At 37.9% G+C, this 1,128,249-nt stretch overlaps 43 protein-coding genes, 5 long non-coding RNA genes and 4 other non-coding genes across 80 annotated transcripts; 24 read left to right on the plus strand and 28 right to left on the minus strand.

The window, feature by feature from the left end:
• Positions 1–658: 658 nt before the first annotated feature.
• On the plus strand, positions 659–23,657 carry LOC121736943 (hemocyte protein-glutamine gamma-glutamyltransferase-like). The gene is made up of 15 exons (XM_042128418.1): positions 659–757; positions 3,760–3,834; positions 4,148–4,278; positions 6,392–6,513; positions 12,103–12,235; positions 12,784–12,967; positions 14,516–14,733; positions 15,977–16,186; positions 17,072–17,291; positions 17,822–17,980; positions 19,632–19,752; positions 20,474–20,582; positions 21,733–21,893; positions 22,260–22,451; positions 23,236–23,657. Exons 2-15 carry the CDS (start codon positions 3,764–3,766, stop codon positions 23,326–23,328), a joined length of 2,124 nt encoding a protein of 707 aa, XP_041984352.1. The 5' UTR covers positions 659–757; positions 3,760–3,763; the 3' UTR covers positions 23,329–23,657.
• Positions 23,658–23,962: 305 nt separating this feature from the next.
• On the minus strand, positions 23,963–46,913 carry LOC121736944 (nicalin-1). 2 transcript variants are annotated; one of them, XR_006037082.1, is made up of 11 exons: positions 46,635–46,913; positions 45,691–45,878; positions 43,050–43,236; positions 41,804–41,934; positions 40,208–40,420; positions 37,014–37,235; positions 36,437–36,604; positions 33,874–33,967; positions 27,098–27,227; positions 25,363–26,212; positions 23,963–25,329 (listed from the first exon to the last, which is right to left on the minus strand). XR_006037082.1 is itself a non-coding variant. In XM_042128419.1 (10 exons), the coding sequence occupies exons 1-10, from the start codon at positions 46,807–46,809 to the stop codon at positions 26,071–26,073; spliced, it is 1,650 nt and encodes a 549-aa protein (XP_041984353.1). In that variant the 5' UTR covers positions 46,810–46,913; the 3' UTR covers positions 23,963–26,070. The 2 variants fall into 2 exon arrangements, 1 of the variants encoding a protein (XP_041984353.1); XM_042128419.1 differs by having other exon boundaries at positions 23,963–26,212.
• Positions 46,914–57,715: 10,802 nt separating this feature from the next.
• On the plus strand, positions 57,716–160,802 carry LOC121736936 (sodium/potassium/calcium exchanger Nckx30C). 4 transcript variants are annotated; one of them, XM_042128405.1, is made up of 7 exons: positions 57,716–58,422; positions 77,770–77,793; positions 121,053–121,209; positions 138,464–138,651; positions 148,576–148,714; positions 149,589–149,841; positions 160,394–160,802. In XM_042128405.1, exons 1-7 carry the CDS (start codon positions 57,724–57,726, stop codon positions 160,635–160,637), a joined length of 1,704 nt encoding a protein of 567 aa, XP_041984339.1. In that variant the 5' UTR covers positions 57,716–57,723; the 3' UTR covers positions 160,638–160,802. The 4 variants fall into 4 exon arrangements, with proteins under 4 accessions (XP_041984339.1, XP_041984340.1, XP_041984341.1 ...); XM_042128406.1 differs by having other exon boundaries at positions 121,053–121,200; XM_042128407.1 differs by lacking the exon at positions 77,770–77,793.
• On the minus strand, positions 84,206–86,895 carry LOC121736938. Its single transcript, XM_042128410.1, has 2 exons — positions 86,800–86,895; positions 84,206–85,604 (listed from the first exon to the last, which is right to left on the minus strand). The coding sequence occupies exons 1-2, from the start codon at positions 86,807–86,809 to the stop codon at positions 84,442–84,444; spliced, it is 1,173 nt and encodes a 390-aa protein (XP_041984344.1). The 5' UTR covers positions 86,810–86,895; the 3' UTR covers positions 84,206–84,441.
• Positions 160,803–171,353: 10,551 nt separating the features above from the next.
• Positions 171,354–175,367, minus strand: LOC121736939. 2 transcript variants are annotated; one of them, XM_042128412.1, is made up of 5 exons: positions 175,285–175,367; positions 174,050–174,287; positions 172,872–173,034; positions 172,295–172,456; positions 171,354–171,959 (listed from the first exon to the last, which is right to left on the minus strand). In XM_042128412.1, exons 1-5 carry the CDS (start codon positions 175,313–175,315, stop codon positions 171,834–171,836), a joined length of 720 nt encoding a protein of 239 aa, XP_041984346.1. In that variant the 5' UTR covers positions 175,316–175,367; the 3' UTR covers positions 171,354–171,833. The 2 variants fall into 2 exon arrangements, with proteins under 2 accessions (XP_041984346.1, XP_041984345.1); XM_042128411.1 differs by having other exon boundaries at positions 172,872–173,049.
• Positions 175,368–178,187: 2,820 nt separating this feature from the next.
• On the plus strand, positions 178,188–194,616 carry LOC121736935. The gene is made up of 17 exons (XM_042128404.1): positions 178,188–178,622; positions 179,653–179,829; positions 180,426–180,603; positions 181,152–181,331; positions 181,782–181,958; positions 182,608–182,726; positions 183,291–183,432; positions 185,248–185,318; positions 185,994–186,213; positions 186,639–186,827; positions 187,226–187,323; positions 187,599–187,718; positions 188,685–188,843; positions 189,827–189,904; positions 192,707–192,778; positions 193,211–193,387; positions 194,455–194,616. The coding sequence occupies exons 1-17, from the start codon at positions 178,374–178,376 to the stop codon at positions 194,524–194,526; spliced, it is 2,478 nt and encodes an 825-aa protein (XP_041984338.1). The 5' UTR covers positions 178,188–178,373; the 3' UTR covers positions 194,527–194,616.
• Positions 194,617–204,400: 9,784 nt separating this feature from the next.
• Positions 204,401–288,948, plus strand: LOC121737345 (zinc finger SWIM domain-containing protein 4-like). Of its 3 annotated transcripts, none has more exons than XM_042129008.1 (24): positions 204,401–204,712; positions 262,091–262,184; positions 262,526–262,653; positions 263,040–263,251; positions 263,606–263,686; positions 264,069–264,356; positions 264,561–264,688; positions 265,026–265,103; positions 266,069–266,161; positions 266,895–267,058; positions 267,574–267,683; positions 267,998–268,178; positions 268,643–268,790; positions 269,457–269,598; positions 270,057–270,280; positions 271,062–271,186; positions 271,261–271,335; positions 283,399–283,577; positions 284,140–284,255; positions 284,919–285,069; positions 285,855–286,076; positions 287,312–287,434; positions 288,255–288,441; positions 288,594–288,948. In XM_042129008.1, the coding sequence occupies exons 1-24, from the start codon at positions 204,415–204,417 to the stop codon at positions 288,722–288,724; spliced, it is 3,678 nt and encodes a 1,225-aa protein (XP_041984942.1). In that variant the 5' UTR covers positions 204,401–204,414; the 3' UTR covers positions 288,725–288,948. The 3 variants fall into 3 exon arrangements, with proteins under 3 accessions (XP_041984942.1, XP_041984944.1, XP_041984943.1); XM_042129010.1 differs by having other exon boundaries at positions 271,062–271,088; positions 271,238–271,335; XM_042129009.1 differs by lacking the exon at positions 271,261–271,335.
• On the minus strand, positions 269,796–276,365 carry LOC121737349. Its single transcript, XR_006037132.1, has 3 exons — positions 276,354–276,365; positions 274,717–274,718; positions 269,796–269,893 (listed from the first exon to the last, which is right to left on the minus strand). It is a non-coding gene; the product is annotated as an uncharacterized LOC121737349 (long non-coding RNA).
• LOC121737347 lies at positions 278,079–280,693 on the minus strand. Of its 2 annotated transcripts, XR_006037130.1 has the most exons (4): positions 280,334–280,693; positions 279,867–280,081; positions 278,968–279,089; positions 278,079–278,451 (listed from the first exon to the last, which is right to left on the minus strand). XR_006037130.1 is itself a non-coding variant. In XM_042129012.1 (3 exons), the coding sequence occupies exons 1-3, from the start codon at positions 280,471–280,473 to the stop codon at positions 278,273–278,275; spliced, it is 441 nt and encodes a 146-aa protein (XP_041984946.1). In that variant the 5' UTR covers positions 280,474–280,693; the 3' UTR covers positions 278,079–278,272. The 2 variants fall into 2 exon arrangements, 1 of the variants encoding a protein (XP_041984946.1); XM_042129012.1 differs by lacking the exon at positions 279,867–280,081.
• Positions 288,949–290,813: 1,865 nt separating the features above from the next.
• LOC121737348 lies at positions 290,814–292,052 on the plus strand. Its single transcript, XR_006037131.1, has 2 exons — positions 290,814–291,542; positions 291,704–292,052. It is a non-coding gene; the product is annotated as an uncharacterized LOC121737348 (long non-coding RNA).
• Positions 292,053–296,108: 4,056 nt separating this feature from the next.
• Positions 296,109–314,546, minus strand: LOC121737457 (Bardet-Biedl syndrome 4 protein homolog). The gene is made up of 9 exons (XM_042129134.1): positions 314,537–314,546; positions 314,190–314,323; positions 313,667–313,779; positions 313,037–313,131; positions 312,512–312,674; positions 311,732–312,008; positions 310,785–310,940; positions 309,339–309,542; positions 296,109–296,294 (listed from the first exon to the last, which is right to left on the minus strand). Exons 1-9 carry the CDS (start codon positions 314,544–314,546, stop codon positions 296,157–296,159), a joined length of 1,290 nt encoding a protein of 429 aa, XP_041985068.1. The 3' UTR covers positions 296,109–296,156.
• Positions 314,547–315,215: 669 nt separating this feature from the next.
• On the plus strand, positions 315,216–322,171 carry LOC121737346 (peptide-N(4)-(N-acetyl-beta-glucosaminyl)asparagine amidase). The gene is made up of 11 exons (XM_042129011.1): positions 315,216–315,580; positions 315,903–316,067; positions 316,381–316,558; positions 317,087–317,265; positions 318,343–318,525; positions 319,053–319,223; positions 319,568–319,719; positions 320,073–320,230; positions 320,446–320,547; positions 320,784–320,945; positions 321,363–322,171. The coding sequence occupies exons 1-11, from the start codon at positions 315,368–315,370 to the stop codon at positions 321,515–321,517; spliced, it is 1,818 nt and encodes a 605-aa protein (XP_041984945.1). The 5' UTR covers positions 315,216–315,367; the 3' UTR covers positions 321,518–322,171.
• Positions 322,172–323,003: 832 nt separating this feature from the next.
• Positions 323,004–325,440, plus strand: LOC121737088 (putative deoxyribonuclease TATDN1). Its single transcript, XM_042128633.1, is given in 6 exon segments — positions 323,004–323,075; positions 323,145–323,324; positions 323,562–323,745; positions 324,005–324,208; positions 324,475–324,684; positions 325,257–325,440. Coding segments are annotated over 6 exon segments (921 nt in total). The 5' UTR covers positions 323,004–323,047; the 3' UTR covers positions 325,372–325,440.
• A 3,253-nt stretch (positions 325,441–328,693) lies between these two features.
• Positions 328,694–339,570, minus strand: LOC121736918 (transmembrane protein 214). Of its 2 annotated transcripts, XM_042128386.1 has the most exons (11): positions 339,554–339,570; positions 335,687–335,847; positions 335,452–335,606; positions 335,095–335,377; positions 334,645–334,833; positions 333,863–334,077; positions 333,327–333,552; positions 332,614–332,756; positions 330,756–330,879; positions 329,443–329,839; positions 328,694–329,237 (listed from the first exon to the last, which is right to left on the minus strand). In XM_042128386.1, the coding sequence occupies exons 2-11, from the start codon at positions 335,805–335,807 to the stop codon at positions 329,111–329,113; spliced, it is 1,980 nt and encodes a 659-aa protein (XP_041984320.1). In that variant the 5' UTR covers positions 335,808–335,847; positions 339,554–339,570; the 3' UTR covers positions 328,694–329,110. The 2 variants fall into 2 exon arrangements, with proteins under 2 accessions (XP_041984320.1, XP_041984319.1); XM_042128385.1 differs by lacking the exon at positions 339,554–339,570 and having other exon boundaries at positions 335,687–335,898.
• LOC121736919 (protein fem-1 homolog B) lies at positions 336,893–351,603 on the plus strand. Its single transcript, XM_042128387.1, has 14 exons — positions 336,893–337,213; positions 338,499–338,652; positions 340,727–340,971; positions 344,741–344,888; positions 345,198–345,352; positions 345,599–345,724; positions 346,028–346,225; positions 347,115–347,198; positions 347,693–347,788; positions 348,550–348,633; positions 348,937–349,070; positions 349,662–349,780; positions 350,144–350,263; positions 350,652–351,603. The coding sequence occupies exons 1-14, from the start codon at positions 337,064–337,066 to the stop codon at positions 350,804–350,806; spliced, it is 1,968 nt and encodes a 655-aa protein (XP_041984321.1). The 5' UTR covers positions 336,893–337,063; the 3' UTR covers positions 350,807–351,603.
• A 7,110-nt stretch (positions 351,604–358,713) lies between these two features.
• LOC121736920 (WASP homolog-associated protein with actin, membranes and microtubules-like) lies at positions 358,714–397,064 on the plus strand. The gene is made up of 6 exons (XM_042128388.1): positions 358,714–358,878; positions 373,032–373,156; positions 374,085–374,203; positions 375,161–375,308; positions 375,694–375,928; positions 396,748–397,064. Exons 2-6 carry the CDS (start codon positions 373,053–373,055, stop codon positions 396,943–396,945), a joined length of 804 nt encoding a protein of 267 aa, XP_041984322.1. The 5' UTR covers positions 358,714–358,878; positions 373,032–373,052; the 3' UTR covers positions 396,946–397,064.
• A 2,951-nt stretch (positions 397,065–400,015) lies between these two features.
• Positions 400,016–402,598, minus strand: LOC121737109 (5-formyltetrahydrofolate cyclo-ligase). The gene is made up of 5 exons (XM_042128664.1): positions 402,485–402,598; positions 402,141–402,267; positions 400,950–401,202; positions 400,534–400,658; positions 400,016–400,182 (listed from the first exon to the last, which is right to left on the minus strand). Exons 1-5 carry the CDS (start codon positions 402,517–402,519, stop codon positions 400,087–400,089), a joined length of 636 nt encoding a protein of 211 aa, XP_041984598.1. The 5' UTR covers positions 402,520–402,598; the 3' UTR covers positions 400,016–400,086.
• A 3,252-nt stretch (positions 402,599–405,850) lies between these two features.
• On the plus strand, positions 405,851–688,563 carry LOC121737102 (transient receptor potential cation channel trpm). 10 transcript variants are annotated; one of them, XM_042128652.1, is made up of 33 exons: positions 405,851–406,124; positions 551,108–551,190; positions 572,640–572,796; positions 573,229–573,442; positions 575,095–575,254; positions 599,396–599,532; positions 620,050–620,206; positions 621,909–622,056; positions 625,452–625,641; positions 630,928–631,084; positions 631,492–631,593; positions 633,968–634,151; positions 634,576–634,765; positions 635,040–635,251; positions 635,958–636,107; positions 647,996–648,172; positions 652,145–652,302; positions 652,637–652,827; positions 653,326–653,471; positions 659,594–659,815; positions 666,995–667,228; positions 668,468–668,590; positions 669,922–670,113; positions 673,241–673,327; positions 674,264–674,456; positions 674,630–674,753; positions 676,623–676,762; positions 677,227–677,389; positions 678,699–678,869; positions 681,456–681,602; positions 684,151–684,266; positions 686,613–686,776; positions 688,474–688,563. In XM_042128652.1, exons 1-32 carry the CDS (start codon positions 406,038–406,040, stop codon positions 686,774–686,776), a joined length of 5,076 nt encoding a protein of 1,691 aa, XP_041984586.1. In that variant the 5' UTR covers positions 405,851–406,037; the 3' UTR covers positions 688,474–688,563. The 10 variants fall into 10 exon arrangements, with proteins under 10 accessions (XP_041984586.1, XP_041984584.1, XP_041984585.1 ...); XM_042128650.1 differs by lacking the exons at positions 405,851–406,124; positions 659,594–659,815 and adding exons at positions 445,576–445,788; positions 657,790–658,008; XM_042128651.1 differs by lacking the exons at positions 405,851–406,124; positions 659,594–659,815 and adding exons at positions 445,576–445,788; positions 657,790–658,008 and having other exon boundaries at positions 647,999–648,172.
• On the minus strand, positions 460,943–466,604 carry LOC121737106 (venom carboxylesterase-6-like). The gene is made up of 3 exons (XM_042128661.1): positions 466,404–466,604; positions 461,688–462,934; positions 460,943–461,501 (listed from the first exon to the last, which is right to left on the minus strand). Exons 1-3 carry the CDS (start codon positions 466,575–466,577, stop codon positions 461,225–461,227), a joined length of 1,698 nt encoding a protein of 565 aa, XP_041984595.1. The 5' UTR covers positions 466,578–466,604; the 3' UTR covers positions 460,943–461,224.
• LOC121737105 (venom carboxylesterase-6-like) lies at positions 471,101–477,138 on the minus strand. Its single transcript, XM_042128659.1, has 3 exons — positions 476,947–477,138; positions 471,730–473,012; positions 471,101–471,507 (listed from the first exon to the last, which is right to left on the minus strand). The coding sequence occupies exons 1-3, from the start codon at positions 477,118–477,120 to the stop codon at positions 471,237–471,239; spliced, it is 1,728 nt and encodes a 575-aa protein (XP_041984593.1). The 5' UTR covers positions 477,121–477,138; the 3' UTR covers positions 471,101–471,236.
• Positions 558,717–562,718, minus strand: LOC121737111. The gene is made up of 3 exons (XR_006037100.1): positions 562,633–562,718; positions 561,204–561,293; positions 558,717–558,764 (listed from the first exon to the last, which is right to left on the minus strand). It is a non-coding gene; the product is annotated as an uncharacterized LOC121737111 (long non-coding RNA).
• Positions 575,595–577,083, plus strand: LOC121737107 (putative nuclease HARBI1). The gene is made up of 2 exons (XM_042128662.1): positions 575,595–576,228; positions 576,511–577,083. The coding sequence occupies exons 1-2, from the start codon at positions 575,751–575,753 to the stop codon at positions 577,080–577,082; spliced, it is 1,050 nt and encodes a 349-aa protein (XP_041984596.1). The 5' UTR covers positions 575,595–575,750; the 3' UTR covers position 577,083.
• On the minus strand, positions 577,052–578,391 carry LOC121737110. Its single transcript, XR_006037099.1, has 4 exons — positions 578,188–578,391; positions 577,739–577,819; positions 577,556–577,627; positions 577,052–577,476 (listed from the first exon to the last, which is right to left on the minus strand). It is a non-coding gene; the product is annotated as an uncharacterized LOC121737110 (long non-coding RNA).
• LOC121737108 lies at positions 582,315–602,891 on the minus strand. The gene is made up of 4 exons (XM_042128663.1): positions 602,584–602,891; positions 600,175–600,378; positions 587,431–587,602; positions 582,315–582,751 (listed from the first exon to the last, which is right to left on the minus strand). Exons 1-4 carry the CDS (start codon positions 602,731–602,733, stop codon positions 582,606–582,608), a joined length of 672 nt encoding a protein of 223 aa, XP_041984597.1. The 5' UTR covers positions 602,734–602,891; the 3' UTR covers positions 582,315–582,605.
• A 12,300-nt stretch (positions 688,564–700,863) lies between the features above and the next one.
• On the minus strand, positions 700,864–728,560 carry LOC121737104 (cartilage oligomeric matrix protein). Its single transcript, XM_042128658.1, has 22 exons — positions 728,340–728,560; positions 727,450–727,536; positions 716,332–716,490; positions 715,616–715,806; positions 713,809–714,121; positions 713,303–713,449; positions 711,235–711,351; positions 710,417–710,533; positions 709,939–710,058; positions 709,479–709,667; positions 708,826–709,052; positions 708,346–708,498; positions 707,682–707,888; positions 707,330–707,498; positions 706,837–707,014; positions 705,956–706,131; positions 705,478–705,583; positions 704,981–705,190; positions 704,301–704,484; positions 702,275–702,379; positions 701,590–701,722; positions 700,864–701,029 (listed from the first exon to the last, which is right to left on the minus strand). Exons 2-22 carry the CDS (start codon positions 727,529–727,531, stop codon positions 700,944–700,946), a joined length of 3,369 nt encoding a protein of 1,122 aa, XP_041984592.1. The 5' UTR covers positions 727,532–727,536; positions 728,340–728,560; the 3' UTR covers positions 700,864–700,943.
• Positions 728,561–728,875: 315 nt separating this feature from the next.
• On the plus strand, positions 728,876–747,042 carry LOC121737148 (FAS-associated factor 1). Its single transcript, XM_042128717.1, has 16 exons — positions 728,876–729,033; positions 729,411–729,479; positions 730,599–730,722; positions 731,142–731,267; positions 734,464–734,635; positions 735,003–735,147; positions 735,831–735,956; positions 736,553–736,670; positions 736,851–736,996; positions 738,871–739,025; positions 739,511–739,647; positions 740,385–740,547; positions 741,226–741,322; positions 741,554–741,691; positions 745,455–745,532; positions 746,177–747,042. The coding sequence occupies exons 1-16, from the start codon at positions 728,995–728,997 to the stop codon at positions 746,255–746,257; spliced, it is 1,914 nt and encodes a 637-aa protein (XP_041984651.1). The 5' UTR covers positions 728,876–728,994; the 3' UTR covers positions 746,258–747,042.
• Positions 747,043–749,746: 2,704 nt separating this feature from the next.
• Positions 749,747–765,330, minus strand: LOC121737241 (ionotropic receptor 75a-like). The gene is made up of 5 exons (XM_042128849.1): positions 765,124–765,330; positions 763,722–763,930; positions 763,049–763,260; positions 758,566–758,837; positions 749,747–750,113 (listed from the first exon to the last, which is right to left on the minus strand). The coding sequence occupies exons 1-5, from the start codon at positions 765,231–765,233 to the stop codon at positions 749,900–749,902; spliced, it is 1,017 nt and encodes a 338-aa protein (XP_041984783.1). The 5' UTR covers positions 765,234–765,330; the 3' UTR covers positions 749,747–749,899.
• Positions 765,331–766,410: 1,080 nt separating this feature from the next.
• On the minus strand, positions 766,411–767,863 carry LOC121737301 (lanC-like protein 3). Its single transcript, XM_042128933.1, has one exon. The coding sequence runs from the start codon at positions 767,783–767,785 to the stop codon at positions 766,484–766,486; it is 1,302 nt and encodes a 433-aa protein (XP_041984867.1). The 5' UTR covers positions 767,786–767,863; the 3' UTR covers positions 766,411–766,483.
• Positions 767,864–770,138: 2,275 nt separating this feature from the next.
• LOC121737363 (leucine-rich repeat-containing protein 49) lies at positions 770,139–775,035 on the plus strand. The gene is made up of 11 exons (XM_042129029.1): positions 770,139–770,301; positions 770,376–770,548; positions 770,816–770,935; positions 771,259–771,468; positions 771,553–771,831; positions 771,982–772,135; positions 772,216–772,355; positions 772,424–773,548; positions 773,629–773,827; positions 773,909–774,133; positions 774,281–775,035. The coding sequence occupies exons 1-11, from the start codon at positions 770,275–770,277 to the stop codon at positions 774,482–774,484; spliced, it is 2,856 nt and encodes a 951-aa protein (XP_041984963.1). The 5' UTR covers positions 770,139–770,274; the 3' UTR covers positions 774,485–775,035.
• Positions 775,036–777,220: 2,185 nt separating this feature from the next.
• On the plus strand, positions 777,221–778,419 carry LOC121737181 (SNAPIN protein homolog). Its single transcript, XM_042128777.1, has 3 exons — positions 777,221–777,486; positions 777,756–777,921; positions 778,279–778,419. The coding sequence occupies exons 1-3, from the start codon at positions 777,338–777,340 to the stop codon at positions 778,405–778,407; spliced, it is 444 nt and encodes a 147-aa protein (XP_041984711.1). The 5' UTR covers positions 777,221–777,337; the 3' UTR covers positions 778,408–778,419.
• On the plus strand, positions 778,409–779,059 carry LOC121737180 (methyltransferase N6AMT1). Its single transcript, XM_042128775.1, has one exon. It carries the CDS (start codon positions 778,409–778,411, stop codon positions 779,042–779,044), a length of 636 nt encoding a protein of 211 aa, XP_041984709.1. The 3' UTR covers positions 779,045–779,059.
• Positions 779,060–779,082: 23 nt separating this feature from the next.
• LOC121737179 (glutathione S-transferase 1-like) lies at positions 779,083–780,339 on the minus strand. The gene is made up of 3 exons (XM_042128774.1): positions 779,909–780,339; positions 779,371–779,538; positions 779,083–779,248 (listed from the first exon to the last, which is right to left on the minus strand). The coding sequence occupies exons 1-3, from the start codon at positions 780,248–780,250 to the stop codon at positions 779,111–779,113; spliced, it is 648 nt and encodes a 215-aa protein (XP_041984708.1). The 5' UTR covers positions 780,251–780,339; the 3' UTR covers positions 779,083–779,110.
• Positions 780,340–782,127: 1,788 nt separating this feature from the next.
• Positions 782,128–783,765, plus strand: LOC121736926 (ATP-dependent (S)-NAD(P)H-hydrate dehydratase-like). The gene is made up of 2 exons (XM_042128394.1): positions 782,128–782,449; positions 782,977–783,765. The coding sequence occupies exons 1-2, from the start codon at positions 782,192–782,194 to the stop codon at positions 783,688–783,690; spliced, it is 972 nt and encodes a 323-aa protein (XP_041984328.1). The 5' UTR covers positions 782,128–782,191; the 3' UTR covers positions 783,691–783,765.
• A 165-nt stretch (positions 783,766–783,930) lies between these two features.
• LOC121736925 (protein FAM91A1) lies at positions 783,931–799,961 on the plus strand. Its single transcript, XM_042128393.1, has 19 exons — positions 783,931–784,201; positions 784,446–784,530; positions 785,261–785,368; positions 787,133–787,234; positions 787,639–787,820; positions 788,041–788,141; positions 788,481–788,658; positions 789,158–789,297; positions 790,147–790,372; positions 790,734–790,820; positions 791,615–791,787; positions 792,323–792,489; positions 792,796–793,005; positions 793,259–793,405; positions 793,752–794,178; positions 795,660–795,840; positions 796,370–796,473; positions 797,978–798,047; positions 799,268–799,961. Exons 1-19 carry the CDS (start codon positions 784,130–784,132, stop codon positions 799,376–799,378), a joined length of 2,871 nt encoding a protein of 956 aa, XP_041984327.1. The 5' UTR covers positions 783,931–784,129; the 3' UTR covers positions 799,379–799,961.
• A 5,636-nt stretch (positions 799,962–805,597) lies between these two features.
• On the plus strand, positions 805,598–812,816 carry LOC121736928 (BAG family molecular chaperone regulator 2). The gene is made up of 4 exons (XM_042128398.1): positions 805,598–805,814; positions 806,591–806,733; positions 807,758–807,870; positions 811,767–812,816. The coding sequence occupies exons 1-4, from the start codon at positions 805,708–805,710 to the stop codon at positions 812,004–812,006; spliced, it is 603 nt and encodes a 200-aa protein (XP_041984332.1). The 5' UTR covers positions 805,598–805,707; the 3' UTR covers positions 812,007–812,816.
• Positions 812,817–816,156: 3,340 nt separating this feature from the next.
• LOC121736927 (ras-related protein Rab-23) lies at positions 816,157–872,050 on the minus strand. Of its 2 annotated transcripts, XM_042128395.1 has the most exons (6): positions 871,849–872,050; positions 822,320–822,500; positions 821,454–821,616; positions 818,097–818,176; positions 817,573–817,736; positions 816,157–816,528 (listed from the first exon to the last, which is right to left on the minus strand). In XM_042128395.1, the coding sequence occupies exons 2-6, from the start codon at positions 822,472–822,474 to the stop codon at positions 816,419–816,421; spliced, it is 672 nt and encodes a 223-aa protein (XP_041984329.1). In that variant the 5' UTR covers positions 822,475–822,500; positions 871,849–872,050; the 3' UTR covers positions 816,157–816,418. The 2 variants fall into 2 exon arrangements, with proteins under 2 accessions (XP_041984329.1, XP_041984331.1); XM_042128397.1 differs by lacking the exons at positions 822,320–822,500; positions 871,849–872,050 and adding an exon at positions 822,102–822,231.
• Positions 819,573–820,244, minus strand: LOC121736929. Its single transcript, XM_042128399.1, has one exon. The coding sequence runs from the start codon at positions 820,149–820,151 to the stop codon at positions 819,591–819,593; it is 561 nt and encodes a 186-aa protein (XP_041984333.1). The 5' UTR covers positions 820,152–820,244; the 3' UTR covers positions 819,573–819,590.
• Positions 872,051–874,462: 2,412 nt separating the features above from the next.
• On the plus strand, positions 874,463–883,086 carry LOC121737163 (ubiquitin carboxyl-terminal hydrolase 14). Its single transcript, XM_042128751.1, has 11 exons — positions 874,463–874,578; positions 874,861–875,039; positions 875,487–875,594; positions 875,898–876,012; positions 876,705–876,951; positions 877,797–877,953; positions 878,988–879,053; positions 879,683–879,865; positions 880,814–880,916; positions 881,608–881,787; positions 882,485–883,086. The coding sequence occupies exons 1-11, from the start codon at positions 874,563–874,565 to the stop codon at positions 882,610–882,612; spliced, it is 1,482 nt and encodes a 493-aa protein (XP_041984685.1). The 5' UTR covers positions 874,463–874,562; the 3' UTR covers positions 882,613–883,086.
• A 5,618-nt stretch (positions 883,087–888,704) lies between these two features.
• On the minus strand, positions 888,705–902,043 carry LOC121737164. The gene is made up of 5 exons (XM_042128752.1): positions 901,895–902,043; positions 901,523–901,632; positions 889,962–890,107; positions 889,329–889,443; positions 888,705–888,889 (listed from the first exon to the last, which is right to left on the minus strand). The coding sequence occupies exons 1-5, from the start codon at positions 902,001–902,003 to the stop codon at positions 888,755–888,757; spliced, it is 615 nt and encodes a 204-aa protein (XP_041984686.1). The 5' UTR covers positions 902,004–902,043; the 3' UTR covers positions 888,705–888,754.
• A 1,273-nt stretch (positions 902,044–903,316) lies between these two features.
• LOC121737145 (protein wech) lies at positions 903,317–920,959 on the minus strand. Of its 3 annotated transcripts, none has more exons than XM_042128712.1 (3): positions 920,664–920,959; positions 919,394–919,425; positions 903,317–907,690 (listed from the first exon to the last, which is right to left on the minus strand). In XM_042128712.1, exon 3 carries the CDS (start codon positions 907,668–907,670, stop codon positions 905,406–905,408), a length of 2,265 nt encoding a protein of 754 aa, XP_041984646.1. In that variant the 5' UTR covers positions 907,671–907,690; positions 919,394–919,425; positions 920,664–920,959; the 3' UTR covers positions 903,317–905,405. The 3 variants fall into 3 exon arrangements, with proteins under 3 accessions (XP_041984646.1, XP_041984647.1, XP_041984645.1); XM_042128713.1 differs by lacking the exon at positions 920,664–920,959 and adding an exon at positions 920,446–920,464; XM_042128711.1 differs by lacking the exon at positions 920,664–920,959 and having other exon boundaries at positions 919,394–919,477.
• A 393-nt stretch (positions 920,960–921,352) lies between these two features.
• On the plus strand, positions 921,353–939,263 carry LOC121736964 (DNA replication licensing factor MCM4). Of its 2 annotated transcripts, XM_042128446.1 has the most exons (17): positions 921,353–921,600; positions 921,868–921,951; positions 926,375–926,538; positions 926,761–926,922; positions 927,429–927,527; positions 927,801–927,933; positions 929,235–929,477; positions 929,884–930,112; positions 930,321–930,515; positions 933,549–933,725; positions 934,170–934,257; positions 934,618–934,778; positions 935,813–935,936; positions 936,991–937,097; positions 937,658–937,792; positions 938,162–938,372; positions 938,750–939,263. In XM_042128446.1, exons 1-17 carry the CDS (start codon positions 921,462–921,464, stop codon positions 938,843–938,845), a joined length of 2,547 nt encoding a protein of 848 aa, XP_041984380.1. In that variant the 5' UTR covers positions 921,353–921,461; the 3' UTR covers positions 938,846–939,263. The 2 variants fall into 2 exon arrangements, with proteins under 2 accessions (XP_041984380.1, XP_041984381.1); XM_042128447.1 differs by lacking the exons at positions 921,353–921,600; positions 921,868–921,951 and adding an exon at positions 925,958–926,023.
• Positions 923,179–942,635, minus strand: LOC121736966. Its single transcript, XR_006037088.1, has 3 exons — positions 942,478–942,635; positions 938,220–938,228; positions 923,179–923,188 (listed from the first exon to the last, which is right to left on the minus strand). It is a non-coding gene; the product is annotated as an uncharacterized LOC121736966 (long non-coding RNA).
• A 238-nt stretch (positions 942,636–942,873) lies between these two features.
• LOC121736965 ((Lyso)-N-acylphosphatidylethanolamine lipase) lies at positions 942,874–959,387 on the minus strand. 6 transcript variants are annotated; one of them, XM_042128451.1, is made up of 10 exons: positions 959,170–959,387; positions 958,417–958,452; positions 958,056–958,103; positions 956,534–956,610; positions 948,570–948,776; positions 947,140–947,314; positions 946,573–946,648; positions 944,962–945,161; positions 944,243–944,432; positions 942,874–943,287 (listed from the first exon to the last, which is right to left on the minus strand). In XM_042128451.1, the coding sequence occupies exons 2-10, from the start codon at positions 958,428–958,430 to the stop codon at positions 943,015–943,017; spliced, it is 1,260 nt and encodes a 419-aa protein (XP_041984385.1). In that variant the 5' UTR covers positions 958,431–958,452; positions 959,170–959,387; the 3' UTR covers positions 942,874–943,014. The 6 variants fall into 6 exon arrangements, with proteins under 6 accessions (XP_041984385.1, XP_041984382.1, XP_041984384.1 ...); XM_042128448.1 differs by lacking the exon at positions 958,417–958,452 and adding an exon at positions 958,997–959,096; XM_042128450.1 differs by lacking the exon at positions 958,417–958,452.
• A 587-nt stretch (positions 959,388–959,974) lies between these two features.
• Positions 959,975–967,937, plus strand: LOC121737257 (Bardet-Biedl syndrome 2 protein-like). The gene is made up of 11 exons (XM_042128878.1): positions 959,975–960,103; positions 960,200–960,377; positions 960,458–960,684; positions 961,605–961,787; positions 962,558–962,759; positions 963,027–963,265; positions 964,064–964,249; positions 964,557–964,931; positions 966,675–966,838; positions 966,926–967,074; positions 967,827–967,937. Exons 1-11 carry the CDS (start codon positions 959,975–959,977, stop codon positions 967,925–967,927), a joined length of 2,133 nt encoding a protein of 710 aa, XP_041984812.1. The 3' UTR covers positions 967,928–967,937.
• LOC121737258 (SUMO-activating enzyme subunit 1) lies at positions 965,250–966,400 on the minus strand. Its single transcript, XM_042128879.1, has one exon. The coding sequence runs from the start codon at positions 966,321–966,323 to the stop codon at positions 965,304–965,306; it is 1,020 nt and encodes a 339-aa protein (XP_041984813.1). The 5' UTR covers positions 966,324–966,400; the 3' UTR covers positions 965,250–965,303.
• Positions 967,938–968,096: 159 nt separating the features above from the next.
• On the minus strand, positions 968,097–979,477 carry LOC121737242 (origin recognition complex subunit 1). 2 transcript variants are annotated; one of them, XM_042128851.1, is made up of 10 exons: positions 979,256–979,477; positions 978,917–979,157; positions 977,660–978,572; positions 977,243–977,339; positions 974,837–975,009; positions 974,434–974,531; positions 973,977–974,230; positions 973,384–973,582; positions 968,815–969,066; positions 968,097–968,681 (listed from the first exon to the last, which is right to left on the minus strand). In XM_042128851.1, exons 1-9 carry the CDS (start codon positions 979,357–979,359, stop codon positions 968,815–968,817), a joined length of 2,331 nt encoding a protein of 776 aa, XP_041984785.1. In that variant the 5' UTR covers positions 979,360–979,477; the 3' UTR covers positions 968,097–968,681. The 2 variants fall into 2 exon arrangements, with proteins under 2 accessions (XP_041984785.1, XP_041984784.1); XM_042128850.1 differs by having other exon boundaries at positions 968,097–969,066.
• Trnam-cau lies at positions 969,706–969,778 on the plus strand. The gene has a single exon. It is a non-coding gene; the product is annotated as a tRNA-Met (tRNA).
• A 6,882-nt stretch (positions 979,478–986,359) lies between the features above and the next one.
• Positions 986,360–986,431, plus strand: Trnaw-cca. The gene has a single exon. It is a non-coding gene; the product is annotated as a tRNA-Trp (tRNA).
• Positions 986,432–986,602: 171 nt separating this feature from the next.
• Positions 986,603–986,674, minus strand: Trnaa-ugc. The gene has a single exon. It is a non-coding gene; the product is annotated as a tRNA-Ala (tRNA).
• Positions 986,675–987,810: 1,136 nt separating this feature from the next.
• Positions 987,811–990,568, minus strand: LOC121737268 (general odorant-binding protein 1-like). Its single transcript, XM_042128893.1, has 3 exons — positions 990,227–990,568; positions 988,814–988,994; positions 987,811–988,115 (listed from the first exon to the last, which is right to left on the minus strand). The coding sequence occupies exons 1-3, from the start codon at positions 990,353–990,355 to the stop codon at positions 987,931–987,933; spliced, it is 495 nt and encodes a 164-aa protein (XP_041984827.1). The 5' UTR covers positions 990,356–990,568; the 3' UTR covers positions 987,811–987,930.
• A 48,960-nt stretch (positions 990,569–1,039,528) lies between these two features.
• Positions 1,039,529–1,051,846, minus strand: LOC121737247 (solute carrier family 22 member 1-like). Its single transcript, XM_042128861.1, has 8 exons — positions 1,051,711–1,051,846; positions 1,048,156–1,048,323; positions 1,046,589–1,046,787; positions 1,043,160–1,043,260; positions 1,042,225–1,042,376; positions 1,041,274–1,041,891; positions 1,040,738–1,040,919; positions 1,039,529–1,040,148 (listed from the first exon to the last, which is right to left on the minus strand). The coding sequence occupies exons 2-8, from the start codon at positions 1,048,320–1,048,322 to the stop codon at positions 1,039,945–1,039,947; spliced, it is 1,623 nt and encodes a 540-aa protein (XP_041984795.1). The 5' UTR covers position 1,048,323; positions 1,051,711–1,051,846; the 3' UTR covers positions 1,039,529–1,039,944.
• A 24,660-nt stretch (positions 1,051,847–1,076,506) lies between these two features.
• On the plus strand, positions 1,076,507–1,076,578 carry Trnaw-cca. The gene has a single exon. It is a non-coding gene; the product is annotated as a tRNA-Trp (tRNA).
• Positions 1,076,579–1,128,249: the final 51,671 nt, after the last annotated feature.

Raw genomic sequence — 1,128,249 nt, forward strand, 5'->3', positions numbered from 1 at the left:
GACATTTAATTGTTTATTCCACACGATTTGGAAGCGTGGAACAATTTTGTAGAAATTTATTCAATTTGGTACAAGGAAAAGCACGGAACTTTCAAGAATTTTTCATTTTTTCTTTATTCAGCTCTATTAAATGTTCATAGAAGCAACTGAGCCGATTTAAATGTTTTCTTTGCGTTCAAATTGACTCGAGAATTATTTATGATTACAACTTTGCTCAAGTTGTAAACTGATGGGAATGATGGACTGAATAATAGTTATGGTCCATCCTTAAGAATAGACAATAGTTGCTGAGTTAGCTAACAATTATGTAGTTTATTTCCTAATTCTAAAATAAAAATAAAGCCAGAGTGCAGCACTCAGTTCTGGACATTTGCTATGATTTATTAATATGGACACATATTGAGACAGATGCTATGATTTACAACGCGCAATCGACTCGGATTCGAAAAATTTATCGCGCGACATCCAATAAACGCTCGCCGCGCCAGACATTGACCAATGGCTACACGGTAAAGTTTTCGAATCCGTGTCGAACGGGAATCGTGAATCCCCCTGCTGGACTATGTCCCGCAAGAACCACCTCACGTAGTCACCCTATACGTAGATCTGCGCACGCGCATCCCATATACCGGCGGCGCGCGCGCCGCAGCATCAGTGGCCGCGACAACGTCCACCGAGCAACTCGGACAAGTGTGTGTTTGTTTGACGTGAATTTGAGTTTTTTTTTGGAAAAAAATCAGAAAGGGAACTTGAAAAAAGTGAGTATTTTTTTTTATTTTGTTCTGTAATTGATTTTTTTCTATTTAAAAAATTAAGAAAGGAAACCTAAGCGAAAAATGAGTTATTATTTTTTTAATTGAAAAATGCTTTCTTTTTAAAATAGTTTCTGGAATTATGGTCACAAATATAACGCTCTACCTTTTACCAAATATTAGACTTGCAAGAATCGGAAAATCGGAATCTCTATAAAGGCTAGCTAAATTCGAACCGCAATATGTAAAAATATTATATTTCTGTAAGCAATACGTTTAAAGTATTTATTAATATTAATAATTATTGATAAAAATATATTTTTACTCAGAATAAATATATTATATGCAAAATTAAATATCAAGGCAATAAAATAAATTGTAGATAACTTGTAAACTTATTAATGCCACTAAAGACTAAACTGCACCCACGCATTAGCAAATATGCATATTACGAGTATGTAAAACTGCTCAATTTACATATCTAATTTACAATATAACATTAAGATGTCAAGAAAGAAAAAAAAGTGGGTAGAAAAAAAAGCTGAGTTCGATTTCGAGCTGCGCCGCGCCGAGCTGGCTCTTGCTCTTGGTTTAAAAAGTTTTCTCCTTGTGTAGTTAATAAAGCTAAATTCTATTTTAAAATAGACACCGCGTTGCGTTATCAAGTTATCTCTATATTATCCATACTAATATTGTAAATTGGACTAGACTTGGGGCCGAGAGTCTCATATATGGCCCAGAACCGGTCTGTGGTATAATATATCCCAGTACCACAAAGCAAATGCTCAAGGAATGGAGTCACAGACTAAGCAGAAAGCAATGGGCTGAGACCCCTGGCCTTGAACACTCCAAGGCACTAAAACCTGACTTCAACAAGAAACTATCAGAATTAATGCTCACCTTGGGTAGGAACCAATTAAGAATCCTTACCAGAAGCCTAACTGGGAGCTCAACAAACACCTAAACAGAATGGGTATTTGTATCATAACGACTTGCAGATTCTGTGAGGAGGAGGATGAAATACCTATTCGCCTTCTCCTCGACTGCCCTGCTCTACTACAGAGCAGGAACAGGCACCTTGGTCGCCACGAAAACTCGTCCACAGAGGAAATTCGTGCCACCAACACCAACCATATCATTCAATTTATGAGCAGTATTGGGTTGGGGATGATACTCTAGTGCGAAGGAGTCACAATAGATCCTCATGGGTCGCAGTGACGTCAGGTCTACAGCGAACTGCCTTCTAAAAAAAATTTATACATGGGAAGTCTATCTGTTTGTCTGTTACCTTCACGCATAAAATGTTGAACCGATCTTAATGAAATTAGGTATGGGAATACTTTGAGTGCCGGGAAAGACATAAGATCTTCGATCACTAATATACCATAAGATACTCTTTTGAAAAATAAGGCCTACTAAATACTGTTGTTCTAGGGATATGTCGTTTATAATTTAAAATCCTGTCCCGCGCTAGACTCTTATTCAAATCAAATCTTCAATGGTCCATTATCCATGAAGTAACAATGCCTAGTCATATTCTAGCAGCATCCTTTAGAAATTCAGCATTCAATAACTGCTAACATTATATATTCGAAAGTGTGTCTGTCTGTCTGACTGTTACCTCTTCACGCCCAAACCGCTGAACTGATTTTGCTGAAATTTTGTATGGGGATACTTTGAGTCCCGGGAAAGACATAGGATATTTTTTTATCTGAAAAATGCAGGGTTGTCGCACAATAAATGAATTTTGGTGCAACGGAGTTGCGGGCGTCATCTAGCTAGATAATAAAAAAATAATAATAAATCGACCACTCTGGCTAGCCAAAAGGCAAAGTTTTCAATGATCCGTGGTCAAACTAAGGACATTGATCTTAGATTTAATTGACTATCTTAAAGGCACAATAACAACCATTGTATAATATTTTTATGTAAATTTAAATAATTTTAATTGAGTAGTAATTGAGGCGTTCTCAAGTCAAGAGCAGGTAGTTAAAAAAAATGTGTTTTCGAATAAGGATGATAAGATCGGTACTAACTTACTGGAATCTTTTAGAAATCTTTCATGCAAAAAAAATCTATAAGTCATAAAATATAATAACAGAAATTAACATGATAATAGCTCATTCATGTCCAAATGTAAAGTTTATCCTATTCGAAACTTAATGAATGTAAATGCCTAATTTATTCTTAATGACTGGCGCCTTCAACAAACTGTTGGGACAAACAAAAGTACTTATTCATATCTGTAGGTAGGCGTCTGGATTTTTAATGAACTGGCTGATCACATAATCAGCTATTTCAATGCAGCGCGCTAAATAAAGATATGATATAATTTCGATTCTGTAGTTGCGGGAATGCAAATAATTATTAGTCTTTGCTTAATTATTCTATTGTGTTGGTTTCACAAAGAACAATTACAGATTTTGTAAATAAAGCTTTTTTTTTAATTAGGGGAAACTCTTTTCTTAATATTAAGCATTTAAAATAAATACTTTTCGAAAAAAAGTGTAAAAACCTTTAATGCGATTGGAATTTATTTGTTATAAATTATTCAATTAAATTATTCGTAATCAATTATAATATCAAAGCATAACATCTATCTACCAATTTTTATATTTGTTTTTTTTTTTATTGACCAAAAGTTAACTAGTTATTATTCTAAAAACTGCTAATTAGTTTAGTCGCTCAACATACATTACAACATACGCTCTACTTAAGTCTTAACACTGCAGGTCATTTAACCAAAACTTTTTCGTTACCACTTCGTTGTAGAATCGCCAACAAAAATGTATGGAATTGGCATAAGCGCGTTCGTTAATATGACGTTGACGTTCGACTCGTCTTAACTTTTATTTCAATTCCATACATTTTGATCAGCGATTCTATAAAGAAGCGATAAAGAAAAGATCTTGGCTCACCTCCCTGTTCACTTAATATTTTATAGGTGAGGTTTTATAAGCACAGCCCTAATAAGCTCTATATATTAATTATGTCCTATTTTTTACAGCAACATGGAGCCCCTACAAGTAGACGTGGTGCACTTCTACCCCAAAGAAAACGCGCAACCTCACAACACACTCAAGTAGGTTTATTTTTAACAGACTTCCAAATAGGAGGAGGTTCTATGTTCGGCTGTTTATATTTTTATGCTAAAGTCACACTTTTTCACTTCTTCACGCAAAACTACTGAATGGGTTTTGATCAAAGCGATGGTTGTTTTATACGCTCTGGATTAACTCATACGCTAATTTTCATCCCAAAAAAGTATGATGTTTTGTGCTATACTGTAACAACTAAAAAACTATAAACTTATCAAGTGCCTATTTGAAATGTAAAAAATTATCTCGCCGTGTTACTGTTTTCTATCTGTATTATAATTTAATCATCATCACCAGATTCGAGGTGGTGAACGAAGAGTATCCCACGGTAGCGGTAGTGCGGCGCGGGCAGCCCTTCAGCGCCGTGGTGCGCTTCACCAGGCCCTACGACGAGGAGGTAGATCTGGTGCAGCTGGTCTTCACGCTGGGTAAGTCACCATCACCAGAAAATTGACATTGTGATCGATTTGTACAAGTGTACAACGGCAATAAAACATTGATTTAGTCCGCATCATAAGAAACAAAAGGTGGTAGCAAGTCTATTGAAAAGTTTCAATTTAAGGGTCTTTCATTGCATTTTTAGAATCTTAAGCTTCTCAATAGAAGCTAAAACTACAGAATATATATTAGTAGTACCAACTAAACCCTAAGTTTGTAGGGTTGCCGCCCTTGGCCCCCGGTTCCAGGGTGCCAATTAACTACCTTTTTTGCTATATCTCGGAATCTGTGCGTCCTTCAAAAAATTAGCAAGGACACAACTTGTAGCAAAACGCTTTACATCTATACTAATATTATAAATGCGAAAGTATCTCTGTCTGTCTGTCTGTCTGTCTCGCTTTCACGCCAAAGCTACTGAACCGATTGCAATGAAATTTTGTACACAGTTATTCTAGAGTCTGAGAAAGGACATAGGCTACATTTTGATGTGGGAAAATATCTTATTTCCATGAAAATATCGATGAAAATTAATTCGCATTGCGCGTGGCCAGCGCTCATCCCGGGGGTCCTGGGTTCGAGTCCCGCAGGCGGAACAAAAAGTTTTCAATGTTCCTGGGTCTTGGATGTGTATTAAAATAATATTTCAAAAATCTTAAATATATTTTATGTATAATATTATAATAAAAATCCAGAAATATATCGATGCAATGAACATTTTAGTTCTAATACGATTCAACAGATGGCGTTTTATTTTTTACTTTATTGTAACATAGAACTAATCATACTTATTAGTTATTATGTTTTTGTTTATAATTTTTAATACGTTAGAATATTATGTTTAATAATATTATCACTTGGTATAATAATAATCAATCTATCTTATCTTATAGAACTCCTACTGCATTTCTAAGGAGTTCGAGTGTACCGTGTTGGCCTATATTCCATCCAGAAAATAAATCAATGCAATCAACATTTTAATTCTAATATATGAAAACAGATGGCGTTTTATTTTTTACTTCATTATTGTAACAGAACTAATCATACCTACTTTATTATATATTATTGTTTTTATTCATAACTAGCTGTTGCCCGCGACTTCGTCCGTGTGGACTTTAGTTTATAGCGCGCGGTGTCAACAAAATTTGTGTCAAATTTAAAAACTTTTTAAAACCTCGCCTCGCCGCTGCCATTCCGGTGTAGCGCAGCCCTTAATTAATCAAAATAATGTCTGTCTGTCTGTCAGTCTCGCTTTCACGCCAAACGCCAAAACTACCGAACCGATTGTAATGAAATTGGAGAAAGGACATAGGCTACTTTTTTACTGGAAAAAGGGTTGTAAGGATCGTAAATTTGTTCAAAAAATTCATAATAGATGGCGCCGTGCGTCTTCTACATCGCTTGCTCAAAAGTCTTTCTATAAGAGGTGGTATCATCTTATATTTAAGTCTCGATTTTTTTCGATTGTTATATCTATTCTACGGTATTAAATAACTCAATACTTTATCTGTGCAGGCAGTGACGTAACCTTAAGACCAAATTTCACCAACGACTGTTAAAGTTAATGCTCGAATTAGTATCGTTAGCTGTTTCGTTTTTCATATGAATGAAAGAGAAGACAGGACATTTTAACAAGCTGTTAACAGCTGTTTTCACCAACGTCTTAGTGTTAACACTAAGACGTTGGTGAAATTGGGGCTAAACCTATCAATGATAAATAGTTTATGGGTAAAGTTGTGTAATTGGGGGGCTAAATAAGCTTTAAAATTTGGCATAAAATATAAAGTTTAATATAAAAAAATGAAGTACTTATTGTGTGCTCACTGCACAGCTGTATTGATTTAAGGGGTACCAGGGTTTTTTTATAAAAGCTTTTGACACCAATTTTGTTGACATCGCGCGCTATAAACTGAAGTCGCGGGCAACAGCTAGTACAAAATAATAATAATTATGTTCATAATATAACTTTTTGCCCTGAACTTAAAACTAAAAAAAATTATAAGCAAATTAAATGTTCTCAATCCCAAACTCCTGATAAGTCCAAACTCCAAACGTGTCTTCCAATGACTCTTTACAACCCTGGAGCTAAGTGATGGTTAATTTTAGGTGACAAACCGTCGTTCGACACTCAGGGCTCCGTGTACCTGCGGCGCGACGTGGTGCCCGACAAGCACGCCTGGAGCGCCAAGATTCTGGATGTGCAGGAGGACAACACTGTCTCCTTCGAGGTACAGTAGTGGCCACAGAACATAATACTCTTACTGGAGTATAAAGCTGATTGCACATATTTTGTCAGCACCGTACGCGCCGTACGCGTCGAACGCACTGCATACTGCATAATACACGAAATGCGGCGCGTACGGTGCGGGAATGTGCGAGGTTTCACATCATTTCATACAACAAATTCTAAATTGCGCGTTGGGCGCATGTGTGCTGATAAACGACATTTTTTACCGCCCTAAAGAGTTAAACCCCCAGTACCTACCTACTGACATAACCGAAGAGCAAGGTGCGTGGTGGCCACAAAGGAAGATCTTCCGAGTTCCGAGTCAGCCCGAAACCCCTATCAGTCATGAAGTCATTAGACGTTATATTTGTTGATTCTGAAATTTCGATAGCGCGATGCAGGATTGTGCCCCATTTGGTCCCCAAGGAGCTACGACACACAGAGATTCGTAACTCCACTAAGTTCTTCAGTTATCTCTGTTTTTAAAGCTATCATATTATTATCTTGTTTTTGCAGAGGAGCCTAAAAGTGCTATGGTAGGAAGTTTTCTGTTAGCACTTAGCTGTAGATGTTCTGTATATTTTTAGTAACTCGTTTTTGGGAAACCTCTAGTACAGTCTTACCGTTTGCCAATTCCGCGCGATAGTATCTACTAGATATTGATAATTTTATGAAATCAACATCGAGACATAAATCTTTATATTAATACGCAAGCGAAAAACTTTGTAACCCTTTTTACGAAAAATGGGGAAACGTAGGTGAATGAAATTTTGCACAGTTATAGTTTATATGGTGAAGGAGTGCATCGAACTAATATTATTTTAAAATTATGCTTGTATCATACATTTTTTTAACAAATAAAACATTACACACACTACAACACACACACATAAGAAATGACAGATTTTTGAGTGACAAGCCTATACGTACGAATTATACTCTTTTATTTATGGTTGAAGTCTGTTGACAACAAGTTGACAAATTGAAAATGGATTATAGTTTTTTTATTGAATCTTAGATACTATTAGACAATGCTTACACGGCCAGTCTGAGATCAGCAGAGTCCCAGAGACGAGAGTTGAAAAAAAATATGATAAAGTCATTTTTTTTTTTGCAAATTAAACGTAGTAGTCCTAATGTCGTTGAAACTAAGGTCGAATTTCGACCATTGGGCGATCTCTAGTCCTTATAAAACAGCACTCTTGGTGTTGCATTACTCACTTGCAATATGCATATTGCAATCAATTGTGTTACTAACTAAAGTCTAGTGCTAGACAAACAAATTCATTGAAGCAATGAGTTCATCTTCGCGGAATCGAAGCTAAAAATACTTATTGGCAAGCGGAGAATGTATCATCAAAAATTAAAAGACTAAAATACATCATAAGTAGACAAAAATAGGAGTATTTGAAATAGTTTAAAAGTATGCGGCTGAAATAAATCATATCTGGGTAAAAATAGCATTTAAAAGTCGCAGAGCTTTGAGGTTATTTAATAGTTTTTTGTAGGATTCCGTACCCAAAAAGTAAAAACGGGACCCTTTTACTGAGACTTCGATGTCTGTCCGTCTGTCTGTCATCAGGCTGTATCTCAAAAACCGATATAGCTAGACTTCTTAAATTTTCACAGAGATTGTGTATTTCTGTTGCCACAAATACTAAAAATAAAACATAATTAATATTTAAGGGGGGCTCCCATATAACAAACGTGATTTTGGCCTTTTTTTGCTCGTAATCAATAAAGCACTTGAAATTTTCACAAAGCCCTTAGTTATATTATGTGTAATTTAATAATTAATAATAATCTTAAAATAAAATAAAGTTTTGAAGGCGGCTCCCATACAAAAAAAAAACACAATTTTTGGCCTATTTTTGCTCTATGTACGGAACCCTTCGCGCGCGAGTACGACTCGCACTTCAAGCAAGCGCCTCAGCGTCATGACTTTTCCCATACAAAAGTAAAAAAATATAATTTATACATATATGTATAGGTACGCGAGTAAATTTTACGCACTGTTGCCACACAAAAATAAAGTATAAACAAGGAAAATTTTATTTTCTTATTTATACTATATTACCTAATAGTTTTATTTAGGCAAACCAAATACTTCTATTCAGTTTAAACAGAAGTCTTTGAGGCAAACGGTCTATTCAGAATCCACGGTCTACATACAATGTACCTACATGATTAAATATATCTTTTTTATTAGTTTATTATGAAATCATGAAAACTACTTAAATATTTTATTTATAATATTCATAATAGAATCGAACTAAAAAACTATGGTGTTTTATAACTTTGACCACAGAATTTGACAGATGACAGCTGGTCCCACAAGGCTTTAAATGAACGCGGGAGGGGGCGCTGCTGGTAGCGAACTGTCAAAAATGGCGGTTTTGTATGATGACAGCGTTAGCTCCTTTTTTCGCCTCGTTCATTTAAAGCCTTGTCGAGCTTAAGGTTATCGTCAACCGTCCGTTATTGACTTTAACCAAAGATTTGACATTTTGCATTGTAGTTAAAATTAGTAATATAGTTAAAGTTGGTGCAACCCACCCTTAAGGAGTGAGCACACTGAGACGGGCCGTGCCGGGGCTCAGCGTGCCGGGGCTAAAATCCGCCTCCATACAATTTGTATCGCACACTGTGTCGGGGCGCAGCGGATTTCCGCTTCCATACAAATTGTATGGAGGCGGATTTTTTCGATGAGCCCCAGCACGCTGAGCCCCGGCACGGCCCGTCTCAGTGTGTTCACCACTCCTTTGGAGTATCGGAGTTTTTATCGTTTTACTGAGTTTATCAGGTATTCGCTATACTGTCTCAGATGTTTTGTAACACAATGTGGATCTCTAAAAAAACGTGCTTATTTCTGCGCGGTTTACTTATAATAATATCCATGGATTGTCATGCATCTTCCCCGTTCATATTTAAAATAAAAAGAAGATAAACCAGACTAACATAAGTCCGCCTAGTAAAATTTGCAAAGTATAGGAAGAGCAGCAAGCAGTGGTCTAGATCTTGCTCTTGATAAAAAGCACTAAATGACGCCTCCAACTCCGAACCCGATATTTTTGCGGGCTAAATAGGATCTTATGTCCTTTCCAGGGATTCAAAGTAGACCGTAGGTACTTATTATTGAGTAATTTTACAGGGATCTCTATACCAATTACCATAAGTCATCGAAATCGGTTATGCACTGTGCAGTTTAAACGTGAAGAGGTAACAGACAGACAGACGCACTTTCTAATATTATAATAATAATTATGAGTATGGATAAGTATGGATAGACTACCGTGTTTTATAAAGTAGATGAGGTAAAGTTATAATCTAGGTAGAGTAGGTTGAGACTTGAAAAAAAAAAGTTTTTTTTGTTAATAGCACGTCGTAATATATTTTAATTAAGTAATAATGGAAAAAACGTATTAATATTTGCGGATGTGAATTGTTATTATCAGTTTACCTAATTGATGACTCGGTAAGTTGCGACCTTTGCCACACTACGGTAACTGCTAAAAAAATGTAAACACATTCCAAACATAAGTAGGTAAGATTTTTAACATATTTCGGTAGGCGGATGTAAAAAACAATAAATTAATGTAAGTCTTAAAGTTTTTTTTTCGATCTGAGTTAAGTATAGCAAAATTGTAAGCTTTTTAAAACTAGTCAAAATGAGCTTTTACACTTAATTGGAAATAACCTTAAACGAATATTCTTACGCAAGAAGCAATCGTCCAATTTTTTTTGCTTGAAAAGTAACAAACATACAAACTTTCGCCGCTATATTTTTCGTGTGATTGTAGAGTTGTCAAGTCACTCAAAACTGCCTCTAGAAGCTTAGAGTATACATTAGCAAGCTATAGAGCGCGCGCATCGCTCGTTCCCCGTTGTGCCGATCGTAAGCAGAAGTTCTATAGATACTTGTCAAACGTATAACGCAAGTCTAGTGATGTTCCATTCGCCATCGTTTGACGCTTATAGGAAAATATGTTCACACTCGTGCTTACAGTTCATACCTTGTTAGAAGCACTCTATAGCTTGCTATAATGTATACTCTATGTCTAGAAGCTTAATTTTCAAATTTTTTATGGCGTCTACACACGCTAAGCAAGTAGCTTTTATAAGCTGCTAACGGACACGCACTTAAGAATTATCTAACTGGTAGGTTTTTATAATGAAAAAAGAATTTGCATACTTCCAAATACAAATAATTTTATTTCCAGAAAAATACAATATACAACTTCAGATTAAGACAACTTGGTTAAAGACCCTTATAGTTATTTTATAGTAATAACTAGGAGACCGAGTTTTAGTACACAACACAGACATTGGAAACTAAAAAAAATTAAATACCACCTAAAATCAAATTTAATTTTTTTTTACTGTATGCCTCCGTTGCTGCTCCGCCGAGTTTATAATATTATAGCCGGTTTACATTATTCCAATCCAGTAATCCAATCCAGCTCTAGAATAGATAATTCGCGGAAGACCAGGGACAGCGGCGACTGTCGCTGTCAAAACCTGAGCGTTCCCCTTTTCCTTATTTTTTGGCATTGCACTGCCATAAATATTATGTTGTTTAAATATGCAAATTTTGTTACTTTTATTTTAGGATAGTGCTTTCTTTGTTTTCACAATCTCTCATGTACACTTTTTTTTCTCTTTTGTATTTTTTGTTTATTGTGGTTGTGTAATGTTAAAAATTGGAATAAAGATTTTTTTATTTTTATTTTATTTTTATAATGTAAGCCGGCCATAACATTTTAGATTTCCAAATTCTTTACTCTGCAGTAATCCAATATTACTAGATTGGAATAATGTAAGGCTCGACATACAAAATTGTTTCGTTTAAAGTTCAAAATAATATTATATTTCTCTATTTTCTGACAGAAGGTAAACCATTTTGCGTCAATTTAAATTTGCAGACGACGATTATTATACAAAAACTCAAGTGTAGACAGAACAGGTTAGTGGGAAGGTCGAAGCATATAATTACATTAATATGTTAATAAATAATATTATGATTTTGCATATTGTTCGACAGATAAAATATATTACGGAAAAATTACTTAAATTAAGTACATAGTTAATTACAATTTATCTTCGTCGATTTGGTAGCTGAGAGCAAATATTTTTTCTAGCGTGTAATGGCGGGCTTATAGTCAAGGAGCCCTAGAACAATTTTTTTTTATTACTAACAAGCAAATTTTTGTGAGTTGCTTCATTTTGATAAGACAAACAACTTTTTTATCTGCGAAAAATCTTGAAAGTGGTAGCTAACAGAGATAGAAAGGATTTCATATTTTGATTTGATGATAATAATATAAAAATACTTTTAAATTGTCGCTTGATCTGTTTGCAAAAGCGGGACAATTTGGGCCTCGTGGGGGGACACCGGGATAGACTGTCTGAAAGCGGGACTGTCCCGCCCAAAGCAGGACGTATGGTCACGTGCACTGCAACCGCAAAGTGCCAACTGTAATACCGTGTCGTAACTGTAGTTTAATTAAATGTAAACTTGAATTATCCGGACGTACCCTGTATCCGAACTAACCCTGATAACTATTTACTTATCAATATTATTTTATTCCAGGTATCCACACCAGTAACCCTACCTGTCGGCAACTGGGCTCTCCGAGTAGTGACCAGACTGAAAGGCTCCGACGCCCGCGTGATCTTCGACTATGATAATGACCTCTACATACTTTTCAACCCGTGGAATCCTGGTACGATATTCAGATAAAGATAGATCGGACAAATGGCGACTAACTTATTTGTTTTAATTTTTTTTTAATGAAATAAGGGGGCAAAGGAGCAAACGGGTCACCTGATGGAAAGCAACTTCCGTCGCCCATAGACACTCGCAGCATCAGAAGAGCTGCAGGTGCGTTGCCGGCCTTTTAAGAGGGAATAGGGTAATAGGGGAAGGTAGGGATGGAAAGGGAACGGAATAAGGGAGGGTAGGGAAGGGAATAGGGTAGGGGATTGGGCCTCCGGTAAACTCACTCACTCGGCGAAACACAGCGCAAGCGCTGTTTCACGCCGGTTTTCTGTGAGGACGTGGTATTGCTCCGGTCAAGCCGGCCCATTCGTGCCGAAGCATGGCTCTCCCACGTCTGAATTTGACGGGCAGCATCAAGTGTAGACAGATCATAAAGTTAATATACCTAGCGGTGGTATATTCCCCGCTAGGTATAATATCTTTATGAGACAGATAGAGTCAAAAGGGCGATACCAAGCAGAAATGCCAATAAAATCCCCGTCTCTTCCACAGACGACCAAACCTACATGGAAGACACCAACCTCCTGCAAGAATACATCCAGAACGACATCGGCAAAGTATGGGTGGGACCAATCAGGACCACGCGCGGGAAACCCTGGCTGTATGGCCAGTTCGATGCTGTGGTGCTCCCAGCTTGCATGTTCATGCTGGACCGTGCGGAAATACCTTTTAGCCAGTGAGTATTAATGCTGGACCAATTAAGACCACCAAGAAAACCTGGCTGTATGGGCAGTTCGATGCTGTGGCGCTCCCAGCTTGCATGTTCATGGTGGACCGTGCGGAAATTCTAGTGTCCGACCGAAGCTTCGGCTTCGGCTTCGGCTTCGGCCGCCTTCGTCCAAAAAAACCACCTTCGGCGAAACCTTTGGCTTCGGCCGAAGGTCCGAGCAACCGTCGAAATTGAACAAAAGACTGAGTGAGTCGTGAGAGAGCGATGGACCGGTTGTGTATGCAGAGGCCGCATGGAGTCACTGTCAAATACTTAATACAAACATAAAAACATACGTATACATACTTACACTTGTAATTTGGCACATTTGTTCAGACGCTGATACAGATTACAGACTAACATACGAATATCTGTATATACACGTCAGTTCTGGAATATTACATACATACGCGTCGAATTGATAACCTCCTTTTTTGAAGTCAGTTAAAAATTAATTACTGCAAGTCGAGAGATTAAGAATATTATAAACCTTCGGCTTCGGCTTCGGCCGAAGGTTGTGGCGATTGCCGATTAATCGGCTTCGGCTTCGGCTTCGGCCAAAAATAGACCTTCGGTCGGACACTAGGAAATTCTTTCAGCCAGTGAGTATTAATGCTGGGCTAATAAAGTCCGCCAAGAAACCCTGACTGTAGTTCGATGCTGTGGTGCTCCCAGCTTGAATGTTTTATCTTTGATTATTCATGAGTAATTATTGCTCATATAGTAAGTTATTATTGACTATTGATTGTGTGGATTCAAAATAAATATTTGTACTTCATGTTAACAAGTACCTACTTAATGGTTTCTTACATAATACCTTAATGTCCAGTCATAAGCCGGTTATTATAGTAACGAGTTGCTCCTAACTTTGTTGCGTTTTAAACTCGTTTAACGCAAAAGTTAAAATCCCTATTTTGTATCCCTTCCTGGGGCTCAAAGTATCTAAAATCTGCATAACAAATACCACAATAATCAGATTAGCATTTTAGTAAAACCACAAAGGACAGCGACATTTTACGTGTCTATATTAGTGGTAGAAGTTAGTGGTAAGGTGGCTGATGCAATGTACTGTCACCATCTCGTCAAGCGTTGACGCGCATCACTACCAAATGTGATACGCGTAATTTCACTCCAACGACAACGCGACGCAACGCACCTGAGCACCGCTGCGTAGCTCTAACAGCTGCAATACGAACAAATTGTAGAGATCTAGAGGGGTGTACTACTTGGTATTGCTCATTGCGTGTAGAATAGTCATATCTACACAACCGTGCCGGCAATTCTGGTTATTATCGCCTCTAGTCCACCGAAACAGCGGCGAACCGAGTTTCTGTCTCATCCTGTCACTTATCCGATGAGACTATAATTCGTTCGTTCGTTATTTTGCATCTCGCTCTATTGATGTTTCGCAGAGTTTTCGCAGTTTGCAGCGTCGGCGGACTGAAGGGCGTATACCTCTCCAATACCCCGTATCTTATAGAACTACGCTCAAAACTAACCTTACTAAATTTCCAGCCGCGGCGACCCAGTGAAAGTGGCTCGCGTCATCTCCCGAATCGTAAACTCCAACGACGACGGCGGAGTGTTGATAGGCAGATGGGACGGACAGTATGACGATGGAACTGCTCCGGCAGAATGGACAGGTTCCGTGGACATCCTGGCGCAATACCTGGAGACGCAGGCGGAGGTGCCATATGGACAGTGCTGGGTATTCGCGGGGGTGGTTACTACAGGTGAGTGGCCATGATGATGATGATGTGATGATAGTGATGGTGGTGGTGGTGATGGTGATGATAATGATGCAGATGATGATGGTGATGCAGATGATGGTAATGTTGATGATGATGATGACGTGTAGTTGTAACCAACAATAGCTAAGATATTCACTTGTCGGTAGCGATATTTAAGTATGTAGTAGGTAAGTAGTTTTTGCTTAAAGTCTTTATGAACTTGCATTTATATGCATGACTTCACTGTAATTTTCAAGCAATAAATACGATCGTAAATGCTCAGGTTAAGGCCATTAACTTGTACGACGTCAATCAATTTATGACTTTATAAGAAACCTGTGGTACTAAGTATCATAGAAAACACTGCTGCTTAAACTGTAGCATTTGAAGACGAGTACAGTGATAACACTTAAGGAGTTATACTTCTCAATAATATAATAATTATCCCAGTAGATTAAACAAGCGAGGGTTCTGTCTTTGTTTAACAACTTTTTATTTCTTCCAATGTTAAACAGGCATAGGTATTTTCAATCAGATAATGTCACATTATAAGTATAACATAATATTATTACTGCATAACTTATAGGACTGGCTTTTTGTCTTGCAGATAAATAATTCTTATTATTGTTAAATTTTATCCGTTTTACAAGACAAATAAATATGCAAATGTTCTCTCATCACTATCAGATGTCACTCACGACCTTAAAATGCAATATTTATTCTCAAATCAAGATTAAAATACAAAATACACGATGAATATTAAATACTTAGCTAGCTACTTGTTATTCAAGGATTATGCATTTCTTAGTTTAACGATTTTGTGGTACATAGGTAAATCAGTGCTAAATAAATGTGAGTATATTATGTAAGTTGCTTCAATATGACGTGTAGTTCCAACTAGATTTAAGCTTAAACTAGCGTCTAGCTGATAAGCCCCTGCACCAGTGAGTGAGCTGACGATGATGAACTATTAACAGGCACATCAAACTTTGAACCCCTCTCTGTTTTTATTGTGGTTTAAAAAGGAGTATTTAAATGGCTTCCTAGCCCTTCTCCCGACCACAAAACTTAAAAGCTTGACGTGAGAGGTATGTAGATATTATATTGGTCTAATTAGATACCAAGGACGTCAACCGATTTTCATGAGCGCTTCCGACCGGTCCGTCCGTTCTTTCCGGTCCATTGATACTGGGTGATAATTTGTGTACTGACAAACGACACTAATTTTCGTTCAATCCATTCCCAGTGTGCCGAGCTCTGGGCATACCCTCGCGCGTCGTCTCCAACCTGGTGTCAGCTCATGACGCGAACAACTCGCTGACAGTGGACAAGTACTACAGCGAGACTATGGAGGAGCTGGACTTCGACCCCAACAACCCCGCCGGAGGAGCAGACTCCATATGGAACTACCACGTGTGGAATGATGTGTGGATGGCACGACCGGATTTGCCACCAGGTGAGAGAGAGAGTAGCCGCTTTGTGTGGTGTAAATATTATAGTCATTAAACGGTTTTGAGTCTAGACAAGACCACAAGTTTAGACCATTGTGACAAAGGCGTCGACAAGACTCTAGACTCTAGAGTGTAGGGATTAGAACTTAGAGCAATAAAAGATACAGAAACAGCCAAAACCTTACGTTACACTATTGTCTAAACGCCTCCCTAGCCACTACTCCCTAGGCTATTTGTTCAGAGCTTGGTTCTTGAGCAGGTTATGGGTTCGATTCCCATGTCGAAGCCACTAAAATATTTTAAGTTTGATTAAGACAATACTTGAAGCTGAATATTTGATTGTCTCAATGGAATGGAACGTAAATTTAGCCTTGCGCCCTATTGCGCCCTTTACGCCTGATTTTTTACACGTCGTGCATAAAATTTAGGAAGAGTATAGGTACACACTTTGAAAATGCCAAACTATAATAATAGCTCCCTCACCGGTTTCGGTGACGGTGGTCGGTTTCATTGAAACCAGGCCACGCAGGAGTAATTTTATAGTGCCCAAGTGTGTGCGCAGGACACAAGAGCACTCTCTATTCCTTTACTCTCATAACCCAGTGGGACTGAAGACCGACACGACCGGCGAGAGATCAGCCGCAGGGCCGACTTTTGACATGCCCATCCGACGCATGGATCATCTTACTTGTCAGACAATCAGGTGACCAGCCTGCATTGTCCTAACCAAACTTGGAAATAACATTTCTCCAACGCGGGAATCGAACCCACGACCTCCGAGTCAAGAGCCGCGCTCTATACCACTAGACCACGGAGGCGTTATGCCAAACTAGCTTGGTTATAAAAAAAACATCTTCGGAAATCCAGTGATATACGTTACATTTCTTTAGGCTATGGTGGCTGGCAGGCCATTGATGCGACGCCTCAAGAGACATCAGATGGCACCTTCCAATGCGGTCCAGCGCCGCTGGAAGCCATCAAGCAGGGTGTGCTTGGTGTCAACTACGATGTAGAGTTTATGCTGGCGTCAGTCAACGCCGACCTGATGCGGTGGAGGAGAGACCCTGAGGCTGAGAGCGGCTTCTCTATGGTGGATACAAATAACTATCAGTAAGTTTTGGTTATGCGGTGTTTGTTATGGATATAATGACGGTAGCGGTAGAGTAAGGGCCTATTTCACCACTTCCTGATAAGTGCCGGATAGGCTATCCACCACTTAACTTGACAGGTAGAGTATAGAGAATTTGTCAAATCAAATAAGTTGTATATAGCCTATCCGGCACTTTATCAGGAAGTGGTGAAACAGGCTCTCAGTGTAATTAGTATTCGGTGGTATGTAGTCGTAATAAAGCCGTGTTGGGACTTGGGACCCAAAACGAATGAAAAGTGTGAGGAATAATAGTATTCCAATTTACTCTCCCTAAAACAAAGCGAATTTCAGTACGAAGCGTTAAAGAGATGTTTACATACCTACTTAGGAACATGGTATACTTCGTCGCGTCATTAGGAATTGTGTCTACTTTAACTTGCTTAACTAGCTAAAGATATTTTTTTGCCGAAATTGACTAAAGAACACCTACTACTACTACTGCATACAACCTAATGTGTGTAATAAATAATAATACAACCCTTACTTCCAGCATCGGGCGCATGATCCTCACAAAGAAACCCTTCGTGTTCGACCCCCTGGGCGACAAAGACAGGATGGACATCATCAGCGAGTACAAGTATAAGGAGGGCTCCGCGTCAGAGCGACTGGCTCTTATGAACGGTGTGCGGCACTCTGAGAGGGCTAAAAGGTGAGGATAGTTGTAGCTGTAGAAGACAAATTAGGCTTTTGGAAGCTTTATCTATGTCATGCTATCTGTTTGTGCACTTAATTTTGTTATAATTTAATATATTATATTTCCTTAATAATTAAATAATAAGTTCTCAAATTACACTCTGGATTTGTGTTGTGTTTGATTTCCACTGTTAGGATGTAGCTCAGTTTGGAAGTTTCTGTTCATCAACCGTTGGATGAACCTTTAACATAATATGGCAATTCACCACTGTCGGAAGTAGACGAAGAATACATATCTTTGACACTTGACAGATGACAAGTGTTTGCTGGCGCTTTTTGCCGCGGACCGGGCTTGACGGCATACGAGAAAATGTGTGTATCCCGCAGGCAATTTAGGTATTTACACGCTATTGCCTTTCCACTATCTATACTGACACGTTTGGAATGATATATTAACTTTTAGATGTTCCGCCATGTCATGTTTTTGGGATGAACTCTCACGTTTGAAATGAATAAACCATGTACCCAGCCCCGGATCTTCAATTTTTTTCAGGCGGGGCAAAAACTGAAAAATGACACCCCCCACGGGCGTATACATAGCTTTGATAAGCGGGGGGGGGTATAAATTTTTTTATTATATTGTAAATAGAAAAAAAATACAATATGTAGCTCGCCGATGACAATCGATGACAATTATATTATATTGTCGATTGGACAAGTAAGATGGATAGTAAAGTGGGGGGTCCGGACCCTCAGGACCCCCCCCCCTTATATACGCCCATGCCCCCCCCCCCCCCCCCTACCTACTTATGTTTATTTTCACCTTTATCATCCATATAATTTCAGCTATCAATATTATGTAGGATAAATTATGTATAATATAATTAACAGAGTATGCCTACGCGCCTCGCGAATAATAAATGTTCGTGCAGCACGTCTCACTCCGCAGTCCGCGCTCAGGGTATCGGTCAAGTTGATATGACCATGAAATTGCTGTACTTGTGCTATTATATATTTTATTACGTGGTCAATGATGAGTTGTCCATTGGTCCGTGAAGTATGAATTTGGCCGCCCCCTGAATTTGCCGCCCGGGGCACAGACCCCGGCTTGCCCCCCCTAGATCCAGAGCTGCATGTACCATCAGTTAAATTGATTAACAGGCAAATAGCGGACCTAGCTTACTTGGTCGGTACTCGGGATATGTCAATGTTATACGGCATGTAGAACTGTCAAAAATGACGTTTTTGTATGATGGCAGCGTTAGTTCCTTTTTTCGCCACGTTCATTTAAAGCCTTGTCGGGCTGTACGGATATTATTTATGATTGTAGTGAGTTGAAAACATTTTTTTTGTTTAGTTAGGTATCTTATAGGTCAGAGCCAGGGTGGGGCAAGCGCCCCAGCTTGTCCCAGTGTGGCTACGCCTATGACTCAACCAAATGAGTAGTTTGATCAATTCCATAAAAAGTACATTTTTCGAAGTTTAGTATGAACTTAAAATGTAGAGTCCGTTGCAATGATACGTTTTTATTTACTAAAACTTAGAAGTTAGAACCTACCTAGCTGTACTACCGGTTTAGAAACTAACTTAGCGAGTACAACAATCTTATAAAAAAACTCCTACGAGTCCAGGAATTTATAGCTATAAATATTATTCTATAATTCCAGGTACTACGCCGTCGCAGCGAACCTGACCAACGACATCCAGTTCAAACTACGAGACATCGACGCGGTGCAGATCGGAGAGGACTTCCGAGTCACTGTGGACATCGAGAACAATGCTACTGAGGTAAATAACTATTTTTTATTTATTTATTTAACTCAGGCATCTTGGCCCATATTATAAATACCTTATAGACTAACATACATACAATCATACTAAAAACTAACACTAAAACTAAAACACTAAACACCTATTGTCTGCGACGTGAGGCGCGACGTCAGACGAATAATCAGAGGGCAAACGATCAAAATGGGTCACCTGATGGAAAGAAACTACCGTCGCCCATGGTCGATCCCAACATCAATCCCTTTAGCATGACCACAGTAGAACTAACAGCATGAACACAGTAGAAGACTAATTTTTTTTTTCACTTTTGTATGAGGAAATTCGTGACGCTCGGGCCCTTGCCCATACAAAAGTGAAAAAAAATTTTCGTCTTTCAGCGCTGCTACTTTCACAGTGAACTCTCTACAAGGAACACGTACACACCCTAAAGTATTATCACTTATTTTTGTTACATACTGTATATTACCCTTTGCCCCGCCGTCCCATACCTAGGTATTTTAATAATTATATTTTTATCGTGTCACGAAATCGCATAAAAAGGAAACACGAGCCGTCTATTTGGAAAAGCTCCAGCCAGCACTCCAAGTAAAACATCCTATATTATACGGACGGCGTTTAAACAATTCGCTAAAATATTTTAGACTGTGAACAATGAACATGGTATTGGTTATTCCACGATCGATGGGTTAATTGTATGATTTAAAGAACCTCTTGTTTCCAGCCCCGGCACATAAAAGCGGCTCTGTCGGCGACGAGCGTGTTCTACAACGGCGTCAGATCTGAGGTCATCAAGAAACAGGAGGGGAAGATATTCGTCGGGCCTGGGAAACGTGAGTTTTTTTCTATGGACTTTATAGGGCAAACGAGCTAACAGGTCACCCATAGATAATACATATACATACTGAGGGGTCACCTGATGAAAAGCAACTACCGTAGCCCGGACATTCGCAACATTAGAAGAGCTACCGATACGTTGTAATAATTTAGTTATTGGTCCGGAAATACTGCTGGCGACAGTTCGTTCCAGAGTTTTACCATAGGTTTTACAGTGCGCGGCAGAAAGTTACGCGAAAAACGCACGGTAGAAGACTGCCACTCATCAAGTAATGAGGAAGGATGGATTTGTTCATGGAATAAAAGAAAATTCTTTTAAAGATTGCCTCCAATAAAATTGATTCTCCCGTAATTTTAGAAAAAATTAATTTAAATGTACCCTCTAGAATTTTTAGATTTAACCCCCCTATATTTGTACCAGTAGTTTCGACTAACTACCGTAAGAATTCATTTATCTTGCGCGCAGGTAATAACTTTAATAATATTTCTAAATCTTTAGACTTAGACCTGTTTTCTACTAGCATTGTGAAAGCCAAGCGACTGCTTTATGAATACTTGCTCCAGTAATGTTTGGTCATACAACTGTCACTTTTATTGGCCTTATTCGGTGTTTGTTACTTACGTTAGAATATGTTTACGTATAGGCTTAAATTTTAGTATTTGTGACTCTTTAGTAATAAGTCTCACTTTACACATTGTAATATACCTAGTAGTATGTGGCGCCTGTTATGTTTGAACTTGTTACTCATCCTGTATATCTATTTGTGAGGACCTGTAATTGGCTTCCTATTTTCTAGTATAAGTTATTTACTATTTTTATTGATAGCTGTTGGTCTTCCTAACACAAATAAATAAATAAATAAATAAATATTTATATCCGTACCTAATAACGTAGTAAGCTGTTTAAATAGGATAGCTGTGGCCTATTATAAGTCTGCTAAGGCTATCATGTGTATCTTGTGTAGCCTAGTAAATAAAGTTTGGTTTTGAATTGCTCATTTTGTCACGTCTTTATAATTTATACTGGTCCTCAGTATCTAGTGCTAAGTGCTTCATGGCTAAGTATATACCAACATAATAAAAATAAAGACTCAATTGCCAAATTTAAAATAAATGTATGATTTGTCCTTATTTTGCCTGTTCCAGACGAGGAGGTGAGCATCCTGATCACCTCTGCGGAGTACCTGCCCAAGCTGGTGGAGTACTGCAACATCAAGATCTCCGCCATGGCCATCGTCGACGAGACCAAACAGTCGTGGGCCGATGACGACGACTTCCAGATACTCAAGCCCAACATCATTGTTAAGGTAAGCAGATGGCACCAGGATTATAACGCCTTTGGTTAAAATGTCAGCACTCCAAGTGTTAGTAGCAGATAACTGTAAAAACGAAAGCTCAGAATTCGAAATAAAAACAAATATGCGTTATCTTTATCTATATCATCGCCTTTTGTCTACAAAACCCCTTTTTCGGGTGGAAATCCTTGGTGGATTCCCGACGTTAGGTACGACTGGAAATGTCTGCTTAGATATGTGGGACTCTTCCAGTGCAGGATAAGAAACTGGACTGGTGTTCCTAAATTCTAACACACGTAAGGCTAATGAGCTAAAATTTCGGGCGGCCTTCTGCGTTTAGTTTACATATTTGTTTTCAACAAGTTTTTTTAACCCCAGTTCGCAGACGACCTTATCATCAACCAGCCCACGACCGCTGAGCTGGCCTTCATCAACCCCCTGGACACCCCCCTCAGCGGGGGGGAATTCCGCGTGACGTCATCCGCCATCGCCGGCCGCACGTTGCGGTTCGGCGCACCCGACGTCGGCCCCAGAGAGAGAGTGGCGGTGGAAGTACCTATTGTGCCTAATGTGAGTATTAACTTTAGCTTATGTCTAGTCCAGGTCTGGATTTACGTTCCCGGGTAGGCCACGATGCGCTAGGTGTTCCAGCGCATCGTCGCGGAGTACGGAATGTGGTGTTTCCACGAGTGGAGCCCAAAGAGGCAGGTGGGGCTGCGGTCGTGTATCACGCGTTTCCCGTATTCCCACCTTCAGGAGCAGGAACACCGTTGGGGTTTTAGTGGGTAGTCCCGGGTGCGGATATTGCGTCCGCCCCGGGGAGTCCCACATACCTCGGTGGTCCTCCCCATGCCCCGGGGATGCGTAAATGCATTCCCCCAACGATAAAAAAAAGAAAACGTACGTGGGAGAGCCATGCTTTGGCACGAATGGGCTGGCTCGACCGGAGAAATACCACGTTCTCGCAGAAAACCGGCGTGAAACAGCGCTTGCGCTGTGTTTCTCCGAGTGAGTGAGTTTGCCGGAGGCCCAATACCCTTAACTATTCCCTACCCTCCCCTTCCCTTCCCTCCCCTATTACCCTATTCCCTCTTAAAAGGCCGGCAACGCACTTGCAGCTCTTCTGATGCTGCGAATATCCATGGGCGACGGAAGTTGCTTTCCATCAGGTGACCCGTTTGCTCGTTTGCCCCCTTATTTCATAAAAAAAGTCTGGATTTACGTATGGGCAGTATAGGCCATGGGCAGCAGCGTTCTATGGCGTCATAGAGGGGGCGGCAGCGTCCTAGGATGGCGGCAGAGTTCGTACATAGGGGCGGCAAAAATTAATTTGTTTATTTAATTCACATTTCAGAAACTGGGAGTGATCAACATAGTGACAACATATAAATCAAACGAACTGAAGGACATCAGCGGTGCCGCCTCCACAGAGGTTATGGAAGGATAAACAAAGATTAAAAATATAATAGAGGAGGGTAAGGCAAGATGAAAGAAGTTTTGTAATTTTTAATCGCTAATAACTGCCAAATCAGTTTTACCCGCACATTATTAAGTCAATTTATAAGTATGTCGTAGGTTATCGAGCAAATGTTAATATTTATCGAAATCAATGCTAATGTCAATTAATTTCTAAGAATCTTTTTTTTTGGTGATCGTATTATAGCACCCATAAAAATTTTGAACAAAATATTTCTAAACTTGCACCATACGCCATAGCCATAAGATTACATTATAATATTTTACACAAAAAGTCATAAAATACATTGTTACCCTTAGAATATAATAGAGTATTTTTACAGTATTTATAAGAGAATTTATTTTATGTTATGTCTAAGACTTATACAGGTAGCTTTTAATTATATTTTTATTATATTTTTGTGAATTAGTCTGCATTTAAATTATGTAAACGGAAAATTAAACTTTTATACAATTTTAAATCTTAGTTTTTATACCTATTTACTTTATATAAATTATATAACTGATATCGATTTACTAAATTATCCTTAGAGAATAAGTTACTACCCTCACAGGACAAAGTCATTAGAAAAGAATATTGATTGACCACCAACTAAAACAACATGTTAAAAACAAAAGGTTTATTCCCAAATCGCAATATCATTTTCGCTTATACACAAGACAAACTACTGTCTAACACACACCAGTACCTTCTAATAAATATATCGAATATGGGACCATGGGGTGAAATTGGGTACCTACCCTACCCCTCTGTCCTCTAAAATTCGATCTTAGCCCAATAGCGCACTAGCGGCTAGGCCGCAGCGGCCTAGCCCTTTGATAGATACCTTAGTATGAAACCACCATAGACCACGCGCACCTGGCCGCCACACCATACTCTCGACGGCCGCTGCGGTGACGCCGCTAGTGCGCTATTGGGCTTACACCTAATTTGGTAAACATAACCTCAAAACATTCCGTACAGATTTTGATAAGACATTCTATAAAACACCATTTGGCAGTATTACAAAATTATGTAAAAGTACATTATTATAATAATTTTAAAATATGCTCCGTTTTTCTTAATATTGACGTCATATAGCGGCGGTACCGGACGAATTAAGAATATGCTAAGGCCTTCTACAAGACATGCCATGCGAATTAAACATATATAAGTTATTTTATGTTGCCGTTATTGTTAGTTGCCGTTATTTTACGGCTGCTAAAAGACGCCTTGTTAGAAAACCAGAGCCGTTTATGAGTGAAACTAGTTACATTATTGCTGTAGTTTTTCCTAATTCTAGCTTTACTTGAAATGAGATGGTGTACCCCAAGGGCGTATTCTGGAACCACCTTTCTTTATATTTTATAATGAAAATGATTTTAGGATTGTATTACAGTGGAATATAAAAGTAGATTTTTTATGTTAAGACATTTCTTATGCAATGAGGAACTATGGGACGGTAAATAAACTATTGATAAAATATATTAAATATTTATCCGATGATCACAGTACTCTGTTATCATACGAATAAACATACATTGGAAAAACGTGTTTAGAGTCACAGAAATTATGACGTGCTATGTAAACTCTGGAAAAATACTTTCAGTATTGTTTAAGAAACGAAAATAAGATAGCCAGGTCACACCGACACGAAGCGGCACTGCATTTTTAAGACATGTAGACTCATCTTTTCCGCAAGGCAATGTTTATCATATTAAGTAGCAAATAAAGTTCAATTTTGAATCACTTTGTAAAAAATGCAGCGACGCGTCTTAGTATTTCCTGACACTAAAACAATAAAACTATTAAAACATCTATGTGAGGGTAACAACTATTTTGTAACAACTTCACAAGTTTTACAGCCATGTGTTAGCGCCTGCATAAAGATCGGATTGCGCATGAAACTGTGTTTCATCTGCTTACGAATATGTACGGTTTGGATCGAACAGTGTAATGAAAAGAAAAAGCAAGTTGACTTGCTTGAATAAACTAATAACTAATAAGCCAACTTGCATTTGTCACTTAGCGATGCGTTGATTGAAATCTCAAGCATTTCTTTACTTCTTATCTCGTCTAAAAAGGCTAAAGCACGCAGTCCGAACTTTACTTGCAAAGGGGCATATTGATTCATTGTAATATTTGAGACGGTAAATAAAAACATAATAGAAGAAAAGCTTATTTACTTGCGCATACTCCAATACTTTTTTGGTATGCTAAAAAATTTTGGTTTTCAAGCTGGCCACTGACGATACGACTGATCAGAGGACTTCCAAATGGACGCAGTCCAAATGGAAACACATCTTAACAACATTGACATATTTCAGAGTGCTAAAACAGCATTTGAATCAACAGACGTATCGTGCCACTTAGGCTGGCCGCATACACACGTTTTCCGTATTCGATTTCCTAATGTGGAATCACGATTTGGAATTCTGTGAAACTAGCTCAAACATACGTTTTTTTACGCGCGAAACGTACGTACGGAATTCGTTGCGTCCGTGAAAAGCGAACGTGCCCCAGTTAATGCATTTTCTACTGATCCATGCATTCGGATTTCCGAATACAGAAAACGAATTCGGAAATCGAAGACGGAAAACGTCTATGCGGCCAGCATTACTTTAATTTGACGCGCAATCTTACTTTCAATATATAACCTAGCTGTACTTGTCTTTACATTGTTCAACACTTAGGGTAACTACATTATGAACTTTGAGTCGATCGACTTAAGGTTCAGTTCACTTTGACCTTGCCCGTGACGAGTTTGAAATACTCCTCGTAGAATCGCGGGAATATTTGCATCGCGAAGTAAAGTACTGTGAGGTAAGCTACTATGACTAGAGTGAGGAGTAGGTCGAATACTGCTGGCTTCACGCTGAAAATAATAAAAACAGTTATTTACTACTGTATATTTTGATGTAGTCACGAAGCATAAAGAAACTAGAAGGACAGTATATCCGTAATGCGCATATAATACTAAATATTTCTCCTTTAACGTTTAGGTTGTGTGAAGTTTTAAGAGACTTTTTCTCGAAGAATCATCGACCTACGGCTTGTTTTATATATCCGTGCCTCCGAGGGGTGTGGTCGCGTGACCCGGCCACTCTAAGGCTGCGTTTCTACTGAAGCGGAGCCGAGCGGAGCTTAGCGAGCCCAAATTGACCAATCGTGCTATTCCAGCGGAATGACAGCGAAGTGGAGCGAAGATTTCGAGCATGGTGATTGGTCAATTCGGCACCGCTTAGCTCCGCTCCGCTTCAGTGGAAACGCAGCCTTAGGCCGGCCATAGACGGACAGTAAGTTGCAGTCGGGACCTAGTAGTAGTTGAAGTCGTGCATGACTGCAACACGACCGCATCATGCAGTCGACCATACATAACCTTTGTTATTCGACCGCACGGCAAAACTCAACCGCAAAGCGACTGCTCCGACCGCTCAAGAACTGCTCGAGCGGTCCGTATAATGCGGATATGAATTAAGTTGAAAACTGCAGATCGCCCTGCGGCAACCGCATCTTGCATTCGGTCTCGACTGCAAGATGCGGTCCGTCTATGGCCGGCCTTATTGTTTTTACATGTTCAATTGTATCGGTGCATTTGAAGTTGGACGAGGCGCTCTTGATTGAGATACAATCTGCTGACGCTTGGGCCGCGTCATATAAATCAATCAAAAAGCGCCTTGACCGCGGTCGCTAAAATCTGCAGCCAAACCGCATGGTAGCGCGGACGTATATGAATCGAGCTTCAGGATGTATGGGTCACCTGTACACGTGGAGCAGCGCGCGCGTGGGCGTGTACAGCACGTGGTCGGGCTCGCGGCGGTCGGGCGCGTGCGCCGACACCGACACCGACACGAACTGGGAGAGCGCGCGCTCCAGGGCGCCCGTCACACCTGGAAAGTAAAATATTATGTCATCGACGTATACAATACGAGCGAGCTTCGAGGAATCAGGCTACGCACAAAACAGGAGGAAAATCTGGGGGAAGGCATCAAATATACCGCCCACATCATCATAAGGGTCACGTGGTCCGCCCTCGGCCAATTTATTTATTTTTATTTATTTACTAGCTGCCCGCGTCTTCGTCCGTGTCAACAAAATGTGATAATGAAGATAATAAAAAAGAGATAATTTTTCCGAACAAAATATATAAAAAAATAAAATATATCCTCTTCCTTTATTGAAAGTCGGTTAAAAAGTAGCCTAAGTTACTCCTTATTACATCAGCTATCTGCCAAAAAAAGTCCCGTCAAAATCGCCCCAGCCGTTTCGGAGATTAGCCGGAACAAACAGACAGACATACAGACAGACAAAAATTGTAAAAAATGCTATTTTGGTATACGTATCGTAAGTACATTCATATGCATGTTGTTAAAACAACACTTTTTAAATACGTAAAAATTTATTGTATGTAAAAAAGCAAGAGAACAAAAAACCTAATTCTATCACTAGTGTCAAATCTGATATTTTTTCATCCTCAATAATTGACAACTATTGGTAAAAAGAGGTTCATAAGTAAAAGTTTCTATAGGGATGAAGGTTACCAGATTTTAAGATCTTTTCGTTAAACATGCCGCGGCCCAAGGACTATATGGGTCCTTTGACTGTGGAAGATACAAACATCTACACATAAACTTGGAATAGAGTGAGAAAAAACAAAACAAGACTATAAACTATACTTAACTAAGGCTCTGAAGCAGCTAGAGGCAGAGGGCACAGTTTAGTAACTGGTCTCTTAAACACACGATCCTTAAATTGCAAGGAGACTACACGCGTTACACCGTCTGCTCCCGGATGCTTCGCCACAATTCGTCCCAAAAGCCATTTACCTGGAGGTAAACGATCAGATCAGATGTCCCTTTACGGATTTAACTCCTGCCTCCCACAATCCTCCAAAGTGAGGGGCACCAGGAGGGATGAAATGCCACGTTGTGCTGTCGTTAGCCAACAGTTGGGCAATTTCGTCAACAACAGTTGATTTGCTGTTTTTGAACGCGAGGTCTAATTCTTTGGACGCGCCTATAAAATTAGACCCACAATCACTCCAGATGTCTTTACAATGCCCGCGTCGGGAAGTAAAACGTTTGAAGGCTGCTAAAAACGCGGCACTGGATAGTGAACTAACCAGCTCAAGGTGAATAGCCTTTGTAACCATACACAAAAACACACTTATGTACACTTTAGAAGTTTTGGTGCATTTACCAGAGTACAGTTTTAGCGTAAATGGACCACAAAAGTCTACGCCGCTGGTCAAAAATGGGCGTGACGGATTGACTCTGCACTGTGGTAAATTACCCATTAACGGAGTCATAGTTCGTGCAGTTTGGGTAAAACAAGGTTTACATAATCTTATAATCTTTTTTACCAAGTTTTTTGCTCCGATAATCCAATATTTTTTGTGGACAACATTTAATGTAAGCGAATTTCTACCATGTAGTGTTCTCAAATGAGCATCAATTACAATTAACTTTGCTAAATTACATTTGTGACGTAAAATTATAGGAGACTTCATATCAAGTGGTATTTGAGCATTTACAAGACGTCCACCGACTCTAATAATTTTTTCACTGTCTAGGATTGGATTCAAAGGTAAGAGTTTACTATTTTTTGGAATAGGCTTACCCTGTGATAACAATTCTATTTCACTTTCAAAATAAACTGACTGTGACATTCGAATACAAGTTTTTAATGCAATTTTAATTTCATCAGTAGTGAGGTATGTCAGTTTTATGTTATCGTTCTTTTTGAGAACCTTATCTTGACATAGACGCAAAAATCGAAAGCAATAAGCTGTCACACGTATAAGTTTGAGTAAATTTGAATATCTATTGAGATACATAGCACATTCATTAGGTTCCGAGGTGCATAAGTAACTAACCTTTGCTCTCGGTTTTGCTTCAAGTGTGGTTTCAGGTATAGTGAAATTAGGGTAACAAATCTCAACAGACTCGCGAAGAAAGGCTGGACCTTCCCACCATAGTTGTGACTGCTTCAGCTCGGCAGGACTGATACCACGTGAGGCGCAGTCCGAGGGATTATCCGCAGACTTAATGTGATGCCATTGACTACTATTCGTAACATTTAAGATTTCGGTAGTGCGATTACCAACGAATGGCTTCCAAGTATTCGGAGTTTTACGCAACCAAGCCAAAACTATTGTGGAATCTGTCCAGGCAAATACAGAATTATCATCAATATTTAAACTAGATTTGACAGATGATATCAATTTAGACAATAGGACTGCCCCACAAAGTTCAAGACGAGGCAATGAGATCTGTTTAACGGGAGCGACTTTTGTTTTGGCTGCGACCAGCCTCAATTTTATCTCATTGTCCGTGATGACTCTGATGTAAATAACCGCAGCGTAGGCGGCACTAGAGGCGTCACAAAAGCCGTGCAATTCAATTTTTACATTGTTAGCAATTCCTAACCAACGTGGAAGCTGAATGGACTGCATATGTTCAAAATTAGTCAGGTAATTCTGCCATTCAGTTTTCAGGTCTTCAGGAAGTTCTGAGTCCCAGTCCAGGCCGGCTAGCCACAACTTCTGCATAAACATTTTAAACACAACCACGCAAGGTGCTAGCCAACCCAGAGGGTCAAATGTTTTTGCCATCGCAGATAGCACACTTCGTTTCGTGACAACGTCGTTGTCATGAGATAAGTTAACTACCAGTTCAAATACATCACTTTGTGGTTTCCATGCTATGCCCAGAGCTTTCACCGAATCATCCATTTTAATATTCACTGAACTTTTTAAGGCTTTTTGCGAATCGGGAATCTCATTTGAAACCGCATCACTATTAGACGACCACTTATGTAGAAGAAAACCGCCACGTTTAAACAGTTCAGTTAGGCGACGTTGAAGCCGTTGAGTTTCTTCTTCTGTAGATGAGCCCGTCATCAAATCGTCCATATAAAGATCAGTTTTTAGAAGTTCAGCTTCAGGAAACTCTCGACGTTCATCGTCGGCAAGTTGATGAAGTGTCCTTATAGCAAGATATGGAGCACATGAGCTGCCATATGTGACGGTAAGTAACCGATATTCTTTAATCAGGTCTTCCGATGACTCACGCCACAAGATTCTCTGGTAGTCTGTGTCTTGCTTCGAGATAAGTATCTGTCGGTACATTTGTTGTATATCGGCTACTAGGCAATACTTATGTTGTCTCCACCGTGTTACCAAATCTCGTATATCTTGTTGCAGCGGTGGGCCGATGAGTAGCTCATCGTTAAGTGAATTTCCGTTTACAGGTTTCGCGCTTCCGTCAAAAACTACGCGCAACTTTGTAGTGAGGCTCGATTCACGAAGAACAGCATGATGTGGAAGGTAATAAGCTCTATTCTGCTTCTCTGTTTCAGGGACGACCTCCATGTGACCGAGTGACTCATATTGCCTCATGAACTTGCAGTATTCTTCGTGAAACTCGGGTCTTCGCTTAAACTTATTCTCCATCTGATGTAAGCGCTTCAAGGCAAGTTGTCTGGAGTTGCCTAAGTTCGGAGCGCCTTCGTCCTTGAAGGGTAAGCGAAGCTCATATCGACCATCAGTGTTTCGAGTGTGAGTTTTCTTAAAATGCTCTTCACACTGTATTTCAGGTTTTGACAGAGGCTTCACGTTTGGTGAATATTCATTGATCTCCCAAAACTGACGTAGCAACTGATCGACTTCGACTTGTGTGTGCATAACAACTACCTTGTGTGACTTATGCCCAGACTGCGTAACTTCGCCGCTTACAAGCCAACCCAATCTTGAGTTTAAAGCGATCAGAGACTCATTACGTTTTATTATTCCGTCAAGAATAATATGTGAATATACAACTGCGCCTAATAGTACATCGATAGATCCTGGCTTGTGAAAGTGTGGATCCGCAAGATCCGAAATCTCAGAAGAAGGCCAGGTATCGGATGGGAGCTCTTGTGATGGTAATCTCGAATTTATTCGTCTAAGGACGTACGCCTTAGCTGTGATCATGTGTGATGGATCTCTTATAGCATGAAAGTTCAACGTAACTTGTGACTTGGTTGTCAGCGGTATAGATGATATGCCAGTAATTTGTCCGCTGACAGAAGTGCGCTCGAGATTAAGCAGTTGAGCTGCCGCTTCAGTAACAAAGTTTGATTGTGAACACGGATCAATCAATGCTCTCAAAATCATCGTGTCGCCGTTCCTCGACTTGACTGCAATCCGTGCGGTTGCCAATATTACTTCCTCACTGTCATTGTCAACCTCAACTTTGTAAGCGACGGTTGATGTGCTTTGGCTTGTTTCAGGATTGTGTGGTGCTGCATCGCTTTCCGGCACTGATGTGATCTTGTTAGGGTTTGTGAAGTGCAGCAGAGTGTGATGTCGTCGACTACATTTTCTACAAGTGGTGCTCTGCCTACACGCATTAACTGAGTGACCCTTTACAAGGCAATTAAAACAGATGCCATTCTTCTTAATAAAATCCTGACGTTGAGAAACATCTAATGCGGTGAATTCTTTGCAATGACAAATATAATGGTTCTGTGAGCAATAAGTGCATTTGGTGCTTACTTCTGTGACAAATGACTTTATATTTGTCGGTCTTTGAGTTGTATAATTTTTGACTATGTCCTTTTTCTGCGGTTGGTCTTTTTTATGGGTGACATTTACCATCTCCATAGAACGGAATCGATTTTCTAAAAATGATGACAACATAGTAAATGTGGGTATGTCTTGAGATGATCCAAGTGACTGTTCCCATTGTTTGTGTGTTTCTAAGTCTAATTTGGATACAACTAAATGTACGATAATTGCATCCCATGTGGAGGTATCCACTCCGAGATTGTCAAGAGAGTTCAAACATTCCTTTGTAGTGTCTAAAATTTCCTTTAAGCTTTTAAAACATTCTGTGTTCATCTTCTTTTGATTTAACAGGCGGCTAATTATTGTGGTAACAATCATACGTTTGTTATTGTATCTACTCTCAAGTGTGCTCCAAGCCTTATCGTAATTAGCCTCCGTGAGTGCAAAATGTTTTAGAAGTTGTTCCGCCTCTCCCGATAAACTCGTTTTTAAATAATGATGTTTTTCAATGGTTGTTAGATGCAGGTTGTCATGTACGAGAGCCTTAAACAAATCTTTAAAACTTATCCAGTCGTTATAATTACCGTCGAACTTTGGAATGGATAAAGGAGGTAACTTAGTTCTAATCGGGGTGGTCTCGCCATCATTTGTTGCTAATAAACTCTGCATACTATTATTTGATTGTGGTTCACCTTGACCTTTCGAAAATTCCAACAAATAGTCCTTTAATAATCCCTTAAATTCTAGGTATATGTCTTCAGTTGTCTCGTATTGACTTTCGGCATCAAACTGTAATTGCTCCAGTTCAGTTTTCGTAACCGTTGAGCCAATCATCTCATATTGAGTTTGATACTTAGACCAATAACTTTCTAATGTTTCTAATCGTGTTTGTAGATAGCCAAGTGTATATCTTGATTTAGACGTCTTTTTAGTATTAATTTGCAACTTAGAAATACGTTCCGATAACGTTTGTAGTGATTCACAAAGTTGAGCCATTGTTTACGTTTATAAATTCAGTTTAAGTAATCACTAATGTTCACGTAACGAAATTGTATCAGTCTAAATCACTTTCTAAATATTACTTGTGATCACTATAGTTTAAGTAACATTAGTCCAAAATTAATTACACACTGTCTAAATGTCCAAGTTTGTAAAATAGTTCATATAGGTTGATGAGCTCACCGGTACAAGAAATCAAAGTTAATATTTACAGTCTAATCTTACCAACTCGCAGAAATTAGCACTTAGCCTTTTACACTATTAGTTTTAGCACTTATTACACTTTCACTTTCATTATCCAGTTCGAGAAGGACCAAAACATGTTAAAACAACACTTTTTAAATACGTAAAAATTTATTGTATGTAAAAAAGCAAGAGAACAAAAAACCTAATTCTATCACTAGTGTCAAATCTGATATTTTTTCATCCTCAATAATTGACAACTATTGGTAAAAAGAGGTTCATAAGTAAAAGTTTCTATAGGGATGAAGGTTACCAGATTTTAAGATCTTTTCGTTAAACACATGTAGTAAGAAACGGTTCTTTCAATATTACAAACAGACACTTCAATTTTATTTATATTTTATGTATAGATTTAAATCAGGCTATGTAGGCCCATACAATACCTTAAGGTCTAACATACATATTAATTATAATCTTAATAACTACACTTTATCACAAATTAACGGCGACGTGACGCGCGCTTCATTCCAGAGTCTCCCCGGAACCTTCGGTAAACCACATCAGTCGGCCAGAATTCCTCCGCTTCAAAGGTCGACAGAAGATGCGTCGGTACTCTCACCACAAAGGAACTGAAGTTGACCTTGTGGCGAGACTGCAGACGTTCGACCCTCAGGCGGAGGGATGTCTTCTTACTGAGCGCGGCTGGGCTCTTATTGGCCGAGGTTAAATGACAGCTTTTGTTTGGCCATTTGCGATGCATCGAGTCCGTCGCAATACCTAATAATAATATTGTATAGTAAACTCACCGGCGGTGTTGGACGAGGTCGCCAGCACCTGCGGCGCGCGCGGCGTCGACGCCAGGTAATTGTACCATGTGCGGATAAACGTCTCGTCCACGTTCTGTAACACATAGTATATGTATAATATATTAAATGTTTGTAATATACAATATGACATAGGCTTCACAGTTTCAAATCAAACAGATCAAATTTGTATGGTGTCTCAGAGTTACATCGTTTTGTTACTTAAAAGTTAAAACCTACACAATAAATTTTATGGACATACATACTTCTATCGAATTTACCGGAAATGCGGTTGTTTTATAGAAAATCGTCGTGTTTAAATTTTATTGCTCTTGGTAGTAAAGATATTGTTACGGTACATGGTATACGGACACGTAGTGCCATCTAGCGACAAACCAGCGAAACTTACGGAGGCAACACAGGCAACATAAATCCCCTACTCAATACTAGATGGAGTGAGATGCGCAAGTACATACTCGAACCTACTAGAAAAGTACAACAGTTGTTTACGTGTTTGCCTGTTTATTTGTTTACTTGTTTACGTGTTTTTGTGTACATTCGGGAAGAAACGTTCTCGAATAGTCTACGGCTCGCCGCGACTCACATAAATAGATACAGGAGGACGGGCCGCAATTCAGTTCGTTTCGAGCTATCATCAAGGCGATTTCGGAGTGACAACAAGTGATCAATAGTGAGTGAACCAGTGAAACCTGCGACTTGGCTACGACCTAGGACAGTGCTTAGTGATTGGACCTAGTGATTAGTGTTTGGACTTAGTGCTAAGTGTTGTGACCTAGTGTTTGCTTGTATGACCTAGTGTTTGTGAATAAAGTCTTCAAGAGAGTCAGCAGGTCTTTCTCTCCAAATCCTTCGAACCCTAGCACATAACAATATTTACACGGCATTTATATTCAAGGTATGCTGCCTTTGTTTGTTATCTGACTTTGTATAACTTCAATACTCACCAGGGCGTTATCATATAACGCAGAATCTTCATCTCCCCCCTCGTCAGTCAAGTTATACACATGGGAAGCGAGCTCACTTGTATGATGGTCACCAGCCTACATAGACCTGCCCTCTAGATGCCCAATATCTCATCTATATCTACAATACACACCAGGGCATTATCATATAACGCAGAATCTTCATCTCCCCCTTCATCGGTTAAGTTATATATATGCAAAGCGATCTCACTGATTGTACGAGGGCTGCTATTTATGTATCCGGAATTAAAAAAAGAAACAAACATATATCATTTAATATGGTTTTATTGCTTTTCAAAATATTCGCCGCGATGATCGACACACTTTTGCATACGCTGGAACCAATTTTCATAGCACTTTTTCCATTCTGATTGAGGTATCTCCAAAACGTGCATTTTGAACGCATCAACAGCCTCTTCGCGGCTCGAAAAACGTTGACCACGTAATTTGTTCTTCGCGTATGGAAATAAAAAGAAATCGTTAGGTGCCAAATCAGGGCTGTACGGCGGATGACCAGTCAATTCGATCTTTTGACCCTCCAAAAACTGAGTTGTTTCAGCTGAGGTGTGACAGCTAGCATTGTCGTGATGTAATATGATTCTGCGTTGTCGGTTGTCCTTTCTTATTTCTTCAAAGACTTCTGGTAAGCAAATGGTCGTATACCATTCAGAATTAACCGTTTTACGATTCTCTAATGGCACTGTAGCCACATGTCCATTAATTCCAAAAAAACAGGCGACCATTTGCTTCAAAGTACTTTTTGCACGAGTAACTTTTGTTGGTTTCGGCTCATCTTGGAACACCCACACCGTTGACTGTTGTTTAGTTTCGGGGTCATATGCATAGATCCAAGATTCATCACCTGTGTAGATATTATAAACGGCTTTTGACGTACCACGGTTGTATTTTTTTATCATTTTTTTGCACCAATCGACACGAGCCCGTTTTTGATCGATTGTCAAGTTGTGCGGAATCCAACGAGAACATATTTTTTTTACAGCCAAATGTTCGTGTAATATCTTATGTATGCTCGTCATACTTATGCCTAAGGACGCCTCTATCTCGCGATATGTAACATGACGATCACGCATTATTAGTTCCCGCACAGCATCTATATTTTGTGGGACAACAGCTGTTTTTGGGCGACCTTCTTTATTTTCATCCGTGAGCATAGACCGCCCACGATTAAACTCACTGTACCAGTGATAAACAGTGGTTTTTGATGGTGCTTCATCTCCAAAAGTTGCGGTGAGTTGAATAAAGCACTGTTGTTGATTTAGCCCACGCCGAAAATCTTAGTAAATCATTGCACGAAAATGTTCACGCGTTAAATCCATGGCAAATGAAGACACGCAATTTTCAAAATGACGCCACAATGGAAAAATAATTGACAGTCACATGAAACAAAATGTATTCTTCAACCAAAGAGTTCTATTTTCAAATGTTGTAATTACTTTTTAAATATTGTTCTTGTAAGTGGCCAGTTCCGGATACATAAATAGCAGCCCTCGTATGTTAGTCACCATCCTACATAGACCTGCCTTCTAGATGCCCAATATCTCATCTATATCTACAATACTCACCAAAGCGTTGTCGTATAACGCAGAATCTTCATCTCCCCCTTCATCAGTCAAGTTATACACGTGCGAAGCGAGCGCGCGCGCGATTGACTGTATGTTGGTGACCAGTCTACGTAAACCCGCTTCCGAGGGAGTGTCTAGGACGCTGCTTCGTGCTGGTTCCTTGTGGCTCTAGAAATATAGATTGATACATTAAGGATGGTTAATTAATCAATCTCATGCTCATATTCAATTCCAATCTTGGATAGAAATATGCTCTCAGCGTCATAGGCTGCATTTCCACATAGAAATGCTTTATTTACATTGCCTCGCTCGACACAGCGATTAGTTTAGTGTAAAAGTAGCAGCAGCACTGAAGATTTACTTTTTACAAATTTACGACGTCAAAGCAATTTTTATAGAAATATATAAGTCAAAATAACTCTTTCAGCACTGCTACTTTTACAATGAACTATTTGTTTGCATCCATTGTTTCATTGTCATAACACAAATACATGTGCTGTTTATATACTATTTATATACTATTAGAGATTATCGTTAAAAATAATTTGAATTTGTATGTAGGATCAACGTCACATACCTTCAAAGCGCTAACAGTGAACGCTGTCATCCGTCTGATGCTGAATCTCTCATGATGCCAAGCCAACAACTCATCAGCTAGGTTGATCTTCTTATGCACTACATCCACTCCCAGCCTGGCTTTGACCGAGTGGGCAGGACTTCCCGGCTTAGGCGGTTTAGAGACGTGCATGGAGAGAGGGCCTGACGATATTGAGTCGAGGCACATAACGAATGATATGTCCTGTAAATACAAAATATTTATTTAATCCGTTTAAATCCAATAAAATTTCAGTACCTCCAATAGGATAACTATTGGTAAAAAGAACTCCCAAAAACAGAAACATTGGTGAAAGAATGACTCTGACATCTTAAAATCTCTCCAAGCATATCTTGGAGAGACTATTCGAAAATTACATGAAATAAACCTTCCCGAAACGTACAAAGTGTCAGCGAGCTATGACGTCACGCCTCCCTATAGTTTGTGCGTTTTATGATGATATGCGTGACACATTATAATTGACAATAGTAGGGAAGTTACCTAACAAAAATTAATCGATAATTTAAAAATATCGAATCACTTCGTAAAGGAATTGCAATCGAAATTATCGATTTCGTACTGACATTTCAGTGGTGCCGGCTTCGATCACTAATATACAAGATACACAGTCCCATACAAAACCTCTCGAAAATCTGTCGCCGAGTAAAAGAGTTTAAAAAAGTATACATTTATCTAAAATCGTGGGAGAGCTTGACGTGGGAGAGCCATGCTTCGGCACGAATGGGCCGGCTCGACCGGAGAAATACCACGTCCTCACAGAAAACCGGCGTGAAACAGCGCTTCCGCTGTGTTTCGCCGAGTGAGTGAGTTTACCGGAGGCCCAATCCCCTCCCTTTTCCCTTCCCTACCCTCCCCTATTTCCTTCCGTTCCCTCCCCTATTCCCTTCCATACCCTCCCCTATTCCCTTCCCCACCCTCCCCTATTACCCCTTAAAAGGCCGGCAACGCACCTGCAGCTCTTCTGATGCTGCGAGTGTCCATGGGCGACGGAAGTTGCTTTCCATCAGGTGACCCGTTTGCTCGTTTGCCCCCTTATTTCATTTTAAAAAAAAATCAACCTTAATAAAAGTTATTAAAGATCTTTTTATAAAAGAATGTACAATGTGTGTTTACAAAGCAATAAATTTTTACGAACGACGCACGCTTCAAACTAAATTCAACCATCCGCGTATATGTCTTAAAGTTTAAATTATTACAATTCCAAAAAAGCACTTCAATAATTTTACGGCCGCACTTCGCCGCTGGAACAGGGTGAGAAGTATGAGTGGAGTCGAACTGTTCAACATTTTTTTTGTTGATTGTAATAATTTTAATAGTCCATTTTTTAATTTTTCCAAAGTTTAATGTAAGTAAAGTGTGGAGTAATTATTTTTACTTGTAATATTATGTTGTTCTAATATGTTTAATTTTATAGTTAACTAAAATATACGTGTATACATTGAATATAAATGCTTAGAACATACAACGCTCGCTAAAGTCGGCTTGAAAAATTGTTCGCATCTTTGCCGTGCTATAACTGATATCCAATCTCCACATCTAACTGGATCTCTTGGAAACCTAAAAAAATATATTCCTCAATAAAATAAATAATAATTAATAGCGACTCCATCAAATGGAACAGAAACAGAAACAGATTTAAGATGGCCGCCCTTTTTTATCGATTTGATTTCGATTCAACAGACTCAATCTCTATTGACATAAGTTCCGTTTTATGCATCTGATATTTATCAAATGTTTTTTTTTTAATTTATTAAAATCGTAACAATAATTTTATACTCCTATTTCACAGTTAATATTTATAATTTTATATTAATAAGTTAGCATTTAGCAACTTTTCATTTTTATTCATTTACAATTAAAGGTAACATTTGTTTTTGTAGATGGAATATAATTTGTTACATTTTGTTTTTTTTGTTTTCTTGTAAAAAAACCCGTAGCAAGGAATATGATAACTGTCACCCATATCATCTTACAACGCATAAACTATAGTTTATGTGCATCGCGGGAGAACTTTGTTCGATTGGTATATTAAACACTAGATGTCCCGCGCGGCTTCGCCCGCGTTAGTTAGGAATTTTACGGAAACCGTACATTTTCCCATAAAAAATATCTCTTATGTCCCTACTCCCTTCACTTGGTTTACTCTATATCTGTGCCAAATATTGCCATAAAAATTGCTCCAGTAGTTCGTAATTTCTAATATTTCCCCCGTTTTTCCCACATTTTCCTGCGTTTCTTCGGTCGTATAAGTCTTAGCGTGATAATATATAGCCTATAGTCTTACTCGATAAATTAGCTATCTAACACTGAAATAAGTTTTTAAATCGGACCAGTAGTTCCTGAGATTAACGCGTTCAAGCAAACATACTCTTCAGGTTTATAATATTAAGTATAGATTTTTTTTCAATTATCGCTTGACAAACTCGAGTCTCGATCTAAAAGACTATGAAAAGTACCAATAACAGGGTCATTATAGGCTCATAAGTCATAACCATGGGACGATGTATGGTATAATATTATGGTAGTGATGATGATGATGAATGTAATTTGCATAGTAGCATATGCTTTCCGTTCTTAAAATAACGCCGAAACTCCCAAACTTGTATCTATAAAGAATCAGGAGTTCTCTCAGCACCTTCCGACCCACGGTATACCAGGTATACCTCAGTGCAAAATCTTACTTGTTGGTAGCATATGCTTAGAATACTTCTTAAGAAACCGAGGTCACCACATGTTTCCATATACATTTTGAGGAGTTCCCTCGATTACTCATGCATCCTTCATCAGATCACCACTTTTGTGAATATAATACCAAATTGGGATGAGACCCTATATACCAAAAGAAAAATTTTGAAAATCGGTTAACAAACGTTGAACATAAGAAAACAAACATAACACCTCCCCAATTTTGAAAGTCGGTTAAAATTGTAGCCTATGTGTTATTCTGGTGTATAAGCTATATTATTGTAAAGTTTCATTAAAATCCGTTCAGTAGTTTTTGCGTGAAAGAGTAACAAACATCCATACATCCACACATCCATACATCCAAACAAACTTTAGCCTTTATAATATTAGTAGGATTGCTTTTATGAAAGTGGTTTCATAAGAAAAATTGCATAACTAAACGTCTTAAACAATTAGGTATTAATTCTTACCTGCAACAGCGACGCATCAGCCGAATCCAGCTGGTCTTCCAACCACTTTTTGGTAGCGAAATAGTTCAGGGAATGTCCGGTAGATGACAGCACGAACAATATAGAGGGCGCCGCGCGCACCGCAGCGGTCGAGTACAGCCGGGAGAAGATACGAGCCAGTTCTAATAAAGCCACCGCTCCAGAGGCGTTAGAGTCCGCGCCGAACGCTAACTCCTAGAATATAATGTTAGGTTAAATATTAGCTCGTCTGTCAAGCGCCCAAAATGGGCGTCTTACCCATAAAGTTAATATACCTAGCGGAATAGAGCAACAATCTCGAGCTGTCAAACGAAAGCATGATTGAACATAAATTCTATGAGATTAAATTGTCAACGTGCGGCACGTGCCAACTGGACGTCAAAAAAAGAGTGCTGCTGTCATGTATCACACGTCTCTTTTTAGCACGCAGTGTTACTGATAGTGGCATCTCTCTTGCTCAGGCCTTTGTTTCTCTATTCCGCTATTAACTTTATGGTCTTACCCTAAGAACATTTCGAAGCATTTTCGAAAATGGTTTGACAGCTCGTGACAGATGAAAGGATATCATAATAACTTAACAGGTTCATTTTTTAAATGGAAACTGGGATCTAAGGGCCGACGACCGGCGACGCATCGCAAAAAAATACATAGCTTTTCAAAGGTTGTTTTTGCGATACGACGTCGCAACGCAGTGTTGTGGCCTGGCCCTTAGGGCGTTCGCTGCGTTGAGCATGTGCGCAGGGCGGCTGCCCGGCGCGGGTCGCGACATACGGACTGACCCGCCTCAACGCAGCGCTGCTCTATGGGATGTCATGAAACAAGCACGCCTCGCGAGTCACGGGTGGCCGCGCCGGGCGCACGCTTCGCAGGGAACAATCTTCGCAGGGTCAATTCTGACCGCAACGCAATGCGGAGATGTATTGTAATTTGACAGACTTCGATTGCGTGAGACGTCATGCCAGCCTGTCAATTCAATACAATTTAGAAATGGAAAAAAAATGTTACTCTTTCAGTGCTGCTACTTTCACAGTAAACTATGTTACAAACACTCCCTAAAGTATTATCACTTAGTTTTGCTACACCCTGTATACAGGGTGCAATTAAACCTACCGGCCAAATTTTTCTAGGGCTCAGGTATCATTAGGAGAGTCCATTTAACCAAAAGAAATAGGACGTTAATTTTTTTTTTAATAACATATTTCATCCCACTTAAAATCGTTGCATAACGGTCACTTCGCGGCAGTGGGCAGAGCGAGAGGTAGCGCCTCCCGCACGCGCCGGCGACGCGTCCATAAATTGTTTTTAGGATAACTGCCGGAGGCTATTTCTCTACATTTTAGTACTGAGTGATTATAAAAGAAAAAAATACATGTATTTTTATTTAAACAAGGATGAATACATCGAAATTTGGCCGGAAGGTTTAATTGCACCTTGTATAGCCATTTTCCCGGCATGAAGACTACGAGTGTCCTTTCCTGGGACTCAAAGCATACCCAATTTCATGGTGAAGAGGTTGTTGACCGACAGAAAGACAGACGTTTAAATTTATAAAATAAACTACTATGGAACGGTACTGACCGGCACAGCGCCTGCCGCGTCATAGTGAGCAGCCACCACGATAGTCTGAGCGGAGGTGGAGCGACCGATCAGCTTGCCGTGTAGAGTCACCGGCTTGGAGTCAATCTTCTGTGGCGTAGGCGCTGATACAACTGTAAGTTAAAAAGGAGAATGATTAAAGTGGTCCAAATTTCCACCACCAACGAGACCCATATTGACGTATTGTCCATTAAATATAGAGTAACTTTCATTATGAGACAAATTAAAAATAAGCTGTCAGTAAAATGTTATGACCATACGAAAAATAATTTTATGAGTGAAAATATTGATATTCATCTATTTCAGTAAAAACCTAATAGGAAATGCCAAGCGACATCATATAACATATATTGAGTAGTTAAAAAGTGCAATGGATCATATAAATACCATTTTATGTAATAAAATGGTAGAAAACTTTTTCATTCCGTCATGACTTTTTTCTAACAGGATATTTTTGGTGCGGTTCAGTAATAATGATTCCGTATTTAGCAGACCATTACGAAAGTGTTATTGGTTGTGGACTCAATACATTTTTATTACATCTACAATATTTTTCATACAATGGTAATGGTAAAAAACATGACTTTTCATTCAGCCATAACTTTTCACTGACAGGTATTTTCGATTGCGGTCTGGTTATAATGACTCAGTATTCAGTATACATTTTTACTATATAGGTCTCGTTAGTGGTGGAAATTTGGACTAGACTCCATACATTTAAAAACATTCTCTTTTGTCTATTATTTTCTCTTTTCAGCCATTGCATAGCTTTTATAGCCGACTTCGAGCGCGGCGACCGAATCAAGAAATTCTGTAATGAAAAAACTCCGTCGTGCCGGACGGAGAGAGAAGAATAAGAGAAAGAACTGGAAAAAATTATTTGAGCAAAAAACTATATCGGTTTCGGTTATATCGGTTTTCAAAGGATCTCTATAACAAGTTTGAACAATCAATAGGTAGTTTATTATTACTATGGATACCTAAAAAAATGGTATGCCATAAAAAAGTTAAAAAACACAGTTTCATTTTCTATAAGTGTACTGCCTATTGATGCCGTTCTTTTTTTTTTGTTTGTTTATTGTGTGTTTGGTTTTTACATGTTTTTTTTCTTCTTTCTGTGTTATTTGTTTATTTTAGTGTATACTTTGTACTATGTATTGCCTTAATGTGTAAATAAAGCATTATTTATTTATTTTTATTGTATTAACAATATTACATCATGTCTTACCGATTTGATAACCATTAGAAGACACAGTGTTCATCATGGCCTCCAAAGCACTTCCAGACTTGTCATCGGTGATGATGCTGTGCTGCAGATTGTAGATGATGTACTCAAACTCTGGAGACCACTCCGCAAAGTACACAGGAATGTTCATCTCCTGTTGGGTCAATGCCGCTTCTACAAATCTTATATGCTGTAACAGAAGAACATTCAGATTTATGATTAAATTAATTAATCTCTGTGATCTTTTTTATCTGAATTTGGTAAACAAATAATAATAAGTAATATATCTATGGAGTATGGACGCTTCACGCTACGTTAGTCTGGCCACATGCTAAGTATTTAAAAGCCGCCATTTAAATGTTTATATTTTTCAAGTTTTACAAAATTGCGCCAATCAGGAACAGATTTAGTGCGTTCTTTTTGTAGCCAACTTCATACTCTTAAAAATAATGCATAGAACAAACGAAATTAAATCTTATGAGTGATTCTTCAAAAATTATTCTCTGCGTCACTTTCGTGGGAATTTTTTATTTTCGAGTTATCTTTAAATAAATGCAAATACCTTTAAGGTGCTCTAAAGATAATAAATACGATCTTTAAGGCATGTAAATCGGTCCATAAACTACTGAGATAATCAAATTTGAAATTTCGGTCCCCACGAAAGTTGCGACAAACTCCACGAAAGTTACGATTACATTTTCTAGGAACAAAATGTGGATTGCTATCTTTTTTCCTTAAAAAATAAAGTAAATTATTATTTATTTAATCAGTTTTTATTAAGATCAACAATACTAAAGAGCATGGAGCTTTAATTTGTTGCTTAATCTGTCAAGTAACTGGTCCTGAAATGCTGTGATTTTTTCGAGGTTCAGGTGATTTTATTTGAAGTTAGTGAAGAATAAGTGATTTAGGAGGTCATATAAGGAGGTTTTCAACTAAATATGGAGATTTAGGACACAAGATCATAATATTTTCTTCGATTCAGTTTGTGGGATATATACGAGGTCTCGCTTCGCTCGCTCTCGTCTGTGTATCGTATCGCATTGCATTTGGATTGAGGATGTAATATCAGTTGTTCATGTAAAATACTGATATTCAGGTAAATCCACTAGATTAGAAGCAGATTCGATATATTTGGGGAAAAGATCAGAAGGTAGATTGATGAATAAAGCCACATATGTTGTTTTTCAAAAAAAGCTTGTAGAGTGAAAAATTAGTTCTGGGTACCAAAACCATAGCTGGAAATGCTATACTATAGCCAATTCACATAGAAAAACGGTGTACAAAACAGCCTACGTAGCTTTTGTAGGTCACTAGGTAACTTTCATGGGTAAAAATCACACGAAAGTTACGAAAATTTTACATTTTTTAGAATTATGATTAAAGTAATAGGTAAATAAACAAACAAAGTACTAGGAAATAATCTCGATCATATACCTTATTCCTTAATTTGATATGAGTGTCATAATTATAAATTATTATCATTCAAAACATGCTCGCAAAAGTTACGTCACTACAGCGACCACAAATTTTTTAAGGAATATCTTATCTTATATTTTCTTTGTTTTGAAGCAACGAGGGTTTGAGTCCCCTGTACTGATGCTGGAAAGACACTGAGCGTTGGTGCAGCTAAAACGTGTAACCACAAGTCGTCGCGTTTGGAAGATAGGAGCAGTTTTATTACCCGCTCGTGAAACTAGCAAAATCGTGTGACACAGATGTTATGCCTATTAACTTTTTTAACTTAAGGTATAACATTATTTTATTTTAGGAATTAGGTAGCCCAGTTAATCTAGATTATTTTGATGTATCACACTCTATGCTAATGAATAAAATACAAAAGTTATTAAAGCTTTCCGTAAGCGCGAACAGAGTGTGACACGCGGAGAACACCGATTTTGCCCCCGATTTCGACATTTAATTAACCATTAAACAAAAACTATAAATAATTATAGATGTTTTTTATTGAAATCAGATACTTAAATAAATGAGGAATAACGTGTGTTTGGTCCTAATGCTGTATGTTTATTAGGGTAGTAGTAAAGAGCGTGTGACCACATTTTGAGGGGCCTCGGAGAATTAGTCTTATACAGTATACACACTAAAATAAGTTACAAAACAGCGTGGGGTCGAGTGCATCAGGTGGGTCAATATCGAGCCAGCGGTACACAGAGGTATTTTTACGAGTGGCTCGTTATTGTGTTGGTGGTGTTCAAGGGGTGAATGAAGAACTGCTCAACCAATTTTGTGCAAACTTCACATAAACCATATACTGTGGCTTTGTCCAGACTATTTGTCCAAACAAAGCCTAAACATTTGGTTTGGATAGGAGAGCCCGTTCTCGAGTTATAAAATTATAACAAAAAGAATATGATTCCTAGACATGGCAGATCTATGTTATTTGGTTGGGTTAAGTCTGAAAACAGCTGATAGACTATGATGTCTAACATAAGATTATTTGACCAAGTGTTAATTCTTAACCCATCAACTCCCAATCGGCACCCGGGTGCGGCATAACAATTAAAAATCTATTGTGTTTGCAATTCCCACAATCCAGGTAAGTATTAACCTTTCAAGTCCCAGAATAACAAAAGATTTCCAAGAATCCGCGATCGAAGGATTAAGAAGAAAAAATAATTCATACCTCCTTCGCATCATCGGATAAAAGTGTTTCATTGAGAGGCAGCACCAGGAGCAATGCTCCAGCCTTGTTACGGATCTCGTAGATCTGCTCAACACTAATATCCTGGATTCGCGCCACCACGCAGTGACGGGAGGTACCCCACGAGCTCAGGGAACGACCTTCGAGGTTGAAGCTGGCACTTCGGCATCCTATAGGAAGTAGTAGTTTAAAATTATTTGAGAACAGCAAGAGTTAAGTATTAAATTTACAACTATTGTGCATGTGCTAAATAGGATTTCTTGTCTTGCTCACAATTAACCCATCAATCCCCAAGCGGCAGCCAACTGCCACATAACAATTGAAAATATATTGTGTCTGCATAGCCACGATGGAGGTGCTACAAGTAACAGTATAATATCCTGTCCTATTTAAACATAATAATAAACAAACATTTCCTCTTTATATCATTATAAATATTATATTATGTATAATGTATGGATATACTATTAATAAGTCATAGGGTAATGTAAAACAATATTTAATTGACCTTGAATATATAGCAAGCATGAGAATTTTGTTTTATGACATGTACAATACAGCCTTTTTATTTTGCTATAAAGTTTACATGTAAAACATGTTATATACAAAATAGTGAAAATAATAACTATGAATTGAATAAAATCTCAGTTTTTGCATCATTAAAATATAAATTTATTGGAACTAATATATTTTAATCACATTTTAATACCTAAAACAGAATTAAGGAAGTAATAAAATAACTGCTAGCTGAAATGGATTTTAAGACCCATCCTTTAATAGAATCTTATCACACAAGACAAATAAATCTGTAATATATAGATAAGATTGGCGGAGAAAGCCGATCTTAAATTCGACAGAACCTAACCTATAAAAAAATCGATTTTTTTACTTTAACACTGAATTTATGAATGCATTAGCTTACTTACCGTGAGGAACCGAGTGGAGGTCGTATTGTTGCATTCGGTACACAGAAAATTCATGGGAAGCCGCAACAGGGTTCACAGGAGATAGAATTATGAAGATAGGAAAGAATACCAACAAATAGTAGGGAAGGTATCCTCGAAATATCTCCGACAACCCGTCCGCTTGGTCGAGCCACATTTTGTTCACTATTCTTTACAATGTGTTAACACAATTAAAACAAATACTAATTTATTAAATCAGAATCCTATTAGAAGAAACCCTAGTGATATTAGGTCAATGACATAAAAAAATTAAGAGATAAGTCATGATGACAGGTCGCAGTAATGCCAACTGTCAGTTTTTTTTTATTGTTTGAAAGTGAAAGCCTTTGAAAATAAATCATTGCACAGATTAAATATCAACAACACAGCTTAGAAAAGCGGCAAGCGCAATGATGAAAAACTCAAAGCAGATATTATGTTACTACCGCGCGCGTTGTGAAGATTCAAATACGGCCCAATTGGGCCGTCTGTTGTTTAGTCTGCATCGAGCGCAGTCACGAAAGTGCTGCGTCTTGTCTTACCTAAATAAATTGAAAATGACGTCGTGCGTGTATCGAAAATGTACCAATTATGACTCGAAAGTAAACAAAACACATGGAATCTCTTACCACATGTCTTGATTGCAATAAATTAAGAGATAAGTCATGATGACAGGTCTTTACATTTTCAATTATTTTTTCTAACAATCTGGAAAAAATCGAATTTTCGTCATAGCTCAGGCGAAGAAAGAGACAGCGATACGATTCGACGTTTAAAAATAGAACTGTCTCTTTTATGTAAATGGTTTTTCGTATCTTTTGTTTCACTTACCTGTCAAATTTGTCAATGTTTGCAATTTTGAATTTGAAAATTGTTCGGAAGAGATATAAGCCGGAAAATAGTATGGACGTAACATATCTATATAAGTAGAATATCATTGGGCAAGCGATTATTTATCGTAAACACCAACGCCAACGCCATAAAATGTATGGGATTTGACATTAGTATTCGCTAGCGAAGCGATATTGACTTAATTAATATGTCAAATCGCATACATTTTGTTAACGTTTACGATAATCGCTTGCCACTTGTCTACCAGGGCTTCTTTAGCGTTGCATAGTGCCTATAAAGTGGAAATGCTCGTTTGTCTTGTATTTTTTAAATAAGTTAGTACATTGGTAATATAAAATAATAATAATAATACCTATGGACATAATATATTTTGGACGCTTCACACCACCTCAGTCTGGCCCCGTGCTAAGTACCTGAAGGACTTGTGTTACGGCTACGGGTACTAGACAACCACAGAAAATGGATCTAGTTAGAACCGCCATGTCGCTCCAATTTGTATGAACACGAGCGTGTCACTTTTTTCATACCTACTGTGACGTCACAAGAGCGCTTTAGTGATGGGAATACCCGTACGCGCGGAATCGATTCGAAGGCATCGCCGCGCCCCGTCTCTTTGGCCACTTTAATAGGTATATCGATTTTTTAATCGATTATTATTCGAGTTAATATACAGAGGAATGATAAATCTAAAGATTCGTGCTTGCCAGGACAGCTAGTAATATATTATATTATTCTAAACTAAATCACTAAACAGGAACATAAAGACATCTATACATATAAATAAAATTGGAGTGTCTGTTTGTAATATTGAAAGAACCGTTTTTTACTAGATGCATATGAATGTATATAGGGTACATACACCAAAACAACATTTTTTACAATTTTTGTCTGTATGTCTGTCTATTTCTATTTTATTATATTATATATATATATATATTGTTCCAGCTAATCTCTGAAATGGCTGGAGCGATTTTGACGGGACTTTTTTGGCACATAGCTGATGTAGTAAGGCATAACTTAGGTTACTTTTTAACCGACTTCCGATCCCATTTCCAAAATTATTTTGTTGTTGTATGAGATGTAGCCCGAATTTAGTAACATGATCACAAAAGTGATGATCTGATGATGCAATCCATAGGAAATCGACAGGACTCCTTAAAATTTATATGGAAACATATAGTGATTTTACGTTTTTCTGAAGGATTCTAAGCTTAAACTACCAAAAAATAAGAATTTGCGCTGAAGTACACCCTGGTTCCGAAGATGCTGTACAGAACTCTTGAATCCTTATAGATAAATGTTCGGCAATTTTGGCGTTGTTTCAAAAGCATATTATTATGTCAACGTGTCAATAATACTAATCATCATCATCACTATAATTATGCCATGAATCATCACATTATTATCAAAAATCTTGCCTTTGATTATATTATTGTTCCACCGTTTGTTGACTGATTTTTAGGGTTCCGTACCTAAATGGCAAAAACGGAACCCTTATAGATTCGTCATGTCTGTCTGTCTGTCTGTCCGTCCGTATGTCACAGCCACTTTTCTACGAAACTATAAGGGCTATACTATTGAAACTTGGTAAGTAGATGTAATGTGTGAACCGCATTAAGATTTTGATACAAAAATGCAAAAAATATTAAAAATTTTAGGGGTCCCCATTGGTACAACTGAAAAAAAACTTACTATAAAAACTACCAACGAAAATTGGTTTGAACGAGATCTAGCAGGTAGTTTTTTATACGTCAATATAAATGGTAAATGGTAAACCTTAACTTTTCTTTCATTAAATCAACTGAAATATAAAAATAAATCAAAAACCTTTTAATTTCATAGAAATAAACCTTATAGCTGCTGCGAAACCCTTCATGGGCGAGTCCAACTCGCACTTGGCCGGTTTTTACTATTTCGGTAAGGAAGGGGAAAATTTGTTTCTTTTTTAAAGCTTTTATTTAACTTGCTCTGTATGTATGTAAGTATGTATGTCACGGTGGAATTTTGGAACTCAATTTTAAGGTAGATATTTCATTTTCTTTTTTTATCGCATTTTGCTGACGCGGACGAAGTCACGGGCAACAGCTAGTGTTACATAAAATATAATTATCGAGTCACAAAATATCCCAAAGCGAACATTATCATTCCTCTGTTTCATGTCTATTTCGAAAATCGATTAATTAGAATCGAGAATATGTACAACACTATTTGCTTCATTTGACAGAAAAATGAGAATATTGACTGTACCTCGAAACTAAGCGATGAGTGAAAGTATCTATTGTTTTATTTCCATTGCGCGCTCAATACCGGACAAACAGAACGGGCTCTATAATTTTCTAACTAAAGCGGCAATGTATTATGAATCATGCGGTACACACGCATTTCATGGTAAAATCTACAACCACCTACGATTAACATTAAATAATTGATTTTAAAATAAAGGACACACGATTTAATAATAAAATTACTTACCGATGAAAAGAAACGTATCCACTATTTAGACCAACGTTTCTAGTCGAATTTCCACAGCCCAATACGGCAAAATTAGACATTTTTAGAATTTCGATTGACGTCCGATTCCGATAACGGTGGAGCGCAGACTAAAGAACAGACTTTCGAAGTTTTGACATTGTACAACGTTTGAGAACGCGATGGCACGCGAAGTACATACACATGGCAGTTCTAACTATATCCATTTCTGTGTAGACAACGGAAAAATATTAAATACTTTTATACTATAATATAAGTACATATATTTAAGATTTTTATTACATCATACACCTATTTAATACAGTCATATTCATGACCCAGACACATTGAAAACTTTTTGTTCCGTCGGCGGGATTCGAACCCGCGACCCCCAGCTTGAGGTACCACACGCTCTTAACCATTGAGCCACAAGTTACCTTCTAACATTTAAAAAATAGGTCAATTAGTTCGAGTTAGACTCGCGTACGAAGGGTTCCGTACCGTTATACAAGGTGTAACAAAACTGAGTGATAATACTTTAGGGTGTGTATGTGTTAGGCTGGTTTTATCGTTAGGCGTTTCGCAGCGCCGCGCCGTTGGAGCGCGCGCGTTCGAAGTAACAAACGAAATGGACAGACGGCGCTGCTCAAGCGTGCGACTTTAAGGAGTGAGCACACTGAGACGGGCCGTGCCGGGGCTCAGCGTGCCGGGGCTCATCGCAAAAATCCGCCTCCATACAATTTGTATGGAAGCGGATGCGCGTATCGCACACTGTGTCGGGGCGCAGCGGATTTCCGCTTCCATACAAATTGTATGGAGGCGGATTTTTACGATGAGCCCCGGCACGGCCCGTCTCAGTGTGCTCACTCCTTTAAAACGCTACTACTACTCCCATACATCTTCGAACGCGCGGCGCTCCAACGGCGCTGCCGAAACGCGTAACGATAAAACCAGCCTTAGTTGTAGAGGGTTCACCGTAAAACTAGCAGCGCTGAAAGATCAAAATTTTTTTTCATTTTGTATGGGGAAACTCGTGACGCTGGGACGCTTGCGTACTTTTTTTTATGAAATAAGGAGGCAAACGAGCTAACGGGTCACCTGATGGAAATCAACTTCCGTCGCCTATGGACACTCGCAGCATCAGAAGAGCTGCAGGTGCGTTGCCGGCCTTTTAAGAGGGAATAGGGTAATAGGGCAGGGTAGGGATGGGAAGGGAAGGAATATGGGAGGGTAGGGAAAGGAATAGGGTAGGGGATTGGTCCTCCGGTGAACTCACTTACGCGGTGAAACACAGCGCAAGCGCTGTTTCACGCCGGTTTTCTGTGAGAACGTGGTATTTCTCCCGTCGAGCCGGCTCATTTGTTCCGAAGCATGGCTCTCCCACGTATTAACTTATGTACTCATACAAAAGTGAAAAAAAGGTCTTTCAGCGCAAAAATAAACATAATATACCGGATAGCTGCTAATTTCACAGTGAAAAGAACAAGGAACTTAAAGTACCTATTATCACCTTAAAAATATATTTTTTACGAAAAAAAAATGTTGACGTGGACGCAGATGAAGTCGCGGGCAACAGCTAGTATTATCATAAAATATGCTCAAAGTATCTGTCAGCCTGCAACTCTTTACACTCAAAACTTTCTTCGGTTTAAGTTCGGTGTCATAATTCATTATTGAATCCTTACGTAGTTATATCCATTTAAAGTCCCCCGTCTTTGTCTGCTATTTGACATCCAATGTACCAGATAAAGACAATTTTCCACCGTGCGTTTCTCGCGTAACTTTCTGCCGCGCACTTTAAAACTCTGGAACGAACTGTTGCCGGCGCCCGGCAGTATTTCCGGAAATACGACCCGCAAACCTTCAAGAAGAGAGCGTACTCCCTCTTAAGGAGTGAGCACACTGAGACTGGCCGTGCCGGGGCTCAGCGTGCCGGGGCTCATCGCAAAAATCCGCCTCCATACAATTTGTATGGAAGCGTATGCGCGTATCGCACACAATGTCGGGGTGCAGCTGATTTCCGCTTCCATACAAATTGTATGGAGGCGGATTTTTGCGATGAGCCCCGGCACGGCCCGTGTCAGTGTGCTCACTCCTTAAGAAGGCCGGTAACTCACTTGCAATAATTCTTCTGATGTTGCGAGTGTTAGGCGACGGTAGTTGCTTTTCATCAGGTGACCTGTTTGCTCGTTTACCTCCTTACTTTATGTAAAGTAACGGAGCTCAGTAAAGGACTATGCCCAAAAAAAACCCATAATCGATTAAAATAATTTATGTACAGCAAAGTAGAGCATAAATAGTAGATTGAAAATATGCAATTCATTTTTTTCTAAACCATAACCGAAACCGATAATTTGAAAAAATAAATCTGAGATACACAGTGTGATATCTACTTCGAATCAACTAGTTATTTCCTTTGTTTTTGTGATCTTTCTCGTGAAAGCGATGTTGATAGACAATAATCTATACTAATATTATAAATGCGAAAGTATCTCTGTCTGTCTGTCTGTCTGTCTGTCTGTCTGTCTGTCTGTCTGTCTCGCTTTCACGCCAAAACTACTGAACCGATTGCAATGAAATTTTGTACACAGTTATTCTAGAGTCTGAGAAAGGACATAGGCTACATTTTGATGTGGGAAAATATCTTATTTCCATGAAAATATCGATGAAAATTTATTCGCATTGCGCAGGCCAGCGCTCATCCCGGGGGTCCTGGGTTCGAGTCCCGCAGGCGGAACAAGTTTTCAATGTTCCTGGGTCTTGGATGTGTATTAAAATAATATTTCAAAAATCTTAAATATATTTTATGTATAATATTATAAAAAATCCAGAAATATATCGATGCAATTTAGTTCTAATACGATTCAACAGATGGCGTTTTATTTTATTTTAGTTCTAATACGATTCAACAGATGGCGTTTTATTTTTTACTTAAATATATTTTATGTATCTATACTTCTATACTAATCCATACTAATATTATAAATGCGAAAGTATCTCTGTCTGTCTGTCTGTCTCACTTTCACGCCAAAAACTAATATTATAAATGCGAAAGTATCTCTGTCTGTCTGTCTGTCTGTCTGTCTGTCTGTCTCGCTTTCACGCCAAAACTACTGAACCGATTGCAATGAAATTTTGTACACAGTTATTCTAGAGTCTGAGAAAGGACATAGGCTACATTTTGATGTGGGAAAATATCTTATTTCCATGAAAATATCGATGAAAATTACTTCGCATTGCGCGTGGCCAGCGCTCATCCCGGGGGTCCTGGGTTCGAGTCCCGCAGGCGGAACAAAAAGTTTTCAATGTTCCTGGGTCTTGGATGTGTATTAAAATAATATTTCAAAAATCTTAAATATATTTTATGTATAATATTATAAAAAATCCAGAAATATATCGACGCGATGCAATGAACATTTTAGTTCTAATACGATTCAAAAGATGGCGCTTTTTTTTTACTTCGTTGGAACATAGAACTAATCATACTTATTAGTTATTATGTTTTTGTTTATAGTTTTTAATACGTTAGAATATTATGTTTAATAATATTATCACTTGCTATAATAATAATCAATCTATCTTATCTTATAGAACTCCTACTGCATTTCTAAGGAGTTCGAGTGTGTTGTGTTGGCCTATATTCCATCCAGAAAATATATCAATGCAATCAACATTTTAATTCTAATATATGAAAACAGATGGCGCTTTATTTTTTACTTCATTATTATAACAGAACTAATCATACCTACTTTATTATATATTATTGTTTTTATTCATAACTAGCTGTTGCCCGCGACTTCGTCCGCGTGGACTTTAGTTTATAGCGCGCGGTGTCAACAAAATGTGTGTCAAATTTAAAAACTTTTTAAAACCCTGGTAAGTGGTACCCCTCTTAGGGCCGCGCTACACCGGAATGGCAGCGCTGAAAGTGCTCGCCTCGCCGCTGCCATTCCGGTGTAGCGCGGCCCTTAATTAATCAAAATACCCAAAAACAGCTGTGCAGTGTGCACATAATCTGTACTAATATTATGAATGCGAAAGTATCTCTGTCTGTCTGTCTGTCTGTCAGTCTCGCTTTCACGCCAAACGCCAAAACTACCGAACCGATTGTAATGAAATTTTGTATACTGATAGTCTAAAGCCTGAGAAAGGACACAGGCTACTTTTTTACTGGAAAAAAGGGTTGTAAGGTTCGTAAATTTGTTCAAAAAATTCATAATAGATGGCGCCGTGCGTCTTCTACATTGCGCTGACGCTTGCTCAAAAGTCTTTCTATAAGAGGTGGTATCATCTTACATTTAAGTCTCGATTTTTTTCGATTGTTATATCTATTCTACGGTATTAAATAACTCAGTACTTTATCTGTGCAGGCAGTGACGTAACCTTAAGACCAAATTTCACCAACGACTGTTAAAGTTAATGCTCGAATTAGTATCACGTTAGCTGTTTTGTTTTTCATATGAATGAAAGAGAAGACAGGATATTTTAACAAGCTGTTAACACTAACAGACGTTGGTGAAATTGGGGCTAAACCTATCAATGATAAATAGTTTATGGGTAAAGTTGTGTAATTGGGGGGCTAAATAAGCTTTAAAATTTGGCATAATATATAAAGTTTAACATACAAAAATGAAGTACTTATTGTTTGCACACTGCACAGCTGTATTGATTTAAGGGGTACCAGGGTTTTTTTATAAAAGCTTTTGACACCAATTTTGTTGACATCGCGCGCTATAAACTGAAGTCCACGCGGACGAAGTCGCGGGCAACAGCTAGTGTACAATTAAATGGAAAAAAAAATCGGCCAAGTGTGAGTCGGACTCGCGCACGAAGGGTTCCGTACCGTTATAGAGCGAAAGTAGGGAAAAATTGTTTTTTGTATGGGAGCCCCCTTAATCATTTATTTTCTTTTAATTTTGCGATTAAATATTAAAGTGCACACATTATTTAGTTTTTAGTATATGTTGTTAAAGCGGCATCAGATATACACAATCTGTGAAGATTTCAGAAGTCTAGCTATAGCGGTTCTTGAGTAAGAGCCTGGAGACAGACAGACGGACAGACGTCGAAGTCTCAGTAATAGTGTCCCGTTTTTACCCTTTGGGTACGGAACCCTAAAAAAGTATGTCAAATATAATATATTTTAAGAATAAACTAAATCACAAGTGGCTTCACTCTACATCCTCTATCGGTTGTATCACGGGGAGTGCTCTAAGAAATTGTTCGGAATCATACCACCTGCAACTTTTCGCCATCGCTCCACGCAAAAAATATACCATCCTCATCACTTTGATGAGTGGCAGTCTTCCACCGTGCGTTTTTGCGTAACTTTCTGCTGCGCACTGTAAAACTCTGAAATAAACTGTCACTATATTTTCAATACGACCTGCAAACCTTCAAAGGCCGGCAACGTACCTACTTGCAGCTTTTCTAATGTTGCGAGTGTCCATGGGCGACAGTATAGTTGCTTTCCATCAGGTGACCCGTTTGCTCGTTTGCCCCCTTATTTTATTAAAAAAACAATCATATAACCGATATCGTGTACTTAATAATCCTAAAAAAAACAGTACATATTGTATACAGAATATTTTCTATCCCAAACTAACATTCTATACTGTCAGATATAAATAAAAGTGATAATAGTCTATCGGGCTTATAAGTTAGGTATAACTTATAAGTTATAAGCCATGAATCCATGATATAGTTTTACTTACCGAAATTTTCAGTTCATGTATTTTTGTTACCAATAGGCAATAAGAAATTATGAAAATATCGTGAAATACTTTTTCTAGAAACAGTTAGTAAAGGTAAAAATAGTAAATAGTAAAAAGTAAGATAACAAAATATGAACTACGGAAGGTAGCTTATAACTTGACCACATAATACATTATCTACAAAATTGTTTTACAGTCGTTCTGACTATAGGTAATATTTTATCTAGTCTTTGTACTCTTATTATTTTTTTATTCATTTAGAAGTAAGACTTATCAGTGGATTTAAATTAGAATTTTAGATGGAGTTACAATTTAGAGACAATTACAAGCCTTTGAAATTAATTTACCTACAATTTCCAATATCGTTAAATCTAAATAGTAAATCTATATGTATAATAAATAAAATTATATAAAACTCAAAGGTGACTGACTGACTGATTGACATAGTGATCTATCAACGCACAGCCCAAACCACTGGACGGATCGGGCTGAAATTTGGCATGCAAGTAAATGTTATAACGTAGGCATCCGCTAAGAAAGGTTTTGATCAATTCTACTCCCAAGAGGAAAAAAATAGGGGATGAAACTTTGATTGTCAATTTTAAGCCGATCGTGTCGGGCTGAAACTTTGCATTCGCAGACGACAGACTTTTTGTGCGATCGAGTCTGCGGCGCCCATACAGTCGGCATGGCCGCGCCTAACGCGGACAAAGTCGCGGGCAACAGCTAGTTAAGAAATAGAAAAAAAATACGATCCAAAGCACTTTATTTTCAGCAGTAGCACTGAGCGGCTTGGTGATGATGAACTATTAACTATATAGATAAGAACACGCCGAGTAAAATATGCTTTCAAACAAAGAAAACTAGATCATAATGGTGAACCCGTTTGGATGCTACGATGCTAATGTCAGACACACACACAGACAGACAGGCAGATACACACGTCTCTTTTTTGTCGGGGGTTAAAGGGTTATTATTTTTTAATGAAATAAGGGGGCAAACGAGCAAGCGGGTCACCTGATGGAAAGCAACTTCCGTCGCCCACGGACACTCGCAGCATCAGAAGAGCTGCAGGTGCGTTGCCAGCCATTTAAGAGGGAATAGGGTAATAGGGGAGGGTAGGGAAGCGAATAGGTAGGAGATTGGGCCTCCGATAAACTCACTCACTCGGCGAAACACAGCGCAAGCGCTGTTTCACGCTGGTTTTCTGTGAGAACGTGGTATTTCTCCGGTCAAGCCGGCGCATTCGTGCCGAAGCATGGCTCTCCCACGTAAAATTTATATTTATATTATATTTATCATTATGATTATTATTATTATTAAAAAATGGCTTGTAGTCACAATCTACTTAATAATTACTTATAGTAAGTTAATTTACAATAATTGCTGTAATTGTTCCGAAGAAATAAAAAATATATATTATTGTATACAATTGTATACAGGAATGTATACAATTTCTGTGGACGAAGTCGGTGCAAATTCCTGTAGTACTACGGTATACGCATGTACGCAGCGAATGTTTTCAGTTCGGCGCGGCGCAGTGCGGCGCTATCGAGCGGTGCGGACTAGGGATGGGAACGGTAAATCGATATTGCGATGCTGGGAAATCGATTTTGGGGAAGCGATTATTGTGAGATGTAAGTTGAGAATGGAATGGAACATGGTACAAGCGATAAGTTTAGATCCATTTGTTGTACAATTTAAACTTCTTTGGATGCGTTACATAGTAAGCGGGAATTATTATTTTCATTGGTATAGAAAACCTTATTCCTAATAACAATGAGTCAGTTTATTATGCTTGTTGCATTTAGGTTTTAGGCACTCGTATAGAGTAAATCTGTAAGATAGCCTAATAACTTTCATATCATATTTACATTTTTCAATAATATCGATGCTATAGGCAGCAGTATCGATACTCGACTCGTCTGCGCGTCTCTGGCGGCTGCCGGTGCGGGCGGGCGGCGGCGGGGGTGAGCGGGGGCGGGCGGCGCGGGGCGGCGGGCTGTCAGTGCGCTCGCAGCCCCCGGGAGCGCGGCATGGGTGGCGCGCTGCTGCTGGCGCTGCTGGCGGCGGCGCGGGCCAGCGAGCCCAACGCCACCGACCTATGGGACTTCGCCAGCCCCTCCCCCTCCGAGCCGGCCGAGGAGAAGGCGCCCCTGTTCCCCACGGACCTGTTCACGGAGGAGCAGCGGCGCTCCGGCGCGGTGCTGTTCCACGTGATCGGCATGGGCTACATGTTCGTGGCGCTTGCGATCGTGTGCGACGAGTTCTTCGTGCCGGCGCTCGACGTGATCATCGAGCGGCTCGCGATCCGCGACGACGTGGCCGGCGCGACGTTTATGGCCGCCGGCGGCTCCGCGCCCGAGCTGTTCACGAGCATCATCGGCGTGTTCGTGTCGTTCGACGACGTGGGCATCGGCACGATCGTGGGCTCCGCCGTGTTCAACATCCTGTTCGTGATCGGCGCGTGCGCGCTGTTCTCGCGCACCACGCTCTCGCTCACGTGGTGGCCGCTGTTCCGCGACTGCTCCTTCTACTCCGTCAGCCTGCTGGTGCTCATCTACTGCTTCCGGGACAGCCACATCTACTGGCAGGAGGCGCTGGTGCTGTTCTCGCTGTACGGCGCGTATGTGCTGTTCATGCGGTGGAACCAGCCCGTGGAGCGCGCGCTCAAGAAGCTCATATACAAGAACAAGGTGACTCGCGTGAGGAGCACGGACCAGCTGATGCCGACGGTGAGCTCGCCCGCCCCCCCGCCTCCCGCGCCACCTCGCGCCTCCCTGCGCACCCTGCACATCCACCCGCATGCACAGACCTGGGTTTGGACCCCACTGAATACTAAACCATACCAAACATTATTACCAACACTATTGGATATACCGAACATACCAAACCCAGGTCCTCTAGATGGCTTGCTCCCGAAGTTAGTGTTAGCGATAGTTGTAGATAACTACTCATTACTCACCATTTCTTAACTTTGCATATTTTACACTCGACACCCGTTTTTAGAACCTCGCAATAGGTTTATAGGGGCTTTATAACAGGGTCACATCAACCTTAGCTCGCACAACTTAAGCATACTATTCGTACACACAGTCAGATTTAATAATCTAGGCTACGCGTTGCGAGATTCTACAGCTACATTTAAAAGTCTAGTCAATGCGTTGGACGTCCATCCCCATTTACGTCAGATTTGGCAACCTAGGCCAACGCTTTATCAGGGGCAGATTTCGACGATGCATACGCAGCGTCAAATTTGGCAACCTAGGATACATATTGGGGAATCCCAAATAGAAACCTAGTCGAAGCGTTCGACGTCCTATGTCAAAAGCAACCTAGGCTATACGTTGGTCCACATTTCGCAACCTAAGCGTTAGACCCATGTTAGATTTAGCAACCCAGGCTAACAACGCCTTGATTAGGTTATGAGCCCATTATATACGTGTCAGATTAGCAACCTAGGCTAGGATGTTAGCCTTGATTGTTTAGGTTGTAGGTTGTTTGAGGCGCGTTGTTATGACGACTGGGTACGGCCCTACCGCCCTTACCCTTACGTAATACCGTGACCTGTTCACGTGTTTTTGACTCCGTAACGATTAGCGAAAGGTTTTCGAATTAGGTTAAGGTTTGAACTTCGAACACGAATTCAAATTCGTTGCAAACGAAACAATTTAGTGGGTTTTGAAATTGTGCTATTTGTGTCTTTATAATGTATCTCACATTTTCGCGTAACTTTCTACCGCGCACTGTAAAACTCTGGAACGAACTGTCAACAGCAGTATTTTCCGATTAATGCGACCTGCAAACCTTCAAGAAGAGAGCGTATTCCATCTTAAAAGGCCGGCAACGCACCTGCAGCTCTTCCAATGTTACTAGTGTAAATGGGCGACGGTAGTTGCTTTCTATCAGGTGACCCGTTTGCTCGTTTGCCCCGTTAGTTTTTATAAAAATTAAATCTATTGTTTTTTCCTCCAAAAATTAAAGAAATGAACTCGTTTTAAATGTGTTTAATTTTGCACACAAATGAGGATGTCCTCGTTAGGTTAGGTTACATTATATTAGGAAGGACTAATTAAAAACAATGATCTGTCTAACAATAAAAAAAAAGATCTGGATTGTGAAATGTGTCTGGTTAGTTGTACTAAATCAATATCACGAAAACAGTTATAATACCAAAGATAGCAATGGAAGTTAAAATATTAGACATATTCAGATAGGAATTAAAATGTGCAATTATTTTAACGAAGATTTTAGATTACTAAGGGCCTGTTTCACCACTTTCTGATAAAGCGCCGAATAGGCTATCCACCACTTAACTTGACAGATAAAGTATGGAGAATCTGTCAAAAAAGTTGTGAATAGCCTATTCACCACTTTATCAGAAATTGGTGAAACAGGCCCTAAATGTCACTCATATTATTAAGAGTATCTCTAATTCTCTACTAATAATTATGTGAATGTGAATGTATGTCTGTCGTCTGTCTATCTATACTTTGATCTCCTCTTACTCTTATTAATCTTCTTTGATACCCTCCTCACTTTACATAATATTTAATCGATTTTGATTGAATATGACATGGGAAAATAAAATACTTTTAGTTTCCGGAAATATGCCTTATGATCAAAGGTAAAATTTTGACGCGGAGAAATTTAAGATAGCCACTGACATTGGAAACTATAGTCTTTGAACTAAAATAGATGGGATTCTGTTAACCTGTGTCAAAGTGACTTTTTGTGACGGTTTGTTACATTCAGGATATTGTATGACATCATACAACACAACAGACAGGATTTCCTACCTTTTTGCATATATTTTATACATAGAAATTAGAAGTCTATTATAATATTTAGACGTGGGAGAGCCATGCTTCGGCACGAATGGGCCGGCTCGACCGGAGAAATACCACGTTCTCACAGAAAACCGGCGTGAAACAGCGCTTGCGCTGTGTTTCGCCGAGTGAGTGAGTTTACCGGAGGCCCAATCCCCTACCCTATTCCCTTCCCATCCCTACCCTCCCCTATGACCCTATTCCCTCTTAAAAGGCCGGCATCGCACCTGCAGCTCTTCTGATACTGCGAGTGTCCATGGACGACAGAAGTTGCTTTCCATCAGGTGACCCGTTTGGTCGTTTGCCCCCTTATTTCATTTAAAAAAAATACGACCTCTGTGGCTCAATTGGTTGAGTGTGTGGCAGCTCGATTCGAACTTCGCTCGGGATTCGAATCCCGCCGACGGAGCAAAAAGTTTTAAATGTTCCCGGGTCTGGATGTGTATTAAATATGTTTTTTTATTTTTTTTATTATGAAATATGGGGCAAACGAGCAAACGGGTCACCTGATGGAAAGCAACTTCCGTCGCCCATGGACACTCGCAGCATCAGAAGAGCTGCAGGTGCGTTGCCGGCCTTTTAAGAGGGAACAGGGTAATAGGGCAGGGTAAGGATGGGATGGGAAGGGAATAGGGGAGGGTAGGGAAGGGAATAGGGTAGGGGATTGGGCCTCCGGTAAACTCACTCACTCGGCGAAACACAGCGCAAGCGCTGTTTCACGCCGGTTTTCTGTGAGAACGTGGTATTTCTCCGGTCGAGCCGGCCCATTCGTGCCGAAGCATGGCTCTCCCACGTATAAATGTGTATGATATTTAAATTAAAATCTTAAATATATGTTTAGTACAAAAGTATTAAATATATTTCCGTTGTCTGGTACCTGTAACACAAGTCCTTCAGGTACTTAGCACGGGGCCAGACTGACGTGGTGTGAAGCATCCATAGATATTATCTATACATATAATAAAACTGTAGAAATGACAATTTTGTACATTAAAGATATCCAAAAAATAATAAGCGGGGGCTGTTACTACATCGCTATAGAAGCCAAAATTGTGGTTAGTTTTTTGTCTGTCTGTCTGTCTGTCTGTCTGTCTGTCTGTCTGTCTGTCTGTCTGTCTGTCTGTCTGTATGTTTGTTCCAGCATCACACGAAAACTACTGATCCGATTTGAATGCGGTTTTCGCAGATATATTTGTCTTCTTCCAACTTCATATCTGGTGTATAAAATTTTTCCCCCCCAACCCTCAAAGGGGACCAAAGAGGGGGCAAGTTTTTGTATAAAACTTTTTTCTTTAACAAGAAAACTACTGATCCGATTTGAATACGGTTTTTGCAGATATATATGCCTTATTCAAACTTGGCATCTGCGCCGCCCCAATCCCCCCCCCCCCCCACCTGGTAATGTTGCCAAGCAAAAACATGTTGCGTCATTAGTGTTGAGTTTTAATTCTCCGGACTTTGCCCCCGGCCGGTACTAGTGTTTGTTTGTTTGTCTTTTCTTCGCAGCCTAACGAAGCAACCAATTGACTTGATTTTTGGCATCGACTTAGTTGAAAGGATAGAGAGTAACATAGGCTACTTTTGGTCTTGGAAAAACATCATGTTTCTAAAGGAGTATTGTACACGATTTTCGAATTCCACGCGAGCGAAGCCGCGGGCAAAAGCTAGTTATTATTAAAAGATAACTTGGGCTCCCCGACACGAAAAAGTGTGTTTTCCTTAAGGAAACTCTATTTTCTCACTCATAACTGACTGACTGTCTTGGCTGTCATGACTGTCTGACTGTCATGACTAGTGAGAGATCAGGTGAAGAACCAATTTTTTACATGCCTATCCGACGCATGGATCAGACAATCAGATTATCTGCTTGTCTTAACCTTACCAAACTTTGAAACAACATTTTTACAATGCGGGATTCGAACCCACAATCTCTAAAAGCTACGATCTAAGCCTCTGGCCCGCTTAAGCGCTACGACGTAGAGGCTCTACGAAACTCGTAGCTGAGTTGCTACGACGTAGACATCTGCAGAAGTCGTTATAGAAACGTCTCGTAAGATATGGCCTAAATGTTATAAAATGCATTGACTTTATTCTTTAACATTATTTTACTTAATTAATATAAAGTTTAAAAAATAAACTAAATATTTGCATCACCTCCACGCCGGTAGCGAAACGGTAGTTGAAGAGGGTCGGTTGAGCTTGGCTCTACATAAGATCCTGATATATTTTTCACAGGGCAAATCCCATCAGGTCTTGGCAACATCTTACATGAAATGTTTTTGGTGGGATACTTAATTTGACCTATTAAATATAAAGAATAAAACACTGAAAAAATTCTGTAGGAATCTACCTACACAAAATATTTATACTTTATTAATACATACATAGAGTCGTTTAGGTAAAGGAAAACTTCTCGAACTGCGAGCTTTTTCACTTTTACATGTACGTGGCAGAGCCATGCTTCGGCACGAATGGGCCGGCTCGACCGGAGAAATACCACGTTCTCACAGAAAACCGGCGTGAAACAGCGCTTGCGCTGTGTTTCGCCGAGTGAGTGAGTTTACTGGAGGCCCAATCCCCTTCCCTATTCCCTTCCCTACTCTCCCCTATTCCCTTCCCTTCTCATCCTTACCCTCCCCTATTACCCTATTCCCCCTTAAAAGGCCGGCAAGGCACCTGCAGCTCTGCTGATGCTGCGAGTGTCCATGGGTGACGGAAGTTGCTTTCCATCAGGTGACCCGTTTGCTCGTTTGCCCCCTTATTTCATTAAAAAAAAATGTAAGTACAAAATATTTCAGAACAGTAGTCTGGGCTTTATTAAACTCTGTATGGCTATTTGCTTGCAAATATAACTTTTCTAATTTACAATTAACTTCTTTAAAACATTTCCCTAATTATATTAATTAAAAATACACGGAGCACTCTAGAGTGAAATAATTTTATTAACTTTACTTAAAACTTTCGCTTGGAGTGTATTTGTCCTGGTTCAGTTTCACAAATTAAATATCTTTCTTCTTAATCTTTTGAAGTTTTGACTAAACATCTTTCTAACTTTGTGAATATTTTTATTTATTTATTTATTTTTATAGACTCACCAACAGAACAGCATTTGTGACATTTTTTAATAACTAAAAAAATCGACCAAATTCGACACGAATGCTTCCGCACCACTATGAAGCAAAATGGGCAAAAAAAATTTTTACCCTTTGGGTACGGAACCCTAAAAATATAATTCTAATTACATTAGAATCTCAAAAATACGATGTAACATTATTATTTAAAAAAAGATCTATAGATCTACATTAACATTGAAATAACAAAAAAATAATTTAAACTAGAATGAAATATAAAACCCATCAAACGACTACGAGTTGCTAACGGCATTTCATGAACCAGATAAAACCTGATTGTCCAGCACTGAGCAGGTTGATGATGATGAATTATAGCTAAAAACACTCTCGATCATGTCAGCTTTCAAACAATAAAAACTAGATCAAAATCGGTCCACCCGTTTGGATGCTACGATGCCACGGGCAGATACACACACAGACAAACAGACAGACAGACAGACACGTCAAACTTATAACACCCCTCTCTTTTGTCGGGGGTTAATAAATAAAAGTGATTACGTTAAAGCACAAATCAATAGGTGTAATTGTTTTTCCGTAAAGTGTACCACAAAATGTACAGGTTGTGGGGAATACTCGCTTCGCTTGCCCTGATTATTATTAAGCGCAGTTAGCTAAATGGAAAATCACATTTTTTTAATAAATATAACCGATTAAGGCTCCGCACGCTACTTTTTCTGATATTAAGTTATTTTCCTAACGATTGTACACTAATATAGTGTAGATAGCAGATAGCGACGCTATTTCCTAGGCCACAAGGTCGAATATTCTATGAATCATCACATTGAATGAAACTATTTCTAGGGTTCCCTATTTAGACTTTGTATAGTTAAGAGTCAGCATAATATATTTACTAATATTATAGATCCAAAAGTGTCTGTCAGTATGTTTGTTGCCTTTTCACGCTTAAACTGCTGAATCCATATGGATGAAATTCAGTTAGGGTGGGTTGCACTAACTTACTATAACTGTTACTGTAACTTTAACTATAACTACCATGCAAAATGTCAAATCTTTGGTTAACTTATAACTCTTGTTACATGTGAACAGCAAATTACAAAAAATTTGATACAATATTATATTTGTCAGTTTGCAACTCACTGTTTTTGACCGACTTCCAAAAAAGGACGAGACGAGTATTCCGTCGTGTCCATAATATTTTTTATTTTTGTATGTTTCAACTCACTTTCTGAGCAAGATAAACGAATTTTTTGATATTTTTTTTTAATGAAATAAGGGGGCAAACGAACAAACGGGTCACCTGATTGAAAGCAACTTCCGTCGCCCATGGACACTCGCAGCATCAGAAGAGCTGCAGGTGCGTTGCCGGCCTTTTAAGGGGTAACAGGGGAGGGTAGGGAAGGGAATTAAAGGGGAGGGTGAGGAAGGAAATAGGGGAGGGTAGGGAAGGGAAAAGGGTAGGGGATTGGGCCTCCAGTAAACTCACTCACTCGGCGAAACACAGCGCAAGCGCTGTTTCACGCCGGTTTTCTGTGAGGACGTGGTATTTCTCCAGTCAAGCCGGCACGTTCGTGCCGAAGCATGGCTCTCCCACGTCAGAAACCAGTTGTTGCTGGTGTTGTTAAGTTAGCTCATAATTGCATGAGTTGATAAAAAATGCTAAGCAACAACTTTGCCGCGGCACTTCTCGAGTGCCGAATGCATTTTTTTACAAATGGTTAGGTTATTCACAATTGCAATATGCACCTAGCCTTATTTGGCTATTAAAAAACGTGGCATTGTATTTTAAACTAGCCCGGCCTTTGTATAGAAAAGCCATTTCGAATAAAAACACGTCCGTCAACAGTCGACACAATATAGAGCCATTATTTTAATGAAAACGAACAAAGCGGAGTATTAGTGGTTGCTAAGTATACGTTTCATAGTGGTTCTTTAAGTTGCAATTCTGCCCCCTTAGTCCGCGTTCCATTAGATGTCAAAAACGATCAAAACCCTCGAAATAGGAGGCATTTTTGCATCGCTAAAATATATATAATGGCCATAGTAAAAGTAGGGGAAATAAGTTATCTTCATACAAAGGCACCGCGCGCGGCTTGTATGTGTGCGCTATGATATCAATGCGTCGCCACGTACGGCACACAACAAAATCTCGGCCAGTTTTATAAGGCTGGTACCGCCGAGATTTTGTTGTGTGCCGTACGTGGCGACGCATTGATACTATGGCGCACACATACAAGCCGCGCGCGGTGCCTTTGTATGAAGATAACTTATTACCCCTACTTTTACTATGCTTTGGCTACGGCCTCTGGTCATTATAATAGACTAGAATATGACGGCCGCAACCAATATTTGTTTATCACGCCATACCGTGCCTTTTTCTGGGATAAAAAGTATCCTTTTCCTTTCCCGGATCCCAAAATCTCCATACCAAATTTTATCAAAATCGGTTCAGCGGTTTGGGCGTGAAGTAGAGGTAACGGACGGGCAGACAAAAATATTTTCGCATTTATAATTTTAGTATGGATATATAAGTATTCAAAACATACTAAACATTTTGTACGTCGCGAACAAACTTCAGCCATTAAACCGACACTCGCTTCGGTACGGTACAGCTGACATGGGCCCGTGTACAGGACAATAACGACATGGGTCCGTGCGCAGGACAATAACGACATGGGTCCTAGCACAGGACGATAACGACATGGACGTTACTTACAGTAAAAGGTTAAACCTTAAGGTTAAGTGGTCTTGAGCATATAAAATAATGATATAAAAAGATATCTAGAGAAATAAAAGATTTGTAGCTTAAAAATGGAGGTTTGTATTTGTTTAAGGAATTTTATTTTGGTACGAACTTTTATACTGATGTACGGAAAAATGCATTATTTATATTTTGGTCTGAACGAGGCAATGGACTGGTCTTTACCTTGTCTTGTAACTACAAAAAATAATGGCAAAATGTATCTATACGAAGACACTCGATAAAAAATAATAATGACTATTAAATAATAAAAAACTCCAAAAGTAGTTACCAGTTATCTTCTGCTTTCAGCTTTATATTAGACTAGCTGTTGCCCGCGACTTCGTCCGCGTCAACATAGTATAATAACCATAGAGATATAAAACCGTTTGTTTCTGATATCTATGATAATAACAAAGATGTTTAGTTTCCCATTTTTGTGGTTCCTTATGCAAAGGATTCTACAAGGACTTCATCATAGTAGCTTCAATCTTTAATTTCACTTCAATCAGTCGAAAATCTAAGAAGATAATATAATTATTACTAGAGACTCCAATGGTCGAAATTCGACCTTAGATTCAACGACATTAGGACACTACGTTTAATTTGTAAAAAAAAATATTGACTATATCATATTTTTTTTCAACTCTCGTCTCAGGGACTCAGCTGATCTCAGACTGGCCGTGTAAGTAATTGTCTAATCTAATAGTATCTAAGATTCAATAAAAAATAAATAAAAGAGTACTTACCTATAATTCGTATGTATAGGTTTGTGACTCAAAAATCTGTCATCTTCTTGAGTGTGCGTATTGTAGTGTGTGTAATGTTTTATTTGTTAAAAAAATGTGTGATAAAAGCATAATTTCAAAATAATATTAGCTCGATGCACTCCTTCACCATATAGCAAAATTTCATTCATCTACGTTCCCGCATTTTTCTTCAAAAGGGATACAAAGTTTTTCGCTTGCGTATTAATATATAGATAGGTGGGGACTAGGGAGGTATAGGACTTATGGTTTAGTCGTATTTTGTACGGTACGAGTTGGACTTCATATCATTCAATGTCAGATGATTCAACTAGTATAACGATTTAAATTACGCAACCGATAACCATTCAACGGTAATGAAGGCAATAATTCAGCGATTATTTTATCGGGACTTAATTTGGCGCGTTTAAAATATAACATGGCCGCGTGGTAATGACATGATATATGACAACATTTAATATATTCGGGTTTTAATAGGCTGAGGAATATTGTGTTGCTATATCTGATGTTGAAGTTGTCATAATATTGCCCACAATTCCGTTCTTGTCTTTAGTAAGTTAAGTGTATTATTTTTATTTTAGTCTAAATGCGTCTTATCAATGTTTAGATGTACAAAATCAACCATATTTATGTTGGGAATCCTTTCTTTTATCCTTTCTTTGGTATCAAAATAATTATATCCATCGTTTCATTATAATATGAGTTAGGTAAGTATAAAGAGTTTACAGACAGACAGACAGACAGACTTTAGCGTAGCAAGCCGTAATGATTTTATCAAATCGAGTCTTTTTTTTTAATGAAATAAGGGGGCAAACGAGCAAACGGGTCACCTGATGGAAAGCAACATCCGTCGCCCATGGACACTTGCAGCATCAGAAGAGCTGCAAGTGCGTTGCCGGCCTTTTAAGAGGGAATAGGGTAATAGGGGAGGGTAGGGAAGGGAAGGGAATAGGGGAGGGCAGGGAAGGGAATTGGGTAGGGGATTGGGCCTCCGGTAAACTCACTCACTCGGCGAAACACAGCGCAAGTGCCGTTTCACGCCGGTTTTCTGTGAGAACGTGGTATTTCTCCGGTCGAGCCGGCCCATTCGTGCCGAAGCATGGCTCTCCCTCGTACAAACGTCTACAAAACTTTTGGCACCTTCTACACATTCCACATCCATACTAATATTATAAATGCGTAAGTGTGTCTGTTTGTCTGTCTGTTATCTCTTCACCAAACCGCTGAGCCGATTTCGCTGGACATAGAGATACTTTGAGTCCCGGGACCCGGACACAGGATACATTATATCCCAGAACAATGTACGGTTCCCGCGAGTTTTGTACCAGACCCGTGTGGGTTGTACCAGAGGCGTGGTTAAAGTTAAGGTTAAAGTTATGGTTATAGTTAAGGCTGAATTTGGCTTATACTTTAACTTTAACCTTAACTTTGACCGGAGAAATTGACAGATGACAGCTGGTCCAACAAGGTTATAAATGAACGTGGGCGGGGGGCGCTGCTGGTAAAGGAGAACTGTCAAAAATGGCGTTTTTGTATGATGACAGCGTTAGTTCCTTTTTTCGCCACGTGCATTTAAAACCGAGCTCTATGGTTATGGTTAAATATGGCGTCTTAATGGCGTCCATTTTTGACTTTAACCAAAGATTTGACATTTTGCATTGTAGTTAAAGTTATCATGGGCGTACCGAGGGGGGGGGGGGGGGGGGGCAGCTGCTGGATCATGTTGACGTCCCTACTAAGTATATTATCTAGTACTTTTATCTATAAAAATTAAGAAAACGAATTTTTGCTATTTGTTTGCAATACAATATTTTTACAACTAAAATTATTAATTTTTTATTTATCCCCCCCCCCCCCCCTGGCCCAGAACCTGGGTAATTTGCCCCCCCCCCCCTGGCACCAGAACCTGGGTAATTTGCCCCCCCCTGGCCCAGAACCTGGGTACGCCCATGAAAGTTATAGTTACAGTAATACATAGTTAAAGTTAGTTGGTACAACTCAACCTAAGTATCTAAGATTTATGAATAAGTGTGATAATCAAAGAATTCTTGATAATTCTTGCAAGTTTCTTACGCCGGTTCTTCTCGCCGGGTTAGTTGCCGAACCGGTGGTTCAGAAAACATTTGAAAAACTTATTTACATCTATACTTACTTAATATTATAAATGCGAAAGTGTGTCTGTCTGTCTATCTGTTACCTCTTCACGGCTTTACCGCTGAACCGATTCTACTGAAATTTGGCATGGCGATACCTTGAGTCCCGGGAAAGGACATAGGATACTTTTTATCCCGGAAAATGTACGGTTCCCGAGCGATTTTGGCACAACAAAGTTGCGGGCGTCATCAGGTATTTCACTGTCAAGTATTTCATGAATCAGTGTGATTCTTATAACGGCGGTTCTACTCGCCGGGTTTAGTTCCCGAACCGGTGGTCGGTACCAGTAGTAACGACGCGGCGACGTTCAGAAAATATTTGAAAAAAATATTCTGAATAAAAATTTTTCAGTTTGAGTTTCTGCATTAGGTTAGGCCATAAGCGGTTTAGAACAAAACAAGATGCAAAAATATCTGTCTCGAGTGCCGGCCTTGGCCCAGTAGCGTGGCTCGCCATAATGAGGGGCTGGCACGGGCTCATAATTTAATTGCACATTGTACCACACCATTGTGCTAAACAGCGGCCATTTTGATTTTTATGCTGACCCGGCGAACTTTAGTAACGCCTTTCAGAATTTTCAGATCTTCGATAGTGCGATTCAGGAGGCCTAAAACGAAACCGTTTTGATATTCTAACGAATCGGAATGACGCATCCTACTCTGACAAACGTGAAAGGACGTTGTTAGAGTAGTTCGCGGCATTCCGATTCGATCGTTTTGAGTCTCAAAACGGTTTCGCTGTAGGCCTTTAGGGTTGAGCATTGGTATGCTACGCTATCTCGGGTTAAAATTAGTAGGATGTTTCTCAGACCTACCTGATAGGTACACAAAGTTTCAACAAAAAACCCGATTTCTAAGGTTTCTTTGACGGGTGCTTATCTATTCTATTAACAATGTTTTGACGACCTCTGTGGCTCAGTGGTGAGCGCGTTGGTAGCTCAAGCCGGGGGTCGCGGGTTCGAGTCCCGCCGACGGAACAAAAAGTTTTCAAAGTTCCTGGGTCATGGATGTGTATTAAATATGTGTATCATATAATAAAAATCTTAAATATATGTATAGTATAAAAGTATTAAATATATTTCCGTTGTCTGGTACCTGTAACACAAGTCCTTCAGGTACTTACCACAGGGCCAGACTGACGTGGTGTGAAGCGTCCATAGAAAAAAAAAAAATGTTGTTGAATGGATAACATTTTGCTTCAGTTAAAACCACAGAAATTACGCATTAACCAATCATGCCTTGAGAATTAAGTGCTTAGGCATTTTTTCCTAGTCACTATTGCGGTATTTAAAGATTGGCCTGAACAAATGTGTATGTGCCAGGTTTTTCTTCGAATATGGTACTGTCGTGTTTGCTATTTTTTTTTATCCCTTCAGCCGTCTATTAACTTTACTCAAGTCCTTTTTTGTCTCTTTTACAAAATGAGTACCGATGAAATTACCACAATTTCAGTGCATAATTTTGGAAATATAATATAATATTGTTGGACGTATATCAAGATACACTCGGGAGGCATATATGCTCACATTATCGATGCATAGCCAGCTATATAGCTGGCAGGCAGTTTGGCAGCTAGCCAGTGCAGCTGGTAATTGATTTAGAATGTTACACGGCTTTTGATTACACTGATAAAACACTCGGAATTACATTTGGGCGATTCACGAGGAATCGTTTTTTAAACTGTACAAAATTGGTACTGATTAAAAAACTATCAGCACCGTACGACCAGGATGTTTTATGGTATCTTACTGATTTTTTTTTCTTAAGTAAGTAATATTTATTTCCAGGAAATTTGTTTAACAATGGTTCTTAATATTTATGTATGGTATCAAAATTTCTGCCTCATTGGCGTGGAATTTAAAAATCACATTGTTCTGGGTTATACATGGTTATACTTATGCCATTATTATATGGATTGCCAATATTTTAACAAACTTTTAGTAGCATAAATCTATACCAATCTATACTAATATTATAAAGTGGAAGAGTTTGTTTGTTTGTTTGCAGGCGCTAATCTCAGTCTCTCAAAATTATTTGTGTTAGATAACCCATTTATCGAGGAAGGTTTTAGGCTATATTTTATCACGCTAAGACTAAAAGGAGCAAATAAAAAAAAATAGCCTATACCTATATCCTTCCTCGATAAATGGGCTATTTAATACTGAAAGAATTTTTCAAATCGGACCAGCAGTTCCTGTGATTAGCGCGTTCAAGTTAGCCCTTTCAAATAATTTTCCCCTTTTTTTCCACATTTTCCTCAATTTCTTTGCTCCTATTAGTCTTAACGTGATAAAATGTAGCCTATACCCTTCCTCGATAAATGGGCATTCTAACACTGAAAGAATCATCAAAATCCGTTGCGTAGTTTTAAAGATCAAAGGGAACAAAGGGACATGAGGGAAAAAAGCGACTTTGTTTAATAATATGTATATTGTATATTAAAGATTATTATTATTTAGATTTAGCAACATAATTTGAGATAGGACAACATTTTGTTCTAAGCAATGGATACAAAAAGGTATTTTCTCAACTTACAAGCGATTACATAACTCTGAAACATAAAACAAACTTTAACCACTACGAACAATTAAGTAAGGGTTGTCGAAAACATTTGGCAAGGCTCCCTACTCGGTCCTACACTCGAGTAACATTATGTAACGGCTACTAACCCTGCAATGCGGAGCCAAGGACGAACGGGTTTATTGGTCTGTGTGATGTTAGTAAATACCTTGTAGTAGTTTGTGTAATATGACATGACATTACTACAATTTCTATTCTAGCGGTTTCGGTGAAAATGTGGTATAAAAAAAAGCAGGAATTGCTTATATTATCAAACAAATTCTTCATTTTCATTAGACGAACAAAAATTTCCTCTGCGAAAATTCTTGAAAATGGTAGAGCCTAACAGAGATAGAAAGGATTTAAAATTTCGTTTTGATGGTCCTAAAAATGGATTGTTCTTTTTGTAGGACAACGTTACTCTAACTATTAACCTATCAAATATACAAAAAATCGGCCAAGTACGAGTCGGAATCGCGTTCCATACTGTGAGCCCCCCTAATTTTTTTTTAAATATATAACTCAAAGGTGACTGACTGATTGACATAGTGATCTATCAACGCACAGCCCAAACCACTGGACGGATCGGGCTGAAATTTGGCATGCAGGTAGATGTTATGACGTAGGCTAAGAAAGGATTTTGATAAATTCCAACCCCAAGGGGTTTAAATAGGGGATGAAAGTTTGTATATAACAATACTTCTTAACGCGAGCGAAGCCGCGGGCAAAAGCTCGTTACTTATATAACTCAGGATTTTTTGAAAATTTCAAGTGTCTATGTTGCCATTATGGATTACGAGCAAAAGGACAAAAAAACACGTTTGTTGTATCGGAGCCTCACTTAAATATTAACTTAATTTTGTTATTAGTATTTGTTGTTATAGCGGCACCAGAAACACAATAATTCAGAATTCTGAGAAAATTTTAGAAGTCTAGCTATAGTGGTTCTTGAGATACAGCCTGGAGACAGACAGACAGACGGACAGACATCGATGTCTCAGTAATAGGGTCCCGTTTTTAACCTTCGGGTACGGAACACAATAATCAACAAAACTATGAATATCAAAATTCAAAAGTATCGGATAACGATAAGATAATAACGAGTATACATACGTACGGGTACGCTTTTTTTCGTTACTTTTACAGCTCTAATATTTTACTTTATGCTAATATACTATTTAGCTAGGGATGGGCGTTGAATGAACGAACCGTTTTATTAAACTGTTTATTAGTCATGAACGGGTAAACTAGTTCAGCGTCTACTGATAAACTGGTTCATGCGTGAACGGTTGCATTGCCGGAACGGTGTGTGTGACAGAGACCGTTCGTCGCGACGCGACGACGCGATCGACGGATGGGTGGTGATATTTTTTTTATGAAATAAGGGGGCAAACGAGCAAACGGGTCACCTGATGGAAAAGCAACTTCCGTTGCCCATGGACACTCGCAGCATCAGAAGAGCTGCAGGTGCGTTACCGGCCTTTTAAGAGGGAATAGGGTAATAGGGATGGGAAGGGAATAGGGGAGGGTAGGGAAGGGAATAGGGTAGGGGATTGGGCCTCCAGTAAACTCACTCACTCGGCGAAACACAGCGCAAGCGCTGTTTCACGCCGGTGAGAACGTGGTATTTCTCCGGTCGAGCCGGCCCATTCGTGCCGAAGCATGGCTCTCCCACGTATAAAAATTAATTAAGTAAATGTAAAATTTCAGTAATTAATCTGCCTGCCTGCCAGTCCTGCCTGGAAAAAAGTATGTACTATGTAGGGAAGTGCATTTCCACCGCTCACAGATTAAACCGTCTCGTCGTTCGTCGTCATCAGTCGTCGCGTCGAAGTGCAAAACGACAACATGTTTGTCAAAACAGTTAATGCTGAAAGTCGTTTAGTCAAAAAAACTACTTTGTTTGTCATATGTTATTGTTTAGTTCAGTGTTCGTCGAAGACGAAAACTAGTTGAAAAAAAATCTGTTTTGTCATTGACTAGTTTACAATGAACGATAAACGGTCTCGTTTCGACGACCCACCACACTATTCGTCGAAGACGTAAACTAGTCGAAAAAAACTGTTTTTTCAACTAGTTTACGATGAACGATAAACAGTCTCGTTTCGTTGATCGAAAAAGCGTCGACGACCCACCACTACTATTTACTATATTAAATACTCTGTACTAACGTTTTCAGACTCATTATAATTTACTTCGATCCTAGCCATTGCTAAAAGAGCATTAAAAAAATTCTACATACCAAGTTTCAACTTTGGTAATGTACCATCGAGGAAGTTGATTCCTATGCAATTAACAGACCAACGTTATTCCATATTTGGTCGAATATGTCAATTCAATGTTAATTGTGATCTGTCAGCTGGGTTTGACGTAACGCGACCAAACTACTTAGGTCCCCGATTTGCATAGGAATCAACTTCACTGATTACTCTGATCATATATTACCAGTCTGTAACACTTAACCAGCTTTTAATTACGAAATCAGAACATTGCCAGTTTGTATTTTACACGCTTAGTGCCGTCAAAATCAAAAGTTTACAAAGGTTTTAAACAGTGATTAGGACTCAAATATGTACCTATTGGTATATCAAAATTGCGCTACCCCAGCGGTTGAAGAATAATAAAGAGGCAGACCTTAAAAAAAAGAAAAGAGAAGAGATGAACATACAGAAATAAATAAAAAATAAAAATAAAATATCCACAGCCGAACATATCCTCCTCTTTTTTGGAAGTCCCTGGAAGGAAGAACCTGCAATTAAACAGAATAATTGCTATGTATACTGGAACTCGATAAAACTTAAATATTTTATGAGCACTAAAAAATGTTCTGGGAACCCAAACTCCTTTTTTTTCTAAAAAAATTAAATTAAACCTAGAATACTGCAAGCGTTAACGCTTGTCATCAGCGTACATGCGATATGCTCGTCGCGACATTTTAGTAATAAAAAACATATTATTAAATAAAAAAAAATATGGCAACTACGAAAAGTGCGAGTAACGAAACGCATGTCGTGAGTAACATTTTATTACTAGGTACTACTAGAGAGGCAACTCGAAAACGGCTGAACGGATTGGGCTAATTTTAGTCTTAAAATATTTGTAGAAGTCCAGGGAAGGTTTTAAAATGACACGAAGTTCACCGGGACAGCTAGTTTGTTAATAGTAATAAGTAACTATTACTATTAACAAACTAGCTATGACGACTATATGAGTTAAACTACGCATAATAATATTATGATCGTTAATAATTGTAGTTCTGCTATAAAGACAAAATCTCCATTTTAGTTATCTTATTCCTCGGAAACGGCTTTACTGATTTTTACTAAAATATGTATAAATGCATACTAGCTGTGCCGGAAAAGTAATTGAAATTAAAAATCGCTATCGACGTGCTAATCAAAATGGGTCTAGTAGTAGATCCGATACAAAACAAAGCCAACCTAATGTACCAAAAAAGTAAAAAACAGTCATGGCGCAGTCGGATAAAAGATAACTCAGACTGTCTAAAACACCGTTACTAAGGCTGAAGAAACAATTACTGCAAGTTATAAATGATGAGAGCCTATTGTGATACTTAACAATGGTTGCCGTCCGCAAAACGAAAATTGAAAAGTATTAAAACTTCTAATTGAAAAGACGTTACTTATTAGTTATTACTAATAATAATTATTATTATGTCGCGTTAAAAAGTAATCCGGGATGCAAAGTATCCTATGTCCTTCTCGGGACTCTGGTATCTTCTTACCTTCTTAACAAATTTCAGCAAAATCGGTTCTGGCTTAAGAGGGCGACTAACCCAAAAAATCAAACATCGTCCTCTCTTCACACTCACGCCCGTCTTTCATATGCCAGGTGAAAAAGGACGACGCGGATTCATCCCCAAATTTCTTTTTTCTCAATTACTCGATAAATATACAACATTTTAAAAATCCGCTAGGTCGATCTCTCAGTGAAAGAATATTATACAATGTGTTAAAATATTAACTTATTTCAATGCACGCTTATGGCAATAAATGAAAAATTCGTGAATCTTTGTGATTTTTTTCTATCGAGAAAATTTTAAGATATCGTGTTTTTGATTAGATCGAATTCTCGGAAGGATAATGTAGTATCTAATTGTAGAAAATGAAACAATTCGGGGCTTATTTTCAAGTATAAAAATGAATTATATAATCGACACTTTAGGGTTAGTCGCCCCCTTAAGAGGAGTCCACACCGCCGTTAAAAAAATTGTTGTTTTATAAATTGTATAATATTGTTTTTAACGGTGTAGTCCGGCCAGTGCAATGGTGGCCAGTAGATCCGACATATTCGATATTATGCAGCTCCACCCATTATAGACAGGTTCTCTTTCCATCTAGTATGTTTGGCCTGGGTGTAGAGCCAATAGCGGGTTTACGTTATTCCAATCCAGTGGCCCAACAAGAATCGGAATGTGCAATTCTTATGAAATAAGGGGGCAAACGAGCAACCGGGTCGCCTGATGGAAAGCAACTTCCGTCGCCCCTGGACACTCGCAGCATCAGAAAAGCTGCAGGTGTGTTGCCGGCCTTTTAAGAGGGAATAGGGTAATAGGGGGAGGGTAGGGATGGGAAGGGAAGGGAATAGGGGAGGGTAGGGAAGGGAATAGGGTAGGGGATTGGGCCTCCGGTAAACTCATTCACTCGGCGAAACAAAGCGCAAGCGCTGTTTCACGCCGGTAAGATGTGAGAACGTGGTAATTCTCCGGTCGAGCCGGCCCATTCATGCCGAAGCATGGCTCTCCCACGTATAAAATTCAGTGCATTTCAGTTCATCCCAGTACCCGTTTACTTTATTCCAGTATAGCTGGATAATATCACTGGATTAGAATAATGTTAGCTGGCTATACCGCACGGCGGACATTGATCAAGTTACATGCAGTAGCTCTACCATGAGTTTAAAGCTAGTATTTATCGATACTCGATACCGACTGCGTAAATATTTAGTATGGCAATTTTAGTTCCGCAAGTGACCGCTAGAGGCGCTGTAAAATTTGCCATACTAAAAATTTACGGTGGTCATTGATGATACTTGCAGAAGTCTCCCAAGTTAAACAATACCTAGTACAACAAAAAATATTTAAATCGGACTTGTAGTTCCATACATACACTTTTGAAATTTTGCACATATTTTGTTCAGATGCTGATATAGACTAACATTAATATAACGAAAACTGGGCAGTTATGCAAATATTACATACATATTATTACATACGCGTCGAATTGATAATCCCTCTTTTTTAGTCGGTTAAAAATAGTGTACCAAAAGAATGGTACAAAGTTTGTTCAAACGCATCGGAATACGATCAAACAGCGCGTCAAACACAACAAAAATATGAAATTTCATCAAATCAGCTTCAAACAAATAAATGTTTGACAAACAAAAAAAAGTATGGATTTGAGAGAGTGTAAAACACCTTCTTCTGTATAGGTTCTGAAATTTTGCATTTGGCAGAATATGGGTCGATGGCATGAGTTCCATTACCACAAAACTTTATTTTCCATTCCCTTACCCCCACTCACACCGTTCTACTATCACTGAATGAAAATTTGACTTTTCATTTTTTTTTCCACGTGTACAAAGAAAATAAAAACTTTTCTTAATAGTAAATACGACATGTAATTTAAAAATTACTATAATTTAACACTTAAAATCTGTTAAGAATGAGTAAGACTTATTATAAAACATGTTAAAATAACCCAAATAAATTTTTTAATTTCGTTGTAAAATAGTAGAAGATTGCAGATTTTTTTCCAAATTATTTTTCTTTGACCTGAAATATTTGTTCTCTATCAGCTTGAATTCTTATGTAAAACTTCTGCAATTTTCTGCTATTTTAATTTCAACCGTATTTCAAATATCTGAGACTTCAAATTCGCTTACTCTCTTCCTTACTGGCTAAACTGACTAAAGCCTGTTTTCAGCACCAGTCTGCCGCGCAAACTCTGGTGAGTGTCCGCTCGTTCTAAGCATCTTCTTTCTATTTCTATTCTTTTTATCTTCTTGGCTTACTTTTTACTAACAAAAACTGATACCGCCTATGACACCGTAGCGTAACTTTGAAATTTAGCACTTATTTTATTTATTGCTTGATTTTTTCATATTAAATTATGATTACATTCTTAATAATATTAATTTTATTTAGTTACTTACTAATTAATATTAACAAACTATTACGAAATCCTAAAATGCCTAATGAGTGATTAAAACAATAGAAAATATTAATTAAACGGTAAGATAATAAGTTCAGATTTTTATACTAATAACTTAAAGTTATACTATCGTCGCCAATATAACAAATTATTCTTCAAAAACACTATACAATATAAAAAAAAAAAACTCTACAGATTGCACATAGACATTGTTTATATAATATACTTTATTCTACTCATTTAAAATGCGACATCGTGAGAATAATATAAAAGAAAACAAAATAATCTCGGAACTCAAAGAAAAGTATAAGCAATTTGTTATTGTTAATCCAAACTAGGTAGTGAACTATTTCAATATTGTTTGAAATAATGGTATAATATTATGTCCAAGTCTAAATTTCCATTTTCTGAAGAGACGTACCTTTTAACACTTTGGTAAAATAATTTGCTTTTAAAGTTTTTAAGCTTTTTGGCTGGTAAACTATTAGCTTCGCGTTATTATGTACTTAAAACACATACATTTAGTAGCAAAGTTTTAAGAAATTGATTAGTATAACTAGTCATTCAATTCATATTATTTTCATATTATTCATATTTCATATTATTATAGTTCATCAAACAGTGTAACAGCAATCATTATGATTGCATGTTTTATCGCTCAAAGTAATAAATGGGGTACGAAAACCATAAGTTGTAGAGAATGAAAGAACACACAATTTCAATTCATTATGATGTTTATCGCGATAACATTAATTCGGTATTGCCTCAAAATAAACGTCAGACGGGGGACTCATAAAACGATTACGATCTCTTTCATGTTACGTAAGAAAAACCCAAATCGCTTATGAATCACCATTCCTGTATTAGCTTTAAATACTAAAATTATAAGTAACAAGAAAAACTTTTGCAATAAAAAATATGTTTGTGTAGCTTTAATTCATTATTCGACGACTTCACGACCTCTGTGGCTCAGTGGTGAGCGCGTTGGTAGCTCAAGCCGGGGGTCGCGGGTTCGAATCCCGCCGACGGAACAAAAAGTTTTTCAAAGTTCCTGGGTCATGGATGTGTATTAAATATGTGTATCATATAATAAAAATCTTAAATATATGTATAGTATAAAAAGTATTAAATATATATCCGTTGTCTGGTACCTGTAACACAAGTCCTTCAGGTACTTAGCACGGGGCCAGACTAACGTGGTGTGAAGCGTCCATAGATATTATTATTATTATTGCACAAATGATATAAAAAGCATAAAATAACGTGACATTTTTCAAAAGTCTGAAATGCCTAGCTCTTGTCACGTACGTATTTTGCAACAATCATAAACTACAGGATACTTTTAAGTAAAATCAAATCAATTAAGCATTTACATTGTAAAATAATAAGCACTCTTACTCATTAAACACAACGGACATATTATTGTATACATGCAAGTTGTGCTGTATAATAATTATTTTGCCTGTCATGTGACTTTTACAATGTACAAAGTCTGCAGTCTCTGTTGACAGAGATAGTATAACTATACTGTGTAAATATTTTACAGTACAAGGGAATAGGAAATTAGTGTGCAAAAAAGTTCATCGATTACGGTTCGGTGTCATAGGAGGAATATTTTATATTTAACTTATTTTTTATATATAAAACCTTTCCAAATACAGAAATGGTCTTGCTTGTTCTTAACCGATATTAAAGCATGAAAAATTAACACACGTAGTATTATCTTTCTAGCTCTTACTAATTAATATATTTGCTCAGCGTATAAGGCTCAATTTACACCGGCGCGGAATGGAACAGAACGAAAGCGTCAATTTCGCCTCAACGGGTGAATTCGCTGGAATTCTCGAGCACTCCCGCGTCATCGTCGAGGACATCCCATTGTTTAGTCTGTATCTTTTACTGGACTAGTTCGCGGTCTTCCCCCGAAGAATTCTCGAGAATTCCGCGGAATTTTCGAGAATTCTTACTGTTGATATTCATTATGCTATGTACAGTTTTCTTTAAAAAAGTCGCTTCCATTCCATTCCACGGCGGTGTAAATTGAGCGTTACTTATGAAGGTCCGTTGTCTTTGTCGGTAGTCACGTTTCCTATATACCGGACAGAGACAAGCAGACCTTGCTATTCGCTGTTTAAATATTTTATTAGTAAGGAGGAAATAAAAATAAACCCACATTAAAATTCTTTGCACACAAACACTTTTTAATCCAACATTAACTTTTTTTTAAAATACAACAGCATCTTTTGTATTCCACGTAGGTAGCAGGAAAAGAAATTTAATATGTGTCAGGGGATACTGCATTTTATTCCAAGGAACGACTTAAAAGGTAGGAATAATACAAGCAAACTTTATATCTGGCTAAATATATTTTATCTCGAGACTAAGAATTTTCTTAGGGTCACCAACAACGTAAAACTACGCGATGAAGCGTAAAAGTGACTTTCCGATCGTCGTGGCAATCTACCGCGACCGAAAAAAATGTTGACTAGCTAAAAGCCGAGCTTTGTGAGGGCTCGCGTAGTTTTTCTGCGTGATAATAATCTTTAATCAGTTTTTTTTTTTCTTATATATTAATAGTAACCAAACCTTGACTGACACGTCTACATTTCAATAAAAATTACTATGTTAAAGCACGAATCAATAGGCGTGGTAGTTTTTCCGTAATGTATACCACAAAAGTGCTCAGGTTGTGGGATATTATTACTATAATATTACTTCACGAATAAGGCTATAGGTTACATTTTCTATCAACATTGGTCTAGCGAGTGATGCCGCTGCTTGTGGCGTAGAGCAAAATGAAATCTATGGCCTAGGTTATAAAGTGGTATTTTATTAGGGTGACGCCTTGATAATTTGGCTGCAGCGACATCGATTTTTCTCAACAATGACTAAAGCTAAGAAATTAAAGTTCATTGTCAGTATTCATCATGTCTTTATCTTTGAATTACTCATAGCATAACACGATTGATCAACTTTTTAAATAACACAGAATAATTAATGAAAGAAAAAGATAAAAACAGGGATTCAAATTTTTCCAACAGAGAAGAGTGATTTAAGCTTCCAAAATTTGTACATAGATTAGTTCAAGCATACACTTTAATTTGCCCATAGCTTATATGAAATATATTTATGGCTTTTAAATTACGCGACAAAAACCATTTTGTCGCTTACGCCCTTTCCATTTCTTGCTGTTCCATTTCTTGTTTTCCAAGCGATCTAAAACATATCCAAAACGATTTTTTATTTTAACGCGGCGTCACCTAAAATAAATGAACAATGTTTTTAGGAGTTAGTCGCTTTCGTTACAAAGTACCTGGATGACCGAGCTTTGCTCGGTATAGCAAACACTCATTGACTTCGTGTTACTTAATAACGCCATCTACTGGTCGTTAAAACAATTAGTTGCCAACAAAATAGTATTATTATTCGCCAATAGATGTCAGGAAGAGTCATATTTTTCAGTTTATCGATTATCGATAAAACACGAATAAAAAGACATTTTCTAAAAATGATTCCTAGCTAGATCGATTTATCGCCCCCGAAACCCCCTATATACTAAATTTCATGAAAATCGTTGGAGCCGATTCCGAGATTCCAATTATATATATATATATATATATATATATACAAGAATTGCTCGTTTAAAGATATAAGATAGGTATTCTATGTATATTGTTGTTAACTCTTACAGTATAACCAAAACATTTTAGTAATCTTTGTAGATTTTGGAGTTGCGAAAGTGCTTAAAAAATGAGTTTCGAACATTATTTTTTCATTTCGATATAAGTATTTGCTTCTGCATTACCATTTCAATACTATTATTATCTTATATTATTCCGTTCACAAGATGGCGGTAATAACATATTCTTATCAATGCTTCAATACTTGAATGCGAAGGGCGAAAAACAGCAAAACCCTTAAATTATTCGGCGTGGGGCCTCTTTATCAAGGGTTTGCCGGGGGTTTCCAAGGGATAAGGGAAATAACAACCCATTGAGAGAAACAACAAATGTTCTTACGATATTACACACTCGATACCAGAAAGGGTTGCGTTTTTTGTTTCGGTTGTAACCACAGATTTTAGAAGTAAGTAATCTAGTAAAATAATAAATTATTTTCCTGTTCTGTGGTTGTAACATTAGTATAGTTGTTTGAAAAAAAAAGCCAAGAGTTTGTTTTAAAGTTCTATTTCTAATTTATAAAATGATGGTGTCACAGTGTTTGTGCGCGAACTCCTTCAAAACGGCTCAACCGATTTTAATGAAAATTTGCACGTAATTTGGTTACGCCTGAGAATAGGTTTTTATCTACTTTTTATATTGATACTAGAAATAATTTATACGGCAAAACAACGTTTACCGGGTCAGCTAGCTATAATCTAAATAATAAGAATTTACTAGTTTAAACTGATTCTATTGGTATGTAAGTACTTACTACAAATTGTGTTACTGCCCTGAATTCCTTTTACAGCAAACTTTTGAATCAGCTACATACTTTAATTACAAAATGTAGGGTACTAAGTTCGGTTTTAATCTTCCCTCCAGTAGAGGCAACCTTCAAGAAGATTGATTGCCTAATTTAGAGATAGCAAGTCACTCTGGGTGCGATTAATTTCGAGTTTTATAATTTAACATGTCTTTGGCGTACGGTCGATATGATTTAGGCTCACAGCGTGCTCACAGCACTCATATCAACGGAGAAATTGATTAAAATAATGTAACTGCCGCCTCGAGCCGCTAATTTATTTTATTTATTCTAACATACCTTTATAAAAACACAAACTCAAAAACATGATAATTATAATACAATGAGTTTAAGATTTTGTTAGAATAATAAAAATAAATTGTTGAAAAACCGAAAATTGCCTATAAGTAACTACTGGCATTGGTTTTTCTATCGTTTTACTTTCCATACAAAATATTGTTTTTATTATCGATTTGGAGTTTTTATCATCTCGATATCAACATAAATATTCAGAATAGACCAAATAACTGGAAGACACGACATAGCCCTACTGTAGTATGATCTCATTTGCATATTGTACAACATGCCAGATATACCTATACGAAATCAATAAACTTTGAACGTTTGTTTTTCAATCATTTTTCTAGAGAGAACCACGTTTTCACATTTCCCGGGATATAAACTATCCGGATAAGTTCATTCCGGGACTCGAATTTTTCAAATGTCATAAAAATTGGATCAGTCGTTTTGGCGTGAGCAGATACATTGGTAAAGACATACTTCATAATAGTTTTAATTCTTATGAATTATTGCATATTATATTTCTGCGTATTTTTTAAATATACTCTTCAATCTAAAGGTAAACGCAGACCCAGCGCAGTCACAACGTTCAAATTCCTTTAAAATATTGTGAAGTTGTATCTGGTACACCGTCACCTACCTATAGATTTGTGAATTTAAGCTAAATGCATCCAATTTCAAGCTGCATCTAACAAATAAATCTAAGAGCTGGTGCATTCTGGGTAAGCCTCTTAAAGCTAGTCTAAGTTCGTATTAGCATATTAAGTACACAGTGCAGTCTAATGCAGTGCTTAATGTATGTGCCTAATTTCTATGTACCATCGTAGAAATGGATTCATATGCAGTTCACGGATCTATGTCATTTGGTCGGATTCTGTCAATTCAATATATAAGTTGTGATCTGTCGGCTGGGTCCGCTACTATGAATCAACTTCTCTGATGTACATACCTACCATCAAAGAAATTGGTTCATAAAATCGTGACTAGACTTGACATAACCCGAATAAATAACGTGGGTCCGTCATCCGTATATTATAATTATAATTAACTAGCTGTCCCGGCGAACTTCGTGCCACTTTAAACCTTGCCCGGACTTCAAGGGTTATTTTAAGACTAAAATTAGCAGAATCGGTCCAGCCGTTATCGAGTTATAGCGTTACTAACATAATTGGAAATCCATTTTTATTTATATAGATTAATTTTTCTGATATGATCTAATTTCTATGCATAAATGAGAATTTGCATATAAGGTAAATCAATTGTTTTCAAATTAGCTTTTATTCCGATTTAAAAGAATTTAACAAGATTAAGTAACTTTAATAAAAATATATAAATCAAGATTTTTAAGATTAAACAAACTAAAAATATACAGGTTGTTAGCTGGGTGAACACCATTATCCTTAAAACCATCAAATGAGCCCGTCAAAATGAACATAACGGTGTTCACCCGAATAAACTGTAGTCATCAGGAGACCACACTAAAGATCGCTTTCCGATAACAATAATTATTACCCCAATAATAGACATAATATGACAATCTGCTCAATGATTACAATTTGTAGTCGTGTTATCGTAATAACTTTACGAATACTCTGAAGCTTGCTATTTATAACACTGGCACTGTCGGTATCGACATCCTTAAAATAAAAGGAAATTATGTGCTAAGGCTACAGAATATATTCATCCATTAAGCTTAGTATCAGTCCAACAGAACCTCGCTGGTAATCTGTGAACGGGAGTCGGTGCTACTCCCACTAACGAAGACACATTCAAACTTTCTGGAACTCTTTCTCCTCTCCCTTCTTCGTCCTCTTCCAGGTCTTGAATGGATAAATCATTCCTATTCTGTAGTTTCTTAACTTTTTTAGGTTCTTCCTTTCTGTTGCAATCTGTTTCTTTCGGGTTATCCCTTTCGATAGTATTTTCTTCTTCAACAGACTTATGTGCTTGGTTGTCCACCATTATTGTGTTATTTACTGTGCTACTCAATTTTTCATCAATTCTACTTAACCTCTCTAGTACATTATCTAATTTCTCAGAAAACTTATCAACTTTATTCTGCACAGCAAGCAAACCTTTATTAAGCTCATCAGCTGATATGCTATCTTTTACTGCATTTACAAGAGGAATGCAAATGCTTTCACAAAACGTTTGTCTTTCTTTATCGTTCATAATTTGTATTTTTATTTTTCCAACGTCTTGATTTTCTTCTGCTAAAGTTTGAAAAGATTGCGACGGAATAATTTTAGTATCATGCTTACGTTTATTTGCTGATTCTTTTAATTTATTCTCAGAGAATTCAGATAATTCACTCAAAGTCTGATTATGAGTATCATCAGAACTTGGGACTGTGGTTTCTGAAGATTGTGTTATAGTTTCAGTAGTCTTTAAGTATTTTTTTGGCTTGAAATCTTTTTTGCTCTTGATCTTTTCTTTTTTATTACTATCTTTTATATTATTAAGATTTGGATCGTCTAAATTACATCTACAACCTCTATTTTCAGTTCTGGACTTTTTGCTCGACTTAATTGTATAATAAACATTTTCGTCGTTCGCTTTCGGAGGTATAGTGATCGGTATAAGGGTTTTGGCAAAATGTGTAGTTTTTTTCATAGTAGCATCTAGGAAATCTTCGTTTGTTATATTATTATCATACGTATCTTTATTTTCATCATTACTATCAAATTGCTGTCCTTTATCGAGCATTTTTGGAATGATATCATCATCGTCAGTCATACCTCTTTTGAGATTTCTTTTATGTATGTAAACGATTGGGTTGTATGAATTAGGGTCTCGAACGTAATTTGATAAATCAATACCATCGATCTCCAAGTTGGGAATACCTGTAACCAGAACAATTTATTAATGTAGTAGAATTTATGAGCGAAAAATTTATTTATTTGTTGCTTTTTGCCAAGTTGTTAAATTTTTCATCAAAAAATTTATTTGAAATACTAAAGCTAATTCTCTACAACCATTCCAGCATTTTTTTAATAAATTCTAGTATATTTTAGCGAAAAATAGACTGAACTTTTATGAGAGTATGCACTATGCAGTATTCATGAGCCAATTTGGCCATAAATTCTCTCGGTCTAGTTCCTAACAGTCTTAGTTCGGGAAGTGCCGTAAATATAGTTTTTAATTTCACCAAATATGGACCACTTTTCAATTTCGCATAGTTTTCATATTAGACAAGCTTCGTTGGGTATGTTTTAGCTAGTTTCATACACTAAAGGTCGGGATTATGTAGCCATTCTAGCTATAAATATTTTAATATTGTGTGACCAGTAACAAGATATTGTAAGCCAAAAGAGGACTATGCTTCTGCTACGCCTAAGCTTCTGACTACAGATTTGAATGACTGGGGAGAGAATTCCTAAATTTTATTTATCAGCATTAGTATATTTTAGGGAATCCTGCATCACAAACTATAAGTCACGGCTAGTGAAACTAAATTTTAAAAGAAATAGGGTAAATGACTAGTAGATTGGACAGTACCAGTCATTGGAAAAAGCACAAAGAACAATATTTATTAATGTTGCTTTAAAAATTGCCTGTTTTTGAAGTAAAAGAACGCCTGATTTTAAAGAAAAACAGGTAGTTTCTAAATGAACCTTAATAAATATAGTGTTTTTGTGCTCTGTCCAATGACTAGAACTGTCCAATCACTAGTCATGTTCACCCTATAGCCACTGCCATCTGCATACAATACCTGCAGTCGGATACTAACGACAGCTATAAAACATTTATGAAACGTTTGGGAGACTATGAATATTTTAGCTTTAACGATAAAAAGAAACTTCTAATATGCGGGGAACCGTCACAAGTTTGCATTAAATATTTATGACTAAATACAGCCAACGAAAACTCATTTCAAACGTCGATTGGCAATGTGGGGTTTGTTTAATAGTAGTCTGATTCTACTACATTCATTTAGAACTTTCATATGTCCTTTCTCGGAACTCGTTCATGCGTTAGAATAATGTTACATATCGAATTTATCAAGTCGTTTGTACACAGTACATAAATGAGAATTACCTGACTCCATAATTCTAATCTTGTTTCAATTTTTCTTTGTTTATAAGTACCACACTTCTCAAAATTATTTTCTAAAATATTACATCTGATTGCACATAAAATCATAAACATAAAATTAACACGAAGTGACATTTCTGACATCGATGACTACAACATAATTTTTTAATTGCTGTTTTTCATTGACGAAAGATTATAATAAAATGGACCGGCCAATCTGTACTTTGAATAAAATTTTTCAGCTGAATTTGCTGAATATGAACTAAAAAGGCTTCTATTAAAATTTTATACTAATATTGCACTAATTACAAATCCGTTTAACCCATCAACTCCCAAGCGGCACCCGGCTGCCGCATAACAATCGAATGTCTATAGTGTCCGCCATTCCCGCCATAGAGGTATTACGAGCATTTTTAGTTTATTTAGAATGTTATACAAGTAGAAGCTATAACATTTTAACCGTAAGTTAACTGTCATGTCACTGTATAAGATTTATTTCTCAGAGAGGGGAATTCCCGAAGTTACCTCGAGATTGCAAAAATTGAAATGGGGGTCCCACAGGGGTCTATATTAGGACCCTTCCTGTTTCTTATTTATATAAATGACCTGCCATTCTTAATTAAAGATAAACATGGGATAGTATTATTTGCTGATGATACATCTCTTACATTCAATATCAAACGGCTTAATGCGTGTTATGACGAAGTAAATAATGCTCTCTTAAAGATTGTACATTGGTTTAGTGTTAATAATCTTTTACTTAATAGTAAAAAAACAAAATGTATTAAATTCAAATTGCCCAATGTAAGGCAAACGGAAACCAATGTGCTTTTAAATGGTGATGTTATGGAGCTAGTGGATACAGCTGTATTTTTAGGTATTACACTAGACTCCAAGCTTCAGTGGGGCCCTCATATTGCTGGGTTGGCCGACAGACTCGGTTCAGCAGCATATGCAGTAAGTAAGATTAGACAATTTTCAGATGAAACAACAGCACGTCTAGTGTATTTTAGTTACTTTCATAGTATTATGTCCTACGGCATTTTGCTGTGGGGCAATGCTGCAGATATAAATACAATTTTTGTGCTGCAGAAGCGAGCTGTGCGGGCAATCTACAAGTTGGCCCGTAATACTTCACTTAGAGAAAAATTTAAGGAAACTGGAATCTTAACTGTTGCTTCTCAATATGTCCTATCAAATGTATTATATGTTAAAAAGAATATATATCAATTCACGAAAAAATGTGATACCCATGGGAGAAATACTCGTAATAAACATAAGCTTGAAATTCCGGTGACTAGACTTACTAAAGTCAAAAATTCTTTTAAAGGTCAATGTATACGCCTTTATAATAAGATCCCAGAAAGCGTTCAAAATCTCTCAATTAATAGATTTAAAAAAGTTGTTAAAGAACGTTTGTGTACCAAAGCGTACTATAAAGTTACTGATTTCATGAATGATAGTACACCATGGGAATAAGGTCGCCCCCTGCAGAGCTGTTTCATTATAATATGTATAATAATTGTACATTCGTTGTATTTTATTTAGTCATAATGACACTGTTATTTTATAATAATATATTTTTTGTAATTTTCCATCTTTTTAGAAAAAGATGGCCCCGTGCGAGTTTCTTACGCCGGTTCTTCTCGCCGGGTTAGTTCCCGAACCGGTGGTAGGCATCTGTGTAGCCCCGACGTTCAGAGAATATTTGAAAAAATTTATTCTGAATAAAAATTTTTGAGTTTTTTGAGTTTGAGTTTGAGTTAGGATTTGGCACTGGTGGGAATCCTTACTTTTATTGAAAATTGTACGGTTCCCTTAATTTAATTTATTAATAAAGTACAACCACATCGCATACATTTTTTACTTAAAACTAAAATAACAATTTGTATTATATCTAATGCACACGACAAGTATATGTAATTTTTTAAATTAAATAAAGTTAACCCCGTGCGATAAACGAATTACTGCGGTACGGAGTTGCAGGCATCAACTAGTCTTGTATGGGAATGGGAAGTTCACCGCGTAAGAAGAGAAAGTAATTTTACACAACACTGAAGACGTTCACAAAATATGTAATGTTATATCTGTTCTGTGGCATAAGAAGAACATTTTAGCGCTAAATGGTTAGGCTTTTCTACTTTATTATACGCAGGAAAGCCGTAAATTACAATAACCCTTCTGGCTATATTTAGAAAAAATTCTAAGAAACAACACTCTAAATAGTGTTTTTCTATGTCTATCTAATATTATATAAAATCCTCGTGTCTGAAACGGCTCGACACATTTTCGTGAATCTTAGCGAGTATATCGGCTAGGGTTGAGAATCGGACAACATCTACTTTTTATATTGAGAAGTGCATTTGTTGAATAAATAATAGTAAATTATTAGAACTCGAGACTGACGGCGACCATTGTTTGTGCGACGGGATAGCGATGGACGTTGCCATGGGGACGTCATACTTATTTAGTCACTTCAATAAAATAATATGGGCGAAATACTTCATATTATGGCAAAACAACGTTTGCCGGGACAGCTAGTTCAAAATATATAAAGCATAATATTACGATACAAATACAGCGCAGCATAACCTGTCTAGTAAAATCTTCTTGCTACGAATACGGTGTAGCACGTCTACGTCGTAGAATCCCACCGAGGGGACAAAAAGTTTTCAAAGTTCCTGAGTCATGGATGACTGGATGTGTATTAAATATGTGTATAGATATAAAAAAATGATACGAAGTTCACCGGGTCATCTTGTATAATTTAAAAGCACGATCTCTTTCCATTCAAAAAGCCCATTTATTTGCCTATCGACAAGGAACCAAATCATCAAAGTTTTATTACAAAATATTATGACGTCATAAAGTTACACTTAACCTCGATTCCTAAACATTCCTAATTTGGTTACATGCCTCACAATGTTCGTCGTTCACTTTTTATAGTCGAGATACCTTATCGTGCGTACATAAAAATAATATGATTCGATGATTGTATAGAGTAAAGACGCTACACAACTTTAAGATCGATGAAACTGGAGAGGTAATATTAATAACGATCTTTATTCAGCTTCAAACACGACCTGGCTCAGTTGGTGAGCTGTTGGTAGCTTAAGCCGTGGGTCGCGGGTTCGAATCCCGCCGACGGAACAAAAAGTTAAGGGGCGACTAACCCTAAAGTGTCGCTTTTATAATTCATTTTTATACTTGAAAATAAGCCCCGAATTGTTTTATTTTCTAAAATTAGATACTACATTATGTTTCCAAGAATTCCATCTGAGCAAAAACACGATATCTTAAAATTTTCTCGATCGAAAAAATCACAAAGATGCATCTAATTTTCACGAATTTTTCATTTATTGCCATAACCGTGCATTGAACTAAGTTAATATTTTAACACATTGTATAAAATTCTATCATTGAGATCGACCTAGCGGATTTTTAAAATGTTGTATATTTATCGTAGACGGGCGTGAGTGTGAAGAGAGAAGGACGATGTTTGATTTTTGGGGTTAGTCGCCCTCTTAAAGCCACCGAATATCCCTTTCCCAACTCCTGATGGCATAATGTCGCTTTTAAATAAGATTTGAGGCAACTAAAACTAGGTTAAAATTAAATTAAATGATTGTTTAAAATTAATTAAACTTGATACAATATATTATAAAACGTGAACGTGTAGGCGTGTACAATATACTTATACGATTTTGGTTACGCCTCTTTTTGGAATGGGTAAAAAGTCAGGTCAATCAATCTGATCAAAAATTCATAAGACGTAGACTGCTGCTGCTGTCTACGTCTCTTTCTACAGCGCATCCAAAATGTATGCCTGATCTGCTGTTTCGTTTTCACTTTTTTTATCACTCCCGGAGTGCGTAACAATTGTTTTGTTTTTTTCATAATACTATAACACCGAGGTCTCCGCAATAACTGTACTATAGCGGTGTATTCTGACCTTTATCCGGCTTAAATACTGTATTAAATAGTGTTGACAACAAAAGGTTGTTGTTTAACGAAGCACTAATTGGGAGAAGCGCTTCGTTATGAATTACACAGTCATTTAATAAGGGACCTGAATGTTTAAGTTTCGCTAGTAAACAGACGACGGTGATAGAACTATACCCTATTGCCTGGTCAACGAATAAGTAGAGATTTATATCACGCTTTTTTTATGAAATAAGGGGGCAAATGAGCAAACGGGTCACCTGATGGAAAGCAACTTCCGTCGCCCATGGACACTCGCAGCATCAGAAGAGCTGCAGGTGCGTTGCCGGCCTTTTGAGAGGGAATAGGATAATAGGGGAGGGAAGGGAAGGGAATAGGGGAGGGTAGGGAAGGGAATAGGGGAGGCTAGGGAAGGGAATAGGGTAGGGGATTGGGCCTCCGGTAAACTCACAGCGCAAGCGCTGTTTCACGCCGGTTTTCTGTGCGAACGTGGTATTTCTCCGGTTAAGCCGGCCCATTCGTGCCGAAGCATGGCTCTCCCACGTTTAAGCAAAGGTACTTTTTAAAAGTAGGAAAAATACTGTTACGGTACATGGTATACGGACACGTGGTGCGCAAGTACATACTCGAACCTTCTAAAAAGGTCCAATGTTTGTTTACGTGTTTACCCTTTATTTGTTAGCGTGTTTGAATTTAGACCTTATGATTGAGTCCATAAGGTCTAAATTAAATTCAACTTACTGCACTTATCGCAAGGACGGCAGTTTTATTGTGGCACATTCCCGAGCCTACTAGAAATTTCCCACGGTTGTTTACTTGTTTACGTGAAATCGGGAAATTTCTGGAATTCGTCTCGCCATATAAAAAGAGCCGAAGGCAGGCCCGGCAATTCAGTTCCTTTCGAGCTATCATCGAGGCGATTTCGGAGTGATCAATAGTGAGTGAACCAGTGAAACCTGCGACTTGGCTACGACCTAGGACAGTGATAGTGCTTAGTGATTGGACCTAGTGATTTGTGTTTGGACTTAGTGCTAAGTGTTGTGACCTAGTGTTGAGTGCAGTGTTAATAAAGTCTTCAAGAGAGTCACCAGGTCTTTCTCTCCAAATCCTCGAACCCTAGCACGTAACAATACTAACGAAACTATCCAAAGTTATGGCGAACACATCATCAGACATATCTAATGTACAGACTGGAACAAAATAAAGTGATAATTCTTTAGCTTTTGTATGTGTCCCTTGTAAAAGTCCTTTCAGCGCTGCTACTTTCACAGTGAACTCTACGAAGGGAACTCATACACCTATAGAATTATCACTTTGTTTTGGCGGTAAACGAGCAGTTGGATCACCTGATGGTATGCAATAGCCACTGCCACTGGAGAATCTACATCACACACGTATATTTCACTTTTAATGTTTTGACTTGCGTTCCTATTTCCCGTTTAGAATAATCACAAGCATTTTAATTAATGAAAATGATGATAACTATTGAATTCCATTTCTCACCCTTCAACAAACAATACCAAAGAAAACTTCGCTTGAGCTAACGAAACTTAGAGCTTCTTCAAAGTTTACAACATAATACAGCTAGACAAAATTCTGGCGACGACAAAATTTATATCCTTTTCTGTTTTTTAACTTTGTGTAGTCGTAATCAACCGATTTTGATAAAACAGTAAGTTTGAGAAAGGGCAGCAACATCTAGACTTTCGTAATTCGTCATTTTATAAAAGTTGAAATTTTTCCCGTATCTACCCGTATAGAGGTAGAAACGACCAACAACTATAAAGTATTCTGTTTTGAATGTCTACCTAACTTTCGATAAAGTACAAAGCTCATTTTTAGGGTTCCGTACCCAAAGGGTAAAAACGGGACCCTATTACTGAAACTTCGATGTCTGTCCGTCTGTCTGTCTGTCTCCAGGCTGTAACTCAAGAACCGCTATAGCTAGAATTCTGTAATTTCACAGATTGTGTATATCTGTTGCCGCTATAACAACAAATACTAAAAATAAAATTAAATTAATAATTGGGGGGGGCTCTTATACAACAAACGTGATTTTTTTGGCCTTTTTTGCTCTATATCAATAATGGCAACAGCCTACCTGTTGCCATTATTCATTACTTTATTTTTTCTCAAAGTCCTTAATTATATGTGTACTTTAATGTTAAATAATAATATTAAAATAAAATAAAAAATAAAAACAATTTTTGGCCTAATTTTGGTATGGAACCCTACGTGCGCGAGTCCAACTAGCATTTGGACAATTATTTATCTTATTTTCTTCGGGATAAGAGTAAAAATCTCGTCTCCCACTGCTGGACGCCTATGACAGTTGCTTCCCATTGCAAGACCACCTCAAAATCTTATACTTTAGGGGTGACTGACAGTACGACGAAAGTCTGGCTACCGCTGGCTCTTACTCTATAATATTTCAAACATAATATACATGGCGTCACTTCACAGCATTCAAACATTCTATTCATTCAAACGAGACCGTATCTAAGAAAAGTGACACAATTCTAAAATTGACCATTTTTCGCTTTCCATTTCTGGAGTAATTTCCATGGGCGTGACATTGACAATAATAGACGATTTTCGCTCGGCCCACTGAACCCTAAAACAGCATTGTGACCTACATCGCGCTCATTCCGATTGTAGGCCAGCTGCTAGCTCAGCAAACAATACCCTAACACCGAGCCTCAAGATCCAATTTCGCGTACTCAGAGGGTTTTCTCTAAGAGATGCTACATTTTAAGACTCAAAGTAGATGTTTCACAAAGCGTATGCAATGCAGATGTGTAACGAAATTGTTTATAGTAAATAGTGCCTTATTTTTTATCTTATATTTATACTAATAATATAATAAATGCGAAAATATAATATGTAATATAAAAGTAAAGCTTTGCATTTTAGGGTCAAAGCAGACCGCAACGCAACTCGTAGATATGCATTTCTAAATTTGTATAGATTCGACAGACTAGAGGGCCTAGACAAGCGGCAAGCGATTATCATAAACGCCAACGCCAACACTACAAAATGTATGGGATTTGATAAATTAGTATTAGCTAGCGAAGCGATGACTTATGTCAAATTGCATACATTTTGTTAGCGTTTACGATAATCGCTTGCAACTGGTCTACTAGGGCTTAATAGGGGAGTTGACAACTTTTTAAAAATAGTTAAATAAGCACTTCAGTTGTTTACAATAATACCTGTAAATTAATATTTTATCCATTATTATGCCCTAGAATGAGTTAAAAATTATTTTAAATACTGAATTCAAAATATGTCACAAAAACGCGGCATTATGGTCACGTCACACGTGATCACGTGTGACGTCATTGTTCATGAAACAAAATAAGCGTAGACAGAGCAAAAGTGAGTACTAACAACTGTCAATTTTTTTTGACTCTGAACGATGACGTCACTGCTTCAGATTGGCGTTTCCAATCACGTGACTTACAGTTAAAAATCCAATTTTTTCAATGTAAAATAAAATAAATCAATAATTATTTTTTCGTTATTTGTATTGTTTTAGAGTTTTTTATCAATAAATCTATAAAATTTAATAATTATTTTAAAATTTTAAACATACTGTCAACTCCCGGATTGCGTGAAACGTCATGCAATTCTGTCAATTCAATACAAATTTAGAAATTTAATTGCACAGTTTAATTGCTTACTATCATTATAGCCCATAAGAATATTTCTTTACATTGAGTTTAAAAATGATTAAAGTCTTTAAATATATAAAATTCTCGTGTCACAATGTTAGTCACCGTACTCCTCCGAAACGGCTTTACTGATTTTTACCAAATTTTATATGCATATTCAGTAGGTCTGAGAATCGGCTACTGGCTACTTTTTATATTGATAAGTGCTTTTGTTTAATAAATAATAGCAAATTATTACAACTCGAAACTGACGGCGACCATTGTTTGTGCGGCGAAATAGCCGAGATGGTCGTTGCCATGGTGACATACTTATTTAGTCACTTCAATAAAATAATAGGGGCGAAATACTTTATATGGCAAAGAAACATTTGCCGGGACAGTTAGTATAAATATTATATTTGTAATCATTTTTAAACTTAAAAATAAAATTAAAAATATCGATATACTCTATTCATTGAAGTTGAGCAAAAATAACCAACAGTTAACTGTATTTTTACGAGTACAATAAATTGTGTCTGGTGAGTGCATTGGACAATAACTGTTCGGTAGAATCGTCGCCATCAAATTATGCTTCTGTTTTGTCGATATGTTCCTTTCTTATTCTATTAAAAATGTAGAATGAACGTATAATTTAAAACTAGCTATTTGACCGAGCTTTGCTCGGTATTCGATAAAACACGAATTAAATGACATTTTCTAAAAATGATTCCTAGCTAGACCCGAAACCCCCTATATACTAAATTTCATGAAAATCGTTGGAGCCGATGATTCCGAGATTCCAATTATATATTGGAATCTCGGATATATATATATATATATATATATATATATATATATATATCGGATATATAAGAATTGCTCGTTTAAAGATATAAGATACTTTTACGATGCTACTGAAAATGCAGATGCATAGTTTGAAGTGAATAATTGTATTGTAACTATTCAGAACCAGGCTTTTAGTAAAACTGCATAGAATCATTTCGGCAATTTTCAAAATTATAAGGGATCGGAACTTGTATCTAAAGCCTCTAAAGTCGGTACTACGAGGGCTGCCTTTTAAGTTCTGTCGTTTGTAAACTTCCCGAGATCATTGAAAAAAAAAACCATATGGGACTTTAATCTACTTGTATTTGGATTTCAAAAACAAAAAAAAATATTCAGATTGGTCTAATAGTCTTATTGTATCGTCTATTCAAAGGTGACAAGTCGGTTGTAAAAATGGAAATGTTAAAGGAAAATTTCCGTGCGATATTTTTTTACAGCTAAGGAAGAGCACTTAAAAAAAATGTTTGCCTCCATTGTGACAAAGGGTGGTCACATCGCCACTATAATTGTACTCGAAGATTATAAAACGGTTACCGCTGACTAGTATACCACAGCTTGTTTGCCACAAGTCATTACCGAATTTCGAAAAAAAACGATTCAAGACGTCGTATGTTCCTGGCCATGACAACGCATGTTCGCACATCGGCGGTCAAACAAAGATGTATTTGTGAACCCAAAACGTTTAAATTTTAAATCAACCGCCTTACAGCCCTGACTTGAGCCCTAAGGATTTTAATAAAAATTAAACAAAGTCTTTGTGGCCAACGTTTAAGCTCACCTGAAGAAGCTGTATACGCGTAAAAATTGGTCATTTTGACTACCCAACTTCGGACTGGAATAAATATTTTAAAAACTGGTTTGAACGCATGCAAATGCATTTTAAATATCGCGAAGAATTCTTAAAAAAACAATAATTGGTGATACTCTATTAGATTGCCTGTATTTATTCCAAACGACAAAACTTAAAAGGCAGCCCTCGTACATATAGGCGAATGCGTTGGCCGACGCTGCATATGCAGATTATAATAGCCTTGCAGGCACTTTCCTTATTATTTCTTAGGCACACTTTCAGTTAAAGTTTTTTAGTTAAAATGCCGAAAAATATAAGCCGTTTGCAGATTTCATTTGCCGAAAAATCTAAACGACTTTCATATACATATCTCTCACATGCTGCTGGGAATAAAACGATGCAACATTAAAAACACATGATTTCATCTCTGGGTACATTTGAGCGTTTGGGCGCTTTCCAAGCGGCAGGGCGTGAGTACTGCCAACTTATTATGACCCCAATTCCCCTAGCCTAGACCTTTTCTTTATCGCTTCTTTATAGAATCGCCAATCCAAAATGTATGGAATTGACATAAGCGTTCGATAATATACATTCGACTTATGTCAATTCCATACATTTTGATCGGCGATTCTATAAAGAAGCGATAAATAAAACGTTTTGGCTAGGGTTTCTCATCTGTGGCCGCTGAGTTCAAATCTTATCAAATTTGGAATAACTTTATTGAACGATGAAGGGATTAGGTTCTTATTTAGTGAGATTTGGCTTGGTTTCTTGCCAAGCTTGAGAATTCGATATCATCTTATTTACATTAGGCAATAGGATCGACGACATATCGATAGGGTGAGGGATCTTATGTGATCCGCTGACATAATATTATAATATAAAATATTTTAATCAAAACATATACTGCCTCTACGATGAAATAATAATCCTCTTCATCAAATACAAGTACATAGCCGGTTGTGAGCTCTACAGACAAAATATGGTAATATAACTTATAAATTAAAACGTTAACTGCCGCACTAAAAGTCAAATATCAATTACTTAACAGCAATTAAATGAAAATGTTGACATGAGCCCTATATTTTATCAGTCAAACTTTTCTTGAAATTGAAGTTAAATCGTCATTAAATGATTCTGATTGTGGCCGTCATTACTTTCAAGATTTATATAACTAAGTTGAACATCATAAAATATGTCGCTTTTAATTCCTAACAATTTCATATTAATATTATAGCAAATATAGCAAGATAAATTTTTAATTCGACCACTGGCTAGAACGTTTCCTCTCATTAAAACGTCCGTTCGTGTCAGTTCCGTCTCTGGAGGGTTCGGTATAGAGGGGCGTGCACACTGTCAGATAACACGCAATCAATGACAAGCAGAATTTTAACGCTCGCAAGAAAGTATATTTCAGTACGATATTTTTTTCAGATTTTTTTTCAGTAGACAATTTTATGTGTGCTTTATGTAGACGTAGAAACGGTGGAAAAAAAATCTTTAAACGACTTCACAAAACCACGAATGTATCATATATATTACTAACAAAATAAAAATTTTAATAATCATTTAATTTTGTAGAAAAATTCATAATTATCATCTCTTTACTCTCAGTCAAAGTGAACTGTGAAGTAATTATTATTATTATGTTATAATTCTCGTTCTTTGTATATACTTACATATTTTTTTAATGACGACATTTTATTGACCAAAATGTGTTGTTGTATTATGGCGTTGCTATTTTTTACACTTAAATGTGTAGCATTATCGCCACATTTCCTCGTTTTTCTTTGGACTAAAATTAATCGAAGCGTTGATGATAGCAAAACGCAGATTGTCGCAGCTGCGTCAGCCCCCGCAGTGTGCAATCCTCTCAGCCGGCTGCGAGCTAATTACTGGGTGTAATTACAGTTTAAACCGCGGCCACACCGTGCGGTTTTATTTCGGCCCTCATTATTAGGACAGTCGGAATTTGTGGTCACGTGGTTTTGCAGAAAAATTGGCTAAGTTCTGCACGAAAAACTGGCTGTGGTCTGTTAAGGTGTTTTTTTTTATGAAATAAATAATAAGTTAAGGTGTTTTTTATTATGAGCAAACGGGTTACCTGATGGAAAGCAACTTCAATCGCCCATGGACACTAGCAGCATCAGAAGAGCTGCAGGTGCGTTGCCGGCCTTTTAAGAGGGAATAGGGTAATAGGGGAGGGTAGGAAAGGGAATAGGGTAGGGGATTGGGCCTCCGGTAAACTCACTCACTCGGCGAAACACAGCGCAAGCGCTGTTTCACGCCGGTTTTCTGTGAGAACGTGGTATTTATCCGGTCGAGCCGGCCCATTCGTGCCGAAGCATGGCTCTCCCACGTCAAATTTTAGTTTTATATTTTATGGTGTTTTATCTTTCGTTTGCTAAGTTTTGCGAAAAACCCTTTGAATTTTAGAATACCTAAACTATTTTAAAACTAAAGTTGTGCCTTAAAGTCCTTACAAAAGAAAAAGTTATATATCAATGGAGAAAAACTGTATATTTTAATACCTCGATCGTGGGAATGTGGTTATGCGACCCGAGTGCCGCTTGGGGATTGATGGGTTTAGTCATCGCCTGAAAGTGGAGAAAATTATCTCGATTTTTTTGCCTCGATACAATAATATAATATAAAGATAAGTAAATCTTTTAGAATATTGTAACTGATTTGAATTTCTTTATCATCTAAAAATAGAAAATCAGGTGGCACTTTTTGCGTCAATGTGTAAGTTTAAAAACCTTTTAATTTACTGAAGTAAATTACTTTACGTCCCAACTTTTGAAGTTATATCGTACTCTGAAATAATTGGTAGTAATATAGTTGGTCTGGTCTAGTTTAAAACTGCGATTGTGCACTATTGAACTTACTCAATATCTGCTTAAATTTGAAATTGATTTTGCGGGTTACGTAACTTTGCTACCGAACTTTTGCCTGTAAGAATTCTCGTGCCACTTCGTGTTAAGCGGACAAATCGATTTTTATTCAGTAATTTTGGATTTTGATATCGCGGCCTCATAGAAACGAACGTAAAATTATTGTTATATTAAATAAGAACTGTTGTTAAATTTGTTAAGAGAGGTATGCGAAACCATAACGTAAAATTAAAATACGAGGAAGACGCGTAGGCAAGGAATATTATATGCCTCTTTCTTATTACGATTTACAGTACGCCAAAAATGTATATTTATACTCCTCCGTTTTCACCTCTGCTCTCCTAGAGTGCAAGCCACAGAAATAAATCAAGATAGAACGACTAAGCGGGTAGAGTACGCGTGTTTCAATCTTGCACAAGTGAGCAAGATTTGTTGAACGTTCATTTAGTCAGCGCGCACGTCTCGACTTGATTACACCGTAGCGGTTGTGCAAAAATGCCTCATTGTGCAGTGTCTAATTGTAAAAACAGAAGTACGAAAGTGAATTGGTCAAAATACCTCATTTTGACCAATTTTTCTTTCCACGGGTAAGATATTTGTTCTAACTAAATGCAAACCAAAAATTGACACGATCGATTCCTTAGCAACACACGCGCGTCGCCGTTCTATCTTGATTTATTTTTGTGGTGCAAGCCGATCTCTTTAGAGTAAGACTTCGCTGTTTGCCCGTCTGTCCGTCCCATACAACAAACATGATTTTTTTGCCCTTTTTCGTGCGCGAGTCCGACTTGCACTTGGCCGATGTTTAAATGATAACAGGTGTAAATCGTAATATCAGATTTTTTTTTATGAAATAAGGGGGCAAACGAGCAAACGGGTCACCTGATGGAAAGCAACTTCCGTCGCCCATGGACACTCGCAGCATCAGAAGAGCTGCAGGTGCGTTGCCGGCCTTTAAGGGGTAACAGGGGAGGGTAGGGAAGGGAATTATAGGGGAGGGTAGGGAAGGAAATAGGGGAGAGTAGGGAAGGGAAAAGGGTAGGGGATTGGGCCTCCGGTAAACTCACTCACTCGGTGAAACACAGCGCAAGCGCTGTTTCACGCCGGTTTTCTGTGAGGACGTGGTATTTCTCCGGTCGAGCCGGCCCATTCGTGCCGAAGCATGGCTCTCCCACGTCTAATATTTCATTTTCTTCATTAACTGTGTTTAGTATCCTGTATGAGAATGTTATGTAGACTGTAGAAGAGTTTTTTCTATACTTAATTAGAATTAATTAGTGAATTATGAGTGCTTTGTTACAGGTTGTTTATTCTCATGTCTTGGTCATCTACTTTGGCTACTTTATTCGACGCTTCTTTTTATTATTAGAAGGTTAATTAATAATAATAATAATAATAATAAAGCCTCTTTATTATCCTTAACTTTACACAAATATTTTTACATAATTTTGATAAACATAATAAGTACATATTTTTATTTAAGAGGTAAATAAAGTTAAGGCCCCTGTCGGGTATAGGCCTCCTCCAAAATTTTCCAAGTTTTCCTTGATGCAGCTTTCTTTGTCCAGTTACTCCCAGCGTATTTTTTGATTTCGTCTACCCAACGTTCTTTCGGGCGGCCTCTAGGTCTTTTGCCGCCAGGGCCTGGCCAATTTGTGGTTAGGATTGTCCATCTCTCATCTGTCATTCTCGCGATGTGGCCAGCCCACTTCCATTTTTGTCTCTTCATGTGTTGCAAAGCGTCTATAATATTTGTTTTTTGCCTGATGTCTTTTGCTCTTATTTTGTCTTTTAACCTTATATTTAAAATACTTCTTTCCATTGCACGTTGGGTTTTTTGTATTTTCTCTATTGCTTTTTTATTGTAGATCCAGGTTTGTGATCCATACGCCAAACAAGGCAACAAACATCCATCCATGATTATTTTTTTAAGTTTCAGAGGTAGTGTGGATTTTAATATTTCTTTTAGGCTCCAGATTTTAATATTTCTTTTAGGCTCCTTTCTGGAGTTAATTAATAATGCTAATAAAAATTAATTGTTGTGCAATTATGAATTGAATTTTAGAATTTATTTTTCATTCTTCTAAATGAAGTCTGTTGGAAATATTTCTCAATTAATTGTCGGCAATTCTATTAATGTAAACAATTTTGGTCAACTATTTTAAGTGAAACTTTAATTATGTTTCGGTATAAAGTTCATAGAAGCCTCTGCTTGAGATATCATCTTCAAGAATTCATTATATAGCTATTTTCATTAACTCTAAGCGTTGAAATTAGAAACCTGAAATCCTAGAGCATGGTCTAGATTTAACTAGATCTAGCTTAGCATTCCTTAGTCAATGCGGGCGAGCTCCTCTTTGGTATATTTATAATTAATTATATTTAGTATAATATTACTATTAATACTATTATCTGCATGAATTTTATAAGAAATGTGACTATTGTCAGTTATATAAACGAAGAGGAAAAACGGACTGAAAACAGGTCCCTGTGGATCCCTGCTCCTACTTTATTGTTATTTTGAAGTTATTTATTTTTTAAACTTATTAATTTTAATTTTTAATACTGGAAATGATTAGCATCATTCTGTAAACCAAATTTTAAGAATAATACGAATTCGAGGACAAAATTGGACAAAGATAATTACATTGGATGCTTGAAAAATCTAGAAAAATTAATGAGTTTAAAGTATCAAGTGTCTAGCTGAGTTTTATCAACAGAATGCTTAACGGTTTTCAGCCTCATGCATTTTAAACGAATCAAGGCTTTCCTAGGCGTCGGAGTGAAAACTTTTTCATTGTACAAAACTTTGTCCCGCATAATTAAAACGCTTTCATCGGCACTGTCTTTGTATTGACGTAAATGGAACCGTACTTTTTGCAGTCAGATCGCTTTGAGTCGAATAATGACGTATACAAATAAAACATGATTAAATACGAGCACCAGTAACAAAAAGGCGGTTTTGAAATCGAAACGAAAATAAATCGCGACGATTGATCGCAAAATATGAGATACCACGCATATTATAACAAATATAATATTTAAATATATTATTTACTAGACATTCCGCGCGGCTAAATTAGATATTTCACAGACAAATTAGTCCACAAAAAATAGCCAATGATCCTTCATTTGGTCTACTTCTTATATGTGCCAAATAACAGAAATATTGTTCCAGTAGTTCGTGAAATAAGCCCTTTCAAATAATTTCGCCCGTTTTTTCTACATTTTTCTCTATTTCTTCGCTCCTATTAGTCTTAGCGTGATAAAATATAGCCTATATCCTTCGTCGATAAGAGCTATCTAACACTGAAAGAATTTTGCAAATCATACCAGTAGTTCCTGAGATTAGCGCGTTCAAACAAACAAACAAACTCTTCCGCTTTATAATATTATAGTATAGATTCAGCGAATAACTTTACAAAGTCTGCTTGTCCTTGACTGGTATATTAGAAACGTTAAATGATAAACAAAGACAGCTGACCTTGAAAATACGATACGTTATTTATATACAATGTGTCCCGACACCGGTGTCCGATCCTTTAATGTCATGATCTATGGCATATTTTATCGACAAATTGGCCCTCAAATTTTATCTCTCTCTCTCACGGTTGTAAAATGGCAGCCATTTTAGTTTTTCTCGGGCTTTCACACTAATCTGACCAGTACTACTCATGTAAATATCCTATGAAGATAAAAATTGTCTCATTTGATAGCTAAACTTGTGCACTACGCTTACACAGGCAATATGTTATAAATTTTGTGGAATTACACATAGAAAAACCAAAGTTTAAGAACATCATACTAATCTGACCTATACTTCATAGGAAAATCGTTATAACTTCTAAACTATCTGACTTAGATCATTGAAGTAAAGAATTTGTTTAAGATAAAAACCTCCTCTATCTTTTTAAAACAAAAAAGAACCAGTTTAATATGCTAGATTTTTCACAAAAAGCCATTAATTAAAAAATACACATTTTTTTTTCTTAAACTTTGATTTTTCTATGTGTTAAACATCCACGAAATTTATAACATATTGCCTGTGTAAGCGTTGTCCACAAGTTTAGCTATCAAATGAGACCTTTTTTATCTTATAGGATATTTACATGAGAAGTACTAGTCGGATTAGTGTGAAAGCTCGAGAAAAACTAAAATGGCTGCCATTTTACAACCGTGAGAAAGGGAAAAAATTTGAGGGCCAATTTGTCGATAAAATATGCCATAAATCATGACAATAAAGGATCGGACACCGGTGTCGGGACACATTGTATAATATATATTATATCTTTAATCAGGGCGTGCGAAACCAGCCCTAATATTATTCCACAACCTGAGCACTTTTGTTGTACACTACGGAAAACTATCACGCCTATGTAATTTTTATTTATATGTACTCGTAGATGTAAATCTGTTATTATCGGTCAGTCAAGGTTTGGTTACTACTAAAATATAAAAAAAACTGCCTTAAAGATTATTACCACGCAGAATAACGACGCGAGCCCTCACAAAGCTCGACTTTTAGCTAGTAATAATTACTAATATCTTTATTAAGATTTCCTATGTTTAAAAATCTATTATTTTCTCATTGGCACACTTCTTAATTTCTCTCCCTAAAATACCCAAAAATAAATCCTAATTTTAAACCCTCACCTATAAATGAGATGTAGTTAAACATAACCTAAAAACGATGACGGGTCAAAGCGAAAGGTTTAGGACGAAGTGACATTTCCATACAAAGAAAGGTCATATTCGGTAACCGTCACGGCCCTTTTATTCCAATGGCCGTTTGTTCATTGCTGCCGTCACTCGCTAGTATTGCAGATGGCAGGTTGGTCGTTTATTGGCCAATATTTTGTACTTCGTTATTATATTTTAAGAGCGACAAGTGAAAAAAGTCACTTTGGTCCGGCAAGGCTCGAACCCTGGAACTGTCGAAACTCGATCGCAATGGTAGTGTCACATAGTGTTGGGATCGCCAAAAATTAGAATAAAATGCCACTTTATGACCCAAGCCGGGGGTCACCGAATGGCGGACCGCAATCCTCATCCGGACCGCCGACCCATTGTGTGCGGACCAAACATTATCGCTGAAACTGAACTTCGTTAAAATTAAATGTTGGTCTCGACTTACTGATGAACATCTCCAAGATTTAATGTCAGTAGCTTGCACCAATTTCACTCACAACAAGAAAAAAATTGACACTTTTCTAATCGATATATAAATAAACCGTAATTATAGTAATTACTAATTACCTTTGTTTAATATTTTGTTTTATATAAAATGTGGGGACCGCGAAGTTAATTTCATTTCTTAAAATGGATCCCGTGCGAAACTAATCGGTGACCCCTGACCTAGGCTATAGGTTTCATTTTGCTCTACGCCACTACAAACCGGTACCGGCATGGGTCGCTAGACCATGTCTAAAGAAAATTAAAGCTATAGCCTAGGACATACTCGTAAAGTGGCGCGAGGATGCCCAATATCACCGAGACCCCGAGTTGGCCGCGATGCGCTAAGTGTTCCGCGCATCGCGTCGTAGTGACAGTTTGGGCCTCACAGCCATGCACTGAAGCCTTCAGGGCAGCGGTCGTCACACTTTGCTGGCCAAGGGCCACACATAACAATGTGAATGCCAGCACCGGGCCCCAGAGTATGTACAGGGCGCTCCAAGAGCGGTTCCACACTAATGCCCTTTTTAAACCTACCGAGTAGTAGGGAACACAGTCGAGAACACTGTCTCACCAGTCTACTCGGTAGGTGTAATCAGGCCCTATGAGTGAGTTGCACCACACCATAAACAACTTCATTAGGTTATTATTATGACATTTTTTACGTAAACATTAACGATAACCGGCCAAGATTGGCAGGTTACGTTTATCGTTAAATATATCTTAGGTACTTTTTATAACCACTGTTTTATCATTATAGTTGACCACTCAAATAATTTACTTTGTCGTGGGCCGCATAAATAAACCATTTGGCGACCACGGCTTTAAGGGCATCCGCTGGTGGGTTCACTGTTGTGTATTCCGCGTATCCCGTGGCTCTGCCTTAAGCGGAAGAGCAGGAACACCGTTGGGGTTTTAGTGGGTATGCCCGGGCGCGGCCCTCCGCCCCCGGGGAGTACCACATAGCCCCCCAGACTGCCGAGGATGCGTAAACGCATTTCCCCAACGCAAAAAAGACACCCGAATGGAACGAAGTTATTTCTTATGTTCAAAATACATAATATACGTACTAATAATATACACGTACTACTAAAAAAGTGTCGAGGTCAAATATCGTTCCGTCTAGCCTCCTTTACGCCGAACGCGCCATAAGGAACTTCGTTTCAAAATAAAAGTCATAAAGTGACATTTTCCTTGAATTTTTGTCAGTGACGTCCCCGCGACGGTGGCAGAGGAAAAACGGCAAATCGATATTAAGTTACGGCAACAATTTCTCAAATTGGGCTAACGAACTCCAAACTCGAATATTTCCTAACGGAATGTAGATGTTGCGATGTTGTAATGGTTTGATAATACCGAGGTTTGAAAGAAAAATTCCACAAACAATCGGACAAGTGAAAGTAAGTGCCAACCCACACGTGCCACAACCACACAACAACCATAATCACTCCACACCACGTGGTCGGGCGTATATTTCGCATTGTAAATGAACAGGACTATTCACACGTACCACATTTTGCAGTCGTTGTCGACCACTTGTGTGATACCGACCACATCGCAACCACAAGGGAACTAGTGGCTGACCACATCGTTGCGTTGATGCAATATGACAGTGCGCGCACACCACCCGCGCTCTTCCCCCCCTCCGTTTCATTGACCTTCGTACGTAACCACATCGCAACCACTGGCGACAACGCAACCACGTCGACATTATGTCGGTACCACAATGCAACTACAAAAAGCTACAGCGACACCATTCACACGTAACCACTGCTTGACGGCATTTTGTTGCGACGTGGTGTTGTCGTGGTACGTGTGGGTTGGCTCTAAGTGCCCACTGATAATATAGATACGGAGGTGTGTCTGTCTGACTCTATTACCTCTTCAAGCTATTGAACGATTTACGGCCATTCCCAATATTTGATCTATCTCTGGTTTTGCCCTACTAGAGATAGGAATAGCTCACATTAGACATTAGAGACATATATTTTATGTCAATTGTGAGCTATTCCTATCTCTAGTAGGGCAAAACCAGAGATAGATCAAATATTGGGAACGGCCGTTAAAGTTTTGTATGACATTTCGTTTGAAGACACTATATACTATGAGTCCCGTAAACCTCATATTATGCTAGTTTTCCCAAAAAATAGATATTTTCTAACTTTAATCGGCAAGAAAAGCGGGGCCCTAGACGAGCAATTTTATTGTGCAATATCACATGCGTAATATTGCGCGCCTTTAATCTAATTGTCAAATAAATTGTTCAATAAAATTGAAGTGTGATATTGTAAAATGACGTGTACGGTCCGGCTTACTTATATACGAACACAGTGAAGGCACATTGATAGTCATATGACAGATAAAGACCACAAAACCAGAGTAGACAGAATGATAGAGTATGCCGACTTAGAACTGATGTTGAAATTTTTAAATTTGACGTATTATGACGAAAATCGTCGCTAGGGTTGTTAACTTGTTACCTACGAATTTAAAACTATGACATATTCGCTGGACGTGTTCCTCTTTGGCCGTATTGTTGTTTGTGTTTTGACACATGCGATTAAAATTGTCAGAATCCAATTTTGAAATCTTTATTTTAAATATTTAAAAATAAATTATATCAGCCAGCGCGAGGCACATTCCGTTCATAATCCTAGTGAAACCCGACGAATTTGACAGATATTGAAACATGTCCGTCTCTTTACAGTCGAACTACTGGTCGTTATGTCTATTGTGACAAAACTTAAAAATATCGCTGTCTAAATATCTTCATTACATAGGGAACCTTACACGTAAAATTCTCGTGTCGCGATATACAAGGCGTAAAAATACTAAGAGATAATACTTTAGATTGTGTACGAGTTCCTTGTAGAGATTTCACTGTGAAAGTAGCAGCGCTCAAAGACCATTTTTTTCACTTTTGTATGGGCAAGCGCCCCAGTGTCATAAGTCTCCCCATACAAAAGTGGAAATAATCGGCCAATGAGAGTCGGACTCGCGCACGAAGGGTTCCGTACCGTTATAGAGCAAAAATAGGCCAAAAATTGTGTTTTTGTATGGGATTATTAATTATTAAAGTACACATATATTTAAGGTCTTTGTGAAAATTTCAAGTGCCTACCTGTTGTCATTATTTATATCGACCAAAAAGGCCAAAAAATCACGTTTGTTGTATGCGAGCCCCCCTTAAATATTAATATTATTTTATTTTTAGTATTTGTTGTTGTAGCGGCAACAGATATACACAATCTGTGAAAATTTCAGAAGTCTAGCTATAGCTGTTCTTGAGATACAGCCTGGAGAAAGACAGACGGACAGGATAGACAACGAAGTCTTAGTAATAGGGTCCCGTTTTTACCCTTTGGGTACGGAACCCTAAAAATGGCCTTTCAGTGCTGCTACGTTCACAGTGAACTCTCTACAAGAAATACATACACACCTTTAAGTATTATCACTTAGTTTTGTTACACCCTGTATAAAATTCTCGTGATATGCATAACAGAACTCACCTCTCACGTATCAGTGAATATAAATGGAACAATTGGCGCCCTTCCCCGCCCGCCCTCGTCACGCCCCCGCCTCGCCCAGCGCCCGCCATCCGATGACCGCGGCATTCGATACCCTCTGAAATTAACCGCATTGGTTGAACCAAAGATATGGAAAGTCTAGACATGCCACAGAATAATGTGTTGACTAAAATGTTGGAGATCCAGATGTTGCCGGTAAAAATTTTCCGAAATTAGTTTTACGCGCGAGTAATGTACACTTTTTCGGTATTTAACTTTGTAATATTATCTTTTTTATATAGTACTAGCTTGTAATATTATCTTTTTTATATATTACTAGCTGTCCCGGTAAACGTTTCTTTGCCATATGAAGTAGGTATTTCGCCCGTATTATTTTACTGAAGTGACTAAATAAGTATGTAACCATGGCAACGTCCATCGCTATCCCATCGCACAAACAATGGTCGCCGTCAGTCTCGAGTTGTAATAATTTACTATTATTTATTCAACAAATGCACTTATCAATATAAAAAATACCCAGTAGCCGATTCTCAGACCTACTGAATATGCATATAAGATAAATAGTAACAAAACATAGGTAAAATACGTGGGAGAGCCATGCTTCGGCACGAATGGGCCGGCTCGACCGGATAAATACCACGTTCTCACAGAAAACCGGCGTGAAACAACGCTTGCGCTGTGTTTCGCCGAGTGAGTGAGTTTACCGGAGGCCCAATCCCCTAACCTCTACCCTATTCCCTTCCCTACCCTCAACTATTCCCTTCCCTTCCCTTCCCTACCCTCCCCTATTACCCTATTCCCCCTTAAAAGGCCGGCAACGCACTTGCAGCTCTTCTGATGCTGCGAGTGTCCATGGGCGACGGAAGTTGCTTTCCATCAGGTGACCCGTTTGCTCGTTTGCCCCCTTATTTCATAAAAAAAAATAAAAAAAAAAAAAAATCCGTAAAGCCGTTTCGGAGGAGTACGGTAACTAACATTGTGACACGAGACTTTTATATTATATGAGATATTGCGCCAAAATTTGTGTATCGTGCGAGAACCGTACATTTTTGGAGGACTCAAAGTGTCATCCATACATTTCAGCAAAATTGGTTCAGCGGTTTGGGCGTGATTTTTTTTTCTTTTTTATGAAATAAGGGGGCAAACGAGCAAACGGGTCACCTGATGGAAAGCAACTTCCGTCTGAGTCAGAGCTGCAGGTGCGTTGCCGGCCTTTTAAGAGGGAATAGGGTAATAGGGGAGGGTAGGGATAGAAGGGAAGGGAATAGGGGAGGGTAGGGAAGGGAACAAGGTAGGGGATTAGGCGTCCGGTAAACTCACTCACTCGGCGAAACACAGCACAAGCGCTGTTTCACGCCGGTTTTCAGTGAGAACGTGGTATTTCTCCGGGCGAGCCGGCCCATTCGCGCCGAAGCATGGCTCTCCCACGTGAAGAGGTAACAGACAGACAGACACACTTTCGCATTTGTAATATTAGTATGGATTGACGGCTCTTTGCTTCGTAGCGTACTAGCTACGAACAGCGTAGCAGCTCTTCGAGTTATGTAGAGACGCGAGAACGCCAAATTCGGTACGCCATGCGAACCGTACATTTTGTTGTCAAAAAATGTAGCCTATGTAAATACAATATATAATATCTATGAACGCTTCACACCACGTCAGTCTGGCCCAGTGCTTTTAGTACTATCAGAGAAGTTGATTCCTAGGCAGATGGCGGACCTAAGTTATTTGGTCGCGTTACGTCAAACCCAGCAGACAGATCACAGTTAACATTGAATTAGGTACCTAAAGGACTTTTGTTACAGGTACCAGACAACGGAAATATATTTAATACTTTTATACTATACACATATTTAAGATTTTTATTATATCACACACATATTTAATACACATCCAGACCCGGGAACAAAAATTTTTGTTCCGTCGGCGGGATTCGCGCCCGCGACCTCCGTATTGAGTTGCCACACACTCAACAATTGAGCCACAGCACAACTTAAACAAATGCCGTTTATTTTGCAGATTATATTATTTGTGAAATCAAAGTTAATAATCACACCTGATGATAATTTTATCGAAACCGGTCGTGAGAAACATAAAATAAATTAATAAAAGTGGAATAAGTGCATGAAAAGTGTATATTATTACTGTGAAAGTTAATAATCGTTTGGTTAGCTTTTTTACTGTAAGCTGTATGATTACTTGGTTACTTCTGGTATTAATCAGTACCTAATAAATCAAACTTACAATACGCCAAGTCTATATGTTCCCAAGTCTATGTGTGCACACGTACCACATACGAATGTTTGATTAGACCTTTTGTTCGGTTTTTGCACTCAATTTGTGTCCAGCTTCCGAGGTTTATACGGATACGGCAGCGAAACAAAAATTAATTAGTTTTTCGTTTTAACTATTTGTTAAATAATACGTGTGGCACTCGAGGAGTGCAGCGGTAAAGCTTGCATAGCAGTAGCTAGTCTACACGCATACAAATAGTCGCATGCACACAAACACCGTGCCGAACTGAAATGACGTTAGGCGATGCGTTTTTTTGTTACGGAATTTCTTGATTCGGTGGCCGCGAAGCCTGCGATAAAAGCAGGCATCGTTTCTGATCATACTAGCAATCAAATAAATCTTTCAATATTCTCTTCTTCTTCGTATTGCTAAAAATGTACTTTATTATGACCTTTAGCCCGGCCGCACATTGTCCGAATTCTGATCAGAAACAGTTGAATTTCGCCGGACCGCCCGCGCCACCCCGCACACTATCCGAAATATCCTTCCAGCGAGTTCATGCTCACTCGGCTCAGTACAAAATGTAAGAGACAGCGCGGACGTTCAACTGTTTCTGATCAGAAATTTCGGACAATGTGCGGCCGGGCTTAGGTACTAATGTCACTCGTTAAATTAAGTTTAGTTTAGTGGTTAAAACGTACCTAATGTGCGGACGAACAAACAAAGATAAACAGACAAATGATAGTTTCGATAACAAATTAATGTATACAAAGCCCTTGTATTAATTTAGATGTTCTTGAGATCTGAAGATGTCTCATTGGTTCACGCTTCACGCCTCCAACCGAAATCGATCCTGCACCCTCTACGATTGCAACCCAAAAAAAGTTTTTTTAATCGAACTATATACAGCATCGCTAAATACTATACAGAGTATATTATACAGCATAAACGAATATTATACAGCACTTCAAAAGGCTACATGCATGTGCAGTTGGCAGTAATATGCTTATCGCTATCACACAGACTCCACTCTTTGGTGGATTAAATTTTAGTATCCCATCCTTGTGCAGACCTTTTCAATTAGGTTTGTGTGAATTATAATTCTAAAATCCATGAATTTACATATTTCATACTGTTTTTCTGTTTGTTTCGACGCTAAATAATCTCATGAACAGAAATATACGCTTAACCGATTTTGAATAAAAATTCTGTGAATTTACTTTGACTCAAAGAATAACAAAGATAAAGGCAATTACATAAATAAAAATGATTTTTTTAATTTTGTTAGTCTCGTTATGGGAGATCGCAGACGGCACACTTTTCTCCCTAAAACTCGAGAACGGTTGACCGGATTTCGCAGAAATCCAGGGAAGGTTTATAATAGGGGGAAAATGATATGAAGTTTACCGGGGCATCTGGGTATATTCATATTTTTACCGTGCAATAGACTAATTTTGGCGCAAATTCTAAAAATTCGGATTTGTATTATGAGTTATGACTCTTATTCGCGAATAAAGTACAATATCATTAGATTCTATTTTCTCTTCTCTTCTATTTCTTCAGATCTAATCTTTAAACTCCTAAAACTAACAAAGAATGGAGATTTACAGGTAAAAGATTGACAAATATGTTACTATACACGTATTGTTAGGAAAAATCACCTCGTGTTGGCTCGGAGCTCACCTGAGTCGTGAGTAATACGCCGCCATACATCAGGACTAGACCGTAACATGTATTAATAGCGTCGTCGGTCTGTACGTACAGCTATATGTATATGTATGTTCAGGGACCCTGTGAGGGCTTCTGGCGCCCGTGTGCAAAAAAAGGATTTTGGCACCCCTTTAGGCAAATTTTTTGGGTCCTTGGTTTTGGCGCCCCTAATGATGGCGATTTGGAACCCCTAAAGGATAGCGCCCGTGTGCATTGCACACATTACACATATGGTAGCGGGGGCCCTGTGTATGTTAGCTAAAACATCCATACTTTCATACAAATATTATAACAAAATAATGTCCAAGTGTCCTTGTACGCGAACAAATAATTAAAAAACGACATAAAAAAGGATATGGGCGAAAAACTCATAGACGTAGACCTAAATTATTGTAACAAGAAAAATAAAAAAATAAAAAACGAAAGAGTGTCTGTCTGTTACCTCTTCACGCCCAAACCGCTGAACCGATTTTGCTGAAATTAGGTATGGAGATACTTTGAGTCCCGGTAAAAGACATAGTTTTTATCTCGGCAAAATGTACAGTTTCCGCATTAAAAACAAACTATTTTTTGATTAAATATATTTCTTTATTAAACTAATACAATAAAACTAAATTACAATAAAAACTAGCGAAAAAAGAGAACAGTTTAAATATAAAAAAGGTTGTCATCCAGACTGCTGCCTTTAGGGAGAGTGCCCAGAATACTAGCCACATTGCCCCGCTGTAAGGCCAGGCTTAATCGCTGGCCAAAATACGCTCCAGCCCTCTGGTCACCTGTGCGATCTATGAGGCGGGATGATATAAGATTGAAAAACTTTTTCAACTATTTTTTTGTGGGGCGTCATTTAGTATTTCTATAAACGGAAGTCCTAAATATTAAGTACTTAAGTCATTTTAATAAGGTCTACAATATAGACCGACTAAATGTTGGCCGCGATTTTGTGTGAATCATGCAGGAACATTTTCAGTCATTAAATGATACCCGTACATCACTACATCTAAGTTCACACTATACTCGTACCGTATCGTATTTTGAATTTATCAATATATTACAATTAAACTAGCTGTCCCGGCAAAAGTTATTTTGCCACATTTATTTATTTATTTATTTCGATTCACCAACAGAATATCATCTCACACGGTTAAATGACTTCCAATGACAGGTGAAATACAGCATGTAATGGCGACAAAGAAATTATAGCCCAGTAGGGTTAGTTCAGCCTTGTATGGGAATCTGAAATTAATTATAGTCAGTGTTTAGAGGAGGTCACAAATAGCTTAAATTCGAAAACTCGACCAGCCATGACGTGTGCGTTAGCCGCCATATTGGTTTGAAGGTCCAATCTTTTTCTAGCTATATCTCCTTTACCTATTTTATATTTTTTTACGAAAATGATAAGAACTAAATTTGTCGTGAATTTAATTTTCTACATTTTGAGTTCTAACAATTTTCATTGTAAAATCAATATTTACGGAGATAAATGCAAAAAACAAGAATAGAATAGAATATTTTTATTGCAAGAATGTAGTGTTACATAGGTCTTAACATTAATTAATATATTGTTCTTATACATTCTGCCATACAAATGACGTGCAATTGAACATCGAAAATATCAGCTATTGAACTATAATAAGTAATTACAAAATACGATAGGATTCAATTAAGTACTTATTATTTTCAAACAAATTTCAAGTCAAAGTATAATTTCGCTTGTATGTCAATTATTATCGAATTTAGCGAAAATAATTGTAGAAACAAAGTTGTTGGTGATAGATCATTAAATTTCCTACAAATTTGGTCCTCATGAATTTTTTTAGAAATCAATATTTAAGCTCCTACACCTATGGTAAATGTACCGGGACCCAAGCGATTGGATAAAACTGAATATTTCTGATCATGAATTAGACCTTTTAACAATTACGGCACAACCTACACCTGAATAATTATTAAAAAATGGCCAAGTGCGAGTCGGACTCGCTCATGAGGGTACCGTATATATAAATAATAAGGCAAAGATAGACAAAAATTTGTGCTTTTTGTATGGGAGCCCCCCCTAAATATTTATTTTATTTTAATTTAATTATTAAAGTACAAATACAATTAAATATTTTATGCATATTTTAATTGTCTTAGTGCTGCTGTTTTTGATAAAAAGCAAAAAAGGCGACTAAAATCCTGTTTGTTTTATGGGAGCCCCATAAAATATTAAATTTATGTTTTTTAGTATTTGTTGTTATAGAGGGAAACAAAATACATAATATCTGAAAATTTCAAGTCTCTACCTATCACCGTTCTTGAAGCCTGGAGACAGACAGACGGACAGACAGAAAATTCTTAGTTTTAATTGTGGTTAATGTAAAGAGCTACAAGTATTTCTAGTTTTTTTTCTGTATTTGACAATAATCGCGATACAGGTCGAACAGGTCGAAATTATACTTTGACTTGTTCTTTGCAGTTATTTCCTTAAATATTGATTTTACAATAAAAATTATAGGGACTAAAGTAAAGGAAAATCAAATTTTCGACAAATTTGATCCTTATCATTTTCTTGAAAAAATAAAAAATAAAGGAGATATAGCTAAAAAAAGATTGGACCTTCAAACCAATATAGCGGCTAACGCATACGTCGTGGCTGGTCGAGTTTTCGAATTTAAGCTATTTGTGACCTTTTCTAAATGGTGCAAAAAAATTTCTGACTATAAATAATTTCAAAAAAAAATCTAACCCTACTGAGTGATGAAAATGAGATGAGATGAAATGCGATGAGAAACGATTCTTATTTGTTACAGTATAACAATTTGTTCCATAAAAATTAAACAAGAAAATAACATAAAATATGTTGTGCTTATAAACAGGAATGAATTTGTTTAACATAATATTATTATTTTATAAAAGTAAAGTATTTCGCCCATTGATTTCGCCCATATTATTTTATTGAAGTGACTAAATAAGTATGGCACCATGGCAACGTCCATCGCTATCCCGTCGCACAAACAATGGTCGTCGTCAGTCTCGAGTTGTAATAATTTACTATTATTTATCCAACAAATGCACTTATCAATGATAAATATTATATAAGATTACTTACTTCAGTTTATATTCGTACAGCTGCAGCAATAAAAGTTAGCATAAACAATATCGTTAACCTTAACAACGATTATACGTTCAACTTATTTTCAATTCAAATTACTCGTCATTATAGAAATGAAAGAACACGGAACATAAATGATTACTGTAGATTGTGACGTCATACATACTAATATTATAAATGCGAAAGTGTGTCTGTCTGTCTGTTACCTCTTCATGTCCGAATCGCTAAACCGATTTTGCTGTTTGATAATACTTTGAGTCTCCGAAAAGGACATAGGATACCTTTTATTTTTTTATAAAAAAACGAATATTGGCGCAACGGAGAGGCGGCCGTTTTTTATAATGGCGTCTTTTATAATAGCCAGAATTGCAACTTAAAGAACCATTATAAAACGTATAAAGTAGCAACCACTAATGCTCCGCTCTGTTCGTTTTCATTAAAATCATGGCTCCATATTGTGTAGAGTATTGTCGTATAACATTTTGTAAGTAGATCCACGGATCTACTAATATCACCATACGTTCTAAACCACGGTTTAGAACTTATGGTGATAGGATTAAATTAACTGTAAGAAATGGTCTACAATAATCGTAATAATGCCCTTATATTTTTCTGACAATTGAAAGATTAGGTATTAAGGCTTTTTGATTATGACATTTCTCCCATTAAAACTTTGATATTTCATCCCAGTTGTGTTGTAGATAACGGTTCTGGTTGGGTAATTATTTTCAAGTTTTTATTTAAGAGCGTACCTGACCCTAACTTGACTACATACTTAAACCTAGATCTCAAAATATGTAAGGTCTATAAAACTGATTTTTTGACACAAGTAACTTCAGTTCATGAAGATTAAATGCTCAAGACGAAAACACGATTACTGAAAAAATGCTCGATAGTTTCTTTTTTACAAAAAACCTTGTTTTAGACACATTTTTGCTTGGATCTTCGAAGTTTGCTGTCTTTTCTTTAATATTTTTAATATCCAAAAAGGCATTGATAAAACTTAAATTTGCTCAAAACACTTTTTTCATAATCATAGTTTATATTTTATTCAAGTAAAACTAATTTGGCGATGATTCCGCGCCGTCCTTTTTCGCCTGGCATATTATGAAAGACGGGCGTGAGTGTGAAGAGAGATTAAGGACCATGTTTAATTTTTTGAGTCAGGAGCGCTCTTAAGCACATTATAGGTGGCTTTTCGATTTTTGCCACAAGCGACCGAGACCGACAAAAATTCAAATGAAATGCTACTTTATTGACTAGGCTAATGTATAATGTCGGTAGAAAATGAAACCTTCATTATAGGTCTTTAAAGCATCGCCAAATCGCGAGTGAGTATACACATAAACACATGCTGCAGTCAAAGCGGTATCTTAATTTATATTTAAATACTTACTTGTAAATTGAAAGAAAAAAGAATTTCGAAACAGTTCAGCAATTTTTCGGTCAGTATGTATATTTCCAAGACATGCACATTGCACATAAAATACATGAATTGAAAGCGTATAAACACTCCATGTGTTGAGATAACGAGCGTATAAAATTTAAGGAATGCACAAAATCTGACCCACTTTCCGCCAAGTCTCTGCCGGTCCACTGCCGCCGTCCCCGGGACGTCACCAACAAAAATTCAGCTAGGCTCGGCTATCTAGGCTATATTGCGGTGTGTTCTGACCTTTACTTCGCTTAAATGTATTAAATAATAATATAATAATATCTATGGACGCTTCACACCACGTCAGTCTGGCCCCGTGCTAAGTACCTGAAGGACCAGGGCCCCCGTAAGGGCTACTTGCGCCTGTGTGCAAAAAAAGAATTTTGGCGCCCCTTTAGGCAATTTTTTTGGGATTTTGGTTTTGGCACCCCTAAAGATGGCAATTTGGCGCCCCTAGAGGATGGCGCCCGTGTGCATTGCACACATGGCACATATGGTAGCGGGGGCACTGTGAAGGACTTGTGTTACAGGTACCAGACAACGGAAATATATTTAATACTTTTATACTATACATATATTTAAGATTTTTATTATATATAATACACATATTTAATACACATCCATGACCCAGGAACTTTGAAAACTTTTTGTTCCATTCGCGGGATTCGAACCCGCGACCCCTGGCTTGAGCTGCCAACAGCCCACCAACTGAGCCACAGAGGTCATCATTAAATAGTGTTGCCAACAAGAGGTCATTGTTCAACTAAGCTCTAATTGGGAGAAACGCTTCGTTATGAAAATATACTCTAATAAGGGACGTGAATTTTTATACAGGATGTAACAAAACAAAGTAGTTATACTTTAAGGTGTGTATCTCCCTTAGATTGAGTCACTGCGAAAGTCGCAGCGGTGATAGAGCATATTTTGTGATTTGTATGAGCAAGCGCCCGAGCGTCATGAATTTTCCATACACAAGTAAAAAAAAGTTACTCCTTCAGCTCTGCTACTTTCACAGCAAGCTCTGAAAGGTTTTATTTTCTACCTACATTGGTTTAGTAGTATTAAAGCAAAATGAGACCTACAGCCTAGGTCATAAAGTAACATTTAATTTGAATTCTTATCTGTGACGTCCCCGTGACGGTGGACAATGGACGAACGGACAAGCCTGTGGTGTTTTCGGAAGTGTGCAAACTCACACTCGGCGGTCTCCTTATATAATATTTACGTGTGAAATTCGCCGCCTGCCGTGTAGGGCTTTGTCCATTTTGAAACCTTTCGTTATAATTACATTGTTCTGTATATAAAAGTTGTTCTTATGGTTCCCATTAATAGAACGCGAGTGTAGACAAAGAAACTACGACTTTCTTACGCCGGTTCCTCTCGGTTAGTTCCCGAACCGATGGTAGGCAAAGTAGTTTCTTCATTCGACTTTCAAAAAGTGTATCATGATACCCATTTTGAATAAAAATATATTTTATTTATTTATTTACTTTTTAGCTCAAAAATATAACTTAACATAATTTATTAATTTCCATGTAGGTAAGTGCTTTGAGATAGAAAACATATTTAGTTTAAATATATTTGTTAACATAATTTGTAATGCGCTTTTGTTAACGTAATTACTATTTTATTAATCTGTGGTTTTGTTTATCAATTTTATCGCCAAGTTGCGCTTCATTTCAGAGAAGTTCATTCTTTCTGTCTTCTTATTTCGAAACGAAATACTTATGAAATAAAAAAACCATTATGGTTGAAATTGGAATTTCATTATCTCGTGACAAACCGGAACTTTTTCAATTTTTTCTCAATAGGGTTTATCGTGAGTGACACCGGCGTAACATGTCCGGACTCCGGACGGTGTAGTGCTCGGTCCGTAAACGCTCTCATTTTCCCGTCACTTGACCTTAATTCCGGGATAATCTGCCCGTAAAACTGTCACCCGTAATATTCTAATTCGTTTAATACTCTATAATTGAAAAAAAAATGTTTCATAATTTTACTGTTGGGATTAGAATGTCAAGGGTTTTGGTGATCGTATTTTATTATTGAATAACTAGATTTATATTTTATGTAGCTTCGTTACGCCATCGCATCGAAACCGCACATTTTCCACGATGAAAACTTTCCTATTTTCTTTCCTGAATTTAAATTACTTCCCCCTAAAATCACACCAAAATTAGTTGACGGTTTAAGCCTGAAGAGGTAACAAATAGACAAGCAAACACATTTTCGCAATAACAGTATTTATTAGTAGCAATAATTACGGATAGATTTACAATTTACTTAACAGAATTTTAATAGGATTTTACTATTTATAGACAGAAAGATCACTTAATTAACAAACATTTCGTAATTAATTATTAAAATTAAATTAATAGTACTTAGTTAATGTATCGATAAAACGTCACGTCACTAAAATTAAAATCTATCGATAGAACCCCTCGGTACTTAGTGTAAAGTGACAGGCGAGTGACAGGCGCCGTCAGTGTAAGAGGTGTCACTGTCAAAGTGAGTAACGAAGTTAGCGCGCCCGACGCGGGCTATTAAATAGTAGGCGAAATCGCATTTGGGGGTTATATTTCGGTGTCTTAATGCCGGTGATAGAATGAAAATTGCGTAGATCTATAAAGGTCGATGGCATTTTCAGGATCGCATGGATGCAAAACACGTGTCTGTTAAGAGCGCATATGACCCTAACTTGACTACATACTTTAACCTAGATCTCAAAATCTGTAAGGTCTAGAAAACTGATTTTTTGACACAAGTAACTTCAGTTCATGAAGATTAAATGCTCAAGACGAAAACACGATTACTGAAAAAATGCTCGATAGTTTCTTTTTTACAAAAAACCTTGTTTTAGACACATTTTTGCTTGGATCTTCGAAGTTTGCTGTCTTTTCTTTAATATTTTTTAATATCTAAAAAGGTATTGATAAAACCTAAATTTGCTCAAAACACTTTTTTCATAATCATTATAGTTCGTCTTTTATTCAAGTAAAACTAACTCGGCAATGATTCCGCGCCGTCCTTTTTCACCTGGCATATGAAAGACGAGCGTGAGTGTGAAGAGAGAAGGACGATGTTTGATTTTTAGAGTCAGGCGAGCTCTTAAATGAAATAACTAAACCACAGTATAGCAATATGACATATAATATTGCTATACTGTGACTAAACAATCTATTAATGACAGTGACATTTAACAATGTGGTGACGGATTATTTCAGCCAAAATAGTTGCAAGCGTGCAACCGCACGCAAGTAACCACTTTTAACCACAGTTTAGTAAAGAAAAACACATGAAAGCTACATAATATTAAATACACATAGTATATTATCCCACAACCTGGGCACTAAATTGGTGGTACATTTTATGGAAAAACTAACTCGCCTATTTATTTGTGCTTAAACAAGTGATTTTTATTTAATAATATTATGAAGATGTGTTATCATCGGTCAGTCAAGGTTTGGTCACTATTAAAATAAATAAAAAACTGCCTTAATAATACGTGGGAGAGCCATACTTCGGCACGAATGGGCTGGCTCGACCGGATAAATACCACGTTCTCACAGAAAACCGGCGTGAAACAGCGCTTGCGCTGTGTTTCGCCGAGTGAGTGAGTTTACCGGAGGCCCAATCCCCTACCCTATTCCCTTTCCTACCCTTCCCTATTCCCTTCCCTTCCGTACCTTCCCCTATTACCCTATTCCCTCTTAAAAGGCCGGCAACGCACATGAAGATCTTCTGATGCTGCGAGTGTCCATGGGCTACGGAAGTTGCTTTCCATCAGGTGACCCGTTTGCTCGTTTGCCCCCTTATCTCAATAAAAAAAAAAAACTTATGCACATGACATCTGGCGCTATATTATGCCCACTGCTTAATTTTTTTAATGTGTGCACTGTGCATACTTTTAGTAGTGAAATCCATGTAAAAATGTCCTACATAACTCGTCCTCATAATAATAATCTACGATGCCAAGTCTTATAAAAAAACTTTTTAATTGTTTCGCAGATACACGGACGCCATAATGTAGAAAAAAATAAGAAAACACAGATTAAAAATACATAAAAGACTTTAATCATCGCGAAAGTACCTCGGTCCAATTAGTCGCTCCTCAAGGCTTAGCCAAGTGATTACAATGGCTTAGCTCATTACCACAAGTTCTGTATTAATAATAATTATTAGTAAAAAGCCTCTCAGACTTGTGTTTTGTTCTTTCTTCTTGCTTAACTGTACGAAAAGAGTTAGGTTTTAAAGTGTTTTATTTGGCACCTCTATAGTCTAAGCCTCATGTGTTTGTTTTTTTTTTTTGTTCATTCTTAGTTAGGCTAGTTACAGTTCATATTAGACTACTGTTTTGTATTGCCATGTCAACATAATTTTAACTGTTCTGTGTTTTTTTTTTTTGTTTTTTTTTTTCTGGTAATGTAGTGTGGTGTAATGTCCATAGTTCATGAATAAATGTTTTATTATTATTATTATTATTATTATTATGTGATCAATGACTGTCGTGTTTGAAATTTTAGCTATCTTTAAAAAGTAAAATTTTATCTAAGGGTCAATTTCGACTAGCACTGAAGCGTCTTACCAAAAACTGAACATAACAAATTCAACCTTTACTCCAGCTCGAGCGTAACGCACACATTACTTCTGCGATTCTGCGCGAGACCAATCAACGTAGGTCGCGCGCAGACGCGTATAATTATAATGCGTCGTTTCAAACCATCGCTTGCTTTCAGTGTGAACTGACCCTTAGCAATGAGAGTTCATGACATGTCATATTTATTATAACTCTCACACACACCAGAGATTGAATAAAATCTCGTCAAGCTGTTTTGTTTAGCTGCCAAGATTTATGATGTCATGACTCATGCCGTTTATGCCGACTCAGCAGCTTGGCTTGACCAAGCTGTTTCTATAGCATTTCTTTAACACGCCACTCATCAACCCTTTTATTCCAGCACGGGAACGCCACGACCTCCAGCGAGACGTCGGTCGGAACCAACCCTCCGACGACGGCGGGGCCCAGCAAGCCCGCGCCGCCCGCGGCCAAGTTCCGACACGGTCTGCTGCAGCTCATGATACACACCATCGATCCGATGCACGACGGTGAGTTAGGTACGCACCGCGCTTCGCTTTCACTTTATTACACTACTTTTAAGCGGCCAGACTCAATGATAAATCCTTTTTCTATGTCTAAATATCCTGTTACTCTTAGTGTAAATAAATAAAAAACTCTTTACTTATTCCAACTAACAAAATAATTTACTAAAGTTTAAAAAAATTAAGTGATCAATTAAACTGAGTTAAAATAATGTTAAATTAAGAAATTTAAAAGCAACCTCGATTTTAAACTCTAATAAGTGTCAGGAATCAGACTGCAAAATATTGAACTGCGGGGCTAAAATGGTCTTTAGAGAATCATATTAAGAATCCTAATATGATTTATTTATTTTAAATCGCAAAATGCAAGTCTGCTTGCAATTCCTGTCTAGTAATTCGTACAAATTTTACGTTTGTCAGTTTGACAATTTTGACAATTAATTTTCTGAATTGATTGAGAGGAATTGCTAAATGTGACCATTTTAGTCCCGCAGATCAAAACACTGGAAGTATCTTACAACCTTTCATGAAATAGAAAAACTCAAATTTTCCAGCAATGAGCAGGCTGATCGTGATTAACTGTTGCTATGAATAATCTCGATCAGAGCTTTCAAACAAATAAAACTAGGTCAAAATCTGCCCGTTTTGGCTCTACAATGCGAGGGACAGACGCACACTGACACACCGAGTGAATCATTTTAGATTTTTTTTTTTTTAATGAAATAAGGGGGCAAACGAGCAAACGGGTCACCTGATGGAAAGCAACTTCCGTCGCCCATGGACACTCGCAGCATCAGAAGAGCTGCAGGTGCGTTGCCGGCCTTTTAAGAGGGAATAGGGTAATAGGGGAGGGTAGGGATGGGAAGGGAATTTGGGAGGGTAGGGAAGGGAATAGGGTAGGGGATTGGGCCTCCGGTAAACTCACTCACTCGGCGAAACACAGCGCTAGCGCTGTTTCACGCCGGTTTTCTGTGAGAACGTGGTATTTCTCCGGTCGAGCTGGCCCATTCGTGCCAAAGCATGGCTCTTCCACGTATAAAGAAACCTCCACGATATCAAACTATTTTGTGTTGTTTGTCAACTACCGTGTAACTTGTTACACTGTAGTAACCCGTAAAGGAAATAGGGATCAAACAATACAACGCCGTTTAAAACGAACCGTTACGAGGCCAGCCAGTAATAATATTAATTAGAGTTTAACAACTTTGTAAGAGGCCAGTAAAGTTTAACGGTCATCCGCTTTTACCTCAACATTCTATTATGTTGTTTCATAAGTAGCGGCTGTAAAACGCTAGAACAATCCACAATTTTATTAAAGCCCTGACCTCTGCTCACCTAAGACGTAATTTTTCGTTAAAAAGTAACAACAAGCTAGTAATTTTCAGGGTTATGTAAATGAATACGAGTAAAAACGGGACCCTATTACTAAAGCTTCGCTATCAGTCCGTCTGTCCATCTGTTTGTCTTTAGACTGTATGTAAAGAACCGCGATGACCAGAAAGTCAAAATCTATACTGTACATATTTCTGTCGTCGCAAATACTAAAAACAAAATAAAATTAATATTTAAGGGGTGCTCCCAGTTGTAGTGAGTTCCTAGTTCCTACTTTCCAAAATAATTTAGATGACCTAAAAAATGTTCTATAATAAATGCATCAAGTAGAGGATCTCAGTTGAATATTTCCCTTTTAAAGTAACCATATCCTACAAAGATTTTAACCATAAATCATTGAGTTTGGTCTTCCTAGCTTAATTTAATGTTAAAGTTGCGTCAATGTTGTCACGTTTATCACGCTGTCCCGCTGGATCACGCTCGTCACGTTACGTCACGGCGTCACGGCACGGCTTGCACGCCGGCTATATATTACGTATAAAATAATGCGGGGTCTCATAGACCATGGCGCTCGATTGAGGGTTAAGCGTCACTTGATTTTCAAAGAGTTATGGTAGTGATTGGTGTTGTATTAATTTTGGGATGAATTAATAAGAAAATTTGTTAGTTTTTAAATTGATGCATGAAAGTATTGAAATTAATGTAAACTTATTATTAAACCGCACTAGTATTTTATACAACTACGTTGCTCTGAAATAAGCTTGTCTTGCTGGAAACGTATATTTTTCTGGTATAAAATTATAATAATTTTATGTTTTTCTCGGGATTAAAAATACATAATTTCATGCGCATATAGGTTCGTCGGTTTCATGATGAAAGGTATACATATACAGACAGAATAAAGTTACTTTGTAATTTATAATATTGGTAAATATAGATTCATTTTGCAAGATTTTATTATGAGGAGAGTTTTAACACCATCGTTTATTTTTAGGTTTTCTTACTTAAGTTTTAGAATATTCAACTGCATGCATTGAAACTAGTTATACTATTGCAATACAGTGTAAACATTGAAAATCAATAAACTTTACTTATTTACAGCGAAAATACAGTTCTACGGTGATGTATGTCATTTTTCCTTTAGATGCACTTTACTTAGGCTACCTACTCAACCTAGGTTTAAAGTAGCCCTAGGTAGTATTAATGAATATTGACATACCTTATATTTAACGCGGGAGAGCTATGCTTCGGCACGAATGGGCCGGCTCGACCGGTTGAAATAACACGTTCTCACAGAAAACGTTTCGCCGAGTGAGTGAGTTTACCGGAAGCCCAATCCACTACCCTATTCCCTTCCCTACCCTCCCCTATTCCCTTCCCGTCCCATCCCTACCCTCCCCTATTACCTTATTCCCTCTTAAAAGGCCGGCAACGCACCTGCAGCTCTTCTGATGCTGCGAGTGTCCATGGGCGACAGAAGTTGCTTTCCATCAGGTGACCCGTTTGCTCGTTTGCCCCCTTATTTCATAAAAAAAAACACTACGATAGTTGCTACAGCAAAAGGTTGAAAGTAAACTTTACAATAGGACATAATATTACTGCAATGTTTTCACGCCAGAGGCAGCACTGGACAGCATAGACAGTATACAAAAAGATTTGTTCGACGTTTGACAACGTGTCTGTCAATATTCTGAATACGTGTGCAACATGTCGGATTTTGGTCGGATTATTTACTGTATAAGCCAGTAGCGCCCTCCGCTCCGACCGCAGCGTATTATTTCCTATACGGCAGCGTCCATAAATTGAGTGAGAAAATTTATTAAAAGATTATATTTTAAATCAACCTCCTATACCTCTGCAAACTATTAATAAATATAATACTTTAGAAGAGGCCCGGGCGCGCACTAGCGGCCAGGTCGCGGCGGCCATTGAAAGTATGGTGTTGGTGTGGCCGCTGACCGCGTTGCGGCCATCGAGATAGATACCTTAGTATGAAACCGCAATAGACGACGCGCACCTGGCCGCAACGCGACCAGGGCCTCTATCATGAGCTCTTAAATCCATTCTTTTTACGTCCTTATCTGACTGTATAAGGACGTAAAGTGAATGGATTTAAGAGCTCATAATAGGGCCCCAGCGGCCACACCATACATTCGATGGCCGCCGCGACCTGTGCGCGCCCGGGCCTGTGGAGAGTACAGTCAAATCCGGGTCGATCATACAATTTTCGTTGCCCTGGCTACAAACTTCTAAGCTGTTCGATGTTTGCAAAGGTACAAAATATGTATGATTACCGTTCTATACAGTACTAGATCACGACTGCAACTCCGTTGTGCCGAAATTCGTGAATCGCGCGGGAACCGTACATTTTCTGGGATAAAAAGTATCCTATGCCCTTTCCCGGGACTCTAAGTATCTCCATTCACAATTTCAGCAAAATCGGTTCAGCGGTTTGGGCGTGAAGAGGTAACGGACAGACAGACACACTTTCGCATTTATAATATTAGAATGGATATGTAAGTATCGATTATATTTCGATGTCTGCAAAGGTATTTAAATACAAATTCGTGTTCCCCTGGTCAAATATCCGGCGAGCATGAGTGGCGGATTCTAAGGCACGACAAGGAAATACCGAGGGGGTAGGCCAGGGATAACAAACTTATGGCACACGATAAAGAAATTATTGTTTTAACTAGCTGTACCACGCGGTGCTACCCGCCGTTTAAAAGTAAAAGTAAATTAGTAAATAGTAACACTTCCTATAAGATGTTCTTCCGCAGTAAAATGTGGCCTATGTGTTAATCCAGGATGTCAGCTAACTCTATACCAAAAATCAAAATCACTTCAGCCATTTACACGTGAAAGTGCCGGTTGGCAGAGGGTTACATGAAACAACTCATCCCATCCCTCCCCCCCCCCTATTCCCTTCCCTTCCCTACCCTCCCCTATTACCCTATTCCCTCTTAAAAGGCCGGCAACGCACCTGCAGCTCTTCTGATGTTGCGAGTGTCCATGGGCGACGGAAGCTGCATTCCATCAGGTGACCCGTTTGCTCGTTTGCCCCCTTATTTCATAAAAAAAGCAACCGCAGACGACGTGTCGTCGCGACACTACTGGTTTACTGGTTTCTATGTATTTATCATATGAATGTGTCGCTATGCTTCGTATCGCTAGCTGCGCAGGCTATTTCATAGAAATATGTACATAGAAACCAGAGGCCGTAGCCAAAGTCCCTTTCGTTAAAAATGATGACGAAATACGTTATGAAAATGTATGGGATTTGAAATTAGTCTTCGCAAGCGAAATGTCATTTAGCGATGACTTATGTCAAACCGCATACATTTTGATAACGAATTTCGTCATCGTTTTTAACGAAAGATACTTTGTCTAAGGGGGCAGTAGTGTCGGCTGTCGCGACGACACGTCGTCTGCAGTTGCTTCATGTCGCCCGCTGCCAACCTTCACCTTTAAGAAGTCACAAACATACACCCTCACAAACTTTACGCATTTATTTATATTATCTTCAAAACATTTGGAAGTAATAAATTGCCTATTGCTTTTTATTGGCCCGGGGTACCAAATTCTTAAATCTACATCGGACTAACAAAAAAAAACTTATTTGATAGTACATAACTTCACCAAAGATTTCTACTGAAAAAAGTCACCTTGGTAGAAAAGGTTCGCCGTCCCTGGGTTAGGGAATCGTAGCGATCGATAAACATAAGTCAATTGGGCTTATAAGTGGGCTGAGGGACTGCGCATTCAAAGGAAGTACAATCCATCCATACTTCCATACTAATATCCATACTTAATATTTTACTAGCTATTTGACCGAGCTTTGCTCGGTATTCGATAAAACACGAATTAAATGACATTTTCTAAAAAGTATTCCTAGCTAGATCGATTTATCGCCCCCGAAACCCCCTATATACTAAATTTCATGAAAATCGTTGGAGCCGATTCCTAGATTCCAATTATATAAATACAAGATTTGCTCGTTTAAAGATATAATAAGTTAAATTCACGCCCTCTTCCTCACGTACCTCTTCACGCCCAACCCGCTGAACCGATATTTCTAAAATTTGGCGTGGAGATACTTTGAGTCTCGGGAACGGACATAGGATACTTTTCATCCCCGAAAAATGTACGGTTCCCGCGCGATAAACAAGTTTTGGCTCAAAGTTACGGGCGTCATCTAGTCACAAATAGCTAAGAAACGCGCAGTTCTGCAGGTTCAAGAGCTAGCTAGATCATTAATTGAAGAAACGGGGGAAATTGTTTGGGAGAAGTCCCCAAACTGTTCACGTTTTCAAACCAAGGCTAGTTTTTTTTTTTTTTTTTTTTTTCTTTATTTATTAAAGAGGGTTTGTTCGCTTTGCGAGCATGTCACCCTCATAGGAACATACATAATAATTTATGTCCTAAACTTAATGCCTAACTTAACTAATTTATATAACATGCTAGCCTCTTTTGATTTTGGGAAAGAAAGAATACTATTACATACTCCTATCTGACGTACATCAATATTATACTCGTATAGAATTCTACGTCTCTCGACTTCGTTCCGAATACATTCGATTAAAATATGGTACACGTCTTCCACCACGCCGCATTCTGAACAATTTGGTGATGTGATTTTTCCCATCAATGAAGCGAAACTATTCAAAGGAAGATGTCCGGAACGAAGTCTGAGGCTCAGCACAATATCTTGCCTGCTCATATCGGCATCATCGAACCAAGGTCTTTTTGGTATAGTCATTTGCAACCAAGGCTAGTTATTGCGCCAAATCATTTGTAAATACTTAAATTCATAATTGTATGGTATTTCTACACGTATTTGATTAGAGAATGTTTTAACATTAATTAATTGTCGTACGCATTGCTCTACCAACGTGCACGAGCTCTGTAACTAAACGTGGCAATAAGCATTATGTCAGTTTTATAGAACTGGCATAAGAAACTCGCACGGGACCTTCTAGCAAGAACATGGGAAAATTTATCTTATTTTTAGCCCCCGACAAAAAAGAGGGGTGTTATAGTTTGGCGTATCTGTCTGCCTGTCTGTCTGTCTGTGTGTGTGTCTCTCTTTGGCATCGTTGCATCCAAACGGGTGGACCGATTTTGATCTAATTTTTTTTGTTTGAAAGCTGACATGATCGAGAGTGTTCTTTGTTAAATTGATAAAAATGTATGGAATTGATATGCCATGGCCCATGAGCCGAATGACGACTTTGTTATAGAACGCTAATGTCAATCCCATACATTTTGGATCGGTGATTCTATCAAGAAAAGTCTTGGCTCTGCTTATAAATTAGATTCCCTGAAATGTAACTCTATATTGTGTGAAGTTTATGTACGTACTACATAGGCTGTTATTGATCTACAACTCAATCTCGAATCTTACTCCTCCGGGCGTAATTTGATGTTATTTTCCATCTCACAATAATGGGATTTGCTACAATAAAAATGTATCAGAGAAATTCATAGGCAGATAACGGACCTACGTTATTTGGTCGCGTTATGTCCTTTCAACATAGTCGTGATGTTGGCTGGGTTTAACATAACCCGAACAAATCACGTTAATCCGTCACCAATGATTTACATTGTTTACAAAGAGCCATTCTTTGGAACAGTGTATCTAAGTGTATCTTCTCATGTAAAATAAAATTCAGTTTTGAATGGCTCATTTAAAACATCGCGTCGTCTTGTTAACTATTCAATGTAACCTGACCTTTAGGGTATGTCACACCGAAACAAGAATTCCTTTCATTTTATAGATTAATGCGGTACTTCATTAATCGTAAAAGTATTTTTCATAAATTTACAACGGCAACGCTGTAAAGTAGACCCGTAGTAAAACTAATGCTTGTACTCGGGGGACTGTGTTGAATACATGTATAAATCCCCCGCTAAGCCGTGTACACACTAACCGACATGGCTTTTAGATGTGATACAGAACAATGAAATATATAGTTTTTCACAACAGTCAAATATATATAGAAACTCAAAATATGTATAGTACAAGTATTATTTCAGTAAATTGCGTACTGGCTACATACTCATTCGGTCAAAATCTCGCCTTACGACAAGGCGCACCTTATTTTTGTCATCTTTCGGGAAGATATTTAAAGTATATAAAAAATTTTCATGACAGGTAAAAGGAAGTCTTACCTCTGAAATATAATTAGTTGACACTTTTTTGTAAGCTATTCAAAACTTTTTATTTCAAGATATATTGTTCAAAACATAATAAATTGGCATACCTACCGCCAACAGTATTGGGACATCTACTTTTTTTTTAGTTATTTTGAATAGCTTATTCGAAAACGCATTGCCATGTCACGTTCCAACTACTTCCAAAATCCTAAGTCGTGTAGTGTGTACGCGGCTTAATCGCGGCGTTAGCAAACATGTCGTGTCAACATTTGTTTGCCAGCAGATTCACTCAAGTAAACGTTACTTCGGCATCCGGGTAAGAGATTTAGGGTGAACTATCTGTTGATGGCTTGTATTAGACAATGGCTCTGACTTCTCGGGGCGCGGTGAGGGTCCAATAGATCCAAACCGAACTTATTGTTTTAATACTAACAATAGTAATTATAATAATATTACAAAATACAAATGTGTCTTTATATTACTGCTTATCTTTGAAAAAAGAAGTGGACATAGAATATATTTTGTCCCGTGCGATGAACACATTTCTACGAGTATGCAAACAACTATTATTAAGTGCGCGTTAGTCGCTAGTCGCTAGAAATGATACAACTTGCAATTCATAGTATTCTGTAGAGCAAAAATGTAATATCTTATATATAAAAATGGATTTTCAAATGTGTTAGTCGCGCTAAAACTCGAAAACGGCTGAACGGATTGGGCTGATTTTAATCTTAAAATATTCGTAGAAGTCCAGGGAAGGTTTTAAAGTGACACGAAGTTTACCGGGACAGCTAGTCTTCTTATATATAAAAATGGTTTTTCAAATGTGTTAGTCGCGCTAAAACTCGAAAACGGCTGAACGGATTGGGCTGATTTTAGTCTTAAAATATTCGTAGAAGTCCAGGGAAGGTTTTAAAGTGACACGAAGTTCACAGGGACAGCTAGTGGTAGATAAAATTATAACTTTATTTATCAAATCTAAATCGTCACGATTCTGGGTACAACCACAGAATAGATAATAGTACAAGGTACAACACGCATTCGTTAATCTCGCGAACTTAATATAACATGAGGTACATATTTACCGCATCGCTATATTGTGTCATGGCGCTTGCGATGCGGTTAAATCCATACAATTATGACATCTTTTGCTAAGTACTCACATGCGGTTTTGCTCGATAGTTTTACTCCAAATCGAGTAATAATTACTATGTGGACCGAAAAACTGACAGCTTGAAGGTTCACATCGAGCCGGCTTGATGGAATTAAATACATTTAGTATATCTATTTAGAATAAAACTATCGAGCAATGTGTGGACGAAAGCCCGAGCCGCGGGTTTTGCTCGACGTTATTGCTCGATCGAGCAAAACCGTATGTGAGTACTTAGCAAAACTTCGCTATCGGAACTGACGAATGCATTTTGACTAGGAGGCCTGGCCATTTAGCCGAAACTTTTTCGTTTTCGCTTCGTTATAGAATCGCCGATCAAAATGTATGGAATTGACATAAGACGAGTCGAACGTCGACGTCATATCAACGAACGCTTATGTAAATTCCATATATTTTCATCGCCGATTCTATAACGAAAGGAAAACGAAAAGATTTTGGCTCACCCCCCTGGAGGCCTGGTTGGAGGTCATCCACTTAAAAAACTGATGATGATGAAGAGCAGCCATATTTGGGGCAGTAGGCCGCGAAGAAACGCCTCCTTATATTTAACATTATCTGATTTCAAACGGCTGAACGGAAGTGGTTCGTTTATTGCGGCGGAGTTACAAATGGACACATTATTGGAGTGATTTTTTAATATTTAGGGCATCTATGGGTAGTGAAAAATTGACCAATAAAATGTCAAATTTGTAACTAGGAAGCTTAGTAATGTATAGCCTGAAAAACTAGAGAAATAATTATTTTAAATTCCTTTCTGTAAAAAAATTGTAAGGATGAACAACTGGACAGATTTTTATGAAATTTTGTCGGGAAGTTTATCATATAAGACAATTATTACTTTTCAATACTGCACGTTTTTATTTGTTATTAAAATGTATGATATTGAAGAACTTGTACTAATATAATGAATAAACAAGAAGATTATGAAAAGAAAGAAGAAAAGAGGAAAAGCAGTCTCGGACATTAGTAATATAAAGTACTAAACGTTTGCAAGTCAAGTACTTTTGTTTACTAACGTCTGCGGCTGCTGTGTCGACGAAGAAGAATTATTGTTACTGCACTGAAAAGAAGAATTATCTCACCGAATAGAAGAATTACGCTCATCGTACATTACGCTGACTCTACACCAACCCTACTCACAGCATGGCATGGAAATGTAAGCTATATTGTTGGGACAGAGTAAATCACCGCGTGGACAGTGGCGACTCGTCGTCCACTGATTGTTCGCTTGTTAGTAAATTAACTCCTAAGTCAACATAAATCTGAGAATTCAATGCCATTCTGTGAGTTGGATTGTAGTATAGCCAGCGAAATATGTGATGACCAATGCTACTGAAAAAGGACTGCTAGTTTCAAATTGCATACAGTATAGGTTATCCTACAGTAGGTATTTTATTTTAAGATGTTTCTATCATCAGAGACAACACCAGCATAGAACAAATAGTTTTGTTCTGCTAAGTACTCACATACGGTTTTGCTCGATAGTTTTACTCGAAATCGAGCAAAAACCACCGTGTGGACCGCAAAACTCACAGCCCGATGGCTCGCATCGAGCCAGTTTGAAGGAATCGAGCAGGCTTGACAAATTGACACAGTTACTCTTCCTTAGTTTTTATTACTCGTAGCTAATTTCCTTCGAAATGGAGTAAAACTATCGAGCAATACTGAATGTGTGGACGAAAGCCCGAGCCGTAGTTTTTACTCTACGTGATTGCTCGATCGAGCAAAACCGTATGTGAGTACTTACACTTCTACGGTTGACAACGTTTTTGTCAATATTCTGCTATATTCTGTTATTTCCATAAAGTTAATATACCTAGATATTAAACTTTATGGTTGTTTTTGATATGACGTGTGTAACGATGTGATTATTTACTGTATGTGCTAGTATCACCCTCTGTTCCGACCTTTGCTTCAAATTCCCAATTCAAACTACTTTTCTGCAAAAGTTGCTAATCAGAAATACCCGTGGAACAGTTGATGAGAGAAAAATTCAGCACAAAATGGTCTCAAAACAACTGTTCAACATATATTTAATCTTTTGTGGTAAGACCTATCTATATCTATATCTATATCTATATCTATATCTATATCTATATCTATATCTATATCTATATCTATATCTATATCTATATCTATATCTATATCTATATCTATATCTATATCTATATCTATATCTATATCTATATCTATATCTATATCTATATCTATATCTATATCTATATCTATATCTATATCTATATCTATATCTATATCTATATCTATATCTATATCTATATCTATATCTAAGACTATCTTTAAACGATAATACTACATAGTATTCACCCTAGCAAATAAGGTAAGTCATACTTCCTAAGATATGGGTTATCATTTATCACAAGTTCTTATTGTTTAAACTAACAATTTCTAAACTGAAGTTGAGAACAGTTTCAGGAGGCCGGAATCTCTAAGTTTATAGATAACAAGGGATACGAGAGAAATCTCTTGTCTCTGCCATAATTTTCTAAGAAATTTTCCATATTATAAATCAAAAGTCATGAAATTAAATTTTACCGTTTTTTGTTCTCAATTATTGTAAGTCGCATATACTTAACTTTAAGAACTCTTGGCAGAAATAGAAATGGAAAATGTTAAATATGCTAATGATGTAAGGGCCTGTTTCACCACTTCCTGATAAGGCTATCCACCAATTAATTTGACAGATCTAGTATGGAGAATCTGTCAAAAAATTTATGAATAGCCTATTAAGGACTTTATCAGAAAGTGGTGAAGCAGGCCCTTAATGTTCTTTTTTTATGAAATAAGGGGCAAACGAGCAAACGAGTCACCTGATGGAAAGTAACTTCCGTCGCCCATTTACACTCGCAGCATCAGAAGAGCTGCAGGTGCGTTGTCGGCCTTTTAAGAGGGAATAGGGTAATAGGTGAGGGGAGGGAAGGGAATAGGGGAGGGTAGGAAAGGAAATAGGGGAGGGTAGGAAAGGGAAAAGGATAGGAGATTGGGGATCCGGTAAACTCACTCACTCAGCGAAACACAGCACGAGCGCTGTTTCACGCCGGTTTTCTGTGAGCCCGTGGTATTTCTCCGGTCGAGCCGGCCCATTCGTGCCGAAGCATGGCTCTCCCACATCAAAAAAGTAAATCACTAATAACATATTCGTGATACCGGATACGTTATTAGTGCCTAACTACCTATACTTTACGTTATAAACCTACGGTCTTCAAAAAGCGAACTAGGTTTAGATTGCTTTAGGATCTTGCCCTTATTAGAAGATATATTTTTACCCATGCGATTGCCCCTTCCAGTTTCGCCATTCAACCTTAAAGCTGTGTGTTGTTGTACAAAGTGTCAAAATCGGTTAAACGGTTTGGGCGTGAAGAGGTAACTGACAGATAGACACAATTTCGCATCCATCATCATAATATTAATACGCGAACGAAAAACTTTGTAACCCTTTTTACGAATAATGGGGAAACGTAGGTGCATGAAATTTTGCACAGTTATAGTTGATATGGTGAAGGAGTGCATCGAACTAATATTATTTTTTGTGTGATAAAAGCATATTTTGAAATTATGCTTTTATCATACATTTTTTTAACAAATAAAACGTTACAAACACTACAACACACACACATGAGAAATGACAGATTTTTGGCCGACAAGCCTATACATACGAATTATACTCTTTTATTTATGGTTGATGTCTGTTGACAACAAGTTGACAAATTGAAAATGGATTATAGTTTTTTTTTTATTGAATATAAGATACTATTAGACAATGCTTACACGGCCAGTCTGAGATCAGGTAAGTCCCAGAGACAAGAGTTGAAAAAAAAAGTCAATATTTTTTACAAAATATAGGTAGTATGTAGTCCCAATGTCGTTGAAACTAAGGTCGAATTTCGACCATTGGGCAATCTCTAGTATTATAAATTATTCGATTATATTTTTATCAGAGTTAGTTATTAATTGAATCAGTATTATGTTGTCGGACTGACGCGCGTCAGAACTTTAGTACTCAGCTATTTGTAAGTGTTTGACCTATTTTTGAGTTGAGCGCCTATACTATAAAACTAGTAACAAGTTCTCGATAGTTTATTCGATTGTTGTCTGTTATAACGGCAAAGTTTGCGAATAAACTCTACAATCTATGGATATAGAATTTAAATAGGGGATTTTGCTATCTTTGTCTTTTGTCTCTATTATAAGCAGTGCGTTCCGAAAAAGGCAGTATACAAGTCAATGCTTTTGACATCTAGAATTGACGCCATACGGTAAAATCGTTCCAAAATATCCATTTATACGTGGGAGAGCCATTCTTCGGCACGAATGGGCTGGCTCGAACGGAGAAATACCACGTTCTCACAGAAAACCGGCGTGAAACAGCGCTTGCGCTGTGTTTCGCCGAGTGAGTGAGTTTACCGGAGGCCCAATCCCCTACCCTATTCCCTTTCCTACCCTCCCCTATTCCCTTCCCTTCTCTTTCCTTTCCTTTCCTTTCCTTTCCTTTCCTTTCCTTTCCTTTCCTTTCCTTTCCTTTCCTTTCCTTTCCTTTCCTTTCCTTTCCTTTCCTTTCCTTTCCTTTCCTTTCCTTCCCTTCCCTTCCCTTCCCTTCCCTTCTCATTCCATCCCTACCCTCCCCTATTACCCTATTCCCTCTTAAAAGGCCGGCAACGCACATGCAGCTCTTCTGATGCTGCGAGTGTCCATGGGCGACGGAAGTTGCTTTTCGTTAGGTGACTCGTTTTATTTCATTAAAAAAAATACACGCAATGCTCTGGCGCATATTTTGGAACGAATCAGCCTAGACGTTGTCTTTATCACTTTTTAGGGTTCCGTAGCCAAATGGCAAAAACGGAACCCTTATAGATTCGTCATGTCTGTCTGTCTGTCTGTCCGTCCGTGTGTCACAGCCACTTTTCTCAGAAACTATAAGAGCCATACAATTGAAACTTGGTAAGTAGATGTAATCTGTGAACCGCATTAAGGTTTTGATATAAAAATGGAAAAATTATAAAAAATTGTAGGGGTCCCCATAGGTACAACTGGAACAAGAAATTTTTTTTTCATCTAACCTATGCGTGTGGGGTATATGGATAGGTCTTCAAAAATCATATTGAGATTTCTAATATAATTTTTTTCTAACCTGAATAGTTTGCGAGAGACTCTTCCATATCTTCCATAGTGGTAAAATGTGTGCCCCCCCCCCCCCCCCTCTAACGATAATTCTAAAAAAATATGATGATGTTCATTACTATAAAAATACCAACGAAAATTGGTTTGAACGAGATCTAGCAAGTAGTTTTTTTATACGTCATAAATAGTAAACCTCGATTTAACTTTCATTAAATCAACTGAAATATAAAAATAAATCGAAAGCCCTTTAATTTCATAGAAATAAACCTTATTGCTGTTGCGAAACCCTTCATGGGCGAGTCCAACTCGCACTTGGCCGGTTTTTTATAGAATCGATCGAAATGTATAGAATCGACAACTGTAGACGAGTCGAACGTCAACGTCATACCAACGAACGCTATTGCCAATTCCATAGATTTCGATCGGTGATTCTTTGAATAAATGGGAGAGCCATGCTTCGGTACGAATGGGCCGGCTCGACCGTAGAAATACCACGTTCTCACAGAAAACCGGCGTTAAAATAATAGCTAGAGAGTTGAAATTTTCACAGATTATGTATTTCTGTTGCCGCTATAACAACAAAATATAATAAAAACAAAATAAAAATAATATTTAAGTTAGGCTCCCATACAACAAACGTGAGTTTTTTGGCCTTTTTTGCTCTATATTAATAATGGCAACAGGTAGGTACATGGATTTTTCTCAAAGTCCTTAGTTATATGTTTATTTTAATATTTAATAATAATATTAAAATACAATAAAAAATTAACGGGGCTCCCATACAAAAAACACATTTTTTGGCCTAATTTTGCTCTATGATGTTACGGAACCCTACGTGCGCGAGTCCGACTCGCACTTGGCCGATTATTTTGATACTTTTCATTTTAACTTTTCTCTGTCGGTATAACATAGTTTTGTCTATTGTATCTCCACTCTACGGTGGATATACAAAAATATAATTGAATTTTGGTGTATAAAGAAACAGCTGAACGTGGTATCTTGCGAGGGGCGGTTTCTGTGTCAAGGGTCGACTCCGGGCTCGATAGAACCCGCCTTTGTGGCAAGATGCACTCAAAGAATATATTATGATGTAACGTTTTATATCTTATGAGGAAGTAAACTTGAGGAGAAAATACGAAGCCTCGAGGCTACTACAAGTTTGGAAGTGAAAAAGTCGTTAAAAGTATATTTGACTATAAGCTACGTAGTTATACTAAACGCCTCCGAAACCGGTGTGGAAGCTATATTATTATACTACGTTTAGGGCCTGTTTTACCACTCTGTAAAACTCTGGAATGAACTGTCACCAGCAGTATTTCCGGACCGATACGACCTGCAAACCTTTAAGAAAAGAGCGTATACCCTCTTAAAAGGCCGGCAACGCACCTGCAGCTCTTCTGATGTTGCGAGTGTCCATGGGCGACGGTAGTTGCTTACCATCAGGTGACCCGTTAGCTCGTTTGCCCCCTTATTTAATAAAAATAAAAAATAAAAAACTTCCTGATGAGTGCTGGATAGGCTATTCACCACTTAACTTGACAGATAGAGTATGGAAAATCTGTCAAATAAGTTGTGGATAGCCTATTCGGCACTTTATCAGGAAGTGGTGAAACAGGCCCTTAGTCATGTTACATTCGCTAGTTTCGATATCGAATGTATTCAACATAGATAAAGTATTATGGTTTTCAAGTATATATTATGCTTCTTATATCAAGTCAAAAATGTATGGGATTTGATATAAGTTATAACGCATGGGTCATACATTTTATAAGTCTTCACCATAAAACGAATGCCATTCGTCAGAACTCAGAAGTACCCTAGGTTAGCCAGGTAAGATACAATCTTAAGAGTCCGGGTGCAATCCGTATTTTTATACAAACGTAATACCAAGATCATTTCCCATACGAGAATATATTCCATATTTGAGTTATTATTCAGCTTAAGATAGTAATTACCTAGGTTCCTGTACAAATATTCACTGCAAAATATTTACATACCAAAAAATTTGGATGATTACAATTTTTGTAATCGTTCATATTTTTGGTGTATTGTAATTACCTAGGTTCCTGTACAAAGATTCACTGCAAAATATTTACGTACCAAAAAATATGAACGATTACAATTTAGTATGTAAATATTGTAATCGTTCATATTATTTGGTACTTATGTAAATATTTTGCAGTGAATCTTTGTAGAGTAACCTAGGTAATTACTATCTTAAGCTGAACAATAACTCAAATATGGAATAAATTCTCGTAAGTATGGGAAATGATCTTGGTATTACATTTATATAAGAAGTTCGATGGCACCCGGACTCTTAATACAAGCTAATAAAACAACCCTTTTCACTATTTTCAGTACTACCCAAGTTATTAAAAATATTAACACATCGGATAACTTAAGGAAGCTGTCTTTATCTGCATCTTGGATGTTTAAGTCTTAAGATAAATATAGTGTAAAATATCGTATCCGATGTGCAAGATGGAATATTTTTCAATCATTAAGTAAATCTCTCTTTAAAACATTTTTTCTCGTGCACCTAAACGCCATGCACTTGCCTATCTCAATACTTAATTATTTTCGATAATTTTCCATTACGCTTTTGTTTTTCGTCAATAAAATCGTCATTCTGTATTTGAAACTTTCGACAACTAATAATTGGAAATCAAAATTCAACATTGTATGACTATATCGCTATATGATATGGCGCCTGCGACGAGCGCGTACATTTTTTACGCTTTTGAAAGTATCGAATGCAGTTTTACTAAGTATCCTGATATTTTAATTTTTCCACACTTACGCACCTAATGTTATTTAAGAAAATATTTAAGAAAATATAAAAGCCGTGACACGTGACATTCATGACATATTCGTATGAGGAATATTTCAAAAATATTAATTATAATAAAAAGCGTATTATAAAATTATGTATTGTAATAAGACTCACAAGTTTGTAACTATTCAGGCCGATGTACCCAACTCTCTCAGGCATTATTTTAATGAGGGTCTGATCCAGGCTGTTCAGGCCTCTGTCCAGGCCAAACAGGCCTCCCAATTCAATTGTTCCGGCCGAGTCATATCTAAGCCGAACAGGCCAGGGCCTTCAGCCAAGACGTTTTCTCTAATAGAATCGCCGTTCAAAATGTATGAAATTGACTATTGAAATTAGAGAGTCGAACGCAAACGTCATATTATCGAACGCTTATGTCAATTCCATACATTTTGATCGGCTATTCTATAAAGAAGCGATAAATTAAAGTCTAGTATAAAATGATGTTTTGTGAACAGACTCACAAAATCGTGACTACTCAGTACTCAGGCCGAAGTACCCAACTCTCTCAAGCATCGTTTCTTAATGAGTCTGATCCAGGCCGTTCACGCCACTGTCCAGGCCATAAGGCCTCCCATCTTAATTTTCCTGGCCGAGCCGCATCCAGGCCAGGCCGCCCAACTCATTCCCCCCTCCTCTTCCAGGTAAAGTAGACGAGAAGGCGACGCAGCTCCACGCGATAGCCTCTCTCAAAGTGCTGCTGGAGGCCACGAAGCCCACGGCAGGTGGCGCGGGGGCGGCGGCGGCGCGGCACACCGCCCAGGCCAAGGAGACGCCGCTGGATCTGCCCAACGGTGGGCTGGCGGATGTCCAGTTAGATGTGATAGAGGAGGTGAGAATATACAGTAACCTTTCGTGTCCGCATTGTTTTAAACATTTATATAAGGTGTAAAAAAAGTAAGTGATAATACTTTAGGGTGTGTATGGATCATCTATTGAGTTCGAGATTTTTTTTTGTAGTTTGTATGGGCAAGCGGCCCAGCGTCATGCATACAAAAGTAAAAAATAAAGTTACTGTTTCAGCGCTGCTACTTTCACAGCGAACTCTATAATATAAGGGACACACCCTAGTTGTGTTACAGCTTGTATAAATGTTTGAAACAAAAAGATTTTGGAAATCATGAGGTAAACACAATTTTTCGAAGTTCATCAAAAATATGAGTAGGTACATATTTTGGAGGAAGCAACCTGCACCTGCAAAGCACCCTGGAATGGAATGAAGGGATATGTTCCAAAAACAGATATTATATATTTCCACTATATAGCCTTTTTCATTAACGTTGTCTGCTGAACGTATTTTGTATCATCTGCCAAAATCTCGGAGTTTCTTTGGCGGATAAGCTTCGAAATGAAACAATTCGTCAAAGAACTAAAGTCACCGACATAGTGCAGAGAATCAGTACGCTGAAGTGGAACTGGGCTGGTCACGTAGCTCGAAGAACAGACGATCACTGGAGTAAACTTACTCTGGAATGGAGACCAAGGCTGGGAAATCGGGGTGTAGGTCGACCTCCAACTAGGTGGGACGACGATCTCCGCTTAGTTGCAGGCCCATGTTGGATGCGAGTAGCAGGAGATCGGTCATCTTGGCGTTCATTGAGAGAGGCCTATGTCCAGCAGTGGACGACTATAGGCTGATATGATACCAAAATCTAAGTTTAATTACAGAATAGATAAAAGTACAAGGTTTAATCATAATTTAGCTTCGAGTTAATAAACAAATTCTTTATCTTCATGGTTTTATTAGGACAAAAATGTTCTGGGTAATGGGTGTAATGAATTAAATTTATTTAAAAAAATATCCGCATTCCGCTCTAATATCAGATAACAAGTTTAAAATTGTAATTTATTGTTCTATTTCCTTCGGCTTGGCCCGAGTGTCATTAGTGAAAAGTTTTAACTCTTGATAGCAGTTTGTACGAGCAGAGAACATAAGCATAATAAGTATTTACATTATTTAAACAAACTGAGAAGTTAAATAAACTCTAGTATCTGAAATTTTTACAGTTACAACTGTTCTTCCTTTGGGTGAAGCCAAACGAGCGGAATTTGTGAGTTGTGATTAGCAGAATTTCGGTCACGTAAATCTTTTCATACAAATCATGACTCAAAAAATCACGCTCGACTCGTGTGAATCAAACGCGACTTTTGTATGAAACTGAATGCAGCAGAATTTCTGCCAGCCGAAATTCTGCGACTAAATAAAAATATCATCACACACCCAGTGTAATGATATTTTTATGCTGAGACCGTACTACAGCACCTAAGATTTACCAGCAAAAGTATATCTGTAAAATCAAGTCTAGCTATACCTAATCAAAATATTTATGCTATATTTACATCATAATAATTATATTTTAAAAAGGATATAAATGTGACATACATAAGTCCAGCATTCGGCAATATAAGTTGGCATTTTTCAAACCTAACGCGACAAATTGGTGGGAATTATGCCGCCATCATATAAAATGGCTTCCTTTAGTGATTTCCAATATAAAATGTGGGTATTTAATTTGGTATTCAGTAATACAAATTAATGGGAGAGCCATGCTTTAGTATAAATGGGCCGGCTCCATAAAGTTAATATACCTAGCGGAATAGAGAAACAAAGGCCTGAGCAAGAGAGATGTCACTATCAGTAACACTGCGTGGTAAAAAGAGACGTGTGATACATGACAGCAGCACTCTGTTTTTGACGTCCAGTCGGCACGTGCCGCACGTTGACAATATTTTAATCTCATAGAAATCATGTTCTAATGTCATGCTTGTGTAAGTGTATTCGTATACATATTTTTACAAATTAAATAAAATGTATAATTTTCTCCTATTTCGCCCTATCAACAACGCGGCGAACGTCGTAACCGCCCTATACAAGGCGCGCTGATATGAATGTTATTTTAATGTCCTTAACATCGATATTCGTACTGACAGACATCGACCTGCTAATTCAGGGACAGCCTTGCTTTAAGGTTATCGTCAATTAATATGGCATCCATTATTGACTTTTACCAGAGATTTGACAGTTCATTTGACATTGTGTTATATTTAAAGTAAGTTGGTGCTACCCGCCATTAGAAAATCAATGTGAATAAAGTTGTGAGGTAATTAATATGCCTAAAAGCTCTGAATTGAAAATTTCTTTTAAATTCTTGGTCCAATAGTATTATTATACAAGATTTTTTAAGTAAAATAGTATAGTTATTAGTTATGTTAGTATAAGTAATAGTCAAACCCAAGTCAAACTTATTAAAGTCGTTCTAAAAAAAATCCCACTTGTATTTAATAATTTGAAACACGAAGCCTATGTAGCCGAGGTATTAGTGAAATTAATTCGATTGTGCCTCATTTCGCACTAAACCTGCTCAAGCTCAGGAAATTATTCACTAACGCTACACTTAACGAGGCCACGACAACTGCGGTGCGGTGCGGTGCGACGCCGCAGCAACGCTACAAAGCTTTATACGGGGCGTAACAAAACAATATGATAATACTTAAGGGCGTGTAATTTGTATGTATCCCTTATATACAGCTCGCTGTAAAAGTAGCAGCGATGAAAGAGATTTTTTTGTGATTTGTATGGGCAAGCGCCCCAGCGTTATGAATTTGCCCATACACAAGTGAACTCTTTATGAGGAGCACATACACTTCCTAAAGTATTATCACTTTGTTTTGTTACACCCTGTATATTGAATTACACAGTTTTATAATTCTTTCAGACTCGCCTTTGTTGTAACTAATCGGTCGCTTTAATAATCGTCACTTGATAGTTGATAGACAGTAATTTCGAGAAATGTTGCGAAACTCATCTTGAGTGCTGGCCAGTATCCTGGGTTTTATTTCGGATCCTAGAAGAATTAAGAGTGTGACCACGCTACGCTGTCAAATTATTATATTTCGTTGTCGCATGTAGCTACAAATTACAAAATTCTTGATTAAACACCTACGAATAATAAAAACTAAGGAAGAGTCACAAAAACTCAGTCAAAAAAAATGCACCAAGAGGCTACAAAATATGACCTGAATACATGGATACTTCATGCATGTATTCGGTACACAATTTTGTTTCTTAGTACAACTGACAATTATTGTCGACGGTTTTATTTCGTAAATTTGAGTGTTAGTGTTTTGTAGCTATTGTCATAATATTTTAGTGTGCGAAAAGGAATCAAGTCTAAAACGGTTGAAGTATGGGAGTTACGTTTCCTTAAATTTTATTATTCGTAGTTGAACATACATAATAATTTATACAATAGTATAAAGCAGGCGGTGTACATCACGTCGTCTAATCCCATGCTAAGTTAAAATGACAATGCGTGATTGCGTTCCGACGCCGCAACGCACCAGAACTTTGTGGCCTCGCTGTAATAATCCTTAATACCTTAGCAGGTGAATTTTATTTGGCACAAATCATATTGCTTGGCTTGAATTAAGTTGAGAATTAACAATTTTTATTCTTGACTTGATTTTTTAGTTATTTTTACGTGCCCTATAACAATTTTTGGAGGATAATAATGTATAATTTAATAAAGAAGTACAGTTTTAATGCTAAATTATAGTCAGTCACCAATCAAAATCAAAATTTTACAACTTTAACATTCACGATAACAAAATATATCTCTTAAAATGTGATAAAAATTATTGAGATTTAAACTTGTTTAAAAAAAAAGTCATACACTCCATTGGTATTTTCAATTGGGCAGCATCATACTATACATATAGGGTGACAACTTTTTTTTTAATTGGCCAAGTACGATGCGGTTTCGCGCATGAAGGGCTCCATATCGATATAGAGCAAAAAATAGGCAAAAATTGGGTTTTTTGTATGGGAGCCTCCCTTAATTATTTATTTTATTTTAATTCTATCAATAAGTATTAAAGTACACATATTGAATGGTGCAGCATTTTGTGAAAATTTCAGGAGTCTAGCAGTAGCGCTTCTTGCGATACATCCTGGAGATAGACAGACAAACAGACAACGAAGTCTTAGTAATAGGGTTCCGTTTTTATTAGGGTTCCGTAGTTAACTACTTTGGGTACGGCACTCTAAAAAGGAAACTTGCTATGACAGTGCAATGCCATAAAAAAGTTACATATTATATTCAGAAGAATATTCTGCAAAGTCAAAACCCAATATTATTCAATAAATACTCACTCAGTATTTTAATATCTGACCATTATCGCGAACGCAAATAATTTAAATCTGGTCAGGGTCAGCACTTTTGTGAACGAGCCCTTACTCTGCAGTGATTTAGGTCCATTATGCACGAGATAAAAGACTCACGCAAATGTGCTGGAAGTGTCACAGTTAGGTATTATAACTGAGAGCCAAGTATTATGTGCCTGATCTAGATTGGTCTGTAGAACTAGGTTCTATACAGTGTGTATTATCACTTATTTTTGTTACACACTGTATATCTTTCATATTCATGTTGTCATAGATGCGAAGATTGTTGAATCTTAAGATAAAATACGTTGTACATTAAGTATTAATTATCACAAATGCTTAAGACACGTCTGGAAGCCACTTAATTATATTTTCAGATTAGCTGGCGGAATCGACATACGTTTTCCAGGATTATTTTGATGTAAATAACATTTTTAAAGTTAAACCTTCCCATAAATTTCCAGCCTAATCAATTTATCCATTTAAGAAATTTACGATGTTGCGACTTCAATGTAAGTAATATGTACATGTTTTATAACAATCGTGTAACAATTTTGTCCTGTGTAAGAATAAAAAATTTTGACCAGCTCTATTAAAAGACAAGCTAATTACGAAAGATACACTGTCCAGAGTCAACATTAGCATAAAAAGCTCGTCTAATTTCAAACTCAAACAAAATAAACCGCTGTAAAGCGCTTGCACTAGAAGCCTTGACCAACCTGCGGTCCGCCATGCGACCCCTGAGTAATTTAATAATTTCTAAAACCTCGACTTTGTCACTTTTATGAAAATATTTATTTTTAAAATACTCAATTTCTATGGCAAAATTATTAGTAAAATTGGATTACTTGTTGTTTAAATTTTTAAAGTAGTCGTGTACACCTGAGCTTATAAAACTAACAATTCCAAATAAAAGCATGATATAATTACGAATAATATATTTGTCTGTCTGCCAGCTGTCTGTTATGCACGACATAATATTGAGGCAAAAAGCATGGGTGTTGAGGCAAAAATGGGACCACTTCTGTAACGTTTATGACAATTTTAAAATTTTAAAAAACTTTTTCTTATTATGAACATTTTTTGTTAAATATATACTTGATGTCATAATATCCTGAATATATTATCTGTCTTATCATTTTAGATTTTAAAACTGGAGGAAATAGTCCGCCATTTTGAAAACTTGGGCATCCCTGCACTAGGCGACCCGTCAGGATTTTAAAATAAAACCCGCTATCTTAAAAAGCTTGGTCATCCCTGCACTAGGACGTCTTTATCCCGGCTCACGTTTATTGGCTACTGCAATGCAGCCATACCCTCCTATATCATGTTGGTACTTTGTGAGTGCTTACCGAATAAAGAGGCCTTTTCTTGGCTTTTGGGATTGCCTTCTTGAGAATTTTATTTGTTGGAAATTGCAGTGATGGCGGTTAAAATAGCTTTTATCGATTTAGTGAAGTAACATAGGATTGAACAGGGTGTAAGAAAAGTAACTGGTAATACTCTAGGGAGTGTATGGGCCCCCTGTATAGAGTTCGCTGTGAAAGAGCAGCGCTAAAAGAGTAAATTTTTTTCACCTTTTTATGGAAAAATTCATGACGCGGTGCTTGCCTATACAAATAAAAAAATGCTTTTTCAGCGCTGCTACTTTCACAGTAAACTTTATAGGAAACATACACCATACATACCTTAAATTGTTCTGTCTTATTTTGATACACTCTGTATTTTATTATGTTATGAAGGAGTTCACATTGTGTTGTATGGCAAAAGCAAACTAATAATAATGTTCATAGGACAGATCACATAAATATAATAAATAAAACATATTTTTATTCAAAACGGGTATCATGATACACTTTTTAAAAGTCGAACGAAGAAACTACGTTGCCTACCACCGGTTCGGGAACTACCCCGCCGAGAATAACCGGCGTAAGAAACTCGCACGGGGCTTTTACTAAAAACTTGGAAAATTACAATGTTATGGCTTACAGCTATGTAACAAAAATAAAAGAAAACTGAAAAGTAACCTGCAAGGAGCCACCCTATTCCCAAGGTGTGCTGTCCTCGATGAAATCATTGACTTTATAATACGCTTTAGAACACAAACGTTCTTTAACTGCTTTTTTAAATTTGTTTAAATTCATTTCAATCATTCGCACATAACAAGTCGATCGAATATTATTTCAAAATGAAATTCAGTGCGAAACTGATATGCGAGTACAGCTTAATCCAAGCGTAATGAAAAATACAGATGATCCAGCAGTGACAATAGGCTTTCGATACGCAGGTGGTCTCATCAAAAATTCACTATAAAATATGCATAGTTTCAATATGCATAGTTTCAATATGCATAGTTTCAATATGCATATTTAATAGATTATGCCGATATGTTTTTAAAAAAATGAAAATATTGTTTAGAAAGGTATTTTTTAATTAATTTTTATAGACTACACTAGCTGATGCCCGCAACTTCGTCCGCGTGAATGTATGTTATTAAAATCGAGATTTAGAAAATTGAACACTCATCTACGACTATTTTAGTTGGATCTTTTGGAAATTAACAATTTCGTGTGTAATATATACACACGAAATTGTTAATTTACATCAAAGACCGAGGAAACTTGAACCTCAGATACTTATCGTTTTAAAAAATCCTTTCTTTGAAAACCGCTTGGCGTGGACAGGGGATGGGGGCCACAGTAGGTATAGCTAAATTAATATTGGAATTTGTTGTGGACTGTTGCCAATTATAATTATAATAATTGTGACAAAAACGCTTGAAGGCACGGATTAAGTTCTTATAGCGCTGTCCACGATATCAACGTAGTTAGCGACATCAGATTTACACTGTAGGTTGTCTAGCATTGTAGTTATTTCATCTTGGCAGAAAAAACTTTCCCAGAGAACATGATAAGAGGTTTATTCAAACATACTGCCTTCGGTCGTACATTTTCTACCATTTCTACCTATGTGCTCGACTGATGCCAGTGACTTAAATCCGTAAAGTTTGACTTTAAAATTTCAATGGCCGGTAACGAATTGAGATACGCAGTGGTCAATATCCATTATCCATCCAGGGTTTGGATAATCGTTTACGAATATTAGGAAAAGTTTTAAAGATCGACCTTTGCTAGAATTGGTAATCACTTTGGTCGTTGTTAATTTCAAGGAGTTCCTTCGATTCCATTACTTATCAAGTCACCGTTTTTAGGGTTCCGTACCCAAAGGGTAAAAACGGGACCCTATTACTAAGACTCCGTTATCTATCTCCAGGCTGTATCTGAAGAACCGTTATAGCTAGAGTTCTGAATTTTTTTACAGATTGTGCATATCTATTGCCGCTGTAACCAAAAATACTGAAAATAAAATAAAATAAATATTTAAGGGGGGCACCCATACAACAAACATGATTTTTTTGGCCTTTTTTGCTCGATATCAATAATGACAACAGGCAGGCAGTTGAAATTTTCACAGAATTTTTAATTGTATGTGTACTTTAATAAATAATAATAAAATAAGAATAGAATTAAAATTTAAGGGGGGCTCCCATACAAAAACACAACTTTTGGCCTATTTTTTCTCTATAACGGTACGGTACCCTTCGTGCGCGAACCCGACTCGCACTTGGCCGATTTTATTGTAAACATGGTATCAAATTCGGGCAATCTATACAACAAAAAAGGATTTGAAAAGCAAAGTAAACATTAACTCCTCCTTTTTTGAAAGTCGGTTAAAAAGTATCTAAGATGTTGACCAGGGATGTAAGGTATCATCATGCCAAATTTCATTGAAATCGGTCCAGCGGATTCAAAGATTAGCCTGTGCAAACAGACAAACAGACATACAGACAAACAGACATACAGACAAACAGACAGAGAAACAAAAATTTCAAAAACAGTTAAAATGTGTTCTACTACTCTACTTACATGCCCCTGACTCGTTTTTTCAAGTTTATTTTCAATGTACAAAAATTTTACCTCTACGATTTTATTATAAGTAAGTAGAGATATTGTGCATTTTCAAGGAAAATATTATACACTAAACAACAAGTAACAAATAAGATGTAAAATATTATTATTAAAAATATTTATAAAATCCACCACAACGAATCTACTAAATCAATATCAAAATATTTATCTACCTACCACCGGTTCGGGAACTAATGCTTATTCATTAAAATCGTATAGACTGTATTTAAGCATTACACTCACAGCTGCAGAATCATCATCTTTCTTTGACTTCAATACTTTTTACTGATCCTTAAAGTGACAGGATTCGTTTAAAAATGTTATTATCTATATATATATATATATATATATATATATATATATATATATATATATATATATATATATATATATATATATATATATATATATATATATATATATATATATATATATATATATATAACTCAAAGGTTGATTGACATAGTGATCTATCAACGCACAGCCCAAACCACTGGACGGATCGGGCTGAAATTTGGCGTGCAGGTAGATGTTATAACGTAGGCATCCGCTAAGAAAGGATGTTGATAAATTCCAACCCCAAGGGGTTCAAATAGGGGGTGAAAGTTTGTATATAATAATACTTCTTAACGCGAGCGAAGCCGCGGGCGAAAGCTCGTTATTTTATAAAGTCCAGACTGGTCTGATCGCAGGCCGATCTGACCGAACTCTTTTTCTGCCCATCCCACTGATCAGTATGGCCGAATCGATCGGCCACCACATTATAAGAATTATCTCATGTCAGTCGCCACCGCAACAACGATACACCCGATATCGCGTCCGACATCGTACGCGGCAAATCGCGTCAGACCGTCACCTTCTGCCCCATTTTCTGTGTCGGCGCCGTCAGATCTCTCTCATTAACCTAATTATTCCCGGGCCTCATTGAGACTACTGCACATACAATATATTTTCGAACGGATAGTTTTCAGGGTTCCGTAAGAACAAAACGCTACCTAAAGAAATGAAATAAGCTTGAAAACAGCGTTGAAAGTATAATAGGTAAAGCAACATTTGTGACTGAACATACTTTAAGCTTGTGATAGTATAATTAAGGTGCCTATTTTAAGGGTTCCATATTTAAAGGGTATATGACAAATACATCTATACATACATACATACATACATACATATAAATAAAATTGGAGTGTCTGTTTGTAATATTGAAAGAACCGTTTTTTACTACATGCATATGAATGTATATAGGGTACAGACACCAACACAACATTTTTTACAATTTTTGTCTGTATGTCTGTCTGTCTGTTTGTTCCGGCTAATCTCTAAAATGGCTGGAGCGATTTTGACGGGACTTTTTTAGGCAGATAGCTGATGTAGTAAGGAATAATTTAGGCTACTTTTTAACCAACTTCCGAAAAGGAGGAGGATATATTTTACTTTTTTTATAAAGGAACCTTAAAAAAGGGGATTTTTTTCACTTTTTTATTATCTTTGTTATCACATTTTGCTGACGCGGACGAAATCGCGGGCAACAGCTAGTTTATTTAATATACTACACGTAGAAATCCATCTGACACATGAAGAACGAGGTACCTTCTTAATCTTCTTATAATCCTCTTTATTCCAGATAGGAGACCTCGACGAGGACACGACGCCGCTGGACATGTCGTGGCCGTCGGGGTTCCGCAAGCAGATCACGTACCTCCTGGTCGCACCCATCGTCTTCCCGCTGTGGCTGTCCCTGCCTGACACCAGGACGCCCAGAGGTAATGATGGTGATGATAGATTCACGTAAGATCACGATAGATCCAAAAAAGAAAAAAAATCCGTCAAAAGAGAAGATAGTAAGACTTTCTAAACTTCTAACCGAAGTTCAGGGAGTGCCTTTTTTTTCTAATGCAATTTTCAAGCCTGATATTTTTGAAAATACTTAAACGTTAGCATGTCACGGTGCTAATGGCTCTCGGTCATTGTATTTTATTGTTTTGTATGAGTGACTGATGATGTTTCAAAAACATTATTACCGAAAATATATGTGTAAAGTAAGGCATCCATTACACGATCATGCAAGCGACAGTCAATTCCGTCAATCATGAATTATGTTTGACTGATGGTGACTGATGGACTGACGAATGGTATTAGACGGTCACTCAATTCTCTTCAGTTTTATGTCAGTCAAAGCCAAAATTTTCTAATTTTTTTCCTATTTTGTCAGATGTGACAACACTCACTCAAAATACGTGAATGAGGGTTGCATGAAGCAAAAATAAAGATATCCAGATTTTTGTCAATCAACGTCATGCAACCATCAGTCACTGCATTACACGTCATTTATGCATCAGTCACAGTCATGACTGTGGTAAAACTGACAGCAAAATCTACCGTGTAATGTTTGCCTAACGAGGATAAAATAATAACGAGTATTGTTATGTAAAGCTCCTACATAGAACGCTTGCTATCTAAAATCATCCACTGTTGCTAAAATCGTGGGGGACTATTACTATTCAACACTAGAGAGAAAGAGAGAGTTTACATTTGTTTGTTAGGACGAACGCATGTGACCTTACTCTCATACCAAATGTGTTCTGTAACGCCTTGCATCAATATGATCGCTCTCATACAAACCTCTTCATCTTCCAGGGAAGAAGCTGTTCCCCATAACCTTCCTGGGTTCCATCATCTGGATAGCATTTTTCTCGTATCTAATGGTGTGGTGGGCAAACATCGCGGGTGCGACCGCCCACATCCCCCCCGAAGTCATGGGGTTGACGCTGCTGGCCGCGGGGACGTCAGTACCTGACCTCATCACGTCCGTCATCGTGGCCAGGAAAGGCTTCGGCGACATGGCCGTGTCCAGTTCGGTGGGAAGCAATATATTCGATGTTACTGTGGGGTGAGTTTCTAGAATAGAATAGAATAATTATTTATTTGCAGCTTTTACTTACTATTATAATAAGACACAATAAAAATAACTTAAATTATGATAACATTACTACAAAATAATGACAATAAAATTCCTAAATAAATCAGCCGCAAATTGGAACAAGCTCGGCAGTGTTGGCACACCTAGCAGGTATGCAACGCCGGTCTTCCGCTTGACCATTTTAGGTAGTTTTATGGTTGGAACATAGTCCTTCCAATCCCCATGGATTCCGGAAGCAGCGTAAGGCCAGGCCGCAGCGGCCAGGTCGCGGTGGCCATCGAAAGTATGGTGTGGCCGCTGGCCGCAGGGCGGCCAGGTGCGCGTGGTCTATGGCGGTTTCATACTAAGGTCATCTCGATGGCCGTCGCGACCTGGCCGCTGCGGTTTGGCCGCTAGTGCGCGCCCGGGCTAAGACAAAATTTCGCCCAAAGCAACGTTTAGCAGTAACTTTTAACTATGATAGAGTGGGAGGATGGATATATTCTTCTTTCATCCTTCTATCGTTCCAATCAATAGGAAACATATGGTAGCTTACATTTCTGTAACTACAAACACTATAGATACAACCATAATTGTATAACTTGAAAAGGGATGAGTTTTTCTCTCTCGCTTTTTTTCCGCAGGTATGAAGGAGGCGAGAGCCTATTTGCTCTACCTGTTTACTCAAAACCTTAGATAATTTAACAATCTATAATTAATCTCGATGTATATGAGTTCGCATGAACGAGCGGCTTAGCCGCTACGCGAGATTACAAGCAATTGTATGCAAATAGCACGGCGGCCGTGCCGCTATTTGAATAAATCGTTACATACAATTGCTTTTGATCTCGCAGTGAAGCGCTAATCTTAAAGATAAGAAGAAGGGATGAGTTTTTCTCACTCATTTCACTCATTCGTTAAAATAAAAATACTAATATGTTATTAAACTATCGTGCGCTTTATAGTCGACTTACGGCCGTTCCCAATATTTTATCTATCTCTGGTTTTGCCCTACTAGAGATAGGAATAGCTCACATTAGACATTAGAGACATATATTTTATGTCAATTCAATGTTAGCTGCGATAGGTTGTATGTCAAACCAGAGATAGATTGAATATTGGGAATGGCCGTTAGACTGTTATAATAATAATAATAATAATAGTTTATTCATGCGTTAAGTACTGTTCGTTTGCAGTATTCATTACAGCAACAACGAGAAGACAACATAAAGAAACTTGGCACACCCATAAAGACATCTTGTGCTTTGTGGCAAAGACAATTCTTAATATAGCACGCAAAAAGAAAAATGTTATTAGAATTTACCATCGAAATAGAATACAGTATAGAACAATAGTTCTTATTCATTTGAATGCTCAAATATTGCTCCAATTAATTACGAAAATAGCGATGACGACAAGGTCAAAGATTAGTTGATTTTTAAATAAAATAAAATCATAGCGATAAAATATAAGGACTTCCAAAATTTCAGTTTCATAACTTATGTATATATTTTTTTGTTATGAGCCTTCAAAGTTGGATAGTCAAGTCGATTTTTTTATAAAATGCCTTAATTTTTGTATACCATTCGATAAGTTACGCAATTTATAATTTTTTTTTTATGAAATCACTTTCATAAACGCAGTATTTAACATAGCTATCGAAGAAACTACCTAAGCGTGACGTCACAGTTAGGTAACATTTTGTATGGATATATATAAGTCATATTTTCACCGATATTCCTATTTTTGAATGGTCGTTAACTTACCAACAAGCAAAAAAAAATCGTCATGCCTATTATATGACAAACCGATGGTGAGTCATTTAAATCCATAATTAATATTATATATTATATATAAATGCGAAAGTGTGTATGTCTGTTACCTCTTCACGCCCATCTCGCTGAACCGATTTTGCTGAAATTCGGTGTAGAGATACTTCGGGTCCCAGGAAAGGACATAGGATACTTTTTATCACGAAAAATGTACGGTTCCAGCACGATAAACAAATATCGGTGCAACGGGTACAGCGAGTAAAATAAATTAATTGATACAAGTTTAACAACCAAGTATACAAAATCTCCTCAAAATTCACAGATAGATTGATATTGTGGTACCATATTTTGACTTAATTACATTTCCATAGTGTTAATAATTAGTATAGGAATACTAAGAAAGACCCATTATAAATTATGAACACTTGTCGTACAAAAGTCTTTAATTGATGTCAAAATAACCGGGTACCAATTAGTGGGGAAGTACCGGTCATAAAGTTGAGTGCAGTCGGACAGGATCGATACGGGCCGAGATAATGACACTGATGGTGATGAATTTATTGTGAAGTTTAATTATTTAACGTATACTAGCTGTTTGACCGAGCTTTGCTCGGTATTCGATAAAACACGAATTAAATGACATTTTCTAAAAATTATTCCTAGCTAGATCGATTAATCGCCCCCGAAACCCCCTATATACTGAGTTTCATGAAAATCGTTGGAGCCGATTCCGAGATTCCTATGTATATATATATATATATATATATATATATATATATATATATATATATATATATATATATATATATATACAAGAATTGCTCGTTTAAAAATATAAGATATTACTAGACGCCCGTAACTCCTTTGCTCCAAATTCGTTTATCGCGCGGGGAACCGTACATTTTACCGGAATAAAAAGGGTCCTAAATGTCCTCTACGCGTTACACTCGTAGACGCTCTACGCGCTACGCTTGTAGACGCTCTACGCTCTACGCTCGTAGACGCTCTACGCGCTACGCAAAGAATTCTATTTAAACTGAGGGCGCTACGCTCGTAGACGCTCTACGCGCTACGCTCGTAGACGATCCACGCGCTACAGTCGTAGACGCACTACGCTCGTAGACGCTCTACGCGCTACGCTCGTAGACGCTCTACGCGCTACGCAAAGAATTCTATTTAAACTGAGGGCGCTACGCTCGTAGACGCTCTACGCGCTACGCTCGTAGACGATCCACGCGCTACATTCGTAGACGCACTACGCTCGTAGACGCTCTACGCGCTTCGCTCGTAGACGCTCTACGCGCTAAGCTCTACGAAGCTACGAATCTAAGCTACAAAAAAAGCTATTTTATTTAAAATGTCGCATAGACTAAAGAACCATAGGCCTTTGCCCAGCAGTGGGACACAAACGGCTAATTAGAATAAAATAGAATAGACTAAAGAAGCTTCATTATATAAAAACAATCAGAGTCTATCTTTCTCAAAATACTTGAGAAAGATAGTGAGTTCGGAACAAAGATATGACAGTATTGATCTATGAGAGAAAAAGTTGCAAAAACTCCGCAGCGCTGGCTCGCGGCCAGGGACTTATAATGTCTCTTATAATTGTCTTGCACTTCACTGTATACTTAATACTAAGTACTAAATGTGAGGAGTTTAAAAGATCGTTATCGTGAATGTTTTTTTTAGGTTTAGTTTTCAGCTGAACACGGCAAAGCTAAAAGGAAAAAACTTTATTAACTTTTTTATATATTTTTATTCTAACGTATCACCTAAAGACCTATTTGATTTTAACAAATGAGATGTTTAATCTTATATATAAAAATGGATTTTCAAATGTGTTAGTCGCGCTAAAACTCAAAAACGGCTGAACGGATTGGGCTGATTTTAGTCTTAAAATATTCGTAGAAGTCCAGGGAAGGTTTTAAAGTGACACGAAGTTCACCGGGACAGCTAGTATATATTATTTATCAACTAGATGACGCCCGCAACTCCGTTGCGCTAATATTCGTGTATCGCGCGGAAACCGTAATTTTTTCCGGGATAAAAAAAATTCTATGTCCTTTCCCGGGACTCAAAGTATCTCCATACCAAATTTCAGCAAAATCGGTTCAGCGGTTTGGGCGTGAAGAGGTAACAGACAGACAGACACACTTTCGTATTTATAGTATAGTATGGATAGAATTTTTTACTACTATAAAAAGCATTCGAAATTTTAAGTTGCATATAAAAATAAATAATATCTTTTTACGTAAAAACATAAGATTTTTCATTTCAAATTAGCAGAGTCATTCATTATATTTCCTAAACAATTTGACATTCAAATCATCGAGTCAGCGCATTGTAATGGCTTCTCAATTCTGTCATTCGTTCCTCAGTGGCCACTCAAGACGGCTCGAGTCCCCTTATTAGCGTCACCTTGACCTTTGCCCCCCGGGGGTGCATGAAGACCCCCTATGGGTTGCAGGGGGACCCCTATGGCTCTTCACGTCAAACTCTTTGACAACCACTCGATATGTCGCCTCGCTATTGGTGTTTCTAATTTGTGCCCATTTGACTAATGACTTCTTTTGTTTTAAATGCATTTCAAAAGCTTATGTAAAGGTTATATTAAGTATAGATATAGTTTATGTTCCTTATAAACTATATTATGATACATTTTGGGATATGTTTTGGGGTCTAAATTCCTACGTCTGTTATAGCATTTGATTCTTAACAAGAATCAATCTTTACTACACACAGAAAAAAGTTTTCATAGTTCCTGGGTCATAGATGTGTATTAAATATGTGTATCATATAATAAAAATCTTAAATAAGTATATGTATAGTATAAAAGTATTAAATATATTTCCGTTATCTGGTACCCGTAACACAAGTCCTTCAGGTACTTACCACGGGGCCAGACTGACGTAGTGAAGCGTCCATAGATATTATTATTATTAAGAAACCATGTACCTATAGTATTATAAATTAATTATTACAACAATACCTAACAACACAAAACTTATACTATATAATCTAAACTTATACATTTCATTCAAACCTTTTTATTTTTTAAAAAGCATTCAAATTGCTCCGCCCAAACTCGTAAAGCCTCTACGCTGCACAGTCTAAAAAAACTCATCAAATTGAAACTTCCTGGGGTCCAGACAGTCCCCATACCCCTATACCCCCTGTCTAGCCGGTGCAATCGATGCAGCCCTTATGCAGCGCAAATCAAAACCTCTGAATTCCAGCTGAAATAATTGGTGAGCTTTTGTTTTGCTCATTCAGCGTTGGGGTGTTTTTAGCGTACAAGAGTTTTATAGAAATGTTTTTGAAGTAAAAAAATGTGAGTGATATAGGTTGTTACAATATGTAGACTTCTAGTAAATGTTAAAAGAGCCTTTTAATTTTGACATAAACTATGGTCCATGTCCTTGATGTTTGTGCGCGTTATAATGTGCTTATTAACTATACTTTGAACAACGTATTTTTTATATGAAAGAGTAACAAAAATCCATAATATCCAAACTTAATATTATAAACTAGCTGTCTCGGTGAACTTCGTGTCACTTAAAAACCTTCCCTGGACTTCAAGGATCATTTTAAGACTAAAATTAGCAGAATCGGTTCAGCCGTTATCGAGTTATAGCGTTACTAACACAATTGGAAATCCATTTATATATATATATATATATATATATATATATATATATATATATATATATATATATATATAGATGCGAAAGTGTGTCTTTTTTTTATGAAATAAGGGGGCAAACGAGCAAACGGGTCACCTGATGGTAAGCAACTACCGTCGCCCATGGACACTCGCAACATCAGAAGATGTGTGTCTGTCTGTCTGTTACCTTTTCTCACCCAACTCGCTGAACCGATTTTGCTGAAATTTGATATGGAGATAATTTAACTCTCGGGCAAGGACATAGGACACTTTTTATCCGGGAAAACTGTACGGTTGCCGTGCGATGAACGAATCTTGGCGCAACGGAGTTGCGGGCGTCATCTAGTAATATATAAAGATATTTCCACTACCTTCTACTAAGCAATCAAAGTTCTTCTAATGATAGGTTACCTAACTCATGATTAGACTGACATGTAATCTAAATTCTAGACCTAACGCTTTAATTATTGTAAAATCACGCCCGTGGAACTGCAGTACCCATCTCGCGATCAATACGACCGGGCGTTGCAATTCCAACCTTATTTCCTGGGAGATAAATCTCAAATCGCCTTTTCGTAATTCAATAGCAATTAAGGTCCTTATGTCTATGATGTTAAAGGTCATTTTCCGTGTGGGAATGCGACAGTTGTTTCGGCTTTGTGCACTCAATTATCACAGGAACGCCGTGTTATACTGCGTTAGTGTGATGTATTTGCACACTAGTGAATAGGGATGCCACGTGACTATGGAATATTAGGTTGGGGAAAAAGTTTCTTCGCATTTTATATAAAAATTCGAAAGGTGTTTTTATAAAGTTTATTTACAATTCAGGTGTCATTTTCTTAAATTTTTTGCCATATAGTTGGTAGGGACATGATCGCATTGCTATAAAAATTTTGGAGCTTCTGATGAAAAAACTGCGACAATGTGGTTTTGGCAGTCGTCTTGTGATGTAAACTTGACATTGCCTAAGGAATTCTGCAGCGACCGAAACAGGTGGAAATCTGAAGGTCAGCACTATACGGCGGATGCATTAACACCTCCCAGCCAAACTCCCGTAATTTTTGTTGAGTGACTAAAGATGTGTGAGGTCTAGCGTTATCATGGTGAAAAACCACACTCCTTCTGTTGTTTATTCCGGCCGCTTTCTCTCAACTTCTTGCTTTAATCTCATCAGTTATTCGCAGAACACTTCAGAATTGATGGTCCTGCCTGACGGTAACAGCTCATAATGAATAATACCCTTCCAATCCCACCACACACACAGCATCACCTTGTTGCGAGTTAACCCGGGTTCCGCCACAGTCTGTGAAGCCTGACCGGCCTTTGACCACGATCTTTTTCGCACGTTCTTGTCGTACGTGATCCACTTTTCATCACCAGTTATCAGCTTCTTCAAAAATGGTTCGGTTTCATTACGTCGTAATAAAGAGACACAAATGAGTACACGCCACATGGTTCAAAAGGTTTCTTTCAGTGAGCTCATGAGGCACCCAAATATCGAGCTTTTTTGTGTACCTAGCTTTTTTCAAATGCACCAAAACCGTTTTGTGGTCAATTAATATGCCCATCTTGCTCCACTTTTTCAAGAATGGCATCAGTTTTGTCCGTAACAGGAACACCAGAGCGACGTGCATCTTTAATATCAAAATTTTCGGATTGAAAACGCTTAAATAAATGAAAATCTTACATATACCTAATTTGAATTTGGAATTGTCTTCTGTAAAATTAAAACTTTTAATGATACCAAAATCAGCCAGATACAACTGGTTTTATGACAAGTTGATCTATATTATAAAGCGGAAGAGTTTGTTTGTTTGTTTTATCGCGCTAATCTCAGGAACTAGGTCCGATTTGAAAAAATATTTCAGAGTTAGATAGCCCATTTATCGAGGAAGGTTATAGGCTACATTTTATCACGCTAACCACTGGAGCAATTTTTTTGTTATTTGGCACAGATAAGTAGACCACGTGAAGGATCATAGGCTATTTTTTGTGGACTAATTTGTCTGTGAAATATCTAATTCACGCGGGTACGCGGAAATTCCTAATATTATGATTTTTTCTATTTCTGGAAGTGTATTATATTTCTCTATGTTCTGGAATCATTCTGAATTTTGACTAATTTGTTAATGCCATTTTCTTCAACTGCAATACATAAACGTACGAAAAGTCTGGTACAGTTCCAACTGTAAGAAACAAGCTAGTTTGAACAATAAAACAATTTGTTTTGTAACAACTTAATGTATTTCGGCAATAAACCTTGGCCTGAATACTTGTCGAAATATTGCATGCTATTGTGCGTGCAAACTACAACCTGACCCGGCGAACGTTGTTTTTCTTATATACTAAAACAGTGGTTCTTAAACTTTTTTTTCGGAACTCTTATAATAAGTGACATTTTTGACGAACCCCAAATGTTATGACTTTAAATCACTGACCTCCATTATACAAGTACTCTGGACTTATGATAACCTTTGAAATGACCGCTATTTTTTGTGCCTATTTGAAGCGAAATCCGCCCCCAATGCGGGGGAAGAGAACTAAACTAAAAGATAATTTTGGAACTAATACTAGTGATGACAACCAATAATGATTGAGTGGCCATTTGCAATTTACGTCAAATTTAGTTCTCTTCCCCCGCATTGAGATTTTTTTTTGATTCCGCTTCAAATTGGCACAAAAAACCGGTGGGTATCATTTAAGTCCAGCGTACTTGTATAATGGAGGTCAGTGCTTTGAATGAATTGCCTGCTGGTGTCTGATTACATTTCAAAACAATTTATGTGTCACTGGCACTCCGCGGAGTACACTTTAAGAAAAGCAAAATTTACGCATTTTACATATTATATAAACCTTACTCTTGAATCACTCTATCAGCTATCTGTATGTATATTGTATATTGAAAAACCGGGTCGACATGTCTTTGAAGTAGATCTTCAAAATTAAAAAATTATTTATAATAGGGACGCGACTATGTTTAATACAATTCAGTGATACTAAGTATTAATTCAATCCGATCTCTGCAAACAAAGCCTATTACAAATTACAATACTGCGAATTAAAATTCTTTTAAACGCGCTTTAAATCGAGTTAAACAAAAAACTCGTAAAAATATTGATGCAAATAGTAAATTTGATGAACTTTTTTTTTGTTTGGGACATTGAAAAAGAAGTACGTGTTTACTTTTTACCTTATATCTTTAAACGAGCAATTCTTGTATATAAATATATAATTGGAATCTCGATATCGGCTGCAACGATTTTCGTGAAATTTAGTATATAGGGGGTTTCGGGAGCGATAAATCGATCTAGCTAGGAATCATTTTTAGAAAATGTCATTTTATCCGTGTTTTATGGAATACCGAGCTAAGCTCGGTCAAATAGCTAGTGTCTTTTAAACGACAATCATAATGAAACTTTAATAAAATGAATCAGTTTGTGATATGAATTCGCTATACATATTGCGATATTAAAATAATTGCAGATTTGTTAATTTCACATGTTGGTTATTAATTTTGCAATCGGAATTCGTCATTTGAAATTTTAAATGAATAACATTTTATTAACAGCGGGCTCCGTTGTACTTACCACGCGGGTACCGTACATCTTTCTAGGATCAAAACTATCATTTCTTGTAACCCGAAAGTATCTTCATACCCATCAAAATCGGTTTAGCTGTTTTAAGAGGCCGGGTGGCATCGAAATTCTTATACATACGTAATACCAAAATCATTTTCTCATACGAAAATATTTAACATGTTCGAGAAATTTTTCAGCTTAAAATAGGAATTACCTAGGTTCCTGTATAAAAATTTACTACAAAATATTTAAATACTACGAAATACTATTTAGAGTTATATTTTGTAGTAAATTTTTAGTATTTTAGTATATTTTTAGTGCTTAAATATTTAGTAGTAAATTTACTACTTACAAAATATTTAAACACTAAAAAGATTTTTTAGTGTTTAAATATTTTGTAGTACATTTTTACGTAGGAACCTAGGTAATTACTATTTTAAGCTGAAAAATAACTCAAAAATGTTAAATATTTTCGTATGAAAAAATGATTTTGGTATTACGTTTGTATGAGAATTTCAATGGCACCCGGCCCCTTAATAACATAAAGGATATAACAAACACACTTTCGCATTATAATAAAAATTTACCACTACCCATTTAAAAGGTACGCCAATATTTTGTTCTAAGATATCTATCAAATGCCTTTTCCAATATAACAGATAAGGACAAACAGTTTGTTACATAAGGGCAATTGTTAATTTTTCCCCTTATAATTTCAATAAACCGTGTAACTTACCTACTTAATTATCTATCTGGCTATCTGGCTATATACAATGATTATAATTTTCTTTGTCCTAAAGTCTCCATTTATGCAAAAACTAACGTTTTTGAATTGTTCGTTATCCGAAGTGGATAACTAGTCCATTGGATTGATGTTACCGATCCATTCTGTAACAATTGCTAGGGATGTGACTTATGATGGAATCCTCCGTTTACCGGAATGGCTCTAATGGATGGATGAATGGATATTGCCAGCTAACACTATCACCTATTGATTAAATGCCCTTTGTGAATCGATTCACAATCGATTCTGTTTGATTACTTCCTGCATTAGGAATGGGAAAGGAGTTGTCGATATCGATGTTTTATATAAACATACTTTTCATTGACGATACAGTTTTCTCCTAGCGAAGTTGGCGCGTTTATAAATACATAAGGAAAGTCACACTAGCTAATAATTAACAATTTGCACCTTATAAATATCTACTTGTTTGCGATTAATTTTTTAGTGAAGAAAATAGTCAAAAACGTGAGACGTGGCACGGAAACCTCATAGTTTGTTTATAAAGTTTTGAGTCTCTTCTCGTGGCTAAACTACATTGAGAAACATGTAAATATTAAGGAGTGAGCACACTGAGACGGGCCGTGCCGGGGCTCAGCGTGCCGGGGCTCATCGCGAAAATCCGCCTCCATACAATTTGTATGGAAGCGGATGCGCGTATCGCACACTGTGTCCTGTGTCGGGGCGCAGCGGATTTCCGCTCCTTTAAAAGACACATTTGAACTTTTTCCTTGTACGTTTTCAGGTTGCCGCTGCCATGGCTGCTGTACGGGATCATCTACGGCGAGCCCGTGCAGGTCAACTCCAAGGGCATGGTGTGCAGCATCGTGCTGCTCTTCGCCATGCTCATCTTCGTCATCCTCAGCATCGCCTGCTTCCGGTGGAAGATGAACAAGGGTCTCGGCTTCACCATGTTCCTCTTATATTTCGTATTCGTCGCCGTCAGTTTAGGACTGGAGTACGGTTATCTACATTGCCCAAGCGAGTAGTCAATTACGAGTACATAAATACCAGAGTAGACAGAACTGAGTACTTCGACTTAAAAAAATGGAGGAATCTACGCAAGTTTGGCGTGAGTACCACTTTCGACATGTTTCACAATGAGGCGCGCGCATAAAGTTAATATACCTAGCGGAATAGAGCAACCATCTCGAGCTGTCAAACGAAACCGAAATTGGTTTCATCTGTGTGTAAAAATATGTGTACGTATACACTAACACAAGCATGATTGAACATGATTTCTTACGGCATGTGCCGACTGGACGTCAAAAATGGAGTGCTGCTGTCATGTATCACACGTCTCTTTTTACCACGCAGTGTTACTGATAGTGACATCTCTCTTGCTCAAGCCCTTGTTTCTCTATTCCGCTAGGTATATTCACTTTATGGTTAGTACGGAGCGCGCCGGCGATATGACATACTACGTCAAACGTATAAACGAGATCTCTTCTGAGCATAAAGTTAATATACCTAGCGGAATAAAAAAACAAAGGCCTGAGTAAGCGAGATGTCACTATCAGTAACACTGCGTGGTAAAAATAGACGTGTGATACATGACAGCAGCACTCTTTTTTTTGACGTCCAGTCGGCACGTGTCGCACGTTCAAACCAATTTCGGTTTCGTTTGACAGCTCGAGATTGTTGCTCTATTCCGCTAGGTATATTAACTTTATGCTTCTGAGTCGGCCTACTTGTTAGTTCTGTTCACTCTGTAAATACCGTGTGTTCAATAGTTATCGATATGTCCCCATCACTATCGGAATAGGCGTGTTGACTTTTTTTTTTTAATAAAAAAAAATGTAAAAGTTATTTTCGCAAAAAAAGTTAACAGGAATATATGCAATTTTATTAATAGTAAGAGTCTAATGACAAAATATGTTTAAACGACAAATTAAGGCACAAAACTTGATTTAAAATGTCAAAATTTGTTTAATTTTATTTAAACAAATTTTGACCTTTTCGTTATCTCGATTATACCTTAGCACGCACAAATCATTTTGTGAGAAAGAGATGGGCAATTTTTATTTGCTTATAACAAACAACCTTTTGTTTTGAATTAAAAAAATGTTACTAGACAACATCCCTATTCAAAATTTTGTTTCCAATTCCAAATTTAAATTGGTATATTTATGTACTCGCCTTGGAAAGGAGACGTCAAATCTAGAAGGTGGAACCTATCCTTCCATTTTATATTGAAGACAATCAAAACATAAGGCTTTAAAATTATGTAAGGGATGATCAGAATCACTTCCAGAACTCTTCCTGCGACGGGAACACGAAATATAAGGATTATCGCAAGAATTATAAACACATCGACGTATTTAGTATAATTACGTAATCTCTTCAATATATCGTACAAATTAACTTTGAATCTACTGTTTGAACGCAAAAAAGGCTGGCTTTTGAAGCCTTTTCTTTAGATTCGCTTCTTTATAGAATCGCCGATCAAAATGTATGGAATTGACTTAACATGAGTCGAATGTCGACTTATGTTAATTTCATACGTTTTAATCGGCGATTTTATAAAGAAGCGTAAAAGAAGACGTCTTGGCTATAGGGTAAGGACACGCATGCCGTTGGTTTGCCGTTTTATGAGAAGTGAACAGCATTAAAACAGTAGTTTCAAAATACAGATTTCAAATTAACAGTAAGCATTTTTGCTTTGTTCCGACAACGGCCGATTTTGATGGTTGTGGTTATTATTATTAGATCGGTTGTTGTTGCTGTTAGGTTGTCTAGGTTCCGTTTTAGACTAATAGTTTCTAGGTTTTAGTTCGCGTTAGACCTTCACCGTACCAAAGTGACTTACGACCGACAAAGAATTATATTTAGAAGATGGTATTATATCAAATGAATAATCGCAATAAAGAGTACTAAAATCAATTTTAAATGACGTTGTTTTTTATGAGATTAAATATGTAGCCATTACATAGACTGTAGATATTTATATAAAATGTTAGAAGTTTATTGAATGCTTTTAAATATATATTATACCTATAAATATAGCTAAGTCTCAGAGGAGGGATAATTTTTACGAGAATGTTAAATTTATAATAATTTTACATGTAAATATTTTGTTGTGTATTAATTTTGTAGTGTGTGTATAATCGTTGAGTGTCGTAGGGATGCGCACGCGGTCTATCGATATTTTCTTTAACGTGTCGATATCGTTTCGTTGTAGCGACACCGCGGCGCGCGTCGGCAATCTGCACATATTTTGTACGGGACGTACGGCGGCACAAACGTTGAAGTAACGTTAAAGTAACGCTAGTTAGACGCAATGTAAATACACGACCGCGGCGGCCCGGGCGGCGCTCGTAGGTATAAAATATATTCATATTTCGTCGAATGTGCCTAAGAGTTTCGAAGAACTCAAATATTAGCTTCGGTGGCTAACACGTTCTTCATTTTATTTGTATAGCAATATAACTATTAGAGTAGTTCTCGGCGCCGCTCGCGAGTCCGACGTAGTTTAGATCGCGATTGGCTTTAAGATGTGTACTCGTGAAGTGTTCGATATCTGTACATGTAGTTAAAGTTATAATACGGTTTAATGTTGGTCGTGGATTAAAAGTTATTATAACATCTTAAAACCGTCCGTAGTAATTTCTGTTCCTCGCTTCGATTTCTCGAACTTCTAAATTCCAAAACCCGAACTTATGTCAAAATTCGAGCGATTCGCTCCTCGATCTCTGTGGCTCTTGAGGTATTCGAACGAGTAAATTCGGATTGAAGATATCGAAATATGAAAGCCCGCCTATTTGACATAGCAATAAATAGTACTAGATTAGATAGTTTAATATTAGGCTTTAGCCACACCATTGTGAACGCTCAAATGGTGATATTTTCCATGAAATTTCTATCGCGATGAACGCACAAGTGAGGTCTTCGTCGGATTCGTTTTAGTAAATTCCAGAGACAAAATTGATAACCTGAAATATTCGATTAAAGTAAAACGGACAGACATTCTTTGGACGGGGTTTCGAAAGATTTTAGTGAATCGACTAACGGTACTCTGTGATAAGAACATGAATATATTCTCATCTCTCTTCTGATCGTAGATATATACATATATAAATATTGGATTTGATAATAGCCTTCTGTAGAACGCTTAGTGGCGCCACCGGGCGAGCAGTTCCTATGACTGGGTCGTTCCGACTTGTATATCTATACAGCTCTGTATAAACTATACAGCTCGGTATAAGTTATACAGCCTTGTATAACTATACATTTCGACAGAGCCATGAGCGGCAGAGACTGCGAAACCCCCGGGGCCCTTCTATACAATAATTATAAGAGTAAAACGAATTTTTCTCTCAAATTAACATCTTTTAAAGGTTTGGTGATATGATAAAGCTTAGTGTGAAGTAGTTGCAGTAATTATGTACTATTTCTAAATTATATGATATACAGAAAAGCACCAAGTACTCGTACCATGCATGTATATGTACCTAATGCCTATAAGCGCCACACTTTATGCTAATCTTACTGACACTAGCGATTTCTATCTCTTATATTAATATATTTACTATTAAGTAGGACTTAATCATCCTTCCATTATTGTTTCTAGTTAGGATCGGGTTCTCGACAGAGGTCATATCATATCGTACGATCGCATCCTAGTGACATTAAAATTGCATTTGTTCAGTACCAAATAGCACAAATCGAGCTAGTTTCCATAGTTTCAAAGTTTTCTATTACTAGTATTGACGAATGAATTTTATCGATATCGATAAAGCGATACTTATACATCCCTAACCTTTTCTTCGTAGGGTAAGATAGGTTAACGCTATCATTAACTTAAAAATGTTAATTATCTAATACATATATCCATGTAGAATTGTTACTAGAATGATGATTTTTATATAAAACAATAAAGGAAAAAATAGGGTCCCGTCCCGAGCGAGACGGCGCTATTTGTTCGGATATGTTTGTCTCTATCGTCGGGGCGAGGCGTAGAGCAAGTTTTCGTTCGTAGCCGCTGACATCCATTATACAAGTACGCAGTACCCTTTGAAATGACCGCTGTTTTTTATGCCTATTTGAAGCAAAATCAGCGCCCCCAATGCGGGGGAAGAGAACTAAATCTGACGTAACCACAACCAATAACAACAGTTGTCATCACTAGTATTAGTTCCACAGATTAAATATTTTAGTTCCAAGTACCCTCACTACTGCTATCAGCGCCAATATGGCGACTGTCAAACGTCATTTTTACGTCAGATTTAGTTCTCTTCCCCCGCATCGGGGGCGCTGATTCCGCTTCAAATAGGTACAAAAAACAGGTGGGTATCATAAGTCCAGCGTACTTGTATAATGGAGGTCAGTCTTCATAGCTGATACATCTCGACTTCGAGATTCCTTTCGGTAGCTCTCCTCTCTCTCTCTCTCTCCGCTAGTTGTTGACGTCTCGAACTCGAGATGGCAGCGTAGATTGTTAATAGTGATATTAATTAAGTAAAAATGTTATTAATTTTATTATTGTAGCTAAGTACTAGGGATTTTCATCATGTTGTAATACAGGAGAGGCTCTGGGTTGATTTTATAAATGTTTATGGATGATTTGACGCTCGGACGCGGCGGGGAGAGGGCAAAATGTCACGAGTGGAAAACTCAGAAAACTGGAGGAATTGTAGAAAAATCTATCTAAAAAGTTACTCTATCTGAAGCCTTACTTGGCCACGGGTGCCGAAAGTAAATGTTATACTGTTTGTTAATTATGGCACAAAAGTAAAAAAACGCAACATTTTTAAGGCTGTGTGCACACAATATACTTGTACTAACTATACTTACAGTCTCTTAATCTGGTAACTTGATTAGTGATTACCTCATTATTAATAAAATTATTTACTCGATGCTTTAAATTCTAATCTATGCTGCGGTTTTTGTCTAACACTTAGAAATATCCGCTCGACAGACAAAGATAACTTTATGATTTCTCTTGAACTCTTAAAAGGCCGGCAACGCACATGCAACTCTTCTGATGTTGCGAGTGTCCATGGGCGACGGTACTTGCTTTCCATTAGGTGACCCGTGTGCTCCTTTGTCTCCTAACTTTAATTAAAAAATAATAAGAAAAATTATGTTATTATTAGTAATAACAGGAGGTATCGTTTGACTCTACTTCTTGGTTTGAAGTTTTAACTCAAAATAACAAAATTGTGTTTCAAGCACAATATTAAACCAACACTATAATACTCATTTTCGGTAAAATGGCGACGCATCTCTCCGCCACGGCCGTGGTTTATCAGTATTACATGATCCGTAGCCTGTTGTATGTTCATTGTTTATTGATGTTATATTTAACAAAGATTTTAATCATTTAAAGTCTGTCCCGAAATCATAAACGTCTAATCAAGCTTTCTCTTTCATTTATATGAAAAGCGAGAGAGATGAAGTATGCAATCAACGAGTTACTTGAACTGACGTTCGTGGAATTGGTACTAATGCCTAGTTTCTGAGGAATTTTGACAGAATTTTATCTTTTCAATAGCGTTGACTGGTTGATTTACGTTAATCAAAAACGCTAGCGAACAGATAAATTTCGGTCAAAAATTTTAGAAATTGGGCATAAAATATGTATTTGTTACTCGCTACAAATTGTAGTTTTTTACATTTGTTATTATTTTAATAAAATTAAAATTATGGCTTACATTTTGTTGCTTACAGACGTGCATTCGAAATTTAAAATTTAGTTTTTAGTAACGTTCTTTTGGATAGTTATTTGAATTCAAAAATGGAACATGTAAAGAGCAAAAGCGTGTCGAACGTATTATGAAAAATAACAATAAAAATAATAAAATAGTGAAATTGTGTATTTTTTACCTAAACTATTGTTTGTCCCTTTTTTTATTGTTAATTGTTTATCTCTACTATTATAAGTAATATAATGAAAGCGAAAGTCAATCAGTGGGTTACTGCTGAACCGATTTTAATGACAATTGGTTTTCACAGTAAGAGCAGAAGATGTCTAAAGTTACAAAAGCTATGATATGTCATAATTATGTGCTTCAGCCATAACCAATAAAATAATATGGACAATTTTTTTTTACTTAATCTATTTTTAATGGGGGTTTTTGTCAATAAGACATGTCAACCCCATCGTATCCGCCTTAATAAAATTCACTCATGAACTTCGGGCAATAAATTGTAAACAGCCAAAGCTGCATTAGACCTAGGTATGTGCAAACAACTCTGAATCCATCCCACATCTAAAAGATTTATATTAAATTGGTTGATCGTTGACAAAAAGGATAGGAATTTTCAATAAAATAATAAGCAAAGGTAATAATTTAAAAACGATTTATTTATTTTAACAATAATATTAGACACATAGAACTAAAAAGGCTTTTGGATTAGCCTGGTGATGTTTACTTCATTTCTATTCATTTTGACCTAACGATTTCATTTTGAACAATGTGCAATTTGCATTTCATTGTTTTTTATAAGTACTTTACATTATTGCTCTTTTAGGTTTACACGAATATATTCATTATATTTTAACCAGTTTTTTTAATTTTTTAGTTCAATTTTTTAACCATGATACTGTTCGCTCTGCGTAGATCGGAACACAAATAATAATTTATGAATCTGCGGGTAGATGAATAACTTCAGCGAGTTTGACGTCTGTCACCTCAGTCCACGCCTGGTCACGGCCGCTATGCGACAAAATTCGTAAGTGTTTTTAAAACTTATGAAGCAAAATCTGCTAAGCTTACATTTAATTAGATCAAAATGAATCGAAACGTAGTAAACTCTGTTGCCTAATAATTTCTAGAAAAGTTTTTATAATAATATTATAGCAGTCACGTGATAGAATCATTAAACACTTGACCGTTATTTGAAGCATAATAATTGAGATAGGCACTTCCGTTTCCGCAGATTTTACCTCCTTTTCTTTCCTGAATGTTGGTAGCTCTGTCATCCTTGGCGCCATCATCAAGCAGGTAGAGGGAGAATTCCCGCTCGACTATGATCATTGGCGTTTTGTTTTCCGCACCGCACAGTCGTGCTCAGAAGTCATTACGTATTATACCTCCTTATTATGTAACTCCTAGTTATATAATTTAAGTAAAAATTGAAATAATTTCAGTGTTGTGTTTTTACCATTTTTCAAGTGTTTTGGTAATTCACGTAAGTTATATTTTTATAAGTACATTTTTTCTTAAAAAAAGATGAACATTTCATATTAATAACGATTTTATCGTTCGTATCGTTACTTTAATAACGAATATAAATTTAAATACTACATTTAAATTTTTAAATATTAATTGTCTTGTTAAGTTCTTGTTTGTGTTCTTTCCTAGGTTAAGGTAGCTATTAATAATGAATAGCAAATCTGAATTTATTAATGATTCGGTAGTGACATCAGCTAACGTTAGATTTGAAACTACCCACTAATGTGGTTAATAAAAAAGGCCTTGTTCTCGTGCAAGGTCATCTAGTAGTAGTAGTTCCACAAGTGATTCGAGCTCGTCATCGACTTCTACTTCACACAGCAAACGTAAATCGAGGCGCCACCGCCACAATAAAGGGGGGAGCAAATACAGACAGCGCTATGACCACCCTTTAGCTAAATTAACTCAAGAGGTTAATGAACTTGACAAAAAGGTAAACTAACTGCACCATCAGGTCACGTCCGCTCAGCTATAGCTGAAAGTTGGATAGACAATGCATCCATTCATGAAATACTTTTGGGGCCGTTATTGAAAATCGGTACAAAAAAACTAGTAGGCAGTGTGGGAGGAGGGAGGTGCTGTACGCATGTCTATGCGTACACTCACTCATTTACTTAAAGGTGGTAGTTGTTTTCGCGGAATATTGCTAAAAATAATAACAAACTAAATTTAAACTATGGATTTCCGCAAAGTAACGCCTGATTCCATTAACTATTTAAAAAACTAGTACTTTCATCTAATTCTAACGATTTAAGGAATTATTTTGTTCCTTTAGTTGATTTCGTTTTGTCCATATCAAAGCTTTTACAAGTTGTATTTTTGATTTGTCAATCAGTTTTTGGTGTAATAATTGTGTAAAAAAGTGTTTGAACACTGGATTTTCTAATCCATCACTCTTATATCACCTATATATTCATAGTATTCCCACAAGGAATTACTATTTTTATTTTATATTGTTATATTTTCTTTTCACATTGGCGTCTTACTTTTATTTTGTCACATTGGCGTACATCATCACCAGGCGATAACAAACACGTCTCAATTATTATGCTTCAAATAACGGTCAAGTGTTTAATAGCAGCGTTTTACCCTGAAATAAAACGCTTATTAAATACTTACCTTATTTGAAGCATAACTTTTTATTTCTGCCTGGTGTAATTTCGACTCAATGATCATAGTCGAGCGGGAATTCTCCCTCTACCTGCTCGATGATGGCGCCAAGGATGACAGAGCTACCAACATTCAGGAAAGAAATTATGCTTCAAATAAGGTAAGTATTTAATAAGCGTTTTATTTCAGGGTAAAACGCTGCTATTATAGTTTTTATTGTTATATCCCAGTAAAATAATTCCTGATAAGCATCAGATAATATCGGTTAATATTTAATACAACAATTTTTTAACATTCAGTAAACTTTACATATTTTAAATGTAACCCAGATTGTAATGACACTTAGAGACATTAAGGGCGGATTCGACCAAACTGGAGTAAAATTTTACTCGAGTATAACTGTCCTAATCCTAATCTAAGAGTAAGCTGGTTTTGCGTTTTTCCAACTTCTAATCCAAGAATGAGGTTATTACACGGGAGTAAATATTTACACGGGCTATTTTGGTGGAGTAAATATTAAACTGAGAATAGTTGCACAACAGGGTTCAACTGTCACGGTCGGTGTCATTGTGAACTATAATTGACATTTTATTTCATACTCTTTGAATAACTTGGTAAAATGCAAACGATAATACCCTAGAGTAAATTAAAGGAGTAAAATTATTCTCATGATAGTTATACTCGTGTAACTTCAAGTTTGGTCGAATCGGGCCTTAGAATTATAATTTTAAAGCGCAAACTATATATAATGATAATATTTTTTTGTCCAAATCGATCTTATTCTAATTTTCGGTGACATAATAAAAATACAACATATTTACACTGTGGTAATAAAGTATTTATATTTATGGATACTTTGTCTTAAAGAAGAGTTGTTATATAGCCAAAATGGGGAGACGAGGCATCAGCGATCAATGGCTTTGACATAAAAACGATCAAATATTTCAATTTTTAAAGATGTCAATGACCGCTATCGCCTTGAACCACTGTCTAATCTATAGGTAATAGAGGTTGTATAATGTAAGGAGGTGTTGTAAAGGTGTTTTTTTGTGTTTTTGTATTTGCTTATTGTGGTTTGTGGTGATGGTAGGACGGTATCCCGGTTAAAGTATTTAATTTAATTGCTATCTAATATTCTTTGGAGTATTTATGCTATAGGCTTTAAGTTTTTTTTTTTACAGAATAAGACTTATCCAGTGCACTTCTCACTTCATACGAAAAAATATAAAGGACAATGAATTTTGTCGCGAAAAAAGTAGCGCCGATTCCCACGTGATATACGTATTTTTGCACAGAGTTGCTTGTCTTGTTTAATATTTCAAAATAATTATAGTAAAAAATGCAGCTATAAATTTCACATCAAAGTGTTTTGAGATAATGTCAATACTTAATGATTTCTTAGGTTTACGCGAGTGTCACTCATTATATTGCAAGGTTCAAACACTTACGGATTCTGTCGCGGAGCACTTTTATTCATCCCGACGTTGATAAATAAACTAAAACACAAATCTAGGAAACCTCGGCTTCATGACACTGTAAGTTCGTTCTGCGTAAATCGGAACGCAAACAAAAATTGATGAATCTTCGGGTAGTTGAAGAACTTCAATAAATTGGACGCCTGTCACCTCAGTCCACCCGTGACCACGGCCGCTGTAAAGTAGCCGAAACGTCGGGATTAATAAAAGTGATCCGCGACAGAATCCCTAAGTGTTTGAACCTTGAAATATAATGTCAATACTTTACAAAATTTTAACAAAATTTTACTACTGATACAAAAAAATTAGATTACTGTATATTTTGTTCATAATTTTTACCATTATATAATATTATTATTACCTACGAATAATAAAAACTAAGGAAAAGTAACTCCGTCAAAAACATGCTCCACAATACTTGTCAAAGTGTACCTTTTTGACAAGTATTGTGGAGATGGATACACATTGGGCCAACGCGTCTGCAGACGCGTTGGCCAACGCGTTCGCCTATGTCGAGAGCCGCCATTAGGTACACATTTCAATACATTTGCAATATTTAGGTGACCTTGAGCGGTACTAGGCTGATGTTACATGACAGAAAAGGAACCAAATTTAAAACGGTAATAGTATGGGAGTTACGATTCCTTTATTTTTATTATTCGTAGATTATTACTTAAACAAAATAGTTATTACAAATTACAATAATTTACAGGGTGTAACAAAAACAAGTGATAATACTTTAGGGTGTGTGCGTGTTCCTTGTAGAGAGTTCACTGTGAAAGTAGCAGCGCTGAAAGACCAAACATTTTTTTCACTTTTGTATGGGGAAACTCGCGACGCTCGGGCCCTTGCCCATACAAAAGTTAAAAAAAAAAATCCGTCTTTCAGAGCTGCTACTTTCACAGTGAACTCTCTACAAGGAACACGTACACACCCTAAAGTATTATCACTTATTTTTGTTACACACTGTATAAAACATTACAGTACATTGTACAATCACTTTTACAATCACATTCCTAAGACCTGAGCACTTTTCTAACAATTATTAATGTGTATCTGACATATTTTTCTTTAAGAGAATAAAATATTTACTCATTCATCGTCCTTTTTAACTTGTCCCTTAAAGGAGAAAAAATATTGAAATTCTTTTTCAAGACTATTTTAGATACTTAATAATTAAAAATTTAATTTTTTCGTAAATATTTTCTTTGGTAAAAAGATATATTACACCATATACCCATATACAGCTGACATAGCCTGGTCCTACAAATATATAAAAGACATACAATAAGATATTAAAATCTCCCGAGCTTCTTGCGGCTTACGAGTGACCTTCTCATTCTTAAAAACTTTGCCACATACTGCCGCTGAAAAGACCACTGGTCTCCTAGTCTACTGGGCCCTGGTCCCTCTCTGCAGGTTACTAGGGGAGCACGTGACGTAGCCGGGTGCGGCAGAAGAGGAGGAATGCCAGGAGTGCTGCTAGTGCTGCTCCGGCGATCAGAGTATCTTCCCTGCGCGTGCCACCAGCCCGCTCTACCACCGCACTCTAAAAAGAAAGAAGATATAACAGAATTTAGATGTGGAAATATAGATTTAACGGAAGCGGAAGCGGAAGCAATACTTCATCACGCGAACGAAGTCGCAGACAAAAACTAATAATTAGAAACGATTGAAATATTGACTTTAGGGACAAAATAATAAAATTAATGAAAGAATGTAAATCACCTTTGTCAATCTGTCCCTTTGCTCTCGTGAAAAAAACCCCTTCCTTGGTAGATGTCCTAAACGCCAGCCCCTTCAAAACTCTTTATTGCCACGTTAATAAAACATAATGCCTACCACCGGTTCGAGGGCAACCCTATATATCTCAAGTATACTCACCCATCCGCCATGCCTGATAGCCCAGGGTGTCGCGCACTGCGCCACGTGCCTTGCCGCCCAGTCCGCCGCCCTACACCAGCCTCCTACACGCACGGCGCGAGCGCACACCTCGCAGAGGAACGCCAGGACAAGCAGAGCTCGCTGTTCTGCGTGGACGCATGCCTGGAAATATGTAAAGAAGAGGTGATATCTGGTGCTTTAGAGCTACTTATATCCAAGGTTTCTTAAGTCAAACTTTAGTTTCCTAAAAGCTTACCAAAGAAGAAAAGTTGGATGGGCATGTCAGCAAGACCGTGGATCGGATTCATGCAAGCTCACGTAACAAGAAAAATTATCCTTGTATTAGATGGGCGTGTAAAAAGTCGGTCCCGCATCTGATATCCCGTCAATCTTATTGTTCATCAGACTGGGTGACCTTACAGGAGTAAAGAAGCGCTAACGCAGCAACTCCCTACTCCTGTATTATATTATGCATAAATTTTTTTTTCCTTGCATAGCTGATTTCAATTAAACTGTCGGCGGCCTTACTGTAAGCATACAATCCTCAACGCTCTCTCTTCTTAGGACTCTTGCTCACCTGACACAACTCCTGCATGATATCCTCAAACGCCACTTCATCTAGGGACAGCAGGGGTATATGTTCTGCCCTCGCTGCTAGCCTCGCCCTGGCCTTCGTATCCCTAAACCTTCGCGCCGCCCGCTCCAGCGCCCGCCAGTCCCGCCAGTACATCCACCAGCCCCTGAAATCCCAGAACCTGGGTACAGTAACACCAGGAGTAACAGGAGCAGGTACCAAGCATCTACTTGAAATGATGATGATTTTATAGAGATATATAACTCTATTTGAGTATACTAAAGTGTAGAGCTTAGAGCTAGGGTTACACCCATTCACATGAATTCATAATTTCATACCCCCTAGCGGAACTGCCCCCGTAGACAAGTGGCAAAACGCTAACGCGAACGCTAACGCTAGCGCTACAAAATGTATGGATTTGACATTAGTATTCGCTAGCGAAGCGATGACTTATGTCAAATCGCATACATTTTGTAGCGCTAGCGTTAGCGTTAGCGCTTTGCCACTTGTCTACAGGCCCTGGATCCTATAGGAAGCAGTTACCATCCCAAGATTACTCGTAGGGCTAGGATCATATTTTCGATACACGACACACAGACAGACAACACAATATCCGAGCACTAACATGACTAAAGTACCTATAAGAACAGGTCATGTGACCTAGTTTAGGTACTTAGTACCAAAAAATTGTTTTTATTAAGGTTAAGATATAACAATAGTTACTGTCAACAATGTAAACAATGTAAATAAAGATTATTATTATTATTATTAAAGAAGTATTCTAGATTATAGGTATATCTGAAATTGGTGACCTATTCCATTTGAACCCTAATCTTACTGAACTTCCATTTCAGTAAGCTTAGGGTTTATTTATAGAAATGGATTGAAATCTATCTGAAATTGGTTTAAGATTTTCACCCCTAAGAAGAAATAAATACTCAAAACAGTTTATTTATGATTTATTTAGACAGGGGCATAGCTACCGCCGTATCTACCTTATCGATTAAACGGGCCCCGGGGTCTTGGGGGACTTCTCTAAGGGCCTCCAATACATATTTTTTTATGGGGCCACTCCAAGGTACGCTACGCTGCTTTAGATCTCCGCCTCTACAATTAATCGTAAACGACTACTATTTTATCTCTACCTCTAGAGTGAACCTCCGCCACCAAACCCAGTATACCTCTGATCAGGGTTAGCTGGCACCAGCATGCAGCTTGGCGGCCTGAGCTCCTCCAGGCGGAGGTGCTGCAGCAGCATCGCGCGGAACAGGCGCACCCCCCTTTCCTCCTCCTCCCCCTCGAGGTAGGGCCCCCGCCAGTGCCCCTGGCAGTCGTCCCGCCGCTCCTCGTCCAGGGACACCTGCCGGCGGAGCGGCGCGCGGGGCGTGATGTACTCATCGAGGGATTGGACGCTGCGGGCTGGAATGGAATGCGAATTGATAAAGCGAGGTAAATATCAAGAGTTTTGTTTTAATAGTCAGGCTACTGCTGGCTTAGCATGTAGTAAAGATGCAAAAGAATAGAAACGCTGGCAGTCTTTCTGGCAGTCTGGACAAACTGACAGATTTTGTTTGTTAATGCATGTCTTTATCTACTTTACCGTAAGAAAAGCCTATGGTGGCCATGCTAAGCCTAGAATGGAAACCAACTATTGCTAGTAATAACACTTTTTTCCTTGAAATTAATAGCTACTGTACAACTATGCTGTCATACAGCACATAGTTAATTTTGTTCATGCTGTTATACGGAGAAGCTTGTGTCTGTCTGTCTGCCCTATTTAAAGCACTTAAATGAAACTTGAAATATAGCGTCAACTTTTACTGAAAAACAGCGTTTGTATAACTTTGAAATACATTAATTAAAATGCAATTGTTTACGATAATTACATAAACTTAACTCTTTAACCTTAACACACGCAAACTAAACAATAACTCAATGGTATATTTAACAAACTTAACTTAATATTACTTAAAAATAGTATCAAATAAATCATAAAATTATGTAAACATTCTGACAGCATTGCAGAAATTATACTGCAGTAAAATAAATGCACATTGCAAAAAGAAGCTTTGCTAAATGAATTAATTACACATGAAAACAAAAGCGAACCGTGATTAATAGTCGAAAATTACAAATAAAAAATATATTATCTTTGTTTGCTATTTCGAATTCTTTTCTATCATTCAGTAATCAGTCCTATATTTACCACACTATAAAATATTAAACAAGCTACGAGTATATTAAGCACATACGCTCCATAAGTCTCAAATTAACACTTAATAATAATTAACAAATACATAACCTAGCCAACACAAATCTAATTAAACACTTAACCTGTCGCATACACAAAGACTTACAGCAACGGTAAAAAAAAACTTAATACACCGAAAAAAAAACTAAAAAAGTTAGAAAATACCTGGTAAAGAGGGTGTTGGTGAAAAATTCATAGCTAACACACCAACCACGAGCTAACACAGAGTGAGGTTTGCCAAACATCACTGACCTTCGGTCTGACATGGCCGTGACATATATTTCTGCGCATGCGTGTAAAAGACAGTAGAGTCTATTCACAAATATTCTGCTCCTGCCTAACCCTTGATGGAAATAACATAAGGATCACTTTACTGGAGAGTCTGAGGCAAAATAAATGTAAATATTAAATATTCATATTTATGGATATTGGGATAACTTGGGGCGTCCAATTAAGTTGACAGTTATGAGATAGAGACATGAAACATAATAAACATATTATGAAGAACTAGAAAATTATGCCGACAAAAATATTCCTCTGTTATAATATTCAGAGCATGTAAAGAAATGACATAGAGTTGTTTAAGATAATAATAGTTTGTGTAATTTAAGTGATAGGTTTAAGTAATGATTTGTAAATGAAGTTAAAAGTCAAACCGCCGTCACAGTATAGCAATATATGAATATTGCTATACTGTGCCGCCGTACTCAGTAACATTTAATTTTGATTAACCTACAATTTAATGAAGAGTTTGACAGATAATAAATCAATCTAGCTAGGAATCATTTTTAGAACATGTCATTTTATTCGTGTTTTATCGAATACCGAGCAAAGCTCGGTCAAACAGCCAGTAATATATTATATGAAACGTTTGAATTAATTATATTTAAGTAATTAATGTTTAAGTTTCCAGTCTAAGTGCAGCAGAAAGTGTGGGAGTTTCTCTAACCACATTCCACGCATGCATAGTAGACTTTAAAGTCACAAGGAGGATAAACACTTAAACAATGAAAAGACCGACAATGTATAATATACCTTACAATTATTATACAATGAATTGTTCTTGTCTCTCAAGCACCATTTCTAACAATCAACGTACCGTACATGCACAAAACACGCGCCGTTGAATATTAAAAAGAGATATCGTTAATAACGTAAAAAATGAAGTAAGAGCTCCTAGCTACAATCGTATTTAAATATAGATTTCATATGAACAATGAGTAGCAAAAACATCAACGCTAATTGTAACAGAAATACGGCTGACCTCATTACTAAATGTAAAAGAATCATCAACAACATATCACAAACTTAGATTTAATAGATTTAAAGATTTAAAACCGGAATTATGAATAAAATTTATTATTGTAAGTAAATAAGAAAGTAACAACATAAGCAGTAAATGGGAAAAGATGAAAATGTGTTAACACAGAAATAGATAAAGGATTTGTAAATAACATATTATATTATGTAAGAAAACACTAGAATGTAAAAATTGTTCTGTATTACGTACGGGGGAAAATTAAAATTAAAAAAAAAACATCACAAACTCAATCGGTGCAGTGTATTTTTTATTTCATTACCAGATGACCCTGTGAACCTCGTAACGCTTTCCTCCTAATGCTTACTAATACTCCTAGACCTTTCCTAAAATTAGCCAAATCGGTTCAGCCGTTCTCGAGTTTTTGCGAGGCTAACAAAATCGAAAATTCATTTTTATATTAATAAAAAATATATTATAGTTGATGTGATAAAGGGCAAAGTAATGCTTTTTCTGTTGTTTGTTCCACTTTGGAGCCTAAACTAACAATTTTCAACGAATAATAACAAGACAAACCGAAAAAACATTATTATTAAAGGTTTTTTTTTATGAAATAAGGGGGCAAACGAGCAAACGGGTCACCTGATGGAAAGCAACTTCCGTCGCCCATGGACACTCGCAGCATCAAAAGAGCTGCAAGTGCGTTGCCGGCCTTTTAAGAGGGAATAGGGTAATAAGGGAGGGTAGGGAAGGGAAGGGAATAGTTGAGGGTAGGGAAGGGAATAGGGTAGGGGTTAGGGGATTGGGCCTCCGGTAAACTCACTCACTCGGCGAAACACAGCGCAAGCGCTGTTTCACGCCGGTTTTCTGTGAGAACGTGGTATTTATCCGGTCGAGCCGGCCCATTCGTGCCGAAGCATGGCTCTCCCACGTATATAATGCACGCATATTACACGCATGAATAAAGTTTGTTAGTGTCCCTTGTTTCCGCAAAAACTAGTGTTAAGTTTAGATCTTATAGTAATAGTCTGTTTTAAGTCATAAGTTTATTATTTTTAACCGAAATAAGTACATTACTCTACTCTTCTCTCCATAACACAAACATCTGAATCAGTTCAGCAGACAGACACAAAATATCTGGTATGGGCATACTTTAAGTCCGTAGAAGAACATAGAACCGTTTTTATTCCCTAAAAAATGTACAACGCCACTAGCGAATTTAGGTGCAACGCTGTTGCTAGTCTAGACTAGGTTCTATAGTTTTAAGTTATTGTACTGTTCCTATTGTATGTCATATTTTCATCTCTGGGAATGTAGACAAGTGGCAAAGCGCTTACGCTAACGCTAACGCTAGCGCTACAAAATGTATGCGATTTGACATAAGTCATCGCTTCGCTAGCGAATACTAATGTCAAATCCATACATTTTGTAGCGCTAGCGTCAGCGTTAGCGTTAGCGTTTTGCCACTTGTCTACGGGGGCTGTTGGTACTTGGTTGTCTGGAAGAAACCGCTTGTAGCGGTAAGACCGCCAATTTGCGCAAATCCTTTATTTTTATATTATTTTTATTGCTGTTTTTAATGTGCAAATAAAGAATTTTTATTATTATTATTACTTAAAAATTTTTTGCTCTCCAGTAGATAGTTTAATAATAGTAGTAGCATCAAATGTAGTTAATTGAATAGAATTACATGTAGTAGATAAACGATACGGTCTCAATTGGTTATCGTTCGGTCCGTTGGGCAACACAGGAAGAGCCATTTAGGATTATATTCAGATAACAACGCGATGTACAGACGGACAGACGATATTAATAGTACACAAACGTACAACAATGAAAGTAATGAAGCAAGTGTAAAGTTGTGAAAATGAAATAAGTGTGAAAGTGTAGGAAGAAATATGAAAGAAGTGTTAGTTTTTGTTCAAAGTGACAATAAATAAATGAGTAAATTAAGTGTAACAGAGTTTTTGATACAAGTGATGTAAAATACAATGGAATGATGGCAAAGAACCAAAAAGTTGATCTAAATGTCCATAACTGTAAAAGACTATCGCTTTTTGCGTGTTTATGTGGTGTTATATCCTTATTATTACATACATATAACTATGTAGACAATGTAGAAATAGAATTCGATGAAAGAGCTAGAAATATCTTACAACAGGTAGATGATAGGTTAGAAGAAAAAGTGCAACAGTATTTAAGAGATTATGAGTATTTACATAGAGAGAAACGCAGTGCTATGCTTGTAAGTAAATTATATTATATCTCATCATTTAATTTATGAAACGTAAAATCATTCAACAAAATAAAACAGACTTCTATAAAATATATTATTCAATTATAAAACATTAATGTACTTATTTAAAACTAATTTATCCAATAAAAGACTATTCAATGAGCCGACCGGGCAAAAACAATTAATGTTAAACAATGCTTATATCCTAAGATAAAACCGTAAAATTCCGCATGAATCGTTTTTTTCGATCGAATATATTTTAAAACTAGCTGTCCCGGTGAACTTCGTGTCACTTTAAAACCTTCCCTGGACATCTACGAATATTTTAAGACTAAAATTAGCCCAATCCGTTCAGCCGTTTTCGAGTTTTAGCGTTACTAACACAATTGAAAATCCATTTTTATATATAAAAGTGGTGCTTTTAGACTTTTTCAGGAAATTTAAATTTTTTTTTAAATATTTCTCTCCGTAAGAACCATCCTCGTACTTCAAGGAATATTAAAAAAAAAGAATTAGTGAAATCGGTCCAACCGTTCTCGAGTTTTGCGCTTAGCAACACATTCAGCGACTCATTTTTATATTATAGATAATCTTTAGAACGTATAAAATGGATTAATGTTGGGTTGCCTTGTTAAAAGTAGCCGCAAGTACCTCTAATTGAGCAAAATGAAAGCCCGTATTTAATACAAACTTGCGTGTACCTATTCAATAGACAAGTAATATCCTAAGATCCGACCGTAAAATTCTGCATGAATCGTTTTTTTATAAAACTCTTAGGTAAACTGAGCCCGACCTAAGGAGGGGCAAGCCGGGCGCGTCGCGTCAAAAAATTCCTATCTTGCAACCTAGCTATTAGCCACCCAAGTTTGAGAATTTTACCTTACATCCTACTTCAGGTTGGATAGTGGAAATATTTAAATATTTTATTTCCAATCCCAAAACTAGCGGTTTTCTGTATGTAAAGGGTGGCGAAAATTATCTTTGCCCGGAGCGGCTACATAGCTAAATCGGGCCCTGTAGCTAATTAATTACTTCCCAGAAACCATCACCAGCCGAAGAGGACAACACGGTGGCTCCGCACGTGGAGTTCTTCAATCCCAAGATGAGGCCGGAGTTGGAGGAGAAGGATGCTGCCGAGATGAAGAGGACCGGGGAGAAGGGACCGGCGCCGGGAGGGGACACGTGGGTCTGGCTGACCAGCTACTCTAGGGTTCCGGTGAGTAGAAGATGGAAAAAGAATGTCTTTTGAAGTTGGTTGTGTGTATTTTTCTAATACGGATGGTACTCGTATACGATGGACAAGGTTTTTGCCATTAAATGGAGCATTTATCAGAGAAAATTGTTGCCATTCATGATATAATGTGTAAAGATCTTATAAATATCTTCAGACATGGGCGTACCCAGGTTCTGGGCCAGGAGGGGGCGAATCAGATTTTTCATAAGCTAGGTGTTTATTAATATATATAAAATTAATAATTTTTAGTTAAAATATTGTATTGCAAACAAATGGCAAAAATTCGTTTTCTTAATTTTTATAGATAAAAGTACTAGATAATATACTTAATAGGGACGTCAACATGATCCCCCCTGCCCCCCCCCCCCCCCCCCTCGGTACGCCCATGTCTTCAGAGATAAACAACAATATGTAGTAGTACGTAGACCGTAGAACCAAGTGACGCGTGATTTTGGATGCTGCAAAATTTTGCGCTACCTTATGTGTAGAGCTATTGTACTATTAATCTAGATGTCATTTGGAAATCGAATTGGAGAATAATAATATTATATATTTCAAAAATATTACTTTTCTTCCAGTACAAAGTCGTACAAGGATTCTGCAAAGCGACCCAGGACTACTGTCCTCCCGGTGTTCAAGGACCTAAAGGTCCGACGGGACACCCCGGTCCTAAGGGTGACAGAGGGGATGCCGGTGCCCCAGGGACACCCGGCAGCCCTGGACTGAGGGGACCGGTTGGACCACCAGGACCGAAAGGTATAGATTATATACGTGCATATACGTGGGAGAGCCATGCTTCGGCACGAATGGGCCGGCTCGACCGGATAAATACCACGTTCTCACAGAAAACCGGCGTGAAACAGCGCTTGCGCTTTTTAGAAACTCATTGTATTTTAGACACAAAGTTTCAGCTGTACTTTGACAAACATATTAATAAAGCCACTAATGGAAACTCGAGTCAATTCTTACCAGACCCTTTAGTCAGATTGTTTTCAATATTTACGAAAGCGAAGTTACAAACCAGAAATAAAATTTGACATAACCCAGTGCTATGTAACAACACAAGAAAAGATTTCCCCACATATCTTTGATGTCTAACTTCCTTGGAAAATATTTTATCAAATCCAACTTGATTAAAGCCAGAGCTTTAAGCCAAGTTGTCATCACTTACGGCACAGTATAGCAATATTAGTCCCATTGCTATACTGTGCTTACGGTATCGAATTCGTATGACCTATATTATGTGATCTTCTTATGGACGTGATCTTCTCTTGAGTATTCTAATGTACGGAACTTCATTCCAGGTGAACGTGGCTTCCCCGGGAACCCAGGTCTTGACGGCCGTGACGGTATACCCGGGGAACCCGGTCTGGACGGTCTGTCCGGGAGAAACGGTGCTGATGGTTCACCAGGTACAGATGGGAGAGATGGTATACCGGGAAAAGATGGGAGTCCAGGGAAAAACGGAAAGGATGGTAAAGATGGTAAGTGTCTCTTAGTAACTCTTTACCCGAAGCGGAATTCTGATAAAAATGTTGCCTACGACATAATATGCTTGTCATGTGGTAGCGCTCGAACAGTTGATATAATAATCTTTTACCGGTCTATGTCGTAGCTTAAAAGAAGGAATGACTTGGCCGGTTTATGTTTTGGTATAGTTTGTACCGTAGTGCTTAAACTACTGACCTGATTTTAAAGAGGTGTCAACATTTTGTTTTAGTTTCAGTGCATTAACCTTAGGTGTTGTTAGTTTCTAACTTTTGATTAGTTTATATTTGCATAAAATGAAACCTAATTTTCTGCAAATACTGAAAATAAATCGTATGTTACTAAGGACATACACTGAATCACGAAATAGCTCTACAAAAGTCTATAAATTCCAAGTACAAGCCAGTCCATAGACTTAGTTGTAGCCATTGCTCATAATATTTCAGGTAAAGTAGGTGCGCAGGGGCCGCCCGGAATGCGAGGGCCTAAGGGCGACCGCGGCCCTATCGGCCCTAAGGGACAGAGGGGCAACGACGGTCACGACGGCGCCCCGGGCAGACCAGGGTTATCTATATACAACTACACTAAGGAAAACCAACTATTTATACCACCTACTTTTGCACGTGAGTATAAAATGATATTAAAACTTAAGTGCTTCATTGAAACCTAATCATATTGTATGTGAAATGACTCATAAATCTTAAGTGTCTAAACACACTAGGCCAAAAAAATGCGGCCGAAGTTCGGCATGATTACGCCTGCAATGTATTTTAAATTACTGATGACACACCATGCCGAAATTACGTCGCGTTGAGTCAAAGAAAATTTATAGTATTCTTTTGTTCTTCTCATTTGCCAAAGTATGGTATGATTCTTACTCATCGCTAGGAGTACTTTTGAATGTATTCATGATACGTATCAGAGAAGTTGATTCCTATGCAAATCGGGGACCTAAGTAGTTTGGTTGCGTTACGTCAAACCCAGCTGACAGATCACAATTAACATTGAATTGACATATTCGATCAAATAACGTTGGTCTGTCAATTGCATAGGAATCAACTTCCTCGATGATACATACATCCTTGGCCTCCTGTAATAAAGGCTAACCTCGAGAATCTTTTTTGAGCTGGACATGCATCATTCTCAATCGGTAATAACTTTTTCACACAACACCTGTAGTTTGTACATCAGGGCTATACCTGCTATCAGAATAAAATAAAAAAGGTTAGTAAAATAATGATTAATGATGTCAATAAATTATTATGCTTCCAGTTGAAAATCCTCGTCTAATCGTAAGGGAGGGGGACACGATGCGAATGGACTGTAACCCGAAAGGTTTCCCCGAACCCAGCGTGGAATGGAGACGAGTTGATGGAACTCCTATCATACAGGTAACTATAGGATAAGTACTTGTAAATTATAGTAAATAGGATTGTAAGTTTTGAATAAACTGATTTATAAAATTAGTTTTAGAAGATAATTATAATAATAGCTAATTAGAAGATAAATAGATTTATAAGATTAGTTTCATAAAATCAGATTTTTTTATTTGAAAAATCTTTAACAGACGAAATTTTAGTCATATTTCTTGTTTCACAAAATTTTTATGTAAGTAATTCTCATTATTTCTAGCATTTTCGACGATTCAACTTTTAAACCCTCGACTAAAACATAATGTTTAAATAATTTATAAATAACTTAATATAAGTTTCACGTGTTCGTCTACATGTCTTTAGGTATCGAAGTGCCAAAACGAATGAATTGATTTCAATCGAGCTTTTTAAAGCTGACGTAACCTAGAGTTATTACTTATTAGCTATAATAGTTCATCATGTTATCACATTGCTCACTACTAAACAATGTTATGGTGGATCCTGAGTTTTTTTTTTAAACTGTCTCTATGTAGGGACTACCTTTATCTTCACATGTTTCTAACTCTTTAACTTTACTCTCAGGGTTCGTGGCGCGACGCGTCGGTGAGCGGTCACCTGCTCAACATACCGAACGTGTCTCGCTGGCACACGGGCAAGTACGTGTGCCTCGCCAACAACGGCATGCTGCCCCCCGCCAACCAGACCACGCACGTGGAGGTGCAGTGTAAGTGACGTAACTATAGTCTGAGCTGTGACACTAGACACATCATGTCATATACAGTGTGCAATTAAACCTTCCTGCCAAAATTTTGTTATGTTGATCCTTGTTAAAAATAAAAATACACGTATTTTTTCTTTTATAATCACTCAGTACTAAAATGTTGAAAAATAGCTTCTGAAAGTTATCCTAAAAACACTACAATTAATGGACACGACGCGTCGCCCGCGTATGACGTGCCCCCGCACACGCGCCTGTCCACGCATCACCCCCTCTCATATCTATCGCCGCCAGTGACCGTTCTGCAACGATTTTAAATGGGATAAAATAATATGTCATTAAAAATTAACACCCAAGTTATTTTAGGTAAATGGACTCTCCTAATGATACCTAAGTCCTGGATAAAATTTGGCAGGAAGGTTTAATTGCACCCTGTATTTAGAGACATTTAATAATTATTACTTTACCTTGATTTAAAGATTTTGTCTTAAACTCTACACTGTCTCTATCAAAATCTTGATTAAATTAAAGTTAAGTTAAGCTTCGGCCAAACCTGCGCGGGATGCGGGAGCGTCTGCAACGCGATAGGCGCGAAACTGAGGGCCTAGACAAGTGGCATACACTTCGAAAACAATGACGAAATTCGTTATCAAAATGTATAACGGTTCGACATAATCATCGCTAAATTAGCGATTACTAATGTCAAATCCAATACATTTTGATAACGATTTTCGTCATTGTTTTCGAAGCGTATGCCACTTGTCTAGGCCCTCAGCTCCTGTAGCACGGCCACCAGTAGAAATGCGAAAGTATAGACAAACTGTGGACATAAACTAAAGGTGCCGTTCCGATCTTTACCGCGGCCAATCGCGACCGACAAAAATTCAATTAAAATGCCACTTTATGACAGACTATAGCATATGTCATAGAGTAGGATATTATTTTAATTTTTAGGACTAGAGTCTGAAATTGAATTGAATTTTTGGGAACGAAAAAAGATCGGAACTCTACCTTAAGTTTTTCTCCACAGTCTGTCCATACTTTCGCATTTCTACTGGTGGCCGTGCTAGGGCTACAGGTGTGCACACCTGCGCGACTACGGTGCGAAACGTAGATTATTCCCGCTCTGCCGACGCGAACGTCCCGCGTTGCAGACGCTCCCGTTCGCTTTGGTCGCGTAAGTTTGGCCGAAGGTTTTTAAATAAATGTCGATAAGTGCTGCCGTTAATACTTAATATCTTATTGTTACCCCTTTCTTCTTGGTTATAAAATGGACAACAAGTTATTATACCCAAGGATTATGTTTGGTACAGATGTTTAAATGGGCCTGGAACAATCGAAAATGTACCTTTTCAAACCACTTCGCCATGTCGCGCTTTATAAAGTTCCGTATAGTACCTATTCTACCTACATATATGCTTACAAGAACGCGCATGCAAGAACCAACATAATTAATTTTACATTTATATTCTATCTGTTATCCTGTCTTGAAAACTTCGGTTACAGCTATGATATTATGAATTAACGATGTTTTCTACACCTTTAGATTCCTTGCATAAAGGATTACATAAAGTGATGTCAACAAAACCTTATAAATAACATAAGAAGATTACATTCTAATACTGTTACATAATATTTGATATCGATTTGTAATGTTTCAACATTCTCATTCTCTGAAAATAAATGGAACAATAATAATAATTAGGTACCGTAATTATTAAAATTTAATCAAAAGTCACGTGAGACAACAAGTTTTTGCGTATAGTCCAAAAACTTTTGCTTTCAACTGGAAATATGCTAACAGCTGATTTTGTGTTTCAGTCAGTCCGTACATACGCGTGCCGGGCAACATAGTGTATGTGTACAATACTACTGTGGATATAGAGTGCGAGGTAACTACATATTCCATTCCACGCAAAGAATTGGTATAAAATACGTAATTTCAAATTAAATAAACTATTAAATCAACAAACCTACGTTACTTGATGCAATTCGTTAAGGCTGGCTGCTTACACACTTTTTCCGTATTCGATTTCCGAAGCTAGTTTCACAGAATTCCAAATCGAACGTCCGAAAACCGAACATTAGGACAACGAATACGGAAAACGTGGTAGCTGTCAACTGAACGGCACATCACATAACCCGACCAAATAGTGTAGCGCTGATATCAGCCTGTGAATACATTTATCTGATAGTCATTAGCTTTGTCCACATTTTGGCTTTTTTTGGGCATGCGTTATAGCACATTCAACATCGCACGTGAGGCATGCCCGCGACGCTATGACACTTTTCTTTCCAACGCGGGTGAATTTTGACGCATTCAATTATTGAATATGCAAAACGAAAGTTGAATAACAAGATGATGACGAAAATTGAAGATGAAATCGCATAGTGTGAACATAGCTAACTTTTTATCAATGCAGTTAAGTCTTATTTGTCTAGTAATCATAGTTTTTCTGTTAGCTATGCTGTGGCCTATGACAGACCCGCAAAACAATAGAAGCATAGAGTTTCCCTGTTATTTGCAAGCCACTTGTTGCAATCTCTAAAACCAACTTTCCCTCCAGGTCCAAGCGTGGCCCGAGCCGGTCCTAGCGTGGGAGCAGGATGGCGTCACCATAGAAGGCACCCGGTACCGCATGGATGTCATCCCCACCACCGTGCCCTGGCGGTGGGTGATGCGCCTCCAGATACCACACGTGAAGGACCACGACCTCCGCCAGTACAGTTGTGTGGCCAAGAATGAACTGAACAACCAGACGGTTAAGGGACATATTCGGTTGATGCGTAAGTTGATGTTCCCTTTGTAGGAGAAGTTTGTAAATCAAATGTGTTTGGTCCTAAAAGGCTACAAGGATTTTAGAAGTTACTGCAAGATCTGCTTCTCCCAAATCTCTAAATATATTTTTCATAGACAAAAAGTGGAAAATACCTTCATGAAATAATAATTAGTACACTGAACTATTACATAATGTTACATGTTACATTACTTGAAAAACTTTGTAGATACACTTGGAATAAGTAACCGCTTACTTATTCCAAGTGTATCGACAAAGTTTTTCAAGTAATGCGGTATTTACGACAGCCGAAACCAATCTAATCGTTTTTCCACCACATTCCACCCTACTCGATCGGCAGACCTTTCTTTGAGGTCTCTTAACCACATCCATATAATAAACTACCTAAAAACTCGATGGTCTCTTCTCTTCCAGTCCCCGGCCCCAACCACAAGCAAGTCCAGCAGCCCATGGAGTTCGGTTCCCGCCCGCCTGTGCTGACGTCGTACGAGGAGTTGTGCCAGGTGCAGCCGTGCCCGTCCTGCCCGCGCTGCGACCGCGCCCTGCTGCTCATATCCACCATGAACGGGACGGCTGGGGGACATAAACCGAGGAGGAATACCAGTTAGTATATCCCACGGCTACTTTGCGCAATGTTACAGTTAAACTCAAGTTAATGTTCATGTTATATCTCTTTAGTTGTTGAAATTTAGGAAACACGTACTTGGGGCTCGATACTTATGCTTAGAAAGTTCGTTTCTAAGTTTGATTTTAGGCTGTCTCAATCGTGCGTGAGACAACCATATATTGGTACGAAAAGTTCCTGTCAATAAAAACCATAAATAACGATCCCAAGCGTAGCTAATTATGAGTCTTAAACAGATTCTAGCAGCGTCCAGGACATTTAATACAGCCTATTGTAACTTATAAGATTCTTAGATTGGCAAGAAGCGTTTTACGAGGACTTTAGTAGAGTAATACTTCAGAAACCTATATTAGGTACATTTTGTCCGATGTTTCAGACTGCCAGCTATACGCTATCGGCAAGCCGGTATATCACCGTTTTAAAGACGAGCTGTTTGGCGCCTGGCTGAGGGATTCTAACGCTACTGAGAACCAAGTAAGAAGCTCGACTAATAGTGTAATTTCTTTAAGGAGTTAGCCAAGTTGAAGGGTTTATACATAGGTTTTCTTAACTATTTCTGAAGCAGAGAAAGTTGTCCGATAATGTCTTGTTTCAGGGTTTCTAAATTATTACTCCATGGCGTCAACTCTGTGTCGTTTCCTACTAATAGGCGACGACTAGATGTTTTAATAAATTGAGGAACCCTCAACCTAACAGAGCAATTTGGATTATCTCTAATAGCTTAGAAACCATGCTTCTGTCTGTTCCAGAGAGACAAGCTGTGGACGACGGTGGAGGAGGATGTAGAGCGGCTGCGGGAGTACCGCACCAAGGCCAGCTTCAAGGCCGACCACGTCGACGAGTTCCACAAGCTGCAGAAACCATTCTTTGTGAGATTTTCTTTTTGTATGACTACTTTGTTGAGCCTAAAATACTTCTCTTACTTCTTTTTCAAGTAAGTCGGGAGTTCGGGACCGACTGCTCTAGAGCGGTTGAAACCATCTGAATTTAGTATAGAAACTGCAGATCGCCGTACGGCAACCGCATCTTGCAGTCGGTGTCGACTGCAAGATGCGGTCCGTTTATGGGCCGGCCTTACATTCATTTGCATCACCGAATCTATAAACCACAAAGGTATGGTATCCAAGGCATCGTAAACGCCATATTTCGCAATGCGTATCTAGCGATCATACATATTTTATTGGGTCGATAAATTTGTAATATTATATTCAACGTAAAAGTTTGAGCAGTTGAAATATGGAACAGAAATACCAATTTGTAACTTCTAAACACTTTGTGGCATATTTGAGGCCCTCTCTAAAGGTAAAAGCTGGTTCGTCCGGTTTGGGATGGTGCCAGAGGACTCAGGCTTCTTGAGACGGTTCATTGCAAGACTATTGTATGAATTCTGGTATAACATTCATTTTCTGTAGTACTTAGGTATATCTAGACATGAAATTGTTATAAATAGGTTCTGAATGCTGAGATTTAAAAACCTATGATACTCGTAATACGACAATGTAAGTTTCCATAAACGAATTGATGCGCAAGTCACAAATATTTGAAGGGCAATATCCAATTTTCATTGAATTTTCTTTAGCCGGAAACGTAATAAAGCATGTTTTTTTCGTCATCTTCACTATTAATAATTATAGTTTTACTACCGACGAGAAAGGAAACTGGGCTATAATTTCATGTATCTGTGTGTCCGTATAGTATACAGTTTGTTCTTAGCATCGTAAGTAAACCAATGTTTTCTCCCAGGGCAACTCTGGTTAACCTACCTTTTCCCAGGACAACACTGGCTAACCTACTTTTTCCCAGGGCAACTCTGGCTAACCTACCTTTTTTCGCAGGGCAACGGGCACATCGTGTACAGCGGGTCGTTCTTCTACCAGGCGAACGAGTCCGGCACTCCGGGGGATCTGGTCCGGTACGACCTGACGCAGAGCCGTATCAAGTCCGCCCGCCTGCCGCATGCTGCTGGCCGGCTGTACACCGCACAGCATAATCAGGTAGGGTACAACCTGGAAGGTAACAATCAGATACCTGGTCCGGTCTACCTGAAGCAGCCCGCCTGCCGCATGCTTCTAGCCGCCTGTATACTGCGCAGCATAACCAGGTAGGTCGCAACCAGGAAGGTGATAACCGGGTAGGTGAGTAGGTGATAACCAGGTATCTGGTCCGGTATGACCTGACGTAGAGCCGCTTCAAACCCGCATGCTGCTGGCCGACTGTATACCGCGCAGCATAACCAGGTTGGTCGCAACCAGGGACGTCGCAAAAAGGGAGGTCGCAACCAGGCGCAATTAGGGAGGTGACCGCGCGCCGCCGGCCGGTTGCTCACTGCGCAACATAACCAGGTAGGTTGTAAGTTGTAACCAGGGAGGTCGCAACCAGGCAGGTCACAACCAGAGTGCCGATTCTTGTACGTTGAATGAGAATCGGGCAATAAACAGATTAAGAAAAATCTAAGTTATAGTCTAGACTCTAGAAAAAGGAAGAACAAATCAGAATAGTTTCTGGCTTAACTTGGCTTATTCATAAATACTTTACAATATACTATACAACAAATTTAAAAGGGAAATCATAAAATGGTTGTTAAGTAAAAACTTTTACTCAGTCAAAGAGTTATTTAATAGTAAGGCTGAATGAATCTTATAATCCTTTTGACATAATTTTATAATAATAAACTTTTAACTAATTATATTATATTATTGTATTTTAATGATTGACATTGACATATTAATCTTGTAACTTAAACTAAATTTATTATTCTTGACATTGCTGTATTTATTGTAATTGTATAATTGTAACTGTCCTATTGTATTTTAAAAATGTTATGCACTTATTACTATTTGCATGCTATCTTTATAGTTAAAAGTGTAAGACCTGACCAATGAACTTATGTGAACATCTTATGTACCACTTTTAATGCAAATAAATGATTGATTGATTGATTGATTGATTGATTTACTTAAACTTTCTGTGATTTCAGGTGGACTTTAGCGCGGACGACAACGGTCTGTGGGCGATATACTCCATCGAGAACTCCAACAACACCGCCGTCGCTAAAGTACGTTTGGACAAGGATGTTAGTGTCAACACCGTTATCTTTGAAACCATCAAATGAACCCGTCAAAATGAACAACTTTTTCTATGAGAACAATGCTGGGAACTCAAAAAAAACCGTCTTCATACCCATACAAATTGCCGATGAGGACATCCGTATGGGTATGAAGACGGCTTCTTTTTGAGTTCCTAGCATGGTTCTCATAGAAAAAGTTGTTCATTTTGACGGGCTCATTTGATGGCTTCAAGGTGTTTACACTAACACACTGTATAATGTCTTTCAGCGCAATCGTGTACAGGATGTAACAAAACTAAGTGTAAATACTTTTATAGGGTGTGTACGTGTTCCTTGTAGAGAGTTCACTGTGAAAATAGCAGCGCTGAAAGACCAATTATTATTTTTTTGTGATTTGTATGGGCAAGCGCCCCAGCGTCACTAGTATTCTCATAGAAAAGTGAAAAAAAAATTTGCTCTCTTAGCGCTGCTACTCTTACAGTGAACTCTATACACGGGACTCATACACACCCTAACTTAGTATCGCTTAGTTTTGTTACACGCCTGTATAAAGACGATCACAGAAGTTTATACTTCTGTAATACACATAACGACCGATGCCGAGATGTATGTCCAATACGTTATACGTCGGTCATTTCCAAAGAAACCAAGGTTGTCGAGAGACATTTCTTACCAGTGTTGCCAGATTTTTTTGTGCCAAGTCGGGACTTTGGAACTTTTTGAGTGAAAAAGCGGGATTCTTCACTCAAAAGCGGGACAAAGTAAAAACGGCATTAAATCAAAAGTATTTTGAATTTTTGTCTTTTTAATTGCGTTAAAATAACGTTTACGTGACAATAGATAGCTAAAGTAGCCAAAGAAAATCCACCCCTCTACCTCCCACACTCTTATCTTCATTACGCACCTTTCTTTCTCAGCACGCTGTACGTACGTTCGGGCTTTTCCCGTAAAGCGGGACTGAGCTTGTCCCGCGCGGGACATTTAATTTTGATGAAAAAATCGGGACGTCCCGCCAAAATCGGGACGTCTGGCAACGCTGTTTCTTACCATCATAATAAACTGTATTGTTATTACATGACGACCTCTGTGGCTCAGTTGGTGTGCTGTTGGTAGTTCAAGCCGGGGGTCGCGGGTTCGAATCCCGCCGACGGAACAAAAAATTTTCAAAGTTCCTGGGTCATGGATGTGTATAAATATTATTTAATTAATATCTTCGCGAATCGCGCGGCACATTGCCGCTGCACGTGACCATGGCGCTCGTAGCCAACGAGTTGCTGGCGTTTATCCAGCACGCCATCGACACCATGGACGAGGTCAGCATCATGCAGATCTGCAAGTCCTCCTTCACCAGTGAGGAGATTTGCAAGGGGAAGCAGCTGCTGTATGAGACGCTCGGCCAGAGCGCGAACATGCCGTCGCGACGAAGAGACGGAACCGAAAGGAGCGTGCAGGACATCATCTCCCTGCTGAAGCAGACTGATCCAGATGAGGTACCGGCTTTTGTGGCTAAAGAGCTGCACAAGCTGCCGCCCGTCACGTTGGACCACGTCGACGTCGTCAGCCTACTGAAGGACATCAGGTTCCTGAAGGAGGAGCTGACCGGAGTTCGGGGTAGATTGCAGGCGTCAGAAGCTATCATTAGTGATCTACGTAATGAATTATCACAACTAAAAAGTAATAATTCATTATGTAGGTCACCAGCTGACGCCGCATTCGTCACTCATCGCCGAGGCGCACAAGCGATCACGTTTAGCCCGTCAGCATTATCGGACGGGTCAACGAACGCCGCCGCTGCCGTCCCCGCCCGCGCTCCCCTCCCGGTTGCGCCGACGCCGAGTCCACAGGCGACTCAGCAAAACTACGCGACTGTTGCTGGTCGCCCCGCGCCTTCCCCGCGGGCGCATAAAAATGGGGAAAATGAGAGCCGTAAGGCTTCGGAGAGTCGCAAGACTACGGAGAGCCGCAAGGCTACGAAGAGCCGCAAGGCTAAGTCTTCTCGACCTGGCAAGGACGAGAGCAGGAGGTGCGATGAGGAGGGCTTCATACTGGTGGAGAGAAGGAAGAAGAAGCCCGCCGCCCGCAACCATCGCGGCACCGCGCCATATGTACCTGAGCTGCGTCTGCGGAGCGAGGTCCCCGCGACGCCCCTGTACATATCCCGCCTGCACTGGTCCATGGAGGTCGAAGATGTCGTGGACTACATCAGTAAGAAGACATCCCTCCACTTGAGGGTCGAGCGTCTGCAGTCTCGCCACAAGGTCAACTTCAGTTCCTTTGTGGTGAGAGTACCGACGCATCTTCTCCCGACCTTTGAAGCGGAGGAATTCTGGCCGACTGATGTGGTTTACCGAAGGTTCCGGGGGAGACTCCGGAATGAAGCGCGCGTCACGTCGCCGTTAATTCGTGATAATGTGAAATGAAATGTAGTTGTTAAGTTTATATAATTTTTATGTATGTTAGTCATTAAGGTATATATTGTATGGGCCTACGTAGCCTGATTTAAATAAATAAATAAAAATAAAATTAAAATAAAATATGTGTATCATACACAGGTATCATAATATAATAAAAATCTTAAATATAATATGTATAGTATAAAAGTATTAAATATATTTCCGTTGTCTGGCACCCGTAACACAAGTCCTTCAGGTACTTACCACGGGGCCAGACTGACGTGGTGTAAAGCGTCCATAGATAAAAAAAAAATAAGTACATCTGTAATATAATTTGTTTCGTAATATACGAGCTATTTAATGAAAAATTATCATATTGTCTGTGTGTTTGTCACAGCTCAGTTTCGATCCCAACAAGGACGACTTGAATATCGACTACATCTGGAACATATCACTCAACCATAAACAGGTGAGTATAGTTTGGATAATTTTATGATAGTAATTATTAAGTAGCGATATCGATTTTTCTCAGCAATGACTAAAGCTAAGAAATTAAAGTTTATTGTCAGTATTCATCATGTCTTTGTCTTTGAATTATCCATAGCATAACACGATTGGTCAACTTTTATAACACAGAATAATCAATCAAAAAGGCCTCTGTAAAAAAAGGGATTCCTATTTTGCCAACAGAGAAGAGTGATTTAAGCTTCCAAAATTTGTACATAGATTATTTCAAGCATACACTTTAATTTGCCCATAGCTTATATGAAATGTATTTATGGTTTTTTAAATTACGCGACAAAAACCATTTTGTCGCTTACGCCCTTTCAATTTTTTGCTGTTCCATTGCTTGCTTGAAAACAAGCAATCTAAAACATATCCAACACGGTTTTTTTTTCAGATGGGCGAAATGTTCATAGTATGCGGCGTGCTGTACGCGCTGGACTCGGCGACAGAACGAGAGAGCAAAGTCACAGTGGCCATTGACCTATACCAGAGTAAGCCGGTGGAGGTCCAGCTGCAGTTCACCAACCCCTTCCGGAAGACCACGCAGCTGGGATATGATCACTCGATGAAGGTATGATCAGAGAAATTGATAGACGATAGAGGACCTACGTTATTTGGTCAGGTTATGCCAGCTTCACTCAACTTGCGGCCCGCCGGGACTTTATCAGTAGCCCGCGTGATGTAAAACCATTTTTAAATTCACGCCCACTGTTGAAAAAGTGAAAAGTCGTCGTGAAAGTGATTGCGGCCCGCGATACAAAGATTAAAACGTGTTTGTAGCCCGTATTAAAAAAGGTTGAGTACCACTGGGTTATGCTAAGTCCAGACTCCAGGTTAGTCGTCAATCGTGATCTGTCGTGGCTGGGTTTGAGATGATACGACAAGGATACGACCAAATTACACGCTCCACACCATCAGTCTCAATATTTTTTTCTTTTGGGACACCATACAATTTAAGAAAATAATTTTTTACTTCGTCACGGCATCATGCGTTTTTTAAACGATTCAACAGAAATTTAGCGCCGATAGATAGATAGAGTAGATGGAGAAGGTCAATTCTCCTTTTGTAAAAAAATATGATTCTTGTAGGATAGAGAATAGAATAGAAGAAAATTACAAGTACAACATTCGAGAACAAGTTGCAAAGAACAGCAGAACAGTTTACGGTTTTTAATATAAACAGCGTCATCTATGATTGGCTACTGATACTATTTTTAATAGTGACAGATGGCGTTTTAACGAGTAGTTCTGTAAATTGACGTTAGATGTCACTTTTTACTATTTTCAAAATTTACCTCTTTCCTCACACGACGCTAGATGTCGCTACTAATAACTTTTTATTAACTACTAGTGTTGTACACTTAATTATATTTAATTTAATTTATTTAGCCAAACGAAATCTTCTACATCGATAGCAATAGAATTTTGGTCTCCAAAACTAGGATCTTAAAAATGGGAAAAATCGGGGGGCACGGGAGTGCCCCCCGCCAAGATGAGCCAAGCGAAGCGCGCAAGGGCACTACCTACCTTTTCTCGATATTTATTTCTTTTTCACTTTTATGTTTTTTTATCTGTGATATTTTGTAAATCGGCAACTCAAGGACTTTTTTTACTTCCATGTTTATTTTACCTTTTCAGGAGTTGTACTCATGGGACAGAGGGAACCAGCTCACTTACCCAGTCCGCTACAACGAGGTGCCAGGTCCATAGCGGCGCAGAACCGACAATAGCTTTATTGTTGGTCTGCTCAGATTCCTGCAACTTGGGTTTTATATACCCATGGGCGTACCGAGAGAGGGCAGGGGGCAGCTAAGGTGTGATCTAAAGGGGCCACTTAGGTTCTGTAGAAAAACTTAATTGGAAATATAATTAAAATTAATTTAAAGGTCGAAAAATTGATTCCCTGGACGTGTCCTGTCCCCAGAATTCACTATAAATTCCCAAAAAAATCCCACAAATACGATGAAATTCTAATTTCAAATTAAATAAATCGTAAGAGTATAAACAAAATATTTATAAAACAATTGTATATAAACATATATATCATTATATAAATAGAAAAAGTCATTTTAAGATTTGTCCTGGATCACCTAGTGATTCCCTATACGCTTCACTTGGAGGCTAGAACCTCCCTAGTTATAAGAAGCACGTGGTTACGGTGCGCAGAGCGGGAGGTTCTGTAGCCCTCTAAACATCATGGAAGGAGGTCACACAATTCGTTGCTCCATTTCCGAGTTACAAAGGAAAATATCTGATTCCCTCAACCTTGGTTCCTTACACAATTGATTCCCTATTCGCTAATTACAATGTCATTTCCAAAGTTAAGTTTGCTTAGACACGATGCAAACGACGATAATGAGTATGGTTTTTAGTTAGGCTATTTATTGTTTAACCTACATGCACAGTTTTTGTACACCTCAGGAAAAACTAACTTTTTATTGATTCCCTCTACATACATTTTGATGATTCCCTGGGTATTTTAAGTAGGGAATCAAAATATTTTACATCTATTTACCTAATTGGTACATATCTGTTTATTTTTACTAAAACAAGTTACATTATCTTCATATACTGATACAAATAAATGACACGAATAAGTAAAATATACTTATAAAAAAAATATTCTTAAAGTCAAATAAATTCATTTTACTTTCATTGTATTTGGTTTTAACGAACAAGTTTAGTTTGAAGACAATTTTATACATGTTTATATTTCAATTGAACATGTTTATTTAGCTGAAAAAGCTTTTTTCTATTAGCTTTGTTGATTCCCTAGGTTAGAAAAATTTAAATCAAAATATCTTCTAAAATTGTGAAGTGAAAAAGGGGCCAAATAGATAATTATTTTTATAATTCACTTAAGAATAATATGCGATTATTGATTTAAAAAAATATGCAGAAATAAACATGTTCCAGGGAATCAACTAAATAATCCAAATCCGGAGAAATGCCCTAAAAATAAAAAATTAAGAAAACGAATTTTTGCCATTTGTTTGCAATACAATATTTTTACAACTAAAAATTATTAATTTTTTATTCTTTATAAACACCTAGCTTATGAAAAATCTGATTTGCCCCCCCCCCCCCCCCCTGGCCCAGAACCTGAGTAATTTCTCCCCCCCCCCCCCCCCCCTGGCACCAGAACCTGGGTAATTTGCCCCCCCTGGCTCAGAACCTGGATACGCCCCTGTATATACCGGTGCTGGATTACTTCGTGTAAATTAATAAATTGTATTGAAACTTGGAAATCTGTTTTAATTACTTAGATGATAGTTTATTTCGTAGGAACCGCACATTTTTTACATAATAAATAAAAGTATTTGTAAACATAAATATTTTTAAACAATTTAATGTGCCGGCAAATTTCTTCCCTGGCAAGTTAAGAAGCTTTATCTGGAAGGAGTTACAGATATTAAGCAGACAAAGCAGAAGAAGCAGATTATACACTTTTGTAGGTAAAATACGTTCTAAATCCTAGACGTCCTTTGCAGGGCCTTAAGTAGGTATCATCATTATCAAACATTACGTAAGCTATTTCGTTCTCTCTCCAACGGTTTATCAGCAACCATCTTTTTTTGTCTATAAAAAACTAATTTCTTACTCCGTTCAATAAAATTATATTTACAATCTTAAACCTACTGAATGTGGCCGTAAGAAGTAACGACGCTCTTTCCGTTAGCTATCTTCTGGAGAATTATCGCAAATAAAGACTGTTATTGCAATAATAAAGCGAAAATTATGCTTCGCTTTATGTGTAATTGTCGAAAATCATCATTCCTTAATTAAAACTGTCACAATTTACTTTTAAGGTATAAATTTAAGACTTGGCTCCTCGGCCAAAATCAATAGATTCGGTAATCTGTAGTTTATTTTCGATTTACTGGACGCTTCCTAATGGGGAGAAGAGATTAAGTACGGAGGTTTGGAAACGTAAACCCTGCCTAAAGTTCATTTCACAGCACCGAGCCACTGTGCGTCGTTTAATTCAAGACAATTATCTAGTTTTAATTTATTTTGATTCTTATAAAAGTAACTTAAGGCTCAAAATTTAAAGCGACCACAATAATATTATTGATATTTACGTGAGCATAGTAAATACTGAATTTGACCTCACGTTTTAGGTACCTAGTTACGTAGGTAATCAAGAAAAACACCTTTTAAAAATTAAGGTTCTTAATATTTTTCTGTAAATTTAGAATAATCCATTTTAAAATGAAACGGTTTATACAGACAAAATTTTGCAGTGTATTTATTGGTACCCATATTATAAATAAATTAGCCTATTAGTTGCCTATTAGTAATAAGAAAACTGGTAAGTAATCATAATTAATCAGAGCGAGCGAAGGAAACCCTAGGATATCCCACAACCTGAGCACTTTTGTGTTACAGTTTACTTACGGAAAAATTATCACGCCTTTTGATTTGTGCTTTTAAAGTTTAACATAGTAATTTTTATTTCCATGTTGATGTGTTATCATCGGTCAGTCAAGGTATGGTTCCTATAAAAATATTTATAAAAACTGCCTTAAACATTATTACCATTCAGAAAAACGATGCGAGCCCTCACAAAGTGAGGTCTTACTCACCTTTTAGCTAGTATAATATAACTAAAATATAGCATGATAAATAAGGCGAATGGAGAGTAGAGGGGGTTTCAAACTTCCCCGGTGGCTCTCGAGTCTCGACTCGAGCCTCAAGTCTCGAAACTCTCAGCAGCGAATTAATCTGGCAAAGATCTGCTCGTCTCATTGCCAACAACATCCGCCAAATATCGTTCAATTTCATAAGTTTTGCAAAATATGCTTCGAGATCATTCTCAAAATGCATATTCAATCAATCTTATTAAAGCCTAAATTACAAATTACATAATGGTAGTAAGTATATTTTATTTAACATAATATGCAATGTGGCATCTAAAAAGAACTAAAGTGATTAACGCGTTGATTCAATCAAAGCAGATGAAATTATCACAGGCAGCGCGGTACTTTACGTTCGCGTCAGTGCGAACTCTCAGGCGTAAGATCCTAAGAACCTCCCATCAACCCCCGTCATTTTTCGCCACAATGGCCAGCAATACATTCCGTGACTTGGCAGAAGTTAGCACTTGGCCGCACCGCGCGATCAATACCTGCGCACAACGCCATCTAGGGACCGCCGCGCAGGCAAATTGCACTTTAATAGTTCATTAGATTGAACAAAAATGGCGGGGACACACAGTTTAAATTTGGTACACGGTATCGATTCGCGAATAACTAATATTTATTGTTATAAAGGGGAGAGAGAATTTTTAAAAAGCAGCTCTGTCCTCAATAGCTAATAGTTCGAGTTGGGTGAATGGAATCCCGATGACTGCGCTCCTTTGGGCTTCCCGTGCCAATGTTAAATTGGCAAAAACGGGAGCTAGTATGTATATTGTAATTAATGAATATTTTAGGCGTTTAACGTTAGATAAATTGTAGGTTTATTCATATTTAATACTCAATAGTCAATACCAATGATTGATGTCTGCTAACATCATTGTATATTCTTCTAAATAATTAATGTTTTCTGTAAATTTATTATAACACAATAGCAAAGCTATGTGAATGTGTTAAGTATTAATTAACGTTCTCGTTTTAGTTTAGGAGAAATGCTACTGATTGAATTAAGTACAGGTTTCAAAAAATAATAAAATTATATTTCAATACATTTTTTGTTTTAATAGCGTGCTGAATAATAATATTATGTTATTTAATTTACCAGCATTAAGTGCTAACCTAAATATAGCTTCTTTGTTTCAACGACAGATGGAGCGACTGGTAGCTAATCTCATAAATCTATTAAAAGTCTGTTGGGGCGAGACTTCGTGTCGTATTCAGTGAAATAAATAATGACCAAACTACACTGGTTCCATCAGTTATACCTTGGTCTGAGGTTATACCTATGTAGGTAGATTAGGTAATGGAAGTATTTTTTATTAACTTATTATGAACTTGGATAATAGATCTAGTATAATGGGCGGACGGTAAAATGTATGGCTGCTCAAGCAGATGCACTTACATTTTGAAACTGCAATTTCTATTTTTTGTAAAATGATAGTAAGTAATTATTAATAATAATAATAGTAGTAATTAGTAATAATAATAGTAATAATAGTAATAGTACTGTATAATTTAGCACGATTTTAACTAGTACACAACTTATTTAAATATAATATATTACTAAATAATAATCAAATAACACGAGAACAAATCTTACAAAAGTAAGTTTTCTAAAATTATAGGGTTTTTCAAGTTAAAAAAAATATAGGCTCTTGTTTTATAAGCATTCAGAAGACTTGAGCAAGCTGTCTGTAATGTAGGATAAGTTTGTAATTTTAGTCTGTGCGTACAGATTTACGGAAGGTCGCAGGTTTCACGACAGGGCCCGACTTTGACCTATGCCAGTTGCCCCAAGGTTCAAAGTTACTTGCTAACCTTTGCATTTACTGATTATTCTGATAATGCACAACTAACAAGTCATAAGTGACAAGTTTAATTTAGTGTCTTACATATAACTACATCTTATATTATTATCTTATCCTTTATGTTGCCTGCGACTTCGTCCGCGCCACTTAGCTCCGTGGTCCGCGCGTCACGAAATAGGATGAAATTTGCTCCTATTAGTCGCAGGATGATTTTAGAGTTTAGACTAAAGCCTTCCTCGATAGAATATGAAGTATCCAACACATAAAAATATTTTTGTATTCGAACCAGTACTTGAATGCGCTAACCGCTAACCTAAGATTAGCGTATTCGTACAAAGAAACAAACAAACTCGACTCTAGCTTTATAATTGTCTAGTTGTTGCTTTATTGTTTAGTCGCAAAAACGCCTCATAGAGCAAGGCCGCGGAAGACCACTTAGCCATTGGCCGTCCACCGAAGGTAGTTAGACCGAAGACTAAAGAAGTTCTATCAAAAATAAACCTCGGCAGAAAGTTTGCCGGCAAATATTGAATGTCTAGACACACATTTAGTCGGCACCGCACTCAAACAGTCTGTGTTTGAAAAGCCTATCCCCTCCCTGAGCCTGAAACAAAAATGGCCGCGATTGATATAGGCTTTATAGGACGTAGGTGAAGGCTGAAGTATCTTGGACCACTCTGGGCTTAGACTGGCTTACTGCTTAACTTTTAAGCTATTACGTAACTTTTACCTTGAAATTCCGTAACAAAAATAAACCTAACACCCCCACTCGATGCGGTGTTCGTCGTTTCAGTTCGGCAGACTTCGCCACGGTGTTTGTGTGCGTGCAACTAGACGAATGCAAATTATAATTGCATGCGTTTACTTTACATTTTGCAATGTTTTAACCGCGGCAGTCCACGAGTGCCACAACAATTTTTTCAAGATATTGTCAGCTCTTTCATACTTACAAAGCACGAGAGAGACAACATGACATCCGTGATAGAGTTTAACCCAGACTGGCGCTTTGACCGGCTTTGGGCCTAAAGGAAGGAGGAAGGAAGGAAAGAAGGAAGAAAGTGAAGGAGTAGACTATGCCTGAGTCCTGAATCCTGATGGTTAAAGTAATTTAACGCTCTTGTTATAAGAATGCAATGTTCCCGGTCCTTTGAGGTCATAACCTCCTTAGTTTTTTGAGTTACAGATAAGCAAATCCTCAGGCTAAAAATTTGTGCCTTTGCTACCTGGTTTAGTATTATTGTTATAATTGGTGCAGGTTTTAGGATGATTTCTTTACAGTTTACACACACCGGCCAGGTCAAGGCCGGATTTATATTTTTTATGAGTATAGGCCCTGCCACAATTTAATTGGAAAAATCCCAATCGATGTTCGCCCTAGCGACATAGTTTTGTTAACGGACGGATCAAGGAAAGACAACCGTGCAGGAGCCGGATTCTACAGGGGCAGGCCACCAAGAGGCAAACATGCCAGTTTGGGGGAGTTCGCGACCGTCTTTCAGGCTGAGGTCTTCGCAATCATCGGTTGCTCACTAGAAAGCCTTGAGATGGCACTAGCTGTTAAGTAAAATATTTTTATCTTCTCTAATAGTCAAGCTGCACTTAAAGCACTGTCTGCTGCAGAAGTTTCGTCTTATATTACTGGAATGCATTGAGACGTTGAACATGCTAGGAAGGAACAACAACATAAGCCTAGTATGGGTCCCGACTCCCGGGCCACAGTAACGTTCCCGGTAACGAAACCGCTGACGAACTGGCTAGGCTTGGGACCGAGAGTCTCATATATGGCCCAGAACCGGTCTGAGGAATACGTCTATACTACAAAGCAAGTACTCGAGGAATGGGGTCGCAAACAAGGCAGAGAGCAATGGGTTGAGAATTAAGACCCCTGGCCTTGAACATTCCAACTTCCACCAAGGCACTAATTCCTGGCTGAAAAAAAACTGTCGGAATTAATGCTCACCATGGGTAGGAATCAATGAAGAATCCTTACCAGAAGCCTAACTAGCCACTGCAAGCTGAAGAAACACCTTAGCAGAACAGGTATATTAATAATAGAATACTCTCCTCGACTGTCCTGCCCTACTACAGAGCATAAACCTTGATTTCTACGAATAATCATCCACAGTGGAAATTCGTGGCATCAACCCCTACCGCATCTTTCAATTTATGAGCAGTATTGAGTTGGGGACGGTACTCTAACGCGAAGGAGTCACAATATCCTTAAGGGTCGCAATGGCATCAGGGCTATAATGACCTGCCTTCAGGAAAAAAAATCCTAGGAGGCGGCCGCCCACCCCTATTAGACGCCAAAGGACGCTGCCGGCGCTGCCGCCAATATGCAATGGTCCATGGGCCATGGCCTATACTGCCTACCTATACATAAATCCAGAGCTGTGCTAGGTCCACATGCACCAATCTTCGCTATCCATTTAACTTTTAACCATAAAGTTAATATACCTAGCGGAATAGAGAAACAAAGGCCTGAGCAAGAGAGATGTCACTATCAGTAACACTGCGTGGTAAAAAGAGACGTGTGATACGTGACAGCAGCACTCTTTTTTGACGTCCAGTTGGCACGTGCCGCACGTTCAAACCAATTTCGGTTTCAGCTCGAGATTGTCGCTCTATTCCGTTAGGTACCTATATTAACTTTATGCTTTTAACCAAGACTGGATCAAGCTTTGTGACCTACTTTGTGACCTTACATTTTGAGTCCCTAGCGCGTTTACTTTGTCACGTGACTCCGGCTAGTTATGTCAATAAATACAATGTCATGTAAAAAGTGACAGTAATAAATCAGCTGAGTGGCGTAGGTATACCCGAGACGGCATACGGCAATAAAGCGCTGCAGCGCTTAGCGCGGAAACGGAAAGTTAGCCAATGATAACAGTATTATTAATGACATCATAATGAATAATTATTATTGTATGATATACGAGCGTTATCATTAACATAATAAATACTTCCTTGAACGCGATAAAATCGGCTGCGTGCTAGGCCTTGTAGATAATCTAAAATTAATTTTACTGTAAGGTTATTTTGCGGTTAAAATTGGATCTGGAATAGTTATTTGCATAGCCGCTTTACGATTACTATAATTTGACATCAATTATTTTTTAGCACGCAGATGACGCAGCAATAGGCAATAGCCCTTAGCTTTAAATAGAACTACATATTAATATAAATAATATTTAAAGCTAACACTCTCCAAATTAAGACTTTTTCGCTTTTTTTCATTATTTTTAATATTACTTCGAAGAAACCACATCTCACACTTTAATAACCTAAATAATAAATATTATGTAATATTTATATTGTAGCATAATGAGTACTTACATAATATACAGCATATAGTGTACTTGAAAGACGAACTTAGAAATAAAACAAAATATAATACATAATTGACAAAATTAATAAAAAAATTTAATTTGTTATTATTTTTAGCAATATTCCGCGAAATAAACTTCCACCTTTAAGTAAATGAGTGAGTGTACGCATAGGCATGCGTACAGCACCTCCCTCCTCCCACACTGCCTATGCGTACACTCGCATGCAAGAACCTGCAAACACCACCACCACACAAGCAATAATGTTGGCATATACGCATAGGCAGTGTGGGAGGAGGGAGGTGCTGTACGCATGCCTATGCGTACACCCACTCATTTACTTAAAGGTGGAAGTTTATTTCGCGGAATATTGCTAAAAAAAATAACAAATTAAATTTTAAACTATGGATTTCCGCAAAGTAACGATTCCATTAACTATTTAAAATTAATAAAGTCGACCGTGGGTAGCTGCGCTCGCCGCGGTAATGTCAAAAAAGTTATAAACAAATAAGGTCAATGTACGCAGAGGCCGACGACTGGCAAGTCAGCGGCTGCAGCGCTGCACGCAACAATCTCAGCTGAGCACGGCAAGTCGTCGGACACCTGACGTCGACCGCCCCCCGCCCGCGATCGCCCCCCGCGCCCCCCATGCCACCGCCCCCGCCCGCCGTCAGCTGTTAATGTGCCCCCACCTTTCCCCTTCGTTTGTGTAATGCGAGGAGGCGAGGGCCGAATGGATTAGAATGTCGGTTTTTGTGCTATTATTTTTTATTATAGCGAACCGGATCGAACCCGCTCTATGTATTGGTGTTCCAAGTAAAAAAGTATTCTAAAATTTTATGTAACACATAAAACGATGATAAAAGCTGAATTTAGATTTTATAGTGTTTAAAATTACTCTGTAGTAGATACTGCATAGTTTAAGTATATAACGTTCGAATTGCTACCATGCATTAAATATTTAACAATATTATAATACACTTATAGATGTTAAGTTATAAGTACATACTTACTTACCTATTATAAATAAGTAAATATTTTGAAATGTGTTGGTTTTTATTATTAGTAGTGTGTATAATTATTATACCTACATAATATATAAAATATTATACGATAAGTATACGAATATCATAAAATATAGTTACCTAATAGGCCGTTATGAATTAGAAGTTAGGTCTTTTGCCCAACTTTTGCCTAAGGTTAAAAGAGTTTTCCTTCCCTATTCCATTTCCTACGTCTTCTGTAAATATACTACCTACTTGCTTCCAATGATAAATATGTATGTAATTGTATATCTAATTACTTAACATTAAATAATATTAATATTTAGAATAAGTTATATTTCATTTAGTTTATTGTAGAATTTAATTTACCACACTGTTTTAATTAACTTTCTTCCAAATTCCGTTACCTTTTATTCCTTACCTTTTTACCCTGTCTGTGGCACAACATACGCATCCTTTGTGTCAAGTTGCCAAAATAGAAGAAAAAAAAAAGAGTTTTCCTTTACAAAAACAAATTAATAACCGCGTTTTAAAATATTTACGGCCGACCGGCTATAATGGAGCTACGAAACAATTTACGGACGTCAGTAAAATTCGAAACGATTTCGGCTCAAAATAAAAATGCCAACTTTAATAATATATTGCACATTATGCCTGCAAATGAATAATTTATCTAAGTATGTCGATTCCGGGCGAGTATCCCCTCGGGGAGGGCTCCCCGGCCGCGGCGGCGCGGCGCGGCGGGGGGCGGTCGCAGGGCGTGGAGGGGGGCGCGGGGGGCGCGGCGGCCCGCCAGTCCGCGCCGAGCGGCTGAGCGAGCGCCATGTCTGCATGCGCGCCGCGCGCCTGCTGCCGGCCGCGCGCCCCGCCGACCCTGCTCGACATCACGGCCAAGATCGTCGCCGCCGCGATCCCGTTCCAGCGCATCGAGGAGCGCTACGAGCGCATTCCCGAGCCGGTGCAGCGCCGCGTCGTGTACTGGTCGTTCCCGCGAGACGAGCGCGACATCTGCATGTACTCGTCGCTGGCCCGCGCGCCGCCCGACGACCACCGCAACATCGCCTTCTGCCGTGGCCTCAAGCTGCTGGAAGCGGGCTGCGTGGAGAACGTCCTACAAGTCGGTGAGTGTCCGATCGCGCTTGCGCCTGTTTACTAATACGCGCCTCGCCCACCCGCGCCGTATAAATAAAAACCTCGACGTGTGCGATCGATAGCCGCTCCTCGCGGGAATTATTCATGCGTCGAGTGAGATTTAGGAGCCGGCGGAGATGTCCTCCCGCGGCCGGCGGGGCGCGGAGCCAAGCCGCTGCAGCAGGAAGCGGCCCCGGCAATTAAACGTGATGCATTATATCGCCGCCCGCCGCCCCGCGCCGGACTGGTTCGCGAATGCACCGATTTTCTTCAGCCCCGAGTGCGCTGACATAATTTATTTCTACTTTCGAAACGACGTTAAATTCGGCTACGATTACCATAACTGGATATTCCGTTATGAGCGTAGGGAATTGCCCAACCGGATTTCCACGTAGGCTCACGAGATCGGCGCTGCAGTCGGGCTCCGGAGAATTAATTGTCGTAATTGAGTTTTTATGCGGCCGGGGTCAAGCGGAGCGGCGTGTGGGAGGACGTTATGCGCCGTATATTGGTGTTATCTGTCATCGCCGCCTGCCATTACTGGTCGTTTGTGGTCGTTTAGGGTCGGCTAGCGGTCAAGTCCACATCTAGACGCTGGCTATATACAGGCTGAGTAAAAACTCGTCGTCGATACTGACTCGGGACGTATTCGATAGCGTTTCCGATACGATGCCCCACTTTGATAAGCTTTTCATTTGAACGCGATAATCTCATTCCCACACACAAACGTTGACAACGATCTACTTCAAGTATTAGGATTTGGATATCGAAGAAAATTTAATGAACTTGGCTACCCCTTCGCCATGCGTCCTGAAATCGGGCGCACGGTAGAGCCCCTGCCAAGACGATATTTGAGAGCAACGCAGGAGGGAAGGCAACTCGAGACTACCAATGAGACTTGGCTGCTTATCTTTTAAATTATTTTTATTATGTTCATGTACAAGACTGTTTAATGTTATTTAAAGCATCGTAATATACGTTTGACGTTTACGTTATCCGTGTACGGCGTTTATAGTATGTTAATCTTTGGCTTTATAACATAACTTACAAATTTTACAACCGAACCTGTCATTTTAATTTAAATATAAAATTGTATTTTTAAGACTCAGGTGTCCTTAAATGACCTAATTAATAAGGCGATAAAATTGTAATTTTGATGATGGTTCCAACTTACAATATTTTGTGTTTTTCGTTTGTAATTCACATTTAAATCACACGTAATTTTAAAATATAAACCAAGTAACAACTTTATAACTTACCTTTTTAATCTACATAAATAAAACATTCGACTTTACCGCTTCGTATTTTTATTCATGTATTAATCAAAGATTTAATTTATAGCGATTATTATCTCGATTCTAAAGAAATAAGTTGCCAGTCACAAAAAGTAGAATGTATAATCAGAACTCCGTGTACCCTAAAGGCTTATTTAAAAACCAAATTGAATTCCATATTTAAAAACATGAATCTGTGCATATTATGATGCTAAGCGCCACGAACAAAGCAGCCTGCTTTATAAACATTAAATTAATGTTAATAATACTAATATTCGCAGTACAAGAACATTATTAGCACATTATTATTCTTCCTGTGCTAAGGTCGAATGATTGTTTAAATATTACTGCAATGATTTGCAGTGCGTATTTACTAGTTTATGCTATGTACATTGTAAGTACTATCAGGAAATTGAGTCATAGACACATGGCTGACCTTAGTTATTTGGTCGATTTATGTCAAGTCATGATTTGTCGGCTGGTCTTATCTCTTAAGTCTTAACATAACCCAACCAAATTACGTAGGCCCCCCATCTGCCTATGAATAAATCTCCCTGATAGTACGAATTAAACAGTCTTTACTGCTCCTCATCGCAGAAATGATTACTAGATTTTCGAGGAAGGACGACATAATTTTTTTTTATGTCAAACCTGATGGGTAACACGTCATGATGAAATCATTATTATTAATTATTATAACAAACATTTAAGGTGTCACTCCGCTTTAGCAAAGGTGAAAAAAAATTGGGATTAACATTGTTCATTCAAAGCTACTCAGAAACCAAACCCTTCTTGGAAGTCAGCTAAGATGCACCCTGACCTTTACAAATGAAGGAAATTGGAGTTTTTTCTAAGACTTTTTAATCGGCATTGTAGTTCCATCTCAATTATTTTCTTAAAATAATTTTGGCCAAAACCAATATTCAGAAAAATAAATAATCTCATCATCTCATGACACCAGACAGATAAAGGCGCACGGTTGTGACACAGCCAAGTCCATATTTTAGATCTACCAGGATTAGACGAGATCTACGAAATAATAAATTATTAAGTTCCCCGTATTTTTATCATCTAAGATAAACCAGTAAATCTTCTGTCACGTGCAAGACGTTCCCAGAAGGTATAACGATGGTCCGTTTTTGTCGGCGTTTCTGGCTTTCTCACGTTCTCAGGGTTTTTAATATGCGTAATATACACTAATAGCTGTTATGAACACGTTAACAGCCAAACCGTTTCTCTGTTTTGGAGAAAATATATATACAGTTAAATATTTCATTTAAAGTAAACTAGTTTTAGTGCGTGTGGAATCTTTAATGTATGAATACTGAGTAGGCTACATGTGGGCTACGTTTTGTACGTTGATGACCAGAGGGCCTAGACAAGCAGCAAGCGATTATCGTAAACGCCAACGCCACAAAATGTATGGGATTTGACATTAGTATTCGCTAGCGAAGCGATGACTTACTCGTATGTCAAAAATCGCATACATTTTGTTAGCGTTTACGATAATCGCTTGCCACTTGTCTACTAGGGCTGTTGTACTATCGAGAATTATATTCATAGACAGGTAGCAGACCTGCGTTATTTCGTCGCGTTATTTCATAGTCAGCCGACAGACGTCGCGTAGCTCTGCTAACTTCCTATGAATCAGTTTCTTCAATGGCACAATGCTTATTTTTTTACTTTTTGTTTTTTTTTTTCTAAATACACGGGTTCGGGGAGATCGTAGAATCGGGTTGGATTAATCTCTGCCCTACCAGAAAGAACTCATGTACACGGAAATGCACAAAAGGAGTCCGATCAGTTCGGCCTGCAATCAGTCTAACCACTCTAACCCGATCGATAGACCTGTACATGAGGACCTCTTTCACCTCGACCTATCTAATGACTAGACTGACCTTATAATGAATAGTCGACCAGAGTCAATTGATTTCGTTTATTGGTCAGTGACTCACGTGGTCAATGCAGGTCATGGGTATGATGTCAAAATATACTCAAGCATAGTTTGGGTTGACAGATTATTATTTTTTCTGTTTACACCCCAACATAATATTATCTTACAAGTTATGCATGCTGCATGCAGCAAGTAACTGGTTTGCTTTTGTTCAAACGTATATATATGGTATCCTGTAGATTTTAATACTCGTATTGGCTTGTTTTTGACAAAAATATTTGTAAAAATGCCTTATTTGACCTGATTGTTCCGGCATGTGCTACTTTCCTTTGGTATCAGGTTACTACGATTAGATTGATTTCTATATCTTCAAGTAGACATGTATCACGTTTTCGAAATAAACTCAACTCATACCTACATAACAAGAAGTCGTTTTATTTTGGTTACACTTACTATTAAAATAGCCTACTACTCATACCTACATAATAACAATTCGTTTTATTTATTTTGGTTTGACTTACATACTTACTTGTATTAGAAGAGCAATGTTGACTGTACTATAGACTTCCCCTTTTACTAGTCCGTCATCACATGTGACATTTCCAATGTTCCAGACAAACCACACAGTTAAGGGGGTTACACATTTCGCAGAATGACCAAGTCTTTGTGAAATCACTCTCAAACAGACTTGGCTATTCAATCACATTCCAAAGAAGCTTGTTGCTTGTTACTAGTAAATAGCAATCTTTACATCCGTGAAAAAACCGCCATCCGTCAATGGCACAATACAGTGCCCTATCCAATACAACAGGCCGCTGTCTGCGAGAACCAAATAAATCCACTCCTTCATACACCGACCGGCCGAACGAGCTCCTAGCAGAATATAAACCTGACAGCAACACACAGATCTAGTTATACTGGTCGCGTGCACAAAGACACCTTTGTAGCACCTCCGCATCAGTTAGGACCTAATTGCCTCATGAAAGACGACTTTATTGCACTGGAATAGAGGCCGTTTTGTGTTGCTAAAGTAATTGAAGGCAAACAAGTTCTAAGTATTTTAATTCATGCTTCGATATCAAAATTTCCATAGGAAATTTCAAATAAACCTATCTAATCAAAATAAATCGTAAACACCGCTATCACGCGATATGTTGAAATTAAACATTGTTAGTGTAACATACAATATGTTGTTAAATCTCTAGTGTATTTATTAGCTGTACGTTTATTTCACAGTAGATATATTAGTATGAAACTGAAAATGTGTTCGAAAGTTAGGTTTTTAATGCTGCTATGTAATAATTATTAATTAGTTACTAAACTACAAAATATATAAAAGCACGACTAAAATTGACTTGACAATAATTAACGTCCAAATAATGTGAGTCCTCCATCTGCCTATAAATCAAATACTCTGATAGTACAATTAACATTCGAGGAGCTGGGGAACAAAACCGGACAAGTCTACCAGAGTGCAAAGTATATTTTTTTCGATTTGTCTCCTCTTGACCCATCTGCGTCAATTCCTGTTAATTATTTCAATCAAAACCGGTTAAAAAGGCTTTAAAAAGTCAATTTTCAAACAAAACCGGATTAGTTCAGTAGTAGTAGTAGCTTAGGTGAATCTAGTTTTTTAGCCACTGTGTAATTTTTTTTCTCGCGGACTAAATATCCGGTTTTGTTCGCCAGCTCCATTTCCTAATTTAGGTGTATCATGTATGGAAAAGTATGTTAGCAGGATAGTAGGTACATTAATTAATATGTCAATATTCAATACATATTTCAATTAAACGTAAATTATTTGCCACGCTCTGGTTGCGTTCGGAAGGTTCTTAGGAAATGTCATGTGAAACCGCTATAAACGGCAACCTTCGCGGTGGAAACACTTCATTATCATAGCAAAGTGGTTGCGGAGCCATTAATATGAATATTGACGGACAGGCGTTGAGTTATTGTCCTGGAAAAAAATGACATCATCAGCAAAAGCAGCGCTTCACTATAGAGAAAAGAGAGCTTCTAAAGCACTTAAGACACTTTAAGTGGTATAAGTATCAAATAAGTAGAGCCTTTGTAACTGCTGTATGGACTATGGACACTACCTGTATCGTAAAGTACTAATTATATATTCTGTGCATGTATGTTATGCATCAGCAGACACTTTACTTTACAAGGCTGAAGAGAAGGACATTTTGAAGTCTGAAACGAAGAAGTATCAAATAGCATAGCGGCAGCTGCAGCAGGGTATTATTAGATTACCATTTTGAGGAGTGAGGACTTTTATGAACACTACTTTTTAGTTTCTTTTTCTTTTGAATAGCTTAAATAAATTATACCTAACAGTTACATTGAAAGCGAAATTCACAGTGACCATGTAATACTCTATTTTACAGATTATTTAAGAATCTCCAGGTGGATTTTTGAAACCGAATACTCTTTGAATATACAGGAAAGCAAAGCAAATTCCGTTTTTATTTGCATCAACAATACGTGACAGCAACAATGCCAGAGGTGTGCAAGCAAATAATAAAGTATTTAGGCTAAACAACTTAAATAATCTTTATCTGACAGAGCAAGGATCAAAAGAACGTGGTTTTTAATTTGTCTACAGGACATGTACAAGAAAGTTTTAAAAGCCATCAAAATATAAATGTTGGCCGGTCTAATAACAATAAACACGTGGTTAGAACTTAGAACAAAGAGAGTGCTACGACTACATGATGGCAATAATTTTAATATTTTTTAATAAGAAGCCCACAAAATATTTTTAATACCAAACCCAATCCGGCGAATGCTCGGAAACTCAGTCTGTTAATGCTGGTGTCCCTCAGGGCTGTGTGCTATCGCCTACTCTATTCATACTGCATATCAATGACATGTTACAAACCAACGGCATTCATTGCAATGCGGATGATAGTACAGGTGATGCTGTATATACCGGCTCCCCTAATATTTCTCGGCAAAATATCACTGAGAGTCGAAACGAACTTGTGTCTAAGGTGGAGAATTCATTGGAGAAGGTCTCTGAATGGGGTAGACGTTACGTCTACCCCATTCAGAGACCTTCTCCAATTAATTAGTAAAAATTAGTCCAATTCAACCCCACCAAGACACAAATCTGCGCGTTCACCACTAAAAAGTCACCAATGGTCGTTTATCCTCGTTTCGGGGGCACATCTTTAACCATCTCCCCTAGCATTGAGATACTTGGCGTCAACCGCTGGCGTCAACATATCGAGCGAAGTCCAGTTCCGATATCATCTTGAGGGTAAGGCCAAATTAGCCTCGAAGAAGCTTGGTGTTCTTAACAGAGCGAGACAGTACTTCAGTCCGGACCAACGCCTACAACTCTACAAGGCGCAGGTTCGGTCTCATATGGAATATTGTTCTCATCTCTGGGCAGGGGCGCCAAAATACCAACTGCTCCCTCTGGATCGTAATCAACGAAGGGCTGCTCGAATTGTTGACTGCCATAGTCTTTCAAACAGCTTGGACCCCCTGGAATTACGCCGAGATGTAGCTTCACTCTGCATCCTCTATCGGTTGTATCACGGGGAGTGCTCTGAGGAATTGTTCGGAATCATACCACCTGCAACTTTTTTTTTTTATTAAATAAGGGGGCAAACGAGCAAACGGGTCACCTGATGGTAAGCAACTACCGTCGCCCATTTTCGCTATCGTCCCACGCGAAAAACATACCATCCTCATCACCTTGATGAGTGGCAGTCTTCCACAGTGCGTTTTTCGCGTAACTTTCTGACGCGCACTGTAAAACTCTGGAATAAACTGTCACCAGCAGTATTTCCGGACCGATACGACCTGCAAACCTTCAAGAAAAGAGCGTATTCCCTCTTAAAAGGGCGGCAACGCACCTGCAGCTCTTCTGATGTTGCGAGTGTCCATGGGCGACGGTAGTTGCTTACCATCAGGTGACCCGTTTGCTCGTTTGCCCCCTTATTTAATAAAAAAAAATTAACAATCCTTAAAATCAGCAAACAGCCCGTGTAAACATTTAAAACCCTTTGTGTGATTAAATCTAATTGTTTTTGCTGTTTGCACCTGGCTGCGATAATGATTATAAATCAATCTTAATTCACACCTCGAACATCCGGCATATCTGGCATAATCGTATGCCGAAACGGCTGAAATCCGGCATAAAACCGTGTGAAAGCAGTTAAGATGCCGGATGTCGAATCCACTTACAGAATATCGAATTTGTTTATCAAATTACCCGAGGTGTGAGAGTAGGCTTGAATCAATGCTTATTATTTCGTCTTTGTTAAATAACATAGTATGTAACAAAGACGCTTTTTGTCTGTCCGTCTGTAAGAAGGATATTTCATATATATATATTAAGATTTTTATTTTTTATATAATATGTACTTAGGCTACTTTTAATGCAAAAGGAGGTTGTATAGGGGATGATGATCCACGCGGTCGAAGCCGAACGGGTCTACTAACTGTATGATAATAGATCCAATAAGGTAATATTATTAAAGTCATCAGACTCATCACTAAAATCATACAGGGGAGACACGACCTTCAGCAAGAAGGATAGGTAATAAATATTATAATCATTTTCCAGTCCTATTATTATAATTTATAAACAAAACAATAAGAACAGAAACCACGAACGCGGTTTCGGCTTTTAACCTCGATGGATTTAAAAAGTAGGTAGGTTGTTTAATATTATTTTCCTTAGACATTTAAGGACAATAATAATAAAACAACCTACTTATTACACTGATAACTTTAGGAAAACATTACTTGAACAATTTCTGCCTGTTTGTCTGTCTGTCTGTTATCTCTTCACGCCCAAATTGGCATAGGGAGATACTTTGAGTCTCGGGAAAGGACATCTCGGAAAAATGTACAGTTTCTACGCGAATTTTGGTGCAGAAATGCGGACGTCATTTAGTGATAATATACATAATAACTTTACTTATACTCTACCATTCCATATTTCTGATTTAACGTTATCTGTAAGTCAACATTGATTTTCTGGTGACTTGTAAGTTTATTTTGTCAGTACCGAGAAACGTTGTGTGGACATAACACCTTTCCTTGTTTAAGGAAACACTCTTTTGTGATTTGTCGGGTAAATTAAGAATCGTTAAGGTACATTCTTAATATTGGGCTCTTAAAAATAAGACTAATAGCTGGTTGCAAGTTTTATGACCGAGATGGACTTGGCGTTGCACTATCGGGGCCCTATTTCCCAAGTATTCGAAATTTTAAAATATTTTTTTCTTTTCTTCTAATATAATACTAATATAAAACCTTAGATTTATATGCTTTTACCTTCTTAAGTTATTATTAAAATTGTTAACTTTATTCTCTTGATAGTAGCATGATTTAACTTAATTGTTTCATTGACATTCAGTTTCAAAAACCGGCTAACCTAAAATCGGTTGACCGTTATGAGAAAACCTTTAGAGCTCGATCGAAATTAAGTGCAAGTAACTTGTCAAACCCGCTTGCTAGCATGGGTGCCCTTATAGCTTTATCCGTCTTATTAACCAGGGCACTTACAAAGAATGCAGCTGGTAGATGATGATGATTGATGTCCAGTTGACGTGCTTTTGACATTTCATGATCCGTCGTCATCTAAGCGAAGATATCATGAGTTGCAGACAAGGATTCCCTAAAACGTGATAAATTCTGGAACGAAGACCGCCATATTGTAAACACATAGTTAAATGTTTTGAGAGATTGCTATTTGCTATGTCACAGTTCACACTCCTACTAAGGTCCAATCCAAATATCATTTTGCATTTGAACAAAATAAGATGACAAAGTCATATATTATTACATATTATTATATCCTTGTTGGTACTGTCACCGGCAGTATTTCCGGACCTATAAACCTGCAAACCTTCAAGAAAAGAGCGTATTCCCTCTTAAAAGGCCGGCAACGCACCTGCAGCTCTTCTGATGTTGCGAGTGTCAATGGGCGTCGGTAGTTGCTTTCCATCAGGCGACCAGTTTGCTCGTTTGCCCCCATATTTCATAAAAAAAATATTACGCACTGACCATTGTATGACCGTAAACGCGTATTTTGGACGAAATCGACAAAATGCGACGAATGGTAAAAGAAGTTTACCGTTTAACTGACATTTCGTCGAATTCGTCGAAAGGAGTTTTAAGGGCGCGTTTTCACCAGAGCTGAGCTAAGCTGTGTTGTGAGGAATGTCTTTTACAGGAACCAGCGCTGAACGTTGTCAGGCAAATGAGGCGTTTCTTAGTTCTCAAAAAAACATTCCTCGCAACGCAGCTTAGCTCAGCTCCGGTGGAAACGCAGCCTTAGTCATCGACTATTGATACAGATTGTTTAGTGTTTACACACCAGGCGGATACGACGTCGTGGGAAACATTGAATGTTAATTAATTCAAAATTGACACAGCGGTAAAGAGTCGACCTACTTCGAACGCTGTTGACATACAACGGACCCGATTTACATCGTGAACTAACTTGGTACACTAATTGGTAATGAGAATCATTCGGCATTAATGGGCCGACTGAAAACGGTCATCGTCTCACAGAAAGCAGCGTAAAACAACGCGTTGTGTTCTGCAGAATGAAAAGCTAATAGTCACAAAAGATCCTAGAGTTGCAGTGACGTCTCGTGCGCCAATAACCTGCCTTCGAAGAGGAAAAACATACTTACGTAACTGTTGCTTACCATCACCATCAGTAACGTCTGATTAACAAAAAAAATGGAACAGGAACCACATTTGAAATTACATTTCATTGCGGCTATCTTATAAACATATTTTTTCGAATTAACAAAATTGCCAACCTTAATCTTGGCTATACCGAAATGCTAGCAAACTCGTAGACCAATTCTATCAAAACTAGAGCAAACATTTTCTCACAATTATAAATATCTTCCTCTAAACTAAATCGTAAAAGCTTTTGAATCATTATATTAAATACACGTTAGAGGATCATTCATCACGCCAGCGGGGGTTACATCATTTATTAATGTCGTTGTAATGATAACTTTAAACTATTGTTATTTATTAATTGGGTAGCGTTCGGGTCCATGCCCACTGGCCGAAACATTCCAGGCCTAAATTGCGACACTGTTAATTGGACGCTGTTAAGCATTCGTGTACTAATCCACACAAAAACTACGTATTGAGTTATGAATGCAGTTATGTTCTTTAGATGATTTAGAACAAGACTGCATTCAAAATTTAACGACAAAAAAAGTTGTGGGTTAGGACACTAATGCTTAACAGCGACCAATTAGAGTTAAGACATATTATAATATGTACAATCTCTATTTAGCTTCTTAGTTTTGGGAAGAACTAATGCTGTAAGAGCTGCTAAGACTAAGTTATATCATAAAGTCCTGAACGATGTCTCTTGAAAACCATGAAGAGCTGCCATCAAAAATTCTAAGACTTCATAAGCTTGGCTGATCCCTTAGTCTTAGTATATGGAACAGTGGTATGGAACTGAGGATCTGCATGTGGTGGACTATAGCCTATAATGCCTTGTGAAATCAAGTTAAACAAGATATGTTTCCAATCCACTTTATTCTTATTCCACAATATAGTAAATTTATAATACACAAGAACTTCACTCAATTTTCCGGCACAGGTTCCACTAGCCAAGAGATGTGAACGAAGAGTCCCGTCTGAATGCGATGTCGACCTTATATAGAGTTCCCCTACCAGCCTCTATGAAATTAGAGGTTGGTATGTATGACAAGTCCCGACTACAAATCTGGTTTTATGAATAACACCAGATGGCGTGGTTGATATTATGATTGTTACAGCCTATATTTTTATTTGCCATTTAGGCCTATTTGCGTATCACGCTAGCATATTGTAAATAGATGTAGTGCAACAAAATAGGGCGTTATCTAAGAGTGGGGTACCGTATCAGGGCAGATACCGGTGTTTGTGCTAGATAACCCGATATTTGAGCAATCGATAAACTGTGCCTGACTGCCTGAGCTGCAGAGCTGAACCGAATGTTTCAAACTAGTTGATATCCGCAATTCTGATGCTCAGAAATCAGTTTATTGCGGAGAACCGTACATTTTGCCGTATCGTAAACTATCTTTTGTACTTTCCCGGGTCCTAAAGCATTTATACCAAATTTCATTTACACCGGTTTAGTATTTTAACCGTTAAGAAGTAACATACATAATTTTAAATAAATATATGACTTATATGAGTTTCTGATTATGTATTCTGATTTTTAATTTCCGGACAAAATCTACACGAACAGACTTTCGGACACGATTCGAAATGCGCGACCTAAACTTGCCTAGTGGCTACATTTTACATATTTTTTCGCATGGACTTGGCCTTTTTTTACAATCAACATTTTTTTTTCCACCATGTCTCTAAGATGATGTATCATGTAGGAGACTTTTTGAAGGCTTTTACTAGAACCAAGATGTAGGGTCAAAACCATTAGACTCATTACTGCTCGGAACGGAAGCGTTTACGTATACAATGGATGACGCACCGGCTAGGGGTCAAAGTATTTGACTAGCAAATTACTGCCACTTTACTCGTATCTCTCATCTGAGGGGCCCGCGCGGGCAGTCCGTTTTAGGATTATAGACCATAAAGTTTTTTCGACGAATTTAAACAAAGGACGTCAAATAAGTTAGTTTTTTTTTTAAATTATGAGTCGATGACTTTAGCGGCATTGTACACGTTTTTTGGGGTGGGTGAAAACTGAAAAGTTTTATGCTGGCACTTCACATGGCTATTTGTATTTGCTATTGGATATTTGTTGTATTTGGCAACATTATTGACGAATACGCAAACAAGCAAATAAAGACAAATACGACCTTCCACACATGGCCGTCAAATAGCGAACAACATTAGATTCCGAATTTTTAAATCAGGTTTGTGTTCACCAATACAATGTCGGAACTCGGATGTCAGTTATAGACTTCGAATATTTATTACAAAAAATTGGACCACTAATCTCCAAACAGGATACAAAATGTTGTTTTCCGCTGTTTTCGCCTCACGATAAAACACTGAAAATGCCTGAAAAATTGCTGAAAATCACCTGAAATCTGAATATATATACTGTCTGTTGTCAAGTTGACAGCACCGGTTTATTTGTGTACTTGCCTATTGGCTCTTTGACTCTTTTGATGTGCGTCAAAAACCGACAAAGGTACGGATACGTGTTTTTGGTATTGGTCATATTTGTCAAATAGGCCAATAAGGCCAATACTTTGTCAAACATACAGTCTACACATGGTAATTGTTTGGCGTATACATCAAATACGCAAATACAAATAGCCATGTGAAGCCATAACCATTAAACTCGAGTCGAGTCGAGTCGAGTCAGGTCACTCCATAAAAAGATCGGTGCGGAGAGTGGCATAGGAGAGGAAGTAATAATAATATATCTCCCCTTTTACCGCAGGCTGAAATGCATGCCTGTTGTGCTGTTTCGTTTTCGCTTCTGCCGGCATTCCCAAATTATTGCAACTCTTTGTTTTTGTTGGGGTTATATTTTAGTTATCGCGACATCGACATTCATGATTCAACATAAAAAATCGCTTATTTACGATTCGATTGTTACTAAAAACGCTTTGTAAACCGAAAAGACGCGTGGACATACAAAAAATCATCCATTGTTGCAATAACACCCACGAGCGAAAACTGTAACTCATATGCAATTTACAAAAACCACCTCTAATTGTGCGCAGTCGGTAAAGCTATCAAGCTATAAATATGGAGAGCCAGCCGCAACAATCATGTGTAATTTTGAGCAATAACTTGTATCAATATTAAATAAATTGCTGTTACCTGCCCTACGACGCCATCTTGGTTTTGGTTGATGACTTATTGTTGCGCGCGCGCTTTCATGTTGCCGGGGCGATAAAAAATATAAATTGTTTAGGCGGTCCTAACAAAACAGTTTCTTTATTTTAGAGATTTCTTCAAGAGACAAGGTTTTATAGCTCGTGAGGTGCTGGCCTGGAGATTGAGAAGCTAAAGCGTCATTTTAATAAGAAATATCTTACTTAAGCTTGTTATATTTAAAAAAAGACAATATCTTTAATAAAACTATGTATGAATTCATTTAGTTTGTCTCGCTAAAACTCGAGAACGCGAATGGCTCAAGTCTCAACCGATTCGGCTAATTTTAGTGTTGAAATTTTCGTAGAACTCCAAAAAAGGGTGATCTGTCATCTAGTTATTTATTTAAATAACAAATCTTGGCTTATTAACTTGTAAATATTTTATTCCTATAAGTAAAAAATATTACGCAGGCGATGCGGGTTGCGACTTGCGGCACATAACTAATAACTATTCAAAGTCTGCTGTCTTTATTTATCGTGTGACGCTGTGTGACGCTTCTAATTTGCCAGACAAGGACAAGCCAACCTTATAAATACTTTTACAAGGGGGTTAAAAGTCTTCAAAGTCCTTGTTCAAAGCTGGATTATGGTAGAGAATAACAAGGCAGGACTCCTGCCTTGTTATTCTCTACCATAATCCAAATTTGTACTCCTGCCGCAGGAGCACTTTGACATTTTACATTATAAAGTTTTGTGCCTACTGCCTAGCCGTTTGGACTTATAATACGACGCATTGCAATAAAAAACCCTAAGACGCTTGGCACCTGGCGCGACTTGGCAAGGGTCTCCGAGGCCGTGCCAATATGTACACAGTGATTTGGCAGCCTCGTCCACACCAGGGAAGGGTTTATGTTTCCTTTGGCAGGATATTGGACAAACGGAAATATACTTTAATGGTTCGATAACTAATAACGCTATACGATGAGTTACAATACTATATTCAACTATATTGTAAAGTCCAAACGCCATGCACAAGAAAAATATATTATTATGCATAATAAGGATGTCAAAATTTGTATGACATTCTGTTCCTTTTTCGTTCAATATGACCTATTTCATAGACCATAATAGGTAATTTGCTGACCCGGCTAAAGTTGTTTTTCCGCACACGTCATATTACGCACATAAACCTTCCTCATAAATCGCTCTATCTCCTAAAAAACCACATCAAAATCGGTTGTATGTTCTAAAGATCTAAGCGCATGTAGAGACACTTCTTTTTTTAAATATTATGTAGAGATGGGCATCGAAATTAAAACATAATAAATAGGTACTTTAAGGTAATGCTCAGTTTTCATTAAAACATCGAATAAATAATGTGGCGCATTTTTAAATCGACAAGAGTAATATGTTGGAAATATGGCGGCCATGTGGACACCGCGGGGAATGCCATCAATTTGTCTTATATTGACCGGAGAAAATAGCAATTGGCTTCTTTGTTCTTCGAAATAGCCATTTTTAGGGTTCCGTACCCAATACCTATTATAAACTTCGCTCTCTGTTTGTCTGTCCGTCTAGCTGTGCCTCAAGGGCCGCGATAGCTAGAACGTTTAAAAACAAATAAATAATGCTACAAAGTCGAATTTATAACAGATAAAGTCCTTTAATTAGATTTTTAAAAAAAACACCTCTGTTTTTGTCGGGGGTTAATATTTTCTAAAAAAAACGTAATTTTACCCTTATTTTGCTCTATACTGAACTTAATTTGCTCTGTATGGAACTCTACATGCGCGACTCCGACTCGAATTGGCAGATTTTATTATTATCTTCCGCATGTACTAAATTGCTATCACAGCTACATACCGAAAGAAACAAATGCGATCTAGATTAATAGATTTATTACAACCTTAGTGTAGTTACAAACGAAATAAATCCTGAAACCGCAGAGGCAATTATTAGAACGATCTGCAGGTTCCAAGTGCTAGGAAACATGCAAGGTTTTCTGGGTCAAAGTTCAAAGCTATTTCGAGAAATAAAGGCAGACGAATTTATAAAGACTATGAAAAATCACTAAGCTATTTAACTTACTTACTTTTATCTCAAGAAACGTACTGTTTCCTTTGGAGAAGAAAGAGAACTAGCTGAGAAACTGATTAATAGAAGGGTGGACCTACATGATTTGGTCAGGTTATACCAAGTCAATGTTAATCGCTATGTGTTTTGGACTTGACATAGCACGTCCAGATTCTGCTTGTAAATAAACTTTTCTGTATACCCCATGCCTTAGGCTTGTCTGGAGCACCTACATGATTTGGTCAGGTTATACCAAGTCAATGTTAATCGCTATGTGTTTTGGACTTGACATAGCACGTCCAGATTCTGCTTGTAAATAAACTTTTCTGTATACCCCATGCCTTAGGCTTGTCTGGAGCACTCTCAACCTGCTCTACTCTACAAAAATTCTACCCCATTATGTTTTGATGACAATTGACAAATATATTACGTCAAGCTCATGTTGATGATGATGATGATAAAATATGATTACGCACTGGATTCGTGACGACTGACGACTCTGTCTCGTAATTATCGTGATCGTATCAGAGTCATTACCGCCTGTCGCGTGCTGTCGCCTCGTTTTTTGCCTTCGACAGCCTTGATACAGACGTATTCCTTTTCTAAAACGCGTTTTAGTGTTGACAGAGCATAAAATAACATGATTTCTAGGATGGAAAAGGAATGAATGTTACTTTTTTTAAAATAAAGAATTTTTTTATTTTTTATTATTAAAAGTTCTTAAAGTAAAAGTAAAAGATCAAAAACAATCTTCGTACAGAATCCTTATCGAGTATCATTATTAATCAATGCGATGGACTAGACACAAAAAACGTGCTAATTACGGTGGCCCTAAAATAAATCGAAAAAAGGCATCGGGTATTAGACCCCTGCATCGCGGTGGATACAACCGAAAATAAATTCTATTCCGCGTGTGGTAGAGTTTAAAATTGTATACGTTTATACCCCCTCGGGTGCGTTTTTATTTGATTTTTTGTGTATCTACCTGCAACGCGGGCCGGGGCACATGTGCACACATTTTGACGACTGCAGCGACGCCAAGTTTTGTATTCCGGCGTATCTTGTCCGGCCTACATTTTTAGTATGATGGCATACATATTACGCAATATTTCTTGAATTTTAGTTTTTATGTAGCTCTACCTAGCTCTACATTTTTACTTCATAGTCAAAATGTCTTGAAATGGCTAGTTCGTGTTGGCGTTGGCGAGAGCTCTACCATCTCTATCGTTCCATCAGATTTTATCCAGGTTATTTATAAAATATAAATACGTTTGACCAGTTTTATCAATAGGCGCCAGCAACCTTGAAAACGAAGCCTAAATTCTTACGAACTTCTTTGTTTCCCGAGAAGGGTGATATCCTGTAAGACGAAACTCGATGAGTAATGACATGTCACCTGTCAGTCTCCATCGAGGTGCATGCAACCCGATCTATCTGCGTGTGGGCCAAACTAGTCCCTAAATAGTCCTTGCACACGCACAGTGCACACCCTTACTGAAGCGAATGATTTGTGAAAGCGACAAAGTTTTTCGACACGGATGGTACCTATATGGTATAATATTAAAGTATACTTATCTAGTTTAGATGTCGCCCCCGCAACTGCGTTGGACTAAAATTCGTTTATCACGCGGAACCGTACATTTTTCCTGGATAAAAAGTATCCACTGTCCTCTCGTGGGATTCGAAGTATCTCCATTCTCCATATACGAAGCAAAATCGCTTCAGCGGTTTGGGCGTGAAGAGGTAACAAACAGACAGACAAACTTTCGCCTTCATAATACATATTATATTTGTATGGATTGGACAATGTCACGATCTTTGAGATTCATTCGTCTCAAATTCTTCTTTAATACCCAAATAGATTAGGAAACGAATCGCCTAATACGCGTTAATCGCCACCCATGGATTTGCAATTCGCAACACCAAAAGAGTTAATTTGTCTTCTTTTCTTCTTTCTCCTCTTGTGTTACTGGTGTTGGTCCTTCGACTACTCTTGGTAACGTGGCACTGGCATGGGGTTTTCAACCACTCTTGGACCACCTGTAACGTTTGTCAAAAAAACCTAAAACTTGGGAACAAGGGATTTTTGTACAGAAAGACGATGTCAAACTTATTTTACGCTAAGTCGCATAAATATTATTCTATAGCTACTTCGGCCCATACGTATCGTTTCTCACGTCAAATTCGCTCGATAAGAACTCGCCTCGAATTCACTGGTCACCAGAATAACCGACTGCGTGTATCTAGGTGTAATTAAGTGTTGGACAGATGCTAACGACTGTTATCAGCTCATCACCCCTGTTACAGACATTCGTGACAACTCCACGTGTAATTGTAGCATAAATGTTAACACGACAGAATTTTAGTTATGTACTTATGTGGTTTGTTAACAGTCGCGTCACCGGGACCTCACCGACAATTCAAACAAACGTTTAAATAAAATGCCACTTTACGACCAAGACCAGGGATGGCGATTGGCGAACCAACAGCACGCGTGCCACGCCGCCAGTGGCACGTTACATAAAATTTAAAGCATGCTACTGGTCACAACTAGTATCGAAATATGTAATTATTTTACCAACAATGAAGTTTATATGACCCTTTGCATGGTGATTACTGATTAGTGAGGAGCATCAAAGTAGACAAATTTTGAAATACGCACGAAATCACAAAAAATCTTCAATGACTTCTTCAGAAATATTTTTTTTTGTTGTTCGCGACCTCCCTGTCCTTGGCTTTTATATAAGTTTTGGTCTAGCGACCCCTGCCGCCGCTGATTTGTAGTGGCGTAGAGCAAAATGAAACCCATAGCCTAGGTTATATTGCGGGGCTAAAAATATGGTCGCTTTGGAGAATCATATTATGAATCATAACATGATTAAATTTTTTAAAAATAGCAAAATTGACACTGTTTGCAGCTCAGATGTCTAAGCCCGGCCGCACATTGTCCGAATTCTGATCAAAAACAGTTGAATTTCGCCGGACCGCCCGCGCCACCCCGCACACTATCCGAAATATCCTTCCGGCGAGTTCGAGCTCACTCGGCTCAGTACAAAATGTAAGAGACAGCGTGGACGTTCAACTGTTTCTGATCAGAAATTTCGGACAATGTGCGGCCGGGCTAAATTCGTACTAATTTGACATTCGTGAGTTTGACAGTTGACGATTTATTTTGTGAATTGATTAAAAGGGCCACATAAGTATTTTCGGCCGTCAACACCGAGTGTGAACCAATCAGTGAAGCCAATGGTGCACGGCAGTCCTGCCGTGAATGGACCCTTTAAGAGGAATTGCTAAATGTGACCATTTTAGCCTCGCTGATCATACTCAATAGTCAACACTCATACGGCCTTACGCAGTGTGTCTTACAAAATAAGTCGAGCCAAAGAATAATAAATTGCTAGTTGATGTAACGTAAGTAGAGCTTCTATAGAATTCCTAGGATTCTAGTAGAAGCTCTTTAGCTAATACATATTTTGTAGGGATACAAAGTTATTGTGTTGAAAAAGATGTTTCCATCTGTCAATAATTCGTCGATTAAATCCTCCTTTAACATAAACTTTTTGTATTGACCTAGATCCAAATAAGGCAGCCATAAATTCAACTCTATATTCATATAAATAAGATATAGAATTTAATAGCTCAATTTTCATGAATACGATTAACTTATTGAATAGTCATGATTACCTAATCGTGATTCGTCCGTTTCGGTTCATTCTAATTTCAAATTGACGCGCCTTTGATGCGTCGCTTTCTCCAAGAGGAGAACAATAGTCTATGGTCTTAAGTTATGGTTTTTAAAAAATTGGACCACCAAGACGTTATGAAAATCCTTAAAAATCATAAGGAATCAAAGATTGATAGAATCAATGAACTGCTGAGTCGTAGTTTAACAGATCTGGGATATTGTTTAGTTTTCATGTAATCTTTTGTTCGTTATGGCTACTCTACATCTCAAATGCCCGGTTTGTGAGGATTTTGACAGGAGTTTATCTACTCAACGGCGTTATTGATTGGCAATTCCTCTCAATCAATTCAGCAAATGAATTGTCATAACTGTCAAACTGACGAATGTCAAATTAGTACGAATTAGATATACAAGACATGAATTGCAAGCAGAATGACCATTTTGCGATTGTAAAAAAATGAATCATATTATGATTCATAATATGATTCCACGACGCGACCATTTTAGCCCCGCTGGACATAAGATAATAATCTCGCTAGCTCTGTTTTCATGCGGCCAATCTTGGATGGGCCAATGCAAGTTATTCTGGACTTGAAGAGTATATTCGTCTATGATCTTCCATCTGTGAAAACTTTAAATTGGTCTTCTTGTTTTGTGTTGAGACTCTATATAGGTATTGTATGTCATTGTCCATGGTTTGCCACCTATATTTCCTGCATAGTCCCTACTCCCCATAAACTTATAATATACTGTCTACTCCCTTTATTGAGTATAGACATTATAGACAGCTTAATTCATAAGAAATCCGTCTATGGAACATCCAATTCAAAACTGAAACGGAAACTAGCACTTGATATGCGTTTTTGAGATCTCACACTGTTCCTCTTAATTCAAGTGGTCTACGTTCATTTTCGCAGCTGGAGATACTTACTCCAATAATATTACATTGAGGGTTGTTGGTTTTATCAAAAACTAGTTTAACGAAGTTTTATATACATAATAGTAGCCGTAATATTGTTCTTGGTATTTTGTAACATTGGGTATGTTCCAAAACTAACAGTATAACCAGTGCGATTTGACGAGATTTGATTGGCTTCCAACTGAAGTTCCAAGACATTGATCAGATCACTGAGGCCGGTATAACTAGTCAGTACTCAAGATGCATCTCGGTCTCAAGACACGGTTCAGGCTCTGTGATTGGTTGGCTGTCAAAATTTGGACCAATCACAGAGCCGAACCGCGTCTTGAGACTGAGTCGCATCTTAAGTACTGACTATTTATACCGGCCTAAGTTTGCGCTGGCCAGTGCACTGGGACGAGCAAGGAACGCCCCCTTTTTTTAATAACATGCTCTTAAGTATGTAGAGCTTTTCTGTTACTTTTGAGGACTTTATCCTTCGTACTTCTATACCATTATCATATTCCATACTAATATTATAAATGCGAAAGTTTGTCTGTCTGTGTGTTACCTCTTCACGCTCAAACCGCTGAACCGATTTTGCTGAAATTTGGCATGAAGATACTTTGAGTCCCGGACAAAGACATAGGCTACTTTTTGTCCCGGAAAAATGTACGGTTCCCGCGCGATAAACGCGTTTTGGCGCAACTGAGTTGCGGGCATCATCTACTATTAAATATTAACTTATATTACTTATATTAACTTTATATGTATATGCATAGTCTCTGTAATCATCATAATATTAATACGCGAACGAAAAACTTTGTAACCCTTTTTACGAAAAATGGGGAAACGTAGGTGCATGAAATTTTGCACAGTTATAGTTTATATGGTGAAGGAGTGCATCGAACTAATATTATTTTGAAATTATGCTTTTATCATACATTTTTTTAACAAATAAAACATTACACACACACATGAGAAGTGACAGATTTTTGAGTGACAAGCCTATACATACGAATTATACTCTTTTATTTATGGTTGAAGTCTGTTGACAACAAGTTGACAAATTGAAAATGGATTATAGTTTTTTTTTTTTTGGTTTTTGGTTTCTCTGGAAGCCACATAAAAACGGCGGGCCTAAAATGGTCACATTTAGCAATTCCTCTCAATCAATTCAGCAAATGAATTGTCAAAACTGTCAAACTGACAAATGTCAAATCAGTACAAAAATACAGAAATGAATTGCAAGCAGAGTTGCATTTTGCGATTTTCGAAAAATGAATCATATTATGATTCATATCATGATTCTTCAAAGCTACCATTTTAGCCCAGCTGATGTCTATTCGCTATTATTCTGTTCTCTATTTTATGATACTCATTACTTTATTTTGTTTCAGGTAAGTACAAGGATTAAGGAAGAACCACTTATTGAAGTGTATATGTCGGTGTGAAAGCATATTCACAGTGAATCAAAGTGATAACTTAGAAAATTGAAAAGTGAGGTTTGTTGAGTGATTTTAATTCGTGTCATGAAAAGATGGTAAGAACTCTATCTTATGCGGCTTATGCCTAAAAATTGACTTCTGACTTCTGAGTTCTGATGCAAGTTTTAACTAAACCTACCTCTATAGACAGAATGATTTAAGAGGAAGGTAATAATAATACAAAATAATATTATTGTTTATCGTTAATTCCTCCTGAGAAGGTGATAATAGACAAGTTAGAGAATAAGGGCGGACTTAATTTTACTAATGTAAAACTAAGTTGACACTTGACCACGAACCTTTTCTTGGGTTAACGAACTGGTGGAGGACACAGTATTTGAGTAATTTTCAATTTTATGTAAAGAGCGTTTATTTTATTTTATTTTATCTACATTAATGGAAAACTGTCAACGTTCAATTACAATGAGTTTTAAAAGTTAAAACTTTAACATTACAATCTAAAATAAAAGCGCATACAAATAGATTTCTAACAAAAACTACGGGAATTTCTTTATTTGAAATACAAAGAGACGAAGGGTGGTGTAATTTGAACCTTGTTAAAGCGTGGAATAGAGGTCCATATGCCGTGAACGAGGAAACTACAATGGCTTCACTATTGTATTTTGTTCATAAAACCTCAAAGCAATTTTCAACATTAGCCTCGGGTGTTGAGCTGTAATTTTAAATCCTATTCGTAGGCAAGAGCGGCGTAAAGATCTTATATTATCTAGTATACTATATTTTTATTATAAAAGTACAATTCCTTGAACTCTATTCACTACTTTTTATTCACGACTTTTAAACACCACAAAATGTTGCACGGCCATCTTGTTTATAAATATGTATTCCATTTTTAAACCGATTTCGTTTGGCGTTTAACTATTCTTCTTTTAAATTTAAATTAGGTATTTTTTTATTTTTAGGAATTGTGGCAAAGATTCTCCTGCTTCTTTTTATGTAGTAGGTAATAGCCATTTTATATTAAAGTATTTAAAAAAGTTAATGCAAATGTTACAAAATAGTCGTTACTCGTTACTGAGTAATATATTTAAAAAAAAAAACAGCCAACAATGTAAAGTAACTCCAAAACTCGACCTCGTCATTTCGTCGAGTCAGGCCCAAGAAAGCATAAACCCGTAACAACGACGTGAAACAATGTCGATGCTCATTCCGTATTCTCCACCGCCCGAAGTTCATAACATACTAAAATTTAAAGTAACAGATGCGTCACGACTCACGATCTGTCGTAAACGCACGACCAGCGTAACGTGACCCCTGCGGCTCCCTGCGCCCGTAAATAATCGGCCATCGACGAGTATTGCGGGGGTCAGGGTAGGCTGGTGATGGGGACTTGGGGAGCTCTCGATATCGATCTTTGGCTCCTACTCCCTTGAGTTGGGAGTCCTCTGAATTAGCAGGACGATTTATGTCGGTGCGTCGGGGGAGTGCATGCATTGGCCCGCTCTTAATTGGTCTGCGAGTGTTTGCAGCGCTCCTATTCTACAATCTCAATGCACCAATGCAGTTAAATTCTACGTTTGATCCAGTCTGCTTCTTATCAAACAGCAAATAATATCCTTTACAATCTACATCAAACAAACATCACACGACTTTTGGAATTTTATAGGTTTGATATTTCATGGGAATTTTGTAGTTTGATAGGAAACGGACTACATCGAATAAGAAGCGAAATTACATTTTGTAGAATCGAGGCGCTGGTCGGTAAATAACTTTTAACATTTGCATACGTATTCCTGTAATTGACATGAGTAACCGGTATTTACATTTTACATAATTAGTTAATGTAATAAAAGCGTTTATTTACACGGGTGTGCAACATCTGCTGATAATAAGTATATTAAACACAAAAACGACACTTAATTCAAAAATAAAATGGAAATACTGAAGGTGATTTTACTTACTTTTTTTATCTTGCCATAATTACTTTTTGGCTGATATTTCATCCATTTCAAATATAGAACTGTATTTTTTACTTTTTTTTCACAAAAAACAAAATGGCTGCCTAAAACATCTTTAGGTCGTATATTCTCAGTCGTCAATACGGACCCCAGGCCCCAGCGACGCCCAGACAATCGTTTGTTATCAAAACAAGTTCCCTCAGACGCTTATCTGGCACATGTGGTACCACCGTACCGCGACCCCCCGCGCCCCCCGCTAAGCCCATAAACCGGGTCGTTCTGGGGAATGGTTATTTCAACTGAAGGGTCAAGTGATACTGGTCGTACGCGCGTGCTCTTGTATTTCGTTGGTAGTGTTGGTACTTGGTACAATTAGTTTAAGGTTGTAATCGAATTATCTAATACTGAAGGTCAAATCTCAATTGGTCAAGCAGTACAATAAATGTACTATCAGAGAAGTTGATTCATAGATGGCGGACCTACGTAATTTGATCGCGTTATGTTAAACCTCAGAACAGGACGTTACTTCTAAAATCTAAAAGATTACAGCTAACATCGAATTGACATAAACCGACCAATTGACGAAGGTTCGTCAACTGCACCTATGAATTAATTTATTCGATGCTACAGACAGAACACCGATCTTGAACTTTAACTATAGCAGTGTGGCAGTACTTCTCGGCGTCTGAGCTGTATCATTTTAACCCATCAAGCCCCATGAGCGACAATAGATTTCCAAGAATCCACGATCGAAGGATTAATGAACAATACAAAATTCAGATCAAGGTTTTATCAAAGATTCAAATTTCAGAATATGGCACGGGCACCAGCAGCTGTACTAAAGTTACGTATTTATGTCAAAATGGCCCTAGAGGCAAGAAAGAACAGAAAATATGGCTACATTGGTCCACTTTTTTTTGCCTTGTAACATAATTTGCCATGTGTCATCATTTTGTCATCATTTCTCTTTGATAGCTTACTTCCTAAACTTCATATGTAGAAAACCATTCATTTTGGTAAATCCATAGCCATTCTGTGCATAGATTTAATCGATTCTAACAGAATTTGTGTCCCTCTACCCCTTGTTTGTTTACCAGATTATCGCAACCCTGTTTGCCGAACGCCCACAGCAGTGTTCCATATTCCATATTTAAATATTTAAAACGAAGGGGTTTTCTTTTTTTTTATTTCATTTAGTGAAGACCACTTTGATTCCAACTTTTTTTAATCTACGGCAATTAATTGAATTGGACTCCAACATTTTTTTAGATTAAAAATATCGTGTTTTATATAAAACAAACTTTTTGGATCTTATTTTAAAAGTTTAATTTACACTATTTATTAAAAATGCTATAATAAGTACTTCAACCATTCATTTGTTACACCTTAAGGTCTATCTGCCAGCTTTTAATATTTACCGATTTGACAGCAGATTGAGTGTTCTGGCGGAGGACTGACACTTATTGATATTGGAATATGACGGCGAGATCCTGTCTCGAGCCTGCGGTTACCGGCCGGGCTAAATCCGTCTTTTATTGACGCGTCCACATTAATAACACCTGTTATGCAGGTGCACTGATTGCACTACCAGGGGATGACATATATGTACTTTGTTATTCAGAATTAAATAGAGGTGTACAACTGTACACATCAAAACTTCATTGTCTAAAAAAACCTTGTTTTAACTGAGATTGTTGTGTTTTGTTTGGACCGACTGTTTAAAACCTAGTTTATTCCAAGGATTGGAACTATGAATGTTGTGTTGTGTTTTCTTTTGACTGTTTTAAAAACCTCGGTTTCGACTAGAATTGAGTTTTCCACCAATAAAGCTTAAAATTTTTCTCCTAGTGTGGGTCAAAGTTAACCCTATTTATATGGCTTCTATTTCATCTGATATATAATACGTAGAGGGATATGACATTGTATTCTACTAAAGATTTATTTAAATCCAGGGACTGGTGCGAGTAGGTCTAAACGTTCTTAGTTGCCGCAATTTAACGTAGGTTTTTTTGAGTATTATAATTTAATGCTATATCAGTTTTGTTTAATGTAACAAATAATATTATTTGCAAGTAAGCTGACATACTTACTTGTCTAAATTGACTTGACCACAGCAAATCAAAAACGAACAATCACAAATTAAATTAAACATTTAGTATGAATTTTACGATTTCATAATTTCTAAAGTTAACAAAATCTTATCGTTTATGTTAACGATAACAATATTATATACGAAATTGTCACGTAAACGGTATGCTTATGTAAATGGCAGTTGCAGCGTCCATTATTTTTCAAACTTCTAGCACCGATGATTTCGAAATTCAGGATTTGGCACCACATGTTCTTAGAAAACTTTGTTTACCCTTTAACGTCAATGGGATAATTTTTATGTCTAGATAATATTATGTTCCTAAATACATAGTACCAAACTGCAACTTTTTTGGCCAGGCTTTCTCAGATTTTGACCATTGCAACTTTCTGCTCACACTTTGCTTGGGTAAGGGTGAAGCCAAACGAGCGTAATTTTGTGAGTGAGGCGCAGAATTTCTGCCGCGTGTTTATATCTTTTCATACAAATCATGACTCACATTTTTTTAATGAAATAAGGGGGCAAACGAGCAAACGGGTCACCTGATGGAAAGCAACTTCCGTCGCCCATGGACACTCGCAGCATTAGAAGAGCTGCAGGTGCGTTGCCGGCCTTTTAAGAGGGAATAGGGTAATAGGGGAGGGTAGGGATGGGAAGGGAAGGGAATAGGGTTGGGGATATTTGGGCATCCGGTAAACTCACTCACTCGGCGAAACACAGCGCAAGCGCTGTTTCACGCCGGTTTTCTGTACGTGATATTTTTGAGTATGTCTTTCTACGTTCGAGCCGGCCCATTCGTGCCGAAGCATGGCTCTCCCACGTATAATCACTTTTGGCTTGTCCTTCGGAATATTGAGTTTTTCGTGGCTACCGCTGTCGATTCTGTTTTTTACCAGACGGGAACATATTGTGGGCCAATGCCCGATAAAAAAGACGTTACGCTACCCCTATAGGTATATAGTACAGTTTCCAGATAAGCAAATGCAATTTCCAACTCTATACGGGTAATTATTCCCACCTGCCTCGCCCAGGATCTGATAAGCAGCTGGTGTTTCCGTTGGTAAGTGCTTTCCGTTGAACATGTGGACGATGCTTCCTGATGGCTTGATTTGATAATGAGATGCGTCAAGAAAATGGTTGTGCTTCTGCGATTTCTGGACGTTTTTATACGGAACTTGCTTGTCGTGAGAGGGTTAGCTGTTTTTTTAAGCGTTATGTATAGGTTTATTACGAAAAAACGTACGTACAGTTTGTGGAGTAAATAGGATTAAATTGTAAACTAGACAATCTCGTGTAACGCCTACAAACGATTACCAGTAATTTTGTATTTGGGGAGTTTTGTGGGAGAAATACGCTCTACCTATACATACCCTGTAATGTAAATAAGGTACGCCCCCGAAAACGGTTAATTTTTGAGATTTATATTTGTTTTGTCTGCTAACTCTGTGCAAAGTTCGGTCTCCGAGGCTAATATCAAGTATAAACTCTCTAAGAATAATCTAACGTGACTTTCGAGGCAAATACGGCTCAAAATGAACCCTGTCGTCTAATGAAAGTGTAATTATTTAAGTACAAACCCACGTCCTCCAGTTACTCGTGATTATAATAATGGTCTCTGGGACGCCATTACCCAGGTAAAATACTTTTGTCAACTCTCCGAATCCTTTGTTGGGACTAGGGGCACTTGTGAATTTTTTCGTTTGTCATCTGATCAACAAGTTTGGGGTTACGAATCCCGGCCATGAGTTGGTCGTAATGTAGGCACTCAAAGGGCCTGGATTCTTAGACAACTTGTGATAATTTCGACAGCGATGTAAGGAATTAAATATGTAATTCAACATATAACTGGATCGCTAAGTTGCATGACGCTTACGATGCGTATCATACAATTCTGAAATCTAACTTTTTACTTCTCAGTTGAATTAAGAAGAAGCTGTCACAACTCACAGTTCACAATTTTCTCAAACCCGCACGTGAAGTTAAATCCAAATCGAACCGAAATCATGAACGAACTGTTTCCGACGTAAAGGTGTATTTTCTGAATAGATTTAGGAAAGAAAGCTGAAAAACCTTAAACAAATAGAAATGGCCTTACATTGCAGTTACAATGTAATATGAATTTGCCACGGAAGGAAAACCATGTACCAGCGAGGAAATTGATTCCTAGGCAGATGACGGACCAACGTCATTTAATTGTGATCTGTCGGCTGGGTTTGACGTAACGCGACCAAACTACGTGGGTCCCCCATCTGGCTAGGAATCAACTTCTCTGATAGTACAATCGGCAACCCTTCAGTCGTTCCAGGTGTTTCCACTACTCATTAGTGTGTACTTTGTGTTACGTGTCATTAGATAGCGAGTAATTAAATTTATTTACACCTTTAAAGTAGAAATGAACAAGGAAGTAATTTATTCTGTGTAAGGTGTCCTTTGCAATCATTGGCCGAGGTGCATTTATTAACCAACGCAGAGTTACCACTTTTCGATATAACCACTAATATTGTTATGTTGTGTTTGTATTGTTTACCAAATAAAGTTTGTTTGTTTGTTTGTTTCTTTCTTTCTTTCTAATAAATTATTTTTCATACTGAATTTTAACTCTTTCACCACCAATTCTCGGTAGCCTGAGAAAGTGAGAGTCGATTTGAGAATATGAGCCCTTTCTCAAAAATGTAATATCAGAGTAATTAATTCATACGCAGATGGCGGATGGGACCTACGTAACTAAGGCCGATATATAAACAGTCAGGACTCAAGATTCATCTCGGTCTCAAGACGCTATTCGGCTCTATGATTGGTCCAAATTTTGACAGCCAACCAATCACAGAGCCTTGAACCGTGTCTTGAGACCGAGATGCATCATGAGTACTGACTATTTATACCGGCATTAGTCACTTACTTTAAGTTGAGTCGCCAAATCACGACAATTCAGACCCACAAAGTTAATATTCCGCTAGGTATTAACTTTATGTTCAGACCTCAATTAACGCGACGCGTAGCTTCCTAAGGATTAATAATTTGTAATGGATGGATTTGACAGACTTCAATTTCGTGAGACGTGCAAGACACATTGAAATTTGTCAATTGTATAATAATAAAATTAAGAAATGCATCTCAGGGCAGCTACGCGTCGCGTTGCGGTCTGAATTGACCCTTAAGGCGAGGATAAACCCCAATTTGTTATTCCGTGACTCCCGGTTTACCTAGTTCCAATATAATAACGAAGTGTTAAAAAATATGAGATATAAAGCACAATATTCAAAATACCTTAAACCGTAAACATTTTAATAAAACGTAATACTTTGGCTGTAATTAATTTATAAACTTACCTCTGAAAAAACTCTATTTCATCGAAATATAAGTATTAACTAGGATAATTGTACATTTTATTTGTATAAATTGTTAGTAAATCTATATTAAAAATTCTTTAACCGAACAATTTTGTTTCTTAATATTTATTTCCAAAGATATTTAAAAAAAAAACATGAAAAATAGAGAAGATCCGCCCGAGAACCTATAGTTTTATGCTAAGCTAAAATGAATTTTATTGCGATGCGTATACGCTTGGTCTTTGGTTGTGTGCAAGGTTATCGTTTTTGATTGAGATTAATCCCCGCCTTAATTTTGAGTTGATATAATTCGACCAAGTAACGTCGACCGACCTGCCTATTAATCAACTTGTCTGATAGTACGTCGTTCAAGCTCTATTTAGTACGAAACGAACTATTATTATACTAAGCTGCATAGAGCTTTTAGGCAGCTATACGGAAACAGTCCCCCGCAACACACACCCACTCGTTTAACCCGTTGGCAATCAGTCCCCTGTCCGCTAACAATATAATCTAATTTAGGTCATTTCCCTTATCACTATAATACCCAAGAACGTACTGCGGCTTTAGAGTAACTAACTCGAAAAAAATATTCCACAAAATGCGAAACTAATGCCCGTTGCTATGTTCCTATACTAAAAAGTTATGTTTCACATTGTAAATGCGTAGTTTAAAATCACGACACTAGTATCGTTTTATAGTAGCTATAAAGTGTAACGAATTTAGTTAGTATAATGGTATGCAAATTTTTATTACTCTGAAGTGCTGGACCAATATTAATAAAGTTTTCATCTCCGGTGACGTGACGCCGCATAATGCGCGTGACGCGTGGCAACGCATAATTTCGCCGTTTCCAGCACAATCAATGCAGAATGACGATTTTAGTTTAGATATCTGCAGATTCAATTAAAGAGTCTATTTGCTTTATGTCATGAATTTAAATCCATAATAACTGAAGCTATCAAAGGAGGACAGATGGAAGGACAAAACGAAATTGGCAATCTTGTGGTTACTTGGGAACCTTATATTTACTGTAGTCAGACTGCCGTATTTGCTATTTTACCTGTACCAACTAGCACTGTTACACAAAAAGACAAATTGAACAATAAGAAAAACTAAAATTAGTATCTACTTTGTTGCAATTTGCATGCAGATAATGCCGAATCATCGTTTAGAAACATGAAATCATTGTCCATTGCGACTGTAGAGATAACTATACAGAATTACATAATGGCGCGCTACGCGAAGTGCAATATCTGTAACATTAATTTCCATCACGACTCGTCCCTATTTTTAGAATATAAACTATCACTAATATTTCAAACAGCCATCATTTTCAATAACACCAAATATCGTTCATAAATTTTCATCAGCACTCGTCCCTATTTTTAGAATGTGTACAATATCATCATTTCGAAGAGCATTACAATAACACTTTTAATGATATTGCTGGGTGGGACCCACAGGTAGAACGCATACAATTTTACGAACGCACTAAGATAAAACAGATTAAAACCCCCACCCCCAATAATTTAAAATAAACTGTGCGTATCGAATCGCCAACTAAACGTACCCCGACGCAGATTTCAGAGGACCAGTGTAGCTTGGCCCGCGGTGGGTCGTTACTGCCGGGGGGACGCGTAATGTTACGGCTCCGGATATAATGGATATGTTTTACTGCCCCCTCCACATTAAGGCCCCGGTGTAATAGAATTCACCCCCCCTCGCTGCCCATAACAATGTTAAGTCGGCGCATGCGCGGCGGCCCCAAGCGACGAACAAAAAATGCGCACACGTCAACCCAACAATGTCCTATCATTTGCATTTCATAAAAAGTTTTAAGCTCTTCCTTCTTTATGTTTCTTTTATTCTCGTATAAGAAGCTTTTCTTTATGTAGGTGTACTCTTTTATACTGAGATTGTATTTTTGAATTGTTTTGTGTTGTTTTACTATGATAGGTTGTTAATGCATGATGATGATAACAATCTCTACATTTATAGTAGTACAGACAGTGAAATAAATTTAATATCGAATCGATAACAATCACGATACAAATAAATAACAAGATGACGTAAACCAGTACAGTCGGCGCGGAATGAGTATTGAGTTAACTCAAAATCGAACTTTACATTGTAGTTCTCGCAAGGACTTTAGATGTGGGTGTGACCATTCAAAACAGTCTTCAATCTTCATTAATCTATATGTCGGAAATCAAGTTTTATTCAGAACGCCAGCCTGCGTAGCTGGCCTGGTTTCAATGAAACCGGCCACCGTCACCGAAACCGGTTGGGAGCTATTATTATTATTATCTACAGAAGAAGAGGCTATCGTATATCCGTGCTTTAGGTAACGAATTTTATTTCGTGGCTACAGTAGCCAAGAGGAACTTGCTGGTGTGGCCTTATGGTTATGTTAAACCTGCAGATTGGACCATCGCGCCTGTACTCTGTGCTGAGTATTATCCCTGACTGTGTAGAGCTGTTTACGATGTCGTTCCGTTTTTAGTATCAGACAGTAAGTCGGTGACTGTACAGCTCCAACTAGCTAAACCGCCATAAACAAGGCAGTTGTCCGGCCGTGTCGGCTGTCGAGACGGTGCCATTTGGCAGACAGAATACATTTTTATTGGGATTTTACCACAATGTCACCGTAATTATTATGGTGACTCAAACGAAAGTTGAGGAAGTGGGAATTTGACAAAAAACTGTGTCATGCAAGGTTCAGGTTATAGAAAACTCGTCGTTCGTTATAATTTCATATGATATGTCTAGCTAGTTAAGAAATAAATAAGTTATGTATAATATAGGTCTACAATAAATAATAATTTTATACAAGACTCTTTGAAGCTGTAGTAAAGAAGATGTAGTAAATAAATAGTAATACATAAGATTGATGACTAATTTGTCATTCATATTTTTCGTGTAGAGTCTGACCCACTTAAACGACGATCTTTTGCACCAATCATATGTCTTCGTTTTGTGGTTTTATTTCGAAAATACTTTAAAAATACTTTTTATATTTTCTTGGTGTTATACCAGTTTTAATTTGCAAAAACTTATAATTCCTGTGTATAAGTTCCCTACCTTGACGCAGAAATTGACAGGGGACTGATAGGATTATTTTTTAACTATCCCTCCTCATTATTTTAATCTGACGTATGATATAAGGTTAATTGAAATTATTTGGCCTTTTCAACAGCTTCAGGTTCTATATTTGGTTCCATAGAGGCAAATAAACACGACTTAATAAAGTTTTATTTTTGCCATAAACAACAAACAGGTATGGCTTTGTTTACGTTTATGTGACAATGACCTCGGGCAGATATTCATTAAAATAGCTTTAGCTCAATCCCAAAGTACAAAGTAAATCTATCTGCCGCGCTTAAAAACATTTTTTATTGATTGATAACCATAATGAAGAGTTGACAATTGAAATATTATATTATGAAGCTTATGTTAAAATCGTCATTAAATTAAGGTAAAGTAATCATTGAATTCCGTTTGACAGACTTTGACTACTACCAAATACCAATCAGTCCCTAAACTACTAGAAGATTACAAGAGTAGAGTTTTGTTTTGGGGTACCAGGACATTAGGAGCACAGAGGAGGTCTTCCCATCTGAGGGCTCGTGGCGCCGGCTATTGTTATCTCATTATCTGCCGCGATAACGCGCCAGCCAAATTAGGGGAGAGGTCACCGAACCCGCCTCGGACACATCTGCTACCACCCGCCATTTCAAATGCGACTCTATGAACATAGACATAAGAGCTATTTTATATTATCGTGTAACGTAAATATTGGTTATCAATTTTTCAACGTGTTGCAATTATTTGTTTTGCTCAATACGACGGAATCGCCCACACGTTGTGTAACCTGATTGTAAGTGATTACTGAGTACCGACGCCCACTGAGACGACCTTTGATACAAAGGTTCTTCTGATGTTCGTTACTTGGTATTGATTTGGTAGTACATAATATTACTCTAGAGTACTCTACTTTAGTAGAGGTTTTTGTTCCCCGAAATTACTCTGAGCTACAGAATTCAGAAATCTCCGTATAAGCTACATTTTGTTATTAGTGCTTTGCTAATGTTCAGTTTCCAAGGTTTTCGTTATGAGTTTACTTAATGTATTGATTGGTTGACGATTTGACGTTAGCGGAACAAAAACGCTAGCGAATAGATCTTGTCAAAAAACCGGGCAAAAGTGTCATGGCGTCGCGATATGTCAAATTCCATACATCAATTTCTAGCGCTGTCGAAATTATCGAATGCAATACCAAAGGCCCTTGTGGCATTCTCCTTAGTTCTGTGGCCAAACTCGTTTTCGGTTTACAGTCCACAAACAAGCTATACCAGTTGGATGATGGGTGATCTTTTCAATTAGACATTGTCTACTTGGACAATCTAGTTCAGTATAATCCATGCTAATAATATTATCGATGCGAAAGTGTGTTTGTCTGTATGTCTGTTACCTCTTCACGCCCAAACCACTGAACCGATTATGCTATTTGATATGGAGATACTTTGAGTGATAATTTGAGTCAACATTAATAAAACACTATTTTCTAGTACTGTTTGCGCTATACGTAACGTTATATTATTAATACGACTGGTTTCGATAAAAACATCATTACTCTAGTTTAGTCCAAGCTATTTTCTATTTAATTTCGATAATATAACATGTTATAATATTCAGGTTTCTATAAAGGAACGTTATTAACAAATACCTCCGATATTTAATACGTTTATTAATTTCTTGGCTAGAAAACTGAATATTAAGATTTAAGATATTCGGGAATGCTTCAGAGAAAAGCTTATTGTAGTAACTTATAAGGGACTCTACAATCTACATACCACCGTGGATAAAGTTGATTATTTTTCCGACCCAAATATCGACCAATAGAATTGCACCATTCGACGTCACGTGGTACAACCTACATGGTATTATACTGATAATTTTTTGAAAATTTTCTCTGGTAGTTGCTATATATAAAAAACAAATTCTAATTCTATTGGCCGACATTTGGGACGGAAAAATAATCCTCCGAATACCACACGAGCTTCAAAATTATCTGGCATTTCCCTCAAGGTTCCCTGCATTCATTTGTTTGCAACGAACCTATCGGGAAATACCCGATAATTTTGAAGCTCTTGTGGTATTATAAGTGAAAAACACTATAAAATAATATGTCATTATTGGTGATTCAGGGGTCTGAATAATCTGATTCTCATAACTTGAATGTCGCTTTGATAGCAGGTGTCTGAGAAGTGAGAATGCGTGAGAGGGCGAAGTTATTGCGATTTGTATGAAAGCTTTTTGCACATATTTTGTAATTGAAAGCTTTTAAAGCTCCAGGCTATTTTAAAAAAATCTAGTCCTACTTTTTCCATTACTTGTACTGTAAAACTCTAGAACGTACTTACTGTCACCAACAGTATTTCCGGACCTATACCGCCCAAACCTTCAAGAAGAGAACGTATTCCCTCTTAAAAGTCCGGCAACGCACCTGCAGCTCTTCTAATGTTCAGTGTCCATGACCGACGGTAGCTTTGCTTTCCATCAGGTGCCCCGTTTGCTCGTTTGCCCCCTTATTTTATAAAAAAAATACTTTCCCTACCATCAGTGTTCTGTTTGTTTTTGTCATTTAAAAATATTCTTCCACATTGTTCCCATTAACTCTTCAATTTGATTATAAACTCTGTCTCCTTATAGTAAAGTTCAATTTGGAGTACGTCTACCTCTGCGGTTGCTGGCTTACCGCCCGTTACGTAACAACCGACTTCCCACGACATAGTATGTCACTGGCGACGTCTTACCAGTCTTACCACGAGTATTATCTTGTCCGCTGCTGGCTACAATTTGTATCTGGCTTAAAGGAGTGACAGATGTAATAGTGTCTGAAGATAGTTGAAAAAACGTTGTAAATTCTGATTAAAAACGGTTTTGGTAACTCTTAAAATTATTATTAATTTAACAAATTTCTAACTCGCTTCAGTTTAAAATTTAGTCTGTACATAGGTGTAAAATAAACAATAAAATTTATACGTGGGAGAGCTATGCTTCGGCACGAATGGGCCGGCTTGACCGGAGAAATACCACGTTCTCACAGAAAACACGGCGTGAAACAGCGCTTGCGCTGGGTTTCGCCGAGTGAGTGAGTTCACCGGAGGCCCAATCCCCTACCCTATTCCATTCCCTACCCTCACCTATTACCCTATTCCCTCTTAAAAGGCCGGCAACGCACCTGCAGCTCTTCTGATGCTGCGAGTGTCCATGGACGACGGAAGTTGCTTTCCATCAGGTGACCCGTTTGCTCGTTTGCCCCCTTATTTCATAAAAAAAAAACAAATAAGAATCTTTGAAGCTGTAGTAAAAAAGATGTAGTTGTCATTCATGTGGGCGAGAGTCTTTTACACCGATGTTTTGTCTTCATTTTGTAGGTTTATTTCAAAATTATTTTAAAAATACTTTTATTACTTTTAAAATACGTGTTATTAAGATAGTTTTTGCTGTTATACCAGTTTTTTCATTTGCAAAAACTTTTAATTTCTGGGTATAAGTTCCCTGGCTTGAAGCAGATATTAATTACTGCAGGGGACTGATAGTTATAATAGGTAGGCAATGTTTTATTATGACGCCTGAAGATACGACGAAAAATGTTGTGAATTTTAATTTAAAACGGTTAAGGTTATTGTTAAAATTGATAATTTGACAAGTTTCTTACTTTCTTCAAGTTAAAATTCAGTCTACTTTGTAGAGAAGTGACTAAAATAAGGAAAAAAGAAGCTAGTTTTGACTCGATTCCTTTCTAATTTATTTCCTGTGTAAGCTATTTTTGCTGTAGTTTTAATTAATATTGTTTTCCTCTTTTTCAGGTAAGTCTACAAGAAAAACATTCGGGGAATGAGACAAAAAGTGGATGTGAAAAATTGTGTAAGAGTGTAAGTAGCGAAAAGTAAAAAGTGCACTTATTGTAGTGGGCCAGCAATCAGCACGGACCAATGTGAAGAGGCAGCTTTACAATACGAAACATAAAAATCCCCCATCAAAATGTCATCCACACACTCTAGAACCTATTGCTCTAGTTTTCTGACAATATAGTGTAACTTTTCATCGGCCTTACTGTCAAACAACCTTGAAAACCGGTCAGTAGTCTGATGATGATACTACGGTAATCCGTAATACTATAATCGATTTAAGCAGTTCTCGTTAGATAATTCATAGCGACAAGGCCGCGAAAGCGTTTATCCTAAGTAATGCTGACGTCAGACTAGAACTTAATGCATTTATAACGCCATCTATTGATTAAACCTGTAAGTCAATATATGTCATAATAAAAATAATTATAATGAGTACTGACAGACAAAGACAGGGGACTGAGTAGTTATACTGCGAATTTGTGATACGCTACACTCCATCCTTCTATAGTCTATACTCTAGACGCTGTTTGTACTGAGAGTTATTTTTTTTTAGGAATATTCTTTTATTAACAGAGAAAGGTGGCTGCACTTTACGGTGTACCTTTGTACTTGACCTCTTTGAGTTTGTTATACCTTCCTCATTCGTCTTGGCATATTTTGGCAATAGGGCCAACTTTTTGCTTGCTTGACAAACTGCTTGCGTTTCAGGCAGCTTGTCTGGTGAGGGACTGGCACAATTCCTTTATTGTAGAAATATACTTCCTAGTTATAATACTGTGAAGTAGGCCACGGCCGAGCTTGCGGCTATTGATGATGAATAAACAATCAAATTCCAAACAATGCAGTGTGAACTACCGCATAATAATATAAAGCAATTATAGCTTTTTGTCTTGGGCTTTTTATAGTTTGTATCGGAACAGGGTCAAACCTAGGGGTGTCACTGCTTAGACAGTGCCTCAATGATTCTTGTGTCCGACTCGCTCTGTGCCGGCATAGAAAGAGAATCTAGGTGACATCCGCAAATCCGTTGTCACGAAATTCGTTTATCGCGCGGGAACCGTACATTTTTTCGGGATTAAAAAAATCTAATGTTCTTTCCCGGGATTTAAAGACATACGAAATTTTTGCATTATCGGTTCAACGGTTTAACCCATCAAGCCCCATAAGCTCGCCGGTGAGCGAGACACAATAGAATAACAATAGATTTTCAAGAATCCACGATCGAAGGATCAAGCGTTAAGAGGTAATAGACAGACAGGCACACTTTCACATTTATAATATTAAAGGCACAGACGTAAAAAAAGTACGGACGTAACCTTCTCTAATCACGAGTGAAGCCTAGTTATGGCCGCCCGTGTAGGACGTGTGCGTGATATGAGGGTTGCCATATAAATCATAAATTTCCCTACTTTTAAATTTTGTAAACTCAGACAAGTTAAATGTATTTTTTATACTTAAACATATTTTTATGTTTTTTCGCTTCAGAAATGTAAGAGGTTGTTAAAGATGTCATAATGAAAATATTATTTTTATGACACTATAGATAGAAAAAAAAACACATGTTACGTACAGAGAAGTATATTATTTACATAACATTATTAGTAATAATGATTATGTACAAACATTTACAATAATAAAATTATTACTAGCTATTTGACCGAGCTTTGCTCGGTATTCGATAAAACACGAATAAAATGACATTTTCTAAAAATAATTCCTAGCTAGACAGATTTATCGCCCCCGAAACCTATATAAGAAACCCGTATAAGAAAAGATATAAGATACTTAAGTCCCGTAACCCGTTTCATCAAACAATCAAGTAATTTTAAATAAATAATGGCTTGTTAAATCAGTTAACGGCCTGTTAGAGCTATCGAGAGTTCTACCATGCGCTAACGTCAAATCAAATCACCTAACATGGTGTTAAATTTATTCCTGGTCTAGAGGTCCATTCAATATTTTCATTCCTACTAGGTCTTAATGACGCTCGGGTGACTACACCAATAGCACCTTCCCTCCCCTACTACTGAAGGAAATCTAAGACAACAATTTTATCTATGGGCGCTTCACACCACGTCAGTCTGACCCCGTGCTAAGTACCTGAAGGACTTGTGTTACGGGTACCAGACAACGGAAATATATTTAATACTGTTATACTATACATATATTTAAGATTTTTATTATATGATACACATATTTAATACACACCCATGACCCAGGAACTTTGAAAACTTTTTGTTCCGTCGGCAGGATTCGAACCCGCGACCCCCGGCTTGAAACACCGACAGCCCACCCACTGAGCCACAGAGGTCGTCAAACAACAGTTATATCCACTTTTGTAAATTAAGAAATTAATAGGGGTGTAGACTATTTTTAGGAAATATATTTATTTTACAGATGTACCATCAAGGAAGTTGATTCCTATGGAACTGACAGACCAACGTTATTTGGTCGAATACTTATGTCAATTCAATGTTAATTGTGATCTGTCGGCTGGGTTTGACGTAACGCAACCAAACTACTTATGTCCCCGATTTGTATAGGAATCAACTTCTCTGATAGTACATAAGTATTTTGTTACACCTAAAAATATGTATAAAAAATAAATACACTCTTATTTCAATAAAAAAAATCACTTATTAAATATAAAAAATATTATAAAGTTATTATGTAAAATATGTCCATTTTCGGTAATTCTATAATACAAACTCTCAAAAAAACAATAATTTGTATTAGATTTCGTTTACTGTCTACACCCCTATTATTGTATTCCGGCCTAATTACTGGTCAATAGTATGCTAAATACTTACATGACACTAATAAAAGACAACAAAATTAATTATTTAAAAATAATTTAAAATTTTCCCCGGTTTGGGGAAAATTTCCCCACTTTGTTATGGACATTACTGACCTGTTGAAGTTGAATTAATATTTACATTATTTTATCAAAATACTTTAAAAATATGTTATCTTACCTATGAAATATTATTCCTTGATGTTTTTTGTGTAAGGTTGTATTGTTCTTGCACCATTTTACAACACAAGATAGCATATTTATTTTTATTTATGAATGACAAAGATGTGTCACCGCGATGCAGTCTAATTGCGTAATGGCGGTACGATCGGCTTATTACAGTGCGAGTGTGTGTGCAAGATGTGTACATATGATCGCCTGGGCTTATTAAGGGTGCTTCACTCATTTCTTAATGGCGATCCGTCCGTATTTTTTTTACGTCCGTGATTAAAGGTATAAAGTATATTAAGTATATGGATTAACATCGGTTCACCGCTGTAATATTATGACGGAAATGCGAAAAGAGGTATCTAATAACCTCCTCCTTTTTGGAAGTCGGTTAAAAAGCAAAGTTACAAGTCTTCAGCACCAATCCTCAGCATACAAGCATTGCAGTTCAGACTTACAAGGCTGTATTTGCTCGGCCAAATTAGAACTAGCGCCGCCAAATTGAAAATGTTTCATCCCAGGATGACAATGTCATCGACGCGTCAAAACCATTTTTGTCGTCTTGTCATATCCTTGTAGCCATTGACGTCATGACAATTGACACAAACTTGACCTGTGGGTCATGACACTCATGACACTTGCTCAGGTCATGATGACGTCACTAGGTGATCGACCGCATGTCAATGCAATGTAATGTCAGTCCCTTTGTTACTCTACTCGGTTTTGTATAAAAAGTAAAAACGCTTCCGTTCTGTCGTGTGCCGCGGCCTGACGGAGAGTCGACGGACGACGAAGTATTTGGAATAATTATATTATGTAAGGCTTGATTACGTTTTTTTCTACGTTACGTAAATACTGTAAGTTGTAACGTATTAGCATCAGTAGGATGAAAAAGAATAAAAAAAATTGTCAGATTTAAGAGACAAAATGTCAGATTTTCAGTGTCAATATGTCGCTTTGTTCTTCCGTAGAAATAGTAGAAAGAAACAATTTTATTATATTGATATTTGATACCATTGCATTGGACGATCTGCGTGTATCGTCCAATAGTACGAGGGCTGCTATTTATGTATCCGGAATTAAAAAAAGAAACAAACATATATCATTTAATATGGTTTTATTGCTTTTCAAAATATTCGCCGCGATGATCGACACACTTTTGCATACGCTGGAACCAATTTTCATAGCACTTTTTCCATTCTGATTGAGGTATCTCCAAAACGTGCATTTTGAACGCATCAACAGCCTCTTCGCGGCTCGAAAAACGTTGACCACGTAATTTGTTCTTCGCGTATGGAAATAAAAAGAAATCGTTAGGTGCCAAATCAGGGCTGTACGGCGGATGACCAGTCAATTCGATCTTTTGACCCTCCAAAAACTGAGTTGTTTCAGCTGAGGTGTGACAGCTAGCATTGTCGTGATGTAATATGATTCTGCGTTGTCGGTTGTCCTTTCTTATTTCTTCAAAGACTTCTGGTAAACAAATGGTCGTATACCATTCAGAATTAACCGTTTTACGATTCTCTAATGGCACTGTAGCCACATGTCCATTAATTCCAAAAAAACAGGCGACCATTTGCTTCAAAGTACTTTTTGCACGAGTAACTTTTGTTGGTTTCGGCTCATCTTGGAACACCCACACCGTTGACTGTTGTTTAGTTTCGGGGTCATATGCATAGATCCAAGATTCATCACCTGTGTAGATATTATAAACGGCTTTTGACGTACCACGGTTGTATTTTTTTATCATTTTTTTGCACCAATCGACACGAGCCCGTTTTTGATCGATTGTCAAGTTGTGCGGAATCCAACGCGAACATATTTTTTTTACAGCCAAATGTTCGTGTAATATCTTATGTATGCTCGTCATACTTATGCCTAAGGACGCCTCTATCTCGCGATATGTAACATGACGATCACGCATTATTAGTTCCCGCACAGCATCTATATTTTGTGGGACAACAGCTGTTTTTGGGCGACCTTCTTTATTTTCATCCGTGAGCATAGACCGCCCACGATTAAACTCACTGTACCAGTGATAAACAGTGGTTTTTGATGGTGCTTCATCTCCAAAAGTTGCGGTGAGTTGAATAAAGCACTGTTGTTGATTTAGCCCACGCCGAAAATCGTAGTAAATCATTGCACGAAAATGTTCACGCGTTAAATCCATGGCAAATGAAGACACGCAATTTTCAAAATGACGCCACAATGGAAAAATAATTGACAGTCACATGAAACAAAATGTATTTTTAAATATTGTTCTTTACTTTTTAAATATTGTTCTTGTAAGTGGCCAGTTCCGGATACATAAATAGCAGCCCTCGTATCGTCTCATAGCACGAAGCTTCGCGATTCGTGAATATAGACGCATGTGCTGCCGCGGCATTAGAAGGTTGTACTTTGAAGGTCCTTCTAACAATTTTTGTCAATTATTGTCAATATAAATATTAATTGTCACCGTCGTCATAATACAAATCTAGCGCACTGCGCACGTCTAGCGGCCGTTTCGTTGGATTGTGAAATTAAATTTACAGTCCGATCATAATCATTCTCTTTGTGACCGAAGCCTTTATGCCAACGACATACGGGTCATTTCATCTGTCCTCCGAGGTAATAGAGCCCTGAATGAGCTGTAGATGTTGAATCATATAACCACAATTTAGCATCTTGGCAATACCTACCCTCGCCGCAAAAAATCCGCAGTCAAACATACGTCATATTGATTTATAGGCAGGCATTGTTCGGCATTTTATTGCGATTTATGTGTGGCTGTATGTACGAAGTCATTACCTGGTGGAATAAAAAAAGAAAATGACAGCTGACGGCGGGAAATGTCCGCCATTACCCCCATACATTGCCCATACGCATAGTTACATGCTAATGATCTAACGGACTCATAACTTTAAGGTTTTACAAAAAAATATTAGCTAATAAGTAAATAAAGATTTTTGTAATTTTGAACTTGAAACTTGGCTATTTAACGTGCCGCGTGCGCACAAAAATCGTATTTCGAACGAAAGTTGTGTTAAGTACATCGAATAGCCAAGGCCCGACACTTTTTGGGTAGGAGGTAGAGTTTGGTAATTATTGTAGAGCTAGGACGTACTAGATAGTAGCAACAAACTTTTTTGAATATGTTGCTGCTTACTTAAATCTATATAAATTATTCTTAGGAATTAGGATGTGACAAAATATTTTATGCCGTTAAAGTTATACCTTACCTACCTACATACCTTAAAATATTGAAATGACTCCAAATAACAATGAATTTGTCTAATTCTGGCCACGTTTTTGTCTACTATGCCATGTCTATAATTATTAATTGTACTTATTAGTGTGAGTCATAAATAATAAAGGCATGTATTTAAATTAATGTCTGTATATTCCCTTTTCTCGATCAAAATATTTGAAAGTTTCACCAAAAATACTGACTTGCACACTAATTATGTACCCTAAATAATGCGAATTCAGCATACTATTTAAAGTTATTTGCAAAACTGTTTTACTGAACGAATAACTATTATTAAAATAGTATATCTAACAATTCCTTAGTTCAACAAACATACTACAACTTCTTAAAGGAAAACCATCACCTAAATTGCTTTTAGGAACATCATTTATTCTAAATAAAACCCAATTTAATCTGTTATGTTCATATAATTAAGAACACATAAAAAACATCAAGTGCTAATAATTAACAACATTTATCAAGTACAATTAATTAACATGGACTAAACTTTGGCATAGTGAATGGTAACTCAGTTTATAAACAATAATAATAAACAATCGGCAAACACCGAGTCGGATTCGCGCACAAAGGGTTCCTTACCGATATATTGCAAAATAATTAAGCCTCCAGCTTAGGAATTGCACTCTAGGGGTTGACAAGCTACTAAAGAAAAAAAAGAAAAAAACAACTGGCTTCAATTATGAGTTGACGGAGCCCCGCTACGTTGTCAATGTCAATTTGTAGATTTGTTTTGATAATAGAAATTGATTTTATTGTGGTGCACCTTTCGATATCGTTTTTAGAAATTCCGTTGTAAGATTGTCCAATTTAGAGTGCAAGTTAGTATTTTTGATAAACAATTTAAATTTTAGTTTTACAAATAATAATATATTTGATGTATGAACCATATTTTTGGTGTGAATTTGGTTATAAAGGTCGTCTCGTTTTGTATGATGTTTAAGTTTTTTTTGAAGGACATGTTCAGTTAATCAATTGTTTTTTTTTGATCAGCATTAGTTTTTCTGGTATGCATTCAGTTAATTAGCGGAATTAAGGTAGTGTGCTGAAAAAATATTCTGATGTGCATTTCATAATATCCCAATAATAAATTCATATTTACAAGATCTAGTCTTGGCATCATGTTCCTAATTCCACAGAGACAAAAAATGTTAAGTATTCTACTAATTACAATCTCATTACTCATAGAGAAGTATGAGTTACACATTTCTATAAGGACACCGAGATGGTTAAGGTCACAAAAATGTAACATTGTGTCAGCACGCATACAGGAGGCCTACTACGAAACCGTTTTGGTCGAACGAGAATGACGCGTCCCGCTCTAACAACGTCATTTCACGTTTGTAAGAGTAGGACGCGGCATTCTCGTCCGATGTTTGAGTCTCAAAACGGTTTCGTGGTACGGCCCCAGGCGCGTGACGACAGCGTGACGTCACAACACGCCCACAGCGTCACGCCGCACTAGCGCCGGCGGGGAGCGCCGCAAACTCCGCTTACGTAGTGCGGAGTTGTACACAACCGACGACACGATATTATGTCGGATGGCGGGGAAAGTATTGTACTGTAGCGTAGAGTTGTTTGCAGCTGTATAAACGAATATAGCATTGATCTAATGGAACTAGGATGGTGAATATATACTTATTTATTATATCCAAATTCCAATCAAATATACAAACATACATTTGTAGAGTAGACACAAAATTGTGCTAAAATACTAATAACGTACATAATATATTCAGAAACATTTATCAGAGATATAAAACAAATTTGAACATTGGCAAAATATACATATTATACTTAATTAATATAAGATATAAAAATGACGAAGAAAAATAAAGTTGTGATGAAAAAATTTACGCCTTCTAGTCCTTTTATCGCCTTCCTGCTTCCTGATTAGAAACTCACTATCCAATTACTTATTTTCAACATATTTTGTCATTGTGTACCAGTGTAACATCTGTATTCTGTACCAAGGGGGGTGAGCCAAAATGTTTTCGTTTTCGCTTCGTTATATCGCCGCCGATGAAAATGTATGATATTGACATAAGCGTTCGTTAATATGACGTTGACGTTCGATTATATTAACGAACGCTTATGTCAATACCATACATTTTCATCGGCGATTCTATAACGAAGCGAAAACGAAAAGATTTTGGCTCACCATCGACATCGTGTCGTACGCTCTAAACGTCCCACGCACACAGTCTCGCAACGCGCACACTAGACGATAATTTATGTAAACAAACCAGTCTGAGCAGTTACTAGGACTACGGACTTAGCACGAAAGTGGGGCATCTGATTTGAAATGAGTTAATATTACGTCGCATTGTTTATGTCCACCGCATGACTTTGTTTACAAAGTCATTAACGAGGATTTTACCTATTAATTAAACATAATATTGCATGTTTAGGAGGTACACGGATGGCCATGATATGCAGTAGTACTACGTTAGCTAAAACTAAAAAATAAACTAGTTATTTCTTAAAAATAAATAATAATTCATACCTTAAAGGCCTATTTAACCTGACTCTACAAAAGTAGAGATAGTTCAATTATAACTTACATTAGCTTTCTCGGTAGAGACAAGTAATTATAATATTATACAACTTGTATGTACTAGTATGTAGGTTAAAAAGACATACTAATGTGCGCTTTTATAATTTTGAACGTGGCGATATTATCGTGGACGTCCGCGGTAAAACGATGACATAGGGAAGTAAAATGTATGGCAATATAATATGAAGACGCTTTTCCGTCGACGATAACTTTTTAACGTGCACGTTAGAGGACATCACGACGTCTACACTCTTCTGAACCGCACAAAACGTCCGCGGTGCGTAAAATTTAACGTATCCAACGTTTTAGGCTGCGTTTCCACCAGAGATGTGTTATGAGGAATGTGTTTTTGAGAACCAATAGAAAACGCTTAATTTGCCTGACAACATTCAGCGCAGATCGATTCTATTGGATCTTAAAAACATATTCCACGCCACCACGGTGGAAACGCAGCCCTATTGTGGAAGTCGGCGTCCACGCGTGACCTCCGGAATTATAAAAGCGCACAATGTCTTCTTTATTTTCATGTCATTATTTAATTCTTTCTATGTATATTTTTAATTAATAAGGGGGCAAACGAGCAAGCGGGTCACCTGATGGAAAGCAACTTCCGTCGCCTATGGACACTCGCAGGGAGGGTAGGGAAGGGAATAGGGGAGGGTATGGAGGGAAAAAAGGGAGAGTAGGGAAGGGAAAAGGGTAGGAGATTGGGCCTCCGGTAAACTCACTCACTCGGCGAAATACAGCACAAGCGCTGTTTCACGCCGCTTTTCTGTGAGCCCGTGGTATTTCTCCGGTCGAGCCGGCCCATTCGTGCCGAAGCATGGCTCTTCCACGTTACAAAAGCATAAATTAGTTTTTTGAAAATGTAAAGCTACATTTTGTAATTACAATAAATCAATTCATTCTGCTTTAATATAATATGTTTCGTTGAATCTTGGAATAATTGTTTTTCTAAAAATAAAGAAAAACTTTTTATAGCCGAAACAGTAATTTTAGCAGACAATGGAAAATGACATTTAATCCTTCGGAATAAAATTCTCCTTGTATTGTAGTGGTAAAATTTAAATCAGAGCGAGGCTTCATAATTTTTTGCTTTCCGGACAGTTAGTAACAAATTTAACCATTGTTAAACAAAACAAGGTTAAAAGCCACCAATTTCCACAACAAAGAACGATAAAACAGGGCTGCCAACTATCATAAAATGTGTTTCTAATTTTGTATTCATAAATACAACGAATTTGCTGTATTTAGAATGCCTTGTTGTGAAGATGTGGAATGTGATCTTTAGTTCCATAACAGCGGCTTATTATGTAGGAAAATTATTTTTACAATTATTAATATTTAAAAGGTAATATCCGGCAACGCACCTGCAACTCTTCTAATGTTGTGAGTGTGAGTGAGTTGTGATAGTTGCTTTCCATCAGGTGAGCCGTTTGCTCGTTTGCCCCCTTATTACATAAAAAAACTAATGATATGAAAATAAAGAAGACAATAACTTTGTTCACACTGTGCCTTTTTCTGTTCGAAGCGAAAAAATTGGCCCCCTTATTTTATATTAAAAAAAGTGAAAAATATTATATTTCTGGATACATTTTTCTATTAAAATCATAAAAATGTGACCATAAGACTGTACTGTAATTGATTTTTTATTGAACTAACTGTAACATAAAGAATTCGCCATTCGCCAGTATACTAGAGAGTAGGGAAGTGGCGAAAAACAATGCATGGTCAAAAAATATGGACAGCTGAATTTGAGGGTAGTCGTAAATATGCCGGAGCTCACGGACACGCCACTGCTACCTCGATTTATGGATCCGAGTCCCGACAAAAAGTACCACTTAAACCACAGAATGGAAATTGTTAGATGTGGACTGTGGGTAGGGTTGCCAGTGCTGTGGGCTGTGGCATTTGACCCTCTGGTCAAACCGTTACCTTAGGCGGGCGCCAGACATGTGATCAAATACGCAAATTCGCCAAGTGTGGCACTGACATTTGCCTATTTGTGCAAAGTTTGCTTAAACTTTGAAGCCCATGTCTGGCACCGGCTTTAAGATCATCATCCCCCTACGGAGATGCATTAATTTACCGTTTTTAGAGCCTTATTAACTCAAAATTATTATAAAAATACAGCAATAAAACTACATACTGGACGTTTGATTTTTTTAAGTCAATTTTGAACTAAGATAAGCAAAAAAAATTGGATTTTGGCGCGATCTCATCAACGCGGCAAATGTATGGTCAATGTCGTTTGTTCAGGGGATGGCCTTAACGGCCGCTCAGAGACGTTTCATGATGATTAAACTTCAATTTAATAAAGAGTTTAACAGATATAGCATGGGGCTTATGCCAAATTCTTCATTTAATTGTTGAGTTATTAATGTTCGTCTCAGAGGAGGCAGTTAGATTTGAAAGTAGTTATTTCTAGTAATAAATCTACGCTGAACCAATGTCTGTATGAACGTTGAACAGAGAAATACCGCTTTTACTGCCGCGCTCAGAGACTTACAAATAAATTACTTAACTGTAATTAAATGGAAACTTTGACGTAAGCCTCATACATTATCTGTCAAATTCTTTATTTAATCAAAACTACTTGTAATTATCGCCTCTGATAAATGACTTTATGGAGAAGTCATTTTTATGGTAGCATGAAGTTACATAATATTTAGTATTGACAACTAGCCCAGCCAGCCGCATCTATTGTTTTCCTAATCTATGTTTAACAAATTTCATTAACAAAATGTATTTAAATTTTGATTACTGAATTAACTAATTATTCAGTTGGTGTAAACAGGACATTATCATCTTATAATACGTACTCTAATGTTATTTATACTCCCTGCAGTAATACTATAATATAATTTTATTAATTTTAAAAACGTGAAGGTTGAAATCATTAATTTGTTTATGAAAAGTGATTTATGTTATAATAATTTTCCAAAAGTGTTTATTAATTAATTATACAACCCACTCTTAAATAATAATATCTTCCACTCTAATAATACAATCCACTCTTAAATAATAATAGACTCATTTTGATAAGTTCTAGTGTACCAGTCGGGTCTCAAGACATTTTTGGGTTATATTACCAAATACCAAGTTATCTACTACTTCGGTTTCGTGAGCAGTATTCTAAGATTATTATGCTACCAACAAGTAAGATTTTGCACCAAGGTATACCATGGTTCGGAAGGTGCTGAGAGAACTCCTGATTCTGTATAGATACAAGTTTGGGAGCTTCGACGTTGTTTTAAGAGCGGAAAGCATATATGCTACTGTGCAAATTACCTTCATTTTAATCATCATCACTACCATAAACCGTTATAGAATCATGTGTCGTCCCGTTTTGACCCTATTATTGGTACTTTTCATAGTCTTTTATGATATATCACTTAAACCGCGGGTAACACCGCGGGGCACAGCTAGTAATAATTTTGACTTGACATAGCCCGACTTACGGCCGTTCCCAATATTTGATCTATCTCTGGTTGAGCCCTACTAGAGATAAGAATAGCTCACAATTGACATTAGAGACATATTATATTTTATGTCAATTGTGAGCTATTCCTATCTCTAGTAGGGCAAAACCAGAGATAGATCAAATATTGGGAACGGCCGTAAGTAACCAACTGCTTGTGAATTTATCTCTCTGATAGTACAACACATTTCGGTCGGTAGGATTATAAAATCGAAGTTAGGGTCGTTTCACTCGTTTCGTTCGTTCACAATTTCACGACCGAAAACTGAATTTCGAACGTGAAAAAACATGGCCGCCGCCCGCCATGTTTTTTTTAGCCGCGTAATTTTTGCAGGGGTTCTGGCTTCTGACCCCTCACCTGACCTCGATAGCAAGCAGGTCATTGCCGAGGTCAAGGCAGCCATTGTTGTGGTACAAGCTTACCGAGCTAATTATAAATTCAACGCAATCCGATTCGGCCAACCGTACCAATAAGTAGGTACGGTTGGCCGAAATGTAATGTTGCTAGCAGCAACAGCAGGGATATAAATTACTAGATGACGCCCGCAACTCCGTTGCGTCAAAATTAGTTTACCGCGCGGGAACCGTACATTTTTCCGGGATAAAAAGTATACTATGTCCTTTCCCGGGAATCAAAGTATCTCCGTACCGAATTTCAGCAAAATCGGTTCAGCCGTTAGCGGTTTTGGCGTTTGTTATCTCTTATTCAAGTCTGAAAATAATGAAAATACTTCTTGCCTATGATTTTTTTCTTTCGTTTTTAATTATTTTCTACCTTAGATATATGATTATCCACCATAGACCAATCATTCATCTAAGTTTTCTACTTTGTAGTTTTGTACTCAATGCTTAGCAGCGTGGTAGAGTTCTTTATTTGTCGCAGAAACGGTTTTTTAGTCTGCGAGACGCTCTAGTGCTCTCTGTAATTCAATACTAATCGAACAGCTGTAAGTTGGGCGCCATCTTGAAATATATTTTCTCATCAAAAAAAGCTCGCTTTAGCGCCGTTTCCGTCTCCATCACCAAACTGAATGGCTATAATCATTACGAAAACATTTCACGCTATAATAGGCTCTATTTCACATAGAATAGTTGCGCAAATCGCCCCGACACCAATTTCTTTACGAATTGGCACGCAACAATCGGTCCACACAATGAGCGTTCGTCGTTTTTCGATTTCGCACCGATCGATTCAATTTAACACAACGAAATCGAATAATTGAGTGACGTGGAACGTTTTACGTTACGCACTTGATTTAGATTGGTTTTCTATTGTAGGGCTGTCATTTTGTCAATTACGGGTTCCTTTATTAGAACTCATTAGCGTAGGTACGAGGACTTCATGTAACGGTGCAGCTGTTGTTAGTACAGAAGCGAAAGCAAACGGGTCACCTGAAGGAAAGCAACTACCGTCGCCCATGGGTAGCTGGCCTTTTAAGAGGGTAAACGCTCTCTTCTTGAAGGTTTGCAGTTTTACATTGCGTGGCAGAAAGTTACGCGACGAACGAAAAATAAGTAGTTTACATATTTTTGAATTGCTGGGCAGCTCCTTTTCTTTGGAGTCTGGTAGAGTTGCTACTGTACCCGCAACTCTGCCAGCGGGGAGTGGAGCACCATGGGGTTTTAGTGTGTAGACGGAAGACCCTACTGGGGAGTCTATACCCCGGCCGATATAACGAATCCGCGGCGGATGCGTAAAGCATTTCACCCATGTGGAAAAGGCAACTCTTTTGCTTTTTCAGTACTTATTGTTACGGTACATGGTATACGGACACGTGGTGCGCAAGTACATACTCGAACCTTCTGGGAAGGTCCAGTGTTTGTTTACGTGTTTACCCTTTATTTGTTAGCGTGTTTGAATTTAGACCTTATGACTGAGTACATAAGGTCTAAATTAAATTCAACTTACTGCACTTATCGCAGGGACGGCAGTTTTATTGTGGTACATTCCCGGGCCTCCTAGAAATTTCCCACGGTTGTTTACTTGTTTGCGTGAATCGGGAAATTTCTGGAATTCGTCTCGCCATATAAAAAGAGCCGCAGGCGCGCCCGGCTAGTGTTTGTTTCGAGCTTTCATCAAGGCGATTTCGGAGTGAACACAAGTGATCAATAGTGAGTGAACCAGTGAAACCTGCGACTTGGCTACGACCTAGGACAGTGATAGTGCTTAGTGATTGGACCTAGTGCTAAGTGTTGTGACCTAGTGTTTAGTGCAGTGTTAATAAAGTCTTCAAGAGAGTCACCAGGTCTTTCTCTCCAAATCCTCGAACCCTAGCACGTAACAACTGGTGTCAGAAGTGCGATTTGGAGATGCCATTGACTCCGAGAGAGAAGTTGCGGAGGCCACACCCACTGGGGACCAAGCTCCGCCCACTGAGGGACAGGCCCCACCCACTGGCCCCGCCCACATGGCTCCGCCCACTGGCCACGCCCACCAGGCTCCGCCCACTTTGTCTGAAGCCACGCCCACTGGCTCCGCCCACCGGGACACGCCCACTGGCCACGCCCCTCAGGCTCCGCCCACTTTGGCCATGGCCACGCCCACTGGCTCCGCCCACCAGGCCACGCCCACTCAGGCCACGCCCACTAGCTCCGCCCACCGAGCTCCGTCTGCTCAACCCCTGCCTACTGGCTCCAGACACCATGCATCGCCCGTAGCTTCTGCGGCCCCTCAAATGGCTCCTCAATTGGAAAGTATAATTGAGTTAATTCAGGCTTTGCAAGATTCTCAAAAGGCAATGATGGAGGCACAAGACCGCAAGCTCGGCGCTTTGCAGGAGTCACAAGACCGCAAGCTCGGCGCTTTGCAGGAGTCACAAGACCGCAAGCTCGGCGCTTTGCAGGAGCCACAAGACCGCAAGCTCGGCGCTTTGCAGGAGTCCCAAGAGCAACAAAAGGACCTCCAAGAGAAAGCGCTTCTGGCCATAAAGGATGTCAGTGACACGGTGACTAAGCTTCGTAAAGATGTCGACGTAATGGACGAACGCGTTACCGGGTTAGGAGTGGATGTGGAAAATGTGAAAACCGGCCTCACTGAACTACAGAAGAAAGTAGTGCGCCTGGAAACCACAGGAGTCGCGGCGTTTAGTGGAGCTTCCGTAGTAGTACAAGGACCAAGAGTTAAAGTGCCACCATACGACGGTACTACTTCCTGGAACGCTTATCGTCAGCAATTCCAGACGGTTGCTTCTGCCAACGGATGGAATGATGAACAATGCCTGACCGCTCTCACAGTTGCGCTCAGAGGGCAAGCTTTGTCGGTCCTAGAAGCGCATACAGGAAATGGGTTTAAAGACCTGATGGAGGCACTTGAATCCAGATACGGGGAGCGACACCTGGAGCACGTATTCCGTGCCCAACTGCGTGACAGAGTCCAACGCCCAGGAGAAGGACTACAACAATGGGCGTTGGAAATAGAAAAACTGGTCAAGAAGGCACACCCAGGAGCCGATTCCAAGATGATCGACACGAACATTGTGCAAGCATTTGTCGACGGAATCAGGGACCTAGAGGTCAGAGCTGCAGTGAGGCTACGTCACCACACCTCGCTTAAGGAAGCATTGGCGCATGCTTTAGAGGTCGAGGCTGTTCGGCGTGACATACGGCAGACATATAAGATCCGCGAGGTCTCTGAGGAAGTCAAGGAGGTTAAGGCTCCTACGAAGAGAAGTTCTGGAGCCATGTGCTACAAGTGCGGCGAGAGGGGCCATCTTCAGCTTAACTGCCCGCAAAAAGAGACCCAGATGGCAAGAATGAAAAGGCTCGAGGAACAAATGGAGGAGCTGAAGAAGCAAGGAGCTTCTTCCCCTGCCCGGGAGCAGGGAAACGAATAAAAGCCAGGACTAAGGGGCGAGTGCTGGCTGACACGGAGGAAGCCCCAATAACGGTTGTCTCCCAAGCAAGCAGCGGGAATAGTCTGGTGATTCAGGGGACTATTAACGGGACGGATTGCAAAATGACTCTAGACACAGGAGCCTCTAGAACAATAGTGAACCCAAATTTGATAAAAGCCGCAAGGAGGCACAAGAGGAGAATTAACTGTCGGCTTCTTACCGCCTCCGGTCAGCCAATACCCGTCCTGGGAGAAATGTCAGTTACGATGAATGTGGGGGAGTTCTCATACCCTCATGACGTTATCGTGGCTGAGATTATGGATGATTGCATCTTGGGTTTGGATTTCATGAAGAAGCACAACTGCAGAATTAATGTCGCCGACGGAGTGTTCAAGTGTGGCGAAGAAGAAATTTTCATCCTTGGAGGCGCCTGCGGGAAAGTTGAATGTGTAAAGAAAGTCATAATACCTGGACGTGCGGAAGCTCGGGTGCTGGTGAAACTACCGCCAGCTGGAAAGAAGAAGTTGAATAGATGCGTGTTGATCGAAGACACACCTACCAAGACATCAGCGCATAAATTGATGACGGCAAGAACCCTTGTTAATGGAAGCAGTAACGCTGTGGTCAGAGTTTTGAATCTTGGTGATCGCGAGTTCTGCTTGAACAAAGGTGATGTCATTGGAAAGTGCGAGGAAGTTGTCTGGATGAGAAAGTGTAATTCGATCACAGGCTCAGACTCAGCAAACACCAGCAACTATGGAATAGTGACTGAGCTACTCGATGACTGCAAGAGTAATCTGACTTATTCGCAGAGCATGAAAGCTAAGAAGTTTTTACAACGCCACGCGAATATCTTCTCCAGTCAGGAAGGCGACCTTGGAAGAACGTCGATGGTTCAGCACAGGATAGATACCGGAAGCGAGAACCCAATTCGTCAACGAGCAAGACGGATACCCATTGCAAAGGAAAAAGAAGTTGAAGGCCTTTTGGAGGACATGAGAAGGAATAAGATAATTGAACCGTCTGCAAGTCCGTGGTGCTCACCAGTTGTATTAGTGAAGAAAAAAGATGGCAGCACAAGATTTTGTGTGGACTACAGACGTCTCAATGATGTCACTAAGAAGGACAGCTATCCATTACCTCGAATCGACGACACTCTGGATACCTTGAGTGGCATGAAATGGTTCTCGACCCTGGACCTGAAATCTGGATACTGGCAGGTGGAAATTCATCCAAAAGACAAGGAGAAGACAGCGTTCTCCACCGGTAAAGGTCTATGGCAGTTTAACGTCATGCCCTTTGGATTGTGCAACGCACCTGCCACATTTGAGCGACTCATGGAGTGTGTACTGGCAGGCTTAGTTGGAGAGGCTTGCTTAGTCTACTTGGATGACGTCATCATTGTTGGCCGCGACTTCGAGGACCATTTGCGAAACTTAGAACGAGTTTTCGCCAAAATAGAGGGGGCCAAGTTAAAGTTGAATCCGAAAAAGTGTCGTTTATTCAGGAGTAAGGTGAACTATCTCGGCCATGTTATCTCTAGTGATGGAATTCAGACGGACCCGGAGAAACTAGAAGCAGTCCAAAATTGGCCAACCCCTAAGAACAAAACCGAAGTGCGGGCATTTCTTGGCCTATGCTCCTACTACAGGCGTTTTGTTAAGGGATTCTCAGAGATAGCCAAGCCATTACATCGGCTGACAGAAGATAAACGACAGTTTATTTGGGACGAGACTTCCAAAGATTCTTTTCAGAAACTAAAGAAACATCTGTGTGAAACACCAATCCTGGGGTATCCACAACCTGAAGGTCAGTTTATAGTCGACACGGACGCAAGCAACACGGCCATTGGAGGGGTGTTATCTCAAAAACAGGGTGAAAGAGAAGTTGTAATTGCATATTTCAGCAAATCTTTATCTAAGCCAGAGAGAAACTACTGTGTGACAAGAAGAGAACTCTTGGCTGTCGTAAAGACGCTACAACATTTCAGCAAGTATCTCATCGGCAGACAGTTTCTACTGCGAACTGATCACGCAGCCTTGAAGTGGCTACTACAATTCAAGAACCCAGAAGGCCAAGTAGCTCGATGGATAGAACAACTCCAGGAGTATGACTTTAAGACGGAACACCGCAGCGGAAAGTCGCATGGGAATGCCGACGCACTCTCACGAAGGCCGTGTTCAGAAGACTGCAAACATTGTGTTAAGCAGGAATCTAATGAAGTAACATTAAAGTTAACGAAAACAAGTCCTTTGGGTCCATGGGAGAATGATGGTATGAGAGAGGCTCAAGAAAGAGATGACGACCTTCGACACATCATCACATGGAAGAAACGGGATGACGTAAAGCCAATCTGGAGTGAGGTTGCACCCACTGGCGCTGTCACTAAGGCGTACTGGGCGCAATGGGACAGTCTGATTCTTCAAAACGGAATACTTTACCGGAAATGGGAGAAGACCAACGGCAGAGAGTTCCATCTTCAGATAGTTGTCCCAAGAACGAGAGTACCGGATGTTCTCCGTGAAATGCATGATGGCGTATCAGGAGGTCATCTAGGAGTAAAGAGGACGTTAACGAAAGTGCGAGAACGATTCTACTGGTTGCATTGTCGAGATGATGTACAGGATTGGTGCCGCAAATGCACTACTTGCGCTGCAGTGAAGGGACCACTGACAAGGAGCCGTGGGAGCCTGCGCTTGTATAACGTTGGCGCACCGTGGGAACGAATCGCAGTTGACGTAGCTGGGCCATTTCCTGTAACGGAATCAGGAAACAAGTATTTCATGGTTGTCATGGATTACTTCACCAAATGGCCCGAAGTGTTCGCCATACCAAACCAGGAAGCTACAACAGTTGCTTCTAAGCTAGTCGAAGAAGTAATATCTCGCTTTGGTGTGCCTCTAGAAATCCATTCCGATCAGGGCAGGAATTTCGAATCGCAGGTCTTCCAGGAAGTGTGCAGAATTTTGGGAATGCATAAAACGAGGACCACCGCGTACCATCCACAGTCTGATGGAATGGTTGAGAGATTTAACCAGACCCTTGAGAGGCATTTGGCGAAATTGGTAGATGACAAACAAAAGGACTGGGACAAGTATATACCACTCTTCCTTCTGTCGTACCGTACCGCCGAGCATGAGAGCATAAAAGCTACCCCGGCGTATGTCAATTACGGTAGAGAACTACGAGTACCAGTAGACCTTTTGACAGGAGGATCACCGGAAGAACCAAAGACCGTACCAGATTATGTCTGCGATTTAAGGGAAAAGATGCGTTATATACACGCCATGGTTCGGGAAAATGGGTTACAGTCAAGTGAGAACATGAAGACCAGATACGACCGGAAATCGAATACAAGCGGCTTCGAAGAAGGGTCACTGGTGTGGCTGCATAACCCAACTCGCCGAAAAGGCAAATCTCCAAAGTTGCAGACCAAGTGGGACGGCCCATACAAAGTGGTTACCCGATTGAATGACGTGACTTACAGGATTCAAAAGCAACCAAGAGGGACATTCAAAGTGGTACACATAGACCGTCTGGCGCGTTACCATGGCAGTAACAATGATGCTCGGGACGAGCATCTCTAAGAGGGGAGTAGTGTTACGGTACATGGTATACGGACACGTGGTGCGCAAGTACATACTCGAACCTTCTGGGAAGGTCCAGTGTTTGTTTACGTGTTTACCCTTTATTTGTTAGCGTGTTTGAATTTAGACCTTATGACTGAGTACATAAGGTCTAAATTAAATTCAACTTACTGCACTTATCGCAGGGACGGCAGTTTTATTGTGGTACATTCCCGGGCCTCCTAGAAATTTCCCACGGTTGTTTACTTGTTTGCGTGAATCGGGAAATTTCTGGAATTCGTCTCGCCATATAAAAAGAGCCGCAGGCGCGCCCGGCTAGTCAGTTTGTTTCGAGCTTTCATCAAGGCGATTTCGGAGTGAACACAAGTGATCAATAGTGAGTGAACCAGTGAAACCTGCGACTTGGCTACGACCTAGGACAGTGATAGTGCTTAGTGATTGGACCTAGTGCTAAGTGTTGTGACCTAGTGTTTAGTGCAGTGTTAATAAAGTCTTCAAGAGAGTCACCAGGTCTTTCTCTCCAAATCCTCGAACCCTAGCACGTAACATTATTTTCGGCTAAGCTCTAATAACTGATTCTTGTTGCATGAGTGTGCTCTAGTTTCAGTGGAACACAACAGGATAATATTATAACAGTTTACATTCGTTGATGATGCTTAGTAAAATGTGCAATTCGTAATAAGTATTTACAAACGCTTAAATTATGCGATAACGTTTACTAACATTGTAGCTTGTTTGCTTTTGTGGTCTTTGGTGCATCAATGCATATTCCATACTCCCATAACTATACATAACACTAATACATATTACAAAATATGCAACAGTGTGTGTCTGTCTATCTGTCTGTTACGTGGATATTATTATATTGATTATATGGATATATTATTATATTACTAGATGACGCCCGTAACTCCGTTGCGCCAAAATTAGTATCTCGCGCGGGAACCGAACATTTTTTCGGGATAAAAAGTATCCTATGTCCTTCCCGGGAATCAAAGTACCTCTGTACCAAATTTCAGCCCAATCGGTTCAGCCGTTTTGGCGTGAAGAGGTAACAGACAGACACACTGTCGCATTTATAATATAAGTATGGATATGAGTCCCGGGAAAGGACATAGGATTGTTTTGTAGAGTTTACGTTAGTCTTTAAGATTCTGAATTTAGAATGCTCGGAAAATGCTGAAAATAGCTCACTACAAGTCGAGGTGTGATAAGGCGCTGAGTTCCATTTTCAATGATCTGAATTTTTTCTTATATTCTTAATTCAGGTCCATATTAGGTTAGGACTGTACAGTAAGATCTTAACAACATTTGGCTCGCAGTGATGTCAGCGTTCTAAAGATCTGCATTCTTCGGACAAAAAAAGATCTAGAAGAGATACGAAAGTTAGTACTCTAAGGGCCTGTTTCACCACTTCCTGATAAGTGCCGAATAGGCTATTCACCGCTGAACTTGACAGATCAAGTATGGAGAATCTGTCAAAAAAGTTGTTAATAGCCTATTCGGCACTATATCAGAAAGTGGTGAAACAGGCCCTAAATAGAGGTAAAAAAGTAAGAAAGGGCCAACCATGGGCACAACCAGACGTAACAATTCGTGTTTCTTGTCTCCGCTCGTGCGCAAAACCGTGACATTGCCAAGAGAAACTTAAGGGCCGGTAAGATTTCACTAACATTTCACAATTTAATAAAAGCAATAACTGGTAGAGTCCCTTAGGCTGGAATTCAGGGATTGCAGAAACAACAACACTGAAAACTCTACGCAATAGAATTGATATCCAGACAAACATCAAAACCAATTCGACATTCGACTGTTTAGTATTCAGTTCTGTATTAGCGCAGGATTCTATTTTCGGTGCTTCATGCATCTCCGGAATTCCAAAATTACGGTGCATACTGCATACAGCATATCTCGTACACACTCGCAAGTTTTACGCAGAAAATAGCATAAGTTACGTACCTAGTAACTATTTAGGTACTTATTTAGTAATCTGTGGCATAAGTTTCTACGAAAGTCGGCCTAATGACCCCGCAGTGGCAATAAAGATTCCATTTGGGGCATGCGCTGTCCCATTGGATGATTCACCTAAACCTTGGTTTAGGTGAAAATCATCCAAATACTCTCACCTTCTCAAATTTCTGCAACCGTGCCTTGTCTAAAACAAAACAACACCAACTGACTAATACATTATTTATACCTTCAGCCACATGAGGTGGGCAAAATGCCCATAAATGCCTAATATATCTGGGCGTTTTGCTATAGCCACATTCCATGTCCGGGCCATAACCAAACTATAGCCACGTTTCCATGAGGGTTTAAATGTCGTTTTGTTGCAGGGTTCCACCTGAGCGGTGTGGTGCGAGCGCCCGCGTCGGTGCCGCCCTGCTCCGAGCCCGAACGGCTTTACAGGGTCACAGTTTCCTTTGATAGGTAAGTCCTAGTCTTTATCAGAAGCAGCAGGCAAAGAAATTATATTGCTAGCTCAAATCTAGACTAGATATTTAGCTACAGTCTACACTGGAGAGTCAAAAGAAGTAAAGGAAAAAGATTTTTCCCGATAAAAATCTATCATCAATCATGTATCCAGAGTTTCTTGGCTAAGCAGAAACATAAAGTTTATATTACGGTATTTGCAATAGCATAAAATTAGCAGACTTTATTAAGGACCTGAACTTTTTGTGGGAGCATTATCATGTGTCTTCTTGTGCGTCCTTTAAGCTCTAATTGATTGTACCTAAAGGTAACGCCTTAATCTATGTGTCAAATTCCAGGTGTAAGATAACCGGAGTGACATGCAGCTGCGAGGCGCGCGACATCTTCTGGTGCCAGCACGTGGTGGCACTGGCGCTGTACCGCATCCGGAACGCCGACTCCGTCCGCCTGCGCGTGCCCATCTCAGGTGAGACCAGGAATGCAGCGGAAACAGGACTTGGGAAATCTGACACGTGGAGCAAAATTCTCGAATCTCTCGACTATATCGATTGGTGACAGGTCTAAGTCTTCCCATCAGTTAGCATTCTTCCCTTCATTTTATGTTGTTATTTTAAATTAACTGATTAACTCGCTAACTAAATCCCATGGGCAAGCATCAGCAGAACCAATGGGGCATGCCAATAGAATAGTAAAGAAAGTTGGTGAAGACTTAGAAGTTAGAACTATCACTGTAAACTGCGCGAGGCGGCTAGTAATCCGTCTATTGACCTGTATATCCGCGACCTTACTACTTATTCTTCTGGGCAGTTCCGGGTAACTTCGTAAGTTTTCATGTTTTCCGTCTTCTTCCAGAAACCTTACTCCAGATGGACCGGCAGCAGCTGCAGAAGTTCGTCCAGTACCTGATAGCGGAGCACCATACCGAGGTGTTGCCGACAGCACAGCGGTTAGCTGACGAAGTGCTCCAGGCGAGATCCGCCATCAATCGGATATGCGGCGCGCCAGATCCCACAGCCGGACCGCCGCCGGATGCGCACCACGCCTGGCACCTGGATGAGCAGCAGGTGGGTGATCCTTCGAGCCGGATCGAAGTGGTCCTTCGAGCCGGATCGGAAAAAAATTAACTTTTCTTTTGGTCAGTAACGTTTGATATAAACTTTCAAGTCGAATCGAAGAAGTAGCCATAATATTATTATCATAGCATTTTTTGTAAATTATGATTCTAGTTACGAGTGCAATTGTGTTATGCTAACGTGAAGCTATAAATTAAAAAAATATAATTTGCGATAGCTTTTTTTATTGTGACATGACCTAGGTCAATTAGACTTTGCTGATGTTGCGATTGATGTAATATTTCGGGAATCGGGAGCTATGATTTTCTTTATGATTTTTTTATTATTATTTTCTATGTGTTACAGGTGTGCGAGCAAGTCCGTGCCTACCTCCTACAGGGTACATACTACAATGCCAACAAACAACTCAATTCGTTATTTTCTAAAGTGAGTTTCACCATCTATAATTGTACACACTTACAATGTGGAATCAGAGGGCTGAGTGGAGGGATTTTTACTTCTAACCATGTTGACATAAACTATAAAATGGCATAGGATATATTGGATTTAAATGGTACCCCTAAAATAAATAAACAATACGGCAACTATTTTAGCGCCGACAAAATTATAATTTAACGTGCTTGGATCCAAAGATTTAAATCGATTTAAATCTATGCTTGGATCAGATAAAAAACAATCAGTTTTTGTTATAAGCATGTTCACAGTGTGTGTTACGTTGTGACAAAAATTTACAATTTGCTACCCTCCATTTTAACGTGTCTAATAAGAGTGATATAAACTCATGCTAACCAAAACCGCATAATTTCAGGTAAGAGAAATGCTTCGCGCACAAGACTCCAACGGTCCACGGATGCTGATGCTGATGACTGAGCAGTTCCTCTCCGACCCTCGGCTGCTGCTGTGGAGGAACCAGAACACCCCCATGACGGAGAAGTGCCGTCAGCTGTGGGAGCAGCTGGGGGCTCTCTGGGTCAGCATAGTCCTGGACCCGGGGAGCAACAAGCACCATCGGATGCAGTGGAGGCATCTGCTGGATAAATGGAGTGCGGTGGAGGTGTGTCCGACGGAAGATCCGGATTATAGGTCGTTCCCGCTGGTGAGTTGATTATAAATTTGTTGTAATGAAATACATTTAAATGCAAGAAATTAATATTATTTACTTAAAGAAGTTTACGCCTTGAGTAGGTCTTTACTACTCACAGCAAAACGGCTGAAATATTTTAAGTATTTTAACCAACTAGAGCGATTTTAATCTTCTTAAATTTATACGTGTGTAACAACAGGAAAATGTAATTTCTAGTACGCAAGAGAGCGGGAACGCAACGAGAGGGATCGCGACAGAGACCATCGCGACAGGGACAGAGAGAGACACCGCGACAGGGAGGAGCGAGACAGGGAGAGGCTGCGGGAGAGGGAGGAGAGAGACAGGTATACTTGTTAGTTGGTGAAAAAAGTCTCCTCAAACAAAAATTGCAAACTACGTACGAGAGAGACGAGACTACGTACGAGAGAGAGAGATTTTTTGTAAACTGTATGAATAATAGCTACAAAAGTGCTTTTTTAGCCTTACTAGATGACGCCCGCAATTTCATTGCGCCAAAATTCGTTTATCGCCCGGGAACCGTACATTTTATCAAATACGATTCAGCCGTTTAAGCGTAAAGATGTAACAGACCGACATCACAATTTCCCATTATTAATATTAGTAAGGATTGGATTAGTTACATAAGTGTTTTTCTAAACATGTATTTGTTTTATTTTTCAGGGAAAGACATAGAGAAAGACAAAGGAGAGACATACATTCCCATTCTGAGAGTTCGGACGAGGAACACAGGCCTAACAAGTAAGTAGCCTACACCTTTACTAGTAGTAGTTAGGGTTGCCAGGCATCCGGATAAAGCCGGACACAGTCAGGCTTTTTGCATGCATGTCCGGCCAAAACGTGGGACTTTAGACGTGGGAGAGCCATGCTTCGGCACGAATGGGCCGGGTCGACCGGAGAAATACCACGTCCTCACAGAAAACCGGCGTGAAACAGCGCTTGCGCTGTGTTTCGCCGAGTGAGTGAGTTTACCGGAGGCCCAATCCCCTACCCTATTCCCTTCCCTACCCTCCCTTATTCCGTTCCCTTTTCATCCCTACCTTCCCCTATTACCCTATTCCCTCTTAAAAGGCCGGCAACGCACCTGCAGGTCTTCTGATGCTGCGAGTGTCCATGGGCGACGGAAGTTGCTTTCCATCAGGTGACCCGTTTGCTCGTTTGCCCCCTTATTTCATAAAAAAAGAAATCAAAGGGACGGCCTCTGTACAGCCTCAAAACACAAATTTTAGACGGTTTCACACCTAATGAGATGTAAAATTGTATAGCTATTAGATGTTAAAGTGTTTTAATAAAAAAGAAAATTTGTACGGTGAACACGAGCTGCCGAACGCTTTTCTATATTATAAGTTTAGATTCTAAGTACTTGATAGCAACTCTTTTTTGTACTAATGTCCGGCGAAGCTGACTGCTTTGTTCGGCTTTTTGGTTTAGCGACCTGGCGACCCTAGTAGTAGTCATAGTAGCGAGCGTATCAAGTCACTGAAGTTTCTATACGAGGTTATATATATTGTTTTATTTTATATCACTGGAATGATCACATAAGGCTTCGACCTGATCAAATACACTACTCGCTTGGTCAAAGATCTCCGTTGTCTTTTAATAAAAATCGATTGGTCTGTCTTGGATTTAAAAAAGCATCAAGATCTAATTTATACTACTTGATTGGACTGCGTATGTTTTGTAACCATGTTATGTTATTTTTCTAGCTACGAGCGTGAATTCCGGCGCGCGAGCAAAAGGCTGAGGCTGCACAACCAGCGCTCCGCCGCGCCGCTCACGCCGCGCACCGTCTTCCACAAGTATGTACCATCGAGGAAATTGATTCCTAGGCAGTTGACGGACCTACGTCGTTTGGTCGGCTTATGTCAATTCAATGTTAGCTGTGATCGGTCGAGTGGGTTTGACATAACGCGACCAAATTACTTAGGTCCGCCATCTGCCTAGGATTCAACTTCTCTGATAGTACACTGTTACAAAATAAATACGCAAAAGAAATAACTTTATTTATTTTATGTATTTCAACGAGGTCCAGAAAAAAACACACTTGTCCTATGTAGAATATTAATTATGAAAGGTATACGACATACGTATACCTTATCTATGTATTAATAATTGATACTCGGTATAAAATATATTACAATATTTCGCGGTCCGAGATTCGACCTTTCGCGGTCCGCCTGTTGCCTACCGCTCGCGCTGGTCTAGACTCTAAACAGATGATTGCAAGATTAAAGAAAAAAAATAGGATAATATTTTAATTTATTTAATTAATAATTATTATGCAATTTTCAACCTATTTTTTCTTAGCCAATGCTGTCTTACTGCTAGGCTAAGGCTTTCCCGAGGCCTAACAAAATAGTTTTTGCTTTTTTTGCGAGCAAGTGTTTGCTTTTTATTCAGACTTTTGTGCATAGTTTCGTAAATTTAAATTTCGAATGTGTTCTATTTTATCTACGCCTATTATGCTTCTAATCTCTTGTATGTATTTGGGTAATCCTTCTTATTTAATCTTATATTTCCACCCTTCCCCAGGGCCCTCGACGCCGTAGACATATCCTGGGAGAGCGATCACCTCAAGAACATCTTAGGTTCGGACGAGTACGCGGATCCGGACCGCACGGACAAGTCCGTCGCCGTGGCCGGCCCGCCGCAGCAATATCCTAAGTTCAACGACCTGGGACAGCCGCTGTGGCATGGTATGTTTAACTACCCACATGCTTTAAAGTACTTTTATCTTGAAGACATGATTAGTCATGACTAATATTATATTAAGGAAGTTTTTATGGTGAGGCCATGATTAGTCATGACGAAACAGCCTAAATAGGACTTACATGAAGTAAAAATGATTGTTGATTTTAATTGATAATATAGGATGACAATATCAATGTACTTACATCATAATATAATTGATTTGTTGTCACCTTTTCATGGATGAAAACACTGGAGTGTTAGCCCTAGATTGGAGGTTAAAGGTAGTGGAATGTTGAAGGAGCATTAATGCTGTAAAGTCCAAATATTTGTTCTGGTTGTAAGTGTAAAGTTTATGTATCGTGTAGCGCCCCCTTTGGACTTAATGCCAAGATAGACCACATAAAATAAGTGTTAAGTATATTGTTTTGTTGAACACATTAAAAAGTCTTGATGTAGCTGTTATTGTCCTTACCAGACGTAAACTATTACTTCTATTTAAGTAGTAACATAATGTTTGCAGAACACCTACCAGTAGTGGCGGCGCGGATAGAGGCGTTGCGAGCGCACGGCCGCGCGCCCGCCGCGCTGCGACTTGCGGTCGCCGCCGCACGGGCGATGCGACATAGACAGGTTAGTTGATTATAATATTACACATTAAAATAATTAGTATAATATAGAATAAGCTGTGCGTAGTGGAAGTATCTGACAAAAAAGGGTTATGTTGTAAAAGACTAAGTTATTATAAAAAATTGCATCATATAAAATTTTATTTAATTACCTTTGTAGAACTAAAAACAATGCAAATTGGAAACCATTTTTAAATGTTCTTGTATTATTACGTATTTTGATTAGACCACGTAACTATAACGTTATTCTGCATAGTACTAAGCTTTTTAAATTAAAATAATTATGAAATAGTACTTAAAAATGTTACTCGTGTACAGGAGGTGGCTGCGACGCGGTGGGCGAGCGCGGGCGGCGGGGAGGCGGGCGGGTCGGCGTGCGGCGACAGCTGCGGCGGCTGCGAGCGACACAAGCTGTCGCTGGTGTGCGCGCACATGGACGCCGGCGCCTGCCACGCCGCCACCTGCGCGCTGAGCCACGACCAGCGCTGCGTCGGCAGAGGTACTATAAGAGAAGTTGATTCTTAGGCAGAAGGGAGACCTACGTAGTTTGGTCGCGCTACGTCAAACCCATCCGATCGATCTGCGATCACAGCTAAAATTGAATTGACATGATCCGAGCAAATCTTGGCCTGTCAATTGCCTAGGAATCAATTTCCTCGATGGTACGTCTCCGCTAGTCACTTTCCAATTTCCATTGTATCAGCTCAAGACAAATCTTATTTTATCGAAGAGTGAAGTGATGTCGTTACGTTGAAGACAAAATTGCAGTGGACTGTCGGAACAAACACGTCAATGGTCAATTTAGTCCATTGACGTGTTTGTACCGATTCAATGGCTTACAACGTGTATGTATTGTGTGTAGGAAGGAATCGTCATTAGGGCAAGTCCCTAAAAACTTTTTTATACAGACAAGTCAACACAAAATGTAGCTACGCCACTGACGCCATATTATATTTATTACAGACAGCCGCTGCTGGGTGGGGTGGCCGCTGGAGGCGGTGTGGTGCGTGCACGAGTGTCTGGCGGACGCCTGCCTGGCGCCCGACGACCAGCGCGCCAGTCCGCGCCTGCATACGTATGACGAGGAACCCGCCACTGGTTTGCCACCCAGGTAAAGAAAATAGTTTTAAAAATAATAAGTTCAGAACCATTTTGAATTATGTAGCGGGAAAGACTGGAAACACTCGTTTAATTTTTTTCACCCATTATGTATTCGATCGATACGACACGCGCGATAAAACAGCGCATCGATATACAAACAAAAAGTGTACTTACTCGTAACTTTACCAAAAGAATTTTACGGCTTTTGTTCAGCTAAGTTAAAAGATTAGCATTTAGAGTCTAGACCTAATTTGGTGACATAATAATGACGCAGCCGTGTTATTACACGCTATGATCCGGGGTTAGTTAATAAACTTCATACAAACGACAATTTATAACGAGTTTTGTCTCAAATTGTCTCCATAATATATTTTGACCCGATGTGTGCATTTTTATAAAAACTATGCCCATACCTATTAAAATACGTAAGTATATCAATAACTAGATGACGCCCGCAAATCCGTTGCGCCAATATTCATTTATCGCGTGAGTGCCGTACATTTTTCGGGATAAAAGTATCCTATGTCCTTTCCCGGGAGTCAAAGAATCTCTATTATATAATTTTAGCAAAATCGGCTAAGCCGTTTGGGCGTGAAGAGGTAACAGACAGACAGACAGACACACTTTCGCATTTATAATATTAGTAAGTACTCGGTATGATGATGTTATTCACCAGATACCAGCACGTCCCAGTAGCTGGCAGCAAGAACCCTGAAGAGACGTACTTGGCTCTGGCGTTAGAAGCGGCGCTACTCGGACTCGGTATGCAGAGGCTTCTGCCGAGCGGATTGTACGCACAGGAGCGGTATTGTAAGCAGGTGCGTAATGTTTATTAGCCAGGTGATTGGCCTAGGCTAAAATATACTATACTCTACTCGGCGAAACGAGGTGGTTTGACCATTTTAATATAGGCACCAAATTAAAAAATGGTCGCACTGTATTTAGAATATTCAAGAATAAAATTGACCTCTTATAAAGACACAGATTATTACAGATTCATCGGAAAACCTCTTGGTAACTCTTAGAATGATATCTAAACTCCAACTTTTTATGAGTTCGAAGTGATATGCTTCATATTCCGTTCACATCGAGTATACAAAATACTATATCGCCCTTAGAATAGGAACATCTGACACTTTATTGTCAATCGCGGTTTATATTATAGAAAATGACAAGTTTTTTGACATGGAGTCAGTGACCGCAAGAACCTTAACCCTCAAACTACCTCAACGCATTAAAAAGTTTTGCTTGTAACACTTCTCTTTCCTATTTCCAGGAGGAGCGTCTAATAGGTCAACTCCAGCGAGTAGAAGGCGAAGCGGCGGCCGGAGTATGCGCGCGGGTCGCACGCGCGTTACTCGCTGGTGGCCCCTCCTCCTGTCTGGGGGCGCACGTGCACCCGCGCTCCGCCCCTGCACACACCTTCGCACGATACCTGTTCCTGGCGCTGCTGCCGAGTGATCCTGACCTCGCGTACCGAGTTGGATTGAGAGCTATGAGGTGAGTGTATAGATGGATCTCCATAAGAGAGAATCATTGCGCAACATTTGTTTAATATGTGAGGTAAAACACACGCATAATCTAATAAATAATAATCTAAGTCATATGCTTGGAAAAAGCAGAAAGAGAAGAGTGCATGTATAGGCAGCAATATTATATTATGTTCTTCAAATCTAGAGCTACAATCAACCATTCCTTATATATCTAAATAAGTAGACTAAAGGAGTGAGCACACTGAGACGGGCCGTGCCGGGGCTCAGCGTGCCGGGGCTCATCGCAAAAATCCGCCTCCATACAATTTGTATGGAAGCGGAAATCCGCTGCGCCCCGACACAGTGTGCGATACGCGCATCCGCTTCCATACAAATTGTATGGAGGCGGATTTTTGCGATGAGCCCCGGCACGCTGAGCCCCGGCACGGCTCGTCTCAGTGTGCTCACTCCTTATAGGTGCCGGTTGGCAGCGGGCGACATGAAGCAACCGCAGACGACGTGTCGCAACAACACTACTGATTTCTATGTATTTCTATGAAATACCCTCCGCAGCTAGCGACACGAAGCTAGCAACACTTATTCATAGAAATACATAGAAACCAGTAGAGTCGCGACGACACATCGTCTGCTGCAACTTTATGTAGTCGGCTTCTAACTTATACCTTTAGGATAAGAACACAAGAGATAACTTTTTATGAATAAGGCTGTTAGAGTTTACTACGGAATAATGTAGGAAGCAACTTTGTCTTATATGAAGACGTGTCTAAATTATTCAATTCATTTTGCAGACTGCCAATGGTGGAGGAAGCGTACGCGTTGGACGGCGCTGGCGCGGGCGGTGCTGGCGCGGGGGCGTGGCACACGCTGCAGCACGCCGAGCAGCAGCAGGCCGCGCTCGCCTCCGCGCTGCTGGGTGAGACAGAGATAGATGTAGCTGTAGACAGAGATAGATATAGTGGTAGAGGCTGGACGGCGCCAGCGCGGGAGGTGCGGGCGCGGGGGCGTGGCACACGCTGCAGCACGCCGAGCAGCAGCAGGCCGCGCTCGCCTCCGCGCTGCTGGGTGAGACAGAGATGTAGCTGTAGACAGAGACAGATATAGTAGTAGACGCTGAATGGCGCTGCTAGCCAATTGAGTTGGATATTGTAGTGTTGAATTGCATTATATTAGCTGACCTATTGATATTGTTACGGTACATGGTATACGGACACGTGGTGCGAAAGTACATACTCGAACCTTCTAAAAAGGTCCAATGTTTGTTTACGTGTTTACCCTTTATTTGTTAGCGTGTTTGAATTTAGACCTTATGACTGAGTCCATAAGGTCTAAATTAAATTCAACTTACTGCACTTATCGCAAGGACGGCAGTTTTATTGTGGTACATGCCCGAGCCGCCTAGAAATTTCCCACGGTTGTTTACTTGTTTACGTGAATCGGGAAATTTCTGGAATTCGTCTCGCCATATAAAAAGAGCCGCAGGCAGGCACGGCAAGTCAGTTCAATCAGAGCGATCTTCAAGGCGACATCAAGTGATCGATAGTGAGTGAACCAGTGAAACCTGCGACTTGGCTACGACCTAGGACAGTGATAGTGCTTAGTGATTGGACCTAGTGATTAGTGTTTGGACTTAGTGCTAAGTGTTGTGACCTAGTGTTTAGTGCAGTGTTAATAAAGTCTTCAAGAGAGTCACCAGGTCTTTCTCTCCAAATCCTTCGAACCCTAGCACGTAACAACTGGTGTCAGAAGTGCGATTTGGAGATGCCATTGACTCCGAGAGAGGACTTCAAGGGGAGTGTCAGGACAAGGGCGCAGCGAGCTGCTGCCATTGACTCCGAGAGGGGAGTTGCGGAGGCCACACCCACTGGGGACCAAGCTCCGCCCACTGAGGGACAGGTCCCACTCACTGGCCCCGCCCACCTGGATCCGCCCACTGACCACGCCCACCAGGCTCCGCCCACTTTGGGCGAAGCCACGCCCACTGGCTCCGCCCACCGGGACACGCCCACTGGCCACGCCCCTCAGGCTCCGCCCACTTTGGGCGTGGCCACGCCCACTGGCTCCGCCCACCAGGCCCCGCCCACTCAGGCCACGCCCACTGGCGCCGCCCACTGGGCCCCGCCTGCTCAGGCCCCGTCGACTAGTTCCATCTATCCTGCTACGCCCGTAGTTTCTACGGCCCCTCAAATGACCCTTCAATTGGAAAGCATAATTGAATTAATTCAGGCTTTGCAGGAGTCTCAAAAAGCTGAAAGTCAGGCGTTGAAAGATTCTCAAAGGGCAATGATGGAGGCCCAAGACCGCAAGCTCGGCGCTTTACAAGGTTCTCAAAGAGCTGAAATTCACGCTTTGCAAGAGTCACAAGACCGCAAGCTCGGCGCTTTGCAAGAGTCACAAGAGCAACAAAAGGACCTCCAAGAGAAAGCGCTTTTAGCTATAAAGGATGTCAGTGACACGGTGACTAAGCTTCGTAAAGATGTCGACGTAATCGACGAACGAGTTACCGGGTTAGGGGTTGATGTGGAAAATGTGAAAACTGGCCTCACTGAACTACAAAAAAAAGTAGTGCGCCTGGAAACCACAGGAGTCGCGACGTGTAGTGGAACTTCCGGAGTGGCACACGGGCCACGAGTAAAAGTACCGCCATACGACGGCACTACTTCTTGGAACGCTTACCGTCAGCAATTCCAGACTGTTGCTTCTGCCAACGGATGGTCTGACGAACAATGCCTGACCGCTCTCACTGTCGCGCTCAGAGGGCAAGCCTTGTCGGTCCTGGAAGCACATACAGGAAATGGGTTCAAAGACCTGATGGAGGCCCTTGAATCCAGATACGGGGAGCGACACCTGGAGCACGTGTTTCGTGCCCAACTGCGTGACAGAGTCCAACGCTCAGGAGAAGGATTACAACAATGGGCGTTGGAAATTGAAAAACTCGTCAAGAAGGCACACCCAGGAGCTGACGCCAAGATGGTCGACTCCAATATTGTGCAAGCATTTGTCGACGGAATCAGGGATCTGGAGGTCAGAGCTGCAGTGAGGCTTCGTCACCACACCTCGCTTAAGGAAGCATTGGCGCATGCTTTGGAAGTCGAGGCTGTTCGCCGTGACATACGACAGACCCATAAGATCCACGAGGTCTCTGAGGAAGTCAAGGAGGTCAAGGCTCCCACGAAGAAAAGTTTTGGAGCCATGTGCTACAAGTGCGGCGAGAGGGGCCATCTCCAGCTCAACTGCCCGCAGAAGGAGACCCAGATGGCAAGAATGAAAAGGCTCGAGGAACAAATGGAGGAGCTGAAGAAGCAAGGGGCTTCGTCCCCTGCCCGGGAGCAGGGAAACGAATAAAAGCCAGGACTAAGGGGCGAGTGCTGGCTGACACGGAGGAAGCCCCAATAACGGTTGTCTCCCAAGCAAGCAGCGGGAATAGTCTGGTGATTCAGGGGACTATTAACGGTACGGATTGCAAAATGACTCTAGACACAGGAGCCTCTAGAACAATAGTGAACCCAAATTTGATAAAAGCCGCAAGGAGGCACAAGAGGAGAATTAACTGTCGGCTTCTTACCGCCTCCGGTCAGCCAATACCCGTCCTGGGAGAAATGTCAGTTACGATGAATGTGGGGGAGTTCTCATACCCTCATGACGTTATCGTGGCTGAGATTATGGATGATTGCATCTTGGGTTTGGATTTCATGAAGAAGCACAACTGTAGAATTAATGTCGCTGACGGAGTTTTCAAGTGTGGTGAAGAAGAAATTTTCATCCTTGGAGGCACCTGCGGGAAAGTTGAATGTGTTAAGAAAGTCATAATACCTGGACGAGCGGAAGCTGGAGTGCTGGTGAAACTACCGCCAGCTGGAAAGAAGAAGTTAAATAGATGCGTGTTGATCGAAGACACACCTACCAAGACATCAGCGCAAAAACTGATGACGGCGAGAACCCTTGTTAGTGGAAGCAGTAACGCTGTGGTCAGGGTTTTGAATCTTGCTGATCGCGAGATCTGCTTGAACAAAGGTGACGTCATTGGAAAGTGCGAGGAAGTTGTCTGGATGAGAAAGTGTAGTTCGATCACAGGCTCAGGCTCAGCAAACACCAGCAACTATGGAATAGTGACTGAGCTACTCGATGACTGCAAGAGTAATCTGACTTATTCGCAGGGCATGAAAGCCAAGAAGTTTTTACAACGCCACGCGAATATCTTCTCCAGTCAGGAAGGCGATCTTGGAAGAACGTCGATGGTTCAGCACAGGATAGATACCGGAAGCGAGAACCCAATTCGTCAACGAGCAAGACGGATACCCATTGCAAAGGAAAAAGAAGTTGAAGGCCTTTTGGAGGACATGAGAAGGCATAAGATCATTGAACCGTCTGCAAGTCCGTGGTGCTCACCGGTTGTATTAGTGAAGAAGAAAGATGGCAGCACAAGATTTTGTGTGGACTACAGACGTCTCAATGATGTCACCAAGAAGGACAGTTATCCATTACCTCGAATTGACGACACTCTGGATACCTTGAGTGGCATGAAATGGTTCTCGACCCTGGACCTGAAATCTGGATACTGGCAGGTGGAAATTCATCCAAAAGACAAAGAGAAGACAGCTTTCTCCACCGGTAAAGGTTTATGGCAGTTTAACGTCATGCCCTTTGGATTGTGCAACGCACCTGCCACATTTGAGCGACTCATGGAGTGTGTACTGGCAGGCTTAGTTGGAGAGGCTTGCTTAGTCTACTTGGACGACGTCATCATTGTTGGCCGCGACTTCGAGGACCATTTGCGAAACTTAGAACGAGTTTTCGCCAAAATAGAGGGGGCCAAGTTAAAGTTGAATCCGAAAAAGTGTCGTTTATTCAGGAGTAAGGTGAACTATCTCGGCCATGTTATCTCCAGTGATGGAATTCAGACGGACCCGGAGAAACTAGAAGCAGTCCAAAATTGGCCAACCCCTAAGAACAAAACCGAAGTGCGGGCATTTCTCGGCCTATGCTCCTACTACAGGCGTTTTGTTAAGGGATTCTCAGAGATAGCCAAGCCATTACATCGGCTGACAGAAGATAAACGACAGTTTATTTGGAGCGAGACTTCCGAAGATTCTTTTCAGAAACTAAAGAAACATCTGTGTGAAACACCAATCCTGGGGTATCCACAACCTGAAGGTCAGTTTATAGTCGACACGGACGCAAGCAACACGGCCATTGGAGGGGTGTTATCTCAAAAACAGGGTGAAAGAGAAGTTGTAATTGCATATTTCAGCAAATCTTTATCTAAGCCAGAGAGAAACTACTGTGTGACAAGAAGAGAACTCTTGGCTGTCGTAAAGACGCTACAACATTTCAGCAAGTATCTCATCGGCAGACAGTTTCTACTGCGAACTGATCACGCAGCCTTGAAGTGGCTACTACAATTCAAGAACCCAGAAGGCCAAGTAGCTCGATGGATAGAACAACTCCAGGAGGCCTAAAAAGGCCACATTTGGCAATTCTTATTACAGTCTTACTAGGAATTGAATCATAAACCACAAAATGGCCGCATAAGCGACAATTCATATTTTGATTCGGATACAATTCTTTTTCGGCAATTCATCCATTTGACACTTTTCTATGAGAGTTCCTAAAATGGCCCCTAAATATGAATTCTTTTAGTCTCAATCATGTGTCAATTAGCAGATTCATAAAAAGTTACTGCAGTGGTGCATCTCGTAATTCGTATTTTGTTCTTTTTAATTAATAAAAATAGTTATGGCTGATTTAGGCTTATATGAAAACTTTTTGGAGCATGCCCGTATTACGGAGAGTCTTTTATATCGTAGGCAAAGCACCATATTTAGGGAAATGGATATAGCTTTCGAAATACCGGAGCCTGAGTTTGTGGGATTATTTCGCCTCAACAAGAGCTTGTGTCGTGACCTCATACAAGAATTGGAACCTCATATGCCTGGAGCCCGTAGTGGGATTAGTACTTCCTCAAAGTTAAGTAAATAATTATTTATTAACTGAATATTATGAAGTACCTACTCATAGTTTCCAATAAGATTGTTGTAACTGTACCTACCTGCCTACACTCAATTAATAATCTGCTTTATTACTTTTAGGTATTAAGTACATTAAGTTTTTACGCATCTGGATCTTACCAGAGAACTATAGGTGCTAGTGCACATCACAAGATGCACCAAGTGAGTGTATCCAACTGCGTGAGGGCTGTGACACAAGCCCTTAACAATGAGCATTTTCGGAGGAAATATATTCATTTCCCACACTCACGTGAAGAACGAAATATAATAAAAAATGGGTAGGTACTTATGTATAATGTGTAATTGATGCATTTGGGGTTTGATAGTCCATAATAAATACTTACTTAATTAATAATTTTTTCCAGATTTTATCAAAAGTTTCGTATTCCCGGAGTGATAGGATGCATAGATGGTACACATATAGCCATTGTAAGGCCTTCTCAAAATGAAGAAAGGTTTTTCAATCGCAAGAGGTACCATTCATTGAATACTCAAATTGTAAGTAGGTACTTATTCATAATATAACTAAGTTATTAAGTTCGTTGAAATTGTAGGTAAAAATAAGTAGGTACCTATACCTACCTTGGGTATAGGTTACTAGGTACTTATTTTTAAAAGAGATACTTAGTATAAATTTTACATTCCCCTTTTTATTTATTCTCTTTCTGTACAGTCATATTTTTCAGATATGTGATTCTGAGTTAAATATACTCAGTGTGGATGCTAGCCATGGTGGGGCAACACATGACTCATTTATTTGGAATCACCATCCATTGAAATCACATCTAGAGAATCTACATCAAGTCCAAAATGATACTTTATGGTTCTTAGGTCAGTATAAATTATTATATTTAAGTATGCTATATACAATATACATATTTACTTACATAGTAATATATTATGTTCTTATTAATTTCTTATAGGTGATTCAGGTTATGCCCTACGCCCTACAATGATGACACCAATTCTAAACACAGAGCCTGATTCTCCACAAAGGTATTACACTGATCTACATTGTCGAGCTCGCAATACTGTGGAGAGGTGCATCGGGCTACTTAAATCTCGCTGGCGCTGTCTTTTGGTGGATCGCAAGTTGCATTACCATCCTACAACAGCTGGATTAATTGTGAATGCTTGTGTAGTTTTACACAATATTTGTAATGCAGCTAGAATGCCTGTCACACCACTAACACCACAGGAGGAAGAAAATGAAATCAACATGCAAGTATGAAACTATTTTTTATGATACAATATTTCAAAACTTAATACATATTTTATGAAATAAAAAACATACAATATGTAAATGTTTTTAGATAAGTCCAGAAACACCAGCGAGATTGCCAGCGAGGAGAGATCACTTAGCTGCCGGAGAATCAGTGCGGAATACCCTTGTGGAGAGACTTAATTTGTTTTTTTTTTAATTTTTGATTTAAATAATGTTATCTTTTGTGTAATGACTTTATTGTTTAATTTTAGTATTTTGTTAATATGCCCTGTAAAATTTTAAATTATTTTTCACGCCACTTACAAGGCAGAATGTTGGATTCATGTATGTACCAATATTGTAAGACCTTTATATTATAACACATTTATGCAATAAATTATTCTATAGAAAGTTGTGTGCAGGTTTTTTTTAAATAAAAATGTGAATTTGCTGAGTGAAATTGTTTTTATTTTTAATGGTTGATAATAATATTCAAAGTACTTACTATAACACAAGGAATCATAAAAGAGACTTACTTACTAATTAGTAATGACATAAAAATATTTAAATACAACTATGAAAACAAATACACGTCTACAAGTTAAAATTTTGTAATTATGATGTTCTAAAAGAAAAAAGTAAGTAAAGTAATGTCCATATTTTTAATCCCAAGATATCAAATATAAAGTATAACATTTCAATTTTAAAATCGTTATGAAAATATAATGGTTAAGTACTAATTATCAAGGAAACAGAAACCTGCCGATATCATATTTTATCATTAGACCTTTTATGCAGGTCTAAGAGAAACTATGTATTGAAAGTATTGCTCAGCTATATTAGCTAAACGTCCTAAATTAAGTCCTATATTTTGAAGACCTTCAGCACTAGCAGCATCTGCTGCAGCACGCTGCATCTCAACTTGGGAGAGTATTCTCCGTGCCTCATCTAAAGGAGCTAGTGGCCGAGCTGAAACAAAAGAGTTTAGATTAATAATATACTGAAAAATATCCTTAGCAACACATAAGAGCAAAGTATTGTTTATCATGGCTATAAAGTTATCAATTTGTTCTTCTTTTTAGGGTTCCATACCCAAAGGGTAAAAACGGGACCCTATTACTAAGACTTCAATGTCTGTCTGTCTGTCTCCCCAGGCTGTATCGCAAGAACGGTAATAGCTAGAGAGTTGAGTTTTAACAAAGTTCTTAATAGTATTAGAATTTTAATAATTAATAATAAAATTAAAATAAAATAAATATTTAAAGGGGGCTCCCATACAAAAATACAATTTATTTGCCCACTTTTGCTCTTAAATGGTACGGAACCCTTCGTACGCGAGCCCGACTCGCAATTGGCCATTTTTTCAACTAAACAATAAATTTTATTTTTTATCGGTTGTACAGCTAATGAATCTCTCTTTGCATAACACTAATAAATGAATATCTCTTTTGCACTATATACCTACAATCAAAAGGTGAAACTTACTGCGAACCCTTTTTTGCCTTCTTTGTCTAGGCAATAATGGCCTGTTGTCATTATTAGGTATCTCCGAAGGTAGTACTAGAAGTTCCTCTTCAATTTCCACTGGAACTGCTTCCTCCGATGTTCTAAAACATTAAAATGTTACATTTAATAGAAATAATAACTACTAGATGACGTCCGCAACTCCATTGCGCCAAAACTCGTTTATCGCTCGGGAACCGTACATTTTTCGGGATAAAAACTATCCTATGTCCTTCCTCAGGACTCTAAGTATCTCCATGTCAAATTTAAGCAAAATCGGTTCAGCGGTTTGGACATGAAGAGGTAACAGACAGACACACTTTCGCATTTATAATATTAGTATGGAAGTATGGAGTAAGTTAGATTTAATTATTATAACACTATTTAAATTATGACAAAATCTACACATACTGTATAATATCTCCTACTTCACACATTTGAGGTGTTTGTGCAGAGGTGGAAGGCTGCTGTAAGAAATAAACTTTATTCTTAATTCATTTTATTACATGAATTTTGTATGCATATGCTAGAATATTTACTATAAAAATATACAAACATAGAACCTCCTCCTTTTTTGAAGTTAGTGAAAAATAAAATAAATTACCTCATTAGGAAAGGGTTGAACCAGCACCCGAGGTTCTGCCTGGCCAAATCCTGGTCCTAAAAGGGCCAGAAATCTTGTATCCCAGTCTGCTAATTTTGCACTTAACCTGGGAGGCCCTCCGCCAGTGCTACTGCAGTCAGTGTTTATATCAGCAACTATCTTTTTCAGTTTACTTTTATAGTTGCTAACATACTGTGAATAAAAGAAATATAATAATTTTTCAATAAAATTACAATAGATAACATAAAAAATAACAATTTTAATCTAAAGTACTTACAACAGACCATTCCTTCGGAGATTTAGTTGTACCAGAACCTTCTGCATTCAACGAGTTAGCCACCTCTTGCCACAAGCGGAATGACTCAGCTCTTCCATGCGCACTGTTGTTGTATCCACGTGCTCTAGCTAGATTAGGGTGTTGCTCAAGGAAATCTATTAAAATATTCCACTGACCCTCAGACACTCTGCTAGGCAGACGTTTCTCCATTGTACCTAAAAGAAGTGTTAGGAATTAAATCAAACTTGAACAATTACTCTTCTTATCAAATGTAATAAAATCAAACAATTGAATTACGTATATCAAAATGTTAGCAATTCATTACAAATAATTTTCTTCTTTTTTTCAATATAACTAAGTACATATAAATTAATTATAATATTGATTATTAATCTACCACATGTAGTAATATAATTGTACAAGTAAATGTATATTTCCTATTTATGAATTAAGATAAGTGTACTTACTCAGTAATTCCAAAAACTTTATGCAAGTTCAAAAATTTCGAGACTTTACGCCTTGCGATGCAAAGAGCCACTGATTTGAAGAACAACACAATCCTAACAAAACGAGAGCAGTAAAAAACTTTGCTAAAATCGAATTCCATCGTAAAACTTAATTTTTTTCGTCTTGGTGAGTTTCCATAAACTTCCCACAACGCAGCTTGTGTGAGCCACCAAATTAACCGAGATTTATTGCTCAAAACTCAAGTGTTTCGCCCTAATGCAGTTTTAACATTGGTGGTTGAAGTGTTCGTAGATTTTTTTCACAAAAAATTCTAGTTCTCAACACCAATGACCAACGTAAACAAATAAAATTGCATTTTTATGGTTGACATTTGACAATTAGAAGATTATGACACTTAAGACGTTTATTTCTTGCCAGTCGTATAAAACGAAACTTTTTCTGATATTTTTTACTTTAAACTCGAGTTTTTTACCGTACATTTGATCGCTTTCATCGATTTTTAACAAGAAATATTATTACTTTATATGACAAAACATTTTTGACTCACAATTTTAATACAAATACAGATAATCGGTAAGGTCGCTTAAAATCGATTAAATTATTTTTATGTGGCAACATATGCCAGAAATATGAATCTACGGATGAATTGAATTGGAGCAGTATTGATAGAGAATGCGTCCATTTTACGAAATTTTAGAGGAACTGCTAAGAATTCGGAAATTGAATTCTTTTTAGCAGTATTGCGTAATGTGGCCTTTTTAGGCCCGCAGGAGTATGACTTCAAGACGGAACACCGCAGCGGAAAGTTGCATGGGAATGCCGACGCACTCTCACGAAGGCCGTGTTCAGAAGACTGCAAACATTGTGTTAAGCAGGAATCTAATGAAGTAACATTAAAGTTAACGAAAACAAGTCCTTTGGGTCCATGGGAGAATGATGGTATGAGAGAGGCTCAAGAAAGAGATGACGACCTTCGACACATCATCACATGGAAGAAACGGGATGACGTAAAGCCAATCTGGAGTGAGGTGGCACCCACTGGCGCTGTCACTAAGGCGTACTGGGCGCAATGGGACAGTCTGATTCTTCAAAACGGGATACTTTACCGGAAATGGGAGAAGACCAACGGCAGAGAGTTCCATCTTCAGATAGTTGTCCCAAGAACGAGAGTACCGGATGTTCTCCGTGAAATGCATGATGGCGTATCAGGAGGTCATCTAGGAGTAAAGAGGACGTTAACGAAAGTGCGACAACGATTCTACTGGTTACATTGTCGAGACGATGTACAGGATTGGTGCCGCAAATGCACTACTTGCGCTGCAGTGAAGGGACCACAGACAAGGAGCCGTGGGAGCCTGCGCTTGTATAACGTTGGCGCACCGTGGGAACGAATCGCAGTTGACGTAGCTGGGCCATTTCCTGTAACGGAATCAGGAAACAAGTATTTTATGGTTGTCATGGATTACTTCACCAAATGGCCCGAAGTGTTCGCCATACCAAACCAGGAAGCTACAACAGTTGCTTCTAAGTTAGTCGAAGAAGTAATATCTCGCTTTGGTGTGCCTCTAGAAATCCATTCCGATCAGGGCAGGAATTTCGAATCGCAGGTCTTCCAGGAAGTGTGCAGAATTTTGGGAATGCATAAAACGAGGACCACCGCGTACCATCCACAGTCTGATGGAATGGTTGAGAGATTTAACCAGACCCTTGAGAGGCATTTGGCGAAATTGGTAGATGACAAACAAAAGGACTGGGACAAGTATATACCACTCTTCCTTCTGTCGTACCGTACCGCCGAGCATGAGAGCATAAAAGCTACCCCGGCGTATGTCAATTACGGTAGAGAACTACGAGTACCAGTAGACCTTTTGACAGGAGGATCACCGGAAGAACCAAAGACCGTACCAGATTATGTCTGCGATTTAAGGGAAAAGATGCGCTATATACACGCCATGGTTCGAGAAAATGGGTTACAGTCAAGTGAGAACATGAAGACCAGATACGACCGGAAATCGAATACAAGCGGCTTCGAAGAAGGGTCACTGGTGTGGCTGCATAACCCAACTCGCCGAAAAGGAAAATCTCCAAAGTTGCAGACCAAGTGGGACGGCCCATACAAAGTGGTAACCCGATTGAATGATGTGACTTACAGGATTCAAAAGCAACCAAGAGGGACATTCAAAGTGGTACACATAGACCGTCTGGCGCGTTACCATGGCAGTAACAATGATGCTCGGGACGAGCATCTCTAAGAGGGGAGTAGTGTTACGGTACATGGTATACGGACACGTGGTGCGAAAGTACATACTCGAACCTTCTAAAAAGGTCCAATGTTTGTTTACGTGTTTACCCTTTATTTGTTAGCGTGTTTGAATTTAGACCTTATGACTGAGTCCATAAGGTCTAAATTAAATTCAACTTACTGCACTTATCGCAAGGACGGCAGTTTTATTGTGGTACATGCCCGAGCCGCCTAGAAATTTCCCACGGTTGTTTACTTGTTTACGTGAATCGGGAAATTTCTGGAATTCGTCTCGCCATATAAAAAGAGCCGCAGGCAGGCACGGCAAGTCAGTTCAATCAGAGCGATCTTCAAGGCGACATCAAGTGATCGATAGTGAGTGAACCAGTGAAACCTGCGACTTGGCTACGACCTAGGACAGTGATAGTGCTTAGTGATTGGACCTAGTGATTAGTGTTTGGACTTAGTGCTAAGTGTTGTGACCTAGTGTTTAGTGCAGTGTTAATAAAGTCTTCAAGAGAGTCACCAGGTCTTTCTCTCCAAATCCTTCGAACCCTAGCACGTAACAATATACTGTAAATGCCTAACTGTTAACATTGTAGTCAGTAGATGTCTATACCGTCTTCGCACATATGCAGCCGACAATATTACAATTTGATTACAATAAATAAGTAATAGCTACAAAAATCAGTATTTCTGTACTATATTTTACTGTTACAAAATCTGTATGCATGCTTTATAGTTTACATCGTGACATACATACCAGTAACGACTTTATCCTATATCCTATGTAGCGATAAACTAACCTTCCTTTAATTTCAGGCGCAGCGCGCGGCAATCCCGGGCGTTTACGCGCGGCGTTGGCAGCGGCGCAGCGACACGTGCGGTCAGCGGCGCAGCTGTTCAGGCTAGCGCAGGACGCGCTGCGTCACGCCGCGCCACCCGACGCGCCGCACCACCACCGCGATTTACTAGCTGCGGCGTTTGAGCTGGGCCTGCAGGTGAGTTCCAAATTCAAAATGGGCATGCAAAAATCCGGGCAGCTGCACGCGGCGAAATGCCAAATTCAAAATGGGTCCGTTAAAACCCGGGCGGTTGAGTATTCCAAATTCAAAATTGGCTTGCGGCCAGCCGCTGTTCCAGTTAGTGCAGTACGCGGGAAAGCCATGCTACGGCACGAATGGGCCAGCTTGACCGGAGAAATACCACGGGCTCACAGAAAACCGGCGTGAAACAGCGCTTGCGCTGTGTTTCGCCGAGTGAGTGAGTTTCCCGGATTTCCAATCCCCTACCCTTTTCCCTTCCCTATTCTCTCCTATTTCCTTCCCTACCCTCGCCTATTCCCTTGCCCACCTATTACCCTATTCCAAATTCGAAATGGGGAACGGTCAGCCGCGCCAAAATAACAGTGTCAAATATTTGTATGTACCTTTCTATTTCAAATCAATGTTGTACAAAACTTATTTTCGAAAGCAGTGAAAGGTTTCTTTAATGTCTTTACTATTGTCTTTAATTAATTAAACTAATTGTCCAAGTACTGAACTAACGCCCATTTATCCCCAGGTGCTGCGCATGACGTTATCGGCTGTGAACTGGCGTCGTCGCGAGATGGTGCGGTGGCTTGTGACGTGCGCGACCGAACTCGGACTAGACGCGCTGATGTCTATCATGCAGAACTGGTAATTACTAGACAGACTTCGCATATTTTATAATGTTTAGTGTGAATGGAGCATAAAGAATTAAAAAAAAACGTTTATTTTAAAAATACGTTATATAGAAAGCCGGTACAGAATAACCCTTTCACTCTAGTTTTAGTAACTTATCTACTCTAAAAGAATGTTTCATTTAATGTTGTCTGAATTTTTTTGGTAATGCATGCGTGTTTTGGCTGGCTTGCGTATTCAGGCTTGACTTCTTGCGTATATTGAGCTAAAACTACAGTATTTTGCGAATTTTTAGATATTACAATGCGTATTTCAAGCTGAAAAGTGAATGTATGTGCGTATGAAGGGATCTCACGACTTCGACTGCGTACACGTCATCAGCGGCCAATCGCTCTATTTTATCACGTGATGGACGGCCAATGGGCTAGGAGCAGGATAGAAGATATCCTGTGCGTGATTAGACACCCACTGCTGGGCAGAAGCTTCCCCCAGGGTCTTTATTATATTATATTTATTTTTATTTATAACTAGATTTGCCGGTGAACTTTATGTCACTCATAAAGCTTCCCTGGACCTCCATTATTATTTTAAGACTTTTAATAAGCCAAATCGGTCCAGCCGTTCGAGTTATAGCTATACAAAAAAAATAATTAAAACCATTTCTAATTATATTCTCAGGTACGAGTTATTCACGCCAACGGAAGCGACCGGCCCAGTAGCAGCAGCGGCGATGTCGCACGCCATTGCCCTGCGGCTCGGCCTCACATTCGAGCAGCAGGAGAAGCTCAGTGCCTGCGCACGCACACTGGCATTACAGTGCGCTGCTAAGGTAAATAAATTTGTTTGCCACTAGGTTATTTCGATCTCACACAAATTCTAGTCGAATTTCTCACGGTACGAAAGTGACAAACGCTTCCACTCAGCCATTAGGCTGGTTTTATCGTTAAGCGTTTCGGCAGTGCCGTTGGAGCGCCGCCAGTTCGAAGATGTATGGGCGTAGTAGTAGCGTTAAGTCGCGCGCTTGAGCAGTGCCATTCGTCCATACGTTTGTTACAGCTTCGAACGGCGCTGCGAAACGCTTAACGATAAAACCATAGATTCGTTATAGCTGTGTTCTTTGATTCTTTCTTTCATTTCCTAATCACGCTGCTTACTTATTTATCTGCATTATATCTTCTTATATATAAAATTCTCGTGCCACAACGTTAGTTACCGTACTTCTACGAAGCGGCTTTACTGATTTTTACCAAATTTGATACGCATATTCAGTGGGTCTGAGAATCGGCTGCTTTTATATTGATAAGTGCAATTGTTGAATAAATAATAGTAAATTATTACAATTCGAGACTGACGGCGACCATTGTTTGTGCGACGGGATAGCGATGGACGTTGCCATGGTGCCATACTTATTTAGTCACTTCAATAAAATAATATGGGCTAAGTACATTGGCAAAACAACGTCGCCGAGACAGCTAGTAATAGTATAAAATAAGGCCTTCGCATCTGTTGTGGATGATTTATAGAGTATTCTCAGAGCGAAGTCCCACTCATCAACTATTGTAGTGCCTGGGATAGGCTTTAGGCACAAGATTATAATTACTAATATTTTTCCAGGACCCACCCGGATGCGCGCTCTCCGCGTTATCAGTGTGCGAGGGTTCCGCGGGTGCGTTCGAAGCTGCGTGCGCGGCGGTGGGCGGGGCCGCAGCGCGCGGCGCGTTAGCGTCCAGTCAGCTCTTCGCAGTTGCACGATATATGGAACAGAGAGGACAGCCGGCACGAGCGATGAGACTAGCTACACTCGCGATGAGGAATCTACATCTACATTATAACCAGGTACGGTATTAATAATAATTTGCAAGCTTTTGGTTATAAAGAGCAAAATGCAACATAACATAATTCATAAGACGCACGTATGAAATAGAGACTTAACAATCGCTTTTGCATTAGATCATTTCAGCTGATGTTATCATTGAAAATATTCTAGAATTTATCTCTTCTCTTTTTCTGAAACTGCCTCTTTTAGAAAATTTGCTATCATTTAACTCAGGGGTTCCCAAACTTATGTTGTCTACTGCTCACTTTGGGAAAAAATTGTTTTAGCACCCCCCATTGTTTCAATTTAAAATGCATCCAGGTGAAATGAAATTACAAATACCCATAATAATAAACTATTAGCACCTTTTACAAAGTCGGGATATTTTGCGGATTCTTTCGCCGTGAAGGCCACTTACTTGTGGAATGATCTGCCACTAGAGATTCGCGAGTCGCAGTCACTAGCTTCTTTTAAATCAAAGCTACATATCCATCTGAGGAGTAAGGTCTCTTGCTAGTAATTGCTGATATTAACTGTTTGTTTAATTTTATAATGGGTATAAATGTCTTTATTTATTTAGAATATTATATAATAAGTATGTAATATTACAAGTAGAATGTAAGTCTATAAAATATATTTATTTTAACAATCATTACATTACTTATAGTGTTTTTGCTCAGTTTGATATCCAATTGTAAACTATATTTATTTAATATTCTTGTCTTTTTTATTTTATTATTATTTATTTTTTATTAATTTAGCTGACGTATTCTTTACCCCGCATACCTACTACTTTTAGTTTAAATTTTCCTCTCTCGTAGGGTTGCCTGGAAGAGATCGCTCATAGCGATAAGGCCGCCCTTGCCCACATTTATGTTTTTTGTTATGTTTAGTTTTAGTAACATTATTGTATTATTTAGTTAATGTGAGCAATAAAGAATCTATCTATCTATCTATCTACCCCCGAAGCCTCTGCGGAACGCCCCCATTTTTTGTGGGTCCCATACCACCCTTTAGAAATTCAGCGCTCACAAGGGGGCGTTATCGCCCACTTTGGGAAAGGCTGATTTAACTCATAGTAAAAAAATGTTTCAGTTTTAAATATTCAGCTCATTTTATATAACTCGCTGAATATGTTTTGTGTCGGTTTTTGCCGCTAGATTAGTTGAAGCGGTAATCACATTTTAAGACAGTTCCAAAGATTTATTCATAGTCAATTTACAAATTACAAATAAAACATATTATTCAATTCCAGGACACGCACCCCGCAATCGCGGATATCCACTGGGCAGTGGCGTTGGCGCATTCCTTGGGTCGCGCCGAGCTCCAAGCGATGTTACCGCTGCTAGTGAAGAACGTGCAATGCGCGCCCGTACTGGTGAGTTTTTTTTTTACAATTCTTATACCAATCTTAATGGTCTAATCCGATGGTACCACGGACGTAAAAAATTTACGTCCGTGGTACCATCGAGGAAGTTGATTCATATGCAATTGACAGACCAACGTTATTTGGTCGAATATGTCAATTCAATGTTAAATGTGATCTGTCAGCTGGGTTTGACGTAACGCGACCAAACTACTTAGGTCCCCGATTTGCTTAGGAATCAACTTCTCTTATAGTACATTCATGCCGAATTACAGCTTTGTAGGCCTTATAGTCTCTGAGAAAACCGCGGACAGACAGACGGACAGACAGACAAACGGACGGACAGACCGAAACTATAAGGGTTCCTTGTTGACTACGGATCCCTAAAAAGGTGCCGTTAGACAGTCACATCAACTTTCTTTGTCATCAGTCATCACTTCAGCAACGAATCGACATATTTTCATCATGTCAAGCTGCGAAAAAGAAGAATTGACACCGTCTCGAAAATCGATTCTTGATGAAAACCATGGTGACTGACAATGATAGTTGAATTAGTGACGATTCTGGCGATGAAGAGTTGCCTATAATTTTCTTGCTTTAAAAATACGTGTATTTTTAAAGAAAGAAATTGACTCTTATGTAAGAATACCAAGTTTAATTCTGTAAAATAACTAATAGTGCTTCACTAGATATTCTTGTGCTGCTTGGGCTATCTACATCTTAAATGCAGTACCTAGTCTTTTTTCATTTCTTCCGAAATAACATCTTTGTTAATTGTGGTGCAATTTCTTATAATATGTTGATTAAATATTATTATTATTATTATTTTCAGTCGGACGTCCTCCGCCGTTGCTGCGTAGCTGCCGCCGGCTGCAGTCGGTCCCGGCCGCCGCCGCCACGCCCGCCAACGCCGCTCCGCCCACTGTTGGAGGCGGCGCTTCGTGCGTATGCGTCCACCACGCACGCACGCCTTGCGCACATATCACCGAGACATTACGCTGACTTCGTGGACTTTCTCGGTAAGAGGTTTTTCATAGGCTTTGATGGATTTTGAAAATAGATGAAGCCAGGGGTTGGAGGCGGGGCTATGTGCGTACGCGTCCACGCAGGCACGCCTCGCGCACATATCACCGAGAAAGAAAACTCATAATATAATATTGGTACATTACAGGTAAAGCGCGCGACACGTTTGCGCTCGCACACGACGGCCCCCACCAGTTTGCCGCATTGCTCCAGGAGATCAAACTCAAATACAAGGGCAAGAAAAAACTCATGTTCCTCGTCAAAGAGAGATTCGGCTAAACCCCGCCAACGTTCTTATGATCCATGCCAGATGCCATGTATATTTTTAAGCGTCTAATCTGAGTGCATCACGGGAATACCTCATAGTATGTACCAAACCAGATCGCAAGTATTATTGTAATTAGTATATAATATACCTCCTAGCGTCGTGTAAGTAGCGAATATATTGATCTCAATGATTCCAATATGTAAATAGCGTAGCTGTAAATATAGCGTAAGTTGTATGATAGTCTCGCTGTAAATGGTATGTAAATTGTTTCTGAAGCGACAGTATTCAGTGTCCGGACACTAGCCGTAGCGTCCGCGGCGGAACGATGACACCACACCAAAGAAATATTTGTAAGTTTCGCGAAGCCATCTTTCTTTCAGTATTCTCGAGTATTCATATTTAGGTGTTCTATTTTTAAACGTTAAGCTGTCCTTCGCCGCCATTTTGTTTCTGTTACGGCCTCCTGTGATTGTTTTTTTGTCTGTTCTCTTTCGTTGTTCCACTTTTAAGTTTCCACTTTCGGTTTTCGATGTTAGCGTAGAGATAAAGTTTTAACAAGAAGTGCATTTATAATGTAGAATGTTTAATATTTAAATATAGATCATTGGGATAGTGTTCAAAAACTTAGGACGAGTATGTATAGCGTGTAAGAAGGATTTTTGTACTTTATGTGGTGTGCGAGGCGTTCTGTAGCCGGTTCCTTATACGTTTCAACTTTGTAAAGTAGGTAGTAATGCTATGAAAATATTTTTAAGCGTAAACCTACCAACATCACGTGACAAGTTCCAACGTCTTTAGATAATTAAAACAAACTTTACAGCAGAGTTTTATGTAATTTTATAGGTGTTTAATCGTAGATAACTCCTTTGTTCTCTAAGGTTAACGTGGAACAGTCGATGGATAGCTTCAATTATATAAAAGTTCCTAAAATACTTATCTATCTACAGATAACTTTAATAAAAGTCTTGCCGCGGAATTTTAAAATGATCTCAGTTAAATTGTTTTGTATGGTAAAAAGAAATTACGGTTTTGTAGCTTTGAATAAAGTTATATCCAACTATTAAAGACATTTTCTAAATATTGTAACGACTAATTTTGTATTACTGCACAAAAAATTGAGCCTTCAAAAATATGTGCACTTAAAAATGTGTTTATAGCATTACTCTGTTCTTTTGCCTAAAACGCAGGTGTTTTAAACAAAGTCTTTTAAACACAATTTCGTGTTTAGAGACTATCTATTAAATCCATAACAGACTATAATTATATTGTTGTCAATCGTTTTGCAGAAAATTTTTAAATGGATCCACCGTCCATGCAATGCAATTATTTCTTCATCTTCAAATCACAAGACGGGACTTTAAGATGTCTCTGCAAATCGTTAAGCAGATCGTGTAAGACCATAAATGATAAGCAACTTAAATTGATAAAAAAACATAATATGATTAAGAAAACATAGCAGACCTCCACTTGTTTAAAGTCGGTTAAGAGATTAAAAACAAAATGGTATTTGTCACAAAAAGTAAACACCTGTCGCTAAAGGCACTTTACTTCCTATCTTCAATAAACCATAATATTACAATCAAAATGGTGTAAATAATAGCATTACATATTTTGGTAAAAAAAACAGCGTGTGCCTAAACAATCTATTGGATAAAGGTGTTTTGGTTTATACTTTTTATATTTACAACAGCAAAGTGCAATATCTTTGTTAAAAGATCTTTATTCATTAGGTTTATTAGACATTTGTTAGTGCTTTGCAAAAATACCTAGGAAACGGAAGTACGGTCGTAGAGCATGTAGAATTTTGTACTTGATGCTATTTCACTCACGCGTATATTGCTATCGCGTGTTGTGAGCTAAATTATACGTGTTTTGCGATCTGACTTTAGCTATACAATATAAAATTAAAAATACTTACTAAAACTATTGAATTATACAATCAAACATCACAAGTGGAAAGCGATTATCGTAAACGCAAACGCCACAAAATGTATGCGATTTGACATAAGTCATCGCTTCGCTAGCGAATACTAATGTCAAATCCCATACATTTTGTGGCGTCAGCGTTAGCGTTTACGATAATCGCTTGCCGCTTGTCTAGGCCCTCTGGTCAATTGATTTTTGATAAACTTTCCTATTTATTTTTGTAAAGCATAAACATGAAAAAACCATTGAAACAAAAATGTCCGCTGAATAAATGTTGTAAATCTGAATTTGGTCAGTGAAGTCTCGTGGTTGAAATGGGAATTACGAACAATTTGTGGCAGTTAGGCCCAGGCGCTAATCAGAATCTGAATTTTAAACTAATTTGGACATTTTACAAGAAGTTTTGAACTTTATCCGTTTGAAAATTACTTACAAACTGTATTTTTTTTTTTTGGAGTCGCGTTTATATATTTAAAACCAAACCTGATTTTTATAGCGCTTTCAGGCTATAAAAATATGGCAGGCCTATGCTGGCCATTGGCATTCAATTGTTTATTGAAGAAATTATTAGCAGAAAGCTATTTAGTTTCTATTTCAGCCACGTATGATTTCCTCGGAGAATGTAAAGAAATGTTTCATGAATGATTTACTTTAACGCTGTACTAGTGCTAAGTACGAGCATACTACTCGCCGAAAAAAGTGAACTCATTGTCAGTAGCGGCTTTTAAAAGGGGGCGCGTTTGGGTGATCCCCCAGGGCGCCGAAGGCAACAAAAACTTTTTATATGTGGTGAAATCTCGCCCAGGGCGCTGGTAGGCTTAAGCCGGCACTGATCATTGTACAAAACAACGCCCCTTGTAGCAAACAAACAGTAAATAACTTAATTTGAAGTCATATAAATTGGTCGCTGTTAAGCATTAGTGTCCTAACCCACAACTTTTTTTGTTGTTAAATTTTGAATGCCGTCTTGTTCTAAATCATCTAAAGAACATAATTGCATTCATAATTCATTACGTATTTTTTTGTGGGTTAGTACACGAATGCTTAACAGCGTCCAATTGTAGTTTACTTCTTCACGGCGAGTAGTGAAGAGACTCGTACTCGGCGCACATTATAAGCAATAATTTCGCCGCCTTCAGCCGACCTGTTGATTATTTCTAAATGTTTATTGAAATTGTTTAAATCGTTAATAGCAGAAAAACCTTTGAATTTCACTTACGTGTTATGGTTTTTATTTAATTATTGAAAGGGCAACTTTAATTTGTGATTATTGTTGCCAAACGAACTTTTTCGCTGTGTATCATTGCAATGTATAAAACATCTGATTTAACTAACAAACAAGATCACTAACATGTGCTAGAAGAAACGTACAGTTAAAAAAAACTACCCATAAATAAAAAAGTGTACATTTTACAATATCTTTAATTTTGTCACTAGTTTGTGTGTACCTATGTCAGTGCTCTTGACTGTTCTGTGCCCCTTTTCTGCTAATTAATTCCAACACCAATACAGATTTAATCCACTCTAGATCCTATCAGACAAGAAAGAATAATTCTCATATTATTGGCAAATAAGAACGCTTTGAAGTTGATTTGTGACAGTAACTTTATTAAACCGAGACTGCATCACAACTATAAAGTTAATATACCCAGCGGAATAGAGCAACAATCTCGAGCTGTCAAACGAAACCGAAATTGGTTTCATATGTGTGTAAAAATATGTGTACGTATACACTTACACAAGCATGATTGAACGTAATTTCTATGAGATTAAATTATCAACGTGCGGCACGTGCCGACTGGACGTCAAAAAAAGAGTGCTGCTGTCATGTATCACACGTCTCTTTTTACCACGCAGTGTTACTGATAGTGACATCTCTCTTGCTCAGGCCTTTGTTTCTCTATTCCGCTAGGTATATTAACTTTATGATCACAACTGTGTATTATTGTAAGATTTAGCAGATTCGAATGATTCTTCAATGAAATTGTAAACAAAATTAACGTAAAACCTCAAGTGCCTTCAGGTGAAAGTATAAGAGACAGGTCGGCTTATAGTTTATTTATTTTGTAACCCATTTACACTGCACCATGGTCCGAACCAGGGCCCGTACCACGAAACCGTTTTGAGACTCAAACAATCGAACGAGAATGCCGCGTCCTACTTTAACAAACGAGGAATGACGTTGTTAGAGCGGGACACGGCATTCTCGTTCGATTGTTTGAGTCTCAAAACGATTTCGTAGTAGGCCTCCAGGGGTCGAGGCATAAAATTTAATAATCATTTAATTTGGAGTTTTATGGCTCATCTCGCGACTTGGGCCATATATTTTTATTTGATTTGTGTTGGCGTTTAACGTAGACACCCTACAGTGCCGATGTAAGAAGGTGATATTCCAATAAAAATTATGAAAACAAAACAACGTTTATTCATTTTATACCTTAGGGTGTTAGGGTCAATTTATACTAGCGCAGAATCGAAGCGAAGCGAATTCCCAAAAACTGAACACAGAAAATTCAACCTTAACTCAAGAGCGTAACGCATACATTACTTCTGCGAGGCCAATCAGCGTTGGTCGGGCGCATCGACGCGAATTCGCGCGGATGCGCGCGCCTTTTTAAATTCTCATCTATCTATACTAATATTATAATTAGGAAGAGTTTGTTTGTTTGTTAGAAACGCGCTAATCTTAGGAACTACTAGTAAGTAATAAAGTGCGTTAACGCTTTGGAGTTAAGGTTCAATTTGTTATATTCAGTTTTGATAATTCGCTTCGATGCGCTTCGACTCTGCGCTAGTATAACCTATATTGACCCTTAGGGTGAAGCCAAACGAGCGTAATTTTGTGAGTCGTGCTCGTGAGTCGCAGAACTGCCGCGTAAATATCTTTTCATACAAATCATGATTCATGACTCACAAAATTACGCTCGTGTGAATCAAACAGCACTTTTGTATGAAACTGAATGCAGTAGAATTTCTGCCAGCTGAAATTCTGCGACTCACAACTCACAAATTACGCTAGTTTGGCTTCACCCTTAATTAAGGCTCGGTATAAATTGAGCCTTAATTAAGGGTGAAGCCAAACTAGCGTAATGCGAAATGGAACGGAATGGAAGCGTCAATTTAGCCTCATGCGAGGGATTCGGCACTGGAGAATTCTCGAAAATTCCGCAGAAGACGCGCGTCCAATTATTTGCTGTTGCAAAAAGTCGCTTCTGTTCCATTCCGCGGCAGTATAAATTGAGCCTTAAATTAAATAGTATGAAAGAAATTAGGAATACATTGCTATTTATATTGTACAGATACATAATATTATTAATATCTATACGTATGTTTTGAAAGTTTCCATATTCTTTACAAGAACCAACCTATGTCAGAGTATTAACTAAAGATAAACTATAATATAATATAGTTTATAATATAAAATTGATAATTGATATTGATAGGTTGAGAAGTCTATAACTCCCTTTAAGTTAGTTTCATTTTCGGGAACAGTACATACAGGTATATAATATTATTAGCTCGTCTGTCAGGCGCACAAAATGGGCGTCAAGAGTATATTCAAAAGTATTTTCGAAAATGGTTTGACAGTTCGTGACAGAGTTAGCCTTTCCTACAGTCGCAGTCCGGAGCACAATGCCCAGTATAATGGGTTACCCAGGGACCATAGTTGCCCGCATTAGGACCATAGTTGCCCGCGTTAGGACCATAGTTGCCTGTGTTAGGGCCATAGTTGCCTGTGTTAGGTCCATAGTTGCCTGAGTTAGGCCCATAGATACCTATATTAGGCCAATAGTTGCCCCTGTTAAAACCGTAGTTGCCCACGTTAGGCCCAAAGTTGCCTATGTTCGGTCCATAGTCGCCTGTGTTTGGACCATAGTTGCCTGTGTTCGGACCATAGTTGCCTGTGTTCGGACCATAGTTGCCTGTGTTCGGACCATAGTTGCCTGTTGTCGGACTATAGTCACCTATGTTTGGACCAAAGTTGCCTGTGTTCGGACCATAGATGCCTGTGTTCGGACCATAGTTGCCTGTGTTCGGACCATAGTTGCCTGTGTTCGGACCATAGTTGCCTGTGTTCGGACCATAGTTGCCTGCGTTTGGACCATAGCTTTCTAATTGATCGTCCTGTTGGATGCAGGATTTGATACAGTTTTTAAAATTATTGCCCCCTGGTCTACTGTCAGGATCATAACTATCGGGTCTTTTACTACCGTCAGCATCATAATCGCTTGGTCTTTTGCTACCGTCAGGATCATATCCGCCTGGTCTTTTATTACCGTCAGAATCATATATCCCAGGTCTTTTGTTGTCGTCAGAATCATATTTCCCAGGTCTTTTGTTGCCGTCAGAATCATATTTGCCTGGTCTTTTGTTACCATCAGAATCATATTTCCCAGGTCTTTTCTTGCCGTCAGAATCATATTTGCCTGGTCTTTTGTTACCATCAGAATCATATTTCCCAGGTCTTTTGTTACCGTCAGGATCATAAACATCTGGTTTTTTACTACCATCATGATAATAACGGTTTGGTTTATCATCAGGATAATAACCGCCTGGTATGTCGTTATTATCACCGTCAGGTCTCTTACTATCATTAATATCATAACTACCTTCCTTGCTCCTGTCTGCACCATTATCACTTGGCCTGTCGCTCCCATCACCATACGTATAATCTTTTGAGCCGTTAGGATCTTGACCATTGACTTGAGGTGCATCATTATTTTTGGAACCATTAGCATCTTGCTTATCTACATTGTGTTTTTCTTTTCTTTTTGGTTTGCTCTCATTTGGTCTACTTTGACCACTTTGATTGGAATTCGTTGTATCATTAGCATCATCATCATATAACTCGTCGTAGCCCATAACTATTGGTGGTAATACCACCAGCTTCGCGTGACGATCGATACATATTACCTGAAATCGAGAATAGGGTAATCTAAGGATGAGATCCCAAAGGTGACTGCAGTCTTTCAGGTTTTGAAAACTTCCGTTCCTTTATTTTTCCATAGAGTGCCTGGCGACTTTCTGTTCTTAAGTACTTACTACTATTGTTAATGGTTAAAATAAAATAACAATATTATTATTATCAATAATTACCTCAACTGCACAATAGAAGCAGAATAATATGAACAGAAATAACATAGCTGTAAAATAAATCTTATCGGTTCCATGCGTTTACGGCTCAAGAGTAATATTTTTTAAATTTTATGATAATGGCACAGTTGGTGCTGCTGAGTATATTGTATGCGATTTTTTGCTTTTAATCATCTCACATATACACATCTAAATGTACTATCAGAGAAGTTGATTTCTAGGCAGATGGGGGACCTAAGTAATTTGGTCGTGTTAAGTCAAACCCATCCGACCGATCACAATTCACAGCCTTGAATTGACTTACCTACGACGATCCTTTGCGACGATCACATGACGTAGGTCCATCAACTGCCTAGGAATCAATTTCCTTGCTTTGTAGTCTTTATTTAGAAAGTATACTTAAAGTTCTATGCTATTAGTCTTCTAAACCTCGTCCGGAGCCAGTTCATCATCAGGTACGCTAGAAAGTGCATCTTTAACTTGTACCTCAGCAGCAGGCTGTTCTAAATTCACGCCCGCCTGTTGCAGCGATGACATTAGAGTTGCCAGGGAACTTGCGAGCTGAAAAAGGTTTTAAGTCAGCGCAATGGTATTGACTAGTATAATTTACGATTTTTGCTAAAGTTTCAGTTGGTTTCAGACTGTAGATGCCGTCAAACTAACAAGAACGATGTATGTGCAACCAGGGCCCGATCCTGCATGTAGCTCCGGGCAGAGATAATTTTCGCCGCCCTTTACAATACATAAAACCATAATTCTGCCGTGGTATAACAAAAATGCCGTTAAGTGACATTTGGTCGATTTTCAGGTTTTGACTGTACATGAATAAGAAAAAAATTCTCTATCGACCTATATAAGCGGTTTTCTGATAAGTTGAATAATTTCCGAAATAATAATAATGAAAATGCCGTTATATTACCCTTTTTTGTGCATGTAATACGCTTAAATGACGTTAAGTCATATTGGGAGTCAATATAGCCGCTAATGTTCATTAACTTGTATTTTTATTATACTTTTTTCTTGTGATTGTTTCACTAGATTGCCGTTATACGGTATTTTGTACACTGTAAAGTGATTAAAGTACTTTAACTATTTTATTGTAACTGTACGGTCAACAGATTGTCGACAGTACATCACGTTTCGCACTGTCAGCGTATACGCCGCCACGCGTTATTATAATTTACTTTAATTAACCAGTTCGCGTCAAGCCGCCAATCGGTTCGCGTGCTCTCTTTACCATTAACCATTAAACCATTTTAGAATAAGTTAAGGATTCAATAAACCTATTGAACCTAACTTGTCTTTTACTCTGTACGGGACCAAACCACCGTACATTGTGGTCCTTCGGCCTGTGAACCAGTGACCAAATATTTTAACCAATCGAAGGAACCCTAACCAGTGTGGTCCTTCGGCCTGTGAACCAGTGATCAATATTTTAACCAATCGAAGGAACCCTAACCATTGTGGTTCTTCGGCTTTTAAAATAACCAGTGATCATTTTAACCATTTTAAGGACCGATAACCATTTAGGTCCATAGACTTTAACCATTTTAACGTGAGAGCAACGTGGTCTTTCGCTCCTCGTCCGGAGAGACTGGCGCGGCGCTAGTGAAACCAAACACGTGTCGGTTGCGTTTTAACCAATTTAACCAATTACGTCGCGTGTGTAGTGTAACCAATTGACCAGAACCGAACCAGTGTACCAATTTTGACCAAAGTGCTTGTGTGGAGTGTAACCAGTTCACCAGACCAGCGACGCTACCAGCGACTACCACCGGGGACGACTTCTGAGGACAACCAGGTCACCACGTGCCAGTCTTAAAGTAAGATCTTTCCTTTTTACCACTTTTTACCACTCTCTTTTGACCATTATAATGCCCGCAACCATGGAGGCTCTATTAACCACCCAGAACCAGATCATGTCTGCGATTAATACGCAGTGTGTTAATTTCAAGAAGGACGGGCCTGAACGTAAGACGCCCGCCTATATCGAAAAACGCCTTAATACTTTGGACTCGTACTGGAATGAATTCCAGACCAACCATACCAGGCTCTGCGCCGAGTTCGAAGATCTTAACCACCGCTACTTTACTGAAAACCATTACCAGCGGACAAAAGATTTTTACCAGGAAGTTAGGAACATGATTTCTAATTACGTAACCAGCGAACCAGGAAAACCATTACTGAGACCCGCTACACCATTATCGCAGGGCTCAGATAGGCGCGATTTTTCTTCTCCCGCCCAGGAGGGTACCTCTTTTAGTTTCCCTGCGCCGAAGCTGTCGAACCAGGGTAACTCCAGTAGGGTGGAAGAAATGCTTCGTAAGCAGAAGAGCAACTTCAAGGCGCTTTCTCGTACCATAGAGGCCGCCGACCTTGAAAGCTGCTCGGAACGCTGGGAGTTTGAAGATATTTTAAGAACAATCCAATCCAGATGGTCGGTCATCGATTCTCTTCACTGGGAAATCGACAGCGAAGGCGTGTTGGACAACGAGGAGTACGAGATAGCCTTCGCTGAGATGGAGAGGAAGTATAACACCATGAAGAAAGCAGTGAACGGACAGATGTGGTCGTCATCATACCGGGAACGTTCAACACCACAAATGGACATACCCACCTTCAGCGGAAATTACCAGGATTGGATATGCTTCAAAGATTTGTTCTCCGAAACCATTCACAGTAATAAGTCGTTACCAAATGCCCAAAAAATGCAGTTTTTGAAAAGTAAGCTCCGCGGCGAGGCTGAAAAATTAGTTCACCATTTACGTATTAATTCCGAGAATTATCAAGTATGCTGGGACATTTTAAACCAACGTTACAATAATACCAGATTAATATTTAATTCCCACATACAATTATTATTAACCATGCCCACTATTCAGCAACAATCTGCAGCGGTAATTAAGAAGTTACATGACACCACCAACGAGTGTCTTAACTCTATAAAAGCAATGGGTATCGATATTTCCAACTGGGACCCATTAATTGTTTACATTTTGTGCCAAAAGTTAGATGCAGAAACTCATAATGATTATATAGAGTCGCTTAAGAACCCAAAAGAATTGCCTACTCTGTCCGAATTTTTGAAATTTTTTGAAATGAAATTTACATCTTTAGAAAGCTCTCGTCGTAAGCAGGATTTTAGTAAACCAGGCACATCACCAGTACATCAAAACCAATTCCAAAAACCATGGGTTGAAAAGCATCCAAATAACCATTTGCATAATTTTATGAACAGAAACTTTAAACCAAGGCCAGCTGTAATAAACCATGTTAATACAAAACCAATGCATATTGCAACACAACGGAAATGCATACTCTGTAAAAACTGTTGCCATGAATTGTTTAAATGCAAACAATTTCTGGAATCGTCGCCGCTGAATAGACTTAAAATTATTGAAACAAACAAGTTATGTAAAAATTGCTTAATTAACCATTATGACAAGGAATGTACTTCGGAAAAAACATGCCGTTTTTGTAACCAACACCACAACACTTTATTGCACAATGCCCTCGTTACTTTTGCTCCCTCAACTTCTAGCAACACCAACATCGAGCAGCCCGCCCGAAAATCTAAAATATGCGTTACAAATGCCCCGCAAGAAACCATGCCCAAATTGTTAGCGACAGCTAAAATTAATATTAGGTCTGTGGATGGCTGTCACCATACCATGCGAGCCCTCATAGACCCGTGTGCAGAGTCGTCTCTTATTACAGAGAATGCTGCTCAGCTTTTAGGCCTACCAAGGATTAAGCGTCACTGCGTTGTTGTCGGAGTGGGCGCGAAGGCCAACAACAGTAGAGGTGTCCTACAGATAGACGTATCTTCTCTTCACAATAATTTCACATTTAAAACAGAAGCCTACGTCATGAAGCATGTCGTCGGAAATTTACCAAACGAATCTTTTGAGAAACCATCTTGGCCATGCCTGGATAATTTACCACTCGCTGATCCAGAATTCTATAGAAGTAAGCCGGTAGATTTAATTTTAAGCGTTGATGTGTACGAGTTAATTATTTTACCAGGTTTAATTCGTAATGGCACATCACTACCAATCGCGCAAAATACCAAGCTCGGTTGGATTTTAAGTGGGACCATAAAACCAAAACAAAAATATTGCAACGTCGTCATGGTCGACTTGCAAGATATCCAACGCTTCTGGGAGATTGAGGATGTCTCAGACAACTCAATTAATATTTCTGATGAAGATAACCATTGCCTTCATCATTATGAGCAGCATACGACGCGTCAACCAAATGGACGTTACGTTGTACGTTTACCACTAAAACCAGAAATTACTGAAAAATTAGGTGACTCGAAAAGCAAAGCTGTGGCTCAATTTCTTCAGTTAGAGAAAAGATTTTGTAAAAATAAAATTATCGAACAGAACTACAAACAATTTATCCATGAATATATTAATTTAAACCATATGAAGAAGTGCAATAGTAACCCGATACTTCAATGCTATTTGCCGCACCATTGTGTAATCCGAACAGATTCCACGACCACGGCCACGCGAGTTGTTTTTAATGCCTCAGCGAAAACTTCGACTGGATTTTCATTGAATGACCTTATGTACTCTGGACCAAATTTGCAAGAAGATTTGTTTACTCTCATCCTTAAGTGGAGGCAGTACCAGATAGCCTTTACAGCCGACATAGAGAAGATGTTTCGTTTCATAGATGTCCATGAAGATGACCAGCCTCTCCAGAAGATCATGTGGAGGGATTCTGAACAGCAACCATTGGAAGAATACCAACTTACCACTGTCACATATGGCACTAAGGCCGCACCTTTCCTAGCCATGATGACATTGAAACGTCTGGCTAAGGATGAAGGTCACCGCTATCCAGAAGCAGCAGAAGCTCTGGCTACCAGGTTCTACATGGATGACCTTCTCCATGGACAGCATGACCTAGAATCTGCAAGAAAACTAATTTCTGACCTCATAAATCTTCTTAAGTTAGGTGGATTTAATTTAAGGAAGTGGTCGTCTAATAAACCAGAAGTATTACCAGATAACCAATCACCATGTGAAGACCAAGCATATGTATTTAAATACCAGGAATCAACCAAGGCATTAGGACTTCAGTGGCATCCAGACCAAGATTATTTTACATTTCAGTTGAAATCTGAACCAGTTCGTAAGCTCACCAAAAGAAGCTTACTATCGAATATATCGAAAATATTTGATCCGCTTGGATGGCTTTCACCTGTTACCACCAAGTTGAAATTGTTCTTCCAAGAAGTCTGGCTCCTAAACCTTAATTGGGATGACGAGTTGCCAGCTGATATCAACACAAGATGGAAAACCATAGAAGCTGACATCATCAAAATTAACCATATAACCATACCAAGGTGGCTACAGTCCTCGAAGAACGACACCATCGAGTTGCATGGGTTTTGTGATTCATCACAAAATGCCTACGCTTGTGTTGTATACTGCAGAGTCAGCAAAACCATCAACAACCAGTCTTCTGTAGTACTAGTGGCAGCGAAGTCTCGTCTCGTACCTGTAAAGAAAAATGTATCATTACCAAGATTAGAATTATGTGCAGCTGTTCTACTTACCAAGGTCATGAAGATTATCTGTAATTGCCTATCAGATTACAACATCAAAATCTACGGTTGGTCCGACTCGACAGCAGTGTTAGGTTGGCTCAACGGCGACCCAAGCAAGTGGAAACCATTCGTCGCGAACAGAGTGAAGCAGGTGACGGATATCATTCCACCGAGCAGCTGGCATTATGTGTCAACCAAGGACAACGCAGCTGACTCAGCAAGTAGAGGCATCACCACGGAACAGCTGATTAACCATTCCATATGGTGGACGGGACCCCACTGGCTACAATCTTTTGAGGAGTCAAAATTAACCAATTCATCTTATACCACGAACGAAGAGCTGAAAAAACCATTATTAAATATAAATGTTACAACTATTAAATATGAAAACGAAGTTATAGAAAATATAATTAGCAGATACAGCGATTTCACGCGAGCTTCAAGAGTGCTTGCGTGGGTATTACGTTTTACACCTAAGTCTAAAAATAAACAACGATACTTAACTATATTAGAAATAAGAAAAGCTAAATATTTAATTATAAAATATGTACAGCAATTAGAGTTCTTAGAAGATATAGAATATATTAAAAACCATAACAAACCTAACCCTAAGAGTAATTTATTAAAATTAAAACCATTTATTGATGACCAAGGACTTTTGAGAGTTGGGGGGCGATTGACCAACGCCAAAATAGAAGATAGGATGAAGCATCCGTGTATTTTACCACATAACCATGTACTTACCAATATGATAATTGACCAGGCACATAAAATGACCTTCCACGGGGGTGCACGATTGACCCTCGCGTGGTTGCGTCAAGAATATTGGATTTTAGGAGGAAATAGCGCTGTAAAGAAGAAGCTTCGAAGATGTGTACTGTGCAGAAGGCACGACCCCCTGAAACATGACCAGTTGATGGGAGATTTACCACCAGCCCGAGTAAATAGGACCCGCCCTTTCTACCATATAGGGGTGGATTTCACCGGTTTTGTTGACGTCAAGTCGGCGAAAGGTAGAGGAGTGAGATGTACTAAAGGATACATCGCCGTATTTGTGTGTATGGTGACCAAGGCCGTACACTTGGAGTTGGTCTCCGATCTCACCGCCTCAGCATTTTTAGCAGCCCTAAGAAGACTTTCAGCCAGGAGAGGAACGCCGAACGCCCGGTCACATTTACAGTGACAACGGGACCAATTTTATAAAGGCAAATAGAGTCCTGCAAGAAGAGATTATTAATTTAAAATCCATATTAAATGACCAGTTTTATGCTGAGATAGCGGAAATGTCGATAGAATGGCATTTCAACGCACCATCTTGGCCTAGTGCAGGCGGTCTGTGGGAGGCGGCAGTGAAGAGTTTGAAATACCATCTGAAGCGAGTCATAGGAGAACAAAAACTCACATACGAGGAGTTCTCCACTCTCCTAGCTCAATTAGAAGGCTGCCTCAACTCTAGACCTCTGTGCCCGCTGAGCGAAGACGTAAAAGATCTAGATTTCCTCACTCCATCTCATTTTCTAGCAAGTGGACCAATATTAACCATTGTTGAGTCTGAACACGATCTGCGAACCAGATGGCAGTTAGTACAGAAGATTTACCAAGATGTGTGGAAGAGATGGAAAACTGAGTACCTTACACAATTGAACACTAGGTCTAAGTGGCAACGTTCACAACCTAATTTAGATATAGGAGACATCGTAATTATACACGACGCTAACCTGCCACCGGGTAAGTGGGCTCTCGGTCGAATCGTGCAGCTGCATCCGGGGCAAGACGGGCTAACTAGAGTAGTTAGAAACGACCAATCGTTAAGTTATCCCTTTTACCGATTAACCATAACAGGGCAGACGAAGACAGGAACCAAATTGTTGACCATAACCAGCCGAATAACCAATCGAATGACAAGTTACCAAAACCAAAACGGAGAGCTACAAAAGGCATTTACCATTTATTTACCATGGCACTTATGTTATTTACGTTTTTAATTTCACCAGCCTCGTGTGCATACAACGTAATAAACTTTAACTACAGTCAAAGTTTATATTTTGACAAAATATCTACCATGCGGTTAGTGCAAGACGAATGGAAGCTGGTAGTATATTATGATTTAGGACCATATTGGCAAGGCAGTAAACTATTATCAAGGTATATAGATCACATAGAACATTTATGTCAACAATCACCAGTAAGAAACCATTGTGAATCCATTTTAATACAATTACGGCACAGCTATACAGAGTTTATGCATTACAATAGCATTCTGTCAACGCAGCAGTTCCCACACGGGCACGCGCGGCGCAGACGCGGCCTTATCAATGTCGTGGGTAATGTTGCACACGCGCTGTTCGGTGTACTCGATGACCAATTCGCTGAACAGTATATTAAGAACATCGATTTAATTACAGAAAACCAAAACCATCTGGCTGCTCTATGGAAAAACCAGACTTCCGTAGTAGAGGCAGAATATAATGTACTGAAGAGGATGCAAGGTTCTATTGACAAACAGCATAAGATATTTACTCATTATATTAACCAGCTAGAGAATACTACCAACGAGGTAAAGAGTCAACTGAAAGACGTGGAAGCGACCAATGAGTTTTTGTTATGCTCCATGGCAGCCAACAGCTTGGAGTCAAATTTAAAGAATATGCAGGATGTTTTACTAGATACTGTTTCGGAGGTGTACTTTGGGAAGTTCAACATTCATCTGTTAAAACCGGACCAGCTTTTAGAAGAGTTAAATATTATTTCAGGAAAATTGTCCAACGAATTAAAGTTACCAATTGAAAATCCTCACACGGAATTCACTAAAATTTATCATTTACTTAAGGTTAGAGCTAAAATGATGAAAGATTATTTTATTTTTGAAATTAGAATACCATTAGTGAGTAGAGATAGTTACCAAGTATATAGAATTTATCCTATCCCAAGACGGAACGACAAAACCATGGTCACCCTAGTTCCAGCTTCGGATTTCATCGCGATCAACTTACGAAGAGACTCATTTATGACCATATCGCAATTAGAATTACATAAGTGTATTCACTTAGATTCTGAAATACAACTTTGTCCACTGCAGAAACCAATTTCACACATGAGTCACGACGACATTTTATGCTCCAAAGACCAGGAGACGAAGAGGTGCAGAACCAAAACTGCAAGGTGTCAAGACTGGTGGTCTCAGTTGAATGATGTAAACACTTACTTTTTCTTTTGCTGCGACTCGTGTCCAGTACGCATTATTTGTGGAGAGCAAATGTTTTCCAATCATCTAAATAGTAGCGGTATCATAAAGCTGGGTCCAGAATGCGTTCTGAAAGGAAACGACATTACCATTTATGCACAGAGACAGCAAAATAATACTTTCACCATGAAGAATGATATACCAGCGATAGGTATTTTCCCCATCAACCACATCTTCAACCAGAACGGGACGTCGACGTCGCTGATTCCGGAGCCAACGTCAGTAGCGGGTGGTTACGATCAGGATCTAGACGATATAGGCGTCAAGATAAAACAAATGCGTTCAGAGAGTGGTCTAAAGGGTGGTATATCTTATCACGACGTTCACCATTACGTCGCGATATACGTGGTGGCGGGTGCGCTGGTGTGTGGGGCAGCCGCGTACGCCACGCGGCGGTGGTGCCCGCGCCGCAGCCGCCGCCGGGACTCCAGCGCGCCGGCAGCAACTGGCGCAGCGCCTGCGCCTGCCGCGTCGGGCCCGCCGCCCCCTGAGCCGCGGGGTCTGGCGAACGCAGCGTTCGTGTATAGTGTTAGTGACCAGTGCGTGAGTGTAGTTGACCATGGGCAATCTAGTGTTAAGTGTAGTGTTAGAGTGAAAGACCAGTCCACTTCTCCCGTAGTGCAAAAGCATAATTTTAGTGATTATTGTGGTTAGAGACACTAGGGTGCCTTTAGAATAAGTGAATATTGTTTATCACCTTGTCTCACGTCACTCACTAACCATTGAACCATTTCTTTTTTGTACCATTTTCACCATCACTCTTTCTTCTCTAGCGGTGGCAGCATGTACGGTCAACAGATTGTCGACAGTACATCACGTTTCGCACTGTCAGCGTATACGCCGCCACGCGTTATTATAATTTACTTTAATTAACCAGTTCGCGTCAAGCCGCCAATCGGTTCGCGTGCTCTCTTTACCATTAACCATTAAACCATTTTAGAATAAGTTAAGGATTCAATAAACCTATTGAACCTAACTTGTCTTTTACTCTGTACGGGACCAAACCACCGTACAGTAACTCTTTTTTAATGCAGGACTTTATGTTAGCTAAACAATAATGCCGTAAAGTGAAAAAATTAGACTTAAATGTGACTAACGAGTCTTAACGGCATTATAGCTTAGCATTTAGTACATTTATATTTTTACTCAATGAACGCTACGAGCCAGTAACGGCATTTATAAAGTGAAATAAAACATATTTTAAATTAAATATTAGATTTAAATGTCGCTATCTCACAATAATACGCTATAATGCCGTTTAAATAATCTCACCCGGTGACATCCTAGTTTCGCGGTCAGAGGTCAGGAGTATTCAGTGCGTCGCAGGCGCTTACCGAATGCGCTTACGTAATTAAGAATTAAAATTCCCTATCTCAAAAAACAAACTTGCAGTATTCCTAATAATAATAATAAGTAAGTTGAACAATACCTACTACAATAAAAAATAATCACTAAAATCGGACTTGTGCTTCCGGAGATATGCGTGCACAAAACATACATACATATACATACATACACTTTTGAAATTTGCCACATTTGTTCAGAAGCTGTCATATATTGATATAATATTATACAACAGTTCTGGAAATATTACATACATGTACACGTCGAATTGATAATTTTGACTTGATTTGTATTTTGTAGTTTCAGTAAGTTTTATTTTATTTAGTTGTGTTGTTTTTATTTGAGACAGAAAGACTTAAAAACGGCCGTCTTAAGAGCATGCTATAATTATAATATTATTATGTAGAAATGTTATCGTGCCTCTTAGCCACCCAATTAATGTGATATTTGTATTAAGTAAAGAGCTAAGCGTCCATACAAATTAGTTGTAAGTATAATCCCACCAAAACATTAAATGTAAAAAAGAGCCAAGCAAAATATTGCATAGCCATTCAATATTATATCTATCGTAAAAAGTTGTCAGATCACATTCAAGCCAAGCCTTCATCTTATTTTGTAATTTAAATCAACATTAAGTGAATTTATCAATAGTTTTCTTTATTTTATATATTATTATAGTGGCTCGGCAACGAGCACAAGAAAAACAAATATAAAACTTCATATTTAGGGTAGTTCATACTTACACAAACGGCAAGCGTAAAGTGTTTTTTGGTACCGTATGTAATGACGCATGTCGACGATTGTACCCAATAAATACCCAATCAGTCGCTGATTATTTCTCTAGTGCTCATTGCCAAGCCACTATAATAATTATAAAATAAAGAAAACTATATATATAAATTCACTGAATGTTGATTTAAATTACAAAATAATAATTATAATAAAACTCTTTATTGCACACCAAAATACATACACAATATGAATTATAAATTAATTAAGCTGAAGGCTTGGCTTGAATGTGATCTGAAAACTTTTTACGATAGATATATTGCATGGCTATGCAATATTATGCAATATTTTGCTTGGCTCCTTTTAACATTTAATGTTTTGGTGGGATTTTATTTCTTTTTTTAAGGTTTCCTTTCTTTTCAGGTCACGTTAAAACGTTTCTGTACTTAGCTTAGCACACATTCTCTATCTCTAGGTATATATTCTATGTCGTAAAATTAATTGATAATAACAGGTAGGTACTTCTACAAAGTACAAATTCTATGACGATAGCCTAGAATTTCAGGATAACTTTTGAACTATCAAGAGGTTATTCGTGCATCGATGTTACTTTCGATTGAGTATTACGACCTATTCCGGATTTTTTTCAAACCATAATAATTATACTCCGCAAACAAGCGATACCGCGATATAAAGGGAGTGCTACACCATCTATCGAGCGAGTATGGAGTATACATCGTAATTCGCAGTTCTGATTTGAGATTTAATCTAATTTAATTATCATAGTTTCATTGTTAACTTTGTTCACTATTTTTCCTTTTGTACGTAAAATAATTATTATGAAGTCAAAACTCATTTTTAATGTTCTTGCAAAGCCACAAACAATAAAATTCTTTTCTTTTATTTAATAAAGTTATATTATACTTTTCAGTTTTTAGGCTTCCTTGCCCAAAGAATGAAAACGGGAGCCTATTCCTAATGAGTCTAGATTTCGCTGTCTGTCTGTCGTCCGTCAGTGTGTCACGAGGCTAGATCTCGAGAACCGCAATAGCTAGATATTTTATTTTTTTTACAAATTATGTACTTTTATAGTCGCTATAAAAGCTAATAGTCCAACTAAAATAAAATGAATGATTAATGGGGGGTCTCATACAACAAACACGTTTTTTTTGCCCTTTTTTGCCCTATATCCATAATGGTAAAAGTGAGGTTTTTGAAAATTTCAGAAAATACTTAATTGTATTTCCACTTTAATAATAAGTAATAAAAAGTACATAAACTTGTGATTTAAGGGGGGCTCCCATACAAATTTACGGTACGGAACCCTATGTACGCCAGTTCGACTCGCACTTGGCCAGTTTCATAATATTTCCTTTCATTGTGGATAACGACCTACCTTGTTGGCAAATTTCAAGGTTCTAAGTCTGCTAGAAGTACCTTAGAATTTTGATGATCTGTCAGTGAGTGACAAAATGTAGTTACTTTGATCATCCGTAACTATTAAACTATTTATCGAAATGTTATGTAATTTTGAGGTTATGGTAGTTTTAATACTTACTCCTAATCACCGAAATTCTAAATTCCTAGCTTTGTAAACATCGAAGATAAATGGGGTGTGAAAAAGCCGCGAACCGCTTCGAGAAAAGTATGGTACGGTCGTGCCTTTGCTAAAAAGCTTGGCTGGAGCACTGCCGTGCTCCCAGATATACTATAGAGCTATCTAAGATGCTCAATAAAGTACATAATAAATATTGTGATTTACTAACTTGGGTTTTAATTTATTACAAAATAAGATCCCTATTTAATACTTTAACTCCGTATAGTTAAATATCACAATGCAATATTTTTCGCTTTGTATCGCTATAACGCCGTTAACGTAAAAAGTAAATAGTGTAACGGCGTTTTAGCGGAACAATGAGTGGAGTTATTCATATACATATTGTAGCTTACTAGACTTAAATGCGGTAAAATACCAATAACAGCACTAAAGACTAACATAAGTTGGTTCTGTATTACTTGATATTAAACTAAATCAGGGTTATGTACTTTATCGACATTTTAACTAAACCTATGAGAAAATGTTTGTAGTGTTTTAATAGACAACGTTTTTATTAGGAATAGAAACACTAAAATGCCGTTTAAGGTATACGTAACGGCATTTAAGTCAAATTATAGATGAAAGAAAGAAACATTAATGATGAACTAAAACGAAAAACGGGTTTTTTTATTATTCATAAAGAAATTCTAGAAGATCACATATTAATAGATAATAAGTATCTCTTTTATGTATGTTCTGGTGCTTTTCGATCTCAAATCGGTTTTGTCATTGAGGAGTTACATAGGTTTAAATTTTTACCGCGTTTTTTGCTCATAACTCAAAAGTAGGTTTTGGTAGTTAACGGCATTATAGTCATACCACGGCAGAATTATTATTAAGTACCTAATAGACAAGTTTTGTTTTGTTAATGAAAATAAAATATTTCCACTATCCATTATCTGAAGCAGGTTGGAGGGTAGAATTCTCTCGGTGGTGGATGGCTAATAGCTAGGTTAGAAAATTCGAATAAGTCAATTTTGCCGCCCCTCATTTTTGCCCCTGCCCTGGGCAAATGCACAGAGGGGCAAAAAACGCATTTGCCCGGCTCGCCCCCCTTTAATCGGGCCTTGTGCGCAACAGCACGTCGTGGTGCGTAGCTACGTCGAGCTTTGCTCACAAATTGCTCACCTGTGAGTCTGGTTCCCTCTGCAGCAGCAGCGCTGTGGCTCTAGCTTCCTCCAGTGCCTCCCTCAGCTTGCCGACCCTGGCGTATCTGCCGGCGAGGTTGAGTCTAATCAGCGGATCATCAGGCGCCAGAGCCGCAGCGCGTATGTACGCGGCGTCCGCGCGACTGTCTCCAAGTCGCTCTAACGCAATGCCGATTAGGAGAACCTAAAAGATAATGCGATCTAAGCATTAAATGGTCTTTGGAGTTGGCTAGCTTATTAAACTAGATGGCTGAAAACAAACACTTCAATGGATATTCAACCTCGCTCGGTCGGTAGATCTTTGCGGCCTCCATCTAGGTGCCTAGGTATATTCATGATATATTCATGATTCGCTGCACATGATGAGAAACCTCCAAAATTTTTTACCCACCCAAACCAAAATTTTCCTCGTCCAAACTCTCATTTTCCCAATCCTTGACTATGCCGACTCCTGCTACTTAGACTTGACCGAAGAGCTTTTGACAAAATTAGAACGTTTGCAAAATCTTTGCATACGCTTCATTTTTGGCTTAAAAAAGTTTGACCACATATCAGCTCATAGGTCAAAACTTAAGTGGCTTCCTATCCGTCTCCGTCGCAATTCCCATATCCTTTGTCTACTGTACAATATCCTGTATAACCCCCTCTCTCCCTCCTACCTTGTTGAACGTTTCAATTTTTCCCGACCACTCCATACCCCATGCAGGTCCAATATTAGAACAAACCTTTCACTCCCATCCCATCGTTCCAACTTCTACTCATACTCCTTCACCGTTCATGCAGTCAGATTGTGGAACTCGCTTCCCCACACTGTTCGTGATAGCTCTACCATCGGTGTGTTTAAGAGACGCCTAAAGGAGCACTATCTTCATGAATCTCAATCCATTTAAGTACCGTTATTAAATATACATATAGTATTTATGTATTATAGACATATTGTATAGTATTTATTATTATTATTTATAATTAATATAGTATTATTATCATTATTAGTTATGTAAGTATATAACATAGATTCAGAGTTTAATTTTGTATTTGTGCACGCCCTATCTGATGTCTTATGTCACATCTCTCTCCGTAGGGCTGCTGTAAGAAATTTCTTTGGAAATAAGCAGTCCTTTGTGTCGTTTTTCTGTGTCAATTTCTATGTAAATACTGTCTTGTGTGCAATAAATGTTTAAATAAAAAAAAAAAAAATTCATATTCCTTAATATAGTCTCTTAGGGTAATATTCGTAGCTGTACTATCGAGAAGTTGATACATAGGCAGATGGCGGGCCTACTTAATTTGGTCGCGTTATGTCGAACCCATGTCCGGCAGATCACAACTAACAATGAATTGACATAACCCGACCAAATGACGTATGTCCGTCACCTGCCTGTGAATTTCTTCGATGGTACATAATCTTTTTCAAAAGTGCACATACCGTAAGTGGGCGGTCAGGACGGATGGCAGCGGCGGCGGCGAGGCGGCAGAAGGCGGAGGCGGGGCGGCGACACACCAGCAGCGCCAGACCCAGCGCGTGAGACGCGCGCGCGCTCAGCGGGGCCGATACCGCCGCGCGTTGGAGGCACGTCAGCGCCTGGAGAATAATATGATGATGATGTGATCAGTGGCGGCCCTAGGGGGTGGTGAACATGACAATCGCCCGGGGGTCGGGGCCTCACTCTTGCAGAGGCCTCGCAAAGATCTGCCGGCTGCCGCCCAGGGCCTCGCAAAAATACCTTCCGCTCCGGGCCTCGCAATGACTAAGGCCGCCACTGGATGTGATAAAAAATGAAAATAAAATTCAACAGGTATAGGATTTTTTATCTAGACAAAGCAAACACCTGCAGAGGTTTTAAATTTTTCTTCAAAAGTGCTCGTAGTCATAGCGTTCGTTCCTGTTAACGTAGTTCCTAGCGTTCCTTACGTAAGCTGTAGGTCCCATTATTTTCAGTTAGTAGCTAAGCTTCAAACCTTTAAAAACATGGGACAGTTTTCACCATAAACTTACAATATACTGTCGGTTTTCACAAGTAGGTCCGAAAAAGGAACATAAAGTAACACGGAAGTGGACAGTTTTCAACTAAAAGAGACTTGCTAGGTTGCTGAGAGAAGCTTTCTGCAAGACCTTCCGTCAGTCAGGATGTCGATGTCGCAACAAAACTAAGGCCCGTATAAATAGTCAGTACTCAAGATGCATCTCGGTCTCAAGACTTGGTTCAGGCTCTGTGATTGGTTGGCTGTCAAAATTTGGACCAATCACAGAGCCGAACCGCGTCTTGAGACCGGGTCGCATCTAATAGACAATGAGGTTGCCCGTTGGTTAAAGCCATGTTAAAGCTCATTCCATTATTTTGTTAAGTATAATATAGTGACAATAAGACATACAGCCACATATTTCTTCTTGTTCATCAACGCGAGCCCGAGATTGACATGCGCGGCGACGCACGTCGGATGCGCTGACAGGGCTGCCTTCAGCCGCGCCAGTGCTGCATCAACATCACGGTGCTGCAGCATCATGGCTGCTAACGCCAATGCTGCCGCGTGTTGTGCTGGCTGCTGCGCCAGCGCTTCTCCGAGTAATTGGAATGCGCGACGTGGCTCCCCAGCCCGGAGAAACAGCACGCCAGCTGATGCAAGAGTATCCGCGCCGCATGCTACTTGCCTATTGAGCGGGAAAATAGTCTTTAATGGATGCTGGTTGGTGTGCAGATGGTAAAAATATATCTTAAAGCATGGGCAAAGAACTTCCTTCGAAATCAGAATTTCCTTCGATAAAAGTGATGTTTAAACACAACATACCTAATATCAGCCGCTCGCTTGATCGCTTGTCAAAAATGTATGGGGAAGGTGGGATTTTAAGATGCATATTTCGATTTTAATTAGGTCGCAATTGGTGGGGCGAGGAGCGAGCAGGCGAATGCATGTTCTTGGTTCCCGCTATTAGAAAATCAGTAATCAGACAGGTCGTTATTGGTAGATCGCGATGCTGTCGTGATTTCTGTACAACAGTGACTCACGACAGCGCATGGTCTATGGCAACCAGCGCGGCGCTGCTGTCGCGGGTGGCGTACAGCAGGCTGGCCAGCAACGCGCCCGCCCGCACGCCGCTCGCGCCCACGCCACACCCTGCTGCACGTCGCCCAGCTACTACTGTCTGATACTCACGACAGCACGTGGTCTATGGCGGCCAGCGCGGCGCTGGTGTCGCGGGTGGCGTGCAGCAGGCTGGCCAGTAGCGCGCCCGCCCGCTCCCCACCGCCCGCCTGCACGCCCGCCCGCGCCCACGCCACACCCTGCTGCACGTCACCCAGCTTCGAGTAGCATTCCGCTAGAACATAAAATAATGACTAATTATTATTACTGTAAAGTGTAAAGCAGTGGGAAGTTATCTAAGCTTTGCCAAAGCATCAAAAATTTTATATTACCTACGCTAGACGGAGATTGTGGCAGTGGGCTATTTGATATCTGACGGCTGCAGAGGTCGTTAGTGGATGACTGATAAGTGATAACTGATAAGTCATAATTGTGATGTCGACTGCAATGGCTGATGAGTGATGACTACTGATGATAGTGATGACTGATGGTAGATAACCGATGAGTTTGATGACTGATGATTGATGTGTCCACGCCATGACATACTGGTCGGGTGGAATTAGGTAAAATATAAGAAAGTAAGTAAATAAATTTTACCCAAAGCGCAGAATATCTCGGGATCGGGATATTTTGTAATTTTGTTGGCTTCCAAATACGCCTCCAGTGATAGTTGGAATCTGCCTTGACGAAATCTATAACAAAAGGATCTTGGCAGTGATAAAAGAGTGAAATATATTTTTTCCGCGACATGTCGTGTCGCTTTGCTGCAGCGTAGTATCGCCTAGTGTGTCAGTGTCCCATTAAAGAAGAAGCAGCGGCAGTGGCTGAATAATGAATATATAAACGCCTTTATATTCAGCCACTGCCGCTGCTCCTCGCGCTGCCGGCAATATTGCCCTGAAATTGAATCCTTCTGCAGCAGTAATGACGCGAGTGAGCGTTTACACTCAGCTCTCTACATAGAGTTCGACTGTTTATGAACGTGGCGAGAAAAGGAACTAATCGCTTTTATCATACAAAAACGTCATTTTTGACAGTTCTCCTTTACCAGCAGCGCACATTGACTGACATTGACACATTCAATTAAAGCCTTGTCGAACTGTACACTTGCCGCTGCGGGCAGCGACAGCGGCATGACGAGTAGCAGCGTTAATGACAATTTACGATCTCGCGCTGCCCACTTCCCTGCTCACTTCCCTGCTAAATGTAAACGGCCCATAGACTTACAAGCATTTGGCGACTTGCTTCAAAGGTTCAGGGTCATGCGGATGCAATCGTATACAACTGTGAAACTTCTCTACTGCCTCTTGAAGTCTGCCTGCATCTGCTAATATAGATCCCTGAAATCAATCACGAAGTTTCAATAGTGCTTTAGTAAAGTAAGATGAGTCAACTGTCGAGTAAACGCCGCGCACAAGATTATAATCTTTCAAAAAAAATAGAAGTGGACACGCAATGTTACATCTTGTCTCTTTGGTGGGGCGAGGTCGAGTAACTGAGTAAATACGCTATTGGTTGATCTATGATCACACGCAGTAGCGGCGACCGCCCAACCCCTAGGGCGCCGGATAAAAAGGGGCGCTGAAGGCAAACAAAAGAGGTGCCAACTTTTTCACCCAGCACCCTGGGAGCCGAAGAATTCTCGTCCAGGGCGCTGGAAGTGCTAAAACCGACACCGATCACACGGGTTGCAATTGGTAAATGGCGATAGTTTTTGCGTGGCTGATAATAATTGTCTTTTTTCACCTACCTTTACGAAGTGAGAAAATCTATGAGTGTTGTTCGTTTGAGAAAGAAGTTCGTCAGCTAAATCTAGACATAGTGCATGCTCCCCTCTCACGTAACGAGCATGGAGCAACCAGTTTCGATTTCCTTGTCGAAAATCTATAAAAAAATCGGTCAAGTGCGAATCGGACTCGTGCACGAAGGGTTCCGTATCAATGCCCTTGCCCCCTTATTTAATAAAAAAAATATATATAGAGCAAAAATAGACAAAAAAATGTGTTTTTTGTATTGGAGCCCCTCTTTAATTTTTATTTTAATAATATTATACACTTTTAGACATATAAGGCTGCTGTGAAAATATCATGTGCCTACCTGTTGCCATTATTGATATCGAGCAAAAAAGGCCAAAAAAAATCACGTTTGTTGTATGGGAGCCCCCCATAAATATTAATTTTATCTTGTTTTTAGTATTTGTTGTTATTTCGGCAACAGATATACACAATCTGTGAAAAATATCGAATCTGTAAAAGACATCGAAGTCTCAGTCCCGTTTTTATCCTTTGGGTACGGAACACTAAAAAATTAAAATTTAAAAATAAATAAATATTCAAGATGCAATAACTTGCAGAATTTAAATTATACCCAATGTTTTCCACACCTGTGTCTTTTTCGATGGTTGAATATTTTCTCATTTTAAATTTGAATTAAGAATATAAGTAAGTTAAAAGTAATTAAACCTTTTTATCGTTTATTTACGTTTACATTTCTATGGCAACCTGGGCACTGGCCTCGGAAATCTCTCTCTTCACATTATTCGTTACTTTACAATATATTTGTATTTACGTATTTGATAATTGTTATTAAAATTTCACATCTAATGTAAGGTTTTTTGACTTTTTACAATTAATTATATTTTATAGGGCGGTCCTACCCTGGTTTTAAACTTTATAATATTATGCCTACGCCTACTGTAATGTACACTAAAAAATAAATGATAACAAAAATCATTTGTCATGACATTGACAAATGACAACTCACAGCTGATTGATAACAAACGTCTAAATGCCAAATGCAATAATAAAATTTTTGTAAAAGGAAAATTATTTGATTAATGTGTAAAAACTATGTAGATAAATAGTCCTATGAAATTTGACCAAAAACGAACCCATAATTTACACCAGTCCCTACAAAAAAAAGGCAAAAATGGAGAACATGGCAAGGTTAGCAGATTTGGAAAGTAAACTAGCGAAAAGTAATACTTTTAATGAATTAGTAATAGAGCTTCATAGAATATTAGATTCTATATTAAATAATCCGAGTGGTGAAGAAGCAAGAACAGTTCCAAATGGTGTTTTCGCAAAGGTACTAGACTGCAAAGCTTTCAGTGATTACATGGAGTACATTGGATTTGAAAAGGTAAATATAAATCTCCTTGCATTACTAAAGACTAAATTACAGTCCAGTTAGCTGGACTGAGTAAAAAAAACAGTCAAATTAGACTACTGTGTAGTTCACCTGCCATATTTTTGAAAAACACACCTCACTTTTTTGTTTGTAAAACTCTTGTATTGTGATTTCTGTCTTAAATTATTGTGCAGTAACACAGCCTACCAATAAAATATGAAATATAAAGCGTTGTACCTTAAGCTAGAAATATACAATTTTCTAGCCTCAAATGTTAGTTATAGAAAAAGCTGCACAATTAAATTGTTTTGTAAAGTTTTTTTATTTGTTCCAGGTTTCAGATCAATTTGTATTTCCAAAAGAAAAATGCATAAGTAAGTTAAAAATAGCGCATGAAGCATTAGACAAAAAAATAAATTATATTAAAGCATGTAACACTGATAAGCCAGTTCCAACCATACAGCATAGTAAACGAGAACCATTACAATCATTCAAAGCGGTAAAGATTATTTAATATTGTTAAAACTGTTATTCATTTTATACAGTAAAAACTGAACTTAAACTGCAGTCAATTAAAGTTTGTTATTTATTGCTACTCTATTTTGAATTACATATTTTGAAATAATATTGAATGTTATCTAAATTGTTAAGGTGCAAAAACTTTATCCGGTATTTTTGTCTGCCTGTCAACTCTACATTGTATCTGTATAATATTTAGTTTAACATCACATCTATTTTTAATTATTTATCTATTTTTAATTATTTTGCACCATACATTAACTGAAATATCTGAATATTTTTATATTACACAGCTAAACTCAGGAAACCCATTTTTGGAGCAAATAGAACAATTATTTTATGGAATGCAGAAGTATGAGGATGAGACATTACAAGAGGAGGTGAGAAAATACATTCCATTAGAGAAGTTAAAAGCAGAAGCTGTAGAAAGTATAAGAGAGCATGAGGAAAGACAGAAGGAAAAGAAATCAGGTATGATTTAATTATTTATTTAAATCTCAAGTTCCATTTTTGATATTGAAACCATTGGTTTATACAATAGAATACATATTTCTTAGGTCAGCTTTAGTTCTATGACAAAGAATGAGGAATCAACTCAAAACGAGAATTTATACATTTACAAATTACAACTTGTCTGATGTCTATTCCACTTGTGTATAATATTGGTATCTCGTAAAAACGAAAATATAGCAGTTGTACTCATACCCCCTTACTAAAAAACGTTGTATAAGCTTTGAATAGTTATACAGTGTTTTGTTCCTGTCACACAAGTGACATTTTTAATTGGATTGAAGAAGACAAAACACTGTATAACTATTCAAAGCTTATACAGCGTTAATAGTAAGAGTGAGACTGTTATATTTTCGTGTAAATAATGGAAAAGTGAATATTTTACTTTCTTAAGATCCTAGTCTCAAGTCATGTGTATCATATTCATGAGACGAATTTCTATCTGCTATTGACTAGACTATAATAATAGCAATCAAATTGTTTTTACAGGAGACTCTCAAACCCCACCTCTGTCCCTGGACATGGCGTTGCTGGGGCAGCTGGTGGGCTGGTTCAAGCACGAGTTCTTCAATTGGGTGGACCAGCCGGACTGCGAGAGCTGCTGTAGTCCTACCAAGCTGGTGCGGACTGACATGCAGTTTGTGGAGACTGAGACATGCAGAGTTGAGGTGGGTAAAGAGATAGAGTGAAATGGTTTGTGTATATGTTGTATAGATATTATGTTGATATTCCTACTCAGATGTTTAAATGGATGATTGTGATGAATTGTCCGTTCCAAATGAACTGGTTTCTTTAAGAGCAAAAAGACAACTACCAATAAGAAAACGGTTAATACCACCAGTGGCAGATCTTAAGTTAACCAAGAGTTTTCATCACTTTATTTTTATATCATTTGTTTTTCATTTAATTTTTATTCATTTGGGTTTTTTTAATTGTCGAAGCTAAGCGAGGATTCTGAATATACTGCCCAGAACTGAGAGGCAAGAGAATATAAAACAATACACCACTGACATAGTATGTACTACATACTAGACTCGACAACGCAACGCAATGCTTGGTCACATTCAACGTAATCTATATAGCAGCAGTGCACTTAGTCGCCCGCGAGCTCTTCTGCGCGTCAGACGTACCACAATCAAAAACGAAACCAAAAAAAGTCGCAAAAATGCCTAGTTGTGGGTTAAGATACTGCAAAAATGATTCCAGTAACACTTCCAAATGCAACGGAATAACATTTCATCGGTATTAGCATTCTTATTTAATTATTTTCAATTAAAATACGAACATTCAATTACTAGGCGAAGACGCGCGCCATTTTGCATTGTCATAGAGTAGTAGATTCAGAGTGTAATGTAGGCAGAATACAGATCTATGATAAGACGACGATGAATGAAGTACTTACTCACGTAGACGAGTTTGTATTTTGGTAATATGTATTTAAAATATTACGTACATTATAATAATTTTATTATGGTACATATTTGAAAATATTGAAGTAATTTAAATAAGGTAATTAGCTATATATATATATATATATATATAGATTCTGCATTCATCCGAGTGTAGGCACAAAACTTTGTGACTTCTGCGGTACTGATCTATAGCAATCACCGCCCCGCCTCCCACCCCACTCATGCCTCAAGTGCGACATGTTTTTTGTTCGCAATAGTTGCTCTAGTACGTAGTACTTACTACCTCAGTGCAATACACAAATATATTATTGAACCAATATTTCCAAACTTCAGATATACCGCTGCCCGCAATGCAGTGGCGTAGTTACGTTCCCGCGGCGCAACGACCCCCGCGCCCTTCTCAAGACGCGCAGAGGGCGCTGCGGCGAGTGGGCTAACTGTTTCACGCTGGTGTGTCGCGCCGCCGGATTTGATACACGATACGTGTATGACGTCACTGACCATGTGTGGTGCGAGGTACATATAATAATGTTATTATAGGTCTACCAGTATCTGATGGCAAATTTTGACGGCACATTTTCAAAATAAATCCTTGATTATTGGATAAAATTTTATATTTGCATGTTTCACACACAGAATCAGCCGCTATAAGAAAAAAAGGATCAAAATGTTTTATTCAAATTACCCCGGTATTGCTAGAGTCAATTTAATTTCTCACTTTTTGCCATCAGATTCAGGTAGACCTTAGATAATAACTATAGTTTTTCAGTCTATTCGCATTAAGAAGACAGTAAAATGTCAAATATTAAGTCATTTGGTACCTGTCTATTATTATTTATTGTGTTTCATACGATATTTATTGATATTTAACGACTTTTTAATACAAATAACACTATTAAACTCATGTTTTGTTGCTGACAAACAAGGGAAAGTCTTTGTATAATTGTATAACAGTTATTTATATTCCTTTTTATGTACGGTATTTTTAGTAAGTTATAATATAACACTTATAGCATTTTATTCATAACAAGTAACACCTGTAGGTGTACGACGAGTCATCACAACGTTGGGTGCACGTGGACCCTTGCGAGGGGCGCGTAGATACGCCTCTGATGTACAGCGTGGGCTGGGGCAAGCGGCTGTCGTACGTGCTGGCGTACTCGCGCGACGACCTGCAGGACGTCACCTGGAGATACACCACACACCACAAGGAGGTATATACGTCCCTGCGCCCCGTGTGTAGATACGCCACTGACACAACTTGGAGATACGTAGACGTTTTATATTGAAAGAGCTGTTTTAACCGGCTTGCTTTTTTGCGGCCTCTAAGCATGAAAACCAAAAAATAGCTATTATGGTGTTTCATTTCCATGTCTAAACTTCTGATAAACTTAGTCGGATTACAGTTTGTTACAATGATTTTTTAATGACTTGAAAATTTGAATTTACCAGCACATGAATGTTATTTACAAATGTAATATAAACCTTTTTTTACTTTGCAATTCTTCTAGATTATTAACTTTCAACATATATTCTAATAACACCTGTAACTCGCCAGGTCCTCTCCCGTCGTACCTCAACCACGGAGCAGCAGCTTCTGCACACGATACTGTATCTACGTGGGGCGAGCTATAGCCGCCTGCCGGTGTACAGACGAGAGGAGCTCGCACGCAGGATAGTGGCTGAGTTGGCCGATATGATGACTGAGAGGTATGTTATAATAATATGATTAAGTTAGACTACATAGTACATAATATACTATGTTTCATCTAGTTATATGTCAGTCAAGTAGATTTTACCGTGTCTTCTTTTAACAACTGAATCGCTTATATATGGCTTACATAAGTAACTGAAAATTGAGCGATCTTTCCGAAATAAGATGTACGTAGGTACCTACATACTTTCGTCTCCTCTAAAACCCGCTAAATACTTTGGAAAAACTCCGCATTGTCTCTTTTAACAGAAACTAAAATACTTTGTAGAAAAATAACTTACAATATCATATTTTTTTGTTTTAAACATTCGTAGTTTTAAACAGTCTCAAGTAAAAAAATATATTTCAGAAAGCCGAGTGACTACGAGACTCAGGGGCGGATATCGGGGTCGGCGGCGTGGCGGCGGGCGAGGGGCGAGATGGGCGCAGGGCACCAGTTCGTGTTTGATGTCCCGAGCGACGCGCGCGTACAGTATTGTGCTAGTACTGACGTGTATACGCATACAGGTATGTTAAACTAATATTATAGGTAGAAATATGTTTGTCTGTTACTTTTTACTATTTTTACTGCCATTTGCGTATCTATATCAATTCTACAGGCTTTATAACATCTTATACAATTATTTATGTTAAAAGTTGCATTGAGATACTTTCAGTCACCTAGTACTTTATATTATGTTACCTTAAATAACATTTTTTAAATGGTATTTCGTTGTATATAGCGGGGGCGGAGCTACGTGGGTGGGCAACCGGTGTTTGGGAGTGCAGGGGCGTATTTAGAAAGGTTGAACATGATTGGAAACAAGTGTATTTGGCTAGAAATGGTAAGTGTACATTTGCTATTTACTATTCGCCTTTCGATTTATTGTTTTGGTCACTTTATGTCTCGTAAAAACTATTTTATGTTACTATACATAAGACAGTTTTTAATATTTTTTTATTACGTAAAATGTACTGTTCCTGCACGATAAACAAACTTTATGTAGTAGCTTACGTAACATCTTGTAACTTCTGTCTTCTTGTAACATCTTAATTCTAAAAATTTTTTTTAATAAAACAGAAGGCGAAGGTATAGGTTCGATATCGTGGCGGCTTACATCAGCGAGCGGTGTGAAGTTCATGCGGTTGTCGGTGCGCGCCAACTTCGCGTTATACGAGAACGGCGAAGTCACGTGGTCGCTGCAATTCGATGACGGAGTAGCGGAAAAGGTGGAGATTAAAGGTAAGGAAAACTAGACATATAAATTTTATAATACTTATTAGTTATTAGTATGTATAGGCCCCTAAAAAGTTACCTCACAGTCACTAGTCACTGATCACTAGTTTCTGCGGTTGTTTGAGAAAATTTTCCATTCACTCTATGTTTTGTAGCGTGAAGTTGCCGTATTTCGATTAGCTAACGTCAATCTTAGATCAAGTTAACCAATTAACAATGCTATTTAAAAATAAACTTCTGTCAAAAAATTGGGCACAAAGCCAGCTACGCCACTGAGTAAGAAAGAAAAATGACAAGGCAGAATTTCTTTTTCACATTTATTTCATACAAATAATGACTTTTTATATGAAGTGTCGTGCCTCCATTCACTGTTTGATTATGGTGGGATATAAGATTTACTAAACTTACACCGTACTTTTTCAGATACCCTACACATCGAGCGTGAGTTTCACAGCGTGATCATCCGCGCAGATCTCTCTGGCGGGCGCGGCGACGTCGCATGGCAACATGCTCAGCTGTTCCGGCAGTCCACTGACGACCGCTCGCCGACTTTCGATATACAGGCAACACTCGAATAGTGTTGTCTCTTTCTAATGCTTAAAATAGAAAAAGATGGAAAATATTTCGACGACCGCTGACGTCCGCTCTCCGAATCTTGAACAAGCAAACATCGAATAGAGCTGTCTGTTTCTAAAACTCGGCGCGGAAGAGGATGGAAGATTTGGTGTTTGCGTGGCAACGGTCAAATAGGGTGTCTCTTTCTCAAACTGAGCGGAGAAAATGATAGAAGATGTGATTTTAAATGTGCAAACTGCGGTTGCGCGTGAAGAAATCTATCTCTTTCTAAAACTTACCGGGAAGTGAGATGACTGTAATATGAAAAATTAACAAGAAATACCACTTAAAGTTATTTTTCATAGGACTTCTGAAGTCTACGTAAGTGATCTTAATATCGAAGTCTAGGTACTCCCGGTAAAATAGCCTTATGATATAGATAGTTTTCATATTAAAAAATGGCGGAGGGGCGCTAGAATTCAATCAGCATATTTTATCATTCACTATTCATTCTCATAATTTAAAACAATTTGCAATATTAAATCTGGGGGCACGGGAGTGCCCCCGCCAAGATGGGCTAAGCGATTTATTATAACTGTTAAGTATTATTCTTTTTATTCTGTGTCTGAATTTTACACTAATAACATTCATATTTTTTAGTTTTAAAATAAATTATTCCAAGCCTATGTTCATAATATAGTAATATATCAATCAAAACAGTATTTTATTGCCTTGCCTAGCCTTACCTCCTACCAATATTACAGTACAACGAAGACTTCTTCGGGATATTTCTCTTTATTGTTATACTTTGCTTTTTTAATGTATAGTGCGTCAAGACAGTGAAGAAATTAAACAGCTGCCCCTCCCTGCCCCCCCCCCCCCCCCCCTGGCGACGCCCTTGTATAAGACCCTTCAATATTCATTCGGTTTTACAAAATATAATATATTTTAGTTCTAGAAAACTCAAATCCTCAACACTTGACAAAAAAAGACAAAGCTAAGCAAAAAGCTATTTGCCAGTCACTATCTACTGTCACAACTCACAAGACGAAGAAGGAGATTTGCTGGGAATACGAAAGAGTGACGTTGTGTTTTTGTAAATTAATTTCCTAATATTGTGTTATTTCGGTTTTTAATGGGTAATGTTGGTAGAATATTAACCATTAAATATTCGATGTCATGCACAAGTGTGGGCAAGTGATACAACTTCAAGAAACGTGCCATTTTGTGTTCCCTCCAAAACTCCATCGAAAGTTTTAGTAAAGGGTCTACCACTTTTATTACTAAAACAACTGACTTGACTCGTTGACTTTACTGACTACTTTTTTAGACTTTTACTAGACTTTCGACTCGACTATCATCTGGAAAAATGACTTTAGATTTTGTAAACTTTTCACGAAAAAAAATTATTTCCCGCCATATTTTACTTGACACTGGCCATGGTTAAAAAGCCGAGCGCCATATTATGAAAAAAAAAAGACGAAGAAGAATCAAGGAAGAAGAAGAAGTCTTAGAATAAATATTTTAATTTTATTTAAAAACTACAGAAGGAAATGAGAAGAATGGCTCGGAAATTCATTGGTAAGTACCTATATTAAAAACACACACTAAAAACAGGCAGTTGCTAATAATAGCCTTATAATTCTTTAGATATTGGAGCTAACCTTACCGATGAGATGTACCAAGGAGTTTACCATGGTTCCAAGAAACACGAGCCAGATCTAGACAAAGTATTAGCGCGTAGCTGGTCTGGCGGTATGGAGAAGATTATATTAACAGGGGGAAGTGTAGAAGATAGTAAAAAAGCATTGGATCTTTCACGCACAGATTGTAAGTTTTGCCTGTTTATGTTTAAAATTTAAACACCATTTAGACTGTATCTTAATAATAATATCTACTTATTGTTTTAAGTTATCAGTCTCCGTAATTCAATAAAGTTTTCTTAAGTTTTTGCAATTTTTTTTAACTCATTTTCCCTTATCGTTTATACATTCACAAAAAACAGGAATATGTGGTCTATTAAAAACTATGTTTGTTTGATTATAATGAAAGCATGGTAATTTTCAGCAAGATTATTTTCTACCGTAGGATGTCACCCTACCTGATGCAATGAGTTTAAAACAGACGCAGAAGGATATCTCAATGATCTTCGGAAACTCATCACTGAAAACCGTGACAAAGTAGTTGCTATTGGTGAATGTGGGCTAGACTATGAAAGACTTCATTTTTGTGAAAAAGACACCCAACTAAAGTAAGTTAAAAGTATGTAATTTAAGTAAATTGATACAATAAGAATGGTGCCAACTACTGGAAATTCACATACAACTATTTGGACCAGATTGTTACCTTTTCATGCCCAAACCGCTGAACCAATTTTCCTGCGAAAAGACTTGGGATACATTTAATCCCGAAAAAATTTACAGTCCTCTGCCATAAAGGTATTTTGGCGCAATGAAGTTGCGGGCATCATCTAGTACCTACTTAATATTGATGTTTTTTGGTATTTGCAGATATTTTGAAATGCAACTACAACTTAGTGGCCAGTTCAAACTTCCATTATTCCTGCACTGTCGGGCAGCTGCTGATGATTTAGTGGAGATACTAGAGAGGAATAAGAACCACATCACAGGAGGAGTGGTCCACTCTTTTGATGAGTCCCAGGAAGCTCTAGAAAAGATTTTAGCTTTAGGAATGTATATTGGCATTAATGGATGGTAAATATTATTATTATTGTTACTACAGGTAATCAGGCAAGCAGTTGACACAACTGATATTGCCTGTATCAGGTTGTTCTCTGTGCATTTTAACAGTGATTTTTCATATATCTGTCAAGTCTGTTCTTGAAATGATTAACATTCTGGGCTGCTGTAACAATAAATACTATTATTATTGTGTTTAAATACAACAAGAATAATTACTTCAATTATTTTTCTATCAATTCAAGACCAAAAAATATAAAATAATAATATTGATTTTACAGCTCTTTGAGAACAAAAGAAAATTTGGAAGTAGCTTCTAAAATACCTCAAGACAAGTTAATGATAGAAACTGACTGTCCATGGTGTGAGGTAAAGCCGACCCATCCTGGTTACGAGCATGTTGTGACAAAGTTTCCCTCGGTGAAGAAAGAGAAATACAACATCACCTCGGACAACCAAGTAAAAGGCAGAAATGAACCTGTTAATATTGTGTAAGTACCTACTTACAAACTTTTAAAGGTTTTATTTTTAGATCTGACATTATAAGATTAAGGATCCTTCCTTAATCATATACACTCATATACACTCATAGAAGAAATGGAACTGATCTTGATGTTTTCCATACTTTGCATAAGCTTTTTAGGGTCAGTCACACTGAAACGCAGTGCAACGCGACACAGGTTTGAATTTTAGTCCACCGGGTCGGAATCGGAGCGTACGGTGCGGAAGGAGCGTCGTCATTTATTTGGCAGCGCAGAAATTACGTTCCAGTGCATGCAGTGACATAATATAAATTAATACAAAGCAACAAATCCGTCCGCTGTGTACACTCCGATTCCGATGCCCGGGACATGCACCTTTATCTAGTGCTTATAATATTACTAGATGACCCGTGAACTTCATATCACCTAAATAAACCTTCCCTGGACTTCACGAATATTTCAAGACTAAAATTAGCAAAATTGGCCGTTCTCGAGTTTTAGCGAGCCTAACAAAACCTATGATTGATTTTTATTTATATAGATATTTCAATCGAGACTAACTAATTGTTTTATTTTTTCAGACAAGTATTAGAAATACTGGCGGCAATAAGAAAAGAAAATATAGATGATCTGGCCAATGCAATTTATGATAACACAATGAAATTATTCTTTGCCAACAAAAATATATCTGCATAGATTATAAACGGGAAACTGTAAAGAACGAGAATATTGTGTAATATAAAATAATATACTTTTATTAAATCTTATATATTTTCAAAATTGTTAAATTTGTTTACGTGTTGACTCAATGTAAGTAACTATAAATTGAGCCTATCGTTTTATTTTCTGTTTTCAAAATTTTCAGTAACAAAAACATTGTATACAGGGTGCAATTAAACCATAAACTTACGACAGTATATTATGAGTCTATGAATTAAACCTACCGCTACCGGCCACACAACACAATTTTTTTAATAATTTTGATACAAAATTAAAGTTTTATGCATTTTGTGCATGAATATCCATGGTTGCCAGTTGCACGATAGCCGCAAACTGGGGTTGCCATCACTTTTGTTTCAGAGAAATGTTCAGGCCTACAATTATTATGCCTGGCAGAATTTGAGGACATCGAGAACCCGCAAAATTGCTATTTTTATTTAACAGGCGTTTTTAATTTTATGTGTAGTGTCCACTGTCCTGTCATTCCTCAATGTCATTACTCATTCCTTCTTAGTTCTTATTTTTTTATTGAATACACGCAAGTTTGTATTACGGGCTTTCATTTTGCTCAATTAGAGTTACTTGCGGCTACTTTTAACAAGGCAACCCAACATTAATCCATTCCATACGTTCTAAAGATTATTTTAAAATATATTTGATCGAAAATAAACGATTCATGCACGATTTTACGGTCGGATCTTAGGATATAAGTGTCTATTACTTGTGTTGTTTTTTAGTATAACTTTCGGAAGCTAATTCTCAACATTTTAGTACTGTCACAGTACTGAGTGATGATAAAAGAAGAAATTCGTGTATTTTTATTTTTAAGAAGGATTACTATACTTAGCGAAGTTTGGCCGGAAGATTTAATTGCACCCTGTATGTAGCAAAGTACAATTACAAAATGTAATTTATTGAAAATAAACTATTTTTTAATTGTACCATTAATTGTAAGTAGCGCAACCTATTCACTTATCTAGAATTTAATGTTTATATTTAATTTAACTTTATGACAATAGATGGAGCTTGCTTATTGAATCAGTTGATTATTTTTAATTGTTGCTTGAATTTTTTTTCCTTTACCATGCACATAATATATATTCCATGCACTTACAATGACCGCGCTGCTTGCGGCTGGGCATAATAATAATATGAAAACGCTTTCAAAGAAAATGTACATTTTTTAAAATAAAATTAGGGGCAAATGAGCATGCACACTCGCAACATCAGAAGAGCTGCAAGTGCGTTGCTGGCCTTTTAAAGATTAATAGGTCGTAGGTATTTGTCCAATAATACTGGCGACATAGAATTAGAACGTTAGAAAAGGCATTCCATACAATCGTCATCGTCAGCGCTAAAATGTGTCACCCTCGAAATGAGTGAGCTCACTCATTTCGAGGGTGACACATTTTAGCGCTGACGATTGTATGGAATGCCTTTCGCAACATCAGAAGAGCTGCAAGTGCGTTGCTGGCCTTTTAAAGATTAATAGGTCGTATTTGTCCAATAATACTGGCGACATAGAATTAGAACGTTAGAAAAGGCATTCCATACAATCGTCAGCGCTAAAATGTGTCACCCTCGAAATGAGTGAGCTCACTCATCTGAGAGCAGTGTGCCTTAGGACGCGGTAATAGCCGGACGTGTTTAATTCATTAATTACCGCGTTGTTTTTCGCTACAATTCGCTCCAGAATGCCGTCTTGTGCCTTCCGACAATGCAGTAACAAAACGACGAATACAAATAAAGCCAAAGGTGTAATATTTCACACGTAATTACTAAGATTTTATTAGTCTTCCATTTTAAGAGAAAAATCAAAGCGAAGCGTAAAATGAGCGAAAGAGAAAGTAGTATATGATATTACTGTAAGGGGGATATTAGATTATCATATATATTGGATCCGAGATCATTGAGTCAATGATATTGGATAATGTAATATAGACATATGATTCATTTCTTCCTTGATCATAGTTTTTGACATTTGCTGAGAGATTGGATCCAATACGGTCATAGAAATAGGTGTTGCCGGTTATTTAATATAAAAAGTTTTTAATTTCTTGTTCGTTAATATGTTTCAAATAATGTAATGTAATTATTTTTCTAATTATATACTTCGATAATCTTGCTGAAATAACAAAAAACAAGCCATATTAAAAATGACGATGTCTTTTGACAAATCGAATTCTCTGAGATCTAGTAACCCTGACGTCAATACCAGTCAGCGTTAGCGCTCTCCAATCTCCATTGGCTATTGAAACCACATATTATGACGTAAAATAGGATCAATGAAATATGATAATGTAATATGCAGATATGATCAAATGATCATATATATTGGATCCTATATATGATCATAGAAATGATCCAATATGTATGATAATATTGTAAGACAAAAAAGGACGACAATATTTTCTTGATTTGATTAAAGCGTAAAATGAGTGAAAGAGAAAGTAGTATATAATAGCTCCCACACCGGTTTCGGTGACGGTGGCCGGTTTCATTGCAACCAGGCCAGTTACGCAGGAGTAATTTTATAGTGCCCAAGTGTGTGCGCAGTACACAAGAGCACTCTCTATTCCTTTACTCTCATAACCCAGTGGGACGGAAGACCGACACGACCGGCGAGAGATCAGGCGCAGGACCGACTTTTTACATGCCCATCCGACGCATGGATCATCTTACTTGTCAGACACAATCAGGTGATCAGCCTGCAATGTCCTAACCAAACTTGGAAATAACATGTTTCCAACGCGGGAATCGAACCCACGACCTCCGAGTCAAGAGCCGCGCTCTGTACCACTAGACCACGGAGGCGTCAAAGTAGTATATGCTATTACTGTAAGACAAAAAAGGACGACAATATTTTCTCGATACACATTTTGCATGCAAAAACATTGCTACAGTTTTGACGGCATACGTCGTATCTAAGTATTTTGATATCGTTGACTGGCGACAGTTTATTCCAGAGACTATGCGTGGCAGATTGCCACTGATCAAGGTGATGAAGATAGTATTTATTATTAATTACTATTATATTATTATATACCCAATAGCCAATGCTAATCAAAACTATGACGATAACATGTATGTCAACATTGTCTTATGTACCAGTACACGTGTACTCGGCTAACTTATCTTGCTGTATTTATCTTATAATTCTGGGGTCAGTAAGTATTATAACACTCCACACCCGATTCTCATAAACTTTGTTTCTGCAACATTTTACCACATTGATTAACAATTATAATATCATTGTAATTACCCTGTCGGATAGATGAGATTAAATAAAAGTCTCACGAAATTAAACTCATTTTATTCACATTCAGCAATAAACATTTAAAACACACAATCTCCAAATACATTTTTAACGATTCTCTTCAAATTAACTCTACACATAAAATTTAAATGCATCACCAGGAATGTCCGTATTCGATTTTGATATGAAAATATTGAATATAAAACATCTGTCATCGAAGTAACATCCTCACTCGTAACACTAATAAACCGTTAGTAAAAATATTTCATTTTATTGCAAAACAAAGGTAACTATTTAGTAGAGAGACTGATGGATCATGATTGTGCGAAATTAAAAAAATAATCAAAAAGTTTTAAAATCTCATCACTGATCTACATTAGAGCATTAAATTAAAAATGTCCTTGAACAATGTTAGCACATGTCCACACTTGTGATGCCGAATCACTCGGGTGTTGTTCTTCAAGGTATCTCCGAGTACACGTGGATCTTCTCTCTGAGCCAGTGCAAGTAGTTGTTCATGTGCAGCTTAGTAGCATTCAACGCCACCTCCGTTTTATTCTGCAGCTTCTCCGGTGCCCACTCTCCGCTGGAAAAATGTTGTATGATATCAGATATTTGTAATTTAAATATTTAACAAACTAAAACATGTTTTAATAACTATACTCTGCATGCAAATTGACAAATATAATATTATGGATAAGTACAAAATAGTTTTGTAGTCGAATTTGTAGTTTCGCGGCAGCTCCTGAGCCCCAAATTAAAATAAGAGTGATACAAATAACTATACTTACACAAAAACTTTAGTTGATAAATAGTTAGAAGTCAACTCGTAGTATTGCGCTGAGTACATCTTCAGAGTAGAGAAGGCATTACAAGAGTGCTTCTGAACAGTCTCAATGGCACCTGGTACATATTCTTCAATTGTAGCAACCACCACTGGCATTTTCTCCGAAACATAATCCTTTATATTAGAATACAGTATTCCGACCTTCTTGGACGTAATAATGAACACATCTTTAGCGAGTTGTGCGTAAGGTTTCGTAAACTCTACAGTTTGTACGTAGTATATCGGTGCATTGGTCTCCAACCAGAGGTAACCACGAGCCGACGTCGACAATGTCTTCTGCCAAGCATGCTGAGTTTGTTTCAAAATGCCCAAATCATTGAGAATTTTGCCAGTTGCACTCTCTAAAATAAAATAAAAAAGTATAATTAGATAATTTAACATGATATTGTAATGGATAACATTATGTTGCTTATCAACTGTTTCTATGTTATTATCAATAATGCATTTACTGTTGTTTTTGACCTTTGACACAGCTCGTTTACCAGCAGCTTATATGTGTTATGCAATAAAAAATCCTGGGAACCAGTATAAAATGCTTTATATTATTATCATTAAAGGAGGTTTACATCTATTTAAATAAACATTTTTTTACATAATACATATTATTTTAAATGCAGTATCAATATTCATATTATCAAAAAGAAGAAGAATATTCATTGAACAAACTTTCTTTCACTTCGTCATCATAGTCTATAAATAAATGTTTTACATACTACCTAGATGTAAGTATCGAGGATGTAACAGCTTATATTATTTTCTATTGTTTTCCTTGAGAACAAAGTTAATATCACAAATATCATTGTGTCGTTGTCAGGAAGCATAAATAGTAATCTTAACAATGTGCTAATGTTAATGTTTTCCTGTAGTACTACTATTAATGATTACACTTGTCTTTGAAAGCCTACACCTAATATATTTTAGTAACTACTTAAAAAAAGATATTACAACTTGTTTATTATTATTATTATTATTAACGGCCGTTACTGTCCCACTAGGATACAACTAGTAACTTTATATTCATTTTAACGAAATTACTCATTATTATAATGAACATGATATTTTAATTGCAAAAGAACACAGTATCGTGTGTACAATTGTCAAAATTTATCAATAGTCACATTATCTACATTTTTAACATTAACTTTATCTTAGAAACCTTTAATTTCTATTAATATCTACCAAATTAGCTCAAATAGATTATTAAGTTAATTGTAAGCTTTCATACGGATATGGAAATGTTAAAAATGTAGTACTTACTAGGCAACTCTCCACCAACCCTGGACACATCGTAGGCGATCAACCCGGAGATTGTGACGAAGAGGAAGAAGCTGGCCCATAGCCAAGGGAACCTTCTAGTACTTGTCATCCTGTCTAGAATATCCTAAAACAACAAGTAACACTGTAATTTCACATTATCTTAATCTAATCACTAATCAGTAACCTAAGTCCGAAAAAAAAATCATAAAGTTTATGATGTTGGATTAATATTTTTTACCTAAATCTTTTGAAAGTATAATTTACACATTTATTCCACAGATTTTTTAATACACTTATACTAAAATAAAAATTTTGAGATGTTAACATTTGTAATTTTACCAGATAATAAATTATTTGCATTTGTAAAAAAGTTACTTGCAAAGTGTTTGGTCCCGACAAGCCAAACCCAATAATATTTGAAGCTATTATTGTAAAAATCATTTTTTAACACACGGGAGGAATTTTGAAGAAATAAGGGCTCGCAGTACCTGGCTATTAAACTACAATAAACGGAAATAATTAAAGTTTAAAAATAAACCACCAGCTCGCGGCGACTCCCGCCGCGCTGCGGATGCAACACGATAACTGTTAAAGCAAATGTATTCCACGTAACCGAATAAAGTCGTTGATCAAGTTTTGTCTAATAGAAAACTATTACGACGTTTTATGGCACTTCCAAGCTACGCCCTTTGGAAAGTTTCATTGCACAGTGCACGCACTTAACACTTTTCTGTGTTACAGTCACTATTACCAATAATTAATACTAACCCAGTGCAAATAATAATAAACTAATAAATGAAGTGAGTGTCGCGCTATAATATTAAAAATCGATAATTCGCTGTTCGTTCGTTCTTCGTAAATCACGAAAGTCAATCGACCATTTGAGTTTTGACAAAATGACAACCTGACAGGACTACTTTTTAAAACAAGTTTCTCTATAGGCAAAAGCGTTCACGCCCATGACCTTCAACCGTGAGATGTAACGAACCGCCTAAACTTGAAATCCAATAAGTGCGATACAAAATACTTTATTAGCGTTTTAATATTCTAATTGATTCTAATTCCCAAAGTATTTACTTTTTAAGTATAGAAAATTAAAAATCAGCTACATAATAATAAATAAATGTTTCGGTGATCACTTGATCAGTTGCTACTCGCCATAATTAAACCTACAACTAGATTTATACATGTTCTACAAATATACAGATTCTATTGATATTTACTATACAGATGACAGGCGTTAGTTTATATTAACTAACAAGCAAACGTATCGCCTGATTGCCTTAAAGTCCCACACAGCTAGAGGATTTGCAAGAGCTAACCGTTTTTATCACTTTCTATTAAAATATACATATTTATTTTGTGAATTTCTAATAAAAACGTAAGAGGTAAACACAATATAATGAGATTTTAATTAGCGTAAAATTTATCTTAATGATATAAGAATGAATTTAATCTCAATTACTTAAAAAACCATTAAGATGTTACATAATATAACATACCTTTCTCGGGACTCGGCTTTGTTAGAGGCAGATAATTATTGCATTAAAAATAAATATTAATTGGTTGCAAAACCAATTTTCGTTTTACAAAAATATGTGTCGTTGCCCGTAACATCGTATGCGGAATACGATGTTACGGGCAATGTCACATATTTTTGTAAGTGTCATCCCGCGAAAACCGATATTTCTATATTTCTTCGATAAAAAGTAGCCTACACAGTAGTTTTGGTTCTGGCCCTTGAACACAAGGGTGCTATGTTCCATCAATTAATTTTTCACAGAAGGTAGAAGGAGAAGAAGAGAAGAATATCTTGAATCAATGTGCGAAATGTCCGCAACTGGACTTGGATACTTACTTGGCATTTCTTATTAGCTTTAACCACTGCTTCGTCTTTCTTCTTTCCTTTCAATGTCTCTTCGCAAACCTCTTGGAACTGCAGTATTGTCGTTTTCAGAGATTTCTTCTTCAGTTTTGGACTCACCTCTTCCCAATTTTCATCTGAATATAATATGTGTTTAGTTTAATATAGTTCTTTTAAACATGAGAAAAAATTATGAAAACAAAAGTTATTTAACCCATCTATCGTGGAAAAACGAGACACAATAGAATTTCTATTGTGTCTAGGTCACCGGTGACTGTATGGGGCTTGATGAATTAAATATCTTTTCCTTTAGGTATTATTAAACGGTAGTAAACAATAAACATTAGAAAATGATAACCATTTTGTTGCGAACAAAAATATTTTGTGTGCAATTTTCCTTGACAAAGCACCTTGGCCATCACAATATTAACTGCTTTTGACGGTTACTATTTTGTGTGCAATTTTCCTTGACAAAGCACCTTGGCCATCACAATATTAACTGCTTTTGACGGTTACTATTTTGTGTGCAATTTTCCTTGACAAATCACCTTGGCCATTACAATATTAACTGCTTTTGACTACTACTATTTGTGTGCAATTTTCCTAGACAAAGCACCTTGGGCTTCACAATATTAACTGCTTTTGACTGCTACTATTTTGTGGATTGCCATAAAAAATATTGTAGAAAAGAGTAATTAACAACATACCTATGTAATCTATTAATGTAGCTGACTGCTTGCTGCACCTATTGAACAGCTGCCTCCATGTTGGATGACAGGAGTCGTCTCGTTGTAGACAATTGACTAAGCTCTCCACCAGAACTCCATTGTATATATCAAGGCTGGCTCCGCTGAGGTATTGGTTAGGTAATTTCTTCATAAGCTGATTAAAGGTCACTTGAAGTTTATTGCCACTTTTATCAAAATATATTTCCTGAAAAAGAAAATTATTTGAATACTCTAATATCACTTAAATAAATAGATACAGTTAAGTGGCCCCCAAAACAGAGAAAGTTTGTCGTTCAATTTATTGACAAAATTGTAGATTCAAAAGTAAACTTAACATAAAATCTTTTTTCTTATTTTTGCTTACTATTATTTTCATGTTTACTTTACTGAATTAATTTTAATGAAGTGTGGCGTTACTTTAGGCTCTGGATTAACACAAAACCAGTTTTCATATATTTTTATAAATTAAAAAAATTCTACACTTAGAATTGAATAGACTAAAATAGTGTACATACCTTATATTTAATTAATTGCTTTATTAGATCACTATATACTTCCTTGGACAAGCTATTCTTCTTATTGCTAACGGTGTCAAACATGGCCAGCAACTGCTCTTGACTAACTTTTGCATCCATTTTAGCGTGTCTATCTAACAACTTTGATAAATAAGCTACTATATATTTAGAATAGTTCTTCAACTCTATAATTGGGAAGAATAATTCTTGCCAAGCTAAAAATAAAAAAGAATATTAAGATTTTTCTTATACCTTGTGGTAACACGTTCGCATTTGACCTAAATCTGTCACTCAGAACAAAAAAATTATTAAATAAACTTTCTCTACTTATATGTCTTCATTATTAAAAAAATAGCCACATGTTACACTTTAAAAATGATTAAAGTAGATTTAAAACTTTGTAACAAGTAAGAAATGTCCACAAGTTTGTACCTGTGCAGAACGTGAGAGCAAATGAAATGGTCTACATCACCTTGAATGTGTCAGCTCTTAGAGATAATTGATAAGGAGTGTTGATAGCTTACATAAAACATTTTTGTTTTGGCAACAACTTTGTAAATAAAAGTAGCGGTGCGTTTGATAAATTTTAAGTGTGTAATGTGCAACAAGTTAATAAAAACTTTTACAGATTAAGTTAAAGTTAAAAAAAAAGATTAAACTTAATTGCTTGTAGAGAAATAGCTAAAACTTTTGATAAAATTTCAGTAATTTAGAAAATCACAGGCATTATGATACAATATAAAAGGTAGGTGTTGATATTATGAATTATTAAAGTTAAATACCTTTTAATCCTACTGCATAATTGTTGATTCCACCTTGGCCAAATGCCCAGAGCAGGGTCAAACCTATTGGAGGTCGGTTCTGGTAGGAATTCCTCAGGCTGACACTCTTTGGCAGTGATGTAATACAGAACTCGGGGTATTCTAAAGCTAGCATCTGTAGCAGAAGTCTATGACCGTTGACTAATTGACCTAAAATAAATGATACAAACTTGTTTTTAATAGATTTGATTTACATATTTTTAAACTGTTTTAAATAATTCCAATTTTAAATTCATTTTTTGAGACTATGACTTACAAACAAAATGACATCAGCCTTTACCAGCGACCAAATAAACAGAATAGTTTAAAAAATTTAAGTCAATACTCTACGAACTACTAATTAAAAAAATTACACAATAGATATGCCATTGATTTAAAAATAAGGATATAATTTAAAAAACATCAACAAACCTCTGCTCATATCATTGGCTAAAGTAGTAAGGGTAACATCAAAGAAAAGTTGAGTGTTAGCCTTTCCGGCATCAAGTAGGACCTTTTCCAGAATTTTCTTTACCTCGTTAGGCACAATACATAGAGGATACTTAATATCATAGGATGAAAATGTAGGGTCCTCTATTTCTATTTGTGTTTTCGAATTCAGAAAGTTTGCAACTTCCTTAAGCCAAACCAAAGGTGCGTTAGAGAATCTAATCTTATTAGTAGCTATAATATTCGCTAGTTCTTCTCTATCCAGCTGCAAAAAATGAAGTCAGAGTTAGCATATTGTATTGACCGTAGTTGTTGTTTTTTAAATAATAGTGAACTTACAACTTCAAACGCCTCTTCTAGGCTTTTAGGGGGTCTCGGCTTCGATGCTTCTGCTTTCTTTTCCTGTTTCTTCTTCTTGTCTCCATTCTTTTTAGCCTTTTTAGGATCATCTATCTCCATCCCTTCATAATACGATTTTGCTTGGGATTTAGGGACTGTAAATATACAAACAATATAGTTTGGTCTAGTAAATTAAACTTGTAAGCTGAATAAATTTAGTATTTAAAGAGCATACCGATTTCTTCCGATTTCACCCCATTTTTGGTCGGCTTTTTTTCCTCGTCCTTATTATTTTTAACTTTGCCGCTTTGAGACTTCTTGCCTTTTCCAACAACTTCCCACTGGCCGCTAGACATGTTTAAATAGGGTTTGAGATCAATTTTAATTTACAAAAATATTAAAATTACGAAAAGTAACAGAATACACGTCAAAAACAAAGTAAAAAATGTCAAACTGAAAGTCTGAAAAGAAATGAAATGCCGCGGGCTGTCATTGGTCGAAATTACTCCACTTGGCCAAAACGTGGCAGTGCGACAAACTGCGTTTCTGTGCAATGTTGCAAGTTGCATTTTTTGGAAGCAGGCTGGTCAATAGTTTTGTAACCATTTATTACATTTTTAGATAAGAGATTACTAAAAATATTAGATATTTCTTGTTTTTTACACAGCATAGTATTCGTCCTAAATACTCAATTATGAAATAGCTTCTCATGAATGGTATAATAGGTACCGTTTGGTACCGTTATAAATTAAAACAAACGAACAAGATTACAAATCATTTTTTTTGTTGAGCAGTGGGCTGGCCAGTGGCACACTAGGGTAAAACGATTAGTGATTGGACAGTACCAGTCATTGGACAAAGCACACAAATATAGTCTGTCAAAAAAGTGAAGAAATTAAAAAGTGGTAACATCGTAGTGTCATCCCTTTCAAATCTATCTAAGAAAAAAGGGATGACACTACGATGTTGTCACTTTTTAATTTCTTCACTTTTTTGACAGATTATATAATATATTTTATTTAGGTTGCTTTAAAAACTAGGTACCTGTTTTTAAAGTAATAGAACGCCTAATTAGAAAAACAGGTAGTTTTTAAAGCAACCTTTATATAAATATAGTGTTTTTGTGCTCTGTGCTCTGTCCAATGACTAATTTATACTGTCCAATCAGTAATCACTAGTCATGTTCACCCTTCTAGAGGCGGGCGCCAGACATGTGATCAAATACGCAAATTCGCCAAGTGTGGCACTGACATTTGCCTATTTGTGCAAATTAATTGCTGGCATTTTCCTATTTGTGCAAAGCTCAAACTTTGAAGCCCATGTCTGGCGCCGCCTTAAAAATTAAAAAAAGAAATACAAATGTCAACGTCATTGTCAAGTGACAAATTACTGTTGTCATTGCTGTTGTCATTTGACATTTCGTATCTGTCATTTGTCTGAGAAAATCATCAATTGTTATTTTCAATGTGCTGTTACGGGCTACATGGTGAATTTTAAATTGAACGAGTTCACAAATCGTGATAATCTACACTGGTGTATATTGTTTTACTCATCGTTGATCGAAAAACTGGATTTGTAGTGATTTTGTGTGACTTACCGTGCCGAGGACCTAATGACCATGGAAGATAAATCAATGCTGGAAGATGTATACAGCTCTCTCAGGGAGCGAGTGTTTTTCGCAGCCAGGGATGGAATGTCCTTAACACTTTACGCGCTATTGTATGAGAAAAGTCCCGACGACATAGACGATCTCCTTAACAGCGTAAGTCTGTTTCATCTGATCAATTCTGTACCGTCACGACTATATTATCTATTTTTATCGCTTTAAATCAGATGTTACAGCTAACGTGTTTTTAAATATATTTTGCGTTGTTAAGAATTTGCGTAATTGGGTTAAATATTTGCTTAATGCAAGTCATTGGCAAAGAAAATACCTATTCACTCAGCCCTAGACTAAGTGCTGCTGTAAAATTCTATAGTTAGCGCTTTGTAATTAAATTCTGAGTTTTTAGTAGATCCAGCACTTCAGTTGTAATTATTGACACAAGAAATCATTATTTACTAACTGTTACATTATTCCCTTTACTAATGTAATCATTGGATTCTCAAGGCTATTTCAAATGTTTTTGTAATATCTTTCGTTTATTAGTAATGCAAATGTTTACAGACACAATATTGCTGTGTCTAGTTTTTATATTTTTATATATTTTATAAAAGAGTTGTGGTATGGAAATTGTTTGTATTTTTTGTAGTAATACTAAATATTATGTTCTCATACCTGCTTTCTTTTTTCCTCTCTACAATGACCTCCAACACCTTAGCTAGAGCCTAGATATGAGTGAGAGAGTGATAATGAGTTTATTTTACTTAATGAAAAAAATTAGGGTCATTTTTCTGCTGTGAAGTTGTTTTTGTTTCAAGTAAACTATTTTTACTTAGGTAAGAATTAAGGAAGTCATAATTATTCTAAAATCTGAACTATTATGTTACGTTTTAATTTACAATATAATATTAAATTTCTTTACAAATGAGTGATTTTAGTGCCAAGAATGCAGTATAAAGATCATAATCACGCTTGGTCTACAAAACCGTGCAGTGTGTAATCTTATATTGCAAAATACAATGTAATAGTATATATAAAGTTTTTTATGATTATAAAACACTTGTGCTTCTTTTCTTTGGCTCTGCTATTATAATATGTTTCCTGATATTTTAAAATTTATCAATAATGATTTGTTTAGAAATGAAAAACATGAAAAATCATAACTATTTCTATGATGTTGAAAATAATACTTTATGTTAGACTATTACCAGAGTTATAACTATGTAACAAAACTTTAAAACACAAAACACACAAAACACAACTGGAATCATCTTAATGGCATGCGATAGAGAAACTGTACGATTAATAATTAAATTAAGTTTCAAATGTTTGTTTACATTTAGATGACATGAAACAAAACAAAATATGCAGCAAACATGGTTCAATTCCTTAAGTCTTTTTTAAAATTAACTTTCTCTTTTACAATATGCATGTTCCATTTCAGGATGTGTGCTGTGACGGAGTGAAGTGTACACCGTTGATAGCAGCAGCCAGGCATGGCAGGGAGGGCGCAGTCAGAATCCTGTTGGAGAAATTCAGTCCACCCGTCAGATTGGAGACGGAGGGGACGGTGAAATTTGACGAATATGTTATTGAAGGTGAGTTTTTATCTAAAAGTAAAAATAAAGAAAAAAATTCAAATTTTATATATAATTTGAAGCATAGATGGGTAAACAAACACATAGAGATAAGGCCCTTGCCCTTACTCTACTTGTCCTTTTTACTCATGCATCAACCTATCTCTTTCCCACAAGAATGCAATAGGAGCGGGATGCGGTATTTGCGTGTAGATGAAAGAGAAAGAGCAAGTAGAGATAGGTTATAGGCCGAAATGCCATGCCCTCACATTTTGTAATGGGCCCTACATTCAGCCCTGTCGGGCAGGGAAGTGGGCAGCGCGAGAATGTAAATACTAAATAGTCACACGCCCTGCCACTCTTCATGCCGCTGCCGCGGTTCGACGCGGCGAGTATGTAGAGGGCTGAGTGCAAACAGTCACTCGCGTCGTTGCTGCCGCAGGATTCAGGGCAATTTTGCCGGCAGCAAGAAAAGCAGCGGCAGTCAGTGGCGGCCTTACCCATTGCGAGGCCCCGGGCGAAAGGTCTTTGTGAGGCCCTTTTTCTTCCAAAAAAAGGGGTTCTTGAGGCCCCTGCAAGAGTGAGGCCCCGTGCGTTTGTCCTGTTGGATAAACCACCCCCTTGGGCCGCCACTGGCGACAGTGGCTGAGAGTAAACGACGCTTAAGGGTCGTCGCATACACGTTTGTTTATTTGTTTACTGACGCGCGCGAGATGTTTCCGTAACTTATAAATACCGATTTACAAAGAACGTTGACTCGATCATCCCTGCGCTATATTTAGATCGCGTTTACACAAAGAAACTGTACGACTTTTGAGGCAGAGTAAGACTCTTCCTATGTTGGCGACCCTCCAGATCTTTGTCTTACTGCAATAATTAATTCTTTAATAAGTTGGCATTGCACCTTTGCAGTCGACACTTTTAATAAAATTATCGGAATTCTATATTTGAATGAGTGAGTCTAGTTGTTATTGGTCTATGATTTTCTGCGTGTTGCTAGGAAGGTTGATTCATAGTCACTAACATTAATTATTATTCGTTTATTTCTGAAGCTTTACCTGTATATTTTTTGCACTTAAGATTATTGTCGCTTTTACTAATAAAATATGTATTTACACAGCGAATGACTATACAAGATAGGTTTGTCTTTGTTTGGCATTATTGGAAATCATATGACAGACGAGGATAGCAAACCTAAAATAGTTATATGAGTGCGTATTTTTTTATTAAGTACATGGTAAAAACCTATATTATTGAGTTTATAAGATAATCTCTTACATTTTAATCCTGGATTCCAGCCTTGGATCCACTGTTTCAATGTATTGAATTGACACTTGTTCATACTTTATAAGAAGATAGAGATGAGCCAGTGCCAAACTAGTAACACTGGGTATTGTTGTAAATCAACCATAACATTCTACATCTAAAAGAAAGTTGAATGAAATGAAATAGAATTGACTGCCAGAGCTTATGGCTTTTTAATTACTCTCCAATATAGCAATAGTATTGCTTACTGTGTTCGTTTAGCGCCAAATATTAATGCTATATTTTTGTATGTATTTGTTATTAAGATGTATAGCATTCTTGTCGTGTTGGCAAAGACACAAGAAGTGAGGGATTAGACAGACTGGCGGCTTCCTACTTGTTACTATATCAATATGAATCATTGCTAGAAAAAATGTAAAGTATGTCGTAGTGAATAACCATGAGCGTTGCCCGCAACTTCGTTGTACAATAATTTGTGAAGCGCGAAAATTTTCTTCATAAGAGTCAGAGTAGCAGTGCCATACCACAAACTAAATTGTATCCAAATCAGTTCGGTGGTTCACTCAAGAGGTAATATTTAAAGACCCTAAAAAGCTTGTATGTATGTCTAACTTTTAGACATACAGACTTTCGGCATGTAATACTTATAGACTATAGTCTAAACGAGATCTTTTGCATTCAGAATAAAAGTAAGAAACAAAGACAATAGACAAAAGGATGGTACATTTGTCTATTGTCTTTGTGTCTGTTAACAATTTTTAATAAACAACGCTTTAGTTTGTAATATTACTTCGGACTATTTAACCCATTAACACCGTATTTTTTGCAGGGGCCACAGCGCTATGGTGCGCGGCGGGCGCGGGGCACCTCGGCATCGTCAAGCGGCTGGTCCGCGCGGGGGCGTCCGTCAACCATGCCACAAAGACTCTGAGTACGCCACTGAGAGCCGCCTGCTTTGACGGCCGCCTCGATATAGTCAAGTACTTAGTCCGCCACGGAGCTGATATACACAAGGCGAACAAATACAACAATACATGCCTCATGATTGCGGCATATAAGGGACATTTGGATGTGGTAAGTTTGGTTGCCTAGTAAGCAATTGCCATGCCAACCCCTAGATCATGAGCTGCCAATTTTTAAGGTTTCCATGCCCTCTTATTAAGATCCGCTTATGAAGAGCAATAAATGCTCGGCGACATGAATGGACCGATCTGGAGCAATTAGTGGAGTAATATGGAGCAATTTCAGTAAATTGCGGCAATTATTTCGGCGATATATTATGTCGCAGATATACTTATTGACGTATATCCGATGGGCTTGGAAATTCCAGGCAATTGCTTGATGTATTCGTGACATAGTTGACGAGAATTTACTGGAATTGAGAAATTTTAGTTGCCCGTATAAGCGCACCTTTGGGTAGTGTATAGTCCGTCAAAAAAGTGAAGAAATTAAAAAGTGGCAACATCGTAGTGTCATCCCTTTCAAATCAATCTAAGAAAAAGGGGATGACACTACGATGTTGCCACTTTTTTGACAGACTATATTACGTTGCTTACAATTTCGTTCATAATATATTTTCGTTTTCGATGATCAGAGAAATTGATTCATAAACTGATATGTGGGTGGCCCGGAGCTATGTTAAGTGAATGTTACTTGTCAACTTGTCTGTCAGCTGGACATAATCCGACCAAATTAAATAATTCCACCATTTGCCCATGAATCGATTTCCCTGATAGTACATAAAGTTTTTATTCGTAACATTTTCCTACAGGCATTTCTATTTTGCGCCGGTTTTTATTGAGACCGTGGAGCGATAGTCACGTGCGATGACGATGTAACAGTGTTGGCGGTCAATGCCACTGTGTGTGCGGAATGTCGATGCCATATGGCGTATGTTTGTCACGTGGGTTTAATGGGTCTAGTAGTACTCTAGGCACGTGCTAATGTGTGAGACGTATAAACGATTTTTTTTAAGGTTCATTTTTTTAAATGAAATAAGGGGGCAAACGAGCAAACGGGTCACCTGATGGAAAGCAACTTCCGTCGCCCATGGACACTCGCAGCATCAGAAGAGCTGCAGGTGCGTTGCCGACCTTTTAAAAGGAACTAGGGTAATTGGGGAGGGTAGGGATGGGAAGGGGAGGGTAGGGAAGAGTATAGGGTTAGGAGATTGGGCCTCCGGTAAACTCACTCACTCGGCGAAGCACAGCGCAAGCGCTGTTTCACGCCGGTTTTCTGTGAGAACGTGGTATTTCTCCGGTCGAGCCGGCCCATTCGTGCTGAAGCATGGCACTCCCACGTATAAGCTTAGGCTGTTTGCACACTGATGCCGCGAACCGCGGAAAAGAGGTGCAAGTCAAAACGACAAAGAAAATGCCTTTTCTCACCTCCGGGCGGAAAACGTCAACTTTCGTCCCGCAGCGCTTACCGATGTTGCCGTTTTCCGCCTCCCTCGAGGAGAAAAATAGTATACGCACCATGGCCAGTAAATAAGCCTCGGATCATATTATGTAATTGTTGGCCGAGGCGAAGCGAGACATTTCTTATTTTCCTGCCCTATGTGCGTAATGTACCCCTTCCCTTCCCTACCCTCCCCTATTACCCTATTCCCTCTTAAAAGGCCGGCAACGCACCTGCGGCTCTTCTGATGCTGCGAGTGTCCATGGGCGACGGAAGTTGCTTTTCATCAGGTGACCCGTTTGCTCGTTTGCCCCCTTATTTCATATTTTAAAAAAAGTACTATTTTCTAAAGACATTCCTTAAACCAGCTCTACGAATAGAGATGGAGTATTAGAAAGCAGACAAAACGTGCACAATAATAAATACATTTTGTTATTGTAAGTAACATGTTTTCCGTATTCGATCGCCTAAATAATAAGGTTAGCCGTTAGGTTAAGACCCAATTTCACCAACCTATGTTTGTTAAATCTTAACGAGGCATTACTTAACGGAGCTTAGAAAATTAAACAGACTGTTAAAATAATTATGTCCCACAGTAAAAATTTAACAGCGGATTAGTAAATGCAATGTTAAGTAAACAACGAGTAAACAACTATCAATTCGTTCATTCTTGTTATAAGGCGACGAAATTGCAATGTACAAGATTAATACGACATGTTTGCTACAATGTGCCACTTTCTTCCATTGTAGTATAATAGTAGATAATGCGACCAAATTAAAATATCACTGATCGCATACATTTGTTACGCTATAATAGTTCTTCTTAATTTACCAGGTTAATAATTATTATCTGTCAAAGCTGAAAACATGAATCATAATACAAACTTTTATTTACATATTTCGGTTTGGTAATTTTGATACAAGTTAGTATATTTGCAATGTCAAGGAAAATCCGAAGGCTGAATTTTTGGCAAAGTGAAAATAAATAATTGTTCATAACTATGAAAATAATTAATAATAAGGACGTAGCGGAAACATGGCGGAAAGACTCAAAAGTCAAAACAGATTCTTTTATTGATATTGCTTATTATTGTCTTTGAAAGTTGTTATTTTGACTCATATAACAGCCTGTTAAATATTTAACGGACCTCCATAGCAGGAATTAAATTTAACATCGTGTTAGGTGATTTAACACGACATTAGGGCATGGTGGAACGCTCGATAGCTCTAACAGGCCATTAACTGATTTAACAAGCCATTATTTATTTAACATTGCTTGATGAAACTGGGTCTAAGTCTCACCTCTCTAATATGATGTTTTGTGTTCTCATATTCATTTGAAAGCGTAATCATTAGCCCGGCCGCACATTATAAGAAATTTCTGATCAGAAAAATTCGGACGCCCGCCGAAACGCACTCTGCTCTTATGTTTTGTTGTGGACCCCGCATACTATCAGAATTCTGACGTGTCTAACGTTCGCCGACGATCAGATGGAAGAAATTATTTAGACCGCGCATTCTCTATACATTTTGTACTAGAAAGGACGTGTGCGGACTGCGGGGTCACCTATCAGAATTTTCTGTGCGGTGTGGTATCCGGCGGGCGAATTTTTCTGATCAGAAATTCTTATAACATGCGGCCGGGCTAAATCTCCCAGTCAAAACATTTGCAAATACATGAGATGACAGATTAAAAAACTTGTTTACGTATTTCTTAATTTTAAAATCGCGTGGGCGGATCTACGTAATGACTAGGAGTTCCATGACACAATTGAATGTATGTAATGAATTTGCTTATACTCTGTTTTCACTTAGTTACTGTTTGTTTTTATTGATAAATAACATTGTTTAATTTTTTTTATCATAAAAAGAGTATAACTAAAGAGTAAATAGAAAATATAACTACAATTTGCAAGTTTTAATCCTCAACTAATAAAAAATGATTTTAAAGGAGTTGGATTTGGTTTTCTTTTGGTACAATTAATGACTATAGCTTCATATTTAAACTTTAGATTAGCATCCTGCAGTGTATAAAACTAGATGTCTCACGTAACTTCGCTGCGTCCAAAAAAAAATCTTTACATAGGCTATGTCCTTCCACAGACCTCAAAATATCTAGTATCCACATTTTTTTATGAATACGTCGCGGACGTGCAACGGGATCTGCTATTCCGATGCACGGTCTGTGCTTTGTAAACTCGCTGAAAACCTGCGTTGAAATCGTTGCGTATCCGCCACGTGTCCGCGGTCGTGTTTGCGACGTTTTCGCCGCGGCCGGCGCCTTGCTCTAAAGCTGTTCGCTAACCGCTAGCATGATTCCTCGACGTCGACGACGACGTCTTCGGAACACAGCCGCATCGTGTTCGTGACATATTCGCTTCGCCTCCGCTCTGCCCTAAAGCCAACAACCGATAGTATGATAACGGCCTTATCCATTCCACAGGTGCAGTTTCTCCTAGACAGCGGCGCGCGCGTCGACGAGCGGGCACTGTGCGGCGCCACCGCGTTACACTTCGCTTCGGAGTGCGGGCACGCGGCTGTAGTCTGCGCGCTCATAGATCACAACGCCAAGATACTCACCAACGAAAACGGTACGTCACATTGACAGATGACAGCCAGTGTCATGTTGACAGATGACAGCCAGTGTCATGTTGACAGATGACAGCTAGTAGTAGTAGCGCTGTGAGGCGCCAACGCACTGCCGCGCGCCTCGATTAGGCAACAATTATCGTTGCAGCAGCAGCAGCAATTTCGGTACACTGACGTCTATCGTCGAGCATTTCTAGTCTATCGCGTTTACACTATCTGCGATAGGAGCGAGTAAGGGAAAAGTGATAATAAGATAAGTCAGTGTACGACGTCTGACAAACCTAAAAAAAAAAATATTTTTGTCCCTGCAGGTATGACGCCACTTCAGTGCGCGGCGGAGCGTGCGCGCGCGTCCGTGGTGGAGATATTGGCGTGCCGGCCTGAAGTCACGCGCGCGCAGGCTATAGAGGCGTTCGAGTTACTCGGCGCCTCCTTCGCTAACGACAAGGAGTATTATTGTTTGAGGGTAAGTAGTATAATATAATAACAGACCCGTTTTGGTGACGGTCGATATAAATTGAAACCATTTTTTACGACCACACAATATTTTTGTTGTTAACTTCCCGGAAACCGACGACCAACAAAATTCCTTTCGCTTGTTCAACAAAGAACGAGAGATATGCCATGATATTACTTCATGATTAGCACTGACTCAAATATTCACAACAATACCTTTTAACTTAAACAACGCTAAATGAGTATTGTCCACTAGATGGCGTACCAGTACCTGCACCGCGCGATGGCGATGCGCTACGACACGCGCTACGGGCTGCTGCTCAAGAGGCCGGCGGACCCCATACCCGCTTACGACAACTGGCGGGAGACCACCACGCTCGAGGTAATTACCACCAGGTGGCAGACCAGAACTTACCGTAAATGGGAGACGCCGGAGGTATCGCTGTATGGTAATTTACTAGCAGGCAGTAGAAATGTGAGGAAGGGGAACACTGACATATTTTATTTGAAAAGGCTTAGCACGCGAAAACAGAAAGAAAGCGAAAGAGACGTGACGACGTCGATAACATCTTCCTTTGTTTTTCTCCTCACAAATACGCAATAGCGCGATATGGCCGTGCCCGTGTCGGTAACGAATAGCGACTGACAGAGCTTTGTGCCAGATCTCACCAGATTCTGTTCGCAGGAGGTGGAGCGGCTGCACGGCGACGCGCATGCGCTCCACATGGAGGGGTTGGCGGTGCGCGAGCGCGTGCTCGGGCGCGCGTGCCCCGACCTGCCCCACCCCGTCGTCTTCCGCGGCGCCGTGTTCGCCGACGAGGCGCGCTTCGACCGCTGCCTCGCGCTTTGGCGGCACGCGCTGGCGCTGCGTAGCCAGAACTCGGTGAGAGAGACAGATAGATACACTTGTATACACCCCACTAGCTCGCACTACACTTTGACCGCTGCCTCGCGCTGTGGCGGCACGCGCTGGTGCTGCGCAGCCAGAACTCGGTAAGAGAGAGACAGATAGATACGCTTGTATACAGTATACACCCCACTCGCTCGCACTACACTTCGACCGCTGCCTCGCGCTGTGGCGGCACGCGCTGGCGCTGCGAAGCCAGAACTCGGTGAGAGAGAGACAGATAGATACGCTTGTATACACCCCACTCGCTCGTACTACACTTCGACCGCTGCCTCGCGCTGTGGCGGCACGCGCTGGCGCTGCGAAGCCAGAACTCGGTGAAAGAGAGACAGATAGATACGCTTGTATACACCCCACTCGCTCGCACTACACATGACGGGTCTGACGGTGCGCGAGCGCGTGCTCTTGCTCGCGGTGTGGCGGCACGCGCTGGCGCTGCGCAGCCAAAACTCGGTGCGAGAGAGACAGACAAATAGACGTGTAGAACATGTTTACAATCGTAACCGGGCACACAGAATGAACTACATAAGAACGAGAGAGAAACTAAGCATTACATTACATTATTTACGTATTGGATTATTTATAATATTTACGGATTAGCATCACTCGTGAGTGAATATGCCCGAACAGTTAACAAGTATACACACACGCTTCAACGTACGCTTATGTGTTTACATACACGCATAATATGCGTATGCGTTATAAACTACCACTTAAACCGCGCGTTCCATTTGATGTTAAAAACGATCAAAACGCTCAAAATGCCTCCTATTTTGAGCGTTATCATCGTTTTTAACATCAAATGGAACGCGGGGAAAAATAAGTACATACAGAACAATAACGTGAGCTAACATTTTGTTCACAGGTCTCGGTGGTAAAAGATTTACTACGGTTCGCTCAGGTGTTCTCACAGATGATACACATCGGAATAGAGCTACCGCTGTCACAGGTCGGTTTGTATATTGGCTCTCAATTGGATTAATCAGTATTATTTAATAATAGACATTAAGGGCCTGTTTCACCACTTTCTGATAAAGTGCCGAACAGGCACTTTTTTGACAGATTCTCCATACTTGATCTGTCAAGTTAATTGGTGGATAGCCTATTCGTCACTTATCAGGAAGTGGTGAAACTATATTAATGACAAATTAATATAATAAAGGCGGATCACCTGATTGTCTGACAAGATGATCCATGCGTCGTGTATGGTCATGTAAAAAGTCGGTCCTGCGCCTGATCTCTCGCCGGTCGTGTCGGTCTTCCGTCCCACTGGGTTATGATAGTAAAGGAATAGAGAGTGCTCTTGTGTACTGCGCACACACTTAGGCACTATAAAATTACTCCTGCGTAGCTGGCCTGGTTTCAATGAAACGGGCCACCGTCACCGAAACCGGTGTTGGAGCTATTATTATTAATGACAAAGTACGTTTTGTCATGTTGCAGGTGTGCTACGTGTTAGAAGCTTGCGCCGAGGAGCTCAAACGAGGCACAAAGAGGATGGAGAAGCCTCAGGCTAACGTGGACCCAGATGTGCTTATTGTAAGTTACTGTTTTGTTTTACTTACAAAACTGCAGGTTGTGCAACAGGTGAATTTGACAGCAAAAATTGCACAATACTTCTGTCAAACGCCTCAAACGATTTTTGCGTAACTGTCGAAAGATACAATAGGTGATCGTACATTTATCAGCACGCACGCGCCGAACGCGCCGCATGTTAGAATTCGTAAAGTAAAATGATGTTAAACATCGCACATTCGTCTGCACCATAAAGTTAATATTCCTAGCGGAATAGAAAAACAAAGGCCTGAGCAAGAGAGATGTCACTATTAGTAACACTGCGTGGTAAAAAGAGACGTGTGATACATGACAGCAGCTCTCTTTTTTTGACGTCCAGTCGGCACGTGCCGCACGCTGACAATTTAATCTCATAGAATTCATGTTCAATCATGCCTGTGTAGGTGTATACGTACACATATTTTTCACACAGATGAAAACCAATTTTGGTTACGTTTGACAGCTCGAGATTGTTGCTCTATTCCGCTAGGTGTATTAACTTTATGGTCCGCACCGTAAATGCGGCGCGTTCGACGCGTATGGCCCGTACGGTGTTGAAAAATGTGCGATCAGCTTTAAACATAATTTAATTACAAAATGGACTATGGCGGTAACAACTTAAACAATCGAAATTATATTTGCTGATGTTTTAATTATCCACATACAATTTGTATACTATACAGACCTTTTATAGTATTGTATATGGAAGTATTTCTAACTAAATACAAATCGATTGTTGTTTTAAGGATGAATACGAGAGCAACGTGCGGACAGCGCTGTACTTGGTAGCGGTTGCAGCACGGCTACTGGAAGACCCTGAAAATGACGAGGTAATTGGTGACTGGGCCATTGATAGATAGCTTTAAAAAATAACTTTATAAAACATTGTGTCTCTTTCTTGTGCGTTGGAAAAGTCAATTTACAGACAAAGGCAGCATTATTAGGTTGTATTTTCTTTAAATGTAATTGCTATCAACTCATAAAATTGTACACATTTTTTTAACTATCTTTCGAAGTTCGGGTATGTAATAAGTATTAAGATATTTTTCCGTTTCTTCGTAGAAATATTTTTCCTTTGAAGATTCAACGTGTTTCTACAGCAAGGAAATGAATTTATTTTGTTTTATGTACAGGAGAGCCGGCGAGCAGTACGTCGGGCGGTGTTCTCACTACGTACCGCGCGGCTGCGGTGCGGACTAACGCTGCTGCATCTCGCCGTCGACCGCCGCACACCCGTCGACGATTTCCACACCAGCGACGTCTGCCAGTCAGTACCTCTCACTCGCACCTGTTAAATAAAAATGTTGCGTCTCACTCGCACATACGTCTTTCACCATGCAGAGTCGCGCGCGATCTTTGCCGAATCCATCGCGCCTCCCACTAGCACATATTATGACATATTGGACACCTCACATATAATCATTTACTAATTTACACACTTACCAAAATTTTAAATTTACCAATGACACATACGTATCGATTGAATGACTTACAAGTTACATATTTTGTAGAAGCCGATGTTTCGTCGGTATACAAGGTGTTACAAAAATAAGTGATAATACTTTAGGGTGGATATGTGTTCCTTATAGAGAGTTCACTGAGAAAGTAGCAGCGCTGAAAGACCAAATTTTTTTTTCACTTTTGTATGGGGAAACTCGTGACGCTCGGGCCCTTGCCCATACAAAAGTGAAAAAAAATGTTCGTCTTTCAGAGCTGCTACTTTCACAGTGAACTCTCTATAAGGAACACATACACACCCTAAAGTATTATCACTTATTTTTGTTACACCCTGTAGATTGTAAATATGGTCGAAGCTTCGTATATTTTTTGTTAATTAGCACTTTTTAATTCTTTGCAGGTTCCCTTGTCCGCGGACGGCGCGATTGCTGCTGGAGTGCGGCGCGGACGTTGACGCGGCGGACGAGATGCGCCGCACGCCGCTGCACGTCGCGCTCATAGCGTACCAGCTAGTGCCCGGTACGTGTTACAGAGACAGACATATACACAAGTAGTAGATAGACAGAGACATATTATACACCACGTGAAGGTGGACATCATCATTGAGAAAGTCATCGAGTTCAGCCATGTGAAAACAAGGGATGATGATATGATGTTATGTGCGGCCTATATTAGCTTTTTAACGTTGTTAGTGGCGGCCGAAAAGGAAGATCTTCCGACCGAGTGAGATAGCATGCTCGGTCAGGCCGAAGCCCACTGACGTCATTTCAGACGTTGTATATATCTTGCCGTTCTCCGAAACTTCGATAGCGCGATGCAGGAATGTTAGGCGAATTGTGGGTACCGCCACAGCTTTTTATAAGTCATCGTGTATGACTCTAGGGTCGGAGGGACACTGGCGGACGGCGCTGCCGGCGTGCGTGTCGGAGCTGCTGTCGCGCGGCGCGCACGTGGACGCTGTCGACGCGGTGGGCGTGTCCCCGCTCGTCGCCGCCATTGGTGGTCAGTATCCAGCGTCCGTAACATTGTTTCTATTCAGTCACGTGAATGCGAACAAACAAGGCGACCATACTGTTGTGACATGAAAGGCAAATTGATTCATTGTGATTAATTGTATAAAATTTCTTTATTTTGTGAAATACATAATATGTTGAAAATGAAATGTCACAAAATAGCATTTCTAACTGCCGGGATCCCCTACTATTCTTCATATTGCGGAAAATTCATTGTTGTTATTTCGTTTTGTGTGGACGAGGTCACTTACATCTCTTACCTAATCGTCTATTAAACTAGTTACTTTAAACAGGACAGTACATAACAAACACAATCTTACAATGTGAACATACACAATGTGACCTAATTTTTTTAATTGCTAATCTTAATCTCACAGGTCCAGCAGAAGGTTTAGTCCGTGCGGCGCTGCGGCCGCGACTTGCGTGCTTAGCCGCGGGCGCGTTGGCAGCGGCGGGCGCGCGGTACCGCCCACATCACGTACCACGTGATCTACACGGCTTCCTAGCGATGCATGGAGTTGAGCCCATGTAGACACAAGGTCAGATCTGTCCAGACTAAGATTTAGACACCAGTACCTTGGTACTTCCAGATTTCAAGGTTTCCAACCCGAGAAGACCACCCAAAGTTGGGTCCACCTTTCTGCAGTAAGATATAGCAAAATGCGAGACTTCAAGTTTTCTTCAGAGGTAGTTTTTTCACCATACCCTATATAAAAACGTCAGATACGTCTTTAAAAATACAATCTAGAGTCAAAAATTGTACTGTAGGAGATTAATATACTATTTAGTGTTTAATAATATTATAATAAGACTCAGACTTTAAGATTCTTGTCGGGTGTGCTGCGTAGTATTTCAAAACTTAAAAAGTGCCGTTTCTTTGACAAAAATCTCTAAACATGATAATGTTACGCCATTAATAAGTCTATTTCGTATATTCTCTTATATTTCATATCTGGTTCATAAAAACCACTTATGTCTGGACAGTTACAAAATACTAAATAGGCTTTATCTTCTATTCTTCCTTTTAGTTATACGTATGATTGTTTTAAAATTATTGTCTTAGCCAGTTTGACTGACAAGGAATGTTTTTGGTAGAAGACTGTCGCTTTACCTCGTTATTAAAATTTATTTATCTATAAGTAATTTATTTTACTTTTCACTATACTTTTTAACTACGACAAACTTTTGTTACTTATCGATACAGCTGCTTTAAGGGCTTCATTCTTAAAAAATAATCATTTTAAAAACAGCTACCTTACTCCCGCTAGAATCAGACCTTGTACCAAGAAACTGTTTTGAGACTCAAATAATAGGACGAGAATGCCGCGTCTTGCTCTAACAAACGTGAAATGACGTTGTTAGAGCAGGACGCGGCATTCTCGTCCGATTATTTGAGTCTCAAAACAGTTTCGTAGTAGGCCTACTGGATCGAATCAGCTCGATCTCAACAACTTTTGCTACAACCGATATATATACACTAGCGCAAAATCGTGCTGCGGCTCAATTTGGAACTAATTCGATCCCAACTGCTTTTGACACTTCTGAGAAGTGTCAAAAGCCGTTGAGATCGAATTTAGAAGTTCTGACAGCTATACTAGCGCACGATCGTGCTGTGGCTCAATTTGGAACTAATCAGACTCATAAATCGTATCAGTTTCGGGGGTAAGGCTGCTGATTATTTTTGATATGTTTATCAAAGTTTAAAAATTTTTAACAAATAAAGACTTTATTTGTTTATTTGTTCTTCTATAATGTTGTGAGCATTTTCTGCGTTCTTTTGTTGGTGCTTGTGTTTTATATTATAACATATTTAAAATTGCATAAATCTGAGTAATAGCTAAATATATGATTTAAATGCTATTATGAATTTAAGGACCAGTCCAGTTACTATCAAATTAACACAATGCAATTTTTATTTGCAATAATTAATTGATGATATTATATTTTTGCGGATGTTTCATGGCTAAAGAAAAGCAAATCAAGTATGATTCAAATTACAAATATTATAATAAAATATTTCTTATATTTCTTTCTTTATTTTTATAAAGTGCTATGATATTTTGCAAGTTTTGTGGCTTATTTTATCAAAGCTTTTGACTGATGTTGCGTCGTCCATTTTGTGTTCTTTTATTTTAAAGGTAAATGGATGCATTTATCTTGAAAGAGAAAAAATATAAGAAGGTTAAAATAAAAAAAAAAATGCAATATTGTTTTAATATACAGCTTGACCATAAAGAATAAAAATTAATTAAAAACAAAATTGTTGCCATGCTTAAGCGTTTTACCTCAAAAATGTGACGGCTACGTAGAAACTACAATCTTTATGGTCACGCTGTAAGCGACTCTACTAGTGTTGCCACTGTTGCTTGTTTTTTTTTGCCCGTGCACTTTTAACCTACTAATATTTTGTCTCTGATGTGGAGATTGAACACAGGGTGATGTTGTGTTCAAGCGGTGTAACGGCTCAAACATACAACGCTAGTGAAAATGTGATATAGATATAGTGTAAGTTGGGTTGGGATTACGGGATTTCGGAGTTATGAAGAAATTTACTGAAATATGAACTCAGCAGGGCTAAATTGGTCACATTTAGCAATTCCTCTCAATAAATTCAGCAAATGAATTGTCAAAACTGTCAAACTGACAAATGTCAAATTGGTATGAATTACTAGACATGAATTGTAAGCAGACTTGCTTGCTATTTGCGATTTAAAAAAAAATAATCATTATTATGATTCATAATATGAATCTCCAAAGCGACAATTTTAGCCCCGCTGCTCTATACAATAAGGTCCACGTTCCACGTTCGGATGGTGATGGTTAACCATGATTGTGAAGCTGGTTGGTAGCATGCAATGTCATAGAAATGGGTAATTATAGACGAATATGCTGTTCACACTAACATGATCACTTATATTGGTCCGGTATGGTATGGGCCAAAAAAGATGGTCGTATTTTTGAAAATGGAATGTCCAGCTAAAGTAAATGTCAGAAATGACACTTTAGTGTTTGATTTTTAAATCTATTTGCATGAGTCATGAGTGTAGAGTCCAAAGAGCATGTGTGACATTTTAGTATGAAGCCTGGTATACCTACAAATTCGCGATTAAAAAAAAGTAATTTTGGCGGCAAAGGATGAAACATGTGCCAATTATAGATAGGTACATCAAAATATAATTAGGAAATACTCTTTGGTAAAATGTCGTAAGTCGTAACTGATACGGTTTCGGAATAAATGAAGAGTTAAAAACATATTTTTATGCACCATTTTTTTAGCTCTAATTTATTCCGAAACCGTATCAGTTACGACTTACGACATTTTACCAAAGAGTATTTCCTTTTTGTATTTTGATGTACTATCGATTGGCACATGTTTCACATCTTGCCGCCAAAATGAATTTTTTCCAAAATTTCCAACTTTAGGTATACCAATTAGGTTCCTTGCTCTTTGAGTGAATTTAACTCCCAAATTTCGGTGCATACAGTCCCAGTCTTAGAGTAGTCTTCATGTACATATTTGAGCCTTAGCCTAGAAGTACGGTTCCCGGCCAAATAATATCAAGCGGTTCCTGTGGGATTTTATTATATTGGCTAGTGACAGACAGACGGATGGACACATCCAATATTTAATTTTACAAGATGATGGAAATCTTTTTGGCTTGGAACCGTACGTGTTAGATACTTAATACTCTTCTTACTGTCGCCGCGACATTTAACTTTCTTGTCTAATAAACTAGGAGTTTTGGCGCGTTGCGAAAAACTAAGACCGCCATAATGTTAAGGATTATGTTCAAGAATACCGATTTTCTATAACAATAATGCCAAAACTTTATGTACTCTAAGATTACTCTCAACTATGTAAATGCTAATAAATAGTTGTTAGTTTTAATTCGAAAATGTTTGTAGAAAATTATCAAAAATATTCAAGTAGATTTTATTAATATTAGAGAAAAATCCCTAATATGCATTTCCTTATAAAATATTTTTCTATTCTTGATAGTTGATCACATTCTGTTACATATGTAATAATTAGTCAAAGACACTTCAATTTATTATTTGAGGTATAATAATGTAATATCCAAATCTTAAAGTGTATTTACTTGTTTGTTGATATTATATAGTCTTTATATTTATTGTTTAAAACATATTGTTGAATGAAAAATTAAACAAACTCAAATAAATGAAAATGAGTAGGTGTCTTAAAATTCGGAATGTTGAAATTCATGTATTTTTATACTTACTCAATTATTAAAACATACATATTATAAGATTTGGTACATTCAATTAGAGCTGGTATTTTGTGCATATCATTAAATGCTTATGTCCAAAAATGCAAACAAAAGTAAATGTCAAACTTAATATAAAAAAAAATGTTTTTTTAATGAGATTTTTGTGCTTAAATGTATGTTGGTCATATTTTTCTCAAAATATTCTTCTTAAACTCTCTACCAAATTTTATACATTTTCTTTACTTTGTCTTTCTTTTGCAGATAACTTTTAAATGCAAAAAATTCAAAATCAAATGATTTTACTGTAAAATTCTTATTGCTTTTTGTCAGATCCTTCTCTAATTTTTATGTTTATTATTATATTATATTATGCTATGGGCTCTTCTTACTTACAGTGCTATTTAAATTACTTAACTATAATTCTTTTTCAATAGTTAGTTATTGTCAGTTATGCAACATTTTCAATACTTACATTTTTATTCAACTAATTAATATTGCTATATCAGAAAATAGTAATTGTACTAGTCATTATAATTTAATAGATACTTATAGGAATAAATTATATATTTTTGAGCATAATATTATTTTAAAGTGATAATGTTTTATATTTAGTTTATTGAAGCACTAGAAAATAAGTATTGCTGGTACCTAATATTTTATTTTGGGGAATATTTTTTTGTTATTTTTACATTCAAACAAGGCAAATAAGGTAAATTACATACATGTGCAGCTGTCCTTGTCATTTTGGCAAACAGCAGACAAAGTCAAAGTACATCGAATCCCTATAATATTTTGTCTCATTACGAATTAAAGGGATGATATACGAATTTCTCTATGTGCTCTGGAATCTGTAAGTTAAAAGAGATTTTAAATTTGGAAAATTGACACAAAAGAAGGTTATACTTAGAAAATGAAAAATATTTTTACACATAAACATGTTTTAACTGTCGTCCTTGTTCGATAATTGTTTTAGTAGTAAAAAGATAAAGGTATATAGCGTGACAATGTTACGAAATAGTTATCTGCAACAAAACCATAAAGTTATAAAAAGAAATATCTTAATTTTTTTACATTGTTGCTGGTTTTATTGTATCTGTGTTCAAAAAGTCCATTTCAGAGGGAAGTACATGATACAGCCTGATCAAATTTAGAGGGTGTAACTAAACAAAGTGATAATTCATTAGGGTGTTTATGTGTTCTTAATACACTGTGAAAGTAGCAGCGATAAAAAAGCAAATTTTTTGTGATTTGTATTGGAAAGCGCCTGAGCGTTATGAATTTTCCGATATAAAAAATTTACCAAAAAGGTATTCTTTCAGCGCTGCCTCTGTTATGTTAGAGAATTGTAGGTAAAACAAACCGGTAGAAAAGATGATCATAGTTTTTGCCAACTCCATAAGCGAATTTCCTCAGCGCATACGGAAATTGCTGTTCTTGCTAACCTAACGGAAATCTGCAGCGCAGGGATAGCAAAAAAATGTTTTTGTCTTGCTATTGGTTTAAATACTTTATAGAGAGGAATGTATAAATCTTCTTTAAACGTGTTAAAGGTGAATTTTAAGATATTTTTTTTATAACTCGACATCGATGAGGCTACCGTCTTTGTATTTACCGTACCATGTTTATTAAAACTTAATTATGTAAAAAAATATTAATAGATAATAGATATTAATAATTATTATAAGAATTGCAACACTATAAATTATAATGAATAGAGCGTTGAACTTTTTAGAATGGGACAGCTGTATTTTACACGCACGAGACAAGGGCAGACGATAAGAGGTCAACGCCCTATTTCGTAGTTTCAAACGACGTGTCATATAATTATATTTTCTAACTAGTTAAACATATTATCGTCACAAACGTATGTTTTTACATATCATATTTTCTGTCTGAATTAAATTATTATTGTATAAAATTAATATTTTTCGATTAGAATCTCGTAGTTGTCAAATATCTTATTTAAGAGCCGCTGTCTTAACGCCCAAGCTAAGCCATTATTTGACGTTGCGATATTAAAAAAATAAAAATATTTAAGATATTAATAATTTTTTTTTTAATTTGTAACGATGTGTTCCTGGTATGTTCGCAACGTTTTAAGAATTTTGTAAATATTTAATTCTTAGGCTGGCCTCACACAGCCGGAATTTCATAATCGGAAATTCATATTCTTACAGATCGATCTATGAAATTCATAATCTGAAAAAAATCAGAATGTGTGTGGAGCGTACTGATATTGTATGGTATTCCGGTCTTTCTAAATTAATAATATGAATTTCCGATTATGAAATTCCGGCTGTGTGAGGCCAGCCTTAGCGATGTAATTGAAGATGGATAACTAGATTATTGTAAATAAGAGCTATTTACAAACTCGAATAAAATATGTTTATTTTGTCAAAATGAAATTAATAAAGCGTTAAAATTATTGTGCTTTTTATTTCTATATTATTTTGTTTCAAAGCTTTTTTTTTAAATTTGATTGATACAAAACTTTGAAGAATGCAGTCATGATTTTTTTGCTGTCGGTAGATAACTTGCAATAGCCGCCTGATTGTTATAGCTAGTGGTTGAGTGACATGCATATTTTCTCTGTTTATAGGTTTATACAGCTATTTGATTATTCTATGATCGTATAATATAAATTATTATGTTAGAACTGATTTATGAATTAAGACAGAAGACCAACAATATTGTGATTGTTTCAGCAATTTGAGCAGATTTGGGTTATTGACGTTTTTTTCTCTGTTGGGGAATGCGTTTACGCATATCCGGCAGTCTGGGGATGTGGGACTTCCCGGGGCGGTTGAGGCCGCGCCCGGGTGTACCCAGTATCCACCGCTTTGGCAGAGCCGCGGGATACGCGGAATACACAACCGCGACACGGTTGTATTTAATCACAGGGTTAACCTCAATTTAGATTCACGCATTAGCAAATTAATCCTTAAATTAATCTAATTGTTGAATACTTTATACCAGGTTTTCTCAAACTTTCGGATCCACGAACCCCTGTTACAATTACCAGGTAACAGCGAACCCTTTACTAACTAATGAAAATACATAAAGTGCCAAAAGAGTGCCGCGCGTGCCTGCTGGTTATCAAGCCAACACTACGTGAATCTTGTCGCGAACCCCTAGGGGTTCGCGGACCCCACTTTGAGAAACCTTGCTTTATACTAATGTGTCTAATGACTTTTCACACATTAGCTCAGTTAGGATCTCATATTGCCACCATATTTAAAAACATACTCCATAGTATATTTAAATACAGATAAGTTAAATAAAAATCTTCACATCGCGTTTGTTTTAATAACAAAGTGTAGAACTATAGCATAGGCTGTAGAATATAAAGGTATGGTTAAAAGTCGTAATACTCTTTATATAATGTGTTATATCTATGCATAATGCACAAGATGGGACCAGGACCCGATCTAGCCATTTAGCCGCTCCAGGCAAAGATCATTTTCGCCGCCCTTTACATATACAGGAAACATATTTGTTGGGGGAAAATAGGAGGAATATTTAAATAAAATACTCAAATAATTCCACTAGCAAACTTAAGGTAGGTTAGCTGGTAAAATTCTCAAACTTAAGTGGTGGATGGCTAGGTTGGAAGATAGGAATGTGTCAATTTCGCCGCCCCTCATTTTTGCCGCTCTGGGCAAATGCCCGGCTCGCCCCCCCCTTAGATCGAGCCCTGGATGGGACTCACTGGCTCATTGGTCAGCAACAACCACTTAAAAGCATGTGGTCGCAGGTTCAGGGTCCAGGGTCTTGGATACAACTTAACAAGCCAGCTACAGCTGTATCAATGTACTATATTATGTCTTATATGGCCTCTCCACGTTAACATAATATAATATGATGGACAAGCGATTACGAACGTCTATGCGTACCCATCAATCATGGACAATCATAGACGAATATGTTCATGACGCATGTGCATGCTAAAAATTATGTCAGTCAAGCAGTGAAGAGGGATCATTAGATAATAGATATGCGATAGTGCAAGTCTGCGAAAACTTATAATTTATAACGCTGCACAAAGGGCCAAGCTACCTTATTAAAAAATAATTGGATTCTCGTCCTCCGTAAGTCGGTTAATCAGTGTTATCATTAAAGAAGCGTCATGCAATGTCACGAGAACAATGATGATAAGCGTTACCTAACGTCGCGTGGGGTGGGGTGTTCACTTTCAGTTTCCACCGCCGGCGCGATCCGACAACACGTGTAACACGCCTGACACACTTTTTGAACGTTTTAATTATTTCCCGGCTTTAAGATTTACTCGTTTTTTTTTAAGATGAACGTAGTGTTTTTTTGTGAAAGAGTGTGATGTGTTACAAAGATAAAACCCCAAAGCAACATCTGTCGAAAAGTGAGTATTCGGCTGTGTGGATATTCCTTTGTCCTTTGTTTTTTAATTTAGAGTATAGTTTGTCATTAATGAGTCGTTCTAATTTTGAATTTGGTGCATTTGTATTTTGTGCACAGTGCAAGTGCTAAAGCCAAAGAGAATGTGCTAAAGCTTAGGAAAATCCTAAATCTGAAAACTGCCGTTTGTCGAGAAAAAATAATAAAAGCATTGTGTGACCGTTAAATTTGAATGTAGTTTAAGAATAAGTAGGTTTATTTATTTTATGGTCATATTTTATAGTTCAAAGCTTTATCCTCCTATCCCATATATTTTACAAAATGTAATAGTTGTACATTTTTTAACCGACTTCCAAAAAACGAGGAGGTTTTCGGCTGTGGATATATATATTTTTTTTTATAAAGTCGACTTGTTTTTGCTGTTTTATATTTTCTTAATTAGGACAATCGAATACAATTTTTGACTCCAAGGGCCTGTCCGCACTGCGAATTTTAGCCGCGCGGATTTTATTCACGTGAATTTATTTATAATATAATTCTTTCATCCACAGTGCGGATACTCTCATAAAATTCATTGCGAAAAAAAAATCCGCGCGGTAATTCGCAGTGCGGACAGCGCGGGCCACGAATTTGACAAGTAGTTAAACTACCGGCCTAACAAGCTGCATACTAAAATAATATTAACATGTATAGTCCACCTAATATAATATTATAATACCCACAGCTATAATTATATAGCCAATTTTAATAACTTCTCATTAACATAATATTTGAATAATTAATATCCTATATCTACAGGATGTAACAAATAAGAGATAATACTTTAGGGTGTGTACGTGTTCCTTGTAGACAGTTCACTGTGAAAGTAGCAGCGCTGAAAGACCAAATTTTTTTTCACTTTTGTATGGGGAAACTCATGACGCTCGGACCTTTGCCCATACAAAAGTGAAAAAAAAATCGTCTTGCAGCGCTGCTACTTTCACAGTGAACTCTCTACAAGGAACACGTACACACCCTAAAGTATTATCACTTATTTTTGTTACACCCCGTATAAGAATCTCTCGTAACTTAAATGTCAAAACTATTCGATTTAATCGTATTGCTTTAAATTGCAAGGAGATTTGCATAAGATTAATACAATTAATTACATAACGATATACGGCAGTTGTAAATTACGATGCACTAGGTAATAAAAGTCGGAAAATAATTATTCATGTTAAATACATTTATGTAAGTAGGTTGCGTGAAAAAACGCAAGTTTTTCATCGCTTACTAAGTTAGCGAACGTAAAATGGTTTAGAATTTAGATACATGATTATTGATTATGTATTTACTTACCTATAATATTATGCAGGCGCGGTCCGAAGGGGGGGTCACAGGGGACATGACCCCCCCCAAAATCTGGGACAAATGGATAAATCTCAAAATCTTGCCAAATAATAAAAGGAAATTTCTAGCTACCCCATAGCAGCGACAAATTTTTATTTTTTAGTGTAGCGACTAAACTGTACTCGGCGAAACGAGGCGGTAGCGGTCATTGAGTTCGAAGTGATATTATATGCTTCATATTCAGTTTACATCGAGTATGCATAATCGCCCTTAAATTAGGAACATCAACTGACACTTCATTGTCATATTTTGTCAATCGCAGTTTCTATCATAGACGACAGTATATATTATGTCTATGGTTTCTATCATAGACATACGACAGTATATATTATGTCTATGGTTTCTATAGAAAATGGCATGTTTTTGACAGAGAGACAATGACCGCTACTGTCCCCCCCCCCCCGCTACTGTCTGGCCCCCTCCAAAATTTTAGGCTGCGACCGCGCCTAATATTATGTTGGTTTTGCGCACTCTTTATGCTCTCTACGTGTGCCGAACTATGTTAAAATCAAAAGTTATTTATATGACTCTATACAGTATATTCACTGGCGCATTAGAATACATAAATTTAGAGTTTTGCATAACCTATTACCTACGCTAGCAAAGAAACTAAAATGAATTCATTTAAAATAATATAAAGATTTTATGAACCTTATCCTATTAACTAAAGCCGGTAAAAGTAGGTGCAACTTGCAGTGTATTTAAAAATGATTCAACTATAATTATTTTTCAAGTAAGTAATTTTTTTCAGTGCTATAAGTAACTGTTTTTTAAATGTTAGGTATTAGTACTAAAACTTTTTAAGTTTCTCAAAGGTTTCAAATTACTTTGCGGTTTATGGCATATTGTGGTGGCAGGATTTAGGATTAGTGTTATACCGGCTTTAAACCACAATAGAAGCCTGAAAAATGTGGTTTCTTAAAGTTTGTAGTTTTCATTTTTGGAAAGAAAATTTTCACTTTTGTACAAGGAAAACTTTTACAAATATGTTGCACGGTTGGGAAAAAGCTTTAGCTGCCAGTGTTTGTAGTGTTTTGACTCATTTAAATTTTAAGTAACTTATTTAGTAACTAAACTCAGAAAGTTTAGTACGAGTAAAAACAAAGAGTCGCCCAAGACTCTACATCCACATGCAACTAGATCCAAAAGAAACTTTTTTTCTTCCAAGACCTCATTGGCCATCGCACTTGGGAACCACCTAAGTGTTTGGCTGAGCCTCCTAGAGCTCGTGCACATTTGGCCAACGCATTGAGCCAGCGAATCGGGCCAAAGTGTTGAGACTATAGAGGCCTTTTTAGGGTTCCGTTGTCAACAAGGAACCCTTATAGTTTCGGTCTGTCCGTCCGTCTGTCCGTAGGTCTGTCCGCGGTTTTGCTCAAAGACAATAATATAGGGCCTACAAACTACAAAGCCGTAATTTGGCATGAGTGCACATAATATTAATAATGCCGACAAAATGGTAAAAAAAATCTTAAATATTATATTTTTTTATGGTACCTCCCCTACACATCAAGCGGGGATGATTATTTTTTTCGCGTCCACCCCATCGTGTCGGGTGTTTTTTTTTTTTTTTTGCGTCAAGAAAATGCTTTTAAATATCTCTCGGATGGAGGTCATATCCGCAACAATTCGGAGCTCTGCTGAGTCCGAAGATGGTGGTAGGCGCACCCCCTACCCACTAAAAACTCGGCGGTAAGTACGCGCGCGTACTATGCGCTTTAGGCCATAGATTATTCTATGCTTTAGGCGAGCCGCGGGATTCCGTGAGTCTTTATAATATACTTACGAGCTTTTGCCCGCGGCTTCGCTCGCGTTAAGAAGTATTATTATATACAAACTTTCATCCGTATTTTAGCCCCTTGGAGGTCGAATTGATCAAAATCCTTTCTTAGCGGATGCCTACGTCATAATATCTACCTGCATGCCAAATTTCAGCCCGATCCGTCCAGTGGTTTTGGCTGTGCTTGATAGATCACCATGTCAGTCAATCACCTTTGAGTTTTATATATATAGATAGTCCTCCTTATCGATTTCGATAACGGCGACCCCAGAAATTAGGGATTGTTTCTATTATGAGCCCTAATATGACTTGCTAGACCGAACTTGGTTTTGAATGTCCTATCACATGTGCTACGGTAGAGTTGGCCGACAGAGTTGTAAGTATAGATGTAGGAAGGCTTAGGTCTCTCTTTACGCAATTGGCGCTTTGCTTCAAGCGTCTGTAGACGGTCTTTCTCAAAATTTTTGATCTTGGTATTGGTCGTAGAGCGCCAAGATATCCGCTCAGTAGCAAGCTTTTCCCAACATGCAGGGCCAATAGCCACTCTGCCGTCGGAAGAATATAGAGGCCTGCAGCTGTACTACTTGGGACTTGGGAGTGACATTCCGTACTCTACTTGGCCCAATGCGCTGGCCCCATGTGACCAGCAGGTTTAGACAATGAATCTAGATACATCAATGGATCTAGTCTATCGTTGGAAAGCCTAAACCAACACGTCACGTATGATCGGGTCACAAAACACGATATGTGTGACACATCTAGGGTTGCGGTAACTTGAGACGGTGCGGTCAACCATCAATATTAGTACATGAACATTAATGTGCCTATGATAATCCATACTTATATTATTATAACGCGAAAGTGTGGCTGTCTGTCTGTTATCTCTTCAAGCCCATACCGCTGAACCAATTTTGCTGGGTATGGGGATACTTTGAGTCCCGGGGAAGGACATAATCCCCGCGTTCCATTTGATGTTAAAAACGATCAAAATAGGAGGATTTTTGAGCGTTTTGATCGTTTTTATCACTAAATAGAACGCGGGGATTATGATGCTTTTTATCCTGAAAAAATCTATAGTCGATAAACAAATTTTGGCCTAACGGAGTTGCAGGTGTTATCTAGTTAAATAATGTAGAGCTGAAGAATTTGTTCCGACGCGCTAATCTCAGGAACTACTGGTTCGAATTGAAAAAATCTTTTTGGGTTAGATAGTCCATTTATCGAAGACTTAAAGCTATATATCTTCTTCTATCGGTCGCTATATATAATAATATATAGCGACCGATAGAAGAAGATTAGAGAATCAGTGAAAAATGTGGAAAAAGCGGGGAAAATTATATTCTTTGTTACTATGTGTAGCGCGAACGAAATTGCGGGCAATCGGATTCATCAGAAATCAGAATATTATGAGTTATGAACTTATGACCCTTTTTTTTATAATAGAATATCATTTTTTAATAGAATATCATCTTTACTAGTTAGTTGTCGAAAAAAATATTTTAAGTGTTGTAGCATCCGTCGAAACGCAAGGTTTTTACTTATTACGTCACAGAAAGGAATTCTGTATTCACCGTTATGTTTAGTTCTTTGTAAATAAAAATTAAAAGCCTATTTAATCGACTTCTGAAAAAAGAGGAGGCTCTATTTTCGGCTGTGGGTTTTTTAAAATATAATAACGATAAAAGGAAATGTCTTTAAAACGCTTTAATTAAGATTCTGATTTATAATTTTAGTCATTAGCTGGTACTCATTACTCGTTACTATATGATACATGAATCAGAGAACGAGTAGACAGAACACCTGATGATAATAAAGTCATAGCACTGCATGTCGACACTTGCAACCAGAGGACCTGTAGGCTGTAACTCTGCCAGTAGTTCGAGTTAAGTTGTTATTTAAAATCACCTCTAAGGTTTTCGGTTACCTCAAACCAACATTGAAAGCGTTTGTTCTCATTGGTTTACTTTGAAACCTTGTTAATGATTTTTGAAATCCTAAAAAGAGTTTTTTTGCTTAGACTGGCGCAAGTGGGCCTGAGGGTGGTTTTTGTGGTGTTAAATCGCGGTCAGTCGGTCTCAATGTCGGTTGTATAACGCGAGATGTGTTACGTCACGGACGGTGTATGCGAGACGGCGATAAGGCCCTTCATCATCATCACGATCTACCTATAATAGTATAGCTTTTATTGCTTTGAGCGCGGCGACCGAATCGACAAATTCCGTAACGAAAATAAGCCTAACACGTCGTCGTCTAACGTCGTTTCAGCCGGCAGACTTCGGCACGGTGTTTGTGTGCGTGCGACTAGACGTATGCGTGTAGACTAGATGCTACGCAATAGCTTTACCGCGGCAGTCCCTGAGTGCCACACATATTTTTTATGGGAAATTGGTCCACCACACATTCCCACTGCAACTCCTGTAAGCCAGGATCGCAGAGGTAACCAACCACGAAAACCCCTTTGATATTATGATCTCAGATCAAAATCAACCATATTGGTACGGTGAAAATATAGCTCCCACACCGGTTTCGGTGACGGTGGCCGGTTTCATTGAAACCAGGCCAGCTACGCAGGAGTAATTTTATAGCGCCCAAGTTTGTGCGCAGTACAAAAGAGCACTCTCTATTCCTTTACTCTCATAACCCAGTGGGACGGAAGACCGACACGACCGGCGAGAGATCAGGCGCAGGACCGACTTTTTACATGTCCATCCGACGCATGGATCATCTTACTTGTCAGACAGTCAGGTGATCAGCCTGCATTGTCCTAACCAAACTTGGAAATAAAATTTTACCAACGCGGGAATCGAACCCACGACCTCCGAGTCAAGAGCCGCGCTCTATACCACTAGACCACGGAGGCGTTAAGGCGTTGGAAATATGTAAGTTGTGTATTGACTTGCTTGGAAGTTCTTTTTAATCATGTTATTTTAACTCTTTCTCTCTCTTAGATTAGGAATCACACACTTGCCAGATTAAGCATTAGGTTAGATTTAAAAGACCGTTAAAAGGTACAAATTTTTCATGCATTACTATACATAAATAACACAATATAATCGGCAAAAAAAATAATCAAGTTGCATGATCCATAGGTTCATTGGACGAAATATAAAAAGTTTTTGGTTGATTGATTCTCATTGCTTGTGCAGTGTGGTATAACACCGTCCTGCGCAGACGCATGTATGTTCACTAAGTACGCACTTTCTCCATATTGTTCTCGAGTCATAATAATTATGACATTTTGGCGCGACCCAAATTAATGGGCTAGCCGCAGCCTCCGGCTACACTTGTAAGTTGTAACAGATATAAAATTTTCAAACCAAAGTTTGATTTAAAATAGCACAACAAATATTTCAATGTCTACCAGCTGAGTTCCGACTATTAAAAAAAAAACATTATTTAGAACATTAGGCTGAAGTCTGAAGAGAAACAGCCGGACAGACAAGCAGGCAGTAAAGTCTGTTCTTTTTTAGGGTTCCGTAGCCAAATGGCAAAAAACGGAACCCTTATATATTCGTCATGTCTGTCTGTCTGTCCGTCCGTATGTCACAACCACTTTTCTCCGAAACTATAAGAGCTATAATACTATAGAAACTTGGTAAGTAGATGTAGTTTGTGAACTGCTTTAAGATTTTGATACAAAAATGGAAAAATTATTAAAAATTTTAGGGGTCCCTATAGGTACAACTGAAATAAAAAAAAAATCTTTCATCTAACCTATGCGTGTGGAGTATCTATGGATAGGTCTTCAAAAATCATATTGAGGTTTCTAATATTTTTTTTTCTAACCTGAATAGTTTGCGAGAGAGACTCTTCCAAAGTGGTAAAATGTGTGCCCCCCCCTCTAACTTCTAAAGTAGGGTAAGTCTAAAAAATATCTACGTGATGTACATTACTCCCAAAACTACCAACGAAAATTATTTCGAACGGGATCTAGCCAGTAGTTTTTTTATACGTCATAAATGGTAAACCTGAATTTAACTTTCAATAAATCAACTGAAATATTAAAATAAGTCAAAAACCTCTTAATTTCATAAAAATTATATACGTTACTGCTGCTGCGGAAGCCTTCATGGGCGAGTCCAACTCGCACTAGGCCGGTTTTTTTGGGTTGAAATTGGACATAACTTTCTTAACATTCTTCTTAATTAGATGATGATAGAAGCTAAGCTTAAGTAAGGAAACGAGGAAGAAAAGAAGTAAGTTATAATAGAGAACCGCAATTTAGATTATTTTACAACTTTAGAGACAGAACATAATATATGTATTTAGAGTTTAAATACATATCTATATATATACAGGGTGTAACAAAAATAAGTGATAATACTTTAGGGTGTGTACGTGTTCCTTGTAGAGAGTTCACTGTGAGAGTAGCAGCGCTGAAAGATCAAAAAAAAAATTCAGTTTTGTATGGGGAAACTCGTGACGCTCGGGCCCTTGCTCATACAAAAGTGAAAAAAAATGTTGGTCTTTCAGCGCTGCTACTTTCACAGTGAACTCTCTACAAGGAACATGTACACACCCTAAAGTATTATCACTTATTTTTGTTACACACTGTATGTATATATATATATATATATATATATATATATATATATATATATATATATATATATATATATATATATATATATATATATATATATATATATATATATATATATATATATATATATATATATATATATATATGAATGGATTTTCAAATGTGTTAGTCGCGTTAAAACTCGGAAACGGCTGGACGGATTGGGCTGATTTTAGTCTTAAAATATTCGTAGAAGTCCAGGGAAGGTTTTACAGTGACACAAAGTTTACCGGGACAGCTAGTATTAACTATAACTAAATGTTGCCAGCATCTTCAGCACATATGTTGCCTGGACAAATATTGTCCTATATCCTTTTCCGGATCTCAAAGTCGGATACATAATATTATTATGGTGTCCTGGACACTTTGAGCTCCCGAGGTGCACTTACCTCAATTCGAAAATTGGTTAGCATTTTAACTTTTAACAGTGAAGAGGTTTAGAGGTAGACACTTTCGCATAATAATTTTATTCAATCAGACATCATGATTTATAGTTTATCACTAAAATTATTAACATAAGGTTGTTTATTTGACTACGAAACAGTATTTTGTGAACTGTGAAGGTCGTATGTAATATCGGGGTCGGTGTTTATATTATATAGTAATTTGATGATACCAGACTTCGAATACATCCTTTATTAACCGACTTCAAAAAGAAAAGAGGTTATTAATTCGACCCGCGTGTGTGTTATATTTCCAGAACTGCCCAGTTATCGTTTATTCTATATCAGCGTCTGAAACTCTGAACAAATGTACCGAATGTGTGTTTTTATGTTTGTGTTCGCATATATACGTGGGAGAGCCATGCTTCGGCACGAATGGGCCGGCTCGACCGGATAAATACCACGTTCTCACAGAAAACCGGCGTGAAACAGCGCTTGCGCTGTGTTTCGCCGAGTGAGTGAGTTTACCGGAGGCCCAATCCCCTAACCCCTACCCTATTCCCTTCCCTACCCTCAACTATTCCCTTCCCTTCCCTCCCCTATTACCCTATTCCCTCTTAAAAGGTCGGCAACGCACTTGCAGCTCTTCTGATGCTGCGAGTGTCCATGGGCGACGGAAGTTGCTTTTCATCAGGTGACCCGTTTGCTCGTTTGCCCCCTTATTTCATAAAAAAAAAAAAAAAATTTACTAGGCATTTCAACTTGGGTAATATCGCAAGTTTCATAAAAAAACATTAGAGTAGTTTTTGAGATAGGGGATTTTATTTTTTTATATTTTAAGCTATAACTTTTACGACTAACCAACGGTCCTGCAGCCTGCTACAACTTACAGAACCTAATCTGGACCTGAAAGCACACTAACGTGAAGTAGCGTAGTTTCATAATGTGTGTGTGTGTGTGTGTGTGTGTGTATGTGTGTGTGTGTTGGGTGTGTGTGTACGCGCAGCTCGAGTATGTAAAAACCTATAAAGATGGAGAGTAGAATTATTAGAGTATTTAGTAGAGTAAAGACTCTTTACTATCTTGGTTTATAGGGTTCTGTGGTGACTACTAGGATGTCGTTAGGTATCTGTCTGTTCTTTTGCTTTGGTCTCGCTGTGTAGCCGCCAAACCGCGCACTCGGGCGGATGCATCTCAATCAATTTAGATAATACTAGATTTTTTTTAAACGGGCTGTGGCCCACCACACATTCCCACCACAGTATCTCCTGTGTCGCCAGGATCGACAGCGGTATATCCAACCACGAAAACCCTTTAATATGATCTTAGGGAGCCCGAGGGTCATGTCACATGCTAAAGCTGTCTTGGGACCCGCAACGAAATTAATCTGAAGAAAATAGGAGGAGTAGGAAGAATTAAATTACTAGATGTCGCCTGCAACAACGTTGCGCCAAAAATCATATACATTTTTCGGGGATAAGCAGTATCCTATGTCCTTTCCCAGGACTCAAAGTATTCAAGCCTTTCAGAAAAATCGGTTCAGCGGTTCGGGCGTGAGGAGGTAACAGACAGATTGACACTATCGCATTCATAATATTAGTATGGATATTGGAAGGGGGTTTAAGTTTCGCAAACGAATTCAAGATGGCGCACGTGACCTAACACCTGACCTCACAACTGTTGCTTTAATCATCATCATCCCGACACCCACTTCACTCAATGCTAAGAGCTTTTGAGTCGAGTTTTGATGGTTGACAAACATACAGACAAGTGACACTCAAATAATAGAGCGTTACTAATATGACGAAAAAACTTAGGCGCGTGGGCTTCAAGTTTTAGAGTTTGATGAAGTACAATCTACTTAAAAGAACTTACGAAAATAAATTAATTATTCATAGCCAGCAAATATGCTCCATTAATTTTGGTTAAAATGCTTTAAACTTTTCATGATCTACTAGATGACGCCCGCAATTCCGTTGCGCCAAAATTAGTTTATCGCGCGGGAACCGTACATTCTTCCGGGTTAAAACGTATCCTATGTCCTTTCCCGGGACTCAAAGTATCTCCATACTCCATACCAAATTACAGCAAAATCGGTTCAGCGGTTTGGGCATGAAGAGGTAACAGACAGACAGACAGACACACGGACAGACAGACAGACACACTTTCGCATTTATTAGTATGGATTTTGACCTATTTGATGACCTATTGTAATGCAAGCACATATAAAATTAACGGAGGATAACAATAGTTTTTATCATAGTTCTCTTTGAATGACATTTCACATTAAGTAAGTACTATTATCTCATATAATTTAATCATAATTTCGTTCACGTAACTCTAAATATGTATGGTATTTAAATTATTTAAGAGGAAAGTTTTGCTCTTTCGTAAGCAATCGTTTTATAGTTTTTTTAAATTCTCAATTAAAGGTTAGGTTAGGTTAGGGGGGGGGGGCAGGGGGAGGCAGCCGCCCCCCCTGGATCATGTTGACATCCCTACTAAGTATCTTTATAAACACTAAACACCTAGCTTATACAAAATCTGATTTGCCACAGATTTTAATTTAATGTGCTTTTTGTGACTGCATAGTACATCCTCTTTACTAACTTCCGAATTCTCACATAATATTATTAGGATGGCTTCGCGGACCACTTAGAATGCCTCCAGGGCAGGCAGTTCTTAAGAACCACTGCCACAATTAATGATTGGTCTCGCGCGCGGTGCTACGAGATCAATCATTAATCTGAGAGACAGACTGACAGACACACTTTTGCATTTATGAGTAAGATATACTTTGGTTTGAATTTACTTAAGCTGAAAGTAAGAAATTAGGTGACATAATCATAAATCGCGCTATCAAAGTTTTGAACTGAGAAAAATATAGAGTTTCCTCTGGGAGTTAACTTTAAGACTTAGCTAGATTGTGGTCTCTTCATGCTTTATTAAAAATTGAAATACAGCTCTGTAGCTAAGAAACTATCCATCCATATCCATACTAAGCCCGGCCGCACATTGTCCGAAATTTCTGATCAGAAACAGTTGAACGTCCGCGCTGTCTCTTACATTTTGTACTGAGCCGAGTGAGCTCGAACTCGCCGGAAGGATATTTCGGATAGTGTGCGGGGTGGCGCGGGCGGTCCGGCGAAATTCAACTGTTTCTGATCAGAATTCGGACAATGTGCGGCCGGGCTAAAAGTGCGTCTGTTTGTTACCTCTTCAGTCTTCACGTCCAAACCGCAGGACAGGTTTTGCTGTTTGGTATGGGTCCTGTAAAAGGACATAATATAGGTTGAAGCCAAACGAGCGTAATTTTGTGAGTCACAGAATTTCTGCCGCGTCTTTTCATACAAATCATGACTCACAAAATTACGCTCGTGTGAATCAAACAGGACTTTTGTATGAAACTGAATGCAGCAGAATTTCTGCCAGCCGAAATTCTGCGACTCACAACTCACAAATTACGCTCGTTTGGCTTCACCCATTAGGATACTTTTTATCTCGAAAAAAATGTACGGTTCCCAGGCCACGAGATAAACGAATTTTCGTGGCATCATCTAGGATATTATATAAATATGGAAGATTGCTCCTTTATGGTTGGGTTGCACCAGAGGCGTGGTTGAAGTTAAAGTTATGGTCAAAGTTATGGTTATATTTAAGGCTAACTTTAACTTTAACCTTAACTTTGACCACAGAATTTGACAGATGACAGCTGGTCCGACAAGGCTTGAAGTAAACGTGGGCGGGGGCGCTGCTGGTAAAGGCGTACTGTCAAAAATGACGTTTTTGTATGTCGACAGCGTTAGTTCCTTTTTTCGCCACGTGCATCTAAAGCCTTGTCGAGCTCTATGGTTATGGTTAAATATGGCGTCTTGATGGAGTCCACTTTTAACTTTAACCAAAGATTTGACATTTTGCATTGTAGGTAAAGTTATAGTTAAAGTTACAGTTATAGTTAAAGTAAGTTGGTGCAACCCAATCTAAGAGATACATAAAGCAACTTGAATCATGAATGGCTAACAACATGACATTTGGCACGATCATAACTTCTTATGTATGTCATGAGGTGTATGACTTGTATGTATGAGTCAGTATGACATAACATAACAGACATACCCAAATACGAACATACGGACAATAGTGTTATTAAAATATCTTAGATGGCCTTTCCACCTCCATCGCTATGTTATAATATATCATCATTATTAATAATAACAGACGGATAGTTATTAATAATTGTCATTATTAATAAAAATATGTTATAATTGATATTTATTACTAAATAATGGATTAAGTGAGCGTAAATAGTGATGATTAAAATATGTAGTGTAAACGTCTTGTATTTCTTCGTAGTTCAGTCTAATATTATATAAAAATAAGTCGGGTTTTCCTTCCTGACGCTATAACTCCAGAACACACGAACCGATTTCCACGGTTTTGCATTCGTTGGAAAGGTTTCAGGCTCCGTGAGGTCTATAGAAAAAACTTCAAGAGAAAAGCAGGAAAACAGGGAAAATCATTCTATAGTATCGTATTCATCAAAACAATGTTTGCCGGGACAGCTAGTTGTAATATTATTTTGTACTAGAGGACCCGACGGACATCGTCCAGCCCATAGACTTATTTATATATTATATTGTCGTAGTCCCGTCATATCTATGAAGTTTAAATTATCAAAAGCAGTGAGGTCTTTGGAATTAAGTGATTTTTCTAATAATTATTATCTTCTCTCTCTTAGATATTTCTTTATATAATCTTGAATCGCCGATCACAAAATATAGAACATAGAAATGTCGACATCATATCATCGAACGCTCATGTCAACTGCATAATATAAATCTTTGATCTTATTTAAAGAAGCGAAAAATAAAAGGGCCGTAGCCAAAGTCCCTTTCTTAAGCTTTTGTCAAACTGCATACATTTTGTTAACGAATTTTGTCATCATTGTTAACGAAAGATACTTTGTCTAAGGGGGCAGTTTCAGTACCTATCGATAGCTATAGTTCGTTAGTTTAATTATTGAAACTGCAGTCAAAAAGTCTAATAACCGGGCATTAAATAAATTTACAAAACATTAAGATACTGACCCACCGCCGAGACAAAAACCTTTTAACGTTGTTTTGTAATTTCCGTTAGCAAAAGGCCATCGTTATCACTATCTTGTCGATCAGTGGATCATATCTTAACAACAACACATAGTTTAATCAGTTACCTGTATCCTACATGTGTTTTAATTAAATAATGTATTCTGCAATTTAAAATTTTTCAATTAGCACTAATACAAATAATTTTAGACATCAGTTGAAAATTATAAACTTACAGTCCATGCTAATACGAGTATTTTTTAACAAGACGTTCCGCGCGTCCGCATTCGTAGCGCGAACCGTACATTTTCCCTGAAAAGGTAACCTATGTATTTACTCTTTCCCCGTGGTCTACTGTATATCTCTGCTAAATTACATAAGAATCGGTCAAGTACTTCGTAAGATTAGCTCGTTAAAAAACAAACCCTTTAGCTTTATTAATATTAAGTTACATCTAAGACAAGATTATCAATAATTTTATTCGAATGAAATTAAATTCAATAGTTGCATTCCAATTTTAATTAAATTAAATTCTTCCCATCACACAAATTACAATGAACAGTAAATGATCATGATGTGATAAATGATGCTGACGATCAATGGGTTACCAGCGGTTTTGTAATTTGTATTGACTTTGTATGAACATGAATGAAATAATCGTGAATTAAAATAATTGAATAATGATTAATCATTAATTTATTGCCTAATCACCTGTCTATACAAGTTTTATTCGATTTCTAAGAGATAAAGGACAATCCTGTGTCATTGAATTATGTTTTAACTTATTACAACTAGAAGGAAGAAAATTATTTGGCAGACCATTTATGTATATTATTATTATATTGTTTCAAATGAATTGCATAAACTACGTAAAGTGGAGTTAACATAAAAGGTATTTTCGTCACTCGAGTGTGTATCACAGTCTCTATCTGTCCACAGAGTGGAGGGCGCCGCGAGAGTATGGCGGGGGGCGCCCCGCCGCCCGCGCCGCCCCCGCCGCCCCCGCCGCCGCCCTTCCCCCCACATCCTCTGCGAGCCCTCGGTGACATGCAGCCAGTGCTCAGGTGAGAGATAAACTACAGATTACTAAAAAATCCTACGTAACTTAATAACTGTAGACCAGGGGTCACCAAATGGCGGACCGCGGTCCGCATCCGGACCACCGACCCATTGTGTGCGGACCAAGCATGTACGAAGATGATCTTAGTTCATCTTAGGACTTCAACATCTCTAGGATTTAATGTCAATATCTATAGCTTGCAACAATATTTCATTCTACACTTCAGAGAGATTCATTCTTATCTCATCTCATTGATATCTAAATAAATAAGTTTGTAATTTCCGTAATTAACTTTGTTTAATAAAATTTTTTTCAAAAATGTGTGGACCGCGAAGGTCATTTCATGTCTTAAAACGGACCCCGAGCGAAACTAATTTGGTGACCCCTGCTATAGAAGACCTTCCAAGTTATCTCGGTCATCGGTGCTTAATGCTTATGGATTTCTTCCGTTGGGGTGGTAGCGGAATGAATTGGTTTCTTAGAAGGCAAATAATATAAGAAACCAGTTCATAGTAGTTCATTTGCGATAGATTCTTTATCTAGGTCACCATTACAGCAGACGAAATAGTTTGGCTATTGTACTATCGACAGCAGCTGCTCGACCAAGCAATTAGATGGAATTTGTACCCTATTATGGGTACGTTTGTTGACTGTTGTAGGCCTTTAGTCCAGTCATTACGTCGGAAAAATCGGGTTAGAAATGCAAATGAACCAAGAAAGCCAAATTTTGGATACTACGTGGGGGATGGCTAGAAAAGCTTAAGTTCAAATTGTTGGGATTTCTCGGTTCATTTGCTTTTCCAAATGTATATAATGACTGGAGTACTTATATTTTGAGTCATTCTAGAAGAAAAGCAAAGTTTTATTGCTTGCTGGTCTGGGAATAAGTTTCCTTTTATAGTGATTCCAAGTTCCAGTTTCTTCTTCCCCAGATCCAACCCCCTGTACCAGGAGGAGGAGCAGGAGGTGGTGATCACGGTGGAGCTGTCTGAGGGCGAGGAGCCCCCGGTGAACCCCCTCGCCCCGCGCCGGGCGCCCTCCACTTCCTCGGGTAAGATGTACCGTCATGATAGCTCATTGGCTGTCCACCAATTTTTGTCTCATCACACGGTTTGGTGTAAGAAGTGTATCCAGTGGCGGCTCTAGGGGGTGGCGAACAAGGCAATCGCCCGGCGGGGCCTCGCACTTGCAGCGGGGCTAAAATGGTCGTTTTGGAGAATCGTAATATGAATCATGACATGATTCATTTTCTTAAAATCGCAAAATGCAATTCTGCTTGCAATTCATGTCTAGTAGTTCGTACTAATTTGACATTTGTCAGTTTGACAGTTTTGACAATTCATTTGCTGAATTGATTGAGAGGAATTGCTAAATGTGGCCATTTTAGCCACGCTGGGGCCTCGCAAGTTGTTTTTTTAGAAGACAAAAGTGCCTTGCAAAGACCTTCCGTCCGGGGCATCACAATGGGTAAGGCCGCCACGGAGTGTATCAAGTCCAAGTAATATACGAACTTACTCTTTCTCTGCCCAGCCTAGTGGTACCGACGATCCAAAGCGATCGGCAAGAATCAGGCTTGTGCCTGTTACCACCATCATGCCTATCCGATGCACATCTATCTATTGGAACATCAGCACAGGCACTGTCACCGAATTCGGTGTCAGGTGCGGAAGGCATTATCACAATATTAATCGGACAGATCTTAACTCAAACACTACAGCTTTTAATTTCAATTTCTAATTATTCACGTCAATGTGAAGTTTTGTTTCTAGTCTAGTTGTTTCAGTAGGATATAAGAATTCCAGATTCGAATCTGGAATTCTTCCTGCCTCCTATGTGCTTTTGATTAATTTCGTTCCGGCTCCCAACACAGCTTTAGCATGTCCCTAGGGCTCCCTGAGATCAAAAGGTTTTCGTGGTTCGATACCGCTGTCGATCCTGGCGACACAGGAGATACAGTGGTGGGACAAAGCCCGATTAAAAAATAGTCTCCTTGTTTGGTGTACACCAGGATACGGCAGTGGCGGCGGCAGCCACGGGCGCGTGTCCCCCAGTTTACCAAAGAGCGAAGAACAGGGCAGCGACCCCGACAGCCCCTCCGCGACCATGACCAGAAGCCTGAAGGAGGACATCAGAGCGTGTTTAAAGAACTACCCCAGGTAGGCCAGCCCATAGCAGGCATAAAATGATGATAGATGACTCACTCACACTAGATGCCTCACTTACAAATTGATTTCCTGACGACGCGACGTTTAAACTCTCCATACTCTTTGAATTGACATATTTATGGCTGTAGCAACTTGAAAGTGTTGTTACAAGATTCTCAGGACTCAGGCTGCTAGATTGCATTCTATCTTTCATTTATCTGTGTTATATCTACAATGAGATAAGCTTATACAATATAAAATAGGGGAAAAAGCATAATAATGAGAACCATACACTTAAGAAGCCATTACAGAAACCACGAAGAGTGTGTTTAAAACGCTACAAGTCTTCTTAGTTTAGTCTGTTATCATAATCCAATTTCTAATTATTATCATTTAGGCAGTACACCGACAAACCACCAGTGCGATGGACGAGCGACGTCGGCCAGGTCGTCGAAGCGGCAGTCCTTGGTGCCGGGGGCATTAGCGCAGCTCGGGCGAGGCTGCACGCAGCCCTGCTGGCGCTGCACGAAGCCAGGGTCCCCAACCGCGGCCCCTCGCTGCCCTACTGCGGCCCTGGGGTCAGGCCGGGTGATGTCACCATGATGCCGAAGACCACGGAGATGTCATTATTGGTGAGTAGACACATACACACACAGCTAACATTGAATTGACATAAGCCGACCACATGACATAGGTCCGTCAATAATTGCCTGGGAATCAATTTCCTCGATGGTACAAATAGGCGGTCTTAGGGTGAAGCCAAACGTAATTTGTGAGTTGTGAGTCGCGTAAATATCTTTTCATACAAATCATGACTCACAAAATTACGCTCGCTTAGCTTCGCCCTTACAGCTGTAGGGACCATCATGTATGTGTGAATATGCGAGTGCCAGCAGTTTTGTGTCTGGAAGGCGATGCATGTTAGAGACGACGGGCAGTCACTGCGTGAGGCCTTGAGTCCCATTCTTAAGAGGATTCCACACCGCCGTTTTTCCATACAAACGCTGTCCCCTGTTTCCTCCCTGGATAATGCCGGTAGAGTTATGATTTTTTTCCTGAATATCTATGGCCACTATTAGCATGTCCGTATGTTTTCTTTTTTTTCATAATTTAATTATTAAAAAAGATAAGAACGTCCAAAAACCCAAAAAAATGGCCAGATTTTCCTCTGCGTTCAAACACCCAGAAAACAAAACTGGCTAGAATATACAAAAAAAAATTAAAAATAGGAACACAGCTCAAGCCTTGCTTTAATTCTTAATGAAAAAATTACTTAAATCGGTTAAGTTTTGGAGAAGGAATCAGCGGACAACGAATCGAAGATTTTCTGTTCTTTTATTAGAACTTTTGTCGTGTTGTCTCTATCGCGCTCTGCGGTGGGAGATTTGAGATTGGTGAGACAGCAATACATTTTCAAATACCTATTTTCAATTTCTCTCGCCCCTGGTGTATCCTCTTAACATAAAAGACCATAACTTTTCCTACAAGCCACAGGTTTTTTGCAGAAGATATAACTAGGTTAATATTATGAATATATTAAAAGATGATAATGAATATTACTTCACACTATGCCGGCATAAAAAGGAACGCAATTTTAATTAATGACTTTAATCTAAAACATCGTAACTTAATGGAGTCGTTAATTTAATAGAATTTGTCGAAATAACTGTAAAGACTACGACTTTTAACCCAACACTCATTTACTAAACAAAATTAATGTTTAAGATAACATTTCATTTTAGATTAATTATGTACAAGTTATTTAGTAACACATTAACATAAAGTTGTTAAAAGACATGTAAAATGTAGTTAGTAAAAGTAGTTTGCATACATTATACTATGATGCATAACACTGTTCACACATTGTTAAAACTATATCCTCCTTAATAATTAAACGCATGATATTTACACAACGAATTCGATATAAAACGTTCTGTCCTTGTTTGATACGTTGAAATATCAGTTATACATATTATTAAGTATTATTCATCCTTTTTTTATGAAATAAGGGGGCAAACGAGCAAACGAATCACCTAATGGAAAGCATTAAGCAACCGTCGTCGCCTATGGACACTCGCAACATCAGAAGAGCTGCAGGTGCGTTGCCGGCCTTTTAAGAGGGAATTCGCTCTCTTCTTGAAGGTTTGCAGATTGTTTAGGTCCTGAAATGTGACAGTTCATTCCAGAGTTTTGTAGTGAGCGGCAGAAAGTTACGCGAAATCCTTCATACAGAAAGATAATATTAATATGTAATAACATAAAAGAAACACGTGTGCAAAATTAAATAAAAACAACGAAACACACTTTATTCTTGCTTATAAAATTCAGAAAAATATCATGTCAAAATTGGATAAAAAAATGCATTTTCAATGTGGTTCACTTCACATCCAAATACCCAATTTTGAAAGGCTTATCTAACATGCATCGCATCTAACGTGACATGACCCTTATACTTCTTATACATTGTGTTCATAGCTTACATATAGAGGTAATTCATAAACCACCTCACCGATTATCGTTTTCCACGCTCTATGTCGCGTGCGCATCTCGTTATGGTCCCTCAGACATACAAGTAGGTCACTGGTGTTACGTGAATACGCCACTGAATATACGGTTTGAAGGTTTACGTAAATTCGTACTAATATTTTAATTGGTGTGTCTGTGTGTTCGTCTGCACTTTGGGTCTATAAAGGCACTTTATAGGCCCAAAGTGCAGACGACCAGAACCAGAACTTTGACGACCTCTGTGGCTCAGTGGTGAGCGGGTTGGTAGCTCAAGCCGGGGGTCGCGGATTCGAATCTCGCCGACGGAACAAAAAGTTTTCAATGTTCCCGGGTCTGGATGTGTATTAAATATGTGTATGATATAAAAGTATTAAATATATTTCCGTTGTCTGGTACCTGTAACACAAGCCCTTTAGGTACTTAGCACGGGGCCAGACTGACGTGGTGTGAAGCGTCCATAGATATTCCATAGATATTAGAAAGCTGTGGACGTTAAAACTTTGAACGCGCTAATCTCAGGCATAACCGTTCCAATTAAAAAAAATGTGTTAGTCGTTAGATAGCTCATTTATCGAGGAACACCAACCACTGGAAAAATAGACTCACTGCGAAATGCTATTTGTAGCGGGTTGTGTAGCGGGCGAAGCTGCGCGCAACAATAACATTTCAAATGCCAAAGTGTATTTCTGTCTTTTTTTATTAAATAAGGGGGCAAACGAGCAAACGGGTCACCTGATGGAAAGCAACTTCCGTCGCCCATGGACACCCGCAACATCAGAAGAGCTGCAGGTGCGTTGCTGGCCTTTCAAGGGGAGGGTAGGGAAGGGAATAGGGGAGGGTAGGGAAGGAAATAGGAGAGGGTAGGGAAGGGAAAAGGGTAGGGGATTGGGCCTCCGGTAAACTCACTCACTCGGCGAAACACAGCGCAAGCGCTGTGTTTCGCCGGGCACTCAGCCCGTGGTATTTCTCCCTTCGAGCCGGCACATTCGTGCAGAAGCATGGCTCTCCCACGTCTAAACTCTGTTGGTTTATGATCGATAACCATGATTGCTTAAAGTTGTCTGTAACATGCACCATTGTCGTTGATTATTGGCAAGTAGCAACCATAGACGAATAATATGCCCAATTATTATTATTATTATCAGCCTACAGTGTCCCACTGCTGGGCAAAGGCTTCCCCTCTCTCTTTCCAAAGTTCACGATCCTGTGAAGATGTTGGCCACTCTTTATCAAACGCATCTAGTTCGTCGCGCCACCTTTTCTTGGGTCGGCCTCTGTAACGTTAAAGCGTTACATTTCGGACGAATTAACGCTAGTTAACGTTAATCGTTAATCCGTTAATATGTGTAATATGGCCTTGTTGTAACTTATATCATTGCGTTAGTGTACATACAAAACCTGTTGGTTTTTTAAGTTAACAGGTTAGGGACAAAACAAAATACTTACTTCTATAATAATTATTGTATTCTACCTAACTAAATTATACTGCACTCTTCTTTATCAACATGCAAATGATTTATAATAACAATAAACAAATCACTCTCTCTATAAGTACCGGCGCTGATTTCATTAGAAATGATAAAACGAAACAAATCTCTTCTCACTCGCATGCGCCTGAAAATGTATCTAGTATTGTTTTTGTTTCGTCTGAACCTGTTTTCGCGCCGCGCCGCGCCGCGGTGCCGTGCGGTAAATAGTATGCATTGGATTAACGATTAACGGACTTCTGCATATTAACGGAAGTTAACGAGTCCGTTAATATTTCGAAAAGTTAACTTAAAAGTTAATCCGTTAATCAAAATGTTAACTTCGTTAATTAACGATTAACGGATAAACGAGTTAATGCCCAGCTATGATGGGATAGCAATTTTCTGCAAGCGACTTTCGACCTAAACGATCTATTATTTACGCACGATATGCAAAACGATTGCTAAACCGCTCTTGAACTACATACAGTTCACTGTGGAAACTTTGCGTTTTGTAACCATAGGGGGTTTTGACCCCTCCGGCCACTGCCCACTGGGTTAGAAATAATCCTGGGTTCTTGTGTTTTATTTTTTTACTAGATGACGCCCGCAACTTCGCTGCGCCAAAATTCGTTCATCGCGCGGGAACCGTACATGTTTCCGGGATAAAATCCTATGTCCTTTCCCGGGACTCAAAGTATCTCCATACCAAATTTCAGCAAAATCGGTTCAGCGGTTTGGGCGTGAAGAGGTAACAGACAGACAGACAGACAGACACACATTCGCATTTATTTTATTACTATGAATCATTATGGATATGGATGGCGAAGAATGAGAGAGGTAACGTAATTTTTAAAATAGGCTTTATTTTTATCCAGATGTGTACATTCGTAGTTTTTCCTTTTATTAAGTAATATTTTATTTGAATGAAATGTGCCAGGGAATGAGACAGATTACCAGATAATAGGCCCTTTTTTGCTGGTCAGGTAATCTGAAGCCTCTACAAGTAACATACTCGTAAAATTTTAAGCGTTGTTTTAAGGCGGTTTTCAATAAGGACGTTTTGAAACTCTTTTTTTTTTTTTTTTTTGAAATAAGGGGGCAAACGAGCAAACGGGTCACCTGATGGAAAGCAACTTCCGTCGCCCATAGACACTCGCGCATCAGAAGAGCTGCAAGTGCGTTGCCGGCCTTTTAAGAGGGAATAGGGTAATAGGGGAAGGTAGGGATGGAAAGGGAACGGAATAAGGGAGGGTAGGGAAGGGAATAGGGTAGGGGATTGGGCCTCCGGTAAACTCACTCACTCGGCGAAACACAGCGCAAGCGCTGTTTCACGCCGGTTTTCTGTGAGGACGTGGTATTTCTCCGGTCGAGCCGGCCCATTCGTGCCGAAGCATGGCTCTCCCACGTCTAAAACTCAAGTCTTTTATGTCCAGCCAGATTTATTTCTAACCGACAATCTTCATTTTAATATGAAAAAGCAAAGATATATTATACCACGATTAGCTTTAACCTAGATTAACTAAAGTGCTATTGAATGCTCAGATTTTTAGCTCTACATCTCATAAGTCATAGCGAACATGTAGGAAAAGTGCTCACAATTTTTAATGCATTTAGGTCGTTTCCATTAGTATTGAAAAAGGAAGATACACAAAATGGTAATTTTAAAATTCAATACGGGCAAAGAACTAGAATGTGGTAAAGTTACCATGCGTGACAACTAAACCAAACACTGTTCTGAGCATAATAATTTATCTAACAGGAAAATAAGGTTTTATATAACACAAATCATTCTAAACTACATTTTTTGTTGTAAATAATTTTATAAGTTTTCCAAATGTGTAACTGTGATGCAGTGGCCGTGCCACGAAACCGTTTTGAGACTCAAACAATCGTACGAGAAGCCGCGTCCTATTCTAACAAACGTGAAATTACTTTGTTAGAGCAGGACGCGGCTTTCTCAGCCGCTCGTTTGAGTCTCAAAACGGTTTCGTAGTAGGCCTAGGCCCTAGGCTCGTGATATTCACGAGCCGCGCCGCGCCGAGCCGATTTGTGCGAGCGAGCACGAGCCAAAAGGCGAGTCCGGTGACATGCTCGAGACTGTCGAGAGGCTTCCCACATGTGTCTTTAAAAGGTACGGTAAGCCTGTAGGAACATTTCAAAATGTAAAAAAATAAAGCCTCATTTTCATATATCTAAGCTTCCGACCGATTTTATGACACATCACACAACCAACGCGCGCTATAAACTGAAGTCCACGCGGACGGAGTCGCGGGCAACAGCTAGTAATTTATAATTAGGATGCCAAAATATGCTTCCTCATAGTATTATAACCAACACACACTAAACTCAACATTTCTGCAACGATCAAACTTGAAAACACAAATATGGGTTTTTAAAGCCCTAAAACTCTACCTCCAAAATCATTCTGCCCTTAATTTATTATATTATTTATAGTTATCCTTCACAATTTCACTTTTGTACACCCACGATACGCCATATTCGTAGAAAATGTGTTCACAATAAGGTCAGCAGTGGGCAATTGTCGATGTTATCTGTAAATTGTAATAAGCTAAATTCTGATTTCATTTTAGATGTCCTGTTAGCTTATGAGTGGAAGAACACAATAACTAACTGTAAAAAAATTACGGTAAATTACGGCATCTCCGTAGGCGAAGCGCCTTAAACCAATTTTCAAAAAATCAAAAACTTATTGCATGTGGCATGTGCTCATGTGCTCACATGTGCCATCTCAAAAAAACTATTTTTGAGAGAGCACAATTTACCGTCGTTATTCGACTGTTGTCGATTCACTTTAAAAATAAGTGAAGTGTCATCAGCAAAATGTACTTAGGTACTATCTTGTTATCATTATCAACCGTCCGAATGTTTCAAAATGTTAGTTTTTGATTTTTGAAAATTGGTGTAAGGCGCTCCCCCTACGGATATGCCGAAATTTACCGTATTTTTTACAGTTAGTTATCGTGTTCTTTTATTTTCTTATATTAACGTTCTGAGCGTTAATAGCAGCATTTCAAAGGGATCTTTTGCAATTTGCATACAGGCGCTTTGTATGAGACAGAAATTTAAACAGAAAAATTGTTCCCAAAAAAGTTTCTATATGCAATAAGTATGTATATTTATTCTGAGTTTTTAAACGAAATAAATAGTATAAACCTGCCTCTATATTTAGGCTTTATACAAACAGCTGATGATTAAAACTTGTAATACACGTCAAACCTGTACCAAAACCCTCGAACTTATCGATAAGTATCAATTATACACTGTAATTAGTATTTTGTAATTACCTCATTTAACAGACATAAATTATACAAAATTATTGTATATTTACAGTAGCTTTTAGCTGGATTCATAAAAGGAGATGGCAGATTTTGGGCTAAAAGGCTTGTAAAGCAGATAATATATAGAACCGGTGTTAGGCACCGTAGCTAATATTAACATTCTGAAAGTAAATTTCTTAAAATCTACTCAGAAATAATTTATTTTTATTTTTTTTATTTTTATACAGGTTGTAACAAAACTAAGTGATAATACTTTTAACATTTAGTTTATATTTTTTTATTTTATTTATATTTATAAGTTTTATAAAGGGTGTGTATGGGTCCCCTATATTATACAGAGTTCGCTGTTAAAGTAGCAGCGCTGAAAGAGTAACCTACTTTTCAGTTTTCTCCCTTTGTATAGACAAATTCAAGACGCTGCGTGCTGGGCTGGGGCGCTTGCCTATACAAATATTTTAAAAAAATTTGCTCTTTGAACGCTGCTAATTTCACAGTGGACTCTATATTAAGGGAAACATACACGCCCTAAAGTATTTTCACTTAATTTTGTGACACCTGTATATTACTGATTTAAATTATTAAGAGGATACACCAGGGGCTACAGAAATGAAAAAAAAGTACGTGTAATATCTATAGCTGTCTCCCTTACCTCAAGCCTATACCGCAAAACGCGATAGAGACAACTGCAGAAAATCCAGAAAATCAACGATTCGTTGTCCCCTGATTCCTTCTCCAAAACTTAACCGATTTAAGTAGTTTTTTCATTAAAGATTAAAAAAAGGATTGAGCTGTGTTCCTATGTTTTGCTTTTTTTATATAATCTAGCCAAATCTGTTTTCTGGACGTTTGAACACAGCGGAAAATCTGGCCATTTTTTTGGGTTTTTGAACGTTCATATCTTATTTAATAATTAAATTATGAAAAAAAAGAAAACATAGGGACATTGTATTAGTGACCGTAGATATTCAGGAAAAAAATTATAACTCTACTAGCATTATCCAGGGAGGAAACAGGGGACAACGTTTGTATGGAAAAAAGGGCGGTGTGGACTCCTCTTAAAGCTTAGACTTAGCTTGGCATCACGTTGCAACAAGACGCATAAAAACCGAGCCTAAAATCAAGAAACATTTCTGTGTCCCTTCACAAACACATTTGCCAATTTAGCATAGCTGTAGTATGTCGCAATGGAAGATTATCGTGACACGTATAATGCAACCGATATTGGCGCCAGCCGACTACAGCCGTTGATGTAAGATAAATAGATACAGCAGTGTTTTTCAACCCGTGGGACGCGACCCCCCAGGGGTGAGGGGTGGTGAGGGGTCGCGGATTTTTTTATGTCAAGGGGGTCGCGTCATAAAAAAGGTTGAAAAACAACTGAGATAGTTTACAGTATGTTGTCGAATATTTTTAAACAAAAAAGTAAAAACCCACAATCGAACACAAAACCTTCTCCTTTTTGGAAGTCGGTTGAAACATCGATAAAATATAACCGATAAATATAATCAAAAGTCAGGTCACAAGGGACGAAACACGATATTTTTTTTTAATTATAAAATTGGGGCCGTCTATGGACTGTTCGCCCATATCCTTTTTTTGTTATTTTATTATTTAGATTTTTCGCACCAAGGATAATTGAAATAATATTATTTTTAATTATAGTAATTCATTTTTAATCAATAAACCCATGTTTGCAATTACTAATATACGCTTTGTCTGTGTGTTACCTAGTCTTCATGCTTAAACCGCAACGGTTTTTTTAAGAAATTTTGTTTGTAGATACTTACTTTAAGTGTGGGGAAATGTTTTTCAACCTTTTTAATGATGACAGACAGACAGACAGACACACTTTCGCATTTATAATATTAGTATGGATTTATAATATATCAGTATGTACTATGTATATAAATTTTAGTATGTCAGTGTAGTATCAGTGACCGCGGCTGCCTTGCAGGCGGCGATGTCGATGTCGCAACCACAGATTCACACGTACCTACAATGTACACACACCTGCAGAGGTGCTTTATCTATTTTATATTAGCTCTTGGTATTTTATAAATGGACCAATTAATCAAAAATGACGTCCACAACTCATTTGTCACACGGAAAACTATCCTTTGTTCTTTCTCATCTCTCATCTATATGCCAATTTTCTCCTGAATCGATTCAGTGGTTTAACCGTGTAAAAGTCACAGGCAGACAGACAAAGTTTTGAATTTATATTGGTGTTTAAGGATACCTAAAGGCTGTCCATACTAATATTATAAATGCAAAAGTGTGTCTGTCTGTTTATCTTTCTGTTACCTCTTCACGCTCAAACCGCTGAACCCATTTTGCTGATATTTAATGGCATGAGATAAACAGACAGACACCCTTTCAAAATAATACATATAATAATAATAACTCCCACACCGGTTTCGGTGACGGTGGACGGATTCATTGAAACCAGGCCAGCTACGCAGGAGCAATTTTATAGTGCCCAAATGTGTGCGCAGTACACAAGAGCACTCTCTATTCCTTTACTCTCATAACCCAGTGGGACGGACGACTGACACGACTGGCGAGAGATCAGGCGTAGGACCGACTTTTTACATGCCCATCCGACGCATGGATCATCTTACTTGTCAGACAATCAGGTGATCAGCCTGCATTGTCCTAACCAAACTTGGAAATAACATGTTTCCAACGCGGGAATCGAAATCACGACCTCCGAGTCAAGAGCCGCGCTCCAAACCACTAAACCACGGAGGCGTTAAAAAAAATTAAAAAATAATACATAAGTATTTGTAAATGGATACTTCTGCAACATACTATCGTTAACAAATTAATCATAAAATTAAAAACACTTATCTTCATGACTGTCCAGTGAAATTACTTGCACCATTAATATAAAATAATTTATTTGTTTTGACCGAACCTTGCACCTCCATGTACGTAGTAAGAGGTAGATCAGTGTCACGATATGTGGAGCTTTCGTTTTTAACTTGGCTATTGGTAATCATGGGTTAAAATATGTTTTAGAATCTGAGAAAATAATATAAATTATTATTTTTATATTATTTAATTATTATTATTTTTCTCAGATTCCGTAAGTATAGTCCGTATGGTAAATTTTGATTACATTTTTATCTAGGACTCAAGTTACTCTGCCAGAAATCTTCATCTAGAGCTCAAATATTCTGACTTCTAAGTTCTGACTCTAGACTTATACAGTAAAGTGAACTTGGGCCTACTCGTAGCTGAGTTAGTGTGTTAGACTCACGGAGCTCATACAATTAGTTCCGTGGTTAGATTTCCCAAAGGTGTAGGTACCTACTTTATATCTATGCGATGTGCCCAATCAAAATAATATCCAGGTCCAGTAGTTAGTAAGATTAGCGCGAACAAACAAAAAAATTACCTCTACATTTCTTTAATATGACTTATGAAGTTATGAGTTAAATGTTGTAATCAATATACCTATTTTCCATCATCACTACACAATACACATCATTGTCTAACGTCTACCTGTTGCTACCACATCCAATCGCAGTCAATTAAGGATGAATTAGAGTCATTGTAATCTGCGGCTATAAATTGTGAAACAAATAATCGTTTACTCGATGTGCGTGAATGTGTGACTAAAGGAAGGTCGAAAGGCAATTGTAGTGAGATCTTGCTTGAACAAAACGTATCCCGCGGTAGCCATACGCTTATTAGGGCCTTAATAGCTTTGGCCTAGAAAAAGATGGCGCGATGAGCTATAGGTCAGGCTGGCCAGTGGTGGTGCAGGAGCGAGCACAATGGAAGATCTTGGGGAAGACCAAGACCCAGCAGTGGAGTGGGACAGTATAGTCGAAGAAAAAAAATAGCTATGAGCAATCTTTCTTACAAAATGAAAACCGGGTGAAGCCAAACGAGCGTAATTTTGTGAGTCGTCAGTCGCAGAATTTCTGCCGCATAAATATCTTTTCATACAAATCATGGTTCACAAAATTACGCTCTTGTGAATCAAGCAGGACTTTTGTATGAAACTGAATCATGAATGCAGCAGAATTTCTGCCAGCCGAAATTCTGCGACTCACAACTCACAAATTACGCTCGTTTGGCTTCAACCTAAAAAAGTCATTAATCATTTCCGCACTAGCCCGCGTCTTCCGAATAAAATGTTGCTTAGCTAAAACTGTGTTAATCGCCAGAAATTGTACATTTTTCCGGGATAAAACTACCTCCTATTAACTATGCTATGTCCTCTGATAAGACGTAGGTATATATAAAAAAAACCTGCAGGATTGTGCCGTGTGAGCCTACTCTTAAGCGGTAACAGACAGACAGACGACAGTCAAACCACTCTTTGAGCAGTCCAAAAATTTCATGTAAATTTTTTTCTAGATAGACAATCGGTACAGTTACCTATTGTTTTACTATCCATACTAATATTATAAATGCGAAAGTATCTCTGTCTGTCTGTCTGTCTGTCTGTCTGTCTGTCTGTCTGTCTTGCTTTCACGCCAAAACTACTGAACCGATTGCAATGAAATTTTGTATACAGTTATTCTAGAGTCTGAGAAAGGACATAGGCTACATTTTGATGTGGGAAAATATCTTATTTCCATGCAAATTTCGATGAAAATGAATTCGCATTGCGTGTGGCCAGCGCTCATCCCGGGGGTCCTGGGTTCGAGTCCCGCAGGCGGAACAAAAAGTTTTCAATGTTCCTGGGTCTTGGATGTGTATTAAAATAAAATTTCAAAAATCTTAAACATATTTTATGTATAATATTATAAAAAATCCAGAAATATATCGATGGAATGAACATTTTACGATTCAACAGATGGCATTTTATTTTTTACTTTATTGTAACATAGAACTAATCATACTTATTAGTTAGTATGTTTTTGTTTATAGTTTTTAATACGTTAGAATATTATGTTTAATAATATTATCACTTGGTATAATAATAATCAATCTATCTTATCTTATGTAGAACTCCTACTGCATTTCTAATCCATACTATCCATACTATCCATACTAATATTATAAATGCGAAAGTATCTCTGTCTGTCTGTCTGTCTGTCTGTCTATCTGTCTTGCTTTCACGCCAAAACTACTGAACCGATTGCAATGAAATTTTGTATACAGTTATTCTAGAGTCTGAGAAAGGACATAGGCTACATTTTGATGTGGGAAAATATCTTATTTCCATGAAAATATCGATGAAAATGAATTCACATTGCGCGTGGCCAGCGCTCATCCCGGGGGTCCTGGGTTCGAGTCCCGCAGGCGGAACAAAAAGTTTTCAATGTTCCTGGGTCTTGGATGTGTATTAAAATAAAATTTCAAAAATCTTAAACATATTTTATGTATAATACTAGCTGTTGCCCGCGACTTCGTCCGCGTGGACTTTAGTTTATAGCGCGCGGTGTCAACAAAATTTGTGTCAAATTTAAAAACTTTTTAAAACCCTGGTAAGTGCTTCCGGTGTAGCGCGGCCCTTAATTAATCAAAATACCCAAAAACAGCTATGCAGTGTGCACATAATCTATACTAATATTATAAATGCGAAAGTATCTCTGTCTGTCTGTCTGTCTGTCAGTCTCGCTTTCACGCCAAACGCCAAAAGTATCTCTGTCTGTCTGTCTGTCTGTCAGTCTCGCTTTCACGCCAAACGCCAAAACTTCCGAACCGATTGTAATGAAATTTTGTATACAGATAGTCTAAAGCCTGAGAAAGGACATAGGCTACTTTTTTACTGGAAAAAAGGGTTGTAAGGGGGTGAAAATGCGTAAATTTGTTCAAATTAAGTTAGTTCCAACAATTCATAATAGATGGCGCCGTGCGTCTTCTACATCGCGCTGACGCTTGCTCAAAAGTCTTTCTATAAGACGTGGTATCATCTTTTTAAGTTTCGATTTTTTTCGATTGTTATATCTATTCTACGGTATTAAATAACTCAGTACTTTATCTGTGCAGTGACGTAACCTTAAATCTATCAATGATAAATAGTTTATGGGTAAAGTTGTGTAATTGGAGGGCTAAATAAGCTTTAAAATTTGGCATAAAATATAAAGTTTAATATAAAAAAATGAAATACTTATTGTGTGCACACTGCACAGTTGTATTGATTTAAGGGGTACCAGGGTTTTTTTATAAAAGCTTTTGACACCAATTTTGTTGACATCGCGCGCTATAAACTGAAGTCCACGCGGACGAAGTCGCGGGCAACAGCTAGTAAACAATAACATAATAAAATCGGCGAAGTGCGAGTCGGACTCGCGCACGAAGGGTTCCGTACCATTATAGAGCAAAATTAGGCCAACATTTGTATTTTTTGTACGGCAGCCCCCCTTTTTATTTTATTTTAAAATTATTATTAAATATTACAGTATACATTAGCATCCTTACTAATAAACGTTGTATAAGCTTTGAATAGTTATACAGTGTTTTGTTCCTGTCACACAAGTGACATTTTTAATTGGATTGAAGAAGACAAAACACTGTATAACTATTCAAAGCTTATACAGCGTTTATTAGTAAGGAGGAATATAATTCAGGACTTTGAGAAAAATTCAAGTTGTCATTATTGATATAGAGCAAAAAATGAACAATGTACGGTTTCCGAAGTATTGGAACAACTAAATTGGAAAGGTAACAAACACAGACACTCTTTCGCATTTATAATATTGGTACCTATTGATAACATTTAGTAGGACCTTTTTAGTAATGCAATAAATAATGCTTTACCGTAGTACGTACTTAACTTTTTAATATTATACTGTGGCTCTGCCGGTATCACCAAATTATAGGTCTATATAGGATCTGATGGCAAAAATTGAGAAAAGAAATTGACTAGCAATACCGGGGTTATTGGAATAAAATATTTTGATCCTTTTTTTCCTTATAGCGGCTGATTCTGTGTGTGAAACATGCAAATTGCAAATATATAAATTTATCTAATGATCAAGGATATTTTTTGAAAATTTGCCATCCTTTGCCATCAGATTCTGGTAGACCTATCATATTGTTACTGGCTGGAGAATATTTCCTAAGTTGAAAACATTATGCTTCCTCTTTAACAATTTTAAAACAAACTCAAAAACACAACCCTTTTGGCGCAGTTAAGTAAAAAGATATTGCACATAAACATTTATGCAATACTGAACTTTAATCTAAAATATCTATCCTTAAAAGGAAAGTGCTTTACTTTTACCACTTTTTTCGCAACAAGGCCGAAGAAGAAGTCGACCTTAATAGTGTAAAGTAATGATAATTTACTTTATTAATTAATATTATTATGCTATATTATAAGGGCCGATACCTTTCACTCGAGCTCCGGCAAAAATTTTTACTTTTTTATTTCGTAATTCTCTAGGTCTAAACTCTAAAGTCTAGATACCGCACTCGAAGACTTCTATGATCGCTAAACTTTGATTTAAAGTGTTAAAGACAGAATGTATGTCAAAATGATAATTAATTTAAATATTTATTAAAAGTCTGTAAGTACTAAGTACCGTTAAAAACTGATTGTGTTTTGTTTTCTGTTTGTTTATTGTCTGTTCTTAACCGACTTCCAAAAAGGAGAAGGTTATATGTTCGGCTGTGGATTTTGAAAGTAATATAAATCGAGAATTAACATACTGGTAAAACACTTGTATGTTTTCTACTAAACATTGTATGCATGTTGTAAACTGCGGCAATATAACATGTAAGCACGTATGTTTAGGAAGTCATCACACACTTTCTATAGGAAACGATACTAATCAAATTAATGGCGAGACATTACCTACATCTATGAGTGTGATCGACTGAAATTTGCAGCGGCATGATTTATATTATGCACTTGGCCGGTTTTATTTGTATGGTAAACTGGCTTTTAAGGCCCAGTAGTCCCTAAAATTAGCAGCAGTCTGTCAGTACGAAGACATTAAAATAACATTCATATCAGCGCGCCTTGCACAGTAGCGGTTACGCGCTCGCCGCGTGCCTTGATAATAGATAATATTAGTAAAAACTAAAAACCTTTTGTTTTTAGTATTACAAAAATCAAATATATCAAATCGTTTACGTAAGGTTACGACACATATACTACATTTTTTGTTTTTTCTAGAAAGTGTGTAATTTAGTCATAAAATGATTTAATTATGAAAAACAGCGTTATAACAGTCATATTTGAGATTTTTTCTATCGAGCAGAATTTTTCAAATTGTGTACCTTTGCGTATAGGAAATTTTCTCAATTTTAAAACGGTACTTATTTTATACTTAAATAATGGCATTTCCTTAACTAAACAGATTATTTAAAAAAACCCATTTTACGTTATACGTAGTTGCAACAACCACAGCGCCTTAAGTTAAACAGGTTTTTAAGGAAGTTTTTAAAGATTCGCGATATACAGTATGTAACAAAAATAAGTGATAATACTTTAGGGTGTGTACATGTTCCTTGTAAAGAGTTCACTGTGAAAGTAGCAGCGCTGAAAAACGAAAAAATTTTTTCACTTTTGTATGGGCAACGGCCCGAGCGTCACAAGTTTCCCCATACAAAAGTGAAAAAAAAAAATTGGTCTTTTAGCGCTGCTACTTTCACAGTGAACTCACTACAAGGAACACGTACAGACCCTAAAGTATTATCACTTGTTTTTGTTACAACCTGTATGTTATATTATATCGCGAAAAAATGTTCCCCTAGGAACATTTTTCACGATATAATATATAATATATTATCGCGAATAAGTAAAATTTAATGGTTCTGGAAAACAAAACTAGCTGTATATCTGCGCTACGCCGCTGAACCGATTTGGCTGATTTTAGTCTTGAAATATTCATGGATGTCCAGGGGTTATATTAGGAAAGTAATACGAAGTTCACCCAAGCGCGGTCGCAGCCTGAAATTTGGGGGGGAAGGTGGGGTCACTCACTAGTCATTCATTTTTTTTTTATCTGCGCCCTCGGACGGTTCTGTCAAAGCTGTCTAAGGTCGGACGCAGTGGTGGTGAGGGGATAGCTAGAAATTTCCTTTTATTTGCAAGATTTTTCAATTTGACCTTAGATTTTGGGGGGGGGGGGGTCATATCCCCCGTGACCCCCCCCCCTTCGGACCGCGCCTGAGTTCACAGGAATCTAGTAAACAACAAGCAATAATCCAAACCACAGATTACGAAATGTAACAGCTTACACTGACCAATTGCACCACCACTTAGGTAACATCACTGACATGACTCCTGACCTGGTGCCAAGTGTGAAACCACAATACAAGCGATTAGGTGAGACGCCTATCAAAGGGTATGTGACTAGGCAGAAATATTTTTATCTAGTAGGCAACATCTATAGTTATGTATGTGCGTACTGCGTACATAACTATGCTGTCCGCATCTTCATTGCGCTGCAGCATCCATTCTAATTATATAAAAAAGTCTGTCTGTCTGTTACCTCTTTACATTCAAACCGCAGCATCGATTTTGCAGAAATTTGGTATGGAGATGCTTTGAATCCCGGGAAATGACATGGATCCTTTTCAACCCGGAAAAATGTATTCGTTTGCCGACGATAAACGAATAGAATAGAATACTGGCGCTTTGGAATTGCAGGCGTTACGTCACACATATAATTATATATAATATTTGTATGGATTTCGTCGTATTTAATAGCTTTCTACCTATTTCTTTTAATTTCGAAAAAATGGTGCAGTTCATTCATAACCTACGCAAAAATTTCGTGAAACATGAACAATAGAAGCTTATTAGTACTACGAAAACTACCTGGTATAAGGGATCCTTCTGGGCTCAAAGCATCCCCCTCTTTTTGCTCCTCAGGTACTAAATATAGAATAAAGCCACCCTTTGATTTGATGTCAGTTGGAGTTAAGTAACCGTGTCAGATAGAAACTGAGAATTCACTGTGAGATTCAGGTTGATTGAGTCCTAAAGTGTTCAAAATATGTATTACTAATTCTAAAAGAATACCTACAAGTGACAGTACCAGACAGTTTTTAAGACACATCACACAACCATGAATCGAAAGCCATGGAAGACCATTTTATAAACATAGAAAAGTATACTGGAATCGCTCTATACATTGTATACTTATTACTAATACAAGTAATCCTGAAAATAGTAGCATCAATAACTCAATGGATAAAGAAGAAAGAACTGCAATGGGAACAGCTGATAATCAAGACACATCAGCAGTATTTACGCTGGCTTTAAGCATTTATGTGAGCCAGAAGAAACTAGATACATTTTTAGAAGAATTTATATGTCTGCTCATAGCTATAATAATTATTAGAAGTATTTCGAAGAAGAACAATCGCCTGAGTTATGGAGCATGCATGGCCTACCATTTTATGGAGAGCTACTTAATTCCTAACCATAGAGTTAATATTACCTATTCCGATAGGCAATATTACCTTTATGTTCCTAACATGATTGGTGACGAACAGTTTGTCGGTTTCGAAAAGAACATAAGAAAGTACGAAGCGAGCCATTTCGTGGCGTTCCCAGTTAGAAAACTGTTTGTCATCGTCACCAAATCACTGTATTTCCCATCAGATTTGAGGAAGTTTAACAAGGATGAGGAGGATGTGACTTTCCTCTCGCATTTCCTCTTACCCATCAGTGAAGTCGAAACAGATGATGCTGGGGTGAAGAGAAAAGTTATAAGAAGCACTGTGTACAGATTGCACAGACAATCTGGTAAGAATCTATGCGTCGCTGCTAAAAGCGTCACATCTTTGGACGTAATGCATCATATGCTCTAAAACTCTGATGACAACCTGAAGAATCTCAACCCTGCTCAAGTAGGGGAGGAATTCTGCTCTACTCTCAAGATTCTTCTAGATAAGTCGTCCTTTAAGGATCTGTGCGAAGTTATCTACTTAAGATACAGAGCTATATGAAAATATACATTTATATTTTGATACATCTAAATACATCTCAATATATTTCTGTATATTACTATACATCTCTTCTCTTCATAGGATGTTCAAAAATTTCTGTGATTATATTATATTATGACGTGTATGATAGACAGATACACACAGTGTTGCTACTTGCCACCTTAGCACAGCACTTCACAGCAGGAACTGCAGGCAGTCTGTTCCCCAGAGCCTATATTTTCAATCAAATATCTTCAATCCACATCGTTCTGTTTTTGACACAAACAAACAAACAAACAAACTAACTAACAAACTCTGCAAAATTATAATTATTATAATATTAAGTATAGATAGCTATGTCCACACTGTGCACTTTCATCTTCAATTTTCGTCATCTTCTTTCATTCAACTGTCGTATTGGCGCATTCAATTATTTTCTTAAATATTTGAAAATGCCTAAGAGAATCAGGTCGGACGATCATGGCGCCATACTTAATATATTTTAGTCGCTTCAATAAAATAATATGGGCAAAACAACGTTTGCCGGGACAGCTAGTATAATGTAAAGCTATACATCCGGGGATGTAATGTACGTTAATATACATTACCTGCTCTATCTGTGACACCCTTCATATAAATCCAGCCTTAGTGACCTTTGAGGTACAAGAAATCTGGCAATTCTTACTTTGAAGATCAATACTGTCTTTGTTACTCAGGTTGTCTTTGCTCAAGAAGGCCTTATAAATTTTAATTCAATCGCCATTTATCTCCAGGCATCTAAATTAGACATTTAAGTAGAGGCCAAGCCAAGGACGTGTCTGAAATACGCTAATTACGACAATAGCTTAATCATCATCGATCAGCTTCTGTTATTGTCACGGCGAGGCCACGAGTAATTGGCGATTTAGATTTCGACAGATAATTCGTTAAACTTAACTGTAACTTAACAAGATATGGTGTAGCGTATAATCAGCATAACCATTATATTAAACACATTTCACCATTTTAATTTTTCAGTTTTGTCACAAATTTCGGCGTTTTAAAGCTCACTCAGCTAGCTGAGTGAGCGCTCTGTCACGATTGATATTATATGAGTTAACTACGATTTCTTTTCATCGAATTAGCTGCAATAGTAATAACGGATAGCCAATGCTTATTCTAAACTCGAACATATTAGGTACATAACACACTGAATTTGAATTTAGAATTCGTCTTTTTCGCTCGTACAGCGCTCTACAGATCTTTTTAAGTTTGTATCTCATTAATACCATCGAACTCAAAAATATACTGACACAGTGACACACTTTCGCATTTATAATATTTAGTAAACTGTATGGATAATACAAAAGCTTAGATATTTTACAAAGTATACGTGGAACCCTGAAGCCAGTCGTCGGCAGTCGGCAGTCAATTTGCGAGCGTTCTTGACCCAGTCGTGTCGCAAGTGAAGATAATCCTCCAATTACCAGCCACAATGTACAATGCGCAGATTATGTACACTTTATGTGGCATTGTAAATGTACATGATATTGTTAGGGCTAGTGCAGATTAAGATGCTACGCGATAAAAAGATGTTTCAGGCTATTTGTTAACGGGCAATATGGGCTATGGCCCACCACACATTCCCACCACTGCAACTCCTGTGTCGCCAGGATCAACAGTGGTACCAACCCTTTGATATGATCTCAGCGAGCCCGAAAGATTAAGCAAGAGCTGTTTCAGGACCCGCAACGAAATTAATCAGAAGAAAGTTAGGAGTAGGAGATATCCAATTTCCCTCCCCAAGCAAAAAGGGAGACAGCCAAATGGCAAATTGTAATTACATTAATGTTCGAACCAGAGGGGAAGCACCACGGGAAAAAATCTGCTAATAATAATAATAATAATTTATTTGCAGAAAGAAGTACAGAAGTTGTTAAATTAATAAACATAGTTCAGTCTTTATACCTAGTGCTTAGGCATGCAAAAATAAGTCAAATTAAATTAACATTACTTAAAACCCAAATCATGATTATTATTTAGTCAATATTTTAAATACATTATAATCATACAATAATATTATTTTAATATAATTAAGGAAGTCATAACATAAGTTTAAATGCTAGCTTGAAAGTAAACATAATATTATAAATTATGCTTACTTTCTGGCTAGCGCTTCGTGGGCGAGGCGATCAGTTAGATCAGCATTTCCCAAAGTGGGCGATAACGCCCCCTTGTGGGCGCTGAAGACCTAAAGGGTGTGGGACCCAGAAAAAAAAATGGGGACGTTGTGTAGAGGCTTTTATTTGAAAGTATAGTGAATCAATGGGGGCGCCAAAAATTTTTTTTCTCTGAGTGGGCGGTAGACAAAATAAGTTTGGGAACCTCTAAGTTAGATCGTAGGATTCGTGGCAGTTTAATCGCAGCGACCACGCGGCGAATTTTCGTTCATCCACCTTTTAACCGCCAGTTTGATAAAGCTCGGACGCAACAAGATGCGCTTTACTGTAGGTTTTAATTTATTATGATTGGCGTATTAGGCTGCGTTTCCACCAGAGCTGAGCGGAGCTGTGTCGCTGCGCTGAGCGATGTCATGGCAACGAAGCGATTCTATTGGTTCTCAAAAACACATTCCTCGTAACACAGCTCCGATCAGCTCTGGTGGAAAGTCAGCCTTATGGAGGCGTTTGGCACATATTTTGATATGGCCATCATTGAAAGGCATTTTAGGAAAGAATACACGACGAGACAAGCAAAGCCAATCTGTCACATAATCCCCACAATCTGTCATTATTTCTATGTTACTCTTTACTTCTAGTCTAGTTATTATGCAACACGTGGTTATAACTAGTAACCAAATGCCTAGAGTTGCTAGACCGCTTGTTATGTGTTGTCTTTCACTAAAAGTAATCTCTCTTCACACAAGTAGGTTAGAATCTCGATCTTGTTTTTAAATGTTAAACATTATGCCAAACTGGAAATATAAAATGTGGAGTATGGACTTGTATGCGAGTTGTCACTTGTCAGTGTTATGTAATACTAAGGTTCTCGAATGATATAACATCAAAAGTCATCAAAAAGTCTAAAAATTTCACCCCCGCGTCGCATACCTCGGTGTGCACGGACCCTAAATAAACCACAAAATTATATCCGTACTAATAGGATTTATGCTACATTTATAAAGCTTGATAATTTTATTTATAGTATTCTATTAATCCACATCACACTCACAAATATTACTAGTCTAGTCTATCTATGGTTTGAAATATTATGAAGTGATCTTCTAATCCCCCATCTTCTTTTAAACTATTAAAAATCTGTTCTAATCCCCCATCTTCTCAATTCCAGGCGACCAGCGCTCTTTTCACTCTGGACGGAGTGCACAGCGAAGCGCTGAGCAAACGCCTGGCCAGGAGCCAGCAGACCAGGCGGCGCTGCCGGGCGGTGCTGGCAGTTCTGGCGGTGCTGCTGCTGCTGCTGGCAGTGGGGGCGGTGGAGCTGTTGATGTCCAGGGGTCAGAGGGTGTATGGAGTGGTGATCAGCTGATGTGCTGGATGGTGCTAGCGGTGCTGCTGTTAGCGGTGGGGTGGATGTGTGCAGAGGCTACATAAAGGGTGACTCTAAGCCAGGGGTCACCAAATGGCGGACCGCGGTCCGCATCCGGACCGCCGACCCACGGTGTGCGGACCGTTCGAAGATGATCTTCGTTCATCTTAGGACTTCAACATCTCCAGGATTTAATGTCAATATCTATAGCTTGCACCAATATTTCACTCCAAACTTCAGCCCCCGTAGACAAGTGGCAAAACGCTAACGCGAACGCTAACACTAGCGCTACAAAATGTATGGATTTGACATTAGTATTCGCTAGTGAAGCGATGACCTATGTCAAATCGCATACATTTTGTAGCGCTAGCGTTAGCGTTAGCGTTAGCGTTAGCGTTAGCGCTTTGCCACTTGTCTACAGGCCCAGAGAGATAATTAGCTACAAAAAATGGTTACTTTTCTCATTGGTATCTAAAAATACCTTCGTAATTTCCGTAATTAACTTTGTTTAAATTTTTTTTATATACAGGCTGTAACAAAAATAAGTGATAATACTTTAGGGTGTGGACGTGTTCCTTGTAGAGAGTTCACTGTGAAAGTAGCAGCTGTGAAAGACGAAAAAATTTTTTCACTTTTGTATGGGCAAGGGCCCGAGCGTCACGAGTTTCCCCATACAAAAGTGAAAAAAAATTTTGGTCTTTCAGCGCTGCTACTTTCACAGTGAACTCTCTACAAGGAACACGTACACACCCTAAAGTATTATCACTTATTTTTGTTACACCCTGTATAAAATGTGTGGACCGCGAAGGTCATTTCATGTCTTAAAACGGACCCCGAGCGAAACTAATTGGTGACCCCTGCTCTAAGCTGATTAGGATCTGCCTGCTCCTCATCAGCTCAGAGTACGAGTTCGATGAGGCTGCCTGCTAACTGAAGTTGCTTCTTATGTAGACACTACATTAATCGTTGGCAGTTATCCTATGTATTATAGGCCTCGTGTTTTATTTTACGGAATTTCAATAGAAGGTATTTCTGTAGTATTACATTCATTTTGTATAATGTATTATACAAAATGAATGTAATACTACAGAAATATTTTAAATAAAAATAAAACGCGATTTAACTTTGAACAATAATGTATTGTTCAAAGTTAAATCGCGATTCAAAGTTACCCAAAATGAGCGTACTCAAAGTGCCAATAATAATTGGGTCATATTTAAAACTTTAAATTATTTTATGGCCAGTAGATCCAGATTCCAGTGCCTGAGTTTAAAAAGTTATTATTTTGAACTTATTCTACATTCAAATTACAATTTCGAATTAGTGATGTGCCTCATCTCCATATTATAAGTTTATCGATAATAATAATATATTGAAAACTTTTACTTTCACAATTAATATTTTAAAAATATTATTATGCTGCTAAATAAAAGTCAATGTGATCTCAAAATTACGATTTGACATGATTTGAAAATGTTTTTATATTTGTATTTTGTCTAGGAAAATTGTTTTTTTTTTTGTAATTGCAAAATGACATCATGAATTCATGAGTCATAAATATTCAGGTAAAATGTAATAGTTTGTATAGCTATACAAGGTGTAACAAAAATAAGTGATAATACTTTAGGGTGTGTATGTGTTCCTTATAGAGAGTTCACTGTGAAAGTAGCAGCGCTAAAAGACCAAATTTTTTTTTCACTTTTGTATGAGGAAACTCGTGACGTTGGGGCGCTTGCCCATACAAAAGTGAAAAAAATTTTTGGTCGTTCAGCGCTGCTACTTTCACAGTGAATTCTCTATAAGGAACACATACACACCCTAAAGTATTATCACTTGTTTTTGTTACACCCTGTATAGTATTGAGAGTTGGTTATCGGTTGTTTAAATAATAAAAAATGGGTAAAATATTATTCGCCATCAAATTTTTTTAAATAGTTGCCAGTAAAAATAGAGTGGGGCTGACTTACGCTGTGCGTCAAAAGTCTTTAAATATGCATAAAAAATTAAATATCTATGAAGAACCTACTAAGCATTACAATTTACAAAATGAGAATCTTCGATTATAAAATAACCATAACTTTTACATTCTCTCCATTTCAGCTACTACTAAATCTATATTATACTAAAAGGGAAGTTCTGAAGTAGTAAAACTTTATTCACCTGAAACACTCGCTTAAGGTTAAGTGCTCGAGTTTAGTGTGTTTTAGATTAAAGTACGTAAGTTCTTGTTTATTGTGTTTACACTTACAATGTTGCCTTTTTATCCTTTTGAACACCTACGGATAGTATATATTACTGCGATGTTTTCACGCTAGAGGCAACACCAGCATAGATAGTGAACAAAAAGTTTTGTTCGACGTTTGACAACGTTTCTGCCAATATTCTGGAATGACGTGTGTAACATGTCGGATTTTGGTCGGATTGTTTACTGTATGTGCCAGTAGTGCACTCTACTCCGACTTGCGTAATATTCTTTATTAAAAGTTACTTCGTTACATAGTGCCGTTTGTGTGATATTTATGTGATGTTTGGTTATCTAGTAATATTTTTTGGACCTGGTAGTCATATTATTATTTTAAAAATACTTGCCTGTAAGCTTTAGAATTTAGTAAATGCTTTAATTCTACTGTTTAGAAAATTATGTAATTTTTTTTCATGTAATGATAGTAAAATATCCGAATTCTTTTTTATTAGATATTTTAACTCTATAAGCATTTTGTGTTGTAAATAAAGTTTCGATATTTTGATAACGAAACGAAACTTGTCAGTGGAATAAAATATTATAGTACTAATAAATAATTGAGAATAATTGTTTTATTTTAAATTTAATTGAAACTTAGAATATTGTAATAATATTTTATTGACTCATAGAAGATAATGAGAATACCCATATATAACTGAAGGTATGTACTATGTATGTACTATCAGAGAAGTTGATTCTTAGGCAGAGGCCTACGTAGTTTAGTCGCGTCACGTCAAACTCAGCAGACAGATCACCAAAAACATAAAATTGACATGATTCGACCAAATGACGTTGGAGTGTCAACTGCCTAGGAATCAATTTCCTCGATGGTAAATAGTTATTAAATCATTGTTTTGTTCGTAGAAAATTATATTTTGAGTAAAAGATAGTGTCTTAATTTAACCATCAGCAAACACAACATCATCTATTCTCTGATCTAGCTCATTCATCGGAACTTTATCCAGAACTTGACAGTTGAATGCTATCGCCACGACCTGAAAAATGTTTTGGGCAAATTAAATTATAATAATTATTTTTTAGTACATTAATATTGTACAATTTGCAAAGATCAATATATTTTAGTTAAAATTTAAACTACTCTATGTTATACTTCTTCTATTATTTAGGCTTAAACTTATGCTATCTTCAACATTACAATAATTTCGATTTCGATCTATCATGTAATTTTGCTGACAATGGGGTGTCAGCAAAATTACATATTATTATAATTTACGAATGAAAGAGATAGCCATGAACCAATGGATGCTTTTCACGAGCTCCGCGACATGACTAGAGTAGTTGTACTTAATACTGATAATGCACTGAGTAAAAAATATGATTGTTACCTTAGGCGCAGTCTTAGGATCCTGGCGTAGTTTGGTGATGTATTTGTCGTAGTAACCTCCCCCGTGGCCGACACGGCCGCCGTCGCGGGAGAATGCCACCCCAGGCGCTATTATTAGATCTATGCCTGAAAATAATTTACAAAAGGTTCTTTACAGTTGACAACAAACTTTTATACAGCTAGGACGTTCCAGAACATATTTTCTTTCTTTGGAAGCATCACATGGTCATGTTATATTATGTGCTGGCTTTCTGTGATATCATGACCGAAGGATACCTATTAAGTAAACTTACAAACATATTTATTATAGTTTAGTTACAAAATATAGTTTACTTAAAATACCTAATTATGTGTATAATAATTTTAACATTTTTTTAGAAATTAACGGTCCCTCAAACTAGGCAAGGCAAAATTTACCTTCATCCAACGCATCTTCCCTCTGCTGATCTTTGCTATGCTGCTGTATCCCGTGCCTGGTGAGCGGCATATTGTCTTCGTCCCCTCGCTCCAGCTTCAGCATCCTCATGATGCCCCCAGCGTATTGGGGCACGAAGGCTGTTGCCCCCCGGGACTGGATGTGGGCGATAATGGGCGCAGTATCCACCTCGTCGCTTGTGCTCATAAAGATCGTGATGCGCTGCGCTGCCTTGTAGTGAGGGTGGTTGATGATCTGGAAAATGATATTATCATGGCATTTCATCAAATGCTCTATAAGGCCATCTCCATAAATAGGCTGTATAGGTAGCGTACTAGGGGGACAGCAGATTTCGTTCATGGGGCTGCGGAAATAAAATGGCATATACTATTAAAAAGAACCTGGCACATAACTACGGTAAAAGTACGCAGATGAGAGACGTAACTCTTAAATAAAGCTATGGGGCAACCCTAGATCTTTAAGGGTTAAGCATCTCTTGAGAAGAAAATCCCTTGAGCCAATAAGTCGAACCTTAAGCCCTGAGTCAAATGAAAATACTTATTCAAACAAACTTTTGAAATAAATCTTCAGGTACTTTCGACTTTCATAAAAACCTTAACAGATGATTTCGTCAGATAAAAAAGTCATTGAGGAAAATCTTGGAAAATTATTGTTTTGACGAGCTCCCTATGTAAACCGATAACCTTTTTGTTTATTGTCTTTATATCTCTAGCATCAATAATAAGCTTATCATAATGGTCTACGCCTATAAAATTTGCTGATCATCCAAACAATTAACAACCTTGAATTTACACGTTTATTAATTGTTATTTTTTATTATTAATTTCTATTACAACATTTGAATATCGGGTTAACCAACTTGAACAGGAAATCTTTTTCTAGAACGGGAAAACTGCACACTCCTTCGTAGAAAGAACGAAAACTAAAAGTGTAATTTCAAATGTTTCCAGAATAAAAAACACTATCCAATGCCCTTTCGCAGGATTTGAAATATAATATTCGAGCAAAAATTTCATCAAAACCAGTTTAGCAGTGAATCCGTCATAGACGAAGAGACACATTTGCGATTTATAATATTAATATGTAAAGTATACAGTCAGGATATTAAGTTATTACTTAAAACAGTAATTATAGTTAACTTTATATTCGTACATGAAAAAAATTACACTTACTTTATTATATACGATGTCAGATTGCCGCTTCTTTTCTTCTTTGGATAATTCCGAAATTTTCTTGGCGATCTGCTCTCTTATAAGAACTTTGGCGGGATCAGGTGTTCGGCTCATTTTTGATGATGTGCTAAAAGATAGAAACAATTACTTAACACAAAATCAGGTATAATACCTACTGTTTTATTTTATTTAAATTTAGTAAAAATGTTCATTGAAATTAACATTATTGTTCTGTATACAAAAAAAAAAAAACAATCGCTGTTGTCAAAACAATGTGCCATTGAAAACTTGCAATATCGATAATTTACACTATGCAATGCCCAACACTAGCAAAATTTACCTACCTAAAAAATGCCTGAACGAATGCTCTAGCCAGCATGGACTACGCGACTGATAAACGCGGCATATAAATATTTTTAAATACTCTTTTCCCTAGACGTTAATGATGTTATCGTTATGATAACAAACTCATGCGTCGTCATTCCTAACCAAGATGTTTTCAGAGCATGGGTCATTCACATGTTGTGTTTTATACGAAGTGCCATCTAGCGACGTCAGTGTGAACTACAATGTGAAGGACTAAATCACTTAGTTTTGTGTTGGTTAATAGATGTCGCTAGTTGTTTTATAAATTAAGTTTCGTCCTGCACAGTTTTAATAATATTTAAAAAAAACGCAGTTTTTCTTTTGCATTATCTGATAAGTCTAAATCAAGGAGATACTGGAGGAAGTCAACACTAATTTTATCTACATTACGTAGAAGACGTATTCTACAAATGAATATCAGACAACGATGAGTTTAAAATGCTTCCGAATATAAAAGTTAGTGATAAGTGATAACTAACAGACAACAAGAATAAAAAGTTAAGTTTGTTAGAAGTTCCATTCCGTATCCTCTTGGACAGCGAAACTTTAAACAACTAAAATTAAAAAAATATGAAAAGAAATAAATACTCGTATGCTGGAAGATGGGATTTCGGCGTGTTATATTCATGAAGCTAAAGCGCTTATTCCACTTATCCTAGCTAGGACGTCCTAGCTAGGATAAGAATAAGCGCTTTATATAGAGGTTAAATTATATTCACTAACACTAAGCACCCCACTCATAGATAAAGTATTCTAGTATAGATGTAGTCTTAGCCCGTCATCGCGTGGCCATTTTGTGCTTTTTTTCATACAAGTAGTGTGCGTTTATTTTCTTGAATATTCATATTTGTCGATTATTTCGAAGCACATTATGATACAGGAAAGAAAGTCAATTAGTTAATGATATCGATTACGTGTGTTTACGGATTCTCATCACTTGATTAGTTCAAGTGATGAGAATCCGTAAACACACGTAAAAAGCTATGCAATTTTTATAGCCAAATTATTAATTGATTTGACATTTTAAGCACTAATGCCTTATATAGCACGAATAAGGGATTGATAAACTTATTAATTATCTTTTTAGCTTACAAAAATACCGATTAGAAAGCCCAAAAAACGTTGTTCAAAACTTACGTATTTAATGTTAAATCCACGTGTTTGAGGCATTCTTTGACCATTCTTATGGTTTATTATTTAGCGGAACCACAGAACTCAACAATATCTAGCATTAAATGTTCACTAAAAACCTTTATTAACACTTTTATTACATGAAATATGCAGACCGACTCCTTTGTTATGTCCTACTAAGTAGGACATAACATTACACGCTTTTGACGCCTATACACCGATATAAGGCTCTCTCCAGTCTATAGTACCTCAATATTTTAATGATGATAAACTTCACTTTAATGAACAGTTTCACAGATAAATTATGTGTAGGCCTTATGACAAATTCTTTACAGAATAACTAAGAATTTATTAAGAAAGTAACTATGTAGTTACTAGCTAGTATCAAGTATGTACATACTATGTAGTTGCAAAGCTGCTTTCATAAAATATTCTTAATATTATTTACTTACTTTATAATAAATTATAACATTAAGTTAAAGTTAGAAGACAAATTGCCTTGTTATCAAGCAATTAACAATGAATAATCAGGAGTACGCATCCGGAACGGAAGACTCGGTCCCCAAAATCAGATACGATCCCGGAATTGGTAATGTTCCTTCCTGAACCCGGAACTACCTGTTACAAGTACCGACATACATTACATGATAGTACCATCGAGGAAATTGATTCTTAAGCAGTTGACAGACCAACGACATTTGGTCGGATCATGTCAATTAATTAAATTAGTGTTAATAGCTATGTTCACACTTCACACTATGCAATTTCATCTTCAATTTTTGTCATCATCTTTTTATTCAACTTTCGTTTGGCATATTCAATAATTGAATGCATCAAAATCCACCCGCGTTGGAAAAAAAAGTGTCATAGCGTCGCGGGCATGCCTCACGTGCGATGTTGACTGCGCTATAACGCATGCCCTTGATGAACAAAAAAAGGCACAGTGTGGGCAAAGCTAATTGGGTACTAGGTCCCCCATCTACCTAGGAATCAACTTCTTTGATACTTAGTACAATATAAATTTCCGGTAAAATAAAATAATTTATATAATTTATTTCACCAAACAATTTAAACGAGATACTCGAAAGTCGAGATGGTGTCAAACAAGCTTACTTGATAACATTTACCAGACAAAACTTTTCAGCTAAGTACTTATATGCAGGGAATAAAATATTATGCCTATGAAAAGGTTTGTCTGCAAAATGTGGAGAGAGTGTTTTTTATTAGCAATCAATAGAATAAGAGAAATGCCTCTTTATAGTAGGCGCCCAAAAAGACACGTCTTATCAACCGGACTGTGGCTACCGGCTGGAACCACACCATTTTCCTTGCTAAAAATGAGCATCTTGAATCTTAAATTTTTGAAAATGTACTCAGTTGATAAACATTTAAAATGACTAGTTTAAAGAATTAGACTCAATGGTCAATAATATTACTTAATTAATAATTATTAATAAAGAAAATTAAAGGTCAATAATATTAATCCATAGTAATATTATAAATGCGAAAGTGTGTCTGTCTGTCTGTCTATCTGTCTATCTGTCTGTCTGTCTGTTACCTCTTCACGCTCAAACCGCTGAACCGATTTTGCTGAAATTTGGTATGGAGATACTTTGAGTTTCGAGAAAGGACATAGGATACTTTTTATCCCGAAAAAATGTACGGTTCCCGCGCGATGAACGAGTTTTGGCGCAACGGAGTTGCGGGCGTCATCTAGTTATTAATAAGTAAAAAAAATATAAACCCTGACGGATTTTCTACACTGCACCGAAACTTTATCTATTTTCCTGTACTTACTTGCTTACATAATATTATAAAATAATTAATTTCGGTTCACTCTTATTCATTGTAAAGGATCCTTTTCATTGTCAATTCGTCAAACATTACAAAAGCAGTGAGATTGATATTTCAGCGATTTCCGGTCTTTCATTCCATTCGGTCAAAATAAATGAAATTGCTGCTTTGTAAAGTTTTAACAATGACAGTCAATCTACTGTTGTGGATACAACTCCCAAGGACATGGGCCTGTATTACAACTTACAGCTTGTAATTTCGGAGCAATTTACGAGTTATGTAATATCGGTGACACAAAAAGAGGTCTCGTGGGGTAATTTATGTAAATAGTTTAGGAAAGAGCAGATGTTTCAGAAAATGTTCTTTGTTGTGTGGCGCTGCCGTCGCTGCGGGCGCCGGCCGCGGGCCGCCGGGCGCGGGGTCAGTCGAGCTCACACCGCTGGGGATTGCACGCGCGCCGTCACGCTGCGCGCACACAAAACTTTCTTACGTCAAATCCATGGATATAACCTAACAAAACGCGAGTCGGACGCGAGTAAAATGTGAATGTGTGTTATCCGATATGTAATAAGTGTTAGTGACGTGCAGTGGCCGTAAGTTTTAGCGATGAGTATTCAAAAGTGTCTGTTGGATAACTCTAGCAGGATGATCAAGGCGATGTCCACCGCCAAGTCTTCCAACGAAGTCAAAACGGTGAGTTACAATCCACACAGTAAAGTTATAGGTTATCTTTAAGGTTAAAATTAACTTCGCAGTTTGCACACTGAGTCGACGTCAAATACGGTTTTGTTATTCATTCACACAGCACACTTTTATTATTTACTGGTTTCACGCCTGTAGCATGTCCTTTAATCCTGTACTAAACTTAGCAATAAAGGAACATAAAACTCAAGTTTTGCGCCAGTAGAGCTCAGCTGATGAATATTTCATAATCTAGTTGTCATGAGTGTAATGTGAATGGTTCAGACTTCAGATTCGAGAATATAATTATTTTATGATAACTTAGTTTTGTATCCTCGAATTAAGTCATGATTCAAGAATTAATTAACATTTTACTACAGACAGTTTTTGTCTCGACGACTGTAGAATGTTAAATGTCATTTATGAACGAGCTGTCATTAGTGAATGAACGATTAAATGATACTGAATGAATGTTTAAGACTTAAGTTTAAGTTAATTTTGAACATAATTTATGTTTTGAGTTTATCATACATAAGTAAGTACCTATATAATATTTTTTTGAAATTCAACCCATTTTTACATGTTTTATGAAAAGGACCCTAGTTAATTTACCGAAATAATTTGTTTTAAATATAATAGGTATTATACTTATTCAGAAACAGCAGACAGTAACGAATCTGGCCATGTTTTTATTATTAAGTAAGTATAGGATTGCGTTTGTAGTATAGAAAATATGTGTTCAACTAACTTACTAACACAATACTGTAACATAAAATATTATGTCAATTTTATTATTCAAATGCGGCGAAAATTGCTATAATTATTATTATGCTGTGTTTTGTTAGCTTTTATGAATAATGCCCTTTATTTCAATTGTTACAAGGCTTGGTTTAAATAATTAGTGTAAGTCACTTAGGTACTTAAAATAACTTTTTCTTTCAAGAAATGGTCGCCCTTGAGAAATAGTCATAAGTAGTATTTATCATTAATTTGACTATTTTTTAGTTAAAATAATGATTTAAATACTTTTACTAAATTTCATGTACTTACTTACATAATTATATGTAAGCCTTAAACAAGAATACATTTTATTATTATTGATTTCTAATAATAATTCATAGAGGATTATCAGTAGCTTGTAAGAATAAACGAATGATTTATATTTGTTAGTGCAATAGCGTTTTCCTGTTCTAGGTACACGTACAGTCGTAGAAATTAATGATTAGCACATTTTCGCACTTATGGTCAAACTGATAAACTTGATATCAAACGGTTCTTTTTGTGCTCATTTTACATAATTACTCCAAGTATCTTGTCACTCTTGTACAGAATGTGTGCTGATCAAAATAAAGCAATTAAGTACATTAATTGCTCATTTGAGTGAACTACAAAGTGAATGTTCTTCATTAGTTCATTACTACTTAGTAAGCCTTTATGGTTGAAGTAACTAGTTCTCCTGCTTTGTAGACTATTCTCTGTCCAAGGTCTTAAACAACTAGTTATCCACCACTTCTGATCCTTATTACCAAGAAATAAAGTCGAAAAGTGATAATCAAGTTCCGTGTTCGACTGTACAGTCACGTGACGAGCTCCTGACCTCGTTTCCATATAAAAGGGTGTACTTTTGTTGGTGGTATCATAATTACTCACCTTTTGATTTGTTGTTACAAATTGTTTAGCGCATTGATGCGTATGAAAATATACAATTAAAATATATTGTACTAGACGACGCCCGCAATTCCGTTGCGCCAACATTCGGGACTCAAAGTATCTCCATAGTCCATACCAAATTTCAGCAAAATCGGTTCAGCGGTTTGGGCGTGGCGAGGTAACAGACAGACAAACGGACACACTTTCGTATTTATAATATTAGTATGGATAATAGCCTAATAGCCAATAGGTAGACTGAAGTCTTGAAGCGTTATATTGCACAATAAAATTGCTCGTCTAGGGGTCCGCTATTTATAGCAAGCAATTATAGACGTGTATATTATCTCAGAATCTTAACCACCTGATCTTAGGCCAACCTTTAAAGACCACGATTGGCAAAATTGGCAAATCTCTACACATGTAAGTAATCGCCAATATTTGCTCATCATTAGCTAACATGCAAGTCACGACTTACAAGGACTAATTACCATGTTAAATGTTAATCCATGTCATTTTGGTGAATAAGTAGTAGGGTTGTTGAGGAAGTGATTATGAGGAAGAGGAGGAGGAAGAGGAATTGTCACGCGCAAATTTAGAGGATGCGGATGAGGAAGAGGATATTTTTTTGAGGAAGAGGATGCGGATGAGGAAGTGGAAGAGGAAGTACGTCCATATAGTACAGCGTTTCCCAATGTGGGTGATTACGCCCCCTTGTGGGCGCTGAAGATCTAAAGGGGGGCAGTGTGGGACTCGGAAAAAAGGCGGCGTTTTGTAGAGGCTGTGGGGGCTAATATTACCGACAAATTAAGGGGCAAAAGCCCCTTAATTTAAATTAGGAAAAGAAAGTAGGTGAAACAATGGGGGCACTAAAACATATTTTGTTCTCAAAGTGGGCAGTGGACAAAAAAGTCTGGGTTCCCAGACTTTTTTGTCCACTGCCCACTTTGAGCCTGATATAGCACTACACTTCGGTATCATTTCGGTTTTCGATAGAAATCAAATTATTAGATTATTCGCACTGCGTACGTAGCTGCGTAGTGCGCACACGCGTAAACAAAACAACGCTTGCTATATTATGTCAATAAAATTAAAACAAACAAGCAAGGAACAGCGCGGGTGGCGAGAGAGACGAGGAACAAGGAACAGCAGCGCCGAACCGAACGGGCGCGCTCTGGCGTGTGCGTTGCCATGATTGGATACGCGACGCGTATGCGCACTGAAATTCCTCATAAATTCCTCCTAAATTTTGAGGAAGCGATAGCGGAAGAGGATTTTTGTATTTTTATTTATGAGGATGCGGTAACGGTTGAGGAACCCAAATTATTGCGGAACTTCCTCATTATGAGGAAGAGGAAGAGGAATCCTCAGCAACCCTAATAAGTAGCAAAAATAGCAACACCGTGCAACCTTGATAGCTGATAACAAAATTACCGTGTAAGGCTAGCGTAGTTTAGCATGAACATATTATAGGTAACTAGCTGTCCCGGCAAACGTTTCTTTGCCATGTAAAGTATTTCGCCCGTATTATTTTATTGAAGTGACTAAATAAGTATGTCACCATGGCAACGTCCATCGCTATCCCGTCGCACAAACAATGGTCGCCGTCAGTCTCGAGATGTAATAATTTACTATTATTATTCAACAAATGCACTTATCAATATAATAAGTACCCAGTAGCCGATTCTCAGACCTATCACCCACTGAATATGCATATAAAATTTGGTTAAAATCAGTAAAGCCGTTTCGGAGGAGTACGCGGCCTAACATTGTGACACGAGAATTTTATAAAAGAAGATATAGAACTTGGTAGCCCGATAGTGAGAAAATGTTATTTAAAGAGATTTAAAGAGTATTCAGCTTAAATTAATGAAGGTTTTCGCATTTTCGTACATTTTCTGTCAAATTCTACGTTAAATAGCTATCCCATGTTATAATTCTAACTATAGACGTAACTCCTGTCTAGTGCGAGCTAGCATTGAATTTAATAATGTCTGTAAAAAATTCTCTTTCGATCCTTATACATAGCGGACCAAGAATGCAAGAGACAAACTGAACCTTAACTTCTTCGATTAATATTTTCTATTGATTTATAATTACTGTTCTATTCTATATTCTATTCTCTTAAACATCATTGTACTTTGTAACCTTAGTATATAATTATAGTTACACAAAATTTTGTTTGTTGTGTTAAAAAATCATGTTTGTTTGCTAGATTATCTTTGTTAATGGTGAAAACCTGTCATTGGCTTCTTGTTTTATCTATAATTTAACTATTTAAGTAAAATTGTAAGCTGTTGGTTTTCCAATATTAAATAAATAAATAAATCAAAGTGAAGTACATATATAATTATTTAATTTCCTATGCAATGCAGTATAAACGGGGCAAAAAAATACTCTTTACAAACGTTTTGGGAGTATTCGCCGGCAACTATACATATAAGGGAGATCGCAGACGACAGACTTTTTGTGCGATCGAGTCTGCGGCGCCCATACAGTCGGCATGGAGCGGCCATGCCGTCTGCGATCTCCCTTATAGTTGCGCTCTGCTTCGCCCGGGTAAAACCATATCCCGCGGTAATGTAACATTTTTCCTTGATAAAAAGTATACCTACTATGGTATAGGTCCTTCTCCGTATATAGCTGGTACTCTAGATGCCTAATCTATGACCTTGAAAGATGGCGCAGTAGTTTAGGAGGCTTATCGAAGCACACATGTTTTTCTCTTTGTAATCTATATTCTAAATCTATACTAATAGTTATTATAAACTTATAATTATAAAGCTTGCTGGAACGAACTGTCACCAGTAGTATTTCCGGACCTATATAATATTATAGTACGACCTACAAACCTTCAAGAAGAGAGCGTATTCTTCTGATGTTGCCAGTGTCCATGGGCGACGGTAGTTTCTGTCTATCAGGTGACCCGTTTGCTCGTTTGTCCCCTTATTTTATAAAAAAGGCTGAAGAGTCTTTCTTTGATTAAACGCGCTAATCTTAGGACCTACTAGTAAGAATGGAATTGGAATCCCTTGATAAGCCGTGTGAGTTATAACCTGACTTCACCAGCTGCCCTTCGCCCCGAAGGGTCACCAATCACCATCAAATATTCAGCATCAATTTCAGCTGGAACAATATGCATAATGAAATCGTTTGTCCTGTCTGACTTATCAATGAAACTTATACCTACAATCTACATAATATACCTACCCCCTTACTAATAAACGCTGTATAAGCTTTGAATAGTTATACAGTGTTTTGTCTTCTACAATCCAATTGAAAATGTCACTTCTGTGACAGGAACAAAACACTGTATAACTATTCAAAGCTTATACAACGTTTATTATTATTAGTAAGAAGGCTTATGTAGTGGGTGAACATTCTCTGACGCTAATAAAATGAAAAATCCAAAAAATCATTGCGCTTGTTATGACTCCATACAATATTTTATGGCAAATGAATAAAAATTTAAAAAAGAAAATCGCAAAGTCAGAACCGTGAGAAAAGACAGGGCCTGTCCACATTGGGCCAAAAGCGCTATTTAGATAGAGCGACGATTGCCCATCATGGACGAAGAGCTTAGCTTCCCAGCTTCGGTGGCACAACATGGAGGACTCAATATGTCGGTCAGACGCACATCAATTAGCTGATAAACTGCCGAATGTCAATTGAACACAATTAACGACCAACATGTACCCGTTCATCACCATCAAGACGTATCAACAAAACTCTAAGCTTAAGTTAAAAAAAATATTGATGTTTCAATAGTTTTACATGTCTCTGTAGTCTGTACTTTTTAGGGAAAACATCTAGAGGCGTTTCACACTTTTCGGATTGATAAAAAAAATTTAATTTGTATTGGGACTTGGGAATTAAAAATTGGGATTCAGGAGTCAGAATGAACCGATTGAAAATTCGCAGAGAGTAGAACACCTGGCCTGTCTGGCCCCAGGCCCTGTCAAAGTAATGTCCTCCTCTCTTTCTACTGCGTGGTGAACTTCAGTCATTCAGCATCATCAGATTCACCAAAAACTTGTAATAAGTAATATTCAAGCAGTTAAGAAATTCTTAAGAAGAATATTATTTTCCATACAATTTCTACAGGAAAACGTAGATTGTCAAAGCTCTCAAAATCATAAATAATTCATGAATATCGAAAGAGTTTTAAATAATGAAGCCATTTAATCACCATCATAACAATATTAAAACACTTTATTTGCTTTTAATTATGACTCTGCAGCGCAGTAGAAAATTCAACACAGTGCGGTTGTCTATGCCGATGAATATTTAACTCTATGTGTATAGAAATAGAATCGCAAATGCCCCGGCGGGATGCAAGAGTAAATTATGCACGCTATTCTCATCTTGTTCATATTTTATAATGTTAAATTTGGGATTCTTCGAGATTACAATGCTGGGACTTGGGAGTTCTGTTATTTGGTAAAGTCACAGAATACATAGTTTTTTATTTATTTATTATGGCCCCTATCTGGGACCTCTTGTTTCCCCTATACATTATACAGGACATTTATCTGCGTTATTTTTCCTTATTACATTGTTTCATGGTTATAATTAAATACACTTTCATATTTAACAGACTTCTATACTTTTACATTCAAACTACTACATTCCGTTACATTATTTTGTTATAGATTATTTATGTAAGTATATTACTTAAATAATCTATAACAAAATAAATAATAATGTTACAGGTACAGAATACATAGTGCAAGTAAAGTGTCGCGGGTCTTATTCTGGAGCCTAATAGTCCTGAAACTAATACGATTGACGTTGGATTTATATGCGTTCGCGCGAATGAGCGGTTTGGCCGCTACATCGCGACATCTCAATTTTACGAACCGTAATCATAGCGGCCAAACCGCTCGTTCGCGCGGACGCATAATACATAAATCCAGTTGAGTTGATAAATAAATAAATAAAATCGGCATTGGACTGACTAGACGTCAAGCTTGCAAGCTTAGCATGGCCTGCTGGATCGAGAAGTTAGGATTTTGGTCAACGCGATGTCGATTTAGATTTGAAATTATTTGGGTTTCGGGAATACGGTTTACGATCGAAGCCTAATCAAAACTGACATCGAATCAAAGTTGTTTTAATCGAAATCAAATTAATTTCAGGACTAAAGGTACAAGTTGGAAGTCCGCTACATGTAGCTGCAGCAGACGACGTGTGTTGACGTGGTTTCTATGTATTTCTATGAAAAGTGTCGCTAGCTTCATGTCGCTAGCTGAGGAGGGTATTTCATAGAAATACATACAAACCAGTAATGTCGCGACGACACGTCGTCTGCAACTTGTACCTTAATTAAGACTCGGTATACATCATCCTGAATCTTAGACCTTGATTACACCTACCAAGAAGAGTGTCAAGGCACTGCAAACCATGACTTCGTGGTGCAAACAGACAATTTGATTGGCCGGGAGCACTGTCCCTCTACTCGGTAGATGTAACAAGGCCCTTAGGGATTTTGGGAATTTCGGAGCAGTTAAAACAGCTCTGAAAACAGAGATACCAGATGATCTTACAGCTTTTGCAGTACGTGTCCCATTATCGTTAACTCAAACGTGCGCTATCTTATTTTAGCCGAGACATAAATCAAGAAAAAGTTGGTCATTTACATAAAATTAAAGGTAAAATGAAGTAAGATTTAAAGAGTCATGACCGTTCCCTCCAGCAGCCTCCTGAAACTAAGTGGTGGCCACTTAGCTTCAGAGGGTTTTTTGACTCATGTATCTCTTATGAAGTTATGATTAATAAATATAACGTTCTTAACGAAACTTACCGTGTCTCCGTTAAGTTTTTATTAGACTCTATATTTAAATTATGCTCTAGTAATATTAGATTAATCATAATATTTTTTTATGCTTTAAATATAGTCTAATCTAATTTAGTGGCGAAACCCTTTTGAGAAGTGCCATTTTGATGAATCCCTAAAATATGAATGTCTTTCATTTGGGCGCAACACATTCGATATTAAGGGTTTACACAGACAGACCGCATTTCAACTGCAATCCAACAGCAAATTGCAGCTCAAGTGCAGTTTGAATATAGTTGGCACGACTGCAATACGACTGCAATAGAACTGCAAACCAAACAGTTCACACGACTTCACGCCGACTGCAACTGAACTGCAATCCGACTGCGCGTTTGGTTTGCAGTTCTATTGCAGTCGTGTCAACTGCATTCAAACTGCACTTGAACTGCAATTTGCAGTTGGATTGCAGTTGAAATGCGGTCCATCTGTGTAGACCCTAACATCGTATCTTCATTTACCGTTATCCATGACCGAGCAACAACTTGGGACCTAGGTAAGCTATGTCTAGATTGGACCTAGGTCTTGTCAGTAACGCGATTAGTTCGAGCTCGGTGCTCAATCAACAGGTAAATTGGACTTTCATTCGATTATGTACAGTTTTTAAACATATTGCTTTAGTTAAAGTGGTTTTAAGAATTATAAAAAAAACCTAAATATGTATTACTTAATTAGAATTTTCAAAAACCTTTTTACGAGTAGGAATAATTTTATGAGTTTTAAAGATATTACACGTATTTCTAATATGATATCTATTACTTCTATACTAATATTATAAATGCGAAAGAAAAAAACGTCTGTCTGTCTGTCTGTATGTCTGTCTCGCTTTCACGCCAAAACTACCGAACCGATTGTAATGAAATTTTGTATACAGATAGTCTAAAACCTGAGAAAGGACATAGGCTACTTTTTTACAGGAAAAAAGGGGGTGAAAATACGAAAATTTGTTCAAATTAAGTTAGTTCCAAAAATTCATACTAGATGGCGCCGTGCGTCTCTTACATCGCGCTAACGCTTGCCCAACATCTTTTTATAAGATGTGGTATCATCACTCATTTGGCAACTTTTTTTCGATTGTTATTTCTTTTTTACGTTATTTAATAAGTCTGTACTTTATATTATATACAGTGACGTAACCTTAAACCTATCAATGATAAATATTAAATAGTTTATGGGTAAAGTTGTGTAATTGGGGGGGTAAATAAGCTTTAAAATTTGGCATAATATATAAAGTTTAATATTAAAAAATGAAATATTATGTGCACACTGCACAGCTGTTTTGATTTAAGGGGCACCAGGGTTTTTTTTATAAAAGCTTTTGACACCAATTTTGTTGACATCGCGCGCTATAAACTGAAGTCCACGCGGACGAAGTCGCGGGCAACAGCTAGTAATATATATTATTGCTGCAATGTTTTCAAGAGACAGCACCAGCACAGACAGTAAACAAAAAGTTTTGTTCGACGTTTGACAACGTTTCTTCAAAACCCTGTAAATTATTATATAAGTTACTAGATGATCCGCGCGGCTTCGCCCGCGTAATTTAGGAATTTCACGAGAACCGTACATTTTTCAGCAAAAATAGCTTATGTCCCTTCACGTGGTCTATTCTTCATGTGTGCCAAATAACATAAAAATTGCTCCGGTAGTTCTTAAGATAATAAGCAATTTCAAATATTTTCCCCCGTTTTTACCACATTTTCCTCTAATAATATAAATATAATCTATAAAATATAAAAATATAGCCTATAGCCTTCCTCGACAAATGGGCTATCTAACACTGAAAGAATTTTTCAAATCGGATCAATAGTTCCTGAGATTAGCGCGTTCAAACAAACAAAGTCTTCCGCTTTATAATATTAAGGGCCCGGTTCTCCACTTTCTGATAAAGTGCCTAATAGGCTATTCACAACTTTTTTGACAGATTCTCCATACTTGATCCACGATCTGTCAAGTTAATTTGTGGATAGCCTTATCAGGAAGTGGTGACTGCCCTAAGTATAATAGATAACGTGTGCAGCATGTCGGATTTCGGTCGTATTAATATCTATAGACGCTTCACACCACGTCAGTCTGGCCCCGTGCTAAGTACCTAAAGGACTTGTGTTACAGGTACCAGACAACGGAAATATATTTAATACTTTTATACTATACATATATTTAAGATTTTTATTATATCATACACATATTTAATACACATCCAGACCCGGGAACTTTTGAAAAACGTTCCGTCGGCGGGATTCGAACCCACGACCTCCGGCTTGAGCTACCGACGCGCTCACCACTGAGCCACAGAGGTCGTCATTATTCAGTATTATTTGCCGTATGTGCTAGTAGAGAGCCCTGTGTTCCGAAATCCGACCTTTGTGTAATATTCCCTTTTTTTCTGTGGTAGACTTTTTTTGCGATAAGGCGTGCTAAATCTTCAATGATGTTATTTCGGTCATGGTGCGGAATTTTGTGCGTCGTTATGTGACTCGTGTTTCAACAGATTTATCTTAATTTGAAGATAAGCGCTGATAATGCAATTAGGATTACAAACCGAGAGGTTAAACAATAGCACCTCTAAGGGCATGTGGCACCATTTACTGATAAGTGTCAGATGGAACATACACTTCAAAGAAGTTCAGACTCAGTTCACTTCAGTTCGGACAGACACTCTTTCGTATTAATATTAGTATGGATACACGTTGTCTATTTAAACAGAATTCCGTCACGTAAATTTCACCTTCTTTCACTAAATATGAAACAATTTGAGGATCCAAAATAGTTTGTACAAAGGGTTTGTGAGTTCTGCCCAAGGGCGCTATGTAATGATAGTTTTCTCCTTTTGTCTCTATCACACATTTAAATGTAGGTTAAAACACTTAAAACCCCATCTTCTATTTAAAAAAATACATACTTTTTTAAACAAGTATAAATTAAACATTCATAATAAAAATAAAACATTTTAAAAATTCACCCTGTGATACAATAAAAAATATTGGGTGATTTTTTTATATGGCCACAGTCGGCGACATCTGTAAGTTTAGGACTTAGGTGATAAATGGTAATGGTAAAATGCTAATAATTATAATAAAGGTTGTTACTTTGTGACATTTTTATAAAAACTGAAGTCAAAATCTATATCAGCTACAAGATGACCTTCTGACTTCGTATTGCACTAACCTTCTCCTTCCTAATTCAATGAAGATACCCAGACTAAAGTAAGAGCGCTTACAGACGAACGGCACGTGCCGGCGGCACGCGTCGGCGGCAGTTGACGGCAGACGACGGCAGTCGGCGGCACGTGTCGGCGGCAGTCGGCGGCAGTCGACGGCAGTCGACGGCAGCCGTCGACCTTGCAGTTGTGACATAACGCGTAAAGGTAAAGGTCCACAGGTCGGTATCGTACGCAACGGACGTCTCGCATCAAACGGATATTTTTTTTACAGTACGTCCACTGTATCGGCAGCGTACGGATTACCGACTAGACAGTATGGTTATCTTCAAATTAGTCCAAACAAAGTTTCTAAGTCATAATTTCTGCTTTCGACTATTCCATCCACACCCCCTTTTGAGCATTTATTTACTAGGCTATTCGATAATCCGTACGCTGCCGATTCAGCGGAAGTACTGTGAAAAAACTATCCGTTTGATGCGAGACGTCCGTTGCGTATGATACCGACCTGTGGCCGCTTACCTTTAGGAGGCACGTCACAACTGGGGGCCTACCACCACCTCTATTAACGACACCGTTTGACAGATAAGCAATAATTACTTTAACGTCAAGCTAGCGATCTTAAAAAAACTTGATATTTAACAGCGGATTTAACAATATTTTGCAATTTTTACTGTTTTTTAGTAAAATTATATTTGAAAAGTGAGTACGGTGATGTTATTGTAATCTTACAACAAAGCTTTCTGGAAACATGATCGTTTTAGGAAAGGTCGTGGTAGGTCCCCTGCAAGCGTCATAAATTGTCAACGGCTGCCGTCGACTGCCGTCAACTGCCGTCAACTGCCGTCAACTGCCGCCGACACGTGCCGCCGACTGCCGTCGACTGCCGCCGACACATGCCGCCGACACGTGCCGTTCGTCTGTAAGAGCGCTTAGCCACATCGGCTCATTCGTTTTCGAGTATTAGCGAAACTACTAAAATTTTGGATTAATTTTTGTTTTAAATATGTAATATAAAATATTATATTAGATTTTTTTTTACGTAGGAGAGCCATGCTTCGGCACGAATGGGCCGGCTCGACCGGAGAAAAACCACGGGGTCACAGAAAACCGTGTAACAGCGCTTGCGCTGTGTTTCGCCGAATGAGAGAGTTTACCGGAGGCCCAATCCCCTACCCTATTCCCTCTTAAAAGGCCGGCAATGCACCTTCAGCTCTTCCATGCAGTGTCCATGGGCGACGGAAGTTGCTTTCTATCATATCCGTTTGCTCGTTTGCATTATTTCATGAAAAAATATAGTTTTTTTAAATAAGAGTTAAGATATTTCTCTCCGAATTACGGTAAATCCATCATAAACCAACACAGAGATCCCTTTAAAGCGAATAATTTAAAACTATATTTTTCCTTTACTTACATAACGCGCCAGCAACACGACAGCACGACAGCGTTATCACCTGTGTTCTAATTGTCCATGCATAACCATTATCATAGTGTCGCGCTATGGCGTACCAAGGCTAGTAGTATCAGCACTTGAATATAGTCATGAAAATTAAAAGGTTGATGGTCGATACGAGTCCGGGTTATATTACTAATACTAGACGTTCCGCGCGGTTTCGCCCGCGTAATTAGATATTTCACAGACAAATTAGTCCACAAAAAATAGTATATGATGCTTCACGTGGTCTACTCTATATCTGTGCCAAATAACATAAAAATTACTCCAGTAGTTCGTGTGATAAGCTCTTTCGAATAATTCTCCCGTTGTTTCCACATTTTCCTCTATTTCTTCGCTCCTTTTAGTCTTAGCGTGATAAAATATAGCCTTCCTCGATCGAAAAATTCTTTCAGTGTTAGATATCACACTGAAAGAATTTTTCAAATCGGATCAGTAAGTTCCTGAGAATAGCGCGTTCAAACAAACAAACAAACAAACTCTTCCGCTTTATAATATTAGTACTTACCTATAGATATATATGTACATATACTTAATATATTATATGTATTACACATGCGAGAAGAATTCTGCGTGTCTCTCTATTGCTTCATCACGATTAAACTGCTAAACCCATTTTAATGAAATATTATGTTGAGATACTTTGAAAGACGGGAAAGGACTATTATTAGGATAGTTTTTGTTATGAATTTCAGCGTGACGGAGTCACCAGTGTTTTGTAGTAATTTATAATAAAATAGAGTAATATTCCAACCAACCTAACCCCTCACACATTTTACGATCAGGTCACGTGCCCATTTTTAATTGTAAACATTTTTCTTTCCAAAAACTAAAAAAAAGTTGTAGCTCCAAATTGTATTAACCAGAGTAGATTCTTAGAACTTGCCATCTAGTAAGTTCGAAAACTTATGTAGGTACATCAGAAATCACAATCGAACGCAAAATTCTAAAAATGCATTGTAAACAATATATAATATTTTATATTATGTTTATTATGCAATATACAGTATACTACGTCATAATATTATTATGTATGTTACCTAACTCTGCTATGTTAATAATAATAGGTATGTTTTATTTAAGTAAGGGTGGCTTTCCGATCCACGCGGCAAGCGACAGACAAAAATTTAAATAAAATACCGCTTTATGACCTAGATTTAAGAGGAGTCCACACCGCCCTTTTTTCCATACAAACGTTGTCCCCTGTTTCCTCCCTAGATAATGATAGTAGAGTTATAATTTTTTTCCTGAATATCTACGGCCACTAATACAATGTCCCTATGTTTTCTCTTTTTATTTCCTAATTTAATTATTAAATAAGATATGAACGTTCAAAAACCCAGACTGGCCAGATTTTCCGCTGTGTTCAAACATCCAGAAAACAGATATGGCTAGATTATAAAAAAAAAAACATACGAACACAGCTCAAGCCATTATTTAATCTTTAATGAAAAAAGTACTTAAATCGGTTAAGTTTTGGAGAATGAATCAGGGGACAACGAATCGTTGATTTTCTGCAGTTGTCTCTATCGCGTTCTGCGGTATAGGCTTGAGGTAAGGGAGACAGCTATAGATATTACACGTACTTTTTTTTCATTTCTCTAGCCCCTGGTGTATCCTCTTAAGCTTTCGTCGTTACTCGTTCGGGTCATTTTGTTCAACTCCACTACAAAAGGTTGCGGCATGGGTCGCTAGATCAATGTCCGTTTTACGCATGTAGAAAATGTAACCTATTGCCTAGCCTTGGTCCTTGGCTATATGTTACATTTTCTACCGGCCAGGGCCGCCTTGGTCTAGGTCATAAATGATAAAGTGGCATTTTATTTGAATTTTTGTCAGTCGCGGTCGCGTGCCGCGAGGATCGGAGAGCGACCTTAATCTCTGTTTGCGTAGGACCGTTAGGGCGCCCTGGCTAACATCCCTTTTATATGTTTTGTGTAATTAGTAACAAGTAATAACATTATCATGTTTTACTTTAATTAACTACTTTTCATTTCACTTGAATGACTAAACAAAGCTAAACAAAACTTAATGCATATAATATAAGAGTATATTAAAACTGAAGTACATTAAAATAAATGCTTAAAAATTATAATATTTCATTAAATTCCGATATGAATAATGCATAATATTATTATTACCAAATATACAGGGTGTAACGAAACAAATTGGTAATACTTTAGGATGTGTCCCCTGTTAACTCTGAAAGTAGCAGCGGTGAAAGAGCAACTTTATTTGTAATTTGTAAGTACAAGCGCCCCAGCGTCATGTATTTGCCCATACAAAAGTAAGAAAAGGTTACTCTTTCAGCGCTGCTACTGTCACAGTGAACTTGAACACCCTGAAGTATTATCACTTGTTTTGTTACATTCTGTACTATCTATTCTTACTAATATTATAAATTCGAAAGTGTGTCTGTCTGTTACCTCTTCACGCTCAAACCGCTGAACCGATTTTGCTGAAATTTAGCATGGAGATACTTTGAGTACCGGACAAGGACATAGGATACTTTTTATCCCGGAAAAATGTACGGTTCCCGCGCGATAAACGAGTTTTGGCGCAACGGAGTTGCGGGCATCATCTAGTATTCTATCTAATCCTAAAACCATAAAATGCTATATCGGATGCCATCATAACCATGTTACATACTAGCAACAGTATATTCTGTACTACCGCGTTGAATAAATAAACATATCGGCCATATTTCAGTTATGATATGGAGTTGAATTCTGCGCTCAAATAGTTCCATTTCCCATCTAAATTCTAAATAGATATCGCCTCGATCTTATTGGCTTTCGCGAATCATTATTCTTACTAATATTATAAATGCGAAAGTCTGACAGTATATGTAACCTTTTCACGCCCAAACCGTTGAACTGATTTGCTGAAATTTGGTATATTTTTGGCCCAATTATTATATTACCCTATTCCCTACCCTACCCTCCCCTATTATACTATTCCCTCTTAAAAGGCCGGCAACGCACCTGCAGCTCTTCTGATGCTGCGAGTGTCCATGGGCGACGGAAGTTGCTTTCCATCAGGTGACCCGTTTGCTCGTTTGCCCCCTTATATCATAAAAAAAATACTTACTTTGAATCCCGGTAAAGGGCATATTGTGATACTTTTCATCCCCGAAAAATGTACGGTTCCCGTGCGATAAACGAAATTTGGCTCAACGGAGTTAGGGTCGTCATCTAGTCGTTTCATACTGCTAGTGTTTTTAGTTCTTTACTCTTTTCTACTGAAAAATAAAGAGTTTTCATAGAAAGAGGTGAGACTGTGAGGTTTGGTCTCTGGTTACTGCGAGGATTTTTAAAATAATAAGGGATATTATGTAAAGGAGCAGAGAGCGCTTCTAGCATATTATGCAATAAATAATCCGTCCGACTTGCTGCACAAGTCATATCAGAATATTAACAGAAAAGTTGTTAAACGTCGAACAAAACTTTTTGCGTGCTGTTTATTGGTGAGGTTAGCATAATAATTATCCTTTTTTTATTTCTGAGTGGGCATGTTTTCTTTCTCACTATTTACTTATATAAATGTTTTTTTGTTCTCTTTTTAAATTTTAAAACATTTTCTTTCTCATAATTCTTTTTTTGAATTTTTAAATGAAGCGTTCGTAAGTATATTGGTATGTTGTATTTCGTTCTCTATCCTATTTAACTTGGTAGCAATTAAGCGAGTAACTGGATCCAGCGATGTGCCGCTATCAAAACATCCTCTGTGTACTGTAAGCTGATAGGTCACTGCACGCGCCTAGTGTAAACTCACTTGGGTGGGCCTGGGACCTCAGAGCAGAGTAATAAATACTAGTAAGAACTAAGAATAGAATGGCCGACAATCGTACAACTAAATTGCGTGGTTTCACAATTTCATTGGACAACTTTTTAGGGTAATCGGATGGGAATCGCGGTTCAGGCCTTGTACCATGAAACTGTTTTGAGACTCAATCGGACGAGAATGCCGCGTCTTGCTCTAACAAACGTGAAATGATATTACGATTACGATTGTTTGAGTCTCAGAACGGTTTCGTAGTAGACCTACTGATCCGATTGGTGTCCAAATATTTAGTTGTACAATTTAGTAAATGTGCGAGCTCTCATAAGCCGCTATAGCTATTGGTTTTAGTTGGAGTCTGCGGTCGCTCTAAGGGCCTGTTTCACAACTTACTGATAAGTACCGGATAGGCTATCACAACTGATCTGACAGATAGAGTATCTCTATACTCTATCTGTCAGATCAGTTGTGATAGCCTATCCGGTACACCTGACTGAAACTCTTATCAGTCAGATAAATTGTGAAACAGGCCGTTACTCAGTAAAAAAAATAGTTTCACCAAGTTAACACCTAGAGGGCATTTTGTGAAACTTTCGTACCTTCGGTAATAATAATTATAAAGTTACTAGCTACAGCTGTTTAGTGCATGCAATTGCAGTTTAGTGCATTTTAGTTAATTCCAGTGCTTTCCAGTAGCTCTACCATGACTTTAAAGCTATAGTATTTATAGATACTCGATACCGACTCCGTATATATTTAGTATGGCGATTTTAGTTCCGCAAGTAACCGCTGTAAAATTTGCCATACTAAAAATTTACGTAGTCGGTATCGAGTATCGATAAATACTATAGCATTAAACTCATGGTAGAGCTACGGTGCCGGTTTACATTATTTTCTCGCGTAACTTTCTGCCGCACACTGTAAAACTCTGGAATGAACTGTCACCAGCAGTATTTTCGGACCTATACGACCTGCAAACCTTTAAGAAGAGAGCGTATTCTGTCTTAAAAGGCCCGCAACGCACCTGCAGCTCTTCTGATATTGTGAGTGTCCATGGGCGACGGTAGTTACTTTCCATCAGGTGACCCGTTTGCTCGTTTGCCCCCTTATTTCATTTATAAAAAATCCATTCCAGTGATCCGATTCAGCGCTGGATTTCTACTGGAATAATCTTGTAGAATGTAGAGTAATGATTACTGGATTGGAATATTGTATTTAATTGCACAGTGCCATATGACAACCAACTGAGAGTGAGAAAGTTTCACAAAATATCCTACGTGTGTGTGAAGGAACTATTTTTTCTACTGAGTACTATAGTATTTTATTTAGGTATTCGTAGCTCTACGGTACCCCTATAAGAATCATCAGTCTTCGTACCATTTCATTTGCTATAACCCCGACTCTACAATTCTATCACAAATAGAATAAACTCATGGTTTTTCTGTAAGACTTTTTAGTTTTTATGTAACCCAAGCAATGTTTTGGCATCTCTCTATTCTCTAGTCTTTACGTACTTACAATCTAAAAATAAACTTCTAAAATAACTTTTCGCTAAAACTCTTGCCAATATCTTCCGTGGGAGATAGCTGATAGGCTACATTTTATCAACATAGGCTGTATCGTTATCGAATTCTGTAAATTGGCAGAGCGCCAAGTCGACGGCTTCCCAGTTCCCTTTGAGTTTTTCGCATGGGTTTCCAATTTTATGCATGTTCTGATATATTTTATAGGTTGAACCTACACGGTTGAACGTACAACCTACGGGTTGAACGTACTGGGCAGTTAGGAAACTTTCGGACATTTAATTTTTATTTGACTGTAATGTTATAGTGTTCAACTGCAATATACATTGTAAGTTGTATGGAGTTCAAATCTTCATTAAATTGATGAGTTATCAATAATTATTTATGTATTTGTGAACTGATTGCGTAGTTTCAAAATTATATAATTTTATATGAATTAGAATAAAGATATATTAATTATAATAATAAGTAATAATTGCTATAAATAATGCTAAAATATAAAACAAAGACTATAAATAAAAAACTAAATGTAAGTCAGAGGCTGCGGGCAATGTACCCAAGAGGCTGGCAGCATTACTTCGCTGTATCGCAAGACTAATACGTTGGCCGAGGTATGCGCCAGCTCTGGGATCGTTAGTTTTCTCAACCAGTCTTTGGGATAACTCTCTGAACATTTGTTTGGCACCAGGGCCCCACGGACCCAGGGTTTCATCAATGAAACCCCTTTAAATGCGACTGCTTTTAAGATGTTAACCATTCCTACATGCAGATTTGTCGCGCGTGTGCAGTACATTTTTACCAACAAGTACCCAACAAAAACCATCGACTATAATATTATCCTATTCTGGGATTTAAAGATAATGAGACACAAAGATATGAAGGCGCCATGTAAAATTCACCAAAAACGGTTCAGTATTTCATATAATAAATCAATATTTAACCAACTTACTATTAGATACGGCGAACTGTCACAACATCCGATAGATATCGGATAGATAAGTTACCGTTATCTACAATATTAACTGAAGATGCCGCTTCCGGCTCTTATCTATTGGATAACTACTTACTATCTTAACTTTAAGTTAACTGATCGTGTTAATATTAACAAGCTAACATAGTTGCTAAAAATAGTAACTGTAGAAATGAATGGAGTTTTTTATTGTCAAAATGAAACAATTTATCAGATGATAATATTATTAAGGGCCTGTTTCACCACTTCCTGATAAGGCTATCTACCACTTAACTTGATAGATAGAGTATGGAGAATCTGTCAAATAATTCTATCCAGCACCTTATCAGGAAGTGGTGAAACAGGCCCTTAATATTTTATTTATTTCCATGTTGTATTCAATTATATTTATTTTTATTTTTTGATAAAATTAATCGTTTCTATAATCTATTTAAATGTTATTATTTACTAACCTTTTTCCGAGTTATTATAATAAACGTACTTATACCTTTTTTTTTTTTTTTTTTTTTACGCCAAGAAATGCATTTACGCATTCCGCGGGGTATGGGAGATCCTGACGCGGATATGTGGGACTCACTCGAAAGCCTTACCCACTAAAACTTGGCGGTGCGCCCTCTCTCCGACGACGGAGCCACGGGTACGACACCGCGACCGCAACTCCACCAGCGGTCGTCTGCCTGGTGGTCGGCAGACCCCTTTTCGGAGGGGCGACTACTCGCCCCCCAGGCTGAACAGAGGCCTCAGTGCGGGCTTGTCTAGGCCATTCCTCTCCTTTTGTCGCGATGCGCGGGAGCACGTTGCGCATCACGACTCTCGCGAGGGCTCGGTGCAATGGGTGACGGCTTCCCCTTGCCGTCACCCTGAGCTCCCCATCTATGGCGGGAGGTTGTCGCCGTTGTGGGCGCGACGTATCCGCCTGGGCCGTCTTCTAGAGTCGAGCGCCTCCCTTTCTCTCGTGCGCTCGGCCTCTTCCTTGGCAGTCATCACCTCCTCTGCGAAGTGTTCGACCGCCCTCCACTCCTCCTCACCGCACAGCATCGAGCGGATCAGTGCTGGCAGTGAGATGTCATTGCCAATGACAGCCCTGAGGGCCGTCCGTTGTCCACTCCAGGAGGGACAGGCCGTCAAGGTATGCTCAGCCGTATCCCTATCCGCGTCGCAGTGATGGCAGCTTGGTGTTTCCTCTCTTCCAACGATCTCGCAAAGGTACCGACCGAAGCATCCGTGCCCGGTCAGTACCTGTGTCAGTCGGAAGGAGAGGGCGCCGGTCTCTCTGCTGATCCAGTCCCTTAGCACTGGGCGGATGGCCAGTACTAGGTTGACACTCACTTGCGGCTCTTGCAGCCGTTCCTCCCATAAGTCTATGACACGCTCTCGTGCATTGTCCCTCCACCGACGTACGGCGTCCGGTAAGGGGTTGCTGCCCCCCGCGCGAACCGCTGCGCAACTCCAGTATACGTCGGCGAGGGCTTTGGCGTCTAAGTCCCATGGGGTGGCACCCGCGAGCAGGCATGCCGCATCCTTGGATATCGTGCGGTATCCGCGCACTGCCCGCGTCGCCATCACCCTTTGGATCCTTCCTAGTACGAGACGATTTTTTGGCAACAGATTGTCGCCCCAGATCGGCGCCCCGTACATCGTCATTGAGCGAACGACTCCCATGTAAAGTTTCCGGCAGCTCAGGCTCGGACCCCCGAGGTTCGGGAGCAGCGAAGCCAGAGCGCCGGCCGACTTGGTAACCTTAGTTTGAAGCCGCTTAAAATGCTCTTTGAAGGTCCATCTACTGTCTAAGACGAGACCCAGATACGTCATAGTTGGAGTGACATTTATCCGGGTCCCGCCGACCTCCACAGCCAGTCCAGGTGGCGGGCGATTCCTAGGCCCGTGAAAACACAGGGCCTCGGACTTTTCCAATGCCACTGTCAATCCTAGCGCTCGGATCCGTCGTACGACCTGGGCGACAGCAGCTGTCGCGCGGATGACCGCTTCTCTGTAGGTTTTCCCTCGACTGATGGAGCACGTGTCATCCGCGTAACATAAGTTCTCGGAACCATCCAGGGTGTCGCCGGAGAGCACCGTGTCATATCCAATGTTCCACAGGCCCGGCCCCAGTGCCGATCCCTGTGGAACTCCGCAATCAACATCCTGCTCCTCCCAACCGTCTTGGGTTGGGAACTGCACTGAGCGTTCCGAGAGGTAACTGCCTATGGTTTTGCGCAAATATCTCGGAACGCCGTGCCGCCTAAGTCCCTCCTTGATGACTTCCCAGGGCAGGGAATTAAAGGCATTGGAAATATCCAACGACACTGCCACTACTACCCCGCCCCGGGACACCTCCTCCTCCACTATATCGCGCAATCGCGCTACCGCGCCTATAGTAGATCGGCCTGAGCGGAAACCAAACTGATTTTCGCTCAGGTTGGGCCCGACGTTCTCCAGGTGCTTAGTGAGGCGCGCCGCAATAATCCTCTCAAGCAACTTGCTTATTTCGTCGAGCAGTACTATAGGGCGGTACGCGGACGGCTGGTCTTCCGGTCTATTGGCCTTCCGCAGTAGGACCAGCTTTCCTGTCTTCCAGCGCCGCGGTACCCTACCCTGGACCAAGCAGTTGGTCAAAACGGTGAGTACGCGCGGCTCTAGCTCCTTCATAGCAAGAGCCCATGCGCGGCCCGGGATTCCATCTAGACCGGGTGCCGTGTTTTTGCTGCTCATCTTTTTGACCGCTACCGCCAGCTCTGCCGAGGTGACGTGCGGTATTTCCTCCTCACTATCAGGAGAGTCTTCTTCCCGTTGAGCCATCGTTGGTAGCGTCCACTCAGCCCCAGATGGAAAGAGGGCTGCGATGACTCTATTGCGAAGATCCGGGTCGATTGTCTGTGTCAGTGGTGGGGCAGCCGGGCGCAGTTTTTCTCTTACCCACTTATACGGCTTGCCCCACGGGTCGTCTTCAAGTGTATGTATCCACTCCTTCCACGCGTCGGCCTTCGCCTGTATTATGGCCTCGCGTAGAGTGGCACAAGCTGACAGGTACTCGTCGTACAAGCGATCCTCTTCTGGCTGGTGCCTTATGCGTCGCCTGCGGTATCGCTTGTAACGGCGCCGTGCCGCAGTACATTCCCGCTTCAGTTGGTGTAGCTCGGGACGCCACCAATACGTTTGTCGCCGAGGTCTCCACGGGCCTGCTCGAGGCATCGAAGCGTCGCACACGTTGCGCATCACTTCATTGAGCCATTCCGCGCCAGCCTCGACGTCATCCGACGGCAGTGACACCCAAGATGCCACCGCAGCAGCCTCCTTGAGAAGCTCACAGTCCATTCGTTTCAAGGCCCATCTGGGGCCGCCACTAGATGGAATTGTGCGGCCAAGCTCTGACGCGCGAGCTGAGACGTCGAAACGAATGTACTTGTGATCAGAAAGAGTCTCCGTGTCCTCCTCGACCCGCCAGTTGGTGATGTGGCGGGCTGCCCACGAACTGATCAGGGTCAAGTCCACGATGGACTCGCCCTGTCGGCGGACGCAAGTGCTTACTGCGCCTTGGTTTGCCAGCACAAGGTCAGTGGACGCCATCCATACCTGGACTGCTCGGCCTCTTGCACTTGTCGCCGGGGAGCCCCATAGCGTTGACTTCGCATTGAAGTCCCCGGCAACGATCACAGGGCCGGCCACTCCGCTAATGAAGCTGGTCAACCGTAGCAGGAAGGCTTCAAACTCTGCCAGCGGCCTGTTTGGGGAAAAATATACCCCAACCACTGTCAGGGACCCCAGTTTGACTACCGCGAAACCTTGACCTTTAGTCGTGTCTCTGGCGTTCGGTGGCACGATTTTAGGCCCTAATATCAACGCGACCAGCGAGTCGGTGTCCCCAATCCAGTCGTTTCTAGGGAGGACCCGATACGGCTCCGACACTAGCGCGATGTCTATCGACCACTGCGCCATGCACTGAACCAGTAAATCCTGCGCCCGGGCGCAGTGGTTCAGGTTACACTGTATTATTCGATGGGAAGCCGTTGTTGAGCTTGTATCGGGGCCTCTCCAGATCCAGGGTCCGCCGAAGGTGTGCTGGCGGGCTTCTGGTACGCTTTACTCTTTCTAGAGCCTTTCTTCTTCGGTGCCGGTTTTCCGCAGGACCTGCTGCCGACACTGTGGTCCGCCGGTTTGCCTCTCGCTTCACAGAGTGCGCAGTGTGGTGCATTTTTGCACTGCGCAGCTGCGTGGTCCGGCAGACCACAGCGGAAGCAGAGTCTGCTGCGGTCGTTCTCGCTGGTACAGGTCGCGCGGGTGTGCCCGGTCTCTTGGCACTGGTAACAACGCATGGGACGCGTGTCAAGGAGCACCACGCGCACCACCGTCCAACCCACGTACATTCGCGTGTTAGGCGACGTCACCTTTTTGGCGGCCTCAACCGGGCACTTCACCCAGGCCGAGCCGCATCCGTTTCTTTCACAACGGATTTCTCCAACCTTAATGTCTGTCGCGGAGCAGCCACCATGTCTAGCGATGGCTTCGGCAATTTCCTGGGCTGTCGCCGTATCATCCAGCCCCTTGATGCGCAGTTCTGCGCATTTCTGGGGCCTGGAGATCCGTACGTCCTGGACTCCGAGGACCTCCCTCAGTTTGATGGCGAGGGCATCCGCCTTTTCTTTGCAGGCTGCGCCGGATATCTCGTACATACGAGCACCGGTCACGGCTTGCTTGAATTTACAGGACGGGATGTCCATAGCCACCAAATCAACCTGTCCTTTCGCCTTATCTATCACGTCCTTATAGGACAGGCCGCGTTCCGCTGCGCTTTGCTGTAACGTCAGGACGACTGCTGCCGTTTTGGGAGTTTGCAGCCTTTCCCTCTTCTTTCTCTTTTTCTTCTTTTTGGTGGGCGCAGACTTTACCGGTTGTTCGGGCTTCTTCTGCGCCTTCCCCTTCCGCTTTACCACTTCCGTCCACTCTTGTGGAGGAGCGGGTCTCAACGCTGTGGATGTTGTTGCAGCGTCGCGTCTCACAGCCGCGGCCTCAACGGCGGCAGCGGTCTTCTTGACCTTCTTTTTCTTCCCTTGTGCCGGGCCGGGATTCAACGGTGGCATTAGCGTTGTCACCACTGGTTCCGGTTCCGGCATGTCTATCTGGTGTGACGGTGCTGCGGATGGCGATGCTGGCACCTCCCGTCTCTTTTGTTTTAGGTCCGCTGCAAGTGGAGGGCGCAGACGCGGCGCCGGAAGCAGCCGAGCCTCCAGGCCTTCCAAACGCGCGTCCAGCCGGGCACTTGATAGGGCCACTGCCTCTCGGACTGCTCGCTCCAGCATTTCCTCCATGGTGTGCGAGGGGGCCGTGGTGGCGGTCTGTGGTCTCAAGTTATTGAGCTCCTGCTTGACAGCGGCGAGCTCTGACCGCATTTCTGCGAGCTCTCTGGTAAGGCGTTTATTCACCGCTTCCAGGGCCCGAGTTTCCGTGGAGGCTGACCTGTCTATGAGCGCTGCGCACGCGCTGTTGATAGCGGCGACAGCATCCTTTAATGACTTCAAGTTTCCTCCTTTGAGGTTCTTCGCCGCAGTGGAGATGATGTTCAAGCTCGAAGAGATGGTCGCTCCGAGTGCGGCTGAAGTCAACTCATTGTCGTCTGCCATTGTCACGTCCGAGGAATGGTAGGATGCTTCCGACAGCCGGTGGGACCGTTGCTGTGGTAGCCTCCTTGTGATCGCCTGGATTTGTTGCTTTGCATCTTCCTCCTGGGCCTTCCGCTCAGTGGCGGCAAGATCCTTTCTGGTTTGATGCAGGCCCACGTATTGAACGGTGGTGGGCGGCCGTCCCCTTCCGCGCTTGTTGCACTTCGGTTTGGCGGCACCCTTTTCTTTGTCCGAGTCGTCGTTGTCGACTTCGCTCCCACGTCTCTTGCGGAAGCGACGACGCATTGCCTCTCTCTCGTTCACGTGACGTTGGGAGACGTTGGTCTCATTTCCGCTCTCAAAGTCATCCGAAGTTCCTTCCAAGCTGAAGAACTTGCTGTGCTCTCTTTCTACGGATACGGGTGTTTCACCCCATAATCCGTTTTCCACATTCGTCATCCTTTCCAGTTGCACAATCGGCGTCTGAGTCGTGTGCCTAGGGTCGTCGTTTTTAGGGGCAGGGGTGCCCCCGGTGATCGTCACTACAATGTCCGCCACCGGCGCGGTTAGGTGCGCTGGTTCCGAACATTCGCGCGAAGTCGCGCCACCATTTCCACTCGCCGCCACTGCGGCCTCCTTACCCTCCAACGCATTTTGTGCCGGCCCCGTATACAACCGGCAGACCTCCTCTTTCGAGGAGGTGTGGGATTCTCCAGTGTCCACCGGACAACCAGAACCCACCCGGGGAGTACTTTTCAGAATGCGCTCTTCCATCATGTTGGTCCCCATTTAAGGCTGGGTCGACCCCGTGCCCTAACGGTCTGGACTCACCGAGTGACCATGCAGCCTATCGCCGGGCACAAAACTTAGGCTTCGGGGCCCACGGGCCCATCCATCATCAAACACACACAGACTTATAAGATACAGACATACAAATGTGTAGAGAAGGTATAAATACAAGGAAAGACAGAGAAGAAAAGATGGCGAAAGACAGAATATATAACTAAAATATGATGTGCAAAACAAGAAAGCTAATATACAGAAAGTAAAATAGAAGAAAGACCGGCGTTCAGCCAACCTGAGTACCTCACCCCGTGTAGAGGGCGGAGTGGCGTACCCAGGCGCCCAGGGACACGAACGTGGACGGACCGGTATCGCCCCCAAACGTACTTATACCTACTTATTACAAAATATTATATTTTATTAAGTACTTATTATATCTATTGTGGCATTATGGTATTAAACTATTATTGTAGAATTGTGCATACGTGTACTAAATTTATTAATTTTATTTATTGTGATATCTAATTTTATTTTTATTTTTACCAGGGAGTGAACACTAGTCTGAAAAGGGTCGGAGTGGCGATGCTCTTCTTGTCCATGATCCCGGTCGATGACAAAAAAAAAGTCAGTAGCTCGTTTGGATTGTCAGCTGTCAATGTCAGTGGCCGTCACTATCATCGGTTTGAATTGTGTCTAATGCGCGCCAAAATTGTACAAAGTTCACTAAACAATAACACAGCTTTTTCCAGCCTTTGAACCATGTTTTAAGGCATCATTTACTGTACATATATCTAGATTCTAGATGAATGACGCCCGTAACTCTTTTTTTAATTCAAAATTCGTTTATCTCGCGGGAACCGTACTTTTTCCGGGATAAATAGTACCTATCCTATGTCCTTTCCCCAGAGTCAAAATACCTCCATTTGATCTCCATACAAAATTTAAGTATCTCAATAAAAAATCGGTTTAACGGTTAGCGTCAAAAGAGAAGCTCAAATGTTTTAAATAATTTCCAAATACCTTGAAGATACAGAAAATTAACTGGGCGCACCTAGAGACGACTAAAAAATACTAGATCTCTTCCAGTATATTAAAGTTTAATCTTATATCTTTAAACGAGCAATTCTTGTATATATATAAATATATATTTAGAATCTCGGAATCGGCTCCAACGATTTTCATGAAATTTAGTATATAGAGGGTTTCGGGGGCGATAAATCGATCTAGCTAGGAATCATTTTTAGAAAATGTCATTTTATTCGTTTTATCGAATACCGAGCAAAGCTCGGTCAAATAGCTAGTCATTATTAAATGTAGCTCAGTGTCTGAATGCAGCCGTAAGTTTACAAAATTCAAGATTAATGTTCGTTTTGTTTGCAATTTAAATACATCTAAGGCACTCGGAACACTTTTAAATTTCGAACACTATAGTAGTAAGTAGGTATGTACTCGATAACATAATATTAGGCACATTAGGTATATTTTTAAATGGTAAGCTTAGACAATACCTTGAAGGTTTCATGTAAATGATGCTTTAAATTATTGTTAATAATACATTGTACTGTACATAATACACACTTGAATTGGCAAAACGCGTGCTGTTACATCATTATTTGTATAAGTTTTTTTATGAAATAAAACTAACAAGGTTTACAGCTCTATGTAAATAAACACTATATAACTCGCAACATACGGTCTAGTTTCGTTTGACATGAGTTTGTTAGTTCTACATTTAAACAAGTTTTTCCCGCTGCCAAGGTGTTTTGGGAACCCCTACTGTATAATTCATGGGATAACTGTCATTTATCTGTTGAATATCCAGAAAACTGACAGGATACTTTTTACTAAATATTTGAGCAAAGATGTACATTGTACACCTTTTTAGGGTTCCGTAACCAAAGGGTAAAAACGCGACCATATTACTGAGACTTCGTAGTCTGTCCGTCTTTCCGTCTGTCCGTCTGTCTCCTGTAACTAAAGAACCGTTATAGCTAGACTTCTGAAATTTTCACAGGTTGTGTTGCTGTTGCCGCTATAACAACAAATACTAAAACAAAATAAAATAAATATTTAAGGGGGGCTCCCATACAAAAAACACAATTTTTTGCTAACTTTCGCTCAATAGCGGTACGGATAACGGAACCCTTCGTGTGCGAGTTGCCGATTTTTTTTTGAAGTTCAAAGCCAAATATTTCTAAAGACGAACAAATAGTTTAAGAATTCTATCTACTTAGGGTCAATTTAGACCCACAAAAGATAGTTAACGGACTGGATCGAATGAGAAACGAAGCAGCTTTTAAATAGCAGAATACAGATCAACTTGACACTTGGTCTTGACTCACAAGTCTCAGTTTTCAGTGGCCCGGTTTTGTATGCGGTCGGTCCATGTATATGCATGACGCATGCAATGAGGTTTGCATGGATTTGTGTGAATGAATATTTGTATTTTCAGGTATTACAACTTTTCTGTGTTACATGTACATATTTCTATTTATGCACGTATGTGAGCTGGATATATCAATATTTATTATTTTGTATGAAAGAGACAAGCAGATAATACTTTGATAATTATTGATGGCGATTCACGGCGACTGGAATTTAGTAGTTCATTAATTTCTTCATTCATTAAATAATTATTTCATTCATTCATTCATTTGTTCACTCAATAATCATTTCTGTGTTACATGTACATTGTTTCTATTTTTCCACGTCGTATGTGAGCTGGATTACAATATTTTGTGTGAAAGAGACAAGCAGATAATACTTTGATAATTGATAAACTTTCACGGCGACCGGAATTTAGTAGTTCATTAATTTCTTCATTCATTAAATAATTCTTTCATTCATTCATTCATTTGTTCACTCAATAATCATTTCTGTGTTACATGTACCTACCTTGTTTCTATTTTTCCACGTATGTGAGCTGGATTACAATATTTTGTGTGAAAGAGACAAGCAGATAATACTTGATAATAATTGATGGACTTTCACGGCGAGCGCAGGAATTTAGTAGTTTCATTAATTTATTCATTCATTAAATAATTCTTTCATTCATTCATTCATTTGTTCACTCAATAATCATTTCTGTGTTACATGTACCTTGTTTCTATTTTTCCACGTATGTGAGCTGGATTACAATATTTTGTGTGAAAGAGACAAGCAGATAATACTTGATAATAATTGATGGACTTTCATGGCGAACGCGGAATTTAGTAGTTTCATTAATTTCTTCATTCATTAAATAATTCTTTCATTCATTCATTCATTCATTCATTCATTTGTTCACTCATTATTTATTACGCACCGTTTTTTGACCAATCCAACATGAAAAGAGTCTTTAATAATATGAAGAATATGAGCAGAAACAATAGATAAAATATCAAAATGCAAGACAACAGACGAATAAGCACCTCGGAGTTCGGATATCGCCGTAATTATAAAAAAAAATATCTTTACAATCAATTTTCTAATAATAGTCTTTTAGTACTTACATGACACCTGTAAATTACACTTTGAGATTACAGTATGGCCACCAAATTAGCGGAGCATTCACAAACTACTTTCGAATTTAACTCTTGCAAATTGGTTCTTTAAATTCACGGCCACGTTCGCCTTTCGTTATGCAAATATTTCCTGATTACTTTGTGGATTTTTTATTTTTTTTAGCACAGAAAAATATTTTTACATTATTTGTTCGCTTTATGTATTATTATGGTGGATTCTTCCAAAGCATTAAACTATTTTGGCGTGTTAAATACATGTATTATAAATTTAGGTATAATATGATAGTAGTACCAATTTAAACATTAGTAATAGAAATATAAGTAGCATTAAAGCAGAAGACATTAATAACATTAAATTGGATTTGAACAAAGAAATACAAACTAAAATTGGATAATAAAAGCGAATAGACATTAGAATTTAGAATTTAAGAGCGCCGCGAAAATTTGGGGAAGCGTAAATGTTCAGTTTATGACTTGCTAATATAAAATGTATGGAGGCCGCGGCACTTGATACTAACCTTACATTTGTAATAACTCGACATCTCCTGGGGTATTCACCTGTTTAATGTATCTACAGTAGAGTATTATAATTTCAATTTAATTAGAATGGAAATGTAGACGCATAAATATTGTGATATTTTCTTTGTCTACAAGAATCTGCAATACGATTTACGAAGACAGCGGACCTTGAAAAGTTATACGCTGCGAAAATTAATAGTACCTAATCTTTAGTAGTAAGTGGAATTTTATCAAAACAGCGAAACGTGCAGTTTAAAAGGATCTTATAATATAGGCAAGGGGCGCAAAGTAATTTTACTTAACATTTTGCTATTCATGCTTATGACGAAAACAATACGACCGTATTATGTATTCGTACCTGTTGTTACTTTTTACGTTAGTATGTTATTCATCCACCACAGTTTATGTGAATTTTTAATAATCATAAAAATTTGACTGACGTGCCCTTTGAAATGTGTTTAGAGCCTACGTTTTTGCTTTCGTGTTTTATTAAAATACTCCGGTAAATATTTATTACATCACTAAAATTATTATTGCATAATAAACTTTTTGACGTGGGGTCAGCTGTGATCATCACATGACGGATCTAAAATGTTCCATACATTTTAATTTGTCAAAAACTTTTTAGACGTGTGTGAGGTGTGACGGTCGCACCTGACCATCACTCCTCTGAATATTGTTTACTGGACAAATCGCTTCAGCTTATCGTATCGTGTCGCGGTTTTTGTGGCCACACCAACTTCATATAGTAACAGTAGGTATCGTGGTCATGAGAACGGTGTCGCTTTCCACTGACACTGGAGTGACAGTGGGAGCCTACTGTTGCTGGGGCCCTATTGAGATAGTGGTTGGCAACGTACCTGCAGCTCTTCTAATGTTGCGAGTGTCCGGTGGCGACGGTAGTTGCTTTCCATCGGGTGACTCGTTTGCTCGTTTTTTTTTATAAAAAAGTGAGTCCTCAGTAGGTACAAGTACCAATGAAGTCTCTATAATATTATTATTATTATTTATTGTGTCTTAGTTTCTGTACAACACTGTAAAATATATTAGTTATGTCGACATTATGCGCTTTCGCCTTCAATTTTCGTCATTTTCATTCATTCAACGTGAATGCGTCAACGAACGCAACGCCAACATTGTCATTTTTGAAGTTTTGGATACGGTCAGAGGGCATGCGTCTCGGGGATGCCTCACGTTCGCAGTTGACTGCGCTATAACGCATGCCCTCGATGAACAGAAAAAGGCACAGTGTGGACAAAGCTAATGGCTAGTAAACTTTTAAAAATTTCAAAGCCTACTTCACGATGGATGATCATTGCCATCAAGATTGCGAAGCTATCAACATACACTATATGCGTGGAGGTCGCAAAGGAAGATCTTCCGACCGAGCGAGGTGGTATGCTCGGTCAGGCCGGAGCCAACGTGATACATTTCAGCTGTCGTATACAGGTGTTAGGTTTAACACCGTTATCCTTAAAACCTTCAAATGAGCCCGTAAAAATGAACAACTTTTTCTATGAGAACAATGCTGGGAACTAAAAAAAAATGCCGTCTTCATACCCATACGGATGCCCGGATCGGCAATTTGTATGAAGACGGGCTCATTTGATGGATTTAAGGATAACGGTATAAAATCTAAGAACTTGTACTCGTATAAAATATACCGAATATCCGACGCACTTAGAAAATTCCGATAGCGCGATGCAGGAATGTGGCGCTAAGTGGGTACCGCCAAATCACATCCATTCGATTATAATTATAGGCAATCGATGTTTTTTTTTATGAAATAAGGAGGCAAACGAGCAAACGGGTCACCTGATGGAAAGCGACTTCCGTCGCCCATGGACACTCGCAACATCAGAAGGGCTGCAGGTGCATTGCCGGCCTTTTAAGAGGGAATAGGGGAGGGTAAGGAAGGGAATAGGGAAGGGTAGGGAAGGGAGATTAGGGGATTGGGCCTCCGGTATACTCACTCACTCGGCGAAACACTGCGCAAGCGCTGTTTCACGCCGGTTTTCTGTGAGCCTATGGTATTTCTCGGGTCGAGCCGGCCCATTCGTGCCGAAGCATGGCTCTACCACGTTAATGTGTATAAATGTCAAATATATCTACACGTTCGCAGTTATTTGTCCATCATGGATCATATTACAGAGGCCACATTGATTTCTGGTACCGGGAAATATCTGAAAATATAACTTTCGGAATGAATCGAATTATTATTTACCGCCATTATTGATATTATTTCAGTGTATCATGTTATTAACAATATTAGGCGGCGTTTGCGAGGAAAATGGGATCGTGTTCCAAGGAAAAGTGGCTTTATATTATTTATTATTATTTACGTGGCCGTGTCCTATCGTATATATGTATATCATCATCATCTTTAATATCGCCTCCGTGGTCTAGTGGTTTAGAGCGTGGCTCTCGACTCGGAGGTCTTGGGTTCGATTCCCGCGTTAGAAACTTTATTTCCCATTTTGGTTAGGACAATGCAGGCTGATTACCTGACTAGATTGTCTGACAAGTAAGATGATCCATGCGTCGGATGGGTATGTAAGAAGTCGGTTCTGCGCCTGATCTCCCACTAGTCGTGTCGGAATACAGAGTGCTCTTATGTACTCCGCAAACACTTGGGCACTGTGAAATAAATCCTGCGTAAATGGCCGGGTGAAACCGGCGACCATCACCGAAACCGGTGTGGGGCTATTAATATTACCTCTTTTTGTCGGTATGTAGAGCGTCCGTGGCCTATTGGTTCTTTGGTTCGCACTCGCACAGGGTGCAGGTTCAGCCCCGGGTGGAGGCAATACCAATAAGACATTTTCTGATTTTAGGTACACACAAATCACAATATGGACGCTCCTACGGTGAAGGAAAACGTCGTGAAGAGCACATGGTTGATCCCAGACGTATTGATCTGCGGGGCTAAAATGGTAGCTTTGGAGAATCATAATATGATTCATTTTTTAAAAATCGCAAAATGGTCATTCTGCTTGCAATTCGTGTCTAGTAATTTGTACTAATTTGACATTCGTCAGTTTGACAGTTGTTACAATTCATTTGCGGAATTGATTGAGAGGAATTGCTAAATGTGACCATTATTGTCAATTTGACGACCTCTGTGGCTCAGTTGGTGGGCTATTGGTAGCTCAAGCCGGGGGTCGCGGGTTCGAAACCCGCCGACGCGTGACGGAACAAAAAGTTTTCTAAGTTCCTGGGTCATGGATGTGTATTAAATATGTGTATCATATAATAAAAATCTTAAATATATGTATAGTATAAAAGTATTAAATATATTTCCGTTGTCTGGTACCCGTAACACAAGTCCTTCAGGTACTTACCACGGGGCCAGACTGACGTGGTGCGAAGCGTCCATAGATATTATTATAGCCCCGCTGTTCTTTCCTCTAGAGTCTAGACTAGACCGACTGTGTTGCGAGAACGCCGTATGCGCTTAGGACATTTAAAATCTTGTCCCAGGCACTACAGTATTTGAAGAGGGTTACTTCGCTCTCAAAATATTGTATATAAATCATCCACAATGGATGCCAAGGCCTAGTTCTTAGTCGGAGGCTAAAATGGTAGTAGTTTATGCTGTAATGTAAATAAACTGCTATAATTAATTAAGACCAAATACAAGTACTAGATCTAGGTCATGAGACTGTCCCGCGTTCCCGGGCATAAGGGTTACCCTGTTTGTTTACTCGTCGCGCTTAAATATTTAGCTTAATTTTCATTTTTATTGTACTTTACTATAGCTTTTCAGCTTAAGCTACAAAATGCAGTTTCCTTTATTTATTCTTTAAAAGGGGATTTATTTAGATGAAAGCCGAATTAATAGAGATACATTAAGAAATAGTAGAATTATGTTTTCGTGATAGAAAGTGCAGCACGATAAGTAAAATAAAGTAGGTACCTAGTATGAGTGTAAAAGTAGAAATAAAAAAAAAAGAATTTGGGAATATATTTTAAACTTCGTCACAGAATATATAATAGTACGTGCATTTCTGTAGGTATATATTCTGTAATCTGTTGTACTTTACGCTGCGTGGTGAAGGTTTTGTCACGAAATAGCCGTTTTTTCCAGAAAATGTTATACTTACTTTCATAATATTAAAAATGTTATCCGAACATCCTCCTCCTAGTCAGGGTTCCCTAGAACAATTTTTTTTATTACTATCAAGCAAATTTTTTGTGAGTAGCTTCATTTTGACAAAACGAACAACATTTTTATTTGCGAAAAATCTTGAAAGTGGTAGCTAATAAAGATAGAAAGGATTTCATAATTTGATTGGATGGTCCTAAAATATGAATTGTTCTATTGTTCTATTTATAGGACATTGTTACTGACGACCTCTGTGGCTCAGTGGTGAGCGCGTTGGTAGCTCAAGCCGGGGGTCGCGGGTTCGAATCCCGCCGACTGAACAAAAAAATTTTTCAAAAGTTCCTGGGTCATGGATGTGTATTAAATATGTGTATCATATAATAAAAATCTTAAATATATGTATAGTATAAAAAGTATTAAATATATATCCGTTGTCTGGTACCTGTAACACAAGTCCTTCAGGTACTTACCACGGGGCCAGACCGACGTGGTGTAAAGCGTCCATAAATATTATTATTATTACTCTTAAATTATAAAACTATTAACCTATCAATGTAAAAAAGGGTTCCGTTTTAGGGTTTCGTAGTCAACCAAGTTTTGTTGTTTACAGGGCCCTAAAACGGTCCCTACTGTCCCGTTTGTCCCGTAACACACGGTCACCCTAGCTGTCAACAGTCTTGATTAAACAATTTGTTTGATTGTCGCAGTATTTGCACAGGAGTTAACTTATCAAGTCGCCCGACGTAACTTTGTAACAACGTATTAATTATTATATTCCGAATTTGAATTGCAGATTTTAGCACAAACATAGCTAAACTGAGGTAAAATATTTGGCAGACAAAATGTAAAAAAATATAGTAAAAGCATAGAAATAAATCAAGATAGAACGGCTAAGCGGGTGGAGTACGCGTTTCAATCTTGCACAAGTGTGCAAGATTCGTTGAATGTTCATTCAGTCAGCGCGCACGTCTCGACTTGATTACACCGGAGCGGTTGCGCAAAAATGCCTCATTGTGCAGTGTCTAATTGTAAAAACAGAAGTACGAAAGTGAATCGGTCAAAAGAAGGTATTTCTTTCCACGGGTAAGTTATTTGTTCTAACTAAAAGCAAAGCAAAAATTGATACGAGCGATTCCTTAGCAACGCACGCGCGTCGCCGTTCTATCTTGATTTATTTCTGTGAGTAGAAGCCATCTTTGAAAACCTAAAAAATATGTTTCGTAAAAAATAGTGGTGGCCTTTCTACGATGGCACATGATGGAAAAACACAATAATATTTTGTAGAGCTATGATTGCCCATTATCGACGGCGATTGTGCATGTCACTATGCAAATTCTCAATCATGGCTATCCATCGTGGTATAGGCAATTTAAGCTTGTCCCTTGGACTCGAGATAATATCTCGAATAAAATCATAATGAATTATGATTTTATATAATAATTAATTGAGTATTTTGGTGGTTGGCTACTGCTGTAAGATGTCGATCCTGCCGACACAGAAGATGTAGTGGTGGGAATGTGTGGGCCAATGACCAAAAATTATGTGCCATTGCCCATTAGTAATATTATTTCTTTGTTCCAAGTAATGTTATTTCTTTGTTCTTTCTTTTTTCTGTCTATTATTTTTACTGTTGTAGCTGTTGTAGTCATAATTATTTATTGTTTATCCCTGCATGTTATGTTGTGAAGTCACTCTTTGGCCCCTGCAGAATACCAGTGCAGCAAGCTTGCTTGCTGCGTATAGCTGAGCTGGGGCCAATTTTTGACATCACATAACATATACCTATAATTATAATTGTACATAGCTTAAGTCCTTTTTACTTTTTATTTTCTATTCTGTATATGTTGTGTGTTGGAAAAAATAAACGTATTCTATTCTATTCTATTCTATTCTATTCCATTATACTCTATTTCTGCCCCAAGTACTTGACATTTAAAACCTTTTGGCGGAGAATGTAAATTAATTAAAAATGCAATAATTTTACACATAAACTTCCGAGATAAGGAGGTTTATGAATTGAAATGAAATATTGCATTTATTTGGAGTCTTTATTGCTTTTCCGTTGAAGGCCGCCATACATTTTATTTTTATACCTACTAGTTATGTTTTAAACTTGGTGGCGTCGAAATTTATTTACACGCGAAGTCTTTCACCCATAAAACTATCCTTCGTCCTTTCTCGAGACGCAATCGTAAAGTAAGCGTCATGGACGTACGTCCATGGTAAGCGTATACATACAAGCCCCTTTTTATTGGAATTCACCGTGAAAGTAGCATCCATGGACGTACAAATTGTACGTCCATGGTAGCATCGCTGTTAAAGTTTTTTAAAAATTCATTGCGTTGGGGTATTATATTCTCATTGAAACATTGCAAAGTCAAAAGAATCCGATCGGTAGGTTCATACAAATAATATTATTATCTGTACTTCTGTACAAGGTTACACGGTGTAGGTGTTTATTAAGAAGTCTTCTTTACATTACGCTATCAGTAGTGATAGTATCGTGGTGTGGTGTAGTGTTATTGAGACTCCATTTTCATTAATTTTAATTTAAATGTAAACAAAAAATCTACCAAAATAATATGAAATTGTTTTCTAATGCCGCTTCTCCACGTTGGCATAATATGATGGACAAACACTGGCGATTATGAACGTGTAACGTTCGCCTTTGATTGCTCACCATTGACGTCAATGTGCATTATATAGACAGCTGCATAATCGTGATTATCCATAATGGCATAACGTGAAGAGCGACAAACGTGTAACATGACATTTAATTAAGTAACTTAATAGTTAATAGGCTACTAAGCTTTGTTTACATTTAAATTCAAATTAATTGAACAGTGTATAGTGTGAAGTTAGTGACGTCAGAGACGAAGTTTTAGTGTTGTTTGTAGAAATCTTTACGTTATTACTTATTAGCTTCTGAACGTCTTTAGGTGTGCTAAAGCGAATAAGAGTTAAATTGGTAGTCTACCTACTAGTCTACTAAAAAACTTGTGCTGAAAAGCTTTGTTGCATTAAATCAATTAGTAATTTTTCTAAAGAGACTTACAAATTAACGCGAATTATTTTATTTTGTTGTGTTACCTTAATATTATAGTAAAAATGCAGTAACAGGTTTTAAAAACTATTTTCGCATTTAAAAATTACATTATAAATATTTCGGTATCAAATTCAGTAATAAATAAAAAAAATGTCTTAAATAGAAATCGGCCTCTACGTTTTCCCATCATGGATAACAAACGGTTACGTGTAGAGTGCCTTATATTTTGTCTATGCCAATAATAGCTTCGCAAACATGGTGACAATCATCGGCCAACGTATATTTAGAAAGATATTTTCTTAAACAAATATTGTTTTTTGCTTATTCATAGATTTATAATGTGCTAGTCTAATGTAAGTTGATCATAAAATATATAGTAGTTTTTTAGCCATTATATCATTTTTTCAAGTTTTTATGTGGGGTAAAATTTTACCCCGCGATGTTAGTTATGTAACAAAAAATCACGATGTTACTTGAGGGTTAAAAATGTAAATGCTACCAAATATTCCAATCCTTTTGTTTGTCGTTCAGAATTCAGTTATTGGAAAATGATCCTTGTGTCGTGGGTAGAAAGTCGTGGTAGAGGCAAAATAAGTCTGAAAGGACTGTACTACTCTACGGCCGAAAGTCGATTTGACGCCGAAGCCGAAAGTTCTAACTGTTAAAGAGATTATATTCAAAGTTGCCTACATTGATTTTAGTCTACTAGGTCTTCTAGCCGATGTTATCTGTCACGAAGGAGACGTCCATTTATTACATATTGTTATTATTGGCACAGGAAATGCCCTCTCCCTTTTATTATTAAAATATGTTTTGACTCTTCATCATCATCATCATATCAGCCTATAGTCGTCCACTGCTGGAGTCTGGACATAGGCCTTTCTCAATGAACGCCATATTTTGACTATGAAACATAAATTTCAAACTATAATAGTGGGCTTACAATATTCCAAATTCCAATCCAGTAATCCAATTCAGCGCTGGATTGCTACAGACTCTCCGCACTGGAATGGACTGAATTGCATTTCAGTGCCCGCTTGCATAATGCATTATTTCAGTAGCAATCTATTTTCTGAATTTCTGGATTGGAGTAATGTAAACCGGCCATTATCGAAACACCAGTTTGTAGCTGTAGATATTTTGGCTCTAGCTCGAAACTGTGGCTTACTCCTTTTAGCCGAACTAGCCGAAGTCGGCTTCGGCTTGTGTCTTTCACTAAACTAGAATGTGCCTACATTCGGAGCTGTTGTCTAAATTAATGAAGCGGCCGCAGCCCTCGACAATCATCGGGGTGCTTCGACAACGTTCATGACAATTCACATTAATTGGATTACATCATACAGTCGAAGTCAAAACTCAAAAGTTAAAAGTGAAGTCAAAGTCAAAAGTCAACTTTCGGAAATCAAACTTTTCTTTAGTTTGAAACTAACCCGGTAGCAAACTTGTAATGCCCGTCCCACACTCTCGCGAGATATTCGTGAGAATCTCGTGAGATTCTCATTTCTCATATTCTCCCGAAATTCTCCCGAGAGCGTGGAGCTCTTGAAGGATTTCTGAAGATTCTCACGAATATCTCGCGAGAGTGTGGAGCGGCCTTAAGAGGGAACTCAATATAATATAACAGTTTGCACTTAGATAAATGATTGGTCTCGCGCGCGCGCTCGACTAGATACCGCGCTGTATAGAAAATTAGATTTCTGAATGCGGCAACTCAATAGTGTAGTGTGTGTAAAACAATGCACAAATATTGTTGTGTGCGTAGATAATCGGGTTGCCAGATACGTGACTGGTGCCCAATCAATGGGGATTGGGGAGAAATTAGTTGCTGTGGTCTTGTAATTTATTATTATTGTATAGTAAGTGCTGATTTTTCAATCACCAGATAAACTTTACCATTGGAATAAAGTCCATTCGAAAAGATTGCGATAATATAACAACGTTGTTTAGGTCAACGAAATATAATGGGTACAATATTGATGAGAAAACAATACAAAAACAATGGTAGGAAGTTTAACGAAAGTTAAGAATGAGTCATAAAAAAGCAAATGTTAAATTTGTTTTCTCATTTGTTACTGTATTGTGTACATAAAATATAAACTGTATTTAAGATTTTTATTTTAATATGATACGCCTATTTCATATTTATTAATACACATTCATGATCTAGGAACCATGAAAACTTTTTGTTCCGTTGGCGGGATTCGAACCAGCTACGCTAGCTAGAGATTTTAATGCGCTCATCCACTCAGCCACTAATCACTACGTATATATAAAAAAAAATAAGATATAATAAATAAATAAATAAAAATCACAATCTCAGAAAAATTTGGGAATTTTTAGTTTATGGCAACTGGCAACACTGAACATCAAGCGGTACTCCGATCTGAATTTTTAGGTTTATATTATTTTTCTGTGTTTATGACGATTTATATAATATTTACTGATGGTATGTGATGCCAGTACCTTTCTTGTTTCTTGTAGTGTTATTATTGCATAGTCTCACTACGCAAACTGGCATTTTGCTACGGACGTAACTTAAAATTTCGAAAATTATCGACACATCTACCTCACCCGAAGCTTGCGGCGCGACTGGCGCGGTTACGCCGCATCAAGCGTATGATTTGTTGCCGCATTTTTCAAGTACTCCGACGACCGACGGTATCTAGATTCTAGTCGTAGCGCACGCGCGAGACCAATCATTCATCTAAGAGTTTGCAATATTTGAACCCAAACCCAACAAACATACAAACACAACAAATTGACAAGTAATTGCAGTAATTGGATTACTTTCCCTGATGATTATAAATGGAAGCGTCAATACACCTAAAATCTACTAAGTCAAGGAGTTATTTTTAACACAGACTACTAAGGGCGGATTCGACCAAACGAGAGTAAAATTTTACTCGAGTATAATTGTTTCAAAATGTACAGTGTTGCCGTGCGAGAATTTACTCGAGAACGGCTTCTGTACTGGGTGGTCGAAAGAAAACACTTCGTCACTATTGTACTATTAGCGGGGGTCGAGGTAGACGCGATTTCCGGCCAGCCTTTCTTCTATTTCCGATGTAGCGATGACGCAATAATTCCCCAATATTTTCCCCAATTCTTCTTGTCTTGCTGTTTCTTCTAGGTAGGCTGGCTCTCTAAGAGTAAGCTGGTTTTGCGTTTTTTCATCTTGTAATCCAAGAATAAGGTTATTACACGGGAGTAAATATTTACACGGGCTATTTTGGTGGGGTAAATATTAAACTGAGAATAGTTGCACAACAGGGTTCAACTGTCACGGTCGGTGTCATTGTGAACTATAATTGACATTTTATTTCATACTCTTTGAGTAACTTGGTAAAACGCAAACGAAGATATTTTAGAGTAAATTGAAGGAGTAAAATTATTCTCAGTATAGTCACACTCGTGTAACTTCAAGTTTGGTCGAATCGGGCCTAAATAGTTTTTTTATTCCCTGGTGCGTGGCGTTCAGAAGTTACCTATATAATATAATACTTATAAAATCATTTTTTTACCAACGAAACAAAAACAAACGCATCTATTTTACCTATGTTAGTGGTGAAAACCAAAAATCACTTGTTCATAAATTTTAAAATGACAAGCGGTGTCAAGTTATAGTGGTTTTAATACGAGTTCTGTGAGGCTACCAGCGAACATGACCTCTCTTGGGATACCCACGGAGGCGCCTGTCCACACTATACTGTTCACGTCGGCGTACACGCAGAAAACGGTGAAAAATCCACCCAAAAAGGTATGTGTCGTTTGGAACTTGCTTCGAAATTCGAACATGGTTTGGAATGAGTAATGACAAAAACTTAGGCTAGACGTTCAAAACTTACGAATAGGATATGTTTTCACGCTAGAGGCAACACCAGCAGAGACGGTAAGGAAAAAGCTAAGCCCTATTTCTTATGTCAATGGGAAAAAGTTAGGCTGCCTTCATATTAAGTCGCAAGTACTGCGGCAGCCGCGCGACCTAAGGGGCCGGGTGCCATCGAAATTCTCATACATACGTAATACCAAAATCATTACCAAAATCATAAGTCAATGTATACGCCTTTACAATAAAATCCCGGAAAACGTTCAAAATCTATCAATTAATAAATTTTAAAAAGTAATTAAAGAACGTTTGTGTGCCAAAGCCTACTATACGGTCAAAGATTTCCTAAACGATAGCACATCTTGGGAGTAGGATGGCTGCTTGCAAGGCTGCTTCTACATTTATTATATGTGACTTACAATTGTGTATTCATATTGTATAGATTAAGTTATTTACATTGTAAATTTTATTTTTTTAAAAGACAAATTTTCCACTTTTTCACTAAAAAGTGGCCCCGTGCGAGTTTCTTACGCCGGTTCTTCTCGCCGGGTTAGTTCCCGAACCGGTGGTAGGCAACATGTAGTTCAACATTCTGAAAATATTTGATTCAAATTTATTCAGAAATAAAACAATTTTTATTTATTTTTATTTTTATTATTTATTTATTTTATTTTCTCATACGAAAATATTTAACATGTTTGAGTTATTTTTAAGCTTAAAATAGTAATTAGGTACCTAGGTTCCTGCGTAAAAATTTACTACAAAATATTTAAACACTAAAAAATATAGTAATACACTATATTACTAGCGCCTTTGCGTAATGTTCCCTACTAATTTAGCCCACAATAGAATAGACATAGGATTACTCCAGTACCTAACCGCCCTACAATGCCTAACAATACACATTGTTTCAGCCCTTATTGATATAACAATAGGATCTGGATCTTAGATTGTCAGTAAATTAATTACTCAGAGATCAGACTATAGACAAGTTCTTATTAATAACACTTTGTTCTGTTGTGATAAAAATGTACAATATAAACTTTTATTAACATACTAGATGTAAGATAACTTTCCCTGGACTTCCACGAACATTTCAAGACTAGAATTATCCAAATCGGGTCAGCCGTTCATGAATTTTGAAGAGACCAACAAAATCCTCCACTACACATGCTCACCGCATACGAAATTTTCAATAAACTCATTTGATTTACGACTATGACGTCATGTGATATCCTGTCAATCAATTTTAAACTCTGCACATACAACAATAAAGTGTATTTACACGTGGTCCAAATTTTCATGTTAGTAGGTACTAGGTAGTGTTTGCACTGTTATCAAGAACGGCTTTATTTGGCAAACGTCTACTTACAAATGTAAATGTGTACTCGTACTACGTTTCACGTGAATCCATGCTTCGGCGTTGGGTTGGTATGAAACTGTTGTGTTTCTCTCATGATCCAAGAGCCAGGGCAGCCAGACCTTTGCCCTTTATGAAGAGATGAACTTTTTCTGAACATGTCCCTAAAGGTAAGAACGATCAGCGACTAAGGAGTTTGGGTTGCGGTAACTTTATAAGGTATCAAATGATAAATGTAAATAACTAACTTTCGTTAAAGTATACAGCTCAATTTTTCTTGGGGATAACGCTAAGAATCTTTCTTCCATTGCTGGACACTTACAAAAGTTGCTTCCCGCTGCCAGGTATCCCCAAAGTAATTACACTTTGAGCAGGCGAGTACGACTAGCTATACCCGAGAAGTGCGTTCCTTATAAACAGTCCCTTAACCTAATTTTTACTCGAAGGCTGACGCTTTCAACATACGCCTTGAAACATTTATTCCACTTGTTGAGATTTCATGGCGTTTTTACGGCGGCTCGAGATGAATTTAAAGATTTTAAGGAATCAAGGTTGCGGGGCTGTTGTAGAGAATCTCTACTAGAGATGATAAAATAATAATGTATACATAATATTTTAGGAAAATAAGTGGATGCCCCAAAGCTGGAGATGCGAACGGGCGTCGGGCGATGTGGCGATGTGGTATGCTTGATAGCCAAGACTAGTCTTAATTGTCCGCTGAGGGATACAGTTCCGGATCTTAAAAAACTTTTATAGCGCGTTTCAGCATGTACAATCGCCAAGACCAGTAAACGTCCAGTAAACTCGCAAGCAATGGATAAGAAAAAAAAATATAATGCAATGCTACTATACTACATGTTTGTTTAAATACTCAGGTGCCCGATTTTCATACCTGGAAAGGCGCTTTGATTTCAGGCCTTGCAGCAAATCATTCCATGATTCGAGATACTATATGCGATGAGAATTATTTAGTATATAATATTATACATAATATTAAGAAGCTTTATTCGGTACTCGTACGTGATGACATAAACCTAAACACTGCTCTGTAAACTGTGGACGGGTGTGATTACAAACACGTTATGGTTGTGTTTCAACGCGCTTGGAAATGGCTGCTGTGGCGTCAAGTGACCATATTGCGTATTATTTACGAACGGTGCTACTGTATCGTCAAAACATACCCAGGGGAATCTTACAGATTGCAGTAAAACGTAGCATCTGTTCTACGAACTTACGAAGTTCTACGAACGATTTAGGAATTCGGATAGTTTTGATCACGAAATAATGTACACAATTCATGTGTGATAAACGGATCTCTGGACTAAGTTGCGAGAGAACTTAATTTATTATTTAAGAGTCCGGGTGCCATCGCAATTCTCATACAAACGTAATACCAAGATCATTTCCCATACAAGAATATATTTACCATATTTAAGTTATTATTCAGCTTAAGATAGTAATTACCTAGGTTCCTGTACAATGATTTACTATTTTATATATTTTTGATATTTACATGCCAAAAATATGAACGATTACAATATTTACATAATAAATTGTAATCGTTCATATTTTTTGGTATGTAAATATTTTGCAGTGAATCTTGTTACAGGAACCTAGGTAATTACTATCTTAAGCTGAATAATAACTCAAATATGGTAAATATTCTCGTATGGGAAATGATCTTGGTATTACGTTTGTATGAGAATATTGCGATGGCACCCGGACTTTTAACACAAAATTTTTGACATTTTAAAAATATAAAGTTATATTATGTGGTTTGATTCGCTGTTTGGATTATAAAATTATATTTTAATCTATTTCTCTGTCCACTATCCCTCGTCCCCGCTGTTCACGACGATCAGTCCAATCAATAATGGTCTAATACACTCGACACCTCGCTGGCTCGCGACTCGTCACGTGTTACGCTGAATTAACTTTATTATTATTACCTGACATAGCTTTTCAGCCGCTGAAGTTCAGCGATACAGTAAAACATACAGAGGAATAATTTGTTAGTATTAGTGGGGTGGTTTTGCATTACTACAAGGATGTATGAAAAATGTATGCTTGTAGTAGTGAAGTAAAAGATCTTACTACAGTAGCTTTTCGTCTGTTTCTCGTTACTAGTCTGTGATGCTACAGTAAGGTAATAAAGTTCATTTTTTAATTGACTTCCAAAAAGGAGATTCTATGTTCGGTTGTTCAATCTTATTTTATTTTAAACACCTTACTTATCAAACCGAGAAGTTCTTATTGCAGAAGTAGTATAGTATAGTATAGTATAGTATAGTATAGTAGAGAGTCAGTCAATTTATATTTGGCTATGCATAATGCAAATGTCAGAAGTGGAGTTACGACCTACATAACATTTGACCACTGACCGGTCCTTTGGGGTTATGTTGTATGTACCTACTAAATTAAGGTATATTCACACAGTTAAGTAATGTCAAAAATACGGGACGATAGGTTATTCAGGGCAGATAAGACCATGTAGTGGACTGCACCAATAAAATTATATATTATTAAGGGCGAGCGGTTTATACGTGTTCGATACTTGTGGTACAAGTCACAGACTTTTATAGTCTGTTTAATAATGAACTTAAAAAAAATTAAGGCTTACGTGTACAGAAGCCTAAATAAGTTGTACACCTTGCATTCTGGAGGTTGATTTGTAAACGTGTTCGGATAGGTTAAAAGTTAAAACTGCAAAAAACAGTTTTTGATATCAAGGAAATGTCGAAGGATTGGAATAATAAAAAAATACGTGTGGCACTCAGGTACTGCCGTAGTAAATCTATTACATTGCATTTTTATCACTTATGCAATTATAATTTGCATACGTCTAGTCGCACGCACACAAACACCGTGCCAAAGTCGGTACGGCAACGCCGCATTGCTGTGCCGGTCGGAGAGTAGGGGGTGTAAGGTTTATATAGGTATTATAGGAAAAGCTATATTGCAAACGCTTAAAAGTAAAATGGAATACTTCCTCAAGAATATTTTAATATATAATTAAGTTTAAAGTTTTTAGGGTTAAGGACCCAAAGAGTAAAAACGGGACCCTATTACTGAGACTTCGATGTCTGCCCGCCTGTCTATCTGTCTGTCTCCAGGCTGCATCTCAAGAACCGCTATAGCTAGAATTCTGAAATTTTTATAGATTGTGTATTTCTATTGCCGCTATAACCACAAACACTAAAAACAAAATACAATTAATATTTAAGGGGGGCTCCCATACAACAAACGTGACTTTTTCGGCCTGTTTTTGCTCTATATCAATAATGGCAACAGGTAGGCACTTGAATTTTTTACGAGGTCCTTTATTATATGTGTAAGTACTTTAATATTTAATTATAATATTAAAATAAAATAAAAATTCAAGGGGGGCTCCTATACAAAAAAATAATTTTTGGCCTATTTTTGCTCTATAACGGTACGGAACCCTTCGTGCGCGAGTCTGACTCGCACTTGGCCGATTTTATTTCTTCTAGCGATAGTAACACCGTGAACGTGGTTCTTCTGTTCTGTTATTGTAGAAAAATACAAACTAGCCAGCCGCTTCTGACTTGACCCACCGAATGCGCAACGAAAAATACAAGGCTACTTATTTTAAGATACGGAGAGTAAATATTTATTTGATATGTGTATCTTATAAAAATATACTCCGACTGTGTAATATAAACTGGGCCGAGTATCGAGTACATAGACAACCTTATTATATTTTAAGTCCCGAAGTGCAATCTGTTAGAAAGATTTGGTCGGAAGATCTTCCATTGGTCATATTTCAACAACGTTTGTCGGGTCAGCTAGGTACAATATTCAGTCTCATTATGTTTTATATATTGGGTTTCCAGGTATTTCACATATCACATATTTACATATAACATACAAGCAGTGGCGGCGCGCTGGGCGAGGTTTCTTCGGCGCCCAGGGTGCTGGTAGTGTTAAGACAGGGTTTCGCAAACTTTCGGCTCCACGAACCTCTTTTAAAATTTGCAGGTGACAACTGACAATGAATCCCTTACGATAAATAATGAAATCCTACACCTCCCCCCCAGAAAATCATAAAATAGACTGTTAAAGAAAATAAGGTTTTTATTTGAATAAAAGGTAACACATAAAGTGGCAAAATAAATGCCTTTCTAATATTAATGTGATGGGTGTGCTTGTTTCTTGTCGCAAATGCATTCAATGTTAAGAGTAGTTTTGGTCAATTTTAACCTTAATTCTGACTAGGTATCAAGTCGATTTCTGTATTTAGTTTTTATGATGAGTAGGTGTGAAAACCCACTCTCATATAAGTATGTTGTAGCAAAGGTAATTTAAGGCAATTCACCGCTTTGCGTGAGAGTTCGAAGTACTCTGCCTGTCTAGCTGCCCAAAAATCTATCAATCAGATTGAAGAGTTTTATCTACGGACATTTCTTATAATGACTCCTGTTGCCACCATTACGTACATTTTGTCGCGAACCACCTGCCGTCAAATGGCGAACCTCTAGGGGTTCGCGTACCCCACTTTGAGAAACCCAGTGTTAAGACAGCGAAATCTTAGTAATAGGGCCCCGTTTTTACCCTTTGGGTGCACCCTAAAAAGCGCCCCTTTTTAGGGTATTCCGTACCCAAAGGGTAAAAACGACACCTATTACTAAGACTTCGTTGTCTGTCCGTCTGTCTGTCTCCAGGCTGTATCTCAAGAACCGCTATAGCTAGACTTCTGAAATTTTCATAGATTGTGTATATCTGTTGCCGCTATAACAACAAATACTGAAAACAAAATAAAATTAATATTTAAGGGGAATCCCATACAATAAACGTGATTTTTTCGGCCTCTTTTGCTCTATATCAATAATGGCAAAAGATAGGCACTTGAATTTTTCACAAAGTCCTTTGTCATATTATGTACTTTAATATTAAAGTATAATATTAAAATAAAATAAAAATTTTAGGGGGGCTCCCATACCAAAAACACAATTTTTGGCCTATTTTTGTTTTGGCCGATTTTATTGTTGTCCTTCGGCGCCCCTTTTCATCCGGCGCCCAAATATTGCCCCCTAACGCCGCTTCTACAAGCGTGCTTCAAGTTTCAACAATAAAGGCCATTTATAAAAGCTAATGTATTGTACAATATTTCCCTAGGGTCAGTTGATATGATGTTTAAATTTTCCTTTTGTTATAAAACAATTTCTTCCATTTTCCGGATTTTCCTGAGGGAATATTGCGTCGGCACTTCAATATTCAGTTCTATCATAAGATTTCTTTGGTAATAAGTTTAAGTTTACTTTTAGGCCGGTATAAATAGTCAGTACTTAAGATGCGACCCGGTCTCAAGACGCGGTTCGGCTCTGTGATTGGTCCAAATTTTGACAGCCAAGCCAACCAATCACAGAGCCTGAACCGTGTCTTGAGACTGAGATGCATCTTCAGTACTGACTATTTATACGGGCCTTAGAAAGCTTGTAATGTCTTCTGTGAGTTGTTTGGCCTCCAATAACTCCATACACTGCGTTCAGAATAATACAGACTGTTACAAAATAAAGTGATAAAATTTTAGGGTTTGTTTCTCTTATAATATTATACAGCATGACTGGTGAGTGGTGAGACATGTTCAATACTTAAGAGGCCGGGTGCCATCGAAATTCTCATACATACGTTGCGTGCTCCAAATTTCATGTCAATTGCCACTGGTGGCACGCGTGCCATTGGTTCACCCCTGCTCCATACCTAGCTAATTAGCTATCGGCTTCTCTTACCTCTTACCTTTTGAAGATCAAAATTCCTACCTAAACATCCTAGGACGTCTCTCTGTCATCAATTTTTTTTACTTCTGTGGTTTTCCTTTCTTCGTTTACCATTTGCACCAGTCGGCACTCTGTAACCACTCTTCTCTACTCTGTACTTGTGTAATGAAGGTCAGTGGTGACCACAGATTACTAAATAGTTAGGTAACTGTAACAAACTTTTCAGACAAATAGTCCGGTCACGGAATGACTCAAAGGAGAGTATAGAGTGCGTGAGCGGGAAATTCGGGTGAAGAAATCGCTCACGCATTCTATAACTACGTTGTTGTCTGAACTAAAATATTTCTTTTGTGAATAATTTGTCTGAAACAATAATTGCTGCTATTTCTCGTGCGAACTGATAAAAATGCTAATAAACAATTACTGATTCACAGACATGTAAATAATAACCTGAGAATTGGCACAACTGAAGTTACTGAACAGATTATATTGTAAAATGTAAATCTTCATAATATGTACAATTATATTGAGACTAGTTGATGCCTGCAACTGCGGAGCACAGAAATTCTCGCAGGAACCGGTACATGGATAAAATACACAGGGATAAAATGTATCTTATGTCCTTTTCCGGGACTCAAAGTGTCTCCATCCTTTCAGCAAAATCGGTTTAGCGGTTTTGACGCGAAGAGGTAACAGACAGACAGACACACCGGACATACAGACACACTTTCGCATTTAAAATATTAGTATGGATATAATATAATGCCTTAGATCGTAATCGCTCTTATTTGTCCATCATGGACCACCAGCCGCATTATACCGGGGTCCGCTTACTAAGTGGTTATAAAATATAGCTGCTACAGCTTACAAGCTGCTGCAGGCCAGCCATAAATAACAGCCATTCAGCCACAATTCGGCGATCTCTATTAACCGCCTGATGACGTAATTTCTCTGTACGTCACATACTAACAGGGCATTTAGGGTACTAATATTATAATGTAGGGTTCACAGTGTTAAAATTATCAGCCATCTTACTGCCTGCTACTTTCACAGCGACTTTTGACGTGGGAGAGCCATGCTTCGGCACGAATGGGCCGGCTCGACCGGATAAATACCACGTCCTCACAGAAAACCGGTGTGAAACAGCGCTTCCGCTGTGTTTCGCTGAGTGAGTGAGTTTACCGGAGGCCCAATCCCCTACCCTTTTCCTTTCCCTACCCTCCCCTATTTCTTTCCGTACCCTCCCCTAGGCCCTTCCGTACCCTCCCCTATTCCCTTCCCTACCCTCCCCTATTACCCCTTAAAAGGCCGGCAACGCACCTGCAGCTCTTCTGATGCTGCGAGTGAAAAAATAAAGCGAACACTCAATAGAGGACTCATACACACCCTAAAGCTGTGCCTAACGGCCATTTCCAATATTTGATCTATCTCTGGTTTTGCCCTACTAGAGATAGGAATAGCTCACATTAGACATTAGAGACATAATATATTTTATGTCAATTGTGAGCTATTCCTATCTCTAGTAGGGCAAAACCAGAGATAGATCAAATATTGGGAACGGCCGGTGAAGTATTATCAATTAGTTTTGTTATATATTTCATATCACCTTTATATAAATATACTTATTACTTAAATTAATTTCCATTTTGTTAGTCTCGCTATAACTCTAGAACGGCTGGTAAAAGGGGTATGAAGATTTTGGCCGACCTACTTTCGCTAAATTGTGTATTTCGCGTTCACGAATATTTTTTTTCAAAAATGGATAGCTAACATCAATACAAACAAAAAATAATGATATTAGCTACCCATTTTTGAAAAAAATATTCGTGAACGCGAAAAAACACATTTAGCGGACAGGTAGGTCGGCCAGGCTCCAAACAAAAATCTTCATACCCCTTTAGGAATTCACTGGTCATGTAGTGTGATATAAATTGAAAACGCTCCATTGATCGGTACATCACAAATGTTTAACGGCTTGCGAAATGTTCACTCACTTATGTTCGCTTTGATCTGGGTGTCTGGAGAACTGGAATGTGGTATTAAGATTGCCACTTCCATACTAATATGAAAGCAAAGATTGTTACTTCGCTGATGCCATAATCTGTTAAAGGTTTGGAGATTCTACAAGATTTTTCTACACCAATATACTGTCTGAGAAATTGATCAATAGGCAGATGGCGGATCTAAAGTGCTCCCTAGACGGTAATTCAGCATGACATGCATCTACGTGACGGCATTAATTATTGTTGCATGACATGCCGATCGCGAAACGATCATGCGCGAATATAATGCACATATTTCAGGACGAAAAATTGAAGAACTTGTCAATCAATGTACAGCACGTAGTTTACATGTCATTCGCATCAGTCACTACAATAAACAATTATGCGTGCATGGCCGCATGTAACGCATGTAATGCTGAATAGGGATGACGACAAGGTCAAAGATTAGCTGATTTTTTAAATAAAATAAAGACATAGCGATAAAATATAAGTATTTCCAATATTTCAGCTTCATAACTTATGCATTTTTTTTTGTTATGACTTATGAGCCTTGAAAATTGGATAGTCAAGTCGATTTTTTTTATAAAATGCCTTAATTTTTGTATACCATTCGACAAGTTATACAATTTATAAAAAAATCTTATGAAACCACTTTCATAAACGCAATATTTAACATAGCTATCGAATAAACTACCTAAGCGTGACGTCACAGTTAGGTAACATTTTGTATGGATATTTTGGAGACTTTTTAAGCTATCAAAGTCATTTTTTCACCGATATTCCTATTTTTGAATGGTCCTTCACTTACCAACAAGAAAAAAAATCGTCATGCCTGTTTTGTGATTTAGTAATTTCGAAAGATTATCTCAAATTAATGTTAGTCGTGAGCTGTCGGCTGGGTTTGACATAACGCGACCAAATTACGTAGGTCCCCCATCTGCCTATTTGTCAATTACTCTATAGTACACCTGTAAAAACTTATTATGTACTACGAATTGTGCTACGACGTTCAAAAAGTGTATGCATTTATTATTATATTTTATTTAAAACATTATAGTACGGGTTCCGTAAATCTTTTTTTTTTACTATGATTAAGATAATTTTTTGTGAGTAGCTTCATTTTGATACAACTAACAACATTTTTATCTGCGAAGAATCTTGAAAGTGGTAGCTGACAGAGAGTTAGCTGTTGCCCGCAACTTCTTCCGCGTCCACGTCAACATTATTTTTTCGTAATTTTTTTTAATAAAAGTATCCTATGTTACTTCTGTGAGTTCTGATACCTCCAAGAGTATGTGTACAAAGTTACACAGTGAGGTTGGTGTACTGTATTTATACTGTGGCTTAAGGTATTCCCATATAATGTACATTATTATGTACGGTATTATCATAATGTTAGTGGTATTTACTTTGGCCGGCGTTTCATTGTATTTCTGGAATAAGGTGTGGGTAGATCAATGCATTTGTGATGCAAATCGGTTGTTATCCGCAACACTGCAGCGCTCCAAGGATATTTTGACGTGTGGATGACATTGTCAAGGGATCGTGGATGCCAAACAGCTGTCTTTTTTTTTCCATTAATGGGGAATATTACGCAAAAGTCGGAGCAGAGAGCGCTACTAGCACGGTAGATAGTAATCTGACCAAAATCCGACATGTTGCACACGTCATATCAGAATATTGACAGTAACGTTGTCAAACTTCGAGCAAAACTTTTTATTTACTGCCTGTGCTGGTGCTGCCTCTAGCGTGAAAACATTACAGCAATATATCCTACTTATAACTCGGACGCGAAATGATTTGGGATGAAATTTTTTAATCACTTAATTTTTTGTTTCAGGTAAGTGTCTGCCATCATTTTAGGTAGGCAAGGGTGGGGTGAGTGCATTGCAATCATAATTCATGACTCTATGCAAGGCTTATTTGGCGCGTGACCATTTTTTAAACTTGGGAGACAAATCTTCGATTTCGACGCTTGACAATGTTATCTAAGTTATAAATTTCATCTAGATTGTAGCCATAATGATAACTACCGTTACCAGTTTAATTTTAGTGACAGCAGCATTCCAAGCCTCCATGACAATGTCATCAAATTACATGACATTGCCAAAATGAAAAACAAACGCTGCTATTATAATTTTGACAATGTCATTAAAGTGTCAGAAGATTCCATGTGAAGATAATTTTTTGTTCTTGTTATAGAATCAACAAAAATACAGCTCTCATTTTTTTATATTCTTTATTATAAACACACAACCTAAAACAAAATCACATTATTGAAAAAATTCTTAACTACGTATCATATTTTGTGATTTTGTCGCGTCGATTGATTGATACGATTGCGTTGGTCGAAATAAAAAACATCTTAAACCCACGACAAAAGTGATTAGTGACACGAAAACGCTAAATACACTTAGCGTTTTCGGCATCTGGAACTGCCTTGGGGCAGGGCATACAGGCCGAATGGTTACGGAAATAGCCGAACAAGACCGGTGATCCACGAAGCACTTAGACTTTGTACTATTTTTTTAAACTTCGGCTATTTTCGTATTCATTCAGCCTACCCTACCCCGGGGAAGTTCTAGTCTATGCCGAAAACGCTATACCTAAGCGACAATTTTGACGTTTCAGATATGACACTGTCGTTAATGGTGTAAAAATACGCCATTAATTTTTTTTCATGCCATAACTTGAATTTAGAATCTATAGTCAAAACCGTCAAAATGGCCGCTTCGTTAAAGTTAAAGTTAACAGCCTGAAATCTTAGATACGGTATGCCTTAAATCTGGCTGCACACAAAAGAAAGTAAATGAATGCTTAACAAAATTGCAGTGAAAATATGGCAAATCCATTCAAGTCAATTATAATTTCCAAATGGTAACTTAGATATAAACCGTCAGTCGTGAGTCGTGACTCGTGACTCGTGACAATACAATATGTACTTACTATTTCATATTTTACCACATTAAGGGTGGGTTACTTTTTACCAACTTACTTTAACTATAACTGTAACTTTGACTATAACTTTAACTACAATGCAAAATGTCAAATCTTTTGTTAAAGTCAAAAATGGACGCCATATTTAACCATAACCATAGAGCTCAACAAGGCTTTAAATGCACCGCGAAAAAAGGAACTAACGCCGTCATCATACAAAAACGCTATTTTTGACAGTTCTCCTTTACCAGCAGCGCCCCCGCCCACGTTCATTTAAAGCCTTGTCGGACCAGCTGTCATCTGTCAAATTCTGTGGTCAAAGTTAAAGTTAGCTTTAACTATAATAATTAATAAGTAACCATAACTTTGACAATAACTTTAATCTTAACCACGCCTCTGGTGCAACCCACCCTAAGTTATAACAATTTTACATATTTTATTATGTACTTAATTAACATTATGTTAAAACGTGACAGAAATTAGTTGCACATTGTTGTATCTACGAGTAAGGTCAATGTGTCGAAGTCCGGCATACTTTTCTAAAATTAAAGTTTAACATAATTTATTGACTTTTTAAAGTAACTTGTGTCATCGGAAATTATAGGCTATATATTCATTAGACCTATAATGACCTAAAAATAATCTTAGTTGCCGTATTTTTTTACTTACGTGGTATTTTTTAAAAACTCGGTGTGTAGACGGACTTCCCTTACAGTTCGAGGTAAGTCCGTCTAGCAGCAGTATAGCCATAACTTGTGAAGTAAAATGCATGGCAACAGTTTCTAGCAAAGCCGCAATACGGCCATTCAAATATGTGTTTAAGGTGTCGGTAATAAGGTTCGCATTCCAGAGAAAATTAATTTTATATCACTTTAAGGCAAGTCGTAAATCTAAGTGATTGCAAACATTTTCATTAAAATTATAGTGCATTTTTTGAAAAATTAAACACTAAGTATAAACATAAATGTTACAACAAAATTATATTAATTAGTGCCGGTAAAATCTACAACTTTGCTTCATCATCATTTATGGGATGAGACATTTTTCAACATACTCCCCTACTTAATTTTGATTTGATTATTGTTATTGATACGTCTACTTAGTACCAATTTTTGTATTCCTTCATATTAATATTTAGTTACTTAAAATAACTTTTTAGTTTACGTGGCAGTTTGGGGCCATGCACGCGAAAGTTACGCGTTTTTACCATTATTTTCGCCGCTCAATTAAAATTATAAGGGTTGTTGGTCCGGGAGGTAGGATTTTTTAAGAAAAGCTCTTTAAGGACCTTTTTTCAAATTTTGATTATCTCAAATAATTTTTGGTTTTTGGAATATTAAAAAACCAAACCCTTCTTTTTTGACTTAGTAGTTTACAACTTTTGCAATTTTTATCAGCCCCTCTTGTATGCTCTTTTCGTGCAGTAAAATTTGGGCAATGCTATAATTTAGTAGTCCATAGTTTAAATGCAAATTAACAATAAAGACATGTATATTTGAAAAGATTGACAATATCTGATTCGAGGCAAGACCGGCATATGACGGCCTTTCCTTATGAAAACTAGACTGACTTCCCAATTATTGCAATTTTAGGTTAGACACATGTTGCAGATGATAATAACGAAATTAAAGCGATATTAACGAATCGAACACCAGTAATAAGTAAAAGGATCACTAAATTACTTATGTAATCCAAGAAACTACAAAAACTCCTTCGTATTCCCACCTTTTTTAATTTTTTTGGCAGAGACTTACACTCCGATTGCGAGTACAAAATGGAAAAAAAATTGAGATCGTTTTTTTTTGTAACAGGTAGTTAGTAGCGACATGTTTGTTTCTTAGGTCAAACTAACTTTGCAATATTGTTTTACCCACTGAGCCATATGAAACTAGTCGTTCAAATATGGAAGTTATTGCCGCTAGACGGACTTACCTCTCAGACGGACTTCGACACATTGACCTTAATAATATTTTACAAAGAGGACGGATTTTTTATAATAATTATGATAAAGTAAGCTCATGATATTTGTTTTAAGTTTTAACAACAAACACTACGTAAATGCATACTAATATTATAAATGCGATAGTGTATCAGCTGTCTGTCACGTTGTCTGTCTGTTTGAGGCATCTTCACGCTAAAATCGCTTAACGAACATTTCTAAAATTTGGCATGTAGAATACTTTGAGTTCCGGGGAAAGACAAACGATAGTTTTGTCGCGGAACAATTCCTTATTTTACATTTAAAATAAAAACGTATGTCGAATTTACATCGCAGTTTTACAAATACATTTAGAGCAAGGTGCAGCAAGTGATTGGACAGTACTTAGTCATTGGACAGAGCACAAAAACACAACATTTATTAAGGTTGCTTTAAAACTTTTAAAGCAACCTTAATAAATTAAAAACTACTGTCCAAGTCATTTTAACCTATGTCGAATTTACAACAAAGCTACGAAAAAATCAATATGGCGCCGCACTGGGTTGAAGTAATTAATATTTTTAACTAAGTACTTAACAACATGTTGGGTTGAACTTTTAACTATAAAATACTTTGAAAACAATAATACTTTTTATTTCAACTAGAAAAAGTACTAACGGTTAATGCAGGCACTTGTAAAAAAAATGTACGGTACTTAAACATTTCTATGGAATTCTGCCCTTGATTTTTTCGATCTTATGTATATAGTACAACAAAAAGAAAACAAGTGAATTACCAGAATTAGTACTTATTAATTAATTTTTACTTAATTAGTAAGTACTTACAAAATAAAAGTTATAACAAGTAACTTATAAGTTTAATAAGGCTCTTAAACAAAAATTCTTAATGCGCTATTTTTATTTATAAACATTTTGGACTTTATCTATGGTTTGGACGTCATGCGTTAGGAACATTCGAAATTTAAAAGTAAAAATAAAAACATAAGCATAAATAATTTTAATTTAAATTATTTTTTTAACAATCTTGGTAATTTCCACTTGTCATAATATCATAGCTTTTGCTTTCAAATAATATTAGGCTCACGTATTTTAAAAACTTCTAATCTATTTAAAAAATCTTTTTTGAAAATGTTCGCAGTTTCAAAAAATGCTTGTTTATGACACAATTCTATCAGTGAAACTTTGGGTTATGTGGTCGCTGGTGAAACTGATTTTTATGTAGATGGCTGACCTACGTGTTTGTTAAGTCTATTTTGGCTAGATCTGTCGGCTTGGTATAGCCCGTCCAATTTACGTATGTCCTCCATGTCTAATCTGTGAATGAATCAATTGCACTGACCATCCATCTACTAATAGTTATAGTAATAACCACAATCATTTCTTATAAAAATCTAATTCAAAAGCAAGCGCAGTGCAATAAATATTGGTACGAGACTAAACGCTAAACGAGCACTCGTAGCACCTGATATAGGTGTAGGTGCCCTGTAGTGGGCATTGTAGATGCTATTCCAGAAGTTGGTCGTCTCCTCTCTTATGTTCCCTCTCGCCTCCTCCTTTCCAATGGTCACGTTGGTGGACACCTCCCCGCCACTGATGTACAGCAGGTGGAAGACGCCTGATGATGATATAGGATCCCACATCGTGAAGTTCGGGTAACCGCCTTGGGACCTGGAATCGATAAATGGGTTATGATTACACGTGGCAGTTGGTAAGGTATGGAAGTAGCATTGGAAGAATTTAATATTGATGTCTTTATGCTTATAACTGTAATAATCTCGAGGTTGAGGTGGTAGATGTTTACTTTGCTTGGAAACTTGATGGTTTCTCCAGCAAAAGATTAACTCTAGAACTCACCCAGTACGCGCGAACATCGCGATACGGGATGTCAGCAAGTTCCGTAGAGAGATTTCAAGGGTGGAAAGGTTGTAGTCGAACACGTAACTGAGGAGGCCCCCGTGCCTCACCCCTGTCAACTGGATCTGCGGGTATGCCCACTCCGGATCGACTGTCCTCTTGTACGCGAACTCGAAGATCCTGACGTCGGCCCTGGACGTCGCAGCCCTCTCGCGAGCTCCCCTAATCACGGCCATGGTTATAAGCGAGTCACCCTGGTAGTCCAAGAAGTCTTCTATCGTCGCCAAGCCCACATAGCTCTGGGCGAAGTAGAACTCGCGAATGGTACGAGCTACCGCAGTCTTGTTGGTTTCGGACTCAAATTTCAGGTCCGCTTGCAAAAAGTCTGAGAAATTGCTCTCCATTTTGGTGAGCCAATTCGAGAATAGCGCCTGCTGCGCCCGAATTGTCCCCTCCCGGTCCACGTAGCCGATTATGTAAGGAACGTGGCTGTAGTTCCCGGATCTCAAGATATTGATTGGGGAGTCCGTTAAGAATGTGTCGTTGTTCAGTTGAGGGTTCTCAACGCACGGAGCGAATAAGGGCGTGTTGTTGTAGAACTCGAAATCATTAATCGCATTCACCAGCAGGTCAGTAGCGGTCGAGGAGAGTAATTCGGCTAGTTCACTGTTAGTTTTACCCGTGTAACCCATTTTGTCTCCAACTGCATGGGCGTAAGCTACAGGCTCGTATGCTACAGCGCTTGGGGACAGAGCGGATCCACTCAAAACCATCGCCTTATGAACTAATTCATCGGCCTTTCCAGACAGCGTGATGAGATCCACCATAGCAGCTCCCGATCCATGACCAAAAAGCATAACATTTCCCGGATTTCCGCCGAAGCCAGCGATGTTCTGTTGTATCCACGTCAGGGCTTGGACTACATCCTTCAAGCCGACGTTTCCTGGCGCCTCGGGTACGCCGAGGCAGAGGAATCCGAAGATCGACAGCCTATAGTTTACTGACACGAATACGATATCCTGTTGCACCAGGTTGTCGTACGAGTAAGGAATGTTGCTGATCGTGTCGTAGTCCTCCCCTTCCAGCCAAACCATGACCGGATTGGAAGCGGCGAGGTTGTTCGTATGGATGCTCAGCACCAGACAGTCTTCGACTCCCACTAGGCCTCTCGGGGTGGGGTGAGCGCAGATGATGTTGTTGTCGACAGCGTGGTACTCTCCCGGGTAAACCGGTGCAGGCGTTGGGTTCTGAAATTGATAAAGTTACGCAGCCTTAGATCATTTGTGTATTTAGAATTGAGATTTAAGTAATTGTACAGTAAAGGAAACTGTCTATGCGAGCGTTAAGTTATCTTCTATATGTTGATACGTGGGAGAGACATGCTTCGGCACGAATGGGCCGGCTCGACCGGAGAAATACCACGTTCTCACAGAAAACCGGCGTGAAACAGCGCTTGCGCTGTGTTTCGCCGAGTGAGTGAGTTTACCGGAGGCCCAATCCCCTACCCTATTCCCTTCCCTACCCTCCCCTATTACTATATTCCCTCTCAAAAGGCCGGCAACGCACCTGCAGCTCTTCTGATGCTGCGAGTGTCCATGGGCGACGGAAGTTGCTTTCCATCTGGTGACCCGTTTGCCCCCTTATTTTTATTAAAAAAAAAAAATATCTATTGTATGTTATTTTCGGACTTTTATCATATTCTCTCAAAGATCTGCTATCAACCATATTCTGAAAAAATATCAAGCAAAATCAGTTCAACGAAAGTGTTGCAATATCTATATCTTATCTGGTTATGTGTACACGTTGACTTATATCAACTGTTTACCTTCGAAGAAATTCACGACGTCTATGATATATTTTACACTATTATCACAATCCGTGATACTGACTTATGTAAACTTTCTTAAATTGGTGTCCAGACTCCAGTATTATAACTGACAGCCCATGACCATGTTAGATACTTTAATAAAAAGTTTAGATGTTTAGAACTTCTAACTCTTCTAACAATTTAATATTCTAGGGCCTGTTTCACCTCTTTCTAATAAAGTGCCGAATAGGCTATTCACAGCTTTTTTGACAGATTCTCCATACTTCATCTGTCAAGTTAAGTGGTGGATAGCCTATTCGGCACTTATCAGGAAGTGGTGAAGTAGGCTCTAATTATTGTAATAACAACTATATAACAATAAGTGTATGTATTTCTAGAAAAGTTATCTGCTAATTAATAATACCTGAGTATAATAATAAAATGCCATTTTCTGACCTAAGCTATAGGATTTTCTACCGACAATAGTCTTAGAGCGATGCCGCCGCTGCTTTGTAGAAACGTACGGCAAAATGAAACCTATAGCCTAGGACCTAGGTTATAAAGTAGCATTTTATTTGAATTTTCGTCGGTCGCGATCGCTTGCGGCAAATGATAATAATAATCTTTTAATTCAGGTAATAGCAATAGACCCATAAAATAACATAATTTAAGGTTTTTTTTTTATGAAATAAGGGGGCAAACGAGCCGTTTGGTCACCTGATGGAAAGCAACTTCCGTCGCCCATGGACACTCGCAGCATCAGAAGAGCTGCAAGTGCGTTGCCATCATTTTAAGAGGGAATAGGGTAATAGGGGAGGGTAGGGAAGGGAATAGTTGAGGGTAGGGAAGGGAATAGGGTAGGGGTTAGGGGATTGGGCCTGCGGTAAACTCACTCACTCGGCGAAACACAGCGCAAGCGCTGTTTCACGCCGGTTTTCTGTGAGAACGTGGTATTTATCCGGTCGAGCCGGCCCATTCATGCCGAAGCATGGCTCTCCCACGTATAAAAAAAAACAGGTAAAAATAAAATAAATAAAATAAAACTTAAAAAGTGTTAAAATTAGAAATAATTCTTCAAGCCCCATAAGAGCACCGGTGATCGCGACAACAATAGAATAACAATAGCATTTCCTGGAAACTGCGATCGAAGTATTAAAAGATGGGAAAGCCCTGTCAAGAATAACAATGGCACAACTCGGTTTAATTTTTTGTTTATATCCAGATCAAAATGAATCTAAACGAACAATGTATTTGAAGGTCATGTTATGTTTGTATATATTATGTTGTTTCTTTATGTTAGTCTCGCCGTGCGGTGTGCAAACTGGTTTACCGACATTAGGTTAATCAATAACCATACAGTACAGCTTCCGATTCTCAAGTATCCATGATAGGCCAAAGTAAACTTTATGAAACTTTTGCATATTTTGTCAATTTCAAATAAGTGTAATTTTTATTATAATAACTGAATGTTTTTTTGCAATACAAATATTTCTATTTTACCTACATATTGGTTTATATTTGATACAGTTATGCTAACCAGTTTTGGTGCATATACAGTATAAGTGACGTCATAAGTAAATATTTTGAGAACGTAATATGCTAAGGGTGGGTTGCACCAGAGGCGTGGCTAAAGTTAAAGTTATGGTTAAAGTTAAAGCTAACTTTAACTTTACCCTAAACTTTGACCACAGAATTTGACAGATGACAGCTGATCCGACAAGGCTTTTAAATGAACGTGGCGAGGGCGCTGCATGTAAAGGAGAACTGTCAAAAATAACGATTTTTATGATGACAGCGTTAGTTAGTTTTTTCGCCGCGTGCTTTTAAAGCCTTGTCGAGCTCTATGGTTATGGTTAAATATGGCGTCCGTTTTTGACTTTAACCAGAGATTTGACATTTTGCATTGTAGTTAAAGTTAAAGTTACAGTTATAAGTAGTTAAATTAAGTTGGTGCAACCCACCCTTACTAGTCACTCCTGAGTCCTCACTCCTGAGATTATAAATTAACTTTTGCTATTGTTAAAATTGTTGAAGAGTTCATAACCTAGATTACAAACTAGATTCTAATGCAGTAAATTGTTGTTCAAAATTGTTTTTTTTTTAGGTTTTCTTGCGCACCTCCAAAGAAAATAGGTTTCTAATGTAGTTTCTAATGAATTTCTTAAATTTTTTGACCGAGGATATAATAAGTAATTAATAGCGAATTATAAAATTAGCGAACTATAAAATTCTCGTGTCGTGATGTTTGTTGCCAAACTTCTCCGAAACTGATGGATCGATTTTGATGATGTGTCTATCCTGTAGCCTGTAGGTCTGAGGATCGACTGGGTCAACACTTTTTCATACCCGAAATAACGTAGGTATAAGGCAACACAACGTTGCCGGGCCAGCTATTACAAATTTTGTAATCGTTATCTTGTGTTATGACTTATGAATGACTTACAATGAACACATGAAACAAAAGAGTATACAAATTAACGGAAATGTTTGGTCAAACTGTTACGGTTATAAGACGCTTTCTGGGAATTCAATAAACTACCTGCTAGTTGACAGAGGTTAACCCTAGATGGCGTTACCTATTCGTATGAAACAAAATAGACGTCTAGTCTAAACATTTTGTGAATAAATAAATCTGTATAAAATATGTATGTACTTACCACAGATTTAAAAACATATTAAAATTCGTTCATCTGATATTTTTATTTTTTACGGTAGTCTATCTTTAGTGTCACCGTGTACCGTGGATTTTGTAAAACATTTTGAATGTTCGACAATATTGTAGTAAAAAGAATAAACATTATGTAATTGTCTGTTTACGCCGGACAACCTTCGTTTACCGGTGTACTTAGACACATACATATTTGCAGAAACAGTCATACAAAACACTCAAGAATTATCGCAAAAAATACCTTAAATCTATTGCTTCCCGACGCGGGGCCGGCGTAGTGAATCCCATAGAAGTTCGCGATGCCATTATTGTAGGCACCGATAATAACACCTTGCGTGGTATTAACTGTGGGCACCACGGGCACTGTCTGCGCGTGCGCAGCGGCGAATAACACAAACAAAATGGCGACGTACATGGCGTCTGGCGCGGCCGGCGTCTCGCGGCGGAATGAGGCGACCAATGAATGAGGTCACACGAGTTACATTCTTGTCGATATCGTCTAGATATCAAGTACTGATTAGCAATAGGTGCCAAAAAAGGGGAAATGTTCGATATTTAAAGTATTTTCATCGATGTTATCGAAAATTTCATGTGCGAATCAACTAGATTCGTGAATTATGTGATAAGATTAGTAGTGCGCTGGGGGCTGGGGTGCAGGCTAAAGATTCATGCACACTTTGTCGGGACGTGCCGGGGCGTGCCGAGGCGGGTCGGGGTGAAGCGCAGCGCAAAATGCGCTATAGCACACTATTGCCGGGTCGGGTCGCATCGCATTGACGGATATTAACGCTCACTGTGCCGGGGCGTGCCGGGGCGGTTTGGCGCGCAGTGCATTGACGGATTTTGAGCCGAGGCTTGCCGGGCCGCTTGCTATAGCACACTGTTGCCGGGGCGCAGCGGGTCTTGTTGGGCCGTGTCGCATTGACGGAAATCCGCCGAGCAAAAATCCGCGCCGGCACAGTGTGCGATACGCGCAACCGCTTCCATACGAATTGTATGGAGGCGGATTTTTGCGATGCGCCCCGGCATTCTGAGCCCCGGCAGGGCCCGTCTCAGTGTGCTCACTCCTTAATTCCTTGGAGAGACGGGCGGGCCGCGAGTTTCTACCGACGACGGACGCGATGTTCTGTTTTTGCAAATAAGACGTTTTTTCCTCAGAGATCCTCAGGGATGATTCCCGAAAGAGGTTTGGCTGTTTAATGTTTTGGCCTAGAAAGGTCAGAAAAATCATATATTATCTGTGTGTTTGTGTTACGAGTAACGTAATATTAGAAAGTAAACTGATTTTTTCGACGAGTTTAGAAATTCCTGGAGTTAAGCTTCGAATTCTTTAATTTTTTGTAAATTGAAACTCTTTCAGTGTCAGCACGTATACTAACTACATTATGTAGATCTACTTAATGAAATTACACTGTCATCTTGAGTCTTGACTATAATTTGCTTTATCAATATTACTTTACAACCATTACTATTATACTTAATAATTAATATTAATTATTATGATTACTTATCTACAAATGCAAAAATGTGTCTGTCTGTTACCTCTTCACGCCTAAATCGCTAAACCGATTTAGCTGAAATTTGGTATGGATATCAAAGTATATTTTCAGGATAAAAAGTATAATATGTCCTTTCCCATGGTCTACTACTATAATCTGCGCCACATGATAGAATCGCTGTTAAGCATTAGTGTCCAAGCAACAAAAGTTGTTAAATTTTGAATGCAGTCTTGTTCTAAATCATCTAAAGAACATTATAACTACATTCGTTCATAACTCAACACGAAATTTTTTGTGGGCTTTGACTATACACTACACGTAGGTTAGGACACTAAATAATGCTTAACAGCGTCTAGATAATAGTTGGCCAAAGTGCATTAAAATCAGTCAAGCAGTTCGTTTTTTTTTGTGCGTTTAAACAAACATTTCAGTTTTTTAACACTAGTTAACACAGTCTATAAATTCTAGTTCCTCGATCGATCCTGTACGAAGTCTATACGTAAAAAAAGTACTTTTATTTCAGAAGTTGCCCTTTGCCCTTTGGCATTTAGTGCCAACTTGTAACTAAATCAATTGACCCCGAGTTCTGTGTCACACTTTTAACTGGCATAGAAGTCCTGATTGATGACGTGTTCTAATTTGGTCACATTGTACCAACTGGAAAAAGTACATCGCCATGGTGATATTTATATTTTTTTTTATATAAGTACAAGATGTTAGTATAAACACCGTTATTCTTGAAACCATCAAATGAGCCCGTCAAAATGAACAACTTTTTCTACGAGAACAATGCTGGGAACTCAAAAAAATCCGTCTTCATAGCCATACAAATTGCCGATCCGGGCATACTTATGGGTATGAAGACGGCTTTTTTTTTGAGTTCCCAGCATTGTTCTCATAGAAAAAGTTGTTCATTTTGACGGTATCATTTGATGGTTTCAAAGATAACGGTGTTTACACTAACACACTGTATATTTTATAAAAAATAATGTATGGTGCCTACAACGCAATATTGCGTATTAGCAATATTGCGTAGATTGGCACCACAGATGCAACTTTGGAACGGAGTGCCGGAGTACGTAGTACCACGTATCCCATTTCATCTTAAATATCCCTTTCTCACCTATATTGTAGATTTTTTTACGTACAAAACGCGCATAGGTTGCTACGTTTGAAAGACCGGACATCCAAAATACGGCTCTTGAAGTTTCGGGAAGATTTTGTGAAATATCTACTGGGACTGAACTGTGGCGATACTTCTCCACAGTTCAGCGTTCAGTTCACACAGCTGCAGAAGCACCTGGACCACAAATACTGCTTGGTCAATTATTTTTTATGACTTTCGGGTTTATGTCCGTAGGGCCAGCAAAAAAGTTGTAGATTTTAATAAAAAACAAATTAATTTCTTTGTATGAAAATATTTATTGAGATTGGTCAAAGCTCAAGACAAATTAAAACTTCAAACAATAAAAAAAGAATAAGGTAATAAATAAATCAATATCGAGCCTATAAAAATATAAAGTATGTATTATAAAAACTAATAACATAAGATTCTTAGTACTTCTTTTGTTTGAAAACATTTAAATAAAACTAAGGTAAGTATTTTTTTTCTATCAACTAAAATCACAGGTTTTATTATGAAACATCTTAGGTGTATCTTGTAATGTAAATTTTATGTTTATTATTATTATTATAATTGTGAACTTATTGTTAATTATACATATATAAGATTATATCTTTTTGGGTTATAATAAATTGAATGTGTTGCTTCTGAAAGAGAGTTTTTTATTTTGTTAAATTCTTGACAAACACTTTATATATAATATAAAATATAATAATATCTATGGACGCTTCACACCACGTCAGTCTGGCTCCGTGCTAAGTACCTAAAGGACTTGTGTTACAGGTACCAGACAACGGAAATATATTTAATACTTTTATACTATACATATATTTAAGATTTTTATTATATCATACACATATTTTAACTTTTTTTTGTTCCGTCGGCGGGATTCGAACCCGCGACCCCCGGCTTGAGCTACCAACGCGCTCACCACAGAGCCACAGAGGTCGTCAAAAAATATTACACAAAATACACATTATTGAAAAAATCTTACCTGAAAGAGAAACGACATTCAATGTTTATAATCTCTAACACAAAAAAAGTATTACCAATTTCCCAACAATAATTATTTTCGGTTTTTTACTGAACTTAAATCTAAAATCATAATGCCAGTCATTCTTTTCGGCCAAAGTCCATCTTCCTCTTCTTCTTCATTAAGCTGACTAAAACCTTTGACATTTGCCATGAATTGTGATGAGAAGCGATGAATAAAAAACTCACTCAAAGTCACTCAAATAATATTATTGCTTATGTTGTACTTTTGTAATAATATAATTATAGAAGTATGAGTAATAATTTTCATACTGTATTATTTTTTCTAATTTTCAATAAGATTACAATTTTTTAACAAAAATAATGCTACGTTACATTAAGTAATTTTGTGGTTATAAATATAAAAAATATAATATACTTAGCTTTACTGTTTTTAATTTTTATATACCTAATGATAATAATAAATCAAGTATTAAAATGCCTGAAATCAGTCTTTAGATTTAGGTTATAATAATTATAATATAAGATAAGTGAGATTCTAAGTTTTAAATGTTAAAGTTGAGAAAAATGTTTTAAAGGATATTGATTCCTACGCAGCAGTTGACAGACCAAAGTCATTTGGTTGGATATTGTCAATTCAATGTTAATTATTGTGATCTGTCCGCTGGGTTTGAACTTTGACGTAACGCGACCAAACTACGTAGGTCCCCCATCTGCCTAGGAATCAACTTCCTGAATAGTACAAAACAATATGGTTATTTATAACTGATTATTTTTGTGCCAAACTTCAAAATTTCTTGCCAGAAAAAAAACTAGGCCTTTACATCCGTTGTGGATGATTTATACAGTATTTTTCAGAGCGAAGTAACCACTCCTCAAATACTGTAGTGCCTGGGACAAGATTTTTAAATGTCCGTACGGTTGCCCAAGCGCCTACGGCATTCTCGCATCATAGTCGGCCTAGTCCAGAGGAAAGATTGCCAGAAAACAATGGACCATAAAAGTGGGACCAATCTCTAGATGAAAAGATGAAAAAAAAAAAATAATTTAGAGTAAAAAGTTATCGAAACATTTTTGTAGGCAAAATAATTTGCAACAAATTATGTTCTTACAAATTTTTGTAAGACGCAAACTTACAAAAATTTGTATTTTGTGTTTCCGAGATATCATGAAAATATTGTTGTCACCACTTTTTTCAAGATAGCGGCCGGGGGACAAGGGTGGCGACCCCACAAACTTGAGGTTAAGCTTCTATTAGAAGGATAAGGATATGTTGGGGGGGTTAAAAAGAAAATTGAGTCCTCTAATAAATATACAGTATTTTGGTCATGATCTGTCGGCTTGACATAGCCCGTCCAATTTACGTACGGTAGGTTCTCCATCTGTAAGTAAATCCTTTGCGATGACCGTCCATCTACTAATAGTTGTAGTAATACCCACAATAATTTCTTATAAAAATCTAATTCAAAGGCAAACGCAGTGCAATAAACATTGGTACGAGAATAAACGCTAAACGAGCACTCGTAGCACCTGATATAGATGTAGGTGCTCTATAGTGGGCGCTGTAGATGCTGTTCCAGAAGTTGGTCTTCTCCTCCCTTATGTTCCCTCTCGCCTCCTCCTTTACCAGGCTCACGTTGGTGGAAACCTCCTGCCCACTAATGTACAACAGCTGGAAGATGCCTGATGATGATATGGGGTTCCACATCGTGATGTTTGGGTCCTGGCCCCTGGAATTGATAAATGGGTAATAAATAAACGGTAGGGAGATATGGAAAAGTATAGAATTGGAAGAATTTAACATAGGTATCTTTGTGCCTGTACTGATATTATAATCTTGATCACCTAAAATAGATGTTTTCATTGCTTAGAAACTTAAAGATTACTCCAGAAAAAGATACCTTTTCAAATTTGCATCTAAAACAAAAGAAAAAGAAATAAAATGAACTCACCCAGTACGCGCGAACACCGCGATGCGCGATGTCAGCAAGTTCCTGGCTGACACCGCGATACGCGAAGTCAGCATGTTACTTGAAGAGATTTCAAGGGTGGAAAGGTTGTAGTCGAACACGTAGCTGAGGAGGCCGCCGTGCCTCACCCCCGTCAACTGGATCTGCTGGTACGTCCACTCCGGATCCACTGGTCTCTTGTACGCAAACTCGAAGATCCTGACGTCGGCCCTGGACGTCGCAGCCCTCTCGCTAGCACCTCTGATCGCGGCCATGGTTATGAGCGAGTCTCCCTGGTAGTCCAAAAAGTCCTCAATCGTCGCCATGCCCACAGAGCTCTGGGCGAAGTAGAACTCGCGAATGGTTCGAGCTACCGCAGTCTTATTGGCTTCGGACTCAAATTTTAGGTCCGCTTGCAAGAAGTCTGAGAAATTGCTCTCCATTTTCTTGAGCCAATTCGAGAACAACGCCTGCTGCGCCCGAATTGATCCCTCCCTGTCCACGTAGCCGATGATGTAAGGAACGTGGCTGTAGTTCCCGGATCTCAAGATATTTATTGGGGAGTCCGTTAAGAATGTGTCGTTGTTCAGTTGAGGGTTCTCGACGCACGGAGCGAATAAGGGCGTGTTATTGTAGAACTCGAAATCATTAATCGCATTCACCAGCAGGTCAATAGCGGTATAGGAGAGTAATTCGGCTAGTTCACCGTTAGTTTTACCCGTGTAACCAATTTTGTTTCCAACTGCATGGGCGTAAGCTACAGGCTCGTATGCTACAGCGCTAGGGGACAGAGCGGATCCACTCAAAACCATCGCCTTATGAACTAATCCATCGGCCTTTCCAGACAGCGTGATGAGATCCACCATAGCAGCTCCCGATCCGTGACCAAACAGAATTACGTTTCCTGGATTTCCGCCGAAGCCAGCGATGTTCTGTTGGATCCACGTCAGAGCTTGGACTACATCCTTCAAGCCGACGTTTCCTGGCGCCTCGGGTACGCCGAGGCAGAGGAATCCGAAGATCGACAGCCTGTAGTTTACTGACACGAAGACGATATCCTGTTGCACGAGGTTGTCGTACGAGTAAGGAATGTTGCTGATCGTGTCGTAGTCCTCCCCTTCCAGCCAGACCATGACCGGATTGGATGCGGTGAGGTTGTTCGTGTGGATGCTCAGCACCAGACAGTCTTCGACTCCCACTAGACCTCTCGGTGTGGGATGAGCGCAGATGATATCGTTGTCGACCGCGTGGTACTCTCCGGGGAAAACAGGTGCAGGCGTCGGGTTCTGAAATTGATTAAGTTACGCTTAGTCTTAGAAGCTTTGTGTAAATTAAGAGTTTCTCGGAAACCGTATATTTTTCCATAAAAATAACAGTATGTGGTCCTCTCTATATCTGTACCAAATATCATAAAAATTTCTCCAGTAGTTCGTGAGAAAACCTTTCAAATAATTGTTCCTGTTCTTTTCCACATTTTCCTCTGTTTCTTTGGTCCTATTAGTCTTATCGTGATAAAATATAGCCTATAGCCTTCTGAAGAAAATACCAGTTACACTTCCATAAACCTTTATTAACATCCAATCGTACAATATCTATCACTTCCAAATCACATCTGCCTTGATGACAGCATATGTCACCATCTTGTCTATAACTAGATTCTACATGCCGCCCACCATGAATGTATGTAATAAATACATTCGTAATCCATAAGCCGCCCACCGTGAAATATAATAATAATAAGTGCTTTGGACTGGCGACATTACAGAGTTTTGCCTGAACCGACCCTCATTAATAACTAATAACAATTATTGTTATCACATTAAGTATACAAATTATCAGTTAAGGTCCTCTAAATACAAACTCAAAGAAATTCTTAATTTCGTATTATATAAGTTAACAAAAAACACAAACAAAACTGTATAAAAAATGTTGCTATGCCCTAAGCCTTAACCAAAAATAATACAACTAAACTTATACCTTTTATGTTCTTCTCAAATATTAAACCAATAATTACTACCTTATCCTACCTTAAATTATTTTGATCTCACTGGAATCCTACCAGATATTATCCAACCAAGGTGAGAGTTTTGCGCCGTTAAATGGCCAGATGTATCTCGAATAATACCATTTTTCAGAATACGCCCATAAATCCCCGCACCTAATAACACGTCTATTCTACCAGGTTTGTCAAAATGAGGATCCGCTAACTTTAAGGATGACAACTGTGACCAATTAGCCTGAATGTCTATATCTTGTATCGCTGGGGTTGACGGAAGATCATTCAGAACGTAGGCTTGTACATTACACTTGAAATTACTAGCAGTGGACTGTATACTGAATTCTACAATATTTGTGATAGCCACGCTCTGATTCTCTCCCCCCACGCTGGTTACGAATCCTTCTACCGGTAGCTTTTGAAGGCCTAACATTTTTGCGGTTCTTTCGGTGACAAACGAAGCTTGAGATCCCTGATCGAGTAATGTCTTTAGGGTAAAACTGGTATTCTCAGCGTTGACTTTAACTAAGGCTGTGGGCAACATTACTTGAGGCATTTGTCTATTTTTGCTATCGTCATTGCAATAACTACCTTCTTCATAACTCTCATTTATAGGCCTTACGTCCCGTTTTGGTAAATCACGGCAGGTAGTCATCTCTCGGTGTAATAACGTATGGTGTCGACCACTACACCGCTGACAAGCTCTAAACCGCCTGCATGCTGATGCCCTATGATATGTTCTAAAGCAATTAAAGCATAAATGATTACTTTTTATAAATTCCGATCTAGCGTCATAGCTTTCTTCTTGAAACAAATTACAATGGTCTAATGTATGGTTTCTGTTACAGTATGAACAAATCACAACAGTGGTGGCAAAGGCATGTGTCCTTTGTCTCTGATCTGTAATCTTCCGTTCTATTCCATTTTGTTCCTTCTTCTGCTCTCTTAGCTCTAAAAATTCTAGGGCTCTAAATCTGTTTTCCAAAAATGTATAAAATTCTTCTAAAGTAGGTAAACTCTCTAAACTATTACTAATCTTATATTCCCACTGTCTTCTAGTTTCTTGATCCAACTTCTCTGTTATCAAGTAAATAATCACTAAATCCCATGTCGAAACATCCACATCTAAATTAGATAGAGCACTCAAACATTCATTTGTTGTATCGTGTATTCTTTTTATTCCGCAACTCTCCTCTGAAACTAAATTCTTTTGCCTTAACAAGCGATTCAATGTATGATTTGCAATGTATCTTTTGTTACTATACCTCCTCCTTATTAATTTCCAACAATCTTCATAGCTGGTTTCTGTGATGGGTACATGACGTAACAATTGCTCTGCTTCACCGGTGATATGACTCTTTAAATAGTAAAGTTTCTCAATGCTTTGCAAGTTTGGATTTTTGTGAATTAATGTTTCAAATAAATTATAAAAGGTTGCCCATTCCGTGTACCTTCCCGAGAATGTTGGTAATTCAATCTTAGGCAGATTAATAGAAAATATGTCTTTCACCTTAGATGAATAAATTGTAGGGTCAATGATTTCCTTTAAAATAATATCCTCTAACTCTCCCTTGTATTCATAGTACACCTCTTTAACTTGATCAAATACCTTGTCTGTTAGATACTCAGAATCGTGTGGCAATTTCCCCATTTTTATCAACTCGTAATGATTGTCTTGGAAACGAGACCATTCCTTCTCTAAGCTTTCGAGCCTCACTTTAAGATGCGATCGTGTTATTTTATTTTTAATAGACCTTTGAAAAGTTTCGTAATCATTCAAAATTTGAATTTGAATATGGTTTTGTACTCTAACAATTCCTTCCATTGCTTACAATTAATATTGTTATGTACTTATTCAAATAATCTTTGCAGTCTTATTTACTTGTTGCCAAGGTTACCAGACAAAATTTTCTTAGGTATTTAAATACAATAATTCTTACATAATCAAATTACTTGTTCGACTCTGCGTACAATGTTTCCATAACATAGGCCAGCTCTTCTGTTATCCGGCTGCTGATGGACCATGAAGAAAATACCAGTTACACTTCCATAAACCTTTATTAACATCCAATCGTACAATATCTATCACTTCCAAATCACATCTGCCTTGATGACAGCATATGTCACCATCTTGTCTATAACTAGATTCTACACCTTCCTCGACAAATGCTCTGATCATCTGATCATCTCGCGGTGTAGGCGCCAAGCCGCGTGTTCGGGTAGACGAGTAAATCCAGTCTTAGTATGGGCGGCTAACGGCTATAATGATACCATTACCATACCACCAAACTTTAAAAATTGCAATGGCATCACTCAGTGGAATTAACTTTTTTGTTTATATCCAGATCAAAATGAATCTAAAGTCTAAACGAACAATGTATTGGAACTTCGAAGGTCATGTTATGTTTGTATAGTTGCTTCTTTATTTATGTTAGTCTCGCCGCGTGGTTTGCAAACTGGTTTACCGACATTAGCTGTATGTTCGCTTATCGCTATACGCGCAGGCGCACCGTGCGAAATCATAAAATTAGGTTAACCATACAGGCTTCCGATTCTCAAATCTCAAGTCAACTTTATGAAAATCTTGCATATTTTTTAATGATTATCAAATTACTGAAATTTATTGATTATAATAACTGGTTTTTTTTTTCAATTTGTGTATTTCTATTTCAATGTTTATTACCTACAGACTGGTTTATAATATTTGATACAGTTATGCTAACCAGTTTTGGTGTATAAGTGACGTTATATTTTGAGGACGTAGGACGTATGACTTAATGTTTATGAATGTGTTTACTATTTTTGCTATTGTTAAAATTCTTGGCGTTATCGATTCGTATGAAACAAAATAGACGTTTTGGAAATTAAATAAAGTTTCATATAACATTATTGTCTACCACAGATCAAGTGAATAATATTATTTTCTTCATACTTAAGTCTGTCTATAGTACCATCTTGTACGTTAGTCAAAGGTAGAAATGCTTGAAATTTTGTATTTTTGATGAGGTCTTAGTCAAAAGAATAAACATTCCTATAATAATTTTAAAATAATTATAGGTATAAGTAAATAAACATTATGTAATTATTGTAGTCTGTTTACATCAGACAACTTTCATATTTTACTGATGTACCTGCTTACCTTTGATTATATACTACACTACTTACATATAATTTGCGGACACAATCATATACTTAACACACTCAAGAAATATCGCAAAAAATACCTTAAATCTATTGCTTCCCGACGCGGTGCCGGCGTAGTGAATCCCATAGAAGTTCGCGATGCCATTATTGTAGGCACCGATAATAACACCTTGCGTGGTATTAACTGTGGGCACCACGGGCACTGTCTGCGCGTGCGCAGTGGCGAATAACACAAACAAAATGGCGGCGTACATGGCGTGCGGCGCGGCCGGCGTCTCGCGGCGGAATGAGGCGACCAATCAGTAATCACCAATGAGGTCATACAACTTACAAGTAACAAGTCACACCTTGTGACCTTTCACCTTGCCGATATCGTCTGGATATCAAGTACCGTACTGATTACTTAATAGGTGCCAAAAGGAGGTAATGTTAGCTACAGATTTTATCGAAAACTTGATGTGCGAATCAACTAGGTTCATGAATTATTGATAAGATTAGTGGTGCGCGGGTGGAAAGAATGAGCCAAATTTTTGGAGTGAGGGGCGGGCTGAGTGTTTTTTTGGCGATGTTCTGTTTTTGCAAATAGGTAAGACTTTTTTTCTCAGAGATGCTCAGGGATGATTCCCGCTAGAAAAAAAGAGTTTTGGCTGTTAATGTTTTGGCTTAGATTAATGATTGGTCTCGCGCGCGGCGCTACGACCGCCAACAATCATTTATCTATGGATTTGGCCAAGGAAGGTCTTCAAAGAAGAGTCATCAAAATCGCCAAAGACATCGATTGTTTTCACATAAATGATCGACTTTTTGCTTTGCGTATATTCTCTGTTAGTGTTTATGTTAACTTAAGAAAGTAACAGATTCTTAACTTCAGGAATTCATTACCTTGTTTTTTAGGGTTCCGTACCCAAAGGGTAAAAACGGGACCCTATTACTAAGACTTCGAAGTCTGTCTGTCTGTCTGTCTGTCTCCAGGCTGTATCTTAAGAACGACTATAGCTAGATTTCTGAAATTTTCACAGATTGTGAATGTCTGTTGCCGCTATAACAACAAATAGCTACTAAAAACTATTATTATTATTATTATTAAAAACAAAATACTTAAATTAAATATTTAAGGGGGGCTCCCATACAACAAACGTAACTTTTTTGCTATTTTTTGCTCGATATCAATAATGGCAATAGGTAGGCACTTGAAATGTTCACAACATACTCAGTTGTATTTATAATTTAACAATTAATAATAATAATAATAATTGAATAAAATAAACAATTAAGTGGGGCTCCCATACAAAAATAACACATTTTTAAAAGCTTTTATTTAACTTGCTCTGTATGTATGTAAGTATGTATGTTCGGGTGAAATCTTGGAACTCAATTTTGGAGTAGATATAATTAACCGATCGAGCTGAAATTTAGCAGGCACGTTTAGTTTAGATGACAATACATGATATTGTATGTGACATCACTCTAAATCCAATATGGCCGACCATCCAAGATGGCGAAATAGTTATTTTCTATGCAGTTCTACAATATGGATATTAAATGAAAGGGATTTTTGAGTGTAACTCGAAAACTAATGTAATGTCATACTACATCCAATATGGCGGCTCATCCAAGATAGACGAATAGTTATTTTTAATGCACTTCTGCAATATGGGTATCAAATGAAAGGGCTCATTGAGAGTAACTCCGAAACAAATGTAATGTCATTCTACATCCAATATGGCGGCTCATCTAATATGGGGGAATATAGTTATTTTTAAAGCACTTCTGATTAAAAAAAGATTTTATTGGTCTGAGGAATAAAGATAATTCTTTCGTGGACAAAAAGAATCCGTCCAACTTACCTAAATATCGGAATGAACATTCAGGAGTTCGAAATCGTAAAAAGTTAGGAGGCACTTTGGAAATCCGTTAAAAACTCAATAAACAGTCTGAAATTGCGCGTGTGGAATTTTTAACTAAACTGGTATCGCATACGGACCGTATGACGGTTCGTTTGTTGCTAAAAGTTTTAGAATCTATTTTTATTTTGTGTTTGTTAGTTTTAGCGTGAACAATGTAGGATTATGTAATAATGTAGATACCATATTTTGAATGAAAACATAAACCCTTGAATCAAATTATAAAAACGCGACATTTTTTTTCCCAAAATTGGTTCCGTTTTGTACGGAGTTCTTTCGCCCAAGTCTTGCAAGACTTGCAGTTGGCCGGTTTTAGAATATCTTTTTAAAACTGTCTTTTCCTACCTACTAGTACTACCTATATCTATAGATACTAATATTATAAAGCGGAAGAGTTTGTTAGATTGTTTGTTTGAAAGCGCTAATCTCAGGAACTACTGGTCCGATTTGAAAAATTATTTCAGTGTTAGATAGCCCATTTATCGAGTAAGGCTATAGGCTATATTTTATCACGCTACGATTTATAGGAGCGAAGAAATAGAGGAAAGTGTGGAAAAAACGGGGGGAAATTATTTGAAAGGGCTTATTTGAACGCGCTAATCTCAGGAAGTACTGGTCCGATTTCAAAAATTCTTTCAATCTTAGATAGCCCATAGATCGAGGAAGGCTATAGGTTATATTTTATCACGCTTAGACTAATAAGAGCGAAGAAATAGAGGAAAGTGTAGAAAAAATGGGGAAAATTATTTGAAACGGCTTATTTGAACGCGCTAATCTCAGGAACTACTGGTCCGATTTGAAAAATTCTTTTAGTGTTAGATAGCCCATTTATCGAGAAAGGCTATATTTTGTCACGCTTAGACTAATAAGAGCGAAGAAATAGAGGAAAGTGTGGAAAAAACGGGGGAAGTATTTGAAAGGGTTATCTCACGAACTACTGGATCAATGTTTCTGTTATTTGGCACAGATAAGAAGTAGACCACGTGAAGGATCATTTTGTGGACTAATTTGTCCGTGAAATATCTTATTTACGCGGGCGAAGCGCGGAACGTTATATTTTGCGTGGTCACGACATCACGCGTAAACGGCTGGACCCATTTTGCTGAAATTTGGTATAATGATACTTTGAGTCCCGAAAAAGAACATAGAATACATTTTGTCCCGGAAAAATGTATGGTTACTGCACAATACACTTTTATGATTTGCGCGTAAACTATTCAATCTATTTTGATGGAATTTGGTATGGAGATACTTTGAGTCTCGGGAAAGGACAAGGTATACTTAAACTTTTATGTTTATCGCCTAAGCCCTAAACTATTTAATCTATTTTGATGAAACTTGACATGAAGATTGAAGATACTAATTTGAATCTGTGACAAGGAATGTTTTTGTCCCGGAAAAAATGTGCGGTTCCCACACAATATACTTTCTAATTTGCGCGTAAACTATTCAATCGATGTACGGGAACAACTATAAACTAAATTCCATGCGGACGAAGTCGCGGGCAACAGCTAGTGTACTTATATAACCTATATAAATTTTCAATATCGCATTTGAAACTTGTCCAAGACATATTATTTCCACTTGCTACCAAGATGATCACCATTTTGGTTTTTTTTTTATGAAATAAGGTGGCAAACGAGCAAACGGGTCACCTGCTGGCCGATTCTGTATCGTACATTTGTGAGTTAATCACTGAGTTAGTAACGAAACGGAGGAGTGAGCAACGGAAAGTCTTACTTTTGTATGCAAGTGAATACAAAAAGTGGCACTTTCCGTTACTCACTCCTCCGTTTCGTTACTAACTCAGTTATTAACTCACAAAATATGTACGATACAGAATCGGCCAGCTGATCGAAAGCAACTTCCGTCGCCCATGGACACTCGCAGCATCAGAAGAGCTGCAGGTGCGTTGCCGTCCTTTTAAGAGGGAATAGGGTAATAGGGGAGGGTAGAGATGGGAAGGGAAGGGAAGGGAATAGGGGAGGGTAGGGAAGGGAATAGGGTAGGGGATTGGGCCTCCGGTAAACTCACTCACTCCGCGAAACACAGCGCAAGCGCTGTTTCACGCCGTTTTTCTGTGAGAACGTGGTATTTCTCCGGTTGAGCCGGCCCATTCGTGCCGAAGCATGGCTCTCCCACGTATATACGGCTTGGTAGCTAATACTTAGCTGGTAAGTAATATCTCTCTATGTAGTCATAAATCTTTATTTACCTATACTGCCCATCGCGGCTTCAGTGTATTCCAGAGAAGATTTATTCAACAACAAGTAGGCCAGCAGTTGGTTGGTTGGTTGAAGTTAGAAACTTTAACTAGGACCATAGGATAAAATTAACCTGAGTTATCCTACTTCCATACGAGTATTATGAATGCCAAAGTGTCTGTTTGTCTGTCTGTCACCTCTTCACATCAAAACCGCTGAATCAATTTTGCTGGAATTTGTATGGATATACAATATACATACTTTGAATACTGAAAAAGGATACTTTTCGTCCCGGAAAAATGTACGGTTCAAGCGCGATACACGGATTATGGCGCAACTTATATATTTATTTATATTTTATCTCCTCCCATTTTATTACTTTTTATGAAAATTGTAAACTTGTTCCCATATTGGTAACATGAGAATATAGAAATATGTTCCGAAAACAACGTCATTAATTTTAATTGGATGGACAAATGGACAGTATTGCCTGAGGCACCCAGTTCCTTGTCTTGAGGCTGGTCCATATATTTTACGCTGGTTTTATATCTCCATATGTATGTAGTCATGGTATCTCCAAGTTTCAATAAGTTCCGCAGAGCGATTTCTTATCCGGCGACATAAGGGCCAATAATCCCTAAACAATCCGACGAGAATCCGATATGTTGCACACGTCATGTCAGAATATTGATAAAGAACTTTTTGTTGTATAATTACTTCTAAAATCTGTGTTGTATAACCTCTAGCGTGAAAACATTGCATTCATATATCCTACCATTTAACCCTTTCGTGCTCCCACGGAAACCCTCTAAAACATCACAAAATCTCCGACAAAGACATTGTCATAAAATATTTCATTTACGTTCACTCTCGCCGCGCGCCGTCACAATCTTGCGAATTCACCAAAAGAAAATATCCCAAGGAGTGCTCGTAAATGAAATTCTTCGAGATTTTTTGTTGTTGGCTTTCTGCCAAATGGTTCTGGGTCAAAGAGGAACTCTTCGAGCTCTAATGGCCTAGGATAGGATCAGTTTTGAAATTGTAAAGCGAAAATTGAGGAGGAATTTTCACAAATTGTGTAGGTGAATATCAAAACCCGGCAAGTCACACCCATACTCGAAACTGAACTCTTGTCGATTTTATTGAATTTTGTGAGAAAAATGGAACAACGCAGTATATACAAATTAGTGTGGTGAATCCTGAAAGAGCAAAGAAGATGTCTGTGTCAAAAATTTTGACGTGGGAGAGCCATGCTTCGGCACGAATGGGCCGGCTCAACCGGAGAAATACCACGTCCTCACAGAAAACCGGCGTGAAACAGCGCTTCCGCTGTGTTTCGCCGAGTGAGTTTACCGGAGGCTCAATCCCCTACCCTTTTCCTTTCCCTACCCTCCCCTATTTCCTTCCGTACCCTCCCCTATTCCCTTCCGTACCCTCCCCTATTCCCTTCCCTACCCTCCCCTATTACCCCTTAAAAGGCCGGCAACGCACCTGCAGCTCTTCTGATGCTGCGAGTGTCCATGGGCGACGGAAGTTGCTTTCCATCAGGTGACCCGTTTGCTCGTTTGCCCCCTTATTTCATTAAAAAAAAAAAAACATTTCTCTCATTTGCCAAGTTTCGCTTATGGTGGACATACCGGGGTTTGATATTTGCCTACACAATTATGGCAAGAAAATGTATGATTCGTGTTTGTGAAATGCTTTTCTGCTACTGCTAGGTGACGCTCGCAAGTTCGTTGCGCCAAAATAGTGTATCGCGTGGGAACCGTACATTTTTTTTCGGTATATAAATCCTATGTCCTTTTTCGGGACTTGGTTCAGTGGTTTAAGTGTGAACAGGTAACAGACGGACAGACACACTTTCGGATCTATAATATTAGTATGGCTATTGATCAATCAATCAAAATCAGCCTATATTCGTCCACTGCTGGACATAGGCATCTCTCAATAGCTTTGTCCACACTGTGCCTTTTTTGTTCGTCAAGGGCATGCGTTATATCACTTATAGCGCAGTCATCAGCGCACGTGAGGCATGCCCGCGACGCATGCCCTCTGACCGTATCCAAAACTTCAAAAATGACAATATTGGCGTTGCGTTCCTTTTATTGAATGCGCCAATATGAAAGTTGATGACGAAAATTGAAGATAAAAGTACACAGTGTGGACTGTGGACATAGCTATTGAACACTAAGATGACCGATCTCCTGCTACTCGCATCCAACATGGGCCCGCAACTAAATTGCTATGGATACAAAACCATTAATAGCAAGTAGTGCTATTTAAATTAAGGCTAACATAGACCAAGGTTGATTTACGTTTCCTAAGAACATTGTGGGCTTTATGCCAACTACATAAGGGGTAAATTAACTTTGAACTATCCATAGCCACCGACTGGCATGCATGCCTTCAGGGAGCGGATCTTGAATTTGTGGGGCCCTGGGCTAATAATGCTTAGAGGCCCTACTCAACTAATTGCCATTTTGACAAGAAACTGTTTTCTGTAGTGATGTAGGTATATCTATATTCTATACTAATATTATAAAGCGGAAGAGTGTGTTAGTTTGTTTGCTTGTTTGTTTGAACGCGCTAATCTCAGGAACTACTGGTGCGATTTGAAAAATTCTTTCAGTCTTAGATAGCCCATTTATCAAGGGCTATAGGCTATATTTTATTACGCTAAGACTAATAGGAGCGAAGAAATAGACGAAAATGTAGAAAAAACGGGGAGAAATTATTTGACAGGGCTTATTTGAACGCGCTAATCTCAGGAACTACTGGTCCGATTTAAAAAATTATTTCAGTGTTTGATAGCTCATTTATCGAGAAAGGCTATAGGCTATATTCTATCACGCTACGACTAATAGTAGCAAAGAAATAGAGGAAAATGTTGAAAAAACGGGAGGAAATTATTTGAAAGGGCTTATTTGAACGCGCTAATCTCAGGAGCTACTGGTCCGATTTGAAAAATTCTTTCAGTAGTAGATAGTTCAGCGCATTCAAACTAACAAACAAACTGCAAATTATTTTATTTGGTCATCGCAGTGTAGGTCCTTTGTTAAATAGAAATTTATCGAAAGAACTGAAAATTGATGATGACATTGTTGTCCTGTATTTGTTTTCTATATACGACATCCTGGAGAAAGAACGCTCTGCTCCCCGTGTATTATATTTCTCTATGGCTCTGCTTCACAGCTAGTGATCGGCATCGTTAAAAAATCTTTAAGAAAGAAAAGAAGAAACGTGTTGATGTTTTCCCAAACTGCTATACCAGTTTGAGAAAACATCAACACGTTTCTTTGCATAAATTAGCCAAAAAAATTCACTGCAAGAGGTGTAAGACTCTGTCTTTGACTGCAGTCAGTAAGATTTTAACTGAATGCACTCATTCACTAAATGTTCGTCTACGGCATTCGGATAATGCGCCAACCTTATGATCGGATTTTTTAAAATTCTAGATTGATATGACAATATCGTCTATTGGTTTCAGTTCGGTTGGGGGCCCTCTGTATCCGCGGGGCCCTGGGCTGCAGCCCAAAAAGCCATATAGTAGATCCGCCCCTGCATGCCTTGACCTTTCATGCGAATTTTCATGAACCCGTGTGCACGCAATAAAATGCAAAGTGGTGGAAATTTTTTGCTTTTTTTGCTCAGCTCTGCAATTTTAGATAAAGGGTAAATGACTAGTAGATTGGACAGTAACAGTCATTGGAAAAAGCACAAATACGCAATATTTATTAATGTTGCTTTAAAAATTGTCTGTTTTTAAAGTAAAAGAACGCCTGATTTTAAAGAAAAGCAGGTAGTTTTTAAAACAACCTTAATAAATTTAGTATTTTTGTGCTCTATCCAATGACTAGAACTGTCCAATCACTAGTCATGTTCAACCTAACTTGTTTATATCTGACTGGGGGCCTATTATGAGCTCTTAAATCCATTCACTTTACGTCCTTATACTGACTGTATAAGGACGTAAAGTGAATGGATTTAAGAGCTCATAATAGGCCCCCTGAGCTAGAAGGCGGGTTATTTCTTTCGATTGTATAATGTATGCGACATGATTGCGTGGCGTGGTTATTGTTCGCATGTTGTATTCTAGAATTGGTGTATGGTGTTGCTGTCGCAACTAAGATTTGTCGTCGTTGCAATAGTTATAGTGGTAACTTCAAATGTACGCGGGCTCTTTGCATAACTGTTTAGGGTTAAAAACGGAACCCTATTACTAAGTGTCTAAACATACTAGGCCGAAGTTACGCGGCGTAAATTCCGCATGATTACGGCCGCAATGTATTTTAAATTGCCGATGAGACACTATTCCGTCGCGTTCCGTCCGTATTTTGTACGCGTTTGACATTGCGGACGTAATCATGCGGAATTAACGCCGCGTAACTTCGGCCTTACCGTGTGTGTTTAGACACTTTCGGATCGTTGCCGCGAGCGACCGCGACCGGTGAAAATTCAAATAAAATGCTACTTTATGACATAGAATACAAGTGTCATTTTCTACTGACATTTTGGTGGCGACCCACGCTGCCGCCGGCGGCGGCGTAAAAGCTAGTTGGTAGAGTAAAATGAAACCTATCGCCTATATCATAAAGTGGCATTTCGTTTGAATTTTCGTCGGTCGCGGTCGCTCTCGGCAAAGATCCGAAAGCCACCTTTAGACTTCGATGTCCGTCCGTCCGTCCGTCCGTCTAGATAGACCTCTGCCTGTCTGTCTGGTCTTTTTTGCTCCATATCAAAAATGGTTACAGGTAGGCACTTGAAATATTTAGAAAATGTTATATTTGTGCTATTATTTTTTGAATATTTCAAGTGCCCACCTGTTACCATTAGAATTAAAGTAAATATTTAAGGGAACAAAATTTTTTAGTCTATTTTCGCTCTATCGTACGGAACCCGTACGTTATCTAATCATTCTTAGATATTACCTATCTAAGATCTAAAAATCCACTCTAAACTCCGTGTAAACCTTTTACCCTGCTCCGTATATCACAAAGGTATTTGAATGAGAATGAGATACCGGGTCGGAACGTCGTTCCTCGTTAGGCTGAGTGATTCTGATGCGTGATTCTAATCCACTTACTGGCTCCAGTTATATGCTAGCAGCGTACATACATACTTTACATAGAGCTGCTCTATGCTTATATTCATTCTGAAATACAGGGTGCAATTAAACCTTCCTGCCAAATTTTTTCCAGGGCTTAGGTATCATTAGGCGAGTCCATTTAACAAAAAAAAAAATTGGGTGTTATATTTTTTTATGACATATTTTATCCCAATTTAAATCGTTGCAGAACGGTCACTCGCGGCGCGGGGGAATGAGAAAGGGTGACGCGGGGGAAACGCGCGCGCGGGGGCACGTCACGCGCAGGCGACGCGTCGTGTCCATTAATTGTAGTGTTTTTTAGGATAACTTTCGGTAGTTATTTCTCAACATTTTAGTACTGAGTGTTTATAAAAGAAAAAGTACGTGTATTTTTATTTTTAACAAGGATCAATATATCAAAATTTGGCAGGAAAGTTTAATTGCACCCTGTATAGGTATTAGGTACTATTAGAGAAATTGATTCCTATGCAAATCGGGGACCTAAGTAGTGTGGTTGCGTTACGTCAAACCCAGCTGACAGATCACAATTAACATTGAATTGACATATTCGACAAATAACGTTGGTCTGTCAATTGCATAGGAATCAACTTCCTCGATGGTACATATACAAAAAAAAAATACAAAATACAAAAGTCTTTATTCACCATGATAATTTTAAACATTTTAACGAATAACGGTCCCCCAAACTATGGGGATGTATGAGTCCATATGTGTCGCAGCCAACTGTAAACCAGGCGACGCCTTGATAATTTGGCTGTAGCGATATCGATTTTTCTCAGCAATGACTAAAGCTAAGAAATTAAAGTTCATTGTCAGTATTCATCATGTTTTTGTCTTTGAATTACCCATAGCATAACACGATTGGTCAACTTTTGTAACACAGAATAATCACTCAAAAAGACCTCTGTAAAAAAAGGGATTCCTATTTTGCCAACAGAGGAGAGTGATTTAAGCTTCCAAAATTTGTACATATTTAAATTTATTAGTTAAAGCATACACTTTAATTTGTCCATAGCTTATATGAAATGTATTGATGGTTTTTAAATTACGCGACAAAAACCGTTTTGTCGCTTACGACCTTTCCATTTTTTGCTGTTCCATTGCTTGTTAGGGTTCCGTACCCAAAGGTTAAAAACGGGACCCTATTACTGAGACTTCGATGTCTGTCCGTCTGTCTGTCTGTCTCCAGGCTGTAAGTCAAGAACCGCTATAGCTAGACTTCTGAAATTTTCACAGATTATGTATTTCTGATGCCGCTATAACAACAAATACTAAAAACAAAATAAAGTTAATATTTAAGGGGCTCCCATACAACAAACATGTACGGTTAAAATATGTACAGAAATACTGATGTACAGGTAAATTGAAACTTTCATGGTTATAATAGAGATATTTTTAATCTGTAAAAGGTTTAATTATTATTATTATTTAGTAATAATGTTTTTTTCAGCCAAAAAAAAATTTGCAGGCAATAATATAAAATAGATTTTCATATATTTTTTATTTTTTTATGAAATAAGGGGGCAAACGAGCAAACGGGTCACCTGATGGAAAGCAACTTCCGTCGCCCATGGACACTCGCAGCATCAGAAGAGATGCAAGTGCGTTGCCGGCCTTTTAAGAGGGAATAGGTTAATATAGTAAGGAAGGGAAGGGAATAGGGGAGGGAAGAGAGGGGAATAGGGTAGGGGATTGGGCCTCCGGTAAACTCACTCACTCGACGAAACACAGCGCAAGTGCTGTTTCACGCCGGTTTTCTGTGAGAACGTGGTATTTCTCCGGTCGAGCTGCCCATTCGTGCCGAAGCATGGCTCTCCCATATATTATAGCGCAGTGCAGTATCATAAAACTTCTTAAGCATTAACGACTTAATAACTTTACAGAATTACACTCGGGGAATCCAAAATGGCGTCCGACATTAGTTTTCAATATTCCGTCGGAGTTAGGAAGTCGTGAGTTGTGTTAGCGATAGCTGGATTTTATAATACTTACTTATAGAAAATTCATGTCGAGGTAAAACATGTCCACACCAAAACTGCCCTACTTTTAAGTTCTGGGGTAGTTTAGTTTTGACAGTAGATTTTTCAGTTCAATCTGCATTTTATTACCTGAAGAGTTAGGGTAAATTCACCGCAACGCGACGCGTAAATGCATTTATACCAGCCCTACTAGGCAAGTGGAAAGCGATTATCGTAAACGCCAACAAAATGTATGCGATTTGACATAAGTCATCGCTTCGCTAGCGAATACTAATGTCAAATCACATACATATTATTGGCGTTTACGAATAATGGCTTGCCACTTGTCTAGGCCAGCAGATAGGAACAAGTCCAAACTGTACCGAATGCAACTTATCTAAGTACCCTGATCTTGAAAGTAGATGTCTAATGATTAACATACTACTTTACTTATCAGCGTTTCTTGAAAACAATACAACTAACGGTACGATATGAGCAGTTCTGAGCCATGAATAACACATACAATTTAGTTAAGAGCATCCTTTGTCTATAGTTAAACTATATGTCACGATCATTGGCTTAACCGACTACGGGGAAAGAGGGTAATGATTTTTGCAAATGTATGTGTTTGTTTTTTGCGCCTAAACTACTGTTTGCATGCGGCTAATATTTAATGTTTTTATAAAATTAGGGGGCAAACGAGCGAACGGTCGGTCACCTGATGGAAAGCAACTACTGTCGCCCATGGACTCTCGCAACATCAGATTTGCGAGTGTGTTGCCGGCCTTTTAAGAGGGAATTTACACTTCATAAAAAACTGCGTTTTAAAAAACGTTTCATGGCGCAGTTTTTTTCCTAGCTTTCCATGACTTAAAAGTCTTCATTTAATACACATCAAATACACTTATTTTCTCCAGTAAATACTCCAGGCAACATAATTTCCCCCATTTTTGGGGAGATGCCGATGTGACGCTCGAGTCGGAGTTTCAAAGCATCTGAATTACAAATTAATTAGCGAAGCTCTCAAATGTACAAGTGTACAGATGTATAATTAAGGAATTTTAAACGTTAATTTGTGTCTGTTTGTGAAAGGTATACGCTTGAGTAATTTTCACCCCCAACGCAAAAAGAGGGTGAAATATTTTTCACCCCAAGTCCCAACGCAAAAAGTGGAAGTACTTTATTTCTTCCTACGTTTCTTCGTAGCTTGGAACCGAATGGTTAGATATTAAAGACGTATATATAGTGGCACTTGGAAGACGCTGCCAAGATATTATGGCAGCAATAGCAATTTTTTTTTAATTATTTTGACTATTTATTGGCTCGAAGTGCAAAAGTTTCACTATAATGTTACATGTAACAGGAAAGCTCGTGGCTGTATATACTTATTGTTCTGCTGATGCGCAAAATAGGATAAATCAGCTACCAGTTACCACCAACGTTTGTAATTCATGGTGGTCACATGCAAAATAATACATATGAATGGTATTGAAAGAAGAGATTTTGTGTACCAACCACTGGAGTGCAATTCACTGCACTATTGCCCGTTTACTTTAGTCCAGTAGCAATCCAGCGCTGGATTGGATCACTTGATTGTAAAGTATTCACTCACTCTGACCATTTTTACCGACGGAAATCTATTTTTTTTTTGGAACGAAGTTCCTTATCGCGAGTTTTGAAAGGAGACTAGACGGAAAAAGTTGTAACGACACTTTTTTAGTAAGAATAGGGTGCGCAGTACCAGGGCGTTGATGTGGCGATGACATCAACTGGCGGGAAAATATGTAAAATTCCTCTATGGCGAGGGTTATTTTAGCTGGGTGGGGTGGCAGTTCTCTTCATTATTTTTTGTATTTTTTTATATCTATGTTCCATCCAGGTGTCCCTTGACACCTCTCAAACCTCTAGGTTAGGTTAAATAAGGTCTCGATTATATCTTTGCTTTTGAGATTATTTTTTGGCAATTTCTTGAATCCTTATTTACTGCCATGAGTAGCAAAAAGTTATTAAAACTTATCGTAATAAAAATGATTCTGTCAAACTGTCCAACTTCCAGCCGAGTGCTATTGCCCGAAGCTTACAGGACTTGAGAAAATTAAGAACGTATTTTTTAAACGGATATAAAAATAAATAAAAATGTAATTTTTGAGAAATTCTTTCTCAATTACAGATTGTGTATTGACGCTTTGCGACTGCAATGTGTACGGTTCGTCGCCGCAACATTTTTAAATAGCAAAAAACTTACAGCAACACCAGGTAGCAATATGAAATCGCGAGAAATGATTTAAGTTATCTATAATAAGTTAATAACCGACAACGAGTCGCGTCCAATCAGAAGTCGCTGGGCCGAAAAGTTTAATTTGGATGATAGATGGGAATTTCAAGCGGAATGGTTTTTATATTGAGGTACTGATCTACAAAAAAGTGTGAGTCGGGACAGCTCCTGAGTAGGGTTCTGTTAATTATTATAAATAACTGAAATCATTTTTCATTTTGTCTATAAATATAAATTCTTTTTTGTCACATGGACAAACTGGCAAATTATTTTGTAGACGCCTTTTTATCGGGTATTTCGTCTTTTAGTGATTGCGTTTTAAAAACTTTAGGGGTTTTTTATATATATTTATATAATTTTACCAAGTGACAAAATCTTAAGACCCTTTATTAATAAAAATGTTGTCTTTAAGTTTAAGTAAACATTCCTGTCTGTTGAATGGCTTTTAGAACGTTTCAGACAAATTCACGGACATAAGAGTAAGCTTTAGGAATAGTTTTAGTTATAGGTAATATCAGAGATCTTGATTCATCTAGGCGGTGGCGGACCTACGTAATTTGGTCGCGTTATGTCAAACTTAGCCGACAGATCACGACCAACATTGAATTGACATAATTCGACCAAATAACGTTGGTCCGTCAACTGCCTATGAATAAATTTCTTCGTTACATTATGTGATATTTGCACTCTTCATGCACATAGTAGGAAGATTGGTAGGTCGCCCTGCAGCACGATCAGTGCCGTAAATAGGGCTGTGCCACCAGTGCCCAGGCACAGGGCGTAGACTCTGGGGGGGCGCAAGAATGGCCAGACCAGGCAGTCTCTTATTCTTTCGAATTGCTCCCGATAAGTACTTCCCGCTGCGCCCCAGAGATGTTTTTCAATGTAGTAAAAAAATCTACAGGCAAACATATAACCTCCTTTTTGGAAGCAAGTTGAAAAACAAGGGTGCAGTTATAAGCTCGCACAGGGCGCAAAAAGGGCTATTTACGGCACTGAGCACGATGAGCCGACGATTTGGAGAATGTGGCATCTGATGGATGACGGCTGCCTAAGATGAGGATGCTTGGACGTCCACCAGTGCAATTGTCATGATGATGAATAAGATTATTATTTGTTACAGTTCCAGAACTATGTTTGTTTTTGGAATTGACCTATCGCCTTTTTCAACCTTTGTCTTAAAATAACCGGGTCGCAACGGCAGAGCCTGGTCTGTCACCTGCCGAACTGACGAGGGTAGGAACTTACACACTTAACTTGTCTCGAGTTTATAAATTGTCCCCAGAGAGTTTATTTTTCGAGTAAATCGAATGTTTAGTTCTCCAGAGAAATATGTATTAACCCCAAAAAACGGAGGTGTAACTTTGACGGGTCTGTCTCTCTGTGTTTTGGCGTATGTTTGTCCGTGGGATCGTAGAATCTAAACTCCGTCCAGTGCTAGAAATTGCTACTTCGTCTAACTTTCCGCGCCGGAAGTTCGGCTTGATTCCGCCTGCAATATTAAATCACCGATGACACACCATGCCGAAATTTCGTCGCGTTATATTGTACGCGTTTGACATTGCGCAATTTCCGGCGCGGAAATTCGGCATAGTGTGCTTAGACACTAAGAGGTAAAAAACAAGCTCAAGAAGAGGTTACTAGAAGACGCCACAACTCTTTTTTTACACGATTTGTATATTACGCGGTAACCGTACATTTTTCCAGGATAAAAGTATCCTTTACCATTTCCTGGGACTCAAAGTATGTCCATATCAAACATCAATTTCGGTTTGGGCGTAAAGAGGTAACAGGCATACTTGCGCATTATAATAATAATTAGTACCTTACTTACTCGCATTCCTCGCTCTAAAGACGTGTTCTTCTCTATAAATCCAGCTGTTCTACAAATTAATTATTAATATCGTAAGCTACAATGTGACATTTCTGTTTCATCTTGTCCCATCAGTTATGCGCAAAGGAATGGAATTAGTTAGGGCAGATCCGCCATTTCATTTATCCAATGTAAATGGGTAAACGAAATGTGTGAAAAAAAAAATTACCATGTTTTGTGATGCGACGCGGCGCTGTATTTGAAAGGGTCAGTGCAGCAACGTGACGCAGCTATGCAAAGAAATTATAAAGATAAGTTTATTTACTACACTAGAAAAAGTGTTCTGGGGGCTTAGCCAACACGCCGATCAAAATGCTCTAAATTTGACTCAAATCATGTCAACTTGATAACAATACATTTTGATCGACGAATCTATAAAGAAGAGATGAAGAATATTTATTTATTTATTTTTTTGTTAGGAAGACCAACAGCTATGAATAAAAACAGTAAATAACTTATACTAGAAAATAAGAAGCCAATTACAGGTCCTCACAAATAGATATACAGGTGAGTAATAAGTTCAAACATAACAGGCGCCACATACTACTAAGTAAATTACAATGTGTTAAGTGAGACTAATCACTAAAGAGTCACAAATACTAAAATTTAAGGCTATACGTAAACATATTCTATCGTAAGTAACAAACACAGGATAAAGCCTTAAATATAAGTGACAGTTGTATGAACAAACATTACTGGAGCAAGTATTCATAAAGCAGTCGCTTGGCTTTCACAATGTTAGTTGAAAACAGGTCCAAGTCTAAAGATTTAGAAATATTATTAAAGTTATTACCTGCGCGCAAGATAAATTAGTTTTTACGGTAGTTAGTCGAAACTACTGGTACAAATATAGGGGGGTTAAATCTAAAAATTCTGAAGTGAAGCGCACGCGCCCGTTCCCTTATCTCGCCCGGAATCCCGTCAAGCTGCCGCCTGCCGCCTTTGTCTAGCCGACACGGTGGCCTCTCACGTTATACTAAGCTGCAGTTGCTTTCAGTAGCCCCGAGACTGGACATTTCAATTACTACATGTTTTTAGTATGCTATTTTATTTTATCCATATTATTTATATATTAATATGTAATTACACTTCCACTACCGCACATATTTAATAGGTTATTATTATTATTATTTTTTTTTTTTTTTACATTCTAAGAATATGAATTATTTATTACTGTAAATTTGTTATATATTATGCTGTGTGTTGTGTGTCTGTCAAACGCCTGGCAGTCACAAGGATCCACATAATACCAGGGATCGTGGTACAGTTATCCTGTACCAAGATCATTACCTGAGTGGAGTCCTATTCAACAACTTTTCGCACTGCACTGCCTTATACCGAAGCACTCAATCCGTGCCGCACCACAAAAATATTATGTACTTGTGTAAATTATTTGTAAAATTTTGTTTGTGTTAAAATTCGAATTAAGTGTTCTAATTTTTTTTTTTTTTTTTACTGATAAGTATACCTATTATGTGGTTAGGCTTATAGTATGCATGTCTTTTTTTTTTTTTTCTTTCTCTGTCATTATTGTTGTGTGCTTTGTTCTATTGTAGTGTACTGTGAACTTTGTTGAATAAATGTTTATTATTATTATTATTATTATTAAAAATTCTAGAGGGTACATTTAAATTAAGTTTTTCTAAAATTACATTTACAATTAGGCAATCTTTAAAAGAAAAATTAAATCGGCAACATCGCGTCTGATCTTGAGCGGAACCAGATGATGCCGTTTACAGATTTCAAAATAATTATCGGAATCGTAGTGGATTATATAAAGCCAATGTATCAGGCAGCTCAATATTATTAATAATTTTACAACTATAAGTTATAATAATTATTATTATAACTTATAGTTGTAAAATTGGTTGTCTTTGTTCAATGTTCACCCGTCAAGTCACTTTTCTAACGTATCCTGAGTCCTGACCACTTTGTATAACTATAACCAGGGCCGGTTTTAGCACTATCAGTGCACTGGGCGAAATTTCTTCGGCGCCCGGGGTGCTGAGAGTGCTGAAAAAATTTGGCCCCCGTTTTGTTTGCCTTCAGCGCCCCTTTTTATCCGGCGCCCTAACTCGCAGACACAATAGATTTTCAATTGTTGCGGCAGCCGGCTGTCGCTTGGGGATTGATGGGTTAAAACTAAGGAGGTTAATATAACTTAGGGTCTGTTTCACGTTGCATAAGTGCCGAATAGGCTATCCACCACTTAAGTTGACAGATCAAGTATGGAGAATCAGTCAAAAAAACTGTGAATAGCCTATTCGGCACTTTATCAGAAAGTGGTGAAACAGGCCCTTAGTTTTATATTTTATTCCCAAAATATAATATCCAGCAGCTACAAACTGCACAAGCCAGAAGCTCCTAATGTTCAAACTGATTTATTATTCTCTACTCTTGACATCTGTCATTAAAGTGTAAACACTCTGTCCCGTAAATAATTAATTTTTTCTGGATAAAACTAATAAAAAGTGATCAAAGTTATGATAAAGATATACCTAGTAACCTAAACCATAACCACAAGTGTTTTCTTCATTGTGTGACCTAAATTGAGGAAATAATTAGTGGTGAGTGCTCGATAACACTACTTACTCTCAGAAATCCAAAAACTCCTGAAGATTACCTCTAAAATACAGGAAATTATTCACAACATCCTCGTGAACAATACAAGCTGAGTTTTATCTGAAATTTAAAAGTAATATTGTGACCCCTATGATTCATATTTAATAACCATCACAAACTAGGCGGTCAGTCAAACAAATTAGAAGCCGTTTGTAATCCGTTATTTAAATTAGGACGGATTAATAGCTTATTTTTCACAAAATAAGAAGTCGGTCACAAAAATTTGGCGACAATTTTGAAGTTTGGTCACTTTGACACATTGAAAGCTGATGACATCAACATCTGACAGCCATAGACAAGAACTTTTTTTTTTTTCCTTAATGATAACAGCCTTTGAACAATACTTAGAAAGTGTCTTAATAAAAAATACTACAAAATATACCTATTTTAACAATGGCTGGGAACCAGTGCAGTGGCTGTAACAATATTATTAAAGATAAAACCTACATTCAATGTAAATACTGTCATGGTGCTTACGATCATTTGTGTGCAAATATGTCATTTAAGGAATTTAACTCCATGACGAAGGATCAGAAAAAGGAATGGAGATGTCCTGCATGCACCAGCAAAATGCCCAAACAGGATAATCAAAATACGCCTATCCGTCCACAAAGTTAGGTGCAAGACAATTTCTCCCAAATAGTTGACAATGTTACGACAAGAAGAAAAGTTACCTTGACGCAAAAGAGCAAAGAAAGTGATAGACCTGCTTCTGCTAAACTCATTGATGAAGCCAGCGTTCCTAGTCTTGTTCGGTACGAAGTTGTGACTGCCTTGCAAACTGAACTTCCTAAAATATTGAAACAAATACTTGACAAAGAGTTACAACCACTGAAAGAACAAGTCTCAGATTTACTTACATCAATGGATTTCATTAACCAAAAATATGAAGACATTAATAATTTACTAAAATCACGGGAAGAAGAAATCTTACAGCTCAAAACTGAGAACAGTAATCTTAAAAAAGATGTATCAGAACTCTCCGGTCGAGTATCAGCACTGGAACAATACAATCGTGAATCCAACGTAGAAATTCACGGACTTCCTGAATTTAAAAATGAAAATCTAACTCAGGTGGTTACTCAGATTAGCAGGGTAGTGTCTTCGCAAACTATGGAGGACAATATCCAATCTTGCTTCCGAGTGGCAAAACTGCATGTGAACAACAACCGCCCACGAACTGTTGTTGTGAAACTTCAGAGCGCCAGACATCGTGATAATCTTCTCGCTGCCGTGTCTAAATATAATAAAAACAACAAAGATAGACTTAACACTAGCTTGATTGGTATTGGCGGAGAAAAAAGAAACATCTACGTAAGTGAACATCTAGCACCTGAGAAAAAGTCTCTTCACGCCGCAACGAGAATAAAAGCCAAGGAGTTGTCATACAAATATGTGTGGGTACGCAACGGAAGAATTTTTGTAAGGAAGTCGGACCAATCTCCTGCAAAAGTCATAAACAGCGTGGCCCAGTTGAGCAACCTGCAGTAACAATAATATGTGTCTCTTAACAACTTGAGTCCTAGACACCTCGGTAATGGCATAATGTTCCGTTTCTATTACCAAAACCTGCGCGGAATGCGAACAAAAACCCAAGATCTTTACAAAAATATTCTTCTGAATGATTATGATGTAATAGTATTCACTGAGACTTGGTTGAATAACAGTATACATGACGCTGAATTTATAGACAAAAGATATACTGTATACAGACGAGATCGTACTATATCACATTTTCATGACAAAGCGGATGGTGGTGGAGTACTTATAGCTGTCAAAAAGTCAATTTCTAGTATAAGATTAAGAGAAAAGGAAAGTGCATGTGAGGATTTATGGGTTTTGGTTAAGATTAAACATGGTAATGAGACTAAAAGTATAGGTGTATGTGCTGTTTATACTCTTTGTTCATCTTCCACGCAAAAATATAATGAACTAATAACGTTTTTTGACAACTCTGTAAATAATGTAGTAACTGAATTTGATGACATTATAATTGTAGGTGATTTTAATTTGAGCTCTGTAACATGGCACTTGGCAGAGGGAGTTGGATGGTACATCAATTGTGTCCCAATGTAATCAAAATAAATTGGCATGTGCCCTTAGTGACTTTATTGCAGTAACTGGATTGAATCAACAAAATCTTGTAACTAATAAAGATGGTAAAGTTTTAGATTTGGTCCTCAGTAACCTGTATTGCAATGTAAATGAAGCAGACTGTTTAAGCAAAGTAGATCCATACCATCCACCCCTCGATATAGATGTTTGTATAAGTTGTGATAATTCAGTATTAGAAAATATCCCTCGTTCTGACTACAACTTTTACAAAGCAAATTATAATGATGTCTCCTCCTGTTTAATCGACGTGAATTGGTCTGATTTGTTTGGTAGTTGTGTTGACGTAGATGAAATGGTAGTCAAATTTTATGACGTACTTAACGAAGTTATTGACAAATATATACCGAAGCGTAAACCACGTACAGCTTCGTACCCAGTTTGGTTCACCTCTGACCTAATAAAACTCCTAAAAGAAAAAGAAAAGCTAAGATGTAACTATCGGAAATTTAATAATCCTCGTGACAGATATGAATATGAATTACTAAGAAGTCGATGTAAAAAGCTCGTTAAAGTCTGTCATAGGAATTATATTGAAACCGTTGAGAATAGCATCAAGCATAATCCACGAGTTTTTTGGAGTTACATTAAACAAAAAAAATCCTCTTCGAATAACATTCCTTCCGTAATGATTGAAGATAATGTTAAGGTGTCTGGAGGTGTCGACATCGCTAATTTATTCGCGTCCCATTTTAGCTCAATCTATGGGCAATCAATGAGCGATTCCGAAATGCCAACTCAACATACACCCATAATTATCTCCCAACAATACACTAGTTTATTAAATGACGTACATGTTACTAAATCTGCCGTACTGAACAAACTAAAGAAACTCAATACACAAAAAGGTTCCGGCCCGGACAATATTCCCCCCATATTTATAAGAAATTGTGCGCAAGCTTTAGCATACCCCTTAAAAATAATATTTAATAAATCAATAAAATCTGGTACTTTTCCAACTCAGTGGAAAAGAGCTCGTATAGTACCTGTGTTTAAAAAAGGTGATAACAGTAATGTGAAGAACTATCGTCCTATATCTATCCTTTCCACCTTTGCAAAGGTATTTGAGTCTATTGTATGTCCAATTATAGTTGAACATACTAAAACACTAATTTGTAGTCAACAACATGGTTTTCAAAATAAAAAATCAGTAATTACAAACCTACTTACATTCTTAACTCCTGTATTCGAAGATGTAGATAATGGCAAGCAGGTGGACGCGGTCTACACTGACTTCGCGAGTGCATTTGACCTTGTAGACCACAATATCTTGATTAAAAAATTAAGAGACCAATATGGTATTGATGGTAGCATGCTCATGTGGTTCAAATCGTACCTATACCATAGAGAACAATCTGTTGTGGTCAGTGGGCATGAATCAGTAAAATATTTGGCGACGTCAGGTGTACCGCAGGGTTCTCACTTGGGTCCAATTTTGTTTCTGCTGTTCATAAATGACATTGTACATAGTATCCATCATTGCCATAGCTCGTTGTTTGCTGACGATATGAAAATATCTTTACAGATAAATAGTGCCTCCGATTCTCGACTTTTGCAGTCCGATTTAGATCGCATCTACCTGTGGTGCCGCGATAATCGAATGAAATTGAATGCCTCTAAATGCCAGCACATCGTGTTTAGTAGAAAAAGAAAGGTTGTTCCTACACGCTACAACATAAATGGGGTTGATATCGTTTTTTCTCTAACTGTAAGGGACTTGGGCATAATACTTGACACCAAACTGAGTTTTATTCCTCATTTTGACTACATTATTAACAAAGCTGCTAAAACTCTTGGATTTGTGAAGCGCAGTTCAAAAGAATTTAAAAGCCCTCTGACTAAAATTGTGTTATTTAAGAATTTTGTTCGTAGTATCCTTGAATTCGGAAGCATAATATGGAACCCCCTGTACAATGTTCATTCGCAACGCATTGAGTCTCTTCAACGCTCGTTCACTAGACACCTGGCATATGTGACTCCGAACATTAACAAAAGAAGCTCATATGATGACAGGCTGACTGCATTCAATATGAATACTCTCGCACAACGCCGACGTATGATGGATTTAGTTTTTCTTCAAGAAGTAATTAAAGGCCAAACGCCATGCCAAGAATTTCTCGAAAGAATAACTTTCACAGTCCCCAAACTATCATCCCGTCGTAATCCTACTGGTATGTTCCATATACCGAGATACAAAACTAACCTAGGCAAAAACAGCCCATTAGTAAGACTGCCTCAAACTTACAATGATTGGCATAAGCTATTAGACTTAGATATTTTTTATGACCAACGCACGTCGCTTAAGAAAAAACTATTGACAAGAAATGTAAACAATGACAATAAACTTTAATAAACTTTAATCAATGCAATTCATTTTATGACAACTTTGACATTATTTTCAATTTATTTTACAATAATTTTAAATCAATATTTTGACTATTATTTTATTTTTGGAATTATTTTTATTTTATTAATGTTATTGGTAACTTATTCAATTTTTTACATCAATTTTACTTTTTTTACAATTATATTTTATTAAATTTTTTTAATCATTTTTACATTTTTCTAATGAAATTATAATAATAATTAGATCACTCTTAAAATAATTGCATGTCCTTTTGAATTTTTAATTTTATGTAGACTTACTAAATTATTGTTTATTACTTATTAACTTAATCTTGATTGTTTAATTGAATTTATCTAAAATGTTGTGCATATCTATAAGTGATGTAAACACTAGCTCTTATTTATTTAATGTTGGCTAAAATGTAAGTGTTTATATTGTTGATGTGCCTAAATAAATAAATAAATAAATAAATACTCTGCAGTCTGTTTCCTTATATTGAGAGCACTCGTAGACTGCAAATATACCAAAAATCTAGACTTTGCTAGGATTTTAGTTTAAAAAACTAGCTAAAACTAGCTTTGCTAGCTCTATACGTATATCGTACGTGAATCCGGAACTTAAAAGATATTTCAATAAAAAAATAAACTAAATGCTTATCAAGAGCCTTAGGGCTTAGAAACTAGTACTACCAGGCCTTCGATCTAAAATTCAACATCCGTTTAGTAGGTATAGCATTTTTTTTAATGAAATAAGGGGGCAAACGAGCAAATGGGTCACCTGATGGAAAGCAACTTCCGTCGCCCATGGACATTCGCAGCATTAGAGGAGCTGCAGGTGCGTTGCCGGCCTTTTAAGAGGGAATAGGGTAATAGGGTAGGGTAGGGAAGGAAAGGGAATAGGGGAGGGTAGGGATGGAAAGGGAAGGGAATAGGGGAAGGTAGGCCCTTCTCTACCCTCCCCTATTCCCTTGAATAGGGGAGGGTAGGGAAGGGAATAGGGTAAGGGATTGGGCCTCCGGTAAACTCACTCACTCGGCGAAACACAGCGCAAGCCCGTGGTATTTCTCCGGTCGAGCCGGCCCATTCGTGCCGAAGCACGGCTCTCCCACGTTTGAAAGCATGAAGAAGTAACAGTTAAACACTCACAGACTATTATAATTTTAGTGTGATTTCATTTTTAAGCTATATATCACGGGTATTGAGCGCGGCGACCGAATCAAGAAACTCCGTAGGTAACGAAAAAACCTAACTCACCCCCAGATGTACAAACCCCACTAGTCGGTGCAGCGCGGCGTTGCCAGACTTCAGCACGGTGTTTGTGTGCGTGACTAGACGTACCCGAATTATAAATGCAATAGCTTTACCGCGGCACTTTTTTTATTTCTGCATATTATGTCGCAATACGTATTTGAAATTACATCAATTGAAGTTTGGTTCAACTTTAACCGAAACACTTTACGAAATTGCTTTCTACTTATCCAGTTTTGTAGTTCTGTCGATGCGTCCCATTGGATATTGGTTAACTTAAAAATGTTACTAGTTTTACTGTTAGCTTACTTTAAGTTTACACTGACTTTATATTTTATTATTTCATTATTTTGTAGCACCGTTTATGATACCGAACCATAGAGAATTAAGCCATAGATCTCTTATTGAACTTATGATCTTCATTCGATTGACAAACTGTCACGCTTACAAGGGTAACCTTAAGGCCAGGTAGACGGTAGACCCAAGTTTACATGACTTTGAATCAATAATAAACGAACAAATAGTGAATTTTAAAAGCAAAAAAAAATACACATGTGTTTACTTAAGGACGCTATCACATTTTTTCACAAATATCAGCGATTTTCAGGTACCATTTTAAAGAATTAGGAGTCACACTGCCAGGGTATTTTGGTTTCAAATGAAAGATAATATATTCGTCTCCACGTCTACACCATAAAAATTTATAGCCGCATACAATGTTTTCACTTAAATACGTTTTAACCATCACAATAATCGCAAAAGAATAAAAAAATGGGGTTTGATTAGGTACCATTATAGCTAATTATACACTGAACTAAGGAAAATAATGTACACAAAATTGTTGCTTATTTAGTCCCCTGTACGAATAGCTAAATATTTTATATAAAATTAAATAACATTTCCATTTATATTAAGAAACGCTCTCAAATTTCTTCATACATTTTCGCCCTATCAAGAACACGGCGGGCGTCGTAACCGCCACTGTACAAGGCGCGCTGATATTGAATGTTATTTTAATGTCCTTAAAGTCGATATTCGTACTGACCTGCTAATTTTTGTAATAATTTTTGTGATAGCGTCCTTAATGTACTTTGACAATTTGTGGTTCGAAACCAAATATAGAAAACTTCACTTTCTTCGATTTAACTCCGAAAAGGAGGCTTATATCGAATATTTTGTGATATTTTTTTTATTTTTCATGAAGCTTATGATAGTTTTACTTTCAAAAATCATATCTACGAATAGCTCATAACTTAAAGAAGAATAATTTGTGGTTACATTTTGCATTTTAGTTTAATTATCTAAGTAAAAAGGTTTTTTTCTTCTATTTCGCCCTATCAAGGACGCGGCGAGCGTCGTAACCGCCTCTGCACAAAGCGCGCTGACATAAGAAAAAAAAATCTTTATTCAAACAAACAAAACAAATCAATTTACACAAGTTACGAAAACAGAAATAGTTTGAATTGGCGGCCTTACTGCTGGAATAATGTTATTTTAATGTCCTTTACGTCGATATTCGTACTGCCAGACAGCGACCTGCGAATTTTGGGGTCTACCTGGCCTTAAAGGGTTTTCGTACTACAGTCTACATCGTATGATGGTCGCTGTTAAGCACTTGTGTTATATTGTGCACCCACAATTTTTTTTGTTGAGTTATGAATGCAAGAATGAGTGTTGTTCATAATCTAAAGAACAAGACTGCATTCATATCTCAATACGTAATTTGTTTGTGGGATGATATACACAAACAGCGAGTAGCGACCATATTATATCCGAACCGAAACCGTGAAAACACAGTCCGTAGTTTGTTAAACTAATAATATGTATCATACGTGGGAGAGCCATGCTTCGGCACGAATGGGCCGGCTCGACCGGAGAAATACCACGTTATCACAGAAAACCGGCGTGAAACAGCGCTTGCGCTGTTTCACGCCGAGTGAGTGAGTTTACCGGAGGCCCAATCCCCTACCCTATTCCCTTTCCTAACCTCCCCTTTTCCCTTCCCTTCCCATCCCTACCCTCCCCTATTACCCTATTCCCTCTTCAAAGGCCGGCAACGCACCACGCAGCTCTTCTGATGCTGCGAGTGTCCATGGGCGACGGAAGTAGCTTTCCATCAGGTGACCCGTTTGCTCGTTTGCCCCCTTATTTCATTAAAAAAAATGTATTCTGTGCCGCAGTAGAAATATTTCTATGATAGGCTTAGGGCCTGTTTCACCACTTCCTGATAAAGTGCCGTATAGGCTATCCACAACTTTTTTGACAGATTCTCCATACTTTATCTGTCAATTCAGGAAGTGGTTAAACAGGCGCTTATACTCTTAAGTCCAGCTCACTTCTCTTCGTCACCCGTGATTCTCGAATTCGATTAGTGCTGAAGTTCTCTTAGGCTGGTATAAATAGTCAGTACTTAAGATGCCACCCGGTCTCAAGACCTGACACCTGACTTCGGCTCTGTGATTGGTTCAAATTTTGACAGCCAACCAATCACAGAGCCTGAACCGTGTCTTGAGACTGAGATGCATCTTGAGTACTGACTATTTATACCAGCCCTAGTCTGAGATTCATGGTATGAGAATTAGGTCCGTCGAATCACAATCAAACGAAGCAATCGAATTGGAGCGAGAAAATTCACCACATATCCTGAAAGCATTTTGTCAGGCAAACCTCAGCAGTGCCACAGTATAAAATATATACAGTAGATTAACTCTGTCGTATTCTTAAAATCGAATTCGCTCAATACAGTGAAAAGTTTTACGCGCTATATCAGGTTATTGTATATCACGCTTAAGGCGAGGATTAACCCCAATTTGTTATTCCGTGACTCCCGGTTTACCTAGTTCCAATATAATAACAAAAATGTAAAAAATATGAGATATAAAGCACAATATTTAAAATACCTTAAACCATAAACATTTTAATAAAACGTAATACTTTGGCTGTAATTAATTTACAAACTCACCTCCGACAAAAATCTATTTCATCGAAATATAAGTATTATCTAGGACAATTATACATTTTATCTGGATAAATTGTTAGTAAATCTATATTAAAATCTTCTGAACCGAACAATTTTGTTTCTTAATATTTATTTTCAAAGATATTTAAAAAAAACAAGAAAAATAGAGAAGATCCGCCCCCTAGTAACTACAGTTTTATGCTAAGCGAAAATGAATCTTATTGCGATGCGTATACGCTTGGTCTTTGGTTGTGTGCAAGGTTATCGTTTTGGATTGAGATTAATCCCCGCCTTAAGGCTTCACTCTCGAAACAAGCGGGCAACGGGGCGAAAGCGGCGGCGCCGGCGGCGCGCGACATTATAGATTTCGCCGCCGCTCCCGCCCCGCTATCCGCTGATTTCGAGACTGAAGCCTAAATGTGATTCCGGCAGTTAAAAATAAAGATGTTTATCTGTATATCAATTATATTAAGATTATGTCAAAGAAGTTTTTCTGTATAATATCATTTATATTGTGTCAAAATATATGGTTTAAAGCGACAAGGCTTTAAATGAACGTGGGCGGGGGCGCTGCTAGTAAAGGAGAACTGTCAAAAATGACGTTTTTGTATAATGTTAATGACATCATTAGTTCCTTTTTTCGCCACGTTCATTTAAAGCCTTGTCGAGCTGTACTGTACATAGTTTATATTGTGTCAATACAGCCATATTAAGTGTGGTAAATTGAAGGTAACGGATGGGCGGGCAAATCTGCCCATTACTCTCTTACCTCAGATGCAAAATGATGCCTATGACGTAGACATTAAGGTTCAATTCCGTTAAAGGCAGGTAAAGTACTATCACGTAGGGATTTAGCGTAGTCATATGATTTAAAACCACTCACGCCAGCTTACGTCTATGCTTGTTAGCTTGAAATTGACGGATGAGATCTACGATATACAAAATAAAAACTAAGCTAACTAGTAAAGAATTAACGCTAAAAAAATCTGCTCAGTGTTTTTGTATGTTTCATACGTACAGGCACGTATACTCGACTGCCTTATATTCAGGAGCATGGGCGTACCGAGGGGGGGCAGCTGCCGTCCCTACTAAGTATATTATTTAGTAGGTACTTTTATCTGTAAAAATCAAAAATTAAGAAAACGATTTTTTGCCGTTTGTTTGCAATACAATATTTTTACAACTAAAAATTGTAAACTTTTTATTCTTTATAAACACCTAGCTTATAAAAAAAATCTGATTTGCCCCCCCTGGCCCAGAACCTGGGGTTATTTGCCTCTGGCCCAGAACTAGGGTTATTTGCCCCCCCTCTGGCCCAGAACCTGGGTTTTTTGCCCCCCCCCCCCCCCCTGGCCCAGAACCTGGGTACGCCCACGTTCAGGAGTGTACTATTATTCTGGAAGGTCCCGAAGCGGAAGATCGCACAAAGTGCAACTAGACTGCAGCGGCGATACGTGACTCGTAATTAAAAAAAAACACCTTTTTGGTAACTTAGGGTGGCCCGTGGGAGTTTCTTACGCCGGTTTTTCTCGCCGGGTTCGTTCCCGACCGGTGGTAGGCCTCATGTTTGTTCTAAAGGTGTTAACTTTATTAACTTATTCAGAAAAATAAATATAATTTTCATACAATTCCAATATAAAGACAATTTAGCAGTGTCCCGTCCCGCTGCAGTGTTGTTCCTCCTAGACGTGTTGTTTAACAAATTATATTATCAAATCTTTCTGATGATTTCTTCAAGAAAATAACTAAACAGGTTTCCACCATGTAGTGTATTGATAAATGAAGATGGACGCCTATAGCTAGGTAGTGGGGGGTGCTTGGAGTGGTCGCTCGACTTCGGTCTGATGATCACTTCTTCACCAGCCGTCGCCAGAGCAGTAGTGTTCAGTTATAAAGTAATCTGTGTTTAATTCACTCGCCCAGCCATTGTACATACTGTACACACCATTTTCAAGAACACAAACAATCTTTTTCAGGCTTCTCGAGTCTCCGCAATTATAGGTTCAATCTCGGGGTTCTCAGAGCAATCGCAGTGTATATTTAAAATTCATTTAGCCACTTCTTCCCCTTTCAGAGCCAATTCCAAATCTTTGATTGAATCGTGATGGTAGCTTTCGTATTGTGTTGCGCTTACGTAACTAAAAGTTGTTATAACTGTAAAGTGTTAACGATTCTGGTAGATCAACTCCTTTTTACGTCTCTGTAGGTTATTAATGATCTATCTAAGATAGCTAACGTCAATAGGGATGATGACAAGGTCAAAGATTAGCGAATTTTGTTAATAAAATAAAAAAATCACGGTGAAAAATAAGTGTACCCAAAATTTCAGCCCGATAGCATTTTTATTTTTTTTTCTTATGCGCCTTCAAAGTTGGATAATCAAGTCGATTTTTTTTTCACTTAAATTTGTATACCATTCGTTAACTTATGCAATTAAAAGCAACTTTTGTTATGTAACCACTTTCATAAACGCAATATTTAATATACCTATCGAACAAAGTTCTCTTCCGATGCGTACAAACTACGAAAGAGTGACGTCAGTCTTTCGTAGCACTTCGTATGGAGCGTTATGGGCAAGTCTATTTTATGAGATGTTTGAATTGTCATATCTTGGTGAATTTTTAAGCTATCAGAGTCATTCTTTCAGCGATGTTTCTATTTTTAAGGGTCTTTCAATTATCAATAAGAAAAAAAATTAGTCATCAAGCCTATTCTTTCAATTCAGCAAAAGTACTAGATCAAAATCACCATTATACTGTATTCGGCGAAACATGGCGGTAGCGGTCATTGACTCCCTGTCAAAAACTTGTCATTTTCTATATAAACCGCGATTGACAATGGAATATCAGATGTTGTCAATCGTGGCTTTGTATAGAAAATGACAAGTTTTTTGACAGGGAGTCAATGACCGCTACCGCCATGTTTCGCCGAGTACAGTATAGATAGAATTTCAGAAAGTCGAGACAGAAGGGAAAACTAAACGATCATCCTTTTCGAGTCTTTTTCTTCTGTAAGTATGTTCTAAGTTTATTGTTTTTCACTTGGATAAGTTACTAGTAAGTTTATGTTTCTATTTGTAAAGTTAGCTCAAACTAATAAAGCTTTATAAATAATAATATGTCCATGCCATGTTTATTCGGGATTTCCCCACAGCTGTCGTGTCACCGAAGTATATTTTTACTACATAGTGTATTATGTTCGCGCGACAGAACACTGGCTTACCATATTGTAGATTGTACCACACGCGATGTCACGTGACTAGGCTGTTCTGACTTCTGACACTTGCAATGCCCAATGTATTGTAGTGGTTTTACCCATGGAAGGATAAAAATATAGAAGCAGGACTAATCTTATATCTTTAAACGAGCAATTGTTGTATATATATGTAAGAGATAATAAATAATTTTAAAATTAATTGTACCGGAAGTACTGTACAGACTTCAACTGTCAGCTGTCAACTTGACAACTTGTTATTTGTCAACGTCATTATAGCTGTCAGTGGTGCGTTTGTACTTTGTTCATAAGTCGAGATTTCACTTGCTCTGAGAACATCGCCTGCGCCGGCTGTGCGCACTGACTGTTAAAACTTCAATATGTCGGACACCGAAGGCGACCGTGCGGATGTTCATTCATTTGAATCTGCGACATATTTAATAGATAATTGGAATCTCGGAATCGGCTTCAACGATTTTCATGAGTATATAGGGGGTTTCGGGGGCGATAAATCGATCTAGCTAGGAATCATTTTTAGAAAAAGACATTTTATTCGTGTTTTATCGAATACCGAGCGAAGCTCGGTCAAATAGCTAGTTAGTTATAACGTGAGCAGCAGTTGTTTAACAAGATGAAAGTTCCCAATGCTATTGAGCCCAAAGGCTATGTATTGAAAAAAGAATCCATACTAATATTATTAATGCGAAAGTGTGTCTGTCTGTCTGTCTGTCTGTTACCTCTTCACGCCTAAACGGCTGAACCGATTGGGCTGAAATTTGGTACAGAGATACTTTGAGTCCCGGGAAAGGACATAGGATACTTTTTATCCCGAAAAATGTACGGTCCCGCGCGATAAACGAGTTTTGGCGCAACGGAGTTGCGGGCGTCATCTAGTAACATAATAAAGTCGAAATTTCAGCTTTGTTAAGATGGGACTTCAATGACACAACAGCCTGTAAGTGCTGTGTTTTCCGTGCAACTGCAAATTCTCTTTCAATACTACGAGTCCTTACTCTGAGACCTGAGTGTTTGACTTATGCACCGAGGGTAAGCCCGGGCGCGCACTGGCGGCCGGGTCGCAGCGGCCAGGTCGCGGCGGCCAGGTCGCGGCGGCCAGGTCGCGGCGGCCAGGTCGCGGCGGCCAGGTCGCGGCGGCCAGGTCGCGGCGGCCAGGTCGCAGCGGCTAGGTCGCGGCGGCCATCGAGATAGATACCTTAGTATGAAACCGCCATAGACCACGCGCACCTGGCCGCAACGCGACCAGCGGCCACACCATACTTTCGATGGCCGCCGCGACCTGGCCGCTAGTGCGCGCCCGGGCTTAGGTTAAATTTAGTCAAAATTATCTTGATTCTTGCTACATGGTATTTACTCCTATCGATAGTAAATAATTTACAGTAAAAGCGTTATCTGTGGTGTTAGGTTATACGTATCCACGGTAAAAACATTGCAACGCCGCGTCGCGTCTTGCTATGTCTTGGTGTGATCCAACCCGTAGCCATTTGAGAAGTAAGTATACATTTTCGAGAGTATTAAATATTGTCGTTTCACATTAAAAAAAATTCATTTGTAAAACTACTTATTGTTCACCAATGATATATTATATAAAAAACTCAAAGCAGATATGTTACTACCGCACGCGTTGTGAAGCTTCAAATACGACCCGATTGGTTCGTCTTTTATTTAGTCTGTCTCTTTTTTGTAAATGGCATTTCGTATCTTTTGTTTCACTTATCTATCAAATTTGTCAATGTTGTTCGGAAGAGATTTAAACCGGAAAATAGTATGAACGTAACAGATCTGTATAAGTAGAATATCATTGTTGTTCACGGCTAAACTACTTAAAAAACCTTTTACAAGTTAAGAAAATTGTAATGTTTTCCATCCCAGTTGAATAAAATTCAAAACTTTAGCTTGCACGCAGTAGTGTTAAAAGTTTGCAAGCTGTTAAGTTCGCGCTTCCGTATTATGAAGATTTAAAGTAAAACTTTATTTAAAAAAATAACTGGCTAACCCGGCAAATGTTGTTTAGCTATTATATCGGGTATGAACAACATTTTCTGGCCGAATCTAAGACCACAATATAAAATATCAAGGTTGAGTTTGGTGACAAATACCGCGACACGAGAATTTTATATAGTTATTTGATACTAGATGATCCGGCGAACTTGGTATCACTTTCCTCCAACCTTCCCTGGACCTCCACAAATATTTCAAGTAAGTATTGTTAGCCAAATCGGTTTAGCCGTTCTCGAGTTTTAGCGATATACCCTCATGTATCTATCTCCGTTAAAATTAATTTTGGATCCTTGTTTTCTCTCAAGAAATTTATGAAGCAGAAATTTTGGTTGCTCCATTTCTTGTGTAAAGCAAAAACAAACTTTAATACAACGTAATACGGTGTACTTTACATTGTTAGATGAAAATCTTAAGCTAGTGCTTAGCTCGTAAGCTCTTCGAGTACCTAGACTTTCGCAAATCCTATGTTCCGTAGTTTGGCTGAAGTAGATAATTACTGAGGCTTCAGGAAACGTTGAGAATACTTTACTTTATATCAGGGGTTCCCAAACTTATTTTGTCTACCGCCTACTTTGAGAAAAAAAAAATTGTCGCCCCCTTTGTTTCACCTACTTTTAAATTGAATCATCATCTAGTGCCCTCTTCATGTCGAAGTTCGGCGGTCAGCAGGTCGAATATATTCCGGTCTTGGGCTAATTTCTTTAGTTGTGGGTAGCTACATCTGGTCCATTCCTTTATGTCATCGATCCATTTTCTTCTTGGTCTACCAGGTGGTCTCTTTTACAGAAATCTACCCTCTATGATCAACCGTATAAATTCGTATTGGGATCCTCTTTGTAGGTGACCGAAAAAAGAGACCTTTCTTTGGATGATGATATTCATATTATGTTGGCGTTCACAATCTGCTCTTTTTAAAACTTCTTTATTCGATATGAATTGTGACCAAGAAATTTTTAAAATTTTTCGTAGTGTCCACATTTCAAACGCCTGTATCCGTCGACTACTATCCTTGTTTAAAACCCATCCTTCACAGGCATACAGAAGGATGGACCAGACATAACATTTAAGAACCCGATATCTTGTTGGGAATGCTAGTTTTGGGTCACACGATACTTTAGTCATTTTATAGAAAACAGTTTTCGCCTGTCCTATTCTACATCTAATTTCCTCTAGGTTATTTAGGTTGGAAGTAAATATTCTCCCCAGGTATTTAAAACTATTTACCACTGAAATTATGTTACCTTTACATTTTATTTGCGGGTGAGGGATAGGCGTCTTTGATATTGTCATTATTTTAGTTTTATTTATATTAATGTTAAGTACCATACTAACACCAGCAGCTTCAACATCATCCAGTAGACTTTGCAGTCCACTTTCAGAGTCAGCCACAAGAACTGTGTCATCTGCGTATTTTATATTATTCACTTTGTGGCCATTAACAAAAACTCCAGCTTTATGGTTTTTTAGTAGCTCAGTCAAGATGGCCTCCGAGTAAATGTTGAACAGTAAGGGAGACTGAACACAACCTTGTAGAACCCCTCTTTTAATTGGTTTCCAGGCTGATAATTTTCCTTCAATTTTAATAGCCGCTTCCTGGGTCCAGTACAGATTAACAATTATTCTCTGGTCTTTTTCATCTATACCTATGCCTTTTAAGATTTCCATCAGCTTGGCATGCTGGACACGACCAATGCCTTTTCATAATCTATGAAGCACAGATACAGGTTATGTTGGTGTTCTATAGCGCGTTCAGCCAAGGTGTTTAAGGTGAAAATAGCTTCTCTTGTTCCATATCCAGATCTAAAACCGAACTGCTGTGCACATAAGTTTTCGGAGCACTTACGTTTGATGTGGTTGTGGATAACTTTTAGAAAAACTTTCATGGTATGACTCATCAAACTTATGGTTCGGTATTCATCGCACCTAATTGCCTTTGACTTTTTTGGCAATGTTATGAAGGTTTTAAATTGAAGCCACAACACAACGCCCTCATTTTTTTCTGAGTCTCACACCTTTAGGCCATCAAGATCGCCCACTTTGGGAAAGTCTGCTTTATATTATAGATGTTACTTCTATGACAGCAACCCATACAAACACTGTTCTTTTCAAAATAAAATGTTGTTACATAGTACAAGCCTAAACTACTAGAGTAACTTTCGCAATTTCGCATTAAATTATAATTAGGCTCAGTATAGGAAAACCTTATAGCCTATTTAGATTCGCGTACGAGTCGCGAGGCGAGGGACGAGGCGAGGGGCTAGGTGCGAGTGTGAACAGACGCTCGTGGCTCGCCTCGTCCCTCGTCTCGTCCCTCGCGGCGCTCGCGTCCGGAGCGGTTTTTGGGGCACGAGTCAAAGGACCTCGCGTCGCACGCGAGTGGGTGTTTACATTCGCCCTCCTGCTACATTCTGGCTTCTACGATCGTGCCGCGCAGGTTGTGTTTAGTTTTAAATACGCAAAAACAAAAATGCATCGTATTATAATAATAATAATATCTATGGACGCTTCACACCTTGTACGTGGGAGAGCCATGCTTCGGCACGAATGGGCCGGCTCGACCGGAGAAATTCCACGTCCTCACAGAAAACCGTCGTGAAACAGCGCTTGCGCTGTGTTTCGCCGAGTGAGTGAGTTTACCGGAGGCCCAATCCCCTACCCTGTTCCCTTCCATACTCTCCCCTATTCCCTTCCCTTCCCTACCCTCTCATATTTCCCTATTCCCTATTAAAAGGGCGGCAACGCACCTGCAGCTCTTCTGATGCTGCGAGTGTCTATGGGCGACGGAAGTTGCTGTCCATCAGGTGACCCGTTTGCTCGTTTGCCCCCTTATATCATAAAAAAAAACCACGTCAGTCTGGTCCCGTGCTAAGTACCTGAAGGACTTGTGTTACGGGTACCAGACAACGTAAATATATTTAATACTTTTATACTATACATATATTTAAGATTTTTATTATATGATACACATATTTAATACACAACCATGACCCAGGAACTTTAAAACTTTTTGTTCCGTCGGCGGGATGCGAACCCGCGGCCCCCGGCTTGAACTACCGACAGCCCACCCACTGAGCCACAGAGGTCGTCAAATAATGGATTGGTCGCAAGTCGAAACATTTAAGTTCATAGAAATATTTCAAAAACAACGATTTGGGACCCTAAACATAAATGCCACAAGAACAGCCAAAAAGTTAGCTTCCTTTTATTTCAATTTGTGACGTAGCAGTATAAGCCCAGTACGCACAAACTTGTTGCTGCTAAAACTTCGACGTCCTTCATTGTTGCTAGCTCAAAGACGACTGAACTCGGCACGCGAGTGTAAACAGGCAACTTATTAACCATCGATCAACGCGTACCTCGCACGAGGGACGAGGCGAGCCACGAGGCGAGGGACGAAGCGCGAGTGTAAAGGCCGTCTTTGGTGGGCTGTAAGTTTAAAAGGCTGCTTTAACCTAACATGACTATATTTTAGTCTTACGTAACTAAAATTAAAAGTAGCTGTAGCCTGTAGGCGACGCACTACAGTCTACACCATAGGCCATAAGTTATAATAAGTTATTAGAATTAGTTCTTTGTAAGAATACAATGCATGGTCTATTGTAAGTTTAAATAATAAGCTCTTTGTATCAAAGTGACACTCATCTTATTGAACACTCCGATGCACCATAGTTTTTTTAAAATAGCTTATAGTTTTTTATAGTTTTTTTTCCCTATAGTAGCTGTTACAAAAAGTTGCTTATGTTCAGTAGTGTATCAATGCTACAAACTCTCAAAAAGGGGGGTAAATATTCGTCCTATAATAAATCTTCTCTTTTAAGAAGCAATACTTGTGACTGCCCCAAAGGAATAGTACATTACGCACCTAGGGCAGGAAAATACGAAATGTCTCAGATCACATGTAAACAAACATGTAATGTGAGTCCTTCTTATTTACTGCCCATGGTGCGTATACTATTTTTCTCCTCGACGGAGGCGGGAAACGGCAACATCGGTAAGCGCAGCGGGACGAAAGTTGACGTTTTCCGCCCGGAGGTGAGAAAAATCTTTTGACCCAGCGAGGTGCCTGCTCGTCATTTCTAAACGTTGCATATTTCACAGCAATCTCAGAAACTTCGTTAGCGTGATTTAGGATTGCGCGTTTATTAGTCCGTTTCTAATCCGTAATTAGTACCTTTCTCTACTTGCCATGAGACTTGGTGTACAGATTAAATTATTTGTATAATATTTCACCCGTATAATGTTGAACAGAAACGCGGCTAAGGAGGTCGCACGAACAATAGGACGCTTTACATTTTTAATTGCGCTAAATTAATAATGGAACCTTCTAGACGACCTCGTGCCAGAGAATTGCTTGCTATCATGAAATACCTTCGCTTATTACTTACTTGTAATAGAAAAATTTAGAAATAAGGTACCTTGCTTGTATCAGAAGTGGTTATGTTGTCATACTTACTATGTAATGAACACTTTTGTCTATCCCTCGTCTTTGACTCATTCTCCTTCCCATATAAACATTAGCTGTGCTGAATTTTACACTTCCTTCCGCACAATTCTCATAAAATAAAGGCTAAATTTCTGTCAAACTCTTCGATTTAGTAACTTTAAGTTGAGTAATTATTTATTAAATCGGTCTGGGTGCGGCCGCGATGAGTTTATTAGCCGACTTCAAAAAAAGGAGGTTATCAATCAATTCGACGCGTATGTATGTAATATTTCCAGAACTGTCCAGTTTTTGTATATGTTAATCTATAGCAGCTTCTGAACAAATGTGCCAAATTTCAAGTGTATGTATGTTTTTATGTTTGTGCACGCATGTCTCCGGAACTGCAAGTCCGATTTAAGTGATTCTTGTTTTGTACCTACAATTTTTTTAATTGTAGGTACCAAGTATTGTTTAACTTAGGGAATACTGCAAGTTTCATCAAAATCGGTTCAGTAGTTTTTAAGATAGAGAATTTTAATTCTTAATTAAGTACGTACAATTTGAAGTCGGTTTTATCTTTTTAAAATACTATTTATTATTTACAACTGCCAACTGGTAACCAGGTAGCCTAGCTCAAATGTTTTTGCTTCACCTACTTGTTCAACGTTCAGCATTTATTATACGGTTTTATATCAAGTAACTATCCCTTAAAAGTAATAAAAGCGATCCGTCAGAATTACGTTGTCCATCATCAGCAATCTTTTTGCCCCATCCCCGCAACGACTGTGTATGACGGAACACGAGAGGGCATAAAATATAACGGCCCCATTTTTCTTCAGCGTAATGTTTGGGAATTATTATTTAATTAATTTGAAGGGTAGCCCCCAAGTTATTAAACATTTCATTAAAACTTCGCAATTAAGGGATATGAAGAGCTAATTAAGGGTTAAGATATTAAACCATGCTTAATATTTTAAAAACGAAAGAATGTCGGTTAACTCTTTGCGCCTAAACCATTGAATCGATTTTCATGAAATTTGAGCCCTGAAAAATGGCACACTTATATTACTTTAAAATGTTGGAAAAATGTACCATTCTCGCAAAATGAGGTTTACGATTATTGGCGCAAAGAAGTGACGATATTTACGAAAGTTCTGTCGAATAAAAAATGAGTTGAATTCATGCATTTTTATTATATGGCAACAAAATTAACAATAACCTAAATATTATAGCTAGTTATTAAATATCACAAAGCAAACAACCATCGGTAGACACACAAATTAAATAGTTTCTAGAAAAGTGGCCTTATTCAAAATTTTATAAGTAAGAAAATAGCCAGAACTATTCTGTTCCATTGGCATTTTAAACTAAGAGTTAAAAGTTAGTACTTAACTAACCCAAAGATATTCTTTTATAGTAGGTAGTACCCTAGTAGGCATCTACAACTTACTATCAAAGGAGATACTATTGGTTTTTGTTCCTTTTTTATCAGGAGATTAACATGTTAAAATATTGAATAAGACCACTTTTTTGGGCCAAGATCATTGCTATCATTGTCCGTTATACGTAGCCAGTTGTCATTTGTAATGCGGTAAAGAAAAGTTGATAAAGAAGATCATCCCAATTTGTACCCATATAACATCCTGCTTTTTGGAAAGTCGGCTAAAATATCTAGGTTCGTAGACAGTTTGTATTCGATAATTTTTACAAGTAAAAATCAAAAATATTTTTTAGATAACTCAATGAATGTGTCATGGTGCTTGCCTCATTTAAATTTTCATACATTTTATAACTTCCGTCGAAATTATCGAATGCAAGTTGCCAAAGTACTTTTCTAGAATATGAAGGATACAAATGGATTATCTTACAATTTATTTTCTATAACTGCCTTAGCTCATTTTCATACTTGCTGGCGTAGATCCCCTGAGGGTCGTATTTCTTGACCAGCTCCTTCCACCAGGCTGATTCTTTGTTCATGAGATGGGCGATCACCTTCTTGATAGTAATCTTCTGTTCTTCTGTGCACTTCACGCAGCCGTTCTGCAGAGCTTCGCTGATGTGAGCTGAAAGATTATAGCTTTTAATATAGCCTTAAAGCTATAGCAAGAACAGAAGTGTTATTATCAAATGAAACTTAAAAAAAAAGTTCTCATAATTTCCTCATAAAGTCTACCACTGGTTAAACGCTTGCCAAAAAATGCTCTTTTTAATTCGCATCTAAGGCTGGCCATGGACCGCATCTCGCAGTCGAAACCGACTGCCAAATTCGGTCGCCGTACGGCAATCTGCAGTTTTAGGATCAATTTATACTAGCGCAGAGTCGAAACGAAGCGAATTCCCAAATACTGAACACAGAAAATTCAACCACTTCAGAGCGTAACGCATACATTACTTCTGCGAGGCCAATCAGCGTTGATCGGGCGCATCGACGTGAATTCGCGCGGATGCGCGCGCCTTTTTAAATTCTCAGAAGTAATAAAGTGCGTTAACGCTTTGGAGTTAAGGTTGAATTTGTTATATTCAGTTTTAAGAATTCGCTTCGATGCGCTTCGACTCTGAGCTAGTTATAAATTGATTAATTGACCCTTAGGATGCGGATATTAATATATAATATTTTCATAATAAATTAATATCCGCAAAACACGGACCGCTCGAGCAGTTCTTGAGCGGTCGGTGCTTTCAACACGATCGCTCTAGAGTCTAGAGCAGTTGTACCCTTGCGGTCCGTCTATGACCAGTCTAAACCTTACTCTTTACGAATTCACTGCAGTTTTCCCTGAGACCAGCCATTACTAATTACTCGAGGCTTGCTCAAGTCGGAAGGTGATGATGTATTTTGTGGCAAATTGACAAGCTATTTATCAAGTTAGCTTGAAATTGGCAAGGTAGCTGAAATAGTTCACAGTTATTTAGTCGAGCTTCGCAGGTTTAGCTTCAAAAGGAAAATTGTAAAGTATTTGAGCTGGGTTTCCTTGTAAGATATTTCTTAAGAAACTGTAAAGCAATTTCATTACATAATATTACACTTTAAACGAGCCAATCTTGTTTGTGTAATCGGTTTCTTGATAAGCGCTGAATTCTTGAAGATTTTTCATTAAATTTTGTACGTAGGGGGTTTAGAGAGAGAAATATTATGGCAAATATTATTTATATGACCAGCAGATATACCATACCGACACGTCATGAAGAATCACTAGAGAATTCTCCAATTTTGATATACTTAAATACACCGAAGACAAATGACTCCCTTGCCCATACTGGCCCATACCATCACTGGAGGCTACCCAAGTGCCAGTCACCCATTTACCAACTACACCTAATGGATACTCCATCCATCAACAAGGTGTTACAAAACTATATGATAATAATTTAAGGTATGTGTTCCTTATACAGTAGAGTTCACTGTAGAAGTAGCAGCGCTGAAAGAGTAACTTTTTTTACTTTTGTATGAGAAAATTCATGACGCTAGGGCGCTTGCCCATACCTACAAACACCAAACAAATCCACTTTCAGCGCTTTCCCAGTGAACTCTATAATATAAGAGACACATGACATACACACCCTAAAGTATTATCACTTAATTTTGATACACCCTGTATAAGGGACACATACACACGGTACACCCTAAGGTACTATCAGTTAGTTTTACTACATATTGTATATGTGTCGCAGCCGACTGGTTTAAATAGCCGTTCAATCAAACAGCTAGCCCTTTCACTGAACAACGCCATTCAATCACACGGCTTTACGTCGTTTAGTCGACTTGTTGACTACAACGTTCAACACTACAGCTAGACGACGCTTAGCCAACTGGTTTAATGGCAAATTAACTAGGGTGACTATTAGTTTAATGTGTAATTTGGGAGATCGGAAAACTTTTTGTATTTTTAAATTGAAAGATTATTCTCGGATTAAGTTTAAGGGGTGACCAAAAGTTTATTGCAATAAGTAAAAATAAAAAATGCTGAGGCGTGTTTTGTGACGGTTGTCGGGGTTCGCCGGCTGCTGCCGCAGGACTGTCACAGTTCTAACCTAACCTACTTTTGGACTTTCTGGATTGTGTTTGTTTTTGTTTTGGCGGGGGGCTGCGCCCCCCGAGCCCCCCTTTTCTTTGGCGACGGTCGCCGGCTGCTGCCGCAGCACGCTCGCTGCGCTCGCTCGGTTCCCTCTGTGTTGTGGTCCAAGTTCTAACCTAACCTAACCAACTTTTGGTCTTTCTGGATTGTGTTTGTTTTTGTTTTGGCGGGGGGCTGTGCCCCCCGAACCCCCCTTTCGGGGGGGCTGAAAAAATTGTATTCTAACTAATTTTGAACATATTTAGCACATACGATAATTATAGCTGATTTATTATTTATGGAATTGCAATAAATATCTTGGTGATGTATTTCATAATCCCGTAATTTCTACTCAAATATTTGTTGAAATTTTGATTCACTCGTATGGTCCTCCATAATTTTTGTCTCTTTAATAACACTTGTAACTTTTATTAACTACTTTCTTTCCGAAAAACAACCACAACCACCAACACACACCTGCTAGATGACGCCATATTGTAAATAAAACGCACATAGCGCCGTAGCGGTGCGCGCTGAACTACTTCAATTAGACGGCGGCTTTTGAATCAGTTGTAGTGTTGAACGTTTTGAGCGACTAAAATATTCAATCAAAAAGCTAGACGTGTAATTGAATGGCGCTGTTCAGTCAAAGGGCTAGCTGTTTGATTGAACGGCTATTTAAGCCAGTCGGCTGCGACATATCCATCACTGGCTACCTTACCTCTCAACTCCTTGCCCGCGGGGGTACACTTCCCGGTGTCCAGCACACACTTGACGTACGCGTTCAGCAACCGTCGGTTAGCCAGCACCTCGTCCACCTTCACCGAGCTGAACTCCTGCCCAGCAGCCAGGGTCGCCAGCAGTAGGATCAACCACTTCAACACTGGAATAGAGAGTAAAAGCTAAAGTAAAGCTAAGTTGATAATAGCCGTACCCCGTAGGATAAACTTCTTCAGAACAGAGGGTGTAATTTGTGATAGAATCGTGGTATTGTAGTGTAAAAACAAATACACAGTGCAACAAAATGGCGGCTGAGAATAATTAAAATGCCAGAAAAAATATACAGCTACATACTATAAAAGAAACTTAATAGTTGCGTTTTAATTATAAGCCAGGCTGCGCATAACTTTAGATTGCTAGGCAAAAGTGGATGCTAACGCTTTAAAAATATCTATAACGAGTTTGATCGCAATCTACCAATTACGACTATCTAGCTAATAATAATAATAATAATATCTATGGACTCTTCACACCACGTCAGTCTGGCCCCGTGCTAAGTACCTAAAGGACTTGTGTTACAGGTACCAGACAACGGAAATATATTTAATACTTTTGTACTATACATATATTTAAGATTTTTATTATATCATACATATATTTAATACACATCCAGACCCGGGAACATTGAAAACTTTTTGTTCCGTCGGCGGGATTCGAACCCGCGATCCCCGGCTTGAGCTACCAACGCGCTCACCACTGAGCCACAGAGGTCGTCAAATTAGCTAATAGCTAGATAATATTTTATTAACATTTTTTTTATTTGCAGGTAAGTTTGGACACAAGTTGATCAACACATTTTAAGCAAAAAGGTAAGTTCCGATTTACATTATCTTAGTGTTTAGGAGTGTATTTTAGTATAACTTTAAAGCATTAGTGAAAACACTAAGGCCCGTATTTTTGGTCAGTACTTAAGGTGCGACCGGGTCTCAAGACGCGGTTCGACTCTGTGATTGGTCCAAATTTTGACAGCCAACCAATCACAGAGACCGAGATGCATCTGTACTGACCAAAAATACGGGCCTAGAACTACAGCTTGAAGTACCTTCTAAAGCAAGTAGCGTTTATATGTTTCAACTAAAGTAATATCCTAAAGCACTTTGCTTAACATTAAGATAATGTAAATCAACCCTAATATTTAGAACAAAACTCACTTTTTACTGGTAATTCAGCACTGATCAAGAATAAGACATTTTAGATACTGCTACCAAATCCATATTGTCCTCTTTTATAAGGTTATTTTCTTTCGTGTTTAAGTTTTAATTATTAATAACACGCAAAGTGGATGTTACAATGAAGGAGAATTTATCTTTTAATTAATATCGCGAAACTTTACTATCTTGAGGAAAAACTTATTGTTCTTAGAATCAGTGTAATGGGTGTTTTTACTCGACTGCGCTAAGGAGCGTTATGTTTTCCTATGGCCTATATTGTATTGCAGGGCTTCTCAAACTTTCGGCTCCACGAACCCCTGTTAAAATTTCCAGGTGACAGCGAACCCCTAACTAATAAAAGGTTTTTATTTGAATAAAAGGTAACTTAAAGTGCCAAAAGAAATGTCTTTCTAATATTAATGTCATGAGTGTGCTTGTTTCTTGTCGCAAATGGAATCAATTTTAGGAGTAATTTTAGACAATTTTAACTATAATTCTGACTCATATCAAGTCGATTTCTTTAATTATTTAGTTTTTATTATGACCAGGTGTGAAAACCCACTCTGACATAAGTATCTTGTAGCAAAGGGAAAAGGAAATTCACCGCTTTACGTGATTGTTTGAAATACTCTACCTGTCTAGCTGCCCAAAAATCTATCAAAGACATCATTTTTAAATCAGCTTGTTCTACGGACATTTCTAATAGTAACTCCTGTTGCTGGACCCTCAAACTAGAAATTATGCTCTCGTTCGTGACTGCAAACGGGTTACGAATCCAGCCATATTCTGTTCCAGCCAGTTATCAAGCCACCATTACGTAAATTTTGTCGCGAACCCCTTGCCGTCGCATGGCGGTACCCCACTTTGTGAAACCCTGTTGTATTGTATACGTAAATTTCTTTGCACAGAAGCAGAGCTTGTCCGATTTGTTCTATTTTTGAAGTGTAAAATTAGTGGCGGTGTGATCGTTTTTGTGCTGGGTTATGGGTACCTATTTTGTTTACGTTTTTGCGTCAGGACATGTGACGTGAACGAAAATTGGTGAGACATAAACTGTCTTATGTCCATTGTACTGTGATGGACAAATACAGGCGATTATGACGCGTAAATATTCGTTAATGACTACCCATGATCAACGACCGCCGTTCTTTGCTAAAAGAACTATCAAAATAAGCGGTAAACAAAAGGTCCTTTTTACATACCATACCGAAGACAGCGGGGCTAAAATGGTCACATTTAGCAATTCCTCTCAATCAATTCAGTAAATGAATTGTCAAAACTGTCAAACTGACAAATGTCAAATCAGTACAAAAATACAGAAATGAATTGCAAGCAGAGTTGCATTTTGCGATTTTAGAAAAATGAATCATATTATGATTCATATTATGATTCTTCAAAGCGACCATTTTAGCCCCGCAGATCTCAAATTCATTGTCCCATTGTCCCAATCATGGTCATTCATCATTGCCTTACTTAAAAGGGACCTCTTTTCACGTTACGTAGAAATTCAGGAAAAATTCGTCATTAATAATTACCTAAAGGTTTATACCCGTATTCAAATATTATTTAAAGGTAAAATTTTATCACAAAACCTCCAGCTCGAAAGATGACTCATTAATAAAATCTAGATTAATAGTATCACAAGTGGTATAATTATCACGTTGTTGAGAACTAACCCAGATCGTGACGTCAACGAGCGTGCGGCACCTGATGGCCGGTGAAGCGAACGTTTCCATTCATTCTGTGGAACTCATAAGAATTATTTCAAAGGAGTATGGAAAAATAGCAAAGCCAAAGGTTCCACCGACGAGGGTTTAGCTCTTTATAAGAAGAAATATGACGCCCGCAACTCCGTTGCGCCAAAATTAGTTTATCGCGCGGGAACCGTACATTTTCCGGGATAATAAGTATCCTATGTCCTTTCCCGGGACTGAAAGTGCATATCCAAGTATAACGTTTTGGGCGTGAAGAGGACGTAAGCGTAACAGTTAGACACCCTTTCGCATTTATAATATTAGTATGGATATGAGTTACTCTTCGCCCCAAACCGCTCGACCGATTTTGTTGAGGTATGGAGATACTTTGAGTCCCGGAAAAGGACATAGGATACTTTTTATCTCGGAAAATGTACCGTTCCCGCGCGATAAACTAATTTTGGCGCAACGAAGTTGTGGGCGTCATCTAGTGCTATTATAATTGAAGAAGTATGTGGATCAAGAGGCTAACTAATATTTTATAACATAATGGCATTACTCACATAATGGCATTACTCGTTCTGCCCTTATAATTTTAACGAACGTTGTAACTTCCTTTATCATTAGGTAAAGTAACCTAACTTTGTAAATATACATAAAATTCATATTTTTTTTAATTTCAAATAATTCCTGGTCCTAAGGCAAAAAATCCATTTTCAATTTCTTCATTCAAAGTCCATTTATGAAAAAAAATTAAAAATCAAAGTTTACCCACTTCATTCACGTCTTCAATAACTAACAACGGCATTATTATCAAAGGTTTTGAGTTTTTGACATAATATTATATTCGTGTTAAAAAACAAGGAGTGTTTTATGCCACCTGACACGCAGGAAAAACCCGACACATTTAACCCCCAAGCGGGTCAATATAGTGTGACGTGCACACTATATTGACCAGTCATCTAGGATCCCTGACAGGCTCGAATAAATTACTTTAGGCTGCGCACTGAGCAGTAAGTACTACTTCTAGTCTCTAGCCTCTACCTACCTAGTATTCGCCACACAAATAATGAACTTGATTTGGTACAGAAGAGAAATAATATAATATTGATTGGACTATTTCTACCTAAGAAAGCAAGCAAAAGTTTAAAAAATCAATAAAATTAATTGGACTAATAACTACCTAAGAAAGTCTATTAAAACTATTATCTATTATAACAGAATAGATATATAGTATGCTGGAGGTTTGAATTAGTATGTTGGAGGTTTGAATTAGTATGCTGGAGGTTTGAATTATGAATGTGAAATAGGATTTCTTCGCGAAAGTTTACATCAATGTGCAGAAGCGCTGATGATGGCTGATGTTTGGAAGCTAAGTAGGGGACCTGTATATATATATCTCATGGCTAAACATTAATATATACACATAAGTTGCACAGCAGGCAATGGATAAAAAACAGATGAGGCCAAATTGGTCAATTAAGTGCCGTTTTAGGGTTATGGCCTGTGCCATTAATCTATAAACTGTATCCATAATATGTATAGAAAAGTATAACTTGACAGCTTTATTAAGGGCGTATAAAGTCCAGGTCCAATTAGAGACCAAAAAATCCATGCTATGTTAATAGCGTCAAGGAGCAATGAAGATTCTAGTAAATTGTATAACACAAGAATATCGCCTCAAGTGGAATACGTAAAAGTAAGACGAGTACTTTGACTTTAACAAAAATTACATTAGTGCTTGACTGTACTTTGATCATTTTAGGGTTCCGTACCCAAAGGATGAAAACGGGATCCTATTTCTAAGTCTTTAATTATCTGTCATTCCGTTTATCACCGTTTGTATGACGGAAGGAAGACAGACGGACAAACAGCGAAATCTTAGTAATAAAGTTGTACCCTTTGAGTACGGTATCGTATAAAAAATAATACTAAAAAGCAGTCGAGTTTGGTTTTTTAATGTTTGGTTATTTTAATCCGTAAACAAAGTATAACCTACTTATCTCCAGAGTTTAGAAACTAACAAAACTAACATGGCCGCACATATTATGATATATCCTCGGAAAAAAACAAAAGTTCGCTGCGCATTTGAGTGAGAACACGGAAAAACTAGGTCGGAAAAGTCGGAAAAGTTGTATATATCATATAAACATACCATACATACAACCTGTGATATTTCACGTAAATTTTATTCTCATTATAAAAGTTACAGCGCCGAAAATGTGAATTGTTTGAGAGCGCTTCTGTTCTATTCATGCTCTTTGGGATTCAAAGAGTAGTTGTGAATTTTAATGATCGACGTTTTTTATGGGTTTGTACCCAATAGGTATAAGCAAAATAATGAGGCACAGATTTGCTCTTTAGAAGTTCATGCATGTAGCTAGTAGTAATAGAAAGCTCTAAATAATAGTTATTTAACTAATATCTTAGATAGGTACTAATATTTTAAATGCGAAAGTCGGTCTGTAGTGTCATACCTTCACGCTTAAACCACTGAGCAGATTTTGATTGTATTGATATTGTACTGTATCACGGAGTGTAGTGCCTTGGCCACATCGTTTTATTACTGAAATAAAATTTTAAGATTTACCAGTTCAACCCCAAAGTTTATGTAAAAAGAAAGTGATTTTGGTTGAAATACGCACCCTATGATTAATTTCGGGTGAATTAATATGGAATCCGTCAGGCGATTTTGGCGCAACGGACTTGCGGGCATCATTAAGGCTGGTATAAATAGTCAGTACTCAAGATGCATCTCGATCTCTGATGAATTGCAAGCAGAGTGACAAAGCGACCCCGCTGGCCTCAAGACACGGTTCAGGCTCTGTGATTGGTTGGCTGTCAAAATTTGGACCAATCACAGATCCTGAACCGTGTCTTGAGGCCAGCGGGGTCGCTTTGTAGAATCATAATACGAATCGTAATATGATTCATTTTCTTAAAATTGCAAAATGGTCACTGTGCTTGCAATTCATGTCTACAGATCGACAAGGATTTATAATATGAACGTAGCGAAAAAAGGAACTAACGCTGCCATCATACAAAAGCGTCGTTTTTGACAGTTCTCCTTTACGTGCAGCGCCCCCGCTCACGTTCATAAAAAGCCTTGTCAATCTGTAGTAATTCGTACTAATTTGACATTTGTCAGTTTGACAGTTTTGACAATTCATTTGCTGAATTGATTGAGAGGAATTGCGACCATTTTAGCCCCGCGGGTCGCATCTTAAGTACTGACTATTTATACCAGCCCTAGTACTGTATACAATTAATTTTGGCTGTGAACTCCTACGGCCTGCGGCATTTCGGAAATGGGTCACACTCAGATCGCTGTGAAAATATCCAGTTAATTTTTAATTATTATGTTGGATCACGTAAGGTAGAGTAACTTAAATATGTCTACCAAGCGCTGTTTAACTTCCTCGCTACGTGGTCTGAGCAGTGTTACTTCAAATTACTTTTGGATTTCGTATAGGTATATTAAAAATGTTTTATTAATTAATAGGTATCTTCACCACAGGTATACAATATTACTTCCAATTTTAACGGTATACAGTAGTGGCTTCCATGATGCAGGATTGAAAACTTTTTAACTCGGCGTATTTCGAACCCGCGACCCCCGGCTTGAGCTATCACGCCACAACAGAGCTCGTCAGTTGACTCAGTTGATGTTTTTTTTTTTATGAAATAAGGGGGCAAACAAGCATACGGGTCACCTGATGGAAAGCAACTTCCGTCGCCCATGGACACTCGCAGCATCAGAAGAGGTGCAGGTGCGTTGCCGGCCTTTTAAGAGGGAATAGGGTAATAAGGGGAAAGGATGGAAAGAGAAGAAATAGGGAGGGAATAGGAGAGGGTAGGGAAGGGAATAGGGTAGGGGATCAGGCCTCCGGTAAACTCACTCACTCGGCCGATTTTCTGTGAGAACGTGGTATTTCTCTGGTCGAGCCGGCCCATTCGTGCCAAAGCATGGCTCTCCCACGTCTAATTTCACATATTCAACGTGTATCACATGTAACGCACACATTCACCGTGTATCACATATAATGAATATGCACACATTCAACGTGTATCACATGTAACGCACACATTCACCGTGTATCACATATAATGAATATGCACACATTCAACGTGTATCACATGTAACGCACACATTCACCGTGTAGGTATCCAACGTATCACATATGCACACGTCCCCCGTGAATATCGGATAATGAAACCGCATGTGACACGGCTTTGCCATCGCTGTTTCAGATACAACGAGATTAATACGGACCTTTGTTCATATTTAGATGCTGTTAAGCATTTGTGTATCAACCCACAAAAAATACGTATTGAGGTACTTATATGAATACAGTTATACAAGATGTTAGTGTATATGTCGCAGCCGACTGGTTTAAATAGCCGTTCAATCAAACAGCTAGCCCTTTGACTGAACTCAAAAATTGCCGATCCGGGCATCCGTATGGGTATGAAGACGGCTTTTTTGAGTTCCCAGCATTGTTCTCATAGAAAAAGTTGTTCATTTTGACGGGCTCATTTGATGGTGTCAAGGATAACGGTGTTCTTTAGATCAATTCGAATGCATTCATATTTCAACAAAAAATTGTAGAAGGTTAGCAAACAAAGTAACTTAACAGCGACCGTTTGTAGAAAATATTTGAGGTGAAAACTTTTTTAGCGGCGTTATGCACTTTTTTGATACGGGTAAAAATATTTAATTCTTAAATATAATTAACTTGATCGAAAATTCTTAAGCCGGTGGGAGAATAGACCGCTGAGACGGGATAGGATGACGGTAACCTAATAATTTCCCTTTCGTTGGTTAATTTTCACGTTATCTAAGGATTTTCCCGCTTTTCTGGTTTTCCCAATGACTTTTCTTTCTAGCTCAAAGTTTGCGTGTCATATTGTAGGCTGTGGCCTTAAAGTACGCAAATATTGTGCTTAATTAGTTTATCGCAATCGAGGTTATTTTTTAAATGCGGCTCTTCCCCAACGTTCCGACTTCCGGACTTTAGTATAATGTAAACTAATATTTAAGACCTAGAGTACGCATACTCTAGGTCTTAAAATTTTACATTAAAAAATGCGTCTCTATACACTGCTGCTCTATGTAATGTGCGCGTATCTTTTACCAGATCTGTTTGTAAAGAGCTCGTTATCGAGTGTCCCTTATCGAAAATAATAATTGAAGAAACAACAAAATATTAATTAACAGTAAAGGTCAGACCGAGAGACGTAACCAGATGAAAAAAATAAAATGTTATATAAGTGCTACGAATAATATAGACTAATAAACAGCATGACTGGTGGGACACGATCAATATTTAAGGAGAGTACTCGGTACTCGATTCTCATTATAATTATGTAATAAAATTTGGTACTTAATATTTGATCGGAATCGGAAGGATCGGAAAGCTACCATCAGGGCTCGGAACCGGTATTTTTTAACCAGGTTAAAACGCTCTTTAACCAGGTTTTTGGATAAGTGTTCGTTCGGAGCGAAATAGAGATGCTTTTTTTTTTTTATGAAATAAGGGGGCAAACGAGCAAACGGGTCACCTGATGGAAAGCAACTTCCGTCGCCCATGGACACTCGCAGCATCAGAAGAGCTGCAAGTGCGTTGCCGGCCTTTTAAGAGGGCATAGGGTAATAGGGGAGGGTAGGGAAGGGAAGGGAATAGTTGAGGGTAGGGAAGGGAATAGGGTAGGGGTCAGGGGATTGGGCCTCGGGTAAATGCATGAAGCATGGCTCTCCCACGTATTTTTTATTTAAATAACACATAATATTTATTTATTACCATAACCCAGGAGGCAGGAACATTGAAAGCTCTTTGTTCCGTCGGCGGGATTCGAACCCGCGACCCCCGGCTTGAGCTACCACACGCTCAACCACTGAGTCACAGAGGTCGTTCATTAATTTTTATCAAAAAAATATCCTCAATTTTGAACTATTCTTAAATTAAATTCACATAGTTAACTCCTCTTTCCTACATAATTAACAAATACAAGTTAATTTAAACTATTGTTATCTCCTTTGTAGGGCTTATGTTATTGTTCCCTTAACTATCCCTTACCTTACCCTTAATTGTGACTTGGATTATTCCATTAAGTGATAACATGAAGGTACATATACCTTCGATTATTTATATACGTTTATAATATAATACCATATTTACTAATATTATATAAAATTTATAAATGAGAAAGAGTCTGTCTGTCTGTTACCACTTCACCGAACCGCTGAACCGATTTTGCTGAAATTTTGCATGGGGGTTGTGTAGAGCCTTGGAAGTAATTTATTTCTTCTGATGCATTTAAAAGGGAAACAATGGGGGCACTAAAATATTTTTTTTCTTAAAGTGGGCGGTAGACAAAATAAGTTTGGGAACCTCTGGTCTAGACTCTAGAAGCAACAGATATAAAGGCAGACAGACCGAAAGTCTTGCAGTCTTCACATTCTCGCATGTTTTATATTATTGGTATATTGCGAAAAATAAATCAATCTAGTCAGGTAAACGTAATTATTAGCAAAATATCTCTACACTGGCAGATGTTACGCTATAGCTTTGTCCACATTGTGCCTTCTTTTGTTCATCAAACGTTATAGCGCAGTCAACATCGCACGTGAGGCATGCCCGCGACGCTATGACACTTTTCTTTCCAACGCGGGTGGATTTTGACGCATTCAATTATTAAATAATTATGGCAAACGAAAGTCGAATAAAAAGATGATGACGAAAATTGAAGATGACGCATAGCGTGGACATAGCTTATCATGGATAATGAGCGGCCTCACCTGTTAGTAAGTGCCTTATCCTTTTTTATGGCGACATTTTCAAAGTTTTCATCCCTTTTAACCCTCTGTGTCTACCAAACCCTTTAAAAACCCTTCTCCTGTTAGTTTGGTGGCATGTTACAAAATCGTTGTTTGTATACCTTTAAAGTGTAAAACGTATAACTTCAGTTCAACAAATTTCAGTTTCAGAACACAATAAATTGGTTCTGCATAAAGTACATTATGGAATTATACATATAATATAATTATTGTCCAAAATACAAGCATTCCTTGCTCGCTAATTTAATAAATATTTAGTATGTTTGTAGAATTTAGGTCAATTTGGTCTCCACACGAAAGCAGTTCAAATATGGATCAGTTTTGGTTGAAATGAGTTCAGTAATTTCATGAGTGTGCTTCTCTCATGATTGTCGGAAACTCTTGAAAAACTGAAATTATGCTCATGTGTGTTTTTGTGTATCTAGCAGACCAAATAGATTATGAGTTCTGGTAAATAATGGTGATAAAAAAAGGTTTGATGAACTACCATCTTTCCCAGGGGTTGGTGCATAGGGGGTGGAAAAGAATAATAATGTTGGTTTACTAAGGCTCAGACTCAGAGCATAATATTATAACTTTGTGAAAAAGACCAGACGTGTTGTTATGTGAACGCGTTTAATTCTTCACTCAAAATATCAAGTGAATCTGAAGACGATTAGTGATTCAGTGGCAACTGGCAGCTGTTCGATCATTTTTATAATATTTTCAATTTTCATTTTTATATTATTTATAATTCTAACGGCCGCACTCAAAGACATTAAATTAATTCTTAATTTAATAATTTAGTTTGACATAAAATGTATGAAGATTGTGTCGAAATCTTCATTGAATTAAAGTTAAATTACAATCTAATCTTTCAGAGCAGAACATACAAGGAACATAATATTATTAGCTACATACAAGGATTCCGGCTTATGACAGGTGACTGATGTCATAATAAAATCAATTGCACATCAGTCAACAAGTTTAATTCGTACATCATCAATCATCATTCATCAATCTTGTTTCCCTCTGCGAATATTTTCCTGAAAATGTCAGACATCCAACACAAGTAGCTTATGATTTTACAAAAAAAGGCCAAAAAAATCACGTTTGTTGTATGGGTCCCCCTTTTAAAAATTAATTTTATTTTGTTTTTTGTTGTTATAGCAGCAACAGATATACACAATCTGTGAAAATTTCAGAAGTCTAGCTTCTTGAGATACAGCCTGGGGACAGACAGACGGACAGACAGACATTGAAGTCTCATGAATAGGGTCCCGTTTTCACCCTTTGGGTACGGAACCCTTAAAATCATGCAATTACTAAATGTCGTCTGCAATTTAATCGTGGCATATTTCATACTAGCGCGGAAACCGTACATTTTTCAAGCTACAGTCTATGTCTTTTTCCTAGACTCAATGTTTTTCCATACCAAATTATATCTGTTAACTGGTAAAGCATGAAGACCTAACTAGAATTTGTAGTGATAATGTACCTAGGTGCACCTAGCCCCTAGGCTACAGTTTATAGCACTAAAAGCTTTCCTCCATTGTCCTGAAAGTAATAACATAAACTACAAACATAATAACAACAGCACACACGCTAGCTGCTACAACATCCTTTATCATCATCATCATCGGTAACTTATGAGATAAATAGCATACGCCATACAGTCTAGGTCTACCAGAATCTGATGGCAAAAAGTGATAAAATAATTGACTCTAGCAATACTGGGGTAATTTGAATAAAACATTTTGATCCTTTTTTTATAGCGGCTGATTCTGTGTGTGAAACATGCAAATATAAAAATTAATACAATGATCAAGGATATTTTTTGAAAATCTGCTGTCAAAAATTGGCAACAGATTCTGGTAGTAGTATATAGTATAGCTATCAAGAAATTATGATTCCTAGGCAGTTGACTAGCATACAGTACTATTAGAGAAATTTATTCATATGCAGTTGATGGAACTACGTCATTTGGTTGGATTATGTCAATTCAATGTTAGCTGTGATCTGTAGTATGGGTTTGACATAACGCTACCAAAATACGTAGATCTGCCATCTGCCCATGAATGAACTTCTCTGATAGTACAAACCTATGTAAGTATACTGTATAGGTATAACTCCGTTGCGGCAAAATTCGTTTATAGCGCGAGAACCCTGCATTTTTTCGGGATAAAAAGTATCCTAAGTATGTCTTTTCCGGGGTTCACTTGAAGTATCTCCATACCAAACAGCAAAATCGGTTTAGCGGTTTAAACGTGAAGAGGTAACATACAAACAGACAGACACACTTTCGTATGTATAATATTAGTATGGATGTTAAGATGTGACAAATATGTATTAACTCCACGCCAATGATTTTCATATTGACATATTTTTTGTATTGACCACATAACCCGACTAAACGACGTAGGTTGACCAATGGCCTATGAATTAAGATAGCATAATATTATTTCTGACATAATGTGAAGTCACTTCATAAACACACAAGACACATTTTCTCCAGAGTATATAAATTCCGATTTATAGTGCACTTCAGTATTATAATGTCCACGTGATGCATACTGCAGGGTGCATTAAATCTTTTGTTAGTATATTATTATGAATTTGTTGTTATATTTTGTTCTATATTTGAATTTCACCTCTACATTTAATTCAGATATGTTTAACTAATCTTCTTGAGATCACGACAAAAACTTTGGGAGCGCTAGCTATACCGCTAATGTGTATGGCTCTGCTGTTTCGTTACTAACTTCAGATCGGAAACTAAATATTTGCATCACCTCCGTTTCCTTTCTCCGTTTCGCTACTGTGATGATGAGATCTCATATCTTTTTCACGGGGTAAACCTTAAGGGGGTGACAGACGTGCGAGTAAGTACGCGGACTTATGGCTCGACGATCATAATCGTCTGTGTGTCAGCATAGAGCCGCGAACTGCAAGCCGCGAGCCTGGGCGCATGGTTCCAGTGTGAGCGATTCTCGTGTGTCACCGACGCGAGCCGAGTAAGTTCGCGAACTTAAAACCCGCGTGCTTTAAGTTCGTACGTCTATCAGGTCTTTAACGTGGTCGTCTCGGCAACATTTTACAAGAAATGTTTTTGGTGGGATTACTTCTTTTCCCATTGCCACTCCGGCGGTCTCCTCTTTCTTATGAATTTTAGACTTCGCCACGCTTCATAATATGAGAACTTTGATTAGATGAAGACTTCTTATATCTTCGTATCAATAATACCCTTTGATCAATATAGTAATAGATTTTAAAAAGATAAAACCGACTTCAAAATAAGAATAAAAATAAAAATTAAAGTTGTTCGGGTTCCCTAGAACATTTTTTTATTAATATCAAGCTAATTCTTCGTAAGTAGCTTCCTTTTGATAAGACGAACAACAATTTCCGTTGCGAAAAATCTCGAAAGTGGTAGTTAACCAACTTACACACATAGTTAGAAAGGATTTAATATTTCGATTTGATGGTCCTAAAATATGGATTGTTCTATTTGTAGTATCCTACAAATAGAGAGAGAATGTTACTCTTAAATTCTGTAACTATTAATCTATCAATATACAAAAAATCTGCTGGTTAGGGTTCCGTAGTGAACGAGGACTTGTTGAATAGAGGACCCTAAAACGGAACTAACAATATACGAAAACTGACACTTCTGGAAATATTACATACTCGTACAATACGGGTCGAATTGATAACCTCCTTTTTTGAAGTCGGCTAAAAAGAGGAGTAAACTTCACGGATATATTTTTAATATCATCTAGGTGATGAGATGAGCTGGGGCGTGCAGCCTCAATCCAATCCCATGGATTGAGGCTGCAGCTCAATCCTCAGGTCTCAAGACACCTTTGTGAAATAAATGTGATTACGTCGGTAGAATAGATTTGTGCAAGTTTTCTGATTTTCTTTGAAAGTTCTAGTGTAAACGGGAGTGGGGTGGAATGAATGGAATTACTCTTGCTCTTTTACACAAACTACTGAACTGATTTTTATGGAGTTTAAACGTATGAAGCTTTAATGAAATTTCCTACGAATTTCCAACCGTAGACTTATTTAATATCAGCGTTTCTTAATTAAAATATGTATTACTAAAAATTCTTTAGTGCGTGATTTATTTTGTTAGTTGATATTTTGTTATGTTTGTTAAACTCTGTATAATATTATAATTAACTACCGACTTCATGTTTCTCGTTAGATTTTCTGTCTATATGCGAAAACTTTTAAGTTTTTTTATTAAATAAGGGGGCAAACGAGCAAACGGGTCACCTGATGGTAAGCAACTACCGTCGCCCATGGACACTCGCAACATCAGAAGAGCTGCAGGTGCGTTGCCGGCCTTTTAAGAGGGAATACGCTCTTTTCTTGAAGGTTTGCAGGTCGTATCGGTCCGGAAATACTGCTGGTGACAGTTCATTCCAGAGTTTTACAGTGCGCGGCAGAAAGTTACGGGAAAAACGCACTGTGGAAGACTGCCACTCATCAAGGTGATGAGGATGGTATGTTTTTCGCGTGGGACGATAGCGAAAAAAGTGGCCTTCATATTGTGTTTGTTCTTCTGATTATAATTGTATGTAGCTGTAAGTTTTCCAAATTTAATAAAATAAATTAGTATAACGAGTGAGTATGTTGTCAGACTGCGGTATTCTTTCTGGCGGCTGACAGTTTGGTGTGTACGTAGCCTTAGCTGCTAGTTAGTACCACAATATATAAACTAATATATTATATAAGATGGTACTAGGTACTTAATAAGAAACCAATTAACTAACAAGTTGAGGCACCAAAGTGGCAAATGAAGTCGGCGACTTTGTTAGTAATTAAAGTGACTCCAGACATGGGTTTAATTAGTGTAAACTAGATGGGTATGCTTCGGCATTAATAGGTAGGTGATTGGGTCTCAGCATCTTCTACTACATGCTTGATGCTGAAAGAAACCTTCAATAATTATACATATATTATACTCTTTTCTTGAAGTATTATATTGGATGTACTGTCACTTCTTGGTGGAAATTCATGTTTCACAGTAATAATATTATAATACACTATTCATGCACTTATTTCACTTTTATTAATTTATTATGTTTGACACGATCGGTTTCGACCCCTGATAATGATTTTATCGAAACCGGTCGTGTGAAACATAATTGTAATAAAATAAATTAATAAAAGGGGAATAAGTGCATGAATAGTGTATAATATTATTACCTACTATGAAGCATGAATTTCCACCAAGAAGTTGCAGTATATCCGATATAATATACTTCAAGAAAAGAGCGTTTTCAGTCTTAAAGAGCCGGTAAATGTTGCGAGTGTCCATGAGCGACGGCCGAAGTTAGTTGCTTTCCATCAGGTGACCTCTTTGCTCGTTTGACCCCTAGTTTTATTCAAAAAATGCCTACACAAAATATGCAAGGCTGAGTTTATACTCAGCCTTGCATATTGCCAAATAATGCCAAAAAATAGTGGAGTTATTCGGGTACGTTCCCTAATGAGGATATTGTGCGACTAACCCCAAAAATCAAACATCGTCCTTCTCTCTTCCCACTCACGCCCGTCTTTCATATGCCAGGTGAAAAATAACGACGCGGATTCATCGATTCATCGCCAGATTAGTTTTTTCTCAATAACTCGATAAATATACAACATTTTAAAAATCCGCTAGGTCGATCTCTCACTGATAGAATTTTATACAATGTGTTAAAATATTAACTTAGTTCAATGCACGGTTATGGCAATAAATGAAAAATTCGTGAAAATTAGATGCATCTTTGTGATTTTTTTTCTATCGAGAAAATTTTAAGATATCGTGTTTTTGCTCAGATCGAATTTTCGGAAATATAATGTAGTATCCAATTTTAGAAAATGAAACAATATTTTCAAGTATAAAAATGAATTATAAAATCGACACTTTAGGGTAATTAAGGGGGCGCTTAATGTTAAGTTAATATAATTTTATCGTGTTATACTGACATGTTCTCAGTGTGTTCACATTGTTTCTAATAACATTATTCTCTCAATAATGTCACGCCTCTTCTTGTACTGAAAATGTTATTGAATATTTATTGTATTATAACTTGCCCGGAGACAATAATGTTACATTTGGAGGTAATGTTAATATTATTACGGAAGAGCGGGGGCTTTTATGATATTCATTTACTAGTTAGTTTGATACACAAGTAAGCAAGGATTAACCTTACTGTGTCAAATCCATGGGACATTTTAGTAGCGCTATATTTAAATTTGGCAGTGCGGTCCACTGGACCTGTGCATTTAACTACGTAATGTGCATATTAACCACAATTTCTTAAGGGTTGATGCAACAATTAGACATGGGCGCTGGCAGAAATTATTTTCAAGGGGTGCAGATTTTAGTTTTCTTTCTTTTTACGAACAACAGTGACTGTCTATTTACGTCAACAGAATACAATTATGGACAAAATTACGGACTTTCTTTGTACCGCAGGGTAAATACGGTTACAGGGCTTTTTATTTTAATAATTCCTGTTGATCCCGAGATTCCCAAGGGGTGCAAATGCACCACCTGGCACCCCCTTGCCGGCGCCCATGCAACTAGATGAAATATCGTAGGTTGCGTGGCTAACTTACAATGCATCCATCTTGAAAATTGTTACTTAACATACATTTGTTTTACGCCCTCTTCGTCATGTCTTCGAGGTATAATTTTGCGCTTGTGGCCGTTTTCCTGTGTTCAAGGACGGGCTTAGCATACGGTGAACTGAGCAGCCCCTCAAAGCGCCAACTCCCAGATGAGGCATCTGGGAGTTGGCGCTTTGAGAAAGAGAAATTTGACCCATTCAAGCAAGCAAAAGAGCGGAGATTAATTTCGTTGCAAGTCCCAAAATAGCTTTAATTAGCATTTGCCTCGGGGTCCTGACTCCTGAGATCATATCAAAGGGGAAACCACTGTATCTCCTGTGTTGCCAGGATCGACCATGGAGTCGATCCTGGCAACACAGGAGATACAGTGGTGGAAATGTTATGGGTCAAAGCCCGTAAAAAAAGCAAGAGGGCACCATAATCCCAACTTGCTCCATCCTAAAATTTCCCTAAAACAGACTATATCGATGACATACCTGCATTAAATTTGTGAAATGCACCTGGATTTCACAAACATAATGCAGGTGAGTCCCACAAACCCGAAACTGTATTAAATCGACAAACCACAAGCAGTATTTCGTACCTAAATCCGACGTCCGCAGTATCATACAGGCACGTACGGGCGTGATTGGACTGCGAAGCGCGGTCGTTCTGACCTTACCTCCTTTTCTGTGTAGTTTCAGAATAGTTTTCGGGTTTTAGACTGTGTTAGATGACGCAAAACCGTCGCGCCAACATTTATCGCGCGGGAAACGTACATTTTTCCGGGATAAAAGTATCCTTTGTCCTTTCTCGAGACTCAAAATATCCCCATAATATCCCCATACGTCAGCAAAACGCTTTTAGATCGATCCGATCGCACATCACCTTATTACCTACATTCCTACGCATCCGTCTTACGAGTTTCAATCTAAACAAATTATTTCCTAAATTTAAATTACACTGACCCATCCCAGAAAAACGCCGCGGAGATTTCACTTTAAAATATGATTTCAATTACTGGATAAAACCTGCCTTGAGGACACCATGAGCTCCTTACTGCTTTTTTTATGAAATAAGGGGGCAAACGAGCAAACGGGTCACCTGTTGGAAAGCCACTTCCGTCGCCCATGGACACTCGGAGCATCAGAAGAGCTGCAAGTGCGTTGCCGGCCTTTTAAGAGGGATTAGGGTAATAGGGGCGGGTAGGGAAGGGAATAGGGTAGGGGATTGGGCCTCCGGTAAACTCACTCACTCGGCGAAACACAGCGTCAGCGCTGTTTCACGCCGGTTTTCTGTGAGAACGTGGTATTTCTCCGGTCGAGCCGGCCCACGAAGCATGGCTCTCCCACGTATAAAATACTGGTCCTTATTAAGTCCGCTGTCGTGTACTCAACATAATTACACTATTAATAGCCGACGTTGAGTGACAGCTTAATTCCCCTCCCCCCTTCTCACGTCCCTCAGGACTCCCCGCAACAGGGGAAAATATTATGCTATCTGCTCTTTTTTTTAACATCTAAAGCTCAAGTAATGAAGCTATTTTTTAACATCTGACCCAAAAGAGGAGTTTAAAAGTTTAAAGTGTCCTACTACATTCTGTGTGACTGTCCGTGGCATCACTGCATTTGGGTGGACCGATTTTGATGTTTTTGTATTTAAAAGTTGACTTGATGGATAGTCTTCTTAGAGATAGTCAACAGGCTGCTCAGTGTTGAAAATTTAGGTTCTATTTCATGAAAGGTTGTAAGCAACTTCCAGCCATTTCATCGGTTCTATATTTTGCATTCTATTTCCCGAATTCCAACCGTAGACTTTTGCTAACGCGAGCGAAGCCGCGGGCAAAAGCTCGTTAAATAATAAAACTCGACCAAATGAATGTGTCTCCTGTCGCGTATTGTGTGAAAACCCATACCGATGCAGTGAAGCTTTAAAGTAAACTGCGAAACTTTATTAGCTAAAATACGTTAAGGGACCTATTAACCACATTTTGAACCTTACGGCCCTCGTAATAAGATTGACGCATACATATTTGGCTAGGCCTCGACCATCAGCTGTGTGCTTAGGACACACATCAATTAAAAGTGATTGAAACGAGACAGACGTGTGGGCAGCCCGGCCACAGTTTCGGTGGTTTTATCACGTTTATCTGTGACAGGACGTTTTTAGATTATGCCAGACGCGACAGCCTGAATTTTTAGGCTTCAGTCTCGAAATCAGCGGCCAGCGGTGCGGGAGCGGCGGCGGCGCGTGACAATGTAAAGATTTTTAATTTTTATGGAACGGCACGCTGCGTACAATACGGCTTAGCCATATTATATGTAAACCTACACCCGCAGGGCTATCATGTATCTCGCGAAAGCAAAACGATAGCAAAAATTGTGCAAAAATTGCGCAAAAATCGCAATTTCGTATTATGTATCAGCAAAAACAATACGATTGCAATCGAGCGACAGTACTCCCTCTGCCGAACAATCAAGGAACTATAATTGCATTACAATCGCTAAATCTCCATACTTTTGCAATTTATTTCGTATCACGTAAGGCTTTTGACAGCAATGTGATCGCGATCGGCGAGCAATTTGAACTGTCAAATAGCGATCACAACAAAGGTGATTTTTTACCGATTGCTTGTTTATCGCTGAGAGGTTAGTTGTGTTTTGCGTCAATATTTAAACTGTAAAACGTATTTTTATAACATTGGCGCATACAGTGCTCATATTAGAAGCCATTCTTGAAGGAGAAACAAGAGATGTAGCCAGAAATACAGCTAAATAAGACCTCGCAATCTCGACCGAGCCCAGGCACTGGAACTGTCTGACTCTGAGTTTAAAACCCATTACAAGGGTTGAATAAGGAGCTGTTTGTGACGAGTTAAACACATTGACAAGAAAAACAACAATTAACACATGTGCTGTGTTGTTGCGAAACATCTGCAACAACTATCACGTCGCCTGCCAGTACGACGACTTCCAAGTGCTTCAACAAGTTTAGGACCACACTTAAGCCATTGCAGGATGTTACAGTTTCTTTGAAAAAGTGAGAACCAGCTTTTAGTGAGTGGCAGACCGCAAAGAACTTGCAGAGGTTGTGATCTTTATGAAGTGAAAAATAAAGCAGTAAAACAGTGTTACTTGTTTCATTTGCATGTAGTTTACTATTAAGTTATTGTTATTTATCTTCATGTAAGTAGAATTAAATGGAATAAGTACTTTTAAACCTACATCAGAAATAAGGTTTATTTTTAAGTAGTAAGTAAAACATTTTCTTTATGACTAATTATTTTATGCATAATCTCCAATATAATGAAATGTGCAACAGTAAATAAAAGATTTAGTCTTGTATTATTTAATAATAACAGAAATATATTATAACCAATGTTAAAAAGGTTTATTAAAATCAGAATACTGCTTAAAACCTATCAATCCCCAAGCGGCAGCTGGCTGCCGCATAACAATTGAAAATTTATTGTGTCTGGGGTCTGCGATACCCACGATGGAGGTGCTACAAGCTCTTATGAATAATGTTAATTTCTTTATTAGTGTTTCATCCTGATGTTTTAAATATCAATATTGTAAATATTAACATGTACTATATATTAAAATAAAAATACAACTATTATTTTTATTACAAATTTATTTAATACTTACAAAGTAAAGTTTTTATCAATTATGTACCTACTTATGTAAATTTATCAATATCACTCAATTCCTTCAGTATAGTCTATAACTCTATATAGTCTTTAAAGTTGTTACTTTGCATTTGTTAATAATTAACAATTATAGTAACTCTATTAATAGCTGTATTCTGTTTAGTATTCCTAATAATCAATTACATATTTAATACTAATGTGGGTTTCTGAACCAAAAACAAAATTACATTCAAATTATTAAAGGTTTTTTATTGTATTCTCACTAAAATATGTTTTGTTAACAGTTAATAATTATTATCAGTACATATCAGTTATATAATGTTATAAAATGTCAATTTACAAAATAAAGAAATAAAGTACATACAAAGTGAGTTTTTTATTTAATATAAACCCCAAACTATAGGTAACACTGTATATGACAACTTTTATTATAATTTTAATATGACAAAGTATAATATGTAGTTTCACACAGTCATCTATTTTAACACAAAGTTTTTCATTTTAAAATGATTTTAACAATAATAAATATTTGTTATAACTAATAAGACAAGTCAAATATTGTTGATTCAGCAGCACTCCGTAGTTTGTCATCGGTATGGTACTTTGAATCAGACAGCCCAGCTTCCATGAAATCCATATCTGCAAAATAAAGTTAATTTAATAAAAAATACTTATTTTTTTGTATAGTTTAAAACTTATTTAAAATTTACTGTAAGGAACAACTACTTTCACAGAAATCATCCGATAATATTGTATTGGATGGTTTGGCATTTCAGCCTCACTATATAAACTCACTTATCTAATAAAAATATAGGTAATTATTAAGATTATGTTTTTAATAGGTTAGTTAGAAATTGTAGAACTTACCTACTTAGTACTTAGAGTATAATAAAATTCTATGTTCACCATCACCAAATACTAGTGCTCTGCGATGAAAGCCAAGACTTCATTGTCGACTTTGTTTATTGGTAAGCCATATCATCATCTTTGATTACCAGCAGCATCAGCAGGCCCCAAAGTACCACCTCTGTTAGCCATAGCTTCATCTTGCTATTGCTTTTAACTTTTAAGGTCAGCCCAGTACTACAAAAATAGAAAAGTGTTATGAAAAGGCAAAAAAGGGAGAAGTAACATCAGGAAAGTACAAATTAAGGATGCTTACCTTTTTCTATTGTTCTCAAGATTTTGTTGATCTAGATTCTAGAGCTTTAGGCTCATGGGCAAGATTATTCTACGGTTTTCAACATTTTCTTTTCAGATTGACCCAAGATCTACTCCTTTGGCTATTTCACAAGGAAATCCAGCTAATACATTGGTGAAATACCAAAGATTTTACATTTTACAGCATTGTACTTGTATAATCTCGCTCACTTGTTATTTTGTTCACGAAACAATCACAACTAAAGCGAACGCAGAGTACTTTTGTATACATTAGAAACGTGAACACTTGTAAACATTGTCGAAGTTTGTTTGATTTGACATTCCAATAATAGTTCCTTTGATTGCTACTAAATTGTTTTTGGCGCTAGTGTACTCGCAAAAGTGCATTGAAACGATAAGCGAGCGATCCGCGAGCGATCGCTTACATGATACCATTTTTTTTTATACCCAGCAATCGATCGCGCGATCATCGCGCGATTTTTGCTGATGGTTTGTTAATCGCTATTTTTACGTGATAGCCCTGCCGCCCTGCTGTCCGCTGAATTTGTGACTGAAGCCTAGGGCCTGTCCACATCTCCACATCACGACGTCGTCAACGTGAAACGGTGCGGTAACGTGGCGTAAATTTACACGTCACGTCAACGTACCGTACATTGACGTGACGTCAACGTAACGTAAAAAATGTTTACGTCTTTTTTCTTCTCTTTCTCCGCTTTTAACAATAGCAAACGCAGAATACGTATTGTGCGGTCCCCATCTAAATCAGTAGATGTCAGTAGTAAAAATGTAGCAATTTTACAAGGCATGGCGACGTACAAGGTTGCAATATCGTGCATTTTACGTTACGTTTTAAACGTGCACGTCACGTCAACGTACCGTGCCAGGTTACCGTACCATTCCACGTTGATGACGTCGTGACGTGGAGATGTGGATAGGCCCTTAGGCTGGATTTATGTTATATGCGCCCGCCCGAAGTCCGAACGCGCGGTTTTGCCGCTACACCGCGAACAAGCAAATGTATGTAAATGACACAGAATGACAGCGCGACCGCGCCGCTGTACTACGAGTATAAGACCTAGAGTTTTTCCAATCTCATCTGACCCAGGTCAGATCAAGATTAGATCTTTAGGATTAATCACAAGGCCAATCGGAAATACGATGCATATTAGATTCAGGATTACATCAATACTAATCTTCTATATGTCTGTTACTTTCTTACGTTTGAACTGGTTTAGGTGAGACTCCTCTGAGACTCGGTATATATAAGTAGAGATACATAAGCACCACGAAAGGATTATAATATTTTTCCCAAAAAAAGAAAATGTCTTTTTCCGCGATAAACGATTTGACGATTGGGCTATATCTACTCGTAGTACATAGGAAATTGATTTCTAGGTTGACAGTTGACAGACCAAATTATTTGGTCGGATCATGGCAATTCAATGTTAATAATAAAATGTGATCTGTCGGCTAGGTTCGACATAACGCGACTAAACTACATAGGTCTCCCATTTGCCTAGGATTTAGGAATCAACTTCACTGATAGTACAATATAAATTATTCTGTCTATATTATATTGCCACCCATAGACTTAATATATATTGTCGTAGCATTATAGGTTTATGTTGCCACCATAATGTATGGGCTGACACTGTGGTTATTATGTACGGAATTTGGCTGGACGCCAAAATATCTTAACATAATAAACATTGTTGGATTATGTTGATGTCTTCTACATAATAACTTGTCCGTCTGTCTGTGCGTTCTATTTATATCTTACTCGCAAAGCTATTAAAGTTGAAACTATCCAGAAAAGTCATCTTAAAAAAAGTGAGGCCCAATTCTTGTCCCTCGAGTTTCCATTCATAGCTTAAGGCGAGGATAAACCCCAATTTATTATTCCGTGACTCCCGGTTTACCTAGTTCCAATATAATAACGAAGTGTTAAAAAATATGAGATATAAAGCACAATATTCAAAATACCTTAAACCATAAACATTTTAATAAAACGTAATACTTTGGCTGTAATTAATTTACAAACTTACCTCCGAAAAAACTCTATTTCATCGAAATATAAGTATTAACTAGGATAATTGTACATTTTATTCGAATAAATTGTTAGCAAATCTATATTAAAAATTATTTAACTGAACAATTTTGTTTCTTAATATTTATTTCCAAAGATATTTAAAAAAAACATGAAAAATAGAGAAGATCCGCCCGAGAACCTACAGTTTTATGCTAAGATAAAATGAATCTTATTGCGATGCGTATACGCTTGGTCTTTGGTTGTGTGCAAGGTTATCGTTTTTGACTGAGATTAATCCCCACCTTAAACTTATTTGTTATCTGCACCGCAGTCTTCGCAGCCATAGCAGCTATAGAAAGAGTTTCGTTCTACGGAAGAATGGAGAAAGCTGTCACTTTCTCCTTTTTAGAGAAATCTTTCATATTACTGTGGCGTTTTGTCCTTATGGTCTAATATAAGAAAAAAAACAAAACGACTACAATTAAAAGATTTATTAAAATAATAATAATAACGGTGTGGATTCTAAGGGCCTGATCTGGTTTTGTGGTTATTGTACTCTCCTGGTTTAACGGGGGGACAAGGGCACCGGCGGAAACAGGAACCGTGTAGAAGTCCAGCCTGCGATGACACTGAAGTGGCCCTGGTGAGCGACCTGGACGCCAGCCTCCTCCAGCAGTAGATTAAGGGGCTAGGAGACAAACTCTTCAGCCTCAACCCCAAAGGTCGAACCCCTATCGGGGTGCAAGACGACACTTAATGATCAAAATATTAAATCCGAAGTCTATAATTAATGTTACTAGGACTTGTTTATTAAAAATCAAATACTGATTTAGCTGTTAACATTTAAATGCGGTGATAGAACGTAACGACTTCACGAACAAAAATTACATTTTTTAGAAATTTATAACTGAAGTATTATAATAATTAAGGACCATGTACGTGCAACGTTACATTACCTTTTCCCTAAAATCTGTCATTATTTCTATTCTTTCACATTTCTACCGTGGTCATGTTGCAGAAAATGATCCGTGTGTGTGTACTGTGTATCATTATTCATTATTCATTACACAATATTTTCACAACCATATACAATAATTGATTCATAGGCGGACCTACGTTGTAGGAACGAAGTTCCGTATCGCGCGTTCGGCGTAAAGGCTAGATAGGCAGAACGATATAATATTTTGACCTTGACATTTTTTTATTAGTACCTGCATGGTAGGAGCAGAGGGCGTGGATAGTATTCCTATGCGTCAACTAGATGGCGTTTTTTGAGAATAAACCGACGCGTTGTTAGTATTCCTGGGCGTCAATAATTGGCGTTTTTTAAATAATTTTTTTGAGTGTATATTATGTATACAAGTTTTTGTTGTTTACATAAGAAATAACTTCGTTCCATACGGGTGTCCCTTGACACCTCTCAAGTTTTTTTAATTGCATTTTGTCAAGTCAATGTTAGTTGTAGCTGGGACCATAGCCCGACAAAATCAAGAAGGTCCATCTGCCTAATTTCCTCCGATAACACAGAAATAATTAGTATGGATAGAGGCGCGCGTAGATTGAAAAAATAAACACCACCATTACATAAGATTTGATTCAGATAAATTCACAAGGTCAACAACAACAGAAACATAAAAACAGCCTATAACAAATAGAATTAAGTTATTTTTATGGTGGTGCCAAATGGTACTTATAGTTTTGTTTCAGACGTCTAGACGCCATTTTATGTCCTTCGAGAGGTGTATGCTTTATGTTAATCAAACATTCGTATTCAAGCTTGTACATTTTTGACGAAGACTTAAAATAAGACGTCACGAATAAGTGAATACGTGTGCAGGTGAACAACTTTACAACTTTATTTTTATTTTTATTTCATATCAAGACAGGGTACATGAAACGAAAACCATAATATGTACCATGAGTTTTTACGAATTATAACTATCAGGAACTATCTAAGAAGTTAAGGTGCATCTATGTCATTTAATCGGGTTTAAGCCCAGCAGATGACTAACATTTAAAGGAATAAGCCGACCAAAAAACGTAGGTCTGCGAATGAAGGAATCAATCGCGCATATACTTATTAAAAAACCGCGCGTGCGGAGTGCGAAATTTGGTAGATTTTAATGTTTACGTTAATAAAATATATGAATGAGCACGAATGAGGTTATCTATTTAAAATGATGCTTAAAAACTTTAAAGTTAAAAAAGCTCGTAATCTGATAGAAAGTTCGCACTAAAGTGTCCCCAACAAACCCTCAACCCTTTGTAGCCTTAAATCTGATCAGATATGGACTTTAATTTAATTATGACCGGGCCAAAGTTGGCTCTCGATTATTTCATTTATTTCAATCGTAATTTCAGGCACTTCGCTTATCCCTTTGACGGTGACTTAAAATGACTATAATCCTACTAAGCGCCTCCGTGGTCTAGTGGTATAGAGCGCGGCTCTTGACTCGGAGGTCGTGGGTTCGATTCCCGCGTTGGAAACATGTTATTTCCAAGTTTGGTTAGGACAATACAGGCTGATCACCTGATTCTCTGACAAGTAAGATGATCCATAGTCCATACGTCGGATGGGCATGTAAAAAGTCGGTCCTGCGCCTGATCTCTCGCCGGTCGTGTCGGTCTTCCGTCCCACTGGGTTATGCGAGTAAAGGAATAGAGAGTGCTCTTGTGTACTGCGCACACATTTGGGCACTATAAAAGTACTCCTGCGTAGCTGGCCTAGTTTCAATGAAACCGGCCACCGTCACCGAAACCGGTGTGGGAGCATTATTATATTAATCCCTACTAATATTATAAATACGAAAGTGTGTCTGTCTGTCTTTGTTACCTCTTCACGCTAAAACCGCTGAACCGATTTTGTTGTATTATTGTTTGTTTGTTCTATAATTTAAGTACTCTCTGTTATGAAAATATGCTGGCGTCAGGCGTGCGTCGACGCGTGCATTCACTCTTCGACGCTTCCATATTTTCATAGCTCAGGCAATTTCCATACACTGTTGGTCTAAAAAAATAGCTGCGTGGCCAGACCTAGGATTATTTAAAATAGCTAGGCCATATTATAAACTTAAAAATACTTATATGGACTTAAAACCCACCCTGTAACTAGAATTTTTTATCATTTAATATTATGAGTTATCTACGAAACCTTAAATTACTGCTAAAACGTATACTGTTACAGTGTTAAATTCATAGAATTAGTTTAAGGTATAAATAACCTAGCTATTGGAAATATTCTTAGTTCTGACCGCACATTTATTTATTTTTAGACCAGAATGCCTCATGTCCTTTGTAATTAATAGAACAATAGAGATGGTTATGAATTATGATAGTTTAAGCAAAAAATTGACCCGTAACTTCGACGACTCTACCTCAGTGTAAGTTGAGCATAAGTGGGTTAATATTCTACGTTCAAAGTTCAAACCTTTATAGATTCTTCATAGCTGTATTTCATTACTTACATGCTCCGGCAATTTGCATTTTGCAATTGCAAAGGCTATAAAAGGCGGTGCAATATATCGAGCACACTGTAGAGCCTGTACTCTTTAGAGCAATGGTTTTCAAACTGTGGAACCAGACCCCTGGAGGTCGTGATGAGTAGCTGGGAAGCCAGCTACGAAATTATAGAAGAACGATTTCAGCAAATTGTATTAATCCATCTTTAAAACAATGAAATGCCATACTTTTACTGACGAATTTATTGTATGCGAAATCAGGTTAATTGATTGTATGTAATGAATTAATGACTTAGATAGTTATAGTCAGATAATTTAAATATTAGTTGGTCGCTGTTAAGCATTTTGTGTACACTACTAACCCGCAAAAAAGTGTTGAATTGTGAACAATGAAATGCCTTACTTTTACTGACGAATTTATTGTAAGCGAAATCAGGGGAATTGATTGTATGTAATGAATTAATGACTTAGATAGTTATAGTCAGATAATTTCAATATTAGTTGGTCGCTGTTAAGCATTTTGTGTACACTACTAACCCGCAATTAAGAAATTTAAAAAAACCCCCGCCAAAACAACTTTAAAAAGTAATGACATAATATTTACTGCCTTTAAGTTTAAATGATTCCTAACTTGTGTAAAGTAATATTTTAGTCCATAATTGTTGTCACGGTGTGTCGGGGACCGCCAAGTAAACTACAACCTACTCGTACAACCGCCAAGTCGCTGATTACCTATCTCGATTCAGATCCCTGTGAATTGATCCTTAAACTTGTTAAGTGAAATTAAACATCTACATTAGCGGTCCCCCGACACACCTTGACAACAATTATGGTCTTAAATAATTATTACTTTGCACAAGTTAGGAATCATTTGAACTTGAAGGCAGTAAATATTATTTCATTACTTTTTAAAGTTGTTTTGGCGGGGGTTTTTTTAAATTTCTTAATTTAATTTTATTTCATACTTTTTAAACTTGTGTTGGTTATAGTGCAGAATAATTCCTATCAACAGAATTATATTCTCATGATTACCATCTATCAATGTCCTTTTCGATGAGGCCGTTAAAATGAGCCCAAACATGAAACCTCCACTTTGGGTTCATACGAAGCTCGGTTCCTATAGAATCCAGGTGATGCTGCAGCAGCAGCATGTAAATATTTACTGTTTATACTTTATCTACTTCTTACTGGTTGTCACAATTAAAATGAGCCCAAACACGAAACCTCTGCTCTTAGTTGGCGAGGAGTTGGATATCCTATTGATTACCAGGTGATGCTGCAGCACCAGGTCAACTTTCCATTATTATGTATATACGTATATTGTATATTCACAAATATCACGAACTAGAAGGAAATATAAAACCTATCAAACGACTACAAGTTGCTAACGGCCTTTCATGAACCAGATAAACCCTGATTGTCCAGGACTGAGCAGGCTGATGATGATGAATTATAGCTAAGAACACTCTCGATCATGTCAGCTTTCAAACAAAAAAAACTAGATCAAAATCGGTCCACCCGTTTGGATGCTACGAAGCCACGGACAGATACACACACAGACAAACAGACAGACAGACAGACAGACAGACACGTCAAACTTATAACACCCCTCTTTTTTGTCGGGGGTTAAAAAAGTGTTGAATTATGAATGCAGTTCTTTTCAAAATTATCTTAAGAACATGACTGCATTCATAACTCAACACTTACGTATTTTTTTGTGGGATAGTACACAAAATATGCTTAAAAGCGTCCAGTTGTGATCTGTCCATGCGCTCGACATAACCAAGTTAGGCAGGTCTGAAATCTGCCTATTATTCAATTTCTTTGTTAGTATTTTGTCATTTATTAAAAAGTAACGAGGGGTAGTCAAATTTCTGTACATAAAGGGGTCAAGTGACGCAACAGGTTGACAAACACTGGATTGTACAGCCTGCCGCCTGGCGCAGATCCAGCGCTTAGATGTTCGTTAGGACTGAATTTATCATCCGTGACGTTTGAATACGTGCACGGTGCAACATATTATGACATAGTAGGTATATGTACTTATATAAAATACATAAACCTTCTGCTTGATTCGTTTTATAAAATAACTACCGTCTAATGCAGTCGGGTAAGATTATTGCTTAAAGCAATTTGGCTTTCTATAACTTAAATTCCTTGTCGGTACCAGTATGGTGTAAATGTTTTTCAAGCTTTTTTCATAGATTTTAAAAGTATAAGTACCTTATTATTCTTGCACACAAATTACATGCTAAATAAACTCTCGCGACCGTACAATGAACAGAGGATTAAAAAGGACACACGGAATACGATTTGTGTAAAATCTCATTTCATAATTTTACATTTACCCCTGTCAACACTAAGTGTTGAAATTTCCACGTGTAGGGGCCGTCCATTATTCACGTCAAGTTTTTAGGCAACTCTTAAGACTTTTCTGATGATATTTAAATGTAAGATTTTTTCTACTCTTTTTAAGCCATGTTATTTATTAATAGACAGACTTTATTTAGTCGCATTATGGCAAATATGGCGAATGTTAAGCAAAAGTCGGAGCAGAGGTCGCTACTAACACATACAGCTACGAATAATAAAAACTAAAGAAGAGTAACTCCGTCAAAAAACATGCTCCAAAATACTTGTCAAAAAAGTGTACCTTGGTACACATTTCAATACATTTGCAATATTTAGGTGACCTTGAGCGGTATAAAGGCTGACGTTACATGACAGTTCGAATGGAACGTAATTTAAAACGGTAATAGTATGGGAGTTATGTTTCCTTAGTTTTTATTATTCGTAGACATACAGTAAATAATCCGACCCAAATCCGACATGCTGCACACGTCAAATAGAATAGTGACAGAAACGTTGTCAAACTTCGATCGAATTTTTTATATACTGTCTGTGTTAGTGCTGCCGTCTAGCGTGAAAACATTGCAGTAAAATATCCCATTTATTTAATATCACATACCTACTAAATTGTCTCCAAGCTCCCTTTCCAGTATGACATTTGGATGTTTCAGAAACTCTACCTCCCTCTTTAGTCCTCACGTGATTAATGGACAGCCCCTTAAATTGTGATACCACACTAAATTATAATTATACAAAGTCTGTATAATATTTCTGAATTATACAGAACCATTCGTATGCAAAATACTTTCGGTGGTTTCGCAGTTCCGTTTTGAACCCTATGGTGAAGAGGGCTTAATAAAATAAATTAAATTATAGTGGTTTATTCTGTATGCACACTTTTTCGTCGAAAACGGAATTTTCGACGTTAGCGTTTGTATTTTCAGAGGAATTGTGTATTTTTCATAATCATATGATGTATCTGTATAAAAGTGTTTGTCTCAGTCATCTGAATGAATCTGCTATTTGATTTAATGTCTAGCGAATTCATTGAATGGAAGCATTTGATCTACAGTCAAAGACTTGACGAGTTGGTATTTAGTTTAGACGTTAAAAGTTACAGTCAACGACTTGACGAGTTATAAGAAAATTATGTAGATCCTTAATCTACCTATTTAGAATCATTTTCTCTGATGGTACGTACCATGGATATAATGTAAAACCCTTAACTTTAGTAAAATCATAGAGAAAATATACACGTCATGTATGTCTGGTCTCTGGTAAAATTAAACTGATGATGATGATGATGCATCAAGGACGTGTGGTGTCGTGTTCGATGGATCTCGATGACCCCTCAGGGAATACTTCAACCCGATACCTAGTGCATGGACCACATAGACATATCCATACAAATTTTAAGTATAAATTAAAAAATGTGTCTGTTTGTCTGTCTGTTACCACTTCCGAACCGCTGAACCGATTTTGCTGATTTGGTATGGAGATACTTTGAGTCCCAGGAAAGGACATAGGATACTTTATATCCTGGAAAAATGTACGGTTCCCGCGCGATAAACTAATTTTGGTGCGACAGAGTTGCGGGCATCACATAGTTTATTATATTCTTCGAATATGTGGGGAAAAGACAAAGGGTCAAAACGCTAAAAAAAGCCATGTCTTTTATCACTTTAAATTATTTAGAATTTCAAGTAAAATTATTGCTCTACTAGCTATCCCGTTGAACTTCGTGTCACTTTAAAACCTTCCCTGGATTTCTACGAATATTTTAAGACTAAGATCAGCCCAATCCGTTCCGCCGTTTTCGAGTTTTACCGTTACTAACACATTTGAAAATCCATTTTTATATATATAGATTACGAAATCTCCAAATTTTTAAATATGTAATTTTTATTTTATAGAAATCCTCTTTATAATCCGCCTTTGAACTATAATTTTGATTGTCTAACGAACGTCAAAATAACCAATCAACAACGCTGTAGAACAGATAAACTCTCGTCAAAAACCCCCTTTAACCGGCCATCGCTGGTGCACATTTAAGTCTAGACTAAGGTAAAGTGGACGGAAATCGTTAAAGCGGTCACTTTACTTACCTAATGGTGCTTCCGGCACACGCGAACTTTTTAAACATTAAAAGCTCTGTTGTGATAACATTAATTTTATTTTCATTTTTAATACGAAACCTCGTTTGCGTCGCGTGTTATAATAACGCAATATAAACGTATACAGTAGACTATATTCACGTTAATCCGGAATTAGACACAAGCAATCAGCGATCCATATAGTCGCGCACAGCTTTATGATCGCTCGCTGATACTGGAGGGAACAATAAATGAGACAAGTCAAACCGTCAAGCTGCCGCCTGTGGCTTTACTTAGATGACGCGGCGGCGCCAGCCTCATATCGGCTGTTGCTTTCTGTAGCCCCGAGACTGGACATTTCAATAACTAATGTTTTTTTTTATTGATATTGTTAAATATGCTATTTATTATCCATATTTATTATTTATACATATAAGTCATTACACTTCCATTACCACTCATATTTAATAGTTTTTTTTTTAATACTTATTCTAAGATTATGAATTATTATATTTATGTAATTTTTTATCTAGTTTATGTAATATATTATATGAGTATTATTATTATGCTGTGTGTTGTGTGTCTGTCAAACGCCTGGCAATGACGAGGATCCACATAATATCAGGGATCGTGGTACAGTATCCTGTGCCATGTTCATTTACCTGAGTGGAGTCCTATTCGACAACTTTTCGCACTGCACTGCTTTTCACCAAGGCACTCAATCCGCGCCGCAATACAAAGATATATAAATTAATTGTGCGTAAAATGTACAAGGTATGAGCCGCACCGTTGTAATTAAGTGTTCTCAATAGTTTTTTTTTTCTGTTACCTTATATTATGTGGTTAGGCTTAGTATGTATTTTCGTTGTTTTGTTTGTGCGTTTTTTGTTCTTGTTGTTGTTGTGTAATTTGTTGAATAAATGTCTATTATTATTATTATTAGACAATGAACAATAACGACTCGACTGATGCCAATGTCATGCCCCCGTGCATGATTCCCACTGGGCCGAAATTTTCATTCTTCGCCACAGCAAAGAAACTTAAAATTAACACTGTGCCTTCGTCTATTTTTTCTGAACAATCGTAAAATTATGTGAAGATATAGTTTAAAGTACCCAGCAAAACAATGGAATATCGCGCGTAAAACTTATTTTTGAGTTGCGCGAGGGACACGTCTAAGTTAGCCTACTGTGTGATATTAATATTGTAGTAATTACCTGTTATGGACAATGAATATAATGTAGGGCATAAGTATGGGTTTTTCCCTTGGGTATCATGTAATCGATTTGTGTATTCGGTTATTAGAGAATGATGGTTATTTGTTTCATATTAGTGCTTTCTGTCTAAAAAATTCAAGCCGATGATCTTTTGCTGGATAAAAAACTCAAGTGCGGAAGTAAAACGAATAAATTAAGTTTTTACTTACTTTTGTCCATCCAATTTTCCCTTACGCCATGGCATTACACCGTAGCAAATTATGTCATTATACCGTTGTATATTTAGCCATGACATAAGTAGCCGGGTTCACGGGTAGGCCAGGCCATTTACTCACGGAGATAACTTCCTAATCATCACGGTAGATAAGCCCCATATACTTATGACCCGGAAGGGAACTATCAGCTTTTTCAATATTGCATAACAGCTGTTATCATTTCCAGTAAATGTGTTCCTGAAATTAGGCGTGTTTTTGTTTATGTTGTGTATTGTTAAAGAAATTGACGATATACAATGGAAATTGCTAAATAGCACCGGTGAATTCTGCCCTACTGCTCGAGCCTCGAGTGCTATTTTATATAGTAATAATTTACTTAGTTTTTCTTCTCCATACAAAACTGATAAAAATTGTAACATCTAGTATATTTGGTCGCTGTTAAGCATTTGTGTACTAACCGACAATTTTTGGTTCCTGATTGATGCATACATAACTCAATACGTAATTTTTGTGGGATGATACACAAATGCCAAACAGCGGCCATTTAATTTAATAAATAAAAAAATAATTAAAAAATGTTTTATTTCTGAGTAAATTTGAATCAAATTTTTTTCAGAATGTCTACCTGATGCCTACCACCGGTTCGGGTTTAATGTAATCGGGTTACAGTTTCTAATAGAGTTCTGTTATTGTTACAGAAGACCACACGAAGCTGGATAGAGAGCACGTTCCAGAAGCGGGAGTGTCGGTGCTTCGTGCCCAGCGCCAAGGACGAGCATGTGTGAGTAGCTGGACACGCGTTACTTATTCATAAATCATAATATTAAACGTCTCATTACACCAGAGTAAACAGAACTAATGAGTAGGTCGACTCAGAAGAAATCTCGAAATTCATATTAAGTTTGCCGTAGTATTTTCGCATTATATACATGACTAGTAGATTGGACTGTACTAGTCATTGGAAAAAGCACAAAAACACCATATTTATTAATGTTGATTTAAGAACTGACTGTTTTTCTTTAAAAACAGGCGTTCTTTTACTTTAAAAACAGGAAATTTTTAAAGCAACATTAATAAATATTGTGTTTTTGTGCTTTTTCCAATGACTGGTACTGTCCAATCTACTAGTCATTTACCTTAGTATGTATGAACTTGTCATAAAATCTCTTGGGCTTATACCAATTGTATCTGGCTGATTTTGGTATCATTAAAAAGTTTTAATTTTACAGAAGACAATTCCAAATTCAAATTAGGTAAATGTGAGATTTCCATATTTTGTTATAAATTATTATTAAAAGCTTTTATTTAACTTGCTCTGTATGTATGTAAGTATGTATGTTCAGGGGAAATTTTGGAACTCAATTTTAAAGTAGATATATTTAACCGATTGAGCTAAAATTTTGCATGCACGTTTAGTTTGGATGACAATACACGATATTGTATGTGATATCACTCTAAATCCAATATGGCCGACCATCCAAGATGGCGAAGTAGTTATTTTCTATGTAGTCCTACAATATGGATATTAAATGAAAGGGCTTTTTGAGAGTAACTCGAAAACGAATGTAATGTCATTTTACATCTAATATGGCGGCTCATGCAAGATAGAAGAATAGTTATTTTTAATGCACTTCTGCAATATGGGTATCAAATGAAATGGCTCATTGAGAGTAACTCGAAAACGAATGTAATGTCATTCTACATCCAGGGTTGTCATCCGTCCGGATTTCCCCGGATTTGTCCTAGTTTGAAGGGCGTCCGGGGTGCGTCCGGCCGGTTTTTTGAAAAGGGTCCGGGTGAAATCCAAACACTTTTGATGAGAGAAATTTAACTTTTAAGTCATGCAGCAATAAACGAAAGATAAAAACTCGCTAGGCATACACATAGGCGGTTTCTTGCACGGACTTGAGTTAGTCAGATTTTTACAAATTCTTGTTGCAAAAGCAAAAATTGGCAAAACGTTATCGTAAATACTGTTTAAGAGGTGTCCGGGGAAATAGCCACATTTCGGCCAAATGTCCGGGAATTTTGTCGTGCTTGACCGGCGAAGGGAATTTGGGTGATGGCAACCCTATCTACATCCAATATGGCGGCTCATCCGAGTTCCGAGATAGGTACGGGGATAGTTATTTTAAAAGGGCTCATTGAGAGTAACTCGGAGACGAATGTAATGTTTCTACATCCAATATGGCAATCCAAGATACGGGAATAGTAATTATTTTTATGGCACTTCTGCAATATGGATATCAAATTTTCATCGACGACAACACACCTTGGGAATAGGGTGGTTCTTACAGGCTACTAGAATATTTTTCATAATTCCTATTGTAAATAGCTCTTAGTGATAATATTGTTATATAACACAGTCAAATTAACTAGACGCATGGTGATGACGTCATTACGAAGCTTGCATATACATTCCAGTGGTGCGTCAGGTTAATGTGACCGTGTTGTACTGTATATGTTTTAAATTGTAATTTTCCATCTTTTTAGTAAAAGATGGCCCCGTGCGAGTTTCTTACGCCGGTTCTTCTCGCCGGGTTAGTTCCCGAACCGGTGGTAGGCACCGTAGTATCGACGTTCGGTAAAGTTTTTGTAAAAAATTACTCCGAATAAAAATATTTTTGATTTGATTTGAAATAAAAGGGCTCATTAAGAGTAAATTGAAAAGTAAATCGGGTCGTGACATGAAGTGTCGTGCCGTGTCGTGTCGTGCCGTGTCATGACGTGTCGTGACGTGACGTGTCGTGTCGTGTCGTGTCGGGTCGGGTCAGGTCGGGTTGGGTCGTGACATGTCCTTTCGTGACGTGACGTGTCGTGTTGGGTCGTGTTGGGTTGGGTCGGATCGTGACATGTCGTATCGTGTTATGTCAAGTCAAATCCAGCCGGGTTTTAGAAAATGCCCGGTCCGGTCACATTTGTTAAGTGAAATTTATTAAACTTTTTAATCGGGACTTAACGCGACTTATTTAAGTAGTAATGCTACTACGAGTACATACTTTTTCTCGACGTTTCGGCCGTGTTGCAACGGCCGTGGTCACGAGGGGACCACGGCCGTTGCAACACGGCCGAAACGTTCACAGATTTCTGAAATTTTCACAGATTGTTTATTTCTGTTGCCGCTATAACAACAAACACTAAAAAACTAAATAAAATTAATATTCCAGTGGGCTCCCATACAACAAACGCGTTTTTTTGGCCTCTTTTGCTCTATATCTATTGATATGCCATTATTATGGCAACAGGTAGACCGTACTTGATTTTTTCTCAAAGTCCTATATTATATGTGTACTTTAATACGGTATTTAATAAAAATATTAAAATAAAATAAAATATTAAGGGGGGCTCCCATACAAAAAACACTCGCACTTGGACCGATTTTTTGCTTTGAGCGGAGCTTGAACCTTTATAATGTTACGTGCTAGGGTTCGAGGATTTGAAGAGAAAGACCTGGTGACCCTCTGGAAGACTTTATTAAAACTGCACTAAACACTAGGTCACAACACTTAGCACTAAGTCCTAACACTAATCACTAGGTCCAATCAATAAGCACTATCACTGTCCTAGGTCGTAGCCAAGTCGCAGGTTTCACTGGTTCACTCACTATTGATCACTTGATGTCGCCTCGAAGATCGCTCAGATTGAACTGACTTGCCGGGCCTGCCTGCGGCTCTTTTTATATGGCGAGACGAATTCCAGAAAGTTCCCGATTCACGTAAACAAGTAAACAACCGTGGGAACTTTCTAGGAGGCTCGGGCATGTACCACAATAAAACTGCCGTCCTTACGATAAGTGCAGTAAGTTGAATTAATTTCGGACCTTATGGACTCAGTCACAAGGTCTAAATTAAAACACGTAAACACGCTAACAAATAAACGGTAAACACGTAAACAAACATTGGACCTTTCTAGAAGGTTCGAGTATGTACTTGCGCACCTCATGCCATCTAGTATTGAGTAGGGGATTTATGTTGCCTGTGCTCCCTCGGTGAGCTTCGCTGGTTTGTCGCTAGATGGCACCACGTGTCCGTATACCATGTACCGTAACAATAATATTGTTACAATCATTTTTGGCGATATTAGAGATGAGTAAGAGCCCCCACAGGCTAAAAAAACTAAAAGTCTGCAGTCTGTGCTGCAGACTTTTAGTTCGCCAATAGTTTTGTCGAAAGTTGAATCAATAAACTATTTGTATCCGCTGATTAAGTCTGTACTCTCAGTGTCAGACAGATAGTATTATGACAGAAGATGATGCAGTTTCTCATAATACTGTCTTTCCATTTTTAGCAAAATAATAAAATAAAACCATATCTACAGTATTTTAAAATGTGCAGTGTCGAAATATTAGCGAAGTTGTCGTAACACAAGAGTGATACAAGTTGTCCGCCAACTTCCGAAGTCGCGCCATGTTACAAAACTGCCACGTGCCAAATTAAATTTCACATTTTCCGCAGAAGTTTGTTTGTTACAATGACGTTTATTGTTTTTACTCGACTACGACGAAGCCAAAAAGGGTAAATTTTTGGCAGCACTTTGTGTGTATTTTCAATTTTGTTTCAACATTGTGCTGAAACCTCAAAACTTAATTAATAATTGTGGTTTGTAAAGAAAAAGCTTCGTTTAGGAGGAAAAAAAATATTTTAATTATTACAACATTTTTTACACAGTAAATTTTATACAACAGTTTAATATTTACCTAAAAGAGTTCGCGTTATTTTTCTGTGCTCTTTTTGGTATCTTCTCCTGGTTTTTTCTGTAACAGACAAGTTTTTAAGACCAAATTGGAGTTTAAAATAAAAAAAATAAGACAAAGCATCCATAATATTGCTTCTATTGCTCTGGACGTTCATCGCGGCCATTTTTCGCTCGAAAAAGTAGCCTATGTCTTTTCCCGTTGTCTCATCATCATCATATCAGCCTCTCGTTCACTGCTGGACATAGGCCTCTCTCAATGAATGCCAAGATGACCGATCTCCTGGTACTCGCAACCAACATGGACCCGCATCTTAACGGAGATCGTCGTCCCCGTCGTCGATTTCTCGTTGTCTACTATCATTATATCTGAATCGATTATAATAACATAAAAATCTATCCAGTAGTTCGTGAGATATATGAGATTCGTGAGTAACAAACAAATTCTTCACCTTACAAATTATAATTAGTGTAGATGCTAATTAGAGCAAAAGACTGAACTGTTGCAAGTGTCAATGGGCGACGCGACGGTAGTTGCTTTCCATCAGGTGACCCGTTTGCTCGTTTGCCCAATTATTTCATAAAAAAACTCTCTTTTCATCTGTCTCTTTATTTATCTCTCTTTTTCAAATCAAATCAAATCAAATCATTTATTTCGGGCATCAGAGGCCCATATAACAAATACCTTAAATCTGACAATTATATCAATTATTATATAGGTAATAAATACCTTAAACTAACATACATATTTTATATATATTCTTAAAAAATTACACTGTCACGTTTTGCCGGCGACGTGACTCACTTCGTTCCGGAGTCTCCCTCGGAACCTCCGACATCAGTCGGCCAGAATTCCTCCGCTTCAAAGAAGATGATTTTTCTCTACCTCTCTCTTAACCCTCCTTCTCACGGGCGCCATGTCACAGTAAACATCCCAGAACCTGGTGACGTGGGAGGTGGACAGCCTCCGCCGCAGAGCTGGTGCCAGGCTCCAGGTGTTTCGGTTGGAGTAGCAGACCATGCCTGGAACAAAATTAGATCAGTCCAGCCAGTGTCAGAACATAAAATGAAACCAGTAGATCATTTTCTGCATACTTAAGCGTCCGAAATGGGTGCACGCACGTTAAGCTTTTCTTTTTAACTGAGTCTCTTTTTAGCAGAGTAGACAGAACTAAGGAGTTTTTATAGTGAGCCCTTTTGACAACGTGAGTCCTTAATAATTTAGTCTGGATAGTTATTTATTTATTTTATTTATTTATTTAACAGTTTATTGCACACAAAAACATTTAACAAATTATACAGATGAAGAAAAACGACACAAAAGGTACTGCTTATCTCTAAAGAAATTTCTTCCAGCAGCCCTAAGAAGAGAAATTTGAACACAAACAACAGATAGGGCGTGCAAAAAAAGAAACGAATAATATAAATTATAACTATGTAAGTAATACTAAATTATTATTATACATATTATGTTCAACAAAAAAACAAAATAACTAATACTATACTTACTAATAATAATAACAAACTATAATATTAGAATACATACTATGCTATAAACTATAAATATTTACTAAAATAAATACATACTATATGTATATTTAATAATTATAGTTGGATTCGGTATTGAGGTAGTGCTCCTTTAAGCGTCTTTTAAAGACAGTGATTGTAGGACTATCACGGATGGCGTGGGGGAGGGAATTCCACAATCTGACTGCATGAACAGTAAAGGAGTAGGAAAAGAAGTTGGAGCGATGGGAGGGGAGGGAAAGGTTTGTTCTAACATTAGGTCTACAAGGGACGTCTAAGGATCGTGAAAAATTAAAACGCTCTACGAGGTAAGAGGGGGACAAAGGGTTATAAAGGATATTATAAAGGAGGGAGAGAATATGGATATTTCGCCGAAGGCGAATCGGAAGCCATCTTAGCTGTGACCGAAAAGCAGAGACATGGTCATACTTTTTAAGACCAAAGACAAAACGAATGCAAAGATTTTGCAAACGTTCTAACTTTGTCAGCAATTCTTCGGTTACATCTAGGTAGCAGGAGTCAGCATAATCGAGGATAGGGAAAATGAGTGACTGGACTAGGGAAATTTTAGTTTTGAAAGGAAATTGCACGAATTTGATTAAAAAAAGACGATTTTTTACTTTTATGCCTAACAATAATAACAGTTGTATTAACCTAGGTGTAAAATGAACCAACAAAAATCCTTGAGCTAGAAATTTCGTTATTAAAAAAAAAACAGGAAATTGGCCACCAAATTGTGTGTAAGAATTAAAATATTTATGAAAGCTGAGTTGATTACGATAAAAACGGGGTATTGTGCCCTTTGTTCTACCGCGGTAGGGCGGCGAAGGGCCGAAGGTAATAACTTCACAATAACAGAATTAAAAAACTTTACAAAAAAAAAAATAACGATAAGAAGTGTTTTTGAAAACAAAATGATTTAGATGGGTTTCACTTTAAAAAATATTATCTACGTAAATAAAAATGAAATCTGGATTTTGTTACTATCGCTAAAACTCGTGAATGGGGATTAGATTTGGCTAATTTTGGGCTTGAAATATGCTTGAAAGCCCATGGAAGGTTTATATTGATCGGAGGGAAGTGATAGAAATTATAAAGTGGAATAAGAGTAATAACAGTGTTTATTAAAGAAATTTTTGCTACTTACTTATATTATGCAAAAATGTAAACTCGACAACATTATATTATAGGCTTTTATTTATTTTGCCGTTGAATGTGATATGATAAAACTTGAATTGGTAGCATTATAGAATATAGCTCATACTGGATAATTACTTGTTTAGGGTGGGTTGCACCAGAGCCGTGTTTAAAGTTATGGTCAAAGGTATGGTTATAGTTAAGGCTAACTTTAATTTTAACCTCTTTGACCACAGAATTTGACAGATGACAGCTGGTCCGACAAGGCTTGAAATGAACGTGAGCAGGGGCGCTGCTGGTAAAGGCGAACTGTCAAAAATGGCGTTTTTGTATAATATGATAACAGCGTTAGTTCCTTTTTCGCCACATTCATTCAAAGCCTTGTCGAGCTCAACGTTATGGTTAAATATGGCGTCCATTTCTTACTTTAACTAAAGATTTGACATTTTGCATTGTAGTTATAGTTAAAGTTACAATTATAATAGTTAAAGTAAGTTGGTGCAACCCACCATCATAATTGTTGTAGCTCAGCTACGCCGTAGCACTGCTACAACTGAGGAGCTGGCGAACAGAACTGGATTAGTCCGCGAGAAAAAATTTACACAGTGGCTAAAAAACTAATATCAACTACTACTACTGAACTAATCCGGTTTTGTTTGAAAATTGACTTTTTAAAGTCTTTTTAACCAGTTTTGATTGAAAATGTTAACAGGGATTGACGCAGACGGGTCAAGAGAAGACGATTCGAAAAAAAAAAACTCTGGCACTCTGGTGGACTTGTCCGGTTTTGTTTTCCAGCTCAACTACGAGGCACAGTATTTCCAAAGAAAGAAAAAATTTAGGTTTCTGAGCGTTAAACGAGTTTCGTCGCGGAGAAGTTGCAGGCAACGTCTAGCATTATAATATAACTTTATACTTGCCAGTTATAACCGCAATTCTTAGTTTCTCTTCCAAATCCTGTAGGAGAGTCGTCTTGTCTGGGCACACTGGATAGTTGGCCTGAAATAATAAAAATAAAAACATCCCCACTCTATGTCTACCAAAATCTCATGGCAAATTTGTAAGTATGGGAGATTTTCAAAAAATATCCTTAATCATTGGATATTTTTTTTTTTATTTGCATGTATCAAACACATAATCAGCCGCTGTAAAGAAAAAAAAAAGTATCAAACGTTTTGCTCCAATTTCCCCAGTATTGGTAGCGTCAATTTCTTTTTTCCAGTTTTTGCCATTAGATTCTGGTAGACCTATAGTTTCTTTCATTCTTTGTTGTTATTTTTAAGCTTTACTACTAAATATTTATGTAATATTATTATAAACTGAATACCAATACTTTCTTCCGTGTGTGAAAGAGACAGGCGACTAAAGATCAACGACTGCATTTCTCTATGTCTTTTTGCGGGCTTTAGTACCAATTATTATTACTATTTGCTTTGTTTAAATGTTAAGGCGCTGATGGTGAAAAAAATCATTTGTAAACGATACATAAAAAATGGCTGATACTCGACCACCGGGGAATAAACTCGAAGCGATTCAGACTTTATGTGAAATCATAAAAAATGCCCGGAATTTTAATAAACCTAAATACTTTCCCCTTATAACCTGCCCGAATAACAGCCTAACAAAATATAGCCTATATCCTGAATACTTCGTGAATATTTAAACAGTAATTTTGTTTTTACGTCTCGACTCTCGATCATACGCGGCCTGCGTACTTTTGGCCATAAAAATATTTTGTAAGCTATGATATTCTATTATAAAAATAAAATAAAATTAGGAAATTAAAAAAAAAAACCCGCCGCCAAACAACTTTAAAAAGTAATGAAATAATATATTTTACTGACTTTAAGTTTAAATAATTCCTAAGTGTAAAGTGATATTTTAGTCCATAATTATTGTTGTCACGGTGTGTTGTGTTGTGGGACGCATTGTCTAATAGTATATTTAAAGATTCAATAAAAAAAAAACTATAATCCATTTTCAATTTGTCAACTTGTTGTCAACAGACTTCAAACATAAATAAAAGAGTTTTTTTTAAATGAAATAAGGGGGCAAACGAGCAAACGGGTCACCTGATGGAAATCAACTTCCGTCGCCCATGGACACTCGCAGCATCAGAAGAGCTGCAGGTGCGTTGCCGGCCTTTTAAGAGGGAATAGGGTAATAGGGGAAGGTAGGGATGAAAAGGGAACGGAATAAGGGAGGGTAGGGAAGGGAATAGGGTAGGGGATTGGGCCTCCGGTAAACTCACTCACTCGGCGAAACACAGCGCAAGCGCTGTTTCACGCCGGTTTTCTGTGAGGACGTGGTATTTCTCCGGTCGAGCCGGCCCATTCGTGCCGAAGCATGGCTCTCCCACGTCAAAATAATATAATTCGTTTTATAGTATAATTCGTTTGTATGTGTTTGCCACTCAAAAATCTGTCATTTCTCATGTGTGTGTGTTGTAGTGTGTGTAATGTTTTATTTGTTAAATAAATGTATGATAAAAGCATAATTTCAAAATAATATTAGTTCGATGCACTCCTTCATCATATAAACTATAACTGTGCAAAATTTCATGCGCCTACGTTTCCCCATTATTCGTGAAATAGGTTACAAAGTTTTTCGATCGCGTATTAATATTATGATTAAAGTAGACATATAACTAAGGCCTTCATACAAATTTCAAGTGCCTTGCTGTTGTCATTATTGATTACGAGCAAAAAAGGCCAAAAAAATAACTGAAAATTTCAGAAGTTTAGCTATAGCGGTTATTTACTTACAGCCTGGAGACAGACAGACAGACGGACAGACATCGAAGTCTCAGTAATAGGGTCCCGTTTTTACCATTTGGGTATGGAACCCTAAAAATCGATGCCTGGTTTCTTAGATTTTTTTAACAGGAGTTTAATAATTATTCTACAGCTATGGTGAATTTTTATTATTTTCACGTTAGCAAAAAAGTTTTAATGAACGTTGATCAAATCAAGAAACCCGACATAAAAGCGTTATTTCTATTTCGTAAATATTCGATTATAATATCCAATATTGCTATATTGCTCTCAGCAAATGCAGCATATTTACTTTATTACGACGTAATGAAACCGAACCTTTTTTGAAGAAGCTGATAACTGGTGATGAAAAGTGGATCACGTACGACAAGAACGTGCGAAAAAGATCGTGGTCAAAGGCCGGTTAGGCTTCACAGACTGTGGCGCAACCCGGGTTAACTCGCAACCAGGTGATGCTGTGTAAGTGGTGGGGTTGGAAGGGCATTATTCATTATGAGCTGTTAGCGCCAGGCAGAACCATCGATGGATCGAACAAGAAATGAAACTAAATAAATGTCAGATTAAAAACACATTTTGTTTGATATTGACCTTTACCATATAATGCATCCACACCGAAGGATCAGGCAATCTGTCTACTCATTTCCGTTAACGATGCAAAGCATACCATAATATAGTTGAGTATCATGTCGGTGGTGACTTCGGCTCTCCACATGGCGAGGGTTTTCAACGCCGCGGTGATCATTTCTGGAGACACCTAGTAACAAACAAAGTCTTACAGTCTAATTGTAAGAGACTAGCGGTGTGGGAGTTAATAAACCACTAGTATAATAACTCCCACACCGGTTTCGGGGACGTTGGCCGGTTCTACTGAAACCAGGCCAGTTACGCAGAAGTAATTTTATAGTCCCCAAGTGTGTGCGCAGTACACAAGAGCACTCTCTGTTCCTTTACTCTCATAACCCAGTGGGACGGAAGACCGACACGACTGGCGAGAGATCAGGCGCAGGACCGACTTTTACATGCCCATGCGACGCATGGATCATCTTACTTGTCAGACAATCAGGTGATGAGTCTTCATTGTCCTAATCAAACCTGGAAATAACATTTTTTTAACGCGGGAATCGAACCCACGACCTCCGAGTCAAGAGATACGCTATAAAGTCTAAATCACAGGACTACTAGAATACTTATATTATGTCAGTACCACAGTATAGCAATATTATAGGGATATGTCATATTGCTATACTGTGTCAGTACTGTCCGATACTGAGACGCATAGACAGACAAAGTCTATTATGCACATTCATATTCCCATACTATAATATTATAAATATGAAAATGTGTTTGTCTATGTCTATAACCTCTTCGCTCACAAACCGCTTAACCGATGTTGCTGAAATTTAGCACAGGAATTACTAACGCGGGGAAGGATATTATAGAATATTTTTGTCCCGGAAAATGAGCGGTTGCGACGCGATAAATAATTTCAATTTTCAGCGCAACGAATTAATATGGGCATAGTGGCAATCGATAGTGGACAGGCCATTTTAAAAACCTATAATACTTTCATTATTATCTATGTTATAACGACGCCCCATTACAATGTGGCTTTTAGGTGACGTGTTACCGTGACCCAGTTTTACAGTAATGTTTATTATGGTAATTACCATAATATTTTGTACAGGAATATGCGGAAATTGTAACATAATATACGCATTTTCGTAAGAACCTACTATTTTTCATGAATATTTAATTTTAAGTACTTACCTAAATAAAAACAAAGGTACCTAGCTCAAAATTGCATCGTTTCCATGGAATAAGACTAAGGGCCGGAAAGTGGCAACGCTCTTCTAATGTTGCGAGTGTCCATGGGCGACGGCAGTTGCTTTCGATCAGCTGGCCAAATCTGTATCGTACATTTGTGAGTTAATCACTGAGTACTAACTAACCCAGTTGTTAACTCACAAACGTACGATACAGAATCGGCCAGCAGGTGACCTGTTTGGTCGTTTGCCCCCTTATTTTATAAAAAAAAGCTAGGTAGTGGATAGTCGTATTGCGCACACACATGGGCACTTTAAAAGTGACTATACCTCACAATGTCTGTTTGCTGGCGCTTCGGCGACCGGCTCGTACGACTTTACAAGCAGTGGCGATAACAGCAACCTGCTCGACTCCCTCCTCGTGCTATCTGTGAAGAGAAGAATTTGAACTATGTTTGACTGATGGACTGACGAATGGTATTTAGACGGTCACTCAACTCTCTTCAGTTTTATGAAAATTTGCTCTTTTAGCGCTGCTACTTTCACAGTATATTCTGTATAAGGGACACATACATACCCTAACGTTTTATCAATTAGTTTTGTTGCAATGCAACCTGTAATCTGTATAGTATAACCATGAGTTATTTCAGAGCTTTAACTACTATAATTGTACAATATGTATAATGAAATAAATTATTTGAGATCAAAACAGTAGGCCTACCACGAAACAGTTTTGAGACTCGGACAATCGGGATGAGAATGCCGCGTCCTTTTTTTTTTTTTTTTTTTTATGAACTAAGGGGGCAAACGAGCAAACGGGTCACCTGATGGAAAGCAACTTCCGTCGCCCATGGACACTCGCAGCATCAGAAGAGCTGCATGTGCGTTGCCGGCCTTTTAAGAGGGAATAGGGTAATAGGGGAGGGTAGGGAAGGGAAGGGAAAGAAACACAGCACAAGCGCTGTTTCACGCCGGTTTTCTGTGAGTTCCTGCTCTAACAACGTCATTTCTCGTTTGTTAAAGTAGGACGCGGCATTCTCGTACGATTGTTTGAGTCTCAAAACGGTTTCGTGGTACGGCCCCAGGACATTGAATAGTTTGTAACCCGGAAAATGCACGGTTTCCGGCAACAACATCTAGTACAATTTAAAATACACAACAAACAAAAGGATCTTCAGGCTTCAGCAAATATTTTTCAACAAACAAAGACTATTGAGAAAATAACGTGTCTATTTTATAAGCTCATATGGCACAGGGGAGCAATCGCCTTTGGTAAACTAAGCTCCATATTCTCTACGAGGGATACCATTATTGAAAACCTGAACCCGAGGATACCCATAATGAAAAGTTATGGCAACCTTTTCTTTGGTTTTTGTTCAAACATTTGGCCGGTCATCATCAGCAATACAACTATCACAAAGTTTGCCCGATTCGTACGCAAGCCACGCTTATATTATAAATGCGAAACTGAGTCTGTTTGTCTATCAGTCTGTCTGTCTGTCTGTCTGTCTGTCGATCTATCTTCACGCCCAAAGCACTGAACTGGTTTTGCTAAAATTTGGTATGCATGTACTTTGAGACCCGGGAAAGAATATAGGATAGTTTTTATCGCGAAAAAATGTATATATATTATGTTCCATCTGTATATAATATTATTACTAGCTGTGCCGGTGAACTTCGTGGCCCGGGCGCGCACTAGCGGCCAGGCCGCAGCGGCCAGGTCGCGGCGGCCATCAAATGTATGGTGTGGGCTGCGGCCAGGTGCGCGATCTCGATGGCCGCCGCGGCCTGGCCGCTGGCTTTCCCTGGACTTCAAGGATTATTTTAAGACAAATTAGTAGAATCGGTTCAGCCGTTATCGAGTTATAGCGCTAACGTGATTATATTCTCTTCGGCGCTAATACAATAGGGATGATGACAAGGTCAAAGATTAGCGAATTTTGTTAATAAAATAAAGAAATCACGGTAAAAATAAGTGTTCCCAAAATTTCAGCTTGATAGCATTTGTATTTTTTTGTTATGCGCCTTCAAAGTTGGATAATATTCAAATCGATTTTTTTTTCAATTAAATTTCTTATATTAATATTTGTATACAATACGATAACTTATGCAATTTAAATCAACTTTTGTTATGAAACCACTTTCATAAACGCAATATTTATTATACCTGTCGAACAAAGTTGTCTCCCGATGCGTACAAACTACGAAAGACTGACGTCATACTTTCGTAGCACTTTGTATGGAGCGTTTCGGGCAAATCTTTTTTATGAGATACGGTATTTGAATTGTCATATCTTGGTGAATTTTTAAGCTATTAGAGTCATTCTTTCAACGATGTTTCTATTTTTTAAGTGTCTTTTAATTACCGATAAGAAAAAAAAATAGTCATCATGCCTATTGGAAATTCATTTATATAATATATAGATATTACCTAATATAATATTATTCCGTATCTAGATTCTAGTGTCTTACAAGATCAACAGACTTCCGTATTTATAATATTAGATATATACCGTATAGGAATATAATATAATATTATGCTGCTATTTAACCGTTTCCGTGCGGATAAAGAAATAAAAAAATTGCGTTATTTTAACATTTTTGTTATTTTACTTAACTCTAAGCAAGTCACTATGTATTTTCAACAAAAAAAACTAAAAAAAAAATGGTTCTTATGAAAAAAAAAAACAATTAAACTATTTTGCAACACGATATAAGTAACCATATAAACCAAGAAAAAATAACAAAAATATTTAGGAACATCTTAGGAACTGGAGCTCAGTTCAGCACAGTTTTTGCAAGAAAAAGTTGCATGCTCCATACATAATATCGCCTTTGTACGGCTTGGACATGCATATTTTTTCTTCCAATCCTTGAAAACAAAAACGAAAATAAATTGATCAATATAGCCAAAGGTTTACAACACCTAATAAAAATAAGTTACTTACCTTCCATTTCTGATTTCTGTTTGTACACGTAAATAATCACTTTTAAATACTTGAAATTAACTATAATTCCGTTCACGTTCGCTTTTGGGTCGCTACTAAAAGAAAAACAATTGGAAACAGACGAAACAGCGATAAATTACAATCCCTGGCGGGTGGCGCCCGAGAGGAGATATCAAAGTTCCTGGCGGTAGGCGCCTCAGAGGAGATACGAAATATTTGTTCGCAGCCAGGCGCGTGAAATTGCCAAAAATGACACCGCACTGAATCGGTTAACGGCGTATTCTACGAATAATAAAAAGGCGTATTATTCTCTGAAACGTTTAAGCGTGTACACTGTACAGGTAATAGACAGACACACTTTCACATTATTATAAAACACTTACATAGGTCGCCAGTTCAGCTTATATAAATGGCATAGTAGTTATTTCTTTCTATGGCCCTGTTCGTCGGCGTATTTTTGGACAAACCTTTTATTGCGCATGTCCAAAAGATGTCATGGCAACGCCATAACAAGTTGCTGGTCAAGTCGTAAACAACGTCTTAATTGTTTATACATGATTAAAATAATAAAAGCTAAACATAAATACATACCTAAGCCTAAATTGTCTAACAGCCGCACAAATAATTTATTTAACACTATGATAGTGTTTGATTATTTTATTTTGGAAAATATGGATATGGATAACTTGGATTTTTTTTTTTAATTTAATTGTTTTTTTCAATGATATTCTATGTTACTATTGGTTTTTTTTATGAAATAAGAGGGCGTTTGCAAACGGGTCACCTGATGGAAAGCAACTTCTGTCACCCATGGACACTCGTAGCATCAGAAGAGATGCAGGTGCGTTGCCGGCAGGGAATAGGGTAACAGGGGAGGGTAGGGATGGGAAGGGAAGGGAATAGGGGAAGGTAGGGAAGGGAATAGGGTAGGGGATTGGGCCTCCGGTAAACTCACTCACTCGGTGAAACACAGCGCAAGCGCTGTTTCACGCCGGTTTTCTGTGAGAGCGTGGTATTTCTCCGGTCGAGCCGGCCCATTCGTGCCGAAGCATGGCTCTCCCACTGGTTTGTTCATTGCAACGCCACCAACAAATTGCAATTGGATTAAATGTCAAGTCGTAAACAGTTGTCGTTGCCATGGTATGACATGATTTGGACATGCGCAATAACTAGGTTTTGCAGCGAATGCGCTAAAAATTACGCCTACGAACACGGCCTTTGACTACAATACATCTTAAAATAATTAATGAATAATAAAAAAAACAATGTAAAAATACTTTATTAAAACAATGTAAAAAATCTACAATTCACAATATATTACATCCTCAAAAAGCAATATAAAAAGGTACACTTTACAGACATGCAACTAGAATAATTTATTATTTATTTTAAGACATATTCTAGACAAAAAAATCGACCTCACATCACCAAATTTAAAACGACAAAATCTCGTAGCAAAGTAGAAAGTATCGGCTAGACAGAATACTTTAGTACAACAGAAACACTCTGAGTACTTACTATTATATTATGTACTGCAAAGCTGAGTATTACTATTGTACCAAAGTGCTCTGGGTATTCAAGTTTATGTACTTTGGTACCAGAAGAAATATATCGTGTCTTGCCATACTAGCCTTTAAAGCAGCGGTGGCAGGCGCAAAATCTGCAAGAGTCGCAGAGTCCCTCCGATCCGGAATAGGAGGCCGATGAGATTGTGGTGTCTTCAGACAGGTACCTCACGTTTCGCCGCTTCGGGCGCCTGCGCTGCGGCCGTCGTCTTCTCTTTGTTACCCTACCGTTCTTCGCTTTTGACGTCCGAGCCATTACCTTCGATCCGTTCTGTTTTTGGCTGGTCGAGGGCTTGTTGCTCGGTTTGCGTGGAGCACGCTTCCTTGCCTGCTTGGGTTTGCCGAAAACGGCGCTGGCGAGCTCCTCGATGTTCCTCGGCCCAGGGTGTTTGTTAGACCGCGCGGAGTCGCTGCGGCCGGCCGCTTCTGGTGACTTGTCGATGTTCAGATTGGAGCCGCTCCTGCACACGTGGTTCGGGCCGTCCTGGCTCCAGCTCTGAAAGCTGTTCGATGTGGAGGGACCGTTTTCATTGTCCTCCTCCATCCCGAAGGTTTTCTTAATGAAACGGAAAATTTTGTGATATTATTTTCAAATTTTCTAAATATTGTGATCAAAAACGTTAAAAATTTTGAATAGATTCTAGTAAATTTTGTCATGATTCCAATGGAATTTCTGTCAAAATTTTTTAAATAAGATTCTGCTTTTCTTTTTTGCTACGAGGGAGGTTTTAATGTTTGTTAAAGAGGATAATATATTATACCAATGATATTCTATGTTACTAACGTAACTAGATTGGAAGTTTACGGTAGCAACGCGTTGCCACTTCGAAGATGCCTGCAGGCATATCTCACATACATAATGACATAACGAATATATGACTTGACATTGTCTTTTGAACAAAAAAGTGATTACGCATTTCTGAGAATCTTTTGTAAGACATTGCTACTCTAGTATTTTAGAAACTCATTGTATTATACAATGTGTCCCGACACCAGTGTCCGATCCTTTAATCTCATGATCTATGGAATATTTTATCGACAAATTGGCTCTCAAATTTTTTCTCTCTCTCACGGTTGTAAAATGGCAGCCATTTTAGTTTTTACCAGGCTTTCACACTAATCTGACCAGTACTTCTCATGTAAATATCCTATGAAGATAAAAAAGGTCTCATTTGACAGCTAAACTTGTGGACTACGCTGACACAGGCAATATGTTATAATACTTTTTTTCTCCAACTTTTGAAAAATTTGCAAACAAAAAATAATTATTATTAGTCCAGCCCTAGTAAAATAGTCGTTTATGTTTACAATATTATATTAAATATATTTTTATTTATATACCTACCTATTAAAAACTATTCCTATTTATATATTATATGTACATTATCATATTAACATGCGTTACATTCTTTTTTATAAGTTTATTACATTTTTATCATTTTTATGATAATTAACATTCTTCATAAACATTTCCCTACACCATGTCAATATTGTATCAAATACCTTAAGGTTCTTGTATCATGTTATATTTAATATCGACCTTTTGTATTTAAACTATTTTATTTCTTTTCCGTAACTTGATTTAAGGGGGTAGGGGTTCGCGGAAGACCAGGGACAGCGGCGACTGTCGCTGTCAAAACCTGAGCGGTCCCCTTTTCCTTATTTTTTGGCATTGCACTGCCATAAATATTATGTTGTTTAAATATGCAAATTTTGTTACTTTTATTTTAGGATAGTGCTTTCTTTGTTTTCACATTCTCTCATGTACACTTTTTTTTCTCTTTTGTATTTTTTGTTTATTGTGGTTGTGTAATGTTAAAAATTGGAATAAAGATTTTTTTATTTTATTTTATTTATTTATAAAAATGACTTCATACTAATCTGACATCATAGGAAAATCGTTATAATTTCTAAATTATCTAACTTAGAGCATTGAAATAAAGAATTTATGTAAGATGAAAACCTCTTCTATCTTTTTAAAACAAAAAAGAAGCAGTTCAATGCGCTAGATTTTTTACAAAAAGCCATTAATTAAAAAATACACAATTTTTTTTCTTAAACTTTGGTTTTTTTATGTTTAATTCCACGAAATTTATAACATATTGCCTGTGTAAGCGTAGTCCGCAAGTTTAGCTATCAAATGAGACCTTTTTTATCTTCATAGGATATTTACATGAGAAGTACTGGTCAGATTAGTGTGAAAGCCTGGGAAAAACTAAAATGGCTGCCATTTTACAACCGTGAGAGAGAGAAAAAATTTGAGAGCAAATTTGTCGATAAAATATGCTATAGATCATGACATTAAAGGATCGGACACCGGTGTCGGGACACATTGTATAATCTGTTTGTCTCCAGACAGCTGCTGTTCGAGATTTTAGGTATATACTATATAGTACTAAAAGCCGAGCTTTGTGAGTCGTTTTACTGCGTGGTAATAATTTTTTATATAACACATCAATAAAAAAATTAAAGCATCAATCAATGGACGTGATAGCTTTTCCGTAAAGTGTCCCACAAAGGTGCTCAGGTTGTGGGATATACTAGGCTTTGATTATTATAGAGGCTGTGCACAAGTTAAAGATCGCCCGCTAAAACTGGAGAGGTTAAGCGGCGTGTACAATACTAGCTGTTGCCCGCGACTTCGTCCGCGTGGACTTCAGTTTATTGCTGCGTTGTCAGCAAAATTGGTGTCAAAAGCTTTTTAAAACCCTGGTACCCCTTAAATCAAAATACCCAAAACAGACGTGTAGTGTGCACTTAATATATATTATATATATTTTAATTAAACTTTTTTATACCAAATTTTAAAGCTTATTTAGCTTTACACAACTTAAAAGGCCCATTCACGGCAGGACTGCCTTGCAGTCCGCCGGCTTAGCAGGATAATGAATGGTGTTGCAGGCCTGCACGGCAGCCTGCAACAACGAGCAGGACGCGACCTGAGTCCTGCAAAAAGTGTGCAAGCTCCGCCCACCACTTGCAGTCCGCCGCAAAGAACCGAAAATGTGGTTGCAGGATGTTTGCAGGCCTGCATTTTGACATTTTGTTTTCTTAATATGGCACTTCGGCTATATAACCATGGCGTGTCGAGTATATTATGGCGGGAAAACAATACTTTATAATACAATTTTCAGCATCGTTTTTCTATATTGTCAGGTCTAAAAGTCTAGTCAAAGTCTATGTAAAAGTCAATACAGTCAGGAAGTCAAGTCGGTCGTTTCAGTAAACTGGTACACGTTTTACTGAACTTTACGATAACGAATATCTAATGGTTAATATCCTACCAATATTACACATTAAAAACCCAGTTAACACAATTTTATAAAAATAATACAAAAACACAACATGACTCTTTTCCATTCCCGGCAAAACTCCTTGTTGACACTTGACAGCAAAGATATTATTAATTACTAGCGAGTAGCGACCCGCTCCGGCTTCGCACGGCTATAAAATATATAGCCACTGAAAAAATAATTAAAATCGATTAAGCAGTTTTGATTTATATTCGTTATTACTACCCGTGGCCTGCATTCGGTACTGCCGCAAAAGCTACGTCTCGCAATTTTTAAATAGAAACAGTTCGACAAGGCTTTATAATGGCGTGGCGAGAAAAGTATGTGTGTGAGTTAAATCACAGGGCTTTGAAACTGTCCGGTAAATTATTATAGATGTCAATAGCATGTATGAATGCATTATTTTTGTATATATCTAAATTACATTTTGGACGATAGAGTTTATATTTGAATCTGTTGTTGTTACGTTCTACTTCTGATTTTAATTCAAAATATTGTGTTAATTGGTCAAGTTTGTCACAAATGTGTTCTACATGGACCTTCCAATTGCAATATTTATCTATTATACCCAGGAATTTTGTATTATCTACCTCATTAATTTCTTTGTTGTCAAATTTCATGTCTAAATTTATATTTTCTCTTCTATAGTTTTGAAATTGTATCACTGTGTTTTGTCAGTGTTTATGTGCAAGTTGTTGTCATTAAGCCATTTAACAATGTTTTTAAGTGCTAAGTTAATATCTGCTTCGTAAGTTTCTCTATTTTCACATTTAATGATTAACGTCGTATCGTCGGCAAATAAAATTGTTTCGTGGTGGGTGACGTTGGGGAGATCGTTAATGTATAGCAGAAATAAATCGGGCGCTAATAAACTTCCTTGTGGTACACCAAATTCATTCAGTTCATATTCAGACCTACTAGAAACCTTGACATTTCCGTCTGTTTTACTTATTTCTACACACTGAACGCGACTAGTTAAAAAGCTTTTGATCCAATCAAAAGCAACCCCTCTGATCCCATATTTGTCTAATTTGTGAAGTAAGAGACTATGGTGGACGAAATCAAAAGCCTTACTCATATCGAGGAATACGCCGGTCACAGGTATCCGGTTATTGAGAGACTCGGTAATTTGTTTAATTAGATTAAAACAGGCCAGAGATGTGGTGCTGTTTTTTCGAAACCCAAACTGTACATTGGTAATGACATTTTGGCTTGATATGAAATTCTGCAGTCTTGTTAGCATCGCTTTTTCAAAAAATTTTGAGAATATAGGGATAAGGGTGATTGGGCGATAGAAAGATTGATAACGTAACTTAGCGGTTTACAGATGTATTTTGAACATAGTTTAATATTATTAGTATTAATTTCATCGAAGCCTACCGAATTTGTGTTATTGAGATTATTAATTATAGTGTATATTTCAAAGAGATCTGTTGGATTGAGAAACATTGTGTTTGCATGCGAGGTCATAGTTTGATTTATAGAAGAAATGTTAATTTTAAAATTATTATTATTTGTCATATTTATACAGTAATCATTGAATATTTTGCTAATGTCAGAAGAATTTTTGTAATATTTATTACCAATATAATATTTGTTCTATGCACCAATAAAACCTTAAAAAAACACCGCCACATCCTCAAATGAGTGACTTAAAGGGCCCATTTACTATTCTGCATGGCAATCCGCCGTGCAGGACTGTGAAGCTGGACAAAGCTCACACATTACACTGCTTAGCCGTCCATCATCACTCATCAGTACTGTTGCATGCAACAGAGAATATCAACACTAAAGATGTACGCATACATCTTTAGTGTTGGTATTCTTGCAATGATGTTCCGCGCTTTTTCTAAAAAAAAGAAAATAGCTATTCTGCTGTTTATTTCTTTTAGTAGATAAAAATATTTTTTGGAACGAAGTTCCTTATCGCGCGTTGCGAAAGGGGGCTAGACGGATAAGTTGTAACGACACCTTTTTATTAGTTCCTGCGCTGTAGGGGCAGAGGGCGTTGATAGTAATCCTCGGCGTCAACTAGATGGCGTTTTTTTTTTACTTTCGTTCCATCCGGGTGTCCCTTGACACCTCTCAAGTTTTTTTATTATTTATTTTTATTGTTTATTATTACTATAGTTTGCGGATTTTTGGTCCCTCAAACAGCGATTTTCTTTATACATTTCAATAAACTCTAAGCCCATGTTGTCCATTGTCAACAAAATGGCAGAATACAGTCCTGCGGCCAAATTCACGCTCCTGCTTTCTACACGGCAATCCGCCACGCAGGACGCCGAGTCCGGAGTCACTGACGTAGATGACAGTCCTTCGCCGCGGCGGACTGCAAGTGGTGGGCAGAGCTTGCACGCTTTATGCTCGGTGTTGCCAGCCACCATGTAGGCTGCGACAACATTCACAATTCTGCATAAATGGGCGGACGGCAAAGCAGCCTGCCGTGAATGGGCCCCTTAATGTGAACGCGCAAAAACAATAAAAAAATAGCTGTACTTCCTATATTAAGGCTTTCTTCTTGCTTCCAGATGCTGGTGTGGACTCAGCAAGACGGCCCATGGGTCCAACGTGCCAGTTGCGGCGCCGGGCGAGGCCTGGGTGCCGGCGAAACACACTCTGGCGGCGCCCACCGACGCCTACGGCACCGTGGAGTTCCAGGGAGGACCGCATCCTACTAAGGCGCAGGTTAGTTGGGGTAGTATTTAACCGACTTCATAAAATATAGTTTCGCGGATAACTACGCTGTTTGTGAACTGATTTTGATGATTCTTTGTTTGTTATAAAGTGGATACTTCACAGGTGGTGCCATGGTAAGGAAGGCTGTTTGTAGTTGGTTTGTTAAAATTATTTGTAAAAGAATTACCACATCATCTTCTCGCGATCTCTCCTAATGAGTGCCAACTATGATCTTCTACAAAACTAAACTGTTCCAACACAATATACATTTTCAAAAGTTAGTCAAAAAACTTTATATTAAATGTGTAGCTTGTATAACATTTTAGGACTCGTCATTTGATTCTCCCTCATAATTTTGATTACTAGTTTTATAAAACCCTTATTATCGATTTAACATCCTCTCTTACTTCGTCAATCCATGTAATATGTATCTTATTCCAGTACGTCCGTCTCTCCCACGACACCCGCTCGGACCTGATAGTCCAGCTGCTGACGAGGGAGTGGGCGCTGGAGCGGCCCAAGCTGCTCATCACCATCCAGGGTGGCAAGGCCAACTTCGACCTGCAGCCCAAACTCAAGAAGGTGCTGAGAAAGGGACTCCTGAAAGCGGCGAAGACGACCGGCGCGTGGATATTCACAGGAGGGACCAATACGGGTGAGATCTTGATTCTTTTTCAAATGTTTGTTATTTGTAATTTGATGTTGGTGAAGTTGAACGCAAAAAATTTAGTTTGTTATTATTTTTAGCAATACTCCGCGAAATAAACCTCAGTCCTCAACCTTTAAGAAAATGAGTGAGTGTACGCATAGGCATGCGTACAGAACCTCCCTCCTCCCACACTGCCTATGCGTACACTCGCATGCATGAACCTGCAAACACCACCACCACACAAGCAATAATCCGATAGAGTTCGATGCTCCGGTGTTGGGGCGAAACGCGCGTCGAGGTTTTTAACCTGCATGGCTTGTGTGGTGGTGGTGTTTGCAGGTTCTTGCATGCGAGTGTACGCATAGGCAGTGTGGGAGGAGGGAGGTGCTGTACGCATGCCTATGCGTACACTCACTCATTTACTTAAAGGTTGAGGTTTATTTCGCGGAATATTGCTAAAAATAATATCAAACTAAATTTTAAGCTATGGATTTCCGCAAAGTAACGCCTGATTATATTAACTATTTGAACGCAAATTTTAAATTAATGGTGTAATATAGAGTGATTGTCGTATCCATACAAATATTATAAAATTATTCTGTTTGACTGTTACTATACTCCACTCGGGCTAACTTGTCGCTAGCGGTCATTGACTCCCCTGTCAAAAACTTGTCATTTTCCATATAAAACCACGATTGATAACATCTGACACTTCACAAACCGCTGAACCGATCTCGATCCGATCCGATTCCGATCCCGGGAAAGGACATAGGATACTTTTTATCCCGGCAAATGTACGGTTCCCGCGCGATACACGAATTTTGGCGCAACGGAGTTGCGGGCGTCATCTAGTAATATAGTCTTCTTGCTTTATTTTCTCACTATTTGCAAGAACACAATTATTATAATAATTATTATACATTTATCATCCTGAATGTCCACCAATAAAATATTGTACAACCAGGACACTGGTGTTATTGATCGTAGCTTTGGATTAAAACTGCAACTTTTCATCTCAATAAAGTATTCCCTTGGGAGTTGGGATACAGTGACAGTATTCATGCAGAAACCGGTCTTTATAGGCTTGATAGCGTTGGCGGATTCGACTGATGATAGAAATGACATTTCTATTTGCTATGTATAGAACGAGATGAATGGAAGACTCGAGCTTTTCTCATATGCAGAGATTAAAGGTAATATATTTGCGAAAGTTCTCTTTGTAACAATTTCGATAAAACTAGGTATGGAAACTCGAGTCCCAGGGCCTCTATCATGAACTCTTAAATCCATTCTCTTTACGTCCTTATACTGACTGTATAAGGACGTAAAGTGAATGGATTTAAGAGCTCATAATAGGCCCCCAGGAAAAAGATAATAATAGTTTTATATCAAAAAACCTATGCCTGTGCAATAAAACATATTTTTTTTGCAAAACCTTGCGGCTGTCTAGATGGTTTACATATTTGTAGTCGAAGTGACATCAAGTTAGATATAAGGTAGTTTGAAACCAGGACCCTGATTCACAATGCGCAATTCGACTCGGATTCGGAAAGTTTCAGAATCCGTTTCAAACGGGAATCGTGAATCGGCCTGCATGTATGCTGGTGCAGAAGTGATAACTCACATTCAGCTCGCTAAAACTCCATATTCCTCCCCAGGTGTGACGCGGCAAGTGGGTGACGCGCTGCAGCTGGAGCGGTCGCAGCGCGCCGGCCGCGTGGTCAGCATCGGCATTGCGCCCTGGGGCATCGTGGAGGGCGCCAGCGAGCTCATCGGCAGGGGCAGGGACGTGCCCTACCACGCGATAGCCTCGCCAAGGTAGAAGACTTTCTGATTAAGGCTGCGTTTCCACCAGATACATGTTGCGAGGAATGTGTTTTTAAAATCCAAAAGCATCGCCGCGCTGAGCGATGTCATGGCAAGGTCATGTCAATGAAGCGATTCTATTGGTTCTCAAAAACATCCCTCGCAACACATCTCTGGTGGAAACGCAGCCTATGCCCGAATACTGGAACGTCTTTCAAATATTTAAATGCTGCTTAAATTTTTGAGTACCACTTATACGAAAAATTCGTATTCTCCAACGCAAATTTTAAGTAGCAGTTAGTTTTAAGTGGACCTCCAAATAAGTTGTACTCGGTTTGCACATGAGCACCACTTAACTAAAAAATTCGTATACTCGATAGTTACTCAACTTTTTTTAGCTGTCAAATGATCTCTCAAACTGATTTAAGCGTCGCTTGCGTTTAAGAGTGGTCAAGAGGTCTCCTAAATCTATAATTACGGTGAAAAGTGTGTGTTTAAACTTAAAATAATGTCTTTATCGTCGCTATCTAGTCTTTCCGACCATGAAGGGCCGACCGTGAGTCGCCGCCGAAATAATCAAATGCTCAATGCATTTGAAAAATACAACGATGCAGAGTTTCGTGCGCGCTTTCGTCTTTCGAAAGAAACCGTGCTATACTTGGAGTCCGTGTTTGGGAACTCGATAAAACCGCCTACTAGGAGAAGTAGAGCTATCCAGCCCATGGATCAAATTTTAATAACTTTGCGGTTTTACGCAACCGGCAGCTATCAACGGGTAATTGGCGACATTTTCAACATCGAGCAGCCCACAGTCCATCGTATTGTGCACCGGGTTACTGCAAAAATAGCCAGTATGAAGTCGCAATACATTAATATGCCAACGCGACAAGAATGTCTGGATGTTGCTCATAACTTTTATGGCATAGCAAACTTCCCAAGAGTTGTGGGGGCAGTGGACTGCACTCATATAAAAATCAATTCTCCAGGTCTGTATACTAAATAAAGGTATATCCAATTAAAGATAATAATAAAATTATTTACATATTCATTTTAATGAAGCTATAAAAGAAAAATTACAATCATAATATTATATATCAAGGTTGTCTGGAAGAAACTGCTTTCAGCGGTAAGACCGCCTGTTTGTACAGATTCCTATATTGTTTCATTTGAAATTGTAATCTAGTTTAGTTTGTACAAATAAAGAATTTTCTATCTATCTACAAATAAAGAATTTTTTATCTATTATATGAATGTTATAATTATTTCAGGTGGAGCTCAATCTGAGTTATATAGAAATAGAAAAGGATACTTTTCCCTCAACGTTCAAATGGTGTGTGACTCACACCTGAGAATAAGAAATATTGTTGCTAGATGGCCTGGATCAGTACACGATAGCACAATATTTAATGATTCGCCATTATGTGCAATGCTAGAGAGGGGTGATTTTGGGAATTTTTATATTCTAGGCGACAGTGGCTATCCATGCCGGCCCTACTTACTGACGCCTCTATTAAACCCTCGGACAGCAGCAGAAGTGGCTTACAACAGATCCCAAATAAGCACCCAAAACCCAGTGGAACGGCTCTTTGGGGTGTTGAAAAGGAGATTTCCCTGCTTGCAGAATGGGTTGGGGCTTAAGCTCGAAAACATTCCCCCTATTATTGTAGCATGTGCTGTGCTCCACAACATAGCTATATATAGGCAGGATGAATTGACAGAGGAAGAACCAACCCTTCTTAATGAGGCGGTGGAGGAAGCTGTAGCCCAACCCATAGGGCTGAACACCAATCAAAATTTTGTAGTTAGAACTATGTTAATAAATACACATTTTACAAATTAAACACCAATAATTTATTTATAAAATATCCTTTATTAAAAATAACTTTAAATTTTTATATAGATCAACAAGTAAAAAGTTAACGACTATTAAATATTACTAGTAGGAACATAAGGTCAGTAAAAAAGTTTAATCTAAATCAACAAGTAACAACTTAACAACTACATATACACATTAGGTTAAAAAAGTAATAATAATATTACATATTATTATACAGTACTAATTTTTTTGGAAGGTTGCATTCTCTTTAATCTTAATTTTAGAATTTCCATTTCCAATTTGTACTTGTTTATAGCCATTTTATTCTTGTTTATTAGATATTTCTTTTCTATTTTTGCATTTTGAACTTTAATTTTAAAATATTGATCCTTTAAATTAGAATTATGTTTAACTTGTTCTGAAAAACATTGTTTAATTTATCATAAGTTAGTCATCACAATTTTAGTAAAGAGAAAGTAATTGTAATTAAAAATTACCAGAAGGATTGGAAGTAGACCTTAAAAGCTTACGCTTCTTTGATGTATTAAATGTTATGATTTCTTGGTCACCTATTAAAAGGAAGTAAATAAAACTTAGTACATAATATTATGTGGAATCAAATTTTGTAGAAGTTTCAACATATTTTATTTTTATATAATAAAAACAAAAAATGTATGTACCCCTTGGATTGGATGTCACTGTGCATCGCTCTGTATTTTCTGTGTTTCTAATATCATTTGTTATAATATTATCTTGACCATCTAAAATTAAGACAGAAATGTATCTAAAATAGACGTTAATTGAAATCCTATTAATTTTTAGGGTTCCGTACCCAAAGGGTAAAACGGGACCCTATTACTAAGACTTTGTTGTCTGTCCGTCTGTCTGTCTGTCTGTCTGTCTCCAGGCTGTAACTCAAGAACGGCTATAGCTAGACTTCTGAAATTTTCACAGATTATGTATTCTGTTGCTGCTATAAAAACGAATACAAAAAATTAAATAAAGTTTTAAGGGGGGCTCTCATACAAAAACACAATTGTTTGCCTACTTTTGCTCTATACCGGTACAGAACCCTTCGTGCGCGAGTCCGACTAGCACTTGACTGATTATTATAAATACAAGTTATTACCCTGAAGATTGGATGTCTGTGTACATGGCTCTATATTTTCTGTGATGCTTGTATTGTTTGTTACAATATAATCTTGATCATCTAAAATGAAAAGAAATGAGAATAAAGTCCCCTGGTTACCTGCAATACTTTAAATATAAAGAAGCAAAAGATGTTTGTGTACCAACCAATATTAACAGTTTCATATAATACTATATTAGAGGATGCCTCAAATTCATCTGGAAAATTATTTTTTTCTGTGTCACCTGAAATAAATAAGCAGTTATTTATGTGTAAAAATATATGTAGTTGAAAACATAATATTTTATTTGTAATTTAAAATTAAACTAACCAAAATAAAGCGCTGCATCATCATACGGATTCGCTAAAGGTTGTACTTGAGGTGCCACCATCGATAATATTAGTGCATCATGGTCACTAATAGTGCTCCTATAGGATCCACCACCAGTACGATTTATCTCTTTCTATAAAAGGTATAGCATAAAATGAAAAATTAAGTATAAAAATTTAGAATTAGTACAAAGAGCATTCAATTAAAATGTAGATATTCATTTTACCAACCTTATCAAGTGATGCTTTACTTTGCACCTCTTTCATATCAACTCTGGTTTTTTCATAAAACTGTTGCCGCTAAAAGTAAGAACATACACAGGTTTACAAAAGTCAATTATAAAATAATATTTTTATATATGGAGGGACTTACATTAGCATTAGCAATATTCTTTTTGGACCGCTGCTTTAAGTTTTCATATAGATGCCGAAGTTGTTCCCAACTTCGGCATCCACTAGCAGCAACAGCGTTGTATTGCTTGCAAATATTAGTCCACGCTTCCCTCTTCTTTAAAATCATGTTCGAGTTGGTTTCTTTGTTTTCAATAATATGTTGATGTCTAGAAAAGTGTGTTTAAATTAATAAACAGCGACGAACTTCATGAAAATAGTACATATTATATTGATAATAATGTTACTTTTACTCACTTTTTAACTAATTCTATGAGCATATCTTTTTCCGAGCTTGTATAATTACAGCCGCGTTTCTTTTTTGTCTCCATTAATATATTACAATTATAATAATGTAGAAATTTATTTTTGTTCAACTAAAATGTTTTCAAATTAATGTTAAAATCCAAGTTAGATCGCGCCTTCTCAGATGTCAGTTGTCACTTCACAGTTGTCAGTTGTCACTCAAAACACCGTTCCATTCTACGTATGGTTGTTGTAAACATTAAAGCCGAGTTCGGATATTCTATTGTAATTAACCGGAAAATAATATTTAAAATTGTCATGTCTTAAATTATTTTAAAAATGTTTAATAACAACAAATAGTAAACGGCATTAAAAGATTTTTTGTAAACTTTTATTTTGTACAATCAAGTTAGATCTGGCGTAAAATGAAACACATGAAATGTTGCCATGATGTAAATATTTGACGGCTACTCACAGGGCCACTTACGTGAGTATCATAAGAAATCGTCTGAGTGGCGTTTGTGTATAACACTTAAATATGGGAGACGCTTACATTTAAATGCCCTTTAGCTGATTGATACATTTGAGTGCCGTTCCAGTATTCGGCCGTAAGTCTTCTTACAGACGAAGTCGACGGCAGTCGCTTCATTTTTTATCATTGTTTTTATTTGACATATTTTGTCGACTACCATCGACGTGTATTGTCGACAAATGCCGTTCGTCTGTAAGCGCTCTAACTAGACGTTGCGGCTCCGCATAAGAAAGTAACCTATGGTCCTTTCCCGTGGTCTACTCTATATATATCACGTTAAAACTTACAAAGGATAATATGGATAAAGTTCATCATAGGAAAGGATATCTTTTGATATCTGACGACCTGTGGCTCATAAGAGTGTGTGGCAGGCGGCAGCTCAAGCCAGGGGTCGCGGGTCCGAATCCTGCCGAGTGCCGACGGAACAAAAAGTTTTTAATGTTCCTGGGTCTTGGATGTGTATTAAATGTGTGTATCTTATATATAAAAATGGATTTTCAAATGTGTTAGTCGCGCTAAAACTCGAAAACGGCTGAACCGATTGGGCTGATTTTAGTCTTAAAATATTCGTAGATGTCCAGGGAAGGTTTTAAAGTGACGCGAAGTTCACCGGGACAGCTAGTCTTAACTCTTATAATAAAAATCTTAAATATATGTATAGTATAAAAGTATTAAATATATTTCCGTTGTCTGGTACCCGTAACACAAGTCCTTCAGGTACTTACCACGGGGCCAGACTGACGTCTGTGAAGCGTCCATAGATATTATTAATTTGGTTTCCGTGGTATGCTGTAGTTGTTTATGCTTTCGAGTTAAAACTACATAACAGATCAACATCAAAGTCCCTAACCCCATGAGAAACTACTTCGGCTGTTGTTGTGATAAAATGGTTGAAGCGGCAGGAAATAGCTTGTAATATTTTTTGCTTCCATTTGTGAAAAATCCCTTTCTCGAACATAAGATAACATGAGAGGTGTTGAGTATCTATACGTGACTGGTCAGTCGGTAAACGCGTCTGAGTCACAGTTTTATTCTGAAAAAAAAAACATGATGTCTATAACTTAGAATTGACAATGATGCTCACAGGGTTCCGTTTTTTCGTCTTTCTGTACAAAAATCCCTTTAAAAAAATAAAGATTTAAAAAAAAGGGTTCCGTTTCTTATACATTTCTTTTTGCCCTGGAGAGCGACTGGAGTGCACTTAAAATATTATTTTAAAACATATTATTGTAAACAATACAAACGCTAAACTTAGGAATGAGGGAACAGAAACAATTTTGACATTCGTTTATTTCCATTTACTGGTCGTAGTGGTCGTATCCTTGTTTGTAGAAAGTTAAAAGCAAGGATTACATGAACACCGATCTACCTAATGCCGCTAATACAGCGAACTTATTGAAAAATCCAAAGAAATCAATGCCGATGCTGATCTATCATTTGTTACAAAGAAGATCGAGTCCATGAGTCCACGACCGAGCTGCAGCCCTCTATCTATTCGACTAACTTGCCTGTTCTGTGTGTGTTCAATAAGGGAAAGCGGCAGACTTGTGCCAGACCGGGCGGCCTGCGGGCAGCCCGGTAGTGAATTCCCCGCTTAAGTGTCGACATCCAGGCATTAAAGCAGTGGCTTGACTAACCAAGACATTCTGCAACGTTTGTATTTTTTTTTTAATAAAGCAGCTCAGTAAAAAAAAAGACGAATACATATAAAAGGACGACCAAAAAACAAAGTTTTATTGGTTTGTACTTTCTTATTAACTGTTTCTCTTTAGATAATTTTATTGGGTCTTAACCAATGATATTCTATGTTACTAACGTAACGGTCTTAACAGCTTTTATTATTTCACTACAATGGTCATTGAAAGCGATTGTTCGGTGTCAATGCGACCCACAGGCCACAGCCCACTGACCAAATAAAAAGCAATGAAATGCCCAAAGTATAATGAATACGGAATTTTTAACCGGCGACCTTCGTGTGTTGTTTGTTATGTTTGTATCAATTTTTTATTCCTTATAAAGGTTAGCTTGTCTGGAAAAGGGGCATGTTTGTATATATTCAATAAATTATTTTGCAGATCTTAAAATTGATGGTTAGTTTAATGCTAAGTACTCACATACGGTTTTGCTCGATAGTTTTACTCGAAATCGAGCAAAAACCACCGTGTGGACAGCAAAACTCACAGCTCGAAGGCTTGCATCGAGCCAGTCTGAAGGCTCGAATCGAGCAGGCTTGATAAATTTTTTACACAATTTTTATTATTCGTAGCTAATTTCCTTCGAACTGGAGTAAAACTATCGAGCAATGCTGAATGTGTGGACGAAAGCCCGAGCCGTGGTTTTTACTCTACGTGATTGCTCGATCGAGCAAAACCGTATGTGAGTACTTACACTTAGACAGTTTATTTCTTTTATTGTGGTGTGGACAATAAAAGAAATAAATGTATGTGTGCCAATGGACGTGTTGTGGACACCACGTCCAATGGCACACATACATGAATAGAATAGGAATAGAACTATAATATAAACCGGACATAATTAGAAGAAGAATATTAAGTAATTAAATTTAAAAGTAATCAAAACATTTGGAAACTTTTAAAATAAAACTACGAGAAATCTGTACAAAGTTTATTTACAATAATCACTAGATGCTAGAGTCTATAAAATACGATCTCCGTGATCTGTGGATTAAATACTAGTCCACAGATAAGCGAAGCTTATAACTTATTACTAGCTATAATTATCTAGTAAAGAACTTCTGCAACAAGAGGCTCTTTGCGAGGGGCACATTTCAAATATATACAGTCTACATGCTTTAAAACCAGACATCAGCAGTCACCAGAGCATTAACTGTGCGCTTGTTAAAAGTACCTGTCTCGGTACACTTTTGAAAATACTTCAAGGAGTCGGTACAGTTTTGAAGCTACTTGAAGGGGTCTGGTGTGGAGATGAAGGTGGAAGAAGTGAGGCCGTTCACTTGCGCCTGGAACAGCACGTCGTTGATGAGCTTCTCGGCGATGATGCGGGTGTTGGAGGGCAGGTTCCGGAGCTTGGCCGCCACGTTTATACCTGGAAAGATATCTTCAGTCAACGGACAAGCTTGATCTACCTTGTAGTATAGGAGACACCTCCGGTCAATAGTCTAGAGTTCTAGACTCTAGCTGGTTAGGGACAGGCGACATGGTTCGGTTGCGACGATAGAGCAATTAGTAAAAGTGTTGTGAAATTCGCTTTGGTGAGAGCTGACTGATTATCCTTGAGTAATGCATTTAAACCCCGGAATGTTTCTAGCATGTTTTGGTTACGGAATTTTTTTTTTTTATTTTACTTTATTTAGGAAACAAACAGTTTTTTTTAAAATTAGCTTAATATAATACAATTTTTACTTAAAAACTAATAGTTCCATAAAATTTTTACTAATTTAATTTTACAGAAATATATGCTTTTATAATTTATACACAATTACTTATTTTTTAACAGGTTTTGTAATTTTGACTTATAAATAGGCAGGCTAATATTGAATATATCAAGGTCTTTAAATTCTTCATTGTAAGTCTTAACGCTACGTTTTAGAAAACAGTTACTAGTATAAACTGATTTATATAAAGGAACGGAAAATATATTTTGTGAACGAGAACCAGGTCTAGGTACTTTAAAATCGATGCATTCCAAAATGTGTGAGACGTCAATGTGGTTATTTATTATTTTAAAAAGGTAAATTTGGTCAAACATTTTCCTGCGGTTTACGAGACTCGTTAGTGAATGTCGACTGAGTGAGGTCTCATAAGAAATATATTCATGATTTCCAACGAATTCTAAGGACTTAATAAATTTCTTCTGAACCCTCTCAATGCGGGCGATATGACAAGCGTAATACGGACTCCAAACTATGCAAGCAAAGTCTAATATCGATCGAACAAAGCTGAAGTATAAGATTTTTAACGTGTGGAGCTGTTTAAAAGGTTTCGAAATTAATTAAATTCATTAATATAAATCCAAGTTGACGAAATGCTCTATTGACAATATCATATATATTATGTCTATGGACAATATGGTCGATGTGAAAATTAAATGACAATTTGGAATCCATGATTATACCAAGGTCACGAATAGTTGTGACTCTATTGAGAGGATTGCCATTAATTTGGTAATCAAACTTAAGTGGGTTATGTTTGCGCGTATAAGACATCACGGAACACTTATCAAGGTTTAAGAAAAGTTGATTTACTAAGCAATATTCAAATAATTTGTTTAAATCACATTGCAGTTGCTTGAAATCCTCTAAATTAGCAATTATTTTGAAAAGTTTTGCGTCATCAGCGTATAACAATAAATTTGAAAAACGTATAACCTTGTTAATATCATTGATATACAGAATGAACAGCAAAGGACCGGCATGTGAACCTTGGGGTATTCCTGAAGGAATATCTATGAAACTGGAAACATAACCCTTTATAGATACTGCTTGGGAACGATTTTTTACATAGGAAGTTATCCATCGCAGTAGATCGCCATACCGATGTTCCAAAGCTTTTCTATAAGTAGATCATGATTTATTTTATCGAAAGCCTTGGAAAAATCGGTATACACGACGTCTACTTGTAGCTTTTTATCCATGGCATTTAATAAGAAGTTTATAAAAGTAAGCATATTTGTTTCGACTGAACGGCCCTTACAAAAACCATGTTGATTAATAGAAATGTGATTTTTTAATAACCCCATTAGCTCGCGTGTGACGATTTTTTCAAATATTTTACCTAATAAATTAGTTTTCGATATCGGCCGGTACTGAGAGACATCATTTCTATTTTCATTTTTAGGAATAGGTGTAATAAGGGCCTGTTTCCATTTCATTGGAAATGTGCCCTCCGTTAGAGATTTATTGTAAATAATAAACAAAGACAAACTTAGTTCCTTGGCGCATTTACGTATAAATATAGGATGTAACCCGTCATATCCAGGACCTTTATGGATATCAATGTTTTTGAGTTCCTTAAGGATAACCTCTTCAGCAATGAAGATTGAGTTGACATTCACTAAGGAGTTTGATGAAACTGAATTGACATTATACGTGGGAGATCGTAAAGCGCTTTTAACAAAAACTGAGCTGAAATATTTACTAAAGAGATTACATGTGTCTTCGCCAGTATTTGAGATATGGTTTTGAAACTTGATTGTTTGAGGTACATGATTAGACGGTAATTTTGATTTAACGAACCGCCAAAACATTTTGGGACATGTATTTATGCTATCCTCACTTATTTTAATGTACTTTTGATATTCGATTTTTTTAAGACTAGATTCCCTTTTTCTAAGTGTAGAAAAAGTTAGGTAATCTAAGGGATTACCGTACCGCTTCCAGCGTGTATGAAATTTTCGCTTCTCTTTGCCTAATTTTATTAATGGAATGCTATACCAAGGAGGATAGCGGGCTGTGTCGATAACTTTACGCTTAGGGACATATCTGTCTATAATATCATTAATGATGTTATAGAATTCCTGCACCAATGAATCCACACTTATATTATTTTTCACTAATAACTTAGATTGCCAATCAGTAGACGATAGCTCTGACCTAACAGCATCATAGTCAGCCATGTGGAATAGTTTTCTTTCTGTTAAGTTTTCATGCAACGGAAGGGACACGTCCAAAGATAATTCGATAACTAATGATTTGTGATGCTCATCCTCTGCGGTCATCGGATCATTACAACTAGTCACAGTGCAGTCCCTGTTACAAAAAATCAGGTCCAATAATCTATTACTGGTATTAAAAGATGAACTAAACTGTCTTAAGCTCGTAAAACTCATAAAGTCAGTAGTTAATTGAACTAATTTATTTAAACTCGACTGCATCACCATAGAATTAAAATCAGTATCATAGTACCATTCACCTTGAGAAACATTAAAGTCACCTACTATGAGAAATATGTCACTCGGGTTTTGTTGCATCAGATTGCTGATCGATTCAAAAATTAAGTGCAATTCTGTGTTGTGGCGGTCACAATGCGGTATATACACACAGCAAATATGTAAGAAGGCGGGAGCAGGAATGCTAGGTATCAATTTAAAACAAGGAAGGAATACTTACCCACAGGTGATCATAGTGCATATTAGTACTCCATTCGTCACGCGGAACCGGGCTTTTATCGCTTCGCACAGCAATTATCACTCCTCCGCCCCTCTCTGCACCTACCAAAGACACATTCCTATCTCGCCGAAAAACTACGTATCTGTCATCGAAAAACTCTGAACTGTAAAAATTATCATTTAACCAAGATTCTGTCAAACAGATTATATCATAATTATTCAGAAGTACTTCTGATAAAAAGGAATGTGATTTAGTTCGTAGGCCTCTTACGGAAATATGTACGGTTCCTGCACTAATAATGAGTTTTTGCGCGAACAAAGACGCGACCAAAAATTGCCACATTTGTAAATCTTTGTTCCCTTACCTAAAAACAATCTCAGATCAAGTTAAGGGGATCGTAACTTGAAGAATGAAGAGTTAATAAATTTTTCAATATATCATACCTTCACCCCGACCCCACATCTCCTGTATAAATAATCGAGTCTGTATCTCAGTTAAATATTAACGCGTAATCCGTTTGGGCGTAACGAGCGCGATAAACTTAATTACCCCGTTAATGAAGCCGCTTGCTTAAATATCTTGTTAAGATTCGCGGTGCACAAATATTTGGGAAAAATATTTGGTTTTTTGCCAATGAACACCAATCAAACTTTAGCAGCGGGAAAATTATGGATTTTTTTGCAATAACTACCGACCCAGCCTGGATTGTTAGGGTTCCGTAGTTCGAAGACGGAAGTTATAGTTCGTTTTTTAATGTGGGTTTCTGTCTACCGTCCAAACAATTAGTGCTTTGATGTGGAAAATGTTCATGGTCTTGTTATGAGTGAAGCTACTCTGAAATTTTCTTACGACACATTAATTATTTCTGTACCAATCTCATGTACCTCCGCATCTGCCGTCTCGGTCTTACTTATAGCGTCGTACTCGTCGGTCACGCCGCTTGTGCTCGTCGTAGTACTGCGGCTGGCGCAGCATGCTGCCGCAGCTGTTGATGTTGATCATGGCGGGCCCGCTGATCTCCCGGTAGCTCCCCCATCTCCCGTCTCGGTCTCACCTATAGCGTCGTCGTATTCGTCGGTCACGCCGGGCAGCTTGTGCTCGTCGTAGTACTGCGGCTGGCGCAGCATGCTGCCGCAGCTGTTGATGTTGATCATGGCGGGCCCGCTGATCTCCCGGTAGCTCCCCCATCTCCCGTCTCGGTCTCACCTATAGCGTCGTCGTACTCGTCGGTCACGCCGGGCAGCTTGTGCTCGTCGTAGTACTGCGGCTGGCGCAGCATGCTGCCGCAGCTGTTGATGTTGATCATGGCGGGCCCGCTGATCTCCCGGTAACTCCCCCATCTCCCGTCTCGCTCTCACCTATAGCGTCGTCGTACTCGTCGGTCACGCCGCTTGTGCTCGTCGTAGTACTGCGGCTGGCGCAGCATGCTGCCGCAGCTGTTGATGTTGATTATGGCGGGCCCGCTGATCTCCCGGTAGCTCCCCCATCTCCCGTCTCGGTCTCACCTATAGCGTCGTCGTACTCGTCGGTCACGCCGGGCAGCTTGTGCTCGTCGTAGTACTGCGGCTGGCGCAGTATGCTGCCGCAGCTGTTGATGTTGACCATGGCGGGCCCGCTGATCTCCCGGTACCTCCCCCATCTCCCGTCTCGCTCTCACCTATAGCGTCGTACTCGTCGGTCACGCCGGGCCGCTTGTGCTCCTCGTAGTACTGCGGCTGGCGCGGCATGCTGCTGCTGATGTCGATCATGGCGGGTATGCTGATCTCCTGGTAGCTGTCAGCCTCGTACACGTCTTCTGAGATGTCCTTTGGTGTTTCGTCTTCTTCCTCCTGTAAAGGAATGAATTTTTCATTCGATGAAACATTCGGCGAAGCAACGCATAAATATTATATTTTAATAATCGGCCAAGTGCGAGTCGGACTCGCACACGAAGGGTTTCGTACCGTTATAGAGAAAAAATAGGCCAAAAATTGTGTTTTTTGTATGGGGGTCCCCCCTCGATTATTAATTTTATTTAAATATTGTTATTAATTATTAAATTACACATATATGTAAGGCCTTTGTGAAAATTTCAAGTGCCTACCTCATATCTTTATTGATTACGAGCAAAAAGGCCACAAAAATTCTATATAACAAACGTGTTGTTATATAGAAGCCCCCTTAAATATTAATTTTATTTTGTTTTTAGCATTTGTTGTTATAGCGGCAACAGATACACACAATCTGTGAAAATTTCAGAAGTCTAGCTATAGCGGTTCTTGAGATACAGCCTGGCGACAGACGGATGGACAGACAACGAAGTCTTAGTAATTGGGTCCCGTTTTTACCCTTTGGATACGGAACCCTAAAAATGTATGTAAATCGTTGGAGCGACGACGCAACGAAACCATGTGGCGTCGCTTTAAAGCCTTCGAGGTCTTTATGAGGATTCTTTAAAAATTCACCCTCATTCATAATGGAATTACCTCGCAATGTCCACGCGATCAAAGCGTATGATCTCAATATATTTATTCAAGGGCGTCGCCAGCCGATGGCGCAGGGGGGGGGGGGGGCAAGTTGACTTTACCTACTACAAATTTGCCCCCCCTTGGCGATGCCCTTGTATTTATTCCCGTATTTAAACATACATTAATTAAAAACCTTACGATCAACGTATTTACAGAAATGAAGGCTTATTGATCTGTTTACCCCTGTATAATATGACTATCATGCGGGTTTACACTATTCCAATCCATCAGTCGAATCCAGAGCTGGCTGCTACAAGGATAATGTAAACGGGTACTGGAATGCGCTGAATTGGACTGAATTGCATTCCACTGCCCGTTTATAATGTTCTAGTAGCAAACCAGCTCTGAATTGGATTACTGGATTGGAATAATGTTAAGGAATGGAGGCATATTGATCTGTTTTCCTGGGGCTATATGGTTGTATACAGATACCAATACGATTTTCCATCCAGTTGATTCTTGGAAAAATATTTCTGTAGTGAAAATATGCTTGAGGAGAACGCTTAAAATATAAATTCGTATGCAAGAGGCAAGACGCTTATCAAAGCTATTACGTTATTGGAAAATATTCAGACACCAAAGATATGGCAGAGCTTGAAGAGTTTATGAAAAAAATCGAGGCATTTGTAGCGTATTATTATGTACTAGCTATTTGACCGAGCTTTGCTCGGTATTCGATAAAACACGATTTAAATGACATTTTCTAAAAATGATTCCTAGCTAGATCGATTTATATAATATAAATTTCATGAAAATCGTTGGAGCCGATTCCGAGCTTTCAATCCATACTTCCATACTAATATTATAAATGCGAAAGTATCTCTGTCTGTCTGTCTGTCTGTCTCGCTTTCACGCCAAAACTACTGAACCGATTGCAATGAAATTTTGTACACAGTTATTCTAGAGTCTGCTAAAGGACATAGGCTACATTTTGATGTGGGAAAATATCTTATTTCCATGAAAATATCGATGAAAATGAATTCGCATTGCGCGTGGCCAGCGCTCATCCCGGGGGTCCTGGGTTCGAGTCCCGCAGGCGGAACAAAAAGTTTTCAATGTCCCTGGGTCTTGGATGTGTATTAAAATAAAATTTCAAAAATCTTAAATATATTTTATGTATAGTATTATAAAAAATCCAGAAATATATCGATGCAATGAACATTTTAATTCTAATACGATTCAACAGATGGCGTTTTATTTTTTACTTCATTGTAACATAGAACTTATCATATTTATTAGTCACTAGCTGTGGCCCGCGACTTTGTCCGCGTGGACTTCAGTTTATAAAGCGCGATGTCAACAAAATTGGTGTCAAAAGCTTTTATAAAAAAACCCTGGTACCCCTTAAATCAATACAGCTGTGCAGTGTGCACACAATAAATATTTCATTTTTTAATATTAAACTTTATATTTTATGCCAAATTTTAAAGCTTATTTACCCCCCCAATTACACAACTTTACCCATAAACTATTTATCATTGATAGGTTTAAGGTTACGTCACTGCACAGATAAAGTACTGAGTTATTTAATACCGTAGAATAGATATAACAATCGAAAAAAAATCGAAACCTAAATGTAAGATGATACCACCTTTTATAGAAAGACTTTTGAGCAAGCGTCAGCGCGATGTAGAAGACGCACGGCCCTATCTATTATGAATTTTTGGAACTAACTTAAATTGAACAAATTTACGCATTTTCACCCCCTGACAACCCTTTTTTCCAGTAAAAAAGTAGCCTATGTCCTTTCTCAGGCTTTAGACTATCTATATACAAAATTTCATTACAATCGGTTCGGTAGTTTTGGCGTTTGGCGTGAAAGCGAGACTGACAGACAGACAGACAGACAGAGATACTTTCGCATTTATAATATTAGTATAGATTATGTGCACACTGCACAGCTGTTTTTGGGTATTTTGATTAACTACACCGGAATGGCAGCGGCGAGGCGAGCACTTTCTCCGGCGGAGCGGCCCTAAGAGGGGTACCACTTACCAGGGTTTTAAAAAGTTTTTAAATTTGACACAAATTTTGTTGACACCGCGCGCTATAAACTAAAGTCCACGCGGACGAAGTCGCGGGCAACAGCTAGTTATATATATATATATATTGTGGCGGTATTGACGCGGTTTGAAGGAAAGATTAACGGTAATCACGCCAATTCGTCACATTGGGACGAGGAATAGAGATTCCTCGACGTTACACACAACAATGAGCAACCAAAAACAACGAGCACTCACCAGATTTGCTCGAAGACGCCGTTGAGTGGGTTCAGTAGCTCCTCGATACGTCTGTTGGTTCTGTGGATGTCCTGGGTAAATTCAGCTGGCCAGCTATCACGTTAGGATTTAGGATTCCAATGTCCACACACGATTCACCAGTAATTTTGGTGGAACTCGCGATCGCGGTAATGTGCAATTAATTAGATGCACGCGTTACAAAGTCTTGAGACGCTCTCGGCGAGAGGCGGAAAGCGAATATGGCGACTCCCGCGCCAAACAGCGTCACAGGATCGTGTCTCGCACGTCATTGGCTACTATCGTTGTGTGCGTTAACAGGTGACAAGTTGACGCGCGGTAAATATGAATTTTGAATTATTGTAGAAACGATACATTCCGCCCACCAAAATACCAACTGGGATTTTCTTAAACTGATAAAAGAAACGATAAAATATGAATAACTTACGGTACTAAGCTTAAACTGCTAGGTTGCTACTAAAACTAAGCGGTAATTGATTCTATTTGTCATTCCATAGGAAGAGGACACAATTTGACCAGGGGTCGTTTGAGCAAATGATCATGACGAGTTCGAATAGTTGCCACCCGAACTACTCCATCTGGTCCAGGATGTAGTGATACTACGCGTCCCAGCGGCCAGTGGAGAGGAGGTCGATTGGTATCTTTAATCAACACGATAGAATTTATTGTTAATGGTTTTGAATCTTTGGTCCATTTCGCTCGCTGAGTTAAGCCATGTAAGTACTCATGCCTCCAACGTTTCCAAAACTGCTGTTGATAAGATTGAATCAGTTGCCACCGGTTCAATCGATGAATTTTAACGTTAGTGTAATCTGGATCCGGAACTGTGGTTAAGGGTTCCAACGTTAAAAAATGACCCGGGGTCAAAACGCTTAAATCGTTAGGATCCGAACTCAGTGGACACAAAGGTCTGGAATTCAAAACGGATTCGATTTGAGTAAAGAGCGTGGCAAGCTCTTCAAATGTCAAAGCTTGATCCCCAACGATACGATACAAATGTGATTTTGCGGCTTTAATTTGGATTTCCCATGCTCCTCCGAAATGGGGGGCAGAAGGGGGATTAAATTTAAAAGAAATTCGCTCTGCTTGCGAGGCTTGTTCTACATATGATGCGAGTTGTGCGCTCGCGCCTACGAAATTGGTACCGCAATCAGAATGGATTACGTTACATCGACCGCGGCGAGAAATGAATCGGCGCAATGCCGCGATAAAACCATCGGTCGATAAAGTAGATACTACTTCAAGATGCACGGCTTTTGTACTTAGGCACACGAACAAGCATAAATAGGCCTTATCTAGCTTAGCGCCCCTATGGGTACCTAATTTAATTCGAAAAGGCCCTCCGAAATCAACACCTACCTCTGAAAACGGTTTCGTTTGATTAACGCGAAAGGCAGGCAAATCACTCATAAACGGTTGTAAAGGTTTCGGGTTAAGACGATAACATCGTATACATTTCGAAAGTTGATTTCGAATTGCACGTTTTGCCGCAAATATCCAAAATTGTTGTAAAACTAAATAATGAGTCGTATTTAGACCTGGATGAAAGTTGTTTCGGTGAACAGATTCGATTACGGCTGTTGTAAGAACACACTTCCTTGGTAACAAGGCAGGGTGCTTATGTTCAAATTCTAGGCCTGAGTGAGCGAGACGTCCGCCCACCCTGAGAATACCTAAATTATCGATAAATGGACTCAGCTTTCGAAAACTTCGCGGTAATGATTTTCCATGTTTCAAGTTTGAAATTTCTAATGAAAAATAGCGATTTTGAAAATGTTTTACGATAATAAGTAGCGCACGATGACGCTCGACTTCGTTAATAAAATTAGTTTCGTACGATATGCCTGTGCGGCGCGCTTTATTAGCAAATCTAAAAATATAGGCTAGAATGCGGCAAATTTTGTCAAGAGATGAATATTTCTCGAACATTTGATCGATAATGGACGGTTGTTGATCGGTATTGCTTTTGTCGATTACGAGAGCTACGCAACGTTGCTCAGATAAGACCACATCATTGTTAGCATGGGTCCTCGATCTGTCCTCTGGCCAATGAGAAGGTGATTGGGACAGCCAGTGAGGCCCCGCCCACCATAGTGAATTATTCAATAGATCGCTGGGTAATTGGCCACGTGAACAGACGTCTCCGGGATTCGTAGCAGAAGGAACGTACCTCCAACACTCGGTAGGTACGATATCCTGGATGTGACTGACACGATTTGCGATAAAAGTCGCCCATCGCGACGAAGGCGATCGCAACCAAGCCAGGGTAACAGTGGAGTCACACCAAAGGAAAATCTCATGTATGGGAATCCGTAAGGTATCCCTGACGAACTTCATGAGATCGGCGAGTAGAACGGCTCCACACAACTCTAAGCGAGGCAGCGATTGCTTCTTAAGAGGAGCAACGCGAGCTTTTGCACAGACGATAAAAACACGTATAGAACCGTCAGACAAGGTCACACGTAGATAAATGACAGCGCCATACGCTAATTCAGAACTATCGCAGAAACCATGTAATTGATACGATAAAGCGTTTTTACTAAAGAATTTACGTGGAATCTTTAGGTTCTTAATTAAAGAAAGCTGACGAGAGAAATTGTTCCATTGGGAAACAATTTCCGGTGGAGGAGTTTCATCCCACGACGAACCGATAATCCAAAGTTTTTGAATTAAAACCTTGGCAAGAATTGTTAAAGGGGACAAAAAACCTAAAGGGTCAAAGATTCTAGCCACCTCACTTAGAATCGTTCGTTTGGTGCAGGAATTGTTTGTCGGTTGAACGGTAAAAACGAACGAATCCGAGGCAGGCTCCCATTTGAGGCCTAAAACCTTGACAGTTGTGTCTGTCGCTTCGGTAAAAGTTCTAGATTCCGATAGACAAACCTCTGAGGGAAGATCACTCAGAAGTTCAGGGCAGTTACTTACCCATTTTCGCAGCTCAAAGGAACCACGACCAAGAAGAGCGATAACCTGTGATTTTATGTCACGTGCCTCCTCCAGCGAAGAACTTCCGGTAATGACGTCATCGACATATATATCGGAAGTTAGAACGGTTTTAGCCTTCGGGTACTCGTGACCTTCATCGTTGGCTAATTGCTGGATGACGCGACATGCAAGAAATGGAGCAGAAGAAACTCCGTACGTTACGGTATTCAAGATGTACTCTTGAAGGGGCTCATTTGGATGAGCACGCCAGAAAATACGCTGATAATTGCGATGATGAGGAACTAAATTAATTTGACGATACATTTGACGAACATCACACATAAAAACTACTTCATGTTCGCGATAACGAAGAAGGATTTCAACAATATTGGACTGCAACTTTGGACCAGTCAGTAGTGTGTCGTTTAGCGATTTGCCGGTAGCATCCTTGGCAGACGCATCAAAGACGACACGAAGCTTAGTCGTCGCGCTATCCGGTCGCAGAATGCAATGATGCGGTATATAATACCTTCCCTGTCCGACTTGTTTAGGAGACACTAATGACATATGCCCACTTTCGTTATAATCGGTCATAAAATCGATATATTGTTGTTTAAGATCTGAATCACGAGAGAGACGTCTTTCAATAGCATGAAAGCGTCGAAGAGCTATATCTCTAGAGCCTTCAAAAATTGGCTCTCCGTTATCCTTGAAAAGAAGAGAAACGAAATATCTACCTGTCTCGTCACGGTAGTGATTATTGGTGAAAGTACTTTCACACAATTGGTCTTCTGGAGAAAGACGAGAGGAAGATGGAACGGTATCGATTTCCCAGAAACGTTGAACGATAGTATTTAAATTATTGTCAAGAGCCTGAGAAGCAGGCATACCTAACAAACACGAAGAAGCGAGTTTACTTTTACCTAGGAGAAGCCATCCGAAAATAGAATTGAACGCTTGTGGTTGAAAAGCGCTAACCTTTATACGTTGCTCAAGAAGCGACTCAGCGAAAACATCGGCACCCAACAAAACGTCGATAGGACCAGGAATGTCAAAACCAGGATCAGCAAGCGGTAATGTTTTAACTTCCCACCCATTCGTGTTGAGCTTCGCTATCGGTTGCTCGCCGCATATGTTTGGAACAACGAACATATCAAGACGGAACTTATCGTTATTGTTAACACCTATATCGCAAGTAATCACGCCGCCCACCGCAGCAGGATTACTTCCTAGGCCAAGAATTTTGACGGAAGTAGCGATAGGCTGCAAGCGCAGCTGTTGTGCAGCTCGAGCCGTTATAAAGTTATTTTGACTTCCGGTATCAAAAAGCGCGCGAAAACTATAAAAATCGCCGGATGCGTCGCGAATCTGTATTATGGCGGTCGCTAGTAACACCGTCGTCGGAGACGGAGAAGAATTTTCCTTCGATACTAAGGTCGTTGAACTTGACTTGTCATCGGATGACACGGAATTAGTTTTCGGTAACTCGCGATGCAGAAGAGTGTGATGTTTACGTTTACATTGTTTACACGCAAATATTGAAGTGCACTGTTGCACGGAATGTGACGCGTTCAAACAGTTGTAACACCATTTCCTGTCAGTGGCCACGGCCATACGTTCATCCGTCGATTTTGAAAGAAAAGATTGACAAGCCATTATGCTATGTTTATCGCCGCAATAAGAGCATTTACGACCAGGCGGTAATGTAGACGATACCTTAGTAGGGCTGCCGTTCCGTGCAGCGCCAGTACTAGTACGAGAAGAAACTAGTGTGACATTTTGTCGCTTCGATCTCAACGAATTTATCGGAAACTCTTTAGACAATGGCGCGGATTTGTTATTAACAGTGCGGTCGGTAAAATGAATATCACGAATCAAAGCTTCACATTTTGAACGCAAAAAATCTTTAATTTGAATATAGGATGGAAGATCCACATCACTATGTTTTTCTTCTAATTCGCGTCTTAATTTAGGATCGAGCTTCGCTAAAATGTGATAACTAAGAACAAAATCCCACTGCTCGACAGGTAAACTTAATTGTTTCAATATAGTTAAGTTTTCTTCGATAGTATCAAGCGAGTTTCGAAAATCGTGAGCGTTACCTATTTTAAAATTAACTTCTAAAATGTCACGCCAACATGTAAAAGCTAGTTCGCGTTTATTCTCGTATCGATTTCTGAGCGCATCGTATGCACTATTGTAATGCTCCGCCGCGACAGGAAACGTCCGAATTAACGATAAGGCATCACCGCGTAAAACGGAAACTAAATAATGAAATTTCTCAATATTAGTTAATTGAGAGCACTCGTGAATCAATGCGTTATAAGTTGAAATGAATTCCGGCCACGATTTTATAGCCCCTGAAAATGTAGGTAACGATATCTTCGGTAAACGTATGTTGCTACCCGGCGCAGCTGCGACTGAGTCGCGCCGCGACTGCAAGTCATCCGGTTGAGAAGATGAACTCGGTTCATATTTACGTTGCAGCGTAACCACTTGAAAATACATGTCGTCGAACATCTCCTGAATCTCGTTATCTTTGTCGTCGACGTCATCCTTTAAAAGATCTAAAATTATAAAATGCGCCTCTTGAAAGTCGTTAGCAATAGATTTTAATTCTTGACAATATGAAAGAAATAACTCGACCTTTGATTGGTCAGACTGAGCCGAGTTCCCGACGTCCAAGGCTCTCGCTATACGATTATATGCGATAGTGCGTTTACGACGCAAACTAGGTAAATTATTAATCGTATAAGACGATTCGATACATTTCTTAACCGTAGGTTTAGATTTACGCCTCGCTAGATAAGACATAATTATAAATCACCACAACAAACGATAAGGTTAAGTTCGTTTCAATCGATAATAATAATTGAAAATGAATTTTAAAAGTACGTAAACAACTATGCAAGTTCGAGGAATGTGACTTGATATAAATCTAAGCCACTGAAATAGACACTGCACTATTATAGAAATTATTTAATGTCTATGCAAGAATGTTTTACGAAAACTATTACGATATACTACTAATCGTTTGAAAATATCGATAAGAATATTGTTTAGTAGAAAATAAATTATTAACTTCACAATAATTTATGAAGTGAAAAGTTCCAATCGTTACGTGCGATATGCGCATCTACTGTAATACATCGATGGCCTGAAGTTGCGTAAACAACTTGAAGTACCTAATATGCCTCGGTGCGTTCGGTACGGTGCGTTGCTAAGTTCACTCGATACGATATTATTTGCAATAATGCTAACTGCAAATTGTTAAGAAAAAAAGAACATGCAACATTGAAATAGAAATATCACTAGGCAAAATTAGGGTTTTTTAAGTTGGAACATTTAACCTTGAATAGAAGTTGCGAGAACGTTCGATAACTTTTTATGAAAATGAAATGCGGTAGTTGTGAAAAGAAATGGAGCAAAGATTATGCTTATTTTTCGTTAATTTGGAATCCTAAACTATGTTTGTAGGTATGATTACGAATTAATAAATCGGTATTTGGCAGGCTGAATGCATTTTTACCTAGAAATCCCTGGTTTCGGCACCAGAAGAATGTGGCGGTATTGACGCGGTTTGAAGGAAAGATTAACGGTAATCACGCCAATTCGTCACATTGGGACGAGGAATAGAGATTCCTCGACGTTACACACAACAATGAGCAACCAAAAACAACGAGCACTCACCAGATTTGCTCGAAGACGCCGTTGAGTGGGTTCAGTAGCTCCTCGATACGTCTGTTGGTTCTGTGGATGTCCTGGGTAAATTCAGCTGGCCAGCTATCACGTTAGGATTTAGGATTCCAATGTCCACACACGATTCACCAGTAATTTTGGTGGAACTCGCGATCGCGGTAATGTGCAATTAATTAGATGCACGCGTTACAAAGTCTTGAGACGCTCTCGGCGAGAGGCGGAAAGCGAATATGGCGACTCCCGCGCCAAACAGCGTCACAGGATCGTGTCTCGCACGTCATTGGCTACTATCGTTGTGTGCGTTAACAGGTGACAAGTTGACGCGCGGTAAATATGAATTTTGAATTATTGTAGAAACGATACATATATATATATGTATCGTTTCTACAATAATATATATATATATATATATATATATATATTATATATATATATATATATTTCTTGTGTGCGTGTGTATGTGACTGAACTCCTCCTAAACGACTGGACCAATTTTGATGAAATTTTTTGTGTGTGTTCGTGGAGATTCGAGAATGGTTTAGATTTACAGTTTGGTCTACTGGAAAATGTTTTTTCAATTAATTTCTTATTTATAAGGAGTTGTTGATTTTGGAATGTTTTACATTAGATCCGGCGGACGGCGCTATCATCGCATTCAATATTATTCTATTTCAATTTTAGTTTGTCCTGACAGATGGTGCTACGATTAATTTGAAAAAAATTTTGTTATTCAATTCATGTGCTGATTAAAATATTAAATAAATAACACATAGGCTACAATTTTAACCGACTTTCAAAATGGGGGAGGTGTTATGTTCGTTTTCTTATATTCAACGATTACTCCGCCGTTTGTTAACCGATTTTCAAAATTTTTCTTTTGGTATATAGGGTATCATCCCAATTTGGTATTATATTCAGAAAAGTGGTGATCTGATGAAGGATCCATAAGTAATCGAGGGAACTCCTCAAAACTTATAGGGAAACATATGGTGACTTCGGTTTCGTGAGAAGTATTCTAAGCATATGCTACCAACAAGTAAGATTTTGCACCGAGATATACCTGGTATACCGTGGTTCGGAAGGTGCTGAGAGAATTCCTGATTCTTTATAGATACAAGTTTGGGAGTTTCGGCGTTGTTTTAAGAACAGAAAGCATATGCTACTATGCAAATTACATTCTTCATCATCATCATCACTACCATATTATACCATTTCATAGTCTTTTAGATCGAGACTCGAGTTTGTCAAGCGATAATTTAAAAAAATCTATATCTACCTTATATTATAAACCTGAAGAGTATGTTTGCTTGAACGCGTCAATCTCAGAAACTACAGGTCCGATTTAAAAACTTATCTCAGTGTTAGATAGATCATTTATCGAGTAAGACTCATCATTTATCGAGAAGGTTATATTATATTATTACTCTAAGACTAATACGACAGAAGAAACTCAGGAAAATGTGGGAAAAACGGGGGAAATATTTTTTATGGGAAAATGTACCTACGGATTCTGTAAAATTTCTAATTTACGCGGGCGAAGCCGCGCGGGACATCTAGTATATATATATATATATATATATATATATATATATATATATATATATATATATATATATATATATTGCTCGTTTAAAGATATAACATATGTAGGGGCTCCCATACAAAAACACAATTTTTTACTATATTTTTTGCTCTACTTTCTGGTACGGAACAATTCGTGCGCGAGTCCAACTCACACTTGGCCGATTTTTTACTATTCTACGAACAATTTTTACAAGTGTAAAAGAGGGTGTAGAAGAAAACTTTGGAAGTAATATTAATCCCATACTTATTTATAAAATGAAAATTGTTGTATATCGCCCTTCTTTACTAAGTCGGACGCCTAAGTTAGAATTGATATTTCCTAAGATTATGTAACAAAAGATGACTCGGGATGAACAAACAATCCCTTCACATTTACCCTGAGGCTTATTGGGTAATACAAACCCATCTCCACAACAAACAAAGATTTATTTTTGAATTCCATAAAATCGCTTCCGACCAGTTCCGGCCAGGGGCTTACCTTTCTTAATCTGACTTTGTGCTTTTATGCACCTACCTAAAATTTGCTTCTTTACAAAGCAATCATCATTTTAGGACCCAGCTAAAATCTAACTTTCTTCCTGCAACCACAGAATAGATAATAGTTGCTACAACTACGGCGCACCTATATCTAAAATCTGATTCTCCCCAGGTCAAAACTAGCCGTCCTGAACAACCGCCACGCGTACTTCCTGCTTGTTGACAACGGCTCCGTGGGGCGGTACGGAGCGGAGATCGTGCTGCGACGGAAGCTCGAGAAATACATCGCGGCGCAGAAACTACACCCTTGTGAGTATTGGGAATTGGGATGGTTGATTTATATAGTGTTAAGTGTTTTGAGGTCGCGATTGTAAGCGGTAATACTGGAGCGTCATGATTTGAACAAAACACGTTAACGGAATGAAATAAGATTTAAGGCTAGATCTTATCTCAATGCACGCACGCACCACGGTCAGTTCAATTTCGTCGGTTAGGTTTATAAAGACCTTTTTGGCTAGACTGGCATTTACGGAATGACTTACCTACAAGGGATAAAGTTAGTTGGAGAAATACGCGCTGCACTGCCACCGTCGTGTATTGAGTATTGGCGCGTCATAAGTCATAACTTATAAAAGCGTTTTCACATTATCCGATCCGATATCGGTATCGGACGCCGATCCGATATCGGAGTAAGTAAAATGTATGAAATATATACCTGTCTTTTATAATATTGTCCGGCCCGATATCGGATATCGGTTCATATAATATTTTGCTTACCTCGATATCGGATCGGCGTCCGACATCGATATAGGATCAGATAATGTGAAATCGCTCTAAGACTCACGGCGCACGGATTGTCTGCGAAACGCAGATGTGGCAAAGATAGCATTGTGACGCGTAAAAACAACTGAAAAACTCCTCCTCGCGCTTGAATCACGCGTCAACACTCACCGACTCCGGGCACTGCTTGACTTCGGCCCGGCGGCCGAACACGAACGAGATGAGGTCGTAGTACCACAGCTGCGGCACGTACACGTCGCCGCCCGCCGCGAGGCTGTCCCGCACGCGCTTGTTCTCGCGCCGCGCGCACGCCCGCAGGCTCTCAATCTTGCGCATCACGTGGACAGGGGTCGCGCTCGGGTCGTATTCGTGCACCTGAAGAAATTGCTACTCAGTATCGAAAAGACTTGCTCAAATATGATATTCCTGCAACGAGCATTTCCGTTGTGGCGACGCACGTCACCGCAACGCAAATTGTGCCATAGGATGCGTTATTGCGTTCCGACAATACAACGCGTCGCGTCGCAACGTAACAAAGCAGTTTAGCTCCGTCATAAGTCGTAAAACAAAAAATTTGATAACACTCGTAAAACTAGCTTTAAAATCCTACTAATATTATAAAGGCGAAAGTTTGTTTGGATGTATAGATGTATGGATGTGTGGATGTATGGATGTTTGTTACTCTTTCACGCAAAAACTACTGAACGGATTTTAATGAAACTTTACAATAGGCTAACACATAGGCTACAATTTTAACCGACTTTCAAAATGGGAGAGGAGTTATGTTCGTTTTCGTATGTTCAACGATTACTCCGCCGTTTGTTAACCGATTTTCAAAATTTTTCTTTTGGTATATAGGGTATCATCCTAATTTGGTATCATATTCACAAAAGTGGTGATCTGATGAAGGATCCATAAGTAATCGAGGGAACTCCTCAAAATTTATAGGGAAACATGTGGTGACTTCGGTTTCGTGAAAGTATTCTAAGCATATGCCACCACCAAGTAAGATTTTGCACCGAGGTATACCTGGTATACCGTGGTTCGGAAGGTGCTGAGAGAACTCCTGATTCTTTATATATACAAGTTTGGGAGTTTCGGCGTTGTTTTAAGAACGGAAAGCATATGCTACTATGCAAATTACATTCATCATCATCATCATCACTACCATATTATACCATGCATTGTCCCATGGTTATGACTTATGAGCCTTTAATGACCCTGTTATTGGTACTTTTCATAGTCTTATAGATTGAGACTCGTGTTTATCAAGCGATAATTTAAAAAAAATCTATACCTACCTAATATTATAAACCTGAAGAGTATGTTTGCTTGAACGCGTTAATAACGCGTTCAAGCAAACATACTCTACAACGCGTTAATAACTACAGGTCCGATTTAAAAACTTATTTCAGTGTTAGATAGCTCATTTATCGAGTAAGACTATAGGCTATATTATCACGCTAAGACTAATACGACCGAAGAAACGCAGGAAAATGTGGGAAAAACGGGGGAAATATTAGAAATTACAAACTACTGGAGCAATTTTTATGGCAATATTTGGCACAGATATAGAGTAGACCAAGTGAAGGGAGTAGGGACATAAGCTATTTTTTATTTTTCTGTTTCTGTAAAATTCCTATTTTACGCGATCGTGGGACATCTAGTATGTTTATAAATTATTCTTTAAAGCATTTATGGGACATGATTTTCATTAGACCAACCATTTTCTCATTTTTTTTTGTCAATTTACAAAGAACTAAATAAGTAAGTACTTAGTTTATTTAATAGAATGAAACCAAAAAATAATCGGCTAAGTGCGAGTCGGACGCGCGCACGAAGGGTTCCGTGCCGTTATAGAGGAAAAATAGGCGAACAACTGTGTTTTTGTATAGGAGCCCCCCCTTAATTTTTTATTTTATTTTAATATTATTCTTAAATATTGAAGTAAACATATAATTGAGGCTTTTGTGAAAATATCAAGTGCCTACCTGTTGCCATTATTGATATCGAGCAAAAAAGGCCAAAAAAATCACGTTTATTGTATGAAAGCCCCCTTTAAATATTAATTTTATTTTGTTTTAAGTATTTGTTGTTATAGCGGCAACATATATACACAATCTGTGAAAATTTCAGAACTCTAGCTATAGCGGTTCTTGAGATACAGCCTGGAGACAGACAGACATCGAAGTCTCATGAATAGAATTGATTCTTGGTATAAAATACATTACAATATTTCGCGGTCCGAGATTCGACCATTCGCGGTCCGCAAGGGGACCCCCTGTCCGCACTCCGCTGTCCGGTCCGCCTGTTGCCTACCACTGGTCTAGACTCTAGAGACACTGCACAAACTTAAATTTTTATCATCTAATCTTACAAGTCGCGTTCCGATTTACGGCTCATGAATACTCGTATTCACTCCCTTTAGGCATTCAATTATTAACTTTATCAGTAAATAAACATAACAAAAGCTATGTTTCGCGCCGGTTTTTTATGAGACCTTGGCATTGACCCGAGCCGGCCCATTCGTTCCGAAGTATCACCCGCATTTCAAGATACAATAATTATACATATACCAACCAGACTCGTCAGTTTAGCGATAGCTTCCTGTCTCTTCGCTCTCTGTTTGTAGTGCACGCATTTCGTGTCCCACAGACACGGTAGGTCTCGGTACATCAGTATGAAGCGTTTGGCGAGCTTGCGCGGGAATGCTAATGTTGTATCGCTCATTATTATAAAACTACACTAAAATCCAATATAGTTAATATGATAGTCTTCCTTTTAAGTCGGTTAGTATCACTTTACACTAGAATTATTCAATAAAAGGCAAATAATATGCACTTGTGCAGGAGATAAAGTAAATTATTTTGTAATGCGTCGTGCGACGAGCGGCGCGCCGAACGGACTGACGAGCGGAGCCGAACTTGTCCGACTCCGAGCTTACCCAAGCGTAGTTAGCAAGTAGAAGGATCATGTCGTAGTAGTTCCTTTGTGTTACTGGTTCATAGTTATTGGTTGTTTAGGTTTAGTTTTTTTAACGATACACTGTTGTTTTAACACAGGTTACAACTAATTGTTACATATTGTGTTAAAATGAAGTACTTATAGTTAACCAATTTGTTAACAGGTTCTAAATCAGTGAGTAGGTACTTATTTTTTTCTATAGAAATGATAGACATATAAAAAATAATGTTACTCTGTAAAACATATGATCATTTATATAATGTAAGTACTTACTAGATCATGGATGACACTATTATAACTCAATAACTTCCATGAACTAAGATTATTACAAAAACTTTATAGTGTTATATAGTTTTTACGTATACAATAGTGTTCAAATTATATTTGACGTTATTAATAAACATTAATAACGTCAAGAAAACCGTACAAACATATTCTGTTGGGAAATAGGTACCAACCGCTCGTTCACGGCGGCCCCTCTGCACAGAACATATTCCCCGCGCGCCGGGGGATAGGTGCGGTGGGGAGGGGGGAGGGGGCAGTGACGTGCGCGCCAACTCACCTCGAGACTTGCTCGACAACACGCTACGTATTAGTATAATAATAATAATATTAGTACCGTGCTTAGAGTACAGAGACTCCCAAATGGGTTCCGTGGAGTCCTGAAGTTTTGTAAATTGCATAGCATAGTAATTTTTAGAGTATCCGCTAAAAATAATTTACTTACTCACTTATACTTTTTATAGTGTACGTTCAGAATTGTATAAATTGTAAAATACATGGCGCGGTTACAAATTATTAGATAATTAATAGATAGCTCCCAAGACTTTTTCTTTTGTTAAAAACGGCAAAAAGCTGTCACATAGCATAAATTAACATTCCCATACCTAGTAATCTATTCTGCAATAAAATAATGATGCTACAAAATGCAATAATTTACCTGGGCCTCTATCATGAGCTCTTAAATCCATTCACTTTACGTCCTTATACAGTAAGTATAAGGACGTAAAGTGAATGGATTTAAGAGCTCATGATAGAGGCCCTGAACAGTGTTCGTCTGACTTTTATTTTTTAAACCGACTCTAACGTATTACGTGGTGCGGAGATAGATTAAACCACAGGGAAATGGACGGGGGATTTTTTATGAAATAAACCAGTAAACGAACAGTCGGATCACCTAATAGTAAAATCACTCACGAAGATTCGCCACACCAGTGTAGATTTATTACTTCTTTGTGATATAATGTACGATTCCGCGTACCCCCCCTCCCCCCCTGCCGCACATATACAAACTGATGATTTTTTATGTTTACGCAAATAATTATAATTCAAAGCACTTAGTAGATGTACTTTTCTTTAGCTATTTTCTTACTACACTAGTCGGCGAAACAAAAATTTGTCCTTAGATGTCCTTTCCCGGGACTCTAAGTTTCTCCATACCAAATTTCGGCAAAATCGGTTCAGCGGTTTGGACGTGAGGACTGAGGAGTAAGGTGGTAACAGACCATAAAGTTAATATTATAGGTACCTACCTAGCGGAATAGAGCAACAATCTCGAGCTGTCAAACGAAACCGAAATTGGTTTCATCTGTGTGTAAAAATAATATGTGTACGTATACACTTACACAAGCATGATGGAACATGATTCCTATGAGATTAAATTGTCAACGTGCAGCACGTGCCGATTGGACATCAAAAAAGAGTGCTGCTGCCATGTATCACACGTCTCTTTTTACCACGCAGTGTTACTGATATTGACATCTCTCTTGCTCAGGCCTTTGTTTCTCTATTCCGCTAGGTATATTAACTTTATGTAACAGATAGACACAGCCACAGTATAGCAATATGACATCTAATATTGCTATACTGTGACACAGCTTAGGAATTATAGTAGGTAGTATAGTACGGATACGTGATAATTAAACTTCAATTTAACGAAGCTGAAAGATAAAGAAAGAGTTTAATATAATGACAAAATTTTCATTTAATTATTACAGTACACTGCTCCCAAAGTGATAATGCGCATATAAATTTTCGCAATTTAAACAGAGCGTCGGAAGACGTCGCTGCAAGCGCTGTTTTAAACTTTAATAAAAACAGCGCTTTGCAGCGACGTAGAGGTGCCTGACTGGACGTTACCATGGTAACGCCGCGATGGCTTCCCGGTGAGTTAGCGACAGCCGACAGCGGACAGCCACCGGCTATATGATATTTACTTCTATTTCTTTTGAATGTATATACGTGGGAGAACCATGCTTCGGCACGAATGGGCCGGCTCGACCGGAGAAATACCACGTTCTCACAGAAAGCCGGCATGAAACAGCGCTTGCGCTATGTTTCGCCGAGTGAGTGACTTTACCGGAGGCCCAATCCCCTACGCTATTCCTTTCCCTACCCTCCTCTATTCCCTTCCCTTCCCTTCCCTCCCCTATTACCCTATTCTCTCTTAAAAGGCCGGCAACGCACCTGCAGCTCTTCTGATGCTGGGAGTGTCCATGGGCGACGGAAGTTGCTCTCCATCAGGTGACCCGTTTGCTCGATTGCCCCCTTATTTCATTTAAAAAAACAAGGTGCAAAATGCAAGTTTCATAGATTCGGGTGTTTTCGTGATTACGACAATAGGCATGATGACTATTTTTTTTGTTATCGGTAATTGAAAGACACTTAATAAATAGAAACATCGTTGAAAGAATGACTCTGATAGCTTAAAAATTCACCAAGATATGACAATTCAAATATCTCATAAAAAAGACCTGCCCGAAACGCTCCATACAAAGTGCTACGAAAGTGTGACATCAGTCTTTCGTAGTTTGTACGCATCGGGAGACAACTTTGTTCGACAGGTATATTAAATATTGCGTTTATGAAAGTGGTTTCATAACAAAAGTTGCTTTTAATTGCATAAATTATCGAATTGTATACAAATATTAAGAAATTTAATTGAAAAAAAAATCGACTTGAATATCCAACTTTGAAGGCGCATACCAATAAAAATACAAATGCTATCAAGCTGAAAGTTTGGGAACACTTATTTTTTACCGTGATTTCTTTATTTTATTAACAAAATTCGCTAATCTTTGACCTTGTCATCATCCCTATTAGCGAAGATTTCCATGCGCATTACTAATTTGGGAGTAATGTCATTAATATTCGTGCCTGAGTACGGCAGATAGTCTATTGACAATTTCAGTTTATTCCTAGTTATCTTGTTAACTTGTTAAAACGTCTGTCAGCGACAGGTCCCTATTCTGAAGTCTGAACCTCTATTCTAAATCCTAGGAATTCTAATTAAAATGTAGACTGGCGTAGCTTTTGTCTAGGTTTCCATTGAAACAAGATTTCGATTCGATTTGACTTTCAATCGCCCACCGCGGCCATATAGAAAACTGACGTCTATTTTTTTGCTCGGCTTACCCAGGAGCCATTTTAGACATAGTTTTCAAGCTTTTTCTATGTAGCCAAAGAATAAGCAGACAGATCACCTGATTGTAAGCGATAGTCACTCCCCGTAGATATGTGCAGGGTTTACGTCATACGAGTAGGTACATGTGTAACTTCTCTGGTGTTGCAAATTGCACTCAAGGTCCTCTTAATTCCCATCATCTCTTAAAGCCACATTATTACATCACTAACTGGCCCCGGGCAACAAAGCGGTAAGCGCCGGTTACGCCCTTTTTAATGTTATTTGATTTTTGGCTTCTCTGAGTATTAGTCTATCACCCCTATTTATTTCATATTTTTAAAATAATATTTGGGTATAATAAATGACAAAAGCTTTGTTGAATCGAAAATTCTCTTACAACTTAAACTGTATTCTTGCATTACACTATGAAACATAACTAAAAAAAACCGGTGAAGATACGATACAACTAAGCTTTCGCTGTAAGATTCCCCAGAAGAACGGAGTGATCGGCTGATACGCTCGAAATCTAAAGCGAAAAATACGTCGTATTATGTTCTTACAGCCGTAAATCTCAAGCGGTTTTGTGTTTTTATAAAGTCGATAAACAATGTTACAATTGAAACAATATCGCTTCTTAGTTGTATTATACTTTTTCAATTATTTCAATATTTTTTTATACTGTTACAATTATTTTGATATGGTTAAATAGGTAAAAAAATTAACGTTCATATGAGACATCACACATTTGTTTTGGACCACTGTACGCTGCACTATAAACAAAATAGCTTATTTTGTCTCTCCTAAACAAAACGATTTTTGATATTACGCCTTTATTGCCCGGGGCCAGCGACTTGTCAAACGCATAAGTATTATTTCGAAAACTGTTTCCGAAGGCCTTTGCATTGGACCATGCCGACCCATTCGTGCTGACGCAGGGCTCTATCACATTTGCGTAGTATGTTCTAGATCGTTGTTCGTTGTTTTACCGTAGTATCTGCCACCTGTGGCTCGCTGCAGCCTGATCGATACAACATACCCTACATAGCGCAAGTTCGCGCCAAAATGTGATAAGCAATCCATACTATATAATACGAGTATTATAAACTCTAGTTCATCTATGAAGCTCGCAATTTCGTTGTGCCAAAATACGTTTATCGCCCGTGAACCGTATTTTTTCCGGTAAGAAAGTATCCAATGTCCTTTTCCAGGACTCGAACTGCATATCTATAGACCCAGGAAAATCGGTTCAGTGGTTTGGGCGTTAAGAGGTAACAGGCAGACATACAGACACACTTTCATATGAATATAATATGGTATGGATGCGAAAATTTGTCTGTCTAGTGTCTGTCTGTCCATCTGTTACCACTTTACGAATTCAACGTCCCGGGAAGGGACATTGGATACTTTTTATCCCGGGAAATGTGCGGTTTTGGCGTAACGAAGTTGCAGGCGTCATATTCTAGTCTTACAATATAAGAATATTGACAGCCTGCTGTGCTCTGCCTCTGGCGTAAAAAACATTTCAGCAATATAATATTACTAGCTGTCCCGGCAACCGTTGTTTCGCTTTATAAAGTATTTCGCCCATATTATTTTATTGAAGTGACTAAATAAGTATGTCACCAGAGCAACGTCCATCGCTATCCCGTCGCACAATGGTCGCCGTCAGTCTCGAGTATTAATAATTATAGGGGTTGGTGATAAAAAAGTAAAAATTTTGGGTTGTATGTATTTTTAATGCCATATTATAAAAAAATAACAAAAAATTTCGTCCAAAAAAAAGGGTGAGCAACCCTTATTACTTAGGGGTATGAAAAATAGATGTTGGCCGATTCTCAGACCTACTCAATATGCTCACAAAATTTAATGAGAATCGGTCAAGCCGTTTCGGAGGAGTACCTACCTTAACGAAAATTGTGACACGAGAATTTTATATATAAGATTATCCTATTTCTAAAGAATGTACTTAGTACTTACTTATAAAATTAAAAATACCCGAATAATAGAAGTTCTGATTTGTCACCAATTTTATCAAACAAGCTCACGGATCGCCTGATACGTTTATAGTGCAACAGATTAGTGCAAAGCTGATGTTGATACTGATATTGAGCTAGGCTTTGATTTTTGAAGGTGCAAAAGGTCAAAATTAGGTCAGAGGGTACTTTAAAATACTAAACGAAATTGAACCGTCCATAAATTTGTTAAAGTTTAAATTCCCATGCATTCGGATGAATCCTTTTTATTTACCTTACCTTATTGTTCAAAACTTTTGAACATAGAGATAACTTTTGTATCAAAAGGCATCTCTGCATCATAAAAGGCATCTCTGCATCATTAATTAGTGTTCATAATTAGTATGCACTAGTAAGTTCTAATTAGGTAGTAATTAGTATGTTATTACTTATCAGTTATCACTAATTAAGTAAGGTCAATGTGTCGAAGTCCGGCATACTTTTCTAAAATTAAAGTTTAACATAATTTTTTGACTTGACATTCGCTTTTTAAAGTTACTTGTGTTATCGGAAATTATAGGCTATATATTAATTAGGCCTATAATGATCTAAAAATAATCTTAGCTGCCATATTTTTTTACTTACGTAGTATTTTTTTAAAACTCGGCGTGTAGACGGACTTCCCTTACAGTTTGTGGTAAGTCCGTCTAGCAGCAGTATAGCCATAACTTGTGAAGTAAAATGCATGGCAACGGTTTCTAGCAAAGCCGCAAAACGGCCATTCAAATATGTGTTTAAGGTGTCGGTAATAAGGTTCGCATTCCAGAGAAAATTAATTTTATATCACTTTAAGGCAAGTCCGGCATATCGTAAGTCTAAGTGGTTGCAAACATTTTCATTAAAATTATAGTGCATTTTTTGAAAAATTAAACACTAAGTATAAACATAAATGTTTATTACAACAAAATTATATTAATTAGTGCCGGTAAAATCTACAATTTTGCTTCATCATCATTTATGGAATGAGACATTTTTCAACATACTCCCCTACTTAATTTTGATTTGATTATTGTTATTGATACGTCTACTTAGTACCTATTTTTTTTATTCCGTAATATTAATATTTAGTTAGTTAAAATAACTTTTTAGTTTACGTGGCAGATTGAGGCCATGCACGCGAAAGTTACACGTTTTTACCATTATTTTCGCCGCTCAATTAAAATTATAAGGTTTGTTGGTCCGGGAGGTAGGGTTTTTTTAAGGAAATTTCCTGCTCTTTAAGCATCTTTTTTCAAATTTTGATTATCTCAAATAATTGTTGGTTTTGGGAATATTGAAAAAACCAAACCAATCTTTTTTTAATTTGTTGTTTATAACTTTTGCTATTTTTATCAGCCCCTCTTGTATGCTCTTTTCGTGCAGTAAAATTTGGGCAGTGCTATGATTTAGTAGTCCTAAGTTTCAATGCAAATTAACAATAAAGACATGTATATTTGAAAATGTTGACAATATCTGATTCGAGAAAGCGATATTAACGAATCGAACACCAGTAATAAGTAAAAGGATCACTAAATTACTTATGTAATCCAAGAAACTCCAAAAACTCCTTCGTATTTCCACTTTTTTTAATTTTTTTGGCAGAGGCTTACACTCCGACTGCGAGTGTAAACGGAAAAAAAATTGAGATCGTTTTTTTCGTAACAGGTAGTTAGTAGCGACATGTCTATTTCTTAGGTCAAACTAACTTTGCAATATTGTTTTACCCACTGAGCCATATGAAACTAGTCGTTCAAATATGGAAGTTATTGCCGCTAGACGGACTTACCTCCCAGACGGACTTCGACACATTGACCTTACTTATTATATTATTATTATGTGTTATTAATTAACCCATTAATATTTAATCTATCTTTAATCTATATAATATATAAAACTGAAAGGTGACTGACTGATTTGGTGATCTATCAACGCACAGCCCAAACCACTGGACCGATCGGCATGCAGGTAGATATTATGACGTGGGCATCCGCTAAGAAAGGATTTTGATCAATTCCACCCCCAAGGGGGGATGAAAATAGGGGATGAAAGTTTGTATATAATAATACTTCTTAACGCGAGCGAAGCCGCGGGCAAAAGCTCGTATATTAGATTATCCTACCGACTGCTCCTATTTCACAACGAATTGTTTGTGGCTGACTACCACAAACAATTCGTTGAATTTGGGGCAAAAGTTAGGGATTTCTAAATTCTTATGGTGCTTTGTCTATCATGGTGCTCCGTACTTATGCCTGTACAGAATGTAACAAAACAAAGTATACTTTAGGATGTGTAGGTATATGTGTTTCTTTTACATAGTTCACAGTGACATAAAAAGCGCTGAAAGAGCTACTTTAGTTAATTACTGTAACGGCATTTTGTTGATTGCGTCGACGTTTTGATATAGAAACATAGAACACAAAATTACTTGCTTTATTTGAGCTGCTGCTTTTACAATAAACTCTATGTAAGGGTCTAATACACGCCTCAAAGTATTATCGCTTTGTTTCGTTACACCCTGCATGAATAGGAGAAAGCTGTAAGGGCCAACCCACACCTACCACACCACATCGCAACGACAAAAGGTCGAGCAGTGGTTACGTGTGATTGTGAGGTGTCGCTGTAGCTTTTTGTAGTTGCGTCGTGGTACCGACAAAATGTCGACGTTGTCGCCAGTGGTTGCGATGTGGTTACGTACGAAAGTCAATGAAAAGGAGGGGGGGAAGAGCGCGGGCGGTGTGCGCGCACTGTCATTGCATCGACGCAACGTTGCGGCTGCGATGTGATCGGCCGTGGTTGCGATGTGGTCGGTATCACACAAGTGGTCGACCACGACTGCAAAATCTGGTACCTACGCGTGAATGGTCCAGTTCATTTACAATACGAAATATACGCCCGACCACGTGGTGTGGTTGTTAGTATTAGGCTGTCCCAACTCCCAACCAGCACAAGCACAAAAAAGCATGTTTTCACATACTTCAAGAGAACAAAACAATGCAAATAATTATTAACGGCCATTCCCAATATTTGATCTATCTCTGGTTTTGCCCTACTAGAGATAGGAATAGCTCACATTACGGCCGTTCCCAATATTTGATCTATCTCTGGTTTTGCCTTACTAGAGATAGTAATAGCTCACAATTGACATAAAATATATGTCTCTAATGTCTAATGTGAGCGATTCCTATCTCTAGTTGGGCCAAACCAGAGATAGATCAAATATTGGGAACCGCCGTTAGACATTAGAGACATATATTTTATGTCAATTGTGAGCTATTCCTATCTCTAGTAGGGCAACACCAGAGATAGATCAAATATTGGGAACGGCCGTAAGTCGCGCGCTGTTGACACTGAGCAAAGATTTGAAAGATAAAGCTGAGTTATTCTTTTTTTTTTTATGAAATAAGGGGGCAAACGAGCAAACGGGTCACCTGATGGAAAGCAACTTCCGTCGCCCATGGACACTCGCAGCATCAGAAGAGCTGCAAGTGCGTTGCCGGCCTTTTAAGAGGGAATAGGGTAATAGGGGAGGGTAGGGAAGGGAAGGGAAGGGAATAGTTGAGAGTAGGGAAGGGAATAGGGTAGGGGTTAGGGGATTGGGCCTCCGGTAAACTAACTCACTCGGCGAAACATAGCGCAAGCGCTGTTTCACGCCGGCTTTCTGTGAGAACGTGGTATTTATCCGGTCGAGCCGGCCCATTCGTGCCGAAACATGGCTCTCCCACGTATAAGTGGGGATAATAATATCGTAAGTAGAATATAAGCACATAGTAATATTCTACTACTATGTGCTTATATTCTACTTACGATATTATTATTCTGTTCTTAAACCTTTAAAATAAAACCTATCTTTGCTATCGAACAAATGAAGTTCGTTCGGCCAAATCCTTTTGTGGATGCAATCTATTGTGATGCCAAATCCTTTTGTGGATGAATCTATACGTGTGGGTTGGCCCTAAGATGGCATTCATCACAAAAAGATAGCAACAAGTGTCAGCGATCAAGAATAACTCACTTAAATTTTTACGACAAAACTATCATAAAGTTTCTCATCTCGCTTTACGGCGTCGAAAATAACTTTAGGGTGTTACTTATCTCGCCTTACGGAGCAATGTTTCCGTCCTTTGTGCTGGAGATTGGGTGGGACTTTTATAAATTAGAGTTCCTTCGATCACAATAGATTGCATCCACAAAAGGATTTGGCCGAACAAACTTCATTTGTTTGATGGCAAATTCGATATGTCTTATTATGTTTTGGAACAGAATAATATTATAAGTAGGATATAAGCACAATATAAACACATTGTATAGTATAAATGTTCCGCGCGGCTTCGCTCGCGTAATGTAGGAATTTCACGGAAACCGTACATTTTTCCGCAATAAAATAACCTATGTCCCTTCACGTGGTCTATTCTTCATGTGTGCCAAATAACATAAAAATTGCTCCAGTAGTTTTTAAGATAATAAGCAATTTCAAATAATTACCCCGTTTTTCCACATTTTCCTCTATTTATTCGCTCCTATTGGTCTTAGCGTGATAAAATATAGCCTATAGCCTTCCTCGATAAATAGGCTATCAACCTTCAAGAAGAGAGCGTATTCCCTCTTAAAAGGCCGGCAACGCACCTGCAGCTCTTCTGATGTTGCGAGTATCCATGGGCGAACAAACAAACATACTCTTCCGCTTTATATAGACATTATACAGATGACGGACCTACGTAATTTGTTCAAGTAATGTCAATTGAATATTCGTCGTGATCTGTTAGCTGAATTTGACATAACGCAACCAAATCACGTAGGTCCGCAATGTGCCTATGAATGAACTTCTCTGATATTACATAATGCAATAATGATGTCACTCAACGAAGTGTAACAATTCAGCACTCTACCTGTAGCGCGCCGGGTCAAGGACGCGACCTAGAGGTACCCTGACAACGTAATATTAACCGGGCTAACGGCTCCGGTAATGTAGGAATAATTGATTTTGGACTGTTACACATAATAGCAACCTTACTATTACTACTAAAAGACTTTTAGGCAGCTATTATACGACTGAAGGTCAATTTTAAACTGCGTCGTAACAAACTGACTATCGGCCGCTGCCGCGCTGATTCTAAGCAAGCTCACAAGTTCAAAAGGCGTATTTTTTCTTTTCTTAGCATTATCAGTAGCCCTAGCACGGCCACCAGTAGAAATACGAATGTATAGATAAACTGTGGACATAAACTAAAGGTGCCGTTTCGATCTTTACCGCGGCCAATCGCGACCGACAAAAATTCAATTAAAATGCCGCTTTATGACAGACTATAGTAGACTGTATAATATGTCATAGAGTAGGATATTATTTGAATTTTTAGGACTATAGTCTGTCATAAAGTGGCATTTTAATTTCATTTTTGGGAACGAGAAAAGATCGGAACGCTACCTTAAATTTATCTCCACAGTTTGTCCATACTTTCGCATTTCTACTGGTGGCCGTGCTAGGGCTACAGGAATTGCTATCATTAGAAAAACTATAATGTTAAATGTACTATGCTAACTGACCAAACACTTAATAGTGTTTGGTCAGTCTTATCCCAAACCAAAGTGTCTCTCTCGAGTCTGGACAGAACTTCTAAGCTAGAACCCTAGTTCTTATTATAGAGTTTAATTACAATTTGTTTTTGAGTGTTTAACAGTTTACTCATGGGGATTTAGTATTTTTTTTTAAATAAAGATGTCGATGTCCCAGTCGGATTGTATATTTAGTCGTATTACATTACGGCTAGCCGTTTTAAAAAACGGCGGGGTTTTGTAATGCGGCGTGTCGACGTTTAGCCAGATTGAATGCGCCTGAATAAAAAACCGCCGGAATGCATTCGGCGCTATACGTTATTCAATACGGCTAGCCGTAATGTAATAAGGCTACAGACAATGACATAAGAAGTGTTTCTTATGTCATTGGTTAGAGACTAGTCGCCTTTTTGACAGTTTTAGTTTCGTTATTCGTTTCTTAACACTCGTGGCGCTGCCCGTGTCACAGATGAATATATGAGAAGTAATTAAATTTTGTGTATGCCATTTAAAAATTTGGTTTGCAAGAAATAACAGCTAATAAATCATTTTGTCAGCATACAAAGATTTTGTTAGCAATAATTAAAATCAGGCTGCAATTCGTGTCCTGTAAATAATCATGATAATGGTCAGCAATTTAAACACATAACTGGCAGCGAGTTTTATTATGTATCTGCAAAATAAACAGTCACTCGGCAGAATAATTACTTGGTCGGCAAGATTATACATTCGGTCAGCAGAGAAAACATTTCAGTATTTTTATTTCATTTCATTATTCATTTATTTATTTTATTAATTAATAAAGACTTAACAGAAGGCCTACTTACCACGGATATCGAAGCGGGGGGACCGGGGGGCGCAGCCCCCCTAAAGGGGGGCTCGGGGGGCCTAGCCTCCCGCCAAAACAAAAACAAACACAATCCAGAAAGTCCAAATATAGGTTAGGTTAGAACTTAGATCACAACACAGAGGGAACCGAGCGAGCGAAGCGAGCGTGCTGCGGCAGCAGCAGGCGACCGTCATAAAACAAAAGATAAATCCAGAATTTTTTGCTTATTCTCTGAGTGCTTACCAAAATTTAATGAAGGCCACTCATTGCTGCATTGTTTTATTTTGCAATCATGGTCACCCTATAACTTACATAGGACTACGATGCGGCTAAACGTGGGCCGCCTTATTGAAGAACGTATCGCAATTACAATCCGGCTAAACGTCGACACGCCGCATTACAAAACGGCGCCGTTTTTTAAAACGGCTAGCCGTAATGTAATACGGCTAAATATACAATGTGCCTGCGACATCGACATTACTTTAATTATTTTTATCACTTGTGAATTGTGATGTATCTTTCGGACACGCTAACTTGTATCTTCATAAAATGTATTCCCCTCACAACGAAACTTATTTTTATCTGGTATCTATAATGCTAACAGGCATTGTCGTATACAATTGGTTTTATTTTCAAAATTTTTAGATCTACTTTGTTACCAGGTCTACCTCAAAAGCGGATATACATAAGGAACTGTAAGTCTAGACAAACTAGTGCACCTAGATAACAAGTACTAAAAGTAGTGTCTACGGTCTATAAAAGGTTGAAGATTGCTCCTCCTTAATTCGACTATTGCAATGCAATATTAATGCAACTATACGTTCCTAGTTCGATTCTGTCTGTTTCCTATGCTAAGTACTCACATATGGTTTTACTCGATAGTTTTACCCCAAATCGAGTAAAAATTACCGTGTGGACCGCAAAACTCACAGCTCGAAGGCCCGCATCGAGCCGGCTCGATGGAATCAAATAAATCTAATTTCCTTCGAACTTACTCGACGCGAGCCGTCGAGCTTTGCTCAAGCGTGTGAGTTTTGCGTTCCACACGTTAATTTTTACTCGATTTGGAGTAAAACTATTGAGTAAGTGTCTGAACACACTAGGCCGAAGTTACACGGCGTAAATTCCCCATGATTACGCCCGCAATGTATTTTAAATTGCCGATGAGACACTATTCCGTCGCGTTCCGTCCGTATATTGTATGCGTTTGACATTGCGGACGTAATTTACGCCGCGTAACTTCGGCCTATTGAGTTTAGACACTAATGCTAAATGCGTGGACGAAAGCCCGAGCCGTGGTTTTTACTCTATGTGATGGCTCAATCGAGTTAAACCGTATATTGTGAGTACTTAGTAGGGCTAAACCACCAGCGGGGCTAAAATGGTCGCATTTAGCAATTCCTCTCAATCAATTCAGCAAATGAATTGGCAAAACTGTCAAACTGACAAAATATGTCAAATTCGTACGAATTACTACAGATCGATAAGGCTTTTTATGAACGTGAGCGGGGGCGCTGCACGTAAAGGAAAACTGTCAAAAACGACGTTTTTGTATGATGGCAGCGTTAGTTTTTTTTTTCGCCCCGTTCATTTAAAGTCTTGTCGATCTGTAGACATGAATTGCAAGCAGAGTGACCGTTTTGCAATTTTAAGAAAATGAATCATATTATGATTCTACAAAGCGACCATTTTCACCCCGCTATCTACATTATTGGTATCCTCATAAAATAACAATGACATAGGTTTGATATTTTATGAGTGTATCATTTTGTAGAAGGATAAGAAACGAATTGGATCAAACAAGGAATAAATCTGCATTAATTATGTATTAGAATAGTAAAATTAAGGCTTTCATTTCATTAAAAGAAATGTGTACTTTATCTTGATACAATAAAGAAGAAAATCAAATGGCTAACTATTCCTATTTTCAACTTTATGTATGATAAAGTTCATTTTCGCACGAGCATTTTCAACACAACTGGCCAAACAACTAAAAACGTAGAAAACTAAATTTCTACTTCTGACTTCCACTCTAGCACTTTTTCTAAAGCTTGCCAATCGTAGCTCACAGGTCTTAGACCAGAAAAGTAGAAACTACTATAGCCTAGTCACTGAACACGCAGATATTCATCCATAAACCTAGCACTACGTCTTGTCTTCTTCACTCGCACATGAATCGCTTTCTCGCTTCCACAGGATAGCGTTATTTTCGCGTGTGAAAGAGACAAGAATAAATACGTCAGTGGTCGAATTTCTACGTGTTCGGTGACCAGGCTATATCACTAATTTAGTAAACCATTTGTGAAGCAATTAGCCGGAGAAAAAAAGCTTATTTTAGGGCTTACCACAAAAGTTGAACACAAGTTGGCTTAGGCCTTTGAAAACTAGCTCAGAGTTTCATAAAGCTTGCCAGCCACTTTAGCCCTTAATTACCTAGCTTTAAGTTCTACACAAAGTCATCAAAAAGTGCTAAAATATACATTATTTATATTAAAATCTTAGATCTTGCTTATAATTTCAGTAACGGCTCATTATTGGACCTACTGTTGCCTTGCTACACAGATCATGTATCAGAAAATTCTGAAGCCTTCAAAAGGCTAGTCTTAAGGTCGATTCTGATATTTAAATCATACAATAAACCAGTTTCGATATTATATTGTAGTTAAAACCGCGAAATATTATATTAATGAGCATCAGTTTGCGAACATAACGCGCTGCAAAGAAAAACCCTTTGTTTCAATAATATTATCAAGAATATATTTTATTAATAATAATCATTTAAAAGTGAATTAGGTCTAGTATTTAGAATTAAGAATCAGGCTTTATACTCGGCTCACAAAACACACTAACGGCCGTTCCCAATATTTGATCTATCTCTGGTTTTGCCCTACTAGAGATAGGAATAACTCACAATTGACATAAAATATATGTCTCTAATGTCTAATGTGAGCTATTCCTATCTCTAGTAGGGCAAAACCAGAGATAGATCAAATATTGGGAACGGCCGTAAGATAATATAATTCAAACATCAAAATATGTCATCATCAAGCTTGGGAGAAGCTCGTAAATTGTATAAAGCGAGAAGTGTATGGTATTGAAAGCGATATTACGATGTTCATCGAATTTTATCACTGGGTTTTATCACCGCTTTTTTACGTGCAAACAATTGTAAGATATGTAATGCTACATATTAATTACCTATGTCATAATATTAACGTGCCATTATAAGAAATTTTAATACGTATAGTCTGTCAAAAAAGTGAAGAAATTAAAAAGTGGCAACATCTTAGTGTCATCCCTTTCAAATCAATCTAAGAAAAAAGGACACTACGATGTTGCCACTTTTTAATTTCTTCACTTTTTGGACAGACTATACTTATGTTTACGCAAAGGTCGTGCACAACTTTCAGATAGTTTGGCTAAAATAGAAGGGGAATGCGCAGCGTTTGATGTGCAAGGTCTCTTTGGTGGGGAGAGGAGTGAGCGGGGCTATATCTACTTATCTATATATCTATTGGTTGATCAGTGAGCCGCTATTAGTCAGCTCCAGTTTCGCCGAAAACTCTTAAAGTTGTGTGCGGTCTATCAGTCCAAAATGCGACCTTAAATCGTAATAATAGTAAGTTACATGTTATTAGATCATCAATATCATCAAAATCAATACATTTTCTTGATAATGTAATATTTAGTACTGATTCCCATTACAATTCACAATACATTATTATCAAGGCATGTTTATGTGTCATTACAACAAAATGGCGCCTATAAACGCTAGCGAAATGGCGGGACAAAATCATGTTTGAATTTGGAACACGCAACATGGCGCCCATTCACGAGGAGGTTTTATATCACGATTTTATTGAAAAACCTCACCTCACAGAATATCAATCGTGGACGTATAAATTTTATGTTATATAAAAGGTAAGAATACGTTTTTATGTGCACATAAAACACGGCATCGAATGATAAAAATTAAGTGGTTGTGTCTCCCTATGGTGTCTCCCTTGCTTTCTGACAATTGGAAAGGAGGTGTTGACTTTGTTTTTCTTTTGTTTGTCATTATTGTAACTGCTATTGCGCATGGCGTTTCTTAAAAACTGAAGCTACCCTACTTTATTTACATGCGCTTACACACACTTATACACTAAACTACGCTACTTATTTACGCAATAGCGTAGTTTGAATCACACATGAATTTAAAACTACCCACTTTGTTATTTGAAGATCTCTGTCTCTAACTTTTATTTTGTCTGAGGTTCTAATATCTCAATTCTGTAGGTACCAAAAATGACAAGCTCAATTTGGTATAATTTGATAGCCCTTTTGAGAATGTGCTTGTGTTAATAATAATCAAGATTTAAATACCGTTATGAGAGGCTCTACAGACCGCTTGGAGCATAATTGACCCTTTTCTTTGTAACTAAATAATTATAAATATTTGATATTCGTACAAAAGGTTAAGGATTTGTTATTTAGATATTTGAATTTAAGGGATCGTGAATAACCCTTAGCAAATATTTAGAGCTATATCCCAAACCACTAGATGAGTCAAAATATAAAGATTTTTATATTGAATAGAAGATATAGTAACTCGACTCCAATAATTATAAGTATCTAAACACTGAATTTTATAGAAAATGTTTAATTCTAAGCACTAAAATTTAACCTTACCTAGTTAATACAGCTGTTGATTTTCTATTCTATTCTTTCGATGTAGTAACTAATTTATAACTTAGTAGAAAACACAATTATTATTGAAAGTTAAAAAAATGTACTGTTAATAACTTGAATAGCGCTTTTCTACAGCTTTTATGTTATTCCGAAAAAATCATTTAGTTAAGGATCAGCAATCAAAGCGCACGGAAGTGCGCAGGCCTAGTTCTTAAACTAAATTTGAACTTGACTGGTTTTGTGCTATACGTAATTATTTCTATACTTGATTAATTCTATAACTAGGCAATATTAATTATAGAATTTAATTAACCCGCCAAGTTCAAATTAGAAGTATTATGGATCAGGCTGTTGATGAAGATGATTATGATCGATGAAGTTCATCTGAACTTGGCTTTGGATTGAATTTCAAGTTTCAACTATTTTTTAGGCCAAAAATTAGCCGATAGGAACTAGGCCCCATTTTAACAGGTATGTTTTTGATGGGATTGATACTACTTTAGCCATTAGCCGTTAAATTATTATTCCACCATAATCATCACGTCACATGCCGGACTCCAATCATTATCTTCAATAGATTCATCACTCCAACAAGCAACATCTATACACAGAAACTGACTTCTTCGTCTTTGTTGCAGACACCCACTCCTCGACGCCGGTGGTGTGTCTCGTGATTGAAGGTGGTACCAACACGGTGCGGGCGGTGCTGGAGTATGTGACGGACAACCCCCCGGTCCCGGTGGTCGTGTGTGACGGCAGCGGCAGAGCGGCGGACCTCATTGCTTTTGTGCACAAGTAAGTTAATTGCTTTTGTGCACAAGTGAGTTAATTGCTTTTGTGCACAAGTGAGTAAGTATATTGCTTTTGGGCACATGTGAGTATATTGCTTTTGTGCATTCGTGGGTATATTGCTTTTGTGCACAAGTGAGTATGTTGCTTTTGTGCACAAGAGAGAGTATTGCTTTTGTGCACAAGTGAGTATAATATTGCTTTTGCGCACAACTGAGTTATATTGCTTTTGTGCATACGTGAGTGCAAATATTACGTGAGTATTATTGGGATTAAAACAATTTTCTACTAGAAACGCAATATAAATTTGATTTCCATTCAGTTTTTGAAAGTATATTATTTTGGTAAGCCGACCTATTATCTCAAAGCATAATGGCTCGCTCATAAAATAGAAACAATTGACGCTCTGAGACCCAAAACTTTGATTACAATAGTGTACCCCCCTAAGATTTTATAAGTAGCTGTACTTAAATTCTTAAACTTGATATGCCAACTAAATAACTTCGGTCGTATTTAAGTTGGGAAGTACAAAACTAGTTATTAGACTTTGCTGGAGTTACTGAATTTATAGTTTTAGTGCAAAAGTTAGCTTCCCACATCAGTTAGGGTAACTTTTGCTGAATTTTGCACTGTTAGAACGTGTTATCGTTTTGAGGCTAATTCGTCCATGCACAGTAAACATAATGTTATGTTTCTTTACCACCAAAAATTTTATGAATAGATCGAGCTCAACTTAAAGATCACAAAAAAATGGAAGGTGTTTCGAATTTTAATATTGAGACATATTTGAGTGGCGAGTAGTAGTATACATGTTTTTGGCAGATAATGTAATTTTTTAATCAATATACGTATCCTATGTTCCTCTCCAGTTTGCCTAACAATCTTAATATCGTGTACAGCCTATAGGCTGTACACGATACCTACTTCTTTGTTTTTATCTAATTCATTTGATGTGATCGGAAATAATAAACATTATGGTTTTATTACAACAGAAACGAGGGATAAACAAAATATGGGCTTGCTCCGTAAAATGGAAAGCATTAATTTTATCCCATTTTCGGCCGTTTTTGCTAGTGACGTCATAATAGGGGTTAAATTTTGAGAGTTCATAATAATTAGAGCCGGGGCGAAATGAGGGTACTAATAAGTTATAACGGCCAGTTCCCCGCACATGTTGTGTGCTTGCATTTTGTTATGAGAAGGGAATATGGAATTTATAAACTTTACCATTGGTTTGTGAGCTTTATATTTTTGGTGAATAGCTTGATTTCGTCCGGAACCGATTGGAATTTATAGATACTTATTTACCGTGCGGGTACCGTGCTTTAAACTAAGCTTTTCAGAATCCTTGTATCTAATAAATTTAGTATTCCATAAAAAATATGATGATGAATGCAGTCGCACACATACGTGAAAATACGTAGTGTAATGACGTTTGCAGTCTTCACAATCCCTTTTTTGACAACATCTCTTTCCTACTCAATAATTGCCCTAAAACGAAGGAAAATATTTGAAACTGTCGACTAGGAATTTTATTAAAGTTACATTTTGCTAATTCTATCGTTTTTTGTATGTACTCGTAGTAGCATTACTACTTAAATAAGTCGCGTTAAGTCCCGATTAAAAAGTTTCATTATAATGCAACGCGAAAGTTTAAAATGTTAATTCTATTGTTTGTTTTCTTGAGTAACCCTAATGTCTTGTTCAGATATGCATCAGAGACCGGGGAGCAGACGGTGTTGGAGTCCATGCGGGACTACCTCATCGGCACCATCCAGAAGACCTTCGAGGTGGGGCTGACCCAGGCCGAGTGTCTGTACGCCGAGCTGCTGCAGTGCACGCGCAAGAAGAACCTGGTGAGTAGACCGGAAGACCAGTAGACTAGTAGACTAGCAGAGGGGCTGGCCCAGGCTGAGTGTCTCTACGCCGAGCTGCTGCAGTGCACGCGCAAGATGAACATGGTGAGTAGACCGAAAGACCAGTAGACGGAAAAACCATCAAAAAGCCGGACGTCAAAGTGAGAAGACTTGCAAAGTAAATTATGTGAGAATATGTGAGCTGACCCCAAAGGAAGACCTTCCAGCCGAGTGTGCTGGAAAACTCGGCCAAGCCAGATTTTAAAACTGTCGTAAATGAACATTTGCCGCGTTGTCTTAAAAATTGCGATAGTTTGCTGTCGGGTTGAGGCGCTAGCTGGTCCGCCATATATCCTTACCAAAACTGAAAAGGTTTTTGTTGTTTAAACACGGAGATCGAACCCACAAGCTGCGAGCAACGCCGACTCTTAGGCTGGTATAAATAGTCAGTACTTAAGATGCGATCCGGTCTCAAGACGCGATTCGGCTCTGTGATTGGTCTAAGTCTTGACAGCCAACCAATCACAGACCCTGAACCGTGTCTTGGGACCGAGATGCATCTTAAGTACTGACTATTTATACGGGCCTCAATCACTCGGCTACAGAAACTAACAAACGACAGCCGTGTCTTTGAAATGTAACTTTCTTAATATACAGTAGTCATGTGATACGCACGTGACGTGATCCTTCATATTACTTTAGCTACTTAAAGTTATCTGAAATCACGGTAATAACATTATGTGCTCGTGTGCCCAACTCGGTACAATAAGCCACACTAATTCGGTCTGTCTATTCCCTTCCAAACCGCTAAACCGATTTTGCTGAAATTCGGTATGGAGATACTTGGAGTCCCGAGAAAGGACATAGGATACTTTTTATCCCGGAAAATGTAAGGTTCCCACGCGATAAGCCCATTTTAGTACAATGGAGTTGCGGGCGTTATTTACTTATTGTATATTGTTAACAAATTGCAATACCTTCACTTTCGATACTTAACTCTTCACTCAATAAGATTCCAAAGAGGCGGCTTATCGAACAACGGGGTGCAAAACCTTTCACAGATTGTACCCGGTGATCCGTTTACGAAATTAAACTTTGAAGCGAACAAAGATGTCCCGCAAAGGTTGTGTACCTCTGTCCGGTGAGGGATCGATGCGAGCCCAGCGGACTGTGATGAGCACACCTGCATCATCATCAGCTTGTAGAGTATACCCCTGACTAATAGAAATTTGCACAGCGAATAACGTTCGCTTCGTTTTTGTCGGGCATAATATTATGGGAAAAGACACCATGACAAACAAAAACATTGTCAACATAAAGTAGATTAGTAATGATGGCGCGATGCTGATACGTTATTGTAGCTATGTATTTTGTGTTTTTTCAAGTTGCATCCTATCATATTTTCATAGATGTTTTTCCTGTCATGCGGGCAACACGCGCGGCTAGGAGTGTGCTGTCACCCGCATACGGAGCAGATCCGCATGATAGGAAAAGCCTTTTTATACATTGGCTTGTTGCCTATCCGGTTTCGCCGAGCGATCTTAAAGTAGTGCGTGGCCTACACTCGATTATTATTGCTGACATTAATTATACTAGCTATTTGACCGAGCTTTGCTCGGTATTCGATAAAACACGAATAAAATGACATTTTCTAAAAATGATTCCTAGCTAGATCGATTTATCGCCCTCGAAACCCCCTATATACTAAATTTCATGAAAATCGATGGAGCCGATTCCGAGATTCCAATTATAAATATATATACAAGAATTGCTCGTTTAAAGATATAAGATTAAAGATAAAATTTTATAATAAGTAGAGGTATAAATTGAACTATATAAATGTATTCGTGTGAAGGAGTATTGTTTTATCAAGACGTTCCACTTGGATTTCCGACATGAATAACGTATGAGATTATATGCCAGAGTGCTTTCATCTTAACGTGGCAGGCATTTTTGACGTACATACACAGCTATGTATAAAATTATGCTCCTTTTGAACAACCCTACTTGGATATTTTTATGTATAATTACCTCTTTCTATAACCACTAAAATCTCGAAACGTTTCTTTGCCATATAAAGTATTTCGCCCGTACTATTTTATGTGTGTGTGTGTGTGACTAAACAAGTATGTCACCATGGCAACGTCCATTGCAATCCCGTCGCACAATGGTCGCCGTCAGTCTCGAGTTGTAATAATTTACTATTATTTATTCAACAAATGCACTTATCAATATAAAAAGTAATCAGTAGCCGATTCTCAGAGCCACTGAATATGCATATAAAATTTGGTTAAAATCAGTAAAGCCGTTTCGGAGGAGTACGCCAAAGAGAATATAATCACTATGGAGTACGCGGCCTAACATTGTGACACACGAGAATTTTATACAATGTATATTAGATAATATTATGAATGTAAAATTGTCTGTCTTTTTGTTACCTCTTAATTTTAAAGTTGCTAAAACAATTTTGATGATATTTGATATGGAGATAATTTGTGAAACTGGAATGAACATAGGATAGTTTTTGTGGCGAAAAAAGTACATTTCCCGCGCGTTAAACAACGCTGACGGCTCGATTTAGAATATAATAATACATTTTTTTTAATTTTATTCTAGCCCATTTTTATATGGGACATTGAAAAGTAGTTTTAGAAACTTATTTTATTGAATAAATTATTAAATGGGTGAAGATTGACTTTAATTTGGATCCTGGACTAAAAGTGGCAGCGTCAATTGAAATTAATTAGTTAAAATCAATTTGGAATCAGTCGATTGCCACTTGCATATTTGATAACTCCGATATTGGTTTTGATAGATCCTTTCACTGCTTTAATAACGTGATGAATTTAATATTGGTTATATTATTTAGAAGAGGCGATAATTCCGCTCGACAATGTTGCATGAAAATGTTGCACGGTGATAGTGCATCCCAATGTTGCGTCTTTAAACAGGTTCCTAAAACAGGAACCTATTATTGAATAACCTAATTCACTATCCCAAATTCAGATTCCCTTTCAGGATCCTATATTAAGGATCCTAATTCAAGATTCTACATTCTGAGTCCTTATTTAGGATTGTTAATTCAGGATCTTGATTCTACATAATGAGTCCCTTTGTCCATTCTGTTGAATCGCTATATTTATTAAGGAAAACCGCATCAAAATCCGTTGTGTTTCTAAAGAATTAAGCATGCAATGGGGACAAAAAAAAGCGAGTTTGTTTTATACTTGAACTTACTTAATTTCGTAACAATGTTGCACGGCAATGTTGAAGCGACAAAGTTACACGATAATGCTGCTGCGATTATCTTGGACTACAATTCTGCACGGCGATGTTAAAACGATAATACTGTCCAATAATATTGCGTCAATCTCACTCTCTCTCCCTATTTCCAGATCACCGTGTTCCGCATCCAGGAGCGGGCGGAAGGCGGGGAAGTTCAGGAGCTGGACCAGGTGATCCTGACGGCGCTGTTCCGGGCGCAGCACTTGTCGCCCAGCGAGCAGCTGTCGCTGGCGCTCACGTGGAACAGGGTGGACATCGCCCGCTCCGAGATCTTCGTGTACGGACAGGAGTGGCCGCCTGGTGAGTGATGCGAGCTTGGCACAAAAGTGACACGTTCGTTGAAGCGAGAGATAGATAGAAATGACGAAAAGACAGTATATGCGGATATATTATATGTGTAGATAGGATTACATGTGTACAGAAATTATGCGCTTATCTCGTTATTTTTGTATCTAGTTAGGTTAATCATCTCCAAGTGTAGCCATCGAAGATATTGTATAATGTGTCATTCATCTTCGTGTAAAACCGTAATACGTACTATGATCTTGAGATAAATGTTAGTACATTTAAAATCATTTTACTAATGGTTCTCGACAATAATTCTTATCGATGCAACATCAAAATTCGTATTAATATGATTAATTTATTATCAATAAGCAATTATGACTCGTCTTCATGTCATTTAAGGTTCAATTCAGACAGCAAGCCGACGCGTTGATGCATTTCTAAATTTGTACTGAATTTGACAGATTTGACTGCAACGCAATTGAATTCTGTCAAATCCGAAATGCAAATACATTCTACGCATCGCGTTGCGATTGACACGTTATTTAACTCTACGAAAACGTTATAAGTTAGCTATCACAGAAACTATCAACGTCAGTAAAACTACACTTTGCAGTTCGTTTAGGAACGGTGCTTCAATCAACACGTCAAAGTCATATCACAAGATAGCTTAAATAGGCAAATATAGAAAAAAAACACATTAAAAATTTTCATGTAATAGCAATTTTCGTTGGCAATTTGGAGGTTATCCTGCGGCGTTTGCTGATGATATATCGCCGGCTGGCTGACGATTTATACCCGGATATAATTTATGGTGGGTCTGGTCAAGTACGGCACCAGATTGATGGAGGCTTTGGTTAAAGCTCGATTATAGTTCGATAAATGGTAACGTGGATTGTGTGAATGAAATGGAACGTGTAATCACAAACAGAGTATGGAGAATCTGTCAAATAAATTGTAGATAGCCTATCCGGCACTTTATCAGAAAGTGGTGAAACAGGCCCTTAGTATAATTAATTAAGTATAATTGGTATCGCGGTCAAAGCATTAAGAGGTAACAGACACATTTTCGTATTTATGTTAGTATAGACTTGGGCTATACCTACCATATATTAAAGTTTATTAAAAACGAACGTGAATTTCACAACTCGTTTTTCGAAGTATTTTAATTGAATTCTGAAAGGTTTTGGCAGCCAATTCGTTTATATCCAGTTTTGCGATTGTTAAAATTCCTTTGAACGGCTAATTTGGTGTCACAGTGGTGAATTATAAGTCATAATCCCGGCTAAAAAGTAATTATGGCGTTCTTAGTATCCATATCCATACTTCCATACTTCCATACTAATATTATAAATGCGAAAGTGTGTCTGTCTGTCTGTCTGTTACCTCTTCACGCGCGAACCGCTGAACCGATTTTGCTGAAATTTGGCATGGAGATACTTTGAGTCCCGAGAAAGGACATAGGATAGTTTTCGTCTAGGAAAAATGTACGGTTCCCGCGCGATAACCGAGTTTTGGCGCAACGGAGTTGCGGGCGTCATCTAGAACAATATACATCGACGCCCCCACCGAATAATCAGACAGTGTGCTATTGTGGGGTTATGCGATTATGCGATTTTTGGCATCTAGAAGTCATACATCATGTGATTTTTTTTTCAGAATTTTTCTGTGGATATTTACAAAGATATAAAAAATTATGTGTTTATTCCATAACAATACTTAAAATTGTATTTTACACCAAAAACTGGGCAATAGGCTATTGCGAAAAAATATCTCAAAATGATTTGACGATAAACGGCTATTGCATGATTATTCGGGTAAATACATTGCTGCCTACTGCACACTTCCACTCCTGCACATCTCACTTTCACACTCCTGCCACTCAGGTAGCTGCTGATCACCCGCCTCAGGTTCCCCAGACACCTAATTTCAGCAGCTAACCGAACCTTTACAGCTGGCCACCAAGCATTGTCGAAGGCCCCCTCTGCGTCCAGCGATACTACAACATAAATTTTCTCCTTCTCTCTGTTCTTTCTGATGTGGTTCACTCACCTTCTTCGGTGCACCTTTGGGGCATAAAGGCATATTGGTTGGGTTTTATTTTGGACAACTTGTAGAATCTGAGTCGGACGACCATCATATCGCGGTGATCATCTCAGTCCACTCACCTCCAGCCTCCAGTCTCAAACCAGCATCAGATCAGTCATCGCAGAGGTTTATACAGGACCAAAGAGTCAGGAATAGTCAGACTTTCTTCTGTCCCTGGCTAGCTTTTTTGGATGTCTTAAGTCGTCATAGACGTAAGAACGACCAGCGGACGTTTTGTAAGACATCAAGTGGTAAGGTCCTTTTCCTTCCAAACATTCGTTAAATTATGTACATTGCTCATATTTTTATTTTATACTTTACGGTTATTGTAGGAATCAGTCTTTTTCAGTTTTCAGGATATATAATCATATTCTGTTTCGATTTTTGTAATCCACATGCGAGTTTCCTCACAAACAAGGATGTATGGGCATTGGGCAATACTTGAACACTACAGAATAAACTAATCGTGACCGACTGTTACAAATAAACGAGAACGTATTTAGATATTTTCTTCTTTCGCAAAGACTCCTAAGAAGTGCTTAAAACTGTCACGACAGCACTTGTTACAGTTTCACGCCTGCAAGCAGCTGTCAGACAGTCAAACATGATTCATGGAAGTTGTCCTGCAGGTCCTAATGGGACCCAATTCAGTATTTAATTAGGAATGTGATTGCTAGCTACTAAAAGATGTGCTGTTATAGTGTGTTGTGTGAATATTGTATTGTATTGTAACTTGAGAAGTTTTTATCATAGTTTTGATCCTGATTACATTGAACTGTATTACGATGTAGACAGAAGTCGACGATTAAAGCACGGTCATATAAGAAAGGCCTATGATGCTCTCGGAAGACTGTCTAAAGCAATTCCCTGCCATTATCATTCATTTTATTAGAACACAATATGATATTGATTATTGTGACACCAACTCTGGTGTCGATGAGGGTTATGATAAACATAATTAACTGCAATGATTATAAGTACTAATGAAATGATAGAGCCAGTCTCCAGAGTGTATTTTTTTGAACCTAGAGCTGTTTTGATTGCAAGAATGTCATTTATATCATCAAATAATGAATGTATTTAAACAAAAATACATATTATTTTTATTTTACCTATAGTAGATAATCATTGGAATACACGACAATGACTATTATTATAAAGTGTACAATATTTTTTAATCACCGAATAGTAAAGTAATAGGTGTTTACCAATATTCTTATCTCAAACAATTTCCCCGAATAATATTGCAATGAGATATTATATGTGCTTTTTATTGCATTCGAAACACAAAATTACCCGAATAATCATGCAATAGACAATAATGATCAGAGCTTGGCCTTCTCCAGAACGATAAGTTGCGTTTTGCTTTATTTTAAAAAAACCTTCGGTGGTAATTAAAGATAGCAAGATAGGCAAAAAAATTAGCTTTCATTTGACATATAAAAAGTCTTTGATGCTTTTTTTTTGACGGAGTTATTAACAAAAATCAGTTTTTCGGCTCTCCTGAACATTTTCATTTTTACGATTGTCCGATTATTCGGTGGGGGCGTCGACATGTAATACGAGTATGTTTGCTCTACAACAGACTGATTTCGATTAAAAATTGGTAACGGCAACCAAAATATATTTGTATGCAAAAATAAGTCGCCAATATCCTTTTCCGTGGTTAACACTGTTTTAAATACCAAATATCATTATGAGTTCAACAGTTTCATGGTTTCAGAGCCTATTAAATGCAAACAAATGAATAATCAAACTATTCCTCAGTTTTAGATTTTACCTGCATCAGACTACTAGATTTTAATTACAACTTCGTTACTCCAAAATCTTTGATCCTGCCTACTCACCCGGGACTCCTTGTATCTCCTTACATCAAAATCGTATCATTTTTAGCGTGAATATGTGACAGACAGACTACTTTTCGCATTTATAATATTAAGTTTGCTAAATAGTTTTATATTATGGTTGGTCGGGTCGGTTAGGTTCAAGTTTAGGTTGTATTTTGTAATAATAAATATTATGTGGTCGTTGTTGAGCTAAGAACTAAGTCCAGAACTAGTACTGTCAAACTCCTACCCAGTCGGGTGTTTCGATGATCCATTAATAACAGTTTACTAGTTGGACTAATTAGTTGTTGGTGAAGTTGAACGTGGGGCAAAATACTTGATTGAATGTTGAGACTATGATCTAAACCACGAGGGTGGTCACAAAACTTCACATTGGACGTTAAAAGGGTAAAATGGTTGTGACTAGCCTTAATTGAAGTCAGGTTGGAACTTAATGTTTATAACAACTGTTACTATATGCCTTTTTTCTGGCCTTTCTATATTTCCATGCCATAACTCAAATCAATAATTACAATAAAAAATAACAAACACGGCTCAACAATTTGAACATAACACACAGACATAAAGATCGAAAGACAGACGGAAAATCACAGAGTATATTGAAACCTTAGTTAAAAAATTTAGTTAGGTTAGATATATTTCAAATATTACTGTTAATCTTAGCTGAGTTATAGTTAACTTACTATAAACCAATCTAATTTATATTTACGATACTTTTAACTTGAAGTATTCACCAAGGGCCTTAAAGAGACAATTAAATGTAATGATAGTTTAGGAGTAATAATAACAACAAACAGCTGTTTGGGTAAATTCGAGATGGTGTACCCTGAGGACTAAAGTTACCTTGTTATAAGTTTGCCAAGTAATAATAATAATAAGCTGCATTTGCCAAGTACAATGGCCGCTTGCTACGCCGTAGCCTCGTAGACGTGCTACGCCGTAGCTCTCTCGTAGACGTGCTACGAGCGTAGAGTTTAAAACTATGTTTGTTATTTTAGTGTATGTGATTTAGTCTAGGAGGTGATTGGGTTTATTACTGGGTGTTATGTGTATGCAATTGGTTTCTGTTTTGTAATAATGTAAAAAATTCAAAATAACGTTTGCTCTTTGATGTCTGCTGAAGGTACCTTCACCTTCAGCAGACATCAGAGTATTTTTTTTTTAAAAGCCTAGTAAGTTATTGATCTTTACAACGGAGTTAACCTAGAATTAGGCATCGTTTTTTTAACACCAGTAGATACCAATATTAGCATTTGGTCATATAGCATATTAAGCACATTTTTTTCGTACGACGTCGTTAAATATGTGATAAGTCTTCATTTAGTTGTGGATTTTCACACAAAACTTAAATCTCTTAATCCCCCAGGTGCTCTAGACGAGGCGATGATGCAGGCGCTGGAGCACGACCGCATCGACTTCGTGAAGCTGCTGCTGGAGAACGGCGTGTCCATGCGCAAGTTCCTCACCATCCCGCGCCTCGAGGAGCTCTACAACACCAAGAGCGGGCCCAGCAACACGCTCCGGTGAGGATACACTCCCCTCCCCCTCTCCCTCCCCCCAGGTGACCTGGACCAGGCGATGAACTCGAATCGTCATGTCAATTCCACACGTTTTGATTAACGATTCTTTATAGAAATCCCTTCATAACAGAGAACCTAGACAAGACATGACATGTTAGCAATTCTGCTCAGATTTGGAAACTTCATCACGTTATAACATCGAATGTTTCCTCGCTGCGCCTAGGCGTTGCCTAAACACCACGCGGTAAAGATTTCTAATCTGCGTCGAAAGAAAATTGTGAATCGACCTGCAGAAAATATCCTGCAGGGTGATTCACAGAGACTGGCAAACTCTGTGACTCAGTTGGTTAGCAAGTTGACGCTAAAGTCTGAGATCGAGGGTCTTTTTAATGGACCAAATTGCCCCACAGGTACATCCTGCGAGACGTCCGGCCGCACTTACCCCGGGGCTACGTGTACACGCTGCACGACATCGGCCTCGTCATCAACAAGCTCATGGGAGGTGCTTATAGGTGAGTTTTTTTTATACTACCTTCACACCAAACTGACTGCCAGCCTCCGAGAGTGAGGAAGCGTTGCGGAGCTTGTGGTATTTCTTAGATGTTTATGTTTTCGTTCACATCTAACCGACAATATGTTATTGTGCTTGCTCACAATCAGATAGTAACAGGGAATTTGATGTAATCACGGCCTAATGTTGTTAGAAAAAAATGCTGTAGCGAAAATGTTATGAAATTTTTACAGAAAAAAAGAAATTGTTTTTATGTGGCATTAATTATGTCTGTCTATGCTTATAAAAGTACTTTTTTAAGTTACCTGTACCACGAGTTGCTTGTTACTAAATGAACTAGAAACTCGATAAGTATAGTACGATAAGCTGGTTGGAAAATTTTAATTTCATTCATTCATTCTGTTTGAGTTCGTAGCCTCTGTACTTAAGTTAGATGAAAAATTAAAAATAAAATCCAAAGAATTTTTAAACGTTCACCCTCTACACTATATTACCCGACCCCTTTTCACGTTTTACGCCTAGTCTGTTTTTTACGGCCACTTTATATGCCGCGTTTCGATGATTTTTTTTATTTGAGCCGGCCCTTGGCCAACGTTCACCTCCTAGATTATCCCATTGTCTCCTCATCACGTTCAGCGCCTAGTCTATTATTCCCGGCTCCTACACTATAGTCGTCGCGTTTCGGCGATTTTTGCATTAGAGCCGGCCCTGCTGGTGACAGATAGGAGCGCGCGGGATAACGGCTACGACACGACAGCTAAATGCTAGGGCTGCATCATCTTAGAACTAAAAATCAAAATATTTTATTTAAAATTCTTTTCTTGCAAGACAAAATATAAAATCATCATGAAAACGTTGTTAATATTTGAGAAGGTTACTTAGAATTAAACATTCGGAGTATTTTCTTTTGGTGAGATACTTTAATAATTTTACTAACGTATTTTTGTTTCCTTTTTAATCGCTTACCTGATGATGATCTAGAAATTATAAATTAATTATTTATCCAGTGTGCTCTTAGCTAGCAATCAAATTACATTTTGAATTATTAAGACTAATTGTGAATTTAAACACATTTTTAAATACAAGAACATAGCATTTTATAATTTATACTTTAATTTCATTAACTTTCAGCTGAATGAATCATGAAAATAACATTTTAACAAAATATATTTCCACATCCCGTGTCGGGATGCAGCTGACATATTTGACTGATTACACCAACTTCCGCTTAGTTTTCAATATGTTTGCCAATAATTAATTAGTATCGGGCTTAATCGTGAATGACATCTACTCATTACAGATTGGAGGCGATTAAAAGTTTTTATCGAATACATAGTTTTTGATGTTTTAGTTAAAATCAGAATTAACGCTGCCATCTTATGAAGTCATTTTTCAAGAGAACTGTTTCACCCTCACCTGTCAATGCTATCATTTTGTAATGTAGTCAAAATTTAAATTAATATTATTGTAGTTTTTAATGTGACAGCTGCTTTGCATCCACGATCACGTGACTTCGTCATTTGATTTTGTTATTTAATCCTAAAATCCTTGTAGGTCTGTAAATTATTTACTTTTGTTTTGAGTTTTGCACGTGTAAAATTAAGTTTAAAGAAACTTTATACTCCACATTATCTATTTTTATTGGCCTAATTTTGTGATTAAGTACGTGAATAAAAAATACAGTAAAATAAATATTTATTTTACGTACTTACTTAAATAAAAAATACGGTAAAATATTTTGAAAATATTTTTATTTACGTAATCACAAAATTAGGCAAATTCTGTCAACGTATTTCCCGCAGGTACCGCGGAGTTTAAACAACTCAAGTAATTCTTTAGAGGCAGCCCTGGGGGGACAAATCTAGTTTTTTCATCTGATTGCGCGAGGACGGCATTATCTTATTCAAATGTTTATTCAGCATTTTCAGACGTTTATTTTCGGATTTAGTTTCGTATTGTGAGACGTAGCACTTAATAACATAAGATTTGTAGAGATGCTTGCACGCTCTGCGAAATGGGTTTTTATCATTTTGTTCTTATCAATCTGAGATAATAATACTCTAATACTCTTTTAAATCCCCTTTAAATGTATGAATACAAATTACAATCTGCATATTCTGCCGTATCAAAAAAAAATTAATTAAAATAATTACCTCGTGAAAATGTTTCACCCAGTCGGGTTGAAATATTTTCGTACGTGAACGTTGGTTACGTTACAGTTTTTATGATAATTTCTTTAATTCCCTGAAGGTGCTCTTGCAGTCTGAATCATATTATTTTAATTTTTAAAACGCAATTTTCCTCATCCAATTTTTGGCAACCAGGTAGGGTTTTTTGCTTGTAACCATTTTTTTAAATTTTGTCACTTACTAAAGATGCTACTACACTCGCCGCAAGTTCCGTCCGATCTACGCGAAGGTGATGAACAAGAGCGTGAACGTCCACCGCAACAGCGCCTCCTTCACCCGCCACACGGCCGGTGGCCTGTCGCTCATCACCGGCTTCATGCCCGTCACCACCGAGATGGCGCTCTTCGACTACCCCTTCAACGAGCTGCTGGTGAGTACCGCGCGAGGTGATGAACAGGTGATGAATAAGAGATATCAAGCTGTTGGTTAGTGTAGAGCACCTAGAGAATCGATACCTGTCTCTGTCAAGCAAGAAAATTACACTTACTTTGGGCCTACAGAAACGAGATAGCAATATGCGTGAAAGAGACAGTACCGGTAGCTCAATGAAATTTCTACCCACAGCTAGGCATCGACAGATGCGATTACATCAGTCAGTGTCGATGAGAATGTCGCACGGAAGTTACGCTTGTTTGTAGGGCATCTTATAATATTAATTGTTAACAATATTTTGTCCTCTTAAATTTCCAAATACATAGAATATATTGAGATTTGATGTCCTTAGTTTCCTTTAAATATAAAGCCGAATACATAACTTAGCTTCTTACCTTACTTGGTGTCACTTTCTTCCTCAGATGTGGGCAGTACTGACCAAGCGGCACCAGATGGCGCTGCTGATGTGGACCCACGGCGAGGAGGCGCTCGCCAAGTCCCTCGTGGCCTGCAAGCTATACAAGGCCATGGCGCACGAGGCCGCCGAGGACGACATGGAGACAGAAGTGTATGAGGAGCTCAGGCATTATGGCAAGGAGTTTGAGACTAAAGGTTGGTGGATGTTCAAAATTGGAATTTAATTGGCAACGTTTTGGTCGATTTTTGCTAATCAAAGTTAAGGAAAATAAGGGATCTAACTCACTGGGGTTGTGGTGGCGCATCCAGGTAGGCCTCGTAGCGAAACGTCACGGATTGAATTTAACATAAAATATTTTTTGTGCACATTAACAGCTATTGTTGCTTATAAGTTGTAGTTATTCTTTGTAGTTGTTCTAGAGGTAGATGAAAATGTAACTAAATGTTAAAAGAAATAAAATTATTGCAGCCTTAGAACTACTAGACTACTGCTATAGACAAGACGATGACCAGGCGCAGCAGCTTTTAACCTGTGAGCTCCAGAATTGGTCTGGTCAGACCTGCCTCAGCCTGGCCGTGGCGGCCAACCATAGAGCCCTCCTAGCCCACCCCTGCTCTCAGATCATACTAGCAGACCTCTGGATGGGAGGTCTAAGAACCAGAAAAAACACAAACCTCAAGGTGAGTGTTTTTTTTTATTCTTTTTTTTTTTCGAATCACAGACTTGCTATTAGCACGCTGTAGTCTTAGAGAATAACTTTTAATGATTGTGCGTAATAGATGTCTGTGTGAATCGCTTGACCGGTGAAAATTTGATGCTGCGGTGCGTAGTTTAGTGTAAATGCTCCTTTAGAGTTTATGCGAAAGAAACGTGCCTCATAATAAATTTAAGTTTATTGAAGCTCTTAAAAATGACACTTAAATATTTAAATGAGAATTCGATTTAAGTTGTCCGTAAAATGTGTCCGTCAAAATAACATTTAATTTACCGTTAATAGGCAATTACTCGTTAAGTTTTCATTACTCGCAAACAATAAAGCTTATAGTTTAAGCTATAATAATGTAGTACCTATTCGAAAATTAAATGTAGCAATCACTATGGCCATAAAGGATTACAAAGTAAAGCGGATTAATAAACATTTTACAACTATCGATAATGAAATTGAAATAAATTTGGCTTGTAAGCTCATTGCGCCAGCTGCATCGAATTTTCGCCTGCGTTGCATGACCCGACGTCGGCCGTCCGTCACCGCAACATTGACAGCTGACAGCTGTCAACTGACAGATGACAGTGACAGCTGTCAGTGGCGGGCGCCGGCGTCTGACCGTAGCATGAGCCTGTCCGATGTAGCGGTCGCCGTTTTGCCACTTTGTCGTGATGTCTAAGGTAATTCTGAGCCTGCTGTGTCCGCTGTACATCCTCCAACTGGAGTTCAAGTCCAAGGAGGAGCTGCAGCTGATGCCGCAGACGGAGGAGGAGCATCTGGAGAACGAGAGCATGGACGGCAGCAGCACAAAGGATCTGACGGACGCGGAGGTACGGTTCATGTTTAGTTGCGATATTTGCTTTTTCGTTTCTCTCTTCCAACACTAGAGGCGCTGCTAGCGTTTGTCATAGTGACAGATGCTCTTTCTTTAGATTTTTTTGTAATTTCAATGATACTTTTTAAACGAAAATTAAATTGATCTAGTATAATTAAACAGTTAAACAATATAATATAAATGCCAACATTTAAATTTTAATAAGACACCCGTACAAAATTTTAGCTTCAGAAACGTGATTCTTAGATTATATTATAAGAATCACGATTCACAAACAATTTTTAATTCTTGATATCTTCAGACAAGAAAGAATCTAAAAAAATATTAAATTGACAAAGGTAGATTCGTGTTTTATCTGAGATCCAGGCAATTTGGAGGGTATCAACTGCGTTCACAGTTTTTTTACCTCTAAGATTATAACAAAGTGATCCTTGTATCTTTAACATAAGGGTCCAGTCAGGGGTAAAATAACAACGGACAGTAACTGAACGCTGGCAGCGCCACCTGTGCTATACACTTTGACAGATTCTTAATTCAACTCAATTTTAATGACATTTACTTTTTTAAATCTTTAATTTTAAGTTAAGATTACGAAACTGTAGAAGAATAGTTGTAGTGTTTACATAGGCCACGTAGACCTACCGAGGAATGTAAAAAAAACATTAATTTTCGCGGATTTTACAGAGCTATTCGAAACATCTTTTGGAAGCCTGATTACTGACGAATTATTACGTACCTATTATTTGTGACGTAGTAATTCGAGTTTACATTAAATTGAGAGCGCGCCTTACATCATCAAATAGATAGTTACTAGAATGTACCTACAGAATTTCAGACCTCTAGGCTCTATACATTAAAATCGAAGAGGAACAGATAGTTCTTTATTGCTCACAAACTATTATATAATATGTTAATATTTTTGGGAAACATCGATAAATATAGACGCACCCTCGAGGGACATCCCTCGACCCATTGGTTTTAATTCCACACGTGGATGAGCTGATTGACGCCTGACGTGCGTTAGGGATGTGCTCTTTCGATGAAAAATCGATTTTACATTTTCAATGTCGATTGTTTAGTCTCGATTTGAGAACAAAATGAGAAAGTAGCTTGATATATTTGTTGCTTGAAGTGACAATAAGTTATTTAAATGTGCCATAGATGATAATTTTCTTCTTTGTCTTACGATTTAAATAAAAATCTTAGATCCGATTTTCAGCGATTACACAATAGAGTTTTACACAGAAGAGCCATAGTTATTTTTTAAACAGTATTATCTGAAAAAAGCGAGTAATAATTTTGAATAAATATTAAATATTGTAGCATCTAGGCAGAATATTTAATATTTAAGTGTCCCTACAACAGAGTTATAAATAAATATTAAACGTAAAATAAATGGCTGTTATTAACTTGGATTAAATAATAAAACGTCACAAGCACAACCCTAAGAAAAGGCCCTTTTATGAAATACACTACTTTTCCATTGTATTTCTTTCAATCCCATCTATAATAGAAACTATCTGCTTAAATCTATTAATCGTTATAGTAGTTAGATACTCAAGGGAATATTGAAATATCGTCTGCCCCCAGTGATTGTATTTCAAATTGGATAGATTAGCCCAAGAATTGAAGCTTAAGAAAATGGATTAAAACATTGAAGACTCCGCTAGTTCTGTGATATTATCATTTTCTTTTGTGCTTTTCAATTAGGAGTTAAGATTGCATTGTTAGATGTCGACACGTAATACTATATTTTGTAAAGGGATATTTTTGTTACAGTTTCGACGCACGTTTACAACTATATATCTTACATTTTATTCAAGCCGTACAGTAAAGTTCAGTAAACACACGGTAAGGCGCGTTTCGCTAAACAAAAGCATAAACGTACCCTTAGCATGCAGAATATATGCATAATGCATATGCATACGATAGAGAATCGGTTCCGTGTGGATTGGGATAGAACTGGGGGGTGAGCCAAAATCTTTTCGTTTTCGCTTCGTTATAGAATCACCGACCAAAATGTATGGAATTGACATAAGAGTTCGTTAATATGACGTTGACGTTCGACTCGTCTAATGTCAATTCCATACATTTTGTTCGGCAATTCTATAACGAAGCGAAAACGAAAAAGTTTCGGCTAAATGGCCAGTTTATGCAATGAACGAATATGAAAATATATTTTGTCCCAGTATGTTTCAATTGTCACATACTTTGTCTTCTTTTGAATAAGATATAACGGGACCCACTAATTGGTTTATTCAATGTGAACTCTCAATTATTCAGTTTCGGAAGATTTTAGACAATCTACTCAGGTACTGATACTGTATAACTCTATTTCGATTCGTTTTAATATACTATGGTAACTGACTGCGTTTAGTAGGCTTAGGTTAGGTTAGTTTACTACCTGTCTGACCGAACTTTGCTCGGTATTCGATAAAACACGAATAAAATGACATTTTCCCCCCTATATACCCCCTATATACTAAATTTCATGAAAATCGTTGGAGCCGATTCCGAGATTCCAATTATATATATACAAGAATTGCTCGTTTAAAGATATAAGATTATTTACGTTTGGATGTATATATGTTTCTTTGTCACACTCAAAAACCTAAACAACTTGTCATATTAATTGAGAAAGGTACTGACGCTAGCTGCTAAAAGAAAGCGGGTTCTTTACAAATACTTAGGTCATTTATTATTTACCTATATATATCTAGACTTTCTACATAAAGAATTCATCTTCCATTTTTATCCGCCGATCAAAAAAGAAAGGTTAAATATTAATGAGCTGGATGTACCAAGGTGGGGGTGAAACGTCGGACGCTTTCCATCAAGAAGATCATCCCACCGGAACCGCGCAAAATACCACCCAAGGTTGGAGCCTGGTTGTACACTTATGCACTGTACATTTTATGCTACAACTTTTCTCACACAATCAGAGTTTATTTCACTTCATAACTGACTTCAAATGTTTGTTACTCTCTACCGCTGGAGTTGATGTACGGTTCCCGCTTCCGATCCTTGTAGCCAGCGACCGCGAACGACTAAAATTAAAATAAAATGCCACTATGACCTAGGCTATAAGTTTTATTTTGCCCTACGCCACTGCCCACTATAAAGCAGCGGCGCCATTGGTCACTAGACTAAGGGCCCTTCCACACGACGTTTTTTTTTCGCTCGTTTGTATCGATACAAACGCAACAATAAAATTTAAACTATATATCTGCCAAAACGCGATGAAAACGCGTGTCGTCAGTGCGCAAAAAATACGTCGTGTGGGAAGGCCCTTATGTCGGTAGAAACTTAATTGCCGCGCACTGTAAGCCCGGCCGCACATTGTCCGAAATTTCTGATACGAAACAGTTGAACGTCCGCGCTGTCTCTTACATTTTGTACTGAGCCGAGTGAGCTTGAACTCGCCGGAAGGATATTTCGGATAGTGTGCGGGGTGGCGGTCCGGCGAAATTCAACTGTTTCTGATCAGAATTCGGTGTCACCAGCAGTATTTCCGGACCCATACGAGCTGCAAATCTTCAAGAAGAGAGCGTATTCCCTCTTAAAAGGCCGGCAACGCACCTGCAGCTCTTCTGATGTTGCGGGTGTCCATGGGCGACGGTAGTTTATTTCCATCAGGTGACCCGTTTGCTAGTTTGCCCCCTTATTTCATAAAAAAAAAAGAAAATGAAAGTTATAGCCTAATTCATAAAGTGGCATTTCAAATTTAGTCGGATGTGGTCGCCAGCCGCGTTGATCGAAACGGTACCTTTCAGATTGTTGTCTCAAGCGAGCGCTCGCCCCAAAAACGTCTGAAGTCTGTTTCAATCAGTCAATATTTGGGACCCTCTCACAAAAGAGACAGCTGTATTGAGGGTCTCTTTCTCACGAAACACTATTTTTTAACAACTTATCCGTCACTTATTGCAACACTTTCTTTTAAATATTATATAATCTACGCACGTAATATTTTTAACTGAAGTCGAGCATCTATTTTTCACTTTGTTACTTCACTTGATTTTCACACATTTACAAAAACTAGTTTGACACAAATTTATTTGAAGTTATTTATATCAAGATTATATTTTATACAAAAGAGACAGCTGTATCGAGGGTCTCTTTCTCACGAAACACTATTTTTTAACAACTTATCCGTCACTTATTGCAACACTTTCTTTTAAATATTATATAATCTACGCACGTAATATTTTTAACTGAAGTCGAGCATCTATTTTTCACTTTTTTACTTCACTTGATTTTCACACATTTACAAAAACTAGTTTGACACAAATTTATTTGAAGTTATTTATATCAAGATTATATTTTATTTATGGATAGATCATTAGTAATGTAGGCCAAAATATCCATTGTTCAATTATTGGAAAACAAACTTTCTTGTTCTTTCTTTTTAAAAGTGAGCACTGAGCACATACACAAAGGATGTTCAATTTGTTTAGGAAGGAGCGTGTAGTTAGAGTATGTTCCTTTATCTGTATACGAGTTTCTAAAACAATCTCTGACATAGGTTCTACTGGTTGACAGAAAAACCTATGTACCGATGAGTCTTATGAATGTTATATTCCTAGACCGTAGTCATATAATATTCCGTTTAAATCCAAAAGCACCAACAACACGACCTGTATATGCAGTAATTTGTGTCACCTGGATGACACTGTCATGGTGACGGGGTTGTGTTAATTGTCATCAAAATGACACCAGCGTTAGTTTTCATTTCGGCTATACTTGGATGAGATTGTAAGAAGGGCATGTGAATTGTAATACAATATTTGAGGCTGCCTAGTTCTGATTAATAAAATTATACTTGTATACTTGTGTAGAATGGTTATTGGTAATTGATTTGTTTCTCTTTTAAACAGACTTCCAGAAAAAGGAGGTTGTATAATCGACTGTGGATAATGGATATATTTACTTGACATTGGATATACATATAAACACAGTATAACAATCGTAAACGTAAACTATATCACTTATCACAAATTGAAATGAAATTATTATTTTTACTGTACCCCGAAAAAGTAATCAGATGTAAAAAGAACAAAGCGATGTTTTGTTCCACCGGAGGGCATTATTAATTCCTTGTTTTACGATCCGGGGTCCCTAGGTTCGTTTTTATGTTTTGCTTTTAAATTTTAATTGTATAAAATGCACAAAATTTCGTTCAAAATTTCGCATATTCGTTATTATAATACTAGCTGTTCTCCATGACTTGTGAAGCGTGCAAAATAAAATCCCATAGGAACCGTGCATTTTCACTACCTATATACAAGATAGCTGATGTAATCCATATCCATAATCCATAATAATATTATAAATGCGAAAGTGTGTCTGTCTGTCTGTCTGTTACCTCTTCACGCCCATACTGCTGAACCGATTTTGCTGAAATATGGTATGGAGATACTTTGAGTCACGGGAAAGGACATAGGATACTTTTTGTCCCGGAAAAATGTAAGGTTCCCGCGCGATTATCGAATTTTGGTGCAACGGAGTTGCGGGCGTCATGTAGTATAATAAATTCCCGTTGTCTCCTAAATATCAAAACTTGCCATGCCGAATGATATGAAATTATTAGAGAGTACATAAGAATATTATGTCTTCATCTCTCTTCATATTAAAGGTGTCAACTCCGAGTGATTCAGGTTGAAATGTTCATTCTTAATAACTTAATTAAACCGGCACCTCGAGTGCTGGCAGGTTATGGCCAATAAAACCCAGGCCGTGTTCAAATTGAAAAATACAAAGTACGGTTTACACCTTGGGCCTAATTACTCACAATGTGATTTGGCTTGGATTCGAGAAACTTGGCGCAACAGCCAATAAACGCACGCCTCGTAAGTGTTGACCAATAGCAACGCGTTACTTTTCCGAATCATATTCGCACTGGTATTATAAACTCTTTTTCAAAATCTAATTTGGATTTAGTGTAAAAGTTGGGCTTGAAAAATAATATTTTTTTAACTGACCACGGTACGAGATGGTTTAGTGCTTTAGTACATAAATAATGTCAAATGAAAAGGCTCTAGCACTGTAAGTATCATTTTGATCATTTTGCATGTGGCCAATTGAGTAAACGCCAGCTATATTTTGCATCCCCCCATTACAATATTTCGACGGATATAGAAAATCTATTTAATGAGATGTCATGTGAGAATATGCCTTTTCTCAAATCCATTTTATACATTTTGTTGTCAAACTTGTGAAGTATTTGTTTAAGAAGGCTACCTGGCTAAAAACTTTTTTATATTATAAAAGGATTAAATGAGATCTAAAAGTATACCTCGAGAGTGAACACCCACAGGAGACCTTTACAAATAATCCGAGCCGCATAAAAGGTCAAATTTTACAATTTACAAAATTGCTTATGATACGAACGATTATTTGTAATTTTCTAAGTTTTTTACTTACTTAAACATTATATTTTGCTGGTTACTGTAACAGGCGCTTAAACCCATGGAACCGTACATATTGTATTGCCTTACTATGCTTACTTATTAGCCTACTTGATGTTGGTTTGCGCAGAAATTGGCTTATCGCCCAAAGTGTATATATTTTATACGCATCAAAATCGGCTAAGCAATTTTAGCGTCAAGGGGTAACAGAATGACAGACACAGTTGCGGATTTATAAGTCTAAGTAATTATAGCCTATGTATTTATCCAGGCAACTATGTATTTATTATAGTTTACAGTCTACACCATAGTTTCTCAACCTTATTTTGCTCACCGTCCACTTTTAGAATATGTTTTTTTCTAGAGCCCCCCATCTTAATTTTACTTACCATCTGTCGCGGATTTAAAACAGCTATTGCCACGATTATATTTAAACGTAAGCTGATATTATATTAAAGTCGTAAGATGACCGTATACGTATGACCCCTATCTTATTTCTGAGTTTAAAATGAAGAATGAAAGAAGAATGTTTCAATGGGAGCAATTAAAACGCATGCTTAGTATATTGAGGATTTTTTTTTGACATTTTTGATTATACAAATGATTACAACACCTACAATAACGAAAATAAAACGATATTAATTTTTATTTTACTTTAGCACGTGATAAGCGTGTATTTTTTGCCTTTTTAGACTATATTTTTTAAGTAAGTAAGTAAGTCTTTATTTCCGTGAAATTGGTTACAATGTTCTTATTATTATTATTTTTATAGTTCACAATTTCTGCCTCTAGGGCGTGGAAATATTTTTAAATATAAAAAAATCATGCTTTATTACTATAATTAATAACAAACAGATATTTAAATAGAATCTAAAATAAATTATAATACTATCCTCAAAAAGTTATGAAAAAAAAAATTAATCTACCCACGCCCCATCTCAAGACCCCCTAATTTTCTATGTCTCTTCTACTGCCCCCCTGAAAGTCTCAAACGCCCAAAGGGGGCGTTATCGCCCACATTGAGAACCTATGGTCTACACTAACGACCGCACTCAAACACATTTCTTAAAATTTACTTACGAGTAACTTAGAAGTTTTACACAAAAAGTATGGAGCGTTACTCTTCATTAAAATTTTAAGTAATGATTAAATCTCTTGAAATGCAGTCGTTAGTGTTTACTTTTTCAACGATCTAAAGATTGGAAAAATATACATAAAATATAACCACGACTTTAACGGCTTTCAAGAATCATTTCCTTCATACTTAATACTTATGTCATTTTCAGATTCTCAAATTGGTTTAACTGTATATTGAAATCATAGTAATTTTCTGACTATTTTTGACTATTCTATCGTCAGTAGTATCGCTTTTGGCAGTAGTATTTTTATTTTATTCTAATCAGCGATCGATATTCCTAACTGCTTCTATTTAATATTGTAGCGAGAAATCTTTTAAAGTATTAATTAAGTTTAAATGTGTAATTTATTTTATTTATTTATTAATTAGGCGGATGAATCGGACCACAAGATTCTGAGTACTGAAAATAGACTTGCATCGTAGCTTGCATTATTTTTGATTTGAAATAATAATTAGAGAATTATTATTTTTAAATTTATTAGAGAATTATTATTTTACAATAATAATGCAGCATTGTTCCTTATTCGATCTAGCACGATGAGAAATCGGACATATATAGAGACAAATTGGTAGTTACTTTTAGAAATGGCAATCCAAACACAACCATAGTTTAAAGTAAGTTAAAAATGTTAAAGTTTCGTAAGCCTGGATCGAACAAGAAACAAAATATGTGAATAAATAGCCGCGTACTGATTGTGAGAGCAGCCTCGCGAGTCTGCCTCGTGAGGCAAATCCTCGGTCGGTCATGACGTGCTTCGCCCGAGGCCGAATACTGGAATTGATACTAGGTAAACTTTAAAATGGCTGCCATAATATGTTCTACAAATACTTGAAGTCTGCGAACAATTTCATAAAATCAAATCAGTTATATGAAACAAACAATAACATCTTTTCTCTATTTAATATTAGTATTAAATACAAAGAAGCAAATCGCTGTGTTCGATTATAGTGAAGACGGTAAATGATGTTTGACGAGTGTTTCGCGTGTTCAGCTAATCGCAACCAGCGTCTAGACTGAAGACAACAAGAGTTCATTCTTGGAGGTTACCTTGAATATATTTAGATATACAGACGTGAGTGGAAGAACCAGGAAAATAACAGTAAAAAATTGCCGTTTTTGGATAAATGGAGGCCTTAGGGCCGGAAAATTATTTCAAATAGAAAAAATTGTGGTAAAACTTTGAATTTTATGTGTAGCCAGATATATTACTGCCGCACTCAGAGTGGAATATTTATAAGTTAAATGTAATTCATTCAAAATTTTGACATAAGCCCCATACATTATCTATCAAACTTTTCATTAAATTGAAGTAAATGTCTCTGAGTACGGCGGTTAGACATGTAAGTAATGAAATAGATAAGTTACAAGGTTTGTTCAAAATGAAACGGAAAAATGAGTAATTGTCCATCTGTTATGAAATGTGAGTTATTTGGTTCTTCCACTCACGTCTTCATATATTATATTGTACCACAGTGTGTTAACTGGGTATGCAAATTAATCCTAGACTTAATTCAATCACTGCATCATTTAGTACGTGTTGTTGGTTAATTTGGATGAGTTACAATGAAATTCTGTAGACCATTCTACGTTACGTTTATTGCAGTAACTAGTAAGTGCAATTCCAAATATCTTGAGACATAGCTGATAAGGGATGGCAATGTCGTGTTGTAGTGACGTCATTAAATCTTCAAGTTATTTTTGGTCGGGTTATACATATTTAGTTTAACTAAGAAATTGAGCAATTTTGTTATGGAGAAAGAGGTCAATTGAAAATCGACGCTCGTATTTATTAATCGACGAATTTTATTAATATTATGAAGATAAAATATTTGAGTAATAAAAAGTAGTAATATCGTGTATTACAATATAATAAAATTAGGAAATTTTGGTATTTATATTTTATAGCAACATATTCTTTGCTTATGAAATTCCTCCGTGTCTGGTTTGTTTTTATGAGACAAGGTTGAGATGTACTTAAGCCCTCTTACTTATTAAAATATTTCACGGCAAACAACTGTACAAATAGTACTTTTATTTTGTCTCATTATGTACATTAGCTTTGTCCACATTGTGCCTTTTTCTGTTCATCAAGGGCATGCCTTATAGCGCTGTCAACAGCGAACGTGAGGCATGCCCGTCACGCGCGTTGTAATCGTAGCGCGCGCTATGACACTTTTCTTTCAACGCGTATGGATTTGGACGCGCGTTACGGGCATGCCTCACGTTCGCTGTTTACAGCGAACGTGAGGCATGCCCTTGATGAACAGAAAAAGGCACAATGTGGACAAAGCTACAGATAGTCATAATTTTATGACAAACAGAGACAGCGAATTTTGCATAATCGCTGGGTAATAATCGCTGTCTTCATGAAATGAGGGAAGAGCAATATATGTAAGAAAAGTTTTCCTATCATGCGTGTTGGCACCCGCGGATCCGGTCCGCATGAGGGTAACATGCTCCTGCCGCGCGTGTTGCCCGCATGATAGCACTATGAAATGATAGGATGCGGTCATTGGGCAACTTACATGCGGATCAGATCCGCGTGCGGGCGATAACACGCATGACAGGAGAAGTGCCCCTAGCATTCATGAAAAACTTTTAATATTGATTGAAAATATTGCTCATAAGCCCTTTATGTGGATATGAAATAGAATATTTTAATGACCTAGTTATATCAGCCTAGAGTATGCTTTTCACTTCTCTATTCCACTTTGATAAATATTTTCTTCGTTATTTTCAATAGCTGTTCGAAAATATTGATTAAAGTCTTCAGAAAAGAGTTTCACGAAAACACTGGAGTGAAGTTTGGAAATTGGATTTTGGTATTAAAAGATTTTTCGCTACCGAAGTAGTTTTGTATTGTGCGGAATATTACTTCTAATGCACTATTTTATTTCGAAAACTTACTTGAAGGCAAGCAGTTAAAGTAAAGACAGAGTTTTGTGAAACAGAGGTCGCTTAAACTACGCCTCGTCGAGTGACAAAGAGTCACGTACACGTATAACAAAAGTACGCCTGACCGGCTAGCTATGTGTTATTTTTTATATATTGTAGACGCGGAATACATGTTTTAAAATGATGCTGGCCTTTTAAGGATCCATATACGGGGAGGCCGATCGAATCAGATGAAACTGATCACAGGCCGACCGGACTAGTGCACTGTACACACGGTAGAACAAAACGAGGCCAGTCATGTCGGCCGGTTAAGCTCGCTGCACACATAATATGGGGCCTACGTGGCCATACTAAGTTGGGGGCGACATTCCGAACTAGACAGTCTACACGTTGGCTGATTGCTTTATTCGTTGGCCCAATGTGTACAGAGGGCTTTAGCCCGGGCGCGCACTAGCAGGCCGCGGCGGCCATCGAAAGTATGGTGTGGCCGCAGGTCGCGTTGCGGCCAGGTGCGCGTCGTCTATGGCGGTTTCATACTAATCTATCTCGATGGCCGCCGCGACCTGGCCGCTGCGGCTTGGCCGCTAGTGCGTGCCCGGGCTTAGTCCGACCAGATTCGATCGGCCGTATGGTGGCTTTAATTTAACAAAGGTCTGTCTTTGAGCGACAAATTGGCCTTCCGTTCGCACACAATTCTGCCAGTCGGGGCAATGTAGTGACCGGATATGGTCGCCGGTAACATCAAAAGGCGGACTTTCGAATAAAGCGTCTAATAGTGTATGTGACAATGTGGTGACCGGTCAATGTTCTAAACGACGTTTGAGATATTAGAATCCATATTCTTGGACTATCTGAACCTCTTGGACTGTTTAAATGCGTTGGGCTTTTGAGAAATCCTTTAGGCCTCACTACATCGTCGCTTCGAAAGTCTAGGCTTCACACTGTTGTAAGGCACAGTGTGAAGCTACGAGTCAGCTTTATCGTCGGGCTTTTATTCAGCATTGTCATTGGCGATATTTAGTTTTAATTTACTGAAGCAGGCGTCGATTGACTCGCGATATTTTACTGTATTAAGATGGGTTTCCGGTCCCCGCAGCACGCAATTGCGACCCACAAAAATTCAAACAAAATGCCCTTTTACAGATTAGGCTATAGGTTTCATTTTGGCCTACGCCACTACAAAGCAGTGGCAGCATTGGTCGCTAGATGAATGTCAGTAAGAATTAAAACCTATAGCCTAGTTCATAAAATGACATTTTATTTGAATTTGCGACGGTGGCGGTCGCGTGCAACGTGGATCGGAAAGCCACCTCAACTTAGGCAGGCGTTGATTGGCTGGGGATAATGTGTGACTTGACTGAAGCAGGTTCCGATTGGTTCGCGACATTTCACTGTAACAGCTGCAGGCGTTGATCGGCCGGGGATAATGTGTGACTTTACTCAAGCAGGCGTTGATTGGCTCAGGGGTGGAATGCGAGACGCGGGTGGACGCGAACGGGCGCGTGGGCAAGGTGGGCTGGGAGCCGCCCGAGCCGGAGCCGCCGCGCGCGCGCCCGTTGCGCCTGCGCAAGAAGATATACGAGTTCTTCACCGCGCCCATCACCAAGTTCTGGGCGGATTCGGTGAGTTCATTTGTCTATTAGTTATGATAAAATCAAAATAGACATTTTATGATCTTATGAAGTTTTGTGCCCCAATAATTTTATTTATTATACCTCAATAAGATGAATGTGGTAAAAAATAATTAAAAAAACGACAAGATGCCTCTACACGTCGACGGATGCGTCTCGAACCGTCATCTGCAGCTGACCCCGCTGACGTGAAGTCGGGGTATTATCAGATTCAAATTCAAATTCTTTATTAAGCATACAATAATATACAATAGTATAAAAGCCAGGTAGCGTACATCACGTCGTCTAATCCCATGCTAAGTTAAAACTTGTGTTATGGCAATCAAACAACGGATGCACGCCGGACAATTTTATCGTAATATAATATATTATTTACACATTCACACACACAATCACACTACACTTTATCACGTAATCATGATATCAGATATGTCCACCGACGTGTAGAGGTAGCTTAACATCTGATAAGATGCGGGCTTTGAGAACTGATTACTGCTTAGCCTGGCAAAGATTTGCTCGACAAATAGATAGGTACAAGATGGTTATCTGAGAGATATCTCGACCTTATGTCGCGTCTACAAAAACAGTTCTCAGCTTATGCACTTACTTGGACTCTTTAGTTATAAGGTGTTTTCTAGAAAGTACTTTTAGTATACATTTAATTACAGTACTTAAAATACGATCACGTTATGTTTACGGCAGCACCACAGTATAAAAACCAAAAGTAAACTATTTTCATACTAAATAGGCTGGATCGGCGCACTAACACATAAATGTGACGTCAGATGATTTGAATTAGAAAAACTATATTATAATATCACAACAGCCCACGCATGCACGAAAAACTTGAATGTGTGTTGATATGATTTCAATTACTAAAAACCGTTGAATTAGCTTACTGCTTTTCACGTTTATTATGGCGGCACTTAGTATTTTCCAGATATAGTTTCACATCAATCATTTACGACCTCTGTGGCTCAGTGGTGAGCGCGTTGGTAGCTCAAGCCGGGGGTCGCGGGTTCGAATCCCGCCGACGGAACAAAAAAGTTTCCAATGTTCCCGGGTCTGGATGTGTATTAAATATGTGTATGATATAATAAAAATCTTAATTATGTGTATAGTATAAAAGTATTAAATATATTTCCGTTGTCTGGTACCTGTAACACAAGTCCTTTAGGTACTTAGCACGGGGTCAGACTGACGTGGTGTGAAGCGTCCATAGATATTATTATTATTATTATTATAACAGTTTGCGCCTTGACACGAAAGTTATAAAGTGTTTAACACCTGCTCAACGTAAACTGCACTTAAAACCATTGTTTTAGAGTACAATTTTGTTTAGGTATTGTAATGTATTTTTATAAGTCAATCAATAAGGTATTTTTGGATGAGCGGCATCATTAAACTCTCGTTATTCACGTTCTAATGTTCCTTGAGGATGAATATTTATATGCTAGAGGTTGCTCGCAACTTCGTTTGCAAAGAAAATCGTTTATCGCAAGGGTACCATACCTTTTGCCATGATAATATGATATGATATTATAATATAACTAGCTGTACCGGCAAACGTTTCTTTGCCACATAAAGTATTTCGCCCGTATTATTGTACTACTGCCCGCGACTTCGTCCGCGTGGACTTCAGTTTATAGCGCGCGATGTCAAAAGCTTTTATAAAAAAAACCCTGTTACCCCTTAAATCAAAACAGCTGTGCAGTGTGCACATAATATTTCATTTTTTAAAATTAAACTTTATATATTATGCCAAATTTTTAAGCTTATTTAGCCCCCCAATTACAAATCTTAACCCATAAACTAATTATCATTGATAGGTTTGAGGTTACGTCACTGTATATAATAAAAAGTACTGACTTATTAAATAACGTAAAATAGTAATAACAATCGAAAAAAATCAAAACTCGAATGTGTAAGGATACCACCTCTTATAGAAAGATGTTGGGCAAGCGTTAGCGCGATGTAAGAGACTTATTATATATTTTATTTTATTTTACTGGAAAAAAGCCTACTTTTTAACAATATTTATATCAATAAACTGTCCCGTGTCCTTTGCTCGGCTTTTCGTATTTATGTAAATTTTATTGAACTCGGTTCAGCAATTAGAGCACTCAAACGTGGAAGAATGACAATGACCAGAGTAACAGAAAGGCAGACAGACAAAATACTTTCGTGTTATAATATTAAAGTAATAATATAGAAAATCATATTTTAAGTAATGTATCATTTCATGAGGTTTGATGCTTTTGGTAAATGAAATAAGAATATCTGCATAAACTTTTTAGATTAAAAATAATATCTTTGCTATCTTGAAGACTAAGTTGATGTTTAATTTGAATATTGCACAGTTCAGTCTGTGTTGGCGCAGAAGCAGTTATTAATAAAGTGTATGCGTTAGTTTACTTAGCAACAATATTAAAGTTAAAATCAACATAAGCTTGCTCCGCTATGTTGCGTTATCTAGGGGTTATTAGGTCATCTACTTATGACGTTTTGATTGTACGATGTACGACGATTTACGACGTAGTGCCTCTACGACGTAGTGCCTTTACGACGTAGTGCGTCTACGATGTAGTGCGTCTACGACGTAGTGCATCTACGACGTAGTGCGTCTACGACGTAGTGCATCTACGACGTAGTCTACGACGTAGTGCGTCTACGACGTAGTGCGTCTACGACGTAGTGCGTCTACGACGTAGTGCATCTACGACGTAGTGCGTCTACGACGTAGTGCATCTACGACGTAGTCTACGACGTAGTGCGTCTACGACGTAGTGCGTCTACGATGTAGTGCGTCTACGATGTAGTGCGTCTACGACGTAGTGCATCTACGACGTAGTGCGTCTACGACGTAGTGCGTATACGACGTAGTGCGTCTACGACGTAGTGCGGCTACGACGTAGTGCATCTACGACGTAGTGCGTCTACGATGTAGTGCGGCTACGACGTAGTGCATCTACGACGTAGTGCGTCTACGACGTAGTGCGTCTACGACGTAGTGCATCTACGACGTAGTCTACGACGTAGTGCGTCTACGACGTAGTGCGTCTACGATGTAGTGCGTCTACGATGTAGTGCGTCTACGACGTAGTGCATCTACGACGTAGTGCATCTACGACGTAGTGCGGCTACAACGTAGTGCATCTACGACGTAGTGCATCTACGACGTAGTGCGTCTACGACGTAGTGCGTCTACGACGTAGTGCGGCTACGACGTAGTGCATCTACGACGTAGTGCGGCTACGACGTAGTGCATCTACGACGTAGTGCGGCTACGACGTAGTGCATCTACGACGTAGTGCATCTACGACGTAGTGCGTCTACGACGTAGTGCGGCTACGACGTAGTGCATCTACGACGTAGTGCGTCTACGATGTAGTGCGGCTACGACGTAGTGCATCTACGACGTAGTGCGTCTACGACGTAGTGCGGCTACGACGTAGTGCATCTACGACGTAGTGCATCTACGACGTAGTGCGTCTACGACGTAGTGCGTCTACGACGTAGTGCATCTTCGAAGACAATATTATGTGCTTACGATGTAGCGATTATCGCCTCTAGTATCAACGTTGTATTTCAACTTCAATTATAAAGAGCTTTTTTGTTTGTTCAGTGTTCACGGATGTGAACCGATTTTGATGATTCTTTTTTTTTTATTGGGAAGAAGAAGAATTTCAGAGGTATAAAAAATTTCATGTTATGAAATACTGTGTAAGCGGCCCCCCTAGACGATCAATATTTAATGTGCAATATCACGTTTTACGCAATATTATTGACCGTCTAGAGTTGATATTAAATATCGCACGCCTTCAATCTAATTGCCAAATAAATTGTTCCATGATATTGCACAATAAAATTGATCGTCTAGGTGCCCACTTACATATTTCATGTTAAGAAATACTAGCTATTTGTTGTTAGTTTAAATATGATTATAATAATGTTGATGGCCAGATCGCGTACATCCTGTTCCTGCTGATGTTCACGTACACGGTACTGGTGCGGATGACGGCGGCGCCCTCCTGGCCCGAGGTCTACTCCATCTGCTACATCATCACCTTCCTCTGCGAGAAGATCAGGGAGATCATCACCTCGGAGCCTGTGGCCATACGGTGAGTGGAGCCAACTCAGTGGCGTACGTAGAGGAGGTTCTATGTACGGCTGTGGATTTTTATGGCTCTATTTCTATTGGTTTCCTCACACTTTAAAATAAAGTTATGGATAATAATTCCCTGACCAAAGTTTAAAGACCGTCATCCAAATCCCGTAGCAAATATGATAAGACTTTTAAGTAAAACTAGGTTTTAATCGGAAGAGACAGATGATCTTATGTCAACGTATAACTAACATACTGTGCGTAAATTTAAACTCGTAAATTTTTACTGCCTTGCATTTTAAGATACATATCTCCAAAAGCGCTCGTCCGATTTTTGATGGTGTTTGTAGACACAAGTTCAGCGTGTGGGCGTGGAACATGTGGAATACGTACGACGCCGGCTTCATCATCTTCTTCCTGGTGGGGCTGACGCTGCGGCTGCGCGCCGGTGCCATGGACGTCGGCCGCGTCATCTACTGCGTGGACATCATCTACTGGTATCTCAGGATACTGAACATCCTGGGAGTTAATAAGTATCTGGGTGAGTGGAAAGAAATTTTACTTGCAAAGACTTAGGGCTCCCACACAAAACTACGAATTCGCATCGTAATGTCATTTTAGTATGAGTTTTGTCGCAGATATTATTTGAGATACGATGCGAATTCGTAGTTCTGTGGGAGCCCTAAATTAATATTAATTAAATAAAACTGAATTTGTAATTCTTTCAAACAGTCTTCGTTTTTCTACGATTTTTTATAACAGGATGTGTATAGCATAAAATTGGTGGTTTATTAATTTGGTAGCTGCAATGTAACGGACAGACACAAATATACTGATGAGACCAAATTCTGTTTATTGGGTTGGTTCTTGGGAGATACAATAGGTACATACGCAGTGATCCAAATTTGCCTATATAACAGAGAATTATCAAACACAACACCTGTTTTTTCGAGGGAAAAGGTCTGGATCAAAATAATTGATACAGAGACACTTTAAATATAACACTGCATTAATCACTAACACAGGCCAATGTCCCCAGGTCCTCTGGTCACCATGATGGGTAAGATGGTGAAGAACATGATCTACTTCGTGGTGCTGTTGCTGGTGGTGCTGATGAGCTTCGGCGTGGCGCGTCAGGCCATACTCCATCCGGACAAGGAGGCCAGCTGGTACCTCATCAGGGAGGTAAGTTGGTTAGGAAATATGAATATTGTCTCTACCCACTCGACCCTGTTTAGGGACCAGTGGCGGCCCTAAGGGGTGGTGAACAGCAATCGGCTGGGACTTCGCTCTTGCAGGGGCCCCGTAAGGGCCTCGCAAAGACCTTCCGCCCGGGGACTCGCAATGGCTGAGGCCGCCATTAATTAACATAATACTTTGTCTCTACCTAAGAATAATACCATAACCAATAACATAATACTTTGTCTCTACCTAAGAATAATAAAAACTAAGGAAAAGTAACTCCGTCAAAAAACATGCGCCACAATACTTGTCAAAAAAGTGTACCTTAGGTACACATTTCAATACATTTGCAATATTTAGGTGACCTTGAGCGGTACTACTGTACTAGGCTGACGTTACATGACAGATCAAAAGGAACCAAATTTAAAACGGTAATAGTATGGGAGTTACGATTCCTTAGTTTTTATTATTCGTAGGTCTCTACGTAATCTTTTTAGGAGCTAGGGCCGAAAGTCTTTCGATTCAAATTCGAAAACTTTCCGGTTCGTCAGTCAACGTTTACTTTCCGCGCATTTTTTCGAATCGAAGCAAAATCGTTTTCGGATCTAAGAAGTATAATTTGGTGAGAAGCAACCGCGCGGTAAGATTTCGAATCCAAATCAAAATGGTAGTTTAACATTTTTCCTTTAGATTATTCTTGCTACACACAGGACAAACTTAAACATTGAGGACACAATAATAAGAAATATTCCTTTTCACTGGATGTAAAAATATTTCTTTAAAATTAATTAAGAGACAACATTGTTATCTTTCTCTGACTTGAAACAACAAAGAGTAATACTTTTTCAAGGCACCGATTCATTTACAACGTAAATAATGAGACCACAAACGAAGATTAGAATGAGTATAAGTAGCTGCTAGTGTCTGACCGAAGACCGACTTTGAGCCGAAGCCGATTTATCAGTAAAATAAACGGCTCATGGTGTGCATATTCGGCGTTTTATTTATTTGTTTATTTAATAATAATAATATAATATTTTAGATTTCAAATTGGTTTGTAAGATAAATTGTTGATATATTTTTTTCAACTTTTAGATTAAGGGCCTGTATCACCACTTCATCAATTAACTTGACAGATCAAGTATGGAGATTGGAGAATCTGTCAAAAAAGTTGTGAATAGCCTATTAGGCACTTTATCAGAAAGTGGTGAAACAGGCCCTAAATTTAAAAAAAAGTTTTATATTTAAATAAAGCTCTAAAATAATGAAGTGTTAAATAACAAATAATATTCAAATAAATAGCAACAACATTTTAAGTATATAACTATTAACTAATTGTTCAATTTTTACATTTGTTTTCGAGGAAATATTTTTTTTGCTGTAGCTATTTTGAAGCCGATCCGTACACGATTATTTCGGCCAAAGGTGGTCGACGCTGAAGCCGTAACTTCGGTCCGACACTAGTAACTTCTATACCGTACAAACTACTCGTTTATTCGTTTTTCAAACGAGCCAGCTTATATTTATCGCAAGTGGTACGGGATGGAAATATTAAAAACTCGAACGCTTTATTTGCATTGTTTCGAATAAATTTCATTTGAAAGTCTCGCTTTGTGAACTAGATATCGCGTCTGAACTCCCAAGTGTCGCAGTTATAAATTATGATGTTGTACGATATTTTTATTTCAATAAATTATTGTATAATGATGTAGCTTTTAGTTTTTAAAATTGCTAGTGATTTAATTGTATCAAATTCTTCTCGATATGTTAAATGTGAGGTACAACTTATTTTTTAGAAACAATAATTACTTGATTAAATATTCGCAATAAGATAGGACAATGACTGATTGCTACAGTAATATTAATTAACATTTGTTGTTTGTTACGTTTTGTCTTTATACTAACAATATTTTAGACTCTCGCTCACTTAAACACAGCCGGGACCGTATTTGTTTGTATACAGCATGACTGGTGAGACATGATCAATATTTAAGGAGATTACTCGGTACTCGATTCTCATTATAATTATGTAATAAAATAAGGTACGTAATTTTTGACCAAATGTCCCTTTAAATAAATGTATCATGGACACTTAGTAAATTACTATGCGACCGGCGCGGCGCGCTTCCCGCGCGCGGTGTCCATGCGTTGGGTAAATAATTATTTATCTTTAAGCTACATTTACTCAGTGATCGATTGATATTATTTTTATACTACTTTTTTCAACTAATATAATAGCCAAATATCAGTATTGCTCCTATTCCACGAGTATTGAACATGTCTCACCTCAGTCATGCTGTTTAACCCATATAGACCCGCCGTGCCCAAGCGAGGACACTTTTAAAATTACTTAAATTTTTTGTCTGTCAAGTTTATACTTATTTTTATTGTAAGTGTCAATTTGCTAAAAGTGTATTTTTCTTATTCCTAGAAGGAACAAATAATATTAAAATAGTTCACAGTGTTTTATAACAATTTTCCTGAAGCTGTTTCTAACATCCGAAATGACGCCAAGTTAGTATTTTTTATTTTTAAGTTATTCTTTTAGGCATTTATATTTTTTTACTAGAAATAGCTCATTACACTATAACTTATAAAAAATGTACATATTAGTGTGAAAAGCTTTAGTTTTTATAACATTAGGAGTAGTTTCATACAAGTGTCCCTATTTGGGGCCAATGGGCACATTGGATGTAAATTATTCCAATTTTTGTCCACCGATCAATGTCGTATAATCAATGAACTGAAGGGTATTCAATAGCTATGATAAATACTATCGACTTCAGGAAGTTGCTATGATAGAAAAAGATGACAGTGGAAAGATATATTTATTCGTATTTCCTTCGCAACCATGTGTCTCTTTACCAGTTTTTCACTATTCCAAGGGGTAGCTGGCTATTGTGCAACTGATACTGTTGGCCAAGGCAGTACAGAAAAGTGTCCTCTCGTATCCGTCAAGGATATGAAAAAAAAAAGAAAACGACGAGTTTGACTACCGTTTCGATCAACTAAATCAGAATTTGTTTTACATCGGCTGGATTATAATGTCTTTGCAATCGGGGGAAGCCATTACAGCGTTTTTCTTCTGGGAAAAGTAAACAGATGTATTACTGTTGAAAGAACGTAGACGTTAGCTTCCTACATTTTTATCAAAGCTATAACAAGGATATGCGTGGGGTCAAGTCACCTGGTCAATCGATTTTCTCGCGCTGTTATACTAAACAAAAGTTGGTGGTAACTGGTAGGTACTGTTTACGCACATGCTGGATATAGCAGTGGCAAACGCATGGCGGCTGCATCATCAAAGTAATAAAAACAAGAATTGAATCACCTCCAATTTCGGTGGCATTTGGTCGTCATTACTTGAGACATACAAGCGGTAGAATCTTGTAACCAGCAATACATATCTGTACTGCCAAACCTGCAGCATGAAGGGTCAATATCCCGAAAAACTGTCGCAACAATCGCGTTGTTCTGATGGGCTAGCATTACGTCATGAAAAAGGTCAAAGGCAATTTGAGAAATGTGTGAAAACACGGTACATTCATAAAATATGTATCGAAAATTTTCACACCCATTGGCCCCATTTGAGGACGGCAATTTTTTTTTATATAAGAATTCCAAAAAATTTAAGTTTTTTTGTGTTTTCCTAATAATTTTATTGGTTTCTATAAATTAATAAAGAAAATTCATATTTTCCATGGCTCAGTTTCATTTGGGTCTAAATGGGTTAAATTCTATACCTTGATGCCATCAACACTAGAGTCTGCGTAAGCGAGAGTCCACATGGCCACTGATATTGATATCTGTATATACAGTAGACCATGTCTAATACTAGAGTTCTCAAATGGAGCGCACGCACACAGCAGCGTGATTTCAAATAACATCAAATAAGAAAACACAGGGCGCGCGCGCTATTTTGGTTGTATTAAAATTTCACTAATGCTAAGTACTTACTTACATACCTACGGTTTTGCTCGATAGTTTCACTCCAAATCGAGTAATAATTATTATTGTGTGGACCGCAAAATTCACAGCTCAAAGGCCTGCATCGAGCCAGCTCGAAGGCTCGCATCGAGCCGGCTCGATGGAATTAAATATATCGATTTAGAGTAAAACTATCGAGCAATACTGAATGTGTGGACGAAAGCCCGAGCCGTGGTTTTTACTCTACGTGATTGCTCGATCGAGCAAAACCGTATGTGAGTACTTAGCATAACACAGACAAATCTACCGTACTTGTGTTATCACTTACAGATGAGTAATATACAGTAATACTATCACAGACTCAATATCGCTGGCTCACCACTAACGTTTACAGGTATTCTTCCAACCGTACTTTATGCTGTACGGGGAAGTGTTCGCCGAGCAGATGGCCCCGCCCTGCGGCCTCCCCGGGCTCGAGGAGTGCCGCGTGGGGCACTGGGTACCCCCCGTCGTCATGAGCATATACCTCCTCATCGCCAACATCTTGCTAGTCAATTTGCTCATAGCGGTGTTTAACAACATCTTTATAGAAGTCAACGGCGTATCCCACCAGGTTGGCGGCGGTTGGAAAATAGAATGTTGATGTTGTTCGTTGTTTTGCGAGTCGGGAGTGTGTTGAGTGTGAGCATTTTTGAGCAACTTTACAAGTACTTTACGAGCATTGTTCCATGAAAAATTGGTTTATAGGCAGATAGAGGACCTACGTCATTTAGTCAGGTTATGTCAAGACAGTGTTCAGTCTGGTGAGCTTGACATAACTCGACAAAATAACATACGTCGAACGACGACGAAATAACGTGGACCTACGTTATTTCGTCGTCGTTCGACGTATGTTGCAATCAGGTGCCTTACTCCCGAAACTGATTTGGATTTTCGATTTCAACGGTTTTTTGACATTTTTTAGACATCTTTTAGATGTCTAAAGTGTCAAAAAACCGTTGAAATCGAAAATCGAAATCGATATCAGTTTCGGGAGTAAGGCACCTGCTTTTAAATTTCTTAGGTACGTTTTGAATAATAGCAAAGTGAATGAATAAATATATATGCATTATACAGTATGTAACAAAAATAAGTGATAATACTTTAGGGTGTGTACGTGTTCCTTGTAGAGAGTTCGCTGTGAAAGTAGCAGCGCTGAAAGACGATTTTTTTTCACTTTTATATGGGCAAGGGCCCGAGCGTCACGAAATATGGTCTTTCAGCGCTGCTACTTTCACAGTGAACTATCTACAAGGAACACGTACACACCCTAAAGTATTATCAATTATTTTTGTTACACCCTGTATAAATCTCAACATTCAGTCGAGTAAAGCAAATAAGAGAGTACTCGAAGCACTTAAAGTTACAATCGCTTATGAAACAATTAGGCCTGTCAGGTGCAGGCGGTAATTAATTGTTGCAAACATCTTGTTGTATACTCATTTACTCAATCAATGCTCGTATATTTTACTGTCTGAGGAATTGGTTCATGAATTACAGATCTTGGAGTTACCTTATTTGGTCGGGCTATAACTTAACTCAAGTGTAAGTTGTAACCGGCACATCACGAGCCACAACAACAAGTAACTTGACGAAACCCCACCAAATAATGTACGTCCGCCATTTATCCCTGAACCAATTTTCGGCATTTAGAAATGCTCAAAAGTGCATCGCAATGAGCACATTCTTGATTTTTTTTTATTTGTAGCCTGTTGCGAGATTGGTAGAATCGGTACTATTTTAGGTATATAGACGTACGCCGTTTATTTTAATTTTAGTTTTTAGTTACGGCACCTATTCCTTGCGTATAACTAGTTTAGTATTATTTGCGTGATGTAGACTGTAGGTACACTTTTTAGTTTTATTTGCCACGTTTAAGTTGATACTTTGCCATGTTGAAGTTATTTTTAGTAATAGTTTGCCACGATTGCGATATTTCGAGTTATAAATACGAGCACCCCTTTTGCCACGTTTAAGTTATTTTGAGTTAATTATTTGTTCACTTTTCACTTATATTAAGTTAATTATTTGAAACTTTTAATTTTATACTTTGCCACGTTTAAGTTAATGGTTTGCCCCGTTTAAGTTTATGGCTTGCCACGTTTAAGTTTATGGTTTGCCACGTTTATTTTGAGTTAAAGTCGCACCCCTTTCCGTAGATATTCTTTCAACCGTACTTCATGCTGTACGGCGAGGTGTTCGCGCCGGACATCGATCCCGAGTGCGGTCTGGAGCTGGACGGCATCCCGTGCGTCACCGGCCGCTGGATCACGCCCGTCGCCATGACGATATACCTCCTCGTCGCCAATATACTCCTCATAAACCTCCTCATTGCCGTCTTTAATAATATATTTAACGAAGTCAACGAAGTCTCGCATCAGGTTTTTCTTCTGCTTTATTTTTAGTTTTTAGTTGTTCTTTACTTTTAAGTTAATTTTCACGGTGTACGCACATTTCAAAGTGGAATTAAAGTTAATGCCTACATAATAATAGATGACCGATGGAAAAATATAAGAAAAGCGAAGGCACGTTCCATTGTTGCGATGCATCGTCGCAGCGGCGATCCTCCCACGTCGCGTTGGTGCCGCAGATTTATTGCTCTGTCTGACGACGCAATACGTTGTCACCTTCTTGTATACCTCACACGTCGCTGTAAAGCAAACGTGACATACGGCCCATATTCTGCTGCCACGATGCAACCCATCGAAGAAGTTACGAACTTACTAACTCGTTAAGAATTGAATCAATTACGTAATATTATTGTTTTGAACTTACGATTCAGCTAAAATCTCTCTTTTATTTTACACGCTGTAAGGGCTGAGAATAATCGTGTCACCTATATTCCCTTTGAAATGAGCGAACCCCCACGCATGTAACTTCAATTTGTATGCAAATGTAGATTTGGTCAGCTTCACTCGTATTGTGAAATTCGGAATGACATGGGTGTGTATTTGGCTGACTTATGAGCTTTGGATGTTATCTAGCGATTCGTCGAATGGATCTATTCATGTTAATTTGTTTGTTCCTCTGTTGTTTTGAAGTTACAAACAATAGCGTGAATGGGTTTCAATTATAAAAAGTACAGTAAGAGCGACCGCAGACGGAATTTCAAGTTGGCTAACTAAATCGCATAGTACACCAATAGCTATAGCGACTTATGAGAGCTCGCACATTGCATCCAACTAAATTGTACAACTAAATAATTGGACACCAATCGTATCAGAACCGCGATTCCCTTCCGATTACCCACAATTAAAGAGTTGTCCGATTAAATTGTGAAACACGATACGATAGTCGGCCAACTTGAAATTGTATATCTGCGATGACTCTAAATCACATAAAAATGATTGATAGGTTTGAGCATTTTGTGAGTAATTTGATTTGACTCAACGCCTACGCGTAGGCGTCAAGTCAAATCAAATACGTTGCTACGTTAAAAGGCTGTCTTTATAAGCTGCATTATATTCATATAACATGTAACCATAGGTTATTTAGCAAGGTTAAAATATGTTACATTTTCTTTTCTAAACAGTCTTAAAAATCAAATGCCTAGTTTCTGAGTTGTTTTTTTTTGTCAAGACTTTATTTATTCACTAGCGCTAATATTGACTAACGTCAAACAGTTTAGCCAATCGACATCGCTGTTGAAAATATAAACTCCTGTCAAGTAACCTCAGATGCTAATCATTATTTTAATGTAATTACAAATAATGACTACAATTAATTAATATTTACAATACAACATTTAATTTCAAGTTAGCGCCTACCCGCCATATCAATCGCTCACGGTTCAACAAACTACGCTTAAATTTATTAAAATGGTTATTAAAAAGTGTGTAAAGTGTAAAAAAACATTACAAAAAAGGTGCCAGGACTAGAATGTAGTAGATGTAATAAAATAGTCCACGCGGATACTATTTGCTCAAAGTCGTCCAACAAACAATTAAATACCCTACGAAACTCACCAGGAATAGAATGGAGTTGCGAGGAATGCTTAAAAAATATCTCCCGAAGGTCCTCATTTATCACACAGGTGTGATAAATGAGGACCTTCGGGAGATATTTTATATATGAGGATATTGAAGATGATGAAAGTGAGAATGAAATAACTGGGAATCATCAACTAATTGATGCCAAGAAGCTGGCTCGGGATATAAGCCGAGAAGTACAGAAAACCTTTCGCGAAGAATTTCTTAACCTGGAGAGCTCCCTCGAGTTCCTGAGCGAACAGCTAACGACAATGGAACAGGCAATAAACAAACAGGACAGCAAAATCAAAGACCTCGAACATAAAAACCAGGAACTTTCTAACAAAAACAAGAATTTAGAACTAAAAATTGATGCTCTGGAACAAGTATTTAAGAATTTTGAACAAAAATCACTCACAAATATGCTCGAAATTTCTGGATTGCCCGAAATATCCCAAAAGGATGTTAAAAAAATTGTTGAAACAGTAGCAGTTTCCATAAGTGTTAACGAAAAAGATGTCCAGTCTTCACAACGCCTACCAGGAACTAAAAACAAGCCAGGATCCATTCTCGTCGAACTCAAATTTAAAATGTCCCAGGAGCAATGGATAGAATCCAGTAAGAAAAAAACCATAACTCTAGGACAAGTGCTACAAGACATCCCCAAGGAGAAAGCAGAGAACCGCGTTTTTATAAGGGAAGCTAAATCTCGGTTACTTAATAAAGTTTGTCAATATGTGTGGTGTAAAAACGGAAAAATATGTGCCAGAAAAACAGGTACTAGCAAAATATTTTACATTCGCAATAATCAGGATATCTGTTCAATTGAAAAAGAATATTCGACTCAAATTAATAGATCTAAAGCTTCTACCCTATTGTAATTAAAAATATCTGCACTTTTTCTTGTTACTTGTATTAAAAAGTAAAAATATTATAATATAAAGCTCTCAGTAAAAATCTAAATTAAAATGGATATAAAAGAAATGTATAACTATTTATCTACTAAACAATTTTATAATAATTTACCACCTAAGAGTTGTGTTAAGTTGTCATGCATACATTTTAATATTCGATCTTTAATAAAGAACTTCAATAAATTACAGCAAACTATTTCAGACTGTAAGTTTCCAACAGATTTAATTGTGCTAACAGAAGTTGGTATATCTAGCAATGTAATTAATTTATTTAACCTACCAGGCTATAACCTACATTCTACGCACTGATAAAAGAGGTGGTGGAATTATTATTTATGTACGAAATCACTTAAAATTTACCCTAATGCCTTGTAAAACTATCATGTTCGAATGTATTATTGGCACAATTAAACTAGTTTCTGGTTGTGATGCGGTCGTCTGTGCAGTCTATAGGCCACCATCCACTAACAAGAATCTGTTTGTAAAGGAGCTAAGTAATTATATTTCAAAGTTTGACTTAAAACAGAACTTTCTACTCATTGGGGACATTAACATAGACCTAAAAATTAAAACATCACACACTGAAACATATTTAAGAGCTCTGTCTGAGCGCGGACTGATGTGTGGAATTTCACAGTACACAAGAATAAAGACTGAGTATTGTCACTAGAACGTGCATTGACCACATATTTGCTAGGTTTCCCACATTTCGTCCGTACTCGGCAGTGCTCGATGTTCTACTGGTCGATCACCGCGGCCTTATCTTTGCCTGCATCGATCATGCGCCTGCAACGTATATACAGCCGGTTCACAAAAACATTATTAATTTTGATATTCTTTATAAAGAAATTAATAACATAGAATGGGTAAAAACAAAGAATTTACATCCCCGAATGATGTTTTAAATTTTATTAGGCAATCTTTTAAAAATGTCTACAAATTATCAACCACAAACTTGTTAAAATCTTCAAAAAAGAGCACGAGATGTAATTTTCCCTGGATTGACACTGATATAAATCGATTATGTAAGAAGCGAGATAAATTATTTTCAAAATGGAAAAACGATACTGGTAATGCTAAACTTAGACTGGACTATAATATAATTAGAAATAAAGTAAATAAAGTGTTAGAGTTCAAAAAGAATAAATATTACATTAGATACATCAATCAAAATTTTAAAAATACTAAAAAGATTTACCATATCATTAACCAAATGCTAGGACGAGTAAAGTTATCTATTGATTCTGCTATACACAACGCATTCGACGCTCAAGGGCTTACAACTAAAGATTTAGCTAATAATTTTGCTAACTGCTTTAAAAGGTCTGTTAAAGATATCATTCCGAACTGTACGACACAATTTTATAGCTCAAGCCACGAGCCTCAACCCCTTAACTCGAGTGTTCTTTACAAAAAAGCTACCTCCCAAAGTGTTCATAAAATCATAAATAAATTAAATATAAATAAAGCGCCAGGTCCAGATAACACCAAAATTTCCGACATAAGGATTGCGGGTCAAGATGTAGCATCTAGTATTGCAGACCTAATAAATTGTAGCGTTAAAACCGGCCTATACCCTGATGATCTGAAAGTAGGCAGCGTGAGACCCATTCATAAGAAGGGTAAACGTAACGCGTACACCAACTATCGCCCCATCACACTGTTATCTACTATTGATAAAATTGTAGAGAAACACATATGTGACCAGATACATACATTTTATAAAAATCATGAGGTAATAAAAATCAATTTGGTTTTCAAGCCGGTAAGAGTACATCCGAACTTTTGTCTAAATTTACCGATGAAGTCTAAAGTCACCTGAATAATAAAAGACAAGTTTTTGTACTTTTTATTGATTTTACACGTGCCTTTGACACACTGTCACACAAAAAGCTTGTCGGTAAATTGGAAAAGTCTGGCATACGTGGACCCCTACTACAATGGTGCAAAAACTACCTACAAAACCGCACCTGCTCTGTAAAAATTGATAGCACCTATAGCGACCCAATAAAAGTGACGGAAGGCACAGCGCAGGGTTCTGTTTTGGGGCCATTGTATTTCCTGACCTACGTCAATAATATGGGCAGTTGTATCAAACACTGCACCTGCTACCAATTCGCAGACGATACCTGCCTCGTTATTGCATTAGACAACCCCCAAACAGCACAAAAACTTCTGCAACAGGACTTTAACGCTCTTCTCAGGTGGTGTCACGATGCCGGCTTAGTCATCAATGGGACCAAAACAAAACTACTTTTGATTAAATCCCCGTATAACAAGCATTCCCATGATACTGCAAATCTAATATTTCATAATCATGACTGCCTACACTCAACTAGTACAGTGTGTAAATGTCCCCCTATTGAGATAGTTCAAGAACAAACATATCTCGGTCTAGTAATAGATACAAGGTTTAACTGGAACCAACAAATTGATCGTGTTTGCAATAAACTCCGGCAATTTCTCGCAAACTTAACAATTCTCAAAAATAAAATCCCTTTTAAAATTAAGAGAATGCTTTATTTTGCATTGGCAGACTCGTATATTCAAATTTGTCTCACCAGCTACTGGCGGACATATAAGAGTTACTTAGATAATATTTACAAATTACAATTAAAATTTTTAAAAACTATTGTCCCGTCTAGTATTAAGCAACAAATTTAGTAATAACGAATACAAACTGTTTAATTACTGTCAAATAATCCCAGTATACCATCAAGTGCAATATTTGCTTCTTAAAGACAATTTTTTTAATGAATCTCTAAAAATAAAAATAGATCACCCCGTACACACCCGAGCTATTTCTTAGAATCGGTTGTTTACGATAGGTGCGAATAATGTCTACGGCAAGCGAACCACGCAGTACCTAGTGCCTCGACTCATCAATGACTTACCTCCTGCGCTGCGAGATTCTTTAAAACCAAACAATATTAAGGTTCAATTAAGAAAGCACTTTAGCAATATACAAATGAATGATAATAATATAATATCTTAGCTCCTGCAGTACCTAAACTAGATAAGTAATTAATTTCAAATTGTATTTATACTCTGTTAAGGAACTACGAGCTACATTAATTAGTAACTGCCAATTTCTTATTATTTGCTTGTAATTAGCTCGTTATATATTACATTACCTTTTAATTGTTAACTATTAAATTATAAATAATATGGTGCTAACTTGTAATATCGTCTTAATAAACCTTCGTGGTTTCTCGATGATATATTATATGTTTTGTAATATGTATTGTTTTAAATGGTAAATAAATAAATTAAAAAAAAAATATTTGGCTTTTCAGCCGAAATGAGCGATAATAATCGGACATGGTTATTGTAAATTTTAATCACTCGCCTGATACTCAATATCTCGTCCGCTCATCGTATTACCCAAAAACACGTTGAGGCCATGATTAAAATAGTGTTCTACGATAACTAGTTCCATGTTAGTAATTCTGGTTTCTAGTATGGAATATGTTGTCATTAAAATATTGGCTTCTGAAATAATGTTTAAGAAGAACAATCTCTAATTTGAAACTCTAGAGGTTTTAAGTGTCAGGAATGTTAGACACCAGAATCTATACTACCATACTAATATTTTAAATCCTTTAATATTATGTCCGAACTCACCCGGAGAAATGTACGATTCCCGTGCGATATACTAAATTTGATGCAACAGAGTTGCGGGCGACATGTAGTAAATCGTGCACGGTACTTAATTCTATAATAATGGAATTGATGAAACATAACATTTCGTCTAAGATTAAGGTTAACAATTAACACACATATAAACATGATTCATATAACAATGAGCTTAATCAACTGTCAACTTTTAGTTATTTTATCGGAAAAATTCTCAAAATCCTCAAATCTCTCAATCATACAAAATATGCTCAAATCTTTAAAGTACTATAAGAGAAGTTGATTCATATACAGATGGCGGACCTACGTAATTTGGTCGCGTTAACCCAGCCAACAGATCACGACTTATGCTAAGTACTCACATACGGTTTTGCTCGATAGTTTTAATCCAAATCGATACTTACTGTGTGGACAACAAAACTCACAGCTCGAAGGCTGGCATCGAGCCACTCGAAGGATTGATGGAACCGGATCGAGCCGGATTGATGGAACGAAATATATTGATTTAGAATAAAACTATCGAGCAATGCGGAATGTGTGGACGAAAGCCAGAGCCGCGGGTTTTGATCGACGTTATTGCTCGATCGAGCAAAACCGTATGTGAGTACTTAGCATAACATTGATTTCACTTAAAGAATCCAAATAACGTAAGTCCACCATCTGCCTATGAATTATTTTCTTCGATGGTACCGATCAGAGAAATTAAATCATAACATGCTGATGGCGGACCTACATGATTGTTCCGATTACGGCAAGTCAACGTGATTTCGCTAAACTTAATATAACCCAACCAAATCATCTTTGTCCGCCATCTTAAGGCCCAATTTCAACATCTGTTAGTGTTAACAGCTTGTTAAAATGTCACGTCTTCTCTTTCATTCATATAAAAAACGAACACGGTAACTTAATACTAATTAGTCTCTAGACACTAGAGCATTAACTTTAACGGTCGTTGATAAAATTGAGCCTTAAAAATATCAATTTTTTTGATCATTTTGCCTGCTCAATTTACCGTCATTGCACCACCGTCTCCTACCCCCAGGTGTGGATGTTCCAAAGGTTCACTGTGGTGATGGAATACGAACAGAAACCAGTACTCCCACCGCCCCTCATCATCTTCTGCCACATATACGCGACGTGCAAGTGGGTAACGCGCAACGTCTCCCACAAGCGCTTCCAGTATGATAATGGGTTAAAGCTGTTCTTGGAGAAGGAAGAGATTGAGAGGCTGTACGATTTTGAAGAGGAGTGCGTGGAGGGGTATTTTAGGGAACAGGTAAGATTATGAGTGTGCGGAAGATGTTGCTTAAAACCCAGGGAGAGACAATCTCAGTATGACCTTATGGTTTAAAAAAGCATAAAAAAGATATGCATACTAACATTATTATAAATGCGAAAGTGTCTGTCTGTTACCGCTTCACGCGCTAACCGTTTACGATTACGAGATACTTTGGATCCCCGGAAAGGACATAGGATACTTTTTATTCCGAAAAAATGTGCAGTTCCCACGCGATAAAGGAGTTCTAGCGCAACGTAGTTACGTGCGTCATCAAGTCGTTAATAATGTTAGACTTATGCTATGTCCACACTATGCGCTTTCGTCTTCCTTTTTCGTCATCTTCTTTCATTCAACTTTCGTTTTGGCGCATTCAATAATTGAATGCGTCAACGTACGCAACGACAATTGTCATTTTTAAGAGGAGTCCACACCGCCCTTTTTTCCATACAAACGTTGTCCCCTGTTTCTTCCCTGGATAATGCTCGTAAAGTTATAATTTTTTTCCTGCATATCTACGGCCACTAATACAATGTCCCTATGTTTTCTTTTTTTTTTCATAATTTAATTATTAAATAAGATATGAACGTTCCAAAACCCAAAAAAATGGCCAGATTTTCCGCTGTGTTTAAACGTCCAGAAAACAGATTTGGCTAGATTATACAAAAAAAAGCAAAACATAGGAACACAGCTCAAGCCTTTCTTTAATCCTTAGTGAAAAAAGTACTTAAATCGGTTAAGTTTTGGAGAAGGAATCAGGGGACAACGAATCATTGATTTTCTGGATTTTCTGCAGTTGTCTCTATCGCGTTCTGCGGTATAGGCTTGAGGTAAGGGAGACAGCTATAGATATTACACGTACTTTTTATTCATTTCTCTAGCCCCTGGTGTATCCTCTTAATAACAAAGCGAAAGTTTTGGATACGGTCAGAGGGCATGCGTCGTGGGCATGCCTCATGTTCGCTGTTGACTGCGTTATAACGCATGCCCTTGACGAACAGAAAAAGGCACAGTGTGGACAAAGCTATTAATGATGATATTAATGTAAAGGCAAGGCTCTTAGTTTTATCTATAGGACTCTATGCATCTGATCTGTCTGATCGAACCACAGATTATATCGAACTGACATGTTTGTGCCAAACATGGCGAATTCTTAATATTAATGTCGTTAGTAATCTTAACCTAGTCAGTATGTGTCTGAAATGATCCCCAAACTTATATGCAAACGTTTTGTTTCAGGAAGTTAAATTATCAAATTCAATAGAAGAAAGAGTTAGAAATACGACAGATAGAGTAGAAAATATAACGACCAAAATGGAAGACTTGAACCAAAAAGCTAATTGTCAAATACAGTCTATGCAGGTGAGTCAAATCTCTTACTTAATCTATGTGAAAGAATTTGCTGGCCTTAAAATTTTCTTGGCCGATTTTTGATAAACTTCAATCAATATTAATTACTAGCTGTTGCCCGCGACTTCGTCCGCGTTAGTATCTCCCCGCTAGTAGATCACGTCCCTTTCAAATAATTTCTTCGTTCTTATTAGTCTTAAATATAGCCTATAAACCTTCCTCAACAAATGGGCTATCTAACACTGAAAGATTTTTTTTAAATCGGACCAGTAGTTCCTGAGATTAGCGCGTTCAAATAAGCCTTTTCATATAATTTCCCCCGTTTTTTTCCACATTTTCCACTATTTCTTCGCTCCTATTAGTCTTAGCGTGATAAAATGTAGCCTATAGCCTTCCTCGATAAATGGGCTATCTAACACTGAAAGAATTTTTCAAATCGGACCAGTAGTTCCTGAGATTAGCGCGTTCAAACAAACAAACAAACTCTGTAGAATTATAATATTAGTATAGATGGTACCTGATAGAATTCATAGACAAATGGCGGACCTAAGCTACGTAACGCCATTGTCCCGCCATGCTAAGTTGTGATCATCGACCTCTGTGGCTCAGTGGTGAGCGCGTTGGTAGCTCAAACCGGGGGTCGCGGGTTCGAATCCCGCCGACGGAACGAAAAGTTTTCAAAGTTTAATACATATCCATGACCCAGGTCATGGATATGTATTAAATATGTGTATCATATAATAAAAATCTTAAATATATACAGTATAGTATAAAAGTATTAAATATATTTCCGTTGTCTGGTACCTGTAACACAAGTCCTTCAGGTACCTACTTACCACAGGGCCAGACTGACGTGGTGTGAAGCGTCCATAGTTGTTATTATTATTATTATATCAATGTAAGTTATGAATCATGATCTGTCGGCTGATTTTGACATTACCCGATCAAATTACTCAAGTCCACAAACTGCGTGTGAATCCATTTCTATGATGGCGCTATCAAAGAAATTAGTTTATAGGCAGACTAGCTGTCCCGGTGAACTTCGTGTCACTTTAAAACCTTCCCTGGACTTCTACGAATATTTTAAGACTAAAATTAGCCCAATCCGTTCCGCCGTTTTCGAGTTTTAGTGTACACAATTGAAAATCCATTTTTATATATAAAAGATGACGGACCTACATAATTTCGGTCTTATTATGTCAAACCCAGCCAAAAGATCACGAATCATTTACCGAATTGACATAACCCGGCCAAAATATTATGATGTAGGTCCGCCAATAAAATCTGCCAATAAAAGCGGTGAAACATTTGTGGAAAGAACTTCTTCACTGAACCCTTTTCAGAGCGTGGAGTTTAGGTTACGTAAGCTAGAGGATGTGGCCGAACAGACCATGAACCACCTGGCGGTCATCCACCGGTTCATGGCGACGCACCCGTCACTCGTGAACCGGGGGTCGACGGACACACTCGGCCCCCCGCCCCCCACGTTCACCGCGGGGGCCGCTAGGCTACGGACCGCGAGCGACAGGTCGGAGGTATGTACACGTCATAGGGTTAAAGGAGGTTTATAAATTATAGTTTTCATGACGTCATCAAATAATTTAAGGAGGTTTTGATGCACCTTCGTCTCCTTAGTGCCCTAAGGTTCCCTCGGCGTAACTGGGCGGTAGCGGTCATTGACTCCCTGTCAAAAACTTGTCATTTTCTATATAAACCGCGATTGACAATAAGGTGTCAGATGTTGTCAATCGCGGCTTTGCATAGAAAATGATAAGTTTTTGACAGGGAGTCAATGACCGCTACCGCCAAGTTACGCCGAGTGAACCTTAGTGGCAGAAATACTTAGTCAGTGGGTATTTTCGTAGGGAGAGTCGCGATAGACGACGACAGCAATGTTGCTTTTAAAAATATTATGTCCCTCGGGTGAATATTTTTATTATAGTTGTGCGTTTTATGATTATAATTGACAATAGTAGGGAAGTTACCTAACAAAAATTATATATAATAGGTTATAAATATCGAATCACTTCGTAAAGGAATTGCAATCGAAATTATCGATTTCGTACTGACATTTCAGTGGTGCCGGCGATTTAAGATGGCCGTCCTTTTTTATCGATTTGATTTCGATTCAAGAGAGTCAATCTCTATTGACATAAGTTTCGTTTCATGCATATGACATTTTTTAAATGTTTTCGTAACAATAATTTTATACTATTTCACAGTTAATATTTGTAATTTTATATTAATAAGTTAGCATTTACCAACTTTTCATTTTTATTCATTTACAATTGTTTTTGTAGATGGAATATAATTTATTACATTTTGATTTTTTTGTTTTCTTGTAAAAAAAACCCTAGCAAGGAACATGAAAACTGGCACCCATATCTTATACCTTTAAACGAGCAATTCTTGTATATATAGGAATCATTTCTAGAAAATATAATTTTCATCGGATACCGAGCAAAGCTCGGTCAAACAGCTAGTCATCTTAAAACGCACAAACTATAGTAAGGTTAATAGGATTTTTATGGAAGTTAGATCTTGACCAGAATAATATTGCAGCCTGAGTTCTGACAATGAATCGTTGATAGTAGATAGTAAGTAAATTATAAAGCACTATTATATTAACATCTTTCTAAAGTTCATCATAATATGCCTTAAATGTTCATTTAATTAAAATTAGTAGGAGTTTTTAAAACGAGGGTAATAATTTTCCACTGGAAAAATTATTCGAACTCGTTGCTGAATCCAACAAAATAAACATAAAGCACTAAAGCTTAACAAACTCAATAAAAATCCATGAAAACAGAACTTCGAATATAAACTGTCAATTTGGCCCGTCGAGTTAAATTTTCCTCAGGCCTTTATCTACATTTGATCCGTTTTAGGTTAGGGTTAAAAAACCTTTTTAAATTGTTCCTAATTTAGTTCATTCACTTGTTTGCGTTTTGGCTTAGCCTTTAGCCTTTTTTATTTAAAGGGCGTTTTAAACTATTATTAAGTATATTGGAAAGGCATAGCGTGTAAATAGCTAAATTTCCTGCAGGATAATACAAAGTTCTCAAAATAAATCACTCCGGAATCCGTATCATGCCCGACTAACCTGTTCCATAGTCAGCAGGGGTGATCCTCAGGCAATTGCAGTAGCAGCAAGCCCGTTGGATCTTGTTGAGCAAGATGATTGTCTTCTATAGCGCGTGGTCCGCTCCGGAGCGTAGCTGAAGTACTCTTGAATTTTGATGCACTTTGGTCGGCCGACCACACAAAAGGTTCACAGCGATTATATTGAAAAACCAAAAGAGAAAGAAACTTGAAATTCCAGCTGGATTAAGCCTTTTCAAGGAAAAAATATCAGAACAAAATTTTCTCGAATGCCATCAAAGCCGATCCGCGGCAAAAAGCGGCCAGCAAACACTTGTCATCTGTCAAGTGTCAAAGATATGTATTCTTCGTCTTCTTCCGACAGTGGTGAATTGCCATATTATGTTAAAGGTTCATCCAACGGTTGATGAACAGAAACTCTCAAACTGAGCTACATCCCAACAGTGGAAATCAAACACAATACAAATCCAGAGTGTATTTTGAGAACTTATTATTTAATTATTAAGGAAATATTTAAATTATAACAAAATTAAGTGCACAACCATATATTTATAGGGTTTCAAGTCCACTAATTAAATTATAAGTGCAAACACAAAAAGATTTTTCAATTTCAAATTTTTTATTTTAATAACATTTTTCTAGACAGTAATAAAAATGTTTTATAAAAAAATCCTCCATATAAGAATTTCAGACTCATTAAATAGGTATTAGGTATTCAATTAAAGATTTCCAGCATTTTATTAGAATAATAGGATCATAAATAACGTTTTAACTTTCCAAAGTTGAAATGCAAAACAAAGTTGGTGTTATTTCTGTCTTTTTTTGGTTATGGGTATTGTGAATATTATGTGTTTCAAGCACTGAATCTTAACCTGGCCTTAGATCGAATATATCATACTAAAGTGCAAGTATCAAGATATTATGTTGTAATATTTTGTGACTTTTATGTCATTGATATATTATTTCTAGAATAACATCGGAATTTTATATTCTGTTTTGTACTGGACTAGAATAGTGATTTCCAGACCGTATTCGATCTAGGGCACTAAACTAATTTTGACATAATATTTTGTTTGCTCGAGCATGTAACATCAACATTTCGATGTTCAGTTGGATAGTCCTCATGGTGTTTTATGTTCCATAGACAGAATTATCAGAACTCCTATTGGCTGATTAAAAATACAAAACGTTAATCCGTTCTGAAAATTCTCGCTTATAATGTCATGCTTTTCGGAGACTCATAAAATATATTATATAACCATAAAAATTGAAATTAATTTTCTTTTTATTATAATATACTTAATATAATATTTTTTTTGTTCGATCATTTTAATGTGCGAACGATAATAATTTGAAATAAAACTTTATGACGAAAAATTGTGTGTCATTTCAAAAATATTGTTTAATTGGCATTTGGCACACATTGACCATAAGATAAAACTTTATGGCAAAACACTCAATTTTATTGACCTTGATAAAAAAGTAGCTGTCACATCTATTACATTTGAAATTGGAACTCCGAACGGCATGGCCGAGTGTGCTAACGTATGGACGCGGCAGGTGCTGTCGGACAGCGACACCGGCGCCGGTGCGCGGTTCAAGGTGCGCCCGGTGCAGGAGGAGGACGAGGCCTCGCAGCCCTCCGAAGTAAGAGCTGGTCCCCGTTGGGCGCTTTAAAACGCGCGTTTCGAGGACCTAAACGATGAACGATAGGAGAATCGACGATTCATCTAGAGTAATTTGAAAAAAAAGACTAAAGCGCGTTTCGCTGGTCAAACGCGCGTTGAAAAACGCCTAGTGTGTACCTGGCCCAAGCGTTTCCAACCCACGCCATGTTTTATTGATTACTAGTGAGTAGTGAGGACTTTTTCCAAGTGGATTCATAATTTTTTTTATGATAAAAATTAAAAAGTAACCAACTAGACTAAGCATTTGTGATATTTTTATCATTACATGGAATTTTCACAGTAAAAATAATATTTATTAAAAAATCACTTCACACGATATTATTCAAAATTCAGAAATCATAAGGTATGGTACATTGGTAAATTGTTTCAAGTGGTAATAATCCTAACAACTTAATATTAGCAATAACAGCGACCAAATACCGCGAAACAGAAAAAGTTCACGCCGATTAATTTCCAACTTACAATTACAGGCATCCAATCTAAACTTCGACTCTGTTATTTATCGGATTTCCCGGGTTCTAATAATTACTTTTGAAACTTTACAGAAGTACCGACTTCTAAGACGCTCCCTGGTATATCAATAAAATGTGGCATTCCTAGGATACAATTGGCAAACAGTAGAATGTAATTGCAAAAAATTTTAGTTCCGTTTGTCTAGTGTCGTGAAAGACAGCACCGTTTTCTTAATTTATACATTCAAAGGTGAATTAAAGTTGGAAACTTTTGAATAAAATTGCATAATTTTAAATCACCTTCACCTTCACTTCATATTTTATGTCGTGTGCTGTGTTGTTTAATTTTACATCTATGTCCTAATGTCACGCTTGATGTTATTTATAGTTTAAACGACCGCTTTTGATACTTGCATTTTAATACAATATAATACTGCCTATAGGATGAGTTGCCGCAGTCGGGACCAGATGTTGGAGGGGAGAAGGAAAGGGAGGCGGACTCTGTGTCATCATCGTCAGGCGGTAGCGTTGCGGGGCCCGAACTGAATGTAACGGTTGTGAGGCCCAGCGCGCCGACACCGGCTCGCCAGCGGTCATCGGACAGCAATAGAACTGAACCTAGTGAAGATAAGAAAAGTAATTGTAAATTATTACCATCAGTCGTAGAAATATTGTTGTATCTTTATACTGATGTATGTCTTCTCCTGACCCAGAATAAAATACAGAGATAGGACGAAATTTTAAACTAAACTTTCAATTATAAGTAGCTAATGTCGTTTAATAAATTATTTTATTCAAATACAACGTAGTTTCATCGACCGGGGACGACACGTTTTTACCCGAGATCCGCGACATGCCAACGGACCATCTCACGCTCAGGCCGCGGACCATCTCCGCAGGGACCAGGAGGACCACCAACACCTCCGCCCGGCGGTAAGTATCAAAACCAGTTGAGCGCTCTATACGTCATTAAAAATCATTCACGTCAGAATAGGGACATAGACATAAAATAAATAGATTAGGCCATAGAGCCTCTCGTAGCATGCGAAACTGTTTAGCCGCTGTGTTTTTCGTTCACTCATAAAATTGGCGGGAAAAATAAATTTATCATCGTCATCATGATCTTTGTTTTTAATTTGATTTTTTTGTTATTCTTGCATCTGTTAGGAGACGTTTGTGGAAGCAGTAAGTCAACAGTCATCTCGCGAATGGCTTAGCTTGTAGTGTAGAGGGTCTAACTACACTGTACAACTTTCATACTAAAACAATTGCAAAGACGAATATTTTTTATACTTTGATCTCCAGTAAAAGATCTCTTCAAAAGAAGAGGTTACAGATATTACTCCAACTATAATATTATAAATTACCGTTTTAATCAATTACTTTCAAACAGTAGATAATATAGTTTTGCTTGTTAACGTACAGTGAATACATGTGTGGTTCGACCCTAATATTTAGATTGGTGTCGATGTTTTAACTACGAAGTCGTTTCGATGTAGCAGACACGCTGTTTACACTAACACATGCACCGTGCCACTCACACAACTATCGATATCTAATAATAATACGAGCATTCTCAATTTACGAAAATTCTCACCATCTCTTGAGCATTTCAGTGATTTTGCAATTCTATTTTCCATAGTAATTTGTAATCTTCTATTTCTATAATCTATCTTCACTGTAGATGTATTTTTTAAATTTAAATTAATAAAATAACTTTGAATAATAAAATATAAGTTTTTGAGCATTAACTAAATGCACAGATTTTGAATGGTTTTGTAGTTTGTTTAATTTAAAAATTGAGGGTTAAAATGTTTTTTTTCAGTATATTCTAACCACAGTAAAAAAGCATGAAGAGATGACCTAATTAACCTAGTTTTTTTTTCAAATCCTTGTCACTTCTGTTTTGAGTATTTTAAACCATTTCAATGATTAACGTCCCAATAGAGAATACAATAGTTTAAATTTCTTAGTTGTTACAAAAATGTAATAATTGTAGAGTTATAGTTTTTTTAGTTGTAGGTAACGTACTATTTCGTATTTGGTTTTCCCTAAAACATATTTAAGGAAATTAAATTAAAATGTGTACACAAAAAAGACCTGTAAATATATAAAAGATTCAAATGCCCATTTTTTGACATTTATTCCAATCAAAAGCAAAAAAATTGCACTTTTATAAAATACTATGAACTATATTTTATTGGCACACACAAATTTCTATCACATTAATTAACATTTCAGATAATGCACTGTAAATTATTACATCAGAGATTAGTAAAAATCAAACTAACATTGAGCTTCGTGCTCGAAAGCTGAAAGAGCGACTGGGCAATTGCCCAACAATCGAGCTGTGAGCAATCTTGCAAGTGCTTAACAATCGAGCAGTGAGTAAGCTTGCAAGTGTTCAACAATCGAGCAGTGAGTAATATTGCAAGTGCTCAACAATCGAACAGTGAGTAAACTTGCAAGTGCTCAACAATCGAGCTGTGAGCAATCTTGCAAGTGCTCAACAATCGAGCAGTGAGTAATCAGTAATCTTGCAAGTGCTCAACAATTGAGCTGTGAGCAATCTTGCAAGTGCTCAACAATCGAGCAGTGAGTAATCTTGCAAGTGCTCAACAATCAAGCAGTGAGTAATCTTGCTAGTGCTCAACGCTCGAAGTAATTAAGCAAATGCTCTAGATCTCAATTACTTCGAGCAATGAGTAATCTTGCAAGTGCTCAATGCTCAAAGTGATCGGACAATGCTCGCAACATGAGCAGTAACTCGCTCAATAATACTCATATAACACACACTCACAGACGGTCAGAGGGCGGTAACGACGTGGGCATGGGCCACTACAGCACGCACCACCTGGCCCCGCGCAGGCAACACAGCCAGACGCACTCAGAGCCAGACAACTCCGCGGTCGACGCCAGCAGCCTGCAGAACTCTGTTACAGGTGCTGAATAAAGTTTTCTACCACTTTAAATTTATTTAAGTTTAAATCGTCAAGTGGTGGACCAATCATTTACCGTCCGTTTACCGTTTTTGTTTTGCCACGATGTGTTTTTGCAACGCTGCAGCGTTCATTTTTTCAATCAGTTTTTCAACCGTTAACCAAACCGAGTAGGTTCTAGTTTGTGAATCTTTATGCAGCAGTAAGCTGCAGTACCTACCTACGCGTTTCCGCCTCATCGTTGCGGAATGTGTTTTTAAGATCAAATAAAATCGCTACGCTTAGCGAGACCAGGCAAATGAAACGATTCTAGATTACTATCAAAAACACATATTTTGTAACGCAATTTATAGGTTAGTTCCGGTGAAAACGTAGCATTGGTGCCCATCTGGCTGTGGCTTATTGCAGAACCTTTGAATAATATGCTTTAATCTTTCCACTTTAAAGTATCTTTTTCCTTGTGTCAGGAGCGGGTCAGTCGGGTCTCGAGCCAGCTGGCGCGGGGCTGTCGTCGTCGCGGTCCCGCGTGGGCGCGCCGCGGTCGCTGCTGCTGGCGATGCACGAGTACACCAGCATCACCGACGAGCTGGAGACGGTGTACGGCCTGTTCTCGCCGCCGCACACGCCCAGGTAGGGTTTAAAAGCCAGGACTGGCCCTACCATAGGGCGAACCGCCCAAGGCGCCAACTCGTATCAGACGTCAAGAAAATTTCTTGGCTTGAGGGGTGAGGGTGGAATAATCCGATCTCGCTACATCGTAGAACTTGCCTCGGGCAGACAACGGTCCATACTTAAATTATTGTCTCTCCAATTAAACCGAGTTAACCGCTGAAGCATCGCCCATAAATAAGGAGGTTTGAATTAATTATAAACCAATTTTATTGAAAAGCAGATACTCTTTATATTTATATGTCTGTGGAGAAGGATACAAGCTTATTTTAATAGCGGAAAGTGTACGATATCCTTAAAGGCTGTCACAGACAGACCAGGTAATGTAATGTATCTTAATATCTTTCCCTACATTTCAATGGTAGCCGCCCCGCTTGACGCACATTTCAGCTGCTGAGGTGTTATACAGGCTGTTCTTATTTTTAATGTTGTAATACTATGGCCATTTGAGTTACTTGCTATTAGATTTACTAGATAATCATCAGAAGATGATTCGGATTGTAATTTTTACATATTGTGCCAAAAATAGAATGATGTGGATTTAAGATATTTGTTGAAAATATAGGCTCTCGGGAACAGGCTGCCTGCAGTACCTGCTGTGAAGTGCTGTGCTAGGGTGGCAAGTGGAAACACTGTGTGTATCTGTCTATCATACACATATAATATAATCACAGACATTTTTGAACATCCTATGAAGAGAAGATGTATAGTAATATACAGAAATATATTGAGATGTATTTAGATGTATCAAAATATAAATTTATATTTTCATATAGCTCTGTATCTGATACGAAGATGTAAAAATATACATTATAGCTGTTGTGTGTGGTCTCCTGACGATTTCTATAGAAAGATGTATCGAGATATATCATGCTATAATATACACCTTTACTCACTAACAAATATTTTTTAGTGTTTAATTATTTTGGAGTAAATTTTTGTGCAGGAACCTAGGTAATTACGTTTTAAGCTGAAAAATAACTCAAACGTATTAAATATTTTCGTATGAGAAAATGGTTTTGGTATTACGTATGTATGAGAATTTCGATTGCACCCGGCTTCTTAAGGATACTTTGTTCTTTACGCTAGCTTTTAAAATGGCGTATGTCTTTAACAAAGACAAAATGAGTGTAATTTTTTAGATGACTTTTTTTGGCTGAAACGTTTTGGTTCCCAAATCTCACGTTTCATCCCCCAAATCTCGTCTTCACCCCCCAAATGTCACATTCACTTTCATCCCCTGAATCTCACTTTAACTTTCGTCCCGCAGGACGCCTATCACGACGCGCCTGCTCTCACCGGGTCGCGCCACTTCCCCGTCCCGGCGCCGCCACGCCAGCGAGATGTCCAACCCCGAGTTCGCGCTGTACATGGAGAAGGAGCACCTCCGAGGCGCCGAGGAGGACGACTACATCATCATGGAGAACCTCATACAGCGGCGGTAAGTCAGCATGAGCGTACAATCTCACTATCGAGCAGTGCAGTTTTGACAGAAGCTTTTTTTATTCCATGTTTTTAAACATTTTTTCTTACTGTCAATCTAAAGTATACCCGGCGAATCGAGACGGTAGCGGTCATTGTAACCTATCATATTGCATAATTTTGATGAAAAATGACTTGGGTCAATGACCGCTACTGCCTCGATTCGCCGGGTACACTATAGTCCTATACAATTTGTATTATTTTTTTTCAGTCTGAAAAAAATACTATTTATTCAACTTAACATCGATTAGAGGTTTCTGAAGTTTTTGACAGAAGTTTTAATATTTACTATGACTTTGATTGGTCACCTAACATTTTGTTAACAATGTTGTTAAAGAGTTATAAGTTATAATATAACCTTAGAAAAGGTGAAACGGTAATAAAAATGCACAAAATAGAAGTGCAAAAACTAAAAGTATGATATATTAGGAATGCCACATATTTCACGATAAGGGAAAGCATTTATAACTGGCACTCAGCCAACATGCATTTTAACTAGACTAACGAGGACTCGATGACAATAATTTATTCAATACCAATTAAATGCTATTTGCATATCAGAATAGCACTTGTATTTAGCTAAATCGAACATAAATTTAATGCAATATTATTACTGGTCTACGATTAATTAATAGGTAATAATTATTTAGCTTACAGCAATAAACATATTATAATATTGACGAAGTTGGTTCTCGACAGTATAAAATAGTTGCCGTTAGAATTTTTTTCATAAAAAAGTGACCAACGATACGTCTTGTACTATTATCTATTCTGTGCCAACGACTGCAGACTTACAGCTTTTAAAAAAGGAGTAAGCGCCGAACATAATTTTTTAATTACATAAAAGGGATAAAAAAACTTTTTTAATCTAATAAAAGCTAAGTATCATAGGGGGAAAAAATTTAAAGTGCACAAACGTTGTCTCAAGAAATACGGAGCAAAAAAGTGCCATTCGATAGCGATTACGTTTAGAAAACTTTGTTAGCTTCTACTCTTTCTTGCCAGACCGTAGTTGTACTACATACCTAGGTAATATTATTTACTTGACGCCTCCGTGGTCCAGTGGTAAAGAGCGTGGCTCTTGACTCGGAGGACGACCTCCGAGTCAAGAGCCACGCTCTTTACCTTCGATTCCCGCGTTGGAAACATGTTATTTCCAAGTTTGGTTAGGACAATGCCGGCTGATCACCTGATTGTCTGACAAGTAAGATGATCCGTGCGTCGGATGGGCATGTAAAAAGTCGGTCCTGCGCCTGATCTCTCGCCAGTCGTCTCGGTCGTCCGTCCCACCGGGTTAAGAGAGTAAAAGGAATAGAGAGTGCTCTTGTGTACTGCGCACACACTTGGGCACTATAAAATTACTCCTGCGAAACTGGCCTAGTTTCAATGAAACCGGCTACCGTCACTGAAACCGGTGTGGGAGTATTATTATATTATTATTTACTCGAGCGCATGTGTACGATTCAACAGCTCTGATAAAAGATTTTTTTTATACTTTGGTCGAGTGGCAACTTTGTCAATAGTACAATAACTAAAATTTTAGAAATAATGGTTATGGTTTATGTTAAAGCTTTATGTACGTGAATTGTGTTGTTAAATGTTTGTAACGTCTCACTAACCTCTAAATTTTTTATATATTTTTTTAATTGAACTTCAATATTTTTTTTTAAATTTTGATTTGCTATTTTAAATTTTGTACCAAAACTAGCACTTACTAAATTGTTTGATACAGATTTATTGAGAAATGTTTTTTTTTTGTAATTAATGAATCCAATTATATTAATCCTCACTCACAAAATGCTTAATATAATATACTATCATATTATAATAATATAACGGTTTATATTTCTTTTAACTTGAAATATACCCTAAATTAAGTAGTTTAATCGCCTTACAGCAGATTTATTCCTGTTTATCTCGCACTTAAAACACAAGCACTTATAATAAAAAAATAGCAAATAAAAAAACTCTAATTATATATTTGCATAAAATATAATAATATTAAGAATAATCTAACCCCCTTACTAGTGAAAATGTTGTAGACGTACAATGAATAAGTTATGCAATGTTTCGTATGAAGTGATGAAAGTCGATGAGTCCGGGTGCCATCGCAATTCTCATACAAACGTAATACCAAGATAATAGACCTAGGTTCCTGTACAAAGATTCACTCCAAAATATTTACATACCAAAAATATGAACGATTACAATTTAGTATGTAAATATTGTATTCAAATATGGTAAATATTCTCGTATAGGAAATGATTTTGGTAACACGTCTGTATGAGAATTGCGATGCACCCGGACTCTTAAATGGTAAGATTGAAAAGCAAAAGTCATTCCCAATTTTCTAACTTATCACTTATCAGACAAGACATTGTATTCCGTATCTATTATATAAATATTTTTATTAGTAAGAGAGTTTTAACAAATGTAGAGTTAATTATTGTTAAATGTTTAACAAACTGTGCTTGTGTGCGACTAACGTCTAACCCGCCGAGACTCTAACGAGGTAAACAACAGGGATGTGTCTGTCTGTACGTAGCCTCGAAATGGAGTCTGTCCTGGCCAGATACGAGGAGGAGGCGGAGGCGCAGGCGGCGGGGGCCGCGGGGATCAGCATCAGCGTCAGCGATGGCGACGCGTTACCCGCCACCTCGCATCTTAGTGTCGACCGTCTGATGATGCAGAGGTAGGTGGGAGATTAGAAGTGGGGAATTGTAGCTATAGTGTACGTGGCGTGTCTAGGCGGCAGCGGTCATTGACGCCGTATCATATTAGCATATAAATTCATTGTTTTTTATTTATTTATTTAATTCAGGCTCCTTGGCCCATATTATAAATACCTTATAGACTAACATACATACAATTATACTAAAAACTAACACTAACACTAAAACACTAAACACGTATTGTCTGCGACGTGGGGCACGACGTGTTTGGAAGTCGTCCTCGGAACCTCCTGTAGACGACTCCAATCGGCCAGAACTCCTCCTTCTCGAAAGTCGGTAGATGGTGCGTCGGGACTCTCACGACAAAGGAACTAAAATTCACTTTGTGGCGGGACTCCAAGCGCTCGACCCTCAAGACGAAGTGGGTCTTGCTTCTGATGTAGTCCACGACCTGCTCGACCGTCGTGGACCAGTGCAGCCTGGACACGTACAGCGGCGTCGCGGGAGTCTCACGCCGCAACAGCTGCTCGGGTCCTTCGGGTGCGGTGCCGCGATGGTTGCGGACGACGGGTTTCTTCTTCTTCCTCTCCACTCTTATAAACCCGTCATCATCGCACTTTCGGTCCTTTTCGGAGGGAGGACAATCCTTTGCAGGGGCTTCCTTTTTCCCTTTGTTTTTTGGACGCGGGGCAGGAGGCGGGGGGCACGCGGCGACACTTGCGTAGTTCGGCCGCGGCTCCGTTGCAGGCGGGACGCGGGCGGCGGGGGCAGCGGCGGCGGCGGCGATGACGTGCTCGGGCGTTGACCTGTCTGAAAGTGCTGACGGGCTGAACATGATTGCCTGCGCACCACGTCGGCGAGTGACAAACAAGGCATCAGGTGACCTACATATTGAATTACCACTCTTTAATTGTGATAATTCATTACGTAGATCGCTGATCGTAGACTCTGATGCCTACAGTCTACCTCGAACTTCGACCAACTCTTCTTTCAGGAATCTGATGTCCTTTAAGAGGGTGACGACGTCGACGTGGTCCAGCGTCACGGGCGGCAGCTTGTGCAGTTTTTTCGCCACAAAAGCCGCCACCTCATCCGGATCTGTCTGCTTCAGCAAGGATATTATATCCTGCACGCTTCTTTCTGTTCCATCCCTCCGTCGCAATGGCATATTCGCGCTCTGGCCGAGCGTCTCGTAGAGCAAATGCTTCCCCTGGCAAATCTCCTCGCTGGTGAAGGAGGACTTGCAGATCTGCATTATGCTAACCTCGTCCATTGTGTCGATGGCGTGCTGGATAAACGCCAGCAACTCATTCGCCACGAGCGCCATGGTGACGTGCAGCGGCAATCAGCCGCGCGATTCGCGAAAATAATATTAATTAATAATTAATAATATTTGCTGCGTGTGCATAACGTGGAGCGCGACCGTCCGCTAGCTCGACACATTACACACATCCCTTTTCCATCCATTTTTATACTGATGCCACCTTCATCCATTTTAACTGTATGATCACGGATCACCTTAGCGAGGTGCGAGCACCTTAAGGTGCTATCTAGAAGAACGGTTTGGTAGAGAACTGCTGAACTTAGGATCAGTCAAAATATTGTGCTAAAAATTAATGAAATAGAATCATAGCAACAGACGATAAAAACTATGAGTAGCAAGTAAGACGTAGTTGTTTACAAACTGTAGACTGTAAAGTGTATGTCAAAGTCTGAAAATTGTGGACGAAGTAGTGGACATAATTCGGAGGAATTCATGTCGCCTCAAATCCTATCACTCTATAATAATTCGTAGGTCCACTTTTACAAGTCTACGTTAGTGTTATTCTTTTGTTAAATATAATTTAGCTTTGTAATTTAGGTACCTCTCTCATGATATTAGCGCAATTGACCCACAATAAGCAAAGTTACGGGCAAAACATAGCATTACTCTAATATTTAAAGACCTATTTAACAGTTTAAACTGTTCTTTAGGTTTCGTCGTCTAGTTACAAAGGTTAATTAATAATGTACACCTCGGAGCTCGGTGCAGTCGACCGAAAACTGTCGACTCTCTATCCGATTGCCGGTTTTTACACCCGATAACTTCTCGTTCACAAAATCCTGTGTATTTTCTGGGGATTTATCGTGGAACATTTCAAATTAGGCAATTCAGGGGAGATTCTCGATAGGCTTTAAAGGAAATTGTAGGCTTTGGACGTACTTTATTAAATTAACATTTGACGATTTGAATGGTCGGAAAAATGAAGCACGATTTTCTGTTTCACCTGAATTTATAGACATGGAACTGATCTTAGAGTCGCACCTACAATGATCTTATTATATTTTTGGTAATGTTATTATCTACCTCAATATATCCACGCTAGGAGTTATGTCTGTTTGCCATCTATTGGGCGCAGTAAATCCCTACTTTTTGCGTACCTTTCAGTGCGTGATACTCAAACGCTTTTTCTCAAAGTTAATAAATGTTAATCTTTAGGTGTTTACACAATCTATGGTTAGAAGATTATGAAATCTTTAGGCTTTACTTTTGGCATGTCCTAAGTTGACGCTATTTGTGTGTTCCAGGCATTCTCTGCGTCGGGCGTCGGCGATCGACAGCCGCGAGCTGCCGTCGCCGCAGCAGCCGCTGCTGGGGGACGACTGCGGCGAGCTCACCCTGCCCGTGCCTAGGCAGCCATCGGGTTAGTACATTACGGTACAGCACCACGTCACAGACAGTCGCTGAAGCTCCAGATATATCAGTGACTAGCTGTTGCCCGCAACTTCGTCCGCGTGGACTTTATAGTTGTTCCCTTACGAATCACGATTGAGTCGCTTACGCGCAAATCAGAAAAGTATATTGTGTGGGAACCGCACATTTTTCCGGGACAAAAAACATTCCTTGTCCCAGATTCAAATAAGTATCTCCAATCTCCATGCCAAATTTTATCAAAATAGATTAAATTATAAATAGTTTAGGCGAGAATCATAAAAGTTTATTGTGCAGGAACCGTATATTTTCCGGGATAAAAAGTATCCCTTGTCCTTTCCCGAGACTGAAAGTATTGCCATACCAAATTTCATCAATATAGATTGAATAGTTTAGACTTTAGGCGATAATCATAAAAGTTAGCGGGAACCGTACATTTTCCAGGACAAAATTAGTATTCCTTATCCTTTCTCGAGACTCAAAGTATCTCCATACCAAATTCTATCAAAATAGATTGCATAGTTTACGCGCAAATCATAAAAGTATATTGTGCAGTAAACAGTTATTTTTCCGGGACAAAATGTATCCTATGTTCTTTTTCTCTCTCTCAACGTATCTTTATACCAAATTTCAGCAAAATGGGTCAAGCCTTTTACGCGTGATGTCGAGACCACGCGAAATATAACGTTCCGCGCAGCTTCGCCCGCGTAAATTAGATATTTCACAGACAAATTAGTCCACAAAAAAATAGCCTATGATCCTTCGTCCACGATCCACGATCCACGTGGTCTACTTCTTACTTGTGCCAAATAACAGAAAAAATTCTCCAGTAGTTCGTGAGATAAGCCCTTCCAAATAATTTGCCCCGTTTTTTTTCCACATTTTCCTCTATTTCGTCGCTGCTTTTAGTCTGAGCATGATAAAATATAGCCTATAGCCTTTCACGATAAATGAGCTATCTAACACTGAAAAAATTTTTCAAATCGGACCAGTAGTTCCTGAGATTAACGCATTCAAATAAGCCCTTTCAAATAATTTCCCCAATTTTTTCCACATTTTTCTCTATTTCTTCGCTCTCATTAGTCTTAGCTTGATAAAATATAGCTTATAGCCTTTCTCGATAAATGGGCTATCCAACACTGAAAGAATTTTTTAAATCGGACCAGTAGTTCTTGAGATTAGCGCGTTCAAATAAGCTCTTTCAAATAATTTCCTCCCGTTTTTTCCATACTTTCCTCTATTTCTTCGCTCCTATTAGTATTAGCGTGATAAAATATAGCCTATAGCCTTCCTCGATAAATGGGCTATCTAACATTGAAAGAATTTTTCAAATCGGACCAATAGTTCCTGAGATTAGCGCGTTCAAACAAACAAACAAACTAACAAACTCTTCCGCTTTATAATATTAAGTATCCTCCTCCAGTCGTGTTCCTCATGTCTGAGGGTCGTGACCTCCCCCTTCCATGACCTTCCTTCTAATGGTCTTACGCCAACTGTTCCTATCCTCGGCCACTCAAAGAGCGTCGTAGACGGTGGACTCAAGTGTGGTGCGGATTTGATCGGACCAACGCATGGGACTGCGACCTCGTGGTCTTTTTCCCTCAATCTTGCCAGTTACCATCAGTTTTTCAAGATCCATCTCCTTACCATCTCCTTTTTTTCTGGCTATGTGTCCGAAATATTCTAAAATGCGTTTGAGGCAGATGGTAGAGAGCCTTGTTTTTATATTTAGTTGAGCCAGAATGGATGCGTTGGTTCTGAATGCAGTCCATGGGATTCGGAGCATTTTTCTCCAGCACCACATCTCGAAGGCGTCGATACGTCTGCGGTCTGCAGACTTCAGAGTCCATGTCTCGGATCCATAAAGAAAGATGGAGAATATGAGCGTGTGCACAAGTTTCGTCTTGGTTCTTAGCGAAATCTTCCTGTCACTCCAGGTTTTATGTATTTGAGACATGGCACTCTTAGCCATCCCAATTCTCCTACGTATGTCTGGTTCACAGGAGCCGTTGTTCGTGATAGTGGACCCAAAGTATACGAATTCGCTAACCACTTCTAGTTTTAAAGCGCCAGTCAATGGTAGTGTGTTTCCTCTATCTATGATCATTATTTTGGTTTTCCTTTTGTTAATTGATGACACGATAGAAGAGAAGATTATTCTCCTAGTCGTCATCGTCAGTTAAGTGCAATGTGGCCTCGCATTAGTCAGGCTAAAGATTACTTAAATACAATTTTGAAGGACTCAGTCATTTTTAGTAGCTCAGACAGTTTCTATCTTGATTCGCTCTCCAGCCACTATACGACATTACTGTGTGTTATATAAACGTTTTCTGTGCAGGTGATACGAACGCATCAAGCGAGCTGTCCCTGTCGCACATGGTGAGCGAGAACCCGCCGCCGCGGCCGTCCATCGTGCTGGACTCGTCGCAGCTGCCCCGCCAGCGCTCCGCCGAGCGACCGCCGCCGCCCGCCGCGCCCGCGCCGCCCGAGACCATGTGCTAGGTGAGATGATGGGTAGGAAATAATAGCTAACGGACGAAGGTATCTTCTGAGCTCAGAAGATATTTTACGATGTAAATGGCGGCCGAAAAGGAAGATCTTCCGACCGAGCGAGATAGCATGCTCGGTCAGGCCGAAGCCCACTGACGTCATTTCAGACGTTGTATATAATATCTTGCCGTTCTCCAAAATTCCGATAGCGCGATGCAGTAATGTTAGGCGAATTGTGGGTACCGTAACAATATTGACCACTAGAACGATTGAGAGAGACAAGTAATTAGCGATGTACTTATGGACGACTTTCTACTTGCTCTATAACCGGGCTACAATTTCAGCTTGTTTGGGTAACCTATCTGTAAATTTTAGACTTAGTAAAGGAATAAGTACAGATGTACTTAGTTTTTAAGTTGTACGACAAAAATAACGATCGGTAGTAAAACCAGATAAATCAGAATTAGATTGCTTCTGAACATCAAATCCTATCTGAAGAACGCATCCAGCCGAAAACAACGCTCCTTAGGCCACAACACAGCGTTGCGGCGTCGTATCAAAAAACACGCACGATGTCTCAACGCAAAAATTTCATCGGAAATGTCGCTGACGCATCGCAAATGTCCACGATGCGTTCGGAGACGTCGTAGATTTGTACGATGCGACGTGCGACGTCGCATCGCAGTATTGTGGCCTGGCCCTTAAAAGTAATTTATGAGTCGGCCGTCTGTAAAGCGTTATAATGAATACCGATTGAACGAACAGGAGATCTGAATAGGACCTAAACGAATTCCCTCGCCGTGAAATACCGTAATAAAAGTATCGACTGATTGAATCCTGATTTAAATTTAATGGTGCGAGACATGACAATAATTACTGTCTCAGGCACAGAGCTACATGTATCTTTGTATCTGGATGACATTTTCATGGGATGCCTTGTCAACGCCTGCGTGATCCCCAGTGGTTTAGATCGTGGCTCTGGACTCGGAAGTTGCATTTCCGATTTTCGCGGTTAAAAATGTTGTTTCCGAGTTCATTGTCATAACTACATAATTGAAAATAATGACTGTGATAAATTATTATAATATAATGTCTAAACGATGAATCGAGACACAAAACATCATTATTCAGATTTTTGGTACTTTAAATATAATTCTGGGCCTCGATAATTTGATTATAGTATAGTTATTTTGGGGATTTCCTTTGCACGCACACATCTAGCGCAAATATATAACCTCATTAACCTCAATCTGAAAACTATGACAAATCCTTTAGTGACCCTCTGTATGTAACCCTCCCACCTTATCTAATCGTGGCAGGGGTCAAAATATTGACACTGATCCTTTTGATATTTCAGTCAGGACTCAGGAGGGTTTTAATTATAGGGTTAGTATAGCAGCGTAAAGGGTAGATAGAGCGAGTGATGTGGAACTACTTTCTTAATATTTCTAGGCAATCGCAGTTTTCCTGTCAAAGGACATATTATACTGTAAACGAAAAACGATAATTTCCTTTCGATACGAAATTGGGGTGTATTTTGTAGTGTCGAAAAATATTATAATATTACATGCAATGCAATGCAGCACATTGTGTTGAAAACAATGTAACTCAATGTAACTGTAAATAATGTAACTTATGTTTTAAATTTTCAGTTTTAAGAAAATATTGTCGCATTTTATTCCAGCTCTAATATAATATCTTTGTTCCAGGTAATTTTGTGCAATAAAACAAGAGAAGTATGAAATACGCCAACGTTATCATAATATTTTATCTTATTTATTGTTTACAATGAAATACTGGATACAGTTTAAATATTTTATGTATTTTAGCAACATTTTTTAATAGTAGTATAGTACAGGTGGATGTAAAGTAAATGCAAACAAATTTCAGTTTGAATGTAGTTATCAACTATTTATAACAGTATTACTGTCTTTTCATCCGAAAAATTGCAATTTTAATGGTTTGTTTATACCTTTAAAAATAGGGGAAAAACATTGATCTATTTCTTACAATTTTTTCATTTATTTATTTATTGTTTAATTCATTTAAGTATTTTGTTTACATTTACTTTACAAGTTGTTATATTATGTACGGTTTTTTGCATAATCCAAAAAGTCCAAATTATGACTTAGTGCATTTTATACCTAGGACCCAAGTGCCGATCATTTAGTAATAATATTATTTAATAAGAAAATTTTATACACTATTTTGTTTTAATGAATTTTAATCATTTTTAACCGACTTCATGATCTTTTATAATTTACTTTGTTACCTTAATATCATTCTGCAATAAATATTTAATTTTTAAAATAAACTATGAAATGTACTATATATTTTTGATGTTTAATCAATGTGTCCTAGTAAACTTTTAATGTACAAACTTAATTGACATCCAATAAAAAATGTACTTACTTAATTATAATTTCTGTAACTTTCTATAACAAACATCCAATCTGAAGAAAAAGGATTTGTTTTATTGTAACATTTACTGACTGTTCTTTGACGTTAATATTGTTGAAGATTCTATAGTCAAAACGGGAAGACTGGTCTCCAGCAGCCATTGACCGACTGTCAAAAAACTTAAGGAATAACAGTTGAAAGTTTTTTGGCAAAGGACACTGCGCCTCGCAAGTACCGCGTAAACTATACAGGGTGTAACGAAACAAAGCGATAATACTTAACGGTGTGTATGTGTTCCTTGTAGAGAGTTCAGTGTGAAAGTAGCAGCGCTGAAAGACCAAATTTTTATTTACTTTTGTATGGGGTAACTCGTGACACTGGGGCGTTTGCCCATACGAAAGTGAAAAAAAGATTTGGTCTTTCAGCGCTGCTACTTTCACACTGAACTCTCAACAAGGAACACGTACACACCCTTAAGTATTATCACTTTGTTTTGTTACACCCTGTAGAAATCTAAACTTCAAAACAAATGTCAATATCGTTGCAATAAGTAATCTCTTTGATCTTTGTTTATAGACATATTGAAGACGGTTTCGCTGTAATTATTTTGTAGTAAAATTATTTTACTATTACAATTTACTAACTCTTGTTATGAGTTAATGACTATAGCAAATTAAAAATTATAAGCTATTGCTCGCGGTGGACCACAGTCCACAAGTCCTTTAGCAGCCAGTAAGGTTTATTAAATTGTATTTAATTATTTCGCAGTGGACTACAATAAAGCAGTCAATTTTATGATTATTTTGTTCAAAGTTCCAATACTTACATATCATTTTCAGTCCTCACAAACTGATAACCTCGCAAAGTGTCTATTTTTTCCAACTAAAGTTGAAGCGCACTAGCAAAAGCAAAATTTATTTTTTTGGTACTTACTTTCTTTTTAAATTATATTACATACTTACATATATCTAATATTAGGTATGCATGTTTGTTATCTGGGCTGAGACTGAGATAAAACTAAAATTTTGACTCCGAGTCAGAAACACACGCCACGCGACACGGCGTTTAATTTTTGAGACACTTGAATTGAACTTTATTTTATTGTAACAGTGGCATCTCGTTGTGCAGCGCAAAACGTCAGTTTAGAGCTCATCGCACATTACACCGACTTGACGCCAACCCAACTCACAGCATGGAAATGTAAGCTGTATTGTTGTGACATATTAAGAGCTAAATTTGCCTAACTCACACCGCGTGGACGACTAGTTGGCGACGAGTCGTCAACTAGTCGTAGTTCGCTTGTTAGTAAATTAAACTAGGCCTTTGCATCCGTTGTGGATGATTTATTCAGTATTTTCAGAGCGAAGTAACCACTCCTCAAATACTGTAGTGCCTGGGACAAGATTTAAATGTCCGTATGGTTGCCCAAGCACATACGACATTCGCAACATAGTCAGCCTAGTACAGAGGAAAGAACTAGTCAATACGTCTGGGACCAACTATGTGCGGGTTTCCTCACGATGTTTTCCTTCACCGTACGAGCGTCCGTATTATGTACCTACTTGAGATCAGAAAATGTGTCATTGGTACACGTCTCCACCCGGGATCTAAGTAACACTACATAAAGCTGAGAATTCATTGTCATTCTGTGAGTTGTGTTGGAAATGGAGTCGTTGTAATATGCGATGACCAGACCTAAGACGTACCTACGTCGCGTCGCATCGCGTTGCGTCTATTTTGCATCTCTCAAAATTGACTTTGCCCCCAGGAATTGAGTTGTAAATATAACAACGACAATACGCAAGCTAGTGCTTATATTGTACATTCATTAGATTACCTAAGTACAGTCGTAAATGTGGATTTTCGTATATTGACCGAAGCTATAATAAACTTTATTGTCATTGTTATAGAGGTGTACGAATTTCCGCTTATCGACCGTACTTTATAAGAGTTAGGGTTAAGCCAAACGAGCGTAATTTGCGAGTTGTTTCGGCTGGCAGAAATTCTGCTGCATTCAGTTTCATACAAAAGTCCTGTTTGATTTACACGAGCGTAATTTTGTAAGTCATGTAGATTTGTATGAAAAGATATTTACACGACCGAAATTCTGCGACTCACAAATCACAAATTTCGCTCGTTTCGCTTCACCCTTGAGGTCAGTTTGCACTGAAACGAAAGGAAACTGAACACGGCTTGAATAAAAAAACAATAAATGTTCAACATTTCAATTTTGTAACACTAAACTATAATGCATCCTCCCGTCGCGTTTCGTTGCGTCTCATTTCAGTGTGAGCTAGCCCTAACGAGTATTGTAACATAGTTTTCTAAATCTTTGACCATGTACTGCTCATTTCGAAGTCTGCTAACGATCTAGAAATTTTTAACATTTACTCGACTAGCGTTTTCTAAATCTTGTAATAAATTAGTGTCACGAGCGGGGAACGCAGGGTTTACAAAATGGATCCTGAAAACGGACGGATTACCGTGTTGGCGAATGTAGTACGTACTATAGGCCCAGCAACCTAGTAAGAAAATTTTTAAATAGTTAATGGAATCAGGCGTTACTTTGCGGAAATCCATAGTTTAAATTTAGTTTGTTATTATTTTTAGCAATATTCCGCGAAAACAACTTCAACCTTTAAGTAAATGAGTGCGCATAGGCAGTGTGGGAGGAGGGAGGTGCTGTACGCATGCCTATGCGTACACTCACTCATTTACTTAAAGGTGGAAGTTGTTTTCGCGGAATATTGCTAAAAATAATAACAAACTAAATTTAAGAAAATTTTTGTTAGACCTAGCCCTAATTTAACCAACGATCGTTAAATTTAACGCTCGAATTAATATCACGTTACCTCTTTCGTTTTTCATATTATAAATGAAAGAGAAGACATGACATTTTAACAGGGCCCCCCGTAAGGGCTACTGGCGCCTGTGTGCAAAAAAAAGATTTTGGCGCCCCTTTAGGCAAATTTTTTGGGTCCTTGGTTTTGGTGCCCCTAAAGATGGCGATTTGGCGCCCCTAGAGGATGGCGCCCGTGTGCATTGCACACATTGCACATATGGTAGCGGGGGCCCTGCATTTTAACAAGCTGTTAACAACTAACAGACGTTGGTGAAATTTTACTTAGTACGTTAGGTACCTTTGACCATTACTGAGAATCGAAAGTAAACCGAGACTCCGAGAGGGTCCTAAATGAAACAGGCCGTAGACTTAAGAGAATCCTTTATAAGCTAGTAATATCATCAGACCTTTGTCTGATGGACCTAATTATAGTCCGAAGAATCTCAGTATTCAGATTAAATGAATACATTTTCGGAGATTTCAAGAGATTTGCGCAGAGATACCTACTTAACGAGAAAGAAAAATGTTAGAAAGAAACGACATCTTTTTTTTATATTCCAGTGTTCCATTTTTAAAATCCTGTGTTGCCCGCTCATATTTTTACTCCGAAAATCTTTTGTCTAAAGATACGCTTTGTTTAAAACTTATGAAACGAACACTTGAATTGTCTAAAATTAGCTGCAGACTAGTTTTAATGTGCAGCTAGCTGTAAATAGTTTGATCAACCAATCAATCAATCAAAATCAATATAGTCTAGTGCACTGTCTTCTGCTCATGACGTCGTAGGTCGACTAGCAGTGGCCAGTGGTCAGTGAACTGGGTTATTTTTCAGAACTTACGCTTACATACGTTTCATAAGATAACTATAAATAATGTAACATATCTACACCTAAACTATTAGTGCAATTTAAAATAATATCAATTTTGTATATAACGACCAATAGAGATGTAATTTTAGAATCCAAAGCATGTTTTTTAATAAAATATAACATGTAAATATTGTTAAAATTTTAAAAACTTTTAATGGAAGTTGTATCTCGAATATAATTCATGAATTGTTGTTTTGTAGGATTTTTTATCTATTTTAAACAAGTTTCATTTGCAGGGGCGTAGCGTACCTTGGCGGGGCCCCGTATAAAAATTTGTTTGGGGGCCCTTAGGAAGGGTATAGATTTCTCAAAAAAGAAAAAATGTTTGCATAAAATTAAAATAAATATTTATTCATCATAATTATTATCTATCTGTCACATTTTTAAAAACAATTCAAATTAAATAATATATTAACACTCCAGTCTCCTTGCCTTTTTTCGGTAAACATTAATATCATTCATAGCTGATGATGACATTAGTTTTTATTAAGTTTCTGCCTCTATGGACATTAGACAATAGTGACAGGTCTGACAGGCCCATAGAAGTTCTTAAAATTTGAACGCACGCTTTAGGGTACCTATGCGCGCACGGGCAACTTAGTTGCTCGGCGATTTATTTGTCTCTTGATGAAGTCTAGGAGCTAGTATGAAAGTGCGCGCACGTAGCGACGCAACTCTGGGCAACTTTTTCGTTGCCCAGAGCCCGCGACGCAACTGTCTCCTTCCCTATTGGTTTCTATATAAAGTAACTAAAAATTTTTTGTGGGTATGCTCTCAATTTCATAAAACTAGTATAAAATTTCCCGAGAGTCAGCCGATCGCTTCATAGTGGATGCACCCATTATTCTATTTTTCGACGCTTTCTTCGGTTTTTTATAGCGAGTGCAACGACCACTGCAGCCGTCTCGACCAAATCCATGTTGATGACTGTCAAGAAAAAAACTGAAAAAAGTCGGGTTGCTGTCGCTCTCGTGCGTGCACCCCGACGACATGGCAATTATTTTTTCGGAAGAGACAAATAAATCGCCGAGCAACTAAGTTGCCCGTGCGCGCATGGTCTTACTCGGGAAAAAAGAAATTATTGCTTTTTTTATTTTTCTCATTTCTGAAATTGAAAAAAAAATTATGAAGTTTTATTAATTTTTGCTTACGCACCTGGGGGGCCCCGTAGGTCGGGGGCCCCGTATAATTGATACGGTTGATACGGCGGTAGCTACGCCCCTGTTCATTTTTATAATAATTTCCATCAAAGTATTATATCCAACAGGTTATATCAAAGAGAATCAATTTTTATACGCCCGTCACTGCCAAAAAGTACAGAGCCTTTGAGTTTTCAATGTCCAGTCATGTGGCAAATGAAAAATATTGGTAAAAGTTGCAACTTTTTTTTGGATATTGCAATATTATCTACTTAGTACAGTCTTACTTTCGGATTTTATTTCATTCTATATTGACATTTAGAAATCTTTTTTTTTCATTATTTAATAATATAACGTCCTAAGAATGAAAGTGTAATTCTATTTCACCCTTATATTGTGCTTCACATTCAAATGTAAACTAGTGGTAATATTAGTCTTTTGTTCTAGTAGAATTTTACATTAAATTTCATATTTAAGGCGACGCCTTGATAATTTGGCTGTAGCGATATCGATTTTTCTCAGCAATGACTAAAGCTAAGAAATTAAAGTTCATTGTCAGTATTCATCACGTCTTTGTCTTTGAATTACCCATAACATAACACGATTGGTCAACTTTTATAACACAGAATAATCAATCAAAAAGACCTCTGTATAAAAAGGGATTCCTATTTTGCCTACAGAGGACTCTCCTCTGTAGGCAATTTAAGCTTCCAAAATTTTTACATAAATTGTTTCAAGCATACACTTTAATTTGCCCATAGCTTATATGAAATGTATTTATGGTTTTTAAATTACGCGACAAAAGCCATTTTGTCGCTTACGCCCTTTCCATCTTTCCATTTTTTGCTGTTCCATTTCTTGGAAAACAAGCAATTTAAAACATATCCAACACGCGGCGTCACCTTAAACAGAAAATGCCACATGACACAAAAATAAAGTACAAAGAAACAACGACCGAAAAACAAGAAATTTTTAATTACATTTTAAGGGGAAACTCTGGTACATTTAAAAACATCGTTCACTTTCTATTTCTTCCCAGGAAATGAGTAACTTCCCACAAAAATGTTAAACTTTACTCCGTAATGAAGAATATTAAAATTTTTAGTATTTCATTTTGTCCGCAGTTAAAAATTATGCGCATCACGATATTTTTTATTATTTTCCTGGAAAAAGCCTTAAGAGTTTGGATACCAAATTATTGTTTTTGTAAACGTGTCTAAAATAATAGCATAGGCTTATATAAGTAAGTATTATTAGTTTCCGCGCCATATCACAGATGGCGGTGTAGCAAATAAATCGTTTTATAAAACTGACAAAAAATAAATAAATTATGTTATACTTAGTTAATTTAACGATGCAATAATGAATCGAGTCGATTAAATTACGAATAAATTGAAATAAATTATAGTTAATACTATAGTATCATCGCGTTAAGTTTGTAATGTTATCAGTGCAAATAAAAACGTGACTTTTCTTCAAAAACAAAGTAAAGTGGATGATATTGTGTAACGATGGCTTATTGCAAGCCTAACGCGAGTCAAGTTATGTGAAAATGTAAATATTGTTATGGCGGAAATGTCGTTTTATAACAAAAATACAATATTATTGTTTAAATAGGAACGCTCTATGTACTTAAATATATCGGTACTTATGTATTTCAATATAAGGTATGAATCTTTTTACTGTACTTAGATACTTATTTGTAAAAATGTCCTAAAAGGTTGTCTTCTTAATCTTAAAATATTATATTCGTGTTAAGAATGATGTAAGTCGTTTAAATTACGCAATGCAAGCAAATTACGCAATGTCCGGATTTTCCAGTTCTATGCAGAGCCCTAGACGAGCAATTTTATTGCGCAATATCAATTATTGCGTAATATTATTGACCGTCTAGAGTTGATATTGAACGCACCCGCCATTCAATCTTATTGTTAAATAAATTGTTCAATTATATTGCACGATAAAATTAACCGTATACGGGCCCACTTAGTCCTACTTTAGCTTAAGTCAATTGAGTGTTAACATCACTAGAACATCATTGGTAATTATTTTGAACTTTGCTACGATGACTCAGTTCATTCTTGACGCGAATGTATGCTGAGAAGTACAGGGCGGTCCTTCTAGCACGAGTTAACAAAACACATTTTTTGCTTTAGCACACTTCGTCCTTATTGGGAATTTGAACGTTTTCGGAGTTATCCTGTTTCAACCCCTGGATTTTCAACCCCCGTACAAGGGGGTTGTAAATGTTAGGAGTTGAACGGAATATATCCGTCTTCGGTTGTACGTGAATATGTACAATAATATAGTAAATATTTGTGATATACATTGTCTTTTATTTTACTTTATCTTTATTGCCAGTGGACCCGAACAATCCTCCCCTATTCCCTTCCCTACCCTCCCCTATTACCCTATTCCCCCTTAAAAGGCCTGCAACGCACCTGCAGCTCTTCTGATGCTGCGAGTGTCCATGGGCGACGGAAGTTGCTTACCATCAAGTGACCCGTCTGTTCGTTTGCCCCCTTATTTCATAAAAAAGGTATAATACCTTAAAAGCTTAAATCGCGTTGTATTTAACTGAGCCTGAGCTTTTAATGTAAGCCGATCCTAAGGATACTTCATCACTGATACGACCTGTAAACCTTCAACTAGGCCTTTACATCCGTTGTGGATGATCTATACAGTATTTTTCAGAGCGAAGTAACCACTCCTCAAATACTGTAGTGCCTGGGACAAGATTTTTAAATGTCCGTATGGTTGCCCAAGCGCATACGGCATTCTCGCATCATAGTCGGCCTAGTCCAGAGGAAAGAACTAGTCAATACGTCTGGGACCAACTATGTGCGGGTTTCCTCACGATGTTTTCCTTCACCGTACGAGCGTCCGTATTATGTACTTGAGATCAGAAAATGTCTCATTGGTACACGCCTCCACCCGGGTTCGAACCTGCACCCTCTAGGAGTGCGAACGGAAGGTCTACCCATTAGGCCACGGACGCTCGAAAAACCTTCAAGAAGAGAGCGTATTCAAGAGAAACGCCGGCAACGCACCTAAAACTCTTTCGATATTTATTTATTTATTTATTTAATATTAGAAAACCAACAGCTTAGAATTTTACTTAAATAGCTAACGAATAGAAAAAACAAAAAGCCAATGACAGGTTTTCACCAATAGCATTAAGGAAATGACTAACAAGCAAACGTGATTTTTTAACACTTAGAAACAGAAATCTGTGTTTTTTAAAAGTTAAATAATGATATAAACCAAATTTTTCAAGGAAGATATTGCGAGTGTTAATGGATGCCGGCAGTTGCTTTCCATCAGGTGACCCGTTTACTCGTTTGCCCACGAATTAAAAAAAAAACTAAAGATGGGAGCTGAAAAATTCACTTGCCGCTCTCTGCTTGTTGAGCGGTTTTATAGGACTAAAATTTAATACGGTATCAATAAAAAATTAAACAGCTCTCTACTTCTTATACCTAAAGGCAATGATATTCTACTTCCTAAAGGTATAATAACTACTTTTGAAAAAGGAAGGGATAATATTTTGACACAGCATAAGCATAAGCAATCCCAGCCTGGTACAAGTTCTCCAAGAATTCCTTAGGTCTATTTAACCAGGTAAGTTCCAGAGCTCAATATACAATAAGTAAATTGAAAACGTGGGGGTACTCGGGGTAGTAAAGATTAGGGGTTCTCAATACATTATAGAGTGGCTATAAACACTTTTACTACCGACTACTGTGTGGTATCGAGTGTATGGTTCCGTAAGTATAGTTTTTTAATACGGAACCATATTATGTTCCTGTAGCTATTAAAAATATAACCAGTTATACCATACGAAGGATACAGACTACAGGTAAAATACAGGGAATGTCACACTCAAAGAGAATAATTATTATAATCACTACCTGTTTAAAACTATAACCATAGCCGTACATAGAAAGTTATAGGTCACACCCTTTTTTTGAAATCGGTTAGAAATGAAGAATATCTTGCCCGCTTCGTGTCTTGGACTCTTGGGCCCGTATAAATAGTCAGTACTCAAGATGCATCTCTGTCTCAAGACACGGTTCAGGCTCTGTGATTGGTTGGCTGTCAAAATTTGGACCATTTTATTTTTTTTTTTTTTTCATTTTGGTCGCATCTTAAATACTGACTAAGAATATTATAATACTATGTAGATTATATAAAGCGCGAAACTTCTGCTACTAATAATAACGACAAAAAGTGAAAATCTTCCCTCTCCTTGCCAGATGCCTCTTTATAATTAAAAGCATAAAAATCTTTACAATACTTTTTTTAACAACATAAACTGAGTTTAAAGTTGAACAGACGTCGTTAAAGTCGTTACTGAAACAATTCGAGCACTTTGAACGCATCTGACACTTTATGCGCCAATAAAAAGTTGAAATTGCCGAGATGCTTGTGCCCTTGCGTGCCACAGAACTGAAAATTACAGATATGACTGACAAGAAAGTGGTGCCTACTGCCTAGGTGTGTTCTGACTCAACTCAGTGGCGTACAGTGCCGAAGTGTGGTTAAGTATTAGTGTCCGACCGAAACTGATTTTTCAGCCGAAACCGAAACCGAACTTTCGGCCTCACTCTCAGTTTCGGCCGAAACCGAAACCGAAACTGGGTAAAACATTCAAAGTTACAATTATTTACTGAAATTTATTGATTTTTTTTTAACATAAATTACAACTTTTTATACTAAAGAAAAAGTACCACATTGAATTTTTTACTTTTTGCGACATTTCTTAAAATAAATATTATTAATCTTAGACTCGAATATGTTCCTTAGAAACTTTTTTGTACTGTAATCCGTTCCTTTATCTACTAAAATCAGTTTTTTTATACGATTCCAAGTAGGTGCGATTTCACCAAAGAAATTGAACGCACTTAGGGCACACTAAACCAGTTCTAAACGTATTTAAACACGTTTATAACAGATATGAGAAGATTATAAAATCCATTAAAAAAAAAAGGATATTTACATCCCTGTAGGAACACATTTAATGAGAACTAAGTTTTATAAAACGAAGTTGTGTGATTGGTGAAATCCTCCCTTAGACATTAACGACGTACTACTGAAAACACAATCAATTGCAGTATATTATTTTTATGGAAAATATGGACACGACCATGGTCGAAGTCCAAAACGAAATTACTGAGCAAACTTGCAGTTGACGTCACATTTTTTTGCTCCAGAAGGCGTTTTGCCACTAATCCTGAAAAATATACTGAGGGCCGCAAGAGTGAAGCTTAGGGGGAAGTGGACTAGATAAGATTCTAACAGGGTAGGAACGGTCTAAGAGATTGCGTGTCCATAGTTAAAAGCTAATTTTAAATATTTAAATAAAACGCAAGGTAAAAGGAAAAAGTGAGGCGAGATGATTTACTAATAAATCTCACAAGACAATATACCTATCCTATAATCTGACAGTCAAACAAAATTCTTAAGTAAATAAAGTTCACACACAATATAATCAATTTATCATAGCATTTACTAAATAGCTTGTTTGGGAAACATTGTTATATTGTTATAATATGTAATAACACGTAATTTGCCAATAGTTATGTATATTAAATAAGCCTGCGTTTGTCGTAGAAATAAATATAAGTTTATATAAAAATAAGTTTAGACAATTTAATGAAAATAAAACGAAGTGCTAATTTCTGATTTGGGACTAATCTGGAACACAATATAATCTCAAAACTAAATAAATAGATGGTGGCGAACCGAGCCGGGGCCTCGCTGGCAAGCAAGCACGTCGAGTTAACTGTGAAGTTTACCGAACGACGCATGAGTTTCGGCGGGGCCGAAAGTTTCGGCTATATTTTGGCCGAAACCGAAACTAAGGCCGAAACTAGATTTTTTGGCCGAAACTGGCCGAAACCGAAAGTTCGGTCGGTCACTATTAAGTATTAATTGCATATGAAAAAAACACAAGGGACCATCTATAACGCGCACTGTAAAACTCTGGAACGAACTGTCACCAGCAGTATTTCCAGACCTACACGACCTGCAAACCTTCAAGAAGATATGATATTCCCTCTTAAAAGGCCGGCAACGCACCTGCAGCTCTTCTGATGTTGCGAGTGTCCGTGGGCGACGCGCGACGGTAGTTGCTTTCCATCAGGCGACCCGTTTGCTATTTGCCCCCTTATTTCATAAAAAAGTAAGTACCTAGTAGGTACTTACTTTTTTATGAAATAAGTTGGCAAACGTGTTGCTTCTTTTACCACCAAGAGACTTTCCTAATCTCTCTCATTGTTTTTCCGTCGTATCTCTCCCTCCTTCAGTCTACCCCCATTAGATTAAGTGCCACCTGTCGGCACCGGCACTCTGTATTACTGCAGGCAGGAACATTCTTAATTACGCTGACATCGATTAATACATTTCAAAAGCACGGCTTAGGGCCTGTATTCACTTTGATTAGTGCAGATAAATAGTGCAAGTGATTAGTGATTAGCTGAAATTAAAGGACTTGCACTAATCAGTCGCTGTCCACACGTACTTTTTCCTGATTACTAATAACTTGCACTAATCACCTGCACTTATCAGTTATCACATCATTAATTTTGAAGAACGTTATTTTTAACCCCTAAAAATTTTTGTTGTGGCCCGCGACACCAAGAACACCGTACCGAAGTCTGGCAACGCCGCGCCGCTGTACCGCGACCGGCAGGAGTTCGGGGTGTTATGTTTTTACCCGACTGCCAGAAGGGTTATGTTATGTGTTTTCATTACGGAATTTCTTGATTCGGTCGCCGCGATCAAAGCCCGCTAGGCGCTAGGTATGTAATAGCTTAAAAATATGTTTTCGAAAATAAAACACACCCAAACAGTTATTAAAACGTATGTTATATTGTATATTTATCTTACAACGAGTAATTAGTGATATTAGTATAGTCTAAGATCCGTCACACGTAGACGAAGTCGTGGTCGACGTCCACCTTCTTGTGCAGCCGCGGCGGCAGCTCCGGGACTATGTTTGTTGGGATTTTGTCTGAAATACAGAGATATGGTTGTTTAGATGTCAGGGGTTCGATTCTAATTACTCGAATTCGTCTATTGAACGAATGAACTATAGTAACAATGTAATAAATAACGTGAGGGAAATCCAGAAAATCTTTCGGGAAATATAAGTGACAGTCTGAGGATTAAATCGAGATGCCAGTACAAAAATTATAATGCCACCGTTGACAGTTGCGAAATGCGATTAATCACATAAGTTTATTCTATATCTGAAATTGTGTTCACATCATAGAGAAATATAAGATAGTAGTGATGTGCACATTCACAAACTTGCCAAGCGCACTCTCTCAACACAAATTAAGAAGCGCCAGTCGTAATTTGTTACGTCCTCTCCATTAATTCCCTCTTGGTTAAAACTTCCAAAAACCCAAATAATATTGCCTTGGTTGAATAATGAATATGCCATACTTTCTCTTTGGGTGTATACTTTTTTTATTTATATAATTTTTGTGTTGGAGCTAGTTTTTATTATTCGTAGGTTGGAGCCCTTACTCCAGTGGTTACCGATTCTTCCACTTCTCAACAACTCACCGTTACACCTGTAGACCAGGTTGGACCAGATGATCATCTCCTGCGAGAAGCAGAACACGCCGAGCCGGCCGCCCTTCAGCGTCAGGTCGTACACGTTACCCGAGTCCGCCACCAGGCGGTTGTTCTCGTACACCTGGGGAATATAATAATAATATCTACTTGTAGTTTTAATATTACATACAACGCCTCCGTGGTCCAGTGCCTAAAATTTTAGCACATTATTTTCCAACCTGTGGTCCGTGGACCCCGCGGGGTTCCGATGTTTCAGGGTCTGCGGTGTCATATCATACATAATCTGTTTTTTTATTTATTTTATTAAGGGGGTCCGTGTGCTTGAGTTCCTACTTTATGGGGTCCGTGGATGAAAAAGGTTGGAAAACACTGGTGTAGAGCGTGGCTCTTGAGTCTTGACTCGGAGGCCGTGGGTTGGATGCGTTAGAAACGTGTTTTTCTGACATTGTACGATGATCCATGCGTCGAATGTAAAATGTCTGTCCTGATATGAGAGTGAAGGAATAGGTAGGGGCATTTAAAAAGTTGTTCCTGCGCCTGATCTTTCCCCAGTCGTGTCGGTCATCCGTCCCACTGGGTTATGAGAGTAAAGGATACATATAAAGTGCTCTTGTGTACTGCGCACACTCTTGGGCACTATAAAATTACTCCTGCATAATTAGTAGTATCTGACCTTGAGTCGTATGAGTCCGATGCGCGGTCTGTGCAGCAGCCGCCAGCGGTAGGCGGTCTTCTCGCGCCATCCCACGTTGCGCGGGTCCTTCCATAGCAGGGACACCTGGGAAAATTTACAATTTCTAAGTTATTTTTATATATTTTGTGTATTATGTGTTTTGTTGAATGGTGGTGGCGGTGGTGAAGAAATATAGGAGGCGTACAACTTAAAGATCGCTTGGCAAATATCCTATTTTCGGGACTCTGACGGGTTGGAGAGTAAGCGCGGTAGTCAATCTTATTATATTAGATCAGCGACGAAACGGTGTCACGTGATTGGTAGTTATTATAAATTCAGAGAAATTTTACACAACCTTAGATTTTTGGTCAAGACAATATTAATCTTGATCTGTTGGCTGATCATGAGTCATGACATTGCAATACCAAACAACGTAAGTCCTCCATTTGTCTATGTATAAATTTATCTAAAAGTACACATGCGCCAAATTAAAATGACCTATTTCACTTTTATTTCCAACTGTCGCTGTAACGTCATAGCAGTAATTAAGACAGATAGTTTACAGCATCCGCGCTTGAAATTCGCTCTCGAGAGAGCTGCACAAAAAGCGCAACGCTCATTAACACGGCGGGTGTAATGCTACTGTTATTTAACGAAGGACAATGATAAGATAAAAACAGAAGCACCACTAAGGGAAATTTAAATATTGTGTATAATGCAGGTATTTTTTGATGTAAGGCATTTATCGCCTCTATAAGATTGGCAAAGCCAAAAATAACGTAAAACTGTAAGATAAAATATTTCCAAACATGTTTCGCTTAGTAAAAAAAAAAATTCCACAGCCGAACATATAACCTCCTCGTTTTTTGGAAGTCGGTTAAAAAATTGGAGCGAAGATTTCATCTCTACTAGCTACTAGCATAAGGCTGCGTTTCCACCAGTGCTAAGCGGAGCTGTGTGGCGAGGAATGTGTTTTTGAAAACCAATAGCATCGCCGCGCTGAACGATGTCATGGCAAAGTCATGTCAATGAAGCCATTCTATTGGTTCTCAAAAACACATTCCTCGCAACACAGCTCCGCTCAGCGCTGGTGGAAAGGCAGCCTCACTCGGTAGCCCTTTTTTGTATGGGGAAATGCTCTGCGCATCCCCGGCGGATTGGGGACATTGTCCGTGGTATGTGACACTCCCCAGTACGGTCTACCCACTAAAACCCCATGATGCTCCACTCCCCGCTTAGTTCCGGAAACAATCATGAATCAACCTACCGCAACTCTTTACTCTACCATAGGCCTAGCTAGTGTCAATTAATGTTTACTAAATTATTATACTATCATTTTTAAACGATCCCTAAGGGAGAAATTTATAGAGTGGCGATAAGGCAATTTTTAGTTTCTTCCATATTTTTCTTCTTACTACTAGTATTTTATCCTAATTTAAAATGCCCCTTCTACTCGCTACTCTACGGCGATGTAGCGGCACGTCGCGGCCATACATCGCGGCGCGGCGACAGGCGACAGCGGGATATTTACACACTTGCCCCTGATAAAACTACCCCACACTTTATAAAAATATCGCCAGTTGGGCAGAATTTTATCAGGCGAAGTTATAAATAAAAATTTGTAATAGAGTAAACAATATTTTATATTTTGTTTGTTAGACAATTGAATTTACTGCTTAAACTTAAAAAATGCAGTTACACAAATTTAAATTTAAAAGAAACAATAAGTATAAGCATTTAAAAAGTTGTTCCTGCGCCTGATCTTTCCCCAGTCGTGTCGGTCATCCGTCCCACTGGGTTATGAGAGTAAAGGATACATATAAAGTGCTCTTGTGTACTGCGCACACACTTGGACACTATAAAATTACTCCTGCATAACTGACATTGTTTCAATGAAACCGGCCACCGTCACCGAAACCGGTGTAGGAGTTTATTGGCAACGCATCTGCGATCCATCCAGTGCTAGGTTAAATGTGTTTCTTATAATTGTATGCCTGGATTCGACTGCGACTCATCTATTGCCTACCTCATCCTGCGTCGTGTTGGAGTGCCACAGAGCGTTCCTCAGTATCTTGCCTGGGCCGGTCTTGGAGTTGACCAGCTTGAGTTGTATCCCAGGGTCAGCTACCGCTCGGAACGGCGTCGTCTGCCAGTACGTCTGCAACTCCTTCTTCCACATCACCACGTAGAACCGCTTGTTGTTCTGGTACCTGGGGGAAGAGAATTAGGGATATGCTTATTTTGGATCAGGGAACTTGATTCATAGGCAGAGTCACGATTCACGACTAACAACGTAACCGACCAAATAACGTGGGTTCTCCATCTCCCTCAAAATCAATCAGCTCATGTGCCAAACTACAAAAAACTTACGAGGAGAATTAAAAAATAATAAAAAATACGTATGGCACTCGGGGGCTGCCGCGGTAAATCTATTACATAGCATTTTTATCAACTTATGCAATTATAATTCGCATACGTCTAATCGCTCGCACACAAACACCGTGCCGAAGTCTGCCGAACTGAAACGACGTTAGACGATGCATGGCTTTCAACGCCGCATCGCTGTCCCGGTCGGAATGGAGGATGTTAGGTTTATTTTCGTTACGGATTTTTTTGATTCAGTCGCCACGCTCAACGCCAAAATTGAATTAAGTGTAAAAAATTATTTACTCATATTTCATACTTTCATCATCAAACATAACTCACCCGAATATAAACCCAACGTAATCATCATCTATCTGGGTATCCACGAACAGCGTACCCTCGAAGTCCACGCCGCCGAAGCTGTCGAAGCCAACAGCTAACCCGGGGTCGGAGTTGAGCGTCTGCAGGATCTCGGCGCCCTCGTTCGCGATCTCCCAGTTGGGGTCCTGCTGGGAATCACCTTCGGGGTCCAGGCGGACAGTCATGTAGTTCCTGGAATAATGGTTTGATGATAGATGATATAACATGGGAGGTTTCCATACACTAGTGAGCGTTTTCTCAGTAGTGTTTCAGAGCTTGGTTCCTAGGTTCTCCTGGGATCGTTCCTTGCTGGCATTGAAAGGTTTGTTTAGCCAACTTACCAGTCCAACTTGGGTTAAAAGAGAAAGAGTGCTCTTCTATACTGTGCGAAAAATTAGGTACCATTAAATTACTCCGACATAGCTAAGTTTTAAGAAACTGGCCAACGTTTCACTATGGAACCATTAGTCATACAGTACCTGAAGTCAGTACGGAATATCTTTGAGTTGTTGGGGCAGTTGTCGAGCGCGTTGGTCACGTTGTCGCCATCGAAGTCGTTGTCGCACACGTCGCCTTCACCGTCACCTAAACATGTGAAAACCAATTAATACTTTATAAGTATTATCAGTAAAAATTCTTAATTAATATTATAAACTATGACAAAGTGTGTCTGACTATCTTTCTGTTACCCCTTTATGCCTAATCAAATGAACCACACAAGGTTGCAGGCAAGTGGCAACACATAGAATTTGTCACATAAACTTCAAGAAAGGTATTTTTTTATAAAATTACATAAACGAGCAAATTGTTGGGAACTTCACTTGTTGGGAAGCAACTACCGTCGCCCATGGATACTCGTAACATCAGAAGAGTTGATGTGCGTTGCCAGCCTATGCAGACTGCCCTATTGCCGGTATCTATACAGTATGCTAATGTAACAAAGATCTCTAATCTCACCGTTGGAGTCCAGCTGGTTGGGATTATACACCAGCGGGCAGTTGTCTTCAAGGTTGGGTATGTTGTCTCCATCGATGTCGTCGTCGCAGGCGTCGCCGCGGCCGTCGCTGTCGACGTCCTGCTGGTCGCTGTTCGCAAGGTTCGGGCAATTGTCTATGCCGTCTTGGATGCCGTCCCTAAAAAAACGTGATGGTAGGTAATCAGCGGAGAACCCTCGTTGGTTATAGTACCTAATTATACACTTTTCTTGCACTTCTGTGTGCCCGGTTTCTGAGGTATCTTGAGAGGAGTTTACTTTTTAACCGACTTCCAAAAAACGAGGAGGTGATATATTCGTCTGTGGATATTTTTTTTTTCACTAGCGTTGTTGGTATTAATTTTTTGAAGCTAGCCAATCAAAAGCAATAGTAAAAAGATAAACTCCGATTAAAAAAACTCAGAAACTAGGAATTATTCCACTTTATTAAACTAATCATGCTGGTTGGTTAAGAATTGAGCCTGATCCATTATGGATAGTTCGAGTCGGAATTCGACGGAGACAATTTCTCTGGGCAATATCCAATAAACTTACATCTGGTGTGCAACTCACTTGTAATTGCGAGTGTCCACTTTCAATGGAACATGTGCTTAGGCATGAGGCATCATCAGGTTTGTAGCATTTAAAAAAGATAAAATTGACTTCAAAGGTGTACGTACTTGATAATTAAAATACCCTATCTCAAAGAGCCGTTTTTGATAAAACTTTTATTAGCAAACCTTTTGAAATCAATCCTTGCGCCAAAAAAGGCTGGTGTCATTATGTCATGATACGCGTATAGTTAAAGCAGAGTAAACAGAACTAAGTAACTTCTGTCTACTCTGTTTAAAGTGTAACAACTCACTGATCGCGGTCGACGTCGCTGTCGCAGGCGTCGCCCACGCCGTCGCGGTCGGCGTCGTCCTGGCCGGCGTTGCGCACGCGCGGGCAGTTGTCGCACGCGTCGCCGGCGCCGTCGCCGTCCGCGTCCTCCTGCTGCGGGTTGTAGTTGCGGGGGCAGTTGTCCTCCTCGTTGGGTATACCTAGAGGATAGAGGAGGTAATACAGTAGGCTTTAATACAGTAGCAGTTGTTGACTGTATGTTTGACTGGTTTAAATTGTGTTTAAAGCAGCAGGATTCACTAGCGTTGCAATCCAGTGATTCAAAACGTCAAGTTATATAAGCTCGTTGGGATGCTCTCCCTATCTCACACTCACCAATATTAGATTTCAAATTCTTTTCATTTAGGGGGTAACGGGGATTACGTTCTTAATAAAAAGAATTTGCTGATGGTGTCACTGTTACTGAACTAACCATCGTTGTTACTCAACTCGACGTCGTCATCTACTGAACTCACCATCATTATCCATATCGGGATCACAGGCGTCGCCCATGCCGTCACGGTCAGCGTCCTCCTGGCCGGGGTTGAACCGCGAGGGGCAGTTGTCGCAGGCGTCGCCGCGTTTGTCGCTGCGGTCCTCGTCGCGGTCCAGTTGGTCAGGGTTGGCGATTAGTGGGCAGTTGTCCTAAGGACATGGACATGGTCTTTGTCATGTTGTGTAGCATAATGTGGATGCATCAAATCTACACTTTGCCACCTGAGTATGCAATGGAATCGCACATTTGAAATGTCACAAAGATTCAGAAAGCGCGATTTACTACTTTCAATAAACCTATGGCTTATTGGAAGTAGTAAATCTGAAACCTACCGGTATATTAGGAATCCCATCGCCATCGGCATCCGGATCACAGGAGTCACCAATGCCGTCCCCATCAGCATCTTCCTGTCCAGAGTTGGAGACGTGGGGGCAGTTGTCAGCGGAGCATCTCCTCTCGTTGCAGGGCAGCTGGTCGTCCGGATATCCGTCCATGTCCGTGTCGGGACCGCATACGGTGCCATTGCCTGCCCAGCCCGGCTGCGGAATATGCACCCCTTAATAATACGTAGACCTTAATAATGTACTATCAGAGAAGTTGATTCCTAAGCAGATGGGGGACCTACGTAGTTTGGACCTACCAGCCAGCAGATTACAATGAACATTAACGGCCGTTCCCAATATTTGATCTATCTCTGCTTTTGCCCTACTAGAGATAGGAATAGCTCACATTAGACATTAGAGACATATTTTTTTATGTCAATTCAATGTTAGCTGCGATCGGTTGTATGTCAAACCAGAGATAGATTGAATATTGGGAACGGCCGTAAATTAACATGATCCGACCAAATGACGTTGGTCTGTCAACTGCCTAGGAATTAATTTCCTAGATTGTACTTGTGGGAGTACTACTTCAGTATCTTATTGACATGCTGCTTTCAGCCCTACGTGAGGCATAATATTGTGACCTATGGAGTATAGGATATGGGGTACTCACCGCGCAAACGCATCGCTGACCGTACCCGCACACGGCGTTGTACCGGCGGCAGCGCTCGGGGTCGCAGCGCTTGAGCAGCGAGTCGGAGTCGATGCAGGGCCGCGACGTGTTCACGTAGTAGTGCCCGCCGCACGGCACGCACGTGTAGGAGCCCTGGAGAAGAGAAAATATAAATCAATTTACACATACGTATAAGAAAGAGACATTGGTGAGTTCAGCTGCAGAACTGGGAACGAATTGCGTCTGGAAATAAACCCACATACATAAAATCAATTCGACTTACTTAACCTTTTGATAGGTTTTTCAAGATGGCTTAAATTCGTCTGCTAAAGTTATTACAGGAATTCAATATGTCAGAAACGGTCTTCAGGCATTACAAGGCTGTGCATAAGCACAGCACACTTAATCTTTATCAAGTTCTCAAATTCTGACAACGTTAAGTGTAGGAGACGTCACCATTAAAAGACCAGTAAGACTCACGGGTGTATTAACACAGAGCCTGTTCCTCGGGCAGATATTCGGTCGTTCGCACTCGTCGATATCCCGGCATCTCTGGCGCTGCGCCCGGCCGGCCCCGCGCCACGCCTCGCCGCTGTACCCCGGGGGGCACGGCCCGCACTCGAACCCGCCCTCCACGTTACGGCACGACACCAGCTCGTCGCACGGACGCACGAGGTCACACTCGTCCATGTCCACGCACGAGTAACCTGGAATTTACTTTATGTTAAGCAGTATCTTCTTAAGTAGGCTCCAGTCTTAAGTGCGTCTTTTAAGGGCTGTATACATATCCAATAAGGCCGGTAAAAATGGAACCCTATTACCACGACTTCGATGTCTGTGAGTCGTCCGTCTGTCTGTCCCCAGGCTGCATCTCAACAACTGCACTAGCTAGAAATCTGAATTTTTCACAGATTGTTCCTTAGATGACTATATTTATTTATTTATTCTTCATGCACAAGGTTACAAAGACACATTTAAACGTTTGTAATAATGCATCTGTGATCGGCGTATATACCATTTTAGTCACTCCACTTAATTCCTCTTTCAATATTTACTACATTTTGACTCGTAACCATAGTCTTACCATTCCATACATATCCTTCAACAAATAAACTGGCTAACAATACTCATACCATTCCACTCATATCCCTCAGGGCAGCCCTCGCACTCGTAGAAGGGGCTGCTGGCGCTGGGCGAGCAGCGACGGTTGCCACACGGCGAGTTGGTCTCGCAGATGTGTTGGCACCGTCGACCATCGCCTCGGAAGCCATTGGGGCAGGATCCGCATCGGGGACCAGCCGAGGTCTCTTGACATTGAACTCCTGGAAATATTAGGGAAAATAAGACATGTGCAGGGTAGAAAATAAAAATTACTGTAACACTGTTCCCTCTGTTCCCTTGAATTAGTAAATGCCGTCTCGTAAGTGTTTCAGATGATCATCAAATGAGGCATCGAGACTACTTAATATTCAGAAATATCATACCTTACCTCTGCCATTCACTATTGAGAATTCAGCAATGTATCGCAAGGATCCTTCTGAGCTTAATTTGACAATGATTTGCTAGGATCCTCCTAAGCTGCATTACACTGACCTTGATAGCAGGAGGTGTGTCTGCACGAGATGCGCTCGCAGTCCTGTCCGTTACCGGTGAAGCCGGCCGGACACGCGCCACACCGGAACCGCCCGTCCGGCATATCCTGACACTGCACACCTGCAGAAAGAGCTATTAGATTCAGTTCTGCACAACAACGCAAGCTTAGGGACCTATCAGACAGAGAGCGGTCACGCGTTGTGCATACAAAATTATTTAAAGACAGTAGATGTTGTGCAATATCTGCTATGATCCAACTCCTGTTGCATAGCTGTCGCAAGATACGAAATCGTCCTGAGAATGATGGGCTAGCGGGCATTGACTTCTTTGATAGGAATTCATGGTCTAGGACCTAGGTCCTAGAGACCATGAATTCCTATCACTCATGCATCTTCTGAATACCTTGTCGTATGATTACGCCTCCTATGTGCTACTTAAGCCTCCTAAATCGATCAATCTGTGTCCATAAGATACTTACGTCCGCCGAAACAAGGGTTGGAGGAGCAAGCGGTTTGACAGGTCTGGCCGTCGCTGGTCTGTCTGCCCGGGCAGCGCTGGCAGCGGTAACCCTCTGCTGTGTCTATGCAGTACTCCGCTGGAGACAGTCAAGTTGTTGTAAGAACTTCTGACACGTGATATTATTATTTTTAAATGTACTATCAGAGAAGTTGATTCCTATGCAAATCGGGGACCTACGTAGTTTGGTTGCGTTACGTCAAACCCAGCTGACAGATCAGCTGACAGATCACAATTAACATTGAATTGACATATTCGACCAAATAACGGTCTGTCAATTGCATAGGAATCAACTTCCTCGATGGTACCTACTATGTCTGTCTTGGAGCTTTCGATAAAAAGCAATTATTATGTTTCTGTTATGTTTTGAAAGACTACACAATTGTAACTTACTCCAAAGCAAATGCATTAGCCATTATGATCATTTAGGACATTTAGATATCCTGAACGATCATCTGTTGCGAGTTTCTTACGCCGGTACTTCTCGCAGGGTTAGTCCCCGAACTGGTAGTAGACATAATATATAACAGGTTGTTAGGGTTCACTCGAACAACCTGTTAGTATAGAACTTTCTGAAAATATATGTTTTAAAATTCAGAAATAAAACACTTTTTATATAAATTTAAATACAGTTATTTTTACATGGTCAGGTACGTCAACATCGTCAAAGGAAACCAATTAATTATTCAGGGATGCCCAACGATGCTGATGCTATCTTGAAGACATATAACGAATAACTTTAATTGCAAATTGAAGAAATAGGAATTAGGAAGTAGTTACCTTGTGAGCAAGGCCTGGTGTTGCACAGTTTGGGTCTGCAGCGTCTACCATCACCCTCCATGCCGTGAGGACAGCTCCCGCACTCCGGTCCACCTGCCGTGTTGCGGCACTCCACACCTGTTGTGGATTTATTTAGATCCCGACCTCGGTGGAAAGCCTGGCTTTAGTGAAAGCCTGACCTTAGCGGAAACCCTGGTCTTAGTGGAAAGCCTGGCCTTATATTATGAGATTGGAGGCTTAAAACTTATTCTAATGGTGCCTTTAACTCCTACGACCATGATGAACTATAATATTTCATGATTGCCACCGGGAAAGGCAAGATGTCTCAACTATGCGCAATGATAAGCAATTATAAATATTGTTCATTGGACCCAAGGCACAAAGGCTGTATAATACCAGAAGCACAAGAAAAATTAAGAAGAATTTTTTAAAAGAAAGTCGCGGTTCTGATATTAATTCCTATGATATTTATTTAAAGAAACCAAAAAGATTTGAAACATTACTCTATTATTACTTATACTTTCAAATTATACTTTGTACCTATATGTAGGAGTCGAATACTTAATTAAACATTTATATTTCTCAAATAACCGTAGGCGTAGGTTAGGAGAGGTGAGCAGCGCCTTCTCATAAAAATACTATCATAATTATAGGCATCGTTTACCTTTTTTATGAATAACGATTAATTGCCTCCACTTTTAAAAGAAAAAAATTTAAGAAACGAACAAAATCTACAGTGGCAATGATGAAATAACTCTATCAATCTCTACTTTTTTTTCTTTTGTATTTTTAAGAGCGAAGCCACATTGCTCAATATCTTTGCGGTGCGATGCGTTGCCGGAATATCGCATTGTATGCTGCGTTGCAACGAAGTGCGACAACACAATACAAGACAGTGGCGGCGCAACCCAACTTTCATCCTCCCAATCTTGTCCTGTTGTTCCATCAAAATGCCGCGTCCTCATATCCATACTAATTTATAAGGTGAAAGTATGTCTGTCTATCTGTCTGTTACCTCTTCACACCCAAACCGCTGAACTGAATTTCCCGGGGCTCAAAGTATGTAGATACTTTGAGTCCCGGGAAAGGACACAGGATACTTTTTTTTTATCCCGGAAAAATATACGGTTCCCGTGCAATAAACGAATTTTGGCCCAACGGAATTGCGGGCGTCATCTAGTAATAAAAATAAATGTTTGTAAAACCGCGACCCTGTTAAACAATGTGGCCTTGCTCTGCACATACATGATGAATGATTGTACCTTCAAACTTATAATATAATTTATATTCATGCCAGAGTTTCGTCATATCTAGCTAGCTCCCGTTAAGGCGGTAGATCAAGCAACGGTGGGCGAAACTCTGCCATGAACACGGGCGGGGGACAAATAAAACGCGGTATTATCTGACACATTTATTCTAAACCCACACATTGCTTGATTTACCTTTGCCTTAACACACGACGTTTTTTGTACACAAAGTTTAAACTAATTTAAAACTTCATATCTTATTCAATGTTTTCGAAGCTACCAATACTAACCATAACATATTTTAGATCAAAATGAATTAAAAAAAAAGATTAATTAAGAAAACGCGTGCGTTGTTTTAACGCACTTTACTCTCTTTGCGTAAAAAAAAACGTCCTGCACACAATCACACTACATACTCTATTGTCAATACTAAGGTAACTTGCACTTAAAACTAATAAAGTATCTTTTTTGTACACGCCGATTCAATACTACAAATAAAGGGAATTCTCACATAGATTTCCGTAAGTATTACAATTATTAAGTACCTGTCAAAAATAATAACCCTTACGCAATTTTAAGTTTGAGTTAAATCGTCAAATCTCCTTAAATCCTAAAACCCCCTTTACTGGTCTGGCATAATATTATAAAAGTAATGATAGAAAAGACAACGGACCTTGAATGTTTATACGCTGCGTATTTACATACGCAGTGTATATAACCATGCAACTAATTAGTATAACTGGTCTGTGGTAAATATATCCATTAGCAAGAGGCTTCTATAACCTAGCTTTTTCATAAACCTATGTTAAGTAATCAATAACCAGGGTAGCATGATGAGGAAGAGCATCTCTCGGGCTGCGGCGCGGGCCTGTTGCAGCAGGCCAGCAGAGCGTTCTTCTGGTCTCCAAGCTCCCGACGCAGCAGTTCCACCGTTTGACGCAGTAGTTTGAGCTGGCGGATCACTTCGTCTGTAGAAGAAAAGTTATTTAAATTGTAAATTATAGACGGTAAAGTTAAAAGAGGATTGTAGGTATTTCGACAATTTATGGATATATACTGTATATAATATAATTGTCTGTCTGTTTCTGCGACCAAAACTGCTTGATAAAATTTAGATAGATTTAGATTTGTATTTACTGTATGAGTGTCACTGGGTAAGTATGTCGAAATGCAGTTAGGTGTTTACCGTACTCAAAGATTAACAAGTTGTATATTAAAAAAATAAAACCGACTTCAAAAAATTATACTTAAAATTTCCTATCTAGTTATTCGTTTTTATTTAGTAGAACTATTAGTACAACCTATAACAAAATAATCAAAACGTTACCATCACAAGATTCAATATCAACAGCCGGCACGTCTCCTCGCTGCGGCGTCGTCGTCTGCGGCCTTATATTCGGATCTATATAGTTCATCCTGTAGTCGTCTCCCTGCATCTCACTCTCCTCCATCTCTCTCTTCTTCGTAATCTCTCTCTCCTCATTTTTAATCTTCTCCTCCTTCTTGATGAAGTCTCTCACTTCCTCCACGTCGGAGTCCACGGAGACAACAGATGGATGCATCTCTTCGTAACACTTGATGGAGTCGAGAGCGGCGCGTTCGCTGTCGTAGACTTCGATGGAGGCGTTTTCTTCGTGATACTGTGTTGAAAAAATTGGGTTAAAAAAAACAGAGTAAGAGCCTGACCACACGGGAGCTGCGTCATCGCAGCGTTATTACGCAGCAGTCTTATCGTCAACACCCCCTCCCGCTTCGTCTCGGGGGCTGCTGTCCGTTATGTGTGCGTTGCGACGACGTAGCGCGCCGTATGAACACCTTGGTTATTTATATGTAAAACAACGCTAGTTTTTTACGCCGGTTCTCGCCGGGATAGTTCCCGAAACGGTGGTAGGCATCTTAGTTTCTTCGTTCTTTCTACAACATTCAAAAATTGTATTCATGATACCTATTTTGAATAAAAAGATATTTTATTTTATTTATTTATTTAAAACGCAACGGCAGCGCTGCGTCGACGCAACGCTGACGCAAGGCGCCGTGTGGACAGTCTCTAAGGACCTGTTTCACCACTACCTGATAAGTGTCGGATAGGCAATCTACTATACCTACTTAACTTGACAGATATGAGAGTATGGAGTATGGAGAATCTGTCAAAAAAGTTGTGGATGGCTCTATTCGGCTCTTACTAGTAAATGGTGAAACAGCCCGACTTTTATCCAAATTATGCAAGGCATAAAGGGTAATAGTTTTAGCAATCTATATAATATCCAACATTTTACTAGTATGTATATTTTGTAACTTATTAGTAGCGCAAATCATTAGCATATCGTAGGCCGTAGCGCCTTAAAAGTTTCGGATTCCGTTTGAATGGTTACGGTGTACTGTCACAGAATATAATATATTAGTAGTGTACTGTGTAGAAAACTAGTATAATGTTCGGGTTGAATAAATCATAATATTATGGTAATAGGCGGCAATTTTCAAAGCATAGTTTGTCTAACTCTCGCCTAAATCTTTGCTACGTAAAAAGTACATACGTATCCTACAACTTCTCGCGCCTTTATTTCAGTTTTTCGTGTGTTTTAAGTGGCAATAACTGGGCAGTTGGTATCGATCCCGGCCGAACATATAAATCGTTTTCACCGCACCTGGGGGACGCGGCCCGAGCAGATTTACTGCACACTATAATATTATCAGCTAGGTGTATTACTTGCTGACCCGACAAACGTTATCTTAACTATATGGGCTGCATTACACCTACCACTCGGTACCTTCGGCTCTCGGCGAATCAAATTGGCCGAGAGCACTGACTCACCACTCTACTCGGTAAGTGTAATCATGGCTTTTATATGTAGGGAGTGATTTTAAGAGAGATAAGCATGATTACTATCATGACTACGAAACTATCTATGGCTTGCACAATAAATTGTCAATCATGGGCAATTAATAGTTCACTCAAAGAATATTTCAAAATAAGGTGTAGGGTGTGAGAGCTGGAACCTTAGCAATTTCTCCAGGTTCAGGATGAGGTAAACATACTAAAAGTCCCCCCCGCCCCTTAAGGACCAACGTAGATAAGCCGCTTAAGAGACAAAAAATACAGCTAAAGTTGAGCTAAAGTTCTCAGACTCACTCACCAATTTAATCTTCCTACTAGCCAGCATCTTCAGCACATCGTGTTTCCCTGACAGCGTGTGCCAACGCAACGGCTTGCAGCCATCGTGCAACCTCACGCGGTTGTGGGTAACCACCAGCACCAGGTGGGTGTGGTGGCTCACAACCCACGAGACTGACTTGAGGTGACCACCGTTGAGGCTCTCCAGGAATACTGGAACAAGTTACAAGTCTAGTATTTACTTCTCTAATCTATCTAACCAGCCTATACTGGTCTACTGCTGGACTTATGTACAGCCAGAGTGAAGTTAAACCTGCCGTATTTGAGCCCAAGCTAGTGGTATAGGAGTAGCATGGGCGTACCGAGGGGGTGGGGGGAAGGGGGGGGGGGGGGGCAGCTGCCCCCCCCTGGATCATGTTGACGTTCCTACTCAGTATATTATCTAGTACTTTTATCATTAAAAATAATTAAGAACGAATTTTTGCCATTTGTTTGCAATACAATATTTTTACAACTAAAAATTATAAATTTTTTATTATTTATAAACACCTAGCTTATGAAAAATCTGATTTGCCCCCCCCCCCCCCCCCTGGCCCAGAACCTGGGTACGCCCATGAGGAGTAGTATACCATGCTGTACAGCCATATAGTCTAATTGTCATAATCATATAGTAAAAACCATTGAACAATTTTCAAGTAAATCTTCCTACCTTTTCTGAAGTAGATTCAAAATCCTCACCCTTATTATTCTTGCTGTTGTAGAACATGGAGACAACATGGTCGCTGGTGTCCTTGACGTGGAGAATCTCCTCCCGACCCTGGCCTCCGCGCGGCCCTCGGAGAGTGATGGCCACCTCGGTGCCACCAGCTGAGGCTGCTATGGCATCGTTGGTTGCTTCTGGAAGTAAAAGAGAGAAGAGACTTTCAGGTTTAGCACGAAAAATTGATAATGTTGTTCTGGGTGATTGTATAGGCCGGGCATTTTACCATCTTGCTAATATATCTGGCAATACATGAAGACGACAGATGGAACGAAGTTCCTTATTGCGCGTTACGAAAGAGGGACGACGACGATGAGGTAGGAAGACGGAAAAAGTTGTAACGACATGACACAAAAGTGTCGGTATATTATTACAACTAGAGCAAAAATGCTATAGTTGTAAGCCGTGCGGTAGCGCGTGTTTCTCTTTCTGTCTTTAACTCTTTTTTTTTTTCTTTTTTTTATAAATTTGTCCCATCCGGGTGTCCCTAGACACCTCGCAAGTTTTTTATTTAAAATTATTTTCCCGGTCTTTAAAAGCTTCCATTTATACATTAAAAAACTCAAATTGTTAGTTACCTACTTCATCCAATTGCGTCTTCAATTCATAAAATCAAAACATTTTAACCGCGTAAGAAAGAGATACTTACATATAATTATTTTACATACATCACACAATAATTTAGTAAGTAAGTACATAGTTTTTACAAAGACTTCTATTTAAACTGATGAGTTTTTATCACATTATAAGTCATAACAGATTAAAGTGGCGAATAGTACTGCTTACTTTAGCAAATTGACTAGATCCTAGAAGTATTAAAAGCCTTATACATCTTATTGAGTAATAATAAATTATATTGTCTGTCTGTCCAATTGCACTCAAGTGCTTTGAGTGGCCAGCGTCTAGTGGCTGGACACAACCAAATCTAATAATCAGAAAGCATTATTTCGGAGGTCGTCTGTAAGTCAATAAAATTTGAACTCCTTTATGTTCTTTATGATATTAGTGAGCGAGCATTGCCTTGCCATTTTGATGCTTTTATACCTAGCTTTTTTATTTTATTTACCAACTAGTTGCTTATATAGCCACTGTGGGATTTTAGCACATACAGTGGCTATATAAGCAACTAGTTGGTGCCCGCAATTCCGTTGCGCCAAAGTTAATTACATATTCGCACCGCGCACAGGAATCGTACATTTTCCCGAGATGAAAAGTATATTATGTCCTTTCACGAGACTTAAGGTATTTCAGCAAAATCGGTTCAGCGGTTTACATGTGAAGAAATAACAGACAGACAGACACACTTTCGAATTTATATATGGATAGGTATGGATTACGATGTACTAATACTATAACTTTTATTACAAGAACGTTAAAGAGAGTCTCTAAATAGATGAATTTGAACCTGCGACCAATTAAAACTAGAAGTAACTTAGCCTGTACTTACTGCTTTTAGTTTTTTATCAGCCCAACTAGAATTTAGTATGTTGATCTCGGTTCAGTGTGTCAGAGTCCTCTTATCTGTCCACTAAACTAGTGTGTTAGTGACCTATGGCTATTTCTTCACTGGGTTCAACAGATGGTATCTTATACCTAAGAAAATATTAACTTTACGCTTGTGCGTCTATTTCCCGATTTCTAAGTTTTTAGATAGAAGTTTAATAATTCAATAAGAACCATGCAGGAACTATAGTCTGTACTATAGTTCCTGGCTCCTGCATGGTGGAGTTCATGCAGTCATGCATGAGTTTCGAATTGGCGCCACCTGCAGTTCTCATGCACCATCGTTATTCGTCGCATACAATCCCTGTAGCGTGTTTGATTAACCTATAATTAAAAATGTCATCATTCATCAATATTATTAACATTAACAACTCTGAAAATATAAACTAGCGTCTAAAAGCCTCAGAAACCAAACATTACTGTCCACTCTCCTCTTTGACACGAGCATAAAATTGCCACATTTTTGACTATAGTCCGTACTATCATTATCCATACCTGCATAAACGGGCGGTTTTTTATTTTTATTTTATGAAATAAGGAGGCAAACGAGCAAACGGGTCACCTGATGGAAAGCAACTTCCGTCGCCCATGGACACTCGCAGCATCAGAAGAGCTGCAAGTGCGTTGCCGGCCTTTTAAGAGGGAATAGGGTAATAGGGGAGGGTAGGGAAGGGAAGGGAAGGGAATAGTTGGGGATAGGGAAGGGAATAGGGTAGGGGTTAGGGGATTGGGCCTCCGGTAAACTCACTCACTCGGCGAAACACAGCGCAAGCGCTGTTTCACGCCGGTTTTCTGTGAGAACGTGGTATTTATCCGGTCGAGCCGGCCCATTCGTGCCGAAGCATGGCTCTCCCACGTTATTTAATCTTTATCGAGATTGATACGTTTAAACTTAATTACGTTTCAAAAGTTCCATACTACAGAAATGAAAAAGTCAATGGTCTGGAGGGGTAACCAAACTCAACAAAAGAGGGTAACCCAGAAGCTAAGAGGCAGCCCCCAGCCACGTATGTAGTATTACCAAATCTTTAGTTGTAAATAAATTTCCTAACACAAAATAGAATTTCTTGGCGCAAATGTACTAGGAGAGCGACCCTACATAGAGGGAAAGAGCTAATAGAAGATACGTTTTTACTTAATATTTTGTAAGTACGTCGTACAGAAATTTTACATTCTTCGACTGCAAACTTTATGTTAAACTTGTCATCAGTAAAGTTGATACGGTTGACACAAAACCGTCGTGCGCGAGTTATTCCTGACTGTCGCTGGAAATAGTCGCGCTGGGGTTACAGTCGTTTTGTATCCTATGTCATTAGCCGGACATTACTGTGTGGATACGTGGCAAAAGATAGATGGTACGAAAAATACGTTAAAATATTGTCTTTTCCAACTTTCGTTTGAAAACTTAAGCTATATTTCGTACTTTCTCCTAAATTCCTAAATATTTCAGGTGGTTCACTATTAGAATGTACAGGTAGGTCGATTTTCACTTGAATCTATACTTCTATACTAATATTATAAATGCGAAAGAAAAAAATCTGTCTGTCTGTCTGTTACCACTTCACGCCCAAACCGCTGAACCAATTTTGCTGAAATTTGGTATTGATATACTTTGAGCCTCGGGAAAGGAAAATAAGGATACTTTTTATACCGGAAAAATGTACGGTTCTTGCGCAATTAACGATTTTTGGCGCAAAGGAGTTGTGGGCGTCATCTAAAATAAAGTATAAAGTAAGTAAACTATAAAGTTAGTACTTAGCGACAAGCGACAAAACTTTGGAAATAAGTAACTCGTAACTTATTTTATACCAAGAGTTGTTTTTTTTTTCGGGATAAAAATCTTACCTATGGCGTTTAAAAGTAGAGCGCAAATAACCAAATAATAAAAATTATAGAGGTACAGAGGAGTACATAATATCTAATAATGAACTAAGTTTAACTGTGTGTTTATGAATCTCAATATACAGTCGATAAGTACATGTATATTATGTTGAGTATCTTTCGCCTACAAACTATACAAACTTGTCAACTTTTTGCGATCAAATGCCGGGGCGTATAAAAAGAAAAATGACGTGTGCGCCCGCGCCGATCAGAGAAGAGGTAACGGTAAGGAGCAAAAGCATCCAGAGTCCATAAATGGTCTTCCTGTCTGACCCCGTTTTAATGGCGTTTACAGCTAGGAATAAAGTTCCACGTTTAAAAATAAGCGGGACGTGCGAAAACGCGGCATTTTTTTTTTACGAACACAGTGGTTGGATACAAGTCATTATATGAGTTGTAACCTGCATTGATTTTGTATAATAACTATACAAAAATAACAATTACCTTGCTAGAAAAACCTAGTCTACTCACAGAATAAGAAGACGTTACTAAATTACGTAATTAGACCACTTACTGGCCCGGTCAAGATTGCTCAGATTCCATATATATACCAAACTGACTCTACAATCTATATACCCTAATTCGAGGCATTCACCTCTCTCTAAAACTTCTTAAGGAAAGGTGGTATATTATATATTATATTAAAACCTTTTAAACACAACCGTTGTTCCTGATAGGTGAGAAAGAACCACTCCTCATCTATCTGGCACTCTGCAACACTCTGCTGGCAACAATCTGGTTTAGTATCATCAGGTAGGTATTTTGATATCCCGACAGGGCAAGCCGGGTCAGCTACTATAATAATGATAATTTATATGAATGGGCACCTAACAAAGAATCATGGCAGGCTTCGACCATGTGCGTGGGCTTGTCGTCTTACCTAATATAGAGAGCCTAAATTTGTTTGTATGGACCCTTGATTTTATTGTTAACGCGTTCATTGTGTCACCATGGCGCCAGTTTATGTTGTTGTTATGGAGCATTTAAGCAGCTTGGAAGTCCATTTCTGCCTCTGTGGTTACTAGACCACCACTAAGTAATAAAAGAAGCTACTAAACTATATATAACTCTACCAATCATATAATCTATATATATAAAACTCAAAGGTGACTGACTGACATGGTGATCTATCAACGCACAGCCAAAACCACTGGACGGATCGGGCTGAAATTTGGCATGCAGGTAGATGATATGACGTAGGCATCCGCTAAGAAAGGATTTTGATAAATTCCAACCCCAAGGGGTCAAAATAGGGGATGAAAGTTTGTATATAATAATACTTGCTAACGCGAGCGAAGCCGCGGCCAAAAAAGCTCATTATCTATAAGAAGAAAATTAGAGCTATAGCTCTTGTAGGGTGAATTTTAAAAAGTAGGCGTAATCGGATTGTACACTTTGGAAGTTGGAACCTTCGAAAAGGGGTTGCAGTCTCAATTTCGATAAGAACTAAATAAAAATTGTATTCGATTATAATTTTTATTGAATTGAATCACTATGACCTCCAAGGCCGTAAAAACCCACAGGAATTGTACGTTTGCTATCGCTAGATCTTGTAAAATATAGTGATAATAGCGGATAACCTCTTGCCTTGTTACACCGCTGACCTCATCGCTCTGACTTCACATCATTACATGTACAATACAGAGATTCGATTGTCCCGATGTATCTTCGTTAGTTGTAGTAGGTAAATTGGAGGTGTGACTATGCTAAACACAATAAAATACATTTTTTAATATCGTATCATTATCATCTAGTATGATGCCCGCAACTCCGTTGCGCCAAAATTCGTTTATACCGTATCCAATGTCCTTTCCTGGGACTCAAGGTGGAGGTGCCATGCCAAAGTGCAACAAAAGCGATTTGGGCGTGAAGAGGTAACAACTAACAGACAGAATAAAGGCACATGACGTGTTGCACCGATGTCCATTTATCGCAAGAGAACCGTATATTTTTCTGGGATAAAATCATGTTAAGTATATCCTTTTCTGAGACTAAGGCCGGTATAAATAGTCAGTACTCAAGATGCATCTCGGTCTCAAGACCCGGTTTAGGCCCTGTGATTGGTTGGCTGTCAAAATTTGGACCAATCATAGAGCCGAATTGCGTCTTGAGACCGAGATGCATCTTAAGTACTGACTATTTATACCGGCCTTAAAGTATCTCCGTAGAAAATTTCATCATAAAAGGTTTCGCGGCTTGAGTATTATGTAGTAACGGGTTAAACAGACATAGGTGGAATGATAAACAAACACATTTTCGCAATTATAACATTAGTATGGAAGTATAGGATATTAAAAATAAAAGTATTCCTCCTGCAAGTGACTTTAATATAACTAATTCCTATTAGCAAAAGTAAAGTATGGATAAGTTAACTTTTTGTTTCTTATCTATACTAATATTATAATATTATAATTGGGAAGAGTTTGTTTGTTTGTTTTGAACGCGCTAATCTCAGGAACTACTGGTCCGATTTGAAAAATTCTTTCAGTATTAGATAGTCTATTTATCGAGAAAGGCTATAGGCTATATTTTATCGCGGTAAAACTAATAGGAGTGAAGAAATAGAGGAAAGTGTGGAAAAAATTAGAGAAATTATTTGAAATGGCTTATTTGAACGCACTAATCTCAGGAACCACTGGTCCAATTTAAAAACTTCTTTCAGTGTTAGATAGCCCATTTATCGAGAAAGGCTGTAGGCTATATTTTATCACGCTAAAACTAATGGGAGCGAAGAAATAGAGGAAAATGTGTAAAAAATGGGGGAAATTATTTGAAAGGGCTTATTTGAACGCGCTAATCTCAGGAACTACTGGTCCCATTTGAAAAAGTCTTTCAGTGTTAGATAGCGCATTTATCGAGGAAGGCTATAGGTTATATTTTATTACGCTCAAAGTAATAGGAGCGAAGAAATAGTGGAAAATGTGGAAAAAATGAAGAAATTATTTGTTAGGGCTTATCTCACGAACTACTGGAGCAATTATACTGTTATTTGGCACAGATAAGAAGTAGACCACGTGAAGGATCATAGGCTATTTTTTGTGGACTAATTTGTCTGTGAAATATCTAATTTACGCGGGCGAAGCTGCGCGGAACGTTATATTTCGCGTGGTCACGACATCACGCGTAAACGGCTGGACCCATTTTGCTGAAATTTGGTATAAAGATACTTTGAGTCCCGAAAAAATGTACGGTTACTGCACAATATACTTTTATGATTTGCGCGTAAACTATTCAATATAGTTTGATGAAATTTGGTACCTATGGCAATACTTTCAGTCTCGGGAAAGGACAAGGGATACTTTTTATCCCGGAAAATATACGGTTCCCGCACAATAAACTTTTATGATACTCGCCTAAACTATTTAATCTATTTTGATGAAATTTGGCATGGAGATTGGAGATACTAAGTTGAACCTGGGCAAGGAAAAATGTGCGGTTCCCACACAATATACTTTTCTGATTTGCGCGTAAACGACTCAATTGATGTACGGGAACAACTATAAACTAAAGTTTAGTTTGTTATTATTTTTAGCAATATTCCCGTGAAATTTTAAGCTATGGATTTCAGCAAAATAACGCCTGATTCTAATAACTATAAACTAAAAAGTCCACGCGGACGAAGTCGCAGGCTGTTGCCTGCGACTTCGTCCGCGTGGACTTTATAATTCTGTCCCTTTCTATATTATAACGAGGTTATTGGTTTATAGAATGTCGGTTACCGTGGGAGGAGGAAGTAACGTCATCAACAGCCGCCTGTGTGATAGATTGCAGTTTGAACCTTCATGTGCACTTCACCGATAGTTCGCCTTTTTCGCATTTCCTACTACTATACAAACAAAATTAGTATAAATGGCGAAAGTTTTTACTTTTTGAGAGTGTAATGTTCTCTACTTTTTACGAAAAAATATCTCAACGCATTTTATTTGGCCAGCGGGGCTAAAATGGTCACATTTAGCAATTCCTCTCAATCAATTCAGCAAATGAATGGTCAAAACTGTCAAACTGACAAATGTCAAATTAGTACGAATTACATAATATGAATTGAAGGCAGACTGGCATTTTGCGATATTAAAAGAATGAATCATAACATGATTCATAATATCATTCTTCAAAGCGACCATTTTAGCCCCGCTGGTAGTAGCGTCTCAGTATATATATGTATTATCTATGCTTATAGGCTTTGAACTAATAAACACAGGCTGTTTTTAATCACTACATAATATTATAAAACAAAGTCGCCTTTTTTTTCCTCATGTCCTTTTGTTCCCTTTAATCTTTAAAACTACGCAACGGATTTTGATGCGGTTTTCTTTAATAGATAGAGTGATTCAAGAGGAAGGTTTATAAGTATAATATAACATTAATTAAATAGTGGCGAAATACTGTTATTGTTGGGGTTTCTAATGTGATGTCGTAAATAATTAGATAGGTACATTTTTACGCTTACATTGCAAACGCAGGCTGAACCCTACGCGATTTATCAAAATAATGTACCAACTACCAAGTATTGTACATCTTAAATAAAGTACATTGTAAAACTGTAATATTGCAAGAAATTGTGTTTTAATATTATATACTTATACTTCAAAGTTTTTGGACCGAACTCTGTCAAAGTCACTGATGTTTTTACTTACGTAATTACAATTAATAAGACCTTTATAGAACCTAGACATTTAATTCGATACCTATCGACTAAATCTATTAACGACCAATATTTATTTCCTAGATGTAATAATTGCGACAATGTGTGTTTAATGTTTATCAAGGTTTAACGAGTTTCTGTCATATCCTTAAAATCTATCAATAATTGTATTGGTTTCTTACTTTTTTGTCTCTTTGTATACATGGCCCATCTATCACAAAAGATTTACAAATTATAAGGTTTGCTGGAATAGAAGAGTCGGCCCTTGTCGGTCAAGTCCCTTTTAACGGATTTGACAAGGACAAAACATATTCCAGGTTTTTACTGCCTGTCAGATATTATGTTGAAATATTTGCAGGTAGTTAATTCTTATTAAAATTGGTTTAAAAGTTTCGGAATACAATAATATTATATTCAATGTAGACTCATGACATACAGACAAAATATCTCCCCGTATTTATACGATTGTATCTCATACATTTTGTTGCCACATTTGAGGATAACTTAAGTGTGATCGTATCAAGAAATTATGAGCTTACTCTCCGAAAATGGTGATGGTCTTGACCCAGTGAGGTCACCGAACAAAGTATATAAGATTGATTCATCTTTGATTCATCCTTGCATACTTTCTTTATGCAGACAGCAGATTGGCTCTACAATTATAATCCCAAACAAAAAAAACATGTGCTTTTTGTCGTTTACATAATATAATAACTTGTTGGAATAATTTTACGTTTCAAGGGAATGTCAGAAAAGTGTACGGTCTATTGTAACTATTGTTTATATCTTCTAGGTGCAGTTCCAAGGGAGATTCGGCGGATTATAATAATAATAATAATAAAAAATATTATTAGGAACCTTCTAGGTATAGCAACCTGTTATTGTATCCAGTTGGATACAAGTAGCAAAATAAGTGTGATGAATACATTAGATACGGCTATTCGGTGTCTTACAGACCTTCATAATTGATTATCACTGCAATAAAGCCGAATTATGTGAAGGACAACCTAAAGTCAGTTTGTATTAGATCATTTTGAATATGAAACTCAATATGCCTTTAGTATTGACTGGATGAGCCGGTGAACTCGGTATCATTTTCCTCCTAATACCAATAAAACCTTCCCTGGACTTTCACGAATATTCTAAAACTAAAATTAGCCAAATCGGTTCAGCCTTTCTCGAGTTTTACTAGGACTAGTCCTTCGACTTACTATAATACATATAACCTAACTATAACTTATTAATTAACTCCTAGCCACTAAGCTAGGGTTAAGCTATTATACAGAATAAAGATATCTCTAATCTCTGGTCTTCGTCAGTGACGTATTAACCCATAGGAGCCCATATGACCCTATCTTGACTACATACATTAACCTAGATCTCAAAATCTGTAAGGTCTAGAAAACTGATTTTTTGACACAAGTAACTTCAGTTCATAAAGATTAAATGCTCAAGACAAAAACACGATTACTCAAAAAATGCTCGATAGTTTCTTTTTTACAAAAAACCTTGTTTTAGACACATTTTTGCTTGGATCTTCGAAGTTTGCTGTCTTTTCTTTAATATTTTTTAATATCTAAAAAGGTATTGATAAAACCTAAATTTGCTCAAAACACTTTTTTCATAATCATTATAGTTCGTCTTTTATTCAAGTAAAACTATCTCGGGGATATTCCGCGCCGTGCTTTTTCACCTGACATATGAAAGACGGGTTGTGAGTGTGAAGAGAGAAGGACGATGTTTGATTTTTAGAGTCAGGTGAGCTCTTAATCGAATTAAGCAATTGCCTAGGGCATCACGTCTCACGTCTCCAAAAACCTGTAACCTGTTTTTAGTTTACATACGGATAAGGGGAGGGGGGGGGGTACACAGGCATGGATTGCTTAGGATATCAAGTAGACTTACAGCCGTTCCTAATATTTGATCTATCTCTGGTTTTGCCCTACTAGAGATAGGAATAGCTCACAATTGACATAAAATATATGTGTAATGTGAGCTATTCCTATCTCTAGTAGAGCAAAACCAGAGATAGATCAAATATTGGGAACGGCCGTTAATCCGTCACTGGACAGCTGACGATAGATCGCCTAAATAACAAAACGAACCTACTGAGATAGAGGGAAGAATTTAGAACTGTTCTATCGCAAAACCCCTTGTCTGCTACAATTATAACGAGTACCTAGATAAAATATAAGCACTGTAGGTACACTGTACAGTCTGGTGAAAAGAAAAATTGTAAATGATTAAGTATCTGATTTTCTGTGGAAAGAACTATTTGCGTGGTCATTAGTGGAAATGTAGAACTGGGGTTGCAACAGAGTTTACATAAATAGAACCGAGTTCTAAATAATGATACGACTGAAAGATTTTCAACTTGTGATGTGCGAAATGCTATAGTTTGAAATTTGAATGTTTCAAGCATCTAACTATTCATCTTATACAGAACTTTTAATGAGTTCCTCAAAGGTCCTCAAAGCCCAAAGGTACTGTACAAAGTTATTTAAAATTAATTTTAGCGTTTATTTGTTGGGCTAGGTTGGTACCTAACACAATGATAAAATATATTGACGGGGAAATTCGAATAGCACAATATTATTCGTATTTCCCCACCCTTAGTAAAGTCCTTTTATGTCTAAACTCTAAACTAAAACGTAGTGATTATAATATTCTCTTTGCTCTAAACCAGGGGTCACCAATTAGTTTCGTTCGGGGCAGTGACGAATTAAAAAAAAAAGATACAGTAAAGGATTTTATGAAAATTTCAAGTGTCTACTTGTTACCATTGTTTAAATCGAGCATAACGTTTGTTGTATGGGAGCCCCCTTAAATATTAATTGTATTTTGTTTTTAGTATTTTATGTTAAAGTGGCAACAGAAATACCCAATCTGTGAAAATTTCAGAAGTCTAGCTATACCGTTTTTTGAGATACAGCCTGGAGACAGACAGACGAACAGACAGACAGACGGACAGACAGACAACGAAGTCTTAGTCATAGGGTCCCGTTTATACCCTTGGGGTACGGAACCCTAAAAAGGAATAACCTTTTGGAGACTTTTAAAAAGGACTTACCTTCATCATACGTGAGGGTGTGAGAAAGGGATGCGGCGAGGAGCAGCACACCAGCCTGTAGCCATATGGCTCGGGAAGCCATATTGCCTGGAATAATCGATAAATATTATCGACTACATTTAAATTTTAAGGGCCTATTTCACCACTTCCTGATAAGTGCCGGAGAGGCTATCCACCACCTACTACTTGATAGATAGAGTATGGAGAATCTGTCAAAAAAATTTTGGATAGCCTATCCGGCATTTTATCAGGAAGTGGTGAAACAGGCCCTAAGTATCTAGGTAGAATTTCACTGACAATTAGTTGGAGGATAATGTTTTTCCGTGAATCTTATCTATCCTTACTCGAGAGTCGAGACTCAATTGGTACAGTAGGTAGCTTAAGCGTGAATATGTTACAGACAGCTGATAGATAAACGGAGTCACTTATTTATAAGCCAGTTTTCTAACGTTTCGGACTAAGACAGAAATACGGATTAGCGTTAGCGTAAAGGTTTCTATTATTATCTAAGGGGACTTGGAGTAACCACAAAACTTAACAAAATTGGCATTAGTTAAAGACTAGAAAAATGTTTAAGGGTCTGTTTCACCACTTCCTGATAAGTGATGAAAAGCTATCCACCAATTAACTTGACAGTTCAAGTATGGAGAATCTGTCAAAAAAGTTGGGAATAGCCTATTCGGCACTTTATCAGAAATTGGTGAAACAGGCCCTAATTCTTGCCCAAAATGAATAAATTTATAATTTACTCGAAGTGAAACCTACAACATTTTAAATGTTTTGGTTTTTCGCCAAAGTGCAAAAATTTATTTAAATTACAAAGTAAGTATACCTATTAGAAAGTGTATTTTTTTTAAATAATATAATTATAATTAAAAAATAATATTTACCCAGAATCTAAAGGTTACAATTTATCACAACTATTTTATTTCCCGCGCGGAGCTCGAATTCAATAGCTCAAGAGGCGCGCGTGCGCAGCGTGTACGCGCATTCTCGACTTTACTTTACCACACACTACTCTCAGCCTCGATTCTCGACTCGTTTCGTTTATAATCATAATCTATTTCATAGTAGCTCAAAGTTCAATGCAGGATTGCAATATCTAGCTTTAAAATCGATGTACTGTCGCCATTTTGTTTGTCATTGTCAGTGTCATAGAGGAAAGACATATCTGTCAGTATCAAGTGTCAAAATTGGCTAAGGTTGTGTAGCGAGCTAGTGTAAGTTGTAACTATCGATTAAAATAATTTTTAAATTATTGAATTCTTCACACGTTTTACATTTTATTGTGTTTGCATTATAAAATTTTCAAAATGACTTTAATTTCATACATATTACAGTACAAGACGTTAGCAAAACCTGAAAATCTGAGAAAAAACAGCGAGTTTGTTTTTCGACTGGCAACATAATTCTTGTCGATGCCCACAGTCCATTCTATTCTCATTTTTCATTAGTCAATGGTCAATGTTTGAAAGAGTGTGCAAGTGATGTCTACAATTTTAAATGTCATATTAGAAGCAAAATTTTAGCTCAGTTTTATTCAGGATGGCTGAAAACAGGGAAGAAATACTTGCAAATTTCCAGGTAAATACTGTTTCACTTCTTTGTATACTTGTATTAAAGCATAATATTTCGTAAATATTAAATCGTTCAGGTTATGAGAAATACAAAAACAGTGACTGTTCATTCCCCTTTATCTCTTTGTATAATTGGTAACGAAACATTTTGAAATAAATTAACATTTCTGCGTGTTTCCAACTCCAAAATGGCATTAACATTAGTTTCTTTTACATTTTGGAAACGTCTTGAACACAAAGGCTATTGTTTTGAGAGTGTTGTCGTATTCTTTCCATGTAATAAAAAATTACGTCTATATTTTGCGTCTCAAGGTGATATACGATTGGTAATGTAAACATAAACATGTGTTGAGGATGAAGGGGCTCACCAGATCTGTGTTGCAGGGGATAACCAACATTGAAGATGTGGCTGAGGCTATCTTCCACTTGGAGGAGTCTAATTGGGATCTCCTGGTCAGTATCCTTATCTGTAAGACCCCATATTCCTATATTATATTATATAATGACATTTTAATGTTTTCTTTGTGTCATGCAAGTCACAAAGGAATTTAATTAATACATTCCTTATTCCTTTTTCATATGCTTAAACACAAAGCACAGCTTTGCACATAATGTAATAGTGCATAATGTGATATTGTAACATATTTTATATTTATATACATACAAGCTTTTGCCCGTGGCTTCGCTCGCGTCAAGAAGTATTATTATATACAAACTTTCATCCCTTATTTTAACCCCTTGTGGTTGGAATTTATTAAAATCCTTTCTTAGCGGATGCCTACGTCATAACATCTACCTGCATGCCAAATTTCAGCCCGATCCGTCCAGTGCGCGTTGATAGATCACCATGTCAGTCAGTCACGTTTGAGTTTTATATATCTATCTATGGACTCTTCACACCACGTCAGTCTAGCCCCGTGCTAAGTACCTGAAGGACTTGTGTTACGGGTACCAGACAACAGAAATATATTTAATACTTTTATACTATACATATATTTAAGATTTTTATTATATGATACACATATTTAATACACACCCATGACCCAGGAACTTTGAAAACTTCTTGTTCCATCGGCGGGATTCGAACCCGCTACACCGGCTTACATCATCATACATATATAGATTACATCCTAATGTGTCTAAGCAAATCCTATAATCTTAATTTGAATCATTATTAAGTCAAAGCTGAAAAAGATAATACAAAAGTGGCGTCATTGATACCAGGAAGTAAAATCTAAAGATTTTCTTGTACTTTTAGTAGTGATAAGGAGCGATGCTATGTTTAGTTTCCATTTAATACCTCGATCATGGGAATCACAGACACAATAGATTTTCATTGTGTTGCAAAATACCATCTACTGCCAGTAACATTATTCAATCTGCTGCCAGTGATATTATTAATATAAAATAAAAATGGTACTAATCATCATGTTTAAACTTTCACTATTGTTATAAGCTGTTACTTAAGAACTAATCAGCCATCATGATAAACTTCTATAGTCATTTTGTAGAATAACCTAATAACTCACTCAATATAATGTATGTAAATTAATACAATATGGTATGTTACAGACAGCAATAAACCGAGTGATGCCGCAGGACGGCAACAGCTCAGTGTCGCAGTCCACCGACACTCACGACGTGGAGATGATTGATGACGACATATCTGTGATAACACCAAAAACACACCCACCCGGTAAGATCATATTTATTACTATGATAGCTTAAAATACAGAGTGCAACAAAACTAAGTGGAATAATACTTTGGAGTGTGTATGCGACCCCTTTACAGAATTTGCTGTAAAAGTATTAGGGCTGAAACAGTAACTTTTTTTTTTTACTTTTGTATGGGAAAATGCATGACGCTCGGGCGCTAATACAAATGCAAAAAAAATAAAAAATTGTATCATTGATGCACCATACTTATTTGCTAAACTAGAGGGCTGAGTCATGAGTGTAAATTATTGAATTTTTTAGATAGCATTAAACTAATTGCCATTATTACACCACTCACATAATTTAATGTAATACAAATTACTATTCTGACATACACTAACACCCAGCATGTTATGTAACAGTAAAGTAAATTATCATTGTTGTTTTTGTTCTATACAGATAGAGAAGACAGTAATATAGCTTCAACATCATCACCCAGAAACAATGTCCCGAACCTCGTAGAACTACAAGTTCACCACAACAATAAGATACATCCAATCAAAATGTCTGGCATGGCTACAGTCAGTAAGTACTGCAATCTTTCAAGTACTAAAACCCCCTTTCTTATATGGACGCTGTTAAGCATTTGTGTACTAACCCACATAAAAATTACGTATTGAGTTATGAATGCAGTTATGTTCTATAAATGATTTAGAACAATACTGCATTCAAAATTTATCTACAAAAAAAATTGTTGGACACTAATGCTTAACAGCGACCATATAGCGTCTATAGCGTCAGTGAAGCCGCGACTGTGACGTCACTTACATACATTTTTACAGTCGCAGCGTCACTGACGCTCACTTTGAAAGTCCAGTTTTACACATAATTTAGGTATGTCACAAAAACAGTACAGTTAATCAGGGTAACTTCGGACACAGGGTAGGCCCGGATAATTCAATTTAACGCTAAAAAACTACAGTTACGGTACGGTACAACGGTTGCAGTTTGTTTGTTTTCAAAAGTCTTTGCAACAAAAATTTTGAAATTACATTTAATGTATATTATTTAAATTCCTAAAAGTAATTAACAATAATTATTACAATAGTTGGCAGATGCAAAAATCTTTTTCAACTTTATGGCATTGTAATTTGTACTATAACATGGTAGATTATTATTATAATAATTACATAAATGTTGTTTACAAACAACAAATTTAAGACCTGATACAATATGGTTGCAGTGCAGAATGGCGTATATAGAGCCAGGCAAAAAAAAAACACCTGACTAATTTAGTGATAAGTTGAATTATCCGAACTTACCCTGATCTGGGTGCACGGGAGTGCCCCCGCCAAGATGAGCCAAGCGAAGCGCGCACGGGCACTACCTACCTTTTCTCGAAACGTTTCGTCGTATTTTTGCACCCTCGTAACTTTGGTTTGGATAATGCCAGATAGTTGAAATTTTGCGGATATAATGTCATGAGTATAATAATTAAATGCGCAAAGTTTGAATATTGTTACTATTATACTTTAGATTTTATAGGTGTCCAAAAATCCACATTTCTGGCACTGACTCACCGATCATCAAAATTGTTAGGGTACTTCCTGAAGTCTGAGAAAGCTGAAATTTGGCATACCAAATTTCAGCTTTCTCAGACTTCTCAGGTTGGGTTTGATAATTTTCATGTTGTTTCTGTACTAATAGTATGCTACATATAGCATACTATTAGTACAGAAACAACAAAAAAATTATCAAACCCAACCTAACCTATCCCGTCCCCTTGATATAGAGGGGGGATGTTAGTATGGGATACCCCCGTTTCTTGTTCTGGATACAAAATTAAAAATAGAGTATAAAATATACTCCTTGTGCCAAAAAAATACGTGTTAGCCATGTGAAACCACAGATTCACAGAAAACCGGCGTCAAACACCGCTCTCACAGAAAACCGATGTAAAACAGCGCTTACGCTGTGTTTCTTCTAGCGAGTTAAGCGGAGACCGGAAGCCCAACTGAAGTATACCTTATTACCTAATCCCTATTCCTGTTCTCTTCTGCTTATTCCCTTAGCCTATTCCTTCATTAAAAGGGCGAAAATGTACTTGCAACTCTTCTAATGTGACAGTGTTCATGGATCGCATGGACGACGGCAGTTGCTTTCCGTCAGGTGGCCCGTCTGCTTGTTTGTCCCCCAATTTCATAAAAAATCGGCCAAGTATGAGTTAAACTCGCGCACAAAAAGTTTAGTACCTCAATCGAGCAAAAATAGGCTAAAAAATTGTATTTTTTGTATGGGAGCCTCCCTTAATTATTTACTTTATTTAAATTTTATTATTGATTATTAAAGTACAAATATAACTGAGTATTTCGTCAATATTACGAGTGCGTATGTGTTATTGATATCAAGCAAAAAATAGCAAAAAAATCATGTTTCTTGTATGGGAGCCCCCGTTAAATATTAATTTTATTTTGGTTTTAGTATTTGTTGTTATAGCGGCAACAGATATACACAATCTGTGAAAATTTCAGAAATCTATCTATGCGGTTCTTGAGTTACAGCTTGGAGACACACAGACAGACAGACAGACATACATTGATTAAGTCTTAGTAATAGGGTCCCGTTTTTACCCTTTGGGTACGGAACTCTAAAAAGGGAAAGAGAACTTTTCTCTCTAAAAAGCCGGCAACTCGGCGACGATAGTTACTTTCCATCAGGTAACCTGTTGCTCGTTTGTCCCCTAATTTTATATTTTACCGATCCTGACAAGACACTTGCAATTTTTATAATATTGCGAGTGTACATCCTCGTTTGCACCTTAATTTCATAAAAACGCATGTGGTAATTTTTATTAAGTACAGAATCATTCTGTAACTCTTTATAAAAAGAATAATATATTATTATAATATTATATTCGTAATTACTTCACTTTGTAGACTCTAGACCTTAAATCGTCTTAAAAATATGTAAGTCCAAACACTTCAAAGTATAGTCGTAGTCTCAGCTCTCAGCAATAATTCTTTGCGAATATTTAATTTTTAGGTTGTTAACAACGTCTTACATCGGTTAGTTCAAACCTACACCTAAAAGTTAAACGGCTATATCAAACATCTTCGCGTCAAACAACAGTGCGATGTGGATAGGTGAAAATTGAAATCTCTTATTGACTAGAGTACATTAACAAGTATATGAAACTATCCGTGCTAGCTATATCGCGATGTAGACGACCAGCAGCGACATCTATTATTATCAATAGAAAAAAATAGCAAAAAAATCACGTTTGTTGTATGAGAGCCTCCCAAAATATTCAATTTATTTTGTTTTTAGTATTTGTTGCTAAGTAGCAAGGGGGCGTCTATATGTTCTCATCTTGGCAACATTTTTACATGAAAATGTTTTTGGTGGGATTACCCTTATATTTGTATAAGCTAAAAGCTTCTTAACAAAATTGATTTATCTATTTCTGTTGTTCAATATGTTGAAAATGTTAAGTTGCTAAATTCAATTACTGTCTTGTTGGTTATGTTTGTCTATTCTTAGGCAAGTTTTGTGAAGAATACTAAAGCAAAGATATAATAAGAATGGTGAGGACTGAGCTATATTCTCCGATAGCTAGTCGAGCCCTATACATTATCCGCCTGTTCTTTTCCTCGTCAGAGCTTGATCACAAGTTACATTGTCATTTCTTTATCTTCATTTTTTTATTTAGTTTTAGTAACACAATTATATCTTATTAAATGCGACCTTATAATTAATAAAGTATCTAACTATCTTCATCCAGGTGATCTCAAAAAACGTCTGGAGATGGTGTGCGGAGTCCCAGTATGCAGGCAGCAGATCTCCGGGATGGGAGGTTCCCGGGCCACCGCTTCAGCCCCGCTGTCCAGCCTGGGGCTGCCACGCGACGCCGTGCTGCGGCTGAAGGCGGCTGACACTGTGATGGCTGATGACGAGTGAGTTAATTAAGATCTATAATTGCAGACTTTACTTAATCTAATCTTAAATAAAATCAAGGCCTTTTTTCAGCTTTAATTGCTTAATGAAAATAATATTCAATATATTTTAGTTGTCTATTTTAATTTAAAAAAGTAATTTTCTTTACACAGCAATTTTAATCTACCAGTCAACATTTTATCATAGTTGTGTCCAAATAAAACGGACTATTGAGTACTCAATCTTCTTTAAATACTAAAACTTTCAGTTACTTTGTAAACAACATTTATTTTACAAAAGTAACTTTGTATAAATATTGAAAAGAAATGTCTGAACACAGATCCTTGTGGTACTCCTGGCTTTTCTAAAGCCTTTTACTTGTATCAGGGTGGCGGAGCGGCTGACGACGACGTACACGCTGCGAGTGCGACACGAAGAGCGCGACTACACGCTGAAGTTCCCCGGCACTAAGACTGTCCGAGAGGTCAAGGGTGATCTGTTCACGCTCACCGACATACCTGTCAGACATCAGGTAAATGACGTTATTCAAAATTAACAATAATTGAATAATAGATAGAACTTCAAACTTTTAATTTATTAACTTTTTTAACTATACCCGTTCGAGATTACAATTTTTTTTGTTCATTTCTTGATCTTTCAATCAGTCCTTGAACTATGAGCAGATGTGTCGTGTGGCTTATGAAAAAAATAATTAATTATTCAAAAGTAAAATTAAGAAACTTTAGTAGGATAGTATTTAAATAACAAAATTACATAGGATGTATAATGTTTGTAGTGGTACTAAAATGATAATAATATGTAGAAGATAATCCATACTAATATTATAAATGCGAAAGTGTGTCTGTCTGTCTGTCTGTCTGTTACCTCTTCACGTCCAAACTGCTTAACCGATTTTTGAGTCCCGGGAAAGGACATAGGATACTTTTTGTCCTGGAAAAATGTACGGGTCCCGCGCGATAAACGAGTTTTGGCGCAACGGAGTTGCGGGCGTCATCTAGTTTTGTATAAACAGCTAAAAGTAAAAAAAAAGTGAGAAATTACAAATTAATTTCCTGCTATGTTTTGTACTCATCGAGCTGTTTTCATTATACTTTTTGCCTGAGTCCTATCTAACTGAACCCTGTTTATGAAATATTATGTTTTCTATCTTAGTTGTTTTCTTATTGACCAGGAATTATCTTTTATTTTTTGTAGGTGTGGACAGGATGGCCGTCAGTCCAGGGTCTGGACGACACTGTGTTGGCGATGGTGGGTCTGGAGCAGCCGCAACACGAACTCACAGTACGCCGCGCGCCCGCCAAGCAGAAGGAGTACAAACGGGTACGTAGAGCAGGACTCTGGATTGTCTATCTCTGTCCCACACGCGTACGCAATATGCTGAAGCAGCCGCAACACGAACTCACAGTGCGGCCAGCGCCCGCCAAGCAGTACAAACGGGTACGTTGAGCGGGACGCCGCGACTGTCTGTCTCTGTCCCACACGCGTACGCAACACACAGTCGTACACAATACGTTAATGTGTACCGTAAAATAGTATAATTTATCTCATTAAGATAAATTATACTATTTTACGGTAAATTAAAACATTGCGATATCAATAAATGAGGTGTTAATAGGTTCGCAAAAAGCCTGTCTTATACGTGACTAGATGACGCCCGCAACTCCGTTGCGCCAAAATTAGTTTATCGCGCGAGAACCGTACATTTTTCCAGGATAAAAACTATCCTATGTCCTTTCCCGGGACTCAAACTATCTCCAGTTAGAGCAGCAGTTAGAGCGTGAAGAGGTAACAGACAGACAGACACACTTTCGCATTTATAATATTAGTATGGATTGCTGTTTCTGCCTTGTTGTATTTTAAAGTACCTTGTAATGTGGTTATTAATGTATAATAATATTTGTGTTCATATTCTACAGATAGTCGTAGAGAGTTCGGACAGCGAGAACAGCTCGGTGGAGGAGGTGGAGGACGCCGACTTCCCCGTGGAGGAGGACATATTCGTGGACGTGCCCGCCGAGCGCCTACAGCCACTCAGTAAGTATATTATCTGTCCCGCTCGCACACAAACATAGTGGTAACGTTTGTCACGCTCACACACTCGCAGATACGATGATGTTAGTGGTGCTGTATCATCTTCGCAAACCATAGATAATAGTGATTGGTTCCCACTTACAGATGGTGGTAATGTTTAAATTTAAAAAAAAACTTTTACAGTGTCAGAAAACGTAGAAGACGAGGCGCTAGGATGTATAGAATTTGCTCAACGGTTCAAACAGCGGTACGGACCTAACACACCAAATTTCTTCGAGGGAACTCTACAGGATGCTATCAAGGAGTCGTGTTTAAAACCAGCTAAAGAGGTAAGGCTTTTTTTCCAAATACAATCTGTTCATCATGTCTACGATTTGTAGACTTTTTATAGAAAAACTAGTGTCATATCCATGCAGGATGGTGTGGTTGCTTTTATTGCAAATATGAGTAACAAGAGTCTCAATGTAAAATATTTAACAATCACAATATGCCCTAAAAGATCTTTTTTGCTATTTCTAGTATATCAAATTAGGCTACAATTAGGTATAAGAAAGCATAAAATGGCTTGGTTAGCATAGGACGCTGTTAAATCGAGGCACCAACACATGCTTGCACGCATGCTTTATGTATGCGTAAATTGTAAAAGAAGAAGAATTAAAATTGCCCCACGTCCTACAGAAAAGCGATGTACCTCAAAAGATAATAAAAAAATAATATAAAAATATGGCATACTTCTGAACGCCATCCTTACTGTCTGACATACAAAAAATGCCATGAAAATTCTTTCAGGCGCAATATAATTAATATACAGAATATGTTCTATTTCATGACATCCGTTTGACTATGGATGTTGGCAGGCATGTACATGCACATTGTTAAAAATACCTATAAAATATACCACAATAAGAACAAACGCTTGACTCGACTTGGATTATGGTAATAGTAATACTCCCCACACCGATTTCAGTGACGGTGGCCAGTCAGAGACTCACAATATCTTTACGTTCCTTAAATTTTAAATTATTTCTAATTAATATTAAAGAGCCGCCTCTAATGGCATTTTCTCTACTGAACGAACTAGCTAGGGTGGTTATTGAAATTGAAAGTGAGTTCATATTGTCTGAACCAGTGTTCAGATATACAAATAATATCAATGTTAAATTCCTTTAAAAATAACTCAATTTCAAGTTCTTTACCTACCATACCTTGTAAATTTTGATGCACCAGATTAATCAAATTACATTTATTCTTACTTAATATATTTGAGTCTAACAAATTATTGGTAGGATTTTCAATTCTAAATTTATTTCCGCAAGAGATGTCCTCCATTGCCTTATTATCTAATTTAAATAAATATTTGGAACATATTCCAATTCGTTAATATTATGACTAGTATAATTCTGCTCAATAGAAGCAGTAGTCTTTTTTTCCCTTCCTCCCAACTAAAAGTATTAATGTTGTATTCGGACAATAAGTCATAGCCAAAGCCCTGCACATTATTTCACTATAAGTAGCTCCAGGCATACAGAAATTGGAAAATGATTGTCCAATACACATCCTATTTAAATAAATACCTAAGTCCTTACCTAATTCATCACTGAACAAAGCAATTTGTGGGCATTCAGTATGTACCTTCTGCCTGGAACATATATCAGTTATACTATTCAAAATAATATATCAGTTACATTATTTTACAACATTATGTCCTTATCCTAAAAACCGCCAAACTGCATTTCAGTTTGTTGGCGATATACATTACTAGTATTAAGGAACTGTAAACTACGGAACACTAAAACGTATTTAATAGACCAGTCTTAGTATAAAACTTCTATTTATATTTATCTTATATATCCTTTTTTTTAATGTCATTATTTATTATATTATTATTATTATTATTTATTCATTTTATTAGTATTTAAGTACATTAAATTGCTCCTGAAAGAATTTTCATAGCATTTTTTGTATGTCAGACAGTAAGGATGGCGTTCTGTAGTATGTCATATTCTTACATTATTTTTTTATTATCTTTTGAGGTACATCACTTTGCTGTAGGACGAGGGGTAATTTTCTATAGGCCATAATCCGTCTTCTTTCAACCACATTACAGTCATTCTCCTTCACTGTCCATCTGTGCCCTAGATTCTAGAACATAAACATTTCAAATTAAAAACACATAACCAGTAACTTTTTATTTTTCCTCCAGCGTCGTCTCCTCGGCGTATACCTCCACCACGAGCGCTCGGTGCTGTCGAACGTGTTCTGCGCACAGCTGCTGGGCTGCGACGCCGTACTGCACACGCTCGCCGACGGCTTTCTTCTCTACGGCTGGGACATGACCGACTCCAGAAACGCCGACCTGTGAGTACACCTGGACCACCTGCACGCTCGGTGCTGCCGAACGTGTTCTGCTGCTCACGTACTTTTTAGCCATCAATCTTTTTTTTTCTTTTATTAAATAAGGGGGCAAACGAGCAAACGGGTCACCTAATGGAAAGCAACTTCCGTCGCCCATGGACACTCGCAGCATCAGAAGAGCTGCAGGTGCGTTGCCGGCCTTTTAGAGTGAATAGGGAAGGGAAGGGAATAGGGTAGGGGATTGGGCCTCCGGTAAACTTACTCACTTGGCGAAACACAGCGCAAGCGATGTTTCACGCCGGTTTTCTGTGAGAACGTGGTATTTCTCCGGTCGAGCCGGTCCATTCGTGCCGAAGCATGGCTCTCCCACGTCTGGTGTCATCTCAGATTGATGCGACTGAACTGATGCCAGATTGAGCGTGTAACTTACGACTATGGATGACCCCGTATTACAAAACGTATGTTAAACATGACTCATCTATTTTCAGACTGCTAGCGTCCGTGGCGACGGCGCTAGGCCCCGTGGCGAGTATGACGATCCGCAGCATCCCCGTGGAGCGGCTGCCCGCACTCGTCATCATCATGCGGGTGCGGTCCAACACGGAGATATATTCGGTTATTAATGGTAAGTGATATTTATTACGTTTTGGGTTAAGATAATGTGTATCAGCCTACGAATAATAAAAACAAAGGAATCGTAACTCCCATACTATTACCGTTTTAAATTTGGTTCCTTTTGATCTGTCATGTAACGTCAGCCTAGTACCGCTCAAGGTCACCTAAATATTGCAAATGTATTGAAATGTGTACCTAAGGTACACTTTTTTGACAAGTATTGTGGAGCATGTTTCTTGACGGAGTTACTTTTCCTTAGTTTTTATTATTCGTATTTCGTAGGTATCAGCGTAATGACTAATGATGGCCTATCTTGATACTTCCTTATCTATATCATTTATTGATATAATTTATAATTTAAACATGCAAAATCGTCAAATTTCGAAACAGTTCCTTGGTGACAATTACGTTGAACCCAATCTTTTTTGTAGCGCCATCTGTGTGTTATTGTTTGAAATTTTATGTGGTTTCGATCGCATAACGCCAACTAGAACTTAGAATGCACTGTTCCGTGTTTCATAGGCAAGACATTATAATATCGATAACAATATTACATTCGCTATGGCAATAATTTCATACGGGTTAGGACGTTTGGACGGAATTTTACCGTCCGACGTTCATAACTTCACGTTTGCCATATCAAAACGTAAGAAATCGGGGCGCCGTGCCGCGCTGGATGGTAAAATTCCGTGTAGTGCACAAACGCCCTTAGTGTTCAACTTCACCCGTTAAATTCCCGCTTCACAGGCAACGTGGGCGTGTCGGAGCTGGTGGCGGGCTTGGCGGAGGCGGCGGAGCGGTTCGCGGCGCGGCGGGCGGAGGACGCGCGCGTCGAGCGCGAGCGGGACGCCCGGCAGCGAGTCAAGCGCGAGCAGGACGAGGCGTACCAGCGGAGCCTCGAGGCCGACAGGTAGACAGTTGTGTCCGTCTGTCTGTATGTTACCTCTTCAAGCTTAAATCGCTGAACCGATTTTGCTGGGCATGGAAATACCTTGAGTCCCGGAAAAGGATATAGGATAGTTTTTATCCCGCGAAAATGTACGATTCCGGTGCGATAAACAAATTTTGGCGCAACGAAGTTGCGGGCGTCCTGTAGTTTTTTTATATGGGGGCAAACAAGCAAACGGGTGTACCTGATGGAAAGCAACTACCGTCACACATGAACACTTGCAACATTAGAAGAGCGCTGTGTTGCTGGCCATTTAAGAGGGAACACGCTCTCTTCTTGAAGGTTTGCAGATAGTATTGGTCCGGAAATACTGCTGGTGACTCGTTCTAGAGTCCAGAGCTTTACAGTGTTAATCTTGTTGAGTTAATGGCAGACTAAGCCGATTGCTGAATCCCTGTTGATTTTTTTCTTGGAATTTAAATTCTAATCTACGGTAAAAATATTTTTTTTGACATTTCTGTTCAGTTCAGTTTGTTAAATATTTGTTTTGAATGAAACTCATGACCGTCCTAGCGCGAGCGGCAAGTTTAGCTATATAACTGTGACATAATTAGATCTTTTAAGCGCCTTCATACCGACACACTAACAGCTATCACCTTCGCTGAAGTTATATATCTCCAATTAAATTTATTATTTCAGAGCAAAAGATGAAATTAAGAAGCAACAAGAATTAGAAAAAACACAGGAAATAGAGCGGGCAGAGTCAGAGAGAATACAGGAGGAGGCGAGAAAAGAGGTAAGAGACAAGATACACCAATTAATTTTATAATACAAGATATTATATAATTTATAATACAAGATATAAAAAGAAATATTATGTTAAAAACTGGCTTTTGCTTGCGAGACTAATATGAGCTAAAATAAGCGTTGTAAAAAGAGGCCAAAAGCCTTTCGTACCTAAACAACCCATACCTTATGTGGCAAAAAATAAATATTTATCTAAATAAAATATTATGCATTTGCTCAGGCGCTACGTGCGGGCGCGGCGGCGCGCGTGCCCACGGAGCCGGCGGCGGGAGCGGACGCGGCGCGGATCCGCGTGCGTCTGCCGCCGCCGCACCACGAGTGCATCGAGCGACGGTTTCGACCCACTGACACGCTCACGGTAATAACTAACAACAACGGAGCTAATACAAAGAGGAGCTGGCCCAATCATTGTGGGCGGGGCTTAAGTCAGTACACTTTCAGCGTTTGTCAGGTGCACACGTAACGAGACTCTCAATAAATTGGTGTTTTTTGCGTTTTTAACAAAGAAAGGATGAAAAATTGTGTTTTACAATGTCGAAAACACTCAGACGGACGTTCTGGTAATATAAATACCATCACAAACCTTTGAAAGATAATACAGACTACGTAAATGCGTATAATTTTGCATAAGTTTATTACAATAGTCATACTTGAATACTGAAAACCGTTTATACACTTATACTTGAACACATTTAAATAGCTAAAACCTATATAGCTTTTATTGTGATATTACTTTTAAACCGCCATCTTTCGTCATCTATGATAACTATTTGAATCGTAACAAAATATCCAGGGCAGTAGTACGTCTCATAATATTCAAGACAAAATGACATCTTGTGTAATATAGTTGAACTACGTAGTAACATCAACATCGACCTAAACTAGTAGATTTGCTTTTAGCCGATAGATGAAATATTGAGAAGTGGGCGGAGCTTGACACCCCCTCACCCCGCAAATTGTCACGCGTCGTTTCATAAGGAAACTTGATTACAACACCTCCTCTTAGTATGAGCTCCGTGGTAATAACACACTATACAGTACTCCCAAATTAATAATGCGCATGGAAATCTTCGCTAATTGTCGTAATCACGAAAACACTCGAATCTATGAAACTTGCATTTTGCACCTTGTTCAAAGGAAATAGAAATAAACTAGCTGTTGCCCGCGACTTCGTCCGCGTGGACTTCAGTTTATAGCGCGCGATGTCAACAAAATTGGTGTCAAAAGCTTTTACAAAAAAACCCTGGTACCCCTTAAATCAATAGAGCTGTGCAGTGTGCACACAATAAGTATTTCATTTTTTATATTAAACTTTATATTTTATGCCAAATTTTAAAGCTTATTTAGCCCTCCAATTACACAACTTTACCCATAAACTATTTATCATTGATAGATTTAAGGTTACGTCACACACAGATAAAGTACTGAGTTATTTAATACCGTAGAATAGATATAACAATCGAAAAAAATCGAAACTTAAATGTAAGATGATACCACGTCTTATAGAAAGACTTTTGAGCAAGCGTCAGCGCGATGTAGAAGACTCACGGCGCCATCTATTATGAATTGTTGGAACTAACTTAATTTGAACAAATTTACGCATTTTCACCCCCTTACAACCCTTTTTTCCAGTAAAAAAGTAGCCTATGTCCTTTCTCAGGCTTTAGACTATCTGTATACAAAATTTCATTACAATCGGTTCGGAAGTTTTGGCGTTTGGCGTGAAAGCGAGACTGACAGACAGACAGACAGACAGAGATACTTTTGGCGTTTGGCGTGAAAGCGAGACTGACAGACAGACAGACAGACAGAGATACTTTTGGCGTTTGCCGTGAAAGCGAGACTGACAGACAGACAGAGATACGTTCGCATTTATAATATTAGTATAGATTATGTGCACACTGCACAGCTGTTTTTGGGTATTTTGATTAATTAAGGGCCGCGCTACACCGGAATAGCTGCGGCGAGGCGAGCACTTTCAGCGCTGCCATTCCGGTGTAGCGCGGCCCTAAGAGGGGTACCACTTGCCAGGGTTTTAAAAAGTTTTTAAATTTTTGACAAATTTTGTTGACACCGCGCGCTATAAACTAAAGTCCACGCAGACGAAGTCGCGGGCAACAGCTAGTATTATACATAAAATATGTTTAAGATTTTTGAAATTTTATTTTAATACACATCCAAGACCCAGGAACATTGAAAACTTTTTGTTCCGCCTGCGGGACTCGAACCCAGGACCCCCGGGATGAGCGCTGGCCACGCGCAATGCGAATTCATTTTCATCGATATTTTCATGGAAATAAGATATTTTCCCACATCAAAATGTAGCCTATGTCCTTTCTCAGACTCTAGAATAACTGTGTACAAAATTTCATTGCAATCGGTTCAGTAGTTTTGGCGTGAAAGCAAGACAGACAGACAGACAGAGATACTTTCGCATTTATAATATTAGTATGGATATCATAAATTATAGCCGGTGGCTATGCGCTGTCGCCGGTCCGTCAAGTGCTCCGGTAAGCCATCGCGGCGTTACCATGGTAACGTCCAAGCAACATCCGGCACCTCTACGTAGCTGCAAAGTGCTGTTTTTTCCTAAAGCACAGAATATATATTAGTAGTACCAACAGAAGTCTCACTTGCGAAACCCGTTTAAAGAAATAACGACTCATGTTACGATACTATTAAGTTCAAATTCCGACCGCGCAGTGCTAGGTGCCTACAATTATATTCACCTACATCTCCGCTCTCTGTCTATCACATAACTCGTACCTTTTCTGACTCAAGGTTTTCGCCTTTTAGAAAACAAAATATTATTTTTTAATTACTATTGGTATGAATAGCAAACCTTTTTATAGTAATATAAAATTTTAGTAACCCAACCTATATTTTATAGTAGTTTTATATATTCGATTATAGTGCAGGAAACTTTTACAATTTAAACATAGTAACTTGTGTTTATTTCTGTGTAGTTTGTGCGTTTCTTTGTATGAAATTGGTTTATTTGCTATGTTTGTATAGTTTTTATCTACTTTTTGTGTTTAAATACCATCAAATACATATTTCATTGGCCTTTCTTAATTGTTCATTTTTATAAGATTTGTAACGATTTTGTCACAGCGGTTAAATCAGTATCATGAATAAAATTCCTCTATGATCAGTAAACAGTAGATACGCGACGAAAAATCTTGCGCGTGCGTCACCGCTCGCTTGTGAGTCCCTACTGATTGGCCACCCGCGGGTGGTACTTACAGTTCGATACCTATTGGGACAGGCCTGCCTAAAGATAAGTTTTAAACAGCGCTTGCAGCGACATCTTTCGACGCTCGGGAAATACGACCGTTGCCGAAAAATTACGAAAATTTCTATGCGCATTATCACTTTGGGAGCACTGTACAATGCATTGTAAAACACTAGATGACGCCCGCAACTTCGTTGCGCGAAAAGTGAAAAACATGGGAACCGTACATTTTTCCGGGATAGAAAGTATCCTATGTCCTTTCCCGGAACTCAAAGTATCTCCATACCAAATTTCAGCAAAATTGGTTCAGCGGTTTAGGCGTGAAAAGGTAACAGACAGACAGACACACGTATTTATAATATTAGTATGGATGCGAAAGCTACTGAAATTTGGTATGGAGATAAAGTATAATATGTCTTTTCTCGGCACTCAACGGTGCCGAGAAAAGACATATTATACTTTTTATCTCGGTAAAATGCGGTTTTCGCGCGTTAAACGAATTTTGGCACACACACGATAAAACAGCACAGTTTGATCACAGAAGACACACTAATAATAAGATAGCTTAACCTTTGAGGCTTTGATGTCGGTGGCCGGGTTTATAGAAACTATCAGCTTCACAGGACACATTTTAATAGTGCCTTAATGTTTCACTGATACTCAATGCCTGGATTATTATCTTTCTAGTGAGACAATCAAGAGTTTAGCTCTCTTGTCTGAAACTTGAAAACAAAGCTATGAATGCCTACGAGGCGAGAACTAAGCCGAGACCACAGTTTATTATAAAACTTGTGTTAAGTGATACTTAACTTTTATTATAATGTCTACTGTGTATTTCTATTATATAAAATTAAATTATTGTATAATAAAGTTTGCTATCTTGCAGGCGTTGCTGGACTTTTTGGCGTCGAAAGGTTATCCGCAGGAGAATTACAAAGTCATTTCTAGCTGGCCTAGAAGAGATGTAAGTATTATTTTTTAGTATTTTTATTCTCATATACGTAAAACAAACGTCTATAATGTGTGAATGGCGACTGAAAAGGAAGATCTTCCGACCGAGCGAGATAGCATACTCAGGTCAGGCCGAAGCCCACTGACGTTATTTCAGACATTGTATTATGTATATATCTTGCCGTTCTCCAGCGAGCGAATTGTGGGTACCGCCACACGTCTAACAGGAAATTGTGTTAACCCATAAAGTTAATATACCTAGCGGAATAGAGAAACAAAGGCCTGAGCAAGAGAGATGTCACTATTAGTAACACTGCGTGGTAAAAAGAAACGTGTGAACATGACAGCAGCACTCTTTTTTTGAGGTCCAGTCGGCACGTGCCGCACGTTTACAATTTAATCTCTTAGAAATCATGTTCAATCATGCTTGTGTAAGTGTATACGTACACATATTTTTCACACAGATGAAAACCATTTTCGGTTTCGTTTGACAGCTCGAGATTGTTGCTCTATTCCGCTAGGTATATTAACTTTATGTGTTAACCAGAACGTGTTAGACATTTTGTAGTTTAATGATGTTATCGGTACTGCATCGAGACTGTGCATTGCGAGACTATTTAACAGTGTTTACCTACATCTGCCGTTTTTCGTTTGCAGCTCACAGCGGAGCCGCACAGCAGCACGCTGCAGGCGCTCAAGCTGTACCCTCAGGAGACCATCGTGCTCGAGGAGCGGTGAATGTGCCCCGCTCGCCCCTAAAACGCGCAGAGAAAACATCCGCCATTGTGATACAGGTACCGCGTACCTGTCATCTCAACCTGTCAATGTCACTGTCAGTGGTGTTTTTTTTAATCGAAATTGCACAATGCAAAGGAATATTTTTGTGATGTCAAAGAGTCGTGGTCGTTTGTGTTTGAATTCGTGTCTAAGCGCGCTGAAATCTAAATTTCGTGAGCATTTTGTATATTTTGCTGTATATAAATAATATAAACGCCATCTTCGTTTGAATCAAAAATATTTTTGTAATACATAATATAATTAAGCAGCATCGCCATCTCTTTTGCGATACGAGTCAACCTTATGATACCTACCTGACTGTATCGAATATGATGTAACTGTAACAGACTTATACCTCGTTTATTATCCGTACTATTATAGTAAAACGCTATAATAGTAGTATAATTTAACATAGATGCACCACATAAAAATATTTTAAGGATAGCACTATTTTCATAAACCTTTCAACATTTATTTTTCGAAGTACTTTCATATAGGGGGTTTAAAAAACACATATGTTAAACTACAGATTAAAAGTTTGGTTTATTTATTAGCGTAGTTCTATTATTTAAAATTTATATGATACAAAGGGCATAATAATGTTAAGTTATAAATTTTCTTATGGGCCCTCACATAATAATATGAATGAATAGACAGCGTTGCTTAGTCCTATATGTCGGTTCCTCCATACAGAATGTAGGCGACCCTAAAGCATTTTTGAATTATTACTTGATTACAAAATAATTTATAGAAACCTTTAAGAGGGTGACTAACGCAAAAAATCAAATATCGTCTTTCTCTCTTCACAATCACGCCCGTCTTTCATATGTCAGGTGAAAAATTACTGGAATCCGATGATTCCGCGTCCAAGTTAGTTTTTTCTTAATAACTCGATAAATATACAACATTTTAAAAAATCCGCCAGGTCAATGTCTCAATGACAGAATTTTATAGAATGAGAGAAAATTTAAGATATCAAATTCTTGAAAATATAATGTAGTATCTTTATTTAGAAAATGAAACAATTCGGGGCTTATTTTCAAGTATAAAAATGAAATTTATAATCGACAATTTTGGGTTAGTCGCCCCCTTAATGCAAAAAAGTTACAATGACTTTACTTGTCCTTAAAAAATTTAATTAAGTTAAATGTGTTTCAACTATCTACCTAAATTAGCCTGCCAATTCGACGTCTAGGCCGTTCATATAAACGCATTTACACCTTTTAAAATGGAAATTAAAGCCATTTATTACAAGCATTTTAAGGTGACATTTATGTATATTTTTTGAAAATTAGATGCTAGTCTAAATATTTGTTGAAAGTTAGTACAGTTAAATGTAGTATTTTTTCTGGTTCTTCATATTCTTATTACATGATATTATGTAGATTTTATAAACGGCCTAGACATCTAATTGGTTATGTATCTAATTTAACTACATGGCTGCAAAATATGCAACATAAAAGGGTCGGCCGGTTGTATATATTTAATTGAATTCAAGTTTGTATTTGAATAGTTATAGGGTCTTATTAATAAAATATTGCTCCACGCTCCTCCATGTTGCTGTCTCTTTCCGACACGTTGGAAAAACACTTGGCAAACAAAACAGCTATGTAGCTGCATTAGCGTTAGATCTCCTTAGTGTTAACTGATAAACAATGCGTAATCTATACAAATTATACAATGTTTTTTCCTTATTTGTTACAATGGAAAATATGGTATATCCATCGTGTAACTATTTTTATTAGCAAGGAGATTCATGTTAATAAATATTTGTATTAATAGGATCCTCAATGTCTGAATTTAATTTCAAATTCCAATTATAGGTATAAATATAAATATTAAGTAGTTTCGACGGATTTTTATACGCGATTCGAAGAAAAATTGATATCGTCAACAGACGTCGCCATTCAAAGAACTCGACATCACTAGATGGCGCTTTTTCATTTTATTGAAACTAGATGGCGTTTCGCTTGGTAGATTTTTAAATTGGCAGCCTCTAACACTACTATTGGTAGACATGGCACGACAAATCGAGTTTACACGTTGTTTTGAACTTTGTCTACTAGTAATAGTGCTAACGAAACTACTTAATACGTTCAAAAGCTTTTTAAAAGTTTTGTAAAGCTGTCGTTGTAGACGGCTCGGCTTGTTTCGTCTTGGTTTATCTGAGTCTTTGTAATTTTACATCAAAACGTACGCAAGTGTAAAATGAATGTTATATACCCAAATAAACAGGTGAAATTAAGTTCGTTTTTATGTACCACAATTGAGTTTTGGTTAATGGTATGTTAGCTACTGCTGTATCAATTTAATTTTGTAGAGACTTAAATCGGTTAGAATAAATTGTCCCGAGAATATATTTTTTTTAAAAGATAAGTATGCTTTAGGTTCAGGGGCCTTACTCCCGAAACTGATATCGATTTCGATTTTCGATTTCAACGGTTTTTGACACTTTAGGCATGCTTTAGACATCTAAAATAGCGCACGATCGTGCTGCGGATCGATTTAAAACTAATCAACCTCAATGGATTTTGCTATTCCTGACAGCTATGCTAGCGCACGATCGGGCTGTGGCTCAATTTGGAACTAATCAGCATCGAAACATTCGCCAAATCGAAATCTTAGGTGCTCGCGACAAACAAAATTGTCTGAGAATCGACTTTCAGATCGTTTACAAACGTCTAATTTCACGGTAGCAACCATAGACTTAATATATACGTAGCAACAGAGGCATCGACATCTATTGAGATCGATTATTGCCGAGTTAGGTATGGTAAACGTTTTTAGGGTCACTGTGGTATCGATTGGTATGGTGTCGTTTATTTTTTTATTAATAATAAATATTAATTCATTATTATTTTAACATCATAATATAGCTCGCCTGCAAGCTTTTTTAATGTGATTGATGGCACCTCCAATGGAGCTCTACAGCTATACGGTCCCATTTGTTTGGTATCGTGCTTAGCTTGGCTCGCCCGCATGTACCCTTTTGCGATTCCTGGATTTTCTTCCAGGAATCTCAACAACATTTATATTTTATAGGTTTTTTTTATGAAAGAAGGGGACAAACGAGCAAACGGGTCACCTGATGGAAAGCAACTTCCGTCGCCCATGGACACTCGCAGCATCAGAAGAGCTGCAGGTGCGTTGCCGGCCTTTTAAGAGGGAATAGGGTAATAAGGGAGGGTAGGGAAGGGAAAAGGGGAGGATAGGGAAAGGAATTGGGCCTCCGGTAAACTCACTCACTCGGCGAAACACAGCGCAAGCGCTGTTTTCTGTGAGAACGTGGTATTTGGTCGGTCGAGCCGGCCCATTCGTGCCGAAGCATGGCTCCCCCACGTATAAATAAGTAAGGTGCGTTGGTTGGACGTATGTAAAAACAAGATTTTGTTTTTAAAATGTATTTATACTGAAACAATACATTTAGCAGTGTGAAACAAGTAATGAGTTTCTACGTGCTCCTCGACCGGTTTTGTTTCTAGAAGAAACTGCAAACAATAAGACCGTCGATTTGTAAAGCTATACCTATCATCGTGTAGTAAATTGCGATTTTTTAAGCCTACATATTTTTTCTACAAAAATCGATCTTTTCTACTTATTTCACTAACGTCTGCTTAACCTAAACACAACCATTTCCCCCACCAGCGCGATTCCTGCCACCACCATACCGAGTCCCACCACCACTAACGCCATGCTGAAGTCAGCTATGGTGACGGATATGGCGCCCGTGTCCGGGGTTCTCACGCACGCCGGCTTCGACTCCTCCCACGCGCTGTTCAAACGCACCATGATTCCGGATTCGTACATTTTGCGGATACTGAAATAAAAATAAAAAATGTTTTTTTGACCGATTCGGGAACTTGCCCAGGGCCGTAGCTAGGGGGGGGCATAGTGGGGCAATGCCCTACCTTAAAATCACAATGCCCTACCTTAAAAATACCAATAATCGGCCAAGTGCGAGTCGGACCCGCGCACGAAGGGTTATACCGCGCACGTACCGTTATAGAGCAAAAATAGTATGGGACCTACCTACCTACCTAACCCTTAATTTTTTTTTAACTTTTATTATTATTTATTAAATTACAGATATTATTAAGGCCTTTGTGAAAATTTCAAGTGCCTACCTGTTGTCATCATTGATAGTTAAGCAAAAAATGTTAGAAAAATCACGTTTGTTGTATGGGAGCCCTCCTTAAATATTTAATTTATTTTGTTTTTAGTATTTATTGTTATAGCGGCAACAGAAATACATAATCTGTGAAAATTTCATTTCTCTAGCTATTACCGTTCTTGAGTTACAGCCTGGAAACAGACGGACAGACATCGAAGTCTCAGTAATAGGGTCCCGTTTTTACCCTTTGGGTATGGAACCCTAAAAAGGAAGACCTAAAGGACTTGCATTACAGGTATTAGACAACAGAAATATACTTTATTTTTATATAAACTATACATTATATAGTTAAGATTTTTATTATACCTTTAAAAACTTTTTGTTCCGTTGGCAGGATTCGAACCCGCGTCCCCCGGATTAAGCTGCCACACGCCCAACCATTGGGCCACAGAAGTCGTCGATAATAATTCTTTGTTCTGTGTATAGATGGCATTTGAATCACTATTAGATTAAGCGATGCGTCCATTTAATTATAATCTTAATGAAAAAAAAAGATGTAGTACTGCAGTGTGCGAGTCCACGTTTTCAACTTTAACTGCAATTAATAGGCCTTAAAGACTGTCACATGGGTCACGAAAGAATGGCTGGTATGGTATTTCTGGCCTTTGAAAAAAAAAGAACAAAAAAAGTTGATCTGAACGAAGTCAGAGTAGACAGAATGATAGAGTATGCCGACTTAGAACTGATGTTGAAATTTTTAAATTTGACGTATTATGACGAAAATCGTCGATAGGGTTGTTAACTTGTTACCACCTTGTTACCTACGAATTTAAAACTATGACATATTCGCTGGACGTGTTCCTCTTTGGTCGTATTGTTGTTTGTGTTTTGGCACATGCGATTAAAATTGTCAGAATCCAATTTTGAAAACTTTATTTTTAATATTTAAAAATTTATTATATCAGCCAGCGCGAGGCACATTCCGTTCATAATCCTAGTGAAACCCGACGAATTTGACAGATATTGAAACCTGTCCGTCTCTTTGCAGTCGAACTACTGGTCGTTATGTCTATTGTGACGAAGTTCTTCGCATTTTTAATAATATTATGGCGAATCGTAGAATTCAGCTGTTTTAAATATTTTATGTTATTTTATTATTAATTATTATTTTAATAAGTTTGCAGAAACAATAATAATCTAAATATATTTTTAGTCGTATCTACTGACTCGTATCACCCAACCCAACAATTAATTATTATTTCCTCACTCTCACTCACACGTGGATCGCTACATCCAGAAGTTTAACCATATTGTTCGCTTGTTCTTCGTAATTGAGGATTTAATAATATGTAGTTCTTAGATATAGTGCTCATGCTTTGTCACAGATTTTTTTTAAGTATCTAAGAATAACTATTGAATGAATTGAATACATCATTGACCTAGAGATAAATCAAAACAACAAATTTAGTTTGTTATTATTTTTAGCAATATTCCGCGAAAACAACTTCCACCTTTAAGTAAATGAGTGAGTGTACGCATAGACATGCGTACAGCACCTCCCTCCTCCCACACTGCCTATGCGTACACTCGCATGCAAGAACTTGCAAACACCACCACCACACAAGCAATAATGTTGGCAAATCCGTGCAAGGCCCCTCACCACCATGCAGGTTGAAAACCTCGACGCGCGTTTCGCCCCAACACCGGAGCATCCTCAGGATGTGGACTCTACGAACAACGTCCGTTAAGTGCCGCCAACGGCCAAAACACCGCCTTTTATACACTATCGAGCCCCGCTACTATCCCCACTACTCTCACTAGTACCCCCGAACATATTAATAAACGGTGACGTAGTCAAGCAAGTTTGGTCATTCAACAATGCAAATCTGTTATTTTTCTTTTCTTTTATGATCTCTAATTGTTCCAACACGCTCAGCCGAAAGCCTTTATCGCATTTATGTAAAACTTTATAGGAATGGCCATCGGGCACAGTATGATTACTATCTAAAAGATGTTTAGCAAAATGTGACTTATCAGGATGACCATTTCTATAAGCCGCGATATGTTCTTTATACCGAGTCTCGAAGCTGCGTCCAGTTTGACCCACGTATACACTATCGCATTCAGGACAATCGATCTTATAGACACCGGATTGATATTTTTTATCAATCTGGTCTTTATTATGACACAAATGATGTTTTAAAGTATTATTTGTCCTGAATGCGACATGCATATCGTTGCTTTTCATTATTTTGGATAAGCGTGCAGATACCTCTCCCATGTAGGTCAAACTGGACTTATATCTAACAATCTCTTTATCAATGGGACCTGCGTACAAAAACTTAACCAGTTCTTTCTTGTTTTTATTTTTCAAAATATTATTAATGATTTTTGGACTATATCCGTTGGATATCGCAATTTGGAAAATAATATTAAGCTCATTTTGATAATTATCTTTACTAAGAGGGATTGATAATAATCTATGAACGTAACTATGAAAGGCCGCGAGTTTGTGTTGCCAAGGATGACATGACGATGCATGAATAGTAGTATTAGTATATGTCGGCTTGCGAAAGATTCCAAAACTGTGTTTATTATTAACTCTAGTAATAGATAAATCGAGAAAATGTAGAGTGTTATTATCTTCACATTCTAATTTGAATTTAATTTTAATATGTTTTTTATTTAGTTCTTTTACAAATACGTCCAGTTGTCTCTGTGTACCCGTCCAACAAAGAAAACAATCATCTACATATCTAAAGTAATATAAAATACTTTTATTAACGACGATATTTCTTTGTTCGAAATCGTCCATAAATATTTCGGCCATCAAAGGACTTAAAGGTGAACCCATAGCTAGACCGTCTTCTTGAACAAAGAATTCGCCGTTAAATCGAAAGTAATTTTGTTCCATGCATGTTTTAGTAAGAGTAAGCAATTCATTACTTTCACCAGGAGGTAAACGTTTTTCTAGTGCATTCCTTAAAATACCCAATGTTTCCTTACATGGAACATTAGTAAATAAACTATCGACATCAAGTGAAACTAATTTGCAACGAGGTGGCAAAGTCACATCTTTAATTTTGTTGACTAATTGTAGACTATTTTTTATGGCATAAGGTGGCCGAAATGAGAGCTTTTCTTTTATTATGAAATTTAGTGACTTTGCCAGCTCGTATGCTGGTGCACCTATGTATGAGACAACTGGACGCATGGGAATATCAGTTTTGTGAATCTTTGGCAAACCGTACAGTGATGGTGCGCGAGGATTCATTGGGATGAGTTTTTTCTTTGATGATTCAGTTTGAAAGAAATATTGATTGTTATTAATGGCTAATTTAAGCTTAGCTAAAAACTTGTTTGTTGGGTCAGAAGGAACCCTTAGAAATTGTTCACCCTGAATCACGTCATTTACTCTGTCCAAATAATCGTCGCGCTCCATCACTACTACTGTGTTACCCTTATCCGCTTTCGATATTACTAAGTTATTATTATCTATTGTTTGTTTTAATGACCTCAAAGCCACTCTTTCGGGGTTAAAAGAAGAACCGGAAGGAGTACCTTTGATTTCGTTAGCTAGTAAGCCCTTAACCATGTTATCTTTCTTATTAACTACGGCAGTTATTTCCGAATCCACCGCAAGCATTTCCAAAGCATTCTGATTAATATTAGGAGTGATATTATATTTAAGACCCTTTTCCAAAAGTGTCATCTCATCCTTGGCAAATTGTACGCTGGTTAAGTTTTTGACGCGAGGGTGGAAGGAAAAAGGTTCAGACCTGGATTCTGTACGTGATTGGACCATCCTGTTTTTATTTACTAAAGTCTGAAGCTTTTTCCTTTGACTTAAATATTTAGCGTGCACTTCGATTGCTGCGAAATGGCGTGCTTTTTCATCTAAGCGATCGAATTCGATATTATGTAATTTAAAAGAGAGCTCGGTATAAAGAACTTTGAGATGTAATTTTAAATTATCTCTAACGGTAAACCAGTGACGTGACTCTTCGTTAAGCCAGATGGTCTCGGCTTTTTTGATAGCAATATTGGAGGCTCGGCTGTGCGTGTTGGTTCTTACATTAATATAATTAGGAACAACATTTAGACGTTTGCATTGTTGATTGAACCAAACATTTTGAGCGGCTACACGATGTAATTTTGTTAACTTAATGTAGAGTCGTGCCTGATCGGTCATGCTCACCGATTTTAAATAGTTAATGGAAATAAGTAATAGGGTCCCGTTTTTACCCTTTGGGTACGGAACCCTAAAAAGGAAGACCTAAAGGACTTGCATTACAGGTATTAGACAACAGAAATATACTTTATTCTTATATAAACTATACATTATATAGTTAAGATTTTTATAATACCTTTAAAAACTTTTTGTTCCGTTGGCAGGATTCGAACCCGCGTCCCCCGGATTAAGCTGCCACACGCCCAACCATTGGGCCACAGAAGTCGTCGATAATAATTCTTTGTTCTGTGTATAGATGGCATTTGAATCACGATTACATGAAGCGATGCGTCCATTTAATTATAATCTTAATGAAAAAAAAAGATGTAGTACTGCAGTGTGCGAGTCCACGTTTTCAACTTTAACTGCAATTAATAGGCCTCAAAGACTGTCAATGGGTCACGAAAGAATGGCTGGTATGGTATTTCTGTCCTTTGAAAAAAAAAGAACAAAAAAAGTTGATCTGAACGAAGTTCTTCGCATTTTTAATAATATGGCGAATCGTAGAATTCAGCTGTTTTAAATTTTATGTTATTTTATTATTAATTATTATTTTAATAAGTTTGCAGAAACAATAATAATCTAAATATATTTTAGTCGTATCTATTGACTCGTATCACCCAACCCAACAATTAATTATTACTAGCTGTTGCCCGCGACTTCGTCCGCGTGGACTTCAGTTTAAAGCGCGCGATGTCAACAAAATTGGTGTCCAAAACTTTTATAAAAAAAACCCCGGTACCCCTTAAATCAATACAGCTGTGCAGTGTGCAAACAATAAGTACTTCATTTTTGTATGTTAAACTTTATATATTATGCCAAATTTTAAAGCTTATTTAGCCCCCCAATTACACAACTTTACCCATAAACTATTTATCATTGATAGGTTTAGCCCCAATTTCACCAACGTCTGTTAGTGTTACAGCTTGTTAAAATATCCTGTCTTCTCTTTCATTCATATGAAAAACAAAACAGCTAACGTGATACTAATTCTAGCATTAACTTTAACAGTCGTTGGTGAAATTTGGTCTTAAGGTTACGTCACTGCACAGATAAAGTACTGAGTTATTTAATACCGTAGAATAGATATAACAATCGAAAAAAATCGAGACTTAAATGTAAGATGATACCACCTCTTATAGAAAGACTTTTGAGCAAGCGTCAGCGCGATGTAGAAGACGCACGGCGCCATCTATTATGAATTTTTTTAACAAATTTACGACCCTTACTTCCCTTTTTTCCAGTAAAAAAGTAGCCTATGTCCTTTCTCAGGCTTTAGACTATCAGTATACAAAATTTCATTACAATCGGTTCGGTAGTTTTGGCGTTTGGCGTGAAAGCGAGACTGACAGACAGACAGACAGACAGAGATACTTTCGCATTCATAATATTAGTACAGATTATGTGCATACTGCACAGCTGTTTTTGGGTATTTTGATTAATTAAGGGCCGCGCTACACCGGAATGGCAGCGGCGAGGCGAGCACTTTCAGCGCTGCCATTCCGGTGTAGCGCGGCCCTAAGAGGGGTACCACTTACCAGGGTTTTAAAAAGTTTTTAAATTTGACACAAATTTTGTTGACACCGCGCGCTATAAACTAAAGTCCACGCGGACGAAGTCGCGGGCAACAGCTAGTTATGAATAAAAACAATAATATATAATAAAGTAGGTATGATTAGTTCTGTTATAATAATGAAGTAAAAATTAAAGCGCCATCTGTTTTCATATATTAGAATTAAAATGTTGATTGCATTGATATATTTTCTGGATGGAATATAGGCCAACACAACACACTCGAACTCCTTAGAAATGCAGTAGGAGTTCTATAAGATAAGATAGATTGATTATTATTATAGCAAGTGATAATATTATTAAACATAATATTCTAACGTATTAAAAACTATAAACAAAAACATAATACCTAACTAATAAGTATGATTAGTTCTATGTTCCAACGAAGTAAAAAAAAGCGCCATCTGTTGAATCGTATTAGAACTAAAATGTTCATTGCATCGCGTCGATATATTTCTGGATTTTTTATAATATTATACATAAAATATATTTAAGATTTTTGAAATTTTATTTTAATACACATCCAAGACCCAGGAACATTGAAAACTTTTTGTTCCGCCTGCGGGACTCGAACCCAGGACCCCCGGGATGAGCACTGGCCACGCGCAATGCGAAGTAATTTTCATCGATATTTTCATGGAAATAAGATATTTTCCCACATCAAAATGTAGCCTATGTCCTTTCTCAGACTCTAGAATAACTGTGTACAAAATTTCATTGCAATCGGTTCAGTAGTTTTGGCGTGAAAGCGAGACAGACAGACAGACAGACAGACAGACAGACAGACAGACAGAGATACTTTCGCATTTATCATATTAAAATAATATAATAACTAATAAGTATGATTAGTTCTATGTTCCAACGAAGTAAAAAAAAGCGCCATCTGTTGAATCGTATTAGAACTAAAATGTTCATTGCATCGCGTCGATATATTTCTGGATTTTTTATAATATTATACATAAAATATATTTAAGATTTTTGAAATTTTATTTTAATACACATCCAAGACCCAGGAACATTGAAAACTTTTTGTTCCGCCTGCGGGACTCGAACCCAGGACCCCCGGGATGAGCGCTGGCCACGCGCAATGCGAAGTAATTTTCATCGATATTTTCATGGAAATAAGATATTTTCCCACATCAAAATGTAGCCTATGTCCTTTCTCAGACTCTAGAATAACTGTGTACAAAATTTCATTGCAATCGGTTCAGTAGTTTTGGCGTGAAAGCGAGACAGACAGACAGACAGACAGACAGACAGACAGACAGACAGAGATACTTTCGCATTTATAATATTAGTATAGATTTCCTCACTCTCACTCACACGTGTATCGCTACATCCAGAAGTTTAACCATATTGTTCGCTTGTTCTTCGTAATTGAGGATTTAATAATATGTAGTTCTTAGATATAGTGCTCATGCTTTGTAACAGATTTTTTTAAAGTATCTAAGAATAACTATTGAATGAATTGAATACATCATTGACCTAGAGATAAATCAAAACAACAAATACTAAAAACAAAATAAAATCAATATTTAAGGATTCGTGTTTTTGGCCTTTTTTGCTGCATATTGATATTAATGGCAACAGTAGGCACTGGACATTTTTGCGAAATCACTTAATTAATTAATAATACAATTAAAATAATATTTATATTTAAAGGGGGCTCAATTACAAAAAAAAAACAATTTTGGCCTATTTTTTATCTATAACGGTACGAAACCCTTCGTGCACGAATCCGACTCGCACTTGGCCGATTTTTTTTGCTTCCGCCCTACCTGTAACCGATGGTGCCCTACCTCAAATTTGACTCTAGCTACAGCCCTGAACTTGCCTGGCGAGAAGAACCGAAAAATTGGAAATTTTGTCTTTTAAAAACAAAATTTACAATGTAAATAACTTAATCTATACATCTATACAATATAGAAATTAATAATATAGTCTGTCAAGGAAGAGTAGACGCTGAAACTGTACATTTTCCCAAACTGGTGGTAGGCACCATATAGTCTTCACGTTCAAAAAGAATTTTGTAAAAATTAATCTTATATATAAAAATGGATTTTCAAACGTGTTAGTCGCGCTAAAACTCGAAAACGGCTGAACGGATTGGGCTGATTTTAGTCTTAAAATATTCGTAGAAATCCAGGGAAGGTTTTAAAGTGACACGAAGTTCACCGGGACAGCTAGTTCTGAATAAAAATTATTTGATTCATCTTTCCTATTAGGGCGCTTAACATAACTGTAAATTCCTACGATTTCGCATCGCAATGTCATTGTTGTCGCAGATACTTGCGATGCGATGCAAATTCGCAATTTCGTGTGGGAGCCGTGAACAGTGGAAGTTTTAGGACATACCCAACAGCAAAGAACTCTCTATACGGCGAGCCCTTCTTCACCACGACGCCGACGTGCTGCGGCGGGTACAGCGCCACCTCCTGCGCCTCGCAGATCTCCCGCTCCTCAAACCCGCCCCGCATCAGCCGGTAGCCCGCCACGCTCTCCAGGTGGAAGGCGAATCCGCCCGCCCTGACCAGCTGCATGCCGATTTCAGCGGGGAATATGTTGCGGTGCTTGGGCGTGTCTATCTTCGTGCGGTAGAGCTGAATAGCTATTGGGTCGGTTGTGCGCTGTGAAAGAGGTTTGCTGGTTGTTTGCGCAGTAATACCACACGTGGGAACCGTACATTTGGCGGACACTCTAATGGAATTTCCAAAATAAGTACAAGTCGATTTCCAGCAAAATTGGTTAAGCGGTTTATGCGTAAAGAACTAACAAACAGGTAGGCTATAGACCAGCCTTTCCCAAAGTGGGCGATAACGCCCCCTTGTGGGCGCTGAAGGGCTACAGGGCCCAGGGGGGGGCGTTTGAAACCCAGAAAAAAATGGGGGCCCTGTATAGAGGCTTGGAGGGGCTTTGTTTCATCATCCAGATGAAATAAAGCACCCCCATGAAATAAGCTAGTTTAAAATCGAAACAAAGGGGGCGCTAAAACATAATTTGTTCTCAAAGTGGGCAGTAGAAGAAATAAGTTTGGGAACCCCTGTTATAAACATACATGTACTCACTCTCATAATATACTTACCTACTAGACGTATCGTATATTAAGTTGACATTTGTATTGTTAGCCCATCGCCCATCTTTATGTTACGAAGTAACATGAAGATGGGCGAAAAATAAAGACGTCATTGTCTAATGGTCGATTTACACGGGTGACTTGTCGATTTTAGTCACCCGGCAAGTCACCAGTCGAATCGCCTGTCTTAAGGGGTATTACATTATCATTTATACAGGGTTACCTCGTAAGTCGACCTAGATCCTTTAAGGGGCTATAATTTAGATCATTTCTGACTGATTTGACTATGAAACACCCTATCCTAAATCCAATGGTTTTCGAGATAAACTAATTTTAAGTATTTTTCATAAAAAGTCCATTTTTTGCCTTTTGTTGTATCTCCTTTTTGTAATCTGAGGCTCTGGTATGTTTGTTTATACGTTTTATTTTAGAAGATAAATTGCTTTATCCATTACAATAAAAAAAAAATACAATTGCAGAATAAAATGAGTCGTAAAAGATGGAGAAAAGTGAAAAATCAAACAAGAAAAAAACCTAAGATGTGTCTTTCTTTAAGCGATACTTAAAAAAAATCTATGGAAGTCTGTTTGCAGATGAGCTTAAAAACATCTCCGTTTTGTCAGCTATCCAAAAAGGTATAACATTATAGGGTAATAGCAGTTTTTATTACAAAAAACTCAGATGATAGCCTCCCCGGGCATTGAAATAAAAATATTAGTTAGTTCTAAAAATTAAACAAAAAAATGTAAACAGTAAATATTTATTAAATTTTGTTTTTACAGTTCATTTTCTACGTGTCCGCCTCTGTTTCGGACACAAATTCGCATTCTTTTTCTCAAAGCACTTTTAACTACTCCAGTTGTTAGTGTAGTTCGCATTTTATCGGCTGCATCAATAATCTTTTGGCGTAAAACTTCTACACTCGTTATGGGATTGGGGTCGTCATACACCAAAGTCTTCATGTGTCCCCATACGTAATAGTCCATGGGGGTTAAGTCGGGACTTCTGGCTGGCCATGGTGTAGGTCCACCTCTCCCAATCCACTTATTGGGATACGTCGTATCTAGCAATTGTCGGACTGATCTTCGGTAATGTGCAGGACAACCGTCGTGTTGAAACCACATATTTTGGGTGATTTCCGCCGGTAAGTCCTGCAATAGTTGTGGTAATTCTTCAGTCAAAAAGTTTTCATATGTTTCTCCATTTAAATTTTCGGGTAGAAAATATGGGCCAATTAAATGGTTACAAACTATACCCATCCACACATTCAAACTAAATCGCCTCTGGGATCCCTTTGCTCTTTTCTTTTTTGGATTTCCGTCTGCCTTTGAGGCCCAATAGTGAGCATTGTGGTAATTTGTTATACCATCTTTGTCAAATTTGGACTCATCAGTCCACAAAATGCGTTTAAAAAAATTTGGGTCTTCTAAATCGGCATGCAGCATAAATCTGCAGAAATCCAATCTCCTCACAGGATCGCCTTCTTCGATGACTTGTACGGGCGTGTAATGGTATGGGTATAAGCCAGCTGTATGGACGGTGGACCACACTTTCCACTGCGAGCATCCAAGATCTCGGGCAACAACACTCGTTGTTGTAGTTGGATCTGATCTAAATCGTTGTACTATATCGTTATCTTGTTCGTCGTCATCATTAACACGTGGACGACCCAGGTCAGACCGTCGTCTTGAAACTGAACCAGTCTCTCTAATTCGTCGGTAAACTCCATCAAACACACTGACATCTGGGGCGCGGCGGTTAGGAAACCGTCGTGTGTATTCGGCACGAGCTCTTGATGATACACCATCGCAATATCCGTAACACAATAACATGTCAGCATATTCCTCGTTCGTATAGGCCGCCATTTTCAACAGTTCCAAATCAGAAGCACAAAACAAAGTCCACAAAGCAAGCACAGGTAGTCACGAAGATAAAACGGGATCAGTCCAGAAATACAAGCCGAGTCAAAAAACAGAGAGAGCACAGAGCAAGAATCGCATCTACCACGGACGAATCGCATGAGCAGACTAAGCTAAATCTTTTGTTTAGTCATCCAAACTCCAAAGTAACTCAAACTATCTTTTTTCTCACTCCCACATACACAAAACGTATCTCATCTCGCTCGCACGTATCCTATTTCAAACAAGGATACTTAACAAAAGACCGGAATTTTTGCTACCTGTGGGCCTTTTAACAAAGTTTTTTTTATGAGGTTTTGATGTTACCCTATAATGTTATACCTTTTTGGATAGCTGACAAAATGGAGATGTTTTTAAGCTTATCTGCAAACAGACTTCCATAGATTTTTTTTAAGTATCGCTTAAAGAAAGACACATCTTAGGTTTTATTTTTGTTTGATTTTTCACTTTTCACCATCTTTTACGACTCATTTTATTCTGAAATTGTATTTTTTTTTTATTGTTATGGATAGAGCAATTCATTTTCTAAAATAAAACGTATAAACAAACATACCAGAGCCTCAGAATAAAAAAAGGAGATACAACAAAAGGCAAAAAATAGACTGTTTATGAAAAATACTTAAAATTAGATTATCTCGAAAACCATTGGATTTAGGATAGGGTGTTTCATAGTCAAATCAGTCAGAAATTATCTTAACTATAGCCCCTTAAAGGATCTAGGTCGACTTACGAGGTAACCCTGTATAATGAATGAAATGAATCATATGTCTATATTACATTATCCAATATCATTGACTCAATGATCTCGGATCCAATATATATGATAATCTAATATCCCCCTTAGGGGGATATTAGATTATCATATATATTGGATCATGGATGATGATAATCTAATATCCCCCTTAGGGGGATATTAGATTATCATATATATTGGATCCGAGATCATTGAGTCAATGATATTGGATAATGTAATATAGACATATGATTTATTTCTTCCTTGATCATAGATTTTTGACATTTGCTGAGAGATTGAATCCAATACGGTCATAGAAATAGGTGTTGCCAGTTATTTAATATAAAAAGAGTTTTTAATTTCTTGTTCCTTAATATGTTTCAAATGATGTAATGTACTTAATTGTTTTTCTAATTATATACTTGGATAATCTTGCTGAAATAAGAAAAAACAAGCCATATTAAAAATGACGATGTCTTTTGACAAATCGAATTTTCTGAGATCTAGTAACCCTGACGTCAATACCTGTCAGCGTTAGCGCTCTCCATTGGCTATTGAAACCACATATGACGTAAAATAGGATCAATGAAATATGATAATGTAATATGCACATATGATCAAATGATCATATATATTGGATCCTATATATGATCATAGAAAAGATCATATATAAATAAGTCGAATCCCCACCCCATTTACACGGGTGACTAACGGGTCGATTTTAGTCACCCGGCAAGTCACCAGTCAACAGTAGTATTCGCAGCAAGCGATCGCTTGCGACTGAGCGTTTGCACGGTCGATTTTAGTCACCAGCCGCATGCGGCCATTGGCCGCACGACTTTGGGGGTTGCGACTTTAGCCGCATGCGGGCTGCGGCGTAGTCGAATTGCCATTTACACGGTCGATTTTCGCCGTGCGGCGGAAATCGTGCGGCTTTAGTCACCCGTGTAAATCTACGAGTACCTAGATAAGATGCCTGCAATTCCGTTGCGCCAAAATTTGTGTATCCCTCAGGAACCTGCACAGGTTTTTCTGGGATGAAAAGTATCCTATTTCCTCTCTCAAGGTATCCTATCTCAACCGTCTATCCACTACTAACATTTTACCACTCACCCGAAAATAGTCTCTATCGTACAGCGTATCCTCAATTCCGATGTCCATTTTGCTGTGCAACAAATCCTCGAGGGTGCGTATTGTGGTGGGGGGTTCTCTAAGCAGAGTGGACACGACTGTAGCATTGTAGTACTGGTATATCGTCAGTGTGAAGATCAGAGTCGAGAATATCAGTATCTTGATTGCTGAGGATTGGCTGTATATGGGTATACCTGGAGACAAGATAATATAGAAGACCATATCAGAACAAACTAGATGTATACGACATAGGTATGTGGTTAAAGTTAATACTTTAATCGTGGTTTAAACATCATGTTATGTTGAGAAGGCACAATATATTGTTACAACGATTAGCAATGTCTAAAGTAGCTTTACATTGGCAAGTGCATTTTTAAACCAAGCAGACGCTCTGCTGTGGCCTGTGATGCTGTCTGTTTAACGATCAGGTTCTGATATTCAGTCTTACGGCAAGAATGAAAAGGTAGGATTAAGATTAATGGTAGGATCCCTTTAGTGGCAAAATTCTTATTCTCTACCTATATGTTCTTTAAGTTAGTAAAGCGCCGTCGCATTGTGGAGCACGTAAGATTCGTACATTGACTCACCGCTACTTGTTTCTTTCAAATGTGTACAAAGGTAGCAACTAGTCTACTACTCCGCTTACTTCACTTACCTTGCTGTCCAACAGCTCCGCTCACAAACACGAACATGAGCGACAACGACGTATCATCAAAAGCGGACGCCCATAACATCGCGACCATTAGCGCCGCGGCCACGACCAGTAACAACACCAGACACCCCCACACCGTGGTGGAGAGCGGCCGCGTAAACACTGAGTAGAAGCCGCCAGGGTACTTCGGGTGACGGAATATGAAGCAGGGCCTGGAAATAAGAGTTGTGCGTTTTTTTAAATAAAATAAGGGGGGCAAATGAGCAAACGGGCCACCTGATGGAAAGCAACTACCGTCGTCCATGGACACTCGGAACATAAGAAGAGCTGCAGGTGCGTTGCCGGCTTTTGTGTGTGATGTTAGGAATCCTTAAAACTTTAAGTTCGCAACGCAATAATTATTATCAAGGAATTTAAAAAAGGAGAAGAGAGAAAGAGATAACCAAATGTAAAATGGAGAAGAGGCGGGGTCCAACCACATCTTAAAAATTGTGTTTTTTTAAATTAAATAAGGGGCAAACGAGCAAACGTGTCGCCTGATGGAAAGCAACTGCCGTCGCCCATAGACACTCGCAACATCAGAAGAGCTGCAGGTGCGTTGCCGGCCTTTAGATGTTATGTAATACCATAATACTTGAATGCTCCTTTACGTAATACTCAACTTTAACTTAATATTTAAACACTCTCTTACCTACAGCTCAAGATTTATGTATAGGCAGTATAGGTAATAGGCCATACTATAGCGCTCTAGGGCCTAGGGGGGCGGCAGCGTTCTAGGATGGCGGCAGAGTTCGTACATAGGGGCGGCAAAATTAAAGTGGCCCAGATATACATATAAAAAACGAGCCATTGCCCGCGGATTCGCTCGCGTTAAGAAGTATTGTTATATACAAACTTTTGTGGCGGTACCCACGATTCGCCTAGCATTCCTGCATCGCGCTATCGAAGTTTCGGAGAACGGCAAGATATGTCTGAAACATGTCTGAAATGACGTACTCAGTGGGCTTCGGCCAGACCGAGCATGCTATCTCTCGGTCGGAAGAGCTTCCTTTTCGGCCGCCACTAACAACGTTAAATTGGTGACCACCGACAAGAACAGGCATCCTTCTGGACATCAATCATCATCAACACTCCCCGCCCTGGCTTGAACGGGGCAGCCATAGGCTTCAACACTTCTCCCCTTCATCTCCTATTTTAACCCTTTGGGGTTGGAATTTATCAAAATCCTTTCTTAGCGGATGCCTTCGTCATAACATCTACCTGCATGCAAAATTTCAGCCCGATCCGTCCAGTGGTTTGGGCTGTGCGTTGATAGATCACCATGTCAGTCAGTCACCTTTGAGTTTTATATACTTATTATTTAATTATGTTAAAAAATATAAATCCGGTCCTGCTTAGTGCTTACCTGACCTTCCACACTTCCACAACATACTGAATAAACTGCGCCCTGTCCGCCCGGAAGAACACGCCGGATCCGCCCACGTCCCCCCTCCCCCGCTGCAGTTCCCCCACCATGCCGTCGAAAGAGCCGTTACGGAGGTACCCCCAGGATTTCGTCCGGACAAAGTCGCATCTGTAAGCACAGGATTAGAAGAGCAAACGAAAGTAACTAGCGAACTTGAAGTAGCCTATATACTAATATAGTCATAAAAAATATAAATTCGGCACTGAACAGGTGGGGATGACGTAAATATGGCTATTGCCTGGCCTGTCATTGCTCGTCTGTATCCCTCGCACTGTGCATATGACATATTAATAAAATAAGGACTGAAAGACACTTACTGAAAACCGTACATCGTTTGCAAATAAGTCAGGATCCTGTAGATCTTAGATTTGTGGACCGCATCCCTAGTGGGTGGTCTCCAGCGGTCAATGAAGTGTAGGTACGTCTCGTTCACCACATTGTCTGTCACAACTATGGGGCACTTGAGTGTCACACCCCCCAGAACGGTCCCAAGTCTTGGTTTGCGAGTGATATTGGTCACTTTAGCATCAATGTAGCCGAGGTGCTTTACTATAACTTTGCCCCTAGTATAAAATCCAGTGTTAAAGATCTCATGCAGATCAAATTGGTTTTTCACAAGTATGTTAACATCTGAATCTATTTCTATTGGATATTGTGATAAACTAGCAACAGTATTTGTGAAATTTGAGCCAACTACAATCCATGTGTTCGGTAAATTAAATGAAGCGTTTGATAAAACATGATCCCAACTTTCGCAGTCACTATCAATGATGAAACCATGTTTGGATTTCGCAAAATGATATTTTCTATTTATTTGCTGGCAGTTCACAAATATTTGCATCTCATTAAACATTTTCTGAATCAAGGAAGAGTTGTACTCATTCTCACAGTGATAAAGTATTCCATAGCTTATGTATTTAAGCTTTAAAATGTTTAATATTACCAAAATATTATTTGGAGACAACATTTTTACTATATAAGTTTAAATCTAGTGGCTTGAGCTAGAAATGATTAGAGAATAAATATTCTACCGCTATTAGCAGCACTGACAAGAAAATAGCTAGAAAATTATGCAGCATTACTGTCAACAACATTCAGATTCATTCAACTTCTTTTGAATTTTTAAGCTATAAATGAAGCTTTTTAACAGAAGCATGGGAATAAAGTTAAAACGGCAATACTGGTAAATTCAATTTATTTTTTTAAGTATGTAACTATGCAATAAATAATACAGTAAAATAATTTAACACATAAAGGGGCAAAAATAAAAATTTATCTCACAAACTCAAGTCTTCCATTTCTATATGTACTGTATAGAAAAAACATCTTGGAAAGGGAACTCTGCTTTATCTGGCACAAGTAAATCTGCCAAAAAGCAGACAGTTCCTGCTGTACCTTCGTATAAACTGTGTGGACTGTCAGGCAAACGGGCATCCTTCAAAAATTCACCTGTATACATGAAGTCAGCAAACATTTTGGCTCTGTGCAAGTATTTCTCATCACCAGTTAACCTGTACAGCAGCAGAAATACATAGCCACTACCTGCGACCCCGTGGCAAATACCTGGACCTTTCCGCAGCAGACCTTTGTTCCACACAACCTCACCAGCTCGGATGCAAGCATTCATGTATTTTGTATCCTTGAACACCAAATATGCCTTAGCCATTAAGTAAATGGTACCGGGGGCTCCATGACACCAGTGAACCAGCTTGTGATCCGACATAGTAATCTCCTCCAAACAGCATGGCCAATTACCTTCCGAAGTCTGGAGAGATGCCAGAAAGTCAGTGGTCGCCTGAATATCTTGAGCTGCTGATTTATTGTAGTCCAGGTAACCTGGTACAGAAAGCAACATTTGTAGAATGAAGCTAACTCCGTGGGCAGCACCGAGGTATTGTGTGTTGTAGTAGTGGTACATAAGAGGACACGGGCTCCGGTTTCTTCTGGAGAATTCCTTCCCAGACAAGACTATGACGTCACATATTTGGTATAGCTCCTCATTCGTGAATACTTGAGTTTTTAGTTCGCGCGTCAGCCACAGCGCGCCGGCGAGGTAGCCCGAACGACCAACGAAAAACTCGTCACCACCGCACTTCAGAAACTTTGGGTTCAGATACTGTTCGTGCAGAGATTTGTACATTTGGACATAATCTACGAAGTGACTGTCGCCTAGTTCCTTCTTTACGACTGCGGCTAGAGCGAACGTACCAGCGTCGCCGAGTAAAAACGACGTCTTTTCTCCCGCCGAAACGTTCAGAGCGGGGGTAAGATATTCAAGAGCTTTCTCCATGTAGACACCCTTGTTCTCTGAGAGCAGGGGATTCTTAGCCAACTGATAAAACATGAACGAAACGCCGGTAACACCGACGTATAGCCCTCCGTCGACATACTTAGACGTTGCCGGAAACTTTTTCGTAATATATTTTATGTGCTCCTCGATCCGATTGTTTAATTCATATTTATTGATCGTAAACTTTACTCCTGGCTGTAAATCTTGGTAAGGATTTGGAAAATATCTCACCATTTTGTTCGCAGGACACGCAAAGGTAAAAAATCTATGGAGGATAGGGACTGGATTAGCAATCCGCAAAATCTTGATCATTAATTACTCAACGATTCATGTAAATTTGCTATAAAATTAATTATTATTATTTTTGTTTAATTTCGAATTTTGTTTTTGTTTTTTTCGTCGTATACCTATCGTAGACACAGATTACTAGTAGGTACCTACCTAAAAAAATATATATATGTGACTGTGTCTAGTAAAAGGGACCACTTTGAGGATTTTAGTTATCGAGTTATAAGCGATTTTCTAAAATTTGTCGAAAACTATGCAGATTGAGTTTTTTTTACTAATCGGTTATTAATACCTTAAATAACATTATGTATATAATAATACAAATATAATCATAATATTTCAGTATCATAATAGGTCACGAAGTTTAGTACCAAGGGTACCACTTTGAGGTAATATTTGACAAGTGAAGTATTTTTCATTTGGCTCGATATTGCGCCGTTTCAGCTTGCCATAATTCAGACACTGTTACGGCAGTTCTTGTCGGTAATGAAACTGGCGAAATAATGAATGTGCATTCATACAATTGGGCCGATTTTTTTAAAGAAAAATCCCCACAAAGCGTGCCCATGCTGCTTTCTTACAACCACTACAAAGCATCCATTAATGATCCTGGAGTCCTGCAATGTACCAAAAGGTTTGATGACCAAGATATCAAAAACATCGCAGTTTTTAATCCAACTTGTGATTTCACTCGAAATGCTAGTCCGACTACAATACCGCCTGTAAGGTTATCGTATGAGCGACAACAATATTTGTTCCAAAAAATTCGTCAGTATGTTTCCCCTGACGCTCAAGATGTGTTGTGTCCAGAACCTATAAAAACCATTACAACAAGTGCTACGGAAAATCCATTACATGACGTGGTAATGCCGCTCATAAGTACTGACTCAGCAACCCCATCGACGTCGGTACTCACGATAGAAAGCCAAAGACGTAAAACACCCAAATGCGGCTACTGTGGCCAACTGGGCCACAGAAATCAAAAAAGAAATAACGTTTATTTTTGCAAACAAAGGGAACTTGATGAGCGCTCTGAATCTGGTTAATAGTTTAAGAAATAAAAAAAAATGATTTCTTTTTGCTTAAATTATTTTAGTTTGTCAAGCTGTTTTTTTTGTAAGCAAAATATACTTAAAGTTTTTTGTAAGTAAGCCAGTGTAAAGTTTAGTGAAGTGGTACCTGACTTAGAATATTAATGAATAATTTCCTTACAAACGAATATTCGCAGAAAAACATTTATTTTACTATCAAAATACATTTACTTTACTATTTAACATAGTGATAACACGATTTCTGTAATATTAATCATGTTAAATAGTAGTTATTTTACTTGTGACACTAAACTTTACTAGGTCCTCAAAGTGGTACCCTAATTATATTTCCGTAGGAAAAACACTATCAAACCACTAAACTTTAAAACACGATAATTACTACAAAACATAGTACATAGCATCATTACTATCTTTGGATCTCTGTGCTTATGTATATTTTAGCTGATTTTGTGATGTTACTTTAAAAAATCATAAAATTTAGTTGTTTTATGTTATGACAATGTGTAAAACTAATTTATGATAATTTTAATACTTTTGATTAAAAAAACATAAAAGATACATAGTATTTTTATTTTTTCCGTTCCTTTACTACTTCAAATATATAACCATAATTAATAATCCATTGAGTATAGCGTATTTTCTTAAAATTATTCAGTAATTAAGATACTTCATTTTTTCCACTCTTGCATGTTTCTTCTTTGTAAACCTTTCAAACCATTACAGTTATTGAGACCATTGATATCTTTTTTCAATCTTTGATGATAGTAGATTAACTTGGTACCAATCATTCCATAACTTCCTAGTAGAAGTGTATTTTTCACGAGCTTAAACTTCAAAGTCATTTTTCTCAACTTGTACATTTTGCCTACTACAAGTTTAAAAAAATATTAAAAAATAATGGTTGCATCTAAGAAAATGATTCTTTTTTTACTCGATAGGTAATTTTATCTAGTTTTAGAAGATATCAATAACTCCATACCGCTTAAGTGGTCCCTTTTCCCTGGCACAGTCACATATGTGTAGAGTGTAGACACAGATTACTAGTATATATTTGTGTAGAATCGTAGAGTAGTGTCATTCTCTAATATCTAATCTCATATGTCAATGTCATTTGCATTTTTTTAAATATTTTTAGCAGAAAAAAACAGTAAATAATTTTTGAATCTGAATTTAATTGACATTATGCCTTGCACCTAGGATAATAAAATTGTACAAATTATAAATACTGAAGCAAACATTTACTAGCTCTAACTTATGACTCTTCCAATTTGCTTACAATGTACAATCAACAATGTAATATTAGGCTGATACAGTAACTTAGCAACAAGATGTAATATAGACTAAGTGGACCAAAACTGTATTTTCTACGAATTTATTTTCGTATTATGTAATAATATTTTTAATGGGACCAAAATATATATACAAACCTTTTTGTACAGTTGATATTTTCCTACTAAACTAATGCCTATTTCATTTAACCGCGGGAATGTGAGTAAAATACTCTTTGGTTTTGAATTCTTTATAGTTTTTAGAACAATATGATTTCAGCCAGTACTTTTTAGGTAAGAAAAGCCTTTCGGACAAGAGGAAGATCAGCTCATTCCTTTGATGCCAGTGGACCTCGCATCGATAATGCTGCCGACGGTGATGATCGTCAATTTCTACAGATAAGACCAGCTTTAGCTGATCCCCGCGAGCGATCAACTTTGCAACGCTCAAACACTACATTATTAGGGTAAGTAATAAGTAATAACGATATTTTTGTAGACTACATTAATTATTGTTGATCAACAGCCAGAGAGCCTGTCTTCCTAACGTTCTTATCGTTGGCCAAAATTACTTAAATGAAACGCACGCCAAGAGAGATTTACCTAACATGATTTTTTATCCATCCAACGTATGAACTAGTAGGCACTGACCTCCATTATAATGGAGGTCAGTGACTAGTAGGCCTTAACCAAAATAAGTTTGACGAATATTTACATTTCTATTTCTTTCACAGCAATTCCTACGATGGGAAAGACGATGTTGTCAATTTGCAAGCAGTGGGAGAGGGTAAAGTGCAACTTTTTCGTACGCCACAAGAGAAAGAACGATTGCCAGATAGAATTAGTCTCGATAGGTAAGAAAATTAAAAAAAAATTGACATTATCTGAAAAGAAGACTTTGTATATTATTTACTCTTGTGTCTGGACTCTGGTGGTAACTGGTAAGAGTTAATGTGCTTGCCCATAACGAGCGTCGTCCTTACCACTCTTCCAAACCTCTAAAAATCTTGGGATTTCCAAACTGTGCTTTAACCTGTCCAGTACCCTCGTATTTTAAACCGCGTTCGCAATTTCTGTAAATCTGTAGAGCTACAGTATCCTACTGCAACACCTCTCTGGTTAAGAATGGGACATTCGTGCAAGGTTTGCTGACCGTTAATAGTACATTTTCTTTCAGGCGGGGTCTCTCTTCGATTCCAAACATAGTCGGAGAGCCCGATTTGCGTTTATTATCTCTCCAACACAACCTCATAAACAGCTTACTGGGACTCTCCGGCCTAGATCTCGTGAAATTAGTGTTCCTAGATGTTTACGATAACCAAATAGACAAAATATGTTCATTAGATAGACTTTTTAGCTTACGAGTCCTTTTAATGGGAAAGAACAGGTAAATTAAGATTTTTTTATCCCATTTTAAGAATCCCATTTCAGAAACAATACAAGAAACTTAAGTTTTTTTTATATATTTTAGGATCAAAAGAATAGAAGGACTGTCCAATCTCATTAAATTAGAAGTTCTCGATCTGCACGGCAATAGAATAATGAAAGTAGGCGGTTTATCGAACCTCAGCGAGTTAAAAGTGCTCAATTTAGCTGGTAACCAAATTAAATGTATAGGACAGAGTGATCTACAAGGTTTAATATCGTTGAGGGAATTAAATCTTAAACGAAATCGACTACGAAAACTGCTCGGATTTCAGAACACAACGAAATTACAAAAACTGTATTTGGGCAACAATGATTTACAGAGGTAAGATTAGAAATATCTTCTCGATTCTAGAAGTACAATAAATGAAATACAATAATCATTTAATTTAAAAATACTTACATTCCTTACCATAGTTATAAGCACCTAATATAAAATTCTTGTAAATGTTTGTCAACCTGTTAAACATTGTAGCATTGAGGACGTCGCATCAGTGGCTGAAGCGACATCACTCGAAGAAGTGTCACTCGATAGTAATCCTGTAGCATTGGGCGGAGACTGCACGCCGTTTCTAGTCTCGTATTTACCGAACCTCGTGACCCTCACAAACATGAATGTCACTGAACAGGTAAAGATCGATAATTTAACAAATCCAGAAGCTCTGACGAACTGATTGAACATATTAATATAATACTAGAAAATTTCAAGGTCCGCAGAGCAGCAACGGCTTGGAGAAGCAACAAAGAAGCAGCTCATGCAGCATACTGTGCTTTAAGTGGATCAGCGCAGCAAGCGGCCCGGAGGGATCAGATAATACATAATGCTAGGACTAACTGGGAACTGCTGAGGTATGTTTTGGAAACCTACCGATTTTAATTACTTTAGAACGAAGATGACAATACTTTTCTTCTTTTAGGACCGAAAATAAATGTTTTTCCAATACGCCTAGTCCGTCCAAACACGATGAAATAGGAAAGGAACTGCTTAGTCAAGTTGCCAATTTAGAAACACAAAACGATAGCACACAAACCATAGAAACGGTAGTTGTCCCGGATATCATTGCATCCACACAACACGTAGATGCAGTGCTTTCTGATAGCAAAAATAATTCTAGTGATACTAATATAAGACATAATATTTCCGATACTCGAAATACGGAACCAAACCTCCTGCGTAAGCTACAAAGAAGTTCCACAGCACGAAAGTTGTCGGAAAAACGGGTAAACTTCTCAGACAGAAGTGCTTCCCAAGAAACTGACGCGTCTCATTCCACATCAACCAGTAGTGATCTACGATTGCCACCCATATTGCTCCCTATTATATCATCATTAGAAAATGTCAAATTAGCAGATGGTACAGAACCTATACTGAAACGTTGGGAAAGTATGTCTAGCATGGAACCCGTTGGAGATTCGCCTTTCAGTTCGTTACAGTCTTCCAGTGATTCAGAAGATGAGGCTGGAAAGAAACAACTCAGACGCGTCCCTACTGTTTTAAGAAGGAAAGACTTTGGCTCCGTACGTTCAAAGTCTGTCTGCGATCCCGAAAATCAAAGAAATAAATCTGCAGGCAAACAAAATGACACAACTAGCAATATTTCAGGTATTACAAATCCTGATTCTGTAATGACGTCAACTTCGTCCAGCAGCGAAAACAATAGCAAAATGTTACGTCGACAAGGATCACTCAATAGCAAGCTGGGCAAAAGGAATATCCGCAGTGCAACCATAACACGAAGAAATGAAAGAGCTTCATCCGCTAATCGCGCGGCTACTGCGAGACCCAAACCAGTAAAAAATTTAGCAAACCTGAAATCTTCGGAGCCTGTGCCGAAGCAGATGCCAGTTTCGAAGGACAGAGAACAAGGCGTGGACTATTTGGTGGAGGTAGGAGATGGTTTAGTGAGTGCCTGGGGTGCTGGAGCGATACGGCGCCTGGCAAGAGATTGGGAATGGGATCGAGCACGGACAGTCACGCGGGCTGCCTTTCATTACATGCACTTTAATGCAGTAGCACAGTGCCTACCGGAATTGAAAGAAAAGTAAGTATCTCTGTAGTACATGACATTCTTTAGATTGAACAATCTTAAATACTTTAACATCATTGTTTTCCATTATATAGGTTTCCAAACATCGTTCACATTTCGGTGCGTGCGACTGGTTTACAGTACTTTGGACAGTTACATGCGTTAGCTGAACTGCGGGGCATTACAGGAATAACCGTAATTCCTGAAGGCAATCCTATATCCCTGAAGAGTTGGCGGGAGTACGCCGTCTATAGACTAGCACATTGGGGCTTAAAAGACATTAATGAAGAACAGGTAAGTAATGATCGATGACTGCAACAAACTAAATCTATCTTAGATTTTTTCTGCCTTAATAACAAAACAATTTTTACATAGATCACTGATGAAGAGATAAAACAAGCGAATATAACATACAACGGCCTTAGTGATATGGTCCTTCGAGCATTGCCTGATGCACCACTGCAGCCATTATTATCTAGATTAGGGAAAAGTGGAAATACTTCAATAAGCGCCAAAGCCTGGTTGAGAAATGCTGATCCAGCCCTCAGAGACGTCATCGCTAAAGAAGCTTTGCAGTACAAAAAGGGACATATTTCGCAGGTAAAATTACATTTGTTCTTAATTTAACGTTATGCGAGGGAGTGTAGTTAGCTGGCTTCACTTGAAAAGTTTGAACTTTAGCTAGACTGTATTGACTATTGGTGTTGATTGATGAAGCTACTCTAGCTATTAATGTGTCAATTTCAGGAAGAGATGAGCTGGCGAGTCCGTGGTCGGGGTCAGCTGTCCCATGCCATAGAGTTAGCTTGTGGAGCAGCACAGCGTTTACGCACGTTGGAGCTCCAATGGCCGAGCATATTCATAGAAATGATAGAGGAGGTGCTACAAGACTTCTCAGACATGGAATCCCATGTCAAAGAACAGTTGCGGTCGCTTTTCGATTCCTTGTGATTAAAAAACAGTTCCATTTTCGACAGTTGTACGTACTAAGTAAAAGTTTGTTATAAAGGTAATCTGGAAAGTCTCGAAGATAACCTATCAGCGAGTATTTTGTTAGCCAGGCACCACCATGACGAACCTACTTAATGTGGACAAATTTTGCAGCGGTCTCTAGACGGCATCATTAAGCCGTTAATTATGCCGTCTAGAGCCCGCTGCACACATTGGCCCAACGTGTAGAGTACGGAATGTCGCTTCCAAGTCTCAACTTATGGCGAACCTAAGTAGGTCTCTACACGATAGCCCAATGCGCTGGCTCAATATGTACAGCAGGCTTTAACTTGGCATAACCCGACTAAACGTTTGACTGCTACGCATAAAAATCAATATCTATAATGATGGGAGTTGGGACTTGGAACCTTTAATTGTTTACAGTGTAAAAATAAATAGTTACCGCTGCAGTGTCGTCAGACCGAAGCGAGAATAAGTAGTTTAGGGAATTAAAACAAGTTGCTCAATAGTTAATAGAATCAAGACGCCAACCAGTATGAAAATCAAGTTACGAATCAAACCATGAACGTTTTTGAAATTGAAATCGTTAATAAAATAAAAATATACTGATATCACCAAATGTTTAATTTGATAATCTTTTTGTAATTAAGAAATGTATTCTAGTCAGCACTTCAAAATCCATACCCTATCTCAACGAATTTTGGCGCTACAAAGCTGCGGGCAACATATTCTGGTAGTTGTCTTTTTATAACTTTTGGTACTTTTTTTTAGTAAGTTAAGTAAGCTATACTTGGAGTCAAATTGAAGTCTAATCTTTTCTTTTCTAACTACCCTAAACTACCGATCTCTGAGAATTTTTCTCAAAAAGTTTCAACAGCGTTGTTGATTCCAGTATTTGGTTCAGTTTTGACGTTAGCCAAACAAATGCACTAAGTTTAACGCGCGTGTTATTAAATAGTGCATTAATAAACTTCTTCTTATGCCGGCTCTTGATATAGGCGAACGCGTTGGCCAACGCGTCTGCAGACGCGTTGGCCCAATGTGTAGAACGGGCGTTCGCGCGTTGGCCGTAGGTATTTAGACGTTGGCCGACGCATCTGCGAGCTTGCCTCGCGGGTCGGAAATGTCGGCAAAAGATCAAAGGACATTTGTCGCAAGCTTCGCGCTCCATCCACACATAGGCCGCGCGATCAGTTTGCCCGGAGTTATAATTATGATAATTATTATAATATGTAATAATTTTTGTATGTAATAATTTAATAAATAATAAGTAGGTAATAAAATAATTACTTATATTATTTTAATATTATAAAATATTATGTAAAAGTGAGTTTATTTCTTTGTTTGTTACGTTTTCTCGCCTTTTATTTATTTATTTCCAGAATACTCTTTAAAAACTTTTTCTTGTCCACATTTACAAAGTAATTATAAGCTGTGAATAAATAAACAGCTGCAGCTGTTAGCGACTAAACATCCATTTTGAATCCGTCCGCACATTGGCGCGATCCAAAGCATACTGAACGATCTTCCTATGTGTGGATTACTCACAAACGCCGTTGCAAGCGCACTGCCAACGCGTCTGCAGACGCGTTGGCCAACGCGTTCGCCTATATCAAGAGCCGGCATTACAGACGAATGGCAGTATGTCGGCGGCAGTCGGCGGCAGGTGTCGGCGGCAGTCGACGGCACGTGTCCACAGTGTGTTGACAGTTTATTGCGTTTGCAGTATGGAGACAGAGTAGACAGAATTATGTCTATTGTGATGGAGGGTAGATGGAGGAGATCTATCTTATATGGGGGATATTTGAAAGTGTCCAGCTGTACGCAGTAAATAACAATTAAAAAATCCTTCAAGAGTGGCGCAAGCTGCAGCAAAGGGTATGGAATGAATGTAGCCGTTGGTGACAAAATATAGATTGAAGTATCTTAAAATATAACCTAAAATAGCTGAAATAAAAGCTGCTAAATGATTTAAAATGTACCCTGTTACTACTGTAGCGCCACCCTCACACAGCCGGTATTTCATAATCGGAAATTCATATTCTTACAGATCGATCTATGAAAGTCATAATCTGAAAAAAAAAACAGAATGTGTGTGGAGCATACTGATATTGTATGGTATTCCGGTCTTTCTGAATTAATAATATGAATTTCATAATCAGAAATTCATAATCTAAAAAAATCAGAATGTGTGTGGAGCGTACTGATATTGTATGGTATTCCGGTCTTTCTGAATTAATAATATGAATTTCCGATTATGAAGTTCCGGCTGTGTGAGGCCAGCCTAATTTAACGCATTTCAGCGGACACATTTTACATACAGAGATATCAGATAGTTCTCCTCCATCTACACTCCATAGTTTGCAGGGAGCCTAGTGCCTACCACGACCTTTCCCAAAACTATCATATTTCATTGTTGTAAGCTTACAATAACATTACCGTACTCACTTTTTAAATATAATAAACGGACGTCTCGCATCAAACGGATAATTTTTTCACAGTACGTCCGCTGAATCGGCAGCGTACGGATTACCGACTAGCCAGTATGTTTATCTCCTAATTATAATAGTCAAAATTTCTGCTTTCGACTTTCCCATCCACACCCCCCTTTTGAGCATTCATTTATTACGTTCCCATTGCCCAATGTAATATTGCATATTTTCTGAAAAAGAATCGTTTTCACTTTGAGTTTTGACGTATTTGACATCTGACAGCTAGCTCGTTGGCATTTGACATTTCAAAAAACTATTTGCCGAATTTTTCCATTTTCAGAAAAGTAGATAAAAATTAATAACTAACCCTTGTTTAACTCGTTATCCCTTACTATAATGTATATTTGAGATTGGACACGACATGGACGATACAGAGAGTACAACTACGTCTGCCGATGAAAACACAGGGAACCTTTGCGACAACCCAACAAGAGACACTCTAGCCGAGGGGCTTATAAGTCTCCTAAAACCCACTGTAGATCAGCTTGACGACAGAGTAAGAGCAACCAGGTATGTGGAACGCTTATAAAACAGTTACCATCAAACTGAGCTTAGCCACAAAACTTTTTATTGACATCACTCTTACGAACCTCTTCTCTTGGTCTATATTGTTGCCTGTTGGACTATATTGTGGTAAACTTATAGATACATACATTTCTGAACTATTTCTATGCTCGATGGTCACACCACATTTGCCTATTCATGTCAACTTACTGTTTTTATTTAAATTACAAAACTACATTCCTATTTTCGAACATTTCCATCCTTCCAATTTTCAGGATATCACAACTAGAGTTGAAGCAACAAATTGACTCATTGAATGAGGAATTACAGAAGGTCAGGCAAGCTTTGAACGACCATCCAGATTTAGATCCTTATGTTAAGAAACTGATTGCTTGCAAACAGAGAGTTACTGTTATATTGAATGTCTTGCAGACAACACAGGTATTTTTCTTTTTTACAAAATTCATATATTAATCCATACTAATATTATAAATGCGAAAGTGTATCTGTCTGTATGTTACCTTTTGAAGCCCAAACCGCTGAACCGATTTGACTGATATTTGGTATAGAGATACTTTGAGTCCCGGGAAAGGACATAAGATACTTTATCTCGGGAAAATTCCCATGCCATAAACGATTTTTGGCACAACGGAGTTACGGGCATCATCAAGTTCATGATAAACAGCTTTGATAAAACCTCAAATTAGATGAAACGCTTAGACGAATAAGAACACTCATGAAAATTGAATTTAAATCTGTTATATCAAAATTTATTGATTTTTCTTGTTTTTATTGCAGGATAGACTAAATGAAATAAGACGCATGGTGAATAAAGAGAAGAGCGTAAGGCCAATAGTGACGACAGTGCCACAAGAACCTGAACAAAGTACGAGCGCTGTCGTCCCCGACTTGGGCTCTATCAACTAACATGGAAACACCTTATCAAAATCACATAGACAAAGCTGACTTCGACCATGTTTATGAGCCAGCAGAGGACAGCTTCCTGCTCATTGATGCCTTAGAAAAAGATTTGGAATTTTTAAAAACCAAAAAACCCCTATTGTGTTTGGAAGTTGGTTCGGGAAGTGGGGTGGTCATTACAGCATTCGGAATGGCGTTCCCGGGAACACTCTGTTTCAGCACTGACATTAATATTAAGGCCTGCGTTATGACTAAAAGTACCGCTCAACGTAACAATGTTATAGTAGAAACTGTGAATATGGACCTGGCCAGCGGTTTTGTGAATAATAAGTTTGATATTGTTTTGTTTAATCCACCATATGTGGTGACCGATCCTGAAGAGTGCAAGGGGAATGGCATCGAAGCAAGCTGGGCTGGCGGCGTCAAAGGCAGAGAAGTCATAGACAGATTACTGGCTGTCATACCAAAGATATTGTCTCCCTCAGGAGTTTTTTATATCCTGTTGATAGAAGAAAACATTCCAAATGAAGTGATTCAAATTATGAAACGGCACGGCTATATTGCAGAAACAGTAATACAGAGAAAAGTTAGGAACGAAAGGCAACTTGTGTTAAAGTTTTATAAGTTTGCAAATTATGATTAATATATTTGTAAAAATAAGTATTTTGAAAATATTCAATATATGTTTAAATAATAAAATTATTTATTATTAAGTCTTAATGTTCTTCCTAACAGCTGCCCCAAATAATCTTGCTCCCTCCATATTTTCTTCATACCCAGGGATGGACGTGCAGTCATTGAGCCACCTCTGAATATTAGGAAAGGCAGAAATATCCCAACCTACCTCCTGTAAATTAAAAAAAAAACAAATATTAGTAGTAACAGAAGGGTTTTAATTAAAAATAATAATATACAATAGTTTAGGTGTATAGGTGATTTAATTATTAGTTGGAATTACATAATACTCACAAGAATAGAAGTCATGGATGCCAATATTGCTGTATCAGCAATGCTCAGCTCATCACCAGCTACCCATTTGGAGTTTGCCAGGAACTGATCAAGAAACCCAAGTGTTGAGTTCAAGTCTATCTTCAATGATTCCTTAATTTCTGTTATTCCACTGAAAAGGATGGGATGCTGCAAGAAATAGCATTCCTTAGGTTTACAACTTTAATATTTATTAACATTATAATTTATAAAGCTAAGTTTTTGAGACTAGACCGGTTTTATGTAAATTAGCACATACAGAGAGTAGACCAGCTATCCCCAACCTGTGGCCCACCAGGACTTTATCAGTGGCCCGCGTGATGTTAAACCATTTTGAAATTCACGCCCACCGGCAAAATAGTGTTAAATTTGTGGCCAGTAGGAAAAAAAGGTTGCGGACCACTGGAGTAGACCATGGAAAAGGAGTAAGGACATAGGCTACTTTCTTTGAAGGAAAACAGACAGTTCGTGAGGTGCAGAGAATGCCGTAAGGCGAAGTTTATGTAGCAAGAAAACTTACGCAGATTGCTCTGATCCTGGGATACAAAAATGAACTATCAAAGTACAGCCTCTGATTCACAAGCGCCCGTTTTCTGATATCCTTAGGATAGTATTTGTCGTCGCCGTATCTTTCAGCCAGGTAGCACGCAATGGCGCGACTCTCCCATAGGATGAAGCCATCATCATCGAGAGTAGGAACGCAGTGCTGCGGATTAATCCTCAGAAAACTTTCACTGAGTTGCTCCTTTTTAAACAAATCAACTATCACTGTTTCTAGGGGCACATTAATTAATTTGGCAGCTAATAAGGCTCCTCTCGATGGAGCACTCAGTGGGAAGTGGTAAAGTTTAATAGCAGACATTTTTAAACAAATAAAATTTAGAAGTAGGTGCCGTAGTTTTGTTTTGAAACTTGAGCAAGAAACTAGAAACTAGAAAGAATCAGTAAAAATGACAGGAGGTAGGTCAGCTATTAAAGAGGTCAGTCACCCCAAAGATAAGATTTTTTTTTTAACATGGCACTTCGGCTATTAGTATATTATGGCGGAAAAACAATTTTCTATCGTTTTTCTATATTGTCATGCCCTTTCCTAGTGTTATATATTCCGTGTTATCGGTCGATAAACCATCTACCACTTTACTGAATCGAACAACTTGACTTCTTGACTGTATTGAATTTTACTTAGACCTTGACTAGACTTTAGACCAACTATTCTAGCACGGGGATTGTCGATCTAGAAATAAAAGATAAAGACAAGAAATAACTATAGTTTCTTGGAAAATAGTTCCTGTTCTAAAGTAATAAAATAAAAATAAAAAACTCTTTATTCAAACAAACAAAACAGATCAATTTACACATGTTACAAAAACAGAAATAGTTTGAATTGGCGGCCTTACTGCTGGAAGCAGTCTCTACCAGGCAACCATAAAATATAACTAAAAATATTTAAAATAAAAATAAGATAAGATACTATTAGTATATAAATAAATAAATATAATACACAAATAAATATAATAGATACTTTATACCGAATAAAATAAATACATACAAGTAATATAATAATATGAATCGAAGAAGAGGATAAATCGTAAGGGTTTAAGAGTTTGCAGCTAAATCTAAGTAATATTGTTTGAGTCTTTTTTTAAAAGTATCAATAGATTTGGACTTATGTATGCTTTCGGGTAAAGAATTCCACAGACGAATAGCAGAGACGGTGAAGGAAGAGTCATAGAAGTTAGTGTTGTGGGAAGGGAAGGCAAGAGTTAATTTATTGGCTGAGCGAAGTGTAGGATGCTTGTGTCCAAGAAAGGTAAAGTTTTGTACGACCTAATTTATACTTTAACGTAGGACCTTTTATCAAAAAAACTATTCTTATGTTCTGTCTACGAAGTTCCAATATATAATAAAGTACTCTGTGCTACGAAGATCGGAAACAAATTTCAATCCCCGTGCTAAGCAAGCATATGCCCTTTCGCGTTGCCATAGTTATTTCCAGCTGAACATAACATAACTCGCACACAAAAGGAAATTCGTGAGTATGGATTTAAACCTTACGTTTACGTACCTACGTCAACACGTTAGGTGTAAAATTGCGTACAACTTCAAGTCAAGCGCCATCTAGCGTTGAATAACTGAACTCGGTAGTCAGAGCCGGTATTGCTAAATTTAAATTCTTCTTTATTTCAAAAGGATTAGGGTTGTTTTTACGACATTGTATTTAAAAAACAAATCTCTTTGTGATTGGTTATTTCTTTTGTTGCGTAAAATGTTACTGTGTGAGTTTGGCGACAGCAGTTTCAATGAAACTTACTTGCTAATTGCTATGCCCCTTTCTATAGTGTTATATATTCCGTGACCGATAATATCGCGCCTGAAGACTGCACTCTGCGGCCTGCGGGAGATTTAAAGGGCCCATTCACGGCAGGCCGCTTTGCCTTCCGCCGGCTTATGCAGGATAGTGAATGGTGTCGCAAGCCTGCATGGTGGCCGGCCTGCGGGCTGTGAGTTGCGACAGCATTTACAATCCTGCAAGCCGGCGGACGGCACGGCGCGCGCGGGACTGCAAATTGCAATGCAGGATAGTGAATGGGCCACTTTAAAAATATTTTAAAGTGGGTCACATTAGCAGGATATGACGTCTTCTTGTTCGAGACGTAACATTGACGTTTCACGTAGGTACCGGATGTGTTTTATCAACTTTTGACATTTCAAAGTTCAAGTTTCGACTTTCAAAACAAAAATACTTTTCTACAAAAAATAAAGTGTTGAATATTGATGGATCGTATTATTATCTCCTAGAAATATGCAGCATACATTCAAATTATTATTCTTTATATTTTGCTACTCGACTTTCTTTCATTGTGAAGGTGTTGTCAATAAACGAGATACTTGTGAGAAACGGTCTGAAAATAACAGCAATGATGAAATGACATTGCTCGCGAAACTTGTAGTTCCAGATTTAGAAGGCACAAGAAAAGGGGACTCCGGTAAAATTGCAGTTGTCGGAGGTTCCGCAAAATATACAGGTGCACCATACTTTGCTGCCATATCTGCGCTGAAGGTATTTTTTTTATAGATTAACTAGATATTGTTATCTACAACTTTAACCTTAGTTTTTATTCCTTCACAAAAGTATCTTCATATCAAATTTCTTTAAAAAGGTTTATCAGTTTTACTGGGGCCACACTAACAAGAAATGACATTAATTATTGCAACAACATTAACACCCATTATTGCAATAATTAATGGCATTTCTCTTTAGTGTGGCCCCAGCATTAAAGATAGGGGTAATAAACTAGTTTTTATATAAACAGACAAAGTTTTACATATTTTATATCACATACCTTTTCCAGCAAGTACAATTAGAACCTTTAACCTAACTAAAAAAAATGATATTATTTATTATTATTACCTCGATTGTGGGAAAACCAGACACAATGCTATTCAATTGTTGTTGAGGTCTCTGGTGACTACTTGGGGCTTTAGGCGTTATTAATGTTAGTAAAATACTAATAATAATTAATATACTTAATACCCCTATAAAATATTATGAATGTATGCATATCTAAAATCCTGTAATTTTTGCAGGTGGGTGCTGATTTGGTTTATGTTATTACAACGGAAGAAGCAGCTTCAGTGATCAAATCTTACAGCCCGGACCTTATAGTCATACCAAACAAACTGACAGATATAAGATCTATATTAAGTAAAGTACATGTAGTTGTCCTTGGGCCCGGTCTGGGAAGGGAACCAGAGAATTTACAACTAGCGTATGACACCATACAAATAAGTAGGGATCTGAAAAAACCTTTGGTTATTGATGCTGATGGGCTCTATGCAGTTTACAAGAACATTTCTGTACTTAAGGATTACCCAGAGCCCGGAGTTGTATTGACACCAAATTTTGTTGAGACCAAAAAGTTGATTGAGGCAATTCCAGAATCGGAAAACACCTGGTATTCACACTGGGGTAATGCTGTGTCTGTGCTACTGAAGGGCGCTACTGATGAATATCATGGTCAATTTGACTGGCACTTGGATGGAATAGGATCTGGCCGACGAGCGGGTGGTCAAGGAGACATATTGGCTGGTGCTCTAGGTACTTTTTACCATTGGTCTCTCCAGCATAAGCACTGCAATGGTACAACATCGGAAGCATTGGCTCGAAGTACAGCATCGTTTGCTGCAGCTAAATTAACCAGAGTGTGCAATGCTGAGGGATTCAAGAAGTATGGTCGCAGTATGACAGCTTCAGACATGATTAATGAAATCCATGTTTCATTTGATAAAATGTTTTTGTGAATTTATAACAGTATCTCATTAATTTGATAAGACAAAATATACGCGTTTAATAAAATTATATTCAAACAAATAAAATTTTGTTTTATGAGTGGGCCCTTAACTATTAAGGATACTTTTGTCATATCTTTTGCAGGAAGGACTGGATACAGAAAAAAACTTTGCAAGTTTAAAAAATCACACACTTAAAAAATACTAATGTCAAATGTCAAAATAAAATGTCAAAAAAATTGTCAACAAAAATCTCGCCTTGTTTTTACTTGATTCACTTGATTGTTATGTCATGGCAAGAAAAAAATTATAAAAACAAAACGTATATGAGAAAAAACATGATAAATAAAACCCAGAAATATTTGTAAACTGTCGCCAGTATTTATAAACATACGTCCGTTACATGTCTTTGCTAGAAACTACGTGAATGTGATATGAAAGATCCATCACCATGGAGGCAGAGATAGATGAGTGCATTAGAAAACGTGTACAATGGACTAATTTGCCAGGAACCGTGAAAAAGGTAAGTTTGAGTAGTCTTTCATCCAACATTATAAAAGTAGTGTGGAGTAACTTATAATTTAGTTTGGTTCTGAAGATACATTCTTGTTTTCATTTGCCCTTACTTCCTCTTTACTATCTCTTACTTATCGATGCCATGCCTATTAAAATTCTTTAATTATCTTACTGTGAGTAACATAGTCTTTTAAGTGTAGCACACAGAAAATGGGTGTCCACATGTGTATGTTACTATTATTATGTTTTAGCTATTGGGGGACTCACCTAAGGAATATGAGAGATATATATTCGAGTTCAGTATTAAAAACCAATTGCGCTTCAAAGGCAGTCTTGGTAAGCCACTATTTTATTGTCTTTATCTTGTATAAGTAGTATGAATAAATATTTGACAAAAAAATCTTGCTGTCTTTGTTTTGTTGATTTACATATTGACCTTCAACAAGAGATTACATTATTAAAAAAATATGATACTTTTAACCTATAATCCCTAAGAGGTAGCTGGCTGCTGCATAAGAATTAAAAATCTATTGTGTCTGCAATACCCACTATGGAGGTGCTACCAATAACATTATACCACCTACTACCAACAGGATTTTTTTTGTTAAAACTTATAATCAGTTTTTTTTATTACTATCAAGCAAATTTTTTGTGAGTAGCTTCATAGATAAAAATTTTTTTCTCAGAAAAATGTTGAAAGTGGAAGCTAACAAAGATAGAAAGGATTTTATAATTTGAATTGATGGTCCTAAAATATGGATTGTTCTATTTGTAGGACAATGTTACTATTAAATTTAACCTACCAATATACAAAAAATCAGCTGGTTAGGATTCCGTTTTAGGGTACCGTCAGCCAAGTTTTGATGATTACAGAACCCTAAAACAGAACTATTATATAGATTATTCTAAAACGGAACTGACTATTATATCCATTTTAATTGTTTTTTAATTGAATATTATATTCTCATTAAAATAATATTTCATCCCATTAAAAGCCTAATTACATTTTTAAATATGTTAATGTAATCTTATTGTTAACATATAATAATTACATATCAATTTTTAGTGCGGACAGTGCGTAAAGATGAGAAGAAGTATTATGAAGCTCTGGTACAAAACAGCATCCAGAGACTTATGTTATACCCCTATCATCTTGCTGATATGATTGTTAAGGGTAAGTTTTACATACTGTCATCACTGCTACTATATTTTAAAATCAATATACTCATGTTTGTTACTAAAAAGTTATCTTACAAAAAGGTGTACCCTTTGTGGTGTACCCATGTCCCATACCCAAGTCACCGTGGGGAATGAGGACCAGTAAATAAAGTAACAGAATTACAAAACGATATATCCTGAGCTACCAAAGACCTATACAATACACAATTTATAATAATAGCTGTTTATAATAGAACCAGTGGTAGGCATCATGTAAATTTTCAGTGAACATTTGCAAAAAATTATTCTGAATAAAAAAAATTGAGTTTTGAGTTTTTGAGCTCATTGTTGTCTTAAATATTAAATATTTAAATAAATAAACTAAGCACCTTTAAGACAATGATTAAAAATTTAAAAATCTATACTAATATTATAATTCTGCAGAGTTTGTAAGTTTGTTTGTTTGGACGCGCTAATCTCAGGAACTACTGGTCCGATTTGAAAAATTCTTTCAGTGTTAGATAGCCCATTTATCGAGGAAGGCTATAGGCTATATTTTATCACGCTAAGACTAATAGAAACGAAGAAATAGAGGAAATTGTGGAAAAAACGGGGGGAAATTATTTGAAAGGGCTTATTTGAACGCGCTGATCTCAGGAACTACTGGTCCGATTTAAAAAATTATTTCAGTGTTAGATAGCCTATTTATCGAGAAAGGCCATAGGCTATATTTTATTATTCTACGACTAATAAGAGCGAAGAAATAGAGGAAAATGTGGAAAATACGGGGGAAATTGTATGAAATTACTTATTATCTTAAGATTCTTAAGAACTACTGGAGCAATTTTTATGTTATTTGGCAAACATGAAGAATAGACCACGTTAAGGGACATAGGCTATTTTTTTTTTCGGAAAAATGTACGGTCGCGTGAAATTCCTAAATTACGCAAGCGAAGCCGCGCGGAACATCTACATATAATAAAATCGTAGGAAAGTCAATGCTGTACATTGAATATTTTTGTACAATAAATAATACTTGGGACGTGATCTACTATACTAACGCGGACAAAGTCGCGGGCAACAGCTAGTATAATATAAAATAAGAAATTTTAAAATCAGTTTATATAGTGACTTCAATTTCTGTTACTTACACTTTGCACAGTAGTAATATGCAGATGTAAATTACATCTACATGTTGCTGCTGTGGTGCCCTAACGGCGAATCTGAAAAAAAATAAATTGTAAAACGTCTGAGATTCCGAATCTCAGACGTTTTACAAACATCTTTTGCTATGCCACATCAATGCAGTGCCAAATTTATATTTTTTTATAAGTAAGCAACTTTATTCCCGCCGCCTTTTGTAGGCTTGTACGAAATATGTCGGGTCCCTATGCTGCTGCTCATAGGTCGCGGCCTATACAGCCAATTTATAGATAAATCCGGCGCTTTGATCAGTGTCGAATTCGTATTTCTTATGAGTGTAGGCCACTTTATTTCCATCGCCCCATGTACGAAATCTGCCGCGCCCTAGGACACTGCCGCCCCTTTGCTATGCGGCCTATTTATAAATACGATGTTGCGTATGTTACGCTGGAACGAAGGGCATGATATGAATGGGAAAAACGCGCAGCACTGAGCGAGATGGTCAATCTCGTGTTGTGTATGTGTTGTCGCGCGTCGTGGCATACAATGTGTTGTATTGTTCCGCGCGTCGACGCAACGCACCGTAACGCTACGGATCAATGTGGCTTCGCGTCTAAATTATGTTTAATATTTCCAGGGCTACGAATAACGCCGTTCATATATTATATCGAAGTCGTGGCGCTTTTAATAGAGCTCGAGAAGAGCTACGACACACTGCCAAACTTCACTGCTGCTGATTGTAAGTATATCCATTATTATTATACAAGATATTGCAACTTCGTGCGAGTGGATTTCCACTCTATAAAGAGTATTTACAGAAGTATTTACTTTATCGAGCAGAATTTGTTTATTTTTTTATATATATTTTAATTCATACATCATGCCTCATTCCACCATTTCCCTAGAATTCCTAGAACTGAAAGTACCTCCATAGTCCATACTCCATACCCGAAAACAAATTTTTGTGATATTTAAAACTATTCTATGTCCTTACTCCTTTCCCTCAAATGTCACAAAATGCCTTTAGAGTTTAGGCTTAAGGGACATGCCAAAGAAATGACCATTCATACATACACTCGAAAAATCTAATCCTACTTCCGCAGTTAGATTATACCAGGTAGGCAAGCTGTGACATGCTTTCAGGTCTCAGGCTGCTCGGCATCGGTCGCAATGAGTACCTGGAGTTAATAGCCAGAGCCCGCTCCCTCGGCAGACGGGGCCGGTCTAAGGCCATCCGGGGCCTGCTGCCCCGAGTGCCTCTAAACATCCCCATGCAGCCGTGGTGGAGAGTGGAACTGGGATATGTTCTGGAAGAGGATGTTAAGGTAACTGCAGCTGTGTTCTTATTTTGTATAGTAGGGCCATGGAGCATTTGTCTCTTTTACTCATGCACGAAATGTTGAAAGTGCTTTTTTTAATACATGCGAGAATTAAAAAGGCAGGATCTGAGGCCTTCCTTGCAACAAAACAAGTCTATTTTTAACATTACTTTTTGTTTGTAAGCATAACAGCGCATATTACTAAATCTATCTTTTTCCACGTCAGCCTCTGTGTGAGAGTGAGAAGGCACTAATCGATCTGCTAATCGACCAAGGCTCGCAAACCGCTGGAACACTGGACTACAACACTGTCAAGACACTGTACAGGTACGTTATAATAAATCCTTTACATAATACAAAACAAGGTTAAGTACTTCATTTTTTGGGCTCATCGACATGGGATTTAACGTTAAAAAACTTGAGTGAGTCTTTATCCCAAACATATTTTATTTTAAATTTTGCTGTCGAAGTTATCAAATGCAACTAGACTTAATGCCTTGTTTCCGTAAATAATTTAGTGCCCACGCGCACTGGGTGGTATAATTAATGCTTCTTTACTATCGAAAAATACACTAAAATTGATTATTATTTCTTTTTCCAGAAAATTCCTTTGTAATCTATGGAATTTTATATTAAAAGTAAAAAATATTTAATGTGTTATTACAGACGCGGTCTAATCTACCTCGACGTGCCAATAACGTCAGCCGATCGCGCGTGCGTCCCGCCGCTCAAGGGTTTCGTGATGAATCGAACCGCTGGAGACTACTTCGAGACGCTGTTGTACCAGGTCTTCGTGTCGATTGACGAGCACACCACTGTGGGGGAGCTGGCTACTGTGCTGCAGGTGGGTTTTGGTGGTATAGTAGGCGATTTGCACGTAATATGCGTATACGTGTATGCATTGTGCGTGTTAAAGTACGTATTAAGCGTGTTTGTTGAGTGTTTAAAAGTACGCAATCTGCGTATTCGTGTACGCATCATATTTGAGTACGCATCATACGTATACGTGCACGCATTGTGCGTATACGTCCACGCATTGTGCGTATATGTGAACTCACTATGTGTATACTCTGTAATCAATGAATATCCGTTAAAATGAGAATACCTAATTCGAAATACCATTGGCAGTAATTTTCGGGCTTTAATTAATTCCTTTAAAATATTATACTATAAAATAACTAGAATAAAAGAGAGCTTTATCGTCAGTAATTTTCAACCAAATATTTTTTCAAGATTTAAATTGTTACAGGATAGAATGACTATAACAAAAAAGATCGAATGGAAAAGATAGAATATTTCTCAATGATTTGCGACCGGATAATAGTCTTGAATTTCTCTTGCAGGTGGACATAGAACTGGTGAAGCAGGCGGTGTCGCTGTACTGCCGGCTGGGGTTCGCGTGCGTGCTGGCCCCGCCCCTCCCGCCCCCGCACGCCCATCACCCGAGCTGGCGCGACGCGCTCACCACGCACACGCACCAACCGTAAGTACTATCAGAGAAGTTGATTCATGGGCGGATAGTGGACCTACATAGATATTGGTCACCTGATGGAAAGCAACTTCCGTCGCCCATGGACACTCGCAACATCAGAAGAGCTACAGGTTCGTTGCCGGCCTTTTAAGAGGGATTAGGGGATGTTAAGGAAGGTAATAGGGTAGGGGATTAGGCCTCCGGTAAACTCACTCACTTTCACGCCGGTTTTCTGTGAGCCCGTGGTATTTCTCCGGTCGAGCCGTCCCATTCGTGCCGAAGCATGGCTCTACCACGCGTTATGTCAAACCCGGCCTATAGATCAACTAACATTAAATTGACATAGTCTGACCAAATAACGTAGGTCCGTCATCGTCAATTGCCTAAGAATCAATTTCCTTGATGACAATTTTTTTTTATTGGTTCAATAATTTTTTAAGATGATTGTGTGGCAGCAAAGTAGCTTAAAACATATTTAATAGGTTAATATTCTGTATAGTGTCTATTTCTATGAAGGCAAATTGCAAGTGGTAAAACAGAATGTCAATACATGTTTAGCGTATTTGCATGCGCAGTAAAGTACTTTTCGTATACTTAACGCTTACGTAGTCAATTTGCCACATTTTTAAAACTCTGAAACGAATTGTCGCCAGCAGTATTTCTGGACCAATTCGACCGGCAAACCTTCAAGAAGAGAGCGTATTCTCTCTTAAACACCTGGCAACGCATCTGCAGCTCTTCTGAATGTTGCAAGTGTCCATGGCGACGGTAGTTGCTCTCCATCAGGTGACCCATTTGCGCGTTTGCCCTCTTATTTAAAAAAAATAAAAGAAAGGTAAATAAATAAGAAAAAATTTTCAGCTACCGTCAGATAACTCCTCTGACGTTCGACTCCGGTGTGGAGGAGGTGCTGCAGATGGAGCCTGTTCTGATCAAGGACGAGCCTTGCTCCTCCCATCAGGTAGAGAGGACCTGCTCCTCCCATCAGGCGGAGGAGACCAGCGCGAGACCAGCAGGAGACCAGAGGGTCGCCGTGCTCTTCGACTCCACACTCGCCGCGTATCTCATGATGGGGAATCTGTCGCCGGTAAGTACTTTAACGATTGCACTCAGATTAATTTAACGATTACTTTAATTTAATGATGAGTTTGACAAAAAATGTATGGAGTTTTTGTCAAATTCTTAATTAAAATAAATAGTAGTCTAAAAATCTGAATTTTTTGGGCACACTTAGATAACTGAGATACCGCTGTATTTTTTCTAAATTATTATACTATACTTATACTGGTTACGAAAATAGTTGCAATATCACTTTTAGTAATTATTGTGCATTGCTTTACTCAGTATTTATTTTGCTTCCTTAGATTTTTTAGGACGAGATGCCTAGACAACTTCTGCGTTCTTTTAGTCATGTGAATTAATAATGAAATAGAACCTTATTTTTTCAGGACTTGAAAAGTCACGCGGTGACTCTATTTGAGGTTGGGAAACTCTGTGATGAAAGTTTAGACAGCTTGCTGATGGAACTGGATAAGGTAATTTATGTTAAACTAGACGTTCCGCGCGGCTTCGCCCGCGTAAATTAGATATTTCACAGACAAGTTAGTCCACAAGAAATAGCCTATGATTCTTCACATGGTCTACTTTTTATCTGTGCCAAATAACATGAAAATTGCTCCAGTAGTTCGTGAGATTAGCTCTTTCAAATAATTTCCCCCGTTTTATCCACACTTTCCTCTATTTCTTCGTTCCTATTAGTTTTAGTGTGATAAAATATAGCATATAGCCTTCCTTGATAAATGGGCTATCTAACACTGAAATAATTTTTCAAATCGGATCACTAGTTCCTGAAATTAGCATGTTCAAACAAACTCTTCCGCTTTATAATATTAGTATACACCACATCTGTACAATCTTAATAATGAAAAATAATAACATAAACAAGGCTTTTTTGTTTTGTTTTTAAACTGGTAATATTCATACTAATTTTGAAAATGCGAAAGTGTATCTGTCTGCCTGTTACCTATTCACGTCCAAACTGCTCAGCCGATTTGGTTGCTTATGGAGATACTTTGAATCCCGGGCATACCCGGGGAAGGACGTAGGTTTATTTTTTATACCGAAAAAATGTACAGTTACCTGCGATAAACGAATTTTGGAGCAACGATGCAGGCATCATCTAGTTCTTAAATAAAATAAAATATCTTTTTATTCAAAATGGGTATCATGATTCATGATACACTTTTTGAAAGTCGAACGAAGAAACTACGTTGCCTACCACCGGTAAAATGTTACATTAAATATGTTACATTTTCATTTCATTATGCAGGTGGCGGGTTCCGGCGAGATCGAGGGCGAAGCGCGGCGCTACCTGGCGGCGGCGGCGTGTCTGCGCGCGACGCTGCGAGCGCTCCGCCCCCTGCGCCCACTCGATCTGCTGCGCTGTGAAGCGCTGCACGCGTTAGGGGCGGCGCGAGACCGCCTACTGGCTTCCAAGTATAGGTAAACCCTACAATTATAAAATTGATCTTAAGATGAAGAGATGACTTGTTTAGTAAAATAATAATAATATCTATGGACGCTTCACACCACGTCAGTCTGGCCCCGTGCTAAGTACCTAAAGGGCTTGTGTTACAGGTACCAGACAACGAAAATATATTTCATACTTTTATACTATACATATATTTAAGATTTTTATTATACCATACACATAATTAATACACACCCAGACCCGGGAACATTAAAAACTTTTTGTTCCGTCGGCGGGATTCGAACCCCCCGGCTTGAGCTACCAGCGCGCTCACCACTGAGCCACAGAGGTCGTCAAAATAGTTTTGTAGATAATGATCATCCGCAAAAATTATGTTCTTTGTTCAACGATACGTCATAATTTTTGAGGATTAGAAGGAAAAAACAATAATTATTAATTACATAATTTAAGATCAATGTTACTAACGATTTGGGCCATAGTAGCTACTATGGGTAGGGTAGGCTCAGTAAAGAATTTATTTATTATTATTTATTATAACATTTGCAGGTTGGCGATATCATTCGCGCCGCTGGGTCGCGAGGCGCGCGCGGGTATCGCGGCGCGGGCGCTGCCGCACGCCGGCCCCGCCCCCCCGGAGTCGGCCACGCCCTGGATGCGACTATACCTGTACCACCGCGCCGGCTACGGCCCGCCCTCGCTGCTTCTCACTAAGGGTGAGTACATACGGAATGTGTACAATCTACATTTAGGTCGCGTACAACTTTACACAAAACAACAAAACTGAGGACTTTTTACAAAACAGAGGGGGCAATCTCAAGTATCTACCAATATCGTATAAATATTAATTGGGTGTAAACATTGACTTTTTCTTTTATTTTATGCAATACTTTTTTTCCTAAAAAAATTAAAACCACTCGTAATATGTTTTGGATTATTTCGAATCTTTTTACTTTTCTGTAGGATATCTCGACATTCGACGAATCTATTTGAAATAAACCATGCTTTGTTACCTACTTTAGGTACCGTGCTGCGCTGCGTGCCGCGCGCGTTGCTCGGTTTCGCGCGGTTGTGCGTGTGGTGGTGGGGCGCGGAGGGGGAGTGGTCGCCGCTGCCGGCCGCCGCCGCGCTCGCCGCCGCCAACGCGGCGCTGCGGCGCGGCCCCGTGCTGCTGCAGGCCGCCGCAGTGCGCGCCGCCCAGCCCCTGCGGCACATCGCCTTCCCTCCTAACGGTAGGGTCAATTCAGACCATAACGCGATGCGTAGATGCATGTCTTTTGTACTGAATTTTCGTGAGCGTAAGACGTCTTGCAAATCTGTTAAATCCATACAAATTTAGAAATGCATCGCGTTGCGGTATGCATGTAAACCGCACATAACGAAACTCTATGTGCGACGCACATTTCACACCTGCACACTGCAGCATTATGTTGCAGTTTAACAACACTGTTAAATGGATATTCACACCCATCAACTATTTTTTAGGCAGCGGTGGCGAGTGGCGGCGGCACGCGGGGCTGGCGCGGCTACTGCGGCGGCTGCGGCTGCGGCGCGCGGCCGGCTACGTCACGCTCGTCGACATCGGCGTGCCCGACCTCGGCGCCGCCAACCCGCCGCCTACCGTGCAGCTCGGTTAGTGGCATATAGCGAATAGACGCTGGCATACAGTGGTGGCACTGTGTATGCTGTCAAACAGATGTGCAGAGTTTTAACTTTTATGTCACTGACATATCGCTGTGAGCAAGTCCAGGGCTACTAACACGGTGTATAGTATGCCGGCTATGTCACGTTCGTTGCACATATTATAGCGTCTTGACGCTGGCATAAAGTGTTACAGATATAGAACGGCATTAATATTGCTATATGCCAGTCCTTGGAACTGGCATGCAGAGGCTCTTGCCACCGACATACAGAGTTTTATGTTCGTAAATACTAAGTTTATTATACAAATTGTTTAAAACTTTTCATTTATCCACAGTGGCACCCAGAAAGAAGAAAGACGTCTGCGGCGTGGCGAAACCAGTGAGCGAGATGTCTATTTCATCTTCCGAATCCGGCGAGAACAATGATCGACTACAGTCGCCCATAGAGTCGCATTTCGCCGTCACTCCCACCATAGACAACGGCTCACCAACCAGAGACAATAACTCGCCTGCCATAGACAATAATTCGCCTACCAGAGACAATAATTCACCTTCCATAGACAATTCACCGACCAGAGACAATAACTCGCCGCCCATAGACAATTCGCCAGCAAACGGCTTTACGAGTGTCGAAAGTAACCAGCTACTCTGCGAAGAACTAGACAGCCTCAACATAGAGCACCGAAGCAAGGAGTCCGTAGCGAGCGAAGACTTTGTGGCGATAAGCTCGCCTGAAAGCAAACTGTCAAACTCGGCTAACAGGTAACTGTAATATTTGGTTACGTAGCTTATAGTTACATTGTAAAAATGTGGATATATTAACGAGATACCCTTTGTCACCTAAATCGACGCTGTGGCATAAATCGTGGTAGCTAAATATATTTTTTTACAGTACATTAATTATTTTGCTGTTATAACAAAAAAATACAACAAAAAATCTGTGAGTTAACAAGAACTACTAAAAACACTGTCACATGCAACAAACGCGGTTTTTAGGGTTCCTCATGATATCTTATAGATTCGTCATGTCTGTCTGTCTGTCTGTCTGTCTGTCCGTCCGTTTGTCACAGCCACTTTTCTCCGAAACTATAAGAGCTATACTATTGAAACTTGGTAAGTAGATGTAGTCTGTGAACCGCATTAGGATTTTGATACAAAAATAGAAAAATTATTAAAAATTTTAGGGGTCCCCATAGGTACAAATTTTTTTCATCTAACCTATGCGTGTGAGGTACCTATGGATAGGTCTTCAAAAATCATATTGAGGTTTCTAGTAAGTTTGCGAGACAGACTCTTCCAAAGTGGTAAAATGTGTAATTTCTAAAGTATTAGAGGGGGGGGGGGGGGGGGGGGGTACGCTTATACGGGCAACAAAAATTGCTCTACTCCAGTTCTAGTCGACTATGACGTCACGACTACATCAAGCAATTTTCGGCAACAAGCAGCAATATTGCGCAATACATCGCAATACAAATGATTATTTTTCCGACCCAAATATCGACCAATAGAATTGCACCATTCGACGTCACGTGGTACAACCTACATGGTATTATACTGATAATTTTTTGAAAATTTTCTCTGGTAGTTGCTATATATAAAATACAAACACGTCAAACTGACAGGTTGAATTCAATTGTGTCTCATGGTGCAATTATATTGGCCGACATTTGGGACGGAAAAATAATCCCCCAAATACCACACGAGCTTCAAAATTATCTGGCATTTCCGATATCCGATAATTTTGAAGCTCTTGTGGTATTATAAGTGATAATTCAAAAAAAATATATGATGTACATTACTATAAAAACTACCAACGAAAATTGGTTTGAACGAGATCTAGCAAGTAGTTTTTTTTTACGTCATAAATGGTAAACCTTAATTTAACTTTCATTAAATCGAAACTGAAATATAAAAATAAATCAAAAACCCTTTAATTTCATAAAAATAAACCTTATTGCTGCTGCGGAACCCTTCATAGGCGAGTCCAACTTGCACTTGGCCGGTTTTTTAAACTGAGTTTCCGATCTTTGACGCGCCTAAATGCTAGTGGCGTAGAGTAAAGTAAAACCTATAGCCTATTTTTTATACTAAATTCCATAAAGTTGAATTTTATTTGAATTTTTGTCGGTCGTGGTTAGCGGTTTAGCGGCGGCAAAGGTCGGAACGGTACGTTTAACTCGAGCGCGAGTTTAGTACGCATTTGACCCGTATTTTATTCACACTAAAAATACACTTTTTTACAGCAAGGAATCAATAGCAGACGAACTAGAGAAGATCATAAGTCAGCGGGATCAGTTCACCGACCTGCTGAGTCCGGCGGACGAGAGCGTGTCGGTGTTCTCGCGGCTCGCGGCCAACGGGGAGGGGGACAGCGGCGTGGATACAGCGCATAACGATGATGATGATGAGGCCTGTAAACCCGAGGTAGGGGGTAGTTTTGAAGGAGTTGGGTATTAGAGACTGGGATGTATTGCCTTGCTCTTTATCAGTATCTTTAAAGTACCTACTTATTGAGTATTGCGTAACATTATTAACAAATAGAATATTCAGTATGTAGCATAAATTAAGTCATATCTGCGACTGCGTATTGATTATTGTGATCGTACTACAATTTTAAGGATACAATAATTACTATAGGAGTCGATTCACTTTTAAATAACTCATTCGAACATTAATTTTGTACAAGAACTTTACATACGTCATACACATTCAATTGACATGCTAGCCGCCCGCAGTGCTACCTGTTCCAAATTTTAATGGCGCATTTAATAATGTATCGCCTCGTGACTAAGCAGTTTGAATTGTTACTTATGTGCGGAAGGAAGACATATTCCGCGTTTTACCTATAAGTGTCTAAAGTTCTAAAAATTTCGGCCGCGTTTTTTCTGTCTAGTGTGTCTAGAGACTAACTCTGTTACACAACCATATTAAACTTGTCTGTCTGTTTCCTTAGCGTTGGACGATACTGGAGCTGCACTGGGGCATCCCGTTGTTTGACGAGGAGCTGTGCGCGCAGGTCTGCGCCAGCGTCGTCGACGACGTCGCCAGGCCGCACCTGTGAGTCACTCGCCTCAGTTAATCAGCTGACCTGCAATTTGCATCTAAATAGTTACCATTGTTTGCCGCTAGGAGCGCTGTATTGATGCAATAGCAATTTATAGAGTAAACAGAACCAACGAGTACGCCGACTCAGAAGAGATCTCTTTTATACGTTTGACGTAGGGTTGCCAACCTCAAATTTAAAAAAAAACAGGATTTGAAGTTTGAATAACCAGGACAATTCAGTTTAAAAACAGGACGCCTGAGATTGTCGCAGAAATTATGTCTATTTAAGATAAAAAATTGACATTAGAATATAGCGTAAAAGCGTTGAAATTTTAAACTTATAATTTAATTTTTTATTTGAGGTCGAATTTCGGCCATTGGGCGATCTCTAGTAAATTATAAATTAACAGATTTACAAGTCTCTTATTACTTTTATCTGTATTCTCTAAATAGCTCTGCTCGTAGCGTAAAAAATTGAGAAGAGGCGCGCGAATTTTAAAAAGCCAGGACAGCCTAGGACGCTGCTTAAAAACTATTCAGTACGTCCCAGGACACTGCAAAAACTAGGACATGTCCTGGGAAAACAGGACGGTTGGCAACCCTAGTTTGACGTAGTATGTCATATCGGCCGGCGCGCGCCATACATTGCAAATGCGCTAAAAATTGTGAAACATGTCGAAAGTGACATTCGCGCCCAACTCGCGTATATTCATTATTCGCCCGTTTGTTTGAAGTCAAGGTACTCTTTAGTTCTATCTACTCTGGTAATATAATATTATAAATGTGAAAGTCTGTCTGTCTCCTTTCCTCTTCATGCCCAAACCGCTGAACCGATTTTGCTGAAATTTGGTATGGAGATAATTTGAGTCGCGAGAAAGGACGTAGGTTATTTTTATTCCGGAAAGTGTGCAAAATCGCACATTTTCCGGAATATTTTTTTTTGTTTTGCGAATTTTGCGATTGCGTGAGTCATCTAGTCGGAAATATTGCGAAAAGTTTAATACAGAGGGCGCCACAACCATATACCGTAAATAACAATCCAACATGTGGCACACGTCATATCAAAATATTGACAGAAACGTTGTCAAACGTCGAACAAAATTTGTTGTTTACTGTCAATGCTGGTGCTGTAGTATAGAGATAGCAGCAATATATCCTATTTTTGTAAACTTCTTTACTGTGAGGAGCAACAAAACCGTCACACAGGTGTGGAATAAATTAAAAGTTTTAATAATATTATCACGCTAAGACTATTACGACCGAAGAAACTCAGGAAAAAATTCGTTTTATTATTTTTAATTTTTATACATGAAAGTACTAGATAATATACTTAGTTGGGACGTCAACATGGGGTCAGCTGCCCCCCCCCCCCCCCCCCCCCCTCGGTACGCCCATGAGTAGGGGCATAAGCTATTTTTTATGGGAAAATGTACGGTTTCTGTAAAATTCCTAATTTACACGGGCGAAGCCGCGCGGGACATCTAGTTTTTGATAAAATAAGCTGTAATGTTTGCAGATTGGAGAAGTTAAAAGAAGATAATGAATTCCTGAGAGCAGATTTGTTGAAATTTGTTTCGCAATGTCAGGTAAGTGAATTAGTTATGACATATGAGTTTTATCTTAGAAATAGATGATAGATTTTACCCGACGTTACCTTTTTAATTTGTTTTATTTATTGGAACGAAGTTCATTATTTATTTTACTAGACCTTAGAAATAATTAAGGAGTTTGAACAAACCTTATAATCATACCTACTTCATCATCTGCATAATATATCTTACTATAAGTACATAAAATCCACGATTTCAAATTATTTTTCCGGTCCTAAAGCTTCCTTTCATGCAAAAAAAAAATTGATATTGTTAGTTACTTAATCCACTTACGTCTTCAAATATTTTTACGTTGTACTATCAGAAAAGTTGATTTATGATTAGGCAGATGGCGGACCTAAGTAATTTGGTTGCGTAAAGTTAAACCGACCTCCATTATACAAGTACGCTGGACTTATGATACCCAGCTGTTTTTTGTGCCTATCTGAAGCTGAATCAGCGTCCCCAATGCGGGGGAACAGAACTAAATCTGACGTGACTTGCAAATGGCCGATTAATCGTTATTGGTTGTAGAAACTAGTATTAGTTACAAGTAATCCCACTACTGCTATCAGCGCCAATATGGCGACTTTCAAACGTCAAACTAACGTCAGATTTAGTTCTCTTCCCCCGCATTGGGGGCGCTGATTTAGCTTCAAATAGGCACAAAAAACAGCAGTCATTTCAAAGAGTATCATAAGTCCAGCGTACTTGTATAATGGAGGTCAGTTAGTCAAACCCATCCGACCGATGACAGTTAACATTGAAATGACATAGTCGAACACATGACTATGGAGTGTAGATGGAGGAGAACTATCTCTGTATGTAAAAAGTGTCCGCTGAAATGCGTTAAATTAGGGTGGCGCTACAGTAGCAACAGGGTAAATTTTAAATTATTTAGCAGCTTTTATTTCAGCTATTTTAGGTTATATTTTTCAAAATATATTGGTATTAACCCAGTAATTCTGTGACTCGGCTATTCGGCTAACTTCAATTTATATTTTGTCACCAACGGCTACATTCATTCCATACCCTTTGCTGCAGCTAGCGCCACTCTTCGAGGATTTTTCAACTGTTATTTACTGCGTACAGGTGGACACTTTTTTAAATATCCCCCATATAAGATAGTTCTCCTCCATCAACCCTCCATACTATGAATCAATTACTTCTCTGATAGTACATTGCTTCTTTTGTAATGATTAAATTTTATTTTTCAGTATTACCCCGGCGAGGATATGGGTATAGTGAAGCGGGGCACCCTCGTGCCTCTGCCGCGAAGGAACTTAGTGTTCGAGAACGGCCGCATCACCGAGTGGAACGGAAAGTGATCGCGCCGCCAACAGATGGCGTTGCTAGGGTTGCCATATACAACATTCCATCAATTCCCCAAAAAGTGCGCAGTTTTTTGGACAACATTAGGAGTAATTGTAAAATTTGTTTTCACTCCATTACAATTACTATTTATTTTGATTTGAAATAAAATATCCAGATTGAAAAAGCGCAAAAAATCATGGCAACCTTTTATCCCAGTGTGTTATTGTGTGTTCCATAACACGAGTCACTAAACATGTTGAAGATTGGCCTAAAACTACTTGTCTCATTCGATTTATCGTTAAACACGATCTTGTTATCCGCTATCTTCAGGGAGTAACAGAGCCAAGAAGGTTTTTGGCCTTATTCAAAATTTCCCTCTGGTAACTCACGTGTAGATGTTTTATCAAGTGATTAAGAATAATTTAGTGTAAATAAAATTTTAATATATTACGTGGAAAAATCACCTTGCCATATGAACATTGGGTATTTATATTATAAATTTTTCAGTATGTATACACTACAGTTGCAAACGAGTGATACAATGCGAATGTTAAAAATGTTTATTGGCTAAAAAAATATTGCAGGCAAACTTTTATTTTTAGCCGCATTAAGTATTTTTATTATAGTTTTTAATTACTACTTAATCATTCCATTTCATTTGTGCAATTATTAGAAATGCTTATAATATAAAAATTATTAACCCCCTTACTAATAAATGTTGTATAAGCTTTGAATAGTTATACAGTGTTTTGTTCCTGTCACACAAGTGACATTTTTAATTGGATTGAAGAATTATACGGCGTTTATTACTAAGGGGGTGAGTCTATAACACTATTCCAAAGATAACAAAGTTTTTACTTTTGGCTATTAAACAATGTTTAACTACTACTGAATTTCATATCACTTAATCTAAATTATATGTTGCATTTAAATTAATATATTTGGCTATAATATTGTGATATTTTTATTGGCGTATGAAATAAATTTAATATATTTTTATTGTGTCTTATGAATAGTTCTATTAGCGCGTCCATTAAATTTGTTGTTTAGAAAATTTTGGTATGACCTTGTTACATATTGGCACTGTATAATGTATATACTAGATGTTGTAGAAATCTAAATAACTCAGTGAAATTATTGTGAAGAATCTATCCGATATGTTTTCTCTCTTTCTGTCAAAAAGATACTGCTTTAATATTCCAAAAACTACGTAAGGAATGTAATAAAATATTCTCATTAGTGCAAGATTAGTAAAAAATCAGAAACATAATACTATCGACAAAAAGTAATAAGTAATGGACAAATTTTTTTGCTTGTATAGGCCACGCTCAAATTTAAGATTCGTCATTATTGGTAGATCGATATCAGATTAACAAGCTATTAGTAGTTTTTTTTAAATATATATTAAAAACCCGAGTTTCGGCAAGTTATTTTAAAGTTGTGTGTGGCCTTTGTCTTATTTTAATTTGCGAGATTCTAATTCCGTCCAATTATTTGCAAGAAACACGCTACTTAAGAACAAAATTATAGATTTTAGAACAAGCACTAACACTTTTTAATTGTTTAGAATCTAAACTCATGATTGCTTAAAATGAAACTGTACAGTTACACATCAGTAGATCCCTTTAACCGTGCTTAACTTAATTAACTTTTAATGTAGCCAGTACACAATGGCCCACGAAGGCCCACTGAAGGCCAAGCCATTGCGTGTCACGTCTGGAAATCATCTGCCATCATACACCATTACCCCGTCTACACAATGGCGAATGCTTGTAGTGGGCCAGCATGAACCATTGTGCAGAGGCACCTTTACTTTTAAAAGTTCTAAATGCGCTAAGCGTTGAGCACTAATCAGTAAGATTCAATAATAAATATAGACAAGTATAGTTGCCAGGCGTCCGGATAAAGCAGGACACTCAAGCTTTTTGATTCTAAGTATTCGATAGCAGGACTTTTTTGTACAAATGTCCGGCCAAGCCGGTTGCTTTGTCCGGCTTTTCGGTTTAGCGACCTGACAACCCTATATACAAGAGTGGCTTATATAGCTTCATAAATAGGAAATGTACCGATTTAAATAATTATTTAGTTTCGATGCATTTATAATAAAACCTTAGTATGCCAATACCACTATTTTTTAGAAAGAGAGAATATTTTAATATACATGTATCATAATACTAGCTGTTGCCCGCGACTTCATCCGCGTGGACTTTAGTTTTTGACCGACTTCCAAAAAGGAGGAGGTAATACGTTCGGCTGTATGTATCTTTTTTTTTTATGTATGTTCAAAGATTACCTACTCAGCCGTTTGTGGTCCGATTTACAAAATTCTTTTTGTGTTGTATGTTGTACCATGTTCATAAAAGTGGTGACCTGATGATGGGATCCATGAGTTATCGAGGGAACTCCTCAAAATGTATAATAGTTGTTCCCGTACATCGATTGAATCGCTTAAGCGCAAATCAGAAAAGTATATTGTGTGGGAACTGCACATTTTCCCGGGATAAAAAACATTCCTTGTCCCAGATTCAAATTAGTATCTCCAATCTCCAAGCCTCATCAAAATAGATTAAATAGTTTAGGCGATAATCATAAAAGTTTATTGTGCGGGAACCGTACATTTTCCGGGACAAAATTAGTATTCCTTGTCCTTTCCCGACACTCGAAGTATCTCCATACCAAATTCCATCAAAATAGATTGAATAGTTTACGCGCAAATTATAAAAGTATATTGTGTAGTAACCGTACATTTTTCCGGGACAAAATGTATCCTATTTCTTTTTCGGGACTCAAAGTATACTTATACCAAATTTCATTAAAATGGGTCCAGCCATTTACGCGTGATGTCGTGATCGCACGGCTTCGCCCGCGTAAATTAGATATTTCACAGACAAATTAGTCCACAAAAAAATAGCCTATGGCCCTTCAGGTGGTCTACTTACTTACTAACAGATAAGTCTGTGAAAAATAACAGAAAAATTGCTCCAGTAGCTCGTGAGATGAGCCCTTTCAAATAATTTCCCCCGTTTTTTTCACACTTTCCTATATTTCTTCGCTCCTATTAGTCTTAGCGTGATAAAATATAACCTATAGCCTTCCTCGACAAATGGGCTATCTAAAATTGAAATAATTTTTCAAATCGGACCAGTAGTTCCTGAGATTAGCGCGTTTAAATAAGCCCTTTCATATAATTTCCCCCGTTTTTCCCCATTTTCCTCTATTTCCTCGCTCCTATTAGTCTTAGCGTGATAAAATATAGCCTATAGCCTTCCTCGATAAATGGACTATCTAACACTGAAAGAATTTTTCAAATCGGACCAGTAGTTCCTGAGATTAGCGCGTTCAAACAAACTAACAAACTCTTCCGCTTTATAATATTAGTATAGATAATAAACATTAGTCCTCCGAAACATGCCATTAGTATTGTAAATAATATAGTAAAATAGTAAAAAAATATTGGTCACACTGACATAACTGTTACTGAACATGTATCATTCACTTGTGTTACAAAAGTAGGCGAATAATATAGTAAATACATATTATAATATAATAATATATATTAATGAGATTATTTTATGTTTCACCGTTTGTATTTGTTATTATTTCAATAAAATAATAAACTTTCTAATGTATTTTAATTTGTTTTTGATGAGTTAGTTTTCAAATTATAAATTCGTAAAAATTAAAAAAAATAGTCGATTTCTTTACATTTAACAAAAATAGGTTTGCCTCAGAACAAAAACTAGCTTCTGTTCTTTCCTGGGACTCAACGTATATCGTATAACTAAATTGCATCATAAGGCGAGGTGCAGACGACGCGACGGGGTGGGGCGGGCCGGTCAACTTCGGCTTATTAACCATTAGATATTCGTTATCGTGCACAAGTGTAGGAAAGTGATGCAACGTCTATTTTGTGTTCCCTCCAAAACTCCATCGAAAGTTTCAGTAAAGAGTCTACCACTTTACTGCATCGACCGACTTGACTTCTTGATTGTATTGACTTTTACCACAATCACTGATCTCCATTATACAAGTACGCTGGATCTATGATACCCACTTTTTTTTTGTGCCATTTGAAACGGAATCAGCGCGCCCAGTATTAGGACCGAGAACCATAGACATAATATAATCAGTATATATTATGTCTATGCCGAGAACTAAATTTGACGTAACTATTGGTAACCATATTGTAAGTATGTATTTTAATTCTCTATGGTTTAATCGTTCGAATTGTTTTCGTGTTTTTAAAGTGTTTTAAAAGGTTTTACGCGATTAAGTAATATATAAATAAGTGGTGGTAGTTAATAGTTAAACTATGAAAGGGTGTATGTTATGTAAAACACGGTACAAAAAGGTATGTTGGGTTTGGTTGGGTTATATTTCACAAGTAAGTGATTTTAACAGCTCATTTCTACGATATTAAACTTTTATTGATAATATAGGCACTTAAAAATGTGGCATTAATCTTAATAAACCGTATTCACCACATATTTACCTTTGTTTTACCGATTTTTGATAAACAATAAAAGTCAATAGTACTGGAGTTTTCTGTGGATAAAACTTATCGATATCTATAATAATTGTATTGAAATCTCCAATAACCGATTTTTATTATCAAATACATATTATGCTCTTAAAATAATTGACAGGTTTCCGTCTGACGAAGGAAGACTGGAATTATGGTTGAAAAAAATTGAAAAGCCTGGTTGGCGTCCGAAAATTGCTACTACCGCTTGCCGTTACTATTTGAAGTGTACAAACGTTCTCTGTGAAAATACAAGGCGCAAAACTACCATTTGATCGTGATTATGTTTGGAAAATTTATTTCAGCGTCTACTCTTTCTTGACAGACTGTAACTGTGTAACGGTAACTAATAAAATATAATGTTAAAGTATCGCACATATATTTTTATAATTTATAAATACCTTACCTACTCCACCACAATAAAAAAATGTATTCAAACGTTCCATATTCATTTATGTATCGCATTATCCATTTAGTTAATTTCCCTCGCACTTCTGCAATCAGCGCCAAAATGGCAAAAATCAAATGAGATAAAGTAAATCGATAAAAATAGGCTTGCTAGATCCATAAATAAATAGGGAACTTTTATATTATTACTAGACTTTCCGCGCGCCTTCTCCCACGTAAATATCTAATTACCTACACAGAAAAATTGGTCCACAAAAAATAGGCTATATAATCCTTCACGTTATACATTCCCCCGCTTTTTCCACATTTTCCTCTATTTCTTAGCTCCTATTAGTCTCAGCGTGATAAAATATATAAAATGGGCTGTCTAACACTGAAATAATTGTTGAAATTGGACCAGCAGTTCTTGAGATTAGAGCGTTCAAACAAACAAACTCTTCCGCTTTATAATATTATAATATGATGAGATTAGTTAGGGTTTAATCACACAGAACACTTATTCAGCTTTGTTCAGCTTTAATACGATACACTGTAGCACTACTTTGATAATATTAGAATTTAGAAATGAAATTAGAAAATACAATACAACAAAGTTTTCGTTAGAAGCTTATCTTCAGTTTTGTTTTCAATTTTTCGTAGTGCTAACTGGTATAAATAAATGAATTATAGATAGGTACTGCTACTTCACGTTATCTACGTATGAAATCGTTGTTAATTTATTACGCCTATCTAAATAACGGAGAGGAAGTCTGTAATCTTTAATACAAATATGTAGCATTTGTATTATTCAATTTAGTATTTTTATCCCAATGGTCGACATTATCTGAATCTGGAAACATTTCATCGATAATAGAAAAGACAGTTGTACATCACTAGTATTAGTTCCAAATACTCCCACTACTGCTATCAGCGCCAAAGTGGCGACATGATGGCGACTTTCGAACGTCATTTTTATGTCAAATTTAGTTCCTATCCCTAATAATGGGGGAGCTGATTCCGCTTCAAATAGGCACAAAAAATAGCTGTCATTTCAAAGGGTATCAGCAGTCCAGCGTACTTGTTTGGAGGTCAGTGACCACAATATAGCAATATGACATATTGCTATACTGTGCTTTTAGACTTTGACTAGACTAAAATCGACCTGACAATAAATACTCGACACTGGCTATGGTTAAATAGCCGAAGTGCCATAATAAGAAAAGAAAAGAACTTTTTTTTTTGGCATCTATGACATTTATACCTACTAGTAATCTGTGTCTATGACATTTTCAATGTTGACATTTTGACACTGACATTCCAAAAGAGAGAAACCAAAGAACTATTTTTCGTTTCGTAAAATAACAAAATACCCAGAAAATATAATAAAGCAAAAATATAACCCTGGAATCCTCAAGGTCTGACTCATTAGTGACAATGGAGGTGGACTTGTATGGGACGGATTGGAGTGCGCCTTCCGAGAGTTCCCGTCTTCCCCTTATCGACGAAACATCGGCTTTAGGAAACCAACCCCCTAAAGACAGGTTACCAATGCTTATATTTTAAGTACAATTATTGTAAAAATTACAATCCTTTACTTAAGTAAATTGCATGTTGTCAAATTGTTGCTACATGAATTTCTTTGTGTCTTAAACCTGTTGGTAGACCCTAGAGAAAAAAACGATTTTTATAAGTGAATCGCCCACGTTAGAGCCCAAAAAGGCAACAACGCTATTAAAAGCGATCGTGAATCATTTTTTGTGCTCTCCTTTATAATGTGCTCTCCATAAAAAGAGACCATTAGAATCTTGTTATAGAGCCCCATAGAAAATTAGTACAAACCATGTCAGCTTACACAATCTTGTCTTTATGATGTTCTGCAGAAAATTTGTTCAACAATGTTTGTTCAGCATGTTTAGCATGGCCACAGCTGTAGAAAGGGTTTATTTGGTAACATAGATAAAGTAAAAGATTGACAAAGGAAGTCTGTCAGTTTGTACCTAAAATCTTTCAGAGTTTTTTGTATTTTGCTTAGCCTGCTGTACTATTTTATTTTAAATGTAGACAAATCTAAAATTATCACCTCACAATACAAATTATATTATACCAGGCCATGACAAATCTATTGACACCAAAATCATTAATACCTTGATTGTGGGAATAGCAGACACAATAGATTTTCAACTGTTATGCGGCACATATGCTTGGGAGTTGATGGGTTGAATTCAGATAGTGGAAACATGCAATAAGATTGAATTTGGAAATAAGAGTGACTACTCTAGCATCTACTACTATGATTACAACTTAAGACATTCCACAGACTGGTAGCTGTGCTTGACCAAGTGGAGATGAGAGTGGAGCGTCTCCGGCGTGACACGGTGCGGATAGAGGAGGAGAAAGACTCACTTCTCTCCACACTTGACAGCATTAAGCATTCCGATTTGCTAGCAGATATCTCTGAATGTAAGTTAAAAAAACAATTAAAATCTTTATTAGCTTATATAAAATTAGTATAGGTGAGCATTTCAATCCTCCAAACTAGGCGCAGCCTGTCTTATGGAGGAATTTCTTTGATTACAACAAATATTGGTTGCACCTTATTATTTTTATTCAGAGCTAGAGCCATGAGCCATAAGAGCCATGCTTCGGCACGAATGGGTCGGCTCGACCGGAGAAATACCACGTTCTCACAGAAAACCAGCGTGAAACAGTGCTAGCGCTGTGTTTCGCCGAGTGAGTGAGTTTACCGGAGGCCCAATCCCCTACCCTATTCCCTTCCCTACCCTCCCCAATTCCTTTCCCATCCCTACCCTCCCCTATTACCCTATTCCCTCTTAAAAGGCCGGCAACGCACCTGCAGCTCTTCTGATGCTGCGAGTGTCCATGGGCGACGGAAGTTGCTTTCCATCAGGTGACCCGTTTGCTCGTTTGCCCCCCTTATTGAAATAAAAAAAATTTTATGAATAAAAAAAAAAAACTTACAACTTACAAGTAAATAACAAGTACAATAATGAGATCCTATTATAGGAACTCATTATTGTATTTATTATGTTGCATTTCAAATCCAATTTATAATAACATTCATACAATAATATGCAAAAGCACAAAGTGGGTAGTGTACATCATGTTGTCTAATCCCCAGCCAACTTAAACTTGTGTTATGGCAATTTGACAATGGATGCACACTAAACAATCTTATCTTACAGTCCATTATTATTAAATGTATACCCAAAGGAGTAGTAAAAATAAAACAAAATGATTTTTAACTGTAACCTAAGAAGATAGTAAGAAACAATAGATTTCAATAGAATGTAGTGGTAGTACAAAGACTAGAAAAGTCTACATTGCGTTTCTAACTACCCTCAATTAATTATTAGTTGGGCTATATTATAACATCTACTAAGCTTCATAATCCAATAATGCCTAAGTGAATGTCAATACAAAAAATATTTAGCATGTCCTTTTAAATTTCAATATCTTTTTTAAGGTGATAGAGACGACATTACGAGATACGCTGACCGCATCCTGGCGCGGGCTATGACGGTCGACGTTGCGGTGCGCACAGACAGGGACCCACAGCAGGAGGAGGCGTTGCATCAGGTAATTACACTGTCGTCCCTTTAAGGAGTGTGCACACTGAGACGGGCCGTGCCGGGGCTCAGCGTGCCGGGGCGCATCGCAAAAATCCGCCTCCATACAATTTGTATGGAAGCAGATGCGCGTATCGCACACTGCGCCGGGGGAGCATCGGCGCGGATTTTTGCTCGGCGGATTTCCGTCAATGCGACACGTCCCGACAAGACCCGCTGCGCCCCGGCAACAGTGTGCTATAGCAAGCGGCGCGCGGATGTGATGCGATGCGGCCCGGCAAGCCTCGGCTCAAAATCCGTCAATGCATTGCGCGCCGACCCGCCCCAGCACGCCCCGGCACAGTGAGCGCTAAAATCCGTCAATGCGATGTGACCCGACCCGGCAATAGTGTGCTATAGCGCATTTTGCGCTGCGCTGAGCCCCGATCCGCTCCGGCACGCGCCGACAAACTGTGCCTTTCACCGCTTAGCATGGTCACTGAAGAAGCGGTTTCTTTTCTACGGAAGAATAGACAATAGTACACGTTCCCTAGAAGATTGTTTCGACTTGATTATAACTATCAAACTAATTTTTCGTGGGTAGCTTCATTTTAATAAGACGAACAACAATTTCCTCTGCGATCGAAAGTGGTAGCTAACAGGGATAGAAAGGACTAAATATATGGATTTGATATTTCTAAAATAGGACAATGTTATTGTTAAATTATATAACTACATATTAACCTATCAAATATACAAAAATAGCTGGTTACGGTTCCGTTTTAGGGTTCAGTGGTCAATGAGGACTTGTACTAGGGAATCTGTACTACAAAGTTACAGTTAGACAAAGGAAATCCGCTATTTTGTCACTGAAATCTGTCATTATGTCCACTATTTTCTGTTTCTAATGTTGTTATGCTAAGTGTGCTGGGAGTTCCACACACCCCAGTTCCCTTTCCCAGACTGCCGAGGATGCGTAAGTGCATTTCCCCAATGAAAAAAAATTCACTCTATAAGGCTAAAGTCTATTAACGCGCCATGTAGATTGTATGTGCGCCGCAGACTCGATCACTCAAAAAAAGTGCCGTCTGCGATCTTCCTAAACTTTATAAGAGACTAAACTGTAGAGCACTCTCTGGAGTTTAGTCTCTTATAACATGGGAACTATAAAAATTTACCAAACTCCAGACCTCAGAGTAATAGACCTACGACTTAAGCATAGAGACCTTGTAAATGGCTGTCAATGACTTACACACCATAATTATCCTTGTTGTATCCTTTCTCTCTTCTCTCCCTCTCTCTCTCTCTCTTCTCTATCTCTCCTTAATGCGAGCGGCGACGTTATTCCAAATTAGCATACAACTGCTGTTTCTTTTACTACTTACTTTAAGCAGTTTAGAATATTGTGGAATGGTTTAGATTTCTGAGAAAAGAAAGAAAAACATCAAATTCATGTTGGGTATGGGTCGGGCCCGTCGGGGGCCCCGTATAATTAATACGGCATATACGGCGGTAGTTAAGCTTTACAGATCGTCAGTTCTTATTTAAATAATTCGTGATGAAATATAATTTTATGACTTCATTGTGCTGTTGTTTTGGCGCGATGCAAGGTTTCGTAATTTATTCAATTGCTTCGCATCAAGGTATTTATATTGTCACTTTAAAGATTTGGTATGCCAATTTATTGTAAGTAATTGTTTCGATAAGATATTATACTTTATGTGAAACTAGATGACGCCCGCGACTTCGTTGCGCGGAAATTCGTTAATCGAGCAGTAACCGTACATTTTTCTAAAATGAAAAGTACTTATAATAAGGACTCAAACTATCAGCTCCATACTAAATTTCATTAAAATCGGTTAAGCGGTTTTGGCGTGAAGAAGTAACATACAGACAAACAGATACACTTTCGCATTTAATATAATAATAATGATATCTATGGACGCTTATTAGCTTTTTTTTCGGCTTAGCTTTAGTTGTGTCGCAACCAACTTAATAATTTTGTTGTGTATTCCTGTGGTTGTATATCAACACAACGACGCTCAAATAACAAGGATGCGGTTTTTATCACTTGATATCGATAATACTCTTACATCCTATGATAGTTTTCCGTAAAGTGTAGGTACCACAAAAGTGTTCAGGTTGTGGGATATACAGATAAACAAAATATTTCTTTTTTTTTTAATTTGTAGAGTGGTAAAAGAATCCCTGATCTATGTCTGTGAGAAACGTAGAGTTTCAGAGGTTCTTTCACAGGGATTTTTTTTTCAATGGCTAGTTCAATGGAATTAATTGCCAATTTCAATAGAGCTAGAGAACTCAAACTCAAATTTCTCAAACTCAATTTTTTTTATTCAGAATAAATTTTTTCGTCATCTGGTTTAGGTATTATAAAAACAGCACTGTATTTAGGATCGAAATCGGTTCGGTTTCAAGGAAAGTTGGTCATGATAAAGATTCCTAACCGTAATTATATCAATTTGTATTGTTTATGTGTTATAGAGATCGATCGCTAACTCCAAGGTCGCAGGTTCACGTCCTTAAAAGGGCAGACGGCTTGCGTAATAAAAATTGATGAGCTGCTCGCACTTTGAGAAACGTTTTAATATTGATATTCATTACGTAGCTTTAAGCAAAGCGATGAGAATAATTTACAAAGCAAGATTAGCTAAAGTTGCTACAATTTGCCTCGAAGGATTTTATTTATTTGATTGGTTTATCTACAGTGTAGATTCTACACAATAAAAGAAGAGAACCGATGAGCAACCTCATAACGAGTTAAACTAAAACTTATTTTGGTTTCTTAAAATTAGGCCCTTAATAATAATAAAAATATGTTTAACACCTCATTTGAAAAGCAGGGTACTGATCCGGCTGAATCGGTCCATTTGTGTCGTGTTTCTAGCATTTTAATAATACAGTATTAGTACCTGATTACATTATTTATATACAATAAATTACAACGCGCTCGACAAATAAAGACAAAACTGAATACATGGGCTTGTCAAAATAATATAGCTTTTAAATTACATACCGCCGTACTCAGAGACATTTAATTACGATTAACCTTCAATTTAATGAAGAGTTTGACAGATAATGTATGGGGCTTATGTCAGAATTTTGAATTAATTACAATTAAGTAATTAATGTTCCACTCTGAGTACGGCAGTAAGAGAGTTACAAAAACAAAACAAATACTACTACTTGTAGCCAATTATATTAGTGATCGAAGCAGATAGTATATATTATCAGGCGACTCCATCAAATGGTGTGAGTCACAGCTGTTTGCAGTGCACTTGTTGACAACTCCAGTCGAGTCGCGGTCAGATAACGGAATATAATGTAGTTTTTATTAAGTAGATAGCGAGAAACGCTATTTTGGACATCAAAATATTATGTTACATGTATCGTTAAAAAACACTACGTGCCTGCCAAATCCTCTATGTGTTTTTAGTAAAATTTTCAGGGGTAAACAATAAACTATTTTATATAATGATGGACTTATCAATAAATTAAAAATGTATGATGGCAAATCCTATTATGTATAAACTAAGACCTTTAATTTATTGATAAATCCATCAATCATTAAATAAAATAGTTTATTGTCTACCCCTGAAAATGTTACTAAAAACACATACAGGATTTGGCAGGCGCGACGACTAGCAAGTCTGTGTTCTTGCTGCGATTGTCAAAATATTATGCCTTTTTTCATATACTTATTAAGAACGAGAGAGACGATTAATTCAAAGTGCCAATATGAGGGCCTACAAAGCTAAAAGTAGCATATCTCTGTCATTGTTAGATCAGTAATCAGACGAGATGGATGTGATAAATTCTTGCTCTATTATGCCTATATAGTACACAAGCCCTTACTGTTTCGCCATCTCATGCGCGACCCGTACTCATTTTGATCTCGTGTCCTTCCAGGTGAACATGTACATAGACCAGCTGGTGATGTCCCTGCACGAGGACACCGTGGTCGCGCACACGCGCTGTCAGACTTTCATGAACGCCTGCACCTCGCAGCCCGACCCCAACTCCGGCACCGACAAGAACTTCGAGACCGCCATCTTGGGTTGCACGCTCGATGACCAGAAGCGGGTCAAGAAACGCCTGCAGGGCCTCCTCGACTACTTCGCCAAGCTCAACGTGACGCTGTACTCGTGAGTCGAGGGTCTGGCAGGTCTGCATATTTAAACCAGCTTCGTACATGCGCCTGATGGTAAAACCGCCATGTTGAAATTTTGACAGGTGTCAATGTCAAATTGGGATTGAGTGCTGGTTTACATTGATACAGTAGAACGCTAGAAACTGGACGTTGGGCTGGATTAAAACATTTGTATACGGCACTGGATGCATGCTTGCATTAGTACAGTGCTGGACTTTATTCCAGTGCTATGGCAAACTACTGTATCAATGTAAATAAACACTAAAACAATTTGGTCTTTTATAAGTGGTTTTTATATTACTGGCCAGGATTATAGAGTCAATGCCTCAAAGCACGTAAATCTTTGATAGGATTTATATTGCTTGTTTTCTTAATCAGTTATTCACCGTTACCAATACAGTCTTAAATTATAATATTAAAGGGTGTGTATGTACGCAAGCGTACTTTGAAATGCTATAGTTTGCTCGCGTTATTAAGAAACGCGTACAGCGAGTCAAAAGGGCTTTTATTATCAGATAATTCTATTATAATACGACCTACTGGAATAACGCGGCATATTATGACGCTAACAACCAATAGCAACTCTGCTGCCAGGAAAGCACATGCCACTTGTGTGACCAATAAAATTAATGTTAACTAATAGGATCACTTCTGTCATTGGTCATTTTTGAAATTAGTACGCATCACTGCCTTTAAACGCGAATAAACTATAGTTTTCACTGAATTTTGTGTGACAGTTGTCAGCTTACTTCACAATGTTGGATGTGCTTCGTCGCTAGATGGCGCTAGGAGCGGGCTACCCGCCTGAAATATTAAATTATTAAGTTTATTTGAATTTTTGTTTTTAAATTGTAAAGCGGCCGATACTTAACTTTAAATTAATTGAATGTTAATTGTTAAACTAAAATATAACACATGAAAACATGTCTAACCTAATAATTTTGACTTTGAAAAAGAAAATATAATTTGGCGGGTAGTCTTTAAAAAAAAACATTTTACAAGTTTCATTGGTAATAATGTGATCTTGCGAATGTTTGAATATCTTATTGATTTATTAAAATGGTTTTCGGTGCATTATCACCTGGTAATAAGGGCTATGTCTGATTCCTCTGAAGTTGGTTTTTGTATTAACTGTAGAATATTTATAGGATTTATGTTATGACGATTTCATACGAAGCCCACCATTAGATTAGCTTGTTAACATCAGGTAACTATGAAATCGTAACGGTATTTAACTTTCTTAGGAGTGGTAGTATACAATAAAATTGTATGGAAGAGGGGATGGTTATCGAAGATAACAAAAATCTAAGTCTGAGATTTTTTTTATTTTCATAGACTTATGTATGATATACGTACGTAGGTCGTAGTGTAATATAGGTACTCTATCGCCTTTGTAACTCGTATGGAAGATTCACAGATCATATGTCTAAATTAAACTTTTTTTAATTACGCTGAGCTGCAGGCAAGACCTTCTCTCAAACTTTTTTTCTGATTTTGGTCTGATTTTTTTTTATTTGTTCATTTTTATGTCACTATAATGGTCTGTTAAATATAGGTATATTTAGATCTGTGATTTGGAGTGATTTGTTTTGGATGTTTTAAAACGATCTCTATGTGACCTACTGTTGAAAGTTCTAGAGATATCTACACAAATTCAGTGCATGTTATCCGAATATTCTAAATTATATTAGGTCTAGTCAAAATTTGTATTTGGAATCTGTGAATTCATTTTTTTGGAAAAAAATCGGTCCATAGACAATTCTTTTCGAAATTTGAATTTGTGTGGATTTTGTGATTCAAGCGCGTTCAGGGTTAATTTACCTCAGAGTTTTTAAAACTCTTTTTTATGTTATTTGAAGATCCTGCGCAGGTAAAATAGCCCTGTACGGTATTATGCAATAGTTTTTGATACAACTGCCTATCACTACAATAGGAATGTTTATAAGCACACAATAAGATAAATAAACTTGAAACGAATATCTCATAAGTCATAAGTCATCAATCCTATAAGAATGTTTTCGCGCGTGGCCAAAATGAGAACTATCGTTGCCATCTTACAAAGTGTATATAATACAAGAGACAACTGTTCTTTGACATTGTCATTCAAGTGGCATTTTGCACGTAAAAGAATTATAACAATGCAACCACGCGCCAAAACTCGCTTGTAGGTCTGTTTATGTAAAATGTATGTTTCGGTTATTACAATAATTTGTTTTACGCCAGTGTTTCTAAATTTGCTTAGATTCCTTCTACAAGAAGGATTTAAAATTTTAACGATATAATTAAACGCTTAAAACGTTCTCCGTCGTTTTATTTGTTTTAAAATATTGTCATTTAGCTAACACCGCGAGATCACAAGCAATAGTAGGGTGAACATGACTAGTGATTGGACAGAGCATAAAAACACTATTGGTCTTGCCACAAAAGATTTAAACATCTATTGAACAGTTGTTTTGACACCATTTTGTACTGAATTTTTTTCTAATCAACTGTTCAACATGACGCATATATATCCAGCATAACAATAAGTAAATTTACGTAAGGTTTAAACAAAAAGTGCTAAAATAATTTAATGTTTTAATATGTATAAACATATTTACACATTCGACATTTTGTGAACTTGTACAAAATTAATTCATTTTTTCTTATTTCATAAATGGCTGTTTGCACATCTACGCCGCGATCCCAAAAAATCGGCCAAGTGCGAGTCGGTCTCGCGCACGAGCACTCGCGGGTACCGATAGAGCAAAAATTGGCTAAAAATTATGTTTTTTGTATGGGGCCCCCATAAATTTTTATTTTATTTTAATATTATTATTAAATATTAAAGTACACATATAACAAAACAATAAATTCAAGTGCCTACCTCTTGTTATTATCGATATAGAGAAAGATATAAATAGAGATAAAGATATAAAGAGAATAGAGAAAAATCGAAGAAGGCCGAAAAAATCACGTTTGTTGTATGCGAGCCCCCCTTGAATATTAATTTTATTTTGTTTTCAATATTTGTTATAGCGGCAATCGAATTACACAATCTGTGAAAATTTCAGACGTCTAGCTTTAGCGGTTCTTGAGATACAGCCTGGAGAAAGACAGACGGACAGACAACGAAGTCTTAGTAATAGGGTCCCGTTTTTGCCCTTTGGGTACGGAACCCTAAAAGCATCTTATCAGAGACCGGTCTCTGATCTTACGTAGGTGACAGATCTATATCTGTCTCGCTCTTAATAAGGTAATGCGTTATCTGGCATCTCGCTCTAATACTTGTCTCACATTTATATATTGGTAAGACAGATATGTTCTAACGCTTTTGCGTAGTTTACCGTGTCGGTGTGCAAACAACCTAAGATTCTTAATTCAAAAAATATTTAAGAGAGTAAATAGCACCTATGTAAAACTGTATATCACATAGTCAACACCTATTTACTAGTTTTGACCTAGGATAAACTTACAAAATAATTTTTTGTCATAACTAAGTACTTCCTTCAAAATTTTTAATAAAAAAGTAAACCTGACTTTAAAATATTATATCGTTGACGAATTCAGAAGCTAAACCAAAAGTTTAAATACACAACTTACTTTGTTTTACAAACAATCATTATTATACTTAACTTAGCCCCTAGTAATATAAATATCTACTGTGTATAATATACACGGTATACATATGTTATAGTTATACAATGTTTTGTCTTTTTCTATCGTTAGAGAAATCCTTTGATAGATAAGGATAAACTATTTAAGTGTAACTTATGTAGATGTTTTTTTTTTATTAGCAAGGAGTAACTTTATAAGGTTTTTTGAGCACAGACTAATTATTTAACCTAACTAGGGTAACAATAGAAAAAGAATTCCTAACTAACGATTTACATATTTTAACATAACATTAACATACAATTTACAGTATAATTTTCTTACTTGAGGCAAATGGTAAGAAACATAGCTTATGGCGCAGCGCAGACGACAGACTATCCGTGGCGCACTTTTTAGTCCGTGGAAATAGAACCTATGCAATTATATATGCAGTAACGCACACGACGCGCAGCGCAGACGTGTGCGTTACTGCATATAATTGCATACGTTCTATTTGCACGGACTAAAAAGTGCGTCACGGATAGTCTGTCGTCTGCGCTGCGCCTAAGACATAGCTCATTTCTTATTTCTTCATCACACAATTTTTTAGTTATTGTAAATCAAAACTTTTCTAGATTATACACTCATCTAAAGTGTTTCATCGACAATTGCTTCAGCCAGTCCCAAAATTTTTTCTCTGCGTAGTGTAACCTCCGTGACACCTCAGAAGTGGTCTATTAAAACACAGAAGTGGCCTATGATTAATGGAATTAACTTCTCTGATAGCTAGTTAATTTCTGTGTGTCTCAAGTAAGAGCTAGTCAATTTCAAGTCAACTCTAGAGTATTCGGCAGGCGTTCTTGAGGACGTTTTTCTTCTTGCCGGCCGCGCGGTGCTTGGTCGGCCGCAGCAGGATCGTGCCGTTGCTGTTGTGGTTCGTGAACGTACCTGCACAAACAAAGCGGTAAGTCCAGATGGTTATCGAGTTAACACTAAGAGCCTGTTTCACCACTATCTGATAGGAGTATCTGTCAGATAAGTTTGAACTTTATTTACTGCTAGATGAAGCACCCAAACTCGTTTAACACGCGGAGCCGTACATTTTCCGGCATAAAAAGTATCCTGTATCTTTTCCTGGGACTCAAAGTTTCTCTATACCAAATTTTAGAAAAATCGGTTCAGCATAGTTGGGCGTGAAGAGGTAACAGACAGACACACTTTCGTGACTTGCTGATAAAGTTCCGAATAGACTATTCACAACTTTTTTGACAGATTCTCCATACTTGATGTGTCAAGTTAATTGATGGATAGCCTATTCGTCACTTATCAGGAAGTGGTGAAACAGGCCCTAAGTATGGATACTAAGTATATAACGTGGGAGAGCCAATATGCTTCGGCATGAATGGGCCGGCTCGACCGACTTACGTACTTACGTCCGCTAGCTCGCCCTTTGTAAGTGAAAGCTATGGCAAGGCTATGGCTTATAAACGGCTGCGGCTGCGCAGCTCTCGTACAATGCAACAGGCGATTAATAGCAGATATTTTAAAACTTTTGCCAACAATTTTTTCATGCTACTGCAGCTGTTGTGGGGTCACCTATGAGCGGCAGCTGCTGTACGTTTGGGGCGCATCCAATGCAACAGGCGATTGACAGCAGACATGATACAACTGCCTGCAGGGTTTACGAGTACTCATGAGCGGCAATTGACCGTAAATATTCGACGATTTTGCATCTTTTTTTTTTCTTTATTTAGGGAGCTTAGTCAACATTGACTATGTCGCTCCATTAGAACAACAATTAAATTTAACCCTTAATCAATATTAATCTATTGCACTTCTATTAAGTGCTATCCTAACCATCTTATAAATTTCTTTAGCTTTATCTGACAGGGGATAAGCCAGAATGCAGTTGCAAGTTCCAGTATACATAAAATTTTCAATTTTGCATCTTGCGACAGCAATGCAACATCGACAGCGTCTTTGGTCAGTTACCTATGAGCGGCACGGGCTGCGGCGCCCTCGGGGCCTCCTGCCTGGCGTCGGCGAGGCAGCGCGAGGCGAGCGCGCGGAACACGGCGCCCACGTTCACGTCCTCCTTCACCGACGCCCGCATCAGCCGGCAACCCAGCGCCGCCGCCACCAGCTCTGCTTCATCGCTGTAAGTTGGTAGGTTCCAGGTCAGGTACTATATGTTTTACTATGAAATCGCATTACCTCTAGCCATCTAACGTGTATGGCAAGTTCTGAGTCAGTAAAACGGGATTCTAGGAGCACAGCGGCTGTTTGGACAGCGCCCATGCCAATCTTGTGCCCTACAGTTTTGAGGCTTCTGAGAGGAGTTTATCATCTCAAGACTACCTACTTAATTGTTAATTATATAACATGTTTGACGTTAGCCAATAAATAGAGCTAGCCAGTGAAACTTCTGACAAAAAGGCATTAATCAGGTGACACTCTATATTATGTAGAGTTTAGGTTTTATAGCTATTAGCTAAGTATAAGGCGTTGGTACTCACGGCCCCACGACGCACTGGTCCATGAGGTCGATCTTGTTCTGGACGATGATGGTGGGGATCTCCCCGCACTCGTTCTCCACCTGAAACACGTCATAGCTCTAGAGGAACTATACTGGCAGTTGGCAGTTGGCACATTGTTGGCGGTCATCCTATTATTAGGCTCATTAGGTTTTTGTTACGCTCTTAAAATTTGGGCGTTTTAAAAATGTACTTAAATAAAATACAAACTTTTACTTATCTTAAATTTTAAAAAGGTCAAAAGATTGATTAATAAGGAGGTGATGTGGTGTGTTGTGAAAGATCAAAATATTGATTAATAAGGAGGAGGTGGAGGATGAGTTATGAATAAATTAACAGTTATAAAATTTTAAGATTTTTCACGTGTGTTCTAAACATAATCTCAATCCATAAACAGTGAGCCATGTTATGTACCTGTTTACATACTATCCGGTGATAAAAACACACACCGGATATTAGACTGACAGCTACTTGGCAAGGATATGGACTAGTGTTGATTACAGTGTACAGGCGCCAGTTGATGTCTGGTTGGATTAATGAAACCTACCAGTTGACTACCAGTGCATAATGGACATGTTTACATTGCTTATGGATTGCTTCACCACTTCCTGATAAGTGCTGGATAGGCTATCCACCGCTTAACTTGACAGATAGAGTATGGAAAATCTGTCAAATAAGTTGTGGAGAGCCTATCCGGCAGCTTATCAGGAAGTACTTACTGATTGTCAAAAAGTTCTATAACAATTAACAACTCAAATAATGCTATGGTATTTTTATTATGGCCTCGCGATAACAGGTTACGATATTATAATATATAATTTACGATGTGTCCGAGGTTTGAGTATACTATACCTAGATTTGTGAGCTGCTAAACGGATGGGTCGATTTCGATCTAGTTTTTAATGTTTGAAAGCTGACTGGTATTTCATCAACTAGCTCACTGCTTCATTATTTTAGTTGTTACTATATTTTTAGGGTTCCGTACCCAAAGGGTAAAAACGGGACCCTATTACTAAGACTTCGTTGTCTGTCCGTCTGTCTAGTGTCTGTCTCCAGGCTGTATCTCAAGAACCGCTATAGCTAGACTTCTGAAATTTTCACAGATTGTGTATATTTGTTGCCGCTATTACAACAAATACTAAAAACAAAATAAAGTGAATATTTAAGAAACAAGATACATGAAACGTGATTTTTTGGCCTATTTTGCTCGTAATCAATAATAGTAACAGCTAGGCACTTGAAAATTTTGCAAAATCCTAAATTATAATTATACTTTAATAATAAATAATTATATTAAAATAAAATAAAAAAGGGGGGCTCCCGTATAAAACGCAGTTTTTGGCGTATTTTTGCTCTATAACGGTACGGAACTCTTCGTGAGCGAGCCAACTTCGTGAGCGTACAAACTACAAACTATACTTTCTCCTTTAAGTTTCTCGAACTCCAATAAAACACAAATCAACTTAGACCACTTTATTATTCAGACAGTTTACAATCCGGGCTGCCCTGTCTTCCTTTCATCACTTCTATGTCGTCCACTTTCGCCTGCACCTCGGAGGCAGTCGGTAGACTCTTGGACAGCAGGACTCCTCTTCCAGCAGACGAGCAACTGATCCCCATGACGTAACCGTCTCCCAGGTCAGTGAAGATGAATTTGGACATCTTTCCGCTTGTGACTTCACAGCCACGTAACTGGGATTTCACCTCTTCGCTTCCAAAGTAGTAAACATTCATGAGTCTGCCCGCAGTATTCTTGTAGAAGCACTTGTAAATTGGTTCGGATTCCGGTATCTTGGAGATGCATTTCTGCAGTGGGGAGAACGTTCTTTCCACTTTTTTGAAGCTCATGGTACCGCATTTTGTTCTGGTTCTCTGCATCGGTGGCCAATAGTAGACGGTGTACCACTCCCCGACGATGTCCGTGAGGTTGAAATTCTCGCCGGTTTTGAAGTAGTCCACGCAGGTCTGCTCGTCTTTTATGTCTTTGCACAGGGCAAACGTAATGCCGAGAAGTAGCAGGCACAATTTGAACTGCATTTTACCGACTTTAAAGAAGAGGAACTTATTTAAAACACTGTTAGAAGTGCAACTCAGATGAGTATAGAGAGCGGAGTGCGTAGATATGCGTAGGTCGCGACACTGCTATCATAAATGTATTATCGCTCTGTATTTATGTATTATCTAATTTGCTTCCTTTGTTAAATATGTTCTAGATTGTTATTTTCTAGTTTATAGGACTAAAAAATAAAATTGCATTCGTTGTAGCTTTACGTTTTTATCAAGTTTAAATATTGCATAAATAAGCCAGAAGTCAGAACCAATTAATCCATGTTGCTGTCTTGGTCTTATATGTTGGAAAAACCATTTGACAGACAATTTTACATTTAACCTGGGTAATATATTATTTGAAGTGAAATATGATCAGTAGGTAATAATCTCTATAATTGTGCTAAGAAACTACGGAAGGACATACTTACATAGTTTATTGACATAGTTCTGTACGCAACATGTTAGTAGGAAACACTTGACATATACCTACTATGTTACGAAACGATCAATTTATTACACCGTCACCGATTATACTAATTGGTGTGTAAAGTATATTATATTGATTCATTATAATATTATTTATTATTTCAAAGAAAATATAAAAATAATAAAAAATCCACTTTCACTTGACGATTCTCCATTGTAAAATAGTTGTTAAAACAACAAAATATTATCTCCTTCCGCACAAACTTTGTTACTTTAATAGTGATGATAATATTTATATTATTAAGTTTAAATAACTGGTTTTTGTCCGCAGCTCCGTCCGAGTAAATACTGATACCTAATCCTTCTGTCCTTGCCTCGCCAAGCCACGTGTTAAACAGCTCTTTTGTCTGGACATAAGTAAGAACTATTTTTATCACGGGGTTCTCTATTTAACTGTGCTTCTGTTTAAAAGCCTCAATATTTGCTATTTATCATAAATTATTATATGCATCAGCAGTTTTCTTATTATCGTAATTCGTACATGATGAATGTCCGGTGGGATTACTACTAGACGACAACTGTTAATATGAGCTGTCAAAAGTTTTTAACACGCCCAATCGCAGAGCTTTTCTGTCCATAAATGGGTTGATGCACAAAGCTGACTGGCTGTATTAGGCTGCGTTTCGACTGAAGCGGAGCGGAGCTTAGCGGTGCCGAATTGACCAATCACCATGCTCGAAATCTTCGCTCCGCTTCGCTGTCATTCCGCAGGAATAGCACGAATTGTCAATTCGGGCACCGCTAAGCTCCGCTCCGCTTAAGTGGAAACGCAGCCTTAGTGGCAGTTTTGTCGTTTCAACGTACCTTGAGTTTCCAATCATGCAGCGCCAGGAAGGAGTGCCTGTCGGTGGTGGAGAAGGCGAGGACGCAGGCGTGCGCGCCGCGGTAGTACGCCTTCGTGATCGCGTCGAACTCCTCCTGGCCAGCCGTGTCCCACAGCATCAGGCGGACCTCCTCGCCGTCGATCCTGGAATACCAGAGATTACTGGATTAAGAGACAGTCAGGCTGAACTGTTAGCCACATTAGGACCATGAGACTAAAATCATGGGTCACATTAGGAATCGCATACTGGGATTTGGGAAATTGCTGATTAGAAGCTGCCGTTGTTGAAAGGAGCAAGATTCAAGAACTAAAACCGTAGTCACTCAGCCGGTCTGCAAGGCATAGAGTAACTAATACAGGGTGTAACAAAACAAAGTAATATTAATACTTTAGGGTTTAGAGCTATTAAAGTACCTACCTGCGCTGAAAGAGTCACTATTTTAATTTTTAATCTTCCTCCATTCCATCTTTTTATGGGCAAATTCAAGTTGCTGGGGCATTACTCAAAGAAATATAGTCAAAAGTAACTTTTAGAACTGACTAATTTGACAGTGATGTGAAGGACTGGGAACACGTACACACCATAAAGTTTAGTTTCACTCTGCATACGCTGTCAGAGCTCTACTCACTTGATCTGCCGCTCCAGGAAGTCGACGCCGATGGTCTTCTTGTAGTCACGCGTGAAGGTGCCGCGGCAGTACCGCTGGATCATGCTGGACTTGCCGACGCCGCCGACGCCCACTACCACCACCTTCAGCGCCACCTCCAGCTGCTCCTCCCGCATGACCACACCACACACCATGCCCAGCTCCCCACTAGCTGTATACGCTGTCAGAGCTCTACTCACTCGATCTGCCGCTCCAGGAAGTCGACGCCGATGGTCTTCTTGTAGTCGCGCGTGAAGGTGCCGCGGCAGTACCGCTGGATCATGCTGGACTTGCCGACGCCGCCGTCGCCCACCACCACCACCTTCAGCGCCACCTCCAGCTCCTCCTCCCGCATGACCACACCATGCCCAGCTGGACACTCTGGAACAACAAGACAAGATCGTGGTACTTTTTCGACGAGACTAGCGGGCTAATTTCAGTAGTTTCATTAACTATACTGGTTCGAATAAAAAAACATTAATTACTAGCTGTCCCGGTGAACTTCGTGTCACTTTAAAACCTTCCCTGGACTTCTACGAATATTGTAAGACTAAAATCAGCCCAAACCGTTTTCGAGTTTTAGCGTTACTAACATAATTGAAAATCCTTTTTTATATATTTGACTTTTAAGTATTATCACAAATCTTTTGTATGGGAGTATAGAAAAGTGTTGTTTTTAGACTTTTTCAGGAATTATTTTTTTTTTAGAATTTTTCTCTCCGTAAGAACCATCCTCGTACTTCAAGGAATATTTAAAAAAAAGAATTAGCGAAATCGGTCCAACCGTTCTCGAGTTTTGCGCTTAGCAACACATTCAGCGACTCATTTTTATATTATAGATTATATTTGTATGTTGGATAGTCTGCAGTTTTATGAATTATTCATTCAGACGTAGACGAAGTCGCTTGAAAATAAAATCCTGGCTTATTATCCTGATAAGTTATGGATAGGCTATCCACAACTTATCTGACAGATACTATCCATACTCTGTCTGTCAGACTTGTGGATAGCCTAACCGACACTTATCAGGAAGTGGTGAAACATGCCCTTAATAATAGAAATGCTAATTAAGGGTGTTGCAGAATGTTATCTCTTCACGCCCAAACCGCTGAACCGATTTTGTTGAAAATTAGTATGGTGGTACTTTGAATACCGGGAAAGGACATAGGATACTTTTCATCCCAAAAAATGTACGGTTCCCGCACGATAAACTAATTTTGGCGCAACGGAGTAAATAATAATTTCAATAATTTACAAGTTTGATGTGGAAACTCTACATTCTACTATTATTATTTTCTAGGTTTCGATATCCAAATCAAACAATTTTGTTGTTACAAAATAATTTAAACGTAATAATTATTATGTCATTAATTAAACACAATTTAACAGTGACCGCGACTAAACAGCGTTTAACAAAATGGCGACTAATTGAGATTGTGTAATTTGTAGGTATAATTAGCAGCGCGCTAAAACGTCGCTTTATTGAAGTGCTAAGTAATTCTTATTCCAACATGAATATTTCACGCTGTCTGTCTGTAGATATGGTATGTCATGCCCTACTTAATTAAATACATAACTTAAAAGTTGAAAACCTCGTAAGAAATAACTGTGTACGCAACTCTATAGTCTCTCTACCTTAAGCGGGGAGTGGAGCGCCATGGGGTTTTAGTGGGTCTAGTACCCTATAATAGAGGAGTCTCACATACTTCATCTGATATCCCCATTTTACTGGGGATGCGTCAAGCATTTCCCCAAGTAAAAAATACCTAATATCTTAACACAATTTTAAAGAAAAATATTTTTACAATTTTTTAACAATGCAAAAACAGAGAGATAGTAACAAATTAATCTCTCTGTTTTTGTATTGTTAATTTTATACGTGGGAGAATCATGCTTCGGCACGAATGGGCCGGCTCGACCGGAGAAATACCACGTTCCCACAGAAAACCGGCGTGAAACAGCGTCAGCGTCAGTGTTTCGTCGAGTGAGTGTGTTTACCGGAGGCCCGATCCCCTACCCTATTCCCTTCCCTACCCTCCCCTATTCTCTACCCTTTCCTACCCTCCCCTATTACCCTATTCCCTCTTAAAAGGCTGGCAACGCACCTCCAGCTCTTCTGATGCTGCGAGTGTCCATGGGCGATGGAAGTTGCTTTCCATCTGCAGATGACCCGTTTATAGGGGCCATAAGCATTATTGAATTAACAACCGTGTCATAAACAAGTACACCGGAGTTAATGTTCCTTCAGTTAAATATAACTGTACGCCCCGAAACGGAGTTTTTAATTACGAGGGGAGGTACAGTTTCGAAACCAGTTTTTTTACACCTGCTGATCGGGTCTTGATTTAGGTTGTTCACTACTGTACCTACTATACTAGGGCCTGAGAGTTGTTTTCCAATCATTCTAGCTTTTTTTTATGAAATAAGGGGACAAGCGAGCAAACGGGTCACCTGATGGAAAGCAACTACCGTCGCCCATGGACACATCAGAAGAGCTGCAGGTGCGTTGCCGGCTTTTTTAGCTAGCTAGCTGGCCTGGCAAACATTTTTTCGCACAAAATTCTCAAATTCTTATGTCGCGATGTTTGTAGTTATAGTATTCCGAAATGGCTGCATATCGGACAACACTATAATTATATGTGTTTGCTTCCCACTTCCAGACAGACACCTCTAAAGAATTAGGGCCTGTTTCACCAATTACTTATAACTTTAAGTGCCGGATAGGCTACCCACAACTAAATATATGACAGAGTATTCTTTATCCCTCTAGACTTTTAGGTGATCTGACAGTAGAAAGCAACTGTTATAAGTATTCGGCATTTGAAGACAGATTTCTAGAGTTAGCACGAAGAAAAATATAAGATAAAAAAATTGAGCTTCACGTTAACGAAAGTTAGGTTCACCCTAGGTTCACCATTGTCCAAGCCCCCCATGTGGGGCCTCTGTTCGGTAGGAACACGGTCGGGTTTTAGTGGGTACAGCTGCGGCCACTTACCATCTCTTCGGCCGTAGCAAGTCCCACATACCCCGGTGGTCCTTCCCCAACGCTACCGGGGATGTGTAATAGCATTTCCAGACCAAAAAAAAAAAAAAAAAAAAAAAAAAAAAAAAAAAAAAAAAAAAAAAAAAAAAAAACGCTATACGCATCGCAATAAGATTCATTTTAGCTTAGCATAAAACTGTAGGTTCTCTGGCGGATCTTCTCTATTTTTCATGTTTTTTTTTAATATCTTTGGAAATAAACATTAAGAAACAAAATTGTTCGGTTAAAGATATTTTAAAATAGATTTACTAACAATTTATTCAAATAAAATGTAAAATTATCCTAGTTAATACTTATATTTCGATGAAATAGATTTTCATCGGAGGTGAGTTTGTAAATTAATTACAGCTAAATTAATATTACGTTTTATTAAAATGTTTATGGTTTAAGGTATTTTACATATTGTGCTTTATATCTCATATTTTTAACACTTCGTTATTATATTGGAACTAGGTAAACCGGGAGTCACGGAATAACAAATTGGGGTTTATCCTCGCCTTAAGTCTATGCAACCTAAATTTCATTGTTGCTGGTCGTTCTTATCTTATAATAATTGGAATCTCGGAATCGGCTCCAACGATTTTCATGAAATTTAGTATATAGGGGGTTTCGGTGGCGATAAATCGATCTAGCTAAGAATCATTTTTAGAAAATGTCATTTTATTCGTGTTTTATCGATTACCGTAGTTTATCCGTACTTGTCCCTTATTATAGAGACTAGCTATTTGACCGAGCAAAGCTAGGTCAAATAGCTAGTCTCTTTAATAAGGGACAAGTACAGATAAACTTTCAGTTTTATTAAATGATGACAAAGGTCTGCAGGCTGCCTGGCTCTTACTCCATGTTTTTCTTAAGTAGGTGAAACTTGAGAGTCGTTATATTAAGTTTATGAATATGATAAATTGAACGTCAAAAATCAATTATCATAATCATTTATCATAAAAAACAAACAAATTAATTTCACATTCTGGTTTGTTCTAAGATTATCCTAGTCACGTATTTAAAGAGATCTTAAACATTTTCTAGTCTAGTCTCACTTTCGATGATTCGAAAGTGACAGTATTGCACAAAAAGTATTGAAATTAAAAGTGAGCTATGTAGGTTACACACGTTGGCTAAACACTTTAGCCTAAAGTCCGGTTGCCGGATAGAAAGAAGACCATTGACCTGTAGCTGCTTGTCTCTTTTACACGCTTATATTTTAATGCTGCACACATAAATTTCATCAAAATTGTTTCAGCGGTTTAGGCCTGAAATGGTAACAGACAGAAAGACGGATGGATACGTTTTGACCTCTGACACGTCAGACTGATTTTTCATATAATATATTTTAAATATGACCCATGAACTTCGTATCAATTTTAGTAACTCCTTAATTTTGTCACCTTATAAACCTTCCCTAAACTACCACGAATATTTCAAGACTAGGAAAATCGGTTTAGCGGTTATCAAGTTTTAGGGATACTAACAAAATTGAAATTCATTTTTTATCCTGATTTTTATAAGTACTTATTAACCTTTCTCGAATTACTTTATCAATTAAAATAGCCGCATTAAAATCCGCGTAGTGTATAGTTTTAAGATCATAAGCAATTATATAGGGACAGTCAACAGAAGACGACTTGGTAGAGTAATGTAGAGATATTGTAGCATTATTTATGTTGTCGGCAAGTTATCTGTTCGTTATCGGGCGGTTAACGTGTGTGAATCGATTATATTTAGTTTTACTTTCGACCAGTTTCTCTCGGTTTGTGCTCGTCATCCCACATTGCTGCATGTCATCGTGCTCTCATGCTTTGTAGGAAATTGTTAAAGTTAATGTCAAATTAGATTATAGGTTATTATTTTGTGTGTGTGTCCGTGTGTCTAATGACGCCCGAAATTACGGTGCGCCAAAATACGTTTATTACGCGGGAACCGGACATTTATTCGGATAAACATAGTCATACTTTATATTGTGCCTTCCCGGGCCTCAAATTATTTCCAATCTCTATTTTCTTTTTTTTTTATGAAATAAGGGGGCAAACGAGCAAACGGGTCACCTGATGGAAAGCAACTTCCGTCGCCCATGGACACTCGCAGCATCAGAAGAGCTGCAGGTGCGTTGCCGGCCTTTTAAGGGGTAATAGGGGAGGGTACGGAAGGGAATAGGGGAGGGTACGGAAGGGAATAGGGGAGGGTAGGGAAAGGAAAAGGGTAGGGGATTGGGCCTCCGGTAAACTCACTCACTCGGCGAAACCCAGCGGAAGCGCTGTTTCACGCCGGTTTTCTGTGAAGACGTGGTATTTCTCCGGTCAAGCCGGCCCATTCGTGCCAAAGCATGGCTCTCCCACGTCTATACCCATTACCCAGCGAACTTAGCTAAGTATAGGTTGGCCGCCAAAGACTTAACTATGCAATCTTTACTTAAAAATGGATGATTAATTAATTTGTTTTACATTCAATGACATTTCAAATTCGAATACATGAATAAAATGTAAATTGATTAATTGAATAATATTAACAAGATAAATTATGATTTCGTTAAATCACCGTTAAATTTTAACATTCATCATTATGAATGTGTTAATTTTATGGTTTGAAATAGAGACATTAATAATTTTAATAATACCTACACGCAGTATTATAAATTATTATTTATTACGAATAATACATTATGCGCAGGATATAAATAGAATGAAAAGAATTATGATAGCGTTTAAGATAAATAAATCATAATTCTTTGCAGACCCATTTTTAACATCTTGTTTTGTCACGATAATTTTTAAGGTATTCTACGAAGTACGAAATACGAATAATAATAAAAACTATAAGTACCTACTACTACTTATTCAAATTCAAATTATTATTTGACTTATGTAGTTACTAGTTACCTATCGTACATTTTTCAAATTGGACACCATAGAGGAATATAAACATATACCGGATATTGGACTCTTTAAAGTTTAATTCTACTTATCTCTAAATTCTGCCCATAAAAATATTATTTATGATTTTTGAAATGTCACAGTCATTGACCACTGACCACTGACCAGTTTTTATAATAGCCTAAAGGCTGCCAGTTTTGACGACCTCTGTGGCTCAGTTAGTGGGCTGTTGGTAGCTCAAGCTGGGGGTCGCGGGTTCGAATCCCGCAGACGCAACAAAAAGTTTTCAAAGTTCCTGGGTCATGGATATCTATTAAATATGTGTACCATAATATAATAAAAAAACCTTAATATAGTTAACACAGAAACGCGACAAACATGGCGAGGTGATGCAGTTTTCAATTGGATATAGAAAATTAAAGTTTGTTGACTATGTAAGAAAATATATAACGTTTCATTGCAGCAGTTCTGATTTCAAATTGCACACCGCATGTGGACGTGTCTAACTGTATGGTAAATAAAGTTCAAATTTGAATAACTATCTGTAAAACGCAGCGTTTCTTCGCGTATCCTTTACTTACGTGTGGCATGACCCTAACAAAGAATTATCTTTACAAAATAATAAATAGGTATGCATAGACCCTCGTCATTATTTTTTATTATTTTGGCTTATTTCTTAAGTAAACTTCGAAAATACTTTGTCTTAATAATATATTTAATTAATATCGATTATGACACTATCTGTCAAGAAAACAACATCGTTATTTTCCTATAAAATTTTCAAAACCTAAAATTTTCTTAATATTACAAAATTTTAGAAGTGAAAATACTGCATCTTTATACCTTTTCAAGAAATAATTACAGACAACTTAGAACAAAGCCGCATACATTATATTATTATGCACAAATAAAATGGTGCTCTGAGAAGAACCGAGTGCCAGAGCAAGTAATTGTTGGACAAAATAAAGAAGCAAGACATTGAGCTGCCAGCCTTATTGAAGTACTCTCCTGACCATAAGATGTGGAAAGTAAAATCTCAGCTAGTTTGGATCAAGGACTATACCTTAATGTGAGAGAGGCCTGAGCTATTCCTACAGGGTAATTCAGTGCGGTCCGGTACTCTGATGCTCATCGATGACAGAGAGAACTAACACAGAATCTACAGACAATTGCCAGTATAATGTCCATACCAACGGTGCATGATGATGGATAGTGATTGCTGAAAGCTAGAAATTTCGTCTATTGAAAAATAAGAGAAGCATCGACTTCCTTACACAAGCTACATTTTGTCACAGATAGTTTTTTGTAGTTAGTCTACCTCATTTTTACTATGTAACTTATGTAAATAAAATATTTCCTAAGGCCCTAGTTTAAGTTACATTTTTAAGTACGATGTCTATAGATATTAATAATGGTAACCAACGCATTGCATGCCCGCACTGCCCTTGCTCAAGTCGCCGATTTAATGGTATTCACGGGTTGAATATTCATATCAGCCGCAAGCACAAGCACCTGTTCCCGCAACCTTCGTCCGATTTATCCTGCATCTCGACATCCCTCGGCGGCACCACTCAGCCCAACCAGGTCAGTAAAGACCCATTCGATTTCGAAAGCCTCTCCAAACTCAAGTGCAGTGTCCGCGTATTGAAACATGTGCCCAAAGGAGCCAGAAGTCTTGCAGCTGGCAAACTGGCAGACCTGATCGATGTTTGTGTCGATAGAAACTCAAAAGCAGCCTAGTATGAATTTTTAACCTTTGCCTACTCCGCACTGAGGGTACCAGATCAGACAGGCCAATCATCTCTAACGACAAAAGTAAAACACAATATCGACAACCCCTGCCCTTTGCCATGCGAGATCCCAAATCGGATGCCTTTCGATTTATGCAAAAGGGTAGAAGCAAAAGTACACGAAGGTGATTTAGCAGGAGCGGCACGTCTGCTCGTCTCAGACTGCAAAATCGCCCCCACCAACACAAACACTCTAGAGTCCCTAATCCAAAAGCACCCTGCTCCCTCTCGCCCACTGTCCATACCACATTTTTTTTTTCAATTATTTACCTGGCGCCTGTATATATTGTTATTGTTAATTTTGTAGTTTGAATTATGTAAGTACTTAATTTAATTAATAATTAGTATAATATAATATTATTGTTTTTAATAAGAAATTAGATATTCTTTTTGATAATTTAAAATTAATTATATTATAGTGTTAGGTTAATTTTAAAGTTCTATGTGTAATCAAGCTGTGATTATATTGTTAGAAGTCTGATAGTATAAAATATATTTATTAATATCTTATATATGTTTTGTCATAACTTCATAAGTAAAGCTGTTCTGTCATAACTTTATAAGAAAAGCCTTGGCTTCACTAACGTACAAAACCGCTTTTCCCGTTACTATGGGCATAGTATTAGCGGACCATCAGAACCAAACATAACTCAGAGTAAGTAGCCGTCGCCGCCAGCTATATAGAACTTTCTACCTTTTGACTTTTGAGAGACATTCCTCATATAATTTTATGTTGCTATGATGCTAAGTCTATGTTTAACTAAGGCCACATTGCTTCATTGCGTTGCGGTGCGTTGTGCTGTCGGAATCCGCGTTAAGACGACGCGCTACAGCCGACAACACAAAGCAAGACGGTGACAGCCTGTGGTGACAGCATAGCACATTTTTTTTTAATTTAATTTGGGGCCGTCTATGGGCTCTGCGCCCATATCCTTTTTTTGCTATCTTTGTATTGTTTTTCTCACCAAGGATAATTGAAATAATATTATTAATTGTATTTTTTGTAGCACGTACTACATAGTACTTATTTGGGTCTGTGATAATCTCAGCCATTCAAAACATAAAATTAAATTATTTGTACACAAAAAGATACACACTGTACTGGCTACTAATTATTATTGGTACGTGTTGGGTCGCCTATTCCAATTTTGTTTGGCTCATTTAATATGACATCGTCTCGTCATGTTGTTATGTGAACTGACCCTTATTTAATTTATCACATCTACAGATCTACTGCCCATTGCTGTACCGACTGCAATCGTAGCGTCATCGTTGTGGTGTTTTGCGCTCAAACCGCATCGCAACAAAACTGAGTAATGGCCTCATATCATAATAGTATTGAGTTCTGAGGTGTGAACCATTAAAGGCTTTCTATACCGCCTAAGGCTTTTAACGGGTTTGAATTAGTGATCACGTCTTATTATTTCGATGAATCAAAACATGTTTTACAATAATAAGTCAACCTACAAACTAAATACAAAAAGATTTACACAAGGAAATAAAAGAGAAAATAGAAAACGGGGAAATTGGAAAATAAAACTAACGTAGCGTGAATTGGAAAAATAATAAAAAAACATACCTGCTTATAAAAAATAAATTAATAAAAGAAAATTATATAGTAGAGGATGGGAAGGTGCTATTTTAGTAGTCACTCGAGCGTCATGGAGACCTAGTAGGTTTTTTACATTAGGTAAGACTGATAAAAAAAAAATAAGAGCGTTTTTTAATTTAAGCGGTGGGTTCAGAAACTGCAGCCATTTTAAAGTTTTGAAAAAGAAAATATATTCACAAAATTGGTTAATTAGGTAAATTATAAATATATTTAAGACAACAAGGACTAAATCATTTTTTTTTTAATGAAATAAGGGGGGCAAACGAGCAAACGGGTCACCTGATGGAAAGCAACTTCCGTCGCCCATGGACACTCGCAGCATCAGAAGAGCTGCATGTGCGTTGCCGGCCTTTTAAGAGGGAATAGGGTAATAGGGGAGGGTAGGGAAGGGAAGGGAATAGGGGAGGATAGGAAAGGGAATAGGGTAGGGGAATGGGCCTCCGGTAAACTCACTCACTCGGCGAAACACTGCGCAAGCGCTGTTTCACGCCGGTTTTCTGTGAGAACGTGGTATTTATCCGGTCAAGCCGGCCCATTCGTGCCGAAGCATGGCTCTCCCACGTATAATTATTATATACATTTAGTTTAATGTTAAACTAAATGATTTAGAAAACTTAGTTCGGAAAATATGATCCTATATATTAAATATGTCCCTAAAGGCTTACCTTACCTGACCTTTGAATCGTCAGTGCTTTATATGGAAGCTTCTTTGGGGTAGGTATACTAAACATCCCCTATCTTAATCTAACAGATCCGATGACATTTCAATATAAAAAAAATAATTAACACACCACGTGAGAAATCTGATTTCTATACCAGGATAACTAGACACATGTCGGAAGTCTATACAAGCTTAATCTGACACGCTCGAGCTAATCCCGATATCCGCTCTTCCCCTCCCCAACTATAAATAGTCACAACGTGCGTGTAATTAAATATTGACAGAAAATTGTCCCTTCACGTGGTCTATTCTTGATGTGTGCCAAATAACATAAAAATTGCTCCAGTAGTTCTTAAGATAATAAGCAATTTCAAATAACTCCGTTTTATCCACACTTTCCTCTATTTCTTCGCTCCTATTAGTGTTAGCGTGATAAAATATAGCTTATAGTCCTCGATAAATAGGCTATCTAACACTGAAAGAATTTTTCAAATCGGACCAGTATTTCCTGAGATTAGCGTGTTCAAACAAACAGACTCTTCCCAATTATAATATTATAAAGTAGTATAGATATAAAAATATAAAAATTAATTAAAAATCAAAAAACCCGACTGCAAAAAATGTTAACTAAAAAGAACGAAACAAGACCTAATTCTGCCGGAGCCATCGAATCCATGTTTTAATTGATACGACTCTTGCTTACGAGTTTCATGCCAATTACATAGAAAAATGTAGAAGAAGAAAGTGGATTATAAAATGCAGTCGGAGGCATGTCGCACCAAGTTTACCTAACATTAATTTATAAATTATAAAATATTATGCCTCCGACTGCATTTTATAATCCACTTTCTTCTTCTACATTTTTCTATGTAACCTTCTGTTTATCCTGGCATGAAACTCGTAAGCAAGAGTCGTATCAATTAAAACATGGATTCGATGCCTCCGGCAGAATTAGGTCTTGTTTCGTTCTTTTTAGTTAACATTTTTTGCAGTCGGGTTTTTTATTTTTAATTAATTTATTTTATTTTCGACTTTTTAGTTGTAGCCATCTAACCATTTCGACAATCAACCTAATAAAAAATTGAAAAACTACCGTGCTGATATTTCTAAGTGTACCTACAATACGTTATAATAGGTACATAGGTTTGGTACTGTTTGAATGTATGTTTCTAGTTTTAAGTACCAAATCATTGTTTTTTTTAATACTTTGTCATTGAATTTTCATCTTGTTTCAGTAATGTCAGTTTATTTTTAATTATGTATTTATCCATGCAGGCGGATTTTGGTTTTTTCTTATTTTATTACTAGCGGTTGGCCGCGGCTACGCCCGCGTTGATGTCGGTTGGCGCTGCAAAAAGCATACCCTGGAAAGACTCGGTCAGCAAAATGATCGCTAGGTCAATTCACAGACTTCGACACTAACATCGACAACACAGTCATGATACGCTGGCAGCACCCTGCACAGAAAGTCTTCCTCCCGCACGCGCACCCGCCTTGGTGGCGCCAACTATCGTAATATTTTAATTTCGCCATAATTTCAAAACCAAATGTCCAATTTTATTCATTCAAAGACCAAATATTATCTACATAACTGTACTTAGTCATGGAATAATTTATTTTGGTAAGAATTAAAAGACTGAGTAAAATAAACGCGTTTAAATGTAGTCCAAAAAAATTCAAGATTTTTAAATAAAAAAATGGTTATTGTGCCTCACTCGACATAGATACGTATAGTGCACAGACTACTTAGGGATACTACGTATCGTATAGTGTGTCGCGGACTTTTTTGTAGACCATATTTATAAGTTCTATAATTACTAGAACATTTTATGGTTCTATCTTTTATAGTTTAGGCAGCGTACGTAAAATAAGTAACTTTTCTGGTTGATTTTTTACACCTTGCGTCCGAAGAACCCAAATATCTTACGGAACCCTATTTTTTTCAAAATAAAATTCAGCCTATGTTCAGCAAAAATAATGTAGAATTCCAATGGTAAAAGAATTTTTCAAATCAGTCCAGTAGTTTCGGAGCCAAACAAACAAAAAATCAAAACTTTCCTCTTTATAATATTAGTGTAGATTTATCGTTCCACTTAATATTAAAACTGCAAGTTATATACATATTTAGAATCAGTGTTTAAAATCCTTTATTTTGATACCCCACTCGATATGCTTGGTAGAATTTTTATTTTTTTACCTCACAATATGGCGTCAAACATCTGCCATTTTGTTTTTTTTTTTAAATGTCACCTATCTAAGAACACTTGGGTCATTAAGACAAATCTAACGATACCTCAAAATATGTGAAAATCCGTTTAGTGGTTCTGGAGATAGATAGAGTGGTAATAAAGAATATTACAATCATACAAGATACGCGCTAAACACATAACCCTCCCGGCAGTCGGGTAAAAATTAGAGATGTGCCGACTACTCGCCGACTAGTCGGTAAAGCCGACTATCTGGCCACTTTTGTAGTCGGCGACTAGTCGGCAAATAGTCGGCAATAAGCGCCTTCTTACTTTTTTATTTTGGCTATTATTAAAATTACAAAGAAAAACCTTGATTATTTATAATGAGTTCATATCACACTCTTACACAATATTTTAAAATTAAAAGTATTTCTGAAATTACTTGCTAGCAGCTAGTTAAAAAAATATTAATATAAATTTTTAATAAAATGTTTAACAGCAAATTACGTATGTATTATTAAATTAAGATTGAAGATCAACTGTATCATAAAAACAAAAAAAAGTAACGTACGCGAAGTAAACATGATACGATCCGACATCTTCGCAGGCGGCGTGCTGCGTGAGTGACTTACCCGCGAATCAGCAGTAAAAAAGCGTTACGAAAACTTCCGAAACCATGATCGGCTTGGCCGACTAGTCGGCCGATTAGTCGGCTTCTTTGCAGCCGACTAATCGGCTAGTCGGCTAGTCGGCTAAAGTCATGATCGGCACATCTCTAATAAAAATATAAAACAAATAGTATAGAAGATAGAGCATATATTATGCAAATAAACATCCATATAATCTTGTACATATTTTATGATACAAATTAATATATTACAGTGCGTGTAGACACAGACAGACAGACCCACTCTCGTGTTTACGCAGCTACGCACGGAAAGGAAAAACACCGAATCAATATTCAATATGCAGAAATATAATCTCGACCCACTTGCTCAGCACTGTGACATATAAAAGCCGATCGGGCGAGACTCATCGCATATGCATGCTGTGTCAATGCATGCAAGTTATTATAGTCATAATCATGCAGAAATATGAGATGCTGGGTTAAATTATCATGAAAAAGAGGACAACAAATGTGTGATGCTAATCTTGGAGCTCTTTGCAGCTAATTTTAGGAGCTTGATCAGGATCTGTTTAGAGACATCTGCCTTTGGAACTTATGGTTGATTCAGACCGCAAGGCGACGCGTAGATGCATTTCTAAATTAGTATGGATTTGACAGATTCGCATGACATCTCACGCAATTGAAATCTGTCAAATCCATAGTTTATGCCGCGCCTCGCCTCGCCTCCCCTCGTCTCGTTGCGGTCTGAATTGACCCTTAATGTGCCCTGCAGACTGCAGTATCCATGGCTAATGCCTGCTAACAACTCACATCTTCGAAACATCATGTTTCGAGACTTTATTGATAAGTATAAATGATCAACTTATCGTCGTTAACACGCAACTTCCTTTCCCGGGACTCAAAGTATCTTCATTGTTCATACCCAGCAAAATCGGTTGAGTAGTTTGGGCGTGAAAAGATAACAGACACACAGGCAGATATTATAATATACACTTTTGCATTTATAATATTAGTAGGTATGGATATGAATAAATATTATAGTACAGTACTCCCAAATTAATAATGTGTATGCAAATCTTCGCTAATTGTCGTAATCACGACAACACTCTGTGGTCGCTGCAAAGCGCTGTTTTTTTAAATTTAAGGCTAGGTTATTCCAAATTCACGTTTCTAGAATGAGTAATTTTTAAAGAAAGCGTCATTAAAAAAAAACTGAAAAATATATACATGTATAGATACATCTTTTAACTAGTGACTTTTATGGTTAGAAACACAATACAGATAATTTTACTCGATAAAAAAAAATCCGAAACAACCTCGATTTTAAAAACGTTTTTAAGTTTTATAGGACTTACAGGGACTCAATCAAAAAATAATTTGGATAGTTCGATTACTATTAAAATTTTAAAGGGAAATGTACGGATACATGTTTAGTTATACAATTTTTTATCTAAGTAAAAAGGTTTTTTCTCCTATTTCGCCCTATCATGGACGCGGCGAGCGTCGTAACCGCCACTGTACAAGGCACGCTGATATGAATGTTATTTTAATGTCATTTACGTCGATATTCGCACTGACAGACATCAGCCTGCTAATTTAGGAATAACCTCCCCTTAAGTTTAAAACAGCGCTTGCAGCGACGTCTTCCGACGCTCGGGAAATACGACCGTTGCGCGTTGCCGAAAAATTACGAAAATTCCTATGCGCATTATCACTTTCGGAGCACTGTATCTGCATATTGCCGTCTAGTGCTCTACCATTTTTGCTGCTTAAAAGACGGCTCGTGTACATTCCGAATTTATACTTGATTAAGATGTGTGTTGTTTTGAAAGTGAAAACGATGTAACATCATTTATCAATTTTGTTCAATAACTATCGTGCTCAAAAAACTTTCGCTCCGTCAATTAGTCATCAACAAAAAAGTAAAAATGAAATAAACATTATTATACCTACTAGTCGTTTCTTGTCGCATATCGTTTCTTGTTGATAAATATTATAATGTTGTGTTGTAAAAAGTTGGACTTGAAACAAAGTAAAGATTGTTTCCGTCTGTGTTTGCATGATGCTTCAACACTAACGGGCCGGTTCGCCTCTCAGCAATAATATAAAGTTGAAGGGTTTGTTTCAACGCGTTTATCTCACTAGCTACATTAACGATTTTATTATTTCGCACAGATATAGAGCAGACCACGGCGAAGGACGAAGGCTATTTTTTGGAATATTATTATAGTGTATATTGTACCTATAGTGTCAGAGGAATTGACATAGCCGCGTGGAACGTGAAAGACCTGCTTTTAGAGAAATTCCTTATTTAAAGCCTAGAGATATCTACTTTGAGCCCCGGGAAAGGTTACTTTTTATCCCGGAAAAGTTAGGTTACTTTTTATCCCGGAAAAGTTAGGTTACTTTTTATCCCGGAAAAGTTAGGTTACTTTTTATCCCGGAAAAATGTACAGTTTCCACGCGATAAATGAATTTTGCGCATCGAAGTTTCGGGCATCAACTAGGGACTATCGTCTTGAGGGTCGAGCGTTTGGAGTCCGGCCACAAAGTCAATTTTAGCTCCTTTGTGGTGAGGGTCCCGACGCATCATCTACCGACCTTCGAGGACGAGGAGTTCTGGCCCATTGGAGTCGTCTACAGGAGGACGACTTCCGAACACGTCGCGCCCCACGTCGCAGACAATACGTGTTTAGTGCTTAGTGTTAGTTTTAGTATAAATGTATGTATGTTAGTCTATAAGGTATATAACATGGGCCAAGGTGCCTGATTAAAATAAATAAATAAAACAATGATTCCTATTTCCTATATTAAATCAATGATTGCGGTCACCATCATCAATGGAGCCGTTACCGCCTGTGGTCGTCCTCATTGTCCGCGAATTGCATGTACTGTTACTGCCTTACAGGTGTTGATTACACAATACACAATGCGCAGTTACTGTCTGATTGGATTGGAACGCGAGGCAACGCAGGGTTCGATTTAAAATTAGGTTTATTTTGAACTTTGTTCAATAAACATAGTCTAAAATATAAATCAAAAAGTAATACTTTGAAAAAGTTATCTGAAAATGCCAAATAATTTGGACATAGTATGGCAATTTAGTTAAAAGAAGAGGTACGAGTAACTTTGGGTTTTTTTTTCTATCGAGTGAAGTTCATGATATTGTGTAATGGAATATAAATTCCACTGTGTTAGATGATTAGATCGTTAACTAACACATATATTTTGTTCAGAATTTAAATTACTATATTTTTATGTCTCCTGTCAATTTTAAATCTTGAAAATCGTCCGTTTATGGGAATACAGGTTCTTAAGGCGGGGATTAATCTCAATCCAAAACGATAACCTTACACACAATCAAAGACCAAGCGTATACGCATCGCAATAAGATTCATTTTAGCTTAGCATAAAACTGTAGTTACTCGGGCGGATCTTCTCTATTTTTATGTTTTTTTTTAAATATCTTTGGAAATCAACATTAAGGAACAAAATTGTTAGGTTAAGGACATTTTAATATAGATTTACTAACAATTTATTAAAAAAAAAAAACAAGTTAGTTGTTATTGCTGGAGACTTTAACATAGATATATTGAAAAACAACTATGTTACACTAGATCTTGAGTGTTTACTGTCAAATTATAATTTAAAGCTTGCTACTAACGAACCCACAAGAGCCAGTAGCCAAATATGTATAGACAATTTTGCACACAATATTTCTAGGACCTGCAAAACTGAAGTGATTGAATTGGCCCTATCAGATCACACAGCTCAGATTATACACTGCCCGACAAAACAAATACCTGTCATAAAATATTGGCGAATAAAACAGCGAGATTATTGCCCAGAAAACATATTAAAACTAAAAAATTGCCTAAAAAACTTAAGTTTTAGTGATGTTTATGAGATTGAGGATGCAAATCTTGCCTATGATTGCTTTATGGAAACCTTTGAACTATTCTATAACCTATGTTTTCCATATAAAATAATCAAAATACCCATTAATAAGAAACCAAAATGGCTGTCTCGCGGAATAAAATTTTGATGTAAAAAGAAAAGAAAATTACTATGGTTATTTAGAAAAGTACCTACCCCCCAAAATAAATTAAATCTCATGAATTATTCAAAATTATTAAAAAGAATCATAAAATTAACTCAAAAATCTCAAAATTGCTACAAAATTAAGATGGCCAAAAATAAGTCTAAATCAATCTGGAACATTATAAAACAAACAAAATACAATTTACCAAGAGAAAATATTTCTGAAATAACGATAAACAATTGCACTTTAACTAATCCTGCAGAAATAGCTAATAAATTTAACGACTACTTTGTAGATAAAATTGACAACATCTTGGGATATGGCAAAAATGTCACAGAGAACATAATACCCTCGGTAAAATCAATCTTCATTCCGCCTAGTATACCTAATGACATTCATAACACTATAACTAGTTTAAAAAACTCTAGAAGTGTAGGTCATGACGGAATTTCAACAAAAATAATAAAATCTGTTGCTAATATTGTTTCCGGTCCATTGAGCTATATCTTAAATTTATGTCTTTTGAATGGTGTATTCCCAGAGAAACTAAAAACCTCAATAATTACACCCCTTTTTAAAAAAGGTGACAAGAAAATATTAAAAAATAAACATTATTATCTGTCATATCAAAAATTTTTGAAAAGTACATCTATAAATATCTCTACAATTACTTTGAACAATATGGAATATTTTGTAAAGAACAAAAAGGCTTCCGACAGAATATTGGTATAAATAGAGCTATTTTTGATTTTTTAAGCATAGTAATGAATAATATGGACAATGGAAATCCAATATGCTCAATATTCTGCGATATGACCCAAGCATTTGATTATATAGATCATAAAATACTTAAAAAAAAACTAGAAGCATATGGTATCCGTGGAAATATACTTAGGCTCATAGAATCGTACTTGACAAACAGAAAGCAGTTTACAGCAATAAAACGACTAAATTTGAAGACACTGCTAGAGGAACTCTATCTATCTGAAATGAGATACCTCATATACGGTGTACCACAGGGTAGTGTTTTAGGTCCCTTATTATTCTTAATTTATATAAATGACTTTCCTAAAACAATTAAAAAACCATTGACATTATTTGCTGATGATAGTACTGTAACTATACCATGTGACAATTTAATTAATTATGAAATTGACATTAATAACATATTGACATCTATTATATCTTGGCTTAATAATAATAACCTAAAAATAAATCTAGACAAAACTAATATTATGCAATTTACACAAAGGAAAGCTCCACCAGTAATTAATGTCCAATACAAAAATAATAAAGTCAATAGTGTTAATAACATAACATTTTTAGGACTGACAATAGACAGCAAACTAAATTGGAAACCACATTTAGAGCAATTAGGCAAAAAGATAAGTAGCTGTTCCTTTGCCCTTCGTCAATTAAGTTCTATAATAAGTATAGATGGAATACTATCTGCTTATCACGGTATGGTTGGGTCACTACTACGATATGGCATCATTTTCTGGGGTAACTCAAGTGATAAAGATCTTATTTTCAAAATGCAAAAGCGATGCATTCGGGCAATGTTTAACTTGGGAGTGACTGATAGTTGTAAACCATACTTTACTAAATATAAGATTCTATCCCTTCCATCATTATACATATCAGAAATATTACTGTTTGTATATAAAAACCTTGGTTTTTATATAATATAATCTGTTTCCCAAAAATCGTGATTACATCAAAAGAAATAGACGCGATAACAATAAGTTATATACCAACTGCTACAAAACCTCACTAGTGTGTAAAAGCATATTAGGTATGTCATCAAAATTATATAATAAACTACCTACATCAATAAGAAAAAATTGTGACAATATTATTATTTTCAGAAAAACAGTCAAAGATCTCCTTATGCAAAAATGTTATTATAGCATTGAAGAATACCTTAATGATAATATTATTGACATGTAATTGGAATTAAATTTAATTGACTATTTATTTATTTTTCTTCTTTTTTTTTCCTCTATCTGGGATATCATAATATCACACTTTTACAGTTTATATGGCGGTAGATTTCATTTCATTTCATGATGAAATTTATGACATTACTTAAATTCAATCTTTGACTAATTTATTGACATTTTTACTTTATGCTATTATTATTATTAATTATATACCTTTATCAATTTTTTTCTCCTTTATGACATTACTTTTATTATGTGTACTTGACAATATCATTATTTATGACAAATTATAAACTTTGACCTATGTGTTTTTTCGTCCCTCCAATGTATTTTATTTTTTATTGAGGTATAATGCCTAGGACTTGTATATTCATTAGTGTATAATGTATGTCATAATGAATTTAATTTAATATGTTAATTTATGTTTTGACCTAAATATTTAATGTTAAGTACTACTTAGTTTAAAGCTTTATATCTTGTTTGACTTTGTATTAATAAATCATATTCCTGAAACTATTTTGCACGCCACTGACAAGGCAGAATGTTGGATCTGATAATAAGTAAACCTATAATGTTGTAAGACCTTTGTAAACCACAATTCATGCAATAAATGATATTCTATTCTATTCTAAATAAAATGTATAATTATCCTAGTTAATACTTATATTTCGATGAAATAGATTTTTATCGGAGGTGAGTTTGTAAATTAATTACAGCCAAAGTATTACGTTTTATTAAAATGTTTATGGTTTAAGGTATTTTAAATATTGTGCTTTATATCTCATATTTTTTAACACTTCGTTATTATATTGGAACTAGGTAAACCGGGAGTCATGGAATAACAAATTGGGGTTTATCCTCGCCTTAATGAACGAGGTTCGTTAGTACAGTTAGTGTATGACTAATGATGATCAATGCTGTGCTTAACGACCGTGATCATGACGCCCACATTACACCCCAATTGTTTATGGTGTTTGAACATTATGGAAGTAAATTCGTAGAGGCAAAGTCTCGTATGTACCTACAGTAGGCAGAAGACTTATAATACTACGTTTAATAGCAGTCAGTACTGTAACATGTCTAATCAACATAATATTATTATTAAAAAATAAAAATATTCTATATAAATTATGCATATTCCGTGAAGTAACAGCTTAAAGACAGCAAAATAAATAAATGTAAGTTTATATTAGACCAGCTTAACAAGCTCGAGCGTTTGCAGAATCTTGCTAAGTATAAGGTTCATATTCGGCCTTCGCAAATTCGACCACATCTCCGAATACCGCGCCAAGCTTAGGTGGTTGCCTATTCGTCTTCGACGGGATGCTCGCGTACTATCTCTTGTATTTTCCATTATACACGACCCGTATTTACCTTCATATTTAAAAAATATTTTCTTATTACGACGGGCGGATCTTAAGGATTTAAGGTCGGTGTCTAATTTGCTCTTAGAAATGCCTGTACATAACACCAAATTCTATCCTTCACTATTACTGGAATAAAACTTTGGAATGCCTTACCTAGAGATATAAAAATGACTTAAACTTTAAGTCGGTTTAAGACCTTGGTCAAGCAACACTTTCTTACTATTTCTAATAATGATAATTGCTCCACCTAAATTTCCTGGCTATCGATACAATTATTTATAATTATTATTTATCTATTGATAAAATATCACAATTACATAAAAATAAATTTATGTTCGTATGTATGTATTTTAGATTAATATTTATTATGTGTATGTGTGTATTTTTTTATATTATGTACCTACTTTATTACATTTTGTATATTTAATATTATATAGTATTTGTTTATGGCACATTCACCTTATTTAATCTAATATATAAAATTCTCGTGTCACAGTTTTCGTTGCCAAACTCCTCCGAAACGGCTTGACCGATTCTCATGAAATTTTGTGAGCATATTGAGTAGGTCTGAGAATCGGCCAACATCTATTTTTCATAAGAAAAATTATTTATATGGCAAAACAACGTTTCCCGGGACAGCTAGTATAATATATGTTTCCTCTACCCGTGGTTGCCTGGAAGAAATTACTAATTAGTAATAAGGCAGCCATTGTGTTATACTTGTGTTTTAAAAAATGTCTTTAAATTGTTATAATATTATGTGTGCACAATAAAGAGTATTTATCTTATGTTATTATATTATTGAGGTTAATGGGTTGGAAATGATATAGAGGGAATAATAAATAAAATACGCAAAAAATGATTCCACCGTTCCAAGAACAGGCTGCCCTGCCTTATTAGTTATTACAGTTTGCATAACCGTTTTTTTTTTATGAAATAAGGGGGCAAACGAGCAAACAGGTCACCTGATGGAAAGCAACTTCCGTCGCCCATGGACACTCGCAGCATCAGAAGAGCTGCAGGTGCGTTGCCGGCCTTTTAAGGGGTAACAGGGGAGGGTAGGGAAGGGAATTACAGGGGAGGGTGAGGAAGGAAATAGGGGAGGGTAGGGAAGGGAAAAGGGTAGGGGATTGGGCCTCCGGTAAACTCACTCACTCGGTGAAAGACAGCGCAAGCGCTGTTTCACGCCGGTTTTCTGTGAGGACGTGGTATTTCTCCGGTCGTGCCGGCCCATTCATGCCGAAGCATGGCTCTCCCACGTCAAAAATACAACCATAGTACGTACTCTATCTCTGTTATATTTTTCCGAGAATAGTGTTACGGTACATGGTATACGGACACGTAGTGCCATCTAGCGACAAACCAGCGAAACTTACCGAGGGAACACAGGCAACATAAATCCCCTACTCAATACTACATGGCATGAGATGCGCAAGTACATACTCGAACCTACTAGAAAAGTCCAACAGTTGTTTACGTGTTTTATTTTGTTTACGTGTTTTCGTGTTTAGTTGTTTATGTTTAATGTGGTACATGCTCGAGCCTCCTAGAAAGTTCCCACACTTGTTTACTTGTTTACGTGTATCGTGAACTTTCTGGAATTCGTCTCGCCATATAAAAAGCTGCAGGAAGACGGCCCGGCAGTTCAGTTCGGTTCGAGCGATCATCAAGGTGATTTCGGAGTGAAAACAAGTGATCAATAGTGAGTGAACCAGTGAAACCTTCGACTTGGCTACGACCTAGGACAGTGATAGTGCTTAGTGATTGGACCTAGTGATTAGTGTTTGGACTTAGTGCTAAGTGTTGTGACCTAGTGTGTGCTTGTGTGACCTAGACTTAGTGAATAAAGTCTTCAAGAGAGTCAGCAGGTCTTTCTCTCCAAATCCTTCGAACCCTATATTATAATTCATATGAGTATATTTTTATCGTCCCCATAATATTACTTATTGGGCTTAGAACTTATAAAATGCATATGCTTGAATGTATTTATGTGATAAAGCGTATCTTCACGGAAGTGTATGTCGATTGTTTTCACACAATGTCTCGTGACCCCACCGCGCGCCGTTTCGCCGACCGTGGTAATGTGATGATGTTGATCGGTACTGAGTACTGACTACTGACTATATTATTATGGACTCAGATATGGTTTTAAAATGTTTTCTAGTACATTTCCACGAAACCTAGAATGAAGTTTTCTTAAAAATTCAGAAAACGTAGAAATAGACTAGGAATATATCTTATATCTTTAAACGAGCAATTCTTGTATATATATATATATGGCCGACTGATGTGGTTTACCGAAGGTTCCGGGGGAGACTCCGGAATGAAGCGCGCGTCACGTCGCCGTTAATTCGTGATAATGTGTAGTTGTTAAGTTTATATAATTTTTATGTATGTTAGTCATTAAGGTATATATTGTATGGGCCTGATTTAAATAAATAAATATATATATATATATATATATATATATATATATATATATATATATATATATATATATATATATATATATATATATATATATATATATATATATATATATATAAAATTGGAATCTCGGAATCGGCTCCAACGATTTTCATGAAATTTAGTAATATAACCCTAAATACAAAACATTTGAGTTATTATTATATATACTGTACTTAACATAAAGAGGAAAACCTCTTATAAGAGTTTTTATATAGAATCAATTAAGAGGGGTCCACACCGCCGTTTTTCCATACAAACGTTGTCCCCTGTTTCCTCCCTGGATAATGCCGGTAGAGTTATGATTTTTTCCTGAATATCTATGGCCACTATTAGCATGTCCCTATGTTTTCTTTTTTTCATAATTTTATTATTCAAAAGATAAGAACGTCCAAAAACCCAAAAAATGGCCAGATTTTCCTTTGTGTTCAAACACCCAGAAAACAAAACTGGCTAGAATATACAAAAAAAAAAAACATAGGAACATAGCTCAAGCCTTGCTTTAATTTTTAATGAAAAAAGTACTTAAATCGGTTAAGTTTTGGAGAAGGAATCAGCGGACAACGAATCGAAGATTTTCTGTTCTTTTATTTATTAGAACTTTTGTCGTGTTGTCTCTATCGCGCTCTGTGGTGGGAGACTTGAGATTGGTGAGACAGCAATACATATTCAAATACCTATTTTCAATTTCTCCCGCCCTTGGTGTATCCTCTTAAGTGGTAGTTTGCCCTATGTTTGATACGGCTCTGTGATTGGTCCAAATTTTGACAGCCAACCAATAACAGAGCCTGAACCGTGTCTTAAGACCGAGATGCATCTTAAGTAGGGTCAAGGAGGCAACAGTGACTCATATGTTTTTCAAAAAGGTAAATTAAATATAAATTATGACGGGATTAATGTGAAACTTTTGCATATTGTTAATTAACTATTATAGTTTAATTTTGAATCAACACAATTCCATAAAATAAGTAAAAAATAAAATAAATAATAGAAAATAAAAATAAAACTTTTGAGCCACTGTGCACACCCATGTGTACACAGTGACCCAACCCTGTGGTCCACAGTGGCTCTAAAGGTACACAGTGACTCATCAAAAGGAGTAATAAAAAAATCGAGAATTAATCCAGGTTTTTTTTATTAATTAAAGAAAAAACAAATAAGTTTTTATTTCTCTTACACTAAAACAAACTTAAAGATCAATTTTATTGACTTAGTATCCAGTCGAATTAACAATTTTACCAACATTCTACAAACTATGTTAACAATGAGTTTTCTTATAAAATAAAGTAAATAATAATATGTCTACTCTTATTATTATCACAAACTTAAAAAAATATATAAACATTAACAACAGTCTTGCAATAAACAGCCTTATTTATATTGTTAAGGAACCATTAAGTTCTAAGTAAGCTTTACTCAGTCTTAAACTAAATATTTTTATTTACTAGCAGTCTTACCAATTAACCAATCTTTGCCGGCCATTTGTTTCGCCTCCCAAGATAAAGGCATTTTCAAGTTATTGATTTTTCCACACTGATATGCCGGTCTCTGGCTTTCTTTTGCACTTAATCCATAAAACAGAAGAGCACAATGCGTTATATAGTTTTTTAGTATAATCTCTTGTTCAGTTGTGAAAATCATATTGACTGAATAGTTAGGCTCCAGTTGGTATGTTGTCAAATCTTCCAGCGAAGGAGCATCTTTAAATTTATGATGGTATCGTTTTAAAGTGGCAAAAGAGACTCCAACATTGTCCGAAGCCTTACGTATAGACTCTCCGTTTCGAATTAATATCAATCCTTTTCTTATACTCTCGGCAGGGACATTACCAATTTTTCTTTCTTTTTGAGGTCGTGGCATTCTAAAGAACAAACAATTTTGCCTTTAACTATAGCAATTAAAATAAATAAATATAGAAAATATAAGTATTTAAATTAGTATTAGTACATAGGTACACAGTGACTCACGAGCCACTGTGTACTTTTCAAAATTGAGCCACTGTGCACGCCTACGCCATTTTGAAAATTTCGATTTGTAATAACAAAACCAAAATCCAATCTCGTAAAAAAACTGTATAAATGAAGATTATACTATATCTATCAACCAGCAAATATAATAGTTATAACTAATTGCTATTGTTTTATGCAAAAAAATCCAAAGAAACTTACCTTAAAATTAAAATTTATCAACGCGGAATTTGTTTTCTGTCTATAACACAACCTAACGGCACTCCACCTGCCGGCCGACTAGTTCAAAAAAGAGACAAACCTAATCATGATTTCTCTTAACGTGGAAACTTATATGAGTCACTGTTGTCGACTGAGTCACTGTTGCCTCCTTGACCTGACTATTTGTACTGGCCTAGGAATCTGGGCACAAAAAAACAATTAATAATCTCATGTAATAAGGAAAAGTATCCTATGATTAAACGTTTCCTAGTTATTATGATGATTTTTTTTTATGAAATAAGGGGGCAAACGAGCAAACGGGTCACCTGATGGAAAGCAACTTCCATCGCCCATGGACACTCGCAGCATCAGAAGAGCTGCAAGTGCGTTGCCGACCTTTTAAGAGGGAATAGGTAGGGGTTAGGGGATTGGGCCTCCGGTAAACTCACTCACTGTTTCACTGTTTGCTGAAACAGTGAGTGAGTGTGCTGTTTCACACCGGTTTTCTGTGAGAACGTGGTATTTATCCGGTCGAGCCGGCCCATTCGTGCCGAAGCATGGCTCTCCCACGTATTTATAAACTACTACATAACTAGTTTAAATTCACCTTATATACCTAGATGATTGCATTCATTAGGTATGCTAATCTCAGTTCATCGACCTCACAGAATTAAATAACTCCTATTGTTCCACCATTGTCCATACTCCATGAGAACTATATGTAACATAGTATAAGATGAAAGTTCGCTGTTGCCATGCCAAAATAAGATAACAAAAGAAACCGACCAAAATTCAGAGGGGCTTAGCCAACACGTTTTCCCTACGTCTTCTATTATAAAGTAAAGCCTCCGTGGTCCAGTGGTTCAGAACTCGGCTCTTGACTCGGAGGTCGTGGGTTCGATTCCCGCGCTGGAAACGTGTTATTTCCAAGTTGGTGACAATGCACGCTGATCACCTGATTGTCTGACAATTAAGATGAACCATGCGTCGCGTCGAATGGGCATGTAAAAAGTCGGTCCTGCGCCTGATCTCTCGCCAGTCGTGTCGGTCGTCCGTCCCACTGGGTTATGACTTTTATGAGAGTAAAATGCTTTTGTGTCTGCGCACACACTTGGGCACTATAAAATTACTCCTGCATTACTGGTAGGGCATTGAGACCGGGTTTTCCCGAAACCCGAAAACCCAGGAAAACCCGGGTTTTAGGGATCATGAAAAAAACCCGGGTTTCAAAAATGGAACCCGGGTTTTTCGAGCTTTTCGGGTTTTTCGTTTTTTTGATAATTATTAAAGGCCAGACCTGATTTAATAGTATTTATAACAAACTAACATACAAATTATTTATTTTTATAACATATTGTATAGGTTTAATTATTTATATTGGTCATAATTAAACAAAATATAATATTTTTAAGGAAAAGTTTCGTTTTAAGAGCATTAATGACTAATTGACATAAAAATATTTATTAATAATAATTAATAATACTTACATATTTTAAAAAACCTACCAAAACTATTCAATGTAAAAAAGCCAAGTCTCTTCAAACAATCTATCCTTCGTAATTTTTTTTTTAATTTCATAGAAGCCAAGTCTTGTTAAACTTATTTTATAGTTTTGTAAAAGATTAAATAAAGATTTGTTGGCATTACGTTTTATATTTAAGGTTATTCTTCCATTTACTGTCTTCAAAAATTCTTGATAGAATTTTATATATTTCATAAAATACAAATACATTTAATAATATAATTATGTAATTTGGAGGTAAAACTTGTTGTAATACTTAATCTTAGCCCAAAATACTTAATCCCTAGCTTTGATAAGATCCAATATATATAATAGAAGAGGTAAATAGTCGCTTTTTTAAAAGTATGTGACCGCACACTATGGTATTTAAAACAGTATTTTACTGGAAAAGTGTTGGCAATCGCTGAAAATCATATTTAAAGTATTTTCGCTTCGGGTTTTCTTTCGGGTTTTCTTAAAATTCAAAGATTAATCTTTGAATTTTAAGAAAACCCGAACAACCCGGGTACCCGGGTTTTCGGGTTTTTTCAAACGAAAACCCGGGTACATTTTTGAAAATTGGTTCCGGGTTTCGATGCCCTAGTTACTGGCCTTGGTTTCAATGAAATCGGCCACCGTCACCGAAACCGGTGTGGGAGTTATTATTATTATTATATACCTAGTTGCCGATCAAAATAATAAACATAATATATAATGTGACTCGAATGTCTGTTTGGAAAGCGACTGATTAGAACAAGTCCTTTCTTTTATTCTAATCACTAATCACCTGCACTCACACTAATCAAAGTGAATACAGACCCTTAGTAATTCTATACATTTTACCATGAGTTGTAACTTAAAAAATATATAAAAACTAGCTGTTGCCCGCGACTTCGTCCGCGTGGACTTCAGTTTATAGCGCGCGATGTCAACAAAATTGGTGTCAAAAGCTTTTATAAAAAAACCCTGGTACCCCTTAAATCAATACAGCTGTGTAGTGTGCACACAATAAGTACTTTATTTTTTATATTAAACTTTATATTTTATGCCTAATTTCAAAGCATATTTAGCCCCCCAATTACACAACTTTACCCATAAACTATTTATCATTGATAGGTTTAGCCCCAATTTCACCAACGTCTGTTAGTGTTAACAGCTTGTTAAAATGTCCTGTCTTCTCTTTCATTCATATGAAAAACGAAACAGCTAACGTGATACTAATTCGATCATTAACTTTAACAGTCGTTGGTGAAATTTGGTCTTAAGGTTACGTCACTGCCTGCACAGATAAAGTATTGAGTTATTTAATACCGTAGAATAGATATAACAATCGAAAAAAATCGAGACTTAAATGTAAGATGATACCACCTCTTATAGAAAGACTTTTGAGCAAGCGTCAGCGCGATGTAGAAGACGCACGGTGCCATCTATTATGAATTTTTTGAACAAATTTACGACCCTTACAACCCTTTTTTCCAGTAAAAAAGTAGCCTATGTCCTTTCTCAGGCTTTAGACTATCTGTATACAAAATTTCATTACAATCGGTTTGGTAGTTTTGGCGTTTGGCGTGAAAGCGAGACTGACAGACAGACAGAGATACTTTCGCATTTATAATATTAGTATAGATTATGTGCACACTGCACAGCTGTTTTTGGGTATTTTGATTAATTAAGGGCCGCGCTACACCGGAAAGGCAGCGGCGTGGCGAGCACTTTCAGCGCTGCCATTCCGGTGTAGCGCGGCCCTAAGAGGGGTACCACTTACCAGGGTTTTAAAAAGTTTTTAAATTTGACACAAATTTTGTTGACACCGCGCGCTATAAACTAAAGTCCACGCGGACGAAGTCGCGGGCAACAGCTAGTATATATATAATATTATTATAATATTATTAAACATCATATTCTAACGTATTAAAAACTATAAACAAAAACATACTAACTAATAAATATGATTAGTTCTACGTTACAATAAAGTAAAAAATAAAACGCCATCTGTTGAATCGTATTAGAACTAAAATGTTCATTCCATCGATATATTTCTGGATTTTTTATAATATTATACATAAAATATGTTTAAGATTTTTGAAATTTTATTTTAATACACATCCAAGACCCAGGAAAATTGAAAACTTTTTGTTCCGCCTGCGGGACTCGAACCCAGAACCCCCGGGATGAGCGCTGGCCACGCGCAATGCGAATTCATTTTCATCGAAATTTTCATGGAAATAAGATATTTTCCCACATCAAAATGTAGCCTATGTCCTTTCTCAGACTCTAGAATAACTGTATACAAAATTTCATTGCAATCGGTTCAGTAGCTTTGGCGTGAAAGCAAGACAGACAGACAGACCAATACTTTCGCATTTATAATATTAGTATGGATTATAATATTATTAAACATCATATTCTAACGTATTAAAAACTATAAACAAAAACATACCTAATAAGTATGATTAGTTCTATGTTACAATAAAGTAAAAAATAAAACGCCATCTGTTGAATCGTATTAGAACTAAAATGTTCATTCCATTGATATATTTCTGGATTTTTTATAATATTATACATAAAATATGTTTAAGATTTTTGAAATTTTATTTTAATACACATCCAAGACCCAGGAAAATTGAAAACTTTTTGTTCCGCCTGCGGGACTCGAACCCAGGACCCCCGGGATGAGCGCTGGCCACGCGCAATGCGAATTCATTTTCATCGAAATTTTCATGGAAATAAGATATTTTCCCACATCAAAATGTAGCCTATGTCCTTTCTCAGACTCTAAAATAACTGTATACAAAATTTCATTGCAATCGGTTCAGTAGTTTTGGCGTGAAAGCAAGACAGACAGACAGACAGACAGACAGAGATACTTTCGCATTTATAATATTAGTATGGATTACTCACAAAAGCTATTAAAGATACCTTAACTCTTAGGTTTCATTTAAAGTCTTACTGCCTTACTCAGCGTTAATTATGACAGATAGATGATCTGCATTTAATTACAGTTAAAAGAAAAATAATGTGGGTGAGCTGCAGTTACCCATTATACGTTTTAATTTATTAATTGCTTTAGCCTACATTTCTAAGTTTATACAATATTTATTTTATGACATAAATTCCAATAGATATTTTTAAGTTCTCTTATTGAATCGTTTGTCATATGATAATAATAAATAGATACTAAATACTAAATAGCAACTATAAATACCGCTTTCACGACAAGTGGCGATGAGAAAACTTGTATTGGTATTGCCATTGTGAAGAGATGGTTCATGGTAGTTATGGTATTTTCCGCATGATGGGCATCAATACTAATATCATAAATGCGAAAGTGTGTCTGTCTGTTACGTCTTAACGCTCAAACCATTGAACCGATTTTGCTGAAATTTGGTACGGAGATACTTCGAGTCCCGGGACAGGATACTGTTTATGATTTATCCCGGAAAAATGTACGGTTCCCGAGAGATAAACGAATTTTGGCGCAACGTAGTCGCGGTCGTCGTCTTTATAATACCATGAGGATCACGATAGTAGTTGGTAAAACTTTTATAAAATCTTTCCATAATTTAAATCATAATCAGAGTATGGGTTAATCTGGGAATCGCAATCTCCATTTTCTAATTATTATTTATGATATTTTAATTATATTTTATAAAGATGTCTAAAAATTTTAAAAGGAAAAAGCTACTTTGAATGGAGCTGAGAGGCCGAGATCTCGGACGGGTATAAAATACCATCGAGGAAATTGATTCCTAGACAGTTGACAGACCAACGTCATTTGTCGAGTTATGTCAATTCAATGGTCGCGATCTGTCGGCTGGGTAATGGATTTGACACAAAACGACCAAATTACGTAGGTCCGCAATCTGCATATGAATAATATTCACTGATAGTAGGTACTTTTTAATCAAAAAGGATGTAATCTGATTATGCTGTTGGAATTTATCATGCACTTATAAAGTATACAGGGTGTAACAAAAATAAGTGATAATACTTTAGGGTGTGTACGTGTTCCTTGTAGAGAGTTCACTGTGAAAATAGCAGCGCTGAAAGACCAAAATTTTTTTTTACTTTTGTATGGGGAAACTCATGACGCTCGGGCCCTTGCCCATAGAAACGTGAAAATTTTTTTTCGTCTTTCAGCGCTGTTACTTTTACAGTGAACTCTCTACAAGGAACACGTACACACCCTAAAGTATTATCACTTATTTTTGTTACACCCTGTATAGCGCTACTAAATTACATGCCCTATTTAATCCTGCAACTCTGTGAGATAACAAGACGTCCAGTCTTGAGTTATGTAATACTATATTGCCAATAAATACACTTCCTAATTACATGTAATACATAGAAGTACCAATATTAAACTTTATTGCTAAAGACATAAGGTCGATATGTGCCACAAAGATTTTAGCAAGCACGCACGGCTCAAAGGATGAAAACTATAAAATACCTCTATTGTACTATAAAGCGCTGGCTTAGCTGTGTTTTCTTAGTGGTTTTGATTGGGAATATAATTTAATTAACTTTGTAATTTGCTATGTTGTGTGTAGAAATATAATATGTTTTTATACTCTCCAGCATTAAAATAATAAAAACCGGCCAAGTGCGAGTTGGACTCGTCCATGCAGGGTTCCGCAGCAGCAATAAGGTTTATTTCCATGAAATTAAAAGGGTTTTCATTTATTTCTATATTTCCGTTGATTTAATGCTTTTAAATAAAGGTGTACCATTTATCACCTATAAAAAAAAACTATTTGCTAGATTTCGTTCAAACCAATTTTCGTTAGTATAGTTTTTATAGTAATGTACATCATATATTTTTTTTAGAATTATCATCAAACACCGCCAAATATCTCAGCATGACCCTGGATGCAAAGCTTCGCTGGAAAGCTCATGTCAAAAAGAAGCGCGAAGAGTTGGAGCTTCGCTATAGGAAAATGTACTGGCTGATTGGGAAAGAGTCATCCCTATCCATCAGTAACAAATTACTCTTGTATAAGCAAGTCCTTATGCCCGTATGGACTTATGGTATTCAGCTATGGGGCTGTACCAAAAAGACTAATACCATGATGATACAAAGATTCCAAAACAAAGTACTCAGAGGAATTGTGAATGCACCCTGGTACGTTAGAAATGAAGACCTACATCGGGACCTTAATGTGGATATGGTCTCTACAGTTATAAAAAGATACGCCGAAGCCCACGAAAAGAAACTTCACCATCACGTGAATGTCGAGGCCATCCAGCTCCTCGACAACACGGACTTAGGTTGAAGACTGAAAAGGACAAAACCTTTTGAGTTAGTGTATTAAGTGCTAAAATCAGTGTGAAAAACGTAAAGTGACTGTGACGAACACAAACAATAATGTTTATTCTCCTTTATAGAGACTTTAAGAAAGTGTTGATGGACACAATCTTAGTTAACTCTACCTAGCAGATTAAGTTAATGTAAAATTACTTATTAGTCTTAGTTAGGCTAGATTGTAATATTATAAAATACTTATACAGGTATTTTATGTAAAAAAAAAAAAATTAAATATGGCAAACGTGAAAGTTATGAACGCCGGACGGTAAAATTCCGTGTAGTGCACAAACGCCCTAATAGTGCCTTTTTCCATATTCGGCTAAACCTCAACTATTTCTGTACTCGATCTTCATCATTTTGAAGTCGGTACCAGATAGCTGAATCTTCAGTTCTCTGACAGAATATTTGAAACTTTTGGAACTGGCACCGACTTCAAAATTATGAAGATTGATTATTATTTATTTATGGCTATACTCTTACAAGCCAGAATTCGCTCTTATAAATAACAAGAGGTTCTGTTTTTGCCTGCGGGCTGAAGGATTTCGCCAGATGGGTGAGGTAAGAGGGGAGTGAGGCCGCTCACCTCACAAGGACGTGTTCATTCATAGATGTTTTGTACTAGGGTATAGGGTGAGGTATTGCTACTTAGGTATATATTATTAATACTAAGTACTTAGGTTATATTTTGTGTGTAGATAATATTTGCGGTGAAGACGTCTACTTTTACGCGAAAACACTGTGTTTTATAAAAACAATATGCAAATATTTTTTTTTATGAAATAAAACGGGCAAACGAGCAAACGGGTCACCTGATGGAAAGCAACTTCCGTCGCCCATGGACACTCGCAGCATCAGCTACAGGTGCGTTGCCGGCCTTTTAAGAGGGAATAGGGTAATAGGGGAGGTTAGGGAAGGGAAGGGAAGGGAATAGGGGAGGGTAGGGAAGGGAATAGGGTAGGGGATTGGGCCTCCGGTAAACTCACTCACTCGGCGAAACACAGCGCAAGCGCTGTTTCACGCCGGTTTTCTATGAGAACGTGGTATTTCTCCGGTCGAGCCGGCCCATTCGTGCCGAAGCATGGCTCTCCCACGTATAAAAATTCAACGAAGATTTTATGAGTATTCTTAGTTACGAGCTTTTGCCCGCGGCTTCGCTCGCGTTAAGAAGTATTATTATATATACAAACTTTCATCCCCTCTTTGAACCCCGTGGCGTTGGAATTTATCAAAATCCTTTCTTAGCGGATGCCTACGTTATAACATCTACCTGCATGCCAAATTTCAGCCCGATCCGTCCAGTGGTTTGGGCTGTGCGTTGATAGATCACTATGTCAATCAGTCAGTTTTATATATATATTTAAGAAATTATTTGGTCACAAAAATTTATCACCCAGTAGTATTTTCTACAATTTTTTTATATTAAATAAAAAGGTTTTTGTAGCCACACCCCCACCGATAGCGTAACCTAATAATTATTTTACCATATACTATGTCATCCATACTAATATTATAAATGCGAAAGTGTCTCTGTCTGTCTGTCTGTCTGTCTGTCTGTCTGTCTGTCTGTCTGTCTGTCTGTCTTGCTTTCACGCCAAAACTACTGAACCGATTGCAATGAAATTTTGTATACAGTTATTCTAGAGTCTGAGAAAGGACATAGGCTACATTTTGATGTGGGAAAATATCTTATTTCCATGAAAATTTCGATGAAAATGAATTCGCATTGCGCGTGGCCAGCGCTCATCCCGGGGGTCCTGGGTTCGAGTCCCGCAGGCGGAACAAAAAGTTTTCAATTTTCCTGGGTCTTGGATGTGTATTAAAATAAAATTTCAAAAATCTTAAACATATTTTATGTATAATATTATAAAAAATCCAGAAATATATCAATGGAATGAACATTTTAGTTCTAATACGATTCAACAGATGGCGTTTTATTTTTTACTTTATTGTAACATAGAACTAATCATACTTATTAGTTAGTATGTTTTTGTTTATAGTTTTTAATACGTTAGAATATTATGATGTTTAATAATATTATAATCCATACTAATATTATAAATGCGAAAGTATCTCTGTCTGTCTGTCTGTCTGTCTTGCTTTCACGCCAAAACTACTGAACCGATTGCAATGAAATTTTGTATACAGTTATTCTAGAGTCTGAGAAAGGACAAAGGCTACATTTTGATGTGGGAAAATATCTTATTTCCATGAAAATTTCGATGAAAATGAATTCGCATTGCGCGTGGCCAGCGCTCATCCCGGGGGTCCTGGGTTCGAGTCCCGCAGGCGGAACAAAAAGTTTTCAATTTTCCTGGGTCTTGGATGTGTATTAAAATAAAATTTCAAAAATCTTAAACATATTTTATGTATAATATTATAAAAAATCCAGAAATATATCAATGGAATGAACATTTTAGTTCTAATACGATTCAACAGATGGCGTTTTATTTTTTACTTTATTGTAACATAGAACTAATCATACTTATTAGTTAGTATGTTTTTGTTTATAGTTTTTAATACGTTAGAATATAATGTTTAATAATATTATAATCCATACTATACTAATATTATAAATGCGAAAGTATCTCTGTCTGTCTGTCTGTCTGTCTGTCTTGCTTTCACGCCAAAACTACTGAACCGATTGCAATGAAATTTTGTATACAGTTATTCTAGAGTCTGAGAAAGGACATAGGCTACATTTTGATGTGGGAAAATATCTTATTTCCATGAAAATTTCGATGAAAATGAATTCGCATTGCGCGTGGCCAGCGCTCATCCCGGGGGTCCTGGGTTCGAGTCCCGCAGGCGGAACAAAAAGTTTTCAATTTTCCTGGGTCTTGGATGTGTATTAAAATAAAATTTCAAAAATCTTAAACATATTTTATGTATAATATTATAAAAAATCCAGAAATATATCAATGGAATGAACATTTTAGTTCTAATACGATTCAACAGATGGCGTTTTATTTCTTACTTTATTGTAACATAGAACTAATCATACTTATTAGTTAGTATGTTTTTGTTTATAGTTTTTAATACGTTAGAATATGATGTTTAATAATATTATAAAAATATTATATATATACTAGCTGTTGCCCGCGACTTCGTCCGCGTGGACTTTAGTTTATAGCGCGCGGTGTCAACAAAATTTGTGTCAAATTTAAAAACTTTTTAAAACCCTAGTAAGTGGTACCCCTCTTAGGGCCGCGCTACACCGGAATGGCAGCGCTGAAAGTGCTCGCCTCGCCGCTGCCATTCCGGTGTAGCGCGGCCCTTAATTAATCAAAATACCCAAAAACAGCTGTGCAGTGTGCACATAATCTATACTAATATTATAAATGTGAAAGTATCTCTGTCTGTCTGTCAGTCTCGCTTTCACGCCAAACGCCAAAACTACCGAACCGATTGTAATGAAATTTTGTATACAGATAGTCTAAAGCCTGAGAAAGGACATAGGCTACTTTTTTACTGGAAAAAAGGGTTGTAAGGGTCGTAAATTTGTTCAAAAAATTCATAATAGATGGCGCCGTGCGTCTTCTACATCGCGCTGACGCTTGCTCAAAAGTCTTTCTATAAGAGGTGGTATCATCTTACATTTAAGTCTCGATTTTTTTCGATTGTTATATCTATTCTACGGTATTAAATAACTCAATATCTGTGCAGGCAGTGACGTAACCTTAAGACCAAATTTCACCAACGACTGTTAAAGTTAATGATCGAATTAGTATCACGTTAGCTGTTTCGTTTTTCATATGAATGAAAGAGAAGACAGGACATTTTAACAAGCTGTTAACACTAACAGACGTTGGTGAAATTGGGGCTAAACCTATCAATGATAAATAGTTTATGGGTAAAGTTGTGTAATTGAGGGGCTAAATATGCTTTGAAATTTGGCATAAAATATAAAGTTTAATATAAAAAATAAAGTACTTATTGTGTGCACACTACACAGCTGTATTGATTTAAGGGGTACCAGGGTTTTTTTATAAAAGCTTTTGACACCAATTTTGTTGACATCGCGCGCTATAAACTAAAGTCCACGCGGACGAAGTCGCGGGAAACAGCTAGTCTGATATATAAAAATAAGTCGGGTTTTCCGCTCCTGACGCTATAACTCCAGAACGCACGAACCGATTTCCACGGTTTTATATTCGTTGGAAAGGTCTCGAGCTCCGTGAGGTCTATAGAAAAAAAATCAGAAAAAACTTCAAGAGAAAAGCAGGAAAACAGGGAAAATCATTTTATGGCAAAACAACATGCCGGGGCAGCTAGTAATATACAAACACTATTATGTATAATCTAGTTAGGTAGATACCTATTATGAGTGAGGGTCCGTATCCGTAATATAATGGTACTAATTACGCGGTTCCCATGTAAGAATGGCGCGAACTGGTCACCTGTTACAGAACATCTTGATAACTTGCTACTATGTTTGCTTATAATAGTTTTAGACATGAGATTGTTAAAATATAGTTATTATCAAAGAAATTTATTCATAAGAAAATGGTAAATGGATCGGGTTATGTTGAGTCTAGCCAACAGATTTGGACCTAATATGGACTTGATATAAACCGACCAAATAACGTAGGTCCTCCCCTAACTATATTGTAATTTTGCGCTGAGCAGTTCAGTAGGTACCTATTTGACTATTTCCTTGTTTATTTGAGATAAATTATCTTGAACCAAATAAGCATATTTGATATACACTGCAAAGGGTGGTTAGAACACAATATATTATGTATTTCAACGCTTTGCACTAGCCATCGTACAAAAACAGGAAAGGAAATAGTTACGTGACAGAATGTTCCATATACATAATGGAATGATAGTCGTAAGCAGGTGTACCGTGTAACTACACATCTGTCAATCTATTAATACAAAGATCATTGTGGTGTAATTACTAAGCCATGAAGGACTTGAAGTTGCTCGCAATTTCGCTGGCGCGGAAATAATTTTTCCTAACCTATTTTTTTTTTTGACTGCAAAACTATAGTGTCCTTTCCTGGAAAATATTAAAGTATGTTAAGTTCCACTTATAATACAATAACCCTTATGTGATAAGATTAAGAAAGCTTTTGACTTCTATGATTCTGTGGGAAATGCCTGAACGCATAATGTTATTTACCCATTATACCTACTTACATTAAATTCAATTAAAAATAACTGAAAGAAGTTATCTTCTGTAGAGATACTTTCACAATGAACTCTACATTCAAAGGGACACAAACACCCCGTTTACTTTGTTACACTGTCATTAAATTAATCTTTTTTATAAGAGGCCATTTATTTTACAAGAATTAAACAATTCCAGTATTTATTTATCGACTCCGTAAAGCTTTGTGTTTGTAGAGCAAGTGTTTGCCGAAACTCTTGACAACGGTGAAGTAAAGTATTTGTCTAACTGGTTCCCGTCAGTTTTCACTTTACTAAGTTTTCTGACCATCTTGGTACAATCTAAGGTAGCGTTTTTCAAACTGTGTGTCGCGATCCCACTGATCAGACACAGAATTTCATGCAATTTTGACATTTTATATGAAGTTTTGTGCCTCGAATCTTGATTTGCCGTTTGCTGGCCGATTCTGTATCGTACATTTGTGAGTTAATCACTGAGTTAGTAACGAAACGGAGGAGTGAGTAACGGAAAGTCTCTGAACTTTTGTATTCACTTGCATACAAAAGTGAGACTTTCCGTTACTCACTTCTCCGTTTCGTTACTAACTCAGTAATTAACTCACTAACTCACAAATGTACGATACAGAATCGGCCAGCAGAAGCATACAAAGCTCCGTCCGAAAAATCGATTAACGTGGCAGTTCGCGACCCATTATTTGATCGGCTTACGTCAAGTCAGTGCCGCTAGGCGATATAATTTAAAATCTAGATTCAAGAGCATGCCAAATAAACACGAGAAAAACATGACGCTCTCGGTGTTGCTGGGTAAAATAATAATGAACATCTATTTAATTTTAGCATGATAAATACGAAGTATGTACCATCAGAGAAATATAGATTCATAGACAAATGGCAGACCGACATAAATTGGCCGCGTAAAGTCAAATCTAACGGGCAGATGACTGCTAACATTAACTAGTCAGCCATCTGCCTTTAAAATTTAAATTAAACAGTTTAGTATTTCTCTGATAGTACATCAAACTGGAGCAAAGTAGAGTTAGTATGGAAAACGATGATTTCGCCAATAGTAGAGTGAATGCAAACGACCTAGCTAGATCATCTGTAAAGTGGATCAGCGGATCAGCTCGTGTGAAGGAGATGACCTACACAATATGAGATGTATGTATGAGGCTGTACAATGAAGAAACAAAACGCTAAATAATTTGGTGTTGAAGATTATAATGGTAGTCTGTGGTCCAGCGGCTTAGAACTTAGCTCTCTCGCTCTTGAATGTCGTGGGTTCAATTCATCCGTTAATCGACATCGAACTTATAAAGAAAGGATAAAGAGAATTTTGTTTTCCTGTAAACTGCGCATATCTTTAGGCACTTAGGCACTATAAAATGAATACATGGCTGGCCTGGTTTCAATCAAACCGGCCACTGCCTCCAAAGTTGTGCGGTGTAGGTGTGAACTCTCACGTCCAAAAAATGCTATTTTTTGGAAAATTATCCAAAAAATAGCATTCCACCAGAGCTGAGCTAAACTACATTGCAACTTACAAGGAATGCGTTGAGTCGCTGCGCTTAACTTTGGTCAGGCAAATGAAATGATTCCATTGGTTCTCAAAAACACATTCATCGTAGACACAACTTAGCTGCGGTGAAAACACACCCGCTAGTGAGGCCGAACTAAAAGTGCCTTAGTGCAAATTATATTATCTGCTCTACTTACCCGTTATATGTGATACATACTTAGAAGTCGGACTCAAAAGTGATTAAGTTAGGTGTTACTCATATTATGTACCGCTTTGGTTCGTCCGCATCATTTGTATGGGGTTATTAGGGATGGCACACGGTAGTTTTATATTATACTTATGAATATTTGGGCTACTTAAACTGGGTTGCACCAACTAACTTTAACTTTAATTGTAACTTTAACTTCAGTGCAAAATGTCAAATCTTTGGGTAAAGTTAAAAATGGACGCCATCAAGACGCCATATTTAACCATAACCATAGAGCTCGTCAAGGTTTTAAATGCACGTGGCGAAAAAATGAACTAACGCTGTCATCATACAAAAACGCCATTTTTGATAGTTCTCCTTTACCAGTAGCGCCCCCGCCCACGCGCATTTATAACCTTGTTGGATCAGCTGTTATCTGTCAATTTCTCCGGGCAAAGTTAAGGATAAAGTTAAAGTTAAATTTGCCTTAACTATAACCATAAATTTAACTTTAAATTTAACTTTACCCACGCCTCTGGTGCAACCCAGTCTTAGAGTCAATTCACATTGCAATTTGCAAAGTAGCAATGGCTTCATGATACATTTTATAATGTATCATGAGCCTCGAAAAAGGCAGACCTACATGGACGACATAATATATGTCCGTCAATTTATATTCTTGTGTATAAAATCAAAAGTTTTGAATTTAAAAATGTAAATATATTGCATTGCATCGACGCGACACGTTGAAGTCTCTTCTAGGTTAATTTCCAACAAATTGTTTGCTATGTTATTTTCCTAATCAGTAAAGTATCGAATTCCTCTTATGTTCTCACATAAGTCACACAAAATGACGAAAGTCTTGCGAAAAATGTTTAACTACATAATAAATTACTGAGATACTTGCACTAAATTTTACTGATTCCTAAAAAATCATAAACACTACCAAAGAATAGGATTCCCTTTTTTTCTTTTATAGGACAAAGAAACCTTAGAGAAACCTAACGAGTTTGGATTAAATTTGGTGAAACCATAACATTATTTTGTACATAATTATTATAAATACCTTATAACAGCGACATTGAGCCGTATTTCATTGGTCAAATGTACTATGCTGTATTGTATTTAAATGGTAGATTCCCTTTTTTTTCTTTTTTATTTACCTTTTAGCCTCAACCCTAAAGGTGATCCCCTGCGAGGTGTCCGTTAGCCTCCTTCAAGCGTGACGGTACATTGTACAACCAAATCACCAAATATATGACTCCTGTTCACTTATATTGCCCTGTAGTAAAACTTATAACTCCATACTAATAACAGCGTAAAAATAAAGTGGAATATATGCAAGAAAAGTGTATACTTATTGCTATAAAAACAGCGTGTTTGTCTGTCTGTGCCTATGAAGCTCTTAGGGTGAAGCCAAACGAGCGTAATTTGTGAGTTGTGAGTCGCAGAATTTCGGCTGGCAGAAATTCTGCTGCATTCAGTTTCATACAAAAGTCCTGTTTGATTCATACGAGCGTAATTTTGTGATTCATGATTTGTATGAAAAGATATTTACGCGACCGAAATTCTGCGACTCACGACTCACAAAATTACGCTCGTTTGGCTTCACCCTTACTGCCGCACTCAGAAAGGCTTTATATTTTTAAGAAAAAATGTTGACAGCATATTAAGTTCAGTTCAAAAATTCATTAAGTAAATGAAAGTTAAAGTCTACGTGCGTCCATTAAATAAGTTCATTAATGTTACACTGTATTTGCGAGAAATAATAATGTTAAAATCCATTGCAAATAAATGGTATAAATTAATGAACTCATTTCTTATGGAGCAAGTATACAAAGGAACATCCGCTGATTTCTAATGGAGGTTACTGGTTGCTTATGTTTAGTCTCAAAGAAACCAGCAAACCAACCTGGATCATGTCCATTCACTTGCGATGGATTGAAACGATCTATCGCAAATTAATGGCCGACCTTAAACGTACGAACCGATTTTAGTTCAGTTGTTCTGTGAGTGTTCTTAGCATTCTTCGTTTTTCGCTATTTTTCTGCTGCTATGCTATTTATCTATTTTTAAATGTCTACAACTTTTTTTAATAATTATTATTAGCCATAAACAATAACTAGCTGTCAACAAGTTTAATTAGCACTTAGTAATCTAAGCACACTATACTTTCTCGCTTACAAAGCGTTGCGTTTTTGCAGCGAATATTTCAATTTTCTCATGACTGGGCAAAAAGTATTTATCGTCAGACGTCAGGCATTTAATTCTTGGATATGTGTCGTTAATGAAAGCCAGTCTCGAGGTCTTGAAACGCCATGCGTTCTTTCGATTGTTTCTCTGTTTATTAATCTGTGACTCTAAGGGCGGATTCAACCAAACTGGAGTAAAATTTTACTCGAGTATAACTGTCTCCTAATCTAAGAGTAAGCTGGTTTTGCGTTTTTCCAACTTCTAATCCAAGAATTAGGGAAATTACACGGGAGTAAATATTTACACGGGCTATTTTGGTGGAGCAAATATTAAACTGAGAATAGTTGCACAACAGGGTGTCAACATGATAGTTATACTCTTGTACCTTCAAGTTTGGTCGAATCGGGCCTTATACATTTATTTTATTTGAATATTTATTTCAGGCATCTAGGCCCATAATACAAATACCTGACAGACTAACATACATATTCATATTATAATAAATACCTTAGGACTAACATACATATTATTATTATATATATATAAAACTACACTTTGTCACATGTTGACGGCTACGTAACGCGCTTCGTTCCGGAGTCTCCCCCGGAACCTCCGGTAGACCACATCCATCGGCCAGAACTCCGGCGCCTCAAAGGTCGAAAGAAGATTCGTCGGTACTCTCACCACAAAGGAACTAAAGTCAATTTTGTGGCGAGACTGCAGACGCTCGATCCTCAATAATATGTGCATGTAGAGAACTTGAAAGATGTGTGACTTTTTTGAAAGATACTTGAGAAATGGGGGTCTTTGTCTGTCTGTTTGGCTGTCGGTCTCATTATTTTTTTACTCTTAGACCGCTGAACCGATTTTGATGAATTTGGTATAGAGATACATACTTATCTATTTCTAATACTGGGAAAGGACGGACATAGGATATACAGGGTGTAACAAAACTAAGTGATAATACTTTAGGATGTGTATGTTTTCCTTGTAGAGAGTTCGCTGTGAAAGTAGCAGCGCTAAAAGACTAAACATTTTTTTCACTTTTGTATGGGGAAACTCGTGACGCTCGCGCTGGAGCGCTTTGCCCATACAAAAGTGAAAAAAAAATGGTCTTTCAGCGCTGCTACTTTCACAGTGAACTCTTTACAAGGAACACATACACACCCTAAAGTATTATCACTTAGTTTTGTTACACCCTGTATACACACTTTTCATCCCCGAAAATGTACGGTTCTCCTGCGGTAAGAGATTCATCTCTATTGCACAGTCATGTAAGCATAAAATCTGTAAATGATATTCAATTTGACAATAAGATTACCGATCCATTATTTATAATAACAAACGATTATTTAATTAGTAGAATCACCGTCATGGCGGATTTCTGTGGGCATAGAGAATGTATAATGACCAAGTCTAAAGTCTACTCAAACTACAAGTCAAAGTGATCCTTGTTTCGTCGATACGAAGGTCCTGTAGAGGTAAAATAATTTTGAACACACCACGTGCGATGTTGACTTTATGACCGTCATAACGTAGAAGACTTTGCAATTCTACAGATTTTATACTCATGTTATATTTCGCGTCTTTATTTTGATGTACCTAGATTTTTAGACATCTTTTTGACAGACTTTGAACAAGACTTTGTTGAAATCTCACCGCCGCGCCGCACTCAGAGACATTTAATTATGATTAACCTTTAATTTAATGAAGTCAAGTTTGACAGATAATGTAATGGGCTTATGTCAAAATTTTGAATTAAGTAGTTACAGAATTAATGTTCCACTCTGAGTGAGACAGTTAATCTTCTTGTGCCTAAAGGTGTCTCTTCACAATGGTCCATGCTGGCTCACAACAAGCCATCACCATTGCATAGTCGCGCGAGTGTCTGTGAGACGGAGTTTAAGAGCCCATATGACCCTAACTTGACTACATACTTTAACCTATATCTCAAAATCTGTAAGGTCTAGAAAACTGATTTTTTGACACAAGTAACTTCAGTTCATAAAGATTAAATGCTCAAGACGAAAACACGATTACTGAAAAAACGCTCGATAGTTTCTTTTTTACAAAAAACCTTGTTTTAGACACATTTTTGCTTTGATCTTCGAAGTTTGCTGTCTTTTCTTTAATATTTTTTAATATCTAAAAAGGTATTGATAAAACCTAAATTTGCTCAAAACACTTTTTTTATAATCATTATGGTTCGTCTTTTATTCAAGTAAAATTAACTCGGCGATGATTCCGCGCCGTCCTTTTTCACCTGGCATATGAAAGACGGGCGTGAGTGTGAAGAGAGAAGGACGATGTTGATTTTTAGAGTCAGGTGAGCTCATGGTGTATGATGGCCGGACAATTTCCAAGCGGGCGCGCAATGGCGTGGCCATTGTGGGCCATTGTGTACATAAAAGAATCCATGCTGATATAAATGCCAAAGATGGCCCGGGAGCCAGGTTCATTTTTGGTCAATTTCCTCTGAAGCGAAACTTTGTAAAATACATAAGGGACTTATACTTTGAATACTAGCGACCGTCAGCTTAGTCAAAATCTTCACTAAATAATTCAAAATTATTATTTCATAGTAGCTAAGTAATGAGTAAGTGAAGTTCAAATGGCATAATGTAATTTTAAAGTTCTGTGCCTGGTTTAAATTTTCATTATATAAATAGTCTGCTTCAAAACTATCATAATAATTCACAAGTTCATATAAGGCTCTTGCCAAATACATTCAAATTAATTTAGCAAGACAAAAAGTGCGATCTAATTATATGAAATGACTGTTACTGCTATTGTCGATCTACATAAGTGGAACGAATATGGAGATCGCCGTTAGAAATTAAAACCAACATGGCCGACGATGCTTAATTAATTATTGCGATAATTGTATTCAAGAGTTATTCGACTAGCAAATATCAAGTAACTATAGTTAATTGAAATCAGACCGTTCAAGATAGGACGAAAATTTCAAGGAAAACGGCAAATGTTACAAAACTAAGTAAGTGTTAATACTTGGATGTGCATGTGTATCTTTTAGCGCTGACAGAGTAACTTTTTTCAAATCATTGCATGAACAAATACATTGGTGTTCTCATAAAACCAAACAAGTCAAAAATTACTGTTTCAGCGCTGCTCACAATAAATCTATATAGGGACACAATATGTACTATGTGTTTATACACTCTATAGTAGCTATACAGATTGCTTGGGCTCAGTTTCTGAGGTATTTGTCAGGAGTTTATCTATTCAATAGCGTTGTCGATAGTTTATGTCTTGCTAGCCAATCATAAGTCAAAATCTGTGGACACCGGGCGGAATACAGTTATTACTTCGGTTTTTGTTACAACCTGTATCTGCTATTCTGAATAACTGGTAAGGATAATACAAGTTTACACGTGTCAAATGTTTACATGTGTATTGTATTTTCAACCGAACCTAATGTTCGTAACTTTTGACACGAGGCTTGACTATTTTCAAAATGGATTTTACAAAAATTTACTATTTCTGGCTGCCTAGAATTTAATCCCTGTTTCATATAGATTTAAAATTAACTCTAGATAAATTTCCAACTATACACCAAATCAATTCACTGCCAAATTATTTAATTTGAGGAAAACAATGCAATCAACAACGATTACAATTTACAAGTGAAACTGACATTTGACGGCGATGACGTAACGACGACAATCACCAGTGACAATCACAGTCACGGTGGATTGGCGGGAAATCGGGAGCGTCGATGAACAAATATGGTCATTACCGCGTATGGTCAAGATCTTTGTTTGAGCTTCGTGGTCAAGATATAAGGTTGGTAAATAATAATTTATTTGAGAGATATTATAAACATCAACATTGTCTAAGATAAAAAATCTAGAAAGATTTTACTGAAAAGGTTATACCTTTTTTTACATAATGGAAAAAAATTGGCTTTAAATAGGAAATATTATGCAAAGGATCCGACCTACTAGCATTTTTTCTAACGTATTCGACAAGCACAAAAAACCCTACATTTAAAGTACATCGTCTGTGAATCAATTTATTAGGATTAGTCCGACCGCGGTAAGACTTATCCTAATAAATTAAAAAATAATTAATAATCATTAAACTATGAATAACCTTTAATTAAACATTTAATTATGATTAACCTTCAATATAATGAAGAGTTTGACAGATAATGTATGTATGGGGCTTACGTCAAAATCTTCTCTTAATTGCAGTTAATTATTAATTGTCTCTGAGTACGACAGTTAGTACAAAATTAACGCATTCGCAAACTAAACTTTGGTGGCGATTTTTGCCATTATATTATAATCTAGCTGCTACTAAGCATAAAAATTTCCCATTGTTAATTAAAGACAATAACTCTTTCAATGATAACATTTAGAATAACATATAAATATTCACATGGTCTTGGCAGCGTCATAAAATTGTTATTTTATTGTAATTGTGTCATAATTGTATCTAAATGGTTGGAATGCGCAATATTTTGTATGATATTAATATTCATACATTATAATATGCCGTTTCTTTTAACGATAGTGAGAGCTAAACTTTCGGTGATTTTGGAATATTTTACCCCCAAGTCCCAACAGGTGACGCAACTGCGCTAAAAGGGGTATTACATGTTTTTAGATGAACGATCATGTGTATAGATAAAGGTTTGTAAGAAGTATCTATACAGTACGAACCACAGAATATCATAAACTATTGATAATAATAATCAAACGTCCTCATAGATCTTATTAAATATCAGACGATAAGCATTAAGCACACACAATTTTTACAAGATCTGTTTCGATCGGCAAAGAGGAAATTCGGCAACAATTCCTTTGTGTCGCCTTTCCATCTTGATTGTATCTTTATGTGTTTCTTGTGTACAGTAAAGAGTTAAATAAATAAATAAAACAGAAATATTTTATACATATTACCAGATATAAGGATATAAACGGTACGGAATACGGATTGGATAAATAAGATGATCTACATAAATTACAAAACTATTTCCCGTCAAGCCTGTTTTGGTATAAATAGATATTTGTTTTTTTTTTTATTTATAACGGTTAAATCATAATTGAGATGTTGAAATGCTTTCATGAACATAAAGCAAAGTAGATCCATTGCGCCAAAATTTGAACTCCATTGCGCCAAAATTTGTTAATTGCGCGGGAACCGTACATTTTTCCGGGATAAGAACTATCCTATGTCCTTTCCCGGGACTCAAAGTATCTGCGTACGAAATTGTAGAGCGACAGACACACTTTCGCATTTATAATATTAGATGGGATTTTCATATTAGCTGGGAATACAAAAAAAATCAAAAAAATCTTCTCAATGTTTTTCAGGAACCATTGTTAAAATTTAAAAATACTGACTCGATTTTAAGATAAAAAAAATTTTGGTTGATTAATTGCGTAGTGTTAAATACGTTTTGAGAAAATTTTGCCTTTTTTTTTTACTAATAATAATGAAACTTAATAATGATTTACGACTATTTTAGCACAACTTAAGTCTACGCATTAAAATTAATGTTTCATATATTTATTTATTAGTTCGAAAACTTTCTACTGACGATTTCATAAATCATAACAGGCGAAAGCTCTACACGTGCTGGCTTTTTGGACCAATTTGTTCTATAGACATTAATAAAAAACATTTCCTTTCTTTTTAAATGGGATAATTGTATGATAATGATATTACTTTTGATAATGCCTCCGTGGTTCAGCGGTTATGAGTGTGGTCGTGGGTTCGATTTCCGCGTTGGAAACATGTTATTTCCAAGTTTGGTTAGGACAAATTTGGGCATGTAAAAGTCGGTCCTGCGCAGATCTCTCGCCAGTCGTGTCGGTCTTCCGTCCCACTGGGTTATGAGAAGTAAAAGGAATAGAGAGTGCTCTTGTGTACTGCGCACATACTCGGGCACTATAAAATTACTCCTGCGTAACTGGCCTGGTTTCATTGAAACCGGCCACCGTTACCAAAACCAGTGTGGGAGTTAGTATTATTTTGAAGACTTCTATGGCTCAGTGGTTGAGCGTGTTGTCAGCGCTCAAGGCAGGGGTCGCGATTTCAAATCCCGTTAACGGAACAAATTAAACTTTCCTAAATTCCTAGGTCTTGGATGTGTATTAATAAATATATACTCAAATTATGTATCAATTAATAAAAATCTGAAATACTATATGCATAAGTAGTATAAAAGTATTAAATATATTTCCGTTGTCTGGTACCCGTAACACAAGTCCTTCAGGTACTTAGCACGGGGCCAGACTGACGTGGTGTGAAGCGTCCATAGATATTATTACTGCAATGTTTTCACGCTCGAGGCAGCACCAGCACAGACCTAGTAAACGAAAAGTTTTGTTCGACGTTTGACAACGTTTCTGTCAATTTTTTAAAATGAAATAAGGGGGCAAACGGGTCACCTGATGGAGAGCAACCTCCGTCGCCCATGGACACTCGCAGCTTCAGAAGAGCTGCAGGTGCGTTGCCGGCCTTTTAAGAGCGAATAGGGTAATAGGGGAGAGTAGGGAAGGGAAGGGAATAGTGGAGGGTAGGGAAGGGAAGGGAATAGGGGAGGATAGGGAAGGGAATAGGGTAGGGGATTGGGTCTCCGGTAAACTCACTCACTCGGCGAAACACAGCGCAAGCGCTGCTTCACTACGGTTTTCTGTGAGCCCGCGATATTTCTCCGGTCGAGCCGGCCCATTTATGCCAAAGCATGGCTCTCCCACGTATAAATATACTATATTCTGATATGACGTGTGCACCATGTTGGATTTTGATCGGATTGTTTACTGTATGTGCTAGTAGCGGCCTCTGCTCCGATTTTTCCATAAAATTCCCTTTTACAAAATAATATAATATTATGTAAAAAAATAACCATAAAATTATTTCGTAGTACTGTTTATGTTAAACAAAACGAAGTACTAAGCTTCGTACTGAAAATCTGTGTGTTTTCGCGCGTGCCAGTACAAGACATCAACGCGCGCGAACTTCATAATAATAATATGTATTGCTACAATTTGTTAAGAGTGCATTATTTTTATTCGACTGCACTTGACGGAGGATTATTTAGACACATTATGTAATAATATGTTATTTAATTATCTATGTTATTTAGATAAATGAAAAATAATTTTGATTTTTCTAAGTATATCCCTATAAATCGAGAAAGGCTAAACCGATTTAGCTAATTTTAGTCTTGAAATAATTGTGTCCAGGGAAGGCTTACATTAGATTGGATACGATATAAAGTTATCGGGCTTATTTATAGGCGTAGGTACTTATTATTTATTTGGGCTGGTCAGATTGGAGCTAGAAAAATCTAATGATTTATATTTTATCATTTTATTTTTCTTTAACGTACCAACTTTTACTTGAGAAAAAAAATAGTTTAAAGCCATATAATATTTGTTTTGTCAATATAAATATTGATTTCAAAGTAATATGTGAATGCAATCATTAAACTTTATTTTAACATTAATTAATAATAATAATAATAATATCTATGGACGCTTCACACCACGTCAGTCTGGCCCTGTTGTAAGTACCTGAAGGACTTGTGTTACAGGTAACAGACAACGGAAATATATTTAATACTTTTATACTATACATATATTTAAGATTTTTATTATATGATACACATATTTAATACACATCCATGACCCAGGAACTTTGAAAACTTTTTGTTCCGTCGGCGGGACTCGAACCCGCGACCCCCGGCTTGAGCTACCAACGCGCTCACTACTGAGCCACAGAGGTCGTCTAATTCTTAATCTAATTGCCGATATCGTTAAGAATTTTTGTCTTCAGTCTGCATTACACTTTAATACTTAATGGTTTTTGTTCGTAGACTATTTTTACTGACTTATTTGTACAATATAATGGCTAGTGTCACCGGGGTGACCTTCGCGTCGCCACGTGCAGGCACGCGGTAGCCACACCGGCATACTAATGTCCACAGATAAAATCAGGGTACAGGATTTAATCTAAAGGATTATGACAGACAGTTTGCTAATCTGTTAAATGTACCATCAAGGAAATTCATTCCTAGGCAGTTGACAGACTGTACGCATGCCCATACATACACTCACTCATTTACTTAAAGGTGGAAGTTGTTTTCGTGGAATATTGCTAAAAATAATAACAAACTAAATTTAGACCCACGTCATTTGGTCGGCTTTTCTTATGTCAATTCAATGTTAGCTGTGATCTGTCGGCTGGGTTTGACGTAACGCGACCAAACTACGTGGGTCCCCCATCTGCCTAAGAATCAACTTCTCTGATAGTATACCCATATCATCAATATCGGTTCACAGGTTTAAGTGTGAAAGGAATTGACTGTTAAGACAGACAGTCAAAAAGACAGAAATCGGCAGACGGCACACATTTAGGTACTGTGTGATTTACGTAAGTATATATTGCGTTTTTCCCAAGATCTTCTCTATGTTATACAGATTTGGTAGAGACTAAAATATAACAAGTAGATGCAGAAACAGAACATAAATACAAGCAAACGAGTAGATAGATCACCTAATATTACCTATAATCGACTATTATTAGGTAGGTACACCTATAAAACTCTATATTAATAATTGTATGTATTAGAATTTAGATATCCTGAGTGGCGAAGTGAGATCGAAAGTTATGAACGCACCTGTTAAGGTCGACGAGTCCTGCAGGTGTACAACTAGGGCTGACACCTGTTTGTATCATAAATTATACAATAGGGTTGCCAAAGACTGGATATAATTTTTTTATTTCAGTATTTTTCGTAGTATAATGAAGTTGCTACTCTACTAGTTAATTTAATTTGAGCCCTGACTCCTGAGCTTCACACAGCAATTAACTGCAATAAAACTATTTCAATTTACCCCATCAATCCCCCAGCGGCAGCCGGCTGACGCATAACAATTGAAAATCTATTGTGTCTGCGATACCCACGATCGAGGTATTAAAACAGCCACTCTACTTTCTTGGTAACACAGATGAGTTGATTATTAGAAACTTTTGTGAACTCTCTATGAGAAAAGTGCTAGAGAAGCTCATAAGGTGTAGCGAAGGCTGTTATTATGTCAAGTTGAGATATAAACTCATTAAAGCTCGCCAAAGCTTCACTTACATGTAATTCGCTTTAGGTGGGTCATAAAAAGCCTCCTTGGGGTATTCACCATTCAACACAACATTGTAACACTGATTCACAATATTTGTATCACAATCACACACAATTTCATTCAGAAATCACCAACAAAACTTTGCGTACGTCCACACTGGTCGGCGGTGTGTTCGAGACTGAGTGATTCGTTCGAAAATTGAATCGGAGTATGCGCGCGCGCAGGCTTCGCCGGGAAAGTTCATCGAACGACTCCGCGTACGTTTTGGATTATCGCGAGATTTGCCGATGCTTATGTCAACACAATATGAAATCCTGTAATAGTATAATTTATTATGGAGATGCTTAATAATATTATTATAGGTTCTCCGTTTATATTATCTCCGTAATATTATTATAGGTACCTATACGTAGGTCCATCGACCATGGTATACCATTCTACCTACGTCATTTGGTCTAATTATGTTAAAAGGTAAGTCTATATTCTCTTTGGGTAAGTCGTCATCTAGGTAACGGCTGGGATTGACAAAACGCGAGCGATATACGTAATCTGACGTAGGTAGGTCTGCCATATTTACCGACTAGGTACCTCTATTTATATTTAATATCTATGCATCTACCAATGAATTAATTTCTTCGATATACGAGGGGAGGTCCAAAAGTTCGCGGAATGAAAGGGTTGTTAATAAAATATAACAATAAATTTATTTTTCCTTATCAATATAATCACCCTTAAGAGTAATACATTTATTTGATCTATGGATTAATTTTTCTAAACCATCGAAAAAATATTTTTTGTCTTTGGCCTCAAAATGCGCCGAAATTGCTTCCTTCACTTCGTTATCGTCGGAAAATTTCTTTCCCCTTAGCTCTTTTTTCAAATTTGGAAACAAATAAAAATTGCTAGGGGCCAGGTCTGGACTGTAGGGTGGGTGAACAAGTGGTTCGAATCCATGCGTGTGAAGAGCAGCCATGGCAACTCGGCTCTTGTGAACCGGCGCGTTGTCTTGCAAAAGCAACACACCCTTGGCCAATTTTCCACGACGTTTTACTTTAATTGCCTCCTTTAACTTTTCCAATATTAATGCGTAGTATTCTCCGGTTATAATCAGTAATATTCCCTCATAATCCCAAAAAACAGTGGCCATCAACTTTCCAGCCGATTCTGACACTTTGAATTTCTTGGGAGGTGGTGAACCCTTTTTGTGCCATTGCATGGACTCCTGTTTTGATTCAGGTTCAAAGTGATGAACCCATGTTTCATCTCCAGTAACAATCCACTCCAAAATCTGCACAGGGTTGTCTCCACACACCTCCAAAAAGTGCTTAGACGCGTCGATGCGCTGCTGTTTTTGAAGCGGTGTGAGCATTCTCGGCACCCATCTTGCACTGACTTTAGTCATGCCTAAGTGGTCGTGCAGGATCCGCAAAATGGTTGTATCTGATACTCCAACAAATGCAGATAATTTTTTTTTCTTTAAACGTGTGTCTTCCAGTACAAGTTTTTCGACTTTTTCGACGATGTCTGATGTGGTGGCCTCAACTGGCCGCCCAGAGCGAGGGTCATCTTCAATTGAATCTCGACCATGTTTGAAAAGTCCATGCCACTTATAAACCATTGTTTTACCAGGGCACTGATCTCCATAAACGGCTTCCATTTCATTTAAAATGGTTTGAACGTTTTTTCCTTGCTTGGTAAGGAATTTTATCACAGCGCGATGTTTAATTTTCTCCATAGTTGCAGTTTGCTTCCGGATTGACTTGTTTAGCAGGCGAGTACTCGTAAACGAATGGCGCTATAGGGTTGAGATTTTATATATATACTAATTATGAGTGCTCAATTAGTATGACACTAAGCGAGCTACCCTATCCCCACTCCATCCCCTCCATTCCGCGAACTTTTGGACCTCCCCTCGTACCTACATACATATCGATGACGTAATAATAATTATACTTAAATGCTACCAAATCAAATGTAGTACTTATTTATTATTCAAGACGTTCATAACAACTTTAGCTGATTTTGTTGAATGTTCTCGTTTGTGTTTAGATAAAGTTCGATTTAATCAATAGATTGTTACATAATAAAGCGGACTATAATAGTGCCTTAATTATTCTTTTAGCAATATGTTTAACAAATACATTGCGTAAAAAATTAGGCACTATAAAACCAAAAAGCACCTTTAGAAGAAAAATGGATCAAAATGTTTTATTCCTGTAATTACCCCGGTATTGCTAGAGTCAATTTATTTTCTTTTTTGCTATCAGATTCTGGTAGACCTATCTAAGAACTTCCTATTATACTTAATAACTATTATTGTTAGTTAAGCGAAGTTTTACACTGTTAATAAGCTTAGAACGTATTTGATTTACAAACAATTTACTTTTCCCGTAAAAAATATTTAAAAACCCTTAATTAAAGAAACACAACATAAGCAAAATTACCTTTGAAAGAAGATAACATTTTTTATGCATTTTATCAACCTTTGCATAATTTTAATGTTAAAATCTGTAGAATAGTATTTTTTACTTTTGCCTTCTCAATAGTTGTAATAAGAAAAGAAATGAATATGACAACTGTCACTGTCAGTTCTATTGCTGTCATTTGTCATTATTTGTCAAAGTTTCCACGAAGTTGGAAATCGTGACTTTTCATTTTTATTTTGTATTAAAAATTTGCCGATCTAAGTATTTATTACGAAAATATACAGTAAAATACTAAAATGCCAAAAGTCCCAGGTACTGTAACCTATTTACTGATATATTTAAAATTATTTGCTCGACCGAAAAGCGAACAGGTTAGCTTTGGCCAGCTAAAAAACAACAGTTCTAAAACGAGTTCAAAAGGAACTCTAGAAAATGCTGTGCTCTGTTTAGACTTGCGTTTTAAAACATGGTCGGTATTTTTGTCTAATATTAGGTTTAAATTACCAGAAACAATGTCATCGTATCGGTAAACAGGCGAAAAAGGCCGGCATTTCTTGTTGCAATTTGTGCATGTTTTTTTTAATCTTTTTTTAGTGAAAGTGAAATGGGGCAAGGAGATATACCCAGACGTCGAAGTGAACACCGACGATGAGCCGGTTCTGTTCAAAGCGCAAATCTTCGCGCTGACCGGTGTCCAGCCTGAGAGACAGAAGGTCGTCTGCAAAGGAATCACACTAAAAGATGAATCATGGGATAACTTTAAGTTAACAAAAGTGAGTACCTACTGCTCACATCACCGGGTTAGTTCCCGAACCGGTGGTAGGCCTCATGTAGACGCGACATTCTAAAAGTGTTAACTTTGTTCTTAACTATTTAGAAATTAATATGTATTTTGATTTTGATCTATCTAGTATTACTTTGCTGAAATCCATAGCATACAATTTAGCATATTGTATCCGAATATACTGCCAAAACTCCCATTCTGTATTTGCTGATTGTTGCATAAGTATTTCCTACAAAGGAAGGCCGGAACTCCTTTCTTGTTGTGAAAAATGAATCAAAAACTATGTTGAATTAAAGACTTTGCAAATCAATTATACTTATAGCAAACACATGGCAGGTGTTTGATTTAAAAATAAAATATGTATAACTTGCAATATCTTTCCCTAAATATATATAATATTTAACACAGGTGAATTCAATTCTTTTTTTTTTTATAGAATGCCTTGGTCATGGTGATGGGCAGCAAAGAGGAGGATGTGCCAACAGCACCGGTAGAGCAGACACGGTTTGTGGAAGACATGAATGAGTCTGAGCTCGCTACTGTGGTGAGTATTGAAAAATTATGTTTTTTTTTGCACCTAAATGATGTATTAATTATTATATTTCTTAGTAGTCTGATAAATTACTTACATGAAATCAAGGCTTACAATATGCTTTTCAACTTAGATTTGAAACAATCTTACTAAAGAAACATCAATTTAACTTTGTCTGCAAAAATTTTGAAGGGTAAGCTGAATTGTTACCAATATAACCAATGTGCTAGTTTTTAAACTTGGATTTAAAAGGAGAGTGAGTAACCTTTCTTTTTGGAATTGTAATTTGGCAAGTAATAATGTTTTATTTTTCAGCTCGACCTTCCCGAAGGACTGATTAATTTAGGAAACACTTGCTACATGAACGCCACTGTCCAATGTTTGAGGACAGTCCCAGAGTTAAGGAATGCACTGCTTAATTATGATCAATGTAAGTAAATCTAAATTATACATACAAAAAGAATAACACTAGTTGTTTAATAACTTTTACATTTTTCATTACCAAATACTCTTCCAAAGTTATCTTTTGTGGTATTCTGAGGATGAATAACTTAATATGCCATGGATTAGCACACTAGTAAGCAATATCCTAAGAAATCGGACAACTTTATCTAAATATCTTTAGGTATAAATAGACTATAAACATAATTATATAATGTAACATAAACTTGTTATCTCTAAACCAGGGGTCACCAATTAGTTTCACTCGGGGTCCGTTTTAAGAAATAAAATGACCTTCTTGGTCCACACATAAAAAAAAAATTAAACAAATGTAATTACGGAAATTACAAAGGTATTTTGTTGCTACATGTTCATCAGTATATCGAGACATTGTCGAGACCGACAATGTCTCGATATACTGATGAACATTTAATTTTTAATGAAGTTCATCTTCGAACTTGCTCGGTCCGCACACAATGGGTCGGCGGTCCGGATGCGGACCGCGGTCCGCCATTTGGTAACCCCTGATCTAAACATTTTGACTTGAATAGGTTTCCAATGCTTAAAACATGTAAGTATAAATCTTATGACATTTGCATGTCATTCTTATTTATAAACACCATAAAAACAACCATCTGTAGTATGTGCTGGGTTATCAACCTAGAATAATTTGTTATATAGCGTCCGGCGGCGGCACAGCGGGCGCGTTGACCGGAGCCCTATCTGCCACGGTGCGCGCGCTAGACGGGGGCGGCGCGGGCGCGTGCGCGGCGGCTGCGGCCCGCTTGTTACACGCGTTACACGCTGCGGCCCCGCGCCTCGCCGAGCGGGTGCAGGGGCAGTTGCAGCAGCAGGACGCGAGCGAGTGCTGGGCCGAGATCGTGAGGGCGCTGCAGGCGAGGCTGCCCGCTGCACCTGAACACCCCAAGTATGTAACTTACCTATATCACACACAGCATTGTCTTGACACAACCGAATATGCCTTTGGTGTTACCCCAGTAAGAAATATAAAATATTATAGTTTGTGCGTTTTATGATGATATGCGTGACACATTATAATTGACAATAGTAGGGAAGTTACCTAACAAAAATTAATCGATAATTTAAAAATATCGAATCACTTCGTAAAGGAATTGCAATCGAAATTATCGATTTTGTACTGACATTTCAGTGGTGCCGGCGATTTAAGATGGCCGCCCTTTTTTATCGATTTGATTTCGATTCAACAGAGTCAATCTCTATTGACATAAGTTCCGTTTCATGCATGTGACATTTTTCAAATGTTTTCGTAACAATAATTTTATACTCCTATTTCACAGTTAATATTTATAATTTTTATTAATAAGTTAGCATTTAGCATCTTTTCATTTTTATTAATTTACAATTATAGGAAACATTTGTTTTTGTAGATGGAATATAATTTATTACATTTTGATTTTTTTTTTGTTTTCTTGTAAAAAAACTCGTAGCAAGGAACATGAAAACTGTCACCCATATCATCTTAGAATGCACAAACTATAATATCTATGAATGATCAACACCACATCAGTGTGGCCCATGCTTAGTACCTAAGGGACTTGGTATCACATTATTCGTGATGACAACAGACAATATATATTATTATACTGTAGAAAACTTAAGATTTTAATTATTTTATACACATATTTCATACTCATCTATGAGTCCAGAACATTGTAAACTTTTCCGTTTTGTAAGCGGGATTCGAACCTGCGACGACGAACACGTCTCGTCACGTCTTGGTGTATATTTCAGCAAACCCCTGGTGGAGCAGTATTTTGGTGGAACTCTGGAGGTGGAGCTGGTGTGCGGAGAGGCGGATGAGCCCCCCACCAAGACAACAGAGTCATTCCTGCAGCTGTCTTGCTTCATCTCGCAGGACGTCAAATACCTGCAGTCAGGACTTAAATCTGTAAGTGGTGTACCATTTATTAGCAGGAGCTAGGTTATATAAAGTATTCTTATTCTTAAAATCTATACTAATATTATAATTCTGCAGAGTTTGTTAGTTTGTTTGTTTGTTTGTTTGAACGCGCTAATCTCAGGAACTACTGGTCCGATTTGAAAAATTCTTTCAGTGTTAGATAGCCCATTTATCGAGGAAGGCTATAGGCTATATTTTATCACGCTGAGACTAATAGAAGCGAAGAAATAGAGGAAAATGTGGAAAAAACGGGGGGAAATTATTTGAAAGGGCTTATTTGAACGCGCTAATCTCAGGAACTACTGGTCCGATTTAAAAAAATCTTTCAGCGTTAGATAGCACATTTGTTGAGGAAGGTTATAGGCTATATTTTATCACGATAAGACTAATAAGAGCGAAGAAATAGAGGAAAGTGTGGAAAAAATGGGGGGAAATTATTTGAAAGGGCTTATTTGAACGCGCTGATCTCAGGAACTACTGGTCCGATTTAAAAAATTATTTCAGTGTTAGATAGCCTATTTATCGAGAAAGGCCATAGGCTATATTTTATTATTCTACGACTAATAAGAGCGAAGAAATAGAGGAAAATGTGGAAAAAACGGGGGAAATTATATGAAATTGCTTATTATCTTAAGATTCTTAAGAACTACTGGAGCAATTTTAATGTTATTTGGCAAACATGAAGAATAGACCACGTTAAGGGACATAGGCTATTTTTTTGCGAAAAAATGAACGGTCGCGTGAAATTCCTAAATTACGCAAGCGAAGCCGCGCGGAACATCTATATATAATAAAATCGTAGGAAAGTCAATGCTGTACATTGAATATTTTTGTACAATAAAATATAATACTTGGGACGTGATCTACTATACTAACGCGGACAAAGTCGCGGGCAACAACTAGTATATACATAATTATATAATGTAACATAAACTTGTTATCTCTAAACTGCTATATATATATATAGCAGATTTCATATAATTTTCTCATCCAAAGCAGTGCATGAATATTTATTGTTACAGAAAATGTCGGAGCAGATAACAAAGATGTCACAAACATTGGGAAGGGATGCGGTTTACACAAAAACGGTAAGTTTTACTTGTGTTTTATTGTCAAAAAAACGGCACACCATTAAGAGTGAGTGACAACCAGTACTCTTGTTGTCTGTCCGACGCCATATTATACTGACTCTGGTATGCCACTGGTAGATATATATATATATATATATTTTTTTTTTTTTTTTTTTTTTTTTTTATGAGATAAGGGGGCAAACGAGCAAACGGGTCACCTGATGGAAAGCAACTTCAGTCGCCCATGGACACTCGCAGCATCAGAAGAGCTGCAGGTGCGTTGCCGGCCTTTTAAGAGGGAATAGGGAAGGGTAGGGATGGGAAGGGAAGGGAATAGGGTAGGGTAGGGAATAGGGGATTGGGCCTCCGGTAAACTCACTCACTCGGCGAAACACAGCGCAAGCGCTGTTTCACGCCGGTTTTTTGTGAGAACGTGGTATTTCTCCGGTCGAGCCGGTCCATTCGTGCCGAAGCATGGCTCTCCCACGTATAAAATAAATTACCACGTATAAATATATTATGTAATCCAGTATCTAGTATTTCATGTAATTTTGTTCATGACGTCATGACTGGCCAGTACACTGGTTTATATTTCGGTACACGCCCTATACAATTTTCCTGACAGTGATTGTTCATTTGTTCCACAGAGTAAGGTCAGTCGTCTACCCGCGTACCTCACAGTACAGTTCGTGCGGTTCTACTACAAGGAGCGGGAGGCGATCAACGCCAAGATCCTCAAGGACGTGAAATTCCCTCTCGACCTCGATGTGTATGACCTCTGCTCGTCGGAGCTGCAGGAGCGGCTGGCGCCCATGAGAGCTAAGTTCAAGGTAAGCTGCCAGCTCGTAGTATGACTCGCTCGCATAGTGCGTCTATCCCGCTCGCACAATACCAAGTTTCCACTAGACATAATATATTGTAGTGTATGAGCTCTGTACGTCGGAGCTGCAGAATCGACTGGCGCCCGTGAGATAGTTCAAGGTAAGTCCCACAGAGCATGGTGCTTGCACAGTAAATCTGTCCTACTTGTACTGTATATCCGAAACAAGTGATTTTATACAAAGTGTGTTTTTAAATGTCAATGAATGGTTAAGTGTTTAACATCTATCGATAGTTTTTATTCTCTTCCTAGTTACTGCCTTACTTATGAAAATATTATACATGTTATATCTATATCTACATATTATAAAACAAAGTCGCTTTTTTTTCCCTCATGTCCCTTTGTTCCCTTTAATCTTTAAAACTACGCAACGTATTTTGATGATTCTTTGAGTGTTAGGTAGTCCATTTATCGAAGAAGGCTATAATCTATATTTTATCACACTAAGACTAATAGGAGCGAAGAAATAGAGGAAAGTGTGGAAAAAACGGGGAAAATTATTTGAAAGGGGCAAGGGCTAACTTGAACGCGCTAATCTCAGGAACTACTTGTCCGATTTGAAATATTCTTTCAGTGTTAGATAGCCCATTTATTGAGGAAGGCTATAGGCTATATTTTATCACGCTAAGACTAATAGGGAGAATGTGGAAAAACCGGGGGAAATTATAAAATAAAATATCAGTGGCTGTATATTTTATACCCGTGCGACACCGGGGCGGGTCGCTAGTACTAGATATACTTTGAGTCTGTGTACTGACTGACTGACTGATGTACACTTTTACTACCCAGGCTAACAAGTGCCATTTTCACCTCTCAGACAAAGAGCGCCTCTAAATAAGTCACTCTATGTTGTTATACAAATATTTCTTCAACAATAAATATATTCTACGCTCTGCAGGAATTGGACGACAAAAAAGTGGAGACATCGTTGACGACGGTTGGCCGCGGTGACACAAACTCCGTCGCGAGGAAGAAAGTTCTGCCATACTGGTTCGAAGATGGTGAGGTTACATTTCTACTAATCATTGGTATACAAATTGATAGTTTAATTGTAATGGCAAATCAACAAAACTGTAAGGTATATGGGCCATGATGCCTAAATTAAACAATGCAATGCCGTTCTCAATTACAATGGATGTGTCTCTCCGCTCCTATGTAGTACAGTCTTAGGGTCAATTCAGACTGCAACGCGACGAGGCGAGGCGCGGCGCGGCATAAATTCGTATGGATGTGACAGATTTCAATTGCGTGAGACGTCTTGCGAATCTGTCAAATCCATATAAATTTAGAAATGCTACACGTCGCGTTGCGGTCTGAATCAACCCTTAGGCAATAGGCTGCCTTTCCACCAGAGCTGAGCGGAGCTGTGTTGCGAGGAATGTGTTTTTGAGAACTAATAGAATCGCTTCATTGCCATGACTTTGCCATTACATCGCTCAGCGCGGCAATGCTATTGGTTCTCAAAAACACATTTCTCGCAACGCAGCTCCGCTCAGCTCTGGTTGAAACGCAGCTTTAAGGTGAGACCGCAAAAGCGACACTACGCGGCAGCGACGCGACACGAATCAGACTATGAAATCTGAAGTTTCGCGTCTTTCCGCTGCAGTGTAGTGTCGCTTAATGCGGTCTCGCCGTACTGTTCTTGATCTGAATAGTAACACTGTTATTTTCATAAGGCATTATGTGTAACAGACGTGGGCAGCAACAACAGCGGACTGTACCGGCTGCAGGCGGTCCTCACGCACCGCGGCCGCTCCTCGTCCTCCGGCCACTACGTCGCGTGGGTCGCGCGCGGTAGCGGCTGGCTGCGCTGCGACGACGACGCCGTCACGCCCGTCTCCGCCGACGACGTGCTCAAGCTCAGCGGCGGCGGTGAGTAAGAGAGCGTGATAGCTAGAGCGGGCGGGACGCATGTGCGGGCAAGGTGCGCGCAGGACGCACACGAGAGACGTCGATTGCGGCGAAATGTGTTTGTAGAGTGACTGGATTCTTAACAGCCTAGACGTGGAATACTGGTTTGTGACATGTGCAGGAAAATAAAAAGTTGAATAATATCGGAATCAAATTGAGTAGTCAATAATAACAATCATGTAGTAGCTTATAGCTAGCGGGTTCTTGTATTCCTGATAAGTATGCGGGATTCATTGGGATGTGGGATTAACACTATAGCAATGTAAACATTTGCAACATCCAGTAACTATATTATATAAAATATTTCAATTCAGTCCAGCATCCAGTACCTAGGCTAAGTTCTATGCAAAAACTTGAGAGGTGTCAAGGGACACCCGGATGGAACGAAGTTCCAGTTTAATATTTCTTATGTACAAAAAACCTGTATACACTCAAAAATCTCTTTTTTAGACAGAGAGAGAAACCGCGCTACGGCACGGCTTACATTTTTGTAAGGCTGTAACGAGTAACGACACTATTGTGTCGTGACGTTACAACTTTTCGTCTTAATTTTTCTGTCTAGTGCCGTAGTAGTTCGCAACGCGCGATAAGGAACTTCGCTCCAAAAACACTACTCCTGTAACTATGAGCCCTAAATCAAGTTTATATAACCTACCAGGTGACTGGCACTGCGCATACCTGCTGCTGTACGGACCCCGGATCCTGGAGCTGCCTGTGGAGGACGAGCCCATGGTCACCGACGTCACAGAAGACCCCTCAGGGGAGCCCCCAACCGCGCTAGCGTAGACAACAGAACAGCTGGTCCAAAATGGCGGCTTTGAGTGTATCGTACAATGTTTTGTAAGTTCCTTCCTCTTCTTTATTATGGCTGTATCCATAGAACTGACGTTTGTAAAATTTCAGTTCTATGTAAAGTGAAGTGTCGCGTCGTCGTGTCGCTGCCGCGTAGTGTCGCATACTGCGGTCTCACCTAAATGTGTAAACAATTTATTTAATTTGTAGAAAACTGTCAAAATTGACGTTTCATATTTTATCCAACATGTGGCCGATTTAGGACATCTAAAATGATACAACATAAAACACTCAGAGTGGCCATTTTAGATTTGCAGCACCTTGATTCTACTATTTTATGGAACTTGCAGCTTCGTGCGTTATTCGTATATGTATATTGTATAATTTAGTAGAATTGAGTTATAGAAGAAAGAGGCGAGGCTAGGACGCCGTGTGACGTCGCAGTACAATAAAGCTGATATTTATCGTCACGCGCTTTTTATTTCGGAATTTTTCGTTCCTTATGTTCCTTTTTTAAATATTTTTTTTTTTAAATTGGATAAAAAAAAACATTTTTTTATTTTTCATATAGTTTGCACATTTCTAAATTGAATATGAAAGGTAATATTATGCAAATTTTACTTCTTAGTTGTTATCATTGGTTACACACAAACGAGATAATATAAACATTGGCTGCCGAGATTGAATTTTTATGCAGATTTTCAAACTGTGACGTCACAATTTTTCTATGTAAAGTAGATGAATTGGTTCATTTTAATTTTATTTTGAGTCTCGCCAATCACCAATGGCAGTAACCACAGACATAGATCATGATAGATACCGCATGTGTATGTAACCCAGAATGAAACAATTGAGCCTAATACAACCAAAATATTAGTAGTGCTAGTGGCCTTAAATGCTTTACTGCGAAAAGTGCGATGCCTAAAATTTGAGTCACATTAGAAAGCATATTTTCTGCTAAAAAATTTTTTTAAAATGATTTAAATTATTTAGCTGTTATTATAATTTAAAAAAATAAAATTCGTCTTATTTATTGGAATGCCAAATCTTCTATTGGTAGATATTATTAGGTGTCCTCCATTCAAGGTACCTTCTGTGTTGTAAACACGAAAATTGGACTGAATTCATCATCATTCATCGTAACAAACAATGAACTTCGGTAACTTTAAAACTATTGTCTAATAGAGTTTCACATGACATAATATGTCGCAGGCGGATTGTATAATCCGCCTTTTTACATTACGGCTAGCGTTTTTAAAAAACAGGGCCGGTGTGTAATGCGGCGATTTATTGATTAGCCGGATTGAATGCGGCTGAATGAAAAATCGCCGGAATGTATTCGGCGTCATACGTTATTCAAAACGGCTAGCCATAATGTAATAAAGCGAAAGATAAGTCGCCTTTTTGATAGTTTTTAGTTCCGATTCTTAATACTCTTGGCGCTGCCTGTGACATAACAGTAACAATGGCGTTGGATACCGAAAGTGTGTTGCTAAATTGCGAAGTTTTGAGTGAATTAAACAAAGAAATCAGTAAATTTCAGAGCAATTTTCAGGTTCAATTAAAGAATTTATAATAATCTCGATGTAAAACAGTAAAGAACGTACCGGTACGAGGAAAGTACGATGCGGCTAAACGTGGGCCGCCTTATTGAAGAACGTATCGCAATGACAATCCGGCTAATCGTTAAACCGCCGCATTACAAAACGGCCCTGTTTTTTAAAACAGCTAGCCGTAATGTAAAACGGCGGATTATGCAATCCACCTGCGACATATACATATAAAAATAAAGATATGAAATATTTTTAGTGTTTCCGTTAGTATGGCCACCATAGAAAGGGTTTTTTACGAAAGAACATGCAAAGGAACTCTGTCATTTTGTCTCTACAATCTGTCAGTACTTTCGTGTACTGTATCATGTTTAGCCTGCATGTAAGTTGTAACACAAGGAATACTTAAAAGATTTTAAGTATAACTTACCTGAGTTTTAAAATAACTTATAATAAGCGCGTCATCAGGTATTATACTTAATAATAAAATAATTTTAATAATATAATAATAAACACCGCTAATATTCAATGTCGTGATCTCTCACAATATCTACTGTAATAATAAATTGATGTAATACATTTTGTAAGACTTAATAAATTAACAATTTCAGTCATTCGTTTTATTTTCTGCGAATTTTCTACCAGAGGGGTAATTAACCGACTTCCAAAAAACGAGGAGGTTATAATAATAATACTCCCCACACCGGTTTCGGTGACGGTGGCCGGTTTCATTGAAACCAGGCCAGGTACGCAGGAGTAATTTTATAGTGCCCAAGTGTGTGCGCAGTACACAAGAGCACTCTCTATTCCTTTTACTCTCATAACCCAGTGGGACGGAAGACCGACACGACTGGCGAGAGATCAGGCGCAGGACCGACTTTTTACATGCCCATCCGACGCATGGATCATCTTACTTGTCAGACAATCAGGTGATCAGCCTGCATTGTCCTAACCAAACTTGGAAATAACATGTTTCCAACGCGGGATTCGAACCCACGACCTCCGGAGTCGAGAGCGACGCTCTAACCACTAGACCACGAGGAGGTTATACTATGTTCGGCTGTGGTTTTCTTTTTTTAAGTATAATTCAACGCTGTCCATTTTTTAAAACACATTTTCAAAGTGCTACACGAATAGTTTTGGTATAACATTTGCTCTATTTTTATTGATCGCCAAAACTTGGAGAAAATAAGGGTCTCTAGCAGCCCCGCCCCCGTCTTGCGACCCTCCGAGATTAGTTGCCCTTGGTGCTATATCGACAAGGACAGACAAAATTAATGTGTTACTTCATTTTATTAATTTAATTAAGTTCATAGCATTTAAATATTAAAATAAATATCTGCGATTCACCCTTTTATTAATTTTATTTATGCCAAATTTTCGTGAATATACACGAAGTGTTTACTTCACTTTTCGTATCAATAAGTAATCCATCACATAACCAATAGTTATTATAATTAATGATAATGTGGTGTATGTCTGTTAGGTACCTCATATTTTCACTCATTAACCGCTGAACCGATTAAGGTGAAATCTGCTAAGCTAAACAATCCATCAAGCCCCCGGCGGCCGCATAACAATTGAATATCTATTGTGTCTGTTATTCCCACGATCGAAGCAATAATTTGAAGTCCCGGGTAACGCCAAAAGTTAGTTTTTATTGTCAGAAAAAGGTTTGATTATCACCTTGCAAAGCTGTAGGCACATCTAGTACAGTGGTTCCCAACCTTTTTAGAGCTGTAACCACATGACCTGTAAGAGAAACTGATTTACCAGAGTTGAGAGGCCGCTCTCGCATTTACAAGTGGTAGCTAACGGTACCGACATTTTCTGATCTCTGTCTGCAATGATAGGGCTGTTTCTGTAGCTGTTTTTCTCCAAAATGCACAGTTTATAATTTTTTTCTGCCAATTCATCTATTTTAGGTATCACCTCTGTTACCCCCATAGAATAGCTATTTTACCCCGGCGAGGGTAATTAAACGTGGGAGATTAATTATACGTGGGAGAGCCATGCTTCGGCACGAATGGGTCGGCTCGACCGGAGAAATACCACGTTCTCACAGAAAACCGGCGTGAAACAGCGCTAGCGCTGTGTTTCGCCGAGTGAGTGAATTTACCGGAGGCCCAATCCCCTACCCTATTCCCTTTCCTACCCTCCCCAATTCCCTTCCCATCCCTACCCTCCCCAATTCCCTTCCCATCCCTACCCTCCCCTATTACCCTATTCCCTCTTAAAAGGCCGGCAACGCACCTGCAGCTCTTCTGATGCTGCGAGTGTCCATGGGCGACGGAAGTTGCTTTCCATCAGGTGACCCGTTTGCTCGTTTGCCCCCTTATTTCATAAAAAAAAAAAATTACCCCAGGTTGGGAACCACTGATCTAGTAGCTAACATTTGATAGGTACACAAAAAAATGATTCCATTAAATCTAACTTCATTACCGAAGTGTTTCCGTGTTTGGTCGCAAATTGGACATCGCCCGGCAACGCCCAATAATACTGAAACTATCCATACCGAGGGGGAAGCTTGTTAAGGAGAAATAATTTTGTCAGCAAAAACATTTAAGCAGCTATCCACGAAAAAAATCAGAAAATTCACGCTATTTTCTTCTATACAAAATGATACGGATCCCGACTAGGGAAATAGATTTTCCGAAAAACAAACATTATTATAGGTAGGTAATCTTATAATATTCATTTAATATTATTCTTATATGTAGTTAATTTTTCTACCAACCAAGATGTATTTTAAATTATTATTTGTAGCTAATTAGCTATCCCTACCTACCTAGAGTACCTAGCCATCTCGTCGCGCGTCGTGAAGAATAATTTGTTTCCTCAATATTATAATTAGTCAAGGCGCTACTATAAAACAAACATACATATTATAATTATTGCCGTAGTCAGTTAATGATTATATTATTTAGGACCGCACCTAGACATATTTAATTATCTATAAGTACACTCCATTTATTTTCTTACAAAATCTTTAAATTAAATATTTCTGCAGCCGTTTATATACTTTTAATTCATCTATATTTTTGAGCTAGTCGGTCGATAGCGCCCTGCAGCTCGAATAATCAATATCGCCCCTTCGTTTTCCGGCCGCGTGCTCCCCCTCCTAATATAAATTCGCTACTTTCTTCATAAGGATTAGGATGTCTTCGGCGATTCGGAACTCGCCAGTTCACAGGTCTTTGACCTTACAGCTGATAACAAGATAATTATGCAGTCAAGTTAAATCAGCTGTTTGGGGTCAACAACCTAAGTTACGAAGAGACTGAAAATTATTAATTTTAATTAGCTTATCATTTTTTAAATTATTATTTCGTGACATTCAATTATTATGCCGAGAATTTCTGTTTAAAAAAATATTGTAAAGCTAAAATAACACGCTAAGATTAAAGGGTTCGCAGGGAAAAATTTACTAACTTAAACTGCTGACGATTAAAGGTGATGACGCCTTGATAATTTCGCTGCAGCGATATCGATTTTTCTCAGCAATGACTAAAGCTAAGAAATTAAAGTTCATTGTCAGTATTCATCATGTCTTTGTCTTTGAATTACCCATAGCATAACACGATTGGTCAACTTTTATAACACAGAATAATTAATCAAAAATACCTCTACAGTGTGTAACAAAAACTAGTGATAATACTTTAGGGTGTGTACATGTTCCTTGTAGAGAGTTCACTCTGAAAGTAGCAGCTCTGAAAGACGAACATTTTTTTTCACTTTTGTATGAGCAAGGGCCCGAGCGTCACGAGTTTCCCCATACAAAAGTGAAAAAAAATTTTGGTCTTTCAGCGCTGCTACTTTCACAGTGAACCCTCTACAAGGAACACGTACACACCCTAAAGTATTATCACTTGTTTTTGTTACACCCTGTATAAAAACAGGGATTCTAATTTTGCCAACAGTAGTGCTAGCACGGCGACCAGCGGAAAGTATAGACAAACTGTGGAAATAAACCTAAGGTGCCGTTCCGATCTTTTTTCGTTCCGAAAAATTCAATTAAAATGCCACTTTATGACAGACTATAGTTCTAAAAATTCAAATAATATCCTACATTATGACATATACTATAGTGTGTCATAAAGTGGCATTTTAATTGAATTTTTCGGAACGAAAAAAGATCGGAACGGCACCTTAGGTTTATTTCCACAGTTTGTCCATACTTTCGCATTTCCGCTGGTTACCGTGCTAGCGCTACAGAGGAGAGTGATTTAAGCTTCTAAAATTTGTACATAGATTAGTTCAAGCATACACTATAATTTGCCCATAGCTTATATATGAAATATATTTATGGTTTTTAAGTTACGCGACAAAAACCATTTTGTCGCTTGTAAACGCCTTTTCCATTTCTTGCTGTTCCATTTCTTGTTTTCTATGCAGGCGCGGTCCGAAGGGGGGGCGGGGTCACAGGGGACATGACCCCCCCAAAATCTAAGGTAAAATTGAAAATAAAATAAAACCCAGAACCGTCCGAGGGCGCAGATAAAAAATAAGATAGAAAACAAGCGTTCTAAAACATATCCAAAATGATTACATTTTCCTAGTTTAGCACTTAATCATAAAATTCCCGGTCAGAACAAGCCGTACTCCAGCTGCTCGCCGACAGAGAGGTTGCTGATGAACTGAATATTGTCCGCCACTTCGTTACACAACTTCGCTAAGCCCGTCAGCTCGCCGTTTTGCATGGTATCGAAGTTGTATACCAACTGTGGAAGTGTTGTAAGGTTTGGTAAACTTACAGAACGAATGGTCACATAAATAACAACTACCTATTGTGTTAACAATGTCAAGACTCAAGAAGATAAGACAGAAAAACTGAAACTAATATAGTATAGTATAAAGCTGAGAGGCGCTGAAGGGTCATTGACCCCGCACTACCACAGAGCTGGAAAACTTTTACAAAAAAAATCAGCTGTTTTGCAGTGCGCGGTTAATAAGTTACCCTCATCGCCTTCTCAGGTCAGGATAAATACTACGTTTTTTTTTATTTAGCCAAAACTTTTTTCGAGGCAGTAACCAGCAAGATGCGAATGTTCCTTATACACCTGAGCACCTGTAAATATTGGTACCCAAGAGCTAAGCATAACTGCAGTATCTCTGTACATTATTCAGACTGTCTTCACACAATACCAGGAGTGAACTCACGGCCAAGAACTCGTCGTACGTGATCCATCCATCGGCATCCTGATCTGCCGTCGTGAACTTCCTCTTGCGACGCTCCATGCTGCTGCCCTCGCCTAGACTCTCCAGAACTGCGCAGCTGTATATATTCAAGGTTATATTATGTCAGATTCTGTAGGAGCCACTGCCTTACGTTGATGGCATAATATGATAATCGCTCTCTGTCTCTGTCGGTTTAGGCCTGAAGAGGTGACAGGCAGAAAGACAGGCACACTTTTGCATTTATAATATTACTTAGTATGGATAATGGATACGTGGGAGAGCCATGCTTCGGCACGAATGGGCCGGCTCGACCGGAGAAATACCACGTTCTCACAGAAAACCAGCGTGAAACAGCGCTTGCGCTGTGTTTCACCGAGTGAGTGAGTTTACCAGAGGCCCAATCCCCTAGCCTATTCCCTTCCCTTCCCATCCCTACCCTCCCCTATTACACTATTCCCTCTTAAAAGACCGGCAACGCACCTGCAGTTTTTCTGATGCTGTGAGTTTCCATGGGCGGCGGAAGTTGCTTTCCATCAGGTAACCCTTTTGCTCGTTTGCCTCATTATTTCATAAAAAATGGATATAATATGTTACGTAACATCCTTAATTCCTCACAAGTCATCAAAGCCCAGCATGCCATTAGACTGGTTGTCAAACAACAGGAACAGGCTGTGAAGGTTGGCCACCGTCAGCTCGCTCCAGCCCGGGAACCGACGCACCACCTGCTCGATGCTCCACCGACGATCGCGCTCCTTCATCTCCTGGGATGTGAAGGTAAGTTGGGTTCTAGAAGGTAAGTTGGGTTCCTGAAGGTAAGTTGGGTTCCTAAAGGTAAATTGGGTTCCTGAAGGTAAGTTGGGTTCCTGAAGGAAAGTTCGGTTCTTGAAGGTGCGTTGAATTCCAGGAGGTGAGTTATGTTCAAGAAGGGAAGCTTAGGTCATTTTTTTTTTATTTATTTATTAGAGTCAACAAACAGTAACCAAAGTACATATTCCTTAAAAGAGTATACAAATCAATCTTACTAACTGTGGTACCAACAACGTTAACTACAAATTACTACAATAAATAATTAAAACAAAACACTCAGTAAAGGGGCAGATGTAGACAAAATATACAATAAATAAGAAGATAAACTATATATAACATATCCATACAAATCATAATACAAAATATGATTTGTGATTTGTAGATTTGAAGAATTAAACGATAAGTACACAGTGTCTAAATTACTGTACTAGGTAGTTAAGCCTATACGAGTACTTAGTAAGATAAAATATATCAAAGTAAAACTAATATTACAGTAAATAGTAGGTAAGTAAGTTTAGAGGACCGGTTGGTCTCTCTAAGAGTTCACTAGAGGTCGGAGGAGTAAAGAGTAAAACTCGATTTACTGTGGTGAACTGAAGTGATTTATTTACAAAAATGCGCTGCTTATATACAAAAAAATGAGATAATTATTATTATTACAAAATGTACACGAAGTTAAAAGGTTGATTTTCATTGGCTATTACAATTAGAAAGAGATGTACAGAAAGGGACAAAAATATTTACAGAAACATGAAAGAGAAAAAAATCGAATAGGAAATATTTACAAGGTTTTACGATTGCCGCGCGGGAAACTGGACGCACCGCGGCTCGCGGCGCTGGCATCGCCCGAGTATAAATATGGGCTCTCGCGGGCCGCGAATTCAGTCCGCGCGCGCATTCCATACCGACGACGTCTCGCTGCCGGTCGCCGCCGTGCCGGTAATAATTATAGTAGTGCCGCCATTTTGTGAAGATGGAAGCTCTGCAAACGCCATGAAGACCGTAGCCACGCTGCGAAGATCCCTCGCTCGACGTAGCCGCGATGTGAAGACGCGTAGTGTTGTTGCGAAGAATTCTTATTAGAAAAATGCCTTTTTCAAGGCCGGTTCATGTCCGGTATTATTACACGGACAGCTGTTTCTCTTGTCATTGCGAACGTACGTTCTTTGCAGAGCGATTTTCTTCTGTGTTTCAACTTCTATAACGAACGTATACAAAGACGGCGTGCGTTCTTTTCAGAGCGCGTTGTTTTCTTTGTTTCACCGGCGAACGAACGTAGGTACTGCTACAGTGCTCCCCCTCAAGCGAAGCGTACCGGCAGTCTGACGGCACGGCCCGTTCTTGTTGTCTTCTGTGCTGGACTTGCTGGTAACTTCTGCTTGATCGGTGTTGCACTTGGTAATGGTTGTGAGGTAACAGGTAAAGGTAATGAGGTAACGGGTAAGGGTAATGAGGTATTTTGAGGTAAATTATTGGTATGTGAAGGTAAGGTAACAGGTAAATTGGTATTAGGTAAGTTGAGAATTACCGGTGACTGTTGTACATTGCTCGTTGACTCGCCGAGGTAATCTTCTCTCAGTATGTAGGCGGGCTTCAAACGATCGATGGATACTGTTGCTGTGCGATCGGGTAGTTGTATTACGTAGTATTTTTCTTCTCGTCGAAGAACTTTGTACGGCCCGTCGTACGGTGTTTGAAGTGGTTTCCTTACGGCGTCGTTACGTAAAAATACGTATTCGCACGTAAGTAGATCACGATGTATGAAGATGTTGCGTTGATTACCGTGGCGCTGTACATTGTTTTTCGGCTTGAGAGAGTTGATGTTTTTTCGTAGTTGCTCGATGTAGGTATGATCTAGGCTCGATGATGATGTTGTTTCGAAGAAGTCGGCCGGTAATCGTAAGTTACGACCGTAGGTTAATTCGGCGGCGCTGACTCCGGTGTCTTCTCGTATGGCGGCGCGTAGTCCGAGTAAAACTGTAGGTAGCTCGTCGATCCACGATGTATTACTGTTGATGAGTCTTGTTTTCAGTGAATTCTTGAGACTTCGATGCCAGCGTTCGATCATGCCGTTAGATTGCGGGTGATACGGCGTTGTACGGGTTTTTTCTATTCCCATACATCGAGTTAGGTTGACGAACAGCTGACTCTCGAACTGGCGTCCTTGATCGGTTGTTATTGTAGTCGGACACCCGAATCTCGCTATCCATTGCTCGTAAAATACTCTTGCGACGGTTTCGGCGGTGATGTCGGTGAGTGGTACAGCTTCAGGCCATTTTGTCGAGCGATCGATCATAGTAAGTAGGTATCTATGACCACTCGCTGTTGTAGGCAGCGGTCCGATGATGTCGGTGTGTGTATGTTGAAAGCGGTCGACTTGTGGGAATGTCGACACGGCGCTCGATGTATGTCGTTGTATTTTGCTTCGCTGACATTGTATGCAGGTTTTCGTCCACTCGCTAATGTCGGAGTTCATTGACGGCCAGAAGAATTTTTGCGCGATGAGTTTCCTTGTTGCTTTTGTTCCAGGATGACTTATGTTATGAATGGAGTCGAACACGGCGCGTCGAAAGTATTGTGGAATGTACGGCCGAACGTATTTTGTTGAAGTTTCGCATACAATCTTGATATCGGAGTTAGGTAGCGTAGTTGTTTTAAAACTTAAGTTTTCTTGGCTGTAGAGTGTCGGTAGCGTGCTATCTCGCTCTTGCGCGCGAGATAACTCTTCATAATTTACAGCTGACGGCGTGTTGATTGTTTCGATGCGGCTGAATGTATCGGCGACTATGTTGTCTTTTCCGCTGATATGACGAATGTCGTGCGTGAATTCGGAGATAAAAAGTAGTTGTCGAGTTCTTCTCGGAGTTTCCGATGTTGATGTTTTCTTCTGTAGGGCGAATGTCAATGGCTTGTGGTCGGTGAATATAATGAGTTCTCGGCCCTCGAAAATTTTTCTGAAGTATTTTACTGACATGTAGATAGCTTGAAGTTCGCGATCGTAGGTGCTGTACTTCGTTTGCGCTGTTGTAAATTTCTTCGAGAAGTAGCCGAGTGGTTGCCATTTGTTATTGTTGAATTGTTGTATTACAGCTCCCGCTGCGGTGTCCGAGGCGTCGGAGAAAATAGCGATCGGTGCTTTATGATTCGGGTGGGCGAGCAAAACAGCGTTTTTGATGCTATTTTTGCATGCCGTGAGTGCTTCCTTTGATGTTTCGTTCCACTCGATCGGTGTCTTGTCTCGCTTTTTTGCATTATGTAGGTATGCGTGTAGCGGGGCTTGAATTGTAGCGGCGTTCGGAATGCTGTCTCGGTAGAAGTTTAGCATGCCGAGAAAACGTCGTAATTCTTCTATGTTCTTCGGTAGCGGAAAATCTTCGATGGTTTGTAGTTTATCTTGTGGCGGCTTGATTCCGTCGCTGTTTACGGTGAAGCCGAGGAATTTAACTTCTTGCTTGCCGAGTACACATTTAGCTGGGTTGATTGTGATTCCGTTTTCTTCTAGGCGTTGAAGGACACACCGCAGATGTTGGCGATGTTCTTCTTCGCTGCTGGATGCGATCAACAAGTCGTCGATGAACGAGAAGACGAAGTCGTAGCCTTGCAGTATTTCGTGTATAAAACGTTGAAATGTCTGGCCTGCGTTTCTTAGGCCGGGACACATTCTCGGGAATTCGAATAAACCGAATGGTGTGATGATTGCTGTCTTCTCTATATCCTCTTCATGGACTGGTAATTGCTGGTAGGCTCGGTTTAAGTCGATCGTCGAGAAAATAGTTTTTCCGGCGAGTTGGAAGGTGAAGTCTCGTAGTCGGGGAATAGGGTAGCGGTCGGGCTTCGTTACTGCGTTTAGTCGTCGGTAGTCGCCGCATACCCTTATGTCGCCGTTTTTCTTCGGTACGACGTGAAGTGGAGAAGACCAGGCGCTCTTGCTGGGACGACAGAGACCTTGTTGCATCATATTTTCGAATTCTTTCTTGACTTGGTTGTAGCGATGCGGTTGTAGCGGTCGGGCGCGACAATGTAGTGGTGGCCCAGACGTTTCGATGAAATGTTCGACGCTATGTTTCGCCGTGATGTTCATCGCTGTCAATCGTGTGATGCCGGGGAAGTCTTCTAGTATGTCGTGGTACGCCTGCGTGCTGTCGACACTACGGACAGTAGGTACGTCCGTGTAGCGTCCAGGAGCGTTAATATGTAGACTGGTTCTCCCGTCGATGAGTCTTCTGTTCTTCAAGTCGACTATGAGTTCGTGGTGTTGCAGGAAGTCGGCACCGAGGATTGGCTTCGAGACTGCGGCGACGATGAACTTCCATTTGTATGGTCGGCGAAGTCCGATGTTAAGTTCTAATGTTTTCTCGCCGTATGTCGGTATGACGGTGTTGTTGGCGGCGTAGAGTTGAAAAGGTAGCGGCTGGAGATGGAGGCCTTTCTTTTTTGGTATGACGGATATGTTTGCACCCGTGTCTACCAAAAAAGTGAGATTCGTAGTCTTGTCCGTGACGAATAGGCGGTATTGTTTGTTGTGAACTCCGGATTCCGCCGCTGCCAACGTTCTGTCTAGTTTTCCGTCGTGTTGAATGTACACGGATGTGTACATTTTCGCGCTTCTTTCCCGAATCTGTTGTGGTAGTAACAGAATGGCGATGGTGATGAAGAATGTGGACGCGATGTCGATCGTTGCCGGAATCTTGATGATGATCTGTGTCTTGAGCGTTGATAGTATCCTCTTCTATAATTATTGCTATCGAACTGTCGTTTTTTCAGTTCGGCGACCTCTAGGGAGAGTTTTCTTATTTCTTCTATGAGAAGGCACTCGATGTTCGGTGATGTTGATGCGGGGCTATTTACACGATGAGTTGATGAGATGCTATTTACAGTATTTACATGTGACTGCTCCATTATTTTGTCGGTCAGCGCAGCTTGCTCGTCGAGTGTGGTCTTCGACTGGAACGTTTCACTGACAGCCAGGACGGAGCGAATATTTGTCGGGAGGAGGTTGGCCCACATGAGTTGTAGGGTGGAATCGGGGACCTTGTTGTGAGCCAGGTTTCGCATTCGTCGTAGTAGTTGTGACGGTTTTTGGTCTCCCAATTCCATGTCCGACAGCAGCGTTTGGAATTGCCGACTGTCGGATTCTTCGTATGTGGAGATGAGCCGGTCCTTTAGTGCTTGATACTCGTTATTCTCCGGCGGGTTGTACAGTAGGTCGGCGATCTGTTCGATGTCCTCTTTTTCTAGACGAGCGATGACCATCTGGGAGAGCTGGCTTTGGTTCTCCTGAAGACTGCTGGTGGCTGCTTCGAAGGTGACGAACCAGAGCCTGGGTTTGTCTCTCCAGAACGGTGGAATTCTCATGGAGAGTGCGATGCCGGCGATTTCCTGTGATGACGGTGACGTCGCCGGGTTGCTGGTGAGTGCCGAGGTTTCGGGCAGGGATTCGCCTCTGGGTTCCATTTTTTCAGTGGGATTTCGGGCAGCGATTCGTTGTGCAGCGTTTCGTCCGAGCAGCGTTTCGTCGTGCAGCGTTTCGTGGTGTAGCGTCGTCGAGCGGAACTTCGTTGAGCAGAGATTTCCCGGGCAGAGTTTCCTCTTGAAGGTACTTGCTGTTCTTCGGGCAGAGTTTCTTCTTGCAGAGGTTGCTTGTTGTCCTTCGGGGTCACCAGTTTAGAGGACCGGTTGGTCTCTCTAAGAGTTCACTAGAGGTCGGAGGAGTAAAGAGTAAAACTCGATTTACTGTGGTGAACTGAAGTGATTTATTTACAAAAATGCGCTGCTTATATACAAAAAAATGAGATAATTATTATTATTACAAAATGTACACGAAGTTAAAAGGTTGATTTTCATTGGCTATTACAATTAGAAAGAGATGTACAGAAAGGGACAAAAATATTTACAGAAACATGAAAGAGAAAAAAATCGAATAGGAAATATTTACAAGGTTTTACGATTGCCGCGCGGGAAACTGGACGCACCGCGGCTCGCGGCGCTGGCATCGCCCGAGTATAAATATGGGCTCTCGCGGGCCGCGAATTCAGTCCGCGCGCGCATTCCATACCGACGACGTCTCGCTGCCGGTCGCCGCCGTGCCGGTAATAATTATAGTAGTGCCGCCATTTTGTGAAGATGGAAGCTCTGCAAACGCCATGAAGACCGTAGCCACGCTGCGAAGATCCCTCGCTCGACGTAGCCGCGATGTGAAGACGCGTAGTGTTGTTGCGAAGAATTCTTATTAGAAAAATGCCTTTTTCAAGGCCGGTTCATGTCCGGTATTATTACACGGACAGCTGTTTCTCTTGTCATTGCGAACGTACGTTCTTTGCAGAGCGATTTTCTTCTGTGTTTCAACTTCTATAACGAACGTATACAAAGACGGCGTGCGTTCTTTTCAGAGCGCGTTGTTTTCTTTGTTTCACCGGCGAACGAACGTAGGTACTGCTACATAAGTAAGTAGTCGTATTCGTTTCGCATCTCTTGCACATGCGCAGCGCTTTGCTATGCACTATTCAATATTAGTAAGACAAACTGCAGTAGATAATGTTTGATGTGGCCTACGAGAATGAGTTGTGAGAGGTGTCCTATAACATATTTTATTATTTAGGGAAATGCAATCATTTATCATAACGATTATGGCAAAGGTCAAAAAGGAGCATCAACTCAAGTTGGATTCGCCTAGATGTTAGTGGGAGAAGGTTGTGTGTCATTAACAGAATATTGTAAGGTTTTCGGGAACGACAACATCTATATTGCATTGAGCGGAGATATTTCTTTTGGACCATTTCAATTGCGTTACTATATTTAGGTTTAAAAGGGAAGATATGAGCTCTGTGTTCATCTCTGCTTTGGTAGGAAATAGCCCAGGTAGCACAAAATTGCTGAGTAGCGTATGTAAGTACGTCTTTTACATCGCCATTGGCTATGAAAAATTGCTATAATATAAGCTTTTACTCAACCTCAATTGGGCACACTTTACACAGCAAAATTGCTGTAACATTACCGTATAAGTAGGGTTTTGCTATATAGAAGCGATTCAAGTTGCTTTGCTAGTCTAAAAACCTATTCGATTTACTATAACCACTGTTAAAATCAATTTATTAAATAGACGTAACATAAATAATAATTGAACCTTCAAGCCCTAAGCGGTCACATGCGACCGCGATAACAATAGAAAGGCTATTGTGTCTCGTTTTTCCACGATCGAAGGAAATCGATAATTTATAAAACATAAATGTCAAAAAATATGGCGATGCGACATTAAATTGCCAATACAGTGTTTTAAATTGCCGGTTGTTATTTAAGAAGGTGGAAGAAGGCTAATTCGAGGGTGAAAGCGATGTAATCCGCTATGTAAACTCATAAAGCGATGTAATTAGCTTTTAAATTGTTTTTAGATCTGTAAAATGCTTCTAAATTATTGTATAAGAAGCTAATTCGAGGCTGGAGGCGATGTAATTCGCTACCTATGTAAATTCATGAAGCGATGTAATTAGCTTTTAAATTGCTATTAGTTATGAAATAAGTAAATACGTAGCATCAAGACCTAGGAATTTAATTGAAAAAAGTCAAAGTATCTAGTGAAATAAATATACCAAAGTTACGTAAATAGTAATGAATAGGTTTTAGGGCATGACCCCCTATCTATTGTGAACCTAACCTCAGACCGCGCCTGGCGCCATCTAGTTTATAGATTCTAGAGTCTAGAGCAGTTGTTCTTAACCGGTGGTCCGCCGACCACTGGTGGTCCCTGAAGGCATTACAAGTGGTTCGCGAAGCCATCCTAATAAGGTGACGTCGTGACTCGTGACGTAATGAGCCCGAAACAACTTTTAGATTTTTGCCAAATAAAAAATAATGGAGTGCTAATAATTACAAAGCTATGCTTGTTTTCTTTATCAAACAACTCTTAAATTATATTATATATATATATATATATATATATATATATATATATATATATATATATATATATATATATATATAAATTCGGCCGTGGGAGGGCCATGCTTCGGCACGAATGGGCCGGCTCGACCGGAGAAATACCACGGCCTCACAGAAAACCGGCGTGAAACAGAGTCTACCGGAGGCCCAATCCCCTACCCCCCTAGAAATGCCGCAGTTGAAAAACAATTTGTTACCCCAGGAGGGTACCAACTGCGTTGGAGAATCCCTCTCTGGACGTCCAGGCTCAGGAACTCCTGGAACTGAACGTGGACGTCCAGGCTGCCCCTCGTATTCTGGGGAGCGCAGGCTCCAATCTGCTCGGGGCAAGAGCAAACACACAAAGGCACCCCCCTCGATATTAAACATGGACTTTTATAATATCAGGGGATTACACTCCAACCTTAATGCTGTCCATTACCACCTTGAGACGGCAAAGCCGGCTTTGCTCTTTTTAACCGAGACGCAGATATCATCTCCGAGTGACACTTCATACCTTTCCCACCCAAGGTATTACTTCGAGCACTCCTTTCTACCCAAAGCTGGAGTATGTGTGTATATCAGAGATGATATCAGCTCTCGCCGCCTCAGCAATCTTGAGGTCATGGACCTATCAAACTTATGGCTCCGCAGGCTAGATTGCGACGACCACCCTCGCGTCTATGCGTGCCTATATAGGTCCCATAGTGGTGACCCCGAGACGGACCGACTCTTGGAGCACCTGCAAGCTGCTTCAGATTTTGTGCAGCAGCAGATCCCATCCACAGAGATCATAATACTTGGCGACTATAATGCCCACCACGCCGATTGGCTCAATTCCAGTTAAACTGATCATGCGGGGAGATCTGTCTGCAACTTTGCCCTTGCGAACGACTTGACACAGCTGGTTACTACGCCTACGCGAATCCCAGATGTGGATGGTCAGAATCCTTCCTTGTTGGACCTCCTACTGACTTCAAATCCTGACGGCTACCAAATATCCGTAACCGCACCACTTGGTTCATCGGATCATTGCCTTGTTAGGAGTTCTGTGCCACTTACGACGGTGTTAAGACAGCGCGCTGTTTAATACCGTCGTGTGTGGCACTACAAGTCAGCAGACTGGGATGGGATGCGGTCGTTTTTTGCATCCTATCCTTGGGGGCACGTGTGCTTCTCGCCGGATGATCCCGACAACACTGCCAACTCTGTTGCCGATGTGGTGATGCAGGGGATGGAACTTTTCATTCCGACCTCTGTAGTGCCAACTGGCGGCAGATTTCGTCCCTGGTTTGGTTCATCTCCCAAAAAAGCTTCTCGCCGGAAGCAGGGGCTTACCAATCCTGGGCCAACGCAGTGTCTGCTCGAGATTTAAATACCAGCACATATAAAAAGGAGTACAACCTTGCCTCTAGGTCCCTCAAGAAAGAGATTACTCGGGCAAAGCAACAGCACGTCAATAAAATTGGCAAGAGTCTTGAGTGCCTCCCCTCGGGAATCCGTGCATTCTGGTCTCTGGCCAAAGCTATTGAAGGAAATTTCTGCAAGCCAACCCTACCATCCCTACACGTAGGAAATGGATCGTTGGCCCAGGACGCAAAGGACAAAGCCGATCTTCTGGGCAAGCTCTTTGCGTCAAACTCGACCCTGGATGACGGGGGGCAGAAACCGCCGACCGCGATGCACGAGCATCATGTCGGATATTCGGTTTCATCAGCGCTCAGTGCGAAAAGCCCGCTGTTCCCTTGATATCCAAAAGTCGAGTGGGCCTGACGGAATCCCGCCTATTGTGTTGAAAAAGTGTGCTCCAGAGTTAGCTCCGGTCTTGACGCGTCTTTTTCGGCTCTCCTATTCCAATGGCATCGTCCCGGCTTCCTGGAAGACAGCCTTGGTGCACCCGATCCCCAAAAAAGGTGACCGCTCAAATCCTTCCAACTACAGACCAATCGCTATAACCTCTCTCTTCTCGAAGATAATGGAATCCATTATCAATAGCCAGCTTCGTCGATACTTGGACGGCCAGGGATTGCTAAGCGACTAACAATACGGGTTCCGTAAGAGTCGCTCGGCTGGTGATCTCTTGGCATACCTGACTCATTGTTGGGCTCAGGCAATTGAATCGAAGGGATAGGCATTGGCTGTTAGTTTGGACATTGCGAAGGCCTTTGATCGGGTTTGGCATAAAGCGCTGCTATCAAAGCTTCCATCATACGGGCTGCCCGAGAAATTATGTAAGTGGGTCACTAGTTTCTTAGCAGACAGAAGCATAAAGGTTGTAGTTGACGGTGAATGCTCAGAAACTCAGTCTGTTAATGCTGGTGTCCCTCAGGGCTGTATGCTATCGCCTACTCTATTCATACTGCATATCAATGACATGTTATAAACCAACGGCATTCATTGCTATGCGGATGATAGTATAGGTGATGCTGTATATACCGGCTCCCCTAATATTTCTCGGCAAAATGTCACTGAGAGTCGAAACGAACTTGTGTCTAAGGTGGAGAATTCATTGGAGAAGGTCTCTGAATGGGGTAGACGTAACTTAGTCCAATTCAACCCCACCAAGACACAAGTCTACGCGTTCACCACTAAAAAGTCACCAATGGTCGTTTATCCTCGTTTCGAGGGCACATCTTTAACTATCTCCCCTAGCATTGAGATACTTGGCGTCAACATATCGAGCGAAGTCCAGTTCCGATATCATCTTGAGGGTAAGGCCAAATTAGCCTCGAAGAAGCTTGGTGTACTTAACAGAGCGAGACAGTACTTCAGTCCGGACCAACGCCTACAACTCTACAAGGCGCAGGTTCGGCCTCATATGGAATATTGTTCTCATCTCTGGGCAGGGGCGCCAAAATACCAACTGCTCCCTCTGGATCGTATCCAACGAAGGGCTGCTCGAATTGTTGACTGCCATAGTGTTTCAAACAGCTTGGACCCCCTGGAATTACGCCGAGATGTAGCTTCACTCTGCATCCTCTATCGGTTGTATCACGGGGAGTGCTCTGAGGAATTGTTCGGAATCATACCACCTGCAACTTTTCGCTATCGTCCCACGCGAAAAACATACCATCCTCATCACCTTGATGAGTAGCAGTCTTCCACAGTGCGTTTTTCGCGTAACTTTCTGCCGCGCACTGTAAAACTCTGGAATGAACTGTCACCAGCAGTATTTCCAGACCGATACGACCTGCAAACCTTCAAGAAAAGAGCGTATTCCCTCTTAAAAGGCCGGCAACGCACCTGCAGCTCTTCTGATGTTGAGAGTGTCCATGGGCGACGGTAGTTGCTTACCATCAGGTGACCCGTTTGCTCGTTAGCCCCCTTATTTAATTAAGAAAAAAAAAAGTAAACCAACTGGGTGGTCCCCGGCAAGGCAGATTAAGTGAAATGGTGCCTCATGATTAAAAGGTTAAGAACCACTGGTCTAGTATATAAAGTGAGAACCAAGTAACCTGACAGAATTGACGCTGCTCTTCCAGCCTCTTGTAGAACAGTTCTACCAGTGCCTCGTAGTCAGACGTTGGAGCCTTGTGCGCCTCAGATTGCCTTTTTATAGTTTCACCTATAATCAAGTTGAAATTCGTCATGTTTTTTATGTTACCTCAATCATTGCGAATGTATCTAGCACCTAAAATATTTACTAAAATCAGTAGTTCAGAACAAACAATTTGCAGTCAAAACTCATTAAATTTCCTTAGCCCCAAAAATAATGTAAGGTTTGTTCGAACCATTAAAGCCTTACTGTCTCATGTGATTCACTGCCAGCCATGTAAATCCTTGGTGTTGCGAATATTGTATGTGCTTATTAAATAGTAAACACTTACCCGTGGCAGTAAAATCCTCTTGTCTGTTGAAGCATATCGGTTTCCTCTTCACTGGATACTCAAAAAATCTTCCTAAACTAGAGAACACTGAGCTTATCTGTTGGCCCATGATTTGTTCTTACAGAGGTTTATCATAAATATTACAGGGTTTAAGTTAAATGTTGCAGACTTAATACAGGTCATGACCATCTGGATTGGATAGAAAAAAATATGTATATGGTCTATTAAGTATAAAAAAAAATTAATTTTTAAAATTTTTATTATATTTCTTATACTTTAAAATTTTTTAAACAGGGACTTATTTGAATTAATTATGCAATATTCTCAATTAATTTTTCAGTAGCATGAAAGTATGAAGGATCAAGGGTATGGTTGTATTTTAAACTTAAATTGTTATTAAAATTATTGGGTTAGTATTCTTAAAAATTAAAATCAAACGAACGTTTAATTTTTAATCATTTATTAAATGATTGTTATAAAATTGCATTAAAAAAATCCAAAAAAAGATTGACATTTATAGCGTCACATAGGTAGGTATATGAATAAAAAGTAATGTATTACTAAACACGATACAATGTAAATGTTAGATGGAAAATTATCCTAAATTAAAATATAGGAACATTAATAAACATCAGTCTTTTCTTAACAATATATCGAGGAGTATAACATAAAATAAATTAAGGCTGTTGTCAACAAACGTATTTTATTAGAAAAAACACAAAAAATTTCACTATAGGACGTAAATATTACGAAGAGACAGAGCTAATAGGACAACAGACTACTGGTGATTGCACCACCGCCAAAAGTTTCAGTCTTTATATTAAAATTGAGGTAGATTCGCATGAACACATTCCCGCCGAGCTGTCATTTTGACAAGTGATACAAGTGATATCACTCGTCTATGGGCGATCCAAGATGGCGCCCGCACAGACTAACTCGGCCATCAAACATTAATCGTTCCATTACAGTCCATGTATCCCAGCCAGTGTTGTTAGTACATAGATGGATTAAGAGATCAAAAAACAGTTCAATTATTGTAATTATACGTATCAATATACATATTGCAAAACTTTATTAATTTCCTTTTAGACTGAATGCCCAAACAATTATAATGATTAATGCCTAAGAAAAAATCATTTTCTTAGCATCTTTTGATGTGGTTATCCTCTACTATTAGGCTGCCTTCACATTACGTCGCAAGCAGTGCGGCAGCAGCGCTGCAGCCGCACTGCTTCCGACGTATTGTGAAGGCGCTCTTAGAATATTTTTACGATCACAACTTCACAGAATTATTTCATATATTGTATCACTAGGAAATTTGCCTTAACTATTACGCGTTTGGCAAATATATAAAATTATTAAATACATAAACAAAATATTTTAAAAGTGAAATTGATAATAATATTATGACAATAAATTTTTCAAATTTTAGAACCTTTAGGGTTGTCACAAACTTTATTTTCAAAAACATTACTTAAATTTTTAAAACTATGAGTCACATAGTTCTTGTCAGTAAATTCTAATAAATCACAAATTAATACATATCATAATAATATAATCTAAATTGAATAGCAATTTTAAATCATGGTACAACTGCTACAAAGACCACAACATTTCAGCTTGCAAACTTTTTAAATTTAAACCATGGACGAATCAACATTGGCTGGGATCCTTAACTAACTTACAAAAATACTGTTTATCTTATACATTAGCTAGACTAAATTTTCATCATATATTTTGGATACAATCGAAGCTAAACGTTTAGAACATGTTAGTACGTGAAGTATCGCTACCTAATTCACTAAGCCGCGGCTGGAGGTACATATCCAAAACCTACAACGAATTTGCACTAACCTACGACTACACACGTACAGCACGAGCGCTACCTACTCTACGATCTCTCGTTAGGCGACAACGAATGCCGGTGGTCTCGGCGTCCACGCTCGACGTCACTATACTACCCATCACAATCCAAATATTCCCAGGTTTATCACAAACGTACATTTTACTGCCAGCAGCTGGCAGCTTTTCACATAGTCGTCTAAATATATCTTGACTTTATCGTCGACCACTTAGAGTGGACCGTCTGTGATAGCTAAGAGACTAACAGTCGGCTGCGGCCCGGCGCGGCTCGGAGCCCCCGGCCCGCACTCAGCGGAAGAAATTATATCGTAACAAAATAAATCTAAAATAAAACATAACGCAACTGATCGCATCAAATACGGCGCCGGCGTTGGCCGGCCGCTACACGGTTACACCAGGTTACATTATTTACATCTAACATTACCCCTCCCCAGTCTCGATTCGACCTCCGGTCCATTGTTTTAAGTCTTGAGGTGCGACTGACGCTCCCCCGTCGATTGGGCGCGAAATTGCTTGGCAAAATCACAAAAACGAAACTTTGGAGTTAAAAAAAAATAAACATAGATAATAATATTTGACTCTCGACTCGAAATCAATAAAGTAATAATTTAATTTAAATGGCACAATGCAAAAGAAAATATAATTTAATTTAATTTTTTCTCATAAATAGATGCACGCTATGTGACGCATCGGTTTTCGTCGAATTCGTCAAAGCCTAGCTCCCCTACGAACGACGCACGAGAATCTTATCCTTCAGTCTTGGAACTATATTTTAAACCTTACGTAATACTTTCGTTAGCTCAGACTTTACTCGGTCGAAGGTTACAAGCGCGCCCTCTAATTCCCTAGTCCTAACGTGCGCTAAGTACGTACCAAATATATAAAATTTCCTAATTATAATAAGATAATGTATTTAAGAATATTCTAAATAGAAATGCGTATTGCCCCGATGCCTCCTACACTAGACCTCGCCCCCGCGTCGAACAGGGCTAAGAAGCTTGAAGGCTCTACGAAAGATAAAAGCGAAATCTAAATAGATGCAGTCTTCCGAACGTGTGGCGCCCACAAAACGAGACAAGCACGACCTAATATAACGTTAATATTAAACCTAAATAGTGAACACATAGTCATTGAACACAGCGGTATAAATTCTAATAATTAAATAGAGTCAGTCGATAGATTTCGAAATAGTCAAAATTTTGTAAATGTAATATTTCCAATCTAAGTAAAAACTTATGTAGCTACGTAGTCAAAAATCAGACAGAAATTTGGGACCTAAAGTAGAAGGATCCTACGCGTAAAATTAACTATCCTAGGAGTGTTTCGTATTCGTTACGCTAAAAATAAAAATTCTGCTAATTTTAAGGCAAAAAATACGTCAGAATTCAATGTAAACGATGTCAGATTCTAAACTTTCAGCAACATCTCGACTACCCCTGCTTGGCAGCGGCTAGCATATCTATATAGAATTTATCAAAAAATTGATCTAAAAACCGAACAAATAACTTTAAAAAAATAACCTCTATAAAATTATTGCCACACCGAGCAAACCATAGCTGATTTCATTTCCGTTCATTAAAATGTCAACTTATAAAACTATAATAAATGTGGACTCGGCGTCCATAATGTTTAAAATATCTTCATAAACTTAATATACCTTAATGTAGAGTTTGCGGTGATAGTAGAAGTCACGGGCGTTGTCGGGGAGGGTCTCGAAGAGGACCACCAGGTAGCCCTCGGGGGTGAGGGCCACGTCGCACGGGCGGTCCTTGTCATCCAGTCCGGGGCTCTTGAGGTTCACCGAGAGCATGATCCTCAGCTCCGCGTTCAGGACCAGGAGTCTGTGGTTCTTGGAGTCGGCCACGATCAAGTTTCCGTTGTCGTCGCATATCATTCCCGAGGGTCTGTTGAACTCGCCGAGGCTGGAGCCCTCGCGTCCGAAGCAGTATATAATTCTGGAGAGAGTAGGGTCTACTACGAGCAGTCGATGGTTCTCGAAGTCGGACACGACGATGTTGCCGGTGGTAGTGAAGCAGATGCCTCGCGGGGTGGTCGGCCCCTTTAGCAGCCGCGCCGGGTTGAATCCTTCGAACACGAACTTGGTGAGGAACGCTCCGTCGCTGGAGAACAACTGGATTCTGTGATTTCTAGTATCGGTGACTGCGATGTTCCCCAGCGAGTTGACCGCAACATCCCAAGGGTACTGGAACTGTCCACTGTCTCGTCCGAACGATCCAAACTTGAGAAGGAATCTGCCGGAGGCTGTGAATATTTGGACTCGGTGGTTATCTTTGTCGACGACTATGATCCTGCCGTATGGATCCGTGGTGATACCGGCAGGCAGCTCGAATTCTCCGGGTCCGTTTCCTTTAGTGCCGAACATTCCCCTGAAATCTCCCTGTCTATTGAATATTTGAATCCGGTTATTTCTTCTATCTGCCACGATAAAATTTCCATCCTTGTCGATACACAGGCCCCACGGCCGGGAAACTTGACCCTCCCCTGGGCCCTCGGGGCCGAAGGAAAACATGGGGGAACCGGAGACGCTACTACGAGGAAGTTTAATCGAGACAACTTGATTGTACCCTGGTATAGCTTGTCCGATTCCACGTGCAAAATTAAGGTCCAGTGGTGACAGAGTAGGTGATACAGTGCGCGTAGATCTTGGAGGTTGTATTATGCTGAGCGAAGAAGTGGAAGATGTGCACTGTGAGAACGTACTTTCAGATCGAGGCGGGCGCGGTGTCAGCTGGCGCGGAGGGTCGCTGACTGAAGTACTCAAAGAGCGCATGGGATTCACCAGCACAGATTGGACACTACACTGTCTGCTTATCTGATAAGCTAGATCTTTATTGGGAGGTATGAAAACGATCCTTTCTTCGTTTACCCAAAAACGACGAAATGTTGTGGAGAAAGATTCGATTTCTTGTTTACCTCTCTCGTTGGCGGCATTCACGTCGATTCCCTGAGATGTAATGCTTCGCACTAAAGTCTCATTTGTATGTGACAAACCTGCGAGGATCCCACGAAGCGTGTCCATGTACTCGGACAGCTGGTTCATCTTAGTCTGGCGCATCTGCTCCACCTGGCTCAGTAAATACTTCTCTCGGTTGTATATCGCCGTCACAAAGTACTGCATTGCACTCTTTATTTTCATGTTGGCCTCGTTTGTTTCCTTCTCGTAAGCCTTGGTCATCGCGATAGCCTTGTCTATTGCCGATTTGATGGCTTTCGTGTTGGTCTTGCTAGCTTGGAACAGCGACTTCATGTCGTACAGGACGCGGTTGTCTATGTTCCCGTTGAGAGGGGAGTAGCAGTGGTCCTTGTGGAAGTAGGACGTGCACTCGTGGCAGATCAGCTCCGTGCATGATGTGCAGCAGAACGTGGCCGCCATCGAGTGGACCTCGCAGTACATCTGGTCGCGCTCGTTAGAGTAGGACGAGAATATCTGATGGATCGGCCACAGGGTGTGGTTGAACATCTGGCAGTCGGACTGGTGCTTGTAGCAGCAGTCGTGACAGTACATGTCGTTGCACTCCACGCAGCGGATGGTAGGCGTGAGGAGCTCGCAGCGGCTGCACGTTATAGATAGGGAGGGGGAAGTTCGAATAGACTCACTGGATGCTTCGGTGTGGTTCTCGTTGTTGTCGTTGGAGGCGCCGTTGCAGTCGGAGGTGCTGACGGTGGCGTTCTGGACCGAACTGCTGGTGGACGGCAGGCCGAAAGGCTCGAAGAGCATGGAGGGTATGGAGTTGGACGAGTCCCCGGAGTGCAGGCTGAGGCGGCTCATGTTCTGGAGCTGCAACAGCGATAGATCGCTGTCTCGCTCGGGGGAGCCGTTGGCGCCGAACGCCGCCGCCGACGTGGACGGCACGCTGCTGGCCGTGCGCGACAGGTTTGCGAATGACGTCATTGTTGGGCACGTGCTTACAGCTGGAAAAGATAAAATTAAATAATTAATTTCCGAAATAATTACATTCTGAAAGTGATATAAACGCTTTGGATAGGCATTTTGTAATTCTAATTATTATTATTCTCTCATTATAAATTTTAATTAATTCAAGCCTTTTACGGCGAGGAAACGCCATTGATTGTTGCCAATTTGGACATTCAACCTTGCCTGCAAGTCAATAACTTTTTTGCTGTAGCACACTTGGATGTAAACATAATATTTTAGATCATTTAATGAAAATAATAATAGATGTCATCTAACTAATGTATATTTAGTAGCAAATAATTTTTAATTAACTTAACTTTATTAACAAAATTCAACTTTATTTTTTACCCCGGTTCTTTATGTAGCCTTTTTTAAGCTTTAACCAAGTAATGAGTAAAGATAACGCAAAAATTATCTGAGCCAACTACTCATTATTAGGGTTGTAACTCACCAGATTTTTTAGTCTGGAGGCAAGTTTTATTGTTATATTGTATTGTGGACTTTCTAGGAAGGGCGCAGATTAGATGTATTGTGTTGTGGGTCTTATTCAACGTGCTATTGTGACTCAGGTAGTAAACAAGTGCAGACCAAATTGTTACAAGTAGATATTACAGAAATGTTACCACAAAGATAGAAAGTTAAAACTTTGGTTTCTTAACTGTTTTCATTTAAATATATTATTGTGTAACCATACATTCTCAGTTATATTATGATATTCTGTAAGTATATGAAGCAGAGTACTATGGAATTCACATAATCTTATATCTTGAAACGAGCAATTCTTGTGTATATATATATAATTGGAATCTCGGAATCGGCTCCAACGATTTTCGTGAAATTTAGTATATAGGGGGTTTCGGGGGCGATAAATCGAACTAGCTAGGAATAATTTCTAGAAAATGTCATTTTCATCGGATACCGAGCAAAGCTCGGTCAAACAGCTAGTATGATTATTATTTGACATTTCCTATTATAATATTAAGAAACAGCTGTTTTATAGAAGCTCTAGTCTCTACATCTTAGCACTTTTAAATGAAGCAGCTCTGATAAAAAAAAAACTGAGTATAATTATTGTAGTTATACTACTTTTGTATGCCTATTGTTATTTCGACGATGCAGAGTGATTACTTTTGTAAAAAAAAATACACATTTCTTAAATTACAAGTTTTAAAGTTTGATAAATGGATGTTTGTAACGGTTTCACGCAAAAAAAATATATTAATGGTAAATTTGCCAATCTAGTTGTTAAGCTTGGTAATAAGTAATAATACATTGTGCTGCTTTTAACTCAGAAAGGAAACCCCCTTACGATACCGTTATTTTACGTGGGCGGAGCCACGGGCAAAGCCCAGTCCAAAGTCTTTTATATAATATAATATAAAACATTAATATATAATTATTATCAATACATATTATAATATTCAACAAAATGTTCAAAAAAATATGATGGAGAATATTTTCTGAGACCCATAACCATCTTGAACCGGATTTTGTGCTATAATATGTTATTTCACAACTTAAACAACATACAAAAACAATCTCTTTACAAAATCTGCTATGTGTGATAAAAATAACTAAGTCACGCCTGGCATCCGTCTCAAAATTCTCCTAATTAGTTAATTAAATATCCCTAAGCCCCAATTTCACCAACGTCTGTTAGTGTTAACAGCTTGTTAAAATGTCATGTCTTCCCTTTTATTCATATGAAAAACGAAAGAGGTAACGTGATACTAATTCGAGCGTTAACTTAAAGGTCGTTGGTGAAATTGGGGCTTTGTTTAATAATTAAAGATCAGTCAAACTATTTTCATGTTGTGAATATTATATATATGCCAACATTTTTCACAAATATCATCATTACTTTCAATAAAGAGCTATAATCAATGAAACATAAAGAAAACAAGAATCATCAAATCTGCCAGATAACTCTGAGTCATCCGTATTCACACAAACAGTTGAGGCATAAAGGGAGAGTCATAATGACGTACATAAACAAATTATATATTATTTCTTATGATGACACCAGCGTCAGACTTACGTAGTGATGGGAAAAAATCCTTTTGGCACAGACTAATTATTATCACAACATTTTTAACACTACAAACGACCCCACCGCACAAAAAACAACCTCCGGAGTGAAATCCTTAATCTAACTGTGTATACGATTTCGGCACCGGGTTGTATATATATAGATTTTGGGTTGCGAAAAAAATCCATCCCGAAAACATTCGGTGGGGAGCTACCCTAGCGCAACCCTCGACATTAGAAGAGGGAGACATACACCCTATAAAGCGGGACGCAAGATAAGGGCACATTCCAAAATTTTCCATAATTTAGATAAAAGAGGTTCGCTATGATTAGGGTTGCCTCGTTAGCGTCTTTTGTCTATTTTGAGCTCAACAATTTTGTTATTGATTGGTTGTTTTTGTGCTTTGCAATTTTTCTTAGAATCCATTTATCAATTTGTGATTTTAGTAAACTTAGTGATTTGTCTCTTTAGAAATAGTTGAGCAACCAATAAAGTTTTTTATTATTTATTTTTGAGTTTTTTCTCTCGATAAAAATTTTGTGTACCTTTTCATTCAGCTACAAACATTATACAAAAAATCTACCGAATCAGAAAAATACATTAATGCAGCCTGCATTACATAAGAACAACTTTAAAAGATATAATTAAGATTTTATTTACCCAATATAACACAGTAGCGACAACCCTAAAATCATGGTAGGAATCACTATTTGTATTGAGTGGGCATTATGAGACTTTCACGGGCAGCGTAGGCGCGGCGCGAGGGGAACGCAAGATGTGCATCCTCACAACCAATTTCAGACCTTATCCCTGCAGTTCCAAGGTTGTTATTTAATGCAGTGTATGCACTATGTGCGAAAGAGACAGCCGCTGCAGTATTTTGGGCGAATAAGGTATAAATAAGCACATGGCGCTCGTGACCTTGGGGCGAGTGCGCGTGAGGCAGGTTCAGGACGTCGGCCATCTTGCTTCCCCTCCCCTCGCCCCGAAACCCTCGTACTCCCGCGAGGGTGTCAAAAATCGATGCTGCCCCTAGCTGCGTGCATCTCGAAGGGCACGGGGATCCCTTCTAAAAATTATCAATATCGACTTTTAATTTCAGTACCTGGGAGAGTTCAGAGGAACAACTTAATAAAATGCGGTTTCCGAGGGATGAAACACGAAACATAGACTCATTTTTTTCTGCCATAACCTGGCTAAATGCCATGGAGGTGGTAGCCATTCTCGAGATTAGATAATATAGTAGAAATCATCTCATTTAAAGTATAAGACGTTGGAGGACTACACGCTGCCTTTCACCTAGGACATCCAGCTGTCGTGAATAGATCATTATTATCCGACCGTAGAGCCTAACATGGTGTCCACAGATTTTCTGTAGACACACAGGCCGCGCAAGAGTGTGTAATATACAGCATCGGTATCGAGGAAGTATTAACTATCAAGTATCAAGATGATTAAGGGGCTGTTTCACCACTTCCTGATAAGTGCCGGATAGGCTATCCACAACTTATCTGACAAACAGAGTATAGAGTATCTGTCAGATAAGTTGTGGATAGCCTTACCGGCACTTATCAGGAAGTGGTGAAACAGGCCCTTAGTAATGCAAAGTCTTAAAATACGCCTTAAACCCCAGCAAGGATATTTCTGAGTCGTAGCACTTTTATTTAGAGAAAGAGAGAGTTTATACTCATCTAGCTGACGCGGACGCCCAGAAGCGTAATTTTTTTTGGCATAAAAGGTATCCTATGTCCTTTTCCGGGATTCAAAGTATCTCTATATTAAATTTCAGCAAAATCAATTTAACGGTTTGGACGTGAAGAGGTACAGACAGATAGACAATCTTTCGCATTTATAACATTAGTGTGTTAGTACGCAAAAAACACAAAACTAATTTTGATGAATCTGGATACATCGTTGTACGAGAAATTTCTGGATTGAAATTAAAACTAGTGCGTGTCGGGCCGCGCGCAATATAGGGTTCCGTAGTACCGCTAGTTTTTGATAATTTTTGTATGGTCAATGAATGTACATTTATAACGTGTTTAACACTACTAACAACATCATCTCAGTTGCGTTCAGAGGAATTTGAAGGAAAAGTTCCTTTATACTTCGTCGAATGTAACATTTTTTTTAGTTGATCGACTATAACTGAAAAACTTAGCCGTGATAGTTTTCCTTTTAAATTCAGCATATTTCCTACTCCCGAGAATTTTTTCACATTTCCAGAAGCAACCGTTTAGCTGGTACAAGTGGGGGACACTGGACTCTAACGATTTTTTCCACTTTAAAACTTAATATTTCACAAACGGATCCCTAAATCGGAAAATGATCTATAAATACTCATAATATTTTTAAAAACCTATCCAACGACATGTCCTACATGATCCCACACAATGGGGTGGACGCGAAAAAAATATTCATCCCCGCTTGATGTGTAGGGAGGGTACTATAAAAAATATTTTTTTAAGATTTTATGTACCATTTTGTCGGCATCATGTGAATTCATGCCAAATTACACCTTTGTAGATCCTATAGTCTCTGAGCAAAACCGCGGACAGACGGACAGACGGAGAGACGGACGGACGGACAGACCGAAACTATAAGGGTTTCTTTTTGACTCCGGAACCCTAAAAAACAGTCAGTTACTCCCAAAATATGTAATGTCCAGTAGGATACAACTATTCAGATAACATTACCATGTATTATTGTTATCAAAGATGTTCCAGATGACATTGTTTTGTGTTGTATTGTTGTATTGTCCCGCTGTCTGCCCGTCATCTGTATACAATGAGTCAGGGATCGCCAACCTTTCACGAGCTTTTAATTACACTGATGCTTATTAATTATAGTGTCAATAGCATAAGATCTAGATATTTTATATTAATCGCTTCGCCCGCGTAAATCAGATATTTCACAGACAAATTAGTCCACAAAAAAATAGCCTATGATCCTTCACGTGGTCTATTTCTTATCTGTGCCAAATAACATAAAAATTGCTCCAGTAGTTCGAAAGAGAGAAACGGGGGGAAATTATTTTAAACGGCTTATCTCACGAACTACTGGAGCAATTTTTCTATTATTTGGCACAGATAACAAAAAAAAAATAAGTAGACCACGTGAAGGATCATATACTATTTTTTGTGGACTAATTTGTCTGTGAAATATCTTATTTACGCGGGCGAAGCCGCACGGAACGTCTAGTATCATATACATATAACTTATCTCTATACAAATCTATTTTACGGTCTACCGCATTACAGAAACCATTTCTATGGTGGACACTGGATATATACCGTACCATGTACGTAAAGGTGATACATAATATCTTATTAAGTCTTAACTGACATAATGTTATTTTCTATGGTGGCCAATGGCCATTGGCCATGCATGAAGATGATGATGATTAAACTTTAAATGGTGCCAAAGGTCGACGACACCTGACATTAAGCACATGCACTGCTCTCGTAACAAACTGACAAACAGACGGAAACGCGCGACAGATTTACAGATACACATTTAAACAATCATACAAAGTTTCACTGTTTTTTGTTCATCAAATAATGGCTGACGAGGTGGTCAATTTAAAATATAAATCTTGTCACGATAAGTAATGAAGCCTCCTTTCTCACAAAATTGGATTTGCTGCCACTATTGAAATATCGTTTATTTACCTTATATCTTTAAACGAGCAATTCTTGTATAAGTATATATATGTTACGCTCAAAGACCGAAATCGCTCAATGAGCGAAAAATTGGCTCACAACGCGTTGTAGTCACAGTGAAACAGCCACGTCGCGAAATTCGCGTCGTGGCTCTAATAAAAACGGCCACGACGCGTTCTGGCAATCACAAAAAGACCATAACGCGAAATTCGTGTCGTGGCTGATATGCTATTCGTTTTTCTTGATTTGTTCTTGATTGATTAATCGTCCGTAGGTATGAAAGATTATATTTAAATTACCACGCGTACTACAAAATATTTTTTCTGTTACTAAATCACTGCATAACGTGTTTTTCATTATTATTTAAAAATATTCATAGTTCCATAATGTCCGTGCTAATATTATTACTGTCTGTCTGTCTGGCGCTGGTTATGGATATTTTATAAATAATAATGATAAACACGTTATGCAGTGATTTAGTAAAAGAAAAAATATTTTGTAGTACGCGTGGTAATTCAAATATAATCTTCCATACCTATGGACGATTAATCAATCAAGAACAAATCAAGAAAAACGAATAGCATATCAGCCACGACACGAATTTCGCGTTATGGTTTTTTGTGATTGCCAAAACGCGTCGTGGCCGTTTTCATTAGAGCCACGACGCGAATTCCGCGTCGTGGCTGTTTCACTGTTTTTGAGCGTAACATATACAGGATGTATCTACAAGGAACACGTACACACGCTAAAGTGTTATCACTTATTTTTGTTACACACTGTATATATAATTGGAATCTCGGAATCGGCTCCAACGATTTTCATGAAATTTAGTATTTAGGGGGTTTCGGGGGCGATAAACGGTCTAGCTAGGAATCATTTTCAGAAAATGTCTTTTTATTCGTGTTTTATCGATAATCGATAAACTGAAAAATATGACTCTTCCTGACATCTATTGGCGAATAATAATACTATTTTGTTAGCAACTAATTGTTTTAACGACCAGCAGATGGCGTTATTAATTAACACGAAGTCAATGAGTGTTTGCTATACCGAGCAAAGCTCGGTCATCCAGGTACTAAATATATTATACAAGACTCATTTCAAATATAAGATAATTTTAAACATGTTTAATATTTTTGGCCTTAAATTCATCCAACTATCAATAAAATAAAAATGTTAACAAAAACAACGGCTGCAAACTATACTTCCTAATCATTATCAAAATCGGTTCATTAACCACGAAGTTATCCGTGAACAAACAAAAAAAAAAACACGAGAAACCTCCGTTTTTGAAGTCGGATAAAAAGGAGTAGAAACTCAGCTACATCGTTTGCCAACCAAATCTTTACTATAAAATCACCTCATTAATAATTATTGAAAACCAGCAATAAATAAGTACAATTACCCATTTTAAACATTAAAATATTAACTCGGCAGTAAAGCATTATAGTTTTTACTTTATGGTCGCCGCGCCAAGAACTCTGTAGGAGTCCAATAATAATGTTCTAAGATGCGACTCGGAAAAGATGTTTGTGTCAGGACTCAGGAACAATAAATTCTACATCTTAATAAATTGCTTCCGTTATTTTATTACACTTTGACCAATTGGATAAAAATAAATTCTTTTAAGTATACTTACTATCATCTCCAATTGCCATGGTCGTGTTTAATAAAGTATTGAGTTAAATTTTTGTAATTATAAATTATTAAAATTACAAAAATGTGCTCTTCTTCTCATGTACAAGCAGCAATGAAAAAACCGGCAAAGTACGTGTTGGGCCACGCTTTAGAGTTCCGTAGTACTTTAACCTACTGCTAGTTTTTGATAAGTTTTGTAGGTATATGGATTATTGTCAATGAATGTACATTTATAACGTGTTTTCAGTTTTTCACTACTAACAACATCATCTCAGTTCCGTAATTCGTTCAAAGGAATTTGAACGAAAAGTTCCTTTATACTTCTCCGAATACATTTTTTTTAGTTGATCGACTATTACTCAAAACTTATTAAGTCTTATTAGCCGTGATAGTATTCCTTTTAAATTCAGCATATTTCCTACTCCCGTCAATTTTTTCACATTTCCAGAAGCAACCGTTTAGCTGGCGAGGGGGGGGGAATTACAGCTTTGTGGGTCCTATAGTCTCTGAGCAAAATCGCGGACAGACAAACGGACGGACGGACAGACGAACAGACAGACGGATGGAAAGACCGAAACTATAAGGGTTCCTTGTTGACTACGGAATCTTAAAAACCGGCCAAGTCGTGTCAGGACTCAGGTTACAGGTTGGGGATGTGCCTCAGTTGGCTGAAGCACCCCGGGGGTATGTGGGACTCTTACCCACTAAAACCACTTGCGGTTTGCCTTCAGCCGTATACGGAGGGATGTCCTGGATCTGTCTAACACAGGACTCCCTCCACGACCGGCCGGTCTACCTCAAAGGGACCGGACTTCCACCAACGTTCGGGAACGCTTAGGCAAACTAAAGTGTTCCCCTCGGCGCCGGGACTAGCTAAGCCGGGCAGGTTCCCATCCTTGCCCGGAGCCCCGGATTAGACGAAAGTTTGGAGGTTCGCATAACGACGCCTCCGCACTCCCGTCCTACGCCGGCGGAGCGGAACGGAGGATGGGTCATCCTCTCTGTTCCGCTCCGCGGCCTCTTTCTGCGAAAGGACGATTTCGCAGTAAGAGACCGCCGCCTGCCAGGCCTCATCGCTCTTGAGCATGCAGCGAACCATGCTCGAGAGCGAGAGGTCCCGCCCAAGCACCGCCATGAGACCATGGCGCTGCACGGCCCAACGATCACACACCTCGAGGGTGTGCTGGGCCGTGTCCTCCGCAGCGCCGCACTCATGGCAGGCTGGCGTAGGCTCCCTCCTTGCGACCTTACACAAGTACGCACCGAAGCATCCGTGTCCGGTGAGTACCTGTGTGAGGCGGAAGGTGAGGGTTTTCTCTGGACGCAGAGCCTGAGCAGTACGTTGACCGTACTGGGCCTGCGCCAGGTCCTCACCCCACCTCCTCAAACTCAGGTTACACCTAAAGCAGGGTTCCGATATCCGTAGTCATCTATAATAGCGCGTTGATTTCTTTTTCGTAGAAAACTACGTACATATATAAGTTATAACGTAGCGCAATGATTTGTATAATATTATGTTTTGCATCTACTAACTAATCCATACCGTGTTAATATTATGAATATACGAAAATAAAAACTGTGTGTCTGTTACTTCTTCTAAAACCGCTAAATCGATTCGCTATTACTTTACATCACTAAAAAAATCTATAATATAAACAACAAAGAGCGTCGCCCATACCGGTATAACCAGGCGAGTCATTAGCTCAGAATGGAAAACGCTATTTTCAGACGGGTGAAATTAAAAACAAGGACATGACGTTATAAATAGACGCGCACGGTTTTACGAACATTCCTGCCGTGCCCGACCGGCCCGGGGGTACTATACACTACGGTACACCAGGGCTTCCCAAAGTGTGCTCCGCGGGACCCCCAAAATCTTAGCATGGCAGTAGAAATGCGAAAGAGTAAAAAATCACAGATAGATTTTACTAAAGACAAAACCTATCTACGGTAGTATGGCGGCAAGCGGCAATTTGCGGAGATATCTGGCACAAGTCTGTACTTAATAGAAATCTCCACCAATGTTTTTGTAAAGCTGTATTTTTTGTGAATAAATAAATTTATTATTTTTATTATTAAGCTAACTGTTAAGCATCAGCATCAGCAAGTATAATGTATTCTATGGTATACTTCTGTATAGTCCCTGAGCTTCCACACAATTACTTTATATACCATACCAGACCATACTTCATTCTCTTACTTCAAAATTATATCACAGTTACATTGACATTATATTATTATGAGAATATAGCCTTTCATCTCACGCACTTTTCTAAAAGCAGTCAGTATGAGTTTAGCATAAATTGGGGGACAGTTTGTACCAAAGGACTCCAAGGGAAGATTTAGGGAGAAAGAGAGAAGGGGATATTGTGTTCGAGAAGAGGGCAAAATGAAATATATTTGTTAGGGGTTCGTTTACATTAGTATTTAAAGTTTGGGAACCCATGCCATAAAGTATGCCTTACTATGAAGCATGTGGCAGGACTAGAATATATAAATTCTTAGGATAGGTGTAAGCTAAAAAGTGATAGTACATACTTGTAACACTCCAGCAAAAAAAGTTAAGTATATTTTTTCTTTTATTTATTTTATTACTGTGATAAGTGCTACGAAAAATATTATTGGAGCTGGATGAAGATGGATTGATTGCAATCTTAAGAGGAGTCCACACCGCCCTTTTTTCCATACAAACGCTGTCCCCTGTTTCCTCCCTGGATAATGCTAGTAAAGTTATAATTTTTTTCCTGAATATCTACGGCCACTAATACAATGTTCCTATGTTTTCCCTTTTTTCATAATTTAATTATTAAATAAGATATGAACGTTCAAAAACCCCAAAAAAATGGCCAGATTTTCCGCTGTATTCAAACGTCCAGAAAACAGATTTTGGCTAGATTATACAAAAAAAGGCAAAACATAGGAACACAGCTCAAGCCTTTCTTTAATCTTTAGTAAAAAAAAGTACTTAAATCGGTTAAGTTTTGGAGAAGGAATCAGGGGACAACGAATCGTTGATTTTCTGCAGTTGTCTCTATCGTTTTCTGCGGTATAGGCTTGAGGTAAGGGGGACAGCTATAGATATTACACGTACTTTTTTTTCATTTCTCTAGCCCCTGGTGTATCCTCTTAATTAACTCGCGATCGTGGAAAAACAAGACACAATAGAATTTCTATTGTGTCTCGGTCACCGGTGACTGTTTTTACCGTTTCTAAAGTTTTTCTGACAGGAGTTTACCTTTCAACAGTGTAGTTGATTGGTTAAAATTTTGAAGATAGCCAATCAAAAGCACTAGATAAATCTTTTTAAAAAACTTTAGAAATCAGAAATTGATGCTTAAAGATAGAAAAACATATGCTTAGTGAGGTGTCATACATGCAAAGGGAAAGCTAATTTTTTTCTTTTAAAGTGGTCAGTCAACATTTACATGTTGACCACTTGATAGTATTTACATACTATCACCATCCTAAACTTAATTAAGAGCAATAACAACAGAGTAGTCACAAACTTTCTATATTAGAAAGAATGCAAGAATTATGACTTATAAGTTATAATGGCAACAATAATATTTTGGTCTTCTAAAATAAATTTAAAATGTAAAGTCGGTATCTTATTTCTTCAGGAGCTTATTGCACAACTTTTTGATAAGTGTCAGGTATACCGTATAAGTCTAGCTTACTTAGTTATTACTTTCTTAGTTCATCTCATGTAAAATTGCGAAATAGATTGTGAACAACTCTGTTAAATGTTGAGTTGATTGCTAAGTCATAAGTTGTAATGTCACCAAAGCGTGGAAATACCTCGATCGTGGGAATCGCAGACACAATAGATTTTCATTTGTTATGCGCAGCCGGGTGCCGCTTGGGGATTGATGGGTTAAATTGAGTTAACTCAATATTATGTTATCTACCTTATTTTTCATATGAGTAAAAGAAAAGGTGGCAGGACATGATATGAATAAACAGCTGATGCTGTATTAAAATCTAAATAATTTGGTAGTATTAAAAATTAAAACATTATGGGATATGACATGCAAGATCTTTTGTACTAACGATAATTGACATTGCGTGTAGTGTTTTATAATAAACACTCAGTAGATTGATCTAGCAAAAAAATATGAAAAAAGTTTCGTCATGAGGGGATCAAACCTGCGACATTTGTGTTATTAGCATGATGCTCTAACCAACTTACATGTGGTCTGTAGAGGTATGATTTTATAACCTATCAATATTATTTTGAATCCAAAAAATGCATAACATGTGAGCGCAAGGAAAGCAATATATTATCAATATAAAAACGATAGCATGAACCTAAAAAATCACACACATAAACTGTATGACAATAATTTATAATCAAAAAAGGTGATACATACCATTAGTTCCTTCTTTCTTCTCAATTTCTTTCCTAAAACAAATTAATGATGTTGTCATTTGTGTATTTTTATATTTTTCTTTTTATTTATTAAATTATTTCAGAATTAATATTTTCTTTGCATTATACCACTGCAGAAATTAAAAATTGACTCATATTGTGAATTGTAGGGTAGTCACAAAAATTATCAAGCACAGACTGAATTATGAGTGTGTTCCTTTATTGAAATTAATGATGTTGTCATTTGTGTATTTTTATATTTTTCTTTTTATTTATTAAATTATTTCAGAATTAATATTTTCTTTGCATTATACCACTGCAGAAATTAAAAATTGACTCATATTATGAATTGTAGGGTAGTCACAAAAATTATCAAGCACAGACTGAATTATGGGTGTGTTCCTTTATTGTAGCAGTAAATTGATTAATGATTATGAAAGACAGAAAACAGTTCATTGGCTACAAAGACAATTAATGGCATTGGCCAGTATACAGCAACATGTAAATGAAATGAAATGAATGAAATATTATGTTCTATTATTTAAAAAATTATATTGAATATTGGCTCCAGTCCTGTTTTAATATAAACACTTAAAAAGAAGGTTGTTTTTATACAAAAATGTTAAGAATTTCATCATTCATCACTGAAAAAACAATTAATTTGTAGTGATTACTGATCACTTATTTATTTGTGCATTTCAAAGACAAATGTAAAGTAAAAAAATCAAAGAGAATATACATAATATGTAATCAAAAATTATGAAAGTTAGAACTTACAGTTTTATAGTTAGTAGAATAATATTGGCAATACAAAATATAATTGATACAATTTTTTAAAGATTTCCAAGTACAGTAACATAATAATATATAAATAAAGAAAAAGTTCTTAAAAGTACATCATCCCCACATTCCATTTGATGTTAAAAACGATCAAAACGCTCAAAATAGGAGGCATTTTCAGCGTTTTGATCGTTTTTAACATCAAATAGAACGCGGAGCGTGTGTAGGATAATACGAAGACGAACATTCTTTTGTTTGTTATTAAACACTTACAAAGTTGTGAAACTCAGCTTTGAACATCTAGATAACTATTTATAAGATTCATTTTAGCATCTGCCGATTAAGAATGCATAAAAAGAACTGGAATTAATATGTTGAGCACAGGCCGAAGCCTTCCTGTTTGTCTTGTAAACTCACGTAGCCAATAACCTTATGAAATGACGATGAATCATAAATGGCTTGAATTAAACGTATTTTCTCTTAAAACTTACCAAAAAGCTGTTATAACGATGGGTTCTTTATCCAGTCACTTAGAAATTATGATTATGCACATCACAAAGTCAATTATCCAATGATTTCATGCAAAAATCCACAAAAATATTTACACTACCACTTCAACTACTGTTTATTTGTAGTCTATTTTTACAATCTGCTTTTTTCCTTCTTCTGTTTTATTGCACATTATGCACCACCTACGCTTTGCAAATCGTTTATTATGATTTTGCAGAATTTTCATTGATTATTTTTATCGTAAACAACAAAGATATTGTAATCATTACAGCGGTGAATGAACGATCAATTTTTTCTGTGACGTTTTGAGTTTTCCTCTATTATTTTTTATTTCTGTCAAAGCGTAGCAGTCACAATCATAGACTTATTTATATACTGTCAATTTTATAACAATCTGTGGTAGTTTTGTTATATATTAATAATTATTTATTGCATTGCGATTTATTGAATTGCAGCATTTTATTGAATTTCAACTTATATCTAGATTTAATTGATAACCTTAAATAAGTTTTAAAAAGGTACACAGTCAGGTCACTTTTGATATTTCAAGAGTTTTTGTAGATGATATTTTGAAAACCTTTGAATCAAATATTTTGATTAAAAATTATAGATGTCATAGCAAAATTGACATTTGACAATTGACAGTGACATTAAACTTTATTAGCGAGCTTTTCGCGCCAAACGGCTAGCGTAAATAAATGCTGTGTTAGAAAAATATTGTTTTAATCGTGTTTATATTAAATGATTTATTTGTTATCGAGTGTTAACTAAAATCCATAATGTCTACACCATCTAAACGCCCGTCGTCACGGGCGTCTACTGCATCGGACCCTCAGACTCCCTCGCGCAGAACAAGATCATCGCAACAAGTAGTCGTGCCTGAAACTCCACAAAGATCAACAGGAACTCCTTCCAAAGGTCAGAAATAATAATTTTACTCGATTTATAAACACTTTAAAAAGTCTATAAAACTTAGTAAAAAGTTTATAACAATAGGAGGTTATGTCACAAACTTTTTGCCGTTTGCTATTTAAATTGTGTAAAGGCTTATTTCCCTTTCTTTACAATTGGTTTAATTAACAGTTGCAGTACTATATTAATGTAAAGGTTTTTGTTGTTTTCATATTTGTTTGTTAATTGTGTAGGTATGTTATTTTGAAACATGCACACTTATTATATTTGCAGATGGCACTCCCAGAAGGACTCCGAGGACACCTAACCAGGCCCCCGGAACATCCCCGGCACGTGCCATGGCTTCCAGCCCCATAGGTAAGTGAAAGCAAGAGGGAACCTATCAAAAACTCAAATCACTACTAATACTAATGTGCCTGTCTGTGTTTCGTTTTGTTGATTATTATTCATGCTTAAACTGTTAATTGATTTAGATGTAATTTAATATAGTCATTCATAAGTCCCAGGTCATGTTTAAGCAGTAGCGGCGTTTTAGACAACCCAGGGCGCCAGATAAAAAGGGGCGCTGAAGGCAAACAAAAGGGCGCCAATTTTTTCAGCACTACCAGCACTCTGGGCGCCAATTTTTTCAGCACTACCAGCACTCTGGGCGCCAAAGAAATCTCGCCCAGGGCGCTGGTAGTGCTAAAACCGGCCCTGTGCCTAAGGATAGTTTTATTGTAGAAATGTTTAAGTTTGTGTTTTTTTTTTTTTTTTTTTTTAAATTAAATAAAGGGGCAAACGAGCAAACGGGTCACCTGATGGTAAGCAACTACCGTCGCCCATGCACACTCGCAACATCAGAAGAGCTGCAGGTGCGTTGCCGGCCTTTTAAGAGGGAATACGCTCTTTTCTTGAAGGTTTGCAGGTCGTATCGGTCCGGAAATACTGCTGGTGACAGTTCATTCCAGAGTTTTACAGTGCGCGGCAGAAAGTTACGCGAAAAACGCACTGTGGAAGACTGCCACTCATCAAGGTGATGAGGATGGTATGTTTTTCGCGTGGGACGATAGCGAAAAGTTGCAGGTGGTATGATTCCGAACAATTCCTCAAAGCACTCCCCGTGATACAACCGATAGAGGATGCAGAGTGAAGCTACATCTCGGCGTAATTCCAGGGGGTCCAAGCTGTTTGAAACACTATGGCAGTCAACAATTCGAGCAGCCCTTCGTTGGATACGATCCAGAGGGAGCAGTTGGTATTTTGGCGCCCCTGCCCAGAGATGAGAACAATATTCCATATGAGGCCGAACCTGCGCCTTGTAGAGTTGTAGGTGTTGGTCCGGACTGAAGTACTGTCTCGCTCTGTTAAGAACACCAAGCTTCTTCGAGGCTAATTTGGCCTTACCCTCAAGATGATATCGGAACTGGACTTCGCTCGATATGTTGACGCCAAGTATCTCAATGCTAGGGGAGATGGTTAAAGATGTGCCCTCGAAACGAGGATAAACGACCATTGGTGACTTTTTAGTGGTGAACGCGCAGACTTGTGTCTTGGTGGGGTTGAATTGGACTAAGTTACGTCTACCCCATTCAGAGACCTTCTCCAATGAATTCTCCACCTTAGACACAAGTTCGTTTCGACTCTCAGTGACATTTTGCCGAGAAATATTAGGGGAGCCGGTAAATACAGCATCACCTGTACTATCATCCGCATAGCAATGAATGCCGTTGGTTTGTAACATGTCATTGATATGCAGTATGAATAGAGTAGGCGATAGTACACAGCCCTGAGGGACACCAACATTAAAAGACTGAGTTTCCGAGCATTCGCCGTCAACTACGACCTTTATGCTTCTGTCTGCTAAGAAACTAGTGACCCACTTACATAATTTCTCGGGCAGCCCGTATAATGGAAGCTTTGATAGCAGCGCTTTATGCCAAACCCGATCAAAGGCCTTCGCAATATCCAAACTAACAGCCAATGCCTCTCCCTTCGACTCAATTGCCTGAGCCCAACGATGAGTCAGGTATGCCAAGAGATCACCAGCCGAGCGACCCTTACGGAACCCGTATTGTTTGTCGCTTAGCAATCCCTGGCCGTCCAAGTATCGAAGAAGCTGGCTATTGATAATGGATTCCATTATTTTCGAGAAGAGAGAGGTTATAGCGATTGGTCTGTAGTTGGAAGGATTTGAGCGGTCACCTTTTTTGGGGATCGGGTGCACCAAGGCTGTCTTCCAGGAAGCCGGGACGATGCCAGTGGAATAGGAGAGCCGAAAAAGACGCGTCAAGACCGAAGCCAACTCTGGAGCACACTTTTTCAACACAATAGGCGGGATTCCGTCAGGCCCACTCGACTTTTGGATATCAAGGGAACAGAGGGCTTTTCGCACTGAGCGCTGATGGAACCGAATATCCGACATGATGCTCGTGCATCGTGGTATGGTCGGCGGTTTCTGCCCCCCGTCATCCAGGGTCGAGTTTGACGCGAAGAGCTTGCCCAGAAGATCGGCTTTGTCCTTTGCGTCCTGGGCCAACGATCCATTTCCTACGTGTAGGGATGGTAGGGTTGGCTTGCAGAAATTTCCTTCAATAGCTTTGGCCAGAGACCAGAATGCACGGGTTCCCGAGGGGAGGCACTCAAGTCTCTTGCCAATTCTATTGACGTGCTGTTGCTTTGCCCGAGTAATCTCTTTCTTGAGGGACCTAGAGGCAAGGTTGTACTCCTTTTTATATGTGCTGGTATTTAAATCCCGAGCAGACACTGCGTTGACCCAGGATTGGTAAGCCTCCTGCTTCCGGCGAGAAGCTTTTTTGGGGGATGAACCAAACCAGGGACGAAATCTGCCGCCAGTTGGCACTACAGAGGTCGGAATGAAAAGTTCCATCCCCTGCATCACCACATCGGCAACAGAGTTGGCAGTGTTGTCGGGATCATCCGGCGAGAAGCACACGTGCCCCCAAGGATAGGATGCAAAAAACGACCGCATCCCATCCCAGTCTGCTGACTTGTAGTGCCACACACGACGGTATTTAACAGCGCGCTGTCTTAACACCGTCGTAAGTGGCACAGAACTCCTAACAAGGCAATGATCCGATGAACCAAGTGGTGCGGTTACGGATATTTGGTAGCCGTCAGGATTTGAAGTCAGTAGGAGGTCCAACAAGGAAGGATTCTGACCATCCACATCTGGGATTCGCGTAGGCGTAGTAACCAGTTGTGTCAAGTCGTTCGCAAGGGCAAAGTTGCAGACAGATCTCCCCGCATGATCAGTTTTACTGGAATTGAGCCAGTCGGCGTGGTGGGCATTAAAGTCGCCAAGTATTTCTCTGCGGATGGGATCTGTTGCTGCACAAAATCTGAAGCAGCTTGCAGGTGCTCCAAGAGTCGGTCCGTCTCGGGGTCACCACTATGGGACCTATATAGGCACGCATAGACGCGAGGGTGGTCGTCGCAATCTATGCGGAGCCATAAGTTTGATAGGTCCATGACCTCAAGATTGCTGAGGCGGCGAGAGCTGATATCATCTCTGATATACACACACACTCCAGCTTTGGGTAGAAAGGAGTGCTCGAGGTGATACCCTGGGTGGGAAAGGTATGATGTGTCACTCGGAGATGATATCTGCGTCTCGGTTAAAAAGAGCAAAGCCGGCTTTGCCGTCTCAAGGTGGTAATGGACGGCATTAAGGTAGGAGTGTAATCCCCTGATATTACAAAAGTCCATGTTTAATATCGAGGGGGTGCCTTTGTGTGTTTGCTCTTGCCCCAAGCAGATTGGAGCGCAGTTTTGCCCTCCCCAGAATACGAGGGGCAGCCTGGACGTCCACGTTCAGTTCCAGGAGTTCCTGAGCATGGACGTCCAGAGAGGGATTCTCCAACGCAGTTGGTACCCTCCTGGGGTAACAAATTGTTTTTCAACTGCGGCATTTCTAGGGGGGTAGGGGATTGGGCCTCCGGTAAACTCACTCACTCGGCGAAACACAGCGCAAGCGCTGTTTCACGCCGGTTTTCTGTGAGGCCGTGGTATTTCTCCGGTCGAGCCGGCCCATTCGTGCCGAAGCATGGCTCTCCCACGGACAATTGTGTATGATAAACTAAGTTGCATACAATATTTACTATTTAAACAAATGAATGAGCAAATTTTAATAAAATGTCACTAGAATTGTAATTTACATTTTTAATTATAAACTCAACTGTTTTGTAAACCATGCTGATCAATGCAAAAGCAAAGAATCGTAACATATGTTACCCACTTTTTTGGATGTGTTTGCATTTTGTTGGTCAATGAACTCTGAAATTGCTGATGCTGTACATTTATTTAGTACCTTATTATACTAAATGTATATCTAATGTTAGTATATAGAAGTTAGTTGATGCTATAACAAGTTAAAAGTGTTGTGAATATTCCGACAAAATGAAGCAACTATTCTCATTATTATCAAGAAGTAAGTTAAATCATGTTTCAGCATGCGTGAAACAGCGCTTGCGCTGGTGTCGCCGAGTGAGTGAGTTTACCGGAGGCCCAATCCCCTACCCTATTCCCTTCCTTACCCTCCCCTATTCCCTTCCCTTCCCATCAGTACCCTCACCTATTATCCTATTCTCTCTTAAAAGGCCGGCAACGCACCTGCAGCTCTTCTGATGCTGCCAGTGTCCATGGGCGACGGTAGACGGTAGTTTCCATCAGGTGACTCAGGTGACCTGTTTGCTTGTTTGCCCCCTTATTTCATAAAAAAAAATAGTCTTGTCTTTCAAACTAAAGTTAAAAAAATAATCCACAATTCTTATGCTTCCAGGCACCGACATAGACATGAGCTCACCACTCAACTACGGGACTCCGAGCTCGCTCAGCACGCCTCGCTCGATGATGCGCGGTGTCATGACGCCGGCGCGCCAGCGGGCTGATCTATGGAGCCACCAGTCCGGACCTAATGTGCCTGCACCTACGCCTACACACAGGGTATGTTTAATAGCCTGGAAAAGAGTTACAAATAGCTTATTCTAATATTTTGTTTCCTACTTTAAAGAAAGAGAGCGAGTCCATGTTTCACAAAAATGTACCAATAACTATGATTAGTAAAATATGCTGGCACTTTTCTTCACAGGCTTGCATAGATTAGTTATTTCTTCAAAAATTATTAATATATAAAAATAGTTAACAAAGAGCTATATTGTATTGCAGGCAGATGAATTAACACCAGAGTCCAGTGAACCACAGCTGGTGGTGTGGGGTACAGATGTAGCCATTGCCGAGTGCCGAGAGAAGTTTATCAAGTTCATGCAGAGATTTGTGGAGCCTGACGCCGTTACAACGGAGCCACTGTATGAGATTAAATTGGATGAGGTATGACATTTCTAGATGGGTTTTTTTCCTAGCCTAAACTTCCAGGTCTTTAACAGGTGCTAAAGACGTCGCATTAAAGCTGCAACATTAAAGTGGGACTGGGCGGGTCATACCAGCCGCATGCATCCTGACGGTTGGGCAAAGGTCACCACAGAGTGGGTACCAGTGGACGGACGACGGCGCCGCGCCGTGGACGGCCTCCAAAAAGATGGCGAGATGAACTGGATGCCTACAAGCCAGGCTGGCCTGCGGTGGCGTTGGAGCGAGACAGATGGAAGACCTTGGGGGAGGCCTTTGCCCAGCAGTGGGATAGCATAAGCTCATAAAAAAAAAAACTTCCATTATCCTACTGTTGAACAAAGGCCTCCAGTTCAAAAAGTGTAATTCCACTGCTGAGCAAGAAAAAGAAACTTATCTTTTATGGTGTATGTAGATTTTTCAAAATGTGATACAATAACAAGTTTAACACTAATCCAAAGGTTGCTTGACTTTCATAAATGTTTCAGATACACACACTGGAAGAACCTTTTCTGGATGTAGATTGCGAGCATATCAAAGCATTTGATGCGAAACTTCATAGGCAGCTGATCTGCTACCCACAGGAGGTAAGGCAAATAGATATGACCCATATTTTTTTCACAATAATATGTAGATTGGTAATATGGGGTGAAATGAACTGCCGCCCACTGGCAAAATAAATTCCTAGTAAAAGTCGTGAAAATTTTTGCACTTTTAAATCGTTAATTTTGAAGAACATTATTTTTTAACCTTGTTGCGGCCCGCGACACCAAGACCAAAACATGTTTGTGGCCCGTATGAAAAAAAGGTTGGGGACCACTGCAATAGATTTAAATTGATTTTACCATACTATTTCCCAGGTTATCCCAGCGTTCGACGCGGCGGTGAACGAGCTGTTCTTCGAGAAGTATCCCGCTGCGGTTTTAGAACATCAGATACAAGTGCGGCCGTACAACGCACCACGCAGAAACATGAGGGATCTCAACCCTGAAGGTAATGAAGATTTCATGATTATAAATGTCACTTTAAATGTGTGGAGGAGTTCTGGTCCGCCGGTGTAGTTTACCGGAGGTTTAGGAGGAGGCTCTCGGACGAAGCGCGCATCATGTCGCCGAAGGAGACTTTACGTGACAGAGTGTAGTGTGATTGTGTGTGTGAATGTGTAAATAATATATTAGGATAAAATTGTTTGGCCTGCATCCGTTGTCTGATTGCCATAACACAACTTTTACTTAGCATGAGACGACGTGATGTACGCTACTTAACTTTCATACTATATACTATATACTGTATTTTATTGTATGCTTAATAAAGAATTTGAAAAATCCTCGCAAGGTCTAAAAAATTATAAATCTAGCTACATGTTGTTCGCAACTTTGTTGCACCAAAATTAGTCTTTAGTACGGAAAAACCACAAAGAAGTCAGACATCTATACATCTATAGATACATACATATAAATAAAATTGGAGTGTCTGTTTGTAATATTAAAAGAACCGTTTTTTGCTACATGCATATGAATGTATATGCGCTACATATACCAAAACAACATTTTTTACAATTTTTGTCTGTATGTCTGTCTGTCTGTCTGTTTGTTTCGGCTAATCTCCGAAATGGCTGGATCGATTTTGACGGGACTTTTTTTGACAGATAGCTGATGTAGTAAGGAATAACTTAGGCTACTTTTTAACCGACTTCCGGAAAGGAGGATGATATATTTTACTTTTTTTGTATGCAGTTTACGCGGACGAAGCCGCGGGCAACAGCTAGTTATTTATAAAATAAAAATCAATGTAAATAAGTTAAAGAGGAAAATTAAAATAATATCATATTAAAGGAAAGCGATCTTTGTAACCCACAAATCTATTCTTTTTTTATGGGCTCCAAAACTAATGAGTAATGACCATAAAGTTAATATATCTAGCGGAATAGAGAAACAAAGGCCTGAGCAAGAGAGATGTCACTATCAGTAACACTGCGTGGTAAAAAGAGACGTGTGGTACATGACAGCAGCACTCTTTTTTTGTACGTCCAGTCGGCACGTGCCGCACGTTGACAATTTGATCTCATAGAATTCATGTTCAATCATGCTTGTGTAAGTGTATACGTACTTATATTTTTCACACAGATGAAAACCAATTTTGGTTTCGTTTGACAGCTCAATATTGTTGCTCTATTCCGCTAGGTATATTAACTTTATGGTATTGACACTAATATTTCTCGTGGGAGTATGTACTGTTTCGGCGAAATTATATATTGCGTGAACGTTGTGAACAGCAGAGTCTTCGTATTCCAGACATCGACCAGCTTGTCACAATCTCCGGCATGGTGACTCGAACCTCCGCCATTGTGCCGGAGATGCGCGAGGCGTACTTCAGGTGCGCGGTATGCGGCGCGGGGGCGGCGGCCGAGCTCACCCGGGGCCGCGTGCCGGAGCCCGCGCATTGCGGACACTGCGGGACAGCTCACAGCTTCCAGCTGCTGCATAACCGCTCCCACTTCAGTGATAAGCAGCTGGTGACGCTGCAAGAGGCACCCGGTGAGTTTTTTTAACCCCCGACAAAAAAGAGGGGTGTTTCTTTACACATATTATCTGTGTCTATTGTTGGAATTACTTGAAATGTGCCGGTTTCCGGTGCTGGTAAGAAGCCTATATACTGTTGTATGAATTTAAATCCTCACAGTAGGTGACTTTGAACTTAACGATGAATGAAATTAGTTATAGCTTTAATAGTAGGAAACCTAAAATAAAACATGATGCCATCGTGTTTTTACGAACACCTGGCACATTAGAATAAGAATGCATTATTTTACCAAATGAAAGTGCAAAAGCAATATTTAATTAACGTGGAAAACTTACATTTCAATGGTAAGGTTGTAGCTTTGAGGAAGAGTTAATATTAACGAATTTCCTTAACATGAAATAACATAACCTAAAATTCCAGATGACATGCCGGCGGGTCGCACGCCAGCCACAGTATCCGTAGTCGCACACGGCGCGCTGGTAGAGGCGGCGTCGGCGGGCGCGCGCGTCGCCGTCACGGGCGTATTCCGCGCCGCGCCCGCGACCGCACACCCGCGACGCGCGACGCTTCAGGCGTTGCATCGCACGCATTTAGACGCGCTACATTATCGCACGCAGTGCGCTGACCGCCTCCGAGAGACTGACCCAGGGTATGTGAGTCAACTTAGCCACAGTGTATGTGCTCAACGCGCATCCTATCTAGTTATATCATATTGCTTATCAGCTCAGTCAAAAATTTAAAACTATTAAAGTACCCACGACTCAATAGTAATACACTATTGTGTCGTGGGTACTTTAATAGTTTACTTTACTACCTTTCCTTTTTCTATACCAATTAACACCATGTTTTTCCTCCAGCAAAGAGCTCCAGTTCCCACCAGAGCGCATCGAACTCTTCAAGGAGCTCGCGGCTCAGTCGGATTGCTATGAGCGACTAGCGCGCGCCATAGCACCTTCCATATACGACAACCTTGATATCAAAAAAGGCGTGTTGTTGCAACTGCTAGGAGGCACTAAGAAGAACTTTAACGCCGCTGGACGGACTCATTTCAGGTAATATTTTAATGGAGATTTTGTAACTCGATGTTTGATGCTACAAATATTTTTATTGCAACTTTTTAAACTACGTTTTCTAGCTTACATAACAGCAACTAATATCGACCAACCAGGGCAATATAGTCCACAATATGCCTTCATTTATGCAAGTGAAATGAATGAAAGAAGTATACTGGGTGTCCCAAAAATACCGTCTCATAGTGACATGGGAGATAGATTAGCCTTATATCTCTCGGATAAAATAAAAATGACCTTAGTAAAAGTTGCTTAGTTTTCGAGATATTTGGATTTTTTTGGTTTTATTCAAAATCTCCATTTTTAGTTAGTTTTTATTTCCGCATTAGTACAAATTCCTTTAATTTATTCATTTTTATTTTTTTTAAGTATCTCGAATAGTTGTTTGATGCATACAAAATAAATTTTTGTCAAATAGTAGTGTATTTTTTAAGAAAAAAATATTTTTGTGTTGCGTTTTAGCTCTCCCAAAATTTCGAACAAAATTTTGACAATCTGCCGTGAAAAAAAAATGTACTAAAGTAAACTGGAAAATTATTTTAAAAATTACTCAATTTATTGCAGATTTAGAAATGGTATAACACTTACATAAGAATTTTACAGAAACTTAGAAATTGCCATTTTTATCATTAAAGTCTGATTCAAGCCAGACTCTTATGTAGTAAAGAAGATGAAAAAGTACCAGGAATGTTCATCGCAATCTTATTATCTATCGACCTTTATTATCTTTTGTATCTGTAGACTTGTAAAACTGAATGTACTATTGCAACCCTAATTTGTTATTTCGTTCTTTCCTTCGCTGTTATGGGGCACTGTGATAATAAATAAAATTAGAAAAAAACTTTAGAACTTAGATTTATTACAGTAAATGCTCGAACTGTCGACCTCCAACACGAATGCACAATCGACATCTTCTGATAAAATTATTCTTTAATCTTCTCAAACTTATCTGAGATATTTCTTGAGCCGCTGCGGTGACTCTGTCGCGTAGTTCCCTTTCGTTGCGTATTGGTTTACCATAAACTTTGTCTTTAAGACATCCCCAATAAAAAAAATCCAGGGGATTAAGATCAGGGGATCGTGGTGGCCATAAGATTGGCCCCAGTCGCCCAATCCACCTTCTCGGGAACCTGCGGTCCAGGTGTGCTCGAACGTCTCGAGCGTAATGTGCTGGGCAGCCGTCGTTTTGAAACCACATCGTTCGTAATGATTCCAGTGGCACATCCCCGAGGAGCGTTGGCAATTGGTTTTCTAAAAATTCCAAATAGGTGTGACCATTTAATATTGGAGGCAGCTCCACTGGTCCTACTATTGTACCGTTGTAGATTCCGGTCCATAAATTTATTTTAAACATGTGTTGCGACCGATCTTCTCTATTCTCGTGTGGGTTTTCTAGCTGCCAGCTATGAATATTATGAAGGTTTAAATAACCATCTCTTCTACATTGCGACTCGTCACTCCACAGTACTTTATGAAAAAAGTCGGGATCTTCCCTATTTTTTTCCAACATTCGTTGACAAAATTGTACCCGTCTGGCATAGTCACTCGTAAGGAGAGTTTGCACTCTTTGTATGTGGTACGGATGATACCTGTTCCTTTTTAAAACGCGATGAGCAGATGATTTCGGTATTCCAGTCCGACTTTGAATCAAACGAACCGATGTTGACGGATCTTCGGTAACTTGCTGTAACACGACATCTTCGTCGGTTGTTTGCGGTCTCCCTTCACCACCTCGAGTTCCTGGGACTCTACCCTCTCTGTAGGCAGAATCCAATCGTTCAATCACATGATACGATGGCGGTGTACGGTTTGGATAACGTTCCGCGTACAATCTTGCAGCTAATCGTAAGCTTAAAGTTACTACGCCTCGATTAGAAACACGCCTGGTTTCCCCATAAATTAAGTACATGTCGGCGTACTCACGATGAGTAAATTGAGTAGCAGCACCTCGTGGATTTTCCATTCTTAGCACAGTAAAACCAGCCAGCTGTCTGTAAGAGCGCAAACCGTCGTTGTTGTCACCAAATCAGTTCAACAATAGTCCAAATCGAAAGCAAATCAGAGTCCAAAAATAACGCCTAGTAATAAAAAAATGAGAGAAACGAGAGCAGTACAAAATAGCACGTGTATCGCACAAAACGGAAGAGAACGTACTAAAGTCCACGAGATCGTTCGTGGAACACGGTGTTGTAAAATGTGGGAAGAGAGTAGCGCATATTGCGCGCTCCCTTGCACTTATTAGGCCTTGAACAAACATTACCGTTGATCATTGACAGCTATCTCACTCAGTTTTTAACCTAAGAACAGGATCACAAACGCCGAACACAAAGGACAACATGTGGCCTTTTCATTGTGTTTGAATATTGAATATTCACTTCATAGTTGAGCCCGGCTTGAATTAGACTTTAATGATAAAAATGGCAATTTCTAAGTTTCTGTAAAATTCTTATGTAAGTGTTATACCATTTCTAAATCTGCAATAAATTGAGTAATTTTTAAAATTATTTTCCAGTTTACTTTAGTACATTTTTTTTTCACGGCAGATTGTCAAAATTTTGTTCGAAATTTTGGGAGAGCTAAAACGCAACACAAAAATATTTTTTTCTTAAAAAATACACTACTATTTGACAAAAATTTATTTTGTATGCATCAAACAACTATTCGAGATACTTAAAAAAAATAAAAATGAATAAATTAAAGGAATTTGTACTAATGCGGAAATAAAAACTAACTAAAAATGGAGATTTTGAATAAAACCAAAAAAATCCAAATATCTCGAAAACTAAGCAACTTTTACTAAGGTCATTTTTATTTTATCCGAGAGATATAAGGCTAATCTATCTCCCATGTCACTATGAGACGGTATTTTTGGGACACCCAGTATGGTGGATTCCACAATATACTTGTAAGCCGTAAGGGTACTTCTTTTATTTATAAATCTTTTTATCTTCACTTGAGAGCTGACTTAGCCCTGACTGATAAAGTCACTAACCCCATCTACCTCCACATCCCCAGGTCGGAGATCAACATCCTGCTCTGCGGCGACCCGGGCACCAGCAAGTCGCAGCTGCTGCGGTGGACGCACGCGTTAGTCCCCCGCGCTCAGTACACCTCCGGCCGAGGGAGCTCCGCCGTCGGCCTCACTGCTTACGTCACTAAGGACCCGCATACACGCCAGCTGGTTTTACAGACGTAAGTTGAGCTTAGCCTTAATTTTGTTACCCTGCACCATTAAAAATCTAAAGTTTAAAGCACTTTAGATTTTTAATGGTGCAGGGTACTGCTTTGGGTCTGTTAAGTGTTTAGATGTGGCTAAAATAAGTTATTGTTTACGTCTAATTACATAGTTTTTCATTGGTCAGAAGGATGTCAATTTTTCGTGCTACAGTGGCGCCTAATGTCTAAACTCTGAACTACTGATTTTATGAATAAGATTTCAATGGATTAAGGGCATGTTTCACCACTTTCTGATAAAGTGCCGAATAGGCTATTCATAACTTTTTTGACAGATTCTCCATACTTCATCTATCAAGTTAAGTGGTGGATAGCCTATTCGGCACTTATCAGGAAGTAGTGAAACAGGCCCTAATAATAATATAATTTTACAGCTTTTCTAACTCTTTATTGTATTTTCAGTGGTGCATTAGTCTTAGCGGACAACGGCATCTGCTGCATCGACGAGTTCGACAAAATGAACGACTCCACCCGCAGTGTTTTACACGAGGTAAGTGCTACATTGTTGGATTTGAACTGTTTCCACATAAGAGAGACATACTTAAGGACTGAAATAAAGCTTGTGAAAACTTAGTTTTTGGAACGTGCGCAACGATGATGCTGTAAACACCACTCATTCGAACCTAGAGTTGATTGTTGTTTACTGACATGTCTTGCCCCATAGAGTTCCTGCGTGGTTCCTATTGACTGAAAAAATACGGCACTTAATCTGACTTCCTTTGGTTATACAAGAACAATAACAAGAATAGTTCTTGTCTTCAAACATGGTTTCTCATTGTGATAACAAAGAATGGAAGACTAAAATATAAACTCCAGAAAGCATTCAAATATACCATTCAAAATTATTCAGGTAATGGAACAACAGACGCTGTCAATCGCGAAGGCGGGTATAATCTGTCAACTGAACGCCCGCACGTCGATCCTCGCGGCCGCCAACCCAGCCGAGTCGCAGTGGAACAAGAACAAGACTATCGTGGAGAATGTACAACTGCCGCATACTCTTATGTCCAGGTAAGTGAGGATGAGACACAGTAAACAAATCCATGAACAAGTGTTGTTTTAAACGTCGTAATGCTGGATTTACACGGGTCGTTTTTAGTCGCGCGGCAAATCACCAGTCGAGTCGCCTGTCCAAGCCGAATCGCCACCCCATTTACACATTCTACAAAAATCGCCTGTGCCGCCCGAGAGCAGCTCCGCTATGTATTTGCAGCAAGCGATTGCTTGCGACTGAGCGTTTGCACGGTCGATTTTAGTCACCAGCCGCATGCGGCCATTGCCCGCACGACTTAGGGGCTTGCGGCTTTAGCCGCATGCGGCGTAGTCGAATTGCCATTTAGACCGTCGATTTTCGCCGTGCGACGTAAATCGTGCGGCTTTAGTCATCCGTGTAAATTCACCATTAGTCTTAGACTGGCCAATGGCCATAGACGGACCGCAAGTTACACACGGGACCGCCTGCTCTAGAGTGCTCTAGAGCGGTCGCGTTGGTACTGGCCGCTCAAGAGCTGCAAGAGCGGTCCGTGTATTGTGATGACTGATTTTAGTAGGAAAACTGCTGATTGCCGTGCGGCGACCGCATTTTGCAGTAAGTTTCGACTGTAAGATGCAGTCCGTCTATCTCCAGTCTAATATGAGTAATATCTATGACGTTCACCTTTGTCGCTAAATGGTTGATCTCACACTCATTTTAAAAGGGAACAAATATAATGACCACCAAAAAATGCTCTGATACCCTAAACTTGTTTACCAAAAAAAGATATTTACTTACCACAAAAAAAAGAAAGTCTAAAATTGCAATACTAACAGATATTTTAGTCACGGCTACACTTCAAATTGTAATCGAACGCCAAATATAGTAAATGATCACCAAAATTAGTAAATGATCACCAACATAAAATAAAAGTTGATAAAAAATACTATGCATTATCTCGGCAGTCCCCAAGTGTCACAAGTATTTAGTTTGTAAGTATATATTTTTCTGCATAAACGTGCCGAAATGTTCAATATTCAAGTTATAATCATTATTTCTTTGGTAATTACAGGTTCGACTTAATCTTTCTAATACTGGATCCGTCAGATGAGGCATTCGACCGGCGACTGGCGACGCATCTGGTATCGCTGTATTACAGCGACCCCGCCGACACGCACGACGACGAGGAGAGCGTGGTATGTTTAAATACATGACGCCCGCAACTCCGTTCGCACGGGAATCGTACATTTTTCCGGGCTATACCAAATTTCAGCAAAATCGGTTCAGCGGCTTGGGTGTGAAGATGTAACAGACAGACGGACACATCACACTTGTTCATTTATTATATTAGTATGGATGTGCATTAAAGCTGAAGACAGACAGACACTTGTCCGCACGCACCGCACATTTGTCAGCACGCATGCACGAACGCGCCGCATTTAAGAATTAGTTGTATGAAATGATGTGAAACCTCGCACATTCGTCCGCACCGTACGCGAACTATGAGGCGCGTACGGTGCGGACAATTGTGCGATCGACTAACGGCCTTTCCTAATATTTGATCTATCTCTGGTTTTACCCTACTAGAGATAGGAATAGCTCACAATTGACATAAAATATATGTCTCTAATGTCTAATGTGAGCTATTCCTATCTCTAGTAGGGCAAAACCAGAGATAGATCAAATATTGGAAACGGCCGTTAAGGCGAGGATAAACCCCAATTTGTTATTCCGTGACTCCCGGTTTACCTAGTTCCAATATAATAACGAAGTGTTAAAAAATATCAGATATAAAGCACAATATTCAAAATACCTTAAACCATAAACATTTTAATAAAACGTAATACTTTGGCTGTAATTAATTTACAAACTTACCTCCGAAAAAACTCTATTTCATCGAAATATAAGTATTAACTAGGATAATTGTACATTTTATTTGAATAAATTGTTAGTAAATCTATATTAAAAATTCTTTAACCGAACAATTTTGTTTCTTAATATTTATTTCCAAAGATATTTAAAAAAAACATGAAAAATAGAGAAGATCCGCCCGAGAACCTGTAGTTTTATGCTAAGCTAAAATGAATCTTATTGCGATGCGTATACGCTTGGTCTTTGGTTGTGTGCAAGGTTATCGTTTTTGATTGAGATTAATCCCCGCCTTAAAGAGATATTCGTTAGGCTTTTAAGCTGATGATAATAAAAAGAATCTCATTTTCAAATCCTTTTTCATTTACTGTTTTGTTACAGAGCATGGCGCTAATGCGGGACTACATAGCGTTCGCGAAGGAGAACGTACACCCCGTGCTGAGCGAGGCCGCGCAACAGAGACTTATTGATGCCTACGTCGATATGAGGTTAGCGTACGAACGGATTTTTGAATTATGAGGGGGTCAAAAGTGGCTGCAAATGTTCCGTGTATTGGTGCTGCTATACACGGTGCTGTCGCTTTGAAGAATCATGATATGAATCATAATATGATTCATTTTTCTAAAATCGCAAAATGCAACTCTGCTTGCAATTCATTTCTGTATTTTTGTACTGATTTGACATTTGTCAGTTTGACAGTTTTGACAATTCATTTGCTGAATTGATTGAGAGGAATTGCTAAATGTGACCATTTTAGCCCCGCTGTTCTGTTATAACTTATACTTGAACTAGGCTTGACATGCTGCCGCGTCTAGATAAACCCCCTTACTTATAAAGATCCATACTTTGAAATGCGAATACAGTTCAATTTATACAGTGTTAATTAACCGATTCAATGCGGTGCACATTTTTGAAGACTTTCAGTCGTGGCGGCATACAATTTTCTCGTGACACGTTAGCCGTGTCATACGCCATAAAGTAGATGACACGGCTACTGATACCGCGAGCCCAGAGTAATTTCTAAAATTTTTTTTATAATGTATTCCAGACGCGTTGGCAGCGGCCGCGGTCAGATCTCGGCGTACCCGCGACAACTGGAGTCTCTGATCCGCCTGGCGGAGGCGCGCGCGCGCTGCCGACTGTCTGATGTCGTCGAGTTGAGCGACGTCGATGAGGCTGCCAGGTAATCATAGTTGAGTTTTCGCTTGACCAGCCGTTATCACCTACTGGCTATGGCTACTACTATGTATCACTAATAAACGTTGCCGTTGAATCGTGTGCACATATGTGTAAGGATTATGTAGTTCACTGGGTTATAAGTATTGTCCTAAAATTTTTGTGTACTCGTACTAGTACTATCAATTAAGTATCTTGCTGAAAATCATATTTTTTGTGTAACACAAGGTTTAATAGACAACATAATAACTTCCGGGCGCAAACTCCGAGCGAAACCAGGGAAAACCGCTCACCTCCATCCTCTTTGCAAAAATCTGTCATATCTTCGGAGCTCAAGTGCAAAATTTGATTATTATGGCATTTATTTTTCTTTAAGACTTCACCGCGAAGCTCTCAAACAATCAGCCACAGACCCGGCCTCCGGTCGTATCGACGTGGGCATTCTGACGACGGGTCTCGGCGCGGGCGCTCGCCGTCGCCGCGCGGACTTACGCGCTGCCCTCACTACACTGTTACAGACTAAGTCGAGGCCTTCACAGCTGGCTACTGCCGCTATACTGACGGAGATTAATAATGCTTCGCAAGTGGTGAGTACTTGTTACAGCTGTAGTTGAACAAATGGTAGTTCTTGTTACGTGAGTAGCATCTGTAAATTTTATTTTTTCAAAATAAGTCGCGGGTTCGAATCCCGCCGACGGAACAAAAAGTTTTCAAAGTTCCTGGGTCATGGATGTGTATTAAATATGTGTATCATATAATAAAAATCTTAAATATATGTATAGTATAAAAGTATTAAATATATTTCCGTTGTCTGGCACCCGTAACACAAGTCCTTCAGGTACTTACCACGGGGCCAGACTGACGTGGTGTGTAGCGTCCATAGTTATTATTATAATTAGCGTAGTAGAGTTTTTAACTGTGTTTCTGTTCACAATAGTGTTTAATTCTAAAATATAATTTTCAGACTGTAACCCGCGAACAACTGGACGAGGCGCTGCGAGACCTGCAGGACGAGGGGAAACTGCTCGTCGTCAACCACACGCACATACGACTCACATAGGTGTGCGGATTGTTGCCGATTCATATGTTTCGGTATACAGATTCCTGTTAATAGGTCATTCATGTATTACGTCACAACACAAGGGAGAAAACTCAAATCACAGAGGCCAAAGCCAAACCCAAATCCCATACCATAAAATAAGATGTTAATAGGGTTTACTATAAAACAGTAGAAAAATTACAAACCCAAATCCTATAACATAAAAATAAGATGTTTATATAGGGTTTACTACAAGTAGAATAGCATTTTACCAGTCGAAAACTGAACTTTTTCTGGATAAATTGTAGCCAAACTGTTTATCTAGAGCCTGATGTGTTACGGTACTTTATAAATATGCGTGGTGGCCGAAAACGAACATATTATGATCGACCGAGATAGCATACTCGGTAGGCCGAAGCCCACTGACGTTATTTCAGACGTTGTACGAGGGCTGCTATTTATGTATCCGGAATTAAAAAAAAGAAACAAACATATATCATTTAATATGGTTTTATTGCTTTTCAAAATATTCGCCGCGATGATCGACACACTTTTGCATACGCTGGAACCAATTTTCATAGCACTTTTTCCATTCTGATTGAGGTATCTCCAAAACGTGCATTTTGAACGCATCAACAGCCTCTTCGCGGCTCGAAAAACGTTGACCACGTAATTTGTTCTTCGCGTATGGAAATAAAAAGAAATCGTTAGGTGCCAAATCAGGGCTGTACGGCGGATGACCAGTCAATTCGATCTTTTGACCCTCCAAAAACTGAGTTGTTTCAGCTGAGGTGTGACAGCTAGCATTGTCGTGATGTAATATGATTCTGCGTTGTCGGTTGTCCTTTCTTATTTCTTCAAAGACTTCTGGTAAACAAATGGTCGTATACCATTCAGAATTAACCGTTTTACGATTCTCTAATGGCACTGTAGCCACATGTCCATTAATTCCAAAAAAACAGGCGACCATTTGCTTCAAAGTACTTTTTGCACGAGTAACTTTTGTTGGTTTCGGCTCATCTTGGAACACCCACACCGTTGACTGTTGTTTAGTTTCGGGGTCATATGCATAGATCCAAGATTCATCACCTGTGTAGATATTATAAACGGCTTTTGACGTACCACGGTTGTATTTTTTTATCATTTTTTTGCACCAATCGACACGAGCCCGTTTTTGATCGATTGTCAAGTTGTGCGGAATCCAACGCGAACATATTTTTTTTTACAGCCAAATGTTCGTGTAATATCTTATGTATGCTCGTCATACTTATGCCTAAGGACGCCTCTATCTCGCGATATAGAGGCGTATTAGTTCCCGCACAGCATCTATATTTTGTGGGACAACAGCTGTTTTTGGGCGACCTTCTTTATTTTCATCCGTGAGCATAGACCGCCCACGATTAAACTCACTGTACCAGTGATAAACAGTGGTTTTTGATGGTGCTTCATCTCCAAAAGTTGCGGTGAGTTGAATAAAGCACTGTTGTTGATTTAGCCCACGCCGAAAATCGTAGTAAATTATTGCACGAAAATGTTCACGCGTTAAATCCATGGCAAATGAAGACACGCAATTTTCAAAATGACGCCACAATGGAAAAATAATTGACAGTCACATGAAACAAAATGTATTCTTCAACCAAAGAGTTCTATTTTCAAATGTTGTAATTACTTTTTAAATATTGTTCTTGTAAGTGGCCAGTTCCGGATACATAAATAGCAGCCCTCGTATTTATTGCCGTTCGTTCCCCGAAACTTTGATAGCGCGTAACTTTGACCAAATTCCGTTAGGTAGCTTTTGCTTGAAGAAGTAACAAAAATCACACTTACTTTCGCCTTTCCGAGGCGCGGCCGCGTTACATACTAAATATTAGGTAGTCCTAAAGAGTGTTATTTTAAAAAGAGTGACGTAATATGTGAAATATAATGGGAATAGCAATACAATGTTCTGGCTGGGCCAGTTCATTGTTTTTTTAATTATCATCTGTTCTCACATTACAGTTTCTGGTGTCTTTTCCAATCAATCAATGTGATTTCTTCAATCAATCAGTCATCAAAGATATTTCATGTGCCTTTAACATAAAGTTAATATACCTAGCGGAATTCCGCTAGGTAAGTATATTAACTTTATGGACTTTAATAATAATATGATGTCAGTTGAATCAAGTGGCATACAGTTGTATAAGACTTACTACATAAGAAAGTTTTTGTTTTAAAATAAATATTTGTACGCATTCGTCGTTTTTTTCTCTAATTACTAATGGCTAATTTTGTTTGAGTTCAATAAAAATCAATTCTACATTGAAATAACTAGCAAGTTAGAAGTTTCACAGATATGGCATTTATAAACACAAAAAAGAAGTAAGTCAAACAAACTGTAATAAAACTATGTATTATACAATAATCTAGACTATTTACGACCAATTAAAAAAGTAGAATAAAAATAAAAACATACAAACTTTTAGTAATATATTTACATAATTTTGTCCTATACCCGTAGTAGCGTAATACCATAATAATATGCAAATATAAATTATAATATTCAACTTAAATTGTATTCTCAGTGCCTGGGAGTTGGGACATTTAAATGTCCCAAAATAATAAAATATGTAAACAATATTATGTATAACAAAAAAACATTTAAGTAGTGTATGTGTATACATGTAACAACTAATAGACTTTAGGTACTATGATCGTGAATATTTGTACGTTTTTTTCAGTTACAGAATAGTACAGTAGTGAGTGTAAGTTTCATCACTTCTTACGTTGAGAAGTGACAAAAACTTACATTCAGCACACAAACATAAGCCGACTTATGGTCACAGCACACATATCAACTCGGAAAGGGATCCTCACCGTATCGCCTTCGCCTCGCCGTCAACCAGGCGTCAACCTAACGTATGCACGTATTAACAAAGCGTATCAGTAGCGCCTGTACGTCAACTCGGCTACGGCTAGGCGATGCCTCGCTTACGGCTCGCCGACCGCTGTCCCCTTCCGAGGCGAGGCGATTATAATACGGCTCCGCTTAGTGTGCGTTGCAGTAGGGAGTTTCATACTAACTATATTGAACGGCTCGAGGCGATACGGTGCCGATCCCTTTCCGAGTTGAAGTGTGCTGTGACCTTTACACCATTCTAGACTAATAAAGTAAGTCCTCAACTAAATATAAAATAAACTCTCTCTCTCTCTCCTTTTGTATGTATGAAATCTCTTTCATCAATGTATGAAATCACACAGATAAGTGAAAGTGGTCCTTAGAAATTAACAAAGTAGATGCGACTAAATTTGTATAAAAACCCTAAATTAAACTCGTGAGGCACTTCATGGCGTAACTATTATAAATAATAAAACGTAACAATAAATAATAATAACTAATCCATTCCTTGAAACAAACTTCCAATATTGGGAAGTTAAAACAGTCACAAGTTTTACAAACGCCAGTTAAATTTAAACAATCACTATTCACTAATAGAATGGCATTAACTTATCCAACCGAAGGACGACTTTAGCTGGAAACTTTAAAAAGAAGAGTCCTCGTCTTCTAAATAGTTGGCACTGGCAGGCTTTGATAAAATTCGTCCCTATTTCTCCAATCACGGATTGACCAATGAGATAAGTGTATTTGCTAATGATCACTAAATATTGACCAACACTGTCAATGAGTGGTGCTTATTATCAAAGCTGTAAAGTATTTTGTACCCTAGCGGTTTCATTAATAAACGAAGAATAAGACAGGCATAACTTATCCCTGTTTCTGTCAGTCTATGGGAGATCGCAGACGACAGACTTGGGCGCCGCAGAATCGATCGCACAAAAAGTCTGTCGTCTGCGATCTCCCTAACCCTAGACGAGCAATATCACGACGTATTGCGTAATATTATTTACCGTCTAGGGTTGATATTGAACATCGCGCGCCTTCAATCTAATTATCAAATAAACTGTTTAATAAAATTACTACTTACTTTAAGGCTAATACCTTTTAATCATTTGATAGATAATGGCAGCCAAATGTATTAATCTTGTCTGTTTTTAAAAATCAAAAGAATTGCTTCATTTGCGTACCTGCTAAGCATTTATTCTATTGGATCTTATAACAATTCTAGGATCGTACCTGTAAGGAAACGCCCCTTATTCTTCGTTTATTCATTGGGCCTTTAAAGCTTGCTCTTCTGGAATAAACTAAACAGCTATCACGACGCAACCGGATCAGGTTTTGTCGTGGAGTCAGATTTGGATGTGGGGGAATCCGGGGCGGTACCAGCCTGTGAGGAGGCGGAGTCAGCCGCGCTCTTTAAAGAGGCGGAGTCTGTGCTCTTTGAGGTGGAGTCAACTTGTGAGGGGGTGGAGTTATCTCTCTTGGCGGCGGGGGTAGCGGCGTCTGCTCGCTCGCACGCCTCATTCACGAGCTTGTTGAATGTTTCCGGTTTGTCCAGGTACACGTGATGTCCCGCGCCGTTTATTAACTGAAAATAAGGGGTTAAGTATCACTCGTTGGTATTCGTGGGCTACTAACCCATGTTAGTCGCGTTTGCAACGCGCTACTGTAGCGATGTGACGACAGCGAGGAGAAAACGGAGGGAGCGGGTTGTCAGGTATTTGTGTGGCGCTACTGAATCGCGTTTTTATTGTGACTAAGGGACAATTTATAATAGCGCAGAGTCGAAGCGCAGCGAAGCGCGTCGAAGCGTGAAATTCGCAACAAGTCGAACGAATGCGCGCGGATTCGCCAGAGTGCCTACAGTGATGACGCGTAGATTCGCTTGTATGCGCTTGGACGCGCGAGAATGCGCGCGCACCAAAAAGCGGTGGTCAAGCGAATTCGCGAAAGTGCGCGCGGATGCGCGCGCCTTTTTAAATTCTCAGAAGTAATATGTGCGTTAACGCTTTGAAGTTAAGGTTGAATTTGTTGTTCAGTTTTAATAATTCGCTTCGATGCGCTTCGACTCTGCGCTAGTATAAATTGACCCTAAAAGATATCGCATATTTATCAGCACGCACGCGCCGCATTTTAGAATTTGTTGTATGAAATGGTATGAAACCTTACACATTTGTCCGCACCGTACGCGTCGCATTTCGTGTACTATTCGGTGTGTTCGGCGCGTACGGTGCTGTACAAATGTTCGATCAGCTTTGATGAGCGCCCCGTGAGCTAGGACACACAGCTAGCGAGCACTTCGCGACTGTTTCGTAGCAAACGCGCGATAGCTACTACATCGCTACAAAAAGTCGGCGTGTGCTAGGGCCCTTAGGGCTGGGACACCAAAACACGATACGACGTCGTGTCGTGGGAATCTACGACGAGCATCGTAAAAAACTACGACACGACGTCGTGTCGTACCACGACGCGGCGTCGTTTCATGATGCGACGTCCCGTCGTGGGAATTTAACTCCCAGCCCTTACAGTTTGAGTTATCGTACCTGATCCGACGTGTATGACTCCCCGGGTCTCACAGCAGCGATCTGTCCGGCCGTGTCGTTGTTAAGCCAGGAGCGAGCGCCGCGCAGCACGGTGACGGGCAGACGCGCGGGCAGCTCTTTCGCGCGGGACGACATCGGTATCCGCGCCCAACCGAAACCCGTCATGAGAGAGTGGAATGCGCTCTCGCCGCTGTGGATGATAAATTAATTGCCTTAGATAGAGAAAAGTGGAAAGCCTTGGGGGAGGCCTTTGCCCAGCAGTGGGACTGTATTAAAAAAATAATTAAGAAATTAAAAAAATACGTGTGGCACTTGGAGAATGCCGCGGTAAAGGTATTACATAGCGTTTTTTATCAACTTGTGCAATTATAATTTGCGTACGTCTAGTCGCAAGCACGCAAACACGCCGGTCGGAGTGGTAGTGTTAGATATTTTTCGTTACGGAATTTCTTCATTCGGTCGCCGCGCTTGAAGTCCGTGATAAAAGCTATGCAATATCTTGACAGAAGGGAGACGTTACATAAGTTTGATTTGACTGCTGTGTGTTTTCAGTCCGTGGTATCATAGCATAGAAACGAGTGAACCGATTTAGATCTATTTTTTTAAATTCTGATCAACAGTATTTTTAGCAATATTTCATCATTATCAGCCTGGTCACATTTTTTATAATGAGTTTAAGTCATGACTTGATATGACTTGTGACTTTTTTTATAACCAACCTAGGTGTCTGCGAGTTGCACTGGTATATATACTCCGGTATGACGTCGTCCGCTTCCGGCACGTATGTCCGGTATTTCCGGGGGATGTCGGGCCGGGTGACGCCCACCAGCCAGCGGCCCGCCGGCCCGGCAGCGCGGACCGCGAACAACGGGTTGAATGGACGCATCATTGTGGCTATACCGCGCACATACCACGGCACCTGGTGAACAAATGAAGACGTAAGTGGGAAAAGTGGGTAACTAACATATAAAAAAAAATTGATGTTTTCTTTTTTTTTGCATAAGTGGAGGCTTTATGACCGAATACAAAAAAAATCTTGCCTACAATTTGTATACGATTTTTCTTCCAATTAGGAAAGATAACTTTTTTGCTTTTCGTTTTTGTTTAGGAACGTCATATAAATACTTACGGTCTTATTAATAAAAATGGCCTACATCCAGCATAATCCGTCCTTACACTCGGAGTTGTTAATCCAGGAGTACGGCCGACTTAGCTCTGGTAATAATTTTTTATTTATAAACGTGGAGTAAACTTGGAGTAACAATACATTCCTTACATCGGGATTAAGGAGTGCATTATGGCAACTCTTCCAATTTAAAAGTAAATAGTGTCACTGAGGGAATAAACTAACGTCAGAAATTACATTTATGACACTGACAGTCAACATACTTTGCCTGTTATTATTTCAAAATTCAAAATATGTGCGGGTTTTGCTGTGGTGCATGCCGTGCATGTGGTGCTAGGGTGTTTACTGTTTTGTTCTTTGGTTTTGTTAGTACTGTTATTTTGTGCAAGTTTGTAACGTTACTTCTTTGAAGTTTTGTACTTTGAATCTGTGTTGAAAACAAATAAAATATATAAATTATCGAATACAATGAGCAAACAAACAACGTATTCGTTCCAGTAATTGGGATAAACTTTTTTTTGTTCGTTGATTCAACGATATTAAAATACGCTCATTGTATTTGATAATTTATAATAATAAATATTATTATATTTATTTGATAATTTACAATAATAAATATTATCATATTTTAAATAAAATATAATAAGTAATATTAATTTATTATTGTAAATTATCAAATACAATGAGCGAACAAACAAAACGTATTCGTTCCAGTAATTGGGATGAAGATGAAAAAGTAAGTTTTTACGAACGTTAGACATCTGGTACCTATAAAATGTTGGGTCGTGTTATTTTTTGTTCCAATGTCTTTTTTCAAATGCCAAAATACACCTTTGTTCTATACTTAATCTCTCCTTAAACTAGGTAGCGTGAAGGACTAACTTTTATTCCGAGAGTAGATTCGGATTAGTTTACTCCTTCCTTACTCCATGTTTATTAATACTGAATTTTATTACTCTTACCTTAAGCCTAGGAGTAAAGTTATTCTTGCTCTAGTCTGTGTTTATTAATAAGGCTGTTATTGTTTTATGATGGTAAAGTTATCTCGGAAATTGTTTCCTCACAAAGTAAAGGAACTCGTTTACTTATGTGAAAACCAAAATTGGTAACAAATTCTTTAAGGAACTACCATATTGTTGACATGTTGTTTCAACACTGTAGAGGTGTAACATAATTAACAACAACACGAGTACTAAGTATGTACCTCTTTGAACTTCCCGGGCATGGACTCCGGCTTCTCCGCGAAGCCCCACGGGTCAGCCAGGATCAGGTGACGGACTCTGGAATTGACAGACAATTTATATTAATACCTCGATCGTGGGTATCGCAGACACAATAGATTTTCAATTGTTATGCGGCAGCCGGGTGCCACTTTGGGATTGATGGGTTAAAACCAACTCTGGATCTTAATTCTACAAAATCTTGCAATATTAGTAGATTCGTTTGTTGTTCAATTCAGTCAAAATTAAATGATTTAAATTTAACAAACGGCAATTATTACTCATGAAATGTCGTACCAAAGTTAAAAGCGTGTTATAACTACTTGACACCTTTTCCTCTGCTTGTCTTTGTCCCCAATCCCCATAATGGAAACTTAATACGGTGTAAAAAGTCCGTACAAGCCGCGGTATTACATTGCAACTAGCCGTTTTAAAAAACGGAGTAGTTTTTATTCATCGAGTAGACAGCGCCATCTGGCGTCCCCCCCAAGGACGACTAAGACGCCGTAGCCCCTATGCCGCGGCCTATATATAAATCCAGGGCTACCTACCTCTCAGGGTATTTAATGGCGTATGCTGTCGCGATGTAGCCCCCCAGGCTGTGTCCCAGCAGCACCAGCTCCTGCAGCTTGAGCTCGCGCCGCCACTCCTCGATAGACTCCACCCACTGGGCGGTCACCTTCTCCGGAGTGGAGGCAAACTTAGGTCGGGAACTGCGACCGAAACCTGGAACGAACGTTGCATTACTACATTGTAGGTTCCTGATAGAAATTTCATTGTTAGGGTTCCATACCCAAAGGGTAAAAACGGGACCCTATTACTAAGACTTCGATGTCTGTCCGTCTGTCTGTCTGTCTGTGTGTCTCCAGGCTGTAACTCAAGAACCGCTATAGCTAGACTTCTGAAATTTTCACAGATTGTGTATATCTGTTGCCGCTATAAACAACAAAATATACTAAAACATAACCCTCCTGGCAGTCGGGTAAAAACAAAATAAATGTAATATTTAAGGGGGGCTCCCATACAACAAACGTGATTTTTTGCAATTTTTTGCTCGATATCAATAACGGCAATACATAATCTCTTGAAATATTCACTAAATTTTTTATTTGTAATTTAATAATTTATAATCAGATACAAAAACACAATTTTCAGCCTATTTTTGCTCTATTGTGGTACGGAACCCTTCGTGCGCGAGCCGAACTCGCACTTGGGCGATTTTTAAGTTTTAACTAAGTATCTAATTTTAACAAAGTACACAACCGGTTTTGATAAAAATTATCATCTCACGAGTTTTTATAGCAGTATTACATTAATATTACTTTTGAATTTCATAAAAACATGATTTCCATTTATATAAACAAAATTATGTCTTTGGTTTGTGTGAAATCTGCAGGTTATATTAAATGCTTCATGGTGGGATGATGTTGATGATTATTACACCTTATTTCGTCAAAAATTCCTATTAATTAGTAAATAAGGTGAAAATAGCTGGAATATTGTGTTTCATTAATTATTGTGGTAAACACTACAGTCTCAAAGGTGGTATCTACATGAAAGGAAAAATAATGAAAACATCTTATGTATTTCAATATTCTAAAATATTTAAATCACTAAGTATCATAATAATATTATTATTTAATTTCTTGATACTTCTACAATATTATAGAATATACATAGAAAATAAATTATTATCCAACATTATTATGTAAATAATGAACTAGCTAATGAGAGGAATTTACATGGTATTATAATAACTAATAAGTTATAACTTATAGCCAACACATTATTATTAATGTGCGAACGTGTACACTGAGCGACTATCTGTTGATCCAGCAGCACTTACTGCAAGTCGACGACATATACAGGCAACACATGGCAGTCCAGCAGCAACGGGAAAGGAGCTACTGCTGATCTAGCGGACCCCAAGCGGTCAAATGACCCTCAAGCGGTCATCTGACCCAGCGGTCAAATGACTTACCTAGCAGATCAATGGCGTACACAGGTCTCGCAGCGGCCAGAGCGTCCAGGTTGGGACACCACAGCGCCACCCCAGCCGCCATGCCGTGCAGCATCAGCAGGGGGGTTTTTGGGGAGTTCTCGTTGAGGGATATCGTCCATAGCTTGTCGCTCTGACCGACCACCGAGCCGATATCCACGTAGAAACGGTTGTACGCTGTTTTTACACCTGAAAGAACAGCTTGTGTGATCAAGATTCAAGGTAGTATAAATGGCGCACAACTTTAAAGCTTCCGTCTCAAAACCAGCGGGCAGCGGGGCGGGGACGGCGCGGCGCGTGACATTGTAAAGATATCTCGAAAACCGAGAGGCGCGGCGCGCGGTGTATTAGACGGTTTATCCATATAAATCTTTACATTATCACGCGCCGCTGTCGCCCCGCTGCCCGCTGGTTTCGAGACTGAAGCCTAAGATCGCTAATCGCTCTGTGAATCTGAAGGAGGCAATAGAAACACGTGTACAATCTCTATTTTAGTTACTACCTTCTGAAGAAAAATTAAACAGTATGAAGAAAAATTAAAAATTAAACAGTAACAGTATGTCAACAATAAAATCAAGGCATTGATGACAAAAGATTTTATCTAAAACGTTGTTGATAAGAACCTGCCCCACTAATATTATCTCATTAATCAGGTTTATCTTTATAATTCCTGAAATTTGGGCGCTCGATGTAAAATCTAGTTGCTAACTAAAATATGTAAATAAGTAAATAAATAAATATGTACATTAAGAGATGACGCCTGCAAATCCATTGCGCAAAAAATCGTTTATCGCTCGTGAACCGTACATTTTTACGGGATAAAAGTACCCTATGTTCTTTACTGAAACTGAAAGTATCTCCTGAGTCCTGGATACCAAATTTCAGTAAAATCGGTTCACCGGTTTGGGCGTGAAAAGGTAACAAACAAACGAAGTTTCGCATTTATAATAGGAAGTATATGGATATAAAAACGACAGATGGTGACGGTTTAAGTATGCACATTCTTGGTACAGTGACTCGTACTTACAACAGCATTATAACTATATGAATAAGGTTGAATTTGATATATCAGATTTGCACGCGACCGTACCTAAATCTAATTTATAATCACAGTATAATGAGGATGTCCGCGTCATAATTTATTACACTACAAGGGGTAATTTAATAGATTCGTTCTTGACTCTTGAAACATTTTAACATGACGTAGTATGTGATATTATGAAGCATTTTAAAAACTGATTTTTAAAGTTGTATCTAAGTATGTAACTGTCACATTCAGACACTAATTAATTACTTAACTGTAATTAAATCAAACTATAAACTTGAACGTAAAACATTTGAAAAATGAACTGAAATAACATTTCACTTCTTTTGACCTAAACGAATCTCAGCATTTTATATAATATTATTATGTACCAATTATTCTAATGTCAAGTTTTGGTTAAAAATAACGAAATACAATGGCACATTAATTTTAGTTTCAATTCGTTTTGAAAATTAGTTTGTGTTATTTTAAATCAATGCCTTTGTGAGGCCGTTTTGATAACATCAAAAAGTTTTGATAACGTCATGTATGATTTATGAAAATAAATGAATACTTCAATTTAAAAAAAAAATATTTTTCAAATCAAAATTGAAACCATTAAAAAAATTGCTCATTAATGAGCAATTTTTTTGACTCCTGAGTCAGAAGTCCAAAATAATATTTTATCACTTTAAAAAATATATCCATACTTATATTTATAAATAATAAACTCAAAGGTGACTGACTGACATGGTGATCTATCAACGCACAGCCAAAACCACTGGACGGATCGGGCTGAAATTTGGCATGCAGGTAGATATTATGACGTAGGCATCCGCTAGGATAGGAAAGGATTTTGATCAATTCTACCCCCAAGGGGTCAGAATAGGGGATGAAAGTTTGTATATAATAATACTTGCTAACGCGAACGAAGCCGCGGGCAAAAGCTCGTACATAATATAACAAAGCGGACTCTGCCTAGTTTCTATTCTTATGCTACTTATACTATTGTCATGTACTGTAATATTGCTAACATCAGCACTTTGCTCAAAATGTATTTTAAATATTGTATTTATTACTATCAAACTCCAAATTTTACACACATATTATACTCTACAATCCTACACGATAACACCACAACTAAAATTTCAGTGTAAAGTTGTTAATCATGTCAATCTTATGTTAATTATTGCTAAAAACCTGATAACAGTTTTTTATAGAAGTATTAAAATAAAAATAATTATAATCAAAATGAAACATAATATGAGAAACATGCACGCACTTTTTACTATTATCACGTCATTTGGGAACTTCTTAAACTCTAAAAATCCAGATAATGGGTGAACGACTACGTAATCTTAACGACATCGACAATCTAAATATTGCACGTAATATTGAATGTAATTGTGACGAATTGCATAACTACTTGACTGTTAGCACACATGATATTACTGTAGTCACTCAGAATATTCGTTCCATCTATTGTAATCTGGACAGTTTTCTTCTAACTCTATCATCTCTGTCATTTTCCCCCGATATTCTGGTACTTACTGAATGCAGGTTAAACTCAAATTAATTCCCCAACTTGATAATTACAACTCTTTTTCAACCACTCATCATATAAACCAAAACGACGGTGTCGTGGTATATATAAAAAAATCTATATCAGCTATGGTAAAAGAAATCAAACTATACCAAGCATCGTGCCTTCAGATTGATGTTTTTAACATTGTCATATTTTGCATCTACCGATCGCCATCCAATAGTAACACAGATAACTTTGTTAATGTGCTATGTTCCCACATAGACTCTCTTAATTTAAATAAGGATATTATAATAACGGGGGACATAAATATAAATATTTCATCAACTCAAACTGCACAAACTCAGGATCATAAAAATAAATCCTACTATCTAAATTCTCTTTCTGCGTATGGTATACTTGCAGGACATACTATACCTACTAGAGGAAAAAGCAGCTTAGATCACTTTATGCTGAAAATAAATAAGAATAAAACCACAGCACATATTGCTATTTTACAAACCTCGGTTACTGACCATTATACCACTCTTCTCTGTCTTGAAAAACTAAAGCCAAAATTGAACACTATTAGAATAAGAAGCAAGGTCAACTTTGAGAATGCATTAAACAGTCTGAAACAAAAAAATCTCACCCAATTATTAACCTATACTGATCCTAACTTAATGACTAATCATCTTATATCTATATTAATGGATACATTAAAAGATAATACAGAAACTGTTAAGATCCCTAAATCTAAAATTACTTTAAAACCTTGGGTCACCCCCGGTATCCTAAGGTGTATAAAACACAGAAATAAATTACAGTTACAACTAAAAAAGAACGAACACAATGAAATATTAAAAATTACTTATATACGCTATAGAAATCACTGTAATAATTTAATAAAAAAGCGAAAGCGCCAATATGAAAGTGAATTACTAACTAAGAATATTAATAACAATAAAATCTTATGGAAGAATATAAAAAATATTACATATAGTAGCAAAAAATCTGATTCTGATAATAATGAATTAATTAATATTAAAAATAATCCCACTGAATCTATAAACTTTATCAACAATTATTTTTCAAATTTTGGTAAAGAACTAGCTCAAAATATACAGTGTAACCCCTCTCTAAATAATATTAATACTTATCATAACACTACGACATCAATTATAAACTCTTTTGCCCTACTGGAAGCTGATGTAAGCGAAGTTAAAACAATCATAAATAATTTAAAATCTGATAGCGCATCAGGTTGGGATAACATTCCGATAAATTTTCTAAAACTGGCCAAAAACGAATTAGCTCCAATTCTTACTCATCTTGCAAATATCTGCTTCCAGAGTGGTGTATTCCCGGATCTCCTAAAGAGATCCATAATCACCCCAGTGTTTAAAAGTGGGGACAGATCTGACGTTGGCAATTACAGACCAATATCTGTCCTGCCAGCTATCTCTAAAATACTAGAGAGACTACTTAATGCTAGACTTCTAAATTTTCTAAATAAATATAATTTGATTTCCTCCTCACAATTTGGATTTATGCGCGGTCGATCAACAGAGGATGCAGTGTTGTCACTTAGCCAAACAGTAGCAGAACAGATTGATAAGGGCCAAAAATGCATGGCAGTATTCTTAGATCTAAAAAAAGCTTTCGACACCGTGTCTATTCCTATTCTAATTCAAAAGCTAGAAAATATTGGGATCAGCTGAGGTACTGCTCTTTCCCTTTTTACATCATATTTATCTGGAAGAATGCAGAGGGTTAAAATTTGCCAGCATATCAGTGAGGACAGTAATGTCACATATGGGGTCCCTCAGGGGAGTGTGCTAGGGCCAACATTATTCCTCATCTATATAAACGACCTATGTAAATTAAATATAAAGAATGCTAATATCATAGCCTATGCTGATGATACGGCTATCGTATTTTCTGGAAAAAATTGGACCATCTTAAGACAAAATGCTGAGCATGGAATGATGAAAGTGGTCAACTGGCTATCGCATAATTTGCTGACACTGAATACAGTAAAAACTAAATATATTTGTTTTAGTGTCGTAATCGTAAACAACCCGACATTAATAATTTTACCATACACAATTGTCAAAATTTTCACAATATTACATCATCTGGTTGTAGCTGTCCGAAAATCGAAAAAGTTGACAAAATTAAATACCTAGGCGTGATAGTCGACCAACGACTATCATGGCACCCACATCTTGAGCAAATGGCCGGTAGGATTCGTAAACTAAATTGGATTTTTAAAAACCTTAGACAACTTACATATACACAGACCCAAATAGGCTTCAATCTCCGCGTAATATTCTGCAGGAGACATACATAGCCCTTGCTGAATCGGTTCTTACTTATTGCATCCCTGTCTGGGGAGGTGCCAGCAAAACCAAAATGCTAGAGTTAGAAAGGGCACAAAGGTCTCTATTAAAAATTATTTACTATAAGAAAAAAAGAACACCAACTAATGAATTATATGAAATCAGTAATGTCTTAAGTGTTAGGAAATTATATATTATATCTTTGATTTTAAAACGACACAAAACCGTGAATATAATTCCTAAAACTGAGCGTAGTAGGAGAAACATTATGGAACTACCAATTATAAAAACTGACTTTGCAATGAGACAGTTTTCAAATATATCTATTATCGTGTACAATAAAATAAACCATGCACTAAATATTAAAAATAAAGTTAGTAGAGATATAAAAACCATGATTAAGGAATACTTAAAACCATTTAATTATGAAGAAACCGAAAAATTAATAGAATATTTAAAAATATAAACTTTACACAATAATTAAAATCTTACTAAATAGATTAATAAATAATACACACACACGATCATCCACATTCCACATCCACTCATTCATAGCAACAACAATACTATATATTATTACACAAATTACACTGATGTATATAGTTGTACCAAACTCTCTATCCTATTTTTAATAAGAAATTTTACTAATATTTTATTGTATCAAATCTTCTAATCTTCTCTGAACTTTCTGAGTGTGTAACTTTTTTAATTATGTTATGTTTAAATCTTTTTCTAAACTTTCTGAGCGTGTAAGTAACTATTTTCATTATGTTATTCTTAATCTTAGTATAAATAGTAATAACTTTTGCTGGTATAAAAATGGAAGAGCGTTGTTTGCCTGATACAGGCTATTAGCCTACTAGGCGACTTCGATATCTATCTTAACTATTGTATGTGTTTTAAAGTAAATAAAGTTTTTATTATTATTATTATTTATTATTTATTATTTACAATGATAACATTAGTATGATAAGATCGTCATACAAACTTCAAAGATCAAAATACATTGCAAAATGATTAATTTTATAATAGCACTGTATGCAATCTTGTAAATAACATAATTTTTACCCGGCTCTGCGATAGTCTTAATGATAACATTAGTATGATAAGATCGTCATACAAACTTCAAAGATCAAAATACATTGCAAAATGATTCATGTTATAATAGCACTGTATGCAATCTTGTAAATAACATAATTTTTACCCGGCTCTGCGATAGTCTTATATTAACCCAAATCCATACTAATATTATAAATGCGAAAGTGTGTCTGTCTGTCAGTTATCTCTTCACGGCCAAACCGCTGAACCGATTTGGCTGAAATCTGGTATAGAGATACTTTCGAGTCCCGGGAAAGAACATAGGCTACTTTTTATCTTGAAAAAATGCGGATTGCTGGCGTCATCTAGGAAGGTAACAAACTATTTCCACAAAGATCACAGTCAAAGTACGCAAATCAGGGTCAGATTTATATTTTTTATTGTTTTAGTATAAATAGGCCTCTTTAATATTGCCGCCCTCTGTACGAACTCTGCCGCTATTCTAGGACGCTGCCGCCCCCCTAAGACGCCATAGGGCTCATTTTCATTAGTCGTTAACTCGTACGGTATACAGCATACGGGGAGTCTATGATAACGAATGGCGCATGTCTATTGGTCGTGGCATGATCTTCCGCACCCCGTATGCGGGCCCTATCGACCAGTGAAAATGCGCCAATAGGACGCTGCCGTCCATAGGCCATGGCCTAGTAATGGTAATTAATGCTATTTTCTATTGATTTCATTAACATGCTAATTTTGATGTCACAGCATGCTAAGTATTATTACTTTGCTATTTGCTAAAAACGCGGCATCGTGAATTATCGGTTCGCATCGCACCGCTCGCGTCGAGTATTATTTAGCATCGAGTGAAAAATAAGTAATAACAGTTAGCACCGCGGTGCGAAACAGCGCGGACGTGATTTTTATCATGATCGCAGATTATTTCTACGTACGATAATATTAGCAATCATATTTTTTAGCAAGTACGATTAATTTAACTATTGCTAATGGGCATTTAACAATTAATTATTATTGCTAATGCTATTTTTACCAACACTATAGTAAGGCCATACTGCCTATTCATAAATCCAGGCTGCCGCAAACGTTCTTACTAATAAAGATATTAGCAGAATGACATAGGATAAAAAATAAACGACAAAACTGATCTTTGTGTCCCGTCGGTTATCGACCGGCTGACCCAAAAGTCCTGACTGATTCATAATAATATGATTATGATAAGATACTGGCTGGTTTGATTCTTTCATAAAGAAAAAAGTATTGTGTCCGGTTTACCGACCGCGCTAAGGGATTTTACTGCACACGGCTGATAAAATACATATAAAAATGTATAATAATATAGCATGATACATCTCATTACATATTTTCATTAAAATCGTCTTGATCCACATATTATACATTATAGCTATCCTTACTAATATTATAAATGCGAAAGTGTGCCTGTATGTCTGTCTGTTAATCTGTTACTTCTTCACGTCCAACCACTGAATCGATTTTACTAAAGTTTAAAAAGAGATTTTAACACCCGGGAAAGGACATAATATTAGGATACTTTTATCCCTGGAAAATGTATGTTACCCGAGCGAAAAACGAATTTTGGCGCAACGGAATTGTGAGCGTCATTTAGTATTATTATATTAAAGCTGGCACTGTGTACATAGAGCCTAGAACGCTCACTATAGGTATCCTAAAAATGGCCGCTATTAGCATGAGGCAAGCGTTTGGGAATGGTTGGCATAGGTGCTGTCGCTTTTTACCAATGGTAATTACTAATTACTAGATGACGCCCGCAACTCCGTTGCGCCAAAACTCGTTTATCGCGCGGGAACCGTACCTACATTTTTCCGGGATAAAAAGTATCCTATGTCCTTTCCCGGGACTCAAGGTATCTACATGCCAAATTATTACCTAAATCGGTTCAGCGGTTTGGGAAGAGGTAACAGACAGACAGACAGATAGACATACTTTCGCATTTATAATATTAGTATGGATTATTACTTACATGATAGTATTTTCTGTTCAACATTCCTCAACACCATGTCGGACTGGCGGGTCCACTGAAACCAGCCCCCGGTCCAGCTACAACCAGAAAAAAAATTAAACCAAGAAAAGATAAATAAAAAAGAAATACATTGACATACAAAACTTAGGACATCACATTGCTAGGCTTGTAATATAAAACAATATTTTAGAAACTGTAAACTTTACAGTTTACGGTGTAAAGCTATTCTGTCCTAAATAACTATAGCTCCTGTATGCTGTAGCTCAGCATGCTGTTTGTATATTAACGTCACTACTAACTAGATATTGTATGTCAATGTAATTATAATTATGTTTTAAAATACATTGTACAATTAATTAAGTATGCATGAACTAACAACTATTTATATAGTGATAATTTAAGTGGTAGGTTAAATATGAAAATAAAACTTAATGATGAAAAAAAGCTAAACAAAATAATGCATCTTGTATGTTATGTTACCAAATAATAGGGCTAGTTGCCATGCACTATAAGGTCAAAATATTTGCAGTCTTTAACACTAACAGGGCTGGCTGCATTGTAAGTAAATTGTACAGATATTTTGACCATGTTGAAACAAAAACTGCCTTACGTTAACTACATTAATTAGTAATATTAGTTCATCAAAATACAAAATAAAAAAGGGTACATTATGGAAATAATTTAAATTGCATTGAAAATTGCGATTGCGATAACAATAGATAAGCTATAATTGTGTCTCGTTTTTCTACGATCGATGGGTTAATTATGAGATCCTATAAACATAACTAATGCTACTACTGTAAACAAAGTGCAAGTACTATTATACTACTCAACTTTTAAATAATTAATAATAATAATATAATAATAATAAATAAGTTTTTCAGAGAAATTGATTCCTAAGCAGATGGAGAACCTTCCTAATTAAGTTGGTTTATGTGAAGTCAATGTTAGAAGTGATCCATCAGATGGAAATTACATAAAGGTAAGACCATACAGGTGTAATGCAGCTGGAATTGCATGACGCGGCACTGTAGTAAGTAGAGTATCACATAATTTTGCTGCATTGCAGATACACCTAGACTTAATCCAACGAAATTACATTGTATAGTCAGGGAGCCCTAGAACTTTTTTTTTATTACTATCAAACTAATTTTTTGTGAGTAGCTTCATTTTGATAAGACAAACAACATTTTTATCTGCGTAAAATCTTGAAAGTGGTAGCTAACAGAGATAAAAAGGATCTCATTCTTTGATTTGATGGTCCTAAAATATGGATTGTTCTATTTGTTTTGTGTTTTGATAAAAATGTTGTGTTTGTCTTATCAAATTGAAGCTACTCACAAAAAATTAGCTTGATAGTAATCAAAAAAAATTTGTTCTAGGGCTCCCTGAGTCCTGACTAATAGGTTGCCATTTGCCTATATCAATTATTCTGATAGTTCATAGCTAAGTATAAGCAAAATAATATAGCATAATATTATGTAAACCACATTAATGTAGGTAAATAGAAGGAAAGCCTTACTTCCACAACACATTAACTATGTTCCCAGACCATGATGTGCCTACAGCACTGCAATAGAAAAGAAACAATCAAATATATAAGGATGAACAAAGGAAAAGATAGTGTTCAAAAGTGTTTCTTTTACCCTGCCTAGCTATAATAAATATTTTTAATACTAGGATAGGCTTTGGTGTATTTATTTAGTTACGTTTAAAGTTCTGTTTTATGCATGTCTAAACCAAATATTACCTACAAAAATAATGTTTTTTAACAAAATCAGTTAAACAACAAACAAAACAAGCTTTGTTATTTTATTGAAAGGTTTTTGTCATCAACAAAAATAAATAAACCATGCAACAATCACACAACACCCAAGACTTGCTTGTCAATGCCCATTGAAGAGTTAAATAGAGATTATCTGAAAAAAACATTGCATCTCTAAATTTGAAAAATTTGATGATCACAATTTTTGTAACTATTGTGAACATATTATTATTGTAATAAAATGATGTGGTATTAGGAAACAATTGTTTCATGTTCAATGTGGTAATTGAACATTTGATAGATAAAAGGTTATGAAATTGTGCCCAATTGTAAAAAAAGTAAAGGTACTAACAACCAAGTGTAAAGCTATATTTAAATTGTAAATGAATTATGAAAAAAAATATTATGATTTCTGACAAATCAGTTATATTAGCTATGATTCATTATCAGGTTTAAATTTTTGTGACTGCTCTTTGTTGAGGATTTTAATAAACCTAAGTATTATTTCTGTGTCCATCCAAAATGTTTATAACATTAATGAAATTAGAATATTAAGCATAATTATGGTAAAGGAAGGTATCAGAATTTGGGCTACAGAGAACTATGAGTAAGAAAATCATAAAAAATTGGTAATTCCCAAGCCAGCAGTTCTGTATGCAACCACAAAGCTATCGTACTGACAAATTTGTGGACAATACCTCACACAGTCACTTATGTGCTGAATCAATGGCAAAGAATAATGGATCCAGGTATAGCAGTATGAGATGAGACTCGATATCACAGTCATAACTTGAATACCTAGAAATGAAATGAAAAATGATGGTTGCGGAAAAATTGCGCAATGATTTTTTGAGAAAACCTCACGGTTTACCTGGACGTCGCAGTTGAACCTTCAATTTCACTTCCCATGGGTAATGATTAGAAATAAACGCGCTGTCCTCTCTCACTCGATTCTTTTACTTTACTTTCGAAGTATACACGGGCAGATGATATTGCAAATTCCTAATACGGAACGTCCACTTCCTAGATTTATGGAATAAATTTGTTTTTAATTTGCGATCAAAATTCAAACCTAGAAAATGATCTATCCTCAAAATATGTCAAATGCGTCTGACAAGTGACAGCTGACAGTAAGCTGTCAAATGCATGCCTTCGCCTTCCTCTTTCTTGTTCCATTTAACAATATATATAATATTGTGTATATGGGTATAGGGTAAATTATTAGTAGATTGGACAGTACCAGTCATTGGACAAAGCACAAAAACAATATATTTTATTTATGTTGCTATAAAAACTGCCTGTTTTTAAAGTAAAAGACGCCTGATTGTAAAGAGAAACAGGTAGTTTTTAAAGCAACCTTAATAAATATAGTGTTTTTGTGCTCTGTCCAATGACTAGTACTGTCCAATCACTAGTCATGTTCACCCTAGTAGTTTTTAACAAAACTTTTATTTATAAATATTTATAAATCTGATTTCATTATGTATTCTGATAAACACTAAAATTATTTTTTCTGATATAACACTGTTATAAACACAAGGAATTTTTGTTTTCTTTTGGTAGGTTACCATGGCAACGATTGTTACTAAACAACCGACCGGACCGAACCACGGACTCAGGTTTAAAAAAAAAACCAAAAACAATTTAAACTATTAAAACTTTTTTATTAAAAAAATATGCAAGTCTCTACAATACAGCCTGTGTTCAAGCTGGAGTTAAATCACAAAGTCACACCCGGCATTGCTTGTATTGCAAAATATGACGGTACCCATGCCTGCTTCACCGCATCAGCTGGATATGACAAAGTACGTAGATTTGAGTTATTTTCAATATTTTGTGCCCCCTAGCGGCAATATAAGCCTACCCTTCTACTGACCACCGTCAACTAATCTTTTTTTAAGATAATAATTCATCATCCACAAGGAGGTATAATCAGTGGTAGAGCGCAAAGATCTCAATCCCATGGAGAGGTGTCTGAGCTGAACTTGAGCCAGGCTGTGATATCGATGGCTGCTGGTCCTTTGAAACCGGATACACAGCGAGACATGCTGTTGATAGGATCTCCTACGCAAATATTGGGTACGTGAAGAAGAAGACCCCTACTGGTTACTTGCTTCTTAAGTAACTTACCTAATAATGATAATATTTATCTGTTTCAGCCTACGACGTGCACGACAACATCGATTTGTTCTTCAAAGAGGCACCAGATGGCGTTAATGTGATCATTGTGGGTAGTTTCGGCAAGCACGAGGCTCTGGCGATGGTCGGCGGCCATAGCTCGGTGCTAGCGCTGAACAGCCAGGGTGAGGAGGTGTTCTGGAACGTTATTGGTGGGAAGGTCAACGCTATGATCACGTTTGACTACGATAAAGACGGTGAGAATGAGGTACGGTCTACGGCCACGGTCGACGACATATTCCACTGTAGCACTTTGAAACTTATTGCTGAGTGATGATAGATAAGCCTGATGCTACTCTCCCTTTTTGCTAACAATGCAGAATATTATTACTACAATATTGGATTTGCCTTTGATCACATCATATCATACAAACACATCGTACAAATATCTTTAATAGGCATGATGACTTTTTTTTTTCTTATCGGTAATTGAAAGACACTTAAAAATAGAAACATCGTTGAAAGAATGACTCTGATAGCTTAAAAATTCACCAAGATATGACAATTCAAATATCTCATAAAAAAGACCTGCCCGAAACGCTCCATACAAAGTGCTACGAAAGTATGACGTCAGTCTTTCGTAGTTTGTACGCATCGGGAGACAACTTTGTTCGGCAGGTATATTAAATATTGCGTTTATGAAAGTGGTTTCATAACAAAAGTTGCTTTTAATTATTGCATAGGTTATCGAATTGTATACAAATAGGTATTAAGAAATTTAATTGAAAAAAACTCGACTTGAATATCCAACTTTAAAGGCGCATAACGAAAAAAATACAAATGCTATCAAGCTGAAATTTTGGGAATACTTATTTTTTACCGTGATTTCTTTATTTTATTAACAAAATTCACTAATCTTTGACCTTGTCATCATCCCTATTGATAATATTATATTAATACCTCTAGCTATTTGAAACACGAATAAAATGACATTTTCTAAAAATGATTCCTAGCTAGATCGATTTATTGCCCCCGAAACCCCCTATATACTAAATTTCATGAAAATCGTTGGAGCCGATTCCGAGATTCAAATTATGTATATATATACAAGAATTGCTCGTTTAAAGATATAAGATTATTGTCTTCAAAGGACACTGCAGTTTTCTTTTAAAGATGAATTTGTTTTAGTTGCTGATAGGCTGCGAGGATTCCTATATCAGGGTGCTGAAGAACAACCAGTTTATAGCGGAGATGGCGGAGACTGGGCCCGTCATCTGCCTGTCGCAGATCAGCGAGGTGCGGTTCGCGTACGGCCTAGCCAATGGAACTATTGGGATTTACGAGGAGGGGATACGATTGTGGCGTGTAAAGGTATTTTTATTTTGCTATAGATTTGTAACTATAGGCGTGGGCGTACCGAGAGGGGGAGCAGGGGGGGGGGGGGGGGGGGGGCAGCCGCCCCCCCTGGATCATGTTGACGTTCCTACTATATTATCTAGTACTTTTATCTATAAAAATTAAGAACGAATGTTTGCCAGTTGTTTGCAATACAGTATTTTTACAACTAAAAATTATAAATTTTTTATTCTTTATAAACACCTAGCTTATGAAAAATCTGATTTGCCCCCCCCCCCCCCCCCTGGCACCAGACCCCGCGTAATTTGCCCCCCCTGGCCCAGAACCTGGGTACGCCCATGACTATAGGATTTTTTTAAATGAAATAAGGGGGCAAACGAGCCGGCCTTTTAAGAGGGAATAGGGTAATAGGGGAGGGTAGGGAAGGGAAGGGAATAGTTGAGGGTAGGGGTTAGGGGATTGGGCCTCCGGTAAACTCACTCAGTCGGCGAAACACAGCGCAAGCGCTGTTTCACGCCGGTTTTCTGTGAGAACGTGGTATTTATCCGGCCGAGCCGGCCCATTCGTGCCGAAGCATGGCTCTCCCACGTAAATTGTGATCTAATTAAATCATCAAAACGGAAACATAATATCATTTGGACATTTTAAATGTTTTTTCTTTACGATAAGATCTTTAGCAGAACTATTTAATGAATGAACTACATAATATTCTAGTTAGCACGACCTAACATAGGATCAACGCCATCGGTCGACGTTTCAAAGTCACCCAAAATCTTCTCTTCCAGTCGAAGCAGAATGTGATATCGCTGCAGTGGTCTGGCGAATGCCTGGCTTGCTGCTGGGCCAACGGCCGCATCGACTGGCGAGACGCGGAGGGACGGGTGGTGAGGAGAGTCCAGATGCGCAGCGCCGCAGCCGCCATGCTGTTAGCTGATTACCGCTCGCTGGGGACACCGGATCTTGTGTGCGTCTCCGATAAGGGGGAAGGTTAGCTGAGAGATATGCTAGTACGCTAGTACGCCAACTTACTTTCTATATATCGCTACTTTACTTTCTATTGCAAGGGAATATGTTGGACTATCTCTTTTCCACCGGTTTCGACAGGAAAATTTATATTGGTGAACGAATGAAAAGGCAACAGGTACCGATCATAGCGTTGGGTCAAAGCTACCTAAGTTTTGATTGCTGTTGACTCATTGAGCTAACATCATAACATCTTAATTCTTAATAGTAAAACTTTAAACTTTCCATCAGTGCTAGGCTATCCACCAACCCAAGAATCATCGGACGCGAGCGCCAAGAAAATCCCTTCAGAAGAAGACCGGCTGGCCATCACGGAGCTACTGAACAAGAAACAGGCGCTAATGGTGGAGATGCAGCATTACGAGGCTAACGCGTCCAGCAGCCACCTCAACCTGGAGGTGGATAGACCACCCACTGCCATGCCCACCAATACCAGGCTACAAGTAGCTGTCGCCCCAGATGTAGAAGAAGTAAGTTGAGTGGGGAAGTTATGAAAGAATAGATGATATCCTTGCTAATAATATTTTAACTGTTACTAACTATGAGCAACATTCGAGATTCGACCATTGACCACCACCTATTGCCACAGTCGCGTTTTTTGCATCCTAGAAGAGAGATAGATCTTGCGTAAGAGAGAGACAAGTAGTGAAAGGTCAATATCCGAATTTCTCCATGTTCATTGACATTTTCCGAATTTAGTGCCGCAGTTTTTAATGCATTTAGTGATTTAAGACGTCTTGTAAGTTATTTTCATCGAGGAAGTTGATAATAATAATAATGATAATAATATCTATGGACGCTTCACACCACGTCAGTCTGGCCCCGTGCTAGGTACCTAAAGGACTTGTGTTATAGGTACCAGACAACGGAAATATATTTAATACTTTTATACTACTTAGATTTTTATTATATCATACACATATTTAATACACATCCAGACCCGGGAACATTGGAAACTTTTTGTTCCGTCGTCGGGATTCGAACCCGCGACCTCCGGCTTGAGCTACCAACGCGCTCACCGCTGAGCCACAGAGGTCGTTGATTCCTAAGCATTTAACGGATTAGCTCCGTGTAACGGACCTACATCATTTAGTTGGCTTATGACAATTCAATGTTAGCTGTGATGGGTTTGACTCATAGACTTATTTATATACTAGTTTATGGTTTGACTAAACGTGACCAAATTATTTAAGTCCGCCATCTGTCTAGGAATCAACTTCTCTGATAGTATGTATTTTTTTAACAGATTTTGTGTTATAAATTGACAGGGAACTCTTGAGCTAGCTATCTCAACCAACAACGAAACGATAGTCCGCGCGGCACTTGTGCTGGCTGAGGGTATATTTGAGAGCGGAGAGACCCTGGCCAGACATCCTCCACTTGAGCAGCTGAGATCCATACTGTACATACCGCTGCGGCCCCCACGTGATGTGCCAGTGGATGTTCATATCAAGGTATAAATACCTCTTATAAACATACTTGATTACTGATTTTAGATTTTTTACACACAGTTGTTACTTATACAATCACCATCATCATCATTTTGATGTATGCTACAATCTTAAAAAGTCTGTCAGTCAAACAAAAAATACATTTTCAATGAACTTCAATGCTCAAGCATCATACAAAGACAGTTAAATTGAACAAAATATCAGATGTATTAATATTTGATATTTTTATAAGTAAAACCAGAAAACTTTACTATTAAAGGGTAGGATTTATTAGTCACTTTTATGTAAGAACACAGTTTCTATTTTGCAGGCTTTAGTTGGATATGCAGACAGTGAGCAATTTCACATATTTGAGCTGACAAAACATCTCCCAAGGTTCTCCATGTACAGACTTACAGATAATGCTAAAAGGAAAATAGACAGTTACGTCACATTTAGAATTACAGAACGGGTGCAAAGAATTTGTATCTGGGTCAACAAAAACTTTCTTCTCGATGATGAGCTAGAATTGGAAAGTGAAGAAACTAAAGAGCTCCATTTGAAATTCCTCTGTCTAAGAGATAACAGCTTCCTCGGAATAGATTTTGAAGCAGATGGACAGGTTAAGATAATAACAGAGGATATTAGACTAGCTGGTGATATAATACAGAGTTTGAGTGTGTTCTTAAACCTATCAGATTTGCAGGTAAATATTATTAAAAGTTAACATTCCACAAATTATAATAAGATTCCATTTCCTTAAGGCTTAACCCACACTGGGACAGAGCCTTAAGGCTGCGTTTCCACCAGAGATGTGTTGCGAGAAATGTGTTTTTGAGAACCAATAGAATCACTTCATTGCCATGGCATCACTCAGCGCGGCGATGCTATTTAATCTTAAAAACATATTCCTCGCAGCACATCTCTGGTGGAAACATAGCCTAACTTTACTAAGCCAAAACCAAATAAAGATAAACTTAAACATTAGTGTGTAAATTATAACTTTGGCTGAAATAAAATAGTATTTTAGTGTAGAAATTAATTTATTTAGTCTTAGATATAAAACTTACATACATTGCTATTGGCCATATAATTCCACGAACCCAACACACTTGACAGGGTTGAAGAAGAACATGTTGTTGTGTGGAGGTTCTCGCTGGCTCACGGCTTTCACGACCTCCTGGCCGATGACTCCGCCGACCACAGCTGCTGCTCCAGAGACTATTCCAAACACATCTGTCAGTAGTGCATCACTGATAAATCCTTCCGGAAGTGACAATTCCTTTACAAGTTCATCTCTCATCTTCAACAACACTTCAGTGTCTGTTTTTCTGTTCGATGGATCGGGATTTCTGTTGTATTCGTCTCTGAACCTCAAAAGGATCTTCATGACGAAGTATGAGGGGTCGCCGCGGCGTAATCTCGATCGTAGCTCGGGTTTCGACCAGTCAGCTGACAGGGCGTTCTGCAGAGGAACGTATATAGCACGGCGCTTTACCGTAATAGAAACGGTCTCTCGTGCATTCTTCTCATTGTCATCTGGCCCACGTTTTACTGCTTTGTGTTGCACAATCTCCTCGGAGTACTCATGGTCGACCAGATCCGCGAACATGTACCCGAACATGCCCCAAACGTCTCCGCAGAGGAACTTCTTGTTGTTGTCCCGGCAGATGTTGTTTATGCGCTCCAACTGTTCCTGCTTCAAGCCTGTCGCACACACGATGTCGAAGGCGGAAAAGTAATTGTCGGGCAGGTCATCGACTGCCTTCGTCTCAGCGCTCACTTCGACCATAGGGTTTAAAGCTCTAGCGCGTTGTAACGACGCTTCCGCCCTGTTCTCGCCGACTTTGTCGGGCGGAGCCAGAAATTGAGAATACAAGTCGATCTCGCTCAGCTTCTCAATATCCAATAAACACACGCTTTTCACACCCGATAGAATGATGTTCTTTGCAATTTCAGCTCCGAGGCCGGTCAGGCCGATGATTAAAACTTTTGAGGCGCGTAACCTCTTTTGAGATTCCAATCCCCAAAGTCGAATTTGACGATCGTATTGTTCGGCTTCGGCTTCCGAGAGCTCAACTTCATTGTGTCCAACCATTTTTTATAGTTATTATTAAGTTTTTAACAAAATTTTTGATTTCAACCACAAAATTGCAAGCGGCTTGCGGCGTTTATTTTGACAAGTGACAGATCGATGACAATTGACATCATAAACTGACAGTTACTTTTTTTAATGGCATGAACTTAATGCTCATGACAAACGAGTAAACGGTTATTTATACCTATGTAGCTTTGTTGTTATCAACTACGAATCTCGAAACTCGAGAAATATTTCTTAATTTGAAATTGGTGTTATATTATTAATTTTATTATAATAACACTATCAACTACCACTGTGTGTCACTATCTTAAAGTAACACTATCTGTTACTAACCTTAACTCAAATCAGTCCACAGCAAAGTTTCCTGAGGTCGAAGAAAAGCTACGTTTGGAGATGGATAATGTTTCTGATATCGATGAAACTAGACACAGATTAGCTGCTGAAACTGCTGAAAAGGCGCAATTGATAACTGCGCTATTGCCAGCAGCTCAAGACGCTGCAGCATATAATTTGTGCGTAAGACTAATAATTATTTCATCTGAATGTTTTACTTATTAGGTCACTCATCATTGCCACATCTATTACTATATTTTTTCCAGAAACGAAATGCTTAACAGATACAAAGAGGTGATATTACTGAACGAGGAGCTAATAACGAGCTGTTACGTGCGTCGCTCGGCGCAGGATCAAGCGACTGACTCGCTCAAACAACTGCACACAATCCTACAGCAGGCAACTAGGTTGAGAGGTAAAATCTACTGCTGTCCGCCGTGTTCGTATTTATTCTAATTTACCAGGTTTTTTAAATATTCAACTGGAAATGTATGTATGTATTTATTTATAACAGAAGCCGTGATAAACTGTACATTATTAATAAATTTTCTTTGAAGTTCTACTGCTTTACGCGCCATTGTTTTGATTAAATGTGCATTATAGTTTGTGCGTTTTATGATGATATGCGTGACACATTATAATTGACAATAGTAGGGGCAACTCACCGAGGCGGCTATTTTTAAAAGAAGAAGAAGTTACCTAACAAAAATTAATCGATAATTTAAAAATATCGAATCACTTCGTAAAGGAATTGCAATCGAAATTATCGATTTCATACTGACATTTCAGTGGTGCATGCCGGCGATTTAAGATGGCCGCCCTTTTTTATTGATTTGATTTCGATTCAACAGAGTCAATCTCTATTGACATAAGTTCCGTTTCATGCATCTAAAATTTTTCAAATGTTTTCGTAACAGTTATTTTATACTCCTATTTCACAGTTAATATTTATAATTTTATATTAATAAGTTAGCATTTAGCAACTTTTAATTTTTATTCATTTACAATAATTATAGGAAACATTTGTTTTTGTAGATGGAATATAATTTATTACATTTTGATTTTTTTTGTTTTCTTGTAAAAAAACCCGGAGCAAGGAATATGAAAACTTTCACCCATATCATCTTAAAACGCACAAACTATAGTTAACCTTGATGGTATTTCCAGTGGGCAAGTACAGTAAGGCAGTAGTAAACGCGTGCAGAAAGGCAGTACGTGAAAACAACACAGAAGCCCTCATCAAAATAATGCAAGTCGGCGATACATAATATTTCATAAAATATACTCCTCGTTAATGACAACCTCAAAAAATATTTTATGATTTATAATGTGTATTTATAATTAGGTTAGTTGAATATTTTTAATGTAAAGAATAAAATAAAGTTATCACAAATTTAACAGTCTTTTATTTTTAAAACTTAGAAATACGTAGGCACATTTCAAGGCACTCATTACAATAATAACTGTGATAACAATTAATAATCATCGTCAAGCATTCAACTATTTCAATAAATTAAAAAACAATCTAATGTCAAAGTTAACTAAACATTTAAATTCATTTATTAAGAAAACAGATCTTAGAACAGTGGTACTTTCTGCATATTCAATTAATAAATTATACTGTGTTGTTATTCCCATGTAGGTTAGTAACTCATTAGTTTCAAATGTCACAAAAAACACATACTTACTTAAGAAAAAAACAGAAAATTATTCTTTACACACAAATCTGAGGCAGCTCACGCAAGAACTACATGGGGTCGAGTGCTGAGGAGCAGACACGTACAGTCGAAGTGCTGCCATCGATAATGCTCAGAAGCAGATTGAGAGCTGCCTGATGCTGTTGACGCGACCGTATGCATCACCTACACAGTAATCGGCTTCGTCGCATACTGCACATCATCAGCTTTGACGTTTAGCTGCAGTCGCGGCTCCGGCTTGGGCTCGAGCAGCAGCAGTTTAAGTGCTGCCAGACGCGCGCAGCTGCCCGCGCCTACGCCGTCGTTGACTATAACATTATAATACCTACACAGTGATCTGTTTTGCCGCGTAATGCACGTCATCAGCACTAACGTTCAGCAGCAGTCACGGCTCCGGTTTGAGCGCGAGCAGCAGCAGTTTGAATGCTGCCAGCCGTATCCACACAAGCATTTAACACCTACACAGTAATCTGCTTCGTCGCATAATGCACGTCATCAGCACTAACATTCAGCAGCAGTCGCGGCTCCGGTTTGGGTTCTAGCAGCAGCAGTTTGAGTGCTGCCAGCCGCGCGCATGCTGCCCGTGCCTGCGCCGGCGTCGGTGCGACGATATGCGCGCTGCGGTACGGCCGCCCGTCTAGTGCAACCAGCGCACCAGCTGTCATGAGAGCGCGGGAGAGAGTCGTCTCGTCTGATCCGGTGCGCTCCACCTACAATTATAAAAGGTTACGTTATAGTATAACAAAAGTATAATTAACTAGATGACGCCTCCGAGTCCCGGGAAAAGATAATTAGAGGATATTTCCTCTAATTATCTTTTCCCGGGACTCAAAGTATCTCCATGCCAAATTTCAGCAAAACCGGTTCAGCGGTTTGAGCGTGAAGAGGTAACAACAGACAGACCGATAGAAAGACAGCCAGACACACTTTCGGATTTATAATATTAGTATGGATTGTGTAGAAATAATTGTCATTTTTTGCTTTGGGGGGTAAAAATCATATTAATACTTCTTGAATAAGTATCCGTTTTGCAATATAATAATTATTATAACCTAAGAATGACTACTAATTTGGAACTAGCTCATGTTACTAATATAATAGATGGTCTGAGAGGGTAGAGACACAACTCTGACAGAGTATAGACACATTTTTTATTTTAAGTATAGATATACTTAAAATAAAAAATGTGTCATAAGCCATTAGTAATAATTTAAACTCAATAAAACTTTTATAGTAATAACTAATAAGAAAAGCATCAACGTGGCGACGAGTTACCACACCCAACAGCAGTCTTTCATATCAGATTTAACTACCAAATTAAGTAACGTAATTTGGACAATTGCATCATAGCCTCGGTGGCGCAGTAGGCAGCGCGTAAGTCTCATAATCTTAAGGTCGTGAGTTCGATCCTCACCCGGGGCATATCCTTTTGTTAATTTTTTACTTGCGATCCATTTAAGAATATTTTACTTTATCTCAAATATTATGATAGAGTATTAATACTGACATTTTTTGAAAATTTTTCATTGAGACTCAACAAACAAAAATATACTACTGTTAAAAAACTATTTTTGTGGTGTATATGTTTCGCTCAAAGACCGAAATCGCTCAATGAGCGAAAAAACGGCTCACAACGCGTTGTGGTCACAGTGAAACAGCCACGACGCGAAATTCGCGTCGTGGCTCTAATGAAAACGGCAACGACGCGTTCTGGCAATCACAAAAAGACCATAACGCGAAATTCGTGTCGTGGCTGATACGAGGGCTGCTATTTATGTATCCGGAACTGGCCACTTGCAAGAACAATATTTAAAAAGTAATTACAACATTTGAAAATAGAACTCTTTGGTTGAAGAATACATTTTGTTTCATGTGACTGTCAATTATTTTGCCATTGTGGTGTCATTTTGAAAATTGCGTGTCTTCATTTGCCATGGATTTAACGCGTGAACATTTTCGTGCAATGATTTACTACGATTTTCGGCGTGGGCTAAATCAACAACAGTGCTTTATTCAACTCACCGCAACTTTTGGAGATGAAGCACCATCAAAAACCACTGTTTATCACTGGTACAGTGAGTTTAATCGTGGGCGGTCTATGCTCACGGATGAAAATAAAGAAGGTCGCCCAAAAACAGCTGTTGTCCCACAAAATATAGATGCTGTGCGGGAACTAATAATGCGTGATCGTCATGTTACATATCGCGAGATAGAGGCGTCCTTAGGCATAAGTATGACGAGCATACATAAGATATTACACGAACATTTGGCTGTAAAAAAAATATGTTCGCGTTGGATTCCGCACAACTTGACAATCGATCAAAAACGGGCTCGTGTCGATTGGTGCAAAAAAATGATAAAAAAATACAACCGTGGTACGTCAAAAGCCGTTTATAATATCTACACAGGTGATGAATCTTGGATCTATGCATATGACCCCGAAACGGTGTTCCAAGATGAGCCGAAACCAACAAAAGTTACTCGTGCAAAAAGTACTTTGAAGCAAATGGTCGCTTGTTTTTTTGGAATTAATGGACATGTGGCTACAGTGCCATTAGAGAATCGTAAAACGGTTAATTCTGAATGGTATACGACCATTTGTTTACCAGAAGTCTTTGAAGAAATAAGAAAGGACAACCGACAACGCAGAATCATATTACATCACGACAATGCTAGCTGTCACACCTCAGCTGAAACAACTCAGTTTTTGGAGGGTCAAAAGATCGAATTGACTGGTCATCCGCCGTACAGCCCTGATTTGGCACCTAACGATTTCTTTTTATTTCCATACGCGAAGAACAAATTACGTGGTCAACGTTTTTCGAGCCGCGAAGAGGCTGTTGATGCGTTCAAAATGCACGTTTTGGAGATACCTCAATCAGAATGGAAAAAGTGCTATGAAAATTGGTTCCAGCATATGCAAAAGTGTGTCGATCATCGCGGCGAATATTTTGAAAAGCAATAAAACCATATTAAATGATATATGTTTGTTTCTTTTTTTAATTCCGGATACATAAATAGCAGCCCTCGTATGCTATTCGTTTTTCTTGATTTGTTCTTGATTGATTAATCGTCCATAGGTATGGAAGATTATATTTAAATTACCAAGCGTACTACAAAATATTTTTTCTTTTACTAAATCACTGCATAACGTGTTTATCATTATTATTTATAAAATATCCATAGTTCCATACTATATATACTAATATTATTACTGTATGTCTGGCGCAACGTAGTTGCGGGCATTATCTAGTAGTATTATATTTAAATTATATAAATAAAAATAAAGGTTATTTTTTACAATTTATTAAGATCAGATTACCTTAATATAAAAAAAAAAAAACAACAACAAACAATAACACGTTGCGGCAGACAGACAGACAGTAATAATATTAGCACGGATATTATGGAACTATGGATATCTTAATATATATATTTCTTGTGTGCGTGTGTATGTGACTGAACTCCTCCTAAACGACTGGACCAATTTTGATGAATTTTTTTGTGTGTGTTCGTGGAGATTCGAGAATGGTTTAGATTTACAGTTTGGTCTACTGGAAAATGTTTTTTCAATTAATTTCTTATTTATAAGGAGTTGTTGATTTTGGAATGTTTTACATTAGATCCGGCGGACGGCGCTATCATCGCATTCAATATTATTCTATTTCAATTTTAGTTTGTCCTGACAGATGGTGCTACGATTAATTTGAAAAAAATTTTGTTATTCAATTCATGTGCTGATTAAAATATTAAATATATAACACATAGGCTACAATTTTAACCGACTTTCAAAATGGGGGAGGTGTTATGTTCGTTTTCTTATATTCAACGATTACTCCGCCGTTTGTTAACCGATTTTCAAAATTTTTCTTTTGGTGTATAGGGTATCATCCCAATTTGGTATTATATTCACAAAAGTGGTGATCTGATGAAGGATCCATAAGTAATCGAGGGAACTCCTCAAAACTTATAGGGAAACATATAGTGACTTCGGTTTCGTGAGAAGTATTCTAAGCATATGCTACCAACAAGTAAGATTTTGCACCGAGATATACCTGGTATACCGTGGTTCGGCAGGTGCTGAGAGAATTCCTGATTCTTTATAGATACAAGTTTGGGAGTTTCGGCGTTGTTTTAAGAACAGAAAGCATATGCTACTATGCAAATTACATTCTTCATCATCATCATCATCATCATCACTACCATATTATACCATTTCATAGTCTTTTAGATCGAGACTCGAGTTTGTCAAGCGATAATTAAAAAAAATCTATATCTACCTAATATTATAAACCGGAAGAGTATGTTTGCTTGAACGCGTCAATCTCAGGAACTACAGGTCCGATTTAAAAACTTATCTCAGTGTTAGATAGATCATTTATCGAGTAAGACTCATCATTTATCGAGAAGGTTATATTATATTATTACTCTAAGACTAATACGACAGAAGAAACTCAGGAAAATGTGGGAAAAACGGGGGAAATATTTTTTATGGGAAAATGTACCTACGGATTCTGTAAAATTTCTAATTTACGCGGGCGAAGCCGCGCGGGACATCTAGTTTTCAAATAATAATGAAAAACACGTTATGCAGTGATTTAGTAAAAGAAATAATATTTTGTAGTACGCATGGTAATTTAAATATAATCTTCCATAACTGTGGACGATTAATCAATCAATAACAAATCAAGAAGAAAAACGAATAGCATATCAGCCACGACACGAATTTCGCGTTTTGATCTTTTTGTGATTGCCAGAACGCGTCGTGGCTGTTTCACTGTGACCACAACGCGTTGTAAGCCATTTTTTCGCTCATTGAGCGATTTCGGTCTTTGCATATTGAGCGGATTGAGCAGATTGAGCATAACATATATAAATTCATAAATGAATCCACTCTACTCTTTTTGATAGCTTTATATTTTTTCAAATTTACTTTTTAAATAAAATGAAAATGGTAGTGATCCATTCTTGTCATGTGTCAAAAACAAACTAAAAAGTATCTTCCATATTTTATAAAAAAAAGTCACCTCAGCGGCCACAGCTCGCAGCATCAGTCGCTCGGCGGGTGAGCAGCGTCTGATAGCGCGAACCGCCGCGCCGCCCGCCGCCTCGTCCAACGCCCGCTGCACCTCCGCGAACCCCGCGCCCCCCGGCCCGGCCAGTTCCAGCGCCCGCGAGCACAGAGCGAGCGCACGACGAGCGTCACCCGATACGGCTGCCACTTTCCTGGATAGGAATAATGCATTAAGAAAAGGTAAATAAAAGCTTGATAGGGCCTACGAATAAGAGCTAGGATATAAAGATATAATCTAGCAATTTTTACTTTCAGTTCCAGGTGAGAAGAATTTAAAATTGCAATGCCTAATAACAGCTAACAGAGTAAGCAAAATTGAATTTTATAAAGCAGCTGCGTGTGGCGTGTGCGTACGGCGGGAACGACAATGGCGACTCGCGACGCCATTCGTGTTACAGCGACTTACCTAGCGACGAGCTGCACGGCATCGGGCACGATGTGTCCCATCAGGCACGCGACCACGATATTCTGCAGCTGCGTGTGCGTGTACGGCGGGAACGACAGTCGCGACTCGCGACGCCATTCGCTCGTGTTACAGCGACTTACCTAGCGACGAGCTGCACGGCATCGGGCACGATGTGTCCCATCAGGCGCGCGGCCACGATATTCTGCAGCTGCGTGTGCGTGTACGGCGGGAACGACAGTCGCGTGAGGCCCAGTCGCGACGCGACTCGCGCCGCCATTCGCTCGGGCAAATCCATGGTGTTAGCGACCGCGACTACGGTCAGTCGCGCGCCGCTAGTCGCCCACTCCATTATGCTGTAAATGACGTCCTGTCGCCGATTGCAGAGCGCGTCCAGCTGAAATAAACGATGTATAAATAACATATTCATTTATTTTTGACTTGTCTTCTTATATTTTAACTCTAGTGAGAACACTTGTAGCAACACAAGAAGAAGTAGGTATCAGAGCCCTCAGTAGTAATGTGTTAAAATTACTATGGCTAAATTTACTATTATCACAATTCATAGAAAATATAAAAGGTAATTATATTTAGTCTTACCTCATCCACAATAAGTACAGTTGGTGTTCTCCGTGGCCCAGGATTTGTGAATCTCTTCTCTAACAGTGAACAAGCTTGCTCCCATACAACTGTCTTACCTGTAACATGTATTTATTTAAAAATCTATATTTTTGTATAACATTTAAACACATTTGTATAACAGAAGATTTGTAGATTCTGTGTGATTTCTGTACAAGTTTATTATAACACAGTTATATTTATGTCAACTGCCAAAGATTTCACCAAGTTTTAGGTTCAAGTGAGTAGTTTCTTACCAGCTTTTGCAGGTAACACAGGGTTTACAGATATTTCATCCAGGTAGTAAATTAAAATATTTATAACATTATCACATCTCGTAAAATCATCCAAACTCTTATAGTATGATATATGTATGCATCCATACCAGTCAACTGCTTGTATATCTGCACAAAAGCCTGCCTGGGCTCGGCTATCCTCATCCCGTTGACTTCCACCAGCTGAAACTCCGGCAGCTCCGTATCCTCCTTCAGCATCTTGAGTGCCGAGTTCACGGTGGCCGTCTTCCCTGTACCCGGCACTCCGGAGATGTACATACAACTGGAAATGTACCAGTCCTGATTTAGCGCGTGTTCAGACCAAACTGACTGTAAGCCGCCGAATGTGAGCAGGCTCACTGTGAGCCCCAGTGTGAACGTGAAAATATACGTTATCGAATGTCCGCGCCTACGCCTAGCGTAATGGCGTATTGTCGGTTTAAGGTGTGAACGAAAAAGTGAATATGTAGAAATACAATAAACTGCGTAGCGCTCGCTCACATTCGGCGGCTCACAATCGGTTTGGTGTGAACATGGCCTTAGATTGACACAAACTGTACACCTAGACACAGAGTTATGTTAAGTTATGTTTTTAATTTCATTTTTTTGTAATTATTGTTAGCTGCATTTTTTTTTAAATAAGGGGGCAAACGAGCAAACGGGTCACCTGATGGAAAGCAACTTCCATCGCCCATGGACACTCGCAGCATCAGAAGAGCTGCAGGTGCGTTGCCGGTCTTTTAAGAGGGAATAGGGAAATAGGGTAGGGATGATGGGAGACCTCGGTACGCAGCTTCCTATTTTACCTAAACTTACAAATGAATTGAGTGATATTGAATTCACAGCTACAGATGTTACAAAACAAAAGTAATTGCAGGACTTAACACTCACTCATCACCTGGTCCAGATCAAATTTCATGCAGTATTATTAAGAACTCCAGCAATTTACTAGGCCAAACATTAACAGACATAATGAACAGCTCATTCCGCTCTGGTGTAGTGCCTCAAGATTGGAAAAAGGCCATTGTAACACCAATTTTTAAAAAAGGTGATAAGACTGATCCCAAAAACTTTCGACCTATAAGCCTTACAAGTGTAGTGGTGAAAATTATGGAAAAAATCATCTCTGAAAAAATGAATACATTTTGGCATAGGGGAGTGATCTCTGCCAAGCAACATGGATTTGTCAAGAAAAGATCAACCATAACCAATCTACTGACATGTGTACGTTCTTGGTGCAATGAACTTGATAATAAACATCCTGTTGATGTCATATACCTGGATTTTGAATGTGCCTTCGATAAAGTTTCCCATAAACACCTTCTTTTGAAACTTGAACACTTTGGAATAAGAGGACGGCTGGACTGGTAACTAACTGGATTAGTAACTACTTGAAAAACAGAACATTCCAAGTTCGAATAGGTAACTCTCTTTCCAACTGTAAAGCAGTGAAAAGCGGCGTTCCACAGGGCTCGGTGCTCGCAGCAGGCCTGTTTGGTATGTATGTAATTGATCTAATTGCTATATACAAAATGATAAGATCTCACTCAGCCTTCTTTGCTGATGATGGCAAATTATTTGCTAACCCTCTAGTAAGCTCTAATCAAATACAGGATGACCTTGATCAGGTACTTACTTGGACCAAAAACTGGTTATTAAATTTGAACTTAACAAAGTGTTATGTTTTGCACTTGGAAACAATAACCCAAAATTACAGTACACCATTGACGGTTGTCCTTTGACCTCTACTAACTCACAAGCAGATCTGGGAGTTCAGATAACACACAACCTAAAATGGGATCAACATATTGCCAACATTGTCAAGAAAGCCAACTCGTTTGTTTACTTGGTTAAGAGGACCTTTCAAGTTGTAACAATTAATCTTTTTTTTAAAATATACAAAACATACATAAGACCACTACTGGAATATGGATTCCAAATTTGGAGTCCATACTTTCATAAGGATATTGATCTTTTAGAAAGTGTACAAAGAAAGGCAACAAAAATACCGAAAGCACTTCGACATAATATGAGCTATGAAGATAGATTAAAGGCATTGCGCCTCACGACGCTAGAAGACAGGCGCCTACGTGGAGACCTCATAGAGACATACAAAATACTAACACATTGGTACAGCGTGTCAGAGCTTGAAGATATTTACATTAGGAAAGATGTGAAATCCAGGTCAACTCGAGGTCATCATCTCAGACTAGAACGTACACTAGAGAACTTGCTTGTAGCTCACAACTTCCTAAGCAATAGAGTTGTGCAGACTTGGAATATGTTGTCCGATGATATTGTATCTGCACCAACTGTTAACATCTTTAAAAATAGACTTGACAAATGGTTGATGACAAATAAGTCCTGCAAAAGAAATTAATAACGAGTGTGTGAATTACAACACTGTGTGATATGGTCATTATCAGCTAAATGCTGCTAGATCATTAACAATAAATAAATAAATATTTACGTGTAACCTTCAAACTCTAAAAATATCAGAAAATTAAATGTCTTACCCACTGCTCCCATCACACAGTTTTGCTCTTATAAATGACAATATCTCATGAAGCTGGTTCTCTCTGCCAGGGAGAGACTTGTTCTCCTTTGTATATTCTGCAATCAAATTAAATTAAGCAATTTAACAATGTTTCTTCAATCTTCAGTATCTTATAGAACGTTTATTGAGTGCTTTTATTTCAAAGCCTGTGTAAGCAATTTATTTTATGGTAATAATTTTAATTAACTACATTTTATTTTAATTAGAATTAAACTTAGATGCTTTTTTCTATTTTCTTATTCTGGATTGGCAATCTGAGCTAAAGGAACAGTTAACCCATCATTCCCCAAGTGGCTGGCTGCCGCATAACAATTGAAAATCGATTGTGTCTGCGATACCCACAATGGAGGTGCTACATCAATCAACAATCTCTCACCTCCAATGTTCTCAACAGAATGAGCTCTAGTATGCAGTGTAGGCGTGAGCTCACTGGTCAGTATTCTTTTGGAGACACTCCTCGGAGTTCTCCCAGCAGATGGCCTTCCTCGTGGTGTCCTTGGTGTCTTTGGTGTACGGAGAGTTTTTGGGGTCTTTGGAGCCATCATGAAATCCTCTTCACTCCCACTACTATTCTTTCTCACTCGCCTGGGAGTCCGTTTCACTGGAGACACCTCCTCTCGAAATGATTTCAAGTTCTTAATGACTCGACCAGATCGGGTCAAATAACCATCTTTATCCTCATCTTCGAAGACTAGAGTTTTCTTTGGGGTTTCATTGTTTATTCTGATTTGTGGTGTCTTACGTTTTGGTGTGCTGGGCTCATGCTTTCTGATAACGAGGGTTGGTAGTTCATCATCAGAGGTGACCTTCAATTCCAGTAGAACATCTTCTATATCATTACCATGAAGTTTTTTTGTACTTTTGGGTGTTTCTGGTTTAACAGGCTTTGGTGTTTTCTTTGGTGAGTCCCTGTCATTTTTATCAGCTAAAATAGCTCTCTTTAAGAGTAATTTTGTGCCATCATTTTTGGAGACACTCCAGTTCTTTTCTGAAATTGAAACACGGCCCATTCTTTTGATTAAACTGTTTGGAGTCTTAGGTGTCTTCGGAGTCATATTCTTACTGGGAGTGGACAGCAGTTGCAGAGCCTTTCTTTCTGTCTCTAGCACGGGCTCCAAGTGTAGTTTTCTCTTGCCAAGCGGAAGAAGCCTGTATCGGCAGATATAGTGGTACGGAGCTGATTTTAAAATATCATCTGTGTCTTTTGTTACAGTGAGTGTGATGAAGCATTTCTTGTAGAATGTTTCGATATCTACATCTGTGTCAAACGGCCGGTGGTCTTCAACAACCTGTAATTTAATAGTATCGGGTTACTACCATGTTGAGGTTAGCCAGCTATTCTATAAATATCTGTAGTATAATTTACAGTTAAGTGTTTCAAATAAATAATGTGTATAATGCAGTGTTTGAATCAATACTATCTTAGCTTTAAATACCTTTTTTGTCTCTGCAAATATTCTGGAAATTAACCTAAGCTGACATTATTTTGTTCTGTCAAAACAATGCGCCCACACAGTTTCTCATATCCAGGAGACCATAGATGAAAAGTTTGATAAGAACATTAATACACTGTTAGCTTACCGTAGCTAGTTAAGAATGTAATAATATCTAAGTAAAAAAAAAACATCTTTACCTCCTTCTCAAAGAAATCGATGGGTTCGTTTTCGTTTAAACAACCTTTCGGCAAATCACTCCACTTGGAAAACCACTGTACTTTAGCTCGGAATGGGTCACGTTTGTTCGTCCTGTCCTCGTATAGAGACAGAATTTTCGCCGCGTCGCAACCATCTTCGGTGTCAGGTTCTGCTGCGTCGGCATTTGAGACGAGCACGAAATCGCCTAAGCCGGCAACTATATGCTTGTATTGGAATTTTCTGCGAACGTTTAACAAATTACAAGAAGCCAAAACCGCTTGTCAGGCAAGTCGAATACTGCTAGTTACACATTTACAAACAAAACAAATAAAACTTACTCGTAGTAATGATACGAGGTGGAAAAATTTTGATCGTTATGAACTTCCTCGCTGAGCCACGTTACAGCTTTCTCGGCAGCCGAGTGTTTTCTACGGCCCATCATGTAATAAGCACTGTTCAATTAATTATTGATTTAATCAATATTTTATGACTTTATTCAACTTTTCTGTTCATTTTACAACCTCAATTCCACAATTCATTCAAAAACAAAACAATCAACAGAATCAACAGGCAACAGCTGTCAAATTTAAAATAAACGCGCTCCGTTCGCGCCGTTTTTAACTTTTTAATTTTTGTGGCGAGTAAAAAAATATTGTGTTCGGCTTTTAAATTTCGTTTCATTTATTGTTAATTGTTATTATTCTTAGCATATTAATAATAATTCAAATAATCTTTATGACGCATACAGTAATTTTCAGTAAGAAGTGTTTCTATTTTCGGAAACTCTATATTCTGATCCAAGTAGGTACTTTTAAACCGATCGATTAATATCGTACGTGTTGTTATCAAAACGGGTTATGTATTTACTCGTAGTCTATTTAATAAGGAATAAGTATTATGGGTTACCCCAAAATCTATTGGCACGGGAAAATATTTAGGCTGCTATAAATAGTCAGTACTGATGCGACCCGGTCTCATGACGCGATTCGGCTCTGTGATTGGTCCAAATTTTGATAGCCAACCAATCATAGAGCCTGAACCGTATCTTGAGACCGAGATGCATCTTGAGTACTGACTATTTATACCGGCCTTAGTTGCATTCACAGACAAAGATCAAGATAGATACCGCATGTGTATGTACTTCACGTGCCATATCGCGGTCCCGAACGACGAGTGATGCTCGTCTTTCGAAAGCCTATTCTTTAGTCTGCTATCAGAATCAGACGTCAATCGGAATTTTAAATATGTCTAAATGCCTAATTGTGCCGTATTGAGCTGTAGAAATTCGAATAGAAAAGTTGGCCTGTATAATGGGCACGTTTCTTATCATCGGTCCTCGTCATAGTAGGTTGGAAAAAGTGGCACGCTCGTTTTCATACAAATGGAGGAACATCCGGTATCTATCTTGATTCTTGATCTATATCTGTGGTTGCATTGGAATTTGGAGTTTATTCTTAGTTCATTGAGAGATGTCTATGTCCAGCAGTGGACGAATATAGGCTGATATTATGATGATGATGATGATGATTGGAGTTTATATTTATTATAGAAAAAATAACGAATGCCAATATGTACTGTAGGTTTGCACTTTTGCACTATTTCTAAGTTCTATTAACAAGTTGTTGACTGTTGTAGGTATAATAAATAAAGTCCATGTCAATACAATAATAAAATAAAAAGTATTATGTATTAGATTTTAAAGACAGGTTTCTTCACGGTGTTGGTTTTATTAGGGAAATACCTACGTGATGTAAATTATGCTTAATTACTTATTACCTATTATTAGCAGCAAATTATACTTACTAAGTACCTATATGAGTAGGTACCTAAAATAAAAGCACATAATATTACATATTAATAATATGTAATATTATGTGCTTTATGTTTTGTTTTGGCGAGCCCCCCTTTTGCTTGATAACGGTCGCCGGCTGCTGCCGCAGCACGCTCGCTGCGCTCGCTCGGCTCCCTCTGTGTTGTGGTCTAAGTTCTAACCTAACCTAACCAACTTTTGAACTTTCTGGATTGTGTTTGTTTTTGTTTTGACGGGGGGCTGTGCCCCCCGAACCCTCCTTTCCGGTGGGCTGCGTCCATCCATTTCATAATCCCGTAATTTTTCCTCGAATATTTGTTGAAATTTTGATTCACTCGTATGTGCCTCTACAATTTTTGTCTCTTTAATAACACTTGTAACTTTTATTAACTACTTTCTTTCTGAAAAACAACCACAAACACCAACAAACACCTGCTATTTGACGCCATATTGTAAATAAAACGCACCTAGCGCCGCAGCGGTGCGCGCTGAACTACTTTAATTAGACGGCGGCTTTTGAATCAGCTGTAGTGTTGAACGTTTTGAGCGACTCAAATATTCAATATAAAAGCTAGACGTGTGATTGAAAGGCGTTGTTCAGTTAAAGGGCTAGCTGTTTGATTGAACGGCTATTTAAACCAGTCGGCTGCGACAGATACATAACATAGATATTAGATACCAAATGGCTGGAAAACAAGACTATAATTTTCTTGCAATTATGCGCTCAATAATGATTTCATAATTGTTTACTCACATAGCCTTAATATTACATAATATAAAGAAGTATAGTTAAATTAAATTAAATTAACACAAAATATCATAATAATGCTACCTAAATAATTAATAGTCACTTAAACAATATTTTATTATGGCAGTGGCATCAAAGAAAACACTTAAATAATAATTAAAATTAAAGTAGGTATTATTATTTAAATTATTCAATAAATCATTCTAGGAACATTATACAGTAAGGCACAAAGGAAGTCGGTTAAACGATAATTCAGCATTACATGCGTTACAACACGATGGTTACAACTTACATGCTGCCATGCACGCATTATCGTTTATTGTTACATTGATTGATGTGAATGACATGCAAACTACGTGCAATTAATTGACAAGTTCTTTAATTTTTCGTCCTGCAAATTGCAATTTGTGCAACATGCATGCATGATCGTTTCGCGATCGGATGTCATGCAACAATAATTATACTGTCATCTGTCACGTAGATGAATGTCATGCTGAATTACCGTCTAATGACTTTAGAGTTTAGATTTTAATCATTAAAGTTTTTTTAATGTTTGAAGTGGATCATCACTTATCAGCCGTTTAAATAGCGCTTATGCCATGCTTATATTTAAGCTGATAAGATTAAAGTAAGATATTTTGAAATTAGAACTATCCACAATACGATAACTACCTACTCTAATTTTAAACACATTCTAAAACCATGATGTAACATAATATTATTCTGTCCCTTTTATGTTTGTTACACTGGGTTTTCCGTGAGTTTTCCACTTGGCACTAATCACTTTGCATTCGTCATCACGAAATAATTTGTAGAACAAAATAAATTATTATTTCTCTTTTATCACTATTATGGCACAGTCTTCAACATTTTTCAATCTCCCACGGTCCACAGAAGTTTCGAATTTGAATTTCGAAAATTCTCTTCTCGAATTTTAAATTTTCTTCCGAATTTTTTTGAGTTCCAAAAGTTTCGCGGCTTTTTTTATTTTTAAACGACCTTTTCGTCGAGGAATAGATCAAACTCGTACTCTTTGAATTTGTTGTACCAATCTTGACCAGCCGTGTTTGGTACTTTCAGTAGAAGTTTTTTTCTTTGTGGCACCAATGGTCCTTTTGACATCGATTGTTTTTCTGGCTCCAACAGTCTCTCTGGCACCAACGTTCTTTCTGGCACTGCCTTTGCTTTCTCTGTCAGCGATTGCTTGTGCTTTGTGTGCCAGTTGCCTGGCACGTCTGCGGGTCTGGCAAGGACGCTGGCAGCTAGCAGCGCGATCATGATGACGTGCCTCATCTTCCACTGAGTCGCAACTGGCACGGATAATCTTGCGTCGGATCTTTTATATTTATGCGATTTGAGGTACAGTCACACGCAATTATTTGAATAAATTAAATAAAACCTATTCTGCAACTCTCAAACTCTATTATGTTAATTGATTACTACAATAGTACCTAAGTAACAAATTCACATTAGAGTTTTAAAGTTGTAGTACATAGTACAGTATCCTGGGCAAGACCAGAGAGCAAAAAAAAATCAGTTTCTGCTCTCAAGGTACTGCACGGCTGCTCTTAGCTCTACAGTAAAGCTGTTCTTAGCTCTACCTAGGTATTTGAGAGCTAGTTACAAAAAATTGCTTATGAATAAGCCCCCATTAAGTTCATTAGTGTATAAACTGTGAAACTAGTAACTATTTCATAATCGCACTGCGCGGCGCACTGAAGATTTTGATTCGTAGAGAAAAGCGTTCTCTTCTTGTCCTTTTTAAATTTTACGAGATGCTATTAAGGAGCTGCGTTTCTTACATATCTTCTGGTTTCTAGTCTGCACTAACAAGTTACAGCTCTACAGAACTTTCTATAATCTAGAGGTTTAGTGTCATTTCGATGGCTCAAGGTTTCAAACTTTTCCAGTCAGAAATGAACGTGATGAAGTGTACCTAAGTTCGCAACATGGGTGGATAATGAACTGGGAAGGCCCCGGCATAAAACAGATATAGAATTGAAATATTTTCCCATGTGATGTATAGCTTGTGATGAAAGTCAGCTAATGTTGTTTTGATACGCGAGCGGTTCGCGGAAATTATTGGGGTATTTTTATTTTTTTACGTGACGTAGCAGTGGTAAAGAACCGATTGTAAATAATATAATAATAAATTATGTATATTTATAAAGAATTTACATTTTTAATAATCGTAACGTATACTATTAATTGCTTTATTTACCGATGTCTACCGATTCTACTTAGGTACAAAGTTATTTGAAAAAGATTCTTGTTGTACCTACCATCGAGGAAGTTGATTCCTATGCAATTGACAGACCGTTATTTGGTCGAATATGTCAATTCAATGTTAATTGTGATCTGTCAGCTGATCTGTCAGCTTGGTTTGACGTAACGCAACCAAACTACTTAGGTCCCCGATTTGCATAGGAATCAACTTCTCTGATAGTACATTACTATTAATAATATTATACTTAATAGACTCTGTCTATAAAGCCTATAAAGGTTCTTTAAAAAACTTCAGTATGGCTCATAGTGTATTCCCGAACTTGTATCGGGAATGGGGATTCGGGAGTCAGAATTCTTGGATAGTTTTAATACTTACCCTGATTTAGCTTGATGCTCTTTCCTTTATGAGTAGGTAATGTTTCTTGGGTTTGTTTCTATTTCCAAGAGGCTCGTACGTGCTTACAGCCGACACAATTTATAATAATTATGCAATAGTTTCACAATAGCTTGCGAGCATTGTTGAACTAAAGATATGCTTTATTTCTCTTTAACAGATTAACTAGATGACGCCCGCAACTCCGTTGCGCCAAAATTAGTTTTTCACGCGGGAACCGTACATTTTTCAGGGATAAAAACTATCCTATGTCGTTTCCCGGGACTCAAAATATATCCATTGTCCATTTCAGCCAAATTGGTTCAGCGGTTTGGGCGTGAAGAGGTAACAGACAGACAGACAGACACTCTTTCGCATTTATAATATTACTTGATGTCCCGCGCGGCTTCGCCCGCGTAAATTAGAGAGTAAATCAGAAACCGTACATTTTCGCATAAAAAATAGCTATACTCCCTTCATGTGGTCTAGTCTATAGTAGTTCGTGAGATAAACCCTTTCTAATATTTCCCCCGTTTTTCCCACATTTTCCTGAGTTTCTTCGGTCGTATTAGTCTTAGCGTGATAACTGATAATATAAAGCCTTACTCGATAAATGAGCTATCTAACACTGAAATAAATTTTTAAATCAGACCTGTGATTCCTGATATTAGCGCGTTCAAGCAAACATACTCGTCAGGTTTATAATATGTATAGATAGATTTTTTAAATTATCGCTTGACAAACTCGAGTCTCGATCTAAAAGACTATGAAAAGTACCAATAACAGGGTCATACTATTATGACCCTGTTATTGGTACAATGCATCGTCCCATGATTATGAGCCTATGCTCATAATCATGGGACGATGCATGGTATAATATGGTAGTGATGATGATGATGAATGTAATTTGCATAGTAGCATATGCTTTCCGTTCTTGAAATAACTCCGAAACTCCCAAACCACACATCCACACATCCATACATCCAAACAAACTTTCGCCTTTATAATATTAGTAGGATACCTATAGGTAAAATTATTATAAGTATGGATAATATTATTCACTAATTTAGGTCTGCGAGAGCCGTGCTTCGACATAAATGAGACGTCTCGAGGGGACCAATACCAAGCTCTCTAAGGCAACTTATGTAGCGACGTGTTTGGGTATAATTCCTGTTGTGTTCTGAGTTGTGACTTGTGACATGGGAGGAGGTTATTACTCAACATCAGGTTATCAGTCTGCTCGTTTATTGATTAAAAATACTTATGTAGGTACCGAAAATATTGCATGTAGCATAATATAGAGTCTATGACTCTATTTTATGTGTATTATTATTTGCGGCCCTTTGTCGACAATAATATTTGTAGCTGACTGTACCTACATCAATGATTTAGATTATGAATTTATGCCAGAGAAAATTATGGAAAACTGAATTTCAAAGTCTATAAGTTATTTAGGCTGAATCATGACATTATTAAAATAGCTAAAGTAAGTCATAATATCGTAAGACTTAGTAGTCTTACGATATTATGCCGCATAATAAGACTAGGTATTGCCGGGGCTAAGCAACTACACCTAGAAATGCTACAAAATGTCTACTTACATATTTTAATGTGACAGACCCTGCCCAGCTTAGGTGTTGCCGCTGATATTGTTTTAAACCGGTTTTTCCCAAACGTGTTGAGCAGATGACCCAGATTGTGCGATGCGGGCTCGCCTCGGATTTTCGTATTCATCATCATTTTCGGAAGTCATTTGGAACTTGGAAATAATATTCCTTGACATATTTGCGTCATTGATGACCCATTATCGATGTAGGAATAGTAGGTATAATGTTTTTTTAGGGTGGGTTGCACCAGAGGCGTGGTTAAAGTTATGGTGAAAGTTATTGGTATAGTTAAGGCTAACTTTAACTTTAACCTTAACTTTGACCACAGAATATGACACATGACAGCTGGTCCGACTAGGCTTGAAATGAACGTGGCTGCTGGTAAAGGAGAACTGTCAAAAATGGCGTTTTTGTATGATGACAGCGTTAGTTCCTTTTTTTCGCCATTTTGCATTGTAGTTATAGTTAACGTTACTTTTATAGTTAAAGTAAGTTGGTGCAACCCACCCTTAGAAGTTAGTCCCGTTTTAGGTTATTTACTTTACCAATGAAACATAAAATATATATTTTTTTTATAACCTAACCTAAATATTATTGTGTTTAGAAATAAATATTACCTCATGTTAAATTGAAGTACTTATCATACTTATGTTTGATAATTTCGAAAAGAGTCACAAGGACTCCGTGGCGCAACGGTAGCGCGTCTGACTCCAGATCAGAAGGTTGCGTGTTCAAATCACGTCGGGGTCATTGTGTTTATTTTTTGGACAGACAGACAGACAGACTTTACGTTATATTCTTTTGTGCATCTTTTTAAAAAGTTTTATAGTACTTCTTTATTACTCCATTTTTTACGTTTATACGCACAATAAGCATTTGAAGGTAGCGCACGTAGCAACTAGCAAGCATGCAAGCAAAAATTGGAGATGCCGGGGATCGAACCCGGGGCCTTTCACATGCAAAGCGAACGCTCTACCACTGAGCTACATCCCCTTTTGTAGCTGAACTCTAATTTTATGTCGTGTAAGCAACTACTACCTCTACATATTTCTTCTGCAATAAAAAGAAAATTTTAAATACTTCGTCAAGCCTTTATTTCTTTCTGGGTGACTTTGTAGTTATAGTTATTAGTAGGTAAGTAATAAGTATAGTAAATTACATTTGAATCTATAATAATATTATAATAAGTATACTTAATATTATTAGGTGCATGGGAAAAAACCAAACAAAGAAATGTCATTCATCAAATGAACGTTTAAAAATTTATTCACATACAAATTCTATGTATAAAACCTAAATTATATAAAATCGTGTCCTTGGGAGAGCAGAGGTCGTTTTGTTCATTATAATTATAAATAACACTAAAATCGGTTTAGCCCAGCACGTAAAAACCTTACTGAAGTTTTAATTGCTATAATATTTATTATTCGTATTATAAAGATTATTTCCAAGAATATACGACGTTTTTTCCGTTTTGAAAACTCCGCGATTCGAGATTGTACCTACCTAATTATTGAACACGGAATAAAGCTAAGTCATGTTATAGAAGTGGTTTAAGATTAGGTACTGTGTATGAAGCAAAATGTATTTAAAAGCATATCTCTAGGTACGTGAAGGTTTTGAATCAATGCTTACTCAATACTCATTTCATCCAATACAGTATCTGCCTTATTAGGTATTAATTATTATAATATACTACTTCTTTCCAGACTCTTCTCTAGTAGGTATAGACCACAGCAGCTGTCTATAATATGTGGTCTATACTACCTATATCATACTTAAATCCTTTGAAATATGAGCACTCAGAAAATATACGACGATTCAATTTCGTTTAGTGCTATGTATACTTCTTATACAACTTCTACAAGTTTACCTAAGATCTATTAGGTTTGCAATTTTCTGAGATGCTCTATTTAATCATAATCCAAATTAACATATTTAAAACTATTATAAGTAAACAACAACAGCTTATAACCATATTGTCAAGAGTTCAGATTTAAAACAGTCAGAAACATAGCCATATCTACTTGCTGTAGGTACCGAAATTCTATGCAAGCTCTTACGCTGCACGAGCGCAGTAGAAATGCGAAGGATTAGAAATACTGACAGATTTTCGGGATAAAATGGAATACCCTATTAATATACCCTATAATGGTCATGCGCTAAGCGCTGTTTGCATGCCATACTAGTTCCTTAAGTCTTCCGATCTACTCGCTAAGCCTGCGTCGTGGTCGTGGCACTCTTCCGGTCTACTCCGCCTCCATAATAAACTCAGCCATCAGCATCTCCATCGTGGGCGCGATGCCGGTGGTCATGCAGGTGACCTTGAAGCATTCAGCCACGCGCAGGATCCGCCAGCAGTGGTCGGTCTCGTGGTCAAATTTCTGTTCACACTCGTGGATGATGCCCACCATCTGCTTCGCTAGGACCTCACCTGGGAACAACAAATGATTACTTTAGCCTGCCATGTTGTCCTGTCAGCAGCTTTGTATTTATATGTATATAGGCAGTTTATTATGCCTTGGCCTATGGGCGGCAGCGTCCTAGGCGCGGCGGCAGCGTCCTAGAATGGCGGTAGAGTTCGTACATAGAGGCGGCAAAATTTAAGTGGCCATATACTTATGAATATAAATCCAGCGCTGATTATAAGGACAATAATTATACGACTTAATGGAAAGCACCTATTTAAATTAAATAGCAATACAACTTATTAAGTTGCTATAATAACTTGTTAAGGCCACTTAAGGCGGTTTATAAGTGAATGATCGTTTTAATTTTTAACTACACTACACTCTTGTTTATATATGGCTATATTAAAAGGGCTCATGAAGTTCTAGATATCAGCCTCGGTACATAGGATTAACTGCCATTATTCTGCGCTCAAAAGTTGTCTGAAATCATGCTAATTTACCCAAATTAGTCTATTTCGTATTTGTACCGGGCTAAAAAACGCCCGCGACAGTGCCGAATTTATATTTTTTATGAGATTAGGCAACTTTTTTTCCGCCGCTCCATGTAAGTAATCTGTAGTGCCTCTATGGACGCTGCCACGAGCCGTCCGGCCTATTTATAAATCCGGGGCTGGCACGCACTGGGCAAGGGCCACTGGCCTGGTTTCCTGCCAGGACTCACCATTAGGAAAAGACTTGATGAACTTATCAGTGTTCTCATGGTGCATGCGGTGCGAGTCGGTCAGCAGGTCGAAGTGGGTGCTCATACACTTGATGGCGCAGCCCAGCTCGCGGTGTTCGAACTTGAAGTCTTCGCGCCAGAAGTGAAAGAACTCCTCCATCTTCTCTTCAGAGAGCTGGCTCTGGTTAGGGAGTAAAACGGTTAAGTTGCTGACTGATGATTTTATTAATGTGACCCTCACAAAAAATATATGATAAAGACAGGTCACAGGCACTCACAGGGTGTAACAACACTAAGTGATAATTACTTCAGAGTTTAGGGTGTGTATGTGTCCCCTAATTATATAGATTTCGATGTGAAAGTAGCAGCGCTGAAAGAGCAAATATTTAAATAACTTTTGTATGGGAAAATTCATGACATGGGGTGGTTGCCCATACAAATAAAAAAATGCTCTTTCAGAGCTGCTACTTTTACAATGAATCCACTGACTAAAGTTTTTTTTAAACAGCCCCATGGTTACCAAAAAGCCTCCTCCTTACGTACTTACTTACATAAAATAAGATAAAAATAAAATAAAAAATAACAATTATGTATATGGTTTAAATTAAATTACCCGATGTTTTTATTTAAAAACTCTATTGAGCTAAAGATACTAGTATCCGTGAAAAAAATTATATATTTTTTTCTAAAATATTTATACCAATGGATCTAGATTAGATCTGACCTAACAGGTCCGTCAAGGCCAAAGTATGGGCACGTGTTCTGAAGTTAATAATAAAAATATATTAATTCAATTTTTAAGTTTCAAACCAGAAATTTTAGTATGAACTGAACCTAGAGCTAAACGGAAAAAGTACTAAACGGAATTTGATTAGCATGGTAATCATTCAGTTGGCTACTAGTACTTTAGCTACTTATTATCCTGATTTTTTTGGCTTTTTTTGCTCGTAATCAATAATGGTAACAGTTAGGCACTTGAAATTTTCACAAATTCTTTAATTTTGTTTGTACTTACTTTAATAATTAATAATAAAATTAAAATAAAGTAAATATTTAAGGGCCCCACTTAAATATTTACTTTATTTTAATTTCCCATACAAAAAACACAATTTTTTGTCTACTTTCACTCTATACCGGTACGGAACCCTACGTACGCGAGTCTGACTCGCACTTGGGCGATTATTTTTTAAATTTTAATAGTAACCAAACCTTGACTGATGATAACACATCTACGTATAAATAAAAATTACTATGTTAAAGCACATTAATCAATTAACTTTACGGAAAAACTATATACGATAGTTTTTCCGTAAAGTGTACCACTTGTGCTCAGGTTGTGGGATATTATAATTATGTGTAATGTGGGAATGGGATATTATAATATTACTTTCAACAATGGGTTTAAAAACTTACTTCCTCTCTACACTTCTCCAGGGCTTCTCCGAATCCCATCGTGACGTCTTTCATGACGATCGACTTCTCTGCAACCACCGCACCACATAGCAGCAGCACAAGCAGACTTCTGCAACCCTGGTCCCACATATTTCACACCTACGTCGGTTCTTATCCTGGTATAGCGCTATGGGCTTTAAAACTTTGATACTCCCTATACTTCTAATCAACTGCTCTTACACTGTTACCCTGGTTATACAGCTGCTAAAGTGGCTTCAGAACTCTACAAGTTTAACTATGCTTCACACAGCTCCTAATACCCTAGTACCCCAGTATGTTGAATATTTCCAGGAGTCTACCAACTATATGACTCTTACACGTTGCTGCCCTACTATTTAGCATGTTTATATAAGCGGCGAATGATGGCTAATACCAGGTATTTGTTCTGCACACAGAGGCGGAGACATCAGTGTGGCACATCCGCAGTGGCTAGCAATTAGTCGTTTAATAGACGTCAGGCAAATCATACATTGGACGGATCAGGAGGATAATAAGTTTTGACAGCTGCCAAGGCAGAGTTGGTGTGGTCACGTGTTAAAGTCTGAAAACTGTGGCCGTGGTTGGAAACCACGACACTTTGCCAATCTACGTCGTATAACGTATTTTTTAACCGACTTCCAAAAAGGAGGAGGTTGTAATTATATGTTCGTCTGTTTATTATATTTTTTTTGTATGTTCAACGATCAGTTCGCCGTTTGTGGACCGATTTTCAAGATTTTTTCGCTATTGTATCGGGTTTAATCCGAATTTGGTACTATGTTCATAAAAAAGGTGACTTGATGATGGGATCCATAAGTAATCGAGGGAATTCCTCGATATTTATACAAAAAACCCATTTATCTGGATGATATTGTGATTTCGATTCATAATCTGAGGTATTTGAAATGAAAACTTATAGTGATTTTGATATAAATAATGAAGTATTCCAAGTAAATCTTATCAAAAAGTCAGATTTTGCACCAAGATATACCACGGTTCGAAGGTGGTGAACATATCTCCGGCCTACTTATAAACATATGTTTGGGAGTTTCGACGTTTTAACAATTGAAGGCATATGCTAATGGCAGAGTAAACAGTAGTTATGTCTATTGTACTAATGGTACATTAGATTAATCATCATCATCATCTCTACCCTTCATAATAGAGTCATAATGTGATCTTGCAACATCACATTATGACTCTATTATTAGTATTATTAGACGTATTTTTCATAGTTTTTTTCATCGAGACAGATATTATCTTTGATCATTTTTCAGCTGTTTGTGGACCGATTTCGAAAATTCTTTTGTTGTTTTATAGGGTATAATCCGAATTTGGTACAATTATTACGAAGGTGATGATCTGATGACGGAATCTATGAGCAATCGAGGGAAATTCTTGAAATTTATATAAACACACATGGTGGTTAAGGTGTTGTTTCTAGTAACTCAAGCATATGTAACAAATAAGTGAAATTCCATACGAAGGTGTCTCTAGATCTTGGAAACCTCAACTTATTCTGTACTTACACTGAGAAACATAGAACTTAGCCAGTACCGACTTCAAACGAATGAAAATTGAGTAAGTACAGAATAAGTTGAGGTTTAGTCGAATTTTGAAAATGGCACTAATAGTAGAATAAGAATTATTTCATACTTTTTTTTATTTTTATGAAATAAGGGGGCAAACGAGCAAACGGGTCACCTGATGGAAAGCAACTTCCGTCGCCCATGGACACTCGCAGCATCAGAATAGCTGCAGGTGCGTTGCCGGCCTTTTAAGAGGGAATAGGGTAATAGGGGAGGGTAGGGATGGGAAGGGAAGGTAATAGGGGAGGGTAGGGAAGGGAATAGGGTAGGGGATTGGGCCTCCGGTAAACTTACTCACTCGGCGAAACACAGCGCAAGCGCTGTTTCACGCCGGTTTTCTGAGAGGACGTGGTATTTCTCCGGTCGAGCCGGCCCATTCGTGCCGGAGCATGGCTCTCCCACGTCTAAATCATTTTTAGATCATTTTAAGAATATTGTTTTTACCTTGGAAGTCGGGTTAAATTTTTGTTAAAAAATAATTTCGGATGCGCCTGTAGATGTAGAGAGTAGAGACAAGGCGTTTGCAGGACTTAATACAACTACACCGGGATAGTAAAGTCGAATTAGAACGAAAATAGTCAAAATTTGATATTATTTTAATAAATCGAATAATTTACGAAGTTCAAAATTTGAATCAAGTAAATAAAACACACTCACTCGATACTATTAATATTATTAATTGGTTGGATTTGGACCCTCCATGGCCAATTTTTTTAATGTTTAAACTTTAGTCCTTGTTACACAGACAGTTTCTTTTCAGGTATAGTAATAACTTATTATTAATTAATAACTTTTTATTCTGCTCAGCCTAAAACATGTTATACTTACTTATTAAAATAATATGATTGATTTGATTGCTTTTCAAAATTTGGGTCAAAAGCCCTAAAGTTTTCGCCTTTTCTGCAGTTTGCGCTTTGAATTTCTAAAACCTATATCATGGACATAAGGGCCTCTCAGAAGTCAGAGGTAATGTAACCCAACAACTCGTACGCCAAGCTTACGCCATTTTACAATGCGGCAGGTGTTCGAGTCGTGTCGAACAATATCTGCACGTAGGAATTACTTTAATGACGCCAATTTGGGAATCAATAGTTCCTGAGAGTGAAAATTGCATGAGATATACTTGTTAGTTGTTGCATACAGATACTTGTGTACTCGTACCAAATACCAACTGAGAATTGTTCGCTTCGTTGTATAATCGGTAGGCGTTTAGCTAAGGGCTATTATACACCTAAAGAGATTTTCTTGGCTTTGATTTTGCTATATTTATTCTAGTAGTTGTATAATATAATACAAGATGTTAGTGTAAACACCGTTATCCTTGAAACCATCAAATGAGCCCGTCAAAATGAACAACTTTTTCTATGAGAACAATGCTGGGAACTCAAAAAAATCCGTCTTCATACCTATACAAATTGCCGATCCAGGCATCCGTATGGGTATGAAGACGGCATTTTTTTTTATTTCCCAGCATTGTTCTCATAGAAAAAGTTGTTCATTTTGACGGGCTTATTTGCTGGTTTCAAGGATAACGGTGTTTACACTAACACACTGTATATCATGCTTTTATTACGTATATATTATGTAATATTTTAATTACCTACTTATTGCAAAGCTGTTGTCTCAATATACTTAGATATCGCATCTTGTCTTTCGATTAGTTAGAAGAATCAACAAGTTTGAATAATTATAATTAATCCAGAATTTATATTACGTTCTTTCACTTGGTCATAAGTCCAGGAACAATAAGCATTTACCACGGATATAAACAAAAATTATAGTCGTCATGTTCACAGACAGTTCACATTTGAAAGTTGAGTGGTTAAGACAATGCCTAATAAGGTGCGCAAAGTATGAACTGCAGAGATGTCAGACTGGACGTGGACTGGACATTACTCAATACTTAACTAGTACTAAATTTTATAAAACCTCGACACCTTTTAGTCGGTTAAAATTTGTACTGTCTTGGATGATGCATCGCTTTGTCTGGTTCAGCTTTTTTCGATTTTAAATCTACTATCTCTGCTACTATGAATCCAACGCGAACGTCAATTGCAGATTCGATTCGATTTGGCTTTGTTGTAGTCTCAATATACTAAAAGTGGGAGTGCCATGCTTCGGCACGAATGGGCCGGCTCGACCTTAGAAATACCACGTTCTCACAGAAAACCGGCGTGAAACAGCGCTTGCGCTGTGTTTCGCCGAGTGAGTGAGTTTACCGGAGGCCCAATCCCCTACCCTATTTCCTTCCCTACTTTCTCCTATTCCCTTCCCTTCCCATCCCTACCCTCCCCTTTTATCCTATTACCTCTCAAAAGGCCGGCAACGCACGCGCAGCTCTTCTGATGCTGCGAGTGTCCATGGGCGACGGAAGTTGCTTTCCATCAGGTGACCCGTTTGCTCGTTTGCCCCCTTATTTCATAAAAAAAAATCGTGATATGAATCATAATATGATTCATTTTTCTAAAATCGCAAAATGCAACTCTGCTTGCAATTCATTTCTGTATTTTTGTACTGATTTGACATTTGTCATTTTGACAGTTTTGACAATTCATTTGCTGAATTGATTGAGAGGAATTGCTAAATGTGACCATTTTAGCCCCGCCCTACAGGATCGAAGCTGCAATGTTGCATTGTAGAATCTTGGCGCGGAAGTCCTATACATCATAGGTTATTACGGCCATTCTCAGGAGAGCAAAATTTAAGTGTCCCGGGCTTGTATACTCTGTAAAATTATCTTATTCAAGTATGCAATATTTTTAAACGGTAGATAGCATCCGTTACTAGCTACAAACTTAAACACAGGCTTCTAATTCTTAATTTAAGTCGTGTTCAAAAATCATGTTTTTCTCATTACCGTGACGTGTCCCCACGGCAACTTGATCTCGAAACTTGCTTATAATTTTTATAACATACATATTAACCATGATCTATTCATCGTTTTAAATGCTCATACACATTGGTTATCGCATTGGAAAATATCGACCCAATAGGCCCAGCCTATAAATAGTTATCATGAAATAATCGCTTGTCCTATCAAAAGTTCTAATTACCGTAATGCATGCTGTTTTCGGGCGCACACCCAAAAATAACAGGATTTGGCACATTATAAGTGCACGGGTCACTTCTCCTTAGCGTGTTCCACGGCCCATCAGCGGTCCTACGTCGTTAATGTTAGTGTGCCGCCGATGAAGCACGAGAGTATCTACTTACCGTAGCTTTGGTAACGAACTTTTCTAATTACCGTAATCTTATTTTGCTACTTGATTTTTAAATAAGATCATGTCAATCTAGAAAGTAATTTGGCCTACGTACTTTGCCCTCAGCAAGTTTTTGCAAACTTTGTCGGTTTTTTAAATTTTTCAAGAAAATCTAACTTTTTCTAATTACCGTATACTAATTACCATATGTTCCTAATTACCGTTGTATGAAAAACTGGTACTTTTTTATCATTTGAAGTTTTCTCGCGGTTTTCATAGATTATTATTATCATGAATGAGTCTTTAATAATTCTAGCTTTTGCCCGCGCTTTGCCCGCGTTAAAAAGTATTGTTATATACAATCACTAGCTGTTGCCCGCGACTTCATCCGCGTTAACATAGTATAATAACTAAGATGGATAGTTTTCTCCTTTTTGTTTTTGTGGTTCCTTATACAAAGGGTAAAAACGGACCCTATTTAAGCAAACGTCAAACGCAAACGTCAATAAACTTTCATGTTTCTAACTCAAGAAATGACGGACTTTCATTGAAACTTTCTACCCCAATTTCACCTCCTTGGGGTAGAATTACCAGAAACACTTAAATACGTATCCATTCATTTTTAATCAGTAGCACAAAAATAAAGTTTCATGTTTCTAACTCAAGAAATGACGGTCTTTCATTCAAGATTTCAACCCCAATTTCACCCCCTTGGGGGTAGAATTTCTAAAAACGCTTAAATACCTATCCATTCATTTTTAATCAGCAGTCCAAAAATAAATTTTCATGTTTCTAACTTAAGAAATGACGGACTTTCATTTAAACTTTCAACCCCTATTTCACTCCCTTGGGGGTAGAATTTTCAGAAACGCTTAAACACGTATCCAATCATTTTTAATCAGTAACCCAAATAAAATTTCATGTTTCTAACTGAAGAACGGAGTTTCATTCAAACTTTCAACACCAATTTCACCCCCTTGGGGGAAGAATTTCCAAAAACGCTTAAATATTTATCCATTTATTTTTAATCAGAAACCCAAAAATAAAGTTTCATGTTTCTAACTCAAGAAATGACGGACTTTCATTAAAACTTTCAACCCTTATTTCACCCCCTTCGGGGTAAAATTTTCAAAATTCCCTCCTTAGTGGGTGTCTAATTAATAAAACAACCCTACTCACCAAATTTCGTGGCTGTAACTTTTAGAGTTTTTGCTCAGCGATGATGAATCAGTCAGTCAGTCAGTCAGGACATATAATTTTATAAGTATAGATTCGTCCCCTATTTTATCCCCTTGGAGGTAGAATTTAAGAAAACCCTTTCTTAGGACATGCCTATGTCATAGTAGATTTATGCATGGAAAGTATTAGCCCGATCGGTTTAAAATTATGTTGTAAAGTGGTCTGGGGCTCTTTCTAGCGAGTATAAATTAAGGTGTGGAGTTCGACAAGGTAGATTAACATGTCCTCGTCTGTTCAACCTTTACGTAAATAAGCTGATCAAGGAGCTGAGCAGCACTAATGTCAGTTGTTCCATTGGTGGAGTACGGCTGAACTACTTTAGTTATGCTGATGACATGGTGTTGCTCAGTCTCTCGATCAGTGGCCTCAGAAAACTGCTAGGCAAGTGTCAAGCGTATGCCGAGGCCCAAGGACTACTGAGGTACTGTAGTGCCTCAGGTATGTTTGCCGAAATGCGCACTGATGGCTGTAACGCCATACTAAGGAAACGAGGGGCGTCATTGATGCAGCGTGTCAGAAGTAGTCATAACATCATTCTAAGGGTATTAACTGCCAGTTTTGATGGTTTGATAAGGCAGTGTGTTAATAGATCACCATGTCAGTCAGTCACCTTTGAGTTTTATATATATAGATTTAGATATCTATATGCTGAGTATTCATAAAATTATATACAATTTTTTTGGATGGAAATGACCAGAGGAGAAATTGGAGAAAAGAAGGCTTGTTCCTTGGAAACGTCGAGTAAAAATTTGAAGTTTTATGCCCAGTTCTATATCAGAGATCAAGGGAAAAAGTGAAAGAAAAGTATACTTAATAAAAGAAAATACTGCTTATCAGCGCCATTCCAACAAAATGGCGGAAGAAAACTCAAAAAAGAAATGCGTTAAACTTTAGAGCTTATTACAAAAGACAAAAAGAAAAGAAAGAATGGAAAAAAAAATCGAGAAAGAAGTGTTCATAAATAGAGATGAACTTGTAAAATTACGAGAAAACAGAAATAAGTAAATTTCGAGCTGTAAAAGCTGTGAGCTACATTTGAGTTGCTATTCTGTCCAAAGAGATTTAGAATATAATTATTTTTAGGTTCATCGTACCTGGATCTTAATAAATATCTACCGATTAAACAATATTTGTTGTTATTTTTTCATTTTTCAGATTTTATTTGAAAGTGTCTATTTCTTACTATTGGCAGGTTATTGTTGTATAGGACATTCTATTCTATTCTACCCCTTTTGTGACAATTATACATGTGCAACTTATTAATCAGTGTTTTTCTATGATGTTTTAGATAGTATTATAATGCTTTCTAATTACCGTTACACAAAATTTTACATTTGTCTAATTACCGTACCCATAAAAAAATTAAGTCTTATTATCTAAAAAACTATAATTAACTGTACCACGCCAAATTTATTATTGTATCCGTATCTTTCATTACTTTCATATTTTAATGAGTTTAAGTCAAATTAGCGAAGAAAAAAATGGTAACGGTAATTAGGAAAATAATGCCAAACCTGAGAATGGCCGATTAAGTGTAGAACATTCTAGACCTAGTATATCCATTAGCTCAGGTCATCGGGGCCAGGTGTAGAGCCCTACATCACGCTTCCTGCAGCACGCACAATACCAATTATTATACCTATATAGTCAGTACTAACTACTTGTAACTAGAGTCTCGGTGATTATTGGCTTTTAACTACCATAGTTAAACGATGCCTCCTTTGGGAATATGCAGAAACTAGGGTGATGCCAAACGAGCGTAATATTGAGTCGAGAGTCGCAGAATTTCGGTCGGCAGAAATTCTGCCGCATTCATTTACATAGAAAATTCCTACTTCATTCACACAAGCTTAATTTTGTGACTCATGATCAGCTGCAGCATGAAAAATAATTTACGCGACCGAAATTCTGCGCCTCACGACTCACAAAATTACCCTCGTTTGGCCTCACCTTGTAGTGGACCAAAACAGAGGACAATCCGGAATCGCGATATCAAAGTTTCTGTTATCGACGCGAAATAAGTCATAATAGAGTCTGAAATGCCGAAAGTGGGCTTCGGCCTGAACACTTACCTTCCTTTGTGACCACCACTCATATTTCCATATATCCCGGTATGTGGAAATATAAGTGGTGTATTGGTGGTAGCATTATCACCAAAAGGCTGCGGTCGACTTTAAATATCGCAGGAATGTCCATGACGTATTAAATCTTCAGAGGAAAGCTTTTACTTGTTTCTCTATATTATCAATGATCTTCAAAGCCAAGAGATATAGATATTGAGAAATTGCTTGACCATTTTAATAAACAGCGAGCGATCGCGTGCTCGCGTGTGGTTCGCAGCTCGCCAATTATAAACGAATATATAGCGTGTGTTCCGAAATATGAGCCAGTGTACTGGCAAGTGCTCATGACGTCATGAATCTGACGGTCAATGTCAGGGGCCAAGGCCCTATCTAGCCGCTCCGGGCAACGATAATTTTTTGTATGTAAAGATACAGAAAACCATAAATAAGTCATGGCCTAGTTTTGTTAGGAGATAATGGGGGGTAATATTTAAGTAAAATATGTAGATATAAATTCCACTATCCAACCTGAAGTAGGTTGCAAGGTAAAATTCTCTAACTTAGGTAGTGGATGGCTAATGGCTATGAAGATAAGTCATTTTTGCCGCCCCTCATTTTTGCCACTCTGGGCAAACCCCTTAATTTACGTCAATGCACTGACCAGTAGATTACGGTGCAATCAAAAGTATAGCGTCATTAGATGTCATACTCATGAGCACTGGCCGCTGGCCAGTTTTTTACTGGTGTATATTTCGGAACACACCCATAGAATCTTCAGTTATTTAATATTTTACCAGCAGGCATTTTATGCCAACTGCAACAACATAAGGATAACTTTAGTGAAAACTCTTTCAACCCATCCTGCAGCCTGCTGCAGACTAGACTGTAGATTACATTCATTTTTTTGAACACAGCTTTATGCCGAAACAGTGAATCGTTTAGTGCTCGTGTCGTGCTCTATGTCAAATTAAGTATATCAAAACCAGTTCACTGACTAAAGGCCCTTCTCAACTTTTGGCCATGGCCTATGGGCTATGAATTATGATGCATAGATATTACAACATAACCATGATAACAAAGCAGTAAGCATGTAAATCGACGTCGATCTGGGGCAATCGAAGACGAATATATTATAGTTATTCATCTGTAAAGAGATCGCATTGCAAGCAAACAATAGAATTAAGTAAGTGGGTACTTACTAAGTTTTTAATTTTATGTTGGTATATAATAATTATGGTACTCAATTTTAACGTTCTTATTTTAAATTTTAACTGGAATAAAACAGGTTGAGTGTTGACTGGTGCGGTATGCTACAAGGGCGCGAATTGCGGAAAGCGGCCATCTTGGCAACCCTGACAAGTTGAGAATACGATACCCGCCTCCACTTAATGAGATCGTGCAGACCTATTATCGTGGTCGGTTATTACAGGGTTCTTCACATTGATGGGGACCATGATTATATTTTAATTTATCAGCAGAAATTATTTTGTATGATACAATTATTATAATCTCGAAAGGTAAGTAATCGGTGATTTTTAACGCTTCCACCTTTGCAATGTATTAGACAAAACCACACATTATAATTTGTAAAGTAGGTACTTTACAAATTATAATATGTGGACTGTGGCAACTAGTACCTATGTACTACGCATGCAGCGTTGCCAGACGTCCCGATTTTGGCGGGACGTCCCGATTTTTTCATCAAAATTAAATGTAAACGCGGGACAGGCTCAGTCCCGCTTTTCGGGGAAAGCCCGAACCTTACGTGCAGCGTGCTGACTGCTGAGAAAGAAAGGTGCGTAATTTTATTTATTTATTTATTTAGATCAGGCATCTTGGCCCATATTATATATACCTTATAGACTAACATCCATAACATTCATACTAAAACTAACACTAAGCACTAAACACGTATTGTCTGCGACGTGGGGCGCGATGTGTTCGGCAGTCGTCCTCGGAACTTTTTTTTTTTATAAAATAGCAAAGAAATTAAAATAAAACAAGCCGACAAGGTATAAAATATTTAAAATCTTCAGTTCCTTTGGGCCTCTTGAACCTGATTCACTTGGCGAATCATACCACAAGCTTTACTTCTTCTTGAGAAATTCATTACATACTTAATATTATAAATGCTAAAGTATGTCTGTCTGTCTGTACTCTGTAACCTCTTGAATTGACTTTTTGTGTAATTTGTCATGGAGATACTTTGAGTCCCGGGAAAGGACCATAGGCTACTTTTATCCTGCAAAAATGTACGGTTCCAGCGCAATAAACAAAAAACTGATTTGCTGGCGTCATTCAGTACATATTGCAATTAAAGACTCACATAGTAATTGCCTGCTAAGATTTTATGAAGTCGGACCATAAACCCAGTGACGGATTAAGACTACTTGATGCCCTAAGCAATCCATGCCTGTGGGCCCCCATATCCGTATCTCAACTAGAATCTGTCTTTGAACCTTTACTCTTCTGGTGCCCCCTCAGACGTGATGCCCTAGGCATGATGACTATTTTTTTTTCTTATCGGTAATTGAAAGACACTTAAAAAATAGAAACATCGTTGAAAGAATGACTTTGATAGCCTAAAAATTCACCAAGATATGACAATTCAAATACCTCATAAAAAAGACCTGCCCGAAACGCTCCATACAAAGTGCTACGAAAGTATGACGTCAGTCTTTCGTAGTTTGTACGCATCGTGAGACAACTTTGTTCGACAGGTATATTAAATATTGCGTTTATGAAAGTGGTTTCATAACAAAAGTTGCTTTTAATTGCATAAGTTATCGAATTGTATACAAATATTAAGAAATTTAATTGAAAAAAAATTCGACTTGAATATCCAACTTTGAAGGCGCATAACAAAAAAAATACAAATGCTATCAAGCTGAAATTTTGGGAACACTTATTTTTTACCGTGATTTCTTTATTTTATTAACAAAATTCGCTAATCTTTGACTTCTTCATCATCCCTATTGCTTAATTTGATTAAGGGCTAATCCGTCACTGCATAAACCCTTTGACCGTGAGTCTGGCCTGGACCATGTTTTTAAACATATTCCAGTCAATGTGAAACGGGTATATAACGGGCGGTTTTCGCGATGGCGAGGCCTGGTTTGTAATTAGGCGGTGTAATGAGGGACAGGTTCTGCCACCACTCCCAGGGACCAATTAATAACGAACACCATGGATTGAGTCAAGTTGCATTCGATTGATAAGACGGCAAAAATATCAACATTCTTTGGGATTTTCTAAATGACATGGCGCTTGCGATGCCTTATCTCAAATACTGGTGGTACTCTGCGGAGCCTCTACAAGACCTTTGGTTGACCTTATACGGCTTACGAGGTTTACAGGGTGTAACAAAAATAAGTGATATTACTTTAGGGTGTGTACGTGTGGGGATACTCCTGACGCTCGACTCGGACCCTTGCCCATACAAAAGTGAAAAAAAAAATCGTCTTTCTACGCAACTTTCACAGTGAACACGTACACACCCTAAAGTATTATCACTTATTTTTGTTACACACTGTATAGTTTGCAGATAGCATAACAATTAGTTCCCGAACCGGTGGTAGGCAACATTTAGTTCAACGTTCTGAAAACATTTGATTCAAATTTATTCAGAAATAAAACAATTTTTATTTTATTTATTTATTATTATTATTTTTGTTCTTAGGTTATGAGTAAGTACTAGTTGTAGCCAATTCAGACACGGTTTTTATTAATTTTTGTATTACTCTCTTAAGTGGCATTAAAGCGATAAACAGACATATAAAATACAATTAAGCTAATTATAATTAAAATTCAGTTGGAAACATTTGCGGAGATATCGACCGCCATTACCGATATCACTAATTAGCGGACGAAGCGATTTATGCTCTCAGGGCAAAGATTAGAAGACTTGAATGTTAAAAAAGAAACGTTGAAGTATGCCGTATTCGAATAAAATATGATCAAAGTCAGTCACAGTACTATAAAAATTGGTCACTGTAAAAATACTGATGGATTTTAGTTTTACGGACCAACTGACTGATTTCCTTTGAAAATATTACACGTACGATAGATACGTAACTTTGTTACATACGAGTATCTATCGTAAAAAGAAACGCATCTCCTTTCGTCAATAACTATAAACTATCACGCGAAGTTTTATTCTCCTTTACATTATGCTGCGTTTCTACGCTTGCCAAGCCTTGACCAGCGTCCACAAGCACTTGAAGCGTGTAAAGAGAGTATTTGGCTTGGCTTGCGTGAGCTTGTGAAGTGTGGACGCTTGTATCCGATCCGGTGTAGTGTCGGTTTTTGGACACAGATCAAAGGGCACTTGCTTTTTTTTATGAAGTAAGAGGGCAAACGAGCAAACGGGTCACCTGATGGAAAGCAATTCCGTCGCCCATGGACACTCGCAGCATCAGAAGAGCTGTAGGTGCGTTACCGGCCTTTTAAGAGGGAATAGGGTTTAACGTTGTTCGTGGCGGCCGAAAAGGAAGATCTTCCGACCGAGAGAGATAGCATGCTCGGTCAGGCCGAAGCCCACTGACGTCATTTCAGACGTTGTATATATCTTGCCGTTCTCCGAAACTTCGATAGCGCGATGCAGGAATGTTAGGCGAATTGTGGGTACCGCCACATCACTCCCCCCCGAAGACCTGTGGTATTCTTCGATGCGCTTGTGTTGACCAGGAGAGGGACCCCGTGCTCTGCTTGCTGACCGGTCGTTGTAGCCTATGGCTGCCCCGTTCAAGCCAGACGCGGGTTCGACCGGCGCGGACCTCCAACGCGGCTTATGGTCGAGGCGACCCGGTTATGCTTGATGTCTGCTGACGTGGTGCGGAGGGGCGGGGAGTGTTGATGATGATTGATGTCCAGAAGGATGCGTGTTCTTGTCGGTGGTCACCAATTTAACGTTGTTAGTGGCGGCCGTAAAGGAAGATCTTCCGACCGAGCGAGATAGCATGCTCGGTCAGGCCGAAGCCCACTGACGTCATTTCAGACGTTGTATATATCTTGCCGTTCTCCGAAACTTCGATAGCGCGATGCAGGAATGTTAGGCGAATTGTGGGTACCGCCACAAGGGTAATAGGGAAGGGTAGGGAAGGGAAGGGAAGGGAATAGGGGAGGGTAGGGAAGGGAATAGGGTAGGGGATTGGGCCTCCGGTAAACTCACTCACTCGGCGAAACACAGCGCAAGCGCTGTTTCACGCCGGTTTTCTGTGAGAACGTGGTATTTCTCCGGTCGAGCCGGCCCATTCGTGCCGAAGCATGGCTCTCCCACGTATAAATGAATATAAACGCTTGGATGTACGTAATACACTGACGCATTCACAAGCGTGTACAAACGACTTCCAAATGCCAAGCGAGATTTGTGGACGATTGCGCCTTGTGGATGCTTGCCAAGCCATGGCAAGCATGGAAACGCTGCATTAAATTGTATCAGGTAACTTATGCCTTGATGCGAGGCGGTGCCCTAGGCCGAGCACATCCATGTAAAACATACCGAGTGATGGGAGGGCCGAGCCCCGAGGGCACTGTCTAGCCACTCTACTCGGTAGGTGTAATCAGGCCTTGTACCATGGAACTTTTTTGTGACTCAAAGGGACCTTTACCCAGCAGTGGGATAGCATAGGCTAACAAAAAAAATGCTCTATAACGGTACGGAACCCTTCGTGCGCGAGACCGACTCACATTTGGCCGATTTTTAGACGACACGTGTAGACACCGAAAGTTCGTTTCTGCACTTGTAAATAGTATTCGAGCGTTTGATTTATTTTATCTCCTTGTGTAGTTGACAAAGTTCTTTTGAATAGCTCACTTAAAAATTCATCGCATCCTCTCGTCCCGTTGCGAAGTGACCCTAAGTCCAAACCGTACCGGCTGGTACCGGTGAGGAATCCTCACTGAGGATTATGTTACAAATAAAAGTCACATTAATAACATACAGCTCCTGTCTCTACAGAAGGCGATGTTTTTTTGCACTTACCACTGAACCACAGTATAAATAATTATAAACAGTAAAACATCATACCAGACCGGCTACTATTATTAGAGTTTATTACAGTTTCTTAATATAAGTACTATGTATATGTAATAATGTATTTTGAACGAGCGACATACTAGCGCCAATTCCAGTTAAAATCGAAGTGGTATCCAACCACGCAAACCCCTTCAATATGATCTCACGGAGCCCGAGATACATGTTCAATCCGTCTTGTGACCTTCAAATTAATCAGAATAAAATAGGAGTAAGCAGTTTTGGCTACTTTCTAATAAAGTATCAAGTACCACTTAGCAATATCAAGCGCTCGCGTATAACTTACTTTGGCTTAGGCCTTAGCGCTTCCAAACTTATCTATATGCGGACACGCCTGAGTTGCTACCAGAGTGAGTCTACTATATGACATTTCCACTATGCCTAAACGTTTCAGAGAATTCTGTATTTATAACCGCCTGATTTAAGCTTTGATGTTTCCAACCGGTCATACGCGGTGTCACTGGTTGATTTCAATTCAAAGTTATATTATAGTATGTATGTTGCTGTTTTTAATACCTATGTAATATGTATGTAATATGTAGGTACTGACTACTGAATAAGGAGTAAGCCTTCTCCTTATTCAGTAGCTACTTTATTAGGCTACTAGCGACCCGCCCCGGCTTCGCACGGGTATAAAATATAGTATAGCCTATGTCACTGAAATAATAACAGCCCTCTTTTTTGTCGGGGGTTAAAAATCAGCCAAGTGCGAGTCGGACTCGCGTACGAATTAATATTATTTTGTTTTTAGTATTTGTTATCTAAGCGGCAACAGATATACACAATAATAATATGTGAAAATTTCTGAAGTCTGGCTATAGCGGTTCTTGAGATAAAGCCTGGCGACAGACAGACAAACGGATAGATGGACAGACAACGAAGTCTTAGTAATAAGGTTCCGTTTTTACCCTTTGGGTACGGAACCATAAAAATGATTAAAATCGATTCAGTAGTTTTGATTTTAAATAATTTATATTCACTACTACCCGTGGCCAACCCATGTTTGTTAAAATGGTATGTATCGAGGAAATAAAAGGCTTTATTATTATTATTTATTATTATTACTACCCGTGGCCCGCATTGGTCGGTACTGCCGCAAAAGCTACGTCCCGCAATTTTTAAATCTGTATTATCTTCGAAAATATTAATTTAAAATTTAAACCATAATATTATGTTGTAGAGGGCCATAATCAATAAAGTAAATAAGGATTATTGCCGTATTGGTTAAAATCGCTTCGAAAATTAGCCATTATTTGAAGTTAAAATTAAATGACAAAAAAATGTTATTGTGGGTATTCATAAGAGATATATTTACTTATACCATCGCGGAGTTTTTTGTAGACCTTTTCAGTGTGTACAATAGGAATTACAATTAGTGATACCCCTCCAGCGAGCGCATGGTAGCGCCAGCGCCCACTTCGAAACGGGCGTAAATCGCAATTTTAATCATTCAAAGACCAAATATAATCTACATAAACTGTACTTAGTGATGAAATGATGTATTTTGATAAGGATTATTAGTATAAGTAAAATAAATGCGTTTAAATGTAGTCCAATAAAAATCAAGATTTTTAAATAAAAAATTGGTTGTTGTGCCTCACTTGACATAGATAGGTATAGTGTGTCGCGGACATTTTTGTAGATATTTATAAGATCTACATTTACTTAGAATATTGTATAGTTCTATCTTTTATAGTTTAGGCAGTGTACGCAAAATAAGTAAATTTTCTGGTTGTTTCCGAAAAACTGAAATATCTTACGGAACCCTATATTTTCCAACATAAAAAGTAGCCTATGTTACTCGTAGATAATGTAGCTTTCGAATGGTGAAAGAATTATTAAAATCGGTCCAGTAGTTTTTGAGCCTATGAAGATTCAGCTATCTGGTACCGACTTTAAAATGATGAAGATTGAGTACAGAAATAGTAGAGTTTTAGCCGAATTCGGAAAAAGGCACTATTAGATAGGAAAAATTATTTAATACTTTTTAGTTCATATTATAAGGATGTTATTATTGTTTTTACCTTGGAACTTGGAAGTCGGTTTTAATTTTTTTGATGCCTGACTTCTTTTTAGACATTATTACGTAAAAGTATGATCGTATTTTCTAAACGATTCAAAAATATAATTTCCGTGATGTAAACAAAAAACAAAATTATTAGCATTTAAGACCAAAAAGGATCTTTTGATTTGTGGCAGCGTGACGACGAGTCCACGATGAGTCTATAAGTGTAAAGTGATGGGATGATGAACATAAGGATGATGAGTCTGTGATGATGATGATGACATCGAGAGTATAATCCGCATGTAACTAATCGCGCGCCACTGACGGTGAACATGACTTTTCAATTAAAGGCTTTTAACGAAAAAATTACAAGCGCGAGCAAAAAGACGAGCGCTGGTTCGTAGGAATGAGGTTAAGAAAAAAATTTCAATAATATTAGGGTAAGATCGCATCGAAACGCAACACACGCGTTGTGGGCTGTCGCGTTTTTCATATTCATATTAATATTTTATAAAGTTTAACGGCCCATAAGTAGCCCTGGAATGCCCTGGATGAGGATTCTCCGCTCTTCCCGTGGCATAAAAATCATAATATGGCTGAAGTCATAGTCAGTCAAATCGCAGTACCACGCTGCGTCGTTTTAATGAGTACTTGGGCTAGTGGTCCGAAAAATTTTGGTCCCAATGGGATGAATAATAATTGTTAAAGACTTTTTTCTTTCTTCCCATTCCTTCTTTCTTTCCTTTAATATGCAAGAAAAGCCTAAAAGCGCCGTAACGGCAAGATAGAGGTATTACCTCTAACTACCAGGTACTGTAGGGTAGGTACTAGGTACTTGGTAGTTAATTATATTGGGGGTTTATTTTACGCAACTAGACTATTATATCTCAACATTGTATCAAAAACCCCTCCAACCTCGGACCTCGGTACAGATTCACTGCATGCGCTGCATACCGCGGCGTTTACACGCAATTATGATCGTTTGACGGGCCGCCGTGTGGCCGTGTGTATCCGCAGACATTGCTGACGTGCCCGACGTAAGGGTGGTACACACTACGCGTTTTGATGATGGCAATGCTAGCTTATACCTAGTAATGAAATGGCTAACGCGAAGCTGCTAAGAACATGGCTAATTTAGAGAGGGTTTCTTTTCAGCCCCCGGCTCCGACGAAAACAGAGGGGGAGGGAGCTATATGTTTCAGCTGTCTGCCTGTCTGTAGACTGTGTGTGTGTGTTTGTCAATATCATCATATCATTCAAACGGGTGGACGGATTTTGATTTAGTTTGTTGTTTAAGCACATGATCAAAAGTGTTCTTATTCATCTTAGCAATAGTTCATCATTATCAGCCTGCTCAGTGCTCCTGCTTTTAAATTCTGGTATTTATCTTTATATCTACAGATGAGGACGAATGAGACACAGGAAATCTGAAAGTTTGTTACTAAAACTTTATTTCACTTTCATATTTCTTCTATAGCCAATTAGCCACTGGCAAAGTTAAGTCTGTAGGTCATCATCACCAAAGGATACAGCTTACAATAACGCTTCATGTGTAAATGGCCTAAGACAGACGAGCCCTTTAAGACTGATATACATCAGTCACGACAAGGGCGCCATTCCTGTCTCCTGAGCATTGCGGTCTAATACAGGATTGCCACGTTAAACCTTATTACTTAGCAATAAAGTTTAAAATTAATCCATTGTACTTTTTTCTAAGCGTTTGTGGAAATTTGTCAATAAAAATTAAAACCTAATTAGTAATTAGGATCCCCTGATTAGTTACTGATATGATCAGCCGCGGTTCTTGGGGGAGAAGGGGTTTAGTAACAGAAGTTATAAACCTTCCGAATCTAGATTATCTACGTGCAATATACATATATGTGTTATTTAGAGAGGCTGCACTGCTGTAAGGCCGAGAATCTAGATGTTATGCAATTATTGTAAAATTTGTTTTTGAGTCTGTATTTAGTAAAATTCTCAGCAAAACGGTTAAACTTGGAACTGCTGTGGGCCATCGGTGTACACTTCATGGGGTACATTAACGTTACTTTCATCAGGTACCTTTCTGTTAGAAATATAAAAAAATAAGTACAAAATTAATTTCTGCAGATTATTTCTTACATAACATTATGTATTTTTTACATATCAATTTAAAATTCAGACATTCTTATCTGGCTTAAACACTTAGCAACATTTGGAACATGTCAAACTGTTAATCTTGTCTCATTAAGCAAAGATAACTGAATAATGAATGTCAATTTAAATATTTAATGTTCAGATTTTACTGCAAATTCCAAAATGGTTTGTCATTAGTTGTACCTTTTTCGTCTTGCACGTTGTGGGGTTTAAGTTTTAACTCAGACTTCTGACTAGTCATGTCAGTAGTAACCTTAATCCTATGAGGTCTCAGTTAGAACTTCTGACTATACATGTCATTTAACGACCTGGGGCCCTACCTTGAGCTCTTATAGCAGTATTACTTTAATATTACTTTTGAATTTCGCAGAAACAAACATGATCTCTATTTATATAAACATAGGTATGTTTTTTGTTTGTGCGATATCTGAAAGTAATATTAAAGTAATACTGCTATACGATTTCATGGTAGGGACTGCAGCTATGGCCGGTTCACATTATTCGAATCCAGTGATCCGTCATAAAATTTGAAATTTGAATGCACCGAATTGCATTCCAGTGCCCGTTTACATTATATTTATTTTGTATTTTTCCAAAAGCAATCTAGCGCTGGATTGGATAACTGGATTGGAATAATGTAAACTCGCTATTAAACAGAAGGTCTTTCACCGCCATTTAGATGGTTCAATGTTCATTGTTAAGTTGGCTTACTAAATTACAATTTAATATTTATACTGTAATTATTTAATTTAGTTAATTAATCTAGACAGGGCTTCTAGGCTTAGACCCTTTTCCTGCAGCTAATTGGCTAATGACGTTTTTGCGTGTCTGTTCAGGGAATTTATCTTGGAAACACTAACTATAGATAATTGTATGGTTATTAATGTATTAATAAGTCGGTTATAATAATTATAAATTACGTAGCTTATAAATAGTTGAGTATTTCGTCTCATAAAATATATTCATCCCAGTGGGACGAAACACTAGAAGATAAGTTTACATTGCTTTGTTATCATCATCAGCCTATCGCCGTACGTTGCTGAATAATCCTTTTTTAACCACCTCAAAAAAGTGCTTAACAACGCTAGAATTTTTTTACTCAAGTGCTTAAAAAGTCTTAGAAACCATGCAAGATCTAATAAGAATCTAAAAATTAAATTAAGAAATTTAAAAAAACCCCCGCCAAACAACTTTAAAAAGTAACGAAATAATATTTACTGCCTTTAAGTTCAAATAATTCCTAACTTGTGTAAAGTAATATTTTAGTCCATAATTGTTGCCACGGTGTGTCGGGGGACCGCCAAGTAAACTACAACCTACAAGTTACAACCGCCAAGTCGCTGATTATCTCCATTTGGTTCGCTGTGAATTGATCCTTAAACTTGTTAATTGTTATGTGAAATCAAACGTCTACATTAGCAAGCACCCGACATACCTTGACAACAATTATGGACTAAAATATTATTTTACACAAGTTAGGAATTATTTGAACTTAAAGGCAGTAAATATTATTTCATTACTTTTTAAAAAAGGTTTGGCGCGGTTTTTTTTTAAATTTCTTAATTTAATTTTATTTCTTACTTTTTAAACTTGTGTTAGTTATGGTGCAGAATAATTCCTATGAACATAATCATATTCTCATGATTATCATCTATCAATGTCCTTTTCGTTGAGGCCGTTAATATGAGCCCAAACATGAAACCTCCACTTTGGGTTCATATGAAGCTTGGTCCCTATAGAAACCAGGTGATGCTGCAGCAGCAGCATGTAAATATTTACTGTATAACTACTTCTTACTGGTTGTCGCAATTAAAATGAGCCCAAACACGAAACCTCTGCTCTAAGTTGGCGAGGAGTTGGATATCCTATTGATTACCAGGTGATGCTGCAGCACCAGGTTAACTTTCCATTAATATGTGTATACGTATATTGTATATTACAAATGCCACGAACTAGAATGAAATATAAAACCCATCAAACGAATACAAGTTGCTAACGGCCTTTCATGAACCAGATAAACCCTGATTGTCCAGCACTGAGCAGGCTGATGATGATGAATTATAGCTAAGAACACTCTCGATCATGTCAGCTTTCAAACAAAAAAAACTAGATCAAAATCGGTCCATCCGTTTGGATGCTACGATGCCACGGACAGATACACACACAGACAAACAGACAGACAGACAGACAGACAGACAGACAGACAGACAGACAGACAGACAGACACGTCAAACGTATAACACCCCTCTTTTTTGTCGGGGGTTAAAAAAGATCGATGGCATAGCTCATGAACGTATAAAATATAAATGCAACAAGGTTTTGGCATGGCTGTGCAGTGTGCGGTATGGAGTCTGGCTTACGAAGAAGATACAAGCGGCCCTGTCGTAGGAACCGGTACTGCCATAAACGTTTCACTGACGGTTGGTACTAATTGCTTGTCGGTACTGCCAACATTAAAACATTTTATAAAGTCATAAAATTAAAAATATACGCTTATTTTATTTATACTTACCTCTACGCTCTGATGCATGTTGATTACTAACTGTTACATAGTAACTCCAAAGTAAAAATTTAATAGTGTAACGTCAAAAGTGTAAATGTCAACAAATTCCAATATAAACTTAGCCCTAGTTTAGTAGTCACAATTATTATTAACGTTTGTTCCTGTGGTGCTTCCCCTTTACTTCTTTGACTTTCGGTTGCAACTTTGTGCTGTCTCCCGCTTTGTTTGGGGAGAGAGAATACTATTTTCTGCTGATTAATTTCTTCGGGGGTTCTATCCTAACTTACAGAAGTTGCAGTGACGGCAATGTGGTATTCAAATGTCCCATTTTAAAAGTAACTACGAAGCAAAATTCTCTGTGCCGAAAATAGGCGCCACCGGTGCCCAGGCACAGGGCATAGACTCTGGGGGGCGCAAGAATGGCCAGACCAGACAGATCCTTATTTTTCGAATTGCTCCCGATAAGTTCCCGCTGCGCCCCAGAGATGTTTCCCAATGTAGCAAAAAATATCCACAGCCGAACATAATATAACCTCCTCCTTTTTGGAAGTCGGTTAAAAAATAAAGGTGCAGTTATATAGAAACTCGCATAGGGCGCAAAAAAGGCTATTTACGGCACTGAAAATTCTGAATGTACCGTAAAGAGGAACAGATCAATAAAACCTATAAAACTTTTCTAAGTCTACTTCCGTTCACAGTAATCTAAACATATTAATTATAATTATACGTGGGTGGTCCAGTGACAGTTCTGCCGCCGCTCGCGATTCGAGCTATCTGTCATGGCGATCCAGCAGGAACCAATAAATTCAGTGTAATTACAGCTGCTGGGCTATATTAATGTGCGATAAACTACCGACTGTTTTAGTCGGAGAAATTTGCTAGCGGGCTTACAAGTTCTGCAAGTTTTTCTCGAAAACTTTCTTTCATATATTGCAAGTTTTTAGGCTCGGCTGTTTTATCTAATTGAGTCGGCTAGAAAAATCGCCGCCTAGACCGTTCACAAAGGCCTACAGTAATACTAATTAATAATATGTCCTAATCCCACTGAATAATTTTGTACTATTAATAAAAGTTGTTTAACTATTATTAAATTAACGGTCAACAACATCCACCATAATATATAAATAAAGCTCAATAATTATTAAGAAGTGACTATTCAACGTATCAGACTAAAACAACAACTATTTCCAAATAGATTGATCAGGTTTAAAAATAGAATTGACGTAGTAGGTATTATCTCTAATTAATCGGCCTAGGCGTTGGCTACTGGCTAGTCAATGTAAAATAGCTAGTCAATTTAACTACTTATTAGAACTTATAATACAATGTGCCTTTGGAGTGATCTACCAGGTTTCTAACTACTCTTTATTCCATCACCCGCTGCGCTGCGTCTACTAGCGGACACTTTATTACCGTTTAGTAAGCTTCACCTTACACCAGCTCACCAGGGTCCAGGGGGAAACAGAATTTAGGAAGCCTTCTCATGGAGGTTTTATGGTGTCCGTCGATAATTGTGGCACTACCAGTGCTATAAAATAATTTTCTGTGTTAGTAGTACTTCCAGTTAGAAAAGGTAAGGTCATATTAGAGGGCCCCTTATTTATTTATGATTAAAAATATTTTATTCATAAATAAATAAGCGAAACCACTGACTGACTTATTCAGTGCGATCGTCTTTTTCTGATTTTGTTTAAAAATTCTACATTTAACTAACATTTTATTTTCAAATTTTATTTAAATGTAGAGATAGTCAACAGGTACAGTTCTTAAGTCTACAGACTTGCGGCGACAAAACACCTGGAGGCGGTAAGTGGTAACCAACACACGGGTACACAAAATACGAAACAATTTTTTATTTTACAATCCAGAGCGATAGCTCAGTTTTCGCGAACGAAAAATGCTGTCCGGGATGAAGAATATTCTTTACTTAATCGTTTCTCACTAAATTGTTGAATATTTAAGTGAAATTTCGTGCAAGCCAACACAACGTAACAATGTGGAGCAAAATGCGTCTCCTTTTTTCTCGGAAGACTGTCGGTTCAGACTTCAGACTTATTTTACAGTTATCAGAATCTTATACCCTGGACATAAGCACTACTTCCATAGAAACATCGAGGTAAAATTACTTTTGACAGACTATAGCCATAATACAAATATCATGCAGTAGAGTAACTGAGTCCTTACAAGGAGTAGAAACTCGCTAAAAGCATAGACAAGGTTTAAATGTAGCGAGATACTGCATTGTTTTGCTAGGTTAATGTATATGTAATATGAAATAAGGCTAAATTACACACACATTGCGATGTGGCCCTGCGGAGCGGACCGCACTTTACATAATATTTCTTAATTTGCGACTTGCGAGTCATCAAAAAATATATGAAAAAAATACGGCCCACCCTGCAGCTGCACATCGTCATAATATACGCTTACTTACGAGATTTTAGATGACTGAGTAGCAAATCAAAGCTTAAGTACCCATATATGCGAGTACGCCAAATTCAGGCTTTTTAACTTCTAATATGAAGAAGGTCTACTGTATGTCATATATACTGTGCTATAACCGCGTGCTTATGATTTCTAACCAGCTAAGGGTTTGAAAGCTCGGACTACTAATTAATTTTATATTTGTATAAGTATGCGGGCGATGTTATGCGCATAGTATGCATACGCAGCCAGTTCTTATCCGCTCCTATGTTGAGTTTAGGGTTCCTTAATAAAATAAGAATTTGCACATAGAGAAAACTACCCCATCGATGACAGTCATTCTATTTTATTAGCCTCTCACCATAGCTTATTATTAGAAAGTACTAGCCAATAATAGGACTTTCTGTGATAAAAACTTTTAAATGCCTCATTAATTTGGTCTTTTTCTTATCTATGCCAAAATAACCTCTCGTATCTCAATTCTTTTTGTCTTTTTATGCCATGTCTACATATATGCTATAACGTCTATGGTTACTTATTAAATTTAATATTTTATTAATAACTAAAAAACCAACTTACAGAACCCACTTTTCCCAACATTGTCGCTCTTGGCGGGCTGGTTTTTATCCCACATACATCAGTTATCCGTGCACCATTAGACACACAGTTTGTCTGTCTGTCTGTCAGTCATTAATTTAGTAGTACTGACAACAGTAACTCACTATTTTATGTTACTAAAAACTTTAAGCTCATGTTACTAATCGACAATACATTACTGCAATATAATATCTTTATGATACGTTTAAGCGGCTATTTTTTAATGCTATTCCATAAACATAATTTTAAAAGACAATATGGACGGTGGAAATATATTTAAGAAGTTAAGACAACAAGATTCTTTCGTAAAGTTTACGAAATGTAATCCAAACGTTTGATTTTAAATTTGAATATAGTTCACTTCTTTAAACATAAAGTATGTTGTGTAAACCCAAAGTTATGATGAAATACTAGCTTACTTCAGTATAATTTTGGGATAATTTCAATTTTCAAGTCATAAATTTTTCATCCCACTAATTTTCGTCCCACTGGTACGACTAGAATTGAATTTTTGTTGATTTGTCATCCAGTGATTCGTTCCACTTTTATATTCTATTGTTTTCTGCCGAAACACTTTGAAGTAGGGTTGGCACATAATATTATGATCAGTACAACAAGAGCTTGCAGTCCGAGTACCTACCGGTAGAAGAGAAAATGAATATGTAATTGGGTTCGTCCCAATTACACACATTAAATTTCATTTTTACGCTAGATGATAAATTAATCAAAATTCAATTCTAGTCATTCATCAGACTGGGACGAAAATTTATGGGACGAAGGACTAAACTACTCCCCAGTCCCCGATAAACACTCATAGCCCATAGGTAGAACTTTGTGCGCTAGAAATACAAGATAAAGGACGTAATTTTAGTTTACAAATAACATTAATTGGTTAAGTACCCCTCTAGGGTCACCTAAGGCCAGCTTAGAAGTTGGAACCAGTTTTAGTTGGCTTTAATTTTAGGATTATAGTTCTTTTGTGAATCCAATTATCAAATTATACGTTGAATGAGTTCAGCGATTAAGTTATTTGCCGGCTTTTTTGCGAATCTTACAAAAATATTAAATTGTAAATAACGAACTCATTACTATAAATCATAATGGTTTATGATATAATTTATTTTAACTACTTCATAGATCGTTATAAAAGGTTAAAACTATATTAAAAAAACTTAACAGCTAGACTAGTCTTTTTAAAGACACTTTACCCGTTTTACCCTTTGGGTCCGGAACCCTAGAAAGCTGTGCTGTTTTTTATTCCATGGTGTTATGTTTGTGATTTTTACTCCGTGACAAACAAACGCCAAATTTTCCTCCCGGGTTTCATCAAGGCCTTACATTATTAAGTTTTATTTTATTTAAGGCTTGCATCGAAACCATCAAGGTTCAATATTGTGTATCGGCGCATTATTTAGTAGTTTGGACTTTGGAGTCGCTTTGTCCAAGTTTTAGGTAACATTATGGTGTCTGTAATAAATTAGAATACGAGCTCGTGACAATGGCCGGGCGTGGTCACCGTCTTCGCCCGCCAATAGCGGCCTGGTGACGTCATCATCTGTTTGTTACTTGCGACGTCATGTTTTATGGAGGAGGCCGAAAAATACACAATATAGGTACTTCCTCATTTATGTACTCCACTATGTAATTCATTCTACTAATATTAATATTATATATGCGAAAGTCTGTCTGTCTGTTACCTCTTCACGCCCAAACCGATGAACTGATTTTGCTCAAATTTGGTATGGAGATACCTTGAGTCTCAGGAAAGGACATAGGACACTTTTGAGCTCGGAAAAATGTACAATTCCCGCGCGATAAACAAATGGGCGATAAATATGATTATTTCTTACCCAGGGTCTTCTTAACACTTAAAAACGTCTCACGTAATTTGTGAACGCGTCCTAGTTCCAGTTGTAACATAAATCAAGAAATACGATACTAACACATCGATAATGTCAATTTAATATTATGGTAATGTGGCCATAATGTGGCACTAATGAATTTGCGCTCGATTTAATGTCATTCGATTCGTGGAGGCTTCTGCGTGTTCAAAGTAGGCTTTTAAGGTCGTATTAAAAACTGATTATAGCCTAACAACAGGATATGGTAGTTATTGCGGCCCAAATTAGTTTAGTGATATTTTTTCCGTCTTTTAAGAAGGCTGCTTTAAAATACAAGTAAGTAGGTAAGGCAGAGGTGGTAACTGTTGCATGGCAAAAAAAAAACCCGGCCAAGTGCGAGTTGGACTCGCCCATGAAGGGTTCCGTAGCAGCAATTAGGTTTATTTCTATGAAATTATAAGGTTTTTGATTTATTTTATGTTTTAGTAATTGATTTAATGAAAGTTAAATAAAATTAAGGTTAACCATTTATGACGTAAGTATAAAAAAGTACTTGCTATACTCTACTCGGGCTAACTTGTCGCTAGCGACCATTGACTCCCTGTCAAAAACTTGACACTTCATTGTCAATCGCGGTTTATATGGAAAATGACAAGGTTTTGACAGGGAGTCAATGACCGCTAGCGACAAGTTAGCCCGAGTGGAGTATAGATCTCATTCAAACCAATTTTCGTTGGTATTTTATAGTAGGTAATGTACATTACGACATTCAAAAATTTTTAGAATTATCATGCCCCTACTTGAGAAGTTAGGGGGGGGGGGGGACGACACACACATTTTACCACTTTGGAACAGTCTCTCTCGCAAACTATTCGGGTTAGAAAAAAAATATATTTGAAACCTCAATATGGTTTTTGAAGACCTATCCATAGATACCCCACACGCATAGGTTAGATGAAAAATTTTTTTTTTAATTTCAGTGAGGGGACCCCTAAAATGTTTAATTTTTTTTCCATTTTTGTATCAAAATCTTAATGCGGTTCACAGACTGCATCTACTTACCAAATTTCAATAGTATAGTATAGCTCTTATAGTTTCGGAGAAAAGTGGCTGTGACATACGGACGGACAGACAGACAGACAGACATGACGAATCTATAAGGGTTCTGTTTTTTGCCATTTGGCTACGGAACCCTAAAAACGCAAAATAAAAAAGTGAAGAAGAATATGTAACTGTAAGTTATGTCATGAAAACAGAAATTATATCACTTGCATTTGTCATCATGGCATTGATTGGTTTATACTTTAATGATTAATAATAAAATTTAAGTAAAATTAATAATTAAGGGGTGCATCCATATAAAAATCACATTTTTTTACTATTTTTGCTCTATAATGGTGCGAAACCCTTCGTGCACGAGTCCGACTCGTACTTGGCCGATTTTTAATAAACCCTCGATCAACATCTTTTCCAGCTTCTACTATATTTTCTACAGGCCAACATTTCTCCCATAAAAACGAATTGCTAAAGATCCTTAAACAATGGTGAGGTTGAACTAGACTAGAAGAATGCGATATAATAAGTTTCGCGGTGTACAATTAAAGTAATAATGCTTTTAAAATAGTTAGCATCGGAAGCTGCGCCGTGGGATAGTAGATTCACAGGTTATTCGCACGTGTTTCTACGAAAATGATCCTTATGCGGTCCACATAAAGGTGGTATAGGTGGCAGAGAATGGTGTGCAGCTCGTGCAAAAAGCTCAAGCAGGTTGTAGGAGGGGGTTCAGTGCGCCCGCGACGCTCGGGTTTGGATGTTGTGCGCGCGCAACCTGTGCTGTAAAACCCCTGTGCTTTGGATAAACCTGTGCTGTGGATATTGTGCAGTGAACCTGTGCTAGCCTGTGCTTGTGCTGTGTGTTCTGTGTGGATTTGCCTGGAGAAACTTTAACCACCGGTAAGTTTAGTTTAAGTTAAGCATGCGGTAGGCACCGGTAGAGATTGTCCTAGGACAATTCTGATAGGATCCAGTGCCTAATCGCTGACTAGAAGGGGAGATATAACACTAATTAGGCTCTATTTTTTAAATTTGAGTTATAAATCGGTTGCTTTTAGATTGGAACTTGTATTTAGCGCGTGTTTAAAAAGGGCTTCGTGCGAAAGAGCTTTCAAGTTAAAACTTATGATTCTGTGTTTAAAGAGTCTAAGGGCCTGTTTCACCACTTCCTGATAAAGTGCCGGATAGGCTATCCGAAACTTTTTTTGACAGATTCTCCATACTCTAATTGTCAAGCGAAATGGTGGATAGTCTATCCGGCACTTATAGGGGGCCTGGTTCACCATGTCCTGATAAATGCTGGATAGGCTATCCACAACTTATCTGACAGATGAAGTAGGGAGTATCTGTCAGTATAAGTTGTGGATAGCCTATCCGGAACTTATTACAAAGTGGTGAAACAGCTCCTAAAGATCGTTGAATAATTAATGTAGAGTTTTAAGTCTCATGTTCGACATCACATAAATTACTTTTTTAACCGACTTCCAAAAAGGAGGAGGTTATATTAAGTTCGTCTGTATATTTGTAGGGTTCCGTAGCCAAATTTAAAAAAACGGAACCCTTATTTTTTGTATGTTCAACCATAACTTTGCCGATTCGGTACCGGCTAAGTTCTATGTCAAGTATCTCAGTTCCAGCTGGTACCGACTTCAAACGAATGAAGATTGAGTAGTGAGTACAGAATAAGTTGAGGTTTAGTCGAATTTTGAAAAAGGCACTAATGAACAATAAGAGTTATTGCATACTTTTTACATCATCATTGCATATTGTTTTTACGTTGGAAGTCGGGTTAAATTTTTTGTTAAAAAATAATTAACAAAGAATCTTTAAGCCTAAACCAAATGTTAAGACTATATCTAAAATTTTTAACATTCGTTTAGATCTTTTGTGCTAAGTATTAATTCGGTTCAAGAATAAAACAAGAATCTAAGTTGATTACGCGTGAAAAAGACTACAATATCAAATTTCATCAGAATCTGAGGCTAGGAGTAAAAGTGCAGATAGACAGACACACTATTGATTCAGACAGAATGATTCTAGAAAAAGTTTTATATTAAACCTGTGTGAATCTAGGATTGGTCGCTAGCGACTCCAAAGTCTAAGCACTTTAATCGCTTTATTCTTCTAGCTTACACCTGAACCGATTTTGATGAAATTTGGTATGGCCATACCACGTCCGGGGAAGGACAATATAGAGTATTTGTAACCCCGGAAATATGTACGGTTCCCGCGTGTAGTAGTACTTTATAATAGGCGACAAAGATAGCGGGAGAATGTAAAACGACAGAACTACGCAGATGGACGATATCGTATCTAATCGATCTTCCTGCTCATGCAAAACACATTACGTTCGATTACTCATTCGTTCGTTCACTCCTTTACTCGTTCTTTGATGATGACTGACAGAATACTAAATGATGGAATCGTAAATTACAAGAACTTAAATGTATCCCCCGTATTTTACTTTAAAACACAAGTTGGAATTCTGATTAAAAAGCTTTAATTGAATTTGATGAAAATCACTTGTAATTCTCTTATTTATAAAGTACTATTTAATATTAATATCATATGGACGTAACTTTATAATATTCCGAAAATCCTAGGGCGCGCGCCGCGTAACTGTCCTAATACTTTGAAAAAGCGACGCGACGGCTTTAACAGCATAATATAATAGCCGTCGCGTCGTTTTTTCAAAGTTTTTACAAACTATTTATTTCGTAATCTGTGTTTTTGATTTATAATTATTTTGATAGTCTATTGATTATTCGCCTTAAATTAGAAGTGAGATCTCAAAGCAAAATATTTCAAAATCAAATGAAATTTCACACTTTTTCGCAATTCTCACCGTACCTACTTGAAACATTCTTATTTTCTAATGACTTCGTGACAAAATGTTGAAGACAAAAAATAGCACACTGTACATAGAAACCAGAACCTCAGCTTAGGTACCTCAAAGTACCTCCTTCATTACTTATCGACTTTCTATTAAGCTTTTTTATATTTAAACCGGATTTATAAGTCGGTGTGCACTTGCCTTCATGGCTCATTAGTGAAATCAAACACTTGACTCTGCTCTACCTGTTGTAGTGTGTCCACTACTTGTACTATTCATTAAAATATCTATATTTACTATTACAGACGGTAGAGTATCCCGGTTTTGCTATTTTAAAGAAATAATAATGCAGCTGTCGCATGTTCCTTATCGATTCTGTCCCATTCCAAATTACAAAATGGTACCTGTACTCCAAACAAACCATTTTGATCAGAATACCATTCAATTATTATATTTTGATAAGTATAACAAACTGGAGTAAACAAGGAGGAACTCTAACATAAAAATTGTATCAAAATTGTTGAATTGGTATTACACAGGCCTAGGTATAAGGTTCATGACCTGAATGGTCGGATGGATGGCGGTTTTAACATTTTCGGGCACGCGTCAAAGCGTCATTGCCATTTGCCACCATCAAAGTACACTTGGACAATGTGTGAAAGTCCTACTGATCAAGTCATTTCATTACATTTATAACGATTTCTCATTTCTCAGTATGGTACGTGGTCTAGAATTCCGAATATTCAGACGAGGCATGTCGATATCATGTATATTGTTCGTGTGACTGGCGGCCATTAGCGATTCGCCGCGCATATCGCCGTTACAATGTTACTGATATTCAAATTGAGAATTCTGTACAACTAAAACGATCACAAAATCCTAACTACATGTAGTAGTTTTGAGCTTTATTATTTATCGGAGATTAGGTAGGCCCTCAGAACTGTGCCGTAGATATCGCCCTTGTAGGCGGGTCCGGTGGCCTAGCAGCGTAGCGGAGGAAGGAGGCGCCGCCGGTGGGTTTTAGTGGGTAAACCCGGGTGTTCCTTCTACCGCAGCACCTGGGTAGAAGGAACATATCCCGGCGGCCTTTACCACCGTGAAAAAAAGGCTCTCAGAACTGTAACTCCTAAAGTGAACGCAACCGAAACTCTATACTCGCTGGTCGTTCGCACCTCTTACCTCTATTAAAGGGGTCATATTATATTATAGGTAAACTTTCGTAGCCTTTATGAAATGGCGAAAGTCAAGTTGTCGCTGGCTCTTGGGTTATTAGAATATTACATTTTTTTAATCTTTAATATTAACTTCTATTTATTCTCTACTAGATACTGCCCGCAACTCCGTTTCGTCAAAACTCGTTTTTCGCGAAAACCGTACATTTTTCCGGGATAATAAGTGTCCCCTATATCCTTTCTCGGGACTTAAAGTATCTCTATACCAAATTTGAGCAATATCAGTTCATCGGTTTGAGCGTGAAGAGGTATCAGACAGACAGACAGACAAAAAATTTCGCATTTGTAATATTAGTATGGATACGCACACGCAATGCGACGTGGCATAGAGTTACGAAGGTCAAGTCAAGTCAAGTCAAGAATTCTGGTCATCGGTTATACGGTATACCAGCCTTTTCTAAAGTAGGCGATAACGCCCCCTTGTGGGCGCTGAAGATCTGTGGGACCCAGAAAAAAATAAGGGCGTTGTGTAGAGGCTTATAATTTGTAATTTTATTTCATTTGGATGCTTTTTTAAATTGAAACAATGGCGGGCGCTAAAACATAATTTGTTCTCAAAGTGGGTAGTAGACTAAATAAGTTTGGGAACAAATTATACGGACCCAGGAACCACAACTTGAGGGAAAGTACCGACATTTACATTGTAGACTACGAGTACTTTGTTGTAAACACCGTCGGGCGACCCGTCGACTGACAGGTGCTGCGGGTAAAAACGAGCGCGTTTAGCACACAATGGTCCGGCCTGACATAAACTCTGCCTGACATGTGACATGTGTCAGACGACAGTGTTGCCAGCATTCAGTCTGAACGGTTGACGAAATAAGATTATCATGTTAAATTAAGGAATTTAAAAACAACATAAAAACTATAGTAAACCCTTAACCAGCAGTGAGCCAGCTGATTAGGATGAGCAATTGCTCTGATCTGCATGATCATGAAAGTCCACTGTCGATCATGAAAAAAAAATTAAAACTAAATCGGAATTGGTCCACTCGTTTAGATCCCAAAATGCTAAACGTGACAAACAAACTGTCACCTGAAACTTAAAACAGAGAGATTGTCCTCTAATTTCCTAAATGTGGCATGCCATTCATAAATCGAAAACTGCACCTTTAATTTTTCTCGATCTTAAACTCGTTCAAGGTCTACGTAAAAGAATAATTAAGTATTTTTTTGGGTAAACGAACGAATACGTAAAAGAAGGGTAAAGAATTCGACAGGTTTGTGGTTTTCATTTCAGGTTCCTCAAGGCTCTACTACAAGCGACATAACTCACATGAGTGACAAGTATGCCTAGACGGTGAATAATGTTGCACAATACGTGATATTGCCCAATAAAATTGATCGTCGATCGCTTATCTAATTGCGTATTGATAATGACATTAAATATTTTAAGAGTTTTAAGACTTCTGGCCAATCATAATATTACGTTTTACGTGCTTTAAAAATCGACATCGAATCAGTGGCCGTACCACGAAACCGTTTTGAGACTCAAAAAATCGAACGAGAATGTCGCATCCTACTCTAACAAACATGATATGACGTTGTTAGAGCAGGACGCGGCATTCTCATTCGATTGTTTGAGTCTCAAAACGGTTTCGTAGTAGGCCTACAGACTCGTAAGGCTTCTAAGCACAAAAAGTAAAAAACCAACGTAATTATTGTTTGGTTATATAGATAATATACCATAGTATATGACCTCGTAAGATAATATACCATAGTATATGACCTCGTAAGATAATATACCATAGTATATGACCTCGTAAGATAATATACCATAGTATATGACCTCGTAAGATAATATACCATAGTATATGACCTCGTAAGCAACGTTTAAATTTTAACGAGCAACCCAGGCGTGCTATCTTTATTCCAATCGGTAAAACTCTTGGGTACTTAGAAAAGTTGCATTCGATAATTTCGACAGTGAAGCTTTTTTTTTAACATGGGGAATTGCTTTAAATACGCATCCCCGGTAACTTCCGCTACCCACTAAAACCCCATGGTGTTCCATCGCTTAAGGCAGAGTTGCGGATACGATAGAACCTACCGCAGTGAAGCTAGAAATCAAAAATGTCATTTGGCATTGCAAGCGCCATGTTGTCACTTACGTCAAGTAACAAATCCCATAGATTTCGATAACTTACTTAGCTGTCGTTACAATCGAATATCATTTGTCTAAGTAACCAGCGTGTTATCGTTAGTTCAATCAGTTTCGTTACTACTACTTCTATTAAGTATTGTACTCATTTTAGTTTCATTGTAATCGCTGTATGCATCATAGACCCTAAGTCCCGGTAACGGACATAGTATACATTTAGCCCGAAAAAATACGGTTCCGGCCATAAGCGGCACGTGCCGACTGGACGTCAAAAAAATAGTGCTGCTGTCATGTATCACACGTCTCTTTTTATCACGCAGTGTTACTGATAGTGACATCTCTCTTGCTCAGGCCTTTGTTTCTCTATTCCGCTAGGTTTTTTTTATTTTTTTTATTTATGATAATAAGGGGGCAAACGAGCAAGCGGGTCACCTGATGGAAAGCAACTTCCGTCACCCATGGACACTCGCAGCATCAGAAGAGCTGCAGGTGCGTTGCCGGCCTTTTAAGAGTTAATAGGGTAATAGGGGAGGGTAGGGAAGGGAAGAGAAGGGAATAGGGGAGGGTAGGGAAAAGAATAGGGTAGGGGATTGGGCCTCCGGTAAACTCACTCACTCGGCGAAACACAGCGCAAGCGCTGTTTCACGCCGGTTTTCTGTGAGAACGTGGTATTTCTCCGGTCGAGCCGGCCCATTCGTGCCAAAGCATGGCTCTCCCACGTATATTAACTTTATGGTTCCGGCACGATAAACGAATTTTGGCGCAACAGACTTGTGAGCAACTAGATGTTTTTCTAGTATATCACGCTTGCATTAAGTATAATTGCTATGAGGCTGTACCGGTCAGGTGGAGTGACTGGTTTGCCTTGAGCTTCGTACGATTACCAAATTACTAGCCGCCGCTATTCGTACTTTATTCAATACTATATTTCATCCATTCCATACTTATAAATGCGAAAGTCCGTCTGTTGATCTTTTTTCGTTAAACGAATTTGATCCACCAAAAATTACATTTAAAGACTTATTTTGTTTTGTACATCAAAGTACTCCGGAAAACATTTTTACAAGATTAACTGTCGGTGTATTGAAATTAAAATCATTGACTGTTATTCTAATAATATCGAAACGGTTTTGTTTGTGTCCCTTGTATAGAGTTCACTGTGAAACTAGAAGCGCTGAAAGATATTTTTTGTGATTTGTATGGGCAAGTGCCCCAGCGTCATGAATTTTCTCAATACATAAAAAAGGTACTTTTTTAGTGCTTCTGCTTTCACAGCGAACTCTAATATAAAGTTATTATAGAGTACCCATTCACATCCTAAAATATTACCACCATATTACCACTTAGTTTTGTTACATTCTGTATAATTGCATCAAAAAAAGGGTCGGCTAACTTTTCCCTCATTTTAACTGACAGTTAAAGTATATACTACTGAGATTTCCAGTTAACAGTAACCGTCCTCTGGGATATTAACTGTTTCTCACACGGTCATTTACATAAAGCGGGAATGCATGCGCCAGTAACTCGCATGTCACTCGCTTGAAATGTTCGGGAGGATTTCGTAAAAAAGTCATTTCAATGGCGTAGACTAACATTAATAATTATTAATTAATTAAACTGAATGTTGTATTTAAACGGGACAATATTTTATTCTTATAATTGGTTTTAGGCTTAGCCTATGTAAAGTTGTAATGTAAAGCATTGTAAAAGTGTATACGTATAGTTGTTTTAGCAGTGAAAAAACGATCTATCGGTCTTTTTGTTCAGAAAAAAAAAACAAATCTCCCGGATACTAATAATAACATTAATTTATTATGTCATTAATTTGAAATTAATAAAAAATATTAGGTAACATAATATTAAGCTATATTTAAGACGGGGGAAAAAGCATTGGAATGCAAAATAGCAAATTAGTATGCGTGTCGTAAGTCTCCTAACCGGTTATTGTAAAAAACTTATGTTATTAATTAGACACAGTACCGTAATCATTAAAATTACTCATGTCGTTAGATAATCTTTAATTATATTGACAAGAGTCAAGTTCAAAGTCAAGTTGTTAAGAGCTTCGCATGACCATTCGAAGCTACGATGTTTAGCTTTTTAATGCTGCAAGATATTGTTATTAAATTAATTAATAGACGAATAGCTGAAAGACGATTTTTTTTTCACTTTTGTATGGGCAAGGGCCCGAGCGTCACGAGTTTCCCCATACAAAAGTGAAAAAAAAGGTCTTTCAGCGCTGCTACTTTCACAGTGAACTCACTACAAGGAACACGTACACACCCTAAAGTATTATCACTTATTTTTGTTACACCCTGTATAAGAATTGCTCGTTTAAAGATATAAGATAACACTGAAAAAATCTGCTTTTAAACTCGACATTAGTTTTTCAATCATTTAAAAGATCTTTTGAATCTACTAATAGTACAAATAGAGCTATATAATAGTACAATAGTTTTTTCACAATAATAGATAAGCCAGCGGTCGTGCAAGTAGCTGGCACCGTGTACTGACGTTATCACAGTCAATATCAGTAACAGAGTATTATTACGTTCTATCTGCGATCTCCATTCTACATGTATAATCATATGGTATTTTTTACGAATCTATTGGTACGAGTATACTTAAAAAGACTATCGCTCGTTATTAGAATAAAATATAGCCTATATTACGAATACTTCGTGTGAAAAATTAAGCGATAGAATCTAAACGTCTATTTTATAGTGAAATATTTTAGCTATAAAAACTGCCTGTGAATTATACTGTTTGCCTTAATTGATGGCGTATAAAAAGTGTTAAGCTAGGCCAGCGACTCTCAAAATGTGCTCATCGAACTTGGAAGGGCCTTGTAGGAACTCCCCGAGCGATAAATAAATAATTGTTTTTAGAAATGTCATCACACCAGCATGCAGGCAATTAATTATATTATGTTACCCTGACAGGTCCATAGTATGGTTCACCACTTGAAGGGTTCCGACACCAAAAAAGTTTGGAAACCGCTGAGATAGGCTTAGACCCAATTTCACCAACCTCTGTTTGTTAAATCCTAACAAGGCATTACTTAACGGACCTTGGAAAATTAAACAGACTGTTAAAATACTTATGTCCCACAGTAAAAATTTAACAGCGGATTAGTAAATGCAACGTTTAGTGAACAACGAGTGAATAACATTCAATTCGTTCGTTCTTGTTATAAGGCGACGAAATTGCAATGTACAAGTTTAATACGACATGTTGGCTGCAATGTGTCATTTTCACCTTATTCGTATAATACGTCATCTGGTAGATAATGCGACCAACTTAAAATATCACTGATCGCATACATTTGTTACACTACAATAGTTCTTTTTAATTTACCAGGTTAATAATTATGACCTGCCAAAGCTGAAAACATGAATCATGATACAAACTTTTATTTACTTATTTCGGCTTGGTAATTTTGATACAAGTCAGTGTATTTGCAATGTCAAGGAAAATCCGAGGGCTGAATTTTTGACAAAATGAAAATAAATAATTATAACATAAAAAATAATAAATAATATGTAAGGATGTGGCGAAACATGGCGGCAACACTCAAAAGTCAAAACAGATTCTTTTATTGATATTGGATATTGTCTTTAAAAAGTTGTTGTTTTGACTATTATAACGGCCTGTTATATATTTAACGGACCTCCTCAGCAGGAATTAAAATTTAACACCGTGTTAGGCGATTTGACATTACATTGACATTAGCGTATGGTGGAACGCTCGATAGCTCTAACAGGCCGTTAACTGATTTAACAAGCCGTTATTTATTTAACATTGCTTGATGAAACTGGGTCTTAAACATAAAAATAATCCCATGAAAGCTTTTTCTAGTAATTATTTTTTTTACTTTCAAAAGTAAATAAGGCTTTTGGTCTTTTGTCAACTTCCAGCGTCATAAAAGTTCCTTCCTCTCCTAGTTATCTCCAGTAAAAACAATTGGATGATAATCGCCTAGTCACTAACTCACTAGACGGTAGTCGCTGGCGCCAGCTGCTGTCATTACGCGGCCGCTGGCGTGTCATTACTGGACTACTATTAAGCGCTCGCCGTAGAAGGTAGCGTACTTTTTGTGGCAGATTCATACTTATTATATCGAAGTGTAATGACCGATTTTAGATCTTAGGTGTTAGAGAGATTTTAACTTTTCTTTGGTAGTAACATTCAGGTACCTAAAAGGTAAAGGACATATAATATTACAGATACTTTGCTGTCTGTTCGTCCGTCCGTCTGCCACCATGCTGTATGTCAAGACATCGCTTTAGTAGAACTGTAGAAGTGTACGTGTCAGGATCAGAAACTGACGCGTTTGACCGAAGCTGCGTTGCAACTTGCAAGGATTGTGTTTTTGTGAACCAGTGGAATTATTTCATTTGCCTGCGGGGCTAAAATGGTCGCTTTGAAGAATCATGATATGAATCATAATATGATTCATTTTTCTAAAATCACAAAATGCAACTCTGTTTGCAATTCATTTCTGTATTTTTGTACTGATTTGACATTTGTCAGTTTGACAGTTTTGACAATTCATTTGCTGAATTGATTGAGAGGAATTGCTAAATGTGACCATTTTAGCGGGGCTGACCTCGCTCAGCACTGCGATTCTATTGGTTCTTCAAAAAGACATTCCTCGTAACTGAGCTTATTATGAATAAGGCTGTAGAAGTACTATATTATGTAAGGGAAGGAACTTTATGGCCATCTAGTTAGTAGTAGCCACAGTACTAAAACTTCTGACTTTACTGACACTGAGTATATAGGAGTAGGCATGATGACAATTTTTTTTTCTTACTGGTAATTGAAAGACCTTTCAAAAATAGAAACATCGGTAAAAGAATGACTCTGATAGCTTAAAAATTCACCAAGATATGACCATTTAAACGTCTCATAAAATAGACCTGCCGAAACGCTCCATACAAAATGCTACTCGATTATGACGTCACCTAAGAGTAGCTTGTAGGCATCGCGGAAGAGCTTTGTTCGATATCTATATTAATTATTGCGTTTATGAATGTGGTTTAGTAACAAAAGTTGTCTTAAATTAGTAGGTTGTTGAATGGTATACATTAAATATTAAGAAATTTAATTGAAAAAAAAATCAACTTGAATATCCAACTTTGAAGGCGCATAAGAAGAAAAGTACAAATGCTGAAATTTTGGAAACACTTATTTTTACCTTCATTTCTTTATTTTGTAGAAATGAGATAGTGGTAGGGAGCACTTAAACCACAGCACTTCTATTTAAAAGTTTATTTGAAGGAGAGGGACGGTGAAAGCACAGGCTAAAGCAAGCTTACAATTTATGCGGAAGCCAGAAAATCAAATTACGTTCGCTATAATTATTGAGAAAAGGAAGACTTAAATTTACTTTAATTATTAATTTAATTAACAAAATTCGCTAATCTTTGACCTATTCATCAATCCTGTTATGATACTACAACTGTGTTACTATACACCACTGTATTAAAGCTAGTACGTGCCATGTCCACCCATTAACTCAGTGGTGACCTGATGGTATCACTGATGGCGCGGCAGATAGCCTGCTGCCTGCAGCATCAGATAACAGCAGTACCCTTACTGTTAACAACGGAAACCGGATAACGGGTTCCTTCTCTTATTATAATACAGTAAAACTTGGAATCAATAATAATTGATTTCGAGTTTTAAATCTCGTGAATTAATGCGACGCCTTGATAATTTTCAAAATATCGATTTTTCTCAGCAATGACTAAAGTTAAGAAATTAAAGTTCATTGTCAGTATTCATCATGTCTTTGTCTTTGAATTACCCATAGCATAACACGGTTGGTCAACTTTTATAACACAGAATAATTAATCAAAAAGACCTCTGTAAAATAAGGGATTCCTATTTTGCCAACAGAGGAGAGTGATTTAAGCTTCCAAAATTTGTACATAAATTGGTTCAAGCATGCACTTTAATTTGCCCATAGCTCATATTATGAAATTTATTTATGGTTTTAAAATTTTGTCGCTTACGCCCTTTCCATTTCTTGCTGTTCCATTGCTTGTTTTCTATGAGAGGCCGGGCCGGCCTCTTATAGAAAACAAGAAATCTAAAACATATCCAAGTTCCAACACGGTTTTTTACTTTAACGCAGCGTCACCTTAACTGCACTCAGTGGGCTTAAAGTCTGTGCATCTTGTAAGAAGAATTTGCGTGGATGTAGTTAAACGTTCAATTCTGGAAGCTATACCAAAAGTGTTATCAAACAAATATAGGCAAAAAATGAGTTTTTCGTATGGGAGCGCCCTTTGAATTTGTTATTAGTTATTACATATTGTAATAATTATTATCATCAACAGAAATATACATATTTTTTTTAAAACGTCAACTGTCTAGCAATAGCGGTCCTCGAGACAGCCTGCTGACAGACAGAGAGATAGACGGATAGACGGGGATCTTGGTCATAGAGTCTCGTTTTTATTTATTTATGGGATATTATTAAATGCACACCAGAATAATTTTTCAGCACACTACCTTAACTCCGCTAATTAACTGAATGCATACCAGAAAAACTAATGCTGATCAAAAAAAACAATTGATTAACTGAACATGTCCTTAAAAAAAAACTTAAACATCATACAAAACGAGACGACTTTTATAACCGATTTCACACCAAAAATATGGTTCATACCACATACATCGGATATATTATTTGTAAAACTAAGATTTAAATTGTTTATCAAAACTACTAACTTGCACTCTAAATTGGACAATCTTACAACAGAATTTCTAAAAACCATATCGAAAGGTGCACCACAATAAAATCAATTTCTATTATCAAAACAAGTCTACAAATTGACAAATCGTGCAACTAAAATATTTTTAACCTAACTTTATTTTCTTTTTGTTTCTCTGTTTTACTGAAAAACATGTTGGGGTCTCCTCATCTAACGCCGCACTCACTCCTTTGCGCTCGCTCTTTACTCTTTAGCGACCACAGATATATCTTGATCTATTTCTGTGTTAGCGACAAAGATTTTTGGTAATTATGATGAGATATGGTGAAAGATTTTATCATTCCAAAACTTTATACTTAGTTCAAGGTTTCTTGATAAAAATTAAGAAAAATTATCAAAATTCACTACTATATTGTAATTGTATGGGTTAATAAATTTATTAATGATTTTTAAATAATTAATAGCAATGTTGGCCCAATACGACTTGATTGGGTTAGGTTAGATGGCTACGGTGGTTATTTTTTGTGAACCAACCAGAAGTAGCTACGCGGGGCTCCGTCGACTCATAATTGAAGCCAGTTGTTTTTTTTCTTTTTTTTCTTTAGTAGCTTGTCAACCCCTAGAGTGCAATTCCTAAGCCGGAGGCTTAATTATTTTGCAATATATCGTTAAAGAACCCTTTGTGCGCAAATCCGACTCGCTCTTTGCCGATTGTTTATTATTATTGTTTATAAACTGATTACCATTCACTGTGCCAAAGTTTAGTCCATGTTAAGTTAGCACTTGATGATTTTTATGTGTTCTTAATTATATGAACATAACAGATTAAATTGGGTTTTATTTAGAATAAATGATGATCCTAAAAGTAATTTAGGTGATGGTTTTCCTTTAAAAAGTTGTAGTATGTTTGTTGAACTAAGGAATTGTTAGATATACTATTTTAATAATAGTTATTCGTTCAGTAAAAGAGTTTCGCAAATAACTTTAAATAGTATGCTGAATTCGCATTATTTAGGGTGCATAATTAGTGTGCAAGTCAGTATTTTTGGTGAAATTTTCAAATATTTTGATCGAGAAAAGGGAATATACAGATATTGATTTAAATACATGCCTTTATTTATTGGGTAGGAATGTAACTGCGTATGTGCGTAGCGTTTCAGTACGAACTCTTAGTATTCACAATTCTGATACCTAAGTGATAAGTGTATGGAGTATGTATGTTATCATGAATTATTCATGCAGGCCGTTCAACCGACGGACAAACAGATAATTATTTGTCGTAGAGCGCGTTTGTTAGGCCATAAATTCATTTTAACGAAGTAGTTTGCGACAGAAATTCTCAATTCTCAATAGATAGGAGAAATTAATTTTAAACATATAGTCCTTATGTCTTATAGCGTTCTATGCGGCTTTCGAACGAACTGTCGCCAGCAGTATTAGGACCAATACGACCTACAAACCTTCAAGAGAGCCGCATTCCCTCTTAAAAGGCCGGCAATGCACCTGCAGCTCTTCTAACGTTGCGAGTGAATGGACATTGGACACTCATGGGGCGACGGTAGTTGCTTTCCATCAGGTGATTTCGTTTGCGCGTTCGTCCATTAATTTTGTAACGGGTAAAATCGAGACCCTATTACCTGCTATTACTAACTGTCTAAACACACTAGGCCGAAGTTACGCGGCGTAAATTCCGCATGATTACACCCGCAATGTATTTTAAATTACCGACGATACACTATTCCGTCGCGTTCCGTCTGTATTTTGTATGCGTTGACGTAATCATGCGTAATTTATGCCGCGTAACTTCGGCCTAGTGTGTTTAGACACTAAGACTTCGCTCTGTTTCCTGGCAGATATATACTGTATCTGCTGTATCATAGAGCTTAGAAACAGAGCGAATTTTAGTAAAATACATGACGTAAGTTATTACAGTAAAGTGAATTCACACTAAGTATAGTTATTAAAAGTCGTGAAATACCAACTATAGCTCAAGAACAGGGCTTCCCCAACTTTTGGCAGTACGACCCTGTTACTAGTAGTGAATCCCATATCTAACACCTATTCGTTTGTACAAATATATTAACCTTAATAATGATCACTCGAATTCAGTCACGACTCACTCACGCTCTATACAAGTGTACTGTTGGTGCCCATCAGGGCGTCATCACTTATACGGAATACCTCTACCAAAACGATAGATCCCTTTAATTATAAATTAAAAAAAAAACCTTTACGAATGGTGAACCTTTAGGGCTTAGGGGTTCGCGAACTCCACTTTGAGAGACGCTGCTCTAGAACTCTCCACATTTTTCAGCAACAATGTCGGAAACCAGCCGCGATTTACATTCTAAGACCTAACCATCGCGGAAATGGTTATGAGCGCTAATGCCCTTCGCTTGCCCACTTTCCCAGAAGTGGGCCAATTAGAAGCCGCCATGTTGGGACTAAAGACGCGGCGTGGCCTTAAACTGGCGCAGTGACAGTTTTTTCGCAGCTTTTATATGACTATTATACAGCTGTGGACTTTAATGTGGCGCATTAAGCTTATAATTGGTATACTTGAATATTATATGGATTGCCTTGATAAGTATTACTATTATAGAAGCCTTGAAAATGTTGCTGCATAAGGACTTTGTAATAATTCTTATTATTTTTAGTAAGGGTCTGTGTGCAATGCCCGGCTTCTAAGGTTTTTGGGCAGGAGTTTTTCTATTCATTAGCTCAAAATAAAAACCCAAGACGTTAACCATCATCAAAGCTGTTAAAAAGATAAACTCTAGCTGAATAATTTCAGAAAACGGGCATAAGTAGCGCAGAGTAGAAGCACGACGAAATCTTGAAACTTCAAATAGCACTTGTATTTTTTAAAATAATAACGTATTTTATATAATTGAGAAATTAAATCTACAAATGAAAATGTACGACTATTAAAAACAGTAAAACCCTTTTTTAATAGTTTTTAGGGTTCCGTACCCAAAGGGTGAAAACGGGACCCTATTCATGAGACTTCGATGTCTGCCTGTCGGTCTGTCTGTCCGTCTGTCTGTCCATCTGTCTGTCCGACCGTCTGTCCGTCTGTCTGTCCGTCTGTCTGTCTCCAGGCTGTATCTCAAGAACCGCTATAGCTAGAGTTCTGAAATTTTCACATATTGTTTATTATCTGTTGCCGCTATAACAACAAATACTGAAAACAAAATAAAATTAATATTTCAAGGGGGCTCTCATACAACAAACGTGATTTTTTTGGCCTTTTTTGCTCGATATCAATAATGGCAACAGGTAGGCACTTGATATTTTCACAAAGGCCTTAATTATATGTCTACTTAAATATTTAAAAATTACATTAAAATAAAATAAAAAATTAAGGGGGGCTCCCATACAAAAACACAATTTTTCTCTATAATGGTACGGAACCCTTCGTGCGTAAGTCCGACTCGCACTTGTCCGATTATTATTTGATAACATTCCCTGCGCGATCCGTACGTACTTTCTTCTTTAAGGTCAACGTTTCTGTCGGCAAAGCATTCCTTTCTCACATAATGTTTATTCTGAGTATCAGATAAAGTAACTGACCCTTAACACATTTGTATTCAAAAGAAAAGTGAAGTCGTTACTATAAAAACTATTGAAAGACTTCCTTTAAGCTCCGTTTGCCAAGTATCATTGTGTTAAATATTTGAATTAATTAATTAACAAAATATATTAAAAGCCAGGCCACACATTTTATGTTTTAATTTATTTTAATGTTCATGCAAATAGCTCATAAGCTTCAGCTTGTCGAATACACAAATACACATCATGTTAGACTTGAATTATGTGTTACTTCGTTAGTAAATAGATAAAGATATATGATACTTGATAAATTGCCATTTATCAAGTATCATTTATCTTTATCTATTCAAAAACTACTCAAAAACCGGCTGGAGTTATATAAAATATGAACATAGTGCCCTATGTTCATATTTTATATAACTCCGGCCGGTTTTTGAGTGAATTTGTCTGTAGATTAAAAGCTAATCTATTCTAATCTAATAATATATAAAAATAAGTCGGGTTTTCCTTCCTGACGCTATAACTCGCGAACGCACGAACCGATTTCCACGGTTTTGCATTCGTTGGAAAGGTCTCGGGCTCCGTGAGGTCTATAGAAAAAATATATCAGAAAAAACTTAAAGAGAAAAGCAGGAAAACAGGGAAAATCATTTTATGGCGAAACAACATTTGCAGGGACAGCTACTTACTTATAATATACGACCTCCGTGGCTCAATGGTTAGAGTGTGTGGCAACTCAAGCCGGGGGTCGCGGGTTCGAATCCCGCCAACGGAACAAAAAAGTTTGTAATGTCCTGAAAGTAATGTTCCTGGGTCATGGATGTGTATTAAATATATGTATGTTATAATAAAAATCTTAAATATATGTATAGTGTAAAAGTATTAAATATATTTCCGTTGTCTGGTACCTGTAACACAAGTCCTTCAGGTACTTAGCACGGGGCCAGACTGACGTGGTGTGAAGCGTCCATAGATATTATATTATTATAAGAATAAGAATAACGTGCTATGAAATAGATAACTACCGAGTCAGTCAGATATCAGGTGTTTAATTTTTCGATGTTTTTGGGCCTTAGACCTTAGTGACACAAAACTTGGTAAAAAAATTAGATATTTAAGGAAGTCTAAAGGCCGGCTAGGGACCACATTTGAAGAAGCCATTATGTATATTATGAACCTTTTGCTGAAAGGTATGGAGTAATATTAAACATAATATTATGCTAAGTACTCACATACGGTTTTGCTCGATCGAGCAATAACGTCGAGCAAAACCCGCGGCTCGGGCTTTCGTCCACACATTCATTGCTCGATAGTTTTATTCTAACTCACAAAAAATATATTGTATAATAACTAGGTGACGCCCGAAACTCCGTCGCGTTGCGCCGACATTCGTTGATCGCGTGTTTGGGACAGACAGCGCAGACAGACACACTTTCGCATTTATAATATTAGTATGTTTAAGGATAGTTTAGTTGTAGGATTACTAAATAACGTTTAATTCACAAATTACTTACCAATCATACAAACATTGATCAAACACCATACGAAGACCTGTCTGAGTTCATTAGACGTTTAAACGCTGTGGTTGCGCAACCAAACAGACACTTGACAGCAGGTGGTGCGCCGCTCGTTAAATTACGTCATGAAGTTTACCCAATCAAAATAATGTTTAATGTTTTTTTTTATGAAACACCTTTCAAGTCCCGCGCGATGGGTGCGATGTTTGTTCTGTAGTTTGACGGTTAATGCTAATATAACACCTAAACAGAATTGATTGGGAGCCGGTTTCTGATGTCTCAATGTCAGGAAAATGAGGAGGACGATGCCTAGGCATGAATAGGCCGTCGAAGAGTCGATTTATAGAGATAAAAAACCAACGTTGAAACGCCTGTGGTATGTTCACTGGCTTTTTGGTTCTTTGATTGAAGTTTATCTGTTTACTAGCGCTTGTGATTATAAAATAAACCAATTAACAACAGTCATCAATGTTGAAAAGGTAGACTCTTCTTAAACAAATTCAGAAACCGGGCATGAATGAGGTTTACCAAAGGCTCCGGTGATTCTAAAGACCGCAGGAACGCAACTAGAAACTTCTCCGCTGGGCTAGTTTCTTGTAATAAAATGTTCCTGCTCCAAAGAAGATTCATCGTCAATGTTATTTAATTTTTGATGAATCTACGACCTTATAATTACTTTGAAGTAGGAATGTTTATCCAAGAAACTGTAGTTATTTCTTCTCTACGAAGCCTGAAAACCAATCATCCAGATTCCAGGGCTATGCTAAGGGACATTTGCAACACCAGCCGTGTTGCAAATGTTCACGGATGGCTATAACTTACCATGAGGTGATCCGCCTACCCGTTGCCTACTCCATAAAAAACTGCCATATTAAATTTAACCATAATGCAACACTCCAGAATACTCTAGATCTTAGGGCTTAATGCAGTCTTGTCTAGACTTTGTATGAAGTGCCCGCAGCCTCTTGACTTAATGCGCTCTTAACGTTGCATTGTGACGTCATCAGGATTCAAACATCGATACTAAAATCACTTGTTGATAGCTGAACTGAAAACTACTTTACAATATAATGCTGCGTTTCCATACTTACCAGGGCTTGACCAGCGTCGCAAGCACAAGCGTGTAAAGAGAGTATCTGGCTTGGCTTGCGTGAGCTTTTGGACGCTTGTATCCGATCCGGTGTAGTGTCGGTTTTTCGACACAGATCAAAGAGTGCTTTTTTTTGCTTGAGTAAACGAATTCCAAATGCCAAGCGAGATTTGTGGACGCTTGTGCCTTGTGGATGCTTGCCAACTCTTGGCAAGCATGGAAACCCAGCATTATATTATTGACCAGATGTCGCCCGCAATTCCGTTGCGCAAAAAATCGTTGATCGCGCGGAAACCGTACATTTTTCTGAAATAAAAATATCCTTAGCCCTTTCCCGGGGCTCAAAGTAAATCTATACCAAATTTCAACAAAATCGATACACTGGTTTGGGCGTGACGTGGTAACAGACACACACACACACTTTCACCTTAATATAATATCAGTATTGATATCTAGAACAATCCAATATCCATGTGCAATTGCAAACGAATAGCCCCCTCTACCTATGCAGTTGTGATCGTCTGTGATTGTCCATCATCGGTCAACGCGGAAAGACCATATTTAAAGTGACTAATTTAACAGTCCTGTAGCCCATCAATCATACCATCTGAAGTAATATTGGCCGAACACTTGAACCGTTGTTGACACTTGACAGATACAGGGGTCTTCCATAACTGTACGCCACGTGTGTTGGTTTATTATATTTGTGCAGGCCGGGTGTGTAATGTGTATTAATGTTTATTGTGTGTTTACAAAAGTGGGATGAGGCCATGTAAAAAGGATTTGACATGGAACTTGGAAGTGACATCTAAACCGTAAGGAGGAATTTTTTTTATTAGAAATTATGGGAAAATCCTGTAAATAAAACCTAAAAAGTTAATGGTATTTTCTCCTGTAAAAGCAGCTACAGTTAAGAGTTATTGATAATTCAACGACGATTTGCCTATGCATACGTTTTTTGATGGTAAACAAATTATACCAAACTAGCTGTTGCCCGCGACTTCGTCCGCGTGGACTTTAGTTTGCTGACTATTCGGCAACTATAGTCGGTCAAGCTAGTATCTGGCCTCTATCATAGTTAAAGATCGTGTCGGTCAAAGTCACCGACATTTATAATTTTCTCTTGTTGTTGTGTGTTCCTCGGTTACCCCATCAATTCTCACCTCAACCTGTTCTAACAATAAACTGTTAATTGATTTTGTAAAACATCAGACCAATTACAAATCTGTTTCTCCGAAAGTGGGATCTGTCAGCTGCCGCGGTGTGACCAATTCATTATGGCACCGGCATTTTACAATAAAATTTTATCGTCTGAACTAGTTTGTAACCGTTTTTTAGTAATTAACCTCCCATTTAACTGTTGTGGGATAGGAATGTCGGGTTTTGATTCCGCATAGCCGATTTTAAATCTTTGAGCCGTGTTTCCTGTGCTGTTAATTTTTAAATTAAAATATTTTTATGCAAAAGTTAGTTGAGAAGTTAATTTAACTATTATTCGCTTACTAAAAAGAATAATTTTAACAAAAAAGTTTTAATTAATCTAATTGAGGCGAACCTATATAAAAGCCTTCTCCTCCATTAACGGAACGATCGAAATATACAACCTTTAACTTTCCTTGCCACCTTGTAACAATCGTTTGTGCAATTGGCTAAGTCTGTACTTTAGTCAGCTGTTACTGTCTCGTGCTGCACCTGTCATTCTTTGCTCTTCACCCCATGCAGTAAGAAAATTACATAAACACGTTAGTATACGTGATTAAGTTCATTATAGATCATTTCTAGCAATTTATATCATTATAAGTACAGCTATAATGCGTTATTTTTTACTCATATTATAATCCTCACTTACCGAGTGAATCTGTCATTTTTAGGACCTTAGATAGTAGATTCAATTTAATTCGGTAAAGATTTAATAAAACTTGTATTTTACGTCAACAACTGTTTATTTTAAGTACTAAAACAAAAACGTGGGGTGTACGTTTTTTCAAGGATATTTAGACAAACAGCTCGTATTAGAACTAACGCCACCATGATTTTATCACCATTCTGTGAAGTCTGAAGGACTATTTTCTTCCTGAATCCTGATATCATTTTGCATGCGGGCAAAATATCATGTATTGTCACTGATGCCATTTTTACTGACAGCTGTTTTGCATCTACGCCTACATGACATTGTCATCCACGTATCAAAACAGAGGTCTGATTATTATTAGAATATTATGACAGTAGGTACAAATAAATATTTGAAAGGCAATAACTGCAATCAGTAAACTTACCTCTTAAACAAATTGAATTGTTTTCCCTTATATTTGTTTTTCTATTTGCAATGTAAGCCGACCAATAGGTAATCAGCTGTTGTTATAATTTGAATTTTACAATTTAAAAACATTGAAGACTTAGTATTATATATAATATACTGGTAAAGGTTCATAAGACCAACAAACAACAAAGCATTAACATAAGTTTCTCGTTAGCTATAACATAATAATTATAGTTTAAAGTAGCAAAAATAACAAATTTCTGTCTAACTTAACTTACATATTTTATACTACTTACATATTTCATTGTGTTACTAAATGGCACAGGCTAACTAGACTTTAAAAATCTTAATAATGCACGTACTACCTATAAGAAGTTTTACTAGGCCGAAATTTACCAAAGCGCCAACTTGTAAAACGTCACTTGACAGATATATATTGAGAACTGCCATCTTATACAGTTTCCATATGGCCGAATTTGTCATTTTGAGTGCCAGCTTTTCCGCATCCACATTTTCATTGACATTGTCATCCACGCGTCACATCATCCTTGTAGGGTATTTAATAATAATTAACAATATTTGACTGATAGACTAATTACATCTATTACTAATTACTAGCTGTTTGACCGGTATCCGATGAAAATGACATTTTCTAGAAATGATTCCTAGCTAGATCGATTTATCGCCCCCGAAACCCCCTATATACTAAATTTCATGAAAATCGATGGAGCCGATTCCGAGATTCCAATTATATATATATATATATATATATATATATATATATATATATATATATATATATATATATATATATATATATATATACAAGAATTGCTCGTTTAAAGATATAAGATAATAAAAATTATCATCTAAAATATTACTAGCGTTCTCGTCTGCTTACTACTGCTAGTCCTAAATCTCATATTGTATCAAAAAATAAAAATAAAATACTTTCGCAATAAAATATGCATCTCTCTTATAGAAGACGTTACGTTCAAATTTGTTATACCCACAGACATAGAGCAAGATAAATACCGCATGTGTATGGACTTCGCGTGCCATATCGCGTTCCCAAACGACGAGTGATGCTCGTCTTTCGAAAGTCTTTTCTTTAGTCTACTATCAGAGTCGGACGTCAATCGGAAATTTAAAAATGCCTAAATGCCTAAAAGTGCCATATTGAGCTGTAGAAATTCAAATAGAAACGTTGGCCTTGATAATGGACACGTTTCTTATCATGGGTACGTCACAGTAGGTAGTAAATACGGAACCCTAAAAAGTGGCACGCTCGTTTTCATACAAATGGAGCGACATGCGGTATGTATCTTGATCTATGTATGTAGTTGTACCTCAGTTATGATATTAAATAATCTTACAATATAGTTTCGGTATAATAAAACTACAAAGTTAATGTAAAGGTGGCTTTACGATCCTCGCGACAAGTGACCGCGACCGACAAAAAAATTATAAAGTCATAAAATTGCATTTTATTTGAAGTTTTGTCGGGCGCGACTCGCGGTCGCTTGCTGCGAGGATATGAAAGTCTCCTAACGCGTTTTGATTCGTGAGGAATGTAGACATTTGAGTGTGACAGGTCTAGACTGGATCAAAACTTATGCTGAATTAAAATAGCAGAAGGCTCATGACATAAAAGTTAAGGGTAGAGTAACTAAACGATATCCATTTCACTCTTTTATCCTTCTCTGTCACTCGTATATCTTCGTTTGTTCCGTGTTCAGTTTCTCCAGGGCAGCATCATAATTCTCTCTCTTCTCGCCTATCATCTCTGCCTCGTCGACAGTATCAGGTAGCTGGGTGTTGGCTGTCTCCGGCATGAAGAGTGCCAGGGCTCCTGATAGAAGAGAACAGCCCCCGAATATCAGAGACGGTAGACCAGAGTAGTATTGGACCTGGAAATGTTAAAGATTTTTTTGATTTGGATAAGTAGGCCTTGCCAAGAGTCTTATTTATTTATCTCTCTATATTTGAGTTAAGGATTCTTATTTATCCGTACCAAATCGTTTTTTTTTTAAGTTTAAGTACAGTCGCCATTGTTTGGCAGGGTGATTTTGTATCTTGCGACAGCAATACATACTAATATAATATTATAAATGCGAAAGTGTGTCTGCCTGTCTGTTTGTCTGTTACCTCTTTACACCCAAGCCGCTGGACGGATTTTGCTGAAATTTGGCATGGAGATACTTTGAGTCCCGGGAAAGGACATAGGATACTTTTTGTCCCGGAAAAATGTACGGTTCCCGCGCGATAAACGAGTTTTGGCGCAACGGAGTTGCGGGCGTCATCTAGTGCTACATAATACAACAAAACACTGTTGATACGTGAACAGCAAATTGTATGAGCCTCTTTTATTGATGAACCGCTGGACCTCTCTTGATAGAGAGGTGACTAGTTATAGAGTTATCATCCCAGAAATATCTGATTTTATGCGAATTTTGGCGCAACGATCTTGTGGACATCTAGCGGTTAAAAGTTCTTTACCAGCAACGGCGTCTGCGGCGCCAGTAATGACCCAACCCGACCGATGGCGAGGCAGATCGCCTGCATGGAGTTTCGGGTATAGGTGGGGAACAGCTCGCAGGTGTACATGTACACGATGTTGTACGAGAATGTCGCCAGCAGTTCGAACGCCATGAAGAGCAAGAGGCCCAGCCACGCGTAGTCTGTAAGAGGGAAGAAGGTTTTGGTAACAGTAGAAAGCAGGTGAAAATGTCAGCGAATGCTTTGTTTTGCAAGATACCTAAAAACAGGCTAATATCTGATGGGCTCAAGGCCAACTGACTTTATCTCCAAATATAAATGGAAACCTTAAAAATAAAGTAAAGAAAATTGTCCCTAAGACGCGGCTCGAAACGAGTCCGTTACTGTACTTGGGACGTGCTTAAACAAAAGGCTGATGGCAATCTGTGTAAGTGAATATTTACACTATTGTTTGAATAGCGGACCAACTTAGGGTTAGCATGGCAAAGCTTATCTTTGTGACAGCGAAGGATCTCTGCAACAAAGAAAATGCTTACTTTTAGGCATAAACGGTTGTGACACGCAGAATATCCCGCCGACTATGAACGACACGATCAGCGGGACCTTTCGTTTCCACTTGGACAACGCTAGGCCGAACAGCAAATTCGCGGGAATATCCATCAGCATCAGTAGCGCGAAGTTGATGTACTTGTTCCCGTCGATGAGCACAGAGCTGATCATCATGCCATAGTTGATCAGGGTCACCGACAGCCACCACACCATACACACCAGAAACCTCTGCATCATGATCCTGGATTTGAACGTCTTGGCCAGCAGCTTGAAATGGTTGACTTTGACCGACTTCTCTTCGTCGATATAGTGTAATTTGTTAAGGAGCTGCCTGTCTATCTTCACGTGATTTCGCTTTGCTATTTTCTCTATCAGTTTTACAGCTTGGTTCCTCTTGCCCTTGCTGAACAGCCACCGGATGCTCTCGTCCAGGTAGAAGGAGTACAGGAGGATGAGCAGGGTCGGGGCGTAGATGACTCGGAGGAAGTGCCGCCAGTAGGGCACTGCCCAGGCGATGAAGGGCATGACGATAAGCCCTACGGTGTAGATGTTCAAGAGAATCGTCTGGTACAACACCGCGCGTTCCTTTTCTACTATCTCTATACCTGAAATTTAATTTCGTACTATCAGAGAAATTGATTCATAGGCAGAGGGGGGACCTTCGTAATTTGGTCGCGTTATGTCAATCTCAGCCAACAGATCACAAATAACATTGAATTGACATAACTCGACCAATAATAGTTGGTCCGTATTCCGTCCGACCAATTGACTGAGGACCGTCAACTGCATATTATGAATCAAGCGTATGATGTTTGTGTATTTCTTTGGTACAATCCAAAGATGGCTTACAAAGACCTCAGAAGATATATATCAATGTAGAACTTGGTATTCAGATTTTTGGTTATTTTTAGATTAATCGGTATTTAAAAACTACTCACTTAACATGTATATCGGAGATAAGGCATCACCGATAGCAGCTTCCAAACCCTCCAAAGCGAGATACGTCCAGAAGTTGGGTGAGAAACTCTTGGCTAAGCCCAGGACAGCTCCCATAGTGCCAGAGAATACTGCTGCGAACTTGCGACCAAACCTGTAGAAGGAAGTGACAGTGAAAGGCCAGAACAAAAATACGAAAATAAAGTTATACTCAGTAGTCGGTTGTGCCAGTTTGGGTTTACTTTTTTGTCAAAATATCATTCCCTCTCTTTTATAAAGAAGAAGAACGAGAGAGATAACATGGTATTAATTTACCGTTTAATCGATGGTTGAATCCAGATTAGTGACTATTTTCTAAGAGAATCATAGCGAAAGGAAAAATGTACAAAAAGTCGCAAACGTAACGAATTGGGTAAAGTGTGACTAATCTTCTGTGTCATATCATGACTCATGACAAGTTAAGAACTATCAGAGAAAAGGATTCGCAGGTTGCTGACCTACGTCATTTGGTAATAAAGGGTAGCCGTGAGCTGCTATGTTGGCTGGAAGGCTTTTATGTTGAGTCATGATGGTTAGCCATGATTGTGAAGTTGTTAATTATAGTATGCGCTATCAGAGAAGTTGATTCATGGGCATTTGGCAGACCTACGTAATTTGGTCATGTTACGTCAAACCCAGCCATCAGATCACGACTAATATTGAATTGACATAATCCGACCAACTGACGTAGGTCTGTCAACTGCCTAGGACTCAACTTCTCTGATAGTACAATCGACATCCATCATGGGAAACGACGCTTTTACCCTCAATTACCTTGCACATGGAGAATATTGTTTTCCTGGCAGTTCGTATTTTCTATTATCAAAGAATATTGTTTCCCTGTCAGTTCATATTTGCATTGATCTGTTAGTTCGTATCTGCTATAGCCAAGGTGTACCTGTCAGAGATCTGTCCCTGCAGCAGCATGCCCAGCATGTTCCCAAAGCTGTGCACGGTCCCCACCATAGTAGGTTTCCAGTCCTGACACGCCAGACCGAACTGAAAGCAACTGAACAGTTTAATTCTCATGCCGAAAAGTCAAGGGTTAATTTCTCGCATCGCACAACATACATGAAGGCTACAACGTGAGATAGCCTTCCGTGCGATGAGGGTTGTTGAAATTCTATTTGCCACCAGGTGCCGCGATGTAGCCGTCAGGTCTATCGTGACACATGACAGCCATATTGTGACATATGACAGCAATTTAACAAGATAGACCTGATGGCTACATCGATGCATCGCGGCACCTGGTGCCAAATAGAAGTTTGACAACTCTTATTAAAGGCTATCATAATGCGTAATTTGACGCAGATTAATTGATCTATATGGGCTATGAAAATATCGGCCATAAATTGATTTCGACAATAATAAAATTCAATTTTCTCATCACTGTTATTTTCTGAGGTCAGTTCCATCTAAATACCAGTTACAGGTTAACTCAGTCACAGTCTAATCTACTTTAGAGTATTCGCGGCTATCAGAATACCGTTTTTGATCACAGATTAAAGTCTTTAGATACACCACGGAGAGACCGTAAGATTACCATATTATGATTAGAGAGCCCTCGTGGTTGGGAAGACCCTCTTAAAGTTATTTTTTCTGGGTTTGGTTACATAAAAGTATGGAAATCCCTGGTCTAGACAGTAAAGTCACAAGTTTTGCTTTAGCATACTTTCTGTACGTGATGGTTTATGGTTTAAATTTCTCGTGTATAGTCTTCGATCAAATACATTTTGATCGAAATGTATAGTGGCTAACCGATGCTTCGGCTTAGGATCCGGCTTAGGCCACCTGCACCTGCGAGAAACCAATCATGTTCTGCCGAAACCCAAAGGGTTATTTGCTAAAAACCAAACGTAGAAATAAAACGAACGGTTTTTAAACAAAGACGTTTTCTTGAATTTATAGAAACGATAAAGATATCGTTTCTATAAATTTATCCAAATTAAAATTTGAACTTGCAACTCGTAGCCGTTCTAAATAAAATTTCTTAGAAATTTAAATCTATGGTTTCAGCTTCAGCCGAATTTTATGGTGAATATCGGCTAGGCGGAAACTACCCGTTACGTTAAACTTTAACCATATTATTCCCGTTATGTTGTGATCGGTGATTGTTATAATTCGTCGATACACCACGGTCCATGATGTGCTCGGCCGTCACGACCGCGTGATAACAGTTATTAGCTCAGACTGCTTTTTTAAATCGCCCGTCGGCAACCTTTTGACAGGCAAGGGCCGTAAAAGCCGGCAGATGAAATTGGGCCGAATTGCATGATCTTAATCCAAAAATAAAATATACAATAATATTGTTCAGTGGAGATATTTTTGTTAAAACTGAACTCAATGTAAGTTTTTATTATTTGACTAGATGAAGCCCGCAACTCAGTTGCGCTTAAATACGTTTTTCGCGTGGAAACCGTACATTTTTCCGGGATAAAAACTCCTATGTCTTTTCCCGCGACTTAAAGAATCTCCATACCAAATTTCAGCTAAATCCGGTTCAGCGGTTTTAGGCCTGAAGAGGTAACAGACAGACAAACAGACACACTTTCGCAATTTAAATAATATTAGTATAGAAGTATGGATAGGTTAATTTAGTTTCACAAAATATAATATTATCTAAGTTAAAAGTTTTAAAAATAATTCGTGGGTCCCAAGCAGACCGTCGCGGTGGACCACGGTTTTGAACCCCTGTTTTTTAGTTAAGAATCTTAATAAAGGCCTTTTAGTCACCTTCAGGATCTTTATATTATGGACATATTAAGGGCTGTTATAGAACCTCAAAGGTAAATTAAATCTGAACGGGCATTAAGATGGAGGTGATCATTACGTCGCCTGGTGATGAAATTTTGGAACAATAGATTGTGGTGAGACGTGATCGGTGTATTCAAAATTGTGGTTTAAGGTCAAATGTCGGTTACAAAATAACTTTGGATGAAGAATACTTAATTCATGTTTGTGAAACCATATTATTTTGCTTGCTCTTTTACTATCAAATCTATGCAACTCCATGATCAAAGCCCATCCGTATAAATGCGGATGTCTTCAATAGTAGATTAAAAAAAAAAAAAGTTTCCATCAGAACAATAAATAATATTACACACATAAATGCGTATAATAATAAATGATTTTACATGTATACAGTACATACATAGGTACAAAAAAGTTCCACTAAGTTCCTCCAAAAAAGGACCGGTACATTTTTTTTTAAACTATTCAACATTCACTTTCTTTGGCATTTGACTTTTCAAATGTCAGACAAAGACATACGTGTTTACGTTCACCTTGTATTAGCTATTCGCTATGCAAACATTTCAATTGCTAAGGGGTAATAGTTGAACAGTCGTAAATACTAAAGAACCATAATTCTTCTCTGTTCGAATAAAAAGTTGTAAAACAGTGGTATTGCTGCGATTGCAGGATATTGCGCTATGCTCGTTAGGGTGGCATAGATGAGGCTGCAAATACCACCGCTATCTGACATCGCGGTCACGAGCGAACACGACCGTTGTTAAAACGCTGCTGTTGAGTTAAAAAAAATTAATATTATAATACTAATTATTCTTAATGCATAAATGGAAATATTCTACTGTAAATCTTAACCTCTAAGGTTATTTTTATGTAATTTGGCATTTAATAAAATCAAGTTCGAGCGCTATAAAATAATTTGATGCCAACGAAAATGGATTCGATTTTGATTACAATATTTCGGTTCCTAATCTTAAGATTTCATACAAATTAATAGGGAGGAAGCGTTTGCTTGTTTGCACCGAATACACTCCGAAACTAGAAGATAGAAATTACGAGTACCTACCATACAGTACTGGTTTTAATGAAATTTGCCATAAACATAGAGTTGACCATGGAGAAGGAAATTATACGGATTTCATCGCAGAAAATAAGTCTTCAGTAACTTTTATGAGATCATAAAACAATATGATACCATAATCACTTAACAAGGTATATTGTACGGTTTTGCGTTATAAGACGCCTGTGTAGAAGTCGTATTATGTTGCGCGGGTAACCTTTGCTTGTTATCGTTACAAGCTACAACTTTGTATTGTATCGTAAAACAAGACTGTAGTATTTTAATATGCATTTAGATAATTAAGTTTTAAAGTACTAGCGTAATATTTTCTTTGTTGCCGACTTTTATTAGTTGCTGGTATTGATTTTACGTGCAGCCTCATCATCATTTTGAACATAATAAATGCCTTTATGCAAATTGGTCAGGTTACACGTTGGATACTCTACGGTTGTCACAGTGTGTTATGCAACGACGTTTTAAAGTTTAAAAAATTCCATAACTTTAAACAAAAGTACCAACCTCAGCAACAAAACTGTTAGGTATGTCGTACACCCAGTCCGTGCAGGCCTCCACCTCGCTGGTGTTAAAGTGGCTGCAGTCCAGGGTCGGGTGACGGACGCACTGCCTCACCCCCTCGGCCACGTGGTCTGGAGAGGAGATGTTGGTCCAGGGTGCCGCGAAAGTGATGTTCTGGACGTCGCATGTGGGGATTTTGCACCTGGATAAGAAGAGATGAATTATTGATTGACGAGATGATGTTCTGGATGTAGAGGTTATGAATTATGCATTATATATTTTTAAGAGATGAGAATATTTATAGTACGGGAGCCCTAGAACTTTTCTTTTATTACTATCAAGCTCATTTTTTGTGAGTAGTTCCATTTTGAATCAACAAAACTTGGTTGATTACTAAGCCCTACAACGGAACCCTAATATGCTGATTTTCTATCTATTGATTGGTTAATAGTTATATAATTTAAGAATAACATTGTCCTACAAACAGAACAATCCATATTTTAGGACCATTAAGTCAAAGTATGAAATCCTTTCTATTTCTGTTGGCTACCACTTTTAAGATTTTTCGCAGATAAAAATGTTGTTTATCAAAATGAAGCTACTCACAAAAAATTTGCTTGATTTAATTAAAAAAAAAATTGTTCTAGGGCTTCCGTACAATTAGGTGGTTGTTTTTTAAAAGCTAGCGCTCATTTGTTGAGACGCTCTACGTTTCCAAGTGGACAACTGGACGGCAATCATGATGATGTTAAGTACTGTTATTATCAAGACAAACATTATTGATCTTGTGTTAAAGGATTTTAAAGACAGAATAAGAAGTAGGAGCCTCAAATCATATATTATGATCTCTTCTTTTTTGTTTTTGCTACATTCTAAGAGTCACGTCGCCAGTATGTAAGTGAATCGTGTTCGTGGATTAAATATCACGAGTGTATCTCGTTCTAAATATTTATGAAAGAGAAGGGACGATATTTTGACCAATAACAACATTATTATTAGCCAGGCTGGTGTAAGTGGATCTTCCGCCTCGATGTGATTCATGTATGAACGAGGTTAATAACAAATCTCTAACTTGAGGGTCAGGAGACTCGCCTCGGAGATAAAACGCTCAAACTTTACTGCTAATAAAGCACTGCGTTTCAGGACATGGGTGCCATTCTCTCACTTGAATCCGGCGTTAACAATCACTATGAAGTTTACAATAGACATTAATTATGGTGGACTTTTCATACGTGTGCCGTTGTGACAGCTTTAACCATCTTCCTGCTGGTTTGCGAACCTCTAAACTGCCTTTCGTTCTTCGCCATATCAGAAATGAGCTACAGAACTTGGAAATACACAAATTGTGTATTTCAAAGTTTAAAATACACTTCACAACTTTAAGTTTTTTGTCTGCGTTATTTCCCATTTCTTACTTTTGTCACGACTCCCAAGTCAGTTCTACCTTGTACCTCTCCCGGAGTCCTATCAAACGGTTTTCACTGTTGATTACCGCTATCTATCCTAACTTACAAGAGTTGCCGTGGTGGGAATGCGTGTGCCAATGGCCAAAAGTAAACGAACCACTGACCTATAGTTAACCTCTTCAACGGCGAACACGTAGTTGATGTTGTATATGGGGTTGGTGGCGTACACCAGCGCCAGCATGCAAATGGTGACGATCTGGTGGGGGCCGAAGGCGCCCAGCTTGTGCAGCACGCTGTCCAGCTGCACCACCTCCTCCTCGGCGCTGGCCATCCTGGAGAGATAGACATAAATGACTAGATGACGCCTGCAACTCCGTTGTACCAAAATTCTCTTATCGCGCGGGAACCGTACATTTTAGTGATAAAAAGTCTCCTATGTCCTTTCCCGGGACTCAAAGTATCTCTATACCAAAATTGAAGACTGAATAGCTATGTCCACATTGTGCACTTTCATCTTCAATTTTCGTCATCATCTTTCATATTGGCGCATTCAATAATTGAATGCGTCAAGGAACGCAACGCCAATATATATATATATATATATATCGGAATCGGCTCCAACGATTTTCATGAAACTTAGTATATAGGGGGTTTCGGGGGCGATAAATCGATCTAGCTAGGAATCATATTTAGAAAATGTCATTTTATTCGTGTTTTATCGAATACCGAGCTAAGCTCGGTCAAAAACCTAGTACGATATAATATGAGCGAGTTCTAAGTAATTATAAGATTCTAGAAGTTCTATTTGTTAACATAAGGATCAGAATGGATTGAAAATATACACAAATACATAATATTATGACAGCCACTATGTTGACACAAGATAGCGCTGACAGGTGCACTTTACCGCAAGGTATATAATATTTACTTGACACATATATTTATCACAATATTGTAAGCCTTCCTACTTGCGTCAATTGTTGTCTGGCGTTTTATTGCCTAGAATAAAATAAAATAAATAAAATAAATAAAATAAATAAAATAAAATATATTTTTATTCAAAATGGGTATCATGATACACTTTTTGAAAGTCGAACGAAGAAACTACGTTGCCTACCACCGGTTCGGGAACTACCTCGCCGAGAAGAACCGGCGTAATTTAGATTCGATCGGCGATTCGATTTAATTGTTCTATTTATTTCTATATCTAGGTTTAGGGCCTGTTTCACAACTTCCTGATAAGTGCCTCATATAGGCTATCCACAACTTTTTTGACAGATGGAGTATGGTGTATCTGTCAGATAAGTTGTGGATAGCCTTATTTCATAAAAAATAAATAAAAAATTAAGAAACTGCTTCTATGGTAACCATGCTAAGCCTGCTAGTATAAAATGGTTTCTCTAAACAGAACTAGAGATTACCGACAGGGCAACAATTTTTTTTATTGATAGAAGAGAGAAATATTCTACGACAAGATGACTTAGTTTATCGCGCGGAAACCTTACATTTTTCTCAGAGTATCTCCATACTAAATTTCAGCAAAATCGGTTCAGTGGTTTGGGCATGAAGAGGTTACACGCAGACAGACACACTTTCGCATTTATAATATTAGTATGTATTTTCACTGTCAAATTGCGGTACACCATCTCCCCGTCGCTGCTTTCGATCGATCGCAAATGCATGTCTGTTGTAGTAATTCTGGGAGTTATTAATATAATTTTTGAGCTGTTGTCGGTCCTCTGTGCGGCAGATTGGATAAGTGGCTAATTCCTAATCACCGGGTACAATGCCGCCCACTAAACGTGGGATGGTCGCTTCACACTAGCGGCGAGACGAAGACGAAGAAATAGAAGTTCGGGAAACTTAGCAAACTTAAAGTAACGCACATTTTCTTTTTTAAAAAATAAACGAGTGGGTTTTTTACCGACTTCAAAAAACGAGGTTATCAATTCGACGAGTATGTATATATGTGTATCTTGTAATATTTCCAGAATTGCCCAGTTTTCGTATAATATATTAGTATGTTAATCTTTATCAGCGTCTGAACAGAAGTGTATATGTATGTTTTTATGCTTGTGTTCGCATTTCTCCGGAACTGCAAGTCCGATTTAAGTGATTCTTTTTTTGTTGTACTAGGTATTGTTTATTTTAGGGAATACTTAAAATTTTATGAAAATCGGTTCAGTAGTTTTTGAGATAGGGAATTTAATTCTTAATTACGTACAATTTTGAAGACGGTTTTATCTTTTCAAAATACTATTATTTCGTTTATTTTGCAGAATGTTTAAAGCTATGTCAGCTACTTACATAAAAGTTAAAATGCCCCGACTTCGATATAATTTGCGAATCAGGTACCTATTGTAATAATATGGTCCAATCAATAAGCCTACTTACTCGAGTCATATTTCAATACCTGCTTTTTTTTTTTATGAAATAAAACGAGCAAACGGGTCACCTGATGGAAAGCAACTTCCGTCGCCCATGGACACTCGCAGCATCAGAAGAGCTGCATGTGCGTTGCCGGCCTTTTAAGAGGGAATAGGGTAATAGGGGAAGGTAGGGAAGGGAAGGGATAGGGGAGGGTAGGAAAGGGAATAGGGTAGGGGATTGGGCCTCTGGTAAACTCACTCACTCGGCGAAACACAGCGCAAGCGCTGTTTCACGCCGGTTTTCATCTTGACGGCCGGACGGACGCCGGCTTGACAGCGTTATTAAAAATCTTACTAGTATAAAAATAGTATAAATAATAATTGTTTTATTTCTGAGTAGATTTTAAGAAAATAGTTTCAGAACGTTGGTTGATATAAGCTACGGTGCCTCACACCGGTTCGGGAACTATCCCGACGAGAAGAACCAGCATAAGAAACTCGCACGGGGCCCACTTTTTTTACCAAAAAAAATTGAGATAAAAAATTAATCTTAAAATAAAATTTACAATGGTGTAACTTAAAATTATACAATATCAACATACATACATACATAATTGTAAGTCATACAATAATGTAGACGTAGCCTTGTAAGTACCCATCCTACTCCGAAGAAGTGCCATCGTTTGGGAGTAGGATTAAGATTTTATCAGGAGACTTAAGGAGAATTAAGGATTTTTTCAATAGGTACTACATTCTTTGATAAAGTCAAACCTGATAATATTATTATGCTGTTCAAACGTATTCGGTTCGATACCCTAACTGCTAGTATGAATTGGTCCTAAGTGGTAGAGCGTGGTGGTACTTGTATTGTGGCCTGTGGGTGGTGCAGGAAGCTATAGGACCGTAAAGGACCAATCATAGTAAATTGATATACGCTATATTTGGACCCTTTTAGGTGTCTATTTTTCAGCCCAAGCGGAAACAGAGCCGATTTCATATCAATAATCTTTGGTTGAAGCTGAAGATTTTTAGCTGAATTTGACTTAATAAAATATCTAACTGCCGCATTCAGAGTGGAACATTAATTACTTAAATGCTTAACTGTAATTAATTCAAAATTTTGACATAAAAGACCTATATATTATTATCATATTTTATCTGTCAAACTCTCCATTAAATTGAAGGTTAATCATAATTAAATGTCTCTGAGTACAGCGGTAAGACCGCAACTGTTTAAATTAAAGCAAAATAAACGTTTCTGTCATTATTCATTTCCTAAAATCCCGTGTCAAAAAAAATCTACAAGAAAGTTTTTAATCTTGATTGTTTATTAATTTGAACATAACTTACTTGTGATATTATATCACTCGCTATCACTATATGTCAGCCGCAACCTCCCCCCACGTGTAGCAGCACCATAATATAACCAAATACTAAAATATACACACATATACACTGACGACCGATAGCGGCACTGCGCCGTGAGTGTACACACAGCACTGACTTAATATACACACGTATTATACACTATACAGATGATACAGATAAGGAGCATGCATTCAGATCTTCAATATACTGGGGCATTTTCAAAAAAACGTGTACCCTTGCAAAAATATGTCTATATTTTTTAAGGTCATTTATTTACCTTTTTTTGAATGTCATATACAAGGAAAAATATTGAACTAATGGAATAAGTTAAAAAGAACGCTGAAAACGTTATATTATTCTGATATTATTGAAACAAAATCGAATTTTCGACGAAACAGATTCCGTTGTGCGACTAAATGTAAAATATAATTTAATACAAAAAAATACAGCAATAAATGGATTTCTTCGTTAATTTAATCTAGTGAAATGCATATTTAATTGTTTATTAAAAAAAAATTAGATAATTTCAAGGATCAACAAGAGTAGCAATTATTTTTAATCCATAGTGTGACTATGTGACCCAACCACTAGGTTATTTTTCATTTTTTTACATGAGTAAGTAATATTTAACATATTTAAAGGAGTTTTTATAACACAAAAACCTTTTATTTAAACATTTTTATTGTTGCACTACTTATAAAAGTAAAAAATTCTTTGATTTCATAGATTTAACTTCAATAATTAGAGGGACGAACATCTCATAATCATAAAGATGTGTTCACATGTCTACGAATTCCTAAGTTATTAATGACATCGGATTATATGCACGATCAAAGTGCCGAAATATCCATGCAAATATGCACGAAAAATGGTCGAAATATGCACAAAATATGCACAATCAAAAGTCACTTAATATTAAAATTTATTATTTTTTTGAAGACTTTTCCGGTAGTGACATTAATAAAAGCGCCAATTTTTATAATTTCATAAAATCCAGGATTTTTAATTTCTTGAAATAAAGACTTTTTATTTATTTATTATACGCCAATAATAATTTTCTACCAACATTTTCCGATTGCAATCTTAATGCCCATGGAAGTTAAACTACCGAAATATGCACTATCAACGAAAAATTGCCAAAATATGCACTATCGCCTAAAAAGTGACATTATATGCATTTGCATATGCAAGTATGCAAATGCATATAATCTGATGTCTAGTTATTATAAATCTGCAAATATCAACGACACAAAATGATTTTCAACTTTACTGATAGAAAAGTAGTGGAAATAAAATCAAAATTTTTAAAAAACATAAAACTTTTAGGTACTTAAATTTTAAATAGTATATTTGTTATTGTTAAGTAAAGTCGACGCCTTTATGATTTGGCTGTAGCGATATCGATTTTTCTCAGCAATAACTAAAGCTAAGAAATTAAAGTTCATTGTCAGTATTTATCATGTCTTTGTCTTTGATTTACCCATAGCATAACACGATTGGTCAACTTTTATAACACAGAATAATCAATCAAATAGACCTGTGTAAAAAAAAAGGATTCCTATTTTTCCCTACAGAGGAGAGTGATTTAAGCTTCCAAAAATGTACATGGATTGGTTCAAGCATACACTTTAATTTGCCCATAGCTTATATGAAATGTATTTATGGTTTTTAAATTACGCGACAAAACTATTTTGTCGCTTACGCCCTTTCCATTTTTTGCTGTTCCATTGCTTGTTTTCTGTGAGAGGCCGGGCCGGCCTTTCATAGAAAACTAGCAATCTAAAACATATCCAAAACGGTTTTTTACTTTAACGCGGCGTCACCTTAACACATAAGTAATAAAAAATATATTTGTACGTTAATCGTACCAGTTTAAAAATCTCCAATTTTCTTAATAAAATCTGTGAATAAAAAAATAATTTATTTAAAATGTGAACTAAGCCTTATGCTTTCCGCCTGTTGTGACTTGTCCGTTCCATTATATGTGACCATACGAAAAGTCACAAGTCGGAAGTCACGTAATATTACTTTCTTTTACTTTTAAAGTGTTTGTAAATAACCGATAATAGTTATCACAATTTCATTTTTTATACTAAATACTAAACTAATTTTGCAACGTGTCAACAGTAAAAACAGTTGGAGAAAGTATAATAATGCTTACAAAATATGGTCACTTATCTGAACAAATAAACCGTTCCTGAAGAACCATCCAACCTGCGTCCGCGTCTTGTAGCAGATTTTTAACTACTAAATTTAAATTGAAGTTTCTCGATGTACAATGAAATATAGTGCTACCATTTAGTGCCGAAAATATTTTTGTAGTATGTTTATAAAACTAAAAAAAACGGTCACTAAACCGAACATTCCGGCCGGGTTGTTTTTTCATGATTATAATTTTAATTAATTTGTAGTTAAATTATGTTAGATTTTTCAATAACAAGACATTCAATTGATACATTAAGTATTTAAGAATCTAACATATGTTTTTTAAGTAACTTACTTTAAGAAAAAAAATAGTTATTAAAGATTTTGTTACAACTTCTGGGAAGGGGACAGGTGAATTTAATAGGTTTCGGTACTTAAAAACCCTTATAAATCTCATACTAAATAAAATTATATACAAACGTGAATGTATTTTAATAAAAGAAAACTTGTTTATGCTCCTACATAAAAATTACAAAATGTTAGTATGTAATTTTTTACAAATAATCTGTAGCGAAGTCAAGGGACAAGGTAAAAACCAGGGGTACACATTTTTTTGAAAATGCCCACTGCATACTGGCAGAAATATACAGGGTGTAACAAAACTAAGCGAGTCTAACTAGTCCCACTCCCAACTCACACATCCAAAATTGACATTTAATTATAGACTTATACAGGGTTTGAGATAAAGTAATGGCAATGCGGCCTTAGGGGATGTTACATGATGTATTCCTTGTATAGAGTTCACTGAGTAAGTAGCATAAAATAGTTACTTTTTAGGATTCCGTACCCAAAGGGTAAAAACGGGAACCTATTGCTAAGACATCGTTGTATGTCCGTCTGTCTGTCTCCAGGCTGTATCTCAAGAACCGCTATAGCTAGAGTTCTGAAAATTTCACAGACTGTGTATATCTGTTACCGCTATAACAAAAAATACTGAAAACAAAATAAAATAATTATTATTTAAGGGGGGCTCTCATACAACAAACGTGATTTTTTCGGCTTTTTTCGCTCTATATCAATAATGGCTATTGATATAGAGCGAATCAATATTACTTGATCTAAAATCAAGACGTCTACAACTGGAAGCAATGATGCTTTACGACCTTTGTAATATTAAATACGATTGCAATTTCTTAATTAACAAACTGTGCTACAGGGTACCTGTTAGATTGCATTCAAGAAAACAGTATAACTTTTTTGCTACTACATTTAGCCGAACCAACGCAGGTATGCGATCCCCCATTACTCGAATAGTTCGTAACTTTAATAATCATTTCAATGATATAGATATATTTGCTCTCAAACATGCCAAATATAAAAAATGTCTTATAGATAGACTTAAAAATTTACATATTATAAATAATTAAAACCTTGCATTCCTCTTCAATAAATAATTTACAAACATTACACTTACAATTATATACTAAATTTAATTTTACTACTATATTAACTATTATTAACAAACACACTTAACACACAATTGACACACAAATATACCCTTAAATTAGTATATATATAATTTACTCTCTACTTCCTTAATCTCTTTTTTTTCCTATACTAAATTATTCATCTGTGGTCACCGCTGTTGGTTCTACATTTAGTAAATATTATAATTGCATACTTTACTAATATTCATGTAAGACTGTTTGAACACCCCAATATACGAAAATGAAAATGAAAATGGCAAGAGGTAGGCATTTGAATTTTTCACACATTCTTTTGTTAGATGTGTACTTAAATATTTAATAATAATATAAAAATTTAAGGAGGGTTCCCATACAAAAAACACAATTTCTAGCCTATTTTTGCTCTGTATTCGGTATTCGGTATGGAACTCTTCGTGCCCGGTTTTTGGTTTTGTTTGGGCAAATTCATGGCGTTCATTCAGCGCTGCTTCTTTCACTATACACCCTACACAGAAGATACACACCCTGCACAGAAGGTACACACCCTACACAGAAGGTACACACCCTACACAGAAGGTACACACCCTACACAGAAGGTACACACCCTACACAGAAGGTACACACCCTACACAGAAGGTACACACCCTACACAGAAGGTACACACCCTACACAGAAGGTACACACCCTACACAGAAGGTACACACCCTACACAGAAGGTACACACCCTACACAGAAGGTACACACCCTACACAGAAGGTACACACCCTACACAGAAGGTACACACCCTACACAGAAGGTACACACCCTACACAGAAGGTACACACCCTACACAGAAGGTACACACCCTACACAGAAGGTACACACCCTACACAGAAGGTACACACCCTACACAGAAGGTACACACCCTACACAGAAGGTACACACCCTACACAGAAGGTACACACCCTACACAGAAGGTATACACCCTACACAGAAGGTACACACCCTACACAGAAGGTACACACCCTACACAGAAGGTACACACCCTACACAGAAGGTACACACCCTACACAGAAGGTACACACCCTACACAGAAGGTACACACCCTACACAGAAGGTACACACCCTACACAGAAGGTACACACCCTACATGGAAGGTACACACCCTACACAGAAGGTACACACCCTACACAGAAGGTACACACCCTACACAGAAGGTACACACCCTACACAGAAGGTACACACCCTAAAGTAGTATAACTATTTAACTTCTTTAAATTATCCTCTGTATAAATCTACAATTAAATGTCAATTTGCATGCGCTAGTTTTGACTAGTCTCGTCTGGTCTCGTGGACCAGAGTAAAGAATTTGTGTTTGTATAATTAAGGTGATAATAAAATAATAATGTACTTGTCAAACTTCTTGAAATTACAATGCAATACAGGTTTTTATCACTCGTTTATAACTTCAACAATTTGACTGCATAGTAATAAAGTAACAAAAGAAATAAATAAATGCGAGAATGTGTCTGTCTGTCACATATTCATGCTCAAAACGCTGAACTGATTTGGCTGCTGCGATTCTCTGAGTCCCGCGATATAGGCCGTAAGGAAGTTATTATCTCTGAAATATGTAAGGTTTGGATAATTTTTAAATTTTGCGTAACATATACATAATGAGTATTGACTTATGACTTTAAAATCTTCTGTTGGTAGAGTCGAAGAACTTGATACACTCTTTGCACAATTGCCACTTCTACGAGTGCAACAAGCAAGGGCGTCGCCAGCCGATGGCGCAGGGGGGAGGGGGGCAAGTTGACTTTACGTACTACAGTCTACAATTCATACTTTACTCACTCTCTATAAAATGAGAAAAGTAGGTATGAATTGTAGGTAAAGTCGACAGCATTTCACTTGTACTACAAGCCTTACATCTATTACCATATTTTAATATTATAGTGGTCGTTGTTTGCATTATATTTGGCAACTTTTTTAGAGTCTCTAGGGGGCCAGCTGCCCCCCTCCCTGCCCCCCCTTGGCGACGCCCTTGGCAACAAGTACAAGCAAGTACATAGTGGATATTATGGTTTCCATCAGGTGATCCGCTTTCGCGTTTGGCCCCCTTTTTATTTAAAAATACTTTTACAATACGTGTGAATCAAAGAGATTCTTACCCATCTTCATCTTAGATACAAAAGGGCTCAATTACCGGATGTAAGGGCTAATAGATCCCAGTCGTTCTGCGGCTAGATTGAGTCATACACTAGTGTCCGACTGAAGGACGAATCTTAGCCGAAGCCGAAGTCTACAACTATTTGAAGCCGAATTTTTAAAAATTTGTTCCAGATTGGCTCCATGTTTAAGGTTTCAATAATGGAATTACCATGATGTTAAACATTAGCCGTGAAATATAGAGGTAGAAAAACTTGGTCCTTGCTCAGAATTGATTGCAAATCAAAACTTTTCTCGTGATTTAAACCTAACTCTACATCTTTTCAAAATAGAGCCGTGAGAGAAAATAAAGACATACGAATTTTTGATACTTTAAATAGTAAGAGTGCATTCAAATGGTACTTGATATGATGATAACAGTTCTTTCAATGTTGACTTTCATATTTTAGTAGGAAATAAACCATCTGCGAATAATCGTTTTCAGGTTTCTTCTGATCAACGCCAAATATTTGACCGAACTTGGCCGAAAAGAAACCGAAGCCACCACTACGGTCGACTTCAGCTGTAAACTCTATCTAAAGCCGAACATTTTAGCCAAAGGTGGTCGAAGCCGAAGCGGTAATAGCCAGTGGATAGCCACTAGTAAGTAGTGACTATATTGCAGTTTGATTGCGCGCGCGTATAACCTGCGGTCGTTTTAACTAGGGACGGTTTTTGCCGGGTTTGTTGAGCTTTGTGACTTTCTTGAATATTTACTGACCAAGAGCTCTGCTTACTAAACTATATTTTTTTTTTAAATAAAAAAAAAAAACTCTGGAACGAACTGTCATAATATTATGCAGTATTTCCGGACCAATAAGACCTGCAAACCTTCGAGAAGAGAGCGTATTCCATCTTAAAAGGCCGGCACCTGCAACTCTTCTAATGTTGCGAGTGTCCATAGGCAACGGTAGTTGCTTTCCATCAGGTGACCCGTTTGCTCGTTTGTCCCATTATTTTATATAAGTAAAAAAAAAACATTCCTATTTCTTTTATCCACGGGTGACCTCTAACTAAAACAAACGACGTGAGACTGCTCTTGCACTGCGCGAACATTTGTGCACTATAACATTACTCTTGCGTAGCATTGTTTTATAGAAATATATGCAATTCTTATATTAAGTATGTCGATGCTGCATAGACACTATGTCGAAATTTTATTATTGCAATTCGATCTACAGATTTCCTCTTTTCGTCATGCCGACCAAAAATATAATCCCATCATTTAAATTATGTTTGTATGTCGGTAAATCCCGAGGTATGCGTTGGTTTCCGTTTGATAATGTTTGTCTGTTTGTTAATCACCTTGCCACTAGTATTTGACATGGATTAGACGTTATTATTGTAAAATTCTTGAATGAACTGGTAAATAATGTTCAGCTAAACAAAACACGTCATTAATCATTATCTCTATCATCTATGTCAAACATAATATTATTGACATTAAATTAAGTTTATATTTAATTGATGTTAATATCATGAGTCATGACTCATATTCAGCTATCGGAGTTTGTTTTTGAAGTTCGTCACGACTTACGGTAAGTCAACTTGAATAAAGGCCCTTAGCCAAGATGTGTTCGTTAATTTTGCCTTAAATTTATAGTCAATTATAATTTAGTTAATGTTATTGTGTATTTGTCTTCTGACATGTGGCAATCTCTAAAATCTGAGTCTTTTGCAATGACCGATTTAAAATTTGGGCCACTTAGGATTTGAAGTACGTATGTTTCCAAATGTCAAAATGGCCTTTTTGGCATGAAAGTTATTTTTTGCAAATTGCTCGAAAATTATGCCAATTATTCGCAGAGCAACGTATTGAGTTTATTAAGGTTCTTTCATCAAATGCCTTAGAACTTATGTAAGAAACTCTTTAACGGCGAGAATTTCAGGCAATTTTCAAGACATTTTCAATGTTTTTAAAATGTCATAAACATTTTTCTTCACATTACTATGAGTGGAAACATTTTTATGACCGTTAAGAGCAAAATTACGAAAGTATGTAAAGAACGCCTTTATCTTGACTCCGCCATAAGCACTTTCAGGCTTTTTGTTATGACTAAATTGTTTTGAAACTCATAAAATTTGTCTGCTGCTTGCAGTGTAGGCTTAAAAAGTCTTTTTACTCGACTTCTTCTGGGAGACAAAATATTATGAAACTTAGTTTCAATTAAAATTCATGTAAGTAAATGTAAACAATAAATAATAATGAAAACTCTAACAAAAGCAGTTGTTAAATCGGTAGGTGTATTTATTTATACTTAGATCAAAATATTTTAAAACGAAATGTATCATAATATTATGCTTTATAATAATTTATTTAAATAATAATTATTAATTAGCGTAACGTAACAAAGCCTGCTAAAAGTATCGTCGCTACAGGTTTTGCTAGTAAACTGTAAAGTTAACTATATAACTTTCAATATTTACTATTTAGTTTTGCAGTACAAAAACCGACAAGGAATAGCGGCTCGCGGGGCCCCGAGAATCGAGATATTTTACGAACCTACCACAATACAATGCCATATAGTAGAGCTATACAGCCTTGTCTTGCTCTACACATTAATAATAATAAAACTTAAACTATTTGTTTTAATTAGTTTTGACAGCAAATTTAAAAATCAAAAATGTTTCGATTTATGATTTGAATGTACTGGTTTATCCGATAAACCAGTGCATTAAAATCAGTCAAATAAACTTTATCGGCAAGAGTTTACGTATTCATCTGCGCTTTTGATAAGCGAGTACATTAACTAATCAAACAGCGCTTTAAAAAAACAGACTTCAGTCAAAATATCACAGAAATGTTAGTTTATCTGTACTCTGATTTTAATGATCATTACTTTAATTTAATCAAGAGCTTGATAGATAATATATGGGGCTTTTGTCAAAATCTTCATTTAATTACAGTGAAGTCATTATTATTTGTCTCTAAATGCGGCTGTTAACTTTTTAAATTTAAGAGCTCACCTGACTCTAAATATCAAACATCGTCCTTCTCTCTTTACACTCACGCCCGTCTTTCATATGCCAGGTGAAAAAGGACGGCGCGGAATCATCGCCGAGTTAGTTTTACTTGAATAAAAGACGAACTATAATGATTATGAAAAAAGCATTTTGAGCAAATTTAGGTTTTATCAATACCTTTTTAGATATTAAAAAATATTAAAGAAAAGACAGCAAACTTCGAAGATCCAAGCAAAAATGTGTCTCAAACAAGGTTTTTTGTAAAAAAGAAACTATCGAGCATTTTTTGAGTAATCGTGTTTTCGTCTTGAGCATTTAATCTTTATGAACTGAAGTTACTTGTGTCAAAAAATCAGTTTTCTAGACCTTACAGATTTTGAGATCTAGGTTAATGTATGTAGTCAAGTTAGGGTCATATGGGCTCTTAAGTTTTACGTCTTCGGCGTCGTCTCGGCGCGGCGCACCTATGGGGCGTCTAGGCCACTCGTCAATAATTCTTGAAGATAGCTTACTGAATATTATTATACTGTGTCTGTACCGTTGTACAAACGAATAGTTACCGACTTCGCCTTATTTATTTATGTTTCCTCTATTTGTTTAGTAGCTCGTAAAATCTGCTGCAAGTTACCTCAGTCTCTAATAAAAAGTATGGACAGTTCTAAGGGCCTGGGCCCGTACCACGAAACGGTTTTGAGACTCAAACCATCGTACGAGAATGTTGCGTCCTACTTTAACAAACGTGAAATGACGTTGTTAGAGCAGGACGCGGCATTCTCGTCCGATTGTTTGAGTCTCAAAACAATTTCGTAGTAGGCCAGGCCCTAAAAATAGGAAGGAGAGTGTTTTTCTTTTCCACAGATACATACAAAATATTGTAGTAGCGTAGTTTGATGCATGAGTGTGCGTAAGTGTATCAAAGAAGTGTCCTACAGATAAAATTAACCACGAGTTGCATTAAGGGAGTGCCGACAGAAGTAAAAACGAAATAGCAGGAGTATCCATACTATTCCATACTAATATTATAAAATATACAAAAGTGTCTCTGTCTCTCTGTCTGTCTGTTACCTCTTTACGCACAAATCGCTAAACCGATTTTGCTGAAATTTGGTATAAATACTTTTTAGTCCCAGGAAAGGACATAGGATTTTTTTATCCCAGCAAAAAATGTACGGTACCTCTGCGATAAACGAATATTGTCGCAACGGCGTTGCGAGCGTTACGTCACATGTCCTGACGCAAATTTTTACCCACTCTGGAACAAACTGTCACCGGCAGTATTTCCAGACCTATACGACCTGCAAACGTTCAAAAAGAGAGCGTATCTCTTTAAAGGCTGGCAATGCACCTGCAGCTCTTCTGATGTTGCGAGTGTCCATGGGCGACGGTAGTTGTTTTAGGCGACCCGTTTGCTCGTTTGCCCCCTTATTTCATAAAAAAAAACTGAAAAATGTAAAGCACATTTTGATGTGTAACTCACTTCTAAAAAAGTTTTCACTCCAGAAAACAAAATCGCCTTGACTTACAACACATCGTCAAGCGTGTTAGTAAGATGATACCAGAGTCACCTGACACCGCCGTGGTTGAGGCAAAAAACGTGTAGGCCAGGAGCCGGTGCCGGGAGCCCGCGGTTTGTGGCTCTCCGACTATAAGCTACTTTTTAATGAAGATAGCTATTAAAGAAGTCTGTTTGTCTGGTCTTATGTATAGCTCCGAGTGTGGAGAAAACCAGGCCAGTATTCAATAAGGGAGTATTTTTGTATTGATCAAGTATCTATCGCTCTCTCGTCTTCTTCTCTCGTAACCCAGTGGGACGGACGACCATCATGACTGGCGAGAATTCAAGCGCAGGACTTTTCCGGCTGGATCATCTTTCTTGTCAATCAGGCGATTAGCCTGACAGGTTCTGGCCAAGCTTAAATACCATATTATCGCACATATTAAACGTTAAACATAACTTTGCAATGTAAGTCAAATACAGATCACACTGCAGTCGCACCATAAAATATTTAACACCTTCATATTTAAAACGTGTGTTTGAGCCTAGTGCAGATTGCAAGTCACTGGCCTGTGGTGTTCGCTCGCTGGCATGTCTTGCTGGCATACCTCGCTGGCATAACTCGCTGGCATGCCAGTCGTGTGGGGTCCCCTGTCATGTTCATCCTTTATCAGACGATCAGATCATAATTTAATTTAAAAGATTTCACACATCTCAATCAATGATTACAACCTTTTGTAATAGTATGAATATAAGCTGATATTATATTTAAGGTTATCTTTAATCATTCATAATAATTATCGTTACTAATAAGGTAAGGAGATATTCCTTTATTGAAAGATCTATACTTTATTAATATTATATTATATATGCGAAAGTGTGTCTGTCTGATTGTCTGTCACTTCTTCACGACCAAACCGCTAAACCGATTTTTCTGAAATTTGGTATGAAGAAACTTTGAGTCCCGTGAAAGGACATGGGATATTGTCCCAAAAAAATGTACGGCTTTACGAAATATGGCGCAACGGGTGTCATCCAGTCCTATATAAAAATGTTTTATTTCTGAACACAACAAATATTTTCAGAACGTCCTATGTGTTGACTTACCACCGGTTCGGGGAATAACCCGAATATTGTGTGTTAAAACTTTCTGTCTGATTCTGTTTATTCGCTCTTTACTCCTAAACTGGTTATCGTTTAAAGTTTCAAGCACCTAGTTTCTACAAAACTTAAAACTCCGTCAAGATTTTTTAAACCTCATGTGGTAACTTGAATATGATATTAACGAAACATTTAACCTGGTTAATGTTAGTGTTAGTTATTTTTAACCCGAAACCTTACCCGGCGCACATGTTTTACAGAAATAAGATTAAGTTACTGCCTGTTACTGCCTGTTGTAGTTACTGCCTGTTGTAGTTACTGCCTGTTCAACAGGTATACTATCACGCTCAAAACTTGTATTTTTAACCGACTTCAAAAAAGGAGGCTGTCAATTTGACCCTGGATATTATGCACTAGATGACGCCCGCAACTCCGTTGCGCCAAAATTCATTACCGGAACCGTACATTTTTCCGGTACAAAAAGTATATCTCCATACCAAATTTCAGCAAAAACGGTTCAGCGATTTGAGCGTGAAGAGGTAACAGACAGACAGGCACACTTTCGCATTTATAATATTTGTATGGATTTCCCACGTTTTCACAGAAAACCGGCGTGAAACAGCGCTTGTGCTGTGTTCCGCCCTGTGAGTGAGTTTACCGGAGGCCAATCCCCTACTCTATTCCCTTCCCTACCCTCCCCTATTCCCTTCCCTACCCTCCCCTATTCCCTTCCCTACCCTCCCCTATTACCCTATTCCCTCTTAAAAGGCCGGCAACGAACCTGCAGCTCTTCAACGATGTTGCGAGTGTTCATGGGCGACGGAAGTTGCTTTCCATCAGGTGACCCGGTTGCTCGTTTATGTTTTGCCCTTATTTCATAAAAAGAAAACAAAAAAAAACTTCTACATTTTGTGATAGGTACACTTTACGGAAATACTATCACACCTATTGATTTGTGCTTTAACATAGTAAGTAATTGTTATTTATATTATGTAGATGTGTTAAGGTGTGACGAAGCGAGCCCTCACAAAGCTCGGCTTTTAGCTAGTAATATTAGTATGGAACTATGGAAGTATAGTAGTATGGATGTCATATTATTTCTAGAACCGTCCAGTTTTCGTATATGTCAGTTTATTTTAGCGTCTGAACAATAATGTGATAAACAGAGGGTGTACATGTACCTACTTTGCACTTATACCAATCTATTCTGTGCTTATACACGTATTATTGTTATGTTTTTGTTGCTGGCATTACAGCATACTTTTTGCCATAGAAATGAAATAATATTATGTTACGTCAGAAAAATTGATTCGTATGCAGATCTTTTTTGGTCGGGTTATGTAAAGTCCATACATATTATTACTAGTCTGTCTGCTAGGCTATATAGCTTAATCAAATTACGTAGATCCGCCATCTGTCTACGAATCAATTTCTCTCTTATTAATTTTTTTTCAAAATATTTTTTCAGTTCTGTGGACATTTATTCCAAAATATTTTAAAGTTAGAAGCAATTTTAAACTGTGTTCCATGTTCTCAAATAAACCATTTTGTTCCAGATACCCCTCCAGTGACGTGCCAAAAGAAAATTGACAGTGTGGCCTACACAACAAGGTCCGAAATCCAATGTGTCAAGGTACAACCAAACAGACAAGTCATTTAATGAAAATACTTTCCGAGTCACACTTCTATTTTATGCATCATCATACCAAAATAGTACCTTAAGGTACCGGGTACCAAGTACGTGTTTACTTAACTTTCTAATGTCCCTTTGGTACCGGTTTTAAATTGATTTTAATGTTACCATCGACTATCATCAGATTTTTAACACTTATTACTTTTAGATTTATTTCAAGGAAAACGTAGGGTAAGTATAGGTACAAAAATGCAAAAACTAAAAACTAAAAAGTAAAGAATTTACTAGGTTGATTGAAAAACCCAAAGTAATTACCAGAGACCGTGTACTTATATTTTCTCTATGGTATTACTTACTATAATTTAATATTTATTATGATTTCTTAGAAAATATGTTGGTTTTGTTTTTATTAAACTCAGATAATAAATTATTATCTTGTAGTATTTTAAATATGAGATAGATACCTATAGATAGAGTTCAAGTGAAACGTTCTTTAGCGGCATTGTGTACTTTAATTGTGTCAGTCAAATCATGTGACCTAATCGAAAATTGGTAAAAAGGAGGAATAATAGTAGGACCTAATAACAAGGAACTTATATCCGCCTCTTTCCACTGTTTGGTGATTTTTTTCCTGAAGTTTATTTTCACTTTTGCTGGCTCTCCCGGAGTGTGACCCGTTGTTTTTTTTCGAAGTGCACGTAACAGTCTGACCGATTACTAAACTATTTCGATTTGTCAATTATATTCGATGACCGTTTAAATTATATCCATACGAATCTCACCTCTATTCTTGCAGATATAAGTACCATAATCGAATCTCAATAATTTTGTACATATGTATGTATGTTTTCCCATACAGACGTATAATTTGTATAGTATAATGGACTTATTAATTGGTATTTTGACTCGGACGCGTAACGAAACTCTGATCCATCATTTCGAGGATGATTCAGTCGTTTAGGCATTGTTAGGTATTAGACAGGTGGAAGACAGGTTGTTGGAAAAAGATATCTTTTAATTGGGTATCAATTCAGTATATTAATTACGATAAGTAATACATACTAATATGAAATGCAAATGTATGTTTGTAGTTTTCTTCAAACCTGAACTGCTAAACCGTCTTTAATGAGGTAGGGAGATACTTGTAGTCCTAGGAAAGGACGAAGGATAGTTTATCTCGGAAAAGTGTACGGTTCCTGCAACATTAAATCAGGCAATAAACAAATTTCGACACAGTGGGATTGTGAGCAACATCTAATTGATACATAATATAATAAATAATAGTATTTTACAATTTAACCGTTTAACGCCATAGGGCTTTTCTGGGAGATTGTAATTTGTAGAGTACTTAGTTTATATTATTGTCATAATTTAAATCACATCTTGCAGTATTTTTATTATTATATTATTATAATTATTTAAATAGTTTGTCTTAACTTTTATATAATCACTAGCTGTTGCGGGACCCTATTTAAGCGAATGTCTTTATCATAGAAGCTCCAATCTTTAATTTTAGTTCAATCAGTCGAAAATCTAAGAAGATTTAATACAAACTTTCATTCCCTATTTTATCGCCTTAGGGGTGGAATTTATCACAATCTTTTATAAGGAGATGCCTACGTCATAGTAGCTTTATGAATACAAAGTCTCAGCCCTATCGATTTAAAATTGACAAAGTTTGACAAACTTTCATCCCCTATTTTATCCCCTTGGGGGTAGAATTGTTCAAAATTCTTTCGTAGCGGATGCCAACATCATGACATCTACCTTCATGCCAAATTTCAGCCCGATCTGTCCAGTGGTTTGGGCTGTGCGTTGATAGATCAATATGTCAGACAGACAGACCTTTGAGTTATATAATATTACTTATATTTAGATTTATTTGATGACTAACGATGGTGATTATTTGAAAAATAAGCATAATTTCGAAGTGTGACTAATAGAAAAAATATTTTGTAGAAATAATCCAAAAGTAAAAAGATCAAACCATAATAATATTATGACAGTGTCCATCTCAAAGTGTAACGAATGACACCAAAGTGTGCAAGTGAAAACAAATGTGATAATATGACATAACAGTGCAACGGATGACACAAAAGTGTGCCCTACAAGTGTAGTGACACCAAAGTGTAACGAATGACATACAAGTGTAACGGATGACACGCAAATGTGCACTTATGTGATGGTGGAGTGTGAGTGATGTGATGAAGCGCAGCAAGTCGTACACTTGGCTGTCGGGGCTGCTGCGGCCGAAGCAGGAGGAGGAGTGGGGGGCGGGGCCCTGGGTCCGGAGCGAAGTCCTGCAGCATGACAGGTATGTGAAATATTACTTGCTTTTTAACTCCCTACGTCGTTGCGCGGGCCTTGACGGACAAACTATTTTTGTGAATGTGTAGATCTTCGCCTCTGCCCATGACCGACGATATTGCGTATACACGACCATAGGCTATTAGCCAATAGCCCAATGATAAGAGGGATCTTTATTAATCTATAATTAAGTGTAATATTTATGACATTGAATTTACAAGGCTTTCCAAACTTATTTCAAGTACTTCAAAAATAGTCTAGACTCTAGTGATATTGTAGGTTTTAATTTCCTACTGTAATAATAATAATATTATGCTTTTAATAGGATTTCATTTTAGTGGACAAAGTTTTGAAATTATTTACTTTAGCTTTAAAGTTGTTGGATTCGGAATTTAGGGTCAATCTATCTTCGAATTTATCAATGGTAGATTAACCCATCAACACAATCCAACCTTTACAATGAACTCGTCAACACCTTCTGACCTTTCGACCCGATTGTACCGTTCTACAAACGAATTACAACTCTATCACCTTAAAATAGAGCTGTATATCAATTGTACGTTAGTCGTGAGCTTTCAACAATCAAAACCTAATTTATAATATTTAGTGTTATCTTCTATCGGCTTTTTTGTCGATACTTTTTCACATAACTGTACAGTTATAAGGCCCTGAGCACACTCGCAACTTACGAAAATTGGGAAATTTGTTTATCGCTTAGCTTTTGTTCCTATACCTACACCTATTGAATGATATGTTCTTTCCTAGGATTCAAAGTATTTTTATCTCGAATTTCGTCAAAATCACTTCAGCGGCATTGGTGTGCAGATACTTTAAGTCTAGGGAAAGCGTATAAAAATAGTTGTTTTATAATACACGGAAAAAAATACAATTTCGCGTGAAAATAAATTCTGCACTCAAGAAGTAGCGATCAAAATAATAAATACTTACCATAAACTATAGTATTATAGTTTAATAGCTTTATTCAATAGCATTGAATATAGTAATACAGCTTTTATGACCAACAGCGACTACCAAGTGCCATCTGCAGTGTGAATTGAATTGTCTGACCGCAGTTTTAGCCGCAAGTCGCAACCACTGACTGATTTATACGTGGGAGAGCCATGCTTCGGCACGAATGGGCCGGCTCGACCCGATAAATACCACGTTCTCACAGAAAACCGGCGTGAAACAGCGCTTGCGCTGTGTTTCGCCGAGTGAGTGAGTTTACCGGAGGCCCAATCCCCTACCCTATTCTCTTCTTTACCCTCCCCTATTCCCTTAACTTCCCTTCCCTTCCCTACCCTCCCCTATTACCCTATTCCCTCTTAAAAGGCCGGCAACGCACGTGCAGCTCTTCTGATGCTGCGAGTGTCCATGGGCGACGGAAGTTGCTTTCCATCAGGTGACCCGTTTGCTCGTTTGCCCCCTTATTGCATAAAAAAAATATTTTTTTTTGAATACCTATAAAAATATACTGAACCCTATAGTATTAATATTAATGTACAAAATCTGTTAACACAGGCTGGCTGTAGTGAGATCCAGGATATCCCTCCGTATACGGCTGAAGGCAAACCGCAGGTGGTTTTAGTGGGTAAGAGTCCCACATACCCCCGGGATGCTTCAGCTTACTGAGGCACATCCGCAACCCGGGGCACCCAATATGCGCTTTCCCTGCGCAGCAAAAAAAAAATGGCTGGCTGTAGTGAAAGGGGTACGCAATACTCACCTTTTTTTTCTTGTATTTTGTATTCCTGTGTATTAGGATCTTAAAGGAAATTCAAAAGGGTCTTTAGCAGAAAATATTAAATCTTATCAGAACAGTATCCAACCCGTTTTCACTCCTAACACTGCTGTGTAATGACCTATAGTTCTTGACGTTCCCTATAGGGAATGGACTAGATCGCAAAAAGTACGAAGCTGATAGTAAAATCAAGGTACTTACACTGTATATTTGGTATTCAATGCGTAAAGTAGCTAGTCTATAAAATATTAAAGAGGCCATAAAGCTATTTTTCAGAATGCACAGTTTATACAGGCGACTCACGTCAAATAAAATCGCAAGATAATATCATTCTGAAGAGCTTATGACCCCTAGAGCACTTACCATACGGTCGTTAAACTATTACGAGCGATTATCGCCTCTAATACGATGGGATAAGGGTGGAATTGAAGGAAGAGAAGGCGTAGGGGTCGGCATTATTCAAACCATATTTTGACAGTTTTATTCTTTAATATCGGATATTATGAGGAAACCGCGTGTCATCTTTTACACCGTGATGAAAGGGAAAATTCAAAGTGGCCTTTTTTTTGCGAACTTGGCTGATGCACCGATTATACTCAAGTTATGTTATTACTTATAACTAATTAATAGGGTAAACCATCGAATTTCTGTAGTTTTTGTTTATATTAAAGAAACTCTACAACAGTAAAGAGTCTGAAACTTTACAACATTAAAGGCCCGCTTCACCACATCATGATAAGTGACGAATAGGCTATCCACCAATTAACTTGACAGATCAAGTATGAAAAAATTTAGTTTGTTATTATTTTTAGCAATATTCCGCGAAATAAACCTCAACCTTTATGTAAATTAGTGAATGTACGCATAGGCATGCGTACAGCACCTCCCTCCTCTCCCACACGCCTATGCGTACACTCGCATGCAAGAACCTGCAAACACCACCACCACATAAGCAATAATGTTGGCAAATCCGTGGGCCTCACCATCATGCAGGTTGAACACCTCGACGCGCGTTTCGCCCCAACACCGGAGCAGCCTCAGGATGTGGACTCTACGAACAACGTGCGTCAAGATCATATAGATCATAATATATGGAATATCAAGTATGGAGAATCTGTCAAAAAAGTTGTGAATAGCCTATTCGGCACTTTATCAGAAAGTGGTGAAACAAGCCCTAAGGAGTGTTGAACGTATTTATAATAATATTACATACTAGCGGCCCGCCCCGGCTTCGCACGGGTGGACATTGATTTTTAAATAATTTTTTTTCAATCTTTATTTCTTAGTCAATCTTTATGTTAAGCAGAACATAAAAATGGTTTACACTATTTAGCCTGTAACTACTATATTATAATTATTATACACATTTTTCAATGATCTGGTTACACTTGATTAAAATATAATTCAATTATTATTATTAAATCGGGTAAATACTAACTAAGCTATAGCTGGTAAGTAATTTGGCCTGGTTTGTACCGGCGCAACGTTACTATTGCATATTTTTAACCGACTTCCAAAAAGGAGGAGGTTATATGTTCGGCTGTGGATATTTTTTTTTTAGATTAAAAAGTAGGATAATAATTGTAATAGTCAGACATACGATATCGCGGACTTTTACGTTGATATTATTGTCCTCTATAACTTATAAGACTAGTACAGCACTTTGAGTCTATAATACTTACATACAAAAAGCTTACAATATATGGAATATTTTGGTAGTTTTTTTACACAATTAACATTAATGTTAATACGGTTCCGTTTTTTCTCTCATTAAATAATTATAGGCTATAGCCTATGTTCAGCAGAAATAGTGTAGATTTAAAAATATGCATTAATTTTAACGCCTATTGCTGTCGCAAGATACAAATCAATCTGGCAGAATGTGTGTTACGTTTCATCATCACAATGTAGTGCCCTCTTCATTTGCCCACTTTGGTGTTTTACGTTTCAAATTTTTCATATTCGTTATGTCGTTACACTTCGGTGTAACAGTCGTCCGCCCAAGCTCTGTGAATCTCGGCGTCGTAACCGCCCTGATCTACGGCCGCCGACTCTATTATGTGCCATTATTGTCACTTTCCGACGACTCGACACTATCTCCCCGTTGTGTCACCATACTGACACTCAAACTGTTATGACTTATGAAAACGCTGCAGGCGATGTATTCTGTTCGCAAGAGAACCGTACATTTTTTATGTTCATTGTTCAAGTTGCTTACATTATTATTTATTATTCTAGAATCTAGAGTCTAATTACCGCTGTACTCAGAGTTATTTAATTACGATGAATCTTGAATTTAATGAAGAGTTTGACAGATAATGTATGGGGCTTATGTCAAAATTTTGAATTAATTACAATTAAGTAAATAATGTTCCAATCTGCGCGCGCGGCAGTAAGTTATTATAACCCTAAAGGCCTGTTTTATCACTTCCTGATAAGTGCAGAATATATCCACCACTTAACTTGACAGATGAAGTATGGAGAATCTGTCAAATAAGCTGTGAATAGCCTATTCGGCACTTTATCAGAAAGTGGTGAAACAGGCCCTAATTAATTTACTCTTGTAACAAGTGTATACTATTAATTCTGTAATTAAATGAGCTAGTATAGTAGCTATAGTTCTAGTAAAGCAGTTTATCTTAATATATATATTTCTTGTGTGCGTGTGTATGTGACTGAACTCCTCCTAAACGACTGGACCAATTTAGATGAAATTTTTTGTGTGTGTTCGTGGAGATTCGAGAATGGTTTAGATTTACAGTTTGGTCTACTGGAAAATGTTTTTTCAATTAATTTCTTATTTATAAGGAGTTGTTGATTTTGGAATGTTTTACATTAGATCCGGCGGACGGCGCTATCATCGCATTCAATATTATTCTATTTCAATTTTAGTTTGTCCTGACAGATGGTGCTACGATTAATTTGAAAAAAATTTTGTTATTCAATTCATGTGCTGATTAAAATATTAAATAAATAACACATAGGCTACAATTTTAACCGACTTTCAAAATGGGGGAGGTGTTATGTTCGTTTTCTTATATTCAACGATTACTCCGCCGTTTGTTAACCGATTTTCAAAATTTTTCTTTTGGTATATAGGGTATCATCCCAATTTGGTATTATATTCAGAAAAGTGGTGATCTGATGAAGGATCCATAAGTAATCGAGGGAACTCCTCAAAACTTATAGGGAAACATATGGTGACTTCGGTTTCGTGAGAAGTATTCTAAGCATATGCTACCAACAAGTAAGATTTTGCACCGAGATATAACCTGGTATACCGTGGTTCGGAAGGTGCTGAGAGAATTCCTGATTCTTTATAGATACAAGTTTGGGAGTTTCGGCGTTGTTTTAAGAACAGAAAGCATATGCTACTATGCAAATTACATTCCTCATCATCATCATCATCATCATCACTACCATATTATACCATTTCATAGTCTTTTAGATCGAGACTCGAGTTTGTCAAGCGATAATTTAAAAAAATCTATATCTACCTAATATTATAAACCTGAAGAGTATGTTTGCTTGAACGCGTCAATCTCAGAAACTACAGGTCCGATTTAAAAACTTATCTCAGTGTTAGATAGATCATTTATCGAGTAAGACTCATCATATTTTATCGAGAAGGTTATATTATATTATTACTCTAAGACTAATACGACAGAAGAAACTCAGGAAAATGTGGGAAAAACGGGGGAAATATTTTTTATGGGAAAATGTACCTACGGATTCTGTAAAATTTCTAATTTACGCGGGCGAAGCCGCGCGGGACATCTAGTATATATATATATATATAATTTTTTTTTTTTGAAAAGCAGTTGGAATATACATAATTGGAATCTCGGAATTGGCTCCAACGATTTTCATGAAATTTAGTATATAGGGGGTTTCGGGGGCGATAAATCGATCTAGCTAGGAATCATTTTCGGAAAATGTCGTTTTATCGATAATCGATAAACTGAAAAATATGACTCTTCCTGCCATCTATTGGCGAATAATAATACTATTTTGTTAGCAACTAATTGTTTTAACGACCAGCAGATGGCGTTATTAGGTAACACGGAGTCAATGTGTGTTTGCTATACCGAGCAAAGCTCGGTCATCCAGGTACTAATAATAATAATCAATAAATATTAAATAACCTTTGTAAAAACCTACCCGTGACATCATAATATTTTCTAATCTTATCTATTTTTTTGTTAAAATATACGTTTTTTGATAAAATCGAACCAGAGGTTTAGGGGGGTTTAATATACGAAATTGCCAATGCCAAAATTGTTACCCTTCCTTTTGACTTCGGTGGAGTGGAGTATATTCTTATTTCTTTCGTTACCTTAATTTTTTAAAGCTTTAAAAGTATTTTTAACTTAAGATAACATCAGCTAAAGTGCTTTAACTTAATTTTACCGGATTTTTAACCGTGTGTTTAAGATAAACGAGTTTTCTTTCAAAGTGGGATTATAAGAGGGGCGACTGATCCCGGGGGTAACTTTTCCGGAATATCCTGGAATATCCCCAGGGTTTCCCCGGGAAAGAATGGCCCGCATCACTCAAGGATGTACCTTTGCATTTTATATTGTCGACAATGAGATTTTTTGAGGTTTACAGGGTTCGCAGGCTTAAATTAAGAGATTCGTAAGCCGGGGGCTCGGTTTATAAATTACCCCTATGTTGGGTGAATTTTCAAGTTGTTTAAGTCTCCATTACCGTGAAAGTAAATAAGGTACTTCTTATGTAGTGCACAACAGGTACCTATATTATAATTTTCTAGAATCTAGATTCTAAATGATTCCCGCAACTCCGTTGCGCCAAAATTAGTTTATCGCGCGGTAACCGTACATTTTTCTGGGCTGAAAAGTATCCTATGTCCTTTCCTGGGATTCGAAGTATCTCCATGCCAAATTTCAGCTAAATCGGTTCAGCGGTTTGGGCGTGAAGAGATAATAGACAGACAGACAGGCACACTTTCGCATTTATAACATTAGTATGGATTCCTTCGACTTCTATTGTTATCGCTCATAATTAACCCATCAATATCCCCTTCTGCAATCTATTATGTGGAAAGTGTTATAGGGTTCTGTAGTCCACAAAACCTTGTTGACTACTGAACCCTAAAACGGAGCTCTAACAAGTTGATTTGTAGGGTTCCGGTCCGGTCCAGTTCCAAAGGGTAAAAACGGGACGGACCCTATTACTGAGACTTCGATGTCTGTCTGTCCGTCTGTCTGTCACCAGGCTGTAACTCAAGAACGGTAATGGCTAGAGAGTTGAAATTTTCACAGATTGTGTATTTCTGTTGCCACTATAACAACAAATACTAAAAACAAAATAAAAATATTTAATTTTATCCCATACAATAAACATGATTTTTTAAACATTTTTTGCTCGGTATCAATGACATCCTGATGACAATAGGTTAAATACTCAGTTTTATAATTTATACTTAATAATTAATAATAATAATTAGTGATCAGATTACTTTTAAGCTGTTACGTGATCGTGTAAAAAAGGTTGAGTCGGAGTGCTATTCTAATTATTTATCAGAGACAGAATCATCCATCGCTCAAAATCCAAAGAAGTTTTGGAGTTTTGTTAAACATCGGTCTAAATCAAATCTTCTACCGAGTAACCTTATATATAATGGTGCCACTATCTCATCCGGGGAATCAATCTGCAATGCCTTTTCTAATTACTTTCATGAGTCTTTTCTATGTCCATCAAGCAACTCTCGCCAAGATAATGCTACTCAACCTCCCGCTCACCCCGTTAATGATAACACATGCGACTCAATATCATTCCTAAATTCTATTGAAATGAAGTTAGAAACAGTAAAATTTTATCTAAAGACATTAGACCCGAATAAATCAGCTGGACCTGATTATTTACACCCAAAATTTTTAATTCAATGTTATCAGACTATAGCTATTCCGGTTTTCCTGCTTTTTAAAAAGTCACTTGATTCATGTACGGTGCCTAAAGTCTGGAAGTCTGTCTTCATAACACCTATACATAAAAAAGGCGATATTTCACAGGTTACCAACTACAGACCTATCTCTAAGCTTTGTGTTATTGCCAAAATATTTGAACGTCTCATCTACAATCAAGTTTATAACGCCTTAAAAACTTCTTTCAGCAATTCGCAACATGGTTTCTTAAAAGGTCGGTCTACACACTCAAACCTCATTCTCCTTAACGAATACCTGACTAATGAAATTGACAGTAATAACAATCAAACTGACGTTATATACACCGACTGTTCCAAATGCTTTGACCGTAAAGATCACAACATACTTAAAAGCAAGCTTCATAACATTGGCATAAGAGGTAATCTTTTCCGTTGGTTCTGCTCATACCTGGAAAATCGGTCGCAGGTAGTAGTCATTAATAATTACGTTTCTAGTTGAGTTCCCATCCCTAGTGGTGTTCCCCAGGGATCACTACTGGGACCCCTCCTATTCATAATTTTCATCAATGATATTGACTCATGCTTTCACTACTCCCGGTATCTATATTTTGCTGATGACATGAAAATTTTTCTGCCAATCTCATCTTTCGCTGATACTGAGAAACTTAAAGCTTACCTGAGACGACTAGATTCGTACTGTGTTGCCAATAATTTAGACCTGAATCCCTCTAAATGTTCTATTAATACATTTTCTAGGAAAAGGAACCCAGTCCTTGCTACTTATCTTCTGAAAGATCAAGTTATACCAAGATGTCATGTCGTGCGAGACCTTGGTGTCTACCACGATGAAAAACTAATGTTTGATGAACACATAGATAAAATCATTGCGAAGGCCTCAAAAGCCCTAGGCTTCATCATGAGGGTAAGTACTTCCTTCAAATTAGCAAAAACTTATAATACTTTACTGTACCTTCGTTAGAAGTCATTTAGATTATTGCTCACAGGTGTGGAATCCTTGCTATAACAAGTACATTGATAGAATCGAAAAAATTCAAAAACGATTCTTGAAATTTTTATGTTACCGCCTTAAAACTGTCTACAAGTCAGACAACTACCATGCCCTTTGCAGACAATTTCATATTTTGCCACTATTTAAACGAAGACAAATCTCGGACTGCACTTTTATTCTGAAAATTATTAACAATGAGGTTGTCTGTCCAGACCTTCTCCAAAAAATAAACTTTACTGTACCTTCCAGATCAAGACGATACAATCCTCCACTTACTTGTGAAACCAGCAGCACTAACTATAGAGGTAACTCATTCCTGGTGCGAGCAAGTAGATCTTTCAATTATCTTTGCAAAGAGCTTAACTTAGATCCCTATACTACCAAAAGTACTAAATTTCGATCGGATTACAATAAGAGGTTTTTTAGTGGGTGACTGATAGGATTTCTATATCACAAAATTTTTATTTAATTTTCATGTTTAATGTATAGATAATATTTCGAGTAATTACATAACAATTAGTATGATGGATAAATAATAATTAAAAAATTAGAACAAGTATATTTTAGTGTTGTATGATTAATGTTGTGTGTACACTGTGAGGTTGCTAACTATGTCATATTTCTCTAATCGTGAAAACCTGTTATTGGCTTTCTTTTTCTATAATGTTGTTTCTATTGTATTGTAATTTAAAGCTGTTGGATTTCCAAAATAAATAAATAAAATATTTATAAATTGTTAATTGTTCGTGCTTGGGTAAAATAACATTCTAATATTTATATCGCCGCATTCTGTATTAGAATTTCGCCACTCCTGCCCCAGACTCCGTGGCGCAACGGTAGCGCGTCTGACTCCAGATCAGAAGGTTGCGTGTTCAAATCACGTCGGGGTCAAAAAGTTTTTGTCCCGTTGTGACACGTAGTACTATGCATGATTTTTTAATTATTAACGTTTTTAACTTTTAACATTTAAACTAGTATTTAAAGTTTCTCGTCATAAAACCAATTAGATTAAATCTGATTTTACGCAAAAACTAGATATTTGTAAAATGGTAGAGGTGGTATTATCGAAACGAATATAAATAGTCGTTTTGTTGGTAATAACCATAAACTATATTTTACAATATTATGTTAAAGTTGTAAAATAGAAAAGCTCACTCTCAAGGACGGCTAAAAGCTTGTTTAATTTTATCGAAGCTTAGCCAACTTAACAATTCCAATCCACCATATCAATAGTTTTAACCAGTTAAAATAATAAAACCTTGGTACTAATAATTTAACCAAAGCGATAAGAAAAGGATATTGACGAAAATATAAAAAATATAGAGTAACTGGATATGAAGTAGGGACTAGGTCGACGCGAATCAATAGGTAGGTACCTATTAGGTAGCGTTAATTTTAGTAGGTGGACGAACGGTAAATAATGTGCTATCAAAATTAGTAAAAAGCTGTAGAGGGCCCTTAGCCAGAAGGCTTTAGTAATGTTTAAGTTTGTTTCAGTGATGTTGAAGTTCGGAACCAAAAATTATTTATTAGAATTTATTATTTATTTAGAATTTAATTAATTAAATGTCACGTAATTATCGATGTCAAGTTCAATACATTTTTATTTTCATTTCTCGTGTATCTTGATTCTTGACTAAAGCAACAGACAATAGTTGAATCAAGACCGCTACATAACTGGCAAATTAATAGATGGAGCTAGTTCAAAAGAAGAAGAAGTATTATGTCACTGTCACACTCACCTAAGATTCCTTAAGGACATGATTCACTGAATGTTCACAGACATAAAATCACATTTCCACAACACACCAGCTGGACAGACGAGGCACTAGTGTTGGACCTGTCCTTACGAGCTTACCGGTTTCCATTTTCTACAATACGATAATTGAAAAATAAATAACAAGGCTGTTTATTAATAAAAAGTTTGAGCCAGTTTAGATCATGGTCTTGGAATAACAAATTTTTTATTATCCTCATGGGATTTGAAACCAACGACAAACTCGTTCTAATTGGTCAAAAGCTTCTCCAAAAATCATTCGGTGTGATGATTGAATATCACGCTGTATGCATTTCGAATTCTGATAAACGTGAAGTAGGTGTAAAGGGTGTTACTAAATGATATGACTTTAGGGTGTGTATGTATTCCTTCTATAGAGTTCACTGTAAAAGTAGCAGCGTTACTGTAATAACGATTAATGACTGAGTCCCTAATTATAGGACTGAATGCACCCTCAATTAAAGTAAGTCAAAAAATGCATTTTGTGGGAAATGGACAAAAAAGTGTGAGTAGGTACTTTTTAAATGTATTTATCTCTGCCATTATTCGTCAGAAATGGTTGATTTTTTGGCAAAATCATGAATTTATCTTTTATCTATTTTTTAGCCAATTCTGAAGTTATTGCGTGGCCAGAGGCCGTAGCCAAAGTCCCTTTCGTTAAAATCGATGATGAAATTCGTTATCAAAATGTATTGGATTTGACATTAGTCTTCGCAAGCGAAATGTCATTTAGCGATGACTTATGTCAAACCGCATAAATTTTGATAACGAATTTCGTCATTGTTTTTGTCGAAAGATACTTTGTCTAAGGGGGCTGACTTGTATTTGGCTTGCTTTAACTTCAAAGGATGCTACCGACTTATTTATCAATCGCTTAAAATATCTCCAATCATACGAATTCATAACGAAATAGAAAACGTTCACAACTAAATTACATCAAAATTGGTTCAGTAATAGCCTGGGAGATGGTTTTCGATTTCACGCTTGGATCCCCAGCTGCGGTACCATTACCATACTACCACAAAAATGGTGGTTTATAACCTGCAATAAATGAATAACTATTAGACAAGTATGAGATTGTGGTTAACTTATGTTATAGCCTAGTGTTTTCCAACCTGTGGGTTGCGAGTTGCGACGTGTGTAGCAAAATATTTCTTGATACCAGGGTTCGCTAACTCGCTACATAGAAAAGTTTAAAAAACACTGCTATAGGCTAATCAGGGAACAGGTAAAAATAGGTCATTGAGTGATCCCTAACGTGTCTTTCATTCAAACGCAAAATATTGTTATTAGCAAGATTTGCACTTCATTTTACTTAATATTTAGGACAAATAAGAGGGAAGAACCGATTCGGTAACAAGATTCGGATGTCAAATTTTTACTTGTTACTAGCTGTCCCGGCAATTGTTGTTTTGCCATAAAATGATTTTCCCTGTTTTCCTGCTTTTCTCTTGAAGTTTTTTCTGAATTTTTTTTTCTATAGACATCACGGAGCCCGAGACCTTTCCAACGAATGCAAAACCGTGGAAATCGGTTCGTGAGTTCTGGAATAATAGCGTCAGGAAGCAAAACCCGACTTATTTATTAGATTATTGTTATCTTAAGACAGTTATAGATAATTAGAATTTACTTCAATGAATAATATATAGCTTATAAGCCTACTAGATGACAAGTGCAACTCCGTTGCGCTAAAATTCGTATATCGCACAGGAACCGTACAATTTTCCGAGATGAAAAGTATTCTATTTCCTTTCCTGGGACTCAAAGTATATCCATTACAAACAACGTGGGAGATTTTTGAAATTTTTGACGTGGGACAGACATGCTTCGGCACGAATGGGCCGGCTCGACAGGAGAAATACCACGGGCTCACAGAAAACCGGCGTGAAACAGCGCTTGCGCTGTGATTCGCCGAGTGAGTGAGTTTACCGGAGGCCCAATACCCTACCCTTTTCAAGGGAAGGCCCTACCTTCCCATATTTCCCAGACAGACGGCACACCTCTATGATCAACTCTGTATCAGTTGTGCTATTAAAATCTAAGTTTAAAGTTCCAAATTATTTTTATTTAATAACATCAGAATAATAAAAGTAAGTGAAAAATTTATGTCGGTTGTAACTTGTAATGTCGTTTGTCACGCGTCATTAACGAATCTTGGCTTCTACGGTCTACAACCTCAAGATGTTATCAAAATAAGTTAATCAATTAACCGGTCTACATGTGCTATAAGAGACCTCGCTCCACGTCGGCCCATTATGGACCAAAACAAGTGTTCACGAAGAGGGGAAAATTCGTCTGACTGGCCAAAGTCGACGTAGCTTGTGCATCCTATAGATAGTTTCGCAATGGGTAAATTGTGCCAATGTGAAAAGGGGATTTCAGATATCTAATAGATAAATTATTGTATCTAGAAATACAATAATTAAGCTATGTTGGTGCAACATAGCTTTGTTTAGAACAGCCATTCTCAAATTGCGCTCCACTGCGTGCTGGCCACAAAGGCCTTAAGCCCGTCACAGACTTAGGTATAATATATTTTAATATTTTTATAGCTAGGCATATTACTATATATTTTCTATACTAATTTTCGCGTGACCGCACACTCATCTATAATATATATTTCTGGTAGCTACTATAATATATATTATAGTACGGTATATTAATATATATTATAGCTAAGTCTGTGACGGGCTTAATAGGGGTTCCTAGAACTCCTAGTTAATAGGGGTTAATTAGAAATGTCATCACACCAGCATGGAGACTTGAGAGACAAAACATTCTGAACACTAATAAAACACAATTTTTCGTGCACTTTTTCCACTATATTAATAAATCATTATACATTTTAACAAATTACACGACAGGTTTCGAAATAAATCATCATCAGCTGATGTACAAAGTGCAAGAAAAATTATGTTTTATTAGTGTTCAACATGAATTTCCACCAAGAACCAACAGTACAATCAATAACATACTTATACAAAACATTCTGTTTTTTGGGGGTCTGTCATAATGCTACTTGATAAAAGGTTTCCTAAAAACGGTTTAGAACCGCTGGTTTAGAATGTTGCAGTGCCGCGTCGCGTCTGCTACGTAGCGTGGTGTAGCTCCAATTCCCCAGCTATACAGCTACAATTTATACATGTATTTAGTCGCAGCAAGCTCAGCCTCTGGTCGTACAAGTCACATAAAAGTGACAGACGTATGTTCTCTACCATGTAAGGTGTGGTTGGTTTTTGCTACTATACGTTCAAAGTAGCAGCAATAATGAGCCTTATGTAGTCGCCATAGAGGTCATGCTAAAGGTAAATTAACTCTGAACAGCAGTCTTCAAAGTTTCAGCAAAAAGAGCCTTATAAAAGTAGTAATAAAGGTTTGTTAAAGGTAAAATAATTGTGTTTGTCGAAGTTGTAGGTTTATGAGTGCTGTCAAACAGATACCTTAGGAATTGATTGTGTATATTAGCTTGTAAGTTGTAGTGGAAAAAGCTTTTCCATGCAACGCTACTGTATAAGGCACGCCTCACGATATAGATATACTATAGGTAGTAGAATATAGAGTGTAAACCGACTCCTCTAGTAAAGGCTAATACGGCTAGATGGAACTGGAGGTGACAATCGGCATAATATTATGTGTTTCATAATAATGATCTGTTTGATTATTCATCTACCAATAGCACAATAGACATAACTACCAGTAGTTCGACTGCAAAGAAACGGACAGGTTTCAATATCTGTCAAATTCGTCGGGTTTCACTAGGATTATGAACGGATTGTGCCTCGCGCTGGCTGATATAATTTATTTTTAAATATTTAAAATAAAGATTTCAAAATTGGATTCTGACAATTTTAATCGCATGTGCCAAAACACAAAAAAACAATACGACCACAGAGGAACACGTCCAGCGAATATGTCAGAGTTTTAAATTCGTAGGTAACAAGTTAACAACCCTAGCGACGATTTTCGTCACAATACGTCAAATTTAAAAATTTCAACATCAGTTCTAAGTCGGCATACTCTATCATTCTGTCTACTCTGCCAATAGTGTGTCCCCGCGCGCAGCCTCTCACGAATCACGAGTCTTACCCAAAGATGATCTGAAGAATCATCCTGAAAATCGAATACTGTGCCTTCCTTTGACGACCTCTGTGGCTCAGTGGTGAGCGCGTCGGTAGCTCAAGCCGGGGGTCGCGGGTTCGAATCCCGCCGACGGAACAAAAAGTTTTTCAAAGTTTCTGGGTCATGGATGTGTATTAAATATGTGTATCATATAGTAAAAATCTTAAATATATGTATAGTATAAAAAGTATTAAATATATATCCGTTGTCTGGTACCTGTAACACAAGTCCTTCAGGTACTTACCACGGGGCCAGACTGACGTGGTGTGAAGCGTCCATAGATATTAAATTATTATTATTATTAATTAATTCCTCTTCTATTTTTGCCGAGTAATCATTATTGTTCGTAGACTATTTATAAAGTTTCAGAAAATCGAAATAACACCACGCATGGAGTGCAGTTTCTTATGTCGCTTCATTGTCTTTCATTAGTTCATCACCCAAAAGATCTTAACCCTGGAAAAAGCTTTTGAATTTTTACTTATGTTATCTTATCTTATCGGTTACCTGCCAGGGATTTAGACATACACAGGTTACAGAGGTCGAGAAAAGAGGTACTTCCTATCACCACGCACTTGCCTGTTTCATTCACACCAGAAAAAATCACTTTTTGTTTTGCTAAAAGTTTTTATTCGGATATAAATATTCGACCTACGTGTTCGTTGACCAGGCTATAGACTTCTAAAGCTAAGTCTCATTCTAGATGCAGCAAACATTCCACATGTTATCTTTGTATAGAATTCCTCCGCAAAAACTGCTCTTGATAAGGCAAGGTAATTCTATGTAACAGGATTTAGAAGTTTTTGTTCTAAGATGAAGACAGGTTATAGGCGGCTGGCGATGGATTGCTCTCGTTAAGTGGATGGATGGATATTGATTTTAAATGGATGACATTATGATAATTGTAGACTTGTATACTTAGTAAATACATGGGTACCTAGTATGTGATCTAAAAGCGGTGTGGGGTTCTAATAACTAGATTCCTAAGGTTGGGTTGCACCAGAGGCGTGATTAAAGTTAAAGTTAGGGTCAAAGTTATGGTTATAGTTAGGGCTAATTTAACTTTAACTTTAACTTTGACCACAGAATTTGACAGAAGACGTTGTTGGTCAGACAAGGCTTTAAATAAGAACGTGGGCGGGGGCGCTGCTGGTAAAGGAGAACTGTCAAAAATGGCGTTTTTGTATGATGACAGCGTTAGTTCCTTCTTTCGCCACGTGCATTTAAAGCCTTGTTGAGCTCTATGGTTATGGTTAAATATGGCGTCTTGATGGCGTCCATTTTTAACATTAATCAAAGATTTGACATTTTGCATTGTAGTTAAAGTTATAGTTAAAGTTACAGTTATAGTTAAAGTAAGTTGTTGCAACCCACCCTAAGTAAAGATAGAACTATTTACTATTGGCTTCGTGAGTTTCGTCATCAAAATCCCTTACACCGGTTACAGCTCCTTCTTTAGAAGAACCAGCCAAAATACGAAAAGTCTATTCAGAGAATTCATATAGAATAGAATATTTTTATTGCAAGAATGTAGTGTTACATAGGTCTTAACATTAATTAATATATTGTTCTTATACATTCTGCATTATAATGCGATTGATAATAATACAAATCTTTTGTGGGAATCCACTGTCAGACTTTGCAGCTTTGTATAATTGTATATCTCAGAAACTTCGATAGCGCGATGCAGGATTGTGCAATGTGCACTCTATGGTCCACTATACTGTTATGACTTTTAAGAAACAGAATCTTCGTTAATCGAAATATAAACCTTTTGGCTATTTGTTTCAAAATCTATTATGATATTATAATGTAATAATATCTGTAGTTTAGCATCATTACTACTAAGTACTAAACAAAGGCATAAATGTCAGTGTTAAGTGTAGTAACTAGTAAGTTATGACATGCGCACGCGCCGCGCGCCGCCCGCGGGCAGCTCTAGGCAGGTGGACTTGCACCTGGGTGACGTAGACAGTAGCCAGTAGGTCGAGACTGGTACTAATATTATGAATGTGAAAGTATGGCTGTCTGTCTGTTACCTCTACATGCATAAACCGTTGAACGGATTCAGATGGGTTTAGATACACATTTAGACTCGGAAAAGGATAATATAGGATAGTTTTTATCGTGAAAAAGGTATGGTCCATACGTGATAAACCTGCGTAACGAAGTTAAGGGCCTCATCTACTAAATGAATAAATGTGAAAGTGTGTATTGTCTGTTACCTCTGCACGTTAAGAGGATACACCAGGGGCGAGAGAAATTGAAAATAGGTATTTGAAAATGTATTGCTGTCTCACCAATCTCAAGTCTCCCACCGCAGAGCGCGATAGAGACAACACGACAAAAGTTCTAATAAAATAACAGAAAATCTTCGATTCGTTATCCGCTGATTCCTTCTTCAAAACTTAACCGATTTAAGTACTTTTTTCATTAAGAATTAAAGGCTTGAGCTGTGTTCCTGTTTTATTTTTTTTTGTATATTTTAGCCAGTTTTGCTTTCTGGGTGTTTGAACACAAAGGAAAATCTTGCCAGTTTTTTGGGTTTTTTGGACCTTCTTATCTTTTTTAATAATAAAATTATGAAAAAAAAAGAAAACATAGGGACATGCTAATAGTGGCCAAAGATATTCAGGAAAAAATCATCTCTACCGGCATTATCCAGGGAGGAAACAGGGGACAGCGTTTGTACGGAAAAATGGCGGTGTGGACTCCTCTTAAAACAGCTGAATCAACTCAATCAACTAACGGGCAGAAACAAAAGGGCCTAACATGGATCTTTTGAGTTTCTTCCCAAAAAACGTATTTGATGCATATAGAGACTAGAACTGCCGGGCCGCCAGATTTTGAATCTAGGGTAATACACTCAAGGCGACGCCTTGATGATTTGGTTGTAGCGATATCGATTTTTCTCAGCAATGACTAAAGCTTATAAATTGAAGTTCATTGTCAGTATTCATCATGTCTTTGTCTTTGAATTACCCATAGCATAACACGATTGGTCAACTTTTATAACACAGAATAATCAATCAAAATTACTTCTGTAAAAAAAGGGATTCCTATTTTACCAACAGAGGAAAGTGATTTTAGCTTCCAAAATTTGCATACACTTTAATTTGCCCATAGCTTATATGAAATGTATTTATGGGTTTTAAATTACGCGACAAAAACCATTTTTTCGCTTACGCCCTTTCCATTTTTTGCTGTTCCATTGCTTGTTTTCTATGAGAGGCTGGGCCGGGCAAACAAGCAATCTAAAACATATCCAACACGGTTTTTACTTTAACGCGGCGTCACCTTAAAAGTACAGCGCCACCTCGTGTCTCGTACACGCAGCGTTCTACGTATTCAAAGAACTGAATTGCGAAGCCAAGAAAAAGTAGAAATGGAGTTCTATATAATGAGAAAAACCTTTATTTTCACGACTAATTACTGTTTTCACCAACCGGCTCCTAACGCTAAGTGGTCCCCTAGCGGCCAAGGGTACATATCCTTCAAGATTTCACGAATTTTTGTGTGTCACGACTCACGACTCACGTTCGTCCTTAGGGCGTAAGAACTTTTGCAAAACATTACCTTTTTTTTAATGTGTTTGTTTTAAAAGATATTTGTCCCGCAAAGATCGCTAGGGAACACTTAGAGTTAGGAGACCGTTGGTGACAACAGGCATCAGAGTTTTTTTGATAAAGATGCATATTAATCGTTACTTGTCTCAATGCTTTTCTTTGACTCAATAGGTTGGACTTTTTCGACAGGTCGTTGGTTCGAGGAAGTTGTAATGAGAGATGAATGCCAAGATAGTTCGCAATTACCGACTTTTTGTGCAGTTTCTGAGTTTTTCGGGCGCAGGTAAACACACAAAATGACGTCGGCACGAGTAAGTTATGCCAATTACGATATTATGGCGTATTTATGACGCTGTTGACATAACTTGAGACGTATATGGCAGTCATTTGAAGTAAATTTAAGCTAAAGAGCTCTACATGGCTCTACCTACAGTATTTGGACGTTAATTTTACGAAATATTGTACAAAATATAATTATCCCTTTATTCGTTGGTTAAGGATTCTTTTCGAATACTGTACTTATCTTATTTTTCTGGATAAATGTAGATTGTAGCCTATATTCATACTCCAATATTTTGCATGCCCAAAGAGCCCTATTATATGTGATGAAACTAAAACAAAATAATATATAAGATCTGTTATGTAACATATAATATAAGAAAAATAAAGGAATTGAAATGCCCTACTGAATACAAAGACCATAAGCTACTAGTGGCTAAGTACAAGTATGTCCATAAAAATCTGTTCAGAAGCATTTGCGTGTAGTGAGTCAGTCAGTTATCAAACATTACGGACATTCATACATCCCCCCAAATTTTTATATTAATTATATTAATTTATATTATAAATAGGTACCGTTTAGCAATGTTCCAGAAACTTCCATCTTTGATTTTTTTTCGTATGTTGTAACTTTATCGGCGTTTCGCAAAGACATTTGTAACTACTGTTATCAGTTGTTATCTGGAATCTTAATGTGCTATACCGGGTGACATTCAGGTGTTAATTTTATGGTTTATGTTAATCTATGTGATAAAGGCGGTAAAGGCTAAAGGACATTATCATCGAAATCTTTAGTTTTACGTCTTAATTAATGCGAAGTATGCGAAATAAATAACTACATAATCTGTTAATAAGTGGATTAAAAGTTTTTGTAGTATTTAGTTGGGGTACTTAATAGGAAAAATCATATTAAGTATGTAAAAAAAAAAACTTATTGTACACTAGCTGTCCCGGTGAACTTCGTGTCACTTTAAAACCTTCCCTGGACTTCTACGAATATTTGAAGACCAAAATTAGCCCAATCCGTTCAGCCGTTTTCGAGTTTTAGCGTCACTAACACAATTAAAAATCCATTTTTATATAAGTACTAGCTGTCCCGGTGAACTTCGTGTCACTTTAAAACCTTCCCTCGACTTCTACGAATATTTTAACCCTCTATTGCTTATACCACAATAACATATTTTTTTGTCATTTACTTTTCACTTCAAATAATGGCTAATTTTCGAAGCGATTTTAACCAATACGGCAATAATCTTTATTCAATAAAATACTTCAAATACATTATTGATTTTGGCCCTTTTCAGCATAATTATTACGATTTTAATTATAAATGAATATTTTCGAAGACATAACAAATTTAAAATTGCGGGACGTAAGTAGCTTTTGCGGCAGTACCGACCAATACGGGCCACGGGTAGTAATGAATATAAATTATTTAAAATCAAACTACTGAATCGATTTTAATCATTTTTTCAGTGACTTAGGCCATAATTTATTTTATACCCGTGCGAAGCCGGGGCGGGTCGCTAGTATTAAGAATAAGACAATAATTTCGCATGGACGCGATATTGGTCACAAGTCACAACTCACAAAGCTTTCCGAAATTCTTGCCGCAAATTATTTGCAAAATATTATTAAAGACTATAGACATACTCATAGAACATCAGAATACCGACTACCGTATACTAGAAATAGTTAGCTCTTGACCTTCCTAAATGAACCTAAGCTCCCCCTGGGAACCGCCCACAAATCCCAAAATACAACTATCAGAGAATGCTTGTATTTATTATCTATCTTCTATCTATATATATAAAACTCAAAGGTGACTGACTGATTGACATAGTGATCTATCAACGCACAGCCCAAACCACTGGACGGATCGGGCTGAAATTTGGCATGCGGGTAGATATTATGACGTAGGCATCCGCTAAGGAAGGATTTTGATAAATTCCAACTCCAAGGGGTTCAAATAGGGGATGAAAGTTTGTATATAATAATACTTCTTAACGCAAGCGAAGCCGCGGGCAAAAGCTCGTAAGTTTATAAGTTATAATGCTAAGTGGATAGTATTACTGTGTTATTTAGGAGTTAAGTACTTATGAATAAGTTTCATGAGTAACTCCTAAATAACACAATAAATGAAAAATTAGTTATCTTTAGTTTAATGAAGAGTTTAACACTTTTAACAGATAATGTTTGTCAAAGTCTTTGTTAAGTTAGAGTTAAGCTAAATTAGGCGTTGCTTAAACCTAAGTTAAAATTAACCTTGCCTTTAAAAAGTACGGTTTCTGACATCTCTACCTACCACTTTAGGACTATTGCCTTAATTATAAGCTAAGGCAATACAACGGATCTATCGGGAACATGTAGGTCGTTTATTATAGTTTGTAATTTATCGCATATGAGTACTGAGGTTGTAATAATTGGTGATCTCAAAATGGCGGATTTCATTACGATAACGTGCGCGGGCGCAGGCCACGCCCGCTTCGCGCGGATGTGCGGAAAATAAAGGATGGAAATGATTATACGTAATTAAATGTTGGCATGGTACGAAACGCATCGATGAAAAAAATTGTACAACGACTCGGTTTGCTATAAGAACCGATTTTACAATTTTTGTCTTCAACTCGAAATGTTGTGGCCCAAGTAACAGGCTATATCATTTGTGTTTTTTAAGGAAATGAACCAGGAAACGAGCGGCTGGGTTACCTGATGGTAAGCGAGAATGCCATGGACCCTCGCAGAGCCAGAGGTAGCTCGTCTTAACTCTTCTAATATTGCGAGTTGCGTTTTGGTAATTAAAAAATCCCACTGACATCACACGTTGCACTCGGTGCAACATTTATGAGAGCCCCGTGGTATTGATGAGCCGGCACAATCGCGCGAAGTTCTTCCACGTTTAATACAGCCATCATCATCAGCAGTCTCGTCCAGCTACAACTCTGTAACGAGTGGCTCCACCAGACTGTTTAATTGACTATCTATAATTACCGTGTAATTCCAATCGATCCACTATTACGTGCAATGGCAAGAATATTAATATGATTAATATTAGTAAGTTATGTTAAATTATATCTGAATATAACAATCGACTCAGAAGTATTTACCGTTGAGACTTGTCCACCGTAGAACGAACGAAGCCTCATAGAAAAAAAAAGCAAAGGAGACAGAGAATGATTGCTAAGCTAAGTACAGAAAAGTTTTGACGTGACCTTAAAAGAAAAGTAACCTTAAAAAAAGAAATGAGCAAAATATTGCATAGCTATGCAATATATCTATCGTAAAAAGTTTTCAGATCACATTCAAGCCAAACCTTCAACTTATTTTGTAATTTAAATCAATATTCAGTGAAGGTATCAATAGCTTTCTTTATTTTATAATTATTATAGTGGCTTGGCAATGAGCATCTGAAAACTTTTTACGATAGATATATTGCATAGCTATGCAATATTTTGCTTGGCTCCTTTTTATATTTCATGTGTTTTGGTGGGATAAATTTTGCTAAGTGGCATTTCCGCATCTTAATGTGTTTTGTTTTTTAATTAAATATTAAGACTGTTTCAATAACGGCATATTATCTGCACAGCATATTTAAGTTTCAATAATAATATGTTGAAATTGATGAACTCACTTTCAGTGACGTGACGTCCCGAACTTCCAAACCTCCATTCCTAATATACCTATTAAAGCTTTTCTAACCTCATTTTGAAAACAATATTTTACCTAATTCTTTCATCCAAGTCAAGGCCTCCTTTCTGGTTATCCAACATTCGCCACCTGCCATAGACATCAATCGCCATCACAACACGTAATACTGTCCACAAACCGGTGTAGAATTTCAAACGCAACTATCACGACCGCAGCCTCGCGGGATAAATCGTTTGCGAACGAACCGCTTGATCACCATTCACCCCTGCATTGGCTATATTAATTTGGTCTATATACAGGAAATCCCTCCGGAATCGTACATTTACCGCGATAAAAAGTAGTCCTTCCTGATCTGTAGCCCTAGCAGGGCCACAGTAGACATGCGAACGTATAGAAAAACCGTGGAAAGTATTTCTACTGTGGCCATGCTAGGGCTACTGGTATACCGTATATGAAAAGGTATGGTCTGTCAAGAAAGTGAATTAAAAAGTGGCAACATCGTAGTGACATCCCTTTCAAATCAATCTAAGAAAAAAAAAAAGCGGCCAAGTGCGAGTTGGACTCGCCCATGAAGGGTTCCGCAGCAGCAATAAGGTTTATTTTAATGAATTTAAAAGGTTTGTGATTTATTTTTATATTTCAGTGAAAATTAATTTAAGGTTTACCATTTATGACGTACCTTTAAAAACACTACTTGCTAGATGTCGTTCAAACCAAATTTGGTTGGTAGTTTTTATAGTAATGTACATTATATATAATTTTTAGACTTATCATGTCCCTACTTTAGAAGTTAGAGGGGGGGGGGGGGGGGGGGGGCAAACATTTTACCACTTTGGAAGAGTCTCTCTCGCAAACTATTCAGGTTAGAAAAAAATTATATAAGAAACTTCAATATGATTTTTAAAGACCTATCCATAGATACCCCACACGTCTAGGTTAGATGATTTTTTTTTTGTTTTAGTTGTACCTATGGGGGCCCCTAAAATTTTTAATAGTTTTTCCATTTTTGTATCAAAATCTTAATGCGGTTTACAGACTACATCTACTTGCCAATTTTCAATAGTATAGCTCTTATAGTTTCGGAGAAAAGTGGCTGTGACATACGGACGGACAGACAGACAGACAGACAGACAAGACGAATCTATAAGGGTTCCGTTTTTTCCCATTTGGCTACGGAACCCTAAAAAGGGATGAAACTACGATGTGGCCACTTTTTAATTTCTTCACTTTCTTGACAGACCATAAAACGAAATTGTTTTAGTGTTTCTGTCTTTGATGAAACGATGTTGATAGAATTTGGAACGGAAATACCTTGAGTCCCAGAGTAATATAACTATTAGAACAGTTTTTATTCTCGAAAAATGTACGGTTCCCACGAGCCACGCGAATCGCGATAACCGTGACAGAGTAGGGGGAAACATCTTGTAGTATAAAATATCTACCTTTTTCATAACCCAGGTAAATCCCTCTCATATATAAAGATCGTTTATTTGTCTACCCTCATAAAGCGCGCGGCGCCGCGTGTCCGTAAGTTGTGCTAAGTCACACGTCACATGTTACAGGATACACCATCATTGCGAACTTTGCAGGACTTTCCCAAATGTTACAGACTACAGCTGTACAGCTGTACTTAAGAAAGATTATCTTACTCAAGAATGTGCTATAGTCACTAACTTGCTTTTCGGCTATAATACTAGTGTAGTATTACACTAGTATTATAGCCGAAAAGCAAGTTAGTGCTGCAACCTATTGAAATAGATTTTAATAGATTAATAGTGCAATAATACAAAATATATTAGCTGATGTAGTACAGTAATTCTGTATTCTTTAAAGGCTGAGCGCTCAATTAAGGTGCAAGAGTCGAGACAGACCAATTTTTTTCCAGTGTGCGCAATGCGCATAATATTTTGTAATGCAATATTTTGTCATAAGTCCCACTGTCTTCAGACAGCGCTAGTCCTAAATCCAACTCGTTCAATACTGTAATTTTATTTTGCTGCTTTGCATGCATTTTGCTATCTAAAGTTATTTGATATCACGCCATGTGTGCGTGTGTTGATTCTAGTATCATAGTCTACTGCGTATTATACTAAGCTATGCTACCGACTTCATTGATTGTCATAGATTAATACTGAATAGAGAAGCCGACCCCATTGTTCCGTCTGATAAATATCTGATTGAGTTTTAACGTGGCGGTCGCTCTACGGGAGCGAAAGCTTATCTTTGATGAATTGAATCATAAATTATGATAACTTGTTATGCTTAGGTGTGTGGCAACTTGTTATGCTTAGGTTTTGGTCTTAATTTTCTAGTAAGTGTTGCCTAGCCTAAGTGTGGATTTTATTGTTTCGTGACTGCAAAGCTCATTTCGTACCAAAAGCTGCAAAGCCGCAATCTTTAGGATTGCGTCCAGGCTGCAGGTGCAGATTCAACGGTGCTATTAATAAAAAGCGGTGCCGATAGGCAGTGCCGTAAATAGCCTTTTTTGCGCCCTGTGCGAGTGCGCCCTTGTTTTTTTTTAGATACCTAAGTATTATAGGTACCCAGAGCAATTATGCGATGTATAGGCCTGTTTTATTTCATTCAGGGTGATAAAATAAAACATGGTGTTGACTGTTGGTAGACCAATTATTATAATTATATACTAAAATTTTGGAAAACAAACTTTTTAAAGAACTGACATGCGCAAACAAGCAGGCGAGCCGTCTGATATCAAGTAGGCCTTTCGACTGTTATACCACCCACACTGTGCAGCACTAGGGGCGCAGTGGGAACTTATCGGGAGCAAAGCGAAAAAATAATAGTCCTGCCTGGTATGGCGATTTTTGCGCCCCCTCAGAGTCTCCGTCCTGGGCACCGGTGGTTTGTCTATACTGCCTACTTGTAGAAGTTATCCACCCCTTTAAAACTTAGGACCCTGTCTCATATTATAACCTAACCGTGTACTGAACTCAGTCGTAAAGTCCTAAGGTGAACAGCTCGCGTGGACACTCTTCGCCAGTACGGGCCTTTTTATGAACTGTCGAATTACTATACTCCACTGGGGCTAGCTTGTCGCTAGCGGTCGTTGACTCCCTGTCAAAAACTTGTCATTTTCCATATAAAACGCGATTGACAATGAAGTGTCAGATATTGTTTATCGTGGTTTTACATGGAAAATGACAAGTTTTTGACAGGGAGTCAACGACCGCTAGCGACAAGCTAGCCCGAGTGGAGTATAGCTAATAATAAAAGTACGAAAGTAAACTATATTTGAAATACAGCATTTGTCGGACCGAGCCCGCCTTGCTCTGTCGGAAGATCTTATCCTTCAGTCACAAAGCTAAAGAGAAGCTTTTTCACACCCAAACCGTTGAACCGATCAGCAAAATCGGTTCAACGGTTTGGGTGTGAAGAGGTAACAGACAGACGGACAGACACACTTTCGCATTTTAAATAATATTAGTATAGATTTGACCCAGGATACTTAAACCCAAACCCTTATCATAATATTTACATAATACCAAAAATAGAATATCATAGCATAATACTAGCATATTTAAATGCTATTTCTAATAAACTAACTGAAATTGATTGCGTGTCATCATAAATTAAGTACAAACTACCTCTAGGATCTCGATGATTTAGATATAGCTTGCACGAAGACATTGTCCGTGCATTTCGCCGACGGCCATTTAATATATCTTCATAGAATAAAATAATAAACTAAGAATCGTAGAAATTTTCGAATCCTCTAGAAATCTAACTTTTAGCGGGCCCCTAGACGATCAATTTTACTGTGCAATATGACGCTTCAATTTTATTCAACAGTTTATTTGACAATAATTATATCGAAGGCGCTCGATGTTCAAATCAAGAACAATCGTAGGTATGTCTCCTCATTTAAGGTCAATGCAAACGTATGGAGATTTCGTACGTCATGAGTCATGCCTCATGACTGATGACCCTAATTTAATTAGAATTAAATATATTTTTTTAATGAAATAAGGGGGCAAACGAGCAAACGGGTCACCTGATGGAAAGCAACTTCCGTCGCCCATGGACACTCGCAGCATCAGAAGAGCTGCAGGTGCGTTGCCGGCTTTTTAAGGGGTAATAGGGGAGGGTAGGGAAGGGAATAGGGGAGGGTACGGAAGGTAGGGTACGTACGGTAGGAATAGGGGAGGGTACGGAAGGGAAATAATAAAATATGTCTCTGAATGTTTGTTTGCAATACTTTACAACATAGATATAAGTATACAATATGTGAAATATAAAATCACTGTTTCTCCTGATAAAAACTCAGTAAGTCAAATGGGCATTAGTCTTCTACGAATTCCCGTCCTGTCTGCTCCAACACATGTGGAATTCCATGTCCCTTACCCAATAAAACTCGGCGCCCTAGGGCTCCGAGGCGCTCTGTCAACTGATGTAGATACCGTGATCTATGCATGTTGTCGCAAGTAATTTATATAGCTAATTCATAGTCTGTTCATGCACGCTTTGCCAGAGATGTTCCTTTGAATTTGAATAACTTATGAAAATTGTAGATGTGCGTAGTTTTAATTCGTTATTAGATTGATTGAGACTTTGTGACTCTACAGGGTTTAAAACTCTAGATCTTGGGGTCTGTTTCAAAACACCGAATAGCTAATTTTTCTATTGTACAAAATATTTTCTTATCGTAACTACATACTCGTACCTACACGGTGTAGGCTATATCTTAGATTTTACGGCTTACAATTTTGTTTTAAGAATTTAGGTTATATAATATTTTAGGTAATACCAGCTGTCCCGGCAAATGTTGTTGTGTCATAAAATGATTTTCCCTGTTTTCCTGCTTTTCTCTTAAAGTTTTTTCTGATTTTTTTCTATAGACCTCACGGAGTCCGAGACCTTTCTGACGAATGCAAAACCGTGGAAACCGTGCGTTCTGGAGTTATCGCGTCAGGAAGGAAAACCCGACAAATTTTTATATATTAGATTATGTTTTTGTTAACTTTATGGTCTGAAAGCTTGACTATCATCTTAAACTAAAACTAAAAATCTTAGCACAGGGGATTTAAATATGTATCTAAATGTAAGTTATAACGTTAGTTTCGGTTCAACATCGTCTCTATAAACGCAGATAAGATCGGATCGGTTACAAATAAATGAAGGAATGTTCTACCAATTAATTAGTTTGTCCTATCGCGGTATCAAAAAACATGGCCGAAACCTCTGTTTCGAGGTACACGAATAAATAACACGATAGAAACATACCAACGATTGTCCTTACTAATGTTATACGAATGTGTGTATGTTTGTAACCTCTTCACGCTCAAACGGCTGTCTTTTTTTATGAAATAAGGGGGCAAACGAGCAAACGGGTCAATTGATGGAAAGCAACTTCCTTCGCATATGGACACTCGCAGCATCAGAAGAGCTGCAGGTGCTATGCCGGCCTTTTTAGATGGAATAGGGTAATAGAGGAGGGTACTAGGGAAGGAAATAGGAGAGGGTAGGGAAGGGAAAAGGGTAGTTGATTGGGCCTCCGGTAAACACTCACTCGGCGAAACACAGCGCAAGAGCTGTTTCACGCCGGTTTTCTGTGAGCCCGTGTATTTCTCCGGGCGAGCCGTCCCATTCGTGCCGAAGCATGGCTCTCCCACTTTAAATTTAGAAGGGTATGGAGATACTTTGAGTGTTGGGAAGGGATATAGGATAGTTTTTAGGAAAAATATAAGGTTTCTGTGTGATGAATTTCAGCGCAATAGACTGGTAGCCGGAAGGACAAGGTTGTAACAAAACTAAGTGATAATACTTAGGGTGTGTATGGTTTCTCTATAAAAATAGCAGCGCTGAAAGACTATTTTGTTTTAGATTTGTGTCTAGGCAAGCACCCCAGCGATGAGTTTTCCCATACAAAAGTTAAAAATAGTTGCTCTTTCAGCGCTGCCGCTTTCACAATGAAATCCATACAGGGGACTAATACACACCCTAAAGTATTATAACTTAGTTTTATTACATCCTGTATACATGATTTGCTTATATTATATCTTTGTCTGGCATGGAAACGTCACATGACAGTGTCAAGTTTTTGTAGAGCGATCTTAAACTTTTGCTCGGACTATTCTTGGTTATAATTACTTGTCCCGTATACCCGGAATACGTGTAGATGCACCGTGAGAAATGCCCTCCCGACACGCGTCATCTTCGCGATGTAATCGGGTTATTTACATAGGGTTGTCAACTAAATAAAAAGGAATTTCCCACAAATTAATGTTGCTTCGATCATAGATGAGTGATGACTAGCTTTTACGAAATTTTAGTTGCAGTATCATACGACAACACTATACCTACTGTTAGGTTATGTGTTAATGTATAGTCTACTTTAATGAAAATTAATACCATAGTAAATTTCATCTAAATACGTTAGTAGTTTTAACTTAAAAAAAACAAGCTTTCGTCTGTTTGATATTTCATTAAAATACAATTTGTATTTAGTTATAAAACGAACTGGATTTAAAAAAGTACGAAGCAGCATTAATATTATAGTAGAAAAGAACAGGACTACTTTTTTTTTAAGTTTCTGTTGGTTCCAGTGAGTCATGTAGTTAAAATTACGCCTTACGTCCGTCAAACTTGCCCGCTAAACTTACCAAAACTCCTACCATTTCGGCTGCTCGGCGGCAGTCCCTGGCAACACCAGCCGTGAGTAATGTCAGCGGGACACGAACCCCGATACCATCAGCGTGAACCGGGACTAAGTGATTGCTACCATTCGTTTTGTTTTTGATGCTTATCTACAATCTTAGTTTATCTAGGATTTAACGAATTATTATTAAAGGTGGTTTGGTAGGACTCTAATATTTTTGTGGTTTTTAAAGTCGTGCGTTGATGGTTCGACGACGGTAAAAATACTGTAATACTATTATAAAACGTCGTTGTAATTGTTCTGAGCAATTACAACGACGTTTTGTTGAAATGTCAAAAATGGATGTATGGACGTATTGTCATGACTCATGAATATGAATCACTCCCAGTCCCATATGAGTCTGATTAACAACGCGGTTAGGTTTTTGTGATGGTACATAATTAAGGATCTACGAATGCCAGAGTATAACCGCTCCAATCTATAATTTGACGTGGGAGAGCCATGCTTCGGCACGAATGGGCCGGCTCGACCGGAGAAATACCACGTTCTCACAGAAAACCGGCGTGAAACAGCGCTTGCGCTGTGTTACGCCAAGTGAGTTTACCGGAGGCCCAATCCCCTACCCTATTCCCTTCCCTACCCTCCCCTATTCCCTGCTCTTCCCATCCCTACCCTCCCCTATTACCCTATTCCCTCTTAAAAGGCTGGCAACACACCTGCAGCTCTTCTGATGCTGCGAGTGTCCATGGGCGACAGAAGTTGCTTTCCATCAGGTGACCCCTTTTACTCGTTGGCTTCCTTATTTCATTAAAAAAAAAAGTCTTTTAGCACTCGAACTTCTTTCACACTCTTTGAAGAGTGTATTTAAAACTTCTATGTGCTTATCAAAAATTTAATTCCCGCGTCTTACTCTTATCATATGGATGCTGCACAGAAACTTTCCCGAGTCATACAGATTAACGAAACGACCTACAGGTAGCTGGCATCTCTCGCCTCTCCAACATAATAACCTCTCACTCACGTATATGAACTATGTGCCAGGTATCTGATAACCAGGTAGACCCGTCACGTGCCTGACACTCCTCTCTTCCCCACTCCAACCCCCGCTGCCTCCGCCAGGCCCCCGCTGAAGGCCAGGGGCCGTACCACGAAACCGTTTTGAGACTCAAACGATCGAATCGGAATGCTGCATCCCACTGTAACAAAAGTGAAATGGCGTTGTTAGAGCAGGACGCAACATTCTGATTCGATCGTTTGAGTCTCGAAACAGTTTCGTAGTAGGCCCCCAGGCCAGGACATTCCTGCGCGTCGCGCGTCGCCCGAGTACGCTACCTAATAAATACGCCTGTTTACATTGTTCACTTTACGTGCCATCATCAGCATCGTGCCATCGTTACGCCATTATTATACTCTATGTACCGAAATGTCTTATTACAAAATATGTATTTTTCACTCACTGTACCTACTCGTATGCACCAAAAGAGGCAGGCTACATCTCTTCATTTGCTCTACTTGTCAACTTAAGGGGTATGCTATTGGTAGAGTTGGCGCGTTTCTGCGGTGTACATTTAAACTCTTGTCTAATGAAAGAAAGTAGTAACTATGAAATGCAATCTAAAGTATGACTACAGAGTATCTATCCAAGATGTTTTCGTTATTTCACTGTCGAAGTTAAGGTAAAGCATTTTGGCCAAGAGCTCTGCTTTTCATGGCAATGTTACCTCTATAATTCGTTGCATTGGAATTGCAATGGGATATCAAGCAATGAGTGCAAATTTTTATTTGTTTTTCCATGCCTTTATTAATTTTAAAGTTTAAACACTAACCCTGCATCATTTTTTTTTATGTGATAAGGGGGCAAACGAGCAAACCATGTCACCTGATGGAAAGCAACTTCCGTCGCCCATGGACACTCGCAGCATCAGAAGAGCTACAGGTGCGTTGCCGGCCTTTTAAGAGGGAATAGGGTAATAGGGGAGGGTAGGGATGGGAAGGCAATAGGGGAGGGTAGGGAAGGGAATAGGGTAGGGGATTGGGCCTCCGGTAAACTCACTCACTCGGCGAAACACAGCGCAAGCGCTGTTTCACGCCGGTTTTCTGTGAGAACGTGGTATTTCTCCGGTCGAGCCGGCCCATTCGTGCCGAAGCATGGCTCTCCCACGTATAAATCATCATCACATCTAACAAATAACAGCTACAGGACAGTTTATTAGACAACGTGTCAAAATATATCGCTCTGATTAGCCTTATCTAACTTTGACTAGAAATATATCTTACTAAATTTTGTTTAGGAGATGGTACGAGACGAACGTACAGATAAGACGTGGTATAAATCACGTGATATTTTAATCACTGTACTAACGAGGTGATGGGATGACAACATTAATTTTGTTGTCTTATGTTTAGTTATCAGTTAGATTGTTAACAAGGTTTTAACTTGGAACTTGTGATAAAAGAAATTAATGATGTTAATTTAACTATGATATTATGAACGTATACTGATGTCAATTAATGCTTGTGACTTATTTGTTTATTTATTTAATGTTACATATACTTTTTGTGAAATTAGCTCCAAAGCTGCTGGCTCGATTTTAATGCAATTCAGTAGATATTTAGATTTAAGAGTATACTATGGGAAAGCAGCTATTTTTATCACAGGAAAATGGACGGTTTCCTGCGGTATGTAGGTACATCTAGTATTTCATAATAATTTATCATAGCATAAGGTCGCTGTCTTGCCAGGCAAAGCAAGCAGCAACGCATGTTCTAGTAAAATGGTCAAAGTTAAATTAAGTTATGTAAACGTTCCAATTAGACGATACGTTTCGTCCAAATAATAGATTTTTACTCCACACTATGTGCTCTAATTCTACAATCAATATTGAAAAAAAATTCTAGTCTTTATAAATAAATCAATTTTTAACTTGAGTTTACTACAAAGGAAAATTAAATGACATAGCCTCTTTCCATGTTATGTCGACATCAAATCTGTCATTAAGAGACACAGCGGTCATGGACATCCCATCTGTCAAAATTCGGGGACGGGTCCATTTCGGCCAGACTGGGGTCATAATATTTAACTGCGGGATCGTGACTTCCCCGAATCTGACTAACGACTGCGTAAAGAACAGATTTCCCGGGGCAAAATACTCTAAAGATAGATAAGATTGAACTTGTGTATATATGGATAGCTTCCGTTTTAACACTAGTTCTAGCCCACGCCTTTATTTGTGAATCTTTTTGAAGTCTACTAGATGACGACCGCAAAACTGTTGCGCCAAAATATAAATTAAAAATATATTATTGCGTGGAGACCGTACATTTTTCTGATAAGAAGTATTCTATGTCCTTTCCTTGGGCCTCAAAATATCTCTACACTAAATTTCAGCAAAATCGATTTAGTGGTTAGAGCTTGAAGAGGTAAAAGACAGACAGACAGACTGGCAGATAGACAGACAGACATGCGAAAGCTGTCTGTCTATCTGCCAGTTTGTCTGTGTCGCTCTATCGCTACTACCTCTGAAAATGACAAAGCTATAATTTTGCTATAATTGTAAGCGTATAAAATGTAAATCAAAGAGACAAGTTGCAAAAAATCTGTGGCCGAACTCTTTGAAGCATTTTTTCTTAAATGTGAAAACTTTTTAATGGGCTTTCTATAATTTGTATTTTACTGAAATTTTTGTCAAGATGTAAGTTTTCTGAAAAAAATCAAATAAAAAAATAAAATAAACAATTTTTAAACTTTGGCCGGAAAAAATCAGGATCAATGTCTCACCTCAGCCATGAAATATCAATTTTCTTTAATACCGCTTTTATAATGTAAAATTTTTATGGGCATCATAAAATTTGGAGCCACCAAAATGGAGGCAAGCTCACTGACAGACTATTATGGGTAGTAAACATCCCATTGCTTTCAAAGGAATTAACAACTTTACGATGTGAAGGCTAAAGCTAGTGATTATAGGCCATACAAATTGTAATAATAATATGTGAAAACCATCATTCATTCGTGCCAAATGGGATGTGAATGGAATGATCTTTTTTAGGGTTCCGTACTCAAAGGGTAAAAACGGGACCCTATTACTGAGACTTCGTCGTCTGTCTGTCTCTCCGTCTGTCCATCTATCTGTCTCTCGATCTGTCTGTCACCAGGCTGTATCTTAAGAACCGCTATAGCTAGACATATAAAATTTTCATAGATTGTGTATTTCTGTTGCCGCTATAACAATAAATACTAAAAACAAAATAAAATTAAAAATTAAGTTAGGCACTTGAAATTTTTCCAAAATCCTCTATTATAATATTATGTGTACTTTAATAATTAATAATAAAATAAAAATTAAATAAATATATAAGGGGGCTCTCATTCAAAAAACTCATTTTTTGTCTTCTTTCGCGTTACGGAACCCTTCGTGCGCTAGTCCGACTCGCACTTGGCTGATTTTTTAGCATTTTCGTCCCTCCACCCAGTGCAGTGGTGCCAATATAATTATTATAGTGATGGCTTAACAGTAATTTACACCCTCCTCAATGTTACGCGTATTTTAGTATCTAAAATTTTAACTTAAAACTGGAACATTGTCGGAGGTATACTCGTACACTGCAATCTTATTTATTCTCAAATAAAATACCATGAAAGCATGCTCTTTCTTACTAAATACTAAGATGACTAGTTGAATAATTATTAGCCTCTTCAGTAACGTCGCGAACATAAATGCCCATATAGCGAGTCTATCGCTAATAGACAACATTTGTCAATATCAACTATAACCTAGGGTTGTCGGCGTAAGAATTATTGCGTACCATGTTCTGTTTAAATTGTCAAATTGTGTGTTTTTATCGTAGCACCTTCATCGTGGATATCGCAGACACAATAGATTTTCAATTATTGTTATGCGGCAGGCGGCTGCCGCTTGGGGATTGAAGGGCTAAGCAGCAAAGTAGTATTTTTAACCGACTTTCAAAAAGGAGGAGGTTATATGTTCGGCTGTGGAGTTTTTTTTTGTATGTTTATCGATTACTCCGCCGTTTGTGAACCGATTTTCATATTCATCAAAAAACATCAAAATATTAATGTTTCTAGTTTTGGCATCAATGACAAGGCGATTGGCGTTGGTTTCCTGATGGTACAATTTTATGTTATAGAGTTACATCATCAAACTCATGTCGAAGCTTAAAGTTGGAATCAAGATTTTAATAAAGTCGATGAATAATTATTATATTTTAAGTAGCGCAATGAGCAAATTGTTCTAGAACAGTAATTTTTTCCGAGATAAAGGGTACCCTATGTCCTTTCCCTGTTTAGTGGCGTATGCGTGAAGAGGTGAAGACAGACACACACACTTTCGCATTTATAATATTATATTAGCATAGATATAAATAAACATCAAGTGGCAACCCTAGCGAAGTCTTTAATAGATTTATGTATGTAAATGAGTATATAATTTGAACAAGCGATGCTGGCCAATTTTATATAATTTAAACACATCCGTCGCTTTACTAATGAGCCCATTTAATATTTTTTTATGAAATATTTACTATTAATTAATTATTTATAGTAAAATATTTACTCATATGACAATATTGTAATTTATGTGAGATAAACAACATTAATAAATTGTTATTTGAAACGCTCAATATTGTATGGAAGTTTATAGATAGGCTTTTTAGGGTGTATGTATGTAGTCTGTGAACCGAATTAAGATTTTAATACAAAAATAGAAAAAATATTAAAAATTTTAGGGGTCCCCATAGGTACAACTGAAACATAATTTTTTTTTTCATCTTACCTATGCATATGGGGTATCTATGAATAGGTCTTAAAAATCATATTGAGGTTTCTAATATTATTTTTTTCTAACCTGAATAGTTTGCTAGAGAGACTCTTCCAAAGTGGTAAAATGTGTCCGTCCATCCCCCCCCTCTAACTTCTAAAGTAGGGGTATGATAAGTCTAAAAAAATATATACATTACTATAAAAACTACCAACGAAAATTGGTGTGAACGAGATCTAGCAAGTAGTTTTTTTTATACGTCATAAATGTTAAACCTTAATTTAACTTTCATTAAATCAACTGAAATGTAAAAATAAATCATACCTTTTAATTTCATAAAAATAAACCTTATTGCTGCTGCGGAACCCTTCATGGGCGAGTCCAACTCGCACTTGGCCGGTTTTTTAAATTTCTTTTCGATCTACGCACAGAGGGGCCTTCTTTTCCAAATTTTATCAAAATCAGTTCAGAAGCTTAGAAGCTTTTTTGGCGTCGACAGTAAAGAAATCTTTTCTCTTTATTAAGTTAGTCTTATTATGCCCGCGGATCCACCCAGGTAGGTATATAATGTATACTCAAGTAGCACAAATGCTATGTAAGATTTGGCTTATATAGTTTTTGGTCATATTGCAGTGATGTAGCGGTGATTTACATTAGAAAGAGCCAAATAGCGCAATATTACATAGCCAACTATATTTTTTCATTAAAAGCTGTGTAAAATTACGCTGTAGACGTCTATATAGCTGTCATATGGAAGCTCCCAATACAGTAATTTCTAGCCAAGTTAGTTCCATCTATACAGCTTTTCGCCAATTAGAAGTTATTAATATAGCCTAGTAGATATCAATATTTGCTGACCGCCATATAATTCACCTTTCATGGCTGTTTTTCTTATGATCGCTGAGTAATTTGCTTCAAATCAAATTTCTCAGCATTCATAAGAAAAACAGTCATGAAAGGTGAATTATAAGCTAGTGTAAAGACCTTTAATTGGTTTTGATAGAGTGCAATCTGTCAAAATTTTTGCTAATTTTATGAATTATCGATTTTAACGTTTAATTTCGGTTACGCCTAATAATAAGTTGTTTTTAATAGTGGTTTATGTTAACCGAATCGGTACTTAGACTTTTAGGAAATTTAATTACAGCTTTTAGTGACAAATAAAAAATAAAATATTTAAAAAATATATTTTAATTATTAATACAATTTATGAAACCATCGAAAATTAGAAGCGCATTAAAAATTTAATTATAATTCATAGATACATTAACAGTAAAACATAATTTGCATATAAAATTAGGCTCATATTATGGCGAGTAACAATTTTCATAAAATATATGTAATACGTCAATATTTTAAAAATCATTTAATTCTGTAGTCGCCATATTATATTTATAGTCGTGATATTTCAGATTTTTATTATCTATGTTTTTTGGTAACGTGAAAGCAACCTAAATGACAAAAACTTCTTAGCAAAGCTACTTACATCGTTTCTATATAGTAATAATTTGCTATATAAAGTGTGCCCAATTTGGTCATATAGAGCTTGAGTAGAAGCTTATATATCAATTTTTCATAGCAAATGGCGATGTAAAAAACGTGCCCACAGACGCTACTCAGCAATTTTGTGCTACCTGGGTATTATGTATATTAAGTAACTAGCTGACCTGACAGACGTTGTCCTGTCTTAACAATGATTATTTAATTCGAATCAGTATAGTTAATAAAAAAGTGTGTTTATTTTTCAGTGCCACCGTGCAACTACATAGTATCTCCATGATAAATTTTATCAAAATAGATTGAATAGTTTACGCGCAAATCATAAAAGCATATTGTGCAGTAACCGTACATTTTTCCGAGACAAAATGTATCCTATGTTCTTTTTCGGGACTCAAACTATCTCTATACCCAGCAAAATTGGCCCAGCCTATCCTTATCCTTTTCCATAGTGTACTCTACATTAATTCAAAGTTTTATTAAAATCGATCCAATACTCTCGGAGCCTGGTAAACAGACATACATACATTTTCTTGTGTTATTACTTATTATATTAGTAATCATGATCGATGTTTATTATGTAACCTGGCAATGGGTATGAGTTGTGACCCAGATGTACCTATTGTGATGCAGGTCTCGTCCGTCGTCATGGCAACGGCACGGGGCTATCTCGGCTCAGGCCGCTGACGATGTGGTTATGATCCAGGGTCTATAAGGTAATACGAGAACGCGTATGTGTGCAATGCAATTTAGCGCGTTTTAATGTCTGGATCTAAGATAAAACATGAGGGTTAGGGTCAGTTCACATTCCACGAGATAAGGCGATGCGATGCAATTTTAATTTACTGGATACGATTTTTTTGTAATAGAGACTAGAGATGTAATTACAACTTAAGGTTGCCCATTTCGTGTTTATGATTTACCTGGGGGTCGATCGAGCTTGCGACTGAAGCACCTTTCGAGATAAGTACCAGAATCGGGTGCCGCGGAGCTCTACACTACAATGTAGATTTTATTAATAAAAGCATTCATGTAAAACAGGCTTCGCTGTTCATTTAATTTACGGCTCTTTTTACAATCGGATGAGCATTAATTGCTAAAATGCCCAATAAACCTTAAGCGCCAAAGATCTTAAAAATATAGATACGTCAAATATTAATGACTGGGAAATTCCGGAGGTGAGAACGGGACCACCCATACCGCACAATCGTAAACGAGTCGAGCCGCTTGTAAATTATTATTTAGATAACTTTACTGTTCATTTAATTGTGTTTTAGTTAAAGTATTGGTTTCCATCGATGTTTAAGACTGGATTCTCATATGAATACTTTGGGAAATGGGTGTCTGAAACTGGTTACAAACATAATATAAGAGTTTTTTTTTTATTATAAAATTGGGGCCGTCTATGGACTGTTCGTCCATATCCATTTTTTTGTTATTTAGATTTTTCGCACCAAGGATAATTGAAATAATATTATGAATTTTAATTAATTGTGGTCCATCACGCCATGGACACTTTTTTTTAAATATATAAGTTTAAGTAATATATATATATATATATATATATATATATATATATATATATATATATATATATATATATATATATATATATATATATATATATATATATATATATTATATTCTTAATATACTTAATAGAATATATTATACATATAATAAATAAATTTATATTTATTGTTTTATAAATTACATAATAATAATATTAATGTTTTGAACGTTGAGGTCCCAGTCGGTGTGGCGGCCAGTAGATCCTACATTTTCCGAGTTCCTTAGTTTTTATGCTGCTCCACCCTTTGCCTTTAGATGTTGTGACATTGGCTTGGTGGAGAGGGGTCACTCTGTGTCGAATCTACCCGCCATGTGGCTTAGGACTTTATCGTTCCTGTCTTTTATAGCCATTTTTATGTTATAATCTTTTATGTGTTCGGTTGACACCTCCGTGGCTCTTTTTATGAAGCTTGCCACAGCGTCTCCATCAGTGTCAGTGTAATAGACACAGGTGTTAGTACAATAATATAAGAGTTAGATTTCTCCAATATTAGTAACGCCATCTTGTAAATCATTAGTCAGAGTCAGCTGTTTCACACTTCCTGTAATCCTGTTAATGTCATCTAAGTAAAATTTTTTGATGCAGCTGAAATGAACGCTGCGCTGCGCTGGTGTAATTTTGAGTAACAGCTGCTTTGCATTTACAAATTTTACATGTCATCTAAATAATAAAACACCTTTGCAGGTGTATATTTTTTTGCACGAACAACGCCGCTTCTAAGCGATGTTCCTGCGTGGCCGACTTTCAACACTTTAAATTATAGCGCCCTTCTTAAGATCTTTAGTTAATATTTGACTTCTGCCACGACTAACGAATCTAGCGACCGAATGTCAACGTCGACCATTTTCCGGGTATAAGTGTCCCGTCCACTGTTTATGTTAGTTTTATGAGGGTTTATCAAAGTCCAAGTCCTTCCGCGGTGACATTTATAGTGGAATTAATAAAAAAATCCAACTGCCAACGTATCTGAAGATAAAATAGTCAAAGTAGCTCTAAATGAAAGTTAAGTGTACGCTAAGTTGCTGTGGTCATAAAAATTTTATTACAGTTTTTTGTTATCCGAAAAAGGCATATATCGCTGGCCCCGGGCAATAAAGGCGTAATATCAAAAATCGTTTTGCTCAGGAGAGACAAAATAAGCTATTTTGTTTATAGTGCAGCGTACAGTGGTCCAAAACAAATGTGTGATGTCTCATATGAAAGTTAATTTTTTTACCTATTTAACCATATCAAAATAATTAAAATTAAAAAAAAAAAATTGAAATAATTGAAAAAAGTATAATACAACTAATAAGCGATATTGTATCAATTGTAACATTGTTTATTGACTTTATAAAAACACAAAACCGCTTGAGATTTTCGGCTGTAAGAACATAATACGACGTATTTTTTGCTTTAGATTTCGAGCGTACCAGCCGATTACTCCGTTCTTCTGGGGAATCTTACAGCGAAAGCTTAGTTGTGTCGTATCTTCACCGGTTTTTTTTTAGTTATGTTTCATAGAGTAATGCAAGAATACAGTTTAAGTCGTAAGAGAATTTTCGATTCAATAAAGCTTTTGTCATTTATTATACCCAAAATATTATTTTAAAAATATGAAATAAATAGATAGTGATAGACTAATACTCAGAAAAGCCAAAAATCAAATAACATTAAAATGGGCGTAACCGGCGTTTACCGCTTTGTTGCCCGGGGCCAGCGATATCTGAATTTTTTTGTCAGCGCGATCCTTGGTTGTTTTGATGTCGCCGTGACACGTGAAGGAAGTCGGTGAACACCGTACATTTTACATCTATCTATCATACGTGTGTGTCCGTATGTCTGTCAGCCTGTTTGCCTGTTTCTTCTTCACGCCGAAATCGCTTGAACATTATTTTAATTTGGTGTGAAGATACTTGAGTCCCGGGAAAGAGCGCAAGTTATTTTTATGCTGAAAAATGTACGGTTACAGCGCAAAGGCGTTCTAGGCGTCATATAGTCTACTACCATAAATGCCACCCTTTTAGTATTACACTTACTGGTAATAAACAACGAGAAATATAAGCAAGAACAATTTACTTTCCCTAAATTAAATTATCAAACCGAAATCAATTTCCCACCAAAACATGATTGGTTTAGAGAGGGGCTTTCCAATTTCCTGGAAACCGCCTTTTCCGTGTCTGTCGAGTGCTGACTCGCGGAATTTATTATTCCAACCAAAAGTTTTTTTCGATATATCAATCTTTTCGCAAACGCTATTTCTTTGCAAATAAGATAACTTAGATGTTGGAATTAGATATTTTTCAGGAGCTTTATATTACCCCTCTGAGCTCTGTTCGTCGGCGATAAAAAAAGATAATTGTTAATTATGGACAAATAGCATTATTTTCATGGTTTTGTTGCTTTTAAAGTTCTTTTCGTTTTGATTCGTTTCGATGATGTGAGGTTATAAAGTATTCATTTTCCCAGATCGTACGGGCAGAATTTACTACTTTTTTTATGAAATAAGGGGACAAACGGGTCACCTGATGGAAAGCAACTTCCGTCGCCCATGGACACTCGCAGCATTAGAAGAGCTGCAGGTGCGCAAGCGCAAGCGCTGTTTCACGCCGGTTTTCTTTGAGAACGTGGTATTTCTCCGGGCGAGCATGGCTCTCCCACGTGTATATATAGCACACCTACATAGCAGAGCCTTGTAAGTTCTGCACTTACCTACTCACTTTAAAACTTTCACTCTAAAGTGACAAATACGTTTTCAAGTGTCAGACCTAGAGGGGGTTGGATGAAAAATGGTCCCAGACTATTGACTGTTGGGGCCCGGGGCCCGACGTATGGCACTTACTAATAGGTGTAACGGTAAATGATTTACGCCTGTAAATGCTAATGTTGCAAAATGTACGGTTATTAGCGAACACCACTAGCTTTTCCCCGCGGCTTCTTCCGTGTAAATACTTTCCCAGTCCCCTTACAAATCAGCTACACAGCTGCAGTGAACACAATCATCTACATGTATTACTGCCGCTCTCAGAGACATATTCTAATGATGATTCGACTTTGATTTAATGAAGAGTTTGAAGGATAATGTTGGGCTCATGTCAAAGTTGTCATATTTTAATTACAACCATAAAGTTAATATACCTAGCGGAATAGAGCAACAATCTCCAGCTGTCAAACGAAACCGAAATTGGTTTACATATTCTGTGTGTAAAAATACTAGAGATCGCCCAGTGGTCGAAATTCGACCTTATTAGGACTACTACCTATATTTTGTAAAAAATATTTACTTCATCATAGTTTTATTAATTCTTGTCTCTGAGACTCAGCTGCTCTCAGACTGGCCATTTAGGCATTGCGTAATACAATCCTTAATATAAGCATTGTGTAATACAATCCTTAATACAATGTTTAATTTTAGTATCTAAAATTAAATAAAAAAACAATAATCCATTTTCAATTTGTCAACTTGTTGTCAACAGACTTCAACCATAAATAAAAGAGTATAATTCTGTCATTTTTCCTAGTAGTAGTGTCGTAGTGTGTGTAACGTTTTATTTGTTAAAAATATATATGATAAAAGCATCGTTTTAATATAATATTAGCTCGATGCACTCCTTCACCATATAAACTATAACTGTGCGAAATTTCATGCACCTACGTTTCCCCATTTTTCGTAAAAAGGGTTACAAAGTTTTTCTCTCACGTATTAATATATAGATGTGTACGTATACACTTACACAAGCATGATTGAACATGATTTCTATGAGATTAAATTGTCAACGTGCGGCAAGTGCCGACTGGACGTCAAAAAAAAAAGTGCTGCTGTCATGTATCACACGTCTCTTTTTACCACGCAGTGTTACTGATAGTGACATCTCTCTTGCTCAGGCCTTTGTTTCTCTATTCCGATAGGTATATTAACTTTATGATTACAACTAACGGCCGCTCCCAATATTTGATCTATCTCTGGTTTGCCCTACTAGAGATAGTTATAATATATGTCTCTAATGTCTAATGTGAGCTATTCCTATCTCAAACCAGAGATAGATCAAATATTGGGAACCGCCGTAAGTAACAAATAAATCTCTGAGTGCGGCGGTTTGTATGGCAAGTAAGACAAAGACACCGAACCTGTTAATATCATTAACAGGTTAAAATTTCTGCGTATCATGCGCTAATAAAATTAAATTTCTTGGTCCAAATTAGACTGCCACGTCTTATAAATCCATATTTATGCTGCGACATAATGAAATAAAAGTAATGCTAGCGTCGTCCTCGCCCGTACGTGAGAGAAATACTGATGGTGAGATGGTCCAATTAAGGTTGAACTCGGTTCATATTTCAGTCGTTAATATGCGAGATATTATATCTGTTATGCAGCTTGTAGAAATATTAATGAGAAGATATTGCTTGCAACTTTTGCACCGACAATAATTTTATCTCTTTTATATACCAATTTTCACGAAAATCGGTTTATCAGTTTAAGCTTGAAGAGGTAATAGGATAGGCACACACTTAAGCGTTAATGTTTTACTTTGGAACTCATTTAAAAACTCTTTATTCTTAGTCGGATTTAAAATGCGTGATTAAAATCAACTGATGTAATATTTTATTCCAAAAATTAATTGGGAGTGGGTTTTAATGTATATTAACAGAGCATAACAGGCTACATGTATACGATCTCTGACCTCACATGAATAGAGATTGTGTTAAATTAGTCGATTAGTTACACGCCATATTAACTTCTGACGAAAGTTCCGAAGTTGTAAGCGTTATGTTAATTTAACTATCGTAATATTTAACACACTGGGAAGTTAAAATATTGATAATTATGTAACATTCCTAACTAATGTGATGATATCTGTAAGAATACATAATATTTTATGCAATGGTCTCTTCTTTTTATGTCGGAAAATGTAATATTACTGTGGAATACATACATTCTTTCACTACTACGAAATATCTTATTCATTAGATTTGACGATTGATTTAACAGAGCTTTATGTAACCGATGGGAAAGGAGTGTGTTAGTATTTGATGGAGAGCTGGTTGTCTACATGGCGGTATGGCGAAGTAGGTCGGACCGGTCCGTCAACGTCGCTAATTGTCGTCCGACAGATAGGGCCAGGCCACGTTTAACGAACCTTCAAAATCGACTCTCGACGGAGTGACCCACAAACGATTTTCACAACTCGCAGAATTCACTAAAGCATCCGACACCGTACGCAATAAGAAATTCGCCTTGAACAGCGGCTTCGCGACATTGATCTGTTGTGTATTGAAATAAAATCCATTTTATTGAGTGATGGCCCAGTCCATGTCACCTTTTATGTCATCTGCCCCGAAACCCGTTATGGCTGCCCCGAGGTTCTATATTAGGGCCGCCGTTGTATATCTTTTAAAGCGATAAAACAGGGTTTTGATTGAAACGTGATGGGCGGGGCGGTTGATACCTTTCGGTTCTCGAACTTCTCTAGAGTTGCATACTGGATGCAGAACCTGTCCGTTGACTCAGAAATGCGCTCGATGTTGACTCTGTAAATTGTGAGTCTGATTGCTTGTACTTAAGGACGCGAGTGAGTTGCAATGTTTTTACTTGGACGTATCTAAACTACAAATACGGTCGATGTATTTTAAGCGGATTACTAGTATTAACATATTAATCTAGCGTTTATCCCACTGGGACTACAAGAAAACGAGTAGGAAGACTCGATTTATTAGTATTTAAGTAGCCTCCGCTTTTAGTTATAAATAGCGACAATTTATTATGTTCCACAATTGAACTAAGATAAATCGTTTCAATCAACACGGTAAATATTGATGACTTCTTAGATGAGAATCTATTAAGGTAAATAAATCTCACTGCCTTTTTTCTTTCTGTTAGGATCGTCTGTAAATACGATCTCTTCCATTGGTAAACATAATATTATCGTTTTGTTTCTTATTAGTAAAGTCAAAGAAGATATATGTTTTCGTGGAAATTATAATGTGGAACCTTAATATTATGGTTCTAATGAAATCATTAAATCATATATACCACACTCAAAACACATCAACTCTATACCATAACCCGTGAAATGATACATGTAATTATAATAATTTGTTAAATCGTTATTAGCAAGTTATTTAGAGCCTGAGAAACATATCAAAATTTAAAGGTACTGGCTGATGTATTAAGGTATTTGTAATTAATGTAATAACCCATTTCCTTTATTATACAGAGTTAACTTTGTACACTTTCTCATCAAATAATTACTACCTCATAAACTATTTGAAATGAAACGCCAAGATAAAATCTCGGCTTTTATTAATTTGATCCACATTATTGTCGTTATATTCAACGTTATGGTCTCCACTGAGAATATATTTTGTGTTAATATTGCCTTCTGTAACATTTTATTGCTAATAAACTTTGTATTTATCGGAATCTTATCTTTAAAAGCCCAGTTGAGTAGACCGGTTTCTCGGGCATTTCGTTTCATACTTAGTGCGAGAAAAGCTGTAGCATTTGGCTTAAAGCTTTAGTTTGTCTATTAAAATTAGACTGTTTTTACTAACGATGAAATAATCTATTTCATAATAGGTAAATTAGTATAACTGCTGCATTGCTAATTACCTTTGCAAGATTCGTTTTTTGCGTAAATGATAGTCGAGGCATTGCATTGCAGGATAAAAACGTATTATACATATTCCATAGTGGGCAAGAAATAAATAGGTTTGCTGCGATTTCTTACTGTAGTAACTTTGATTTGTCTGCATTATGCGTTTAGAATCGTAATACATTTGCTTTGATTATATTATATGAAAGGTATTTCTATTTTTTCATTCCTAGGAATGAAAAAATAGAAAAACCTTTCTCAAAGTTCAATCACGTAGTAATTTGTTCAAGATCTAACAATCAGATTTTTATCTTGTTATATTTTGTTCCACACAAGCTGCTTATCTCTTTCCTACATCTTAATATTCTTCGTAATACACCTCCAGAGTCGTTCGATTAATATGCAACACAGCATTGCACATAATAATAAAGTCCATAAAATTAATTTCCCAAAACATTGTGTTCGTGAGCTGTCCGGCCCCCGGGACCACTTCATTCCATTACTAATTCTCCGGACGTAGCCGATGAATTAAAACAACCTGTGCCCCCAACCGCGCCGGCCACACCACTTTCCACTTCATCTGTATCTACTCCCCCATTATTAAGGATTAAATTACCGTGTTTAGGTTGTTGGTTGTTCGGTCCTTGTGAAGATTTTTTAGGTCGTTCCCGTATCTAGATGGTCCGCGAAGTGGTTTTTTTAATCCGAAATGGCCGACCGTTTCTGATAGCAGATGATGCATGGTCAGTATGTGGGGCAGTGAGGGGACTGTTTGTACCTTTCACTTAACAATTAATAGGGTTTCAAGGAAGCGCGAGGAAAATTGTCTATAGTTACAGTTAATATTTACCTAAGAACGTTTTCTGTTGCTGAAGGGTTTTTTGTATATCGTATAATATGCTGTTTTGTATATTGTATATGCTGAAATTGCTCTTTTATTTTTCAGGACTAAATATTATGTTTTTAAATGATAATATTTCTTCAATTTATCTTCACTGATATAACACATTTTTAAGGAGAGGAATGCATTAAGTATAATATAATATTAATTATGAAGTTCGTATCATAGTTAGGTTTTGAGTTGTAAATAAACTTTTGTACACCGAATAAAAAGATTATCGACTTAAACTTTATGGCCAAAATCCGCAGCTTAAGGGAGCGTTTTTCAAATTTGGGGAAACATATTTAAGCTCTCTCTTATCTTGATGGTTGTGATTAAGCCATTTCCCCCTCATGCCTCTCTCCCCCGCTGCCCTTCATGCCTCTAGTGACGGGTGCTTTGAATAGGAAATCCATTTGCACGATCGGCACGTGCCTGGTGTCACGAAATGCGTTCAGGTCGACGCCTTCTAGTTTTTTTGGCAATTCTTTTTCTTGGTGTAGAGTTACTAGTAAACTTCATTAATTGTCGTTATGTGACTATTTTTTTGTATTTTTTATTGGCAGGGCTACATTTTGTTTGGATGTTTTTCACAGTCTTACGTTTGCTTACACTATAATATACTTTTTCATGGCAAGATTTCAAATATCTAGATACTCAGCTCTTTAATTTTTGATCACCTGTTCATAATCTTATTTGATATTTTGATCACCTTTTCCAATTAACTAAACTTATTTTATCACCAACTTCGTTGAATATTGTCTCCGGTAAAAAAATCTAAATCTCAGTGCCAATTTTCGTATCCCATTATCGAGAAGGGGATCTTATCTATCTTTTGTCTACGGATTACGGCGATCAAGATCCTAACGATTGTTCATTATTGCCGAAAAGTCTTCGTCATTATCATAATTTCACTTTATTTCTACACCTTTTCCTTATTTCATTTTAAAATAAGTAGCTGCTTTTATTTTTTTCTAACTTGATTCAGAAATTTTATATTTATTCGATAATTTTTAAGGTTTTATCAAGGATCTTATGTTTAAATATTATTGTTATTTTCCTTTTAATCTTCACACTTTATCACCCATTTTAAAAACTGAAACAGAAAAATGCGCTTTAAATACAAAGACTTCGTGCAAATACAGTAAATTGTGCTAACACCTTTCGGAAAATTCTTTAGCTCAAGTGGCATTAAACCAAAGTGAAAACGGTTTGGTTTACCGACGGTTTGGACGTTTAAATCTTATCGTAAGCCTCCTGTAAACTGCCGCTAAAGCCTGCAAAATCCTGCTACTCTCCTAAATTGGACCTTGTTGAAATACATTTTCTTAGTCTTGACGATCAAATCCTGAAGGAAAGGATTATTAATTTGAACCTTATATAGATTGTTGATGGTTGGTTTTACATTGGTGCTTCGATATGCAAAGCAAAATGTCAAATAAGATTGTGCAACGTAAATAGGTTGGTATCGATGTGCGAGCGACATGTCGTGTCGTAGTCGTTAATAATAGTCTACCTAAGAATGGCCGTCTGAATTGAGTAAACTATAATGTCTGCAAAATCTATGAAAGTGTGTGAATTGATACATGTAGAAACAACTTAATTACCTCTATATTTATAGTAAAAATTTAATATTTCTTATATCGTGTGAAAATATAGTTTGCGTATTTTATTTGTGACGGGGGTATTTTTTGTATCTCATACTTTCTTCTGCCTGATTTCGTTTGAGATAGATTATGTTATCTAAGTACCTATAAATTATTTCTGGCTGTAACTTGTATGGAGATTGGAGATATTTACAGGTGGCGGCATGATTATTGCGTTCAGACAAATCGTGTCGTATCCGTCGGTTGTAATTGGTCTAGTGGGTGTTGGCGTGGATGTGCAGATCGGATTTACAGGGGGCGGCACGATTATTGCCTTCAGTCAAATCGTGTCGTATCCGTTGCCTGTAAATGTATTTCTGGGTGTAGCGGGTGCGGATATGCAGGTCGGATTTACAGGGGGCGGCACGATTTATGGCGCTACACCCGGACTGCGAGTGGTACATTAATAGCTCCGATCAACGCAATACTCGACGCACTATATTCGATTATTTCGACAACATCGCTTTATTATTATATTTCTTGATGACGCCCGTTACTCTGTTGTGCCAAAATTCGGCCGGAACCGTACATTTTTTCTGGATAAAAAGTTATTTCACGAGACTCAAAGAATCTCCGTACTAAATTTTAGCAAAATCAGTTCAGTGGCTTGAGTGTGAATAGGTAGCATACAGACAGACAGAGGGACAGACAGACTGATAGACAGACAGACATACTCGCATTTATAATATTAGTATAGAGCCCCATTTCCTAGCATTGTAGATTTCGAAAGCATGACACTATCAAGAGTCTTGAGATCAACAATCTTAAAGCAATCTTTGCACTTAAGTGCTTACTTACATTCGTAGGAGACTCTTAATAAGCTCTTACATCCTGTTAATTATGTAATTATAGCGCTTTCATAATTAAAGACATGAATGGATAAGGTGGGTAAATATGAACTAATAAGTTTTAAACTGAAGTGAGTAATAAAATAAAAAAAACTTGAGAGGTGTTAAGGGACACCCGAATGGAACAAAGTTATTTCTTATGTTAAAAACATATGTATACATATTACATATACACTCAATTTAAAAAAACGCCATCTATTGACGCCCAGGAATACTAACAACGCGTCGCTTTTATTTAAAAAACAACGCCATCTAGTTGACAAATAGGAATACTATCAACGCCCCCTGGTATCGTGTATGTACTAATAAAAAAGGTCAAATATCGTTCTGTCTAGCCTACCTAGCCTTTACGCCGAACGCGCGATAAAGAACTTCGTTCCAAAACGTTTTTATTTTACAAATGGCGGCTTGCGACGGAAAAATAAATTTGAAACCTTGTCAATTGTAAAACAATTTTTTTTGTTTACTGTCTGCCATGCAGACTGTATGTGCGCCGCAGACTTGATCACACAAAAAGTGTGCCGTCTGCGATATCCATAAACGTTATTTTGCGAAAGCTACGATGTTAAAATCTGTTATTTTGGGGATAGACTTTCTGACTATCGCGTGGTAAACCCAGAAAATATTTTTTTAATTCAGTTTACTTTCAAAATTCATACAACTAAATTGACAGCTTTCAAAGGCTTCAAGTAGTCACTTCTAACTGATCTTATCTGTGAATGATATCGTAAGTTTGATGGTATCTTATGTAGTGATTGCGTGAAGGCGAAGTTTATAAATGTGCAACTAACACCTAAGGCACAGAATATATAATAGTACTCCGCCTAAGGGCCTGATTACACCTACCGAGTAGACTATTGAGACAGTGCCCTCGGCCGAGCACTCAGTATGCTTATTATAATATTGGCTTATCACTCGGTACTGTGTTTATACCTACCGAGAAGGCCGAGGGCACTGTCCTGCCAGTTGCCACTCTTCTCGGTAAGTATATTAGAAGCCTTACAAGCAAGAATAAGGTGAAGTGCTAAGCTGAATTGGTCCCAGACCGTACACTATATCTTATCTTATATCTTTAAACGAGCAATTCTTGTATATATATATATATATATATATATATATATATATATATATATATATATATATATATATATATATATATATAATTGGAATCTCGGAATCGGCTCCAACGATTTTCAGGAAATTTAGTATATAGGGGGTTTCGGGGGCGATAAATCGATCTAGCTAGGAATCATTTCTAGAAAATGTCATTTTCATCGGATACCGAGCTAGTTACTAGCTAGTACCTATAATGTACATAATCACTCCTGTACCCTGGAAAATGTCCAGGAGACTAGATTGTCCATACATATGGTAAATAGTTCGGGTGATCTGTAGTGATGGGGATTGTTGTAGAGTGATAGAGTCGATATAGGTTGCTGGTTGTATAATGTCTCATTTGTTTCTTGTTAAAAGTAATTAGAATAGAACAATTATTTAATTGCAGCTATTACTACTACAAGATACAATTTAAGTTATTTTTAACTTAAATTATTATTATAATATTATTAATACAACATAAATATATGTATATATATTTATGTTGTATTTTATCTAAATGTTTGCTAGCTATTTTACTTGGTTTATAGTGATATCCATGTCGTCACCAATGGCTCTTGCGGAAGACCGGCGCTGAATATGCCCCTGGGTGTACCAGCACATGCCGAGCATGAGCCAATTTGCGGCTGCTAATTGGAATTATATATTATCTTGTAAATCTGCACCATGTATGAATGAATGTAGTTGCAAATAAACTTTATTATTATTATTACAACAAAATAATGACACTAAAATTCCTAATTAAATCAGCCGCAAATTGGACCAAGCTCGGCAGTGTTGGCACACCTAGCAGGTGTCCAACGCCGGTCTTCCGTCGTCATAATTATTATTTAATATATACATAATTATTATTATATAGACAAAATCACAAAAAATTAAGAAACGTTTGTTATTATTAATTGTTGTATGTTATTAAGTACATTAAAAAAACATACATCATCCTTACTAACATTAGATGCGAAATTGTGCCTTTCTGACTGTCTGTCACCTCTTCAAACTTAATGACTATAAAATCGATGCATATGTTATTTTAAGTACCGATGGAGCTACCTTGAGACACGGAATAGGACACGGGTAGCATAATATAATATTGTTGCGAAAAAAATTTACAGTTTTGTCATGATCAACGGGTTTTGGCGCAAAGAAGTTGCAAGTTTAATACCACTCACTTCACTTTGCGGGGATATTATTTAATAGGTAAGGTCTTCATTTTATTTAGGGCCTATTTCACCACTTCCTGATAAGGCTATCCACCAATTACCTTGACAGATCAAGTATAGAGAATCTGTCAAAAAAGTTGTGAATAGCCTATTAGGCACTTTATCAGAAAGTGGTGAAACAGGCCCTTAGTATCGAGAGCACTTTATTTTTCGCGGCACATCACTATCGGTGTCGGCTGATTGAATCACGTCGGTGTATAGTCTGGAGTCTGGAGTCGGGAGGTTTAGGAAATAGAGTCGTCTGCAGTTCAGCCAGTCAGCGCTTTGTTGTCATACTATGGTTCAGACAATATTCTCTTGTATTTGTTAACAATGAACATACATTATTTCGTAAAATATACTTATAGAGGGTGTAACAAAATAAAGCGATAAGCGCTAAAAGCACTGCCACTTTCACAGTGAACTCCATACAGATATGTACTCCATACACTTTAGGGTGTGTATGGGTCCCCTATATAGAGTTCACTGTGAAATTGCAGCGCTGAAAGAGTAACTTTTTTATACATGTAAAAATTCATGACGCCAGCCGCTTGCCCATACGATTTTTTTTTCTTTCACAGGGAAACCAATACACTCCCTGAAGTATTATCACTTAGTTTTGTAACACCCTGTATAAAGGATTCTAACACACCCTAAAGTAATTATCACTTTGTTTTGTTATACCCTGTATACCTAGGAATAAATTAGTTTCTAAGCAAACAATTACTTACTAAGGTCATAATGCATATTGTATACAGTAAATTAACTCTCAGCTTGTTGTTGTTTCAGGTAAGATGTATGGCGAGGCCGATTACGTGCACACACTACGCACACACCCGCTACATGTGATATATAGTGTGTGAGTACCTTAATATACGGTGTTCGATTTCCATAATATTATTAAACACAAATTAGAAAAGTTCTTTTGTATATTTCCAGAAAATTTCATACGTTTGTAGGATAAAATCCTGCTAGTCCTGTGGACCAATTCTCATTTCCCTTAAGAGACCTCTGAAATCCTCAGATCTGATCAGCGAGCGGGGCTAAAATCGTCGCTTTGGAGAATCATATTATGAATTATTTTAATATGATTAATTTTTTAGATCGCAAAATGGTCACTCTGCTTGCAATTCATTTCTAGTAATTTTCTAGTAATTCGTACTAATTTGACATTCGCCAGTTTGACAGAATTGACAATTTATTTGCTGAATTGATTGACAGGAATTGCTAAATGTGACCATTTTAGCCCCACTGAAAAGCTGATGCCAAGTCACTTTTTGTTACTAGACTGCAAAATTACGGACAATCAAATCAACATTTCAAATTTAAAATGTACTGTCAGAGAAGTTGATTACTAGGCAGATGGCGGACCTACGTAATTTGGTCGCGTTAAGTCAAACCCATTCGACCGATCGTAGACCGACCTAACATTGAATTGACATAAGCCGACCACTTGACGTAGGTCCGTCAACTGCCTAGGAATCAATTTCTTCAATGGTACAATATTGGTGACAAACGTGGGAATAGTTCGCTATAATTTTCCATGATTTTACAGTCTAGTAGCAGGCTAGTGACTTGGCAACTTTTATGGTGATTTTTTCATATTTACGTCGCGTTTAAATTTGCATTTTAGATCCGTGTATAATCTGTAATTTATTACATAATGTGGCGGGAAGCGCGTCAGTTAAGCTTGGCCGTGTTTACATTTTTGCTTAAAGATTTTGCTTAGTCCGTTCAGAGTTCAGACAGTATAAATACATGCAGTAGATTGTCTTAAGGCCATCCCCTGAGCAAACGACCTTGACCATAATATATATTTTGCCGTGTTGCCGAGATCGCACCAAAATCCTAATATTTTTTTACTTATCTTAGTTCAAACTTCAAAATTTATCTAAAAAAATTCAAACGGCAAATATGTAGTTAATGAAATTGGCGTGTGTTTCAAATTAACGTAATTTGTAAATACTAGGGAGATGCTGAATGTATGCTTGAATTTAAATAAATTGGTATTACTTTGGAAGCTGATATCATGAGTATAATAAATAAAATAGGAAATTAATAACAGAGAAAGGAATATTCATATGCTGAAGATTATTGCTGTATTTTTATTATAATTTTGTGGCTTTCAAATTATTATTTTATTCTAAAAACGGTTAATTACGGCATCTCCGTAGGGGGACCGCCTTAATGCTTACAGTTGAAAGTCTGGGCGTACGGATACATTAGCGTCATTTCAGAAAATTTTAGCGCCGAACAAAGCTCTGAAGTAATCTGAAATCACGCTTAATCTAATATCTGTGTGAGAATTTAAATAATATGTATGTTTTATACTACTCATACGTGGGAGAGCCATGCTCCGGCACGAATGGGCCGGCTCGACCGGAGAAATACCACGGGCTCACAGAAAACCGGCGTGATACAGCGCTTGCGAGTGAGTGAGTTTACCGGAGGCCCAATCCCCTACCCTTTTCCCTTCCCTTTCCTCACCTATTTCCTTCCCTACCCTCCCCTATTCCCTTCCTTACCCTCCTCTATTACCCTATTCCCTCTTAAAAGGCCGGCAAATCACCTGCAGCTCTTCTGATGCTGCGAGTGTCCATAAGCGACGGAAGTTGCTTCCCATCAGGTGACCCGTTTGCTCATTTGCCCCCTTATTTCATTAAAAAAATAAAAAAAAAAACTACTGCTAGATGACATCCGCAAATACATGCGCATTTTATCGCGCAGGAACGGGGAACGATACATTATCATCCCTCGATAAAAACTATCCTATTCTATCTTTTTCGGGACACAAAATATCTCAAAACAAAAATTAGTTTACATTTTAGATGAATGTACCTACACCTGAAATTGCTCTTAATTCTTTATCTATCCTTTTATCCTATAGATGTAATTAAAACTAAATTCAATTGAAACTAAAGCAGTTAACGGGCAATAAACGTTGCCGCAGAATATATGGGCTATTAACTGAGTTGAACTGCCAACACACCTGCGACTCCACCGCGCTGCAGATTGGAAACTCAGTTAATACTTCATTCTTTTGTTTTACCCGATTATGGTAAGGACAATAGAAAGTATGTGTGTATGTTTATCCCTTCGTAGTGCCTAAGCTACCAGATGACGCCCGCATCTCCGTAGCACTAAAATTCATTTTAAAGTTCATTTTTTCAGGATAAAAAGTATTATATTATATCCTTTCCCGGGACTCAAACTGTCTCTATAGCAAATTTCATCAAGATCGGCTTGGCGGTTTAAGCGTGAAGAGGTAACTGATATACAGACAGACAGAGCATTTTTAATATTAGTACTAGATTGTTTTTCAATATTATACTTCAACAGAAGTAATAGGAAGACTTTTGCCTGGTTTCTGATAGTTTTGCTTGAAGTTTATTCAATTGCTTTTGATTAGCTATAACTAATGTCAACAATTTAACCAATCAACTATTACAAATACAAAATAAAATGTTTTATTCTACAAAACGTTTCGTAAATATTTGAATATCGAGCACAGAGGGTGTAGAACTGATGATGATGCGTTAAAATTGCGAAGCTAAACACAGTTCTTGCCAACACCGCCCCGACACCCGTCTGCACCCGTGTTGTCAACGCGCTTGTCATGTTCCCAATTAAAGTACCCCGGCCTCCCCGAATACAGGCTGTAACAAAACAACTTGGTGATAATACTTTAGGGTGTGTATGTGTTCCTTATGTAGAATTTTCAGTGAAAATCGCTAAAAGAGCAATTTTTTTTTGTGATTTGTATGAGCATTTAAATTCGCCTTAGTAAAAAAAGTATATCTCTTTCAACACTGATATACTTTCACAGTGATAATATACAGGACACTCACACACACCCGAAAGTATTGTTTATTTGTTTTGTTACAACCTGTATACCACCAGGAGTTTTCGTCTATTTGCTTAGGATCAGTAACTGCCTTAACTTTAACATGTTTCTTTGACTACGCTGAAGTGTAAAGGATATTGGCTATGTTTGGCCTCAGACGTTGACTAAACCACTGATTTGCTAGCAAATGAGGTAGGTATATTTGTGAAATGGCAGTTTTTAATTTTCGGTCATCAATGCTGGTATATATATAATATATATAATGGTATTTTTACTGATGTTACTCCTCAGAAGTTCACACCTTCACTGAGCTGAAATTCGTTAACAAAATGTATCCTTTCTCCAAACTTTCATTATTTCCATAACAAACCCGGGAGCAGTTTAAACGTAAAGAGATAAAAGACAAACACAATATATTCTCATTGATAACAGCATGAATCATGATGCAGTATTAAATAGGAGAGTATTTAAATACTTTTAAATACTCTCCTATTTAATACAATAAACAATCACACAAAACATTACACTTAATTTCATCATGAAAGTTGCGCTGTATTCACTCAAACACAAACACAGTCAATAAGGTCGTATTTCGCATCTCGTTCATCTTAGGCGGGCGGCAGGGCGGCAGTCGGCGGCATGCCCGCACACAATCCGCCCGCCCACGTAGCGCCCTACGTAGCGAGCTACGAAAAGTTCTACGATAAGTGAAATTCAAAAGTTTTTTATAAAAAGCGAAACTTTCAATCTTTGTTACTTAAAAGATATTTGGTGAATTTTTATTGGTTGAATTGTTGAATAATTATTAGTGATATAGACAATAATATTAGTAAAAATATTCCTTAGTGATTGGTGCTATTAGTGTAGTGGTTATTGCAAATATTGTTCTGGGATTTATTTAGCAGATAATAAGGTAAGTAGTTACAGCTGTTTCAGAGATTTAATTACTTTAAGCCTTAAAACCATAGTACGTCTTTTTATATTATTATAAAATGTCCTCGTTTTTGAATGAATTAAAAAAAATTACTTATTTCAAGTATAATTTCAAATTCCGTTTTTTGTCTCTGCCTTTGCTTAGTAGCCAACTAGCCACGATACTGTAAACTTTTCCCGCGGCTTACGGCTAACGGCTACTGAACCGCATCAAAAACAGTCTTCGCGTAAAAGAATAAAAATATCCATACATTTTCTTTAAGACTTTCCTATTCGGTTCGCAGCTGATTTCCACTATGCAAAACATCAGCTTATCTCATGTCCCCGCACCCAAAGTATTTTCATACCAAGCTCCATTAAAACCAGTTCAGTTTAAGGTTCTTCTTTAGCCTGCAGAGGTGTTACCATATAGGATATCTACCCTTTTTTATAAAATTACTATGTATTAGTTAGGATGTTACGTATTTAATGCAATTTATAATTTACTGACCAAGCTTCCGTGTAGGAACCTGTCCTGATAGATAGCCAGCTTGACTGCACCTGATATATTACTAACAATAATTTACACTCGACTAATGAACCGTAACAGACTTGAGGTGGATGTTATATCGCTTATAAGTTGTAGAACTTAGAAGCAGAATCCTAAGGTACCTCTCAGACTCCCGACTCTCTAGCTAGTAGCTACGACATATAATATTGCTATTTCACAATTTACAGGAATAAAAGCCATCCCAAAATCATATCTTCGTACTAAATTTTATCATAATCGGTTAAGTTTTAATCCATCAATCCCCAAGCGGCACCCGGCTGCCGCATAACAATCGAAAATCTATTGTGTCTGCGAATCCCACGATCGAGGTAGTACAGAACTATTCAATGGTTTTTCATTAGATAAAAACAGATTTTTATATACTTTTCTTACAATAAAAGATGTTATTTTCATTCAGTTTAAATAAAAGAAAGTCTAACGTGGTCTATAACTTTTACTTTAATACATCTGCATAGACAAATCTGTCAGCGATTTAGTAATGGCTGAAACAATGACCATTTTCCAAACACAATAAGTATAATTAACTACTGTCAAAACACAACCGCTGTTGGCGATCAATTAAAAGTGATAATTTAATTACCATTCATAAATTTATGACTGCCAATCAATCAAATATCACAAGAGTATAATGATTTATGACCCTATAATTATAATTATCTCAATACATTGAATTTGAAGACGATTGCTTTTGTAATGTCTAAATACAATAGGTAGGAATAATAGTTATGATTTTATAATATTTCATCAAAAATTTTATTATTATGTAAATTTTGTGGTTATTTAAATAACCAGTTATGTAATTATGGTTATGTGTGAAGTTTCGTCACCAAACTTCTTTTATATTCAAATTTTTTTGATTAGATCCGACTGTTTTATAAAGCTCATAAACATTTTTAAGTTATAGTAACAAATCCATACTAATATTATAAATGCGAAAGTGTGTCTGTCTGTCTGTTTGTCTGTTACCTCTTCACGCTCGAACCGCTGAACCGACTTTGCTGAAATTTGGCATGGAGATACTTTGAGTCCCGAGAAAGGACATAGGATAGTTTTATCCCGGAAAAATATACGGTTCCCGCGCGATAAACTAATTTTGGCGCAACGGAGTTGCGGGTGTCATCTAGTACTTAATATATTTAATCGAGATTAGCAAGATTTAAAATATAGTTAACTTCGTTCGCGCCAAATTTTATTTTCTTATCGCTCTTATCTAACCGTGAATATTTCTTCGATGAAAACTGTCCCACGTCCTTTTCAAATTGTATCAAACTCAGTTCAGTTGTATAAGCTTGATGAAGTAACAAATATACACAATCCTTAGTTTTATAGTTGAAGTAATATAATAACTTTACTGCAGGCTTCTTTAGATACTAGGATGCTTTTGCTTTTCCTCTATTACTTGTAGGTTCCCATAATATGACTTCTCTTCTTTTCTTACTAAAATTGATGTTTATAATATTTATCTTCTAATAAGGCTAATATAGAAAAATGCTAATGTAAAGTTGTTGTAATATCTAAATATTTATAATAATTTTGCATGCTTCAAAAGCAGAGTGTTTGATAATATAATAATAATAGCTCCCACACCGGTTTCGGTGACGGTGGCCGGTTTCATTGAAACCAGGCCATCTACGCAGGAGTAATTTTATAGTGCCCAAGTGTGTGCGCAGTACACAAGAGCACTCTCTATTCCTTTACTCTCATAACCCAGTGGGACGGAAGACCGACCCGACTGCCGAGAGATCAGGCGCAGGACCGACTTTTTACATGCCCATCCGACGCATGGATCATCTTACTTGTCAGACAATCAGGTGATCAGCCTGCATTGTCCTAACCAAACTTGGAAATAACATGTTTCCAACGCGGGAATCGAACCCACAACCTCCGAGTCAAGAGCCGCGCTCTGTACCACTAGACCACGGAGGCGTTGAGTGTTTGATACTGTATATATATAACTATAAGATCTTTGTAAACAACATTCTTTGCAAATAAATGATGATGATGATGATGATGATAATATCCAGTTATTACTAACAGTTGATCCGTCTGCTCTTTTCGATTTTAGAACTAATATTATCAGGCGGTTGCAACATTTTTGGGGGATGGTGGGTGGCAAGATAATATTATGGACAATTCTTATAAATCGAAATAAAATACTTAACACTAATAACCTAGATTTTGGGAATATAATTTCCCCTGTGATCCCCCTGGGACATACCTTACTACGCATAGCTAATACAGAGATGATGATGACTATAGTCGATGTTGTGTTGCGGTGTGGCATCGCTAACGGTTACCTCTGCACTTGCATGCATTAGGTGCGCACCAAATATAGCGAAAACAGAGCTAAATCCGTGCGCGTGCGTGCGGCCCCGCTTACACGGTATTGTTACTTGCTTGGTAGAGCACTGGCCTGATACTTGCTGGTGTAGACGCTTATACGTCTAGCCAGTATTAGGCTGCAGAACTATCCCGTATGTTACTCGCTTAGGAGTTAGGAGAATTGTGGCTTGTCGAAGATGCTGACACAATATTGTTGTATGTACTCGCTTAGGAGAGCACTGGTTTAATGATACTGGCTTGTCGTAGACGATACCACAGTATTGTTTTTTTATTAATATTGATATTTAATATTGCTATTTTTGTATTATCACATTTGCACATTGTTACATTTTATTATCGCTGAGAGGGGCTTGAATGTCGTAGATGCGTCGAGTCGGATATTCTTGTTCCTGTCGAATATTAAGGGCATTATTCTGACATTAACCTGGTTAATTCCTCGCGGAAAGTAACTGGTGCAGGGATATCTTCTTTCCCTTTCTAGTGCACCATCTAATAGCCAATAGGCCATAACTTGTTTATTTGTTTTTAATGTGTGGTAAAGTGTTCAGATCAGAATTTAGTTTGTTTGTGATTAAAAAGAATGGGTCGGAAAAAGTCTAATATCATCCTTAAGACCATAACTATTTTCAATTCAACAAAAATAAAAATACTATTATAAAATAAATCTAGCAAAAGAAACACATGTAAATACCTGTTAAACTCCCAGTTTAAAAAAAAACTAGCTTTTAAATCTAAATCAATACAGAAATCAGTACGACGAATACAAAACGGATATAATTTATTACTATGTAAAAATATTTCCCCTACGGAGATTCCATAATTTACCGTATTTAGAGCCTTATAAACTCAGAAATTGAAAGCTACATAGCTATAATAAAAATACAGCAATAATCTTCAGTATATCAACATTCCTTTCCACGTTTTAAATTTTCTATTTTTGTTTATTATACTTATGATATGATTCGCTTGCTTTCAAAGTAAAACCAATTTATTGAAATTCAAGCATAAACCATTCAGCATCTCCGTAGTATTTACAAATGACTTTTATTTGAAACACACGCCAATAGATCGACAATATCATAAACTACATATTTCACGTTTTAATTTTTTTAGGTCAATTTTGAACTAAGATAAGTAAAAAAATAGGGTTTTGGTGCGACCTCGGCAACGCGGCAAATGTATGGTCAAGGTCGTTTGCTTGGACGGCTTTAATCTTAGGAAAGAATAAATTCAACTAAAAAGATAGTTTTTAAAAGGAATGGGTGAGGATTGTGGCGTGTGTGAGTGGGCGGGGCGAGCGATATCGCGAACGGTTCTAACCGGTATTTTGAGCAGTGAGCGATTTTATTTTGCTCTTAGAACAAAATCAGAAATAATTTCGGTCCGTTCAGAGCGGAATCGAAATGAAAACGCTCTTTTGAAAATGTATGGCGCTTCTCACGAACAGGATCGCGACAATTAACCAGGTTTCCGAGCCCTGTCGATACCTATGGATTTTTATTGATAAATTACCTAGCCAACAGACGACGACGCCAACGTGTACAAAGGCGTCAGCCAATCAGCCCATTTGTCACGTCTAGATTGTTGACGCGTCGCCCGCGGGGCGTGCGACGGCTGAACCGCCTCACGCAGCGCTGCTCTGCTGCTGCTGCTGACATGAAACAAGCACGCCTCGCGGGTAACCGCGCCGGGCGCACGCTTAACGCAGAGAACGCCCTAAAATATTATAATCTTATTCCTGTCACTTATTATAAGCAATTTAAATTATTACACAATATTATATTGTGTTACTTTATTTAAGTATTTGATCATGATACACCAATCACTTTCTATAAAAAGCCTCTTAAAAGCATTATCAAAATATTATGATGTCTGTTATACAGCGACTGGCTCAAGCCGCTGTCCCATGTAAACGCGCGTCGACACGTGTGCCGGATGCGATGTAATTGCGACAAGCGCGGCTACAGAGTTTTACTTCAGTTTCTCTTATATTGACCCTTATATCATCGACATAAGGCTCTGTCGGAGGTAAATAAATCCGGACGAAGTGCCCCAGGGCAATCTATTTACAACGCTGCCTGCTGTTCAGTGTTCGGCGTTAGATATTGTTTAACACGCAAACGCGTTTAATAGATACTTGCATTAGACAATATTTTATTTACTTAACATTTGAAGACATGAGTGGATGAAGTTGATAACTAATCCATACAAATAATATAATGCGAAAGTCATCATCATCATCATTTCATTTCATTTAATTCAGGCATCAGAGGCCCATATAACAAATACCTTAAATCTAACATACATATAATTATATAATAAATACCTTAGAACTAACATACATATTTTATATATACTTAAAAACTAACACTGTCACATTTTGCCGGCGACGTGACTCGCTTCGTTCCGGAGTCTCCCCCGGAACCTCCGATAGACTACATCCATCGGCCAGAACTCCGGCGCCTCGAAAGTCGACAGAAGATTCGTCGGTACTCTCACCACAAAGGAGCTAAAGTTAACCTTGTGGCGAGACTGCAGACGCTCGACCCTCAGGCGCAGTGTCCTCTTCTTCTGGATGTAGTCCACGACATCCTGGACCTCCATGGACCAGTGCAGGCGGGATATGTACAGGGGCATCGCGGGGACCTCGCTCCGCAGACGCAGCTCAGGTACATATGGTGCGGTGCCGCGATGGTTGCGGGCGGCGGGCTTCTTCCTCCTCTCCACCAGTATGAAGCCCTCCTCATCGCACCTCCTGCCTTCGTCCTTGCCAAGCCGAGAAGACTCCACCTCGCGGCTCTTCGTAGCCTTGCGGCTCTCAGTCTCGCGACTCTTCGGAGCCTTGCGGCTCTCATTCGCCCCATTAGTTTTCGCCCGCGGGGGAGGTGCGGGGCGACCAGCAACAGTCGCAAAGTTTTTCTGAGTCGCCTGAGGACTCGGGGTCGGCGCAACCGGGAGGGGAGCGGGGGCGGGGGCGGGGGCGGCAGCGGCGGTGTTCGTTGACCCGTCCGATGATAATGCTGACGGGCTAAACGTGCTCGCTTGCGCGCCACGACGAGTAGTGACGAATGCGGCATCAGCATCAGGTGACCTACATATTGAATTACCACTTTTTAATTGCGATAATTCAATACGTAAGTCACTGATCGTAGACTCTGATGCCTGCAATCTACCTCGAACTCCGGCCAGCTCCTCCTTCAGGAACCTGATGTCCTTCAGTAGGCTGACGACGTCGACGTGGTCCAATGTGACGGGTGGCAGCTTGTGGAGTTCCTTTGCCACAAAAGCCGGCACCTCATCAGGATCCGTCTGCTTCAGCAGGGAGATGATGTCCTGCACGCTCCTTTCCGTTCCGTCTCTTCGTCGCGACGGCATATTCGCGCTCTGTCCGAGCGTCTCGTATAGCAGCTGCTTGCCCTTGCAAATCTCCTCGCTGGAGAAGGAGGACTTGCAGATCTGCATGATGCTGACCTCGTCCATAGTGTCGATGGCGTGCTGGATTAACGCCAGCAACTCGTTGGCCACGAGCGCCATGGTCACGTGCAGCGGCAATGTGCCGCGCGATTCGCAAAAATATTACTTTTGCTGCGTGTGTAACGCGGAGCACGACCGGTCGCTAACTCGACGCATTACACATTGAAAGTGTGTCTGTCTGTCTGTTACCTCTTCACGCCCAAACCACTGAACCGATTTTGCTGAAACTTGGTTTGGGTATACTTTGAGTCCCGGGAAATGGAGTCCCATATACCCCGGTAGCCCTCCCCAGACTGCCGGGG

This window comes from Aricia agestis, chromosome 20 (assembly GCF_905147365.1).
Source record: "Aricia agestis chromosome 20, ilAriAges1.1, whole genome shotgun sequence".
NCBI lineage: Eukaryota > Metazoa > Arthropoda > Insecta > Lepidoptera > Lycaenidae > Aricia > Aricia agestis.

Bases quoted from the DNA above. Each gene is read 5' to 3' on its own strand.
- LOC121736943 (XM_042128418.1), top strand. From the start codon at position 3,764: ATGGAGCCCCTACAAGTAGACGTGGTGCACTTCTACCCCAAAGAAAAC. The intron at 6,514-12,102 runs GTACAGTAGTGG...ATTTTATTCCAG, and splicing joins ACAACACTGTCTCCTTCGAG to GTATCCACACCAGTAACCCT. The intron at 17,981-19,631 runs GTGAGGATAGTT...CTATAATTCCAG, and splicing joins CACTCTGAGAGGGCTAAAAG to GTACTACGCCGTCGCAGCGA.
- LOC121736944 (XM_042128419.1), bottom strand. From the start codon at position 46,809: ATGTGGCTCGACCAAGCGGACGGGTTGTCGGAGATATTTCGAGGATAC. The intron at 45,879-46,634 runs GTAAGTAAGCTA...TACTTCCTATAG, and splicing joins CCTCCACTCGGTTCCTCACG to GATGCCGAAGTGCCAGCTTC. The intron at 41,935-43,049 runs GTAAGACATGAT...TTTAACTTACAG, and splicing joins TTCTAATGGTTATCAAATCG to TTGTATCAGCGCCTACGCCA.
- LOC121736936 (XM_042128405.1), top strand. From the start codon at position 57,724: ATGGGTGGCGCGCTGCTGCTGGCGCTGCTGGCGGCGGCGCGGGCCAGC. The intron at 121,210-138,463 runs GTACGCACCGCG...CTCCTCTTCCAG, and splicing joins GATGCACGACGGTGAGTTAG to GTAAAGTAGACGAGAAGGCG. The intron at 148,715-149,588 runs GTAATGATGGTG...TTCATCTTCCAG, and splicing joins TGACACCAGGACGCCCAGAG to GGAAGAAGCTGTTCCCCATA.
- LOC121736939 (XM_042128411.1), bottom strand. From the start codon at position 175,315: ATGAATTTTTCACCAACACCCTCTTTACCAG. The intron at 174,288-175,284 runs GTATTTTCTAAC...ATTCCATTCCAG, and splicing joins ACCAACACCCTCTTTACCAG to CCCGCAGCGTCCAATCCCTC. The intron at 171,960-172,294 runs GTGAGTATACTT...CTTTCTTTTTAG, and splicing joins CTATCAGGCATGGCGGATGG to AGTGCGGTGGTAGAGCGGGC.
- LOC121736935 (XM_042128404.1), top strand. From the start codon at position 178,374: ATGATGGCAAAGAACCAAAAAGTTGATCTAAATGTCCATAACTGTAAA. The intron at 178,623-179,652 runs GTAAGTAAATTA...ATTACTTCCCAG, and splicing joins AGAAACGCAGTGCTATGCTT to AAACCATCACCAGCCGAAGA. The intron at 188,844-189,826 runs GTAGGGTACAAC...CTGTGATTTCAG, and splicing joins ACACCGCACAGCATAATCAG to GTGGACTTTAGCGCGGACGA.
- LOC121737345 (XM_042129008.1), top strand. From the start codon at position 204,415: ATGTCTGCATGCGCGCCGCGCGCCTGCTGCCGGCCGCGCGCCCCGCCG. The intron at 204,713-262,090 runs GTGAGTGTCCGA...GTTTTGTTGCAG, and splicing joins GGAGAACGTCCTACAAGTCG to GGTTCCACCTGAGCGGTGTG. The intron at 263,687-264,068 runs GTGAGTTTCACC...GCATAATTTCAG, and splicing joins TCAATTCGTTATTTTCTAAA to GTAAGAGAAATGCTTCGCGC.
- LOC121737347 (XM_042129012.1), bottom strand. From the start codon at position 280,473: ATGGAATTCGATTTTAGCAAAGTTTTTTACTGCTCTCGTTTTGTTAGG. The intron at 279,090-280,333 runs GTAAGTACACTT...TTAATGTTTTAG, and splicing joins AAAGTTTTTGGAATTACTGA to AACATCGGAGGAAGCAGTTC. The intron at 278,452-278,967 runs GTAAGTTTCACC...CTTTTGTTTCAG, and splicing joins AAGGCAAAAAAGGGTTCGCA to CTCGGCCACTAGCTCCTTTA.
- LOC121737457 (XM_042129134.1), bottom strand. The intron at 313,780-314,189 runs GTAGGTGAAAAA...GATTGATTTCAG, and splicing joins GATTTTCTCACTTCGTAAAG to GGATCTATATTAGCAGATGC. The intron at 296,295-309,338 runs GTGAGCAATTTG...AACCTTTTTCAG, and splicing joins AGAGGGAACCAGACTCACAG to CTCGCAAGTTCCCTGGCAAC.
- LOC121737346 (XM_042129011.1), top strand. From the start codon at position 315,368: ATGGAGAACATGGCAAGGTTAGCAGATTTGGAAAGTAAACTAGCGAAA. The intron at 317,266-318,342 runs GTGGGTAAAGAG...TCCAAACTTCAG, and splicing joins CTGAGACATGCAGAGTTGAG to ATATACCGCTGCCCGCAATG. The intron at 320,946-321,362 runs GTAAGGAAAACT...GTACTTTTTCAG, and splicing joins GGAAAAGGTGGAGATTAAAG to ATACCCTACACATCGAGCGT.
- LOC121736918 (XM_042128386.1), bottom strand. From the start codon at position 335,807: ATGTCTAGCGGCCAGTGGGAAGTTGTTGGAAAAGGCAAGAAGTCTCAA. The intron at 335,607-335,686 runs GTATGCTCTTTA...GTATATTTACAG, and splicing joins GGTGAAATCGGAAGAAATCG to TCCCTAAATCCCAAGCAAAA. The intron at 335,378-335,451 runs GTAAGTTCACTA...CATTTTTTGCAG, and splicing joins TAGAAGAGGCGTTTGAAGTT to CTGGATAGAGAAGAACTAGC.
- LOC121736919 (XM_042128387.1), top strand. From the start codon at position 337,064: ATGACCATGGAAGATAAATCAATGCTGGAAGATGTATACAGCTCTCTC. The intron at 345,353-345,598 runs GTAAGTAGTATA...ATTGTCCACTAG, and splicing joins AGGAGTATTATTGTTTGAGG to ATGGCGTACCAGTACCTGCA. The intron at 346,226-347,114 runs GTGAGAGAGACA...TTTTGTTCACAG, and splicing joins CGCTGCGTAGCCAGAACTCG to GTCTCGGTGGTAAAAGATTT.
- LOC121736920 (XM_042128388.1), top strand. From the start codon at position 373,053: ATGGCGGGGGGCGCCCCGCCGCCCGCGCCGCCCCCGCCGCCCCCGCCG. The intron at 374,204-375,160 runs GTAAGATGTACC...GGTGTACACCAG, and splicing joins GGCGCCCTCCACTTCCTCGG to GATACGGCAGTGGCGGCGGC. The intron at 375,309-375,693 runs GTAGGCCAGCCC...ATTATCATTTAG, and splicing joins TGTTTAAAGAACTACCCCAG to GCAGTACACCGACAAACCAC.
- LOC121737109 (XM_042128664.1), bottom strand. From the start codon at position 402,519: ATGCTGGCTAGAGCATTCGTTCAGGCATTTTTTAG. The intron at 402,268-402,484 runs GTAGGTAAATTT...TCTATCTTTTAG, and splicing joins TTCGTTCAGGCATTTTTTAG to CACATCATCAAAAATGAGCC. The intron at 400,659-400,949 runs GTAAATTTTGCC...AATTATTTTCAG, and splicing joins GGAAGATGCGTTGGATGAAG to GCATAGATCTAATAATAGCG.
- LOC121737102 (XM_042128648.1), top strand. From the start codon at position 445,693: ATGACCTCTCTTGGGATACCCACGGAGGCGCCTGTCCACACTATACTG. The intron at 652,303-652,636 runs GTGAGTGGAGCC...TGGTGTTTGTAG, and splicing joins TCGGAGCCTGTGGCCATACG to ACACAAGTTCAGCGTGTGGG. The intron at 668,591-669,921 runs GTGAGTCAAATC...AACCCTTTTCAG, and splicing joins GTCAAATACAGTCTATGCAG to AGCGTGGAGTTTAGGTTACG.
- LOC121737106 (XM_042128661.1), bottom strand. From the start codon at position 466,577: ATGTACGTCGCCATTTTGTTTGTGTTATTCGCCGCTGCGCACGCGCAG. The intron at 462,935-466,403 runs GTATTTTTTGCG...TATCAATTTCAG, and splicing joins CGGGAAGCAATAGATTTAAG to AACCCAACGCCTGCACCGGT. The intron at 461,502-461,687 runs GTGAGTTCTAGA...TATCGATTCCAG, and splicing joins GCGATGTTCGCGCGTACTGG to GTCCCAAGGCGGTTACCCGA.
- LOC121737105 (XM_042128659.1), bottom strand. From the start codon at position 477,120: ATGTACGCCGCCATTTTGTTTGTGTTATTCGCCACTGCGCACGCGCAG. The intron at 473,013-476,946 runs GTATTTTTTGCG...AATCAATTTCAG, and splicing joins CGGGAAGCAATAGATTTAAG to AACCCGACGCCTGCACCTGT. The intron at 471,508-471,729 runs GTGAGTTCATTT...TATCAATTCCAG, and splicing joins GCGGTGTTCGCGCGTACTGG to GGGCCAGGACCCAAACATCA.
- LOC121737107 (XM_042128662.1), top strand. From the start codon at position 575,751: ATGTCTTTATCGTCGCTATCTAGTCTTTCCGACCATGAAGGGCCGACC. The intron at 576,229-576,510 runs GTCTGTATACTA...TAATTATTTCAG, and splicing joins TATAAAAATCAATTCTCCAG to GTGGAGCTCAATCTGAGTTA.
- LOC121737108 (XM_042128663.1), bottom strand. From the start codon at position 602,733: ATGAGCGATACAACATTAGCATTCCCGCGCAAGCTCGCCAAACGCTTC. The intron at 587,603-600,174 runs GTGAGTGTTGAC...ATTCCTTTACAG, and splicing joins TCAAGCAGTGCCCGGAGTCG to GAGGAAGAAGACGAAACACC. The intron at 582,752-587,430 runs GTGAGAGCGAGA...ATATCTTTCCAG, and splicing joins CGACGAGTACGACGCTATAG to GTATAAACGTGGCGGCCAAG.
- LOC121737104 (XM_042128658.1), bottom strand. From the start codon at position 727,531: ATGGCTTCCCGAGCCATATGGCTACAGGCTGGTGTGCTGCTCCTCGCC. The intron at 707,889-708,345 runs GTGAGTACCCCA...CATATTCCGCAG, and splicing joins GTCAGCGATGCGTTTGCGCG to CCGGGCTGGGCAGGCAATGG. The intron at 704,485-704,980 runs GTGAGTTATGTT...CTCTTCCCCCAG, and splicing joins TACGTTGGGTTTATATTCGG to GTACCAGAACAACAAGCGGT.
- LOC121737148 (XM_042128717.1), top strand. From the start codon at position 728,995: ATGGCTGAAAACAGGGAAGAAATACTTGCAAATTTCCAG. The intron at 735,957-736,552 runs GTACGTAGAGCA...CATATTCTACAG, and splicing joins AGCAGAAGGAGTACAAACGG to ATAGTCGTAGAGAGTTCGGA. The intron at 736,997-738,870 runs GTAAGGCTTTTT...TTTTTCCTCCAG, and splicing joins GTTTAAAACCAGCTAAAGAG to CGTCGTCTCCTCGGCGTATA.
- LOC121737241 (XM_042128849.1), bottom strand. From the start codon at position 765,233: ATGGTGGGGGAACTGCAGCGGGGGAGGGGGGACGTGGGCGGATCCGGC. The intron at 758,838-763,048 runs GTGAGTGGTAAA...CCTCTTTCACAG, and splicing joins ACGATAGAGACTATTTTCGG to CGCACAACCGACCCAATAGC. The intron at 750,114-758,565 runs GTATGTCCTAAA...TTTTTATTTCAG, and splicing joins AGAGAGTTCTTTGCTGTTGG to TATCCGCAAAATGTACGAAT.
- LOC121737301 (XM_042128933.1), bottom strand. From the start codon at position 767,785: ATGATCAAGATTTTGCGGATTGCTAATCCAGTCCCTATCCTCCATAGA.
- LOC121737363 (XM_042129029.1), top strand. From the start codon at position 770,275: ATGCCTATTTCATTTAACCGCGGGAAT. The intron at 770,302-770,375 runs GTGAGTAAAATA...AGTACTTTTTAG, and splicing joins TTTCATTTAACCGCGGGAAT to GTAAGAAAAGCCTTTCGGAC. The intron at 774,134-774,280 runs GTAAAATTACAT...TGTCAATTTCAG, and splicing joins AAAAGGGACATATTTCGCAG to GAAGAGATGAGCTGGCGAGT.
- LOC121737181 (XM_042128777.1), top strand. From the start codon at position 777,338: ATGGACGATACAGAGAGTACAACTACGTCTGCCGATGAAAACACAGGG. The intron at 777,487-777,755 runs GTATGTGGAACG...TCCAATTTTCAG, and splicing joins GACAGAGTAAGAGCAACCAG to GATATCACAACTAGAGTTGA. The intron at 777,922-778,278 runs GTATTTTTCTTT...TTTTTATTGCAG, and splicing joins ATGTCTTGCAGACAACACAG to GATAGACTAAATGAAATAAG.
- LOC121737180 (XM_042128775.1), top strand. From the start codon at position 778,409: ATGGAAACACCTTATCAAAATCACATAGACAAAGCTGACTTCGACCAT.
- LOC121737179 (XM_042128774.1), bottom strand. From the start codon at position 780,250: ATGTCTGCTATTAAACTTTACCACTTCCCACTGAGTGCTCCATCGAGA. The intron at 779,539-779,908 runs GTAAGTTTTCTT...TATTTCTTGCAG, and splicing joins CCAGGATCAGAGCAATCTGC to CATCCCATCCTTTTCAGTGG. The intron at 779,249-779,370 runs GTGAGTATTATG...TTTAATTTACAG, and splicing joins CATCCATGACTTCTATTCTT to GAGGTAGGTTGGGATATTTC.
- LOC121736926 (XM_042128394.1), top strand. From the start codon at position 782,192: ATGCAGCATACATTCAAATTATTATTCTTTATATTTTGCTACTCGACT. The intron at 782,450-782,976 runs GTATTTTTTTTA...TAATTTTTGCAG, and splicing joins CTGCCATATCTGCGCTGAAG to GTGGGTGCTGATTTGGTTTA.
- LOC121736925 (XM_042128393.1), top strand. From the start codon at position 784,130: ATGGAGGCAGAGATAGATGAGTGCATTAGAAAACGTGTACAATGGACT. The intron at 788,142-788,480 runs GTACGTTATAAT...GTGTTATTACAG, and splicing joins ACTGTCAAGACACTGTACAG to ACGCGGTCTAATCTACCTCG. The intron at 791,788-792,322 runs GTAAACCCTACA...TAACATTTGCAG, and splicing joins CTACTGGCTTCCAAGTATAG to GTTGGCGATATCATTCGCGC.
- LOC121736928 (XM_042128398.1), top strand. From the start codon at position 805,708: ATGGAGGTGGACTTGTATGGGACGGATTGGAGTGCGCCTTCCGAGAGT. The intron at 805,815-806,590 runs GTTACCAATGCT...GACATTCCACAG, and splicing joins AACCAACCCCCTAAAGACAG to ACTGGTAGCTGTGCTTGACC. The intron at 806,734-807,757 runs GTAAGTTAAAAA...ATCTTTTTTAAG, and splicing joins GCTAGCAGATATCTCTGAAT to GTGATAGAGACGACATTACG.
- LOC121736929 (XM_042128399.1), bottom strand. From the start codon at position 820,151: ATGCAGTTCAAATTGTGCCTGCTACTTCTCGGCATTACGTTTGCCCTG.
- LOC121736927 (XM_042128395.1), bottom strand. From the start codon at position 822,474: ATGCGGGAGGAGGAGCTGGAGGTGGCGCTGAAGGTGGTGGTGGTGGGC. The intron at 817,737-818,096 runs GTGAGTACCAAC...ACCAACTTACAG, and splicing joins GACCAGTGCGTCGTGGGGCC to CGATGAAGCAGAGCTGGTGG. The intron at 816,529-817,572 runs GTAACTGACCAA...TTGTTTGTGCAG, and splicing joins GCAGCCCGTGCCGCTCATAG to GTACGTTCACGAACCACAAC.
- LOC121737163 (XM_042128751.1), top strand. The intron at 879,054-879,682 runs GTAAGTTTTACT...TTTGTTCCACAG, and splicing joins ATGCGGTTTACACAAAAACG to AGTAAGGTCAGTCGTCTACC. The intron at 879,866-880,813 runs GTAAGCTGCCAG...TACGCTCTGCAG, and splicing joins CCATGAGAGCTAAGTTCAAG to GAATTGGACGACAAAAAAGT.
- LOC121737164 (XM_042128752.1), bottom strand. From the start codon at position 902,003: ATGGGCCAACAGATAAGCTCAGTGTTCTCTAGTTTAGGAAGATTTTTT. The intron at 890,108-901,522 runs GTTACTTGGTTC...TTCACATCCCAG, and splicing joins AGCAGCGTCAATTCTGTCAG to GAGATGAAGGAGCGCGATCG. The intron at 889,444-889,961 runs GTGAGGAATTAA...GAATATATACAG, and splicing joins ATGCTGGGCTTTGATGACTT to CTGCGCAGTTCTGGAGAGTC.
- LOC121737145 (XM_042128711.1), bottom strand. From the start codon at position 919,451: ATGACAACATCATTAATTTGTTTTAGGAAAGAAATTGAGAAGAAAGAA. The intron at 907,691-919,393 runs GTATGTATCACC...TATCTTTTCCAG, and splicing joins GAAGAAAGAAGGAACTAATG to CTGTAAGCACGTGCCCAACA.
- LOC121736964 (XM_042128446.1), top strand. From the start codon at position 921,462: ATGTCTACACCATCTAAACGCCCGTCGTCACGGGCGTCTACTGCATCG. The intron at 926,923-927,428 runs GTATGACATTTC...TAAATGTTTCAG, and splicing joins ATGAGATTAAATTGGATGAG to ATACACACACTGGAAGAACC. The intron at 934,779-935,812 runs GTAAGTGAGGAT...TGGTAATTACAG, and splicing joins CCGCATACTCTTATGTCCAG to GTTCGACTTAATCTTTCTAA.
- LOC121736965 (XM_042128448.1), bottom strand. From the start codon at position 959,085: ATGACTGTGATATCGAGTCTCATCTCATACTGCTATACCTGGATCCAT. The intron at 958,104-958,996 runs GTATTGTCCACA...TTTCTATTGCAG, and splicing joins CACATAAGTGACTGTGTGAG to TGCTGTAGGCACATCATGGT. The intron at 945,162-946,572 runs GTACATACTTAG...TTTGTTCACCAG, and splicing joins TGCCCGGGAAGTTCAAAGAG to GTGCCGTGGTATGTGCGCGG.
- LOC121737257 (XM_042128878.1), top strand. From the start codon at position 959,975: ATGCAAGTCTCTACAATACAGCCTGTGTTCAAGCTGGAGTTAAATCAC. The intron at 960,104-960,199 runs GTACGTAGATTT...TCTTTTTTTAAG, and splicing joins CATCAGCTGGATATGACAAA to ATAATAATTCATCATCCACA. The intron at 963,266-964,063 runs GTAAGTTGAGTG...ATAAATTGACAG, and splicing joins TCGCCCCAGATGTAGAAGAA to GGAACTCTTGAGCTAGCTAT.
- LOC121737258 (XM_042128879.1), bottom strand. From the start codon at position 966,323: ATGGTTGGACACAATGAAGTTGAGCTCTCGGAAGCCGAAGCCGAACAA.
- LOC121737242 (XM_042128851.1), bottom strand. From the start codon at position 979,359: ATGATGGGCCGTAGAAAACACTCGGCTGCCGAGAAAGCTGTAACGTGG. The intron at 979,158-979,255 runs GTAAGTTTTATT...AAACGTTCGCAG, and splicing joins ACCTCGTATCATTACTACGA to AAAATTCCAATACAAGCATA. The intron at 978,573-978,916 runs GTAAAGATGTTT...ATTAAATTACAG, and splicing joins TCGATTTCTTTGAGAAGGAG to GTTGTTGAAGACCACCGGCC.
- LOC121737268 (XM_042128893.1), bottom strand. From the start codon at position 990,355: ATGTGGGACCAGGGTTGCAGAAGTCTGCTTGTGCTGCTGCTATGTGGT. The intron at 988,995-990,226 runs GTAAGTTTTTAA...CTCCCTAACCAG, and splicing joins TGGAGAAGTGTAGAGAGGAA to AGCCAGCTCTCTGAAGAGAA. The intron at 988,116-988,813 runs GTGAGTCCTGGC...TGTTGTTCCCAG, and splicing joins CATCAAGTCTTTTCCTAATG to GTGAGGTCCTAGCGAAGCAG.
- LOC121737247 (XM_042128861.1), bottom strand. From the start codon at position 1,048,322: ATGGCCAGCGCCGAGGAGGAGGTGGTGCAGCTGGACAGCGTGCTGCAC. The intron at 1,043,261-1,046,588 runs GTTGGTACTTTT...AGTTGCTTTCAG, and splicing joins CTAACAGTTTTGTTGCTGAG to TTCGGTCTGGCGTGTCAGGA. The intron at 1,040,149-1,040,737 runs GTAAAGAACTTT...TAACATTTCCAG, and splicing joins CGCCGCAGACGCCGTTGCTG to GTCCAATACTACTCTGGTCT.